This window comes from Candoia aspera, chromosome 2, assembly GCF_035149785.1.
Source record: "Candoia aspera isolate rCanAsp1 chromosome 2, rCanAsp1.hap2, whole genome shotgun sequence".
NCBI lineage: Eukaryota > Metazoa > Chordata > Lepidosauria > Squamata > Boidae > Candoia > Candoia aspera.
Genome location: NC_086154.1, coordinates 160,582,853 through 161,736,285, shown reverse-complemented (window position 1 = coordinate 161,736,285; position 1,153,433 = coordinate 160,582,853). Strand labels below are relative to the sequence as shown.

Here is a 1,153,433-nt window from a genome sequence, read left to right as displayed (position 1 = left end):
ACAATGAGAGATGCTAAAATGAGTAGTTTAGGCTTCGTCTGAAGACCGACAGACATATTACAAATCAATCAAATGAAAAGTATAATACAAATCAGCAACATTTCACCTAATTTCTATCTGGCTTGTTCATATTAATGCTTTCTATATCCATTTACTTGGAACTCCATGCGCCTTACTTTTGAATAGAAATGTTGAGCTTGAACGGTTCAGTTATACTTTATCATGTCTTATTTGGGCATATCTTGAAGAAAAGGCAACTAGTTTCAAACAATACTGTTCTCTCTACCAAAATCTAAAATATAGCATTTAGAATAGGATTAACATTTACTGCTAAAAACTTTAATTACATGTATTAAAAATCCTGTTACAGTGTCACTTTTCCAAATTCCATTGTATCTACAATATTATATACATATATATTATCAAAATAATTCTCTCTCTCTCTCTCTCTCTCTCTCTCTCTATATATATATATACATTTACAGCCTGTATAATTGTTTCCCCTCTCATCTGAAACCAATTTTTTAGTTCTAATTGATTATTACACTTTGGTGAGAGAAAAACCCACAGATCAGTTATATTTTCACAATTTCTTCAACAGCTTGGCAGAATTTTAGATCCCTTACATCTGGTTTTTCACTCTGGTGACAGTTTCATATTTGATGTCTCTGAGGCATGCTTATATTAGTACAAGTGCTAAGCATTTCACAGAGGGTTACACAGTTATAGTTGGATGAAAGATAGAAAACACTAGAAGGTTATGCTTTGCTTGTTCTTTCACATATTTTGGAAATACTGTTGTTGCCAATCAAGACAAGGAAAATCACTGTGCATAAAAACATATCTGTGCATTAACCTTATCAAAGCTTAATGTCAAAAATGCAGAGCTGTAGAGTAAGTGAAATGTGTGCTGAAATTAACTAAGGACAGAATTCAGAGAAATGAAATGATTAAAAAACCTGCCTTTCTCAACAGCAAAAACAACAAAAACAATAGCAAGGATAATTATCCAGAATGTCTAATGACACTGTACAACAAAATGTAGCAATGGATCTCCAGCTCAGAAATGGCCCAATTCAGAGCTACCTTAGCATTGTTTGAGGCTGACAAAGGATGGTTTCCCCCACTTTCTGAGTGTTGTACCTATGAAGGAGGTGACCTAAGTGGAGGCAGATCTTTGTCTGCCAAGCTCACTGAGAAAGGGGTGTAGTAGAGGAAGGTGAATTTAAAAACAAAGGGGAAAAAAGCCTATGGGGCATATTCACTCAACCTTCACATTCAGGAGGGTGATCAGAGCAGCCTTCCTCATTTTTTTTTTAATTGATTATGTGCCATTAAGTTGGTGTCAACTCTTAGCAATCACATAAATTATCTCCGCTCTTGTCCTTCAGATCTTCCAATGATGTACCTATTGCCACTGTGACTGAGTCCATCCACCTTGCTGCCAGTTGTCCTCTTCTTTGCACTGTAGACTTTTCAAGAGAGCTGCTAGGTTTCCACATAATGGGTCCAAAATATGATAATTTGCCTTCCTCATACCCTTCTAATATATTGTCTTTGTTGCACATATGCAGCACAGGTAAGCTAAATAGTGGAGCTATTCTCAGGGGTAGGAATTGGAGACAGGGGAATATTTGCTGGAATGCTCTTTGTATCTCGGAAATAATTTCCCCTTCCTCTTTTTTGCCTCCCCTGCTCCCACTGTAATTTAATTTGAGGTTACTTATTGGCCTGTTTTATTGCTGCCTGTTTGATAATAATCTTATTCCTGTATCATTTCGTTATACCCACTGAACCTTATACATAAAGTTCACACAATTTTATCACAATATTAAACTATTGTAGTGCAGCAGAACTATGCCTTTCATCAACCCTGAGTGGATATTGGACACAGGGGGGACATTTTGGGCATGATATGAGAGTTGCAGTCCATTGTATCTAGAGAAGACCAGTTTGAAGAAGTTTTCCTCCATTTCCCTTATTCTTCTACTGGTCCTGAAAGTGAAGGATGAAAGGTCCCCTATGCAAGCACCGAGTCATGTCTGACCCTTTGGGGAGATGCCACTTTTGCGATGTTTTCTTGGCAGACTACAGCGGGGTGGTTTGCCATTGCCTTCCCCAGTCATAATTACCTTTCCCCCACCAAGCTGGGTCCTCATTTTACCAACCTCGGAAGGATGGAAGGCTGCCCAAGGATCCAGCTTCTGCTGGGATTGAACTTGAGTCGTGGGGAGAGTTTCGGTTGCAATACTGCGCCTACCACTAGTGCTCTACCATTTAATAGTTCCCCTGTTCTTAACAATGTTTAGCTTCAAGTCTCAAAAACTCCAAGTACAATAAAGCAATTTGTACAGTCAAATGAAGAAGAAAAAAAAAGGACAACAAGCCAACTGTCATTCATATCTTTTACTGTCATACTGAGCTCAAATATTAAGAGTGCCAAGTAAAATAATCAAGGAGAAATTAATTAGCTGTTAATTGCAGGTAAATCATCTAAGTTATTGCAGAAAATCTGGTTACATCAAAGATTACTTTGGAATCCTGGTCAGACAAAAGATAATGGGCATAAAATTCATGTGGTTGTCCAGAAAAAGTTTTAATGAGGTGCATCAATTTATTAGAAGAATCTCTATAGAAATAGTAGTATAATGGGAATGAGTCAGTATTCCTTTTGTTCCGGCTCCAGAAGTCCAGATTCTATTAGCACAAGGATCTTCCTGATTCTGCCTTCTAAAGAGCCTAATTTTTTTCAAGAGCAGCAGGATAAAGATTCTGTGATATTTAGGAACATTATCCCAGTCCAGCTGGATTAAGTCAATATCCTAACTCATCTTTAGTATGGATTCTTCTATATTCAGTCTGAATTTCAATGCTGTATCTACAACCTATGCCTGAGCTATGCCTTGGCCTATTTGTAGCCTATGACCAACCAGAAATTAAGAAAATATTCATACGTAACAGCTTGCTTGCACTCTCTGCATCCAGGAAGACTGTTAATTACCTAGTGGGCCAGCCTCTAGCCAATAATTAAAGATGGCAACCCATGCTGTCATCTCAACTTTTGTCCACCCCATTGTGTGGGGGGAGGGCTTGCAATCAGGAAACAGTATGTCACCTGGCACAGCTTCCTCAAAACCTAGATTGAACTAAATTCAACACAGCAAAATTAATGCGTGGCTTAACTAAACTAAACTATAGAGGAGATTCATCAGCATCTTGGCTCCAGTGTAGAGTTGATATGGTCTTTGAACTTTTTGGAAAATGTGTGATTCTTATACATTATGCTGTTCTGTGGCTTGAAAGACCATCTGAAAATATTTAAAACATATCTCTGCTTCAGTATGATAGCAATATATGTATGTGTGTCTCTGAGTGTGAGGGGGTGGGTGTGGGTGGGTGTGGGTGTGCCTTGTCCATGTGAGAGGGCTGTGACCCCCAAACTGGGAGAGTGGCTCCCACAAACCCCAGGAGCAACATCAGAGCTCTCTGTCCAGAAGAGTGCAGTGCTAGGAACAGCCGAGATACTGGTAGAGGACCTGAGGTTGAGGAAGACACACACCACCCATAGGGGTGAGAAAGGAATTTGTTTTTTATGCATGCTTCTGTTACAAAAGGTAATGAAGGAGCAAAGTTTCCCCTGAAGGGGACAGATAGGTCCATATAGCTCTTTTCTAAAGAAAATACAGATGATAAAACAGATAAAATAGATCCTATCTTGTAATCTCCTGAGGACAATAGTTCACAAAGATTACCTTTCTTGATACAGCTTTAGTTATGAAACTGATTATGATGCAACAAAACAGACTGATGTAAGGCTAAGAAATTGGTGATAAAGCATTGATCAATAAAGTAGAAGTTGATGCTAAAGATGAACATGTCATAAGCACTCTGAATAAGGTAGGTTGAATTTGTAGTCCAGATAGGGTTACCAGATATCTGAATAGGCAAAGGAAGACACAGACAATTGGAAAAGAGGATAAAGGGGGGGGGGTGATGACACACTAACTGTTTAACTTTCTTGGCATCCACAACAAAAATTACAGTGAAGAACAACAAAAAGAAAAAAAAAGTACTTAGGCCTACATGTATATGAAATTACATGTAGCATCAGAAAGACTAGTTTTTCAATGCAGGACCATGCTAGAGCCCTTAGGAGGCAAAAGCCTTCAGTGTGTAACTGATTAAGGTCTTGTCAATTTCAGGCAGCAGCCAAAGGTGGCTGGAGGGTATTAATCAACTAATTAAAGTCACAGAGCTGAGCTTGTTAACTTGTGGTTTGCACTTATTAGGGAAGTGCTGAGCTGCAAAGAAAATCTGCTCAGGAAGAGATAATCAAAAAGCTAAGCCTTTAAAGCTCTGCCTGTCATGAGTACTGATGGCGAGCAGAAGGGGGCCTCTATCCAGGGGGGAAAATGCATGCGTAGTACTGAGGAGTTAAGTGTCAGGGCAGTCACGCTCAGAATAAGACTCAGACTCACTTAGAAGGTCTAAGGATTTCTGGTTTTATTTGAACGGTGTACGTGCAAAGAGAAAGACGGGAATCCTTAGGTGGTGACAGGGTGCCCTGTTTATACTTCGCTGGCGGACGTCGTGCTTCTCCACCCTCGGGCCAGGACCGGATGGGTGCTTGAGACCTCGATGCGTCAGCTGATGGGCGATCCCGGCAATCTCCTTTGTCTCCCTGTCTTCATCCGGACCGGGTGTGTTCTCTGAAGGTGGTTCCCCGATCTTCTGATATGCGTTAATTACTGCCTGATGGGTGCTCCCATTATGTTGGGCATTACTCTGTGGATATGCGTGCCTGAGGGAGGTGTGAACGCATTCCCGGGGGACATGGGAAGACGTTCCCCTTGCCTTTTGATGGGTGCTAAGCTTGGTTTGAAGGGCTTGTCTATTGTGTTGGGGTTTCCCTTCTGGATTATGGGTGCTTGGGTGATTTAGGGATTATGCTTATCCCTTCCTCTTACCTAATGTGTATGTTCCCCGTTGTGATGCACATATGCCTTGCAACGGGGAACATGACATTAAGCAGCCATTCAAGGAGACACAGAACAGACCCGCCTTGACTTTTGGGGTTTATCTGTCTGGGTTTCCCCACGCTTCTTCAGTTTGTTAGGATTCTGTCTTATGTAGCAGTAATAAACATTAGAGACCTACTCCTCGTCTCAGCATGATTCCTGACTGTTAGGACACTGCCTGCCAGACAGAAGACATGAGGACAAAAAGGAGGACATGCCCTCCTTTTGCCCGATCTCTGGTAACCCTAAATTCAGACAAAGAGATAGGTAGAATTGACAGTATCTAAGAAAAGTTGGTTTTGCTGTCATCTCCAGAGGCTAATCTTTTGAAGAAGTTTTACTTTGTTTTTATTTTATTTCTATAGTTTCAGCAATAGTAATTGCAGTTGCCACATGAAAGAGAAAGATATGGTTAATGGCCATAATCATGGGAATATGGCTCCTATCTCTCTCTCTCTCTCACATACACACACACATGCTTAAAAGGTTGTGAACCCTTTAGAATGTTCAATATTTCTGCATATATGTGACCTAAAATGTGATCTGTTCTCCACACAAGTCCTAAAACTAGAGAAAGAGAACCCAATTACACAAATGAGTCAAAAACATTACAGTATACTTTATATTTATTTATTGAGGAAAATGATCCAAAGCTACATATCTGGTCCAGTCACTCTCTCTCAACCCTTGGAAAATGTGGCCAAGAAAACTGCAGGGACCTGTTCATGTGGCAGCCAGGAGTCAAGGCTGACTTAAAGGCATGCATACACAAACACACAATCATTTGAAAACTAATACTGTATTTGGAGAAGTATTATTTAATGCAGAGGCAGGTTTAATTTAGTTAATACCTTAGATTACTTCAATCTGCTATCAGCACTAACATCCAATTATTATGGCATAGGTATTTTTCAAAAACTAGAATGTCATTTAAGAATATTTTTAAGAAGAGTAATTATGCAAAAGATACTTCTTGGACTCAGTCTTCAACATTAGTAATGCTGGAATCCAGTGAGAATTCTGAAATAAAATTCTAGTGGATTTGTGTGAGAGAAGTTCTGTTAAAATACGCCAATTCCTTATCCTAAACTTTGAAATAAATCAAAGTGTTTCTTTTTCAAGGACTTTAATTAATGCAATTTCTTTTACATGTTTGCTGTAGATCTATTTGTATTTCTGTGGCTCTGTCTATTGATTGGATTTTGTATTCCCTTGTATTGATCATTCTTTTCCAAAAACTTAAGTTTGCTGGAGTTGGTGAGGGTACAAATCCAATCCTGCTATCATAACTACTGTTCTCAAAGTGAACAGAAATGCAAAAAGCTTCAGAAATCACTGTTTCTAGTGCAGATTAGAGATGGGCTCAAATCCAATAGTTCTTCCTGCTGTTCAATCAATGCCATTTGCAGCATCCCAAATGCACTGCTTCAGAGACGCTATTAAAATGTACAGCATGTGTGGGGAATGGGTGTCAAGTCAGTAACAATCATGGCTTTCTGTCATAGAAAAATGTTAGGAAATTAATTGCCTTCACTCTTGGACAATACAACATACTAGTTAATGAAGATTTTTAAAAGCCATTCAAGTAGACCGAAGGCTACACCAAATGCCCTTGAACTTGTTTTTCATCTGGAACATGCACTGTAATGATAGAGACACTCACCAACAGATGCAACAGCCCTGTTGTCAGCTTTGCTCTGCTCACCTTTTTGCAGTCTTTTGGATTAGAGGAGATTTAAAAAAGGGAAGAATGTCCTCTCAGTAGAAGCCCTCAGTGTGAAAATGTTCCTTGGGAGGGAAATGTACTAGACACATTGTATTTTGTACAGTTCAACACACATAAATCATAATGATGAATTGGATTTTCTCTATCCGCTTGAACCGGGTCATTTTCTTTTCCCCCTATGTGGTAGCTTGGACATTCAGAGTTCATACAGGTGCATTCAGAAAGCTACTCCATCCCACTTTTCTTTTTTCCCCCCAGTTTTCTCTGTTCATCTCCCTCTTCCTGTGCTCCTGTTAATTCCTCTCAATTAAGACCCATGCTTTGAAGGTATCACCCTCAGTAACTGCTTCACATATACCTTCTAATTCAGAATTCTGTTTTTCTATCACTGACTCAGAAGAACATCTCTGAATGCACGCATTCATAGATACTATTGCTGTGACTATACAGTATATACAATATACAGAATATATTCTTGGTATAATTGATATATGGCAGCTCTGTACTGCAGTCAAGAGGTTATTTTTATCAGGGTGCCAATTAGTTGTTCCTTGAGGCTCCTAGCCTCCTTGGGAGAGCCACACTTCTGGTTCTTTTTCCCACTTGGGAGTAGCATATTAGGAATATCTCAGGATTTTTAATCAGGGATATGCTTGTTCTGAGATCAATCCAATGAATCACTTCCTAACAGCCTACATAATGTAGATGTTGTTTTACTAGGTTAGTTTACCAGAGTGTTTTAAAGCTTGTGTGGATGTGTGATAGCACTTGATATCCTGTATGGGTTAAGTTACAAAATTACATGATTATTCATAGTCTATTTATATTTTTTTATTTCACAATATTTGGCTATAGCTGGTATTATTGCTGCTAAGAGGAGCTTCCTGAGTCATCAGAGGTTTTTTAACATTTATTAGTGAAAGTAGTTACATGTTTCTATATGAGATCTTCTTGAACAAATCCCTGAGGTCATTGATTCAGATAGCTTGGATTTGAGTCAATGTCTAATCAATACTAGAAACAGTATGACTACTCAGCCTTTTGCATCCCTGTTATGTTCAAAATTACAGTTATTTTCACTGTGTCCAACAAACTTCAGGCAAAGGCCTTTTAAAATGTCACCTCATGTTAAACACACACACACTGTCTTCAAGAAAACAAACAAAGCAGCCTATGAAGGAAAAAAGCTTAGCCTCTTTTAGCCAGCTTCTGACACATCTTGCCAAGATCTTTAGCCATTCTGGATTTTAAACATCCATTTTGTCCCTATAGAAATGGAAGAACTTTCACCAGGTATTGCAACCAATTTCCTGAAAAAATGGAAACTATCTATGAAGTTATAGCAGAATGGCTTCAATTAACTGATAAAGACCAAGACAGGGGAAAATTGGACCTGGCTACAATTAAGCCACTGATAAAATCTGTGTCAGATATCGCTTCAGCAGTCCTGTATATATAAGCAATCTGACCGAAAGTCTATCAATATTCTGTTCTCCTGGAACCATTTGAAGGCCTGTGGGAAGAGCAGAAACAAAGTGAGAGTAATGGCCTACCAGATGTGAGCCAGGAACTGGTTTTGACAGGCATGGTGCCTCTCTGATCAGAGATAGCATGTAGTTGTCATGATTAGTAGCCACTGATAATCATATTGTCCATGGCTGAGTCTACACAATCCTACAGAAATTTCTTTTGGGCTTTGTGGCATTCAGTGAGTGTGCATGGGATTGTGGGTCTCCTCATTCTTACTGAGCATGCGTAGGACTGTGGCTAGATCTGAGCCTGAGTTTCTTTGCACTTCTGGCAGCAGCATTCACACTGACTTGAGGTGGGGGGCAGACTAATCTTCAGAAAAGAGCTGTAAAAATGGGGGGGGGGGGTGTAAAAAAGCAGCCAAAGTTTTTCCTGTAAGGTTTTTAGTGAAGATGTAAGACACCAGCTATCTAACAAAGCAAATTATTGTAAGTAAGGCCAAACCTCAGCAAATTTTCCTTTATCACAATTGTTGACCAGAATGTTATACAATTTTATAAAATGATTTAGAGAGTGCAGTTAAAATACATTACAAAAACTTTTGAGCAAATTGAAAGAGAAAATAAAATAAAACGGAGCAAACTAAATTACACTGTAATAGATATACATGGCTCAAAAATATGTCTCTGGGTGTCTAACAATTAAAACAGAATAAAAAATAAAAAAACCAAACTAAAAACAGCAGAAATAGCATAAAATAGCCACTGAGAACACTCATAACACTCAAACTAACGACAAAATGGGATCACCCATCCTATCAGGGCCCCAGGCTTGATAGCAAAGCCAGGTTTTTAGTGTATCCTTCTTTATTATTCTCCCGATAGGGACTGAGCCAGAGAGCTGCCCTGCTGCATTACATCTTACTTGTTTTTATACATCTTATAATAAGGGTAAGCAGATACAGTACCAGTCAGTTAATGTGCCTTGAACCTTTCCTACAATGTGTTTCTAGAGATGCTATCAAATGTCTGCTTAAACTCATATGAAAGCAGCTCACAGGACACAGCACACATGTGACTTCACAGTTGTCATTTATGGCTCCCAGATCATATTGCTGAAATATGTTTACAGAATGGCCAATTTTCAGTGGCATTTTTGGTTCTATTTTTAGCAAAAACACATGGGGATTAATGTGTTGAAATGAAAGCATGCACCCCTTTCAACTGTTAAGCCTCATTCCCCCAAAATAGTAAAAGCTCAAACCCTGCCACCCAGTTATGGATATGCCCCAGTGCAACCCCCAACAGCAACAACAGCAACCATCTTTTTAAGTGTGACCTCCAGAAACTCCCAAATTGGTTGCTTCCCCTGATGTAGAGCATGTAAGGCATTTTCTTGAACTTCCTTTTCAGATTTACAAATAGCTATATTTGCAAGGGAGAAAAAAATAAAGAAAACTTGCAAAAAGTGTCCAAGTTTATTTATTAAATGTGTGTAGCCACAGGACTTTTTGAGAACTACAGTAGTGTATTCTTCCATTTATTTGCACTCGATTTGTGCTTTCTTCTTACGTAAAAAGAAAAGCCAATTGATTATATCACAAACCAAACCAAATGAGCTCAAAAGGTTTGCAGTGCGATATTGTATCTTGGATTACGCACTACCCTTAAAGGGAATAGGCAGAGCCCTGTTTCTTTTTTGCACTGGTTCTTGGGGATGAGAAATACTTGTAGCACAGGGTTGAATTATTAGGAAGTACTTTTATCACTGATCATTAGTTGTCTGGTGACTGTTCTGTGGGTTATGAGCAAATGTTAGTGAGAGCACCTCTTTTCTACATTTTTAGGATGTGAGTGGAATGAGAGGTCTATTTGCCTTCACCTCACTATTTTTAGTGATCAAATAATATGATCTTGCACTTTGCAATTTCTAATCTGAAAGCAGTTCGTGTTTAATTACTGATCTGTTCATGTAAATCCTACTCAGCTTCGTGTTTTTCTCTAATTTTATGCTGCTTTAAATTCACAGCTTGATCTATGAACACTATAACCATTTTGATTTATATATGCAGTCATTTAAAATATACAACTTCCACCCACCATAAATCTCCAAGAAAGGTCCTCCTGAAAGAGCACTCATGATATATTGTTACAAATCAATGCACATTTACTTGTGGTCTCCTCAGATCCAATGGAATTTAATTCTGAGCAAATAATTGGGCTGTATAATCCATTGATTATAAAGTAACCAAGATCCAAAGCTGTGTTTTATACTGTTGGTTAGAGAATCAATTAATTCCAGCGGTGATGTCAGAAGTGTATGTGTCTGAACTGATGGGAACAATGACCACAGTACTTTCGAAGTCAGCTTATATGTAACTGGAAATTACCATGGTGGTCACAATTTACTAAGAGATCAGTGATCTCTTGTGATCCAAGGCAGTTAAAAATCAATAATAAGCCACAAATTTAAAAAAGAAAAATGGAAAAGTTCACAGAATTAAAACCATTATTGTGTCATCTGACATTAAATACTTAGAAAGCATTTAAAACCACAAGAATAGAACTTGGTGAGAATGTGCAGAGTAAGAATAATACAGGGTACTAGAGGCTCAGCTAGAATATGAAAGGTTTGTACTTCCAGTTATGGGGTTTCGAGTCCAGGATCAGTCTACCTTCAGTCACTGAGTTTCTGTGACTCTCAGCCTAACCCAGCTCACAGGGTTGTGGACAAAATGGGAGAAGGGAATGCTAGATATACTGCCTTGTTAGATGTAAATCTAGCACATTTTAATGTGTGTGCGCATGTGCATCTACATGTGGAGAGAGAGAGGATGCCCATTAATCACTAGAGTCAGGATAGGTACAAAAACGTAAGAAATCATCCTCGCAAAAACTGAAATATTCTCCAAATAAGGGGAACAAAAAGAATGTAAAAATAAGGTGGGCTGGGATGGAATTCACAGCTCTGTCAGAGAAAAGGGGAATCTGCAAAGGTTATTCCATGCAGGAATTAGCAGGAACAATCCATCTTTCTATAAATGTAAGAAACTAGCCAGGGAAGTACAGTGAAAACTAGGCTGAAGATAGGACTAATGCTAAAGAGCTAAATTGTTTTTCTGTATCTCTTAATGAGCTGCAGAAAGTATAGGACTGGCAGCCCTTCCCAAAATGAATTTTTCAAAATGGGAATCTTCAGACCACATGGGCAGAACAACCCAAATGGGGTGAGGATTTTCTTTTCCAACCCAAAGTTTGGATCAGGTTTAAATATTCCATTTTCAGATATCTAATTATAATTTTAAAAACATTAATTTGCTTATGTAGATTTATTTCCAGCTTGAGACTTTTTATCAGAGTTAGCAATTAACAAGTATTCTATTATTTATTAATAAATAAGATTAAACATAATAAAATATTATTTATTGGCAAAGTCTTCCAGCATCATGATGAAGTAAAATTTATGGATTCACTTGCTCCCTAGAGAATATGTTTACATGTGATTCCAAGGAACATTTTTCACAATACAGTATTTCAAATAGGCTTTTTACCATATACTGATCTATTTATCTATTATCTATCTCTATCATCTATCTATCTATCTATCTATCTATCTATCTATCATCTATCTATCTACTGTATCTCTATCATGTCACATTATTTGTTTTATTCAGCTGATTGCTGTTTATTTACAGGGTTAAGGGAGAATTTATTTTGGTTTCCTTTTTGATCAGAAATTATTAGGTTTAACTTTCCCATATATCTACAAATTATTCTGCATTTGCAGTTCTCTGAATTCTGCAATGCAGTTGCTAAAATAATAAAAAAAACTTGTTAAAATGTGTATATTACAAGACATTATATACAAAACTGCATACACTGTTGGGAAAAAGTAATATGTAACAGAAAACTGCTTGCATAAGTTCATGCCAGGGAAAATGTACAAAATGCATGCATCAGAAGAAATTCACTTTGAAGACTTGTGTAATTCTATTTGTTCAAAATTATTTTAATGTGTGTTGTATTTGTTTTAACCCTAGGGGTATATTTATCCCTTTATCCTTCTTATGAAGATCACAGAGATAAGATTCTCATTTTCTCATAACTGGGCATTTGTGTTTTCATTCTGTTATTGTTTATGAAAGAGTCTCTCCCTTGATTTTATATAGAGAGTATACAGAAGTATGCTATCTGAACAACTAGATGTCCCTTCTAGTTTCTGACAGAAAGTAAACTATATTCTAATTACTGTATTATCTTCTTGCATAATTAAACAGAAAAAGTTTTTTTTCCTCTTTGGGAATGTAATTAGTTCAGTAAGTCTGTCTTGATCTAGCTATTAAGTTTTAATTAACATTCAAGCTGGCAACGATATCCAATATTACTGAATAGTCAGATCAATTTTTCATATTGATTACTGAAAATCTTTTGTGTCTTTTTTTAAAACTAAACTTCTGCTCAAATCAGCTCAAAATATGATGCCACTTTTGGTTAGTATTACATGATAATTGTAGTTAATCATGTATGACATTTAAAAATGGCTCTCAATATATCAACTGTCTGAGAGAGTTCCATTCCTTGAAATGTAGAAAGTGCGTAAATGTCAGATGAGTGAATAGTCTCAAAATCTAACCATGGGTAGACAATTACTTGTACGGAACTTCAAATGAGCCTTCATGAAAGCTTTTATTTCTTGATATTTTCTCTTGCAGTGAAGAAAACAACATCATGCTATAAGCAAAGCAAAAAAGAAACCACTCTTTTTGGTCCTCAGCAAGATAGGGGTGCTTTGAAATTTTTAACATTATTTTTAAAACTTGGCATATGTAAATCAGCATTGTATTATGATATTAAAGCACTATAATTTCTGTTTTAAAATAAAAGATAGGAATAGCACTAAAACACTAGATGTTAAATTTTGAATGATGGTATTAGTGTTCAGTAAAAATGATATATAATGCTAGTTCATAAAGCTCTCTCTACCACTGGGCCTGCCTACCCAACCGGGACAACCCAGAAGGATGCAGCAGTGATTTCAGGGAGGATTTCTGTCCCAACTTCTTCTCCTAACCAGGCTTACAGCAGCAACGGCAAAATAAAGAAATGCTAATTTCTGCTAATTGAAGGGTACCTTAAGGCCAATATCTGGTAGTCAGTCTGTAGAGACCGAGGTATTCCAAGGCACATTACCAGACTGTAACTACCTATGACACAAATCAGTGTTCAAGAACAACAACAAACAACCCAGAACAGCTTTACATATTATTTAGAGTTTATTCAGAACACTGCACATAATGTAATGGTATGTGGGAAAGACCTTGAGAAACAAGATGAAGAGATGCTGCCTAGGGAATGGTCAGATAAGAGAGGGCACATCCCACAGCTAGGTAGTGGGCGGAGCAAAAGGCTCAGAAAGGACCCTCCCTAGTTTCTCAGGCTGTAAAGGAGACAGTGGGAGAGTTGTACTTTCAGTCTTGCAAGATGCTGTCAATGTAGCTTTACAATAAAGTAGAAATAGCTCATCTGGTCATGTTTCTACCTGGGAAGGCTGACTCATAAAGAAAACCTGGATGGGTGCATTAGGAACAGGCTTAGGAACAAGGCTTCAAAGATGCAGGATAAGCAAAGGAAGACTGGGCAGGCCCAGGAAAAAGGGAATTTGGAGGGGAACTGGTGGCTGCCTTGAATACATGACCAATGAAATCAATCCCTAATGCCAGCTTTTTGGTGTCTCATTGCATCCAGAAGCCTATGTGGGGCATCTTCCTTCCTACATTCTGGAAAATGCTATTTCTTGCCGCTTGAGAGAAGGAGCTCAGTTTCTGTCTTCTTTTTCCTTCTCCTCAGCCAGCTGTTAGGAAAATTGCAAAGAAGGAAAGTCCCTGGCAAATGGCTCCCTCAGTCTTTCTCTTCAAGGGCTTGAGTTGAGGTGGGCTTGCTCAGACAGTTGGGCCAACTGGTCCTCCTCAACTTCCCTTATGGAGGGAGAGGGCATTACGGTCTGGGTCAGTTGTGAGGGTGCTCCAACCTCACAGGAAACTGGAGATCGCCAGAGGTCCCCCTTACAGCATAACACAATATAGCTCTTTTTTAGCAAACAAGTCAAGAACATTTTAAATACTAATAAAAAAAAATTATGGTGACAGAAATTAGCACTCCCTGGGAAACTTGTAATGAATATATCTGAGTTACTCTGTATTTACTTTTGCAATTCTTCAGTTTCCACCACCTGTGATGATTGTGTATTTCTTCCTCTTTTTTTTTTTAATAAAAAAATCAGTTGGAGTTTCTGTGATTGGAGAAAAAAGGAATAACACAATAATACTGATAACAGTGTCATGCCCAATAAAAAATGACCGAGCAAAGCATATTGCTTTCACAGAAAATCCTTGGGTGGTGATACTTTCACAGGAATATGCATAACTGGCTGGTGATGTTATGAAGTCCCATTAAAAAAGGACATGTCTTGATCTTGGAATAGGGAAATCAGTATACTGTAGATCTGCAATATAGCGACTGTTCTAATATGGCAATACTTACTCCATATATTACTGCCTCTGAAATAAATTACCTTCCTTTTATTCCATATTTAATACCATACCCATGGGAATGAATAATATAGTCCATAGATTATTTATGAATGCTATAGTTAATTTTAATAAATAGATGAAAGGTCCAACTAGTTTCATATTTAGCATGTCACTTTCTGAAAAGATTTTAAAGTGTTTTTGTTTGCAGAATCTGTCAACATTTTATATGATTGTTGGAAATTTATAGCTTATAGGCTTGAAAATAGTTAGCATTTTATTAGCAATGTGTAAAATGCATAACATACCGATTATGAAGGGTTAGCAAATCATTGTGGTTAATGAGACTGAACAAGTCAGAGGAGAGATTCAGCAAAATCCTATCTCCTTTGAGCTTTTTAAAAAACAAATTGGAGCTTGTTTTTCCCACTTCCCCAAAGACTGAATAGGACTGAATAAGGCTGAATTCTGTGTAGTTTGTTTCCTATGCACGATATTTATTAAAATATTTCTAATCCAACCAATATCTTAGATCTCAGAGTAGAGTACATTTAATTTAACAAAAACTCTTCAATATACATTCAATCTCTGTATTGCTGCATTGTCAAGAAGTTTGGAAAGCAGCAGAGCCTGCACAATAATTCAATAAAGAGATATTTGGGGATGATGGGCACCCTGACATCCCTAAATGATAGTTTTAGGGGACAATTTTAGCTTTGGAGAGAAGTACAGGCTGTGTTTTGTGAATGATGCTCCTACCTCCACTCAAATAACAGAAAAGAATATAATGCTCAAAAGCCACCAAATACTTGAATTAAGGTTTTGAACAGAATTTCCCCTGCACCCCATAAGTGAAACGGGAATAAGAGTTTATTGCATTTGATGAAATGATCTGAAATAAAAGTGAACCATGGGAATAAAAATCTGAATGAGAGGTGTTATCTGTTTTACCATCAACAAAAGACATTAGAGTTAGGAAAAGATTTTTCTGCTGCTTGCTTTTCTAAAACTTCCAAAAGAACTAACTCAAGTGAGATCTTCAAAAACTACAACATATATAGGGAGCCCAAGGTATATTGAGTAAGATTACAAGATCACAATCAAAGATAATAATGATCCAATCCACTACAGGAATGAATATTGATAGGTCAAAGAGTAGTTCAATGAACGCTGTAAATGTTGTTACAGAAGAAAAATGGATGAAGGGGGAGTCATAAATGCTGTGAGAATGGTGAAAATTGGTAAAGCTGTAAGTGTTGATGGCATGACTATAGAATTGCTAATATATGGATGTGGTTTGCAAGTGGAGTGGCTGTACAACTTGCTTTTGTTGGTTTTGTCATGTTCATCGTTTCAATGTGCATTGTACATCGTAACGTTTCGCATGCCAAGGCGCTGACGCGCGTATCTGGTTGGGAGGGAGCTGCTGAGGGACCTTGTGCCAAGCTCTCTATCTGTACTCGTTAAGATGGAATGTGTTTGGGTTATCTTCTCTGTTCAAGGTCTTTTTCCTGTTGATCAGCAGAACTCGCTAGGAGCACCTGGTATTGTGAATTTGAGACGATTGTAAGGGGGGGTGGGACTTCATTTGAACGGGGGTTATTTAGTTTGAATTTAGGCGCACTATTCTCATTCTCAGCTTTCTTCGTGTTTGCACTCTATTCTACAATAAAACCAGATTTTATGAAGCTTTGGCTTGTGAGTCTGAGAATTATTTTGGAATACACATTCATTACAGTTTTATGCAAGGAGAAAGGTAACAAGAATGAATGAATGAATGAATGAATGAATGAATGAATGAATGAACGAATGAGCTAGCTACAGGGGGTTAATTTAAGTGCACCTGAGAAAGTGTTTGGCAGAATTCTAACCCAAAACATAAAAATGGTGATAAATGAGAATTGTGGTGTGGCTTTATGCTGTGCAGAACAGATTTTTGCTCTTCAGCAGATCATTGAAAAATGCATGAATGTGAGAAAGTATGCTGCATATTTGTTGTTGTAGAGATATGTATATGATAAAATAAAGATTAATTGCTGAATAAGGTAAGATGAGTATATAATGGAAGTAAAGCATGCATAAGAGTAAAAGGAATGCTTAGTTATTGGTTCTGCTTTGAGCAGACAGAAGGATGTATGATTATTCCCTTGGTTATTTAATGTATTTGTGGCTAAACATATAAGAAAATTTTGTGGTGATGTTTGAGGTGACTTGGTTGGGGGTATGAATGTGTGTATACTTTTATATGCAGTTGATATCGTGTTGGTGGCTGAAAACTGAATGATTTACAGAGCATGTTAGGTAAATTATAAGACGCAAGAAGGATGATGGATCTATCAAAAGCTAAAGGAGTTGTGTTTGACAGGGAAAATGGATTGAATGATAGCAAGTTATATGTACAGAGTAAAAAGTCAGATGAAGTGGATGAATTTGGGACTGTAGAGAGGGGAAAATGAAGCATAGGTAGATACTACTGAATTTTACCTTAATTTCTTTGTTTCTCCAGAGGATCATTCCAAGATAAGAGGTGAAGTTATAATATGGCCAGTTTGACTGCTATTTTAGAGTGCTTTAAAATAAGAACAGGCATGCAATTTCTGGTTACAATTACATACTATGACAGCTAAATGAACCATGCAGAGTGTCAGAACATCTGAAAATACCACATGATTAAGCAACTAAGCACTAATGAGAAGAGAAAAATCTTTATCTAAGGATGAATTGTAGCCTGAGGATCCTGCATGCCTAATGCTAAATGAGGACCCTGGCATGAGGAGTAATCAGCTTCATAGATTCGTGTGGAAGGCAAGGCAGGCAAAGAATTCAGAACTCATTTGTTACTATCCCCACAATGCCTTTCAGATTCCTTGAGAGAAGCATTTAACATGGTCCATAATATACCGAGATTTACTTGTTAAAGAGGAGGGCCTTCTGTCTTTACACTGGAAGCTATTTCTCTTGAAATCAGCTGAAAGGAGTCGGGAGAAAGGGAGTGCAGATTTAGCAAGAAGCAATCATTACATTCTCAAGGCATTTCACAAAGAAGGAAAGAGTCTGTGGACAGCTATATATAATAAGGCCAATTCTGCAGAAGTGTGGACTCTATTTGCAAAATGTCAGCTATGTGATATGCTGTATGTCAGTGTTTCTAAACCTCAGCAACTTTAAGACAGGTGGACTTCAGATCCCAGAATTTCCCAACCAGTATGAGGCTGAGAAATACCGCTGTATGTGGTGACATCAGGACAGAATTACCTTACATGGTATTACTTGCATTTTGGCTAAACACTTCCAAGAACATCAAATTCAAAAGAAAAGTGGTTTACAAAGCTTTGTAGCTCAGAAATGCCATTTCACTTGCTTCAGAATCAGCCTCAATGTTCTAGAATTTGAGAGAAAATTGTGTTTTCTTCCATCCTGTTTCAGTATATTCCAACATCTTACAGGTGGTGTCTTTTTAAGACTACCATCTTTGGGCTGCACAATTCCATAATAAGGAACTTATTAAAGTTAAGCTTACAATAGAGGGCCCTTTTATTCAGGTTGGGCTCATTTTAATAAAGAGTGGAGAGATACCATTCTCATACATGTTGCAAAGATATTTTTCAGAATCATTTTTGAAGCATTCACAACCTTGGTATGTTGCCCTTTTAAAAGATAGACTGGAAAACTGAAAAACACCCCAGAAGATGTGGCCACAAGATTGTATGGAGATTTTCATGAAGTCACCAGGAGCCAAGCTCTTTCTTTTTATGTTAGTCATGAGTGGTTTTGAACTGAATCCATTGTTGTTATTTCTTTGCTGGGCCAAGCTGTATCTGGCTATTTGCACCGACATTGGCTGCAGAACATATGCTTAACTGTTGCTCATATTAATTCCTTAGCCACTGTCTCTGCAGTTTGGATGGTAGGAATATCATCCTCCCTGCTTTAGTGACTTAAGGATGAGCAAGGCACCAGTTTCAACTGTCTACTGTTTTCCAGTATGGAATGCTTCAAATGTTCCCAGTTTTCTTCTATGGGGACAAAAGACATTCATAAAGTTCCAGTGAAACATTCGGGATATCTTGAGCTCAGAACAAATATCCTGAGCTTCATGCAAAACTTTGGGTTATTTATTTTAGACATGTATCTGATATATTTCCCATATTTCCCATATTTGATTTTCCCATATGCAAGAGCAAAAGATTATCTCAAAAAGGTAAAGTGTTTTTCAAGTTGAGCTTGGCTCCTGGTGACTTCACCCATGTAATTTTCTTGGCAACAAAAGAGAAATGGTTTCACCAGTATTAAAATGGGAAATAGGCATGTGATAACTATGGATCCATAAGTTTGGGGGTTGTAGATACTAAGATGAAAAGCTTTTATTGAATAAATGATGAAGTTATTTATCTGTGCTGAATAAGTTATTTTTAGAAGTGGATAAAATGTTCTTTAATTCTTGCAAGAAAGTATAGAAGCTCTGAAACACATCATTGAGGTGACCTTTGTGGATGAGTCCACTGCTTTTGTTTCTCCAGATTATGGGTGCTCATGAACATGAATGTGCTTGTAAACACTTCCCTAGGCACTTATCAGTGTCCCTGCCACACCTGACAATATTTAGTTTTCAGATTCTTTTAATGCAAATATGTATATATAGGAAACTAGTGTGTTGCAAAGTACAGCACCAGCTCCTTCCATCACTGCCATTTGCAAAATGCCCCTGGGAGAATAGGCCTGCTTACAAAATCAAAATGGTAGCTGTCTGCAGTGATTAGAAGCAACTTGCTTCTAAGTCTTACCCACCTGTCCAGAAAAAAGAAAATGCAGAGATCATTCTAGGAAATTGACTTCTTGTAAATTCATGTTTTTTGACTTGCCATGTCCAGCAAGGTAATCATTCTGTGAATGATCCATGAGTCCCAAAAGGTTGTTTACCTCTACCATACCTGGTATGAACTGGCCATAGAAATAGAAACAACTGTATTTTGTTCTTTCTTCAGGAATTTCGTGCCAATATCACATCAAATCTTCAGCAAAGGATCGTTACCTTGTCGTGGTGCTGGAGCTTGAGCACCTCAATGATGCCATGAGCTAAACCGTGAAGGGCCACCCAAGACGGGAAGGTAATGACAGAGAGGTCAGACTAAATGCGATCCCTGAGGAAGATAATGGCAACCCACCCCAGTATTCTTGCCGTGAAAACTAAATGTATCAGTACAACCAGAGATATGTCGGTATACCATCGGAAGATGAGACCCCCAGGTCGGAAGATGGTCAAAATGCTACTGGGGAGGAACAGAGGATGAGTTCAACTAGCCCCAGACGTGATGACGCAGCTAGCTCAAAGCCGAAAGGACGGTTAGCGGCCGACGGTGCTGGTGGTGAACGGCAAATCCGATGTTCTAAGGATCAACACGCCATTGGAACCTGGAATGTAAGATCTATGAGCCAGGGCAAATTGGATGTGGTTATTGGTGAGATGTCAAGATTAAAGATAGACATTTTGGGCATCAGTGAACTGAAATGGACTGGAATGGGCCACTTCACATCAAATGACCACCAGATCTACTACTGAGGACAAGAGGACCACAGAAGAAATGGAGTAGCCTTCATAATTAATCGTAAAGTGGCTAAAGCAGTGCTTGGATACAATCCAAAAAACGATAGAATGATCTCAATTCGAATTCAGGGCAAGCCATCTAACATCACCGTGATCCAAATATACACCCCAACCACAGATGCTGAAGAAGCTGAAGTAGAGAAGTTCTATGAGGATCTGCAGCACCTACTGGACAACACGCCTAAAAGAGATGTTATTTTCATCACGGGAGACTGGAATGCTAAGGTGGGCAGTCAAATGACACCTGGAATTACAGGTAAGCATGGCTGGGAGAACAAAATGAAGCAGGACATAGGCTGAGAGAATTTTGCCAAGACAACTCACTCTGCATAACGAACACTCTCTTCCAACAACCTAAGAGATGGCTTTATACATGGACTTCACCAGATGGACAACACCGAAATCAGATTGACTACATCCTTTGCAGCCAAAGGTGGCGGTCATCTATACAGTCGGTAAAAACAAGACCTGGAGCTGACTGTAGTTCTGATCGCAAACTTCTTCTTGCACAATTTAGGATCAGACTAAAGAGATTAGGGAAGACCCACAGATCAGCTAGATATGAGCTCACTAATATCCCTCAGGAATATGCAGTGGAGATAAAGAATCGATTTAAGGGACTGGACTTAGTAGATAGGGTCCCGGAAGAACTGTGGACAGAAGTTTGCAACATTGTTCAGGAGGCGGCAACAAAATACATCCCAAAGAAAGAGAAAACCAAGAAGGCAAAGTGGCTGTCTGCTGAGACACTAGAAGTAGCCCAAGAAAGAAGGAAAGCAAAAGGCAACAGTGATAGGGGGAGATATGCCCAATTAAATGCAAAATTCCAGAGGTTAGCCAGAAGAGATAAGGAATTATTTTTAAACAAGCAATGCGCGGAAGTGGAAGAAGACAATAGAATAGGAAGGACAAGAGACCTCTTCCAGAAAATTAGAAACATTGGAGGTAAATTCCAGGCAAAAATGGGTATGATCAAAAACAAAGATGGCAAGGACCTAACAGAAGAAGAAGAGATCAAGAAAAGGTGGCAAGAATATACGGAAGACCTGTATAGGAAGGATAACAATATCGGGGATAGCTTTGACGGTGTGGTCAGTGAGCTAGAGCCAGACATCCTGAAGAGTGAGGTTGAATGGGCCTTAAGAAGCATTGCTAATAACAAGGCAGCAGGAGATGATGGCATCCCAGCTGAACTGTTCAAAATCTTGCAAGATGATGCTGTCGAGGTAATGCATGCTATATGCCAGCAAATTTGGAAAACACAGGAATGGCCATCAGATTGGAAAAAATCAACTTACATCCCCATACCAAAAAAGGGAAACACTAAAGAATGTTCAAACTATCGAACAGTGGCACTCATTTCACATGCCAGTAAGGTAATGCTCAAGGTCCTGCAAGGTAGACTTCAGCAATTCATGGAGCGAGAATTGCCAGATGTACAAGCTGGGTTTAGAAAAGGCAGAGGAACTAGGGACCAAATTGCCAATATCCGCTGGATAATGGAAAAAGCCAGGGAGTTTCAGAAAAACATCTATTTCTGTTTTATTGACTATTCTAAAGCCTTTGACTGTGTGGACCATAACAAATTGTGGCAAGTTCTTAGTGGTATGGGGATACCAAGTCATCTTGTCTGCCTTCTGAAGAACTGTATAACAACCAAGTAGCAACAGTAAGAACAGACCAGGGAACAACGGACTGGTTTAAGATTGGGAAAGGAGTACGACAGGGCTGTATACTCTCACCCTACCTATTCAACTTGTACGCAGAACACATCATGCGACATGCTGGGCTTGAGGAATCCAAGGCTGGAGTTAAAATCGCTGGAGGAAACATTAACAATCTCAGATATGCAGATGATACCACTTTGATGGCTGAAAGCGAAGAGGAACTGAGGAGCCTTATGATGAAGGTGAAAGAAGAAAGTGCAAAAGCTGGTTTGCAACTAAACCTCAAAAAAACCAAGATTATGGCAACCAGCTTGATCGATAACTGGCAAATAGAGGGAGAAAATGTAGAAGCAGTGAAAGACTTTGTATTTCTAAGTGCGAAGATTACTGCAGATGCTGACTGCAGTCAGGAAATCAGAAGACGCTTAATCCTGGGGAGAAGAGCAATGACAAATCTTGATAAAATAGTTAAGAGCAGAGACATCACACTGACAACAAAGGTCCGCATAGTTAAAGCAATGGTGTTCCCTGTAGTAACATATGGCTGCGAGAGCTGGACCATAAGGAAGGCTGAGCGAAGGAAGATCGATGCTTTTGAACTGTGGTGTTGGAGGAAAATTCTGAGAGTGCCTTGGACTGCCAGAAGATCAAACCAGTCCATCCTCCAGGAAATCAAGCCAGACTACTCACTTGAGGGAATGATATTCAAGGCAAAACTGAAATACTTTGGCCACAGAATGAGAAGACAGGACACCCTGGAGAAGATGCTGATGCTAGGAAGAGTGGAGGGCAAAAGGAAGAGGGGCCGACCAAGGGCAAGGTGGATGGATGATATTCTAGAGGTGACGGACTTGTCCCTGGGGGAGCTGGGGGTGTTGACGACCGACAGGAAGCTCTGGCGTGGGCTGGTCCATGAAGTCACGAAGAGTCGGAAGCGACTGAATTAATAAACAACAAATCACATCAAATGTAAAGATGGGGATTTGTGGCTTGCTGATTACATTTATAATAATTAATTGAGGGATCAAACATGTTGTCTTTGGGGCCCATTTAATTTTACCTCTTAGAAATTAATTAGTTCCAAATTTAGTGAGCTTAAAATTCTTTTCTCCTTCAATTTGTCGTTGTGAGATTTCTTTTCTGTATGTCAGGGATGTGGTTTGAGATGTCCTTTGATTAGATTCAATTTCCAAGGATTTATGTTTTAAGCTCCATTTTTTTGAGTTATTGCCAATTCAATGAATATAATTATTTGAGAGGCTCTTATATGATAGATAGTACTTTTCAAGGATTAGACAAACTTTTTCAGCCTTATTTCATACCATAGCAGCAGAAATTATTGATAGCAAATATAATCAGATCACCTACAGCCAACAATTATGTATGTGCGAATGCCTAGAAACAGAAGAGCAGACAAAATTATTTATTTGTATATCTACTGATTCTGCACAACTGTAATTTCTTGGGGATATTTTGTCATGGTTGCAATCTGACTGCTTTATTAACCATTTGTAACTTGATCCTTAATCAAAGTCATCAGATGACGCATCAGATTACCCTTTTTGCCCCAGTAACTGTAAAATTCTGTCTTAAGCTTTGAATACTATGAGAGTCAGTTGTAAAAATGGTTTTTTAATATACAGGTTTAGATAACATGTTGTCTTTAATGTGAGATGTGTTTAATTGTTCTTATGCTGCTTTATCTGCTCTGTTGTTTTGTTTAAAATGCAATTACTATGCAAATTAACTAGTTGATTAGAAGTTAAACAAGCAAACAAAAAACTTTGAAGAAGTCCTAAGAGACATGGCCATTTGTAAACCTCTCTCAGCTTCTGAATTGGTTTTTCTTTCGCCAAGCTGCAGCATCTGCAAGGAAGGAGGGAAGGGCCTCTTGCAAACTTCTCCCAGCCTCTATTATCAAATACAATAATCCCCCTGAATTCCTTTTCCTCCAAACACTACCCCAAACATCCCAAAACCAAAAAATGATTTTCAAAAGATAAAGGAGGCAGAGGATGATAATTTCTAGTAGGTTCTGCACTGGATGCAGCCGATTCCTAGATACCAAGACAGAGCAGAATAATTTGGAACAGATTTTCGATGGGACAAAGTGGAGAAATCTAAAGCCCCTCTAACTGGATTATGGGTTTCAGCAAAGCTTTGAACCATATAGGTTTCTCTGGAGTTTGAGGCACTAGAGAAATATAGTATTTAGTGTGGTTTTAAAAGGAAAATTAAAAACTGATTACTGTTTATGATAAGGCATCAGGATGGGGAGGAGAGGGAAGGTGATGATTTCATGAATATGGAGAAAGATCCTTACCTTTACCACTTGCTCCATGTTGCTCAGCAACAGGGTCACCAGTCTCACCCCTGGCAGTCATGTGACGATGGTTTCTGAGCTGCATTAGTTGGCTGAACTGGCCTAAAATATGAATTGTGTTTATTTTGTGGAGTCCTTGGTGCTCTCTGAGCTTGGTTTTTTGCGGACGTTTCATTACCCGACGAGGTAACATCATCAGTGCTAGTGAGTGTGGGGTTTGCTCCCTGTTTATATACAGAGCTTGCCCTGCCAGTGTTGGTGGGGTGTGGTTTTCTCCTTGGTAGTTTCTTGACCAGGGTATTGTTTCCCGCTTGTTTGTTTATCTGCTTGATTGTTTGTCTCCCTGGCAGTTCCTTGATTGGACTGTTGTCTGCTTGATTGTTTGTCTAGTGTTAATCCCTGCTTATCTGGGTGTAGGCTGCTGGAGTGGATGTGTTCTGGTCTTGTTTACAGCCTCCCCCCCCACCAACACTGGCTGGCCAAGCTACTGTATATAAACAGGAAACAAATCCCACACTCACTAGCACTGATTATATTGCCTAGTCGGGTAATGAAACGTCTGCAAACAACCAAGCTTAGAGAGCACCAAGGACTCCACAGTTCAACCCTGAGCTACAGATATTCCCTTTTATTTTTATTCTGTAATCCAGGGATGCACCTCTTGAGGCACTACAGCCATTTGGCCTCTGAAAGCAGAGCTATTTCTTTTAGAGCTCCTCCAAATGTGCTGCTAAACTATAATTTTTAAGTAATGACTAGACAACCTATGACCCGTTGGGCCATCATTTCAGAGATATTTCCTTACCAGATTCTTCTGTCAGCTGGTTATTTTTATTTTCAGTGTTCATGCTGCTGCTTCTCGCTGGGAAATTCTTGTAAGGTCCAGCAGCCAAAATATGTAGACTATTTAGCCGTGACAAGTCACGTTGCCTGGGGTGCGCCACGATTTAATTTAGTGTCTGATCCAGCACAATGCCCTTATGGCTTTGACCTCCCAAGGAAAAACTGGACTGCACTTAATCGGATTTGAACTAATCATGGCAGGTGCCGATATTGGAAACATAAATGGGGGGCTGGTTGATAATCGTGACCGTGACTGTGGAAACATCCCGCAAACTTTACATCACATCACGATGTTATGTCCCCTCAGAAGGTTTCCTGGCTTCCTGCAAGAACTACATCATCTTGAGGGTACTGCTGTCCAATGGCGAAATGATCTAGATATCCAGCCATAGGCTCAGTTACTTTAGTAATTGCTTATACATAACTTAATTTATTCATAATTTTATTTATCATTTGTATTGCGTGCTTTTAAAATAATCTATTGTCCCAATGTATTTTATACACTTTTATACATTGTTTTTGTGATTTTTATGCAAGAATGCTGCAATCTGCTATGCCTAAACAAACAAACAAACAAACAAACCAGATTCCTCAATGCCTTCAACAATGGCAAAGCTTCTAATGTCCTGCCTTCACTGGAAAAGTTCTTAAAAATTCAGGGAGATATTCAGAGATGCATCTGGCCTGAAAATAGCCCATGTCATTCATATTGAACTGTATAGCCCAGTCAAACATCAAGAGTTGACCGAAGGAAATGTTTTAGGACATTTTATTTTATGTCATAAAATGTTTTATGATAATTTTTATTTCATAAAATGTTTTATAAAATTTGCCAAATTTCAATGCCATGGGAGTCATGGGTCCTGGATTTTGGACAGTTAGTCCATTTGAGGTGCCTTGGTTCAAAAATTGTTACCCTACGATGCACCGTTTCACCCACTTAAAGGTTACACACAAACAGGTGAGTTTTAGTAGTATATAGACAGATTATTTTAAAAAGTCTCTTTCAAATCAAGCTTGATTGCTGATAATATCAGGCCTATAAGGTAGACCAGACTAAGAAACAGACACTCTGTAAACCTAAAGCTACTTTTATTAGAACATCTATAGAAACAGAATCTTGCAAGTCTGAATGTCCTTCCCTCCCTCCCTCTTTTATCTTCATGTGAATTGGGGATGTAGGGCTGTCTGAGGCACTTTCATAAATCATTTTCTTGGTCCGGACTCAAGCCTTGTCTATCTGATCATTGCCTTGGCAATGGATCTTCCCTCCGTCCTTCAGAGCCATCCTCTATATTCATGGACATGCTCATATCGTTTTCTTGGTAGCAATTCAGAAGTGAAAGAGAGAAATTAGAGAGAAATCTCAGCTGGATTACTGCAACATGTTTTACATAGAGCTGTCCTTGAAGTCCATCTGGAAATTATAACTGATCCAGAATGCAGCAGCACATGCAGTTTTGGGCAAACCATGGGGCTTACACTGCTGCTGCCTGAGCTGCATTGGCGTCTGGTTTCTTTCTGGGTGCAATTTAAGGTACTGGTTATCCCCTTTAAAGCCCTGAATGGCACGGGACGGGGTTATTTGCGGGACTGCCTCTCCCTGAGGGTATCTGCCTGTTCCACTAGGTCTGATAGGGCAGGCATGCTCCAGGTCCTTTCCCTTAAGCATTGCCATCCAGTGGGACCTAGGCAGCATGCCTTCTCAGTAGCAGTCCCTGCCTTCCGGAACATCCATCCCCCTTAGATCCAGCAGGTCGCTACCCTTATGGCCTTTCAAAAAGCCTTGAAGACTTGGCTCTTCCCACAAGTGGGGTAGTGTCAGCTGGAGCCCAGTAAAGTTCATTGTGGACATGTGAAAATGTGGTTGGGGTGCCAGGAATTTCTGTCTTGGTTTTTATGTTTTTTATGGTTGTTTGTGAGCTGTCCAGAGTTATGTTGCATAAGATGGGTGGCCATATAAATCTTTTAAATAAATAAATACAGTGAAGTAATCAAATTAATCATATTTAACTTAGACGTAGTTCTTATCCTGACTCTTCCCATGACTTAGTCCTGCCTTCATTTACTTCTTAAAGTACAACCTCCAGTAAGTCATTCAAATTCCAGGTTCAGGTCTCAGTTTGAGTAATATTGTGCACTCACATTTTAAATCACTGTATGGTTTTGCTTCTTAGCATTTCCACTCTCCCTTTTCATTTATTCCCTTCTCAATATATTTGTTCAAACATTTTTTAATCCTTTTCTCTCCTTATCATTTATTACTGTTATTAGACTACTAACAATACTGAATTTTATTCATTTAGTTTTCAAATAAATCCATATTGTGTGTGTATTTATTGGGTTCTATTCTTAATTGTATAGGCAGCCTTCTTACCACACCTTTGCCTCACTTCCCTCCCACATAATAAACGGAGAGGCATATTGTCATGGAGAACATTTGATGGGGTATGTACGCATGAATTCATGGTGGTTCCCAACTCCAAGATCATCAGCTGTGCCATTGAAAAGTTGGGGTTGAACAACCAGCCAATCAGAATGGTGAAGTCAGCTGGGTTCAGGCACTTCTTTCAGCCCAGAGAGTCATAGTACTAGTGCTAGCTCACACTGATTTCAGGCAGTTGGCAGTGTCCTTCCTATTCTGTACAGCCAGAGGGAAGGTTTGCTCAGCTGAGCCGCAGAGGGCAGAGTCACAGATGGCATACATCATACCTGGTACATGGAGCAGCCAAGGTTGAGGGCCCACCAACTGTTCGCAGTGCAGGTGGGGGAAAGCTCCAGAGACACAGGAGCAGGAGCCAGCAAGGTGTGGGCTTCCCACACAAGTTGTGGGTCATTCCCAGATAGCAGTGGAAATCGTTGTGGCGACGGACCAGATAGGAAACAGATTAACAGAACAAAGAAAGATGGCTGGCTAGACGATAGTTGTGATTGTGTCTCCCCCAAATCCCATCTCACTTCAAAATATAATCTGAGCCTAAGTCACAAGATTTCATGCTCTTATGCTGTTTTCCAGTTGATAGCCTCATGTTGAAAGATCACAGGTTACTCACACCAGCCTCAAGAACAATCTGCTGCCCTGGGAGAAACAGAAACTTCCCTGGTTGGCCCAAATATGGGGATAAAGTTTAATGCCTGGAGGCCACTGAAATTCTCAGCACCAGGGCTGCCCCCCACAGTTAGTGACTCCTGTGATCAAGCACCTCAGGGACATAGAAAGATGAGTTCCTCGATTCTGAGGTTCCCTCCAACAGCAGCTAACACTGGGGGCTGCATAGCAATATCCAGGAGGTAAGAGTTGGCAGAATGGAGAGTTTGGAGCCATTGTGCCAGAAAAGAGAGTATATGCTGATTGCCATGTATAGCTCCAGAGCTAAGGGCAGCCCTTGAAGGTGGTGGACCATGCCGACTGAGAAGATGAGGGTGGTCTAGGCCAGGAACCAGTTGCTGAAATGGGAGGAATGAGAGCTTTACCCTTCTTTTCCTGCTTTATTCGTATTTATAATTCTTTGTGGTTATAATTCTGCATTCAACCAACTCTAACCACAATACTCTAGCTGAGCTTTAACAACTCGGCCCTGAATCTGTGTCTTTCCCATGCTAAACTAACAGAGAACAGAGTTCAGTTTTTCTGAATTTCACCGTGGTCAGAGGCACTAAATACTGCTGGAGCAACACATACCAATTTGGAGCATTTCTGAAGCTCTGAACTGAGCCTCTAAATCAGACTGGGTGGTCTCTGCCCTCTTCAGATGAAAAGCTGAGAAAAAGCTGACACCAGGAACAAGATGCCAAATCTAGTAATGGTTGCTTTCAACCAGGAGCCAGGTGAGGCCAGAGTTTCTGCAGAGTTTCTCTGCAGCACCAGAGAAAAATCAGCTTTGCTTCAGCAGACTGATCCAAGTGCAGTCTGCTTGCTTTGTGAGGTGGGAAAGGCCCAAAGCTGCTTGTGACCCACTATACAGTGGAGCTGTTGAATTAAAGTAATCACATTCTCACTCAGCACCATGTGTGCCTTGATGAAGCTGTGTCTTGTAATAAAGCCTGTGAAAGGTGAAAGGTCCCCTGTGCAAGCACCGAGTCATGTCTGACCCTTTGGGGGGACCCCACTTCCGTGACATTTTCTTGGCAGACTATAGTGGGGTGGTTTGCCATTGCCGTCCCCAGTCATCACCTTCCCCAGCAAGCTGGGTCCTCATTTTACCGACCTTGGAGGACAGAAGGCCGAATTGACCTGAGAATCCAGCTTCCGCTGGAACTTGGGAACTCGGGTCGTGGGGAGAGTTTCGGTTGCAATACTGCCACCTACCACTCTGCGCCACACGAGGCTCTATAATAAAGTCTATGTTTGTCCAAATCTGCACTGGAAACACCTCTGCAAAAAACTTTCATGGGTGAAAAACAACAACAACAACCCCAAGCATTCAACTTCACAAATACAAATGCCTTGTGCTAAAATCATCAAAAGGCAACATTTTTTGAATCAAGGTACCTCAAATGAGCTAACTTAAAGAATGCATACAAAATCCAGGACCCATTACTCCCATGTAATTGAAATTTCAAGGATCTTCACACCAGTTATATTCACAAAGTTGTGGCTGCTGCCCCATCGCTGCAGTTAGCTGCGGCCACGTGATCATGATTTCCGACTACACTTCCCAGAAACTTGTGGGTTGCGTGGTGCAAGGGAAGATGGGAGGGGCATACCCTCACTCCCTTTCCTGCCTCCCTCTGGCCCCTGTGCCCAATCAGCTGGGGGCAAGGCCCAATGGGTGAGCGGTGGCTGGCTGCTTTGGAACCTAGGCCAAAATTTCAAGCCTCTTAACAATGGTGGGTGGCGAGGGAAGGATGAGGGAATGACTTGGATGCCTGCTGGCGAGGTAGGGCTTGCTGGGGGCTGCCGGCAGTTGATGGGTGAGCCCCCTGGACGGAGGGGGCCCTTGGAGACACACCAGGATGGGGAGCGAGCATGCAGTTTTCCTTGCAGTCCATGACTCCCTTTGTTCCCCCTCCCTCCAGCAAAGAGACAGGCAGTTCTGTGGGTCAGCCAAGGAGGAGGAGAAGGAAGAGGCATCACCAGGGCTCTGCTGAGGGTCATGAGGGGAGGGGAAACAGTGCCAGCCTATATTATGTGTGGAAAGAAGGATGACACAATGGGTCATGGGTTGTCTAGTTAGCAAATAAAAAAAAGACATCTAGAGTACTTTAGTAATGTCAGATTGCCTCCAACTACTTCTTGGATTAATAAATTCAAAATCTAGATCAGAGAGGCTGCATAGTTTCTCCCCAGTGTTGGCACCCTCCTTGTTCTCAAGAGGCAGCAAGAATTGTCCAGAAGTGAAATTACTAAGGGAGGAAGATGGGAGAATCAATGCAGGCAAAATTTCTCCCTGCAGCAGGAGAGGGCCTAAAGCTATAACATGCTGGGAAAAGAGGGAGGGCCAGGACTCCATTTCTATATGTGATCATGAGGATGATGACCCATAATTTCAGAACCTCATCCAAAGTACAAGGTGTTCTAGCCAATATTTTTTGCAGTAATAAAGCATGTCTGAAACTGCAGTGCCAACTATCTACAGTATTTGCAAATTAAGTATGTATCACAAGTAGGATTCATTTATTAGTAGCCAGGGTTCAGCAACTAATTTGTCTAGTGCTTTACTTTGACACCAGCAATTTAAGCCATTTTGTTTATAGGGAAGGGTGACACCTTGGAGGAACTGTTATAAGACAATTAATTAAGCTTTGCCAATGGCTACAAATGACATGACTCATTTAAATAATGCTGCTGAGTACAGAGCTCAGCTATTGCCATCTAATCAGTATTTTTTTCCCTTCATTTAACATGCCAAACTATTTCTGAATATAATTTATAAAAGTGGAAAGGGGGAAAAGAGTAAAAAGTCAGTCTTTTGAATCCTGGGGTAGATAGATGCCAGTGATCTTTGTGGGTGTCAAAGCCAGTGGGTGTGCATCTGTATTTTGGACATTTGGGCTGGACGTGTGGGTATATTGAGGCTGGTCATTTGAACAATGTCAGCAAGGGGTCAGGGCCTATTAGGGAAAAGCCCTGGACAGCCTTGTTATATTCCGTCTGTTTTCTTTCCACTCAGCAATGCTCTGCCGTGAAATAAGAATCATTTTAGTTTTCATGAGGTATTTTGTTATGCTACTAAGTGGAACTCTGGATAACAAGTTTAGCTGAAGATGTTGAGCTCCATGCAAGTGAGGGCCTTGTATTATCAGAATTCTGGCTCTCATGGGAACCAATACGTTCACCTGTTTGTGTGAAGGTTTTACTCTCTGCAGGCATTGTGCCTGTACGTGATAATGTCTCCAGGCGGCTCATATCATTTGGGTGACGTCAGTGGAAGTGAGACATACAGAGCACTCACATACTGAGTGCTGTTGTTGTTTATTCGTTTAGTCACTTCCGACTCTTCGTGACTTCATGGACCAGCCCATGCCAGAGCTTCCTGTCGATCAACACCCCCACCTCCCCCAGGGACAAGTCCGTCACCTCTAGAATATCATCCATCCACCTTGCCCTTGGTCGGCCCCTCTTCCTTTTGCCTTCCACTCTCCCTAGCATCAGCATCTTCTCCAGGGTGTCCTGTCTTCTCAATACTTATCAAAGTATTTCAGTTTTGCCTTGAATATCATTCCCTCAAGTGAGCAGTCTGGCTTGATTTCCTGGAGGATGGTCTGGTTTGATCTTCTGGCAGTCCAAGGCACTCTCAGAATTTTCCTCCAACACCACAGTTCAAAAGCATCTATCTTCCTTCTCTCAGCCTTCCTTATGGTCCAGCTCTCGCAGCCATATGTTACTACAGGGAACACCATTGCTTTAACTATGCGGACCTTTGTTGTCAGTGTGATGTCTCTGCTTTTAACTATTTTATCGAGATTTGTCATTGCTCTTCTCCCCAGGATTAAGTGTCTTCTGATTTCCTGACTGCAGTCAGCATCTGCAATAATCTTCGCACCTAGAAATACAAAGTCTTTCACTGCTTCTACATTTTCTCCCTCTATTTGCCAGTTATCAATCAAGCTGGTTGCCATAATCTTGGTTTTTTTGAGGTTTAGCTGCAACCCAGCTTTTGCACTTTCTTCTTTCACCTTGATCATAAGGCTCCTCAGTTCCTCTTCGCTTTCAGCCATCAAAGTGGTATCATCTGCATATCTGAGATTGTTAATGTTTCTTCCAGCGATCTTAACTCCAGCCTTGGATTCCTCAAGCCCAGCATGTCGCATGATGTGTTCTGCGTACAAGTTGAATAGGTAGGGTGAGAGTATACAGCCCTGCCATACTCCTTTCCCAATCTTAAACCAGTCCATTGTTCCATGGTCTGTTCTTACTGTTGCTACTTGGTCATTATACAGATTCCTCAGGAGGCATACAAGATGACTTGGTATCCCCATACCACTAAGAACTTGCCACAATTTGTTATGGTCCACACAGTCAAAGGCTTTAGAATAGTCAATAAAACAGAAATAGATGTTTTTCTGAAACTCCCTGGCCTTTTCCATTATCCAGCGGATATTGGCAATTTGGTCCCTAGTTCCTCTGCCTTTTCTAAACCCAGCTTGTACATCTGGCAATTCTCGCTCCATGAATTGCTGAAGTCTATCTTGCAGGATCTTGAGCATTACCTTACTGGCATGTGAAATGAGTGCCACTGTTTGATAGTTTGAACATTCTTTAGTGTTTCCCTTTTTTGGTATGGGGATATAAGTTGATTTTTTCCCATCTGATGGCCATTCTTGTGTTTTCCAAATTTTCTGGCATATAGCATGCATTACCTTGACTGAGTGCTACAGGTGATATAAGGCCTGATCAGGGCTCAAACAGATCGGCGTATTGGATGGTGGTGTGATGAACAGTAGAGTAAGCAATTCCTATAGTTTTCCTCTCCTCAGGCAATTTGCTTATAGTACATGCCCCATACCACCAAAGCAGTTAAGGCAGATATGCAGACCTTTGGAACTGTGCCACGTAAAGCCACAGACAAAATGGTACAGTGTATCTGATTAAAAGGCATGGTTTTGTTGAGGTTTGAGTCAGCTCTATGCTCCTCCAGTTCGGTGTAGAGAGCCAGTCTGGTCTAGTGGTTAAGGCACCAGGCTAGAAACCGGGAGACTGGGAGTTCTAGTCCTGCCAGCTGGGTGACCTTGGGCCAGTCACTCCCTCTCAGCCCTAGGAAGCAGGCAAGGGCAAGCCACTTCCAAAAAACCTTGCCAAGACAACTGCAGGGGCTTGTCCAGGCAGTCTCCGAGAATCAGACACAATTGAATGGATTAAAAATAAAAATGCTCCTCTAGGACACTGTTGTATGTTTTTAGGAGCTCAGGTGGTTCATCTGCCTCTATCAATTTTCCACTTTTCCCCCAAATGTAGCATTCTTCTGGAGATGCATTGCTGAATGAAATAGTCTAGAGGGAAGAATATTGCTGCCACAGGACAATAACAGCAAAACTGTTTAAATGTTTTTTAATTTAAAAAATAAAAAATAAAAATAAGCCCTCTGTGCTGCTGTCTCCATCCAACTGTGAGTCATCTCAAACAGGGAAATCGCTGAAGTCAAATACCAGCAACAATCATTTAAAAGAAATAAAGATTAAAAACAAACAGAATTTGATTCTGCTGTTCCCTCTGGCTGCTAAAACTGTAAGTTCTGATTCAAGACAGTCATTCATTCAGTCAGTCAGTCAAGACAATTATCTCACTTTCTCCAGTTGAAACTTGAAAGTACCTACTCATTTTTGCTGCTCAAGTATGAGGCTGAGAAGTGGGGTAGGTGGGTGGGTCTGGCATTTTTTCACCAGCCCTAATATAAATCCTAGTCTTAATAATAGGTGGTCCTGCTTTGCTTTGAAACCAACTACCTGATTTCATGCTATACAAAATGGGGAATATGTTTTTCCTACTGGTAGGAATTGCAGAACTGACTCTTTATTCCACTTCTTCTCCTAAATAGTCTCAGAAAATAGCTTTGACTGTTTGTATTACCCAGAGAGACATTGTGAGTTTTTCTCTGCCCTACAACTGTTCTTTCAGGCAAGGTGATCACCTCATCACTAACCATTGGATTCTCAGTCATCCCGACAGGGACCTTTCTAATGTGCTGTCTTCTGCCTTCTTGACCTCTTTCCCATGGCACTCTTTATCTGTCATCCCTAATAAACAAAGCCAAGCCAAACCTATCACACAGAACCTTGTGGCTTTCCAAACTTGCAGCAAACTGTAGCAAAGCACCCTTGCCCCCTAATTAGGAAGTTCCTGTTTAGCTTGCCTACACCAAAAGCCTTGTAGAGTTTTTCAGAGCTCTTGGGGGAAGGGGTGGAGGATGGCTTTTATATCTGTAATAAGGGCAGAGGCAGCCATTTCTAGCTACAGAAAGTGCTGGCATGGGAAATATTACAAAATTCCTCCTGCAATTTGCGGCCAAATATTAATTGTTGTATAGTGCACTGCACTATGCAGGTTTCTCAGTGGAAAGGACAATTTTGTTCAAAGCATCTCAGGATTTGAGAACTTAAAGCTAACCTCTCCAAAACCCTGAAGTGTCTTAATTCTCTTGTCCATTCATTGTCTGTTCCCATTCATTATTCTTCATGTGGTAGGGAAGAAAGGCAGAAATACACAGTTTAAACACATTGTGACTATATACAAAATTAGTTTGAAAGACCCCCAAGTTGTTGATATTTGTTTAATACTGTCAACTATCTAATGCTACCAGAAAAGAATTACAATAAAAAGTTATTAGATGCAAATATGAAAGATGAATATAAACAGGACAAAATGTCAGTAGACTCATACTGTTATTTACAATATTGCAGTTTGACTTTATAAAATGCTGATACAATTAAACTTATACTTCAACTCCTTGACATTTTTCATAAAGCATCTCTTGTCCATGCTGGATTGTAACGAATTATAGTTTCTCTCCCAGGAAATTACTCCCTTACCATGGTGAGACGGCTCAGTAGCTCCAGTTGTGGAGGGAGCTATTTCCTGTGCAGGTAGAAACTGCGTTCCTCTGTTTCTGAAAGAACACACCAAAAATGCCCATTCAGCTCAATGCATTTTCACTGGGGACTGCATTCATGGCATAAGACACTTAAGATGAGTATCGTGTATCCAGATTTGAGATACAGGTAAATAGATGGAAATACAGGTTGGCAAAGAAGAATCCCATGAGGAACAGTGCAGAGTTCCTTTTCAACTCTTTCCTGCTGGTGCTTCTGAAACTGGTCTGGAGTGGGGATACAGAGGGAATAGATGTAGTTGACATTTGAATATGAATTTCCCTTATTTGCCTTTTCAAACTAATACATGAAGTGAAAAGAATGTTTATGTTCCCTTTGAAATGTAGCTTTTCTCTAAAGCAGTGTTTCACAACCTCAGCAACTTTAAGATATGTGGACTTCAACTCCCAGCATTCCCCAGCCAGCTCTAACATTTACCAATTTTTTAAAAAAAAGAGCATGTAAAAGTAAAGTCTATACAAAAATGTATCTATTCATGAAAACAAAGCATGTTATGGAATCTGAAAATGTATACATGGGCAGCAAAGTATGTAGATATTCTGGTCTTTTTTAAAAAACTTGAACTTGAAAAACTGAACTTGACAGGTTCACAAACCCATGAAAAAATGAATGTAACAGATCTGCACATATGAGACACTGAAATAAACTAAAATTGAATCCTTTATCTCAGGTAGATCCAGATCCAAATGGAAGCTCTGATATCTCTTCTTAAGGCTAATGGGCAATGTCCCATCGGAACAATTACAGTAGTCCCTACTCCTTTCCTTTTCCTCCCAATAACTGACCAAGTGGGAATCAGAGCCTCTCTCTGGTTAGCCACCTGAGTTCCACTTAGCCTCTGGGGCCTCTAGCACCTGCCTTTGAAGTTTTTCCTTAAGGCTGGAGATGGCAAATTCTTCCTTCCATAATGGTTTTCCCACTTTCTTGAACAGGCCACATATGAGTTTCTAAGTCTCCTTTATGCACTAAATAGCTCTCTTCCTTTCACTCTTCTAAATTCCCTTCTCCTTCTTACAATATGCATTTCCTTTCTGCCTTCCTTCCTTTTCTTTCTCCTTTTGTTCCATTTCTTCCCTCCTCCTTTTGCATTCTTCTGAAAGGTATTATTTAGCCAGTTCAGTCTGGTTGTATAATCCGGTTGCTGTTTTTTCTGCATAACTCACCAGCTCTGGATGGAGGCCAGCACCCCTCACATCATCCCACCATATGCCCAAGCCTACTTACCTGAAAAGAAGCAGCATAGAACGGTATGGTGGCACCAGTTTCCACCACTGCAATCCCAGGTTCTGTGCTCCAGCTCGTGAGCTCCCATTGAACGGAAGAATCAGGCAAAGTTGAGGGAAAGAAAACATTCCTCCAACAATAAGCAGAACTGTGGCTTGGACTTAGTTACTGGTCAAATTAGATGACTCTTTGGACCAGGGATAGGGGACGAAAGCACAAAGAAGGTTGGAAAATTTCTTTTTGATTCTGTTTTCTCTCCCCTGCCCCTGCCGTGAAGGCAGATGTAAAATGATGTGGGAATCAAATCATTGGCTGCATTTCCACAATACATTAAACTTGATTAGTTTTAATTAGGGTTTACTGAATTGATCAAATTTCTCAGTTAGCACAACATACGTAAACACAAGCTAACTACACTGAATGGATTCTTACAATATACTGAGCTACAAAAATCCTAATTGAGGCTAATATTACTCAAAAACATTAGTCTAATTACGAATGGACAGGAGAATGCATGGAGTAGAGTTGATGGCCAGCGAAAGGCCAAACAGTTCTTAATAATAGTAGACTTGTGACAATGAGAATTCTAAGACTGACAATGCAGTAACAAACAAACAGACATCCTCCACCACAATCCTATCAACTCCCTATCAAATATCTCAAGTTAATATTCCCTCCAAAATTAAACAAAAAAAAGAGGGACCCACTTGCTGTCAGAGCTCTCCCCCCACCCCAAAAACAATAAAACATATTGTTGTCTAATTTAATTTACAAAACTGTCAGATTTCTCTAAAAACAGTTGGTACTAGAAATGATCAATCAAAGGAATGAGCCTGAGTTTCATAAGAGTTATTAGGAAAAGGGTTAGAATAGAAACCTAAGAATTCCAGCAAATATTTTTACTTTCAAATGATAAATGATTTACTTTCAAATGATAAATGATAATGTCGTGAAAGCGGTGACCCCCCAAAGGGTCAGACATGACTCGGTGCTTGCACAGGGGACCTTTCACCTTTCACCAAGCCTTTCTGAGGATTTTTTTTGTAAAGTTCAGGTAAGTAGCCGCAGGGAGCTTTTGTGCATGGCATGTTTTGAGTTTTGTTTTGTTTTTCTTCTTTAAAACAACAACAACAACAACAACAGATATCTCTAATGTTTGGTTCTAGGGTAGAACTGCATAAAGTTTTCAGATATAGTAGCCTCTTCAAGAAGATGAAGTCTAACAAATCTCAGACAAGCAAGTACAGGGATTGGGTTTTGAATAAAAAACAATATTTGAGAATTCATGAAAAAAGTGTGCATAAGAATCACAGAAAATGCCAAGATACATGTGGAGTTGGATGTAAACACAAGCTCCAAAAGCATTTGCTCCCTTGGGATATTAGTTAGTGCTATCAGATATGGGCTGCTGAAATCCAGATGACTACTAGATGGCCAGAAAGAATATACCTTTGTTGCTATTTAGTGACTATATGGATGCTTACAGCCCTAATAATTTAAATATTTATAAATTCCATTTCAATGGCTGCCCACTCATACACAACTCTGTAACTGTTGGTGAGAAGGGCTTTGTGCCCACTGTATTCATTGATGCATGTCTTGTGTGTCTAATAATCCTATATTTACTCAATCCTACAAAATTCAATTAGTGTTTCTCCTAAATTAGTGGGTAGAAGGATTGCAGCTACCCTCATATATAACCACTATTACAGAGGTGGCAACTTCTGTGATGTGATCTTGGATGGTGAATAGGGGATTGCAGATAGACAAACACAGAGTCTCACCTATGTAATCTCAGCTCATCTAAATCATTGGAAAAGAAGATTGAGGCATTCCTTCTCCAGGCAAGACTGAAGATAGAAAAATAATCCTCCCCAGCATCTCCCCACTGGCTTGTCCCTGCCTGACCTGCTGGAAGCAGTTTTCTCAAAAGCCCTGTTTCTGTAAGACCCAGCAACTCTAGAATCTTCTTAGTACAGAAAACAGAGAGCCCAGCAGGAGGGCTGTAGAAGCACAAATGACCACTAGATGACAGCAAAGAGACACAGGGAACTCTAACTCCTTGCTGCCATCTAGTGGTGGTGCATAATTTTGCACCTCAGAAATGAGAAACTTAATGCTGGTTTCTGCATTCCAATAACACATCCTTGGAGGCTGTGCAAGAACAGTTTTTTTTTTCAGAAAATTGATGATGGTGATGGCTGCTGCAGGTGGCAGGCAGCTCAGAGGCTAGAGATTGCCCGTCCTTGCTTTATCGCTAATGATAAACCTAATGCAGTTCTAGATATCAGGGGTCTGTGTCCTTCTTCCTGTGGCAGTCATTTTCAATAGCTAATGTTCAGTATTAAGAGATGTGCAAATATTAACAATAACAACTTAGGTAGAAGCATTACCCATTTTTTCCTACAGAATGAAAGAGAAAACTGATTTATTGCCAACATTACTGTCATAATTTATTTTTATCTATTTAATATCATAGTTCAATATCATTACTAGCATTACCAATTCCAGTATCTTCAAATGTATACATAGCAAAATAATGTTATTCTGTATGCATATCATGTAAGACCAGTTTATCTAACATATTTTTCTTTTGTTTTTTTCCCCTCTGTTGAAATTATGCATTCTGCACAGTGCTGTCTTTTTACTACTATTTACATACTCTGTAGCAGGTGTCATGAAACTGGGTTTATTTGGTCAGAAGTGGTATAATTTCTTCTAAGCTTATTTGGGGTATTAAAATGTAGTTTAAAATCTTATTGCCAAGATGATAAAGTTAGAGTTCTTAAACTGCTGTTAATTCTGCTGGCTGCAGCTCTTTTCCTGGTAGTGTAAGATCTTAGGTATGTGTGGTGGTGGTGGGGCTGCTATTCCAAAACAACATTGTATGAAGAGATAGTATAGGATATGAATTGCTTTTAGAGATTTAAAACGTTGTGATTATTTTCAAATAGCTTACTTTGTCACAAGACCCTCACTGTCCCTTCTCTACACTATCTCTTTCCTCTTTTCTCCTCTTTACCTTGTCCAACTGTTGCTCTCTCCTCTTAGCTTTCAGCCCTGGTGTCTTTATAAGGAATTGCATCTCATCACAGCAGGGATGCTTGGACACCACCAAGATTTTGGTACAGTTTTCTGAAACCCTCTTTCAGGGTTTCAGAAAACTGCAAAAGGCAGAAGAAGAAAAGAAATAGAGAGCAATTATACTAAATCAAAATTTATTTTTGCTCCCACCTTGTCTTCTTTTTGGAAGAGTGGGGTCTCTGGCCCATCACTTAACGTACAAGTACAGCAAGTTGCACTCCAGCCCTCACTCTATCGACTTCCTTGAATACATACGTCAGATATAATGAGAGCTGAAACCCAACATGGGAACATTCTGACTTCTGATAAGAATGTTCAATTATACATCTCCATCCCGGGTGACGTAAGTGATGCTGTGATCACCCTCTCTTGGTGCCTGGAGGCTGTAGGGGTCTGGATGGGGAACAACAGGCTTCAGCTGAACCCTGGTAAGACAGAGTGGCTGTGGGTTGGGGGCTCCTTGGTATCTGGGAATTTAACATCTTTGGATCTGGATGGGGTTGCATTGCCCCAGACAGATCCAGTGCAGAACCTGGGGGTCCTCCTGGACTCATGACACCTGCTCGAGGAGCAGGTGGCAGTTGTGGCCAGGGGGTCCTTTGCACAGCTTCATGTGGTACGCCAGCTACACCCCCTCCTGGATCAGGAGTCTCTCTGAACAGTCACTCATGCCCTGGTCATCTCCCACATAGACTACTGCAATGCACTGTACATGGGGCTACCCTTGAAGAGTATCCAGAAGCTACAGCTGGTACAGAATACGGCTGTGTGAGCAGTTTTAGGAGCCCCAAGTAGGGCACATATAACACCATTGCTGTGTGAGCTGCATTGGGTGCCAGTTTGCTTCCAGGTCCAATTCAAGGTGTTGGTTATCACCTTTAAAGCCCTACATGGCATGGGCCCAGGTTACCTGAGGAACCTCCTCATCCCCATCACATCGACCAGTCCCACCCGGTCAGGCAGGGAGGGCATGTTACAGACCCTGTCAATGAGGGATTGCTGATTGGCAGGGTCTAGGAGGAGGGCCTTCTCTGCTGTGGCCCCTGCCCTTTGGAATAACTTACCCCCAGAGGTGAGGCTACCCCCACTCTCCCAGCCTTTAGAAAGGGAGTTAAGACCTGGCATTGCCACCTTGCTTGGGGCGAGAGGGAGGACAGTAGATCATGGAGGTGGCTGGTGCCATGTTGTGGCCCCCATAAATTCCATCATGATCATCTTGGATTCATATGTTATATATCTATTTTTTATATTGTATAATGAATTTTTATTCTTTTATTTATTGTAAGCCGCCCAGAGTTGTCATTGAACGAGATTGGGTGGTGGATACATCTAATAAATAAATAAATAAATAAATAAATAAATAAATAAATAAATAAGAAGCACCAACAAAATATGAATTAAGTAAACAGAGTGTGTATTTGTGCTTTTAATACAATGCATAGAGAGACAGAACAGCATCTTACAGAGAATCTCTCCCCCCTATTTTTGCCTCTTCTTTGTGGCTCCCTTGCTTTTCATTTGGCTACAGTAAAGAGGGACATTAAACATGGAACTGCAGGTACATGAGTAGGAACTGTTTGATGCAATCCAGAGAGTAAGAGGCAACAACCATGGGTTTTTGATGACCCAGGGGTCTCACATTTTCAATGCAGTAACTATTTGCTAGAAATGGACTAACGTATGAGGTCATTGTCTACTCCTCCAGCGGTTATAAGTACCTTAGGAAGTTGATTGTTTAGGCAGTGGGAAAGCACTTGGTGTCAGGTAGCGTGGTAATAATTTGTATGACTGCTTAGTGTTTAGAGCAGTGTTTCTCAACCTCGGCAACTTTAAGTGGTGTGTACTTCAACTCCCAGAATTCCCCAGCCAGCATGCTGGGGAATTCTGGGAGTTGTAGTCCATGGATCTTAGAGTTGCTGAGGTTGAGAAACACTGGTTTTGAGGGTCAGAGAAAAAATATGAATCCACCAAGCTATTTGGTAAGATGAGCAGCAAGTCTAGCTTCGAATGGAACCGACAGCACCAAGAGATGGATTGCACCCTCCTCTCAGATCAGGGAGCATTCACTTGTTAAATGAGGACTTCATGGTGTTCCACTGTCTTTCCCCTGCTCCATCCAGTAAAGTGTCTTTCTTTCCATGGGAATAGAATATTGGGTTCAAGCATGTGCATTCCTATAACTCTATCTAATTAATTTCTATGAAAAAAATAGGACTGTGCATACAGCAGAAAAATAGAAAGGAAATAAAATCAACAAGTATGGTTGTCTACAGGGTGGAGGGCAAGAGAAGGGCAATGCTGACATTTGTGGGATGATGTGCTGTGACTTATATACTTATATTGGGATACAAGTAGCTGATAGTGGCATTTGTGTGATGATGTCACTATGCGCATGTCATCAGTTGGCTGCAGGCACCTCTGGAAATGAGAACAAACCTCTGGCACCTTGAAAAATAACAAACAAATATGGTATGATTGGTTGCAGACTCCATCCAGTATATTAGATGCCTGAAGTGTTATCATACATACTCCATCCTTACTAGCTTGAATTGAAATAAAGGATTTTTTAGAGTCACAGTTAAATGGTTCACCAATCCAAACAACAGCACCCAACACCTGTTTGATAAATAGTCATGTCAATGAAGTAGTCATAATTGTACCTAATACATTTAATTTATTCCTAATATCACTGTTTCAGAGTGCCACCAACCAGGAGGAAATGCATTCTTATTTTAGGATAAATACTCGGCACATTTGATGAAGTGGATGACATTCATGAAAGCTAATGTGATAATTTCACAGGATCTTAAAGATCCATTTGTTTTTACAGCAACAAACCAACATGACTGCCTAGAAATAACAAAAGAAAACAAAATGAGTGAGACAATAACAAATGGAGAATGAAATGTAAGGGTCTGGCAGAAAAAAAAAAAACATTTTTTCCAGGTTCACATCTCTGCTGTGATTGGATTTGGTAAATTAATACATCATGTTTTTCTAACTTGTTTACAGCTTTCAGGCCAAGCAATATTCAGGGTCCTTAGAAGATTAGTAGGAGGACTTTAAGTATTGTGTGTCTCTGTATAATACACAAAGAGACAGATACACATAGATCTATAGAAACATTGTCACTGATATAAAAATAGTTTGGAATGGGACAGCTCTCTGACAGGGTCATTTCTCCTTGAAGCTCAGGTCCAAATCAAAGCAAAACAATGGGGACTAACCAAGCAATCTGCTCACGTATTAGGCAAGAACTGCCTTGTTCCACTAAAAACAGCTGCAAAATCCTGGTCAAAATTGCAGTTCTTGAAGAAATCAGAAGCCATGAAACCATCAGTGGTTGTGATATGCCAACTCCTAAGAGGGGGGAGAGAGGGAAGACAAACGTGCTAGTCACCCTTGGTGGAATGGGGGAGGGCAAGTGAATAACCCCCAACTTGATCAGGATTTACACATAACTAAAAATAGAGGCTGTACTCATCTTTCCCACCATCTAGCAATCCTTGTGTTCTTCCCCAAAGCCTTCCATTGGAGAATGAGTAAGGAGTACCAGATGATAATGTAGGGATGGTTTGGATAATCACTTTCTTTCTGCTATGTTTCAAACGGTTTGAGAGACCAAAAAGGAAAAGGAAAAAGAAAAAAATCACATAAGAATTTTCATAATCAGTAGCTACTTTCAGAGGCATTTGCTGGGTGGAAGTGGGGGTAAAAAAAGTGAAGATGGTGGCTGTGATCACATAATTGAGGCCCCGCCCCCTTTTAGGTGCATTACGAAAGAGGTGGGTTTTGACTGCTTGGTCTCAGCTGCCATCTTGACTTTTTTTATCCTCCCTGTGGACACTCCTGGCTGCTTTTATTTTTTGTAATCATTGGTTGTTTAATGTATTGTCACATTCAGAACACCTGTGAATATACAGGATGTGAATGGGTCCAGTAATGTGTGCGTGCATGCTTGCACAAACAGAGAGGGATAAACACACAGAACAAAACAGCTAGAATCTAATTTAAAGTTCTTTACTTAATGGTTGGCATTTTAATTTTTTAAATCTTATGTTATGCTGAATTAATGAACAGGAGAAAAGTATAGCTACTTACAAAATTAACAAATTATAAGTAAAATCATCATTGTCATCACCATCATCAAGACAAGGTGGGAGGGAGGCATGGAAAATGTTCTTTGAAACACATACAGAACGTGCTTAACACTGTCATGGAACAAGCATGGGAAGACTTCTCAAAAATCATTACATTTATTTTATTTTTTTATTTGCTGGATTTATATTCTGCCTTTCTTCTAGGAGCTCGGGGCAGTATACGTAGCATTTTCTCCTCCAGTTGTTTCCCATTACAACATGCTGTGGGGATAGGCTGGGCTAAGAGAGTTTTATGGCCAAAACTAACCCAGTTGGCTTCTACAGTTGAGGGCTGAACCATTAATCCAATCCTTAACTACAACACCATACTGACTCTTGTTTTATCTTATGTTTATTTGTCTCACCAGAAATACTCAGAGGAATTCAAGACCATCTATCTAGATCTTCATTCAGCTGCACCAAAACAGAAGATTTTAAATCTACCAATTGAGAAGGCTGCCCAGACATTCTTACAGCAAGATGCTCATGGGATCAAGAACCTAACCTAAGCCCCAATCCTAATATTTTACTACATTATTACTATTACCCAGTGGCATCAAGTCAGATTTACCCCAGTTTATAAAGTAATCAGACAGCCAAGATCCCAAATTTATGTATTAATGAATTGAGATTAAGAATGGGGATTTCTGGTCTATTTATGCAAGAAAATAATTGCATCTGAAACCAGAGTAAAAGAAAGGGAGAAAGAAGAAGAGGTTTTTGATATCTACCTCTACCTAAAGAGAGTATTGTAACAGGGTTGACTCAAAGGCATATACAAAAGGAAAGAAAGAAAGAAAGAAAGAAAGAAAGAAAGAAAGAAAGAAAGAAAGAAAGAAAGAAAGAAAAAGAAAGAAAAAGGTTTGGGGGAATATCTTAGCAATAGTGGCAATACCGGTGCCTGCTCTTCATTGTAGCTTTCTTAAAGTTAACTTTAATGATGGAGCCACCCTTAATTGCCATCCTTATACCTGTATACACCCCTACTATCCCCATGATATACCACTGTTCCAGGTTCAGGGATAAAGCCAAGAGATGGTAGGGTCGGCAAGAACATACCTGGAAGAAATGCCCCCCCCCCCAAATTTGCAGTCAGAAGAATCGCATTTATATATATATATATATATATATATATATATATATATATATATATATATATATCCCGCCTTTATTATTTTCATAAATCACTCAAGGTGGCAAATGTACCTCATACTCCTTCCTCCTCCTCTTTTCCCCACAACAACCCTGCAAGGTAGGTTGGGCTGAGGGAGACTGGCTGGCCCAAAGTCACCCAGCCAGCTTTCGTGCCTGAGGCAGGACTAGAACTCCCAGGCTCCCATCCTGGTCATGCTTTCGCCACCCTCTACTGCCCCCACACCATCAATTTTTCTGGAGGTGATCCTGTGTGGAGGAGAGGATCAGGGCCACAACTAGCATGGTTTCCCCAGAAGGGTTCCCAGAATGCAGCTAGTCTACATTGGAAGGGATGGACACGATTCATCAAGAGGGGTAATGATTGTTGCAGCCATTACCAACAGCAAGCCCTTCCAGTTTAAAACTCGGAATATTTGTAATTCAGTCTTCACTTCAACTACATGGTTTTTAATGGTTATTTTGTGGGGGAGGAATTGCTTTCTCCCTCCTCACCATCTTGTAGCTATTTAAGTTTATGGCTTGTTTCCTGCTATTGCCTGTTGCATTTTCTCTGTCTTTCGATGTCCTGGCATGACCTACAAGCAGCACGTTTATGTTTACTTGGCACCAGCGTGCTTGCAAGCAGGCGGTATTCCATCTTAGCAGATGGACATGCCGTTAAGTAACCCACATATGGAGTATGTGCACCAGGTGTAACTGACAAGGGCAGGAAAGTGAATGGAGAAATGTGGGCGATATTCATGCTTGAATTGATGCACCTAAAGTAAAAGCTGTGAAACCTTTAACAATGCTTATTTTGGCGATAAATGTGGAGATGTATTCAGGAATAAAATAGAAGTTTCATCCTGATATTACAGATAGGAATAAAGCACTATGGAGAAGGAAGGTGGTTAATCTTTTATAGCATTTTCTCTTGGTATTCCTTTAAAATTGGCAAATATTTATAAAAGTATTAAACCTATGGTACATTTGCATCTGGAATATTGTATACGGTTCTAGTCCCTACATTTAATATAGGACATAGTAGAGGAAGCGCCCAAATACCAACTGCAGGGAAACAGCAGCGGGAGAGGGATATGTCTCCATCTGCTTATGAGCTCCCCAAGGCTGGCTGCTGTGAGCAGCAAAATGCTAGACTGCCATGAGCAGTTGGTCTGGTCTAGCAGGGTTGTTCTTAGGTTGTACACAACGCACACACGGGTGACAGAAACACCCTGTTCTGGTATCCTTATCCATAATTTATGTTGGTCATACTCAAAACATAGCTTCATTAAAAAGGATCTTCTCTAATAACTTCCCTAAAAATTATTTTCTTGCCCCATCATTTTTCCCAATGAAGAAGAGCCATTTTACATTTGCAGTTCAAAATGGTACTTGCATTGTTATTACACTGTGACATTTGGTTCGTGTTTCTTTTCGCCTGCCCAAAAGTTTTTGCGGGCGGGTTTTGCACACCAACTGATTACGTCCACTTATTTGGGCTGTCTTCTGCTTTTTTTCTTACCAAATGGGTTAGTGTTATGGTTATCAATTGGTTGCCAGCTACCTCTGCAAATATATGTACCTATGCCATAATCACCAGGATTATATTCACGGTGGGCAAAAACTTTTGGGACATGAGATTTTAACGCTAGTGGTGGGCAAAAAAGGAACAAGAGCCCAACATTTCTCCATGTTCCTGCAGCCAATGGGGGAGCAATTGGTCTTCCAGTGAAAGAATTTCTTACCATGCTCCCTTCTCCCAATTTGTGTAGTCAGTTTAACTATTCCACTCCATGTGAAGCCATGGCAGATACCAGCTCTGTGATCAATCTTCTCCCCCTTGTCTCGGTCATCTCATTCGTGGGGGAGTCCAGTCTCTTAGCACTTCTGTGTGCATTATTTAGGATTGATCTTCCTTCTCCTACACAGATTTCCTCTGCTTTAAAAAGACGCTTCCAGGGTCAAAGCCGTATGAAAGGGCTTTAGGATGCAGACATACCACCATGGTATTACACAGGCATTTGAAAAAGATTTTGACTTTTTCAATGCAAGTACACTGTCATGCCGGTATACCATCGGAAAATGAGACCCCCAGGTCAGAAGATGGTCAAAATGCTACTGGGGAGGAACAGAGGATGAGCTCAACTAGCCCCAGACGTGATGACGCAGCTAGCTCAAAGCTGAAAGGACGGCTAGCGGCCGATGGTGCTGGTAGTGAACGGCGAATCCGATGTTCTAAGGATCAACACACCATTGGAACCTGGAATGTAAGATCTATGAGCCAGGGCAAATTGGATGTGGTTATTGCTGAGATGTCAAGATTAAAGATAGACATTCTGGGCGTCAGTGAACTGAAATGGACTGGAATGGGCCACTTCACATCAATGACTACCAGATCTACCACTGTGGACAAGAGGACTGCAGAAGAAATGGAGTAGCCTTCGTAATTAATAGTAAAGTGGCTAAAGCAGTGCTTGGATACAACCCAAAAAATGACAGAATGATCTCAATTCGAATTCAGGGCAAGCCATCTAACATCACAGTGATCCAAATATACACCCCAACCACAAATGCTGAAGAAGCTGAAGTAGAGCAGTTCTATGAGGATCTGCAGCACCTACTGGACAACACGCCTAAAAGAGATGTTATTTTCATCACAGGAGACTGGAATGCTAAGGTGGGCAGTCAAATGACACCTCGAATTACAGGTAAGTATGGCCTGGGAGAACAAAATGAAGCAGGACATAGGCTGAGAGAATTTTGCCAAGACAATTCACTCTGCATAACAAACAATCTCTTCCAACAACCTAAGAGACGGCTTTATACATGGACTTCCCCAGATGGACAACACCGAAATCAGATTGATTACATCCTTTGCAGCCAAAGGTGGTGGACATCTATACAGTCGGTAAAAACAAGGCCTGGAGCTGACTGTAGTTCTGATCACAAACTACTTCTTGCACAATTTAGGATCAGACTAAAGAGATTAGGGAAGACCCACAGATCAGCTAGATATGAGCTCACTAATATTCCTAAGGAATATGCAGTGGAGGTGAAGAATAGATTTAAGGGACTGGACTTAGGAGATAGGGTCCCGGAAGAACTCTGGACAGAAGTTGGCAGCATTGTTCAGGAGGCGGCAACAAAATACATCCCAAAGAAAGAGAAAACCAAGAAGGCAAAATGGCTGTCTGCTGAGACACTAGATGTAGCCCAAGAAAGAAGGAAAGCAAAAGGCAACAGTGATAGGGGGAGATATGCCCAATTTAATGCAAAATTCCAGAGGTTAGCCAGAAGAGATAAGGAATTATTTTGAAACAAGCAATGCACGGAAGTGGAAGGACAAGAGACCTCTTCCAGAAAATTAGAAACATCGGAGGTAAATTCCAGGCCAAAATGGGTATGATCAAAAACAAAGATGGCAAGGACCTAACAGAGGAAGAAGAGATCAAGAAAAGGTGGCAAGAATATACGGAAGACCTGTATAGGAAGGATAACAATATCGGGGATAGCTTTGACGGTGTGGTCAGTGAGCCAGAGCCAGACATCCTGAAGAGTGAGGTTGAATGGGCCTTAAGAAGCATTGCTAATAACAAGGCAGCAGGAGATGACGGCATCCCAGCTGAACTGTTCAAAATCTTGCAAGATGATGCTGTCAAGGTAATGCATGCTATATGCCAGCAAATTTGGAAAACACAAGAATGGCCATCAGATTGGAAAAAATCAACTTATATCCCCATACCAAAAAAGGGAAACACTAAAGAATGTTAAAACTATCGAACAGTGGCACTCATTTCGCATGCCAGTAAGGTAATGCTCAAGATCCTGCAAGGTAGACTTCAGCAGTTCATGGAGCGAGAATTGCCAGATGTACAAGCTGGGTTTAGAAAAGGCAGAGGAACTAGAGACCAAATTGCCAATATCCGCTGCCTATTGGAAAAAGCCAGGGAGTTTCAGAAAAACATCTATTTCTGTTTTATTGACTATTCTAAAGCCTTTGACTGTGTGGACCATAACAAATTGTGGCAAGTTCTTAGTGGTATGGGGATACCAAGTCATCTTGTATGCCTCCTGAAGAATCTGTATAACGACCAAGTAGCAACAGTAAGAACAGACCACGGAACAATGGACTGGTTTAAGATTGGGAAAGGAGTACGACAGGGCTGTATACTCTCACCCTACCTATTCAACTTGTATGCAGAACACATCATGCGACATGCTGGGCTTGAGGAATCCAAGGCTGGAGTTAAAATCTCTGGAAGAAACATTAACAATCTCAGATATGCAGATGATACCACTTTGATGGCTGAAAGCGAAGAGGAACTGAGGAGCCTTATGATGAAGGTGAAAGAAGAAAGTGCAAAAGCTGGCTTGCAGCTAAACCTCAAAAAAAACCAAGATTATGGCAACCAGCTTGATTGATAACTGGCAAATAGAGGGAGAAAATGTAGAAGCAGTGAAAGACTTTGTATTCCTAGGTGCAAAGATTACTGCAGATGCTGACTGCAGTCAGGAAATCAGAAGACGCTTAATCCTTGGGAGAAGAGCAATGACAAATCTTGATAAAATAGTTAAAAGCAGAGACATCACACTGACAACAAAGGTCCGCATAGTTAAAGCAATGGTGTTCCCCGTAGTAACATATGGCTGTGAGAGCTGGACCATAAGGAAGGCTGAGAGAAGGAAGATCGATGCTTTTGAACTGTGGTGTTGGAGGAAAATTCTGAGAGTGCCTTGGACTGCCAGAAGATCAAACCAGTCCATCCTCCAGGAAATAAAGCCAGACTGCTCACTTGAGGGAATGATATTCAAGGCAAAACTGAAATACTTTGGCCACATAATGAGAAGACAGGACACCCTGGAGAAGATGCTGATGCTAGGGAGAGTGGAAGGCAAAAGGAAGAGGGGCTGACCAAGGGCAAGATGGATCCATGATACTCTAGAGGTGATGGACTCGTCCCTGGGGGAGCTGGGGGTGTTGACGACCGACAGGAAGCTCTGGCGTGGGCTGGTCCATGAGGTCACGAAGAGTCGGAAGCGACTAAATGAATAAACAACAACAAACACTGTCATGCCACCTGCAGCACATCAGTAAGATGTTTGACATCTTTACAATCAGTCTTCCCTTGCTCTTTCCTTTGCAGCAACCTCTCCGAGAAGGTTGGGGGCAAATTACCTCATAAATATACATTTATATATGCAGACAAATAACTTAGATTGTGCAGAAAGGATGTGTTTTTTCTTAAATCATAATCCAGTGCACTGGAAGGGGAACCCATGAATACCCAGCTCTTGGCTAGCTTAGAAGCTGTTAGAGTAAACATTAATTAGTTGAAGTTTACCATAAAGCCTCAGGTGCAAATGTGCCTCCCCAAACCTTGGGTGCAGCCCCTAGAAGATCTCCAAAAATTGTTTTGTTACTTTGAGAAGTGGAGAAGTGGAAGAGAAGATTATTAAATACATGGGGAATAGACATACCAACTATATTAATTTTAATTCCATATATAATTGATTTCAATCAAATAAAATACATTTTCCACTACTCCTGTTTATTTCTTGGTTGCTACCCTGCCAATGGCTTGGAGCACCATTTTATATATCACTCAATGGTCAATCTGGCCTTTAGCCTGAAAAAAAAGTTGGGTCTCCCAGCTTAGAGTTTAATGAGAAAACGTTCTTACCATCGTTTAAAAACAAGAATGGGCCAACTGTATAGAAAGAAAGAAAGAAAGAAAGAAAGAAAGAAAGAAAGAAAGAAAGAAAGAAAGAAAGAAAGAAAGAAAGAAAGAAAGAAAGGAAGGAAGGAAGGAAGGAAGGAAGGAAGGAAGGAAGGAAGGAAGGAAGGAAGGAAGGAAGGAAGGAAGGAGAGAAAAGTTAGCCTTGTTGTATGCAAAATAAGGCACAGTTCTGTTTAGCTTACTGAGCTTCTGTTTAGCACACTCTCTATAGGTGAGAGTGATCAGTCCTGCACTGCAAGATCATTACAATGGAATATTGAGCATGAGATCTAAATTTAATACAATTCAGTTTTATTAAAGAAATCAGTAATGTTCCTTACTGCTGTTGGGCATGATTGCTTCTAAGAAGAGAAGGCCTCCTCTCAGAGTCTGGTTTATTTCTACAGAGATCAAAGTTTTAGTGTTCCACCCATGACTCTAAGGTCGTCCTTGGTTTTGGCCAATTTCCTCCCTCTGGGACATGTCCAGCTGCTGGTTATATAGTAAGTCTTTTGTAACTGTCAACAAATTCTTTAGCTGACAGACAACAAGCCATTGTCTTACAGATCTCAATGTTCATTATCTCCTTCTTGGCAGCCTACCATTCCAATTTTCAGCTTTCCAGCTGACCCTATTTCTCCACAGTCTTTTTGTTTGCAACTTTTTGACCCCACTCTGGCCCATTCTACCATCTCCTATACATTTTCCCACTCAATCCTTCATTCATGCTCTAAATGCTACATTGTGTTTAAGTTGTACAAGTGATAATCTATCATGGATAGACAGATAATAAAAATGATCAATGAATATCTAGGATTACAGAAATTAGAATATACCAGACAGTTTCACAAATATTGATAGTATTGTATAATTGATTCACATGTTCCTTCCTGACATATTGGATGTACATTGGTTGGGCCAGATGACACAATATTAATATGGAAGGTCATTTTTTGTAAAAACCCCTTGCTGCAAACAGAAATAATAACAGCATTGTATGGTCCGACTCTGACTCTGAAAACGAAACTTATGCTGAGCCAGAAGGGGAAAACAAAACTTATCTGGAAGGAATTGAGGAATTAGAAACCAGGAATGACTCAGCAGAGCAGGAAAATTCAGAGATGCTGATTGAGCAAAAACTGGAAGGAGGTTCGAATTCTCCAATCAGCGCCCGCAAGAGGAGAGCTGAGAAGCGAGCAAAACAAAAGGCAACCCAATTTGCTACAGAGGAGAAACAGCGAGAAAAGGATTGGATAAAAAGGCACCAGTGCAAGGAGCAAACTGCCAGAGATAACTGATCCACTGAGCTAACTGCTCCTTCTGGAGAGTCCATGCTGGATCCTGAAGCCTTGCCTGTAGCCGACACAGAATCAGTGCCAGTTCTTCCTATCGACGTGCACTTACCTTCTCTGCTTGCCGTTCCAGCCGAATCCAGCCTTGCCTCCAGTTCCAAGCCGTGTCTTGCATTCTCCATCAAACCTAGTCTTGCCTCCAGTTCCAAGCCATGTCTTGCCATTCCAGCCAAGTCCAGTCTTGCCTCCAGTTCCAAGCCTCGCTTGTCACTCCAGCCAAGCCCTGCCTTGCCTCCAGATCTGAGCCTTGTCCTGCCACTCCAGCAGAGTTTAGCCTCGTCTCCAGAACCAAGACTTGCCTCATCTCTCCAGCAGAGCCTCACCCTGCCTCCGTTGCTGAGCCTGGTCTCCTTTCCATGCTGAGCTCTGCATTTGAACCTCAAGCCTCCTCCTTGCCATGCGCCTTAGCCACACCTGGTCTTGCTGCCTCGTTGAGAGGGTTAGCCAAGCTCTGTCTTGCTGTACTGCCAAGAACTTCTGCTACTCTGGATCCTGCAGATCCAGATCCTGCCTTGTCTCCATCCTTTGTCTGGGTGGACTTGAGGGAATTGTATTGTCTGATCTATGGACTCTTATTTATTGTAAATAGTTGATTGTAAATAAAGGACTTCCTTTTGTATTCTACCTGGCCATTCTTTAGTCCAAACAGGACAAGCATAAAATAATGGTGAAACCTAAAGATCAAAGTATAGCTATTGGTTTTGTACAATACTGCATAGCAAATTAAGAGGAGTGCATGAGGTAGCTGTGCATCAGGAAAGTGTCTGTGCCTTTTGTAAAGCATTCCATCTAAATTCAGATTTGGCTTTATTTAATGATGTTTTTTGGAGAGGTCAGTTGCACTTTCGAACTTGAAATGGATAATAACCAAACATAATCCACTTTGTGGGTCCTGGGAGATGTGATTGATTGATTGATTGGATTAATAGGTATGCCCAGTACAAACAAAGGGATCCTGGATGGTGTACAACAGGAACAAACAATAAACAAGAAAGATGACCATTAAAAAAGAACAACCCAATATATTAAATATAAAATGGTGACTGAACAGGATATTTAGACAGCCAAATGTAGTGAAATGTTGCTTCACTTGGAAGTTTGAAATCATTCTTGTTTCTTGCAGATACATGTGCCATATCTGCTAGTTATGTCCTGTGTGCTGGTGGTGCAGGATAAGGAGTTTACAAACCCAGCCGTTCCCCAATAATGAGAGAAAGTAGCCAAACCAACTCAACAAACCTGATCTCTTAATCTCCCCCAATAATCTTTGATCATTAAGGTAATGATCAAACATACTGTGGTTGTGGAGGCTGATTTAGCTGTCCATAGCAAATGGTTCCTTCTTTCCTCCAATCCATAAGCCTTTATTACTCAGGCAGAAGGAGACGGAAGGGCTCGGGGATTAGAACTCAGAACACTGCAACCAGGCAATATAAAGCCATCATAGGTGCCACTGTGTAACATGCTAAATTTGATTAGTGTTGATCTTGCTTAGGTCTTTTTCTGATGGCATGTTGGGTAAACTCAATGCATTTAGTTTAAGACAATGATTTGCTTTCAGTTAGTTTATGCCATTACAGTTTGCTCATTTAACCCTCACAGGGTAGAAGTAATGCCAACTAATATCATTTTTCTGTTCCTTGGATCACTGCATCCTGGCTCAGAATCACGGAAAAGCCTCTAATTTTAATCCTGGTTCCTTCCAACACAATGCTGGGAGTCCTGGCCCCTCTGCTTGTCATCAGAATTATGCTGTGGTTGAAACAGTAACTCAGGAGCACCCACGCTGCCAAGAGTCAATTTGATTGTATCAGAATACAAATGCAACAAAAGCTATTTATTTTATTTTATTTTTCTAATAAAGGAAGTGGACAAGGAAAAGGAAAAAGGAAGAGCAGGAGGATTTCTCTCATACATCAAAATGAACAATTAAAAACACCCAACAGGAACCAATACTTTGACACAGAATTAAACAGATCCTCAGCTTTAGATCACCAAAGAGAAAGAGAGCATAATGAGTAGATTTAATAGAGCATCTTTAAGGACCAGCCTTTCAATTGTCTATAATCTGAATGTGAGTACTGAACTGACATTGAAGCCAGCTTCACTTCCTAGGAAAGCAATATCTGGTGTAAACCTTCTCCCTCTCTGCATGTGTGTAGAGCCCTGGAAGGCTTATCTGAGGGTTGCAATCCCAGGTCAGCCAACACATCTACATTGTGATCAGTGCGAGGCAAGTCCCCTTGAGGGTGGGGATTGCTGATTTATTTCTCCAGATGCTCTGGAGTGATGCTACATTAGCAGTAATTAGGCCAATTTCAATACAGTTAGTCCTTGCTTACTGATTGCCTCGCTTAGCAACTGTCTGAAGTTATGATGGTGTAAAAAAACAGCTTTGCAACCAATCCATGCATTTACAACCATTGCAGCATCCCATGGTCACATGATTGCCATTTGCATGCTTCCCAACTGGCTTGCAACAAACAGTGGAGAAAGCAGAAGTAAAATCTTAAGTCTCAGTCTCATGATTTTCCACTTAGCGACAGTGGCTCTTAGCAACAGAGTTGCTGGTCCCAATTGTGGTTGCTAAGTGAGGACTACCTGTAGAAGCATCCAGGAGCAGCAATGTAGAAGGCCAGCTTTTTTTGCATCTCAGATTTCACCCCACCTGCCTTAAAACCCATGCCTGAATCTCTTCTAAACTCTGGAATCTGCCTCCTTAATGATTTCCACTCTGCCTTCATGACATCAACAGGTAATTTTTCCTTTTTTCCTGATGAATTATTTTAATAATTTCTTTTATTATATGATTTTTGTTTTAAACATGTCGGTGATTTCAGTTGATTTATATTTGTTTTCTGTTACTCACGCTGAACATTTTTTTCACCAAGAGTATACTAATTTAATAAATAAGAATATGTAAATATGAGGAGCCTCAGAACAGAGGTCAATCATGGATTTTGTCACAGCACTGGGATCCTGGCAGCTTCCTAAGGATGCAAGAGGCTGATACCAGGCCTGGTCCAAGCAAGAAGCCAGGGAAGGAATCCTAATGCAAAAGAATCTGCCTAATAATATGACAGAAAGGATACCCAGTATAAGACTGTTTGAACTATTAAAAAGTGATTTTAAAAAGTTTTTGAAAAGCCAGCATACCTAAACAGAAGCTCCACAGACTTAGTAGCCATAACATTCAGATTTTTCTGAATACTCTGGCCAAAACTCAAGTCCCAAAACGTTGATGATCATCCTTTGACCACACAAAGAAATATGCTCAGTAATGAAAGATTGTTACAAGGTGTCCAAAAAGATTTCAGAACAGAAGAGGAAAAAAAGAGGGGGCAAATGTTTTAAAGGCAACACATTAGTAGCAACATTTCAGTTTCAATTATGTATGTATGTATGTATGTATGTATGTATTTATTTATTCACTTACTTACTTACTAGATTTATAAGGATAGCCAGTTTGGTGCAGTGGTTAAGGCATCAGGCGAGAAACCAGGAGACCATGAGTTCTAGTCCTGCCTGAGGCACAAATCCAGCTGGGTGGCCTTGGGCCAGTCTCTCCCTCTCAGCCCTAGGATGAAAAAAATGTGATTACTACTTCCAAAAAATGCAACTACTTCCAAAATATTGCCCACAAAACTGCAGGAACTAGTCCAGGCAGTTGCCAGGAATCAACACGGACTTGAAGGCACAAAAAGAAAGATTTATTAGGTCCCCCAACTCAAACAGTGTGACTCCAGGAGGCATATAGCACAAAAATAAACAATAAGCCAAAAAAAGAACCCATATAGCATTAAAACGTGTACAGTATATAAATACAAGATGGCTGGCCAAGCACCATTACAAGCATTTCTTCATAACAAAAGCAACTCTAAGAAATGTGGAAGTGGGAAGCTGAATTGTTGGACTCAGTGTTAGCACAATAACTGGAAAGTGTGAAAGAGACTTTTCCCCACTTCTATTACAGAACACTTAAAATGGAAATAGGAGTAGTAGCCATTCCCAGCTAAACCTTGGAAAGATTGGATTATAGATATTTAAGAATAATTAGATGGGAATCCTATCACCATTTACCTGTGAATAAGTACCATTGAATAGAATGGGACTTACATCTGAGCACTCCTATATAGGTTTGGGTGGCTAATTAGAGATCTCTGCTTCAGTTAAATGGTGATTCTGTAATTCTGCTGGGACTGAAGAATTCTCTACACAGTTATCAAGTCTCCATAGCAACTCTCGGGGGACCTAGCAGAACTCTTCTGGAAAGCTCTTCATTTTTATATGTCGGTTCTTGTCTTTCAAGTAGGTAATTCTCATTTATTCATTCCTTTGAAGTGAAGGATAATACTTAGATGTGTGAAATGTTAGGAGCGATCAGACTCAAAATGTGGTTAACCATATGAAAGGAAATGCATGCTTTATTAAGCCATCACACCAAATTACCATCTCTGAATCTTACCTTGACTGTCAGCTGTTGGGAACTGAAACAAAAACACATCTGTGTTGAAGAAACAAATATTTCAAAGTGTCAGGCAACAGCAATTACAAATGCAAAAAATTAGGGATGTTTTATTTTAGATCAACCTGAGTCATTATTTGCAGTGACATGCAAGTTATAAGAGGATTAGAAAAAAAAAAGAAATTAAATCCCAAACAAACACTTCATAGGCAGTGATGAAATATTACATCTTCAGGAGAGAGAGCATTTATAATATTTATAATCAGTACTTTTGAATGAAGAACTAGTCTTGAGATATATTTGCAACTGTTGACTCTGCTTACGTTTATCACTATGGCAACTCTGTGAGCATTCTAAGGACCAGCCAGATATGAACTATGTCATCAGGTCTGAATGAGCCAAGTTGCACACAGGAGAGCATGAATAAGAGGAAAAACACAATAAATAGAGATGCAATATATCCCTGTTCTTTATTTCAGCTTCTCTCTTCGTTAATGCACCACCTCTCACATCTGCTGCAAAAGAGAATCTCCATTTTCCTTTTGCACCATTTGCCAGACCTCCATAGATTCTCCATAGTTTGCTTTATAATCACAGCCAACTGTCCTCTGTGATAATTTTGAACCGAACTGAGCAACTAATAAAACAATCCACCCTCTCCCACCCTCCCTGTAATTCTAGATTGTAAAATGGAATTTGATATCTTCCAAGGGATAGCATTCAAATCCCACTAGTTCAGATTGTTGTGATGGTAAGGATTCAGATTCCAGATAGTTGGATTCATGGCTTCACCTGAACAGGGGCTCTGTAACAGAGGTGGACACAAATGGCCTTTAAAAATACTCCACAAGAGGCATGTGGAGGTGGGTGGTGGGAGGTGTGGATGATTTCTTCAAATTTCTCCAGGGAAGGAGAAATTATTGGACAGTTGCTCAAGGTTTGGACTCTTTCTTACTGGTGACATTAGCACTACTGAAAAACAACAACAACAAACAAACGAGAGGAATTTCTTCCAAATGACCAGGCTCAGATTATCCTACTTTGGATACATTATGCAAAGACCCAGCTCTCTGGAGAAGGCTCTAATGCTGGGAAAGGTGGAAAGAAAGAGAGGAAGAGGATGACCAGCAGCAAGAGGGGTGGACTCAGTTACAGTAGCAATGGGTGCACTGTTGGAAGACCTGAAAGGGCAGGTTAGGGACAGATGGTCATGGAGAAAATCTGCCTATGTGGTTGACAAGAGTTGACAACAACTTGATGGGACATAATCAGTCATTCACCCCACCCACCCAAATTGAATACTAGAAAGGCAGGAAGGCTACAAGACCCACTGCAGGAACGTTGATTCAATTAAAAAGAGGGCATTTACAAACTTCCTTGGCTGACTCATTGCTAAAACAAGGGCCAGAACACCACCCCCTTGCATTTGTAAAGACGTTTTTCTTTTTCATCACACTGAGTGAGAACTGGTAGGAAAAACTACAGGAGAATTTATATGCCCAGTACTATTCTATGACGCATAAAATCTTGCCTCCTGAAAATACTCATTTTAAAGAAGGTTGCATGAAATGTCATCTCCTTTTTTGTATGCATCACTAGGGTCAGGGGTGAAAAATGAGACAGTTTCTAGTTAACACAAAATTAATCAGGATAGTTGAAGCAAACCACAAAGAGATCAAAACAGAAGAAATAAAAAGAGCCTTGCCTTCATCTAATCTGGTATCGTGTTTATAACTGTGACCAGACAAAACGCTTCCAGAAAACACACAAAAGCAGATTATTAAAAAATAGCCATTACTTGTTATTTGTGCCCAATTGCTGATAGTCAGAGATACATGGCTGAACTTTCCAAACTGAGTGAATCCATTGCAAGATTCCACGTACGATATTGAGGGGTCATCTTGCATGTGTTGTCGTACAGGCGCTACGGTTGAAAACACAGAAATTGGCAGGCGATGGAAACGACTGCTGATGTCACTGCTGAAAAACATGGGTCCCTCACTACTGGGATGGGTGTGGGGGAATGCTGCTGGCCTGGGGAATTTTAACCTTGTTTGTTTCCCTGCCCATTTGCCACTTCCCTTTGCCTCATCTTCCTCCAGTTTTCTTCTCCCCTTTTTCTTTCTCTTTCCTTCCCTTCACCGTACCTCCATCCTGCTTCCCCTTTTTTGCTGTTCCTGCTGAAGGAAATGTGGATGTTGGTGAGCAGGCAGACCTTTGTGTATGTGAGAGGGAATGGCCACTAAATGCAAATGTCAGTCAAGTTGTTGTATCAATGGGAAGCGACTCCTGCAGGGGAAGTCAAAACAAGGTCTGCATCTTGGTAGATGTGTGCAATATTGATCCACATACAAAAGAGGCAGGGCTTGGCTTGTGATGCTACAATCACCATCTTGACTGCCTTGACCACTTGCAGAGATGCTCCTGTATAGAGGGCACTTTTTAAAAGGAAATTTATTATTATTTTTAATCCAAAAAAGGCCCAGCCACAAGTCCAACACATGGGCACAGGTATTGGGGAAGGAGAAACCTCCAGGGTTGGTCTTAGCTGGAGTTGGCAACCAAAACATGTCAATGTGCGCAAGCTGGTCATTCTCAGGATTTCTCAGAGTCTTTGTAATGTGTGTTACTCTGCCTACACATCCTCTGGAGGGATTGTCTGAAATCCAGGGTCATCTTCTGTTTTAGGTTGATAGGGTAAGAGTGAAAGTGTAATTTACTGAGGATAAATTGCGTGAGAGTTTAAAATGGTTCACAGCAGGACAAAGCCATCATAATGTCGCATTCACTCTGTTGGGAGCAGAATAGACTGTGATCTTTCAGAAAAAAAGATCATGACTGAATGGTCACTGAACATTTCACCTTTGTGTGCGCATTCAAAAATAAGAGGATTGAGACTAAAAGAACAAATGTGAGAAAGCCAGCATATCATTGGGCAGCTGCCAGAAGCCCACTGATACAGTATTCCTGCCACTGCCCCTTGACCACTTTTTGTTAGAAGTCCTGGCAAATCCAGCATGCCTCATTAGCATGTGAATTAGCATGTAAATTGAGTTGTCCCACAATGCAACTCTGAGGAAGCTGTTTGTTGCAACTCCCACTTCCTCTGTCTCTCTTCTCTCCTTCCACCCAGGGAGAAGCAAGCATGCTGCTCTGCTCTCCATTCATCAGGGCCATGTGCTCAGGCCTTGATGAAGAATTCTGCCCCTTTCTTCCACACAGCCCTTGGCAGCAAAGAGGGCTGAGGGTTTAGGGCAAACTAAGTATTTAGAAAGAAAAGAAGAACAAAGGAACTTCATCTTTTCCACCAAGATGGATGTAACAGAAGCAACAATAAAGTCAGTAAGAATTCTTTTTCTTATCTTAACCTAATCTGTCTAAGCGTGTGATTCTTTATGCTTGGGAGGGCTGAGTGTGTAAGCCCTCCCAAGCATAAAGAATCACATGCTTAGACAGATTAGGTTAAGATAAGAAAAAGAATTCTTACTGACTTTATTGTGTAAGATCAATAACCTGTGTTTCTCTGACATGCTCACTGAAGCTATCTAAGATAATTTTCTTTTTCTGTGCAGCTTCTCCGCTGTGTTATAAACTCTGCTCCAATTCAGTTGGGACCAACTAGTAGGCCACTAAATTGGCTTCACTTTTCTCCCCACTTAGCTGAAAATTAAGCGCTGTGTAGCCATCACTTGTTTGTTCCCCCTGTTAAAGTTGGGTTTATTCTTTTCTGGTTGCTTTTAGGTATTGCCTCTGTTTTTAATCGATATGCTACTTAGTCAGTCAGTGTTGAGTGTGGTGGCTTTATACGCGTCCGTTATGAACAAACCAACCAACCAACCACAGCAACTATTTTGTTTGGGGAAAGATTAGAAGTTTATTCTATCAATAAGTAGTGTTTGTGGAAGCCAGCAATAGTAAAAGCCAAATAAACCAAGGCAGGAGGTGGCAGTGCACTGAAGGTGCTTCTCCATCCTGCAAAAGAAAAACAAATAATCATTCCTGAAATCTTTTGAGATGGGGGGGAGGTTTAAAGGTGGGAGGTCAAGAGCCATAAAAGGGTGCTTGCCTCCCAAATGAAAACCTGTTTTACCACTGCCATATCTGACAGATTCAAGAATAGGGGAAAGCTAATGGAGATCCACATTCAGGACTATCTAGAACTGAGGCAAGGATTCCCGGTTCCTACTTACTTCCTATTTATATTCAGCCCTTTTTCTACAGCTAGAAAAGTGTCTGGATCAATAAAAATGGGTGTTCTGCTCTGAAATGTATAATCCAAAAAGACCCAACACAAAAGCAGGAAAGTTCACACCTTGTTCAGCTGTGTGAACTATTGCTATAGGAGGAAGAAGGTACTGTAGCTGCAGTTGGATATTTTCATTACTGTTGCCATTTATTACTATTATTTATTATCCTGGTTGGGAGCCGCCCAGAGTTCAATATAAGATGGAAATGTTTTAAATAAATAAATAAATTTATAACTTCCCTTTTGAGGTAACAACTCTCTTCCCCCTTCCAGTCAGGATTTAGGCCTGGGTATGGGACCAAGTTGGCATTTTTGCACTCTTGGATGATCTCTAGTGGGAGCAAGATGGGGATGATGTGTCTGTCCTTGCTCTTTTTGATCTTTCAGCTGCTTCCAATACTACCCATCATGGTATGCTTCTGGACTGGCTTTGGGGGGTGGGGACAGGTGGCACCGTGTTGTGCTGGTTCTCTTCCTTCCTCTGAGGCCAATTCCCATCAGTCTTGAGAGGTCTAGTCCATGGCCCCTACTTTGCCTGGTGCCACAGGGCTAGTACTCTGTCTTCACCTGTTTAACAGCTACAGGAAGCTGCTGGATGAGATCATCCTATGGTTTGGGGGTGAGGTATCTTGATACCCAGCTTTATATTTCCACTCCAAGTCATCTGAGTGATACTGTGGAGCAGGGCTGCAACGGGGGGGGGGGGGGCAAGCGGGGCATGTGACCCCGGCGCCATGCTGGGGGGTGCAGCAAAATGAGCACTGGGGGGGCAGCAAAGTGGGCACAGAATCCATGTTTGCCCCGGGTGACACAGACCCTAGTTGCGGCCCTGTCGTGGAGGTCCTGTCTCGGAGTCTGGAGGTTGTGGGGGTCTGGATGGGGAACAATGGGCATCAACAAAACCCGAGCAAGACTGAGTGGCTCTGGGTTTTAGGAAGCCCTGGTTCTGGGGACCTTCCATCTGTAGTTCTGGATGAGATTGCACTACCCCAGACAGAACCTGTGAGCAATTTGGATGTATGGTTGAGCCCATATCATGGTCATGTTAATTTTTGTTGGTTGTTTTTTTCTCAGCTACTCTATATGTTATTTATTATTTTGTTATATTGTTTTTAATCTTGTTTTTAAGCATTATTAGCTGCCCAGAATCATGTATTTGAGATGGATGGCTATATACAGTGAATGAACGAATGAATGAATGAATGAACAAACAAACAAACAAACAAACAAACAAAGTTTACAAGCAGTATCATATATTGTAAACAAATACAGAGTAGATATTACCTAAAGGAAAATATACCATCTAGGCAGGGATGTATGGAGTCTGCTTCTTGCTGATGGTTTGGGCTTCACACTTTCTTATAAGTCAAGGCTGGCAAAAAAAAGCGAAGAGAGTAGTGTTACACCCATGGCATACTGGGAACGTTTTTTTGAGACACTGTTGGCTTGCAGAGCAGGTGCAATAGCATTGGGGTGTCTGTCTGTCTGTCTGTCTGTCTCTCTCTCCATCTCATTCTCTCTCATCTATATCCATCATCTATCTATCTATCTATCTATCTATCTATCTATCTATCTATCTATCACAGCAATGTAGCCTGCTGTTCTCAATCATCACAGTCCTCTGAAAGCAATTGCAAGGCATGAAAAAAAAAGTCTCTGGTACTAGCATTTTTAAGATATAGGCTCTTTCCAATGAGACCAGGGCTGCAACTGGGGGGGGGGGGGCAAGTGGGGCATGTGCCCCGGGCGCCATGCTGGGGGGGCTGCCAAAATGAATGCTGGGGGGCACCAAAATGGGAGCGGAATCCATGTTTGCCCAGGGTGACACAGACCCTAGTTGCAGGCCTGAATGAGACTATGAGTAATAAAGGTGCTGTTCAGCTTGACTCTTCCTTCCCCTCTCGGCCCAAGACCATGATTACAAACTGTCTGTGCAAACTGCTCCTTTTAAGAATCTGATAGGAGAATTCCCACACCGTGTGCTGTGCCATCTGAGCTGCAGTCCCTCTTGCTGGATGTCATATCATGGGCTTTGCCCCGGGTGCAGAATTAGACTAAACACTTTACTTTGTTACGGTGCAAAGCAATGGTACTTGGTTTTGTTGGGCTCTCTTTTGAGTTAAATGGACAGGACTGGAAACTGCTACAGGAAATCTGATCTTCTCTCACACTCTCCTTCCGACTGCTATGGGGTGTATCCATCACTAGAGTTCATTTTCCTTCCTCTCCTTTGGGAACATAGATGGGATGTGCTCATTAACACAAGAGATGTTAAATAAATTCTGATGTTACTATACAATTATGCTGATGGGATTATTCCTATTATTACTGAAAAAGTAATAACAAATGAGCAGTGCTCCTTTACTGATTGGGTTAAGCCCCCAACCCCTGGGTTCAGTGAGACAGGAAATACACTGACCTCCTAGCATTTTAAAAGTGTATCTTTGGCTAGATCAATTCCATTGTCTTACTGCATACAAAATATACAAAACCATGAATCTCTGTAGCAAAGCCGAACATGAATTGTGATTCTGGAGGAGCAGCAGTACATGGTGCCATGTACAGGGAGGAACAATAAATAGATTGGTATTTTGAGTCTTCTTGGTGATCTTTATTCATTACCTTTCCAGCAGCCATTTTGACACCTAACCTGCTGTTATTCTGACACGTGTTAATGAGCCCCTCCTCTGAACTGTGAAAGGTAAGGCTTAAAAAAAAAGTGCCATTGTGATCACAGGAACTGCCGTAATGGTGTACAGATGTGAATGAATATTTGGGTTTCACACATGTCTTTCTTTTGGTGATTAGAGATGCAGACCTGAGCATGGGCCATGCAGCTCTTATCATACTCTCTGTTAAAATTAGCAGTAGTGAAAGACTGTCAAGTTCCATGTGAATGTGGTACAGTAGAGGGTTTGTTTCTGGTGTACACCTTCTCTCTCTTCACAAAATATTTTGCAGTTTTGGCAGTGTTTTAAAAACCTTTATGATAATGGATGGGACAAATTAATTCATGTTTGTGTTACTGATGACAAACAGAGCCATTAGGTTACTTTCCATTCTCTGAAAAACTGATGTCTATTAACTAAAAGCAAAACTTGCAGTTACTACAAACATGGGGTTGTTGTCAACAAGAGCATCCATCTGAGAGGCATTATGCCTGGGACTAGGGAGATGCAGATTCAGGTCCACCATCAGCCACAGAAGCTCCCTGGGTGACTTTGGGGCAAGCTCTCAGCCCAACCTCTCTCATGGGTTGTTGTTGTGCAGAGAAAAATGGAGGAGGACATGTTATGTAGTGTCACCTTTAGTTTCTGGAGAAAGGAAAGGTACAAATCTAACAGATAAAATAATAAAATACTGAATTCTCCTCCTTAGAAATGCCTGATGATCCAGAGTCCCCCTAACCACCACAGGAAGCCTACAACCACACAGTAATTCCCCTACCTACTTCTACCGTGACAAAATGCTGTTGCAGTCTATTCACTCTGGGAGGCAGATTCTGCAAGCAAAGCTCACCAAACAGACATAAGTCGCACAATTTTTCAGAGGCGGATGGTTTGCTAACTTGCTATTCAGAGGCCAATATAATCTAGTATTTAAATCTTTTTTCCTCACCATTGCCAATCAGTAGGGTTGCCAGATTTCATCTTTCTAAAAAGAACACTTCAGAAAACAAGCTGTGTCTCTGTCAATATCCATCAATTCATGTTTGTTAATACATTTTTTGTTTCAAAAACACATACACTCACGCTTTATTAATCTTTGTATCGAACATGTAAAAGTGAATATACAGTGTATCGTCTACGGTGTATCATGTACTGTGTACTACATGATGCTAGAAAGTATTTGGCACTGAGGCACAACCTTCCCTGAAGGCCAACACAAGAAATATATCTAAACTATGAGTGAGAATTAAAGGTAACACTTAATTTCTGCCGTTCAGCAGATTTCTACGCAGCTATTATGCATCTTCAATCAGCCTTATGCAGTAAACAATTTCAGGAAGAACCATTTAATGAAAACATTGCTAAGAAATAAAGCACTTGGCTAATGCTTACGTTATAAGATTGGATGGAATCCAACTTACTGTCACTTTGCCAAGAGAAGCCATCCAGGGCTGAGGTGGGGATTTGGGGGGTGACCCTTGTCCATTGTAACTTCCTTGCTTCAAAGGGTCCTCGAATCACCGGGGCAGATTTGGAGTGGGGTGGAGGGTGGAAGGGGAATTGCTGCAAATCAATCTCCTCCTCCTCTCATTTTCAAGTGCTTTTTGTGGGGGGAGGGGACTACATGCATACCACTAGGTCATTTTAATTTTTCTGAGAACATCTATTAGTGGGGAAATATACTTAGGTCATATCATGACCATAATTCCCAGCTGTGTAACATTAGCAAAGAACATCAACGTCATTGTGTTTCCTCTGGATTAGCTCTTGAATGTGGGTTTGTATATGTGTGGACATTTGGTTGTGCCCAAATGGCTTCAGTGAAGAATCCTTCCCTTTCATGCTGGTGTGCGGAAGCTGTGCTTCCATCTCTTCCTGAACATGAGCCATCGCAGAGGAGCTTCCTCACAATTCCCAGCCACAATTTGGACTTTGTTTGCTGTGAATGCCACCTGTATGTTTACTATCCCCAATGGCACAATGAGTGCATAGCTTGTCCAAAGCACAATTCAGCATTTGAAATAATCAGGGATCTATGTTTTTCATTCAAGGCAGCAAATGAATGAGATAAAATATCACATCAACTGTTTTTTCAGTGTTTCAAATTTCTCCACTTGGCTTCAATAGACAAAAAATTATGGATGGAAAAATGACATTGATAGAGAATACTGGGACCCCTCAGAGTCTTTAAAGAGGCCTTCCTTTTAGCATGCAGGTGCTGAAGACCCCATCCCTTTGGAGAATGATGAGGGGAAGGGAAGTCTGGGATCCATTCATGCTCACTTTGTTTCCAATCTGAGCAAAACCAAAATGATTATTGATAGATTGGTTGCTAAGCCAACATCCCAGCATCCTTTTCTCCATCCCCAAGGTAATGTGGAAAGCCTCAAAGATGTGTCCACAAAAAATGAAGGCACAAGGATAACCATTCCGGAGAAAAGAGCTAATGTGGAAACAATTATGCCTAGAATAGCTTTTGAAAAACAGTAGAAATGGGAAAGCTTTGCATTTTTTTCTGGGAAGCATGCAGGCTTGGATTTAGAGTGGATACATGTGAAATATCTAATGTGGCAAGAATCCATGTGAAGTTTCAGAATCCTGTTAGAGGGGATTGTGTTCAAAGATGTGTACTGGATTGTCAAAGCTTCTCCTCAATCAAATTCTCCCATATTGCTTTTTTTTTCACTCTCACAAGCAGCTTGAAGTGGTACTCTCCATCCTCAAAAACCTCAGCATTTTGCAACCTTATTTGTTCCATTCTGCTGAATATGAAGACTTCTTGTACTGGAAGTACAACACCCTAAACCTCTTGCACTAGGACGTTTCAATGCCTGTGTTAAGATTGCTCAGTTAGGAGCAGCTCAGGAGTTTACATCCACCATGACAACCATAAAGATCAGTCACTATTAGTGTGTGGCCCCAGATGTGCAGCAGGGTACACAGATATGGTATTTTGTTCAGGCAGAGCTGATGATCTGAAGGGTAGTGGTGGACTGTGTGACTCTGTGATGCACAGTTTCAGACTGGCAGCCAGTGCAAACTTCTGTAGGGCTGGAGGTCTGGTTAAAATCGTCTGACCCAGACATCTGATAGATCCAGGTGGTTTGCTTAATGAATTGGAGTTTTCTACCTTGCTTCTTAGTGATACTAAGCTGAAACTTTGTCTGATCTGTAGATGGAGATGGTTTGCTTTAAAGATTTGTTTATAGACAAGAGATGAGATATAGAAAGAAGAGACATTTTGTTGTATTTTTAGAGAAAGTGATGAGTTATTGTGTTAAAAGGAAAGGAAAGGAATATAGAGTAGGTTTATTTGATTGAGGTTAAAATATACATGTTATTATTTCTGATAACTTTTAATGGACTTTTGCAGATTAGGACTGAATGACGAGTCTTTAAGAATTTGTTTATAAATAAGAGATGAGATATGGGAAGAAGAGATCTTTTGTGGTAGTATCAGAGAAGGTGATAAGTTACTGAAATTGTTTGTACTTGTCATGATGAAGGGGAAGTCATTTCTTTATATATCACTTTTCTTTTCTCTTTAAGATATACGATAGATAGATAGATAGATAGATAGATAGATAGATGATAGATATATATATTTCTTTTTTCTTTTTTCTTTGCATTTTTTTATTCTTATTTTTTAAATATTTTCCTTAGTTTGTATTAGTTTTTTATCTTTGTATCTTTAAACTTTAATAAAAATTATACATATACATATACATATGATGGAGATGGTTTGAGCAGTTAATACTATTGCTCAAATGCCCAATTCCCTCTTAGGTGTCTTATTTAAGTGATATTTCCTTTGGCACAAAGGTTTCCTTTGGCACAAAGCCAGCCAGGTGATCTTGGGCCAGTCACTTTCTCTCAGCCCTGGGAAGCAGGCAAGGGCAAACCACTTCTGAAAAACCTGCCAAGAAAACTGCAGGGACTTATCCAGGCAGTCTCCAAGAATCAGACATGATTGAACGGATAAAAAAAAACCCTGAAGTTTAGATTTTCAGGCAAACATGAATAAAAATGAAACCCATAATTTGGGTGGTTTTATGTGAAACTATGTGGAAAAGAGCAGGCATCTTAGTTCATACCTTTACAAGCTAGGTTTCAACAGACCTTCTAGTTGCTTAGATGGAGATGTATTTGACTCTACTATCTCTTATTTTATTTGTTTTACTCAATTACTCAAATAGGGCAAATTTACAGGGATTAGCTCCATAAGAAGAGAAGAAATGGGATACTTAAAATACTCTTTTACAAATATATAGATTTAATAGGTACTGAACTAGCAGACTTTGCAGGCAGAAGTACCTCCAAGGTGCTATATGTTTGAAGCCCTGAAGCCTCAGTGTCAGGCTCTGCCTGCTACCCAGTAAAAACACAGACGCTAGTGTAGGCTTAGATTCTGGTTTTATTTGAGTAACAGTATGCGTGCCCTTTAAGAAAGCTGAGAGTGAGTGGAGCGTGCTGGAACGGGATTTAAATAGCCCGCTCCAGTCAGCGCTCCACCCCTTCTTACTCTGGGTGCGCCCCCGAGCCCTGTCGGTTCCGTCGTCGGTAGGTGAGGGGTCGTGGAGCCCCTCCTGTGCTCCGGGTGTTTCCTTAATTGCTTCCCTGGCCGGTGATGGTTCATTGCCAGGTGATCAGGTTCGTAATCTCTTTGACAGCTCGGGCGTGCCTCGTGGTCTGGTCTTGTCAATTGCTTTCTTTGCAACATTGTATCTTTCTCTTCCGTGCCTCTGGCTAGAGTCGATACTTTGTTGCCAGCACCTGTTGCTCTCTTTTGTTGCCTAGTTGCCTTTTCCCTTAATCTGCCCGGGACCCATTTCCCTGCATTGTCATGCGAACCGTTGCAATGTCACAAGCATCGCAACGGTGATCATGACATACTGCCCCCCTTTGAGAAGTTTAAGCTGCGGGTTTGGAGGGATAGGCGGTATGGAGGTGCGGATCAGGTTGGGGGCCTGGACATCGTGGGCAGCGACCCACTCAGGGTGTGGAAAGTGTTTCCACTTTACTAGGTATTGGAGGGAGCCCCACCGCTTGTGGGAGTCAAGTACCTCCTTCACGTCGAAATGTTGTTGCCCGTCTATCATCACTGGGGGGGGGGCATGCGTGGGTGCCACCGGGAGGGATCTCTTGCTGGCTTGAGTAAGCTGCAGTGAAATACCGGGTGCAGTCTCTTTAAATTATGGGGCAGGTCCAAGCGCACCGTGACTGGGTTCACGATTTGTGTCCAATAAACTTGGGGGCCAGCTTCTTTGACGGTTGCGGCAATTTTATGAATCTGGTGGATAGATAGACCATGTCCCCCACCCGAAACGGTTGCTGGCGCCGGTGTTTGTCCGCTTGCAATTTGTACACGGTTTGTGCCTCTTTAAGTGCGTCCTTGATGACCAGCCAGGAATCTGCGAGTTTCTCACCCCAATCACAGGCGGCCACTGCTGGGGATGGAGGCTGAGGTAGTTCAGGGATGGGGACGAACTCCCGACCCGACACCACCCCAAAGGGGTTTTTTCCCGTGCTTTGGTATATCGCATTGTTGTATGCAACCACTGCAAACGGGAGGAGGTCCACCCAGTCGTCCTGGTGGTAGTTTATGTAGGAGTGGAGGAATTGCTCCAGTGTGGCATTAAGGATCTCTGTGGATCCGTCCATCTGGGGATGCCAGGAGGTTGACAGGGCTTGCTGGGTACCTATCAGTTTCAAAAAAGCCTGCCAAAACCTGGAGGTAAATTGTGTGCCCCTATCGGTCACCAAGCAGGAGGGGCAGCTGTGTAGGCAGTACACGTGGACTAGGAACAGTTTTGCCAGCTGTTGGGCTGACGGGATCGAGGCACAGGGGATGAAATGGGCTTGTTTTGAAAAGTAGTCTTTTACAACCCAAATGACCATTTTCTTTTGGCTGGGCGGTAAGTCTACTATGAAGTCCATTGAGATTTCATCCCAAGGGCGGGAGGGTTCAGCTACAGGTTGCAGCAACCCCTGAGGTTTGCCAGCCGGTTGCTTGGTTATAGCGCACACTGGACAGGACGCCACATACGTCTTGACGTCCTTCCTCAGCGAGGGCCACCAAAACTGTCTCCGAGTTAGGTGTAGGGTTTTCAAAAACCCAAAGTGACCAGCCTGTTTGCTGTCATGCGATCTGTTGAGGATCGCCTGCCGTTGTGAGTCGGGTACATATAACCTTCCCTCCGCCCATGCAAGGTCCTGTACCATAGTGACCTTGTTGGGGTTGGCGAGGAGCCAGGGGTCAGATTTTAATGCCATTGTAAAATCTGCCCGTAACCCACCTGGCATTTGAGGTTGCCTGCGTCTAGGGGTGAGTTGCGCAGTAGTTGTTTGCGAGGGGGGCAGGTTGTCCCCGAGCGCGTACCTGGGTGACAGCTGCCATACCCAGTTGGGAATCGGAGATAGGCTCCGCATCCTGGGGCAGTCAGGAGAGTGCGTCTGCTAGGAAATTCTTTTTTCCTGGTATGAACTTCAGCTGGAAGTTGAACCGGCTGAAGAACTGAGCCCAGCGTATCTGTTTGGGGTTGAGGCGCTGGGGCGTACAGAGCGCCTTGAGGTTGCGGTGGTCTGTCCAGACCTCAAACGGGCAACTCGTCCCTTCCAAAAGGTGACGCCAAGCCTCCAGTGCTGCTTTAACCGCAAATGCTTCCTTTTCCCACACGTGCCAGCGTGTCATGTTCTCCGTTTCAATGTCCTGTATACATTGTAACGTTTCACATGTCACTCTTCTAATCCGTGTTTCCCTGTTGGAAATTTCCAGCCCTGCGAGGCTGTAATCTCTGGAATGCATGTTTGGGTTGGTGACTCTATTCAAGGTTACTTTCCCAGGCCGGTGTATGACGATGGTTGACATCTGGGATGGGGTGGTTGCTACAATGAGGCACGGGGCAGAGTTGGACTGAAGCAACAGTATTTGATTTGTATTTCGCGCGCTTTTGGTTTATTCTCAGCTTTGTCTGTATCTGCACACTATTCCTTTAATAAATCAGTTATCTTAAAGCTCGGGCTTGTGAGACTGAGTATATTGGAGTAGGCAACCATTACACAGCGCCTCTCTGTCTCTGAGAATTTCCTAGAGAGATAGGCGCATGGCTTCAGGATTCCAGTGGCATCCTTTTGCAGCAGGATGGTGCCTATTGAGAAGTCAGAGGTGTCCACCTGCACCACAAAAGGCCGTTTGGGGTCCGGGTGAGCTAGAATTGGCTCCGCTGTGAACAGCACTTTTAGCCTGTCAAACACAGTTTGACAGGCAGGAGTCCAATTAAGTACAGCCCCTGGGTTTTTGACCTTGCGCGTCTCCCCGACACCTTTGGTCTTGAGCAAATCGGTTAAGGGCAGGGCAATTTCCACGAACCCCCTCGTGAAGGACCTATAGAAGTTCGCGAACCCAAGGAAGCTTTGAAGCTGGCACCTGGTGCGTGGGCGTTCCCAGCTCAAAACTGCCTGAACCTTCACGGGGTCCATCTCTACGCCTTTGTCAGAGATTCTGTACCCTAAGTAGTCCAAGCGCGACTTGTGGAATTCGCACTTGGACAGCTTAGCGTAGAGTTTGGCTTTCCGGAGCTTAGTGAGAACTTGCCTCACTAACCTCTCGTGTTCCCTCTGCGTCCTCGTGTAGATGAGGACATCATCCAGGTAAACCAGTACGCCCTTGAATAGATGTTCATGCAGTACCTCATTGATGAGTTGCATGAAGACCCCCAGGGCCCCCGCAAGACCAAATGGCAGTACCTTGTATTGGAAGGAGCCCAAGGGGCAGTTGAATGCCATTTTCCACTCGTCCCCCTCCCTGATGCGGATTCTGTAATACGCCTCGTGGAGGTCGAGTTTGGAAAACACCCTTCCCTTTGACAAGTGTGCCAGCATGTCCTTTATGAGGGGTAGGGGGTATTTGTTGGATAGGGAAGCGGAATTTAATCCGTGGTAATCGGTGCATAGTCTCAGGGTGCCATCCTTCTTTTCATGAAATAGGACTGGTGCTCCAACCGGCGAGTTCACTGGTTCTATGAAGCCCCTGGAGAGGTTTTTGTCCAAGAATTCCCGCAGCGCCGCTAATTCTCTCTGGGTCATGGGGTAGGTCTTGGGCTTGGGTAATGGGACGTCTGGGAGCAGTTCAATTGTGCAGTCCATCTTGCGGTGGGGGGGTAATTGGTCCGCCTCCTCTTCTCCGAAGACATCTGCAAAGTCCACGTATTGGTCTGGCAGTCCTTCTGGGGGGGGGGGTCGTGGGTTTGGTCGACAACCTCTGCCCTCCCCACCATCAGAGCAGATGGTTTGTCCGGTGTCGGTGCCTAGTAGACCCTGTCTTTGAACTTGATGGAGCATGTCCTCCAATCTATGTGTGGGTTGTGGTGTGCTAGCCAGGGGATCCCCAGCACTACTATGGGTTTCCCCACCTGGGTTACCACAAAGTCTATGGATTCCTTGTGGGTGCCCATTGTCAGGGTGACCTTTCTGGTCCTCTGGGTGGCCGGTCCCCCCTCCCCACTGTAGAGCCATCGAGTTGTTGGAACGCCAGCAGTTTAGGGAGGGGGGAGCAGGGCAGTTTTAATGTGGCGACAATGTCTGGGTGGATCAGATTTCTGGAGCATCCAGAGTCCACCAGAGCCTCGACCACGATGGCTCTAGGGCCGTACGAGAGTTCAATTGTCCCTGCCAGGATGGAGCAATCGTCACTCACCCTGGGGTTGTTGCACCCCTTCTTCACCACCTGCCCAGCAGCGCTGCTTAGAGCGGTGGGGGGCGTTTTCCGCTGGCTGTTCTTGGGCGTCGATCGTGTCCCCTGTGAGGTAGGCGTCCACGTCCTCGTCCGGGGTTGCTAGCACTCCTGTCAGATGTCTGGGGGGGTTGGATGGCTTGTGCGGCGTCTTCCGTGTTGGTCTGGGCGGGCGATCTGTTGTCCTGTTCTTGAAACAGTCCGCCGCTCGGTGGCCCATCTTCCCACACCTGGTACATTGCCCGCGGGCAAGCCTCCGTTGTTGGTCTGCGTGCCAGGTTGGGCCTGACTGTGGGACTGGTCCTCTTGTGCTGGGAGGGACTTTGTCATCTGCGGTTGCGAGCAGGAACGTGCGCTGAGTGTGCTCCGCTTTTCCGGCTAGGCAGATCCACCCGTGAAGGGAGGCTGGGTCATCCCTGTAGAGTGCCCATTGTAGTACCTCCCGGTTGAGGCCACGCTTGAACATGTCGATCAGGGTGGCCTCAGACTATTCCGTGATTTTGCCTGTGAGGACCTTGAACTCGAGGGTGTAGTCAGCCACCGTTTTTCTTCCCTGGCAAAGTGCTTGAAGTGTGCACTTGGCCCTTTCTTTCGCCAGGGGGTCCTCAAAGTAATGCTTCAGCTTGGCTAGGAAGTCATGGAGATTGGCCAAGGCTGGGGCTCCGGACTCGGACATCTGCACGTACCATTTCCCTGCATTGTCATGCGAGCCGTTGCGATGTCACAAGCATCGCAACGGTGATCATGACACTCAGGAATAAAGCTTTAGTCATAAGGAAAAGAGTCTGTTGGAGTTGGGCAGCTTATAAATTTAAACAAAGAAATAAAAGGCCCTGATGAAAATCCTGCAGATTCAGGGTTTAGTATCAGTGCAGATTTTTTCTCACCTCATTGCTCCATTTTGCTTCTGCAAAATAATCTTTTCATATACTTTTGTGACATTTTGGTTTGTTCCAATCAAAATGTTGTCGCAACAGACCGCAGCATCTAGTGAGCTTGGCTGGTCTTGAAAAAGCCTCTGCCAACTCAGACCTGGGTTGTACTTGAATGGAAGGCCACCAGCAAATCTCATACGACTTTAGGATAGGCTGGGAAGTGGGGGGAAAATCCCATTAAAAGGCAATGGCAAATTCATCCCATTTACTACATAGTTACATGGGCCAGGTATCCAGCTCAATCTGAGGGAACCTTTATCTTTGCCACGATAAAGCTATTGCCTGACTGTGGATTCTTAATTTTTCCTGATGAAGTGTATGTCTTCTGCTTTTTGTTTATTCAAAGTAGTAAGGGATGAGGTTAGGGCTCTTCCATAGATGGCATTTGCTTCCCTCCAGGATTACCTCTGAGGCCCTGTGATTCAAAGATGTGGTTCCTGTTCAGGAGCTAGGCTGATGAACTTTTGGTTCATCCATCATTATTTGGAAATGCTGGTTTTTGTGGGCCTCCCTGTGCCCCGCCAAGACACTGCACCTCAGTGCATTTGGGTGGTGTGTTTTTCCAATTAGTGAAAACTCTTGCTTCATCCACCTCCTGGCTCTAGGACTGAAACTGGGCAGCCAGCTTTCAAGGGAGAGCTGGTTTGGTGGTTTCATGCCTTTTTAGTGCTCCCCCCACCCCAAGAACTGCTGAGAATTTTGTCAGCCAGTGTGAAACATTGGTAGGGAGGCAGGGTAGTGGTGGTGACACAAGCAATTCTTTTTATTTTCCTTTCACATGGAATGTAGTTGAGGATTTTTTTTGATGCTGCAGGACCTGAGACAGCTTGGGGCACAGAAAGGATTTTTACTCTGTTCCCAGTTGGGCTGTGCAGCTTTAAAGAGGCATTTCTCTTTGAGAAGGATTCAACTTAAAGCACCTTTTTGAAGCTGCTTGTCCCCTTCAAAGCAGGCTGCTTTGCTTTGCTTTGCTTTGTTTCATTGAACCAAAAAGATCCTGTGCTTGCAGTTAGCAGAATGCTTCATGCAGCATTTTGTCCTGCTTGGTGCAGCATCTGGGGGAATGGGGTCCTAGTCCAGAGGCTACTTGGTGCCAAAAAGCTAGTATTGGCATAGTGATAGGCAGGATATGGCTGTTTCTTGTCCATGCTGACTGAGATTCCTTTTTCAGATAGGCAGTTGCCCACCAGCTTGCGCTCAAAATAAACAGAGACAACTGGCCCAGCAGTGTCCCCATAAAATAGTCCCTTCTGTACCTGAGCTTCTCAATCATTGTATTCTTCTACAGCCCTCGTAGCAAAATGTGACCCAGTGTGTCTTTTCAATAAGCACACCTGAGCAGTTCCTTTTGTCCAAACAACACACCATTACCATCTAAAGGCCCTGCAAAGTTTCCCTGAAGAGAAAGAAGGAAGGGAAGACCAAAAACCAGCTCCCCAGGACTCTTTGCTACTTTCCTCCATTGCCACCAACTGCCTGGCTGGCCTAGAAATGTTTTTAATTGTTTCAAGCAAACTGTCCGGTGTTTTTATTTACACCTGTTTCTATAGCTTGTGATTGCTTCAGGAACAGTGTTATGATTCAGAAAGCCAGAATACAAAGTCCATTCCACTCTTGCTTGCATCTGCCCTCCAAGCTCAAAAGAGCTCCACCAGAAGACCTTCCTGCCATTCTTGTTGCTCCTTTTTTCAGCCTTGATCCACAAGAAAGCTGGAGGCAAAAATCCTCAGCAGGGAGCAATTTCTGTGCATCACAGCCCATCTTCCTTACCCTAAAACTCAACACATCACATCTCGCTTTTTTCCTTTTGTTGACCCTTTCTGAAAGAGAAGCTGCCACCATCATCTCTCCAGGAGCCACTTCTGCAGATCTTGTTGTACAACTTCACACCTTTTCATTTTCTTCCTTCCTTGTAAATGGAGGACCACCTCTTGTTTCTCCCATGTCTGGTCCATTCTATGGGGCTTTTCTTCCACGCTCAGAATTCTCTGCCTCAGAGCTGCTTTTAGCCCTTTCGTCTCTTGATTCTCCTGTGCTGCTTCAGTAACCTTCCCCCACACCCAGGTGATATTCTCTTTGCTCCTTTCCTTTCTTTCCTTTTCTTTCTTTTCTTTTTTCTTTTGTTAAAGACTATCTGTTGGAGGTCCCAGCAAATCAGCATGCCTCATTAGCATGTGGAAGAGTTTGTTCTAGGATGCAAATTCTCTATATGCTTTTGGAGGAAGCTGTTTGTTGTCCCTCCCACATTCCTCAGTCCTTCCTTCCTCCATCTTGGAAGGAAGCATGGTGCTGCTGCTCCTTCCATCTGGGGCCATGCATGGGCCTAGAATCAGGAGGTTCCCCCTTTCTGCATGCAACCTTTAGCAGCAATAAGGGCTAAGGGTTAATTCAGTTTAGGGAAAGAAAGAAGCACAAGAATAATTTTTCCTGAATGGATGTAACTGGACCAAATAAATGAGTAAGACTTTTTTTTTTTTGCTTACTTTTGAACCTACTTTGTCTAAGTGTGTAATTCTTTATGCTTGGGTGGGCTACGTGTGTAAGATCAATAACCTATATTTCTCTAACGTGCTCATTAATGCTATTTTAAATAACATCTTTTTCTGTGCACATCTTTCGCTGTGTTAAGCTCTGCTCCATTCAGTGGTCCTAGCTGTCCACTAATGGCTTCACTGTCATATGTTAACAGGAAATGTATATGCATATCTTAAGCTAGTTCTTTCTTTACCCTGTGATCATTAAGCTGCTCTAGCTTCTGCTATACTTCTTATTTTGATTTCCTTATTATTTGCAGTTCGTCAGTGCTGTGAATCCTTCCTAGTCATGTCTTGCTTGAAGGATGGACACAGATGAATCATAGCATAGTTCTTTTTTTAGGAAGCTTGGAATTGAAATGGCAGCTGTGTTTTAGTCATCCATTTTGAATGACTGACAGTATGAAGTCACATATCAAAACATAACGTAATACAGGAGAACAGTCAAACAGAAACTCATGGAATGGATCAGTATGATATAATGGATGAAATCATCCTCCAGTTAGAATTCTTGTCTAGACTGTAACGCTCACATAGGGAAAGAAAACCTAAAGTCTTAAGAACAAAATACTTTTCTCCCAGATGCCAAGCTAAAATACATAATTTGAAGGATAAGCTGGATGTTGTTCTAATTTTGATTTCATTTTAAAACTTAAATATTCTTATTTGGAAGTATATCCTGCTATATGTCCCCAAAAATAGTATGTAACTGGTTTCAGTGGGTCTTCCTTTTTTGCTTTGGATCCAAAATCATGGTTTTGGTAAATTACAGCATGTCCAGTTCAGTAATCACATTCATCTGGTCTGTTAAAATGCATGAAAAGATAGATGTCTACCTCCATTTATTGTTGTGAATATTAATCAAACCAGAGTAGAGTTCATCCTGTCTTTTGAAATGGTACTTCCTTTGATGACAGACATCAATGTCAACTTAAAGTTTCTTCCAATGAATGTTTATGATCTTGGGAAAAACCAGATTTCCCTAGTTAGATGTAATTCCCTTTATCTATTTCTTTTTGTCCGTGATCTTGCTCATCTCACTGATTATTACATCCTTCTCTAAGCTACTAGAATATAAAAGATTGCTTTCTTAGCATTTTATAGGCAGAAAACTGAGGAAATGAGAAACTCAGGATCCTCTAACTTGCCTTACATAGTTTTTTCTACATTTGAGACCAACATAGGGAGCAGCAGTGATCAACTGTTATACAAAAAGTGCCACAAGATGGATAGTTTTGCAATATTGCCAACCAATGTTGATGGACAGTTTTTGATGGACGCACCCACATTGGTAGCCCTAGCAAGTCATGCTACGAATGTTACAAGAACAGTGTTCAGTGTTCAGAGTGCAGATGAGACTCCACTTTCCACTGGCAGTAAGTTGTTCACATAATACCAATTTTTCTGTTTTAAAGCCTCCAGGTAAAATTGCATCTAATCATCCCCTGCATCACATAAACAGGATAATTTCCTTCCTGATTGAATAATTGTATAGCTCTTTCATTTAGACCATCTGATTGTTCCATTTAGCTAACTTAAAATGTTTATAACTACACAAATGTGATCTTCAGCTCCTTATAAGGATTACCTACCAGAACATTCAAAAAACATCCAGGCAGAAATCTGTTTGCAATTATTTCTGCGCTTTCCCATTTAGTTGAATATTTGCAATACCAAGATATAAAGTGTTTTCACCCTAAAGTGTTTCGAAGTTTTCAGTGATGTTGGAAATAGAAACCAGACATTGTTAAGCTGTTAGACTGGATTGGCAAATGAGATCTCTTCCAAGGGAGGTGTGACTCTCTTATCTATATCTCATCCTTCCATGCTTCTCACTTCTGCCCACCAATTCCTTGTACACCACATACACTCCTCTTTCTCTTCAGTGTTTCCATTTAGTCCGTTTTTTATGTTGCAGAAGTCAAACTGGAGTTGAAAGAGTGCAATACTGCACATCAAAGTACCATTTAGCTTGTTTTAGAATGAAAATGATGTTACTTTGTCTTAGAATATAAGAAATAAAGTCTCTTTCAAGCTGAGCTTGACTCCTGGTGATTTCATGGATCTAATGATCTAGTTTTCTTGGCAGTGAGAAACTGGGCCGGTTAATAAATCAAATAAATAAATTCACAAGCAGCAGCACAGGAAGCATATTTAACTAAAGCCATGGAGAGCTTAGAAATATTGTCCTAACAATAAAAATTAAGCATGCATATGCTTCTGTACAATCCACTCCAATCCAATTGTATGGAAAATTCTAATCCCCTGAGGCAGATTGTAGGACAAGGCTTACACAATGTGACAATGAGTCAATGCCAGTAAGGGACAACATCTATCCAGGGAGCTAAATATACACCCCATTACAATATTTCTGGTGGTATTCCTGCTAAGTAAAGTTTTGGGGGCAGGGTAGAAATACAACAGTGGCAACAAAGTATGGTCACCAGAGGGTTTTTTTTTGTTTGTTTTTTTAAGCAAAAGAAAACAGTAGCCTTAAGACCCTGTCAAAATCTGGGGATCTGTCATTAATAATACACAGTGCACTATCCCTGAAGAAGAAAATCAATGATTGCGGCACAAGAACCTTGCCCTCCTGTGCTTGCCTTCGTGGTCTGAACATGTACCAGTAGCAAAACCTGCTCTGACATTGTCTCATACAGAACATGGCACATGAGTGATTGATGTTATGAAGAATGACATATGAGCTAATCACGGATGTAACCTTCTCTTTCCCAAAGTGCATTGTCACATCCAAGCATCTTCAATGTGCTTTCAGCCTTCTGAATGTGCACTCAAGTACACTCTAGCCACAGTTAAAAATACTGTGATCTACACCATGGTTGAAAGCCTCATCAGCCAGGAATGTATTCAGTGGATACAGTCCATGAGGATCAGGGGTAGAATCTAAGCATGACATAGCATTATCATTGGACAAATACAGCCTCCATTGTCTGTCACAGTGCAGGTCACCTGAAAACAAGTGCACTGTCATGTCTTCTAGTCTAACCCAGATAAAATATCCACCAATTTGTAGGTATGTTCTGTGATCCCCTGAAGTAATACTGAGAACACCTTTGATTAAAGCATTTGTTTCTCTGACTATGAGGAGTCTGAACACCAACGTATATTCTAATGATTCTGATGACTCTTCCAAATGATGGAATGTGTCTTAGCAAACCAATAGCCAGGCCTGTGGTTTAAAGATGATGCCAGGGCTGATGTAACTTAATCTCTGAATCTGTCTACATCTCCAGGCTTTGGCAGCAAAACTTCACATTGTCTGGAATACTTTTTAGCCTGTACTAGCGCAGCCTTAGAGAATATGTCCCTGACACAAAGATACTATGTTGGCAAGAGACATCTGTTGCAGGGAATTATTATGCTGGGTGGAAGAACTCTTCACAGAGCCTAACATAGAAATAAGAACTTTGGAGGTCCTCTGACTCTGACTCTGACTCTTTCTCTCCCTCTTTAAGAAAGTAGGTCTTTATACAGGCCACATCAGATTTTTTCTTTTAATCTGTTCAACTGTGTCCAATTCTCAGAGACTGTCTGGACTAGTCCCTACAGTTTTCTTGGCAAGGTTTTTTGGAAGTGTTTTGCCCTTGCCTCCTTCCTAGGGCTGAGAGAGGGGGACTGGCCCAAGGTCCCACAGCTGGCTTCATGACTAAGGCAGGACTAGAACTCAGAGTCTCCAATTTCTAGCGTGGTGCTTTAACCACAACACCAAACTGGCTCTATATGAGAAATACTGTGAACGTGAAGGGTCCCCTGTGCAAGCACCGAGTCATGTCTGACCCTTTGGGGACACACCACTTTCGTGACATTTTCTTGGCAGACTATATGGGGGTGGTTCGCCATTGCCTTCCCCAGGCGTCACCTTCCCCAGCAAGCTGGGTGCTCATTTTACCGACCTCGGAAGGACGGAAGGCTGAGATGACCTGAGCTGGCTACCTGAGAGAGAATCCAGCTTCTGCTGGGATCGAACTCAGGTCATGGGGAGAGTTTCGGTTGCAATGCTGCCGCCTAACACTCTGTGCCACACGAGGCTCACATGAGAAATACTACTCCCCCAAATAAAACAGAATTAGAGAAGATGATCCAAGGTGGAGTGATGGAAATGATTACTGAACTAACCATTTGTGTATTTCAAATATCTCAGTCTCTAGAGAAATGCCAGTCTGGGTAGACCTAAAGCAGCTGAAGAAAGCTGGGCAATGGAAGTTATGTCCTTTCTACTATGGATGACCTTCTCCTATGACTTGCGGGGGCTAGTGCGTTTTCAGTACTTGATTCAACCAGTGGGTTTGGCTGATCCAGTTAGACCCAGGTTGTACTAAATTAAATTAACTCTGTTTATTACACTATTCAATAGAATGTTCTTAAAATACTAACTTTGGAGACTCATAGTAGCTTTGAGTTGTTTCAAAGGGAAAGTATGTGCTTTTCCAAAACCTGGAAGGTATTTTGGTATTCAAGGATGACATCTTGATTTATGACCTTACAGAGAATGAGCATGATCAGAGAGTGTCTAAAGTCCTAGCAAGCATAGAGGCCTCAGATTTACAGCTGGACAAAAGCATCAGAAAGAGCTCCTATGCCGTGGCCATTTCATAATGAACATGGAATGAGCTCAGATCCAAAGTAGGTGGAAGGAAATAGAAATTTCTAGAATTGATATGTTGCTGATCTAAGGAGATTTTTGGGGCAAGGTACAGTACCTTGGAAGATTATTTCCACAGTTGGCAAAGTCATATACCCTTTACATTAACTGCTTAAAGTAGATACCATTTGGCCATTGGGTTGTACTCAAGATGAAGCTTTCAGATCTGTCGAAAAAGTCTTAATTGAAGCTTCTGTGCTGGCATTCCCAGATGTCAGCTAGGGTATGCTGTGTGTGCTGCATCTAGCAGCTATGGAACAGGAAATTATCACTTCATGAAGCGTATTGTTCCAGAAAAAGTTCCAGAAATCTGGCATGCCCAAATAGAGAAACAGTGTCTCACAGCAAGGCAGGCATGTGAACAATTATAATGCCTTTATGAACTGAAATCCTTCTAACTATAGACCACTTCCCTGAAAGCACAAAGGTTTGGACTAGGTACCAGTGAGATGCCAGAGACTTCTCCACACTGGGAGTTATAATCTTGATATGAAATATTGTCCAGAAAAAATACTTATAGTAGCAGATACTTACTAAATAGCTCACTAAAACTATCTGATCCAGATTCATCTCAATATTTAATTGAGTTACCGCCCAACTCCCAATTTCTTGGGGGAGATGGGCGGTAATAGAAGTTTGAAGAATAAATAAATAAAATAAATAAAAAGAAGTGGAAAGTAACAAAGTGATGTTTCATGACTTAAAACCATTTTATTTCTATTTATTTATTTAATTTATAGGCTGCTCAACTCCAAATGACTCTGGGTGGCTTATACTTTAAAAGTAAGAAACAGTGAAAATTAATTTACTGTTATAAATTATGGATGGTTTCTTAACCATATTACTGCTTCTGACTTAGAACTACTTTGTACAAAATGGTTGGCCATCACTTGGATGCAGTATACCTACCTCATTCAAATAATTCTTTGCAGAAAGAAGAATATGTACAGTATCATAGCAACTAATTCTCTATGGCTACAGAATTGTGATTCCAGAAAAGATGTGACAAAAATATCTAATAACTTCATGAAAACCACTTAGACATACTAAGTGAAGAAAACATGTAAGACTGGCTATTCTGTGGCCAGAGTAACCACTGATGGTTGTACCAATGTCAGATAGATCCTGGGAAAGGACTGGAACTGACACTGGTGAACTTGAAAGTCATTGCAGTAGCCTATTTTTCCAGTATCAAAAGATTGCAAACATGGTCAGTCTTATAAAATCATTAGCCATTAGTTGCTTTTAAAAGTAGATGGCTAGACAGGGATGTCCTGAGGAACTTAGAACAGATAATTTCCCATACTTTACAGGGTAAGAGCCTGCACTGTTGGCAATTAAGTATGGTTTTGCATATGTCAGAACCAGCCCCTGCCATCCAGAAACAAAAAGGGAAGCAGAAATAGTAGTTCAAACTCCAGTGTGAACTCAGGGACCAGAAGTTCAATTCCTAACTTCATTAAAATATAGAGCAACTCCTATCCATGCCATTAAGTATAATCCAGTACAACGGACATGGTTTGACAACTATAAATCTCAGGTCCAACCTTGCCTGATTTCAAAGAAATCAGTCCATCAGATATAGCAGCAGCAGGCATCTTAAACTTTTAAATCCTACATTGTCAAGACTCACAGAGGCAAAATAAAAACATGTGCAGCTAGTTCCAGACAAGTAGCAATTCTTACATTCACAGGAACTTCAAGAAACAGAGTCAAGAGAGGGAAACTTGCTCTAACCAAATCTCTGAGACTGAGTTAGCTCCACCACACAATGACCATACTAATTATCATCAGCCTTGTGTTCCTCATTTTCAAGCAGGAACCTGTGACTCCTAGAGGGAGAGTAACCTATGTTATGCAGAGTAGTTTACGTGGGGAGAAATAGCATCCATTTCTTGGAATAGAATAATTCCCAAGGAGCTGTTTGAGTTGACTAATTGTCCATTCATCACCTGTAAGGAAATTGACCATTTTTATGTTGTTCATTCTACTACATACAGTTTACAACTCAAAGGAAGTAACATGTTGTAAAATGTGACCCTAATCAGTGACTAGGAAAAAGAGGAGCTCAAACCAGATGTGAGGGAGAATCTAGAAGTAACAGACACAGGAACTGGCTGAAGAAGGAGGGTTTATACTAGGAAATGCAAGCTAAGGACTGCAAGCTGTTTATCTGGTTATTGTAAATAAACTTACTTTTCCTCAAATGAAGGTCTTGGGCAGAAAAATCTAAAACATATCTAAATTAAAACAAGGGGTTGTCTGGTGTGGCTGTCCTGCGCTGGATATGTTATTTGTCTGATATTTGACAGACTTCATCTGCCAAAAGATGAAGATGAACATGCAATTTCATTTTTGTCGGAGAGAATAGTAAAAATGAAATAGGCATTAGCTTAGAGTCCTATTGAGGCAATGGGGATGGCTCTGGAGACAATGTTTTCTGCATTTATGAGAAGAGCTGCAAGGCCACTCTCAGCTTCCAAGCCAAGGTAACACAACCTTTGAACCAGAGGTCTGGTTTGAGCTGGGTTTTTTTTTTTTTTGGTACCTCCCTATTAATTAATATCCCTGATTAGTTTTCAGACTAAATTGAAACAAAAGGATGTACAGCATGGACTATAACTAAACGCTTCCCTTTTCAAAGGTTCTTACACTCTTGGGTACATGCTGTTATTGAAGTTTGTTTTTTTAAAAAAGATGTCTGCTGACTTTTTTGCAAAACTGCACCAGAAACTCTTATTCCAAGATGCTATTTGAACAGTGCCTTGAATCTCATTCAGCAATCTCTGTCCAGAATATGAAAAGGATTCCAAGCATAATATTTACTTTTTAAAATTGAGCTGGGCTATATAGGCATTGCACAAGAGATTCATTTTTTAAAAGAATTTAATTATGGATTATCTTAGGTGCTTTGGGAAATTTCAAATGCAGCAAAATTATAAGAAGTTTCTGTAAAAGAAGCATGCTACAAAACCCTCAGCTCTAGGTGATTTCAGGGTTTTTTTCCTACTCTTAGAGGTTCACTTGTACTCTCCATTGTGTCCCTAAATTTTCTTTTATTATTCATAATATTATTTATTATAATCATTATTATTAAAAGCAGTAACTGGACAAAGTAGAGCCGACAAAGAAGTAGAGCAGTTCTATGAGGATCTGCAGCACCTACTGGACAACATGCCTAAAGAGATGTTATTCTCATCACAGGAAACTGGAATGCTAAGGTGGGCAGTCAAATGACACCTGGAATTACAGGTAAGCATGGCCTGGGAGAACAAAACGGAGCAGGACATAGGCTGATAGAATTTTGCCAAGACAACTCACTCTGCATAACAAACACTCTCTTCCAACAACCTAAGAGACGGCTTTATACATGGACTTCCCCAGATGGACAACACCGAAACCAGATTGACTACATCCTTTGCAGCCAAAGGTGGCGGACATCTGTACAGTCGGTAAAAACAAGACCTGGAGCTGACTGTAGTTCAGATCACAAACTTCTTCTTGCACAATTTAGGATCAGACTAAAGAGATTAGGGAAGACCCACAGATCAGCTAGATATGAACTCACTAATATTCCTCAGGAATATGCAGTGGAGGTGAAGAATAGATTTAAGGGACTGGACTTAGTAGATAGGGTCCCAGAAGAACTGTGGACAGAAGTTTGCAACATTGTTCAGGAGGCGGCAACAAAATACATCCCAAAGAAAGAGAAAACCAAGAAGGCAAAGTGGCTGTCTGCTGAGACACTAGAAGTAGCCCAAGAAAGAAGGAAAGCAAAAGGCAACAGTGATAGGGGGAGATATGCCCAATTAAATGCAAAATTCCAGAGGTTAGCCAGAAGAGATAAGGAATTATTTTTAAACAAGCAATGCGCGGAAGTGGAAGAAGACAATAGAATAGGAAGGACAAGAGACCTCTTCCAGAAAATTAGAAACATTGGAGGTAAATTCCAGGCAAAAATGGGTATGATCCAAAACAAAGATGGCAAGGACCTAACAGAAGAAGAAGAGATCAAGAAAAGATGGCAAGAATATACAGAAGACCTGTATAGGAAGGATAACAATATCGGGGATAGTTTTGAGGGTGTGGTCAGTGAGCTAGAGCCAGACATCCTGACGAGTGAGGTTGCATGGGCCTTAAGAAGCATTGCTAATAACAAGGCAGCAGGAGATGACAGCATTCCAGCTGAACTGTTCAAAATCTTGCAAGATGATGCTGTCAAGGTAATGCATGCTATATGCCAGCAAATTTGGAAAACACAAGAATGGCCATCAGACTGGAAAAAATCAACTTATATCCCCATACCAAAAAAGGGAAACACTAAAGAATGTTCAAACTATCAAACAGTGGCACTCATTTCACATGCCAGTAAGGCAACGCTCAAGATCCTGCAAGGTAGACTTCAGCAATTCATGGAACGAGAATTGCCAGATGTACAAGCTGGGTTTAGAAAAGGCAGAGGAACTAGGGACCAAATTGCCAATATCCGATGGATAATGGAAAAAGCCAGGGAGTTTCAGAAAAACATCTATTTCTGTTTTATTGACTATTCTAAAGCCTTTCACTGTGTGGACCAGAACAAATTGTGGCAAGTTCTTAGCGGTATGGGAATACCAAGTCATCTTGTCTGCCTCCTGAGGAATCTGTATAATGACCAAGTAGCAACAGTAAGAACAGACCACGGAACAACAGACTGGTTTAAGATTGGGAAAGGAGTACGGCAGGGCTGTATACTCTCACCCTACCTATTCAACTTGTATGCAGAACACATCATGCAACATGCTGGGCTTGAGGAATCCAAGGCTGGAGTTAAGATCGCTGGAAGAAACATTAACAATCTCAGATATGCAGATGATACCACTTTGATGGCTGAAAGCGAAGAGGGACTGAGGAGCCTTATGATGAAGGTGAAAGAAGAAAGTGCAAAAGCTGGCTTGCAGCTAAACCTCAAAAAAACAAGATTATGGCAACCAGCTTGATCGATAACTGGCAAATAGAGGGAGAAAATGTAGAAGCAGTGAAAGACTTTGTATTTCAAGGCGCGAAGATTACTGCAGATGCTGACTGCAGTCAGGAAATCAGAAGACGCTTAATCCTTGGGAGAAGAGCAATGACAAATCTTGATAAAATAGTTAAGAGCAGAGACATCACACTGACAACAAAGGTCCGCACAGTTAAAGCAATGGTGTTCCCCGTAGTAACATATGGCTGCGAGAGCTGAACCATAAGGAAGGCTGAGCGAAGGAAGATCGATGCTTTGGAACTGTGGTGTTGGAGGAAAATTCTGAGAGTGCCTTGGACTGCCAGAAGATCAAACCAGACCATCCTCCAGGAAATAAAGCCAGACTGCTCACTTGAGGGAATGGTATTAAAGGCAAAACTGAAATACTTTGGCCACATAATGAGAAGACAGGACACCCTGGAGAAGATGCTGATGCTAGGGAGAGTGGAAGGCAAAAGGAAGAGGGGCCGACCAAGGGCAAGATGGATGGATGATATTCTAGAGGTGACGGACTCATCCCTGGGGGAGCTGGGGGTGTTGACGACCGACAGGAAGCTCTGGCGTGGGCTGGTCCATGAAGTCACGAAGAGTCGGAAGCGACTAAACGAATAAACAACAACAAACTGGACAAAATTGGAACTGCCAAAAGCCTTAGCTCCCTGTCTCCCCCCCCAAATTCCAGGATCTTCCAGGGCTTCCAGGGCTATTGAAATCCTTAGCTTAAAAACGGGTAGTCATCTGATGAGATTGTCCTGAACCTGAATCAATATCCTTCTTCTCTTAAAGCAGCGAAGGCCAGTTCACTGGAGAGGTTAATATGGCTACTATCTTATGGCATTCTAAGGAGCAACTGGAAGATCCTGTGCAGGTACACAAACATAGAGGTGATTTTGCATCCTTTCATATTCTGTTTGGTCACTGCATGCACAACATGAGTCACCGCAGAATACTTTCAAAATTTATTTATTTATTTATTAGTCAAAGTTATCACCACCCATCTCCCAAAAGGGACTCTGGGCGGTTTACAATAAAACATAAATAAGAGAAATATAAAACTATAAAATGCTATAATATATAATAAAATAAATATAATGAGAATCCGATGGCTAAAAGTTCTCTATGATTCACAAGCAGAACAGGGTCCTTCAAAGAAACTAGCCATCCCCAGGAATGACTACTCTCCCTCCCGCCCCAGGCATGATGACAGAACCAGGTCTTTAGTTGTTTCCTAAAGTCTGGGAGGGAGGGAACCAACCTCACTTCTGGGGGAAGGATATTCCAAAGGGCAGGGGCTGTTGCCGAGAAGGCCCGCCTCCTGGACCCCGCCAGATGGAGTTCTCTTAAAGACGGGATCTGTAGCATGCCCTCTCTGCATGACCGGGTGGGACGGGTTGATGTGATAGGGATGAGACGGTCCCTTAGGTAACCTGGACCCATGCCATGTAGGGCTTTAAAGGTGATAACCAACACCTTGAATTGGACCCGGAAGCAGACTGGCAACCAATGCAGCTCGCGGAGCATAGGGTATAAAGGGTATAGTTAAAGAATATTTGCATCTGTTTAGGCAGCAGTTGGCTATTAATAGGATTCATCAAAAATCTTAACTATCCTGATATAGGCAAGTATGTTAGTACAAAATTTAAAAGAGACTGAGGCTCAGTCACTTGGTTTAGAAATAAGGGATCTGGGATCCCATTTTTTCTATAATACTAAGTGAACAAGATTCCATAGAATAAAGAATTAAATGGACATAATGATAACAAGAACACACTAATAATTTCCCAGAGCAATCTTAAAAGCAGCAATATATTTATTGCAACCATATTAACCAAGGCTGATTAGAGACATGCTAGTTTGCCAACAAGTTCTTGCTTTGGAAAAATGATCCAGTGAATCTCACAAGGTGATAGGCTGTAAGGTCAAAGGATGATGTCTAGCCTCAGCCTGAAGACATCCAGTGCAAGGGAGAACAGAGCCCTTGGTTCCACATTGTGCTGCTCTTCCTCTGCTTAACAGTTCTCCAGGATTTCTCAAAGGCCAAACCACTATCAAGTCCCCTCTGGAGATTTAAACTCACTGAAAGTAAACATTATTCCTTGACCATAGTTCTGTAGTCTCAAAATTCAATCCTGTCTCTTGTCCTGCTTGCCATAATTATGTGGCAGAATATTTCTCTTTTCAGAGAAGACTGCTCTTCCTTCTTTCCTGTTAGCATTTTGCACCCTTCACTGAGCAGCTGGTAGACCAATTCTTTTCCTTTTATTCTGAATGTTTCTGAAGAACCTCTTTTGTTGTTCTTAAACTTCACTAACCACATCTCATTCTCAGCTTTGGTTTTCCTAGCATCATTCTACAATTCTAGACTACCTATATGTATCCTAGTCCCTCCTTCTACCTCTGATGTATGTTCTTTTTATTTATTTATTTATAGTTCTTATAGCCCACCTAGTCAGTAGATTCTTGGTGGGTAACAACAGAATGAAAATGTAAAACAATATAAAACATCATAGATGAACTCAGAATATCTCCCCCAAGATGGATGCCTCCAGCTGCCAACTACTGTAGGGTTAAACCTTGGTGGATCAGGCCCATTTTGGCTACTTTTCTTCAAATATCACAAGGAAGTGGACTGTGCAGAACCCTCTGGGTAGAGCCTTCCAAAGTGCAAGGGGCACCACTGAAAGGCCTGCTGTTTGGTCTGTATCCCACCAATGACCAAGGCAGGCTCTTAGTAGGCCTTCTCCAGATGTTCTTATCCTACCAGATGGGCAGATTCAGTCCTGGCAAGGAGGTGCCTGATGTATCCAATAATAATGGTAGAAAATATAATAATATCTATATCTACAGTATGTCTATATTTATCATTTATAAATTTATAAATTGCTTCAGCCAACCAATTCTAAGCAGTATACAAAAGCAACAGCCACAACCAGTGCTCATATACATACACTTATACGCACATACATGCACATGTCTGTCTGTCTCTCTCAATATACACGCACACACACACACACATGTGCACTTATATGCTTATTAATCCTACTTATCAGCTTTGTATTAAAATTCACTTTTTTTGAAGTCAAAGGAAATTGTTTAGTTTTCTTTACAATTAAGAACTGCATTGTGCAGTCACGTTTGTCCAATTTTCCATTATTTTTTGCTTCTTTCCCTATTGGCTGTATTAAATCAAGTACAGCCAATCCTCTTGTACTTTCCTTCTCCTTCTGAAGGAGCAAATGCACACTAGGAATTTCCTGAAAAGACCATGATTAGCAGGGTCTGTCTTCCAAGAGATGCTGAGATAATTAAAGTCCCCCATCACTGCACCTTCATCTTCTTTGAAAGATGCACAATTTTCTTTTGGAAAGTACTATTTACGTTTTCTTTTCAGTAGAGCAGTGATTAAGGAAATAATAATGCATGGCTTTTGTTCATTTCTCCAGTGATAGCAGCCCAAATGCTTTCTACTGTATGTCAAGTTTATTCACTTGAATGTCTAAACAGGTTAATATGGGTTCAACATTCAGTTCAACTTCTCCTCCTTTTCTATTGCTTCTCCTCCTTCTGAACAGATTTTGGCCTTCCTGTTGCTATACTTCAATCGTGGGAGTCATCCTACCAGATTTCCTTTATACCTATTTAATCATACTTGCCTCCCTGAACTCAAAGTTCAAGCTGATCTTATTTATTTCCCATACTCCATGCATTAGTGTATAGAAAATGATGGCTATGAATACAAACATTTAAATTTCCATATTATTCGTCTCAAGAATGACATTTGTACAGCCAAAGACAATCTATTAGGAAAAAACATTGTTAAAATAAGCAATACATGATGACCAGATTTGAATAAATTCATTCACTATGCATTTTTCAAAACTCTTTACTGTTGCGTTAATTTTTCAGCCAGAGAAACTTCCCCCACTTTTAAATATCAGTGGGACATTGAATAATGCATTTTAGTTTTCCAGTGTTTTGTGAGAACAGATCTAGCAGCTAACAACAGGAATTGAATCAATTTCTTATGCTGCATAATTTATAGGCTATCAGAAATAGAGACACCGAACCAATGGCAGGATTCATGATGAAAAATTGTTGGGGGAATTTTCCCAATTTCTTCAAAATGTTCAGTGAAGGGAACAAACTAATTGGGCACTGGTACCAAAAATGTACCAATGTGTTTATAATCCCATCAGTGAATCTAGAAAGGTTACAAAATTTTAAATGGTACAGTGCAACTCATGAATGATAATGTTGGGAGGCCAAGTGAAAAAAAATGAGCTCAGAAAACCTTCATTTGGTCTGAAAGAGTATCAGAATCTGGGGGAACCTATTTTATGTAAAACAGACACAAAAACATATTCTGAATGGATTATTTTAAAACTCTCATTATTGTAAGGTGGACAGTTCACCTTTGTTAAAAGAGGAAATTGATAGTGCTGAAATAGCCAGTGTTTTCCTTCTTCTGTATACACTGACATGTTCCAGAGCTGAAGAATTGCTTAATAATGGCAAAATGCAAATGCTGAAAAATAAATCCACACTCCATAATTTAATATGTTAGCCATATTAATTTCCTTCCTTCCTTCCTTCAATCTATAATGAATCTATAAAAATACATTTTTGTCAGCATTTTACATAGCTTTCCAATTAATTTATGCATTAATGATAACTTGATAAAAGTCATTTGCTAAATGTCAAAACTTGATAAATAAATCTATGTACATAAGGGAAAAGAAGGAAAAATACTAAGAGGATCAAAAAAACACAAAATGCAAAATATATGGAAGATGTATGATATTTTTATGTGAAGATCAACTATAAATAGGTAGGTTGACTACGTGACAATAAAAACCACCAATAATACCATTCTTCCTTTCTATGCTACTTAAATGCCATTATCACATTTATTGGTAATTCCTGAGATTTTAGCTTATGGCAAGCAAAACAGATCTAAAATTTTAAGAAGTAAGAGTAGTTTTGGCTTGCAGAATACTAATCATTTGACTAACTGACATATTATAAGCTGCCATCACAAATAGAAACAGTCAAGAAGAACACAATTAATTACATGAAGTCTTATCTAGTTATAAGTAGAATTCTGTAAAAAGGGGTGTAGAACTTCTTCATTGATTCACAAACAGTTTAAGCCGCAACCACTGCAGTACAAAGCCAGCAGGATCTGCAAAATGGGTAGAGTTTGTGATAGTACAGGACTGTGCATCTCTTTTTCTGTGTAATCCCACCAGCAGTCTATTGTTCTCTCATAGATGCCCCATACACAGGTACACACAGAGGAAAGGCAAAGTTATTCCCTCTGGGATGGCTTGGAGAGCAACTGTGAGTCCACTGCATCTGGAGAATCAGATTTTGCAGAAGACCTGATGGAACTAGGAGGGAGAGTGGCAAATGTTCAGCCCACTTGAGCTGAACCTGACAGGATAGCAGAGCCAACCCAAGCCCATTTCCATTTACCAAAACTCACTAGATTGGCAATGAACCAGCCTTTTCTCCTGCAGCAGGATCACTTGAATAACTCTGGGAATCAGCTCTTCACATTATATTTCCCATTTTTCATAGATTTCTATTTCAGTATCTTCCTGATTCATATTTCACATGTTTGCATCCAGCAATAGCAACAGCTTTGATATCCAGTTTAGTTTCTTCCCCGAGTACAGAACATACATCTGTTTAAATTATCATTCAATAATGGAAATCAAAAGGTTGCCATCAAAAAGGAACTGCTCCTTATCCCATGAAATAGCCAGCTTTAGATGATCATGAAAAGCAGCCATTACAACTATAAGAATTAAGACCATGAGCCCAGCAACTTATCATAGTTTATCCAGACAGCCAACCACATTTTTTTCAGGCTGGGCTACCACACCATGTTAAGTTACATTGTGGTATGTTTATCCCTAATGCAGGGGTAGCAAGTTTTTCTGAGACTAGACCATGTCTGGTTTTCAAGTGCTATATGAGGGAGGATGGCATTCTCTGAAAAGTAATGAGTAAGGTCTGGAAATAGAGTTAATTTGATTATTTTCTGCTCATGAACATAAAAAATATTTCCCACCATCACCATCACTACCATTATGTTACAAATTATATTTTTTAATAGTTTTCAGAGGGCTCTGGGACTGCACTCAAAGCTCTTAGAGGTTGGACCTCAGGCTTTGCAATTCTAGCTTAATGAGGCATATGAGTTTGCTGCTGTGATGTATAAACCATGGTTTATGGCTCAGGATTATGTTCTAAGCCATGCAACAACAGCACGCTCACTAAAAATGGTTGAAAACTCTGCCTTAGTATGGTGTGTGAACCCAGCCAATATATCATGCTAGGCCCTATGAAAAAGGCCTCAAAATTATTGTTTTCAATGACGGTGGAATTTAACCTCCTGACCTATTGTCTCTTGGAACACTAATGGTGGAATTATATAGAGTTTGCCTTATTAAAGCTAATTTGCTCAATTGTTCCTAATAATTATTTATCACATTGAGAGTTCAACTCTTTCTTTAAGAAAGAAGCTCCATTTTAGTAGTCAAGGGAACTCTATTCAGATCTTTCCTTTGATTTTACATCAAAAGAAACCTTTAGGGTTTTCTCAAATTTTAAAAAAATGATTAAAACAAAATTATATGCAAAGGATATTTGGGAACACATTTCAAATAATGGCTAAATATTAGCCACAGCCTAATTGCTTACAGCATCACATGAAGTTTGATGCAGCATTGCATGTGGATCCCAATTTCGCACAGAGCCAGCCTTCTAGCTGCCTTTTAATGTCTTGTCAGCAACTGTGTTTGGGAAGCTTCAGTGATGGCAGGTTGGATGGTCTTCTTTGGCATGACCCAATTATGCCAAAGAAGAACAGGACAGCCTATGATACAAGCTGGGCTGTGCCTTAGATCTTTAAATGGCCCCTGTTATGGGTCACAGGTTATCATCTACCTGCCCAGCCATGGTTTGTTTGTTTGTTTGTTTGTTTTATATCCCCGCTTTTATTATTTTTATAAATAACTCAAGGCGGTTGGATCCAGCCCAATGCCCCAGACACCAATAAGTGATAGAAGTAAAGGTGCCTGCATTAATAGACAGGGATGAATGGTGGGAGCTGGTGCTCAACCACAAGGTCCCTTCCTGGGGTCCCTTTTAAATGGTCTTGGAATGGACCTGAGTGAAGCCTTAAGGCCTGAGGTCCATTTATTGCCTTGTTAAAGAGCTGATTGGCTGGCTTTTTCTCTCCCAGTGCACCAGGTAAATGCTTCCATGTTGCCTGTGTGGAAGTGGGGGAGGTCCCTTTGCAGTGGGCTCACTGCATTGGCACAAGAGGGACTTCCCACCCCTGATAAGACAGAAAACATTTGTTGTCTGCGCAAATCAGTCCTGAACTGATTCAGATTGGGAGATTTGAAATTCAGAGGCAAAAGTATTTGTTTTGTAATTCAGTGACAAAAAGATTCAGTAGCAGGATTAGACTATAAGTATCAAAACATGTGCAGCTTCTTCAATTTTATTTATTGACTGATTGATCAACTGATAGACAAAATCATGTTAAAATAGGTAGAAGGCATTAATTCTGCCAGAGTTTCTGCCGGGTGTCTTCCAGGCTTTCACCACAATACCTTTTTGAAAAGATTCCCCTGTACCTCCAGAGACAGCAAGGATGAAGAAAACTCTGCAGCAGCACAACAGCTTTTAAAACTTTCCATCAAAGCACCAACAGATAAATTGTGCTGAAAGTGTCCAACTTTAAAATAATAAAGTCCAAAACTTGCTTACAAAACCATTTCTCAAGTTTCCACAGACTTTCTAGAACACCATGTATGGCATTACTGAAGAATCACCATTGATTTGTCCTGAGAAATCGGACACTATCACACATGCTGATCACTAGGGTTTTGGGGTCCCAGGTGGGTTGGCCTGGCTAACTGCTAAGCTCAGAGAAGGAACCCCTGGCCACTAGCTTCAGTGAGATGGCAGGCTTGGCATGAGACATTTCCCCACTAGCAATTGAGAGCATCTTCTACAGCAGTGTTTCTCAACCCTGGCAAATTTAAGATATGTGGACTTCAACTCCCAGAATTCCCTAGCCAGCATGCTGGCTAGGGAATTTTGGGAGTTGAAGTCCACATATCTTAAACTTGCCAAGGTTGAGAAATACTGTTCTAGAATCACGCAACCATTGTTGTGCCAGTCCTGCAACAGTAAGAACAGCCTTCTATGTCTGGAACAATGGCTGGATGATGCTAGGAAGATGCTGTAAGCCAGTGGTGGGAAAATGGCAAGAGTTTTTATATTTGCCTCCTGTTAATGTACAGAAGGAAGAACTGTTACCTTCTTGCAATTGTCAGAAGCACTTACTGGAATCATCCATTCAAATTATTCCAGTGTGATGCTACAATTTAGAAAGTCAATTCAATTTGGAAATTTGATCATATCAACATTTCTAAACTGAGTCTTTGTACAGTTATATTGCTTCTTTCTTTGGAATAATAAAAATACTTTCTATTCAATTATTTTTAGTCATATGTTAATATAAATAATGTATTGTATAGAAAGAAAGAAAGTACTCTAGCCTGCAATCTACTATATTATCTTTTAAGGTCACTCTTAAGTTCCTGCATCTTTGAATATTTTTTATTACTTAGGCTATTTTTTGGGTGATCATCATAATTGATGTTCTCAGTACAAACATTACGTCTTCTTCTCTGCCATTAGCCAGTGCTGGTCTGGTCTCTGCAGTTCCCTGTTTGCTTCTTTAACCAAGAACTAGACAGAACTGAATATAATTAGGAAGTCTTGGAGAAACTGGGACAAAGATTTCCCAGGAGGAGTTAGCAAGCAATTAAAACATTAAGGGAAAAAAATTTACAAAACTGCATCCTCCATCATAAGCTCTGTGAGGCTGAACTACATGCAGATTTTGTTCACTTTCTCCCTTTCTTTCCTTGGCTCCATCAGAGGTAAACTGTGTTTACTCAAACCATTCTACAGCGATCTAGCACTACTGTAGGTCTGGAGCAAGAATTAAATGAGAAATAACGTTCTTGGCCTTCCATGTCTCCCTGCCCTTTCTTCCTTGTAATGTGTGCTACAATTCAGTGGGAGACCTGATGTTATTGCACTGTGGATATATCTGCCCACAACTCATATCACTGGCAAACGCAGAGGGCATCAGTTATATTAACTATGAGGTTGTACGCTCGTAAAGAGGAAGCGAGGGGAGAGATACATCCAACAGTAGCATCATCATGTCTTTCATAGTTCGCCCTGAGAGGATTTTCATTCCAGGGTGTACAATTCCTATTAAGGCAACTTGGTAAAATAAGAAGCACAAGCAGATTTGCACTTCTTAATGTTCTGATTTTAGGTCACCTGATGTTGTACTTAACCTGTAACTCCCTTTTTTTGTAGCCCTTGGAGTGTTTTCTAACCATCCTCGCTGCAGATCGGTATCACAGTTTCCATCTTTTTCAGGTAGGCAGTTAAAAAACCATCAGAAAATCCTGGCCTTATCCACATCCATAATGTTGTCCATAATAATTATCCACAATTATTGTGGATAATTGTAGCACTGCCCTGACCACTTTCAACTTTGACCTGCCATTGAAATGTTTCCGGTGGCCTTTGACCACCAGAAGGTGGTTTGCAAAGATAGAAATGTATTGAGAGGTATAGCAAATGTTGTTATTTTTCCTTTCCTTCCTCTCATTGCTTGCTTCCAGTTGCTTTTGCTTACTACTTTTTATTTCTATTCTGCCTTGCCAGGAGGCTTACAAGCCATGATTTATTTGTTTTATTCAATTCATAGGGCTGCCAACCTCAACAAAGTGACTCTGGGCAGCTAACAACAGTTAAAACCAATAAAGAAACAAAAGAAATCCAAAATTAATATACAGTTGGCAAGTGAGATAAAAACAATAGACAGCCATTTCACGGGCTTCAGGTGACACTCCAGCCCTCATGCCCAGGACCATTAGATATGAAAAGGAGAAGATACAGGGAATTGCTAGGTGATAAGGCCTGGCCAGGGCAGGGGCAGGGAGTGCCATGGTGGGGTGGGAAGATGGTCAGAGCAGACTGCCAGAAGGAAGACTATTCATCAGGTTGGTAATATGGAAATGTTTTGGAACACAACTTCTCCTTTCAGGTCATTGGACACAAAATACACCCACTTCCAATTCTTTTTCAATATCATGTCTCTTGAAACGAATCAAAATAACAGTGTTTCCTATGGCACTATTAGCACTGGCAGCTCTTACAGCAGATGGGATTTTCTAATATAATGCTACTTAAAACAGCAGGATTGAAGCTGATCTGTGATCACTGTTACTTGAACCTTACTATACACAAATCCCCTTGCCCTATGTTTATTTAAATTTAAATTTATGTTGTGAACCCAGAAGAAACTGATGATCTTAAGTGCTCGTGTAGTGATTGCCTATTCAAAATCACCATCAGACTCACACAGGGCTTTCATGGATATCTGATTTAATAATGAATAGTATGCAGGATCACAAGCAAAGCTGAGAATAGTAAAAGAGCAGGATGTCTCCCAATAAATCCCCAAGCAACTCCCAATCCCTCCCCCCAAAGTCAGTACAATTCCATGCCCTGCAGGTACCCCTAACGGTTCCTGCCGGTCTGTGGGGAACGTCCTTGACAGGGCGAGATAACCCAAACATGCACTCCTCGCATCGCAGCCTGGTACAAGGAACAGGAACAGCCCCCTCCCGTACAGCAACTTGTGTCAGCCCCATGGCATGGGAATCCGTTACATGGTTTTCCAGGAACATTGGAACAGTAACCATGACAGCTCGGTATTTTAGATGGAGAAAATGAGTTTGAGTTTTCATATTGTTGGTGGGGGGCGGGTGTTGTGCCTTGGAGTCAGTATTGACTCCTGGCAACTGCCTGGACAAGTCCCTGCAGTTTTCTTGGCAAGGTTTTTCAGATGAGTTTTGCCCTTGCCTGCTTAATAGGGCTGAGAGGGAGGGACTGGCCCCAGGTCACCCAGCTGGCTTCGTGCCTAGGGCAAGACCAGAACTCACGGTTTCTAGGCTGGTGCCTTAACCACTACACTAAACTAGGTCTCCTCTGTTGGAAAATTACTGTGGGTAATTTGCAGTCTAATTTGCACCCAGCACACCCCAATCAATCCTTATATCCAGATCAGAACAAGCATACACACCGCTCAGTTCAGCTACCAAAATATAGTTTGATGTTTATTCATCAAATATCAGCAAACACCAAAAACAGGTGGCAAACAAGACAAAGGGTAGGCAAAAGCAGGCAGGAAGAAAGAGATGAGAAACAGGGAAGAAAGTCCATTATCTATATCAAAAGGCACAGAACTTCCCAGAACCACATAATAGCAGCAGAATAGAGATGGAAAGTAGGACACTGGGTGATCCTTCCTCTATTGCTCACCATTAAAGAAACAATTTGGTGGACAGGGTGATGGATCTAGCATTCGCAGACTTCTTTTAAACAGATGGATTGGGGGTTGGGGGATGTTTTATCCCATTTGTTAGGTTTTTTTTTTAAGGATACATTTCACTATGAACTCCCTCACGTGAAAGGTTGGACATCATCTATCTCCTTCCAATTTCCAAAACCTCAAGTCAAAATATGATTAGGAATACTTATGCATGCTGCTCCTTTTTAAAAAAAATCACCTCAGAAGATTATAATTGTTGTATACATATGTATGTTTCCATCAAAGCAAGTTGATTCAGATATTAGAAGGGTCCCTGTTAAGAGATTTATACAAGAAGAAAGAGATATTTCAAAGCCTACATCATTAGACTGTTTGCATGAATCGGTGGAAGCACTATCTTCTTTATAAATGTGACCTGTCTTTTGTACACTAAGGCTCTGAGGCTATTTGACAGGTGTGTCTGGTTCATTTTGTGTTTGTGCATCTGTGTGCGTCTTAGGGATATCAAGGAACACTTCTCATACTGTAAAAGGGTAAATATTTTCTGCTGATTTGAGACCTGTAGAAATCAAAGGGTTACAATAATGGCCAGCATCACCCCAACACTGCCTTCGCTTTGCTCTGGGGAGTTTTGTCACATGGCATTTGCACTAATTCAGGCCAAGTGGCAGGAGCCGCTTAAAATGCTATGAACGGTTATACTTTCATTGGTGCTTTCCAGTTGCTTCCTACTGTAATTTAGGACAAGTTGATTTAGGTAGTTAGATAAAATGTATGGCTGGTATTGTGGGTTGACAGGGAACGTGCAAGAATGGGCAATAACTAGATTGGGTCTTGGGGGAGAAACCTGTCCGTGTGAGTGAGTGAGAGAGAAGCTGAGAATGAAAGAAATAACTAGATGTGAAGCAACACTTACACACAATATGTAGAAAAGAAGGGTTCTTAATGCTACGTTGCAGGTAGACAGAGGGTCCATCTGAAAACATTGAACAGGGCCAGAATTTCTGCAGGCACCTGACCCCAGGTTCAGAGTATGTCCTGGAAACAAGAACTGCAGGTCTTGTTCCCTGTCAAAGCTGGCCTTAATTGGCAGCTATACATATTCATTAGGACAGGCAATTGCAATTCAGATGTACACTCTGTGGTGCTGTGCTGTTTCTATGGGGAACCCAGGGAAAAGCATGCAACTGTTCTTATAATGGCCGCTCCGTGTGGAGATCATTTCTTATTTATTTATAAATGAATGCTTCTAGGTCACTTACAAGGTTTAAAGCAGTGCTTCCCAAACTTTTTCCTTCATTACCCAAAACCACTTATCAGAAAGTCCTTTTTACCCAATGTAGGTAAAACACTTTAAGTCAATTTAATGGGTTCACGTGTCATTACCCAAAGAAAAACCACTTTTACCCAATTTTGGGTAATTTACCCAGGTTTGGGAAGCACTGGTTTAAAGGATAACTACCCTCTACATGGAGTAGAAAACGAAACAGAGCAAAAGAAACTTTATAGGCAGACTGTATAGGCAGACAAAAGACAAAACAAACTGTATAGGCAACAATGTATTCCTGTTGAGGTAGAGGAGGGGATAAGCAATACAGGTAGTCCTTCCTTAACAACCAAAACCAGAATTTCAGTTGCTAAGCAAAGCAGTCATTAAGCGAATCCAACCCAATTTTACAACCTTTTTTGTGGTGGTCATTAAGCAAACCACATGGTCATTAAGCGAATCACAGTTTCCCATTGATTTTGCTTGCCAGAAGCTGGCCAGGAAAGTCAAAAATGGCAATCACTTGACCACAGGATGCTATGCCAGTCGTAAATGCGAACCAGTTGCCAAGTACCCAAATCGTAATCACGTGACTGTGGGGATGCTGTGATGGTCGTAGGTGTGAGCACCAGTTGTGAGTCAGTTTTTTCAGACCATCATAAGTCTGAACCATCACTAAACAAATGTTCATTAAGTGAGGACTACCTGTAGCTGATTTCTCAGCAGAGCCGTTGGAAAGAATTGTTCTGTTCCCCTTCTTTTTCTGCTGGAGACAAAACATATGAAGGAATAGCTGCTTCCTTTTTCAGGGGAAAACCAACCAGTTATCTGAGTCTTTCTCTAGCTCAGGTCTCTTATCTTCTGGTCAGTGCTACAGGAAGATTCAGAGGGTTGATACCTTTTTAAGGAAAGAGTGATCACTGATTTTGTGTCATAGTCACAAATGAATTTAATTTCTCCACAGGGAGCTTCCTGAACCTTAATCCTAATATGACTGTCATGATGCCTCTATGAACACCTTTCTCTCTTTCATTTGGGGGTGATAGTTGGCCTGAAGAAGAGCTCTATAAAACTAAAAAAAATTAGCCTAGTACATTGTAAAACCAGAAAGTACAGTCATACACTATTTCTGATTTTGAATATTATTACCATCAGACCCTTCAGAAATTCTTCCTTCATATTTTATGCTTGCATCCCATTAGTAGCTGGTTAATTACAGGCATGTCTTCAGAAATGACAACAGATGTCTCACTGCTTTTAATTTAAATAAGAAAAAAACAAAAAAACAAAAGTCAACTTGTAAAGTTGGATTAAAGTATCTTAAAATAAGTTGCTTTTTCCTATTATTGCTGTTGAACTTTTACATTGTAAAGAATTGCTGTCTAGCACAAGAACAAGAATAACAAAAGATCAATTCAACAAGGCTCTTCGTTTCTTGTGAAGCTATTCACTGAATTTTCATCTTCTATACAATGCCAGCTACACCTTAGTAATTATTGGGAAACTGACGTGTCAGTTTCTCCCTTGGCAAAAATATATTGCCAGCTTAACTAATCAAGCAGCAATGGAATCATTAGCCTTTAAGTAATTTAAAACTGATTTTCAAAGTACTAGAGGTTTGAAGTTGGTATCCATACAAGAAGTGAACGTAGGTCAATTCTGTCTTGTTCTAGGCTTGCAGTACAGTACATATAGTGATTGGCCTGCGCCCAGTGGAGACAGAAAGCTAATGAATGTGGCAAAAAAGAAATTGAGGTTCTGTAACATGATCTATATAATTGACCAGTGTTTCACAACCAAGTTATCAGACCTTTTCAGATACCCTGAAAAGTAGTTATTGGGATGATCAGGTTGCTAAAAGCAACTGGGAGTCTTGAACTACGATAATGAAATTGCTATCGCTTGATTTAGAGCACTTAGCATTTCAGTCTGTTTCTGTGTGTAAAGGAATCAGAGGTCTAGAAAACATGAATGGCAGGTCAGGAGAGAATTTGCCTTTCTTTACAAGCTTGCTTTTGTTTATTGGGGACGTCAACCTCAGTGGCATGACAGTAATATTCAACAAACTAATAGATAAGGTTACTTGATCAAAATGTTCCAACAAGATGCCCCCAATAATCTGAGCTGCTATTGCTGCTAAATTTTAATATAAATGCTAACCATGTTGTTATTAGCCTGAATCAATCCACCACAGGATGAAGGCCTCTTCACTGAAGCTTATTGGCTGTAATCTGAAGAGAAAGGGACCAAATAATTTGGGGTGGGGACAGAAGATGCCAAAAGAAAATTTGAGTTTGAAAATGGGTTAGGTCTGGTTGGGGGCTACAGAGAGAAATCCCCACCACCACGTCCTTGTGGGAGAGACCATAGGGCAGGGGCTCAGAATGCTGCCAACTGCTCCATTCTAACCCACCCCCCGCACTTCCTTCCCAGTCATGTGAGGTAGAACTATCTAAGACAGTGTTTCTCTACCTTGGCCATTTTAAGACATGTGAACTTCAACTCCCAGAGTTGGAGCCACTGGTGTCTAAACCCAGAGAAAGGGTACAAGGGTATTATACCTATGGGGGGCAATTCAAAGATTGGCAGAATGAAAGGCGGAAGTCACAATAGCCACATGACTCAATAGTTGGAGGATGATCTCACTCTTACTGAAGAGGAAATCTGACCCATGAGCATATGTAGTGTGTAGAATGTGGCAATAAAAGGAAGATGATGGCACAAATCCTACTTATTGGATAATGACTAATCTACTTATTGGATGACCTGTTTAAGAAGAAGGGAAGCCTTTTCATAATCATTCCAGAGTTCTGCCTCTTGTAAGAGGAGAAGGACCTGCTATTTGACCAGAAAACTCAGAACTGGAAGGAAAAAGCAAGAACCTGTCATCCAGATAAAGGAAGAAAATGATAACTTGGAGGCAACAGGTGTCATGCATTTGGAAAAACTCTAGGCAGTGTTTCTCAACCTTATCAACTTTAAGATGTGTGGACTTCAACTCCCAGAATTCCAGATCCAACCATGCTGGCCAGGGAATTCTGGGAGTTGAAGTCCACATGTCTTAAAATGGCTAAAGTTGGGAAACCCTGATCTAAGAGACTGGAAAGAATTTCAGGGGCTGTGCTTTGCACGCTTTCACTACTTTGTTTTAAAGGAGAAGGCAGACATCCTTCTGTGAGCCATATTCTTTGAATCGATGACTATATCTTCATTCACCCAACTCTTGCATCACACACAGAGTATTCTGCCACTGCCATCTCCCACCTGAGCTCGTAGCTGACAGGACTTCTCCTCTCCTTCTTTTTCAATTGTCAGAATGGCATTCAAATCCCATATTTTAGGATCTACTAAAGTTATTAACAATAACTTATGCAAAATTTCTACCCTGTTTCTCTGTTTATATTCTACAACATTGGAACTCCTACCTTATTTAAGAACAATGTTGTCTTTGAGTTAATGTGATGATGCTTTTTTAATAGGTGTTGTGATGGAAGCAAATCTGACCTGATGGATAAGACATGCCACTCCCCAGAGCCTAACACCTTTTCCCTGAAGTTCTAGTAATTATTATTCCAGTTATAATGCTGCTGTCATTCATGAGCAGCCCTCTTCTGTGTTAGGAATTATTAAAATGATCTTGGGCATGTTATGATTCATTTTGTTTGCATAGTCAACCAGATTCAACATGCAAAACAATGAGGAAAGTATGACATTCCTACAGCTTATAAACCATTTTTCCTGCTCCACAGATTTTATTTTAAAGTCATTTTTAAATAATCTGTGTGAGGTGCATGCTTTGGTGGATGAGATTTATAAATCACACACATTCAGTGATTGCCTTTTGTATCAAACTAAATCTAGCCACATACAAAATAAATATTTATGAAGATGAAAATCCTTTCTCTGCATTTTAAATTGTAGTAGAAATATTCAGTTTTCTTTCTCCTCTTTGATTGCCTTCTGCTTAAGATACTGCCCATCCTTTGTCACTCATACTTGGCCTCCTCTTTCCCCAGCAGTTCTGTGTATAAAATAAGCACACTGGCATTTGAAACAGCTCTGCTCATGAGATTATCAACATTCTCATGTAGCTTCTGGATTCCTTTCAGCATTACTATTTTCAGTGTGGTTGGGTGACTGCATACATTTCACAAATCTATGGCTGAATAAGCATACTTGGTGATGGGGGTCTTTGTAACGAAAACAAACAAAAAGGATGGGGTGTAGTAAGGGACTCTGTTAAAAGGATGCCAATTGGAGACAGAGGATTTTGTAATGCCTCTAATTCATAGAAGCTCCTACCTCGTAATTTTAGGTAGAACCTATTCTAGGAATTCACTCACAATGAACAAGAGCTATCTAAGGGCAGCAGAAAGAAGTCATGAGATCAACTTGGATTTTTTTTAAGGGTTTTTTTTTTTTATCGTATGGCAAAGCAGTTTGGTGTTCATGCTGCTTTTTCTTGCTGGGAAATCCTTGTGAGGTCCAGCAGCCAGATGTGTAGACTATGTAGCCCTGACAAGTCACGTTGCCTGGGGTGCACCACGAGGAGGCTAGTCTACATTACACCAAGTTGGGCTGAGGGAAAGTGACTGGCCCAAGGTCACCCAGCCAGCTTTCATGCCTAAGGCGGGACTAGAACTCACATCCTGGTTTCTAGCCCAGAACCTTAACCACTAGACCAAGAAGGACACAGCAGAGAAGGTTGGTGACTGAACTGCAGTGAATCACCAGGTACAGCAGCTGACTTTAGTACTTGAGTCCTCAAATTGAAGATATTCCACGTGATCAGACTATTATAATAATATGATACACCTTAAATACTAGTTGCTGGGAAATAACCCCAGAAGACAACTATTGCATTTTCTTTTAGGCTTGTGGGCTTCCCAAATGCATCTCACTGGCTACCAGGAGACTCAGAATGATGGGCTAGATGGGCCTATGGCCTGATTCAGCAACACTCATCTTATGTTGCTTTCATCACAATGTCTTGTGACTGGTTGAAGAGAACTTGAGAGGATTTACTGTAATTATTTGCTCATCTCACTATTTCCCATTCTTAGATGTTTTATGGCTATTCATCTACTGTAACTATTTTAGGGACTATAATTTATAAAATGAAATAAAATATATTTATTTATTTCTGCCCTTTACCCCGGACGTCCATCCCAATGAAAAGACATACTTATTCTTCACTGGCATTACTTCTCTGTGCACAACCCACCTCAATTTATCTGCTTAAAATTTGCCATATATATTTAAGAGTATGGTACCTACATTTCTGCTGCAAATTTCATTATATTCTGTCAGAAAGCAGAATTATGGCCTCTCCATTTCAATCCAGCTTCAGGCCTGATTTTGGAACAGAAATAGCATGGGTTGCTTGATTAACAATTTATGAAGTGCAGAAAGGGAGAGTGTGTTCCTGTTGGTTCTGCTGGACCTCTCAGAAACTTATGATATCATCAGCCAAAGGTTGGGCACAGCATAATGGTGTTTCCAGAAGCTGAGCTGCAGGACTTTTCTTTGATCCAGCTCAAGATCTTATCTTGATTAGAATAATACAGTGGAAAATAGTCTATCTGTCTCCATGTTACAAGTGAAAATCGATTACGACAACCTGACAGTCATATTCAAAATTCCATTTTACAGGAAGAGTATGACTATTCTAATCATCCAATGAGTGTTCTTGCCAGCTAAGTTCCCTAAAATCTATGCAACATTGTTTTTAGGGAATCTTGTTCTCTGCCTACATATTACTCCATTCATATTCAGGGCCGCCCTCTTGTGCAATCTTTTTTTGGCTCCTGACTTGATGTTTTTTTGGCTCCTTTAATTGCCTTATTTTCTGTCTTTCCATCTAGTCTCCTCCATTCAGTCAGTGACGCTCTGACCTTCAGTGTTTCCCTGCAAAATATATAGCTGTGCCACCCCAGCTTTCTCCCCTTCATTTCTATTTTACCTTGAGGCAGAGGTAACTATGCATATCTAATGCATTTTGGAGCTGAGGTTTCTGCATAGTTTATACCTGCAGCTCTATAGTACAGTGACATATTTTATAAACAGGGAACAGACAATTTTATGAGTTCAGTTTAGTTGATATTCCAAGGAAGTCTACTCCAGCTATGAAATTTACTCTGCTAGCTAAAATCCTAAGGTATTTACTGTTGCTTCCTACAGTATGAGAAAGCAACCCTGCATTACAGTCCTGACCCAAAGGATACAGTGAATTGTCAATACCTCAATGGACTTCAAGGCACTTGTTTTTACCAATGAAAAAAATTGGGTAGACATTGTGTGAGACACCATTTTGTGACTCATCTTCTGCCCAGCCACTACTGATCCTCAGAAGGGGCCATGAGAAGTTTGTTTCCAAGTGAATCCTCAGGTGAAGCATTACCTATTTGTAAGTTTCCGGAGAAGCAGCTGAATTAGCCTTTTGCAATAAATCAATAATCCTGTATCATCTTACAGGCTAACAAAAGTATTAGTGCATCTACTTTGGTTGCATTATAGTCACTTTGCCAACAGCATGGAATATAATCCTGGGAAGGGGAAAGGGAAAGGAACGGGAAGATACAGAATTGCTTTAAAAGGGGCCACATATAACACAACATTTAGGCATGATGCAGATATTCCTGTGCTGTATAGATTATTAATATATATAGTGTCCTATTTTAGATTTCAAGGTTATCATGTTTAGAGTTACCTGACTCAGGTTATAAATCTCTGGATGACTACTAGATGGCAGATGGACATGATCGGAAGCAGATATTAGAAACTGGAGCATTTGTATCAGAGTGTGAAGCCTCTTACTGTAGCATAGCACTGGCATTGAGAGATAAATGTGACACAGATGAGCCCATTAGTGTTTCAGAAAATGATGAAGCCACAAGCCTGCTAATAGTCTTCAAGTGCTGCTGCTTCAGTCTTGCAGATGCTACATTAAGCCACTTGTTCCTGGCTCTAGCCACCTGCCTTGAGAGCTTCTTTTCTGCCTCCAAAAACTATGTTATTAAGGGGAATATCGAGCCTTTCCCTTTTAATGCTATTGTTCAATGTATTGTTATGAATTGTTGTAATGTCATGATCGCCGTTGCGATGTTTGCGACATCGTAACGGCTCGCATGACAAAGCGCGGATGCGTGTCAATGACTGGAGAGGTGCGGGCGATAAACAGGACAAAGAAGGTAATGGGTTTGGGAGATCTATTAAACAACAAGGTCTCATCGCCCGGTAATCGGCCATTGACACCATTGTCAAAGAAATGATCAGGGCGAGGTTCGGAAGGGCGCGTCCGGGCTTTCGAGGAACATTGAGATCTAATCGCCCGGTAATGGACCATTACCTCGCAGGAAGATAAACGGGGCGATGCCCGGGGTGAATGGGGCTGGACGACCTCTCACCTATCAAGTCTTGATGGCCTGTCACTCCATGGAACTCATGGGGCACACCCGGGGAGTGTGGGGGTGGAGCACTGTTTGGTGCGAGACTATTTAATTCAACTTTTGGCGTGCTTCCCTCACTCTCAGCTTTTTACTGGTGTGCATTCTATTCTAAATAAAAGTAAAGGTAAAGGTTTCCCTTGACGTAAAGTCCAGTCGAGTCCGACTCTAGGGGGCGGTGCTCATCTCCGTTTCTAAGCCTTGGAGCCGGCGTTGTCATAGACACTTCCGGGTCATGTGGCCAGCATGACGACTCGGAACGCCGTTACCTTCCCGCCGAAGCGGTACCTATTAATCTACTCACATTTGCATGTTTTCGAACTGCTAGGTGAGCAGGAGCTGGGACGAGCAACGGGAGCTCACCCCGCTGCGCGGTTTCGAACCGCCGACCTTCCGATCAACAGCTCAGCGGTTTTTAGAGTCTGAGTCTTTTATTTAGTCTTAGGCATTCCTTACATGTAAGCAGGAACATGGTATCCTGTATTCCCCCATCAGCCATCTCAAATGCTGAGTTCAGACAAAGTGGAAGAGAGCACTATGTTTACATAGTGCATTTGCCACCAATCCAAATGTTCTTGAAGATTAATTCCAGGAGAAAAGGAAACATTCTTTTCTAACCCCCTTAGCATGCCTACAAGCACCACAGCGGAATGTGACATTCAGCCTTCAGTGACGGGGAGGATAGTTATGTGGGGCAGGGGAAGGGCAAGACTGATCTGGCAGGTCAGAGAAAAGGAAAAGAGACAACTTTCCCCAGCTCTTTCTTTCCCGGAAGCAGGGATATAAGGAACAATGACCCAGGACATGGGTTGGAGGTCAGCAGATGGTGAAGTCAATTGGATCACAGAATGCATCATGTCCTGGGTTGGAGCCCAAGATCCCATATGATACGCAACAGATGCACACTAGCTTTAGCAGGAGGTGATGTAGCAAGCAGTCAGGGAGGTTTGGTTGCAGAAAGTAGGGCTGTTTCTTGTATCCAGAGGTGTCCATGATGGGAAGTCAGCAGTGCTAAAATGGTGGGTGTGGCCAGGGAATCAAAACCTAACCCATTTTTGCATGCAGTACATGTAACATGTAACATCAGGGCAAGCCATCTAACATCTTGTTTTTGTTTGTTTATTCGTTTAGTCACTTCCGACTCTTCGTGACTTCATGGACCAGCCCACGCCAGAGCTTCCTGTCGGTCGTCAACACCCCCAGCTCCCCCAGGGACAGGTCCGTCACCTCTAGAATATCATCCATCCACCTTGCCCTTGGTCGGCCCCTCTTCCTTTTGCCCTCCACTCTCCCTAGCATCAGCATCTTCTCCAGGGTGTCCTATCTTCTCATGATGTGGCCAAAGTATTTCAGTTTTGCCTTTAATATCATTCCCTCAAGTGAGCAGTCTGGCTTTATTTCCTGGAGGATGGACTAGTTTGATCTTCTTGCAGTCCAAGGCACTCTCAGAATTTTCCTCCAACACCACAGTTCCAAAGCATCGATCTTCCTTCGCTCAGCCTTCCTTATGGTCCAGCTCTCACAGCCATATGTTACTATGGGGAACACCATTGCTTTAACTGTGCGGACCTTTGTTGTCAGTGTGATGTCTCTGCTCTTAACTATTTTATCGAGATTTGTCATTGCTCTTCTCCCAAGGATTAAGCATCTTCTGATTTCCTGACTGCAGTCAGCATCTGCAGTAATCTTTGCACCTAGAAATACAAAGTCTTTCACTGCTTCTACATTTTCTCCCTCTATTTGCCAGTTATCAGTCACGCTGGTTGCCATAATCTTGGTTTTTTTGAGATTTAGCTGCAAGGTTTTTTTGAGGTTTTGCACTTTCTTCTTTCACCTTCATCATAAGGCTCCTCAGTTCCTCTTCACCTTCAGCCATCAAAGTGGTATCGTCTGTATATCTGAGATTGCTAATGTTTCTTCCAGCGATTTTAACTCCAGCCTTGGATTCCTCAAGCCCAGCATGTCGCATGATGTCTTCCACCTAACATCACAGTGATCCAAATATACGCCCCAACCACAGATGCTGAAGAAGCTGAAGTAGATCGGTTCTATGAGGATCTGCAGCACCTACTGGACAACACACCTAAAAGAGATGTTATTTTCATCACGGGAGACTGGAATGCTAAGGTGGGCAGTCAAATGACACCTGGAATTACAGGTAAGCATGGCCTGGGAGAACAAAACAAAGCAGGGCATAGGCTGATAGAATTTTGCCAAGACAATTCACTCTGCATAACAAACACTCTCTTCCAACAACCTAAGAGACGGCTTTATACATGGACTTCACCAGATGGACAACACCGAAATCAGATTGACTACATCCTTTGCAGCCAAAGGTGGCGGACATCTATACAGTCGGTAAAAACAAGACCTGGAGCTGACTGTAGTTCAGATCACCAACTTCTTCTTGCACAATTTAGGATCAGACTAAAGAGATTAGGGAAGACCCACAGATCAGCTAGATATGAGCTCACTAATATTCCTAAGGAATATGCAGTGGAGGTGAAGAATAGATTTAAGGGACTGGACTTAGGAGATAGGGTCCCGGAAGAACTATGGACAGAAGTTCGCAACATTGTTCAAGAGGCGGCAACAAAATACATCCCAAAGAAAGAGAAAACCAAGAAGGCAAAATGGCTGTCTGCTGAGACACTAGAAGTAGCCCAAGAAAGAAGGAAAGCAAAAGGCAACAGTGATAGGGGGAGATATGCCCAATTAAATGCAAAATTCCAGAGGTTAGCCAGAAGAGATAAGGAATTATTTTTAAACAAGCAGTGTGCGGAAGTGGAAGAAGACAATAGAATAGGAAGGACAAGAGACCTCTTCCAGAAAATTAGAAACATCAGAGGTAAATTCCAGGCAAAAATGGGTATGATCCAAAACAAAGATGGCAAAGACCTAACAGAAGAAGAAGAGATCAAGAAAAGGTGGCAAGAATATACAGAAGACCTGTATAGGAAGGATAACAATATCGGGGATAGCTTTGACGGTGTGGTCAGTGAGCTAGAGCCAGACATCCTGAAGAGTGAGGTTGAATGGGCCTTAAAAACATTGCTAATAACAAGGCAGCAGGAGATGACAGCATCCCAGCTGAACTGTTCAAAATCTTGCAAGATGATGCTATCAAGTTAATGCATGCTATATGCCAGCAAATTTGGAAAACACAAGAATGGCCATCAGTTGGGAAAAAATCAACTTATATCCCCATACCAAAAAAGGGAAACACTAAAGAATGTTCAAACTATCGAACAGTGGCACTCATTTCACATGCCAGTAAGGCAATGCTCAAGATCCTGCAAGGTAGACTTCAGCAATTCATGGAGCGAGAATTGCCAGATGTACAAGCTGGGTTTAGAAAAGGCAGAGGAACTAGGGACCAAATTGCCAATATCCACTGGATAATGGAAAAAGCCAGGGAGTTTCAGAAAAACATCTATTTCTGTTTTATTGACTATTCTAAAGCCTTTGACTGTGTGGACCATAACAAATTGTGGCAAGTTCTTAGTGGTATGGGGATACCAAGTCATCTTGTATGCCTCCTGAAGAATGTTTATAACAACCAAGTAGCAACAGTAAGAACAGACCACGGAACAACGGACTGGTTTAAGATTGGGAAAGGAGTACGGCAGGGCTGTATACTCTCACCCTACCTATTCAACTTGTATGCAGAACACATCATGCAACATGCTGGGCTTGAGGAATCCAAGGCTGGAGTTAAAATCGCTGGAAGAAACATTAACAATCTCAGATATGCAGATGATACCACTTTGATGGCTGAAAGCGAAGAGGAACTGAGGAGCCTTATGATCAAGGTGAAAGAAGAAAGTGGAAAAGCTGGCTTGCAGCTAAACCTCAAAAAAACCAAGATTATGGCAACCAGCTTGACTGATAACTGGCAAATAGAGGGAGAAAATGTAGAAGCAGTGAAAGACTACTGCCAAGATTACTGCAGATGCTGACTGCAGTCAGGAAATCAGAAGACGCTTAATTCTTGGGAGAAGAGCAATGACAAATCTTGATAAAATAGTTAGGAGCAGAGACATCACACTGACAACAAAGACCCGCATAGTTAAAGCAATGGTGTTCCCCGTAGTAACATATGGCTGTGAGAGCTGGACCATAAGGAAGGCTGAGAGAAGGAAGATAGATGCTTTGGAACTGTGGTGTTGGAGGAAAATTCTGAGAGTGCCTTGGACTGCCAGAAGATCAAACCAGTCCATCCTCCAGGAAATAAAGCCAGACTGCTCACTTGAGGGAATGATATTAAAGGCAAAACTGAAATACTTTGGCCACATAATGAGAAGACTGGACACCCTGGAGAAGATGCTGATGCTAGGGAGAGTGGAGGGCAAAAGGAAGAGGGGCCAACCAAGGGCAAGATGGATGGATGATATTCTAGAGGTGATGGACTCGTCCCTGGGGGAGCTGGGGGTGTTGACGACCAACAGGAAGCTCTGGCGTGGGCTGGTCCATGAAGTCATGAAGAGTCAGAAGCGACTAAACGAATAAACAACAACACATGTAACATATATTAAAAAGAGGCAGGGCTTTGGACACCTGATTGCACCTGCCATTTTGACACTGTTGACCGTTTCTGGCAAATGCCCCTGACTGCACCCTTCACTTCAGAGATTTGCACAACCCAGGTGGGGGTGGATAGAGATGTCTTTCACAGCCCATTGGAGGAGATCAAAGGAGGAGTCAGCCCCATAAAGGTTTTCAGGCTAGATTGCAAGAAGTACATCATGTCAAATTAGGATGTCAAAATAAAGGAGCTTTCCTTTATTTTGAGGTTAGGGACCACTCCCCCACAGCAGAAAAATAAAAGTGATTGTTAATTGCATGGCAGACTGATGATTAGCTAAAAAGGAGCTTACCTGTGGGTTGGACATACACTGGTGGTGGGGAGAAATGCTTAACAGAGTCTGCAGGGGCTTGCTGGAAATATAAAAGCCATGTCACTTCCAACTCTCCATCAGTGGCTCTAGTGAAGGTTGTGGTTTTGTGCTACCAACAGCAGTAGGAAACCAGCACTCTGCATCAGGACTGCTGAGAAAGGAGAAAGCAAGAAGGTTTCTCTCTGGGACTCTGATTAAGATGATCGGTTTCAGCAAAGAGCCTGAAACCAGTAATCAGCAGTATGAGGAAGCCATCCAGGTTACTGAATAAAGGGTCTGGTTCAAAAAGTAGTGTCTTTAGAAAAGGATTGTGAGACTTTGCACTTTATCTTGACACCTCCCCATTTACTTGGTGTCATCTAAGTAATTTTTCAGATTTCACCAGAATGGACTAGTCAGCGATAGAAGAAAGAATTCTAATTCTCTCCTTATTCTTTTCCTTCCCTTCTCAAGTAATGATGTCAGGAGATTTTAATATGCATCTGCAGGCTTGCTCGGGAGGGGGCCAAGGGACAAAATTCTGCAAGTATTAAGGGTCAGACTTTGCATTTTGACATCCTGATGCATGTCTGGTTATCTTAGTGTCATTGTGGTTAGGAACCCGTGCTTCTGCATGCATCAAAACCTGACTGGGCAGATGTTTCAGTCTGGCTTAGCTAATATATTGGGTCTGGGAATCTTCTTCCTCAAATTAATTGAATGGTTGCATTTTGCTTTCTGCACATGCAACAAGAAAGGAAGCTAAGCCAAACCACAGCCAAAGAAATGGCTGTTTACTTGCCTTTATTCCAATATGGATTCACTTAAAATATATATTTTATTTGAGTAGAGAAATAAAATTCTTATGCCCCTCACCCACCCATGGAATTTTGTTGTGACCTTTTTGGCTGCACGTGCATCCTTTTAGAACCTTGTTATTAGACAAAAGAGGCCAACATTTCTTTAATACCTTAATACCACTTAAATTAATGTCTTGTTCCAGTGAGGGTATCTGCCAATGGAGCCTGTCAAAGTAAGTTCATTTCCATTGGGGAGGGGCAGTCTGTGAAAGAGTCTATATTGTTATTAAGGTGCACAGATTGGCTTTAATCCAATTCAAATAACCTATTTGATTGAGCTGCTTGTCAATCCTACTTTCTTCCTTTTCCCCTTTTTATTCATTAGGTAAAAGAAACAATGAAAAAGCAAAAAACAAACAGAAGGGAAAGGAATACATATGCATGCATAAAGTAAACATTATACTAGGATAAAAGATGAAATGAAAATATGATAAAGAAAAAAATTAAAAAGGAAAAACAAAAACAAAAAAAGGAAAAAGGGAAAACATTGTAGAAAAAAGCATTCTGATTGCCTCCCCCCCTTTTTTCCCCAACCAATAATTACTGCTTAAATATTTTTATACGATGCTCTAGACATCTGTGATTATTAATAATTTCTATTTGGATTTTTAAAATTATTTTTGAACAGTTTCCTTTTTTCTTCAAAAGCCATATTCTAAGTTTCTTATTTTGCCTTGCTATGTAATACGTTGCATGTCAGGGAACCATTCCTGCTTGAATTTGGTTAGACTTCTGTTGTAGATTTTTACTCACACTTTTTCCACTGCTGCATATTCTCCAATTTTAGTCTCCCACTCCTGTATTGACAGCGAGATTTTTCTTTTCCAACGTTGTGCCAGACTGGTTTCAATTCAAATTTTATTTTCAGAATTTTCTGGAATTTTTGGTGTATTTCTTTCCAGTACTTTTGTGTCTTTTTGTACAACTGCAACATACGGTAAAATGTTCCTACTTTGTTGTGGCATTTCCAACATATATTGTTGTATGAGTTGTCTGTCTTGGCCATCACTGATGGAGGTACATGCCATCTGTATTTACCAATTTTCCCTCAAATTGTAGCTTGGTATAAATTGACTGATTTTTTTTTTCCACAGCTCTCCCCATTTTTCCACTGTTATTACCTCTTTAACGTTTTGCATCCATTTTATAATACAATTGTTAATTTGTTCTATCTCTGGTTATATTTGAATATTAATCCTACTTTCTGATGAGCAAGCAGAGGCTGCTTCAAAACCTGGAGTTAATGAATAGGAACAGCTAATTGGATTTTGGCACAACAGTTCAAGGAGGAACCTTTAACAAATTTTCATTTTAGATGGACAGTTAATTCTCAGCTAACCTTAGAACCTGAGAAGCATGTAAGAAGAAATGAAAGCCTTTCTATTGGTGCTTCCTTAAGAAACATAAGTGAACATAAATGGACAGGATGCTGTTATCGTGAACCTGGGACATATTTGTGTTCATGCCTGAAAACAATCCAGCATATATTTGTAGCAAGAGCAAGCTTGTGGTTGAGACTGAAGAACAAAATTGAGCTTGAAGAAAAAGAAGTATGGGGCCATATTTCAGCTTTTAAGAAGGATAAACAGTAGGCCTAACAAACAAGGTGCTACAAGAAAATGTGATATAGGAAGGAATTCTCTGTAAAGAAAACATAATCCAACAAATGAAAGACCAAGCCCACTGCACGTGCCTAATCAAAAACAGAAGATGTTCTGCAATACTGGAACTCAGGAAAACTTTCACTCCCTCACTAAAAAAAACATGCTGTGAAGGAAAAGAAGACACAACTAAACAATAGACAGAATAATGGATCTCTAATGAACAGAGAGGATGCAGGTATGGCTTACAAGGACAACAAAAAGAACAATGGTGATTGGCAGCTCACAGGTCATGCTGCAAAATTTATCAGCTCCACCAACAATTATCCCTTCTTATTAATCCATGTGAAGAGAAATGATATTGCAAAGAACAGCTAGAACATTTTTCTCCCCTTCCTAAAATTCAAGGCAGAAATGTCTTCTACCCAAGAGAAGTTTACTTCCAAAATTTCCATTGTTCATGAAATGCAATTTTGATTGCACTTGGCTTTATTTAAGCTTTGCAGTTTAGGGTAAGTAATCCCTGTGTTTCCTGGTCAGCATTCTTTTGCATCAGTTGATACTGGGTCTCACGTTAAAGGTTTTCAGGACACCGTTTTCACCTCTCCCACATTATTAAGAAAATCCTTTATGGTGCATTCCTTCCTTCCTCTCCAAATCAAATCAAACTTGAAAATTCCTGCAACTATCCTTTTGATGGTTGACATATTTCTTACCTAAGAGCAATTCTGCAATATATATGATTTTCACAGATACTGCCTTCATATAAATAAATAAATAATTTTAAAATGAAATAACAGATTTTTTAAAACAAATCCAAATTTGAACAGACTGTACAAAACAATTGTCTCAGCCTCTCCCACTTATTTTGGGAGTCTGGCCCCTGTTATGCAAATCATGGATGAAGTGCAGCTATTGAGCCCAAAATGTCACACATCCCTAATGAACCCCTAGAAATGGGTCTCGTATGCTGGAAATTCAATTCTATGAGAAACTAAAAAAAGTTACAGCTATTTATCATTTTCCTGCCCTGGTCAATGGGAGACATTAATATTTGTGTGAGTGTGTGGCAGGGTGGGGCGTTTAAAATATTTGTTTTGTAGTTGGGCCCTCTGATTTATTATAAGTTGAACAGCAACAATGTTTAATTAAATCCTGATCCAAATCTGCTTGATGCATATGCATATGTTTATTACACAGTATTCTGAATGTATAAAGGGATTACAATATTGGCACTTGCATTCTTTTCCTAATGATTGCTGGCACAGAATTTGCTTTTCTTGTAGCATGTTGATATACTATTTTCATCACCATTCAAGGACGTTTTTCTGTTCAGTCAGTACTATCTGAGATCTCACTAAGGTATATATTCAGTTACACAATCCTGCCTTAAGGTGCTTTGCTTCACACTTGTCTACATGGACCTGCATCTGCCATTGAACACCACTTCCTCATTTGGGAGAATCCTGTTGAAGTTTTTACTGTCTCTTATAGTAGACAGTTAGATGGGTGGCCATATAAATTGTAGGTAGGTAGGTAGGTAGGTAGGTAGGAAGGAAGGAAGGAAGGAAGGAAGGAAGGAAGGAAGGTAGGAAGGAAGGAAGGAGGCTTTCTCAGCTGAAAGCTCTTAGACACCACTCAGGTAGATTAGTCTCTTTATTACAGGCAAAACCAAAGCCATATCCAGAGAGAAAATTTGCCCGCTGCACTACACAGAAATTATGTGGGTCTGTGCTCCAAGTTTTAAATTCTATAATTTTCTCTCCTGCCTTTCTGAGTCAACAGAAAATTGGTTGTTCTCTTGATAGCTATGGAAGGCACCTGACCAAGTTGACGTAACAGTTCTCCCAAGCCTCAAAATTATTTGTTTCTGTCATTCTTTACAACAGATATGCAATTGTATGCTTTCCAAATTGTTTACTCCATACCTCTATTCTGAGATTAAAATTAATTATCTGAAAGCACTCTGAAAACTATATTAATGCTGAATCAAAATAAGGCAAGCCAAGAATTTTTCTGATCACCATGAGAACCACAACAAAATGAAATCAGAGACTTTAAACATATTTTGCTTTCTGCTGCTGCTTGCTAATCCACCCCCACTCTATTTTTCCTTGAATGAGCCCAACAAATTAAGAATCAAATACTGTATGGGAAGACATTGCAACACTGGCTGTGAATGATGATTAATTATTTCCTGAGATAGCTTTCTGTCTCAGAAATCACTTTCTTTTAAGCAGCAACAAAACTTGGAAAAATGAGGCTGGAATCTGGTGGATGGAAATTGCTTACTGTTCTTGTTAGAGCTATAATTTAAAATATGTATGCTTCTGCAGATCAGCTGACTTAACATATCCAGCTGCTTTCACATCTACTGAAGCAGCTTGTGCATGTGACAAATTTCAAGGAAGTAATTTGAACATGATTCTGTCCTTTGCAGACACTTCTTAGAATCATCTTCCATATTCACAGGCTTTAATATGTTTGATTCATTATGGAGAATTTTTATGGATCTAATGACAAAAATAATTATTGGTCAGTGGCTCCTTTTGCAATTTCCCTGTTATTAATGAATTATTTAAATCAAGGCATACCCATATAGACAAATGTATACATTATATATACTTGCAAAGAGGTTTTAGGGGACTTCATTTTTCCAGTGATTTCATTGAGTCTCATTGTCATCTTGCATTATTCATGGAGAACCTTGCAAATTGCTTCTCATTTCTATAGTACTTATAAATCATAGGACCATTTTCCTTTGGAAGATTTCAGCTGTAAACTTCACAGCTTGTTTTCAAATGAAAATTGTGTTCACTTTCAGTGATTTGTTTGCCATTCAAAATTGTAAGTCATTCCTATATTGCCATTTATAGAGACAGAAACTAAGGATAAATTGGCACTCCATGCATATTATACTGCCTCTGGCACCCATCCTGTTTGTTTCCTCTTAGTTTGTAGCTAGGGACAGACAACAGGGGAAGGCTATTTACACCACTGCTTGTGACTTCCCAGAAGCATCTGCCTGGTCACTATTGGAGGCATCACCCAAAACTGATCCTGAAAGATAAAAGTAAAACTCCTTCAAGTTAAGCTTGACTCCAGGTTATAGTTATACTGTACAGTATGGTTACATCCATTTTGGGGGTTTAAACAACAACACAGAAGTGGTTTGCCATTGCTTTCCTCCAGAATGTATTTTTATTGCCCAGTCTAGCCTACAGCCCTGAGTTCAACTTTCATCGAAGTTCTAGATAGGCCTAACCCGTAACTTACCTATTTTTGGAGCAAAGGGAAGATCTTGGTGGTGGTGGTGGGGTGAGCCTTTATGGTTTCTGGTCCCTTACTGAAGCCCTCAAGATGGGGGAAGGGGGATTGAGCAGGGCTGGGTCGATGGCTTCCAACCGCAGAAGAGATATAATAACGGCGACGGTCATTGGCGTGTAGGCCTCCATGGTGTGGAGCGGTGAGTTAGTCCAGAGCGTGGGTCATTCCCCTAACTGCCCAGGTAGTTAATAGGGTCCCTCCAGTGTGCGTGTGTTATCGTATGCATGTGGTACTCCTTTCCAAGTGTGAGAGACTTGAGGGGAGTCCAGAACTGTGTGGTTGTGTGTAAGGGTGCTCACTCCTGTGTGAGAGACAGGAGGTGGGCAGGAACAGATGAGGTGCCTCCCCGTTGACCAGTGAGAGAGGCTGGGGGGGCACAGGGAGAGTCTGGGGGCATTGGTTAGGCTCCCGCAGCGCCGAGAGCATGAGCTGGTGCGCTGTGGGGCCAGCCACTGCCCTGGGATTGATTGAGTGTTGGAGATGTGTGAGTGGAGGAGGAGACCCTTATTTCCACCCAGGGTTCCTGAAGGTCTGGGAGTGGAGGCAACTGGGCCTGGAAACCCTAGGGGCTATAGGGCGGGGTGTACTATTGAGGTGGTGATGGGTCAGGGATGTTATGACGGGAACCAGAGGGTGGGCCATCTTCTGGGAAGACGCCCCCGGTGTTTGTTACCGGTGGTGTGTTCTGGCCCTCCGGGTTCAGACCCAGGCCCTGGTCAGCGGATTCTTGAGGGCCCTGGTCTCCGGCTGCTGCTTTTGAACACCAGGTCAGTCAACTACAAAGCCCCCCTTATAAGTGACTAGTTCACAGAGGAGGGGGCAGACCTGGCGTGTATCACTGAGACCTGCCTGGGTCAGGAAGTGGAGTTAGCCCTTTCAGAAATGTGCCCAGCCGGGTTTCAGGTGTGGCACCAGCAGCAACACTGGGGCAGGGGAGGTGGTGTGGCAGTTGTCATCCAAGAATCTCTAGTGGCCTTCAGGGGCCCTGCTCCACAGGTGGCTGGTTGTGAGACCCTGTTTTTCAAGTTGGGTTCCCGAGAACAGTTGGGAGTGTTGCTGCTGTACCAGCCTCCCTGCTGCATGGCAACCTCCCCGCCTAAGCTGCTTGAGGCCGTCTCAGGGCTGGCGGTGGAGTTCCCCAGGCTTATGGTCTTGGGGGACTTCAACCTGCCTTCCCTAGGGCATGCCTCGGATGTGGCTGAGGAGTTCATGGCTACCATGGCAGCCATGGCCCTGTCCCAGATTATTCGGGACCCAACTCGAGACAGTGGCCTCACTCCGGACTTGGTTTTCTTGTCGGAGCAGTGGCAATGTGATCTGAGGGGAGAGGTAGATCTGTCCCCAATGCCATGGTCAGATCACGCCCTGGTGACCCTGAGATTCTCCTATGCTGCCCCCCTCCTCAGGGAGGCAGGACCTATTCGGCTGGTCCACCCCTGGCGACTGTTGGACCCAGTGAGGTTTCAGAGGGAGCTGGGGGTTATACCCGAGGATCTGCTGCATGGTCCAATGGAGGCCCTGGCTGCTACCTGGAATAGAGCGGTGGCCAGGGCCTTGGACAGGATCATGCCTATGCGACCTCTCTTGCCTCATCCAACCCAACATTTCCCATGATTTATGGAGGAGTTGAGGGTTTTGAAGAGGCTTAAGAGATGTCTAGAGCACTGCTGGAGGAAGACAAAGACCAAATCTGACCGAACACAGGTTAGAGCCGCTGTTAAGGCCTACCTTGTGATGGTAAGAGCAGTGAAACACCAATATTTCTCCGCTCTTATTGCATCCACAGAATGCCACCCCATGGCCCTGTTTAAGATCACACGTACCCTTTTGGGGAAGATGGGCCCAGTTGCCCACCTACAGGGCCATGCAGAAGAGTTTTCTGAGCATCTGCAGGATAAAATCGCTCGGATTTGCTCCAAGTTGGACTCCAAGCGTGAAGCAGGGTCGGTGGAGATGCCAAGGGAATGTTCTTGCCCAGTTATCTGGGAACAGTTTGATCCTGTTGGACCCAAGGAAGTGGACAGGATCCTCCAGTTTGTGAATGCCACCACTTGTCATTTAGATCCATGTCCCTCCTGGCTGGTGAAGGCAGCCTGGGAGGTGACATGTGGTTGGGTCCATGCAATGGTTAATACATCCTTGAGAGAGGGGGTGTTTCCCGCTGACTTTAAGGAGGCGCTGGTGCACCCCCTCCTCAAGAAGCCATCACTGGACCCAACTGTGCTGGACAATTTTCGTCCAGTCTCCCACCTCCCCATTTTAGGGAAGGTGGTTGAGAAGGTGGTGGTGTTGCAACTCCAGAGGTTTCTGGATGAAATGGATTATCTGGACCCTTTCAGTCAGGTTTCAGGCCAGGATATGGGACAGAAATGGCATTGGTTGCACTTATGGATGATCTCTGGCAGGAGCGGGATGGAGGTAGTGCATCCATCCTGGCTCTTTTTGATCTCTCAGCGGCTTTTGATACCATCATCATCTTTTGGGACAGCTCAGGGAGTTGTGGGTGGGTGGCGTGGTTCACCTCCTTCCTCCAGGGCCATTCCCAATCTGTGGTGATTGGGAGTGAGAGATCCGACCCTCGGCCCCTCCATTGTGGGGTGCCACAGAGTTCAGTTCTCTCTCCTCTCTTATTTAACATCTACATGAAACTGCTGGGTGAGATCATCCGTCACCATGGGATGAGATATCATCAGTATGCTGATGATAGTTATACATCTCCATCCCGGGTGAGGTAAGTGATGCGGTGACTGCCCTGTCTCAGTGCCTGGGGGCTGGGGGGGCCTGGATGGGGAACAACAGGCTTCAGCTGAACCCTGGTAAGACAGAGTGGCTGTGGGTTGATGGCTCCTTGGTTTCCAGGAAATTGTCATCTTTAGTTCTGGATGGGGTGGCACTGCCCCAGACAGACCTGGTGCATAATCTGGGGGTTCTCCTGGACTCACGACTCCTGCTCGCAGAGCAGGTGGCAGTCATGGCCAGGAGGGCCTTTGCTCACCTTCGGGTTGTGCACCAGTTACACCTGTTCCTGGAGTGAGAGGCCCTCCGAACAGTCACTCATGCCCTCATCATCTCTCATATTGACTACTGCAACATGCTCTACATGGGGCTACCCTTGAAGAGTATCCGGAAGCTCCAACTGGTCCAGAATGCAGCCACGTGGGTTATTTTTGGTGCCCCTAGATCGGCACATATAACACGTTTACTGCGCAAGCTGCACTGGGTGCCAGTCTGCTTCTGGGTCCAATTCAAGGTGTTGGTTATGACCTTTAAAGCCCTACATGGCATGCCAGGTTACCTGAGGGACCGTCTCATCCCCATAACATCGACCCGCCCCACCGGTCAGACAGAGAGGGCATGTTGCGGACCCCATCGATAAGAGAATTCCATCTGGCGGGGTCCAGGAAACGGGCCTTCTCCGCAGTTGCCCCCACCCTTTGGAACGTCTTGCCCTCAGAAGTGAGGCAGGCCCCTTCACTTCCGACCTTTAGGAGGGCCCTGAAAACCTGGTTCTGCCATCTCACACGGGGCAGGCAGGTGGGCAACCATCCATGGGGTTGGCTCGCGCCTTAGAGCCCCTCCCACCTGATCAGAATTTTTAACCTCTTGGATTTTATACTTATTTATTGCATTTTATATCTGTAATTGTTTTTATAGATGTTAATTGTTATTATTATAGTCTTGATTTTATTGATTTTATTGTAAACCGCCCAGAGTCCCCCTTTTGGGGGAGATGGGCGGTAGCAAAATTTGAATAATAAATGTGGAAAACAAAGTAATAACAATAAGGATTGCAACATAAACAATTGTGTTCGAATGTGACTTTTAATAATAATATTAACAGCCTTTTTTCCCCCTAGAAAGCATCAAATCCCCAGAGAGAGAAATCCAGTGCAATCCTGGATTTAGCCCATGGCTAGTGTAACAGTTTCAGAATGTCACTGTGTCTTTTTGTTCAATGAATTCAAACTGCAAACCTGATTTAACACAGCTAGAAGGGTGTTAATGTTTGCCAGATTCTCCTCTTCGGAGAACTTCTGCCATTTGCTTCCACTGACAAAACATCAGTGTCATTTTGTACTACCAACAAGCTATCAACTTTACAAATGATTGTCTGACAAAAGATGAAGTAATACAGGAGAGAGAGATTATGTTAAGGTTATATCAAATAATTAAAAGCACTAAAATTGCTCATTCCAGTGAGTAATGAAGAACAATCAAATCTTGATTAAACTGTTTACTGTCTTCATAAAGAATTATCCACGACAGCCGTAATCCAAATGACCCCTCCAGCATCTTTTGTGGGAGTGATAGAGTTTGCTCCCTTTAGAAAAGATGAGGAACTAGAAGAAAAAGCAGAAAAAAACTACTTTGAGGGTTGAACCAATCAAGTACAGATATAGCTGTTTTGGTTTAATTTACCCCAGAATTCCCCAAATTATGGCTAGCAGGAGAGATGAGCAGCTGTTCCTGAGGAAGAAATACCCACTTACAAAGCACTGTGGGTATTCCTTATTCCTTCCTTCCTTGGCTGATGGCAGCAGGAGGCCATCACTGGTGGTTTCAATGCCCGCCCCCAATCCAGAGATGCTGCAGGTATTATCCGGCCTTCTAGCATGATGCTCTCCCCCATGAGAGTCTACCTGCTGGGCAGTTCCCCCAGAAGATTGGGTTTCTGGGACTTTGCTTTTTTCTACATTCTGTGCTTTGAATAACTTTGCTTATCCTGAAAGGAAATAGAGGCATGTATTTATTCCAGTATATGCATGTATATATACTTCTACTATTTAATCTGTGGTTGATACTAGAATATTTTTTAACTTCATTCCTCAAAGCTCAGAATTAAAGTTGTAGTATTGACCATACTGTAGGACTCACCATATTGAGTGATTTAGTGGGGTCAGGAGAATTTTGATAAACTTTCCATGTTTAGAATCCTACAGTCAGAGAGTTGAAAGTGTCCATTTAGGCCAACCCAAACCCTTGTTCAGTAAAAAAAAATTCAAATTAAAACTCCCAGATAGAATGTTTCCAGCCTCTGCTTGAATTTATCATTTGAAGGGGAGCCCACCACCTCTCTGATTAATTGGTTCCTGTCAGATTGCTCTTATTATTAGAATTTTTTTCTAACGTTCATGAGGAATCTACCTTCCTGTCACTTAAATCCATGCATTCCTGCCTTATACTCTGGGATGATGGGCCTTGGCCATGTAATAACTTCTCGGGTGCTTAAAGTACATCATCCTATTCTCCCTTAGTCTTCTGCTCTGGAGGCAAAACATTCCCAATTTTTTCAATCTCTCTTCATAGGGCAATTTCTAGTTTCCTTATCACCCCTGTTTCCATTCACTGAACCTATTCCACTTAGCCTGAATCCTTCTTAAAATGTAGTGCCTGGAACTGGATCCAATACTCAAGGTAGAATCTGACACAGATGGAATAAAGTGGAATCTCACTTCCTTTGATTTAGAAACCATACTTCTGTTGGTGAGGCCTGGAACTAAAATATACTCTGGTACACTGAGGCATACTTTCAATGGGATAACATGGCCAGGCCACATGTGAGTCTGACAGGCCCCACAGTTTCTCTTCACCTTTTGCTATCCCTGGGTTCTGTACCTGTCATCCCCTTTCCATGAGGCTGTGTGTCATGACCTCGTTGCAAGGCACAAAGAGCCTCACAACGTGGATCATGATCATTAAGGAAAAGAGGAAGGAGATAATCAAACCAGGGATTATCACAAGCACCCAAAAGCACCCACACCCATGGACCCATAGGCAGCTGAAAAGAAGGACGTCAGAAGAACGAAGATAAGACGCACCTGGTGCCCTGGAGGACACAACCGTCGCTGGGAGACAAAAGAAGACACCGGGAAAACGCCCAGGCAGCCATGAAGGGTCCCATCAAGAGGGATCGGGTCAAGGAAGGGTGGGGAAGCCTGGGGCAATACAGGAGGGTATAAAAGGGGCACCCCCACACCACCTACCCCGTTCCCGTTTTTCGTTCTGTCAGCTATCATTCCAATAAACCAGAAATCCTTAATAACCATTAAGTGAGTCTGTGTCTTATTGCGAAGCGAGGCTGGCCCTGACAGTGACCATCTTCTGCATCAGGAACAGTCCTTCTAGGGACTGGCTGCTCCATTTCTACAGATAGGATGAAGTTTGGGGGCTCACAGGGATGTTTGTGGAGGCAGCAGGGGACGCACGGCATTAAATGGGCACCGAGGAAGCACAGAGCATTTTGCCACAATGATCTTTCAATGGCTTTAGGCTCTGGCCAGAAATTTATTTATTTATTTATCTATCTATCTATCTATTTATTTATTTATTATTCAAATTTAGCCACCGCCCATCTCCCCCAAAAGAGGGACTCTGGGTGGTTAATTATATCAATAATTAAATTTTAATTAAATAATTAAATAATTAAATAAAATAATATTCTTGAGAGAGGGCTTTTTCTTGCATCTAGTACAGAACAGAAGTCTTCACACCACCAGGTCGAATTCTTCCTTTCCTCTCCCATGTAGCTTGCTCTAGTCTCTATGCTGATCCTAGTTTGGGAGTTCCCTCCATATCTGATTAGTAGCTTCTCCTGAGAGAAAACAAGGAACTGGTTGCTGCCTTACTTATACCAGGGTAGATAGAAAAAGAGGCAGTATAGTGTATCTCACTTTTCTGCTGCTATTTGTCTTTAAAATAAACACATATTGTTATTTTGGTATAAAAATATGTCATAGAAAAGAGTGGATGCTTAATACACACAAAAGAAAACTAGAAATAAATGTGAGCATGAGAATATTTTTAACACCGTAAAGGTTATTTTTCTAGTTTTCTTTTTCCATTCAGAGTACTTTAATGTGGCAATGAAACCCCCAAAATGTAATGAGGATTATATCAAGTATGGATTCATTTTTATTGCAGAGGTGGCATCCAACTTTTTCAATATAATGTATGTCTAAAATGATGCCAAGTGGTGCTACTGTCTCAAATAACATTTGAGGGGAAAAAATCATTAAAACTTTATTTAAAAATCAGTATTTTGCTGCAAAGCCTAATTGTAAATTCATTGGTATGGACAATACTTGAACATGGAATCTGGAAAAACTGTGAAAGCTTTGTATAAAATGGGTCTTCTCACAGAAGAGAATATCTGCAGCTCAGGGTTGAACTGTGGAATACCTGATGCTCTCTGAGCTTGGTTATTTGCAACTAGGTAACTGATGATGAAGCTCAGAGAGCACCAAGAACTCCACAATGGGTCGTCTAACTGCAAAGTGAAGAAAACCATATAATATTGAAAAAAGAGTATGAAGCTCTGTGTTCCAATATTGGCAAAATTTTGTTTGAAGAGTAAACTGAGAAGACATTCCAGAAAATGTCCATATCCAGTCTGAGCCAAGCTCCAAATTGATAATTTAGCTGAGAACATCATGTTTTGGAAAATATCATCATCATCATCATCATCATCATCATCATCATCATCTTCATCTCTTTTTTTTTTGCTGTATATGATAAAATGTCTGAGGAAGGAAATTATGCTCAGTTATTTATCAATATGCAATATGTTGCTAAAGATAAAATGGAATAACTAATACTGCTTCCTTAAGTCTAGAAGATCACCACTAAAGCTGATTACATCTTTGAAATTGTGTCTAAACTTTTCAAAACAAATGAGCTGAATTGTAAGGAACTAATTGGACTTTTGGAAGAATTGGCTGGACTAAAGGTATTAATTATGTGAATAACAGCATGTTAAATTCCACGTGGTTTGCCTTATTTTGTGAAGATTTGCCCTGCTCTGTGATCACAAAGTTCTTCTATTTCACTTGGATATTCAACAGTTCTCAGAGAAACAAAAGACTTGGAGCTGGGAAGTATTTGCCCTATTCTGTAAATAGCATAGAAAAGATCAAGTGCTTGAAAGTTTAAATTCATTGGTATCTGCTGTAGGCATATGTGACAGATATAGCTGAAGATACCTAGAAGGTATTGAACCTCATATTTGTAGGGATGAACGTTATAATATTGATCATTAAGATATGCAATTCCAGCATTTATTCCCAAACTCCAGCTATGGGTATAGCAGGTTGGAGTTGGGAATGTTTGTTTGCTCATTTATTCCATTTTTATAGCTGTCCACCCACACACATCTCTAGGAGGCTTAACAAGAGTTAAAAACAAACAATATAATTAAAATATTATAATAAATATGGTCCTGCCATGGGGGCGGGGGAATGGGGCTCACAAAATTAAACAAAACAATCTCAGTGGAGAGTTCACACAAGCTCCCAGCCAAAACATTCTTTCCTTGACTTGATTAAGCTGGAAGATAATCTGAAGGAAAAAGATGTCATCTATCTACAGGATGGATTCAGGTGATATTTCCCAAATGTCACAGCTGAAAATCCCATGTGGAACTTGGTGAATTATACTTTTCCACTGATGTTCTGTCTCTGCCCCATGAAGAGTTTGGGGAACTTAAATCTGAGTTAACTATCCCAGCAAATCATTCGGGAGAATGTTTAATTTAAGTATCTCCCCATATAGCCCAAAACAAATGAGTGGGTTCTGTGTGACCTTATCCTATTTTCACAGTTACCTTTGCAAAGTTATATTTTGTTTGTTTGTTTGTTTCACAAAGCAGTGGATGGAGGGAGTGCTCTCCTTCTTATCTGGTTAGATTACTTAGCAGCATTCAATATCATCAGACATGGTTTCCTTCTAAACTATCAAGAGAGGTTTGGGAGCTGGGAGCACTATTCAACTCCTTTCTAAATGGGCAGTCCCAGCTGACTGTAATGGAAGAGAAGAGATCTACCCATCAGCCATGCTAATGTGGGGTGCTGTTAGATTCTCTCTCCCCCTCTGCTGTTCAATATTTGCATGTAGCTCTTGGGTCAGGACAGTGATACGGTGGAAATCCTGACCCACTGACTGGAGGCTGTAAAGATCTATATGGGAAAAAACAGGTTGAAGTTAAATCCCAGCAAGACTGTTTGTCCAGGAAACATCTGGTACTCAAATTGCTCCAGTGATTCTCCTCTGGATATGGTAGCATTCTCCTTGAAGAAGCTATTCTCCAGCTTGGCGGTTTGCCTAGACTTACAGCTACTGCTTGATAGACAAGTAGAGGCCATGGCTAAATGAACTTTTGCCCAGCTTCACTTCATGAACCAATTGCAGCCCTTTCTGGAGAAGGAGGCCCTGGCCACACCCTTGTCTCCTCTACTACACAGGCAGCCTCTGAAGACTCCTCAGAAACCTCTAGTGGTATAAAATGCACCAGCCTACATGGTTAATGGGTAAGAGCCAGTACTCACATAGGATGTTGCAGATGCTTTTAGGTACAATTCAAGGTGTGAATCTTGACCTAAAGAGTCCTAAGTGTTTTTGCACCAGATACCTCTACTTCAAATGGATTCTACAAGTTTGGTACACCCATCCAGGCAGGAATGTTATGGGTTCCTTACCCACAAGATATTTGTGCGAGAATGAGAAATGCGTGTTTGATTTTATTTATTATGTTGATTTACTGAGTTGTAGTGTGTTTGGATTTTAATTGTGCACTACCATGAGTCCTTGGAAAATATGGCAGTATAAAAATATAGTAAACAAACAAACAAACAAATAAATAAATAAATATCTACTGTGAAAAATGCAGAGTGAATTGTTTTTCTTTCTAAATTTACTGCTTTGGTTTGTTTTTAGTTGCAATATTTCATTCCTTTTGAACTTTCAAATAACTTTTTGGAGAAGGCAAGTTTGAGGGAGAAATGAGATGTTTGTGTTCGTCAAAAGAAGGCATGGGTTAAAAATGAAAAGTTGGCAAGCTTTAGTTCAAAGCATGGTGCAACAAAAACACCAACTGCATCCATGGAAACAGAATTCCTGCTGTTTTGATGAAGAGCCCTGTCCTTCCCTCTTGGTTCTTCCCCCTTTCTTTAAAGACAATAGTAAGCAGTTTACTATACCAGCATTGCCATGCAACAGCTAAAAGCGGCTATAAGATTTGTATAGTGCTATAGGGAGGTTTTGCAGAGCTGGAAAGAGATTTCAAGCAGCTAATTGATGCAATCAATTTTTAGTGAGAAATAACAAGGCATACACCATAAATATTTAATGCAGAGGAAGACACATTTTTAGGGATTTTCTAAAATAGCAAATAAAGGAATTTACTGTTGAAATTATCCACATAAAGGATCAACATGAAATTTCTTTTAATTTATGGAATACTATGTTGGGAGGGAGGGAGGGTTATATTGCTTTTCCTCCTTTGTCCTGCTAAGTTCTGTTGCTTCTTGCTAACCACTCGGAGTTGGTTAGATTGGAGTGGTTTCTAAATAATGTAAAATAAAATAATTTGAAGCAGCTTTCTGAAGTGGTTCTCCTGTACCTACTCCTAAATAACTGAGGGTTTTGGTGGAAGAAATGGGTTTCTGCTCATGGGCATGGCATATGGATTTCAACAATTCAGAGTGTGTTCTCCCCACTCCCCCAATGCTTTGATGGGGCAAACCATCACGCTGTTTCCATAGTGTGAAACACCTCATTGAAGCAATCTACAGGTAGGTCGTGATGAGTGTGAATTGGAATAGTGTGAAATTTGATTTAGTATGATTTATAAATTGATACCAGGTCACATTTAATACAAGCCAAAATTGAATTAGTGTGAGGCAGCAACTAGTGCATGCACAGTTGCTGTTGGGGTTTTAGACACTAATTGTCTTTTGTACAAAATGGAGAAAAGGAAGGTTCCGTTCAAGAAAAGCTCAAAGAAGAAGAGGCTCATTTTGAAGAACTACAGCAGAATAGAGGAGATAGCAGGTACACTTTGGATATGGGTTTATCCTCTTTTACTGTTATACAGTATTTCATTTCATTTCATTTCATTTCATTTCATTTCATTTCATTAATAAGCATATAAAAATTACGTTTAAAAAGTTTAATTGCTTATTTCCATCAACCTGGAACTAATTTCCCATAGAAATATCACTTTGAACAGTGTGAATTTGCATAATATGACCATTTCGTGGGATTCACTAACTGCACTAATTGAGATGTACCCGTATAGGTAGTTCTCGGCTTATGACTACAATTGGGACCGGAATTTGCATTGTAAGTTGTTGCAGTCATAAGTCGAGTCACCATCTGACCAGACCCAATTTTACCACCATTTTTACGGCGGTCGTTAAGCGAATCACCATGGTCATTAAAGCAAATCCATCTTTCCCAATGGGCATTTTTTGCCATAAAACATTTAAAAAGTCGCAAAATGCGATCACATGACCATGGGATGCTGCAACCAGTCATAAATGCAAGCTGGCTGCCAAGTGTCTGAAATTTATTTATTTATTTTCTATCCTGCCTTTATTATTTTTATAAATAAGGCGGCAAGCATACCTCATACTCCTTCCTCCTCCTATTTTTCCTGCAACAACCCTGTCAGGTGAGTTGGGCTGAGAAAGATTGGCCCAAGGTCACCCAGCCAGCTTTCATGGCTAAGGAGGGACTAGAACTCTCCATCTTCTGGCTTCTAGGCCATTGCCTTAACCACTAGACCAAACTCGCTCTAATGAGATCATGTGACTGCAGGGGTGAGGTAGAACATTTTGCAACACTCAGAAGTGCTTTATAAGCAGTAAAGCACCCATTCTGAGGCCGTCATAACTTTGGACCATCGTTAAACGGACAGTCGTAAGTTGAGGACTACCTGTAGTTCAGGCAGACCTAGTAAAAATTTGCAAGAAATGGAGGCACATAGGAGGGCGAGATCCCCTAAAAATATAGAAAAAAAGCCACATTAGCCCACCAGTCCAATTGCAAGTCCAGTTTTATTGTGCTTCCAGCTCCCAGCCCTGTCCAGAATCTCCAGTCCAGTTTTGTCATGCTTCTAAGTTCCAGTCTTGCTCAGGATCTCTAGTCCAGTCTAGCCATGCTTCGGTGATCCAGCATTGTTCAGGGAATTCAGACTTATCTTGTTATGCTCTGAGTTCTCAGCCTTATCTAGAACCTGCAGTCCAGTCCAGTCATGTTTCGAGCTCACTGCCTAGTCAAGAACCTCCAGTCCAGCCTAGTCATGTGCCAAGCTTCCAGCCTAGTCTGGAGTCTCTAGCCAGGTCCAGCCTTGTTTTGAGTTATCAGCCTTGTCCTGAGTCTTCAGCCCAGTGTACCCAGTCCAGTTTGGATCACCCAGTTCAGTCCAGTCCTGCTTCCAGAGCCAAGCCTTGCCCAGTGGTTCCAGTTTGGTATCGCCTAGCTTCCAGGTGCCAGCTAGTTCGGGTGGTGTTCCAGATTGCGGAAAATCATCTCCAGTTCCAGTTGTGCCACATGCCCTAGCTTCTTCCAGTTCCACAGTTCTGGTCAGCGAACCCTGCTTAGCTGTTTTGCCACAGTCTCCTTCTGCAACCTTGCCAGTCCTCCCGTTGTTGCCCAGGTGGTCTTGATCAGAACCAGCCTACCTCTTGACCACAAGGATTTATTTATTGTAAATAGTTGTTTTAATAAAGAGTGGTTTTGATAATAAACCTGTCTGGCTACCTCATAGTCTGAACAGGACACTTGGGTCTTGAGCTTTCTAGAATGGGTGATCCTAATTTAATGACCACCCGTTCAGCAACTATTTCAACTTACAACGGGTCTTTGTAGTTGTGGCTGTTGCAGAATCCCCGTGGTTACGTGGTAGTGATCTGGGCACTTAGTGACTGGCTTGCAGTTATGACATTACAGCATCCCATGGTCATGTGATCACCATTTGTGACCTTCACTGTTAGCTTCCAACAAGCAAAATCAGTGGGGAAGCCACCAGGTTGCAAATGGCGATCATGTGAAATCGTGCTTGATGGTGGCACAGGATTTGCTTAACAGCAACCAGAAGTGCTGGAACTGCCATTGCTAAGCAGCACAGTCACGTGATGTTGCACTTTATGACCACATCGCTTAGCGATGGAAATTCCAGTCCCAATCGCCATAGTTAACCGAGGACTACCTGCATAAGGCCCAGACAAATTAACTGCCTATAGCTCTCTAGTCTGAGAGTGCAAACAAATAAGAAAATTGAACTTACAAACAATCTGCAGCCATTGTTTTCCAGGGCACATCTATTTTGGCTTCCTCATAGTATGATCTCATTTAATTCAGTTAAAAACACATGAAACAAACATGCAAACCTGGAGTAAAAAAATCCCATACCCATAAAAATGTGATAGAAAACACGACAGGGGCTACGCAAACCCAGTGCCTCCAGGCCTGGGAACAGGAACAGGTCCTAAGGGCCTTCCGGAACCCCCAGCGAATAGGCCCTGTATATATTTCTGGGCAGATGCTGCTCCAGAGGGCAGGAACAGCATGTTTCCTTGCTCCCGCAAGGTGACAGTGTCTAACTGAGGGGACATCGAGTGCCCCCCACTGCCTGAACATACCGGTCTGGTCAAGCAGAAATGACCAGGGAGAGGCAGTCCCACAGATAACCAGGCCCTATGCCAGGAAGGGCTTGATAGGTGACAACCAGCACCTTGAATCCACCCAGAAGCCACCTGGCTGCCAATGCAGTTTGCAAGGCAGTGATGACACATGGGCATAATGAAAAGTGCTTGTTGCTGCTCGTGCTGCTGTATTTTGAACCAGCTATTGCTTCTGGATGGCCTTCAAGGGCAGCTCCACGTAGAGAGCATTGCAATAGTCCAGTCGTGAGGGGATCAGGGTGTGAGTGACATCTGAAGGGCCTCTCAGTTGAGGAAAAGGTGCAGCTGGTTCACAAGATTAACCTATGCAAAGGCTCTCCTGGCCACAATTCTCACCTATTCCTCAAGCAGTAACTGCAAATCCAGGAGGACCTCCAAGTTGCAGACCAGTCTCAAGTGGGGAAGCACAACCCCATCCAGGACCAATGATGAAAACATCCCCGACTCAGAGGGGTCGAGCAGCCACAGCCACTTATTCTTGTCAGGATTGAGCTGAAGTCTGTTCTCCCTCTAGACCTGAACAGCCTCCAGACACTGGGTTAGGACATTGATAGCTGCACCTGCACAGCCCGGGGTGGAGATGTAACTTGGGTTTCATCATCATACTGATGATAGGTAAAGGTAAAGGTTTCCCTTGACATTAAGTCCAGTCGTGTCTGACTCTAGGGGGCGGTGCTCATCTCCGTTTCAAAGCCGAAGAGCCAGCGTTTGTCCGTAGACACTTCTGTGGTCATGTGGCCAGCATGACTACATGGAACGCCGTTACCTGCCCGCCGAAGCGGTACCTATTAATCTACTCACATTTGCATGTTTTCGAACTGCTAGGTTGGCAGGAGCTGAGACTAGCAACGGGAGCTCACCCCGTCATGCAGATTCGAACCGCCGACCTTCCGATCGGCAAGCTCAGCAGCTCAGCGGTTTAACCCGCAGTGCCACCGCGTCCCTTATACTGATGATACCAATCCCTAAACTGACAGATGACCTCACCCAAGAGTTTCATGTAGATCTTAACCAGGAGAGATGAGAGCGTTGACCCCTGAGGCATCTGTGAGGGACCATGGGCGAAATCTATCCCCTCCCAACACACCAACTGGAAATTACCACTGAGGAAGGAGGCAAACCATTGCAACACAGTGCCTCTCATTCCGAACACCTGCAGCCAGCCCAGAAAGATACCACAATCAATGGTACTGAAAGCAGCTGAGAGGTCAAGGAGCACAAAGTCACATGCGCCACCTCCATCCTGGCTCCACCAAAGATCTTTTTCAAGCACAACCTACATTGTCTCTATACTATACACTGGTCTGCAATGTGACTGAAATGGGTCCAGATATTGTAAATAAATATATGTTATACTTATTTAGTTAGTTGACATATTAAATCAATCTATATCGCCACCCGTCTCACCAGTTGCAACTATTGGTGTCTAACCTATGATTAAAATTCAACAGTTGTTCATGCACAGTCATATTATTCTGAACTAAGTCTGTACAGGAAGGCCTTATAGTCAATGGACTAAACCTTGGCCATCTCTCCTTTTTGATGATGGCCATTATTTCCTTATTTTTCTTAGATGTCAGGCTCCCAGTTACTGTCAAAGGGAAATCAGTGTGGGCATTTCCAGCCCCAACTTCCACATTTCCCATAAAAGTGTGCCAGGGATGTAGAAACATTAGTGACATCACAATTTGGAAAGCTGTAATGTTTATTAACTTTAGCTGAAATGTAAATAGAACTTACTCCTGATTATCTGAGAAGGGAATGTAAAGTTCAGCAACACTTATTAGAAGACTGACATAAAAAGAAACTAGGTACTGATAAATTGTAGGCCAATAGCCATCTCTTATTTAAACACTATGACTCAAATTATAATAATTAACCACAGTTTCATTGAACTAAAGGGTTAAAGTAAATATCTACTTATAGTGTACCAGTAGTAGCTAACAGCTCTGAATGCCAAGGATGATGATTATTGTCTGCAGAGAAGCAGAATCACCACATACCCTTACACTTCATTGAAATTACGAATAGAACAGATTGAAGGCTAGACAATATAACCCTTGGAGATAGTTTGAAACCATTATTTATTCTGAATGTCAGTAGCTAAAAATATAATAAAAATGTACCAATCGATTAAATAATTATTTTAAATGATACAAATATGAATGGTTGGGGAACAAAAAAGCACATTTTCCCACTATCTCCAAAACCCTGCCCATTAATAATAGTGGACAGAGCAGGAGCTAAACTCTGGAGTTTCACTCTGCATTGGAATCAGTGGGGAACAGGGATGAAGTTGTTGCTCTGAGGCCAAATTGCCTAACCCTAATGAAATTGATTCAGGGCTCTTTTAGCAAACAGTGAGACCCGTAATGTCCTTATTTTGGATGTGCTGCTTCCAGAATCATCACAGGTATCAATCTGTACTTGGAGGACTTTCCCTGAACCTCCAAGATAGACCTACCTCTCACTTCAACAGGTCTTCCCTCGGCTGATGGAAGACACGCCCATCCTGTACTAACGGTTCTAGTCCATGCTTCTCAGGTTTCTTTGAAGGCCAACCAAAGGGGTTTCATCAATTAGTCTTCTTTACAAGTCACTTCCTTTATAACAAAGTTTTTAGTTTAGCCCCTGCATTCAAAGATACTGTATCTCTGAATGACAGATACTGTGCTCATGCCTCTGTGACAAAAAAAATCTCAAAAACAATGCTGCCTTTATTAGTGCAATTGAGAATTCCATTTATATTCCGTAGAGTTACTTAAGGGCTGTAGAAAATTTTGTTTTGCATGCATTCAACATAGGAGGTAACAAACATGCTGCTGTTGAAGATCCAGTGCAGGAATTGGAATACTTGTAGTTGTTAGTAGCAGTAGTAGCAGCCATAGTAACAGTAGTAATAATATGTGGATATTTAAATTGTTAGTTGATTATATGGTTTGTCAATATTTGTATAACATTGAAAGATAGATTTACTTTGTGTAAGTTTTGCATTATTTGCACATTATGCTATGACTATTTTGTTTTGTTTAATATGCAAAATATTTTAAAGATGTAGGATATAGAGGTCTGTGTGCACTGAGTTGCATGTGTGTGGATGTGTTTGGGGGAGCACATCACATAAAGTTTCATGAGCATAAATGGGAGTAAGAAGCAAAGATTTCAGATGTGTGAATGGATTTATGGTGATGGTAACATATTCAAGTAAACGAATATGGAAGAACTTTTGAATAACTCTAAAGCAATACTATATATTGCTAATGAATTAGCAATTAAAAAGGGTTCTTTTACAAAGTTCTAAAACAGTGCTTATGGGTGAAGTTCAAATGCATAACAGATTGCATTTATTTTATAGCACCTTTGCCTAGCTACAGAAAGAATGTCGCTTTCTGATTTGCTGTGTATGTTGCAATGGAAACAAATGTTTCATTTGTGACTGAAACAGGCTCAGCCATGATATTTTAATGAGGTAAACAGTGCCATTGATTATATTCCAAAAAGAAAACAAGTGAGATTCACCTCAAGCCATACATTTTGACGTGTTTCCCAGAGGCATTCTATCAAAGCTCATTTTCAGGACAATGTACAGCTCAAATTGGCTGCCGACTAAGAGCTGTCTGACAGCGTCATCTGCCAGGGTGGTGTAGAAGTCCTCCAAAGGGTGAAGGGTCATAATGTGGGAGCCTAGGGTTCGGTCACGAAACTGCAGCTGTGTTATCTTTGCATGACAACTAGGCCAGCAGAAACGTTTAGAGTAAGAGTCCCACTAAGCCCATGTAACTAACAAAATGAGGTAGCATTTCTTGAAGAGATAGAAGGAACGGGGATCAACTCCCATGTTAAAAGGTATTCCAAATTAATTTGGTTTGTGCCTACTCTATCAAAAATGGAGGGTTATTGTTGTTGTTGTTTATTCGTTCAGTTGCTTCTGGCCCTTTGTGACTTCATGGACCAGCCCACGCCAGAGCTTCCTGTCGGTCATCAACACCCCCAGCTCCCCCAGGGATGAGTCCATCACCTCTAGGATATCATCCATCCATCTTGCCCTTGGTTGGCCCCTCTTCCTTTTGCCTTCCACTTTCCCTAGCATCATCATCTTCTCCAGGGTGTCCTGTCTTCTCATTATGTGGCCAAAGTACTTCAGTTTTGCCTTTAATATCATTCCCTCAAGTGAGCAATCTGGCTTTATTTCCTGGACTATGGACTGGTTTGATCTTCTTGCAGTCCAAGGCACTCTCAGAATTTTCCTCCAACACCACAGTTCCAAAGTATTTATCTTCCTTCTCTCAGCCTTCCTTATGGTCCAGCTCTCGCAGCCATATGTTACTACGGGGAACACCATTGTAATGAATGCCTATTCTAAAACACTCTCAGACTCATGAGCAGGAATGCAAAGATATCTGATTTATTAAAGAATAGTATGCAGGATCACAAAGAAAGCTGAGAATGATAAAAGCGCACCGAATGCAAACTAAAAACCCTCGGTACAAATGAGATCCCTCCCCCCATAGAATCTTCCCAAGCTCACAATCCCAGGTGCTCCTAACAGCTTCTGATGGTCTGCGGGAAAAGTCCTTGAACAGAGCACATAACCCAAACACATTCCATTGAAATGAACATAGATACAGAGGTACAAGGTTTCACAGCAGCTCCCTCCCAAACAGAAACGCGCGTCAGCGCCATGGCATGTGAAACGTTACGATGTACAGTGCACATTGAAACAGTGAACATGACAACCATTGCTTTAACTATGCGGGCCTTTGTTGTCAGTGTGATGTCTCTGCTCTTAACTATTTTATCAAGATTTGTCATTGCTCTCCTCCCAAGGATTAAACGTCTTCTGATTTCCTAGCTGCAGTCAGCGTCTGCAGTAATCTTTTCACCTAGAAATACAAAGTCTTTCACTGCCTCTACGTTTTCTCCCTCTATTTGCCACTTATCAATCAAACTGGTTGCCATAATCTTGGTTTTTTTGAGGTTTAGCTGCAAGCCAGCTTTTGCACTTTCTTCTTTCACCTTCATCATAAGGCTCCTCAGTTCCTCTTCGCTTTCAGCCATCAGAGTGGTGTCATCTGCATATCTGAGATTGTTAATGTTTCTTCCAGTGATTTTAACTCCAGCCTTGGATTCCTCAAGCCCAGCACATCGCATGATGTGTTCTGCATACAAATTGAATAGGTAGGGTGAGAGCATACAACCCTGCTGTAATCCTTTCCCAATCTTAAACCAGTCCGTTGTTCCGTGGTCTGTTCTTACCGTTGCTATTTGGTCGTTATACAGATTACTCAGGAGGCAGACAAGATGACTCTAAGAACGTGCCACAATTTGTTATGGTCCACACAGTCAAAGGCTTTAGAATAGTCAATAAAACAGAAATAGATGTTTTTCTGAAACTCCCTGGCTTTTTCCATTATCCATCGGATATTGGCAATTTGGTCCCTAGTTCCTCTGCCTTTTCTAAACCCAGCTTGTACAGCTGGCAATTCTCACTCCATGAATTGTTGAAGTCTACCTTGCAGGATCTTGAGCATTACCTTACTGGCATGTGAAATGAGTGCCACTGTTCAATAGTTTGAACACTCTTTAGTGTTTCTCTTTTTTTGGTATGGGGATATACGTTGATTTTTTCCAATCTTTTTTTTTTAAGATGGCACTGAGTCAGCATGTGTATGTAGAGCGGGTACGATTTGTGGGAGGATTTTAGTATGTTGCGGAGAGTTAGAGAACTGGATTTTTGGTTAGTCTGGTGGAGGAATCTCTTGGGTTCGTCCTTCAATTGGAATGAATTGGACTGGTTTTCCATCTGGCCCATGCAGCTTTTAATTCTTGCTGGGCTGTTTGGCGACTTGAAACTGGATTGCGTGTGGCCTCCAGGGCTCATTCCCTTACCTGGATTTGCAGCAGGAGAGCGGCTTGGAGAGCTAGCCTGGGGGGCTTGGAGCTGGCGGAGGTGGCTGGATTGTAGAGCTGCCAGGAATGTGGATTGGCAGCCTCGCACAGGAAGTGCTTCAAGCCTTTTATATCAATTGGCAGAGTGGCGGAGGGAAGGAAGCCAGCACCGAAGACGGAACAAGCCCCTGTTGCCCTGCAGGAGGGACTGTGCCAAGGGGTGAGGAGATGAGGAGGGTAAAGCTGCCTGTGTGAAGTTGAGGGATTTGCTGTGGCAGAAGCAGAGTTGGGCCAGGCTGGTTGCAACAGCTCTGCAGCTACAGCTCGCCCACCCCCGCGGGCGGGCAGCCATTTCACCTCCTCCCTGGCTGAGGGGGCCTTCCTGGTTGGTCAAGGCTGCCCAGGAGGAGGCACGTGATTGAGTCTGGGCGGTGGTTAATTCCTCTTTGAGAGAGGGGGTGCTCCTGCTGGCTCTTAAGGAGGCGATGGTGCATCCTCTCCTCAAGGGGCCATCGCTTAACCCAACCAGCCTGGACAGTTTTCATCCAGTCTCCAATCTCCCCTTTTTGGGGAAGGTTGTAGAGAGAGTGGTCGCATGGCAGCTGCAGAGGACCCTGGATGAAGCGGATTATCTGGACCCTTTTCAGTCAGGGTTCAGGCCGGGTTATGGGACAGAGACAGCATTGATTGCACTCTTAGATGACCTCTGGTGGAAGCGGGATGGGGACAGTGCAACCATCCTTGCTCTTCTTGACCTCTCAGTGGCCTTCGATACCATCAGTCATGGTATCCTTCTGGACTGGCTTCAGGAGTTGGGGGTGGGTGGCACAGTGTTGTGCTGGTTCTCCTCCTTCCTTTGGGGTCAGTTCCAGTCAGTGTTGATGGGGGGGGGGAAGGTCCAGCCCATGTCCCCTACTCTGTGGGGTGCCTCAGGGCTCGGTTCTCTCCCCTCTCCTAAACTGTTGGGGGAGGTGATCCGACAGTTTGGGGTAAGATACCATCAATATGCTGATGATACTCAGCTTTATATCTCTACCCCAGACTGCCTGAGTGATGCCGTGGATGTCCTGACCCAGTGCCTGGAGGCTGTAAGGGCCTGGATAGGGTGCAATGGGCTTCGACTCAACCCAAGCAAGACTGAGTGGCTTTGGGTTTGTGGGCCTCCCGGTGCTAAGGTTTTTCCACCTTTGGTCTTGGATGGGGTTGCACTGCCCCAGACGGACCTGGTGCGCAATCTGGGGGTTCTCATAGACTCACGGCTCCTGCTCAAAGAGCAGGTGGCAGCCGTGGCTAGGAGGGCCTTTGCACACCTTTGGGTTGTGCATCAGCTGCACCCATTCCTAGACTGAGAGGCTTTGCTCACAGTCACTCATGCCCTTGTGACCTCCCATCTGGACTACTGTAATGCACTCTACATGGGGCTGCCCTTGAAGAGCATTCGGAAGCTTCAGCTGGTGCAGAATGCAGCTGCACGGATAGTAAATGGTGTCGGGTGTTCGACACATGTAACACCACTACTATGTGAGCTGCATTGGTTGCCGGTGTGCTTCAGGGTGCAATTCAAGGTGCTGGTTGTCACCTTTAAAGCCCTTCATGGCTTGGGGCTGGATTACCTAAGGGACCACCTTCTCCCAGTTGTTTCTGCCTGTCCAATTCGATCTAGTAGGTTGGGTATGCTGCAGGTCCCGTCAGCCAGGGAGTGTTGGTTGGCGGGAACTAGAAGACATGCCTTCTCTTCTGTAGTGCCTGCCCTCTGGAACATCCTCCCTCCAGAAATTAGGATGTCCCCCACCCTGTTGGCCTTTCGTAAGGCCGTGAAGACCTGGCTCTGTGACCAGGCCAGGGGCCTCGAGCATGTGGATGGTCCCATCTCTTGGCTGTATTAACATTCATGCATTGCTCGCTTGGCAGCCATGTATATTTATTTTGTATTTATTTTATATTTTAACTTTTAATTGTAATTGTTTTATAGTTTTATTGCTGCAAGCCACCCAGAGTCACTTGCTGAGATGGCTGGCTATAGAAATCAAATAAATAAATAAATAAATGTGAAATAAGTGCCACCGTTCGATAGTTTGAACATTCTTTAGTGTTTCCCTTTTTTGGTATGGGGATATAAGTTTTTTCCAATCTGATGGCCATTCTTGTGTTTTCCAAATTTGCTGGCATATAACATGCATTACCTCGACAGCATCATCTCACAAGATTTTGAACAATTCAGCTGGGATACTGTCGTCTCCTGCTGCCTTGTTGTTAGCAATGCTTCTTGAGGCCCATTCAACCTCACTCTTCAGGATGTCTGGCTCCAGCTCACTGACCACACCGTCAAAGCTATCCCCGATATTGTTATCCTTCCTATACAGGTCTTCTGTATATTCTTGCCACCTTTTCTTGATCTCTTCTTCTTCTGTTAGGTCCTTGCCACCTTTGTTTTGGATCATACCCATTTTGGCCTCCGATGTTTCTAATTTTCTGGAAGAGGTCTCTTGTCCTTCCTATTCTATTGTCTTCTTCCACTTCCGCGCATTGCTTGTTTAAAAATAATTCCTTATCTCTTCTGGCTAACCTCTGGAATTTTGCATTTAATTGGGCATATCTCCCCCTATCACTGTTGCCTTTTGCTTTCCTTCTTTCTTGGGCTACTTCTAGTGTCTCAGCAGACAGCCATTTTGCCTTCTTGGTTTTCTCTTTCTTTGGGATGTGTTTTGTTGCCGCCTCCTGAACAATGCTGCCAACTTCTGTCCAGAGTTCTTCCGGGACCCTATCTACTAAGTCCAGTCCCTTACATCTATTCTTCACCTCCACTGCATATTTCTTAGGAATATTAGTGAGCTCATATCTAGCTGATCTGTGGGTCTTCCCTAATCTCTTTAGTCTGATCCTAAATTGTGCAAGAAGAAGTTTGTGATCTGAACTACAGTCTGCTCCAGGTCTTGTTTATACCAACTGTATAGATGTCCGCCACCTTTGGCTACAAAGGATGTGGTCAGTCTGATTTCGGTGTTGTCCATCTGGTGAAGTCCATGTATAAAGCCGTCTCTTAGGTTGTTGGAAGAGAGTGTTTGTTATGCAGAGTGAGTTGTCTTGGCAAAATTCTATCAGCCTATGTCCTGCTTCATTTTGTTCTCCCAGGCCATGCTTACCTGTAATTCTAGGTGTCATCTGACTGCCCACCTTAGCATTCCAGTCTCCTGTGATGAAAATGTCTCTTTTAGGCATGTTGTCCAGTAGGTGCTGCAGATCCTCATAGAACTGATCTACTTCAGCTTCTTCAGCATCTGTGGTTGGGGCATATATTTGGATCACTGTGATGTTAGATGGCTCGCCCTGAATTCGAACTGAGATCATTCTATCATTTTTTGGATTGTATCCAAGCACTGCTTTAGCCACTTTACTATTAATTATGAAGGCTACTCCATTTCTTCTGTGGTCCTCTTGTCCACAGTAGTATATCTGGTGGTCATTTGATGTGAAGTGGCCCATTCCAGTCCATTTCAGTTCACTGACGCCCAAAATGTCTATCTTTAATCTTTACATCTCACCAATAACCACTTCCAATTTGCCCTGGCTCATAGATCTTACATTCCAGGTTCCAATGGTGTGTTGATCCTTAGAACATCGGATTCGCCGTTCACCACCAGCACCGTCGGCCGCTAGCTGTCCTTTCAGCTTTGAGATAGCTGCGTCATCACATCTGGGGCTAGTTGAACTCATCCTCTGTTCCTCCCCAGTAGCATTTTGACCATCTTCTGACCTGGGAGTCTCATCTTCCAATGGTATACTGACATATCTCTGGTTGTACTGATCCATTTAGTTTTCACGGCAAGAATACTGGGGTGGGTTGCCATTACCTTCCCCAGGGATCACATTTAGTCTGACCTATCATGACCTTCCCATCTTGGGTGGCCCTTCATGGTTTAGCTCATGGCTCAAGCTCCAGCACCACGACAAGGTAACAATCCTTTGCTGAAGGGAGGCTTATTAGCAAAACATTTTAAAAAACACAAAATAGTAGTAAATGAACGAAACAAGTAAAATTGTCTTAACTCCCAAGGCTTGTCTTAATTGTTGCTGATCGGATGTAGGAAGCTATTGTGAACGCAGGAACACAGGTGTCTGCAGAGGGGCAAGAGGGAGGGGGCAAATGATGTAATGTGTGTTACATCACTGTGATGCAAAACATGCAACCTACAGACTTATATCAGAGTTTGGATCATGACATCAGCACGGACATGTCATTGGTTAAATGTGGTAGCCTTTAGTTAATAGACTGTTATTCTGTTTTCTTGGATTATCATGGATCTCCTGTTCTAAACACAGGAGCTTTTGATAAACTGAAAGAAGAATTTAACTGGGGAAATTAATAGCTCCCAAGAGCAGTGACAATCACATTACCTTAGACCAGGATTCCTCAACCAGGGTTCTGTGGAAGCCTAGAGTTCCACAAGAGGTCACTCGGGGTTCCCTGGGAGATCAGGATTTATTAAAAAAAATATTTCAGATTCAGGCAACTTCACCTTAAAGAGGTAAGTGAAGAACCTGGGGGCTAAGATGGTATTCTTATCCATCCTACCAGTTGATAGAAAAGGATAGAAAAAGAAAGAAAAATACTTCAGGTATTGGAACTGGCTATTGGAACAGGTAGTGGCTATGGAAAAAATGTATTGATGTGGGAGGTTTTGTTTCTGAAAATAGGGGCCTGCATTATCTTAATTATGACTGCTGGCCCAAGATGGACTACGCCTAGAAAGGCCAGGAAGTATATGTGTGGCTGAGGCATGTCAAAGTTCACTGGGCAAGAATGCACACTGGAAAGCAATCATTCTGCAACTGGAGGGTGAGTTGAAATTATAGACTCTGCCTTTAAAAGACAGATGCTAAAGTGAGATCAGTGAGGCTACGAAAATCAAATTAAGCATAATACTAAAGGGTACGCTTAGTCATAGCCTTATTGACCTCAAAGTGACGATACACCTGAGTTGAAATGCACCCTAGGAAGTTCCCATTATCAGTGATTAATTTACAAATCATTTTACTGTTTGCCTTTACTATGAATTTGTAGACATGCTACTAGGATAAGCAATAAAGTTGGTTTTATTATGTTATAAAACAAACTAACAACATGCAAATATTTGCTTTTCTAAAAAAGTAAGAGAAGGATGGTTCTTTACCACATTTTCTACTAAAATCAAATTCATTAGTTATCCTACATAATTTTTAGTTATTAAAATTTAATAATGTTTGTTGAAGAAATGATATAACTTTAAAATAACTTTGCACATGCTTTTTTACATTTTAAAGAGTTGTTCTTATTCTTTGCATTTGTCCTGGAATTTAGGCAGGTTGTTTTAATGGACTTAAACACTGTTGGAGTTTGATTTTATTTTTGTTTTTAAGGGCAATTTTATATATGTATCATGAAGGGAAACTACCCCTTTCCCCAAAAAATCTAATCCTTTCCATACCCATTTAGTTAAAGAGTATGGAAAGGATTAGATTTTCAAGGGAAAGGGGTAGTTTCCTTTCATGATATATTTTATCATCAGTAGAGGTAAGTAAGACATTAGGATATGCTGGTGTTTCTCCACCTCAGCAATTTTAAGAGGTGTGGACTGAAACTCCCAGAATGCTTAACCTCTTAAAGTTGCTGAGGTGGAGAAACAATGGAATATGTTAACCACTTTCCAATCAGAGGTATCTCTTTCCTGTGTCCAATTAGTGTATCATGTGAAACTATTCTAGACAATGAAAACAAACAAAATGATTACATTGGATATTCTATTACATCCAATTAAATGGAGGTAATTTTCTTCTTGATAAATAGTTCCCACTGCTAGGAATAAAACAATGGGGAGACCACTCTTGAAAAAAAGAAAAGAAAGGACAGCCTAATGTAATTGTGCAATTGTCTTGATTCCCAAACGTTTTCAGGCCAATGGCTGTTCTTCATCTTTGAACCACCCAGAGTCCCTCTGGTGGGAGGAGATGGGTGGTGACAAGTTTGGTAAATAAAATAATAAATAAATAAACTAAGTTTCTCGGGGACAGGCTACATGCAGGCAGCATAAGAAGTGGATGGATGGGCCAAGACAAAAACTAAATGTCCTTCATCTATCTATATACTACTAAAACACCAGTTCGTCTGTGTGTAACCTTTAACTGGGTGAAACGGTGCATCGTAGGGCAACAGTTTTTGAACCAAGGCACCTCAAATGGACTAACTTACAGAATGCGCCCAAATTCTGGGACCCATGACTCCCATGGTATTGAAATTTGGCAAATTTTATAAAACATTTTATGAAATAAAAATTAACATAAAACGTTTTATAACATAAAACAAAATGTCCTAAAACATTTCCTGTGGTCAATTCCTGGTGTTTGACTGGGCTATACAGTTCAATATGAATGATGTGGGCTATTTTCAAGCCAGAGGCATCTCTGAATATCTCCCTGAATTTTCAAGAACTTTTCCAGTGAAGGCAGTACATTAGAAGCTCTGCCACTATTGAAGGCATTGAGGAATCTGGTAAGGAAATATCTCTGAAACGATGACCCAACAGGTCACAGGTTGTCTAGTTTAAAATAAAATTTTAAAGTTACATTTAATTTTAGTTTAATTAAATAAAGTCAATATAGTTGTTCCCCATACTGAGTATTTTTTCTCCTTCTCTCACATTGAAATATCAAATTATTCAGAACGGTGGGGAGATGCTAGGGAGATGCGACACCCATGCTACATGCAGCCTTTGGGCCTTCAGTTGTGATCTTCACCCATTTTGAATACCATCAGCTTGTTTGCTTGGGTTCCGCTTAGGAGGTTTGATTTTTATCATGCCTTTTGGATAAACTATCACTAAACATGTGCTTTTAATCAAATTGTGCCAAATATCTTTCCAGGAATACTTAACAAACTATTCCTTCCATATTTTTTCCATTCACCCTTGTTCACATTCTCTTTGTATAGCTGAATAATAATTACATTTTTCCAATTGTCAAACTCAGGTGCAACCTTCGTACAAGTTAAAGAAGCTGCACTGAGACTCCATAAGCAAATGATATACATGCATACATACATATCCAGTTGCGGCATCTGCTTCTATAGCCTTACCATTTTTCAACACATTCATGGAATGATTTCTTTTCCATCAATTTTGCCTTGGACTCTAACACTTACCAGTTTCATTTCAATTCTACTTGTCATCACATCACTATGATTCCTATATAAAATACTCCTTCCAGAAATCCGTTTTGCCACATTTTGGCTTGTATGGCACAACCAAAGCCCAGTTTTACCCCAAGCGTGTTCCCATCAGGCCCTCTAAACAGGGACAACCTGTCGCCAACATAGTGGCCTGCATCACCCCATTAAGGAGGAATGTCTAATTCTCTACGCACTTAAGTCCTTCAGGCACTCTTGGGTCAAGCTATTATAAACACTTGAATTAAGCCTTATTTTTTGACAAGTTTTTTAACAAAGAGACCATAGGTGCCAGGCCAACATTTACCAAAGCTGTTTTACAATACTTTTTCTGAAATCAGAAGGCAACCAGGTGATAAATGCCATTTGTCTTGCGCCAGCATCTTTCCTGTGACATAATTACAGTTGTATGAAAAATAAAATGACTACTGCTGCTGCTTCCTGCTTGCATCTGTAGAGCGCTTTCCCACTCTTCTAGCCTCCTTTTGTTGCCTTAAGAAACTAGCCAGCCATCAGGGAGTATCGCCAACAACTCTGAGACAGCCGAGTTCTGCCAATGATCGGGGGGCCTTCCCAGGAGAGGCCAGTGTTGGGACTAGCTATGCCAACTGCAGAACTGAATATGTGAAACCGTTTCTTTCTCACAGACGGCCTTCTGCTGACCATTATTGTGCAATAACAGTGTGGTTGTAAAACAACATTTGTAGTGAGAAGGCATCCTAGCACCAAACCCAAGGCAAAGGTGTTAAGAGAACTAAAAGGCAAACAAACAAACAAGTCAATTCATTCACATGTAATTGAAAGAAGGAAATTGGCACACAATTTCAGTATCTAAAAGGTAATCATCCAAATGCAAAATTGCTCGGGCTGATTCATTGACTTCAGTGCCATCTGTGTGCTTCTGAAAATAAATGATGAGTACACACCTTTCATATAAAACTAAGAAATGAAGCTGCTATCTAATGATAGGAAGTAGTCTTGAGTGTCTGCTTTTTCATACCAAATCTAAAGGGCATTGGAGGTGCTGCAGAGAACAACTTTTAGTGGTTGAGTGGTATTAACCAACTACAATGTTGACATTTTCTGTACAGTTTAGGGTGCTCCAAGCCAGTCTTACTAGTGGGAATCTTCTTTTGCATGGGGCAAAGGAGGCCATCTTTTACTATCAGCAAGTAGCCACGACTAGAGAAATTGCCTGGCAGACCAGAAAGGAAACCAGAGCACCAATCCATTCTTTGGAAGGGAAGGACTGAGCGAGAATGTGACTTGAGACCTTCGGGCTTCACTCTGGCCTATCCTTAGTTCACTTGAATAGCTCTGAGGCCCCTTAGAGTTGGGTATCTGGCTTTGAAGAACACCACAGAAGGAAATTTGGGGGACCAACAGGAACTAATCCTAATCTTTTTGAAGGTGCCACGATTGTTGGTGAAGGCACCAAAATGTGCTCGCCATGGATGAGAGCGTAATGGTTCCCTTCATCTCCCAGTGCTCAAACCCATGAGAAACCACTGTCCTGCAGTCTCCTCGCAAGGAGCAGCCATCCAGAGCAGAAGTGGGTGATCTCCCATCCTCTCCTTATCCGGAGAGGTTCTGTGGGACTGGACAACTCGCTGGTCCTTCATGTCCTGTCCCGGCCTGTGAAAATCACTGACACACAGGTAAGTTTTATAGATTTACTAAAAAGGTTTTTAAACAGAACTCTAGTGGCAAAAAGGTTTGACCAAACAATCGTAGTCCCTCACACCCAAAATATCCAGCCCACAAAAGCTCAACCAGCTTAATTTAGAGGCAAGAGAGAGTTCAAGTCATAACAACATAGGGTCAAACAGACGTGGTACGATGGTCCAGGGTCATTACCTGAGTAGGCAGGCTAAGCAGTTGAAGAACATAGTGGTAAATGGAGAGTTCCCGTCAATGGATCTGTGAGGCATGCGGCTCCTCTTATATAGGGTCAGTGTGACCCAGATTTGTTCCTTTGGCGGGGTGGGGTTCTTTTTGGCCAGTCGTCTTCATGATGGGCCCTTGTATTGGGAGGAGGTGTTAGCTCCGCCTCTTTGTCTTCTGAGGCCAGCAATAACTGCTTCTCCTGGTTGTTAGGAAATGCTGCTTTTCCTGCCTGAAGCTCTTTCAGCTGAATCCCCTCAGGCTGATGACTCTTCTGTAACTCCTCATCTTCCAAGGAGTCTGAGCTGGCCATGACACTATCCCCCACCTCAGGGCCCTCCTCTCCTGCAGATTGAGGCCTGGGCTTCTCTGGGTACTGTTAATGGAACAGGTGTGTGAGGCAGGGAGCATAAACATCATCTTCTTCCCAGGAACACTCCTATGGTCCATAGCCCTTCCAATCCACCAGATACTGGAGGTGGTCCCGAAGGACCTGTGAGTTCAGAATGTGGGCTACCTCGTATTCAAGTTCCCTTTCCACCACAATGGGTGGTGGGGCCAGTGTGGAGGAACAATGAGAGTTGGGAGGTGCAGCAGGAACCAACAAAGAACAATGGAATACAGGATGAACACAGAAACTGGAGGGTAACTTAAGCCAGAAAGCAACTGGGTTGATGACAGCTTCCACTTGGAATGGTCCCAGGAAGCGGTGATCCAATTTCTTTGACAGGTGACGAGTAGCAAGGTTCTTAAATGAAACCCACACTAAGTCCCCCATGGCTATCAGTAGACCTGCCTGGCAGTGATGATCAGCAAACCATTTATAATCATCCTTGGCCTTTTGTAACTGATCTTGGAGAACTTGATGAGTTGCTTGTAGTTCCTGCAAGAGCTGATCCAAGGCTGGAACAGAAGAAGCTGGTGAACTCAGTGGAAAGAATAGGAGGTGCAAGCTATAGTTAGCCATGAATGGCATCATTTAGCTGGAGGTATGTCGAGCACTAAGCAAACTCTGGCTGTGCTAGGAGGTCTACCCAGTTGTCTTGCTGGTAGGTAAAAAAACATCTGAGATATTGCTCCAGAATCTTATTCACCTGTTCCATCTGTCTCTCCAAATCCAGATGATGCACAGAAGATAAGTTGATCTCAACCTCTAGACCTTAGAAAAGTTCTTGCCAAAACTTAGCAATGAATTGTGGGCCACAATCTGAAACCATGGTCAGGTAAACCATGTAAACGGTAGATACAGGTAATCCTCGCTTAATGATTGGTCACTTAACAACCATTCAACATTATGATAGCCTTGGAAAGGGTGCTTTACATGCCCGTTAAGCACTTCTGGCCATCATAAAACATCTCACACACCCCCGTGGTCATGTGATTGTATTTCGGGTCCTTGGCAACTGGCTCTCATTTACAACCAGTTGCCAAGTGCCCCTTGATCACGTCATCACCGTTTTCAATCTTCTCTGCTGGCTGCCCCAGAAAGTCAGTGGGGAAGCCAACAAGGAAGGTTGGAAGTGGAGGGAACGAAGGGGACGGAGAGGATGGGAAACCCTTTGGCAGGCTGCAGGAACGAAGCCCAAATCCTGAAGATTTGAGCTTCGCTCCTGCAGTGCCACGAAGGATTTCTCTTCCCCTCCATCCCCTCTGCTTCCAACCGATGCTGTCACCTTCCCCACTGACTTTCTGGGGAAGCCGGCACAGAATCTTGCAAATGGTGATCACATGATCGTGGGGCACTTGGCAACTGGTCATAAATGCAAGCTGGTTGTTAAGCACCCGAAATACAATCACATGAACGGCGGCGGGATGGTTCATGGTGGCTGGAAGTGCTTAACAGGCATGTAAAGCACCCTTTCCAAGGCTATTGCAACTTTGAATGGTCCTTAAGTGAGAGATCATTAAGCGAGGACTACCTGTATATACCATTTACATGGTTTACCTGACCACTAGTTCTGTTAGGATGTTGTAAGTTTCCATTAGGACTACGCACATGGGAACAAGGTGGTTGAATGCTGGCCAGCTTGTAGTAGCACCACCACTATGGCCACATCAGAAGCATCAGTTTCTACAATGAAGGGTTGTGCAGGGACTGGACGCCACAGGATGGGTTCTGATCCAAAAGCTGTCTTTAAGGCTTCAAAAGCCTGTTGTGCATCTTTATCCCAAACACAAGGTGTTTTCTTGCACAATAGGTAAATCAAAGGTGCAGTGAGATCTGCAAAGGTCAGTATAAAATTTCTATAATAATTGACCAAGCCGAGCAAACCCTGAACATCTTTAGTTCTGCGTGGTGGTTGCCAAGTCAGAAGTGCTTTTACTTGATCAGGATCCATGGTGACGCCATCTGAAGAAATGCGCTGACCCAAGAAATCAATAGTCTTCTTCTCAAATTCACAGTTTTCAAGTTTGGCAAAAATGATTTTCCCTGAGGCACTGTAATACCATACTGACATACTTCTCATGGTCAGAGAGAGAAGAGAAGAGGAGAATGTGTATTCAAAGTGGCCACAGCGGGTGCGAAAGGAGGTCTTCTATTCCTCACCACTCTGGATACGCACTAGGTTGTAAGCTCCACAGAGGTCGAGTTTGGTAAAAACTTTGGTGCCATGTAACCTCTCTAAGAGCTCGGAAAGGAGAGGCGGGGGTTAGCGATTCCTGATGGTGATCTGGTTTAGCAGCTGGTAGTCATTACACATCCTGAGCTCCCCTGATTTTTTTCTTGACAACCAAAGCAGGAGCAGCTGCAGGTGAGGAAGAAGCTCTTATAAACCTCCTCTTCAGATTTTTCTCAATGAAGTCCTGCAACGTTGATCACTCTGGCTCTGAAAGTGGGTAAATCCAGGCGACTGAAAACTTGGCACCAGGCACTAGGTCAATGGGGCACTCAAGATTTCTGTTGCCACTTGGCTGGTAATTATTTCGTCTCCTGGGGTGACTGGGGGTTCACCTTCCAAGGAATCACAGCTGGCCTTGACACTTCAGTCTTAGGCGCAGTCGTCGTCTCTGCTGTTTTGGAGACGTCTTCGCTCGCCATTCTTCACCCAGAAGCTCGCACATATCAGCTGTTCTGATCACTAGACAGATGGCAAGAGACAAATGAGGGGAAGGGCCTTCACAGGCGGTCCCTGTGTCTGTTTCCCACTGGGCCAATTGTTAATTAAATGACTCTCTCTCTCTCGTGCTTCCCTCTCTTCAAGATTCAGTTTATGTAGAAACTTGTTTTCTTAAAAAATAAAATCTAACTTTTACTTCAAATACAAAGAGTACCAGTTAGCATTCATTAATAGCTGGATGAAGCAAGCTATCTACATTGTATACAGCTATACTGTGAGCATTTCTTTTATTTTTTAAAGGGTTGTTCTGCTACTTAATTACTCAGTATTCTTTTAGCACTCTCTTTATGTTCAGGAGGATATCCTCTTACAAGTGTTCCTGCTCAGTTCAATTCTACAACACTAGGGCTCCTGAGTGGGAAGCAGATGAGATTTCTCATTTGCCCATAATGATTCCCATTGACTATTTGAGATGCCAAATACCTCTTTTATACAAACAGGAAAATCAGAAGGGTGCATCTTCTTCTGGGCGGGTGACAAAAGCTGCCATCCTCTCTTCTCCATGGCTCAAAGCCTGCTGCATCTGGCCTCAAGTCCTTTGTCTGCTCTGGCCTGGGTCCTTCTCCTTTCAAAACCATCCCAACAACCGATACGAATGAAAGGTGCTCTAAAGTGAGAGAGGGAGAAAGGGCTCCATGTGAGCAGGGCAAGAGGAAACGGTCCCTGGGTCTTCTGATATGAACCTGCGTGATCCCCCCTGTCCACTGGGAAGGGGGGAAGAAGACTCACTGTCCCAATGCAGGTGGATTTGCTCCTCGGCTCCAGGCCTGCCTCCCAATGGACTGACATACAGAGCAGCACTGATTTCTCTACCTTCTCCACTCTTGGCAGTATTTCAACACCAATGCTCTTGATGATTTTTATAACATTTTTACTCTTTGATCACTGATGAAGAAACAGAATGGAGCAAACACAGGAGATAACTTAAGTGACATGGTCAAAAGTAGCATTTCTCTATTTCCTGAACAACTGTAATACATCAACAGCCAACTTAGGATGACTGTTACTGTGGGGAAGGCAAGAACCCCACTGGCCAATTCCAGCGGCATTTTATGGGCAAAATTCCTTCCCAGCCCCATCACTGGGCAACTGACTTTTGTGCATAGCAAGGGGATGGTATGGCACCCTAGCTGTCTTTCTCTGCGGTGCTGCAAGATGTTCCCTGGTGCGGGAGGAAGTGCTCAAATTCCTGAAAAGACACAGAAGTATCAGGCAGTCGGTTTCTCTGCTTGCAAGCCTTGCCTCAAGCTTAACTGGGAGGAAGCCCATCAGGGGACATTCCTCCCTTCATGGGAAGGTCCTCTGCTTTTGGCCCCCACCCTAAGAGAGCCGACTCAGGCCACGGCAAGTCCCGTCCCATCAGAGGAAAACCCTGCCCCTCTTCCCCTGCTTTCCCTCCATTAGCCTCCATCTGACACCTGGGGCAGCTGTTGCCCAGCTTCCCTCACCGGTCCATCAGATGGAAAGGCCGTCATATTCGGGGGGGTATCATTGCCGCCTACAGCCTGCTACCAAGCGCCGGACGGCAGCCACCAGCCCATCTGCAGAGTGGAGGGAGAAGGCCTTTTCCACCAAACCTTTCGTTCTTTGGGCGACTCGCCTGACTGCAGGGTCCTGGTCACCCAGAAGCTTTTCCAGATCTGCAAAGAAAAAATTTAGACCAGAGCATCAAAATGCATCCTGCACAATCCTTCTCTCCCTCCTTCCCTTCCCCACACTGCAAACCCAAAGCTGTTCCTCTTATCACTTTGCACAGGCATTACTTACAAACAAGGTAGGTGGGAACTGTCCCTTCAGTGAGGAGGCTGCCATTCAGATGAAGCAGGTGACCTATAGAGGAAAAGAGGGAGAAAAACACACCACTGTCTCTTTCAAAGCCCAATTCTCAACTGATTGCACCCGTAACTCCAGAACTCCCCACGCCTTTGATTCCAGGGGAAATGAGAAGCTCAGCAAGGGGACTACAGGCTCATGCCTTGCCTGGGCTAAAGGAAGGTCCATGGCCAGTGACTCTATGAAAGACTGCAGGGGGCCATGCTTTTTTGGCTGAAATGTGGCTATCCCTGGGCAGGAGAAACCCTGAACCTGGGGGATGAGACCTCCCGCCTGATTGCCCACAAAGAGGCTTCTCTTTCCATTACCAATGAACATCGCAGCCGTTCTCCTCACTGAAGCCTGCTTGCTCTTAAAGTACGAAAGGCAGGTGAACACCTCCATCTCCAACTGCCCCTCCGAGATTGGGAACCGAATCTAGGAGAAGAGGCAGAAAAGACAGAGGTGGGAGATCGCCAAGTGCTGCATGCCCCACCCATGCCTCTCACTCTAGAGGTGTCATGACCCCGTTGCAAGGCACACAAGAGCCTCACAATGTGGATCATGATCATCAGGAAAGAGAGGAAGGATCACAATCAAATCAATGCTCAGATAATCACCCAAGCGTCCACACCCATGAACTGATCTACAGCTTAATAGAAGGATATCACTAGGTAATCCAGATAAGCATCAATGACACAGGAGAACTCAAGCCTTGTGCCCCGGAGGACGCACCTGCAACCAGAGGACAAAGACGGCAGCCGAGAAAACGCCCAGACACCTATCACAAATCACATCAACACCGAAATCGCCTGTCCGGTCAGAGGAGTGGGGACAATGGAGGGTGGAGGAGCACAGGGTCCGGCAAGAGGGTATAAACAGGGTACCGTGCCACCACGCCTCCATTCCCGTTTTTCTCTCTGTCAGCACCGTTTCAATAAACCGGAAATCCTTAATCCCCATTAAGTGAGTCCGTGTCTTATTCGGAGCGAGGCTGGCCCTGACAAGAGGGCAATGGGAGCCAGAGAAGGGCTCTTACCAGGCACTTGGCGATTTGATGAAGAAGCTCCTGCAGGCTGTAAGTCCCCCCTGCCAGGAGGGTGCCCCCAAGGTGCCAATGGAGAGCCTCTGCCAGGTGCTACAGGGTATCTTTTGCTGCCTTCAAGAACAGAGGAGAGAAAAAAGCTGGGGCTATTCCTCTACTGCTTTCCTCGAGTGAGTCAGCTAGCCAAGCTGCAACCCTCTTTTCCCAGGCAAGCCGGGCCCTCACCTTCGCCACCTTCTCCTCAACATCCTCCACGTGCATCAGCACCGCAATGAGGGTGTGGATGGCTGCTGTCCCCTCAAGATCTTTCCGATGCTGCAGAAGAGGCCAGATGTACTTCAAGGCTGCTCATCAAATGGTTGCTGCTTCCTGTGAAGGACCAAGGAAAGGACTTTTTTTTTCTTGTCCTGCAAGGAATGGGTCCCGTGTAGACTCCCAGTTAAGGTTTCCGTTAACTTTTTCCTCCTCTTCCAAGCAAGGAGGAGCTGAGGACTCACATGGGGGAAGAGCGAGCAGTACTGGGCAGCCAAGGAGGCATTCAGTGGCGTCCAAACATCCTCCTGTGTCTGGAGGCCGAGCTGCTCCGCCAAGCCCAAGAACTGCAAGGTGATGGCAGGGCTGGAACTGCAGAGCCCACCGAGGACAGCATGGCACAGCTCCTCGGGGCTCATGATCTGCAGAGAAAATGGGAGATTGGAAAAACTCTCCTCCAAGGAAACAGAGAAGAGAAGCCTAACCTTTTCTGATCACAGTATCTTAGCTAGCAACCTACTCTCAGCTCTGAGAGAGATCGAAGTGAAGATGGAATGTGAGGGCAGCAAGCCATCCTCATCCCAGGACTGAGTAAAAGGAAGATCTGCCACCTCCCCACACGCTCCACCTTGCCTAGACTAGGGGGTTAGATCTCATCCTGGGGTAAGAAGGCCCACTGGCTAAATGTGTCCAGGCCGGCAACATTATTGCTGCAATTCTAAAGTGAAGGTGCTTCCTGGAAGGAAGCATCCTCTACAGTTGTGTCTGAAGAGGAGAAGCTCCACATTTGTCTATCCCCTGTGGGTGAGGGCCACTTACCACCTTGTAGTTCTCGCAGAGATGGAGAAGACCCTTCCTGCTCAGTTGGCGAACGGTCAGGCTGGGGTGTTCCAGCCAAGCCATGAGGAGCTTCCAGGTCTTCTCCATGGGGGCTTGGTTAGTCAGCAGCTGAAAGAGAGCAGAGCAGTCGAAGGCCTGTCAGTGGCCAGAGGAGGAAAGGGAAGCAGTGAGTAGCTTCACTGGGGAGAAGGTGCCCAAAGGGCCCCCAGGGAAGATGCTTCACCCTTGCTCTTTGGGGAAGCAGGAACATGCCTCTAGGCTCTCCTTTAGTGGCAGGGAAAGCAAGAGAGATGGGTTTTGGAGCTTGATCCCTCCCTAAAGGTGGCCTGGGGCAACCCCCGTTTTCTCCTCTGCATCACCCTGGTCAGCCAACTCCCATTGCCTCCCTGGATCAATCCTAGAGACTGGGGTGGGGGGGATTTTCCCACCTCAATAAAGAAGGCCAGCGCTGCAGCTGAATGCTCCTTTGCCTCTTCCTTCTCCAGGACAGAACTGAGATGTCTCTGGAGGCTGCACATGGCAGGACAAGAGGTCTCCACGAGGGCCCTGCAACACACCAAAGCTCTTTTGAGAAAAAGCCATCAGACGGACAGGCCAGGCTGGGCTGGAAGGGGAGAAGAAAGGTTCTCTTTGGGGAGAAAAGCTGCCTTTGCCCTCTGACTTATGTCACCAACATGGCCACGCTCTGGAGGCAGCAGCTGGGGCGGCACAACAGCTCCCTGCAGGTCTCCTTCAGGGTCAGGTGTGCCTCCCTGGCCAGCAGCACCTGAATGGTGCCAACCGTCTCCCTGCAGAGGAAAGAAGGCCAGAGTCACCAAGGCATGATTCCGTAGTCTGAGGGGCAAAAGAAACCCTTTGCGTGATGCCCACAGGGAAGCTTCCCTCCGCAGGTTCTCTCCCTCCTTTCCCTGGAACGCCACGAGAAGAGCAAAGAGGGAGGGAGCTCCAGAGGGGCTTTCCTTCTCTCTTGCAGCCGTTCACCACCAAATGGGATTTGCTGCATCTGTGTGAGTTTGTCCCTCCACCCAACCTTAAGGGTGTTCCAGAAACATTACGGAGGCCACACATTCCATTTTCTTTCTTTCCCTTAAAGCTTTAGGACAGACCTCATGAGAAAAGCAAGGCACCCAAGCTGGGAGCACTACGTGCTGGAGAGCGTTTTTTCCTGGGGCCTATGCAACACCCGGCCTATCTGAGGAGAGGACTTGCAGGGCCAGGGGGGTATTGCTAAACCAGAAGTGCCGCCTGGACGTGTGAAGGGAAAAAGAGGAGGAACTTGGAAGCCCAAGAAGGAGAAGGAGGTTTCTCCTTCCCAGTGCCGCTGCTTACTCCAGAGGCAGATGGTCCTCTCCTTCAGCTGATATATTTGGCTGCTTGGCGCCTTTGATGATGATATCCACCAGGCAGAGCAGAACTTCAGGGAACCAAGCCTCCAGCACCACGGGGCTGGACAATCCTCCCTATCAGCCTCGTTGCTCTGGCCTGAGGAGAGAAGGAGAGTCTGCCTCACCCACAGAGCTCCTAAGGAAAGTTGGCTAGCAGAGCCCATGCTGCCTCTTGGTAGAAACGCTCTCTCTGCCAACCCTCACCACCCAAAGGGCCTTCCTTCCTTCCCAAGCAGGATTCAAGAAGTGTCTTCTCGTTTGCCTGTTGGGAGCCCACAGACACAGGGACACGATGGCATCTCCAAGAGGGAGAGGTTGAAGTCTGGGCATACAAAAGGACCACCTCCTTTCGAGCTCTAGCCCTTACCAGAGTTGCAGGAAGAGGATGGGTGGACTGTTCCTCTCCCTGAGGCAGCCAAGGGACCTCCTTCACCTTCGCCAGGAGAAGGGACAGGACCTTATCCCCGCTGCCGTATGATGAGGCGATGACGGCCCAGAGCAGCTCACCGCAGGTGCTGGGAAGAAAATCAGGCGGCAACCATGTCAGACCCTTCTGCCCATCCCAGGTCCACAGGGAGGAACACAGAAGAGTCAGCCTGATGTTGGACTTCCCTGCAACTCAAGGGAGGAAGAACCTGCACCCCTGCCTACCTCCACGGCAGCTCTAAGGGGCGCTGCGTGACCAGTTGCATGTTCTTCCGGGCCACGACATGTAGGGAGGGCACGACCTGGCTCAGTCCAACGGAGCAAGTGGAGGCCAGGCGGCAGATCTTATCCGGCGCTTTCTGCATAGGCAAGAGAGAAAGGAAGAGGAAACGGAAGTGATGGTGAAAGGCCGATTCCTCCAGGGGAGGGCTGAACTGGAGGTTGCAGGAAGAGGTCTTTCTCTGGGGAAGCCCTCAGTTTAACCCTGAGTGACAAGCCTTACTTGACATGCCCGCGAGGTGGTTGACCGGGTCCGGGTCCGAGTCTGGGTCCGAGCTGTACATTTCTTCCCCTGACCCGCTGTTGAGAGGAGGGATATGGGATGATTAGACCTAGATTAGGGGTCAGTTTGTCATCTGGAAGGGAGTCATCTGAAACTAAGCTTCTGGAGGAGGACAGAGAAGTACAGCTGAGACGGAACGGTGCAGGATCCGACCAAGGGCCCCTCTGTTCCCTGGACAGGTCCCTCCGCCATCAAGTGGCCGGGTGACATTTTGTCTCACGCCCTCAGACCACCAGCTTCCCAGTAGGTCCTTCACTCCATTGGGAGAAAAGAAAAGCATTTCTATCTGCAGTAGCCACCATCTTGCAAGGCTTCCACCAAACACTGTTTAAAATAAATGAGCGGGAAAGGCCTCATGCCTTTCCGCCAAGTATTGTGGGGAAGGGGTGGCAGTTCCTCAATGGTTGTACCGCTGAAAAATAGGGCACCTGTCTGAACTGAGACTGGGGTCCCAGGCCTCCTCCTGCAGGCTGCTGACATCGTCCAAGGTCTCTTGGCCTTCGTCAGGGGAATCCTGTGAATGACAATGATTCCTCTGTGGCCACAAAGGGGGAAGTGCCTCAGAATTGCGATTTTCATGGGTCTTGGGGATTCTAGAATAAAGGGAAGGCCTATCAAATGCAGGATGCCTGACCAGAACGGTGCTTCTGCTGCATGATACGTCTCCCAAGTTGGAGGAATCCACTGCCCCGCCCCACCCATCCCCCGGAAAAGTACGCTTTTCCTGTTAAAGCCCTGCCTGGAAGCAGCAGGGCGCTGGAGAGGATGAAGCAGAGAAAGGAAAGGCGTGGGCAGGGGGTCGCATCCTTTTAGGCCACCAGTCAGGGCAAGTTGCCCCAAGGGCCCAGCACCCCCCAGCACCCCTGCATGGTACACTCGGGGTGGGAGACCTGAACAGAGGGAGCCCCTCCCCGTGGCCCTGCCCAACAGAAAACAGCTCGCCCTTCTTTACCCAGGGGCTGGAAGAGATGTGGGCCTCCAGTGCCTCCTCTGCAGTCTGTCCCTTTTCGCTCCTAGGAGAAAGGACACAAAAGAGGGCAGAACGGGAGGAGGGATCTGGTATCCCAGCCTCTTGGAAACAAATCATCAGCCTGTGCAGGCCTCAAAGCCTTTGAACCCTCCCCCTTAGGGAGGCTGCCACAACATCTTCACCCTCCGAGGTGCTGCCTACCTCGATGGATTGGGACGCCTTTCCCACTTCACATCCCCCAGGCTGCTGGTCTTCTCTGAGGGCAGGGGTTCTTCTGATGAATCCTAAAATTACAACCCAAACATTCTTCAACTGAGTACAGGGCTAAGGGGGGTTACTCCCCACTTGGGAAAATAAGAGAGGATTTGGGGTTCTCAGTTTCAGTTTGTCGAACGAGGGCTGGCCATGTTGACTAAGGGAGGCAACTCAAGGTCAGGGGCATCTGGCAACCATATTGGAAAAAATATTGTACCAATTGGAAGAAGCAACATGTCCTCGGTTTACCCGTGTGAAGTTTTTGGTAGAAAAAGGAGCACCAAGGACACTTTGCCCTTTCTTTGCTGACCCCTTTTCCAAACCCCTCCGTGAGCTAAATTGCAGCCTTGCAGAGTTCCCCCTCTGTCTTGACTGGTTGGAACCGCCAGGTATCTGGCAGCACTGGGCGATGCAAAGCAGCAGAGGGAGGTTGAAGGAGAAAAAGAGGGAGCAGGAGCACGCTTCTGATGGGTAGCCTGTCCTTGCAGAGCGTGTCCATAAATAGCACCTCGGCCTCCAGCGCCGTTCCATCTGCTGACCTATCTTCAAACCCGCAGAGACAGGGCTTCTGCCGTTGCAAGGGTGGGGAGCTGGTCACAACTTACTGATGGGGTGGAGACCTCCTCCATCGTGTAGAGCCCCTGCCTCTTCTGCTCCGGTTCGTCATCACTGGGGAGAGATTGAAGGGCCCAGAGATCAAAACTAGCTGTGGGCCCTCTTTCAAGAGGGGCCACATGGATGCTCTAAGGAGCTTGTCAGCTTGCCTGCCAAGGGGGTTGACCTGAGTCCTTCTTCCTTTTATCAGAAGCAGATGCTGAGAAGGAAAGGAGGTGAACCTCCCTTATGTGGCAGCTCAAACAGGCTTTGGTCCTTCCCCAGTCGGCCAAGCAGCAGCCCTTGCAACTGGCTGGGCCAGAGGGTGGGATGGGAGGGTTCTTGTTTTCCTTTTCCCACCCCTCCCTTTTCCTTTTGTGCTCTGTCATTTAAAGTTAGGCTTTGGACAATCAGAAGCTTGCTTACTTTACTATGCTTTAAGCATGCGTTCCCTGCCCAGGCACCTTCATCGTCTGGTCCCCCCTTGGCCCCAAATGGTCCCTCATCCCATTGATTAGGACAGAAGAGAAAGGCTTCCTGTCCAGGGGGTTGAGTGTGCATCCCATAGAAATCTATCCCTCCCCTCAGCAGACATTTCTCATAGCCTTTTTTCTGTGGGACAGAACTGCGGGGGGTTTCAGAATCAGCTGAGAGCAGGTACCTTGCTGAATCGGATACGGAGTCCACATCTTCCAGGCTGTGGGTCCTGGAGGCCCCCTGGACTTCCATTGAATCCTGCAAATGACATTAGTTTGTATTAAGGCATAATCAAAGACCCTTCCACCATTTGGAAGTAACATACCTCTCTCCTTTCGCCTTGGAGGGGGTCAGGAAAAGGGGGATGCTTAGACACTCAGCGCCTTCCTCGATCACCATTTACAAACCACCCATCTGGAATCTTGCACTGGGCGCAGGGGAGAAGCCAGGCACGGAGGCCAGAGTAGAGGCAGATGGGTCCACTGCCGGTCCCTGCCCTCAGATGCCCTTTGCAGATGGCAGGGACAATAGAGGAGGAAAAAGTGGGACCATTGAGGAAGAGGCTCCTCAACCCAGGAGGGGGGGGAGCGTCAGGAGCAGGTTCAGAGCAGCTGCGCCTCAATTGTGCCAGGGAGAATTTTGTGAGTGGGGCGGGAGGATTGCTGGGAAAGGCTCTCCAAAGGTTGTTCCCTTGCCCTCCAAGCTGTAAAGGTCTTTCCAGGAATCCAAGGGTCTGTTGTCCTTGAGTTTGCCAGCCTGGCTGGGCTGCCCAGGCAGGAATTCCACCCCCCAAGACTTGAGGCATGAACTCCCACCGGCCACGTTGCCAAACCCTCCTTACCCCTGAGGTGGAAGCGGTGACCCTATCATGAGAGCTTTCCCGCTCGATTCGTCTCTGTGCCACTTGGGTCCTGACCGGAGGAAGAAGGTGAGACGTGAAAGAACATCCAGCTAGCTCAGCCTCCCCTTTCCAAGACTGGCCAGTCAGTCAGTTGGCCCTTTTTTCCCCTGCAAGCCCCTTGTGGGCAGGAAGTGGTCTTGGGCTCCTGCAGACTCTTGTGGCCCGTCAATGGTGCCCCACCAAGTCTGGGTTTTGGGAGAAGGACTTGGTACCTGGCAGGTGGCACAGGAAGGTCTTCCACCATGTTCCTTGCAAAACAGGAAAACAGACACCTTTTCAAGATGTTCTGTGAGGAGAGGGGAGCAGAGAAAGAGACTTGAGCCAAGGGGAGAGGTTCGGGCCCCATGACTTTCTCCCCCTTTCCAGTTTCTTGGGGGCCCAGCGGGCCTCGCTTACTCTGAATAGCCTTTGTAGCGCCATAGCAGAGGCTGGATGGCTCTGCAGGGAAAGAGATTCGTGGTGCAAGGATTGGCAACCAGCAAGAGAGGTCCAGAGTAGTGTCTGCCAGCTGGCAGGCAAAGCCACAATGGGAGTGAGCAGCCTGGGGCTTGGCCTGTGGCTTTAAAGGTTTGCTGAGTCTTGTTCCCTTGGCAACCGGGAAAACATCCCCATTGGCCACCTTTTGTACCTACCCAAGAATGGCTGCTGTCTCGTGGCCAGGAGTGGCCGGGCAACCCAGTGGCTGACTCTCTTGGTGGCCTTTGGCCTCTGCCTTTCGTGTGGCAAGCTGTCTGTTCATGAGCAGCGCAAAAGCACAATCACACGTGGCACAAAGCACAGAGAGGGGCCAGAGATGCCGCCTTGCTTCTCTGCTGGGCCTCTTGGGCAATCTGACCTTCCTTTCCCCTTCGGGCCAGCACAGCCTGCTATCTCTTGCCCACCACTTAGCGGGGTCCGAGTCCTGTCTGCTCAGGGGAGAATTCTCTTCTTTTTCCCTGCGTGGGGGCCTGGGGTTGAAAAGTTTGGGGCAGCACACAAGAGGGGCAGGGTGGCTTCTCCAATGTCATTCAAAGCCACCTCCCCTCTCCACGACCCAGCCTGGATGTTGGTGGTGATGTAAGAAGCCCAAGAAGGCCACCAGTCGCTCATCAGAGATCCAGAGTAATGGCAGGAGTGGGGGCTGCCATGACAAAAGCTGCCATCCTCTCTCTTCCATGACTCAAAGCCTGCTGCATCCGCCTGCTCTGGCCTGTCTGCCTCTCCTTTCAAAAGAAGCCTAACAAGAAATAAAAATAAACGACCAGGAGGTTTCCCCATTTGAGGTGAGAGATTTACAGTATGCATTTGAAACTAATAAATCCTTGGCCAGCAGGGTTGCACCTGTTCTGGTCCTACCAGAGGTCATCCACTAGTTCAATCAATGCTGCCTCAGCACTAGAGCTGGGCCTGAAAGCTAGCCAAAAAGGGCCCAGATAATCCAATGCTCCCGGGGCCTTCTGGAATGCAGGCCCACCACCTTCTCCACAATCTTATCAAAATGGAAAGGTTGGAGATAGATTGGATGTTATCCAACAGTGTTAATCTAGCTGTGGCTTCTTGAGGACAGGACGCAAGACGGTGGGACCACCCAGTCAGTCAAGGATGAATTTGCCACAGCTTAGACAACTCCAGGTCACGTCCTGGGTGGACTTACTCAGCCAGGAGGGACGTGGATCTAACATGTGAACAACTGCACTGACAGCCCTGAGACTCTCTTCTGCTTCCTAAAGAATCACAGACTCAAACTCTTTCCTGGTAACCGAGCAAGACCCTGCCTCACCCAGAGTCTAACTTAGGGTGGATCCAAGTGATTTTATCAATCAGATGCAAAGAATCGTTCTTACAGCAGCCCTTGAGATGACCATTGCATCTATATACTACTAAAACTCTCCTTTTCTGTGTAACCTTTAACTGGGCGAAACGGTGCATCGTAGGGCAGCGATTTTTGAACCAAGGCACCTCAAATGGGTTAACGCTTCCAAAATCCGGGACCCATGACTGCTGTGGAATTGCAATTTGGCAAATTTTATAAAACATTTCATGACGTAAAATTTAACATAAAACATTTTAGGGCATGCTACATAATGTCATAAAACATTTCCTGTGGTCAACTCCTGATGTTTGACTGGGCTATACACTTCAATATGAATGACATGGGCTATTTTCAAGCCAGAGGCATCTCTGAATATCTCCCTGAATTTTTAAGAACTTTTCCAGTGAAGGCAGGACATTAGAAGCTCTGCCACTGTTGAAGCCATTGAGGAATCTGCTGAAGAACTTCTTTTGGTGTACATCACGCCAATATGGCAAACGAGGGCCACGGATAATCGTTGCCAGTCCCATGGGGGTGGTGAGAGCTGGAATCTGATCATTTTACTTCCATCAGAGTACCTCATGCAAGAAAGTCTTGATAAAAGGTGGTAGGATATCTTTTCCCCTCTTTTTTTTTTTTTGGCTATGCCAAACAAAGTATACTGCTTCTATGAAATGGTGCTTCCAAATATCTAAGTTCGGACTGTAAAATTTGATTAGCTTTCTGTAAAGTTGTTATAGCAGTTTCTCTAACTGTTGCCTGTCCTTTAACTGGGAAATACTGCTTTCTATTTTATCAGTTCTAGTTGTGATTGTATCCACAGATGCTTGGAGTACACCCAATCAATTGTTCATTATTCCTAAGCTCACCAGTCATGTTTCCATTTGTTTGTGATAAGACATTACGCACTGTCATCTTCTTTGTTGCTAGACAAGGGAGGGAGAAAATGATGCTGCGACCCTGGCTTGGAGGCTTTGGGGTTTTCTTCCTCTTTGAAGGCATATATAAAGCTTATTAGCTAATTCCCAGTTAGGGAAAATGGTTGGCTCTGTCAGCCCTGAGAAAAGAGAGACACAGCTCTTTAGATAAAAATGAAGCAAAAACAACAAGGGCAAAAGGAGCTGTAGTTGCCCAGGCAGTCCAACTCACTTGAACCCTCAGACTAATCCCAGGTATGATAGAGCACTGTTTCATTGTTACTGGATAGATGGAAAATACAGTAGTTTTTGCGTAAGCGTTGGTTTGTTTGTTTAATCAAATGTATAGAGCCACCCACTGAACATTCTAGGCAGCTTACAATAGAACAATCAGTAAAGAAAACCCAGTAAGATGTCCAAACCAGAATAAAAATAACCTGCACTGAAAGGACCAGACTCAACACCTCATCCCAGGGCTTGGGGGAAGAGACAGGTCTTTAAGGCTCACTTGAAGAATGACAGGTTGGGGCAACACAAACTTGGGGGGCGGGGGGAGGGATACCATTCCAGAGGGCAGGTGCCACAGTAGAGAAGGCGTGCTTCCTGGGACCTGTTAGATGGCATTGTTTCAAGGATGGAGCCCAGAGCATTTCAACTCTGCCAGACCTTACAGGGTGGGCATAAAGAATGGGAGAAAGACCGCCCCTCAAGTAACCAGGCCCTAACGCATAAAGGGCTTAGTAGCTCAGCACCAGCACCTTCAGTTACACCCAGCAGCTCAACAGCTGGGAGTGCACTTCGCACAGCAGAGGTGTCATGCGGGCGTACCAAGGTATGGCCATAATTTATTTATTTATTATTTAAATTTATATCACCGCCCATCTCCCCCAATGGGGGACTCTTTGCCTGTGTGGCTGCATTCTGATCCAGCTGCAGCTCCTGGGTAGTCTTCCAGGGCAGCCCACATAGCGCACATTGCAATAGTCCAAATGTGAGGTGATGAAGGAACTGTGAGAAGGGAGTTCCAGGCCAGGAAAGGGCACAACTGGAGCACTAGATGAATCTGCCACAGCTGCCCCTGCTTTTCAAGCAGGAGCTGAGAATCCAGGAGCACCCCCCAGTTATGCACCAGGTCCATGTGGGGAAATCCAATGTCACCCAGAACCAAGGAAGGCAATACCCTGATACCAGTGAAAACCCACTGCCACTCCATTTCCTCTGGGTTGGGTTTAAGCCTGTTTGTTACCATCTAGATCTTCACAGCCTCTAGGCATTGGAACATTTAGCATGCATGAAGTGTTGACGTTCCATGTTTATACTGATCGTTACAAGATGGATTTATTACTTAAGACATTATTCAAAGTTCTCAATTCATACTTACAAAAGAACCTCAAGGTAGCTTTGGAAGAAAGGAAAGACGTTAGCAATCCTCAAAGCTCCTTTAAAGTGCTTGTTGTTGTTTATTCGTTTAGTCGCTTCCGACTCTTCGTGACTTCATGGACCAGCCCACGCCAGAGCTTCCTGTCGGTCGTCAACACCCCCAGCTCCCCCAGGGACGAGTCCGTCACCTCTAGAATATCATCCATCCACCTTGCCCTTGGTCGGCCCCCTCTTCCTTTTGCCTTCCACTCTCTCTAGCATCAGCATCTTCTCCAGGGTGTCCTGTCTTCTCATTATGTGGCCAAAGTATTTCAGTTTTGCCTTTAATACCATTCCCTCAAGTGAGCAGTCTGGCTTTATTTCCTGGAGGATGGTCTGGTTTGATCTTCTTGCAGTCCAAGGCACTCTCAGAATTTTCCTCCAACACCACAGTTCCAAAGCATCGATCTTCCTTCTCTCAGCCTTCCTTATGGTCCAGCTCTCGCAGCCATATGTTACTACGGGGAACACCATTGCTTTAACGATGCGGACCTTTGTTGTCAGTGTGATGTCTCTGCTCTTAACTATTTTATCGAGATTTGTCATTGCTCTTCTCCCAAGGATTAAGCGTCTTCTGATTTCCTGACTGCAGTCAGCGTCTGCAGTAATCTTCGCACCTAGGAATACAAAGTCTTTCACTGCTTCTACATTTTCTCCCTCTATTTGCCAGTTATCAATCAAGCTGGTTGCCATAATCTTGGTTTTTTTGAGGTTTAGCTGCAAACCAGCTTTTGCACTTTCTTCTTTCACCTTCATCATAAGGCTCCTCAGTTCCTCTTCGCTTTCAGCCATCAGAGTGGTATCATCTGCATATCTGAGATTGTTAATGTTTCTTCCAGCGATTTTAACTCCAGCCTTGGATTCCTCAAGGCCAGCTTGTCGCATGATGTGTTCTGCATACAAGTTGAATAGGTAGGGTGAGAGTATACAGCCCTGCTGTACTCCTTTCCCAATCTTAAACCAGTCCGTTGTTCCGTGGTCTGTTCTTACTGTTGCTACTTGGTCGTTATACACATTCTTCAGGAGGCATACAAGATGACTTGGTATCCCCATACCACTAAGAACTTGCCACAATTTGTTATGGTCCACACAGTCAAAGGCTTTAGAATAGTCAATAAAACAGAAATAGATGTTTTTCTGAAACTCCCTGGCTTTTCCCATTATCCAGTGGATATTGGCAATTTGGTCCCTAGTTCCTCTGCCTTTTCTAAACCCAGCTTGTACATCTGGCAATTCTCGCTCCATGAACTGCTGAAGTCTACCTTGCAGGATCTTGAGCATTACCTTACTGGCATGTGAAATGAGTGCCACTATTCGATAGTTTGAACAGTCTTTAGTGTTTCCCTTTTTTGGTATGGGGTATAAGTTGATTTTTTCCCAACTAATGGCCATTCTTGTGTTTTCCAAATTTGCTGGCATATAGCATGCATTACCTTGACAGCATCATCTTGCAAGATTTTGAACGGTTCAGCTGGGATGCCGTCGTCTCCTGCTGCCTTGTTATTAGCAATGCTTCTTAAGGCCCATTCAACCTCACTCTTCAGGATGTCTGGCTCTAGCTCACTGACCACACCGTCAAAGCTATCCCCGATATTGTTATCCTTCCTATACAGGTCTTCCGTATATTCTTGCCACCTTTTCTTGATCTCTTCTTCTTCTGTTAGGCCCTTGCCATCTTTGTTTTTGATCATACCCATTTTTGCCTGGAATTTACCTCCGATGTTTCTAATTTTCTGGAAGAGGTCTCTTGTCCTTCCTATTCTATTGTCTTCTTCCACTTCTGCGCATTGCTTGTTTAAAAATAATTCCTTATCTCTTCTGGCTAACCTCTGGAATTTTGCATTTAATTGGGCATATCTCCCCCTATCACTGTTGCCTTTTGCTTTCCTTCTTTCTTGGGCTACTTCTAGTGTCTCAGCAGACAGCCATTTTGCCTTCTTGGTTTTCTCTTTCTTTGGGATGTATTTTGTTGCCGCCTCCTGAACAATGCTGCCAACTTCTGTCCAGAGTTCTTCCGGGACCCTATCTACTAAGTCCAGTCCCTTAAATCTATTCTTCACCTCCACTGCATATTCCTTAGGAATATTAGTGAGCTCATATCTAGCTGATCTGTGGGTCTTCCCTAATCTCTTTAGTCTGATCCTAAATTGTGCAAGAAGAAGTTTGTGATCTGAACTACAGTCAGCTCCAGGTCTTGTTTTTACCGACTGTACAGATGTCCGCCACCTTTGGCTGCAAAGGATGTAGTCAATCTGATTTCGGTGTTGTCCATCTGGGGAAGTCCATGTATAAAGCCGTCTCTTAGGTTGTTGGAAGAGAGTGTTTGTTATGCAGAGTGAATTGTCTTGGCAAAATTCTATCAGCCTATGTCCTGCTTCATTTTGTTCTCCCAGGCCATACTTACCTGTAATTCGAGGTGTCATTTGACTGCCCACCTTAGCATTCCAGTCTCCTGTGATGAAAATAACATCTCTTTTAGGCGTGTTGTCCAGTAGGTGCTGCAGATCCTCATAGAACTGCTCTACTTCAGCTTCTTCAGCATTTGTGGTTGGGGCGTATATTTGGATCGCTGTGATGTTAGATGGCTTCCCCTGAATTCGAATTGAGATCATTCTGTCATTTTTGGGGTTGTATCCAAGCACTGCTTTAGCCACTTTACTATTAATTATGAAGGCTACTCCATTTCTTCTGTGGTCCTCTTGTCCACAGTAGTAGATCTGGTGGTCATTTGATGTGATGTGGCCCATTCCAGTCCATTTCAGTTCACTGACGCCCAAAATGTCTATCTTTAATCTTGACATCTCACCAATAACCACATCCAATTTGCCCTGGCTCATAGATCTTACATTCCAGGTTCCAATGGTGTGTTGATCCTTAGAACATCAGATTCGCCGTTCACCACCAGCACCGTCGGCCGCTAGCCGTCCTTTCGGCTTTCAGCTAGCTGCGTCATCACGTCTGGGGCTAGTTGAGCTCATCCTCTGTTCCTCCCCAGTAGCATTTTGACCATCTTCCGACCTGGGGGTCTCATCTTCCGATGGTATACCGACATATCTCTGGTTGTACTGATCCATTTAGTTTTCACGGCAAGAATACTGGGGTGGGTTGCCATTACCTTCCCCAGGGATCGCATTTAGTCTGACCTCTCTGTCATGACCTTCCCGTCTTGGGTGGCCCTTCACGGTTTAGCTCATGGCATCATTGAGGTGCTCAAGCTCCAGCACCACGACAAGGTAACGATCCTTTGCTGAAGTTTAAAGTGCTACTTTGCCATATTTCAGCTGGCAAAAATCTATACTGGAGTAAAATTTGTTCTCCCCACCTTGCTGATCCCTATCCTACAGGCATGATTCCACCCTGTAGTGGTATCTTTATTTATTGTGAATAGGGCCTGTTCTGGAAAAGGACTGATGGACCCCCCCCCCCCAATTTATTTTTTTTCCCTTAACCATTGTGGGAGAAAAACATTAATCAGTCGCTTTCCTTAACTTCAGATGGGGCAGGGGAGCAGTGGCATCTGCAAAGGGGGAGGGTGAAGGGGGGTAGGATGACAAAAACAGTGCTGTGCTCTTGAAATTTAAGTCCCATATCCTTTGTACTTGCATTGTGACCCAGCCCCACACCACAAAGGGACAGAGCTTGTGGCATTATGCTGCTTTCGTTTTGGTTATAGCAGCCAGAGTCTGTGGACACCAATGAGCATCCACAAGGGGGAAGGAGAGGGGACAAATAAGGCACCATGGCATACTGGGGTCAGATGTCTGGATGCAAGTATGTCGTAATAGCAATACTTGCTGTCAAATGCATTGTGCAAGTATTCCGTTCCTTCTTTGTGGATTTTGGGGTAAAGACAAGTGGGAAAACTAGAGAATTACAATGGGGTAAAGACAAGTGGGAAAACTAGAGAATTACAATGGGAAGATAGCAACAGAAGAACACCGTGTAAATTTATGTATTTATACAAGGTGATTGCAGAATAAAGATTAATGAGTATTTCATTTAAAAAACAGCCAGATTTTTTTCCTTCAAATTCAGCACTTAGCAAAATTTGACATTTTAGTGGGAACATTGGGCAGAAATATTGAGCAGCTTTATATTACAACAATTAATTGTTTTTCACAAATATATCTATGTGGGATCTATTTTTTCACAAACATTTCTGGCTTACCAAAAGTATCTCCTTTTTTCAGCAATTTGAATTATTACTGACCATAAAAACCTTGAATGGCTTCTCTCATTTACTTTGAACGTGCATAAACACACCTAGTATGGCTGGTTCTTTCTAAGATGGCTCTGAGCCTTGGAATATAATCATATTAAATAAGAGGTAACTACAAGTACTCTTTCTCCTTGGAAGGATGACTTCTCTTAAGAAATCAAATGCTCAAAGCCACAGTAGATACTCTAAATTAAAGAAATAGAGCCTATAACCACAGCTCCTTTGCTGAATTTGAGAACTTCAGGCCATGTCAAGGAGCAGTCCATCACACCCTGGGAACGTACACACAACAATTTGTTTCCGTACTTAGCCTTAAGACTTAAAAGCAACAGGTTCTGAAACTGCTCTGGAGTCTCTGTGCTCTCATGGCAACTATAGTTAGAGGATCGACTTGGGGAGGATGAGCTCCACCCTCAGCTTAATTGCAAGCCCACCATCTATGATGAAGCACGTCTGTGTTGCAAACCTATCTGCCAGTTGCTACTGTGGAGAAGACCAGCAGAAGGATCTTATCTGCATTTCTCAAAAGCAGATATAAATGTGAAGAAGCCGGTCAGTACAGTCTGGAGCATTGATCCGATCCTATCTTACAGACAACTCTCCTTGTTGAGTACTGATCTTTTGATTGAGAACTGAAATATCGAAGCACCAATTGGAAGGCTGCTTCTCTGCCCAGAGGCTGCCGGGAGTATAGAAGAATTAGGTTATTTTTATGGCATGCGCTCCTGGCTGTTACCTGCTTTCCTAAGCAACCTAGAGCAATCCTCTGGAGTAATTTTTCTAGAGGACTGAGACTGATCGAAGGGATCCAGTCCTCCTCTTTTAGGAGCGCCACGTTTTTTGAGGCTCTGATCCTGAGACTTTAAAAGAGGAAGCTAGAGATAAGAAATGATGCCACCTATAATAAAATCTGTTGGGATGTCGGTGGAACTTACTTGTGAGACATCCTGCCACCATTTTCTGAACAGGCCACAAAGGATTAAAGCATTTGGAAGATCTAATCTATTTCTGACTCTTACAAAGCCCCCTTCCATTGTCCCCAATAAGCACTGTATCAAGTTTTGCTGGCCAGATTTGTAAGATAGTACTACATGTCCCAGGAGACATTGCACTAAACAGGAAGAGGAAGGAGGGGAGTAGGGAAAGGGACGAAGCGGAGGACACCACATGATCAGTCAGAGTACAGTACAGTACTCTTTTTTTAAAGTGGGAGGAGCAGACAGACTGACAGGCTGTGCACTCACAGTCAGGATGTAAGCATCCTACCTTTGAAAGTGTTGGGGGAGGAGACTCCAAAGAACAAGAAGGAGAATTCAAGAAGCTCACCTCTCCCAAGTTCTAAACGTTAGGTTACTTGTAAGCAGAGATTTTTGTTGGTCTAATTACTGTTCTGCTGTACTGCTGTTATTACTACCACTATAATTACTATTACCAAAAATAACAAAGAAATGATAGGACAAAACCCTTTTTCAGTGCCAATTAGCAAAGCAGATTCCCACGTTTTTCCTATTCTATTTTATAAATGTTTGGGTTTTGATTGCTTTCAAAGGTTGTGCAGCACAAATTGTAGCTGTTGTTAATACATATAACCTAATTGCGAAGCTGAAGCTGCCACAGTTTCTTTAAGTTTCACATGAAAGTAATTTCGGGACTCACAGATACATCACATACTGTTAACACATGATTCCAGAATTATTTAATTTAGATATATGTCTAGAAAATATGAAGGAATCTGCTTCACATGCTTGATATCTCTAATAATAATTTTGATCACAATTTATATGGTGTTAATAATCATTTAAGTGTAAGGATATTTTTTAAAAAAACTTTAAAACAACGTATTAGTTGTATTAAAGTTTTTTAAATCCTTACGCTTAAATGATTGTAAAAGATTCACAACTAATCTTGTTTAGATTTTTGTACATTCAATACTTATCCTTCTAAAAAAGTTAAGTTTGTTTTATTTGATTACAATCCATTAATGAAGTACAAACTTTACTGGTAATATTTTTAACAATAGGAATTGAAATCCATGTTTGAAATTTGGTCTTTTTTCACAGTTGTCCATACTTAGCTAAACATTCAGTTATAACCTTGCAAACATGAAGATGTTGAAAGCAGAAAACTTGCCATCCAGGCATTGGTACATTTGGGCTGGATCTTGGAGCTCACAATGTTTAAACATTTAAAATTAGGTGACACATGATCAAGCAAAGAGTGAGGTAAATTATCATAGCAACTAAGTGCCAAGATACATGAGGGGGATCATGGTGGTAGAATAGAAACAAATAGAAGTCTATAGTCTTTAGAAATGACAGAACACAGACTGCAGATAATCTCAAATTATGTATCAGATCACATTAGTGTACTGAGACAGTTACTAATATACTGTGAGGTATAAGCTAAACTCTCATGCATCCAGAAAGTAAATAAAGTAGAGGATCTCTGTTCTGCTTTTCCATAATAAACTGCTTTAGTACTCCCTTCCTTACTTTCTCTCTTCCTTTCCTCCCTTCCTTATCCATCTCTGTATTTAATAAGATTGCGATGAATCCGTTACCAACACAAATATATGGATTAATTTGCTTACAAATAGGTCCAAATGAATAGCATTTTCACAGTCACAGAACATTGGAATGCTGTGAATATAATATACCATGACTTCAGCCAAACATTTAATTTTGTATCTGGTGATATGATTAGCAAGCTGATTAATTATGGACTAAATGATATTCTTACAAGGTGAATCCACAGTGTGTGAAGAATCATATTTAAAGAGTGCTTGTCAATGGTTTTCCATCAAACTGAAGGAGAGTCATATTAAAGGGGATGCTGTGGGACCTGATCCTGGGCCTGTGCTCTTCAACATTTTTATTAAAGACTTGAAGGTGATAGGGGAATGCTTATTAAATTGCAGATGACACAAAATTAAATGGAATAATAATGTCTTAGAAGATGAAAATAATATTCAGATTAATCTTGATAGGCTACAAAATAGGGCAGAGAATAACAACATGCATTTTAATACAGATAAATCTAAAGTTCTTTACCTGGGGGGGAAATGTACAAGTATGACATGACAAATGCAATTTTAAGTCGCACTGGCCAAAGTCCGATTTCCAAATCATGGCAAGTAATCATTTGTTCTGTTTTGCAGTGATGATGTTCCATTTGTTTGCTGTGTCCAACTGTGGGCAGCACATTTTAGGAAGAAGATAGGGAAGAGATTTCTGAGACAGGCAGCAAAGCTAATCAGGAAAATGGAAACAAAGCACAAGGAGAGGTAGAGGGTTGCCATATATAAAAAAATGTCATCTATTCTGTATCAACAATCATTTTGAGTGCTTGGCAGAAGAAAAAGAGTATAAATCAAATAATAAATATGTATTGGATACTAAGTTTGTACTCAAGCGGAGGTTGGCAGGTCATAGCCATGGGGCCACAAATGGCCCCAAACATTTTCTTGTGGCTCTTGGAACTTTTGGAGATGATTCATATTCTATCATGTTTAAGAGGAAGTAAACCACAGCTATAGTATAAGCTCTAAAACTGACTTAAAAATAAAACCATCACAACTTCCCACCCAAAACCAAGAAAAAAATCCCCTCTCACATATATGGCACGGGTTACTCATTTACCTTCCAAAATGTTATGTATAGCCCTCTGGCCATCAAAATGTTGCCTTTCATGAGCTAAAAAAAGGGAATTTTCATCAGGAAAAAACTGATTAGGAAGGGTGGTTTGACAACTGAACCAATTTGCTAAGGAGGAGAGAAATCTCTGACATTGGATACATTCTAATGGAGGCTGGACAGCGACTTTAGGTACACTTTAAACTGAATTCCCTCCAGCTCTATGATTCTATGGTACTACACACGAACAGCATTACATTTCACAGGACAGTGAACTGCTGCAATTACAATTTTGCTTTTGCTATTTATCCCTTCATTCTCTCCATCAGCAGCCATAATGACTTAGTGCAGGGAGACAGTGACATCACTTTCATTACTTCAGCTGGAGCCATTTGGAGTCTCCCTCCTGGAACTGCCTCCTATAGTGGCCATTCCACTGCACTGCACTTATCCAGTTGGCCAGAATAAACTGTGAGACTGATGCAGCTGAACCAGGAATTCAGGCAGAAGAACCCCCAGACAAGCAGTACTCTCAGCAGCCACATGCTAGGTCTCAGGCCAAGATCTTTTCTAGTGCAGTTCAGTAGTCAGAGACAGACCAAACCCAGCCAGCCCCATGCAATTTAGTAGCCAGGTCTAAGAAAATAGTGCACGGGGGCAAAGTGGGGGAGCAATTATACAGTATATAAATATATTAAGTTCTAATAAATGTACTTACTTTTAGCTAGTTGTACTTTTGGTCAAACATGCACAAGATCACATAGATTTAGGGTAAGAATCCACTATGGTAGTCTTAATAGGTAGCATACCAATTGTACTACACTATGTACATATTTTAGAGACCACATAAAAGCCAAAAAGTTTAATTTCCATTTTTTTAACTAATTATAGAGCAGCTAGTCATGATAAGTGTAGCATTCTTGTTTCTTTGTCTGTTCAGAAGTCTCATCACATGAGAATTGGATTAGTCTTCCAGGACACACACACACACACACGTACACCCCCGCAACTCCCATGTTTTAGGACTAAAAACTAATTTCTTGTGATCTGGAAATTAATGTCAGAGCTCATAGGTTAATCTTGAGCATGAACTTTTTTCCCCCCGTACAATAAAATATAACTCTGTATGTCTGTGTCTATACATGAACACGCACACACATCCCTTTTGGGGAATCTTAACTTTATCCTTTCTTTTTTTATAGGCTTGCTGATCTCCTTCCCAAGCAGTATGCTGCATACCAATCGAGTTTCTGCACACATTTCAAGGGTCGCTGGCAGCTTGCCTTGGATTCTGTCAGTGGCTAAAATATTCTCATCAAGGGAAGAAAAACCTGCCAGAAGCAGACAGGTATTTAACGTGGTGTCAGCATTGCGGAAAAGTCAACATTTGCACAGTAGTTTACTGCCAGCTGTAAGAACTGCAGTGAAAATAGGATTGAATAAGGTGTTGAAAAAGCATAAATTAAAATGATTGGGGTGGCAAATTGGATGCCTGAAGTAAATCAACTTTCCTCCTAAATTGTTGGAAGAAAGGCACAGATTTCAGTGATAAAAGACTGACAGTAGAAAAGTGGTTATTTTGAAAAACCCTAAGCAGAGTTTAAGTTTCCACATTCGAACAGGGACATTAAATCTTGCTGTGAGAGCAGCTAGGAAGGGTAATTTGTTCTAATGGAACATTTCGTGCCTGGGGGTCTCAGGGTGCCTTACAATCAATCAATTGATCAATTAATTTTTTTTCTTTTCTTCATTTTTTAAACTGCATAGTAACTGGAGTTTTCTGGACAATGTTCAGGTAAATGAAAAACATAAATACATATTGCAATAAACAATTACAATAATATAGCACAAAATAAAATCAGCAGCAAAAGGTGAAAATAGTGTACCACGTAAACCAATGTAAAACCAGCATCAGAAATAAAAAGCCCTTGCAATGTCCTGAGGAAGCATACAATTCAGCAGTGTTATAGTCAAAGAACAAAGATGAAAACTGAGGCACAAAACGTTTTGCAAACTTCTTTTAAACAAAGAGTTGCTGAGGTTTCTACAACAGGTAATGAGCAATCATGTTTCTATGCTCACCCTCTGTTTGGAGTTTTATGTTGTGCTGAATGCTTGAAACATGTGGTAGAAACAGGTATATGTATAAGCAAATGAGCGCAATTTACTTTTCATCATGTCAGAAACCTGTCTGTGAAGAGGAGCCTATTCTTGATTGCAATATCCTATGTAGGACTTCAGAGATTATGAATCCATACCCACTGACTCAGCCTTCTGAATCCTCTCTTGAAGCCAAGAAGAAAGACAACCACTGTCTGGGTTTTGACATGAAAGGATTGCTGTGGACCATGGGGTTTTCTTCTGTCCTAGCTCTGAGTCATAAGTTAATGTTCATCCTCATTTCTGTTTAGGATACCCAGGACTACATAGGTCATTTTGTAGGTTCTGACCTGCTCCTGGAGGAAAAACAAAACAGCCCAAATGAAGGCACATGCAAGAACAAAGGCATTATCTTTTTTGACAGCTGTGTTTATCCATTCCTGATGCTGTTTGTAATCTTTTTGCATTTACTGATGTATTCATTCCTTATAAAATGCACATCCAACCTTGTCATTGTTTTCTAACAATCCCAAAGAGTGAGCACTGATATTAATCTGAAAGAAAACAAATGGTATGATGTTATCACTTCATTGGTCAGGAAGGGATCTTCCAGAGGATCTCTGGGAGAAGTCCAGAGTTTGGAGGAAATGTGACTTGACCCTCAGCTCCAAAGTTCCTTGACAACCAGAAGCTCCTTGGTAGTGGGCATTGCTGCCAGGCTTGCCAGGAGACTTTGGGAGATGCAAGGGCAGCCTGTGAAAGCCAAGGATGGTGGAGGTTGTCAGTGCCAGACATTGTGCAAAGGCAAGAGAGATTCCCCTAGCCAAGCCAAGGGTTGGAAATAGAGAGCTAGTGATGCTGGATGCTTACAACTCTCACCAGCCTTTTACTGTCAGGTTTTCTTGAATATGGCCATTGACAGCTGGGGATCTTTGGGCTTTGCAGGCCTCCATGATTCCAGGCTGCAAGTTGTAGGTTTGTGTAGCAGCTTAGAGCATTTAAGCATTTAGAACAGAGTCCCTCTTTTGGGGCAGATGGGCAGTGACGGAATCTGATAAATAAATAAATAAATAAATTTTAAAGTCTGGATTGGGGGTTGGGGGAATAATTGTTCACAGATCCTAAATATCAGGGGAGGGGGTGAATTTGCCTTGACCTGGCCATGATACAAACTGTTTCCCAATTCTGAGGGAAATAGCTTTCTCTGTTTCCAAACCAATCCACGCCACTGATGGATCACTCATCCATCTTTTATCTTCACAGGAACGCACAGTTCTTTACCTTGTGAAGTGAAAAGTTTAAATTTGTGATTTTGAATTTACAATGAATCTTCAGTGTGCTGCTAGGATTGATTTGGCAGCACCCAGAGGAAGGTCTCTGCCACTGTGTTTGAAAAGGAGCGGGCAAATACCTGCTGTGACAAAACTGGTAGAGTACAAATGTTTGAGAAGAATACTTGTTAGGCAAAGAATGGGGAAATGGGTTTGGTCTGGGGGCTGAGCTACCCACTTCATCTCACCTAGAAGGGTGGATGACATCAGCGGCTCTGCCCTCTTACTTCATCTATGTAACAGAGCCAGTGAAGATGCACACTGGATGAACTGTGGGAGCTTTGTGTTGATTCTGTCACATTTGTGTGCTCTGCTTATCCCCCTTTGGGGGGAAGGATGAGGAGTGGGTAGAGCACACTTAGTAGAGCCACAGTGGCAAGGAAGAGAGGGCAGGACTGCAGTGGATGGGCCTTGCTAGTAGCCCCACCAATGGAGAAACTGTGTTGACTGGCCAGATTAGACGTAGAGGAGGGAGATTTTTCTTCCCAGCAACAGATAATAATTTATGGAGCAATGAGAATTCCTCATTCAGTGTGGTGAAAAATTTAAATATTCACACATGTATTTTCTTGGTAGTAATGTTTTTTATGATGTAATGTGTTTATACATCTTTGGAATCCACAGTTTAATCAAATGAAATAAAAGAATCAGCATTAAGATAGCATCTTTCACAAAGTTTTTTTACCTCAAACTCACTTCTGTTTGTTGTTAAGGCTTCAGTGCCTGCCTACCTACTTTATTTATTTATTATTTGTATCCTGCCAGAGTCAGGAAACAACTCAACAATTTACCCCATTAAAGATAAAACATAGTAAAAAACTAAAATTAAAATAAATCACAAATCTACCGTAATGTGATAGATGCAATGATTACTGTTCAATTCCAGGAGAAAAGGAAACATTCTTTTCTAACCCCCTTAGCATGCCTACAAGCACCACAGTGGAATGTGACATTCAGCCTTCAGTGACGGGGAGGATAGTTATGTGGGGCAGGGGAAGGGCAAGACTGATCTGGCAGGTCAGAGAAAAGGAAAAGAGACAACTTTCCCCAGCTCTTTCTTTCCCGGAAGCAGGGATATAAGGAACAATGACCCAGGACATGGGTTGGAGGTCAGCAGATGGTGAAGTCAATTGGATCACAGAATGCATCACATTCTGTGATCCAATTGACTTCACCATCTGCTGACCTCCAACCCATGTCCTGGGTTGGAGCCCAAGATCCCATATGATACGCAACAGATGCACACTAGCTTTAGCAGGAGGTGATGTAGCAAGCAGTCAGGGAGGTTTGGTAGCAGAAAGTAGGGCTGTTTCTTGTATCCAGAGGTGTCCATGATGGGAAGTCAGCAGTGCTAAAATGGTGGGTGTGGCCAGGGAATCAAAACCTAACCCATTTTTGCATGCAGTACATGTAACATGTAACATCAGGGCAAGACATCTAACATCTTGTTTTTGTTTGTTTGTTTATTCATTTAGTCGCTTCCGACTCTTCGTGACTTCATGGACCAGCCCATGCCAGAGCTTCCTGTCGGTCGTCAACACCCCCAGCTCCCCGAGGGATGAGTCCATCACCTCTAGAATATCATCCATCCACCTTGCCCTTGGTCGGCCCCTCTTCCTTTTGCCCTCCACTCTCCATCAGCATCTTCTCCAGGGTGTCCTGTCTTCTCATTATGTGGCCAAAGTATTTCAGTTTTGCCTTTAATATCATTCCCTCAAGTGAGCAGTCTGGCTTTATTTCCTGGAGGATGGACTGGTTTGATCTTCTGGCAGTCCAAGGCACTCTCAGAATTTTCCTCCAACACCACAGTTCCAAAGCATTGATCTTCCTTCTCTCAGCCTTCCTTATGGTCCAGCTCTCACAGCCATATGTGAGGGAACACCATTGCTTTAACTATGTGGACTTTTGTTGTCAGTGTGATGTCTCTGCTCTTAACTATTTTATCAAGATTTGTCATTGCTCTTCTCCCAAGGATTAAGCGTCTTCTGATTTCCTGACTGCAGTCAGCATCCGCAGTAATCTTTGCACCTAAAAATACAAAGTCTTTCACTGCTTCTACATTTTCTCCCTCTATTTGCCAGTTATCAATCAAGCTGGTTGCCATAATCTTGGTTTTTTTGAGGTTTAGCTGCAAGCCAGCTTTTGCACTTCCTTCTTTCACCTTCGTCATAAGGCTCCTCAGTTCCTCTTCGCTTTCAGCCATCAAAGTGGTATCATCTGCATATCTGAGATTGTTAATGTTTCCTCCAGCGATTTTAACTCCAGCCTTGGATTCCTCAAGCCCAGCATGTTGCATGATGTGTTCTGCATACAAGTTGAATAGGTAGGGTGAGAGTATACAGCCCTGCCATACTCCTTTCCCAATCTTAAACCATTCCGTTGTTCCGTGGTCTGTTCTTACTGTTGCTACTTGGTCGTTATACACATTCTTCAGGAGGCATACAAGATGACTTGGTATCCCCATACCACTAAGAACTTGCCACAATTTGTTATGGTCCACACAGTCAAAGGCCTTAGAATAGTCAATAAAACAGAAATAGATGTTTTTCTGAAACTCCCTGGCTTTTTCCATTATCCATCAGATATTGGCAATTTGGTCCCTAGTTCCTCTGCCTTTTCTAAACCCAGCTTGAACATCTGGCAATTCTCGCTCCATGAATTGCTGAAGTCTACCTTGCAGGATCTTGAGCATTACCTTACTGGCATGTGAAATGAGTGCCACTATTCGATAGTTTGAACATTCTTTAGTGTTTCCCTTTCTTGGTATGGGGATATAAGTTGATTTTTTCCAATCTGATGGCCATTCTTGTGTTTTCCAAATTTGCTGGCATATAGCATGCATTACCTTGACAGCATCATCTTGCAAGATTTTGAACAGTTCAGCTGGGATGCCGTCGTCTCCTGCTGCCTTGTTATTAGCAATGCTTCTTAAGGCCCATGCAACCTCACTCTTCAGGATGTCTGGCTCTAGCTCACTGACCACACTGTCAAAGCTATCCCCGATATTGTTATCCTTCCTATACAGGTCTTCTGTATATTCTTGCCACCTTTTCTTGATCTCTTCTTCTTCTGTTAGGTCCTTGCCATCTTTGTTTTGGATCATGCCCATTTTTGCCTGGAATTTACCTCCGATGTTTCTAATTTTCTGGAAGAGGTCTCTTGTCCTTCCTATTCTATTGTCTTCTTCCACTTCCGCGCATTGCTTGTTTAAAAATAATTCCTTATCTCTTCTGGCTAACCTCTGGAATTTTGCATTTAATTGGGCATATCTCCCCCTATCACTGTTGCCTTTTGCTTTCCTTCTTTCTTGGGCTACTTCTAGTGTCTCAGCAGACAGCCATTTTGCCTTCTTGGTTTTCTCTTTCTTTGGGATGTATTTTGTTGCCACCTCCTGAACAATGTTGCAAACTTCTGTCCACAGTTCTTCTGGGACCCTATCTACTAAGTCCAGTCCCTTAAATCTATTCTTCACCTCCACTGCATATTCCTTAGGAATATTAGTGAGCTCATATCTAGCTGATCTGTGGGTCTTCCCTAATCTCTTTAGTCTGATCCTAAATTGTGCAAGAAGAAGTTTGTGATCTGAACTACAGTCAGCTCCAGGTCTTGTTTTTACCGACTGTATAGATGTCCGCCACCTTTGGCTGCAAAGGATGTAGTTAATCTGATTTCAGTGTTGTCCATCTGGTGAAGTCCATGTATAAAGCCATCTCTTCGGTTGCTGGAAGACAGTGTTTGTTATGCAGAGTGAATTGTCTTGGCAAAATTCTATCAGCCTATGTCCTGCTTCGTTTTGTTCTCCCAGGTGTAATTCCAGGTGTCATTTGACTGCCCACCTTAGCATTCCAGTCTCCTGTGATTAAAATAACATCTCTTTTAGGTGTGTTGTCCAGTAGGTGCTGCAGATCCTCATAGAACCGCTCAGCTTCTTTAGCATCTGTGGTTGGGGCATATATTTGGATCACTGTGATGCTAGATGGCTTGCCCTGAATTTGAATTGAGATCATTCTATCATTTTTTGGATTGTATCCAAGCACTGCTTTAGCCACTTGACTATTAATTATGAAGGCTACTCCATTTCTTCTGTGGTCCTCTTGTCCACAGTAGTAGATCTGGTGGTCATTTGATGTGATGTGGCCCATTCCAGTCCATTTCAGTTCACTGACGCCCAAAATGTCTATCTTTAATCTTGACATCTCACAACGACCACATCCAATTTGCCCTGGCTCATAGATCTTACATTCCAGGTTCCAATGGTGTGTTGATCCTTAGAACATCGAATTCACCGTTCACCCCCAGCACCGTCAGCCGCTAGCCGTCCTTTCGGCTTTGGGCTAGCTGCGTCATCACGTCTGGGGCTAGTTGAACTCATCCTCTGTTCTTCCCCAGTAGCATTTTGACCATCTTCCGACCTGGGGGTCTCATCTTCCGATGGTATACCGACATATCTCTGGTTGTACTGATCCATTTAGTTTTCACGGCAAGAATACTGGGGTGGGTTGCCATTACCTTCCCCAGGGATCGCATTTAGTCTGACCTCTCTGTCATGACCTTCCCGTCTTGGGTGGCCCTTCATGGTTTAGCTCATGGCATCATTGAGGTGCTCAAGCTCCAGCACCACGACAAGGTAACGATCCTTTGCTGAAGGGCAGGATATAGTATGTTAATAAGGCAACACTTCTAAACTCTTGTTTCTAAATCTGATTACTCAGAATGTATATATTAAACCATCCCTTTTGAAGCAGCAGCATGAACTCTGGCAATGATGAAGAAAAAAATGTGGGCCAAAGGGAGTGTTCAAATTAATCCTTACAAAAAAGTGTGGGGAATACAATCTCAGAAACATAATGAGGTGAAGAACTATATAAGTTATGACCTGAATATTTCCATATTAAAGAAGATCCAATAGAGGCTCCTACAGCTTTACTATACTTCCCACTCGAGGAACTGAATTCTGAGTTGGGATAAATGGAGCAGTCCTCCATTTATTGGCCTGCTTTAGGGACCAAGGAGGGCTGGATTAACTTTTAGATGTAAAAACGGTCACGGAACTTTCATCCTTCTTTTCTTTAATAATAAAAATGCCCCTGTGCACTTTTTAGTCGTGTTAACACCGTGCAAGATAGTAAAATAAAAAAAGAATTATGAATAGGTCCAGAATGATCTCTCCAGACTAGAGGAATGGGCTTCAAAATGTCATATGCAGTTCAATGTAAACATGAGTAATGTCATGTGTTTGGTACAAGGAATCCAAACTTCACTTTTACATTTATGTGATCTAAGCTAGCAGTGACTGACCAGGAAAAGGGTCAGAGTCACAGTGGGTGTCTTTATGAAAACGTCAACCCAGTATGGAGCTTCTGTCAAAAGAGAGAGAGGGAGAGAGAGAGTGTGTGCATGCTCAGACTCTGTGCTTTAAATATTTAGGAATGGAACTGTAAATAGAACTGCCAATATGATAATGCCCTTACATAAATCTACTGCATTGTGAGACTGTACAAGTGTAGATTTCTAGATACCACACCTTAAAAAGAGCTACAAAAGGTGCAATAATGGTGATCAAAATAATTAGGGGCCTGGACCAGCTCCCCTAAATAAGAAATTAATACAGCAGTTGGTTCTTTTTAGCTTGGAATGAAGAAGGTAATGCTAGAAGATGTAAGTCCAATAGAAGAAAATACTTTTTTACACTGTGCATAGTTAACTGTTCAATTTGCTGCCAACAGTTATAATGGCGGCCAATTTGGATGGTTTTAAAGAGGACTGACCATTTTATGAACGATTGGACTAACATTGTCTACTTAAATACTGATTGCTGGGAAATGACAGTGGAAAGGGACTGTCATCTTCCAGTCCAGGCTTAAAGGCTCCTTAATCTCCTCCAGCTGACCACAGTAGAACACAGAACGCTGGACTAGTTGCACATATGATCAGATCCTGCAGAGCTGTTGGTTTCCTGTGTGACATTACTACAGATTAATGAATATTGTGACATTTCTACAGATAACTCTTCCACTTATAATTGGAATGATAATTATAAGATCATTCTGTTTTCTAGCACATCCTTCTTGTTTTCTACCAGTAGAACATAGTGTCATAGAATCATAGAGTGGAAGAGACCATTTAGCCACTAAATTCAATTTCTTGCTCAGTGCAGGAATCCAAATTAAGGATTAAGTGTCTAGGGCTAGTTAATCAGTTTCCTGCAGAACAAATATTTATTTCATTATTATAAAGAGATGATGGTGTAGCTGTAGAGCAAACATTTAGGTAATTAAAGAAGCATGTGGTATTTGGTTTTATCTGCGCTGGGTCTATTAAAGATACGATCTTGAGTATTATCATCACATATTTTAAATATTCAGAATATATTTTTCTGAATTTCTATAGTTAGCATATACTGATTTTAAGAAATGGTTCAGAAGAATTAAAAAAAAAATCAGGCCAAATGCACTCCCCCACATTCCGACATCACACATCTACATCAAGGAAGCCCACAAGCAGGCCACAGTCTTGATAGCTCTCTTCCTATGTATCTTCCCAGCACATAGTAATTACGGTGGGTTCTCTGTGATTCAGGCAGTAGAAGAAAACTATCCATATTAAAAGCCATCAGAGTGCTCTTGTTTCATTTTGTGATGTTCAGTAAGGTTTCATCAGTTTTCATTTTGGAACTTAATTGTTCCTATTCTTTGATTAACTGTTCTCCATTTTTGTGATACCCTATTTTCAGGTAGAAAAAAGTGGCCTGTTTGAACAAAGTACTGCAGTGCTGTATATGTTGATACTATCAATTACATGATAGCTGACTGTATACAGTCAGGCAGACAGGCAATTATCATCATGCCTTGAATAATTAATGACAACAGTGGCACATTCTTCCTTTCATTTCTCCTTTATAACAGCCCTTGACATGGAAGCAAAAGTCTCATTGTGACACGAGAGAAATGATCAAACGAGCAGAGGTACAGCTGTAAAATCCCAGATCATGATATCTTTCACAAGTAGAAGTTGTAAAGAAATAATGACTCACTTTCAAATTATAGATTAATATTTAATATTGCAATTCATTTCAGTAATGTGGTTTAAAGTTTATTTGATATCTGACATAGGAGAGGATCAGTAGGAGGTGGAATATTTAAAGGAGAACCTAAAGACCAATGTATTTATCCAGATCATATCCCCTCGTGAACATCTTGCCTCTTGTGAACTCAAGTTCACAAGAGGAAGAGGAATCTTTATTGTGGTCAATGACTAGTCCATAAAACACCTTGCATACATAAAACTGATATTGATTAACCAATCAGATAAACAGATCAATTGAACTGCTGCACATCTTACTTATTACATGACAAAATTTGGCCACACTTAAGGAAATGGAATTACTGAATCTGAAAGTTAAAAAAAATTAATAAAACTGATCAGAGTGATCAGGATATTTAATTAGGTGTGGGGTTAGCAGCTCACAGCAAGTGTCAACATAAAATGGACAGTATAACAAAACAGGTTTGGTGGTTTCAATGACTTCTTCACCACATGGGCAAAGTCTGGATCTAAATGGGATGCCTTTTAACTCACTAGCTGATTTAAGCAAACAGTTGTCTTGTGGTTCAACTTCTGCTCATTCCATGCAATACAGTATGACTAAGAATCTTGGTCCCATTAAGTTGCCTGCAGAGATCTATGTTTTATCTGGGAAACTGAATCAAGCAGAGGTATGAGGAATCAGAGCAACCCTGTATTTGTTCTATAGAGTCGGGTGGATTTGGTGTGTGTTCTTTTTCTTTGCTTACTTTAGGGCTTCCTCAAAAGTCTTTGTGTGTTTCCCACTTCAAACTGTTTTGGTTTCCGCAATCAGTGTTGGGGATGGTGTGAGGGCCTGTGGTGGGGGGAAGGAGTGGGGGGAGTCTTAGAGGATGCACACAGCTCTGAGGATGCAGGTTATCAACTCCTACCATATACATAGCTCCTATCACAAGTCATTCAGGTGCATCCTTTGATTTGACCAATCTAGAATCCTGGTGAGGGAAAATGGTGTGCCAAAATTACTTCCACTCTTGGTAAACACATAAATCCTCAGTAGCATTCCCTAAAGCTTAGAGGCCTCCTTCCAGAGTTTGTAAGTCACATGCTTTTGCACCAAACACTTATGGCAATTGTAATGATTGCCTATCCTAACAGACTCAGACTCACAAGCAAAAGCTTAAGAATATCTGGTTTAATAAAGAATAGTACGCAAATACAGAGAAAGCTGAGAATGAACAAAAGCATGCCAAATACAAACTAAAGACCCTCGGTACAAACGTAATCCCTCCCTTCGCCCAACCATTTCAAATTCCCCACCCCAGGTGTTGGTAACGAGTTCTGCTGATCTCCTGGGAAGAAAACCTTGAACACAGTAGATAACCCAAACACATTCCATTCCCCTGAAGACAGATAACAAACCCAGCAGAAGGAGTTCGCAGACCCCTCCCAAACAGAACACGCATCCGCAACCTAACTTGACATGCGAAACGTTACGATGTACAATGCACATTGAAACGGTGAACATGACAGCAATTTCATTAGCACCAAATCACTACTTGTCCTTTAAATCCTAGGGTAAGGCCTTCCTGGCTGCAACTAACCCCTTAAAAATAAATCAGTCAGTACTTAAAAAAAAAAAGTCCATGTTCTGGACTGTGTTTTAAATTTGCCAAGGGGAAACTTATCTGTGTTAGTGTAGAAGCTTTTACACCTAGCACTGGTTGACTAGCCATCAGTGAGGTCCCTAAGTCCCCCAAAGTGTTTTTTCAATATATTAAAAAAAACATGTAGAAGGAGAGAAGATTATGATAATTTAATTAAATAGGCTACTTAAAGCACTCAAAATAATTAAAAAGGCAGAGAAACCACTGGAAGCATAAGTTTAACACATACTAATAATAATTAGACATGCTAAGGTTAATAAAAGAGTGTTTAGTTTGCTGGCCAGTTTAGCTGTCAGCTGGGTTGTGAACACAATAAGAAGTCAGGTTCAAACTACTGGAGACAGAAGTGTTTGACCCTGACTTCTGTGATAGTGATAGCATTTGAGGGTCATACTGACAGATTTTATGTTTATTTCTTTTTAAGGGATGCTACACTCACATACCAGGTGGCCAAATATTTTTATCAAGTTATACTCCTCCTCCAGTGGGAGGAGATGGGCAGTGACAAATTTGATAAATAAATTAATTAATTAATTAAATTGCACAAAACGTTTAATTAGATATATTGCTTCACTGTTTTATTGTTTTCCTTTTTCCTGACAACAAATTGTTGGCTTAAACTATTTCCTTTTATTGTAAAGGCTGGTCAAAGACCAGATATTCATTCATTCATTCATTCATTCATTCATTCATTCATTCTTGCTGGTCCTAGACTGAGGCCCCTTCCCCCCATTTCCCACCAGGTTACTGCCACTTCAAGGTTCTGGCCATCCTTGAAGCAGCTGTTCCTTGGACTTAGCCCCCCCCCCCTCTTTCCTTTTGGCAGTAAAGAGGAAGCAAATGCAAATCATCAGGGAACATCAGTCCAGATTCTCCCAATGTTAAGCAGCAATTGTTCCCCTTCAGCCTAATTACATGTGCAAGGAGGGTAAGTGTGGTGTGTATGACAGTGTTGTTCCAGGCTTGCTTATCAAGGCCACATAGCTATTATGGGGTGTCTCTGCCAATTTTGACCTGGGACCAGCAGTACTGGCATATAAGTCACAGCATCTATGTCCAAATCCAAGTTAATTCAGGGTAAAATAGGCTTCCCAACCGCTGCCCCAGGATTTCAGTCCAGATATGCATTAAGAGTAGGGTTAGGATTTGATTTTGTGGTTTTATCATTTAATAAAACAGACCACGGAACAACAGACTGGTTTAAGATTGGGAAAGGAGTATGGCAGGGCTGTATCCTCTCACCCTACCTATTCAACTTGTATGCAGAACACATCATGCGACAAGCTGGCCTTGAGGAATCCAAGGCTGGAGTTAAAATCTCTGGAAGAAACATTAACAATCTCAGATATGCAGATGATACCACTTTGATGGCTGAAAGCGAAGAGGAACTGAGGAGCCTTATGATGAAGGTGAAAGAAGAAAGTGCAAAAGCTGGTTTGCAGCTAAACCTCAAAAAAACCAAGATTATGGCAACCAGCTTGATTGATAACTGGCAAATAGAGGGAGAAAATGTAGAAGCAGTGAAAGACTTTGTATTCCTAGGTGCGAAGATTACTGCAGATGCTGACTGCAGTCAGGAAATCAGAAGACGCTTAATCCTTGGAAGAAGAGCAATGACAAATCTCGATAAAATAGTTAAGAGCAGAGACATCACACTGACAACAAAGGTCCGCATAGTTAAAGCAATGGTGTTCCCCGTAGTAACATATGGCTGCGAGAGCTGGACCATAAGGAAGGCTGAGCGAAGGAAGATCGATGCTTTGGAACTGTGGTGTTGGAGGAAAATTCTGAGAGTGCCTTGGACTGCAAGAAGATCAAACCAGTCCATCCTCCAGGAAATAAAGCCAGAGTTTTCACTTGAGGGAATGATATTAAAGGCCAAACTGAAATACTTTGGCCACATAATGAGAAGACAGGACACCCTGGAGAAGATGCTGATGCTAGGGAGAGTGGAAGGCAAAAGGAAGAGGGGCCGACCAAGGGCAAGATGGATGGATGATATTCTAGAGGTGACGGACTCGTCCCTGAGGAAGCTGGGGGTGTTGACAACCGACAGGAAGCTCTGGCGTGGGCTGGTCCATGAAGTCACGAAGAGTCGGAAGCGACTAAACGAATAAACAACAACATCATTTAATCTTCATTTCTTTTCTCATTTTCATTTTGGCTCTTTTACCTTCTATTAAAGTTGTCAGGAATGTGTTTGAAGCTAGAAATGCTTTTAATATAGCAGCACAAAGAATACTCTAGCAGAAATAAGACGTTCAAAATTCTGTGCATGCTTAAATTGGGTTAAAACGCCATTTGAGATTAAGCATTATCTGCAGAGTTCATCATTCCTCCACAGGTGGTCTCTGCAAAGCTGTGCTTCATGGTAATGCATACAAACAAGCTCAAAGATAGTCTGAAAGGAATGAGAATGTCATTGTGAATCTGCCTTCCTTCTCAGAGCAGTAGAATTTGTTGGATTTTACCTTAATGTAAATGCAAAGACATCTAATAGCTGAATTGACTCTTCCCTTTAAATACATACAGCAACTTTATATTGCAGGGTAAGATGGATCTATCTTACTAGCCAACAGACACATTATCATTAAAGTAATCATGCAGAAAAGTACCCGGGCAATAATAAATTATAGTTGCCTCCCCTTCTCTTTGCAAGAAGGAGGCACATAGCAATTGCATGAATCAGCACTCCTATGCCTGGGTGTCCTAGCAGGGCAGAGGGCAAGTCCTTCCACAGCTCAATAGCACTATACGTTTAGCTGATTGTCCTGCTTGACGATTGTCTTCATCATTTTATAGTTTTGAATTGTCTGCTCCTGGGCTAAGATTTTATTTGCTAATTGGATAAATTTCATTGGTCATAGCTTAACAGGTAATACAAACACCTGAGAGGTAAATCATCTTGATATGCCTAACAACTGAACGTTAATGTCAGCACTAGACCATTCGAGCGTTCACACAATGACAGGAGCCCAGGATCCTTTAACTGTTTAATGAAGCGAAGACTAGGACAGAGGCAAAGCTGCAAATGGAGAATTCCCGCTAAAACATACATTTAAAACTAGATTTCCCTTGATTGCCTTCCTTTCCCACGAAAGTATGTCACCCCCCTTTCCCATCCAGGTGGTGTTGCTGGTGTATCTCTACTGACTGGCCTTGATGTGAACCATCATAAATCTGTAGCCATAATAATGCAGTTCACACTCCAACTCAACACCCCCTCCCATCCGGAGACAGAGAGTCTACCCCATTGATAAGGAAGTTATGGAAGATGCTCCGATAAGGGGTTCTGTGAACCTTTTGATCGGAGGAATCTGACAGTTAACTTGTCCACCTTATTTTCCACTGCTGATGGGACAAGAGGAGGACAAACAGTTCTAGTTATTTATTATGCTCAGTAGCCACAGGACTTTCCACATTACAGTTCCTACTATAATTAATAAAATTTCTGCTATTTTATGCAACATCAGCACCTCATATCTTCATTCTTGTGCAAATCTTTTGGATTTCTTAATGCTAAGTTTATTTAGATATCAACAAGAAGCAATTTTTCTGTTGGTGTCAAGGGACAGGGAAAAAAGAGGAACAATATAACGTCCTGATTCAAATGAAATGTAGAGATACAGTATATTTGGCAGAAAGGAGATATCTGGACAAAGGACTCCTTATGAAAAATAAATAAGGGAGGTTCTTTAGACAAGGCTTAAAATTCTCCTATTCGGTTAATCAATGTCAGAGTTGTCAGCAATTCTCTTTTCCTTGACAGCCTGTGGGGGTTGCAGCCATGGTCTCGAATGGTGCTAACCTTAACATTTAAGGGAAAGATTCCAAGATGGAACCTATGGGGATACTTTATCAGTGGGATAGAAGAAAAGGAGATACCACACAGAAAGGGCTAGGAGGAGGAAATGGCTGCCAGGTATACTGGTACAGAACAAAACAGGAAGTCATGCTGTTTTGTATGTAAGAGGAAGGCCAAAACATGATGAACCTGATATTGCAGAGGATCAAAATGTTCTTTTTGTGAAAAGTCATCAGAAGACTTCTATGTAGCCAGATCAAATCCTTTTAAGCTGTAAAGTATAGAAAATCAGGATCTTCCTGATCCACCTGTCTTTATTGGATAAAGTAGTCAGAATGGTTTGGGAGATAAAGATGATCCTGGTGAGAGAAACACAAGAGAGGAGTGAATGTTGTTGATGCCAACACTGGTGATGAATCCCTAAAGATCTCTGGCTTGAAGAGGAATTGGTGGAAAAAGGTTTAATAAAGGTCAGTTTCAAGAAAATGGGAAAGCATTACCTGAAAACTGGGGATTTATCCTGTCCCTGCTGCAGAAGCTTGACAGCTGTCTTCATATGTAAAAAAGATTGATCCTGGCATGCCCCAAAGCAGTATGGTAAGAGCCAGAGCTCAGGGTACATTTGAGTTGGTCAACAAGGACACTGTAATTTCCAGACATATGGATTGCCAGGATAAATATGGAACATAGAGCACATTAGTGCCATATCTGCAATGTGAGGTGTATACATTGGGCAGAACTGGTTCCAACTTGTTTGTTTATGTACCAGACAACCATAATGTTGTCAAAGACTTTGGAGATAATCCTAAAAGACTCAGAGGGTTGCTACAAATGTCAATTCATTGATATGCCATATGCCTAGTATGGATCAAGTGCTTTGGATGCAAAGAAATATAGGTAAGATCTCCATCTGGACATAGATGTGTTAGTGGTGAGGACCTGAATTAGGGAGGGATGCATGAAGAGTACATCTTCAGTGGGATTACCTGTAATTTGTGACTAGAACAGCAGCTCTTTTATGTAAGGTGGGCCCAAAAAATGGAGCCATTGTGTCTAAACCCAGAGAAAGGGTACAAGGGTATTATACCTATGGGGGGCAATTCAAAGATTGGCAGAATGAAAGGCGGAAGTCACAATAGCCACATGACTCAATAGTTGGAGGATGATCTCACTCTTACTGAAGAGGAAATCTGACCCATGAGCATATGTAGTGTGTAGAATGTGGCAATAAAAGGAAGATGATGGCACAAATCCTACTTATTGGATAATGACTAATCTACTTATTGGATGACCTGTTTAAGAAGAAGGGAAGCCTTTTCATAATCATTCCAGAGTTCTTCCTCTTGTAAGAGGAGAAGGACCTGCTATTTGACCAGAAAACTCAGAACTGGAAGGAAAAAGCAAGAGCCTATCATCCAGATAAAGGAAGAAAATGATAACTTGGAGCCAAGTGGTATTATGCATTTAGAAAAACTCTAGGGCAATGTTTCTCAATCTTATCAACTAAGATGTGTGGACTTCAACTCCCAGAATTCCCTGGCCAACCATGCTGGCTGGGGAATTCTGGGAGTTGAGGTCAACACATCTTAAAGTTGCAGAGGTTGAGAAACACTGCTCTAGGAACTTGGTGAGGCCAAATGGTAAAACTTAAAAGTGGTAAATGGAACCCTCTGGTATAAAGAGGAAGAAAGGTTAATGACAGGGCACTATGAAAGTAGACATCCTGCAAATTAATAGATGCAAACCACAGCCCTTCTGCAGGAGTGGAAAAATGGTAAAGACTAAAATCTTCCTGAAGTAGAAGAACTTCATGAAACAATGAAAATCACAAAGATCCATTATAGGTCTGAGTTGCCACTTTTTTTTTTTGAATGGTGAAATGCCTTGAAAAGAAGACAAAGGTGCAGTACTCCAGAAGTAGAAGTTCTATTGCCTTTTTTTGTTAAAGGTGGGAGACTTCCTGCTACAATTCTGGAAGTGCTTTAGAAACCAGAGGGAGATTTGGCATGGGGTTGATTAAGACTTCAGTATGGTATCCCTGAGAAACAATTGAGAAAACCCACATAGTTAGAGAGGACACAGAATTTGAAAGTGACCCAATAGTCTCCAAAGGGAGGATATACTGCTGTCAGAGGTACCACCTGGAGCCTGGAGCCTAGTGCTTACAGCTTTGCTGCAGATGGGTGGTATAGGGGTACGGTACTGTCATTCAGGACCTCTGGGTGCAGTATGGAATGGACGCTCCACTTGAAAAGCTGATGGTTTATGATCTATGATCAAGGTGAAAGTGGAACTGTGGGTGGGTTCAAGAGAAGACATATTAAGGTTGTTGTAATTTCCATTTGCATGCAGATTTTGAACCTTGTTCAGGGTATCAACTCAGCACTGAACAAAATATCTTTGTTCAGGAGATGTTTACTGGGCCTATACTACCAAAAGCTGAGCAAAGTGGAGCCCAACATGTCAATGTAAAGACCCTTGGCTGCTGAGCCAGTGCATTAAAAGCCATGCAAAATTGTTGTTTGACCAGTAGTATGCTTAGGTACTTAGTCTCCAATCTGAGCATCAGGTAATGATAAAGAAGCTGAATAGCTCAAGAAGTCATCAGATCATTGCTCTTTGAGAGATTGGCCTGAATCTTGCACAGTGGTAAATGGAGCGGATTTCTTGGTTCAATAGTTGTAACAAAACTCAAGGGCAATTCTCTCTTGTAACTGAGAAGACTGTATAGAGCGTGGTAAAATCTGTCTCAAAAAGACATCCTGAAGGGACAGACTGATCCTAGGGATGCAATGCTATTGGAAATTATTGGTTATGAAGTTGCTTTGGAAAACACCTATCATCTTTAGATGGAGGAAGGGAAGAATATGGGTGTAAGATCAGTACAGGTAGTACATGTAGATGCAACACCATATGTTTAGCTCAAAATGTATGCCTGCTGATCAGGACTATGATAAGATTCATGCTGTGAGGGCCATGGCCAATTCTGGAAGAGAATGAAAGCTTTTGAGAAAATAATAGAAAAAAACAGATATTGGAGATGGTTTACCCTATAACAGTTGTGCAATTAAGAGGTAACAAACTAGAATTTTGGCAAACTCAAAACACAGGTGGGGGAAGATCTTGGTCCCAGCTGTCCTGATGCATAAAAGGATGGCCTAGAGAACCAGAGCTCAAAGGAAATCTGTCACAAATAATTCTTTCTGAATTCAAATCCCAGTTTGAGGATGTCCCAAAGACATCCATAGAAGTAGACACGGAGAAGGCCAACACAGTGAACATCTTGAAGTTACCAGACTTGGTCTCTGGGAGACTACAGGATCTTTATCCTCATTTTTCCAGTTGTGATGCTAACTTCAATGGTGCAGCAGAAAGCACTAGAGAAGAGTGAGGCCTTTGGTTTAATTCTTCTGTTTAGCATGCTATTTGCTCACTCTCTTATTTGTATGCAATAGCTCTATTGAACTAGGGAGGAGTGTAAATCAATTCAGCCCTTCAGTTATTCCTATTGAATATCTGAAAACTGTTGAAAAGGGGAGGGATCTGAGTACTCCCAAAGAATACTTAAAGAGCCCAATCTACAGTATGATCCGAGGGATAATACAATCTCTTGGTACCTTTGGAAAGGGAGCAGGATAACATGCAGTGGACAGTACAAATAGAGATGGAGATGTTCAAAGAAATGGCACTTTTTTTTGTCCCTACAGATCAAGGGGCTGAACTACAACCCATGCCTCTTAGTGGGAAGCAATGCTTGGAGACATTTGTAGTTTAAAGATTACATGGATTTGGTGGATTCCAGATTTAATCGAACTGCTGGGGTTATTAGTTGTGGGGGCAGGGATTAAAATGGGGACACAGAAAGAAGTATTAATTAATTTACTTATTAATTGATTAACCCACTCCAATCCCAAAGAACTCTGGGTAGCATATAAACATACACATTGAATCATAAAAGAAACAATACAAATTTTAAAGTAAATACCTTGTCAACTGGGGCCAAAGGCACACTGAAATTAAGCATCCCCTTTATGGAAAGCTAGAAGAGATGCGGTTGCACACACCTCTGGGGGAAAAGTGCTCCAAAGAATGTTGTTGTTTCAAGATACGGTAAAGCCTCCTTCAAGTCAAGCTCAACTTCTGAGGACTTTGTAGAAAAGTCCTTGTAACTTTCCTGGTGACAATAAAGAGGTGGTTCACCTGGGACATTTTCACTGGAATCCCAAACCCTCCGCTTTTGTATATGCATCAATGCCACATGCATGTTCAAAGGCGTGGGGTCTTGATTGTCTGATCATGAATCCATCTTGACTTTTTTTGACCCCCACCCCCTCCCCCACTTGTGGATACCATTCCTTCTCCTGGGCTTTTCTGACTTCCCACTCTTGCTTACAGCCCTAGGATTTCCTGAGGTCTAATAGGCCAGCATCTGTGGAGGAAGAAGGGAAAAACCACTACTCAGTCTCAGATCATGATAGCTAAGGCTCTCTTTGAAATACCAGGTGGCCACTGCCAAAGGCAGAATATTATCTTTAATCAAGAGGAGGACAGTAACACATTTGCTAAAAAACAAAGAAGGGGAGATGGGAAGTGCAAAAGTGTGGATGTTCTAGAAGGGGACAGCTCGCTTGGGAGTATATCCCAAGCTGCTTAGCTACTATGATGTCCTTTACCAATTTTCATTGTAACTGTATAGTCAGGCTTTTTTTTTAATCTGTACAATCATGTCCAATTCTCGGAGACTGCCTGGACAAGTCCCTGCAGTTTTCTTGGCATGGTTTTTCAGAAGTGTTTGCCACTGCCTCCTTCCTAGGGCTGAGAGAAAGTGACTGGCCCAAGGTCACCCAGCTGGCTTCATGCTAAGGCAGGACTAGAACTAGACTAAGAACTAGAGCTATGACTAGGTCAAGGTCTCCCGATTTCTAGCCTGATGCCTTAACCACTGCACAAAACTGGCTCTCAATTCAGGCTTCACTGTGTGTTTTATTAAGGAACTCCCATTCTTGGCTTCTTTTTATCCCTGGTATAATTTCTCTCAAAGGTACCTTCTGAAGAATCAGTTAACACTTGTGGTCAGTTGAATAATAGTAATTCATATTTCACAAGACTTTTACTAATTAACTTGCCTTTCCTTTTTTCTTTCCTTCCTTCCCTTTGTAAAACTGGTGTGTCATTATCCAATAAATCTATCTAGTGCTTAACCTGTTTTATTACTTCTCAGAATATTGCTTGTAGAGCATTTGAATTCTCTAAATGAGAAACTAAGCAAGCAGCTGCTGGGAAATTGGAGCCAGCCCAGTCTAGCGAGAGAGGAACTAGTGAGCAAAAGGAATTAGAGAAGGGTTGCTGTAGTTTAATTTAAACATTATTTTCTCAGCCTTGTTAACTTAACTCATATTGAACCAAGGGCCTTCTCTATGCAAGATATGTCACATACCACTAAGCTCTCACTCTGACCCATACTAAGCATTAGGTGAGATGTGTAATCGGTGTGTTGAAAGGCCTGCACCAGTTATGAATTCTGTTTTTTCAGAGCAGTGTATCTAACAATTGTGGTGGGAAAAATGCCCACTTAAATAAGGAACCAAAGCAATTGGAGATAGATGCAACAAAGGTTATCTTTTATTGGCCTCCAAAGTTACAGAGATCACTGGGGTCCCAGCCAAATGAGCCCAAAGACCCCCAAACTAAGCATGGTTACAGGTTATATACCATCCAAAATGTTACATAGGAACAATAAAGAAAATAGTGACCATCATACTGTGACCTTTACAACCAGAATGTAGCATCTGTTAATACTATGGGATGACCTTACTATGGCTATCCAAGTGCCTCTACATTCCTCTCTACTAACAGGGTTCTATACCCCCCTAATTACAGATACTATCTCCATGTACCATAAACAGTGGCATTTATTGTGCCTGTACACTGCCTCCCTTCACACCAAACAACTGTCTGGTTTCTATTATCTGTCTCCTCTCCCTCCAGGGTCGTCAAGTGATTTCAGTTTGCCTGATGCTTTTTATTTCTGTAATTTTCCTCATGCTTATACTATGCACAAATCATCAAACATCATATTAACCCTCTACACAACTAGGCTATATGAATCTTTGAGGAGGTTATTTGTTTTGATTAAGGCTTGAGTAAAGCACATACACACACACCCTTGAAACTGCATTGCAAAGCAAAGTTGCCCCTTATATCATGTTTACTTCCTCAAAAATAAAATAGTGTGATTGGCAGTTAAAATGAAATCAGTTTTTTTTAAATAGCTTAGAAACCCTTATACAATTGCTGTGAAATTTAGTATACTAAATTTCTACTCCTAATGATCTAAACTTTCTGCAAATTCCTTCTCATTTGAATAGAAAGATAAAATACTTCTAGCCATTCATACTGTTTCATGTTACACTATGGGAGTGCAGGGATCCATTTTTCACAGTCCTGGTTTGGATCCAGGAAATTAACTTGATGAGATTAACCTCTGAATGACTCAGAGACTGCACCATTTCTAGAGGTTTGATCCAGACCATCTAAGTCAATTGTCATTGGGTCTGGACAACTATTTGAAGGGAGGGATAAGAGGTGCCCTGAAAATGGAGATTATGGAATGGTGAGCTAGGATCTATGGAATCTTATATGAATCTTTTAATATCCAGATCCTTGTTGCACTGCTACAGTCCTCTGTAGCTCATATTCAATGCTCGACTAGTCCATCATAGGATCAATGTTGTCTGTCATTTAATCAGAGAAAGCCAATGGCATGGAAATTGCTGTAGGTGAGCTGGAAGCATTTGATCTGAAAAAGCAGTGTCTACTTGACTATTCCATCTAGTACCAGCAAAGACCAGAGAGTCAAAGCTGCCATGATCCATAGAGTTTCTATTTTTCTTTTCCAAATACTTACCCTGGGGCAGGCTATGATGAGACATTCCTGTTCAGCAGTTGGCAAAAGTGGTCTTGGGAGTACTGTGGAAGAATCCTGGAACAATTATCCCAAGCAACCTTCAATGTGAGACCACATTGGGTAGCTGGCTTGAGACTTCAGGGCCTTCATGGCAATCACAGGAACATTTTAATTAGTCACCAGCCTGATGGATGAAGCAAGATGTACCTTCAATTTATTGCCATCTTGAGGTATGGAATAAGTAGTACCTCATAATCATGGCCAAACCATTTCTTGGTGAAGTTCAATTTCAGGGGAGCTATATTCCTCTATAGGGGTGGGGATCTAAGTTTTGTCTTGAAGATTGATGGATTGAAGATTGATGGATTTCTGAATACTATGGGAGATTTGTGCAAGCTAGAATAAGTGATGCTATCAATCCTCTGCTCTCTCTGTGGAATAGCAAGATGCAATGGAGTAGTGACACAATTGTTCCCAGCTGGCATTTGCAGTGCTATGGAGACACAGATACTCCCTAATTGACTAGAGAGCTCCAAACAATTAAACAGTCTGGAAAACAGATTTGCTATATATAGTGGAGATGCCAGAAGCATAAGACTTGATATGAGAAAGAGTGGATGTAAGTCAGAGTCCATAATTTTGTGCATTGACTGGCTGTGAAGCCAACAAAGAGGATTTACTGCCTCTTTGATAACTATCCTTTACAGCTTTCTTGGGTTGTTCACAGCTTATTGATATCTATCTAGAAAATGTCATTTTACAGTTCTCAAATGTTGGTAGGACATTTTAAGGATAAAGTAATTCACCCCCTTAACGCTGTAAATACAAAATGCACAGCTTTTTACCAGCAAGGGCCATACTTGGTCTTGGTGATATTCTGGGGCTCACACGCCCAAAATAAGTGTGTGGAACCAAAACAAAAACTAAGTTTGATTTTGTTTAATTGTCAGGTAAGTTTAATTAGATCTGACCATAAATATTATACTTGCCAATCATGTATTTAATTATTTCACTCTTCTGTCACATTGAAAGTGATACGGCTCTAGGCAGCTTGAGAGCTCAGTTGTACACTTCAGATCTAAATCTAGGCTGTGCAATGTCAAGGGGAACATTTGCCTCTCAGTGGTGCACTGAGGACAGCACTGCAAAAAAGAAGGGCTAGGACAAAGAAAAGCAATCAATACATACAGATTAATTCAATACCCATACATTTGCATCAAATTAATATTGTTTGTTTGTGGTTTTTAGGGGCTTCACTGTGACAGACTGAAGCAGAATTATGTCAGACAAAGACTTACCATTACTGAGAAGGAATTTAAGGATTTCTTTCCCCCCTTCCATCAGTAAAACACTTTGCTAATGCTTCAAGTACAGTGGAGCAGCTTTGTTGCTTCTTAAGTTTGAACAGAAGAGTGTCATTCCCATCCCCCCAATGAAGTCTCTTCAAATGCCTTTGGTTCTGCTGCTGGTCACTCCCCCAGCTTTTACTGGCTTTTATGTTGGCTTCTGGGACCTCTGTGTTCAGAGATGGTGGATCCCTGAGGGCAAAGGGCTAGGTGAGAAGCTACATGTGGTGGCATAGTGTAATTCCCAGGGATATTCCTGTGGGGAAAAGAGGTGGCTGGTTGAGGCAGCCATGATTTTTATTTTCTTTCAAAAATGCCACAGGCAATAGGAACACCGTGGGAATGCCCTGAAGTGCCAAGCCACTTTTCAGAGACAGCAGCAAAGACATCTCTCTTCTTCTAACTACCAACATTCAACATAATTGAATGAGGGAGATGGGCGGTGGCTAAATTTGAGTAATAAATAAATAAATAAACATAACATAACATAACATAACCACGTTGCATGTAATTGGCAATCAATAGTCTTTCTTGTTGAATTATCAAATTAGCCTATCCATTATAATTCATTCCACTAATTAAGGCACTAAGCTAGAAACTTGGGAGACTGTGAGTTCTAATACTGCCTTAGGCACAAAGCTAGCTGGGTGACTTTCGGCCAGTCTCTCTCTCTAGGAAGAAGGCCTTGGCAAACCACTCCCCAAAACTCTTGCCAAAAAAATTCAGGGGCTAGTGCAGGACAGGCATCAAGGCACCAACCCACCCGCCTTCTCTAAGTTAACTACTCCATAAGCATAAAGCAATCAGTGTAGCCATATGATAATATCTACTGAAATCTGGACTAGCTGTTTGACTGATAGTTATGTTTCTGCTGCATCATGCATTGGGTTGTCTGTTATTATTCAAAATAAAGTTTGATCAGGATTTGAAATTGATCCCTGAGGATAGTGATTAGTCAACTCCTTTAGTTTTAGAAATCTGACTGTGTGAATCTGAAAAAAAGATTGGCACATTTTCTTGAATCTTCCTTCATCCTACCTCTGGCTGTCTTCTTGTGGGGGTTTTATAGTTTAAAGTGTAAATACTTCTTCTCCCTTCTAATTTGAAATTATTGATTTGCTTTCAGACAGAGGAACAGGAGAGAAAATTGTTGTATCTGCATTTCTATTCAAACTTACCCAATTTATATTAATTAAATCTATATACAAAGTGTCCCAAAGCAATTTCCTAAATTTTATGATTCAGTTCATGATTGAAGAGTTACGTACAAGGAGGCACATTGTCATGAGTGCCGTTGAGCTGAAGACATCAGCACAACGGCACACATGACAATACCTAGGAAGCAGGGGAAGGGACTTAAGATAAGCAAAGCTCGCACAACAACAGACACAGACCCCGGCCGGATGATTCAGCCATCAAGACACAAAAGAGGAAGAAGGAAAGACAAAGACAGGGTGGATCACGAGGCACACCTGAAGCTGTCAGCAAAGCGCAACGGAGATCGCCCAGCTGACAGCAATCACCGGCCGAAGGAAGAAACCGATTATGGGCAATCCCGGGGCACCAGAAGGGGCCCCGCAACCCTTCACCTACCAGCACAGAAGCATGCAGGACAAAGGGGGGGTGATGCAACCCAAAGTGAGGGGGCGCTGACCGGCGCGGGGTATTTAAACCCCGCACCGGCGCGGTCCCTTCACTCTCAGCTTTTTTCTGATCCAGCACTATGCTGAAATAAACCTGAACCTGATTTCCCTGAAACAGTGTCTGTGTTTTACTCAGCGGTAGGCAGCGCATGACACACATGCTAGGAACTACAGGGATGTTCATGCAAGGTGTTTTTTTAAAAACATACACAAGATACATAAAAATAACTGGAATGAACTCAAAGGTAGAAAATGAGAAATTATGCCAAATTAATTTTGGCAGATTTTCTGATCCTTATTTTCAGCAGACATAAACAAAAAGCAGTGTATTTCACTGAATCTATTTGACCTTCTCCCACTTTCTTAGTGTATCTAAGATTGTAAAGAATACACTGAGACAAATGCATTCACTTATCTAGTCTTAATTTGTAGACATGCAGGAGTTTATCTATCCATTAATGTTGTATCTTATTAACCTTAATGCAATTTTTCTATAGTTAGCAATCCTAGCTTTGAATCAGATCAGTGTATGAAGTAGAATGCATTACTTTAAAAAGGTTTCTCAGTGTTTTATGTTAATTTCACAATAATGGACTTCAGGCAGACAATTGTAACAGTAGTAATTTTCACTGCCTTTATAGAAATTGGAAGAGAGTTGGCAAAAGACCAAATGTTACTCCAAATATAAACAGCTATCAATAGCTATAATTTTTATTAACAATAAATGTTCAGTTACCATCTATAAAATGTAACTTAACAAGGCTACACAAAACTCATTAGAAATTATTAGAAAATCAGTTTCTATCCCCCACCACAGTGATAATATCCCCTTAGCTTTAATTCAAAATCATTAAGACTCTTTGTAAGATGTTGTTTCAAATGATCTATTTTATTTTATTTTTATATATATATTATTATGTGTAAGGGAAAAAAATATAAGAAAAATCACAGCTCTGGTCCAAAAGAAGATCTTTGGAGAAGTGGTAGCTATGGGGTCATCGTCACAATGTCCCCTAACTGCACAATGAAGATGACCTACTGACTACTTTTAAAGAGCACGTCTTCATGTTGCTGCCTTCATCTCATCCTATAGAGGCATCTTAAATTCATCTTTAGCTGTTTCAGTTTAAAGTAGTGTTTCCCCTCTTCTGCAAACTCAAGTCTTACCATGGACAGAATCTATAACACAACATGGAAAATGGTGCTACTGATGCCATTGGGCATAGGGATCAGCTCTCATTGGCCACTTTAGGCTGTGGGCATGCCTAGTCCCTTCTTGGCTCTAGGCTCTTTCCCCATTGCATTTTGTCTTGGGCTACAGGAGACATCAGGCAACTGTTTCCACTGAGGCATCTTCCCACATGATGCCAGACCAGTGCTTTCAGAAGCATTTTTCTTTTTCTCTTTTTCTCTTTTAAACTTTTTTTTGCTTAGAAAACAAATCAAACCACAGATACAGGGTGAGGGATATATGACTTGGCAAGATAGTAAAATATACAGCAAAAACAATAACAGAGAATAAAAGACTGTGTTAAAATTTTATAATATCAGAGCAGAATTAACAAACTTAATAAAAAAATCTAAGAACAAATCAAGACTCCAACAACAATTTTTGTATATACTGCGGTAAACAAAAAGAAGATTTTTGCCTATTAAGTTTTGCAAAAAGGATAATTCTTTCCCAAATTGAATCAAAGGTGATTTTTCTAGTATGTCCTAACATCTCCCACCTTTTATACATCAATTTTTCCATAACAATCTTCCATAATTTTTCATAGAGATCTAATGATGGAGGCTCTGAATTTTTCTAGTATTGTGCTATAGCCAACTTTGCAGCAACCATCATGAATTGAACAGTTACATTTTCAGTTCTATGAGTTGTCTCACTAAATAATGACAGTAAATATATCTTGGGCCCCTAGCTAAATTTTCCGATATCCATGCTGTTAATCTCTCTAATCACTTCTATCCAAAACCTTTGTACAAGCTCACTGGACCATACAGGTGCCTTTTGCTTTACCACATTTACAACATTTATTTGGGCCTCTCCCAGTAATTTTAGTAACTTGTATGGGGTAATAATACCATTTATGAAACACTTTTAAATCATTTTCTCTGATCTTTGTTGATATAAATCATAATGTGGAGTTCTTCCAAAGTGGAGCCCATTGTGTGTCTGAGATATTGATTCTTAAATCTGATTTCCATGTTTCCCATTAAGAATCGAATCTAATTCCCATGTTTCTTTGAGAGATGTTGATCCCACTCCAACAATTTCTAACAAGATTTTATATATTTTGGATATTAGACCTTTAGAAGACTTTGAAGGTTCTAACTTAAGATATTCAAAAATTGTTAACAGTTGCAATGCTATCTTCTTACAGATTATGTTTTTAACAAAGAAACTCATTTCATTAATTGGCAGCCAATTAAGATTCATATATGCCAACTTCTGCTTTAAAATACCTTCTGGAATTACTTGATTATTTATGAAATAATCCCTTAACCTAAATGAGCGTTGCTATCTCCACACACTACTGGATATCCCTGCTAGGTTTTTTGGGGAAGAGGCGTGACCCATAACTGGCATTAATGGGGAAGGAGGTGGAACTAATTTTTCCCCCCAAAAGTTCCAAATCCTCAGAGAACAGTCAAGAAACCTGTTAATACATGTTGGATGTACCCATTTTATATCTCTTGCTTTCAGAAAGGGTATCAATTCTGTTCTTTATCAACCACTTAGTCTCCATTTGTGGAGTATTTGTGCCCAATACTTTGAATTGTCCACCCAAAATAAAAATTGTCTAAGTTGGAATGATGTATAATATAAATGTATATTTGGGGGCCCCAACTCCCTTTGTAATTTCAAAAATGGTAGGTTTTTTTGTTATTCTTGGTCTTTTTCTATTAAACATAAATTTTATAAGCATTTATTGCCAGGAATTCAAGACCTTAGAATTCAAATATATTGGTATAGTTTGAAAATAATCAAACAATTTTGGAAAATTCCCCGTACTGCTGCATTCTGGATCAACTGAAGCCTCCAGATGATTTTCAAGGGCAGCCCCTCGTATAGCAGGTTGCAATAAGCTAATTCACTCGAACATATATGCAAATTAAAACCATAATAGTAGGTTTTGTGAGGTGGGAAGAATGAGCATGTTCATGTCAGCTAACCGAAGAGGTTTTCAAATCTTAGTTGTCCACTGGAATTTCCATCTTGGCTCCATACTGGCTTGCCTGAGAGAAGTGGCCACGTATATAGTAATAGGTTCCCAGCAGGGTTTCAGCAAGTTCAGAGGCTTGTGGTATAGTAGTGGCTGTCAAAATAGCACAGAAAATACTTACTTGGCCCAGGAAGAGTATGGAAACTAGATTATGACAGCTGTCTGGAACCCCCAAGGTAGGTGTTTCTGATGCAATATGCCACATAAAGAAGAATTTGGAGCAGGGGAAAATTAGCTGGCTGGCCCAAGAAATGGTTGTGCAGAATAATTTCAAGCACTGGCTGGGTATCCCAGCACCAGTATTACACTGTAGGATTAAAATTTCACCAGGGGATGAATAAGAAAGGATAAACCCAAACCTAAAGGGGGTATCTGGGTATCTGGGCCATGCTAGTAAGCAGCCAGGCCTGGAAGGGTTTAGAGGATGCTTCAGAACTTCTTTCAAATATCTTTTAGTGGTACTTCTTTGTTACAAAGTAGGAAACAATGCTGTTTTGGGGTATACATCTTGCATCATTCCATTCTCTCCTTGGCTGCCCTGCTTCCTGCTCCTGAAAAGGCTTACAGGAGTTTCTTCAGGGTGGGATTTCAATAAACTTTACTCATGATAGGGTTGAAATGAAGTGTGGGAAGCCAGGGGGCTACACATCTCTTTAGATAGTTCAATAAAATACAGAACACATAACACACATCCCAGCCAGCTTGCAAGTTCAAGAATCCTACACACTATGTATGAGAATTTCAATGTTTTCTTCTCTTTCCAAAGATGTTTTACAAGTAATTCATTTTCTATCAAAGTATACAAGAATAGTTTGATATGATTAAAAAAAATCAAGACATTTTCACCATAGCAGAGCTGTATTCTTGGATGCTGCTGGACATATGTATGTGCAAAATGAGAATACACACAGGTGAACACAGAGCTGATTTGGAACATATGTCAGAGGATCCAAATTTACAATAGTTTCATCTGCAGTACAAAAAGAGATGGCAATGGTTATCATATTCCACCCACTAATTGCAGAATTGAGTGAAATAGTTTCAGGGCACAGTTTGGGAGAATGGAGGAGACATTTCTATTGATTATTCAGAATATTTGAGAAACTATAATTTCAAGGGATCTTAGCATTAGAACATTTCTAGTTTTAAGTTTAGGAGGCAGTGGGCAGGGGAATATACATATATTCCTCTGTCCACTGCCTCCTAAACTTAAAACTAGGAATGCCCTAATGTCCTATATATGTATCACACTATTGAATTTTGATTGTAAAACACTTTGAGGTTTATAATAATGAGATATTAAATAAATAATTGGGAGGAGGAAACTACACTTGTGACCAATGACAGTTTTTCAAATATATGATAAACACCTGGAAATGAGTATTTGCCTCCTGGAATTTTATTTTTAATGATAGGATGGAATATGATGCATAAATGTGTTGCTATTCATTGCTGAAAGATCAGGAGAAAACTAACAGCCAGCCAATAGAATCTCTCAATTTACTCCACAGAAGTCAAGATCTGAATTCATATGCCCAGAGTCTTAATCAATTCCCTATATATATAAGCTACTTTTCACTTAAACTGTCATAATGTAACTCTAAGCACACTTACCAGAGAGAAAGACCTAGCAATTCAGTAGGTCTTCTTTCCAAATAGATGTATGTATGTGTTCATGCTTCACAGGTAACAAGTACACATTTGTTTGCAAACATAAATCCAGAGTTCTCTCTATACACCACAGCTCATCTTTTATTTGCATATTCCATCTGTTTAGCAATGCAAGAATGATTAATACCGAAAAAATCATTTGTAAAACAGAAACTCTCATCTGTTACCTTCATTTTGTTCTGCACTGTGATCTAGCACAAAGCTAACAATCCCGAAAACCTGCCCGTAATATTTTGCTGCCTCAGCACCTTTTGTAATAATGTCTTGCACATCATTAGACATCAGTAAATGCACCATAAATACATACACCAGACAAGGATTTACTATGTAAAAACAAGCATAGTTTTATCTCCCCCTTCCTACATGAATAGGAAGAGAGGAGGGGAGAGAGAGAGAGATCCATCTGCAGTCATGACCTATTATTTTGACTGAAGAGTAAACAGAATGCCACTGAGATCAGGAAAACCTAAAGTGATATACACAAGCAGAGGAGGCAGAGGGGAGGGAAAGCTTGGGGACAGAACGGGGAAATAACCAAGAATCACTAAGAAGCATGAGAGGTCATGGAATGGTGTAAGGAATTAAAGAGAAATGTTAGGATGGGGGAAAGGAGCTGAGCCCATGGCAGGGGGATGTGGAAGTATGGGGGGTGGGGGTGGGAAGGCACCATGGAAAATAGACGGGTAGAGCAGGACGTGGTTTGTGTTGAACTATTTATGGTTAAGGTTATCCTTGAGTAAAGCTGTATGCTTAGCTCAGTTAGCACTGACTCACATCAGTGAAGTATTTTGGTTTCATCCAGCTTTCTTTTGAATTCTTGGAACCTTTCTGTGCTTGTTACAACATAACCTGGAACAGGATGGATTCTAAAGAGGTCAGGAAGGAGACTGAGAAATGTAGATCAACTCAACTCTCCAGATAAGTTAAGCTTTGAAGGAAATGTAGCTGAAAACAGAAGAAGGGGGAAACACATTGTACTGAACTACATTGTCCAGCTAACAGAGCTGATAGAAAGAAGAATAAAAAACTACAGGCAGCCTTGCTTATACATGTTGCAGAAGGAGAAGCGAGAGGGGTTTCAATGCCTTGCACCTGGAGGAGAAGCAGGTAAGCCAGAGATATGTATGTTAAATGATACATTTGAAAGTTGTAACATATGAAAGAAGTCAACATGTGGAAGACATAAATTTTCACAAGAAAATGAAGAGCAGAGAGTAAAGAAACATAGGTAATTGACTTAGAGCAGTCTTGTGAACTGACTGTAAACAATTGTCCAGTTTGGGCAATTATGTCTGAATAATTTGGACAATTATTGGAATGTTGAATCCAGTTGAACTAGAAGAAGACTGGATGGTTGATTTGCTAGTTTATGATAATAAAACTGAACATTTGAATATAGATACAGCAGCATGAACAAATGCATTGTCCTTGAGTGTTTATTAATTTTTGTAAAATTTAATTATCAGATTAGTTACTTATTCTGGACAAATACTGCAGCTGTTGGGGAAATGTGAACAGACTTTAAATCAAAGGATTTTATTTATTTATCTAATAAATACAGCCATCCATCTACGAAAAGGAATTCTGGGTGGCAAACAAAATAAAAACACAATACATTAAAAGCAACAATTTAAAACAATAAACTGAATTGAGGCCCCAGTCAAAACTTACATCCCAGGTTAGTTCTATCAACATCCTGGCCGCAGTGCTTGGGGGAAAAGCCAGGTCTTCATCTCTTTCCCAAAGGCCAGCAGGGTCAGGGTCATCCGTATCTCCAGGGAAGCCTGTTCCATGAGGCAGGTGCCATGACAGAGAAGCATGCTTCCAAGGCCCCACCAAGCAACACTGCTTCACTGAAGCATCATGAAGTTCAAGTGGTTGATTCTGTAGTTAATTAAATCTAATACAGTTCTGGCAATCAAGGATGACCTGGTAGGTGCTGCACACCTCCACTTGCAAGATCAGAATTCAACTGTTATGACTAGAGTGGCTATGTTTTTATCAGCTCCTATCTCAGGCAGAAAGAAAATACTGTTTTAACTCTGATGCTGCTGACGTTTTGTTGCCAGTCCTCTTTTATTTTTAGTTTGATCCTTTGGGGCTTTTTCCCCCAGCCTCTCCTAATTTATTTCTAGCTCTATTTGTATTATATTTGTATTTTTTATTGATATGTATCTATGTATGTGTGTTTTTCTGCTAGTTGGTCACAGACCATATTTACAATTAACTAACTGTCAGGGTCAGTCTCGCTTCGCAATAAGACACAGACTCACTTAATGGGTATTAAGGATTTCTGGTTTATTGGAATGGTGGCTGACAGAACGAAAAACGGGAACGGGGGGTGTGGTGTGGAGGTGCCCATTTTATACCCTCTTGTAGGGCCCCGGGCTCCTCCACCCTCTATTGTCCCAATCCCTCTTGATGGGACCCTTGATTGCTGCATGGGCGTTTTCCCGGTGTCTTCTCTTGTCCTCTCGATTCTGGTGTGTCCTCCAGGGCACCAGGTGCGGCTTATCTCTGCTCATCCGATGTCCTTCTTTTCAGCTGTATATGGGTCCATGGGTGTGGGTGCTTTGGGTGCTTGTTTTAATCCCTGGTTTACTTATCTTCTTCCTCTATTTCTTGATGATCATGATCTACGTTGTGAGGCTCTTTGTGCCTTGCAACGAGGTCATGACACTAACTAACTATGAGAGCCAGTTTGGTGTAGTGGTTAAGGCATCAGGCTAGAAACTGGGAGACTGAGAGATCTAGTCCTGCCTTAGGCACAAGCCCAAGGCACAAAGCCCTTAGGCACAAAGCCGAAAGTCACCCAGCCACTCTCTCTCAGCCCAGGAAGAAGGTCATGGCAAGTCAGTTCCAAAATATTGCCAAAAAAACTTCAAGGACTAGTCCAGGCAGTCACTAGGAGCCAACAATGACTCAACTAACTTACTAAAAGATGACTGTGCATCTTTCTTTAGAGATATATTTTTTAAAAATAGGATATCCATTAGGTCACAGTTCAATTAGATTAGATCTACATGAATCTCTAGTGGCTTCTACCTCAGGAAAAATTATTACTGTGGGAACAAGAACAAAAGTTGAAAAAGTACTTAAATGAATAGAACAGTTGGGAATTGTAAAATATTAATCAACCCACAGAGGAATAATTTAGAATTTGTCTGGTTTTCAGAAATCTGAAGAAAGTAAAATCTTGATTTTATTGAACCTCATTCAGTAGACTTTCAATGCAATAGACAAAATTTTAGTGTGGACTAAACTGATTGGCTTCAGCAAAGGATCGTTACCTTGTCGTGGTGCTGGAGCTTGAGCACCTCAATGATGCCATGAGCTAAACCGTGAAGGGCCACCCAAGACGGGAAGGTCATGACAGAGAGGTCAGACTAAATGCGATCCCTGGGGAAGGTAATAGCAACCCACCCCAGTATTCTTGCCGTGAAAACTAAATGGATCAGTAAAACCAGAGATATGTCGGTATACCATCGGAAGATGAGACCCCCAGGTTGGAAGATGGTCAAAATGCTACTGGGGAGGAACAGAGGATGAGCTCAACTAGCCCCGGGCGTGATGACGCAGCTAGCTCAAAGCCGAAAGGACGGCTAGCGGCCGACGGTGCTGGTGGTGAACGGCGAATCCGATGTTCTAAGGATCAACACACCATTGGAACCTGGAATGTAAGATCTATGAGCCAGGGCAAATTGGATGTGGTTATTGGTGAGATGTCAAGATTAAAGATAGACATTCTGGGCGTCAGTGAACTGAAATGGACTGGAATGGGCCACTTCACATCAAATGACCACCAGATCTACTACTGTGGACAAGAGGACCACAGAAGAAATGGAGTAGCCTTCATAATTAATAGTCAAGTGGCTAAAGCAGTGCTTGGATACAACCCAAAAAACGACAGAATGATCTCAATTCGAATTCAGGACAAGCCATCTAACATCACAGTAATCCAAATATACGCCCCAACCACAAATGCTGAAGAAGCTGAAGTAGAGAAGTTCGATGAGGATCTGCAGCACCTACTGGACAACACGCCTAAAAGAGATGTTATTTTCATCACGGGAGACTGGAATGCTAAGGTGGGCAGTCAAATGACACCTGGAATTACAGGTAAGCATGGCCTGGGAGAACAAAATGAAGCAGGACATAGGCTGAAAGAATTTTGCCAAGACAACTCACTCTGCATAACAAACACTCTCTTCCAACAACCTAAGAGACGGCTTTATACATGGACTTCACCAGATGGACAACACCGAAATCAGATTGACTACATCCTTTGCAGCCAAAGGTGGCGGACATCTATACAGTCGGTAAAAACAAGACCTGGAGCTGACTGTAGTTCAGATCACAAACTTCTTCTTGCACAATTAGGATCAGACTAAAGAGATTAGGGAAGACCCACAGATCAGCTAGGTATGAGCTCACTAATATTCCTAAGGAATATGCAGTGGAGGTGAAGAATAGATTTAAGGGACTGGACTTAGTAGATAGGGTCCCAGAAGAACTGTAGACCGAAGTTTGCAACATTGTTCAGGAGGCGGCAACAAAATACATCCCAAAGAAAGAGAAAACCAAGAAGGCAAAATGGCTGTCTGCTGAGACACTAGAAGTAGCCCAAGAAAGAAGGAAAGCAAAAGGCAACAGTGATAGGGGGAGATATGCCCAATTAAATGCAAAATTCCAGAGGTTAGCCAGAAGAGATAAGGAATTATTTTTAAACAAGCAATGCGCGGAAGTGGAAGAAGACAATAGAATAGGAAGGACGAGAGACCTCTTCCAGAAAATTAGAAACATTGGAGGTAAATTTCAGGCAAAAATGGATATGATCAAAAACAAAGATGGCAAGGGCCTAACAGAAGAAGAAGAGATCAAGAAAAGGTGGCAAGAATATACAGAAGACCTGTATAGGAAGGATAACAATATCGGGGATAGCTTTGACGGTGTGGTCAGTGAGCTAGAGCCAGACATCCTGAAGAGTGAGGTTGTGTGGTCCTTAAGAAGCATTGCTAATAACAAGGCAGCAGGAGACGACAGCATCCCAGCTGAACTGTTCAAAACCTTGCAAGATGATGCTGTCAAGGTAATGCATGCTATATGCCAGCAAATTTGGAAAACACAAGAATGGCCATCAGATTGGAAAAAATCAACTTATATCCCCATACCAAGAAAGGGAAACACTAAAGAATGTTCAACTATCGAACAGTGGCACTCATTTCGCATGCCAGTAAGGTAATGCTCAAGATCCTGCAAGGTAGACTTCAGCAGTTCATGGAGCGAGAATTGCCAGATGTACAGGCTGGGTTTAGAAAAGGCAGAGGAACTAGAGACCAAATTGCCAATATCCGCTGGATAATGGAAAAAGCCAGGGAGTTTCAGAAAAACATCTATTTCTGTTTTATTGACTATTCTAAAGCCTTTGACTGTGTGGACCATAACAAATTGTGGCAAGTTCTTAGTGGTATGGGGATACCAAGTCATCTTGTATGCCTCCTGAAGAATGTGTATAACGACCAAGTAGCAACAGTAAGAACAGACCACGGAACAACGGACTGGTTTAAGATTGGGAAAGGAGTACGGCAGGGCTGTATACTCTCACCCTACCTATTCAACTTGTATGCAGAACACATCATGCCACAAGCTGGGCTTGAGGAATCCAAGGCTGGAGTTAAAATCTCTGGAAGAAACATTAACAATCTCAGATATGCAGATGATACCACTTTGATGGCTGAAAGTGAAGAGGAACTGAGGAGCCTTATGATGAAGGTGAAAGAAGAAAGTGCAAAAGCTGGTTTGCAGCTAAACCTCAAAAAAACCAAGATTATGGCAACCAGCTTGATTGATAACTGGCAAATAGAGGGAGAAAATGTAGAAGCAGTGAAAGACTTTGTATTCCTAGGTGCAAAGATTACTGCAGATGCTGACTGCAGTCAGGAAATCAGAAGATGCTTAATCCTTGGGAGAAGCGCAATGACAAATCTTGATAAAATAGTTAAGAGCAGAGACATCACACTGACAACAAAAGTCCACATAGTTAAAGCAATGGTGTTCCCCGTAGTAACATATGGCTGCGAGAGCTGGACCATAAGGAAGGCTGAGAGAAGGAAGATCGATGCTTTTGAACTGTGGTGTTGGAGGAAAATTCTGAGAGTGCCTTGGACTGCAAGAAGATCAAACCAGTCCATCCTCCAGGAAATAAAGCCAGACTGCTCACTTGAGGGAATGATATTCAAGGCAAAACTGAAATACTTTGGCCACATAATGAGAAGACAGGACACCCTGGAGAAGATGCTGATGCTAGGGAGAGTGGAAGGCAAAAGGAAGAGGGGCCGACCAAGGGCAAGATGGATGGATGATATTCTAGAGGTGATGGACTTGTCCCTGGGGTTGCTGGGGGTGTTGACGACCGACAGGAAGCTCTGGCGTGGGCTGGTCCATGAAGTCACGAAGAGTCGGAAGCGACTAAACGAATAAACAACAAAACTGATTGGAGAGATCCATTATTTCCAAACAGTAGACAGTGGTTGCTTCTGTGCAGGCATTAGCACTTTTTTTCCTGCTCAGGTACTATATCTCACTATTGGTGAACTTGGCATGCTAGTGTTGGTTGTTGGCATGTTGGCAGGGAGGGGGGGGAAGGAATAAATTTGGTGAACCTGGAGAAAGAGAATGGGTATGTTGGCTTAAAAAGTGAGGGGGAAGAGCACAGAATCATACAGTACTCTACCATAACTTCAAAGGCTTCAAAGATAGGCATAAAATGAAGAAGAATAAATCTGAATGTAAAGCAAAAGCTAAGGCTTAGTGAAAAATCAGACTTGGGGCATCCTTGCTTCTGTTTGTAAAACAAGCTGTAAATTAAAAAATGTGTCAGTTATTTAGAAAGTATAATGCAGGAATTGGGGGAAGAAAACATGAAAATGGTGCAGGAAACATCACTCCATGAAGCAGTGCTGAAATGGTATATTCAGCAACTTTCAGGTAGTGTTTATGTTTCCTAATAGCAAACCACATGAACACAACATTCAAAGCCAGGGGTGGGTAGCTGTAGTGATTTTATGAATGCCATGGCATTGTTAACAAGTGAGCATTCAATGAAACACTGAGTGCTCCTGTGGAGGGGACAGAGCCATTCGCTGATGATGCATGACTCATATTGTCCCAAATTTACAATGCTGTTGAGATTGGCATGTTCTGGTGTTCAGTTTCCCCCAAAAGTCAGGCACCTGAGCATAACAGATCAATAGTAGGATGAAAAATCAGCAAGGAGTGGATCTTGTGTTTTTTTCTGCAAATGCCAAAGGACTGCACAGATTAAAGCCAGACACTGTTGGCAAGTTGCTTTGTCCAAGGGTGTTGAAAGACATCATGCATCAATTGCCAGTCTCATACTATAATTCACCAAGCGCATGGTTTACATCATCACCTTTCAAGATTGGGTCTTCAGTCATTTTGGGCCAGAAATCAGAACGTATCAAAATGAGAGGCTGAAAATGTCATCTGAAAACATGAAGGTTCACCTAAGTCTTGATAATGCTGCTGCTTAATCAATCAACAAAAGCCTTCTGTGCAAGAAAATGTGTCTATGTTTTTACCTCAAAATATAACATCAGTGATCCAGCCCATGCACCAGGGAATTTTATTTTATTTTATTTTATTTTATTTATTTTCTATCCCGCCTTTATTATTTTTACAAACAACTCATACCTCATACTCCTTCCTCCTCCTATTTTCCCCACAACAGCAACCCTGTGAGGTGGGTTGGGCCAAGAGGGAGTGAATGACCCAAGGTCACCCAGCTGGCTTTCATGCCTAAGGGAGGGCTAGGACTCACAGACTCCTGGTTTCTAGGCTGTTGCCTTAACCACCAGACCGGGAATTATTTTGGTAACTAAAATACTTTATAGGAAGACATGTGATAGTTATGTTGGAGAATGAATCTGATAAAGAAAGAAACACAAGAGGGCAACGTACCTTACAAAGCTTCAGAAACTATAGTTTTGCTTCATTGAAAAGCCATCTGAATTATAACAGTGGCACGTGACTAGAAAAAACTTTATAACATGGAAGCAGACCTGCACTCTGAACAGACACATTTTGAAGTTATTGACTACCCTAGAAGCATACAGAGAGCATGCAAAGAGCAGGCCACTAAAGACAGTGGATGAAGGTAATCCTAGTTACCAGACAATGACTGAGAGTAACATAGCCACAGAGGCTAGCAAGGGGAAGAATGGAAGAGAGCAATGAGGACAAGGAAGAATTGCCAATCCCCTAAATAAAATGGTTATTGCTGAGATCCCATCACAAGTAAATGCAGTGAATAGGTAAAGTTATTGACAAGGGAGAGGAACTGGATTCATATCATTCTGCGGTTGCAACGCGTTTAATTATTTGTGTTTATCTCTCTCGGATACACCACTTCAGAACAGTTCTGCTTTTAGCATCTTTCTGAATGTAATCAAAGAGGGGGCCAGACTGATTTCCACAGGGAGGCTGTTCCACAGAACTGGCGTTCCTACCAAGTAGCAGAACCTCCTGGCTTCAGCTTTCTTTGCCTCCCAAAAATAGGGCATTAGGAGCCATTTTGGGCAAACTCTGGTTGCAGCAACTGCATGCAGCCAGGTGTCATGCGATAAAGGGCTTTATAGGTCAAACCCAGCACTTTAAATTGCACCCAGAAGCCAGCACAGGGCCTGGTAACACACTGGCTGCTACATTGTGGACTAACCACAGGTAGGCTGACCATACGACCCATTTTGAATGGGACAGTCCCATTTTTTTAACATTACCAGACCGTCCTGTCATTTTAATATAAATGACAGAAAAAAGTATCTCCATCTTGTTTGGCTTCAGCTTTCCCTGTTCTGTCCCATCAGACCTGGACAGCCTCCAAGTACTGAAAATGGACATCAGCAGCACCTCCTACTGTTTAAGGTTTCAGAGATAGTACCTTGAGGGATAAAGCTTACTATTAAAATGTATTTTTGTCAGGGAAAGAAAGAAAGTTGTATGAAAAATAAAAACGTACTGGAATTATTAAGAAGATTTAGCGATTCATAAAAACCCAATGTTTAAGAATCATGCAATAACTGTAGCAAAGGATTAACATTTCAGTTCATAAAAAAAAAACAAAATCATGAAGTTCATTTGGGAACTGAACTTTGTAAAAGAAGAGCTAAAGATGCTGTTTAATAATTTGGTATGGACAGATGTATTGCTGCAAATTTATGCCCAGACTTTTAGAAATAATAATAATAAAGAACTTGTGGGAAAACATGCATTGCCAATAAAAGCAAAAATTGGAGCTATTTGAGTTTCAGAAGAGACACTATTTCTTGATGGTGAAATTTAAAATTAAATAAATTCAAAATGTATGTATGGAGTCTACACTCTTATAATACCTAACTAGTAAAACTGTTACAATATCTTGTCATTTTATTTTTGTGGGTAATAGAACCCTGAATAATAATGAGGTACGTCTTGGTTCAGAGGAATTTAGAAAATTTGCTAAAGACTTCAAACTACTTCATATTATGTTTAGCCATATGGGATGACAGATAGAACAGTGCAAACTCTGAAGAAAAAGTATTAAGTTGGATGATATGGATATTTTGGTCTTTTGACTTATGCAAATACCCCTATATTTGATAGTAAGTCACCAACTCAATTTTTAATGGTGCAGCATTTAAGAACAAGGTTACCATTAACCACAGTCTGATCGAGAGAAAGTATTAGAAGAACTGAAACTGAGACCAAAAAGATTAATGATGGGGTGGTATATAGAAGAAATTGAAGGGAACTACAAAGAGGTAAAAAAGCATTTTTTTTTTCTGATGAGGTGCAAAATTCAGAGGTAGAGAAAGAACAAGAAAACATAGCTTGTGATGCCAGGGTTGATCAGACTAGAATTAATACAGGTCAGGATCTCAATATTAAACCCATATAGACTTTGAAAGGAAGAGCTATCAGGAGCCTCGAAGTTGAAAGTAGGTTACAAGTCTGTTGAACTGTTTTTGTGTAAATGGCAAACACACAATTATTTGTGTGTGTAGTTCAGCTGCCATTGACCAATAGAACGTTTTGGTTACATCCTGACAGTATTTTGAAATTGTTGAATGCTTCATGTTTAAAGAGGGCAGTGGAATCAGGTGGGAAAGTTGAGGACAATGCTGTGGGCAGGGGAAAGTTACAGAAAGCAGGGAAGGGAGGGGAGAGAAGGGCCGGCTGCAGGCACCCAAGTGAAGAAAGCCGAGGCTTGGGTCAGAAGCGCAGAGGTGAGCTAGGTGAAGGAAGCTGGGCCAGTTAAAGCAACTGGGGAAGAACAGGCTTTCTTTGGGCATGACTTGAGACCTCGGGGAGACTGCAACTTTCTGCAGGGGTCTCAAGAATCTGGGTTCATTTTTGGTTTTGTTTTGCAAATTACTAGAAATACCAATAGGGCTTAATTCATTTGCAAAGTAATGGCAACTTAGCTATTTCTGGGATCTATCTTTCTTCTCTCTCTTTTCAAAAGTGAATGGTTAGGAACACACTTGATTTTGATGCAGACTTAAGTATCACAACATGAAAACGAAAATAAATAAATGAACAATACTGCCTTTGAGAATCTAATTACCACAGTATATAATATTTTAATTTTTGTTGATACATATGTATTGTATGTTTTACTTTTATTTTCTATGCATTTATGCCATTGTTAATAAAATGTATTTTGTGGCCATTTTTTGTATATTTATGGGATGTCATTTGTATGTTTGGACACTATTTAATCGATGGGCAGGTTTCTTACTTGCAGCAAGCTACAAGAAAGGCAGAAAATTAGGTTAGTTTGCTGTTTTCTTTACAACAAATTTGCTAATTCAAAATTTGAGCCTCCCCCACCCCATACAACAAATATTTTTTTTCTAAATGTCCCTTGAAATCTTTATGGTGTATTGTCTCAAGGATAGACTGGGTTGGCCTTGAATCTCGTATTTGGTAAAATTCAGTGGGAATTCTAGATTTAAAGAACAGACAAGAAATGGTATTTATCTAGGGTATCTTAGAAAGACATAGGCACTCTCTCTCCAGGGTATACAGGTATGTGAAATCATTGTGCGGTCAAACCGCTAGTCTTTGGACCAAGCTACACGCAATATATAAAACCCATGATCAATTCCCTCCTGCCACCACTACCACCACCATTAATAAAACTGTTTTGATCTAACCAACACAGCAAGGGAATGCTTAATATTTTCATGCATTAACTGTTTCCCCACTTATAATCAGTTCCAGCTGCTTTTTCTACATAATGAAAATATGTTTTTCTCCATCTTTTTGTCTGCAGGGGAACAAGCAGCTTGAGAAAGGCAATTTTGATTAGAAGATGGCTTGTGAATAAAACTATTTAACATCTTTTTCTGTTGATACTGCCTTGAGAAAATTTGCAGCAGCCCTAACACCTTCGCTTTTGCAGTTTAGGGTTTCAATTTTTTAAAACTTTGTACTCATCTGTTGTTTCTTATCATATCCAGCATGGTTTATAGAAAACTTGAGCAATCATTTATACCATTTACAGCTAGATGGAAGTAAAGAGTGACAGTTTTATGTACAGTATCTCCTTGCTGCCCTCTTGTAGCCATCTAATTTTTTGCATCCAATCAATGGCAGTCTCTCCCTCCCTCCCCACTGACCCAACCCACTTTTAACATTAAGTGGACATCAGCAGTGCCCATAAAGCTTCTTTGCAGGGTGGTGATGGTGGTAAGAAGCTGCTTTAAAGAAAAATGGTTGTGTTGTATTATAACTTTGCTGAAAGATTTGAGAACAGAGGCAACCAACCTCAATACCAATATTTATTTATTTATTTTCTATCCCACCAATGGTATTCCCCATAGTAACATATGGCTGCAAGAGCTGGACCATAAGGAAGGCTGAGAGAAGGAAGATCGATGCTTTGGAACTGTGGTGTTGGAGGAAAATTCTGAGAGTGCCTTGGACTGCAAGAAGATCAAACCAGTCCATACTCCAGGAAATAAAGCCAGACTGCTCACTTGAGGGAATGATATTAAAGGCAAAACTGAAGTACTTTGGCCACATAATGAGAAGACAGGACACCCTGGAGAAGATGCTGATGCTAGGGAGAGTGGAAGGCAAAAGGAAGAGGGGCCAACCAAGGGCAAGATGGATGGATGATATTCTAGAGGTGACGGACTCGTCCCTGGGGGAGCTGGGGGTGGTGACAACCAACAAGGAGCTCTGGCGTGGGCTGGTCCATGAAGTCACGAAGAGTCGGAAGCAACTGAATGAATAAACAATCCCACCTTTATTATTTAAATAAGGCAGTGAATATACTCCTCCCTCCTCCTATTTTCCCCACAACAACCAACCTGTGAGGTGAGTTGGGCTGAGAGAGAGGGACTGGCCCAAGATCACCCAGCCGGCTTTCATGCCTAAGGCGGGACTAGAACTCTCAGTCTCCTGGTTTCTAGCCTGTTGCCTTAACTGGCTCTATATCGGCAATTTCTGAATTGCTCAGCAGCAAAAGAATTATGGAAGTAGACATTACAGACCAATATAAATGTAACCAAATGCTAAATGAGTGTGCATTTATGCATTCTCCAGTACTACCATCTTCTCCGTGCATTGGGGTCCTTCTGTTCTGCCCGTTGCATAGGTGGCACTTTGGAGAAAGCTTCATAGATGGTCTTAGCTTTCTACAACCTACTAAGCAACCTAAATTAATTTTTGGACAGCTGAGCTACGTTACCTAAGATTACTTATCCCCCCAAATACTGCAAATACTGAGTTCACATCCATGAACTATAGTGTATAGTTAGATATGTATATGGTATTTTGACTTCCAGAGGAGGCACAGCAAACTGAAGACACCTCCATGAAAGTGGAGCTGATGACTGCAGCAAAGACCAAAGAACTGGTGAGTAGACCGATTCTTCAGAACCTCTCCAGATAAGGAGAGGATGAGAGATTGTCCACATGTGCTCCAGGCATCTGAATGCCAGGAGATGAAGGGATTAGCCATCTTGCATGCAACTGCGGCAGAGCCTCTAAAGGTCACTAAGTTTGCAAACTTCACTTTCTAATCACTTTCAGAAATTGCCTATTAACCATCTTAAAGGTATTAGAGACCTTTGTAATGACAAGTTTGAAAAGTCACTGGGTGAATTTAACTTCAACTCTGAACAAAAGAAAAATTAATTACAAGTTTAAGAACTTAATGAAATTAAAGTAAACAGCAAAAAGCTAAATAAGATTTTGATCTAGGAAAGTTAACAATGGATTAAGGGTCCAATTAAATTTGGAATATTCACTTTACTATACGATTTTGGAATTAATTATAAAAAATAAATAGTTTCTCATGGGAACCAGAGTTATTTTGGCTATCTTGGTTCATAACAAAGATAAGCAATGTTATGATTTTAGAAACTGGACACTAGAGGGGACTAAAGATTCTAAGTAGAAGGAAAAAAATACAAGCCAACTTCTGGTGTTGGTTGACCGGGACTTACAAAATGACACAAAATGTCATAATGTTGGAAATAGTAAAGGAGATCTTTGAAGAATGGAGCCAGAAATTAGTAGCTACAATATCAACAGTGTTAGTAATGATGACTGATTCTATGGATAGATTATATTGAAAGGATGTGAATGAGGGAATGACAGATGTGGAGCAAATTTTGTCTGACAAGACACAGTACTGAAAGTGAAACTAAAAATGACAGGCCAAGAGAAAAGGATGCTTTATTGAATATACAAATGAAACTGGCTGAAGTTTTAAAATTACAGTAAAGGGGAAATACAAATGACAAACCAAGAGAATGACCTGCAAAATGTTTTCTTATTGGATCTACAAAAGAGGCTTGTTAAAGCCTTGAAGAAATCTGTGCCATGGGATAAAGAAGAATTGAAGAGAAATCAAATCCTATGACAATATTTGAATGAACTAAAGATTAAGACTGATAGAAGTAAAAGGAAGGAATATAAAGTTGGTTTATTTGATAAAAGATAAAATAAGACATTTATTTGCAAAGTTCTGGCAACCCCTTATGGATTTTTTGCTGACACCAGGAAGGAAAAGTTGATGTTTCATGGATTTGCTTATAGATAGGGATGGGATATGGGATGAAGAGATATCTGTTTGTAACCTTATAGGAGGTGAAGACCTATTTGTCTATACTTGTTGGAATGAAAGTTGGAAGTCACTTCTTTATATGTTTCTTTTTCTTTATCATATTCTTTCTTTACTCTTTTTTCTTTCTTTTTATTTTTTCTTGTACTTTTTATTCTTTCTTACTATTCTTTATTCTTTCTTTAAGTTTAGTTTGTATTAGTTTTTATTATTGTAATCAAAATTCTTAATAAAATGATATACAAAAAATATGTATATAGTATTTTGTGGATATCACTCCCTTCTCAATGGGCTGCCTGTAACTATGTCATTAAGCTATTTATTTGATAGGAAAAACTGGGGGAGAAGGCATGTTCAACTAAAATCTTCATTGCTTGATGTACAGTTGTAGGAGGGAGGGCCAGCTATCCCAGCCTCCCTCATTCTTCTGCCAAATGCTCATGGATGTTCAATTCATGCATCTGCTCATCTCTTAGTTCCTTTGATATGTTCTTACATGTTTACATGTGTAACACAATAATATGCATTTTTCCTAATATTTTCAAGTAATACTACATTTTAATAATACACAATATTTGTTAGTATGATTCCCTAAGATGCCCAGATGGGTTAGTTATAATATTTCATATAAAACAAATTTCTACTCCATCCCTTCAGCATGTCCTGCTTGCTTCACTACAAAGAAGGAGTAAATGATTCTGGCCTCCCTTTCCACTCATTCTGATAAAAGATGAGAGGTGAGACTCTTGCATCTCTTTTTAATCAAATCCCTGAGTCACAGAGGTTATACATAAGCAGATTACCTTTGGCTCTCAAGCTTGATCAAATCACCTTTGTTCTTCACATACTCTACTGTTGGCAAGGATAACTATCCTGAACTTCCGTTCTCTCAGAAAACAGCAAGGGTCCCTTATATACTCTGGAATGTCTCTTCTGCAACTAGTTGGAACTGAAAGTTCCCCATTGACCTAATTATTGGTTTATTTTGAACCACAGGTTTTTTCAGCACTGCAGGCCCTTGGCCAAAGCTGGATAATCCTTCATGAAAAGAACACTGAATCCCCTAGACATGCCATAGACAGGCAAGGGAGCTCTCTAAATCTTGTATAAGATCTCCTACAGCTTCAGTAGGCCAAATGCTGTTAATACTCTGCTTTTTCTAAATCTGCTTCTTAGGAATAATCAGTATTCTTTTCATACTGTTCATGTTCCTGATGATACCAGTATCAAATTCCTGCAGATTTTCTACTGGAGCACAGAGGAGCAACCCCAAAATCAGAATTATGCCTTTCTGAGATGCATTCCTTCCTAAGGCCTGGCCCAAACACTGAATGGTGCACAAGTGATGAGCCGAGAACGATACATTAAAGCCAGTACAAACCATAGGAAATGCCCTGAGCAGACTGGAGACAGAGATGCCTAAAAGCTTGGAAGCTCTTAGTTAATACTGGCTGAAGATCCCATTTTACTAACAGGCTTTTTGCTTCTAGTTTTGTTGATGATTTCTCTTCAAACTAAAAAGATGCAATAGAACAAAAACTAGCATCATATGGGATATCAGGAGCATTTTTAATGTCTCTGGGTTATGAATAGGCCAAACAATCATTCACTGAAATACTACATGGTGTGGAGGATCAAGGTGAGGTCAACAGGCTGTCACAGAGCAACTCAACTTGGATTGCAAAGGTTATTTTGAAATTGACAAAATATTTAAATACTCTTACCCACTGTATAAGGGCAACCATCTTAAATACATAACCTTGGATGGCTAACAAAAATCCTATATACACACAAACACACACACACACACACACACACACAAATATAAAGTTAAAAATAATCTTAATCAATAATGAACTCATAATATTGGGCTCCACTAACAACCCAGTCCAATGCCTGCATGTCACAGCCTTCCAGAAGGCCAGAAGGATTGGGGCCTCCAGATCTCAGTGGGGAGGCTGTTCCATAGGGCAGGTGCCATCATAGAGAAGGCACGTCTCCTAGGTCTCACCATATGACACTTTTTAATAGAGAGGCCTGGAGTGATCCACCATGTTGGATCTGGTGGGATGGGCAGAAATCTTTGGGGAGAGGTGATGCCATAAGTAACCTGGCCCTGTGCCATTCATGGCTTTAAATATGATAACCAGCAGTATACTGGAAGCCAGTGCAGCTTGCACAACGGCAGTGTAGCACAGGTGAACCTTAGTGTACCCACAGCTGCATGTGCTGCTGCATTCTGGACCAGCTGAAAGTTCTGTTTGTTTTGCAAGTGCAGCCCCATATACAGCACACTGCAGTGGTCCAATCCAGAAGTGACTAAGGCTTGAGTGATCATGAACGGAGCCTCCTGGTCCAGGAATGGGTGCAATTCTCACAAAGATGGTTTTGTGCAAGTGCTCCCATAGCTAGAGCTGCCACCTGTTTTTTGTGCAGGATCCATGAATGTAGAAGGAGTCCCAAGTTGTGCAGTAACTCTCTTTGGTGGAATTGCTACCCCATCAAGAGGTAAAGATGAAAACTCTCTGGATCCAATGGGCCCTTCTGCCCATAGCTGCCAAGTCCAAGAGGACCCCCAAATTTCATGTTGGGTTTTCAGTGAGAGTGCAAAGAGCTCCCCCCCTGCCCCAAGCCATAGATGGAAAATTTCCAATTCCAGAATAAGGGAACCCAAAAACCCAAAGCCACTCCATCTGGCTAGGATTGAGTTGCAGCTTGTTCTCCACATACAGCCTCTCACAGCCTCCAGGAACTAGGTAAGCAGCTTGGTGGTACCACTTGTTCAGGGTGGAGACACACAACTGAATCATCAGAATACTGATACTATTCCACCCCATGCTGACCTCACCCAGTGGTTTCATGTAGTTGTTAAACAGGAGTGGAGAGAGAGGCAAGCCCAAGGCACCCCATATAAAAAGGCCCTAGGGCTAGACGCCTTTCCCCTTACCAACACGGATTAGAGCTAGGTCCAGAGGAAGGAGAACCCCTGCAAAACAGCACAAGCCACTGCTAACCCCATAAATTGGTCCAGAAGGATACCATGATTGATAGTGTTGAAAGCCACTGGGAGATCCAGAATGGCAAGTATGGAGAAACCACTCCCATCCTGACCCCACCCCCTGGTCATCCCCAAGCACAACCAATGCTGTTTTGGTACTATAGCCCAGCCTGAGTCCCAACTGAAAAGGGTCCAGATAATCTGCTTCCTCCAAGGCCCTTTAAAACTGAGCACTTATGACCTTCTCAATAACTTTCCCTAAAAAGGAAAGGTTGGAGACTTAATGAAAGTTATCCAACATCCTTGTTGGATCCAAGGATGGAGGCCAAGTGATAATGAAAAATCTAACTCTGCTGCCATCTAGTGGTAGCCTTAGCTTTACTCTATAGGTTCCAGTTCTCCCAGGGTTTGTGGGGCAGAGGGCTTGAGATCCTTACCCAAGCAAAATATCTGCTATTACAGTTTTTGCTATTCTGAGAACCCACAGCCAACAACCAATGGGGTTCTAACAACCCCAATTTCACCCTCCTGACTCTTATTGGAAGAAGATAGTGGCTTTGTAGAGCTGTAGAATACTTTGAGACACCAGCTAGCCTTTTGGCTCCTTATCCACTATATGTAACCACAAACCTATGATTACATCTGTGAGGGTAATGTCCAGTTTAAGCAATGAAAATTATTTCTAAATCAGAAGGCATTGGACTACTCAGACTGAAGTCTTTAAAAGATCCATGCTGGTGTTTTTCCTGACTGCAAAAGTGAAGTGGTCCATTCTGCAAAAAAGCAACTTGAAAAAGGCAATTTAGATTAATGGAGGGTTTGCAGGAAAAGGATTAAGCATCTCCCCTTTCCATTCTGACATGACCATTGATACATATTCCAGCCAGCAGTGTCCACAACAAACTGCAATGGCACCCAAATGACAACAGGATTGTGATGACATCATCATGCAAATGCCACCACAGGATCTGACACAAATACATAAATTGCAGCCTTTGCCTCTCTTGCTCCCTGCCAACCCTTCAATAGATGTCCATGATTGTGGCAACCTTCTCTTTTCTGCTATTACATTTTAGAGGGTTTTGATCTTTTTTTTTTTTTTAAATGACCTTTTCACAGATTTCTCACATCTTACCTAATTTAGATAAGCTGTGGGTTAAAGACACATACTTGGTACAGTACATAGCATGCAGCTGATCTTTTGGGCTATAGTACAAGCAGGCCCGCAACTAGGGTCTATGTCACCCGGGGCAAACATGGATTCTGCGCCCATTTTGGCGCCCCCCAGAACTCATTTTGGTGCCCCCCCTGTGCTCATTTTGGTGCCTCCCCAGCGCGGCGCCCAGGGCACATGCCCCACTTGCCCCCCCAGTTGCGGCCCTGAGTACAAGGGTGACTTCAACTTAAGATCACTTTCCACTTATTCACTGAAGCACTGGTAGGAGACCCTTATGCCTTCATCAAGCAGTTTACAATAGCTCACCACCAGGAAAGCAAGTTTGTCACACAGATTCTGAGTAGGCATGATTATTTCAAGGGAAAAAGGGGTCATCTTAGAAACAGAATATGTTTCCATGCTCAGAGAATTCCATCACATTCTCATGTGCCTCCAGACTCCTTCTGTGGGCTGCAGAACATCACCAAAAATAAGCAGCATTCAATTCTCAAGCCTGATTTTAGGGGACTGGGTTGGATGTCTGAGCTAAAATGAGTGCCTTGAACCTTGCAGAGGCTCACCGAACCTATCTCAATTGCATAAAGCCCTTTTCTGTGCTGTTTGTTGGTAAGAGTTAAAAAACAATTTTGTTTGAGCCATGTAGTGAAGGAGAGAAAACATTCTAAGAGATTCAGATATGAAAGAATTAATCAATTGACTCTAAACCTGCTGAGAGAGATAGAGACCAGCAAAGCCCAGGAAACATAGTCTTTGAGCAACTAACCATGAGCAGCAATTTTCCCTCCTTCTTAAGTGAGTTTTTAAAAGAAGAGGGGGGCACTTCCTTTTGCCTCTATCACAGGGAGATGGGCAACTTTTCTCAGCCTGGCTTCCATCAATTAAGAAATGCACCCTGACCTAGAGAAATGTCCTAACAGTCAGAAATCATGCTGAGATGAGGAGTAGGTTTCTAGTGTTTATTACTGCTACATTAAACAGAATCCTAACAAACTGAAGAAGCGTGGGAAAAACCCAGACATATAAACCCCAAAAGCTAAGGCGGTCTGATCTGTGTCTCTTTGAATGGCTGCTTAATTCCTCAGTACTACGCATGCGTTTTCCACCCTGGATCGAGGTCCTCTCCTGCTCACCATCAGTACTCATGACAAGAAGGGTTGGAGAACCCATCCAGGGAAACATGGAGCTAGATGCACATTAGGATAATTTTTTGATTTGCATTATGGATTGATCTGAACCATTCCTTTGTATCGTTAGTCCAATTTTATTCTACCAAGGAGGAGAGAGGTGGTGTTACCGCCTGGAAGATTAGCTGTGAGTTAAAACCTGCAGAGCCCATGAGGTTTTCCTTTTCCTATCTCCCATTTTCTTTAACTTTCAATAAGCTCCTTAACTTTAATCTACATAAATAAGCCACTTCTATCTTTTGAAATCTGTAATCTTATTCTGGTAGGGGATTTAGCCTTCCAGGTATCTTGGCCACTTTGCTAGCTACAGAAAGGAAAGCCAAGAGCTGGGAGTAGGTTCTACTTAGTCATCTAGCAATGGGACTATTGCAATGTGCTCTTGAAGTTGCAGTCGGTCCAGAATGCAGTGGCAATGGGTAGTCATGGGTGCATCTCAGTATACCTGTGTAATACTTCCACTTTGCAAACTGCATTGGCTCTCACTAGACTTCCACGTCCAATTCAGAGTGCTTGTTATCACCTTTAAAACCCTTCATGGTGCAGGAGTGGGTTATTGCCTCTCTCTGGGTGTTTCTGCCCATCCCACACGCTCCAACAGAATGGGCATGATCCAGTGTTACTTGATGGGACCTCGGAGGCATGCCTTTTCTATTGTAGCGCCGGCCCTGTGGAATGATCTCCCCCATGAGAGTTGACTGGCCCTGACCCGGAAGGCCTTGAAGTCTTGGCTGTTCCCTCAAGTGTTGGCCCAGGATGTTGCATGAGCATGTCCTGGAAGGTGCAGTATATGTTGGTGTATCACAGCTGTGTGTTTCGCTGTTGTTGATTCCTGGTTGTTTTTGCTACTGGGGACACTGTAATTCTGATTTTATTTCCACATGTCACCCTGAACAGACACTTTTGTGAGTTCAGTGGCAATATAGATCCTCTAATTAATTAAATAAATAATAGATTTAATGGTGGGAAAATGCACATACATTTCCAGAATGGTGGGATTAACATGTGTGAAGACTGCACATTGGAGATCCTCCCAGAGGACACTGAGATGGCCCAAACAGTGTTCTTCCTTTCCCCCAATACACTGTTTGGAAGCTGAAGATCAGTACTTTGTGGTTTGAGCCCCACAGTAACAAAACCCAACAGGACTTTACAAAAGTGCTTGGTTAAGACCTGGCTTTTCCTCCAGCCTTTGAGCAGAGTCCCCAGCGGGTGAGTTGTAGTAGTTTTCAGTACTGTTTGCCATGTTATTGCTTAGTATGTTTAATGGTGCTATGGGTGTATGTGTGTGGACTTTTGTATACCACCCAGAACCGCATTGTTAGAATTGGGCAGCCATATAAATCCATAAATAAATACATGGGACCCCCAGCTCGGAAATACACTTTTTTCTCATCCTTTCTTGACAAGGACTATAGAGACCTTGCTACTTTCTCTCAATTAATCTGACATTCCCAGTTTGCTCTTTCAGGTGACATGTGCTCAAGGCTTCTATGGGAACAAAAGAAGGACATTTCCTCTCCAGGCCTGTGAATCCCGGGTCTCTCCTAGGCAACTGGGTCTGCCATGGAAAAATTCTTGCTCTCTTCAGACACCTTCTAGTCTTCTCTTTGAGAAGATCAAGAGAGAGTACGACAGTGCTTTGGTGCTCTTGAGCCTTCAGTTCTGAGTAGCTAAAACTATAGAGTGTACCACTTCAAGAAGTTCTTACATAACAATATTATAAAAATATATTGTGTAAACACAAGTAACTAACAGAATGTGTAGTTCAATGATAAAATCCTCTTCTCTGGGGACACTAATTATATGTCTCCAAAAGAAATCAAAGGCTTCAACGCCATTAATTGTCTTTGGTCCCCACAAACAAAAAACTGTCCTGTTCTTGAGATGATGTTAATGACAGGAGTAATGAAAAGAAAAATAATTACTCAAAATCACGCCTGGATTGGCATACAACCACAGGATATTGATAAATCAAATCTCTCTTTAAGATATATTTGCTAATTCCCTAGTACTTACTCAAACACAGAGATTTAATTAAGGTTTATTTCATCCTGTGGCAAAAAGGATATAAAAAGGGGATTCAAATAACAGAGTAAGACATTTCAGACAACTGTAACAATGATTCCACAGTCTGAGGGCCCAGCCAGTGACCTTTGTTATCTGCGGCTTCCATTTTCCAGAGTTAAAATGGAGAAAAGGTAATTTTTTTAAATCCAAGCTTTACACATTTGTCAAGTACAATCAGAAACTACATCAAAATATAGAAAATTTCACACTTCTGCCTTCTCTCTTTCTGTGTGTGTGTATGTATATATCTATATCTCAGAGGCCAATGAAAAGGATTCTGGCAAGAAGAAGCCTGCAATTCAGTAAAAAGCAACATGCATTTTTTTTGCTGACCCAGATATCTACCAGTGATGCTATATCAATGGAACTCAGAGTGGCAACAGAGCCATGAATTCCTTGCTTGATTCTTAGATAGGCAGACCCAGACACTGCAAGATATTCCACATTTTGGGAGTATGGTTTTATCCACATCAATCTGTCTCAGGAAAATGCATATTGATAAAGATGTTTTACACAAGAATATTTTATGATTTGGGAGAGAAGATGGTATTATCACAAGTTATCCGCTCAGAAATATCTGTCAAATGTGAGATACAAATGATTAAATGAATATTAGATTATAAGTGTACGGAAAGGGAAATGAATGCTGAAGTCAGTTGAGTTATCCAACATATATAATTCAGACAGACCTGTTAAGCAAATACTTCGCTGGCCTTGATGTAGAAATGTCTTAGCGATTTGATTGTTTGAATGTTGTGCCATGCTGAACTTACTTGATAATCTTTTGATGCTCTTTTTGGGGCCTGTTTTAACTTGTAACAGAATTGTGTTTCAGTAAAAGGAAATACTTTTTTTTTTTGCCTCATAGAACAATTTAAAAATAAATACTGTGCATTTAAGGCCCTAAACAGACATATGTTCTCGGGGAAATTTTAAGGTTTTCTTCAAAAGCTCTAAATCCATCTGGTAACTGGTAAAACTGGTGTAACTAAAATAGAGACCTACGAGGAAATGTTTGAAAATAGAGAAATTTCTCACTCAAGTACTCCTGGATATATATAGTCTGCCATTTTAACAAGCCTGCCATTGCAGAAAGTGAGACACATGACAAAAATATGTCTCTTCTATCCCATTGTTTTGTAAGAAAGAAAACTCATATCACTGTTCAGTGTGTTTAACAATGAATTCCAATCATGACTGGGAGCTTTTCTGATTATAAAGAAAAAGGAAGGATGGCCATTTTTTTTTGCAGAGAGAGGCTTCCTTATTGACTCTAAACTGAATGTTTTTTCTGTGCCCCTGAACCAACAATGACTGTGTCTTACAGAAAAAATTCTGAAATCTAGAATTTTAGTGCTGGTGACCAAGCAATAGCTTACCCAGCCAAAACATCAGGTAGCAACAACAACAGGAGTTTATCCCCCCGCCTTTTTTTTTTTTTTTGCTCAAGTCTTATCTCAGGAAAAAGAAAAAGAAACTTAATGGGGTAGGTAAAGAAACAAAAGAGCATCTATTGAAGGTATAAACAACTAAAAATCACCCTGTCAAAGTGAAGAACATCCATCATCTGTACTGGATACGAAGGATGGCTGTTAGCACTGTGGCCAAGCATAAGTTACCTCAACTTTGCAAAGAGGCTTTAGCTATTTCCATATTGCTGGAAAGGCAAGAGGAAAAGTAGTGAAGTCCACTGATGTAGGGCTGAACAGGAATTTGGACTGGAAGAGGAAAATGGGATTTGAAGCACATTTGGGGCACGTATAGCACCTCTTCCCACTTCTTTAAATCAATTGTAGTTTTTACCCCCTTGGATTGTCACATGCGCCCAGCTTCTTTAAGAAGTGGCTGTCAGGAAACCCACATGCTCCCCAAATCATCTTTCCCTCTTCAAATCTAGGTGTCCAATTTATTGGTGTATCTGTTTTGTTTTTGTTTTTAAGTAAAATGCAGTTGGGGACAATTCTGTGACTCTTAAGAGCTACACAGTAGCACAGAGAAAGCAGAGAGTGGAGAAAAGTATTCAAGTTGCAATTTCAGATAGATAATGGAGATTTTTTTTCTAACTAATATATGTAGATATGTATTGCATTGTCCATAGACAGAAAGCCTATACTTATTTGTGAGCAAGCCCCACTACTGAATATCCTTACTTCAAAGCTGATATATACAGGTTTATATTGTTCCTGATGGAGGTCTACTTCAGTGGCTTTTTTCATATGTGGGTTTCATTACGAATTAAGTTGACATCTGTCTTCAGGATTTTGCTCCTGTTCCAAGATGTCTGTAAGATTAATTTCAAAGTAGGCACTAGATGTATCTTGTAAATATGTGTGTAGACAATGCAGAAATTGGCATTTTACATGCTAAGGATTATATTTAGCTGTAACATTTTTTCAAGAATATCATTTGATTATTCCATTTTATTCCATTTTATTCTTCCTGTCCTCTAGTATTATTCCATTTTATTCTGCCTGTCCTCTAGTAGCTGAAGGTTTCTTTATATCATCTTTACCCAGTTGCCTGAGTAAGGCTAGGCTGAGCGTAGAGACTGGCCCAAGACCAGCTTTAAAGAATAGGGTTATCAATATGAAACTGCAAATGCCTTGGACCAGCTCAATATCTCCTGCCCTATTTAACTGATTTGTGTGGAAATGAGTCATTTTATAGCTATGTTCACATAAGATTTTAACAAGATCTGTTAAAGATCTAGGGTGTCATGTAAATTCAGTAATTTTTTATTTCCAAGTTGGCTCATGATCTAGAATATCTGAAAATACTCAAGGTTAATTGTATATTAATTCCTTTAACCAGTTCAGGTCATGTCATCTAAACCCAAAAGAGGGGATTAACTGCTCTATTCCATCTCAAGACCACACAAATGAGAGTTTAGATTAGACTCACAAAAACAGAACCATTCTAGATACTCCATTTGTACTTTTTAGTTTTCACACATCTCTGCCCCATCCTTCACTGCTGTTGGCTGGTGAGTTTCATGACCCAAAGGGCCAGAGAGTTTGAGAGAGTTTGAAAGGGAATGATGAAAGATTACACTAAGAGACCATCTAAAGCAGGAGAGTAATATTGCGGAGTAACATTACAATGAAACCAGAATTATTTCTATTGGGTTTATGGATGTTGAACTAGAAAGGAAATATGGGAAATTAATATTGTATATGGTAACTGCGGCACGATTATTGTACACACAAAGATGGAAGAATAATGAAATACCCACAGTAGAAGATTGGATTATAAAATTGATGGAGCTTGTGGAAATGGCAAAGCTGACCAGTTTGGTCAGGGAAAAAACAATAAAGAATTTTTGAAAGACTGGAAGACTTATATGAACTTTTGGGTCAAAGAAGAAAAAACTGAATTGATGATTTGGGGACTACAAAGGGTTAAAAAGGGAAGGGAAAGAGTAAGATGGCAACTACTTGATAGAAAGATGGGCAGAAATAATAATTCTATATTTTCTTTTTTTTTCCTTTCCCCTTTTTTCTCTTTTTATTTTTTTTCAATTTTTAATACTTTTACAGTACTTAAAATTCTAATAAAAATAAATTTAAAATAAAACAAAGCAGGAGAGTAGACCTGCTTCTAAGTTTGCTTGGTTGCAAGGGTTGTTGGGCCCTGATTGGTATGAACAAATGCTTTTTTTCATGGGGGGATAGAACAAGATGGTGATGCATTAGCAGCTTCTCTCAGAGGCTCCCTCTTCCTGAACTAATTTCCTTGTTTGAATCTGTATCATTAGCAGAAATTACCACCAAAGGAAAGAAAAGATTAAGAAAAAGCCCTGGCAGTGACCAGCTATGCAAAAAAAGAAAAAATCCAAGGAAACAGCTAAAATTTTTCTGAATGGAATTCCAGTCTAGAAGCAAGGGTTCTGTGATTCTTCCAATTTAAAAGCAAAAAGATACTTCAGAACACATGGAGTGTGAGTGAAGCACCTGTTGGCAAGTATTTCCCCAAAATAATACAGCTGCATTAAGGAGTTACAGACAGATGCTACATTCACACATCTGCATGCTCCAAAGCACTTTTTTTTTTTGCCCTTTAATATAAAGACTGCAAAGCTGAGATAGGGAACACCCTTTCTTGCAGGGATGGCCACCTATGAGATGTTGTTTTATCATCAACTCTCAGCAGCCCGAACCAGTATGGCCAATAGCAAGAGATGTTGAGGGTTGGACTTCAGCCATTTCTGCAAGGCTACAGATGCCCATCCCTTTTAAGGTCTATTTTGTCTACCTGTCTGAGGATCAGAAAACTAGCGGTGGAAGAGGCAAAACACTCAGAAATGGCTGCTGGTTTGTGAGGTTTCTTTGTGTATTTTTCAGACTATTTCTGCTAGAATCCTGCTGTTTCACATGTTTGTAGAATTACAACATGCCGTCTAATTTTCTCTTGAATCCTTTATATTGGGGTTAAGAGCTTAAACTGAATTAATGAGTTGCAGTTCTGTTCTTATTATCTCTGCTGCTCTTCTGAAACCATCATCAGCTCATTCAAATGTCATTGTACATCACACAGTGTCCTCTCCCTTTGTGAAAAAGTTGCAACCTGCTTGGTGTGCAGTCATGAAAACACATGAAGGAAATTGCTTTTGTGAAATGTTATGGCTTTAATTAGTAGGAATTGTCTTTTTTCCATTAACATTCATTCTCATGGATGGGAATAGGCAAACTGTAAAATTGCTTTCATCGAGTTTTTCTTTTTTTATAAAACGTATTTTCTAGGTCTATCAACTGATTAAAGAGCTTTTAGTTGATTAACTCTCTGGCTTTTAACCAATTAATCAATTGATTGATTAAACTTGCATACATTTACATATTGCTTTGCTTCCACAAAGGTATTTCTTTTCTTTTCTTTTTTTAAAAGAATTCTGTCTAAAGGTTCTATTACCTATTATTCAGAAAAATAAAGGATGTTGCTCCATATTTTTTTCATCAAACTTATGAAAATGACAGCATTTGGTACCTGCTATTTAGAGTCTAAATGTCATGTAGCATGTAAACAGGGCAAAAAATAACTTGGAGTAGGAAGTTAGTAAAACAGCACTGGAAAAAATCTTTACTTTCTTCTCCATTGCCATAATCTCCTTCCTACTCATTTCTCCCCAAGCACACACTTATTTTAAGAGATGGGACATCCATCACACATGTCCACTGTCTCATTCCCTTAGACTCTGAGACTGCTAAAATTGAGTGTATTCTTATTTTCGACTGATTTTTCCACCATAATTTTAAATTCATTGCTACATTGATCCCATTAAGGTTATGAGATAATGAGCATAATTTGCTGTTGCTATCAACGAGGCTCAGCACTCTTTCATTTTTAGCTGCTTTCTTGATTGTGCTGCAAATTCCTTTCCTCCAACACATGTACTCCTGGAAGCAGAACGTCCTATTCCATATAACAGGTTCACTTGACTGGTCTAACTGAAATATCTTTTTCAATTTCGGTGACCAGAGCTTTAGTCATTCAAGGTTACACAGGCATGGACTTCCTGTGGGGACATGGCAGACTGAACAGCTGCACCTGCAGGCTTAGCAGGCAGAACTGACAAAGTGGCATTTTTTTCGGGCTCAGGCAGGTTTTTCCTAAAGCCCAGGAGTTTTTTTCTGGAAAAGGAAAACACTCAGAATCATCCCATCTGTCCTCCGAATGGCTGCTTGCAGCCAGAAGATTTGCAAACAGCATTCACGCTTGACTGGTAAGGGTAGCCAGGAGGCTGGGACATCACCATTTTCCTGTGCTGTAACCTTAAAGGGATATTAAGACCAGCCACCCAATTTCTAAATCACCCAATCTGTATTTTTTTTTAAAGTATATGTACCCTTAGAGAGGCTTTCTACAGCAAGGAGAAGTGGGTTCTCTTGGTGCTTATCGTTATTTTGGGGATTAATTTTTTTTTAAAAAAATCTTTTTAAGTTTTGGCTTGTTTTCCATCCAAATATTAAGAAGGATTGAGAGTAAATAATTGTCCCCCTGTTATTATCTTTGTACTAAATTTGAAGATATTAGCATTTTCCTACAGGTTGGATCAGCTGTTTTGAACTTTCAGTTTTCTGCTTCTACTTTCCCTGGGGAACTGTCTGCTTATCACTTTCGCTTGTGTAAACATATTCTGTAACTCCTTCATATCGACTTTTGCTGGTTAAGCTCCTAGGGGGCACCATAATCTACTGCTTGAGGCATGGAGGATCTTAAACAAACTTTCTCTGATTTCCAACAAGATCTCAAACAGATTCTTTCTGAGTCTTACCAAGTTTTTATTCAAGGCATTCAGGACATTGTGGAAAATATGTGTTTTAAAATGTGCCACTTGGATGGGGATGTCATGGATGAATTTAACAGTGACAGAAATGTCTCTTCAGCTTCTGTTGAAATGCTGGATGAAGATCAGATAGTCAAGTTGAAGAAATTAAAGGGAGAGATTGAGTTGTAAGCTGTACGTGAAATTGATCTTCTGATGGTACGCCATGGAAAAGAAGGGGTTATTATGTACGGGAGGTTTCCTGAAGAGAAGTCAGAGTTTTTGAGGGGGGCAGTTGGGCTGTTTGATTTTTTTAAGAAAAAAGCTCTGTGCGCATTGTGGGGATATGTAAATGCTTTGGTCTATTTTGAAGTGGGATAAGGGTTTAAGAATATCTATCTGGATTGTTTTTAGGGTTTGGCTGATTTCATTTATCTTTAATGACTTGGATTAAGATTACTAAGGTATGAAAATATTATTTGGTTTTAGGTTTAACATGATTAAGATTATGAAAATTATTTTATTAAGTATAATGGCAGACAACTTATATGCTTTTTAGTTTGATCTTTATTATAGTAGACAGGAATGTATAGAATAGTAGTAGGAAGGAAATAATTGAATAAATGTTATTGTTGAGGGGGTAGATGATTAGGAGGGGTGTGTGTGTGTATGTGTGTTTGTGTGTATTCTCTTTCTTTTAATATAAGGAGATGGAGCACCTGTATTTAGTGATTTTTATAATGTGCCAATGGAACGATTTATAGAAATAATGTGATTTTGGTGTAATATAGAGTAAGGGATTGATTATGGTAAATTGTTGTATATCTTTGCTGTTAAAAGTCAGAAGTCACCTCTTTCTGTAACTCTTAATTTTTTTTTTCTCTTGTGTTTTCATACTTTTTTAGTTTTTTTTTCTTTTTCTTTGTAGTTTTTTGTTTTTCTGGAGCTTTTATCTTTGTCTGAAACTTAATACAATTCTTATTTTAAAAAAAGTTACACAGGCATGGGCAGATCCAGGTGACAGGTTTGTCCCTGTCTCTCTGCTGACAACACTGTTAAAGAACATAATGACATTACCTCATCAGGAGAACCATATGCTTGCTCATCCTTGATGGTGTGAAGGTTGTCATGCGTCAACAATGTCCCACTACAAATGACATTGCACAAACTGTCCAATCTCTACAAAAAACAATAAATGAACATAAATGTGATAACAGAAACCAGTGGAGAACATCTCAGCCCCCTGTGGCATCTCTTCTCTGACTTCAGGATTGCAGTCGTAGAGAAAAGCAATTGCAGAGAACAGTTTTATCATAAAACAGCTGAACTGAAATTCATTAGAAGATTTAACACCATTTCTTACAGATTAAACCAAGAGCAGGATTTCTTACCATACAGCATATGTTAACTAGCTTTTCAGTGTAAGAATGGCTGTATCACACCTACTTCTTGTTGGGTCACTTCTAAAGCTGTTCTGTCTCTCACCTTTCCTTTTACTTTTCTCTGCTTTCCCTTCTCTTCACAAGAGCTCTGTGTGTGTGTGTGTGTGTGTATAAAATATCCCTCTGCTAAGTAGAATTTGATCACATTGTATTCCTGCTTTGCCATCTGCACTGGGTGCAGGTCTGTTTCCTCCAAGAAGCTGTAATTAACCTGTGCCAAATTGTAGCCAAGTTAGCTGAAGGAGCATCTCCTCCCATTCCTGTCTACCAGGATCCTAAGAACTTCACCCAGAGCTCTTTCTCAACAGCCCTGAATGGGGAGGCAAGGTGAATGGTAACAATGACTTTTTCAGTCATACAGATGTAACTACATTGGCTTACAGCCATTGCTCTAATATTACACACTACTGGCCATTTGACTTTGCTTCCAACATAATGGGTGACAAAATATAACAAATGTTACATATCTTGTGGTTGTCCTTGGATGATAACACCACTTTATCCTTGATATAACTAAGAATGACTTAAGCCTATCTCATTTATGGACCAGGGTCTAGATGAAGGCAACATCATGGGGATATGGCAGGAACAATGTTGCCAGGGTATGCTTGTTCCATGATTAGGTGCAAATGGGAAAAGATCTCCAGTAAATTATGGAAATGCTATGTGTACTATCCTTCAACAAGCTGCAGCTGTTTTGGATAATTATTGGCCAATCTCCTCTTTTGGGGGAAGATTGCTGAGAAGGTGGTAGGCCTGCAGCTGTGCAGGGCCCTGGATGAAGAGAATTATCAGGGCCTTTTTCAGTCAGGTTTCAAGCCTGTGTTTAGAACTGAGGCCACAGTGATCACTCTTCTATATGAGTTGTGACACGGCTGAGATGGGACCTCTTGCTCAGAGGCCTTTGATACCATCAATCATAGTATTCTGGGTCACTTGCAAGAGCTGGGGGTGGAGGGCACTGTTTTTTAGTGGTTGTTCTCCTTTCTGAACAGGCAGTTCCAGCCAGTCCCAGTGGCAGAGGCTGTGGGGTATCATAAGGCTCAATTCTCTTACAACTCCTCCGTAACATTTACATGAAGCCACTGCAGAAGATCATTTACCAGTATAGATCAGGAATCATCACTATGCTGATAATACTCAGCAGTATATCTTGACCTGGGCAAAATGGGGGATGTGGTTGAAATTTTGTTCCAGTGTCTAGAAGCTGTTAGAGTCTGGATGAAAAGAACAAGTTTGAGTTGAATCCCAGCAAGATGGAGGGACTATGATTTCAAAAGCCAACCAATTTCAGAAATTTCTAGAATTGGTGGGCTTTTGAAATCACACTCCCTCCATTTTGGCCCTGGATGGGCTCAAAGTCTCCCATATTGAAATGGTTCATAACTGGGTGTCCTCTTGGGTTTGCAGTTCTTCCTTAAAAAGCAAGTGGTAGCTGTGGACAGTAGGGCTTTTGCACTACTCCATGTGATGCACTAATAACAACAATTTCTGGTTCAGGAGGCTCTGCTCACAGTGACCTATGCCTTGGCCACCTCTTGATTGGACTATTGCAACATGCTGTACATGTGGTTACCCTTGAAGACCACTTGGAAGCTATAGCTTGTCTAGGATGCAGTGGCTTGAATAGTTATGTGCACAACATTTTGCCCATGTGACACTGCTACTCTGAGGCTTGCAATGATTACCAGTAGGCTTTCAAGTACAATTTAAGGTGCTGGTTTATTACAAATAAAGTATTTCATGGCAAAGGGCTGGGTTATTTTCAGGAGTGACAGTCTCCTATTAGTTCTGCTTGTCCCACCAGATCCAACAGAGTTGGCATGCTTTGGGTCTCTTCCATCAACCAATGCCCTCTAATGGGACCCAAGAAGCACAACTTCTCTGTTGTGGCACCCATGTAATAGAACAGCTTGCCCCCTCCAAGAATTGGATGGCCCCAATTCTATTGGCTCTTTATAGGGTTCTTAAGACCTGGCTGTTCCCTTGGGCATTAAGCCAGAGTGTTAAGTGAGTCCATCTCTAGGGTGTGTAGTAATATACCAAATGGTGTCCTTGGTTGCCAATTTGTTTTGTTTAATATGCATATTTTTATGATTGTTTGTACTTTTTTGTGTGCCACCCAGAGTCACTGTGAGCAGACTGCTGTACAAGTTGAATGAATGAATGAATGAATAAAAATGGTGCTAGTTGTTACCTTTAAAGCCATCAAAGGTCCAGGACCCGGATGTCTCAGAGACTGCCTACTCCCAGTGGTATTGGCCTCCAATAAGATGAGGAAGAGATGGCTTGCTTTTGGTCCTGACACCTCAGGAATTTTGTCAACAGGGTGGGCTTTCTCTTTCACTGCTTCTTTGGAATAGCTTACTTCTTACTTACTACTACACATTATTTGTGCCATGATTTTGGAAGGCCATTAAGAACTGGCTCTTCCAGAGGGCCTTTTAGGGATAACATGAATTTGCTCCTTCCTAGAGAAGAGTTCATGTACTGATTATTTTGATTTCAGTGATATATTTTGTTACATATTGTTATATGTTGCTGTTGTATCTTTTTAATCTTTATGCTGAATAATAATAATAACAACAACAACAATACAACTTTACTTGGAACAGCTTACATTCTGCGACAATACCTTTAATACTACCTATTTGTTTTGTTTTGTATAACATGCATGTTTTTATGACTGTACTTTTTAAATAATAATAATAATTATTATTATTATTATTCAGTATAAAGATTAAAAAGATACAACAGCAACATATAACAAAATGTAACAAAATATATCACTGAAATCAAGCCAAAAACAGTCAGTTTTATTGTAAACTGCCCAGAGTTGCTCTTTGAGTGAGATGGGCAGTAGCTAAATTTGAAATATAAATAAATAAATAAACATAATTAAATAACAACATCTGCCTATCCTAGGTCCTTGGGAAAGACTCAATAGGTGGATAAAAATGCCAAATCCAGTCTAAACATCTGGCTGTGTGGAAAAAAATAAATAAATTTATATGCTGCCCAACTCCCAGCAACTAATAAATAACATCTTGATCTCAGCAAAGCATCTGACAGAGTTCCCCAAGACATTCTGATTGTCATTTATTTATTTCATGTCCAGATCAAACTTTGCTCTGCCAAAATGTAGCCACTACCCCAGCTTTGTCACTAGCTTGCTGTAGGTCATTGACAGTACAAGGCTCCAGCAATAATCGGCACACCATCAGATGCGCCGGATCTTGGATTTCTTCACATTCACATAATATATTGCTGTCAGCCAGCAACCCCCACTTAAATAGATTTGTCTTACACTTTGGGACCCCCACCCTCATCCTATTCATTGTCCTCCAAACTGTATATGGGAGAGTGCTTCCTGCGGCCATTTCTTCCTTTGGTAGAATTCTTAAATCGGTGAGCTCATTCCTCCATTTACTTATTCAATTCTGTTCTTTGGGCCCCTCTAGGGTTTTAGTTCTTGCCGTAAAGCTCTTTCTAGATTTAAGTCAATGAAGTGGAGGACCATATCTGTTTAAAGGGTGACGAGAGTCAGTCTCTTGCTTGGTTCTTTTGGCATCTGCTTCTACTTCCTTTCTAATTTTAGGTGGAGCAATGCCTACAAGGGGATATATTTATTAATGGGTGTAGGTTTGAGGCATCCCATCATTATGCACATTGCCTCATTCGCAGTGATATCTACTTGCTTCGCATGTGCTGATGTGTTCCATACTGGTGCCGCATATTTGGCAGTAGAGACACTCAAGGCCAGAGCTGATACTTATAGCATAGCTGGCTGGGCTCCCCATGCATAGTTTGTCAATTGTTGGATGATGTTATTCCTAGCACATACTTTAGCCTTGGTATTTAAGCAGTATTGCTTAAAAGAAAGCGTTCTGTCTAATGTAACATCCAAATATTTAGGTGCTGGGCAGTGCTGTAATCTGTTCCCTCTCCACATTATATCCAATTCAACCCCTGCATCTTAATTACAAAGCTGGAAGGCACATACTTGAGTTTTGCTTGGATTAGGTTTTAAGTAATTATTATCATAATACCTTTCTAGTTCTTCTAGAGCCCGTGATAATTTTTCAGCACACTCATTGAAACTCGGTTCTTGTACCACCACTGCTGTATCATATGCATATATAAACTTTCGCGCATCAGTCAGGGCAGGTTGGTCATTAGTGTATATATTATATAAAATTGGAGATAATATGCAGTCTTGTGGTAATCCATTTTTTTGCTTCCTCTATCTGCTATTCTTACCATTCAAAGTTACATAAAACCTTCTATTTTGAAGGAAACTCCCTATAACCCTGGTGAGCTTATGGTCTCCAGTAAAGTTGTCTATCTTATGCAATTTTCTGTGATCGACCATATCATATGCCGCAGTAAGGTCAATGAACGCCACTCCAGTAATACATTTTCTTTCATATCCGTCCTCTATGTGTTGTGTAAGATTAAGTATTTGTCCACAACATGATCTTCCTGGTCTAAAACCAGCTTGTTCCTTCATGATCTTTGCATCAAGGGTCTCTGCCATTCAATTAAGAATTATAAAGTTGACTTAAGAGTGACACTGGTTGATAGTTCTTTGGATCAGTTGGTTCCTTTCTGGGCTTCAACAAGGCTACCACTCTAGCCTGTCTCTGAAGCCTCGGAATCCTAAGTTCAGCAATACAGGTGTTCATCATTTGCCAGAGTCACTCCAAAGTATTAGGTCCAAACTGTTTTATCTGTTCCGCCCTTAAATCATCAATGCCCTTGGCTCTGTTTTGCTTCAGACTTTTTACAGCTCCCTCTAATTCGAGTATTGTAAAAAGGGCACTGAGGAACCTGCCCTCCTGCTCTTCCATCCTAATAGCCTCATTCTTTTTTCCCTTGGATTTTCCCATTTTTCAGGAGTTGACTAGCTATTTGATCTGCTTTTACATTACTTTGATTTTGTTGAGGTTTTGTTAGATCCCCACCTAGATTTCTAAGCAATTTCCACGCACATCTGCTATTCTGTTTAATATCAAGGTTCTCTAAGATCAAGGTTCTCTACTTACGTACACCATCATTGTCTCCTATCTTCAGCAATTGCTTCCATCACTTGTTCCCCAGCCTCAATTATATCCTCCCTAAAAGGATCTTGATCAAATAAGGACTGGTATCTATCTAACAGAGGTTTAGTCTCTTTAGTCAACTCTGAGATATAGTGGGTACGGCATCCCTTTGGAATATTTTTCCTTGAGATTTGTTTCACAAGTTCAATAAATTCTCCGGGTGTGGAAATATTCTCCCTACATCTTTATCCAGTTGTTCTCGAAATTTTATCCAATTAGCTTTCTTAAAGGTAAAGCGCCTACGAAAGGGGACATCTTGTGGTCTCAACTATGGTGTTAACCACACACCCAATAGGTCTGTGTTGAGTTCGAGGGATCGGGACGTCAACAAATTTCAAACACTGTGCTGCCATTTTCCTGCTCACAAAGATGTTATCTGGGTTATATCCCCTCTTCCATCTACCACTATTGAAGAATGCAGGCAGCTTCAGATCATTAATAAGTTGAAAATCATTGGCATCTGCCAAGGCTTCAAGTTGTGCACCATCTTCATTAGTCTGGGGGTATCCCCATGTTTCACTATGACAATTAAAATCACCCATAATAAAATTTATCTGATCATATTTAAAATTATCTGGTTCATTAAAAACAAAGGAATTGAATTCGGGAGTTCGAATAGTGAGGACTTCTATATTATTCTTTTCTGTCAATGCCGTTGATATTATATGAAGCCCAGGCCATGTGAAAATTATGCTCCCATACTGGTCATGTGGTCTCTCAATAGCCATCTCTATTCCAGCAATTCTGGGTCTATGGCTAGTCATTCCCTGATGTGTTTCCTGGAACAAGAGTATATCACATTTGTGCTTCCTGGGCATGTCTGCTAATAAAATACTCTTATGAGTAGAAAATCCCTCAATATCTGTTGAAATCATTGTCCAGGTTGGTTGTAAAAACGACCATTTTGGTGGATTCATCTTCTGCTTAGCTGTGGTTTGATGTGGTGTTAGAAGGATTAGCCAGTGTATGCTAATGTTTCCAGGGTACGCCGAATTGTGTTATTTCAACAATCTTCGAGGAGGCTCCTTCTGTGTACCCCAATTGTCATGCAAGTGATTAACACTTAATTAGCAAGCTAATTAAGCAGAGCTGGCTGAAAAAGACTGCTTACCAATGGTTCCTCATCAAACTGATGCATGTATCAAATAGGGTGCCACAATATTCAGCTTTAAGCTTTCTATCTGTTAATATTCTAATGAAAAACTTAGAGGTGGAGGGAATGTATATTAGATTAAAGAAAATCTCTGAGATAGTTAATGCTGTGGAAGACAAGAATAAAATTTAGAAAGATCTTGATAGGTTAGAAAAATGAGCTAAAAATAACAGAATGAAATTTAACAAAGAAAAATATAAAGTTCTGCAACTAGGAAACAAAAATCAAATGCACAAACATAAAACGGGTGAAATCTGGCTTCATGATAATACTTGCAAAAAGGATTCTGGAATAATAGAAATAATGGGAATACCGGTAATAAGTGTAACGTGACTGTAAAAAAAGGAGATGTAATTCAGGCTGGATTAATTGAAGTATAGTTTCTAAATCATGGGACAAAATTATCCCATTTATTTCTGTGTTGGTCAAATCTCACCTCAAGTATTGTGCCTAGTTCTGTATATTCAAGACTTCAAAAAAAATTGGAACAAATTTAGAGAAAGGCAATGTTCATGATCAGGGGACTAGAAACCAAAGTTCCATAAACTGAGATTGAAGAAATTTAGAATGTTTGGTATTGAAAAGACTGAAGTGGGATATGGAAGCACTCTTTTAAGGATGTCACTCAGAGAAAAGCCAAGACCTGTTCACTGCCACTCTGGAGTACAGGACAGCCAGGGATAAAAATATGGGAGTTAGCTAACTAAATAGATCAATCAACTATTTAAATTACAGGAAGGCAGATTCTGACTGAATGTTAGAAGAAATTCATATGGATTGAGGCGTTTGACAGTAGAACCAATTACCCAAAAAGGTACTGAGCTGAACTTCTCTGGAGTCATTTTTAATCTGGATTCCTGCACCAAACAAAGGGCTGTACTTGATGGCCTAAATGGTCCTTTCCTATTCTGTGATTCTATGATATGAAATGAAATATATACACAGCTTAAATTCCTTGCTTGCATGCATCTGATTAACTGAACTGTGATCCATAAAGGTCTATGCAATCTGAAATTAGTTGTGGCAACAAGATTTTTGCTTTTGTTTTGTTTTGTTTTATTACATAGATTAACCAATCCAGGGTATTAATTTATGTCCCCTCCCTCTCTTTTTAACAATTTATCATCCAGCTTTTAGGACAGATCATTCCAAGGTAGTATATAGTAAAATGCAATGGTATTAAAATGCAATAAAAGAAATGCTGAAAATAATAACAAAATAATTCTCTAATCAAATATAGTCTCATGTGCGCTCCAACTGAGAGCCTCAAGTGGTACCGTTTCAGTGAGAATCAGACCTTTATCAAAGGCTTTTCTATAGTGAAAGACTGCATTTGGGGAGGGGAGAGGGCATGTTTCATTATCAGTGGTGCTGCAAAGTGAAAAAGTGTGCCGCTTGTAAGATAAAAAGGGCAGCTGGCATCCTTGTTTATTTAGAACATCTGCTCAGATTGCGGCCTTCCACTCATTCTTCAGAATGCGTATTTCAAATGATCAGGGTTCTCAGCAGGGCACCTCATGATCCACGTTTTATCTTCGTCTACCTCAGTGCAAAGCAGTGTGTCCATTTCTCTCCACCATCTACCTGTCAACATAAGGACTCACTGATGGTTCTATCTGTCGGAGTTCTCGTGTGCATTAATTCTGCTTTTATCTCCAGAGGAATACAACCAGCATTTCAGATGTGTTTGTGTAAATTAGATGCAAGAAGATCCAGATACCTTATTAAAGCGAGCTTTTCTCCATGGCAGTGTTTAATTAAGAGCTCACTAAAATATTTCTCTGGAAATGACACTGCTCAGAAGGTTTGGAAGAACAATAAAACTTGTTGGTTTGCTTTGGAAACAGATGCGGGAGCTTTAGCTGCTCCTAATTTGATCATGCTGAGCGCACGAAGAAAATCAAGCACCCCATTGGCATCCTGTTTTTGGGGTCAGCTGCAGTGCAATAATGAAGGCATAATCCGATTGTTCCCCTTCCTTGCTGCTTTCCCAATCAGGAAACAGGTAACAATAATTAATTTTATAGATCAAATAGCAAATTGGAAACCAAGATAGATAGCAGTTTAACAGGTCTGAAGGAATTAGGTAAAAATAATCAAGGAAACTTGACATCCATTTTGGAATTAATCTTTGCCCAGGACACAGCAATTCCTGGTAGGATGCAGCTGTTTCCTTTCCTAAACACTGTCCATCCCACAGTGTCACCTTTCTGGACAGAATTCTTTTTCTGCCTCTCTCTTCCACAAGGATGGGAAATTGCTCCCATTACCTAACCATGTTTGAACTGAAACCAATATTCTTTGTCTCTTCAGTGCAGTTCAGATTGTCCCATTGTGTTCATTAGAGCTTATTTGTTAATGGGTGCATTCTATGTGTGCTTCAGTTGGTACAAAATGCAATAGTCAGATATAATGCTGGGATCTATTATGGTGCAAGATGGGTACAGAATCATGGAGTCAGATGGGATTCTTAGGCCATCAAGTTTAAGCCCCTGCACGGTGCAGAAAGTGAACCTAAAGCATTCCCCAGTACAGCAGGATTAAGAACAGCATGCTGTTGAGCATCTGGATGCATACAGCCAGTTTGGTCTAGTGATTAAGGCAATGGGCTAGAAACCAGGAGACTGAGAGTTCTAGTCCTGCCTTAGGTATGAAAGCTGGCTGGGTAACCTTGGGCCAGTCCCTCTCTCTCAGCCCAACCCACCTCACAGGGTGGTTGTTGTGGGGAAAATAGGAGGAGGAAGGAGCATTAGGTATGTTTGCCACCTTGAGTTATTTATAAAAAAAAATAAGGCTGGGATAGAATGAATGAATGAATGAATGAATGAATGAATGAATGAATAAATAAATAAATAAATAAATAAATAAATAAAATCTCTCCTCTCTCCCACTGTCTAAACTGCTTTTCCTGGAATTGTTTCCAGAACTTATTGGCTTCAGAACATGAGAACTGGAACTCTCGTCTCACCTACTAGGTCTTATAGTTTTGATGTGCCTCTGATGAGAACTGTTATCCCTTGGGCAATTGGAAGCAGAGTAACATGCACATGAGCTTGATGGAAACTGATCAGCTATGCTACTTTGAAGCTTCTGTGAGGAAAAGGCTCAAGGAAACAGGACTCTCTAGCCTGGAACAAAAAACCATAAGGAGAAATATGGTAGAGATATATAACAGGAGAATGAGCCTCATGTGGGAATGAGCCTCGTGTGGCACAGAGTGGCAGGCGGCAGTATTGCAACCGAAACTCTCCCCACAACCCGAGTTCAATCCCAGCAGAAGCTGGACTCTCTCTCGGGTAGCCGGCTCAGATCGACTCAGCCTTCCATCCTTCCGAGGTCAGGAAATGAGGACCCAGCTTGCTGGGGAAGGTGACGACTGGGGAAGACAATGGCAAACCACCTCGCTGTAGTCTGCCAAGAAAATGTGAAAGCAGCATCCCCCCAAAGGGTCAGACATGACTCAGTGTTTGCACAGGGGACCTTTCACTTTTCACATATAACAGGATGCCCAGCATAGATATTGTAGAAAGAGAATTGTTTTCTCACAATGTTAGAACCTGAGGTATTCCAAATAAATTAAATGCAGGGCATCAACAGAAGGAAATACTTGTTTACATGTCACATAGTTAAGCTATACATTTGCTGCCAGATGTAAGGGGATGGGGCAGGTTCGTGGAGGATCAGACTATCAACAGCTACTAATGGATGATTGTTTCATATGTCCTAAGTCACAAGTTGCAAGCTTGCAGATAAATGACAACAGAGGGACTATCACCCTCCAGTCTGAGCTTATGGGCCTCCCCAAAACATTCATTTGGCCCTTGTGAAATACAGAATGCTGAATTAGATGGCCAAATCCAGCAGGGATTTTTTTATGTTATCTTTGCTTCCATTGACCTTAAAAGGTTGAGTCTGGCATGGAACACTATGAGCCAATCAAAGTTCCTTGCAACCAACTACTAGAAGAGTATCAAAATCCTCATTCAAGCCCTGAGCTATGACTGTTCCTGGAACAAAAAACCCACTCATCCCTGCTCCATAAAGGAAGGAGGAAAAATACATTTCTCCCCATTCCCCCAGTATTTTCAGTACGTGCTGCATGCATTTGTCTAGTCACTTTGCAAAAAAATCTGAGCTGTTGGTACAATGCTTAGCTGTCAGGACATCATTCTTCCTACACATATAGTCCCATTTAACTTTGTGATGATGACATGACACTGAGTTTCCAGCGAGGCACCTTCTCCATCAGCTGCCGCTATAACTGCAGGCTGAAGCACCATCTATGTATGCACAGAGAGAAAATAATGGCTTGCTTGAGCCCAGAATCTGGAAGATAGCCTCTTCTGCAAGAGTTAATGAATGCTGCATATATAATTAGGAAAAATCAAGCCAGGCAGATTTGTCTAAAGTGGTATTACAAAACTGACTAGAAGGATTAAGATCAGGTTCACTGGTAAAATGGACTGTGAAATCTGCTAGCAAGCAAGCTTCGAGTTTGGGAGGTGAGAGGTAGGGTAAAGCAAGAATTCCGGCACAGGGGAACATGCTTTTTCTCCAAGCCCTGCGGAGGTTTAGCATCACCAATTGCAAAGCAGACAACTTGATGTTTGACCTGGCTGCAACCAAACTAGTAGGAAATTAATTCAGCTGCCTAAGGGGAACTGTGTGGAGACACAGTGACATGGCACCAGTGCCAGGTTGATGAAAATGCCATGTATTGTGGAGTAATTAGATTCCCACCCTGCAGCTGAGATTGAATGAGATGTAATATGATATTAATAATATATTAGGTAGGTTGTAGTCTTTGTTGAATCCAATAATTCGACTCACAATTCTTCATTCCTGGGCTGCACACAATTTACAAATAAATGTTCCCATAGGTAAAATCCAAGACCCACACGTTTTGTGTACAAACTGCAGAATGTTAGGAGAACACTAGCATGAGAATAGTCAATGTGGCCAGCTCTTAAAATCTTATGTAAAATGTTTGAAGAGGGGGAAAAAATGGAAATATTGAAAAACCATGTTTGCAGTGGCTTTTAGTTTAGATTCTTTCTATTACAGGAATCCAACAGTACTGAGAAAGCGTTGAGGTAGGGAACTGTGTAATTAGCCTTGTCCTATTTCGTCAGTATAGGACACATCAAGATCTGGCTCTGGTCATGCCAGGATCATTCGTGCTTTCCATGGAAGTCCCTCTGGGAATGGTTTCTTCTTCCAATTGTCTGGAGGAAGGGGTGGCTCAGAGAAAAAAGATGCAGCTTCTGCCCACTCTCAGATGTAGCCTTCAAGCTGACCATTTTTATGGCACAGGGGCTCTTCATCAAAATAGGGCCATCCTCTGGAATAGATAATGACAGATTACAAGATTAGTTTTGAACAGAGAGCAAGAGGAGGCATTGGATTTTGCCAAATCCTGAAACGAATCAGGCCATTCTAAGAATGTTGTGACTCTCTCCGGAGTAATTGTAACAGAAACTGCACTTTCTCAGCCTAGTGAGTGACTTGGTATTTCTGGGGGCTCCAGAATGACTGCAAGACCTGTTTTCACTTTGACATATATATAAAAAAATAGCAAGACTGATCTAGACCTCTCTTTTATCATAAGAGACCATTTACCAATTGTCTCCAATTAAGGTATTTTAGTGAAGGGATGTTGTATGCTGTGACCTTTTACTCAACTTATTATTCCTGTTGGCTAATATACATGAGTCATCTCTTTTATGCAACAAAATGAGGTTGCTGAGTGGGACGTGGAATTTCCCAAGGATCTCTTCAGCTAGCTGAAGCAATCATTCATGCCAAGTCAGAAGACTGAGATCAAGGTTTCTCAGTATGGTTTTCTGATCCTTATCTTAAAGGTCAATTATCTATTTCTTATTCCTTATATTTATATTGGTATAATCAATTGAAGACATACTTCAGAGCAACAGCTGCCCCAGAAAAAAGCAGGCTGCCTTTTAATTGAACTATGTTTTTAAAGTATCATCTCTCTCTCTCTCTCTGTGTGTGTGTGTGTGTGTGTGTGTTTGGGGGTTTGGATTAGTACTGGTTGCTTTTATAAATTTATTTTAATGAAAGAAAAAAATATTGGCAAACTGCTCATGTGAAAGAGGAGTGTTGAAAAGATGCTACCTTTCCTTAACACTAATTAAAGTGAATTTGGAAAGTTAAGAAAGCATGTTGACAGCTCCAAACAGTAATTTTGCTAACTGTTCTTCAAAGATCATGATTATGTTATGAGCTCGCAAAATCCTGTGAGATTCCACTTTGCTCACAGATGATTTTTGGATATCTCAGGAAAGAATGTAAAAGATTTCAGCAGTCTCATACAACACTGTAGGAGATTTCAGGGCTGACAAGAGTGGTGAAATTATATGAGATTTTGATTATATTTAAACTTTTTGTACTTATGACCAAACAACCTGAGATCCCTGGAGTAAGTCATAGGAATGAGCAGATTGCTCAGATCTTGGGGGGGGCGGGGGTTTTTTTTTTTTTTTTTTTTTAAAACATAATAAGATACTATTGCCTTGATGCTACTCCAGAAATCAGCTCGTATAATTTGGAACCTCAGAATCTATGGTCAAAAAGATTATTATGGACTCTGGTTAATTTTATGAAATCTGCTCCCCCTCACTTAGTCTCATACTCATTTTAGCTTAGCACTAATTATAACTGTGCAAAAAACATTACATGCTTTACAACACAGAAATTTCATTAGCAGTCTGCTGGAGTGTGACACCACATATGCTAGCAAAATTGTTGGCATTCTTACCTACTACAAAACCAAGGAGAAAATTACTTTGCTTTCAACATTATTATTCTATGCAGTTACGACTGCATTTCCCAATAGAATCATTAAAGGCAGCCTCAGACATTTCCTGCAGCTCTTTACATTCTTAAGAGAGCAGTTATCCACATATTTTAAATTGTGTAAAGCAACATTTTAAAAATTTAATAATGATGATGATGATGATACAAAAACACCCTAACTTGAGAAAAAAGCAACATAGTTAATCTCTTCCAATGAACTGAAGTGAATTTCCTTATTATAGTCAATGACCAGAAAATCTCTTTTCTGATATGGCCTGAAATTCAAACAGAAACAATGCAGGGAGGGCAGTTCTTGGACTGGGACTGCTGCTCCTGAGGTTGATCCACAACTTCAGCTTTTGCTGCAGTTCGGTTTAGTATCCTCAAACAGTTAGCAAGGCTGTGTGGGCAAACAAAAGGAAACCAGGAAGAATCAGGGACATGTCATCCCATCTCGCTTCCCTTTACACATCTGACTGTTTTGCTTGCAATTTTGAGGGAATAATGGCAGTCTGTTCATATCTGCTAACGTTAACAGTGACAGGAGTGGGAACGGAGCCTATTTCAATTTTCTTCAAGTAGCTAGCATGTGTCCAAATATGCGCAGGCGAACCAGATTAAGTGCCATTAGGTGAAGGGCACTTTATCACAATATGTTGATTGCACTAGCCAACCTCCAGAGCTATGCCTTGGAGGGAGGCCCCTCCCAGGCTCCACTGTTGTTTTGTTTATTCAAGCTATTCCAGCCTACTTTTTTAAAATAACAAACTCAAGATGGCAAACAGATCTACAGGAAAACAATGAACCATATGTTTACCATAAACAATTAACAACTACTATAAAAAAATAAAATCTGTGATTTTTTAATTTAGCAATTTGCTTTATATCTCATTTAATCCAGAGCCACAACTGTATATTTCATCAAGAGCTTTACTGTAATTTCCGTCTCTCTTTCTTCCTTTCTCTCCATTGATAAACCACAAACACTTGGGGGCTGATGAACCCCCAAAATGCACTGATTCCATCCATAGGACAGCCATGGGACACGTTCTGCAGCAAACCCATATTTTGTATCCTGCCTCACCCTTCATTTTGGAATAGCTATTTGAAGCATGGCAATATACTCTCAGTATGAATGACTGATCAAATGAATGAATAGGGATTGGTTACCATTTAAGAGTAAACATTACTCATGTTGCATACAGTATTTTGTTCCATCTGACTCAACATGTGTTTCTCTGTATTTGTAACCTAACCTGTAACAATAAAACAGTGTATCTGGCTCACTTCAATAGCTCTCTCAAATGATCCCACATAGCACATTTGACCACCCTGCTTTGTTTTAGAAATCGAGTCCATTCACTAAACTGTTTTTCAGGTTCCTGACCATGTCCATATCCTGTTCAGTGGGCCAGGACTCTCATTCTGAACATACTGCATTAGTGTTGCAGGACCCAACGCAGCCTCTCACTTTATAACTTCAATTAGGGATTACCAGATTCCCCTAAGCCTCTAATTTAGAACATATGAGATACATCAAGCAGCTTCCCCAACACCATGCTCTTTTATCCTTTTCCCTTTGCTTATGAGTGAGCTTGTGAGGCAGACTTTCCAAAGGCTTCACCCTGAGGGGGCTCCCATCAAGGACATAAAAGGAAGCTCAAAACCAAATGACTTTCAGCTTATTCTTGCTCCTTTGCAGTTGCTCTGTTCAGCATTCTCTGTTTCAGGGAAGGAGGGAGGGTTCTTTAGTTGCTAAACCCTAATATCACAATACCAAAATCAAAGGGACCAATGGCATTCATTCCCACTACTCACTAGTACTTTGCCAGGTTCTGCCAACCACAATACCAGCATTTATAGTTCATCAGGGACACACAAATACTAATATTTGGTAACAACCAGCAACTAAACCAATACAGAGTTTTCAGTTTCTTAAATGCACACTTGAGCTCATTATCAGCAAACATAAGAGGGTACATATTCACTAAAAGCTTGGCAAACTTTTAATTTGATAAATAAATGAAACCAACAAGAACTCTTGTTTGCATTTAAATGTATTCTTAATACTCTATATCAACAGGCAGAAGAGCATGAATAGAGTGTATACACATCAAAAAAATCATCAAACCAACCCAAGATCAGAGTAGATGGAAATCAATCTGTTGCTGATCTAGCATCCTCCTTCCCTTCCTGCACTCTGGGAATAATTAACCATCTTGCAGTTCATGAGAGTGCTGGTTCAGTTTATGGAACTGACAAATTATGCCAGACAGTTGCCATGCTTGCTCCAAGTGCATCAGGTCAAGTACCTTGGTGTAAATTAGCATCTGCTTAAGCCAATGTCTCGCCTTTAGTCAAGAACCTGGATTACCTGCTGCCACCAGTAACTGGAAGATGCTTGGATGATGCATAAACATCCCTCCAATCAATTGTGAGCTTCTCAAGGCTGCCCTGGCCCATGCAATGGTCCAGGCAGCATAACATGGCTCTTCAAGTTAGCCTCTCCCAAGATGATACCAGTTGAGGGTAGCACTCCTCCCATAGAAGAAATGGTCATCAAGTATCCTTCAATGTCCCACTCTCATCCTTCCTTGACCAGCAAACATAGGTCTGGCTTTCCCTCTGACTCCTCTCCATCTCCTCAGCCTGATGTATTTTGAGAACCTGCTTTCTCTGGTAGGAAGGGGGGATGTTGTAGCCTAGCTAATCCTAAACTGGTGGTGGAATGGGGAAAATCTTAAAGGCAAATCTCTGTTTAAAAGTGGGAGGAAAACTCTCTTCTATGTGAGTAGAACACAATCTTTTGAGGACCATGAAGCGTTGGATCTTCCAAACTGGGTGGGTAAATGAGATCCATCCACTGCTCTCTGGTCATATCAATGATCACATCATGATTGATATTCGGATTCATGCATGGTTGGAAATCATTTTTAAGGTGCACCAGGAGGGAAACAAAATGGCGGAAACATATCTGCAGGTAGCAGTTACTGCATTTTTCCATGAGGACCTCCTTTGCCAGCTGATCCAGGTGGAATCCTGAATTTACCAGCATACATCCCATTGTGCCAAATTTTGCTCAAGAAATATAGCCTCCCACTCTTTCTATATAGTCCAAATGTTGTTAAGCTCATACACTGTCAACCTATCTGCAATTTAAAGTTGGGCCAGAAAAATTGAGCCAGTGGAATTCAATTCTGGTCTAGGTAGGGCTTCTTTTTTTGAAGTTAAAAAGTTAAATTAAAAGAAAACAAACCCTTGGTCATTTGACAAAGTAAGATTACCTTTCTTCTACCCTTTTTAGAAGCAGAGTGATCACGGTGAGAGAATCATAAGTGAGGACTGGGCTGAGAATAATCAATCTTCTCTTCCAGGCGATATTTCTCTGTGTTTTCAAACTGAATTGTGTACCTCCACTATTCAGTCAGTCAAAATTGTTCAAAGAAAAGTAGAATTAGCCCCCTTCATTTTGGACATGAAAGCTTTCCTGGGGTGCCTTCAATATGGTGATGAAGGAGGGAGGGAGGGGAATCACAGGCAGTTCTTGCTACCTTTCCCTAAGAAAAACTAGCTAATTGCTCTTGGAAAGCAATTAAAGGGAACAATAAAGGGTTTGGCCTTGGTGCTGCCTCTTGCTAGTCTAGATTTTAACCCAAGACCATGGCCAATGGGAGTAGTTAAGACAGAACTTACTTTTTTAAAAGAAGCCAGTGGCAAGACAGAAGACGAAGTCCAGTGGTGCAGCTGATGAAGCATGGAAGACTCAAAGCAGTATAACTCAAAATGGTTGCGTTTGAGTCTGAGTGTAGAACAAGACAGCATGTTTAATTCTAAAACTTAAAAAAAAAACCTTTTGGAAAAAGCATTTTTGTTTCGAGCAAAGAATGCTCAGAAGGATGGGGTTATTTGGGGGTGCAAAACAGTGCATGCCTTTTGCACATCTCTACATTGCACTATGATCTTAAAGAGGGCAGGAGTAGGGTAAAGGACGGTTTCACAACCGCACCTATCAATCTGACTGGCCCTATCTTTCAAGCACCTGCTGAACCAATTAAAATCTGTTTCCTATCAGCCAAAATGGGCAAATGCAGACTCCATATGCCCACACAAACCCTTTTCAGTGCATATAGCACTAGAATTATTGAAAGATACTTGGCCCTTCCTCTGTCACAGCGGTGGGTCTTTAAGAAGCCCTTGCTGAAGATTGAAAAAAAGATACATTATGCTCTGGATTTTCACACTGACATCTGGTTGGACACAGTTCGACACAGTTTTAGAGAGCCAGATTGATCTAGTGGTTAAGGCTCCAGGCTAGAAACCAAGAAACCGTGAGTTCTAGTCCCACCTTAGGCACAAAAGTGGCTGAGTGACTTTGGGGCAGTCACTCTCTCTCAGGCCACAAAGTCAGGTTTAGTGACAAGCTGGTCAGTTACTTCTTGTCACAACCAATGGATCAACGTTCAGTTGATGTGGGAAAAAATACTAGAAAGGAAAAAAAATCTGGTTGGACATAATGAGAGATCTGGAGAATACTGGAGAAGAGAAGCCATTAAGAGCCCGGAAGAGTCTTTCCCCTCCCCCTTTTTATAGTAAAGCACATGTTTTGTAGAAATAATAAGAGTATTGGGCAGCCATGATTTTTTTCATATTTTGCAAAATTAGATGAGAATTTAAAATGGGGAAAAGACAGGTAGGATTATTCACTGATTAAAAGAGAAAAATCTACATTAAAAGAAAGGAAATGCAAACCAACAAACCCTACTGTAAAATTCTATAATTAAGCCCCTTTCATCAAAAATAGATTTCTTCCCACTTCCTTCTATTCTGGTGCTGCTTTAAACATAGAATATATTAAAGCAGTTAGAGGGAGGATTAGTACAAACAACAAAATATATGGTATTGAAGAAATATAAAAGAAGTATAGGCAAGTATTCTTTTTATTTAAAACAAAATTTTGAGAATAGTTATAATTTCCTCTGAAAATAATAAAAAAGAAGTTCCTGATGATGTTCATATAATAAAATAAATCTTTAACCCTGATTAACACTCTGATGCAATCAGATGAAAGGAAAGCACAATTCTTTTTTTTTGGAATGTTCTAATGCTTCACAGAAAGGACGATTGTTAACAAAATTGAGAGAGGTCTGCCTCTATTGTCATAAGGAACCACTGAATTCAAGAGAATGGGATCGAGCTCTTATTAAAATTCATTATTTTAATACTGTTTTATCCCCTGGGCTTCTGTAAAAGGAAGCGTGTGATTCAGAACAAAACCTTTTGAAAGATAGGGTTGACATCTACTATCCTTAAGTGGGAATATGGGCAGTAAATTGGCTGGGCCTTTAATATCTCCTCTTAATCACTGACTTGGATCCAACATCACATGCACAAATGGAGTAGCAATAGGCAATTGGCTCCACTCCAAATGATGAATTCACAATAGGTGAAGGTAACCGTCTGCCCCTTGATCTTTCAGTCTTCTCAAAATTCCTGCTCCACCAGTCCCTTTGACCTTGTCTTCTGAGATTCTGGACTCTGCTTCCTTTCGCTCACAATTACAGTTGCTCTTAGTCAATGTGTCAGGGTCAGTCTCGCTTCGCAATAAGACACAGACTCACTTAATGGGTATTAAGGATTTCTGGTTTATAGGAATGGTGGCTGACAGAACGAAAAACGGGAACGGGGGGTGTGGTGTGGAGGTGCCCATTTTATACCCTCTTGTAGGGCCCCGGGCTCCTCCACCCTCTATTGTCCCAATCCCTCTTGATGGGATCCTTGATGGCTGCATGGGTGTTTTCCCGGTGTCTTCTCTTGTCCTCTCGATTCTGGTGTGTCCTCCAGGGCACCAGGTGCAGCTTATCTCTGCTCATCCAATGTCCTTCTTTTCAGCTGTATATGGGTCCATGGGTGTGGGTGCTTTGGGTGCTTGTTTTAATCCCTGGTTTAATTATCTTCTTCCTCTATTCCTTGATGATCATGATCTACGTTGTGAGGCTCTTTGTGCCTTGCAACGAGGTCATGACATGCTGCCCCCCAAAGATGTCTTTATGGTGCTGGTTTCTCTGGGTATGCCTCGTTGAACTGTCTAGCTAGTTGTCTTGCCATGACATGTTGTGCCTGGACCCACTCTGGGTGTGGGAAATGTTTCCATTTAACGAGGTATTGCAGCTTACCTCTTTGTTTTCTTGAGTCCAGTATCTCTTGTACTTCAAAATGTTGTTGGTTGTCTATCATTACGGGTGGGGGCGGGGGTTCTTCCGTATGCCATTTGGATGTGTTTGTTGGTTTCAGTAGTGCACAGTGAAATACTGGGTGGACCCGTCTCAAGTTGTGGGGCAGTTCCAGTTTGAAAGTAACTGGGTTGATTACCTGTGTGATTTTGAAGGGTCCAATGAATTTTGGTGCCAGTTTCTTCGAGGGTTGTGAGGTTTTTATGAACTTAGTGGAGAGGTAGACCCTATCTCCCACTTTGTAGTTCAGTGCCTCTGCCCTGTGGTTGTCCGCATATTTTTTGTACATGGTTTGTGCGTCTGCTAGGGCCGTTTGGATGATTGGCCAGGTTGTTGCCAGCTGTGCCGCCCAGTCGTCTGGTGAGCAGGGCGGGGTCTCTGGTTGCGGCAGTTCTGGTATCGGTACAAAGTCCCTTCTGTAGACCACCTTAAATGGGGTGTGGCCAGTGCTCTGATGTACCGCATTATTATAGGCTACCTCTGCAAAAGGTAGTAGGTCTACCCAGTTGTCCTGTTGGTAATTTATGAATGCCCTCAGGAACTGTTCAAGTGTTGAGTTTAGGATCTCTGTAGATCCATCCGTGTGTGGATGCCACGCAGTGGACAGTGCTTGCTTAGTCCCGATTAGTTTTAAAAATTCCCGCCAAAACTTTGATGTGAACTGTGTGCCTCTGTCGGTCACCAACCTGTAGGGGGCGCCGTGAATTCTGTATATGTGTGTTAGGAACAAGCGTGCCAGTTGTTGTGCGGAGGGGATGGTTGCGCATGGGATGAAGTGTGCCTGCTTTGAGAAATAGTCTTTTACCACCCATATCACTGTTTTCCTTTGGCTGGGTGGGAGGTCCACAATAAAATCCATGGAAATTTCTTCCCATGGGCGGGAGGGGCTGGCTACTGGCTGTAGTAGCCCTTGGGGTTTCCCCCCTTTCCGTTTGGTGGTGGCACATGTGGGGCAGTTGGCCACGTAGTCTTTCACATCTTTTCTCAGGTTTGGCCACCAAAATTGCCTCCTCGATAGGTGAAGGGTTTTTACGAACCCAAAATGTCCCGCAGTCTTGTCATCGTGCAATCTGTGTAAGATTTCCCCCCGCAGTGATTCTGGCACGTACAAGGCTTTCTCTTTCCAGGCGATGCTGTCCTTGATAGATACATGGTGTCGGTTGTTTTGCAACCATGTATCTGTTTGTAGTGCTTGTGTGAATCTTTGTTGCCAGTTCGGTGAAATTGAACGCTGGCTCCGATCGTTCCCTGTCATTCGTGCTGGCGTGCGCTGATTCCTTGTTTGGCTGTGCATGACAGCTGGGCAGCCCAGCTGTTTCTCGGTCCATACTGTCCCCATGATGTCGGAGGCTTGCGTGTCGTCCTGTGGCCGTCAGGAGAGGGCATCCACCAGGAAGTTCTTCTTGCCCGGTATGAACTTCAGCGTGAAATTGAACTGGCTGAAGAACTGAGCCCAACGCACCTGCTTCGGGCTGAGCCGTTTTGGCGTGCTAAGTGCCTCCAGGTTCTTGTGGTCCGTCCAAACCTCGAAGGGGCAGGTGGCCCCTTCCAGCAGGTGCCTCCACGTTTCCAGAGCTGTCTTTACTGCGAACGCCTCCTTTTCCCATACATGCCATCTCCGCTCTGTTTCGGAGAATTTGCGGGAAAGGTAGGCGCAGGGTTTTAGGTGGTTGTCGGAGTCCCTTTGGAGCAGGATGGCTCCGATGGAAAAGTCAGATGCATCTGCCTGCACCACAAAAGGCTTGGTGGGGTCGGGGTGTTGTAGCACTGGCTCAGCTGTAAAGAGGTTTTTTAGTCTCTCGAATGCCGTTTGACAATCAGCTGTCCAGTTTAGTAGCTCCCCCGGGTTTCTTTATTTGCACGTGTCCCCCAAGCCCTTAGTCTTAAGTAGGTTAGTTAGGGGTAAAATAATCTCTGCCAGCCTTGGGGTGAACCCCCTGTAGAAATTGGTGAATCCGAGGAGGCTTTGGAGTTGTCTCCTCGTGCGTGAGCGCTCCCACGCCAGTATGGCTTGGACCTTGCTGGGGTCCATTTCTATTCCTTTAGCTGAAATCCTATACCCTAGATAGTCAATTTGTTTCTTGTGAAACTCGCACTTGGAGAGCTTGGCAAACAGCTCTGCCTTGCGGAGTTTCCTGAGCACTTCTTTTACCAAGCGTTCGTGCTCACGTTCCATTTCCGTGTAGATTAATACATCGTCGAGGTAAACCAAAACCCCCTTAAAAAGGTGGTCATGCAGGACCTCATTAATTAACTGCATGAATACCCCCGGTGCTCCTGCCAGTCCGAATGGGAGCACCTTATATTGAAACGCCCCCAATGGGCAGTTGAAAGCAGTTTTCCACTCATCCCCCTCCCGTATCCGTATACGGTAATAGGCTTCCCTTATGTCCAGTTTAGAGAATACCTTACCCTTTGCCAGGTGGGACAAGATGTCCTTTATTAAGGGTAGGGGGTATTTATTTGAAATGCTTGCTGCGTTTAATCCGCAGTAATCTGTACAGAGCCACAGTGACCCATCCTTTTTCTCATGAAAGAGGACTGGCGCTCCCACTGGAGAGTTTGCAGGCTCGATAAAACCTCTTGCCAAGTTTTTGTCCACAAAGTCCCTTAATGCTGCCAGCTCCCGCTGGGTCATGGCATATATTTTGGGTTTGGGTAGGGGTACCCCTGGGACCAGTTCAATGGTACAGTCCGTTTTCCTGTGTGTGGGGAGTTTGTCCGCCTCTTTCTCGCCGAAGATGTCGGCGAAGTCCGCGTATTTGATTGGCAGTCCCTCTGGCAGTGCCGTCTCTCTGTGCTCCGCAGTCGTCATCGCCCCCCCCATGGCCGCTCGGGGGACCCTGTTCCCTGAAGGTGCTTGATAACGCCCATCAGCAAACTTAATCTCTCTGGTTTTCCAGTTGATGACTGGGTTTTGCTGCACGAGCCATGGGATCCCTAGTATGAGTAGGGGTTGCCCCACCGGTGCCACAATGAAAGCCAATTTTTCCTCGTGGCTGCCGAGCCTTAGCGCGGTTTCTCCGGTGTATTGGGTGACCGGGCCCCCTCCCACTGCAGATCCATCGAGCTGCGTGAACACCAAATGGTGCTGAAGTGGATAGCAGCTGAGGTTAAGTGTGGCTGCCAGGTCTGGGTGCATTAGGCTTTTGGAGCAGCCAGAGTCAATTAGTGCCAGACCTTTTCAGTCTTATCCCCATGGGTGAGGGTGACACGGACATAGAGGGTGGGGCATTCCTCACTCACCCCTTTGTCGTTGCGCCTGTCACTGTTCTCCACCTGTCCTTCAGCGCCCCTTAGGCCAGGTGGTTGTTGTTTCCCGTCGGCTCGTCGGGATTGCTTCCCTCCTCCTCTGAGCTGTAGGGGAAGTGTCTGGCTCGGTACTCCCCCTTCGCTGCTGGTCGCTTTCTTGGCGCTGGGGTTGGTGTGGTTGGTGCCCTCCTCGTGCTCTCTCTGGGTGTCGATTTGGGGCATGCTGCTGCCTTATGGTCTTGCCGCACGTGAAGCACTGCCCTTTGGCGAAGCGCCGGTCCCGTTCCTCCTTCCATGGTTGGGGTCTCGCCTTCCCCTGCCTTGCAGCTGTACGTGGGGGTCTCGCTGCCTCCGTCTGCTGCGCTTCCTTCTTGGCATGGAGGAACGTGTCGTGGGCGTCCTCTGCTTCCCCCGTCAGCCGGATCCATTCAGTCAGGGAGTTGGGATTGTTGCGGCAGAGTGCCCACTGGAGAACGTTTAAGTTAAGTCCTTGTTTGAATTTCTCAATCAGAGTCGATTGAGACCAGTGTCCACTTTTCCGGCTAGGGCTTGAAACTCCATGGCATACTCTGCCACGGAGCGCTGGCTTTGTCTGAGTGTTTTCAGTGCCCTTTTAGCTCTTTCTTGCTCCAGGGGGTCCCTGAAGTGTAGCTCCAGCGCCTGCAGGAATTCTGTGCTGTCCTGCAGCGCCCGGGCGCCTGATTGGCACAGCTGGACATACCAATCGGCAGCCCGACCTTTTAGCTTTATGGCCAGGGCATTCACTTTGCCCCTTTCAGTTCTGAAGCAGGGGCCCCATTCCTCGAGGTAGTACCTCGCGTTCGTTAGGAAAAAGGAGAGTTTAGAGGGGTCCCTGTCAAACTTTATGCCAAAGTCTTTGGCAGCTGTTCTGGTTTGGCTCCCAGTCCCCTCTGGGCCATGCAGCGTGCTCCATGGGGGCTGATGCGGGTCGGATTGTCTCCGGTCCTCTTGCGGTATCCGTGTCTCTCTCTGGGTCTCCTCGCAAGTTAGTCGACCCGTCGCCCGGGTGGGGGGGCGGGATGTTCTCCATCGGGTGGGCTCCTGGAGCCGGGCTCCGCTGTCGCCACCGCCGTACGCCGGGTCATCCCTTCGCCTCTCATCCGGGTGCGCCTCCAGTCGTCGGGTGGGCTCCTGGGATCGGGCTCCGCCGCTGCCACCGCCGCTGAGGTCGTCCCACCGTCTCTCGTCCGGGTGTGCCTCTGATCGGCGGGTGGGCTCCTGAGATCAGGCTCCGCCGTAGTCGCCACCATCCGCTGGGTATCCGCTCCGTCTCTCGTCCAGGTGCACCTCCAGTCATCGGGTGGGCTCCTTGGGCCGGGCTCCGCTGTCGCCGCCACCGCGCTCGCCCCGCCGTCTCTCGTTCGGGTGTGCCTCCGCGCTGCTGTCGCCACGGGGTCCCTGCACTGCTGTCAGCTGTTGTAGCATCAGCCGTATCGCCTGCACCCCCTCCTCCAGCGCATCGAGCCTCGCCACCGTCTGCGGACTCCCGCTGGTGCACTCGCCATTCTGCTTGCCCTTGCCGTTGGCCGTCATGGAGGACGGACCTTCCCTTGGTCCCTCCGGGGTGCCAGGCGCTCCCTCGGCTCCGTGCGCCCTGGGTGGCGGTTCATCTCACGCTTCCTCCGGGGTTGCCTGCGAGCCTGGAGAGGGTCCCCTCATCTCGCCCCCGGTGGCCCGCGGGCTCCGGGGCGCCGGGGTGGTTCCCTCCCCCTCCGCTTCCCCCGAGCTGGATCCCATACTTACCGGGGCGTTACACCGCCCGGACCTCAGCCACATCCCGCCCGAGGGGAGCGGGGCTTCGTCGCCAGGTGCCGAGGGGTTGCGCTGCCTCGCTCCATGAGTTTCCATACCTAGCTGGGTCCCTCACAAGCTTGTTGGATAGGTGCTAGGTAAAAAAATTTTTGCGGTTCCCGTTTTTATGTCAGGGTCAGTCTCGCTTCGCAATAAGACACAGACTCACTTAATGGGTATTAAGGATTTCTGGTTTATTGGAATGGTGGCTGACAGAACAAAAAACGGGAACGGGGTGTGTGGTGTGGAAGTGCCCATTTTATACCCTCTTGTAGGGCCCCGGGCTCCTCCACCCTCTATTGTCCCAATCCCTCTTGATGGGATCCTTGATGGCTGCATGGGTGTTTTCCCGGTGTCTTCTCTTGTCCTCTCAATTCTGGTGTGTCCTCCAGGGCACCAGGTGCAGCTTATCTCTGCTCATCCGATGTCCTTCTTTTCAGCTGTATATGGGTCCATGGGTGTGGGTGCTTTGGGTGCTTGTTTTAATCCCTGGTTTAATTATCTTCTTCCTCTATTCCTTGATGATCATGATCTACGTTGTGAGGCTCTTTGTGCCTTGCAACGAGGTCACGACACAATGGCTGTAATTTTATTTTCCTTTACCATCTTTCATTTCCCTTGTTCTCTCCTTATGCCAATTACTCTGCCACTCCTGAAGATTTGTTCTCAGCACAGACAATGCAACATGGGTTAAAATGATCACAATAATGAGAAGAATAAATAAACAAACAGAAGAATTCCACTTAATGGGAAATTATTTGAGAGAAGAGTTAAAAAGACTAAGCAGATTGAATGTACCATAATCCAATGAAGCGTCCAAAACACTCTCATTCTGGAGATGGAATATTAGAACATTAGAACTTTTCACTTTTCTTCAGGAATGGGTCTATCTGGTCATTCTGGGACTGGTTCCATACTTTTCCAGAAGTAAACCTTCCAGAACAAGAAATAATTCATGATGCATACAGTATAAAGAGATCTTTATAGGATTGGAAACTTGTGAGACAAATGCAATATTTTTTTCTTAAGCTCATGAGATTTTACTCATGAGCTTAAGATCATTAACACTTTATCAAAGGTACATATATATTTAATTCACAATCACAGTAGATTTAATATTATCCAAAGCTCTTATAGTCTATATAAGGAATATAAGGCAGACTGTTTCTAGGCAGCAAGCAATCAGGAGTTTGGAAGTGAAATTCAAAAGGAGGAAGAGATCAGGGAGAATAATCAGATAAGCTTTGTGTGCTGAGGAACTTTGTGCTTAGCTGTATAGAACGAAAAGCTTATCTCCTGTACAGCTGCTGATTGCAAGTGGTATTCTTAAGAGATGCTGATTGTCCATATGGATGAGTGACTGCTTCCCGATGTGTAAGCAGAGGTGGCTGTGGAGGCTGTGGAAAGAATATAAGGCTTCCAGATTTTTTTAGAATCAGCAAACAGGAGAACTAACAGGAAGGATGAAGGGCGGCCAAAATGGCAGAAATGGGGGGTGTAGTCATTTGGGGGGAGTTGAAGGGAAGGCAGTCTCTTATCTTGGAAGAACTGAGGCTCAAGGCTGGGAGGGACTAAGCCAGGAATGGCTTGGATTGGGGTGGGCCCTCGGCTAATGACTGGTGAGATTCAGTTAACAATGGCAACAGGGAGTGCTGTGATTGCTGTTGCTAAGCAATGTGGTCATGTGATACTGAGCTTTATGACCTCATCACTTAGCGGCAGAAATTCCAGTCCCAACTGCTGTTGTAACTCAAGGACTACCTGCAATTATCCTGACATCTTTTCAGAAACAGATTTTGAAAAGGATGGTCCTTCCTGGAAATTACTGACTTATCTTGATGATAACTTTCTTCTTCAGAGGATGAAGAAAGGCAAAAGAAGATCAGCTATCCTTCAGTGACTTCAGTAAAAAAATGGAAAGAAACAGGAATTTTTTTAATAAGAATTTTATTAAGCTTAAAGCAAAGATAAAAACTACAAAAAAGAAAAAAACTACAAAAAGAAAAAGAAAAAAACTAAGAAGTGTGAAACACAAGAAGAAAAGAATTTTAAAGATTACATAAAGAGTTAACTACTGACTTTTAACAGCATGAATATACAGCAATTTCAAACCCTTACTCTATATCAAACCAAATCACATTATTTCTATAAATCATTCCATTAGCACATTATGAAAATCACTAAATACAATTGTTCCCCCCTTATATTAAAAGAAAAAGAAATATATAAACCTCCTAATCAACTTCCTCCGCCAAAGACATTTACTTAATTATTTCCTTCCTACCACTATTCTATACATTTCTGTCTATTATAATAGAAATCAAACTAAAAAATTTATAAATTGTCTATTTTTATAATTAATAATACTATAACAATGGGCAGTAATTAAATCTGAATAATAAATAAATAATAAATAAACAATCTTAACCCTATTAACTCTAAAACCAAACAATTATTATTATGACTTATAAATCTTAACATATCATTAAGAAGAAATAAAAGCAAACCTTAAAAGCAATCCAATTGATCTTAATCCAAATCATTAAAAAAAGAATAGAATCATACAAGTCTTAAAAGCAGTCCTAATAAAAACATTCTTAAATCTTTACCCACTTCAAAATATACCAGAGCATTCACATATCTCCATAATAGACACAAGGCATTTTTCATAATAAAGCCAAATAGCCCAACTGCCCCACTTAGAAACTCAGACTTCTCAGCAGAAAACCTCCCACAAAGCAAAGTCTCTTCTTTCCCATAACTTTCCACCAGAAAAACAATTCCATTTGTGATTTGTGATTCAGTCTGTGCCTTTAACTCCTTCAGCACCAGAATCTGGTTATCTGGCACAACAAACGCTTCAATTTCGCTGTCAGTAGAAACATCTCCATCTTCACTAGAATCAACTTTTTCCACAACCTCCTCAGCCAGGTGAAACATTTTAAAGCTGATATTTTCTACAATGTCCCAAATATCTTGCATAATAGCTTGACAGGAATCAGAGAAAATCTGTTTGATCTCACAATGAAGCTCTGAGAATGTCTGCTTAAAATCCTCTATGCTACAGGTAGTAGATTATGGTGCCCCCTAGATACTTAACTGGCAAAAGTAAGAGTTAATAGAAGATTTCCGGCAATATTGACAAAAGTAATAAGGGGCAACTTCCCAGAGAAAGTAGCAACAGAAAGCTGATGATTCAAAACAGCAGATAATGTGTAGGGAAAAATCAAATTCTTCAAATTCAGTACAAAAATAATAGCAGGGATGCACTTATTTATTCTCAGTCCTCCCTAATATTTAAATGGGAAACAAGCCAAAACTTTGAAAGATTTTAAAAAATTAATCCCCAAAAATAATGATAAGCACCGAGAGAGATTGGTTCTCCTTGCTGTAGAAAGCCTCTCTTGGGGTACATAAACTTAAAAAATATAAATTGGGTGATTTAGAAATGGGGTGGCTCAACTTAGTGTCCCTTTAAGGCTACAGCACCGTTTGGAAATGGTGACATCCCAGCCTCCTGGCGTCTCTTACCAGATTATTGCTAACGCTGTTCGTGATCCTCTGACTGCAAGGTGCCATTCTGAAGTGCAAATGGGATGATTGCGAGCATTTTCTGTCCATGAAAATGCTCAAGGGCTTCAGGAAAAGCCTGCCTGAGCCCATAAAAAAGCCACGTTGTCAGATCTGCCAGCAGAGGTCATGGGCACAGCTGTTCAGTTGGCCATGTCCCCACTGGAAGTTGGAAAGAAACAGGGATGTTGAGGGAAAATGATCATGTAATGCAGGAGCTCTTGCTTTTAACTAAAGCTGAACATATTCAAATGAATACCTTGGACTTTAAGAAAGTGGATTTTTGTGAATACTACAGTGAAAATAGGTAGGATTCCATGGAAGGAGAAACTAATGGGAAAAAAAGTTCAAGATAGGTGGGAGGGTTTTTTTTTAAAGTAATTACTAAAAACTCAGTTACAAACAACTCCAGTGAAGGAGGAAAAGAAGCAGCAACTAAGATATCTTTTAATAAGGAATGCTTGAATCTGTATATTTGATTTCTCTCATGTTCATACCTCAAACAGGAGTACCATGCAGGATCTGCCTGATGACTTTACTGTCAGAAACCTTTATCCCAGAGGGAACCAAGCATCCCTCATACCCTAGTGAAATGTTATATTTATCACAGCCAACACTTTGGCACAAAGTGGCATGTCTTCACGGTGTTTCAATCAAGTTATGTGGCTTTGAAAAGGTGCTCCTATATGCTTAAAAGATTTAACCTGCTCAATGGTATTCCCATCATATCCTCAGTATGTTTACTCACCTTCCCTAAATAGCCAGAGCAGCAGTTTTTGCTTCTGTCAAAGACAGAATGAAATTATAGATGTGTGTACATGTACAATTGTATATGTATCTGTGTATATGGTGAGGGTATAGGTTTGTATGTCTGTGTGTATGTGTGTGAATATTTGTGTGTTTATGTACATTTGTATGTGTATATACACACACACACACATATGCACAAGATGGGCAGGGAAGCAATCGTACCTTACACCTGCTGACATCCAGATATTATTGATCAAATGCCCATCTGAGGATGTATGTGCTCTATGAAGGGTCTTATTAAGTATAAGCTGTCTCTCATCAATGCCCAAAGTAAGATGTTTATTCAAAAAAAAATCCCTATGAATATTATCAAGGGCTGCTCTCAAATCAATAAAAGCAGCATAGAGCTGAGATTTACAGTGTTCAGGGTATTATAGGTAAAATGATTGAGAATGAAGATTTGGCCTAGTGACTGAGGATCTATGTTACCCGAAATCTGCTTGCTCAGAGATACAGGGTCTACCCAGTCAATTTTTTTAAAGTAGAATTTTGAGTCAATTGCAAAGGAAGCTTTTGGGATAGTAGTTGCCAGGATGAGATGCTCTTCTTTTCTTATAGATGAGGACAATAAAAGTGACACCCCAACTATTAGAGGAACAGTCAGTACTGTATTAATAATCTCAGACATGTCAAAACTGGTTTCCACCAAATGAGATCCCTTGGCCAAATTCCACAATGAAAATTTAGCTGACAATTAAACATGTGTAGAGGTGTTTTCCCCACCTCCATTTTGTCATTTTCATTGGAACCCCAGGGAACCTTGGACTCCAATTTTAGATTCCAAAAAGGAATATCTTATTTTTCCAAAGTATTTAGCTGAGGGATAACTAGGTCTTCCTTAGCTAGTCTAATTTCCTTGGATCTTATTCATCCTTTATACAGTTCATAACTTGTTTAAACCTCCATATGAACCTTGACTTTTTTCACCCTGATTATAGAAAATTGCTCAGTGGTATATAATGTATATGTGAGGTAACATGGTGCTCTTGCAAACAATCAAATTGGGAACAACAATTCAATATGATCTTCATCTCTAACCAACAAAACCTAACCAGCTGCATTCCAACATATACAGAGTAAAAGACACTCAGTGATATGTGGAGATCTTGGAAGAGGCACTTTGTCACACATATGAGCAAGTACTCCTTCAGAGTTTCTCTAACAAGTGAAGTGAGGCTCCACTTGTTATCAGTTGCACTCACATGTCTGTAAGGCAGATCTACCAGTGAAAGCATATCAGTTCCACCCTGATTCTTTATTGAAGCAGAATAATGCATCTAAGATAAATACCTTATTGAGGCAAATCACCCAAGACTTGTCCTAACACATCTGACTAAGTGAAGGTCACTGAAATGGCCTTCAAATTAGGAACATTTGTGTCTTCTTTTTTCATTCAGACAATAGACCTTATTGGGATGACTTGATTTCTAGAATAGTTTGTTGAAGTCATTGGTTGTACCAGCTCCATTTCCCTTTCCAATTTCATTGTCCATTTTGTCAGTTGGATGCAAAATATTTGATTGTTGACTACTTGGGGATTTGGTGATTGGTTCCCAGCTAAGGTTAGTCTAGACATGTAAAAGATTTAAGTTTGCCCCTCCAAATTCAGATTCATTTAATTCAAGTTTTTAAAATGAATCCTTCCCAGTAGATGGATTGCTCCATCTGAGCCCTTTTGAGGGGAGTAGACTCAGTTAAACTAGAAAATACAGTTATTTTGTTAATCACACATGACATTCCGATTGGGTTAAAGTGATTAATTAATCTAGGTGATAACCTCTTCTTAGAACCTTAGGGTAGAAATCTTTACCCCATCTAATAATCCCTCTAAACCAGCATTCTCTTGTTGGAATGCACTGGGGATCTGGGTAAGATCTTTCAGATCCCCCTCATTCCCAAATGCACTGTAGGTGTTAGTTAGCTATTGGAGAGCTATGCATGGATGGATAAGTGCATCCAAATAGGATTTCATAACATAATGATACAAGAGCATTAGAATTTTTAATTTGTCAAATAGTCTCTTTGGAGACCACCTTTGCAACAATCTTTTAAAAACATAAATAAATGATAGTGGTAGAGTTCACTGTCATGGAAACTAAAGACAAAGCAATAGTGGCTAGAATGAGGATTGGACGACGTTCTCCACAGAATTGCTAAATGGGTTTAGCATTTCTCAAGACTGCATAATTGCTATTAGTTGTCTCCTTGCAGAATGAAAAGACCAATTGTCTCATTTTTCTGTCAATTGAATTTATATAATACTACTAGCAGAAACCTGTGTCATTGCTGTATACAATTATCTTTTCCATTGTTTTACAATGAACACTAAATCCCAGCATGTGATGACATGCTTTGTTACTGGAAATCATTCACAGGCAGGAAGATAAAGATATCAGTGCAGTATGGAAAAAGAGGAGTGATTCATTCACAGTTCTTTTCATGAATACCTCAGCATCAGTGCCCATAATGCAGTTTGCAGTTTTGTGTGATGAATCTAAGCTTTCATCCATAAAATACAGCTTTAAACATTGACTAGATTCATGCCTTATTTTTCACATAAATCCCAGCGCAAAGGTTTTGGTGTCACAGTTACAGCTACCTTCAATCAGAAAGATAAATGTTGATCTATTCTGCTTTTTCAAAATGAATATTATAAGTTATAAAAAATACAGATAACATGAAGAAAAGACAATAACATACAGTATAGATTGTTTTTTTTTAAATAAACTATCTCCAAAGCCTTTAAAAGTAAGGCTGAAATTAGACTTCTGTGGAATCAGTGCCTTTTGAAATTTCTCTGTTCATGCGAACATTCCCATCTATAGATCAGATTTAGCCCAACTAACCTCCATTCTAGCCTCCTGAAGTATTACCTCTTCACCAAAATTCCTCCTACTGTGCAAAGTTACTCACTCCTCACATTTCCTATTAGAAGAACACAGGTTCCAGGAAAACCAAACCAGTAGGCAGTAGGATGTGCACAAAATGGAGAAAATGTTTTGTTTCCAGCCTGAAGCAAAATCATCATATAATGCTGATCAGTGACCCAAATAAATTCCCAAACTTCCTAGTGCCTTTCCTTCCCTTCTTCCCCTGCCTCCCCCAACCACCAAAATCCTTAGCTTTTTCTCTGCTCTGCCACCCCTTCTGATGGAAACAAAACACACCCATATTTATTGTAAACCGCCCAGAGTGGGGGAGATGGGTGGTGATATAAATCTGATAGATAGATAGATAGATAGATAGATAGATAGATAGATAGATAGATAGATAGATAGATAGAATTTCACTGTGCATGGATCAAAACATCCCAAACATACATTTCAGTTCAATCTTACACCACCCAAAAGCGGCTCTTCTGTTTACTGAATGTATGGAATATTTTGCATATCCCTACTGGGCAGCTACTACTGAAAGTTGATGGAAGCTCCTTGAGAAGACTATTTTTCAGAACTCTGTGTCTCCCTGTTAAAGAACAAATAACAGTGACAACATATTTCAGTCTCTGTGGGGTTGATGCCTCAAAGTGAAGTGCCAGGAAGCAGCAATTTCATGAAGCTAATCATCAATTATAAAGAGGAGTTTGTAATTACGAGGCGTTTAAAACTATTCTCTCTGCAATGTCTCCAAAGAGTGGTGGGTGCAGGGAGAAGAGGGGCGGGGAAGAGGCTAGACAGAGATTGGAGGTGGACCAGGTCCCCAGTCTCCTCCTTTGAATGTATGTGGCTTTGAGGTAAAGACATTTTTGTACCATAGAACTGGTATACTGAAGGAGAATGTTATGTTAGAATTAAAATTGTTGATTGACTATGCTATCTTTTTAATTGTGGAATTTTGCCATTATGACAGAATCATACTATTTCTCTGTAGTATGGAATCCTTTCTTATACATTCACTAGGTATACAGGTACAAAAATAAATTTAAATACCAATTACATTTTTTTCTTGAATGCCGATGATTCTAACAGATGCAGTGTCAGAAATGGATGTCAGAAGATTACAACTTTGCTTCTGAATACAGAAAACATTACGTTTGTAGTTTGTGTTGGAAGAAAGGAAAAAAAAGAAAGGAAGACAAACTCTGCCCAGTTTTTGCCTTTATTAGGTTGACATGGTTGGTTTCATCATTCTGACCTGCCTCCATGTTTTGCCAGCAAGTGCTAACAGAATTTAAAAAACAGTAGACAATAAAAAGAGAAACCAGTTAACATACCTGAGCCAAGAAGCTTAACCTGGTGCTTAAAAAATAATAAAGTTGGTGCTGTTAATCACACATTTGTGGTGGGAGTTCCAGAAACGGGACAGTCATTCAGCACACTTGTTGGCAATTCAGAAGCAGCTTTCTGCACTCCTTGAACAGCAGCCCTATATGCAAGTTATTTTGCTGTGGTAATTCTTGCTCTAACTAGCCATTGAGGGGGAAGGGGGTTCTATTATATCCAAATGTCCATTAAATCCAATTTTATATCACTGATGTACATTCATGCAATTGATAAAAGATAAAAGAAAATCCATTAGTTAATCTGCCCAGAGTTGCTCTTTGAGGGAGATGGGTGGTGATGAAATTAGAAATATAAATAAATAAATAAATAAATAGTCGTCCAAATGATGTAAATGGATGCAAATGATGTATGTTATATCAATTGTCCAGACTACTTCAGAAACAGTGGAATTTCTCTGTTACATGGGGATGTATTCTGAAATAAAATCCATACTGAAATCTGCTGAATAGAGATCTGAAGAATTCAGATTTTAGCACACTCCAGTTGGAAGCATGAATCAGCATGCACAGATTCTGCATACCAAAGAACAGTTCTAGATGATGAATCACACTACAAAGTGGTGAAAGGCACTTCAGGACTTTTGAGGCCTAGGAGATACACCCAGGGAGCAGATATGGAGATCACTTGCCTACAAAACCTTCATGCTTTATAGATTCAACTTCAGTTTATATGCCCTCATTCTGCCCTTTATTAAGTCTCCCTTTGCAGGAAGCTGGTACTGATGGGACTCCCAAGACATCCTTGCTGAGTTCCTTGATATTTTCCACCTTCCCCATTGTTCTCTGGTCTATGCATCTCCAATCTCTTATGACATAATGCAACAATGTCATTTATTTGAAAATAATATTTTTGCAAATACTTTCATTGTGTTTATTTTAGTATCACTACAAATCAATCAGGGAGATGATACAGTATACCAAAATATCAATGCAATTCAGTTCAGTACTTTCTTCCAAAAATATATAACTTCATTTAAGTTCACTGAATGGCATTTAGAGAAGCACATCTTCAACAGGGGGCAAAATTGCTACTATGGATTTTTAAGTCAACTGCAAGTCCATTTCTAACAAGAATATATCTTACAAGGTTTTTTCATAATATTTAAAAAGGGAGACAATGCATGATTCTCTGTACAGTATTGAGAATCACACCTTCTTGGGAATAGAGACTTGCAATATTTTTTTCTCCATAGAGGCATAAAATTATAGTCTGCTCATTGATCCATGCTCCCTAAAAGCTTATTTTAAAAAAAATACACTAGATTTTCAAAGAATGCAGGCAAAGAATCCTTGCCTATATAACAAGAAGGAGGGCAGAGATGAGGGGAAAAATAGTGGTGGACTGCCAAAAGAGAGGATTTGTATGTTCTTTATTTGTTGTTTCCTGGCAACTGAGCTGTAATCATTATTTAGAGCTAGAGAGCCTTTAATCCATGTGTCCATCCATAATCTAGACCCCTTTCAGTCAGGTTTCAGGCCTGGATATGGGACAGAACTGGCATTGGTTGCACTTATGGATGATCTCTGGTGGGAGTGGGATGGGGGCAGTGCATCCATCCTGGCTTTTCTTGACCTCTCAGCGGCTTTCGATACCATCAACCATGGTATCCTTTTGGGGCAGCTCAGGGAGTTAGGGGTGGGTGGTGTAGTTCTGTGCTGGTTCACCTCCTTCCTCCAGGGCCAGTTCCAATTGGTGTTGATAGGGAGCGAGAGTTCCAGCCCATGGCCCCTTCTTTGTGGGGTACCGCAGGGCTCGGTACTCTCTCTGCTCCTTTTTAACATCTACATGAAACCGCTGGGCGAGATCATCCATCACCACGGGATGAGGTGTCATCAATATGCTGATGATACTCAATTATACCTCCATCCTGGGTGAAGTAAGTGATGCTGTGGCCATCCTCTCCAGGTGCCAGGGGGCCTGGATGGGGAACAACAGGCTTCAGCTGAACCCTGATAAGACGGAGTGGCTGTGGATTAATGGCTCCTTGGTATCTGGGAAATTGTCATCTTTGGTTCTGGATGGGGTTGCACTGCCCCAGACAGACATGGTACGGAATCTAGGGGTCCTCCTGGACTCACGACTCCTGCTCAAAGAGCAGGTGGCAGTTGTGGCCAGGAGAGCCTTTGCTCAACTTCATGTTGTGCACCAATTATGCCCCTTCCTGGATCAAGAGGTCCTTTGAATGGTCACTCATGCCCTGGTCATCTCCCATATAGACTACTGTAATGCGCTGTACATGGGACTACCCTTGAAGAGTATCCGGAAGCTACAGCTGGTCCAGAATGTGGCTGCACAGGCAATTTAAGATTCCCCAAGGATGGCCCATGTAACACCTTTGCTACGCGAGCTGCACTGGGTTCCAGTTTGCTTCCAGGTCCAATTCAAGGTGTTGGTTATCGCCTTTAAAGCCCTATATGGCATGGGGCCAGGTTACCTGAGGGACCGTCCCATCCCCATCACATCGACGCGCCCCACCTGGTCATGCAAAGAGGGCATGTTACGGACCCCATCTGTAAAAGAATTCCATCTGGCTGGGTCCAGGAGGCGAGCCTTCTCTGCAGCAGCTCCCGCCCTTTGGAACATCCTTCCCCTGAAGGTGAGACAAGCCCCCTAGTTCCTGGACTTTCGAAAAAAACTGAAACCTGGTTCTGCCAGCATGCCTGGAGCGGGAAGGGGAATAGTTATTCCTGGCAATGGCTAGACCCCTAGAATGGCCCAGTCCAACTGGATTTTATCATATTTTATATTTTTATTGTTCATTTATATTTATATTTATTCTTTTTGTAATTGTATCAAATTTTAACTTCGTTTTGTTGTAAACCATCCAGGGTCCCTCCTTTGGGGGGAGATGGGCGGTGATAAAAATTTAATAAAAATAAATAAAATCTGTACTCCTTTGTTTTGAGCATGGGGGAAGAAGACACCTTATTTCCTTATTTATGAGGGAAAACACTATATGCTCAGTGACTAATTAGATGTTATTTCTATTTTTAAAATTTTCTGCTTATGGATCATGTGACTGAATTTGTTATAAACACAAAATTGTTCATATATGCAGCTTACAATATTTTAACCTATCGGCTTGCATGCTCTTTTAAATTCCGCTTCTTGATTATGGCATAATTAAGCGTAGATTTATTTATGTTCTGCCACTGATTACCAAGCTGTGTTGCCAGATAGTCATGCTCTTTCTCTGATTCTTCTCACTCATATAAAATCTACTCCATCTTTTCTCTTCTTCCTTTCTACAGCTCTTTACTACAACCGTTTCCCTATCTTTTCCACCAGGTATTACTGGCAAACTCTTCTTGCTTATTCTTCATACGCCAGTAATCTTTTTTATTTCTAAATTTATACCCCAGCGGTCAGTACTAATTAGCCTTTCCAGGCAACTTTCAACTAATAATAAAAATATAATAGCATAAATAACAAGATAATACAAGATCTAATGGCAGAGATAAATTTCCAGTATGAAAATTAGAATATAATTTAGAATATAGAATATAGAATATAATATAGAATAGAAATGGTTGCCAATTACATATTGCTGACTGTAGATTAAATGAAGCCACAGTATATAAAATCTGACATGAAACTGTAATATTAATATAGGAAGTTGCTTCCTTTCTACCCAGATCAGGCACTTACTTGAGGCAATATAATTGTTGTAATCCAGTCCACTCATGGTAAGGAGGCCTAGAATCCAGGAGACCGTGAGTTCTAGTCCCGCCTTAGGCACGAAATCCGGCTGGGTGACCTTGGGCCAGTCCCTCTCTCTCAGCCCAACCCACCACACAGGGTTGCTGTTGTGGGGAAAACAGGAGGAGGAAGGAGTATTAGGTATGTTCCCTGCCTTGAGTTATTTATAAAATAATAAAGGCGGAATTTAAAAATCTAAAAAAAATTGTTACATTCCTGTGTCTTGGAGCTACTTCCTCCGCCTCCTCCGCCTCCTCCTCCTCCTAGACAAAAAGTTGACCAGCAGATCTAAGTTCAACTTTGAAACTGGCCCAGGCCCAGAAAGTTGTAATTGCCCAGTGTTTCAACAAATTCATGGAAGACCTTTTGACTCAGCAGCAATTCTTCATGAGGTTTCTACAATGTGTCCATCTCAATGTTCAACAAAAATGCAAAGCTGAGAAGACTACAGCAGTTCAGCTGTTTCAGTTTTTTTGTTTTATATGTAATTTTCCTGCAAACTGAAATAAAAACGATAAAGGTAAATGCAGAATAAAAACAAAGGCCATCATCACAGCTGAGTTCTCAAAATGTGAAGTGTATGCAACAGCCTTTACTATGACATAAATGCCATCTTCTGACTCCTCACACTTAAAATTTAATTGCAGGCTGCCTGTAAGCCCATGCTTGCCAAGAATCCTGAAAAGATTTACCCCTTCCCTGCCCTGCAGTTGAAGACATTCTCCCTTTCCGTCTCCTGGTTTCTCCTGCCCCCCTCAGAATAACTAGACTGTTGCACATTCAGTAGGCACCCCATTCCTGAGCACTGAGAAGTTTCAGTACTTCTAGCACTCATACAGAATTTAGTTTCCATGGAAGATACTTGCTGGAGGCTTGTAGCATTACTGTGAGATATATAACCTACAATGATATATTGCCACTGCAATAAATTCCTCCTTTCCATCTGATTTCTGGGGGAATTTATAGTCACTACAGGTTCTCTGTAGCAAGCGCTTGGCTCTCTGCTCCCTTTCCTGACCCAGTTCTAACACAGAGTGACTCCTTACTGTGTACAAAGGTCTTACTCCTCAGAGATGAGTTGCCTCAATGCATCACCCATGTCTTTTTGGGCCACCAATGTCTCACTGAAATGCATCATCAGAATATTTTCAGCTTGGATGAGCAGCTGAACAAAAAACTTAACATTCGTCAGCTCTGCCCGTCTCTAAATCATTCAACCCTGCAAACTTTGCTTATAGTTTCCACCAGCTTTTCCTGAGTTTGTTGGACAAAGCAGAGAAAATCAGCCAACATTAAGATTATATAACTTGCACTTAATAAGAGGTTTGTTTTGATCAAAAGTCAGGGAGAGTAAAAAAACTGTATATAATCAAGCCATGTTCTCAAGGAGAACATACAGTTATGTGATCAGCAGTTATAACATGTGGCATAACCATAATGTAAAAAAATAGAAAACAAAGATTGATGTACACCTTCAGTAGCTTCCCTTTTCTAGAGGAGGCTTCAACTTTAGCTGTCATATACTTGCATAGTTTCTGTTACTAGGTTTTTTCCCTCCTGTTTTAATTTGTTTGTTGTTTGTTGTTTTTATTTTTATTGTTTCATATGTTCTAATTTGCATACCACCACAGGTGCAGAGTCTTTTTGCACTGATAGGCTATAATTTAAAAAGCTGCAGAGAGTAGCATGCCCTAGCCCCACTGCCATGAGACGCACACGCAGCCCATCTACTTCCTTGAAATAGAAACAGTTGGGAGCATTGGCCCTGCAGTGCCAAAGCTGCTGCCCAGGCAGAATCCAGCTACCCGGACACCGTGGGGAGGATGTCAACTGATTAGCAGTAGATTCTAGAGACGTTTCGGTGTATTTCCAAAGGCTCATTTCACATTTTAATGTCCTGGAAGCAATCAATTAACAGGAATCATGCCTGAACTCAAAATTATTCATCAGTGATAATACTTAAAATATATGAGCTGACAATTCTGCATGTAAAAATGAAGGATTATTTCGTCACTAGCTTATCTATTTAATACACTTCATGTTGCAGTGAGAACAGTCTCTAAATTTATTCCTAAGAATGATGGGTTAGAGCTGATGATGCAGCAAAGGGATCCAATGTACCTTTCAACCATATAGAATAGCAGGAACCATTCCTGCAGCTAGAAAAGACTTGTATTAAATTCTAATAACAACAGGGAACACAGCACTCCAAAACCTGTATCAAAGCATGATTAGGCTTTAACACACATGTTATACATTATTCACAATTAGAAAAAAAGTCTTTGATTTAAGATGAGAGTGAGCACACTTATATATTCACGTATCTTTTTAAAACCTTGGAGAATTATTTATTGATTACAATTATATTCCACCTGTCCTCCAAGAACTGAAGACAGTGTATTTCCCACCCATCAGAACAGTCTAGTAAAATGGAGATAGAGATTGGCTAAAAATCAGCCTTGTGCTGATTGGGTATTTACTGCTTGACTTAAACAATTTCTGCATTACTTAAATAAAGGTAAATCACACTTTCACCTATCATCAACTCATACATATAAAGCTCATGCACTTATAAAGTGCTGTATGATTTTAAATAATTTATAAATTGCTTTGGATGAAACTGGTGTGAAATGTCACCCAATTTTAAATGTCAAAATGAATCTGAATAATTATTGCAACAACTTAAAGATTTCCTATGTCTTTGGCTGAGCAATAACCCGCTAAACATTTAAATTTAGAAACTGGCATCAATTTTAAATAACATAAAAAACTCTCTTTTTTCAGCTCAGAATTTTACTATATTTTCATAGAGGGACATATTTAAGAGTTTAAATAACAAAACCACAAATAATGATGAACAGCCTTTACCAGAATACAAATGCATTCAAAGTTTGCAGGCAAGACTGTGCCATGAAATATACATATATTAGATACCCTTCACCTTGGTTCCTCCTCTATCCCGCTGTCTTGGTCAAATGATTCTGGAAGAAAAAAATTAATTGTCAGAACGTTCCCCTTTTCCAAAAGCCTTTACAGGCAATTTTACTCCATCAGACTGCTGCTTTTCTTTTGCCTCCAAACTTTGCCTAAGGTTACAATGAATAGATCACTTCAACGGGATACTGAGTCAGCCTAGTTGAAATAACTTAGGTGGAAAGAGGTGGGGAAGGAGTTCTTTGAGTTACGCTTTGGAGACTGTTTCTTTTGAACTCAGGAATCCAGAACATGCCTTCTTCTTTTCCCTCTTAGACCATGATGGCAGAAAATCAGCCCCTTCAGTACAGAACAAGGGCTACAGTTTCCTCTGCTCCCAAGTCAGTTGAAGCGGGGACGTTGCAGAGCTGGCAACGAGTAGCAGAATCCAACGATGATGTCAGCAGTAGGCCCTGCACACTTGCCAGCTTGCCTGAGAGGCTGTTGAAGATCTAGCAGCAGATCATTTCACCATGAATCAAATCTGCTAAAATGGTCCTAGGAACCAGAAATAAGAGGAAGTGAGAGGAAGAAAGGAGGACAAAAGCAAAGCAGAAAGTGGAAGGATGGAGTGAAGAGGCAAGGGGCAAAGAGAAGAATGCTGTAGAGGCAAAAGATGGGGGAAGGAAGGAGAAAATGGGCAGAAAATAAAAGAGAAGAGATAAAAATAGAGAGAAATAAAAATAGAAGAGAAATAAAAAAGAACCAGAAGAGGCAAGAGGTTCTAGTGAGTGGAAGGAAAAGAAAGTGGCACCAGCAAGTACAGGGAAGTTCAACCAGGAGAAAGAATTCAACCAGCTCTGGGGGAAAGTAAAGAAGTACCTCATCTTCTCTTTATCAGGGAAGTAATAATATGTGTCCTGAAGAGACCAATTTTATTTCTTCTAAACTTCTCATTTTACTGCAAGCTCTGTAGGCCCTACAGTAAATGATGAGGAGAAAACATTTGCTACACACACATGCACACACACTTTAGCATGCATTTTCATGTGTGTGTGTGTGACGTAGACAAAGAAATATACACTTTACAAATAAAAACAATATATTTTGAGCATACTGTTTTCTAACTTCTATATCTTCAGCTGCAGACAGTAGCATCATAAAAATCTGAAAAAAATAGGGATTTTGCCATGAACATGTTGCAGTTCTTTTTTTTAATTTAGCAGGTTTGACCACCTAAAAATTCTGATAGCTTGCTTTTCATCCATCCCTATCAAGCTGCGATTTCTCCTGGACAGTTATAGATGACAATCAGTGAGATCTGCTGGGCTTCTTTAACCAATGAGGCCTATTGGCCATGAGAAACAGATGATTCATGAAACAGAGGTATCCTCTTGGAGATGGAAAAGCATGAGAACAAGGAATCTGAAAAAAAAAAAAACAACCCTAAACTAAAGTATACTTTGACTTTTTAAAAAATGTTTCCTTCCCTGAGAATCTTGTAATGTACTACTAAGTCTACTAAGGAAGGAATTGATCTGAGCCATAAAACTCTACCTATATCTAAAGAAGTGTTTCTCAACCTTGGCAACTTCAAGCTGTGTGGACTTCAACTCCCAAAATTCCCTAGCCAGCATTTTGTGTGCTTGAAAATATTTGTAAACATAAAAAGAAAAAAAAAATCTCAGGCATAACAATTGCACCTTTGCAACAATGAAAAATGAAGAAAAAGCTTAATGCATTTGGAATATAAGAAATGGAAAGAAATCCAAATTGGTAGTCACCCATTCCTAACAGGATGTGACATCAAGAAATGCAAGGGGCTCAGCATCCCTGCCTAGCTTGGGGGTTGTTACTTAGACATACAGTAGGCTCATAGCATATGAAGGGGTCATTTGGATCTTCAAGACCAGTCAGTTTAGCAGGAATCTAGATTAATCAAGCCATTTTGCACAGAAGGGGAGCTCACCAGTTCCTGGCTGGCTGGGGTATTCTGGGAGTTGAAGTCCACACAGCCTGAAGTGGCCAGGGTTGAGAAACACTGATCTAAAGGATTCTAAATAAAATCATAGAATCAAATGTTTACTTTGGATTTCTATTTGAAATTAATGAGGGATGTTTTGATGCCAACAGCCCCATTAAGTATTAGAAGACTTATTTCCAAGTAAACATCCATAGAATTAAATTTGTAGGAGCAATTGCCTTATGTCTGTATGTCCCTCTTAGAACAACGTAGAATATATTTGGAACCAATGTAAGTTTGCAGTGATACTCAAAGAAAGGCCATATGTGAGCAGCCACACTCCTGTTAATTAGACAGGATGCGCATTCATCAGATCAATGAGAGGAGGTTTCTGTTAGGAATCAACAGAGGAAGCAACTCTCTATAAGAAAGACAATCAAAGGAGCAAGCTCAGTTGATGAGAATGACAACTAGAAGCAAAGATACTCTGCACTGCTGGAACTCCGTTTTCAGGCCCTTACAAAAGAAACAGGGTCTAAGTTTTCAGGGGAGATAAAAAACATATTTCTGAGCAGAAAGTTTGTTCCCTGAAAGGTAGAAGGAATGCAACAGTGCCCTATAGAATTGTGGTTAGCTAATGACTATGAGGAACAGAAACTAATATGTGCAGTCAGTGTGAAGGGTCCAGCAGAAACACAGATTGGTAGTAGTTGATAATTTATACTATGAGGAACTGAAATGAAAGTGTGCCAACAGGACAGCTCAAGAAGAGTATCTACTAAGTGCATGGGAGGTTACAGAACAACTTACAAGACTTACCACTGATAATTCTTCTTTCCTACTAATCCACGGGGGACAAACTACACTGCAGAGAACAGCTTCAAATGCAACAACCTGGCCACTGAAGATCTGGGAAAGAAACCCAAGAACCTGGGAACTCAGGTGATTATCTGGAAGGTGAAAGGCTGGCACAGCATGGGTTGCACCTCATAAGGATTAGTAAATATGTGTTTGGCCAAAGCATGGTGAACTTGCTCAGGAGGACTTTAAACTGAATCTTGTAGGAGTCTGAAGATAAAAACCCTGAAGTGTGGATTTCAGATTATTATTTTTACACTGTACATGGAGATGGGAGAGTGATACTGTAGTGGGGCCTATTAAACCACTGAAAGTAAAATCAGGAAAATAATTAACTCATAAATTTCATGGCCTTTGTTGTCTATATATAAATTCTCAGACTATGGAAACAATCAAGACAAAATTTTAGTAAAAGCAAGTAGGCTTTTACTGAGCTCAGTTTCTGGTAAGTATATGGAGGTAACCATGCAGTTTTCTTGGTTATAGTTTCAAATCAGGGGAAGTAACTGCTTCCCTTTATTCTGATCAGACTCTGCCTCAAGGATTGTTTTGTTCTGGGTACAATAGTGAAAGAAGCATTCAGAGCACATGGAACGGAGAAGGGTGACAAGGGGGTGGGGGAGGACTAGAAACTAAGTCCTATAAAGAGATATTGAAGGAAGTTGGAATACATAGGCTAGAGAAGATGAATGAATATAATAGTATTCTTGAAATACTAGAAACGCTGTCAATCAGAGAAAGGGCCTAGCTCAGTTTCCTATCGTACCTGAGGGCAGGGCACTGAATAATGGATTTAACTCACAAAAAGATAGGAAAAATATTGCAGTTACAAGGGCAGTTCCACCAAGAAATTCCAGCACAATTCCCTAGGGGAGTGGTGAGCTCCCCTTCTGTGCAGAATGGCTTGATTAATCTAGATTCCTGCTAAACTGACTGGCTTTGAAGATCCAAATGACCCCTTCATATGCTATAAGTCTATGTCTAAGTAACAGCCCCCAAGCTAGGCAGGGAGGCTGAGCCCCTTGTATTTCTCAGGGTCGTATCCCATTAGGAATCGGTGACTACCATTTTAGATTTCTTTCCATTTCTTATATTCCAAATGTATTCAGGCCCGCAACTAGGATCTGTGTCACCCAGGACAAACATGGATTCTGCGCCCACTTTGGCGCCCCCCTGCGTTCATTTTGGTACCCCCCCAACACAGCGCCTGGGGCACATGCCCCACTTGACCCCCCCTAGTTGCGGCCCTGAATGCATTAAGCTTTGTTTTTCTTCATTTTTCATTGTTGCAAAGAGGCAATTGTTACACCTGAGTTTTCTTATGTTTACAAATGCTGTATTTCCAAACACACAAAATTTTGTTTTTAATTTTGCCTAATTTGTTTGTTTGTTTGTTTATATTTCGAATTTCATCCCTGCCCATCTCACTCAAAGAGCGACTCTGGGAGGTTAATACATTTTTTTTCCTATTTGAGCATATTTTACACTAGATATACATGCAATTCTGTACAGATGTTTTTCTAACTTAATTTTAACTGTGAGCCAACTGGCAAAATACTCAGAAGAAAGAGAGTCTGGAAGTATAAGATAGTTTTGGTTTATGTATCGATCTAAACATGTATCATTACACAGTTTCAAATTCAATGTAAGCTAAATGAACTTCTCTTCAGTGCTTAATCTCCACATAGTAACATAAATGCATTTGTAATAGTGATAGTACATTCTTTTTAGCAGAATGAATCTAACCTTACTAAAAAAAAAAGGTTCAAAGATGTAAATAAACCTGAAGAAAAATGAACATGGCAAGAAAAAATGATTCTGCTCTTTTCTAAAATAAAAAATCTACCTGGTATTAATGAAAGCAAACAACATGTCCTTCCATTCTGTGAGAACTTGGTGCTGTTTACAATCCTGCTTCCATCGTCTAATGAGTTTTTCAGAATCAAATGGTGATTACATCTTTGGGGCCCAAGGACAAATCAATGTCTAACCAGTGTTTCATCCTCAGGGCAACTACAGCCTTAACAATCTCTTTTATTGCCAGTCACACAGATGATCCTTTTCAAAGATTTCTGTGTTATATATGCCTTTTATTTATACAAATCCACACATAATAGTGACGTCAAAGAGCATCTTCATAAAGAACTGGATCTTCTATTATGTAACTGCACGTTTGCATTTTATGTACAATCTGATATTTTTTTAAAAATTTACCTGTAAAGTCTCTAGTAATATTAATCAGGAACTAGTATGAGCAGTACATAAAAATGGCTATGAAATGAAGTTCGGAGTGTTACTAGTAGTTGTTTTTGTGGAATAAAAGAAATATCTTTGCAAGAATTTCTTATAACAAGTATGTCTTTTCATATCAACAGAAACCTAATTAGGTTTGTCACAAAATAAATGTTCATCAGGAAGTTGGATTCATATTTATTTATTATTTATAGTATAAATTTTATTCCTCTCAACTGCGTGATTTCTAAAGCAGCTACAAATAATATTTTAAATGATATAATAATTCATGTCTTCAAAAACAGAAAAATATTTAAATGAAAGTACAAAACACACACACACACACGAAAGCATAAAATAAATTGTTGGCAATGAACTGTTGCTGCTTTGATTATTTATTCTTGAATCCTAAATGATCTCTAACAAAGTAGACAGCTGGAGGATAGGAACTTCCAAATCATGATGTAGGCATTTGAAAAATGCCAAACCACCCGTTTCTACAGCCTTAAGAAAAAAAAACCCACCCTCCAAGGCCCCAAACTGTACTAGCAAAAGCTCAAAAATCTGATGTTGCTGCTGACTTTCGGTGGCAGCATTTTTGTACTAGAGTCACAGGGAAAAAATTAATTAATTTAATTTATTCAAATTAGGTACTGCCTGACTCCAGGACTCTAGGTGACTCATAACATAACAAACAGAATAAAATACAATATGAATAACAATTTTTTTAAAAAACCAAGATAAATAGATAACAAGCAGCCTCATATGGCTCAGAGTGGTAGGCGGCAGAATTGCAACCAAAACCACAACCCAGGTTCAATCTCAGCGGAAGCTGGACTCTCTCTCGGGTAGCTAGCTCAGGTCGACTCAGCCTTCCATCCTTCCAGGGTAAGTAAAGTGAGGACCCAGCTTGCTGAGGAAGGTGACGACTGGGGAAGGCAATGGCAAATCACCCCCATATAGCCTGCCAAGAAAACGTCGCGAAAGCGGTGTCCCCACAAAGGGTCAGACATGATGCTTGCACAGGGGACCTTTCACCTTTCAACAAATAGAGAACAAGGAAAAAATAGAGAACAAAATGACATATCCGGCCAAGAACACAAAAAACACTTACTGAAACACATTTGGTTGGTGCGTTTCCTCTTGTTGCTGCATCAAGAGGGTTTGTCACCTGGTCCACACACAAGTACTTAGCAAGGAGGAGAGGCCCTCAACAGGCCCACTGTGGTGCTCGGATGCAGCCACTGAAACAATAGCCCGCATCCTATTGCACTGCCCCATATGTCAGGACTGGCAATCGGATGGCTATTGTTTACATAACTAAAATGGAAGTTTTCTAATTTGATTCCATGTATTTTTAGTTTATACTATAGTACTTGTTCTATATGCATTTTGATATTTCACTTTTAAAATTTGGCCTCTGACTGTAAACGGAATAAAATAAATATACTCCCACAGCAATATATACAAGGATTATTGCAAGATGTTTTGTTTCAAATGGAGGTGTTAGTTTTTCATGAGCACCTACATCGCTATTTCTGTTCTTATCTTTGATCTCTGTAACTGCTGTCAAGTTTCTATATCTTCAGTTTTTATAGGCTAGAGATAATCAAATAAGGATTTCTGCAAGACATGTGTTTCATTTAATTGCCTTTCACTGCTGTTACTTAGGTTTATATGCAAATGTAATAGCATACCAAATTCATTTTTTCCCTTTAATCTAACTAAGATCTACATTGAAATCATTGGGGCTTATTTCTGGGCAGATATGCATAGGCTTGGAATGCCCCAACACTATTACAGGTGGAATTCCAGCTGATTGTCCCTCCAGAAATAAATGTCACACCATATTGTCCCTGCCCAACCTAATTCTATTTTTTAAATTCTTTCAGTTTGTTCAAATTAAATGGTATGCCACAATGCTGCAAAGCAGATATCACTCCTATAACTTGTACTCTGGTGATATGGAAGAAATTGAAACAATTGCACATATGCTTTTACACTGTAGATTATCTCTTTGGTGAGCATGAGTGAAGCCACCTTTAGACTGTGTGGATTTCTTTTCATTCCCATTCAGTTTTTTGTCATCCTTGACATTTTTACTCTTCATATTTGCTTATCGTTGTATTTTTTTTCCTGTTTTTAACATTTTTATTTATAAGCGCCCAGAATTGTTGGGAGTCAGGCAGCATATAAAATTAATAAATTATAACTATTTAATTTCTCCATTTTTAGTAATAATGCCAGGGCAGTCAGATGATTATCATGCAGTCTCCTTCCTATTAGTTGACAATTAGTTTCAGGTCACTTACAACATCTCCATGTTTTGTAACCTGGCTTCAGGTATGGAGCAGAGATAAAGACTAAGACTTTGATTTGATTTGATTTGATTTGATTTGATTTGAATGTATTTGAATTCGTATTTCCAGCAGTGCTTCAGGGACCTGAAGTATTATTAGAAACTAGAAGCAGTGGACAATCTCAGCCCAGGAAGTAGCTTACTTGCTCAAAGTTAAAACAAACAACACTGCCCCCTCAACAAAGCTGAAAAGGAAAAAAAAAGAACTGAGTATGGTAGGTAGCCTCCTGAGAGACCAGAGGAAATTGTGAAGAGCAACTTCACCAGTTTGCTTTCAGGTAAATTTTGATTTGGTGATTAATTATGTGCACAGTGCAACCATTTTGTGATTATGTCCATAACAGGTTCTCAACATTCCAAAGACATCCACATTTCCCAAAAAAGGTTGGAGACCCAACATTGTGGAATGTGTTTGTGCAAGCTCTAATACCAAAGCTGCAGTCCTGATAATTCTGGATAATGCCATATGCATCGTGCCATCCTTGAAACCGGATTTGCAGTCACATATTGAAAAGATAGGCCCTGGATTTCATCAGTATAAATTGTGTAACTTGAATACAGTCCACCTCTGCTACTGAATCAATTTTAACCCACACTTCAATCTCTTCATTCACCAGACCTCCTTCAAGCCTAAGATTATGCACAATTTCTTACATAGTTTTAGAAAACTTTATGATCCTAGAAATATTTTTTCCAGTTAATTCAGTTTACTCTCCCTTTCTGAATGTGTGCTTGCTGATATATCTGAGCTATCAACACAATTAAATGCTAAACTGTAGCCTCAGTTTTAGATGAAAGCTTCATCTCATAAAATCTTTACAAGCCTGCAGAGTTGGCATGAGGCAAACAGGAAAGGCATCCATCTTCATAAATGATCTAAAGAATCTCATAGCACCACTAAGCATGGATGGATGAATTATCTGGATCCTTTTCAGTCAGGATTCTGGCCGGGCTATAGTACTGAGACCTCATTGATCACACTTGTGGATGACCTTTGAAGGACTCAGGATGGGGGTGATGTATCCATCCTGGCTCTTCTGGATCTCTCAGCAGCTTTTGATACCACCAACCATGGTATCTTGCTGGACCAGCTCTAGGGATTGGGAGTGGAGGGCACTGTCTTGCGGTGGTTCTCCTTTCTCTGTGGCTGGTACCAGTCACTGCTATTGGGGGAGGAGAGGCCCAGCCCTTACTATGTGGGGTGCCTCAGGACTCCCCTCCTATTTAACATCCATATGAAGCTGCTGGGAGAGGTCATCCACCAGCATGGGGTTCAGTATAATCTGTATGCTGATGATACCCTATTATACATCTCTACCCCATGTGGGGCAACTGATGCTCTTCAGGTGCTGGCTCAGGGCCTGAAGGCTGTAAGGATGGCAAGAAACTGGCTGCAACTCAACCCTAGTGTCATGCGCTGCCTACTACTGAGTAAAACACAGACACTGATTCAAAGAAGAGCAGGTTCAGGTTTATTTCAGTATAGTGCCTAGCTGGAAAAAAGCTGAGAGTGAAGGGAGCGCGCCGGTGCGGGGTTTAAATAGCCCGCGCCGGTCAGCGCCCCCCCCCCCACTTTGGGTTGTGTCATCCCCCCAAGTCCTGCATGCTTCCTTGCCGGTAGGTGAGGGGTCGCGGGGCCCCTGCTGGTGCCCCGGGCTTCGCTCATGATCGCTTTCTTTCTCCGGCCGGTGATTGCTGTCAGCTGGGTGATATCCGTTGCGTTCTGCTGACAGCTTCAGGTGTGCCTCGTGATCCGCCCTGTCTTTGTCTTTCTTCCTTCCTCCTTTGTGTTCTGATGGCTGGTCCATCTGGCCGGCGTCGTTCCCTTCTCCTCGGGGTCTGTATCTGTTGTTGTGCGTGCTTTGCTTATCTTTAAATCCTTTCCTCTGCTTCCTAGGTATTGTCATGTGTGCCGTTGTGCTGATGCCTTCAGCTCAACGGTACTCATGACACCTAGCAACACAGAGTAGTTGCGGGTTTTTGGCTCCCCAGGGTCAGGAGAGTTGACATCTTTGACTCCGGATGGGGTAACACTCCCCCACACAGATTTGGTGCACAATTTGGGGGTCCTCTTGGACTCATGGCTCTGCTGGAAGAGCAGGTGGCAGCCGTAGCCAGGGGGTCCTTTGCACAAATCCATCTTGTGTGCCAATTGCATGGAGGCCTTGCTCACAGTCACCCATGCCTTAGTCACCTCCCATTTGGATTACTGCAATGTGCTCTACAGGGGGCTGCCCTTGAAGACCATCCAGAAGCTGCAACTGGTCCAGAATACAGTGGCACATGCAGTTTGGGGTGCCCCGTCATTCACCTGAGTAACAACACTGCTGTGTGAGCTGCACTGGCTTCTAGTTGCTTTCTGGGTGCAATTCAAGGTGCTGGTTATCACCTTTAAAGCCCTACATGGCACAGCACCAGGTTACTTGCAGGCAGAGGGTATCTGCCCATCCTACTAGGTTACATAGGGTGGGCGCACTCCAGGTCCCCTCCTTTAAATGTTGTCATCTGATGGGACCTTGGAGCTATACCTTCTCAGTGGCCACCCCAGCCCTTTGGAACAGCCTCCCACCTGACAGCAGAGGGATCCCTACCCCTTTAGTCTTCTGGAGAGCTGTGAAGACCTGCTCTTTCCCCAAGCATTGGACTAGGATGGGGGTTGAGCTGCGAGGATGATTTGTCTGCCCCCTGGAGGGAAGGGTACTTTTGTTTTTAACTATGTTTTTTAGGTATTGTTGTGAGCTGCCTCATATGTCATCATAGGCAGCCATATAAGTCCTGCAAATAAATAAATAAGCAAGCAAGCAAGCACATCACCACCAACTATATAATGCTGTGCTATAAAATAGTTTTTATGTCATCTGCCAAGGATACAATCCAAACAGTATTCATCCTCACTCTAACTCATGGTGATTTTCAGTTAAATGCACCTGAAGAAATTCCAGAAACTGATACGCCTAATCTCATATCTGACCTGCTTGGAAGACCCTAGACTGAAACATTATGATACATTTCCAGAAATGAAAACATTCTTGTTTCTTAGCAGGATACCTTATTAGTCTCCAAAACTTGCTTACTAGAAAGAGAAATATCACATTTGATAAATCAGCAATGAGAACTGAAATCTTAACAGTAATGGAAGATACTACAGCAATGTTACATCAGCTGGCAACTTGATTCTTTTTCTTGGTAATTGATTTAATTAACTGAACTTGAGAATGAAGTTAAGGCAGAGAATATTGATAAAGATAGAAAAAAGAAAGTGATCTTCCTAAGGATACAATTGCCTGATTAGCACACATTTTTATTTAAAGGAATAGATGGCTTGCAAAAGAAAAAAAAAAGGGGGGGTATCACTGGAGGTTTCTATTTAAACTTACAATAAGTCACAAAGTATCTTAAAAGTCTTTAAAGTCTTCAAGCAATTAAGATTAGTACCACTCACTGATTTTTACAAAGCTCCTGATTTATACTGTAATAGCTGCTGAGGAATTTGCTTAAAAGGAAGCTAGTCAAGCAAGCTTCATCTTTAAATTTCACTTTCATATAGAGAAGACTAAATAAGATTTTAACTTCTGCCCAACATGCTGATGGAGCTGTATGTCATATTCATCTTCCTGTCTTATCTATAATATAATCAATTATTAGATATCAAGATACCATTGTTATGTTTATTAATACTGAATAATAATATCATTATTATATAATACATAGTTAGCAAGAACCTATCTTTTTACTTATATCTTTTGTTAATATTTATTGTACATGGCAGAGGGCCAGGTAAGGGACTTTCTATCCCACATGGTTTCTGCCCGGCCAGTATGTGCCAGTAGACTTGGCATGCTCTGGGTTCCTTTGATTATACAGTGCCATCTATTGGGATCCTGGAAACAAGCCTTCTCGGTTGTGGCATCTGTCCTTTGGAATGAGATCCCCCCACCTGATATCCATGTGGCTCCTACCCCATTGGTGTTCTGTAAGACCGCAAAGACCTGGTTGTTCTCCTAGGCTTTAGGATAAGATGGATGGAGTCCCTTGTTGGAATTGTTTTTGTATCAAGTGACCAGATCCCATCATGTTTTGTATTGTGTCGTTCATTATATTGTGAGCCACCCAGAGGTGATTTGGAGCCAGGCAATGCTTAAATTGAATTAAATAAATAAATAAAATACCGTATCTCAATATATAGCCCTTAAAGTCAGGAGATGCTATTATCTAGAACTTCAGATTGCTTAATAAATTCAGTTGCTCCCACCTTTTGTAACTCATGGAGCTGGGAAACTGGTATTTCTGATCTCACAGAGATTTCTCAGCTAAGAAAATTCCCTCCAAAGGTAATCTATTCTTGTTTGGGGTGAGGGTGAGGGGGTGGTTGTTGTTGCTGCTTGTTAAAACTTACTATTTTTGGTACATTTTTTACTAAATGCATTTTGGGAAATTACATTATATAAGGAGAATAAAAATACCATTTATCATGAATGTCATTAAGCTAAGTGTTAACAGTAGCTTATCTATATATCTCTATCTCTACCTCTATATTATTAATTGGGCAATCCAGTTAAATAATCAAGTTATCACTTATTGCAGAGACACACATAACAAATATAGTGTGCCTCCAGAAATGCATGGTGATTCACTTCCATGGAGGCTCCAGAAATGCCATGCAGTGCCTCATCAAAGCAAACTGGACATGGTGAACTGTCATGATCACCGTTGCGATGCTTGTGACATCACAACGGCTCACATAACAATACAGGGAAATGGGTACCGGGCGGATTAAGGGAAAAGGCAACTAGCTAACAAAAGAGAGCAACAGGTGCTGGCAACAAAGTATTGACTCTAGCCGGAGGCGTGGAAGAGAGAGATACAATGTTGCAAAGAAGGTAATTGACAAGACCAGACCACGAGGTGCACCCGAGCTGTCAAAAGATTACGAACCTGATCACCCGGCAATGAACCATCACCGGCCGGGAAAACAGTCAAGGAAACGCCTGAGGCATAGGAGGGGCTCCACGACCCCTCACCTACCGGCAATGGAACCAACGGGGCTCGGGGCACAACCGGAGTAAGAAGGGGTGGAACGCTGACCGGCGTGGGCTATTTAAATCCTGTTCCTGCGCGCTCCACTCACTCTCAGCTTTTCTAAGGGCATGCATCCTCAAACCAGAACCTAAGCCTACACTAGCGTCTGTGTTTTTACTGGGTAGCAGGCAGAGCCTGACATAAAGCTGAGAGTCACCAAACCAAAATCACCAAGCTCCACCGGACGAAAATTTTTCCGCGGGAGAGACCAACTGGCAAAAACGGGAACCGGGGACAGCGATGGAGCCAGCACTTCGCACCAGAGGCGTGAAGGCAAGAGGCAGAGGCGACCTGACAGCGGCTGGAGGCAGCGTACCCAAAAGGGGACACGGACACCCTCCCTGCCATACCGCACCCCAGTTCCAGACCTGGAGCTCCAACCCAGACAGGAGAACCCTGACAGAAGACGAAGCCGGGGACCAGCAACTCCTCGCTTGGGCCGGTGGAGCAGGACCCTGGACGGGAACACCCTACTCCACCTGGAGGCTCCGCTACCCCCAAACGCCCAAGCAGGAAGGCGCAAGACTACGTACCGGACAGCATCTGGCAGCACCAACGTCGGACGACCAGGGCACACCAGACAGGGTCACGGCCCTGGAAGCCAGGGTACGATACCTTGAGCACCTGCTCCTGTCCCCGACATCGGCAGACGAGGACACGACCCTGAAAGCCAAGGTACGAGACCTGGAACATATGCTCCAGTCCCTAGCAACAATCGTCAGCGAGCGCTCCAAGACTGAGGCAGCACAGGGGGTAAGAGGGGATCGGGGCAACATACCCACCCCGCCAACAACCCTGAGCGGAAGGGGCCAAGCACGAGACTCTGTCGCAGGGATTCACGGCCCCAGGCCAGTGGGAGCCATCCCTCACCACCCACAGGTAGGGGACCCGCAAATTGGGAGGTTCGCCAAAGACTTCCCCATACAATTTGACGGGAACCCTACGAAACTGTCCTTCTTTCTAACAAATGCGAGGGACTACATGGCCCAATACGGCCATTGCTTCAACACAGAAGCCACTAAAATCTCGGCGGTGGCCACCAAGCTCCAAGACAGGGCTGCGGACTGGTACGTGCAGATGTCCGAGTCCGGAGCCCCAGCCTTGGCCGATTTCCATGACTTCCTCACCGAGTTGAAGCATTACTTTGAGGACCCCCTGGCGAAAGAAAGGGCCAAGTGCACACTTCAAGTGCTACGCCAGGGAAGAAAAACGGTGGCTGACTACGCCCTCGAGTTCAAGGTCCTTGCAGGCAAAATCACGGAATGGTCTGAGGCCACCCTGATTGACATGTTCAAGCATGGCCTCAGCCGGGAGGTGCTTCAATGGGCACTCTACAAGGATGACCCAGCCTCCCTACACAGGTGGATTTGCCTAGCCGGAAAAGCGGAGCACGCTCAGCGCATGTTCCTGCTCGCAACCGCAGATGACAAAATCCCATCCAGCACAAGACAACCAGTCCCACAGTCAGGCCCAATCTGGCACGCAGACCAACAATGGAGGCTTGCCCGCAGGCAGTGTACCAGGTGCGGGAAAACGGGCCACCGAGTGGCGGACTGTTTCACAAACAGAACAACGGATCGCTCGCCCAGACCCACACCGAAGATGCCGCACAAGTCATCCAACCCCCCCAGATGGCTGACAGGAGCGTTAGCAACCCCGGATGAGGACGCGGACGCCTACCTCACAGAGGACGCGATCGATGCCCAAGAACAGCCGGCGGAAAACGCTCCCCACCTGTTCTAAGCAGCACCGCTGGGCAGGTGGTGAAGAAGGGGCACAACAACCCCAGGGTGAGTGACAATTGCTCCATCCTGGCAGGGACAATTGAGCTCTCTTATGGCTCTAGAGCCATTGCGGCCAAAGCTATGGTGGATTCTGGGTGCTCTAGAAATCTGATCCACCCGGACATTGTTGCCGCACTAAAACTGCCTTGTTTCCCCCTCCCTAAACTGCTGGCGTTCCATCAACTAGACGGTTCTACAGCGGGGGGAAGACCGGCCACCCAGAGGACCGGAATGGGCACCCTGACAATGGGCACCCACAAGGAATCAATAAACTTTGTGGTGACCCAGATAGGGAAACCCATAATAGTGCTGGGGATCCCCTGGCTAGCATGCAACAACCCACACATAGACTGGAGGACATGCTCCATCAAGTTCAAAGACGGGGTCTACCAGGCACCGACACTGGACAAACCATCTGCTCCGATGGTGGGGAGGGCAGAAGTCATTGACCACACCCACGAGCACCCCCAAAAGGACTGCCGGAGCAATATGCAGACTTTGCAGATGTCTTCGGAGAAGAGGAGGCGGACCAATTACCCCCACACCGCAAGACGGACTGCACAATTGAACTGCTCCCAGACGTCCCATTACCCAAGCCCAAGATCTACCCCATGACCCAGAGAGAATTAGCGGCACTGCAGGAATTCTTGGATAAAAACCTCTCCAGGGGCTTCATAGAACCAGCAAACTCGCCGGTTGGAGCACCCGTCCTATTTCGGGAAAAGAAGGATGGCACCCTGAGACTATGCACTGATTACCGTGGATTAAATTCCGCTTCCCTATCCAACAAATACCCCCTACCCCTCGTAAAGGACATGCTAGCACACCTGTCAAAGGGAAGGGTGTTTTCCAAACTCAACCTCCGCGAGGCGTATTACAGAATCCGCATCAGGGAGGGGGACGAGTGGAAAACGGCATTCAACTGCCCCTTGGGCTCCTTCCAAGGTACTGCCATTCGGTCTTGTGGGGGCCCCGGGGGTCTTCATGCAACTCATCAACGAGGTACTGCATGAACGCCTATTCAAGGGCGTACTGGTTTACCTGGATGATGTCCTCATCTACACGAGGACACAGAGGGAACATGAGAGGTTGGTGAGGCAAGTCCTCACTAAGCTATGGAAAGCCAAACTCTACGCTAAGCTGTCCAAGTGTGAATTCCACAAATCGCGCTTGGACTACCTAGGGTACAGAATCTCTGACAAAGGCGTAGAAATGGACCCCGTGAAGGTCCAGGCAGTTTTGAGCTGGGAACGCCCATGCACCAGCTTCAAAGCTTCCTCGGGTTCGCGAATTTCTATAGGTCCTTCGCGAGGGGGTTCGCGGAAATCGCCCTACCCTTAACCGATTTGCTCAAGACCAAGGACGTCAGGGAGACGCACAAGGTTAAAAACTCGGGGGCCGTACTTAATTGGACTCCTGCCTGTCAAACCGCATTTGACAGGCTAAAAGCGCTGTTCACAGCGGAGCCAATCCTAGCTCACCCGGACCCCGAACGACCTTTTGTGGTGCAGGTGGACGCCTCTGACTTCTCAATAGGCGCCATCCTGCTGCAAAAGGATGCCGTGGGAATCCTGAAGCCATGCGCCTACCTCTCGAGGAAATTCTCGGAGACAGAGAGGCGCTGGCACGTATGGGAAAAGGAAGCGTTTGCGGTTAAAGCAGCGCTGGAGGCGTGGCGTCAGCTTTTGGAAGGGACGACTTGCCCGTTTGAGGTCTGGACAGACCACCGCAACCTCGAGGCGCTCCGTACGCCCCGGCGCCTCAGTCCCAAGCAAATACGATGGGCTCAGTTCTTCAGCCGGTTCAACTTCCAGCTGAAGTTCATACCAGGCAAAAAGAACTTCCTGGCAGACGCACTCTCCCGACTGCCCCAGGATGCGGAACCTATCTCCGACATTGTAGGGATGGTGCTTTCCGATTCCCAGCTGGGTATGGCAGCGGTCACCCGGGGTCGCACTCAGGGACAGCCTGACCCCCCTCACAAACAACTACAATGCAACCCACCCCTAGATGCAGGCAACCTCTAATACCAGGGGGGCTACAGGCAGATTTCATAATGGCATTGAAATCTGACCCCTGGCTCCTCGCCAACCCCAACAAGGTCACCATGGACCAGGACCTCGCATGGGCGGAGGGAAGGCTATATGTACCCGACTCACAACGGCAGGCGATCCTCAACAGATCGCATGACAGCAAACAGGCTGGTCACTTCGGGTTCCTGAAAACCCTACACCTGACTCGGAGACAGTTTTGGTGGCCCTCGCTGAGGAAGGATGTCAAGACATATGTGGCATCCTGCCCAGTGTGCGCTATGGCCAAGCGGCCGGCTGGCAAACCCCAGGGGCTGCTGCAACCCATAGCTGAACCCTCCCGCCCTTGGGATGAAATCTCAATGGACTTCATAGTCGACTTACCGCCCAGCCAAAAGAAAATGGTCATTTGGGTGGTAAAAGACTACTTTTCAAAACAAGCGCATTTCATCCCCTGCGCCTCGATCCTGTCAGCCCAACAGCTGGCAAAACTGTTCCTAGTCCACATGTACCACCTACACAGATGCCCCTCCCACTTGGTGACCGATAGGGGCACACAATTTACCTTCAGGTTTTGGCGGGCTTTTTTGAAACTGATAGGTACCCAGCAAGCCCTGTCAACCTCCTGGCATCCCAAGACAGATGGATCCACAGAGATCCTTAATGTCACACTGGAGCAATTCCTCCGCTCCTACGTAAGCTATCATCAAGACGACCGGGTAGACCTCCTCCCATTTGCAGAGGTCGCATACAACAACGCGATACACCAAAGCACTGGAAAAAAACCCTTTGGGGTGGTGTCGGGTCGGGAGTTCATCCCCATCCCTGAACTACCTCAGCCTCCATCCCCAACAGTGGCCCCCTGTGATTGGGGTGAGAAAATCACAGATTCCTGGCCGATCATTAAGGACGCGCTTAAAGAGGCACAAACAGCTTACAAATCACAAGCGGACAAACACCGGCGCCAGCAACCAACATTTCAGGTGGGGGACATGGTCTATCTATCCACCAGATTCATAAAATTGCTGCAACTGTCGAAGAAGCTGGCCCCCAAGTTTATTGGACCATTCCAGGTGACACAAATAGTGAACCCAGTCACGGTGCGCTTGGACCTGCCCCATAATCTAAAGAGGCTGCACCCGGTATTTCACTGCAGCTTACTCAAGCCGGCAAGTGATCCCACCCGGTGGCACTCATGCACACCCCCCCCCACCAGTGATGATAGATGGGCAGCAACACTTCGAAGTAAAGGAGGTGCTTGACTCCCGCAAGCGGCGGGGCTCCCTCCAATACCTCGTAAAGTGGAAACACTTTCCACACCCTGAGTGGGTCGCTGCCTGTGATGTCCAGGCTCCCGACCTGATCCGCACCTTCCACACCACCTACCCCTCCAAACCCGCGGCTTAACCTTCCCAAAGGGGGGCAGTATGTCATGATCACCGTTGCGATGCTTGTGACATCGCAACGGCTCACATAACAATACAGGGAAATGGGTACCAGGCGGATTAAGGGAAAGGCAACTAGCTAACAAAAGAGAGCAACAGGTGCTGGCAACAAAGTATCGACTCTAGCCGGAGGCGCCGAAGAGAGAGATACAATGTTGCAAAGAAGGTAATTGACAAGACCAGACCACGAGGCGTGCCCGAGCTGTCAAAAGATTACGAGCCTGATCGCCCGGCAATGAACCATCACTGGCCGGGAAAACAGTCAAGGAAACGCCCGAGGCACAGGAGGGGCTCCACGACCCCTCACCTACCGGCAACGGAACCAACGGGGCTCGGGGCGCAACCGGAGTAAGAAGGGATGGAGCGCTGACTGGCGCGGGCTATTTAAATCCCGTTCCAGCGCGCTCCACTCACTCTCAGCTTTTCTAAGGGCATGCATCCTGTACTCAAATAAAACCAGAACCTAAGCCTACACTAGCATCTGTGTTTTTACTGGGTAGCAGGCAGAGCCTGACATGAACTTGCTTAACAATCCAAACTTGCTGAAAGTTTAACAATCCATCAGTTTAAACATATTTATATATTTTTTGACTGATTGATTCCTAGTGTTTTCCTCTCTGCAGGTTAAATGGTGGAAGTGGAAACTACCAAAGCACTATCAAACACTACCAAACAAGGGCCAAGTAAATATTTGTAAGTCTTTTGGGAGATTAAGTTTGAGACCTCCAGATTTCCCTCCTATAGGCTCAGCCATTCCGCTACAAATACATTGTACCAGATATACCAAAACTCTACTAGCTTTGCAATTGTTAGATTTTTCTTTCAACCATCTGACCAGGTAGAAGCAATATTTCTTGAAAAAAATAGTTACTGTAAATAGATCATAAGTTCATTTCTATAATTAATCAGCTATGCTCACCAGCACAAACAGTAATTAGAATCAATGGATTGGATACATCTATCTTTTTAAATAAACAGGAGCACCAAGCAAATATACCCATTCTCATCTATTTTGTTCAACATAATTACAGAAACATTAGCACTGAGTATATGAATAATATCAGTATTAAGGGTCAGTATAAAAATTGAACACAATGTAATTAATCTCTTTGCATATATGTTCTTTTTTTCTTAAAAATTCAGATATTACTGAAGTCCTAAGTTAAAATAAATTTCATGCAATTGTTGGTTTATAAGTTAACTTTAATAAATCTCTTGCTTTGTTAATTAAATTCAGTAAAGAATCATAAAACAGCTTCAAGAAGTTCCTGGTCTGCATATTCAAATGGACCAAAGTATAGCAGAGTAATTATCACAAAGGATTGGCATCAATTAAAAATATGTAATTAAGACCTCTTCTGCTGAAGATTAAAAAAAAAAACTGAAGTCCTGCCAACATTTCTTATTATCATTGTTTGATAGAAAAGCTGCTGTTAAAATAACTGTTTCTCCTTTTTTATATATGTAAAATCTCAATTCTGTTGCCACTTCATTTCACAAATGACAATGTTTTTTTTCTTCATTTACATATTAACTATTAAAAATCAAGATATGCAAACTATACAGTATAACAGAGGGTTAGGAATATCACATTTGAAATTTTATTTTAATGCATTTCAGATAAATCAATTAATTTCTGTCACTAGAAAATGCTATTTGTTTGTTTGTTTGTTTGTCAAATTTATATGGCCGCCCATCTCACGTGAAGTAACTCTGGGTGGCATAGAATAAAACCTACTGTTAAGACATACTACAAAACCATTAAAAACATTTAAAACAATAAACATAAATAGAGACAAATCCATACCGGGAAAAATATTACACATAATACAGCCAACACACAGGCTCCCCATCACCCGGGGATCCCCAGGCTTGCTGAAAAAACCAAGTTTTAATGGCTCTCTGGAAGGCCATGAGGGAGGGAGCTACTCTCACCTCAGGAGGGAGGATCTTCCAGAGGGCCGGTGCCACGGCAGAAAACTCTTGCCTTCTGGGTCCTGTCAGATGAAACTCTTTCACAGATGGGACCGCAGCTTGCCTCTTCTGAGAAACAGCATAGACATACTTTTAATAAAATAAATACAATTATTCAAATTAGTATTGTAAACTTGATAGAGAAAAAGTATCCTTCCAAGTTTCTTCTCTTTTTCCCTCTCTCTCTCTCTCTCTTTCAAAATGCAGTCACAAAAGCATATAATATACATCTCTTTTCTCCATTGGTCTCCCGTTAATTAACACTGTACTGACACATAGTTCATAAACATTGTTTAGGAAGGTAGTTAATTATAGGCTGGATTGTATGTCTGCTTGGTGAGACATCAACAGTTCCTCATCAAACTGGCATGAGGCATTGAGTAGAGTGACCCAGAGTTTACGATATCAGCTTGCTCAATACAGTTCAATATTTCTGTTAGTGACTTGAAGAGAAGGAGAAAGCAGAAAACAGAAACAAAATGAAACAGATAATGGTTCAGATGTAAATGGAGACAAATGAACATGGAGAAAATAAATCAAAAGCACAAGTACAGATTGAGAAGTAATGTAACTCTGTAATACTATATGTGAAAAGGTATTATAGTGGATTAGAAGCAGAATAGGAGTCAAGGATGCAATGTTGCTGCAAAAGGCAAACTTGTACACATGATGGGTGGCAGAGAAATTTAATAAATGAATAAATAAAATAATTTGAGATTGCATCGGTAGAAATAGCTTCCAAATCAGGGGAAACAATAGTTGTACAGGTTGTCCTCACTTAGTGATCACTCGATCAGCAAACGTTTGAAGTTACAATGGCACTGAATGAGAACCAGTTCTCAAAATTGCAGCCATTGCAGTGTTCCCATGGTCATGTGATTGCAATTTGTGCACTTGGCAATCAGTGCACATTTATGATGGTTGCAGTGTTCCCATGGTCATGTGATTGCAATTTGTGCACTTGGCAATCAGTGCACATTTATGATGGTTGCAGCATCCCGCAGTCATGTGATCACCATTTGCAACCTTCAACTGCCTGCTTCCAACAAGCAAAGTCAATGGGGAAGCCGGCAGGAAGTTGCAAGTTGCGGTCATGTGACATCACACTTAATGAATGCATGGGATTCACTTAATGACTGCAACTGGAACTGCCATCGTAAGTCAGCGCAGTCACATGATTTTTTACTTTAGAACCACATTGCTTAGAGATGGAGTTCCTGGTCCCAGTTATGGTGGTTAACTGAGGACTACCTGTACTTTATTCTGCAATTGTATCCAATTTGAGGACTACATTTTAAGAATAAACTGGAAGAGTTGCAAAAGAGCAGAAGCTCTTACAAGCAAAGATTAAGTAACTGGTTATGTTTAGCCTGGAGAAAAGATAATTTGGGGACAGAGGGGTGGATGGCATAACATCACAACAACAAAGCCATGACTATTGTTTCAGACTGCAGGATTTGGAATAATGGTCTTGATTTATAGACAGATTCCACAGAATGTTAGAAACAATTTTCTAATTGCAAGAGCAAGTCAACAGCGAATCAAAATAGCCAGAATGGACATTCTGTAAAAACAAAGTCTGGTTAGCCATTGGGCTGAGTTTCTTGCATTTTGATTACTGCACCCAGCAAGCAGCTGGAATCAATGACCTAGAATGGCCTATTCCTACTTCATGTTTCTACGATCCAGGCACCAGAGGCAGAAAATGAGCATGGGCATACAGAGAAGCTATCATAGGCATAGGAAGCAGGCAATAAAACTGATGAGAAAGTAAAGTAATGATACATGGGCTGCAAAAACCCAGAAGACCAGTAGATGGCAACAAAGAGAATGTTAGTTTTCTCTGTCTTTGCTGCCATCCAGTGCATACCCAGATTTTTACAGCCCAGATGCAATTTCTTGTCAGTGTTACTGCCTCCCTAGGATAGCTACTCTTTTCCCACATTCATTTTCTGCATGTACGTATACTTTACCCAAGTCATAGGTGCCGAAAGACATTCCCCATCTCAGTTTCTGCACATTTTTCCTTCTTTATCTGATAATATGCAAAGAACCATCTTTGCTGCACCTTGCAACTTGCTACTTGAAATCTCAGCAAATGTGCCACAATAAGTTGAGAAAAAGTGTGAGGTGCAAAGTGATTGCATCAGAGACAAATCAGACAAGGTGAAATATAACTACAGGAGGAAACAAGGCAGTCTGATTTCCAAGTTAGACACTAATGAAGATTTGAAAAGTGATAAGTTTAACCCCAAATAATTATTTGATAAGGTCAGAGCTTGGTGAATTGACAGCTCTAAAACTAGGAGTTAGTGTGCTAGCTGGGTTTGCAATAAAAATGGTTTGCTTCAGTGGCTGAAGATAAGAAATCAGTATGGATGGGGGTCTTTAAGAAAGACAATATAGCATTCTGCATGGAATGTATGGAATGTAGAAGCCATGTACATTATAGATGTGAGTCTCAATAAGGACTTGAGAAAATAGATGTTGTTGTTATTATTTCCCACATTTTTATTTTACTTACGGCAGTGAACATACTTAATCCTCCTGCCTTCTATTTTCCCCACCCGTCACCCTGTGAGGTGAGTTGGGCTGAGAGAGAGTGAATGGCCCAAAGTCCCCCAGGTGGCTTTTGTGCCTCAGTCAGGCCTGGAACTCACCATCTCCTGGTTTCTGGACCAGCACCTTCACCACTGCACCAAACTCTGAGGAGGGACTGAAGCTGGATATGAATCAAACATCGAGTGAGAGCAAGGGCAATTCTGCACTGCAGCCTAAGCCGCTTGTCTCCCGTGCTGCTCCCAGGGGTTGCTTAAGCCAACTTCAGAGATTCTAGTCCAGACAGTAGTGTGTTGGCAACTGGTGCCCCACTTTGGAATATGACTAACCACTGCAGGACCTGATTGGTTATTTCCTGCCACTTGGCCTTCCCATCTGTGCAGGGAGGGCAACCCTCTCTGACTGGTTCCTGTGCCTGCCTTTTCTTAGAGGGATTGTTCCCTCCTCACCAGTCCCCAAGCCTTTGCTTTGCTTTCTTAGATATTTGCAGATATAGATGCCTTCAACTCCCATCCCACTCTCTCTGAATGGCTTAAGATGGCTCAGGCCAGAAATCAGCAGGCTTAACCAAAGATGGGAAACGGGGCACAGGGTGCATTTGTAATGGGGTAGGTGCGGGAGAAAGATGATGTCACTCAGGAAGCAGCAGGTGGCCCTTATGGATGATGAACCAAGCAGAAGGTACAGACCTGCCCCAGTTCTAAGGTGCAAGGGACCCAAGATGGGCCTTGGGAGCATTATCTTCCCCTGCCCCTGCAACCTAGACACAGTCTCCAAGTCTGTGAGAGCACTGTTGCTTTTGAGTTCAGCATCAAAGAAGGCAAACAGTACAACACCACTGGGAAAAATTCCTTGAATAAGCTGCTCTAGGGCCATTGCTCTTGATTATGTCTTGCTCCCAAGTAGGTCAGCAACTTCAATTCAGTCTGAGCAGCACCAGCACAAGCTTGTGTGGTGCCAGAAGCTTTTGAGAAAAAAGTGTTTGCCTGGGCTGATTCCTGACCTAGCCCGCTATAATCAAACCATGCTCTGATTTCCCACAGAATGCAAACTTTGCCAGAAATCTGACCACCCTGCTTGCCTAATCTACCCCCAAAACCCTTTGCCTTGAACCCTGGGCTGAGTGTGGCCACACACTTTTTAGCAACTTTGCTGTAACCATTTCTTGAAGAGTGGTTTGGCTCAGGATTGTCTGATGATGGCCACGCATTGTTGCCTGAGAAGTTGGGCAGGAGAGGATCCCAGTTCTGTGGGCTGTGCAAAACATTCAACAGGGGTGCTTTCCAAGGCATGCTGTACAACTGAAGCACCACTCCTAAAGCGCTGCACAGCAGTGTTTCCCCAGCTGTCTGTGAATGCACACATCACACTCCCCTTGGCATGCCAGCCAAGCAGAGCAGAAAAGGAATTCCGGATGGCTGGCTGAAATGCTTTTAAAATGAATTTGGTGATACAACAAGTTCCCCTGGGATTTATAATACTGAAATCCCAGATCAATCTCCCCAATTCTTTTTACAACCTTCAAGATAAATTGTCATGCGTAATGTAAGAAATTTATATAACATTGATGGGATTTCTTTGCTTTTAAATGAAGTAGATATACACCTTACTTTAAATGTTTAATAGTCTTAACTGACAAAATCTTGGTATTTTACAAAGGAGTGATTGAACTTAACTCATCTGGGACTTGTAATCGCTCTGCTTGCAAAATGTATTCATTAATAGTGGGGTGTCTCTCTTTAATTCTATAAAACATTCTGCCTTTTTGTCTTTGCACTGGACACATTTATCAACATATTTCAAAATGAGAGTAAGGAATAGGAGGAGAAAGATATATAAGTTTTAAGCACAGATCTGAGATAGGATCAGTGAAACATAATTTGATTTCCTTATGTTAGGAATTGTCTTAGTCGAAAAACATGCAAATAAAAGTTCAGATTTGATGCTGCTTAGCCTCTCTCATGTTTATTAATACTATATATAATGCTTAATAATTTTTATGATTATGAAAAAATTACATGAACCCAAGTAAAGAGCAGTAGAATTGGGGGTTTGGAAAAAAAAACCCAATATTTTCAGAAGTACAGTGATTTTAATTGCAGTTATGTCACCAAGCAGTAATAATGGAAAATATTGCTGCCACTTAAGTTCCATTTTAGTCTGGCATAAAAAAGGGTCATGATTATGTTTTAAAATTTGAATTTAAATTTAATTAAGTTAAATCATTTGTAATAATTATTTTTAATATCTTCCTCCTGGACTAATATGAAGTCCAGTCACTCTTGAAACACTTTCTGTGATTCTTTGTCAGTGTTAATTATTAACACAGCAGAAAATTTGACAAGTTCACTTCTCAACCTACTGTGAGGAGTTCATTTAATTCAGATTTCAACTGAGCCCCATCTCTGCTTGTACTTTTAAGAAAATTAGCGTATCATCTTGTAACAGATGCATTATGGTTTAACTTCGTATAAATAAATAAATTATGGTTAGATTCTACAGTATTTTTATATTTTGACATAAATATTCTTATTCTAACATTCTTTGCTTCTATAAAGTTACTGAAAGGTTATTAAAGTTGTGGATCCTTCTAGGGAAAAAAATGATAGTAGTCCTCATTATCGCATAATACACAGGGATTCAGAGCCAGACTCTTTAAGCTGTAACTCTCTGACCTGCACCAGACCATTTTATTTTCTCTGTAAAATCCGTAACTTCTCCATGCAAGACTGATGCACAATCTGGGGGTCCTCTTGGATTCATAACTCAAAGAGCAGGTGGCAGCTGTGGCCTGAAGGGCCTTCGCACAGGTTCACCTTGTGCACCAGTTACACTTGGTCCTGGACTGGGAGGGTCACATGACATGGTCATCTCTCAGTTGGATTACTGTAAGGTGCTCTACATGGGGTTTCCCTTGAAGACCACTCAAGCTGCAGCTGGTCCAGAATGCAGTGGCATGGGCAGCAATGGGAGTGTCTCAGCACGCACTCATGTCCCTGCTGCTTTGTGAGCTGCACTGGCTGCCACTTGGCTTCTGGGTGGCTGGCTCTCTGCTCCTTTATGGTAGCAGCTGTTCTGCCAGCACTGCTGCTACCTTGCCCTCAGAGCTCCAGCGGAGAGGCATGTGGGACACCCCTAGAGGGAAGGAGCTGCAAACAGAGGCAGCAGTGATTTAGCATCTTCTGGTCTTCTTTGCATTCCTCTCCTTTTGTTCTTTGTCCCGTAGTACCGGTCTTTACTGGTCTGTGGCCTTCTGAATTAGTTTGCATTCCTTTCTGTATTGAATGTTGTGTGTGTCTGTGTCTATGTCTTTGTATCCAGTCCCCATCTGTTTGAAATAACTACTACTACTATTACTATAGTTAGTAATATTATTACCATTTCAAACCAGGGTTGGGCTGGATCGTGGTAGTGATGCTATGGGGACAAAGTTCATCTTCAGAATGGAGAGACTTTTTAGTATCTAGACAACAACCCTCTGAGGTCACCTAGGTGGGGAGGAGATGAAAGCTGGATCCTGTTGATCTAAAATAGTGAATTTGCTTCTCTGTTGATCTAAAATAGTGAATTTAAGCTTCAGAAAATCTCAGCGGCATTTTAGGGAGGGAAATCCAAACTGTAAGAGCATTTTAGAATCAATTATGCAGGGAGGTGGTACAGCTCACTGGATATGCCCAAGTGGGGGCTAAATATTCAGCCTGGATTTTCTAATTTGGATTCCTGCACTGAGCAAACAATTAGATTTGATGGCCTAAATGGCCCTTCTACCTCTAGCATCCTGTTCTTTGCTTTGTTATTCCAGTACCATACTAGGGGATGGGAGAAGGACACGGTCTTCCCCTCAGGCAAGCAAAATACATTGCGGCACTGAAGGAAGCGACCTATTTACTTCTACATGTGTGATGATGGTGGAAGGGATGGCCTATTCAGAGAGCTGCTTGATGACTTGTCAGTATGCTGGTGCAGAAGCTGAAAGGTGGCCCTACTCTGCAAGCATACTGATTAGGATTTCAAGGTTGAGCCCGAAGCCCTGAGTACGTTCTGTTATTCAGACCAGCATACCTGAATCGCCAGATGCTTCAACAGGAATACTGTACAGCCTCTTTGCTTCACCTCTCTTGTTCAGGAGTCTTTCTTATGAACTCAACATCAATAAATTGCTTTCAGGTTATGTTTGTGTTTGGCTCATTTCCTAAGTACTGAATTTGCCTTTGTCCCCACTGCTCAGACTGGCATGAAACAGAACAGAAGTCCTCTCCATGCAACTTTTTACCCTAGTTAACACCCATGATTAAATTAATGCTGTTAATAATATATGACAACGAAGGTTCTGGCAGGCACCACAGCTCTTAGCCAGTGCTTTCTGTTCAGCAGAAAATTGCTTTTCACTCAAAACAATTGTTGCTCTCCTTCTGTTTGTACAGGCTGAAACTTGTTGATGCTACCGTGCCAAGGAAAAAAATGCCAGTATTCAAGATATCATACAATTTGATCAATAGATCTTTGTGCTTCTTGGGAGATGGTTGGGAGGCTACAATTTATTATCTAGGATTTCATGAGGTGCAATAAATACACAGCTTGCTCCTCATCTCCCACTTGTCTTTTTAAGCTTGATTCTTGGTGACATCATGGATATGTTCATGTCATTTCCTTGGCAACAATATGGAAGTGGTTTGCCACTGCTGCTGCCTAGAACAGTATTCCTCATTTTTGGTTTTCTGTGTGCCCAGCACAGCCTGCAGTCCTGGTGTTCTGTGGAAGTCTCCTATCCAAGTACTAACAAGACCAAACTCTACATAGTCCCTGCTCCAGTAAGATCATCCAGATGCTGCCATCTTTTACATATATGTAACATTTTGCAGTGAGAGGACAACCCCCAGCTGAGGTCTACCAATCCACTCAGCTAACCCTGGCAGGCATAAATGGAACCCCAAACTGACTCATTTTGTGTACCTAGTCCAAAAAACTGGAAGGAAAGATGAGCCTTCTCAGACTTGCACTCCACATTCTTTGCCAACATCTTCCATGATTGCTTTCAGTCAAATAATGGTGCTCTTGACAGACACAAGTGTGCAAGAGGCAATAGTGAGACAGATGCATCTTAAAAGGTATTCTCAAGGGCATGAGGGGAGAGCCATACTTGATCCATCAGCCATACATTCTGCTGAACCTCCATCCTCCAGGGATGTTCCTTTACCTAGATGGGGCCTGTGAGCACCAGTGAGAAAAGCACAGAAACAACATACAGATCTGTGACATATGTGTTCCTGAGTCCTCTGTTCTGTCATATGTTGTCTATGAAGTCATTGAAATTGAGCATTTCTCTGTTCTTCTAAATTTGTCCCTCTCAACTATAGCAGACTTTATATTGCTAAAAGTTAAACATGTTGCTTAATTGCCTCCAAGGAGTTGACTACACAGTTGTCATACAAAATCAGCTGTCAAATTAAATTTGACCCCTCTAAGAAATTTCAGCTGGCTAATCACTCCAGAGGCATATAACAATGTATGCTCCATCCCAGCTTAGCTTATTCCTAATAACAGACATAATGTAAATTGATCATGTAAAAGAAGCAGGACAACATGACATATTGTGTTTTGTTTTGTTGTTTTTGTGTTTTTTTTAACTGTTACTTGTTGTTAAATATTTTTAATCATTTCTAAACTGCCCAGTCGAGCGGTATATAAATTTAATTTATTATCATTATCATTATCATTATTCAGCTTTCACAGATTCAGACTCTCTCCTACTTACAAGGGTACAGGTGCTGCTGGTATGGGCTTCTCTTTGCCTGCTGAAATGGCCAGTGGCATACTGTTACATTTGGCCAGAGCAAGCTAACTGGGTGACCTTGGGCCAGTCACTCTGTCTCAGCCCTAGAAAGGAGGCAATGGCGAATCACTTCTGAAAAACCTACCAAGAAAACTGCAGGGACTTGTCCAGGCAGTCACCAGGAGTCAACAATGACTTGAAGGTGGGTACACGCACAGACACAAAAATAAAAATAAAAAATATATATGATATAGGTCAAGTAAGCAGCTGGTTTGAATCCACTGTTAAGTTTCAATAAAGAAGAGCACATGGGCTGACACTCAAGTCACTCTGTAGATGAAGTTCCCCTGTTCAGTGTTTTAATTACTTCCTTAGCCTTCTTTGGATCTAAAGAGGTAATATATTCTAAAGAAAAACTGCTAAGAGGGAGTTTTTCAAACTATTGGATTACAGTTGACCTTGAAATACTTGAAATAGTATAACACACTTTGGCCTCAGTTGTCACTAGTGCAGTTTTAAATGCAATCTGGCAATAGCCACAGATCTGGGAATGGGCAAAACTAATCACAAAAGTGTAGACCGCAAATTCTGTAATGGACCATGATTTCTGAAGGCTTTGTTTATTATTTATTAATTTATTAGATCTTCATCCTGACTTTACTTTTGGTCAGCTCAAGATGTCACACATATATAATGCTCCTGCTTCTTATTTTCCTCACAACCACCACCACTGTGTGAGGTGGGTTAAGCTGAGAGGGAGTAACTGGCCCAAAGTCACCCAGCCAGCTTTCATTCTTAAAGGAAGACTAGAACTCACAGTCTCCCAGGCCTAGCCTAACACCTTAGTCACTGCACCGAACTGACTATCTTGGCTTCAGAACATTAAGTCGTATGCGGATTAATTACCCCCATCTGCTCCAAGAAGATTGTGAATAGCAGCACCACTTCTCCACTCATTTTCATGTACTGTGTGTACTGAACGTGCACTTTCCATATGCCATTAGACTGGGAAGCAAGTCAGAAAGATTTTTTTAAAATTAATTTTATTAAATATTTTAAAACATATTCAAGAAAAAAGCAGAGAAAAGTAGGAGAAGAAAAGGTAAATGGGGTGATCTACAAGCATAATAAATTAAATACACATTTCAAAATATATAACATTGGCTTTGTTCTAGAACTTAAACTTTATCAATTTAAAACCAGACCATTTTTAAAATCAAGATAATATACTCTAATAAGCAATAATAACCAGTAGCGTATAAATTGTAAATCAAGGTGAAAGATAATAATCTCTGTTGAGTCTAAAAAATTTTTAACCTGTATTTAGCATGTCATGGAGAAATTTAAAAGTGAAAACCTTACTTTAGAAGAAACCCAAACTCTGGATGTGGTATGTGTGGTACAAGCCCACATGTAGAATTATAATCCAGGAATGGTTTCCACATTGAACTAATTTCTGTATCAGATTTATCTTCCAAATACAAGGTTATTTTTTACATCAAACTATACTCCCAACTTAATTTGCCATTCTCCTATAAAAGGATTATATATAATTTCCAATGAGAAGCATAGAGAATCTGTAGAGAGTAAGAAAGATGACCTTGATGGAGATATGGAGGTTCCCCCGCCTAAGCAAAAGGAGCTAAATCGTTATTTAAGTCCACAGCAAGGTAAGATTCAGAAGCCACTCAGACAGATGCCTCACTGAACTCTAAGGAGAAGGAAGAGATACAGCATGTCTCTGTTAATATAGCCAATCTCAATAAAAGTAGTTTTAGCCTTCCTGTGGCACTGCTTTCCTGGATTGTTCTACCCAGTGGGGCTGACAGTATCCTAGCAGCTATAGTCACATACAAAGCCAGTTAAGTATACTTTGTGGGAATATGAAGTTTGATAATATTCAGTAGAAAAGTAGCGGGATGGAAAGAGAATTCAACCTTTAGCATTTGTTGCATTCTCTTATACATCATTTTCTAGAAGTTGGGCTTTCAGCATAGCTACCTAGGATGAAAAAAATTAATCACCTTGATTATTATATTTCCCACCATTTTAGAGAATGATTATCTATTTCAGGAATCAGAACTGCAGTAACATACCATCAGTAAAACATCTTGTAATGGTTTTCTCTAACTGTGATATTCACTGTAAATTTAATATTTTTCTTCTACTGGTATTCCCACTGTGGCCTGTCACTTGTTTTGTTTAAATTCTGCATTCATTTAATCATACTGTCTTTGTCTTGTTCAGTTTCTGAATTGTATTTTCAACAGCTCCAGCAAATGTTCTAAGTTTTCTGTTGCACATTTGTCAAATTTTGTCAAGTCTCTAAATATTCACTTCGTTTTTGTAATTGTACTTTAGAAATGTACTATTCATCTGGAGGAATTGGAACCACTGAGGTGATCCTGACCATTTTGAAGAAAGAATCCCCAAAGATTTCACTTTTTTTCTTATTAATAGTTAGGCCTTGCAGCCCATGCAAGTTATTATCTCTCCACTGGTCACATTTCTTAGTACATTCACCTTCACAGACACAGATATTTAATATCAAAGCAAGAGGCAATAAGCCCGAACTAATTAGTTTTCTATGTTGGTCCCATACTTTTAATATTCTGCTTATTACTTTACTCTTATTATTTTCTTACAGGTTATATTTTTCCATTTGTATCCAACCAAAGGTATTTCTGCAAACCATCTGGAAGTCCGGCTCCCGCAATAGAAACCATTCAGCCATAAAATGATATAATCCAGCCTGTAATCCAAGTTAAACAGCTAGCTGGGTAACACAGGTTTTAATTTGATGCTGCCCATCTGCCTCATTCTTCTGAGTCTTGAGAAAACTTAAGCTTGATCCTCAGTCTTTTATCGGATCATATAAAGTTAGCTATTTGTCTCTGTCACATTTTTAGTGCCTTGTCTTCAATTCTTATTGGAATAATTTCAAATAGAAAATTTGACAAAACGTTCATTTTTACTGCTGCCATTCTTCCTAACCAAGACAATGGTTTAATTTTCTCCATCTTAGGATATTTGTCATTATACTTTCCCAAGTCTGCAAATAATTATTCTTAAATAAATCATTCTTGTTTTCTTTTTGTTTTTGTTTGTTAAAAACAGTTCTCAGGTACCTAATATTTTTCTGATCCCACCTTTTCAATCAAATTGCTGTCTATTGACATGTATATATTTTGGTGCACTTTGCAATGATAACATCATCATTGTCATCATCATCATCTATTTTGGTCATCGACCAACAAAATTTATATTCAATATTCAATTTTAAAGTGATCCCAGTGTGCCAAGAGTCTAACATACATCTACTATATGAATAATTAAAATTTAAGGTACTAGCACAAATATAAAAACATACTACTAAGCCAATCTGAAAACCTGCTTCTTCATCATTGAGGCACTTCTGTTGTTTCAGCTAATCTGCCTATTCCCAGCATAGATGACAAGCCTATAATGTTGATCACATTCAGTGGACTAATTAGTTTATAATTTCTCCCCTTTTTATATATATAAAAACTACAATTGCCTGCCTCCAAATTTAATCTGCTCAACAACTGCGTTAAATAGAGACCCACTATGTTACTTCTCTTGTCCTTAGATTGTCTTATACTGAAATTAGTTAAATCGCAGTCAGGTGCTATGCTATCATCTGCATCCATTTTGTCCCTGATGTCTCCAGCTAATATCTAAACTTTATTAATTTAAATATCTGTTCCTCAAGCTAGTTCCATATCTCTTTTATATACTTACCTTTGAAGGGAGATATACATTAATTGCAGAAGGAAATGTGCTGTAACCATGATGCAAATAGGTAGTATAATATTAATTCAAGGACTTCATAAATGAGGCCTTAAGCTTCAAGGATACAAAAATGGCTCATCTAAATTTTGGGAGGTCCAACACACTATCAGTCGGGGAAAATTGCTTTTTGTCTTTTTTTGCAGTCACACATCCGACTGACTTAGCCTCCTTTCAACATGAAATCCCTCCTCAAATTGAACTTGATAGTTAAGCCAAAGCAGATGGTGAAATTCCTCCCTTTTGGAATTGTCACTGTTCATTCATAGCTACACCAGACCATGACTTCCCACCAGGCAAACCTTTTTTAAAAAAAGGTATTTCTTCTCCAGACTGTGTGTATAGCTATCACAACACTCATAGCATTAGGAATGTTCATTCATTGGCTAAAAATAGGAACAGGCCTTTTTTTAAAAAAAAAATGGCTACAGGCTTTACATATGTTGACTTCTAGAAGGGGTAGAGACCAGTTCTTTCTCGTTCAATGGAAGTTGGGAATATAGGAATTATGGTTCATCCTGAGATGAGATCAGCTTCCCCCTTTGCAGACACCCTTGTCAGTAGATCCTCATGATCTGTCACTGAAAACAGCTCTCCTCTTCCAGCCTCAGTGTAGAAAGGACATTAGTAGTCAATCACTGTTTCACTTCGTTTTGGTGACCTTCTTTCAGTGTTCCAGCACTCACCCAGATTTAAGATTCCTTAGGTGGAAGTCACAGGAGGCTTGAATATCTTAAGGGGGAATCGCAGCTTTGCACTGTCTGCCCTTCAGTGCCATAAAACACTGGAAAGATCAGAAATGTCAAGAATGGTGCTGAAATATTTCCCATCCTAACCAAATTTTAAAAATCACAAAATGTTTTATAATGCAAATACAACATGAAGTTGTACTTTTCTATTTTCCTAAGTTGTACTTCAACAGGACAAATATTCGTTTGGTTGACTTAAACGTCAAAATATTCCATCAGAAATTAATGGAGGTGAACTGGAAACTTTTAGAACCACAGTTAAAGTGCAAGCTTCTTTGTAAATTTCAAGAAATACAGGCAGCTCTCTGCATGGAGCCATTTGGTCAATCAGCCTAAACTTTATTTATACTGAATTATCGCTCCAATTCCCTCAGCACGGAGAAAGAGAAAGCAAATTGAACTAAACACATAGTAAAGAGTTAAGGCTCTCTGAAACTGGGGGGGGGGGGAGGAGGAAACAGTGACTCTCACCTCACTGGTATCCTAGATGAGCATTCATTTATCTGAACTGACCCATAAGGGCCGTTTTTAGTACTCTGTTAAATCTATCCTCCAATTTCTCAAGTGTTTTATTCCTGTGCAAAAAGATAATTGTTTTTCTTCCTCAGTGTCTTTTGGTGATACAGGCAGCCCTTGTTATTCACAGGGATTGTTCCAGCCAGGAAAACTACAGATAAAGTGACCACAGATAATATGATTGTGGGAAAATATACTTTATATGTGCACAAAAGCCCGTCTATCATTTTTCAGATATATAAACTCTACAAAACAACTACAACACTCAAATCACAGCTACATGAAATCCTTCACTGTGGATAATGAGGTCTGGTCTGTATTTTTTAGCCGTGGATACTTGAAATTGCAGAAAGCAAGACCACAGATAATGAAGGGCCCCCTGGCTTTTTGTTTTTGTTTTGCTTGTTCTACTGTTGTGTGATGCTGGAGGCAATTATTCTCATCTGTTTTCAGTTGCTACAATATGATACCCATTTTTCCCTTTGAAAGTGCTTCATCATTTCTTTTTTTCCTTTTTTCTCCCATTCCTCCTTCAAGTAAACCCAGCCAGAGATCATGAACTATGTGTACTGTTGAAATACTATATAATCAAGCAGACTTGGATAAATGATTGTATCACTGGGGACAGATTAAGTCCCTTGAGAGAGAGGTTAAGTCATAGAATCCAATCAGGTATCACAAATGAACAGGAAGTCCAAAAAAGTTGCAGAAAGAACAAGACAGTTTCAGTGCTGCTGCTGATTCTTGTAAAACAATCCTTCCCCTTCCAATTCAATCTTTGCAATACCCTTTGTCCCCACATGGATTATTAGTTGACCAGATAACCCTGGAAGTTCCTCTTCATACCTCTGATCCCCGGATAGAAACTTCAGAAGCCAGTGGGCTGGGATGGCACCCATTTGCTCAAATTCCTCGTATCGCCTCTCCTCTTTGTCATCTTTCAGGACACAGTGGTGTCCCCTCTTGACTTAACAGACATCTATCAACTGTATGCCATCTCCTGTTCTGCAGTGCCCCTTTTTGTTCCCCTGAAGGGTTGAGTCTGCTGCTTTGGCAAGCTCTTTCTCATTTCCAGCAGTGCAAAATCTCTTTTATGGTTCTTGTTTCTAGTTGCTAGTCCTCCTCTCATTGCTTGGAATGTACCATTGCAGCTTTAGTCCTCTGACTCTTTCTTTCTCAAGGATGGCTACAAGCTAGTACTTGCTGCAAATACCAGAAGCATTGTGTGTCATGACTATAGTGTCTTGGCCATTCATCTTCATTCTAATTTTTGAGATACAACTGGTAGAAGTCTTTTCCTCTGTGGGTCTCAGATTATCCAAGTCCACACACTGTTGATTTAGAGAGATTTGTTAAAGAAGATTCCCTGCTTAATTGCCAAACTTCCCTGGGAAACTCCTGCCTTGATCTTAAAGAGAACTTTTATAAAATGATGTACCATTGCTTTATGACACCAGAGAAATTGTCTAGAATGTACTTCAAGTCTATGTTGGAAATGTGAACAAGGAAGGTCATTTCATCATACTTGGTAAGCATGTAAAAAAGCTAGAGAATTTTGGATTCAAATGCATACAATGATTCAGAGGATTTTAAAGATTAATATACAATTGAGACCAGAATTCTTCTTCTTGGGACTGATGGACAAACAGTTGGAAAAAAGTCAAGGAACTTTGTTTTTCTATATGATAACCGCAGCAAGATTATTGTACACAGAAAGATGGAAAGATTTGGCAATACCTGCAGCAGAAGAATGGTTGGTGAAGATGATAGAATTTGCTAAGATAGCCAAATTGACTTCTTTGATCAGAGAAGAGATCATTTATTTATTTAATCAAATTTTTATCACCACCCATCTCCCCCCTCAAGGAGGGGCTCTGGGCAGTTTATTATATTATTATTATATCTATGTTTATTGCTGAATGGAAATCTCTTATGGACTTTTTGCATAAAACAGAAAAAAATGAACTTATGATTTATGGTTTTGAAGATTAGACAGGATAGATTATAGAAAGACGAGAGACATGTTGTAACTTTAGAGAAAGAGGTAAATTTATACTCATAACTGCTGTGAAGTTCAGAAGCCACCTCTTTGTATCTTTTTTCTTTCTTTTCTATTTTTTTCTTTTTTCTTTCTTGTAGTTTCAGCTTTCTCTTTCTTTTTCTTTTTTCTTCCTTACTCTCTATTAGTTTCTATTAGTTTTTACCTTTGTTTTTAAAACTTTCTATATATGTACACACATATACATATACATATTTATATGAAAAAATCATTGGATTGGCAGAAACTCCTGTCCTTGGTTGCTGTTTAGTATTTCCACAGACTCTTCTTACTAACCAGGAAGCAGTGACTAGCAGTTTGCTGGACATGCCCCTTCGGGACATGATCTTTTCAGAACTCACAACTGAGCACATCCCTTGGAACACAGAATTTTTCTGTTCTTCCTCCTCTCTTCCTTGTATTTTGCTCTTGTTGAGCTCTATTGGCAAACTCCAATCTGTTCACTGAGTGATCATTAGAAGCAATTTACAAGACTTTTACATTTTGTCTAAAAGTTGGGCTGGGAGTTGAGCAAGAGGAGGAATGATAATACACAGCAATTTCCGTACTGCCTGTAGATAGCAAACATTGTTAACCAATGGATGATGGAGGTCAATGGGCCATATAGTCATTAGATTATTTAACAATGTATTGTGTGTTATAAGAAGGCTGGGTACACTAATGACATTCTCTGTTTCTGCTGCAGGAAATGGCCCCTGTGAGCAAAGATAAGCATTCATAGCTTAGAATGTATGTAACAGCCAATCATCCAAATGAGAAAAATTCACTTGAGTGGTGTTTAATCCACTTACTTATCCAGACCTTTCATGAAAATAGAACTCTTAGTAATTTGCCAGCCAGGAAACTTGCTGTTCAAAGAACAGGATATTAATGCTAGGCAAACCTCATCTCAATTTAAAATGGGCTAGACTGAAGTACTCACAATCAGGTCTTATAGGCATTAGTCTGAGATGAGCCAGGAGCCAAAGCCTAGGAGCCATAGAAAAAATTGATCAAATTCAGGAATAAATGCAAACCCAACAACCAACAAGGACGTACATGTGGTGTGCTAATGTATTTTCAAGATGCAAATGAAGAACCAAAGCTAACATATGAAACACGTAAGGCTGTCATGAAAGCAAGGATGGTTTACAAGGATGGAAAGACAGTGTCAAGGGTGTTATTGAGTTAGATTGGTCCACTTTGTGACTGTTCAGTTTCTTTTTAAGAACGCTCATCTTGCTGAAGAAGGAGCAAGCCCAGGTCTGCTGCACCATCAGCAGTCAGCTGCCCAGGCACTTCTGGGTGATCATCACCCATGGTACGGGAAGTGACAGGTCTTGGTACAGCCTAGGGTGCCCACATAGCGCCCCCTGCCCTTGTGGCTGCTGCTAGGATAGCCAAGCTACTTTCTTCCTCCTTCTCCACTTCTACCTCCTATGCATCTTCTCCAATAGCTGCAACTGGAGATCCAATGTGTCCAAACAATTGGACTCATGTTCCTCCCATATTTTCTCCCTGGTGTCAGTCACCCAGACACCACTTTCCAATTAAAGATTAGGTCTACTAGAATGATATAATAGAAGGCAAGGCAATAGAATATCAGGTAGCCAGATATCTTTATATGGGGAGAGACCAAACTCAGCATAGAAAAGTTGTCTGGCCCTGGCCCTGCCTTAAAAGTGAAGCTTTAGGAACAAGCTTCACTTCTCAGTTCTAAAACAGAATGAGATAGACCACATTCTTCTACAATTCTGGTACTCTCAGGGCTTTACAGTTTTATACGAGAACTCCTCTGTGTGTGTGTGTGTGTGTGTGAGCACGACACAGAGATGGCTAGTGCTCTTAAAATGGGTAATCAACAGTTGATGGAGTCAATGAGTTGCAGAAAACACAGCTAAGAGGTCAGTGAATGGAGTCACAAACTGCAAGTTAACTGCTTCTGCATCTTCTTGTTCTTCAGAGCAGGCAAATTGAAACCACTAAATCTAACAAGATCCGATATGCCAAATCATGGGTGCCTGGAGAGGGGAAATTCTACAAAATATAGACAATGAGAGGATAAAATGAAAGTGTGTGGAAAAAGAACAACCATAATGGGAGAGAAATTTGAGTTCCTAGAACTGCTAGAAAACACTGAGTATCACTCCCTGGAAAGCACAGAGAAAAATCGGAAAACAAAGAGAGCCATGGAAAGAAATAGAATAAAGAGTAGCAAGGAGTTGCAAGTTCTGGGGCATTCTCCACGTGTGCCTAAAATTACCTGCAGTACCCAGGATACCAGATGTATTTTAGTTTTTACATTTTGTTTAAAAATGTAAAACTACACAATTGCTGAAGCTCTTTAGGTGGATTACAGTACAGATGTAAAAAATAGAAAAATAAAGAAAACATTTAATATATTTAACACTTGAAAACATAAAACAAAAATGAGGAGTTCCTAAGATGCTGCCCCAGACATATATCTACTCATACAATTGCTATTGTATACAGAATACAGAATATCCAGAATTCTGTTTCAAGAAATAGAATCAAAACTGGAAAATAAAGACAATTTTTTTAACAAATTAAAAATGGGAGAAACTTATAGGAAGATTATTGAGAATTAGAAGCTCTTGGGACAATACTCTATATTTCCCAGGATTGCTCCAAGGAGCCATAGATGTTTTTTTTTAGTTTTTTTTTTAAATCTTAAAATATATGTTTAAATAAATATTAAATATTTATTTGTTAATTTTGCTTCCATTTTTTAAAAAAGAAGCCAAATAAATATCTTGAAAATGACAGGGGGTTCTTCAGAGCAGGCAAATTGAAACCACTAAATATAACAAGATCCAGTATACCAGGGGATGGGGTGGGATTGAAGATCTGAATGTTACTTGCAACTTATGAATGATATACCTATAGGATGTAGACTTACGATTAAAATGATACACATTCACCCTACTGTATATTGAAATTTCCTCTCTTTCCATGAGATGCCCTTCTTTTTTTCTTTTTTTCTTTTCTTTTTGTGTAATTAAAGAAATAAAGGCAAAACATATGAAAAAATAATGCAGGGCAGGAGATGAAAACCATTAGTGAAAACCATTTCTATCAGTGACTGCTGACCATATACAAAGCAATTGTTTCTTGAAGTAAAATAATATATCAACTTGACCCTGTGATGTTGTCCTCTCAATTAATGTTGTTACAATCCAACTTAGCTCCTCCTAGAAATGGAAGAAGATAGACAGGCATTTAATTTAGTTATTAATTAAATTCATATCGATATAAATTTATATTCATATGTAATATAACATACAATGAGCTATGAGGACTCAACTGCACACTACAAGCTGGATCCTGTAAAGGGTTATCACCATGCTAGACAATAAGGATGAATGACAGTCCAACTGTGAAAAGGGCATCGCATCAGTTCTGTAACTGATACAGTTTTGTACTCAGTATCTCCAAAGGACAACTGAGAAAAGACAACCTAAATGAAAAAAAGGGACATCACACAATGTGATGACAATATAGAAAATTCTCTTCCCCGTCTTGTAATCCTACAGTTTAAAGTTAACCCATGAAACTATTAGCAGATGATCATTTGTATCACTTTCTTGAAGATAAAAAGAATTATTCAAAATGAATGTATGGATTCAATGTCACAGAAGTTGGTGATCAATATTAGCTGTGATTCTTTTAAAGTGGGATTAGCAAATTCCTTGCTCAATTTCACAGTGGCTGCAAGTTATCATAGTTATATGCAACCTCTGAGTTTGGAGATGATGTGACTCTGAATACCAATGGCTAGGGAACAGCAACTTTTTTCTTTAATTGACTTCCAAAACTCCCTTGTGACAACTCCAGTGTTCCTCATTCTTCCTGAACAATTTCTCCAAACAAAGAATATTGCCAGACAGAGATGCAGCCAAATCTACATGAATTCACATCCTAGGCTGATTTCCCCTAGGACTCAACCTTGTGTCAAATGGGTTCTGCAGATATCATCTGAAAGACACTTGATGAAGTATTGATTGATCTGCTTGAACTTCTTTCTTTGGAAGCTCCTCCATCCCCATCACACTCCTAGGATCTCTGTTCGGTGAAAATTATTTTATCTTCAAGTAGCCAGCAAACAATGAAGCCAAATTATGCTCTGTAAATATCCCAAAAGATCATAGTTTCTGATAAGTTTAGGCTATTAAAACTAGGGCTTTTTTTAATTTAAAAGAACAACTGACCATTTCTGGCTCCTGCTTGCTTGATCCTGTATTAAATATGCCAAACCAGAATCTTGAGCTGAAGATGTTACTGGTATAAACTCTTCAGTTTCCCTTTACTTGTTATAGTTCTTCTCCCACTTCCAGAAGCTCAAATTATTCGAGCTTCTGGAAGAAACGAATTAATTTTAAATGAGCAATGAATGAATATGACATTTAAAACTCATCTATTACTGTAGGGTTTTTTTTACTTCCTACAAACAAAACAAATAAGACCCATTCATTTTAATTTTTCATTAATTGCCACATTAATGAATGCCTCTAATGCAGCTACAACAGTAAAAATCACATAACTGTATTTCATAGGAAAAGACAGCTTTAACCCTTAAATACAGTCCTTCACTCCTTCAAGGTCAAGTAACCATTTTATTTATTTATTTATTCATTCATTCATTTATTCATTCGTTCATTCAAAAGTATTATAGCCGCCCAACTCCAATGCACTCTTGTTCAAAAAAACAAGAAAAGAGGTCATTTTTTTCAGGCACGTTTTGCATTAGAAAGTTGGTCTATCTACTTTCATTATTTGATTCATCAATCAGATGTGCTCTTTGCAAATTAAATTCTCCCATTTTTTTCATTTTTAATAAACTTAACTAAAAACTCTTCCTCCTGCCATAACCCCATTACTAACCATTTTACTTTTTAGTGTGAGTTTGTCTAACCACCACTACCAACACCTCAGGTGTAGTAGGATATAACCTCCATCATCCCCAACTAACATAATCTTATTTTCACAATGGTGGAAAATCTTAATTACTTTCCATGAAAGTAGGATTTCTACTTTCCTTTATCTTTTTAAATAGGCTTTATGACTGCTTGTTACAGTGTTGAAGCTGCTGCAGGAGAAGTTAGGGATGCTACGAAGTGACACATTGGGAGACATGCTATGTCATTATGCAGTGCTGTTCCTCAAAGAATTCTAGGGAATGCTTTTTGAAGAAGAGGCAGAGTCTCAATGGGAATTACACACATGATGAAGTAACACTGTTTCTAAAGACAGTGTAGGGAAAACCCAGTGATGACAACAATCTGTTCTAGAATGGAGCTACATTATGACATTCATGTGTTTGTTTTCTTGTCTATCCATGGTATTCTCAAGAGCCTTCTCCAACCCCAGAGTTCAAAAGCATTAATACTGTATAACAGAGCTTAATTAAAGCAAAGTTTCCTTACAGAAATTGAGACTAAGCAACATTTTGCCACCTTTTTTTTAGATTTCTGAAGATTTATTGTCTAGTTAAACAAATGGTACAGGGGGAGCAAGTTACAAGGAGGGTTAATATTCATTTAGAGCAGTGTGTATGGTGTAATGGTCAGCTCAGCAGAGCAAGTGATGTTGATTCAACCACACCCTCCATGCAAGGACAGCTTTGATTCTGGAAGGGAAGGTTGCTAACTTGAACCACCCAGAGTCCCTCCGGTGGGAGGAGATGGGCAGGGACAAATGTAACAAACAAACAAACCTGAACTTCTTTTTTGACTGAAAAAATTAGTAATGGGGTGCTCACTGCAGTCCCTCTGTTACTGAAATACCAATAAAATGTTGACTGAGTAAAGGGTGAGCAAGAATGAGAAACGGTTAAAATCTTTTGCATCGTCTTAATGGTAAGACCTATGAATCCACTCAAAATATGAAGAATTCAGAACACTCTCCCTGAGCATTTCGTGTCACCTTTAATTTTGATGAGCATTCCCATCACCTGAGTCATTAATAAAATATGGGATAGTACAGACCCCAGAACTGAACCTTGTGGCACTGCATTTTATGCCTCTCTCAAGTTGGATGATCTGCTCTAGAATCTCCTCAGAAATCAGTGGCAGACTGACTGGTTTATAGTTCCCTAGATCCTTATTTTGCCCTTATTTTGAACATAACGGGAAATTCATGCCCTCTTCTAGACTTCAGGCAACTCAGCATCTCCCAAGGATAATAAATGTTACTCAGATTATCAGCAGATACTGTACCTTCAGTATCGATCACTTTCTCCCAATATAATGCTAGCATGTGTAACCTTTGTTAGAGCCCCAAGTGGGATTATAGTAGCAGAAGCAGAAGCATACAATAATATGGAAAGTGGGTCGTGAGCTAGAAATGGAGGGTGGAATTCAGCTCCAGTGAGGTGCTGTACAATATTATCGACCTCTTCTGTGTCACTGAAACCACCAATGTTGAGTGGGCAGTAGCAGCTTCCTTCTGTCACCTGATATTTTCCCAATTTCAAAAGCTGATTACAAAGGCTGAGTGACGGGAAGTATCCAACATTATGTACCCAAAGCTAGGATTTACAAATACCCTAAATACCCATTTATTTACTGAAGGATGGATTTTTTTCTCTCTCTTCTTAATGTGTTGTGCTGACCAGGGTTTCAGCTAGTGTTTGGTTTTTAGCACTTTGGAGAACCAACTTAAACTTCAAAGTGTTTTAATATTAATGTTGATTTTATTCTGTTGTTTATGCAAACTGCCTTGGAAAGGTTTTTCTCTCCAAAGCAGCCTAGAAATATTATAAATAAACAAATAAACAAACAAACAAAGATAGTGTCAGATCCCTCCGATCAAATGGTTCACAGAACCCCTTATCAGAGCATCTGCCAGTACTTTCTTATCGGTGGTAACAGACTCCGTGTCGCCAGATGGGAGGGGGTGCCAGATTGGAGTGTGAATTGTCCTAACAGCCAGGAACCACGCTGAGACAAGGAATAGGTCTCTAGTGTTTTATTACTGCTAGGTAAAGGTAAAGGTTTCCCTTGACGTAAAGTCCAGTCGTGTCCGACTCTAGGGGGCGGTGCTCATCTCCATTTCTAAGCCGTTAGAGCCGGCGTTGTCCGCAGACACTTCCAGGTCATGTGGCCAGCATGACGACACGGAACGCCGTTACCTTCCCGCCGAAGCGGTACCTATTGATCTACTCACATCTGCATGTTTTTGAACTGCCAAAGGCTAAGGCGGGCCCGATCTGTGTCTCTTTGAATGGCTACCTAATTCCTCAGTACTACGCATGCGCTTTACAGCCTGGATGGGAGCCCCCTGCTCGCCATCCTTACTCATGACATGAACTGCATTATTATGGCTAGGAATTTATGGCGTTAACACATCAAGGCCAGGAAAAGGAGATACATCAGAGACACCACCTGGATTGGGAAGGGGGGTGACATACTCTAGTGGGAAGAGTAATTAAGGTTTTAAGAGTAATTAAGGTAATTAAGTGAATGTAGTTTTAAATGTAGGTTTGAGCGGGAATTCTCCATTCACAGCTTTTTCCTTGTGCTGGTCATTTCACTTCATTAAAACAGTAACTTGGCCTCTCGACTGTCATTGTGTGAATGCTTGAATGTGCCAGTACTTACAGACAGACAGACAGACAGACAGATAGATATATAGAGAGATAGAGAGATAGATACAGAAGAAGCAGAAGTAACCAGAATATTACACTTCCTAGGAACTGTTGGGATTATGGTCTAGCTTCCTTGAATAAAAAGTATAAAATGTATATGTCCATCTCATCATTTCAGTTCAGAACCAGCCTTCTGAAAGAGGGTCAGCATTATCCTAATATACATTTTCTTTGTTCTTCCTACAGACTTTGTCTTCAGAGATATCAGGTTTCAATCATACCAGCTAAGTTCTCTTTTAAAATCAATGCTCCAATTCCTCCATTTTAATGCAGCAACTTCTAGCATTAACATAAAATGCGTACCTACAATATACTTCTTCAAATGTCTCTGGCATATGCATTTTCCCCTCTGGGCTGACTGTTTTATTCTATGCTGGTGGCCTGTTTTAAATTCAGAAATATTTCCACCTTCATCCCCTGCTGGAAACCCGTGTTTTGCAGTGTCCCAGCAAGTTGCCCAGATTCCATTCAAACGCTAACTACAGTGCACATTTTGTAGAGATGTGCATGAAATAAAAATGGCAAGTATGAAACAACAGATTTTGAGAGGATTGCATTGCAACTCACTCAAATATTTTGAGTGTTTCACCAAAGGGGATAATGGGAATTCTAAACTACCCCCTTTTCTCCTTGTTTTTCAGCACAGAACTTCAAAACTATAGAGGGTGGTCATTCAGCCTGAGTGCTATGTCCTGTCCAAACTATTGATTTTTTTAAAAATTATCATACTAACCACAGGAAGCAACAATTATACATAATTTCTACAGCCTGCCTGAAGAAACAGCTGAATAACTGAGTCCAGCTAAGAAATCACAGCGGTAGGGTCATTTCAATAACACAATCTACAAATAGTGTAAGAACAGCAAATACGCTTTTCTGACTGTGGATTTGAAGCTTCTTGCTCATGCAGATGCATAGTACGTGCTTTTTTAACTTGGCAGCCTGCTCGCAAAGAACAACAAAAATAACATTATAGATTTTCTTTATTTCTTTATATTTATCAAATCTCTCTGCCGCCCATCTCGTACATGACTCATCTTTTATATTTAGTGACCCAAAAACTCAGTAACATAGCAACATTATCTATTACACACATGTACAATGTGTATAAATATGGCACTTCTATACCTGATAATCTGTCTGAGAAGAACAGCACATCACATAACAGAATACTATGATATTAAATAGGAGCCATGACTTCTTCGTAGAATAATTTAAAAGCAACTTTAAACTTAACTACTAGGCAGGCATGAGTGAACTTTTAACTGCCTTTCTAAAGCCACAGCTGTCCTTGGAATCATAGAGTTGGAAGATATAGAGATAATCTAATCCAACTCCCAGTTTGGTGCAGGCTCTGCTAATATAGTTTGGACTGATGGCTATTCATTCCCTGTTTGAATACTTCCAATGAAGGAAAACTTTATGAGGCCACCTATTCCAATGACCGAGAGCTCTTACCATCAGAAAATACCTCCTAATATCTAACCTGAATCTACTTCCCTGTAGTTTCAATGTTTTGGTTTTGGTTGATCTCTCCAGAATAGCAAAGTCTACTCTCTTCTCTCAGTGACAGCCCTTTAGGTACTGAAGACTTCTATTATACTTCCCCTCAATCTTCTCTTCCACAGGCTAAACATACCCAGTTCCTTTAGCCATTGCTTATAAAACCTGATTTACAGTTCCCTCACCATCTTGGTACCCCCCTCTGAACTCACTCCAGTTTGTCAATGTCTTTTAAACTGTGGTGCTCAGAACTGGATAAAGCAGTCCAAGTGGGGCCTGGCCAAGGCAGAGTGACTGATTGATTGATTGATTGATTGATTATGTGCCATTAAGTCATTGTCAACTCTTAGCAACCACATAGATAGATATTCTCCATAATAATCTATCCCTAATTTGATTCTTCAGCTCTTCCCCCATCACCACTATAGCTGAGTCCATCTACCTTGCTGCTGATCGTTCTCTTCTTCTCTTTCCTTCTACCTTTCCTGGCATTAGAGCCTGTTCCAGAGAGCTGGGTCTTCACATAATGTGTCCAAAGTAGGATAATATGAACCTGGTAATTTGTACCTCAAGTGAGAACTCAGAGTTGATTTGTTCAATGATCCATTTATTTGTTTTCTTGACTGAAGGCAGAGTAGACTGGGACAATTATTTCCTGTGATCTGGACTCTGTTATCCTGTGAATACATCCAAAAATAGCACTTGATTGCTTAGCAGCTGCATCACACTCTTGGATCATATTTAGTTTGTGATCTACTAGAACACCCAGGTCCCTTTCACATTTTTTAGTGCTAAGTCAGGTCTCTCCCATCTAATACTTGTGCCTTCCCCAGATGCAGTACTTCCTATTCATTTCTGCCATTGTTCAAGCCCGTCTTGATGTGTTTTTTTTTAAGCTTCTCTTTTTCTTCTAAAGTGTTTACATCATATTGTGTGTGATCTGCAAAACTGATAATCAAGCCCTCAATCCCTTTATTCAGGTCATTAATAAAAGTGTTGAGCAGCAGAGGGCCATGCAGTGCTACTCTCCAAGCTGATGTAGAGCCATTTATGAGTATTCTCTGGAGACAATCATTTGGCCAATTATGAATCCATCTAACAGTGGTATCATCTAGCCCGTATTTCACCATTTTATTAATGAGAATATCACAAACGACCTTGTTGAATGGCCAGCTAGGCTTTTGTTTATGTACTCATAGGAGACAGATAGATAGAAAATATGAGTTAAGACAGTCTACCTTCTTACCATCACCCCCTATCAATTTACCCCTTTCTCCATGCAACAGACCTACAGCCCCTTTGCCTGTCCTTTTGTTTCTCAGTTACCCAAAAAGGTTTTTTCCCCCTGCTCATTTTTATAAGCCTCAACTGATTCTCATTCAATTCCAGCAGTTCCTGGTAGTTACTTTGTATCCTTCTTTGGTGATATGCCCCTCCTTCCATTTCCTATAGATGTCCCTTTTTCTTTTCTGCATTTTAGCAAGCTCTGTGTGTATCCACATTGGTAGTTTTAGATGCGTCCCATTTTAATTCTTGTAGGAATTATTTGTGATTGTACCTTCACTCTCATTTTGCAGTGTTTCCCATCTTTTCTGGATGCTTTTGTTCTTCAGCATTTCAAGCCTTTGGGTCTGATCTACCTTCTCTCTGAGTTTATCAAAATCTGCTTTTCAGAAATCCAGCCTTACTCTTCTGTATTCTTCCTCCTCTTGGTACCATGAACTCAAGGATAATGTGGTCACTTTCTTCCAAGCTTCCAGTCTCCTTTAGTTCTTCAACTGATCCCCTCCTTTTAGAAAGAATTATATTCAGAGAAGCAGACCCCTTTATTCCTTCTTCTACTTTATGTCAAATGAAGTTGCTGTCATGTTCACTGTTTCAATGTAGTTTATACATCATAACGTTTCACATGCCATGGCGCTGACGCATGTTTCTGTTTGGGAGGGAGCTGCTGTGAAACCTTGTACCAAGCTCTGTATCTGAATTCCTTACAATGGAATGTGTTTGGGTTATGTTATCTGTTCGAGGCCTTTTCCCGCAGACCATCAGAAACCGTTAGGAGCACCTGGGATTGTGAACTTGAGAAGATACTACGGGGGGAGGGATTTCATTTGCACCGAGGGTTTTTAGTTTGAATTTGGCACGCTTTCATCATTCTCAGCTTTCTTTGTGATCCTGCTTACTGTTCTTTAACAAATCAGATATCCTTGAATCATGCCTGTGAGTCTGATACTGTTTTAGAATAGGCAATCATTACATAAAGCTGAGAATCCCAAAATTGTACCGTTAGCTCCTACCAAGATCAGTGTCTTGTGAGGGAAAATAGTTAACGATGGCTGAGTCGCAATCCACGACTGGGGGACTCGAGGAGATGGCTAGCGTGATGCCCGAGTCCATGGTCAGGAGTGGGGAACTGAATCTCACCCCAGAGCCTTCAGAATCCCAAGACCTGTCAAGGGATGAATCGAGTTCCAATTCTGATGCGGAGGGATCTGCTGATGGGGAAGAGCCAGAGAAACCGGCACCCAGCGAAGCGGTCGCAGAGTTAATCACCTTGGATGAGGTGGGGGAACCCCAACCAGGGATGTCAGGGATGTCCTGGAAGTATCAGTTCCTGCTAACCCCAGACAGGGTGTCAACTGAGAGGAAACCAGGCGCATGAAAGAGAGGGGACTCTCGAACCCCTGAGAGACTAAGAGTGATGGAAGCCAAATTAGAATTGATGGAGTACATGTTGAAAAACCTGTCTTTGTCACTGGAGGGGCAGGGGAGATGCAGAGGAGATCCCAGCTTCCCGCAACCATCCCCCATCCTCCCTTCCAGACCGCCAGTGGAGCGGGGCCAGAGACGGCTCCGGGATGAATCTCCACCCCGCAGATGCTGGTCATCAGTATCCCCACCCCGTAAGGGGAAAGCTACTGTAACCTGGGGCCAAACCACAAAAGTGCCTGATGGTCACACTCCAACCAGAGGCAGAGACTTTTCTGTCAAATTTGATGGGGATCTGACAAAGTTATCTTTTTTCTTAACTAATGCTAAGAGTTATATGAGGCAGTTTGGCGCATGCTTCCCTTCCAAAGAGGCTAAGATAACTGCCATCGCCACCAAGTTGAAGGGTCGAGTGGCTGACTGGTATGTTCAGTTAAGTGATGCTGACTCCCCTGCACTGGATTATTTCGATGATTTCATGTGGGCGTTAAAGTTACATTTTGAAGATCCCCTGGCCAGGGCAAGAGCTAAGAAGGCGCTGAAGGATCTTACCCAGGGCCAAATGTCAGTAGCTGATTATGCCCTAGAGTTTAAAGCTCTGGCTGGGAAAACATTGACTGGTCTGAGTCCACTCTAACAGAACATTTTAAAGAGGGACTCAACCGGGACGTCCTACGTTGGGCGTTGTGTAGAGACGACCCCGAGTCATTGTATGACTGGATCTGTTTGGCAGGAAAGGCTGAGCACTCTTAGCATACCTTCATGCAAACTAGAAGACCTGAAAAACCACCAGCCACCATGAGGGGAACCCGAAGTGCTGCGACTGCTGCCCAGCCAGGCTATAGAGCCTGGGATGAGGAGAGAGATCGGTGCTACGCAAGGGGTCAGTGCTTCAGATGCGGAAAGGAGGGCCATCGAGCAGCTGATTGCCCAAAAGCCAAGGCTGGAGATCGAGCGGGGAAGCCGCTGGCCAAATCGCACCCCCCTTTGCGGCAAATGACAGCAGCCAAAGGGACAGCCAATGCAGAGGAAGTAATATACTTCTTGGGAGAGGGTGAAGATGACTCTAAGGAGCCGGCGGGAAATGCCAGCCACCTGTCATGAAGGGCACCAGCAGGCAGGTGGAAGAGGATGGGTGCGAAGATGCTATGGTGAGTGCTGACTGTCCCACTTTAGCAGTAAAAGTGAAATTGGGTTCCCGCACAAAAACTACAGAGGTCTGGGCTTTAGTTGACTCTGGGTGTTCCAGGTGTTTAATTCACCCTGACCTGGTTGCTGCTTTGGACCTGCCTAGTTTCCCCCTCCAGCATCCTTTGATCTTCACACAGTTGGATGGCTCGACAGCGGGGGGGGGGGGGGGCGGCGGTGACCCATTTCACTGGAGCTGTGGCAATGCAAATAGGCAGTCACCGTGAGACTTTGAATTCATTGTGGCACCTGTTGGCAATCCCTTGGTAATCCTGGGGATCCCATGGTTGACCTATTGAAGCCCCTATATAAACTGGGAGCACAGAACCGTGACTTTCGCTGATGGATTTTACCAAGCTCCCACAGCAGAGATAATTGCCCGAGCGGGGGTTGGAAGGGCAGCGATCGCCATGCTGCGCCCTACCTTGCCACATTTCGAAGGCTTGCCTGCTCAATACCAAGAATTTGCAGATGTATTTGGGGAAGTGGAAGCAGATCAGTTACCCCCTCACTGGAAAACTGACTGTGCAATAGAGTTGGTTCCCAATGCTCAATTGCCCAAGCCGAAAATTTATCCGATGACTCAGAAGGAGCTTGAGGCACTACAGGACTTCATTGACAAAAATCTGTCCAGGGGGTTTATTGAACCTGCTACTTCCCCAGTTGGGGCCCCTGTGTTATTCTGGGAAAAGAAAGATGGCACACTTCAACTCTGTACGGACTATCAAGGGTTAAATTCTGTCTCTATTGTCAACAAGTACCCTCTCCCCCTTATGAAGGACATGTTAGCTCATTTGTCAAAGGGCAAGATTTTCCCCAAGCTCGATCTTCGCGAAGCCTATTTCCACATTCTCATAAAAGCTGGGGATGAGTGGAAAACTGCTTTTAACTGCCCGCTAGGATCGTTTCAGTACAAAGTCCTCCCTTTTGGGTTAGCAGGGGCCCCCAGAATCTTCATGCAGTTGATTAATTAAGTTTTACATGATCATTTGTTTAAAGGGGTTCTGGTCTATCTAGATGATGTTCTCATATACACTGAAACTGAGGAGGAACACGAACGCCTCCTCAAAGAGGTGTTATGCAAGCTTAGAGATGCCAAACTCTATGCCAAACTTTCCAAATGTGAGTTTCACAAAACCCAACTTGACTATCTGGGCTATCGAGTGTCTGACCAGGGTATAGAAATGGACCCTGCTAAAATTCAGGCAATTCTCAATTGGGAACGCCCCCGCACCCAGAGGCAATTACAAAGTTTCCTAGGGTTCAGTAATTTCTATCGGAAATTCATCCAGGGGTTCGCTGAGATTGCTCTGCCCCTTACTGATTTGCTCTGTACCAAGGGCTTGGGGGAAACCCGCAAAGTAAAAAACCCTGGGGCAGTGCTGAATTGGACACCTGAATGTCAAGCAGCCTTTGAGAAACTAAAAGCCCTTTTCACTGCTGAACCCATTCTACAGCACCCTGATCCTGAGCGCCCTTTTGCGTCCAAGTTGATGCTTCTGACTCCTCCACTGGGGCTATTTCATTACAAAGGGATTCAGAAAATCGCTTAAAACCCTGTGCTTATCTATCCAGAAAATTTTCTGAAACAGAGAGCCATTGGCATGTTTGGGAAAAGGAGACATTTGCTGTAAAAGCAGCTTTGGAAACCTGGCATCACCTCCTTGAAAGCGCTAAATGCCCTTTCGAGGTTTGGACCGATCACAGGAATTTGCAAGCCCTCTGCCCCCCCTGGCATCTCAGCCCTAAACAAATTCGCTGGGCTCAGTTTTTCAGTCGCTTTAACTTTCAGTTAAAATTTATCCTGGGAAAGAAAAACTTTCTGGCCGATGCTTTGTCACGTTTACCTCAGGACCTTGACCAGGTGGCAGATGTGGTTGGAACTGTTCTCACTGAACCACAACTGGGCTTGGTTGCTGTCACTCGGAGCCAGACCCATGTGCAGGCAACTCCGCCCCCAGCCCAGCCTGGGAAGCGGAAAATGCAAGTTGCTTGTCAGTTACAGAAGGACTTTCTCCAGGCACTGAAATCTGACACTTGGTTGCTAGCTAATAGAGACAATGTTTCTTTTGAAAACGGTCTGGCGTGGGTGGAACACCGCCTTTATGTGCCTGAAACTTTAAGAGCTGATGTTTTGCAGCATTCCCATGATGATAAACTTGCTGGACACTTTGGTTTTGTCAAAACCTTGCAATTGGTTCGCCGTCAATTTTGGTAGCCAACCTTAAGACGTGATGTAAAAGACTATGTTGCTTCCTGTCCTGTTTGTGCCATGTCAAAATGTAAAGGGGGGAAACCACAGGGGCTTTTACAGCCAGTGGCCAGTCCATCCCACCCCTGGGATGAGATTTCTATGGATTTCATTGTAGACTTACCTCCCAGTCAGAAGAAAACTGTCATTTGGGTGGTAAAAGATTTTTTCTCTAAACAAGCTCATTTCATTCCATGTGCATCCATTCCGTCAGCCCCACAATTGGCGCGCCTGTTTCTCCACCATATCTACCGCCTCCACGGTAGCCCCTCCCATTTGGTCAGTGACTGCGGCACACAGTTTACTTCCCAATTTTGGAAATCATTTTTAAAATTGATTGGCACCGAACAAGCCCTGTCCACATCGTCCAATCCAGAGACTGATGGTTCTACTGAGATTTTAAACGCCACTCTTGAACAGTTTCTTAGAGCATACATTAACTACCATCAGGATGATTGGGTGGACTTATTGCCTTTCGCTGAGGTTGCTTATAACAATGCTGTGCATCAGAGTACCGGGCAAACCCCTTTTCGTGTGGTCTCTGGTCATGACTTTGTTCCCATCTCTGAACTGCCACAGCCCCCTTCCCAAACATGTTCTGCCTCTGACTGGGCTGTTAAACTGTCTGATTCCTGGCCAGTAATTCAACAAGCTTTGGCTGATGCCCAGGCTGCTTACAAGTCTCAAGCTGATAAGCATCGCTCTTTACAACATGACTTCAAAGGTGTGGATCAGGTGTATCTATCTACTAAATTTATCAAATCACCTCAACCCTCTAAAAAACTTGCTCCCAAATTCATTGGTCCTTTTCTTATTGTGGGTCTTGTCAATCCAGTCACTGTTAAATTGGAACTGCCTCACAACTTAAAACGCTTGCACCCTGTTTTCCATTGCAGCTTGCTTAAGCCTGTGCACCACTCACCGCGTTGGCACCCTCAACCTCCTCCTCCCGCTCCAATTATGATTGATGGTCAACAACACTTTGAAATCAAGGACATCATTGATTCTCGCAAGCTTCGAGGCACCCTTCAGTATCTGGTCCGATGGAAACACTTTCCTCATCCTAAATGGGTCTCTGCCCACCATGTTAACACTCCTGATTTAGTTAACCGTTTCCACCTTGCTTACCCTTTGAACCCTTCTGCTTAATGTATTCTTTATTTTGGGGGGGGGGGCAATATGTCATGTTCACTGTTTCAATGTAGTTTATACATCATGCCATGGCGCTGACACGCATTTCTGTTTGGGAGGGAGCTGCTGTGAAACCTCTGTATCTGAATTCCTTACAATGGAATGTGTTTGGGTTGTTATCTGTTCAAGGCCTTTTCCCGCAGACCATCAGAAACTGTTAGGAGCATCTGGGATTGTGAACTTGAGAAGATTCTATGGGGGGACGGATTTCATTTGCACCAAGGGTTTTTAGTTTGAATTTGCCACGCTTTCATCATTCTCAGCTTTCTTTGTGGCCCTGCATGCTATTCTTTAATAAATCAGATATCCTTGAATCTTGCCTGTGAGTCTGATACTGTTTTAGAATAGGCAATCATTACAGTTGCCAGCAACTTCATTTGACATAAAGTAGAAGAATTTGTCGGGCCTCTGACATTTGGCAGATTTAGATTTCCAACAGATGTCAGTGCAGTTGAAATCACCCATTGTCACTCTTGTGTGCCTCAGGCAGGCAGTTGGTCATCTGCCTGTCCAGGCTGTCTGTAATAAACTCCCATGACAGTATCACTTTTGTTGCTCTCTCTTTTTATTCTTATCCAAACACTCCCAACAAGATTTCCATGCTCCAGTTCATTAACTTCTCTGGAGGTATATAGTGTGCTTTCTTCGTGTGCAACACAGTCACAGACCCTTTCTTTTTAGTCAGTTATTTTTCAGTAAGTTGTAGCCTTCCAATCATGTTTCAGCCTATGATATCATACTGTATTTGTCCTCTTGAGTTGGATTTTTATGTTCCTCCCAATTACAAGACATTTGGACACCTAAGACATCATGATTTACACACCACATTTTGTCCCACATTTGAGGCAAATTGCTATGGTAGAGAATATGCGTAGCTCAGGGCTGGAGAGTTAAGTTCTTTGGGTTTTTCATTTGCAGACATTTCATTACCCACCTTGGTAATGTAAGTGAAAAACCAAGCTCAACACAACCCATGTAATATGGCTGCTTTGTGAGCTGCACTGGCTCCCAGTGGGCTTCTGGATGCAATTCAGGTTGCTGGTTGTCATCTTTAAAGCCCACACAGCATTATTACGTTCTTTGATCTGAACTTAGAAAATACAAAAATGGTCATTCTGAGCTCAGAGCATTTTGCACACCTTTCTAATGCCTCAGCAGTCAGCAGTACTGGACTTACTTTAAGCTTGGAAGCTAAACAAGATCAGGCCTAGGTAATACTTGGACCAGGGCCCACCAGTGAATAGGAGGGCCACAGGCTAGACTGGAAAGATGCAAAAGATCCCAGAAAAAGACAGTGACAACCACCTCCATATTGTGGTTCAGACACACAACTGCCCAGACACACCCATGAATCAAGCACAACTCAAAGGACTCTTTCTCTTTTATCTTTAACATTTGGATGTTAAGTATTAGAAGTCTAGTTCCATTACAGTCCAAGTGGAACTTGGATTTTTTTGTACTTGCCTTTTATACTTGTCACATGTTCTCCAGTGGCTAAAAGGAATCTAACCCCTTCACCTGTGAACCATAATTCACCCACTGAGATTGTTCAGCTTCATTAGTCCAGTTCTTTCTGTGCCTGGAACAGGTATCATTTTAGAGAAAGCTCTCTTGAGCTGTTTGGATTTCAGCTTCCTAGATAGGAACTTACTGCTACATTCCAAAACCTCCTCATGTCTTCTCCCCGTGTCATGTATACCAACTTACACCATAACCCCATGAGCAGGGATGTGCACATTCATCAATTTCATGTCCTCTTAACTGCCCATGTTAGCTGGCCACAATTCCAATCTTTTGTTATTTTTTATGCTTTAAAAAAACATAGACAGTTTTGTAATGGTTTGTTAGCAATGTCTCATATCATAAAGTGGCTTTTACTATCGTCTCCTAATTTATATAACTGTTAACATAAATTGCCCAATAATTTCTTTTTTGCTACTTTCACATTTTAAAATGTGCATTTCCCTAAAGCAGGGTCTTAAAAGCAAATTTCCACAATTTAAGCTCTCTTTTTAAATGTTAACTAGTCTAGGAGGCATAATAAACTGACATTCACAGATGTATTTGTCTTTAATACACTAACACCTATAGAGAGATGGCACATACAGTATGACTTTATTATACTAATACATTCCTATGGGGGTTATATTTAACCTTACATAGTAAAAGAGATAAATATTGGCTAGGGCTACCAGATCAGGTCAACAAACTTTCCGGTAGTATTAATCAATTTCACCATTAGAGCAACAAACAATATTCACGGAACTAACCTATTCATGCTTCAGCAAAGGATCGTTACCTTGTCGTGGTGCTGGAGCTTGAGCACCTCAGTGATGCCATGAGCTAAACCGTGAAGGGCCACCCAAGACGGGAAGGTCATGACAGAGAGGTCAGACTAAATGCGATCCCTGGGGAAGGTAATGGCAACCCACCCCAGTATTCTTGCCGTGAAAACTAAACAGATCAGTACAACCAGAGATATGTTGGTATACCATCGGAAGATGAGACCCCCAGGTCAGAAGATGGTCAAAATGCTACTGGGGAGGAACAGAGGATGAGTTCAACTAGCCCCAGACGTGATGATGCAGCTAGCTCAAAGCCGAAAGGACGGCTAGCAGCCGATGGTGCTGGTGGTGAACGGCGAATCTGATGTTCTAAGGTTCAACAAACCATTGGAACCTGGAATGTACGATCTATGAGCCAGGGCAAATTGGATGTGGTTATTGGTGAGATGTCAAGATTAAAAATAGACATTTTGGGCGTCAGTGAACTGAAATGGACTGGAATGGGCCACTTCACATCAAATGACCACCAGATCTACTACTGTGGACAAGAGGACCACAGAAGAAATGGAGTAGCCTTCATAATTAATAGTAAAGTGGCGAAAGCAGTGCTTGGATACAATCCAAAAAATGACAGAATGATCTCAATTCGAATTCAGGGCAAGCCATCTAACATCACAGTGATCCAAATATACACCCCAACCACAAATGCTGAAGAAACTGAAGTAGAGCAGTTCTATGAGGATCTGCAGCACCTACTGGACAACACACCTAAAAGAGATGTTATTTTCATCACAGGAGACTGGAATGCTAAGGTGGGCAGTCAAATGACACCTGGAATTACAGGTAAGCATGGCCTGGGAGAACAAAACGAAGCAGGACATAGGCTGATAGAATTTAGCCAAGACAATTCGCTCTGCATAACAAACACTCTCTTCCAACAACCTAAGAGACGGCTTTATACATGGACTTCACCAGATGGCCAACACCAAAATCAGATTGACTACATCCTTTGCAGCCAAAGGTGGCGGACATCTGTACAGTCGGTAAAAACAAGAACTGGAGCTGACTGTAGTTCAGATCACGAACTTCTTATTGCACAATTTAGGATCAGACTAAAGAGATTAGGGAAGACCCACAGATCAGCTAGATATCAGCTCACTAATATTCCTAAGGAATATGCAGTGGAGGTGAAGAATCGATTTAAGGGACTGGACTTAGTAGATAGGGTCCCGGAAGAACTCTGGACAGAAGTTGGCAGCATTGTTCAGGAGGCGGCAACAAAATACATCCCAAAGAAAGAGAAAACCAAGAAGGCAAAATGGCTGTCTGCTGAGACACTAGAAGTAGCCCAAGAAAGAAGGAAAGCAAAAGGCAACAGTGATAGGGTGAGATATGCCCAATTAAATGCAAAATTCCAGAGGTTAGCCAGAAGAGATAAGGAATTATTTTTAAACAAGCAATGCACGGAAGTGGAAGAAGACAATAGAATAGGAAGGACAAGAGACCTCTTCCAGAAAATTAGAAACATTGGAGGTAAATTCCAGGCAAAAATGGGTATGATCCAAAACAAAGATGGCAAGGACCTAACAGAAGAAGAAGAGATCAAGAAAAGGTGGCAAGAATATACAGAAGACCTGTATAGGAAGGATAACAATATCAGGGATAGCTTTGATGGTGTGGTCAGTGAGCTAGAGCCAGACATCCTGAAGAGTGAGGTTGAGTGGGCCTTAAGAAGCATTGCTAATAACAAGGCAGCAGGAGACGATGGCATCCCAGCTGAACTGTTCAAAATCTTGCAAGATGATGCTGTCAAGGTAATGCATGCTATATGCCAGCAAATTTGGAAAACACAAGAATGGCCATCAGATTGGAAAAAATCAACTTATATCCCCATACGAAAAAAGGGGAACACGAAAGAATGTTCAAACTATCGAACAGTGGCACTCATTTCACATGCCAGTAAGGTAATGCTCAAGATCCTGCAAGGTAGACTTCAGCAGTTCATGGAGCGAGAATTGCCAGATGTACAAGCTGGGTTTAGAAAAGGCAGAGGAACTAGAGACCAAATTGCCAATATCTGCTGGATAATGGAAAAAGCCAGGGAGTTTCAGAAAAACATCTATTTCTGTTTTATTGACTATTCTAAAGCCTTTGACTGTGTGGACCATAACAAATTGTGGCAAGTTCTTAGTGGTATGGGGATACCAAGTCATCTTGTATGCCCACGGAACAACAGACTGGTTTAAGATTGGGAAAGGAGTACAGCAGGGCTGTATACTCTCACCCTACCTATTCAACTTGTACACAGAACACATCATGCGACAAGCTGGGCTTGAGGAATCCAAGGCTGGAGTTAAAATCTCTGGAAGAAACATTAACAATCTCAGATATGCAGATGATACCACTTTGATGGCTGAAAGTGAAGAGGAACTCAGGAGCCTTATGATGAAGGTGAAAGAAGAAAGTGCAAAAGTTGGCTTGCAGCTAAACCTCAGAAAAACCAAGATTATGGCAACCAGCTTGATTGATAACTGGCAAATAGAGGGAGAAAATGTAGAAGCAGTGAAAGACTTTGTATTCCTAGGTGCAAAGATTACTGCAGATGCTGACTGCAGTCAGGAAATCAGAAGACGCTTAATCCTTGGGAGAAGAGCAATGACAAATCTCAATAAAATAGTTAAGAGCAGAGACATCACGCTGACAGCAAAGGTCCGCATAGTTAAAGCAATGGTGTTCCCCGTAGTAACATATGGCTGTGAGAGCTGGACCATAAGGAAGGCTGAGAGAAGGAAGATCGATGCTTTGGAACTGTGGTGCTGGAGGAAAATTCTGAGAGTGCCTTGGACTGCAGGAAGATCAAACCAGTCCATCCTCCAGGAAATTAAGCCAGACTGCTCACTTGAGGGTATGATATTAAAGGCAAAACTGAAGTACTTTGGCCACATAATGAGAAGACAGGACAGCCTGGAGAAGATGTTGATGCTAGGGAGAGTGGAAGGCAAAAGGAAGAGGGGCCAACCAAGGGCAAGATGGATGGATGATATTTTAGAGGTGACGGACTTGTCCCTGGGGGAGCTGGGGGTGTTGACGACCGACAGGAAGCTCTGGTGTGGGCTGGCCCATGAAGTCACGAAGAGTCGGAAGCGACTAAACGAATAAACAACAAAAACCTATTCATGACAATTTATCTCCTTTTTAAAAATTTTCTAGTTTGGTTTCTCTCTTTGCACATTTTATTTATTTATTTATTTGTTACTCAAATTTAGCCACCGCCCATCTCCCCCAGAAGAGGGACTCTGGGCAGTTTACAATTTATTTGAGATTTATTGTGAAAACACATCCCATGAAAATTGCAATCATTTTTACTTTTCATATATGCTTCTCTAATGTACATAATTTTGTGTACTATAATATATACACCTATAATTTTGTATAATATAATTTTGTGTAATACAATATATACACCTGACTACAAATTTGCCCTCTAACATATGCATTTTGCCCATAATTTTATTTCAGAACTGCATTATAAAATTTGGAGAGATGCACTCTCTGTGGAAAAGTTTGGTTCACAATTTTTTTAAAAGGTGAATTCATGTTAAAATGTACATTAAACTGAAGAACAAATTAATTTTCCTCTAGCTTCAGCAGTGAACATGAAATTTCAACAGTGGAACCCTTAAGCAACCCACAGCTTTCCTTCATTTTGATCAATTATGCCTCACAGGGATATTTTCAATTGCAACTTTTTATTTCACTACTATAGAATCTCCCAGTTTACTTACAAATCAACTGGGTGAGACAGGATTAGGATCCTGTTTGGGCATAAGAATAATGATTTATGGCACACCCAATTTAGATCAGACTCTTTTCTAATTCATGGCAGAAAGGACCCCAGTCTTTTGGAGCTGGAAAACTTTCCACTGAATTTTTAGCTGCAGACTATAGTTATTGACAAGAATGGGAGAACACTTCATCTACTTCCTTAAAATAAAAGAAACATCTTCCAATTGGTTACAGTAGCAAAAACTATATTTAGATGATCTTTCAAATTAATCTAAACCTCTTTCTGGGTTAGAACAATAAACTTTGGCCTACGAATATCATGTTTCCAAAGGATTCCCTACTTACCCTCTGCTTGAGTTACCATATCTTGCTTGCAAATATCTGGATGACTGTTAGATGGCTACCTTGACAACCTCAACTTTCCCTGGCTTGCATCAGCTCCCCTAAAATAAGGGCTTTACAAGGGATAGGGACATCACTCAATCACAACCCTAGATTCCACAGAGGGATTCAGTGAGGCTATCCTTAGTGGGTGAAACTGAGTTCTTTTGTTCCATCAAATTCCTCCTTTGTGTTTGGAGGTCACTTTTAGTAAGTATACATATTTTTCAAATACTATTCTTGGATTTTTGATGGTTTATCCTGATGCTAAGTCTAAGGTCAAGTCCAGAAGAATTTGTGACAGAATTCTTTTACAGCTTGACAGCTGAGTTCAGCCCTGGCTCTCTGTCCCAAGCTATCTACAGAAGACATGATATATAGCCTTTCTACCAGATGGTAAGTTAAATGAGGTCTACATGTTGATCACAGACTGAGATATCTCTGTCTCCAAGTGTCAAATTACTCACAATTGCAAGTCCTCTGCCTCCAAAAGTGAAACCCTGAGCATCTGAGGAATCTATTTATCCTCCAAGGAAAGAGTCACTTAAAAAGGACTATTTTCCTCTTCCTTGGAAAATGGTGTGACATTTTCCTTTCCTGAGACCTTTCTCTATAAAAGAGAGAAGGTGACACCCAGGAGCGAGATGTCCCTCTTACTTCCATTATCCACCAGCTTCTCTGTCTCTCTCAATTTCTTCACAGCAAAAACTTATTCCTTGAAAAGCAAGAGCTATTTCACAGTGTGCAATTGCAAACATGGGTCGGTAGGCAGATAATCATACACCTGAGGTGGCCAGGGACAATCCACCCACTTCAATGAAGTTCCAGAAACAGACTGCTGCATGCTGGGCCATTCATTGGTCAGTCTGTCCCACTTATTCCTGGTTCTCCAGGAGGTTTTGCAGAAATTAACCCTACTTTTTCTGAAACATTAAAAAAAATCCTACCCCTTCTGGTCTTTAATTGATAAAGCTGTTGAATTCCAGCCACTGCAGTGCAATTAGACCTTTAAAAAGCAAAAACAAAAACCACTTCTTTTCTCTCTTCAGATTGTCTGAAGAAAACTCCTTTAGAAAAACTTTTATAGACAGGCCTACTCCCTCCGACTTCTGCCATGCATGGAAAGACAGTTTAGTGTAAAGAGGCTGAACTTCAGCCGGGAGACCCAGGTCATGGGGAACAGCAAGGGAGATTTTTTTAAAAATCACACAAATGTAAAAAAAAGGACAGGGCTTCAACTGCACAGTTGTATCTGCCATTTTTACTTTTTTCCCTTCCCCTGCAGAAGTCCCTGACCCAGTTTGAAATCCCTATTTGATCATGGAGTAACTGGGTGAGCGACCATTACTTGGTTTCTCACCTCACTTTACTTCACAGAGTTGTTGTGAGGAAGAAATTAGAGATGTAAGCCATCTTGAGCCGAGAAAAAATAGACAAATACCCACAGCAAACAACTTTCAAGTGGTGAAAAGCATGGTATGGTGGATTGGATGGGGGTGGGGGTGGGGGTGGAAACCTGAATATGTTGAGCTCTCGGGAATAAAGTTTGCTTGTTTTTTAAATCAATACTGTGGATTAAGGACTTGATTCACTGAGAGCCTGGCTCCATATGAATTTCCAGAGGGGTAATATATTTTAAGAGGTGGTTAGACGGAGTCTTATCTCATGACCTTTTAGCATTAAGACCCTGAGACTGAATGAATTAACTGAGGTTTATATGCCTGCTACTCCAGTCAAAAGTGGTGGCTCAGAACTTCAAGCAGTGTGCAGATTAAAAATGTACACCACCAAATTATAACAGAAACATAACAATATAGAAATATAGAAAGCTCACTTACTACTCGTACCAATGTGGCCATATTCAGTATTTATCAATGTATGTTATTTGTCTCTGTGTTTGTTTGTTAGTTTTGTACCCCATATATATTTTGTACAACTCATGACACTGTACATAATGCTCCCACCTCCTATTTTATATGTGGGCATGTGTACGCATATAATGAAATATGACAAAATTAAGATTTGCACAAAGCAAAATTCCATCTGTATAATGGTATGTGGGAATGACCTTGGGAGACAGGAGGAAGAGTCGCAGACCAGACAAAGGTCAGACAAATGGCAGCTGAGTCTGCAGAAGGAACATGGGCATGGCAAACACCTCAGAAGGGACCCTCCCTAGTTTCTTAGACTGTAAAGTTGAGCAGGGAGAGATGTACTTTCATACTTGCAAGATTCTGTTTATGTAACCTTACAGTAAAATTAGAGCTAGTACTTCTGGGTGTGCTTCTTGACTGGACTACCATGCAAGGCTGACAATCTGTGATGATAATTCTGCAAACAGAAATTGAACCTGTTCAATTTCCCTTCCTGGAACTATATAGGGCCTTTGTACAACTTTGTATTGTGCATCAGTTGCGCCCGTTCCTGGATCAGGGAGACCTACTCACAGTCACTGATGCCCTGGTCACCTCCTGGTTGGACTAGTGCAATGTGCTCTACATGGGGCTGCCCTTGAAACTGCAGCTGATGCAAACTGCAGCAGCGCAAGCAGTTACGTGCGCTTCTGGTAGAACACATGTTACACCATTGCTTCGCAAGCTGCATTGGTTACCAGTCTGTTTCCAGGTCCAATTCAAGATGCTGGTGTTGACCTTTAAAGCCCTTCATGGCATGGGGCTGGGTTAGTTGACGGACCGCCTCTCCCCGATTTCATCTGCCTATCCTACCAGATTCAGCAGAGAGGGCATGTTATGGGTTCTGACACCTAGAGAGCTACATTTGGCGGGCCCTAGGCAGTGAGCCTTTTCTGCTGTGGTGCCCATGCTGTGGAATCTTCTCCCCCCTGAGGTGAGGTTGGCCTCATCACTATTGAGCTTCTGGAGGTCCCTCAAGACCTGGTTGTATCAGCAGGCCTGGGGACCCCAGAGAATGGGTGATCTAGTAAGGTGGCTCCATTATTTTTAACATCCCTTTGTCTTTTATTCTCTGTTTAGTTGGGTTATATATATTTCTTATACTCTTTAATGTATTTATCAATTGTTTTTTAACCCTGTTGCACACTGCCTAAAGTTGCTTGGAAAAGTGAGATGGGCAGCTAATAAATTGAGTAAATAAATAAATATCTAATGGATTTCTACCTGCTTTCAATAATGGTAGAATTTTATACATGGAGGGGAAGAACTCTCACAAGTTATTGTAAATAGGCATGTTGTCTTTCATGATTTCCTGAAAAATATTGCCTTCTCTAATTTCCTGTTTACCTCTCCAATCTTAATTTTTTATTAAGAGTATTGTATTGGAGGTTATGTTTCCCACTAAGTGAAAATGAAGTGGTATGTTTCTTCAGTACAGATTTCTTACTGTTTTATAACAAAAGGTTTTTTCTTCTCTATTTGATAACAATACACTTGACTTATTATCTGCCATCAAGTCGTTTTCAACTCCTAGCAACCTCATACATAGATTTTCTCCACAATGATCTATCCCTAATCTTTTCTTAACAATACACTATAAGGTACTTTTTGTAAACCAATGATTTCTACATGTTTGAGACATATGTTTAGATGCTTGGTATTGGGTTTTTAAAATTTTTCTTTGGATTCTTTTATTTTGCGGGGGGGGTGGTATTTTGTTTTATTCTGTTTATATTTTTAGTTCATTAACTGTCTTTAGTATTTCACTGTTCGTGTAACATACAGTATGATACCACACTGTAGCATGGCAACCAGATGCTTTTCCCAACAACTGCAACCAGATTTCTTGACTTAATGGAATGATTCTGTAGGTGTGAGTGGGGTGAGTAATGACTTATTTGTGTCCAGATTCTGGGGGTGGGGTGAGGTAAACATTTGCTACAGATGTATATATGAGCAGAGAAAATCAAGCAAGGTAGATTTTTAAATGGTTGTGGTACAGTGATGATGAGAAACTGACTTGAAGTCTTAGGACCTGACGGGCACATCAATAAGGTTGAAACCTGCTACCAAGCTCAGAGCTCAGGCAGTAGGAACTGGAGTTATGCAAAAGTTCCTGGAAATGCAAATGCAATCCACCACCAAGTCCTGCAGAGCTCCCGGATCCCAACTTCAAAAGTGGCATTGTTTTACTTCACACTGAGCAGCCATTTTGCCAGTTTTAAGAATCAAATTTTCAGGGGTAGGGGTGGTGGTCAATAAATTAAATTAATAAATTACTTTACTTAATTTAATTTAATCTAATAAATTTAGAAAGTAAACTCCTCAAAATGATAAAACTCTTTTACAATGATGCCTGGCTGAAAATTACATTTAAATTTAAGAGAAGTTTAAATGACCCAAACTGTTAATAAGCATATTTCTACTTCCTAAATGGGGTCACCAACCAGAATTTAATCTCAAGATCCCAGAACGTATACTTTTTAAAACTACCATATTTGGGGCATTCTTCACCAAACTAACTACTAGGTTTCTACAGGTGACCCAGGGCTTCTTGGCTCCCATTTCTGATATTCCTAAAGTGTCTACGTTGTATTTTATGAACAATACAGTGTAATGGAACATTCAGAGAGGAAAAAAACGAATGGCACAGTTGATGTTTAATAAAGAGGATATGCCGTCCTATTAGATTTGTATTTAACATTTACTGAATCCATTCTTCCTGCTGTTATAAAATGATAGTGAGATACAAAATAATATGTGGTGTCAAATATGGTAAATGCATTGAAGATATACATGCATACACACACTCACACACTCCATGCATAAGTTGACATTTCAGTTTCTGTAATATCTATCATAACAGAATAACTCAATCTTATTTAAATAGAAGTCAATGGCTATTAAGGATAAATGCCACAAGGGTTTAAAATCTCTTGGAATTAATTTTAGGGTTAATTATCATATTTGCTTGTATATTTCACCAAAGAAAATGAATTAATTTGAAGCTTATGAATTTGCATACAGTAAAAAAAAAGTCCAGAGTGTGACTCATCACACTTGCATCTTGAAATAAAGACATGAAACACATGGATGACAAACACTTAGTTAACCACTCATCTGTAACCTCTGTCCCTAATTAACTTCCTTAGTTTTTCCTAAGAAGCTGTTGCCTGCCATCACCTTGACATATTTGATGTAACCTTGACTCAGAGCCTTTCTCTTTCTCATTAATCGTGCATGGCCAAGGGGCCGCCAACTCAAAATCAACTGAAAAACTAGCTGTCCTCATAAAACAATGAGACTACCTGAACCCAGGGCCCCAGCAGTTTGTAAGCCACGAGAGATTTATCCCTAAAGCAGAAATGTTCTCAAATTCATTACCACAGGGTTTTGACATAGGGCTATCTTAATACTCATCGAGTGCAGTGGTGACGTTGGACAACTGACTGAAACTTTAATCTCCCATTTGCAATGCCTCAGCAGTCAATAAAAAAAGTCTGTTCCAGATTTGGCATTATATAGTGATGTTTCCTTTGAGGGAATACTCCAAGAGATTGTGTTGAGTAACAGAGGCTTCTGCAGGAGAAACTATAACTGCTTTTGCTAGAATGCTGTTTCTCTAAATTCAAGGGGTCATAACGGGAAGAACCGATTCCATGGTTTCTATTTCTCACTGCTGTTGCTACTGCTCTGAGCAAGAGGATTAGACTGGATAAGTGTTTATTGAACATCCAAGCACATTTCTACTCTCTCCCCCTTTAGAAGCTCTATGTACTCACTCCTTCTGTTTGGATTCAACCAGCGAATGAATGAGGGAAACCATGGCTGCTTCTCTCCACCACCATCTCACTTTATTCTCTTTTCTTATTCTGGAGTAGGGAACCTATGGCCTTCCAGATGTTGCTGGACTGCAACTCCTAGTAATTGTAATTAGCAGGATCACTAGGGGGAGATGCTGAGTTCAGCCACACCTGGAGGGGCCATGATTCCCCTACTCTAAATAATGCAGTTGCAGTTACTTTTTTGATGGAGAAGTTGGTTAAAATATAAAAATTCAGGTTCTCCAGAGCTGCTCATCATATATAAAAAAATGGCTGCTCTTAATGCAGCAGTTGCCTGATTTGGTTACTGTTTTTCTCACAGAGGTCAGCCTGGCTTTTGACTTAAAGGTTTCTATGTTTAGATGTTCAGGATAGAATTGCCCACCAGAGAAAAGCACTTTTCTACTACTTGAAGGAAGATGGTTTATTTTGAATGCTCTATTTCTGCCAACCATTTAGGTAATTATGTCCAATTTGGCTTTCAGTTTTACATGGAGCACCCTTTAAAACTGTATGGCTTTGCTGCTACAAGCACTACCCTATTCCTGTTTCTGTCTGCATCTGGAGTTGCAATTGGTTTTCACGGACTCAATCATAATTTTGTCCCACTTTGAAAATTATTTGGAAGGAAGGGTTCAGACACAGTGCAAGCACAGCCCAGCTTGACTACTCATTAAAGGAACCCAATCTTTTTACAGGCCTCAATATGAGTCTTTAAAAAAAAAAAGGTACCACTGCTTTAAAAGTTGAATTACTTTTAATGAGTGGATTCACTGCATGTAGTTTTTCATCTTTTTCTTTTTTTTCCCCTTCTAAAAGCTTGCTATCTTTTGCAGTGATAGAACTGATCCCTTGATGAGGATAGCTATGTCTATCAAATTCCAGCGTGGGTCACATTTCTGTATGTACATTATTTACATTCATCTTATCCTGGTCTTGAAATTTTGAAAAAAAAAAACCTAAATAAAATAACAAGTCTGAACAAAAGTCTGAAAATTACTTGCAAAACTACCAAACCATATATGAAAAAGTGCAATGCTCATATAAAATATTTAATAATAATAATTATTATTATTATTTAGCAAGAGAATAAGCTAGATTAAGGGGGGGGAATTTAAACATTGAGAAATTGACTTGAAACTGTGTGCATTGCATGTGGCTCTGAAGAAGAAACCTGCTTACTGTGACTGTAATTGCTAATCAGTTGCATCACCTTGGTCTTTTGCTTCTTTCCTCACTAAATTTCTCAGTGAACTTTTGAAGGCTTAACATTTAAAAAGATACACTAATTACTTTTTTTAAAAAGCCAACTACATTACATAAGTTATGTTGTTATGCTGTTTTGGATTTTAGTATGTGGGATGTAGAATTAGGAGACTGGGCCTTATATGTTGTCTTTGTTATTTCATCTTTTTAAAAATGTTATAGAATAGCTACTGGGTAGGTTATAAACTTAATCAATATTAATCAATGCTCCTAAAAGGACCTTGGGTATTGGAATAATGTAGGAAGAGGCACAGAATGGGGGAGGGTGTGAAGAGGAGAGGACGGATCAGTTGGAACAGTTGGCAAGAAAGGGGCAGAGAAGATGAGAAAGAAGGAAAGTAAGTGGCCCCAGCAATGATAGAGGTTGCTACTTTAATTAACTTTGTGAGTTAACTGACATGTCACACTACGGAAAGAGCTAGGATTTGAAGGGTTTGTCATTTTTTGTTATCTGTTTTTGTTGTATCTTCAGTAACTCAACTAATTTTGTTTACTACAAAACAGATATAAATAATTGGACTCTGGGATGGTTATAATCTGTCTCATCAAGGCTTACGCATCAGATGTGGCAGCAGCCCAACATTGGGGTATGATTTAAAATAGGATGATTTAATCAGGATGATTTAAAATAGATTGTAATTTACTGTGGTGGAACAGATGATTCTCTTTTTTTAATAAGAATTTTATTAAGTTTCAAGCAAAGATAAAAGCTACAGAAAAACAAAAAATTACAAAGAAAAAAAAACTAATAGTGTAGAAACACAAGAGAAAATTTTTCAAAATTACAAAAAGAGGTGACTTCCGACTTTTAACAGCAACGATATACAACAATTTTCCATAATCAATCCTTTACTCTATATTAAACCAAAATCACATTATTTCTACAAATCATTCCATTGGCACATTATAAAAATCACTAAATACAGTTGCTCCCTCCCCTTATATTAAAAGAAAAAATACATATATATATAAACCTCCTAATCAACTTCCCCCCAAAGATAACATTTATTTATTTCCTTCCTACTACTATTCTATACATTCCTGTCTACTATAAAAAAAATCAAACTAAAAAACATATGCTGTATTTCTAAGTTTAAATGACAGCAAAGCAAAAGTAGCAACTTGATTACTAACAGTGGGAAACACATCTGCAAGAAGTGTCTCTCTGTAGCAGTGTCTGCCCTCTGGAGTAAGGTTTCCCCTGAGATCTGGATGGCAACCAGGCCTTTGGTGAGGGAGAGGGAGACCCCTCGCTTCATTCTATCTGGTCTGTTGCACTTGCCATCTTTTATGTTTATCTTTTATTAATTTTATGGTAATTTGTTTGATAGTTGTGAGCCACCCAGTCACTGAGAATTGGGCAGTTCAATAAATTATTGAGATAATTCAACTATCCAAGGTCTGTGCCCTTGAATTCATCTGCCATCCATAGTTTGGCCCCAATCTTATTGTAAATGGGGCAGTGGAGGACATAGTGAATAACGCCTTCCAATTGAGCAGCACCACAAAGACAGATGCTATTCAACAGGGAGCTCATTTAATGACCACAATAGGGACCAGAAAACTGGTTGTTAAGCAGTGTGGCTGTTAAGTGACTCACCATGTGACTGGACCCAATTTTACAACCATTTTTATGATGGTCATTATGTGAACCATGGGTTAAGTGAATCCAGCTTCCCCAATGGATGTTTTTTGCCAGAAACCAGCAACCGGCAAAAAGAGTCGCAAATCACTATCATGTGACCACAGAACACTGCAACTGGTCATCAATGCGAGCCAGCTGTCAAGCGCCTAAACTGCAATCATGTGACTGTGGAGGTGGTGCAATGTTTTGTGATGGTCATAAGTGTGAGTACAAGTTCTGAGGCTGTTGTAACTTCAGACCATCATTACACAAACGTTCGTTAAGCAAGGATTATCTGTATCCCAAAGGCATGGTTTGCAGGCAAAGAGATGTAAAAGACTTTCTCAATGGGACACTGGTAATATTAACCAGATAACTAGGAGAGGCTTCTATGTTTTTTATAATGATGAAACCAAGATGAAAATTTGGATGACTGTACTGCAGTAGCACCTTTACTTGCATTCCTTTCAAAAAGCCATTCCTTTTCTCTGTTCCAACAGTTGAGTTCCCCCAAAGGGGCTATAGAACACATTTGTAGGACAGGTGACAAAAGTTTGGTCCATTGATTCCCAACTGTGTATTAAAAAAAAAAAATGTTTGGCAAGGTGGGATTCTTGAAAGCTTTCTAGTTTTTTATAAACATTGCAAAGTGTACTATAATGGGGATGGAAGGTAACCCATCCTTAGACAAGCAGCAGGGATTCCCTGGGAGCCCCCAAATCTTCTTTATGAAGTTGTTTTAGACTACTTCCCATTGGGCAATAACCTTCTCATTCCATTCCCAGACCTCAGTTGCACACAACACCTTGCCCTGGAATATTTTAAGTGCAGGGGCTACCATCTGCCCTCCTTTGGAACAGAAAAACTTTAGAATAGCACCCACTGTGTGTTGGGTGATAGCTAAAATGGTGGCAAAATCAGATATTTCCAATATCCTCTCATGCTTCAGAAAACCAGGATATTGAAATATAAGATATACAATTCATCAACCATGTCACATAAAGGTTTGTTCAGCTTGCTATGCTATTATGGCTTCACAAGTCAAGATCCCTTTACCTATTAGTATTTTTAGTCAACTTTTTTTTAGAAGAGATGCATCCAGGCAGACATTTAGCCAATGCATCTTGCCCATTTAGAGATGCCTGAGCAATTACTCGAGGAAAATTTTAGGGAAGCACTACCCCTTAAAGAGAAGCTATGCTGAAACTGCAAAATAAACATAAGGATTGTGCAAAGGGGTGCTTTGATTCAGCAAAGCTTTATCACATCACTTAATCAAAGCAGATTCACAAAAGCAGTAGCTTCAGGGGTTGTTACATGCAATTTTGCAACATGACTTCCATATATGGAGGGAGCTGTGTATGATAGGATTCTTCAGATACCTGAAAGGATATCATTGAGAAAATTAAGATCTGTTCTCTTGTCACTGCAGAATGCTGGAGACAGAATAATGGATTCAAGCTACATCTGGAAGACAGATGCTCATTGAATGTTAGAAAAAAGCTTCTGGAGTTTCAACAGTGGAACCAATTACCCAGAGAGGTTATTGGCTCCCCTTCACTGGACGTGTTCAGATGAAGACTAGACAGCCATCTATCAGGAATATTACCATTTGCTTTCTACCATGGAGCAGGGGATTTAGCTCAACAGCAGAAATGGCTCCTTCCAACTCTATAATTCTATGTAAAGGTAGCAAATTCCCATCCAAGGAAAATGAGTTATTTGCAGAAGAGGCCAAAGTTTGCCTGTGTGCCCAGCCCAGCCATGCACTCCTTAAACCTAGTGTTGAGGGGGCCCTTTGCAGGGCATGGGCAGCATGCAAACAGTTCTGACAATGGAGTCCTCGCTGCTCTCTGAGCCTTGTTGTTTTCTTGCAGACGCTTCATTGCCAAACTAGGCAACAGTTCTGACAATCTTCCTGGCACCCCACAAAACTCCATGATCAGCAAAGCTTTGTCACACCACAAGGTCATTGGTTATTATTCAAGATCATGGCTAATACTTCCTTTTTTAACACTCTTGAAGGTTTTTAGTAATAGATCAGAACAGGACACTTTCCTCCCTTTTTCAGAACAATTCAGGCTGTGCTGAACCGTTTGATGGTTGTCCTGTGCTGCCCTTTTCTCATCTGTGGGTGGGACATCTTAGATTCCCCATTGTCATGAATTGCCCTCTAGTTGAGGCTGGATTCATGGATATACCTCACCTCCATAGGGACAGTGGGCATACTAGAAAAAGGTTATTGCACCCAGTTGAATATCTAGAGGTCTTTGGGGCTGATTTCACCAGTGATTCTGTTGATGCCCTGGAATAGGGAGTTTCCTAGAGCAATCAGCACAATTGCTCCTAAACACCTTCTCTAACCTGCTTGAAAGATAAGTCTGTGGTACACTGAGCTGACATGGCAAAAGAGATGGCTGATACACAGGTGAAAGAAGACCCAACTCAATTCTGAGAAGGCACAACATGAAGCCCTTTTGAGGGTTAGGCTGTGGCAATATGTGTAGTACAGAAAGTTTTTTTCTGCAGTGTTGCATCTGCAAACTCCTACCTTGCTGAATTGTTTATGGTTGTGAGGGAGTTTTCTTATACATATGCTTCCTTCTCCCAGAGTTATATTGATGAGGGTAGGATTTGTGTGTGTGTATGTGTGCACGCACCTGTACACATGGATAAAGTTTCTCAGATTTAAACCAACCTGGATGATACCTTTGATGCAGAGTCAACTGTAAGAATGTCTAGTAACCCCACCTGTATACCTAAACTGGAACCATTTCAGTTCTTCTATGATAGTAGAAGACATGGACTGGCTACCTGAAGGAATATCTTCTACCATTTGTCCTATCTTGGCTTGTAACTTCTGGCTGGGAAGTTATAAAGAAATAACTTCATTAATATTGAAAATGCCTCTCTCAGGGAGAATGCTTCCTTGTTTAAAAGAGTTCAATTATTTGAACTCTGCTTAAGAAGCTTATCTTGGAAGTCTCAGAAATAGCCAATCATAGGCCTGTCTCTAACCTTCCATGGTTGGGTAAAGAGATAAGAGTGGGGGCTTCTTAGCTGCAAGTTGTCCTAGAGGAAGGCAATTATCTTCCAAAATGACTTCAGAGCAGGCCTCAAGGTTAAGATAGACTTGGTGGCCTAACAGATTCTCTTTATCTAGGGATCAACAAAGGGAGTATAACTCTTTTGGTTCTTTGTGATCTCTCAACAGCTTTTGATACATTCAAACATGGTATCCTGCTGGATAACCTGAGGGATCCTATTTCTCAGGAGGATTTCAGATAGTATCATTTGGGTATAGTTGATTCTTGAAACAGATGTTATTATATGGTGTCCCACAGAGCACCATTCTGTCTCCAGTGCTTTTTAATATCTACATGAAACCATTGGAGGAAATCATCAAGAGATCTGAATACTATCAGTATGGTGATGACACTCCGATCTATTGACATCTTCAGGCTTCATGGCTGACCCAAATGCTTGCTTCATATTGGAAATAGACTGAATGAGGGATAATAAACACAAACTCAATTTAGACAAAAAGGAAGTACACAATGTGAAAAGCCACAAGTCCAGAAAAGTGGTAGGTAAAGGTAAAGGTTTCCCTTGACATAAAGTCCAGTCATGTCAGACTCTAGGGGGCGGTGCTCATCTCCGTTTCTAAGCCTTAGAGCCAGCATTGTCCGTAGACACTTCCAGGTCATGTGGCCAGCATGACGACACGGAACGCCGTTACCTTCCCGCCAAAGCGGTACCTATTGATCTACTCACATTTGCATGTTTTCGAACTGCTAGGTGAGCAGGAGCTGGGACTAGCAACGGGAGCTCACCCCGCCGCGCGGTTTCGAACCGCCGACCTTCCGATCGGCAGCTCAGCGGTTTAACCCGCAGCGCCACCGCTGTGGTAGATTTACTTTATATAAATATCACAGTCTTCCAGAAGGAGCAGATACATAATCTGGGGGTGGTTCTGGACCCAAATCTTTCTCTGGTTTCCCAGATTGAGGGAATAGTCAGGAATGCCTTTTCTTAGCTTAGGTTGATGCACCAACTGTGTCCATTTCTGGAACAAAAAGATTTTAAAACTGTGGTGCATATGCTGGTAACCTCCTACATTGATTTTTATAATGCACTCTACATGGTGCTACTTTGTGGTTAGTCCAAAAACTTCAGTGGATATGAAAGTTAGCCACAAGTTGGTTCCAGGGAAAATGCAAAGAAACCATATTCCAACTGTCATTGGATGCCAATTTGTTTCTGGACCAGGTACCCTAATCTTAAAGCCCTCCATGGCTTAGCTCCAGGCTATTTGAGGAAACTCCTTTACATGGACCTTCACACTTACTGAGATCATCTTGCCTACAGTCACTGTGAGTCACCTCTGATGCTGCCCCAGTACTCTGGAATGTATACCTTGCAAAGTATAATGTTTTAATTAATTTTTAAAAATTCTTAGAACACATCATTTTCAGTAGGATTCTAACTATTTTTAATGTTTTGATGATGACTTTTAACTGTTAATTTGCTGTTTTTATTTTTCTTACCAGCTACTTAACCATTTTTTATAGCTTGACTATGTGTTTTCACTGTAAATTGCCAAGAAACCTCTGTAGTCAGTGGTATATCAAGTGAAATAAATAGATCTCTGCCTCAAAAGAAGTACAGGGAAAATATTCCAACATTTTATTGCAGTGAAACCCTTAAAGGTAATTAGCTGAGTCTTGGCAGGGTTAATGTCCTTTAAAGAATCAACCATTCCTGTTTTCATCTTATTCTGCCAAAAATGAAGTGGTTGCAGATATTTTGATAGTTTCTTGTAATAGCCAATGGGTTAATCTTTTTTTCAAATTGAATTTCAAAACAAGTTGAACCTCAAATCATACATTCAGATCAAATCATGCCCTCTTTAAACCTCAGATCTCCGGTGCATGTTGAATTAGGGCAGAGAGTTAAGACTGCAGAAATTGATTGTTCGGGTATGGATTTTTCAGTCTGTATCTTCCTCCCTCTATCCCTTCCTCTCTTCTACTAGTTATCTTCTCCTTCTCCTTCCCTTGGCATTCCATAATATTGGCTGTGATTCTTCTGAATAGATCAGAAGAGCACTGGCAGTGGTTTTATGGTTATCCACACTGTTGCTGGGGTATCAGGAATATAGACCAACCAAGAAGAACCACATTTGAGCATACAACTGCTAGACAAAGTTGGACCACATGATATAAGAAGAGGTCACAACAGGTTACAAGGTGATGTGAATGTAAATGATTCAAACCTGCATATACTTTTAAAAGCAACCTATCAAAAAAAAAACCAGCCAGATCAGAAGACTGATGCAAACAATGAAGGGGACAAGTTGTTTAGCAATTTGCATACCTCTAGATATGAGTGACTTTAACTTCCAAGTGCCTCCTAAACCTATCAGAGTATGCCACTGAGGGTATCACCAATTTTCTCTCTGGACCAGATGGCGGCATTCCTCTCACCATCTGGAAAAGCTCAGCTGGATAATGCTGTGAAGATGTGCTAGAGGTGATAAAGAAATATTTTACCACTTATTTCCAAAGAAGGGCTCAGCAATACATTCTGAAGGGAGGGGGTTCTATTGCTATGGCGACCGAACACGGCCATCCTGTTTCCTTTGCTTCCTGCTGCATTTGATCTCTCCTTCTGTGCTTCTGTTTTGATGCCTCAGACCTCACAATAAGTTGCATGTCACAACAGACTCCTGTAAGTGGGTGGCAAACCAGGACAAATAAGTTTAGAAGAATTAACACCTTGAACCGTTTGATGTGATTCTATGTTTCCCTGGGTTTATTCCCTATTTTAACTTGGTCTCCAGATATGAGGTAATGGTTAATTTATAATGCAAAGAGTTATAATGCAAATCAGTCCCATAATTGAGTATTAATCTCAATGCTTAGTGGCATAATTAATCTAATTTTATTTCAAGGTTAACAATATGAATATTAGATTTGAGAAGGGAATTAATGGTGGAAAATAGGAGTAGCATTACTGAGTTTTATCAAGAGGATCCAAGCTGATGGAAATGACTGACAGGGTAAAGCAGCAAACTCTAACCTCTACCACCATTTCTGGGACACTGACATCAGAGCATCTATCTGAAAATAAAATATACAAGAATTAATGTTGTTGTGATGAAATCCAATTCTGTTCAATTTCTCAAGATTATACTTATTTTTTATGCCACCCTTTAAAACCAAGTTTACCCAGGCTGGATTAGAATAATTAAAATCAGATAATTTTTAATAATAATGAAAACACATCATAAATACATTGATTAAAATGCCCAATAAAAGAAACAATAAAAGCAGCAGCCAGCTTGGTGAAAATTTCCTATGTAGCACGTACATAAAGTATACAATTAGCATACAAATATCTTTAAAATCTTGAGAGAATAAAACATTTTTTGCTTGGCACTGGAAAGGCCATTCTGCAGTCCTCACTGGGGAGAGTATTTAAAAATCAAGAGATTACCAATATAAAGCTCTATCTTAAATAGTCACTTCAGGGAACTAGAGCAAGTTCATCAAAAGATGATCTTTTGGCACAAACTTTCTTACTGGAAGAGACATTCATTCAGCTCCTGTGGTCCATAGCCATGGAAGCTTCAGATGGTAACACAGCATCCTGCATTTGGACCAGTAATGAACTGTTCATTATTGACTTTAACTGTCAGTAAAGATCACAGAAACTGGCATATCTCATAATCCCTAAATCCACATAGTATTTTGCACTCGCTGGAATTTCCAGTGAAAATGATCATCCTCAAAGGAATTCCCATTATAAGATACTGCATTAATTAAAATTATAGGCTACTAAATCATGGATTACTGTAGCAAGCCTATCTCTATCCAAACAGAATTGTTGTTAGTGCACCAGTTTATACTAATAAAAAGTACTTCATCTACAGAGCACTCTTCTGCATGCATCTAATAACAAAGGTAGATATAAAAGCACCCTCAAGTTATGAACTTGATCCCACACAATGCAGTTCTACCCAATTCAGAAAGTATCTCCAGAATGATATCAGGAGAATCCACTGTGTCTTTAACAAAGGTCATCCTACAAGGCAATCACGAATCTAGAAAATCTACATCATCCAGGAGTTTCTGGATCTGATCCGTTGTCTTTGAGCACCTTGTCCAAGAAGGGACATTGACCATGAGGTTAAAATTACTCAGATCTTCTGAATCCTATTTTGTTTTTTTCAGGACCAATCTTATAATGGGCTCCTTTACTGAGGCCATGTCCCCACTTTCCTTTAACCGTGACACAATGATTCCTTGGCAGAAGTATGACATTGTTTTCATCTCATCCCCAGTCCATGATTAAGATAGGCTTAATTCATTCTTAGCTGTACCAGTATTAAATTAATGCTTTCCCACTTATAGCAAAACTGTCAAAGGGCAGTCTCAAAGTGCGTAAAATTAGTGCGGAGGTGAATTTAAGTAGATATAAACAGAGAAGTGCTTATTGGCTGTTTCAGACTGAGTACGTTCCCTCTTCTTTAGTCCCAGCCAGCCTCTGCTGTTGTCTCCCTAAAAGACTGTACCAACCTAGGCCATTGTTTTTTACAGGGTCCATTAGATATAACCAAGAACCACAGGCCACTCTAGCAGTGCTAACTTCACTGGCTTTGAGCAAGGCTGAAACAGTTTTAACTAGGACCAACCCCACTCCCCTGCTGTCTTTTACCACCAGAACACAACACAGAAGAACCCAGAAGTTTACAAAGGCGACTGTATAGAAGACGGAAAGGAAGAGGGGAGAAATCCTAACTAAAAGTACTCTCCCCAAAGAACCACTGTCAGAACTCTCCACCATTCACATTTTTCCACACTTTACTCAACTTGGTTTTTGACAAATAGGAGGATTTATCTGTGATACGGGGGTGGGGGTGTAGAAAAAGCAGTTTGGAGATACCTGACAGAGACTTGGTGGTAGACCCATCCTGCTACAGCACTGTGATTGGCAGATGTTTTTCACACTGTCCAGTGCCATACTAAAGGGTGTACTGAACAAGTCACTTTGTTATTGCACACTGCACAATACTTGGCAGTGACTTGGAATAAAGAGAGGATGGCACTGGGGATGGCAGATTTGATGCAGATATTGTTATCTGCCAGCTCAAGGATACGTTGATAACTCTTTAACTGTATAATGAGAAAAGGCTTTGAGGCTGAGAATACACCTTTTTATAAGGCGTAATATATACCTTGCTGGTCTCAGATGAGCATCCTATTCCTACAAGAGGTTATCAGTCTGATGGGCAAGGTTCAGACAAGCAGGTCAAACTCTTCCAAACACTGTGTCTACATCCACATGTCTTAAGAAATCAGATTTAATGGCCAAAGTGGCAGTCTAGGTCATAATTAAAATGATGACATTTGTTTTGAAGAGTCTAGCCAACATACCATACTGGGATACCAAGGGTTCTATGTGATTTCTTGCTGGATCAGATCTCCAAATGTCCCCAAATAGTTAGAAAAGCTGCATGGGTGAACTGAAATTATAATGGTAAAGGAGAATAGTTGCTTTTTTGCCTTTATCATAACAACAAGGCACCCTTTATAATGAACTCTTTTTAAAAAAAATACTTTATTAGAAAGCAAAATAACATAAACAACATAATACATACAAATACATATAACAATGAACAAAAAGTGTTGTAACATTTTTATAAATATTTCTATGTATTATGTTTATGTTATTTTGCCTTTATAATGAACTCTTAATCAAGTCTGAGATGAGTTTTCCTCTTCCCATATTCTTGTCATCTACCGGTTTGCTCTTCAGCAAAGGATCGTTACCTTGTCGTGGTGCTCGAGCTTGAGCACCTCAATGATGCCATGAGCTAAACCGTGAAGGGCCACCCAAGATGGGAAGGTCATGACAGAGAGGTCAGACTAAATGCGATCCCTGGGGAAGGTAATGGCAACCCACCCCAGTATTCTTGCCGTGAAAACTAAATGGATCAGTACAACCAGAGATATGTCGGTATACCATCGGAAGATGAGACCCCCAGGTCGGAAGATGGTCAAAATGCTACAGGGGAGGAACAGAGGATGAGTTCAACTAGCCCCAGACGTGATGACGCAGCTAGCTCAAAGCCGAAAGGACGGCTAGCGACTGACGGTGCTGGTGGTGAACAGCGAATCCGATGTAAGGATCAACACACCATTGGAACCTGGAATGTAAGATCTATGAGCCAGGGCAAATTGGATGTGGTTATTGCTGAGATGTCAAGATTAAAGATAGACATTTTGGGCATCAGTGAACTGAAATGGACTGGAATGGGCCACTTCACATCAAATGACCACCAGATCTACTACTGTGGACAAGAGGACCACAGAAGAAATGGAGTAGCCTTCATAATTAATAGTAAAGTGGCGAAAGCAGTGCTTGGATACAATCCAAAAAATGACAGAATGATCTCAATTCGAATTCAGGGCAAGCCATCTAACATCACAGTGATCCAAATATACACCCCAACCACAAATGCTGAAGAAGCTGAAGTAGAGCAGTTCTATGAGGTTCTGCAGCACCTACTGGACGACACGCCTAAAAGAGATGTTATTTTCATCACAGGAGACTGGAATGCTAAGGTGGGCAGTCAAATGACACCTGGAATTACAGGTAAGTATGGCCTGGGAGAACAAAACGAAGCAGGGCATAGGCTGATAGAATTTTGCCAAGACAATTCACTCTGCATAACAAACACTCTCTTCCAACAACCTAAGAGACGGCTTTATACATGGACTTCACCAGATAGACAACACCGAAATCAGATTGACTACATCCTTTGCAGCCAAAGGTGGCGGACATCTGTACAGTCGGTAAAAACAAGAACTGGAGCTGACTGTAGTTCCGATCACGAACTTCTTCTTGCACAATTTAGGATCAGACTAAAGAGATTAGGGAAGACCCACAGATCAGCTAGATATGAGCTCACTAATATTCCTAAGGAATATGCAGTGGAGGTGAAGAATCGATTTAAGGGACTGGACATAGCAGATAGGGTCCCGGAAGAACTCTGGACAGAAGTTGGCAGCATTGTTCAGGAGGCGGCAACAAAATACATCCCAAAGAAAGAGAAAACCAAGAAGGCAAAATGGCTGTCTGCTGAGACACTAGAAGTAGCCCAAGAAAGAAGGAAAGCAAAAGGCAACAGTGATAGGGGGAGATATGCCCAATTAAATGCAAAATTCCAGAGGTTAGCCAGAAGAGATAAGGAATTATTTTTAAACAAGCAATGCGCGGAAGTGGAAGAAGACAATAGAATAGGAAGGACAAGAGACCTCTTCCAGAAAATTAGAAACATCGGAGGTAAATTCCAGGCAAAAATGGGTATGATCCAAAACAAAGATGGCAAGGACCTAACAGAAGAAGAAGAGATCAAGAAAAGGTGGCAAGAATATACAGAAGACCTGTATAGGAAGAATAACAATATCAGGGATAGCTTTGATGGTGTGGTCAGTGAGCTAGAGCCAGACATCCTGAAGAGTGAGGTTGAGTGGGCCTTAAGAAGCATTGCTAATAACAAGGCAGCAGGAGACGACGGCATCCCAGCTGAACTGTTCAAAATCTTGCAAGATGATGCTGTCAAGGTAATGCATGCTATATGCCAGCAAATTTGGAAAACACAAGAATGGCCATCAGATGGGAAAAAATCAACTTATATCCCCATACGAAAAAAGGGAAACACTACAGAATGTTCAAACTATCGAACAGTGGCACTCATTTCACATGCCAGTAAGGTAATGCTCAAGATCCTGCAAGGTAGACTTCAGCAATTCATGGAGCGAGAATTGCCAGATGTACAAGCTGGGTTTAGAAAAGGCAGAGGAACTAGAGACGAAATTGCCAATATCTGCTGGATAATGGAAAAAGCCAGGGAGTTTCAGAAAAACATCTATTTCTGTTTTATTGACTATTCTAAAGCCTTTGACTGTGTGGACCATAACAAATTGTGGCAAGTTCTTAGTGGTATGGGGATACCAAGTCATCTTGTATGCCTCCTGAAGAATCTGTATAAGGACCAGGTAGCGACAGTAAGAACAGACCACGGAACAACGGACTGGTTTAAGATTGGGAAAGGAGTACAGCAGGGCTGTATACTCTCACCCTACCTATTCAACTTGAATGCAGAACACATCATGCGACATGCTGGGCTTGAGGAATCCAAGGCTGGAGTTAAAATCTTTGGAAGAAACATTAACAATCTCAGATATGCAGATGATACCACTTTGATGGCTGAAAGTGAAGAGGAACTGAGGAGCCTTATGATGAAGGTGAAAGAAGAAAGTGCAAAAGCTGGCTTGCAGCTAAACCTCAAAAAAACCAAGATTATGGCAACCAGCTTGATTGATAACTGGCAAATAGAGGGAGAAAATGTAGAAGCAGTGAAAAACTTTGTATTCCTAGGTGCAAAGATCACTGCAGATGCTGACTGCAGTCAGGAAATCAGAAGACGCTTAATCCTTGGGAGAAGAGCAATGACAAATCTCGATAAAATAGTTAAGAGCAGAGACATCACACTGACAACAAAGGCCCGCATAGTTAAAGCAATGGTGTTCCCCGTAGTAACATATGGCTGTGAGAGCTGGACCATAAGGAAGGCTGAGAGAAGGAAGATCGATGCTTTGGAACTGTGGTGTTGGAGGAAAATTCTGAGAGTGCCTTGGACTGCAGGAAGATCAAACCAGTCCATCCTCCAGGAAATAAAGCCAGACTGCTCACTTGAGGGAACGATATTAAAGGCAAAACTGAAATACTTTGGCCACATAATGAGAAGACAGGACACCCTGGAGAAGATGCTGATGCTAGGGAGAGTGGAAGGCAAAAGGAAGAGGGGCCGACCAAGGGCAAGGTGGATGGATGATATTCTAGAGGTGACAGACTCATCCCTGGGGGAGCTGGGGGTGTTGACGACTGACAGGAAGCTCTGGCGTGGGCTGGTCCATGAAGTCACGAAGAGTCGGAAGCGACTAAACGAATAAACAACAACAAACCAGTTTGTTTCATTGCCTGCAGTGGTGGTTATATCAGAGGCTGAATGAGCTCTGCACATCAGGAGAGAAAGTTCAGGAGGTATCATGCCAACTATTCAGGTTATCTCTGTATTCCAGAGGGCAATCAAAGGGACATCTCCTGTACTAGCCAGAAAATCCCTTAGAGGTCTCTAGAATCCACTGGAATCCATTTGCCCTTGGAGGTGGACTATGCTATATCCCAGCCACATATTAAAATGAGCTATTAACAACGTTGTCTGGTTTTAATTGAAGAAACATGAGAAAGATATGGATAAAGGAATGGAGGACCTCTTAGATCTTGGAAGGAGAGAAGAAGATAAATGTCAAAACACCTACTATGTGATAACTGTAAAGAAATGAATGTGAATTAATACGATATGGACTTCTAACCAACTACAACATCAACATAATCTTTTCTTTTTATCTCACTTTTATTTTTTACCCTTTCTGAGCCTCATCTGCAGTTATCTGAAGGTCCACTGGCTCTTGAGTTGCAAGGTCAGAACCTGCCAAGCCATGCTCCCCTAAATCAAAGTTTGAATGCACTGACAAGCCCATAACAGAGATCATGAATCAAGTTCCTCTTCAAATCTTACTGAAGGTGTGAAGCCAGGAATACATGGGACATTGGGGCAGTGTGGGTATGTGTCTATGTCACCACTCACCTATGCCCTTTCAACTCTCATAAATTCAGGCAAACATTTGAATGTAAAATGTTAATTTAAAGACCCAGAATATAACTCATGTGAGATGGGAGGGAGAGGATAATATGGGAAATGGAAGCTTATTAGTAAACAACCATGTACAGTAACTGGCATGAATAAAGGGAATTCTTTTCTCATAAAAATCTTTCCAGTAAACAATTACCCAAAATGGGAAGAAATGACAGTTCTAATATCAAAAAGATATTGACAGACATAGAGAAATTTCATTTGATGCATCGGCAAAGCTGAAAATATTAGACTACCACACAGTTTTATCCAATGAAAGCCTTTCAGTCAAAGCCATCTGTTTAGACAACAGATAGAGTTTTAATCCATATGAATCCTGAAATGAAAATTGACCTTCATAATGACAGGTGGATGCTTGAAGAAGGTGAGGAAGAAACATTGACAGTAATCCACAATCATATTTGTTCTAATAAAAAGGCTTCTCTTTTGGAAGTCTTGAAGCAAGACTAAATTTGCTTTCTTAAGATTCCCCAAATGCATGAACACCCTTTTTTCTGGCCCACTAGATACCGTGTTTTGCTCCATAAGTCTGCTTTCTCATGTAGGCCTCTCACAGGCAACTGAATTGGGCTGTTTGGGCTTGCACAACTGTAGAGTGAAATATGGACCTTATTTATTTAGATGCAAGGCATAATAAACATGGCTGTAGATAACAAATCTGCAAAATTTCAGGATGGCAGAAATGGCTCTTATGAAAAAGGAGCCTTTAAATTGGGAGAAAGTCTTTCCTTGGGGGAATGCATGAAAATAGCATTTATAATGAATGAATGTTTAAGCAAAATTCCTGAAAATTTTCAGGCATACTAGAAAATTAGCTCATGACTTCTGTCCAGTAGACAGACTCATTCATTTGACATTTGGTCATTTGACATTCATTCATTTGAAATACTGGCTTTCTGATCTGCATAACTGTAATTATGTTTGTTGGGCCATTTATTTCACTGGAAAATTATTGGGAACTTTGGAATTGTGCAGCGCTGTTTTTTAATATATCTGATCAACAGTCTGGCTTCCTTACCCTGCTCTCCAACTCTATGTGTACTTAAGTTGAGAAGCTGATTTTTATCCTGGCCCCTTGTCAATAGGGCCAAGATTGGTATGTCAGCTGGCATTTTCATAGTATTTGAGAAATGTCAATTACTAATACTAGTAACAGCAATGCGGCTATTGCAAGTAAAGCTCAGCACACGTACTAAATTATGCAGCAGGCCTGTTTTTAAAGTAGTTGTATACAGATATGCTGTTCCTTGATATTCCTCAGACAACCCCTTCCCCCAAATATCAGTTTTCCTTGTACTGTGGGCAGCAATCAGTTGGAAACATATAATCATATCCGAAAGTCAGTATGATCAGAATGATAGAGATATGACACTTCTTAAAAACCCAGTCTGTTCTTCAGCTGAAAAATATGTGGGTAAAACTGTAAGGATTATTATATGATAATTCATCCCATAGTTGCATCCTCTAGGTGAAAAGATTCTTAAGCATCGGGGTGTGCTGTTCAAATTGAGGTCTTAAGTGTTTTGCAGCTATTACTATATACATGAATATTATCTGTACTTAGAACCCAAGATATCTTACAAACTGCATGTTTCTTAATTTATGGAAAGCATAATTAATCTCTAGTGCAGAATTTCAGCTGTGTAAAGCTGTACGTTCCATTTTTTAATGTCCTATTTTTTCCCTCTAAGGGGCCTTCAAGTAACTCACAATTAAATAATATAGTTAAAATTTTAACATTAAAATAACAGGCAAGTATAATCAATTAAAATAAACTATTATAGAATAGCTACCACAAATGAAGAACAAGAAAATAGCTGAATCAAAATCATTAATGATAAAACTGTTTTGATGATCCTTTTGGAACCTGCTGAAATAGTATTTGTTGTTGCAAACCTTATAAAATGATGCCATTAAACATTGAATTCTGAAGTTTCTCTAAGCTTCTGTTTTTTGTCGTGTTTTCTATATATGTTTCTCTCCATGAAACCACATAGTAGATTTGTTTGTATACTTATTACTGAATGTTCTTCTTGCTTTAATTTCACAATTCAAATCTCTCCCCACTTCACCCCACCCCCAAATAAAGAATTGGACACGAGAACCCAATACCTAGGTTCAAAAATTCACAAAGTTGGTGACTGTGGCCATGAAATACAGAGATTGGAAGAAATACTATGAGAGTTCTCAACATAATACTAAAATGCAGAGAAATCACACTGTTAAAGGAACATATTGTCGAGACCGAGATTTTCCCAGTTATAACACAGCGGGGAAAGCTGTACTATCAGAAAGGCTGAATGAAGAAAAAGTGATGCCTCTAAAATATGGTGTTGGGAAAAATGGCTGAGAATACCTTAGATTGCAAGGACAAATCATTTGATTCCAGATGAAGTGAAACCATTAGAAGAAGCACTAATAATGAAGCTAAAGGTTAGATATTTCGTACATATCATGAGAAGACAAGAGTGACTGGAGAAGAGCCTGGTGCTTGTAAAAAATCAATGTGTGTATGTGTGCTTGGAGTCGGTATTGACTCCGGGCAACTGCCTGAACTAGTCCCTGCAGTTTTCTTGGGAAGATTTTCAGAAGTGGTTTGCCCTTGCCTTCTTCCAGGTCTGAGAGAGAGGGGCTGGCCAAAAGTCACCCAGCTGGCTTTGTGCCTCAGACAGGACTAGAACTCAGGCTCCTGTTTTCTAGCCTGGTGCCTTAACCACTACACCAAACTGGCTCTATAAAAATCAGTTAATCAAAAATAGCCTGACAAAAGATAATGTGATTGTAAGTAGTCTTCAACTTATGACCATTCATTTAGTGACTGTTCAAAGTTACGATAGCACTGAAAAACGTGACTTACGACTGGTCCTCACACAACCATTGAAGTGTTCCCCACAGTCACTTGATCGTGATTCAGGCACTTGGCAACCATTGTGCATTTACGACGGTTGCAGACTCCTGCAGTCACATGATTGCCATATGTGAGTTTCCCAGCTGGTTTCCAGAAGCAAAGTCAATGGGGAAGCCAGCAGGGAAGGTCACAAGTCAGGTTACATGATGTCTCCTTCACAACCATAGCAAAAAGTTTGTAAAATCAGATGTGGTCAAGTGATGTCTCACTTAACGACCATACTACTTAACAATGAATTTTCTGGTCCCTATTGTGGTCATAAGTCAAGGACTACCTGTAGATACTATCACTGATGACCCAAGCATAAGCTTACAAGAACTCAAAGAAATAGGTATTAATGGAAAATCCTGACAAAATAGTGGCAACTGAGCTACAGAGCAACTTGCAATCCAATAATCAAGGTCTATTTAAGAGTCAAAAAAATTGCCTAGCCATATCCTAGTAACAATATTATTAATAAAGGAATGGCTTTGCAGAAGGTAAACGTTGCGTTGAATGCTTCCTCTGATGGTTCTTCTTTGAGGCCTTTTTGCAGTTTAACAGCTGTTGTAACTGCTCCTCATTGTCTCTTGGCAGCATTTTTCTACTGAGAGAGTAGAAAATGGTGTTCCTGTTCAGTAAGAGAGAAAGCACAGGGTATTTTCTGCCTTTTGTGTTTGCATTAGATGCTTCTTCAGACATCTGAGAAGTAAGCAAAGCAACTTAGTATTACTTCTCTCCCATTCTGCCTTGTGAGAAAATGTGACAAGGTGAACACATAACTGAGTCAAAAATTACATATTTTTAACATCCTTCAAAACTGTGAAAGGCCAGGGAATGTCACACAACCCTCTCGAAATGCACATGCAGTATTTCTGCTGATGTAATGTAATGTACTACCTGTACTATGCATTCTCCTTGGAATTATATTGAAAATATCAACTGAAAAAATATAATATGCTAACTGAAATTGTTAAAGTAAAATTAGCTTGTGGTTTATTATATATTATTTACTGCCATATCATGGAAGAGGGAGACCAGCCCAGACCTATCCTCAGTCCCAGTCCAACACCTTAATCATTATACTACACTGGCTTTGAAACTCTAGTTTAAGAATTAGCACAGTGCATGAATCTAGTGATTTCTGGCTGATTCAAGAAGTCGTAACTAAGAGAACTGTGGCTTAGCATGGAAAGTAAACCCTCTTGAAATATTTGCACTCAGCACATAAAAATCACAAGACAAATTTGTTTGTTGGGGTCTCCCTGCCCCATTTTTGCTCTCCAAAACAAGCTTAATTAAACAGCCTATGACTGAACATTTCATTATTTAAAAATTGCTCTTTTATTATTCCTTCCTCTAAATTCAAGACTTTTACCACAGGATAGCTTTCAAAGGTATTAATTGCAGTAGCAATTTGAACTCTTTATATTCCTTCTTGTCAGCTGATTCCTAAGAGGAAGTATATGTAATTATTCACATATTAAATTATTAGGAGGAATATAAAAAGAAAATCAACTGTTGGGAGCAAACAGTTTAGAGAATAGAAATTACATGAGCTTCTGGAAATTATCAAGACTGAAAATGGACATTACAAAAGTGCTAAAATGAATTGTTGCCACTGCCACAGTAAAGCCATTTACGGAAATTTCCTGAAAGCTCTTGAAAAAGTCCTCTCACTTGTTCAGATTTAATAGAGTATGACTGCCACGTACCCCTGGAAACTTATTTAGTCCTTGATAAAGGTGATGACCATAATAAAAGCAATATAGTTGCTAATGTCTTCTACTGGCCACCCAACCAAGGAGAAGATGAGGGTGATGCTTCTCGAAAACAAACTGGAGATTGTCTAAAGTGGTATGAAATAATAGTGATAGGGATTTTAGTTATTTAATTACATTATCTATTGGGGAATAAATCTTTGCATGATTGATCTCCCTAGGAAATTCCTGGCTTTTCTTCATGGTGTAACAGTTGCCTACTCTAATAGACTCAGACTCACAAGCAGGAACTTAATGATATCTGATTTATTGAAGAATAGTATGCAAATACAGAGAAAGCTGAGAATGAGCAAAAGCGCGCCAAATACAAACTAAAAACCCTCGGCACAAACGTAATCCCTCCCCTCGCCCGACAGTTTCAAACTCCCCACCCCAGGTGCCGGTAACAGTTTCTGCTGATGTCCTGGGAAAGAAACCTTGAACACACGAAATAATCCAAACACATTCCAATCCAGCTGCATACAGATAACAAACACAGGAGACAGAATCCTCCTCCCTTCCCAAACGAAACACGCATCAGCAAAATGACATGCGAAACGTTACGATGCACCATTAACATTGGAATGATGAACATGACACATGGGCAATCCACAGAAAGGAACAACTGTCCATTTCAGATAACCCATAATCTCAGATTCCCAGGGTTCTTTATTAAAATAGAGCTACTGAATTATGAGGCTAAAGGTGTTGTCATGATTCTGCTCATTTTGTAAATAATGCCTATTCTTGTTTCCCAGTGTTTTCAGACAACAAACAAACATTACTTGCAATGACTGGCAGATGCATGTCCCTCGTGGGAAGCAATTGCTGTCTTATTTTTTTTTAAAAAAACCTTCAGAAGGCTTTTGCAATAGCTATGATTGCTAGCAGCTTGTTTACCCCAAAACAAATGGTAGGAATAGACACAAATTTGTAGTATTTTTATCTCTGTTCTTTTTAGAATTCAAGAGGTTTTCTTTTCTTTCTTTTTTTCGGTGTCTAAGTGTTTTTGACAGTTAATCTGCCAATGCATTCATTTCATCATAGCTATAGAAATGGTACAAAAGGAGGGACTTGGCTGGTAGACTGCAGATTATGCCAGATCTGTAACCAAGTACAAAATATATTCATTATAAAATCTACCACTACTCTCTCTATAAATCTGACTAATGTTTCACAAGATGAAGAAATGGATGTTTAGCCCAGTTGCAGAGTCTGCAGAAGGTTCCAATTTTTTAGTAAAAACCGCAGTCTTAAAACTTGGGAGTTCTGCAGACAGTCACTGTAGATAATGAAGATGGACTGTGGTGTGAATCAATCTAAGAAAGTTTCCTGTGCTGCTGGTCTGGAACACAGGACCCTCTTCCCAAGAAAACATTCGGAGCTGTCAGATTAATAAAAGAGACATCTGTGTCTCGATCTTGGAATGTGGCAGTGAATAAAGCATGCATAGAAATCCTTCTTTGAAGTTCTACAAAGTACCCCATAACATTCTGATTAGCAAGCCAGTTAAATGTGGATTGAAAGGCATATTTATTATATGCAACCACAGCTGGCTTGAAAAGTGTATTCAAAGAGAGCTCATCAATTTGGATGAATTATCAGATGTGTGCTGCAAGGGTCAGCTTGGTATTTTTCAGTATTTTTATTAATGACTTGAATGCAGTGATGGAGGAAATGCTTCTAAGATTGGTGTATATCATTACATTGGATAAAGTAGCTAATACCTGGCAAGACAGAAATAAAATTCAACATGAGTTTGGTAGTTTAGAGAACTGAACTGAACAGAACAGAACAAAATTTAACAGACCCAAATTGCAGATTTTTTTTACTTAAGAAACAGAAATAAATAGCAGGTGTAGGATGCGGATATCTTGCTTGACTGTAGTACTTGTGAAAAGGAACATGGTATACTGAATGTGGGTCAGTAGTGTGACCTGGACGAAAAAATGTCAAAAGTTAAATTTAAGACTGAATTAATAAAAGTATAGTTTCAAAATCACAGAAAGTAGTAATTTCCATTCTGTTTCACATTGTTTAAATCCTTCATTGAGTATTGTGTAAAATAGAAACTGCCTCCTTCAGATGATGTATTAGTTCAAAATTTAAAAGTAAGAATATTGATGTGAGGAATGCAATGTGATTTATTTGAATAAAGTTTTCATTAATATAAATTATGGCAGCCTTCCCTTAATTTATAAATGGTGCCTTTAAATAAATTAAACTTCAGCTCTTGCCATCCCTAGCCAGCAAGGGAAAGACTGAAATCTGGGGACTTTCTGGTGTACTACCCAGGAGGTAGGGGTAGTTATCATGCTATCATTTCTTAGAATGATATAATAATTTAGTTCAGGAACTCTAAAAACACCTACTTGGTGATAATACTGAGGACAAGCAGCCCAAACATTCATCAAAAACATGGTTTGATGCAAAATTCATAGAAGCTTTAAAAAAGGGCTAATGGTGAGAAATAACCTGTACAAAGCTAGCAATTGAATGACAGCAGCACAAGACCTACTTAGCCAGAAGCAATGCCGTAAGCAGCTAACTAGGGAAAAGAAAAAAGGATATAAAATCAGTATGATCTCACCTAACCCTGACATTAAAACAAACCCAACCCTCTTTAGGTGCGTAACTATAGGGCACCCTGGTAATGGTCCACTTCATCTGAAAAACTACAGCTTGAGAGAAGACTGGGAAAACCATTTCAATGATCTGTATAGAGGTGGCTCAGCAGGCTCCATCACCCCTGAGATAATTAAAAATAATGCAGCATGGTGGGCATCCCTTTTTACAGCCATCAACAAATATGGATGCATTGCAAAGGACTGGCAACTAGCTTATCACTGTGCCTATATATAAGAAAGAAAGTAATACTGACTCTGCTGACCCCATAAGCCTCTTCAGTATTATCAGTAAACTCTATGGGAGACACTATCAATGGAAATTTGGAAATAGGCTGAAATAGGAAGATCTACTTGCAGAGCAAGCTGGCCACAATTGATCAGTACCTCATACTTCAACATATCATTGAGAAATACACTTTTAAGAACACCATCTGTCTATTCAGCCTTTACTGACCTTAAGGCAGCATTTGACTCCATCTCCCAGACTAAGCTAAGGGACAAGATGAAGAACACTACCATCAATTGCAAACTGTTATTCCTCATCCATGTAATACATGATTAAAACATCCCTTAGAGTAAGGTGCAGCTTCCACGGCCAGCTAAGAGCAGCCATTCCACCATATTTAATTCAATATCTATATAAATAACATGTTAAAGCAGCTTAACAGACTGAATTTCCACCCTCCCAAATGGTTAGGACAACATCTTGCTATACTGCTATATGCAGATGATGCAGTAATTCTTTCAAAAACCTCTATAGGACTTAAAAGAATCTTCAGCAATTTTGCTCAGCACTTACAGAATGCCAACTGGAAATTAATTACTCTAAGGTATACCAGTTAAGGCACTAGGCTAGAAACTGGGAGACCATGAGTTCTAGTCCTGCCTTAGGCACAAAGCCAGCTGGGTGATCTTGGGCCAGTGTCACTTTCTCCCAGCCCTAGGAAGGAGGCAATGGAAAACCACTTCTGAAAAACCTTGCCAAGAAAACTGCAGGGACTAATCAGGCAGTCACCAGGAGTCAACACTGACCTGAAGGCACCCCCCGAAAAAAAAGGTTAAAATCAAGGCGTTTGTTAATTGGCCCAAAACACTTTCCTACAGTAGTATCAACTGAAGAGGTATTATGCTATGCTTTAAATACCCTGAGGTGACCTTCTAAGCCAGTGTCAATAAAACAATCCTTGGTGACTATTTCACTCAGAATGCACACAAGTGTGCAGACACTGTTTTAAGATTCTTCCACTTTAAGGATGAGGAAGGGGGCATTGGTCACACTTATGGATGACCTCTGGCGGGAGTGGGATGGGGGCAGTGCATCCATCCTTGCTCTTCTTGACAGGGCCACAACTAGGGTCTGTGTCACCCAGGGCAAACATGGATTCCGCGCCCATTTTAGTGCCCCCCAGCACTCATTTTGGCACCCCCCCCAGCGCGGCACCTGGGGCACATGCCCCGGTTGCCCCCCTTAGTTGCAGCCCTGCTTCTTCACCTCTCAGCGGCTTTTGATACCATGGACCATGGTATCCTTCTGGACCGACTTAGGGAGTTGTGGGTGGGCAGTGTGGTTCTGCGCTGGTTCACCCCCTTCCTCCAGGGTCAGTCCCAGTCGGTGTTGATAGGGAGCAAGAGTTCCAGCCTGTGGCCCCTACTTTGTGGGGTGCTGCAGGGTTCGGTACTCTCTCCACTCCTTTTTAACATCTACATGAAACCACTGAGTGAGATCATCCGTCACTACGGGGTGAGGTATCATCAATATGCAGATGATACCCAATTATACATCTCCATCCTGGGTGAAGTAAGTGATGCTATGGCCACCCTTTCCGAGTGCCTGGGGGCTGTGGGGGCCTGGATGGGGGACAACAGGTTGCGGCTGAACCTGGGGAAGACGGAGTGGTTGTGGATTAATGGTCCTCGATTTCTGGGAAATCATCATCTTTAGTTCTGGATGGGGTTGCGCTGCCCCACACAGACCCAGTGCGTAACTTGGGGGTCCTTCTGGACTCACGGCGCCTGCTCAAAGAGCAGGTGGCAGCCATGGCTAGGAGGGCCTTTGTGCAACTTTGTGTTGTGCACCAGTTATGCCCCTTCCTGGAGCGAGAGGCCCTTCAAACGGTCACTCATGCCCTGGTTATCTCCCATATAGACTACTGCAATGCGCTCTACATGGGGCTACCCTTGAAGAGTATCCGGAAGCTAAAGCTGGTGCAAAATGCAGCCGCGCAGGCGATCTTGGGTTTCCCAAGATCAGCATATGTCACCCCTTTGCTCCGCGAGCTGCATTGGTTGCCAGTATGCTTCCGGGTCCAATTCAAGGTGTTGGTTATCACCTTTAAAGCCCTACATGGCATGGGTCCAGGTTACCTAAGGGACCGTCTCCTCCCCATCCTATCAACCCGTCCCTCCCGGTCATGCAGAGAGGGCATGCTATGGACCCCGTCTTTAAGAGAACTCCATCTGGCGGGGTCCAGGAGACAGGCCTTCTCTGCAACAACCCCTGCCCTTTGGAATATCCTTCCCCCGGAAGTGAGATTGGCTACCTCCCTCCTGGACTTTAGGAAACAACTGAAGCCCTGGTTCTGTAATTATGCCTGGGGCGGGAGAGAGAGTAGTCATTCCTGGGGATGGTTAGTTTCTTAGAAGGACCCTGCTCTGCTTGCAAATCACAGAGAACTTCCAGCCATCGGGGTTTTTATCATATTTATTTTATTGTGTATTATAGTATTTTACAGTTTTATATTTTTCTTATTTATGTTTTATTGTAAACAGCCCAGAGTCCCCCATGAGGGGGAGATGGGCGGTGAATAAATTTATAAATTTATAAATAAATTAAATTAAATTAAATTAAATTAAATATACTCCAATGAAATGCTGCTGGAAGCTAGATACAAGAAGATACCATGGCTGTTACGAGTATGCTCCTCAGAGTCAGCATTTCCACCTCTATGGTCACTTTTAAGGGAAAGCCTGTAGTGCCCTAATTATTCAGCTTCTTAATAATAATAATACAGGATTTACCACTCAGCAATATGCCCAGTTCCTGCTACTTGACATTAACCAATAGATAATGTATAATTTAGCCACATTCTGAGTTGCTGCCTGTAAAATAAGGCACGTGATAACTAACAATATGTTTAGGAGTGACTTACATTTTTAATAGCCAAAACTGTTTGTGTTTTAATAAGTCTTTTTTGTTTCATGCTTACCTATTTTAACCCTTTTAGTTTAATTTTTGGGTCTACTGTTAAATGAACATTTTTATTTTAAAATTTCTTTTAATTAAAATGATCATTTTACCCTCTGTCACTTAATCTTTTCAGATTTTATTTTAATCTTTTTAGTTTCACCTTTAGGCCTACTGTTACATTTGCTTTGAGTTGGTTATTGACCACAATAAAGATTGATTTGATTCTGAAAGTTCTAAGATACTTTTACCCCTTGTAGGAAGCAGGGTACTAGAAGCCTGCTACTGTGGCCTATAATTTTTGACATAGAGGTAATTATTACGTGTAGTTGGAGTGTGTGTGTGTGTGTGTGTGTGTGTATTAGCTCAAATCACTCCACTGTAAATGAAGGCCTCTTCATTGAAGATTATGGACCATAATCTACCATGCCAGTGCCGTTTGGGGTGGCAGGTAGAGGTTTTTCAACTTCCCAGTCTAGGCTGAGAGAGGAGGACTGGCCCTAAGTCACCCAGCCAGCTTCTGTATCTAATGGAGGGCAAGATCTCCCACCAATGCTAATCCAGCATCTTACCCACTATACCATATTGGCTATCATATTCATGGTTTCTAAGATCACCTATCTCAACAATGATCCTAGGTGCCATTTTGTCTCTTGTGGCTTTAACATATGTACACCTAGATATGCCATTTATTGATTTGCAGAATTACGTTGTTAAATAGTTTCAACTACATTGTATATTTGGTGAAAGAGGTCATAAACCAGAATGCAGGGGTTCTCTGGGGTAGCCCTGACAGTCTGGAAAACTGTCCCCACAGATGTTGGTCCCCTCATTCTACTGCCATTTGCATAGCTGTGAATTTAGATGGGCATTTGAAGCTTGATAATGACTGGGCTGCCCATGTTTCTTCTTTTATGCGGTTTTTAATTCTTTTTGGCATGGGAGAGTGTTACTTAAATCTGTGTTGGGGATGAATTTTATGATGTTTTATGCTCCGGCTTGTTTTTTGTATGCAACCCCGAATCTGGTGATATGGATGGCATAAAAATAGTGTTAATAATTAAATATTCATTTTAATACTGACTACATGATTCTTTCACTAATGCTATAGTTACATATCTCTTACAAAATAGGCAGTTATCAGTTACCATTTAACCAAAACCTAGGTCATTATAAAGAAAAATCATAGCCACTGGTAAAATGTAAAATAGCAGCAAACCCACTTTAAACTTTCTTGAGGAAACTCATTTTATCACCCCCCCAAAAATCTTAAAGCTCATACAGTGAGATGAAATCCAAACATATTTTATATATATTTAATGGGAAAAAAATCTCTTTTTATATAGTTCATTTAAAACCTTGGTATACAATCTTACTGTAAAATAAACTTTACCAAATATACATCATAAATCTCTTCTGCAGAGCTCATTTCTCTGGAGATGTTAGTACTGAATGTAATTTACTTTCTTATTGCTCTACCTGGTACTTATCATGGGTAACGCAATTGCGCCTGTAACGCTAGACAAATTTAAAGGTGTAAATCTCTAGCATGCTCTATTAAAAACATTTACATCTTGCTAAACAATCTTGCTGTATGGGCTTTTTACAAATATATATTTAAGCAGTTATACAGAGATGTTAATTAGTACATGTCTATATCTCTTATAAAAAAAGATTACAAAATAATTTTCATTAAATCATTCAGAAGCTCTGCAATTTAAATGAAAATATTCAAAAGCTCTCTATGTAACAATGCAGCACTTAGATCAGGTCCATCTGGGTTAGTAATTACTACTCTGCAGTTATGTTTCATATTGCTACATTTGCAGGAACTATTAATATACAGTAATATATTAAAGGAGCATTCTCAACTTGATTTAAAATTTGTTTTCTCATAACTGTTTGAAGTTTTTGCAATAAAAAGAGCAAACATTAACACATATACCTCAGTTTCAGTACTGCAGATTGTATAATATCTCAGTGACATTATACATGCTATGAACTATTTAGTCTATAATATTTGAGTAGACTTACTGCAATGCTCATAGTTATTTCAGGATGAGATTTATGCTGTTGTATACATGTATAAGAGAGCGAGTTTGGTGTAGTGGTTATAGCACTGGGCTAGAAACCAGGAGATGTTGAGTTCTAGTCCTGCCTTAGGCACAAAGCCAGCTGGGTGACCTTGGACCAGTCACTCTCTCTCAGCCCTAGGAAGAAGGCAAGGGCAAACCACTTCCAAAAATCTTGCCAAGGAAACTGCAGGGACTTGTCCAGGCAGTCTCCAAGAATCGGACATGATTAATTGGATAAAAAAAATACATGTATGAAATAAATAAGCTCCTAATTTAGGTACCCTCCTGTAGCTTGAAACAGCAGGTGACAGTCAGGTAGATGGGATCCTAAACACTAGTTTTTCTGTACCAGTCTTTTAATAAGAAAGAACACAGAAGTATATTCTCAGTTAATCCTGGTTCTCTGTTGATCTTCTTTGAAAAAGATCTGAAAATACTTATAGTTTACTGCTTAGTTTACTGCTGTAACTAAACATCTATGCTATTTTCAAAGTTTCAGTTCTTCATAGCTGACCATATGGTAAATTCTCCATGGAATAAGCTGGATGAAAACTTATATAACATACAAAAAAATCTATCACCTTTTGGAAATTATAGAAAGAGGTCTTTCCTTCTGTGTTCTGATCTTACACATTTAAATATTATACATGATTTATGATAATTTTCATTAAAATTATGTTCTCAATTCTACCTTGTTAATCCATTAGAAGTTAACTTCTCAATTCCTTGGTATATTATTTACAGTTATAAAGAATGGATTCATGTGTTAGAAGATAGCTGTCCTCTAAATGATCCATAAAGAGATGGAACAGATTTAGAACCCATGGAGAATCCTTTTTCTTGCAAATAAAAATAATATTTAAGCCTGTTACTAGGAAATCAAAAATTACATATACTGTAGTTAATTAATTCCTCATTTTTTTTTGCCATGTGTCACATTGATATGCATACTACCATTATTAAAAGAACATGGTATTCAAATTCATAAAAACCTTTGTAACTCTTAGATTTTAAGGATGGCACAAAATGTCTCACATGAAAATCCTGAAACTCAGATACAGATTTCAGCAGTTTAACAGGAACTATGAGTCTATCTGGTGGAAGAAAACCTTGTTTATGAATTTCCTTCCTACAGATTTTAACTCTCCATTCACCACAATGCACTTTATCTCCCTGGAATATGGTCAGAGGGTGGGGAGAATAGGACAACGTATGCCAATCTTCTGGGACTGTAATGTAACTGTCAGGACTAATGGTAATTAATGTGGTTAGTAAATCGAAACAAGTACAAAACCACAGTTAGCACTAACCATTATTTAAATACTCATTTTAGACTATTGATTTTTGAGTCTGGCTAGAGGGCTGGACATAAGGCTGGACAACCTTCTAGACTGGCTGCAGGGATTGGGGGTGTTTTGTAGTGGTTCATTTTTCTCTGTGGGCAGTTCCAGTTGGGGTTGGTGGAGGGGGAAGGTCTAGCCCTAGGGCCCTACAGTGTGGGTACCTCAGGGCTTGGGTCTCTCTCCAACATCTGTATGAAACCACTGGGTAAGGTCAGCTGTATGCTGATATCCAGCTCTACATCTCCATCCCTGTCTGGGCAGATGATGCCATTTCAGTGCTTACCCAGTACCTAGAGGCTGTAAAGGTTTGGATGGGGATGAACTGGCTCTGGCTCAACCCTAGCAAGATGGAGTGGCTTTGGGTTTCAGCCCCCCTGTTCTAGTGAAGTGTTATCTTTGACTCTCAGTGAGGTAGCACTTCCCCAGACAGAGCTGGTATACAATTGAGGGGTCCTCCTAGACTTGCAGCTCCTGCTTGAGGAGCAGGTGGCAGCCATGTCTAGGGGGGCCTTTGCACAGATATGTGTTACATGCCAGTTGCACCCATTCCTGGACCAGAAGGCCTTGCCCCCAGTCACTCACACCTTGGTCATTCCCTGGTGGGACTATTGCAATGCATTTTACATGGGCTGCCCTTGAAGACCACCTGGAAGTTACAACTGGTCCAGAATACGGGAGCTCACACAATGCTAAGCACTCCTTGGTTTGCCCATATTACACCACTGCTGTGTGAGCTGCATGGTTCCCAGTTTCTTTCTGTGTGCAATTCAAGGTGGTGGTTATTACCTTTAAAGCCCTAAATGGCACAGGGCCAGGTTATTTGCAGGACTGCCTCTCCCTGAAAGGACAGAGGATAAAGGGATAAAGCACATTGGGTAGAGTGGGCATGGCCCAGGTCTCTTCCCTTAAATGTTACCATCTAGTGGGACCTAGGAAGTGTGTCTTTTCCAGAGCAGCCCGCCCTGTGGAACACACTTCTCCCTGGGGTCCAGCAGGCCCCCACCCTTTTACTCTTCCAGAAAGCTGTAAAGGGCAGCTTTTCCCCAGGTGCTGGGATAAGATAAGGTTGGAGCCTGGGGATTATATAGATAAATGGATGGAGATGATGGATCAGGTGCCACATTTTCCTTCTTGTAAGCTGACAGATTTGAGTTTTACAAGATGGGTGGCCATATAAATCTTTTAAATAAAATAAATAAATATCTATGTTTGCCAATGCAGACATGTTATCAAACCATAATTGAGCTTCCTTAACCATAATTTAATGGAATGTCCCATCAGAGTCTAGCTATAGTAGTTCTATGAGTATTCTGTTCAATGGGCATCAGTCAATATTTTCTGTATCATCTTGCCAAAACCAAAGAAGCCTATAGTCTCTCTCTGTATAGCATCAACCATGAGTTGCAGTTGCATCCCCACTGAACTCAGTTCTGTTTATTTGCAAGGAGACGCTAGGGATTGCGCTGCAGATGAATAATTGAAACGGGAGGCTACTGCATGCTGAACTTTTCATTCTATTGTAAGCTAGTGGTGTGAATGAACAAAGAAGTACAGAAAAGTCATTTCTGTTTCTCCCGTTGTTTCATTCCTGCACACAGGATAACAGCAGTTACCAAGAGATAAGAAAAGGGGCTTTAAAACGCTTACTGTTTATCCTTCTAATTTATTGCTATATTGCTATCCAATATTACTCATAGCAATATCTAAACATAATATATATTCTGCTTAAACAGTTGCTGACAGGGATTTATTGACATATTACAACATACCATTTAATAAGCAAAATTTATACTGTAAGACAATAAAAAGGAATAATGTAGTATAGAACAGATTTTTGAAGACATGTCAACAAAGAATTATGATACTTTGTTATATGTATAATTATCTGGCTAATTTTATTGTGGTATGGCTAAAGGTTTCTTTGGTTGAGAGTGATCACTTGAGTTCTGCAATGCTCTTCTTATTGAAAAAAGGGCAAATTAAAATTTCATTAGGTAAAGCTGTGGGGAAAATTTTTTGGGAATCTCCTTTCATGCACTTGTTGGAAAATACATGCCAAACAGATATATATATATATATTACTTTTTTTACAGGAGAAAAAGGAACATGGCTATTCTGCAGTGATTTAGAACTCTGCCTCTCTTGATGGTCAAAGGCTCAATTCATAGACTCCCAAGTATCTGTCTGAAATCCAGAAAATTGAAGAATAATACAAATTTATCTCTTTAGAAAAAAGAAGCTTTAACTGTTTTCTTAAAATGTTGGGTAAATAAAGCCTCTTAAAATAATTAATTTTGATAAATATAAGCATGGAAAGCTACATGTTAAGCAATTAGAATCAGGTGAACAATTTGCTAAATACAGAAATCAAGTTTTGATTGTTAGATATTGGATCACGTACACTGAGAATAAGTTTCACTGAACTCAGCTGGCTTACCTCTGACTAGACAAGTACTATAGTGCTCTGCAAGCATTCTATGAGACTTGGAAATTAAAGACATTGGAGAGATACTGTTTTATTTTGGGATAGGGTTACACTGGTAAAAATCATCTTCCCAAAAGCTGAAATATCTGTGCAGTGTCTTCAGTAGCAGCTTTTCTGTCACTTGATGGAGGTCTGCCTATCTAAGAATCTAACAAGAAATGTATGATTTTTGACGCCTTTTGTTTTATGGCCTTTTCTGGCTGAGTTCCACTCATCACCAGATACCAGAATCAGAGTAAGAAATAGGTTGCTTTCTCTCATTTTAGATGTTAGCTGCTTCTTCCCCAAATCCTTTCTGTTTCATTGTCCAGGGAGCAAATGTTGTTTCTGAGGTTTTCTATACTTAGATTCACTAATATCACCTATTGCTGCAGATGATGCTTCAACTGTCACAAGAGGTAGAGTAGCAAGCATTAATTCCTGTCTCCTCAATCACAAAATATGACCCCAAATGGGATTTAATTTATGCTTGGTCCTATTCACCTTGAAATTTCCTCCACTTGCAAAGCCCTCAATTCACTATCTTCATGGTTTTCAGTTTTTCATTAAACTCAAGAGGTGATGCAGAAGAGTGTACTGCTCATTTCTATACTCCACAGAGTAGCTTAAGCTTCAATAATATCACCAATAGAGTAGGGAAGACAGTCTACAACAGATCTGGGGACCACTGGAAACATCCGGCCTCTGGGCTGGACCACCTTTGCTGAGCTTTGTGAATCCAAAAGTGAAGCTCTTATCTATTGCTCCTCCACCCATGATAATCCTAAATCAAGCGCGTGCAGACTACAAGCCTCAGACTCAGTGCTTTTTGGAGCAGCCATATCACTGACATGTTGGACATGAAATCCTGAGCCACTTGTGATTGAGCAACCTCAGCAAGGATTGAAATATCCCAGGACCAAGAATTTAGGATAATCCAGTGCCATCCCCAAATTGCAACACTTGCTTGTTTCTCATCTCAAGAGCTTGAGTTCAATATGTATGGTTCAACATATGGATAAAATGTGACTTTTCCATGAACCCTGTCAATGTCAAGACATACTCAATTCTAGCTTTTATATATCTTAAAAAAAGATTTTTTTGCTTGACACTAGAGAGAAATGTCAAATACAAGTTAACTACTGTGAACAGACATGAATGCCCAGCTTCTAGTGAAAAAGAAATACTGACTAAAAAAAGATACAGCTCAGCATAGCTGAAATGCGTATTTCAGATCCATTTTTTTCAATCTAATTGATTCTTTTGGCAAAGAATTATTGAAAGGTAGAAGTAAAATAATGAATTGCAGACATGCCTGGCAGGTATTTTAAATTATATCAGAGACTAAAGAGATATAATAATCAACATGTGAGCACGTACAAAGACAGGAGAGTTTGAATGTTTATTCACACAGAAATTGCATGAGCAGAAAATATACTGTAAATTAACTGACATTTCATTTTGATTTGAATTATCAAAATATTTATGTTTCTGGAATAATGTCAGGGCTCATTATGCATTGTAGGATTAGGAACTCATTAAGTTCGACATATGAACCAGCCGATTTCGCGTTTCGACAGCCATCGTTATTCCTACCCACAACTCCATCTCTGCATTTGTCTTTTTCATGCGAGTGTTTGAAGAGCTAAAGCATACCTCAGTTGTCTGATTAATTAACCCCAAGGGCCACCTGTTAAGTTTGGCAGGACTAATTATTTATCTGTCCTCTGTCCTTATCAGAAAAATCCCTTCTGCTGAAGGTCAAATCCAATCTCCCATCCAAGCAAGCAGATTTAATGAGGCAGTAAGGTGTGGGTAGGGGAAAAACAATCTTGGTATACTCAGAAATAAAAGGACATTTGGCTAGGCTATTCATATTCTTCAGGACTGTTTCCTACATGACTCAAGGAGGAGACGTCACCTGTACTCAACAGTGCACATTTCAACCAGAATTGTGCAGAAAAAATACTTTCATTTCCTTTCTCATTTATTGCCTCTGAGGCAGTATTGCTACCTGAAATTCTCAAAGTATTAATAGAACTGAATAAAACCTAGAATATTTCTCACAGAATAAGGAAAGGAAATCTAAGAAGAATTTAAAAATGGCAGGGAAAATCTCGAGAAAAAGGAAGAATGGCTGACTTACTGGTCCCCGAGGAAATTAAGGGAAGATGAGGTGAAACCCACTCTGGGAATTCAGCTTGCCAGGAACCTTTTCATCATGGGACACAGTCATCATAATTCCCCACCAGAGCCACATTATTTTAAGTGAGTTGCTTCAAGAACTTTGGGAAGTGTTCCAAGGCAGACACTCTCATTTGCAATTAATCAAATGAGATTTGAGTTAAATGGTTCAAATCTGAAGTGTTGCATTTCCATTGAAAGTTCTGTAAAATAGTTTGCATTGGAAAAAAAATTGAACCAATTTACTCTTAAAAATGTGAAGGCTTGACAGTTCTATCACAGCTTTTGTATTTGGCATACATCTTTGAGCCATGTGACACATCTCTAGTGGTCAGCTGAAAGCCACTTCCAACCCTACAGTCCTTGAGGGATCTATTTATTGATTTCACTGGCATATGCTTGCCATAATTCCAAGAGATCCTTTTTAATGTAAATCTACATTCAACATTTTCCAGGCTCATTGTTTAAATTAGTAAAAGGAATTTTGGTGAAATACAGATATATCTTGAAAATATACCCCAGCAAATATTCATTTGTTCATATTCCTGCTCCTGCTTTAGCATCATTCAATGGATGGTTTCTTCATCTACCATTTGGCCAAATCAATGCGATGGTAATTGAGTAAATATGATGGAATAAATTATTAATCTGCTTTTTTTCAGACCGACCCTTTTTATTATTAAAATAGTCTTTGTTTTCTTCCCAAATGCTATTGCCGTTCCAAGATAGGGAATAATCTTCAAGGGACTGTGTAGGGCAATATGCTATAAGAATATCTGTAACTCCATCTCCCCTTTCAGAATGGAGTTTTTCCAAATTCACCCTGCAGCATTTAGGCATATTAAATGTATTTCAAGAAAAAAAAACATAGCTTGTTATTTACATGTATTAAAATACTTTGTACTTCATTTGTGCGCCCTCCCAAAGAGATGAGCAGAAGAACTGAGAAATGTGGTACAAATTAAAAGTGATCACAACATTGTTCTGCTGACATATGGAATCAATCAACGTCAGCCCCAAAGAAGCAAAATGTAAATCAATTGTTTCAACATTTGGGGCCACTGCTTTTCAGTGCAGGATGACTGAGAATAACCACAGGACTTTCTAATGTTAAAGACCAGTTGGTACTAATCAGTCAGATTACACTGCATGATCTTCTCACTGATCACACAGGAAATAATGAAAGACAAACTTTCATCAAGACAACATATTTCAAGCATCACTTGTTGGAATTTTTCACTTGTTAAAATATTAAGGGAAGATTAGCTGGGGCTTAGATACAGCAAAAGTCTTCCATGCAGCACTGACACTGTCTAAACTAATTCATATGAAGTGTTTTAATCCAGAATACAGACATATTCAATCAGTTACCAGTGATTTATACATAGTATAGACTGCAGTTTTTGCTTTAAAATACATACGAATAAGGGCTGAGTTCTGTCTGCTGTAAGTTGCCAGTGCAGATTATTACAAATACAGATTTCCAGAACAATATCTTTATTCCATATACCTTTCTTTTTCAATACCCTTGGGGATCTATTCCAGGATCACTGTATTTCTCTTCCCCTTACCCAAGCACAGCATTTATTGAGTTGCTGAAAAAATGTGATTCATTATAGGTAGGAATGTTAAGGCTACAATGTTCTTGTTTTAAGTAGTTTTGGTTTGTTTTTGCATTTTCAGATGATCTTTGCATTGGTCTGTTTCATAAACATTAGGGTATTATTCTTGAGTTTATGGTTAAGGACCAATACACAGAAACCAAATGACATATGCATATTAAAGCAGTTGAAAAGTGGTAAGTAAAATAGATGTAAAATGCAAATCAGCTTACTGGAAAACTAATTATCAACAATGCTAGACAATTAAATTTCTAATAGCAATTGCAACTAATTTAGCAGCCCATCTAGTGATCTGGAGATATCTAGTGATCTATCAGCTAAAAGCAGGCAAATAATTGTCTCCTCTGATCTTGCATGTCTTTGGGTTAAGAGAGAGGTTATTAGCTCATTTTGTCACATCATGTAAAAAGGGCATTACAAGAGAATGTGTGAGATTGTTTCCATTTCTTTTAACAAAACGGACAAAATTGTTCTTGTAGAGGAATTTTATAAAAGGCTCTCTTCTGGGTCAGACAAAGGTGTTGGCTATGTATTTAGTGTAAGAAAGCCCACTGCTAACAAACAAGAAGTTTTGGTTAAATTCTACCCAATCTCAGTACTGAGGGTCTGGTCTTTTTGTTTCCAGCCAGGCTCTCTCTAGGCCAAGTGGAATTTATGTGGAAATTACTGTGGGAAATGTCCAATTTAGTTTGCACCCAGCACATTCCCAGTCAATCCCCACATTCAGATCAAAGCAAGCAATTTGAGTGAATTGAATCACTCAGCTAAGCCAGCAAAACTATTTAGCCCAGTATTTCAACCCGCAAAGCTGCATGTAGGGCTCTGAAGAAATTACTCTGGATTCTAATCGTGAATGGGGGTTAGATATACTAAAACTAAACTAAACTAAAATATCTAAATCTAAAAACAAAGCCCTCAGAAATTTGGATGAAATTGCCTCAATGGGTCATGATACTAAGAAATTCGTGCACCATACAGCAAATCACTAATAACCTTGGCTCTGAACATTTTGATGTCAGCTCGGACACGGTTATTAATGGTTGTCAAAGTACAGAATGGCTTTTGAAAGCTTGTGAACCTAGGCAATGATAGCTCTTCATTGTTCATTCCAGGTCATTGAGGCATAGAAGGAAATACCCAAATATCTGAGTGCCCTAAATTGGTCAGCATTGAAGCCATTAATTTTTCAAGAATGTTGGTGGTAATGCTATCATGGAGAAGATGACTGCTTTGATTTTATTGTAATCAATGATAAGTTGCTCTTCTCTGCAGTATTGGGCAAGAACCCAAAGGTTCCATCTCAGGCCCAGCTGCATTAAATAAATATTTCCAGCTTTGGGCAAGAGCATGCATACTTGTCCAAGATGCACAGGCTGCTTGTTCCCTTCCTAAAACTTGACACAGATGACGTTGCCTAGTGTTGAAGTGACAGGACTGTTATATCCTGCAGTGTTAATACAGTGAGAGATAAAAGTGTGTCGCAGCAAAGAAACAAAAGAAAAAGGAGGAAATAAGGGGGCAGTTTAATTTAGTACCACGATGATATATTTTATCAACAGCTTTACTGTACAGATTATTCTGGGAGTTGAAGTCCACACAGCTTGAAGTTGCCAAGGTTCAGAAACACTGGTATAGATGTTTTCCTTTTTTTACTTCTCGGTTTTTCTGTTCCTCTACAAACCCAGCTGACCTTGTCTGGGTTCATAAACTAAACAGTGTCAGGCTTGGTTGTACTTGGATGGGAGACCACTAGGAAATGTATGCTAGGCTGGGAAATTAAACAAGCAACCCGAAAGAGGGCAGTGACAAAAATTATATAGCCAGGTCCATGAAGCCACTTGTTGTCAAGCTTGACTAGAAAGAACATTTACATTTTAAGTCACAAAGGAGACAACCTTTGAAGTAAATTAATCATTAATCAGTCAGATAGATAGATAGATAGATAGATAGATAGATAGATAGATAGATAGATATAGATATAGATATAGATATAGATATAGATATAGATATATAGATATAGATCTCTACCTCTACAAGCTAAAATGGCCTTTAGAAGGAAGGAGAGAAGCTTCATAATTATGAGTATTTGGAATTTAGGGTGAGGGGATGTGACAAAATTATGTGGAAACATTTTTAATATGTATTAATTAATTGTGATGGATGTTTAATTCATAAAAATGTTAATATGTACTGTTATGATGAATATTAAAAATAGTAGCATGATTACTTCTCCCTGGAATTTGTTTGTGAGATGTGTACTCAGCAGCTGTATGCATGCTTTTTTTGTTTGTTTCTGCTATTCTGTTCAGGAATATACAATACTAGTGCTCAGTCCTTTCTTTCTTAAGATATAGCTAATATTGCTTATTTGTTAGATTTATAACTTGCCTTTCCTCCATGAGATCAAGCTACAATACTCCCTCATCCATTCACGCACACACCCATAGGTTAGTCTGGGACAGAGAGACTGGCCAAAAATCACTCCATGAGCCTCCATAGCAGAAGCAGGACTTGAAGCTGAATTCTTCCAGCCCTAACCCTACCCCTACCTTAACCACAACATCACACGTTCTCTCCATATTTTTGTGTTTCTTTGTCCACATACTGTCCCCAGTTGTCAATTCAAGTATCAACAAGTCTTTAGTGGAAGATATACAAGTCAATTTGTAACTACTGACACAAATGCCTTGAGTTTGCTTAATGATTTCCTTACTAGTTAACTCATTTGCTTCATAAGATACTGTACCTGCTGTAGTATCTGAAATAATCTATGAAAGTTAGGAACTACTTGACTGCTGTGTAGGCGGCTGGTATATGTGAATGATCATAGTAGATTAATTCTAACAGATTTGGGTTGGTCTTGGGTAATGGAATGTGAGTCACCTTGACTTTGTCTTGGAGCAACTGGGGTGCTCACCTGTGTTATTCATCATCCCAGATTGAGTAGTCTTTTGATGGCCAGATTTCTTGCAGCAAACAGTGCATCCTACTTTCAGTCTTCTGCCTGATGTTTTCACTCGACTGGAAACTTGTTTCTGAGTTCTTGGTCTTCTTACTACTCTTTTTCTTTTCTTTTCTCCAACTATACGCATCCTACTGATTAACTCTAGTGTGTTCTAATATCAAGTCACGTTCTGGTCTGGGCTAGGAGACATAAATCACAGCACCCTATAATTCAGGGAGACTACACTGCAGTAGTTTTTTACAGCTGCAGACATGGAATTCACATTTTTCTGCATTTCTTGTATCCACTCATCAGCCTCATCCCAGACACTGTGCAGAACAAGCACACTTTGCTATTTATATTTGTGCCACATACCTCCACTCATGATTTATCTTCTTAAAGAATAAGTTGGTTTAAAAACAACAACAACTGATAATGTATCTTGCTAGCCTCTGATGCCTAAAAATGTCGGAAAGCGAATTGCAATCAAAGATTTCGTTAGAAGAAACCAATTTGCATTTTGGAGCTGCCATTAAAAATGTAGGGCTGTACACAAATCCTTCAAAAAAGATGTGTGAGCCTGGAAAATGATTGGGCAGCTTTTAGCAGTTGGAAAAGAGACGCTCCGTACTAGGGCTATGCTCTGGATTTGAAGGGCTCGTGTGTGCACACAGGTACTACTTGCCAGCAGCTCCTTAAACCAAGCTTGTCTTTTCTTAAGCACACAGTGCAGCTGTGGAGGACAGCTACATGATGCTAGGAAAAAAGGCAGCCACTTTAAGGAGCTGTTGACAGGTGCTAGGTGAACATCCCCCACTTGCTCTGAGGTACCTTTTTCCTTTTGAATCCAAGCATTGCCCAGCCTTACTTTATGCACGCTCCCACACGTTCCAAAAAACTTCTGTCACGTACTTTGTTCAGTATAAAAGACGGTGTGGCTGCTGCAAAGATAGTTGGTATGGAAGAGGTCGGTGCATCCATAAGGCAGGAGACAGATTACAGTAGAACTGAGCAAACTTTTTTTCTCCTCATCCCTCTTCTCACCTCCATGTTTCCAAGTTACCATGTCAGCAGTCCCTCTGTTTTAAAGCCACTGCAACCAATGCTGATTCAGAAGACAACTGTCAATCAGGATTTAATCCTGGAGAAGTGCATTGATCCCAGACAAAATCCTGGTGTGGTAGACAAAGTGGTATTCTGTCAAAGATCTGTCTGCTCAGTTTTCAGAGGACATCGCTTGCAAGGTGGAGCCCGAGCTCCTTATCGATTTATTGTGGAGTTGAGTCGATAAAGTGACAGGACAATAGAGCTATGAATTTTATGGAACATAAGCTAAAGTTAACTTTACAGGCTCTGCTATGATGCCAGTGACATCAAAGTTGGAACATTTTTCTGTCACCACTGTGCTTGCACAAGAGACATTTACCCAGAAGAGCCGAGTTTACAAGTTAATAATGGACATTATCATTTAGCATATGGCCTCTATCCTATGAAATTAGCACTCTTCCAGACCCCAGTGCAGACACTCTTAGTAATTTTAGATTGGTCTTTCCCAGCATTAACCTTAAAATTAGTTTTTAATGGTTTGTTTTTAATTCTAGTTTTTATTCTGAGTTTATTGGATTTATAAAATAATTAAGGATTCTTTTCAGTGAGAAGCATTATAAAATACTTCATTCAAACCAACCAAATATACGATAATCAAATTGCAGTGCAAAAAATAATCTTGAGGGAAAATGGAGTTACGTGACTACATTAAGATTCCTGTTTATTCTATGGTTAAATCAATGGAACTGGTGCAAATTAGTAACTTGAAAGAAACACATGGAAATTATGCAGACTTCAATTTAGGTGGCGCCCAACTCCAAATTGACTCTGGGTGGCTCACAACAAAAAACACAAAATAACAAATACACAATTGGAATAGATACAGTAAACATGGAACAAGATGACAAATTAGCTCAACAACGAAACATACACCCAACAAGGGGCTCCAATCACCCTAGCTCAGAGCCTGGGAGAAGAACCAGGTCTTTAAGACCCTCTGGACCACCATCAGGGTGAGAGCTACCTGGATTTCAAGGGGAAAGGAATTCCAGAGGGCAGGTGTTACATCAGAGGAGGCCTGCTTTTGGGGTCCCAATAGATAGTACTGCTTAACCCAGCGTTTCTCAACCTTGGCAGCTTGAAGATGTGTGGACCTCAACTCCCAGACATCTTCAAGCTGCCAAGGTTGAGAAATGCTGGGTTAACCAAAGGAACTAGGAGTACACCAACCCAGTCAGATCAAACCAGCTGGGCAGATACCACAGGAGATAGTCAGTCCCTGAAGTAACTAGGCCCTATGCCATGAACAGCTTTACAGGTCATAACCAAGACATTGAATCATACCTAGAAGCAAACTGGCCACCAGGGCAGTTCATGGAACAAAGATGTCACATGGGAATACTGAGGCATACCCCATCATTGCCTGCGCCAATGCATTCTGCACCAGTTGTAGCTTCTGAGTAGTCTTCAAGGACAGTCCTATGTAGAGCATGTTGCAGTAATCAAGCCATAAGGTCACTAGCATGAGTGGCTGTCTGAAGGGTCTCCCAATCTAGGAAAGGGTGTAACTGGTGTACCAGATGAAGCTGTGCAAAAGCCTTCCTGGCCACAGCTGCCACCTGTTCATCAAGCAGGAGCAATGAGTCCAGGAAGACCCTCAGATTGCACACCACTCTTAAATGGGGAAGTGCTACCACATCCAAAGTTAGATGGAATATCCCTAGATCCCTAACATCCACAGTCACTCAGTCTTGGTAAGATTGAGTTAGAGACAGTTCCTTCCCATCTAGAGCTGCACACCTTCAGGCTCTGGGACAGGATCTCAGCAGCCTCACTTAGCTGGCTTGGGGTTCAAATATATAATTGAATATAATCAAAGTAGTAATGATACTAGACCCCAAACTGGCAAATGAGCTCACCTAGTAGTTTCATTTAGATGTTGATAGCTGGGGAAAGAATGTTGATCCCTGTGGCACCCCACAAAGCGGGGAGCTAGGAAGCAACCTCTTCCCACAACCAACACCAACTGAAAATGGTATCAGGGGAAGGAAGAGAATCACCATAAAACAGTGCCCCCTTCCCAACCCTTGGAGCTGGTCCAGAAGGATACTGTGGTCAACTGTAGCTGCCAAGAGATCAAGGAATACAAGGTCAGATGTACCACCCCCAGCCCAACTCCATGACAGGTCCTGTCCAAGTACAACTAACACTATCTCTGTACTGAAACTATATATTTAAAGCAGTCTGAATAAACTCCAGAAAGCTAGTGTCATGTTCATTGTTCCAATGGTTTGAATACATCGTAACGTTTCACATGTCAATTTCCTGTTCCGTGTCTGTCATTTGCGGGGAGGGGAATTTCAGCCGTGCCGGGCTGTAATCTCCTTGCTGTTCTGCAGGAATGTATGTTTGGGTTATGACATGTATTCAAGGTTACTTTCCCAGGCCGATGTGTGATGGTTGCCAACACCTGGGAGGGGGTGGTTGCTATGGTGGGGCGAGGGGCGGAATTGGGTTTGAAGCGAGGGTATTTAGTTTGTATTTCACACGCTTTTGCCTATTCTCAGCTTTCTCTGTATTTGCACACTATTCTTACAATAAATCAGTTATCTTTAAGCTCTGGCTTGTGAGACTGAGTATTTTGGAGTAGGCAACCATTACAGCTAGGTATGTTTGTTCCTTTGTATAAAGAAGAATGGCTAGTCAAAGCTCAGATATTAGGACCCTAAACAAGAGGAGAATTGAGTGAGCATCCTTACCAAGAATTGAAACTGGGCCTTTTAATGCTATCTACAATGCTGGTCTGGGACGTGGTGGATCAGTGGTTAAGATGCCAGGCTTGTCGACTGGAAGGTTGCAAGTTTGGTGGTTCGAGACCTGAGCACCGCATGACAGAGTGAGCTCCCGCACTCACCTCAGCTCTTGCCAACCTAGCAATTCGAAAGCATGCAAATGCAAGTAGATAAATAGGTACTGCTTCAGCCAGAAGGTAACAGTGTTCCGTGACTGTCATGCTGGCCATGTGACCGCGGAAGCGTCTTCAGAAAACACTGGCTCTTCAGCCATGAAACAGAGATGAGCACCACCCCCTAGTGTCGGACACAACTAAACAGGAACCTTTACCTTTACTTTACAATGCTGGTCTACCAATGGCAATATGGAGTACATTCTTCTTCTGCCTCTTGTTCCTTAAATTCATCTAAGGATGTTATTCAGGAGTAGATGTTCACATCTAGCTTCATGATTTTCCTCTGGATGAAGCTGTAAGTTGCTATCTCAGTTATAGTTCCTATCTGAAAAGAACGTATGTCAAACTTCCAAGTAATAAGTCCTTTTGAATACAACACTCTGTATGTCACCAACCATAGTTAATACAGATCATTAGCAGGTTTTCTATATATGAGAATACTGCACAATTGGCTGACATTCTGCAATGCCCAGACTGGTCAAAACCCTTGGTTGGACTCTTAGTGAAGATGAGTATTGACTTTCATCCTCAGCTTCCTCAGCAAATAAGACTATCTAGCATTTGCTAACAATGCGCTAATCCTAAAGGGAAAACACCTACAAGATTTTTTTCTCTTACCTTGACTGGCAGAGTGTTTAAAACCATCATACTGTCTATGAGAGATGACAAAGATATTTATCCGCTATCTTGCCTTAGTTAGCTCTCCTTGATCCATGTGAAAACCCTGGAATAAACTTTCCTTTTCCTATTAAGACATAGTTCTTTGAGAACAGACTGCCTCAGACCTTTACGTGAGTGTTCCCCATAGATCCCAGGAGCTCACATAATGGCCACACTACTGAATGATATTTTTCGCTGAATTATTATTATTGGTCAATTTCTGATTTGCTTTGGATAGTTGCAATTTGTATATAGAAGTAAACAGTGCTTTCACATTTGTTGGAGCATCTCCATTAACTCTAATTTCATATTCAGTTGCACTCAGAATTATTAGTAAATCTATTTTCAGTGTTGAAAGAGCTTAATTTCCACTTTTCCTTAATCATCTACACATTCTGTGGTAAGTGTCTTGGAACCAGATTTCTCAAATTCCTTTAGTTTTCTATATCCTCCTTCCACCTTTCTCTTGTCACAAATATTTCCTAACATAACTGTTTCTCCTCTGTTCTTCATACACTACAGTACAAAGATATCCTCTTTTTTACTTCAAAAGTCTCCACCAACTGGTTCTGCACTTCTGTGTGTTTACTGTGCTTGGCTTCTAAATGTTCAAATAGATTCATAGTTCATTTCAGATTTCATACATTGCTCAGTTTGCCCTTGCCAGAGTTGCAAACAAAAGAAAAGACTTTCCCTTGCTTCAATATGTTATCTACAATGTCTTTCTCCCTACCCACCCACCCCAAATATGTCACAGAAATTAGCAAACTTTAGGAAGATTTTCTGCCTTGAAAGACAGGATATACCATACATTTATGAAATAAATTGCCATTAACAATGCAATTCTAAATACATTCCACTGAGTTTAATAAAGCTTGCTTTCAGCCTTAGTATGCTTTTTTTTTTGTCATATAAACATATATACAGTCACATTAGTAATTAGAATTATAGTGGAAATATTCAAGGATCTAAATGGTTTTGGACCACACCACTTGAATGAACGTCTGCACCCATACAAATTTACCTGAGCTTTAGGATTAGCATTTTAAGCCCTGTCTCTCATTCACAAAGAAAAGTTGTGATGGCCTCACAATTTCGGAATGGTCTCTCCTCAGAGTACACAAGGATTCCTCTTTGCTGATCCCTAGAAAAATTTTGAAGATATTATTCTAGCCTGCATTGATCAAGTGTACTTTGCTTTTAACTAAAGTTTTATCTGCTGTAATTGTTTTATTTGATATTTTAATTATTTGGGTATTAAATATTATTTTCGGAGTTTGATTATGAATTTATATTTTAATTACATTGTAAACTTCTTTGACTTTTTTAAACCTGAAACCTGAAAGCAAAATGAGTATCAACAATCGTTTTTCTTTATTTGTCCATTGTTTCTGTCTCCCCAGTTGGGCCGCAAGGCAGCTTATGCTTACTTAGGCAAAAATAATGATACAGCAATGCGAAACAGAGTTCAAAACAGCCCATAAATGCCCTCATGATCGGATGGTGGTGGGGACAATAAAAGATCAACATAGTCCAAATGCCTGAAGAAACAAACATATGTTCATGTTTCATTGGAAAACCAACTGAGACAGAAGCCTGTCAGACTTCCTGTGGGAGAAATTCCACATTCTGGGGAGAGCTCTTTAATGAGCCACATGCTCCATTCCTGTCAATTGAATTTCCAAGAGAAACAGAACAAAGCCATGAACAAATTGGCAGACAGGGCAGATTAAACAACATTAAAGTCATGCCTTGAAGAGCAAAACCCCAGGTACTGCATTTTGCATCAGATAATGTTTCTGGACATTTTTCCATACCATGTTTAGGAATCAAATCTAAATCTGACTATGGAATACACATGTAACAATGGATATAGAATCACTGCCACAAAACCAAAGGTTTATCTGCATACAAACCACTTCAGAAAGTTGTCGCATCAGTTTTACCATCTGCTACAGTACTACTACTGTACTATTATGATTTCGGAATGGAAAAGAGGCAGAAGCATACTTTATTCCTGTCCAGAACAATAATTTGGATGAAGGCTCTCCCTAAATTTGTGAAAGAAACATTCTAACAGATGCCTGAACTTTTAGTATTGACTAGCTGATGGTCCAACAAATACCTCCAGTAAGGAAAGAGAATTAAATGAAACAGCAGACCAGCTGAAATACTGTAGTACCAACCAGCATCTGTAACTTATAAGCACATGACAGAGCCCAGAGTGTGGGAAGGCTGTAGATCTTCAACCTCCTTTCACAGACCCTTTCCATGTCTTCATACCTGGCTCTACCTTCCTGCCTTTGCCTTAGTAGTGCCTTTGTAGTTCCTGTTGCTACCACCTATCTTGCAGTGGCCACCTTACCTGGCATCCTTCCTCTAAACCCAGTGTGTGAGAAAAATAGAAAAGTTTCCATAACCTGTGCTGCCTTAGTGGTCATTAAAAAGGATGATGATGATGATGATGATGATGATGATGATAATTATGATGATGATGATAATAGAAATCTATAATGCAACCTCCTATGCTATGTAGCATACAGGCATGTGATTAGTGGTTTCAGCCCTTCCTTCCAACCTTTGGAGATAGACAACTCTCACAAGAGATAAACAAAATCAAACTTTATTTTTTAAAAAAGGAAAGAAAATTAATAACATTTTTGAACTCTAGATATTAAAAAGCAAACATGCCCTGTGGAAGGGGAGAAATATACAGCTGCCTTGATGAAGCTGGTGCTTCCGAATCAGTCAAAAAGGAAAACATCTAAAATAAGAAACAGCACTCCAGCCAGAACACAAGATGCTACTAGTTGGCTACAAAGTTTCCATAAAGAGACTGGAGGATCATCATCATCATCAACTTTCTAAAGGAAAAGCATTATATTCATGCCCAGCCTGAAATATAGATGAATGAAAGCTGATATTAAACATCCAACATCCTATAATTGTCAAGAAAAATAGAGATAATTAGCAAGACCAGTTTGATCTAGTGGTTAAATCACCAGGCTAGAAACCAGGAGTCTGTGAGTCCTAGTCCCACCTTAGGCATGAAAGTCGGTTGGGTGACTTTGGGTCAGTCACTTGCTCTCAGCCCAACTCATCTCAGAGGGTTGTTGTGGGGAAAATAGGTGGAGGAGGAATTACTAGGTATGTTCCCCACCTTGGGTTATTTATAAAAACAATAAAGGAGGGATAAAAAAATTTTTAAAAGACACAGGAAAAAAATCCAAGAATCCTAGAGTAGCTTCTAGCTGAATATTTGGCTAGTTCTACAAAAAATAGAGGACCCTTTGAACAATCCTTATTCTTTAGTTTACCTGGAAATTCTGTTTCTCTGGAAACTGCACTTTAATAAGAAGATGGAGGAGACCAATCTTGGCTTACTGTTTCTCTGCCCTGCTCCACACCCTACTCCATTCCCCTTGGTGTTCCCCCTTTGTTTTAAAAGAAGTCTACGTTTCTATCTCCAGCCAAACAAAAGGGCTAAAGGTATCTCTCTGCCCATGTGACAGAGAGGGCATCTCTCCCTTATTAAGATGTTGATTCTAACTAATCTGTGAGGAGTGTGTGTGTTGTAGCCTGCACATTCACTACAACACTGTTGGTTAAACTGAACATATATGGATATTTAAGATGGAAGAGACTATAATTCAGAAATATGCAATACGTATTCTTCTGTTTTATCCTCCCCAAGCCTTTGCTACTCTGGAAACCTTTACAGAATACTAAACCTATAATTTGATCTTTGGAGGAAGCACAAAGGATTTTGAACAAGTTAATGTGTTTTTGTATTTGACTACTTATCAAAGCAGGGAAAAGTTACAGAGGTGGTACTACTAGATTAGTTTTCACTGAATGACAGAGGCTATTAAAGACTTTTGGTTTTCTAATATTGTATACACAGAATGGAGTGGAAACCAAAATTTTGACTCTTGGTTGGAAAACTCTTGAGAGAAGCTTTTAAAGGCCTCAGCACCAAAGCTCTGATTGAATTTAACTACCAAACATTAAAAACGCTTATGGTGCTCTCCCCTGTCATTTTAAATTGCAAACCTGTGCTGTTGCTTACTTTCACATATAACCTACAAAAATGGTGTGAAACTGCACCCTTGCAGGCAGATGGGCAGTTTAGATGCCTATCTTACTTGTCTTTATTAAATTTTGTCCTGCTATTATCAGATAATTTAACCTACCCAGAATGTTATTTCTGTCTTCTAGGGTGTTACTATCCCACCCAGTTTTGTATCTTTTCCAAATTGGACAAAAGAGCTCCTTATCCAAGTAAGTAATTAATACAAATGTTGAAGCTTTGTGATACCCCCTCAATACCTCACCTCAATTTGTTTAGGACCACTCTGATAACCACTTTTTCAGTCTGGTTTTCAAGCCAACTGTGGATCTACCTAGTAGCCATGCCATCCAACAGGCATTGCTGGTGCTTTCAGAAATAAAGGAGAAGGTAAGCAGACATGACTCTGCAGTCATGATTGGCAATGTTTTGTGGCAGGTTCTTTTTTCTGCCTAAAATCAGTGTGGCAGGGAGTGCAAGCTTATAGCAATGCTTGAAAAAAAAAAGATGAGTACTGTAAAATCAAGCAACTATGCTTCAGCTGATAAGAGAGGAAAATACAGTATATGTATTAGACCAAGAAGTCACTATAACAGCAGAAAAAATAACTCTATGTAAGACAATCAAACCAAGGAGCAATACCAACAGATGAGAAAGACAAACAAAAACAAGGGAAGTAGGATATATTTTGTACTGGTAGAATTCAGAAACAGATTTGATGCCCTTGCCTGTGAGGTAAGACAAGATGAGGGAACTGTGGAAGTAAAGATTAAAAAAGAAAAGTATAAGTTAAGGACATTTGCTGATGACTTGGTATTGGTTTTGGAGATCCATTAAAGGGAATAGAAACATTAATGGAAAAATTAAAAGAATTTGGTACACTAGCAAGTTTTAAGATTAATAATCAGAAGATGAAGATGTTAACAAAAAACATGAAAACAGGTTCAAATACAGCCATCAAATACAGCCCTTTTCTTCAACGAACAGATTTTAAGATTGAGATATCTAAGTATCACCATGACAAATATGAATTGTATGTTATTTCAAAATAATTATGTTAAGACATGGAATGAAGTTTAAAAAGATATGATAAGATGGGAAACATTACAACTGTCATTATTGGGGAGAATTTCTGTGATAAAAATGAACGTTTTGCCTAGAATGTTTTTGCTTCAGACAATATCTCTTTTAACTGATGTACCATTAGAACAGTGGCAAAAGCATTGTTGTTGTTCAGTCTTTAAGTCATTTCCGACTCTTTGTGACCCCATGGACCACAGCATGCCAGGCCTTCCTGTCCTCCACTGTCTCCTGGAGTTTACTCAAATTCATGTTCATTGCATCGGTGATGCTATCTAACCATCTCATCCTCTGTCGTCCCCTCCTCCTTCTGCCTTCAGTCTTTCCCAGCGTCAGGGTCTTTTCCAGTGAGTCCTCTCTTCGCATTAGGTGGCCTACTTTTATTTGAGCTTCAGCTTCAGTATCTGTCCTTCCAATGAGCAGTCAGGGTTGATTTCCTGTAGGATTGACTGATTTGACCTCCATGCAGTCCAAGGGACTCTTAAAATTCTTCTCCAGCACCACAGTTCAAAAGCATCAATTCTTCGGCACTCAGCCTTCCTTATGGTCCAACTCTCATAGCCATACATTATTACTGGGAAAACCATCACTTTGATTAAACGGACCTTTGTCGGCAAAGTGATGTCTCTGCTTTTTAATATGCCGTCTAGGTTTGCCATAGCTTTCTTCTCAAGGAGCAAGTGTCTTTTAATTTCATGGCTGCAGTCACCGTCTGCGGTGATCTTGGAGCCCAAGAAAGTAAAATCTGTCACTGCTTCCTTCCCCTTCTATTTGCCAGGAAGTGATGGGGCCAGATGCCATGATCTTAGTTTTACTGTTGAGTTTCAAGCCAGCTTTTGCACTCTCCTCTTTCACCTTCATCAAGAGGCTCTTTAGTTCCTCTTCACTTTCTGCCATTAGGGTGGTAGATTTGTTGATATTTCTCCTGGCAATCTTAATTCCCGCTTGTGATTCATCCAGCCCGGCATTTCTCATGATGTACTCTGCATATAAGTTAAATAAGCAGCCTTGTCGTACTCCTTTCCCAAATCCTGCCTTGTTGTACTCCTTTCCCAATTTTGAACCAATCGGTTGTTCCATGTCCAGTTCTAACTGTTGCTTCCTGACCCGCATACAGGTTTCTCAGGAGACAGGTAAGGTGGTCTGGTACTCCCATCTCTTTAAGAATTTGCCGCAGTTTGTTGCGATCCACACAATCAAAGGCTTTAGCGTAGTCAATGAAGCAGAAGTAGATGTTTTTCTGGAACTCTCTTGCTTTCTCCATGATCCAACAAATGTTGGCAATTTGATCTCTAGTTCCTCTGCCACTTCAAAACCCAGCTTGTACTTCTGGTAGTTCTCAGTTCATATACTGCTAGCTTGTAGGATTTTGAGCATAACCTTGCTAGCATGTGAAATGAGCGCAATTGTGCAGTAGTTTGAACATTCTTTGGCATTGCCCTTCTTTGGAACGTAAACTGGCCGTTTCCAATCCTGTGGCCACTGTTGAGTTTTCCAAATTTGTTGGCATATTGAGTGCAGCACTTTAACAGCATCATCTTTTAGGATTTTATATAGCTCAGCTGGAATACTGTCATCTCCACTGGCTTTGTTGTTAGTAATGCTTCCTAAGGCCCACTTGACTTCATTCTCTAGGATGTCCGGCCCAAGGTCAGTGACCACACCATCGTGGTTATCAGGGACATCAAGATCTTTCTCGTATAGTTCTTCTGTATATTCTTGCACCTCTTCTTAATCTCTTCTGCTTCTGTTAGGTCCCTGCCTTTTTTGTCCTTTATCATGCTCATCTTTGCACAAAACGTTTCCTTGATATCTCCAATTTTCTTGAAGAGATCTCTAGTCTTCCCCATTCTATTGTTTTCCTCAATTTCTTTGCATTGTTCATCTAAGAAGGCCTTCTTATCTCTCCTTGCTGTTCTCTGGAATCTGCATTCAGTTGGTTATATCTTTCCCTTGCTCCTTTGCTTTTCGCTTTCCTTCTTTCCTCAGCTATTTGTAAAGCCTCATCAGACAGCCACTTTGCTTTCTTGCATTTCTTTTTCTTTGGGATGGTTTTAGTTGCTGCCTCCTGTACAATGTTATGAACCTCCGTCCATAGTTCTTCAGGCACTCCGTCTACCAGATCTATTCCCTTAAATCTATTCATCACCTCCATGAGGGGTATGATTTAGGTCATACCTGAATGGTCTAGTGGTTTTCCCTACGTTCTTCAATGTAAGCCTAAATTTTGAAATAAGAAGCTCATGACCTGAGCCACAGTCAGCTCCAGGTCTTGTTTTTACTGACTGTATAGAGCTTCTCCATCTTTGGCTGCAAAGTACATAATCAATCTGTTTTCGGTATTGATCATCTGGTGATGTCCATGTGTAGAGTCATCTCTTGTGTTGTTGGAAAAGAGCGTTTGCTATGACCAGCGTGTTCTCTTGACAAAACTCTATTAGCCTTTGCCCTGCTTCATTTTGTACTCCAAGACCAAACTTGCCTGTTATTCTGGTTATTTCTTGACTTCCAACTTTACCAGTCCAATCCCCTATGATGAAAAGGACATCTTTTTTTGGTGTTAGTTCTAGGTGTTGTAGGTCTTCATAGAACCGGTCAACTTCAGCCTCTTCGGCATCAGTGGTTGGGGCACAGACTTGGATTACACAGATGTTGAATGGTTTGCCTTGGATTTGAACTGAGATCATTCTGTTGTTTCTGAGGTGGTACCCCAGTACTGCTTTTCCCACTCTTTTATTGACTATGAAGGCTACTCCATTTCTTCTAAGGGATTCTTGCCCACAGTAGGAAATATAATGGTCACCTGAATTAAATTTGCCCAGTCCCATCCATTGTAGTTTGCTGATTCCCAAGATGTCAATGTTCAACCTTGCCATCTCATGTTTGACCACATCCAGCTTACCTTGATCTTACATTCCAGGTTCCTACACAATATTGTTCTTTACAGCATCAGACTTTCCTTTCACTTCCACTTCTAGACACAACTACAACTGAGTGTCCTTTCGGCTTTGGCCCAGCCGCTTCACTCTTTCTGGAGCTACTCGTAATTGCCCTCCGCTCTTCCCCAGTAGCATATTGGACACCTTCCAACCTGAGGGGCTCATCTTCCGGCGTCATATCTTTTAGCCTTTTGATACTGTCCATGGGGTTTTCTTGGCAAGCATACTGGAGTGGGATTCCATTTCCTTCTCCAGTGGATGTTTTGTCAGAACTCTCCTCCCTGACCTGTCCGTCTTGGGTGGCCCTGCACAGCATAGCTCATGGCTTCATTGAGTGTCATGAGTACTAATGGTGAGCAGGAAGGGGCCCCTATCCAGGGGGGACAACGCATGCATAGTAGCAAGAATTTGAGCAGTCATTCAAAGAGACGCAGTTCAGACCTGCCTTGACTTTTGGGGTTTATCTGTATGGGTTTTCTCACACTTCTTCAGTTTGTTAGGATTTTCTGTCTAATGTAGCAGTAATAAAACACTAGAGACTTATTCCTCATCTCAGCGTGGTTCCTGTTTGTTAGGACATTGAGTTACACAAGCCCCTTCGCCATGACAAGGCAGTGATTGTAAAGTTTCAGCCAGCCTCTGACTCAGAAAACAAAACTCTGAGTCAGAAGGGGAAACAGAAACTTACCAGGCAGAAACCAGGTAAGCAAAACCCAGAAATGACTCAGCAGCGTGGGAGAAGTTACAGATGCTGATTGGTCAGTCTTCGGAGGAGGATTTGAATCCTCCAATCAGCATGCATGAAAGATGTGCAGAAAAGCGCCCGAAGGAGAAGGCAGCCCGATTGGCTGCAGAAGGGAATAGGTGCACAAGGGATCAGTATAAAAGGCAGATGCATGAAGAACAAGCTGCCAGAAATAACCAATATGAGCTTGCAGCCCCAGAGGAAGAGTCCTTACCTGTGTCAGAAACCTTGTCTGTAGCTAGAGGGGAACCAACGCCTGCGTTTCCTGCCAGAGAGGACCTGTATCCTGTACCTGCTGCCACAGAGGATCTTCTCCCTGCCCAATCCAGCAACCTCAGCCTCGCGTCCAGCTTCGGACCTCACCGCCATCATTCTGCGCATTCTAGGCATGCTTCTAGTCGTGCTTCCAGCCCTCAGCCTTGTCCAAAATCTCCAGTCCAGTTTTGTCATGCTTCTAGTTCCCAGTCTTGCCCAGGATCTCTAGCCATGTCTAGCTGTGCTTCAGTGGCCCAGCATTGTTCAGGAACTTCAGATTTATCTTATTATGCTCTGAGTTCTCAGCCATGTCTGGAACCTCCAGTCCAGTCCAGTCATGTTTCAAGCTTGTCACCTAGTCAAGAACCTCCAGTCCAGCCTAGTTGTGTGCCAAGCTTCCAGCCTAGCCCAGAGCCTCTAGCCAAGCCCAGCCTTGTTTCAAGTTATCAGCCTTGTCCTGAGTCTTCAGCCCAGTGTAACCAGTCCAGCTTGGATCACCCAGTTCAGTCCAGTCCTGCCTCCAGAGCCAAGCCTTGCCCAGTAGTTCCAGTTTGGTCTCTCCTAGCTTCTGGGTGCCAGCTAGTTCAGGTGTTCCAGATCGTGGAAAATCATCTCCAGTTCCAGTTTCTCCACGTATCCTAGCTTCTTCCAGTTCCATAGCTTCGGTCAGTGAATTCTGCCTAGCTGTTTTGTCACCGTCTCCTCCTGCCACCTTGCCGGTTCTTCCATTGTTGCCCGGGTGGTCTTGATCAGAACCAGCCTGCCTCTCGATCACAAAGACTTATTACTGTAAATAGTTACATTAATGAAGAGTGTTTTGATAATAACCCTGTCTGGCTGCCTCATTGTCTGAACAGGACAGTGATCCAGGAAGGGGGGCAGAAGCAGATACAGTATCTAAGTTTGTATGGCAGGGGAAAAAAAACAAGTTAAATATAAGGTGTTACAAGATGCAAAGGAAAGAGGAAGATCAGGTTTACCTGATTTGAAACTGTATTTTGCAGCTTGTTGTTTGGTTTGGATGAAAGAGTGGGTGTTGCTGAGAAATAGAAGGTTTTTAGAGTAGAAGAACATGATCTGAGATTTGGGTGGCATGGGTATTTGTGACATGATCAAGTCAAGGTTAATGTAGATTTTAAAAATCACTATGTCACACACGTGATGTTGAGGATATGGAATAGATACAAATCCAGGTTGTGCCTGAAAACACCTTTGTGGCTTTCAGCACAAGAAGCTTTTTATGACAAGAAATAACAGGCAAACACAAATGTTTAACATAGCATGAGATACTAGAATTCTGTCAAAGGGAATACAAAATAAAATCAAGAGAACAACTGATGGCAGATGGACATAGTTGTCAATGGTTTTCCTATTTACAGTTATCAGAAAGATTCAAAGTAGACAAAATAATTTATGGTACTGAATATTCTAAGACTGACTTTGAATTGGAATTGTATACAAATGATGAACATGTGATTGCTAAAATGTATAAACTTTTCTTGAAACTTGAAACAGAAGAAGAACAAGTGAAAGAATATATGATAAATTTTGGTTATGATATTCAGATGGAACAATGGGAAAGTTTCATGTAAATGTTAAATAGGAGAGGAGAGAGTACCGAACCCTGCGGCACCCCACAATGGAGGGGTCGAGGGCCGGATCTCTCCTCTCCTATCACCACTGATTGGGAACGGCCCTGGAGGAAGGAGGTGAACCAGCCCAAAACTACACCGCCCACCCCCAACCCCCTGAGCCGCCCCAGAAGGATACCATGGTCAATGGTATCGAAAGCCGCTGAGAGGTCAAGGAGAGCCAGGATGGATGCACTCCCCCCATCCCGCTCCAGCCAGAGGTCATCCATAAGTGCAACCAATGCAGTCTCCGTCCCATATCCTGGCCTGAAACCTGACTGAAAGGGGTCCAGATAATCCGTTTCCTCCAGAATTCTCTGGAGCTGCAACACAAACCACTTTCTCAACCACCTTTCCCAAAAAGGGGAGGTGGGAGACAGAGCGAAAATTGCCCAGTATAGTAGGGTCCAGGGAGGGCTTCTTAAGGAGGGGTATACCAGGGCCTCCTTAAGGGCAGCCGGAAATACCCCCCCACCTCAGAGATGCATTAACCATCACCTGGACACAACCACAAGTCACTTCCCGGGCTGATTTTATCAGCCAGGAAGGGCATGGGTCAAGCTGACATGTGGTTGCATTGTGTATCTAAATTGCAAAGGATGCTTTGGGGCTCTTATAAAAAGCAACTTTTCTTGATTGTTCCAGTGAACAGAAGATTGAATGTGAATACCTAAATACTTAAAAGTCATGACCTGTTCAATGGATCTTGGAGATTGAAGAGTTTTCTAGGAAATATTAAAATATTTGTAATTAAGAGTAATTACAAAGACAGCCAGTTTGGTCTAGTGGTTAAGGCAATGGGCTAGAAACCAGGAGCCTGAGAGTTCTAGTCCCACCTGAGGCATGAAAGCTGGCTGGGTGACCTTGGGCCAGTCACACTCTCTCAGCCCAACCCACCTCACAGGGTTGTTGTTGTGGAGAAAATAGGAGGAAGGGGATCTGACAATTAGGTATGTCCGCCGCCTTGAGTTGTTTATAAAAATAATAAAGGCGGGATAGAAAATTAAAAAAAAAATTAATCTTAAGATGTTCCCTAAAGCAGTAAGAAGGTTGTAATTCAAAGCATCTATGTGGGCCCACCTGGGTTTTAGAAAGCATAGCTACACTGTCAGTATAGAGAAAGAGCCTCGTGTGGCACAGAGCGGTAGGCGGCAGTATTGCAACCAAAACTCTCCCCACGACCCGAGTTCGATCCCAGCAGAAGCTGGAGTCTCTCTCAGGTAGCCGGCTCAGGTCGACTCAGCCTTCCATCCATCTGAGGTTGGTAAAATGAATACCCAGCTTGCTGGGGAAGGTGACGACTGGGGAAGGCAATGGCAAACCACCCCACTCTATAGTCTGCCAAGAAAACATCACGAAAGCAGCATCCCCCCAAAGGGCCAGACATGACTCAGTGCTTGCACAGGGGACCTTTCACCTTTCACAGAATAGAGAAGAATAGGAAGGGGGCAATGGGTGAGAGATGGTGAATGAAATTCTGGTTAAGCAAAAACATCAACAATATCATTAAATGTAGATTAAACAATAAGGGGACATGAACACAGCCTCGTTTTACACCTCTTAAGGTAGGCATAATTAAGTCTCCTTTACAATTTATCTTAACTTGCATGGTGGTGTTAGTATACTGTAGATGACAATTAAACAATATTGCGGCTAGTTTTCTCCAGACTTTATCATATGGTATGGAACCAAAGGCCACCTTGAGGTCTATGAAAGTGTCAGAAAAGGCACCTTTGGGAAGACTATAATATTTCTCAGCTAGGTGGTGTAGTATTCTACATTGGTCTATAGTTGAATAATCACATCTAAACCCTGCCTGCTCTGGGGCCAAGGGGGAAAGCATCCAATCCAAGAATTTATACTTAGTATCAAAATAGGCCATATACTTTACTAATTACAGACAAAAGACTGGTAATTTGCAGGATCTGATTTGTCCCCTTTTTTGTATACAGGGAGAATAATGGAATTGAGTCATTCTTTGGGAATCTGTAAGGACTAATTTATGGCAATAAAAAGCTAGCACAGATGCCCACCAAACAGGGTTAAATTTTAGAAGTTCTGATAAAATAATGTCTTTGCCAGGAGCTTTGCTATTTTTCAGTTGGGAAATTAATTTTTGAACTTAATGTGTTAGACTGGAGGCCATTTTGGAAGGGGGTCATCTGGCAGCAGAATCACCACCTGGAGATGTATTAAATAGGCCATGGAAGAATCCCTTTCAAGACTCAAAAGAGATCAAGTTGTTATTAGCCAGGTTAGATTTTACTGAGGATCAGGAAATGAGAGGCAGTCATTACTGAGGCAGTCATCTTTATTTGTTACAGCCTGTTGGATCTTTGTCCAGCTGTTTAGTCCATAGCTTTGTTTCTTCTCCTTTAGAAGCCTTTTGTAACTCTTTTTGTAGAGTATGAAAGGTTCCCTGGAAGAAAGATCATTGTTAGTTTGGGCATTCTTCAAGTTTTACTAATGCTTTCACTGCAACACATTCTCTACCAAACCAAGGTTTAGACTGCTGATTGAATTGAAGACAGGAGGGGAACTGACCATGTTTTAGATATTCTTGAGTTAAACCACAAATTTGTTGAAAATATAGTGATTTTTGTCATAGGCATTGCTAGCCACCTTTACAGCCTATTTCAAATGATCAACTGCTAGGGCCAGAAAGAATTTAGCGACAGCCACAGAGAGCTTATTGGGTCATACTGAATGAAGATAATGTCAATGGTAAGGGAATCAGGAGAAAGTAAAGTGGTTCTGCTCAATTAAATTGATAGTGAAGGACCCTGCCAGGGGTAGGTAGTCTACTGACTACAGGAAAAAAAACCAGAAATGTTTTCAGTGAGGGACAAACTCATTAAAAATTAACGTATAATCTAAAGTAGGAGCCTCTCTAGAACCCTAAAAGATTAGTTTGCCCTCTGCATCACTGGGCATAGCCCCATTGAGGGAACCTCATATAAAACAGTTAATTTTGTGTTATGCAGAAACTGAGGCCTGGGAACCCTCTTCCATTTATTTATATTTATTTAAATGATTATTTTCTTGTTTCCATGGGAACATTCCAGTGTACCCTCAATCAAATGAAGCACCAACCCAAAGGTAACATTTAAAAAAGTAACCCAAAAGCAGTCATAGGAGTAAAAATAATTCCACACATAATTTTAAATTTTGTTGTTGTTTATTCGTTTAGTCGCTTCCGACTCTTCGTGACTTCATGGACCAGCCCACGCCAGAGCTTCCTGTCGGTCGTCAACACCCCCAGCTCCCCCAGGGACGAGTCCATCACCTCTAGAATATCATCCATCCACCTTGCCCTTGGTCGGCCCCTCTTCCTTTTGCCCTCCACTCTCCACATCAGCATCTTCTCCAGGGTGTCCTGTCTTCTCATTCTGTGGCCAAAGTATTTCAGTTTTGCCTTTAATATCATTCCCTCAAGTAAGCAGTCTGGCTTTATTTCCTGGAGGATGGACTGGTTTGATCTTCCTGCAGTCCAAGGCACTCTCAGAATTTTCCTCCAACACCACAGTTCAAAAACATCGATCTTCCTTCGCTCAGCCTTCCTTATGGTCCAGCTCTCGCAGCCATATGTTACTACGGGGAACACCATTGCTTTAACTATGCAGGCCTTTGTTGTCAGTGTGATGTCTCTGCTCTTAACTATTTTATTTAGATTTGTCATTGCTCTTCTCCCAAGGATTAAGTGTCTTCTGATTTCCTGACTGCAGTCAGCATCTGCAGTAATCTTGGCAGTAGTCTTTCACTGCTTCTACATTTTCTCCCTCTATTTGCCAGTTATCAGTCAAGCTGGTTGCCATAATCTTGGTTTTTTTGAGGTTTAGCTGCAAGCCAGCTTTTGCACTTTCTTCTTTCACCTTCATCATAAGGCTCCTCAGTTCCTCTTTGCTTTCAGCCATCAAAGTGGTATCATCTGCATATCTGAGATTGTTAATGTTTCTTCCAGCGATTTTAGCTCCAGCCTTGGATTCCTCAAGGCCAGCTTGTCGCATGATGTGTTCTGCATACAAGTTTAAATGAGACTGGCTAAATAGGAAACGTCACAAAAGCAGCGTCCCTCCAAAGGGTCAGACATGGCTCGGTGCTTGCACAGGGGACCTTTCACCTTTCAAATAGGAAATGCTAAAGTAGAACAAGAGGGCAAAACTTCTCTTCCTCACTTATTTATCTCTCATGCCTTCTTCTTTTAATCATTCTGAGGAACAGTCCAATGTCTAGTAAGGACAGTATCCTTTATACTCCAGAGAAATAACTTGAATTGGGAGAGGAGGTGAATATTTCATCACTGAAACTTTTTGGATATGTACTTCATCCTTTAGTACCTCTTCTTACCCTTTTCCAGTCCAAATTTTCCATGGATTTCTTTCTGCAGTCTATTTGCCATTAATCATCTTTCTCTTCCCAAATCTGCCATCTCAGGGTACAACTTTATACCCAGTCATGAACCCGTATTGAACTTGGTGGAACATAGTTCTGGATAAACATGTCCAGGTTTGCCCGGTCTGGGTCTAAATAATCTCTGGCAACAACTCAGGCACTTTCAGCTTCTTGGAAATAAGTCATTAGTCCAGCCTTTTCATCTTCGAACACAATTAGCTTGATTGAGAAGTCCCAAGAATATTTCATAACTGTTCCCAGAGCAGCTTCATGATTGACTTTAACTTTATTCACTTTGTTCATGTCTTAATAGTATTGGGCTGAATGCTAGCGTTGTCCCATGTGTGACAGCACGCCTAGTCTCTGCTTAGAAAATGCAAAGCATTCAAGCATTCATTCAATGATTTATCTACTTTGCCTGCATTCCATCTGAGCAATCTGTCTCCAACTTCTGACCTCTGTATTTTTAGTAATCCAATTTATTTTCTAACTACATTATCATTTTATATTTTTTTTTTCAAATCTGCATCCTTCTTATAAACTTGTGATAATGTTTATTCCACCTAAAATTATTTTGTCAGCAAGGATATCAGAGCATTAAACATTTTTTGTTTTACATTCTACCTTACAACTATTATAACTATTGCCTTGAATAGTTATCAACCACTGCAGCTGAACTTTAATTCAACTTTTTGGAAACAGTTATTAAGGGGAGATATGCTATAGGTTAGCTGCAAATGCTTGGGTTAAGGAGGAAGATTAACCTGTTCAAGCTTGAATGAGAAGCATTCTTTTACTGATTATTTGCTTTAATTTTCCAAGCCTCTAGATAACATAATTTTAATTGGCCCCCTACTTTTCTAAGGAGAATCAGCCACAGTCAGCTCAAATTTCACCAATGGATTTGTTGACGGTTATTTTATGATGCTTGTCTGCTGTGTGTGTTTATTTTATATTAAGTATTCTATTTGTTTTATCTATTTTATTGTAATCCGCACAGTCACACATGGTGGGGGTGGGGCTATATAAATCAAATAGGTAGGTAGGTAGGTAGGTAGCCTATCTGTGACAATGGTATGACCCTCTTTTGATCAACCACAGGTTCACTTCCAGTTTGTTGTATCCCTCCCAAAATAACCTTACTAAGGTCTCCCAGGGAATTTACAGTGATTTCCCATCAAGATTCTTACATTAGATGGTTCCTCCACATGCCACCCAGTAGTTCTTAGCTATAGGTTGTTACAGTATTGCAGGACAGCCCTGTCACTGTGGCTGCACCATACGGGCAACACCAACAGATGGCACACTCATCTACACCCTGGGGCCACCTGCCATTCATAGGTCCAGCTGCAGCTAATTCTCCTTTGGCCTTGGCCAACTCCATTCTTCATTGCCTGAGCCTCAAGCCTACACAGGTTGTATGGAGATGGCAGCTCCACATATGCCAGGGACACAGATGTATTTTTATTATATTCTTCTTTCTTATGCTGGCCTGGCTATCACTTCTCCTTCTGTCCCTAAAAATGTGGCTCAACAAATTACATCCAAGAAGCTAAATGGAAATAGAACTGTTTCTGGATGTTTTATAGCTTGTATTATGTAAAAAGTACACTGTCCCTTACAGTTTAAACATATCTATATATTTTGATTTATCTATTTAGGTGATGCTGCAACTTTTTTAAAAAGCTTGAAAATCTTGCTTTTATTATAAATATGAATGATTTCCAACTTTGTCTATTTCCCACAATTAGAGTAGTATTCATTTAAGTATAGGGATCTCATTAAATCCTTAAATGTCTGTCACTTAAATGTCTGTATTAATAGGGCAGAAGACCATTCCAACCGTTTTCTAACCATCTGTTTTTAAACCTCTTTGCAGAGATTCACAATCATTCACATTAAACCCCTTATTAATCTCAGACTATGTGAAAGCTGCAAAAGTTGGAAAAGTAAAAATTGTGTTTACATTAAAACACATTGTCATTTTAAGTAGTGGCATATTAAATGCCACATAAAATAGGTAAGGTCTTCCTTTTCACTCTTCTATAACTGACTTTGAGCTATAGGCACAAATATAAAGTTTTTGGCAACAGTGTGACTGTGGTTTATCCTTGTCCTGTGCTGGGTTATTTTCTGATGTCCCAGCCATCAGTATCTTCCAAGTCCAGAAATGAGTGGCGTGGCCATGTGCTGCCACACTGTTACAGTAAGTCTGTATGACCAATCACATGATTTAAGCAGAGTATGCAAACATAGCAATCTGGCTTTAAAAACTGGCAGTTGAGAATTCAAAACAGAAGGTTGATGCCACGTAAACCAGCACACTTTACATTGAACTGAGTTGTGCCAAAGGACACTGAACTAGAAATCTGGTACCATTTCTTTTCAGTGCAAAATTCTGTGGCATCCTGGCTTTAGAATGGCACTACAACACATTTACTAGATTCCATTATTCATTAAATGTATTTGACAAGGAGCAGTTCTGCCTGGGGGGGGGGGGAATCAACAACTCCATCAATATCTCAATAATGAAAGGAATTCCTCTATAGATCCTGCCCAGAAAACGGAGTATGTTTTGTTTCAGGTTGAAACAAAAAAGGGGCACAGATTCATCTGTGATGGCACTATGTTCTCTTCTTTTTCAGTTCTTGATTTGTTCAGCTCTGCATGATGACCCTATTTTTTAATGTTTCAGTCAACTGATCTAGCAAATAATTTTAGATTGAATTTCAATGTAGCAATTGCAGTCTGTGTTTACTGTCTTCTCAACCATTTGGTCAACAGGAATGTATCCAAAATTATTGCTGGCATCTTGAACTGAAAAGTATCCACTTTTGAAGCTGTAATATTCCTCCAGGTGTTCCACAGACAGTATTGCTAATAGACCTGTGCAAAGCTGTTACAGATTCACTTTGCAAAGCAATTCATGCCATGAAGACAACATGATTAGCTTCAGCAAAGCAAAAAGGTCACCCAACAAAGCAATTTGGATGCCTTCAAAGAACTTTAGGGCAGGGCTGGAGAAGAGTGATCAGGTTCATAGCTGCTTAATCCAGTGCTACTTCTGGAAAAATCAGAACTTGCCAAGGCCAGAATCATGCCTTACTTGGCCTTCAGTACACACTGCATGACATATTCTACAAGGCTATATTCTGAAAATGTATCCAGAAGCATCAGTGAGTACAAAGGAACATGATATGATTATTAGCCAAGATATGATTATTAGCCAAGCCAAGCATACTGATCTATCTATCTATCTATCTATCTATCTATCTATCTATCTATATCTAATTTGTCCCTGCCCTCCTCCTCCCTTCCACTTGTTTTCAGTTAAAATGCTGAACAATTTGGAACACCAAGTATTGAAATTACACCTAGAGGAGGACCATGGAGAGGATAAATTTGTCCATACATCGAAGTGAGAATAACCAGGGGGCACTGATGTATGTGGAACTTTATAATTTTGTGGTTTTTTAAAAAAAATATTTTTAACATTGTAAAATTTTAAATATTTCATTGATTACTGAGACCCTTTGGAATGCAGCCTGATAGAAGCTAGATGAATTTCTCAATAATTGACAATGAATTGATAACAAAAGACTAACTGCATAGAAAGCTAGCAATAGGAGGGTTGTTTCTCAGATCATGAGTCCCATTTTGCCTAAGTGGATAGAGAAAGAGAATGGGTATATCAAGTTTCCTTGAATCAATGCTCCCACAAATGACCTGGGAAAATAGTATGACTTGCCACAATGCTGCTTCCTAATGAATACTTCTGTTCTGTTGCTCTGGCCAAGCCTAAATTTGGAGCAGTGCTCTGTCCTGTCAATTGCATGTTTCAGTGATCAGTAATTTAGAACAGAAATGGCTGAATGGGCAGGTGTAACTGAAACCAGCCAGGTGACCCAGATGCTTGCCAACTGGGCTCAAGAAGTGACTTTCCAAGGCAGACTCTTTCCCAAAGAATGACCAGGACACAGCTAATTTTTAGTAATGTTTTCATTATTTTAATAGCTCCATAAATATTGGATCAACGGCTATATTGTCCAGCTTGAATGTTCATTCCATTGTTCTATCTCAGATTAGCAGAAACTATCCATACCCTTTTCAGGTTCTATTTATAAGCCTGATCTTGAAGAATGAACCTAATAGATTGACTCTCTAATGAACTGAAAAATTTGTAGAAAAGAAGTTACAGTAAAATAAGGATAATTCTGTTGTGGTTAGCAAACTTCCCTAAATGAAAATCATGAATGTTCAGTGCACAACAGAATATTGTTCACATAGTTCCAGTTATTGTGATACAAAGCTAGCTTATGTCAGCAAATTATTCTTATGGAGTTAGCAATATAAGAGAATCCCAGGACACTCAAACAGGGCCAAATGTGAGCAGTACCTTTTTTAAAATATATATTTGCAAAAGAGAGGGAAATCAGGTAATCTTTTCCTACTTCAATGTAGATATTAAAAACAAAAATGTGTTGTGCCCATTTAAAACATATGTGATAGTAACAGTTGTGATCTTAATCTACAATGGCCTTAAACTATATTTCAGGCACTTTTATGCTGCTTTAATTCTAAACAGCTTACAGCCTCATCCATGGATATCCTGTTCCACTCTCCAGCATTGCCTCCCACTACTCCAAAACTGTAAATATCTTACACCCCTCTTTTGGATATGAATTTGAGGGATTTGTTGGATTGACACAAATGTTGCAGAAATTGCTTTGGGGACCCATCCATCTAGCACTAATTCTATTTAGAAGCTAACAGTGGAAAAGTAAAGTTGCTTACTTTAAGCAAGCAGAAGTCCAGAAGCCTACTGAGAGCTCTGCACAGCTTTTTATATTTAACATAAATTAGACGAATGCTGTCATGGACAATTGGTTAAAATTTTCAACATAGATGCATCGGAATAACAGGGAACAGCATTTTCTTTTTTATCTCACTTTTATTATTTTTATAAATAACTCAAGGTGCCAAACACACCTAATACTCCTCCTTCCTCCTATTTTCCCCACAACAGCAACCCTGTGAGGTGAGTTGGGTTGAGAGTGACTGGCCCAGAGTCACCCAGCCAGCTAAGTGTTTTTTATATTCATTGAGAAAACGGTAATAGCTGAGGTCACAGTTGAAGGCAGTGAATGGATGGGAAATGCAAATAAGTGGCTTAAATCTGGCAGAAGATGAGGAGTAGCCACTGCTGTTATTCCAGGAGAGGTGAGCAGGCTCATTCTTCTGTCCTCCTTTTGTTGCTGAGAATACATTAATACAGGAAGATGCTGTTGAAAACAAGCAAATGGGGAAGGAGGTACAAATACTGGAATTAATGGCTGGAATCAAAGCAAGAGATGGGGAGAAGCCACTGATACAGTGTCCCTTATGTCACCTTTCATTTGCAGAGGGTGAAGGTTGCTAAGCCTCTTCTGCTATGGAAGCTCTCAAGGGGAATGAAGACTCAGGAAAATCAGGATCCTCAACCAGTAGAGAGCCTCCATGTATATAGAAGTTCTCCATTAAAGAACTTCATCTATATATGCTGAGAGAAACAAGAAGAAAATGGAGCCAGCACAGTGACTGAAAGAGATTAATGGTCCTCAGCCTACTTACCTATAAACTACAGAATTCAGTGGGGCATATTTACAGAATAACCACACACAGATTTGCTTGAGCTTGGAGCCCACAATAAAGGCCAACAGAAGGAAAAAACAATTCAATGCCCCAGGGATATCTTCCCCTGTTTCCACCCCAGCTTGTTTAGCATAAGCAGAACTAAACAGATTAACTTCACAGAAGTAGCTCATGCATACTTATTTTGAGAATAAGTGGGTCTTTGCTAGAGAATAAACATTCATAGGTTTATATGTATTTCAAGCAACTTTCTGTGTGTGAATGTGTACTTGTATGTTTACTCTTCTATGCTGAGCTTCTTAGATAAGTGATGTGCAAGAAACAATATAGAAAAGAAATGCAGTTGGGATGTGTAGAAAAATATTTTGTTTAAGTTGTCTAGGTTTATGTGATTTTTACTTAGGAGTCAGAGTCGAGTAGTGTTCTTTAATGGATCTTTATTGGAAAGGAATTTAATGCTCACTAACCACATTTATACTGTCACATATCACATACCAGTGCATATCTACATTTGAAGGATAATAGAGACTTCTCTATTCTTGCACATGGTATTTCTACCCAAGAGGTTACTTGCAAATTTTTCATAAATCACTGCCCTCTGCTTTCATAGAAGCATAGATGTGAGATGGAGATTTTATTGCCAATTTGAGACTTATAGAATATTCTATGGCTTGTGATGGGCTCTCAGGGTCATGACTGTAAATGCTGTCATTCAATGGAAATCGTGTTGTAGTATCAATCTGAAAACAAATATCCATTTTAAAATGGATTTCAAAAGTGAATAATATTAAGAAGACAAGTGTATGTATGCATGTGTGCCTTCAAGTCAGTGTTAACTCCTGGCAACTGCCTAGATGTGTCCCTGAAGTTTTCTTGGCAAGATTTCAGATGTGGTTTGCCGTTGCCTCCTTCCTAGGGCTGAGAAAGAGGGACTGGCCCAAGGTCACCCAGCTGGCTTCGTGCCTAAGACAGGACTAGAACTTACCGTCTCCCACTTTCTAGCCTGGTGCCTTAACCACTAGACCAAACTGGCTCTTTAAGAAGACAAAGGTAATGCGAATTTGTTTTCTTGGTGAACTTGATGGCAAAGAATTAAGATAGTAGATATTTTTGTTTTCTTTAACTCTTCAAGAACAAATAAATATGGGCAGTGAGTCAGAGAAGGAAGATGTTTAATCCAAAGGATGAAGGCAATAGCAAATTTAGGCAGGAATATGAAGGGTAAGTATATTTCAATGCCAACAACCTTCAGAATAGTTGAAGCAATGGACTTTCCTATACTAATGTGTGGCTGTGAAAGCTGTATCCTAAGAAAGAGGCGCAAAATGTGAGCTGCAGCAGTCAGTCCCAGGCAAAATAAAGGCTGGCTGCTCTCTTGAAGGTGAAAGAGATAATCAGCAAGGACAAACTCACATACTTTGGGAAGTGACTCATGCAGACTGGTTATGATTGGCTCGTCTGAGGAAAACAGAAGGTGAAGACAATAGATAAAGCAGATGGATGTGATCTAGAGGTTATTGGGATGTTTTGGAAGAGCTTTGTATTATTAGGACAGGTCAAGAAACTTAGGGGTTTGTTTGTTTAGAATCACCAGGAGCTGAACCTAACTCAGTAGCCCAAATTTACAAATTGCAATCCTGTCCTTTGTAAGGAATGAGACATTCGCAGGTCTGATCTCCAATCCTACAACACACTTGGGAAATGCTCTGTTGTTAGGCTCCTGCGCCTACCCATTCACTCAGCACAAAGGCTTCAATCTGCAAGAGGCCAGTGTGACAAGTCTGGACTACCTTCCTGAGATCAGTAATTTGTGTTTACAAGCAGTCAGCTTTGCATTGCAGAAGATGCACTTTGCAGGCTTGCCAAAATCAAGATTTTAAAAATGTAAGTACAACTTTCTACACCCAAGCCACTTGCTTCCTTGACTTCCAGTTTAACAATGATTCCTTAAAGCATGCCATCTTTTTTCCAGAAATCCCTGAAGGATAGCCATTGACAAGTTTCAGTGTGATGTGAACTCCCATGGCGGTGACTTGCTGGTGATATTCTAAATTAGGGATTGAAAGGGTTGCCCCTTTGAGATGATGTTTTTCCCACTGTAGAGGAAAAGTAAAAGTCTCCCTTGAGTTACTCCTGGTGACTATTTCTAGGCAACAGTAAGGAAATGGTTTGTCATTGCCTTCTCCCTGAGTACCCCGGGAAATTGTAAGAGTGGTATGAGACTCTGAACTGCACTGGTAAGTCTCATGGCCATATTAAAAGAGGGAAGGTTCAGAGAATGTCTTTCTCCAGCCTGCTGTTAGCTGATGATAAACCTTTCCCCCAGCCCAATGCAGCTTTCCTTGCTTCTGAAATCAAAAGGTAGTTGACAAGGCCTATTTTTACAGCCGTTTCAAAGAAAACAAGCACTGGCATAGCAATACCAATTTGCCCATTCACCCCTGGCTCCTTATTCTTCTTAATCCCCTTTCCCACAAACCTGCTTCCTAATCTTTGAGCAGCACCTATGTGGGAAAAGCCATCTTTCCAGGTTTTGAGCGCCATTTATTCAGTGTGCAATTGAAACCTGCCCAAGCAAAAACCTTTTAAAGAAAGGTTTCTGCAGCAGTAAACTAGTGAAGAAGGCTGAATGGTAATAGGGCTGTGCAATTCTTCAATAGGGTGCTGGGCTTCCGTGAAGCAACCCCTCAAACTGTTTTGTGAAGCAACGTGGCCCCCTTGTATGTAAAGCAGCCATGGGTTTTGCTCCACCTACCTTGACTAGCACTTGGAATCACTGGAAAGAGTGTGCTGCATATGCACAGAAGCCTCGTCCACCAGAGCTCCTGGGTACCTACTAAAAGCTTCTTATGTCTACTGTGTTGAGGTTTTCCTACTAATAGATTAAGACTGCTATTGTGCCTAATCATTTTGGCCGGGTTAAAAGGTGGTATTAGATTGTCTCCTCTCACGTGCTTCATGCAAATCACCTGGGGGAGGAAACCTGCCCGGACTTGTTCTTACTTCCTTTTTTCTCTCTGCCAGCAATGTAGCCGAGCAAGGCTTGCTAAAAAGGGAGCTAAGTCCTTTAAATGTTTTGCTTTTGTTTTTGCTTTCTGTAAATAAATTATTTTTATAGAAATGCTTGGTGTGTGACTTTTTTGACCTCTCCTGGGCTAAAAGCTTTCCCAGCATCTGCCAACAGGTTATGGGCCCAGTAAAACCCAGAGAGAAAAGAGAGATCAGCTCCACACCTCATGCACAATTTAAAGGCAGGTAGCAAAGACCTGTGAAGATTTTCTTTGGAGCCACCTGGAGATTTTCCAGCAACTGCCAGTCTACAGGACAAAGAAGCCAGCTGAGGTGACTTGCAAAAGAAGGAAGAAGCCATGGCTACCTCCCAGCCCTCAGCGATGCCTCTGGAGCGCCTATCAGAGACCAACTATTTGAATTGGGCCCTGAAGATGGAGATGTATCTTCGCAGAGAGAATCTTTGGCTGCCAATTGGTGAGCAAAACCCCCAAAATCCCAGTGCTGAATGGCTGAGACAGGATAAGTGGGCTAGAGCCACCATTATCTTGGGAGTTGAGGACAATCAGCTAGTCCATGTGCGAGGCATGCAGTCTGCAAAGCAACTTTGGGACGCTTTGAGAGACTTATATGTAAAAGCAACAGCACGGAGTAAAGTTACTCTGACGAAAAAGCTGTACAGAGCCTACCTTGCAGAAGGAGAAAGCCTTCCTGAGCACCTGCATTATATTCAGCAGCTGTTTGTTGAGTTGCAGGAGAGAGGAATGGAATTTACACCTCACAAAATCCTATATCCTCCTGTCCTCACTAAATGAAACGTGGGACACGCTGATTTGTACCCTGGAGGCTATGCCTGAAGCAGACCTCACCGCATCGTATGTTACACAGCGCTTACTCGCTGAATGGGAGAAGAGAGAGGAAAGATCCCCCCCCATCTCTTCTGGAAAGCTGCAAGACCAGAAAATGAGGGAAAAGAAGGGAAAGGAACCTGAGGCCACAGCGCTAGCAAGCCAGCGATGCTTCACTTGTGGTTCAGCTGGACATTTGCAAAGAGACTGTGCCATGAGACCCAAGAGTAGAAAGACAGAAGAAGAACACAAGGGCAACACAGAAGAAGGCTCTTCAGACAACCCAGATTGCACAGGTTGCTGAGAAGGGTAATTCTGATGTATGGGTGTTAGATTCTGGGGCCAGTTGTCATTTATGTAATTGTAAAAGCTCTTTTGTGTCACTGTCTAAAACTGAAAGACAAAGTGTATCTTTGGCTGATGGGTCTGTCACCAAAATTATGGGACAAGGTGACTTGTATTTATCCTGCTTAGGAGAAACTGTAAAAGGTGTGTTGTATGTGCCAAATTTACAATCAAACCTTTTATCTGTGGCACAATTGGCTGCAACAGGGTATATCATAACATTTAAGAAAAATGGTTGTGAGATACGTAAAAATGGGAAATTGTGTGCTACTGGTATGTTAAAAGACTCCTTGTACATTGTGCAAAATGCAAGGAAGCCAAGCTGCAAGGCTGCAGTTGGCAACACGTCATATCATGACCAATGTGTACACCTGATGCACAGGAGATTTGGTCATGCTAATTTCAAGTATATAGCACAAATGCCACAGCTGTGTGCTGACCTAAAGATAAAACCCTGTGATAAATACTTAGACTGTGTAGTTTGCAAAGAATGCAAAACACTCAAAGCTCCTGTGAGTAAGCACAGTGACAGAGTTACAACTAGACCTTTGGAAATTGTACACTCTGACATTATTGGTCCTTTTGCTCCAAGTCTTGGACAAGCAAGGTATGCAATGACCATCATTGATGATTTCTCAAGATACACATTTATCTACGTCTTAAAACATAAAGATGAGGCATTTGAGAAATTTAAAAGTTTTGTGACATGGGCAAATGGAAAATTCCCTAGGCCCGTATCTGCACTCCAATGTGATAGAGGAGGAGAATACCTTTCTCACAAATTCAGAAGGTTCCTAGTGGAAAAAGGGATAGAACAAATTCTTTCTAACCCTTACACCCCTCAGCAAAATGGTGTTGCAGAAAGAAAGGGCAGAACCTTGCAAAATGCAATGGAATGCATGTTAAAAGATTCACGATTATGTTTTAAGTACTGGGGAGAGGCAATATCTACTGCCACTTATGTACAGAACAGGTTGTATAACTCTGTGATTCAGGACACTCCATTCCATTTGTTTTATGGTGTGAAACCAAAGGTAAGCCATCTTAGAGTGTTTGGTAGCACTGCATGGGTTCACATTCCGAAACAGCAGAGAAGGAAAGGAGGTCCCACAACAAAGAAAGCCATCTTTGTTGGCTATGAACAAAGCCAGAGGAGCTACAGGTTCATAATGGAAGAGAAATTAATAATTAGCAAAAGCGCTTCTTTTGCTGAACAAAACTGGGGGAGATTAAATTCTAGCTCTCCAGTTGATCTGACCACCACAAGAGAACAGCAAGGACTTGCTGATGGTGATCTTTTGCCTGATGAGGACATTAAACCAGAAAAGCAAACTGAAGATCTGTCTGATGAGACAGATGCTTCTCAGGAAAGTGATAGGAGTCAAAATTTAAGCCCTGTATTACCTCGCAGATCTCAGAGGAGTAATAAAGGCGTTCCTCCATCACGTTTTCAGGCTGAAACAGTAAAGGCTTTTCACATATTCACAGAACCTGAGTCTTTAGACTTTTGCACCAGTTACTAAAGGTGAATCAATTAGATTACTGTTAAAAGTTGCTGCACTGAAAGGAATGTCAGTTAACCACTATGACATTCAAACTGCATTTCTCTATGGAGATTTAGATCACAAATTATACATGCAGCAACCCCCTGGCTATGAAAAAGGGGAGAATCTAGTCTGTGAACTGCAGAAGTCAATCTATGGGTTAAAACAAGCTGCTAGATCCTGGAACCAAAAAGTAGATGAAAAACTGCAGAATTTTGGTTTTGAAAAAGGAAAAGCAGATCCCTGTGTATATATGAAGAAGGACAAACAAGGCTGTATGTATCTGTGCATTTATGTTGATGATTTGCTGCTGTTCACATCAACAGAAAAACAAAGGCTTGATTTTGAAGCCTGCATGAAAAGCCATTTCACATTAAAAAGCCTTGGAATTATAACAACCTAGGTTTGGAAAAACACAGGAAGAATGGTAGTTTTCTGTTAAACCAAAGGGGAGATAATGGTAAAGTAATGTGAATGGAAAGACACATAAAGTTGTCAGAGAAGATTGGTTATGCATCTTAATCTGTAGTGTAAAAAGGAGTGTTGAGGTTTTCCTACTAATAGATTAAGACTGCTATTGTGCCTAATCATTTTGGCCGGGTTAAAAGGTGGTATTAGATTGTCTCCTCTCACGTGCTTCATGCAAATCACCTGGGGGAGGAAACCTGCCCGGACTTGTTCTTACTTCCTTTTTTCTCTCTGCCAGCAATGTAGCCGAGCAAGGCTTGCTAAAAAGGGAGCTAAGTCCTTTAAATGTTTTGCTTTTGTTTTTGCTTTCTGTAAATAAATTATTTTTATAGAAATGCTTGGTGTGTGACTTTTTTGACCTCTCCTGGGCTAAAGGCTTTCCCAGCATCTGCCAACATACTGTAAATGCCAATGGAAGCTATGAGATGAAACAAGATGCCTCATCTGGGCAAAACATATGGTGTCTTCACCTTGATGAAGAGAATCATGTCACAACTAAAGCCATTAATGGACAGCTAGGACCACTGAATGGAGCAGAGCTTAACACAGCGAAAGATGTGCGCAGAAAAAGAATATCAAAAATAGCATTAATTAGCACATTAGAGAAATACAGGTTATTGATCTTACACACTTAGCCCACCCAAGCATAAAGAATTACACACTTAGACAAAGTAGGTTCAAAAGTAAGTAAAAGAATATCTTACTCATTTATTTGGTCCACTTACATCTGTTGAGGAAAAATGATTCTTGTTCTTTCTTTCCCTAAACTGAATTGACCTTTAGCCCTCATTGCTGCTAAACGCTGCATGGAGAAAGGGGGAACCTCCTCACTCTAGGCCCAAACACGGCCCCCAGAGATGGAAGGAGCTGCGGATGCATGCTTCCTTCCAGGATAGTGAAGAAGGAAGAGAGTTAGGAATGTGGGAGAGACAACAGCTTCCTCCAGAAGCGCACAGAGAATTTGCATCCTAGAATGAACTTATCTACATGCTAATGCGGCATGATGATTTGCTGGGATCTCCAACAACAACTGCAGGCCAGGGTTTATTCTAACATGCAGCTGGACATACTGTGTGGTAGCAGAAAAAAACACATATAGTGGGAACTAGGCTTTTGTGAAGTTGGGAAAATGGGGTTTCACAAGAAATAGATGAGGAAATATATAAGAAGCAATGAAAGGAAGAGAAAATTAAGATTGCCTCCTTTCAACTACTACAGTATTCATAAACATTAACATTTTGAATTGCCTAGAAGCACTATATTATTTCTTTTTTTGTTGTTTGTTAGATTTATACACTGCCTTTCCGTCAGGATAAAGAAATCTCCACTATAGTGCTGAGTGCCATTCCTTCTCACTATACTGAACACATCAAAATTCCCTTTTTTCAAGATGGTTAGATTGTCACCTTCTGAAACGGGGGGTGGAGAAAAGCAAGCCTCTGATAAAATCCTTCAAGTAACATCTGCTCTCTTGCATTTGTTACGTCTTTGGTTCTGTGGTCTCTTCAATCATCCATATAAGAACACAGATGCCCTGGGATGCCATTCAGTGAGTGATGGCATATTGTGATAAATATACGGGTATTCATTTTCTGACTCAACTCAGATTCTGTTTCTGGTTATAGATTTCAACATGGCACTTGTGCTAATGAGATGTTCAACATCAGTGCCATGAAACTTAGCTGCTAGGAGATGTGCCATGAGTGTTGTCACATTTCTGTCTTCATTGAATAATGAAAGAAAATGGACTAAATGGCATGTCATTGTAAGAAGAACATTGATATTGTCAAGTTGAAGTATCTCCTCATATTCACATGACAGCTTTGCCAGATCAATGTTTGTTCCTTGCCCTGTACGGATGTTTCCAACTTTACTGAAGATTGGAATATAGCAAAAGCTTCATAATCAGGTCAGGATCAGCTTCAAAACCCTGATTCAAAAACTCAACAAGAGAATGAACCATTTCATTTCAAATACAAACATTTCTCCTGTCAGATACATAGTGCTGGCATTCCTTGTTCATGTGGTTTGTTGCCAGATGAATTCCTTTCAGCCCTGCTGTTCCATCTGGCTATATAATCTTTTCATCTGTGAAAGGTGAGAGCCAGAGCTTTGCAGTCAGGACAGACTTCACCATACTCAGTCCCTTATTCAATAACAGCAGAAACTTCAACATTCGACCTAGCCAGGTACGGTTATTGCACTCAGGACAAAAATATACGTATGTAAGTACAAGTGCTTTTATGCCACTTTAATCAAAGCAAATCTAAGTGTCATAAAAGTATATCAGCCAGAAAGCACACAAGACAGAATTTATTTTCATCGAGTGCAAGAAATCCATGAACTGCTTTTTCTTCAGATTTCTTCATAAAGAGATCTAGAAAATTCCAGGACACTAGGATAAAAGCACAAGTAAGAAGAAAAATTCTGTCCAGCTGTTGTTGAAAGTCTTGGGGAGTAAAAGGAGATAACAATAACTTCTGCAGTGCATGAAGTTCCTTGGATCAGAGCCATGAAGTGTGCAAGTACAGTATGTGCTCAGCTCTATGAATTTTTGGAATATGTATCAAATTTTGATTACTAAATTATTTGCAGATCTACATAAAAGATTTGTTCATTGAGCACCACACCAGATTTTCAATAAATGGTAGAAGATTCTTCATCATTACCCCTCCTTTTAGACTGGAAGACAGTCCATAAACCAGATTTCTTACTGATGCTCATCCGTGTTCAAGGAAGATGCATGCATTATTAAAATTTGGTTTCTGATTATTCATACTGTATGTTGTTGTTGTTACACTATGAGTCACCCAGAGCTGTCTAGAGTCAGGCAACACCTAAATTGAATAAATTAAATTCAGTGATTAGATGCTGTGGTCTAACTGCCTTGTTGCAGGCATCTTCAACTGCAGCCAACATTCTTTTTGCTCCACAGCTGCAGGATTCACTAGATAATACTGTTTTTCATCACCAGATTTTGTTATGACTTTCACCACTATACACAATTCTGATGGAATTCACTCTTCCATCACTCTTCAGGGAGAGTGCCAGTGTTTCCTCAGTCAATTTCTTGACGAGACAGCCTTTGCCACTTTCTCCAGTGCATTGCAAAAATTCTTCACAGTCGTTTGGAGTCAAATATTGAAAGTCCAGCTTAGTCCTATGTATCAGTTCTGCATTATTGTAAGAAAAAAAAACACAGCCAACTTCCTCACAACTACTTTGGCAGGAAATAAGTTTGCACTTATAGTCAGTTTTCCTGTATTCCATATATCTGCAAAAGAAAGGAAGCAATTTCTCTTTTTTATTGGCCTTGGATATAAAAGAAACCTGTGCTGACACTACATGTGTCAGGGTTGACAACTAGAGCCTTTAATGCTTTCACTGTGCTAAGATTGTTCCAAAAGTTTCTGAATGTTCTAATTCCTTGTAAATAGTTCTTCCTTTTGTAATAAGTGGTATTTGAATATTCTTTGCAAACAATGTTATTATATCATAAAACTCGAGACATGCCTTATACCTAATATGGCAAAAAAATTCAAACATGTTTCAAGTTGTGATTGGAAGTTGGTTTTATGGCACTCTTATGACCATATTCCACCAAGTATCTCAAGCCATCATGTGAGCTTCCCCAAACTGCCTCCTGATTGTTGGCAAAGTCATATGAGGGCTGCACAAGATACTTCATTAATATCAGCAGGCACAGGTAGCGTTTAGCAGCAGCTGCTGCTGCTGTGGATGATGAATCAATAGGCAGTGGAGTGTTGAGGGATTAAAAGACCACATTAATCAAGAGACTGTTGCTTAAATTTTAAGTGCCAGTTTAAAAACTGAAAGCTTTGTTTGACGCCCCAGTTAAATGTTGTGGCCAAATTAGCAGAGGTGAGAATTACAGGCGTGATTTTTGCTTGCTCCAAACCAGCCTGTGTCACAGCAGGTGGCAGCACCAAGCCAGCCATGGCTGATTGCAGAAAAGGCTGACACGGTTAGTACTTTGACAGATATCACTGGGAAATCCCAGGGCAGTAGGCTACACAGAGAAGTTCCAAAAATCTCCTGGAAGACAGTGACGTGTCTATGGAATCACTAAGATTCAAACTCAATTTGAGGGAGTATCTTTGTCTTTTTAACCAAAGCACAGTATGCCAAGGTAGATTTGCAAGACTGACTTATTAGGTTTATATTCTGCCTTTCTTTCAGGAGCTCATGTTAGCAAATGTAACCCTCCCTTCTCCTATTTTTCCCCACAGTAACAACCCTGTGAGGTAGGCTGGGCTGAGAATGAGTGACTGGCCCAAAATCATCCAGTGAGTTTCCATGGCTGGATGTCTCTGCTCCTAGTTCAGACATTAACCACTGTACTGACTCTTTTTTTTTTTTCTTTTTTGGGGGGGACAGATGTTTTGCACAGAGTTAAAATTAAATAATGAACAAAAAAAAGCAGCATCAAGCTCAGGAGCAGAAGGTTCACTTTAAGGAACATCAACTGCTCAGATTCTAGGTAGGTACCAATGGGGTACCATAACATGATCTGTCCTCCAACTTTATTTGTTGAAATACTCTTTGATGGGCAAGATATGTGTTCCTGGGCACTTGTGGTCAGATCGTGCTAAATCTAGTTTCTGGCCGCCTTATACTTCTGGAGGTCTGTGATCAGTTCCATTTCTTCAAGCAAGTAGACTCCAATGGATGCTCTGCATAGTCTGTCATCATTGTTTGGGTCTGTAATGGTATGTGGGAATGACCTTGGGAGACAGGGCAATGAGATGCAGCCAAGGGAAGGGTCAGATAAAAGGCAGCTTAACCTGCAGCAGGAATGTGGGTGGGGCAAGAGGCTCAGAAGAGACCCTCCTTAGTTTCTTGGGCTGTAGAGGGAACAGGGGAAGATATACACTTTCAGACTTGCAAGATTCTGTTAATGTAACCTTACAATAAAATAGAATTATCTGGCCGTGTTTTCTGTTCTGGTCTACCTCACAAGGCTGACAGAATCCTTGAACAATAACCAAGGATACTACCTCCTTTGGCACAATCTTAATTGGGACAGAGGAATTCCTCTGCTGCTACTAAGAGCCCGTCTTCCCTTGGCTGCTGCTGCAAGAGCTGGCTGGGAATTTAATGGTGAAACTGCCAGTTAGCAAAATGGACCCTGCCTTTCCATCATCACTTGCCACCAGTCTTGAATCTCCCAGACAGTTCTGACCAGCTCATCTTTCCACGGTGACAAGGGGAAATGCTTCCACACACAATGCTTGTCAATACATCTCCCCTCTCCATGAACAGCCTGATTCCATCCTTTAGCCACCTCACATAGTTTATATTGACAAGGACAGTGACTTCCCCAGTCCTGGAGCACTGGGTGAGATTGAACTCTCCATCTACTGTTGGACCAAGAGACTTCACAAGGGGAAGCATCTAGGTGGGGAGGGTAGTCCTTTTATAGATGTTGGTGGTCTCAAAAATGTGTTGAACCAACATACCACCTGGATGATGATATTCTGCTCCTCTCTGCTGAGTGATTGACTGATACCACTCTCACCTGCCCAGGTCATCTCATGGCTTGCCCACTTCTGTTCTACTTGTTCCCACATCCTGAATGAGTCACTGCTGGAAGAGGCCCATTGCTGTCTGCCTCTCATGTAGCAGGTCACCACCTTTCATACTGTGGTGAGAGGAGGCTGCAATTTTGTAGCATGACTTGGTGGGGTGGTCTAAACTGTTAAAACTGCCTGATTCATCAACAGTGAAATGGCATCATGCACCACAATGACTACGCTAGCATCATCAGATTGTAGAGTAGCTTCAGTGATCTCCAAAATCCAACTGTACTTTGGCCTCCCTGGCCTAAATATACATTGTGATATTTTATTTTGTTTTGTTTTGTTTTGTTTTGTTATTTTGCTGTTTAAAATGTGCAAACTAATATGTGCTTCTGTGATGATGTGTGTATATTACTCTATACACATTAGTCTAATCTCAAGGACACTATCTCAGACCCAGTAGTGCAAGACTCATCCACTTAGAATAGAGAGACAAGTAGCAAATAACAGATTTGCAGGAGGAGAAGTAAACATTTGGGAGGAAGTGGAAGAGGAAATGAGAATGAATGCACAGAGATTAACAGGGGACTAGCTCAGCTAAATAGAAGGATTACCAATAGATGGATTTGGGGGACTGAAAGGAGAATCCATTACAAGAACAAACACCTGAACAAGATGGAACAAAAATGAGCTACTGAACAATCCCTACTTCTCTCAAGTTCTCTATAAACAAAGAGGTTTCCCACAGTGAGCAAGCAGCAGTAAAAAGGGCAAGTCTCCTTCCAATAAAATTAGGCATCGCTGTTCCTCAGGCTAGTGAAAGGAATATGTACCCATCTGCTGTTTGTGTACCACATACCCATGAAAAAATTATTCCAGTCTCTGGTGATACAGGTAGGCCTCGATTAACAACCACTTGTTCAGCAACCGTTCAAAGTTATGACGGTGCTGAACGAGTGGTACTTACGACCAGTCTCTGAAGTTCAGGCCGTCCCAGCACCCCCATGGTTATGTGAACTGGGCACTTGGCAACCAGCTTGCACTTACAACGGTTGCAATGTCCCACGGTCCTGTGATCACTATTTGCTAGCTTCCCTGCCAGCTTCCCACAAGCAAAGTCAATGGGAAAGCCAGCAGGGAAGGTCACAAGCCGCTCAGGTAAGTCTCCTACACTTGGCAGCAGCAACCCCAAGCCTTGCTGTGCTCGTACTGCACTGCACCAGACCTTTGCACACCCCTGCATGTCCTCTCCCACTCCACAGCAGCCACCCCAAGCCTCACTATGCTTGTGCCATGCCACCCTGGCTACCCACACACCCTCACACACCCTGCCCCACTAGGTAGCTGCCACATGCCTGCCTGCCGGCCTGCCTCCAAGCCATCTGGGACTTGCAGCTTCCTGCTGGCTTCTGCACTGACTTTGGTTGTTGGAAACCAGCAGCAAGTTGCAAGGAGGTCCTCGCTTAACAACCTGTGGGCCTCAGTTAATGATGGCAACTGAGACTGCAGGGATTGCCATCACTAAACGATGCAGTCACGCAATGTCACACTTTATGACCGCATCACTTAGCGATGGAAATTCCAGTCCCATACTGACAAGTTCAGCTTTAAGCTAAGGGCGAATAGGCACCGACCTAAGGCCCCAAAGCTTAGGTGGCATCAATGCTGGCCCTCCTTCCAAATGATTCTAAACATGCAAATCTTTGCATTGGCAGGAGGTGGTGCCATCAGTCAGTGTAGCATAGGGGCACCATATGCCCTTGAGCCAGCACTGCATTCTGATTACATTTTAGCTCAGCCCTCCACTTTCAAATAAAGCAGTGCCTTCCATGGGGCCTCAGGATTACTGAGAAGTGTAGAGCGATCACCACAATCTTACCCCATCATTCCATGATACAGGTCATCCAGCTGGGCAGTCAAGACAAATCCAGCTTCTAAACTCTATTTGCAAAGCAGGATGACATAGATCCAGCTCCCCATTTTAACTAAGTTCCTCATCTGAGGTTCATACATCACAGCTGCTAGGGAGGTATGGGCTGCAGTGTTAACAAGATTTATACAAGTGAAGGCAAAAGGATGTCTAGTCGTTTTTTACTTTCTATGATTCCCTGGAAATATTCAGACTTTTCTATAGTGTAAAATCAGTTACATAATAATTGATGCCATAATCCATGTCCTAGTAAGCTTAGAAGACCAGGTTTGTTTGTTTGTTTATTATTAGATTTTTTTATCCCGCCTTATTTTTATAAATAACTCAAAGCAGGGAACATACCTCGTACTCCTTCCTCCTCCTATTTTCCCAACAACAACCCTGTGAGGTGAGTTGGGCTGAGGAAGAGGGACTGGCCCAAGGTCACCCAGCCGGCTTTCATGCCTAAGGCGGGACTAGAACTCACAGACTCCTGATTTCTAGCTGGAGACTAGACCAAACTGGCTCTATATCTGCAATTTCAGTCCTCTAAACATACATTATAATGCTGTCTATTTCTACATCTCACAGTAGCCCGGGTGCAGTGGCCCAATTGTAATGTTACACTGGGGTAGATCATTTATACTCACATCCTTTGACTTTTCTAGCACAGATGACTTCTTTGCTATCCAATTATCACTATGGAGAGATCAGCAATTTGCTTCCCAAACCTCATTCCCAACATGTTTAAAATTTAGTCATTTAAACAAACATTTTCAAAGCATCATTGAAAGAAACTGCAGTTAGAAACTTTTTCTGTTAATCTACGAAATGAGAACTATTTCAATTGCCCTTTGAAACTTATTATTACATGTTCGGTTATTTTCCTTCTGTAAAACACATCCTGCATTTAAAGTTAAATAAATCATATCCTGGGGGGTCTGAAAGCATTGTCTGGACTCTGTGGAACTGTACAGCTATATAGACAGAATATCAAGCCTCATACTAGCTCATTTATTTATTTATTAAACCAAATTATATAGCCTCCCATCTACCAGATGGAACTCTGGGCAATGAACAAAATAAAAAGACAATACAATAAAAAGACAATTTAAAACAACAAAAAGAGCTAGTCTGGAGTAGCGGTTAAGGCACCAGGCTAGAAACTGGGAGACCGGGAGTTCTAGTCCTGCCTGAGGCACACAGCCAGCTGGGTAACCTTGGGCCAGTCCCTCTCCCTCAGGCTGAGGAAGCAGGCAAGGGCAAACCAGTTCCAAAAAACCTTGCCAAGAAAACTGCAAGCACTTGTCCAGGCAGTCTCTGAGAATCAGACACGATTGAACAGATAAAAACAACAAACTATAAACAACACTGAGGCCCCGATAAAACATGCCTTCATCCACCAACCACTCCATGCTGGCTCTGTCAACTTCCAGGCCCTAGTACCTGGGGGGAAAAAACAGCTTTTCACCACTTTTCTGAAGGCCAAAAAGATGGAGGCCATCCATATCTCCAGGGAAGACTGTTTCATAAGGCAGTTTCCATGACAGAAAAGGCACATATCTGAGGCCCCACCAGGTAATATTGCTTCACTGAGGGGACCCAGAGCTTGGGCCATGGGGATACAGGGCACATTCAAAGGAGAAGAAATATCCTTCTTTGCCCTACTGATATTAATTCAACAAATCTGACTGGCTATTATTTCAGCTTTGTTTAAGAACTCAACTTCCTGCTTCTCATATCACTTGGAGATCTGAGCAGTAATTCATGCTCATTAAAACAAACAAACAAACAAACAAACCTGATGAACTTTCAGAACAATCAAACCCTCAGATGATTCAGAGTGGAACCCTAGAAAGGCAGAGATAAAAGAGACCAGTTAGCTATCAAGTCCAACCTTTAGCTCAGTTCATGAATCCAGATAAAATATATCTGAGAGATAGCCAAAGAGCCCACCACTTGTCTGAGTATTATAGATAGTATGTCTACTATCAAATGATTATGAGGAAGCTTTTTCCTAAAATTTAGTGAGGAACTGCCTTCTTGAACAAATCATCATTTGTTCTACATTCTAAAGCAAGAGAGTGCAAGTCTTTATTTTTTTCTCTGTGACATCATTTTGAATATTTGAACAATACTTAATGAGCCCAGGACTAAACCTTGTGGTATCCTACTTAGTACACTTCACTCATTTGATGAGAACCCACTGAAGAACAGTCTTGCAGTGCAACTTTCAAGCCAGCCGTGGTTCTTCCCAACAGTCATGCCGTTCAGCTCATACTTACTATAAGCTCCGTGTAATGAAATTTTTATCGACATAGCAGAATCAAGAAATTAGGGACAGAGCCAATCTTTTTTTACCAGACTTTCACTCAAATAAAGGATTAGTCTTTTCTTTCCTCTCTCCTGTGCCCTATCCAGATCTGACATGAACATCTAAATCCTTCCACAGTAAAACTAGGGTGGGGGAATATCCATTGTGGTGTGAAATCTTCCATCAGTGGATGGAGATACTTGAATACAAATCTGTAACATTAGATTATTTAAAAAATTATTCCTTCTCTGCCTGTGACATCTCAAACAATCCCGAAGCAATTTATTACTATAAATCTAGAATAAAATAATCTATTAAATAAGTATGTCGGAAAGAATTGATGGCTGTAGGAAACTGTTATTAAAAATGGCTTTTAAAATGATGCCTGAAATGTGGCCTGTCATACCAAACTAGGGAGAACAGACAGGTGCTGCTAAGAAATTTTTCTCCTTTTTCTTCATCATGTAAAATGATTTTACCAACTTTTTGTATTGTCTGAACCCTGTTGCACCAATTTTCTTTGTTAAAATTTTAAGTGGAAAAAACTGAAATAGAAGTACTTTATAATAGCCTTCACTGAAGTAATAATTCCTGAAAAGGCTAAATATTTTCCCATTGTTTAATTGGTAACTTTGATTCCTTCATAGTAAATTTTATATAAATCCATTATTCCCACATTTTTATTGATTAGACATTCCCATTTATACTTCAAAATTAATATTCTATCATTTTATAAAAACTTAAGCTACAAGTTACATTGACGTGGTATATAATTAATTAATTAACTAACTAACTAACTAATATCCAGGCAAATGAATGGTGGCACTTCTATCTGTATATACGTAAGGCTACTACAGTGAGAAGCAGAGAGCCATGTTGCATGATAAAGATTTCTTCTAAGTTTCATGCTAGTAGTACAATAAAAGGAATGGAAAGGTCACATCAGGGAAAATGCATTGCCCATCTTGCAGAAGATAGCAACTATCTTCTGTGAATTTGTCCTGATGGCCATTGCAGCATGGCAAATATAAGCACTTACAGTATGGCTTCTAAGGGGGCCTAAAAACTTATGTGCGTGTGTGCCTTCGAGTCAGCCTTGACTCCTAGTGACTGCCTGGACAAGTCCCTGCAGTTTTGTTGGCAAGGTTTTTCAGAAGTAGTTTACCCTTGTCTGCTTCCCAGGGCTGAGAGGGAGGGACTGGCTCAAGGTGACCCAGCTGGCTTCGTGCCTAGGGCAAGACCAGAACTCACCATCTCCTAGTTTCTGGCCTGGTGCCTTAACCACTACACCAAACTGTCTCCCTAATGCTAATAACTTCAGCAAAGGATCGTTACCTTGTCGTGGTGCTGGAGCTTGAGCACCTCAGTGATGCCATGAGCTAAACCGTGAAGGGCCACCCAAGACGGGAAGGTCATGACAGAGAGGTCAGACTAAATGCGATCCCTGGGGAAGGTAATGGCAACCCACCCCAGTATTCTTGCCGTGAAAACTAAATGGATCAGTACAACCAGAGATATGTCAGTATACCATCGGAAGATGAGACCCCCAGGTCGGAAGATGGTCAAAATGCTACTGGGGAGGAACAGAGGATGAGTTCAACTAGCCCCAGACGTGATGACGCAGCTAGCTCAAAGCCGAAAGGACGGTTAGTGGCCGACGGTGCTGGTGGTGAACGGCAAATCCGATGTTCTAAGGATCAACACGCCATTGGAACCTGGAATGTACGATCTATGAGCCAGGGCAAATTGGATGTGGTTATTGCTGAGATGTCAAGATTAAAGATAGATATTTTGGGCGTCAGTGAACTGAAATGGACTGGAATGGGCCACTTCACATCAAATGACCACCAGAGCTACTACTGTGGACAAGAGGACCACAGAAGAAATGGAGTAGCCTTCATAATTAACAGTAAAGTGGCTAAAGCAGTGCTCGGATACAATCCAAAAAATGACAGAATGATCTCAATTCGAATTCAGGGCAAGCCATCTAACATCACAGTGATCCAAATATATGCCCCAACCACAAATGCTGAAGAAGCTGAAGTAGAGCAGTTCTATGAGTATCTGCAGCACCTACTGGACAACACGCCTAAAAGAGATGTTATTTTCATCACAGGAGACTGGAATGCTAAGGTGGGCAGTCAAATGACACCTGGAATTACAGGTAAGCATGGCTTGGGAGAACAAAACGAAGCAGGACATAGGCTGATAGAATTTTGCCAAGACAACTCACTCTGCATAACAAACACTCTCTTCCAACAACCTAAGAGACGGCTTTATACATGGACTTCACCAGATGGACAACACCAAAATCAGATTGACTACATCCTTTGCAGCCAAAGGTGGCGGACATCTATACAGTCGGTAAAAACAAGACCTGGAGCTGACGGTAGTTCCAATCACGAACTTCTTCTTGCACAATTTAGGATCAGACTAAAGAGATTAGGGAAGACCCACAGATCAGCTAGATATGAGCTCACTAATATTCCTAAGGAATATGCAGTGGAGGTGAAGAATCGATTTAAGGGACTGGACTTAGCAGATAGGGTCCCGGAAGAACTATGGACAGAAGTTCACAACATTGTTCAGGAAGCGGCAATAAAATACATCCCAAAGAAAGAGAATACCAAGAAGGCAAAATGGCTGTCTGCTGAGACACTAGAAGTAGCCCAAGAAAGAAGGAAAGCAAAAGGCAACAGTGATAGGGGGAGATATGCCCAATTAAATGCAAAATTCCAGAGGTTAGCCAGAAGAGATAAGGAATTATTTTTAAACAAGCAGTGCGCGGAAGTGGAAGAAGACAATAGAATAGGAAGGACAAGAGACCTCTTCCAGAAAATTAGAAACATTGGAGGTAAATTCCAGGCAAAAATGGGTATGATCAAAAACAAAGATGGCAAGGACCTAACAGAAGAAGAAGAGATCAAGAAAAGGTGGCAAGAATATACAGAAGACCTGTATAGGAAGGATAACAATATCGGGGATAGCTTTGACGGTGTGGTCAGTGAGCTAGAGCCAGACATCCTGAAGAGTGAGGTTGAATGGGCCTTAAGAAGCATTGCTAATAACAAGGCAGCAGGAGACAATGGCATCCCAGCTGAACTGTTCAAAATCTTGCAAGATGATGCTGTCAAGGTAATGCATGCTATATGCCAGCAAATTTGGAAAACACAAGAATGGCCATCAGATTGGAAAAAATCAACTTATATCCCCATACCAAAAAAGGGAAACACTAAAGAATGTTCAAACTATTGAACAGTGGCACTCATTTCACATGCCAGCAAGGTAATGCTCAAGATCCTGCAAGGTAGACTTCAGCAATTCATGGAGCGAGAATTGCCAGATGTACAAGCTGGGTTTAGAAAAGGCAGAGGAACTAGGGACCAAATTGCCAATATCCACTGGATAATGGAAAAAGCCAGGGAGTTTCAGAAAAACATCTATTTCTGTTTTATTGACTATTCTAAGGCCTTTGACTGTGTGGACCATAACAAATTGTGGCACGTTCTTAGTGGTATGGGGATACCAAGTCATCTTGTATGCCTCCTGAAGAATCTGTATAACGACCAAGTAGCAACAGTAAGAACAGACCACGGAACAACGGAATGGTTTAAGATTGGGAAAGGAGTATGGCAGGGCTGTATACTCTCACCCTACCTATTCAACTTGTATGCAGAACACATCATGCGACATGCTGGGCTTGAGGAATCCAAGGCTGGGGTTAAAATCGCTGGAAGAAGCATTAACAATCTCAGATATGCAGATGATACCACTTCGATGGCTGAAAGCGAAGAGGAACTGAGGAGCCTTATGATGAAGGTGAAAGAAGAAAGTGCAAAAGCTGGGTTGCAGCTAAACCTCAAAAAAACCAAGATTATGGCAACCAGCTTGATTGATAACTGGCAAATAGAGGGAGAAAATGTAGAAGCAGTGAAAGACTTTGTATTCCTAGGTGCAAAGATTACTGCAGATGCTGACTGCAGTCAGGAAATCAGAAGACGCTTAATCCTTGGGAGAAGAGCAATGACAAATCTCGATAAAATAGTTAAGAGCAGAGACATCACGCTGACAACAAAGGTCCGCATAGTTAAAGCAATGGTGTTCCCCGTAGTAACATATGGCTGCGAGAGCTGGACCATAAGGAAGGCTGAGAGAAGGAAGATAGATGCTTTTGAACTGTGGTGTTGGAGGAAAATTCTGAGAGTGCCTTGGACTGCAAGAAGATCCAACCAGTCCATCCTCCAGGAAATAAAGCCAGACTGCTCACTTGAGGGAATGATATTAAAGGCAAAACTGAAATACTTTGGCCACATAATGAGAAGACAGGACACCTTGGAGAAGATGCTGATGCTAGGGAGAGTGGAGGGCAAAAGGAAGAGGGGCCGACCAAGGGCAAGGTGGATGGATGATATTCTAGAGGTGACGGACTCATCCCTGGGGGAGCTGGGGGTGTTGACGACCAACAGGAAGCTCTGGCGTGGGCTGGTCCATGAAGTCACGAAGAGTCGGAAGCGACTAAACGAATAAACAACAACAATGCTAATAAACCCCCACAGATTGGTAAAGGCACAAAAAGAACCAAATAGCTTTTTTTTTTTAACTTATTGTAGTTGTTGATGTTTGTGTTTCTTTTTTTTTCTTTTTTTTAACATGCACAAGCAGTGGAGACCTTAGCATTAAGTATTAAGCTTTATTACATAATAATAATTCAATGTATTTTGCAGTTGTTTATTAATGCCACATCTAGCTTTAGATGCAAAATGTAATCAACTTTAAGCTTATCAAATTTTAATGTTTTAGAAATCATAGTTAATATTAATATAAACTTCATCTTTTTCTTTAACTTTAAAGGTTTAAGTTATCTAAATATTACAGTGTTAATAGTCTCTGATCAATACTGTACAGTATAAATACCACTGTACCCAAATAATAAGATGTACTACCTGTGTTTATAATGGGGCGTGGTGGCTCAGCGGTTAAGACGCCAGGCTTGTCAACCAGGAGGTTGCAAGTTCAGCGGTTCAAGACCTGAGCGCCGCATGACGGAGTGAGCTCCCGCACTCACCCCAGCTCTTGCCAACCTAGCAATTTGAAAGCATGCAAATGGGAGTAGATAAATAGGTACTGCTTTGGCGGGAAGGTAACAGTGTTCCGTGACTGTCATGCTGGCCACGTGACTGCAGAAGTGTCTTCGGACAACGCCGGCTCTTCGGCCATGAAACGGAGATGAGCACCGCCCCCTAGTGTCGGACATGGCTAAACGGGAACCTTTACCTTTACCTACCTGTGTTTATAATAATACAATAAAACAATTTTTAAAAACCCATATGCTATTTGAAGAATATAGTCTCTCAGATCTCCCAAAATTAAGTTTTAGTGAGTGACCTTGGGTTGTAGTGTTTTAAGAAAGGGGGAAAATCCATACAGGCTTAATATACTTTTTCATACTTTCACTTTTTCCTCCTAATCTCAGTTTGGTCTAGTGGTGAAGGCAACAGGCTAGAAACTGGGAGACTGAGAGTTCTAGTCCTGCCTTAGGCCTGAAAGCCAGCTGGGTGACCTTGGGCCAGTTGCTCTCTCTCAGCCCAACTCACCTCACAGGGTTGCAGTTATGGGGAAAATGGGAGGAGGAAGATTAGGTATGTTCCCTGTCTTGAGTTATTAATAAAAATAATAAAGACAGGATTAAAAAAATCTAAAAAAAAGTATCTCTTTTTTAAAAGATAACCTAAAAAGCCTTAAACATTATAACTTTTCCTCACAGGGGAGTTGTTCCAACCATTTGACCATTCTGGTTCCCTCTGTCTACAATTTTTTCAGCTCTGCAATATCATTCCGCATCCTTAACTCCATCTCCTTTATGAACAAATTTAAAAGCACATCCCAATACAGACTCCCTGGCATGTTCCACTTACTTCACTGCATCATGAGAACTGGCCATTGATTTCTACAGTCTGCTTTTTTCCTTTAACAGAAAGTTCCTTTAAAAGGTTTTGTAAGATAGTGAAGTCTGCTTAGAAGTTCTGGTAACAGATTACCAAAAGCTTTGAGAAGGCCTTTTATCTACAAGTCATCCCATCCACACCTTTAGTAACATTATTTTATACAACTTTATAATTTCGACTCCACCAATTAACCAGGTGGAGATATTAAGTTAATTAGTCTGTTAGATATAACATAAGTATCCTGTTAATACAAGGAACAACAGAAATCCCAGCATAAACCTATATTTCAGCCACTGTAAGTCAGTACCTTGAGAATGGAACCAGGACCATATGGACATCCTTTGCAGGCTAATACCCTCACTTGTTTCATGAAGTGGAGTATTTCTGAAGATACGATTACTCCATTATTAAGTAAATTGAATGTTTTCTGTTCATAGTGACATCAGGGTTCCTTAAAAGAAATGTATCTTCTGGGGCTCTAAAAATAGTTATCGTATTTATACAGTAGTCAGCATATAATGCAGATTCTACTGCTACTTCTTTAAAGTTTTGAATCAAAACTGGAGTAGCTGTATTACATTTATCCTTGAACATCTGGATTTGAACCAAATAGATTCTTTCTTGTTTCAGCATCAAATGTATTTCCAACTTTTAAAAATAATACTGCTTCCAGATATAATTAAATATGAAGGGAGGGAATAAACATGTCTCATTGCTTATGTCTTTTGCATATAACCATAAATAATGCCAACTGTTTTTATATAGCTATTTTCCCCACTGTTGGGGGAAGGGAGTGAGATGAGGATGAATACTGTCCCTATATCCATTTAATTTACATAGCAAATATATTAGTGGTAAGATTGTAACAGAAAGCAACTACAAAAATATTACCAATCTCAGATACACTAACAATACCACTTTGCTAAAAATAAAGAAGAGGTAGAAGAACTCATTATAAATTAAAAATGCAAACCTAAACTAATCCTAACTATCATGAAGGGCAATGTGAACCTCCATGCTTAGTGAGTTTACAGTTGCCAGTAAAGAAGTGAAGGTGGTAGATAGTTTTGTTTTCTTTGATGCAGCAGTAGATAAAGACAGACAGTGTATTAGAGAATTTGAAAGAATATGAATCCTAGGGAGGAAAGCAATGACTATATAAGGTTAGAAAGAATAAAAGATATTTCAATGACAACACTCAGAATAGTTAAAGCAATAAAGATTTCTAGCACTAATGTACAGCTGAGAGAGCTGTATGCTAAGAAGGAGTGAGAGAAGGAAGATAGATGCCTTTGAATTATGGATTTGGAGATAATTACTAGGAGTACCATGGACTACAAGAAGAACCGATCAATCCATCATGGACCAAATAAAGGCTGATGGATCTCTTGAGCAAACAAAAACACGTTGGATATGTGGTTTGAGCAGATTATAAAGCAGAAAAAGTGACTATTCTTCACAAGATGGAGAGAAGTAAAGAGGAGGAAAACAATAGCTATGGTAGATGGTGGATCTGAGATATTAATGGAATGTCTGTTAAAGAGCTGTTATTTTTGCTGAGGACCAGGAAAGCCTGATTAAGTGACACCTATATCACTATATGTAACTATTTCTATACTTCACTTTCTTCTAATATTAAAGTATAGTTTATTTTCTTATGTGTCTTAATGTGTATTTAATAATACATATTACCTTTTTATCTTCTACCATCCATTCTTCATTTCAAATTCATTACCATCCCTAATGACTCTGCAGCTCAGCATGCCGAGTAATCTATTCTTAATTGGTTACCCATTAAGTTTAATTTCCTTTTCCCATATATATTCTCTGTTTTTTTGGTATAGAAACACTTGTTTTCTTTTGTATCATATTCTTTATTCCATGAGTACTCATTAATATCTATTCCAGCCGAAGAAGGAACCTTCTAGTCTGCTCTGATCACTTTACTTTTCCTCAATCATTTAAATATTGTCTTCCCTTCTCCATGTTTTTTACTCTGCATAATTCCCAATCTGTATAAACATTCAAACTGAGCATGAAACCCTATCAGTAATGTTTCAAAAAGTGTCATTCCGATCTCCACATCACAAAATTTTGGATTTAAATCAGTCAGTACTTCACTGAGCAAGTGAACAAAGCAAGCTAATATCAGAGTTTTGCAGAAAAGTCTTCAGAGAAAGAGGTTCATCTGCCTGGCTCCTGCTTGCTACTGAGAGCTCCTGCCACCAGTACCTGCAAGCTGTGAGTGACTGAATGCATCATGCTGAGCAAACAGAAGCTCTTTCAGATACACTAAATCAGGGGTGCATAATTGCTATTGGCTCAGCCTCTGGGCTGGGCTGTGTGTAATATGTAGAGGACCACTCTTCTAAAGGGGGTGGAGCCTCCATTGTTTCTTTACTTCCTATTTTCTTTTAGAATGCCTTGGGTCATATGGTAGAATGGGAATAAGAAAAGAGATATTTTAAAACACACAAAAGCTGGAATAGAAAGGCAGTAGGTAATACATAGGCTGGAATGAGGAATAAATGTTTGCTGAAATAAGCAAAAAAACATGCTTCTGTCCACTTTATTATATGGAAATGAGATTTGGGTATATTAGGAGAAACAAAAGTGAACTGAATTCAATGAGAATGGGACACTTGAGAAATATGTGTGGTAAAATAAGAAGAGATGGTGTGATGAATTAATGTGGACTGGGTATGATAGTAAGTGAAAAGCTATGTTGAGGTTGCAAAACGAATGTCTGAAGGAGGAGTGAATGGCTGAGAAGAAGGGAAAAACAGAGAAAATCATGGTTGAATAGAGGTGATGAGATCCTCAAAAAGAAAAATGTTTTAAAGAACAAAAAGCCATGTGTTAAGCAAAGTGTGGACGTGATAAAAACAGGATGGTTGGCAAAGATAGAAAGGTACGGAGAGGTATAATGAATGGTGTTGGTGTAAATAACTTTTATCTCTTGCCTCCAAATTCTTTTGCTTACTTTTTCTACACTTTGTGTGTTTTTTTCCCCTGAAAGGGAATAACATGATGGGTATGCACGTGCATACACATGCACTTTCTTTTTATTCATTTTTAAATCTTCCTGTATTAATTTATAAAACTATAATTTTTAATAAAGAAGAGTTATAAAAGCAAACCTCCAAAAAGCTGCAGAATTTTTCTTCATTGATAGATAATGCTATGACCCTCTGCCTTTTTTGGTGGGATGGGGGCTAACATGGAAGAAGCGAGTTTTTTTCCTTCCATGTGATCCAGAAAACTAGGGGCACTTCAACAGACATCTTCATTTCAGTTGCTTCACTTCAGGTGATCAGAGGATGAAGATTCTTTTAAACTGACAAAGGAAGTCGTATAGCATTACAAGAAACATTACCCAAAAGAAAAACAAGCTCAGTGAATAAAAGTGACTATCAGAAGACTAACGAGAAACCCTAGAGAACTGGTTAAGAGCCCTGAAGATCAGAGGGGGCACAACTGCTAGTTGCAAGATAAAGAAAACAATACGATGGTTCCAACTCAGCACCTCATGGAACAGAAGCAAACATGTCACCAGAACCGTTGGCTCAGGAAGAACGTTGACCACCAGGATTGGAGATGTGATAGGACAGCTTCCTCAGATTCATCACGTTCAGCAACAATGACCACTTCTTGCTCATGCATATAAAAACAACTGATCCATCAAAAATAACTACAATTATTTTACCATAGACTTTAAAGCTCTAGGAAGAAAGCTCAAGAACTAGGGGACTTGGGAGATATTTCCGTCTGTTTTTCTAGTCCTATTGGGAGGCAAATTAAACCATTCAATTAAAAAAAATCAGAAAACAAATCATAATCTTAAAAAAAAATTGAAAGTTCATAAATCAATTGCCATTATTATCTGGGCACTAATGTTCAAAGCATGGGAAATAAACAAAATTAGATCTAGGAATTCACATGTGCTATGGAAGGACTAACTAGGCCTGGTGAGATGAGTCCCATAGCTGGAGTATAACAACTGAAGAATCCAATTTATTCAAAAAGGAATAGAAGCAATAGAAAGAGGAGAGTTGCATTATATGTTGAAAATATCCACATCTCCTCAGAAATACAAGAGAATGAACTTGGTGATACTCTTCTGTACTGTATTTTTTCTATACTGTCTTTGGTGCCTATTGGCTAGCCATCCCAAGGAGAAGATATGGGTGATGCTGTCCAAAAACAACTTGTAGATATTCAGAAAAGACAAGAAATGATAGTGAGGGGAAATTGATTATTCTGCAACCTGTTGGACACACTGGCAAGCACTGTCTCTCTTGTAAATTCTTGATTTGCTAACAACTTTCTCTTTCAAAAGTTGAAGTATGAAGGATCAATTGTTTTTGACTTAATAGTAACCAGTATAGAAAACCTAATCAGTGAAGTGAAAGTAGCAGCAATATTGGGGGAAATGGCACTATAATTGGAGTATTTTTAAGGAAAAATAAAGTTTGGTAGGTAGTTGAATCCATGTCTTGTTATTTTAATAAGCTCAGAGCAATAATAAATATATTTCCATGTAAGAAACTAATGGAAAAAGATAATATGAGTAGGAATTCCTAAAAAGGGAAAATGCTAGAGGCACAATCTTGAGGAACTGGTAAAAGCCAACATGGCTGCACAAAAAAAACTTAGTGATGATCTGAAAATAAACAAGGACACAAATGAGAAATTGGAAGAGGAACAAATCACCAAGTAAGAGCATCTCCAGGGCACCTGGAATTGTAGTTATGGTGTCAAAAAGGCAAAAGGATAGAATGAATATGGCCAAGGATGCTAAGAACAAAGAGGTTTCTTTAGATATGTTCTGAAAAAAAAAAAGAAATACTGTATATCAGTTCTTTAGTATACTTGCAGGAAAGAGGACAACATGCTAACTGGTAACAAGGAAAGGGCACAGAACTTCCATTCCTATTTTGACTCAAGAAGTAGATATATATTCCATTGGGCAATTGTGCACAGCAGATTGAAGGAATGAAATCATAGGTGTCTGCAGACAGATGGGGGAGTGCAAAAATTAGTGCCATAATGTCATGACACAAACCCAATGTGTCACAAGTATGATGAGGTTTGCACTGGGTCATAACAATGCATGTTTTATTGTTTTTATGTTATTGTGGTCATTAGCAGTTGCCTATCAGTTGGACAGCAGTGTAAGGATGAAAGAAGGACAGGAATACCACTTTATTTGGAATAAATTCAAATGTCCAGGGCTAGAATAACTCCATTCTAGGATATTTAGCAAAGGAACTTCAACAAAGGATCGTTACCTTGCCATGGTGCTGGAGCTTGAGCACCTCAGTGATGCCATGAGCTAAACCGTGAAGGGCCACCCAAGACGGGAAGGTCATGACAGAGAGGTCAGACTAAATGCAATCCCTGGGGAAGGTAATGGCAACCCACCCCAGTATTCTTGCCGTGAAAACTAAATGGATCAGTACAACCAGAGATATGTCAGTATACCATCGGAAGATGAAACCCCCAGGTCGGAAGATGGTCAAAATGCTACGGGGGAGGAACAGAGGATGAGCTCAACTAGCCCCAGACGTGATGACGCAGCTAGCTCAAAGCCAAAAGGACGGCTAGTGGCCGACGGTGCTGGTGGTGAACGGCGAATCCGATGTTCTAAGGATCAACACACCATTGGAACCTGGAATGTACAATCTATGAGCCAGGGCAAATTGGATGTGGTTATTGCTGAGATGTCAAGATTAAAGATAGACATTCTGGGCGTCAGTGAACTGAAATGGACTGGAATGGGCCACTTCACATCAAATGACCACCAGATCTACTACTGTGGACAAGAGGACCACAGAAGAAATGGAGTAGCCTTCATAATTAATAGTAAAGTGGCTAAAGCAGTGCTCGGATACAATCCAAAAAACGACAGAATGATCTCAGTTCGAATTCAGGGCAAGCCATCTAACATCACAGTGATCCAAATATATGCCCCAACCACAAATGCTGAAGAAGCTGAAGTAGAGCAGTTCTATGAGGATCTGCAGCACCCACTGGACAACACGCCTAAAAGAGATGTTATTTTCATCCCGGGAGACTGGAATGCTAAGGTGGGCAGTCAAATGACACCTGGAATTACAGGTAAGCATGGCCTGGGAGAACAAAACGAAGCAGGACATAGGCTGATAGAATTTTGCCAAGACAACTCACTCTGCATAACAAACACTCTCTTCCAACAACCTAAGAGATGGCTTTATACATGGACTTCACCAGATGGACAACACCAAAATCAGATTGACTACATCCTTTGCAGCCAAAGGTGGCGGACATCTATACAGTCAGTAAAAACAAGACCTGGAGCTGACGGTAGTTCAGATCACGAACTTCTTATTGCACAATTTAGGATCAGACTAAAGAGATTAGGGAAGACCCACAGATCAGCTAGATATGAGCTCACTAATATCCCTCAGGAATATGCAGTGGAGGTGAAGAATCGATTTAAGGGACTGGACTTAGTAGATAGGGTCCCGGAAGAACTATGGACAGAAGTTCGCAACATTGTTCAGGAGGCGGCAACAAAATACATCCCAAAGAAAGAGAATACCAAGAAGGCAAAATGGCTGTCTGCTGAGACACTAGAAGTAGCCCAAGAAAGAAGGAAAGCAAAAGGCAACAGTGATAGGGGGAGATATGCCCAATTAAATGCAAAATTCCAGAGGTTAGCCAGAAGAGATAAGGAATTATTTTTAAACAAGCAATGCGCAGAAGTGGAAGAAGACAATAGAATAGGAAGGACAAGAGACCTCTTCCAGAAAATTAGAAACATTGGAGGTAAATTCCAGGCAAAAATGGGTATGATCAAAAACAAAGATGGCAAGGACCTAACAGAAGAAGAAGAGATCAAGAAAAGGTGGCAAGAATATATGGAAGACCTGTATAGGAAGGATAACAATATCGGGGATAGCTTTGACGGTGTGGTCAGTGAGCTGGAGCGAGACATCCTGAAGAGTGAGGTTGAATGGGCCTTAAGAAGCATTGCTAATAACAAGGCAGCAGGAGATGACGGCATCCCAGCTGAACTGTTCAAAATCTTGCAAGATGATGCTGTCAAGGTAATGCATGCTATATGCCAGCAAATTTGGAAAACAGAAGAATGGCCATCAGACTGGAAAAAATCAACTTATATCCCCATACGAAAAAAGGGAAACACTAAAGAATGTTCAAACTATCGAACAGTGGCACTCATTTCACATGCCAGCAAGGTAATGCTCAAGATCCTGCAAGGTAGACTTCAGCAATTCATGGAGTGAGAATTGCCAGATGCACAAGCTGGGTTTAGAAAAGGCAGAGTGTCATGACCCCGTTGTAAGGCACAAAGAGCCTCACAACGTGGATCATGATCATTAAGGAAAAGGGAAAGGAGATAATTAAAACAGTGCTTAAACCAAGCACCCAAAGCACCCACACCCATGGACTCATATACAGCTGAAAAGAAGGGCTTCAGATAAGCAACGATAAGCCGCACCTGGTGCCCTGGAGGAGACACCGGAACCAAGAGGACAAGGAAAGACATCGGGAAAACGCCCACACAGCCATCAAGGAGCCCATCAAGAGGGATTGGGGACAATGAAGGGTGGAGGAGCACGGGACCCCGCAAGAGGGTATAAACAGGGCGCCTCACCACCGCACCCCTGTTCCCGTTTTTTGTTCTGTCAGCCACCATTCCAATAAACCGGAAATCCTTAATACCTATTAAGTGAGTCCGTGCCTTATTGCGAAGCGAGACTGACCCTGACATAAAAACGGGAACCCACAAACATTTTTTACCTAGCACCTATCCAACTAGCTTGTGAGGGACCCTGCTAGGTATGAACAACCACTCGGCACCCGGTGGCGAAGCTCCCCTCCCCTCGGGCAGGATGTGGCTGAGGTCCGGGCGGCACAACGCCCAGGTAAGTATGGGATCCAGCTCGGGGGAAGAGGAGTGGGAGGGAACCACCCCGGCGCCCCGGGGCCCGCGGGCCACCAGGGGCGAGACGAGGGGATCCTCTCCAGGTTCGCCCGGCACCCCGGAGGAGACGCGAGCCGAACCAACACCCAGGGCGGACAGAGTCGAGGGATCGCCCGGCACCACGGAGGGACTGAGGGAAAGTCCTTCCTCCTCGACAACCAGAGGCGAGGGCGAGCGGAGTGGCGAGCGCACCAGCGGGAGTCTGCAGACGGCGGCAAGGCTGGACGCGCTGGAGGAGGGGATGCAGGTGATACAGCTGCTCCTCCAACAGCTGACGGTGGCGCAGGAACCCCGCGGCGGCAGCATCGTGGAGGCGCACCCGGAAGAGAGACGACGGGACGACCTCGCGGGAGGTGGCGGCTACGGCGGAGACCAGTCGAAGGAGCCCACCCGATGACTGGAGGTGCACCCGGACGAGAGGCGGAGCGGCGACCCAGCGGGCGGCGGCGGCTATGATGGAGCCCGGTCCAAGGAGCCCACCCGACGACTGGAGGCATACACGGACGAGAGACGGAGCGGCGACCCAGCGGACGGCGGAGGCTACGGGGGAGCCCGGTTCCGAGAGGCCACCAGAGGGACGACATCCCACCCCCCCCACCCTGCCGATGAGATGACCTACTGGCGAGGGGGCCCAGCGAGAGACGACAACGACACCGCCAGATGCCTGGAGCCGATCCAACCTGCACCAGCCCCCACGCAGCACGCTGCAAGGCCCAGATGTGACCTGGAGCCAGGCCAGAATGGCAGCCAAGGACTTTGGCATAAAGTTTGACGGGGACCCCTCGAAACTCTCCTTTTTCCTAACAAATGCGAGGTACTACCTCGAAGAATGGGGTCCCTGTTTCAGGACTGAACGGGGCAAAGTCAATGCCCTCGCCATAAAATTAAAAGAACAGGCCGCGGATTGGTACGTCCAATTGTCCCAATCAGGCGCCCGGGCGCTGCAGGACAGCACAGAATTCCTTCGAGCGCTGGAACTGCACTTCAGGGACCCGCTGGAGCAAGAAAGAGCTAAAAGAATGCTGAAAACACTCAGGCAAGGGCAGCGCTCCGTGGCAGAGTATGCCATGGAGTTCCAAGCCCTAGCCGGCAAGGTGGAAGCCTGGTCTCAATTGACCCTGATTGAGAAATTCAAAGAAGGCCTTAACTTGAACGTGCTCCGGTGGGCACTCTGTCGCAACAACCCCAACTCCCTGACCGAGTGGATCCGGCTGGCAGGGGAAGCAGAGGACGCCTACGACACGTTCTGCCAAGCCCAGAGGGAAGCACAGCAGGCGGAGACAGCGAGACCATCACGGACAGCCGCAAGGCCGAGGAATGCGAGATCCCAACCGTGGAAGGAGGAACGGGACAGGCGCTTTGCAAAAGGGTAGTGCTTCACGTGCAGCAAGGATGACCATAAGGCGGCAGCATGCCCCAAACCGACACCCAGAGAGAGCACAAGGAGGGCACCAGCCGCACCAACCCCAGCGCCAAGAAAGCGACCAACAGCGAGGGGGGAGTATCGGGCCAGACATTTCCCCTACAGCTCAGAGGAGGAGGGAAGCAATCCTGATGAGCCGATGGGAAACGACAGCTACCTGGCCTAAGGGGCGCCAAAGGACAGGTGGAGAAGAGCAACAGGCGCAATGACAAAGGGGTGAGTGAGGAATGCCCCACCCTCTATGTCCGTGTCACCCTCACCCATGGGGAAAAGACTGAAAAGGTCTGGGCACTGATTGACTCTGGCTGCTCAAAAAACCTAACGCACCCAGACCTGGTAGCCGCGGTTAACCTCCGCTGCTATCCACTTCAGCACCATTTGGTGTTCACTCAGCTGGACGGATCAGCAGTGGGAGGAGGCCCGGTCACCCAATACACCGGAGAAACCGCGCTAAGGCTCAGCAGCCACGAGGAAAAATTGGCTTTCATCGTGGCACCAGTAGGGCAACCCCTACTCATACTAGGCATCCCATGGCTCGTGCAGCAAAACCCAGAGAGATTAAGTTTGCTGACAGGCGTTATCAAGCACCCACAGGGAACAGGGTCCCCCGAGCGGCCATGGGGAGGGCAACGACGACTTCAGAGCACAGAGAGGCGGTGCTGCCAGAGGGACTGCCAATCAAATATGCGGACTTCGCAGACGTCTTCGGTGAGAAAGAGGTGGACAAACTCCCCCCCCACAGGAAAACGGACTGTACCATTGAACTGGTCCCGGGGGTACCCCTACCCAAACCCAAAATATATGCCATGACCCAGAGGGAGCTGGCAGCATTGAGGAACTTTGTGGACAAAAACTTGGCAAGAGGTTTTATCGAGCCTGCAAACTCTCCAGTAGGAGCGCCAGTCCTCTTTTGTGAGAAAAAGGACAGGTCACTGCAGCTCTGTACAGATTGCCGTGGATTAAACGCCGCATGCGTATCCAATAAATACCCTCTACCCTTAATAAAGGACATCTTGTCCCACCTGGCAAAGGGTAAGGTATTCTCTAAACTGGACATAAGGGAAGACTATTACCGGATACGGATACGGGAGGGGGATTAGTGGAAAACTGCCTTCAACTGCCCATTGGGGTCGTTTCAGTACAAGGTGCTACCATTCGGACTGGCAGGTGCACCGGGGGTATTCATGCAATTAATCAATGAGGTCCTGCATGACCACCTTTTTAAGGGGGTTTTGGTTTACCTCGATGATGTATTAATCTACACTGAAACAGAACGTGAGCATGAACGCTTGTTAAAAGAAGTGCTCAGGAAACTTCGCAAGGCAGAGCTGTTTGCCAAACTCTCCAAGTGCGAGTTTCACAGGAAACAAATTGACTACCTAGGGTATAGGATTTCAGCTAAAGGAATAGAAATGGACCCAAGCAAGGTCCAAGCTATACTGGCGTGGGAGCACCCACGCACGAGGAGACAACTTCAAAGTTTCCTCGGATTCACGAATTTTTACAGGGGGTTCATCCCGGGACTGGCGGAGATTGTATTACCTCTAACGGACCTGCTTAAGACTAAGGGCTTGGGGGACACGCACAAATAAAGAAACCCGGGGGCGCTACTAAACTGGACAGCTGATTGTCAAACGGCATTCAAGAGACTAAAAAACCTCTTTACAGCTGAGCCAGTGCTACAACACCCCGACCCCACCAAGCCTTTCGTAGTGCAAGTAGATGCCTCCGACTTTTCCATCGGAGCTCTCCTGCTCCAAAGGGACTCTGACAACCAGCTAAAGCCCTGCGCCTACCTTTCCCGCAAATTCTCCGAAACAGAGCGGAGATGGCATGTATGGGAAAAGGAGGCGTTCGCAGTAAAAGCAGCTCTGGAAACGTGGAGGCACCTGCTGGAAGGGGCCACCTGCCCCTTCGAGGTCTGGACAGACCACAAGAACCTGGAGGCTCTCAGCACGCCTAAACGCCTCAGCCCGAAGCAGGTGCACTGGGCACAGTTCTTCAGCTGGTTCAATTTCACGCTGAAATTTATACCGGGCAGGAAGAACTTCCTGGCGGATGCCCTCTCCCGACAGCCACAGGACGACACGCAAACCTCAGACATGGGGACGGTATGGACCGACAAACAGCTGGGTTGCCCAGCTGTCACGCGCAGCCAGACAAGGAATCAGCGCACGCCAGCACGAACGCCAGGGAACGAATGGAGCCGCCGTTCAATTTCCCCTAACTGGCAACAAAGACTTGCACAAGCACTACAAACAGATACATGGGTGCAAAACAACCGACACTATGTATCTATCAAGGACAGCCTCGCCTGGAAAGAGAAAGTCTTGTACATGCCAGAATCACTGCGGGGGGGAATTTTAAACAGATCACACAATGACAAAACGGCGGGACATTTTGGGTTCGTAAAAACCCTTCATCTAACGAGGAGGCAATTTTGGTGGCCAAACCTGAGAAAAGACGTGAAAGACTACGTTGCCACCTGCCCCACATGTGCCACCTCCAAACGGAAAGGGGGGAAACCCCAAGGGCTGCTGCAGCAAGTAGCCAGCCCCTCCCGGCCATGGGAAGAAATCTCCATGGATTTTATTGTGGACCTCCCACCCAGTCAAAGGAAAACAGTAATCTGGGTGGTAAAAGACAGGCACACTTCATTCGGTGCGCGACCATCCCCTCCGCCCAACAACTAGCACGCCTGTTCCTGACACACATATACAGGATCCATGGCGCCCCCTGCAGGTTGGTGACCGATAGGGACACACAGTTTACGTCAAAGTTTTGGAGGGAATTTTTAAAACTAATCGGGACTAAACAAGCACTGTCCACTGCGTGGCATCCACACACGGACGGATCTACAGAGATCCTAAACTCAACACTTGAACAGTTCCTGAGGGCATTCATAAATTACCAACAGGACTAACTGGGTGGACCTACTACCTTTTGCAGAGGTAGCCTATAATAATGCAGTACACCAAAGCACTGGCCACACCCCATTTAAGGTGGTCTATGGAAGAGACTTTGTACCAATACCAGAACTACCTCAACCAGAGGCCCCACCCTGCTCACCAGACGACTGGGCAGCACAGCTGGCGACAACCTGGCCAATCATCCAAACGGCCCTAGCAGACGCACAAACCACGTACAAAAAATATGCGGACAACCACAGGGCGGAGGCACCGAACTACAAAGTGGGAGATAGGGTCTACCTCTCCACTAAGTTCATAAAAGCCTCACAACCCTCGAAGAAGCTGGTACCTAAATTCATCGGACCCTTTAAAATCACAGAGGTAATCAATCCAGTCACATTCAAACTGGAACTGCCTCACAACTTGCGACGGGTCCACCCGGTATTTCACTGCGCTCTACTGAAACCGACAAACACATCCAAATGGCATACGGAGGAACCACCGCCCCCACCCACCATGATAGACAACCAACAACATTTTGAAGTACAAGAAATACTGGACTGAAGAAAGCAAAGAGGCAAGCTGCAATACCTCGTCAAGTGGAAACATTTCCCCCACCCAGAGTGGGTCCAGGCACAACATGTCAGAGCAAGACAACTAACCAGACGTTTCCACGAGGCATACCCAGAGAAACCAGCACCCTAAAAGACATCTTCGGGGGGCAGCATGTCATGACCCCATTGCAAGGCACAAAGAGCCTCACAACGTGGATCATGATCATTAAGGAAAAGGGGAAGGAGATAATTAAAACAGTGCTTAAGCCAAGCACCCAAAGCACCCACACCCATGGACTCATATACAGCTGAAAAGAAGGGCTTCAGATAAGCAGCGATATGCCGCACCTGGTGCCCTGGAGGACACACCGGAACCAAGAGGACAAGGAAAGACACCGGGAAAACGCCCACACAGCCATCAAGGAGCCCATCAAGAGGGATTGGGGACAATGAAGGGTCCGGGATTGGGGACAATGAAGGGACCCCGCAAGAGGGTATAAACAGGGCACCTCACCACCGCACCCCCGTTCCCATTTTTCGTTCTGTCAGCGACCATTCCAATAAACCGGAAATCCTTAATACCTATTAAGTGAGTCCGTGCCTTATTGCGAAGCGAGACTGACCCTGACACAGAGGAACTAGGGACCAAATTGCCAATATCCGATGGATAATGGAAAAAGCCAGGAGGTTTCAGAAAAACAACTATTTCTGTTTGGACTGTGTGGACCATAACAAATTGTGGCACATTCTTAGTGGTATGGGGATACCAAGTCATCTTGTATGCCTCCTGAAGAATGTGTATAACGACCAAGTAGCAACAGTAAGAACAGACCACGGAACAACGGACTGGTTTAAGATTGGGAAAGGAGTACGGCAGGGCTGTATACTCTCACCCTACCTATTCAACTTGTATGCAGAACACATCATGCGACAAGCTGGGCTTGAGGAATCCAAGGCTGGAGTTAAAATCGCTGGAAGAAACATTAACAATCTCAGATATGCAGATGATACCACTGTCAGCGGGGATAATCCCAAAAGTCACCACTCGTCCCTCTGAGTGTCCTACCTCCAAGGTAGAGAACTCCAGCCCACGCTGGATTTCCTCTTCAGCAATTTTAAGCCTTAGACTGTCGGAGATAGAACCAGCCGGTCCCCCAGCAAACGCTGGCTATTTTTAAGGCCTGGCAGCAATCAAGGAGGACGATGGGACAAGACCCAAAAAGGCCACACTCACATGGTTCGATGATTCAGAGAAAAGGTTTATTTCACGCATTTGCAAAGGCGGGTCCCTCCGTGCAAGAAGGAACGCCGAATAAAGATAAAACAAGCCTTTTTATACCCTAATGCCCTATTGCTGCCGCCCCCCCCCCCTGAGGGGGCTTGGCTTATAATATAAACTAAGCTATCTGCAAACAAGCTCTTCTGCTCCCCCCACTTGTTGGGTGAGCGGCCTGTCCTTGTTTCTAACCACATCCTTAACACGCATACGAGAGCAAGAAGCATCCACCCCAGTTGCAAAGCTTTCCCAGCTGCAAATCCATTTGTCAGAGCATATGCGGTTTCTTGTGAGCAAGCATAACAGGGCATCAGGAGGACAGTTACCCACATCCGTGCCTTCATGAATTTGAGACACGCTTTTTGCTTTTCACACCTGTCTGCGGTCAGCTGGTGATTTTCCACCACCTCTCACACCACTTTGATGGCTGAAAGCAAAGAGGAACTGAGGAGCCTTATGATGAAGGTGAAAGAAGGAAGTGCAAAAGCTGGCTTGCAGCTAAACCTCAAAAAAACCAAGATTATGGCAACCAGCTTGATTGAGAACTGGCAAACAGAGGGAGAAAATGTAGAAGCAGTGAAAGACTTTGTATTTCTAGCTGCAAAGATTACTGCAGATGCTGACTGCAGTCAGGAAATCAGAAGACGCTTAATCCTTGGGAGAAGAGCAATGACAAATCTAGATAAAATAGTTAAGAGCAGAGACATCACACTGACAACAAAGGTCCGCATAGTTAAAGCAATGGTGTTCCCCGTAGTAACATATGGCTGCGAGAGCTGGACCATAAGGAAGGCTGAGAGAAGGACGATAGATCCTTTTGAACTGTGGTGTTGGAGGAAAATTCTGAGTGCCTTGGACTGCAAGAAGATCCAACCAGTCCATCCTCCAGGAAATAAAGCCAGACTGCTCACTTGAGGGAATGATATTAAAGGCAAAACTGAAATACTTTGGCCACATAATGAGAAGACAGGACACCCTGGAGAAGATGCTGATGCTAGGGAGAGTGGAAGGCAAAAGGAAGAGGGGCCGACCAAGGGCAAGATGGATGGATGATATTCTAGGGTGATGGACTCATCGCTGGGGGAGCTGGGGGTGTTGACGACCAACAGGAAGCTCTGGCGTGGGCTGGTCCATGAAGTCACGAAGAGTCGGAAGCGACTAAACGAATAAACAACAAACAGGATATTTAAGGAACATGGCTGAACCTAGATGTATTATCTTTGAAATTTCTGGAGAATAACTTAAGTGCCAGACAACTGGAGGAAGACAAATATCCCTATTTTCAAAAAGAGAAAAAGAAGTATTTAGGGAACCAGATCAGTCAGTCTGCTATCAGTAGTGAAGGAGATTCTGGATTTAATGATAAAATGCTTGAACTTCAAAAATAATGCAGTGATTATTAAAAGTCAGCAGGCATCTGTCAATAAAGATCTGAGCTCTTGATTTTCCAGGTTTCTACATTTTTCTAGCTCATTTTCTAAAGGGATAATTCTAAGGCATAAACATCACAATCACTCGTATAACCCAAGAAAGGCATTCTATCATTAGTATCTTGCAAAATTTAACTGATCGGAAATCAGAGGCTAGAGTCACAAAAATGATTTGGGGGAGTCACATGCAGTCCACCTACCATATATTGCCCAACTGTGCTCTAGAAAGCAAGGTGAGCATGTGTTGTGAACATTATGCATATGATTTGCCACATAGCCTGTTGTTTCCCTGTTTTTATCATCTGACACTATCTGCTAGCATATATAATTTCAGTTTTTTCTTTCTGCTAGAAATTTGGCTCTGGGTTGTTTTGATCCTGCCCTGGTCTCCCAGGCCATACTGCAGTTCTGCCAAGCTACTACCACAACTTGGACACACTTTATCAATTTGTACCCAAGAACATTAGAGGATATGCATGATAAAATTGGGGAATGAATGCAGGAGCTGCAGACATATGCTCAGAAATAAAAATCATACAGATTATCATATTGATGAAATATTTACTTCCTCGAGTTTCTTCTGGGTTTGTGTGTGTGTGTGTATGAATGAATGAATGGGCTAGCTTTACTGACTTGTTTTCAGAAGCAGCTTCCTAAGTACTGTACTTAGGACTGTTATATGGAAAATAAATATTTCTTCTGTAGCACTTGCTGAATTCAAACCCAACCAGCATGACTTCTGACTAGAAAATAACATAGTCCAGGCCTTTCCTGTAAAATCAGAACAAGATTTGTTTCCCAGTAACGTAAATTAAGAATGACCACACAAATAGCAGCAGCAGCACATATGTGCAAAGCAGAATTAATACTCTATCTCCCAGTTTCCCACATTTTTTATTAGTTCTCCATCAAACTTCTTCACATGTTCTGGAGAACACGTGATGGCTCAAAACAACCTTTCAGCTGAGTTCCCATTCTGACCAGACTGAAGCTATTAAAATACAGTGGCACAAAGACACATCATTATTCCTGATGACAAAATTTGGCTCTGTTAGTAGGTTGTTATGGTGAATCGTATATGAAAGTTCTTACTGTCCATCCTTCGAGATAGGCCAGGTCAGAAAATAGATTCCACAAGAAATACTGGAACTCTCTTGTATTGACATAGGCTAAAATCATAGAATCTTGAAAGCCTGACATTTTCTCTTCCCTCCCTCTCATATAAAAGAGAGTCAAGACAAAATCTCTTTAAGCTTCTTTCTAACTTTGTCTTCCTTTCTGGGGCTGAATTCATGTTTTGCTAACTGCTGCATTCCTTCTCCAAGGTCATCTCTGTGACTGTCTACATGAAGAAGAGAATGGAATGGGGATGAGAATGAGAATGACAAGTTACCAGGGAGCCAGGAGGCCATGCAAGGGAGGATTTTAAACCAATGATTCCTGTCTTGGAAACCCTATACACATAATAAAGATGGCCTCTTCCAGACCCTGGCAGTTGTGTGCGAGCCCAGGAGTATTGCCCTGTGTACATCATTAAGGACTGGGGATGGGAGAACCCTGCAAAGTGCTACAATCATGGATAAATGTTATCTTTTGTAAGGGGCAGGGAATAAAATATTTAATGTAAGCAATGAAGTATTTTATTTAATCTGCACAACTCAGACGGCTATTCCAGGATCATTGCCCAGCTGACTGGGTACTCATTGCCATAGCAAATGTTGTGTAATTGCTTAAGCAACATTGGCACGTGCTTCTTCTCATATGCACTGTTATGTTAAAAAATGACAGTGGGGAAAAAAGTATGGGTGGATTTCTACAAGTGGCCAAGTTGGATGTGCTTGGTGTGTTTGAACAATGCAGTATAGCAAGCATGCAATTTCAGCATGTTACCTTCTCCCCAGAACCTTGTACATCAAAAAACATAACCATTTTGGTTCTGCACAACTCTGCAAAACTACAAACCTTATTAGAACATCCTTATGTTTGTACACTGCGAAGTCAGAAATGTGGCTTCATGCCATATCATCTGATGTTTTTCCTCAGTATATATTGCAATTCATTTATCATGATTTTCTGCAGAGCTAGTCTGATTCCAGCATTCTACCATTCCCAAAGATGGTGGTAGATTATTCTCAATTTATCTCAATGGGGTTGTTTTAATTTGCACTACCTTTTTTGTAGTCATCAGATTATCTCATGGTAGGGGATGGGAAATCTTAAAAAGTTCAGTATCTTGATAGCTTAGGAGCTTGACTCCTGTTTCTCAATGGACCTTAAACCATTTCCAACTTCAACACTGGCAAAGTTATATTAGTAATGCAGTTCCATGTATATAATGAAATGCTATACAGTACTGGCATAACGCTGGTGGTACGCTGGCACAGAATCTACAACAATTATGTAACTGCAAGCAGTTGGACTCAAAACTACTAGATTTAATTAATGCCTAGTAGACTTACTAGTGTTGGAGGAAAATTCTGAGAGTGCCTTGGACTGCAAGAAGATCAAACCAGTCCATACTCCAGGAAATAAAGCCAGACTGCTCACTTGAGGGAATGATATTCAAGGCAAAACTGAAATACTTTGGCCACATAATGAGAAGACAGGACACCCTGGAGAAGATGCTGATGCTAGGGAGAGTGGAGGGCAAAAGGAAGAGGGGCCGACCAAGGGCAAGGTGGATGGATGATATTCTAGAGGTGATGGACTCGCCCCTGGGGGAGCTGGGGGTGTTGACGACCGACAGGAAGCTCTGGCGTGGGCTGGTCCATGAAGTCACGAAGAGTTGGAAGCGACTAAACGAATAAACAACAAGACTTACTAGAGCCTTTGGATTGTACTGTCAATATGGTGGAGGTATCACATATTTTTTGCCCTTGGAGCAAATGCTGTGGAATGATGTGCATGTGTCCTCATTAAATAATTTTCATCACACTTTAGAATGTCTTTTTTCTTTTGTTAATATCATACTCTTCTGTCCATAGCAGACTAATGGCAACTAATAATAAATAATAAACTCCAAACTGTTACAAAACAGTTAAAACCATTATAACTAACTGAAACGGAAAAAAACAATTTGATTCTTACGAAAACAGATTTAGGGTAAAAATAAATGGTTAAAGATCATTATTCTGTACTGCATTGGGGAAAGTTTTATTCATGAGTCTGTAATTCTGAATGGATAAGAGATGTAACAATTGCAACAAAGGGCACTTCATGAAGGCCAAATGCAACTAATAAGTGGCCTTTCACAAGCTTATGCAGCAAACTGCAGCAGAGCATCCAGAAGCTTATATTAAATATTGCTGCTGGAATGGTTTTCCTTGTATTTTATTATTCTTGGAAAGGCAACTAAAAGCCATTAACCCTCCTTGTCTAAATGTAGTGACTTGGAGCAAACCCAATTCCTAAAGGAGAGGTCTAAGGTATGTGAAACATCCACGCGGTTAGCAGTAAATGACACTGTACCTGACATTTCCATTAGAAAGCTGAAAGATTGGATGATAGGAACTGGTTTATAACAGAGATATGTGCTACTTCCAGATGCTGTGGTAGTGTATGAAAGTGAGAATCTGAAATCTTCAGAGGCCCCAAATACATTGACAGCTCAGTCCTGAAAGTATGATAGATAATTTTAGGTGGAGATCTTTAGCCTTTTACATCAGAGTCAGAACAGCAACTTGGCAGTAGTTCTGAGATACTTGAATTGGCACAGCTAGACTAAGCTCTTAGGCTTAAACTCAGCTGGCAACAACACAGCACAAATAGATAAGACTCCTTATTGTATGCTAGGAAGAAGGCATTAAAAGAGTTGATTGCCCTTTGTCAACATGAAGGTGCAGGCTCTTCTTATACCTACTCATACCTACCTAATACCACGCCCCCCATCACACACACCCATCCCAGTTTAATAGACTTTTTGCCTGGGCTTTTCCAACCCAGAAGATGGACTAGTATTTGTTGTTGACATCTCTGAGAAATTCTGGTTCATAGCTTTTGGGGAAGATGTGGTCCTAGACTAATTTCTATGGATGCAGCTGAAAAAGATGGTAAAGAAGAGGTAGCATTTTGAATAATAGAAGAGACTCTACCATTTTGGTCTGAAATGAAACTGGAGAGCAGAGCAAACAGGCTCAGCTACAATACTGTGTGCTAACACAATCATTCCAGGAAGCACCAGCAAAAGGGAAGGGAAAGATTCCTTCAAGTCAAGCTTGATTCCTGGTAGCTTCATAGACATGTCCATGGCAAATGTTATAAAGATGGTTTGCCACTGCCTTTGTTCTTGATTCTTTTTTAAAATTCCATAGTCTAGCCTACAATACTATATTTCCTGGTGGTATTTCATCCAACAGGGACGCGGTGGCACTGCGGGTTAAACCTCTGAGCTGCTGAGCTTGCCGATCAGAAGGTCAGCGGTTCAAATCTGCATGACGGGGTGAGCTCCCGTTGCTAGTCCCAGCTCCTGCCAACCTAGCAGTTCGAAAACATGCAAATGTGAGTAGATCAATAGGTACCGCTTCGGCGGGCAGGTAACGGCGTTCCGTTTAGTCATGCTGGCCACATGACCCGGAAGTGTCTATGACAATGCCGGCTCCAAGACTTAGAAACGGAGATGAGCACCGCCCCCTAGAGTCGGACTCGACTGGACTTAATGTCAAGGGAAACCTTTACCTTTACCTATTTCATCCAAGTACTAACTCTGACCCTACTCAATTTTTTTTAGTGGATGGAAAATAAAACATCAGTAAATAGAAATTTTATAGTTGTCATGACATTTAAAATTCATTATTTCATCATTTCATTGATTAAATAATTAATTGAATATATAAAACTTGACTCATTATATCATCTTAAGAAATTATTGAAAATCACTACAAAACTCTAAACTTTAATTGTTGTTTATTCGTTTAGTCGCTTCCGACTCTTCGTGACTTCATGGACCAGCCCACGCCAGAGCTTCCTGTCGGTCGTCAACACCCCCAGCTCCCCCAGGGACGAGTCCGTCACCTCTAGAATATCATCCATCCATCTTGCCCTTGGTCGACCCCTCTTCCTTTTGCCTTCCACTCTCCCTAGCATCAGCATCTTCTCCAGGGTGTCCTGTCTTCTCATTATGTGGCCAAAGTATTTCAGTTTTGCCTTGAATATCATTCCCTCAAGTGAGCAGTCTGGCTTTATTTCCTGGAGGATGGACTGGTTGGATCTTCTTGCAGTCCAAGGCACTCTCAGAATTTTCCTCCAACACCACAGTTCCAAAGCATCGATCTTCCTTCTCTCAGCCTTCCTTATGGTCCAGCTCTCGCAGCCATATGTTACTACAGGGAACACCATTGCTTTAACTATGCGGGCCTTTGTTGTCAGTGTGATGTCTCTGCTCTTAACTATTTTATCGAGATTTGTCATTGCTCTTCTCCCAAGGATTAAGCGTCTTCTGATTTCCTGACTTCAGTCAGCATCTGCAGTAATCTTTGCACCTAGGAATACAAAGTCTTTCACTGCTTCTACATTTTCTCCCTCTATTTGCCAGTTATCAATCAAGCTGGTTGCCATAATCTTGGTTTTTTTGAGGTTTAGCTGCAAACCAGCTTTTGCACTTTCTTCTTTCACCTTCATCATAAGGCTCCTCAGTTCCTCTTCACTTTCAGCCATCAAAGTGGTATCATCTGCATATCTGAGATTGTTAATGTTTCTTCCAGAGATTTTAACTCCAGCCTTGGATTCCTCAAGGCCAGCTTGTCGCATGATGTGTTCTGCATACAAGTTGAATAGGTAGGGTGAGAGTATACAGCCCTGCCGTACTCCTTTCCCAATCTTAAACCAGTCTGTTGTTCCGTGGTCTGTTCTTACTGTTGCTACTTGGTCGTTATACAGATTCTTCAGGAGGCATACAAGATGACTTGGTATCCCCATAACACTAAGAACTTTCCACAATTTGTTATGGTCCACACAGTCAAAGGCTTTAGAATAGTCAATAAAACAGAAATAGATGTTTTTCTGAAACTCCCTGGCTTTTTCCATTATCCAGCGGATATTGGCAATTTGGTCTCTAGTTCCTCTGCCTTTTCTAAACCCAGCTTGTACATCTGGCAATTCTCGCTCCATGAACTGCTGAAGTCTACCTTGCAGGATCTTGAGCATTACCTTACTGGCATGTGAAATGAGTGCCACTGTTCGATAGTTTGAACATTCTTTAGTGTTCCCCTTTTTTGGTATGGGGATATAAGTTGATTTTTTCCAGTCTGATGGCCATTCTTGTGTTTTCCAAATTTGCTGGCATATAGCATGCATTACCTTGACAGCATCATCTTGCAAGATTTTGAACAGTTCAGCTGGGATGCCGTCGTCTCCTGTTGCCTTGTTATTAGCAATGCTTCTTAAGGCCCACTCAACCTCACTCTTCAGGATGTCTGGCTCTAGCTCACCGACCACACCGTCAAAGCTATCCCCGATATTGTTATCCTTCCTATACAGGTTTTCTGTATATTCTTGCCACATTTTCTTGATCTCTTCTTCTTCTGTTAGGTCCTTGCCATCTTTGTTTTTGATCATACCCATTTTTGCCTGGAATTTACCTCCAATGTTTCTAATTTTCCGGAAGAGGTCTCTTGTCCTTCCTATTCTATTGTCTTCTTCCACTTCCGCGCATTGCTTGTTTAAAAATAATTCCTTATCTCTTCTGGCTAACCTCTGGAATTTTGCATTTAATTGGGCATATCTCCCCCTATCACTGTTGCCTTTTGCTTTCCTTCTTTCTTGGGCTACTTCTAGTGTCTCAGCAGACAGCCATTTTGCCTTCTTGGTTTTCTCTTTCTTTGGGATGTATTTTGTTGCCGCCTCCTGAACAATGCTGCCAACTTCTGTCCATAGTTCTTCCGGGACCCTATCTACTAAGTCCAGTCCCTTAAATCGATTCTTCACCTCCACTGCATATTCCTTAGGAATATTAGTGAGCTCATATCTAGCTGATCTGTGGGTCTTCCCTAATCTCTTTAGTCTGATCCTAAATTGTGCAAGAAGAAGTTCGTGATCTGAACTACAGTCAGCTCCAGGCCTTGTTTTTACCGACTGTACAGATGTCCGCCACCTTTGGCTGCAAAGGATGTAATCAATCTGATTTCGGTGTTGTCCATCTGGTGAAGTCCATGTATAAAGCCGTCTCTTAGGTTGTTGGAAGAGAGTGTTTGTTATGCAGAGTGAATTGTCTTGGCAAAATTCTATCAGCCTGTGTCCTGCTTCGTTTTGTTCTCCCAGGCCATACTTACCTGTAATTCGAGGTGTCATTTGACTGCCCACCTTAGCATTCCAGTCTCCTGTGATGAAAATAACATCTCTTTTAGGCGTGTTGTCCAGTAGGTGCTGCAGATCCTCATAGAACTGCTCTACTTCAGCTTCTTCAGCATTTGTGGTTGGGGCGTATATTTGGATCACTGTGATGTTAGATGGCTTGCCCTGAATTCGAATTGAGATCATTCTGTCGTTTTTTGGGTTGTATCCAAGCACTCCTTTAGCCACTTTACTATTAATTATGAAGGCTACTCCATTTCTTCTGTGGTCCTCTTGTCCGCAGTAGTAGATCTGGTGGTCATTTGATGTGAAGTGGCCCATTCCAGTCCATTTCAGTTCACTGACGCCCAGAATGTCTATCTTTAATCTTGACATCTCGCCAATAACCACATCCAATTTGCCCTGGCTCATAGATCTTACATTCCAGGTTCCGATGGTGTGTTGATGCTTAGAACATCGGATTCGCCGTTCACCACCAGCACCGTCGGCCGCTAGCCATCCTTTCGGCTTTGAGCTAGCTGCGTCATCACGTCTGGGGCTAGTTGAGCTCATCCTCTGTTCCTCCCCAGTAGCATTTTGACCATCTTCCGACCTGGGGGTCTCATCTTCCGATGGTATACCGACATATCTCTGGTTGTACTGATCCATTTAGTTTTCACGGCAAGAATACTGAGGTGGGTTGCCATTACCTTCCCCAGGGATCGCATTTAGTCTGACCTCTCTGTCATGACCTTCCCGTCTTGGGTGGCCCTTCACGGTTTAGCTCATGGCATCATTGAGGTGCTCAAGCTCCAGCACCACGACAAGGTAACGATCCTTTGCTGAAGAAACTTTAATATTAATATATTAATATTTGTCAGAATTCCTAAAATAAATCAACATGATCTTGAAAAGAAAAAAAGAAAAATATATACTAAAAATAATCAGTAAAAACAATATTAAATTCTAAATTCCCTCCCATTGTACCCAACTGGTGATTACTTCAAATATTTATAAAACATTACTTCTGCTTACTATCTTCACATCAAATATTTTCTCCTTAAAAACCATACTGAGTTTGCTTTGTTGTGTGACATGTAACGTATAGGGGAGCCATTCTTACATAAATTTTGTCAAATTTCTATTCTGAATGTTTACTGCTAATTTTGCCATTGCTGCATATTCCCCAAGTTTGGTTTCCCAGTCTGATATTGTCAGCAAATGTTTTCCAACGTTAAGCCAAATGTTTTCCAATGTTGAGCCAAATTTGTCCTCACGACTATCAGCTTATATCTTAATACATGGTGATATTTTTTATTTATTTGTTCAGGAATGATTCCTAGTAGAAAAAACTGAGGTTTCAATTCAAGCTTTGTTTTTATGTTTTATTATTATTATGGCTGATCGCCATAATGTTAGCCAGATGTTTAGATTTGGCATTTTTGTCCTTCCCAAGGACCTGGGATAGGCAGATGTTGTTTATTATTATTAAAGGTATTGTTGCAGGATATAAGTTGTTCCAGGTAAAGCTGCCTTTTGCAATTGACTGATGGTGATTTGTCAATGCCAATGGTATTCAGGTGGTGCTCCAGATGTTTTGGAATTGTACCCAAGGCACCTATCACTGTTGGTACTATCTTTGCTTTCTTTTGCCATGGACATTCTACTTCTATTTGCCGATCTTTATATTTTGTGATATTATTGTTATTAAAAAACAAACCCTACTCAGCTGCATAAACAAAGCTGGAAGATATCCTTTGGTTTTAAATATGTGCAAATTGCAAACCTGCCAGAGTTTTTTATGTTTTATTTTTAAAAATTAAGAAGAAGACTGCTAGTAGCCAAAGCTCTCAAGGGTTGGGACTTAAACCTCAAATCCAATCCCAGGAAATCTATGAGAAAATTATTTTACATTCATAGTTGTGAGGAAGTTGTAATATATTGCAAACTCCAGTCTCAGATTCATGATGCTGCAGTTGCTGTCATCTTTGCAGTTGCTGCAAAGGATCCAGAAGCAAGCAAAAGTTCTAAAAACATTTAACGATGTAAAGAAAGCCCTACTTACCACCCAGTCAGCTTCTTTTAATTCTTGGATTAATATACAAGTTTTCAGCCTTGGCTGAAGTTAATTGCCTCTCTACTTCTTTAATATACGCAGCTACAGGGCTACTGCTGGTAGATGCTTTAAAAATATAAAAAACAGAACAATAAAACCCAAAACCTGAAGAATGACTTCTACTGGTGATTCTGGGACTATACTCTGGTCCTCCTGGATTCTGATTTGACTTTGCATGCTAGAACCTAATCACTAACTTGCCTTTTCTGGAGTTTGCTCTGACTCTGCTTGTAGGACCTAGACCAAATAAATACCTTTTTTTCTGGAATCTGGGCCTTATGATGGCCCATTAGGTCCAGATGCTTTCCTCTGAAGTGGACTATTTAAATATTTGCAGTGTTGCATCCATCAAACTAAAGCTTCACTGACTGATAGTCTCAGTTAATTGCTGGTCTCACATAGCAACAGGTGCAATGAGGTGACCTAATTGCTCTCTTTTGAAGAAGTGATGCATCCAGAGAAGGGCAAGCCAGAATAGAGAAGGAAGAGGAAAATACAGAGAAAGCCCTAGAAAGAACAACCATTGAGAACAAAATTTGGAAAAAGAGGTAACAGGAAAATTATGAACCTATCCTCTCCCTTCATATGCAATCTCCCCCAGAAATAGATTCTTCAGAAAGAAAAGCATTGGGTGATACGCATGTGTAACAAGTAGTTGGACTTTGAGAGGAGTTATCTGGCTTTATTTTTTTAATAGCTGCTTTTAAATAAACCTTATTTGATAGAGCATTAATATACTTTATAAGCCACTCTGAGTTATAAATGGAAACACATACATTTACTCAATAAATATATTTCTTTCCCTAAACTATGTCTCCTTTTGTTTTGCTGACTGCAAGTCAATTATAGTCTTGGAGAAAAATTTGACCTTTGTCTCTGGTGGAATATTCAGGGGCAGTGCCATATATATTGCTGTTTTGGAAATTTGTTTTGTATTAAAATTAATGTGGCTGTCGGTATGTAGATATACTATAATTTAAAGTCCTCCTAATAATAGAGACTGTGCTAAATCATTTCTTTGTTTACTACTATAGTGACAAGGAAATTGTGTCATCACCCATGAGAATGGAATGGTGCTTCACTAGATATTGTGGCAATTTTTCCTCATGGAGAGTCCAAATTGATTCCAGACAGAAAACACTTTTTTCAGGATTGTGAGTGCCCATGCTAAACACCTGTTTCTCCACCACAGGTGTCCAGTAAATATGTGTATCAGATCAGTCTACTATACTTCAGACAAGATCTTTGGTTGTAAAAGGCAAAATAAGATGAACACCACCCGAACCGCCCTGCATTGTAAGTGATTGAGTGTCATGCGCTGCCTCCCTCTGAATAACATTCAGACACTGGTTTGCGAATCAGGCTCTGGTTTATTACAGGGCAGGTACAGCGTTGGTAGAAAAAAGCTGAGAGTGACAGGAGCGCGCCGGTGCGGGGTTTAAATACCCCGCGCCGGTCAGCGCCCCCTCGCTCACGGTCACGTCACCCCCCTTTTGTCCCATGCGTTGCCCTGCCGGTGGGTGAGGGTTTCCGGGATCGCCCATCATCAGGTTTCCATTCCTCTGCTGATTGCTTTCAGCTGGGCGATCCCCGTTGTATTGCCGCTGATGGTTTGGGTGGCTCCGTGATTCATTTGGCTATTGTTTGTTGGCCGTTAGTCGTTGTAGGTTGATGGCTACTTAACTTGTACCCCTTCACCTATTTCCTTGTCATTGTCATGTGTGCCATTGCGCTGATGACTTTAGCTCAACGGCACTCATGACATACTGCCCCCTTTTCGAATAGTGTTCTCCCCCGGTTTTCTGGGTTTTCCCCGTGGAGCTGTCAAAACGCCACATTTTTTTTTTTTTTTTTTTCAAAGTTCCCGCCGGAGTAGTTGTCGCCCCTCCCTTTGCTCCTCCCTCTACCACGTGCCTTCCCAGGGTGTGTCCATGGTGCGCATGCTCGGGTTCTGACCTGGCGTGCGCATGCTCCAACCACACCCTGTTTGTTTGGCTCAGTTCGGCGAGGCGAGAGGCGTGGCTGGTCGGGTGCTTCTCAGCTCCAGGTAGGGCCCTTCTTTTCTTATTTAGAGTGCGTCGCCTTTGTTGTGTCTCCTGGGCGTTGCCCCCAGGTTGCCCTGTTGACTTGCTTGCCACTCCCCCGCGGCCGGGGGGCGGGGGGAGGGTGCTGGCGATCGTTTGTCACCACCCCGTGGGCCCGGGGCGGGGGGAGTGAGTCCCGGGGGGGGGAAGGTCCACCCAAGTCGCGGGCTTGGGGGGGGCCCTTTCCCTTGGGGCACGGGAGGCGGGGGGGGGGGCCTGCGGGGGGGGGTTTGGTTTTGCTGACCTTGGTTGCGGTTTGTCGGGGTATGCCCGGTGAAATGCTCTGGTCAGGTCAGGCGCGTTAACGTTGTGCGCCGCCACCCATTCCGGGTGGGGGAAGTGTTTCCACCTGACCAGATAGTGTAGAGTTCCTCGTTGCTTGCGGGAGTCGAGGATGTCCCTTATCTCGAAGTGGTGTTGCCCGTCGATCATTAGCGGTGCGGGCTGTGGCGTGCTTGGGTGCCATCGGGAGGTGGTTGCCAGTTTTAGGAGGCTGGTGTGGAACACCGGGTGGAGTCTCCGGAGGTTGTGTGGCAGGTCCAGGCGTATTGCTACCGGGTTCACTATTTGCGTGACTCGGAACGGCCCGATGTACTTAGGCCCCAGTTTTTTCGAGGGTTGGGTTGACTTTAGGAACTTGGTGGATAGATAGGCCATATCCCCCGCCTGGAACGTCGGTTGTTGGCGCCGGTGCTTGTCGGCCTGCTCTTTGTAAGCAGCCTGTGCCTCCTTCAGCGCCGCCGTGATTACTGGCCATGCTTCCGCGATCTTCCGTCCCCAGTCGCTGGCGTCCACCTGGGGTTCCGGGGGTTGAGGTAGCTCCGGTATGGGGACGAAGTCGCGCCCCGAGACTACTTCGAACGGAGTTTTCCCCGTGCTCGTGTGGACGGCGTTGTTGTATGCGACTTCGGCGAACGGGAGCAGTTCAGCCCAGTCGTCTTGGTGGTAGTTCGTATATGATCGTATAAATTGCTCTAAGGTGGCATTAAGAACCTCAGTGGCTCCGTCCGTCTGAGGATGCCAAGCCGTAGATAGGGCCTGTTGGGTCCCCGTCAGCTTCAGGAAGGCCCGCCAGAATTTGGAGGGGAACTGTGTGCCCCTGTCGGTCACCACACGTGCGGGACATCCGTGTAGCCTGTACACGTGGATGAGGAAGAGTTTGGCTAGCTGTTGTGAGGATGGGACCGACGTGCAGGGAATGAAGTGGGCCTGCTTTGAGAAGTAGTCCTTCACCACCCAAATGGCCGTTTTCTTCTGGCTGGGTGGGAGGTCCACTATAAAATCCATAGAGATTTCCTCCCATGGGCGGGAGGGTTCTGCCACCCGTTGCAATAGCCCCGCGGGTTTGCCTGGTGCCCGTTTGGCCCTAGCGCACGTTGGGCAGGACGCCACGTAGGTTTTTACGTCTCGCCTGAGCGCGGGCCACCAGAATTGGCGCTGTGTTAGGTGTAGGGTCTTGAGGAACCCAAAGTGTCCCGCTTGCTTGGCGTCGTGTGACCTATGCAAGATCGCCTGGCGTTGCGAGTCCGGGACGTAGATTCTGCCTTCCCCCCATGCCAGGTCTTGCGCCATCGTTACCTTGTCGGGGTTCGCCAGGAACCAGGGGTCGGTTTTGAGGGCGGCGGCGAGGTCCGTGCGCATTCCCCCTGGTAGTTGCGGTTGGCTTCTTTCCGTCGCCGGTTGTCCCGCCGTCGGCTGCGCCGTAGCGTCGAGCTGCCTCCGTGCGCCGCTTCGGGTGGTCACGGCCATCCCCAGTTGCGAGGCGGATAGGACCGTCCCAATGGTGTCTGGGGCGGGCTCTTCGTCTTGGGGCAGTCGGGAGAGGGCGTCGGCCAGGAAGTTCTTCTTGCCCGGCATGAACTTCAGCTGGAAATCAAAGCGGCTGAAGAATTGGGCCCATCGGACCTGTTTTGGGCTAAGGCGTCTAGGCGTTCGTAGGGCCTCGAGGTTCCGGTGGTCCGTCCAGACCTCGAATGGTTGGGTGGCTCCCTCGAGTAGGTGTCGCCATGTCTCTAGTGCCGATTTCACCGCGAAGGCTTCTTTCTCCCAGACGTGCCATCGCCTCTCTGTCTCGGAGAACTTCCTTGACAGGTAGGCGCATGGTTTCAGGAGCCCCGTGGAGTCTTTCTGTAGCAGGATGGCTCCCAGGGAGAAGTCTGAGGCGTCGGCTTGGACCACGAACGGCCGTTCTGGGTCCGGGTGCGCGAGGATTGGCTCCGTAGTGAACAGCGCTTTCAGCTTGTCGAATGCGGTCTGGCACGCGGGAGTCCAATTCAGCACTGTGCCTGGGTTCTTGGCGCGTCGGGTGTCCCCCACCCCTTTGGTTTTGAGGAGGTCCGTTAAGGGGAGGGCTATCTCAGCGAACCCCCGGGCGAATGACCTGTAGAAATTCGCGAATCCCAGGAAGCTCTGTAGTTGCCGTCTGTTGCGGGGCCGCTCCCAGTTTAGCACCGCTTCGACTTTTGCGGGGTCCATTTCGATGCTGTCCCCGGAGATTCGATACCCCAAATAGTCTAGGCGCTCTTTGTGAAACTCGCACTTTGTAGGCTTCGCATAGAGCTGCGCCCTTCTGAGCTTGTCGAGGACTTGCCTGACTAAGGTTACGTGTTCCTCGTGTGTTTTTGTGTAAATAAGGACGTCGTCGATGTAGACCAGGACCCCTTTAAACAGATGTTCATGCAGTACCTCATTAATGAGCTGCATGAACACCCCAGGGGCCCCCGCGAGTCCGAAGGGCAGTACCTTGTACTGGAAAGCGCCTAGGGGGCAGTTAAACGCCGTCTTCCATTCGTCCCCCTCCCTGATTCGGATGCGATAGTACGCCTCGCGAAGGTCCAATTTGGAAAAGACTTTGCCCGTGGACAGGTGGGCGAGCATGTCCTTCACCAGGGGTAAGGGGTATTTGTTGGACAGGGAAGCCGCGTTTAGGCCCCGGTAGTCGGTGCAGAGCCGTAGGGTCCCGTCTTTCTTCTCCCGGAATAAGACGGGGGCTCCGACCGGTGAGCATGCTGGCTCTATGAATCCCCTGTCTAGGTTTTTATCGATGAACTCCCGGAGGGTTGCCATCTCCTTCGGGGTCATCGAATAGATTTTTGGTCGAGGTAAGGGGACGTCGGGCAGTAGGTCGATCCGGCAATCCGTCTTGCGGTGGGGGGGTAGTTGGTCAGCCTCTGCCTCTCCGAAGACCTCGGAGAAGTCGGCGTATTGTTCTGGTAGGTCTGCTGTGGTAGCGGCGTTGTCTTGTGTGGTCGCCTCCGCTCGTCCTACCGTGGGGTTGCTTTTGCCGGCTGGAACTGGTGCTCGATACTCGCCGTCGCCGAATGTGAAGGTGCGGGTCGCCCAGTTGATCCGCGGGTTGTTTGTCGCGAGCCATGGCATCCCCAGGACTGCAATGGGCCGTCCGATGTGCGTGACTACGAACGATGTGCGCTCGGTGTGAGTGCCCATTTGCAGGGTGACCGGCTCGGTTTGTAGCGTGGCTGGTTTCCCTCCCGCTGTAGAGCCGTCCAGCTGGTGGAATGCCAGCGGCGTGGGGAGGGGGAAGCAGCGGAGGTCGAGTTTGGCGACTAGGTCGGGGTGGATGAGGTTTTTTGAGCACCCCGAGTCCACTAGTGCCGCGGCCGTGGTGGCTCCGTTGCCGGTAGAGAGTTGGATTGCTGCCAATATTACGGAGCTTTTGTCGTTTCGTTGAGGTGGTCCGCGTTGCTGTCCCACCGCCTGCCTCGCCACGCGTCTCAGAGCAGGCGGGGAGCATTTCCCGCCGGCTGGTCGGGGTCGGTATTGTCCTCTTCCCCCCAGTAAGCGTCCCAGCCCTCTTTCGGTGTCGCTGTGGCCACGGTCATTCGGCGGTGAGGCGGCGGCCCCGGGTTGGGTGGTTTGGGGCTAATTTTCGGGGTGGGCTTGGGCGCGCTGGTCGGCGGTCGGTTGGCGAAGCAATCCGCCGTCTTGTGCTCTAATTTGCCACACCTCCCGCAGGGCTCCCGGTTGAACTTCTTTTTAGGGTATATGGGGCCGGCCATCCCCCCGTGTGGTGCGGGTACCTTTTTCCCGGCATCGTTTGTGTCTTCCGTGGTTGTCATGAGGAAGGTGCGGTGCGCGTGTTCGGCTTTCCCCGCGAGGTGGATCCACCCGTGTAACGTTTCTGGGTCGTCGCGGTAGAGGGCCCATTGGAGAACGTCGCGGTTGAGCCCCCTTTTGAAGATTTCCAGCAGGGTGGTCTCGGACCAGTCGCTGACCTTCCCCGCGAGGGCTTTGAACTCCAGGGCGTAGTCAGGGACCGTGCGGGTGCCCTGTTTAAGTCTTTGGAGTGCGCTTTTCGCCCGTACTTTGGCTAGGGGGTCTTCGAAGTAGTTTTTCATCTCTTTGATGAAAGCAGGGAAGGTGGCGAGGGCGGGGGAGCTGGACTCGTACAGTTGGACGTACCAGTCCGCCGCCCTGTCTTGGAGTTTGATCGCCACGGCGGCGATCTTGTCGGCCTCGGAGTCATAGGAGTGTCCGTGCCTCCCCATGAACTCCCTAGCGTTGGTCACAAAAAACGAGAGTTTTGTGGGGGTCCCATCGAAGAAGATGGGGAAGTCCTTTGGGGCCCGGGCGTTTTGTGCGGCCCCGCCTCTCGCTTCTCGGGGTGTGGTGTCGGCCGCCTGTGCCGTCTGCTGGCCCTCCGCTGGCCCGTGTGGGTTCGATGCTTCGCTCGGGGTGTGGGCTTGTGCGGGGACGTCGTTGGGTGGCGCGGGGGGCATAAGCGCCTGGAGCATGGTCCGGAGTTCCGTCAGCTGAGCCCGCATGGCCGCGAGTTCAGCTCGTGCCTCCTCGTCCACAGCCCGCGCCGCCGCTGGGGCCGGTTCCGTTGGCGCGTCCTCGGGGGTGGGTTGCCGGCGGGGTTCATCGTCCCTCAGCCGCGGGTCCGCTTCCTCCGCCGTCTGATGGGTGTCTCCGTCGTCCTCCTCCGTGTTGAGCGCCGTGGGGCTGTCGCTCCACGCCCGTTGCTGGGGTGCGATGTGGGGCGCGGGGTCCTCCGCTGGTTTCGGAAGTCGTGCTGCTCCCTCCCGCGGTCGGGTTGCCTCCGTCGCCATCTCCCCTTGGGGTTGGAGCTGAGGTTCGGGTCGGGTGGGGTGGGCGTCCATGGCTCCGGGAGTCCGCGGTGCCTCTGGCCTTGGTCGGTTCTCCTCTGTCTCTTGCCCGCGCCGTTCCGGCCTCATCTTGCTGGTCTTCTCGCCGTCTACTCCTCCCGCGGCTCGTTGTCGTCCGGTGGGGCTCGGCGAGGCTGAGTTTATGACTCTCAGCTTTATGTCATGCGCTGCCTCCCTCTGAATAACATTCAGACACTGGTTTGCGAATCAGGCTCTGGTTTATTACAGGGCAGGTACAGCGTTGGTAGAAAAAAGCTGAGAGTGACAGGAGCGCGCCGGTGCGGGGTTTAAATACCCCGCGCCGGTCAGCGCCCCCTCGCTCATGGTCACGTCACCCCCCTTTTGTCCCATGCGTTGCCCTGCCGGTGGGTGAGGGTTTCCGGGATCGCCCATCATCAGGTTTCCATTCCTCTGCTGATTGCTTTCAGCTGGGCGATCCCCGTTGTATTGCCGCTGATGGTTTGGGTGGCTCCGTGATTCATTTGGCTATTGTTTGTTGGCCGTTAGTCGTTGTAGGTTGATGGCTACTTAACTTGTACCCCTTCACCTATTTCCTTGTCATTGTCATGCGTGCCATTGCGCTGATGACTTTAGCTCAACGGCACTCATGACATTGAGTGCTTTACATGTGCAAATGTTTTCAGTTCTCTGTATAATTCTACAACAGGGAAACAGGGAGGAAGAAGAGTGAAATTAAATGATTGAATTCTGTACCTTCTAATTTTGGTACAATTTAATACTGTCCAACATCGTAGAACCTACAGGTGGCTCCCTTGGTGCCTACCAGGTTCCCTGCTACTCAAACTTTTTAAATTACCAAATACAGTATTATTTTAATTGTAAAGGTATGGGAGGTATTGTGGGGCCATAGTAAGGTAAGTAGCACCCTCACTTATGTGTCTTCTGGTATACCTCAGGCATCATGGTTTAGATAGTATTGTTTTAATTTGTACACTGCCCAAAGGAGGCCATATACATCAGATGGATGGGATGGGATGGGATGGGATGGGATATATGACTGACTATACCCACCATGATGGCTGTCCTATCTTGGATCAAAGAACCACGGTGAGACAGTTGGTTAAGTCTCTAGTCTTCTAAACTACACATGTGCTTTTCCCCCTGGAGAGGGGCCCCCTCCTGTTCACCATCCGTACTCATGACATCGGCTTGGCAAAACACTTCTCCAAAGTGTGCTTCTCAGCCCTGCACAACAGCCCCAGATGTTCAGACCTCATTCTAGTGACAGAATTTAGGGATATCATTTAGGTCATCAAATTCCCTTGCTCCTTGCAGGAATACAAATTAAACCATCACTAGTAAATGAGCCAGATAGTTTACATCACAACAGAGGTAGCACAGGTGATCAGATAGATGCTGTTGGTAATATTTGAGAGTCCTCAGAAGACTGAGGTCCCAGATGATGATGTCATCCTCATCTTCAAAAAAGGGAATGAGAACCCAGGAAACTACAGACCTGTCATATTGATATCTATACTATTGTAGGTGAAGTCCTCACACAGATTAACAAGTAGCATGAGCACTTGGATATGCATGCCACAATTAATCAGAGCTACCAAGGGTTTGTCACAAACAAATCATGCCTGCCTAACCTTATCTCCTTTGATAGAGTCAGTATCTTAGTAGATCAGAGGAATGTCATAGATATAGTGTACCCGGATTTCAGTAAAGCGTACAACAGATTACCTACCCTTCATAAAATGGTTAAACCGCTGAGCTGTCGATCGGAAGGTCGGCGGTTCGAAACCGCGCGGCGGGGTGAGTTCCCGTTGCTCGTCCCAGCTCCTGCACACCAAGCAGTTTGAAAACATGCAAATGTGAGTAGATTAATTGGTACCGCTTCGGCGGGAAGGTAACGGCGTTCCGTGAGTCATGCTGGCCACATGACCCGGAAGTGTCCTATGGACAACGCCGGCTCCAAGGCTTTGAAACGGAGATGAGCACCGCCCCCTAGAGTTGGACACGACTGGACTTTACGTCAAGGGAAACCTATGGGCTAGATGATACTTCTGTTGGATGAACTCATAGTTGGTTGCATGGCCACAACCAAAGGGTGCTCATTAATGACTGGAGCTTGAACAGAAGTACCAAATGGAGTGCCACAGGGCTCTCTTCTGCTCTGGACCCAGTCCTCTTCACCATTTTCATCAATGAGCTGAGGGAAGTGACAGTCTGCAGATGACACAAAACTGCAAAGTCTGCAGATGACACGAAATTAGATGACAGCTAATAAATTAAAAGAGAAAGAGAAGATTAAAATATATGGATAGATAGGCTTGATCAATGGATTGAAATGAATATAATGGAATTTAGATTCTCCATCTGGGAAGAAAAAAATGCAAGGCAGAAGAATAGGATGGGGGAGACCTGGTTTGGCAGTAGTACATGTAAAAGGGATCTCGGTGTCCTTCTCAACCCCAAGTTAAATGTGAGCCAGCAGTGTGATACAGCTGCTAAAAAGGCAAATGCTATCTTGAGGTTAACAGGACCCCAGGAGTCCAGTTCATGGGAAATAGTTGCTTCACTCTATTCTGCTTTGGTCAGATCTAATTTGGAATTCTGGGTTCCAACAGTGATAAATGAGTGCAAGTTCAGAGATGGGCTAAGAAGGTGGTGAACAGACTAAAAATGAAGCCCTATGAGGAATAGTGAAAGGATTTGGATTTCTTTATCCAACAGAAATAATGACTGATATGATAGCAGTCTTCAAATATCTGTTTTGCTGTTACACAGGAGGAGTAGGCTTATTCTCTGTTGCCCAAGGGGGCAAGACTAGAATCAGTGGGTTAAAACTGCAACAAAGAAGGTACATGCTAAACATGAGGAGGAACTTCCTGACCATACAGTACAAGTTGTTGGCCAGTTGAACAGGTTGTGACTAGAGGGCTTCAAACAAAGGCTAGATGAGAGGGATGTTACAGCAGATCCTGCATTGAGCATTGAGTTGGCTTAGTTGACCTCTAAGGTCCCTTACATCTCTATGATTCTATGAAAAAGCAGTCCAGCCTCTGTTTGAACGCATCCAATAAAGAGGATCTTACTATCATGCTGAGTAACTGTTTCTATTACTGAATAGTCTTGCTGATAAGAATTTTTAAAACATTTGATTGGAATCTGCTGCCTGTAACTTTATTATTTGGTGTCCTGCACTTCGTAATGAAAGAAAATAAGTTTTCTGTGTCCCACTCCTTCAAAGCACTTGTACTCTCATGACCCCACTCTGTCTTCTCAAAACAAATATCCTCAGTTCCTTCAGTCTCTCTTCAATCTTTCTTTCTAGTCCCCTGCCATTTTCTGAATCAGTTCTACTATCTCTGAAGTCATCTTAGACTATGGTGCCCAAAACTCGACACAGTATTCAAGTCCAGAACCAAACCCTAGAAAGGGCGAAAAGGTTAACACAAGGCTGCTGCATCAGTTCATTCTGAATCACCTCCAAGCCAAAATACTTGTTCAACATTCCTTGCTTTGCTCTGAGGAATTGCTCCGAGGCCCAACTATTTGCTTATACAATGGTCTTCCCTGCAAATATCGTTTTATTCTATTTAAGAACCTCTCCATGTCATGTTATAATTTGGCAGATTTTTTGCCAAAGGGAAGCTATGCAATTGCTGTAGTTTTCACAGATGTTGCCCATAAGAAATTAGGGGAGCTTATTGATTTTTTTTTATTGCCCCAATGTTTTAAATATTGATTTTGGACAAAAAGGCTGTTTGTTTAAAATTTGATAAGCTTTTTATTCACCAGAGGAAACTGTTTGCAAACTGTTATGTTCTGCTGACTGGGAATATTATAGGCCTTTTTTCTTTAGAAAGAAAATAGAGTTAAGATGATCCATCGCTCTAAAATTTCTGAAATTGGACCTATTTCTTGCCAGATAGGCACCTCTACAAAATTAACCTTCTCCCTTTTTTCCAAATGTGTTAGGTTTATATCCCCTTCACATGTTTTACTATGCCTATAGAATTCATGACATTTGTTGAAAAGTTACTGTTATTAGTGGGTTCCCCTTGCTAGCCAGTGGAATTCATAAATTAAGTCAATCCCTGCTAAACTAGTGTATTTTCTGAAGGATCAGTTACTACTGCAGGGATGGGCCACTCACAGACCACATATAACTCCTAAACCTTTTTTGCTAAGCCCCCAGAGAATGCATTGTTAGTTGTGTTAACAGTGGCAAATCACCAAGTTGTAGAGACAGAGGCATAAATTGCCTGACTGGCTTAATGCATCGCCTCCCCAAAACACAGTCACAAAGATCCCACTCAAAGTAATTCCATCTCTTCTCATCCATGTGACACCTTTATACCATGGCCTGCTCAGTGCAGCCTTCAGCCACTGAATGTGATAAACAAAAAGACAGCAACTATCATTTTCCCATCTCTGCAAAAATGTGCAGATTATGCAGATTATACAGAATGCATGAGGAGAGTCAGACACACATTTTGGTTTAGGTTCTTGACCACAATGGATGCTAACGAATATAATGGGCAGCTAAGAAACCATATTTTCTTTATTAATCAGCTTACCAGGATTTCCTGCATGATTCAGGTAAAGTGTACCCAGAAGTCTCAAACAAAGGACACTGGAGCCAGGAATAGGGTATTTTTTGTCTTCCTTTGTTTTGTTTTTGGCTGCTTCCCTTACTGAAACATCTAGAAGACCAAAACTCCAGGGAGTCTGCATGATTTGCAACATATACAGGCAGGCCAAAATATAAGATCAGAGACATGGTTTTATTTACAGATGCTCTGGTGGTTTTGATATACAAATTGGGTAATGTCCATCATCACAATCCGGAATGCTTGGGGTATCTGACAGTATTGACAATCATGGAAGAACCACCATTGTGTGCTTAGTTAGTGGGCAAGTTGCTACTGGTGATAACTCAGGAATTAGAGTTGAGTCTCCAACTGTATTAGTCACAATTTCTTCTTTCTGTACCTCTGTTCTCTTTAGCTGGTCAGTGAATCCTGTTTCAACGTGAGAAGTGCTCAGTTTGTTTCAACTGTTTACTCTGAACATTTCTCAAAGTAGATTGAGAAAATGCAACCTTGAACTGTGTCGCAATATGCAAATTGGAAAATTACAAGCTGTTGATTCAGTGTGTTGTGTTCTCCAGACATTGCTTGCAAAGCAGTGTTGAAACTCTGAACAAACCTTTCAATCAATCTGTTTGTAGGTGGTGATACAGTGCTGGTGTTATACATCTGATTCCATTCTTTTTCTGGAATTTCTGACACTGTTGTTAGTGACTAATTGTTCTGGAATATCTGTTTTCACAAAGAGTTCTGTCAATACATCTATGATATGCATGGCTGTTATTGAAGTTGCTCGAAACCCATCTGGACACTTTGAAGATCCATCCAACACAGCTAAACAAGTTGTGCCCATAAATGTTCCTGAGAAGTCTATTTCAATTCTTTGCCATGGTATGGCAGGGTATTTCCATGACTGAACTGCATGTCTTTTGAACATGTTTGAAATCTGAGCAACTCATTGCAGTCTGTTCCATTTGTTGCTCTATTCTCAGCCAACAAACAAAATTACTGACTAGTGCCTTCAACTATTCCATGATGTTCAACATGCAGCCTCTTTGATCCTCAAGCTCTCAGCATGGATCATATGACGACTTTCTCAGTCCTCGCGTAATATGACCACTGTCAAGCGTGAGTTCATCACGGCACAGATAAAACTCTATAAACCAATGTTTTTGCTGTGTATTCCAGCTTATTCAGGGTTCCTGTGCAGACTTGAGACTCTTGATCTCTGTGAGAGAAAACACATCAAAGGATATGTTTTACTACATTTAAAATCCTACATGGATGTTAGGTCTGCTTATAAGTAAATTCCCAAGAAGGCCAGACAATTTTTATGCGAACCATCTTCTAGAAGATTCAAAACCCTTTATCACTTCTGTAGTAGCTAAATTCTGTGTTGCCACGATGAAAATAAGGCATAACTGGTGACAGGAATAACCACTTCTATTTTATTCAGGTTTATTATGTGTTAGCTATCTTGTTTTAGATTATATTATTTTTACCTTATAGATTGTAATATTTTACATTTATACTTGCACAGATAATTAACATACCATTATAGTAGCGTGTGTTACATTTTTAATATAGAGACTCCTTGCTATGCTAGCATTTTATCTCACCCATTTTATTTCACTTCAGTGTTGTATTTTTTCAATTTTTGCTGGTCACTGACCAAATAAATCCTATTTTATTTCATTACATATCAAAGGAATCTCCATCTGATGTGGATTTTTCAGATTGCCTTATTTACCTCTACAGGGTTTGCATAATTGTCTGGCCTATTGAATTCTACTTTGTATGTGTTTCCTCCAAGGAGCAAAGCCTGATGCTTCATTGAAGCACTTGCTATAAGTGAAAACCCTTTTTCTGGACTGAACACTGACACTACTAACCCATAAGCGGTAATGAGGATGATCCCCCTTCCATACAAGCACTGGTGGAAGCATTTAGCTCCTCAGGCTAAACTCTGCACTTCCTAGTCTCTTTGTGCCTAATTCTTCTCTGCAGCTGCAAGTGTGATATAAAAGCTGTTGGGTGCTTCACTGCCATCTTTCATGACGTATGACATAACTGCACTGATCCCATTTTGTGAAGCATCATAAACCAATTTCACTGGTAAGTGCAGGTTATAATGTGTGAACACTGCATCTGATGTCACCATTTGCTTTGGTTTTGTGAAAACATTTTCAAATTGTTTTGTCCACTGCCATAACCTCTTGCAATTCAAGAAGTGGGGCACCATGGCTAAAGTTAGCAAAAATCTGTTATAATAAGTTAATCCTAAAAACAATCATAGTGACGCATCTTGTGGCCTTGGGGCATTATGACTGCTTGGATTGTGTCAATGGTGTAACCACAATATGTAATATTAGGTTTAAAGAACTAATGTTGTCTGTGTCATGCTTGAAGGCCATAGCCCACCACTCTGTACAGTGCTGTCTTGAAGTTTTGCAGATGCACCTCATCATTTTCTCAGGCAACAGTGATATCATTGCATTAGCATAGGGTGCCATGACATTCATGCAATATGTAGTCCATGGGTCTCTGACAAAGTGATGTTAATGCTACTCCAAAAATGAGTCTGTTGCAATCATCTGGATTTTATACTGTATTTATCTTCAATATCATATCTGTATGTATATTTATTTATGGTATTTTAATGTTTTTATCCTTGTTGTAAACCGCCCAGAGTACCCCCCTTTGGGGGGAGATGGGCGGTGGCAAAATTTAATAGACAAATAAATAAATAAATAAATAAATCTCTTTGTGTCTTTTTATGTTGAGAAACACTTTGGAATTTTCCTCCACTTCCATCTGTATGTAATCCAGAAAGTTGCCACAGAGTTCGGAAATTGATAGATCTGATGTAAACTGGTAGGGGCTTGCTAAAAGAAGCAAGGAAATTAACCTGGGTGCTAGGAATCTGGCTGCAAGTTGAATCCAGTCTTTTTTGCTTCCTCTTGGCCACGATCTTCCCCCAGCTGACACAGTGGTGCAACTTCCCAGCCTCTTGCCCCTGTTGAGTATGTGGATCAACAGATCCTTTGCATCCTCCCAAGTGGCCAGTTCCCCTCGACAGGCCAGAATGGAAGAGATGGAGGATAGACAAATCACATGACACTTTTTGCAAAGGCAGCTGTTACTGTGAGCATCTTTACCAAGGGGTGGGGGCGGAGTTGGATTGTTCAAACATATACTGTGTTTTTAAAATGTATTCCACTCTTACGGAGGTTTTTACCACTCACCAAGTCTCTCAGAACGTATTTATTTATTTATCAAATTTTATCACCGCCCATCTCCCCCCAAAACGTATGGTTTCATTTCCACTGAGCTCATTATCTCTGGTTGTTTAAAGTTATTCTTGTACATGTGTATTACTGTCTGTATATCAGCATGGTTATTGGTTCTTAATAGAAGTTGTAAAGTGGAGCCTTTTCATAACTGGAGTTTTATATTCTTACTGGATCCATGGAGGGGTGAATTGCCTCTTAATGCTCCCCCTGCTGATTGGAGAGTTGGCAACTGGTTTGTTTATAATGAAATGGATCAGAGTTGAAGGGATCCTGTTGGGAGATCCTCATGGGAGTCAGCTTCTTGAACTCAGGTCTACCCCTGCATTAAAACAGGAGCTACACATGACCTACAGGTAAATAAGCCTGTGAGGTCTAATGCTGAAGGCTATTAGGTAAAGTACTTAGCCAAGTACCACCAGAAGTAGAGATCCAAAAACAGCTGGATTATATATATGGTTCAGCCATAATAAACAATGATGTCCAGATTCAAACCACTATTGCAACTAAACCCATTTCTAAAGTAGCTCTCCCATTGCAAATCCAGTATTTTATAATTTATATTGTATTACTTCCCATGGTCCTATTCCTTTAGGGATGCATATTTGCATCCCATAAAATAGCTGAGGTATAATTTTTGCTTCATAAACCTTTAATGCTACTGGAATAAAAAAGCCACTTGTTTGCTACAGAATTTAAGAACTGCTGTTGCTTCCAATCAAATACTTCATGTGTGCCTTCCAAGATAATGTTTCCTAGAAGACCACACCAATGTTCTAATAAAGTTACATTCCTGTCAATTGGCTCTTCCTTTTCTTCTTTTGCAAAAACTAGTTTTCTTTTTCCTTTTTGAAATTAATGGCCAGCTGCTCTGCTATGTACATAATCAGGAGCTAGTGTCCTTAACTCTCTTCTTATTCTGATGAGAGATACTGATAAACTAACATCCTCATCTGAATATAGTAGGTCTAATAAAAGACTGTTGGCAAATCTAGGGGATAGAGAGAGTGTAAGGGTTGCCTATTCCAAAACACTCTCAGACTCACAAGCAAGTGCTAAATAAAATCTGGTTTATTTGAGAATAGTATGCAAGTACAAAGAAAGCTGAGAATTGGAAAAGCGCGCCAAATGCAAACTAAAAAACCCTCGGTACAAACGAGATCCCTCCCCCTGTAGAACCTTCCCAGGCTCACAATCCCAGGTGGTCCCAACGGCTTCTGATGGTGCGGTGGAAAAGTCCTTGAGCAGAGCACATAACCCAAACACATTCCATTGAAATAAACATAGATACAAAGCTTGGCATAAGTAGCTCCCCCCCAACAGCAACGTGCATCAGCACCATGGCATGTGAAACGTTACGATGTACAGTGCACATTGAAACAGTGAACATGACAGGGAGATTTAATCAATTAATTTATATAGGAATGAAACAAGAAGAGGTTCAAATTATGTTCTTGTCTCATATCTTTCTGAGTCCCTGATGACTGTACCTCACTCTGACATATTCTCGTATAATGAGTTAATAAGCAGCAACAGAATGAGAATGGCAGTTTCTTCCTGACCCTTTTTCTAGAAATGGAGTCAAATGTAGATCTGAAATCTGCAAAGTGCATATAAAGGCTCTCACATAGAATTGATATGTTTATTGGCCAAACAGTTGAAATCAAACCTTGATTTATTGTCCTTTGTCCTGCCTTAAATCCCATCTGCAGGGACCATCTCACTACCCAACCACTCTAGAAATCTGCAATAGAAATATCTAGTGCACAATTTATTTATGACATGTAACAAGCTAACTGGTCCATAAGTAGCAGTGCCAGTTGTATCCCATTTTATAAAATGGATAAAGATCACAAGCCCCCAGGCTTTAAGCATATTTGCTATACAATCTATATGGTAAGAAGAGCCGCAATTATGGGAATCCACCACTCAACAGTTCTGGGACCACAAAAGCTCTCCAGGAGCTTTCCCAGACTTCAGCTGTGAAATAAATTTACACAACTCGGAAGATGTAACAAGAGGCCATTCCAGTAATAGATCAGCTTAGGTTCAATTAGATTCATTTCTGGAATCTATTGTGAAGATGGAACTAAAATATTCATGCCAGACGTCAGCCGAGATCCTACCGTCAGTTCTGGATCCATTATCCAATGCATCCCCACTAATCAATGCCAAAAATGGCAGAAGTTTTCAGCTTAGCAGCTGAATCATTCGTTGCCAGTTGCCTCCAGGGCATTCATCTTTTTCTCTCTAATTAAAGCTTTGTATTGTGATTTCTGCAAATGCAGTGTTTGTGGATGACTAGGCCAATTTTTTTTCCTGCAAACTTTCTTGGCAGGAAATCAAACTGAGTTGGAATTCATCTCTGAAAATGCTCAAAAACGACTACTTATTTCAGCTGGTATATAGCGGGACACTTCAGGTTACCATTCTGGTATCATGGTAAACTATCCCTCAACATACTGAGAGGTGCTATGCAGATACTCAGTGGGACAAAGTACAAAGTTTGTATCTATTCTTTTTTTTACTGTATTTTACTGACTTTTTTCTGCCTTCAACAGCCCACCAATCAATTTCTAATCAACATCCTAATGCAAGTTGCTCCGAATGAGAATCTCCAGCCAATGGTATTGTTGTTGTTATTGTTTATGGTTTTGCAAAATTTCTGTTATGTCCTGATTTTCTTGAATTTGATACATTTGGCAGCTACTGATAACGTTTATAAAAGAAAGATGGGATGTAAGTAACAGAGCCAGGACTTCTTGTGGATGTCACTACAGGAGGTGTAAGAGGGCTCCTGGCCTTCCCCATTGCATCTGGTTCTAGAAGGTGAGAGATACTGTTTGGTCTTTGGAATACTTGCAATACTGTGTATAACCCACTGTCTTCTTAGTCAACTAGCTTTTCTGCAGTAACTCTCCATACTTGCTTTAATATTAGCTATTGAATTAGTTGGATCCTATCCTTCCCCAACCTGGAGTAGTCTCCAAGTAACAGGAGACCTCCAGAATTCCCAGCCACCATGCCCATTACTGAGAATTCTGGAAATTCAGGTCCACTTCTGGGAATTCAGGTCCATTTAGCTGGACTTAGAGAGGACTGAATTTGCCAGAAATATAGTAGTACACTGTTATCTACAATGTCATAATCCAAGTAGTATACAACAGCTGTAATGCAAGGGGGATAATAAATAATTGGTTTTTAAATTAGTGTTCCTTATTAGCATAATATTCAGGACAACCTTTAAGTCACAGAAACCTCTTTCAGGGAGTGTCCAACCCCATCAAGCATAGCTACCAGGCCTGATGTTATTGGATTGCCAAGAGTTTATTGATGAACGTGTAGGATTTAACCTGACTTTGTTTCACCCCATCCAGTCTCCAAGTTCCAGTTCAGGATTTTCTCCACTTTATTTGGGGTAGTGATGTGTAACTGAGTGTCATCAACATACTGATGGCACCTGACCCCAAACCAACAGATTTCTCCCAATGACTTCATGTAAATGTTAAATAGCATTGAGTCCTTGGCAACCCACACTGGAGCATCTTAAGGTTCAAACACTCCTCACCATAATCACTCTTTAACTGCACACTCAGGTAGGAGCAGAACCATTGTAGCATGGTGCCTTGTACTCCCAACCCTTTAAGATGGTCCAGAAGGATACCATGATTGACAGTATCAAATGCTAAAAAGTCCAATAGGACCAAGAGGTTGCATTCCTCATATCAAGATCCCAACAAAGGTAATCTGCTAGAATGACCACTGATCCTAAATCCTGATTGAAAGGGATATAAATAATCTGTTTCCTCCATGATTCTCTACAGCAGAATCCCCACCTTTTTAACAACTTTCCACAAGACCAGGCAAAAGTTATCAAATATAGCCTGAACATGAGAAGGCTTCTTCAAGACAGAACACATCATCCATTCCTTCAAGGCAGGTGGCATCACACCCTCTCTCAAAGAGGTATTAACTACCTCCTGGATCTAGCTGCGCACATTTTTTCTAGCTGCCTAAAAGCATCAGAAAGGACATGGTCTAGCCTGCAGGTGTCAGAGTTCCTACTACAGATTACCCTATTCATTACATATTCATGCCTTAGGTCCCATTAGCTCAAAAGAACCTCAGATTGAGACGGAAGATGCTATTCCTCCCCCCATCACGGACTCTGTCCAATCTCTATTTATGCCTTCCTTTCAAGACATTCTCAGTGACATATTTTGTTTTTATTCCCATTCTAAATACATAGAAAGCTTGTGAAATGGACAACTCAGGGAGCTTCATTGGTGAGCAGTGATCTAGATAACATGTTTTTCACCTCCAAAATACAGACTTGATGGGCATTCCTCCACAGCATAGCACAGTTACTTGAATTTGCACACATAATGTTTTGGTACCTCAAAATCCCTCCACAAAAGGAGCGATGGAGCTTCAAAATAGAATTCAATGTTGAAATATTATCTGAGTGAGCTGATGTACAGGTTTGGGTTTGCTAGCTCAGCAACACATTGTCCCATAGGAGCTGTCCTTGCTACAGGAACTGATGTAGTAAATGCTCACCAGATATATTTCCTGTATGGCAAAAGATTGCTGCTGAACTCCTCCAGAGAAAACATTTCTTCCACAGCCATGTGTAAGTCATGGGCAACATCAGTAAATAAAGAAGCAAAAAAACTCAGAACATCATTAAAAATTAAATAGTCCTGTTTCCAAAAATGCACCAGAAGCGTTGTTCGTACAAGGCAGTTTTTATCTTCAGTTGTACAAGGGCATTACATTTCTTCTTGCTGTTCCTGTTTAAGAAATAAATTGTGAAAGAAACCCAAGAAGAACGCAAACCCATGGTTCTATGTCAGAAAGTATGTCAGGATTAGTACCATCTACCCTGTCATTAATTAAGTTACATACAGTGTATTTAAAAGCTTAAAATGCTGTGACAAAAGGAGAATCCATGGCACATACTAAAATATTTTTATCTAGAACAATTGTGATATTGAAAAAGATATTCAGGCTTGTTCAGGCTCTTGCATAATATTAGAAAATTAAGAAGTCTTCTGTCCCAAAAACAATTCTGCACACCAACTGGCACAGCAAAGAATATGCATTGCACTTTTTCTGCAGAATGCTTCAAAAGTATTGTTAGCATTGATGTTATATGTGCTGATGTTGACATTAATTCATACCATATTTGTCCCCCACCCCAAAAAAGATGTTTCCCCCCCAATAATTATCTGTGAATGGAGGGGATATCAGCTCAGATCATCTGAGAATAAGGTAACAGAGAATGAACTACTGAACACGAATAGACGAATGGGTGGGCTGTACAAATAGAAATGAAAGCAAGTGGCTGAAATGGAAACAGAAGAGAGGGAGAAGCTGCTGCCTTGATTTCAAGGACTTGGGATAGGATGGTGGCCCTGCTATCCTTCTTGCTGCCATTCCGGGAATAGAAGCAGCTGTGGAAAGGAAATAGTTGAAACTATGGCAGGAAAGAGGGAGATGCTGCTGTTGTCCTTTAAGGAGAGCTTCTCTTGTGCCTCTCTATGTGTACATGGCAACTGGCTACCTGTATAAGCCTCCTTCTGTATCCAGAGGGGCTCTCCATCCAGATGAGGACTCTGGAAAACTAGAATCTCAGTCAATGGAGACTCCATTGATGGAGAAGGTCTCCAAGGCTGACATTCACCCTCTACAAATGCAGGGGAATGACAGGAGAACAAGGCTAACTGAACAGAGCTAGAGGTCCTAACCATATGTACTAAGAACCACTGGCACGGGTATCCATTCCTAACCACAGTGATGCCAAAAGGATGCAGCATGCAACAACACAGTGTAAGCTCCATCTTTTCATACTGTTGTGCTGCAACATCAGATGTATGTGAGGAATGGAGTTTGCTTCAGGGCATTGTGACACACTTTTAGCCACTTGCCTCCCCTATGGATTCTTACAGCAACTGAATCCAGTGAGAGTTATCACAGAAAAAGTATTCATGGGCCATCTTGTGCTTGTAGCCCATCAGCTTGTTTCCTGGTTGTAATCAGGGAGAACAGGAAGACTCAGTATCCCAAAGATCCTCCTCAGTTTTCATCCTAGTTTACATGGAGTAAACCAGGCTAAACAGACCTATCCCTGGCATACAAATAATGGGGGAATAGGAGTCTGCGGGTTAAACCGCTGAGCTGCCGATCGGAAGGTCGGCGGATCGAAACCGCGTGGCGGGGTGAGCTCCTGTTGCTCGTCCCAGCTCCTGCTCACCTAGCAGTTCGAAAACATGCAAATGTGAGTAGATCAATAGGTACCGCTTCGGCGGGAAGGTAACGGCGTTCCGAGTCGTCATGCTGGCCACATGACCCGGAAGTGTCTATGACAACGCCGGCTCCATGGCTTAGAAACGGAGATGAGCACCGCCCCCTAGAGTCGGATTCGACTGGACTTTACGTCAAGGGAAACCTTTACCTTTACCTTAGGAATCTTTTCATTCATGGAATTTACTACAGAGTAAGCATGCATAGTTAATGCTTGCTGAACCCAAATTTGCAGAGAGAGAGAGAGAGAGAGAGAAGTCTGTAAGAAAATGGTTTATGTGTGTACATACAGATGGGGGATCATTTAATTTTACAAAGGGTGTACATTATTCCACAGGCAATTAACTTTAATCAATAGCCATTTATTTACTGGGTTGTGACCTTGATCTGGTTATGTAGCCTCTGGTCCATATATACATAAAACCACACACACACACAGAGAAGTGTACACAAATGGTGGGTCACCTGCATAGACACAGTTGGTTTCAGTGGTAACTGGGAGCCCTAATAGAAGCAGGTCAGCACCTAATTTTTCTTTTGTTTGTAGAACCTTTTCTCTTTCTAATCTTCAAGGGAAAGGGCATTACTTAAATTCAGAATTGTCCCTGTGGGGACAAATTAGGTAGATGCCAGCAAGTTGAACTTGGCTCCTGGTGAGTGCATGGACAAATGCCAACTAGGCCTATCTGCAGCAATGGTGTGGTTATGTTTAAATAGATTTATACCTTTTCTCTCTCTCTCTCTCTCTCTCACACACACACACACACATATGTGTGTCTGTGCATGTCATTTAGGTTTGTATTGTATATCAGGTTTTGCTGACTGTGTTAAATACGCTATTATGTGTTTAAAGATCTTTCCGTTGTTTCAAAGTATTTCATAACCTTCACTTTGTAAGATATTCATTAGAGCATATAAAATAATTGGTCTATAAAATCTCTTATTATCCATGCAGAAGTATATGACATGCCAAATATGCAAACAGTAGCTACATGAATGGCTTTTAATAAATAGTTTGCATGCTGGGAGCAGCTGTATATTGTAACTGGGGATACAGAATATAGGCTTTTGCCTGGAAGGAACAATGCAGTATGTTATCTTTGAACATTTCTGTCCTATTGCCCATTACTTAGGAGTGACTGGTAAGTTTAGTTGGTTCAGCTAGAAAGCGGCCAGTTTTCCTTAAATGGGCTTTTGCCCAGAATGTGGAGCAAAATGTGGCTTATTGTTTATTGTTTATTGTTCATTCATTCTTTCATTCATTCTTCTTCCTATATATGGCCACATATCAAAGTGGTTTACAGTGTAAAAAACAACCCTATAATAATGAAATGCAACATAACAAAATAAAATATGCCTTCAACAGGTGTCTAAAATATGTAACAACAGAATTAAATTTCAGCCATTAAAACATTCCATTAAAACATTCCAAAGGGCATGCACCACCAGAGGAAGAAAAACCTGCCTGTCTCTTGCAGCACATGTATCCTGATTTCATCTGATAACCTAGCTGTCAACTAGGCCAGCAATGGCCAAGACAGTCTGTCAGGTGCCCTAGTCCTAAGTTCTTTAGGGCTGTAAACGTCAAAAGCAGAACCTTGAACCTGGGTTGGCAGCTATCTGGTAGCCACTCTATCGTTGGATTCACACAACATGCCAAGCCCAAACTAGATAAATCACATATGACTGAGTATGTTGTGTGAATCAGGCCATATACTCTTCCTCAGGTCTCTGCTAGCTCTCAGCACTCTAGTATCTCTGAAGCCATCACAGGAGAAAGAAAAGTTATTGGAGCATGTGGAATCTTTGCAGGAACCTTCTGAGCCTTGGCAACAGATAACTTCAGAACAATAGTACAGTTCACACATTGTACTAAATATTGTTTTCTTCTAAACATTGTTTCTATGGGAGATATCCAGTTTCTCAAATCTAATCCTATCTAACTGTTGGGTTGGGTTGGTTTGCCTGACTGGCAAGTGATGTTTTATTTTTTTTCAAAATACAGATTTTTTTCCCAAAATGGAAAACAGAAAGTGGTTTCCACAAGTTTGCACCTTGTTACTACAATGCCCTCCAGCTATTCCTCTTCCACAACCCCCCACCTGTATTTAAATGGATGGAGAATACCTGAAGAAACTCAGTAAATTCCTTCGAGATTAAGTCTAGCAAGGCAATCCTTCATATAAAAGCAGATGCTCTATGAAATAGTTCCATCCATTTCGCACCCAACCTGAATTAGCTACCAAAATGTTTCACGGCAGAGAACACGGAAGCAGGATTTGACTTCCGCCAAGTCCCCAAAGCAACACTACCTGTGGAGCACGAGCAATAATACAACGAATCGGATTCCGCCCTACTCCTCTCCGCTCCCAATCCCAATGTACGAAAAGGGAGTTTGAGGCACGCGGGCGCTCTCAAAGTAGCACTTGGACCTGTTTCACCTGCAGAAAGACCGTGGAACCCTCCCTGCCCCCCCCCCCCACCCCGTCGCACAGCCAAGTATCATTCACCCACTCAGGGGGGTGGAAGTAACCCCCTCCATTCTTCCACTGACGCGGTTTTCCGCGTCAGGAAACGTGGACTATCTCTCCCGGTGTCGTGACTCACCCGGACACGCGTTTAGCTGCTTAGCCCAAGAAAGAGGCGCATCAGCTAGGAAGCCATCAGAGGCACCAAGCAGCACGGAGAGGCGCTGAGGTTCCTCGCTAACCCAGCTGACCGGGAGCTACGCCGCTACCCTGTCCCCGACCCAATTCTGCTTGCTGGGCGAGTGCCGATCAGACCAGTCCCTTTTCTTCCCCCTCCGAAGGAAACGAAAAAACGCGCCTGGACTCTAGCGGCGTCTTCTCAGTCGCGCTCCGCCACTTCGGCACGGCTCGATTCGAAGAGAGGGAAAAAGAAGAGCGGCTGGCTGGACCCGCACAAACTTCTTCCCATCTCTGGAGCGAGTGAGGCGGTAACGGATCTCCTTTTCACCTCCTCGCCTGCGACCCGCTAGTTGTCCCGAGTGGTGCAAATGAAGGAGCCAAGCAGACCCTGAGAACGGCCCCGGCCACGCTGCCGTACCGCCGCTGGCTCATCTGCTTTGCGTGGCCGCTGCCGCTTCTCCTACCTTCCTTCAGAACGGGCGCGCTGGTATACGAGCAAGCAAGCCGCAGCGGAGGTGGATGGCCCACGCCGCCATTTAGGTTTCTGAGTAGACTCCACCCTTGCCTGCCAAGCACCTCTCCTACAGAGATCCCAAGCAGTCGCGGGCACAGCGAACCCTCTTCTCATTAAGTCGTATCAGTGACTTCCAGTAACTGGACACCCCAGAGGTTAAGTGTCTGCTGTGCAGACAGCTGCAAAAGGTAATATGCCAAAAGACTCAGGGAACTGATCAAGGTGCAAAGTGCAACAGGCTTCTGGTTGGACAAAAACGGTGAATTAGAAGGTGTAGGCTTGAGAGAGGTGCTTCAAATGCCTGGAGAACAAGAATCTTTTTCCATTCTCAGAGGAAGAGACCTTGAAGTAACTTGGTGATTCTCAATTTGCAGTAAACACAGCCTGATATGGTGATAATTTTGCTCTTCACAGCTGCATCGCAATTAACTCATTTATACTAAGAAGTTCCATTAAGTTGCTTTAGCCTATTATGGAGCACCTGGATTGTGAATTCTAATTTTTATGAATTCCTGGAACTTCATTATTGAGGAAAAGATTCAGTCATACTGAAAAGTTATTATACTGCAGGGCAATCAAGCATAAGTTACTAGGATTCAATTGCAGCAGAAATAAAGTAATACAAAGAATGATAACACTGTTCCACTTAGTATAGTGCATTAGTGGGCTGGCACTGCAACTCAGACGGTGCTGGTATCAGGCATGATTCTTTTACACCATTAATCGAAAGCTGCACTATTATGGCACTGGGCATTTTACAGTGTGGTGCTGCAAACAGAGGTGACATTCTCAAAGCTGATCTGCCCTGAGGCCAAACTGAGCAAAGAAAAAAATAACTATAAGGAACAAGGAGTTGGTCAAATTGATACTATCTCACTTTTCGAGGATTATGTTTACTTCTTGCATTGTGTTTCATAGTTATCATACTGATTGATTTTCACAGTGTTGATTTTATGGAACCAAGATTAATTTTGTAATGTTGGATTCTTTGGGAAAACCTTGATTCTTCCATACTCTCTTCTACACATTGGATCTTTACAGCCTGTAAAGTTCCAGCGTTATTTGCTATTATTCTTTTGTTAGCCTTGCAAAAATGGAAGGACCAAACAAAATCTATTAAAAACTGGATAGAATAAGCACAGAAGTAATTAGTGAGCAAATGAAGCACCCTACATAATTTCTCAGTTCATTAGAAATAGTGCACTAATTCTACATCAACTCAATTAAAAATGTGCTTATATAAAAAAATATAAATATAAACCATGAATTACTGAATAGAGTGTATATGAACAGCCACAAAAACAGTATGAGCGGTGGATAATTATAGGGGAAGCAACTAGGGGACATGCATTACTTCCAAGATTAGATTTTGTTCCTTTACACATTTTGTTTTCAAACTGCAAGGATAAATTTTTCCTATAAAGCTAGAATTTGCAATGACAGTCAGTCAAAGTCAAGGACTCAACATTATATATTATTGAGCTATTGTTCTGTTTTCTTATTTATTGTTATATATTTTTAATCCAATTTGTATGCCACTTCAAGTTCCTCATAATTAGGCAACTTACAAATTGAGTAAACAAACCAATAAAATTACTTCTGGAAAAACTAAAGTTCACATACAGATAATTATGTAGGAACATTCAGGATTAGGTCATTTTGAAATCTAAAAATACAGTTTTGCCAAAATACATAGAAGGAACTGAATGAAAAAGAATGTGTGTATTTCAAATGTAGTCTTCAAAGAAGACTCAGCAAGAGAATAGTTAGAGTGGAGGACAGGGACAGAAGAAACTGGGAGTGAGACTTGGGTCCCCACACACTTTCTCCCTGCTTCTTGAAGGAAAGGTCTGAACCTCCTTTTAGGACACTCAATTCCCCAATGGGCTCAAGAAAATAATAACCGAATCCACCTTTCTCTTCTCCTTGTCACAAAGCTGGTGTAGCCAATGGGTGTCAGGACTAAGAAATGGGAAAACATACTCATTAAGAAGCTGTGCCTGACTTTGCTTCTTTTCCACCCATCCATTTGTCTTTTGTGTCAGATCTTTCAGAGTATAAGTCTACCAGCAGAGAATTTTTCAGTTGTAATTGTTCATTTGTTTGTACATATATGTCATATGTTAAAACTGAACCATATAGTTTAAGAAGCCAATGCAATGTATTTTAAAATATTTATACTCATCCCTTCCTACTTCCCTTCCTTGTTGATTTTTTCCAATTTATTCGGTTAGAAGTTACTGGATTTAAAAATATGTCAAGAAGGACTCATTGTTTAATTCCACCTGTTAACTTTGAAAAAGGATGCTCTTCTGACCCTTAACTGTTAGCAGGGTTAGATCTTCAGAGGGGCACTTTGCGTCAACTGAAGTTTTACTAAGTATTCCTGAAACAATGCCATGAAATGACGCAAGGCCTTGTTGCTAAAGGTTAGTGCTAAAGGTTGGTGCCCCACTTTGTTCTGAGCTGATAGGAGCGGCCTCCTTACATGACCAAGTCAGCCCTGGCAGAGCCTCTGGCCTTGCTGAAGCAAAGCTCTTCATCAAGGCAGGGCACCTTCCCTTTGCATGGTACAGGGTCATTTGTGACATATGCAAACTTAGTGGAAGAAGTGGCTTTTTTCTAAATGCAGGAAAGCTCTTTTTATAGTTCTATGTCATTTCAACCCCTCTGCACCAGCTGATCACTATATATGATGAGAAGGATTTTTAATGTTTGGCAATTATTTTCAGAGAATTCTATTGCTCCTACTAGAAACCAAAGTATCCATTCCAGTATTCATTTACTACAAACAAGTCAAGCAGTAAACAATTCAAATGTGGAAAAAGTAGATTAAAAAGTACCGAGATGTATTAGGTTGGCCATTTTTGTAAGCAGAGGAAAAGTTCTTTGGATGGTTTGGGGTTTTCTTTTGTTTTGGGTAAACTGATTTTACAATTCTGGGCAGTCTCCAAGATTATATGCTTGCAAATTTATTTTTTTTAAAGCACATATAACTATAAAGCTGATAAAGAACAGAAATGTACTGGCCAGCTGTCACAAACACTCTGGAAGTGACATGCTTTTCAAAGTCCTGCCTTGCAGTAAATCCTTGTCCTGGTAAATTCCAGACTCCCTTTTGCTGAAGAAGGATAACTGGCTGCAAACTTTTCCTTCAGTGCAGACTTCTGCACTGCTTTTCTACTGTTCTGTTCTCCTTCAATGGATTTTTTTGCTCCCTAGGGGGCTTCTGGTAGGGCAATGTGAGGAGGAAAGACAGGGAGAGAGGACACATAAGAAGCCAGGGAGACAAATCAGACCTGCCCTGAGACTTAGCATGCAGAGCAGAAATTAAAGGCTCTGTGGGATGGAATCACTAATGGATAGCAGGGAATTCTTGCCACTGCTATAGGAATAACTTTTTCTTTCCATTCCCACTTCCTTTCTTAGAATCTCAGCATATAAGGGTTAAAAAGATACTTTGGAGATCATCTAGTCCAAGACCCTAGTGCAGAAGTTCACTACTACAGCATCCATGACAGATGGCTATCCAATTTTTGTTTAAATATATGAAGTTAAGGAGATTCTATCCCCTCCTAGGACAGTCTCTTCCATTTTTGAACAGCTCTTATCATCAGGACATTTTTCGTGATGTTCAACCAAAATCTACAACCTTGTAATTTGAACTCATTATTTCTTATTCTGTCTTCTACATGACAGCCCTTCATATACTTGAACACAGACATCATGTCTCTCTGCAGTCTTGTCTTCTCCAGATTGAATATACCTCGTGTCTCTAATTGTTCCTTAAAATATTTTCTTCCAGGTCCCTCATCGTTCTGGTTGTTCTGTTGCAGACACACTCCAATCTCCTTCCTAAAATGTTGTGCCTAGAACTGGATGTGATATTCTAGGTGTAGCCTGACCAATTTGGAATAGAGAGAAATGATGACTTCTCTTGATTTTGACACTATATCACTACTACTATTGATGAAGTAGACAATTGTGGTGGGGGGTTTTTGGCGTTGATCACAATGTTGGTTCATGTTCAGCATCTGATTCACCAAGATACCCAGATCGTTTTCATATGTACTGCTGCCAGTATAGTCCCCTGCCATGATATACTACTGCCTTTGATTTTTCCTACCAAAATGCATTTTTCTCTGTTGAAATTTATTTTCTGGATTTTGTCCAATGTTTCAGTTTGTGAAAATCCTCTGAATTTTAATACTGTCTTCAAAAGTGTTTGCAATCTCCCCTATCATTGTATCATTTGCAAATGTGATCATCCATATTTTCTCATGCCTTATCCAAGTCATTTTTCAATACATAAAGGAGCAGAGGGCTTTCAACAGAGCCCTGTGGTAGAGCTCTCGTCTACCAACCAATCTGAAAATGACTTCTTCTCTGCTAAAAAACAGTCCTAATGAACTTTACAGCTGCTCTTTACAGAATGTTACCCCATTTCCAAAGTGAAAGGGCTGAACTAATGGTTACCCCTCTCCTTGACATGAAGATCCCAAGTGTAAATCTGAACCTCCAAGTAAGGCTAGGAAAGGTACAAGATAGAAAAAAACTTGGAGAAGTGCTAGTGTTAAGCATAGACAATGTTAAACCAAGACAGCTTTTCCTGTTCCTATTTTTTTCTGTTTTAGAACATGGGACTCTTTCTCTGATTAACCTTATCATATCAAATTTATATTTGATGTTATACTAAGAAAATCCAATATATTATTAAGAATGCTGTACTACATTTCTATCATGGAATATAATACTAAGCAACAAAGCATTCAAGAAAACTCAGCAGATGTTCATAACACAGATTATGATCATTACTGTAGTTGTTCCCTGCCCTCCCCCAGCAACCTCAAAAACTCATTGCAACTTCCCATGCTTTTGTTATATACATTTAAAGTATGGCATTAATTGAAGTTTCACATATGGCTATGAAAGTTGGGTCATCAGAAAAACTGAATGCAGAAAAAGAGGATACCTTTGAATTTTGGCACTGGAGAAAATTGTTAGGAATACCTTGCCCACAAGAAGGACGAATAATTCAAAAATTAAGGAAGTAGGGGACTTCCGGTGGGATATGGCAGACCGAGCAGCTGTGCCTGCGAGCTCCATGGGCAGCTGTGCCTGCAAGCTCCATCGTGGCAATTTTTTGGGAGCACAGGCTGGTTTCTCCTGTAGCCCAGAGCGTTTTTCCAGGCAAGGAAAATGCTGGGAATTGACCCATTCATCCTCCAGATGGTGAGTTGCAGCCAGGAGATCATAGACAGCATGCATGATCGACTGGCAAGACTTCACTGGGAGGCTGGGATTTCATCTTTTCTGAGCTGCGCTGCAGCCCTTAAAGGGGCAGTAAGTCCTGCCTTCCCATTTCTAAAACACCCAATTTATTTATTTTTTAAGTTATGTACCCCAAGAGGAGCTACAGTAAGAAGATGATTATATTTTAATTTTTTTTAAGTTTTGGCTTGTTTTCCCATTTAAAGTGTAACAAGGATTGAGAATACATAATTGCCTTCCTGTTACTATTTTTGGTACTGGATTTGAAGGATGGAATATTTTCCTACACATTGGGTTTGCTGTTTTAAATCTTCAGTTTTTTGTTCTTTAGGGGGGGGGATTTGTTTGCTAGTATACTTTTTCTTGCCAATTTTAGATGGAAGTTTTTCATTAACTCATTAACTCCTTTCTGCGCAAGTCAAGTAACTAGGGGGCGCCATAATCTACTGTCTGAAGCATGGAAGATTTCAAAGACTTCGCAGGTATGTTGTGAGTGTAAGTAGACTTTTAAAGAACTTCTTTCAGAGTGCTGTCAAGCTATTCTGCAGGGCGTTCGGGACAACGGAGAGTGTTGCTAAAGTGTGTCATCTGGCTGAAAATGTTACGATGGATGATGAAGATTTTGGAAAAGATGGGGATTTTTCTGTTAGTGAGATTGAAGCAATGCCAGGGGAAGATTATAGTTTGGTGCTGAGGGGGTTAAAGCGACAGTCTGAGTTTAAGTTTGTACAGGGAGTTGCTTTGCTGGGGAGATGTTATGACTATCTGAATCAGTGTTATGGGAAAGAAGAGAATAGGTTTGGTGGGAATGTTTTCCTTGCTGAGAAGCCTGAGTCCTTGAGGGTGGCAGTGGGGCTGTTTGATTTCTGTAAACAAAAAATGCCTTATGTGTAATAGGGAGACGTGTAAATGCCCTGGTGTATTTCGGGGAGGGGTAAAAAATCAAGAATGTGTAACTGGATTGATAATGAGGTTATTATGATTTCATTTTCTTAATGATTTGGACTAAGATTTACAGGACTTTTGATTTGTATGATTTTAAAAGTATTGATAAGATATAACAATATTCTGTTTTGGCTTTTAAACTTAATAGGGTTAAGACTGTTGTAGCATTATTAATGATAAAAGCAGATAACTTACATGTTTTTATAATTTGATTTTTATTATAGTGGACAGAAATATATAGAATAGTGGTAGGAAGGAAATTATATGGATGTTGTTTTAAGGGGGAGGGAAGTTGATTTAGTGTATATATATGTGTATGAGGGAATGTGTATGTGTGTATATATATGAGTGTATGTGTGTGTACACACACACACACACACACACTTCCTTTTTTATATAAGGGGAAGGAGCAATTGCATTAGTGATTTGCATGTGTCAATGGAAAGATGTATAGAAATAATGTGATCTTGGTTTGATAAAGAGTAAGGGTTTGACTGTGGAAATTGCTGTACAATCTTGCTGTTGAAAGTTGGAAGTCACTTTTGTATGTAATCTTTAGAATTCTTTTTCTCTGTGTTTCACACTTTTTTAGTTTCTTTTTCTTTTTGTAGTTTTTTTTTGTTTTTCTGTAGCTTTTATCTTTGTTTTAAGCTTAATAAAATTCTTATAAAAAACCCAAAAATTAAGGAAGTAAAACTAGAGTGCTCCCTGGAATCGCTAATAATGAAGCTAAGGTTTAGATATTTTGGACACATCATGTGAAGGTAAGAGTCACTGGAAAAAATCTTGATGCTTGGAAAAATTTAAGAGAGTCAAAAAAGAGGCTGAGAGAAGGTACGGTGAATAGATTCTATCACTGATGGCACAAGCCTGTGCTTGCCAGAAGTCAAAGAAGCAGTTACTGCAAACTGACAAGCTGATGTCCATTGTGTCACAAAGAATCAGAAGTGAGTGAACAAGAATGCTGGGCTGGAGTATGGATTAGCCAAGTTTATAAGGACCAGCTCCAGAGGTCCAGAGCATTACAGCGTTAACAAGACAATTAGAAGAGCTTGTAGATAAGGAACTTAGTTGGGGAGAGAACATTAGTTGATAATTCTACTAAAATCACATTGAAATAAGGTCTAAAATGATTTTAAAAGTAAGGATTATATAATCTATGAAGAAGGAGGTAGAAGCAGGAAAAGAGCAGTAAATGCCGCTCCCTCCTATTTTGCAATGCTGGTCTGCAACTGGCAAGATTTTAGGGATTAACAGAATTGTGATTTTGCTACTCATTATTTTTTTTCCACGAATGGACAACTAATTGCAAAACGTAGTATGGCCATTAAAATGTTTGATAAGATTGATAGCAACAATTGAAAGTTATTAAAAATAATTGATCTGCTTTTGATCTGCTTGGGAATAATGACAAGTTTAATTTGTATATAAACAAATTAATTAAAATGTTAATAAACATTTGTATATGTGCTCATAATTATTAATAAAACAAGATGAATGTATTACCAAAATAATGTCATTTTCTAATGTATCTCTTATTTGATTAACGATCAGCCATTACAATATCATTCTTCAAGCTTGTGCCTTCCAGATGTTTGTAATGACTGCAACACTCTATTGCCATTAAGTCCAATTCATATGTAAATATAGTAGAAATCTCTTTAATGGAAGAAGCGTACAGGATGGCAAAAAAGTTGCAAATGAAAGTTCCCACGCTTCCCCTAACTTAAACAACGCTATGAGTGCATGATTCCCCCAATCTTGCTCTGGTATGCAACCCTCCTTTTGTCAGTTCATGCCAGTCTCTTGCCTCCCTGCAGGTGTCTTCAGTGGCTCAGCCAGTTGACCTTTGGTATGAGAGATAGTCCAAACATGAAGCATTCTCACTCCTGAATGTTCCCCCTCCCACTCCGCTGACTTGCAAGTCTTGACAAGTGTTGACTTCATTCATGTATGCAAGTCCAATCAGATGTTCTGGGAACGTTTGATCGGGGAGCATGACATTACCAAAATAATGTCATTTTCTAACGTATCTCTTATTTGATTAATGATCAGCCATTACAACATAATTCTTCAAGCTTGTGGCTTCCAGATGTTTTGGAATTAAATATGGATGAGAATTCTGGGAGCTTAAGTCAAATACATTTGGCGAGTACTGGATTGGAAACAGCTGCACTACAAGAAGAGCAAAGAATTATTAATATTTTATTTGGACTGGAGAGAAAGCAAGGTTAAATAATAAAGTAGCATGTAATGCCTGGGAAAACAGCTGAGGAAGGGAGCAACTGTCTTAAGTGACTGAGCTGGACACTACTTAACATTTGGAGCATATTCATTTTGGGGTTTGAATCAATTGTCAAATCTTGAAGCAGCTTCAATAAAATTAGTTTGTCCTCCAATCTTGAGCTGCAGATTTGAATCTTGAATCCCTATCAAAATTGAATCAGGACTGACTCCCACAGGCGTAATATGATCCCTGTGCCTTGCATCACTTAGCAGCTTAGCTGCTGCATTTTGTGCCAAATTAAATTTCTGGGCACCTGTTCTTTCTGGGGGAGTGCAACCCCATCCTGACCAGGCTGAACCGTATCCCCCAAGATCCATTTCTTATTGAGAAATGGCACTTCTATCTTGCCTGGAGTTACTCCATTAAAAGGACAGAGAAATTGAAGCTACTAAAGGTAACTTCATAAGTTAAAGGACTAACCTCTCTTGCAAACAGTGTAGAAGAGTGAACACTGGTATCAGATAGTCAATATTTAGTCATGATGGATAACCTGCATGCACTTAAAAGGGGCTTTGACAGGTTAATTGAGGATAAATCTATCATAACTCTGTTTTTTTTTTTTTTTTTGCTATAGATCTACAGCAGCAGAGGTTATATGCTGGAGAGTATGAAGGGAGGTGATGTTTTATAATAGTCCAGCTTGTGGGCTTCCCAGTATGTTTATTAAATTATGCTGGAATACAGAATGTTAAGGTTTGTTTTGATCCAGCCTGATTTTTCTTATATTCTTAAGCAAACCATTTGAGAGCTAGGCTCTAGGACCAAGTTATCTGGATGACAGATTGCTTGTATGAGATGGATGGTACCTAGCAGGGAGTGACAAAAATGTATTTGGTTTAAGAATAGTAAACTTCACCAGAAGGGCTTTGGAGTGAATGCTGTGAGGATTGGAGATAAAAACTCAGAAGTAAGGATCTCAGACAAAGACTTGTGCTTCATAGAAGGAGATGGAAGTGTTGTGTTAATAGACCTACTAAATAATCAATTTTTAAAAAAATCAGGAAGAACACTTTCATAAAACACATGGCCTTTGTTATCTATACAGTACGTTAAAGCTCAACTTATGAGAAATAATCAAGATAAGCTAGAGCTGTTAATACAGAAAAGCAAATATGATTAAGTAAGCATAATGAATACCTTGTAGGATAATTCCCTTGCTTGGACTATAGCACTGCAGATTGTTCAAAAGGAACAGAAGCAATACAAGGAACAGAGCATATTAAATGTATCCATACTTTCTCAGAAACAGACTGGAATAAACCAGGTGATACTGTTGAGAATATCTGGATTTAAACATTAAGTGAAGGAACTTATAAAAGCAGCACTGTAGTTGTTGTCTGCTATTTCCTGCCCAAGCAAAGAGAAAGTCAACTGCAGATCTTCCAGAGAGATCTGTCAGGGGTTTGGTAGCAACACGGTAAGACCTGGAAAATATTAGCTGAACAGCCAAGTAATTCCCACAGACTTAAAAGATAAAACCAGTGTGAGATTATGATCCCATTTTCCTCTCTACAAAATATTAGATCTACTTACCAAATGTATTTTTGGATAACCAGGATGACCAAGTTGCTATTGGAATAGAGACAGCTTCAGAAGTAGTAAGAAGGGTAAGAAGTAGTAAGAAGCAAGGATAATAAAAAGAAAGGCCTTCTCCCCTGCTGCACTTAAATGTAAAAAATTTACAGGAAGCTACATCAATCTTGCAAAATTTCTTCTAATCCTGATCTACCCAGAAGGTTGTTGGTTAATCAAAGGAGAAGAACTACAGGACAAAATTCCTTGGATCAACTTACATTAACACTATCTCCAGCATGCTGAAGGTGGGAAAGAAACCAAATTCAATTTGGAATCTAACTGATACCATTCACCACTTCTATCACTGGAAGTTCCAACAAATACTCAAGAACATTTGTAATTGGTTGCTAATGAGAAAAAAAAAGCATCTCAAGATGCAATGTCATATGCTAGAAGAGTAAGGAACAAAGTTATTTCCTTTGGAAAATAGGTTAGTAGATATTTATATCTGTTACTAATTACTTAACAGAACACAAACATCTTGCTAAGAGAGCTGAATGTTTAAAAAGTAGTGAATATTCTATTAATAAACCTGGAGATAGTAAAAAGAATGCCAACAGAAACTAATTTGATAATGCTACCATTGTAGAGAGGACAGTATGGAGTCTTCTACACAAATTTACATTATTAGGTAGTAGAAGATCCTCCAATCCTGTTACATTAGAAATAAAACACTTGAAAATGTGACCCCAAAATAATACATGAAGTTAAAGCATTTAACTCTTTAACGGATAATCGTAAGTTTTATAAACACATGCATACATTCATAAAGTGAAATCTGTAATCTGAATTAGCCAGTCCTGGGCCAAATAAAGGCTGACTGTTCCCTTGAGGCAATGATCAGCAAGCAGAAATGCACATATTATTGGATGTGATACGGACTAGAAAAAAATGTGTATCTTGGCTAGGCTGAAGGAAATAGAGAAGGAAAAGAGAGAACAAAGTCCCAGAGATGTAGGAAATTCCTTGGAGTGGCCAGTCCTGGTTTTGCTCTCACTTTTCCTTGGGAAAAGCAAGAGGTAAGTGAAACTGATTGACATGGAACCACTTTTTCAAAGTGTTCTAAGCACTTTGAAGAAGTTGTTTTATCTTAAATCAGCTATTGCTTGTGTGTGCATGGATGGAGGACCTGATAACAAGAATTTGCACAACTGGAACTGACTCTGGAGGGTGGATAATAACCAGTGCAAGACTGTGTGCCCTATTCCTAACCCCTGGAGCCGATCCAGAAGGATACCATGATTAATGGTATCAAAAGCTGTTGAGAGAGCCAGGAGAGCCAGGAGGGATCACTACTCCTGTCCCATTCCTGCCAGAGGTCATCCACAAGCATGATCAATGCTGTTTCAGTCAGGAGGAATAGGATCAAACTCAGATAATGCCAGATGGGGTTTCAGCCAACTTCATGGGAACTGCATGAAGGCCAGAGTTCAACTGGGAGAGAATCCAAGGGACTTTAGCCAACAGATGCCTAGCACATCCCATAGCAGACCTGTAAACCAGTCTCCAGCTCCCCTTCCCAAGAAGGGATCAACTCACTTGAAACAGGGCTGCTGGACAGCTGTCTGCAGAGACAATAAGGGTGGAAAAGTACTGGCATTTGGGCCCCCTTACTACCACGAAGTAGGCCCTTATAATGGCTTTAGTTCACAGAAATCACACAAGAATAAAGATACAAAAGCAAAGTAGAAAATAAGCCAGTACTGATAAAACATAAAAACATTATGAAAAAGACTTTTGATAACACATTCGCTCCTTCCCTTTGTTTCCCCAACTGTTAACCCTATTTAAATATATGTACTGTACTTTGAACGCTAAACTTTGTAAGTTATTGCTAGTATTTATTCAAGTCCCTTCACTGATTGTTTTTTATTAGTCTCTTAACTCTTTTCCTAAAAACAGTATTCCAAATGTCTGAATTTGCCTTGCTGTGCAATGTGTCATATACAGTATAAGGGAGCCATTCCTGCTTGAATTTACTTATGCTTCTATTATGAATACATACTTTTTTGCCATTGCTGCATGTTCTCCAATTTTGGTCTCTTAGTCTTGTATCATTGGCAAAGTTTTACTTTTCCAGTAATATGCCAAATTTGTTCTTGCAGCTGTTATCATATAACCTAGTAAATTCTGATACTTTTGTTTTCTGGCATTATTCCTAATAAAAAAATATTTCTGGTTTCAGTTCAAATTTCATTTTTTAAATTTTCTAAAGGTTTTGATGTATTTCTTTCCAGTACTTCTGAGTTTTTTACATGAGCATCATTTGTGATAAAATTTTCCTTTTTCGTTGTAGCATTTCCAACATTTGTTTTTACATGATTTGTCTACATTGATGGCATTATATACCATCTGTAAAACATTTCATGTCAATTTTCCCTCAAAATATAGCTTGGAGTAAATTTTACTGAGTTTTTTCCATAGCTCTTCCCATTGTTTTACTGTGATTACTTCTTACAAGTTTTGCATCCACTTCATCAAGCAAGTTTTGATTTGTTCCATCTTCATGTCATATTTCAGTAACAGTTTATATATACATCCTAGTAGATGATCTTGGTTTTTTAAAAGTATTTCAAATTCTGTGATCTTTCTCACGGTCCCTCCTTTTTTCTTGGGATTACTTATTATTCTTCCAGCAATTTGTAAATACATCTACTATGATAAGTTTCTACCTTCATTAGGCAGTTCTTGCTGTGCAATTTTCAATCAGTCAATTTTCTGAGTCTGGATGTAAAACATGGACATACGTGATAAAATCTTTCTTACTGTAGTTGTCCTTGAAGTAAAAGGCATTTGACAGTGATGCTAGTGGTGAGATTGCCAGACTTATTCTTGCTTTTAGAACACTATATATATTTTTAACAAATTTTGTCTTATAATGTGTCTTTTCAAATTATTTTCTTCTGCTGTTTCTTCATACCTATGAAGTCCATTGGCTAAACAAGCTCTTTCTATGATTGATATTCCATGGTTCTGGGATTTTATCCATTTTGTTACCCATAATAGACAGCTTGCTCGATAATATAATTTACAGGTAGGAAATGCAAGTTAACCACTTTCTTTTGAATCTTGCAAAATTTTCAATCTTACTCAGTTTTTTCCCACTCCATATAAATTTATTGATTATTCTTTGCCAGTTCTGCAAGCTTTTGTCTGAGATTGAAATTGGTGCCACTTGGAATGGGAAGTTCTTTTTGGGTAGAATATTTATTTTTACTGTTGTAATATGTCCTAGCCAAGAACCTTTTAGTTTTTTCCAATTTATCAGGATCTTGTTTTATTTTTTTCCATAACTTATTATAATTGTTTTGAAACAAAAAGTAATCTGAGAGAATTATGATAACCTTCCCCAATTATAGATCGCACCCCCACTGCCCCAACAAGGAAACCAGTTCCAAAGTGTGACCGCAGATATGCACTGGGCAGCACCTTTGAATGCCACCAGGATGTCTTGGATGACCACAGCTACTCCCTCACCCCCTGCCCTGGGGTCTCAGCTGATGCATACTCAAAATCCAGGTGGGCACATTTTCAAAAGGGACCCCCTGTGCCATTCAGTTTTTGGTAATATACACCAGGTGTCCTCCCACTCTGTCAGGGCCAGCCCAAGAACAATGAAGAGTCAGTCCATTCAAACTTCAGTTCTTTATTTGCTCACACTGTATAGACCGAATCTTGCCAGACTAAAGCTACTCTACCTAACCTAAGGGGAAATAACCTGGGAGAGCTCTAAGGTGGGGCTATTCTGAACCTCTTTGCTTTCCCACCATTGCCTCCCAGACTGGCTCCTCTTATGGTTCCTTGGAATGTTCTCCCTCCTTCCTGAGAACCAGCGGAACTGCCGATAACCACCACATCACCCCCCCCCCTTCAGAGACACATTCCATAACACACTCAATATCACTCAATGACATTAGATAAGAATCTTTTAGATAGATTATCTGAGCTGGATATGGAGGCACTGTATTGTAATGGCTCCATGTCTACTTGGATGCCAAATTCTAGTAAGCGGTGTTGTACTCTATCATATCTTTTTCATGTATACTTTCTAACATCTATATTAAATCACTAGAGATTATCTGCAGATGTGAGCCAAGACTGTCCCCATTAAACATATTTTGAACCAGTGCTTACGTAGGGATGAGCATTTATTGAGGGCCAATAAACTCACATTCAGTTCAGGCAAGGCAGAAATTCTATAAAGAATTAGGGACATAAAATGGACTTACTCTTGGCTTTATCATTGTCACCAGTCACCATGGCTCAGACATCTGTTATCAGATTGGGCTGAAATACCAAATATAAACCCATTTGGACTGAGATAGCCTTACAACTGCTATGCTTCCTTAGCTCCCCCCCCCCCCGGTTTAGGATACTGAAATTATATACAAGGCTATATACTCTCTCTAGATAGCACTCAGTTTTAGCACACTGATTATCCCTGTTGCCTGTCTCTGAACCTGTTCTAAATTATCTGAATTATTCTTAAAGTGCAGTGCCTAGAACTGAATACAGTATTTGAGGCGCAGTCTAAACAATCCAGTTTAAAATAGAATTATTACTTCCCTTGATCTGCATAAAACAGCATTTGCCTTTTTTGCATCTACACTACTGACTCATGTTCAGTTGGTAATCAACTACTATTGTAAGATCTTTTTTGTAAGTGCTGTTACCAGGCCAGATAACCCTACCCTGTGCCTAAGCATTTCATTTCTATTTTCTGTTTCATTCTCTTATTTCCAATCGATTTCTTGAAATTATCAATATAATTTTGAATTGTATTTCTGTTTGCTAGAGAATTAGCTATCCCATCCATTTATTTTCTGTGGAAAAAATAGAGTGTGTGTGTTGAAATGTAGTATTTTGTGTATATAGGCAAATTCAAAAATATACACCATGGAATTAAGGCATGTTACTGATATTGCTATATTTTGCTTTCAGGTAACAAAGCAAGAACAGTTGTATTGTTCAGGCAGGTTACCAAATGCAAAGCTGCACCATGCAATACATGTGCATTGTAAATTCCCCATTTTAAGCTCTTGACCTCCTATTTTAAAGAGATGAAAATGTCATCCCATGCATGTGTATCATTTCCTGAAAACAAGAGGTTATTTTCTTAGGGATTTTTTTCCCTCAAAAGTCTCCTACTTCATTTTTTTGACATAAGTTTATAAAATCAATAGTAGATCGTGCAAACTGATATATTGTTGTTGATTGATCACGCAGATACAAGAATATATGCACATTCCAGTCTCTGTCTGTCTGTCTATCTCACTTTAGTCAAAAGCCTAGCTATTCAGTCTTCTTTGCAATCCAAATCCTTTTATTGTCACTGATGCTTAATTCAGTAATCCTTCACAATGCCCACACGATGACCCACATTATTTTGTAGTTTCCCCTTACTTCCAATGTTCATTATGAGAAGAATGGAAAACATAATGTTCAAAGTGCTCAAGAAGGAGAGGACCCAGTATGCTCAACGCCAATGAATCCTTACAGGCATCTACACTCCATTAATGTAAAGCTTCTTCTGATAGTTGCAGCCAGCAACAATTCCCAGAGAAAAGGCTGTTTTATGTGTAGAAATACTGTAAAACCATACACTATCAGAAGTTTGGATTGGACAAAGACTAGCTACAGAAGAGCATCTTTATTTACTGCAGGACTGCACCAGTTGTGTCAAGAGGTACAGGAATAGGGGGAAGCAAACAGAGTTGTACTTGTGGAAGGTTGAAATGACAGCACCCCCTTCTTCTTTTTTTACAAATGACTTTATAACCAAGCTATTAGCCTGCCCTCACTTCTCAGCCTAATCTGAGTCATAGTACTGGTACTGCTGCAATTTTTTTGTTAAGTTGTTTATTCTGGAAAGGTGTGTGGGGGAGTAAGAGGTAACAGTATAGGGGTAAAACACTGATAAGGATAAACATGTCTGTGATTCAAGCAATTCCCTGATGCAGGAAGGAAATTGTCTTATGGAAAGCAGGAAAAATCTGGGGGTGGGGGCACGGGGTGGGGGAGAGAAGGTATCTAAGAGAAGCATTCTCTTTAACTGGAAATGAAACAGCAGCTCTCTCATGGAATGCCTATGCAGAAAGCTCATGTGGACAACAGAGGGAATATTCCAAGACCTGAAGGCATCAAAAAGAAAATGACCACAGGGAAATGGAGTTAGTTACAGAGATGGTGAAAGATATATGTTGGGCACTGGAGGTGGAAAAGAAAAAAATGCAGCTTAGAAAGGGGGTTGCAATTTCCTCGTAATGTACTCGACCTTATGAAAAGCTCAGGAGGAGATTTCTGTCCAACAGAGCCGGGGATCTATCACCACCATTGCCTGTGAAACCAAAGTCGGACGGAGCACGCTGCGCTTATTACCTCCTCACCCCTTCCCCGGCTCTCTCGAGGGCGCCAAGCTGTAGGTGGAGCTCGCACCCCCAGTTAATCCAGATCCAGGTTTTCCTAGCGCCTCTCTCTCTTTCTCTCCTCCTCCCCCTCGTGTACGGCTCTGTGGGGCTTCGGTCCGGGGGCTGAGAGCGACGTTCATTGGGGAGATGTCCCTTCGTCCATCCCTCCAGGCTTCGTAGGCTGTCGGCCTACAGTACTTCCAGGGTGTCAACTGTCCTCCGCTACTGTCCCTGCGCCCAGGACGTGAGCGAGAGCGTCCGCTGGTCCACCGCTTAGGGCTCCGTAGACCCTCGCTCGTCGGCCCGGCGGTCTCTCGTCCAGAAGGGGAGGGGCGGCGCCAGCCAGAGCTCCAGTTGGCCAAGAACGAGGAGGAGAGGGGCCGCTGGAGCGGAGCCCGCCGGCAGTCGGCTGCGGTGATGGCGGTGACCGGGGGCTCGCCGTGCCTGGACAGGTGGCGGCGACGGCGCTGCAGCGGCTCTTCTGAGCACTGAGTGGAGCGCAGCCGCAGCGGTGGGGGGCGCGCGCGCGCGCGCTAGGACGCAAGGCTGGCCGTCGCGGCGAGCGAGGCGGAGGGAGCGAAGGAGTACAGCACGGCCCGCCGTGCGGGCGGCCTCTCCCTGGATTCTGGCTTGGGCGGGCGCGGCGTTGCGGGACTCGCTCCTCTGGACCCTGCGGAAAGGTAACCAAGCTTGCCCCTCCTTTTCTTTGAGCTTTTCTGACGGTGCCGCCGCCGCCGCCGCCGCCGCCGGCGGTCCCTCCCTCCCTCCTTCCCTCCTGCGTCTCTCCCGCGGGGACTGGCGGTGTTGTGTTCTGTCTTCTTGGGCGTGAAAGACTCGAGAGTCTCCTTCTCGACGAGAAGCTGTGCCGGGCATGTGCCAGGAGGCGCCCCGGAAAATGGCCCATAGATGGGCGTTTGGATGCCATCCACGGCAGCGCTGAGAGAGGAGGGGGAGCGAGACGAGGGACAGTGCTTTGTACTGGGCTGAGCGATGATGCCCCTCTTCCGCTGCAGCAATCTGATCCTCGCTGGCGGCAGGTAATGGCAGTCCGCTTTCTCCGAGCAGGGGTTGCGTGCATTAGCGGGAGGAGGTCAGATACACAGCTCTGCGGCGGAGCTAATGTGCTAGGAAGCCAGGCGGTGATGCCATGAAAGGATGGCACCGCGCTTTCTTCCCTCCCCTCCCCTGTCCTCTCCTCCCCTTCCCTCTCCTCTCCTCTCCTCACTGTTTGGGTCGCAGGTACGCTGAGGAGCTCCATCTTTTAAAGGCGGGAGAGGCTGGAAGAGGGACCGATGTCTTTTGGTCCGGGGAACCTTTAAAAGGGGGCAAAGAAAGGTCGCCCAATAGACTTGAAGGGAAGATGTGCTTCTCAGTTACTCAGTCGATGGGTGGTTCTGGTGCCTGCTTTCGGCAATTTAATCCTTCCCTTGCTGGGTCGTTTGGGGCACGAAGACGGTCAATTTGCTTTGGAGAGGAATTCTTCCCTCCCCTTCCTCCAGTGACTGTTAATGGAGCCTGCTTTGCAGCGCCCCAAGTCTTGGCCCTACCTGGCGTTGTTCTCATTAACGGGCGGGAATTCAATGTCGCCAATAGCAACGGTTCAGCTTCTTCTTTTCAACCCGCCATAAAGATGCAGCGGCCCAGATGTTTAGATTTTCTTCTCCAGTTGCAAAGACGGGGGTTTCTATATTTTCTGTATTAGAGTGTGTGAGTTATTTTGTCTTACATGCAGTTCTTCTGTGGAGTAGTTACTGTTTATAAACCTTGGAAAAAAGGGATTGATGGAAGACAGATAAAAGCCTCTGGCTGTAATTGTCCGGGCATCCATATCCTACACTTTAATGAATGGAAGAATTAATTTGTTAGACTTATATCCTGCCCTTCCTCCAGGAGCTTAAGGCAGAGTACATGTTTCCCCCTCCTCCACTTTTTCCTCATAATACCAGTGCTGTGAGGGGTTGGGGTGGGGGGAGGGAAGAGAGAGAGAGAGAGAGACTAGACAAAGTCACCTAACTCAGGGTGGACTTAAACCTAGGGAAGAGTAGCTGCTGTTTCTTCTCTCCATGCTTCTGTTCTTTCTACCATTAACTATCTAGGAAGGATACCTATTTGCCAGTCCCTTCAGATAGATGTCTGGGTATGGAAGAAGTGGATATTCTACTTTTATTAGGACAGAAAGTGATCTGTCAGGTGTGCCTATAAATTGCATTAGCTGCTTTTCCTACAAATCCATTCTTCACACTGGAATCAAAGAAGGAAGAACATTTTTCAGGGCCAACTTGATGTTTATAGAGAGAGGCAAACAGTGCCTTTCAATCTCTCTTGTGTTTTTTAAAGGTAAATCAGCTGTCCTTACAATCTTGCATCTACTGTGTTACTATCACTGAGGTGATGCAACCTCTCTCTTGTGGCTTCAGGCTGCTGCTGTTTTGTTGTTTGTCATGAGTGTTATTCCTTTATTTAGCTTAGCATACTCAAAGGAACTCTATTTTGTTGCATCCTGTTAAAGTCCAAAGTAAAACAGAAGATTGCTATTCACAACGGATCTACAGCTGGGCAGATTGCCACTTTTATGTATAGGCCTATCTAGTTCAAATTAATTCAGATTGAATTTTAAAAATCTGAAATCAAAATATTTCAGTTGTGAGAATCTACAGGATTTCAGTAGACAATATATTGTGATTTCACAATATATTTATCAGAACAATATATTGTGAAACTGAGTAATTTTTGCATTGCTCTAAAATACAGTTGCCTGCAAACCCCTCTCAGATATGTTGATGTGAAGAAATTGTTATTTTTACAGTTTCATTACATGCTGATGTTTGTACCTTTGAGGGGTTACAAAGCAGCATTTCTTTTCCAGGATAAATTTTCTACTATTTGGTCGTACATCCGGGCCTTCTGGGAAGATGAGATTTGATCCATGTCCTTTGTTTTCTGACAGCCAGTATTTTAGATTGCTTGTATATTCTATAGACCATGATGTCATCTGGAAAATGAACATCAACTTGTATTGTATTGCAATAAAGAACTAAGATGGAGTAATTTTAGTGCCCCCTTTGTGTGTACCGCTTTTGTCCTTGGGTTTGATTGTATAACAAATTATTTGGATGTAGCCTGGAATTTAATTATATCATAGGTGCCTCTAAACTGGACTTGATGCATTAGCTGTAACAAATGCATTTGGAATTAAAGTTTGGATCGGCTTAGGTGTAAAAAACCTGGTAGTGACATCTCCATTTTTCTTTAGCCAGAAATGTATGCATGAAAACAACAGTAGAATTGATTCCCCCTATTGGGAGTTTGCAGTTATGATTGTTCAAGGGAGTCTCTTGGAGTGCAGAAAGGGAAGAATACATATGCTGACATACTATTGAGACTGTTCAGAATGTCCTCCATTCATATTTGTTATTTACTGGCTTATGATGGGAGAATCTCTGCTGGAAAATGGGAGTTTCTGACAAAGGATTTTGTGTTTCTTAAATCTACCTCTACCTAGCAGTGATAATTTCCTTAGAAATGAAATAGCTCTGTTGGTCAGTGGAGACCAACATTTTACCACATTATTGATCCCTTTCTGAAGGTAGAGATTATCTTACTGTTCCCCAAATTCTTCCTATTTTTTGAATTCGAATGTCTGCCTTAATTGGATTGAAACAAAGATGTATGTTGCCTAATCTCAGGAACTTTTTAGAATTCTTCTGAATTCTTAATGGCCTGTTTACTGTATATCCATTGCAAGATAATGTTAGAAATACTTCTTTTAGTTGTGCTATGCATATTGGGTGCAGTTTCTGCATACAGTTAATTTTGGTTGACAACTACAGGGAAACAATAATTGTTTTATTTTTGCCAAGTTTGTATTGCAGAGGTGACCAATTTTTAGCCCAGAATGGTCCACAAAGGCAACTTACGATGTAAAGCTTTACAATAATGTAAGAATCAAAAACGTATGTGCACAGGCATGCAAATTAAAAACACAAGAAATACAGTTCTTTAAAGAAACAAAGCTATTATATTTTATATAGCTTAAAGGCCATGTAGAGCAAAATAAATGTTAGCAGTTCACCTAAACTAAAGGAAGGTACCATTCTAATCCCATCTAAGAGAATGTTTTGTCTTGTATTCCCACTCATTTAGTCTCTTTTGGTGGTGGGATAGCAGGAGGCTTTTCAGATATTCTGGCCCAAATCATTTATAGGTAATAGTCAGCAGGTTGCTAGTGCCCAGAGGCCAGTTGGCAATAGGCCTATTTGGATTGTGGCCAACCTGCCTTTATAAGATTCTTCACCTCATGAAGTCACATCATTTTGCCTCCAAGAAGCATCAAGGCAGAGCCAATCTTCCTGTAAGATTTGCATTGCTTTGAGATAAGTGGCTTTGGTCATCAAAAGTAGAAGCTACTTTTGATGACCAAAGCAATGCACCATGACCACTTAATTCTGCTGGTTAGAAGCAAAATGCTGCGGTGTTCCACAAGGACTTTAAAGGCGGGGGGGCTTCACTTGAAGTACCATTTCAAAGTTCTGCACAGTTCTAGCAACAGCTGGTATCACTGATTCAAGACGGAAGTGATTTGCTCAATAATGTATATGCCAACCTGGCAGCAATGTTATGCACTAGTCCTAAATCCTGAACACTCCACAAAAGTTCCTCTCATATTAAGTGTCTTACAGTCTTGCCAAATGGAAGGTGATTAAGGCATAAGCCCTTCTTTAGGATGGGCATACTAATCAGTACTGACCATCATAGCCATCTGACATGTCAGGAGTAACATTTTGTCTGAAGTAACCCCAAAGTTGTGATCCTTAGGAGGAAACACAGCTTATTCAGAACAGGATGTGTCCTCTATCCATGTCAGTTTATCTACTGAGTAATAGTATCTTTATCTTATTTGGATTGACACTTTTAACTTCTCCTATATCCTATTTAATGTTGCATCAAGAGAATGATTTGGACATTCATATGCACTTGGCAGCAGCTGGCGAAGAGAGAAAGATTAGGGTAACATCAGCATAATGAGATTCAACCCCAAAGATCCAAGTATATTTTCTCAGTGAAACTCCATAGGCCAATGGTTATTAATCCAAGCAATAGCTCTTCCATTCTGTGTTCTGGGAGTGCTCGGTGTTATAAAAGAGAGCCTCTTGAGTTCTTGAGAAAAGAGAGGTATTCTTTGCTCAGTGAAATCCTATATTCTCAAATATTTAGAAAAATGGACAGAAACCTGCTCTTGTCTTTTCTTATGAAGGCTATCCACCAAGCTGACAGTAGTTTCTGGGGAATACAAATCAGTGACAGCTTTGAAAGGATCAAACTAGTAGTCATTACCTTAAAAACTTGAGTTAAAAAGAAAGAAGTCAGTATGATAGAGGACACAAAGCACAAAACTAATCAAAAGCAGCAAATATTTGTTCAGGAAAGGCTATTCCCTGGCCAGTTAATAATAAATTTGAAATTTGGTCCATCTGAAATTTGCATTAAAAATGTAATATTCCATGCCAAGTTTAAAACAATTGGGAAAGATCTCCAGGATTTTATCAACATTTAAATAAGTAAGGCTTAGTTGTGGAATGAAGTGTCCTGGGTGTCATAAATTTATTTTTCACTACACCTAACTGTGTCTTCAGATTCCTGCCCAGCAGTCTGTTTGGGATTACTTAGATCCCTCTAGGGAAAGATGGGCAGAACAAAGGCTTGTGCAGGCACATGGATGACTTTGTGGGTTTCTTTGCAGATAGTCGCTTGCTTCCTCTCTGGATTGTACATGGGTTGGACAGGGTCGGGTCCACAGTAATAATGGGATTTATTTGAGCTTGTGGAATCTGAAGAAGTGGTTAGGGTTGTCTGTAGTTTGAACACCACCAGATTAGAGGCATGCACTTCCTGGCTCCTTTGGATGGCCAGCCAAGTCTCATTGGCTGGAGCGATAATCAGTACCTTCTTTAGGGAGGGCGTAGTGCCTCTTACTTTGAAGCAGACATACTTATAGTTATGGGATGGAAACGGCATTGGTCGCACTTATGGATGATCTTTGGCAGGAGTGGGATGGGGGCAGTGCATCCATCCTTGCTCTTTTTGACCTCTCAGCAGCTTTTGATACCATCGACCATGGTATCCTTTTGGGGCAAGTCAGGGAGTTGGGGCTGGGCGTTGTGGTTCTGCACTGGTTCACCTCCTTCCTCCAGGGCCAGGCCCAATTGGTGTTGATAGGGAGCGAGAGATCCAGCCCATGGCCCCTTCTTTGTGGGGTACCGCAGGGCTCGGTACTCTCTCCGCTCCTTTTTAACATACACATGAAACTGCTGAGCAAGATTATCCGTCACCACAGGATGCGGTATCATCAATATGCTGATGATACTCAATTATACATCTCCATCCCGGGTGAAGTAAGTGATGCTGTGGCCATCCTCTCCAGGTGCCAGGGGGCCTGCATGGAGAATAACAGGCTTCAGCTGAACCCTGGTAAGACGGAGTGGCTGTGGATTAATGGCTCCTCGGTATCTGGGAAATTGTCATCTTTGGTTCTGGATGGGGTTGCACTGCCCCAGACAGACCTGGTGTGGAATCTGGGGGTCCTCCTGGACTCACGACTCCTGCTGGAAGAGCAGGTGGCAGTCATGGCCAGGAGGGCCTTTGCTCAACTTCGTGCTGTGCCTCTGTAGCACATTATCTCATTCTGAGGGTCTCAACTTCAAATGTAAGCTGAATCCATCAGTTTCATCCTCCCAAAATGTACAGGTATTATATATTATTTATAAAAATAATAAAGGTGGGATAGAAAATAAATAAATACATATACATATACATATACATATACATATACATATACATATACATATACATATACGTAATGGCAGTGGTGGCCAGAAGGGCCTTTGTGCAACTTCGTGTTGTGCACCAGTTACGCCCTTTCCTGGATTGAGAGATGCCCTCTGAATAGTCACTCATGCCCTGGTCATCTCCTTCATAGACTATTGCAATGTGCTTTACATGGGGCTACCCTTGAAGTGTGTCATGAGCACTGATGGTGAGCAGGAGGGGGGCCCTATCCAGGGGGGAAAATGCATGCGTAGTACTGAGGAGATAAGCAGCCATTCAAAGAGACACAGAACAGACCCGCCTTGACTTTTGGGGTTTATCTGTCCGGGTTTCCCCACGCTTCTTCAGTTTGTTAGGATTTTCTGTCTTATGTAGCAGTAATAAACACTAGAGATCTATTCCTCGTCTCAGCGTGGTTTCCTGACTGTTAGGACAAAGAGTATCTGGAAGCTTCAGCTGGTCCAGAATGCGGCCGTGCGGGCAGTTATTGGTGCCCCAAGATCGGTACATGAGACACCACTGCTGCGTGAGTGCACTGGGTGCCAGTTTGCTTCTGGGTCCAATTCAAGGAACATTCTGCCCCTGGAGGCTCCTGACCTTCCAGAAGAACTTGAAAACCTGGTTCTGCCACCTCGCCTGGGGTGGGAGGGGCAACAGTTCTTCTTGGGGGTGACTAGCACCGTGGACCTCTCCCCAGTGAATAAGATCTTCGCCCCTTGGATTCTGTATCTATTTTATTTTTATTATTTATTTATTTATTTATTTATCATATTTTTATCACTGCCCATCTCCCCCACATGGGGGACCCTGGGCGGTTCACAATAAAACATTTAGAATTCGATAAAAATGTAAATAATATCAATAATCAATAAATATAGATCTAAAATATAATAAAATTACTGGTTTGTTATATTGTAATTTATATTTTTATGGTTTTAATTCTTGATTTATTGTAAACCGCCCAGAGTCCCCCTTTTTGGGGGAGATGGGCAGTAATAGAAATTTGAAAAATAAATAAATAAATCACACACACACACACACACACACACAGAGTAGTTAAAATTATGATTAATTCAACAAAAATATTATTCTATAATTGATACAATATACAGGTAGTAAAGTGTAACTTCATTGATATACTGAATATTGACATATTGAATATTCTGATTCCTTATTCCATACATTCCTACATTTATGACTATCTAATATGGAATATTCTGATATTCCAAGATCCTAAATCTAATGCAGGAGGAGATTTTGAAGCATTTGGGCTACCAGCCCATATTGAAAATATTATCACTGTTCAGTTAAAGACTAAATTAGTTAAGTTACTCCTACTGTGCTTTTTCTCTCTTCCTAGTTCAGTGGGGAGCGGCACTGAGAGTCTTCATTTTACTACATGTGGCTAGAGTTACAGAGACCAGAATGGTTAGAGCTTTTAAAATAGCTGCTCTGCCACAAATGATCAGTGTGCCTGTCTGACTTTTATTATAATTATGAAAATAATTTAGCAAGGGACATGGACAATATAACATGAAAAACAAGGGATGATTTCAGATTTGGATTTTTACTGTCTGCCTTGTTTGCTCCGTTTTGGATCGTGCTGCATTAAAACCTAGATTTTCCACAGACTGGCATTTCTGCAAGAGAGGGGAGAACAAGCTACTTTGGCATGGGGTGGAGAAGAGCTGGTCAGCAAAATCACTATTGTTGCCCAAACACATGTGCAGGGGTGAGAAACAAACTGTAGTGTACATGGGTGTGCCCACAAATAGACCCCCCTGACTTTTCACAGCTTATTTTTCTACCTTACCTGCTGTTCTGATCCTCTTCATTTGCCAGTTGCCTCTCCCACTTCCAAATCAGAGTAGTGTTCATTGCTCTGTTCTGGCATGCCACCCACCCCATCCCCTTCCAGGCCAATTAGAGTAGGTGGGTGGCAGGGTGGAAAAACAATAGCACATGCTCATTATCTCCTGGAATAGGAGTTGAGGTTTGCTGCCATGTGCTCACTTGCTTTTTTGCCTACTAGCAACCCATGTCCTGGCTTACTGTGCCACCCATCCTGGTGATTCAGCTGCTTTCCTACGTACAAGACATCATCCTCACGAGGAGAGATGAGGTAGTCTGTCATTAGACATGTTTGTGACTTAATGCTGTGTTCTGTTCAGGCCAGACAATGCCTGAGATACAGTACTAGGATTTTTTTACAATGAAGCTTCCAGATTGTTTTCACAGAAAAAGTTTCAGAGTGTGGGAAAACTGAAATCTGTCACACCACATAAACACAAATAAAGTACAAAAATTAACATTCAGTCTTGTCAGTCCTGGAAAGGGGAAAAAGGCAGGGGTGAAAATGCTATAAAATTTCACAGGGGTGAAAATGCTATAAAATTAAAATAAAATTTTGAAGTATTTAAAATTGTCAAGCAAGGGTCAGTGCTGCCTTAAAGACTAATTGAGACAGCTATGTTTTCTGCAGTGAATTTCAAATGTTCAAATTATTTAATGTGCCTTAGTAATGCTTATAACAGCCCTGAATGCTAACCTTTTATACCCTTGTGGAATTATGTCTGTATCTGTGCCCTACATAATGCTGTCTGCACTCCCTAGATCAAAGAGCATGAAGCTGATTGCTTAAAATTTAAATGTGCAATACATACCTTTAGGTTACTATATGCGAATTTATGTCCTGGACTCCTGGGCCTCTGATCTTTTTAGAGTCTATTAATGCTTCTATTAGTAAGATAAAACATCACCACTGCTGCCACCACCACCACCACCAATGAATAAAATGGAAGGATTGGAAGGTATCTTGGAAGTCATTTAGTCCAACCCTTCATTTAGTACAGGAATCCACTATGACAACATCTCCAAGAGACGGCTATCCAACCTCACTTCCAATGACAGAAAGTCCACCACCTTATGAGGCAGTTCCATTGTTGAATAGCTTTTGTTATTAAGAAGCTTTTTTTATAATGTTCAGCCAAAATTTACTCCCTTGCAATTAAAACCCATTGTTTCTTGTCCTGTCTTCTGGAACAACTCTGAAATATTCTGCTCCACTTTCTGAATGACAGCCCTTAGATACTTAAAGACAATTATTATGTCTGCCTGCATTGTACTCTTCCTGACTAATTATGCCCACTGCTTCATCATAGGCATTTCCTTCTAAGTTCTTTATCATCTGATTGGTCTCCTCTGGAGAGGCTCCAGTTTGTAAGTGTCCTTCCTGAAATGCAGTGTCCAGAACTGGACACTCTTCTGTGTCTATTCTATGTCTCAGTGACGCAAAATAAAGGGGATAATAACTTCTCTTGAGGATGGCATTAAACATCTGCTGGTGTAGCCTATGATTGCATTTGCTTGTTTTTCAGCTGCATCACACTGTTGGCTGATGTTCAGCTTGTGATCCACCAAGACATTCAGATCCTTTTTTCATGTGCTGCTGCCTGGTACGAACACCCCCTTTCTATACTGATGCTTGTGGGTTTTCTACCCAGATGAAGGAAGTTATATTTGTCCTTACTAGAATGCATCTTTTGGGGTTCTGCCCATTGTTCCATTGTCAGGATCCTCTTGAATCAAAATATTGTCCTATAAGGTTTTTGCTATTCCTTATTTTTGCATCATCTGCAAATTTAATAATTCATCCAACTCACTTATAAATAAGTTGCACAGTACAGGGCCCCAAATGATGCTCCTATTTCTCTTTCAGTAGTATCTTAAACGGACATAGTTACTTTCCCCATTGCTTTTGTCTCTTCAACCAGCTCTTCCCCATTGGTTAGGATTAGATCAAGAAGAGGGAATCCACTTGTCTCTTTTTTAACATCCTGAAAAATGAACTGGTTAGCAATACCACTGAGGAATATTGGCTATCTTGGAGTCTTGGCTATGTTGGTTTTCTAACAGATGTTCATATAGTAAAAATCTCCCATTATGACTATATCTGTCCTCCCTGAAAATTCTGTCTAGTCCAGGAGGAGATTGTCCAAATCTTCTACCTGGCCTGATAGTCTACAGCACTCCCCCACAATAAAGCGTTGCTTCTCCTTCTTTTTATTCTTACCCCAAAGTATGCAACTGGACTGTATACACATTCAGAGGAAGTATACACATTCAAATTCTTGGATATCAAGACATGTGTATATTTCACTTAAATGCTGCCTCAACTGGACTGTCACATTCAGATTTCTGGGTATCAAGACATGCGTGTGCTTCCTTTACATACAATGCTGCCTCTCATCTCCCCCTCCCACAACTTCTGTATGGCCTATTCCTTTTCAGTGCTCTATAAATGACTCAAGCAGTTATTTGTGCATCTAAACTTTGCATGATTAACAGAATTAATTTTTGAATATCGATACACTTAATTCTATATGGTATTAGTGTATTTGTGATTGCAACAAATTCAATTATGAAACCTGGCAAATATGAAATATGTTTGAAAATATTGACATATCAAATGAATTCATTTCTCGAAAACTAGTAATATCAACAGGATGAAATGTTTAAAACTGATGTTTTAAATGATTGGTGAGTCAAGATTTTAAGAAAAAAAATAGATAAGTGAATAAAAAATGAATAGATGAATTGACATTATAAAGACCCCCTTTACATATTTCCATCAGAACTGCAACTACCAGTGTTTTTAAGAAAAAAGAATTTCATTAAGATGACACTCTCCCCTCCCTTAGAATGGGAATTCTTAAAATACCTAGTACTTTAAAAACTCTACAGATGTCAAGCACCATCTTTAAGAGGGTGTCTGTCTCCTCTGAATATAAAAAAACATGAGCTTTTTTCAGAATTACTATTTTTACATCTGAAAATTTAATCTAGGCATTCATTAATTTATCAATTTCTTTAACAGAGTAACAGCCTTACTTTCCATGAGTGACAATAGTGTAGCAGTTAATTTTCAATTTTGGTTTGAAGGATCATAAGCAAACATGTTTTAAATTACCTTCAAATTATTTGGAAGATTCCCATTTGAAACCTGCCTGCTCCTCATCAGCTGAGGAAATAAGAGTATTTACTATTATTATTATTATTATTATTATTTAATATTACAATATTGTTTACAGTTTAATTGATGCAATAAAGTACACATAATTCTGGATTAATGTATATAGGAAGGATGAACACTGGCAATTAAACATTGACTGCTATCTTTTCTCCACAATTACTGTATTTGCAATTTTATAATTTCTTCTCAGGTTTTGAGTTGCTACTAGAAATCAGGACTTTTATATGACATGGATCTAAGAATGGTCAGATGGAACTGGGTTACCTCATACATGACCTCCCTATCAGTTTCTATTCCAAGAAGCTGTGCCTGCTTCAGAGCCCTGGGCAGTCTGTGTCTCAGTCAATTGCAGGAATGCATTTCTGTTAGCTGGTTCATTATTTAAGATTGTCATGAAGCTTTTTTCCAATGGGTTTGGTTATAGTAGCAAGAGGAAGGGCTGTCTCTGTTGGGCCACCAACATCATAATCGTTTGGTGCCACTAAAAACTTTTCAGTTGGGTGGTAGGATAATACTGGTCTGTTGCATGTGCTATCTTCTATATTTGATTATAGTTATGGTGTTTTTGCATGTTTTTTAATCCTATTTTTGTATACTGTCCTCATAACTGCAAAGAAGATAGTTAAAATGGTTAAAATGTTTGAATGATATAGATGGAAAGAAGACTTTTACCCCATACCAAGTGCCTTATTTCAAAGATGAAAATAAGTGTGCGTGGTTGTAAGAGTTATAGAGGCTCTTGGTCATCATTCAGTGCTGAACAAATTGCCCAGAAGTCCTGGTGACCAGTGCTTTTGGTCAATTTCATGTATTTAAAGTTTGTTAGTCTTCACATTCCAAAGGTGAATGGAAATCATAGAAAAACTGATTAAATGTTTCTGTGTTCCCGGTTGTGTGTATGAGTTTATGGACACCATCAAGAGATTGGTTAATTGTCAAGTATATGATACTGGTTTGGTTTGCTTTTGCTTCATCCCCAATATATTTATTTCTCAAGTGGTTTTCCTTAAGAATCTTTCCATTTCTCTGTACGGTTCATTTCACTCGAAAGCTTTTGAAATATGTTCTCTGTTTTTAGTGTTATTTATTTTGTCTTACGGTATGACAGCCTCAGTAGGTGGAAACACTTGGCCAGCCCTTCCTACCTACCTACCTATCTACGTACCTACCTACCCACCCTTTCATTCCAATTATATCCTGCTGCAATTCAGAATAATTCTTGGACTCTAATCTGTACTTTAGCTATGCTGGGCTAAACCCAGTTAATACATGGAGGAAAGAACACCAGGGAATACCAGGATTGTAAACTAGACTAGAAGCCAAGAAATATTCTGGAAAAAGAAAAGGGCAAAATTTCCATGCTGTTGCCAAGAAAACTGCATAGATGTGTCCATCTAGTCACTATGGTTTGAAAAAAGTCTACAAATATAGATATTAAAAATATGAGGATAAGCACATGGAAAACTGATAGTAACCAATTCAGTGATAGTTAAGTAAATTTAACTAATTGATACGTATTACTTTATGGCTAACCAACTATCCAAAATTAGAAACAATATTTTGAAATTTATTTGTAACTTGCATGATATCTAAATGGATAAATGATAATTGCCAGTGATTCATTCCTATAAGGTGTTTCAGTGGGGAAGAAAACAGGCAACAGAAATGATGTTTTGGAAGCCAAAAACATGGTTTTGGTTCTAATTTATGGAGAGCAGAAAAAATGAATTGGGACAATGCTTGCTTTAACTGGAATTTCAGGTGTTCTCTTATTGTGAAGTTCTGATTGTTATAAAACAAGCTATGTTCTTGAAAGACAAAGGTGTTTTAGAATATTTTGCTATAGACTACATTGGTCTTTTAGCACTGTGTATCAGGAAATTATTATGAAATACCTTTGTATTATAAAATGTAACTTTCTTCGTTGCCTCTTATTATATGAATGTCTTGTGAAAGGCACATTTCAGTTCAAGGAGCTGATATCTCTGATATATTGCATTAAAGGACTCTGTTACAGTATTTGTTTCACAGAAAATAGAAATGTTGCATTGATTCCCCTTCATTACTTTAGATAGGTTTGCACTATTGTCTCAGAGAATTGCAGTGGCAGTGTGTTTCAGACTCAGAACATTGGCCTGAGGTTTAAGAACGAAGTGGGAATCATCGCCCAGTTTCACTGTTCTGCATGGGTGGGTATCCTGAATGCTAAAACACATTCCATTGATAACTCACCCTCTGAGGAGCCTTTTCAATGGCTCCCTGTTTTCCCCCTTTCCAGCTCTCAAAAGCTATTTTAAAAGGTCCCCCTCCCCTCGTCTTTCTGAATAGATTCCATTGCTATGTAGAACTGGAAGGGTTTTCAAAGACCATGTTATCTTCTTCTTTTTCTTCTTCCTTTAAAATCAGTATCTTGTCAGCAATTGTATTATTTATGCTTTGTCAATCCAAAGTGATTCATGTTTTTCTCAGATCCATCAGAGGATATTTTCCACCAAACAGGGTATTATTTGTAAAGATTTCTTGTTCCGCTTCACTCACAAAATTAACTGAACTCCTGTGTGTGTGTTTTTAACGGATTAATCCAGTCATGGTCATGCTCTGATCCTGTGTAGTATTCTGTCAAAGTGACAAGAGCTGATAATCGCTATTAAAGGCCAGAATCCTAATTGGGGCCTCACACCAGTCCTGGCTGCTTTTTGCTCCCCAAAGTGATTCCTGCAAGCAATATTCTCAGCAGCAAATAGCAGACAGGGAGAAAATAATTTATGCAGGGCCCTAATTTGGAATGGGAGTATGTTTTATATTGGGCCCCCTGGTCACTGTTGCACTGAAATAGACGCAGCCACAATTTAGCATGCTGACTCAACATGTTTCTGCATAACAAGTTAATTCTAGCAATTTTATTCCACAATACTAATTTCAGAATGAGATAATTCCAAAGACATGTGAATAGGACTGCAGCTTCAATTTGGTAAGTGAATTTAAGCTTACCCATACAAAGTTTTACCTTAAGTACAGTAGTAACATTTCTATAATCATGAAAGCACTGTTGCAGTGAGAGACACTGAAGGAATAAATCAAAGGCTCGTGGTACGCCATTCAGGCATGATTTCTTCATATACTTATGGCATTGCCCCCATTACTGTTGCCCTCCCATGCCAGACCAAAATCATTTTATTAGCAGCCTCTAATAAGGTTCCTTATCTTCATTTATTTTTTTTAGGCATGATAGGGTTTATGGTTCTCAGCTGTTGGATTGGAATATTGGTCCATAGGATTGAATTTTATTGTGTGCTCTTGCTTCCAGCCTGGATTTTTCTGTACAATGGACAGCTGCTGGGGATTCAAAAGACTGCCTTGTTTGTTGGATCTTTTCAACATGTGGGACTTTGCTTCCATAGACCACTAGATCTTTATTTTGGTCCATATACCAATTAATAGAGTTTTATCACAATTAAAAACTTTATTTGCCCCTAGTACAATAAATAATAGTACCAGCAGCAACAATATTGGCTAATAAGCTCTTAATGCCAGTTAACTGGAACTCCATCAGGGCCAGGATCTTTCTGTTTTCATCAATTTAATTATAACTCCTGTTTCATGAAGAGGTACAGTACATTGGTGATCTGATCCTATCATAACTGGGGAAGTTTCACATTGTGTATGAGAAATCTGTCTCGGTATCTGATAATGACACTGTTTTCAGAAACTAATATGATAAACTAGGTTTGTCATCTTATTCTCATTGTCTGGTGCAATGTAGTCAGAAAGCTGTTTCTGAAGTTGTAATAATATAGTAAGTAGATAGTTAAGATCAGGTATCTGTCTAGCTCAAGAGAAGTAGGGGGATGCATGTAAGATTAATAACAATTTGGCTTTCTCCTTCAAGGATTTTAGTTTAGCTAAGTTTCTTTTTATAGTAGCTTTATGCAATAATGTATGGCTTTGGTATGAGAAGCTGCTGAAGTATTAATTCAAAGATAATAATGTAATTGTATCTCTGTTAAAATTTAAAAAAAACCTTTTCTATCTACCTGATAATTTATTGATAATGCAATATATTGAAAGACCACTTAAAAGAAGCTTTAAATTAGTTTCAAACAACACAATAACATTTATTGGAGCCTGCTCTGAAATATAAATTATATATTTCAACACTTTGGCTATTGAAGGATGACATGCATCTTATTTCTACATGCTGAAAAAAGAAAAGCATATTCATGTTGGGAAATATTAAGAAAACACTTTTTATTTAGTAAGCTAAACTCATAACTTTGGAGACTATTTTGGATCTGGAATGTAACTGGGATGTCTGTGAGAGGAAAAACAGTAATGTAGAAAGGAATTGATTTATGTCCTCCTCCAGTTATATGGTTAACCACCAAACAGAAGTTGAAAGCAAGTGTGTGATTATTCTGGAAAGTCCATAGTTGATCCATTAAAAATGAATAGTGTTAAATATTGGTCGCCCACTTAAGCACTTCCTATCTTTTTGTAGTTTTGCCATGTGGAAGTGGAGTTTATCATGTGGAGTCTCCTGTTAAAAACCATTTCAGTTCTCAACTTTTTCAGATTGGGCAGAACTTTAAAAAGTTGAGAACTAAAATGGTTTTAGCACTAATATTAGCACTAATAAATATTATTAAATATTACAATATTTATAAATATTATATATATTTATATTATAAATATTTGCAAGGGGGCCTTTAAGATTTTGTTTAGAAAGAGAAGATTTAAAAAATTCTTAAGATATTAGAAGTACGAAACAAACATAAGCCAGTTCCATTTAAAATCACAAATACAAAGGGCATATAAGGACGTAACTTATAAAGAAAAATATCATAAATTATTAAGAACTGACATATAATATCAGGGGAAAAAAAGGAAGAAGGTATTTCCAGACTGACAATAGTTAAACATGAAGGTGGACTTGAATTCTGTCTGTTCCAATGCCCATAGTCACTAGGGTTACTATTTGCTTGGGTAAAAATGTGGGATATCAGTCCAATAAATAAACCCATTAACGGATGATGAGCAAGTGGGATGGGAAAATATTAAAACATTTGTGGAGAACTTGGAGCCAGGGGTCTCTTTAATGACTGACAGGCTCAGACATACTGAAAATGGAAAAATCAACTGGTGTAAAGGTGAGAGAAGCTTTATGACTTTTCTGACCCAGAAAAGGGAGTTCATCAGGTTACTGGCCTGTGCTATCAGAGATTGTACAAAATATCACACTAACTTGAGAAGCATATGCATCAATGAACTCTGATATTTTGCAGGGATTTTCTGATGTCAGGTTGGCAAACATCTGTTGGCAGTAACTATTCCCTTTTATGCTGCCTATTATTGGATACTATTTACTAAAAGCATCCCATAATATAAAATTTACAAGGTTTGTGCGTTGATGATTCTAACACTTGAGAAGCTATGCAACCAAATATGAAAATGTCTCTCTGAAGTAGAATTTTTTTTCTCAACCACTGTTCAATTAATGCTAAAGCCAATTTCATTTTCTTATAATGAAGTTTTGTGTTGTCACGGAAATGCATCTGTGAAACATTTAGCCCAATCTATTAAAAACAAACTGATTGTTACTAGGCTTGTAAAGACTTCAGAGCAGTAAGGTAATCCTAGATTTCCAATTTCTAACAGAACACAATGTTAAGAGTTGTGGCTCAGCTATTAGTACCGTGAAAAGATTTTGGACCACAATGGCAGAGGAGTGATGGACAGTCAACTGCCCAGAGTCCCTGTTTTAGGGGAGATGGGCGGTAACAAAATTTGAATAATAAAGAAATAAATAAAAACTAAACACAGAATGTTCACTGTACAAGTAAAAACAGTGTGGCTTTCCATGATGGAAATAGATTACAATATTTGCTTTTGGGGTACCTTAAAAATGTCTTGTGATACAGAGATAGCAAAAGGAAATGCTATGTGTTTGTGTAAACAAAGGCTTACTCTTCAATGAGCATTTGAAATGGGGAAATTCAAACCCTAAAAATTTGGGAACATGGTTCATATCTGGATGAGTTACAACTTTTAGAACACCATCAGAATAACAGATGAATAGAAATGTAAGATGCCTGGAAATTTTGAAACAATGAAAAAAGGTTTCATATTTTTCCTCTGGAAGACAACCACCCAAATTATTTAGGAGAAAATATGTGCAGTATTTATATTTTAGCATCCTCTACAATATAGTTTCATTGTATTTTAAACATGTATTGTGTATAAACTGAGTTTTTATTTGCTTACTTTTATGTCTGGCATATAAAAATGAAAAAGTAAAATTATTAATTTATTGCTTGAATTCACCATACAATAAGCAAGCAAGCAAGCAAGCAAGCAAATAAATACATATTTAATACAAATAAAGCCATAAGCCTCTGAACTCTAAGGGACATAGCAACTCTTTATTTTTACCAGTTGTGTGAAGACAAAACATTGACATTGGAAATAGAAGTAATCATCAACAAAGAACGTTAAGAAATCCAGACATATACAAATAGAACTAATTTTTGGTGGGAAAAAGGGGAGGGCTAAGGCTTAGAATATACATGGCACATGAAACACTTTCTAATTGGTTTCATTTTTTAATGTGAAGTACTATAATTACCTTCATTTTCTACTTTTTATGAGCTTTTCTATTTATCTTTTTATCATTTCAAAAATAAAGATTTGCCTGTATTTGGACAAATGTATTTCTTAATATGTTTTTTTCTGGTATGAATATGTACAAAACAAAGATTTTTTTCACATCTTAACTAATTTTAAAATACAATACTGCATTAGGAGCTTTAGTTTTTCAAAGCAAAAAAAAAAGAAAAAGAAAAGAAATACTCCCCTCCCCCTTTTTTTGGGCACAACCCCTATTTTTCCAGTGTTCATTACTGGACCCAAGTCATTGCAGATTTCCAGAAACTGAACTTTCAAAGGCTGTAGGTACACTTGAATTCTCTTGTATCAATCTTTTGGCCCCAGACAACAGTTCCCCAGACTTGTCAATACATCTATGGCATCTTTCTCCATGCAGTCATCAACATGAAGAGTTCATGGACATACAGGCATGCCTGGAAGTTACCATGGTACTGGTCTACTTTGGACTCCTTTAATTTCAGAAAAGTCAGTGCTGCTGCCTTATTTAGTTCCCTACTCCCACTTCTGGTAAATGGAATCCCAATATATCAGTTGATCCAGGATTCCCAGACATTTGCAACACAGACCTAGTTTATGACTGCTGCTTTACCACATCTGATCCTGGTGATAATTCAATTGCTAATACAGCAAAGATGGCAATGCCAAGAGATTTGGGTGACTGAAAATTTGATGGAAATTTTTTATATCTTGCTGAATTAGAAGATTAACTTCTTTGCAGCTATTGGCTTGCTCATCCTCCACATATGAATACAAGGAGTATGTTCTTCTAAAGGAAACCCACACCTCCCTTGATAGATTCTGAGAACTATACTCTGAGAGAGGACAGGCAAACCATCATTAGAAACATTCAGAAGTTTCAAATTCAAAACAGGCTGAGTTCAAAGTGCTCTAAAGGTTGAAATAGCTCTTTCAGGTTTGAAACAGATTGCTCTGATCTCCCTCTTGTTTGAGAAAAACATTTTGCACATCCCTAACCATCAGTGCCTCTGATTCTATTCATGTTGGGTAGTGATGGTGAACTGGTAAGTGATCTATCAGTTTCATACTAGACTACTATCTGCTCTTTCTGCATAGATGGTAGGGTTTTCTCCTGGTGCATTGCTGTGTTCTCCCGTTTGTTTTATACTCCAATTCCAAACACTAAAGTTTCACTGCATTTCTTCACCTCTGTGAAAGACTTTTTCATTATCATTTATTTCTTCTTAAATTAGGAAAATTTTTAGCACTTTTCTGTGCCACATCGATTCTAGCAGTTCTAGTAATTCAATTCTAGGAATTAGAAATAATTGTTTTGTTACCGTGAGTCAGAAGTGAACCTTACATGTATTGTTCATAGGGTCAGGCATGGAGCTTCAAGGCAGGCTTTTTGTACTTCAAAGAAATCATGTGACCTAGATCTTCAGTCCTAAAACCCACTAAAATTATATATATAAAAAAAACAAAGAATAAGGGTGGAATAAGAGCAAATGGGGTATGTGTGTGTATGTGTGTGTGTATTATGGCTGCAAGTTTGTACAGAGGATTTGGAATCTAATCTATTCAAATTGTTCATGCAACCTCTAAACATTAGGCAGAGGAAAGAAGGAAAAAAGACTACCACTAAGGGGGACCCAGGTAGTGCTGTAAGATATCTTATGAGGAAATTTTATGGACTGTGTTTCCTGCCAATTTTCTAAACTGGGCATTTGAAAGGTGATGCTTTGTCCTGGGTTGTCTGATTAGAATGATAACTTGACAGTTTGGAAGGTATTTGCATAGATCTGGAGCTCCCAAGCAATATGATAACTCCCACTGATTTCCATAGATGACACATTGGCTAATAACAATAGTAATAGCTTTTTCAAAAATTTCACTCCTGTAGCTAAGTGTATTACAGGATAAACCATGCAAACTACAATATCTCATATGGAAATTAAAATACAAGATACAGTTAAAATTGAATTACTGCTCAGTACAAGAAGATAATGGCAAACCTAGTTTCATTAGCGAGAATCTAATTGCTGCAATAACCTCAACTAGATATCATATATTGTTAATAAGCAAATAAAAATCAACCACCAATGTAATTTACATAAGCCATTCCAAAGTTCTGCTCTCCACTACCTTCCACAAAATAATAAAACACAGTCCAGTGATACTGTTACAGCACTGCAAAGTAATGGCAGTCCTTCCACTAGCATGAGTGTGAAATAACACTGTTTTAACCCCTTTTTATATTTTATTAACTCAGGGTCTAATAAAAGGCCCAAAGGCAATCAATTCCACAAGCCCAGTATGAAAGTCAAGATGTTGCAGTCCTAATGAATGGAATCATCACTGGCTCCAGGCTGGGTTACTCATCCAGGCATAAGGAATAAATAAAACATGGAGCTATGTAGGAGTCTAAATAGATAACATGACTGGATTGGAAGCTCTTGTAGTACGCACTATTTTGTACTCAGACAAGAAGCAAAAAGTGGAGGCCAGAAATGCAACATAAATGAAATAATATATCAACTGTTTTGCAGTTTTAGGGAGTATACCTGGTACATGTCCTCAATTTGGAAATTCCATTTTTAATTTTTTTAAAAATTAAACATTTAAGTTACTTCACTCATTGTGAAGCCATTGTATACCAGAACTCTCCATGTCCCTGGCAACTGTACATGACAAGAGCTGATAACCCTAGAAACAAAAGCAGGACTAGCAAAGAAGAGGGAATATAATCAAGATAAAAACAATAGTCACTGCTTTTCCTTTATACATTTCTTTCTGCCCATATTGAGTTTAAGGCAGTGGATAACATTCAAGCCAAGATCTCTATAAAGTCTTTCACACTGTTGTAATCTAAAAATGAGAATAAAAGTATATACTGGGAAGAAGGAATGACCAAGAGGAACAGGAAGAAGAGCTGCAACTAAGACAATGGTTAGATAAGAGAAATCTGAGCTGAACTGTAACCTGAGAAAGTGTCTTAGGCAAGACCCTCCCGAGTTCTCATGAAGATAAAGGGAGGGAAGGGGAAGTGCATTCAGACTTGCAAGATTCTCTTACTATAACCTTATAATAAAAGTAGCATTAGCATGCATGACTTTGATTTCCTAGTCTGGTCTACCTTGAAAGGCTGACAGGGTATCATTGGGATAAATGATACTCATTTGGGATAAATGATATATTTTTCCTTTATTAATTGCTGTTCCTCAGGATTTGGGGCCCCTTTCATTTACTCTTAATTCTCTCTCCCTGGATCTTTAATTTTATCTTTTCAGTTATACAAAATTAAAGATCCAGGGAGAGAGAATAAAGAGTAAATGAAAGGGGCCTGTCATGAGTACGGATGGTGATCAGGAGGGGGCCCCTATCCAGGGGGGAAAACGCATGCGTAGTTTAGAGGCTTTGAATTGTCCTTCAAAGAAACTCAGAAGAGAACCACCTTGAATTTTGGGGTTTATCTGTCTAGGTTTCCCACGCTCCTTCAGTTTGGTAGGATTTTCCTGTCTACTAGAACAGCTAATGAACACTAGAGACTAATCCCTTGTCTCAGTGTGGTTTCTTGCTTAGTCAGGACAGGGCCCCAAATCCTGAGGAATAGCAACTAATAAAGGAAAAACAAAAGAGATAAGACTTCTAAGGTATAAAATATGAGTGACCTGAAAGATAAGATTAAAACTTGGTGATACCAAGCAGGATCCTGAAATTTTAGATGCCAAAGTGTCAGGACCAGGCCTGCCTCTGACTCGGATTCATTTTCTCTTTCCGAGTCAGAGGAGGAATTGGAAAGTTACCGTGCTGGAGTTGGAGAAATGAAACTCCAGCATGACCCAGCAGAGCAGGAAGAATCTATGACACTGATTGGGTGAGATCCAGAGGGGGATTTGAAAATGCCAATCAGCACGTGCCAGAGACAAGCTGAAAAGCGTGCGGAGGAAAAGTCAGCCTGATTGGCTGCAAGAGACTCCAAGCGCACCAAGGAACGGGATAAAAGGCAGCAGCGCAGACAGCGTGCTGCCGGAGACATCCACTCCTCAGGACCTGCAGCGTCAGAAGAAGACTCCTTACTGGCTTCAGAAGCGGCGTCTGAACTCGAAGAGGAAGCAGCACCCAGTTTGACTTCTGAGAGAGGAATCTTTGCACGCACTGCACTGGAGGAATTGGCGTCGCCCGAGCCTGGCAGCCAGCGCCTAGCATCCAGCTTGGAGAGCTACCGTTTCAGCTGTGCAACCAAGCCGAGGGTCTTCCATGCCACCGTCTGTCAGCAACTTGTAACCGCTCATCACAAACCCCTGCAAAATTCGGGAACTGTCATTCACCTTGCTCAGGATCTGAGTTTGTGGCACACACAGTGCTTCCAGCTGAACCCAGTCCAATTCCTAGTTCCAAGTCTTGCTTCAAGTCTCCTGCCCAGCGAATCCAGCAGAGTCCAGGGCTTCTAGCCGAGTCCAGTCGAGTCCTTAGTTCCATGCCTTGTTTCAAGTCTCCTGCCCAACGAATCCAGCCAGTGCCAGGTTCCAAGCCTTGCTCCAGTTAACTTCCTGCAGAGATCCAGTCTAGCCCAGTGATTCCAATTGAGTCCAGCCTTGTCCTGAGTTCAAGTTCCCTGCCCGAGATTCAGTGTATTCCTGTTTGTTGATCGTGGCCTTGTCTCCAGATCTCTCAGGCCAGCCTTCCGTTGTCATGTTGTTCCAGATCGATTCCAGTTCGAGATCTGCTAACTCCCAAGTGGTTCCAGTCTTCCTTCCAGCTAAAACCTAGAGTGGCTTGCTATATTTTTTAACCTTGATTATTCCAGTCTCATTATTCTAAGGACTTACTGTTTGTAAATAGTTCTTAATAAAGAGTTTTATTGAGAACTGGTTTGGTGCATGGTCTGAACAGGACACAAAGCATCTAAAAGAACATGCATAGATTATGAATGATTGGCATTGGCTGCCAAAAGATGATATAAAATATGAGTCATTGAAGACTCATTTGAGTGTCCCACATTGAGACCTACTTGAAAGGAGCCTGGAGGATTATTGTCAGAAAGACGAATAAGAAATTTAGAAACAGCAATTCTCAAGAGTTTTACAAGAAAAGGAAAACAGAACATTGGATGTAAATTTGGAACACACAGAAGGATCACAAGAGGTTGTGTTTTTTTTAAGAGAAGCCTGTTTTAGAAAATCTGGAATGTTTCCTTTCAGTAATGAACAAATCAACTGAGAAAAGAACTATAAATGAAGTATAGCTTGTATAAAAATCAAGCACTTGCACAAGTATGTGCTTGTTCTCTGCTGCCTATGAAACTCTTGCCTGTTAAACCATTTTCAGAACCACAATTCGTATTAGACAAGAGGCTGATTCTAATAAAAATTAAAAACTGCAAGTGTATAAAGCCATAATGACTAAGCCTCTCAGATTACTTTCCTATTTGTGCCATGCTGATTTTACTCCAGGTATGCTATATCCAGTGGGAGGACATGGGCGGTGACAAATTTGATAAACAAACAAATAAACAAACTGCCAGTGTTAATTAAACATTTTTGTCTCAGGACCCCTTCCCACTTTTAAAAATTATTTGTTGTTGCTGTTCAGTCATTAAGTCGTGTCCGACTCTTCGTGACCCCATGGACCATAGCACGCCAGGCCTTCCTGTCCTCCACTGTCTCCTGGAGTTTACTCAAATTCATGTTCATTGCATTGGTGATGCTATCTAACCATCTCATCCTCTGCTGTCCCCTTCTCCTTTTGCTTTCAGTCTTTCCTAGCATCAGGGTCTTTTCCAGTGAATCCTCTCTTCACATTAGGTGGCCAAAGTATTTAAGCTTCAGCTTCAGTACCTGTCCTTCCAATGAACAGTCAGTCATAATTTAAAAATTATGGAGGACCCCAAAAAGCTTTTGTTTGTGTGGGTTATATTTATCAGTGTTTACCATATTAAAAATAAAAAAATGATGCATTTGTAGAATAGGTATTTATTTATTTATTTATTTATTTATTTAATCATGTAAAATAACAATATTAAACCCATTAGGTATTAACATACAGTGGTACTTAACAGTTTGTGAACTCTTTTGGATTTTCAATATTTCTGCATAAATATGACCTAAAATGTGATCTACTCTCCGGACAAGTCCTAAAACTAGATAGTTAACCAAATTAAACAAATGAGTCCTCTGTTCCTCCGCCACTGCTGCTTCTCACAATTGTTCGATGGGATTTTAATATGTATTATTTTTTAAACATAGGCTGGCTTTTGCAGACCCTTGAGGGGGCCTTGAGGGACCCCCAGGGTCCGTGGACCACACTTTGAAAAACACTATTATATACTATTACATGTCAAACTGTGTCATAGTTCAGTCATAGTTGCCTAGATCCTTTAGGAACAGATAACTGACTAACTAACTAACTAAATTAAATAAATTACTTTTTAGTTTGCAAACATCACCATATTTATTTTGTCCTATGCAATATATAGTCTGTGCAAAACTCAAAAAATATGTGGCCTTGTTTGCCAAAAGAAAAAATCTAGAATATTAATGTGTGATCAAAATTGAGTTATTGTTATTGAATATTATTAAAACTTTTTTCTTTTTAAAGAAAAAACATATGCAAATATACTGGATAAAATAGCCTATTGAAATGTTCACAAATGAAATTAGGATCTCTCAATAAACATTCTTTCTATATATTCTATCTGTTTCTGCACCTTTATAGTTTCTTTTTTTTTAGTTCTGTATTCTGTCTCTTCTGTATTCTATATTTTGTATTTTAACTATACTTTGAAAATTAATAAAGTTATTAAAAATAGGATCTCTCAATAAATAGAACCTCTGTTCACCCAAATCTCTTAGCAAATACACGTGTGTGTGCCATATAGAACTTCACTTTATTGGGGTCCTAGATCGTACAAAAAGCTATACTGATGCTCAAGCAAATACCCCATGGTGGTTGAGAGAGGTCCACAGCTCCTATCTTTCCTCTTATTGTACTTACCACATATTCAGGTGAATGCTTGAAAGGGACTCCTTCCTTCTTCAGAAGCTGAGAAAGAACATGAGTTAAAATATGCCCTTCCCAACTTGTGGGAAGTTTTTGTGCTTTGCATACAACTGCTTGTGTCTACCTAATTTTAAGGGGACGGCCATTTTTCAGGGCTAGAGGGGAAAAGAACAAGGGCTATGTTCACTTTCTTTTGCTTATACATCAAATGCTACACAGAGGTCATACCTTGGTAGAGTTTATTAGGCACATAAGCTCTTCTGTTCAATATACCGTATTATGAAGACATGGATGCAGGATTTGGGTACAGTGTGTGTATGTGAGAGAGAGAAAGAGAAAGAGAGGAACCTTATCTATGCACCACTGAGGTTTTAAGTTTCCAACCTCCTCTGGTTCCCTCCATACTGGTTCTGTGAACCAGAAGGTTTTGTCCTACTTCTTGGAAAGGTGAGGGGAAAGGTTCGATATTAAACAAGCCATTTCAAACCAGAGGCAAAAATGACAATTCTTGTATTGCGGCTTGAAAACACAGAACAATCATTCTGTGTTATGCACTATGGCTGACCACCTGTATTCAGGAAGGTCACAAACTTAGACAAGAAGGTAATAACCTCCTCCATTCCTGTGCCTTAGCAGCTTACATTCAAGGCACAGTCATCACGCCATCGAAAGCCCTGTCCTCTGTGAATTGTCCAGCCTCCTCTGAAACCATCTAAGCTGGTGACTACCGCCACAATGAAGCCAGCAGATTCCACAGTTTTAGTATGCTTTGTAAAACATAAGAGCTTTTTTTTTACTAGTCAACTTTTCTTCATAAGGAATTTGCTCTAACATCCACATAGTTTTGGTTGCCCTTTTTTGTTGCCTCTTCAATTTCCTGACAGTTTGAATGTATTTAAAAACATTCTTACATTCTGTATTAAAAGTTAATGGAATTTTAACCCTGAAACCTGCCCATAAATTATTTAATTTTTGCCTGTAGTTTTGAACTACATAACTTTATTTATTTATTCATTTATTTATTCATTCATTCGTTCATTCATTCATTCATTTTAATCTGTTTAATCGTGTCCGATTCTCGGAGACTGCCTGGACAAATCCCTGCAGTTTTCTTTGCAAGGTTTTTTGGAAGTGGTTTGCCCTTGCCTTCTTCCTAGGGCTGCAAGAAAGTGACTGGCCCAAGGTCCCCCTGCTGGCTTCATTCCTAAGGTGGGACTAGGACTTTTCTAGCCTGGTGCCTTAACCACTACACCAAACTGGCTCTTACAATGTTACTTATAATCTACTGTATTTCTTAAATTAGATCTTACTTTTCCTTTAAGGAAGTCAAGACTGCTTTTCTAAGAAGCCCAAAGTGTAATGTTCATTGGATCATATCCACTACAGCAAAATAGTGCTCAGATTTTGTATAGTATTAGCAACACCAAACAATGTTTAAGCTCAGTGAGCCTATAGATTTTATAAGGCAGCTTATAGCTTTATCCATAGGAAAACATGATCATGTTGTGGTCTACAGTGATAAAAAATGTAAGTTGCCTCTCAGTTTGTAACAAGAATGACTCCTGAATAAAGTGCTCACATTAATTTTGATTTTAGAAAGATGCATATATAATTTAATTTACATACATTAAAAGCCTCTTTTCATTAATTATTTAAGATTCTCTACATTTTTAAGCCATCTGCATTTTTTCCTGATTGAGCTGCTCTGTCTCTAGAGTTGGCAATATTACTTTGCGGTATTAAATGAATATTGGCAATATTTTTGGAGCTTTTTTCAACACCAGATACTTAAGTGATTCTAAGTATCCATTCTGCAGGTAAGTTTTAAAGAACATTTGAACTGTCAATTGTGCAAATGAAGTTAAATGGGGCATTAAACACATACTTGATACACAAAAAAGAGGGAAAACAGACTGATATCATGGGGAGAAAAGTTTTATTGTTTCGGAACCTTCAGTCTGAAAAGGCGATTACCAAGCAGGCTTTGTTCTGACTTAACTTTTTTTTCTGGTGCCTTCGGGTCAGTGTTGACTCCTGACCATGGTCTGGACAAGTCCCTGTAGTTTTCTTGGCAAGATTTCCAAAGCGGTTTGCTCTTGCCTGCTCTGTAGGGCTGAGAGACAGGGACTGGCCCAAGGACACCCAGCCGGCTTTGTGCCTAAGGCAGGACAAGAACTCACAGTCTCCTGGTTTCTCTCCTGATGCCTTAACTACAACATCGAACTGGCTCTCTCTGACTCCAGCAGACAATAAAAAATAAGTTTCTCTCATCTTCCTCCAGGATGGGCAAGCAACAGATTAGTACTGCCAGAATCAACTGAGATTGTGGGCCATAGTTCTGTGGTAGAACAGACAAGTATAACTGCAGTCCTAAGGCTTAAATAAAAAGCAAGGGCTAGTAATGAGGACTTAGCCTGGGGGCAAAGGCATTTTTAATGGGAAGACAGATAACACTCTGAGTCCAGAAAACCCAAAACTGCTGCATGGTATATGGAGCTGCACTCCCACCAGCAGATCTTCTGGGCCAGAACATTTTTCTGATCCTGGAGTACCAAGACCTGTCTTGGCACCAATGTAACAGTGTTTTCTGCCTACCAAACTATATTTTTGGCAATATGTTGGCCCCCAAATCAGTATCTTTCTCAAAGATCATTATAATTTCTTTATTTTATTTGTAGTATCTAAGAATAATAGTGCCCTGTGCCACATCTTAGACCTATAGAAACTTAACTTCAGTCTATCCTATTGTTTTAATAGTGACATTGGTTTGCATCCATAGAGTAGTATGACAATTACTGTATTTCTATATTGATCTTTTGCTTTATACTAATTGCTTTCTACATTCTAGTGTTAGAATTTTCAATTCAGCTTTTTACCTTTTGGTCTTGCCAGGGCCCTACAAATCTTTACTACATGCACGGCAGGAATTGTAGCACATCTCTGCTTTCAGGGAATTAGAGTCTTTTCCTATTGGATGATGAGCTCATTACTGCTCCTTCAGAGATCTTTCACATTCTCAACTCTACAGTTGTTAAGTCTCCTAGTCTACTTGAAGAACCCTCAGCTGTTTCTCTCGTAGGCTTATTACTTTACTGGTGCAGTTCTGGATACAAAATGAGAGGTTAAAGACTGCTTCTCTATTTGGTTGATCCTCCATAATTCAGATAGTCTTTGTATTATTATGGTAATTATAATAATATAAAGACTATTTGAATTATGGAGAAGCAGAACCCATCCAAATGGAGAAGCACAGCTTTATTGTGATAATTCATAATACTTCTTTAGTACTGGAGAACTACATTTCACTCGTTCCCAAAGTTGCTAGGATATACGTCCTCCACCACGGCTGTTATCTTTTTGCCGGTTTACTGATGCATTTGTTCCAAGCATGGTTCTTACAGTTCTTCCCAGCCTAGATACCCTCAGTACTAAAGTAAGCATTCCACAGTCAGTTCCCAATTTTACAGATGACTTTTCTGGGCATATTCTTTGCAACTTGGACTTCTACCATCATCCTTTCTAGGGACCAGAATTCATCAACCTGGCCTCAAAGCACCCACTCTTATGGTGTGGAGAATGTGGCCCTGTCTCAGTACCGGAATAAGATTGCTGAAGTACTTGTATTTTGCAAATCGTCTATTAGGAAAGCATGTAACTACAGATAAAAGAATTTCTCCTCATTAGTAGAAAAGGATTCTGTCACATGTGACATAGATCTTATCCTGGCTTTTCTCATCTCTTTAAAAGAACAGGATCTCTCCTTGTTGACTATCAATGGCATGTTGGCAGCAGTCTCAGTCTCAGACAGCCAGTGAAAGGACCCTCAGTTTCTTCTCACTCTAAAGTTAAACATTTTCTTTAACTGTTTATTATGCAAGTACATTCCATTAAATACCCAGAACCATTTGGAGCCTATCCTTGATTCTTTCCATATTGACTAAGAAACTGTTTGAATGGCTGACTCCTTGGCCTATTTCAGCCTATTTGCTGACCAGAAAGTCTGAATTGCCAGTTGTTATTATCTCAGGAGAAGAGCAGGTGAACTTACAGCTTCTGAATCAGATATGCTATATTGAGTCTTTTGCAAGAATAAGGTTAATCTTCATTTCAGTCTGTCATTTCCTATAAAAGTTTCAGACTTTTATTTAAAGCAGGATAATATCTTCTTTGCCATCCTATCTACTCCCTTCCAAAGCAGAAAGCCTTCTGCAACAGAATGCTTTTTTCTAAAATTCTTACTTCTTTGTCTGATATAAAGGACTCAGAAAAGCACTGTCAGTTTCTTCTCAGCTGCTCTCCAGCTGTTTTCTAGCATTTTCTTTATTGCTTTATCACCTTCCTCCAGAGCCTGCCATGAGAGCTTCAGAGGGCTGTACCCATTTTGGTTCTGGCATTGACACTTGCCACTATGGGAACTTTGTGCAGCAGTAATCTGCTTTCATCATGTCTCAGACTCGATGTATGCTCAAACAGATGCAGCTTTGGATTAAGCAATTCTGACTGCTTTGGCTATATAACCTGCCAAGGTAATCATTTCGTTTTCCATCTCTATGTCTGAGTTGTGGAGACTATAATGAAAACTTAATGGTAACTCTGCCTTTCGGTATGAACATTGTGAATTCATACAAAACTCCTTTTCAAGTGGTTTACCTTGCTCCAGGGATCACCACAATATTCAGTAGAGCTGAGGAAAGAGGTGACGGGGGTGTGCTGAATTCACTGAGCAGAATGTTCTGTGGAAGGTCCAATTTCATTCTAGACCATGCTGTCTAGAGTGTTTTGGTGGTTTCTGAAAGTAAGTCCTCTGAGCTGGAAGCAATTCAAGGTGTTCTGGATTTGGACATGTTCTGGATATTTGCATTCAGAAGCCACCAAATCACCCATGGAGCAGGATGAGTTCCTGAGTTCTTGAAAATGTTCTGTTCCTGGATCAATGAATTTTGCACATTCCTTGGGTATACTGCACAGATGTTCTTACTAATACTCTCTCATGAGCTCTGGAAATTAACAAAGATGTTTGAATTCAGAAATGGCCACTTACTAGAGTTAAGTAACCAGAGTTATCTGAGAACGCTGTGCCAGTTCTTGGCATCTAATTTTCTGTGTCATTTCTTTTATAGAAAGGCACTCAGTCCTACAAACTCCTGTCCACAGTCTGAAGTAGCACAGCTAAGATGCAGAGGTTATTACCTTCACGAGAACTGAAGCCTAATTAACATATGATATTGTGTGTAGTTTCTTCCCCCCATTTTACAAAATGCAAGTACCTAGCTGCAATCTCTGTTCCTTTCTTTCTGCTTTCTGTTTTCTAGCTACAAATTTTCCTTCTCTAATTTTGTTATAAAATTTTAGGGAATAATGAAGAAGTAAATTGAATAAGTAATCTAGCATTCTGTTCTTACCTGAATTTTCTTTAGACCTGAGTGAAAAATTATTTTCAAATATTTGCAAGTATGGGTTCTGGAGGGGCAGTGCCAGTGTGAACTGGTGGAAGCACTTGCATTGGTAGATGGCAGGATAAGAGATGATGAAGGGAATGGGCAGGGCAGGGTGACAGAACCTGAAGAAGAAGGGCAAAGGGACGGAAGACCTGGTAGAAATTGAAGGAGAGGATAAGAGGATAATCAGTAATGGGGAAGGCAAAGAAGAAACAGAGAGAGTTGGGAGGAGTAATGGAAGGTAGAGAAAATGAGGGGGAGGATAAGGAAAAAGACAGTGTAAGGATACGGGTGGAGGTGAAGGCAGTGACAATGGAAAAGCCTGTGAGATGGCAGTGGAAGTAACGAATGGCAGAAAAGGAGAGTGTAAGCCTAAGGCAGCAAAGGCAACTGCAGTGGATGGTAAGGAGAGCAGTGAGAAACTGTGATTTTACAGGTTAATGACTGCAAGAATGTGGCAACTTGTGTTATCGCTAAAATTTGGTGGCAGAATCTTGGGGACATGGGAAGGGCGACTGATGCCCTGCAGGCCTATGGCCAGAGAGATGGTACATCTCTCTGCTAAGACATACTGAAGTTAGGCATAGTGTGTCATTTAAATTCGTTATTGCTCTTCAATAACAATAATCCCAGTCTGAGGAAGGACTTCTTTTGGGTATGGTAGAAGGTGTTACTATCAATGCTCCTTCTGGACAGATATTCCAAAAACCCCTTATCTGAGTGAGTTTGCCCTTGTAGTTTAGAAGAGATCAAAACAAGCAAGCCATAATTACACAAAGTTTCTATTGTCTCACTCTAGTACTAACGTTATCAGTAATATGACTAAGTTGTGTGTTGCTGTGGTTAAAAGCATGCCACCAAACATTGTATCCCTGTTGTTTTTATATGTTTTTGATTGATCCCTATGTTTTATATGGATCATTGATAAAATGTAAGCCTACTGTTTAAAAGAGGCTCAGTTGCACAGGATTTGGAAGTTTTTGTGAGAGGTTGCTAATGCCTAAAAGAAATTTTCAAATTTCTTTCCAAACCATAACACGGTTTGTCTTAGTGTGATATATAGACACAGGTATTGTAAGTATTAAATGCTTTATGGCTTAAGGTGATACATGAACCACTATGACTTGCTCCACAAACCAGGATTAAAACAAAATGTGGCTCAGCACAGTAAGCCATGCTTATATGGTTATTTGAAAAACATTTTGAAATGACATTCTTATTTTTTTATAATGATGATGGGACTTTACTACATGGACGTATGTATTCTTATCTGAATGTTTGTTGATAAAGAAGTTAATTTATGCTCATCTCTTTTTGATACTTGCAAATTTGGGGTGGTTGTGGCTGGCATTTCCAATGGAGCGTGACAGTATTAGATGTCTTACTGTGCTTCAGAGATTGTTGTGCATCTGTAGTATGCCCAGTTCTCCAGAACTTGGAGCTGAGGGATGGGTCATGAGATTTATACCTCCAGGCAGAATTATCCCTCTCTCTGGGCACCTCCCCAGGAGGATTTTGTACCAGTTTGAAAGCAACTCTGGATCTCTGTGTTCCCAGTTGGCAATACTGAGGTATGTGAGAGCAGATCTAATTTGCATTTGAATAATCAGTGAAGGGAGTATTATCTTTTTCAACACTTTGAAATGCTGAGGTTGTAGACAGTTCCATTCCCCATTGGCAGGAGCTCCTGTCTTACCCCACCTCCTGGCTTCTGAACTCACACCAACCATATCTCTTTCTCACTCATCTCTCAACAGAGCTTCAATTTAGAAATATCTCTGGGGACCTTCTGTTTCCAAGCAGTCATTTGGACAAAAAACAACCAACATCAGCCCGATGATATACAGTTGAATGCCCCTTGCAGAAGAGAAGAGAGAAACAGAAAGCATCCCAGTCCATTTTGGCCCAGTTTACTTTACCTGGGCCACAATGTGCACAGGAAAAGTTGCAAGACTCTGAACAGTCAAAGCAGCCCAGATCATTTCTGTCTGTGTTTCCCTACTCTTCTACCACCGCTTAACAACCAACCATAGTTAGAACTATTGTGAAGAGTGCCTAGCTGTAAAAATGCTGACCTGCCATTCAGTTGGCATCACAATTTGCAGTGGCTTTTAAATAGAAACAGAAGGAACAGCATCTTTGCAGCTGCTTAAGTCCCCCTTGTAGCAACTACTCAAGAACTTTCTTGAGTGCATACAATATGCTGTAAAAATTTTCCCCCTTTTTTGTGTAGAGTGGGAACAAGGAAAACTTAGTTACTCCAGTGATGGCTTTGATTGAACATTATACAGGTATCTTACATTCTTCTGTAAGATCATTTGGATGGAACACTGTCTGGCTCATGTTACTCTCTACTTGTTCACAGCCTTTCAAGACCAGCAGAAAAGAAGACAGTTGAGGGTTATCTTTAAACTGTTTTTGAGGGTGAAGTGAAAGTGTCTTCTGAGTTCTGCAGTGCTGGGGCTTGTCATTCTATCAGAACAGAAAATTACTCAGCATGACAAACATATTTCTGAACCCATAATAGTTTTGTCCCAACTGACATGAGTGGTATTTGTTGTTCCATTAATGTAAAACTTTGGAGCAGAAATCCGGGATGCTGCTCTTAGGGAGAAATCGAGTGAAATATCATAATGGCAAAAGGGTCTAGCGGACCATTTCTGGCAGTTTCACTGTCACCTTGTTGATGTGCCTGATGATGTCCTTTTTTCCTTCTTCAGCCTCCCACTCAGCCAGGCCATGGCAATAGCAGGTTTTCGTTAACATTACAGGCATCAACAAGGATTTTTTTTCCAGGTATTTGACAAAATTGCCCTGTAGGGTGTGACTGTAATTTGTGCATATACGCTTCTACAGAATTCTTGGGATGCATGCTTTATTGCTTATAATCAAAACAGTAGTCTTTTAAAAAATGGGTATTTCTGGCAATGTTTTGATAACATTGACAACTTCACATAATTTGTCAGAAAAATGCTCCCAGTGTTCTGGAATAATTTCCTTCATCTTAGAGACATTTGCAAATACTCTGTAAGCGAAAACGACAGAGCCTTGTTGCATCTCAGTTTAACAAATGTATTACTGCATAAGCTTTTTCACAGACCACAGGTGCAAGGGGAGATGTATTATATATGCATCTGTTGTTCTGGGAGTGAAATAGAAGAGATAGTAAAAGGGAACTCAGGGGGAAAGAAATGTAAGACTTGGAAGCAGGAAAAACTATACCAATTAGACCTTATAATATAATGAATAAATAGTGAATTTATTAATTAAAAAGTAAAGAGTTAACATTATTTGATAAAGTGTCAAACAACATTTGTGGTGTATCTGAAAAATTTGAAATGCCTTCTGCTGATCTTGAATTCATCTACTGTATATTTCTCTCTCAATTACTATGAGGCTACTGGAAGTAATTAAGTAAGGCAACATGGGGAGCAGGAAGAAACTATGAAAACGTACCACACGGATTTTCAACAATTCATTCTGAAAACTGAGTGTTGTGGTTTCTTAAAAAATGTAGCCTCTGAGATAGTGAAATACAATTTATTTGTCTAGCAAAAGTTACAATAAGAGCGGCTAGCAGTCCCATTGGAAATAATGGGAATACCTGTTGACCTGATTGGGCTCTACTGAAATAAATACAAAAGGGAACTACAAAAGGCATAGATCTTAACAGAGAATGGAATGTATCACTAAAAGAGACTAACAGGGGCAAGGAGAATAGGAGACATGGAGACATGCAAGGAAGAACAAATAACAGTTTCTGAGAGACCAGAAGACAAGGCTGGGATGGAAACAGCAGGCCTTAGATCTGGAATGCTGGGTTTGGAGATGAAATGATGGCTTTAGGACTGAGAAGTAAGGTCTGGGGAATGTCCTTCTACCTTCAAGCTTGTCAGCCTTTCCCAGTATCCATATTTCTAACCCGAGGCCTGATATTCCATTCCCCAGGGCTCTTACTCCCATATTCTAAAACAAGCAGCTGTTTCTAGGCCACAGAGAATTCTACTGAGCACACTCTTCAGCAGAACTTATCACCAAACACTCACTAAAATAGGAAGAAGAAGGTAGGGAAAGCATGCAGAGCATAACTTCGAGAATTCTGTCCAGTCCCTTTATCAGCAGCCATAGGAGGTGTTTGGGTTTTCTTCTGTGTAACAGAGCAGTGTGTTGTATGAAGATATGTGTTTCTGCTCTTCTGTCATACTGTATTTTTGTGTGTTCGTGTGTATGCATACACTGGAAAACACAAGGTGGGCTGTCTAGGTCACAGGACTAGGAGGGAGGGGAGCTTGGAATTGGACAACTGGCAGCTTTCTGAGGTTCTCCTCAAGTGCTTGTCCCATGGGGATGCACAGGGCAGTTTTTTCCTGAATATTTTTTTCTGCAGCCCCAACCTGGATCCAGCCCATTATCCAACTCAATCTTTTCCTAGCTTCTCTGTCTTACCAAATTTCTGCTCAGTTTTTGGAGAGTTAGAGTTCTGAACTCCTTTACATGATTTGTTTCCAATGTTCTTTTGGGCTGGAAAGAATAAAAATTGCATAATACCACTAGGACAAAGCATGCAGTAGGCATTCCACTTGATTTATCACGAAAAGACAAGTTTTATAAAATAAACAATTAAAAATGTAGAAATTGGCTAATAATTTCAATTCTAAGAGAATTATGGAAGAAACTTACAAAAGAATACTGTAATCAAATTGCTGGGCTTATTCATCAAATTTCAAATTATCAACACACCATTTCTCATAGTTTTTTTCTCAAAATACTCTTCCATACTGCTACATTGCAAACCAATCTGTTCAGCCAGTTTGCAAATACAACTTGCACAGCACCTGTTCCATTTCTGTTTCCAATGCTAGATTGCAGTTCATTCAACCCCTCCTTAGCTAAAATCCACCAGCTCTGTAATAAGATAGGTCATACTGCTGGTGCTGGCTCATTTGCTTCCTCTTTCCCTCAGCTGGTTTGTGAGCTGAGCAGAAAAGGAAGTTAAAATACCACCATAATGCACCACTGGGTGGGTTGCTACCAATCCTGAGCCAGAAGACAGCTCTGTCACTGTCTAGCATTTGTGAGGATGGGAAAATGAGGAAGATGGGAATTTAATGTATGTGTGATCTGGTCTGTTGTGGGGAGTTTCAGCTTTCTTCACAGTAGTACAATTATGATACCATTCAAAATCATTTTCTATAACTTGTTTATCATAGCTTTCCAATGTGGATGGGAGGATGGGAAATGAGGAAGAGAAAGAACACTCTATAGTGACGTTAATGCAGCTATGAAGGCAGGCTGGCTGGGAGGAGCCCTGAGTCTGCCTGGCAGCCCTGTTGCTACCCTTCCAGAACCGTGTTAACTTGCATCCCACCCTCTGTTTGCCTCTTCCCTGCCATTTCCCCTTGCCAGCAGCTCCACCTAATTGTTCATTGTCAGTGAGAATGTGGGGAGACTGAAAAATAATATCCCTGTTATATTTGGAAAAAGGCTTTAATTTGGGGGGAAAATACCAACATTTTATTGGATTACCGCGCATAAAAGATTTGGCACAGAATGAGCCATGGATCCATCTATTCACAGGGAGTCTGCTAACTGTTCCTGACCTGGCAAAAGTTTTATCCCTCCATATAAGCTGATAACCTGATTGTATGCCTGCACGTAGGCATATGGTTAGGACATCAACATGAGGCATTGCTCCCTGAGCCCATCTGGATCCCCCCAGTTCCAATTCTTTTAAACTGAAAAACAGAAATGGACAAGTGGTTTAATGCCACATTGGAAAGCTATGATAAACAAGTTATAGAAAATGATTTTGAATGGTATCATAATTGTACTACTGTGAAGAAAGCTGAAACTCCCCACAACAGACCAGATCACACATACATTAAATGTCTTTTTAACCCTGTTAACCAGTGGCTGATGTAAATCCAAGCTGGCTTGCCCAGGAACCCAGACTCTGATTCATTCATTCTCAGGGGCCCTAGTGTCATGTGAGCTTGGGAGAATAGCTGCCACCTTTATCTTTCACTCTACACCTTCCCTCCTAATTAGCAGAGATCATGCCATATCAAGAATTTTCCATGTGTGTGCTCATGTGCTTGTGTCAGTGTAGTATGTTTTTACTTTAGTTCCTTAAAATTCAAAAACTTTACATCCTGCAGAACCACACACAGAAGGTGATTCTTCAACAGTGCAGTTGTAGGCAAATCTATGCACATGTCCACTGAGTTCAGTGGCTCCTACTTTAAAGTAAATGTTCATAACTATTTCATTTCTTCTTTCAGGATGCTGTTAAAGGAGAACAGTATGATGTTTTTTTAATGTCAATCCTAGTAGAATTTGGCCTTTTAAAAAATAAGCTTGCATACACCTACCTTTTTTACTGTTAAACAATTTTTAAAATTTTATAAACTCAGAATGTGTAAGAACTATTTGCTGGTATAAAAGCAACATATAAATGACCACACTGGAATTGTTTTGGACTGTTCTTTAATCTCATTGCTTCAGTTTAAGAATTCAATCCATATAGAGATTATATGGATCCAAATTAAAAGCATATCTGACAGATGACTGTTCAAACTTTGCTTGACACATCCAGCGATAAGGAACCACCACTTTTCTGGATAATTGATTCAACTGTCAAGCTACTTTTTCTATTATGAAGATTCAATTTTTTAAAAAAACATTCAGTGGGAATCTGCCTTTCTATAATATAAAATTATTATTCTGTGCCCTTCATTTTGGGTTGTTGCCTTCGGTAAGGTACCACATTTCAGTAAGGAATGCGATCATATCTGCCCTTAGACTTCCCAAGGCTCAGCATTAGGCCATGCACTACTGTACTTCAAATTCAATTCCCCAAAAGTGCTTTGAAGCACATAGGAGCGCACACATACTACCTGTCTGCAATACTGTAAAGCAGCTGCATTCATGGAATTGTATCTACTGTACCGCCCATACCTACTAAGCACCCCTTTTTCCCAAATCTCTCCTTTGAAGACATTATTTCCATGTCTCTTGATCATTCCCACTGGCCTTCTGCGAACTTGTTCCAATTTGTCTAATTATTTTAGCCAATAAAATGGAGGTGAAGCCTGGTCAGTCTAGAACAGAGTGGAAGTATTACTACGTGTTTTGGAAATTAGACTTCTCTAGATGCAACGTTTCTCACTTGCACTCATGTCACTTGGTGACTTGGATTCCATTTATGATTAAGCACAATTGCAAGATCCTTTTTGCAAGTTATGACATGCCTGAGTTTCTCCTGGGTATCCCCCAACATAAACCTGTTTATTTGATTTCATTTTAAGTGAAAGACTTTACATTTGTCTCTGTTAAATGTCATTATATTTAAAGCCCATTTTTCTAACATTAGAGGTCCCTAGTGTGTTGTCCTGCTCATCAACATTTCTCTTTGCAGCTATCATTCTCCATAGTCTGATTTTATTTATAGATTTTAGTTTTTTTCAAATTAATATAAATACCTAACTTGATGCTATACAGAAATGACTATTGATACTATTGATGCTATACAGAAGTGACTATTGATGCTATGACTCCTGAGTGCCATTTCTATCTAGGTATAGCCAAAAATATTCTTTTTTTTTTTCTGAGGAGCTTCAAACAGTGAACTGGCAGACAGAGGGCAGGTGGCATTACCGCTGCAGCAGTATAATTTAGCACATCGTCGCAAACACCACGGGCAAAAATGACAGCAAAGGGGTCTTACATCACATCCTCAGTGAACTGTCCAGCAGAGCTTTCTTGGGTGGTGGGTGAGCTGCCTGAGGATAATCCAAAGACTCAGCTCACAGTTCAATCTCCTATTTAATAAATGTGTGAAGACAACTGTCCTTGTGTCTATTTCAAATTAAACCCTACATTTAATTAATAACCTACTGAGTTTATTAGGGCATCTTCTGGTCAGAGTTTGTAGGATCAGTTCCAGTTACTGCAACGAAGGAGATGGATGGGGCACCAATGGTGAAAGGGACTACTTATTCTCTGTTCCTTGGTTCATCATGGCTGGTAACATCTAGCCTGGAGAGTTTAACTGGATGGGTCCAGAGACCAATTAATTACCCTCTCTGTGCACTCTCTGAAAGAGGCCATGATGCAACCCCTCTTAAAAAGGCCTTCTTGGATGCTAAGTTTTTAAATAACTGCCACTAAGTTGCAAATACAGGCAGTCCTCGCTTAACGACCATTCGTTCAGCAACTGGTCGAAGTTACAAACACAGTGAAAAAAGTGACTTACAACTGGTGCCTGAAATCACAGCCGTTGCAGCACCCCCCCAGTCATATGATCAAAATTTGGGCATTTGGCAGCCTGCCCTCACTTACAACCTCAGGGGTGCTACAACTCTCCCCACCTGCCTATCTCCCCCCATGCCCTTTGGCCCCCTGCCGCCCTGTGCTCCACCTCCCCAGCTGACCTTGCCATATTCTTGCTCCTGCTGCTGTCAAGGCATGCCCAGCCTGGCTGCTGGGCCAGGCTGGGCTGCCTTCGGGTGAGGAAAAAGAAAAAAAATGGTAAAGGCACCTTTGCAAAAAGCTGCTGGGTGGGGCTGAGCTAGCTTTGCTCCAAAAAGAGAGGGGGAAAAAAAGCCAAGCGGTCCTTTCCTGTTTGGAATGTGAAGCTAACTCAGACCCACTCAGCAGCTCTTTGCAAAGGGGCTGCTTGGGCTTTTTTTTCTTTCTTTTTCTGCACCCGAAACCAGCCAAGGCTGGCCCAGCAACCAGGCTGGGCATGCCTCGTCAGCAACAGGAGCAAGAGGATGGCAAGGTCAGCTGGGGCGGCGAAGTGCAGAGCAGCAGGGATCTCGGAGTGCAGGGTGGTGAGGGGGACTGGGACTGGGACTGGGCTGGGGTGGCTGTGGCTTCCTGGGGGCATGGCAGACAGCCTCAGAGCCACATGATTCTGGGACTGCTTGCTGCCCCACAAGGCAGGGTGCAGGGCGGCCAAAAGGGCAGAAATGGGGGGAGGTGGGGGGAAGTTGGAGGTAGCCCCTTACCTCACTGAGGCTTGGGGCTGGGAGGAACCAAGCACGGAATGGTTTGGATTGCGGTGGGTGCTCGGCTAACGACTGGTAAAATCCGCTTAACGATGGCAAGGGGAATTGCTGAGATTGCCGTTGCTAAGCGATGCAGTCATGTGACATCTTGTTTTACGCCTGCATTGCTTAGTGTTGGAAATTCTGTCCCAATTATCATTATTAAGCAAGGACTTCCTGTAGCCTTTCATGGGCCAGGTGATGGACAGTATGGTGCCTGGCCAGTTAAAACTGATCTTGGAAGATAGTGATTATCTGGATACATTTCAGTTTGGCTTCAGGCTTGGATATAGCACCAAAATTGCTTTGATTACTCTGACTGATGACTTTTACTGGGTAAGAGAGAGGAGCACTTCTTATGCTCTTCCAGTAGGCATATTTTGGAATTTTGAAAATATGTTACAGGCATTCTCACAAAATGGCTACTATTATGAGCTTGCTTATTTACAGAAGGTCTGCTTTGATGGACATCTCAAATCTCAAAATATCTACTAAACAGAAAGCAAACTGATGAGTTTGTTTCTTTACTCCTGTCCATATTCATGTGTGCTACCTAGTACCCAGGACAAAGTAATTGATATTCTGGGTTGCTGGGAATAGAATATTGCTGTAGCACTTCTTGTTCTTCCATACCCTGCTGTCTGAACAAAAATATCAACTTTCATCACATATGATAAACATACTCTTCCTTTATATAACAGTATCCAAATAGGAAACTCCAGTGAGTCAAAAAATTTAAAGTGCTGTCACATCACATTAGCCTTACTTGTGCTATCAAAAAGTCACATAGGTGAGACTCAGTTTTGAGTTTTAAACACAGTGGAAGATAAGCCAAACACACAAACACACACACAGACAGACATACATATACACACAAACACAAAATATTCTGCTTAAAGTATTCATTCTCTAGAAAACCTTGTGGGATAATTACACCTAGATCCTATTAACACCCAGTTAAATATTAGTTTTTAAAGCTTCTATTGCATTTTTAATACTCTTACTTTATTTTGTCATCTTCCTCCCCATTTTTCAAATATAGTGAAGGCAAAGATTAAGACCCGTGATGTAAGAACCAGCAAGGGGGGTACCGGTTCTTCTTGGGGGTGGCTAGTACCATAGATCTCTCCCCAACATGTAAGAACTTCACCTCTTGGATTTTATATTTCTTTTATCTTTATTTATTGGTTTATTATAATGTAATTTACATGTTTTAATTCTCATTTTATTGTAAACCGCCCAGAGTCCCCTTTTGGGGGAGATGGGCGGCGATAGAAATTTGAAAAATAAATAATAAATAAAATAAATTTCCAAGTTACTGATGGCATCACAGCTGCCCAAAGCCAAGTGACATACAGTACCAAATATCAGTTAGGAAGGGCAGAAGGAAGAGGTCTACCATTAAAACCCACACATATAGAAATCTGTGGCATATTTGCACTGTGGTAGACAATCAACTGATTGCGGTAGACATTCTTTTTTTATTAATTTTTATTGAAGAGATGTTTTACATAGTAAAAACAATACAAATTTAAAGAAAGAAAGAAAAAAGAAAAGTAAAAAAGTTTTAAGTGAGTAAGAAAGAAATTAAAAGGACAGAAAAGAAAGAAATGAAAAAAGAGATGGCTTCCAATCTTCTTTACAGCAGTTATAAATGCATTTATATCTTATCCTCTCTCTCTACAGTTATATCGTGGTTCTCTTCTTTCCATATTCTATCCTTTCTGGTTGTCAAACCCATAAGTCACAAGTTCATTTTTTTTCTGTTTTCAGCAAAAAGTCCATAAAGGGTTTCCAGTCATTGACAAATGTATTTGTTGTTATTACCCTAATCAAGCAAGTCAGTTTTGCCATCTCTGCAAATTCTGTCATCTTCACCAACCATTCTTCCATTGTGGGTATTTTAGAGTCTTTCCATCTTTGTGCATATAATAATCTTGCTGCAGTTACTATGTACAAAAACCATCTTCCATGGCCCTTTTCTAATTGACTGTCTATTAAACCCAGCAAAAAAAGCTCTGGTTTTAGTTGAATGTTGATATTTAAAATTTGTTGTATCACTATATGTATTTGAACCCAGAACTTTCTGGCTTTTTCACAAGTCCACCAGGCATGATAAAATGACCCTTCTTGTTGTCACATTTTCAACATAAATTTGAAGTACCTTTATACATTGAAAAGCTGAAACATGGACAGCTAAATCCCAGTCAACTGATCTCTTGATTTCATCTTATATTTACCATATTCTTGTACTAACAATTTTTGGTATGTTAACCATTTCTCTTTGCCTGCTGTTTCTTTTCTATAAAATTTATCCCTGCCCAGAGGCCTCCGACAGGAGGAAATGGGCGGGGATAAATTAGATAGATAGATAGATAGATAGATAGATAGATAGATAGATAGATAGATAGATAGATAGATAAAATGCTTCTTCTGCTGAGTTCCAAAAAGGCATTTTCGGGCACAACCTGGGTTTAAAATTTTGGAGGATATGGACTTTGGAGGGAATTTTATTAAATGGGTGAAATTGATTTATACTTCACAAAAGGCACAGATACTTCACAAAAGGCACATGTAAATGGAGAATTAACAAAACCCTGTGAGATACAGAAATGGACAAGGCAAGGATGCCTCTTGTCACCACTGTTATTTATTTTAGCTTTTGAAATATTGAATAGAGACATTAGACAGGACACAATGCAATACAATACAATACTTTATTGGCCAAGTATGATCAAACATACAAGGAATTTGACTTCGGTGGAAGAGCTCTCAACTCTCATCTCAAGATGAGAGAATTGATGGAGTGAAGATTAAAAGAGAAACATATAAATTAAGGGCATATGCTGATGATTTGGTGATAATTTTGGAAAATCCTTTGAAAAGAATAGATATATTAATGATTGCAGTAGACATTCTTGTCTGCACTGAAGATTCTAATCTAGCTGAGCTGTGTCCGTGAGTCTTCTGCCCAGTGCAACTAAGAGTTGAGCTAAGGATTGAGTATCAGGGATGAATGATTTACTGTCAAGTCATTGTGTAAAGTATGAATTCTCCATACTAATTCTAGACCTCTCCAATGCTTCCTTCATTTTCTTGGAGCAATGGCCTGTTATATGTTTGCACTACAGCAGCTATGCCAAATGGAAAAAAAGAGTAAAATGCCATGGTGGGAAGAATATTGGAATTGGGGTCTCAAAGTAAATTAACTTCAGGCCATAATCATACTACCCTTCATCACAAAGAGTGTGGCCTGGGTATGGAGGGTTGGAAATAGATCCTTAGTTTTCCTGTTTGCCCCATGAAAAGGTTCTGCTTCCTTCCTGCTCTTTTTTTAAACTAGCAGACTTAGTTTAAAAACCTACTTAATTGATGGAAAGCACAACCAGTGAGTTATGCTTTTTTTTTTAGCAAAGGCTACAATTAATTCTAATTAATTAATTCTAAATTAGTTGGAAATGCTTTACCGAATTTCCCTCAACCTACAGTAACTCCTTAAAGTTTTGCATTGATATTCCCAAGAAAAGGGATATTAGTGTTGCTACTGTAATTTTGTCACATTCTGTTCCAGTCCCTTCCCCTATAAACAACCCCCCCCCCACACACACACACAATGTTAGCAAGAGGTAACTTAAACCCTGTTTTTCTGATTTCTATGGAATTTGGCATTTTTCATCTCTATAAATTCTTAGCTTGGCTGCAGAGTTCATCCCATTCTGCAGAAAAATAAAGTAACTCAAAGCATTTGTTTTTCATTTGCACTGTTTGCAAGAAGGGATTTCTATTTTTCAAATTCACACTCTGACTCTGTTATATTATACTACCTCTGAAATGAATAAAATGGCCTAGCACATCTGCCAACAAGAAACTATTTTACTTTCTCTTTTGAATATATGAAAATGACACATCAAGGGAGAAGTTGAGTGACTGACAGATTTAATTTTGGAACACAAGGAATATTTATCTAGAAGGTCTTTACAATGCTTTCAAGATACTGAGTCTTAGACAGTGGTGTGTTGCATTCTGTTCATTGCTTTTACCTACTGAATAATAGGGATTTTACTTGCATAATCTCCCAGCACCATTCTGTGTGAAATTTGGTAGGATTTATTCCTACAGATACAGTAAGTATAACTTCAAGTTTTAATGCATTTTGTTAAAAATGGAAGAAAAGATTGTACTTATTTCCAATGATGCTGACATATTCAATCAAATGACATTGAAATCAGTCTGAGATTACTCAGGCTGCTCTTTTTAACAATTAGAGTTGTTAAACAAAATCTTGGTGGTGGTGCCTACCCCTAATTTTTCTCTCTCTTCTGTGACACTCACCTTTAACCAGATGTTTCCCACTGAACTTTGATTACTGAAGTTGTGGTTCGTTATGGGTAAAACTTTTATTAACTCTTCCCTGCAACATAGTTGCTCATAAATCAAGGCAAGTGCTGTTGATACCCTGACCTCTCAGAAGGCTTTCCTGGTGGCGTTCTTCAGATCTTTTTTTCTGCTTCTTAATCAGCCTTCTGCCAATGTAATCTGAAAGATGGTGGAAACGATTTGGGTTGAACAGTGGGGTGGGCAGGCAGCAAGTTGGAATTGCACTTTGTAAGGAGCAGTTCTTGCTGGGAAGAAAGAGGTATGGAGAAGAATACTGAAAATACAGAAACAGAAACAAATTCCATTCACTCTGGTATAGCCTAAGGAATACAGGCATGGCGGCAGGATTAAAAATAAGATGCATCAGCAAATGCTGATAATTAAAAACAAAAGGAAAAGTGGACGACCCTGTCCTTCCTCTTGTCTAATTGCCAGAATTACATCCTTGGTCACCATGGCAACCAGAGCAACAGGTTTTGTACTCTGCTGACTGAGCAAAGCCCATTGTCTCTGATTAACTTGAAACAAGTGCAGATACAGCTTTGGTATGATTTATCATAGTGATTACAGTATTTTACAGGTACTTTACTTGAAAATAGTCATTGTGTACAGAAACTGATTGATTGCCACTATATGTTGCTATAAAGCTTTCCAAATTCTACCCTGCAAGCTTTATTCAATTGCTTGCAGAATGGTTCAGAATATCTTTATGTAGTCATATACTTGATACATTTTCTCTAGCAGATACAGAACTGAGCATCCACAGATTTATTTTTCTGTATCTCCTGTGCAGCATTTGTACCATAAAGCTGCACAAGATTTTTCCCTGGGTAAAAGGGAAAAATGGAGGCAACGGGGAAGGAGAGCTCAATATTGTGGCTTGTTCTTAAAGGGACAGCACAGTTAATAGTATAATCACTTCCTTTCCCTGAAGTCTTACCCCTTGCATTTCAAATTCCATTTCTAAGCACTCCACGGCAATTTATATGTTTTATTTAACAGATAGCAGCAAATGTACTCACTTTTTCTGAGACATTGGACAATAATTCCTTCTTTTTCTTTGTTAGCTCTACTAGCTAACAATGTAGCAAACTTTCTCATTATGTTCATTAGAGATTTTCTGCTGACCGTATAACAGTTTCATTCTACTTTGGCAGATATAAAGTACTTCAGTAATATAGCCTTTCTTACAATGAAAACCCTGATAATCTATATAAATGAAGTCCAGTTAATTTTCTTGATACCACATTATTTACTGAATGAGTATTATGAATTTCACTAACCTTTGCTCCTCAGTATTGAAAACTAATGTTAAAATAAATAAAAAGGACCACTTTTCACATCCCAATCCTGAAGTCACTTACTGGCAAGTTTCTTGAAGAGGTGATTCCTTAACACAAGGGAGAGTCAACAACTGGGTCTCCCATCCCTACCCTGGGACAAGTTACCCAGCAGAGATGCTGTCCACCCTGTTGCACAGCAAGTTACCCTAGGTAGACACCATCCTTCATGTTGCACGGTGCAAATCCTGTTTGTGCAATGCAGTGTTTGTTTGGAGGCCTCTAGCGTACCTCCCATTCATTTACATTTACTGCACAATCAATAGCTGACCATATGAAAGCTACTATTATGACAGCAACTCCTTAATCAGACAAAATGTGGGACATTCATAGGAGTAGTCAAGATATGGCATCTCTGCAAACCACCCAAGCACCCACCCATTTAACAGCTCTTTTGTGCACCGAAGAGCAGGATATGAAGAAATTGCTCTCTGCTCCCTTAAATACTAAAAAATTTCTAGGGTAGATCACACAATGGAAAGAGAAAGAGAAGGATGTGTGTCTTTAAATAACCTTTCCCTTATTGTTGTTTTCTTGAGTTTGCAAAAAATGTATGCTCAAAAGATTGCTTTTTGTTGTGTCTCATTATCTCACTACCAATTTTGAAGTTCTTTGTTCACTTTTCTCGGTAATGGTGGATGAGTAGGTGCAAAAGGAAATGTGGATCTAAAGGGTTTGTTGTTACTATGAGTCTCTCCCCTGCTCCTTTGCACTTAGGATCTTAGAGTTGCTTGTCAGTTTACTTCTCTTTGTCCAACTTCTGGTGGGACAGCCTCCCTGTGGAGATCAGGCCAGCTGTCTCTTTGCTGGTCTTTCGAAAGCTCTTGAAGACCGAGCTGTTTTGGAGACCCTTTCCTTGATTTGTTTCAATTTTATGTTGACTTCTCATTTATTCTATTGTCTTTGTATTGTTGTACTGCTGTCGTGTTTTAGTTTTTACTGGCTATCATTTTTTTTTCTTTTCTATGTACAGTAAGCTGCCAAGAGTTGTTTTGATTGCAGCACCATAGTAATATGTTTAATAAATAAATATAAAATGCACAAATGTAATAAATAATGTTCCCAAATAGCTAAGAGCATGCATCTGAAAGGTAGTTAATTTATAAGTTACTACGATACCTTTTCTAGGTTGGGCTGGCCTTCCGACCCAATAGCCCCCTTGCTGCTAACTCAGATGAGGAAATAGTGTTACTCCTTTGGCAGACAAGCATGCAGAAGAAGCCTCAAGACAGCTAGTTAAATCCTGCACTGTTGCTCTTGCCATTCAGAGACTTAACAGTTTATTTTCCAGGCCTCCTAAGTACACACGTGTTCCTCTCAAGACACTGAAAGGTGTTTTTGTTTCGCATTTATTTCTGTATCTTTATATATTTTGGCCTATATATAAATACATTGTTTATATATGTATATTTTATACTGTTTACCTTTATACTCATTTTGGATGTGGTTATCCATTTTATATTGGTGGTCTGTGACCATAATAAACATCAAGTATCTAACATGAGCTAGGAAGACCTTGGTTTAAATCTTATCTTAGTCATAAATTTAGTTCAGGTTTTTGGTAAGAAACATCCACCTGTATTCTTAACACCCTTCTCTTTTTCAGACAAACATTGTAATTCAATCATATTACCGAATTAATTTAAATTACTGTTATTAAGTCTTGAAAGTGATATGCTTTGAATCTACATCAGCATTAATGTATTGCTAGATTATTATTTTTTTAACAACATCATCAATAAACATTGCACGATAGGAATAACAATTTTTTGCTCAACCCCCAGATGCTGTAATCAGACCTTTACTGTGTTTTGGAGGGATGTCAGCTGGACAATCTCCATTTATTGAGCCACAGAGAATATGTATTAATTACTAAACTTAACAGCTTTTACTAACCCCTACCCCATATCCTTCATTCAAGGCTTATATTTTCTTATTGATTTGCTCCCTTGAACATTCTGACTTCCTCCTCTTATCTCCCCTTTTTCTATTGTCCTGAAGGTTTAGATAGGTGAGGCTCAAAAACGCTGAGGGCTCTGTCATTTATAGCCTGCCCGCCCCATGCTCAGTCCAGCCTCAATTACAGCACCTCGAACTGTTTTAGCAGTGGAGAGAAATGGCAGTTTGCAGAGGCATCACTCAATATTGCATAGCAAGTAAATAAAGCTTTGGTGCTTAAATCAGTGATGACAATTTTTAATCCACTAGATTGCTCTTGTTTAATCCAGAGGGCACTTGTAAGGTGACACGTTACTGTAAAAAGGAATGGAAAATGCAGACATTGTTTATTGCATTTTTTCGAACAAAGAATGGTGGCTTTTGTTTACTAAATTACAGGTAGCATTTCCTTTAATACATCAAAATGGTACTTAGAATTTCGGCAATGTGTAAATTTATTAAGATTAAATCTCTTTAAAGATAATTGCATAATCAACTTGTTTCCTTTCCTCCAGAAGGCAAAAATCTTTCCTTGCCTTGGTCGCCAATTCACATTATCACTTATAAACTTATTAAAACAATATAAAATGTAAAAATTAGTGTAATCAGATCCAGCGTATAATTTAAAACAAAAACCTTTCAAATGTACTGCCATTAGGGGCTGCAGTCATAATGAGACCAATGAGTGCTGTGAATTAGCCAAAGGCTATATATTCAGATATCATAGCAGATTCGACCATTAAAAAATACTAGTGAAATGAAATTAACCCACATAAATCAAACAAACATGGAGTTGGGTTCTTTGATTAGACTCTTCATTTTTTTCCTACTATTTAGCACAAAAGCAATGGTCATCAGAAGAATAAGAAATAAGCCAAAACAGTTTATAGATATGTGTGATCGTCTCCTTCTGGTGCCACCTTGACTCAACTCCCCCTTAAGTGATTTTATCTGTGTCTATCCTGATGAATTTACATTGGCCCTCCTCTTGAGGCGATCATTAGGTTGGACAAAACCATCCAGATGACTAACCCAGAAATGTCAGTGGCATTGTTGGGAATGGTTATGCTTTACTGCAGAAATAGAGATCTGGGAGCTAACTCACAAGAGGTTAAAAAGAAAAGGTAGGGGGAAATTTTCTAAAGTTGTCATTGTACAATAGTTATATCACTTTCTGGTTGACATTTATGTGTCTGCTAAAGATTTAACTTGATTCTATCCAGATGACATCAGGTCCCAGAACTGAGATTCTGTTTTCCACAGTGCTACCAGCTCTGTTGTTTGAGAATCATCACTTTTTAATCTGCTTTAAAAGGGTTTGGTAGCTGAACATAAAGAAGAAAGTGGTTAATAAAATGTTCATTTCTTTATGATATAGCTGTTGTGCATAGATTTTCAGTCTTCCCAAATTGCCTATGCTGATCATAAAACCGACTGCTAAAAGAGGGCATGGACCTCCCAAAATCTAATGCAGGGGGCCTCTAACTGGGGATCAAAAGGATTGCAGTGCTTTTTAAAGCTGATTGGACTTGTCAGGCGAAGCAGGGGTGCTGTCAGAATTCATTCGCAGTTTGCCTGAGCAAGCCTGGAGAGGTCTTTCATAGGCAAAGTGGGGAGTAAAGTCCATTTTGAAAGGTGTTCTGTGTATCTGCCAAGCATAGCAGATTCATTTATTATTGGTTATTACTCTTTATTATTAAGTTTTATTCATAAGGGTGGTCACAGTAATTCATTTACAATTTTAGGGGGTCGCAGTATCATAGAATTTGAGAAGCCTGTCCTAAGGCTGGAACATTATATTGATAAGATGTAACGATGCCTATCTTCGTAGCTAGTATTTTCTGGTAAAATGACTATATTAATATCAAGAATCTTAGGTGTAGGAGAATGTAAATGAACAGAACAGCTAATTTTCTTTTTCCATACTAAAGAAACCAGGCGACTGAGAGTTCTAGTCCTGCCTCAGGCATGAAAACCGGCTGGGTGACCTTGAGCCAGTCACTCTCCCTCAGCCCAACACACCTCACAGGGTTGTTGTTTGTGAGGAAACTAGGAGGAGGAAGGAGTATTAGGCATGTTCGCCACTTTGAGTTATTTATACAAATAATAAAGATGGGATAAAAAAAAATCTAAAAAGTTCCACTCAGAGAATTTGATTTTCAGGACCAGAGGGCACTGGTAACGCTACATCCTAAACCCTATTTTAAAACAGAAATAAAGAAAACAAAAAGACTCCAATGAAATATATTGTGCTAGCAAACTTACTATTTTTTTAACAAAACAGAAGCAGTTAAGGACTGGTCTTATTTACAGTAGTTCCATGAAGGAAAAGGTAATGCAAGCACAAGAATTTAAGGAGTTTCAGACTGAATTTTTGGATATCTCCCCAAAATTAAAAAGAAAAAAGAAATTGTAACATGTCTAAATCTTAGGTTGTAACAAGTCCTGATCCAATTATGCCAGGAGAATCTCCACATACTCAGCTTTCTTTTTGATTGCATAAGTCTTCGTATTAATAACTGAATCTTTTGTATTATTGTCTTTTGTTTTTTATTTAATTGCTGGATATGAGGCCCTGAGAGATTTCATTTAGACCATTTCTTACCTGCTTTCCATTATGATTGTTAGGGCTATGCAGTATTTTGGATTCCAAGGCAAAAAGAGCTTTGAAGCATGCAGGGGAACAGACGTAGCACTTGTCTGCAACTCCTTAAAGCAGCTGCATCTTTTGCTGGAATCACACAGCAGCCACAGAGGGTAGCCATGCTATCCTGGAAGAGGCATGGCTGTTTTAAGGAGTTGCAGACAGGTGTGACACTATGTGTTTTGAAGCACCTTTTGCACACCCCTAATGCCTGTAATCCTGAAGGAGGCTATTGATTTATATAGTTCTATGAAAACCTAATAATCACTTTTCACGTTTTCTGAATTTGTTGATATTTTTGCCATTAATGTTATCAGTGCTTCATGTGGGACCTACTGTACTGAAATACAAAGTTAATTTGAGTGAACAAGTACAGTAATAACAAAGGTTGGAGCTTGTTTCATTTATTTCATTAAAAAGACAGTGTGTTGGTGTAAAAAAGCAATTGTCTCCTTAGTTGCACAACTTTCAGCATTTTCTGATATGGACATTTCAGATCCTGTCCCATCATTTCTATGGGGCTTAGGCTTTGACTTAGCCATTCCTAAAACACTGAATTTGTTCTTCATCCATTATCTCTTGGTCTTGCCTGCATGTTTGGGATCATTCTCTTGTTGTATAAACCCTGACTTTAGTCAAGACAAAAGAGGGCTGCAAATCCCTGGATATTGTTCTGGGTTTCTTTGTGACTTCCTGGATGGTGGTGTGATGTGCTATTGTTACAATATTGACAATATGGCTGCTCTTTGGAAGATACGGTATTGTCCCAAATCATGTCCAGTTTAAGTCTTACTGTGGATCAGTGGAGCCCCAGAGCTTCAGAGATTTTTTTCATACTGAGATACATCAATGACTTTTTCATGGAGGTCTTTGGAAAATTCATTTGAGCAGAGCATGGCATGCCTGTAGAATCTGTGTGATAAGAGCTTCACTGAGATGAGGGGAGTTAAAGTTTGTAAGATTTGTTTAATGAAATACACATCTAGACCTAGTTATCCCTGGGTAACTAGGGGAATACTTGATTTTTTACAATGGCACATTGCATGTTGGATACCTTGTTTATGAAATAAAAGTAATAAGCCATAAACTGCTGTTATATATTCAGTCAGTCACTTTACAGTATATACAGTGGGACCTGCATGAAGCCCTAATAACAGTCATGCAAAGATGCAGAACTTCAGAAATCCAATTGTAAGGCAAGTATTGTATTCAATTCTATGAATCAAACTTCAGAAGGATTCAGAAAAAATGGGAAAAGTACAAAGAGCAGTGAAGATGATCAGGGCCTGGAAAGTAAATCCTATGAATAGCGACAAAAGGAACTGACAATGTTGAGTTAAGAAGAGGAAACTGAGAAGGAATATGATAAGAGGCTTCCAATATCTGAACAGATGTCATACACAAGGACATGAGCTGTTCTCTCTCATACCAGAATGCAGGACATGGATTAATGGTCATCCGCTACAGAAAGTCAGATTCTGGACAAATGTGAGAAAAACTTTTAATAGTAAACCAGCTCAATAGTGGAATCAAGGAAATAGTGAATTCTTCACATGATGTATTCAAGCAATGCTATGATTTAAAAAAAAAATTAAAAACTGCCTGAATAGTGTGCAGCCATAGCTTAAATATTTTCTAGGGCTGGGTAAAGCCTTTGAAAGACCTGTTTCTCAATGCCCGTTAGTGTGAGCAAAGCACCTCTTTTCAAATCAGTTAGGCAGTCATACCTTTTGCAAGACTCACATGGCTGTCTCTGGATATCTCTGCATGAGTGTGCACAGCAACTTCACGTAGGTTTTGGATCTAATGGAAGTGTACTTTACACATGCATGTGGGGTCAAACTGGTACATAACCATGCAAGCTTTGCAAAAGATGTGACTGCTTCAACAATTGGAAGAGAGATGTTTCATTTGCACTCTGACATGTAACCAAACAAGTGTTCTGAATGCTTAAAATATTTTTATCAGAATATGTTAGGAATGGGGGCATTATTCTTTCCCCATTCAGGCAAACCCTCCAAAGGTATTAAATGGGGGCAGGACACACAACTTTCAGAGAGAGGAGGCTTGAATGTCAGCAGAAGGTTCTTCTCTTGGCCCACTTCAAAATCCTAAAAACTGTTGTCTGTGCCAGTTGCTTTAACAGAGGGTATTTTAGCAACAGAGCTCTAACCACTGACATCTTTCTTGAAAGAGACAGTTGAGGAGAAAAGGATCGTCAGACTCTTGGCAACCAGCTTTACTAAAAGCAAGATTCTCATTGAGTCTCCTTTTAACAAGGTTAGGTTATAGAAATTTCAAGAACTGGATTACTTCAATTTTAGTACTCAATTTTTCCTTCAGCTTGTTAGGGCAGAGACTTCCTTGGCTTCTTTCTAGTGATTCTTCCCTGAACTGGTGAGTTGGCTGTGCATTTCCAAGACAGTTGAGGAAGATACAGCTATAGAGTCAAGCATAACAGCCAGTGATTGCCCCTCTTGCTGTTCCATTCCCCCAAAGCACAATACATCTTTGACATTCCTTGGGACCTGCCAGAACACCTTAGAATTTACTTTCATGTCCTTTCATGTCTTCTGAAGATGAAAGGCACATTTCTCCAGCATAGTATACCTTGTGTTTGTGAAGTCACATTTGGGTTGTCCCATTTATTTTTTCCAGGGGGGGGGGGGAATCAAATGTTATCTAACCAGATCATTGTGTAAGAAGAGTCCAGGATGTCTGAACATATTTCATTCTTGAATCTTGTAGATATTGAAAGGTAATTTGAAAAGGCAAAGGCCATCATTGCATTCAAACTTTCTCTGAAGTGTATCAAAGATAGTTAAACATTCATGGTCCTCTTTCATATCAGTCAAATTGTAAGTCCCTCCCAAGTCCATTTTAGTAAAAATGTTTGCCATTAGAATCATTCCAGAAGATCAGAGATGTAGAAGTAATCTCTAACAATTACAGAATTAAAGAATCTGAATTCACTTTTGGAGAGCCATCACTTTTCTTGAAAAAAAAAAGTAAGTACAAAGGCAGAAAAGGAGTAAGGTCTAATAAACTGTTTTGCAGGTTGTGTCAATACATTTCTTCCAACAAACTAATTCAGTACTTATAGAATATTTGTGTTTAGCAGGGATGTGAGCTCCAGATACCAAGGTGATAGAACAGTCACTATATGGGGAGTGGGAGGGGGGGACAATATGTCTGCCTCTTCCTTTCCAAAGTCTTCAGTGAAGTCAGAACATTTTTCTGATAAAACAGAAGGAATGACTTGTGGCAAGTTATTTGAATGCCTGCAAATAACAGGCTTAACAATTATGGGGCTGTTTTTAATCCATTTCCAAAACAATAGGAAGAGGTCAAATAAAAATGTAAGGTTTCCAGGTGGTCATAACTTAAGCAATAAGCTGGACAGTATGTTAGGAGATCAAGCCAGACTATAAAAGTTTTCCAACTACGGTTTCAATATGTATTGGCTGTTATGTTGTCTGAGGGGTAAGACAAATCGTTGTAAAATTGCTTTGTCAATAAAATTAGCTGTTGGTCATGAGACCACCTTTGAAAAATATACTGTATATATCAGAGCCAACTTGAGAGCAAGTTTATAATATGTTGCTTTTTTGCATTTTATGTCTGAGCTCCCTTTAATTGCCTTCTTTTGACTTCTTGAAAGGGCAGCCTCCCTTGTTTCTTGCATTCTCATGGTTGGAGTGTTTGGGGCACTTACAAGCAACATGACATTTGATTCCACAGATACTGTAGAGAAGTACAGAGATGGTCTTGAAGAAGGAATTCAAAAATCATTATGTAAGCCTCAGCTTAGCCTGGATAGACTTGCCCTTCCTGGATTCTCCTTAGTATAAGAGGGGAAAAACAGAGCCTCTCTCAGTCTTTCAAGATTAGAGTAAGTAGAGTTCCAGTAAGTCATGTGGGTGTCTGTTTCCTGACCTGGTCTACTTCAAAGAACTAACAGGTAATTCAAAGAGCTTCCAGAGCAAGTTACTGTAGTGTGAAATGTCCTGAATTCCCACAGCGAAGGCTGTAACCTGTGGTACATCTGCCCTGTTTTTCTACAGTTGACATAGGTTCTATTCACTCTTAGGTTCAACTCCACAGAGGTCCACAGAACTGGAGAGAAAGGGGGAGTGGATGTAGAAAGATATAAAACTTCCTCTCTTTTTCATCCCCAGCGTGTCTCAGCTCTTCTAGCTTTCCATCTATAGACATGCAGTGTTGGAACAACTCCTCTAAGCTCTTTAGTGTGCCCTGAGGAACTAGTTCATCTCACAATTCATTAGATGAGCCTTCTTTAAATTGATCAATTAATGATAACTCATTCCAGCCCACATCTCTCAAATACAGTTGAAATTCCAATATATATGCCGGCACACTACACTTAATCTTGGTGCAATCTGCAAATTTCTTGATTAGTTGTGGCTCTTCTTGTAGAATTGTCAAAGGCAACTTTCACCTTCTGCATGCAATTGAGATAGTTTCAGATCATTATTGCCTTCTATCATTACCCATTTGGCAGCGCCATCTGTCAAGAGTTCAAAGATAAAATTCTGCTTGAACTCATTCTGTGGAAAACTCAGCTGATCTCAAGGAAATGTATAACTTACATTGAATATGAAAGCCTTGTATTTGTCTGGGGATCCATCATACTATCCTGAAAAGAAAAGCAACATTGTTAGAGGTTCAGAAACGACAAGAGGCACAATGTAGTGGCTACAGTTGGCTGTTGTGCTTGACTGAATTGCTGCATCATTTGACTAGTGGCATCTGGGTGGCTAATTCTGCCCTGTGTGATGATATTTTTATCCCACTTTTTTGTATATAACTCAAGGTGGTGAACTTCCTTAATACTCCTGCCTCCTATATTCTCACAACAACAACCCTGTGAGGTTGGTTGGGCTGAAAGAAAGTGACTGGCCCAAAGTCACCCAGTGAGCTCCTGTGACTAAGGGTGGACTCTTCCTTCGAATCCAATACCTTAACCACAAGAACATACTGCCTGTCAGTGTGGTACAATGAGCTTTCTATATGCTGGGCTTTTGGGAAAAAGACATGGCATCCTACTAGTGTTTCTTGTGAAATATATGAAACTGAGATCGACGTATGCAGAAGATGATGCCCATTGGGAATTGAACTTTCTGTTATTAATTTAAGATAACATTATTTCTAAAGTAGCTATTGTCATGAGACAGTAAGATTAAATAATGACTACCAGAATTCAGTCACTTTCACAGTAATTAAAGTGCTGTTAAATGTTCTTGTATTTGGAAAGATAAGAGTAGGGCAGTAATTGTTCTAATTACTGACCTATATTATAGGTTATATTTCTCCTAAATTCCACACTGGAAGTGCTAAAATCTATTTTAATTTGTACACAATTAGCCAGCCAAGTATCCCAATCCCATCTTTCAGGAATTTATAATCCACAAAAAAACAGTGGTGGATAATTTCAGCAACTTTTGCAGGCTATGCTGTGAAAGTTGCTGCATGCCACTGAGAGTATTTACTGTTAAATGAAGTGACTGATGACTAGGTCCGTCACAGAGAGCATCCTCTACCTAGTTCTTGCCAAATGAACTACTTTTGGCAAAGAAATTTGGAGAGTTTTGTGATAATTTTCCTATGGGATAGCGATCAGAAAGAGATAGAGGGATGCAGCACTTTTTCACCATCCACTAATATATTCAAGAAAACTATGACAATTATACTGATACATAGAAATGTGTCAAAAGACTTTTTTCTATTCTTTAATTTGAGAGATATGGATACACATCAGAATATTAAGCAAGTAGAAAAGTCTATATCTTGAATAATCTAATCTCCTTTTCTATTTGATGCCCCTGTGATCTCCTCTGGTACCTGGATCAGAAATTAATCTGCAGGATCTTTTCTAGGATTCTTTGGCTTTTGGACCATTATGTAGTGTGCCCAAGTTTGAAATGGAAGCAACTTCCACTGACACTTCGGGAAGAAAAGGTTGTAATTGAGGGCACTGGTATTCTGTTCCCCCCCATACTTAAAAAAAAAACCCTGCTTGTTAAAGGATGTTTAAAAGCATAAGTAATAATGATGGAGAATTTTTATGATCATGATATCCATTAGGAAATCATCTCTTGTAAGCATGGTTCCTATAAAAATTCCAGACAACATACTCTTTCACTGAGTAGTGGAAGGCACAAAAGGATCATCTATGTTGTTTACTGCTGTCAGGGAAGTGTTGTTGATTGGCAAAGTGGCACATACAATAACTTGAGAAGAAAATCAGCATGTAATGCTGGGATTCTTAAGGAAAATGAAACTGAACATAGTCAAATGTGTATCTTGGACTTCAAGATATGGATGTAACTCAAAGCAATGTTAAGTAAGATTTTGTAGCAGGAGAAACTAATAGGAAAACAAGGTCAAGTTAAGTAAGAGTACTTGAAAACGGAGATACTGAAAGCAAAATCTCAAAGTAATGCAAAAAGAACAAAACAAAATAAGAAATAAGAGCCAGGGTTAAAAATTACAGGGGTTACGGCATTAGACTAGGAGCAAGGAAATCCTGGTTCTGGTCCACCTTCAACCAAAAATCTCACTGAGTGACTTTGGACCATTCACTCTCACTCAGCAGGATTGTAATGGAGAAATAGGAGGAAATGCTGCATATGCCAACTTGAACTCCTGATGAAAGACATAATAATAAATGCACATGACTGCACAAAAAGATAAGTGGCCGTCAGAAAATAAAGGACATATATAAGAGGTGGAAATAGAGATAGGTCACAAAGGAAGAGTACATACAAATAGCTTGGAATTATAAATATGTTATCAGAAATGCTGAACCTCAGAATAAGCTGAGGTTGAATACCTCTTCCAATCTGTAAATAACAAACAAGGGAATAAAAAGCAACAGTGTGGTACCCATTTAATGAAGAAGTAAAATGCTAACAAGTAATAAAGGAAAGACAGAACTGTTTAACTCAGCCTTTCTCAACCTTTTAACCCTGAAGGAACCCTTGAAAACCGTGCACATTCAAGCTCAAATATAGGTCAAAAGTTGCAAAATGATTATATTTGTTTCATGGTTAGGCCTGTAGATATGCACTAACAGTGTTCTTAAACTAAAAACAAAGAATGAAACTTACGTCTTAATGTGAAGTTGCCCAAATTTGAAATAATTTTTAAAATAAATTGTTATCTCCCAGAGAACCCCTAGTGACCTCTTGCAGAACTCTGGGGTTCCACAAAACCCTGGATAAGAAACCCTGGTCTAACTCCTGTTTTGGCTTAGTCCTCCAACAAGAGGAAATTATGAAGAGCAGATCGTAAGATACAGATTGCAGTTTAAGGTTGATAAAGACATGGGTGTGGAACACTTCTTTACTTTGTGTTCAAATGAGATCAACTGCATCCTAGGGTACTGAAAAAAATCCCAAAGTCTGAGTTAATCTCTATCCATTATCTTTCAGAAATCCTGGAGAATTTGTGAAGTGCCAAACCACTAGAGGTTAGCAAATCTATAGTTTGATAGGACTACCTGGGAAGATTCTGGAACAGATGATAAAACAATTTATAAGTAACTTGGAAATGATGCACAGCTTACTAGGAATGAGAATGGATTTGTATAAGATAAGTTCCATACAACTTTGTATTTTTGTTTTCTGTTCAAATCTGGTAAATTTCTTAGTACATTGTGGGACTGTGGTATATATAATGTATCTTGATTTCAGCGAAGTATTTGACAAAGAACTCCATGACAGTCTGATTAGTGAGCTAATTCAGTGTAGGTTGGATGATAGGGCAATTATGTAGATATGCAGCTGGCTCAAAAAGAGTAGTAATCAGTGGGTCTTCGTTAAACCATATGGAGCAACTGAATGCTGATACCTCAGAGCTCTTCAGTACTTTTAATGAACAACTTGGAAGACAAGGTAGAGTTAATATTTACCATATATATTAAAGATGAAAAAAAGAGTGGTTAACTAATCTGTAGAAGACAGAAAGAACATGATCTTGTATGTTAAAAGATAGGACTCCAACCTCTTTGTGCCAGTAGGCACGTTTGAATTTGGAGAACATATCATGAGAAGTTTCAGAAACTGGCTGCTTTGGAGGATGTGACCAATGACAAAGTCTTTGTCTTTTTTTCTGGACAGTTAGGTACAATTCTGATCAAACAGTGGGCTGCTGTATTGATTTTCTAAGCATGCCTCTGATATTTTTATGGAAGCCAGAAGTGTATGTGGTTCTTAGGATCTTTGCAGAGCCAGAGGCATTTTTGGAAATAAAGATAAGGGTTAAGCTGTACTTTCTATTGCAGAATTTATTTATTTATTTATATTTATTTATTCAATTTCTATAGCCACCCATCTCAGCAAGTGACTCTGGGCGGCTTGGTTGGCATTTATTTTTTAAAAAATTGAAATAATCTGAATAAAGTAAACTCTGAAAATAACAGAATGAAATTTAATAGAGAAAAATGCAAAGTTAGGAAAAAGAAATCAAATATTTAGATGTGGCATAGAGAATGCCTGACTAGGTTATAGTGCATCTGAAAAAAGATCTTGAAATAGGAGCTGATGAAAAGCTGAATTTGAGTCAATAGCATAATATGACTCTTAAAAAAAAGGCAAATGCCATTTTAGTGTGCATCAAGAGATAGAAAGCTGAGATTTTTCTCCAGTTAATTTGTGAGGGGGGCACACTTGTGAATGTGGGGAACATTTTCTATTCATAGAGAATAGAAGTTTCCATTGGAAACAATTGAATGGGCAGGAGATTTCAAAACTTACCGCTGAAAAATCTGGATACCTTTGTGAATTAGGCATTGAATATTTGATTTCAGAAGGAATGACTCTCTGATGCATTTTAACCCTTTTTTCTAACATCTGATGATCTTTCTCAGATTGGAGAGATTACAACAAGTAGGCAGAGACAGAACCCATTTGTCAGATTCAGAAAGCAAGTAATAGAGTTGGAATAGTGGTAGGTTGGCAGAGTGAGGAAAAATGCCAATTAGAGTTGTGAAACTGCGCCAAACGTACAGGCAGGCAAACAGTGAAACTGTCAAACTGGCACCCTAAGAGCAAGTACTGTTCAAATTTAGAGACACCACCAGGCAGGAGGGCTGGCAGGAAAGCAGGTGGACATGTGGTGGAGTTGGTACCATGAGAGAAAATTCCATTCAGAGTGGAGAGACTGAACCAAGTCGTGGAACTCACAGGCTGGCAAGATTGTGGACCTGGGCAGATACAAAAGGCATAAGAAGTGACATAGACACTCATTTACTACACCAGTTGGAACATTCTGGGGGTGGAGGGCAGAGATGGAATGATGGAGAGAGAAGTGATAAAGGCCGGTTAACAACCAGAAGGAAGACTGCCTGCAATAGCGGCAAAGAAAATATAGTATTGGCACAAGTCTGCAAAAGGTAAGTTGTGTGGCCAAATCAGTAAAGTTAAAAGTTGAGAAACTGTTTAAAGCCAGTCTTGCCCATCCCTCCTCCCATTCAAACTTCTTTGCTGCCTGCTCCCTAACCTCAAAACAAACCAATGTTCATTTGGAGGTAAGAGTCATTTATAGCCTCACTTACTATTTTTAACAAAAGTATTTTGAGGTTGAGGTTCATTTTAGGCTTATGCCCATTCACTTAATGCTGAGATTTAAACTGTCCCAGGGAAACAAAAGAAATAGAAATCATTTAAAGCAGAAATGAATGGAGGCCAGCCTTTTATGAGGTGGCAGAAGAATCTTTTCTATCTTATAAAAAGCTGCATCATGCTTCTTTTAAGATAGATATATGAGAGTCAGTTTGGTGTAGCAGTTAAAGGCCCCAGGCTAGAAACCGGGAGGCCGTGAGTTCAAGTCCTGCCTTAGGAGCAAAGCCAGCTGGGTGACCTCAGGCCAGTTACTCTCTCTCAGCCCTAGGACGAAAAAAAAATCACAAACCACTTCAAAAATTTTGCCAAGAAAATTGCAGGGACTTGTCCCAGGCAGTCACCAGGAATCAACACTGAATCAAAGGCAGAAAAAAAAAGATATATAATTATAGATATATCACTATAGATTGAGAGGAGAGAAAAATCTATAAATTGCTCAAGAAAGTGTAGGTGGAGGCAACAGGTCCTGGGTTGACACTGATCTCACTGGTTCCAATGAGCTAGGGAGTTTTCTTGACATTGTTTGTTCAGAATGGGGATTCCTTCTGGGAATTACAAGTCTTGGATTTGTACATTCCAGGTCAATAGCATTGATAGTCCACACGTTTCTTGGTTTTATTTGTTGAGAAGATAGAATTCCCAGGGTTAAATTGATAAGAGCTGGAGCGTTTGCGGAAATAGTCACTGGCTTTAAGATGGCAGACACAACCAAGTAACTGAAGCCCTCATTCTTCTTACATGTGTGCAATGCATATGACACATGTTAAAAAGAGGTGGGGCTTTGTTCACCCAATTGTGCCCATCATTTTAAAGCCAGTGATATCTGCTGTGGATGTGCCTGTAGAAGAATTTGCTATCTTGCTTTGGATTCCTGTGTTGAGCAGTGACCTAGACACAGCCCAAAAACCTCTGAATGAACTTATTCTACCTATGAATCACTTCTACCAGGCAGAAACAAGTATACTCAGACAGTAAGGTGAGCCCTGAGGAAAAAGTCAGGGCGACAGAGGCAGATTGGTACCAGTGGAGACAAAGGTATGGTGCCAGGTAGGCACAGGAGAAGCAAAAGTGATAGAGCATTGCATTCAACAGCTCAGGAGGTGATCATGGCACAGTGTGCACATGTGTATGTATACACATAGACGGAGGTTATTATAATGGGAAAAAGGGTTGAGAAACTGAGCAAAGGAAAACAGGTTTTGGTGCTGCCAAACGCAGTGTAGGCTGCCTCTGTCAACAGAAGTTGGCAGAAACAGCCTACACTGGAGACAAATATAGGTTGATAGGCAGGCAAGCAGGCAGAGGAGGAGCAAGAAGTAATACACACACACACACACACACACTTTTGATAGTTACAGCCCAGCTGGGCCATACCAGCAGGTAGGCACACACAGAGAGACAGGCTTCTAAATACAAGCTTTGGTAGTAGGTCTGCAGACAGAGGCAGCAGGCCACAGAGGAAGTAGCTGGTACAGAAAATTGCCTTTTTAGCCTTGCTTCCTTACTCTGAACAGCACTAGAAGCTTTGGTTAAGGGTTGTGATGATAGTCTTTCACTATTCCTTCACTGCTGAGAAAGTGAAAGCTGTCTTGGGCAATCTGAATTAAAAATGTACAGTGGTCAGTCTTGAGACAGTCTTTGGAATGATGAGAGCTGAGTTGAACCATTGTAGGGACAGCAGTAGCACAAAAAGTATAATAATAGCACAAAATTAAAAAGTTTTGGAGAAATTAGTGAAGCTGAGTTTTAGTGCTGTTAGAAGCTTGACATAAACAAGGTTAGTTGCCCTCCCTCCACACACACATTTGCAGTCTTGCTTCTTAAAAGCAATGCACATTTTGTATAATCTTAAAATAGAACAATACTCATTTGGAGATAAAACTTGTTCACAACCTTGGTTTCTAATCTTAAAGCAACAGCATTTGGAAAATTGCCCATTGGCAGATCTGCTCTCTCTCTTCCCAGAAAGAGTAAACTTTTATAAGGAACTGAGTGAGAGGCTGCAAGCGGGCCTTGTTCCAAACATTCATTCATTAAAATAATTATGTTTCAGTTATGGGAATGAGGACCCTTCATAATCTCTCGCTTAGTTTTGAGAGACTGAAACCTGTGTTCCTGCATAATCATGGTGAGATCCTGCCATATTTGGTTTTGGGATGCCCCCACTTCAGGAAGTGCTGGATTACCCCTGCACATCTTTTGAAAAGTGAACATGAATAGGCAGCTCTGCATTGTGCATCATCTTTAGTTGGGTACCTTGAACTTAAGGAGCCACTTCCATTGCTCATATTGAGGACTTGTGTTCATGAGCTCATTGGCTGTTACTAAAGAGTCCTACCTTCCCTCCCCTTTGTTGGTGCTGCTGCTGACTGGAATGCTGGCTGAGCATATGCTGACAGCACTCCCATCCAGCAAAGTGGAGTCTCCTCTTCCACTTTTGCTGGTCCTGAACATGAGCCTCCTGGCCATACCTGGCCAGTTTGTCTTCTACTGCTGCAGAAAGTTAGTGCTTCTATAGATTCAGTGCTCCAGGCAGGGATCCTACATGACAGCCAACACACATATCTGCTAATGCACGTAACTACTTATTGAACAATGGCTCGAGCCATTTCCCAATATCCTTGCTTAGTCCCATCACCATATTCTACCCTAGTGAGATCTGGGTGGGACTCTTGCAAGCACATCCTTGAATATTAGCCCTAAGGAAGCTCTTCAACCACTGGAGGGACATCATGAAAGGGAACACCTGGCTGAGGAGGTTTGTGCCAGCACTTATTAGGTGGGTGACCTTAAGAAACAGCTTAAGAGATAGAGGTCTTTTGTTTCTTGTTTTGGTCACCTAAAACAGATCCCTGTATAGCTAAGACCAGATCAGCTGGTAACATTTTAAAAATAAATGCAAGTTTAAAATTACAACACTGTCTGATTGAAAAGGTACCTCCAATTTCTTTTTAAATCCCAACTTTATATCTAAGGTGTCTGCCTGCTATGGCCCAGCTGCGCTGTAACTATCAAAAGAATTTTCATATTGACTTCTGTTCAATTTACCTACTATATCCAAATATCCAAAGAGTCTTGATCCTCAAGAAAGAAATTTATGTGATCATTGGAGCAACCAAGAAAAACTACAACAAAACTAGTTAGAATAGAACTGTGTAAGTTATAAAAGGCACAGTTCAAAAAATATGAGCCAGTGATTTTAATGTTCTGAGCCACAGGGATTATCATATCTGCAGAAGGAGTTTTGTTAAATTGGCCCTTTAAGAGTGCAGTGGGGATGTTATGCTATGTTATAGTAAATGTTGTGTGGAATTTTGGAGCAGAGAACCAATTGAGATGCCTTGGAGCTGAATGATCCCTCGTATAATTCAGTTCCAATTGACTGAATTTTATTTAGCTTATCCTGGTGTCCCACTTTGCTCATTCATTTCTACCTGTTCAGAGTGATCCCATGCAGTACTCCCTGCATGCTTATGGAATGAAGGCATAGATCCTGCCTTCTATCCCATACCCTCCTTGCAACTGCAAGGCAAGGGCTCAGTGGAAAAATTGACATTGCTGCCTACCGATGGAGAAGAGCAGGGCTAAGTGGATTGCATGATGGAACCTCCCTCCTTCACCAAGCATACTGTACCCTCTCCATTTCTAGACTGTATTTCTCCCCTATAGAAAACATACCCATCTCCATTCGGGCAGCAGAGTTAGCTACGACTGCTGCCACAGTACAAGGGGAAGTGTCAGGCTGCTTCCTTTGGATCTTTTGGACCAAGTGGCACAAGGGCTACACTAGCACCTATTTCAGGAAGAAGAAATAGAAAGAGCAGGTCAACTTTGGCTCTGTAAAGTTCACCTCTCCTTGCACTTCCAAGCTCAGACTCCATTAGTGATGGTCAACATGCTCAATGTTAGTATTAAGATTTATGTTTATTAATGTACAAATGAGAGCCAGTTTGGTGTAGCGGTTAAAGCATCAGGCTAGAAACTAGAAGACGGTGAGTTCTAGTCCCGCCTTAGGCACAAAGCCAACTGCGTGACCTTGGGCTAGTCACTCTCTCTCAGCCCTAGGAAGAAGGCAATGGCAAACCACTTCTGAAAAACCTTGCCAAGAAGACTGTGGGGCCTTGTCCAGGTAGTCTCTGAGAATCAGACACAATTGAACAGATTAAAAAAATGTACAAATGCATGTTAGGCAATAATTTAGGAAACTCTATGATTAGAAAGGAGTTTGAGAGTGGGGAGAATAGCATCTTTTCCCATACTTAGTAATATGATTTGTGCCAGATAGGAATCCATTTGATTTTGAAAAATCCAAATTGTGATTTGAGTTTTAAGAAAAGTGACTGGGTTTTCCTATGTCTCAATGAGTTTAGGTGACCTAGCAATAGATTTTTGGTTTTGATGAGTACCCAGATACGATTTGGAACTGTTTGTCTCTTTAGCAGTCTGTCTTCTCAATAGCAGAAATTATTTTTTGTCTACAGGGTGCAATGTTATTGTCCATTCATCCCAAACTATCATTAAGCTCCCTTAATCATGATTTGGTTTGATATGTGAAGTCATCCATTTCATGTTACTTAGACCTATACAACCAACTTTGCTCAGAACAGTACATCTCTCCTATTATTGCTGCCCTCAGGTACAGTAAATATGCAAAATACATTAGGTGCCTGTACCTTTGCTTACAATTGCACTGCCTGAAAAAAAAAAAGGTTCCTGATCTTGTATGTGGATCTGAAAAGAACTGCAAATAGTCCTAGGAAAGTGATAGGAAAAGACTGGGATAAGGGAATAAACAGTCACTAAACAAGAAACAGAAGGAGGAGTTATAGAAACAGCAAAACAGCATTCAGGAGGCTACAAGCCAAGGACCAGCTTGAGTTTTAGTAAAATATGGTTAACCACATGGGTGGAGGGGGAAAGAATAGATTTAAAGGGGAAAATGACAAGAAATAGAACTAATGATTATTTTCTTTCACAATAAGGAGAATAAACAGACCTTTCCTCATACAGATATTTGGAGAAGTTAGAATTTCATCATAGATTCTGCTGGGAATGGATTTGGACATTCTGCTCCCAGCTGAACATTACAAGCAGCACAGACACTAGTTCCTGGCTTTCACCAATCAAAAAGAGTAAAATAAGTGATCTGAAAAGGATTGCTACTAGCCATTGCTTTCAAACAGTGGTGATTATCTTTTAAAAAGAGGTCATATTAAAAAATTGCAGTAAAGAAGCTGGCATTGGGGAAATGGGTGTACTTGTGAATATAATTTGTAAGAATTATTATTCTTGGGCAATTAGATCAATCTGAAAGGCTTTTTCAAGTTGAACCTCTCCTGGTGGCTTCTTGGTCTTATGTAGGCATTTTTCTTGGCAATGTTTCAGAAGAATTTTGCCACTGCCCTCTTCTCTATAGTCTAGCCTATGGTCCTAGAACCTCCTGGTAGTCTCCCATCCAAGTATTAACAAAGCCTGATTTTATTTAATTTCCAAATCGAGAAATTGTCCAAACACAAGTTGTTACCCCCTGATAAGACAGGACAAAAGTAGGGGGTGTAATATTTTTGGAAGCTGGAATCATAAAGAAGTATTTTACTCTTGACAGCCAAGATTGCTATTGCCTCAGCAAGTATGTCAGCATACTGATCATGCTATAATGCCTTGCCTGCTTTCTCCACTTGTGAGTTTTGCAGTAAGAGCAGATCTGCCACCAATAAGAAATTATACTACACAGTTCTACTGTTCGTATGCCCAGCCTCCATATTAGCAAACTAGTAACGCTGCATGGATTCAGAATGGTCTTGATCTAATGATGCACATATGAAGCGGGCATTAGTAGTGTTGGGGTCTCTACTGCCTCTTTCATGTTCAGAATGTAAACACTACCTCCCACTTCCCCATGGGAATCGGTACAGCTTTTAGAAAGCTCCCCGTTCATAACCAATTCAGCATCATCAATAAGAAACACTTCTAGCTGAGATGATGAGCCGTGAGGCTGGTTTCCCTTTCCCTTTGCAGCCTGGAATGTTCATGCCATCACTTTGATACTGCAGCATCCCTACTACTGCCTATCTCTACTATGCTATACAGGTAGTTCTCACTTAACAACCATTTGTCTAGTGACGGTTCAGACTTATGAGGCTTATGACGGTGCTGAAAAAACCAACTTGCAAACGATCCTCACACTTATGACCGTTGCAGTGTCCCCACGGTCATGTGATCACGATTTGGGCGCTTGGCAACTGGTTCACACTTATGACCATCACAGCATCCTGTGGTCATGTGATTGCCATTTTTGACCTTCTTGGCTGGCTTCTGGCAAGCAAAATCAATGGGGAACTGTGTGATTTGCTTAACAACCACATGGTTTGCTTAACACCTGTAGTGATTTGCTTAACGACCGCCGCAAAAAAGGTTGTAAAATTGGGTCAGATTCACTTAATGGCTGCTTTGCTTAGCAACTGAAATTCCCATCCCAATTGTGGTTGTTAAGCGAGGACTACCTGTACATCTCTACTGCTTCTGCCTATCTTTTAATTCTTCTTGCAGACTTCCCCAGAATAAAAGTAGAAGCTTTACTATGACCACTAACTAGTGACTGTTTTCTTTCATGGGGAGAAAAATTATCCTGTGCAAACTAGAACTCTCCCTCCCTTTCTACCTCCTTTCATCCTAGATTCTAAAAGATGCATTGGTTTCGCCCTCAGGACATAAGTTATTTGTGTGTGCGTATGTTCGACCACAACTGTATAGTACAAAAAGTAATGGCTTTGTGTGCCACTCACATCACCGTGACACTAAAATAATACTATACTACTATGAGACAACACAGAAGAAATCTGAAAAATGTAAACCTAGCAATACAGACAAAATGAAATTGTGTATGTGAGTGTGTGCGTTCACGCATGTGCATGCACACACTTGCTTACAGAAATTACAAGAGGACCTATGATTGAAATACAAACAATCCCATTAATAAATAATAGAGCCAATTTTCTTTGGCCATTTTGTGAAAACTTTTTCTGGGAGGACCAGAAATAAGAAGTTTAATATAAAAAGACCTATCATTTTAAGAGCAGCAATTCAACTCAGGATGTTGAAACAGCTTTTGTTCCAACACTTTGTATCTTTATTTTTTTTTCTGTGCCAGAACATTACTATTAAATACTTTTTAGGATTTTGGTGGTGTGTATACTGAAATATTTAAAAGATTTATGCACCAATGGTATTTCTAAAATACTATATACAGTATGCTTTTTATATTTTGCGAGTGGTACAAATGCACAGCGGTTGGATTTTTTAAAAATTTAACTATTAAGTCTGATACTTCTACAGAATCTTACAACTCCTTCTTAATATGATGAGATGAATGTGCTGCATTTGAAAAAGTTAATATAATCTGCAAATAAATACGTAATTTCCCCCTATTTTTACCCATGATTTTATTATTGATGCATAATGATGTTAAAAATTCTATTATTAAATTGAATAATAAGGGAGATAATAAACAATCTTGTTTTGTAACTCTCAATATTAGAATTTCCTCTGTATCCTAATTATTCATTCTTATCCATACCTTTGTGGATTTATAAATCTGATGTTTACAAAATTTTTGCCAGATTTATGTTTTTGTAATGTTCTTTTCATAAATAATCCATCCACAATTTAAGGCTTCAAATATATCTAATAAACACATTGATAAGAGAAATAAATTGCTTTTACAGAAGTAAAAGCATACTGTATAATGTATAATTTTTTAATTGTGCTAGATATAGGTAAAGGTAAAGGTAAAGGTTTCCCTTGACGTAAAGTCCAGTCGTGTCCGACTCTAGGGGGCGGTGTTCATCTCCGTTTCTAAGCCTTGGAGCCGGCGTTGTCCCTAAGGGCCCGTCCGTGGTCATGTGGCCGGCATGACTCACGGAACGCCGTTACCTTCCCGCCGAAGCGGTACCAATTAATCTACTCACATATATATATATATGTATATATGTATATATATGTATATATATAGGTACCTAGGGAATAAAACCTGACTGGTCTGTGTGTATAGTCCTATTTATAACTAATCTGAGATGATTAGCTATTAAGTTAGCATATAGTTCAGATAGAGTATTAAGTAGTAAAATATGTATCTACTAACAAAGTTACAGACTGTGTGTTCTTACTTCATTTGAGAATAAGGGGAATTGGAATTGTGCCAGGTTGTTGGAAGATCTCTTTGATATACTGAATTGCATTATTAATAAGAGCTCTGGTATTAAAATATCCTTGCATTGTTTATAAAATCCATCAGTTAAGCCATCTGGGCTCAGTGATTTCCCAGTGTTCAAGGTTTCTAGAGGTTTAACATTTTCAGATTCAATAGATTTAGAATCTTAAGTATTGAAACTTTTTGTTTCAAGTAAAAACATCCAAGGATCAATTGCACTATTCTCTATACATATAGAAAAAGGAGGATTTGGGGAGGCGGATCCCTATCTACAACTGCTAGGACATACCATTCCATTCATTTTGGAAGATCAGTCAAAGCAATGTATAGAACCTGAAAATATACAAGAATCAAATAAATACTTAAGCCATTTTTTCTTCAAGAAGATCAAAATAAAATAAGTAAAGTAATCATGAATTTATACAAGTTATGGTCTGGATATAGAGGAAGAGATATGCAATATTTACACAAGAGATAGTCTTTTTAACAGCCAATATCTGATAATGACATATCTAGGCTTTTATGATTACTGTAGAACTGGCCAAATGAAAATGTGAAAAGACAAGAGATAACACAGAATAAAAGGTTTTTATAAAGAAAAAAATCCTTACCTTGTAATCAAGAAGAGATGTAACAGCAATTAGGATATAAATAACATGATTCTTATGGATTCAAATAAACTCATCCTTACACACTAAAGAGGGTATTTAAAACAATCACCTGTTGCATTTTCCCAGCCAGAACCTGTCTGCAACCAGGGGTCCTCCTGGATTTGTGGCTTTTGCTCGAAGAGCAAGTGGTAGCCATGGCTAGGAGGGTCTTTGCACAGATTCATCTTGGGCACCAATTATGATATTACTGGGACTGGGAGGCTCTTCTCATGGCCACTTGTATCTTAGTCGCCTTCCATTTTGACTAACATGGGGCTGCCCTGAAAGAGCACTCAGAAGCACTCAGCTAGTCCAGAATGCAGAGGTGCAAGTAGTTACGGGTGTTTCTTAGTTCATGCCTGTAATACCACAAAATTACAAACCCTATTATTTGCAGTTGGCTTCCAGACGCAATTCAAGACACTGGTTATCACCTGTATAAAGCTCTGCAGGGCTCAGGACCTAGATGTGTATGGGGTCGCTTTCCTCTGATTGTTTCTGCTCATCTGGTAAGATCTGGCAGGGTTGGTTCAGCCATGGTCCCATTGATAAAGCAGTGCCATCTGGCAGGACTATGTAGCCAGGCCTTTTCTGTGGCCACTGCTGGCCTATGGAAGACCATTCCCTCCAACAATCCATGGAGCCCCAACTCTGCTACGGTGCTTTTATAAAACCATGAAAATCTGGCTTTTCCAGCTGCTCCAGGGACAGGTTGACTTGGGCTCCTTCCCCAGAGGTATGTCTGAATGGTTTTTTAATATGTTTCACTGTTTCCCAATGTGGTTGGGTGTTTTTCTGGATTTTGTTTTGTTTTGCAAATTAAATTGTTTGCTGCTGGATTTTGATTTCTTGCTAAGAGTTGCAAATTGCAGTTGAGACAATCTGTAAGATAGATAGATAGATAGATAGATAGATAGATAGATAGATAGATAGATAGATAGACAGACAGACAGACAGACAGACAGACAGACAGACAGGCAATTCAGCTAGCTAATATAACTGGAAAACTTTGTCACACAGCTTCTTTGGACAAGTTATTGTCAACCATAAGGCAGAATTATGCAGTGAAGCAAGAGATAAAATCAGAAGCTTTGCTGTTCATATGCTTCAAGACTTCTCTACTCTCCAAGATTCAACAGTGTAATCCTAAACCAATAAACTATTATGGCTTAAACTGCAACATGTAAATCAAATCATAATCACCCTTTCCTCTATTCTTTTTTTTTTTCCTGAGTTATATCAAATTGATTTTTCAGAAAGATTTCACAGTCTTTTGAAAACAAATTCCATGGATCCACTCTGTAGTGTGACACCAGCCATTGTTAAGCACTAAAGGGTGAATGTATTGAACCTGCAGCTGTTCAGCTATGGAGATGAAAAGAAGAGATGGATGGATTCTTTCAGATGTCCCAAAGAGGTAGAGGCTTGTCTATGACAGGCCTTTGCCCAGATGAACAAAGGAGGAGGGGGAGCAGGACTGCTGAAAAGAGCATACAATAACCAGTATATAGTACAAGAGACAAGTTTGGGCCAAAGTATTACTTTAGGTTACAATAGATTTTTGGCAAGGTATGTTGCATCCTTTGTTTAATATAATTTAAATTATAAATTTTAATGCATTTAATCTATCTTGGATAAAGTATCAATTGTACTAAATAATCACAGTATGAATATTATACTGGCTTTGGAAGCCACTCTGAGAGTATGTTCTGCCGTAATTCTGATCCTCTCCTTTACCACTTCCCTTAGGGAAACCTATGAGAGCTAAAACCCCAAATTACCAAGTCAGACTACAGGACTTTTCTATTCATTTGAGTTTTTTCGTGGAGAGGGAAAAAAGAAGCTACAGAAGATAATTATTTTGGCTCGGGCCTGCTGTGATGTGTTTTGACTCATTTTTGAGCCAAGGGCAGGGAAAATTATGTTAAGATTGTAAAAAAGTATGCTTATCACTTTCACCTAAATTACATTTAAAATCCTTATTTACAATAACTAGGTGTTTGAACACTGTAGTGCAGACTTCTGGGTAATCCAAAATTGGCTGAAGTAGTCTAATCCCATGCAGATTGTGACACTGAGAATGTGAATGCTGTAGCCAGGATCATGAAAATAAGTAAATAATGCACATGCAAGAGAAAATTGAATGCAGATTTAAATACCTGCATATTATATACCTGCATATTTATATACACTTTTTCATGTAGGCGTTTTACTGCTAGCTGTGTTCTCATTGCTTATATTTTGCCCAATGTTCCATCCGCTGATACTTTTTGCTTTCACTGTGTTCATTATATGATCTTTTTAAAGGCACCAGTCTTCAGTTTTGTTTAAGTACCTGAAATAGTGATTCTGAAAGACCACATAATTCAGAACTCAGTACTCGATAAGAAGATTGGCAGAAGACAGTTTCGGTAGTATCCTTTCTGAGAATATTTACTGCATTTTCTTGAAAAAAAATACATGATCCACTTGAAATCTAAAGGCACATGAGAACAAAAGGTCTCCCCCAGAGCCAGTCTGAAGCCTTGGAGCAACACTTCTTTATCGAGAAAATGGCCTGAATTTGCTCTGGCCTGGATTCTGCATAGGTGTGGTCAGAGGAGATGATTAGGGTTGTATTTTGCAAGGTCATCTTGGACTCACTTCAGCTCGTGGACTCCAAGGGAGTGATAATGAGTCTGGCCACTTGTGGGCTGGGCCTGTTTTCCTCTGGAAAGTCAGAAGGAGTGTGGAGAGCTGGATCAGGAGGTTGTCAAAATCTATTTTAGGAGGCAGTTATGCTGATGGCCTTGAAGAAGATGGTGGTGTGCCCCTTCCTGAAGAGGCCTTGAATTCTTGATAACTTCTGCATAGTCTCTATTGCCCTTTTTAGAAAAAGTTGTTGAGAAAGGGATAGGACTCTAACTACAAATTATGCTCTAGAGAAATGGGATTATGTAGACCTATTTCAATCAGGGTTCAGATTTAGGCATAGGACAGAAATTACACTGATCCTCCTAGTGCATCGGAAAACGGATGGTGTGAGCACAAACTTCTTTGTCGTTTTAGAGCTCTTAGCAGATTTTGAAAACCACAATATCCTTCTGGACTGGGAGGATTGGGAGTTGGGGACACTGTTCTGCATATTTACATTTTCTTGAAAGAAAATACGTGATCCACTTGAACTCCAAAGGAATGTGGGAACAAAAGCTCCTTTACTATTCTTACCTGGATAATAAATCCCTGTGAGGGGTTTCCTGGGAAATGATAGGTCATCAAAAGGACAACTTCCATTGGAAAAATTGAAAAGTTGGTTTTTCCAGTTTTTACCAGACCCTGTTAATATACTGTTATAAATTCATTATAACAAGTTGGAAGTCAGGTATTCTTTTTCAAGAAACTTGGGTTTGATTAGAAATGGTAGTTATTTATTTTAAAATTATATTTACAGTAAAGTATAAAACAATAATAGTTTTCTTTTTACATTTAATTGCTTAGAATACTTCTCAATCTTCACCGATTCCCAGGTGAATTACAAAAGACAGTATTGTAGTAAACAAGTGGTGTAAAGAGCCGTCTCCAAATTAAAGTCCTAATTGCATAGTTCATATATCATACTGTGTTTCTTTCTTTGTGGCTTTCAGTTGTGAGAATTCAGCCAGCTGTAGTTCATTCAAGAAGTTGAAATTAAACAGACCTGAAAAAATGTTTGGCAGAATTCTGACTGTGCTGATATGGAACATCTCATGAATACATATTTGAATCAACAGTTGGAATAGCTATAGGAACATGTTGTTTACAGTCTTTTGAACTTGTGTGCAGAAGGTGTCCTTTTTGTGTACAACATGATCTCTAAAGCTTTCAGCCATGTTTTCATTTGGTACCTTTCTTCTGGGGATAGATTCAAGGATGGGAAAATTTAAGTGGAATCCCTACAATACATGTTCTTTCCATATGTAATCAGGGTGATCCCCTCTAATGTTAACTCACTTTCATATGCTTTAGCTAGTTACACTAAAAATGGATGGCTTTCAGGCTTTCAATAGTTTTAAAAAAGTTATTTAATAAAATATTTATGTATCCTTTGCCTTATTTCTGTTTAAGTTCAATTAAAGGTAAATTGTTGGAAATGAAAGTTAGTTTTTGCCCCGGCTCACTCACTACTTTTAGGAGAGTGGCCACCGGCACATCACTCAAAGGACAAGGATCTTTCTTGCCCAGAACAGGTTGTACGTCCCTGATTATATGGTGAAGGGCTCAGTTGGTCAATCTTTATTTCTGTCATAGACCAATACAAAATACATAGAATTACAGTCAATTACAGTCTTACAGTCAAAGAGTAAGAATTTAAGGTATACTATAACACAATTAGAGAAATTTTGACTGTGTACATGCCATCAAGTCAGTGTTAACCAACTTAGATTTTCTTCAGCACAATTTGTTGACAACTTGATTCTTCAAATCTTCCAGTGGTCCACTCATCACTACTGCAGTTGAGTCCATCTACTTTCCTGCTATTGTCCTCTTTTTCTCTTTCCTTCTACCTTTTCCAGCATTATACAGGAAGTCGTCGCTTAACAACCGGTTGCTTAATGACCATTCAACATTACTATAGTCTCAAAAGGGTGCTTTACAGCCTGTAAAGCATTTCTGACCATCACACCACCTCCCGCAGTCACATGATTGCAATCTGGGTGCTTGGAAAGCTGCTTGCACTTATGTGATCACCGTTTACAATCTTCTCTGCTGGCTTCCACAGAAAGTCAATGTGGAAGCCAGCAGGGAAGGTTGCAAGCTGCTGCTTCCTGCCGAGAGGACTCCCTCTTGTCTCTGGGGGCTGTTTAAAGAGCTCCCTGCTGAAGGATTCCAGCCCCCTACAAGCAGGCACAAAGGATTTACTAAGTCCTTCATGCCTGCTTGCACGGAGCAGGGATCTCAAAGGATTTCACCCATCCCCACCCTGTGCAGGATTCTCAGCCCCTGAGTGGAGAGGCAGTGCAGTAAGTTAAGGGGTATGGGCTGCCTCCAGGGGGTGAGTCCTTCATGCCTGCTTGTAGGGAGCAGGAATCCTTCAGCAGGGAGCTTTTTAAACAGCCCCCAGAGACAAGAGGGAGCTGAGATCCAAGCAAGATTTCCAGCCTCTGAGTGGAGAGACATGTGCGGCCTGTGCCGGGCCTCCCAGGTTCTCCCCACCTCCCTGAGGTACTCTGTGCTCCTTACCTGGGACTCCATCTGCTTAATGACTAATGAGATCGCTTAACGACCACAACCAGGAGTGCTGATATTGCGGTCATTGAGTGAAGTAGTCACATGCCATCTCGCTTAATGATAGCTTCACTCAGTGACCGAGATTCTGGTTCTGACTGTGGCTGTTAATTGAGGACTACCTGTAGACTTCTTTAGAGAGCTAGGTCTTCACATAATATGTCCAAAATATTATTTGAGTCTGATCACTTGTGCCTTGAGTGAGAATACTGGATTTATTTGTTCTGTGATCCATTTGTTTGTTTTCTTGGTTATCAATGATATTCTTTAAAATGATTTCTGATGTTCTCCTTGAAAATGATGGAGATATATTCAAGATCATATCATGGAAACTGGCTGGATTTCTTCTGCTGCTTTAGTTTAACTTGGGACTTGCACATGAGCAGTTCAGGATCTGTTCCACAAGCCCCTGGTCAAATCTTTCTGAGTTCTTTCCCCTCCTTGTACCAATAATATAGTTGAATTTGCTTTGTGTATACTCCTATCTGGTGATGTCCATATATATAGGTGCCATTTTGGTTGTTGGAATACTCTTAGCAATGAAATATTCATTGTATTGGCAGAAATTAATAAATTGTTCTCCTACTTCATTTTGGATTCCTAGGTACTATAGTCCAAAAACATTTTCCGCCTTAATATTTTCGACCTGGGCATTCCAGTCTAAAGCACCACATTTTGCTTGCATATTCTGTCAATTTCATATTGATATTGACCATAAAACTACTCAACCTCCTCTCTTCCTGCATCAGGAGTTGGAGCATAAACTTGGATAATCATTGCATTACTTGTCCTTGTCACTAAAGTGATCATCCACCTCCAACCATCTTTATAGATGCTTGCTTTAGCTGGGCAGCTGGGATGACCTTCACACCTTAGGTGATCCTGCTGGGATTATTAATTAATTTTAATTATTGATTTATGTGCCACATTTCTACCCTGCTGCAATCCAGAGACAGCTTGTTGTTGTTGTTTATTCGTTTAGTCGCTTCCGACTCTTCGTGACTTCATGGACCAGCCCACGCCAGAGCTTCCTGTCAGTCGTCAACACCCCCAGCTCCCCCAGGGACGTCCGTCACCTCTAGAATATCATCCATCCACCTTGCCCTCTTCCTTTTGCCCTCCACTCTCCCTAGCATCAGCATCTTCTCCAGGCTGTCCTGTCTTCTCATTATGTGGCCAAAGTATTTCAGTTTTGCCTTTAATATCGTTCCCTCAAGTGAGCAGTCTGGCTTTATTTCCTGGAGGATGGACTGGTTGGATCTTCTTGCAGTCCAAGGCACTCTCAGAATTTTCCTCCAACACCACAGTTCAAAAGCATCTATCTTCCTTCTCTCAGCCTTCCTTATGGTCTAGCTCTCGCAGCCATATGTTACTATGGGGAACACCATTGCTTTAACTATGCGGACCTTTGTTGTCAGTGTGATGTCTCTGCTCTTAACTATTTTATCGAGATTTGTCATTGCTCTTCTCCCAAGGATTAAGTGTCTTCTGATTTCCTGACTGCAGTCAGCATCTGCAGTAATCTTCGCACCTAGAAATACAAAGTCTTTCACTGCTTCTACATTTTCTCCCTCTATTTGCCAGTTATCAATCAAGCTGGTTGCCATAATCTTGGTTTTTTTGAGATTTAGCTGCAAGCCAGCTTTTGCACTTTCTTCTTTCACCTTCATCATAAGGCTCCTCAGTTCCTCTTCGCTTTCAGCCATCAAAGTGGTATCATCTGCATATCTGAGATTGTTAATGCTTCTTCCAGCAATTTTAACCCCAGCCTTGGATTCCTCAAGCCCAGCATGTCACATGATGTGTTCTGCGTACAATAGGTAGGGTGAGAGTATACAGCCCTGCCGTACTCCTTTCCCAATCTTAAACCAGTCCGTTGTTCCGTGGTCTGTTCTTACTGTTGCTACTTGGTCGTTATACAGATTCTTCAGGAGGCAGACAAGATGACTTGGTATCCCCATACCACTAAGAACTTGCCACAATTTGTTATGGTCCACACAGTCAAAGGCCTTAGAATAGTCAATAAAACAGAAATAGATGTTTTTCTGAAACCCCCTGGCCTTTTCCATTATCCATCAGATATTGGCAATTTGGTCCCTAGTTCCTCTGCCTTTTCTAAACCCAGCTTGAACATCTGGCAATTCTCGTTCCATGAATTGCTGAAGTCTACCTTGCAGGATCTTGAGCATTACCTTACTGGCATGCGAAATGAGTGCCAGTGTTCGATAGTTTGAACATTCTTTAGTGTTTCCCTTTTTTGGTATGGGGATATAAGTTGATTTTTTCCCAACTGATGGCCATTCTTGTGTTTTCCAAATTTGCTGGCATATAGCATGCATTACCTTGACAGCATCATCTTGCAAGATTTTGAACAGTTCAGCTGGGATGCCGTCGTCTCCTGTTGCCTTGTTATTAGCAATGCTTCTTAAGGCCCATTCAACCTCACTCTTCAGGATGTTTGGCTCCAGCTCACTGACCACACCGTCAAAGCTATCCCCGATATTGTTATCCTTCCTATACAGGTCTTCTGTATATTCTTGCCACCTTTTCTTGATCTCTTCTGCTTCTGTTAGGTCCTTGCCATCTTTGTTTTGGATCATACCCATTTTGGCCTGGAATTTACCTCCGATGTTTCTAATTTTCTGGAAGAGGTCTCTTGTCATTCCTATTCTATTGTCTTCTTCCACTTCCGCACACTGCTTGTTTAAAAATAATTCCTTATCTCTTCTGGCTAACCTCTGGAATTTTGCATTTAATTGAGCATATCTCCCCCTATCACTGTTGCCTTTTGCTTTCCTTCTTTCTTGGGCTACTTCTAGTGTCTCAGCAGACAGCCATTTTGCCTTCTTGGTTTTCTCTTTCTTTGGGATGTATTTTGTTGCCGCCTCCTGAACAATGTTGCGAACTTCTGTCCAAAGTTCTTCCGGGACCCTATCTACTAAGTCCAGTCCCTTAAATCTATTCTTCACCTCCACTGCATATTCCTTAGGAATATTAGTGAGCTCATATCTAGCTGATCTGTGGGTCTTCCCTAATCTCTTTAGTCTGATCCTAAATTGTGCAATAAGAAGTTCGTGATCTGAACTACCGTCAGCTCCAGGTCTTGTTTTTACCGACTGTATAGATGTCTACCACCTTTGGCTGCAAAGGATGTAGTCAATCTGATTTCCGTGTTGTCCATCTGGTGAAGTCCATGTATAAAGCCATCTCTTAGGTTGTTGGAAGAGAGTGTTTGTTATGCAGAGTGAGTTGTCTTGGCAAAATTCTATCAGCCTATGTCCTGCTTCGTTTTGTTCTCCCAGGCCATACTTACCTGTAATTCCAGGTGTCATTTGACTGCCCACCTTAGCATTCCAGTCTCCCGTGATGAAAATAACATCTCTTTTAGGCGTGTTGTCCAGTAGGTGCTGCAGATCCTCATAGAACTGCTCTACTTCAGCTTCTTCAGCATCTGTGGTTGGGGCGTATATTTGGATCACTGTGATGTTAGATGGCTTGCCCTGAATTCGAATTGAGATCATTCTGTCGTTTTTTGGATTGTATCCGAGCACTGATTTAGCCCCTTTACTATTAATTATGAAGGCTACTCCATTTCTTCTGTGGTCCTCTTGTCCACAGTAGTAGATCTGGTAGTCATTTGATGTGAAGTGGCCCATTCCAGTCCATTTCAGTTCACTGACGCCCAAAATGTCTATCTTTAATCTTGACATCTCAGCAATAAACACATCCAATTTGCCCTGGCTCATAGATCTTACATTCCAGGTTCCAATGGCGTGTTGATCCTTAGAACATCAGATTCGCCGTTCACCACCAGCACCGTCAGCCGCTAGCCATCCTTTCGGCTTTGAGCTAGCTGCGTCATCACGTCTGGGGCTAGTTGAGCTCATCCTCTGTTCCTCCCCAGTAGCATTTTGACCATCTTCCGACGTGGGGGTCTCATCTTCCAATGGTATACTGACATATCTCTGGTTGTACTGATCCATTTAGTTTTCACGGCAAGAATACTGGGGTGGGTTGCCATTACCTTCCCCGGGGATCGCATTTAGTCTGACCTCTCTTTCATGACCTTCCCTTCTTGGGTGGCCCTTCACGGTTTAGCTCATGGCATCATTGAGGTGCTCAAGCTCCAGCACCACAACAAGGTAACAATCCCTTGCTGAAGTCTCAACAGCTTACATACAGTATAAAACCAAATATATACCCGTTGCATACACTCTTGGCATTCTTCTCTTACCCCTCCCAAGGACCCCCCACCCCATGATGAGGAGCACAGCAGAAGTGGAAGGGGAATTTTAGGAATTATTGACATAGAATTGTAAAACTTTATAACACTAAGAGCCAGTTACAAGGGTAGTACTTAGTAAAGTTATAAAGACAATGGCAATGTATAAATAATAAAAGAGTAGCATAAAATAAATGAATAAAACTCAACAGACTAAAATAGTCAGCAGTTCAAAAATTAAGCCTATATTATGATCTACTTGAAGATTTAATGACATAAGGCATTCATTAGTACTATCAGCGGGCTACATGAAATTACAGGAATTAGAATTTAAGATATATAAGATATATAACAGATCAATATCTATGTTATAGGACTTACTAGCACAAAACTGTTTGAACCTTAAGATCTAATAAGAAAAATGGTGCTTAATACTAATACTGTATTAAGATTATAAAGGCTGCGATATGGCTATACAATGTAGACAATGAAGCAGTAGCAAAATTGAATAAAACAAAACCAAAAAGATAAAAAGTAGTTAGCAGATCAAATAGTCTAGACTAAGATACAATACACAAAGAATTTACTAATGTTAAACTGCGTGATCAGCAGTTCAATTCAATCAAGTGTTAAAGATGTGGAAAAAACAAAAAGAATGCATAACAGACACTAACAGCAAAGAAAGAAAATACAAGGTTGAAATATAGGTGACAGTGGCAAGGTTAAATCTAAGCATACAGGTACACCTTTATAGCACCTGTGATGCTGATGTGGTTTACAGTATTAATAATTAAAAAAAACACCAAGAATATTACTGCAACTTAATGGTTAGTTTTATTTAATAATTCATTAGTTAGTTCATTGATGCCCATCTTTTTCCTCCAAGGAGCCAATGTGATATATATGCTTACCCCTACTTTTAAATTAACAATACCAGTGAATTTCTTAGGCTGAAAGAGATTGATTCGCCCACAGTTTTCTACTAGCTTTCATATCTACTGAAGAATTTGGGACTCATCAGACCTAGTCTGGATTGTCAATCAATATTCAGGTTTCTAATGACTAAGAAGTAGCCTACTAAACTACACAAAGATGAAGCAAAACTTTCAGAGTGTCTTCAGATTTTTAGTAACAATGGATGATAACAACGTTTGCAAGATTTTAATATAATAGTGAAAATTATTTGTGAGATGATACTTAACAAGTGCTGTCAGAAGGCATTAATTACAGGGAACCTATGAAAGACTTATTGTTGAGGGAATTTGTGTTACAACCCCTACTCCTGAATTGGATGGAAACTTTCCTGAATATAGTACATAGTATAACAAGATTTTGAGACTTCTTAAGTAGTATAAATTATTTGGTGAACAGTTAAATCTTAGATTTGGTTTCATGAAAATCTAGAATGAATCCTAAGTGATCTGATGTAGAAAACATTATAAACAAAATGGACCAATCAGTGTAATTCCTAGCTTTAAAGATAAAGATGCCCTTGAGATCAACTCCTGGTGACTGCATTCATGCAGTTTTCATTTGTCATCCTCCAAGTTAGACAAAACTTGGAAACCAAAGATATGCACGCTAATACTACTTTTATTATACAATTACAATAACAGAACTTTGGAAGTCTGAACGCACTTCCCCTTCCCTCATGTCTTCATGAGAACTACAGAGGGTCATGTCTGAGATGCTTTCTCAAATGACATTTTTGCCCCCGACTCAGATTTCTTTTATCAGACTATTGTCTTGGTTGTAGTTCTTCCTCCTGTTCCTCAGGGTTTTTCCTTGTGCCCATTACATCTTGGCAGTGCCTTGGATATGGTTTGCCTTCTTCCCAATCTATAAAATAGTCCTGGAATTACCACTCAAATGCTGATCAGGTCTGACCCTACTTAGCACTCATGATCAAACTGATGCTATTTTGTAAACATTTTTCTTATTCAGGGCCAAACTGCAAGTTACAATTTTCTATGGAGAATGCACAGAAATAACAATAGCATTTTTTGTTGATGTTGTTGCTCAAAATAGTACCCAAGCTTATTTATGTGGATAAAGATACACATCCTGTGCATGAAACAGTCAAATAATATGCAGAGAACAAGTTAAGGGACTCCCTTAGTACTTTTGTTCTCTATTGCAAATGTAGCTTCTTAAAAAAAAAAAAAGCTCAGTAGAACATTCATAGAATTGCTCATTATCTTTTGTTTTGTCTTCAGTTCTGACATGTGTAATTAATTTGTCTCCTTATCGTATTACATAAAGTTTTCTCATAATACTTTCTGACATATTCCATGCAAACAATATCTGCATAATCAGTAGGAGATGGGAGAAAAGTCCTTTCTTGCCTTTCCTTCCCATATCTGGCAGTTCTGCAATTTTGTATTCTCCTCCAACCTGCCATATTTCTAGAGCAGAGCGAGGCTTTGGAAAATATATGTGAAAGCAGAAATACTCCGAGACAGGTGAGTTGAGTTTCTGTTCCACCTCCTGCAAGCTTTCTTTAGTTTTGAAAATTAAACCCTCTCCTAATTATAGTACAAAAGTGTATATTAATTTAGTAAGATGCAGATAAGATATAAAATAATAATCTCAATAAAGGTGCTCTCTGTAGCTAAAAAACATACATTCCTCACATCTGTTTATATTTATTTTGTTGTTTTTGGTTATCATTTATATTATCTTTTGGTTCACTGCCTAGAGTCACTGTATTGTGATAGGAGCAGCTACAGAAATTATTTAAACAAATAAATGAGATATTTGTTTATTTAAATACATTCATTTTAATTATTTTCTTGCGTTTGCATATCAGGTGAGAAAAGTAAAAGTTTCATAGTAATTAGGTACTGAGACTACTTGATCCAGAGCTCCAGAAGTAGTCTAATTTGCCCTGGTTACTCCAGAAGTAGTCTAGTTTGATTCAGAGACTCGTAGAAGCTATGATCACACAAAGCCCAGAACCATGGTTCACTTACCATTGTTCCTTAAATGAACCAGAATTGGCTGGGTTCTTCCAATACACTAAACCATTAATGTGGTTTATAAATCACAGTGGTTGTGTTTACATAAGACACTGAGTTACAAACAAACAGTTTACTCTATGGCTTAGTGTGAATCTAGTCAAAGAAAAGTTGAGCTCTGTTTCAAGCAGGAGAAAAGACAGATGGCTGGAGTTTGTTTCTCAGCAGATTGGGACTAGCTTTACATGGTGACAGAATATGCCAAATGTTGTAAAATTTGGCACAGGGGATTGGGGAACACTCATGCCAAATATCAGTCAGATAAGTTAGGGAAATGTTGTGAAAAAGGAAGAATAGTAAAGAAACTTGATTCTTTTTCCTGAATGCAATGAAGCTGATTGTTCGACAAGAGAAATTTAAGATAAGGCTTTACTCTTTGTTATAGTGAATCTATCAGTAAACCTAGTTTAGCTAGCTAGCTGAAAGACCATACTTCAGGACATGAAATTAGATGATAAGGCAATAAAAACAAAAGGCTTTTCTCCACAAGAAGTCCTTAAAATGCTTTGACTAAGGTCATTAAGGGGACGTGGTGGCGCCGCGGGTTAAACCGCTGAGCTGCTGAGCTTGCCAATCAGAAGGTTGGCGGTTCAAATCCGCGTGACGGGGTGAGCTCCCGTTGCTAGGCCCAGCTCCTGCCAACCTAGCAGTTCGAAAACATGCAAATGTGAGTAGATTAATAGGTACCACATCGGCAGGCAGGTAATGGCGTTCCGATTAGTCACGCTGGCCACATGACCACGGAAGTGTCTACGGACAAACGCCAGCTCTTCGGCTTTGAAACGGAGATGAGCACCGCCCTCTAGAGTCAGACACGACTGGACTTAATGTCAAGGGAAACCTTTACCTTTACTTTTAAGGCCATTAAACAGATTGATGCCTGTCCTTCTGCACAAAAGGTATTAAAGTCATTCTTAGAGTTTTTTCTAAGACATGGTAAAACTTTGAAATATTTGTGGACTTCAGTATAGATTCATTTCTGGGGCAGAAGATGGTAAAGTTTGTAATGGTAGAAGCTTACCACTAGTAGTAGGCAGTAGAGTGTCCCTCCCTGCAATAAAAAATTGTGTAGGATGCAAGTTAGAGAGAGCCAAATAGGACAATAAGGAATATCAGCAGTTCAGTGTAGAGATGCTGAACAAAAGGAAGATTTGGTATGTGGTGGCTGAAGATGAGCAATATAGAATACAACAAAGACCCTTTGGGAGGCTACAATGCCTATGTCCTATGAGTGTCCTATGACCATCCAGTATCTCTTTGACATGATGAGATAGATTAATGCTGTTTATTCAAGGCAACAGAATCAACTACTTAAAATATAATTCCAAGGTTGTTTCAGTATGTTGAGTTTCCTCACATTCTCTCCAGTAAATCCAGTGGGTAAAAAAGGTTATGTTGACATAGGACACAGAGAGAAGAAAGCAGGAGATTGAGCTTAAATGAACATTCTGTCCCTCCAAACTGAAATAAACAGATTTTAGTAAAATTAGAGCACTGAAAAGTTGGATTCTATGGCAAAAGAAGCTAATGGAAAGTTTAGCTCAAAATGGGCAGGATATATAAGAAAGGAGATACAAAAAAGGACAATCTCAAACATATCCAGTAAGGAAAGCAATGGAAGAAGTCAGTATGGCTGTACAAAAAGAAAAAATAAATAAATAAAAAGAAATGTTTCCAGCAGTCTGTGAAGATGGCAAATACTAAGAAATAACGAAAAAAATATTCCTACTTTGGCCTAGTCCTCCAATAGAAGGCAATAATGAAGAAATGGCTGAAGGAGGAGCATTACAGTTTAAAATTGATAAAACAATGCACAGAAAATATTTATTTACTTGGAGTTTCTAGGATTAAATTAACTGCATTTTAAGGAACTTTAAAAAATTCCCGATGTTAGAGATTAGGTATATCCATTTCCCCCCCAGAAATCCTGGAGAACAGAAGGGCCAGACAACTGAAGGAAAGCACATATTATATGAGATCTATAATCTGACACTAGTACTGGAAAGATTCTATAACAGATGATAAAGCCATCTGTAAACATCTTTTAAAAAATGCCACAATTGTTCTGTGCTGCCAATTATATACAAACAGAGCCAACTTTCTGATACAAACTCAGGGTATTTTTTGCAGTTGTATATTCCTAATAGCAATAACATAAACACATTGCAAAACACAAATGTTCTGCTTAGTGAATGAAAACACAAAAGCTTACTGTTCAAATAATCCAGAGAGACAAAACACCAGTTCAGGAACAAGCCAAATGTGGTCAGTTTCCAGTTCTAATTTCATTTAGGTAATCCAAGGAATCCAAAGCAGCACGGAGATAAGGTTGCAGGTGGGTGGGTGAAACATTCATTGCCACAAAGGGACAGTCGAGCTGCAGTTTCCTTTATAGAGCCGCCCTTACCAGCTTGATTAATTTGCTAAGTCATGCTTCTTTCTTTCAAGTAGGTGGTTCGATTTAATTTTTGATGCGCTGCTGGGCTAGAAACCTTGCCTAGCTCATGTTCTGGATCAGCTGACTCAGCTGTCGCACCTGTATGCTCTGCAGTTATTACCTGTGGTGCAGGGTAAGGTCAAGCCATTCAGCTTCTGAATCTGAAGACTCCAATGGATTCCTAACAGACATTGACATGTATTTCTAAAGAAAAAATTCTTCCCAGCTGAACTGAAAAAATAAAATAAACCTGATGATTTTCGTAGTAGGTGTGTTGGCACCTGAATAGTTTCCATTGGATTAAAAAACAGTAGACTCAAAATAGGGTGAAATGCCAAAAAGGATTTTTTAAAACAAATATTAAGGGAGTTAACAGAGGAAGAAAGATACAGTAATCTGCATCCCTTCAGGGTGCCATGTTAGGGAGCTGTTGTGGTCCTTTTTATCTTAATATGATAAGAGGCAAGCAAGATTGATATGATGATAGAATCCACACAGCTTGCTAAGTAACTTTTTCTTAGAGCACGGGTGGAGAAATGTATTACACATAAGTTGCCTCAACTAGCTCAGTCACCCTCTCTGCACAGGTATTTCTTTTAGGGGGAAACGGAAAAAGGGTCCTCATCATTAATTCCTTTCCAGTCTTCTATGGTACCAATACAGAAGATTATGGAAATACTGTGGATATACCTTGATTTCAGCAAAGCATTTAACAAAAAACAGCATATTATATTCTGATTAGCAAGCTAATGCCCTACAGGTTGGAAGATACAATTAGGTAAATATGTACAGTAGCAAAAACTGAAATCAGAGAATGATCATCACTGGTTCCTCATCAAACTGTAGGAAGTATTGAACGGAATGGTGTACCGTCAAACTCATTATTCTTCAGCATTTTTTAATGACCTTGATAATAAGATGGAGGCGATATGTACCGAATCTGTAAAAATATCAACATTGGGAATGATAGTTAATTTCTAGGAGATGTAAATAACTTTCAAAATAAACTTGATAGGTTAGAATATGGATCAACAATCAGTTTGGGCCAGTGGGCACATTTGAAATTTGGAGAACAAATCATGGACACTCCCAAAGGACTGTCCTGAAAGATGTGGCCAGTCACGAAATACCTGTCTTCTCAACTATTCTTTCTCTTTTCCTTGGCAATTGAGCACCCTTCCAAATAAACACTGGCCTGAAACTATCTGCAGTACTGTTTTTCTAAGCATGGCTCTTAAGGTCTTTGCAGAGCGAAAGGCATTTTTAGAAATAAAGTTAATGGTTAAGCTATGCTTTGCAGAATGCTACATTACCATTTGATTTTTTTTAAGTAAAAGAATCTAAACAAAATAAGCTCAGAAATTAACTGAAAACAATAGAATGACATTTAATTGAAATAAATGCAAGTTTATTGTTAGCAGAAAGAAATCAAATACTGTACATAGATACAGTATGGAGAATGCCTTGCTTGGATCCAGTACATGTGGAGAAAGTCCTGAATTGGGATTTGATCAGAAACTGAATTTGAGTTAGTAGTGTGATATGACCCTAAAAAAGGCAAATGTAGTGATAGGCTGCATTGGTGGAAGTATATGTTCCAAGCCCCACCTTGACTACTCTTTCTAGTTCTGGCACACTTTAATGAGAATCTGTATGAACACTTTCAGGGAAAGGCAACAACGATCAATCTCTTTACAAAGAAAGACTGAAGGAACTTGGAAAATGTAGCTTTGAAAAGTGAAGACTAAGGGTCATATTATAGCATTGTTCAAATACTTGAAAGAATATCATACAGAAAAAGGTCATGACTTGCCAGGTCAAGAAAGAATAATGGATTTAAATAATAAGGAGGCAGCTTCCAATTGAATGTAAGGAAAAGACTTCTGTGACAGTAGAACCAATTACCTTCACTGAGGGTACTCAAGCAGAGACTAGACATCTATTGAGGATCTTCAATTTAGACTCTTGCACTAACTAGGAATTTGGATCTGATGGCCTAAATGAATCCTTTGTGAAGATCTATACTACCTGTATTTAAGGTTTCTCCAATATGGCTGATTCACAGCTTTTTTTTTTTAATCGTATGGCATAGCAGTTCGGTGTTCATGCTGCTTTTTCTTGCTGGGAAATCCTTGTGAGATCCAGCAGCCAGATGTGTAGACTATTTAGCCGTGACAAGTCATGTTGCCCAGGGTGCACCACGAGGAGGCTAGTCTACATTGCACCAAGTGGGGCTGAGAGAAAGTGACTGGCCCAAGGTCACCCAGCTGGCTTTCATGCCTAAGGCAGGACTACTAATCTGAAGTATTTTTCCATAAAACAAGTCACATCTCTCTTATTCCAACTGCCAGATAAAGTATTTTTGTAATCTTTTAGCCCAAAGGCTTGAGAAACCTGAAAAAATGAGAACAAGTTACATGAATAGTTTGTATATTCATACATTCACTATCTTTTAAGGGCTTTCAGTGAGATGAATGCTTAATCTGTTTTTCATTCAGTCTGATTTTATGGTCTTTGATTACAAATAAAAAGGGTGAAAACACACGTTTAGCAGTCAAAACAATTCCTTGCTAAGTGTACTTGTTAAGGAAGGAGAAATTTCCAAAAAGTTTGATAACCAAATCATCCTGTTCTCCTTGGTGATACCAGCTTTTGTCAGATTCAATGTACAACCCTACTTTCTAGCCTCTAATTTGTTTCAGAACCTATTTCTTCAAGATTAAAAATGGTGGGGGTGAGACAGTCGTAAGAGGAAAACATGAGCAAAACTCCATTTTGCAAAAAGGCAAACTGATGCAACATGACAAATAATTTTCCAGAACTGTATTACTATGAGCCATCCATGCAGTTACCTTATTCCCCAGGTCCTAGGGAGACCATCCTCTTGAAATTGAAATTGGTGTGCATTTTCTGAGTATTTTAGGATAGGTGTTCACCATTGGAGGTACTTGCAATTGTAAATATCTGTGCTTGGGTGAAAAAGAGCAAAATCAAGACTTGCACAGCCTATTGTAAATAGCATCTATCTTGATAGTGATTAACTGCTACAGTATCCTCTGCCACTTTTTACCCTGTACCACAAGAGTAGCATCACTCTACTGGCATCTACTAGCATCTAGTACTAGCATCTACTCTACTCTACTACTTTAAAAAGTAGACAGTAGAAGATCATTTCTGTTTGCTCCCTGATTCTAAGATGACGTTTTTCCATTTGGGTGATGGGATAATAGTTGGTAGAGGAATCTTGGAATGGTCAGGGGCCAGATTCATCTTGGTGGCATACAACATTTTTCCCATCAATTTCAAGCTGGTTACCATCACAGTCTATATGGGTCTCAGACCATGGCAAGGACCTCCAACTCCACAGACTCTGATCAGGCTTTTGGGTTGCCAAGCACCCCACTTTAGAAGAGTTGGAACCAGAAGGGGGAGCTATGGGGCTGATGTATGAGTCTGTTGCTGGTGTTTTCTTCCTCCCCATGAATATACTGGCTAGTAAAGTTCCAATTTTCTCATGGACTGTTTGCAAAATACAGGATTGCAGATAAAATACTTGTGAATCAATAAATGTCAGTCTTGTAATGTTTTCAAATTCTCCTTACCTAAGAATATGGAATATGAAGTGAGGCAGGATAGTGGTTGCTCTGCCTTTCTCACAGGCACCTGAGATAAGCATTTTGGATGTTGTGTGAGTCTACTCGGAGGATATTCTTGGAAGAATTTGGATATCAGTTAATTTTGCAAAGCATATTATTTTATTTATTATTATTATTAAATTTATATCACCCCTCTCCCCCAATGGGGGACTCTGAGCGGTTTACAATAAAATAGCACTAAAAACATAACCACGTAAAAATTACCATTAAAATATACATAAAAACAAATGTACAATCCAAGTGGAGATGGAACACAATCACTAAGAGGTGCTATGGCGCCAGCCATCCCCAAGTGGAGGTATCACTCTCCCCTTCCCAAGCAAGGCGGCAGAACCAGGTCTTCAGTTTCTTCCAGACGTCCGAGAGCGAAGAAACCTGTTTCAACTCCAGGGACAAGATGTTCCAAAGGGTGGGTGCCACTGCAGAAAAGGCTCGCCTCTTGGACCCCGCTAGATGAAATTCCTTTACTGATGGGGTCCGTAGCATGCCCTCCCTGCCTGACTGGGTGGGACTGGTCCATGTTATGGGGACGAGACGGTCCCTCAGATACCCTGGTCCCATGCCATGTAGGGCTTTAAAGGTGATAACCAACACCTTGAATTGGACCCGGAAGCAAACTGGTACCCAATGCAGCTCGCGTAACAGTGGTGTCACATGGGCTGATTTTACAGCACTGGTAACTGTCCACACAGCCGCATTCTGGACCAGCTGAAGCTTCCGAATACTCTTCAAGGGTAGCCCCATGTAGAGTGCATTGCAATAGTCTATATGGGAGATGACAAGGGCATGAGTGACTGTTCGGAGACCATCTTGGTCCAGGAATGGCCGTAGTTGGCGCACCACCCGAAGATGTGCAAAGGCCCTCCTGGCTGTGACTGCCACCTGCTCTTCGAGCAGGAGTCGCGAGTCCAGGAGGACCCCCAGGTTTCGCACTGGTCCTAAATGGGGCAGTGCCACCCCATCTGGAACCAAAGATGACAACTTCCTGGAACCCGAGGGGTCATCAATTCACAGCCACTCTGTCTTACCAGGGTTCAGTTGAAGCCTATTCCCCATCCAGACCCCCACAGCCCCCAGGCACTTGGAAAGGGTGGGGACCACATCACTTACTTCACCCGGGATGGAGATATATAACTGAGTGTCATCGACATATTGATGATACCTCATCCCATGGTGATGGATGATATCACTCAGCAGTTTCATGTAAATGTTAAATAGGAGAGGAGAGATTACCGAACCCTGTGGCACCCCACAATGGAGGGGTCGAGGGCCGGATCTCTCCTCTCCTATCACCACTGATTGGGAACGGCCCTGGAGGAAGGAGGTGAACCAGCACAAAACTACACCGCCCACCCCCAACCCCCTGAGCCGCCCCAGAAGGATACCATGGTTGATGTTATCAAAAGCTGCTGAGAGGTCTAGGAGAGCCAGGATGGATGCACTCCCTCCATCCCGCTCCTGCCAGAGATCATCCATAAGTGCAACCAATGCAGTCTCCATCTGATATCCTGGCCTGAAACATGACTGAAAGGGGTCCAGATAATCCGTTTCCTCCAGAATTCTCTGGAGCTGCAATGCAACCACTTTCTCAATCACCTTTCCCAAGAAGGGAAGGTGGGAGACAGGGCGAAAATTGCCCAGTATAGTAGGGTCCAAGGATGGCTTCTTGAGGAGTGGGTACACCAGTGCCTCCTTAAAGGTAGCCGGAAACACCCCCTCCCTCAAGGATGCATTAACCATCGCCTGGACCCAACCACAAGTCACTTCCCAGGCTGATTTTATCAGCCAGGAAGGGCATGGGTCAAGCTGACATGTGGTTGCATTCACATCCTGTCCACTTCCTCAGGCCCAACAGGATCAAACTGTTCCCAGATAACAGGGTAAGTACATTCCCCTGGCATCTCCCCAGACTCCGCTTCACGCTTAGAGTCCAATTTAGAATGGATCTGAGTGATTTTATCCTGCAGATGCTGTGAAAACTCTTCCGAACGGCCCTGTAGGTGGGTCCCTGGATCTACCTGACCCAGAAGAGATCGAGCGATCTTGAACAGGGCCGTCGGCATTCTGCAGATGCAACAAGAGCGGAGAAATATTCACGTTTCGCTGCTCTTACCGCCACAAGGTAGGACTTAATAGCGGCTCTAGCTTGTGTTCGGTCAGATTCAGTCTTTGCCTTCCTCCAGTGACGCTCCAGATGTCTCTTAACCCTCTTCAAAACCCTCAACTCCTCCGTAAACCATGGGGAGTGACGGGCCGAGCAAGGCAAGAGAGGTTGCACAGGCGTGATCCTGTCCAAGACCCTGGCCGTGGCCCTAATCCAGGCCATGGCTAGGACCTCTGCTGGACCGTGCAGCAGGGCCTCGAGAATAACCCCCAGCTCCCTCTGAAACCCTACTGGGTCCATCAGTCGCCGGGGGTGGACCAATCGAATGGATCCAGCCTCCCTGCGGAGCGGGGTGGCACAATAGAATCTCAGGGTCACCGGGGCATGGTTTGACCATGACAATGGGGACAGATCTAACTCTCCCCTCAGATCACATTGCCACTGCTCCGACAAGAAAACTAAATCTGGGGTGTGACCACTGTCTCAAGTCGGGTCCCAGATAATCTGGGACAGGCCCATGGCTGCCATGGTAGCCATGAACTCCCGTGCTGTCTCTGAGGCATGTCCCAGGGATGGCAGATTGAAGTCCCCCAGAACCATAAGCCTGGGGAACTCCACTGCCAACCCCGAGATGGCCTCCAGTAGCTCGGGCAGGGAGGTTGCTACGCAGCAGGGAGGCTGGTACAGCAGCAACACCCCCAACTGTTCTTGGGATCCCAGCTTGAAAAACAGGGTTTCACAACCGGCCACTTGCGGAGCAGTGCCCCTGAAGGCCACTAGGAATTCTCTGATGACAACTGCCACCCCTCCTCCCCTGCCCTGGTGTCTCGGCTGGTGCCACACTTGAAACCCAGCTGGGCACATCTCAGAGAGGGCTATACCCCCTTCCGAGCCAAGCCAGATCTCGGTGATACATGCCAGGTCTGCCCTCTCCTCTGTGATTAAATCACATATGAGGGGGGCCTTGTCGTTCACTGACCTGGCGTTAAGGAGCAGCAGCCGAAGACCAGGGCTCACGAGGGTCTGCCGTCCAGCGCCTGGGTATGACCCCGGAAGGCCGGAACACTCCACCAGTAATAAACACTGGGGGCACCATCCCCGAAGATGGCCTGCCCTCCGGGTCCCGTCATAACGTCCCCGGCCCATTAACCACCTCAATGGAATAGCCCACCCCACAGCCCCCAGAGTTTCCTAATCCAGTAGCCTCCACTCCTGGACCTCTGGAACTCCTGGACTTAACCAGGATTTTAAAAGCCAGGGACTTCTCCCAAAGCCACTTCACCCCCCAATCCTTCCCATTTCCCCCCCAAGTCCGTCGCCCCAACAAGTTCAGTCTATTGCAAGGCGGCCGTCACGGGGCATCGTCTGGCCCATCCAGATGTATCCAGGGGCCACTGGGGGAGCACAGGGGGCTACCGGGATTCCACTGGGGTCCTCCAGGGTCCACGGGAGGTCTGCTCACACCCAACCAGGTATGCCGCCGCCGCCGCCAGAAACCTCTGCTGCCCGCTGCCTGCCGCTTCATTCTGGGGTGGGCTCCGCTCGTCTCCAGGCCACCGGGGGAGCACAGGGGGCCACCAGGATTCCGCCGGGGCCCTTCAGGGTCCACGGGAGGACTGCTCACACCCTCCCAGATATGCTGCTGCTGCCGCCGCCAGAAACCTCTGCTGCCCGCCGCACACCGCTTCATTCGGGGGGGGGCTCCGCTCGTCTCCAGGCCACCGGGGGAGCACGGGGGGCCACCGGGATTCCACTGGGGCCCTCCAGGGTCCACGGGAGGACTGCTCACACCCTCCCAGGTATGCCGCCGCCGCCAGAAACCTCCGCTGCCTGCCGTCCGCCACCTCATTCGGGGTGGGGGAGGACTCCAATTGTCTCCAGGTCCACCCCGGTTAAGTTGGGGGACCTACCAATCCACCCCACAGCCCCCTCAGCTGACCTGAGAGCCAAAGCCAGAGGCAGGGCTCGCGGAGACCAATTCACCCCTAGAAAATCGGGGTCAGCGTCTTTCTTGCTGCGGCCGCCATCTTGGAAGATTTCCATATGGAGTTAGGGGTGGGGGGAGATAATGGTTTTGCACTAACAAATGGAAATGGCACCTCTGCCTAGAACCACAAAAGTAGCTATTCAAACTCTTGAGTTGCTTCTCTCTCTTGACACCTCAAATAAAGAATTGAAATAATTGAAACAGTTTCTTCCAAATGAATTCAAATAAGGTCAGTGTTCCAAAAAGGGACCATTAGCAAAGGAGGGAGGGACAGAAAAAAGATGCCCCAAACTCTCCTTTCTGTTAATGGCTGCTTTTAATAGAACTGAAATAACTTGGAAGGAAGTAGGGTAAGAATTGTCCACTGTCAAGCTGCTCTGTGTGGAATTCTTTCCTTTGGCCACAGATTCAGACCTTGGGTCTGAAAAAGCAATAGTGTCTCTTTCTGCATTGTGTTTCTCTGCTTTGACTTTCTGATCTAGCTTTTGACTCACCCGAGAGCTGCCTATGGTTCAGCCCTGACAGGAGTAGTAATAAAGACACACTGTGTTGTTTATTACTTCAATGGGTAGTTTAGAGGGAAAAGGCAGGTGTTTGGGGAGTGCCTTCTCCAACCATTTGTTTTAGTCTGCCGTAATTAGGCATCCCATTATATTTGTGACGCATCTTAACTTTGCTATGCATGATGTGTTCTATATTGCACTGCAAGAAGAAAATTGATCACCAGTCAATACTGTGTAATGATTCAACTTGCATCACAGTAAGAGCTGGTTGGTGGAAGGCAGAAGAGTGGGATGCTTCAGGGCTAATCTCCTTGAAGAGGGGTCACAGTTCTCTGAAAATAAGATAACTCAGATGTATTCAGTTAGGAATTATCATTCACCCAAACTGAATTAAATTTAGCAGATTTAAAATATTTCTTTGTATTGATTTAGGGTTCCTTTCCTGTTATAACAAAACTGGTTGGGATTTTTTAAATTCTAAAATTTATTTATTTATTTACTGTATCTCTAGACTGCTGACTCCAAGAGACAATAGTTTATTACTTGGCTGGTGGGTTCTCCCTGAAGCAGACCATCCTGCACACAACTAGAAGGCAACCCATGAAGAGGTTTTGGGTGAAAACTAGCCCTCTGAAAGATTCTTCGAAATCTGACATCATTGGTGTTATATGATACTGGTATCTCTGCCCTACTTGTACACAGGCTTCTGCATTGTGTGCCAATTTAATTTTTTGTGTAATTCAAAGGCAACCCTATATAAAGCATATTGCAGTAATCAGCCTGCAAGGTGATAAGGGTGTGGCATGGTAAAGGTATCAAGTGCTATGAAGGATCACAGCAGCCAAAGTTGGACAAAGGGCCCCATGGTCATGGCCTCTGTTGTCTATAGACAACAGAGGCCATGACCATGGGGCCCTTTGTCCAACTTTGGCTGCTGTGATCCTTCATACCCCCAGATAATGGGTGTGGTCCTTCAGAGGAAGTGCCTTTCCTCCAGAGGTATCTCTACAGCAAGCAAAATGCCAAATGATATCTAAGCAAATATCTCTGTCTTACAGGAATTCGACCCCAGCTTGTTTTTTCCCATCTAGACTCTAACTTTCTCTAGATACCAGATCAGAATTTCTACCACAAGGGCAATAATGTGCAGTTAGGTATCATCAAGATACTGATGATAGTAGGCCAACCTGATAGATAATCTTCCTTAGTGGCTTCAGTTAGAAGTGAAATAATAATGGGGGGAAATGTGAACTTTGTGGCACCCCAAAGTGAGTAGCTGCTTGGATGACCTCTCCTCTTCCACTACCACTGACCGATACTGACCACAGAGAAGGAAAGGCACCACTGCAGAACAGTGTCCTCAACTCCCAATCCTCCCAGTCCAGAAGGATATTGTGGTTTTCAAAATCTGCTAAGAGCTCTAAAACGACAAAGAAGTTTGCGCTCACACCATCCGTTTTCCGATGCAGGTCATCCACTAGGAGGATCAGTGTAATTTCTGTCCTATGCCTAAATCTGAATCCTGAATGAAATAGGTCTACATAATCCCATTTCTCTAGAGCATAATTTGTAGTTAGAGTCCTATCCCTTTCTCAACAACTTTTTCTAAAAAGGGCAATAGAGACTATGCAGAAGTTATCAAGAATTCAAGGCCTCTTCAGGAAGGGGCACACCACCATCTTCTTCAAGGCCATCAGCATAACTGCCTCCTAAAATAGATTTTGACAACCTCCTGATCCAGCTCTCCACACTCCTTCTGACTTTCCAGAGGAAAACGGGCCCAGCCTACAAGTGGCCAGACTCATTATCACTCCCTTGGAGTCCACGAGCTGAAGTGAGTCCAAGATGACCTTGCAAAATACAACCCTAATCATCTCCTCTGACCACACCTATGCAGAATCCAGGCCAGAGCAAATTCAGGCCATTTTCTCGATAAAGAAGTGTTGCTTCAAGGCTTCAGACTGGCTCTGGGGGAGATCTTCCTGTCCTCTGCCACCCACACCCCACAAGCATGTTATTCTAAAGAGGGTGGCTGGGGCACAGTCTGTAGATGTAATAAGGGGAGAGAAGTGAGCATGTTTCACAGTGTAGGCTTGAATATGAACTTTTACCTGTGTCTGGTCCAATTTGTTCTTGGTCTTCCTCCTCTGGCACCTCCTCAGCCTCTCAGTGTACCAAGGAGACTCCCTCATGATTGGTACACAGAGAGAAACTACTTGGGGACAGTCTTATTAAGTATTCTGGTCATCTCCATATTTTGTATTTATAATATACATTTTAATTTCTTTTGAATTAATAAGTATTTAATATAAAACATAGGCTGTATGTTATATTATCCATCCAAGAAGCCCGAATAGGATATATTTAGGCCTTTACAAGATTCCAGACATTATCATTTCTGAGATAGATAGATAGATAGATAGATAGATAGATTGATTGATTGATTGATTGATTGATTTAGTATTTTAGAAAGCTGTAACCTCCAGGACATTTTCACATTTATTTATCAGTATTATATTCTTTTACCTTTTTTCATGTACTTGTTTATATATTTTCTTCAAAATGTTCATTAAATAAAAAATCGGGGTGGGGGGGGAGCATCTGTGCCATCCCACTATGTCCAGTCATAGAAAATGGTCTCCTTCTTGGTCCTGCATGATTGAACTTATAAACATAAGAAACCATCACCTTATGCATTATAAGCTAAAATGGATGGGTTTACCCATCATGCTAAGTACCCCTCCCCAAAAAACAGAAAAACAACCCACAACCCACATTATGACTTAGTGTTTTGTGCTAATAGGTCATGATTTCTAATCACATAAAATGCAAAGAAATGCTTTGGACTAAACATCATTTTGAATCTTAATGTTACTTTGAACTTCCAAAAACAGAAGTGTTGCTTTCTTGGTCTTCATTTTCTACTCCTTTAACATTCAGTTCATAAAATTATTTGTATCTTCCTATTGACCTCTAGAAATAATTGTAATTGCAATTGACTGTAATTACACATTGACAATTCAAAAACCATGCCATATTTAAGCTTTTTCTTTAAAGGATCCCACCTCATAGCTGAACTAAGCCACTAGGCAAAATATCACTAGACTCCTTGAATGTTTATAAGTGGGACCTAATGTGAGTTTAGTCTTCATACATATTTTTATCTTTATTGATTAAAGGTATTTTCTCACGGTGATATACAATTTAAAACCGCACTACAAATCATAGAGAACAGCGGAACTCAATCAATATGTATTTGCCCAGCTGTGTAATCAAGAGAAAAAAAATACATGAGGGAAAGCTAATTAATATATTTTTCTCTAATCGATATGTAATCTGGTAGTCATCCATCTTAGTGGATTCCCAGGTGTGGTAGAACAGTTTGGGTCTCTTCCTCTAAGAGCAGGAAAAGAAAATCTAGCTGTAAGGTGAGAGAGCTGAATTTGGGGGGAAAAAACAGTCCTAGTTTTCATAGACATTTCTGCAGCTGTACCTCTACAGTGTCAGGAATTCTGAAATTGGACGGGAAAACAAAGGAGTAAGTCGATGAGTGATCCTGCATGTGCCCAAAGAGGTTTTGGGTCAAGGCTTGGCAGCTAGTGGCCCCCAGCCTAATTTCAAAACTCTTCTGCATGGAGTCAGTTCATACTTCCAACAAGAATGCTCTCTCCTAACCTAGAGAAAATAATTTTAGAAAATGGAAATAAGAATAGTTTCTGACATGTTGATTTACTTTTTATTTATTTAGGAATTTAGATCCCTTCTTTCCCTGATAAAGTCAAATTCAATGTGTTGTATAAATAAAAATAATAACCAAAGTAGAAGATAATTCATCAGTGAAAAATGACTAATACTGTAGTGAAAACAGCAGAAACAAACTTCACCAATAATATACTAAAAACAGGACAGAACCCAACTTAAAATGCCAAGTTTTAAGAAAAAGGCCCAGTGATACCTTTTTGCAGAGGCTATTCCATCACTCCTTGACAGAAAATATATATATTCTTTTCTTATCATTTTCTGCATTTCTGTTAGAAAAATCCATTGTTGGGCTTTGGATGAGTCATTATATTTCAGTCAGGCCTATCTCACAAGGTTGTAGTTGTGGGAAAAAATGGAGGAGGGAGTACTGTGTGCATTGCAGTAAGTTTCTGAAGGAAGGATGGTTATAAATCTAAGGGAAAGAAGCCGTCCCAGAACCTTGTTATATATTTTAGCACTTATATGTGGGGGTCATAATTCCTAAGATAGCTTGATTTAAAAGGCTAACATTTCCTCCCGGAAATCGGCCCATAAATAAATTGAAAACCAATGACTTTTGCACAGAATTAAGTTTTTATTGTACACCTTACCCAGTCCATCATGCAGAGAATCTGGGCTTTGGAACTCAGAATCCGTATCAGCGCTGTCTTCAAGAGCAGCCTCATGTAGGTACAATAACAAGGTGCTGAAAGTCTGTGGAGTGAGCACCAAGACTACATTTCATTTCTCCAGGAGGGGGCATAACTGGCAAAAGATACCTTTGTCATTCATAAATAGAGTTGCATTGGTAGAACTCCCAGGATGGAAAACTTTTTTTTCCCCCTGATAACTACCCCACAATAGCACTATTTAATTAGAAGTTAACTTTTTTGGCCATACTCTACCCAAAACAGGGACGCGGTGGCGCTGCGGGTTAAACCACTGAACTGTTGATTGGAAGGTCGGCGGTTCAAAACCGTGCGGCGGGGTGAGCTCCCGTTGCTCGTCCCAGCTCCTGCTCACCTAGCAGTTCGAAAACATGCAAATGTGAGTAGATCAATAGGTACCGCTTCGGCGGGAAGGTAACGGCGTTCCGAGTCGTCATGCTGGCCCCATGACCCGGAAGTGTCTATGACAACACCGGCTCCATGGCTTAGAAACGGAGATGAGCACCGCCCCCTAGAGTCGGACACAACTGGACTTTACGTCAAGGGAAACCTTTACCTTTACCTACCCAAAACACATTCCTGGATATTAGTTTTACAGTACCAGAGTCTGTCTTTGTGTCCGATTATTGCTATAGAATTAAAAAATGGATTTCTCTGAATAAACAATTCCAGTCAGACTGCATGTTTCCATATATCACCTTGGCCTTCCATTTTCCAGAAAACTGCATTTGTAGTTTGCCTGTTAACTCATACCAATGTTATTTGGCTATTGCTTCATTAATTATATCTTTTTTTCCATTAAAAAAGAAATCAAGATATTTATCTACTGTACAACACTCCCACAATTTACTAAGGATATTGCATGATATATCTTGATATTAGTAACTCATTCAATAAAGTACCTTATGGAATCTTAATTAAGATGCTAGTCAAGTGTGGGCTGGGTGGCATGACTTGGTGGGTTAATCGAAAGTATTTTTTGTGAGTCTAGAATAGGAGTTTTCTAACTATTCTAAAAAAATCCTAAGACCCCTGATTCAAAGCATTAGTAAATGCTGAGTCAAAGCACTAGTAATAGGAAATTGGCAATAAATTGTAACATGTTTATTGTAATGTATTCATATGAATTTAATTACAGCTCTGGAATCCCCCGCCCCTTTTTTTCCTGTTTTCATCTGTTTATGTACGTTTGCAATTCTACCAGTTTGTAGCCAATCATCCATATCTGGAAAAATGTTCACATTGCATAAATGTGTATTAGATCTAGTAAAAAAAAACAATATAAAAATAATATGCATATACTGAGGGGTATAGGATGGGTATGACAGTTTAATATTGTGAAGCTGAAAAATTATGCAGGAATATCACCATTTGGGATGTCACTTAGAATAAATCCCTTACTTAGGAATGCTGATGGTCTGATGTACAAAAATACCGTATGCAGCATAATAATATAGATAGAAGTAATGGATTAATACAGTGAAATTAATTTTTTTCCCCATCATGAATTCTTGGCTGAAGCCATTCAAGCACCCATCTTCTGCCTGCCTGCCTGCCTACCTGCCTACCTGCCTGTCTTTGCAAACATGATTCTCACATGTGTTTTCTCCAGAAGAAGTCTCACTCCAAAGGGATTTGAGGCACATGTACACTGTAGCTGAGCAATGCAACCCTAAATTTCTTTATCAGTTCCCATACAGCTCAGTGGGACTTACTTACTTACTTACTTACTTACCTACCTACCTACCTACCTACCTACCTACCTATCTATCTATCTATCTATCTATCAAATTTGTCACTGCCCATCTCCTCCGACCAGAGGGACTCTGGGCAGTTTACCATACAGAATAAATATACAATAAAATTTGAATAAATATACAATAAAATTCGAATAAAATCCCATTAAAACTAAAACTAAAACAATTTCTTAACTACCCCAGCTCATAAAATCCAGATGGCTGTGATCTCCTTCAATCATTATGTAGGAGGGGCACTTCAAGGCACTAGCCAACCCCAAGTATGTTGATTCTCCTCCCTGCCCCAAGCCTGGTGGCAGAGCCAGGTCTTCAACTTCCTCCGGAAGGCTAGGAGTGATGGGGCTAATCTCACCTCCGGGTTATCTCCGAAATAAGTGTGCACAGGATGCCACCTTAATTATTAAATAGACCTCTCAGGACACAGACATGCATACACGCAAATACTGCTTGTGCCATGGAAAGAAAGTGGGAGGGATTCACTGCAACCATTTTTGTTAACCAAGTTAGAAATGTTTGTTGGAGTTTGAAGGCAGGCAGGGAGTCAGGTTTTGTGCATGGGCATATGGCAAGGGAAACAGCCAGATACCCCCTGCATGGAGCACTTGCAAATGCTGGTGAGGTAGCAAGTGAGAAGGGAAGAGCAGCATCAAAGCAGGAGTGGAGGGCTAAGTGCATTTGAGCTTTTTCCCACCCCTTAGTCCCATGGAACTCATTCACATCCTCACAGAACCCTAGGGTGTCACAGAACCCAGTTTGAAAAAACTCAGGTTAGAAGGTGGTACTCAGCAGCATGATTCAGGGTTTGATCTGGGCGAGTACTCTTTCATGTTGTCATTAATGCTCATCTTATTTTGCAAATGCTAATATCCTCAAATAGAGCCAATCTGGTCTAGTGGTTAAGGCACCAGGCTAGAAGACCGTTCTAGTACCATCTTAGGCATGAGGCTGGTTGGGTGACCTCAGCCCCATCACATACTCTCGGCCCTGGAATAAGGAGGTAAGGGCAAACTGCTTTTGGAAGTCTTGCCAAGATAACTGCAGGCATTAGTCCAGGCAGTTGCCAGGAGTTAACGCTGACTCAAGGGCACCCAAAAATATTTTATATATACTTACATATAACTCAAAGATATAAAAATATTCAGAACTATCTCAATAGGTTAGAGAAATGACCTGAAAGGAGTAGAATGGAACTTTAGAAAACATGTTTCCATATATCACCTTTGGTCTCTATTTTCCAGAAAACTGCATATCTGGTTTGCCAGTTAATTCAGACCACTTTTATTTGGCTACTGCTTCATTAATTATATCTTTTTCCCATTAAAAAGAAATAAAGATGTATCTATTAAGAAAAATACATGATATCCCTTGGCATTAATAACTTATTTAATGGCGCAGATAGAGGAGAGGGTTACATGTCTGGACAATAGTATATTAGGCCAAGGGTAAGAATTTTGGAAGGATCTTGGAATTGTAGTTCATGAGTCAATAAATTCAACTTTAGACTTCATCAATAGAAGTACAGTTTCAAAGTCACAAGAAGCAATATTTCTGATTTTTTTTGCACATGGTCGCACTCCACCTTGAGTGATGTGTCCCATTCTAGCTACTAAAGTTGAAAAAGGAATCAGACAAATTCGAACAAATTCAGAGAATGAATACAAAGATAATAATAGGACTAAAGATTGTGAGAAGATATTGTGAAAACAGGTATTGTTAACCTTGAAAAGAGAAGGCTGAGGGAGTATATGATAGGCTATTTCAAGTATCTAAGTAGCACAATTTATTATTTATTCTCCCAGAAAGCAGGACATAGAATAAAGTTTTTAAGTTACAAAATGGTAGATACCAAATAAATGTCTTGAGAAACCTCTTAACAGGGAAAGCAATTTGACAGTATAACCAAATTCCTTGGAAAGTAGTAAGATCCCCAGTACTGGATGTGCTTTAGCAGAGTCTGGACATCCAACTGTCATGGATGTGTTAATTCCAGTGCTATAACTCTATAATCCTGATCAAGGGTATCCACAGGAGAAGACATCAATAACATCAAATGCCAGGCATTTTGAGTGTGTGATGCATGCAATGCATCAATTCCATTTATTCTAACATTTTAGATCTGTATCAATACATATAAATTAATAATTTCAATATTGTTGATGTACCTAAGTATTAAGTTGTTCTTTCCATTGCCTGATTTTGAGCTGCTTTTCTTGGAACAAATGTGGCCATATAAAACTATTTTATTCCTTTGTGTATATCAGAATGTATTTTTCCTAAAATGCATATATAAGTTGCTTATTTAAATGAAACGTGTTTTATAAGGTTTTTATGATATTTATGTTTATACCCCATTATCTGATGTATCATTAAGAAGCCCTGCCTCCATTTAAAAAAATCACCAATTATCATGACTTCAGAAACTTTTTATTTTCCGTAAAATGTATAAAAAATAGGCCATTGAGGCTTTCTTCTGTCCATAATTTTTCCTAGCATCCCATTCATAGCCAACTTTTCCATCTCTAAACATATTTATCTGCCTCTGCTATGTGTATTATATGCCCTCATGGGATAACACCTGTACTATTTTGCAGCATTAGCAATTATGGTGAGCCAGTGGGCATCCAAATAGATGCTACAGATTGCTATACACATTGTTAATTTATCTTTGGACGGATCCAAAAGGATTATACTGTCATATATTACAATAAATAAAATAGCTATTTCTTATACTTACTCAAGATATGATCAGTAAATATTTCTAAATTGGTATAATACGAGGAACTATCACTCAGGAGTATAATAGCTAGTAGAAAAGTTCTCTAAATACCTACTACAATTTTTTAAGTGAGTCTTAGAAAGCCTTAGAAATTCTACATCACAGGGGGAAATTAGTGTTTATTAATGTTGAATAAAGTTCTTTTTAAATCTGAAAATGTGGAAGGTCCTATTAGTCCTTCTTGTCCATCCATAAAAGATCCAGCAGGAGCCATCTGGGCATCCATAGACTGAGTGGCTTTTGTGCAGATACTTCTAATCCTTAATCATCTGATTCAATATTTTTGTGGCTTGATCAGCTAAAAAAGAAGTGATGCCATATTCGTCTGTTAAGCCTTGCATTATAGTAGCTAAGAGCCATACTGTATTTAGTCATGTATATAGTTCATTGATTACATGCATTCAATCCAAGATTTAATCTGTTTCTTAATTTTGAATTTTTTTTCAGTCAACTAGTCCACCAGCTTATTGAGGTGTAAAAGGTGCATGTAATGGCAGAAATTCCTAGTGAAGTAACAATTTACTAGCAAATCAGATCTATTTCACTTAGTATCTAGCCATTAATAGATTGAACAAGGGCCAATATACTGAAATTTGACTGCCTGTAAGGCTCCTGTCCATGCATTAAGATCTTCACTGCAGCACTGTTTAAAAGAAAGTGGGCCTTCTTTGGTGTGGCATTCCATTTATAGAACATTGTTAGATTGTTGTATTTATTTTATTGTCTTTTTGATTCCAAAGGATGTGTTTCTGGTCAGGCTTTTTAAATGCATATTTAATTCATTGTCTGTTGCTTCTTTTATAATTTTGTGACTTTCAATTTGTGTTTTTGATTTATTTTAGTATTTTAGGTTTAATTGTTTTCTCTTTTTATATACCTTCTCTCAGGATGTTTTTCAGCTTCCCAATCTAGCTTTCACCCCTGGTATTCTATTGCCAAGAAAACTGCATGGTTGTATCTGTGGCATTATCAGGAGTCAGGCTTGACTTGAGGACTTATTAATATTTGTATTTGATATTCCATCCTAAGAATATGACAGAAGGTAATTAAGCTGAAGCAAATATCTGACTCAATTAAAAATCAGGAAGGGTAACACTCCATTACTTACAATTGGTGGTACAATTTAAGCATATAAAACAATATTAAAGAGCATATCACTTACTGAGTGTTAATTCAGTCAAAGGAAGCTGTGTCTATTTAATTGGACTCTACATACTTCTGTCCACATTATAATGGAAATAGAATCCTGGCCATGTTGCGTGGCCCAACACAAAGATTCTAGCTACCAAAAGAGCTGGAACAATCTATATAACAAAAGCCTTTCTCAACCTTTTGACCATGGAGGAACCCTTGAAATATTTTTCAGGCCTCAGGGAATCCCTGCACATTCAGGCTCAAATATAGGTTAGACGTTACAACTTTATTATATTCATTTCACGTGTAGGCCTGCAGATATGCATTAACAGTGTTCTTAAACTAAAAATAAAGAATGAAACTTGTGAAGTTGCCCAAATTTGAAATAATTTTTTAAATAAATCGTGATCTCCCAGGGAACCCCTAGTGACCTCTCACAGAACCCTGATTGAGAAACTCTGGATTAGAGTGTTTTCTAACCTCTGGAGCATATATAGCTATGATCTATAGGATGACATAGGGATTAATGTCTGAAGGGTGGTTACGTTGCTCTCTAAACATCGCACGATAAGTAACCCTTCTTTTCTGGCAATCACCCTGTTACTGTCTATCATGGAGTCTAATATAGAATCTATTCATTACAAAGTTTTGGGAAAGAGAGAAAAAAATCAAACCACTTCTTCAAAACATTAGTATAAGGCAGGGTTGAGTGAAGAGATAATACTAAAGGACATAATTTTAGATTCTTTGTGGATTTCAGAGGAAAACATTCCACAGAACAGGTGCCACCACAGAGAAGGTCCATCTGTAAATGACTGTGGTACGACACAGAGAGCAGATACATTGTGCAGTACACGGCCTTGCTATATGATTCTCCTAAGAAGGAAACAAATACATCTCTGCTGAAAGAAGCAGCTGCACCAAAAACAGGAAGCAGAGCTGCTCTTAAATTCAGCCTCAGCTGGAAACAGAGAGAGTCAAGAAAGAGGGAGGAATAAGACAGGCAAAGCAACAATAACTGCACAGTCAGCAGGATCAATAGTGTTCATTTTTTTCAGTCAGAGCCCCAGCAGAATAAGCCATCCAGGAAATGCTACAGCTAAAAAAGTGGCAGCAGCCTCAACTGTAGCTCCCTAGCAGATATCAAGTTGAATGTAGCACACTTGGAAGGGAGAATCCTCATATTTTCCCCAAACTATGAACACAGAAGGATTGTACAGCGTGTATGTCTTCTATGACAATGTAATATTAGAACGGTTTGTGTACAAGTATATTGCTAGGCAACATTTGTGAACCTCACTTCCTAATATTACTGAGCTTCAGAATTGACAATCAGTTTTTAGCCAGATTGTGGTGAGCATTGATCACATTTAGTTCTTATGAAAAAAAAATTGTGGAATAACAGCTGACTGGAAACTGAATAGGAGACAGAATGTGATGTAAGTGAAAAGAAGACAAATGCAGTGTTTAGGCTGCATCATCAGAAATATGTCAAAATCCAGTTGTGTTCAGTGGTAGACACCACACTTTAAGAACGATTAGTAAAAATTGGAACGGGTTCGGAGAAGGGGGACCAGGATGACCAGGGGACTAGAAACTTATCCCTATGAGGAGAGTTTGAAAGGGATAACTGGCTTTGAGCAAAAGCAACTGAGAATAGTGTTCTTCAAGTACCCCAAAGGATGTTACATAGAAGAAAGTCAAGACCTGTTCTTTCTTGTTCCAAAGTGTAGGACACAGAATGGTTGATTTAAGTTCCAGGAGGAGCAGTTCAGCAGCAGAATCAATTACTCAGACAGATGATGGACTTTCCTTCATTAGTTGTGTTCAAGGGAAGACTAGAGCGTCATCTGTGAGAAAATTCCTGCCCTGAGCAGGGGATTGGCCTAAATTGTCCCCTACAGCTTGGTGATCCATCATTCCTTCCTGCCTCCTACTCTCCCTCCCACCCACTCCCAGTAGGTTTTCAGAAAAAGAGCCTAGGAATAGTTGACAGTTCCTGGAAGGTGCTCTGCAGGAGAAGGAATAATGTGACATTATTAGTACAGGCATACCTTATTTTATTGCGGTTTGCTTTACCGCTCTTCACAGATGCTGCATTTTTTTACAAACTGAAGGTTTGTGGCAACCCTGGGTCAAGCAAGTCTAGGTGCCATTTTTCCAACAGCAAAAGGCTCAGATGATGATTAGCATTTTTTAGTAATAAAAGCATTTTTAATTAAAGTATGTACATTTTTTTAGACATAATGCTATTGCACACTTAATAGACTACAGTATAGTATAAATATAACTTTTATATGTACTGGGAAACCAAAAACTTTGTGTGACTTGCTTTATTGCGATATTTGCTTTATTGCAGTGGTCTGGAACCGAATGTGCAATATCTCCGAGGTGTGCCTGTATTCCTATCACCAGATGTTAGAAACAGAGAGCTCAATTCAGGTAGTAAAATTCAGAGATCAAGGAGAGATGCCTGACAGTCCTTGCAGGATGTGAAAAGTGCAAACAGGAACTGATATTTATATATCTAAATTCTAAGCCGAGCTTTTTTTATTTCATTGCTAGAGATGTTCAGTAGATTTAGGAGACATGGGTGATTTATTTATTGGTGAAGTTGGGATTCTGGTTTCTTTTTTAAGGAGTTTGAATCTCTCAGGGAGAATCAAATCTTCTTTCTCTGGAATTCAGACTGACTTGAGGTTTACCAGATACTTTAGGCAGATACTCTTACTAATATTCCCTGACATTACACATTTTATTTTACATCGAAAAAGGTTTGCTTTGGATTTTCTTTTTACTTTGCAATTGCAATATTTCATTTTGAAAAATTGAATTTTAAAAGACTACAGCCAAAACAGAGTAACTGGATGACTGAGAACTACCCCTAAATTGGAATAAACTTAGATGCCTTCTGGATGTGTATTTTCGTTCATTAATAGAATGTCCTACTTACTCCCGCTTTTTTTTTTTTTTTTTGCTCTTCAGGACTGTCAGTTGTCAGTATTGTCTGTGTTATATAATTAGGAATTTTTATCAATGAGAACCTTACTTTAAGGCCTTTCATCAATGAATCTACAAGAGGTTATAATTTTTATGTTCTAAATATCCAGATAATTTCTTCACATATTACTTTAGAAATGGCCAAACACTTAGTCCAAGCACTGGTGGGATCATGCCTAGATTACTATAGTAGTAGGCTTTTACTTTGCTTCCCACCCACTGGCTCACATCCAGAATAGTGCAGTTCCTGTGGTCCTGGATCTCTCCAAATATACCCACATCTCTTCTTTTAGCCAATTTCTATATTGGTTGGGTCTTCAAAAGCATTATTGGTTTAACTTGTTGGCACTGACCTTCAGCCAGTGTATACAGGAACACCCAGTTTTCTGAAAAACTTGATTATAATTTATGCTTCTATATGCACTTGGCTTGATTGTGCAATCAAGGTCGATTGGTGTTTTCCCTGTATTAAATTTGCTACCTCATGTTTTGGGGTGCTTTACATTTAGTTCCTAGTCTCTGGAATCAGAACCCCTTTGAATTATATCTCAAGTCTAATCTCTTGAAGTTTAAAAAAGGCCCTTAAAATGTTTATTTTCACAGGTTGTTTATGAAGCTGGCAAAGCTCCTCTCATTATTCACTACAGACTTATATTAAAGTTTTCATGATATTAGGAATTGTTTATTCTGAATTTTATATTTTATTAGGAAATATCTTACATTAATTATTCTATTATTTTATTGTGGTATTGAGTTATATTGTCTATAATTTTGATAGTAAGTCGACCTCAAAACTTACATAATAGTCTCTTTTCTTATAGCCTCATGTAGAGAACAGTGCAGTAGTCAAAATGGGATATAACCTATATGGATACTATTATCATATCTGACCTGCTCAGATATCTAACCAGCTCAAAGAAGGTTGCAGTAGACACACTAGGATTAATTATACAAAGACATTCTTCACAAGCTGCCCCCTGCAAATAGCTGAAAATCAGGGAGTACTTTCAGACAACAAACCTGTTTGTTCAGGAAGAGAGGCAATCCCATCCACAACAGGGTGAACCTCCATTGCCAAGTCCAGTTTCCTCTTTACCTACATTATTTTGTCTTCTCTGAATTACTTCTACTTTCTTCTCTCTCATCTAGTCAACTATTGAATTTAGGCAGTGTTCAGGGCACTGATTATGCATCAGTGGATTTAGATGATTAGGGCAACAGAGCTGCGTGCCGTAACCCTGTCTTGCTGACTAATAAGCTTGCTGTCATCCTTACTCTAAAAAGCCGGGTGGCACCCCAGCAGTTTCATCTAGATGCTAAACAGCATGGGGACAACTTCAAACTTAGTGGGACACATGGGACAATTATCAATGTTGAAGAGCAGTCCTCCAGCACCATTTTCTGGACATGATCCAAAAGGATGGACCAGAACTACCCTTAAACAATGCCCACAAGGCACAATCCTCCCAGGAGGTTAAGAAGGATGCCATGATGAATGACATGGAAATCTGCCAAGAGCCACAGGGGAACTAGCAATGTCAAAAAACAGTTTTGGTAGCATATCCCTGGTGAGAGCCCAATTGGAATAGATCCAGAAAATCAGCATCATTTAGAAGCAACTAGAACAGTGTGTGGCCACTCTTTTCTCAACCAACTATATTGCAAAGAGAGTATTTGATTCTGGCCTATAATTGTAAAGATCTCCTGAGTCAAGGGATGATTTTGTCAGTAAAGGGCTTATTTCTGCCTCTTTTAGGTATGGAGGAGCATGTCTTCTTGCAAGCAAGCATTGATCACATTGCCTAACAGTCTGATACTCATCCAAGCACAGCAGCATGCCCTGGAAATTGGCAATGGTGCATCTGGTCAGCAAAATAAAATTCCTATAGACCAGCTGTAGCACACAGTAGGCTGGTCAACAGAGATGGGAGGCATGAACTCCTCCTTCTTCTGACTGTCAAATCTCCATCCAGTCAGCACTTTCATCAGAATTAAATCCAGAATTATTAAATTAAATTAAGTAAGAGATTATTTATGCTGCAAATAGATGTTTTAGCTTGCAAAGGAAAAAAAAAAGCAGGGGGAGGAGACATAACGATAGCCCACAAATATCTAAAAAGTTGCCAGAGGGGGAAGACCTGTTTTCTGTTGAAACTGAGAACAGGACAGGAACCAATAGGTTGAAGGCAAAAGATAGGAAATTCAGGCCAAGTATTAGAAGGGATTTCCTGATAAAAAGAGCTGTTCAATAGTGGAACAGTCTGTCTAGAAGAGTAATGGATTTCCTACTTTGCCTAGAAGAGCAGTTGACTCCCCCTTACTGGATGTTTTCAAACAGAATGGAACTGTCAAGATGATTTATTGGATACCTACACTAAGCAGGGGATTGGACTGTAGGTGGGTTCCAGTTCATACATTCTATGATGTGGCAATGAAGAGTGGGATTTTTTAGGTTGGAGATGTTCCCACCATTGTGATCGTGACTCCTCTGGTTAGACTGCTGTCTGAAAGGAAGGGAGGCCAGCCAGGGACTGTCCTCCTTTTCCTGAAATGGGTAGGTGCAAGCTCCCACTGTATTTCCCCTTGGCAGCTACCTCTTCAGTGTTTGCTTCAAAGCTATTTTCTATTTCCTACCTTCCCCAGTTTTCTTAATACATCTTTTGACAACAGACCACAGTCCAACTACATTCCTACCTTTCTACTTCTAGTTATATACTGTACATAAACAGAAAAATAAATATGGAATTAGAAGAGACAGAACCAGGCACTTCCGTGGGAAACCAATAGTTACAAAAAAAGCTGTACAGTAATTAGAAACCCCTTTAGCATAATTTTGATTTAATACTGTCTTTCAGCCAAAATTATGTACTTTTCCTAATTACCCTGATATTGTTAATTTAGTTTTGGATATTTTGGATATTTGAATATTAATTTCCTTGTGCTGGTTAATGACTGCAGTAAAGACTACTACTAGTAATTAGAAACATTTACTAGACAGCAAAAAAAAAAATCCAGAGTTTCTTGCTACGTAACTGTTGAAAGTATAAGAACTCATTAATTTTATTCTCTCCTATCCTGTGTGTAAAAAGTGTTTGCAAGTATGCTTATGTAGATAAAGTGAAAACAGACAGAATTTTAGAATAGTGAGTTAATATTATAGTGAGGCTATACTATTATGGAATTGAGAAATAAGATGGAAGAGAAATACATGAAAGGAAGGCTTACATTCCCCATCTTGACAACCATTCTGAATCCTGAAATCTGTTCTGGAGATATCCTAATCTCTCCATTTCCCCCCCTCCCCGCATAAAAGTATGCACTGACACTCGTATGTACGTGGGTACCTGCTAGAAGTCATACTCCCTCCTTCCTCAAAAGGCAGACCCAGGACAACCTCCGCCATTAGTAATTGCTAATTAAAAATAATTCCCTGAAAAAAAATCCTCACTTACAAAATTAATTTATCCCTACCTGCATATAGCCTTCTTTCTTTCTTTTACACTCAAACCATTTTCCAATAAGCACACAAACACAAAGACAAATACACATGCGTTCCCCATTCCCCTTCCAGCAGAAACAGCAAAAAAAAGGAAAAACAGGATTGAAATAGGTTGAATAGAAGGAGTGACTGCACTGAGAAGGAAGGAAAATGAAAGGGGGAGAATGGATGATGTTGAAAGGAGGGGAAGATGTAACTGGGTGGTGAAGAAAAGAAATGAAAAGAGAGAAGCTCTGTTTGAGTATGCCAAAAAGGGTTAACTAGCCAGGCAACAGCATGCAAGATAGGCTAATTTTCATCCATCACTAGCATCTTTACCTCCTGCTCCCTTTACTTTCAACAGCTCCTAATTCTATTAGACAATATTAGACATCCCCTTTCCCAATTCTCAGCTGCTGCTTTGCACAGGGAAGCTATAGGGGGAGGAGGGAGGTAGAGTGCTGTGCAAATTAATAAGTCTTAATAAATTAAGAGGCAAACAAAAAGGTACAGGTCCATTACATGAAGCAAAGATTCCTGAGAGGACCAAGGAGACAAAGAGGTGGCAGAGGGCTTACTGGTTATATGTAAGGATGGCTTTCTTTGAGCTTTGACCAGTACAGCACCATGTAAACCCCTAGCAGCCACCTCCAGTGACCATTCATTACCTCTCTTTTCCTTCTGGCTCTGTGAGAAGCTGGATTTTTCTGGACCTGAGAGTGCCACTGAGATGCAGCACCCAAGAATGTAGGGACCTGAATATGACCAAAGGAGAGTAGCAGGCCCAGGGCATACTGTAAGTGGAAGGGTACTTGGAAAGATCAGTGTCCTTCTTGACTTCTGCAGGGCTGCTGTGGAGCTAAAATATATGAGGCAGTCAAGTTTTTTGTTTGTCAACCATTGCCTTCGCGAAATTGTGCATCATTTGCTGATGCGTTGACTCTCTCCTCCTTTTTAACTGAGTGGCCCCCTAGCCACCAGCTACTCTTTTTTCTTCTGACGGCATCTCCAGTCTTCTGAAAAAGGCCAAAGTAGCATTCCCGGTCCTAGGGTCTGGCTAAATTTCAAGGCATTAACATTTTATAGCTCTCCGCTGTAATTGAGTTTTACAGCTTGCGAATGCCGTAGGATGAAACATCTTAGGAGAAGCACTTCCTTCGCTGTAGAGCCATCAGGAGGGTAGGCATCTGGAGCCCCCTGCTCTCAAAAGATTTAATTTTGAACTATAAATATAGGCAAAGCTTACCCAGCAAAAGTGGCTGGGTAGAGACAAATGGAATACAGCACTGCTTGGCATGTTTGCAAGGCGGTTGAGGTCTAATTGTGAGTTTGTATCCGTTATCCCAGTGGGAAACAACATAGAATATTGCCTTATTTCACTATTCTGTGTTAAGTGTAATTGTGGCTAAGCAAATAATACATTAATTTCAGGACTGCAGTCCAAGCGATCTTTATGACTAGTTTGCTTGTCTTTAAGTTATTTATTATCATTCAGGATTCCTACTTTCACAGAGCAGTATGTTGCACAGCAGCGAGTTAAACATTTTCTCCCTCTTTCTGCAGTTGAACAGAAATGGGAATCCTGACTTACGCTTAAAATAAGAACAAATGAGAAATCTGCCGTGTTATGCAGTTTGTAGATAGGTTTTTACTCAATGTTTTTGTGATATGTCACAATAAGCAGCTACAGAATTTTGAAACGAGTAATTTTATTGCAAAATAATAGTTGTTTTAATGAGATGCCATTGAACATTTAATGCCGCTTTAAGTACTTTGCTTTTCTGTGTATTTTAACATTAACAAAATGGAGTCTCTGGGGCTGAAAAAGGATTGTATTTTCAGGCTAGCATTGTAAGAGTTTCCTGAAAAAAAAAGTATAACAATTGCCCTCCAATTTACTGTGCAAATTTTGCAGAACCTCAAATCATATACAAACAGATCCCTTCTGCAATCTGCTGATGAATATATAAGCCAACAGTTCCGGAATGAAACATATCCAATTTGCCACTTCATTCTCTTCCTGGCTCTTATGAAATGGAAGTGTAAAACTGAAGGTGGAAGCGATGGGGAAGAGATTTCCACTGGTGGCAAAAGGGATTAAGGAGACAAGGCAGCACAAACAAACCAAATACAAAACACTTGCTATAACACAGAGGGAGATTATTGTACAATGTTCATACGTTCATACTGTTTCAAATCCAAACCAAACTTGAGTTTGCCGTCAATGGCAGGACAGGCAGGAAAAAGTCTAGCTGGAAGAGCAAAATTTATTTTTATTTATTTATTACTAAATTTTTATGCTGCCCAACTCCCAACTTTAGAAAAACATACACCCAAAAACAAAAATAGGGAATAAAAGATAGCAAGGTGACAGAATCAGACTGGATCAGAAAAAGACTCCAAGGGGGCTTCAGTCACCCTCACTAAATAAGTCTTCAAGCCCCCACACCTTCAAGCCCCTTCAAATCACCAGTAGGGTGGGGGCCATCCAGATCCAGAGGAACCGCATTCTGGAGGGCAGGCTTCCAGGGTCCTGATAGATGGCAATATCTAATCAAAGGAACCCAGAGCGTGCCAACCCTGCCAGATCAGAGTGGTCGGGTGGATACTGTAGGAGATAACATCAAGTAAACAGTTTCTGTGCCACGTAGGGCTCTATAGGTAACAGCCAGCACCTCGAATTGACCCCGAAGCAAACTGGCAACCAGTACAGCTTGCAAAGCAGAGGAGTTACACAGGCATATCAAGGCGCGCCTGTCTGCTGCTGCATTCTGGACCAGTTGAATCAAACATGTGAGTGAAGCACGCAAAACCTTTCTCCTGTCTGCTGTTTGCTTCCCTGCCGTCTAAGAGCTTCCCTACCCTGCTGATTTTCAGGACCAGAAATTGGAAGACAAAGGTTTTGAGAGGCGGGTTGTAGGGGATAAGGAGCTGGTGTGTGTGTGTGTGTATTGATAACCCATGTGCCTCTATTGCTGTTTGAATAAAAGTGGTGTAGAACACATTCCAGTTCTATTATCTGTAGTCTGGGACAGGAAAAGGATCTTTTTAACAGGTGCTGGCACTTAGTTGATCTTGGATGATCTTGAAAAAGTTAAGCAGGGTAAGATTTGGTTAGTATTTAGATGGGAGACCACCAGGAAATCACAGGGTTATAAACTAGATTGCATGAAGTCAAAAATATGTTCTGGAGGAAAGCAATAATGAACTACTTTTCTGTTGTGGCCAAGAAACAACATGGAACTGAGCTTGACTTGAATAAGACTTAACTTTTTCCTTTTTAAAACCACTGAAGTTGAAAATGAATTCTCACTATTCCATGTCTGAGCTAAGTTAGAATTTCTATGATTATAAGAGCTTTATTAAAAAAAAACAACTCAAGGAGGGCCCAGTGGAGTCCAGAAATACCATCTATTAGGATTCATTTGATCACCCAAATTAAGAAGTTGAACTAAATACATCGCAGTTAAAACTCTTTAAATTAAAATGCAATTGCTGTCGATTTGAGAAGAAATTTATTCTAACTTTTTCCCACAACAAAGTTCTCTTAAATTACAGAAAATATACTTTATCTTACCGTTTGATAAAAGTAAATTTGTTTTGAGGTGAACCCAAAGGGATAACTGTCAGAACAAGCTTTTAAATTCTTTGTGTATCCACAAAAGCACCCCCTAAAAGCAGTTAAGCCTTTGAAGACAAAAGAGATGGAATTAGAGCAAGAATTGCTAAGGGCAATGCAGCAATGGAAGAGGTCCAAGTAATTCTAAGTTTAGGGAAATGGGTTGTTATTTTAAATTATTTATTTATCTTTGTCACTAACGTGGTTATAATGTTCAGTTGACAGAAGTCTGTATCTTGAAATAGAAGCAATTATGTGTAACTCTTACTGTAACTGTTTTTAGAACTTTTTTCCTTGAAAATATTCAGAGACTAAAATCTTTATTTCCTATACAAGGTTCTGCTACTTATTTGTTCTATTCAAAGTGTACTATGGATTAACTGTGCAGAAGAATATCTCATAAGGTTCTGAAAGAAAACTGTGGCAAGTGATGAACACCTTTCCCACTAACAGAAAATCCTATGGCTCTGTACTTTGGCAATTCTTAGTCAAGCACCTTTTGCTGAAAACTGCAGTATTCTACCTTGGGGATTCATCAGTCCAGAACTGAGATCTCTACTCTGAGTTCTCTCTTGCCTTTTCTGTTTCTACCATGGTTCCCATCACAGCCAAAAATGTATTTTCCCAAACAATCAGGTAATCAAGGTCACACCAGGCATTTGCAGATGTAATGATGGGCGTGTGACAAGGATTTTTATTTCATTCCCTTCTGAAATGGAGTCATAGCAGTTCAGCTCAATAAGGTCCCAGTTATCCATAGTCTTGGGAACCTTGACAGGATTCCCAATATCATAGGGATTATAACTGCCAGCCCTTCAAGGTAGATCAGGTGAGGAAACAGATACCACATGAACTACTGGAACCCTATGTTATCATTGTAGGATATAATAACCCAATCTTAAAAGCCTGACAGAGATTCTCTTTCTCCCCTCTTATATTGAAGAAAATCAAAGCAGAGCATTCTTGATTTTTTTCCCTACCCCCTCCTGTCTATTCAGGTTAATCTGATGTTTACCTAATTTAGAGTTGCTCCTTGAGTGAGATGGGCGTGACTAAATTTGAAGTATAATAAATAAGTAAACAAACTTCTTCAAGGTCATGCCTGTATTCCTCTGTAATAACCGTGTTTAGCTAAATATGGTCATTATTCCTATTCAAGACCTTTTTGATTAACCAGTAGAGATTAGAGATAAACAGTTCATGGACAACATCTCAGTGTCCTCCATGGTTACTAGGGCTAGGCAGATACCTCCTAATCTGTACTGAGAGCTGAAATCAATGCTCCATAAATGGCCCATTTGGCTGTGTTCCCTTTTAAGGAAGTCTGTGCAGTTCAGAGAGAGCCAGTTAGGTGTAGTGGTTAAGGTACCAGGCTAGAAACCAGGAGACTGTAAATTCTAGTCCTGCTTTAGACAAGAAGCCAGCTGGGTGACTTTCAGCCAGTCACTTTCTCTCAGCCCTGGGAAGCTGGCAAGGGCAAACCACTTCTCAAAAATCTTGCCAAGAAAACTGCAAGGACTTGTCCAGGCAGTCACTAGGAGCCAACAGTGACTTGAAGGCACAATAAATAAAAATAAATGCATTTCTTGGATCCAGAGTGAGACTGAGAAAAACAAAGCTCCATTTATCCATAATTTTACATGAGGAAGACCCCAACCACTGTAACTTTTTTCTTTTTCAGGAGAATGGAACAAAGATTTATAAGAACTGCCATTCATAAATGGCAATGCAGTGCTGCAGAAATTACTGAAGGAAGCCTCAAGAAACAAAGCAAAACAGTATGGCTGCTTTGTTTCTCTTTTAGAAATAGAGAAAGAGGGCACCCTGCTTTGTTTATATCTGTTTTTATGGGATTTGAATAAATCAGCTTCTAATTAAATCACTCCATCAGAACTTTTTCCAGCCTTGCTTTGCGTTCAGGATTAAAGGCATGAGCCTCTGAATGCCAGCAACTGGGGAACAAATTGGGTGTATTCTGAAAAGCCTAACTAGGGGATGGGGATGTTATAGCTATCCAGCCTCATGTAGCCTGTTAATGGTGACACGCAATGTCAAAGGAATAGAATATATTTGAGCTGAGATTGTCTCTTTCTCATCAAATACTTCCTGACTAGGTCAAAATGGCGCCAATATTTATATTTTTAATTTAGAGTCCAGGAACTTATTCTGGAATATTTCCCAGACCTCGTTTATACTGTGGGTTAAAAGATTAACACTTCTCTTCTGAATTTGTTGTTTTTGTTTTTGGAATAGTGGGCACATTTAAACAGACATCATACAAAATATTTAATTTAGTCCACATGACAGAATTTGACATGGCCAGAAACCTATTGAGATCCATAATTAAGTTATGAAACAGCCATTTTTAAAAACTAAGAACTTTTGGGGACAGCAAAGAAGATTAAACAAAGGGAAGTTACATTCTACAGTATTTGCCCTCTCTCTCAGCCCAACCTTCCTCACAGGGTTGCTGTTGTGGGGAAAATAGGAGGAGGAAAGAGTAATAGGTATGTTTTCTGCCTTGAGTTATTTATTGATGAGCCTGGTTTATTTGATTCATTCTGAGTTTTATGTGGAAAGTCATATATTTCATAATTGTTTCTATCATGGTGTATACAAGGCTCTAAGAAGAACAGTTCTGAAATACAATTGCTATATAAAGCTTTAACAATGACTCTTGATATTGTAGATAAGCAGTGTGAGAGTACACTGGGAATAGTTGTCTTAAGTGTTCTGTACATAAGGATGAAGGCTTGTCTATAACTGAGAATTTATTGGAGTCCATTGTACCTAAGCATAATTTCTTCTTCTCTCTTTTCCCCTCAGAAATGCTGAATATGATACTCTACAGAAAAGATACATGGATTTTGAGCAGCTAAAGAACAAATACAGGTAATTACATTATCTATTATAGCAGGACTTAGCTACATACAGTACTGCAAAATATTTTGGAATAGCATAAATTTAATCAAATCATATTATACACTGAGAATGTATAGGTTTTATTCTGAGGATCTGTTCTACCCATAACTCTTCTAATGCACATTTCTTAGGTAGAGGGAGGGGAGGTTCATAAACTATAGCATATGGATAAGATACTAAGCCAGATATCTCCAACTTGTACCTATATCTTTTTTTCCATAATGAAAAACTCTACATTTGCCCCTTTTTAAAGGTCACTTCTATAATCTTTCACATTTTTAAATTTTTTTTCCATTTCCTAGAAATTTTCCTACCTACTTTTATATCACTTAAAAAATTCATAAATGATTTTTCCACCTCTTTATCCAAGTGATTAATTAAAACTTTGAAGAATACTGAACCTTGGATACCTCAACTAAGGAGAAACTGTATGAATACTTGTTCAGGTGAACTCTAGATCCACCTAATAAACATGCCATCTAGCCCATATCTAACTAGTATGCTAATAAAATGTCATGTAATACTTGGTTAAGTGCTTTGTTGAAGTCAAGATTTACAATGTCCAGAGCATTCCTCTAAAGTTCCAATGAAATTATCTCGTAAAAAAAGAAGCAGTCACTTTCAGTTTTGGCGAGGGAGAGCTGGAGAAGATAGAGCAGTTTGCTTATCAGCATGGCTCACCAAAGCTTGGGGCAAGCCACACCATAGGAGGTGGGCAGCCCTTCCACCTGAAATGCAGAGGAGGTGAGCTGTGCATCTTCTGCACCTCTTGATAGATCTCTGGTGAGCAGTTCAAAGGACACGTGGTTTGGGAGGTGCTACTGGAGAAGCTATGAAACAAAGCAAAGTGAAGCAACATGGTCATTTCACTTTGTTCTTGGAAGCGAGGAGGCTGTTTTGCTTCCCAAAGCAGTTTTGAGGATGTGCTTCACTCAAACTTTCATTTCACCTACCTGTGAAAATTTTCTATTTTATACCTATAGATTTGACAGCAATATTTCATGATCTATTACACAATGTGCACCTGTGTCCTGGCTGATTGGATTGCACTTCTCCATCATCTGTTTTCTATTTGATTCCAGTGTTGTCTATCCAGTGGTATCTAGGTGTAGAATCTGTGTTCATGTTCTTTGAAGCTGTCCTGTTTCAGGTTTCAAATTCACACACACACTCAGTTGCTAGGTGAAAAGAGCAGTTAACTCAAGGCTGAGTAGATAATGGTAGACAAGGAAAAGAATGTAAATCAAAACAATCTCTGGGAAAGAAAGCTTGCCTGGGTAGTTTTACTTTCAGTAGGGACGCACAGAAGAGAAGTAAAATCCACCCCGAAGTTCAGAGAACCAAGTCAGGTTTGTCAGCCAGTCCAAAGGTCAGGGTTTCAGGAATCACAAGCAGAATCACAGGAATGACATGTTAGAGCAGGAGATCAGACAGTTGTTTCCAGCAGAGGAACATGGGTCAGAGCTGCCTCTTAAATCAGGCTGCAGCCAGCTAACTTTAATTAGGTTAGTTACTCTCTTGCTTGGCAAGGAGCTTCACTGAGCATCTTTGCTCTGCACTCCACTCTACTCGCTTCGTTCGAGGGCTTGGACATCTGACTGCTCTAGCTCCTCTGATAGTGCTTGTGTTTTATCAGCCTCAGGTGATTCCTGGCTTGGTGTCTCCTGAGGCTGACATTCCACAGGTTCAGCTGGAGAAGCTTCTTCAAAGTCAGAGTCTGAGTCCTGGGCCATGACAGAAGCAGAGATTGGCAATAAACAAAGAATTTGCAACACAAAACTCTTATTAACTAATCTCTTAAATTAATGCATTTATCTATTCCAGATCTTCCTGTAGTTCCAAGTTTGTCTGTTTTTCCAGGTTTTACATTCCAGTTATCCTTTATCCCTTTCTTGATGCTGCATTTAGACCTGTTGTAATTTCCTATATAAGTCCTCCTGTGCATCTGAGTAGAAGTTCGTATTCTTGTTTAATTTTGATATCCATTACAGGTAGTCCTTGATTAATGACCACAGTTGGGACTGGAATTTTCATCGCTAAGCGATGCAGTCATAAAGTCATACAGTCATGTGACTTAGCGATGGCAATCCTGGCAATTCCCCTTGCCATTGTTAAGCAAATTTCAGTGGTTGTTAGCCAAGGACCCACCCCAATCCAAGCCATTCCAGGCTTGGTCCCTCCCAGCCCCGAGCCTCAGTAAGGTAAGGGACTGCCTCCAACTCCCCCCACCCACCTGTCTCTCCCCCCACATCTCTGCCCTTTTGGCTGCCTTGCACCCTGCCTTGCAGGATACCAAGCAGCCCCAGAACTGTGTAGCTCTGGGGCTGCTTGCCACACCCTAGGAAGCTGCATCTGCCCCAGCCCAATACCAGCTGCAGTCGTCCTCACCACCTGCACTCTGAGGCCCCTGCCCCCTGCGCTCCGCTACCCCAGCTCACCTTGCCATCTTCTTGCTCCCACTGCTGACAAGGCACACCTGGCCTGGACCTTCATGCCAAGAAGCCCTTTTACACGAAGCAAGTCCCTTTGTAAGTGGTTTCTCCAGTGACCAATTCCTGCAAGTTGCTCCCTGAGCCAGCCCTTTCCCATTGGGCAAAACTGCTTCCTGCCTTCCCCATTGGCTGGGGAAGGGCTGGAGTTTGGCTGGGGAGGGCCATTGGCTAGGGAAGGCAGGAAGCAGTTTTGCCCAATGGGAAAGGGCCAGGGGTTGGCTCAGCGAGCCATGTGTAGGAATTAGTCACTGGAAAAAACCATTTGCAAAGGGGCTGGGGCAACTGCAACTTCCGGGGCATGGCAAGCAGCCCCAGAGCCGCGTGGTTCTGGGGATGCTTGCCACTCTGCATGGCAAGGTGCAGGCGGCCAAAAGGGCAGAGGTGGGGGGGAGATAGGCGGGTGCGGGAAGTTGAAGTGCCCCTGTGGTTGTAAGTGTGGGTGGGCTGCCAAGTGTTTGATGTTTGATCAAGTGACAGGGTGTGTGTGTGCTGCAATGGCCATAACTTTGAGAACTGGTCGTAAGTCACTTTTTCCAGCGCCATCGTAATTTCAAACAGTCGCTGAATGAATAGCCTTTAAGCGAGGACTACATGTAATTCGGTTATTTATTACTGAGCAGTGTTTTGTTTGGGTATCATTGCCTCATAATTCTTTCATTTGACCTCATGCCCTGAACAGTATATCGTGTAATCATCAGAGTTGATGTGACCCAGTCTGTCTACCTAAGTTCTCTTATTCCTAAAACATCCAGTTTATCACAATTCAAAAGTCACAATTCTCCTTTTTCCCTTGTTCGTGCTTCTCACTTTTCACATTCCAATTGTGTGTTTTCTTGTGAAGTGAACTCTTCTTTTTGGTATGTGTTCCATCAGTGACCAGGCTTCCTTGCAAATTTGGTGAGGCCATTTCCAGATCAACTTGTGAGGATTCTACAGTCTTCCTCATAGTAAGGCGTACCATCTGACTTGGGCTGGTCTCATTGTCTGGCAGTCAAATTTAGTTTTTAAGTATTTTGCAGTAAGAGCCATAATAGGTAAAACAAAAGCTGAATCAGTTTCTTGTGCTGGGTCACTTTAACTATGTTAGGAAATATAGACAGCAAACTAACCTGAGGATTCATTATCAAATAATGTCAGATGATTTTTCCCAGCTTCTTCAAAAGCTTTCAGTCAAAAGCCCTGACTACCTGGGCATTGCCATCAACTATGTACTAATTTATTTACATTTCCACCCATGCAGTCCACAAGAGTTGCAATTTATATAGTGTAATCTCAGCAGAGCTCTGTCCTTTCTCTAGTTTCTATTCCCTTTAACCACCTCAGAGAAATTGTCAGTTGCTAATTACCATCAGAACTATTTGCCAGTAATTAATGTAGCTAGCTTTTGAACTGCTATCTCCTGTAGCGAGATCCAAACAATCTGCACCAGATTCAGTCTATTGGTGTTAGATTCATATGAACCAATTTTCATGGAAATATAATCAAGAGCATTACTGTTATGAGCAGTAGAATATTCAAAAAATGAATAGTGGGATACCATGGACTAGTGCTTGGTTTTACAACATCTTACCGAAAATATCTGTCAGTCCTCATAGGAGCCCTGTACGTGGCATTGATTGACTTCAAAACAGCTTTTGACTCTTTCTGGAGAACAACTGAAGAACAAATTGGAGATTGCTGCTGGTGCTTATTAAAATGTTGCAGGATAATGTCTATGTTCAGATCAGATTGACAACCAAGGTCAGCTCTCTGCTGTGGTGCCTACTTCCAAGGGTATTAAACAAGGCTGTATTTTAGCCCTTTGCTATTTAGATAGATAGATAGATCCTTCTAGATTTTTATAACTGTAGATTTTTACTTTTTATATCCTTTATATATGCTTTTGAATGACTGTCATTTTGCAGATTTCTGAATTTCTGAATTTTTCCACCATATCATTGATATAACAATTGTTTATACCAATGATATGGGGGGGAAATTCAGAAATCTGCAAAATCACCTGCCATTTAGCCATTATCTCAACTTCACCTCTTGAACTGAGGAGAGCATTAAGATCAATTGCCTCCTACTGCATGGATAATGATCTGTTTATTAACTATCAAAAAACAAAAAAATGGTCTTTTTCAAGAGACCTTCTAGATTTAAATATAAATAGCAAATTAATGGGAATGTTATTGAACAGGTTAAGACCTTTAAATATCTTAGAATTGTTTTCCATGTTGCAGGCACATGGGGGGGGGGGGCAAAATCCAGTCATAAAAAGAGGAGGTAAAAAAAGATGGTGGTCAACATCTTAAACTTTTCTCATGCCAAAGGAGGTAGATTCAAAATGATTGAGGCCAAAGTAATAGCCCAGATATCTTATGGCTTTCAGCTATCTGCTTAGAACGACATAGAGTTGTTAGATGCTGTTTAATTAAACATATTTCTGGTTCTGCAGTATTTCTTAAATCCAGTCGTTCAGACTGAGGCTTGAATGGCATCAATGAAAACTCAAGTGTATATAACATATGTCAGCCCTTGGCTTAAGAATCCAAGCCATTTGGCTGCTCTGATTCTCCAAGATAAATTCCAGTCTTCTTGGTAGAAATCACTTTCTCGCACCCCAAGGAATTGTGGGCTTTCACCTAATATACCAAACTCAGTGTGTTTTGAATAGGCCAAATCATTCTTTAAGCAATTCTCCAAAGTGATTTCAGTTAGGCTCTACCTTCCTTTAGCGAGACCAAAAAAAAGGGTTATACTTACCCATTATTTGTTTAATATTGCATTCAAAAATACCAGAACAGCTTTTACATTGGCCTGTTGTAGTACCCTTCCATCTGCTCTTTTAGAGGGCAGGCTTTGCAACATTCAGAAAGAATAGCATGTGGTGAATGGAAAATCAGAAATATGCTGCAGTGCATCTTTTATAGATCAAATCAAATTTTATTATGGTCATAGATCAGCATAACAGTCATTCAAAAGCATATATAAAGGATATAAAAGATAAAAATCTAAAGTTATAAAAATCTCTCTCTCTCTCTCTCTCTCTCTCTCATTACAATGCAATATTTGGCAGGATTGAAGGTGACTACTTCAGTCTATTAGCTAATCAGGAGGTAGAGATTTCAGATAGTATAGCCAGGTTCTCTATATTGGCTGTAGTGGAACATAATCAGTTGCTTCAAGTGGGATAAGTCCGGTTATTGTCCTATATTAATATAATTTTATATAAGGTTTGGTATTTTATCTGTATTATGTTTCAATTTTGATGCATCTACAGTATTTTATTATTTTACTTTTAAGTTGCTGTAGCCTATGACTGTAATAAACTAAACTAAAAAAATATTTAAAATGGTGGGATGTAAACAATCCAGTAAATATTGCATATGAGGGCGCACCTTTTTCCTCATAATAATATTCATCATTCATACCATACCATGTACATCTCTCCTCCTATTTTTAAGAGTTATAATGGACTTGAAAGTTGTCATTTGGCATTTGTGATGTTCTAGTTGGAACTAAGAAATATATTAAGCTATTTTTGCACTTGGACATTTCTGATGAGGCTAAGCTTTTCATTTCCCAACTGGATACATTATATGAAAAGTGAAGATGCTGAAGGTTTAAACTGATAGAACCCTACAAATTTATATTTCAATTGCCATTGAAATAGAACAGGAATATGCACATGGTTCATGTGTAATCCAAACCTAAGGCTGAAGGATCTTAGATCTATATGCAAAGTTCTGAAGTTTATTGAACGCTGTGTTTAGAAGAAATACAAACATTTCTTGTGCCGTGAGCAAGAAAGGAGTTCAATAAATCTTCAATTTGCTTGACATTGGGTTTGAAAATACTGCCTCCCATGCTTCCAGTCTAAGAGCTGCTTGAGACCTGTTTCATGATACTCATTCGATATAATTCTCAGTTGTTTGTTTAGTTTTACATTTACTAATTTTAAGTATCCTCTTTGTATTAGTGGCCCACGTTTTATTCAATTCCTCTCTGCTTAAAGTCTGTCATATTGAAATTGTGTGCCTTCTTTGTAGTTCTTTTCTTCTGAAATAATTTACATGATAGATTTCATTTCCAATTGGGATAATTCGTATTTTATTCATCTTCAATACTATGTCTGTCATTTGGCCTGAAATGAAAATAATATGTTCTCAAAGCTATCAAATAACTTTATGTTATTATAATCCAATTCCATTTTCTTGTTCTTATATTTAATAATTAGTAGTATATGTTTATATTTCAAGAGTTTTATAACCTACGTTAAGCTTGACACAATAGTTAATATTTCTGAAAATGCGTAACTTTTTTTATATACTCTTAGCTGCTTATGATGACATTTTGTATCGTACACATTTTTATGGAGACATTGAAAACACTGGAATGCTCATAAATGGTATAGAATTTCTGTGGTTTCTTGGAAAAAATTAATGAAAGTTTAGCTGCAGAATTTTCAAAATTACAATGCTAAGGATCGATCATGCCATTTACCCTTTATGATACTACTTTAACTTTAATAGTATTGATATTTGTCATGTTTGTCTGTTAAATCTGTGCAAGTGTGTTCATTGACATGATGGCTAGGAGGTGTATCTAGTGCAGGGCTCTCAAACCTGCAGCCCATTGCCTGCAGTGTGACCCTCCAAGACCTCAAGTGATTTCCTTCAGCCCAGAACAGTACTTGGTAGGAGCTGTGGATGCTTCTCAGCAAGGCCACGGCCCTGAGCATCATGAAGATATGAAGGCTGGGCCACTGGGAGCTTTCCAGAAGAAGAACTGGCCTCAAGCTTTGGCCTGTCCCAGCCAATCTCCCAACAACAGCAGGACCTGGATAGATGGGCTAAGCAGTCAGTGCCCCAGGGCTTTTCCCACTGAGCATGTCACCCTCCAGGACCCCCTGCCGCTCTCACAGTCTGTGGCAGGCTCTGTTTCTGAGGCAGAGCTGGCCTTTCCAGGCAGAGACTGCAGGGAAGGGAAGCTTGGCCAGGGAAAATGGGCTGAGGCTTCCTAAGAGAGGGAAGGAGGAAGCTGCCAAGGAGGAGAGGTTCAGAAGTAGCCACTGTACTGTGCAGTTCTCTCTGACAAGCAAGGAATGGGAAAGTCCGTGAGTGAGCAACTAAGCAAGGTCCCTCTGTTAGGCAAAGGTAAAAAAAGAAGGAGTCTGCCAACCAAGGAAAGGGGATGGAAAGAAAAGTAGATGAGAAAAACACTGAAGGAATTTCGATCTTTCTGCTTAGAAAACAGGAAAAAAAACAGGGTTTGGGCATCTCTTAGTGGGATGGGTTTCCTATATTATATCATCCTAGATATGATCTGAAAAAATACTGCATATTGATTCAGTAACAAAATATTGAGGTTCTGCTTCCTGAAAAATGGTGCCAACTAAGTGGCCAAAATGAATGGCTATTTTGCAGCTTTGTTTTGTAAATAGCTGTTTCACAGTAAAGTTTTTTAAAAAAAATGTATTTAGTTTATTTAATAAATTTATGTTTAATGGCAACTGTGAAACTCTTCCATTTCTTCCTTCTTGACCAACTTCTGCACCCATGTATAAAAAGGCTTCAGTGTTACTGCCTTCTGGCTAATGACCTCAGTTTCATGCAGCACTTGTGACTTTGAGACCCCTGGTTTTAATAGAAGCACATGTGACTATCCTGTGCTTTTAGGGATCCAACTTTGGCTATTGACACTATATAAATATATTGAATCATTGTAGATATGGCAACAATAGTTTCTTATAGATTTAAAAAGAGTAAATCTGTGGTTGCCAGCATGAATCCTGTAGGGCTGTGCAAAGCTTCAAAGGAGTGCTTTGCTTCAATGATACTTCAAACAAAGAACTCCTTAGATGCTGCTTCTAAGAAGTCTCCTTGCTTCTGAAGAGCAAAGTGACTGGCTGAGTTGCTTCACTTCATGTTGCCTGCCTAGTAGCCAGAAGAGGCTTTTGCTCATAGATAGAGCACTGGAAGAAGCATCTGCACATGCACAGTGCAAACCCAGAAACCTTCCTTCTGGCTATTACAGTCATGCCGGAGAAGGATGTTGGAGCAACGCAGAGTGCCTTGTTGAGTGCATTGCCTTTGGATGATTGAATGGCATTGTCTTAGCTTACTACTTTGTGTGCCCGTTGGGGTCAAACACTGAATTCAGGACAGTCCAGGAATTTCTCCATATTGTGTCAGAGAACTGTACACTACTTGGACTTGGACTTTTCCAAGCTGTACCTGAAGAGTCAGAAATTCAACCTGGGATATTCTACAGGCACAGCAGAAGTTCTACCAATGAGCTAAAACACTTTCCTGTATCTTGGGGAAATGCTGGGCATTTTGTAGAGAAGCAATGGAATGGGGAGTTTCTTTTGTAGTAAGGATGGGGAGAAATTTGTATATATGGTTAGACTTTTGGGGCTTCCTTAATTTTTGCATTGTTGCTTAACCCCATTTTTAATCAGCTAATGTAAAAACACAATTGCTTGCTTGCTTGCTTGCTTACTTATATTATTTGGAAAATAACCTAATCATTTAAGACGTTGATGGTGAACAACAGAACAAGAGATGATGACGATGTTGATGGTGATGATGATGATGTAACAAAATTATAATAGCATCCATTGCATACCCAAGATGAACACCCACAATTAATTTGGGACAAGGCATCATTTAAAAGTACTGTTTTAACCACCTTGTGAAATGCAAGGAGGAAGGAGGCAGATATTCATGCGGGGGAAGTATGTCTCGAAGCATGGAGGCTAATACTAAGAAGACCTGCCACCAGCCCACACTCCATGTACTTTTCCCAAGAAGGGATTCAGCAGTTCCTCTTGAGATGTTTCGCCTGGATGGGCAGATTTAATTTTGGCAAGATAGTCCCTGATGGATCCCATTTCTATAGACTTTTTATAAGTGATAACCATCAAGCCCCACATAGCTGGGCAAGATCAAGGAAGCAAGAACAGCAAGATCCAAGTAAGTTATATGTACTGCTAGTTTGGGTTGGAAACTGTAATAGAAAATTCTAGTGTTCTCTCACTGTATGTGGTGGGGCGGGGCAGGGAAGTCCTTGTCAGCCCTTTCTGGAAGCCTACTCTAATGTTCCACTTAGTCCAGTTAGGTCTTCTCTGCTCTATGTGATCTTCCATGTTAGAAATGGCTGGCTTCAAATGCCTTCTGACACAGCTGGCATTGAGCATCAGTGGCTGGTATTTTCCCACTTGGTACACTCCCTCTCTTGCTCTGTTGTTGCTGGCTATTAAATTCTTCCTCCCATGCACAGTGTCTCCTACTGTCTACTTCTAGTACCACTTCCTCATTCTTATCTATCTCTTACAAACTACTAACCTCCAAAGGAAAAGCTTGCAGTAACATTCCTATTAGCCTGACCTAACTAACAATTGATCTGGGTGCCATCTTTAAATATACAGGTAGTCCTCGTTTGGCACGTGCCTTGTTTAGTGACCATTTGCAGTTACAATGGTGATGAAAAAGTAACTTTGCGACGAATCCTCACATTTATGACCTTTGCAGTTCTGTAAAGTAAATGAAAGCTGAAGTAAGATCATAAGCACAGTCAGGATTTCACTTAGCAACCACTTTGCTTAATGATGAAGTTGCTGGTCCCAACTAGGGGACTACCTATAAGGTTCTTGGAACTGCATGGTTGCTCGTGCAATTGCAAATTTTATTTTTGCTTGGACATTCATTTTTTTAAAAGTGCTTGAAAGCATTCAAAACAGATCTATCATTTTCAGGACTTCTGATGACTGAATATCCTGGGCAGGATTCAGAGGTTGAAATCCAAAGAAGCTGTTCAGTTCCTAAGTATTTATTACCAATAACATGCTAGAAAACAACTAAATGGATGAATCCAAATTAATTTGAAAAAGCTGCTTTTAGTCGGTCAAAAGGCAGGTCAAGGAATAGCTAGCTGCTTTAAAAAGAGAGAGAGAAGAGAAAACATAGGCAATTTTAGATCAGATAAAAATGAAAGAAGAATAATTAAAGAAATTCCCAAAAAAGAAAATTATTTTACAACAAATTAAACTTTTACAATGTCATTTGTCTTTCTTAACAGTAAGAGAAATGGAAGTAAAAATGAATTATGCACGAAACAAAACAAAAATTGAATTTTAAAATAAGCCAGGGAAATGATTGGCATATAAATTGAGGAAACAAAAAGAGAAGAGCAATGATATTAAATTACAAGATGGAAATACTATAATAACAGATAATCTAAAGGATGAATATTTAAAGAAACGAAATTTACCAAACATCACAGAAAAACTGAAACAATAAATGAACGGACCCATTGCAATAAGGGAAGTTTGTGAAGTTTTTTTTATAAAAGATCAAAATAAGGAAAGTACCTGGACCAGATGGTTTACCAGCCTCTCATTATAAACATTTTGAAGGTGAATTATTATAACTGTTGCAAAACATGATGAATTCTAATTTACAGGCTATGGAAAGATACCGAATAGTTGAATGGAGGCTAATATATTATTAATACCTAAAGAAGGTCAAGATTTGACTTGACAAAAAATTATCACTCAGTATCATTACTGAATAATGATTATAAGTTATTGACAGTGATTTTGGCTGAGAGAATGAAAATGGTTCATATATACAGTATATATAATAATACAAAGAATTTTAAAGATCAACATTCAACTGAAACCAGAACTTTTCTTGCTGGGATTAATGAACATCAACTAGAAAAGAGCCATGGACGATTATTTTTATATATGATTACTGCTGCGAGACTATTACTGCATATGCGCAGAAACGGAAAGACTCTGAAATACCTACAACGGAGGAATGGTTGGTGAAGATGACAGAACTGGCAGAGATGGCAAGATTGACTTGTTTGATTAGAGAAAGATCAGCAACTACATTTATCAGTGACTGGAAACCCTTTATGGACTTTTTGCTGAAAAAAGAGAAAAATGAAGTTGTGATTTATGGATTTGAAGATTAAAAAGGGTAAAATATTGAAAGAAGGAAATTATGATGTAAACTTAGAGAGAGTGGGTAAAATATAAATGCATTTATAACCGCTGCCAAAAAGATCGGAAGCTGCTTCTTCATAATCTTTTCATTTTTTTCTTTCCCTTTCCCTTTCCCTTTCCCTTTCCCTTTCCCTTTCTCTTTCTCTGTCTCTTTCCTTTTCCCTTTCCCTTTCCCTTTCCCTTCCTTTTTCTTTTTTTTCTATTTTCTTTCTTCACTATTCTTCCTTATTTTCTTTGTTTCTTTTCTAATATTTATATTGTTTTTATCTTGTTAAATTTTATTCAATAAAAATTATATTTAAAGAATAAGAAATTGCTAGCTGCGTTGAGTATTTTTTGGAGGACAACTTTTACCTTTGCAATGCCACATCTAAACCCTAGTTATCTAAGACATGAGAGACTCAAGTATCATCACAATTAAATTTTCTACAGTACAGGAGAAAAGATTAATTTATGAGCAGCTGAATATCATGCAGTCTCAGTAAACCTCCCCGCCCCAAAAAAACCCAAAACTGCTGGGAGAGAGATGCCCCACTGAGGAGGAAAGGGAAGGAAAATTTGAGAAAGGCTGTGCAGCTAGAATACAAAACTCTCTAGTTCTTAATAAATTGCATTGCTGCTGCTTCTCTACACCACCTTCATTTCTTTGAAAGTAAATAATAAATCACCAGAAAGCTGGACAAGAATGACAGGACTGGCATCATTCCCAGTTTTGCTGGTGCCCCAAATTTTGCAGTGTGGGTATAACAGTAATCTGATGCAGATACAGAAAAAAACCCATATTTAAAAGTAACATTTCAGTTTAAAAATGTCATAAATTCTTATCATTTCTTTTACTTTTTGTTTTGGGATAGACGGCCTAATGCCTAATCACAGCTGCACCAAAATTTTGATTTCTGAATTATGTTTCATGAAACAGTAATCATTTCTAGCAGGGAAAATTTTTTAAAAAATGAATTGTGAACTTCTTTCTCCAGATGGTATGCATATCCATTATTGCTTGTATTATTTAGTCATTGGATAAAAACATTGAAAAAACAGAAACAAGCCTTTTTTAGAAAACAAAACTGATGGAAAAGTCACATGTTTTCTCCCAGAACTCAGCTACTAAAAAGGCTTTTTTTTTTAAATGGAAATTAGGAATCAGGGGATTATGGCTCATCGAAGAGGCAACTGTCTCTCCTGTTCCCCCAAGGATGGGTCCATGCATAGATTGCTGGCAATATTAGAGGCTTCTGGCATATTCCGATATACGAAGCACGTTAACATGGCTGGCTGAATTGCAGAAGCCATCTGTTTCTCTAGGAGTTTGGCAGAATCGGCATCTATGTCATTTTCTAGTTAAGAGGAGATTCTCCCTTAGTTAAACATTTTGTTGTTTGGGGGGTTGGCTCAGTATGCATGAATTCTGAGAGATTGCTACCCATGCTTGAAACAAGAAATTTTAAATGCTAAAATCTAAAGCCTCTGGGCAAGTAAAGAAATAGAGAATCATGCTTTGAGGATCACCATATAATTTGGGGTGTTCTGAGCCTGGAAACTATTGAGCTAGGAAAAGTCATATTCAATGTTCTCAGTTTGGAACAAAACATCCGTATTCCAAGAATTTTCTATCATGGTTAGAACAACATGCACCTGTTCTGTTGCCCAACCACAATCATAAAAAAAATCTTGTTCTGAGTGCATATTTTGATTTTTCTGAATGAAGCAATTCATTTATTGCTTTCTAACTCATGATTGGCTTGAGTCTTTATTTTTTTTTAAAAAAAAAGAATCCTCCAGCATTGACCAATGAAAGAGCTGTCAATAGTTCCATCCACGCTGCTTTGGCTAGGTTTCATGTGGTGAGCATTAGGACTGGTGAGAATAAGATACTGTATTGGCAGTTAGAATTCCAGGTTGAGAAGAATAATTTTGCATTCTGCTGATACGGAGGATGACCTGTTTTTGCGCTGTGGGGAAGTTAGAGAATAAATTTTGCACTTGCTTTGTGTGTTGTTCTTCGGCACGTTGACAGTTTGAAATTCAAAGGGTGTCCTTCTGTAGGGCAGTTAATGGCTTGCCAAGATGCTTCGGCTGATTTTTGAGAGCTGTGGCAGGCAAGCCAGATTGTTGATGCTGATGATAACGATTCATTAAACCTATATGCCGCCTGACTCAGCAATTCTGGGCGGCTCACAAGAATCAAACAAATTACAATAAAATCAATAAAAAATAAAGATAAAAGATGGCAAGCGCGATGAAACAAGGGTCTCCCTCTCCCTCGCCAAAGGCCTGGATGAAGAGCCAGGTCTTCTCAGCTCTTCCAAACAACAGCAGGGTGGGGGCCATCCGGGTCTTGGGGGGAATCTCGTTTCAGAGGGCAGGTGCTGCTACAGAGAAGAAAGAGTACATGCATGTGTATTAGGACTACATCTTTCTCAGGCTTGTAGCCAGAAATAAGTATTTTGCTTGCTCACTTGTTTGCTGTTGAAGCTTATCTTGGACCATGTTGGATTGAATGGAATTGGTTATTGCTATTACTTTTTGCCAAACTAGGCCAAGTTAAAAATGCAAAAACTGCGCAGGGTACACATATCCATTAGAAGAAGATTCTCTCAAGTCACTGGCCAGAGAAGGTGGGGTTTTTGCTGTTGCTTGTGGACTGTCTTGAAATGAAACCAGCTGGAATCAATGTGGCTATTGGCCTCCAGAAGGCATGCTTTTACTCTGTTTCCATTATCTCTATTTCTTACAGGAATTTTAAAACTGCTTTTAATTTTTAAAAGCTCCCTCTGGGCATGGGCGTCTCAAATTCTGTGGTATTGTGCCACCTAAAATAAATAAATGTATGTGGCACCTCCCCTCCCCACTCAGTAAAGTTATCAGTCTCTCTTTTGACAGGGAAGGAAAAGGCTTGGCAGATTTCCATGGAGAACATACTGTAGGAGTTTAATTAGAGACCCATGGCAGGGCCATAGGCATCTGCAGCAGAGTTAGCTGGCGAAGCCAGCAGAAGAGCACATCCTTGTATTTGATGCCATGGCAGGAATGGTTCTGCCAACTTTTGCATCAGGATACACCGCTGTGTTTTCTGGATTTGCCGAGAGATGCCACCACCATTGCTTCCAACACCTGCCACCCTTTTCTGAAATGGCCATTCCTTCATACTCAACTAATGTCTGCAAAGGAAGAAAGCCCCAAACTGTGTGTTGGGCACAGGTGCAGTCTCCACAGTCAAAGCCACTCCATTAATGAACTAAATGAATAGTTTAATATTTCTCTAGTTACACAGTCTACACCTGCAGCCTTACATAGCATTTATGACTATCTTTTCATCATTTTTCTTGGATGCTAACATTTATAGTCTTTGACTCTATTCTACTCTGATATATCATTATCATTTCCCTATAGATGTCTAAAATACTACTTCTCTCACTTCAATTTCATCTCCAATCATTTCATCATTTTTAATAAAAAACAACTTCATCTATTACATCCTCCCCCTTTCTCTCACCTTCCCTAACATACCAGATAATTATTTTGTTCATTCATTTCATTAGTTAATCCATGCTTTCTACTACTTACTCCTCCTACTTCCCAAGTCATAACCTTCTATATCCTGTGGTCAATGACAGATGGGCACATTGATAATGACCTCCACTGTCCCTCATAGGTTTGGTCAATCAAAATTTTCTCATAATGTTCTAGTAAAATAGAAAAAGTATAGATTAGGTTACTGGTCTTAGTTGTACCCGTACTATTCGCAGCATTACCTGCTAATGATATGGACAGTACCAATGAGTCTTGTCACATATTGGCTAGTATGTCAAGCGTGACCAAAACCTGGTTTTACCCCAAGCATGCTCATGTTACTCTATGCAAACTGGTATTTCTAATCTAAAAACCACCTTGCAAGCTGTTGCTCACATCCCACAAACTAGGAGGCAAGGCTGTATGCAGTATACTGACATGTTCTCAGGATGTCTGCCTGTATTACACACACACACACACACACACACACACACACCTACCTACCTACACAGTTTTTAAAGAAAGTGTTTCTTAGAACTTCCTTTAAAAGTGAATAAAAAACACCAGTAGAGATATAAATAGAGACTAGAAAATGTACTGTATGTGATTGGGAGAGAGAGTTGCTTATTTCTTTTATTTCCTACCATTGCTACTCTATATTTCTTCCATATATGCTTTCTTGCTCATGGGGATAAAAGTAGCTTCAGCAGAGAAATTCTGATAAATGGATAATCCTAGAACCTCTATTATTTTTTTGTGAAACTCATAGCCTTCTATAGCTGCTTTGCAGTAAAACAAAGACACTTCTACCATAATACCGGGCTAGGTTGGTGTAAACACTGCAGGTTTAATAGTACATAATAAAGAGTATTTCAAATCATTATTTAACATCTTGGCTTCCACATTATTTATTTGTTTTTTGTTACTGTATTTATATAACATGGCCATAACTCAGTTCTTTAGATGGCTTACAAACAAATTCAACAATACAGTGCAGTATAAAGCAATACAAAACCAGGCAGAGAAAGCATTCAGAGCATGGCTTCTGGATTTTTTTCCAGCACCCTTTATCATCAGGGGCCATTAGCAAGCATGTGCTTTTTCCTTCTGAGTGATGAAGTGACATGTAGTGTGTGTGTGTGTGTGTGTGTGTGTGTGTGTGTGTGTGTACATGCACTTTCTCTCCATGGACTAGAGTATATTGCTATGTGTTGCCTGTGTGTCTGTGAAGGTATAATCAGGGAAAGTGCATATGTGTTACCTCTGTTTGTGTATATGTGTTTGTGCAGGGTTCTAATTAGGGTGTGTGCATATGTGTTTGCCTGGGTCTGTGGGTGAGAGAAAGAATGTCCAAGCAGGGTTGATGCCCATGTGTTCTGTGTGAATGAGTGTTTCCTCTCTCCCTTAGCCTTGTGTCTGTGTGTTTTGTACGTGTGCACTAGGAAGCAAAAGCGTGGGCAGCATGCACTGTGTTCGAGATTACATGCCCAGGAGGGAGGAGGAAGTGGAGCTTAGAATGGAGTGGTTGGCAGCATGTTGAATCGCTGTCCAGTTGCCTCTCCTGTAGGGATGCTTGGGGAAAATTTTTTCTCTAATTTTTTTTCTTAATCAGTCTCTGGCCAAAATCCAGTCCATTTTTGGACTTGATCTTTCTTTTGCTGGCCACACCAAATTTGGGCCCATTCTCTTCTATTTTGGGGGGGGGGGTTATTCTGCTGATGAACAGACAGACAGAGGCTTGAGCTCTTTAATTCAATTACTTTCCAACATTATGCTGAATTAGAAAAAATAAAAATTAGCAGATCTAGAATACAGTTGGAATCAAATGTTAAACAAAAACTAAAGCAGCTGTTCATTTAATCACAAGCCATCACACATTGAGGCACACCAGAAACCAACTGTGAGGCAGATCCAGAAGCCAACTCTGTCTTTTCAGCTGCTTTGACAGTACTGTTACAGAATAGAAGAATGCTACCCACATATCATTGGTTCATTTTCCCATGATATTGTGGGTATTCTGTTGTCAGAATATTGTTTATGGTCAGAATATTCTGTTATTTGTCAGAAATGACCCACTCCTTAGTAAATTAGTCTGTCTAGTAAACTAGTCTGTCTTTACCCAAAAGAATAGAGTTACTGGGAGGCGGGTGGCATATAAATTTAATAAACTATAATAATAATTATTTTATTAGATGGACAAAAGTGTTACATCAGAAAGGGAATATCCAACATCAATTAGGGTATATTTCAACTCCCCAAGATATTCCATGATGTACAGGTTGCCTTCCTGCAAACATTTTGTAAAGGCAATTGGGTTGCAAAATTGTTGAGCTAGAATTCATTAAAGATTTAATGCTGTTAATCCATGGATTAAATAGAGACAATAGAGACAAAGGTTTGCTTACCAGTGTAGCAAGATCTACCGTATATTATATTCAATACTGTTTGTCCATGAGCAGTTATTAATATAGGTAGTCCTCGTTTAATGACCACAATTGGGACTGGCAACTCAATCGTTAAGCGAAGAGGTTGCTAAGTTGAAACATCATCATTTACCAGTCTTCAGCTTTTCTTTGCTTTGCAGACCTGCAAAAGCCATAAATGTGAGGACTGGTTGCGAAGTTACTTTTTCATCACCATCGTAACTCTTAACAGTTGCTAAATGAGGCAGTCACTTAACGAGGACTACCTGTTCAGTTCACTGTTCACTATTTCCCATCTTCCTGTATGACTGTATATACTCCTCACATAAGATTATGCACCCTATATCTGATGTAATGGATTATAGCTGTGAAAGCTTATACTAGATTTATTTATTTTATTTATATGATTTCTATTTATTTATTTTATTTATATGATTTCTATGATTTCTATTTCCATATCACACAAGTAACTCTGAGCAGCATATAAGGATTAAAAACATACACACAAAACCCTTCATGACATATAACTCCTGGCATCCATGGATAAACAATAACCCCACAATAATCATTCTCATTTTTTATATTTAAAAAGATGAGAAATATATATCTAGTAATTAAGACTAGATAAAATCAATGCAGCATATACAGAATAATAGCAACAAAAAAAGAATGCCTGCAGTATTTTTTTTTCTTCTTTCCATCTTGCAATCCAATTCACGTTTACTATGATCTACAATAAATAAAATATTTTGGAGAATATTTAGGTGCCAAATAGAGATCAAAAGAGTTGTTTTAGAAAAGTAAATGAAATTACACATTCTGATTTAGACAGGGATAGTTGAATTATTTATTTGACTTATATCCTGCCTTTATTGTTTATAACTCAAGGTGGTATACATAGTGTCCCCATCTCCTATTTTCCCCACAACAACAGCCCTGTGAAGTGGGCTGGGTGAAGAGAAAGTGACTGGTCCTAAGTTACTTGGCTGTTTTTCATGCCTAAGGGAGGATTAGAATTCACAGTCTCCCAGTTTCCAGTCCAGCATCTTAACCACTACACCAAACTGGCTCTGAATCATTGGGCATTTTAGTGGATTTAAATCTAGGATGGGCACATTAAAGACTAACAGTGCAGCACATTATCTTATTTCTATTAAGACAGATTTTTCAGTGATATATAAACAATGCATACAAAGTTATTATGTGGGGGGTTTATTACAGTTTGCTGACTAACGAAGTTTAATAAAAGGCATAAGCTTTCATGAGCTGCAGTTCATGGAAACTTATGCCTTTTTATCAGACTGGTTAGTCAGAAAAGGTGCTACCAGGACTGTCGGTCCTGCTTTTAGCAGTTGGAAGGAAAGGAAGAATTTCAAACTAGTTGGTCTTACTCTCTTGAATTTGGTGACATAAATTTCTAGGCTTTAAAGAAGCTCCTTACAAATTATGTTTGAAGTTTTTATCTTGTAGATATAAACCGTAACAAACTCAATATCTGTATTTTTATTTTGTTGTTTTTGAGGGGTGAATTATATGGGAAGAAAATGAAAGAAGAACATGATGAAATTTAGAGAAGCATTAGCCTCTAAGGTGGGAATCATCCCTGCCAAATTTTGGACTGATAGGTTGAGTGGCTTTTGTGCAAAGGATGGGACTAGTTAAGTTAATTCCTGAACATAAAGTCGCTGCTTCTGATATTGAGGCAGAAGTACAAGGCATTAGCTTATTGTACTTTAACATAAATAATCTTGCTGATAGGGCAAGTCAGCTAGCCAACACAGATAATAAAACATGGTCACTTAATCACTCAAGGCAAGGGGCTAGACAAAATGAGGTGGAGTTTTATTTTGAGTGGGACAATCAAAGTAATATGAATTAACTATAGTTAAGGTAATGCACAAGTAAGACAATACCTAAGCATTTTTCTTTTTTGTTCCAATGGACCAAAAGAATCACTTTTACCTTTTTTATGTCTTTGGTTATCCTAAAATGGAAGGGAGAGAAGAATTTCAACAACATCCCAACCAGATGAGCATAGAAAGCCTCACAGAAGAAACTATTTGTCATAGAAAATGAATAGGATCCAGTAGCACCTGCATTTTCTCTAATGTAAACTTGTTGCGCTGGTTTTGTCATGTTCAAGGGAACATCTATAAGGAAGATGATGAATGTGTCTGAAGTCCCTTGGAGATTTCTTAGGGATTTCTTAGAAACAAATCCTAGCATAGCAATTCAGGACAGAAAGTGAGGCAAACAGATATCTCTGCCATGCATGTCCTGGAGGAAATGAGGTTACTTGAGTTTCTGGTCATCCAATTTCTGTTTCTATAAATAGCGTACCTCTGCCAACATCAGTGGAGGAAATTAGCAATTACCTCCATAGATCACTGAGTAGCTGATCATGATGCTGCTGCATGAGAACACCTATATGCAAATCAAATGTGCAGCCATTGGAGGTCTTTATGCCCTAATCCCCATACTGAAACAAAACAAAATAGTTATACACTTACCCTCCTATTACTTAATTTTTCTATTGACTCCATAGAACAGGCATTTTCAAAACATGAATTCCACCCTCTAACCTGAGGGAATAATCCTATATCCATCCTACTTTATTTTGATGACACCATCATTCTCACTTATAGACTCAAATCAATATTCAACAGAGCCTCCAGGTTCTAGCAACGTTGACATGATAAAAAATTAGAAATTAAATGAAAGTGGTTTCATTTGTTAAGCAATGTGCCAACTGCCACCAAAACTGGAAAATTTCAAACAGAACAGACTAAGTATTTAAATATTTAGGAATTTATTCTCTATCCACTTCTGCTTTGAAGCAACAAACTTGAAAAAATGATAGCCTATGCCCAGAAGGCTTCAATGCTTTTGTTAGATTTTCTGGTTGTAATAACTTTGTTCTTGCAGCAGTCAAATTATTTTGAGTTAAAGTACTGAGTCTCCTTTTAACAAAGCACAACTTTAGACTTAAAACAAAATAGAAGCAACTTAGTCAACTTTTATTAAAACTACAGTTAAAACTGTGCTATGTTTCTGTGGATATTTATATGAACATTTGAAATATTAACTAAAGGTAGTTTTCTGAGAAGGGCCTTTGATTCAATCTGTCCTTGCCCATAAGTTTATCTCCTCCTGGAGATTCTCAGCACAATTCCTGCTAATATTCGGACCAAGGAAAGTCATGATGGAGACATTGATTTGGGTCTTCCCAGTGACACATTCAGACTCTTGACCCTTTACTATGAAGGCCTAATTATTTTTCAGCTAATCTCTCCATTTCTCACTGGAAGGTTGGCAAGGCTTAATGTTTTATTCTCCAGTGGGTTGGAAGGGAGGTCTAACAATATCCCATAGTTGAAATACCTCTGGCCATATTTGTGTGAGACCACTTAGACAATTCTGAAGATCTTATTGAATTACCACACATACTATACCTGGCAATTCAAGTTAATATTTCCCATCCTTACCAAATGCAGATTGGCCTGAACTTGAAATCTACTGAGATTTTTATGGAAGTTACCAAATTCTGATCAATTTAATTGCTTTTGAAAATGCTGGATTTGAATTATCCTCAGACTGGATGGTCTGACTAGTTAAACCAGCATTTAATGTTTGTCATTAACTTCTGTCCTCCTCATATGTTCTTATTTTGTTTTATTAGCTTATATAATTGCTTTCTTTTTGATCTTCATCTGTAAATCAAATAAATATATCAGGATAGGAGTGCAGAAAGGAGAAAGGAATATGCAGGCAATTTCTGTGAATGCCAGGCTCTTCACTTCTAATTATGTTTTATCATTTTGGGAGAAAAGTTGGTAGTATTAGAAGGGGGAGGCATTTTCCTTTTTTGCTGATATGCTGGATGTGTAGGTCCTATGGACCCCACTACCAAGGACCAAGGGGTCTCAGGCAGTTGTCACAAATTTGCAATGGGCAACATGTTGTTTACTCTGATACTCCTTGTAGAATTTACAGAATGCAGCCTTCTTGGGAACAGCCCTAATTGATCTGGTATTATCTGGTTTGTTCTTAATAAATGTTCTGCATTTACTAGCCATAATTTATCATTTCTAAGGTCACACTTGACCTTAACAATGTGAGAAGCTCTGTAATAATAGGCCTTCTTATATTCAGTGGCTATATTGCAATCTGTTAATGCTTAGGCCCTGAGGAATATACCCAGATGGTTGGAAAAGTACCAGCTTTATTGGAATAAGCTCACTGGACATCCCACAGGAATACTGTGCTTCTAGCCAGCTAATAGAAAAAGGATCTCTCTGTTGTTGTTTTTTCCCAGCTTTTGAAATGATTGTTTTTTCCTAGAGTTCCCTTAATTGTTAGTCTTGGATTTTAACAGGAAAACACATACAAAAAAAATCACATAATATATGTCCAAGACATATTCCGTACATTTTAAAGCAAGGTGGATCATCATTATCCTTAAAAGTGGAGGGCCCATGCTCAACTCATGAGCTGCTTTGCTCAGGTAGCAGACATTTATGTACTGTTTATGTCAGGTTTTTCTCTGGAGACTTCAAGCCCAAGAATGCACCAGCAGGGGAGGCAGTGCCAAAAGATTCCTCTGCAGTGTCCAGGGTCTACGTACCTATGTTTGACCAAGAGTCTGAGATGTACTGTATGTATGCATGCATTTAATTTATACAGCCACCTATCTCACACATGTAACTCTGAATGTCTCCAAACCCCTCATGAATTAAGATAGCTGAGAGTGCTGCGCCAGAAGACAGAGTTATACAAGAGTGCTCAGAGCACTCCTTCAGAATAATGGATCTTTTGGGGAGCAAGTGTCATCTAATGGGACTGTTCTGGTTAGACTGTGAGGCGACCAGAGGCAAATCAAATGGAATCCTTTATTTACAATACAACTATATACAATTTGTAAATGTCCTCAGACATTCAGTCCAATGCAAGCCCAACCAGGCAATGGCAGAGTGCTTGGCAAGACAGCAAAGCCAGGTTCAGCTTGACGATGCAGCTGAACTGGACTCTACTGGGAATCGTGGCAAGGCGGCAAAGCAGGACTTGACTGAGGACCGTGGCAAGGAGGCAAAACCGGACTTGGCAGGAACTGGTGGCAAGACAACTGGACTGGACTCGGCTGGAGAACGCAGTAAAACTGCAAGGCAAAACTTGGCTATGGATCACAGCAAGGCGGCAAGGCTGGGCTCAACTGGACTCTGGGACAAAGCGGCAAGACTGGACTCGGCTGGACTTCTTGGTGAGGCGGCAAGGCAAGACTCGACTGAGGCTTGCCGCAAGGTAGCAAGGTAAGGTTCGGAAGGCTGGAAAGACTCTGGTTCCGTAGCAGCTACAGGGCAGGACTCCAAGAACAGAAGCTGTTAGCTCAGCGGAACGTTTGTCTCCAGCAACCTGGTCCTTGCGCTGGCTCCTTTTCATTTTGTTCCCTTTGCTCCATTTTTCCTCCAGAGCCAATCAAGCTTCTTTTTGCTTGGTGCACTTTTCGGTTCACCTCTCCCTTGCTCTGATTGGCGGCTTTGAATCCGGCTCTTGGTTTTGTCCAATTGGCTGCTCAAGACTTTCTCGCTCTGCTGAGTCACTCCGAGTTTTGGTTTCCCCGAATTGCCTAGCATAGGTTTCGATTTCCGCTTCCTCAGCCTCAGAATCAGACTCGACCCTTACAGGGACCCAGGAGGGGAGCCTTTTCTTCCACGGCACCCACTCTCTGGAATATCATTCCCCCTGAGGTCAGAATGGCCCTAACCATATTGGCCATCTGGAGGGGCCTGAAGTCATGCCTTTGCCATCTGGCCTGGGGATCTGGTAGTGATGATGTGGAGCCTGCAAAATGGCTGTACTGTTAGTGAGATTGATTGCACCCTCCTGCAGATTATTTTTTTAAATTGGTTTTAATAGTTTTTATTGTTTTAGTTGTCTTCTGTTGTTATGATTTTGGTTATTTTTGTATTGTTTTTTTGTGTTTTTAACTCTCTCAGCTGCCCAGAGTCACATATGTGAGATGGGTGGCTATATAAATTAAATAAATAAACAAACAAATAAATAAACAAATGTACAAATAAATGAATAAAACCTATGAGTAGGAGCTCATATCTAACTGATCTCTGGGTCTTCCCTAATTTCTTTAGTCTGATCCTAAATTGTGCAATAAGAACTTCGTGATCGGAACTACAGTCAGCTCCAGGTCTTGTTTTTGCCAACTGTATAGATGCCCACCACCTTTGGCTACAAAGGATGTAGTCAGTCTGATTTTGGTGAAGTCCATGTATAAATTCATCTCTTAGGTTGTTGGAAGAGAGTATTTGTTATGCATAGTGAGTTCTCTTGGCAAAATTCTATCAGCCTATGTCCTGCTTCATTTTCTTCTCCCAGGCCATGCTTACCTGTAATTCCAGGTGTCATTTGACTACCCAGCTTAGCATTCCAGTCTCCTGTAATGAAAATAACATGTCTTTTTGGCGTATTGTTCAGTAGGTGCCGCAGATCCTCATAGAACTGCTCTACTTCAGCTTCTTCAGCATCTGTGGTTGCGGCGTATATTTGGATCACTGTGATACTAAATGGCTTACCCTGAATTTGAATTGAGAACATTCTATCATTGTTTGGATTGTATCCAAGCACTGCTTTAGCCACTTTACTATTAATTATGAAGGCTACTCCATTTCTTCTGTGGTCCTCTTGTCCACAGTAGTAGATCTGGTGGTCATCTGATGTGAAGTGGCCCATTCCAGTCCATTTCAGTTCACTGACGCCCAAAATGTCTATCTTTAATCTTGACATCTCAGCAATAACCACATCCAATTTGCCCTGGCTCATAGATCGTACATTCCAGGGTCCAATGGTGTGTTGATCCTTAGAACATCTGATTTGCCGTTCACCACCGACACTGTTGGCTGCTAGCCATCCTTTCGGCTTTGAGCTAGCTGCATCATCACATCTGGGGCTAGTTGAACGTATCCTCTGGATAAAACCAAGATTATGGCAACCAGCTTGATTGATAACTGGCAAATAGAGGGAGAAAACGTAGAGGCAGTGACAGACTTTGTATTTCTAGGCACAAAGATTACTGCAGATGCTGACTGCAGCCAGGAAATCAGAAGACCTTTAATTCTTGGGAGGAGAGCAATGACAAATCTCATTAAAATAGCTAAGAGCAGAGACATCACACTGACAACAAAGGTCCACATAGTTAATGCAATGGTGTTCCCCATAGTAGCACAGGGCCGTGAGAGCTGGACCATAAGGAAGGCTGAGAGAAGGAAGATCGATGCTTTTGAACTGTGGTGTTGGAGGAAAATTCTGAGAGTGCCTTGGACTGCAAGAAGATCAAACCAGTCCATGCTCCAGGAAATAAAGCCAGACTGCTCACTTGAGGGAATGATATTAAAGGCAAAACTGAAATACTTTGGCCACATAATGAGAAGACAGGACACCCTGGAGAAGATGCTGATGCTAGGGAGAGTGGAAGGCAAAAGAAAGAGGGGCCAACCAAGGGCAAGATGGATGGATGATATCCTAGAGGTGATGGACTTGATCTTGAGGGAGCTGGGGGTGGCGGCGACTGACAGGAAGCTCTGGCGTGGGCTGGTCCATGAAATCACGAAGAGTCAGAAACAACTGAACGAATAAACAACAAAAATGAGTAAGAGCAGAACATTGCTGGAAAAAGAAAATAACAGGACAGCATACTGTCACTCTTGCAGGCTATGATATTGGGCACTGCCATTCCTTTTTTTATGGGATGATACAATCCTACTCTAATAAAGAAGTTTCTCCTGAGTTACTTGCTGGTTGAGTGTTTTGTTTTGTTTTTGCTATTCATTGGAAGCTACATTATTTTAGAAGGTTTCCTTTTGTCCTGTTTCTGAATTGGTCCTTCTAGCATATTTCTCACTACTGAAGTCCACATTAAAGAAGGATGCTTGTGCCTGTCTTTAGATCTGTGGTCAACAAGTACAAAAAATATTTAAGTAATCCCAGACATGTGCCCCTGCATTGTCAGGCAGTCACAGTACTGTGGCCATGGATTTATCTATCAGTTCCACTGCTCCAGGATCTCTTTGTAGTTTGTAGTACCCCAAATGACAAACAGCTCCTTATTTATACTTAAGTGGAAAAACGTTTTAAGATACAAATTAGACTAAAACTATCAGAGTAACCCACCCCAGTGATATTCCTACTGCTTTCAAATAGATACTGTGAGAAATGTATATGTCAGACAACCCACAAACTTACAATGTTAAAAAATACATGGAGAATCTACTTTACAGTACTTAAACTTACAGAGATAAAATATTTTAGAGTATATACAGTATCGTACCCCTTGTTTGAGAGATAAACAAAAGAATATTGAAATTTGGATTAGTTTGAACTCTTGGTTCTAAAGTGAATGTGATATCAATAATATTTTTAATACTCCTTTTTAAATGAATTTGTTTTTGGATAAAGTCATAAAAATAAAAGAATGGTTCCTTTTTATGGATAGGAAGAAAGCTAGAATAGCTGCCAAACTCATGTACCAACCTATTAATTCAATGACTATAGCACAGCGTATTGTTATTACATAGCAGCTATGATGAGTTCATTAAAATAATGGGTAAAATGACAGAGTAGCTTAACTTTAACTCTACATATTATAAATATTATTTGGTTCTGCAGCAAAAAGGATGCAGAGACTATTACAGCATATCTCTGAACTTGGAGCCTATTTGGCAGACATAAAAACCAGCTTTGCCCTGAGGTCTCCTACCATACTTTAATTATAAAAGTTGAAAACAAGTATGATCTGAGAAATATAAAAACCAGAAAAGGAAACTCTTTAATAGAAAATAGGAAATACTTTAGACAAGGTTTTGTCAACCATTATGGTGAATAATTAGGGCAAGTTAGATTCCTTCTATTTGGCACCTGAAGATCTAGCATATATTTTTAAACTTGATAACCAAATGTAGTTTGTTAATGGACAGGACTATGTTAGCAGTTGCACATGACCTGTGGAAAGCAATTTTAAATTTGACAACGTTTTAGCTAATGTGAATGTGAGAAAAAATTCTTATCAGAATACCCAGAAAAATGTCTTAAGGGGAAATTTCACTTAGGAGACTTGGGGATGGATTTGAAATGCAATCTCAGAAATGCATTAAGAATATTAATGGGAGATATTTGAGAAACTACTTTTTAAACAACAGACTTGGCAATAATCACAAGTTCACAGATAAGAACTGGAGGTGTTGCTTTGTGCAAACATTCTTTAGATTTTTCAAGTGCCCCCTGATAATGTTAGGACAATGCTAAAAGATTCTGTAAATTGATTTATTATTGATTTAATAATTATTCAACTGACTTACTGATCTATTCAGTAGATTTGTTATTATAACTATTACCATTGTTTAACGTATTTTGAGTATCCCTTCACCTCAGAAACAATCTCAATATTATTTACAAGGATTATTTACAAAATTCTTTGAATAGAAGTGAGAATAAAAACAATCCATAAAAACAATATATACTGGAGAGAGTTACAATTGGGAAAGCTACCATAAAAGCATGAGTTTTTAAAAGGTGCCTAAAACATTGGTGTTGGGTCTAGTGTCCCACAAAGAAAAGGCTGTTCCACAGGACCATTGCCAGCACAGCAACCTGCAAGACACTTCATGAACTGTGATTAGAACGTTGCCCAAAGTTCTAATAGGATACTGATGGAACAGCAGAGATTTCAAAGTAACCTGGTACCGATTTGTTTAGAATGTTTGTATTTTAGCATCAGGACTTGACTGTGGCTAGATGACTGATCTTTTTAGCATAGGTATAATATGGGCATGAAAAGGCCCTGCGGTCAGTAACCTAGCTACTACCTAAAACAGTAACTGTAACTTCCAGCCCACCTCCAAGCAGCTGCACATTCAGTGCATTTTACTAATCCAGTCTTGAGAATGCCAAGTGGTCTCTTAGATTTGAGCTGCAGCATTGATACAGGTAGTCCTCATTTGGCAATCACAATTGGGAGTGGCAATCCAGTCATTAAGCAAAGCAGTCACTAAGTGAAAAATCACGTGACCAGGACTGTGCTTATGATTTTGCTTCAGTTTGCTGTGCAGCATCAAAAGGATACGACCCCAAACAGCCAGGTGAGCCCAAAGGGCGGGGAAGGTTTCTGGAACTCAACTCGCAAGGAAGCCGGGTAAAATGGCAAACCTTATAGCCCTTTTCCCACACTCCCCCACCCTTGGGAATGCTCACCTCAGTGCTGGGATGATTAGCAAGAAGAGAATTGATGTTTGTATTTAAAGATCATTGGAGAGGAAGGGGTTACAAGAGAGTAAGCAGGCACACAGTGCAGAATACACATTGAAAGGAATGCGTTAGCACTGGCTAGCACACTCATGGCTGCCAGCCTGGAGCTGCTTAGGAGGTGCTGTAATGTGAAACTGATTAGAGTCTTGTCAGTGTCAGGCAGCAGTGGGAGCAGCCAGCTGGAGGGTTCTAATCAACTAATTAAGGTCACAGAGCTGAGCTTGTTATCTTGCGGCTAGCACTTTTTAGGGATGGGATGTGCTGCACTGCAGAGAAAAGCAGCTCAGGAAGAGTACCTTGCTAGGCAATCTTTCCACTCTTCAAGGAGGGGGAAAAACAGGTGAAGTACAGGATAACGCATACTAACTGACTAATAGTGAACACGTGACTGAGAGAGAGACGCTATGAAGGTTGTAAATGCAGGCATTATTTTCAAAATTACTTTTTCATCACCGTTGTAACTGCGAAGGCACTGTTAAATGAGGACCACCTGTAATCAAATTGACTGGCATAATAAAAATACTCCTTTGCAATATTATAAAAATAGATTACTGAACATTATAACCATGTATATAAACACATTATTTAATGACTAGGGAATATTGCGACCATTCTCTTTGCCACTAGGGTTACAATTACAAAGTTGATGTTTACTCCTGAGGGGAGAAATATTGGTGGGGTGTGGGGAACAAAAGAAAGTTTTCTTAATAACCCAGTGGCTCAAACTCTTCTTAAGCAGTCAGCAAAAATGACACACATCAGAAAGAAGGCTACAAAATTGGCCATATCATGGCACATGGAGGAGTCCAGCTCTGTAGCACTGGAAGGGAGGGAGGGAGGGACAGTTGTTCAGTGAATGGCCTAAAACCAGGATACCTCAAAACCAAACTGATTGAAGGAGCTCTTTAAGAAAGTCCTGCTGTGTGCAGAGTTTTGTTTAATGCTACTTCTCTGGTTGCTATTATTAAATATTACATATTTGTAAGTCAGTCTGAATATTAATGTTTTAGGAAAACGAAGAAACTGATTGATTAAATAACATCTGGAGTTTGTGGCTGTGTAATATATAATAGTTGTCAATTATGGCTGAGAATCAAGCAGCTGGCACTTGACTGAGCAAGGCATCATTTGATTGGCTTTGCAGACACTAATGTCTTTAGATAAAAAATCCAAGGTAATTTTGAAAAGAGGAAGAAGGTAGGGGGAAACTGTTCAGGTAATTATTTTATAGCTAGAACTGAAAGTATATTAGAATTCTGACAGAGCATGTAATTATTTTTAAGGTGTTTATATGAAGAATTAATAACTGGGCATATTTAAGACTCATAAATATCTGAAATAGACTATTCAAATTAATGAATGCTTTATGATAGAGACTTGGCAGTTAATTTTCAAAAGATTTACAATACAATACTATACATGTTTAGTTAAATTCAGTGCACCATACTCTAGGCCAGCTGGGAAAGGGTTGTAGTATGAAATTTGCACGTGGCTAGCAACTATTTTTGGGTGTCATTTGTGTATACACTCACAAAGAAGATGTTCCGGTGAAGCCCAGGATCATTGGTTATAAAATGGAAAGACCACTTTCATTATGAATTGGGGGTTGCTGAACCCTCAAAGGAAAAAAAAAGAGAGTTCTTCTAATTCATGGCTGCAGGGTGAACATAACATGGTGTGATATAACCTGAGAATACATGTAAGTGGTATTACATAACATTCTCAATACATGTTCTTCTCCTACCTTTTAAAATCCCCTTCTGTCTACTGTTTTTTATGGGTTTTGGGGTTTGCTTTTGTTTTCTTTGCTGCCATTTAACAGTTTTAAGCAATTGCAGACTGTGCCCAGCTCAGTTTGTATAAGAGAAATGTTGCTGTCAAAACAGAGCATGGAAGGTGTCTAGAAAAGTGGCAGGTTCTGCCTGAACCACAATTGGATATGTTTCACTTATAGAAGTATCTTTGATCATTGCAAAGCTATGTTAGCATAGGGGAGTTTTAGATTTGTTTTCTCCTCAGTTTATCTTGTTCCAGGGCCCTCTGTTGGCTATGTGATACCAGCAAAGAATACATGTTAACATATACATGTCCCATCAACAGGTAGTTGATGCATCAGTTGGGATAACAACTACAACCACTAACAAAGACTGAAATTCATAAATATGTACAGAACATATTTCTATATACTCATTTAGTGTCACTAGGCTAAAAGGTTGCTGAAATCAGCTCTATTTTTATTTGATGCTAAAAAAATAAAAATAAAAATCATTGTATACTTTTGTAATCAAGAAAAAAATCATACCATGCCACTAGAGTTCAACATGCTGAATACTAATATGCCTCTGACAACGAAGATCAGAATATTTAATGAGGTGGCCTTTCCAATGGTAATGAATGGCTGTGAAAGTTGGACATTTGAGAAAGAGTAAGGCAAGATAGATGCCTTGGAATTATTGATCAGAAGTTGGTTACTGAGAATATCATGGACTGCAAGAAGAACCAATCAATCTGTCCTTGACTAGAGAAAGAATGACTGCTCCCCTGAGGCAGTGATCAGCAAATAGAAATTCTCATGTTTTGAGCAAGTGATGCAAATGGATGGTGGACTATTAAAAAAAAGTACACTTGGGAAAGTTGGGAGGAGTAGAAAAAGGAGAAGATAACAGATAGGGTGAAAGAGATTGTTGTAATGTCCTTGGAAATGCTAGTAGTTATTACTAACGACAAGTTGAGATGGCAAATATTGGTCCGTATAGTCACGAGAAGCTGAATCTAACTTGATGATACCTAACAAGCAGTTAAAACAGTAGCGTCTTTTCTCTTTCTTTATATAATTTATCATCTGTTTGTAATAAGGCGGATGCATATTCTAGGATTTCAACTGGTATTATTTGCCTAGTCAAGCAGCATGTCTTCAAAATCAAAGTTAGTATAAACTTGCTTTTTAAAAAATTAAAACAAAAAGAAAGCTGAGATTTTCAGGAAGATGAATCCTTAAAGCAGTGCAATTTCTGAGTGTGTATTCTGAAGTTTTGCAGAATCCTAAATTAATTTCTGTAGCTTATCATTTCTACAGGCCTCAGGTTTATTAATGTATGGTTTATTTACTCATTTATACATTTACTTCATATCACACCTTCCTTTCCAATAAACATTCAAGGCAGCTAACAAAAATTCAACTACAGAATAAAAAAGTGAGAAAGTTTTTTATTAACTGACAATTAGCAATTAAAAGCCGTGCAAAAGAGATGCCTCTTGGCTGCTCTTCTAAAGGAGAAGGGAAGCTAAGGGTGGGCATGCTACAGTTTGGGATCAATGCAGGAAAGAAAAAAACCTCTTGTGCTGGCCAGATGAAATGTTTACATAATGTTCTGATTTTACTTTTAAAAGTATATCAAGAAAATTATGCATGGGTGATGATGACCTTAAGCAAAGTGGTGTAGTTTTTGATGGTTTTCATCTTATAATTACAAGTGAAACCTGCAGCAAAAATTTCCTCATTGGTTTTTCTTTTTTTGTCCTAGGAGATACCATTACTAATGGTCACTATTAAGCTTATTGTGCTGTCCTAAGTAGTTTCCCATATACTCGGTTTTTTAAAGTCTTTTAGTTCCCCTGAATTTGATACTGTAATACCATCTTTAGTTTCTTAGTGGGCCCATTTTGGTTTGGTATCTGTCTCCACAGGGGCATTCAGTTTGCAGTTACAAAGAGCCATAAGACTATGGTCAATAAAGATAGTCTAATCACCTGCCTCTAGTAATAACAGAATGTGAAATGCTACAGGGCAATAAAATTATTGGCATTTGCCCATCATCCTCTTTTAATGCCCCTATCATCTTAAGGCTTGCTAGTTTTACACCAATATTATTTATATTTCTGATTATTAAAAGATAACTTAACAGGAGCAATTCTTGTTGAGATATTAAGTCTCTACCTCCCTACCTTTGGTGAACCTTGCTTCATTCCAGCTGGCCTGTTGTTCTTGCCATCTTTTATCTTCTGTTGGTTTTATTATAATTTCTTTGTTTGATTGTTGTGAGCTTCCCAGAGTCACTGGGAATCAGGGGCATGAAAGTTTAATTTACTATTCTTATTATTCTTATTATTCTACAATTAAATTCACACTCTAAGGCTGGTAGAAGCCTAATAATTCAAGTCTTAACCAAGGACCTAAGAATTATTAAGGTAACGTCTGAGAATATACAGTTCCTAGCAGAGTGGTTGTTGTTGTTTTTTTGTTGTTTTTTGTAAAATTAGGGTGTTCAGGTCCAATAAATTCAAAATTTCCAAATATCAAGGGAATCCTTTAGGTATTGTTCCACGGGCTCCAGTCATGATTGGTATAACAGTATAACACTGGATTTCTTTTTCCATAAGCATTCAACTTAGGTCTTCAAGTCCTGGTATTCTGTAATTGTTTCCAATTGTTTTTCCTCAATTCTAACATCACCCGGTATAGCAATGTCAATGAACCAGACTTTCTTCTTTTCAGTAACTGTTATATCAGGCATGTTATGAACAAGATGCCTATCTGTTTGGATCTTAAAGTCCTATAAGATCTTAACCTGCTCATTTTCCAAAACCTTCTCAACTTGATGGCCCCGGTGGCTCTTGCTGTATTCAAATCCAAACCTCTGACAAAATTTCCAATGAATAATTTTGGCAACTCAGTCATGATGCTGCTTGTAATCAGTTTGTGTAATTTTAGTGCAGCCACTGATAGATGGCCAATTGTTTCATCCTTTTCCCTACAAAGGCGACATTTGCTGTTAATCGTTACATGCTGAATTTTCACTTTCGTGCAATTAGTCCGCAAAGCTTGTTCTTGAGCCGCTAAAATAAAGCCTTCAATTTCTTTCTTTAACACTCCTGACCTTAACCAATGCCATGTGGGGTTTTATCGGCTTTTCCTTCTATATCCTTCAAGTATTGACCATGCATTGGTTTATTCTTCCAATTAACGAAATCAGTTTTTGATTGTTTCTTTTCTATACTCAGCTTTCACCTTTGTTGTTTTCAAGAGCTTTCCTTGTTTGACTTCCTTCAATAAGGGGTCTTTACTTTTCTTGATGTATTCATTCAAACCATGCTTTTCTTCTTCTACAGTTTGTTTCACCTGTAGGAGTCCTCTGCCCCTTTGGCTCTTGGCAAATACAGCCAATCAATATCACTTTTTGGGTGTAGAGTGTGGTACATTGTCATTAGTTTTCTTGTTTTCCTATCCAAGTTATCAAGTTCCATCTGGGTCCAGTCAACTATTCCTGCTGTATATCTAATAACAGAGACTGCCAGATATTGATTGCTTTAATGATGCTTACACCATTTAACTTTGATTTCAAAGTTTTCCAAACTCATTTGATGTATTTGGTAGAAGTACTTTCTTTAACTGTAATAAATCGGAATATTTGTAGCCTTCTTCTGGTGCTACTGCCTTTATCAAATCTTCATTGTCAAGCTGTATGCCATTATCTTCAACAATTTTGCCTGCCTTTATGGCTATTGTTGCACTCTTGTCAATGCCAGATTGCATCTTTGCTGAATTCTTTTGTGCTTTTTAGCAGGGAATCCAGTTCAGTGTTCATTTTTCCCAATAATTTTAAATCTTCCATATAGAATAAATGCAAAATTTTTAATCCTTTTAAAGCCAATTCATATCCACAGTTTGTCTTGTTCAAAATTGTTGTCAATGTGACCATTGATGGTATAAAAAGTAAACGTGATAATTAGTCAACTTGGAAAATTCTCCATTTGATTTCGACGTCAGTTGGATAGGGGAGCCACTGTGCACCTGGGGACCGTGCATCAGCTGCAGTCTGAGCTTGTCTCTCACAGCCAGAAATTTGAGGAGGACAAAGGACCAGTTATTGATTGACAAATTGGTTTTGAAGAATTTGAAAAAAAGAACAAATTTGTTTATGGCTTGGCAAGACTATAAAAAGGCATTTGATTCTGTTTCACATAGCTGGATTGAGAAATGTCTCGAAATTTTTGGAATCAGCAGAAACATTCACCAATTCATTAATATTTCAGTGAAGTTTTGGCAAACAAAGTTGATGGCTAATGGGGAGATAGGGTGGAAAACCAGTTACAGGGCTGCTGTGGTAAATTTGCTAGGCTTCAAGAGGATATACTAGCTCATATTGGTTCAGAACTGGATGTTGACTGGAATGGTCCAATAGAGATGACAGAAGCAGTTTCTTTGTCAGGGGAACTAGCGAAACCACACTGAGTCGGAAATGCAATTCTAGCTCACTTTATTGTTTTTACCATACACAGAATCTTGCCAGACTAAAGTTCCTAACTGAGCTAAAGGGAAAAATACTCTTGGGAAACCTTGGGCTGTGCCAGCCTAATTTTCTTCCTTGGTCCCTCCCCACTCTCTAAACTATGCAAGCTATGGGAACGTTTATCAGCTTGGAATGCATTCTCCACTCCCTCCTCCCCGAGCTCCATCACACCACCCCCCTCTTCAGGGACAGCTTCCATCACAGTCTTGCAGGGTTATCTTAGGGCTGTTTGACTTGGGATCCTGAGGAAATAAACAGTATTCTCTGTGATACCAGCTTTGCCACCTGTGGTTTGGATCCCTGCCCTACCTGATCAGTGAAAGCTGCCAGCGAGGTGAGAGGAAGCTGGGTAAGAGTGGTGGTTAATGCAGCCTTGAGAGAGAGAGTCATGCAACCTGCCTTAAAAGAGAGGTATCCAAGAATCCATTGCAAAACCTCTCAGCTGCATTTGATACCATGAATCATGGTATTCTTCATGACCATCTTCAAGGTTTTGGAGTTGGCAGTATCATTTTGCAATCATTCTTCTTGAATAGTTGGTTCCAGTTAGAGGAAGGAGAAATGAACCCCTTGGGCATTCCACTGTAGGGGTCCCCATAGTTCAACCCTCTCCCATCTCCTGCCCCAAGGGACTTATGGATCCATTCACTTTCCAGAGGTTGCTTGGGGAGTTCCCTGAGGCATTGGTGAGAAGTTCAGTCACAGGTTTAGTCAGATCAGTATATGAAGCCACTAGGAGAGGTTATCCATTATGTTGTGGGGTTTCATCAGCATCCTGATGATACCTGGTTATGAACCTCCACTCCATCCTGGAGATGTAATAAAGGTTCTATCTCAGTGCCTAGAGGTTGTTTGAATTAGGAGAAACAGGCTTAAACTCAGTTCACTCAGCAAGACAGAGTGGCTGGGGATTTAGAAGCCAAGATTCCAGTAGAATTCCTTCTTTTTAGCCCGTATGGGCTTTTGCTCCCTTGTGCAGAGATGGTCCATAATATGGGTATCCTCTTTGACTCATTGCTTCTATGAGCAGCTTGCAGGCTGTGGCCAGGAGGACCTTAGAACAGCTACATCATTTGCAATAGTTGTAGCCATTCCTGGAGTAGGAGGCTTTGTTGATGTTTACTCCTGCCTTCGTCACTTTTCAGTTGGACTCTTGCACCTCACTTTACATGCCATTGCCCATGAAGACTGTCTGGGAGATTCATCTGATCCAAAATGCACTGACCTGAGTAGAAATGGGCTCCATTAAGTTTGCCCATGTGACATCACTACTTAGGGAGCTGTATGGTTGACAGTAGTCTTCTGGTTGCAATTCAAGGTGTTGGTTATCACCTTTAAAGCTGTTTAAAGTCCTTTCTGTCAGAACCTGGGTATCCATGTGACAATCTTCTCCAGGTAGAATCTGCCCATCAAGTAAGATCCAAGGCTTGTTACATGTACAAGTTGACACTCAGAAACCTGAGGATGGGCATTCTTTGAAGCTACCCCCTTCCTCTGGAACAGCAGATCCCCTGAGATAACGGTAGGCCTTTTCCTTGCTGTTATTCCAAAGGGATATTAAAACCTTTCCCTTCCAGATGGCTTTTGGGGATGCCAGGGATTGTGATGCCTGAAGATGCAGCAGCAGGGATTGTTGAGGGATTAGGAGGGTTTTATAAAGACAGTTTTATTTGGAGATGTTCTGTTTTCAATTTAGTTGTTTTGTATTGACTGTTTAGCCGTAATTGTTAACCCAGTTCTGAATTGTGGAGTGCGTGTTGTTCAGAGTCCTTCCTTATTGGAAGGACGTGTAAGCCCATGGAAAGAAAAGGGCACATATTCAGTCACTAACCTTTCCCCTGAGCGATCGCATCTCCTTGAGTATAAAACCCTCTTTTGCTTCTGCTCCATAAAGAAAGGAGGGAAATGCTGTCCCTACTCTATATTTCTGTACATGTTGTATGCATTTGTCTGGCCATTTCCCAAAATGTCTGAGCTGTTGGTGCAAAGGAAAAAATTCCCCGGACATCAAGAGGACATTCTTCCTACTTATAAATTCTCACTGAAAGCTGTAATTTTGGCACAGCATTGAGAATTTGCAGCCAGGCACCTTTCCCAACAGCTGCAACCATGGTTGCAGGTTTTAGAGCAGAGTCTGTGTGAGTATCAAGTGGGGAAAATGACTCACTTGGTGAGGCAAGAATTCAGTGCAGTGGCATATATAAACAGGCAAACTGAAGCCAGGTAGTTTTTAAGGGTTTGTGAAACTGTCTAGAAATTTACTAGAATGATTAAGAGATTCATTGTTAAGATTGCCCGGGGAATTTCCTAGACAGCTTCAAATTCAAGAATCAGGGGGCAGCGTGAGTCGGGCCTTCCCATGAACTACACAGTGATCTGTATCCAAGCTCCATGGAGTTCCTGTGTTGCAAATAACAAAACAGGAGTTTTGCCATTTGGGCAGTGTTGCAGAAAATCCAAAAGAAAATTGTCTTGAGTGTCCAAGAAGATTGATGGCGTGGGTTCCCCAGGGCACCCTGCCAGTGGAGAAGCAATGCCAAAATCCTAGGTGAAAGGGCCCATAATAAGAGAAGGAACTGATATAATACTGCATTTGAGGCTTTTTGGTTGCCTGTTTGTATCTCTAATCTAAGTTGCAGAAGGAACCTTGTCCTGGTGGAGCAATTTAGGACCTCTGGTTCAGCTTTTCACTGGGAATGATTAGTAGTGACCCTCCTCCCTTTACAAGATTATCTGAGAGAATTCAGCCCAGTATATTACATTGTTAATACTGGTGTCTCTCTCCGTGTGTGTGTGTGTGTTAGCTTGAAGAACTACTTCGGTCATGGTTATTGGGATTTCAAGTTTTCTTGACTGCAGTATTTTTTTTTTACCCTTTCCTATTACTGTGAATTATGGATGAAAAGGAAATGTTTCTGCAGTGAGGGCTTTTTATGTAACAGTTGCTGCCACAGTACTCTGTAACTGTAATTTAGGAGTACATCGTTGATGGTTGATACTGACTAGAGATTATGGTCGTGCCCTTCTCCCACATCTGAAATGGGCCCATTTCCTTCCCCTTGCAATCTGAACTTTGCCTCCATTAGAAGGGTTCCATAAAGTTAATAAATTGGAAAGACTCTGGGGTTTTATATTATACAATTATACAGCTCTCTGTGGTTGCTGCTTCCTGACTTGTCATACATGAAAATGCAGCTCCTGTTCTTATAATACCAGGAGCATCTGGATATTAACCAAATATGTGTGACATCAAGAAGCAATTGCAAATACAGCTGGTCAAGGAAAGTGTTGGATGGCTGAAGGCCTTTTTGAAGGAGGGGGAGAATGGGGTAGAGGCAAATGACAGGAGACAGAGAGAAACACCAGAGATTGGATGGTGGGTGGGTGGGGGAGACAGCAAGCAATGGAAGGAAGGAGACTATGGGACATGGACATGGAACTTCAAATTAAGAAGGAGGGCAGAGAATTGGGCCCTGGGAACAGAAGCATAGCTCGGAAGAGGAGGTCCCACCATATTTAAGATTAGGTTGTATATCCAGCTCCTTATATGGCATTTTTTCCCTTTCTTGCACAGACTGAACCTCAGCTATACAGGCCCTGTTTACTGCAGTGAGTAGATACTATCACTTTTCAGGCTTACCTGGATTTTCACTAGTCTTTTAAAAACATGTGGATAAGCAGGGATTCAATATTCTGCTCCCCTTGGAGAGAATGATATATCTACAAGCTGCACAAGACCAGCCTTTACAATTGGATAATTTCTGGTTTGGTGTGAATTTGGGAATTCAGCCATTGTCTTATCATATTACATGAATAAAGCCATCATGTGTGAAAGGTGAAAGGTCCCCTGTGCAAGCACCAAGTCATGTCTGACTCTTTGGGGGAACACCGCTTTCACGACATTTTCTTGGCACACTATATGGGGATGGTTTGCCATTGCCTTCCCCAGTCATCACCATCATATTAAGCCGTAAAATAATTATATGTGCACAGCATAATATAATTATGGCATGTTTGAACATAGCATTTTAATGGAAAACAGTGTTTCCCTTTCTTCCCCTTTTTCTTCCTTAATCTTTTCACTCTGGCAACTACTGAGAAGGGACTGCTAAGTTTATTATCATTTCTGTGTCATTGGTCTCTCTTCTGACATCCATTTCTCATACCATGAAAAGCATTACAGTAGCCTTATTCTGAAGTAGTAATGCCCAAAGCATGCTTGTAGTAGGAATTTCTGCTGAGTTCCAGGATATGTACATAGATGTCTATCTCTTCTCAACACAGTACTTGGTATGCTGTCTCTGGGACAAAAAAATCTTGGTATTCTAAGAAGGGGACAGCTGCAGGGCTGAGGCAAAGGATCTCCATGTGCCTCCAGAAGTTGCAACTGAATAATTCTTGTTTCCCCAATTGTGGTTGGTATGAAAGAAAAAGTTCCCAATGTCATGGTTGAGCATCTAGTATATGGGCCATTGAGTATCCAGGAGTCACCAATATTATTAGATTAGAGTTAATGTTTATCTTTTTGACCTCTGTAAAGAAGAGTGGAAACTAAGATTTGGGGTGAGGGTGATGTTTGCAGTATCCACAGTCAGTCGCTTATGTGATATAAGCAATATAATTTAAATCAAGCTATCTGGTGAACATATAGTACTTGGAGATATCATTAGGGAAGAATTAGTGGGTAAGGTACACCTTGCATTGATGAACTGGGTTTACAAAACACAGTGTTTTGATAGATCAACCTGGAGAACTAGCTGTTGTTACTTCTAGCCACAGAGTTGCTACCAGAACTACACAGTATACTATTCTCTTCTCCATGCTGTTTAATGTGGGGCTGTCATCCACAGATTTGGATAGAGTTTTATCAGCACATTGGTAACACTTAACATCATCTGTTTGAATCAAGGAGAAGCTGTGTAATTGCTGATCTAGCATCTTCTGTCTACAGTGATGCATTGGATAATGGCCAGTATATTAAAGCTGAATAGTAAAAAGACAGATTGACTGAAATAAGATAGTCCTTGGTCTGGGAATTAGATAAATTGCATGTTCTTGATGTGTTTGCCCTTTCTGCGAACGAATGGGCCTTTCCTTGGTGATCTTCCTTGATGAAAGTCTTTCACTAGGCACACAGGTGGCTTCAGTGACCCTCAGGAGCATCAACATTTGTCAAGTATAATCCATTCTGGACTGGGACTGTCCGGCAACAGTTTCTCACACTAATAACTTTATAATGATATTACTGATGGCAGCATTTACAACAAATCACAATGTCATGCATATGGTGACATCATCACGTAAATGCTGCAATTATATACTTGCATCTCAATGTCTGATACAACTGTGTAGTTCTTGGCATTTGAATGATGATGTTACCATTCACACTTTACCATCTGCCCCCTTGCCCCCCACCACAGATGCCCATTACTGTCTTGCACTTTATATGAATATGCATATGACTGTGAGCCTATTAAAATAAATAAATATATATGGAACTATCTTTTTTAAAAAAAATCTAGAAGCGGCAGCTGATATGAAAGACTGCCAGAGATTTAAGTCAGATCATGTTTCACCAAGGCTTAAATCATTATCCTATGAGCTATCAGGTCTAGTTGCTTACTAGTTCAGGAAGCTGTTCCTGTATATAAAGTATCTTCACTGTCATCCAGTCTATTACTATTCCCACCCATTAAATCAGCACTTCTTCTGCCTTACTTGACACAGCTGAAAGACAGATAGAACCTAGTTGTCATTGGTGCATTGATATATGTATCAATGTACCTTACTACAGAAAGGACTTTAGCATGCTAAGAAACATTGAAAAAAATTTGGATTGTCATCTTGTTTCCTTGAATTAATATACTTATTAACCAAAATGAAGCAAAGTAAATCCCGTTTTAGCTGCGATCTTGAGTAATATCAGTCCTTGAATGTCCATGTTTTCAAGGATACAGAGGAAATAGAAAATCATGGGTTGAATTGATATACTTTATTTAAGATCTCTCTTCCAGGAGGATATTATTTGATTCTTCATTATCTGATTCATTTTGCTTCATATCCCTGATTCCTATTTGTTATTTGTTGACTGAGAATGTCACAGCTGAAGAAAAGGGGTAGCCAATAGTTCTTATTCCCTAGAACAGTGTTTCTCAACTTTGAAATTTTAAAATGTGTGGACATGCTGGCTGGAGAATTCTGGAAGTTGAAGTCCACACATCTTAAGTTGCCAGGGTTGAGAAACACTGCCCAAGAATCATATAATGATGAGACAAAAGAATTTTGAGAACTTCACTGTGAACTTTCACCAGAAAGTAACCTGAGAGAATGAGGCTGTTTTTTGTTTTGGAGAACTTGTTTGGGCATATCTAGATCCTCATATGGTTGTTTTCGTTTAATAAGCAGACACATGAATATAATAGTTTTCCATTAAGTTTCCTCTTTACTGAGGGAAATGAAAGAGGAAAAGAGGGAAATCAGGAGAAGTCAGTTTATGGCTACAGTACAGGCCATAAATATTGTTGACAATATTTCATTATATTATATAATATTAATTATATCATATCATATATTTAGTGGCAAATGATTTTTGTGCTGTAGCACCTCATCACTTGAAGGAATGAGTAAGGAAGTAGGAACTTATTTACAAGATTGTCTCTTTCCAGTTGTTTCTACCTGTCCTACTTGTTCTGGCAGGAGAGGCATGATGCATGTATTGTTGGCCAAGGAGTGTTGCCTGGTGGGGACTTGAACAAGATCCTTTTCTGCTGTGGCACCCACCCTCTGGAACTTCCTCCCTCCTAAGATGAGGTTGGCCCTCATCCTGCTGGCCTTTTGTAAGGCCCTGAATACCTGGTTTTGTGCTTGAGCCTGGGGCCCTGGGTGTGTGATGGAGGCTGTGTCTTGGCTGTGCTGAGGACTTTTTATGATTCTCTTGCAGCTGTGTGTTTTATTTTTGGTTTGTTTTTAACAATTATACGTATTTTTGTTTATTTTTTTTAATTGTGTGCTACCCGGAGTTGAGTTTGTGAGGTGGGTGGCCATATAAATCAAATAAATAAATAAAAATAAAATAATCTCCTCTTGGCAGATTATGCACATAGTGGCAAAGAAAGGTAGCACTGAAGCATCAGTGTCGTTATCAACTGCAATTATTGCGACTACTTCATTTCCCTCTTTATCTTTCATTTTCTCTGACACAGAATTGCAAACAGCTGCTTCTTTTAAAATTAGATCCATATTATTGGCTGAAAATGGTGAATTGAGTGCAACCACTCTGATGTTTATTTGAACATTCTTTGTGAAGAAATTGGGAAGGGAGATAACAGTGAAGAATGTCTTTTGTATCAGCTGAGAGTTTAAGAGTTGCCCACTGCTAAAGGTTCTACTTCCTGCAGAATTACGTAATGATGGGGTTCTGTGATTCTTAGAAAGTATGTGTGTGTGTGTACACATATTTATATACTTTGATATCTTACATTAAAGATAATATAGTCTAGGAATAGGGAGCAAAAATGCAAAAAGAACTTAGCCCCTAAATCTGGAAAAAGTTTTTTTTTTGCACTTCTTTCTAAGAAAACAAAATGGAAAGGACCATAGCCATAACCCATTTAGCCTTAGTCTCAAATGACTTATATCATTATAAAACTTCCAGTACCCCTTTGGATTCATAATTTGACTGATACCTACCCTTGCCATGGCTATGCTTCTTTTCTTCAATTACTGTGTGATTGATACTGATTCTATTTAGCTAAAGATTCACTTTAAAATTTTGTTCCGTTATCATGTAGGCTGAAATATATTTTTTGCTAAATTTATTTTGAGTTAAGAGATTTATTCACTAGAGAAAAAAGTTGCAAATGAATGCAAATGGGGTGTTATTGTTTGAAAGCTGTGATGTATTACTACAGGATATTAAAGCATGGAGGGTTTGATTTATAACATTGAATAGTCAAGGTGAACAAATAATAAATTATATCATTAGCCCTGCTGTAGATTTTCCTTTGCCAGATGTCGCACAACTTGAACCTGAAACAAAAGGTCCCCTTTCTTCTCCCTCTTCATGGCCTGGTTGATAGCATTAAAATCAGAGTAGTGTTGAAAATGCATGTCCTTCTGTGAAGTAACTCCCAGAGACTTCAGTGGTGTAATGATTGCCCCAGCCCAAATACTCAGACTCACAAGAGGCTGCTATATGAAATCTGATTTATTAAGGAACTAAAGGCAAATACAGAGAAAGCTGAGAATGAGCAAAAGCGCGCCAAATACAAACTAAATACCCTCGCTTCAAACCCAATCCCGCCCCTCGCCCCACCACAGCAACCACCCCCTCCCAGATGTTGGCAACCGTCACACATCGGCCTGGGAAAGTAACCTTGAAGACATGTCATAACCCAAACATACATTCCTGCAGAACAGCAAGGAGATTACAGCCTGGCACGGCTGAAATTCCCCTCCCCGCAAATGACAGACACGGAACAGGAGAGTGACATGTGAAACGTTACGATGTATTCAAACCATTGGAACGATGAACATGACATATCGCCCCCCTTAAAGAAACTAAACTAAGCAGCAAGTTCATGCGGCTAGGCAGAATAAAGACGGGCGAAGTGATTTTACAGTGTGGGACACGCATCAGCACCTATACATAGGAAGACACGCATCAAAGAATCCACATGTGAAACGCTCCCATTCATCTCTACACAAGATCTAAGCATTGGCATGAAAATATTAGCGATGCAGATATTAGCATTGAACATTGCGATCATGACAAAACGCAAGGAACAGGTTACAGTGGTTAAACAGCATATAAATGCAAAAGGCTAAACAGCATGATAATGCTAAAGCAAACCACAGAGCCCCGCCCCTCCACTCAGTCCGGAGGGACATGCTTCCAGCAAACAAAGCCCTGAAACCCACCCCTATCTCGCCCGAAATCCAGGATTTCTCGCTGATCGCCAGCCTCACTCGGTGGGTCCACCTCCTCCGCCCTCAGTGCGATGAATGCGTCGCCTTCTTCCTCGGGCCCCAAGGCGGGCTGTCTCACCTCGGCCTCTCCGCTGCATCCCGCCCGGCCGCCGCCGCTCTCCACGCAGCCCAGGCCCCTCGAGGCCACACCCTTCTTGGCGCTGATGCAGGCAGGAACAATGGCTCTCTCCCGCCGCGCTTGCATCCCGTGGAGCAGTGCCATCTCCAGCCACAGGAAGTTCCTCATCCAGTCCCGCTGCGCCTCCGAGTGCTCGCACCGCAGCTCGGCTTCGGTCAGCAGGAACACCCACCACTCCAACGAAAATGCCGACGTGCCGCCCTCCTTCGCCGGAACCATGCAGCCACGCCGCGTCCCAGCCCGGGCCATCAAGGATGCCAGCCACTCCGGGGACCACACCGGGGCGCCGCTCTCCACCTCCAAACCCATCCCCGACTCCGGAACATCGCTACCAGCCACCGCGCTGAGGTCGCTCCCCCGCGACTCTGCCCGTTGTGGCCTGACCCGCCGATCAGCGAATTCCACCTCCGGAAACGTGGGGTATTGGGGTCTCCAGGTGGCATGAGCTAGCCCCGACCGAGCTTCCGCCACGCCGTCCCCGCTGGAGCGCTGTTGGGCCCCGATTCCTCCATCCATTGTTAAAGTCATCGCTAGCTCTCCCCTTCACCAAAGGCTTGGATGGGGGCTAGCGGAAAATTTCATTATGATTCTCGGCTTTATGTAATGATTGCCCCAGCCCAAATACTCAGACTCACAAGAGGCTGCTATATGAAATCTGATTTATTAAGGAACTAAAGGCAAATACAGAGAAAGCTGAGAATGAGCAAAAGCGCGCCAAATACAAACTAAATACCCTCGCTTCAAACCCAATCCCGCCCCTCGCCCCACCATAGCAACCACCCCCTCCCAGGTGTTGGCAACCGTCACACATCGGCCTGGGAAAGTAACCTTGAAGACATGTCATAACCCAAACATACATTCCTGCAGAACAGCAAGGAGATTACAGCCTGGCACGGCTGAAATTCCCCTCCCCGCAAATGACAGACACGGAACAGGAGAGTGACATGTGAAACGTTACGATGTATTCAAACCATTGGAACGATGAACATGACAAGTGGGAACAGGGAAAAAAATCCTTAGCAAGACTGGGGCAGACTCGTGGGGTCTGTTGCAGAGCACAGCAGTCATTTTGTACCAGATGACTGAAAGATGAGGAAGGAGCACGTTTGTAAGATCCTCAGATAAGGAATGGATAAAAATTAAATAAATGAAAGAAGAGATCTATTCAGGAAGACAGAAATCCCAACATTTTAGCCCATGTGGGAAGCTCTATTGTTGTTAAATCCTTCATATTTCCTCTTTTATTTACCAGGAATGTACATATTCTGCTATGACTGAGTTCACATTCTACACTAAACCCTAAACTCAGGTTAATAAGATACAATTGCTGGGTATATACAACATGTTATACCAAACTAAGTGAACTGTATTATAGCTTGATACGATAGCCCATTTCACACAGAGTAGACAGACAGTGGCTAACTTCCTATAATATGCTGAACCACAAGTAAGCCAAGCCCTGTTGAGCCTAACCGAGCATACTGTACAAACCCAGTCTATGAATATATATCTAAATTATCAGTCTTATAGGTAAAGGTAAAAATTCCCATTTAGTCATGTCTGACACTAGGGGGCAGTGCTCATCTCCGTTTCATGGCCAAAGAGCCAGCGATGTCCAAAGACATTTCCGCGGTCACATAGCCTGCATGACAGGCACGGAACGCTGTTACCTTCCCACCGAAGTGGTCCCTATTTATCTACTCGCATTTGCATGCTTTCGAATTGCTAGGTTGGCAAGAGCTGGGGCGAGTGCGGGAGTTCACTCTGTCACGCAGCGCTCGGGTCTCGAACTGCTGAACTTGCAACCTTCCGGTCGACAAGCCTGGCGTCTTAACCACTGAGCCACCACAGATGTCAGTAATCTCACATAGGTTGTTTCTCAGGGACCATAAGATTTTCTGGATTTCTCACTGTGATATTGGAGAGAGAGTTTCAACCAGGGTGGGGTAGAAAATCAAGAATCAGCAGTCCCTCCCTCTCATCCTCCATTAGCCTCTAAGTTTGCTTCTTCCTAAAGTCGGTAAATTCATCACAAGAAAGTGAAGAAATGTAGAAGAAAGTACAGTGGGGTTTGGCAGGGGAAATGTTATGAAAAGCCAGGGTTCCCTTGGACCCCCAGCCCTGTGCCTCAGCCAGATTACCATATAAGTTATGGCATTATTTGAAGGGAAGGGTATTTATGGGGAGCAAGGGGAGGAAAAGGACAGCAGGGATTCAGCCTTGTACAGTAGAGGAATGAAAAATTTCCAGAAAATTTGAAGCAATTGGGAAGGGGAAATATTTTTTCTGTTTCGGGGGAGAATGGAAATTATTTGGGGGGAAAAAATAAAATATATGTGGTATTCATTTTCCTAACATTTTCTACTGATTTGTGTTCAATTTGCCACTTGAAGAACATGAAATTATTATGTATACCTTGGTTTCTCATAAAAGTATCATATTTGGTAGAAGTATATATTAATCAAACAATAATTACATTTACTAACTGAATTTCCTTCAATTTTTTAAAATGTTGGTTACAAATTGAACTATAAGCTATATAAGAAGTCTAGAACACCATGATTTTGTTAACTTAAAAGGCAAAAAAAACCCCCCAATCCACATGATAATAAAACAGTTATATATTTTCTCCTTGGACAACTGCATATGTTCCCTTTTTAGAAAAGAAAACCTGGGGAAAAGAGGGGAGAAGCATACATTTGCCTTTAGACATTGCCTATTCAGTTCCATTTTATGAGCCAATCTTGACAGTTTCTGCTTATTTTTTAAAATTAATTTTAAATATATATGTATATACACACATGCATACACACACACATACATAATAAACATGCGAGAAAATAAGTTCATTCAAAGAGGAAATTCTGTGGGAGGTCCTCTGTGTGTGAGTGTGTGTGTATACATATATATTTAAAATTAATTTTAAAAAGTGTGTGTTTGTGTATGTGTGTCCCACCCCAAGATGTACCCAACATTTTCTTATGGTTGATAATGAAACTGATCCTCAGACAAATAGTAAAGATTCTACTGCCTCACTCTTACAGGACTGTTCTGTCAAATGTTGGCAGCAACATAACAGAGTTCCAGTGACATCCAGAGTTTCATTTTCTTTCTTCAAAATTAAGGGTGAGGATCAGAGAAGCCAGCCTTACCCCCTCTCCCCAACCTGAGCTTCTTGGAATAATGACGAGCTATAAAGGAATGAATGAATAAGGGGACTCATCTCTCAAATCCTTTCTTATATCTTGTTTTCTTTATGAATGATTCCTTGAGGTTTTCTTTGGTTTCTAAGGCAGATTACATCTGAAATCCAACCTCAGTGAATCAGTGTAATCCATAGACACTTGGCTGATCGATGAATTGGCTGAACTTTATACCCTGCAGCAAGCAAACTAGTCTCAGCAGCTTCCAAGATATGCAATACAACTGCAATTACAGCATCCATTGTATAAACATCTACATACATGGCAGCAGAAATGAAAATAAATAAAAATAATTAATAAAAATGTTGCAATGCTGGAAATCGAGAATATGCCTCCTGAAAAAATTCAATTTTCAGTAATTACCTGAGAGCCAGCAGGGAGGGAACAAGTCTGAACTCTAAGGGAGGCCATTCCAAAGCAATGGTGCTGCCATAGAAAAACAGGCCCCTTGCCTCAACTCCCCCCACTTCCCACTGGCAGTTGTTCCTCACAAGATCTAATCAGGCTGATTTTAGCTGGAGCAGACAGACCTGCTCCAAGCCATAAAGGGTTTTATAAGTTAATACCAACACCTAATAATACCACAAATTAATATAATACCACAATTAATACCACAAATTAATACCACAAATGCTGAAGAAGCTGAAGTAGAGCAGTTCTATGAGGATCTGCAGCACCTACTGGACAACACGCCTAAAAGAGATGTTATTTTCATCACGGGAGACTGGAATGCTAAGGTGGGCAGTCAAATGACACCTCGAATTACAGGTAAGTATGGCCTGGGAAAACAAAACGAAGCAGGACATAGGCTGATAGAATTTTGCCAAGACAATTCACTCTGCATAACAAACACTCTCTTCCAACAACCTAAGAGATGGCTTTATACATGGACTTCACCAGATGGACAACACCAAAATCAGATTGACTACATCCTTTGCAGCCAAAGGTGGCGGACATCTGTACAGTCGGTAAAAACAAGACCTGGAGCAGACTGTAGTTCCGATCACGAACTTCTTCTTGCACAATTTAGGATCAGACTAAAGAGATTAGGGAAGACCCACAGATCAGCTAGATATCAGCTCACTAATATTCCTAAGGAATATGCAGTGGAGGTGAAGAATCGATTTAAGGGACTGGACTTAGTAGATAGGGTCCCGGAAGAACTCTGGACAGAAGTTGGCAGCATTGTTCAGGAGGCGGCAACAAAATACATCCCAAAGAAAGAGAAAACCAAGAAGGCAAAATGGCTGTCTGCTGAGACACTAGAAGTAGCCCAAGAAAGAAGGAAAGCAAAAGGCAACAGTGATAGGGGGAGATATGCCCAATTAAATGCAAAATTCCAGAGGTTAGCCAGAAGAGATAAGGAATTATTTTTAAACAAGCAATGCGCGGAAGTGGAAGAAGACAATAGAATAGGAAGGACAAGAGACCTCTTCCAGAAAATTAGAAACATTGGAGGTAAATTCCAGGCAAAAATGGGTATGATCAAAAACAAAGATGGCAAGGACCTAACAGAAGCAGAAGAGATCAAGAAAAGGTGGCAAGAATATACAGAAGACCTGTATAGGAAGGATAACAATATCGGGGATAGCTTTGACGGTGTGGTCAGTGAGCTAGAGCCAGACATCCTGAAGAGTGAGGTTGAGTGGGCCTTAAGAAGCATTGCTAATAACAAGGCAGCAGGAGACGACGGCATCCCAGCTGAACTGTTCAAAATCTTGCAAGATGATGCTGTCAAGGTAATGCATGCTATATGCCAGCAAATTTGGAAAACACAAGAATGGCCATCAGATGGGAAAAAATCAACTTATATCCCCATACCAAAAAAGGGAAACACTAAAGAATGTTCAAACTATCGAACAGTGGCACTCATTTCACATGCCAGTAAGGTAATGCTCAAGATCCTGCAAGGTAGACTTCAGCAGTTCATGGAGCGAGAATTGCCAGATGTACAATCTGGGTTTAGAAAAGGCAGAGGAACTAGAGACCAAATTGCCAATATCTGCTGGATAATGGAAAAAGCCAGGGAGTTTCAGAAAAACATCTATTTCTGTTTTATTGACTATTCTAAAGCCTTTGACTGTGTGGACCATAACAAATTGTGGCAAGTTCTTAGTGGTATGGGGATACCAAGTCATCTTGTCTGCCTCCTGAAGAATCTGTATAAGGACCAGGTAGCGACAGTAAGAACAGACCACGGAACAACGGACTGGTTTAAGATTGGGAAAGGCGTACGGCAGGGCTGTATACTCTCACCCTACCTATTCAACTTGTATGCAGAACACATCATGCGACATGCTGGGCTTGAGGAATCCAAGGCTGGAGTTAAAATCTCTGGAAGAAACATTAACAATCTCAGATATGCAGATGATACCACTTTGATGGCTGAAAGTGAAGAGGAACTGAGGAGCCTTATGATGAAGGTGAAAGAAGAAAGTGCAAAAGCTGGCTTGCAGCTAAACCTCAAAAAAACCAAGATTATGGCAACCAGCTTGATTGATAACTGGCAAATAGAGGGAGAAAATGTAGAAGCAGTGAAAAACTTTGTATTCCTAGGTGCAAAGATTACTGCAGATGCTGACTGCAGTCAGGAAATCAGAAGACGCTTAATCCTTGGGAGAAGAGCAATGACAAATCTCGATAAAATAGTTAAGAGCAGAGACATCACACTGACAACAAAGGCCCACATAGTTAAAGCAATGATGTTCCCCGTAGTAACATATGGCTGCGAGAGCTGGACCATAAGGAAGGCTGAGAGAAGGAAGATAGATACTTTGGCCACATAATGAGAAGACAGGACACCCTGGAGAAGGTGCTGATGCTAGGGAGAGTGGAGGGCAAAAGGAAGAGGGGCCGACCAAGGGCAAGACGGATGGATGATATTCTAGAGGTGACGGACGTGTCCCTGGGTGAGCTGGGGGTGTTGACGACCGACAGGAAGCTCTGGCGTGGGCTGGTCCATGAAGTCGCGAAGAGTCGGAAGCGACTAAACGAATAAACAACAACAACAACAACACCTTGTATCCAGTAACCTATCAGTAATCAATGCAGGGCCTTCAAAATTGGTGTTACATGCTCCCATTGCCTGGAGTCAACAAATATGTGTGGTGCCATATTCTGGAGCAGTTGTAGTTTCTGGACAGTCTTTAAGGGCAGCCCTATGTAAGCACATTCAGTAGTCCAGCTGGGTGGTGATAGCATGAGTTACTATAGCAGGTTCTTCTGTACCAGGCAGGGTTGCAATTGGTGCACCAGCTGCACCAAGGCAAAACCCCCTTAGCCATGGCCTCCATCTGCTATCCTAGCAGGAGCTGTGAGTCTAGAAGAACCCTCAAATTGCAGACCTGCCCACTCACTAACACAGGTGTCGACAGAGAACCTCAGTGTATAAATAGTTATGCCATCTTATTTGGGTTGAGCTTCTGTCTGTTTCCTCCCATTCAGCTTCTTTCAGCCTTTAAGCACCATGATAGGACATCCATAGTATCTACCCTATGGCAATGTAAAGTTTATTAGCAAATTGATGATATCACACCCCAAACTGATGGATGACCTCCCCCAGTGGCTTTGTATAGATGTTAAAAAATGAGAAAGGACTGACCCCTGTGGCATATATATCAGATATATCAGAGCCATAATGCCCATCTCTCTGTCCCACACACACTGACTGAAACCACCCATTAAGGAGGTAGCAGAATAACTGAAAAACAGGGGCTCCAATCCCCAACCTTTGTAGGCAGTTCAATAAAATACCATAGTCAATGGTATCGAAAGCAACTAAGAGGTCCAAAAGGATGAGTTGCACTACTCCAACCAAGTCCTGAAACAGGTCAAAGACAAAATCCATGGTAAGGCTGCCAATATGATTTGGGGGGTGAGATTACTTGAGACAAGCACATGGTTGCCATGGAAGATATGAACTCTGAGTCTTACTGGAGCCAGCTTATTGACTGAAAATCATCAAGCACCATAAGTAAGTATTTTCCACCACTAGCCCGAAAACCAACTCCCAACAATCTGGGGATCCTGCCTGGCGGTGGGCAGTCATTATGCCAGCAGGATCCCAAGTTTGTCTGTATAGCCCAGCCTAACTTAGAGGCACTCACACCGTTTTAGCCAGTGGTAAACTATCTCTAGTGATCATACTACCACCACCTTTCCCTGGCCATGATTTCAAGGCTGCATACTTTATTTAGGGATCATGATGTTAAGATAAAAAAAAAAAAATCCTATTGAGTTCAGCCTTGGAAGGTTCATTGATCATTACGAAAAAAGAAAAAGGGTTTATTAATTAAATATAATATAATAAATATAATAAAAACAAAAATAAAGGAAAATATGTAATACTATAAAGAAAGAAAAAAAATGAAAAAAAGAACAAAAATACCCAGGATGGTAGGGAGGGAGAAAGACAGATACACACAGAAACATATACATGTGTAAAAAAGGCTGCATAAACAATTCAATAAATGATAGCTATATTTCATTGCATTCATCCATATCCTACATCTGTAAGTAGTTTTTTCATATGTTGCTGATAACTCTATAGACCACTGAGAAGTTGGGGGCCATGTGTTCATCCTTCCAGAATGTAAAGGAACATAGAGCTGACCTTGGGGAAGGAACCTGCAGGAAAGTTACTCAGTCCTGAGAAAGAGGGAAGCATGAGAAAGAAGCTCAAAATAGCCTCACTTTGATTAGTTTAGTATAAGATGGGGGAGAGAGAAAAGTGGGCCGACTCTCAAGATTTTGTTATTCTGCCTCACTACAGTACAGAGCATTCCTAGAATCCCTGCTGTGTCTTCTTTCTTGATCTGGCCTACCTCAAAACACTGGCACAGAATAAAAATTTACCTATAAGGAGAATCCACCTTCCTTGGATGTTGACTTCCATCTAATAGGAATACTATATAATTCAAAAGAATATTAACATCTGAGAATATTAACTCTGGTCTTACAATTGAGTTAATACGTGTAATTTCTTCCAAAAAGTAACCATTATAGGACAGTGTACAAACGCATCTTTAAAAGAAGCATTAATCTTATTTCAGCATGATAATTTACTCAAGCCTTTTCTGTAATGGAGTCCAGTAGACCTGAGCTACAGAAACTTGTTTGTCATGCACTGCCTACTACTGAGTAAAACACAGACACTAATTCAGGGAAGAACAGGTTCTGGTTTATTTCAGCATAGTGCATAGCTAGAAAAAGCTGAGAGTGAAGGGAGCGCACCGGTACGGGGTTTAAATAGCCCGCGCCGGTCAGCGCCCCCCCCCACCTTGGGTTGTGTCATCCCCCCAAGTCCTGTATGCTTCGTTGCCGGTAGGTGAGGGGTCGCGGGGCCCCTGCTGGTGCCCCGGGCGTCTCTCATAATCGTTTTCTTCCTCCGGCCGGTGATTGCTGTCAGCTGGGCGATATCCTTTGCGTTCCTGCTGACAGCTTAAGGCGTGCCTCGTGATCCGCCCTGTCTTTGTCGCTCTTTCTTCCCCCTTTGTGTTCTCTTGACTGGTTTTTCCGGCCAGGGTCGTTCCCTTCTCCTCGGGGTCCGTGTCTGTTGTTGTGCGTCGCTTTGCTTATCTTTTAATCCCTTGCTCTTGTTTCCGTGGTATTGTTATGAGTGCCGTTGTGCTGATGCATTCAGCTCAACGGTGCTCATGACATACTGCCCCCCTTTCGAATGGTAGCCCCCCCCCCGGGCATTCCGGTTTTTCCGGGAGAGCTGTCAATTTTTTTTTTGTATTTCCCACCGGAGTGCTTTCACCCCTCCCCTTGCTCCGCCCTCTACCTCGTTTCCATCTTTTGGGTGTGTTCCGAGTGCGCATGCCTCGACCACACCCTGCTCGTTCTTGTTCAGTTCGTCGTGAGAGGAGGCGTGGCTGGTCGGGTGCTGTTTCAACTCCAGGTAGGATCCTTTTTGTTTTGTTGATTGTTTTGTTTTGATGTTCGTCGTGTTGTCATGTGTGCATCCTGGCCATTTGCCCTCTGGCGATGCACCTCAGGGGGGAGGAGGTCTACTCAAGTCGCAGGCTTGGGGGGTCCCTTCCCCTGGGGGTGACGCGGGTGGGTGAGGGAGGCCCGAGGGGGGAAGTGTGTCCTAGGGGCCGGTTTGGCTGGGCGCCCCTTTGGTTTGTCGGGGTACGTCGTGTGGAATGCTCGGGTCAGGTCCGGTGCCTTAACGTGTTGAGCCGCCACCCATTCTGGGTGGGGGAAGTGTTTCCATTTTACTAAATAGTATAGTGTGCCCCGTTGACGGCGGGAATCGAGTATTTCTTTTACCTCGAAATATTGTTGGCCGTTGATCATCACTGGGGAGGGCAGAGGCGTGCTTGGGTGCCATCGGGAGGTGGTTGTTGGTTTCAGGAGGCTGCTGTGGAATACCGGGTGGAGTCTCCTTAGATTGTGCGGCAGGTCCAGGCATACTGCCACTGGGTTCACTATCTGTGTTACTCAAAGCGGCCCGATATACTTAGGCCCCAGTTTCTTCGAGGGTTGAGGTGATTTCATGAATTTGGTGGACAGGTAGACCATATCCCCTACCTGGAATGTCGGTTGCTGGTGCCAGTGCTTGTCGGCCTGTTCTTTGTAGGCGGACTGTGCTTCCTTCAGCGCTGCCGTGATTATTGGCCACGATTCCGCTATCTTCCGTCCCCAGTCACTAGCACCCACTTGGGGTCCTGGGGGTTGCAGTAGCTCCGGTATGGGTACGAACTCGCGCCCGGAGACTACTTCGAACGGGGTTTTCCCTGTACTCGTGTGAATGGCGTTATTGTAGGCGACTTCTGCAAACGGAAGCAGGTCGACCCAGTCGTCTTGGTGGTAATTGGTATATGAGCGTAGGAATTGTTCTAGTGTGGCATTGAGGATCTCTGTGGCTCCGTCCGTCTGAGGATGCCAGGCTGTGGATAGGGCTTGTTGGATCCCAATCAGTTTTAGAAAAGCCCGCCAGAATTTCGAGGTGAATTGTGTGCCCCTGTCGGTCACCACGTGTACGGGACATCCGTGTAACCTGTACACGTGTACGAGGAAAAGTTTAGCCAGCTGCTGGGCAGACGGGACTGATGAGCAGGGGATGAATTGTGCCTGTTTAGAAAAGTAGTCTTTCACCACCCAAATGGTTGTTTTCTTCTGGCTGGGTGGTAGATCTACTATAAAATCCATGGAGATTTCCTCCCATGGTCGGGAGGGTTCCGCCACCATTTGTAGTAGTCCTGGGGGCTTACCCGGTGCCCGTTTGGCCATAGCGCATATCGGGCAGGATGCTACATAGGCCTTAACGTCCCGTCTCAATGCGGGCCACCAGAATTGTCGTGGTGTTAGGTGCAGGGTCTTTAGAAACCCGAAGTGTCCCGCTTGTTTGCTGTCATGTGATCTGCGCAGGATTGCCTGGCGCTGCGAGTCCGGGACATATATTCTGCCTTCCCCCCATGCTAAGTCCTGTTCCATTGTCACCTTGTCAGGGTTTGCTAGTAGCCAGGGGTCGGTTTTGAGGGCGGCGGTGAGGTCCGCGCGTATCCCTCCTGGCAGTCGCGGGTGGCGCCGTCTGGTCGCTGGTTGGCTTGCCGTCGGTTGAGACGTGGGGTTGAGCTGTTTCTGAGCGCTGCTTCGGGTGGTCACTGCCATTCCCAGCTGGGAGGCGGATAGGACCGTCCCAATCATATCTGGGACGGGCTCTTCGTCTTGGGGCAGTCGGGAGAGGGCGTCAGCCAGGAAGTTCTTTTTGCCCGGTATGAACTTCAGTTGAAAGTTAAAGCGGCTGAAGAATTGGGCCCATCTGACCTGTTTCGGGCTGAGGCGTCTGGGCGTCCGGAGGGCCTCGAGGTTCCGGTGGTCTGTCCAGACCTCAAATGGTTGGGTGGCTCCTTCCAGTAGATGCCTCCATGTTTCTAGCGCCGATTTTACCGCAAACGCCTCCTTCTCCCATACGTGCCAGCGCCTTTCCGTCTCCGAGAATTTCCTTGACAGGTAGGCGCATGGTTTCAGGATTCCTGCAGGGTCCTTTTGGAGCAGTATGGCCCCCAGGGAGAAGTCTGAGGCGTCGGCTTGGACCACGAACGGCTGTTCTGGGTCCGGATGTGCGAGGATTGGCTCCGTTGTGAACAGCGCTTTCAGTCTGTTGAACGCTGTCTGACACGCGGGAGTTCAATTTAGTACTGTCCCTGGGTTCTTGGCTCGCCATGTGTCCCCAACTCCTTTAGTTTTGAGGAGGTCTGTCAGGGGGAGGGCTATCTCCGCGAACCCCCGTGCGAATGACCTGTAGAAGTTCGCGAAGCCGAGGAAGCTTTGAAGTTGGCGCCTGTTACGTGGGCATTCCCAATTCACCACCGCCTCGACTTTTGCGGGGTCCATTTCTATGCCTTCGACGGAGATTCGGTACCCCAGGTAGTCTAGGCGTGCTTTATGGAATTCGCATTTCGATGGTTTGGCATAGAGCTTCGCCCTTCTTAGCTTTTCGAGGACTTGCCTGACTAGGGTTACGTGTTCTTCGTGCGTCTGGGTGTAGATGAGGACGTTATCTATGTAAACTAGTACCCCTTTGAACAGGTGTTCATGCAGTACCTCATTGATGAGCTGCATGAACACTCCCGGGGCCCCCGCTAATCCGAATGGCAGTACCTTGTACTGAAAGGCGCCTAGGGGGCAGTTGAACGCTGTTTTCCATTCATCCCCCTCCCTGATTCGGATCCTGTAATAAGCCTCGCGGAGGTCCAGTTTGGAGAATACTCTTCCCGTGGACAGGTGGGCGAGCATGTCTTTCACGAGGGGTAGGGGGTATTTATTGGATAGGGACGCCGCATTGAGGCCCCGGTAGTCGGTGCAGAGCCGTAAGGTGCCGTCTTTTTTCTCTCGGAATAGGACGGGCGCTCCGACCGGTGAGCATGCTGGCTCTATGAAACCCCTAGCCAGGTTTTTATCGATGAACTCCCGGAGGGTTGTCATCTCCTTCGGGGTCATCGAGTAAATCTTCGGCCTAGGTAAGGGGACATCGGGAAGCAGCTCAATTCTACAGTCCGTCTTGCGGTGGGGGGGTAGTTGGTCCGCCTCCTCTTCCCCGAAGACCTCTGAGAAATCAGCATATTGTTCAGGTAGGTCTTCTGGGGTTGCTGTGTTGTCCTGGGCTGCTGCCTCTGCCCGTCCCACTGTGGGGTTGATCCTGCCCGCCGGAACTGGCGCCCGGTACGCGCCGTCGTCGAATTGGAAGGTGCGGGTCTTCCAGTTAATGCGCGGGTTGTTGGTCGCGAACCACGGTATTCCTAGTACTATGATGGGTCGCCCTATGTGGGTTACCACAAAAGATGTTCGCTCAGTGTTGGTGCCCATTTGCAGGGTGACAGGCTCGGTCTGCGTCGTGGCTGGTTTCCCTCCCGCTGTTGAGCCGTCCAGTTGGTGGAAAGCCAGCGGTGTGGGGAGGGGGAGGCAAGGCAGGTCGAGCTTGGCGACGATGTCGGGGTGGATCAGGTTCTTGGAGCACCCCGAGTCCACTAGCGCCGCAGCCGTGGTGGCTCTGTTGCCGAAGGAAAGCCTGATTGTCCCCATTATTATGGAGCTTTCGCCGCTCTGTTTGTGTTTCGCGCCCCTGTCCCACCGCCTGCCTCGCGGCACGTTTTAAGGCAGGCGGGGAGCGTTTCCCGCCAGCCGGTCTGGGACTTCGGCATCCTCCCCCGCCAAGTAAGCGTCCAAGTCTTCGTCCGGTGTCACTGTGGCTCCGATCATCCGGCGGTGGGGGGGCGGCGGTGGGTTAGTTGGTTTGAACGTCGTTTTCGGTGCGGGTTTGGGAGCGCTAGTTAGTGTTCTGTTGGAGAAGCAGTCTGCCGCTTTGTGCCCCATTTTCCCGCACTTCGCGCAGGGTCCGCGAGCAAACTTCTTCTTTTGGTACGTGGGACCGGCCGGCCCCAAGTGTGGCGCGGGTACCTTTGGGCTGGTGCTTGTTTTGTCCTCTGTCGTCGTCATTAAGAAAGTGCGATGAGCGTGTTCCGCTCCCCCCACTAGGTAGATCCAGCCTTGCAGTGTCTCCGGGTCATCCCGGTAGAGTGCCCATTGGAGTACCTCGCGGCTGAGGCCCCTTTTGAACATCTCTATCAGGGTAGTCTCGGACCAGTCGTTAATCTTCCCTGTGAGGGCTTTAAATTTGAGGGCGTAGTCCGCGACAGTTCGTGTGCCCTGTTTGAGGGCTTGAAGCGCACTTTTAACCCTCTCCTTGGCTAGCGGGTCCTCAAAATAGTGCTTCATCTCAGTGATGAAGGCGTGGAAGTCAGAGAGGGCTGGGGAATTGGACTCGTACGTTTGGACGTACCAGTCCGCCGCCCTGTCTTGCAACTTAATCGCCACGGCTGCGATTTTGTCTGCTTCAGAGTCAAAGGAGTGTCCGTGCCGCCCCATGAACTCCCTGGCGTTCGTGACGAAAAACGACAGCTTCGCGGGGTTCCCGTCGAAGAAAATGGGGAAGTCCTTTGGGGTCCTGGTGTTCGGTGGGTCCCCTCTCCTCGCGTCCTGTCCCATGGCTTCTTCCGCCGGGGAAGCTTGCTTGTTAGCATTTGGCCTATGGGGGTGCCAAGACCCGCTCGGGGTTTGAATAGGGGTGTGTACCTGCACAGGTATGTTTATGTGAGGCATGGAGGACATCAGCGACTGCAGCATGGTCCCGAGGTCCCTTAGTTGGGCTTCCATGTCCGTGGCTCCTGGGGTCCGCGCTGCCTCTGGACTCTGTCGGTTCTCCTCCGCCTTGCGTTTCTCGGTCCAAGGTCCATGCCGCAGCTGTGATCGGACCAGTCGGCGTCTCCGCATAGTTGGGCCACCGGTGGGGGTCAGGCGTTTCCGTCCGCTGGTCAGCTCCCTCGACTTGGGAGCAAATCGGCTGGTTCGTCCCTCCGTCCTCCACCGCGTTTGTTGCAGTTGGGCTGAAGCTCCACGCCTGTGGCTGGGGTGCGATGTGGGGCGGGGAGGTCTCCGCGGGTCTCGGGAGGTATGTTGCTCCCTCCCGTGGTCGGGTCGCCTCCACCTCCGGGGGTGGGGCTGAGGCTCGGGATGGGCTGGGAGGGTGTCTGTGGCTCCTGGGGTCCGTGCTGCCTCTGGCCTCTGTCGGTTCTCCGCCTCTCGCCGTGCGGCTCGCCCGTCCTGGCTGCGACGCGTCGGCTCCATCGCTCTCCGCTCGTGTTCTTCTCGCCGTCTGTTCCTCCCGCGGCTCGTTGTTGTCTGGTGGGGCTTGGCAAGGCTGAGTTTATGACTCTCAGCTTTATGTCATGCGCTGCCTACTACTGAGTAAAACACAGACACTAATTCAGGGAAGAACAGGTTCTGGTTTATTTCAGCATAGTGCATAGCTAGAAAAAGCTGAGAGTGAAGGGAGCGCACCGGTACGGGGTTTAAATAGCCCGCGCCGGTCAGCGCCCCCCCCTCACCTTGGGTTGTGTCATCCCCCCAAGTCCTGTATGCTTCGTTGCCGGTAGGTGAGGGGTCGCGGGGCCCCTGCTGGTGCCCCGGGCTTCTCTCATAATCGTTTTCTTCCTCTGGCCAGTGATTGCTGTCAGCTGGGCGATATCCTTTGCGTTCCTGCTGACAGCTTAAGGCGTGCCTCGTGATCCGCCCTGTCTTTGTCGCTCTTTCTTCCCCCTTTGTGTTCTCTTGACTGGTTTTTCCGGCCGGGGTCGTTCCCTTCTCCTCGGGGTCCGTGTCTGTTGTTGTGCGTCGCTTTGCTTATCTTTTAATCCCTTGCTCTTGTTTCCGTGGTATTGTTATGAGTGCCGTTGTGCTGATGCATTCAGCTCAACGGTGCTCATGACATTGTTTCTCATTCATTCAGAAATAGACTTAAATCCACCACAGCCAGTATAATGCTTTAAAATTAAATATTCTCCTCACTGTTACTTTTGAGACAGAGTGCCTTACTAATGTGAATAATTGAACTTCTCTGTTTTATGTGTCCCTTTCTAATTGGAGCACATTTACTTCTATAACATTTTGCTTCTATAAGAGATGCATGTATGAAGCATGCATCTCCTTATCAATTTGGAACATTATGGTGATGCTTAAAATAGTTTTAAAAATCGTAATTCAAAGTGCAAAGTAAAAGCTACATTATTGTTTGAGCTGGTGACTGCCTTGACCTTTGTATTTTGTATCTAATCAGATGGAGTAATTTACAGACCAGTAAAATGGAGCAGCTTATAGACTAACTTGCACATCGTAATTACACTGAAGTTCATAGTCGTCTTAACATTTCCAGTGTACAGTTTAGAGATTTTATGAATGTCCATGTCTTTGTGAAAATAATTAGAGCCTCTAGACATTAACCTTGTACTATATTTCACTCTGCAACATATAATTTAATTAAATGAGCAGAAGGCTTGTTGAATCATTGATGTTTTGCAGGCTTCCAGTATGAATACTGTCTGTAAATTTAAAGAAAAAATATTTTTATTCCTAAGCATTTTAAACAATAAAATAAATGTTTCATCAGTATCTGCTGACAGAGCATTAAAGCCAAATTATTTTATTCCCTATAAAAATGAAATGCTTGTGAGCAGCTAATTATCAACTCATCTATTTTATTTTTTTTTAAATCTTTAGCTGTAGAAAGGACATATTAAATTCAGCATCTTCAGGGATTAATAGAACTTAAGCTAGCAAACAATAATGAGAAAAAGAAACTTATCTATTTTCTGATGTATCCAACATGACAATACTCCTTTGTGTTTCTGTTTAAATACAATGGTATTCACTTGGATTTCTTATAAACATTTCCTTCTATATTAGAACACTGCACTGCTTAGAAATGTGTGAATCTGTCTTTCTTTTTCTGCTTTCAGTAATTTCTGATTAAAAAACAAACTATTTCTAATTAATAATATATTAGGAATAGAAGAATATACTTATCATTCTTCTGTTCATAAACCTACTGAAAAATAAACAGGTGTTGGGTGTCCAACTCATTATTTACTACACTTACAGATGTGGAAGTTGCAGCCCTTACCTATGCAATAATTGTAAGAATTCATAGAGGAACTTCTAAATCAAACTGGTGAACAATGAATGGCTATTACTACTGCAAGAAGATATTAAATCAAAGTGTCAACATGAATTAAACAGCCTCTTCCAAACCATCGGATGTTTCTTTATTTTACAGTATGGGATTTTACTAACGCAGTTATGAGAAGGCTTTATTTTTTTGGGATCAAATAAAAAGAAAGCCATACAAAAACAAAAGGGCATGTTGATGAATGAATTTAAGCAACTGGAATCAAGATATAAGGAAAACTTGATCTTGGACTTAGAACAAAAGATCAAAGCAATCTGTACTCAATTGGACCTAATGGAAGCAAATGAAACTTATGAGAAGATGGATTTTGCCAAACAGAAATATTTTGAAAAAGATAATAAACCAGACAAAATGCTGATCTATTGACTACAAAAAGAATAAGAGAAAAGAATTATTGCTTCTATTTCAGGCAGACATAAGCTTGTTTCAACTACAGAAGAGATGATGAATCGATTTGTTAAATATTATTCTTGATCGGAGATACATTTTGGTGTAGTGGTTAAGGCACCAGGATAGAAACCAGGAGACCGTGAGTTCTAGTCCCCCCTTAGGCACGAAGCCAGCTGGGTGACCTTGGGCCAGTCACTTTCTATCAGCCATAGTGTAATGATTGCCTACCCTAACAAAACCAGACTCACAAGTAGAAACTTAATGATATCTGATTTATTAAAGAATAGTGTGCAAATACAGAGAAAGCTGAGAATGAGCAAAAGCACACCAAATACAAACTAAAAACCCTCGGTGCAAACGTAAACCCTCCCCTCGCCCAAACTGTTTCAAATTCCCCATCACAGGTGCTCGTGACAATTTTTGCTGATGTCCTGGGAAGAAAACCTTGAACACACGAAATAGCCCAAACACATTCCAATCCAGCTGAATACAGATAACATCCCCGGAGACAGAATCCTCCTCCCCTCCCAACCTAAACACGCATCAGCAAAATGACATGTGAAACATTACGATGTACGTTTAACATTGAAACGGTGAACATGACATACCGCCCCCCCAAAAATAAGCAAAACATCAGGGAGCAGGTTTCAGAGGATAAGTGACATGAAAGCGTCTAACTAAAACAGGAGAATTAACATCACGGGCAGACACCCACTCAGGGTGGGGGAAGTGCTTCCACCGAATCAGGTATTGCAGGGTGCCACGAATCCTGCGTGAATCAAGGACCTCCTTCACCTCAAAATGCTGCTGCCCGTCAATCATGATCGGAGCAGGAGGCGGAGGCTGTCGATGCCAATGGGATGAGTGGCTGATAGGCTTAAGCAAGCAATGAAAAACAGGATGCAAAGGTTTCAGATCGTGAGGCAAGTCCAATTTAAATGTGACAGGGTTCACAACCCCAACAATGGGAAAAGGACCCACAAACGTGGGAGCCAATTTTCGGGAAGGCTGTGGGGACTTCATGAACTTGGTGGAAAGGTAGACCTGATCACCAATCTTAAAATCAGGTTGAAGGGCCCTCCGCTTATCTGCGTGCAATTTATAAGCAGACTGGGCATCAGCCAATGCCTGCTGAATCACCGGCCACGAGTCAGCCAGCTGAGCAGCCCAATCAGAAGCAGAACAGGGCTGCGTAGAAGGTTGTGGCAACTCAGGAATGGGTACAAAATCTCGCCCAGAAACCACCCGAAAAGGGGTGTGCCCCGTGCTTTGATGGACAGTATTGTTGTAAGCCACCTCAGCAAAAGGTAGCAGATCAACCAATTATCTTGCTGATAGTTAACAAATGACCTTAAAAATTGTTAAAGGGCCGAATTTAAAACCTCTGTAGATCCGTCAGTCTCCGGATGCGAAGCAGTGGATAATGCCTGTTTGGTGCCAACCAGTTTCAAAAATGATTTCCAAAAGTGGGAAGTGAACTGTGTCCCGCGGTCCGTGACCAAGCGGGAGGAGCTACTGTGAATCCGGTAGATGTGTATTAGGAAAAGGCATGCCAATTGTGGGGCAGAAGGAATAGAAGCACATGGAATGAAATGGGCTTGTTTAGAAAAATAATCCTTGACAACCCAAATCACAGTCTTTTTCTGACTAGGAGGTAGGTCCACAATAAAATCCATAGAAACCTCCTCCCATGGACGGGATGGGCTCGCAACTGGCTGTAAAAGCCCCTGCGGCTTACCCCCCTTCCGTTTTGACATGGCACAGACAGGGCAAGAAGCAACATAGGTTTTCACATCACATCTCAGGGTAGGCCACCAAAACTGGCGCCGTACCAGGTGCAATGTTTTGACAAACTCAAAATGACCAGCTACTTTATCATCGTTCTCAGCTTTATGTAATGATTGCCTACCCTAACAAAACCAGACTCACAAGTAGAAACTTAATGATATCTGATTTATTAAAGAATAGTGTGCAAATACAGAGAAAGCTGAGAATGAGCAAAAGCGCGCCAAATACAAACTAAAAACCCTCGGTGTGAATGTAATCCCTCCCCTCGCCCAAACCGTTTCAAATTCCCCACCACAGGTGCTCGTGACAATTTCTGCTGATGTCCTGGGAAGAAAACCTTGAACACACGAAATAACCCAAACACATTCCAATCCAGCTGAATACAGATAACATCCCCAGAGACAGAATCCTCCTCCCCTCCCAACCTAAACACGCATCAGCAAAATGACATGCGAAACGTTACGATGTACATTTAACATTGAAACGGTGAACATGACACATAGGAAGAAGGCAGTGACAAACCACTTCGGAAAAACCTTGCCAGCAAAAACTGCAGGGACTTGTCCAGGCAGTCTCTGAGAATCGGACACAATTGAACAGAGTAAAGAACAAAACTTGATTACAAAGTAAGTAAGACTTCAAATCCAGTAAAGATAGAATACCTAAACAGAGAAAAGGAAGTTTACAGATCAGTAAAAGGAAGCCCTACATATATCACTTACAGAAGATGAAACCAAAAAAGCAATACAGAAACTGAATCTAAAGAATGAATGAATGAATGAATAAATACTTTCCAAGAAATGTTGATCAAACTTTTAACTCACATAATGAACTTTTAACTCAAGCAATGAATGAACTCAACTCAACAACAATGCCAGGTACTTCCTTCTTCATGACAAGAAGTCTATTTCTTTGATTTACAACAAGGGAAATGATCCAACTCATCCACCATCATATAAACCTCTCTATCAAATGTGGATGATAGGTTTTATACAGTAATACTTCAAGAAGGTTAAATACATTTTTTAACTAATCTAGAATATCCTGAAACTTGATTTGTTCCAAAAAATGCATGAGGGACAATGTCAGATATATTTTGAATGCTATTGATAATATACAGTATATCAGAAAACAAGAAAGTGGCTATGATTTTTCTTGACCCAGAGAAAGCATTTGATAATTTGGAATAGCCTTTATAACTGTACAGAAGATGAACTATGGTTCAGATTTTCTTATATGGATCTAGAGTGTTTATAAAGAACATGAAGCTAAGATAATGTTAAATGGACTTTTATCACACAAATATATTATAATGAAGGGGTGCCTTCAACTCAGTCTTGACTCCTGGTGACTGCCTGGAGAAGTCCCAGCAGTTTTCTTGGCAAGATTTCAAAAGTGGTTTGCCATTACCTGCTTCCTAGGGCGGAGATGTGGTGGCACTGCAGGTTAAACCGCTGAGCTGCTGAGCTTGCCGATCAGAAGGTCGGCGGTTCGAATCCGCGTGACGGGGTGAGCTCCCGTTGCTAGTCCCAGCTCCTGCCAACCTAGCAGTTCGAAAACATGCAAATGTGAGTAGATTAATAGGTACCGCATTGGCAGGCAGGTAACGGCGTTCTGTTTAGTCATGCCGGCCACATGACCATGGAGGAAGTGTCTACGGACAAACGCCGGCTCTTTGGCTTTGAAACGGAGATGAGCACCGCCCCCTAGAGTCGGACACAACTGGACTTAATGTCAAAGGAAACCTTTACCTTTACCTAGGGTGGAGACAGAGTGACTGGCCCAAGATCATCTAGCTTACTGAGAGCCAGTTTGGTCTAGTGGTTAAGGTTCTGGGCTAGAAACCAGGACTCTATGAGTTCTAGTCCTGCGTTAGGCATGAAAGCCGGCTGGCTGACCTTGGGCCAGTCACTTTCCCTCAGCCCAACTTGGTGCAATGTAGACTAGCCTTCTCGTGGTACACCCTGGGCATCGTGACTTGTCACGGCTAAATAGTCTACACATCTGGCTGCTGGACCTCACAAGGATTTCCCAGCAAGAAAAGCAGCATGAACACCAAACTGCTATGCCATATGATTAAAAACAAACAAACACTAGCTTGCTTTGTACCTAAGGTGAGATTAGAACTCATGGTCTCCTGGTTTCTAGCCTGATGTCTTAACCAGTACATCAACCTGGCTCTCTTCAGTATTAGGATATCAGATAAGAATAAGTCTCAAATCATTAAATAGAGTTTATCTGAAGGAGAAAAACAATATCTGCAGCAAACAATAGGGTTCAGTGCTGCTGCACTTAAACCAATTAAGTGCCTGGGAATTTACTGAATTTTAAAAAATGATTTAAGAATAGTTATTCATGGATTTGGAAAAATAGAATGGCAAATATTTTAAGATGATATTATTATTATTATTAATCTGTTCAGTCCTGTCCAATTCTCAGAGGCTGCCTGTACAGATCCCTGCAGTTTTCTTGGCAAGGTTTTTCAGAAGTGGTTTGCCCTTGCCTCCTAGGGCTGAGAGGGAGTGACTGGCCCAAGGTCACCCCAGCTGGCTTTGTGCCTAATAAGGTAGGACTAGAACTCTCAGTCTCCCAGTTTCTAGCTTGATGCCTTAACCACTACACCAGACTGGCTCTCAAGATGGAGAACATTAAAATTATCCTGGTTGGGAAGAGTAGCAGTGGTAAAAATGAATCTCTTACCAATGCTCAATTTTCTGTTTCAAATTATCCCAGTAAGAATTGAAGACCAGTATTAAATGAGTGGCAGATGCAGATAACTAACTTTGTATGGACAAATAGAAAACAGGATTAGGCTCAATATTTTACAAGACGTGAAAGAATGAGGTGGACTGGCAGTACCAAAGTTATTATTAAGCCAGCTGTCTAACTTGGATCACAGAATGGATTATATTATATTACACCTAGATTACTTCTATTGAGGAAGCAGGACTCCTAGATGGTTTGCATAAATATCTTTCACTTGATACAAATCGAAATGCACAGCATGTAAGAAATCATTCAATCATAAGCAGTGAATTGAAGATTTGGATAAACAAGGTGTTATCACCCCTTGCCTCAATATTAAATATTTATTTTCATGAAGGAGAATGTAAAAAAAATATGATCAATGGAAAGAGCCAAATACAAACTGCAAGAGCTAATTTGGAATAAAACAAAGATGAAATAGTTTGAGATTCTTTATTCAAAATGGTCAGAATCACATACAGGTTTCAGTATCTTCAAATAAGTAATATAATTCAAAAGGAATTACACAAAACAGGGTGGTATACTTAGAGACCATGTGGTATCAGTTGAACTGATAACACAAAACTCAGAACATTTGTTGAGGCTCATTTATAAGTTATTAAAATATTGTTCAGAAACTGAACTAAGTTGGAGAGTGCATGATTAAATAGATGCAGAATTTAAACAATCCAGTAGATATGCAACAATGAGAATATCACTTAGGGAAAACTAGTACAAGATGTTTTACTGCTGGTATATTACCCCAGTGCTGAATACCAAAATAGATAACTCATTTTCTAAAACCTGTTGGACATACAATAATAGGTCAGATTGTTCTTTCATATTTGGTGGCAGTACGATACAGCTCACCGGTTCTGGAAGTCATGTTATGATAGAATGAAACAAATGTTAAAGGATGAATTCATATTTCTGCCACCTATTTTTCTGTTACACTTTATTTATTTATTTATTTTCTATTGCACCTTTATTATTTTTATTAATAACTTAAGCATTATATCCCAACAAAGCACACTAGGTTACCTCTGCATATGATTGTGACTGCCAGAATGCTTTATGCTTTTTTTTGGAAAGCACACATAATTTGCTTTTAGAATGGCAAACAAGCTTATCTGAAAAATGGTAATTCAACTTGGAAACCATTTAGAGATTATAATTCTACATATGGATCCAAAGTTTGGATTTCTCTTAACATATGGTTTTACTCCAGTACATACTCCAGGAAATAAAGCCAGACTGCTCACTTGAGGGAATGATATTAAAGGCAAAACTGAAATACTTTGGCCACATAATGAGAAGACAGGACATCCTGGAGAAGACGCTGATGCTAGGTAGAGTGGAGGGCAAAAGGAAGAGGGGCCGACCAAGGGCAAGGTGGATGGATGATATTCTAGAGGTGACGGACTCGTCCCTGGGGGAGCTGGGGGTGTTCACGACCGACAGGAAGCTCTGGTGTGGGCTGGTCCATGAAGTCACAAAGAGTCGGAAGTGACTAAAGGAATAAACAACAACATGGTTTTACTGTAGTAGCTTCTACCTGAATAATTAAATAAGGCTTTTTAGACTTGGTAAAAACTTTTGTTAATAGTTCATTCTGACTTAAGAATCATAGTATACTGGCCACTTTAGTTAATTATTGAATTTTGATTGATCTTAAAGATGCTTTTCAAATCTCAAATTAATACAAGACACTTTAACATGGAGCACCATCAGCCCTTCAAGATAGCCAGATCATGAAACAGACCCCACAAGTCTGGCCAGAACTCCACTATATTGATCTAGGCTATTACTTTATTGATATATGCTATAATAATAGAATCCTGAAAGCTTAGCTGAGTTTCTCCTCCCTCTTATACTCTAGTGAATTAGGGAGGAATCAGTCTTAGCTTCTTTCTCACATTTTCTCTGTTTTCTGGGCTTAAAGCATGTTTTAAATGCTTTGTCTCCCTGAACATTTATTCTGTTATTTTTCAGCCTTTTTCTCTAACCTACCAAACTATTTTTGAATTCTAGCTGTGCTTCCTAATTTCATGTTATCTGTAAATTCCCTCCATCCCTTCATCTAAATCACCAATAAAATTGTTGTAGAGTACAGGGCACAGGACTGAACCTTGTAGCACCCATTTTATACCTCACTCTAGTTTGATGAGCAACCATTGATGAATATTCTTTGAAAAAGATTTTCAAACCAACTATATAATACATCCACTTAATTGTCATGAAGTCCAGGCCACATTTAACTAAAGTGATAATCAGACTCTCATGTGGTACTTTGTGAAATGCTTTCCTTAAATCAAGATTCATTCTATCTTGATTCTGCTGAGGAAGTTAGCTGCTCAAAAAATGAGATAAAGTTAGTTTGGCAAAATTTGTTCTTGGCAAATCCAAGTAGTCTTCTGGTAATTTCTGTACTGTTTTCAACTTCTTCGTAACTTTTTAATGATCTCCTAATGATCAGGTATTGAGATCAGACTGACTTGTCTCTCCAGATCCTTCTTTTTCACCTGGAGATAAGGTCAGTGTTTGTCTTCTTCCAATCATCTGACACATCTCCATTTCTAGGATTTCTCAAAGGGAATAGAAAAAGGTTCAGCCAGACCATCAGCAATTCATCTGGCCCTGAAGAGTTAAACTCCTTCAAAGTAAATAAGTATGTATGTATATATGTATGTATGTATTTATCAAATTTTATCACCGCCTATCTCCCCCCAAAGGAGGGGCTCTGAAGTAAGTATTTCTTCACCAACTTTCAGTCAGTCTCAGGCTTCAATCCTACTCATTATCTTACTCAGCACAATTACAGGTAGTCCTTAGTTAACAATAGTAATTGGGACCGGAATTTCCATTGCTAAGTGGTGTGATGGTAAAGCACAACATCACGGGACCATATCGCTTAGCAGTGGCACTTCCAGCAGTCCCCATTGCCATCATTAAGCAAATCCCATCCGGTCATTAGGCAAGGACCTGTCCTGATCCAAGCCATTCCTGGTTTGGTCCCTCCCAGCCTTGAACCTCAGTAAGACTGTATCCTCTTGAACTCCTCCCACCTGCCTATCTTGCCCCATCTCTGCCCTTTTGGCCACTCTTCACAGCGGCACTCCTTGGTGGCGGTGCTGGTGGCGGTGCTGAAGTAGAGGCCTGGGGCCCTCAGCAGTCTCAGCCGGCCACCTCCACCCCAGGCCTCTACTTCAGCCCCAGCACTGTCAGTGCCATCAAGGAGTGCTGCCTCAAGCCCCAGGCTGCAGCCAACCACCTCAGCGCCACAGTGCAAAGCCCCAGCTGCAGCCAGCCCAGCCCTGAAGCCTCAGCCACCCCAGCACCAAGCCCCAGCCCCAGCCCCAGCCACCATCCTGTACCTGCAGTGCCCTTTGCCCTGCCTTCCAAAACAACTTGGAGAAGGGCACACATGGCCTCAGGAAGAAGGGAGTGTGTGGCCAGCAGCTGGCTCGCGAAGTTCCAGGCTGGGCATGCCTCATCAGCAGTGGGAGGAAGAAGACTGCAAAGGTCAGCTGGGGGCAGCATGGCCGGTGGAGCGCAGGGCAGTGCAGCCAGCAGAGGTGGCAGATTGCAGGGCAGCCAAAAGGGCAGAGGTTGAAGTGCCACTGTAGTCATAAGTGCAGGCGGACTGCCAACCACCCAAATTTTGATCACGTGACTGCGGGGGTGCTGCAGGGGCTGCAACTTCAGGGACTGGTGTACAATTCATTCAGCACTATTGTAACTTTGAATGGTTGTTAACTGAGGACTACCTGTACTTTGCAGAATAACAACATCCTCTTTTCAGAGAAAACTGAGCCCAAGCTGGAGTTGTTTAGTTCTACTTTTTCTTTCTTAACTGTTACCTTTCTGCCATCTTCACTGAGCAGGTGGAAGACTGATTTTTTTTCTCTCTTTTTTATTTTGAACATACCTTTTTGTTGTTTGGATCATCCTTCTTCTGTCTCAGCTCCTCAGAGCTTTAGCCTTTCTGATACCATCTGGGCTTCCTGTACATATTCTTCCTTGTGTCCTTCTTTTTATCTTTCATTTTTCAGATCTTTACTAAGCTTTTTGTGCAGCTGCAGTGGTTTCTTCTGCTGTGTTTGATCTCTCCCCACTTTTTTTAGAAACCTTCACCCATGTTGATCTTCTTTTCCCCATAGCTTCTTTGCCATGGAATCCTACTTATTGCTCTTCTGGGTTAATTAAAATCTATTATGGTAGTGTACATATCCCTTTTTGACATGTAAATTCATCTCTGGTTTCCCTTAGTATCAAGAATTTCAGCATTACAAGATTACAGTATTCCTGCTACTTCTGCTTTCATTAACTAAATAGTACTAAACAGGTATGGAGAGAGAGCAACACCTGTGAGAACCTGAACTGCACTGGTTAGAATCAGGAGAGAAAAAGAACTGAACCAAGAAAAGAAGGAAGTGATAGAGGCCTCGAGAATACAGGCAGTCCTCGTTTAGTGACCATTCACAGTTACGAAAAAGTAACTTTATAACCAATCCTTGCATTTACAACCTTTGCAGGTCTGTAAAGCAAAGGAAAGCTGAAGTAAGACCATAAGCACAATTGCAGTTTCACTTAGTGATCACTTCACTTTAAGTCCAAGTTGCTGGTCCCAACTGTGGTTGCTAAACGAGGACTATCTGTCCAACCAAAGGAGGCATGTTACATAAAGATACACAAAATAATTTTTTGTACTTACAAGTCCCTTTGCTTTCTATTTCTACTACTTCTGTGGCCCCTAAATGCAATAGATTTATAGGTGTAGAAAGCCAGGGCATGTGAAGCTAAATTCCAACAAAAACAACCCAGAAGTTGGTCTCCCAGCACACATCTTCCATCACTACCACTTCATGCCTCTTTGAAAGAACTGTAACCAAGCCAACAAAGAACCTTCTCTCTCTTTCTCCCCGCCCCCCTAATCATGCCAGATCTCTAACAGGACAGTCACTCACATCTTCATCACCTCACAATTGGATTACTATAATGTGCTGTACATGGGGCTGCCCCTAAAGAAATCCGGAAGCTGCTGCTGGTCCAGAATGCAGAGGCCCGGGTAGTTGTGATATGCTCATGTGTCCCCACTGCTACATGAGCTGCACTGTTACCACTTGGCCTCCGGCTGCAATTCAAGGTGTGGGTTATCACCCATAAAGCCCTTCATGGCATAAAGCCTGATTATTTCAGGGACCACTTGTCTTGGAATGTTTTTGCCCATCTGGTAAATTCAGACAGAGTGGGCCCACTTCAGGTCCCATTGATCAAACAGTACGGGATCCAGGAAGTATGCCTTCTCAGTGGCAACGCCTGCTGCCCAGAATGACATCCTCCAGGAATGCATACTGCTCCAACCTTAATGACTTTCCGTAAACAGTTAAAAACTTGATTGTTCTCCCAGGCCTTGAGATAGGAAGGTTGTCTAGTCATTGTGGTTTGGGGGTTTTGTGATATGGAGTTGGCCCTCCAGTCAGTCGTCTGTGTGTCTGTGTGTCTGTGTCTGTCTGTGTATTCCCTTTAATTGTAAGCTGCCCAGATTCATTGAAGAGTTAAGCAGCCTCAAAATTGATAAATAAATAAGGAATAAATTTCTCTGAGCCCTGATCAGCAAGATTTACTAGGTGAAAAGGATGAGGGTACACCACAAGAATTCTGATCAATACTTTAGCTTTCAAATGTGAATCTTAAATACAGACAATTCAGAGTTTCTTGTTTCCTTTCTCATGCCCTAATGGTGTGTTGGGAAATAAAGCTGCCTCTCAGAGGGGCCAATTTACAGCTGAATATAGTTTACACAACAGCTACTAGCCTCTTTATTAATGTGGGAATCCACTCTTAAAAATCACTCACTACTACACCGAAAACTTAAATACTTAAATTGAAACAAAAGCAGCACACATTAACTAAATTGGAATAGGGGAGATGGATATGTCTTTTGCTGGACAGCAAAGGGAAGTTAATTAGTTAATATGCTGAGGTTAAACATAATGTGTTTTTTTAAATAATATTAGGGCTGGTGTTTTTATTGTTTTAGTCTTATATATTTTAATTATTGCGTTTGCATTATTTTTAATGTAAGAATTTTATTTGACTTTAAACTCCTTTGGGCAAAGCTGCTTATAGAAGAGCAACATACAAATTTTTGTTGTTTATTTGTTCAGTTGCTTCCGACTCTTCGTGACTTCATGGACCAGCCCACGCCAGAGCTTCCTGTTGGTCGTCAACACCCCCAGCTCCCCCAGGGATGAGTCCGTCACCTCTAGAATATCATCCATCCACCTTGCCCTTGGTCGGCCCCTCTTCCTTTTGCCCTCCACTCTCCCTAGCATCAGCATCTTCTCCAGGGTGTCCTGTCTTCTCATTATGTGGCCAAAGTATTTCAGTTTTGCCTTTAATATCATTCCCTCAAGTGAGCAGTCTGGCTTTATTTCCTGGAGGATGGACTGGTTTGATCTTCTTGCAGTCCAAGGCACTCTCAGAATTTTCCTCCAACACCACAGTTCAAAAGCATCGATCTTCCTTCTCTCAGCCTTCCTTATGGTCCAGCTCTCGCAGCCATATGTTACTACGGGGAACACCATTGCTTTAACAATGTGGACCTTTGTTGTCAGTGTGATGTCTCTGCTCTTAACTATTTTACTAAGATTTGTCATTGCTCTTCTCCCAAGGATTAAGTGTCTTCTGATCTCCTGACTGCAGTCAGCATCTGCAGTAATCTTTGCACCTAGAAATACAAAGTCTTTCACTGCTTCTACATTTTCTCCCTCTATTTGCCAGTTATCAATCAAGCTGGTTGCCATAATCTTGGTTTTTTTGAGGTTTAGCTGCAAGCCAGCTTTTGCACTTTCTTCTTTCACCTTCATCATAAGGCTCCTCAGTTCCTCTTCACTTTCAGCCATCAAAGTGGTATCATCTGCATATCTGAGATTGTTAATGTTTCTTCCAGAGATTTTAACTCCAGCCTTGGATTCCTCAAGCCCAGCTTGTGGCATGATGTGTTCTGCATACAAGTTGAATAGGTAGGGTGAGAGTATACAGCCCTGCCGTACTCCTTTCCCAATCTTAAACTAGTCTGTTGTTCCGTGGTCTGTTCTTACTGTTGCTACTTGGTCGTTATGCAGTTTCTTCAGGAGGCAGACAAGATGGCTTGGTATCCCCATACCACTAAGAACTTGCCACAATTTGTTATGGTCCACACAGTCAAAGGCTTTAGAATAGTCAATAAAACAGAAATAGATGTTTTTCTGAAACTCCCTGGCTTTTTCCATTATCCAGCGGATATTGGCAATTTGGTCCCTAGTTCCTCTGCCTTTTCTAAACTCAGCTTGTGCATCTGGCAATTCTCGCTCCATGAACTGCTGAAGTCTACCTTGCAGGATCTTGAGCATTACCTTACTGGCATGTGAAATGAGTAACATACAAACTTAAAATAAAATAAAATAAAATAAAAACCTGTGTGCCATACACACTGAAAGATATTCTTATTCAAGTCTTGGAATTTCTACTCTGTTGTAGATACCACATCTGCCCTTCTGTTGGTTTAGTATCCAGGACTTCTGAACAAGGAAGAGTCATTTTATGATACAGATAGATGTAGGGGGAAAGACTATAATGAACAATAAAATCTATCTATCTGAAATAGTGCCTCTGAACGGACACCTTTCCCAAGCATGCTATACTAGTCATGAAACTCCTATGCGGAATAAATGTTTGTCTTTTCTTCAGAACAGATCTGTATCCACATCTGTTTCTGTGAGTGTACCAGCGTTGAGAATGAGTGAAAGGCAGGAACAAGTCTAGTGTGCTAGCCTGAGAGAGAGACAAGAAACCAAGTTCTGTCTGACCACACCTGTCACCTGAGCAATCTTGCTTTACAACATGTATTTTAACTGTTGTATAATTTAGTGATTCAGCTGTTGAACTCCTAGAATAAACATAACTTTTGTGAATGCAAAGTTATACTAAGAATATTCCTGTTTTTTTAATTAAAGGTTATGTGCTAATTGGGAAACAATTTGTGTATTTGCATGCCCATATCATGTGCTATTCTCTTTTTAGTTTTATGAACCAAGTGTTTAATCAGCCAATCCTATTTAATTTGCTTTATTTGCATTATGAAGTTTAATTCTCTAACACTGTTATCAGTGTTGTGCAAGTATGCATTATTCATCAGCAGTTGGCTCAGGAGAACAAGAACATTTTTGTCAATTCTTCATGATCTTTTTAGACAATCTTACAGTTGCAAATGAAAGATAAATGTTTTAACAATTCATTGCAAATTTTGATTACATTTTTCTAAGTATTATAATACCTGTCAGGGCCAGCCCAAGAACGACAAAGAGTCAGTCCATTCAAACTTCAGTTCTTTATTTGCTCACACCCTATAGACAGAATCTTGCCAGACTAAAGCTACTCTACCTAACCTAGGGGGAAATAACCTGGGAGAGCTCTAGGGCGGGGCTATACTGAACCTCTTCGCTTTCCCACCATTGCTTCCCGGACTGTGCCTCCGCTTATGGCTACCACCTCCTTGGAATGTACTCCCTCCTTCCTGAGAACCAGCGGCACCACCGAAATCCACCACATCACCCCCTCCTTCAGAGACACATTCCATAACATCACCAGTGTTTAGCCAAAACTGTATTCTTTCTTTAAAAGAACCCCTTCTGATACAGATTTTAATTTAAATTTGTCAATGTAAGAATTAAATTACATTAACAAAAATATATTGTAAGAAAAAGAATACTGTTCATAGGAAACTAAGATTCAATCTAATCAGAAGAGTGTTGGTCTGAGGCTATGTCATCATGGAAGCCACTGGTTTACTTTGAGCTGGGCCCTTTCTCTTAGCCAGTCTACCTTACAGGGGCATTGTGAGGAAAAATGAATAAGGCAATGAATGCTATCATATATTCTTATAAACAAATATCTACCTGCAAGAATATTTTCCTTATGGGAGAATATACAGAGAAGTACTCTGTGAGCATACATGGGTCTTTCAGTTGATTAAACTCTGCTTTGGATGATTTGCCTGCTAAATTTGTGCATTGGTCCATATAACTGATCTAGTATAGAGGCAATATAAATGGTTTTTTTTCTTGACTTTTAAATCTAATGATTTTTTTTATTAGTACTGCTATGCGATTATTTGTTGACCAGACTATATAAAGCAGCCAAACATACAGAATCTATTTTGTATGTCAAAGCAGTGGCAGTATTGAGCAGTACCAAGTATGCCTCCAGGTTATTAGAACTAAAATGATCTTAAATGGTTTCTGAGGTGTGAAAAGGTTAATTCAAGGGGAGTCAGCAAGAAAACCATCCTGGCAGAAAATAAAAATGTATTATTTATATTTAAACAGTGTCGTTCTGCAGCCCAAAACAGCAACAATCATCAAATGAAATCTGCTCCTAAGAATTAATTGAAATTTATTACATAGCACAGATCTAAAAGACAATTTCCTTCGGAAACCATTCCCACTGAAATTGTTGCCTATCTGAGTATTTATTCAATGACTAGCCTATTATCATGGATACTTACTATATTTCACCTGTCCTTTCAGATGTTTGTAAGTTGCTTTTTCCCTTAATCCCCTTGACTGCAAGTATCATTATAGAAATGGAAAAATTAATATTTCCTTTAAAAACAAGTTTATTTTATCTCATGTTAAAGAGAAAAGAAAGCAATATAATTTGGTTAATAAAGGGCAAAACTGCACCACTTTGTTTATCCTTTTAAGTGATGCATTAAGGGATCTACAATTTACCTGCCTACCTCCTTCCTTGCTTCCACTGGCTCATGTTTTGACTTCTCCCCTATCTATATACAATATGTTTCTCCAGGTTCCATTATAATTTCTTGAAGAATACATGGTAAACCCCCGTAGTGTAGTCATTCCATCTCCCCAATAGAAATGCAAGAAGGAATATCTACCATCATTTTGAGCTGAAAAGCATACAACTATATTTCCTCAAGCTCTTTAGTGTTAGTTAATCTCAAGCTACCTCTTGTCTGGTAAGGATGACAGAAATTCTCAAGGTTTCTTTTTACACTGTCCATTCTGACCAAAGAGTGCATTAGACAAGCTAAGCAGTGCAGAATACATGTTTTGTTATGAATATGACCAATTTTACCTGACAGTAAGTCATTCTGTCATGGAGAAAATCTATTGATGTGGTTGCTAAAAGGTGACACCAACTTGACAGCACATAATCACAATAATTGTCAAGTCTCTCTATGAGTTATTACATAAGTTTTTTGGTGGGATTGATAGCACAGGCCCACTGGAGGAGATTGTAGGATAGAGTGGTGGCAGAAATATTTTGTTGTTATTGTCTGTCATCATCAGTATAGAATAGGCTTGAAGAAAAATTCTTTACTTACTGTACATCCATGGTACTCATTTTGAGTATTCTGCTGCTTGTGCTATAGTGTTCTGCTATCCCTCTTATTTCATTGCCTCTAGGTTCCTAGTAAATGAAGGATCCATACAAGCTCTGTTCATTTAGCGAGACCACTTAGAAAATTCATGTCCACTGAACTAGCTCAATCTGACACATAGCTAAGGCTGCAACAAAAACTCTGCATTTTTAAAAAATTGTAGAGGAACCATTTGGATTAGGAACCATTTGGATTCATCAGCCTTTGTAGTCAAACTGTTTTGACCACCCAGTGCTGCAGTGAGAACATAAAATCAAAAATGTTACCTGTATATGTCTTGTAATGATCAGGAAATCCTGATGAGGTGGCCTTAGCATGATTTTTTCCCCCATTCTTGGAGACTGCCTGGACAAGTCCCTGCAGTCTTCTTGGCAAGGTTTTTCAGAAGTGGCTTGCCATTGCCTCCTTCCTAAGGCTGAGAGAAAGTGACTGGCCCAAGGTCACCCAGCTGGCTTTGTGCCTAAGGCGGGACTAGAACTCACAGTCTCTTGGTTTCTAGCCTGGTGCCTTAACCACTACACCAAACTGGCTCTCTTTAGCATGAATTAAAGTCCCCTAAAGGGAACATCCAGGGAACATCCATTGATATAAAACCAAATATATCAATGCCCTCAGACAGGAGGAATGTAAGGCAGCAGACTAGGCAGTATATCAATAAAACTCCTAATCTGGCAGGTTGCTTTCTCCACACTATATGAAATTGCACACACACATGTACACAGACACAAAAAAATATTTACTTAGTGCCTGATATAAAATGATATGATAGAATGTGCATATACCCTTTCGTTTAACAGTGGAATACTACAATCAACTTTTATGGAAACTTCTTAGCTTCTTAAAGCTTTCTTTCATATTCTTAAATATGTGCTAAAGTTTGGTGAAGTGGCTTATATTATGGTAGTTATTCTTTTGCTGTCTCTGTTATTACAAATTCCATCTCTATGGGGTAAAATTCAGCACTGAAATCTGACGGTACATGAGCAAAAAATGAACTTGCTCAATAAATCTTTCTCTTCTTTGATCCTCAATACATCCTTGGTAGGGTAGGGTAATCCCTGAAAACTTTCCCTGGTAGGTTAAGAGATCTACCAGAGATTGTGGACTACATCTTTTAAGTCTGAGTGGGAGAGAGGAAAATACAAATGTTGCAATTGAGATGCAATATTTCTTACTTTCATTAAGAGCATGAAAGAATAGTCAGTCTCTCCAATCTTAGTTGCTTAATTGAGGTGGGCATTGTTGGAGGTTTTTTCAGAACCAATATAGATCTAATGGCATTCATATTATTTGGTCCTGTACATTTGGGATTTTTTAAAAGTTAGTAAGGGAAGTCTAGTTGAATCAAGACCATGCTACACAATTTGAATCAGATTTCTCTCCTCATACCTGCTACTAAAGGGATTGAAGGAGAAAGAAAATGATATCAGTATGAGTTTTCCTTCCATTATGAACTGCTGGAGAGGGTGGGGGAGTTTAATCAGGGCAAAGTATAGTCCCTTATCTGTCTCTCTCCTTCCTTTGCAGAATACATACAAAGCCAAACTATGTGAACGTTGCACCTAGTTTTCATTTCAGAGTGTTCTTTGGTGGTGGGAATGGAGAGATGGGGATTCTGTATGAGAAAAGTTGTTTGGATATGTAAGCCCCTTTAATTAGAACTAAAATGCATTTTTATTAAACCAATAATAAAAACAACAGTTGTTAAGATGAGCTTCCATATGGTTTCTATGTAACATTTACCTTGGCCTTCAAACACCCTGAATTACATGAAGCTGCTGGAGTGTGTGGGAGATATTTGGCCAAGATGTTTGCATAATTAGCTGCAACCTCTCTGGCCCTGTTGATTTTTGCTTTATTTTCATCTAAAGAGTTGTGCATTTAAATTGATAAGCAGGTGACTAATCTTTGTTTTTATTGTTCTTATTGGGAAATAGCTTATAGGTTGTCTAGATGCCTTCAAAAAGAGGAAAATCCAAAACTGAGAAGCAGCCTCCATCACGGCACAGCAGTGGTGGCAGCAGTACCATCTTCTCGTTCCTCCACCGACAAAGAAGATGAAAGGGTAATGTCTTATTTTAAGCAAATGAATAAAAATATTACTGTAAATATAAAAGAATGACAGTTTGGAGAGATATACTTTAAGTGTATGCTGATTAATTCCAAATGGAATTAATAAATTAGAAAGCAGAAGCTCCCATTTAAAGGACAAGCAATCACCTACTAAAATGCTATAACAAATTTACAGAAAGCTAATCAAATGTTACAAATCAAGCTTACATACTTGGAAACACAATCATACAAGAGCAATATAAAAAATAGCACTAAAGAAGATTTGGAAAACTGTCACCATACTGTCTGTATTGAGTTCTTCTTGCATGGGATATCTGGTTTACTGATGGACCTTCAGTTTGAAATATAAATGGCTGACCAGGTCCACTTCCCCCTTTAGAACAAGAATAGATACCCTTGGCTGTTTTTTTCTTGTTCTTTACAACTAAAGAAGACATACTTCTACATCACAGTCTCGGTGATTCATTCATGCATCAGCTCTAGGCCTGAGAAAGTCCCACTCCAAACGTCTAGAAGTTAAAGAATGGTTTGGAAAAGCATATGACAATACCTAATCTGTAGCATCAGGTTCACAGCATCTGCAAACCCCTTCAGTTTGTTTTTGACTGCCACAGCATTAGCACATTTGACCTTGAGCAGATTATCCTCTTGTTTTATCAACATAGTTTAATTTTCATTGGCTTTTTTTCTTCCTTAATCTTCTATTAACCCTTATTTAAATTTCCTTAGAAATGTCTGTCAGGACACTAGATCCTCTCATTGCAGGCATTTGTCCTTATGGCTCTAAAGGCCTCTTTTTCCAAGTGCCAGTGTTACCAGAGCAAACTGCTACCCTCGATGGGCATAACCCATATATTTCTTGCCTTTGTGAAAATCAAGCAGAAGATACTTTTTAGCACTGCCAGGCATTTACTGAACAGGCTCGTTGTAATTATTGTTCTTATTTGTGAGTCACTCTCTGGGAGCAAATTTCAAGAGGAGAAACTTCTGAAACTATTGTGGCCCTCTCATGTTCCTCCAAGCCACTTATTGCATCCAAACAATTGGCTCCCTTGTCTCTTTAAGAGATCAGTCAGATTCTCCATTGCCCACAGAGGATGCTTAGATCTCAGCTATGCCACTATAGGCATCAAGGAAATTGTCCATTAAGTTTTCAAAATCTTTTAAGAGGACTGCCCCAACTGCTTTTAACCAGAGCAACCAGAAAAATAGTGTTTAAGATCATGTTGCCTCCCCTATTTCAGTTCCAGCAGCCTCTTTGTCCTTGATGGTCCCTATTATGCCTCTTTGGGAACCATCTGGCTTACATTCAAGGTATGTGGGCTTACATAATTAACAATTTTGGGTTCTGTTGATCACTTTGCAGGTTTACCATACTGAATTCTGAACTAAACCCTCAAAAATACACCCTGTCACCTCCAAGGCATTTCCAGAATTATGGCAAGAGGTTTGCCTCCTCATACAAAAGTGGAAAGGGAGAGGGTTCCTTGGTGGGGCTGCACTCCCATCTTCTTTACTAAGTGCTTTACCGTATCTAAAGAGGATCACACTTGTGTTGGCTTGTCTCCATCTCAACTATTTTTCTGAGGCATTTTCAGGATTATATTGATGGCTTCCATTCTTTCTCTTTTACAGAAGTGGATGTGGGTTATGTGTAAATTTGTGGCATGCACACTTTCCCATACCTGGAATACCTTCCCATCATAGTGGATCCATTTACCAATTTAGTGTTTTACCATTTGTTCTCTCCAAGCCCTAAGAATGTTTTTTTTTCTAAATATATAGCACAGGTTATTACATTTCTCTGCTTCCAAGGTATTATTTTGTTCTGTAGTCTAAACACAGGTGGCTTCTACTTGCATTTTCCTTTGCTGAGCTAACTCAGCATATAGCTGAAGGCCTTCTGCCTCTACAGCCTCTTGCCCTCTAGGTCATTTATGAGAAGTCTTCCCTTCTTCCCCCACAGGTTATCCAATTCATACAAACAGATAGATACTACCAAAGGAGCCATTTTCTGTGATTGGCACAATTCTATATGCTTCAGGCACTTAGACAAAAGATCTCTCTAATGAGAGTCAGAGCCCACGGTGTTCTGCTGTTAGAAAATATGGCAGGTGCAACTTCAGCAGCTTGCTTCACCTGACTTTGAATACAACAGGCATGATACCTCTGTTCCTCTTCTCTGAGAAAATGGACACAAGACAGCTCTACCTCTCAGTTCTGCCCTGCTGGTGGAATCTCTCTACCGATAACTGATTTCAAACAACCTCACAGGATTAACCTCACACCTTAGGCATGGAAGCCGGCTGGGTGATCTTGGGCCAGTCACTCTCTCTCAGCCCAGCTCACCTCACAGGGTGGTTGTTGTGGGGAAAAGAGAAGGAGGGAGCATTAGGTATGAATAAATTTATAAAATAAAAATAAATAAATTAGGTATGTTCACTACCTTGAGTTATTTATAAAAATAATAAAGGCGGGATAGAAAATAAAATAAAAAATAAAATAAATAAAGTGTTGCTTTTTGCACCATCCCCTCTTGTTTTTACTTGTTCTTGCAAAAGACAATCATGGAGAGGTAGGGAGATCATCTCTGAATCCTCTGCATGCTCTCAGCTAGGTCTAAGCGTGAAACATTGTGAAACCTCAACAAACTTGTGCTTTTTGCAGTGTGAAAGGCATCCAAACCTTCCAAGGCTGTTTCTGTGGCTGGATTATCCAGGCATGATGTCTGCAGGGGATGGCATTAAAATGATTGGTGCAACTGGGCACTCAAAGTTCCACCTTTTTTTCCATGTTAAAAATGGACAGGTCTTTGATCACCCAGTCACACCCGTCATGTTGCCAAGGTTGGCTCTTCCCCCTCCCCCCCCACAGATGCCCCTATATTCAAATCAGAAGATCCCACAAAGTAACACAAAGTGAATGCCTCTTTTGCCCCTTACATTACAAATTAGACATTGTTGTGTCCTTCACTCCATTTTCATATGCCTGGAATCAACAACATGCTCTCCAACAAGCCCACTTGTACCAGAATGGCCACTCACAAATAGAAACTGCATCCACTGGTGATGATCCTCATCAAATCTCATAGGGGCAACTTTAAAGTTCATCCATTAGTGTTATGGAACAACAGCAAACTTTGGCAGCAGGAGCAGGCTATATATCCAGTTTCTTCATGACACCTTCCTTTATTTTCTGAATGGACCCTGTTTTAACATTTTTGCCCATTCCTTTAGTGACTCTGCATTCTCAATGTATTTGTGTGATTCTCAAAGTTGTAATTCAACCTGTTGCTCTGTGTTACCCTTCAGGATTACTTCCACCTTCCAAGGTCAACCCAATGTCCTGTCCATCCATGAGGGACAAATCTTTCCTCCAACCTGAATTCCCTCTATCATACAGCCTGGAGGATTCCACAATCCCTCTGGGACAATGTAGAAAATAGTTAACGTTGGATGTTTTTTCCTTGTATTCTTCATTGCAAAGTATTTGTAAGGCTTTATTTATTTAGCCTAACTTGGATTCTTCAGAATGGGAGGGCAAGACTGTAGAAAATCATCCATGATCAACCATTACTATGAAGACTAGAGATAAGAGGAAATTCAAATCTCTTCTGAGTGGGTTGCATGGCAAGAGAGTATAAATGCTTTGAGAGTTGACTAGATATAAATTCTGAAATACTGCTCCTTCTCACTCAGAAATTTTCAAATGTATTTTATGACTACCATTTCCTGGGATATGATACAGATATATTTTCTAGCCATGTGTGTCTTTGTTGGAGACCAACACTATTCTTTTTTCTAACCCACTGGTGAAAAGCCTGGGACATCTTGAATCACCTGGTGTCTCCATGACTTCCAGCATCTCCCTTGTTCTCTCTGTTAATGTCAGAATCTTTTGAGCCATTGGCTACTGGACCATTTCATCTCATCTCCTTTCATGATATTGGCTCTTGGCCTTAGGAAGAGATTCTCCCTTCCTTGTTTTTCATAGGGACAAAATACTCCTTTCCTCAGATGTTTCCTTCCTTTCTAAGTTAGTCTTGATCTTCACATAAGTATTGCTTACATTTTTTTCCCAACCCCTCTGCAGTCTTGGAAACATTGCTTCATTCTTTGAATGTCTGTCATACTGTCACATTTAATTAGACCACATGGCCCATATAGGTTTTGCCTAGTGGTTAAGGAGTCTGTGAGTTCTAGTCCTGCCTTAGGCATGAAAGCTGGCTGAGTGACTTGGGGCCAGTCACTCTCTCTCAGCCCAACTCACCTCACAGGGTTGCTGTTGTGGGGAAAATAGGAGGAGGAAGGAGTATTAGGTATGTTTGCCTAAAGTATTAGGTATGTTATTTATAAAAAATAATAAAGGCAGGATAGAAAATAAGCAAGTAAGTAAATAAATAAATAAATAAATAAAGTGTATGAGCTTCTTCTCCTAGGGTTTCTCCAAATGGATGGTGGCAAATATCAAGCTTTGCTATGAGCTGCTCAAATATTGAGCTGCTATTCTGCTTAGCACCCATTTTATAAGAATAACATCAGCATCAGGTAGGGGAATACACTCCTTGAGTGTATTCCCCTACCTGAATTACACTGCACAACCACATACGCTCAACCTTCCATCTTCATCCAGTATTATAGACAGAACCTTTGCTCCTGGTGAGATGGCACCTTAATCTCACCAGATCTTCCTCTAGGTAAGAAGCTTGCTACTCCAAAAGTTGTGTGAATCACAGGGATTGTGATGAAGAACTGGTGATCAGCCTATAACTGCAGCTTACTGAACAGTCATCTGTGAATCCATACAACCCTACTCTCCTACCCTACTTGATCTCAGATGATCTCACTGTTTCTCAAATCTATTATGTTGGTCTTAGAAACCGAAAACATTCAGTGGGTGCTACATCTAGTCACATGGTATGTGTGTGCATGGTATGTGTGTGAGATAAGACAAACAATTCTGTAAGTTTTAGACAATTCTAAATGGGCTCTGCAGAAATGTATTACCTGTGTATCTGGATTCACAGGTGATCATTCAAAGAATTGTAATTATTGATAAATAAATAGTTTTCAGAAAGCTCACAAGCTGTGAGAACTGACATGGGGTCTAGTAAGAGTCAAATACTTTTTCTGACCATAGGAAGATGTTACTGCATGCCTCCTTCCATCCCAAAAAGCTGCCCAAAGAAAGAAATGTTCAGTATCTTATTAAATGTCCAGGTACATTTTCCATTTGCTACCAGAATACTTGGGAAAATATTCAGAGGCCTGAAGCCATAGAGCAATTTCTGTCTGGCTTGGATCCAGCTCCATCTCTTTATGAAACTTAGAAGGGTGTTGAAAAAATGTTCAGCAGAAGTAGTGTTCAATGTCTTTTTAATTTAATAACTTAGCTGGAAGGAGTCTCTGGGGAGAAGGAACATGTTCATAGTTATCTGGACCAGAAAAAGTTGTTAAGTGTTTTTTAGGGGAGGGGTGGGTTCCTCCCATTCCCCCCCACCCATTCCTCCCATTCCCCCCCACCCCCTTTGGAGCTCTAACAATAATTTCTCTTCTCTGAAGACTTTTTTCTGTGACTTTTTTCCCTTCTCTATCATTTTTCTTGTTTTTTTTTAAATTTAAATACTCTTCAGTTTTTAAATCCAGATTTATGGGCTGTTCAAATTTGTAAATGTTGGTGTTTTAAGAGGTGGTTTTTGCAATCATGGTTTTTTAAAATTTGTATGCTTTGTACACTTATCTTTTGATACCTTGCTTGTGTGTATGTATGAATGTACTATATATGTGTATGTATGTATGTATGTTTATATACTGTAACTATATTTCTTGGAATTAGTGTGCTTTTGAAAGTGTAACCTGGTATATCAGGGAATCTAGATATAAGAATCAAGGGCTTTTTTGTTTTTTACTAAACAAGCTTAAGGGTAATAATACATTTTTTTCCAAGAAACACTTCTGTTGGAAGAGAATAAAGAGGGAGAGTGCCAGTATTAATACATAGAGGTTTGACCCAAGCACACAAACTGCACTGGCGAGCCTTGAGCCCTTATACAGAATGCCAGGAGTTGAGCTGAACTCCAACTTCTGTTGTCAGAACCAGAATAAAAGTGTCACATTCTGCTAACAGAACAGGAAACAAAGTTAAGGCTCCCAGCTGGCCGTGTTCAAGAAACTGAGAGATGAGAAAATGAATGAAGCCAAAAGTAATGTTAGCCTTCCCACCTCAAAAGAGCTCTGATAGGCAGAAAGTTTAGTGAGGTGATAAAGGTCATTCTGAGAGCCCATCACTCTGCATTACTCACCTTATCAATCGCCATATATGGAACTAAAGCTGTCTGCAATAATGTCCAATCCCAGGATTATCCCAGAGACAACAGAAAAACCATTTACTTGCGAAGTGTTTTGCAGGGCTACAAGTACTTTGTAAGGCTACAAAATGCTTTGCAGGTTCTTCATTCAACTTTATGCTTCAAAGCAGGTCCTTGTTTTGATTCCAAGACCTGTTTCAGTGAAGTGACTCATTTAAATCTTTGTCAAATTGAAACATTCCTTCAAAGTTTTGCATAGCCCTAGTGTTTATTGCATCAAACTGAGAGATTACTTTTACTTAATTAGTGTGAAGTACAGGAAGAAATGTTAAGAGAAATAGGATCATTCAATTACAGTGATTCCTACCTTTATTTCCTCTATCTAATACAGAAATCTGGGGAGCCAGGTAAAATTCCCATAGATCCTGGCACTGTTTTTGTAGAATGCCAGGTCAATCTCTAGGAAAAAAATATATTCATAAACTTATTGGGGTGTATTATGGCAGAATGTAAGATGTGTTTGGGCTCACTTTCTGCCAGCTATCTACAAATGGTACATACCATTAGTCAGATGCTTTAGTAGTTCAGAGAGGTAATACTTCCCATTCTAGGCCATGTTTCAAAGTCATACATCTCATTCTGAATAATGAAGTAAAGATAATGATTCCGCTGGGTACTGGCTGCCCAGCTGCCTGGCAAAGCCCCCAGTAGCCTACGTGACTAGTCCCAGAGGTGTGGAAGAGATTCTAAGGCTTTTGGTTTTGGGGAACTCCAATTGTATACTAAGGACACTTGAACAGGTGTGAATCAAAATTTTGTGGCTTCCATGGGCTTCAGACTAATAATTTCAGAAGCTATGGGCAGGTCATATTCTGAATCTGCTATTTGTTCTGAAAAAGGAAGTCCATATATGAAGACCCTAGAAGTGAAAATCTTGCCATGAATGGACTAATATCTGATGAGGATTTTACTGTTGCAACATATTCCTTTCTATTGGGGTAAGGGCAAGATTAGATTAAACAGTCCCCAGAACATGATAGATTTCAAGCAGTTCTGGGTGAAGTTTTCTTGAACCTGGCTGACCATCTTGTCAACAGCTTGATCTTAGGAGTTACCATATTAAGTTCCTGTCAGCCCTCCCTGGTAAACCAGACAGGAAACACAACTAGATGAGCTGATTCTTCTTTATTGCAAGGCTACTGTATATTAACAGAATCTTGCAAGTCTGAAAGTACAAACCTCCTGCCTCCCTATTTACCACCTAAGTAGTTGGGTGGGTCCTTCCTAAGTTTTCTTTCTCTGGCTGTTACTCTGTTGTGGGCTCCTTTCTCTTTTATCTAATCATTTCCTAAGCGGCATCTCCCCCCCCCCCTCAACTTCCAAGATCACCCTCACATTCCATCACAGTGCCAGAAGACTTTGGTATCCACAGCTGGAGAAGGGTCCAATTCATAAGTAGTAAAAGGTCTTCTTGGTACTTGACATGGTCATTCTTCCATTATCCTCTGCAATGTGCTATATGGGACAATTGTGTCTGATGAAGTGTAAGGGCAGTTAGTTTGAGCATTCATGGTGCAGGTCCAAGATTGAATCTGATTAAGTATGATTCAGGCAGTATCATAAGATCTCTTCCCTGATTAGAGTGGCATAGAAGAGGGGTTGGGGCTGTTCCCTGATTCCAGCCATGAAGAATCACCAAGAGAACCCTTTTAGGTCATCAGAACAATGACCTGATCTTTAATAGTTCTGATAGCACCCAAATTTCATAAGCTATGAAAAGTTTGAATGGGTCTTCATAAATAAGATCTCTCTGATTTGTACTGTACTTGCATTATTTGGATAATACTGTAACTTTGGCAATTAATAAGACCTGTCTGAGCCAGTTAAATAGTTTATCTCCAAGGAATTAGGTAAGCTCTTGGATCCATCTGCCCTATTACTTATGAATTGAAGCCCTCCCCAATGCTGAATATAAGGACCCCTAAGACTCTGTCCTGCCAGTGATCATTCAGCTCATTAATAGTTATTTCTTGCAGACAAGAGTTTCATACTGCCTTAAAAAGAGGCAGTAGGGAGGCCATTGCTGAAGAGACGAACTTTAGATCTACCCAACTATTGCCAGAGTGAAATATTCAATATATTCAACGTGATAAGGAAGGCAGTAGCCTGCCACTCCAACTTTTTGGTCAAGGATGTACACCTTCTGTTTGGCATGTACAAATTCTGTGTGATATGCTGAAGGTAATTTTATTTTACTGTTTTAGTTTAAATTGTATGTTATTAGTTTTGTGCGTTTTCTGTAATAGTAAAATTATACCACCAAAAGAAGCTTGGGCTGTTATTTTCATTAGTAGTGTTGTTGAATCCTCTCTTTCTTTCCCTCCCTCTCTCTCTTTTAGCATTATAACTCCCTCTACTGATAAAGAGAAAATAGTGCAGTGTTTGGGGTTTTTTTAACAGATGGAAGAGCATCTTAAAGAGAGACATTAGCAGAGTAGGGCCACATTTTTCTGCTGGGTATAAAGCACCCATGTTGCCACTCAATTTCATTGAAACATCAAAATATGAAGTACAAAAAAAAAACCCAAAACCAGAAACTAAAAATTGTGCCCTATGCATTCTGAAGGGCTCAAGCTCTTTGGGTTACATGCTACATTGCACTCTTGGATTAATGGGTTATCTGAATCTTTTCAGTCTGGGTTTATATCTGGATTTACCATGGAGGAAACCTTAGTTGTTCTAATGGATGATCTATGCTGGGAGAGGAAAAGTGGTAATGTGATCCTGTTGATACTGCTGGATCTCACTGGTTGCCATTGACTATATTTCTTTGGAAGTCTTGCCACAGTAGAGGTTGGAATTGCCACTTTTCAGTGATTCCTTTCCCATCTCTGATGGTGCTACCAGAAAATTGTACTGGGAGTTTTCAGTGCACTTCCCCGGAAAATATCCTAGAAAGTTCTTTTTCTTTCCCATGTGTATGAAACGTTAGGGAAGGATTAAAGCTAGTTGTCATCAATGTACTGATGATACTCAATCCTCTTCCTGTGACTTCAGAGTTGAATAGCCTCTGAATGTCTCCAGATCTGTAAAAAGCTGCATGTGGGAGAATGAGCTAATGCTAAATGTGGACAAATGTGGCTTCAGGTTCTGGGTGCTGAAGTTCAGGATATGGAAGACATACCTGTTCTAGATGGACAGCACTTGCTCTTAAGGATCAGGTTTGCAACCATAAAGTTCTGCTAGATCCAGCATTAATGCTGGACAGCCACATAATACTAGAAGCAAACAGAACCTTTTAGCAGCTTCAGCTGATAGACCAGGTGCATCCTTACCTGGAGGAAAGAAACTTGTCTTCAGTAACTCATGTCCTGGTGACTCCAGCATTGGACCTGGACTGTGTTAATGGGCTCTTCATGAAGTAGGGCTTGAAGTCAGTCCTAGAAGATTCAACTATTGTTTGTGGGTACTTGTGTCATTTTGAATTATGTATTTGCCATTTGGTAATTAACAAATGACTGCAAATAAATAAAGTTGGAAAGATACCCATTTTCTGTGAAATGCACAGGAATCTTTATATGTTTGAATATAAATATAAAATAAAATGAATTTTTCCACTAGGAATCCCAACTGAAGGACTATTTATTATAGTAGTCTATAAGTTTATATGCAAATGGTCATTTATATGTTTTGGAGAGCCAAGGCTGGGGTAGTGATCAAAGCGCTGGAGTATGACCAGGGAGACCCAGGTTCTAGCCCTTCCTTTGGCATGGAGACTTTCTGGATAACTTTGGGCCAGTCACTGTGAGGTTTCAGCTGGCTTCTGACTCAGAAAACAAAACTCTTCCTGAGTCAGAAGGGGAAACAGAAACTTACTAGGCAGAAACCAGGAAAGCAAAACCCAGAAATGACTCAGCAGTGTAGGAGAAGTTACAGATGCTGACTGGCCAGCCTTCAGAGGAGGATTTGAATCCCCCAGTCAGCGCATGGAAAAGTCGTGCAGAAAAGCATGTGAAGGAAAAGGCAGCCTGATTGGCTGCAGAAGGGAATAGGCGCAAAGGGATTGGCATAAAAGGCAGACATGAAGAGCAAGCTGCCGGAGACAACCATTCCTTCGAGCTTGCAACCCCTTTTTACCTGCGTCAAAAACCTCATCTGTAGCCGGAGGGGAATCAGCACCTGCGTTTCCTACTGTGGAGGACCTGTATCCTGCACCCACTGCCACAGAGGATCTTCTCCCTGCCAATTCTAACAACCTCAGCTTCACATCCAGTTCCAGACCTTGCCATCACCATTCAGCACGTTCCAAGCACATTGTTCCCAGCCTTGTTCCTATCTCTCAGCCTAGTCCAAGATCTCTGGTCCAGCCTCGTTGTGCTCCAAGCTTCCGGCCCTGCCCAGGATCTCCAGTCCAGTTTTGTCATGCTCCAAGCTCCCAACCTTGCCTAGGATCTCCAGTCCAGTCCAGTCCAGTCCAGTCGTGCTTCAAGTTCTCAGCCTTGCCCAGAATCTGCAGTCCAGTCCAGTCGTGCTTCCAGCTCTCAGCCTTGCCTAGAATATCCAGTCAAGCCCGGCCTAGCCTCCACGTGCCAGCCCAGTTAGGCCAATGTTCCAGATTGCGGACTCTCGTCTTCAGTTCCAGCCTTGCCACGCTCCCTACAATCATCCAGTCCCACAGCTCCAGTCAGCGAATCCTGTCCTGTGGTTTTGCCACAGTGTGATTCTGCAATCTCGCCTGTTCTTCCGTTGTTGCCTGGGTGGTCTTGATCAGAAACCAGTATTACCTCATTTATCGGATGGACTATTTGTTGTAAATGATTGTTTTAATAAAGAGTTGTTTTGATAATAATCCTGTCTGGCTGCCTCAGTCTGAACAGGACAGTCACTTCCTCTCAGCCCAAGTCAGCATCAGGCTCTGCAACAAGTTGGCTGATAACAAAAACCCTTTGTCACATCATGCATTGATAGCTTTGCTGTAAGAACTAGCTGATGTTTTTCTGTGTTTGTTTTCCCATATACAGTATCCATCTATCTATCTATCTATCTATCTATCTATCTATCTATCTATCTATCTAATAGGAGTCCATTGTACATTTGTTTCATATTCAAGGACCTTTCTGGGGATGGAAAACTGAAGAACTCTAGTTCACTGCCAGAATAATGATTAATGTATATTGAAATACTTTCATTTATCCTTATTTTGTCCCCATCGAGGATGTCCAGCTATATAATTGACAGGGCTTCTCTCTCTCTCTCTCTCTCCACTGCCAATGGCTCCTGTGCCAAGATTCTGTAAAGGATATTTTTTGTTATCTCCAAATCCATTTTCATCCTTGCTAATATTTAAAACAAGCCCCCCAACAATTACTGCCATTTCCTTTGCTCCCTAGATTACAAATCCTCTAGAATGAAGCAATTGCAGCGCACCCAGAGATTCACATAGCCGTATCGTATCTAATAGGAAAGCTAATCGCGCCACCTGGGCTATGAGAGCAGTCAGGTAAATCTGAAAGGAAGGATGTTGGAAAACTGCTTAGTGATTCTGGTTCCCTGATTGAAATTGCGAATGATTATTTTTTATATTACGCCCTATTCTAGAGAACCATTGTGCTCTATATTAGTAAATCACACCGACGGGATATAGGCACATTAAAAGCATTCAGCAGTAGGCATTGTTTGTTTTGTTTTTATGCTTGTAACACTATTTATAAAGAGGGATTTACTCTTTACTGTGGACTTCATCTACTTAGGTGAGGCTCCTTTAATTTTTGTAATATGAAGTAATGCAGCTTTACTGGCCAATGTCTTATTTGGAGTCCCTACAAATGTCACATTTGGCTCAGACAGAATATTGCTGTGAAATCCTTCAACATAAACCCCAAGGACCAAGTGATCCTTCAAAATATTCATTTATTTATTGGTTTTTATCCCCCTTTTATTTTTGTACAACTCCAAGGGGTGTAAATAATGCTCCTGCCTCCTATTTTCACCACAACAACAACCCTGTAAGGTAGGTTGGCCCAAGACAGATTGACTGGCCCAAAGTCATCAGCTGGCTTTCTTGCCTAAGGGAGAACGAGGACTAGAACTAAAACTCACGGTCTCCTAGTTTCTAGTTCTGCACCTTGAGCACCACACTAAGCTGGCTCTGAATACGACCTATGAAACCCCCAAATGCTCAGCATTAAGAGAGGTGGCGCAGCTCTGCAGTATAAGCCACAGCACTCTCCCCTGACTGTTGACCTTGCTTGTGGACATGAAATGCCTAACGGTGTCGGTGAGAGAGGAGACTTCACTAATTCTGCCAGTTTCCTGATGTCCTGGCCTTGCGTGGCCCAGGAGAGAGAGTGATCTAATTATGGCAAAGAGTTAACTTCTGCTCACAGCAGTCTTTCTTGCAGTACTTGCTTCAGGATAAAACAGAAACTTCTCTGCATATGAATTCCAGAAAGCAGGCTAAGTAACACCCAACCCAGTATTCCCAAGAGCAGACAGATGAACCTGGAATTGCTTCAGGATTTCCCCACTGAGTTTTATTCAGACTGTTTATCAACAGCACCTGACGTGGATTCACTCTTCCTATCAGGGCTCGGCAGGATCTCACCCTTGTGATCACATAAGTGCTGTGTACTAGCCAAATATTGCCAGAATTTGATCTGGGATTTATACCATGTTTTTTCTGGCTTTCATCGTATCAATGAAAAACCTACTCTCCTTACCTTAAGTAAGTTCAAAATGCAATTGCTTTAACCTTCACCTGCCCCAGATATAACAAACAAGCTCTCCTTACAGAATGATTATTCTTAGTTACATCAAATGCACCCATCGTGGATCATGACCAGTCACTGAGAAGAACAAGCTGACTATAGCAGACTTATGCCCAAGGAACACACTCAGCTGGAGAATGGCAAGGGTTGTCCCTATTTTTACAAAGGGGAAAAAGAAGATCTGGGGGTAACAGAACAGTCACCCTGACTCTGATATCTGGGAAGATGCTAAAGCAGATCACAAAGAGCTTGCTCTATAAACACCCTGAAAACAATATGGTGATTGTCAGAAATCAGCAGGAATTTGCCAGACTATGACAAACATCTACTTTTGGTATGGCACCACAGTCTCTAAAGCTTCTGATAAACTGACTTGAAAGCCTTGCATAGGCAGTGCCCCCCACCCCTGCAAATCAGAGAAGGAACCTTGATTGAACAAAAAAACAGTTATTCTCCCTCAAAAGGCTGGTTTCCAATTTCTGGATAATATCTGGGCATTCCATAAAACTGATAATAGTACTCAGAAAAAGAAAGGGAAAAGAGAGAGAGAGAGAGAGAAACAAGGAGGTCTGCCTACAAATATCCTATCAGGAGGCCCAGATGATCTGTTGCTATCATCTTTGCAGCGAACCTTGAACGTGTGCTGAATCCCAAGATCTTTTTCAAAGACATAATAAATAAGTTGTTTAGCAAGGCTAACTGTACTGCTTTCCTTTGGAAATCTGTGTTCCTTATTTTTTTCCCTATATTTCTGTTTCCCCCAATAAATTCCCTTTTTATATCTAGAAATTTGGCTCATAGGTTTAATAAGATAATTACTCATTAACCGCCCCCCCCCCAATCCCCATTGCAATATGTTTCAGGATTGGTGCAATAAAGTTTTGAATTTCTCATCTTTGGGCAGGAAACCGCCCAAAGTCCCTCTTTTGGGGCAGATGGGTGGTGACCAAATTTGATAGATAGATAAATAGATATTCAAAGCACATTTATTCTATTTTTCCTGGGGGTGGGCTGAAGAGAGAAGTCCTTGGAAGGATTAAGCCTTATCTCAGTTTTAATTCTTTAATAATCCCACTTACTTATTTAATATATTATGCTGTAAACATAATATATTTTGGTTTCAGCAATGCATCTGATAGAGTACCTCAACACATTTTGATGAGCAAACTAGGTAAACACGGGCTGGATGGCATGATAAGGGGATATATCGCTGGCTCAGAAATGGTACTCAAAGAATGCTTATCAAATCAAACTGGAGTGCCACCATTTCAGTCTTAGGCCTTGTACTCTTCAATTTTTTTCTTAATGACTTGGATAACTAAGGAGGGAATACTGATCAAATTTGCAGATGACCCCAAATTAGGTGTGATAGCTAATATCCTGAAAGATGAAAAAGAAAAGAAACTAACAGAATGAAAACTAACAAAAAAGTGCAAAGCTTTCAAATCACAAGCAGAAAATCAAATTCACATTTATAGAATGGGAAGGAAATATGGCTTGTTAGTGGTACATGTGAAAAAAAATTGCAGTACAGTATTAATTGGTTGTATATTAAATACAAGTCAGCAGTGTGATGGGGTTGCAAAAAAGCAGGTGTAGTATTAGGCTGTACCAAAAATTGCTGTGTTCTTAGCATTTGTCCCATTTACCTGCTTGTTTTGCCTAGTTCTTATAGCAGCTTATCACTGCATGATGTGACAAGGGATTTTGTTTTTCAGCCAGCTTGTCACAGAGCCTTAAATCAACTTGGGCTAAGAGGGAGAGATTGGCCCAAGGTCACCCACTGGTTCCATGCCTAAAGAAGGACTAGAAACTGGGTCTCCCTGCTCCTAGTCAAACATTTAACCGCTATACCCCAGTGGTTCCCATAGGTTATACCAACAGTATAGTTTCTAAATAATGGGAAGTAAGTGTCATATTTTATTTGCTTTGGTTAGATCACTTTATTTTGCTTTGCTGAGCTCTGTGACTAGTTTTGGGCCCCACACTTTGGAGAATTCAGAGAAACTAGAACAGGTTTAGAGAATGACAGCAAGGATAATCCAAGGACTAGAAACTTAGTCATACGAAGAGAGATTGGAACGGACGTATTTAGCCTTGAGAAGACAAGACTGCAGGAGAATATATCACTGTTCAAATACTTGAAAGAATGTCACACAGAAGAAAGTCCAAACCTGTTCTGTCGTTATGAAGAGCGCAGGGTGAGGAATAATGGATTCAAGTTATAGAAAGACAGATTCCAATTGAATTTCAGGGGGGGAAATGGTAACGGTAAGAGCAGTTTGACAGTGATGGCTTCCCCTTCTCTATTCAAGCAGAGGCGAGACAGCTGTTTGTCCTAAATACTTATATTTGCATTCTTGCACTGAGCAGAGGGTTGGATTTGATGGCTGAAATGGTCCCTTTCCAGTGCTATGGTTCTGTAAGTCACAAGCATAGAGAAACCTTGCCACCACCCATTTCCCCCACAACCAAGTCACTCAAAGCTTATGAAGCTGCAGGAGAAGTTCCTCTCTCTCCTTCCAGTTCCCTTTTTCAGGCATACATGTCTATTTTACTGAACCACCATTGTTCTTTTGATGGTGCTGCTAATTTTGCCAGACTGAGAAGAGAGACAGAGCTGAAAACATGCAGTCTAAGGCTCCATTTCCTATCATTATCCTGAAGTCAGATGCCAGAATGTATTTTCACCTCTCTCCTTGCCAAGAAAACTGCAGGTACTTGTCCAGACAGTTGCCAGGAGTCAACACTGACTTGAAGGCACACACACAACACCAACAATCTCTACCCAAAAAGAGGGGAAACCACTTACCTTCCTTTAATTTAATATCTCTCCTGATGAAGAGATATTAAAAAAATACCTGTACTATGTTTGTGAACTTTTGTGTAATATACTTGATCGTTTCTTCACCTCTCAACCTTGTCTGGTGTCGGAGGTGGGGGAGAAGGGAGTGTTACTTGTATTAACTGAAAGTCACTTCTTTGCCTTTTATCTAAGATCAAGGGTAACAGAAATAAAAACACATACTGTACATCTGGGACTTAACTCCACTGAATACACTGAGACTTATTTCTGAGTAAACCAAACAGTGGATTGAAAATTCCGCAGATCTGTGCAGTCATGAAGCATCTTGTTCAAATCCAGAATTATACTGAAAAAGTGTGGCCATGGCAATTATTCTAATATTTCAATCTTTATACTGGAGTAAACATTGAAAATCATGGTATTTACTTCTGAGAAAACATGTAGGCTTGCATTATAACCTCAGCGTACTTGCAAATCTTGAAAAATATATTGGATTAAAGGTAAAGATTTATCATAGACATCACTCACACATCTAACAGCTCATACGTCCCAACCGTTCAATAAAGAAAAGATCCTTGCTGATTCCTTTGCCAACATTAATGAGCAATACAGTGGATAATCAAACTTCCCTAGTGATGCAAAAGAATTTCTGAATGGAAACGAAAGGAACTGAATTAAGTATTTTTGAAAACTTGTGGATTGTATAGATCCAATATTTAATATGCATACCACATGGGACAAATTTAAGTCAGTGAATGCAAGTCTTGGAAAAGTACCTATTGCCTGAAGCAAACAACTTGCCAATCTGTCACTCAGTTTTCATAAGTGGCTATTGTAAACTACTTCATTAGCAAGTGTGCTGGTGTTAATTAGGCAAATAGGTGGGAATGAGTTTCATTTATAAATGGGTTATTGATTTCTGCCTTGTTTTTTATCAGGTGCTCTCAGGCTTTCTCTGTAACTTAGTCTGGGATGGAATGGGTTGGGGGATGGAGTGAAAGAAAGAAAACAGTACTCCTGAACAGTGGCAAAGGGTATTTTTATATTTCCTTAACCAACCTTGTAATTTGTATTTGGTTTGCCATTTCATTATGCCTTTTTTCACATTTAGGGCGTAATGCTGAATCCTTGGTAGTTTTGAAATCTGGACTATATGCGTCTGGTTTCTGCTCATTTCCTCAAAGGGTTTCATTAAATGTTGAGTTTTTCCTATTTAAAAATATTTCTACAGTAAACATATGCTAATAATGACCTCCACAGAATATGTCTACAACTCTTTGTATAATTATTTAGGAGTAAAGTAATTGAATTCCATTGAAATTACTCCTGAATAAACTATAGCAGTGAACAACTGATACAGAAATAATTATTTTTGAATTATTACTTCCAGCGTGATAATGGTTATTCACTGTTACAATAAACATCGTGAACCTTATAATCATTATAAAAATCATACTTATTTCCATACTGTTGTGGATTCTTTTCCTTCAAATGTCACTTAAGTTCAAAATATATCACATATAATTAAAGAACCAATTCACATAATATGCCATGTTCTAGCATTGTTATTTTGTTCTGACTTTGTGTTACATGAATATATCGATTTATTCCATTCTTTATAATTTAATGTTATGTGTGAAGTCATTAACACTCTGTGCTATGGCTTGTTGAATAAACTATGGCTTATTGCAACATGTGAATTTAGACATCCCTTTGCTCTATATCAATATTCACTTTGCTTTTCTGGCACCAATTTAATATGCAGAAGGTAGTTTAGGCTATCAGCCACACTGAGATAATACTTCTAGAGTGTGCTATATACCTGTCAATCTCTGGATATTGGAAGTGCAGCTGGTTGTTCTTCCTGATTCTGGGGCTGATGGGAGCCAGTCCAAAACAACTGGAGGGCATCAGGAAGGGGGAAATACAGTGCTGAGAGAAAAATGCCCATGTTACCACCTTCCCCATTTCAAGGTCAGCCCTCCTGTCTACATGGGATGTGGTCACCAGTGCCATCAAACAAGTAGTGACATAATGTGTGTTGGTGTGATGGTGAGCAGAAGAGATCTTGATTGATGACAGTGGAGCAAAGCCTTAAGAGAAGAAGATTCACAGAGTGGCATGGAGCTTGGTAAGAGGCCTGGAATGCAGTGGATTGGCACTTCTCAATAACAGGACTTAAGAGCTTGGTGGCAAGCAGAAGGAACAGCAGCCCAGACAGCAGGCAAATATCAGTGGGGTGAGGGGAAAGAACAACTGGAGACAGCCTCATTGCCAATGGCCAGCAGTTCCCGCTTCCCTTAGCCACTGCAACCATCAAGGCCACGCCAGCCTGGCACAGATATGGTCCATCCCTTGAGCCAGCAGTAGTAGCAATTCCAACCCCTTCATCCATCCAGTCAGCCCAGCAGACGACCAAGGATACACTTCCAGAGACCCAGGGGAGCCTGGAGTAAAAGAGGCAACTCACTGGTTGCAGCCAGGTGTCAAGTGCTTTGGGCAGTAGGACCAAGAGGCAACTCACTGGTTGCAGCCAGGTGTCAAGCCTTTTAGGCAATAGAACCTGGCACTTGAGTGGGCTGTAACTATAATTATAAAGTCAGGAGGCTGTGGAAGGAAAGGGGGAAGGGGTCAAAGATGTTTAATGTGGACCCTTGGAGAGAAAGAAGAGAGTGTTGACTGGAGTAAAGACGTAATTGTAAATAAAGATAGAATTATAAGAAATAGATTTATAGCACAAAAAAGAAGGGGGAAGTCAGAAATTAAACCTATACTATATCTTATCTCTACAATTTTTAGTTTTTTTTTCTTTTTCATATTTATAAGTAATAATATCCTGGAGATTTGGGCACTAAGCTCAAAGATTTATACTTTTTCATATTACAAAAATGTACTTTTGGTACAGTTTATCTTTTTCTAATGTTATACTGAACATTAATTGTATAACTTTAGTGATATTCTTTGTCCTCAATGATACAATGTTTTCTGAAATTTTATCTTTATTTTAAATAAATAAATAAATAAATGATAAAATTAAGAAAGGAATAGATTTACAAATTAAGGAAATAGGCATAGATACAAGCAAGCTGAAGGTAATGTAGGTTTTAGGAAATAAAAAATAAAAACAGTAGGAACTAGGTTTAAGAGTATAAGGATAAAACCCATAGGAATTAAGAAAAACGTGTAGGATAAGAATAAGAAATCAGCTATAGGATGTACAGAATATAGAACTGTTAGGTTAAGCACAAGCTTTCTGGTGCTTTCTAAGAAAATTTTTATTTTAGACTCAAGAAGTAAAGAGATAAAACTCTAAACCAATTTCTTCACCAGGCTTTTCCTGTATGAATGTTGTGGATCATTTTTTTTCTTTGTTTTGTTGCTGCCTTTCCTCTGTCTTCTCCCCCTGGAGGAGGGAGAAGGATTTTTAAAATATTTATTCATATTAATTAATTAATGAATTGAATTGAATTGAATTAAATTTATTTTCTATCCCGCCTTTATTATTTTTATAAATAACTCAAGGTGGCAAACGTACCTAATACTCCTTCCTCCTCCTGTTTCCCCCCCAACAACAACCCTGTGAGGTGAGTTGGGCTGAGAGAGAGTGAATTACATTACATTACATGTTATATGTGAGCTATTATGTAACTACATAGAAAGGGATATAAAAATAAATTAAACAAATATAGCCCAACCAACTCTCTCTCCCTCGCATACTAAGCTTTGTATTCTGAAGGGAAATCAGACATCTTGGTTTGGACTAAGTAACAGCCAATATTTATTCTCTTCTTTTGGTTTAACCCATCTTCTCCTCTTTCCTCCCTCCTCCTTTCATATTAACCCACTTCCCTCCCTTCAACAGCCATTGCAGCCCAGTGAATCGTGAAAGTCTGACTTTAAAAAAAGAACAGCCCTTTTCTTAAGTAGAACCTCAGGGCTGCAGGATTGAACCACTCACCTTTTCTTCTGCGGCACTCTGACATCCAAAATGCCCTGCTGTTTGCCTTGATTTCATAGCCATTAAAGCAAGCCTCCCTATATTTATTAATTTAACACTTAACTGGGATTTTATTTTATTTTATTGATTTATCAGAGCCCAAACCCAAGGGCTATTCAGGAGTTTGAAAGCCTATCTTGAACCTCCTGGAAAGTTCTGGTCAGATCATCCTTCTAGTGCTGTAGGGAACTTTGCTCCGTATAGGTTTCCATTCTGATGGGCTTGGTCTAAAAGAAAATTAACTATCACCCAGAACAAGCACATCAAACAACTGAATGACTTTTGATCTCTGGTTCAGTGCTCTTTTGAAACCCTAAATTCACAAAGGGGATAAATCTGGGGAATAGCCGAGTGGTGGGTTTGTCCACACAACCCTAAAGCAGTGCTGCTTTAAAAGAAGCCTGCAGACCAGCTCTTTGGTGGGCTTGTGGCATGTCTTCTACTTAACCATGTTTGTTTCAAGGACTTTACACCCCACAACAGAATGGCCCTGAAAGGGAGTGCCTAGGCATCACATAGAAGAGGGTGTGCCTGTACCAGCCTGAAGTGGCCAGTGCCAGGGCATCACAAAGGGAAGAGGTTTCTCATGCTGAGACAGTGTAAAGGGTGCCTGGTTCTAATCATATGACACCCTTTGCCCAACCTTGCATATCTCTGCGCACAAATATTACTTTCAGTCATCTTATTGCCAGATAAGTAGAGGCTTTCAGTTTAACAACCGTTCAAGACTTTTCAAGGGTTTGATTAACTTATGAATAAATGGACAAACCAATGGGCTTCATTATTTTTGACGTCTCCTTTTTAGTTTTTGCACTTCTACAATTTTTCAGTGCCAATGTGATTTGTCTATACCACAAGATAGATTATCCCTAGAATGAAAGCATAGGTTTATTATTACTTCAGAGGATGATTTGCTATCATTTTGCTATGTATTGTAACAGGAGAGTTTTAAAAGTAAAGTAAAAAAGATAAAAATAGTAAATGGTAAACTTCAGAGATTATTAAAACTCTATTAGCTAAAAAACTTGGAAGAGAACTAAAATGACTTTTTCAGAAGTTTTCACAAGATAAACTATGCAGGACTAAAATAAAACCTGCATTGAAAATGGCTGGTTGGAAGGAAAAACATACATCTACTAGGTATTTGAGACTAGCTGACATTACTTCTAGAGATCAGGTATTACACCAAGGTTTGGCTTGGAAAATAGTCTGCTGCAAACTAGAACAAGTCAGAAGCTGCTCACTTTGACACAGGTTCATTCCAAAGTGAACTCGATACAGCTTACTAAATCATCCTGGAAAACTGCAAATGGATAGAACTTGTTTGTTTTATCTTAAAGTACAAAGGAAGGAATGGTCAAATGCAATAAATTCATATAAGGCAATGAAGTTTATTATTACTTCAAAGGATGATTTGCTATCATTTTAGATACAAATATTAAATTTTAGATATTAAATTTTAGAACAATAAATGTAATGTTTTTACAAATGTGGGTGGGTTGTTGTTGTTTATTCGTTCAGTCGCTTCCGACTCTTCATGACTTCATGGACCAGCCCACGCCAGAGCTTCCTGTTGGTCGTCAACACCCCCAGCTCCCCCAGGGACGAGTCCATCACCTCTAGAATATCACCCATCCATCTTGCCCTTGGTCGGCCCCTCTTCCTTTTGCCCTCCACTCTCCCTAGCATCAGCATCTTCTCCAGGGTGTGCTGTCTTCTCATTATGTGGCCAAAGTATTTCAGTTTTGCCTTTAATATCATTCCCTCAAGTGAGCAGTCTGGCTTTATTTCCTGGAGGATGGACTGGTTTAATCTTCTTGCAGTCCAAGGCACTCTCAGAATTTTCCTCCAACACCACAGTTCCAAAGCATCGATCTTCCTTCTCTCAGCCTTCCTTATGGTCCAGCTCTCGCAGCCATATGTTACTATGGGGAACACCATTGCTTTAACTATGCGGACCTTTGTTGTCAGCGTATCGAGATTTGTCATTGCTCTTCTCCCAAGGATTAAGCGTCTTCTGATTTCCTGACTGCATTCAGCATCTGCAGTAACCTTTGCACCTAGAAATACAAAGTCTTTCACTGCTTCTACATTTTCTCCCTCTATGGGTGGGTAAAGAGGATGAATTAATCTTTCCTTATTGTTTGTTTGTTATCTTTAGTAGATATTGTTGAGGTGTCCCTTGTAAGAAACATACCAACATTAGAAAATAATTGGTGGATTGGTTTTGTAGTTTTAGGATAGAAATCAGTTACATTTCCTGGGAAATCCACAGTTGAAGCCAATACTGACATTTTGGGATGATTCCTAAAAACATAGAACAGATAAAGTATATCTATGGCAAATATTTTAATATTTAAATGGTCCCCCAAATTTTCCAATGGCTCCAAACATTTTTAATTTGCTTATATTTATTGTAAGCAGATTACTTTTCCCATGTATTGTGATTAAAAAGCTGATAATTACACAGAAACACTGTTAACTATAAACATTATTGTATTGCCATGATTAATATAACACATTTTTGTGCACTGCCCAGTCAGTCTGACTGGTATGGTACATAAATACCATAAAATAAATTAATCTATCTACCTGCCTATCTTTGAGGAAGAAAAGTAGAGTTTGCTGGATAAGGAATACTGAGGCCTCTAAGGAAATGGTGAAGTGGGACTTGGGAGGCTGTACCTGCACTTGGTTTCAGAGACACGGGGTAGGCCAGACATGGGGTTGGGGCCTTCTAATACTTTGAGATGCTGGGGACAAAATGTTCATTGTAGTCCCCTCCCCTCCACTTCTTTCTTCTTGCATCCTGCTTTAATGGGATTTTTTTTCTCAGTTGTAAAAAAAGTATTAAACTTCTCAAACAGCATCCATTCTGATATCAGGATTAATAGGAGACTGTATTAAAATTATACATTACAAAACTGGAAGACAGAGCTAACTTATTGGTTCTACTTCCAATGTATAGAACTTTTGGAGATGGTTATCCTTGTCTTGTTTCATAAGCTAATATAAACCAAGTAGAGAAATAATGACATAATTCTTGACTATTCACTCATTCTTCCTATCCTATCAGAGACAGAGTAAAATTATTTTATGCTAAGTCTAAACTATATGATCTTCTAGTAAAGGTAAAGGTTTCCCTTGACGTAAAGTCCAGTCGTGTCCGACTCTAGGGGGCGGTGCTCATCTCCGTTTCAAAGCCTTGGAGCCGGCGTTGTCCATAGGACACTTCCGGGTCATGTGGCCAGCATGACTCACGGAACGCCGTCACCTTCCCGCCGAAGCGGTACCAATTAATCTACTCACATTTGCATGTTTTCGAACTGCTTGGTGTGCAGAAGCTGGGACGAGCAACGGGAGCTCACCCCGCCGCGCGGTTTCGAACTGCCGACCTTCCGATCGACAGCTCAGCGGTTTAACCCACAGCGCCACCGCGTCCCTTACATATGATCTTCTACGTCTCCTTTTAATGTACTGCCTGAGGAGGAGTTTTGTAAGATTCTAGAACTAGGAAGCACACATACTGTCCTCTTTAACAGGCCCCCAAAAATGTGTTGCCCCATTTTTTTCTTTATTCAGGTTATTTAAAAAGTTATAGCTTCCTTTTCTGGTTTTCCTTTTTGGCAAATTCAGATGTAAAGTCATCAAATGACATTCCTCTCAGAAGATCTCATTATGTAGAGAGAACAGATAATAGATGAGGATCTTGGCTGCAGCATTGGAGACTATAATTTATTTTTAATCAGGGGTAGTTTGGAGACAGCTCTTTCTCTTTCATAGTTTGAAATGGACAAAATTAGAAAAAGGTGAAAAGCTATTCCAACATTTGGAAAAACTTTAATCAGTTCCTTATTGTAAATTGTCTTCAAACTATTATGTGTGGTTTTAGAACTATCCCATTAATCTGCATTATTTAAGAAAAGAATGAAATGTTTTTGTTCTCATGAAAGAGAAATTTGAGGGTCTTTTGGATTAGTTGTCACAACAGCATAAATACTTCTTTCCAGAGAATCCTGACTGAGAAACGTGGTCCAGCCTTGCCAGGAAAACATATAGTTTCACAACTTGGAAGTTTTTCTAATCTAATGTTACACATTTCCACCCTTAACTTGTCTCTTCTACTTAGCCTGCAGTGACGTTTTCTATCTGGGAAAATTGATTTCTGTCCCTCTGCTGTTGATCTTTTATCTGAATGTGAGGCTCCCACATGGGGAATAATTTTCTTTGCTTTTTTCTCATTTTTTTCAAAGCCGTTACAGATATTATGAACAAAAGTGATGAAAGAAGAAAGCAATTCTTTTCTTGACATAACATCAAGGTCTAGTTTTTGTAGGATTTTGCTGTCACAGCCAAATTTGTGAAGGACTTTATGCCAGAATATTGTCATAATAGGCATTTCAAATGTTTCCAATGTCTTTTTTTTTAATTAAACTGTTTGCTTCTAACTTCACAAGTTACCCTCCCTTTGGAATCTTTTACAACCTTCATCAAGGATTCCAAAGTCATAAAAGAAGGCAAATGCTTGTGTGGCATCTTGATTTTGACATGTTTTTGAAAGTGATCTGTGGTGTATTTTTTGAAAAAACAACAGCCAAGGGTTGAATATAGTTTTGAATTACAGGCCACTGTGGGTAGATGCTGAATAGAAAGTACATAAAGACTTAGGTGGAGAGCCAGTTTGGTGTAGTGGTTAAGGCATCAGGCCAGAAACTGAGAGACCAGGAGTTCTAGTCCTGCCTTAGGCCCGAAGCTAGCTGGGTGACCTTGGGCCAGTCCCTCTCTCTCAGCTCTAGGAAGGAGGCAAGGGCAAACTGCTTCCAAAACTGTTGCCAACAAAACTGCAGGGACTTGTCCACGCCGTTTCCAGGAATCAAGACTGACTAGAAGGCACCAAAAAAAAAAAAAAGCTTAGGTGAGGGAAAATAACTTTACTACATAAACATTGTCACTTATTCTGTTTTGCCCAATCAGGTTAAGGAAATGTCCAGCGTAAGGCACAAATACAGCTTGGTTATTCATGCTGTGTTTTATTATTTGTTGTTGTTGTTTTATTGCCCACTCATTTATCATATGTCTGCTGTTACTGAAATCAAGTACATACTTTTGAAGAATGCTAATGATGATTTCATACAGGTTTATTCTGGTGTGGTTGCCAATTATCACAAAGCACAAAAATCACTCCTTCTTCATTGAGGTAGTGTTGAAAAATGATACATCAGTGTTCTACTGTATATAAAAATGACTGTACCCATCAATATACTAACAATAGGAGAAAAACACTGCACTTTTTAAACCTGAATCATGGGCATTCCCACTAGGGAGGCAAATGATAAAACTTGCATCATGATACAAACTCTGCCCCATACAGACTTGAGTGTGATGTCATTACCCAAGTACAAAATGGCACAGTCGTCACGTCACAGCATACATTCTAACAATTTGACACCCCTGAAGATGCCTATGCCCTGAAAGGTTTACATGCAAACTTAATTCCTCATTAGCTCAATCAGTTTATCACATATCTGTTAGTAAAAATATGAAGCATGGCTCTTTCCTTAAATTCCATATTCTCTGTGGTGCTGCTCAAGAGTCAAACTGGGTAATAAATCCCAGGAATCCCAAATAAGTTTTGTTGTAGGATTCTCATAACAGAATGGAAGTCTTCTTTCTGAAAGAAATTTTGTTACAGAAATAATATACTTCAAAAGGTTTCCACTATCTGATTTCGTTGTACATATTTCTCTTAAATTTTCATTTAATGTACCTGCGTGGTTTTTCTATACAGTAAAACCCAAGTAATAGGGGACGCGGTGGCGCTGCGGGTTAAACCGCTGAGCTGTCGATCGGAAGGTCGGCGGTTCGAAACCGCGCGGCGGGGTGAGCTCCCGTTGTTAATCTCAGCTCCTGCTCACCTAGCAGTTCGAAAACATGCAAATGTGAGTAGATCAATAGGTACCGCTTCGGCGGGAAGGTAACAGCGTTCCGAGTCGTCATGCTGGCCACATGACCCGGAAGTGTCTATGACAACGCCGGCTCCAAGGCTTAGAAACGGAGATGAGCACCGCCCCCTAGAGTCGGATTCGACTGGACTTTACATCAAGGGAAACCTTTACCTTTACCTTTAAAACCCAAGTAATAACATTTTTGGTGTGACACTGTTTTTTTTCCCTCCATAATTTTCAAGATCTTTTTTTCTCAATAATTCTTCCAATTACTATAAAATTATTTCTAAAATAATTATGTAAAAACCCTCCATCAACAAAAGCACATTTCATCATTATGAATGAATGAAAGTATTTATAGGCAAAACAGTCAACATTTCATGTTGATGCAGAATAGAAGGCCACTTCTGACTATGTGGTCTCACCATTTCCTAGTAGATGATGCCAGTTATAACACTGATAGGGCAAATGATGAAACAATTGTTGTGATTTCATGATGCAAACTCCACCCCTTTGATACATGCATTATGACATTGCACACATACAAATAAGGGGTGGAAACTGATCACAACATTGGAATGCTCATTTTGTCTTTCTGATGAAACCATCCTTCTACAAATACCTGTATCTGGATTCATAATGGGATATACCATAACAGTTGAATAAAAAAAGAAAATAAGTTTCTAATTACTTGACTGATTAAGACAGTTGTCTAAAAGACAGTAAAATAAAGAGATGCAGAATAAAGGAGATAGTAACAAAAGTATTGCTTTAATCTGGTGACTTTTAAAACTGGAATACATTTAGCATTGGTCCATGCTGATAAAGTTTTGAATTGACTGTTTAAAAATCCTCCTAAGGCTTATCTCATAAGGATAATATATTGATAGTTTGATAAGAATCTGAATTTATCTCAAGGTACTTTAATATAATCACTTCAGGGCACATATACCTAAATTAATTACTCTCTCACCCCATCTCCAACTATTTAATCTGTCTCATTCCTGGCTGTTCTCAAATCTCTTGCAGCCAAAGTGTCATGGCAATGCTAACAAATCACATGTATTTAAATCCAAAATGTCAAGGTTCTCTGGAACATACAATCATATATATTATGAAACCAGCACAATACTGTTTGATCTTGGCATGTTTCTTGTTCTAACTATCAAACCAAATCACAAATGTCTGAATGTGCTCTTGACTTCTTGATACAATTTTAAACCAGATGTTACAGTGATCATGTTGAATTGAGTAACAACAGCTACTTTTTAAATTAATTGTAACTTTTATTTTTATTTCTAGGTTTTGAGTTTTGGACATTTGTTGAAGGTGTTGGTTTTAGAGCTAGTCTGTTCTGTTCTACCCCTGCTTCACTGAATTGCAGTTAAAGTGAATATCCCTGGGAGGATTACCAGCAGAGAGAACTCTTGATATTTTTCTTCTGAGAACTTCCATTGTTGAAGTAATCTTAAATTTTGGGCCACAGTCATGTGGTCATCACAGTTGCTGCTGTTCTTCACAATTCTCTTGGTATCTACAGTCCATGGTAAGTACATTAAATAATACTGGTTTTCATCCATATGTGGTGTTTTCTGGGACTGAAAATTTCCAACTCCTTCCAATTTGCAACTTTGAAATTAACAGCACAGATTTTGCTACCAATTTCTTGAAACAATGGGGGAAAGGGTTTTTCAGATAGATTATTTTCTTTTATTTTGTTAACCATATCTTGCTAACAATCTAGATGTATTAGATTACTTGACAACAGCAAGTGTTCTTTTCTGAAGAAATCAGAAATGCATGTCCAGAAGTAAAATATTATGGGGGATTTTTTTATTTCTACTAGAAAAGAGTACAGCGGGAGGAACAACTGATGTTTATATAATGTTAATTGTGATCAGAGCAGATTTGATAACTTAAATTGAGGATTACCCATGGCTGTGAATCCAACCTTTTGAGAAGATTGGAATCCCTTTTAAAACAGGCAGTATACTTATCTTTGAATAAAATTTTCTACTGATCAACAATGCTTCTGTTGTGCTTGAGTTAAGTCTTGCCTTATTTCCCAGGGAAGCTGATGACCATTGGGAATATATCAGTTGCACTCGCTAGTAAGGTAAAGGCAGGGGAACTAATAATAGATGAATTTAGAACTTACTTATTTATGAATTTAGAATGTATTTAGAACTACAGCAAATGAGGATTTCATTAGATCTTATTTTCTCTTTATCTTCCCTGATAAGAGTTATAAATGTTGAAACTGGTGAGCCAGAAAGTAGCAGGCTAGGTGGAACTATTGTATAAATTTTGAGCAAGTATCTCCCAGTTTCAAGGCCAGGACGAGAATGGCAAAGTTGTCATTGCCTTGAAAAGACAAGAGGCAAACATGTACATAGAACTTGATTTCTGTTTTTTGATATTTTGTGTGTTATATGGCTTCTATCTTATCTGCAATGAAGCGACATATCTGATTGTGTCTCATCTGAGTTTCTGCTATAAGTAAATTCCAGAATTCTGGATTAGTGTCTGGAAAGTCAAGATTTATTGCCATGCTTGGCATGACTTCTGAAAGCAGAATCTGACTACCAAGATTCTCAGTGTTACAGAAGAGCCTCTGCCTTGACTCCAAAGTTAAAAAAATGGTTACAGAGTCTCTTGCGACCCTGTTAACTGTCAGTCAGGTCACCAATGTCTTGCTCCAATATAAGAATCAAGTTGTGACCCAGATGGATCAAGTACTCCAAAATGAACCAGGTAACCACTGGGCAGGACAAAATTGATCACAGTCAGTAGGTCCCATACCAATCCTGGCCCAAGTTCTGGCAGTCATGGATAGAGCAGCTTCAGCAGCCACAAACCTTCATGACTGAGTAACTGCCTTCCCACCTGAGGATTAATATGAAACAAGTGGTCACCTACTGTGAAGCCCTTCACTTCCAGGGAGGTAAGCGCTCAGTGCAGTTTTACTGACTTTCAGCTGTTAGTTTAGGATGTTGCCTGGCATGAAAAAGAGGCTTCCTTTACCAGTTTAAAGCGGGACTATCAGATGTAATAATGTGCAAACCTGTTAGCAAATATCCTCAACTTCTGACATCTCTTATGTGAGGATGTAGGAAGAGGGAACAAAAGTGAATAGTGGTTTCTTCCTTTCCTTCCTTTACTCTGCTGCAATTCCTTGAGTCTTCCATGGATACTCAGACAGACTTGATTTAATGCAGACAGCATCGCTGTTTGGATATCAGTGGAAGACTTAAGGAATTTGTGGAGTTTTTTGCAGCAAGGTACCCTAAAGATTCCATATCTGGGTTGTCAAAAAAGGAGTCACTCAAACAATGAGTCCTAACTTCAAGGGGCACCCAGAAATCAAATGGAATCAACCCTAGACATGTGGAACTATAAACTAAGATTTAGTCATTTCTGTTACTCTGCAAACTCAGACAGTTTGCAAACCCAAGTAGACTCTGGCATCACATGCAACTTCACTGGCATATAACCCAGAATACTCTGCAAACTCAGACAGTTGCAAACCCAAGTACTCTGGCATCACATACAACTTCACTGGCATATAACCCAGAATATTTGTAACCTATGCCCTGCTTTCCACCTCCATTCTGCTTCTGGGAAACACTGGGCACTTTCCCCTGAGATGTGGTCCATCACCCTGTGAGACTACTGGGGTCAGAAGGGAGACTCTTTCCCTGTCTGATCAGATCTGTACTCAACAACAGTAGGACTGCTATGTGCAGGCCTGGGCTGATAACATATCCAGGTTTGGGGAGCACTTAATTTGATCAAACTGGAACAGATGTAAAGAAAGGCAACAAGGATAATTGCATTGGGAGCTATATGTTGGAATGAATGTTGGAGTAATGAGTGTCAGAAAAACATACTGTTAAGTTGAATAATGGAGGGAATTACCTAGAGACAGTTCCCCTTCACCGAACTGCCATCTTTCGGGGAATTTTTCATCTGGTTTCTCCCAGTGAACCAAGGGTAAGACTCAGTGGCTTATGTGGGCCTTTCCAACAATATGGTTCTGTGGAGAGCAGAAGGGAGGAATATTGGGGTACAAGGGTCATAACTTGATTTAATATGTCTTTGTATTGTCTTTCATACCTTGGCCATTGCTGACTGCTGGTTCTCTGGAAACAGGTCTGTTCATATGACACACACAACTAGGTCAAGGGAGTTTTCCACTCAGCTGCATCAAGGATATTACCTATAACCCTGTCGACTAATCCCAGGTTGCTATTTGGAGCTAAATTAACTCTCCTTGGTTAATGTGTCATACAAATTGGTCTGAGAGGTTTAATAAAGTGTTACATCTGTCTCCCTACTTCTCAAAGAAGTAAAGTTCTGGAGAAGACAGAATGTTTTAGGTGCTCTGTCGCTTTTTTACTTTATATCCTCTAAATGCAGGTGGAAAAGAGGCAGAAAGGGGGTGGGTACACTACCATCCAGCTTCATCCACAGTGCTGCTAATCCCAATCAGGTTTCCACTAGTTGTTGGGCATTTTTTTTTTTTTTACTTTTCCTCATTTGCCCCCACCCCCCCAAAAGCCAAGATTTGACAGCTGCTCAGCTTCTGTTGTGATGGCTGGGAGGACTTTAAAAATGCTTACTGCGTAACTGACTTGCTCCTCTGTAATTAAACGGATAGGGCTCAGTTCACTGCTGTGGGGAATTATTGACTCAGTCAGGCCATGTTATTCCAGTCAAGTCACAGACTTGCAGCAGGGTTTCTTTAGAGCAAAGGAGCATCTAAGCTGCATGGCCTAAAGCAACAATGTTAGTTAATTCACTGTGTCAGTACCAGTACTTTACAACCATAAATAGACAAGTGGCCTTCATTTGAACATGAGTAGAGTGCACTATGGCCTTGGTAGTGTGTATTAGCCATTATTTCATTGACTTTAATTCCTGTATTTTACTTGTCTACTCTGAAAACTGTGTTAGTCCTAAAAGTGAGGAACTGATAGATTAATTTTCCCACTTCCAGAAAAATTCCTCTGTAATTAAAGGGGAAAAAGTATGATCTGTTTTAATAGGACTTTTTTCAAGCTTTTTGCTAAGCTGTCTCATTAAAATAGCTGCATCTTTAAAGCGAGTCCTTAAAGCAAAACCATGAAAACAAACCAGGATGCTTTAGAAAGATGTTGGACTCATGCTCCTTTATGTTTTGAAGCTCTCTTTTAAATTATCTTCAAAACATGCCAGCCCTAATAATATTAGCCATCACACACCCATACACTCCCACACACGCACAATTTTGGATTAAAAAGAGGCAAAAAGAGGACTTCATTTGCATGAGCATTTGTCTTATCATTTCTGTGTACACTGAAGTACTGTATGTAATCATGCTGAAGAAAAATATTCCTAGAATACTAGGAGTATAATTTTCCTTTTGTACATTTCTGTATTCTGTCTTCCTCATATAAAACTTACCCGTTTCTATCAATCAAGAATGCTTTAAAATTTGAACTGTTCTATCTGTTCTTTTAGGATCCATTCTGAAGTTATTTTTTACGATTGTATAATGGTTATGTGCTTTCACAAAAATGCACAAGGAAGTGGTGGCACTCATGAAGATACTGTAGATCCTTCACCCACAATCATCTTATTGAATCCTCTCTCACTCCTGTTTGTTCAGCTGCCACCATTCATTCTATTCCAGAACCAATCCCTCTCTGGACTGGTTTACTTGTCAAGCAGCTGAGTAGCAAATGTCCCCTGGCTCTTCCAAGGTGCTTAGCTTAATGGGAATGAAGAATGCTCCCAATAAGGATGAAACCAGTCACACAGTGCCTCCTGGTGGTCAATGTAACAGAATGAGTGGGATGATTCAGTAAAGAAATTCAAGGCTTTTATTATGGATAACAAGGTTAGGCAATTAATGAGAGTGAAAGTCAAAGGGAGAAAACAAAAAGGAAAATTGCACAACTAACTTGAAGAGATTTGTCTCAACTGACTGGCTTTCCAGACAAGATTGTACATAGAGAACAAGAACAGAAGGAAATAGGATACAGGATAACAAAGGCAAATAAAGAAGTCAGTACAACTCAGATGATTTTCAATATACATAGCCAAAATTCTAATTTCTCATATAGTCTTAGAGAGCTTGATTTACTTACCTACTTATTACTATATCTCCCTTCCAGCAATTTTGAATTCAGGTTTCTTTCTTACCTGACATTTATCCAGCTGTAGGAGAAAGGTTCCTCCCTTAAGAAAAAAAAATTCAAAACAAAGACAAAACACAACTGCCTTGTTCTTTTTAAAAAAAAAAAATCATCTGAGGCGTTTTCCTGCTTCTGATTGGTTCTGAGAGAGAATGACTTATTTCTGACCTTATGTCAGCCCTTCGCGGTAGCTGACACAAGAAACCAAAACCATGAGTACTAACGCTACCTTTATTATAAGGCTGCAATGACAGAATTTTGTCAGTCTGAAATCCCTTGTTTTTACTTTCCAGAGAATTAGGGAGGGTCCCTTCCGAGATGCTTTCTCCACCGTCATTCTTTGGTGAGCTTAGATATCTCTTACCTGACCATTGCCCTGACTGTGGCTCTTCTTCCTGTCTCATAGCCCACTACATCTTACTTCCCCGTTCATAATAATACCTATTAATTTTTAAAGGCACATTCTCTAGCTGGTTTTGGAAGATAGCTCTGGAGGAAGGTGCAGGATTTCAGAAGGAAAAAAGGGGTACGGGGTTTGGGCGGGGTACTGAATCTTTAAAACTATAATTTGCAGGATATCTTCTGTAACAATTCCTCATTTAAGACAAAGCAGCAGTAGCATTTGAATAAGAGATCTCAGAGATATGAAATGGAAGGGGGTTCTACTCCACTCCATGCATGACTCCTAAAAATGTACGCCTCCTCCTGTCCCGGATGAGATGGGGGGAAAGGTGCAGATGTGAATAATGACTGTACCTGAGTTTGGCCCCTTATACCATTCTTGTAGTTTGGTTTCCAACTTTTTCTGCCCTCTACCTTTTTTTTTAATAATCAATGTTCATTTTACCACAGATATTTTTATTGGCAGAAGGCTCAGAGGCATATTAAAAATTATCACCATAGAAACACTGCACACTTGTTTCTAGCAAAACAGACCTGAATTCAAGATTACAGTCAGGATAAATATTGAACACAGAGTGAGTGAAACAATTTTCTTAACATTCATATTCCTTTCAAGAGTTTCTGCTTTTATATGATAAATAATATCTAAAGGAATAAATAATATCTAAAGGAATTTAGATATTATTTGATAAATAATATCTAAAGGAATTAATACTAATTCATGTTCTGTGCAGAGCACACAGAAACACTGCAGTTATATACTTGTGTCACAGTGTCTGACATATGTATATAAGTTGTAGTATTTGCATAATGATGTCATTGTTTACATGGTGACATTTAACCCCTTGTGCCCTTCTCTATAACTCCTGTCTATTCCTTTTGTTTCTTTGAATAAATTGCTATATTCCAATTATGGGAATAATCCCACCAGGGGTCTGTATACCTATTAAATGAAATTTGCATTTCTGTACTGTGAATTCAAACACATTTTGTTTATTTCTTTGAGCTTTAGCATGGAAGTAACAAATAGCTTCTGCTTCTGTAGCAATAGACATAAACCTTGAATCAATTACAGTGGCTCCTTAAGGAAACAGAACTCTTTTTTTTTTTTGAACCGTAGGTAATAAGAATAAGAATATCTTCTACAGGAATTAGAAAATGTGCCACTTTTTATTAGACTACATGAGAGTTTCTGACAACATTTTTGAAATGAAATGTTTCCTATTTAATAGGATTTTTTTAAAAAAAAACAAATTTCTGCTTATCTACAAGGACGAACTCTGTAGCATAAAAACAGTACATTTTATTTCCAGGGAAAATAATTCCTGTTCTGCCAGCTTTCTTTGCCAGACAGGATTGCTGAAGCTCTACATACGACTGAATATGTAAATATTTTTACAATATGATATCTCAAATACTTTTATAATATGTTGATCAATATATGAAATACACATATCTTCCAAATACAACATGAACAGGTTAAATAATATAGAAAAATAAAGTAACATTAATAAAGGATTTTTTTTTCAGGGAAACATCATAGCAAGGGTTATCTTTATTGCCCAATGTTCATAAAAATAATAAGAGTTGATAAGGCAATTCATATGTAAACATCTTCATGGGAACCCTCTGGGGATTTACAAACAGTCTCGTTTTCTACCAAGACTCATTTGACATCAAAGGTTCCTTTTTTATTTTCGGTGTGTCTGCTTTCTTGGTTTTCTGTTACGTATGTACAGAGGGGACAAGCTTTGCTGCTGCTTTTCTTCCGTCCTGTGATGGAGAAATATGCTATGTTGTGTTTACACATGTGGCAGTGAACTGAAGGAAATTTGGGAATAGTCATTGAAATGATTACTGTCAGGAGGAAGTATGTTGAAGACACTGATCTGACCACTGCAGGCTGCTAAGTGTCCTACTAAGGAAGTCACAGTGACAAAGAAGATAACCCTCTAGCTAAAGCTGTTGCTTTTTAATAGTAGATCAGTTGGGGGTCCTATCATCCGGGATTTGATTCTGGATTAAAATGTCTGCCTGGTGTGTTTACACAAAGACCTGAGTGAGGGGAAAGCTCCATGCATCTAGAATGGTTACTCTGAGGACACAGAGTGCACCTGGAAGGTAAGGAGGTAGAATAGCAGCAGTAAGTAAGCAATATTTTCTTGGTCTGCTTATTTCAACTGGTTGCTGCTGCATTTGGTTTACTGGGGTCATGCTGAAGTACTATCCAGTCTTAACATTCCTCCAGACTGAATTCCCTGAAGTAATATTTGAGATGCTGTTGGATTGTCCTAGACTTGTTGTTCATGTTGAGGTTGCTCAATTTTTAATCAGCCAGTTAAATCTGCCCCAGTGTATGCAGCAAGACACAGACATGATTTCATATTCTTCCTGGAGAAAATCATAGGTCTGAGGGTAGAGGAGCACTGGGTGATTTTGTCTTAGACTGGCTACTGGTATGAATCTCTGCAAGGACAGTGGAGCAGTTAAAATATACTTTCAGTAATATATTAACTGGTTTGTTTTAATTTATTACTTTATGATAGTGTGCATTAGCTACATTGATCATCCTGTTTGTCTAGAAAGTCAGTTTAAATATAAAATAAATAATGCTATGGAATGATTTGGGATTTTTTTTCCTTGACTTTATTTTTATTCAACATCTGTATGAAGACACTTGTAGCAGTCATTAGAAGTTTAGAGGCAAAGTTTCTTCAGTAAGCTGATGACATCTAGCTCTGTTTCTCTGGTAACACCTGAATCAAGAGAAGACTATGAAAATTCTGATGCAGTGACTAGGCATGGTGTCATGTTTGATGAATGAACAAACTGTGGCTAAATTGTGATACTCTGTGGGTAGATGGAATTGAGGAGTTTGTTGCATGATTGGTTACCTTTCTAGAGAGAAAATAGGTACCAGAGTCACTGTTTTCCTTAGAGACCTAGCTGGCCTCTGTGGCAAGAAGCATTATTACCTTCTGGTGGTATATTAAATATAAATGTTCATGGCATGGATAACATGCATTGGGAAACTCATTTAAACCATTACAATGTGTTTTATATGGGGCTAACCAATGACTGTAGTGTTGAATAATTGTACTGACCTTTTTAATAGCTGCCAAGCCAGAGTCAAAGTCTTGCTATTCATCCAAATTCCTAAGTAACATGGCAAATTGCTGTACATTTATGTGGTCTTTACACAGATCACTGAAAAAGGCCTTGTTGCTTATGCCACAACCTATAGACACAGATAAAGAAATACGTACTGGATTTCATGGACCCCAGGTCCAATGTTTTAGTTCTTGACTTTTTTATATTCCTATGATTTGTATTTTAACACTGTTTTCTTCTAATGTCCCAGTGTTATATCTCATGACTAAAGATAATCTGTAACTCTCCAAACCGGTATTAATGAACGTACAGTTACATAACTTTGCATTGTTTATATTATGTGTATATTAGGTGCATGGCCATTGAGAGAAAAGTCCAATAATGGATTTTGTTCCATTTAGTTGATAATGGTGCCATTACTATTTAACATTGCTGTAGAAGTAGTCACTGTACCCTGCAGACATTAAGCCAATGTTAGCAGATTGAAAGAATAGTAGGGATACAGGACAAGTTTGCTTTTTGTATATTTCCTTTACAACATCTCAGTTCATTTGGAATATAATGCATTCAGAAGTATACATAAATCCAAAATATTATTCTATACTTGATGTATAGTACTTTAGATCTTTACATTGTTGTAAGATTTGATTCTTTCCCTTACAACATGGAAACAAGTGAAATGAAAGATGGCAACTATTAAAAAGAATAGGTAGAAAGCACCAGAGAAGTGGGCTTGAGAAATTTCTGGCAGTGTAATTTAAATCATTATTTGTATATGAAATACAGTGGCAGTGAGGTCTACTCCTCCCACTTGGTGCTGCTGGAAACTCCTCCTGCAAGGGTGGTGCTGAGCTGAAAACAGACCAACCGACTTCAGGCTTGAGTGACAATTTCTGTTGCAACTAATGGATCAACAGCCATATGCAATGTTGAACAATGCTAGGGCATCCCCCAGAGGTGACGCACATCAGCCTCACTTGACCGCCACAACAAGTGAGCAAAGGCTACTGGTTCAAGGGTGGAACCAGCTAAAGAAGCTAGCTCAAACTTCACAATTACACACTGCCCACTGAACATCAGCAGCTTGACTGGATGCAGCCATGAACTTGCAGAAATGCTAAAGTGATGCAAGGTGGATATCTCATGCCCACAAGAGATGCGTTGGAAAGGCCAAAAGTCTCATGACATTGGTGAAGGATACAAACTAATCTACCATGGTGTGTCCAACAACAAAAGCATGACTATCATAGTAGGTACTGACCTGCTTAGCCATGTTGCTGAGGTCCATCGTCACTCCAACCACCTCATGTTAACTGTCATCAGTGCTGCTGCCCATCAATTACATGTTTTCTCGGCCTATGCCCCCAAAACTGGATGTGACAAAGAAGAGAAAGAACAGTCTTGGATGAAACTACAAGATTGTGTCTCTACATGCCCACAAGAAGACTTGCGGCTTCTCTGTGGTGACCTAAATGGACATGTTGGACGTGCGCACAAAGGCTACAATTTTCATGACAGCAATGAATATGTTATGGGAAATGATGATGGACAGTGAGTCCTGGACTTTTCCGAGGCAAATGACCTCATCATCACCAATACATTCTTCAAAAAGCTCATCAGCCACTTGGTCTGATAACAGCCAGATTGATTTTGTCCTCGTGCAATGATGTGACTTCCCCACTATCATGGACATAAAGGTCATTCCTTCTGATTGCCTTGCCCTGCAACACAAGATGCTCATTGCCAATATGAAGATCAGCAAGCATGCAAAGAGTGGTGGAAGCATGATGGGTCCAGAGAAAATCAAGTGGTGGAAGCTATCAGACCACAAGACAACCATTATTAACCACATCACATTTGCACAGGTTCGATTGACACCACATGGACTGCTGCAAGAATAACCCTAGGTACTACAAGACCAGGTTGTCATTGAATCGACAAGCAGGTGTGGCTCTGGATGGAGCAAGTGCAGAAAGTACAGGAAAAGAAAATGACTTCCAAGAACTGGTATGTGCAGGAAACCAACAAAAATTGGCAAAAGTACATCACTGCAAGAAGAACGGCAAAGAAAGCTGTCACAGAGGCCAAAGCCAATAACTACTGGGACTTATATGAACAACTGGACACAAAGGAAGGCAAGAAAAACATCTATTGACTAGCAAAAATGCATACCAAGGCAGCAAAAGACATTGAACACTACATGTGTGTTAAGGATCAAAATGGATGGCAACTGAAGGATAAGCTCAAAATCCTGAAATGCTGGCAGCAGCACTTGATCAAATCTCTAATGTTGAATTTCCACACCCGCCAATTCCTGATGGCTCAGCTAACACTGGCCCAGTCCTGTGCATTACATCTGAAGAGGTTACCAAAGCGGCATGAAGAATTCAAAAGCACCTGGCCTGGACAATCTACCAGCAGACGTCTGGAAGCTGAAAGAACTTCGCAGACTGACAAACTTCTTCAATGCCATTATGAATTCTGGCCATGCAGCTGCTGAATGGGCCACGAGTATCATAGTTTCCCTCTTCAAGAACAAAGGACTGCTCCAACTACCAACTAATCCACCTCCTGTCGCACACCATGAAAATTTTTGACTGGATCCTTAACCAGCACCTTTGTGACATTGTTGAAATCAGTATCAACCAGTGTGGTTTTGTCAAAGGTTTGAGTACCACCAACGCCATTTTTGCAGCTCGCATGCTCATGGAGATGCATAGAGAAAAGAAGAAGTCATTACACTTTCTTCAACTAGAAAAAGCTTTTGACTGTGTTCCGCATCAGCTGATATGGCACGTGCTGACATGTCCATGGTGTGCCCGAGCTTCTCATAAAATGGGTCCAGATGCTTTACGTTAATACCAGCAGCCAAGTGAGATGTGCTGACGGCCTTTCCAACTGCTTTCCTGTGAAAGTTGGTGTGCACCAAGGCCCGGCATTATTGCCATTGCTGTTCATTCTCTTCATGGATACCATCACGCAAGACCTGCATCACAGTGCCCCCTGGGCCTTGCTCTGTGCAGCTACCACCCGGGAAAAACTGCAGCTCTGTGTTCAGACATAGAACAACCAACTTAGCCAATTCATTTTGCACCTCAGTATCAAGAAGACTGAGTATCTAGAGACTAGCATGAGCACCTCCACCATTCAGGTCAGTGGCAAAGATTTAGTGAAGACAAACTCCTTCCATTATTTAGGATCCTATTTGCAAAGTGACGGCAGCATGAATGAGGAAGTACGCATGAGGGTGAACGCAACATGGTTGCATTGGAAGGAGATCACTGGAGTGCTGTGTGATAGGCGCATGCCAACTCACCTAAAATCAAAACTGTATAGAACGATGGTCCACCCAGTAGCACTGTATGGCACTGAGTGCTGGCCAACCATCTAAAGTGCTGAGCACTCTTTACATGCCATGGAGGAAACGCAGGAAAAATGCCTCCAATAGCATGGCCACATTCTACAAGCAGCACCCCATGCTGCCACCTGACCGCCTACCACTTTAACACCGATGGTAAACAGAAGACCAAAGCAAAGGTGGCAGGACACAACATGGACATGAAAATCATCCAGCTGGTCCTGGTCGCTGCATTCAATTGCATGAAATGGCATTCGTTGATCTGAAAAGTGGACCCTGCACCTGAGGGAAAACACCAGGGTGAAGAAGAAGATTTATATATGAAGTAGAGGATACATTCCTGAGTGCTTTGGGTAAAGTTAATTTCAGGTTGAACTCAATGATGGTTGGCTTTTGTAGAAGAGACCTGAGCAAAATGAACTGCTGGCTGCACTACATTATGTCAGCCTACTGAGCATTAGAGAAGGCATGCATGAAACAGTAATCTAGGTCAGAGCTATCCGGTATACCAAAAATAGAGAGCCAATTTGGCCATTGTGAGACATTATTTATTGTGACAAGAATACACAAAAGTGTGTCTTGAGCTGCTTCAGCATTGCAGTTCACCATTTTTTTAATTGGTTAGACTGCTTTCTAAACTGAGAGTTTAACTGAAGACATGAGGACTCTCAGTAGCAATAGCGGTTAAGAAACCTCACCTTACATTGGTTGGTAGAACACGGTATCTCATTTGATTAAGACGTTTTTCTCAGCACTGGCTTTTCACAAGATTTATTTTTAAATTTTTAAAACCTCAATGTGCTAATCAGTTCTGACTATTTCTAGTAAATGCAGTTATGCAAATGAATTTAAGTAAAGGAATTTATGCAATTCACAAGAACTGTCTACCTGTGTAAGGATTTGTGCTGTTTGTTAACTTGGTTCTCATCTGAAGAATTTTCTTTTCTGAAAAGTTTTGAAAATGTTAGATAGTCCAGCAAATTAATAAGATATGTTAATCAACATGCTCCTAAGCTATATTCTGTTATAGCTTAGTTGTTAATGAACTTAGTTTTAAGCCTATATAATTTCAGATGGGTTTTGTGTGTACAGTATGTTGTAACATTTATTATTATTATTATTATTATTATTATTATTATTATTATTATTATTATCCTGAATCAATCCACTCCAGGATCCACTTCATTAAAGGTTATAGACAATAATTTCCCACACTGATTCAACATGGGTTGGCAGATGGAGGTTTATAGCTGTTTATTGACTTTGCAGCCTAGGGCTGAGAGAGGGTGACTGGCTCAAAGTGGCTAAGGAAGGACCATTCCCTGTTCCTAGTCCAGCATCTTAACCACTACACCACACTGGCTCTCACAAAACTCTCTCTGTGTGTGTGTGTGTGTATACACACATACATACTGTACATACACATACACACACACACACATATACATATACACAACTGTTAGCCCTAATATCCAATCTCAGCAGCCACATCAGAGGTTTAGTACCCGTCAGCTATGTTATATGATCCAAATTACTTTTCCACTTACCGTTTTAAATGACTGTATTATTAATGTAACAAAATAAGCTGATAGACGGGGGCCTGGGGAGCTTTTTTGTTAGGGTAGAGAAACTTCAGCACAAGAAAGAACACTCTTTTGAAATTGCTGGTTAGAAACTATCGATTTGCCTGAGAGAGAAGTCAATTTTGGATCTCAGTAGGTCTATGATGGATGAATCTAGTGGAAATGAAGTCCTACTTAAAGCCTCTCCTCTCCTCTCCTCTCCTCTCCTCTCCTCTCCTCTCCTCTCCATCAGAAAATAAATGAAGTGGTTCAGGCTCTTGGCTTTTTTCCCCCTAACTAATTGCTTGTGAATTTTGTGGTCACATAGTATTCCAGCAGTGTTACAAAGCTGAAGACTGGGCACCTATGAGCTTGCCACTGTGTCCCAAAGGTTGGAGGGGGGGGGGGAGGGAAGGGAAAGGAAGGGCTCAAACATCCTGGCTACGTGTACATTTTCTAAAGTACAATCCCACTCTGTCCCCTTTTTAAAAAATGTAATAATTTTTATTTAAAAAAATACAGATACAAGACTGCAGAAAGAAACACTGTTCTGCCCTGCACAACAGACAGCAAAACAGATGAAATCTACATCTCTCTACAGCAACATTGTTCCACTCGTATCAGTATCTGGAATCATACTATTTTTATTTATTTATTTATTTGTTTGTTTGTTTGTTTGTTTGTTTATTTTTTAAATTTTGCCACCACCCATCTCCCCCCAGAAGAGGGACTCTATAAAGTATAATTATGAAGGACAGGTAGTCTTCGTTTAACCACCATGACATGGTTGTTAAGTGAGACATCACATGACTGTGCCAGACTTAACAACATCACTTTTCCCTGCAGTCATTAAGTGAATCACAATCACCGTGGTCATTAAATGAGACATGTGACTGTGACTTGCAATTTCAGTGCCGGCTTCTCCATTGACTCTGCTTGTTGGAAGCCAGCTGTGAAGCGCGCAGATGGTGATCACATGACTGCGAGGGTGCTGCAACAAAAAACACAAGAAAGAGCAAATGAGCAGTGAAGGGTTTTTCTGTTTGATTTTCTTTATAAATTTACATTAACAGTTTCTTAATTTGTGCTCCCTTGTGCCTGCCTTGTTAGATACTTGTGCCATTGATTTTGAATCTGTTTTAGTGTATAAAGGCAGTGTTGATTTTATACTTCTGAAATTACTAACAGCTGATGTTTAAGCCAAAGATGTAAAACTGGAACAAACATTGATAAAACTTACCATTTCAAATACCCTCCCCTGAATAGTTGTCACAAAACACAGATGGCCGTTGGATGCCCTGAAGCATAATCCAGATTGCCGGAACAGCTGGCTAACAAACAGAGCTCTGGAATCAATCCAAGGTACGGATTTTGCTGCAGTGCTTCACTTTGCCACTTTTTCCGACCACCAGGAAGGGTCTCCTTAACATAGAGGGGAGAATGAAGATGGGCGTGAGGTATGTGACATTGCTTGGAAGGGGGAGAGGAGGAGAGCTACTTGAAAACCAGTCAGTTCACAGCTCCGTGAGGAAATGGTTGTCCCAGGATTCTCTTACGTTTCTCCCCAATCGCGTGGCATAGCTTCAGAAGCTAGCCTCCATGCTTGTCACAGAACACCGCAGGCTTTGCCAAAGAGAGTCAGCTCTGGATTAATTTCCCTGTGTTTCCAACTTGTAAATGTATTGTTATTCTCTTGATGCTAAGTCAATAGAGTTGCTTAAAGAGGCAGAACATTTCCAACGTTTCTGTTCTAATTTAGCTGGGGGAAAAATAACTTATACACCACATGCATATTGGCAGATTGATAAATCTGCCTTAAATTTCTGTTCTTTTATTTTTCCATTTCATTTTCAAAGTACAGAAGGGAAATTAATTTTCCTCTCCTCTCCTCTCCGCTCCTCTTTTGCTTTCTTTATTCTTCAAGCTGGAACACTAGGTTATTGCTGGCACTCTTGGTTTATTTTACTGGTCTTCAGCATTGTGAAGCTTTCTGGCTACCTACACTCCCAGTTTGAAAAAATGCAGTAGTCTGACCCAACTCTATTTGATGGTTTTGAGTTTTACAAAGCATTGTAGCCCAGGTGCCAACATATCTCTGGAATTATCTTTTATGCATATTTCCTTATGGAACACCATCCCCCCACCGAGACATGGAGGGCCCCTCCCTTCCTTGCCTTCCAGAAGGCTGTTAAGACCTGACTCTAGGTGAGCCTAACATCTGTGCTTCTGAGAGGATGGGGTTATGACATTTAGTGGTGTGTAAGAGTTTTTTAATCTTGGCTATTTTGTTGTTTGTTTGTATATCTGTTTGTCTGGATGCTGGACTAAGAACAGGGAATGGTCCTTCCTTAGCCAATATCTGTTTGTTAGCTACCTAGGGTTATTTTTTTTCTAATAAATGAATAAATAAACAAACAGCTGATGTCTTCCTCTGGGTTATCATTAAAGCATGGAAAGCAACAGAGGCTGTAGACCACTGGAGAGATGATTATGCCCAGTGAAAGTCAAGACATTCATACCCAACCCTTGGCTACTTTGTAATTAAGCAATTTCAAGGACATCACATTCCAGCCGTCAGAATTTCACTAAACGTCTCTTCTTCTTTCAAAGAAATGTTGAAAGTAAATTTTCTTTCATCACATTGAATGAGAAATGGTAGAGAAAAATGCAGATTTTTCTCTACATGGCATTTAGTTCTAGTAGTAGTTCATCTGCCTCTACAATTGTACAGATAAGTTTAAGATTGTCTTTAAAAAGTTTTAATGACTGTACATTTTTCTAGCTGGATTGTTCCAATCTTTAGTGGTTAGAAGGATAATAAATAAATAAATACATCGATAAACAAATAGTCCTGCAGACTCCCAGTGATTCTGGGCAGTTTACAAATTGTTAAAAATATTTAAAAACAAGGAATACAAAAACACAAAAACAACACAAAACAAGCTGTTACAAGCTGCACATACCTAACATATGAAATGTATGTGTGTGAGACTTTCTAGCCTATTTGTTTGTCTCATCTTTCAGTCTTTTTCAGAAAAAATACCTTTTCATTAGGTGAGATGGGGTTGTCTAGTATATTTTCCCACCAGAATGTCCAGAGATACAGGGAGTAGTTGTACAGATTTGTAGCTCTGATTTGCAACTTTGAAATTTTGATCCATGACCATGGTATAGGCATTATTACAAATTAGCTGTCTTAGTGGGCTTGGCTAATTCCTAAATGCTCTTTTACCCAAAAATATACTAGTAAGCCTCCTCCCCACTTGCCCTCAAACCTTCCATATTGATCTCTATTGTCTTGATTTTGTTTTGTGTTATTTTCTTTCTGGGCAGTTGCCACACTTCTGAGCAAGGCTGCAGCCACTCATCATTTTATTTCTATGAATGCCTCTGCTGTTTACAGGAAACTAATCAGTGTTGTTGGAAATATAGACTGCTTCTGAAACTGTTTTTCTGCAGCATACTCACTTTTCATGCTTGATGAATTGAAGGACACCCTGACACCCAAGGGTACAATTTTGGGACAAAGGACAAAAATTGATTGATTTGGTCTTAGTTTATTATAATGTACAGACTCATCCCAAGAAAAATATCTGTTGCCATTATTAGGCAATTCTTTTTCTCCAAGAGTAGAGAATTAGTTCTTGCCACCCTTAAACTTTTTAAAACCAAAACACTAGCTCTGATTTTATTCAGAACATAGATGGGAATCTATGCAATGAATACCACTAAAGTAGCACAAGCCAAATTTTTGAGAGCCATTCTTGCTGCCCCAAGATGTATAGAGCTTGCCTCTCAGATCTTTGAGAATGCATATAATAGAGCTTCAGGCCTGGAGTCTGATGATTAATTATTAGCTAAAACTTTTCTCCACTGGCCTATTAGTTTTTATATTAGTGGAGGACTATTCTCTTACTTTAGGAATGCTATAACGTCTGAGTAAGCACTTTATGGGCTTCTTACCCTGGATTATGAAAAGACCAGGCATGTACTCTCGCAAAGGATAGTTGATAATGGAGGTGATTAACCCAGAACAGCAGATTCTGGACTTCAAGAGGAGCTTGGGCGCTGTCCAAATATTTAACACCTCTCACACACCCTGGGCTGAGGAAGGATTTCTTTGGACATGCATCACCATCAACACTCCTACTGGATAAACCCTTGTGGTTGAGAAGAGACCAAAGCAGTTCCCCATGTACTGCTGTACTGCAATTTCTAAGGGAACAGTGCTGATTCAAGAATATATGGTGCCCCTAGATCAGGGTTTCTCAACCAGGGTTCTGTGGAACCCTAAGGTTCTGTGAGAGGTCACTAGGGGTTCCCTGGGAGATCACAATTTATTTAAAAAATTATTTCAAATTCGGGCAACTTCACATTAAAGAGGCAAGTTTCATTATTTTTAGTTTAAGAACACTGTTAGTGCATATATACAGGCCTACACATGAAACAAATATAATAATTTTGTAACTTCTGGCCTCTATTTGAGCCTGAATGTGCAGAGGTTCCCCTTGGCCTGAAAAATATTTCAAGGGTTCCTCCAGGGTCAAAGGTTGAGAAAGGCTGCCCTAGACCATACTGATTGATGGCACCATTCCACTGATGTGAAGATTTTCATTTTTAGAAAGATTTGGAAGGAGGGCTGGCGTTAGTGCTCTCTAGGTTTTGGCACCCTAGGTCAGTGCCTACTCAGTCTTGGCCTAAAGCCAGCCCTGACAGGGACATATGGAATTCCTTCTAAAGCAGTATCGAGGGAAAACAAACTTTGATTAAATAAAGCTCCCATTTTCAGACTCCAGTGCTAACATTATCTGTATTGTAGCTAAATTCTGTGTTGCTGTGTTTAAAACATGCTATCAAATATTGTATCCCCAATAACTATGTTTTTATATCTTTGTATGTGGATCATTCATCACCATCATCTTCATGAAGTAAGGGCCACTGAGGTAGGAATGTCAAAATTGATGAAGAGGTCTATTTCCATGATGCTTAAAAGTCCAACATCAATTCTCTGCATCATATTGACTGTTTCAGGCACCACTGATCCTAAAAATGAACACTTTCCTTACAACTCTCCCACTTCAACAAGTATTTTCATGTTTCTTAGAACCTGCTCTAGAGGGAACATTCTCAGATTGTTCCTGATTTTATTTAGAGGTTTATCTTATTTCATTCTTGCTCCTCTCCTAGCCCATTCATATTAGTAAGAAAAGGTTTGAAACTCAGCATGGATACGGAAGAAATTATGTGCTCAACATCAGTGTTATGATAACCTTGTACTATGGATAGACCTTTCAATGTGAGCTGTTCAGAAATGCAGGTGGGAGAGTTTGGTTGCCCTCATGACCTTAGAATTTTTTGTAAGCATCTGACCAACTATTTGGGGAGCAGAATGCTGGACTAGTGACCATTTAGCCTGATCCATCAGGCTTCTATATTAACTGAGCTTCTACTATGATTATATTGTCTTTATTTTGGATGCACAATAAGCCACTTTTCCAAAAATTGTAACTGTCACATAAGTTGAAGTGCTGTGATGCAAGACAAGAAGGAAGACAAAAAGTATTTTTTGAAACTTTTCCTTCCCTATGAACTACTTTTTGAAAATCAAAGATGTTTACACTTGGTTGGCTTCTTACAAGCATACTTCTGGAAGCTGCTACAGTCAAAATTTGAGAACAGAAGTGGTTTCTTAAATCTTATGTTATCAATACCCTACAGGAATGTGCTGAACACGAAGATTAATATGCAAAATAGGTTCCTTCCACTGCGATGATAAGCAGAAGCTATAAAAAGGGGAGGAATGATGGGGACTGAGGAGAGTATTTTTATCAGTATTGTGAAAAGATAGGGTTGTGGGCTCAGGTCTTATAAAGAAAATCCATCTTAAGAGGGCTGTGCAATGCTTTGGATTCAGTTCTGAAAAGGTGCTTTGGAGTGCATGAGATTATGAATGCAGCACCTACAGGAATAGTGTGATTTTCCAGGTGCTCTATTTGCACTTCTGTGTACTCTGAAGCACTGTACAGACCTAACATGAAGCAACCTGCTTCTCAATTCTTGCCTGCTGCATAAGTTAGCTTCTCCAGTTATTCACTGATGAGTGGAAGATACTCTTCATATGCTCAAAGGTATGTTTGGAAGGCTACATAGAATGACTCTGACATTTCTGTAGGTTGTGGGGAATATTTTTGTTAGAGGCTGTGGTTTCTACTAAGCATCTCTCTTCTTTCCACAGCTTTTAGTCGTGCTCCCGTTCCTATGGCAGTGGTCCGGAGGGAACTCTCTTGTGAAAGCTACCCGATAGAACTACGCTGCCCAGGAACAGATGTTATCATGATTGAAAGTGCCAACTATGGCAGGACAGATGATAAAATCTGTGATTCAGATCCTGCTCAGATGGAGAATATCCGCTGTTATCTGCCAGATGCTTATAAGATTATGACTCAAAGGTAGGGGTTGGACATTCTTGCCTAATGGGTTTTGCTTTAATCTTGCTTGCTATTTATGAAAGTCTGTCATTGTTTGACGCTGTTTAGGTATTTGCAATCTGTTTTCATGCTACACAGCTATGTGGTGTAAAAGTGAACAAAACGGTGAGTTACAAATCACAGAACTTTATTCAGAACTTTGAAAATGATTTAAACCAAAACACTACTCAATATTTATTGTACAGGAACCCCTGTAAGTTGTTATTACCTTAATTTAGCCATCTTTCATCTGTGGTCTCTTTCTATTTTCTCATTTCCTTTTATCTGGTTCCGTTTCTTTTTTCTGTTGAGTTGCAATCCTGCCCCCTTCCCTAAAGCATATATTTTCTCTTGTCCTAAATTTCCCAGTGATTAGAAACTGGTCATGGAATTACATGTTACAGTTCATTAACTTCAGATGTGACTAAAAAGCATTTGGAAGTGGATTTTCTTTGACTGGGATCATTGCAGCTCTATTCTTTTTTTTTTTTTTGCTTGTTTGAACTTAGTCCCACTTGCAGCCCAGACCTTTTTCAGCCTTCTAGATGTCACAGATGCTTCACATACGTTCTCTCCACAGTTCTTGACCCATCCATGTAAGCTAAGTTGGTATTATCCCCACAATTGCAGACGAGGTGCCTGAAGTTGAATGGCAGAGCTCTAACCTCCTGAGTTCATGGCAGAAGCTAGAATGAAATTAAGACTCCTTGTTTCATAGCCCAGTTATTTAGACATCATGCCACACATCATCATAAGATTGACTTCAAAATTTAATCATTCCTTTCTGAGTTTCTCACCCTCACTATTCTCCCTTCTTGTCTTGTTTCTCCTTTAAAACCAACAAACAAGCCAATCACCACAGGAGTGTGATACCCACTTTCACTATCAGCTGAAGATCAGTGTATAATCCTATTCTTGCTAGCTACCACTAACCTTGCTTCCCTTTATATGTATAGTTGTGCAATGTTATAATCTGTGCTTGAAGAAATATACTTATGTAAACTTTGAGTTGGCCCTTTCTTTATATAAATATGTCGTGCTTCTGATTGAATATGACTGTCTTATAAAGAAGCAACATCATTCCACAAAATGTTCCTGAATTTGTGGAGATTATCCACAATTTATTTCTGAAATACTTAATGTCTATTTTTGTTGAAAAGCTCTCTAAATATCCAACCACATTTTTTATCATTTCATTTTTAATCCTCATTAACATTAGTGGCAGTAAGCATTTATATCCACAAAATATAAAACTAAATGCATTTTCAGCTTGAAAGCTAGCCTGACATGCTTTCATACCAAAATAATCATTGTATTCTTGAACCTCTAATGGAAATGATGACATATAGTAGCCACTATCTGACCTTGCAGTCTCTCTCTCTCATCTTTATTATATCAAAAGTTCTTTTCTAGTGATGCTTTAACTGTGGGATTATTTGTTTGCTGCTTATATACCATTTTAGAGGTATGCAAGATTTTCAACTTTACAGACATTATACATGGTTTTCACTTCAGTGAAAATATGCAGTTCATAGGAAAATAAATTCCAGTAAAGCAAACCTGGGCTCTTTATATGCAAGAAATACAGTTAACATGTGGAAATACTATATGCCTAGTATCCTTCTTGTTGTGTGAAAGACTGTCATTCCTGTATTTAAAAGTGTCTTCTGCTTGAAAAGGTGTTAGTTGTAATCCTGTTTTGAGATAAAGGGTCCTGATGAAGCTGAGCAGGGACTTTGAAATTGCCCATTAAGAGTTGCTAGCAGGCTACACAGGCAGGCATATAGGTCACTTCTTCATAGCTTTCCCTTCAATATTCAGATGTTATATACAGGTGTGCAAATTGAATTGCAGGGAGGCAGGACCTATTAGATCAGTCCTCCCAGTGACTGATAGACCTGGAAGGGTTCCATAGGGAGCTGGAAGTTGTTCCCAGTGATCTATTGCAGGGTCCAATTGAGGCCTTAGTCACCACTTGGAATAAGAGGGCAGCTGTGGCCTTGGATTGGATTGTACCCATTGACCTCTATCTTCCCGTGGATCCCACCACTCTCCATGGTTTATGGAAGAACTAAGGAAGATGAAATGGGAGAAGAGACGTCTAGAGCATGCTGGAGGTCAGTGAAGGATGAACTCAACCGAACATGGGTGAGAGCTGATATTAAGGCCTACCTTGTGGCAGTAAGAGTGGTGAAGCAACAATACTTCTCTGCCCTTATTGCGTCCGTGAATTGCTGCCTGGCAGCCTTGTTCCAGATGACCCAAGCCCTTCTGGGCTGGAGGGACACAGATTCACCTATAAGGCCGTGTGGAGGAAATTTCAGAGCATCTATCAGATAAAATAGCTCAAATTCATTCCCAGATAGAATGCTGGCCTTGCAGTGGTGAATTGATCCTTGAGAGGATTGTTCCTTCATCTCTTAAGGAAGCATTGGTTTGCCTCTTCCTCAAGAAGCCATCGCTGGATCTCATCATACTGGACAACTTCTGTCCATTGTCCAACTCTCTTTTTTAGGGAAGGTTGCAGAGAACGTTGTTGTGCACCAGCTTCAACAGACCCTGCATGAAGTAGATTATCTGGACCCCTTTCAGTCAGGATTCAGGCCTGGACATGGGACAGAAATGGCATTGGTTGCATTTTTGGATGATCCCTGGCAGGAACGATGGCAGTAGTGCATCCATCCTCGCTCTTCTTAACCTCTCAGTGGCTTTCAGTACCATTGACCATGGTATCCTTCTGGATCAGCTCTGTGGGTTAGGAGTGGGTAGCACAGTATTGTGCTGGTTCTCTTTCTTCCTCAGGGGCCAGTACCTATTAGTGTTGATTAGGAGTGAAAGGTCCCACCCATGGACCCTACTGTATGGAGTCTTGCAGGGTTCGGTACTCTCTCTATTCCTATTTAACATCTACATGGAACCACTGTGAGATCATTTGTCGCCATGGGATGAGGTATCATCAGTATGCTGATGATACCCTATTATACAACTCTGCCTCTGGGGAACTAAGCAATGCTGTTGATGTCTTGTCTCAGTGCCTGGAGGCTATGGGGGTCTGAATGGGGAACAATAGGCTTCAACTGAACCTTGGCAAGACTGAGTGGCTTTGGGTCTTTGTGCCTTCCAGATCTGGGACTTTATCATCTTTGGTGCTGGATGGGGTGGACTACTGTAACATGGGCTGCCCTTGAGGAGTATTCAGTAATGTGGGGCTGCCCTTGAAGAGTATTCAGATGCTTCAGCTGGTGCAAAATGCAGTGGCACAGGCAGTTATATGTGCCCCTAGGAGGGCACACTTCAAACCTCTGCTCCGTGAGCTGCATTGGTTACCAGTTTGCTTCCAGGTGCAGTTCAAGGCATGGAGCCAAGTTATTTGAGGGACCACCTCTCCTTGTTTACATCTGCCTGCCTTATCAGATCTGGCAGGAGAGGCAGGTTGTGGGTCCTGTCTGCTAAGGAGTTCCATCTGACAGGACCTAGGAGACAAGCCTTTTCTGCCATGACACCCACCCTTTGGAACCTCACCCCCCCCCCCGAGGTGAGGTTGGCTCCAACCCTTATGGAGTTCCAGAAAACTCTCAAAACATGTTTTTTTCATCAGGCCTGGGGATCCCCTGGCAGCAGGGAGATAGCATGTTGGCTGCACCATGTATAAGATTCTGATTTTAACCCCCTCGCTATCTTGTTCTTATTTATGTTTAATTATTTAAGTGTTTTAAGTGGTTTTATAGTATGTTTTAATTGTTTGTTTTATTGTACACTGTCCAGAGTCACCCTGTGTGAGATGGGCAGCCATATACGTTTGATAAATAAATTATAATTACTATTTCTATTTTTGAATATATGCATATAAATTGCAGCAAGGCATACTATAGGCATTCCCATTTTTTTTTCCCCAAGGGGAGGGAAGATGCATTTCTTCTTTTGTTAGCAATGGGAATGCCTATAGTATGCCTTGCTGCAATTTATATGCATATATTCAAAAATAGAAATGGGCCTGTGGCCACTTTCCATAACACTAACCCAGCTTGTTGGGCAACTTTATATCTGGTAGCATTGCTATGAAGAATTAATGAATTCCTGCATACTTTCAGTCCCCATTTTCTTTTTTTTGTCCAAATCCCAGTCTTAACACAGTATAAATACATACCTTCTGTACACTGTAAAGCATATAAGAAGTGTAAACAGTCCAATTTAAACAGATGCATTTGATGAAACAGACTCTAACATATGATAATTCTGAAAGTTGTATCCAACTGTTTCTCTCTTCTCATAGACAGCCTTCTAACTCAAAAGCAGGAGGATGGACATATTTGCAAATTCTTGTTTTTTCAGAGGTTTCCAGAACTTTAAGAGTAGGAGTGTGTAAAAGATAGTGAAGTACACACAAAGATGTACTATATTAGGAAGATATCCTTGTGAAAAGTGCACAAAGTAGGGAAATGGTTACAAAATGTGTCTCTCAGAACAATATGTACTTTTTTTTGCTAAATCACAAGTTTATGATAAATTAGATAAAAAAAACTTAGAGTTAGAAAAAAGGAGAAACTGGGTGAAACTGAAAAGAGTCCCCATCCCCCATTTCAAGAGTTCCTAAGAACCTATAGCAAGAGCTGTCATTTGGGGGCTAGTGGGAAAATCTGCGTTATTATTGCTGCTATTGTGGTTGCAACAATCCTCCCCAAACAGCTTACAAGCAGTGTCAGCTTGTACAAACAATTATAGATCAGAATACAATAAATACTACTTAAAAGCAAATGAATGTTATGGCATCTTCCCACACAGCAGTTGGTATCAGTGGTCCTGTGAGAGGAAGAATCCAGCTGAGCTGCCTTCTGTGGTGCTTGTTGCCTGCCTTTCTCCCTCACTCTGATTCTCTAAGGTGACAGCACAGTGTTAAAAAATCAAGGGAAATGCTATTTAATTCATAGTAGGCATTAGGAGTTGGTGGCAATCCTCTTACAACTCTCCTAGTGGGAGATCCTTTTCAAGAGCAAAATCAGCAACCCATCAGTTTCATCCTCACAAATTGGATGTAGGCCAAATTCATAGATGTGATGTACAAAAGAGGAAAAAAGGCAGAACTATTGAATTCTTACTTTTGCTCAGTTATAAAAAAGATATGTGTTTCCCCTGACTGAGGGAGCAGTATTCCAGGTCAAGCCTATTGGAAACATGGTCAGAGATTACTACTGACTTTGAAAAGAGTTCACATCTCCTGGGAAGATCAATTTTATCCTAGGGAGCCAAAGAAGATTGCTGATAGTCTGGCTAAATCTTTATGTTTTATTTTTGAGAAAGCCCAGAACAAGTACCAGATGATTGAGGAGAGCAAATATCCCCACCTTCAAAGAGGGAGAAAAGGGTGCAGGGAACTATAGACCAGATGGTCTGATGCTGCTATCTGGGAAGATTCTAAAGTAGATCATAAATTTAGATTTCTGTACTGAGAAGGGAGTTGCATTCATTAACCAAATGGTTCCTTCTAACTCTGTAATTTTATTTTGTGATTCTATGTTGGTGAATACCTTAGTGTAAGGAATGCCTAAGATCAAATAAAAGACTCAGACTCTAAATTAAGTTTAAGCTCTGGCTTTTATTTAGAATAGAATGCACACCAGTAGAAAGCTGAGAGTGAGGGAAGCGCGCCAAAAGTTGAATTAAATAGTCTCGCGCCAAACAGCGCTCCACCCCCACACTCCCAGGGTGTGCCCCACGAGTTCCACGGAGTGACAGGCCATCAAGACTTGATAGGTGAAAGGTCATCCAGCCCCATTCGCCCCGGGCATCACCCTGTTTATCTTCCTGCGAGGTAATGGTCCATTACCGGGCGATTAGACCTCGATATTCCTCGAAAGCCCGGACGCGCCTTTCCGAACCTCGCCCTGATCCTTTCTTTATCAGGGGCGTCAATGGCCAATTACCGGGCGATGGGACCTTGTTTGTTCAGTAGATCTCCCAACCCCATTACCTTCTTTGTCGGGTTTATCGCCCACACCTCTCCAGCCATTGGCATGCATTTGCGGTTTGTCATGCGAGCCGTTACGATGTCGCAAACATCACAACGGTGATCATGACACTTAGCTTACTTCCATATGTGCCTGAAAGCTTATGTCTTGTTTATGTGATTTATTGCCATCTATTTATTTATTACATTTTTATCCCTTCCTTTCCCTAAATTGGTTAGGGCAGCATTTAGATTCCCCCACCTTCACAAGAATTGGTGCGAATACTGAGAAATAATATCCAAATATTTTGACATTTTAGAATCAGTTAAAAACCATAATCAAACCACCCTTTGAGTCAATCAAAACATTACTATGTCTAAATGTCAAGTAAAAGAAAAGAAAACATTACAAGGATGTATGCTGAAAAATCCCAAGCCTGCAGATTGGAATTGTTTTTCCAACTTCTGGAGAGAAAGCCTTTAGCATGCTACTCAAAAGTCAAATGTTCTTTTCCCAAAAATGTAGTGCATCCCTCATACACACCTATCCTACTCATCAGTTATAGTTGTCATCAGAAATCCTGTTCAGCAGTTAATTACAAAGGAGCTCTTTTTCAATGACAGTATTAAAGCTTGGGGCTATTTCTGATTATTTTTTGGATGAGCAGCTAAAGTAGGTTTAATTGTTGTCAATCCTTATTCATGTATTACTACTACTACTACTACTGTTATTATTGTTGTTGTTGTTGTTGTTGTTGTCCCTTTGAGGCAGTGTTGACTCCTGATCACTATCTGGACTAGTCTCTGCAGTTTTCTTAGCAACTTTTTTGGAATTGGTTTGCCCTTACCTTCTTCCTGTGGCTGAGAGAGAATGACTGGCCCAAGGTCACCCAACTGGCTTCATGCCTAAAGCGGGACTAAGATATTTATTGCTTTTCATTCAGATTACACACATACACACATACACACACGGAGAGAGAGAGAGAGAGAGAGAGAGCCTGCTCTGTAAGAGCATTTGAGGACCAAAATTTAGGATTGTTTGTTTGTTGATTTGTTTTTGTTCCCTGTGTTACAAGGAATCAGTGGTATTCCATTTGTGTCAACTACATATTTAAATGATTTCTAGTGTTTATATTTGCACCAATTAAACAACAAAAAAGACAAATGGCATACATAAAATGAGTTAATGCAAAAAAGGAAGAAAGAAATAAAAGGAAAAGAAATTTAAGTATAATGTAACTCCAGATAAATTAATCACATTTCTTCAAAATCCTTTTGCTTCTCCTTTATTGAAGAAAACCAAATTTGTGTTGACAAGTAACACATATCAGCACATTAGTTCTTCCAGTATTCTATAATGTTTCTTTGGGTTATCCTCCAGGCATGGAAGATTTTTATTTATTTGTTTGTTTGTTTCATAACCAACATTTCTATGCCACTCCATTTCAACCAGCTCTGAGCGGTGTACAACAGCAAAATTAAAAACAGCAAAAAATAAACCACAATTATTGCAATAATGGTGCATCCACCAGGGGCAAATCCACCCAACTTGATGTTTATATATTTCAAATCCTGGGGATATATCCAAGTAGAATATATGCATCCATAACCAGTAGTGCTTAAGCCAAAATCAAGTTAAGAATCCCGTGGATGTAAACCCAGAATCTAGCAAATACTATGGCAAGGACAAGATATATGAGTTAATGTTCCAGCTTTTAAATCTTATCTCCCACAGCAAGGCAACTGGACCCAGCTTTTAATAAAACTGTCCAAGGTGTCCAGGATACAAGTGTTGTCCCAGCTGAAGCCAGTCCTGCATCTGAGCGCTATTCCCTGCAGAGGTCTGTGGAGCAGGATCTCTTCCAGCTCCTAATGAATTTATTGTCATCACACCTGCTATCAAATCTTCCATCACAAGGGGGCTATGTGGGTCATTTTCCCCCTCCCCCATCCAATACGTTCCAAGATGCTTCTAGTTATAAACACACAACGCAGCTTTTCTTTATTGCTTGAATTCAGAACCAAAGTTAACAGCAGCTGTAGTTTACTACTTACATTAAAACAATACCCATACAGTTCTACCGCTAGATCTACGCAGATACATAAACATTAGAATTACTTTACACAATGGCTGGTAATGCAGCCACACAGAAAGGCATTTAGTACAGCAAATTATTTGGCTTGTGCGACAAAGTTTCAATATTTTATTAGCATCAGGGTATTTTTATTCTGTTACTTAGATGGAGTTCAGAGATATTTGCACAGTGCTGCCAGGCCAAAAGAACTCTTAAGCTCCTCCTGAAATCTCATTGGAAGATTGCAAACTTTCCACGTTCTGTGTTTCTGCTTACATGAACTTCAGGCTACTTTTCTTTACCTTCTAATTAGACTTTTCTTTGTTCTATATAATTGACCTTGATAACAGGAAAACAATATTGAGCAATAGTATCCTTTCCAACTGTGAGTAACATTTTCTCCTCCTCCCCACCTTCATGGTTTTTCATCTCAAGTGGGCTTGGTGAAGATTCACTTGGCAGAAATAGTTTTTCTTTTTTAACTTTTTTCTCGTGTTGTCTTATACAGTACTATTATGACTAATAATTATATATTATGTGCATGTAGGGATTGTTCAAATATCTGCAGCAATAACTTTTGACTAAGACAGGTTGGGAATTTATATGGCCAAACCACAGGCACTCGTGAATTAGTTCATAACTGTTTTTCAACCTTTGCAGAGGATGTAACACAACTTTAGATCCCATTTTAGATTATAATACTTCTCCATCCAAATAATATTTTTGGATTCCTTATATTTTGCAGGATAATATATGTAAATGTAACCTAGTGGATATTGGCATTCTGTTGATGTTTCCCAACATGAATACTCTTTTCTTTCTTTCAAAGGTGCTCACAGGACCTTTGTGAGGCATGGTCCTGCCATTACGTTGCAAGTTCCACCCATTTTTTATATGTGTGTAATGTCATGTGGCACATACCAAAGTGGGGGGGGGGGAGCTCACACTGGGACAGCACAATACTGCTTTAGTCATTTGCCTCCTGATGCCCCCGCAAATCCTCCATGCTTTTTTCTGCATATAAACATATTTTGTTTAATTGTTTCCTTATATCTCATTAGTTATTCTCTTATAAAGATGCTGCAACTGTTTGAGACCATGATCCCATAAAATTGAGGGTTTAATTTGACGATAATTAACATGCATGTCTTCATTGATTTGAACAATAGCTTTATAGAATAATAGTAATTTCATTAAGCAAAACATTGAATTTTTTCTCATATCAATTGGGACTTGGTTTGATCACTGTCTTTGACATGTGATATAGTAAAAGCATTTATCAGAGACTACTATATGTTTGCCTCTCATGAAAGCAACCACAGGTTGAGTTTAATCCTTAGAGGACAAAATGGAAGGATGCATAAATTCTTCTCAGAAATACAGATCCTTGACCTTTGCTAAATATCACCTTAACAAGCTTTATCCTGCTGAAACTTGTATTATATACTGAAAATTGTATTGTATTATTCCAGGCAAAGATGGAAAAGTACAGATAAATCCTGATACCTACCACCTTTTAGACTTAAAATAAGCAACATAACTGTATCTTCCATTCATGATAAACATGGAAGAATATATACTTAACTGTAGATAAGCTTAGAATTGACTTAAAATACCATATTTCCAAATTCTCACCAATAGATGAGACTAATTTGTTTCTTTTTTTAAACTAAAAAGTGAGATTATCACAATTATCAAAGGATTGAGTTACTAATCTCACTTTATTATTTTGTCATCATGAAATTGCTAGATTTTTATGGGGTTTTCAGCATTCTGATAATATATTTTTAACTGATATGATTGTTTTAACTCAAAATAGGCAAAATTCAGCCCTTCTGCTGCTTCTTTTAGTAGCTGCTGATTTATTATGGATTTTCCCCAAAGTTGTATAGTCTGAAAGAATATGTTTTATTTAACTGCTGAACCATATGTGATTATGAGTGCTGCACTCCTCTTTTTGATAAAGTTGTATCATTTATTTATTTGACTTAAATGGCTGCCAAATCAGAAAGACACGGCAATTTACATTAGAAACTCAATTAAAAAATAACCAGAATGTTCATAAAAATGAAATGAGGCCCTGTTATTTATATCATGGTACCTGCCAAGGATGTCCTCTTTTACCTTTTTTTAAATTTGGCTTTAGAACCTCTTCCTTGCAGTAATAGGAATTCTGGAAATATTAGGGGACCACAGGATGCAGAGAAGATATTCTGCTATGTTTTAGAGATCAGCCAAAAACATCTATTCTTACTGTCACTTCACTAATATGTCAGTTAGTACCCTACCTGGTTAACCTATAAATTGTAGTAAGTCAGACTTTATACCACTGAGTTTCAGTAATAATTTGACATAAAGTGCGGTTCAAGGTGTGTATTTGACTTTTTTGCTTATGTCAGTATGTTAGGTCAGAAGCTTTCTGAACTAGTAAATTTGGTCTGGTAAAACTCTGATTTGGACACAAATGAAGAAAGGCATAGACAGATGCTGTGGTATTCCTTTGAATATATGTAGCAATTTAAACATGACCAAGATGAATGTTTATATTATATTAGCTTTAAAGCTAATACATATTTTAATATATTTCTATTCTTTATACTATTCCAGGCAAATTTATAGGGTATTAAACAGTGTTTTCTGGTGGGACACTTCTCAAGACTTTAATTGTATAAATGAAACTACCTGTTGGAAAACATGAATTTAAATTTCCTCATTTTCAGATTTATCACTTCACTTCACTTTAGCTCTTGTTATTTGTTAGAACAAGGAACTTCAAATTCAGCTGCTCCCTGGGTTCAGTTTGTAAGTTATTATTGTGACTTGCATACACTGAGTTCTTTGTTTCTTTTGGTATGAGTTTTCAATACTTAATGCTACAAGAGAGATAGAAAACTTAGGGTTGCAGATATAACTTTGATCCTTTTGCACACCAAAAGCTTTCATTATGAACAATCCCAGTTTTAAAATAATTGCTAATTCTGTTATTTAGGTAAATTACATTTCTGGTATTATTATTTTTGGCCAATTTAGTTCTGGTATAACTTTTTTTTAAAAAAAACCTTTGTAAAACATACCATTTGGTTTACCTAAGAGTAGTTCTTGGCAGTTTATTTAAGTTATGCACCTATTTCTTGGGCTGTTTCATTCTGATGCCATTCTGAAATTCCTCAGTTGTCGAGGCTTGAGAAGAATCAGTTGAGACTCCTAAGCAGGCAATACAATATGACAAGAAGTTAAACTTTTATCAGATTGATATGAACTATTAATATCACTTTTGGAATAATAAACTTGAATATTCTGTTTTTGTGAACCAGTAGTGAATGTGGTAGTTATATTTTCAGAGGGAGTGGAATCATCTGTCTTTATTTCACAGTGAGTCCTGACTTAGACTGGGATCAGAAAGGATTGGGATCAGAAAAAACATAATTATACAGCAAGAATGGATAACTTCCATTAGGAAGGATTAGGGACTATAACACAGCCTCCTCATCTGCTGGAAGGCTGAAGGAGGCTTTCTACTGATGTGATGTGATGTGATGTGATGAAAGAGCAGGAGCCATTTTTCAGGGCCTGTGGGGAGTTAATGTAATAATATAATTAGCACATCGAGTCATGCACTCATTCTAAATGAAACTAATTGCTCTTAGTGATAAATAGATATGTTGAATTGCCTGTGATTTTACCATTTGTAGTAAATGTTTCATGATTGAAAGGATTCAGCTGAGCAGTATAATATGACGATAGACTCTAATTGTTCCAAAATACAGAACTAAGATGTTGTCGGAGGTTTTTAAACCTCCCTTCAAAAATTATTATTTTTATCAGGAAAAATGAATTAGGGGAACATCAGTTTTAACCCTAATATTACCATCTTTAAGAAAAATAAGTATACATACAGTAGATACTCATACATCATATTTCAAGGCTGTCTTCTCCCGCTCCATGTGTTGGTGTGTGTTTTCCTGAACAATGCCAAAGAATTCCACCAGATTGTAATATGGCAGTTTGGAAATAATTCAGAAAACAGTTCCTGGACAATTCAGTTGCTCTGGGAAAGAACAGTAAGATTCTTACTGGGGCTGAGTAAAAGAAAAACACTGCAAACAAAGTGGTCATAATAAAAGATTTTCAGGACTCTATTGTGAATTTCATTCATTGAGTTTCAGGAGAACTCTTTTTGCTTTGTTAACTGAATGGAGGGCAGTACAGAAGAAATGTGCCTGATCAATGAAGTTTGGAAGAATAAATCATAATGCAGCTGTTTTCTTTTCTAGGTTGAATAGTGTACACATATTGATTGCTAAATGATTGTATTGTTCTTCAAGCATTGCACAGCAAGATTAAGCATTTTCTGTATTGTTATTATTTTAGGAAAACTGTGTTGCACAGAAGAGAAAATGCAAAAATGGACTGCTAAAACATAAGTCAAAAAACCCTGACATTATAAATGATTAGTGAGGATAATCATTCGATTCATGTACTGTAGATGACACTTTACAGAGAATCAGAGGATAAGTGACTGTCCCAAGCTGCTTATGTTCTAGAGATCAATATAAACTAAGAAATAGGGAAATGAAAGCTAATTATCAAAGGATATGCTGCTATTTCAGTTTAGCATATCAGTAGAGAGTTGTGCCAGAAGCATCATGGAAATTTTTCAACAAAAAACACCAAATGATTGATCAGAAAAATGTAGTCAACCCAAATATTGTCAAGAATAAAATGTAGCAAATCCTGTGGTTAAACCACAAGTTAGATTGCATTGATTGCATTCCCTTTTCAACTGCATTTAGTTTCGCTTGAAAGTTCCTATATTAAAAATAGTGAAGTGCAGGAAATGAATTAGAAATGTTACATAATAGTTAATAATTTATGCCATATACCTATGTGAGGGACTGTCTGAATGGATTATTTATTTCGTCCAAAACCACACCACTTCTGTTTCGAAGATGGATACAATTATTTTCCCCACAACATATTAGTAGACCCATTAAAAGAGCTCATTTGTTGCTTTTTGATATCTACAGAATATATATCCTGGCTGCAGATGATTATCGAGTTTGAAGTAATCTTTTGGCGAGCCTTAACTTTTTATTTGATAAAAATTAAGGAATATAAATATACCTGAATATCCAGGGAAAGACAATAAAAGGTAAAATCAAGCTTTTAGCTCTATAAAAATCTAGAGCAGGATTTCTCAACTAGGTTCTGTGGAACCCTAGGGTTCCATGAGAGGTCACTAGGAGAGTGCCCTGGGAGATCAGGATTTATTTAAAAAATTATTTCAAATTTATGCAACTTCACATTAAAGGGGTAAGTTTCATTGCATACACACTGTGAATGCCTGTACTACAGGCCTACCCATGAAACGCATATAATCATTTTGTAACATCTGGCCTCTATTTGAGCCTGAATGTTCAGGAGTTCCCCTTGGCCTGAAAAATATTTCAAGGGTTCCTCCAGGGTCAAAAGGTTGAGAAAGGCTGGTCTACAGCATTCTCTCATTGTGTGTGGTGGGGGCGGGGGCAGAGGAAGTCCTTGTCAGCCCTTTCTGGAAGGATACTTTAATAAGTTCCACTCAATCCAGTTAGGTCTTCTCTCTTCCATGTTAGAAATGGCTGGCTTTAAATGGCTTCTGACACAGCTGTTACTGAGCATCAGTGACTGGTATTTTTCCACATGGTACACTCTCTCTTTTGCTCTGTTGTTGCTTGCTGCCAAATTCTTCCTTCAGGGTCAAAAGGTTGGGAAAGGCTGGTCTAGGGAAAGGTAAGCAGTTGTTCCAAGTGGGTCCAGGACCACAAAGGCAAATGCATTTGCATTATTAACTCTTATCATTTAAGAAAGCAAATGGTAGAGCATTTAAATATGCCCTGGAAAATGAGCACAGGTAAGACAGGAAGGCAATAGGCTGGTATTCAGCTGGTATTCAGTCTCTCTCAGGATTTAAAATTTTGGGGTACTTTTCCTAAATCATGATGCTGTTCTACAGCCAAGATACACTGCTTAATAGTTTCTCAAACTTTGATGAAAGACCCCTCTTGAGTTTTGATGAAAGACTCCTATAACAACAGTTTTCCTTAAAATGGTGCAAATGAAAATTATCAATAAATACTAAAGGTGCCAGGCCAACTGGAAAGAATGTTAACTTCAACAACTAGTTAAGCATGGGCAAACAAACTCGGCCTTCATCTATCAGCAGTCCAGCTTACAAGCAAAAGACTGCCTTGGACAACAATGGGGTTTGGAAGAAGCCTTTAAGAAATTTTAATACTCTTTTCTCAAGCTTGATAACTAGCATTTGTTTCTCATTGGGCCACAAGTAATTTTAGAGCTGCTGGTACAAAAGCACCTCATTTTGTGTGAAAAATGCTGCACTCTTTTGGGCCAAAGGATTCACATAATCAGCCTGAACCCTTCACAAAGATGAAGAAGACACTGTCTCAACCATCACCAAGCACTACTACTACTATTCCTCCCCCACCCCCGCGCCTTTAGGTGTTATTTTTCTCATGTTACCTTGGCCGAATTAAATTGCCTATTTAACTTTTCTATTAAAAAAACAGCTTACCATGCATAGTTAGTAATTCAGACTTTAGCTTTTACAGATTGTGGGCCTTTTGTTATCTGTCATCTATATATTGTTTTGCTTATTGGTTACTGAATGAAAAAAAACTAATCAGGATAAGCAAGTATAATTCACAATTTAAAAGCTTGTTTGGTGGTGATAATAATATTCTCTTAGCATATCCTGACAAAATTATCCAAATATCCACCATTAATTGGACTGGAGCTGTCTCACTTCCCAGTGACTTCACAAATAAATAAAATAACCAAATAATTATCTTTTTTTAATGTAGAATTATTACAGCCAAAGGTCACCAACTTTAAAAAGCTTATAACAAATTCATAATAAATAATTGTTTTAGAATGTACAGGAAATTCACGTTGTCTTACAATTTAAAACATTTTTTAAAATCATATGTGGCATATGGTATTCTCTGGTATATGACACAAGAGAAATTGTCTAAGATGTATAAAGATACTTCTAATCACTGTTGGAAATGTAAAAAACATAAACATTTTATCATGCATGGTGGACTTGTGAAAAAGCGAAAAGACACTGGATACAAATACATATGGTGATGCAGAGAGTTCTAAAAATTAACTTTCAGATGAAACCAAAACTTTATTAGGACTTAGGGACAGTCAACTAGAAAAGGCTCATGGATGATTGGTTTTATATATGGTAACTGCAGCAAGGCTATTATATGCACAAAGATGGAAGACTATAGAGACAGTAATAATGGAGGAATGAATTGTGAAGATGGCTGAGTTTGCAGAAATGGCTAAATTGATTTGTTTGAATAAGTAGGGAACTACAGCTACTTTTATAAAAAACTGGAAACCCTTTATGGACTTTTGCTGAAAATTGATAAAAATGAGCTGCTGATTTTGGGATTTATTGATTAAAAAGGTTTGTCTATGGGAAGAAGGGAGCCATGAAGCAGAAAAGGGGAACCAATATGGGAGGGTGGAGATGGTAACTGCTATGGTTGTAACTGCTGCAAAGAAGATTGGAAGTTTCTTTTTTAGATATCTTTTTCTTTTTTGTTATCCACTTTTTCTTTTACCCTTTTCATAATTTCTTTCTTTTTCTACTTCTTTTATGTTTCTGTAGTTTATTAAATCTTTGTAAAATCTTACTTTAATAAAAATAGTTTTTTTAAAAAAAGAATGTACAAGCATATCTTTTTCTACTACATCTGTCTCTGAGAACTAATATATTTTTAGAGACAAAAGTAATGTACTATTTTATTTATTAAGAGAAGAATTAATAGAATCATTATGATTTAAATCATTAAAATTGAGTCTTTCTGATTGATTTAAATAACAATTTAAGGACATTAATAACATTGCATTAAAACATTTGTAAGGTCTTGTTCTGAAAAACAAACTTATTCAACCCCAGGAAATTGGGGATTCTGTGTGTGTGTGTGTGTGTGAAAGACACAAAGAGGAAAAGCTTCATAAATCTTGCTTTAGAATTTAGTACAATGTTCTGTTAATTATGATTGTTTAAAATCAATAACATATAGTAAACAGGGAGACTTTCATTGATCTTCATATAGATGTAGATCTGATTGGTAATATTGAAGGTTATACCATAAGAAAAATCTTCCATTTCTTTTCCTTCCCCCATGGCATGGCCCCATGGATTCTTTCCTACCTCTTTTCTCCTTTTCTCAGGATTTGGGGGAGATTGGCAGCCAAGCCACAGAAAGATAAATCTGTGCATTCCCCCATCCATTTCAAATGGTTCACTCTCTATTGAAGACAAGCATACATGTACATACATGTACTTAATCGTTTTTTAAGAGCCTTTCTGGAATGGTCAGACAGAGCTCTAGTGTTTCCTTCTCCCCACTGTACAGTTCATTTCTCACCTCTGCTATTGTCCAAGTAAAAATAAAGAAATTTGCATTGGTAGAAGTGTAAGTTATGATATGCAATTTTGCCTACTGCCTTTTCAAAAGTAAGCAAGTAACAGGTTGTTGGAGAAGTGCATTTGTTCCTTATCTTATCAAAGATACCAGCTCAGAATTCCTCTTCTTTTCCTTCCTTGAAATGTTGAAGGGAATTTCTACAGATTCATTATGTCCTCCTGTGTGTGTACACCACCCAATCCAAGCTTGAATTTTAAAAGAAATGTGAATAATTATTGGGTTTGGACATTCATTAACACTCATTTTTGTCTATTCTAATTTGAAATTTATATATTTCAAATTATAATTGAGACATAGTTTTATGTGATTAATTATATTACTAAATCATGGATCTCCAAATGTTGGTGATCAGCTTCAATTCTTATCCCGATAGAACTTTACAGATACTTTAGATTATAGACCTTGGTTTTTTCATCATATTCACCTTACTACTTTTAGAAATCCTTTACTTCATACCCCTTCTCTGACAGAAACAGAGGTGTCTCTTTTACTGTAAAAAAGCACCATGGAACAATTCCTACTTTCCCGTTGAGGCATCATATAAGATATTTTAATGTCTACAAGAAGAACTATAAATTTAATTCCATCCTGGTTTTTTAACCGTAAAATAATTCTCCCTAAAACTTGCTTGATTTTTATTAATGAAGATCTTCTTGATCTAGATTATTGATTTGCAACTACAGTATGAACTTAAGAAATACATACTGTCACATTTTGATCTACCCAGCTGTATTTTAAAGGGGATCTCTGAGGCTTTAATAGTGAGGAATAGAACCAGCTTTCATCCCCAAGGCTTCCTATTCCCATCCCACTTTCAGGCTCCCCAAAACATTCTAAAAGAATTATATTAAGACATGTGTTCACTCTGAGTGTCTTTAAAGAATGGAAATTAAATTTTCAGAAAGGCTTGGAAATCCTCCCTTTTGACAATCTTCCTACAAGTTAGTAGTCAGTAACAATTACCTTGCGCTGCTTTGCCACCTGCTTTTCTGGCCCTGAGGTAAAAAAACAAGGGACCAAGGGTCTTATTCTGAGTGCCACTTAGTTCCTATAGCTAGAATACTTTAAATGTTTCAAATTTTGTTCTGCTGAAGCATGAAACATTGAGCCGTTTTTACCTAAACAAACTGTGTCACAGAACATTGTAGGAGAGACTTGGGCTCCCATCGACTGAAGAAAACCAAGAGCTACCCTAAGAAAAAGGAGGCATGTTGGGGGGGGCAGTATTCCATATTAAGGGAACCAAGGCAGCTGTGAGCAGGCCTGATATGATGTCTCAGGAGATTGTTTTCTAGGTGTCTTTATACAGGTTGTGACAGAAAGGTTACCAAGACTATTGAAACCATTGCTGACTGTCCTCTCCTCTTGATCCGTGTGAAGTTGAATGAAGATGGTCATTAGAAACTTTGAAAGAACTCAGAAGACAGCAAGGCCTTGGGCAGGAAGGTGAAAGAACTGGGGGCACAGGTTGTTTTTCATCAAACCTTCCGGTTGAGGATCATGGTGCAAAAAAAAAAAAAAGAGCATCCTGGATGTGCTAAGCAATCAGCAATCAGGTGTTGCTGAGGAAGGCTTAAATTCTACAGCAATGGCCTATGTTATCTTCTTCACAAAAGTCTCCTGGGAAGATACAGAATACATCTACCATAACTGGGAAAGAAGTGTTTGACACACACCACACCAGTCTCATCAGGAGGATGTTACATTAGAACAAATGATGAGGGTAGCAAAGCTCAGAACTGAATATTCAGTCAAGGGTTGGGACAAAGGGAGAAGCAGGAGGTCAAGATGGGGACTCAGAGTTTCACAGTCTGCTTCCAGAGATTTCAGTGATGTCCCCAACTTCATTGCTGCATAGAGATTTGCCAAACAGCAGTGAGACCACAGGATTTGGCACTTGTGCATTATTGCAGGCTGAATACCTATATTGTGAAAGACTCAACTTGTGATTTCAACAAGTGAGCTGAGTATTTTGAAGAACAAACTTGTAGAAATACAATTCTTTTAAAAATAACCACATGAATATAGAGAATAAAAATGAATACAAAATTAGTATAATGAGTACAAAAACATAGAACAAGCATTAGATTATTTAGCTCTGCGCAGTTATATTTCATCATTCATTTATGTGGCCTTCAAATAAGATCTTAAGCCCTGAAATTTATATCATCTTACGAAGCATCTGAAATATGAGTGTGCTTCATGTTGGTTAAATAACATCTGCTTTCCAATTCTGGAAAGATGGGTACCAAGTATGTGTCTTTTATTGTATAATAGAATGTATAAACATTAAACTATACTTACCTAACAAAGAAAACTCAGTAAACAAGCAATAAAGGCACTTCTTGAATGAAGAACTAAAGAATAAAGATAACTTTTTTTTCTTCTTTAATAAGAAGACTGAAGCAGTAACCAAGCAACAGCAAAAGACCACCTGGCACTTTGGTTGGATTTTTATTTTGGAAAATTTTGTAGCTGAGGTCTAGGAGTAAGGGAAGAAGTAACACCAGGAGATTCAAAGGTAGCACATAGACAAAGCCCCCATTCATGCCAGATTGGGCACAGGCATTCCTGGTGAAAAAGGAGTTTGGTTGACCCATCTCCATGCAATTTAATGGGAGGTAGCTGGGTTTTTTAATTCTAATGTAAGAGTTAGTAAGCATTCTAGCAAGTTTGGGGATATTTCACCAGCCCAATAATATTTAGTATGGTGACTGATGCATATTTGGACTAGCAAGGGGACATGAAGCGCTTGGCACCCCAAGACAGCCTGGACCAAAATTGCACTGCAAGATGCTCTGTTTCAATCTTACTGTGTAAAAAATCTTCTGACAAGCAATACAAAGGCTCTGTTTGCTCTTGAAAATCTTGTGTAAAACATTTGACTGTCTTGTTTTGATCATTCCTATAAAGGGGTGTATTCACTTTGATGACTGCTGAAACTGTTGCCAGCAATTTGTCATATTTGATTCAATTTCCTGCTTTCAGGCTTTACAGCCACCTCAACTAAAGAGATTGTCAACTCCCTGGATTTCCCTCTTTTTTGAAAACAAGCCGAATGGCACAATTTATGTGGTCTGTGGTAATTGTGTGTACAATTATAATATATCTATTGGAAACTGAATATAAATAACTTCCTCCTAGCCATTGCAAGCTTTTTGAGGAGGTACCTGCCTTCTGGCTGGTCCTGCATTTGCTAGAGTGTTGTTGTTACCATTATTTTCCAGTTAGGAAGGAATATGATGTCCATTGACAAGAAGAGTTAAAAATATATGTAATCCAAAGAAAATTAGACACTTCAGAGGAGGTGCTCCTGGATGAATTTGGCAGTGGTCTTCAGTAGCATTGCCCTGACATAGTTTCAGTAAACTCAGAACTGACATTTAAATGCTTTCCCTAGAATGGATAGCTTCAGGGTCATCCCCAAGGGTGGGGCAAGGAGGGCAGAATGAAGCAGCAGCAGTGTGCTGCTGTGAGACATGCTCCATCCCTTTGATATGTGTGTCATGACATCACATACATGTACAAAAATGGTGGAACTGGACAGCTTGATACTGTTTTTGCCATTTTGATGAAAGCTGCAAGATCCGGCAGATGCCCCCATGTAGGTTAGAGAGAGAGAATTGCTTTGTTTCGCGAATGGACTACTTATTGCCTCCTTTTCTTCTTTGTCCTGAGATAATTTTAGGCAACGGGTCTGGATGTGCTAAACATGATTTGAAAGAAGTGTAAGCACACATGTCTAGGCTATTGATTAAAACAGACATATCTTTTTCCAGGCTTCCATGGGAGCTGGGAAAAGATGCCCCTGCATTAATGAATCCAATCATTGCATCAACGTGTCTTTAATGCAACTCTTAAAGCAGCAGCAGCATAGTTTCAGGCTCACGTGGAAGCCTGGAAAACAATGAGAAGGCTCTGAGAAATAGCAGAGTGGTGCTATTCTTGCGAAGAGGCTAAAGCATTTCTTCATCATTTTCGGTATGCTGCTGTCCTGGCAATGCTTACCTCAGAGCTTTTTCTCTTACTCTGTGTACTTGTCTGCATTTTTGTGGACTACCTTAGCTCAGTAATATTGTTCCTTTTCATGCTATACCCCATTCAGAAGAAAAAAACTGCTTGTTCTGCTGTACTGGTGTGGGTGTGCTTTGGGTGTGTAAACCTGGAACAATTTTTTTCTGCCAGAACAATGCTTGTTTTCCTGTTTTGAAGCTGTTCATTTTATTGTGGCTTCTGAGGACCTCAGCATGAGCCCAAATAATTCATAATTCAAAGGAATAAGGACTCCTTTTGAAGCAGGGCAGTGAATAGCTCTGTGCCAAGTGAGTCCAGGTAGTAAAGCTACAATGTAAGCCTTAACATTAGTACAAAATCATGCCAGCAAAATGCACATCATTATCATCAGGATCATAGCAGCAGTGTGTAGATGGAGGATATATAACTGTCATGGTAGTATCTCCTGTCCCCAAATAAGGTATTTTTCTTGGTTTTGACTTGTAGACATGGTTGGCATCTGGACTGCAAGGTAATTTTTTATTTCGTTTTAAATAACGTAAGACAAATAATAATGTAAAAAACTCACCTGTTTGTTGTTCCATTTTAACCTTCATTCATGTTACTTAAAAATACTTTAAATGTTTTCCAAACTGAACCAAACTCTCTAGCTGAAGGAGGATAAGTAGAAGCATGGAACGTAAGAGAGAAACTGTGTTTTCTTCTTAATTAAATTAGAGGGGAGATAAGGTAAGAACACATGAAAGAGAGCTTTCAGCATAGTGTAAACTGTATGTTTGGACTTCCATTCCTCTCCAGATTTTTGACTAGTACACTTACAACAGGTCAGAACACAGTGCCTCCTACTCGCAAATCTTTTCATGGGTTTTTCACCATCTCTTTCCTATCCCAGTTCTGGATTAACACTTCAAATAAAGGAGCTGTAGCCTACCATATTGGGATGCTCATTGGATAGCTGAAATCTCCAGCTTTGAAATAAAGAAAGAGCAAATATCTAGCCACCATAAAACCTGGGATACATGACAAAATGTTCAAAGTCTAATTTTACCTTTGTATGATGGGAAAGGTACCTATTCCAACAAGTTACCTTATTCTCCTCCAGAGTTGTGCTTCCAGATATGTTGGACTTCCATAATCCCTAACTGGTACTACCAATTCCATGGTTACGGGAGAGAAAATCCAAAAGATGTGGAAGACCTCATGGTCACTAGGCTGATTTTACCTGTGAAATCAGCCAGGACTGACAGTTTATTAGAGTGCCAATTGTCCAGAAATTTCCAAATTTATTTTAAGACCAATCTTTGATCTATTCTTCTCAAGCAGTGGTTATAATTCTGAACCAGCTCACTCAGAAGGGAAAAAAAGTATATTCTGAATCATTGGCAAGAATAGGGATGGAGTCATGAAATCTGTGCAAGTTCCGAAACCCTCTCACAACTCCCTGTCTCTCAAACGGGTTTATCTCATCCTGCTTGCAAGGAGCTCAGGTTAGAATTCAGAATTCTTGTATCATCCTCCTTCAAAATTCTTACCAACCACTGTACTATACCACCATTCTTCATAAAGGAATTAAGGATTTGGTATGAAGCAATTTGATTTTCATTCCTGACAGTTCATATAAGAACCATGCCCACCAGGAAGCAAATGCTTCATCAGTGGAATGAACTAACAATTGAATACATGTGATACTAATGCAAACTGGGTATAGATCAGTACTGATCTGATGCTGTAGAACTCTGTGTAGATGTATCATTTATTGGGGGAGAGAGGGAGAAAGGATACAGTAGTGGTAAGAAATTTGTAAGCACATATGATTACTATGGTTCATAGATCTGGTATAACCCAATATCAGATTTATCTCTTGCAAAAGTAGACAATCATCTTATATCATCAGACATCTATCTCATAAGTCTTATATTTTCTTTCCAATGTCAGAGTGAAGAACTGTTTTTTGGAATTAAGAGCTGTGATATTGAGGCATTCACATATACTTTTTAAGATGACTGTGACTCTGACCTTTGCATGCTTATTTATGCATTAATGCTGAAGCTATCACTTCCAGCTACCTTTAAGCAAATGTCTCAGATGATTTTTGTAGTACAAATTCTCTGCTATTTCTGGTCTATAACATTGATATGCAAGACCAGGTTCCTGACATAGATAAATGTGGAGTGCTTCTTTGAGTCAGGGACTGTGCTCATTAGGAAGTGCTTTAGCTGTCATGTGGTTCAATATAAGATGGATCAGCTAGCAGAATTTTATATTGTATAGTTCTCCAGCAAGTGAAGATTGGCTTGCCCAGCTGGAGGCAAGACATTTGTTATCTTAATACAAGGAAACCCATTCACATGACACTGTGCCGCTTATAATGGATCACCTACAAAAATACCAGATTGGGGGCATTTGGCCATGAATGCAACAAGTGAAGATAGAATTATTCTAAGACTGTAGTTCAAGAATCTTCTTTAACATAGTTCTGTAGGCATCCTGCTTGGCACCCACCTGGCTTTCTCTCTCAACTGACTTTAATAATTTTGTAGTTTTCACTTTAAAAAAAAAAAGGAAAGCTGGCATGCAGCAGAGGATCAACTCCAGTATCATCCTTCTTTCCAAGAGTGCCTCCTAGCTCCACATATGCATTCAAAACAAAGTGGGTGAGTATAATTCAGTGTTTTGTGAGGAAATGTGCCCACCTTTCCAGAAAAACAAAAAAAATATATAGATGCTAGCAGAGAATATGATGATCGTAAAGGTATGATTATGAAAAGCTTTGTGAGTGTGCTTGCCTTTTTGGTAAACGAATATCTTATTAGCAGCCATGCAACAGAAATGTTATGAGTGGACAAGTGGCCTTAGGAGCCACTTAGTGAGAACATCCACAGGATTGTTCTCACATTCCAAATGTTCTATGAGCCCCTAAAAGTTGCCCTTCCTATACTGTGCTGTGTTAGTAAAAATTTTCATAGGGAGAAAATGTTCCGCATCATTCACAATTGAATTACAGTGTTTCTAAGCAGATAAAACATTTCTTTGTGAACAGGTTCCAAATATTTTATTGGGGGGGGGTGCTGTCAGATAAAATTGCCATAAAGCTACTGTTCTGAAAGCCAGACTGTGGATTTGAAAGCTGGCTGATTCCTGAGAGTCCCTCTCTAGCTCTGTGTGAGGTTGCATTTCCCCATATGAAGCTGGCTTGCAACCTGAAGGTTCTCTTGGGCTCATGTCTTCTGCTCGAACAACAGAAAGAAGTCATGGCCAAGAGGGCTTTGTGCAAATATATGTTGTGGACCAGTTGTAGCCATTTCTGAAACAGGAGGCTTCTCCTTGTTTGGCATATGGAGTCATATTCTCAAGAAAAGGGTTAGTCTAGTTCAGATACAGTATCATGCATATACAGTATATGGAATAATTCCCCACTCCTGATCTCTGAAAGGCTTCATGGAAGTGATTGGAAGAATTTGCTGCTTCTTTCTATTAATTGCTACTTAACCATAATTTAGGTTATGGAAATAACATAAATGGTAACTATGGTTGATTGAAACAAACTACTTCATAAGCAACTATTTGGATTGTTTTGGTGAATCCACCGTTAATATTAACCAGGTTCAGATATGGTGCTATATTGTGCTTAGGCAAAAATGGAAACAAAAGCTTTCGCTGATGTGCCAAGGCAAGAGGAAGAAGCAAGAGAGATGAAGTTTTCTTTAGGTTTGGAACTGTAAATTATACTTGATTATATCCAAGCATATCCATTAGATTTATTAGAAAAGGCTTTGTTCTTTTGTACCACTTGGGTGTTTACACTGAAAAAGCATGCTTTGAACATGTAAACTGAGCCAACATGAAAGGTACAGATATTTATCTTATAATCCCAAAAGGCAGATTTTAAAAAGGATCACCCTATCAATATTGGTATCAAGCTGTTAGAATAATAAGGGCATATATTCATATTCTCCTTGTCATGCTTTACTTTCTGCCTCGCCTTTCATTTCAGTCAGGTTAAGAGCAGCTGGTACACAAAGCCGATAAAGTGACAACGGATGCCACTATAAGGGTTTCAGAAGAAGCAGGAATAGGTACTGCTGCTGACCCAATTGGACCCCAGGCCAAACAAGCCATCTCACCAACTGCAGCTGATGAGTAATTAAACCCTACGTAAATCCTGGGATTATCTGTTGAAAGCCTTGATTTCTTGGCATTAATTGCAAAGAAAACTCCTTTTGGGTGACTGATTTACTGTAAAGCAGCTGCAGATTAGGAAACAACAACGAAGATTATTTTGCAAAACCTTTCACCATTTAGAACAGACACTACAGATCAATTTGCAAAAAGCCTTTCCTCTCAGAAGCTTCAAACATTTCTATATGCAAAATATAAAAAGTATGTGAGAGTTTATATGCTGTCAATGCTTATATTTTTAGCCTGCTAAAGGAATGAAATTGATATAGAAAGATATGTTTCTACTAAAACTAAAATTCAGATGAGTTGTCTATTGAAAACAAATTAAGTGAAAATACAGAGAACCTTGGAATGCATTAGTGTCATAAGACTATTATGACTCATCCGATCTCTCAAGTACCACAAATAAGTAGCGGAAATAATCTAGCATGGCCAACTTCTGGTGGGGACATGGCGGACTGAGCAGCTGTGCCCACAGGTTTAGCGGGTGGAACTGACAACACGGCAATTTTTTTCAGGCTCAGGCAGGTTTGCCTGAAGCCCAGGAGTGTTCTCCAGATAAAGGAAAACACCTGGAATCACCCCAGCTGTCCTCTGGACAGCTGCTTGCAGCCAGAAGATAGCAAACAGCATTTCACGTTCGACTGGTAAGAGCTAGCTGGGAGGCTGGGACGTCACCATTTTCCAAGCCACGCTGTAGCCTTAAAGGGACACTAAGACCAGCCACCCCATATCTAAATCACCAAATTCATTTTTTTTTTCAAGTATGCGTACCCCAAGATAGACTTTCTACAGCAAGGAGAAGCTGACTCTCTTGGTGCTTACCATTATTTTTGGGATTACATTTCAAAAAATTATTTAAGTTTTAGAATTCATTTTCCTTCGAAACATAAAGGAGGATTGAGAGTAGACAATTGTCTTCCTGTTACTATTTTGGTATTAAATTTGAAGATATTAGCATTTTCCTACACATTGAATCAGCTGATTTAAACCTTCAGCTTCCTGTTTCTACATTCCATTGGGAAGTGTCTGCTTATCTCACTTTTACTTTGTGTAAACATACTTTGGAACTTTTCCATATCTTTGACTTTCGCTGCTTAAGCTCCTAGGGGGTACCATAATCTACTGCATGAGACATGGAGGATTTTAAACAGATCCTTTCTGACTTCATTAGCATTTTAAACAGATCTTTTCTGACTCCTATCAAGTTTTTATACAAGACATTTAAGACATTGTGGAAAATATGAGGTATAAAATGTGTCATCTGGTTGGGGGATGTAGTGGATGAAATTGAGGAATTCACTACTGATAGAAATGTTTCTTTTAAGAATAAGATTGGGATTTTTGTTGAGATGCTGGATGAAGATTGTATAGTGGAGTTGGAGAAATTTAATGGATAGAGAGATCTGCAAGCAATAAGTAAAACTGATTTTTTGGTGAAATGCCATGAAAAAGAAGGGGTCATTATGTGTGGGAGGTTTTCCGAAGAGAAGTTTGAATTTTTGAGTGGGACAGTTGGGTTGTTTGATTTTTTTCAAGAGAAGAGCTCTGTGCACATTGTGGGGATATGTAAATGCTTTGGTTTATTTTGAAGTGGGATAAGGGTTGAAGAATGTTCATCTGGTTTGCTTTTAGGGTTTGACTGATGTTATTTGTTTTTACAGATACGGATAAAGATTATTAGGGTATAAAAATGTTTATTTGGATGGTTTTAAGAATTTGATTTAGGTCATTGTTTCGAATTGGTAGAAGCAAGCTGGCAGGCCTAAGAGGAACAAGAAGCAACACACACCATTGTTTGTTGTAGTAGCCTGTTGCGATCAACAGCCCTGCTGCCGATGCAGCATGGCTGGCTGAATGGTTTCACAGCAGGAGCTCTGAGCTGAGCCGCTGCCCTAAGTGGAAAGAAAGAAGAGGCAACCAAGCTGGGATGCTGCAAAAGTTCTCAGAGGTTCCTTAGCAAACCCGCTGCCCCTACAGTATCATTGTTACATACACAATATATGATGATAGAAAGAAATGTCATGTGTAAACACGTGTTTGTGTATGTATGTGTGTCTAATAGTCTTAACAGGCCCACTTCACTAATAGTGAAGAAGACAGAGCTAGACTAGTAGGAGGGATACTTTCTTTCCTTTTAGTTTAGGGGAGTCTCTCTCTTGTCCTGGATCGATGCTACATGGCATATCAGGCAGTAAGGGTTCTCCAACTCTTTCGGTCTTGGGCGAGTGCTTCGGTATCCTTCCATGTGATATTCAGTGCCTTCAGGTCTTGTGTCAGTGTTCTGCGCCATGTTATTCGAGGGCATCCTCGCTGTCATTTAGTTTCGGGGGGGTCCAACTAATTTGGGGGAGTGGAGAAAATAAAAAGGCTAAGAGTTTGTTTCATTTTTTTCCCCTGAGAAAAGTATAGAAGATGAAATCTGCTTGGATAGGTTATCCAATACAGTTACAGTCATGGAGTCCTTGGTGCTCTCTGAGCCTTGTTGTTTTCTTGCAGGCGTTTCATTGCCGGACTAGGCAACATCTTCAGTGTGAAGAGGGAGTGGGCCTTGCTCTCAGTTTATATAGTGTGGCTTGCCCTGCTTGTGTTGGTGGGGGTGTTGTTCTCTCCTTGGGAGTTCCTTGATTGGGCGGTTGTTTGCCCAAGACTGTGCATGTGGCATTCTGAGCTCCATCAGATGTACTACCCATTTTGCACTACAGAAGATCAGAATATATAATATTATTTTTATTCCAGCTGTTTGGTTACTAGTACATCTTAAGTATAATTAAAGGTACTGGTGTAATTATTAAGGCCCTACCTATCTTGGTTCCATCTACAGCTCTGTTTTCAGGCATAAAGAAATGACTTGTATTTGGCTAGTTTTTTAGTGATTAGCTTTCATTCTTCCAAACTGATATTTTAATATATATAAACCTTAAAATAAATATTGTATTTTTAATTTTGTTTTAAATTAATTTAATTTTTTTGCCAACCAGTTTAGTAGAAAAACCAAATAACTGTTTTAAATAAATTCAATAGTGGAGATTTTCTGTTCTGGATGTACTTTTTTAATATTATATTGGTTCCTATTGTTTTTAATTGTACTTCATTAAGGTATCGGGCAGTTCTCTAAATTAGATAGATAGATAGATAGATAGATAGATAGATAGATAGATAGATAGATAGATAGATAGATAGATAGATAGATAGATAGATAGAACGAACAAGCACACTTAGGCAATTAAATTTGAGAAGGATTTTTTAACTTCTAGTCTTAACAGATGGCAGTATTACTGACCAGAAAACTACATGGGTGTGTGTCTGATGTCACCAGGAACCAAGCTTGACTTGACGAAGGCTTTACTTTTCTGAAGTGCTGTATTTATAATCTTTTTGAATATGTCACCACTGAATAATAAAATACTAGGCTGAATGTTGCCTAGGCTTTGGAACCATCATCTAAACATTTTCCCTCCATGTTACTCCCTCCATGTTAACCTGATTTTTCTTTTCATCTTACAGGTGTAGCAACCGGACACAATGTGCAGTGGTTGCTGGCCCAGATGTGTTTCCTGACCCTTGTCCAGGAACATACAAGTACTTGGAAGTGCAATATGAATGTGTCCCTTACAGTATGTATTATTATTACTATTGTTGTTGGTATTATTGTTGGTGGTGTATTATTGATCTGAATACACAGTTGCTGTAATTGTTGGCATTCAATTTTTTCCAGTTATTTCAAGCTTGCATTAGTGGCTTTTTACAACTTGAGCAATGGTGTAACAGCAGAGAAGTTGACTGTAACCTAGAATTGTGGTTCTCAACAGAGAGCCATCAAGTTATAATTCCCCGCCTCCAACATTTTTATTTATTTCACAGTAATTATAGCCCACCCCATTCCTAGCAGACTCTGTGCTTGCAATCATTTCCTTAAATCAGGATTGGGAAATATGAATTTACATTGTTTTAAAAGCCATGATGAATTCATCAATCTCTAGCTCTTACCTAAGGGTAACTATGCAAGGAGCTGTCTGCTCATACAGCACAGGTTCCCGTTTCTCCCATCTGCATGCTTCCCACACATGCTTCAGTTCTGCACCGGAGGATTCCCTAGTTGGATGCCATTTCATCAGTGGATGGGCATGTTGGGATATAGCTCTATGAAAACTAAATGGGATCTTCAGGTTCTGAAGCAATATATTCCAACGTTCTAGTTTCTGAAAGAGGGCAAACAAGAAAGATCATTTTCATCTTTTCTTTTGCAGTCCACAGATCTCATTGGTCAATACAGGTAGTCCTCATTTAGCGATCACAATTGGGACCAGCATCTTGGTCATTAAGTAAAGCAGTCACTAAGTGAAACTGTGACTGTCCTTACTTACTTACTTCAGCTTTCCTTTGCTTTACAGACCTGTGAAGGTCATAAATGCATGGACTGGCTGCAAAGTTACTTTTTCATCACCATTGTAACTGCAAACGGTTGCTAAACGAGGCAGTTGCTAGACGAGGACTACCTGTACAAAAATTATTTGAGAGATAAAGATATAATTTTGGTCTATTTCAGCGTTATTTTTCTTATTTTCTTATATAAAGAGATGTGAGCTTCTGTAGTATTTACGTAGCATAAATTTGTAGTGTAACTATCACTCAGGTGTATCTGCCTTGTTTGTTGATGCATGTATGAATATATGTCATTTCTGTATTGCTCTTCTGTAATTACTCTCAGCAAAATCCTTCCATTCCTTCTTTCAGTGTAGGAGAATTTCAAGCATGTAGTATATGGACAACTTTGTATTTACTCCACCACACTTGTAGGATTTCCACAAAAGTAAGCGTGATAACTGGCTCTCAGATTATAATGTATCCTTCATCTATCCAAGCGAGTATAATAATGCTTGGGAATATTTCTTAAAAGAAAATGTTTCTGAAATTGGTAATATCTTAGACATTTCTTTGGCCGAAATCTTATACACATCCATCTGCAAATAAGCCCCACTGATTTTATGGATTTAATTTCTTAGCAGTTGTGCATTTTAAAATGTTAAAAGAGCAATGCCGTTGCTAGAAAGAGAAATTATTCTGTAGAAGGAGAGAAATTGTTTGAAGACTCTCAGGTAGGCTGTTATTTTGGGAAAGAGTAAATTGTTTGAAGGATGATTAATGAATGAAGGGAGCAGATCTGAGTGGGAAACTGAATGAACGGGTGTGTAAATGGATTTAGTCATGCCCATTTTTGGCAATTGCACTACTAAAAGAAATCTCATCACTCCCACAATAAATTGAACCCAAAATATGTGTGTTCTTTCTATCTATCTATCTATCTATCTATCTATCTATCTATCTATCTATCTATCTCAATTTATTTTATGCCATTCTACCAACAGGACTGTCAAGGCAACTAATAATAAAGCCTTTTAAAGTGGTTTAAGCCTTGTTTTTTAAAAAAAGTTCAAATCATTCTTAATTCAGCTCAAAAACTGGATTTATATAACGCACTAAATTGCATTCACCTAAAATGCCCTGTCCAAATTAATTAATAATTATTATGTCTTAATATGATTGCCGGCTTTGCACAACATTCAAAAGCAAATATGGGTTCCCACAATATGATCAGCCCAACTATCCAACCACATTTTAATCTGATCTGGTATTTTGTACAAATCCAAGGTCTAAGCATCTTTCCTGAAGGCAGAAGGATGGGGAGTTAGATTTTTATTCTATAGTTTAGGAACAGTGCAAGAAGATGTTCTGTTCTATGTGCCAACAAACACATGTTTTGTTTTGTTTTACTTCCAAAAGTAGGGGTATATTTGAGAGGATTTCTTTTGCTGATGTTAGTGTGAGAGATTTATATTAAGAATCTGGTCCCTCAGTTGGTTACCCTGAACCATCTAGTGCTCTGAAGATTAGAACTTAAATCTTCAACTATATCTAGAAAGCACTGGAGATCAGTACAGGTTTTTCAACTCAGACGTTGTGCTAGCCAAAGGGCAACAAACAGCTTGGTATCCTAGATCAATCTATGGCTCTGATTTCCTTGTTTGTTGCCATAGTAACTAAGAATATTTCAGTTCCTTTCTTCTTTACACTTCATGCTGCCAATACTGGAATAACAACTACACTAAAATTAAAAAGGCAACCACTACCACCACCCCTCTCAAATAAAGCAACCCCCATCTATTACTTCAGGATGTTTAAATGTTGTGATCTTTTCACCTTCAGAGTGAATGATCATAAATAACTAAAACAATTAATCTGCCCTCTCCTTGAACAACAGGACACTAGGAAAGATTTGGCTGGCTGTCAAGTCTGTTTCTTTAAAAAAAAAACTTTTTTTAATGACAGTTTGTTCTTGGGGAGGCAATTGTATTTTCTCCAAAAGTTTCTAGAGAAGTAACTTGCTAGATGTTCACGTTAAAATAAAAGTAAGAGTCCTGTGTGACAGATCAAGATGCCGATTATTTCCCCATGTCTATTCTGGCAGTACCGTAGCAGGATATAACTTCTCCCCAAACATCACAAGAATGTAGAATGATTCTTTTCACACTTGACGTACTGTAGGTCATCAGCAGTCTTAGTGCCCCACAAAACCAGCCAGTTTTTGCAACACTCAAACATGTCACAAAGCTGTCATGAGAAATGCTAAATATCAAAACCAGTAGGGGAGGGGGGATAATTTGAAATCCCCCTGGCAGACCTCTCCTTCCAAGGGGTCCTCAATACATATTTATTACGATGGATTGTCACCAGTCAGGGTGAATCCCTTGACACACCCTAGACTGTCTGAATGGGGAGGTCCTGGCCCTTGCACCATGGACTTTTCCCTTTGGCCCAGGAATAGGCAAATAGAAAAGAAGAGCTTTGAATCTTCCTGCTCAAAGACCAGAAATATAGAATGTAACAAATATTGTGCCAGTCCTGAAGCACAAACCAAAGCTGTGCAACCATGCAATGCACTTGGGAAAGATTTTAATGAAAAATTACTGAATTAAACCAATGAAACTAAATCTCTAGACAGTAAAAGGAATAGGAAAGGGAAATACAAAAAAGTAACAGGAAACAGAAATTTCTAAATAAAAACAATACTGTCAGCCTAGCTAGATTAATTGCTATATTACCTCCTTGATCTTGGGTTTTAGCATGTGTTCAAGGTTCTCTCCACAGAGTATAGCTCAAGAGAGATTATCTGGGCCCTCTACTTGGATGTTTAAAGGCAGATTCTTCCTGTTTTTCCTTCTCCTCCTTTTCTCAGCACTTATCCTAACTGAAAACCAAACTCTTTGTGGAGACTGTTGCTCTTTCATGCAGTTAGATGCAGTCTACTTTTTACTCATTATGCCTTTGTATAAATGGAATCATATGGCAACGTCTTTTGGGACAGAAAAAATTAATGTCATTTTTACATGGAGGTCATCAGGTGCTTTTGGAGCACTGTTGTGCTATACTAAAGCTAGGGTGTTGTCACAGGAAGCATTTCAACTCCCTAGGACATGCTGGTCCTCTTCAAGTGATTTCCATGAGGGATGTCTAGAAACCAGGAATGTCCACAGGGTAGGTAAAGTGTCAGGATGGCAAACACATGGTCAACTTATTGGCAGTGTGACTCCAGCTGAACCATTCCTACACTTCCTCACTCAACCCTTCATCCAACTACTCAATAGCATCTCAAAACAGAAAAGCTGCAGAATCCTCACAACAGCCAAGCACCCTTCTACTAACAACCCAAGTCAGGAGCCTCACACACCGTCCTCTCACCAAGGTGGATGACACCACTCCACATCCTCATTTTACACTCAGGGCAGTTACCATAGCCAGTATAATAGCCAAGGCCCTCTGAGTTGCCCATTTTCATCAGAAGGTGCTAACGCTAACCCAAACATGAAATCCCAAATGTTGCCAGGGCCTTCCAGTCTGACTATGTGCCGAGTACGGCCTGTAACCAGGCCATCTAGCCTCTCCCCACCTCTTCAGTAGGCCTCTCCATGGCACACATTCTCTACTACAGCCAGATCTCTGACCAGCCACTATCTGAAACTTCCACCTTAGAAGGAGGATGCTGGCAGCCTTCAGATTCAGCTCTCTCTTCACCCTCCAGAGCAGCCAAGTCAAGCATCTGCATTGTCACAATTGATCTCTCCTTCCCAGCAGAACAGTATCTTCATCACCAGCCAGATTGTTCTTTTCTTTTTACCAAGAGATTATTATGCTGCAGGGGGAAGTAGCTGAAGTGATCAATAATACAGTTTATTATCGTTGTAGACTAGCATCAAATCAGTGAAAGTCCTCAACTGAGGCTTTAGAGCTCCATAGGCTTTGACTGACATGCTTTTCCTGACTCTGCCACCTAACTCAGGTGCTCTTCTGATCAACTGGTGGCTAATGGCAGCCACCATGATGGCAGTGTCAGCTCAAGAGGCCACAGAGACTGTGCCTTAAGTAAGAGCTAATTTCAGCCACTACATATTGGAGAATATCACAATTTAAGGAGGAAGAAACAGTATCCTTTAGCCATTGTATGTGCTGTTTTTGTGGTAAAAATATTTCATTTCTACATCTGTTCATTCAAATGGGATGAAGTGCTGACTACTGTATAGGGAAGACCTGGTAAAAAACATGACACTGAGGTAATAAATTATTAAGATATGAAATATTAACAATTCATTGCACACATTGTGTCTCTCATGAGCATTATAGTTACCAAGGCAGGTCATGAGCATATTTTTCAAGAGATAGTGGGATGTCATGCACTCTGCTATGGAGTCATACAGCTGCCTTGGGGAAATTAATCTTGGGCCTGGAAAGACCCATTTAGGTCAGTGAGTCCAATCCATTGCTCGATGTAGGAATCTAAATTACATCATCCCAGACAGAAAACTATGTACCCTCTCAGGTTCTATCCTTCCCCTTCCCCCACATAAACATACGTAAGGGGACAATAATGCCAAGTCAGTATCATTATAATATTGTCACTCATGCCTTGGTCACCTCTCAATTGGACTCTTGCAACTTGCTCTACATGGGACTACCCTGAAAGTTCAGCCTACATGGAATCATTCTGAAAGTTCTGGAAGAGGTTCAGGATACAGCAATCCAGTAATTAAGGGTACCTCCTGCTGGACATGTCCTCTGATGAGGAAGGCAAGGAAGTGGCATCAGGGCTATCTAGGGTCAATAGTCTTGGCATGGACTAGTGGTGGAGCCAATGGCACCACACTTGTTGAGACGGTTCCAGCAGGCCCCCAGGACTCCCTGCCCGCACCTACTGACAACCTCTCAGACTCTGAAGTTCATCCACCCAGTCCTAAGCAGAGGTGTGTGGTCAAGATTCAACAACAACTCAGCTGAATTCTGTAAATCTCAGAGACTTGCTGAGAAACAATCCTGCAGAAGAGCCAATGCTGACAAGCAAACTGCCTCAGTTGTGAACTGGATGCAGGCTCAGCATGGCTGAGTTATTGGCCTCACTTCATGGGAGCAGACGCTGAGAACAACTTTTCAAACCTCTGTGCTGCCACATTTAACTTACTGTGCTGGGCTTAGAACTCCAGATTCCCCCTCACTGTGTCTTTTGTCTTGTCCCTTGGATTTGTTGCTTGTTTATTGGATTCCTGGCCTGTAATTATGTTTATAGTTGCTGTCTTAAGATATTGGTAAAAAAGGACTCTTTTCTTTTAAAAGTTCTGCCTGGACTTGCATGTCACTGGACTGTGGCAGGCATCGAGCTTGCTATCTTGTCGGCTGGCAGCCAGCAGTGCTGGCACAGAAATTGAGAGCTGCTCTGGTTGCCAGTTGACTTCTGGGCGCAATTCAAAATGCTGATTATCTCCTTTAAAGCCTTACGTGGCTCAGATATGATTATCTGCACTCCTGTCTTTTCCAAGTGTTTTTTGTCTACCCAATAAGATCTTGTAGGAAATCCATCCTTGATGAATTCGCCTTCAAGGTGGTTGTTCCATCATGACCGTATATCAGGAACCATAACGGCATGCCTTTTCTGGAGCTGCCCCCCTCCTTTGGAATAAGAGTTTAGATCAGTACCAACTATGTTGGCATCCAGGAAAGCCAGCAAAATAAGGCTGTCTTGGAGAGTCTTTGGAGACTGAAGGTATGGCAGATACTTTCCCGTTGGTTGGCGGTTGTTGCTTTTGGATTTTGGGGTGGTTGTTTTTAATTCTCTTTATTTTACTTTGTATTATTGTAACCCCTTGGAACCTTTTTTGGAACTGAGCAACATATAAGTTGAAGAAATAAATATTTGTGTAAAGCACTTTCATAACCCAAAGTACTATATAGTATGAATATTAAGTTTTGTTACTGTGTGTTTCTTTTCAAGAAGTATACATACAGAAAGGTGTATATGTATATTCCAATACTATTTCCCATACCACACCATTTTCCTTTAGGTTAAGCGACATTTTGGAAAGCACCAAAAAAGAGTAAGATATAGTATGCCAAAAAAGTTAAGGCATGAAATAGTAAAAGCAAATACAGCTAAATCTAGTTTGCACCACCATTATTCACTGTACTCCACCTACCTATCTATCTTTGCAAACCATCCTTAATTTTATTTATTTATTTTATTATTTATTAAACAGATTTATAAGGCCGCCCAACTCACAGTGACTCTGGGTGGCGTACAGAATTAAAACCATAAAAACACAATAGACACCCCCCAGCGGCAGCAAACACATTCATACCAGCCACTTGATTGGCTCCGAAGCAGCTTGGGGTCCTCAGGCCCATTGATATTTATTTATTAAACAGACTTATAAGGCCACCCAACTCACACATGGTGACTCTGGGTGGCTTACAGAATTCCATCGTGACAGTATATCAATTCATATATTGCATTTTGTTCTTTAAACGTCTCAACTCCATCTAACCATGACTTCCTCAATCTTCCCCTTCCCCCTAAGACTCATTCATTACTTCTCCTACAGTATATTTATTTTGCAGTTGGATCTTCTTTCTTTCGCTCAACAACCTCAACATACTTCTTTCATACTAGTCACTCACTTTTGTATTCAGTCCACATTCAATCAGCATTGATTACTCTCTGACCCTCTCTCTTGTGTTATCACCAGCACTTAAGTAACCCATTCCTGTATGTGTCTCCTGTCATACTCAGTTCTTACGTCCATACAAGTAGGCAGAAGCACATTCTTATGAACAGCCATTTTCATTTATTTCAGCAGACAATCAATCTCCAGAACAGATTACCTAACCTATCAGCATTTGCACATCTTATAATTTCTCCATCCATTTTCCCATCTTTAGTAAACTTTCTACCAAGGTACACAGATGCATCTTATTTGCTCTAGTTTTTCATCATTTATGTATATCTTGCAGTCATTCACTCAATTTTCCACCCATCTCCTAGAGCGTTTCCTATGAACTTGTGGCTGTGACCTTTCTTGTCTGAGTACACTTGTCTCAATGGATGACTGCCCAATCGGATTATGTGGGATTTATCCAGATGTTTATGAAACACTGGGTAACCTTGCAGTGAGACTAGTACTAATTAAAGCTGATTAAATGTCAACACTATTTTGATCACTGTATGGAAGGCAGAAGGGACAGGAATTGTGCTTAGAGAACTTATTGCTTAAGCCAAACAGCTTAGCCAGAAGCTGAAGTGTTCAAGCCTTCTTGGAATGATAGAAGAGCATGCTGACCAGGATGGAGCCTTGGATCTTCTGTGCGGATGTGTCTACTTCTGAACCACAGCAACTTTCCTAGCTAGCTTCCCATGAAAAGCAGTAAATGTTCCTATCTTAGATCACAGGGACCCCTTTCCTGATAAGTCATGTAAACTTAAATATTTCAATAAAGGTGATGCGATTAGAAAATACCTAATAACACATTATTGACAGCATGCTCTATACCATATTTGGACATTTGCTGTTAATTTTGTTCCTTGTAGGAGGTTTTAAAAATATAATCCAGTCCAAGTAAAGTCTTATTATGTGGAGTTTGAGTATAACCTTTGTATGGCTTATTTGTGTTCCCCTCCCCACTTTCTGGACCACCTGGCGGTTTTCACTATCTCTTCTACACTTTTAGATGCATGTAAAACAGTTTCCCAGTAGGCAGAAACATAAAACTAGTTATAATCTGTAAAAGGACTGCTAGTTACTGTCATAATAAAAGTTACTATTGCAATAAAAAATTGTAAACTTGATACAATTTCTTCGTTGCTGACAGAAAACTGAATTGGCTTACCGATTAGTAAAAATGAAATATGTCCATATTAATGCAGGATCAGAATTTAATGAAGATTTCCAACTCTGTAATAAATTTAAATGAAACATCTCTTTTCACCAGGCCTGAAACAAAGTAAATAAATTTTATGAGAATCCAGGCACTACAAAACATTGGCATTTTCACTGCTTTTTGACATTACTAATGGGGAAAAATTAGACAAAACTGCAACCTGAAAAAAGTGAGAGCATTTTCCTCCAGAACTATAGTTCTTAATTATTTTGGTGCCAAACAATATTTAGAGGAAATAGGAGGGTTTTTTTTTTCATAGATTTAGAGGCCATTTAAACTAGTGAGTCAAACTGCCTGCTCAGTGCAGAAATCCAAAATAAAGCATCACTAACAGATGGCTGTCTAGTGGCTAGCATATTTGAATGCCTCTAGTGAAGGAAAGTCTACCACTTCTCTGGATAAGTGGTCCACTATTGAACTATTCTTCCAGTATGTACTCCCTCCTACCTGGAGATTCATTTTTCCAGTTAGGTTGACCTGTGATTGAATCCTACAAAATAATTGATCTGAGTTCATTCAAACTCACTTCTTTGAAGTCCAAAATATATATTGTATGTTGCAGTCAGCTTTAGTTTCTATTAAAATAAAAGCTCCAGCCTTAAATGTTCATTTTGTCCTAATGTTCCAGCTACTTTCATTTCTTTGACTATCTTTTCCCTATTGCTTTGTATCAAGTCAAGGATAGCTGATCCTCTTTTGGCTTACTTTGTCCTCTAAAAGAGAAAATTGCCACAATCATTTAGGAAATCACTGAAAGGACCATCTTAGCAGAATGTGTCTTCCAGCAGATGTCAAAGAAATTACCATCACTACTAATTATGCCCATTCAAAATATCTGCATTGCTGTAGGAGGGCATTATCCACATCTTCTCTTTGATTGGGCAAGCAATTTTTTTTTTGTTTATTTTAAAATTGCTTACCTTCCTCCACAAAATTACGAATTTAGTTAAAAATTGCTTATTTTTTCCTATACATATTTGCCTCTTCTTACAAAAATAAAGAACTTGGTTGGTTGGTTGGTTGGTTATGTGCCATTATGTCAGTGTTGACTCTCAGTGACACATAGATTAGATAGATCTTCTCCACAATCATCTGTCCCGAAGCTGGCCCTTCACATCTCCAAATGGTGTACCCATTGCCACTATAATTGAGTCCATCCACCTTGCTGCTGGTCATCTTCTCTTTCCTTCCAACTTTTCCCAGAATTTCTCTTTTCTTCCAAACTTTCCCAACATTATGGGAGCTTGGTCTTCATATAACATGCCCATAACATGATAATTTGAGACTGACCATTTCTGCCCCGAGTGAGGCATCAGTATTGACTTGTTCTATTATCTATTTATTTGTTTTCTTGGCTATCAGGAGTCCTCTCCAGCACCAAAGTTCAGAAACACCAATGTTTTTTCTTTCCTGCTTATTCAAAGTCCAACTTTCACTTCCATAGAATGTCACAGAGAAAACCAGCGCCTAGTGAAAGACTGTATGATAAAATGGGCTAAGAACTTTGGACACAATATACTGATGGAACAGTGGGAAAATATGTGGTTAAAAAGATTGAAACTTACATTATGTTATAACCTAAAAGAGAATTTTTATAAAATGACGTACCATTGCTATATGACTTCAGAAAAATTGTCTAGAATGTATAAAGGTACTTCAAATTTATGTTGGAAATGTGGACAAGATGATGGGTCATTTTATCATGCCTGGTGGACCTGTAAAAAAGCCAGAAATTTCTGGGTACAAATACATAAAATGATACAAAGAATTTTAAAGATCAACATTCAACTGAAACCAGAACTTTTCTTGCTGGGATTAATTGACAGTCAATTAGAAAAGATCCTGGAAGATTATTTTTATATATGATTACTGTTGTGAGACTATTATATGCACAAAAATGGAAATATTCTGAAATACCTACAACGAAGAAATGGTTGGTGAAGGTGACAGAACTAGCAGAGGTGGCAAAATTAACTTGTTTGATTAGAGAAAGATCAACAGCTACATTTATGAGTGACCAGAAATTCCTTATGGACTTTTTGCTGAAAAAAGAAAAAAATGAACTTGTGATTTATGGGTTTGAAGATTAGAAAGGGTAGAATATGGAAAGAAGGAAATTATGATGTAACCTTAGAGAGAGAGAATAAAATATAAATGCAATTATAACCACTGTCAAAAATATTAGAAGCTGCTTCTTTATAAACTTTTCTTTTTTTTTCTTTCTGTTTTTCTTTTAATTTCTATTTCTTTTTCTATTTTCTTTCTTTCTTTCTTACTATTCTTTCTTATTTTCTTTGTTTCTTTTCTAATATTTGTATTGTTTTTATCCTGTTAAACATTTTTTTCAATAAAAATATATTTTTTTAAAAAAAGAAAACCATTGCCTACATGATTCTGATATTTAGAGGTATAAGTATATTCTTTCACTCATCCTTCCCAGGAACATCCCCCACCTCACTTGACTGGATACAGGTGAGGAGAGGGACTGAAAGGTGAAGAAAGAATAAAATAGGTGAATGGAAATAAGAACAGTGGTGGACAAGCAATGAAAGTCAAGATCAAGATGAAAGATGAAGGAGCAGTGAAAGCAACTCAATTTATTTAGCTCCTTTCTGGGCACTCAGACCAGCTGTTCAGAGGTTCTCTAGAAGAACTTCGGCATGAAGGGTTACAAGCTGCTTTCACTACACAGCCATGCAGGCTTACAAGCGTTATATTTCTAGAATGGGGCGAAACAGGCTAGTTATTTGTTAAAGGCAGGCAACCAGGGTTGCTTCTTCCATGACCAATCTGGATAGTCCTCCAGCTGCCTCCTGAGGCAACGGAGACCACAGAGTCTCTCAACTCAGTTTAGAAACCTACTCTGAATCTGGCATGACCTCTTACAGAAAGGTTTCAATTGGTCCTTAATGGTTTTGTTTATTGTTTGCATTTTGTTTATTGTTTTTGTTGTTATTTTAACTTTGTGAGCTGCCCAGAGCCACAAATGTGACAGGGGTGGCTATATAATTTGAATAAATAAATAAATACAGTAAACCTTACACTTTTAAAAAATAATTCTTATTAAAAGAAGATTTTACAAAGACTACAGAAACATAGAAAAAGAAAAAGATTATAAAAGGGTAAAAGTGAAGAACAACAAAAAAGAAAAAGAAAGATATCTAAAGAAGCGACCTCCAATCTTCTTTGCAGCAGTTACAGACATAGTAATTACTAGGGTGAGGATTTTTATGACCTAAAAATGTTAGAAATATGCAAGCATTTATGACCTTAGAACCATTTAAATATGACCAATTAAACCAAGAATATGACTTTTAAAGCAAAAATAAGACTGCAATTTTTCTGAAATTAGCAATTTTTAAACATCTGTGCTTACATACATACACACACACACAAACACATTAAAAGGTTTATTCTTCACTTCCAGTGCAGAAGTATTAGTACTGAAGGAATCAAATGAACATTTTGAGAGTAAAATGGTCATCCCTGGATTAGTTTTCATTAACAGCAGAATTGCATTGGATGACCACATGTATCTTGAGGTTATCAAACTCGAAACTCCTTCTGTTGCCCACCAGTATGTTCTTGTATCTGGAGAAACTCTGTTTGACATCACAAGAGGTTCTAGGAACAAATTTGAAAAAAGCAAACTCATCTGGAGAAAATTCTGGCTCGAAGTCTTCAAATTTTGCTTGGAGTCCATTTAGAACATTACTTATTTTGCAAAGTGTTGAATAACCCAGATTAGATTGCAGCACTCTTCGTAGTTTACCACTAATTCTTTCAGCCACTTTCCCCTTTGCTTGCTTTAAATCACTCTCAGTTTGTTTTACAATGTTCAGTGCATCACTAAGTTCCATTCCTACAGTTTCAAGGCAGGTGATTGCTCTTGATAATCCACTGAAGTTAGATCCAATATATGCTAAGTTTCCAGCCAAGGTTTCAGAAAAGGAATCTTGCACAATCTTGATGGAGGAAGATTCACAACAGTCAATTTTTTTAACTATCCACTTCAAGGAAGCATGATTTATTAAATAATACATAGCCGCATCCAGCCAAGTCCCCCAATGTGTCACGACAGGTTGGGGAGGGAAAGCCAAAGTAGGAGCAAGTTCTTTGAACTTTTGTACTCAAAGTGGAGCTTTAATGAATATTTTTTTCCCATTCAAAATTATCTTATTGACATCAGGATAGTTGCTTCGAATCTTTTCAGCCACTCTGTGTAAACCATGTGCAAGGCATGTGATATGGATCATTTTTGGGTAATGAAGTTTAAGTCCTTTGGCTGCTTTAGTCCTGTATGGAGTGGCATCTGTTACAAAGAGAAGGATATTTCCCCTTTTTACACCATCCAGCCAGAGTAGTTTCATAGAATTGTCAAAGAGCATAGCAATAGCGAAATTGTTTACTTTTTGTAGAGTTTCACATGTTAAAAGAAATACTTCACCAGGCTTGTCACATTTCAGAGTGCCAATAATAACATGGGCTACATATCTTCCATTTACATCACTTGTTTCATCTATTGAAACTCATATCTTATTGTTGTCAACAGCAGATCTTATCTTTTCTAACACATCTTCATAGCAGGCAGAGATGTAATTTTTCCTTACAGTTGATTCTTTTGGAATTGGGTGACTGGTGTACTTCTCCAAAAAATGCCTGAGGCTACCACTACCTAATTTCTTTAAGGGAATATTTGAAGTAACCATCATTGTACAGAGATCCTTACAAAATTCTGACTGGGTATTCGATGAACCTGCAGTTGGAGAAGAAGCTCTCTCAAAAAGGAGACGTTGCCTGTTCTCAGTGAAGATGAATCTTGCTAAACAACTCTTGTGTTTCGTTGGCACAATGTTGTTGAATATTAAAATTCTTTTGGGCCAATACTTTAACTTCACACAATTTACAAAACAAAATATCACCATCGCTACTGAAAATCTGCTCTCCAAATTCTTGAACAAGATGCCATAATTTCACACTCGCTGAACATCTACTTTTAAGCATGTTGAAATCAAATTGCAGGTCTCACGTGACTCCACCACCTCAAACACACATACGCCTGAGTTGGGGAGCAAATGAGAAAAAGGGGGGGGGGAGGCAAATTCTCACTTTCTTTGCTGGCTCGAACTTGCTGGTTTATCAGGAGGGTTGCCAATGACCAAAATATGACCAAAATATAACGTTTGTTACAAAATTAAGCAGCAATATGACATAACACCTTTAAAAAGTCAAAATATGACTTTTCAGGCAAAATAAGCATCTAATTCTCACCAGATTACTCTAAAACATGTTTTAACTTACTTACAAATTCAAATAAAAGTTCCAGAAAAAAATGACATGTCATAGAAATCCTCACTCTAGTAATTACCATCTCTACCCTCCCACATTGCATATCATAGTTCCCTTCTTCCCATAAACAAACCTTTATAATCAATAAATGCCAGAATTAACAGTTCATTTTATCCATGATATCCAAGTCTATAAAGGGTTTCAAGTCTTTTATAAAAGAAATTGTAGTTCCCTCCTTGATCAAAAAAGTCAATTTATCCATTTCTGCAAACTCAGCCATCTTCACAATCATTCTTCCATTATTGGTGTTTCTGTAATCTTCCATCTTTACACCCTGCATTTTTTATTTTTTGGTTTTGATTTTGTAGTTTGATCATTTCATTTATTTGTTTGTTTATTTATTTATATAGCTGCCCATCTCACAATTGCAACTAATTCTACAGTCTTCTCAAAAGATTTCTCAAAGATTCATTTATTTTCATCAAGATTCAACCAGACTATTGGCTAGTTTCTTCAGTATCTAGGATGAAGTTTGTCTGACCTTGGAAACAGGTTTCCCTTGGACATGTTTAAAGCTTCAGTCATGCCTCTTCATCCTACTTTTCACAATTTCCTGGTGGAACACATAACACATAACTTCTTGTTAGAAAAGACTGAACTAAAATAGTTGAATAGCTCTTTTTTTCTTTGTTACCTTTTAGCATTTTGCCACTTCCTTGAGCAGCTGGTATATTGATTCTTTTCTCTTTCTTTTTTTCTTTTGTATGAATGTATCTAAAGAAACTCTTTTTATTGTTCTTAATATCTTTCAACAAACAACTACAGTTTATTCTGAGATTTATCTTTCTTGCCACTGTTGCTCCAGTTCCAGAATATATCTCTGTACTAGTCCTTGTTGACCCAGCCATCGTTCTACCTCCTGTAAGTGTCTTTTTATTTCCAGATCTTTTTCAGATCTTCACTTCTCTTCTGGCATAGCTACATTGTTTTCCTCCAGTTTTTTTCCAAATTAAAATTGTAAGCAAGTATGTTTTTAATATCATTTTTAAAGGCTCCCGTCCATCTTGAACTCTCTTTTCCATTAGCTTCTCCTCATCACTCTGAATCTCCTTTCTTGAAAATACATTTTTTGGTTACACTTAGCTTTAGTTTCTCTTAAAATTAAAAATTCCAGAATTAAATTGTCACTTCCTGCTATTCCTATTTCCTTGATTAATTATACATTATTGAGTAGGATCAAGTCAGGGATCCTTTGTGCCTTACTTCACTCTGAAGCAGAAAGATGTCAGGCATTTCCTAGTGCTTGGCAGAATTTTTCTCCCCGCAAATATTGGGGTAATTGAATTCACTCAACCATTTTTCCATGTAATGTTTGAGATCTGCAATTTGCTTTTAGAAGCCATTATTCATATCTTGGTTGGGCAGATCATGGTGGATTCTAACAAAGGCATTGCTTTTATTCATTCTTCCACTTACTTACTTTAACTCAGGGTCTTTCTACAGTATAACCAAGTTAATTCACTGGATTTCTGAGCAGCAGTGTAACTGTTCCCTATCTTTTGTTTCTATTCCTTTTGAAGACCTGCTCTTTATTATCCCATGATAAAGGAGTCAGAACAATCCATTTAAATCACAAGAAAGCATTTTAATTGAGCATTCAGAAAAACATTCTAACAATAACTTGACCGTGCAACCAATTATCCAGTTAATGGTGATCTTCTGTTTACTTAATGTGCTCAAGAAAAGGGGCAACTATCTCTGGCTGATGCTTTAATTTAAATCCGCACACAGGGCAGGGGTTGTATTTGATAGCCCAAATGCCCCCTTCCAATTCTATGATACTAAGGAGATGACTAAGAAAGTTTATAGATAACAAAGAACTGGAAAACAAAAGCTTACAATGAGCTGAGGTTAATGAAGGATACTAAGAACAACAAAAACAAGAAATAATATACCAGCTGCTTCATGAGGATAGCAAAATGTTAATATTTAAGTACAAAAAGTAGAATTACTCAATTTCTGTGACTCAGTCCTCTCTTATAGGGGAAGTTGTGTTCCCCCAGGAATCTGAGGAACAGCCTGAAGGAGCAAGATTCTAATTTGAGGTTAAAAGAGATATGTTTAGTCAATAACTATTAACCCTGAATGGGTCAAAACCTTTGGGCCAGATGAATTGCATCCTAGGATAAAGAAAGAACCTGATGAAGGTTTTGCTGAACCTGTATTATCATTTTATATATAAATTCTGTAAGGCAGGCAATATGTGATAAGAGATGTGGTTCCAATCTTATAAAAGCAGAGAATGGAGAAGACTATATACTGGATGCTCTAGTATAAATGTCTGGAAAGACTTTATGCATATTATTGATATTGATTGATCATTGATCTATAAGCACCATGAAAACAGTGCAGTGATTATTAGTGTTGTGAAAAACATTCTGAGCTTGGAACATTTCTGAACTCAATGGCCATTTTAAGCATTCAAAACCTGGAAGAAAATACCCAGATTCAAAGAGCTTTGTGCTGACCTAACAAAAGATGCTGGTTTTGTAGTGAGGTTGGGACAAAACTATTCCCAGTGCCACAACTGTGTTGTTGTAATTGTTGCTACTGCTATTTTCTACATTAGATTTGTCTTTCTAAAAAACAGCCCAGCACAAGTCAAGCAAAACAGCAAGAATCAGTTATTTCCTTGCTACTATTGGTTGAAATTAATGGGGTAAGTGGAGGGTAGTGAGTGTAAGAAACCAGAACTTATCAATGTCAGAATTCTGTAAGCAACAAATTGAACTGGAAGAGAAGAACTAAGGAAACAAATCACTCTGAGCTTTGATTAGTTTATTAAAACAAAGATTAAGGTGATAGCACAGGACTTTTAATTTGAAATGTGAACCCTACCTATTGGCCATTCAGAGCATTTAGTATTTAACTTTCTTTCCCCTGCACTTTCAGTGGAAGTGGTTTTAAAAATTAAAACCCATCTACTTGGGCAACTTTTCTACAGGTTAAGTGGTAGAAACCACTCAGAATGAACCACCATCTGACTTACACTGGAGTCTATGGGAAAAGAAAATCAAGAGAACAGGCTTATATTGTTTTCTGTGGTAGAACAGTTGAAAGTGCTTGTTCCAGTGTAACTTGTTCTTCAGAAGGCATGATGTTCCAAAGATTGAAATTCAAAACAAAACACATTTTACATTTTAATCTATTAATTTGTAGAAATTAATAGGGATTTAGCAAGTCTGGGTTCACTAACTGTGTCTCATTTTTTAATTGGATAATTTCCTCAGTAGATTCTGGTAACATATTTTATCTTGGTTTCAGCAAAGAATTTGAAAGACACACCATAATATTCTAATTTGTGGGCTACGAAATACAGACGACATGGCATGACAACCAAGTGATAAGAGCTGGTTCAGAAATTGTACTCAAAAAATATTCATCAATGGTTCATTATCAAACTGGAATGAACTATTGAGTGGGATGACCCAAGGTTGAGTTCTATACCCTCTACTCTTCAACAGTTTGAATAATGACTTCAATGAAGAGATGGAGTGAATTTGCAGAAGACATAACATTAAATGGCACAGCTAGGGGACCTAACGTTCAGAATTATCGATCAGTCAGATGAAATTTAACAGACATTCAGCTAGGAAATTAAATGAATAGGAACAGAATAGTGGACATCAGGCTTGGTACTGTTTGGGAGAAAAGATACGGGGATAGTGCTTGATCCCGTCCTGACTATAGCAATGGTGATCTAAATGCCTGTGTAATTCTGGAGTGGAGATGCAGGGACTCAAACTACTTAAGTTTTGACTTCTTCAATAGTAGGGGACCACCAATCCACTCACTGAACCAAAGGCCATATGAAGGATGCAGACTGATGAAGTCAGTGCTGTGATGGCATCTTTGAGGAGGGACTGAAGACATTATCTGTGCTAGCCCTGAGACTGAGGGGCAAAGGTGTCCATTCCTAATCAGAATGATGAATTATGAAACTTGATTGTGACATCATGCCATAAGTTCTGTGCTTTCACACTTGTAATGTTGCAGGCCAATACATATGGGGTAGAGTTTGCATCACATTGTCACAATGTACTTTTCATCCCTTGCCCCCTTTTCCCCTTCCTGCGAGTGCTGTTTAAGGGAGTTATGATAGAATTGTTCATATACCTGAAATGATGTCACACATTTTGTGGAATTGTGTTCTTTTGAACTCAAATGTGGCTATATTGTAGTGTTCTGAATAGCATCTTTTTACATGGATGTTGACTGTAGTAGCATTGTAGCCACTACTTCCAGGACCAGATCATGGGTAAATCCAAAGTCTTTTGTCTTCTGGTTGCTTCCTTGACCAGCTACTGTTAGGCACACATTTAGGATATCTAGAAATACTCTCTTTATCATGACTGGAGCATGTACAGTATTTCTGAAGATTCCTTTTACTAATGTTTCTTTTGCAGATGTCTAATTTCACTTCCTGTTTTTTCCATTGATCATCTGGATCAGAGAGGAAATTGTATGTAGACTATTGTGATTCTTTGAGTAACATTGTCTTCTTTGAAAGTTTCAGCTCAGCTCACCACAACCCTTCCTCATATAGGGTAACGTTACTCCCAATATTCACTTCTTAGTCCTTCCTTTAGATCAGGATTAGTCAACTTTTTTGGACTGAAGGCTGCACTTGGACTTGAGCTGATATGCAGGGAGACATGCTACAAGACATAGAAAAGGGCTGCGCAAAAAATTAAAAAGTTGGGCAGGGCAGGACAGAGAGATCTACCATACATGACAAAAACACACCTTTAAAATTGGGGGCTCCCTAAGGATTTTCACAGAAATGGCAGCAAACAGAAGTGAAATATTTCAGGACATCCCAAGGAATCTACTTCTTTGCTATAGTGTTGCATTCACAGATAATATATCCTGTTGCTCCTGTGTTTCACCAGGTTTCTAATGTGATGTGCAGTATTTATGTTCACTTCTGTCCTCAGGCATCTGATGAGATCTACATCCCCATTTTGACTCAAAGACATTTTCTCGGCCCTGCGTTGTCCTATTCTTGTTCCTCATGGCCTTCTTCATCAGCTATTATCTCCTACCATAACTCACTTTCTAGAGATTTTCCTCATTCCAGTGACTGTCATCATCTACAATCAGTAGAAGCACTGTAGAAAGTCAGCCAGAAATTTGGAATGAGGCACAATTGCCATGCTGATGGAGGCCACAGTTCTCCTATTTATTTTTTTGTTTATTTGTTTGTTTATTGGAATGATTTTATGCCACTTCAGTTGTTCTAATTCTAAGTGGCTCATAGCAAAAATACAATAATATAAACATAAAATAATCATAAAGGAGGTACAATACCAGTACAATCATTTTTAAATTATTGCTTTAATTATTCTTCAGAGTCACGCTCCATCTCTCTGTCTCAGGAACTTTTGTCTCAGTGTTTCAACTATACCTCAGAAGAGGAAACAGCCTTCTCTAGGCTAAATGCAAACAAACAAAACATTATTTATAATACACTCCCACTGGGTCACTGTCCAGCCATAATAAAAAAGATTAACTAAAAATAAAACCAATATATGCCTAAATATATTAATAATCATAATGAAAATAATGTTGTACATCTACAAAAAGCTCCATCTACCTACCATCTAACTATACTGATAAGATTTACAGTAAATAGTCTTACTGCCATTCTCAACATCTGCTCACAAGCACTTCCACCAATCATTCTTCTTTTTTAAAGAAATAGTTTTAAATCTATCTTAAATGCACCCAAGAATGTGTGGAGCTGGAATGGAAAAGAGAATTCCATCATCAAGGACCCAGATCCTGAAATGCACACAAATGAGGTGGTACAAAATGCAAAGTGGAATCATAAGATGCCCCTCACCTGTTGATTATGTTGTATAAACAGGACCATGCCAAGGCAAGAGTTGGGACAATGACTAACCACAGGACCTTAAACAGTGGCACTAAGAGCTTGAATTGAGCTCTGGTCCTAAGACAGAACTGGTGTAAATCCCTGCAGAGGGAGAAGATACTGGAAAAACCAGGGAGGTCCAAACAGTGTATACTGCAAAGTTCTGGATCAGTGTCAGTGCTTGAAGAGAGGACAAAGGAAGACCTGCCCATAGGTTACTGCAGTGGTCCAGGCAAGAGATCACCAGGGCTTGAACTGATAAATGCACAGTGTCGATGTATAGGAACTGCTGAATTTGGCAGATCTTCAGTAAAAGTAAAGGTCACACTGACTCATGGTTGCCACCATTTTTTTATCCATTCAGTCGTGTCCAATTCTTGGAGACTGCCTGGACAAGCTCTTGTAGTTTTCGTGGCAAGGTTTTTCAGAAGTGGTTTGCCCTTGCCTCCTTCCTAGGGCTGAGAGGGAGTGACTGGCCCAAGGTCGCCCAGCAGGCTTTGTGCCTAAGGAGGGACTAGAACTCTTGGTCTTCCCAGTTTCTAGCCTGATGCCTTAACCACTACACCAAACTAGCACTTGGTTGCCACCATAGTTTAGAGCAAAAACCACACTGAAATGTGCAGGAGGCAACTCAGAATACTCTTAGTGTTATGATGCAGTCATTCCTTTTTGTAAATACTTTCTAGACTGAAGGATACTTTCTTTTAAATAAATCATTACTTGTATTTAAATCAGGCTGTAATCTTATTGACACTTGCTTAAGAATAAGCCACATTTTTGAGGTTTTCTTCTGAGTTAGCATGTATAGGATTTATGCTATATTAGATGGATTGAGGAGACTGCTTTGCAGTGCTACAAATAGGTTTGGGATAATGACTACCATAAATATATTTTGAATGGTATTTGCCTTCATTTGGCTTTTGCTGCTGACTGTAGTGGAAGCAATCTGTATCATCTGAATGATCAAATATTTGTTTGTTTCTTCTTGTGGAGATTAAATGTGAACTGTATTAATCATAGGAAAGAAAATAGATTCTAGAGACACCCTTACAAGATAACATAGCCATGCCTTTGATTTGCTTTCTCTGGATGAAAGCATCACAGGTGATCAATTAGCAGCTTAGACAACAATGTGGTATATAAAAGAAGAAAGAGTGGGGATTGGAAGGCAATATGGGGAGAAGGGTGGGTGTGATAGAGGGGTCAGATATGTGAAGGAAGATGTGAGGGAATCAGGGTGTGCAGAGGATGGAGGAAGGATTATAACACACCTTTGAAGTGTTTGGCAGGCATGTGCATCCTTGTTCTAGGATTATCTTCAGTAGTTTCAATCACAACTGCTAGTCATTCATGGAAAATATAGGGAGATAGATCCACTTATGAATGGTATTTAGAGAATGTATCAGAGCAGGCTATGACCACCCCCCTTGTTTTGGAAATTAATTCAGGAGTTGAAATGTTAACTTTTATTTGAGTGTGCTTTGTGCATTCCTAGTTATTGTACAAGATTGAATTGTTGACATGGTTTTGTCTGTATGTCTTTTTTTTTAAACAGGAGTGGGGGTGAAAGGACTTCGATCACATTTGATCATGTTTTCTTAAGTGCCTATAATATGAATTTTCAGGCAGACAATTAAAAAATATTTTATATTGTATATGAGGTTGGAAGTATGCTTTTGGAATAATTGAATAACTGAATTCAAGATCTGTATTTTAGGTTTTGTTATTGGAATGTTGTTATGATTTCATTTGCTTCCCTGCGTTAATAAAGCCCAAATGTACAAAGGGGGAATACAATAAAAGAGCATGTGGAGAAAGGGGGTTGCATGTGGAAGTGGACAGTGTGAGGGAAGAGACAAATACTCAGAGGAGGGGGAGTGTGTGAGAAGAGGAAGAATGTGTGACTTTATTTCTTTATCTGTGTTAGTGGAGGTTGGAGTATGGGAAAGGTGGGATGGATGGCATTCCCTGTGTGGAAAGAAGAGGAGTATTAAGCTTGGGTTGTATTTATATATGGCAGGGATATGGCTCGGAAGGTGAGTGTAGAGGGAGAAGAAGCTGAATGAATCTCAGAGGGAATGACCTTTGTTGGAAATGAAATATGCAGGAAATGGAATGTACATAGAGAAGTACGTGAGAAAGGAAGCAATGGAGTTCAACTTGGTGTCCTGTATATAGGAGTAACTCATGCGTGAATGGGCAGAAAGGAGTGAGGGATGGAAAGTCCATGTGGGATGAGAATTATAAGTGATACAGGAAGGGTGACACAGGTGGTAACAGCTATGTTTGGAGTATCTTAGCAGCTGTTGAGGATGTGTTCATCTCTGGGGGGAGAAGAGTATGTGTTTGTGGATGTAGAGCAGTGGGATGGATGTGTATGGAATGGGGGGAGGGATTTTGTGTATGTCTTGCCATATTGAAGAGGGACACGGTGGCGCTGCGGGTTAAACCGCTGAGCTGCCGATCGGAAGGTCGGCGGTTCGAAACCGCGCGGCGGGGTGAGCTCCCGTTGCTCGTCCCAGCTCCTGCTCACCTAGCAGTTCGAAAACATGCAAATGTGAGTAGATCAATAGGTACCGCTTCGGCGGGAAGGTAACAGCGTTCCATGTCGTCATGCTGGCCACATGACCCGGAAGTGTCTATGACAACGCCGGCTCTAAGGCTTAGAAACGGAGATGAGCACCGCCCCCTAGAGTCGGACACGACTGGACTTTACGTCGAGGGAAACCTTTACCTTTACCTTTACTGCCATATTGGAGTGGGAAATCTGTGGAGATGGGATTGTCTATGGAGATGAAATGGGACAGAGTGCCATGTGGAATGAATGCTTACTGAGTGCAAGGGTGCATTGAGAGGGAAATCAGATAATATGCAAACAAAGTGGGATCTGTAGGCACAGCCATTAGTATATCCCCTGAGCTATTAGTTTGCAAGTTGCATGGCCCTCAGGAATGACTGTCTTGTATATGAATTAGGTCATATGGGATTTGACACCATATTAGTTTCACTGTGTGCTATGGTCAGCTTGTGCGGAATGACTAAAATTTACTTCAAGAGTGCTTTGGGCCATGGAGGTGACCTGGTTCACTTAGAAGACGCTAAGAGATTATGCATTTTGCTTCAATGAAGTGATTCAAATGGTCTCAAACTGCTTTGGACCAAAGCTTCTAAGCAGCATTTCAAGGCTCACCTCCCTCCACCTCCAGTGTATCCAGTTCACCAGATATGCTGGCCAGCAGCTATGGGCAGCCTATGCCAGAGCACAGGCTGTTGAGAATTTTGGCAGTCTGAATCAGAAGCTTTAAGGCATGCCCAGCTGTTTCCCTCAGCTTGCTAGGATCTTTCACAGCCCCAAAGGAGGTGCTGCAGTTGTTGCATAAGATGGCCAGCCTGAAGACACCCCCCCACCCCAAAGGTGAGGGGACTCTGAACCCTTGGCATCCCATTGTGTGGAGGAGTAGTGATGCACCTTCCCTTGAGGGAAGTTGTGACATGGTTGACTAAGTAGCTGCAATGTAGGCAGCAAGCTTAAAGCCTCCAGTGGTTTGCTGATGTAGAGAAAAGAAGGAATGGCCTTGAGGACAGAAGGAAGAGACGTTACCAAGGCAGAGGTCAGATAAAAGAGGACTGAGTCTGAGGCAGGAATGTAATGTGAGTAAATGTCTCAGACAAGCCCCTCACTAGTTCTCAGGAAAATAAAGGAGGGGAGGGAGAAGCTCATTCAGACTTGCAAGATCCTGTTAATATGGCTTTACAATTAAAAGTAGTACTGACCTACATGACATTGAATTCCTAGTCTGATCTACCTTGAAGGGCTGACAGCTCTGGGATTCTATATAGTTTATCCAGGAGCTTGACAAACCCCTTGCACATGCCCAGGGGGTTCAGCCTTGCAGCATCCTGCATGGATCATTCCCCAAAGTCCATGGTGCTGCTGCCCAGCTTCACAGTTGTTATGCATATGAGGAGGTTTGGAGCTACCCATAGGAAACCCCTCAGCCAGCACTTTGGGAAAAGTCTCCTCTGAGCCTTCTCCAATAAGCTCCTCTCAACTTACTATCATACTGCAAAACAGTGCTTCATTCAGAGCTCTATTGTATCAAAGCATTCCTTTAAAGTTTTGCATAGTCATAGAAATATCCTTTTCCTTCATGATCTTGTCTAAGTTTTTAATTGCCTTTCTACCTAGGATTAAAATTGTTGTTTACTTCTTCAGCACATTCTACATTTTGATATATTTTTGAGCTCCAGAAAATAAAACTATCTTCCTCCTTCACTTCTTATCATCAACTGCAAGTTGACTATGCATGCAAGTTGACATGGTCATTAAAATCAAACTGGATTTTTTATTTTCATAATATGCTCTTTTAACTTCTTTGTATTTTTGATTAATGAAGTTGTGTCCTCTGAATGTGTCTGTTACTGTTCTGGCCTCCAGTTTTGATTCTAGTTGTGATCTCTTCCATTCCTGCTATTCTTATACTATATTCACTGTGTAAGTTATTCAGAAATGGACACAATATATATCATTGCCTCATTACGTTTTCTTTTCTATTTCTCCAAATTCAGTTTTTATAGCAGCCTCTTGTCTTTATAAAGGTTGCTAAGAAGCATAATTAGAGTTCATGGCATTCATATTAACCTTTCTGTGTTTCACGTTCTAACAAGACCTACAAAGTGAGCATAGTAAAGGTAAACCTCCTCCTTACATTCTTTCTCTATTATCCATCTTTCTCATCTTTATCCATGTTTTTCTGCCTTTTTAAAAATCTTATGTTTCTTTGGCATTTTTGTCTCTGAATGTGGCTCTATTCTTCTTAGTAACACTTTAAACAAAAACTGTCTAAAAAAATAATCTAATACAATTTGCATACTTTTTCATCTCCATTTTTCAGTTTAACTATATAAACAAATATTTTCCAATTTCTAGACCACAATATCTTTCTTACACTTGATATAGAGTTGTTAGCACTTTAACTGCCTCTTCTCCTGCAATTCTAAATAGTTCTGTGGGTATTTCAACCATGTCTGATGCTTTCCTATTTGACAGCTGGTCTCTTAGCTGTACTGACTCACTTTTTAATGGAGTCAGTTCCTGAATATATATTCTTTCTACAAATGCTTCTGTCATAATATAAGTCCATTTGAAAAGGATTCAGTATAATCTTCCCTTAACGTCATTTGCCTCTTTCAGATCTCTTCTGGGAGTACTCTTTAGAATTCCTATATTAACTGTACATCCTCCTGTGATTTCTCTGATCTTCTCTCATTTCCCTTTTCTTTTTTATATTCCTCTGTTTGTTGACATCCTTGATTAAATTACGTTTCCTAGCACTGTCTTGCTTTACACTTGAAAGTCTGTGTTCAGTCATTGTATGGCATTCTTGTTGCCCAAGGCTATCCTGATAGCTTGTTCTGTCGCACAAATCTTTTCCTCTTGGGAGTAAGTCTCTTATTCCCATAACTTCCCAGGTTGTCTTTCACATAAGTAAGTGTACTAAATTTGTTCCTTACACTGACTTTATATTCTGACTATATATTCTTCAGGTTATGTCTTTCTGGAACACCTACTCTCATTAATGTAGCATGATTTATTTATTTAGCATACTATCAGCTTCAACTGAAATATGGTTTTTAGTCATAAAATCAGCTTTAGAAACAATAATAGAGTAAAATAATTATAAATATGCATATTATAAATAGAAAGCTATAGCTTTACACAACTAGAGAAGCCCTTAGGCTCCAAATACCCTGCGAAAGAGTTTTGGTTTTTTTATAGTACATTTTATTATGTTTGAAGAAAAGAATAAAAACTACAAAAAAACCAAAAAACTACAAAGAAAGAAAAAAACTTAAAAAGTGCGAAAACACAAATGATTTTTTTTTCAAATTTACTAAAAGATGTGGCTTCCAACTTTTAACAGCAAGGATATAAAAACATTTCCACAGTCAGTCTCTTACTCTATATTAAACCAAAATACCACATTATTTCTATAAGTCATTCCACTTTAACACATAATAAAAATCACTAAGTAGTTACTCCTCCCCCTTATATTAAAATAAAGAAAAAAGATTTATATAAACCTCCTAAACGTCTTTCTCCCCTCCAAAAGATAAAACATATTTAATTATTCCCTTCCTACCACTATTCTATGCATTTCTGTCTACTATAATAAGAATCAAATTAAAAAGCACATAAGTTGTCTGCTATTATACCTAATAATACAACAATTTTAATAATCCCAATCTTAATAAACCCCAAAAACAATGCAAAACAGTAAATCCAAATCTTTTAAGGCAAGTAGCATCAGTCAAATCCTTAAAACGAACCAGGTGAACATTCTTCAACCCTTATCCCACTTCAAAATAAACCAAAGCAGTTACATAGCCCCACAATATGCACAGAGCTTTCCTCTTGAAAGAATCAAACAGCCCAACTGCCCCCTCAGAGATTCCAGGTTCTTTTCATGGCATTCCGCCAGGAGATCGATTTTACTTATGGCTGGCAGATCACTCTCTCCCTTAGATTTCTCCAACTCCATTATCCAATTTCATCCAGCATCTCGATAAAAATCCCAATCTCAGTTTTAAAAAAGTGTTTCTATCGCTCTTAAATTCCTCAGTTTCATCCACCACATCCACTTGATGGCACATTTTAGATATCTTATTTTCCACAATATCCTGGATATCTTGCATAAAAGCTTGATAGAAGTCAGAAGAAATCTGTTTGAAATCCTGGTGAAAATCAGAAAGAATCTGTTTAAAATCCTCCATGTCTCACCCAGTAGATTATGGTGCCCCCAGGAGCTTAACCAGTGAAAGTCGAAGATATGGAAGAGTTCCGGAATGTGTTTACATAAAGTGAGAGTGACCACCTTTTTCAAGGCATCAGCATGAACCGCTGGTCCAATTAGGTGTAAATCACTTTCCTGACTCAACTGATTGCCCTCCTCCCTCATTCCTTGGAGGAGCTAGGAGGAGCAGGGATTATCCAATTCATCAGCCCATGGGCTGAAATGAATCCTAGATCACTAGAATCCTAGATCACAGTGCAATACATTGCCTCAGTCATCACTTCGGAAGCTATACATGAAGTCAGGTCTCAGATGAATCTGAGCAACTTTATTGGCAAAACATTGTACAAATGTGTCACGGGAGCTGGTGGCAGTTCTTCCCAACCATGCTTCCCTAAAAAAGAGTCAGTCACCTTAAACAGAGCTACTGGATGACAATCCAGCACTCCAATCCAGCGCTGATGCTTCACTGCCCTTATCACCACAACATGGCCCAAACATGGACTCCAACCTGTGCTTAGTCAGATTCACTGTTTGTCCTCCTCCACTGAGTCTGGGCATTTCTTCTGCTGCTTCATCTCCCATAGTTCTTCCATTTGGTGGCTAAAGATTAGCCCAAATTTAGCTTCCTGTTTGGCTGCCCTTCATATCTACTCATGCTCTGAATAATATATCTGTCAGACTCCCTGATCAAAGGTTCACAGAACTCTCTTATCAGAATCGCTTCCATCTTTCCAGGTGTGAACAGACTTCCAGTTGCCAGAAGGGAGGGGGTGCCAGATCGCAGTGGGAACGGGGTTGTTATGGCTAAAGAATTATTGCCAAGGCCATCCAGCCGGGCGAATGCCAGGAGGGCCATCTGGCATGGGAAGGGGGGTCGCATGCTTTAGTAGGTAAGGGGTAAAGGGGTAATTTAGAGGCGTAGTTTTAAACGACAGTTTGCATGGGAATTTCTCCATTTGCAACTTTTTACTTGTACTAGTCACCTCACTTCATTAAACAGTAGAAAGAGCCTGGTCTCTAGACTGTCACTGAATGAGAGCTTGAGTGTGCTGGTCATAACAATATCATATATAGTAGTATATAGTATATCTGGGTTAAAGTGGCTTGTTCCAGTCCACTAAAGTTTAGTTATTCGTAAGACATCCAATTTGGTATGCTTTATTTCTGCTTTGACCATTTCAGATTTTCTCACATTCCATGTTCCAACTATGTTTTTTTAAAACTCTCTTAATACTGGTCCCATCAGAGACCAGGCTTTCTTGTGATTTCTGCCCCTAGATCTACTTGTCAATGTTGTATGCTCTGCTCCAGTAACTAGAGCGTTGTCTTCTGACCTGGGAGTCTCATCATCTGGCACACAAACCTATTTAAATGTTACTGCCATGTCCGTAAGTTTTCTTGGCAACAATACAGAAGTTTGCCATTGCCTGCTTCCAGAGCTGATTCTGAAATTGCTTCTCCTTGGTGGATTGACTTCTTTTGCTCCTGCAGAGCCACATCTGCCCTTTACCTGCTGTGAATTACTCTTAGCTTTCCCCTCCCTTTTTAGCCTTACCGACAAGGATAAACTGAAGGGGATGTTCAGGCTCCCAGCTTATATCGGTCTCAAGATCAATGAAGTTAGTGAGCCCTCCCAGTCACTAGAGTCACCAGGTTTATTGCATAGTTATTCCTACCTTTTTGTTAAGAAGTGCTTCAGTGCAGTTAGCTCAAATTCACTGTCAGAGGTAGGGGCTAGCTTTTTTTGCAATGAGTGGAATTTGAATGCCAGCCTAAACTAAAAATAGTTGTTGGTGTTGTTATTAGTAGCGGCAGCACTTTCTGAAGATTTCTGAAAAGGAACAAATAAAATGAACAAGTTGGATTGTTTTCTTCCTATACACACTTCTGACCCACCACACTAGGGTTCAGTCATTTGTTTTGCAACCCCCTTTTGGAGTAAATTATTGTATATCACTTTCATGACTAGCAGATACTTGGCAAGCAAAATTTCTTCCATCATGCCACTGTCACTAAAATTTTTCATGGTGAGCAGGACAATATGGCTCCTCCACTACTCCGTATATGTGTGGTTGTGTGTATACACATATGCAGCCATCTGTGTAGGTGTAGTGGGGCAGCGGTGGAGAATGCGCTTTTAGAAAGTGGTGGAGCCTTTTGTTTTGTCTTTTCTGGACTAAAAGATACCTGATATATTGCAAGAGGTGCTGAAGCTCAAAGGGTTGCAGGACAATCTGCATGGATATGATGGGAGGACATTTTTTTTTACCTCAGGAATTAACGAAGGAGAAGAAAATAATTTGATTTGTGTTTTAATACAATCCAATCTAACTTGCACTTTATAAACTAATATGCAAACCAAAATTAAATTATCGTCCATTTTTGCACTCCACTTTTATCAGTGCAGTTCTCCAGTCAAAAAATGCACACTAATTGTAGTAAAAAGACCTGATTAACATATAAAACTAAAATATTTAGTAGGGATGAGGAAAGAACCAGGAAATACATTAAAATAAAACTTTTTTCCAGTTTCTTTTTCCCAATCAAAATGATATAAGGGGCCTGACTCATTTTTAATATTTGTTCTTCTTACTAGCTGTTCAGTTGTGCTGCTTGTATATTAGGGGTTCACTTTAATTACTATAGTTGTGTATATGGGAAGAAGTTAGAAGAAGAAATAATGCACTGAGAGATTAAACATATATATGCAAGGCCTGAGAAGAAAAAATGACTATATACGTCTAATCTATTTCCTTCATGTCCTGTCTCCTAGTGTCCTGCTAAGGAAAAGAGTTTTGTTTCATACACTAGTGAAGGAAAAGGAGACCCCTAAATCAAAAAATGCAGAACACAGTCCAGACCCAGGTCTGCTTCCATAACAGGGTCCATCCATGCTTGTTAGCCATAACAGTGAGTACTAGCTCCCAGTCTCCCAGTTGCCTCTAATCTGGAAAATCCCAAGCACTCATCATGATCTATTCTATCAAAGCTTTTTTGTTCTCAGTTCTTGCTGCCTTCCATGGTTAAATAGCCCAGCGCTTTAGAATTCTGGTGTTAGAATTCCTCTCTGCATTCTGTATTGTGTTCACAGTGCTTTAGCAGCCTTCAGGGTTTCTAATGGCTGCTCATTGGGAATGGCGGGAGAGAGGATGCTGGAGACGAATGTGCTTTGGGGCATTCCTTTGGTCACCAATTTCCCATTTGGTTCTTAGAATAGACACCCCCATCCCACGCACTTCCACCCCAGTAAACCTCTTCTCCCCTTCTGCTTAGTATTCCAAGCTACCAATTGGGCAAATACTTATCTAACATCCTTGGCCAGTGCTTATCATCCAGTAACTCCAGGCCAGCTGCTGAGTCTAGTGTCACAACTCATACCTTTTTAACACTCTTCTGGTCTTTCACAACTGACAAGGGGAGACCAGAATCTTCCTGGATTGCTGTTTGGGCCAATTATTACTTGCGGCTTCATCTGCCTGTACATTCACTGTGGTTACCAACAGAGAAAATGGGCATCCTTTAAATATGAGCTCAAAAGTTTCTTTTTGTTGACTTAATATAGGAATGTATAGAGACACTCCTCCATCCTTATGTTCTGATTTCTCAAGAGATAAAAGGCCAAAGCCATATCTGTATAAGAAAACTGAGGAAAAGGAACAAGAAAAGTATTTTCTTCAACTGTCAACACTTGTAGAAAAAGAATCCCTCTTCCTGTTTTTCAGTTTGTTTTGGATGCAGATACAAATAGGGGCCAATTGCTTAGACCTTACGTAGAAAGATTTTTAATGTCTGTGACAATCCAAAAACTGTTAAAATCCTTCAAGTGATATTGTATTTATGCTTTTTGCCTTTTCTAAATAAATTTCTGTTTTTAGTTATTGAAAACAGTATACCACTGAGAAAGCAATTACTTAATGTAGTTACAAAGTATTACTTTTTATATTGCTTAATTGTAGGGCAGTTGGTGTAAAAATTATACAATGGATGAATAAAAGACTGAAGTTTTTATCATATAATATTGTATTTGATCTACTGTTTTTTCTGACGAGAATATAGGAAGAAATGTGGGATATGTATATACTGTTGTTTACCAGTGTAATGCTATTGAAGGTTGCAGACTACAACATCTTTTCGGGAATGTATTCTTATTTGGAGACAATTCCTGGAATTTACGTAATTAGCCATTTTCAGTCATTAGGATCCTAAAACTTCTCACTTTAAAATTAATGCAAATTTTATAATTATGTTAACGGTTTCTTAGAAATGATGCTGCATGCCTTTTAACACTGTAATGCACTTTAATTTTTTTTTATTTAAAGACCTAAGCTCTTAGATACCTCATGTTCACAAATTGTAACTGTAAATGAACCAGAGGCTAATATTTCAATACAAGAGCAAAGATGTCTGCCCAGTACAGTACCATTAATCTATTTTCTTTTTCTCTTTCTTGCTTTTCTTCTTTCTCTTCAATAGAAGTGGAACAAAAAGGTAATTAAATAGCTTTCACCTGTTTTATACATATACTAATTCTAAGCAATTAGGGGTTAAAATGTTAAACAGTTGAATGTTAGTTGAAGCATCATTAACTTACACTTTAATCTCTTTTATTAAAGATTTGGTTGGGGAGGGAGTGAGTGCTATTTAATACTAACATGTCATCTTTTTGCAAGAAATGTTTAATAGTACCATTCTTCTTTCCTACAGATTGTTTTAACAATTATAATGTATTCCTTCTGCTTCCTCAAAATTTATGGGAAGCATCTAAAATAATTTGCAAGGATGCTCACATCCTTGTAGCACTGAAAATTGGTTTTTTTATAATATTTTATATTAAACATTAAAAGGTACAATCTCATGCATGCCTACTCATCAGTAATCCCTTTGGGTTCAGTGGTATATCTTTTTGAGTGTGTATAGGATACAGCTTCGAAGTACAAATTGAATGGTGAAGGGTTTAAATAGTCCTTGTCCACAGATTCCAAACCTAAATTTTCTGTACATGGCCTGATGGCTGGTACAGTTGAACAGACAGTGAAGGATCAAGACCCACACTGCATAGTTTATTTTCTCTAGCTTACTCTCTATATTCATTTGACACAGGGCTCTCACTTTTGGGATGGTTTGAATTCATAAGTACATAGGGAGCACGTACTTCTGCATTTGAGTGTACACTGTGCAAACATGATATAGAATTCTGAAGATTTAGGGTAAACCTGGTTGGTATACCTACTACATATTCTGTTGTCAAAGATTCGCATTATAAAAACCATGAAAAATATAACAGTACACTACACTATCACTTATTTAATAGTGAATTTACTTACTTACTTACTTACTTACTTACATACATACATACATACATACATACATACATACATACATACTTGTTTACTCATTTATTTATTATTGTTTGAAACTGACCTCTGCAGTTCTCTGGGCAGTGAATAATCAGTTGAATCGTATTATGTAAAACAAAACAATATAAAAACAAGCATAGGAAACAGCACAATAATCAGTGCAAAATCACTAGGAACAATAAAAGGAAGTAACATAAATGTGTCTATAAACTTGCATTAACAAAGCTAGTCATAACAAAAGTTCTAAAACCACTAAAATGATTTTTAAAATGCTGGAGATGTACTGGCACTAAAGAAATGCAGTGTGATGCCAGGCAAAGGTATTTTAAAAACAGGGTATCACCCCTTTGGTAACCTCCTTTCTTTGATGAGAGCAGATGGAGATATGTCCAAATTGGATGAGTGCCCAAATGATTCTTCAGTATACCTCCTTTGATGCTGTTTTGTCTAGACTGAATCTTAGTTTATTAGTTTATTATCCAATTCCTTATTTTGCTTCAGAGTATCAGTTACCTTATTTGTATTAAGAAAGGAGGACTGAGTGTCACCAGCAGCATATTGATAATAATGTAGATGTTTAAAAGCTCAGGAAATAAAGCACCAAGGAACCCATATCATAATTTCCATGAAACAAACAATAATCCCCTCAATCCCCAACCTTGGGAATTAGCTATCCAAATAGGAGGGAGACCCTTGTGATAACTTCCTCTACATCCTAGTTTGTTCAGAAAGGTACCATGGTGAATGGGATTAAAACTTATTGAGAGAAAATGGTTTTCATTGAAAAAATGCCCAGTGGGGGCAAACATGCTATAGTTGTTTTAATTTTCAGACTGTAACAACAACAAAAATAACAGCAATTTATTAAACTTGTATATCACCTGACTCCCAATGACTCTTGATTTATTAAAGAGCAGCATGATCATGGCTTCTTTTAAAGAGGCTGGGGCAGTTCCAGCATCATCCAATCAGCTGGGAAATCACAAGTGGACTGGGAACGGTATACTAGCTTTTTCATCATGTAGAGGCAGCTCTGGACAAGGCTCCTCTGGGTAGCGTTAAACACAGACACACACACCTGGATTTGCTGCCTCTCCAGTTTCTCACTTTCCAGTCCTAGTGCATTTTTTCAGCCCCTAAGAGCTAAGCAAGCAGACACCCAACAACTAGCTGAAAGAGTATTCCTTAATTTTCATCTGAGTGTAAATTTGTTTCATCAAGACACAAAAAACCCTCTTATTAGGTCTACTGTTGTAGTAGCATTCCATCAATTCCAGGCTCTCTTGTCTCATCCATGTATGGTTTGTTCCAGTAGCTCACTTGCCATTACATTGTCCTGGTTCCCCAACATCTGGCGTGGACCTTGTTAATCCGGGTGATACCCGAGCCAGCGTGACTCTCTTAGTTTGTGTCACTCTCATATCTGAGGTAGGCAGGTAAAGCGTTAGGGGGTTGAGAGTAAGAGTGACACAAACTAAGAAAGCAATGCCAGCTCGGACATCACCTGGATTAACAAGGTCCATGCCAGATGTACTGTATGTATGTATGTACACACACACACACCCCAAAGGCTCCCCAGCTGAAGGTGAAATTATAGCGTATAGCATATTGGCAACTCTGGATCTAGATGCTTTTCCCAATAGCTATGAAGACAGTTCATGTTGCTATGGCAACTTGATTGTGAGAGGGTTGTTGAATTCTACACCATTCATACAGGAAGAAATAAGCTTCAGTATTGGAAGGGGTGGGGAGGAGTAATGGCAATGGCCAGGAAGGGGATGGGCAGGAGGCCAGGCCACAGCAGTTCGGAGAAAAACTCCAAATTTGATGCAAATTCGAATAAATGGGAGGAGAGTCAGAGATGAAAGTTCTGAGAGTCAGAACTCAGCTCCAAAAAGGAAGTGATACCCAAAGCTAATCATGAAGCTGTAGAGAATGTGGGGCGGAAGTACCCTTATAATCCCAATGCAAAGGAATACTGGTATAGAAAGAAAAGGGATAAATCTTTCTTTGAAAGTATATTTTTTTTAAAAGATTGAAAGAAAGAGAAGTTAGCTTAACTTTCCAAATGGTAGCATGAAAGCTAAAAGTTCTGTTCCTCCTTTGAGCTGCTACTGTGTTTCAGCTGTTCCTCTTTCGAGGGACAAAGTATATTTGCGGAGAACACTCAGGTCCTGGGGTCCTTAGCAATTCAGCCTGGCCCCAAGGGTTTGATATAAGGCCCTTTATGTAATTAAAAGACATCTTCTTGGTCCTTGAGCCAACATCAAAGTAGCAGAACTTTAAAAAAAAAACCAGCATTTGGAGGGATAGTTTCCAAATGGAAGGGGAAAAAAATCACCATAGTAGCAGCAAAAGAAAGAACCAGAGCCATCACTACCGCTCAGTTTTTTGCTACTCACAAGATGCCTTAGAGTATATGAAACATTTCCCACCCCCACCCCCAGTGGTCTCTGGCAAGGCAAGTATACCCCCTTCTCCTTGTGGAACTGTAATTCCAGAGAGGTGCAACTCTGATTGGCTTGAGGGCCATACTCAGGAAGCAGGGACAGGACCTGCTATCAGGAGCTTTAGAGGGTGACATGAGTGCCTTGTATGTCAATGGGGAGTTGGTCATTGGGAAGGCTGTAAAAGCACCAAGGAGGTAAGCATCTGTTGCCAGATTGAAAATGGAGCGGACTTAGAATTGGAATATGGTTATAGACATACAGAGTGGAGTTTCTTTCCTGCTACTTTCTCTGCCTTATTTTTCAGCCATGGCTGTTGCTGAGGTCAGTTCTCTCACAAAAGTCTCTACTCAGAGTCCCAGCTTCAATTTTAAAATTACTTGCTTTTGAAATGCCAGTCTTGATGCCAAGTTCAGCTTTAGTGAGAGGTTGGCCTCAATAGGCAAGGCTCCGCATAGCAGCTGGCTCTGCTGCACAGCTTATGTGGAAACACTTATTCTGTCTGCTCATGCTTCGCCTGGGTTCTTCCAATTCCAGGATGATGCGGTACTCATTCTTTGACTGTCTTGTAGAAATAACAATTGAGAGCCCTCCAGATACAGCTGCCAGTGGGAATGTTTGAAGCTGGATTACTGCTGTGAGAAAAATTCACCTACTACTTCAGAGGCAAACACCATCCAGGATAAGGATTGTCCTCAGGACCAAAACAGGAGGGGAAAGGATTTGCAGGCCATACCTGCTATTGTCCCATAAATTGTTACACACATCCCAGCTGATGCTGTTTGCATTTTCATAAACCAACTTATTAAATGCAAACAAATTTCATGGCATACCTTGTTTGGCTTAGCTTTAGAGAGGATTGGGGAATTCTATGCATCACGTCTGTTTTGACTACTTCCATTTTTGCTGGGATAATGGGTACAGAAGCCTGCAACTTAATGTAACAACTGCATACAAAAGAAATAGACACCATCTAAATCAAAAATACAATAAAATTATAATGTAATGGATTACATTCTGAAAAACTTAGGAGAATATTTTATCATATATCAAAGTAAGCATTTAAAAATGTTTCTTAAGGAAAAAGGAAGTGATATCTAAAACCATATTTTGGTATTGGAGGGAAATAACATTAATTACAAATTCTGTGGAATAGAACATCTCAGCAGGTCAGTCTTGGCAGTTATGATTTGCTTAAGTAATGCTTCTATTTTCATATATTTCAGAGGACTTTTTAACTTAGCCTTCCTGTATTGCACTTTGTTTTTTCTTCTTACTGTTATTGGTTTCTTCCTTCCTCAGGACCCATTCTTTAATTGTTCATTATTTTCTATGGATGCATTCTGTATGTATTTATGTAGCAATTTTCCAGCCCTTTTTAATATTTAAACTGCAAACTATAAGAGAATAGTTTCTCTGAAATAGAGGTTAAATGTCTTTTTAGTTCCTTTTTTTTTTGGTTCTATAATAGTATCTGTTGTATATGTAATGTCAAGTTAAAATTTATAATCCCTATAAATTTCCCCTTATAACCTTTTTAATGTAAAACAACATTCATTTATTCTCAGAGATTAGAGAAGATTGATATTTTCAGATCTTCTCTTCGAACTTGAGTTGTAAATGTCTAAATACCAAAAAGGTCCTTCGTCATATTTAATAATCAACTTTACTTTTAACCTCTTCCTTCCCTTCAGTTTTTCTTTGCCCTGGACTACTAAAAGGAGTATATCAGAGTGAACATTTGTTTGAATCTGATCACCAGTCAGGAGCCTGGTGTAAGGATCCACTGCAGGCTTCTGACAAGATTTACTACATGCCATGGACACCGTACAGAACTGACACTCTCACAGAATATTCTTCCAAAGATGATTTCATTGCTGGAAGACCAACCACAACTTACAAGCTCCCCCACAGAGTGGATGGCACGGGGTTTGTGGTGTATGATGGGGCTTTATTCTTCAACAAAGAAAGAACAAGGAACATTGTCAAATTTGATCTACGGACAAGAATAAAAAGTGGGGAAGCTATCATTGCTAATGCCAACTATCACGATACATCCCCTTATAGATGGGGAGGCAAATCAGATATAGACCTGGCTGTTGATGAAAATGGTCTTTGGGTGATCTATGCAACAGAACAAAACAATGGTAAAATAGTAATTAGTCAGCTAAACCCTTATACCTTGAGGATTGAAGGGACATGGGATACATCCTATGACAAAAGGTCAGCTTCTAATGCATTCATGATCTGTGGCATTTTATATGTGGTGAAATCTGTGTATGAAGACGATGATAATGAAGCAACAGGAAATAAAATTGACTATATTTACAACACTGAACAAAGCAAGGAAAGTGTAGTGGATGTTCCATTTCCAAATTCATATCAGTATATTGCTGCAGTGGATTATAATCCAAGGGATAACCTTCTTTATGTATGGAACAACTACCACGTGGTTAAATATTCATTGGATTTTGGACCAATGGACAGCAGAACAGGTAAGGTTCTTTGATAAGTTTTATTTTCTGTGATCTTTTGCTTTGCAACCAACTTGGTCCATAGCTAGGGCCAAACTGTCTTCCATTAAAAGCAGCAGCATGGGAGTCTATCTAGAAAATAGATCAAAAACTTTTATCTCTGAATGTTTTTTTCACCGTAAGCTGTCTTCCCCTCCTTGACATACAGCTCCAGTGGAGATGGGAAAGACAGTGATGGGATTTATGTAGCTCAATATGTAACCCATGATGTGGTTTGTCATGTATTCAGTTAGTATGTTGTGGGTTCAAGTCACTGATTTGCAACTCATGATTTATGATTTGATGTTATGTGTAAATTCACAAATTGTGCATTATTCAACAAAACATGTTTAAACAAAATATAGCTTAGCTCCATGTTTGAATGCAGTCATTGTTTTTATAGTTAGAAAATATGTTAAACCTCAGGCGGCAAGCCAAAGAGAGTTCAGTTTTAGGGTTAACTTTGCATGGTTGCAGTCTATTGGAAAAAGCTGAATAGAATGTGAGGAAGCATGTACAAAGCACCTTCTTTTGAATCATTAAAACAGCCATGTCTTTTTTAAGGTTTGTACTGCTTCAGAAGGTCTTCTTGTTTGTCTCTACAAAGCAAAGTGCAGATGCATTCAGAGGCAACCAGAATGAGCTTCCAAAGCACTCATGAAATCCTGGAAAATATGCACTTCCTTTACCAAATTGAACCAAGGTACCTTGCAAACCCTGCTGTGCATCCCCAAACACCTATTTCTTAGCACCCCTTGCAAAGATTGAGAATGTGGAGTGCTACTAATTCTCTTTGCAACGATCATAGTATTTAGACTGGTTAATGTCTTACATGTCCAGAGGTGATGGAATTCTTGTGGTGCCTCCTCTATCAGGATGCTAGGACTGGGAAGCCAGATTCCTCTTGGAAGTCTGGAAGGGTGAGATCTACTACCTGATTGCTCTATCCATGTCTGTCATGGCTGATTAAATTATCTCTTCCAGCAGTTTTGTGTAGCTATTGTACTGCTTAGAAAAAAGATGGAATCCTGTTGGGACAGCAGAGATCATTGGCTAAGGTGCTGAACAATAATTCCCTAACATCAGCTTCTGGACATGATCCCACAGGAAACATCAGAATTACTGCAAATACTGCCACCAATGCCCAGCCCCACCAGGTGGTTGAGAAGGATACCATGTTCAGTGGTAGTGAAAGCTGTGAAAGACCTAAAGTGATTTTCACACACAGAAAGTATCCCAATTAACAAATTCAGAAAATGCTATAAGTGAATTGGAAAGAGGCTGCCATTTGGGGACAATGTATTCAAAACAAGACATAAAATATAGGATCCAGGGATCCTATATTCACTGAAGACACAGTGACTTCAGTGCCACCATCCTCAAGAAGTTGACCAACGTGGACTTCAGTGGTTATGTCACAATGTTATTTCAAGCATGTAGAACTTGAATGAACTTGGGAGACAGAAGAAGCGAAATTTGAAAAGAAAGCAACAGGATGGAGTAGAAAATAACAATACATTGAGAAAATGTCTTGGCATAAAGATAGAGGAAATGTTTGAAGCTTTATTAGTTGTTTATTAGCTATTTCAGAAGAGATTTTCCTTACCCCAAATAGAGAAGACATTTCTGACTCATGGTTAAGCTATCTGGGTAATATATTAGGGAACATAGTAGAAGATCATCATACATGCAATTTGTAGCTTTTCAGTTAAAAGCAGTGCTTCAGAATATGCTTCCCAGTTAATGAAGGAAATTTTCTATTTACTTACTTACTTACTTACTTACTTACTTACTTACTTACTTACTTACTAGATTTATATCCTGACTTTATTTTGTGCAATTTAAGGTAACATGGATAATTCTCCCTTCTCCCTCTTTTCCATACAACAACTCTGTGAGGTGGGTTGGGATGGGAGAGCATGATTGGCCCAAGTCACTCAGCCAGCTTCCATGCCTACCAGAAGACTTAAATTCATGGTCTCCCAGATATTCCAAACTTTTCTAATTGATCAAAATGATTATTTGATTACCTTAATTAAGAAATGCTTCATCAATTTAATATTTAATATTTTCCAAAGCACTGTTCAATGCACTGTTTCAGTGTTCAATGCATTGAACATTTATATAGCGTTGTTTTCTAGAGACTGTAAAGTAGGCAGAAATGAGATGGTAATTCCCATTTAGTAGTCAAAGGAATGAAACAAAGAAATGAAGGAATTCAGCAAAGGGTTAGCAGACCATCAGTTTTCAGCAGCGGAACAGACAAAATGGGAATTAAGTAGAAACAAAGAAGAAGGAAATGGACTCATGGTTTGGCAAAGAAAGAAAGGTGCTACAAGCAGTAGAGGGAACAGAAAGACAGCTATCAAGAGATGTTTTCCATTTGTTTTGTTCCTATAGCATTGATTTTTTGAAGAGTAACAATTTGGCTAATCTCCGGAGTGACATAGAAGAAATCTAAAAATACACAGCTGTGACTCATTTACTGGTAGAATACTGTATTTGTTCTATGCAAACTACCTTCTACTACAAACAAAACTGAACCTGCTTATACTGTAGCTTCAAATCATAAATTGGCCCTTTTTGCTACCCCATTGAAAACATTGTTGAAATAGATGCAGAATCCAGTACTACAGGGAGTAATTCTTTATGGGGACAATTGTGTAAAGGTCATGAAAGTCACCTTGTAGGTGTAGCCTATCTTTTGAGTGGCCATGGCTGAGTCTGTAAAATCTTAACATATGTGGCAGGCTGTGGGGGTTTTTTTCCAGAAGAATAAAGTTCCCTGCAAAAACTGCTGGTAGTTGCACCAGTGCCAGATAGAGCCTAGAAGAGAATTGGAAGTGCATTTGTGGACTGCCACTGGTTGGTTAAAAACTAGAATGGCTAAATGTGGTTTCTTGAAGAACTTGTAACAGCTAGTACCCCTGAATTCACAGGGAAAATGTTTCTGGTTACAGAGAAATATAAGTTTTTCTAATTACAGTTGGCCTCCATGGTCCACATGTCAATGGAGAGTTCAAGTAACAAAGGGAATTTCAGCCCAGGAATATCCATTCTCAGCATTATTAATAGAGCCACTCCTATCCATACCACTAGATATAAACCTGCATAGGTAATCAGAATCAACAGTAACAAAACCCAGTCCAAACCTCAGAAAGTATAACTGTATGCTTGGAGTTTGGGGGGAGAAAAGGTTGTTCAAAACATGGCAAATGAGAAACAGATGGACATCTTAGCCTTATCTCTTATGGTCTCAGTCCATCAGTTAGGGAAAGTACGTGAAAGAAATTCAAACTCACAGACAGACAATTTAATGTACTCATTACAATATTAGAACTGCAGTTTTCTTACTTAATTTCTAAGACTGTGTATCCTGATACCTTTTTCCTGGCATTAACTTGAACAGTGAATCCTGGTTCCTTGATCATGTGCCACTGTTAGCTGCTTGAGAGAAACAAACTTGCACCCTCTGACAGATTTCAAAGTAGTCTGTGTAATGCAAAAATAAAAGCAGACCATACTTTCCACTTTTATGAACCACACACAGGCTATGTTTTGCCAGAATTGCATTCAGGATCCCAAATGACAATTAAATTAAATGATCAGAAGGGACGGGAAGAACTAATATCTATACAGAAGCAGCAACAGACATCCTGATCTTTTATTTATTTCTGCAAGTTATTTCTGCTCAATTCCAAAAAGACTCTTAAAATGATACCAGAATAAAATAGAAGAATTAAAAGGGAAAAAAACAGACTCCAAACCACAGTAGCTATAGTCATTGACAAGCCAATGAAACATTGCTTAGCAGCAACGATCACCTACTACAGCAAGATAACCATCAATCTTCAAGGCTTTCTGGAACAGCCAGGTCCTGGAGGCTTTCCTGAATGCCAGCGGGATTGGTGCTGACCTGACCTTGTGTAGAGCACTGCTCCAAAGGAAAGGAGCAGCTGCAGAAAAAACACATCCGTGTGGCCCTGATTATGGGAATGTCTCAAGGACAGGACTTAAAGACTCCCTTACCAACTAGATCTAACTTGGTTGGCAGAAGCTGTTGAGAGAAAATGGTACTACAGATGTCCAGGGCCTGAGTCATAGTTGTCAAGACCGAGAGAGGCACAATTAGAAGTTACAGAAGATACTCATAGCTCATTCCAGAGAAGCAGCTCTCATCCTCATGGGAATTTCTGGGAACAAGATTAAGAGAAGTTTATCAACAGACCCAGAATCCTAGACTGTGTGAGTACCACCAAAGGAAGACAATGTACAGTCCCCATGTCCTACTCATTTTCCTTACCTTCAAGCATGGAGCCTCTGACTTCTCAAGGCAGAATGATCCAGAAACCTGCATGTTATAGAAACTGATTTGTCTAGGTAGAAATTATTGGAGCAGAATAATCCCTAGATGCTATTAAGGTAACAAGTCTACTTATCACCTCAGAGATAGGAAATTGAAATTTTTAATCTTGTTTATTATATATCTCTGGTTTACATATCAATTACAATTCAAAGGAAGGGAAATACAGTAAAATATGATCCTAACAGGAGTCAATACCTTATATGGTAAGAAAAAAGGAAAAGCAGGCATTAACTGAGGAATATTGTTTCTGCAAGGAAGAGCAAATAAAGGAGCTTCTATACCTTCATTCTTTTGAATACATTAAGATGCTGCTTAACTAAAAGCTTCAAGCTAGTTATATGCACCCCACTACAAACCACTGCTACCTTTTCTACTATAATAAAATACATAGTGTCAATAAAAATTGAATACTTTTTGGATTTCTTAAAAATTAAAATATTTAGTGTTTTAAAGAAATGGAATGGACTAGTTTTGTTATTTAATAGAATCTGTACATCAAACCTTGAGCCCAACTACATGTTATTTTAAACAAAAATCAATAAACTGATATCATAAAATTAATAGAATAAAGAGTTAAAGAAAATTAGGGGGATGAGAAATATATTTTATTGGACAAGGTTTACATTGTGAATCTTAAATGTTGGTCAAGGAATTTTGCTCCAAATACATACAACAATTTAAAAAAAGAAAAAACTACAGCAACACAGAGTAGGAAAACAGACTGTTTATTTACTTATACATACAAACAATGAGATGTACATTGCCTCCTCCTGAGACTCTAAGCAGCTCACAATAAGGCAAAAACATATGTCTCGCTAAAAATGCTAAATATTAAATTGCATGTACATAATTACAACTTCAAGAAACTGGTTATTCCCTGATTAGGGAGGAAGACAGAAGGGCAGGAGCAGGAAAAATAGAGTATATCTGCCAATAGGTATGTCCAAAGCCTATTACTAATTTGAACCAGAGTTCCCAGAATATTTTATTCTCAGAGCAGTAGATTTTGCACATATACTATATATACCTACCAACATTTCATCTTTTGTTCTTGTTTCTTTCTTTCTTTCCAGGCATGCATTCCATCTTCTAGTCCTGAAAAGATAACCTTGGTATATATTCCACCAAACAAGATACCAAATTTACTCATTTATCAAACATGTAAAGAACATAAGAACAAGATAGATAAAACCCAAATAAAATATTCAGCATTAAATCCCAAAAGCCTTCCAGAAAAGTTCTGCCTTCAGCTTTTTCCAGAAGGCAGACAGTCTCCAATGGGAGGTCATTCCAGAGGGCCAACTCCATCACCAAAAAACAGCACTTCTGGGCTTCAGCCCCTTAACCTCCTGGAAATGGGGGAACACTAGCTGCTTCTCCCAGCATAAACAGATTGGTTAGGCTGATTCTAGTAGGGAGATGCAGTCCTGCAGATAACTGGGTGCCAAACCATACTGAGCTGTATGAGTTAATGCTAGCATTTAAATTGCACTTTGAAGCTACTGGAAAGCCAATGCAGGGTCTGCAAAACTAGTGCAATATGTGCCTAGCAGTTCACATCTATGAGCACCTCGGCCACTGCATTTTGTACCAACTGAAGCTTCCAGGTGTTCTTTAAAGGCAACCCCATATAGAACAGTAATCTAAATAGGTGGTTATGGGGGTGTGGGCCATTGTAGTCAGGTCCTCTCACCCAAAGTAAGACAGAAACTGGTGTACTAGCTGAAGCTGGGCAAAGGGCCCCTGGCCATAGTTTCTACATGCTGATCTAGCAGGAACCGTAAGTCCAGGAGGACCCCCTAACCATGGACCTGTTCCTTCAGGGCAATGTAACCCTGTCCAGAGACAAAATGAGGTGTGGAGCACCCCTGATGTACAAACAGTAGCTCTGTCTTCCTAGAGTTTAGTTTTTCTTTTCCTCCAACCACACCCACACAGCCCTTAGGCACCAAGACAGGGCTTTGACAGCATCTCTGGCCTGAACTAGGATTGCAATATGTAGTTGGATTTCATGACCATATTGATGATACTGGACCCCAAACCATCAGATACCTCTCCCGGCAGCTTCATGTAGATGTTAAATAGCAAGAGGGAGAGCACTGACCCCTGGAGTAATCCACAAAGAAGCAACTATGGTACCGATCTCTCTCCTCCAACTACCACTGATAGGAGCAGACTGCTAAGGAAGGAGCAGAACCACTGCCAGGCAGTGCCTCCAGCTACTAATCTCTGCAGCCAGTCCAGGAGGATACCATGGGCTGATGGTATTAAAGCTGCTGAAAAGTCCGAAAGCACCAGGACAGGCATGCTACCCCTGTCCAGGTTTCAACGTCATCAGTAGGTCATCAGTCACAGTTACCAATGTCATGGAAAGTGTGCTTTCCTCCCAGATACACATGCATTAAATGAAAGCTTCCATATAGAAAATTAAGCAATAAACTCACCACATAAATAATATGATAGTTGGTTCTCCACTGCCACCATCCCTTTTTCTGTCCAGGACAGATTCATCTATGGAAGCACTATTTCATAGCTAAATAAACATAAAAATGCAGAGCTACAACTATATTGCTTTTTATAAATTGTCTTTTCAATATAAGCATAATAGTATGCACATTAAAATAAGTATGAATATATGGACATCTTAATTACTCAAAAAAGCAATAGAACTACATTTAAAAATATAAAGTAATTAGGAGTACTTATCTCCTTTTCAGTGAGCTACAATTCCAAAAAAAAAGTTGTCCACTATTTTCTGTCTCCTACAATATACTTTGGTAGCTGCTCAGTGTTACATGAATTCTCATCCATCAAAAGTTTTGTTATGCTATCAGTAACTGGGGAACTATTCTACTGCCAAATAAGATTTGTCAAAAAAAATCCTTCTTGGGTTGGTGTATAATTAGGAGGAGAATAAATAATGTGATTTTTTTTTTCAGTTTCTTCCTTACAATAGATGGATTCATAATGAACCAAGGGGATGTGGACAAATATCCCATAGAGGACTGTTAGAGGCCTGAGATACATTTTAATGCAAGAAAAGGAAGAATACATTTGGAAAATAGGGTGATTTATCATGCTTGCTTTTAAATTTATGATACCATTTGAAAAAATGGAGCTGTTGATGATTTCCAAGTCAGCCCCAAATCATAGTCATAAATCTGGCTCCTTAGGTTGACTCTATTATAAATAAATAAATTCAGGGCAGAAGTAATGTAATTCAGATTTGCTCTTGATGGACCAATTTGAACTCAGCCTCATGATCTCAACTGTTTTTGACAGTATAAAATAGATAAGTGATGTCTTGGCATTTGAAATAGTGTCTCTCAATGTTGTAATACTGATTAATCCTTGCTATTATACATGGTAAGATGGTTTCTATTTGTAGGAATGCTGCTGGAAGCCCAGGAAGAAAAGCTCAAATTCTTCAATAAACCTACTTCGTGAGAATCTCTAAAGCCTTATTATTATCTGTTCTTTATATAGATTTTCCATCCTTGTGGGAAGGAGAAAAAGCATCTGTTGTGTAAAGGATGAGCTCACTGAGTACAGCTAATGCAAGCCCCATATAATAGCCTTGAATGGGTGTGGATGTGTACATATCCTTGTCCTGCTAGATCTCTCAGTGGCATATGATACAATCAACCATAGAATATTGTCTAAAAAGACAGTCTACAAGTTCTTCAAGGCACTATATTGTAGCATTTCTGCTCCTTCTGGAGTGAGCGGTTCCAGTGGCAGAAAAGAAGATGTTGAGACCTTGAGCGCTTCTGTGTGGGATGCTCCAGGCAGCGTCAGATTTAGGCATAAGCTAAATAAGCTGCAGCTGAGGGCCTCAGAATCCGCAGGGCCTCACAAAACTTCAGATTTGGGGGCGGCAGCTTTTAGAATTTTATGTGGCTTTCTATGTGTACTGTAATCTATGAGGGAGATTATCATCTGTGAGAGAGATCAAGCCAGCCAAATGATAAATATGTAATCAGTAAATTCATTCATTTGAAAATAATTTGTATTTTTCACTTTAAATACCTTGCTACTAAATAATTAAAAAGCATATATATTTTTTCAACTTTTTGGTGGCGATCCAAGGTCCTGTTTTGGTATACACCTCTGTGAGACCTTCTGGTGTAACTTTTCAACAAGGGGCCTCCAAGCTTTATGTAACTTAGGGCCTCACCAAGTCTAAATCTGGCACTGGTTCGAGGGCTCAGCCCTCAAGGTCCATTCTCTTCAATAACTCCAGTAACCCACTGGGGAGATACTTTCTCAGTTTAGGAAGCGATATCTTTAGTATGCTGATGATAGCCTTTGCACATTTCCATTTCGAGCTGTGCAGAGAGTATAGTGGCTTGATCTTGTGCTGGAAAAGTGAGGGATTGAATGGCATGGCACAGGTTCAGAATGAGTCCCAGCAAGAAGTGGCCTGGAGCTACTGTTTGTACCTTTAGCTGTGGATGGGAACATAGTCCCTTTGTAAGAGCAGGTAACAATCTGAGGGTCTTCCTGGACTCACAGCTCCTGCTAAAGCAGTAAGTAGAGACTGTGACCATGAAATCCCTTTGCCAATTAATAAATAAAATGTATGTTGATTGTTTATGCACCATTTAAAAAAATCTTTCACTAAAATAATTATTTTGGTCTTAAAGCGGTTGATTACTAATTCTTCTTTTTTGCAGAATTCACCCATCTTTGTGAACCTACTATTTAGACCTACTGGGTTCAGGGAAAATGTAACAATGACATTATTATCAGTATGTATCAGAATAAGTACTTTCTAGGTGAGAATAAATGAAGGGGAAAAAATTGAAGAGATGGAAGTGCTAGATTTTGTATTCAAAAATAAAAAGGGGACAAAATGCAGCCCTTTTTTATAGCTCTTAATATCTTCCCTGCTAAAACTTGAAGGACTTTATTTTATTCATGTAGCACTGGTGTAACTGTGGAACCAGCTATTATAGTCTATTAATTGCAGATGCTTTGGCCGGCAACTATTGACTATCTATTAAGTCAAAGGCAAACAAAGGCAAACAAAGTCTAGAAAACATGCAGAGATGTTTCCAAGAATCATTTAATTATTTGGTAACTAATGGTTCTTGTTACCTATTGTAATGAGGAATCACTTTTCAAAAGATGAAAGCCATGGTCTTTGCTAAACGCTGAGCTATATGTAGATGGCAAATTAATGGAAGCCACTATCGAGCAAGTTATGTTCTACTACATAACCATCATAGATATTTAATGCAAAAGATTCATTGAAGATGCAAATTAAATATTCTGTAGAGAATTTCCAGAGGAGTATCAACAATATTCTTAGATTCCTCTGTAGTAATGGTAGTCAGCATATCCCCTTTAAAATGAACATGGTGGTCAAATTCTATGATTCCCAGTTATATTTACAGGGATTTTGGTCCATGGAAAGTAGTTTAGTCCAAAATTTTAAGAGCTTTATTTTTAATTCATCAGAATGTATCAAACACATCACTACTGGAGTCTGAGTTGCTTGCAATTGAGGTTAGACTTTGCATGTATTTAATTTGATCTTGGCTAAAATTGATTTTTGTCCCATCTGGCCTGACTTGTTTAATCCTTTTGGATAGTTTTCCAAATACTGTATATTAAAGAGGTCTTGGAAAGAAAAACAAAACATCCATTTTATGCATTTCCCCCAAGTGCTTAGTTTCAATGGGATTTCACAGAAAAGAAATTACTCTTGATGAACATGTTTGGGGCACTAAGCAATTATATGTCTAATTGAAGAGTCCCAAAATAGTGAAGGGCCTTTGGTTTGGCCATCAGTCTTATTTGAAGAAAGCTGTAATACCCCATTTGCTAAGTACATCTCTTCATGTGAAGTAATGGGTGAGGCTGAGATAATGGAATTTAACTATTGTCACTACCTGCATTATAGAGATCCTCAATTCATTGTGTCCCCCATTTTTTTTTAATATGTCCTATTACCTCACTGTCAAGTGACTTCATACCCTTTGAATTATATTTGCTGCTGGGTCCTAAATAAGGATGGAAATGGAATTTGCTTTCAGGTTATTTTACAGTATAGCCCAGCAATACAGTAGTCTATTCTCAGCTCAAAAATTTTGAACAAAACAGCTTATATTAGGAAAGGACATTTAGGCAGATTGTGTAAAACCATTTATTAAAGGAAGTTATATAAAAATAAGCATTTATTGATAATTTTGTTATCAACAGTTTACATTATAAAAAGTTGCATTTTTAGGATAAGTTATCTCAAGGTTTTTCCACTTGGAGATGTTCAGGAAAGAAAGATTTTTTAATGCAATCAAAAATAATGCATTGAAAATATACTTGAATAAAATATTAAGTGAGTATATTCAAATTGATCTACACAGTCATAGATCAACAGTATCTGAAAAATTTGAAGAGGAAGACAAACTAAGAATTTTGGCTCCTTTTTCCATGCTCAGTATCATAATTGCAAGAAGGAAAGGTTTATTCCACACCCTGATTTTTGCTTAAAGATATGTTGAACTTGTCTGACTGGACTACTTTTGCTTCCCTTTCAAGATTCAAAGCCCAATAATAGAGCATCATTTCAACAGGTGAAGAGCCTAATGACTCAATGCTTTAATTTGGGCTCCTGCATGGAAGAGGATTCTATTTATAAATCAGTGTTTTTCTATGAGTCCATTTGTCATCTATTGTAATTTATTTTATAATAGACGATGATAATGGGGAACTGTCCCTGGAAAGAGATTTAGAGTTATTATATTAGTGGTTATGTAATGAGGGATTCTGCAGTGTGGATGTTTTGTAATGAAAATATATGTGGCTACAATTCAATATACTTTCCTGGGAATAGATTACACTTAAGTCAGTGAAGTCTACTTCTTAATGGGTATCCACTGGTTGTGCTGGTTGGTTACAGATTATTATAACTGGTATGTTATGTTACGTTATGTTATGTTATGTTATGTTATGTTTGTTATGTTTGTTATGTTAAATTGAGAATCTGTGATTTGCTTCCTGAAGGAATTTCAGTGCATCATATTTCCTTTTTTAGATCATATAATTTATAATTATTTCTTAGATATATGTCTAAGTTACAGTGGTTTACTGTATTTATGTGGTAGCACTTCTTTAAGTCTCCTGCCAACCTAGCAGTTTGAAAACATGCAAATGTGAGTAGATTAATAGGTACCGCTTCGGCAGGCAGGTAACAGCATTCCATTTAGTCATGCCGGCCACATGACCATGGAGGAAGTGTCTACGGACAAACACCGGCTCTTCGGCTTTGAAATGGAGATAAGCACCGCCCCCTAGAGTCGGACACGACTGGACGTAATGTCAAGCGAAACCTTTACCTTTACCTTTTTACTTCTTTAAGTACCCCTAAAATGTTTTCATTAAAACCCGGGTACATTTTACTATTTTATTATCTTTTAAAAAATCATTTTGAGTCATTGCTGCTGCTTTTTATTTTCCAAAATATCATAGCCAATCAGAACAGGCAACATACAGTTGAATTACCTGAATTTATATTAAGAATGTTCTTTTGTTTATTCAATTGTTTATTTATCAAATGTATATGACCATCCATCTCACAAGAAGTGACTCTGAACAGCATACAGCAAAAAATATAAAGCAATAAACATGTCAAAAACAGTCATATTTATAGTTAAAAAGCATAAAACAAGCAAGAGATTAGATCAGCAAGGGAGCCACCTCAAGATCTCACCAGTCCCTTGAGACTCACAAACTTGAAGACATAGCTAGGTCTTGAGGGACTTCCTCAATGTTGAATATTGAATTGAATGTTGAAATGGAGACTAAAACTCTCATCTCTGAGAAGTGCAAGCAGGCATAATCTATACAGATTACATAACCTGTATTTGGCCTTATCTAGTTTGCCAATCTCTACTGCCAAAGTGCATTGCAATGCAGTGTAAAGGTCTGATACATACAGTAGTCACCAAGGAATACCACCATAGGATGAAAAATGCAGAACAGTCACTTTGATATGAATCTAATTATCACTAAATGAAATTGCTAATGGGAATATGTCACCCATAAAAATATATGCTTTCCCCAACTATGCTGTCTGCAACAGAGTTGGAAGAATGGAAACAAAACCACAGTAATCAGTGCTATTTAACTTCTCCACTAATGACTTCAAAGAGGGGACAATGTAAGTAGTATACTAATGAACATCCTAGCAAATGTTATATTGAGAAAAGTTGGAAGATAACAAGGAAATAAAAACAAAGAAAAAGATCTCAGGGTAGTTTGAGTGATATGTTTTTGCTGAAATACATTTCTACAAAAAATAAAACAAACGCATTATGTTTGACAAAATTGAAATATTAATAAAACCAACAAGCTATAAAAATTATAACCTCTTCTGAAGTGCCAACACCTATTTTGACTGCATTCATTCAGCACAGGGTAATAAATGGTTCTTTTAAGGCTTTCACCTGCCCCACCAATGTCTAGATAGGTAGGCATCTATATGATACAGGCTTAGATACAGTACATGGTGATTAAAGTATCATTATCTACAAGTTGTAAGTATGTATCTGTTCCAAGTATGTATCTATGCTGAATATGTAGATAGGTATACATGTGTTTAAAGTATTTTTATCAGTTTTTGGAGCTGAAAAGGCCCAGTAGCAGTTTGATCAAAGAACAAGCCAGTCCTTGCCGTCATGTTTACAGTATGAAAACAAGGACAAAAGATGGGAAGCTTGGATGTAATGGAAAACTACAGATCAATTCTTAATGTTACCCAGCTGTGAGGGAAAGGACTCAGTTCAAAAGTAAGCTTCAGACGATTCTTAAGGAATAGTCTAATAATTCTTGTTCTCCTTGCCTAGCTGTAATGCAGGCTGAAGTGTCTTGGAGGGGAAGGGCAAGGTCCAGCTGTAGCTTTACAGTTCTAGCTTTTACTCTGGACGTAGTAGGAGCAAGATGGGTACCACCATTCCCAGAGCAGATGAACCTGTTGTTCCTCCTCACTGGGCAGTTGCTCCCAATATCCTTTCTGAAGGAGGAGTTGGCAAAAGCATCAATAAGTGAAGATGGCAGTTCTTTGATGTCTGCTGTATCTGTTCTATCTCATAGGGCAGTTAGAATTTGGAGTATAAAAGAAGCTGTGTTATATGTTTCTTTCAAAGTAAAATGGAATCTGTCATAGCACACATTTTAGAAAGTTGGATGGAGAAGTAATAAACATTTGGGAAAGCTATAACAATTTGCAGGGAGTTTGCATAAAATAACTTGTATATAGGAAAGATGCTTATAAATATATCTATGAAGGGTAAAGCTGCAGAAAAATATACCTATATTAGGAGATATATGACAACAAATGCTGGATTTTTAGTTTTTTAACTGCATGCTACTATGAACAGACAGAATTTGGGCTGTTTTGCACATTTCTAATTAGAACATTGGACATATTAATCTTATTGTTTATAACTTAGTCTGGAAAGGAATAGGAGCCTAAACAAACAAGGCTGAAGCCAAACAAAACAAAACAAAAAGACAGATGCATAGATATAGGGTGGGAGAAGCCTGACCTTATATGAATTGTTTCTTGCCATAATCAAATTGTCATTTATAACAAGCTCAACGTGAATCACAACTGAGAAGCAGCTGCAGCGAAAGCTAACTCAATTTTAGGCTAGATTAATAGAAATACTGTTTCTAACTCATAAAAACTTAGAGGTTCACTTTAATTTGTTCTAATCAAAGCACATCTAGAGTATTTCATCAAATTCTGGCTTTAATGTTTTAAATAGGGTATGGACACAATAAATCAGAGGAGACCACAGAAGCTAGCCCTTACATATAAAATCATGAGGAAATGTTGAGGGAATTGGATATAGCGAACAAAAGACTGAAAGGGGAGAGAGCATGATAGCCTTGTTCAAATACTTGGAAAGCTGTCACATCAAAGAAGACAAAAATAAATTCTGGAAGTAGAACCGTAATGGAATTAAGTTACAGTCAAATAGATTTCAGTTGACTATAGGGAGAAATATCTTAAGGGTAAGGGCAGTTCAATTGGAGAATCAATTACCAAGAGCAAGGGTAGGCAACATGATGCATTCAGCATAAATATGTTTCCTAGTTGTTCCCCTTAGTACCAGCCAGACTCCTTGTCCCACCTGACTAAGAGCGATGGTGAAGAAGCTTCCAAGGTGCCATTTGGTGGACCCCCTTCCTGTGTTGGACTGCCTGGACCTCCTAGGATTTTGGTGAAGCTTGCCTTGGTCATGCAGCTAGCAATTCCTAGCAGTAGTGCTGATTTTTTGTGTGTAATAGAGGCCAAGCTAGGAACATGTCTATAAGAGTAAGTTCCAGTTGATTTGCATCTCGGTGAAATGCAAAGAATAGCAAAAGATTCAAAACAAATCTCTCAAAAAACAACTTAATAAGGTCTGATGAGAATATTATGCTATCTAACTATGAGAGAAGAAAGCCAATGCTGAGACAGGAGGAATATAATGCATGATCTTGGAAAAACATGGAGGAAGAGAGTAATCTGTTCCATAGAAAGGCACACTGGGAAACAGGCAGGTTATTTTTCAGAGTTCATAAGCACAAGAAAGAACTAGAGCAAATCCTCACAAGACCCATAAGCAGTCCTTGGAGCCCACCTTGCACCTCTGAGAAATGCCTATTACTTGGAAAGACAATCAGAAGCAAGTTAAATTTGAGATCAGTATTGCAAAGCAGCAAGTGGAGAAGTGGGGGGATATTATTCATATGCTAACTCACATGTAAAAAAAAGAATGGCTTGGAAATATACAAATTTTTCTATTACAGGAAAAGCTTAATTCCAAAAAATGAAGAACTAAATGAAAGATAAGGTTATGAGCATAGTTCAGTTCCAAATTGGATGCCAAGCATGTGGCATGGCCTGTGGAGATGCCTGGGGAGCATACTTACCTGGTTATCTGGGAACAGTTTGATCCTGTTGCGCCTGAGGAAGTGGATAGGGTCTTCCAGACTGTAAATGCCACCACTTGTCAATTAGATCCATGCCCCTCCTGGCTGGTAAAGGCAGCTTGGGAGGTGACGTGTGGGTGGGTCCAGGCAATGGTGAATTCATCCTTGAGAGAGGGGGTATTTCCGGCTGCCTTTAAGAGAGGCGCTGGTGCACCCCCTCCTCAAGAAACAGTCACTGGATCCCACCACGTTGGACAATTTTCGTCCGGTCTCCCACCTCCCCTTTTTAGGGAAGGTGGTTGAGAAAGTGGTGATGTTGCAGCTCCGGAGGATCCTGGATGAAATGGGTTGTCTAGACCACTTCCAGTCAGGTTTCAGGCTCAGATATGGGATGGAAACAGGATTGGTTGCACTTTTGGATGATTTCTGGCGGGAGCAGGATAGGGCAGTGCATCCATCCTTGCTCTTCTTGACCTCTCAGTGGTTTTCAATACTATCAACCATGGCCTCCCTTTGGGTTGGCTCAGGGGGTTGGGGGTGGGCGGTACAGTTTTGCGCTGGTTCACCTCCTTCCTCCGGGGCCAGTCCCAGTTGGTGTTGATAGGGAGTGAGAGATCCAGCCCTCAGCCCCTCCTTTGCAGGGTGCCGCTGGGTTTGGTACTCTCCCCGCTCCTTTTTAACACCTACATGAAACCACTGGGTGAGATCATCCATCACCATGGGATGCGGTATCATCAATATGCTGATGATACTCAATTATACATCTCCATCCCAGGTGATTTAAGTGATGCTGTGACCACCCTCTCTCAGTGCCTGGAGGCTGTAGGGGCCTGGATGGGGAACAACAGGCTTCAGCTGAACCCTAGTAAGATGGAGTGGCTGTGGGTTGGGGGCTCCTCTGTATCCGGGAATTTACCGTCTTTGGTTCTGGATGGGGTTGCACTGCCACAGACAGACCCAGTGCAGAATCTGGGGGTCCTCCTGGACTCACGACTCTCAAAGAGCAGGTGGCAGTCATGGCCAGGAGGGCCTTTGCTCAACTTCGTGTTGTTATGCCCTTTCCTGGATTAGGAAGCCCTCTGGTCACTCATGCCCTAGTCGTCTCCCGTATAGACTATTGCAAGGCACTCTACATGGGGCTTCCCTTGAAGACTATCCAGAAGCTACAGCTGGTTCAGAATGCAGCTGTACAAGCAGTCTTGGGTGCCCCAAGGATGGCACATGTAACACCTTTCCTGTGGGACCTGCATTGGGTGCCAGTTTGCTTCTGGGTTCAATTCAAGGTGTTGGTTATCACCTTTAAAGCCCTATATAGCATGGGTCCAGGTTACCCGAGGGACCATCTTACCCCCATTACATTGACACGTCCCACCCGGTCAGGCAGAGAAGGCCTCTTATGGACCCCATCCATGAGAGGTTGTCGATTGGCAGGGCTCAGGAGGAGAGCCTTCTCTGCCGTGGTGCCAGCCCTATGGAACACTCTTCCCACAGAGGTGAGGCTGGCCCCCACTCTACTGGCCTTCCAGAAAGGGGTAAAAAGCTGGCTCTGCCATCTCGCTTGGGGCAGGAAGGGGGGGGAGCCAATCCTGGGGGTGGTTAGCGCCCTAAAGAGGCTCCATGATTTTATGAATTTACAAATTTAAATTAAGAACTGTTAATACCACCATCTTGGGATTTATATTTTATACTTATATCTATATTTGTACTTAAGAAGTGTCCTAACAGTCAGGAATCACGCTGAGACGAGGAGTAGGTCTCTAGTGTTTATTACTGCTACATAAGACAGAATCCTAACAAACTGAAGAAGCGTGGGAAAAACCCAGACAGATAAACCCCAAAAGTTAAGGCGGGTCTGATCTGTGTCTCTTTGAATGGCTGCTTAATTCCTCAGTACTACACATGCGTTTTCCCCCCTGGATAGAGGCCCCCTCCTGCTCGCCATCAGTACTCATGACAAGAAGTATGGTTTTTTAGTGTATTTTAATTTGTATTTATTTTTAGTTTTATTGTAAACTGCCCAGAGTCGCTTTGTTGAGATGGGCGGTGATGAAATTTGAAAAACAAACGAACAAACAAATGTTGAATGCTCTGGCCCCCCAAACAAAACATTAGAGTGTTCCATTAAATGTGTATTTCTCTGCTCCAAAGCAGAATTCATTGCAGTAAATAGGAAATGAAAATATGGGGGCTGGGATAAAAATTTAATAGCCCTGAAACAGAGAGATTAAGATTGCAATTTTATGCATAAATTCCTGGAACTAAGCACTATTGTACTTACTGGGGATGAATGCTGAATAGATGTGCAAGGGATTACACTGTTAAAAATAAAGCCGCCTAAAACAACAAAAAGAGATTTGGACGAAACAAATCCCCAAAAGAGATTAGGTATGTAGTAGAGAATTTAAACACTCTGAGACTTACTCCAGGATAAAGCTGCATAGCACAGCATTGTAAAAGAAAGTTAAAGTAGCCAAATATCAAGCTAAATCATCAAGGATTCTGTCATACATATTAAATGCTCAGCTGATAGGCTGCAGTTAATTAGATGCAAATTTTGAAGCTGCTCAGCCCATCCCATTGGTGCACCTGAGAGGAGTGCTTGGTGATTTTCCTTTTGAACTTTGTAATGTCCTTTTGTAGGTGCAGTAAGCAGAACTGTACACAGTATTACAAACATGGTCACACTATTGTTGAAATCATAATGTCTCTATATAAACGCCATTCTTAACACTTTCTTCCAATATGGAGTTTAGCTTGTTTATAGTATCTGCATGGTGGGTTCACTTTCCAGGCCATTCATGGTCTGCTCTGACTCCAGTAGTGTGCATATTAAGCAGAATCTAGAATAGGTTTAAAGAAGATTAATGAAGATGAGCAAGGGACTAGAAACTAAGGGCTTTGAGGAGAGATTGAGATTTTCAGTTTTGAGAATAATATGATAGTTCACTTCAAGTTTCTGAAAAAATGTCAAACAGAAGAAACCTATGCTCTGCACTTTAACACTGTAGAAGTAAGCTATGGCATGACATGAAATAATAACATTCTTGCTGAATTTTATGAACCAGTTACTTAGGAAGGCTATGGGCCTTTTTCACTAAATGGGTTCAAGAAGGGGCTGAAGAGACATTTGTCCGGGATGTTTCAATTTGGATTCTTGTATGGAGCAAAGATTTGGAATTGGTAGGAGAGGAGAAGAGAAAATTCCGTCTATAGACTTTTTAATAAATCTGCCCCAGATGAGATGTAATGTTTTCAATCCCTTGAGGAAGAGGACAGTGTTGAGCTCAAAAGGACACAAAGTGGCTTCCAGTTTTTTATCAAACACTACCACAGCACAGACTAGACAGTGTAGTGCAAGACAGATAATGGGATAGCCTCATATGCTGTGGAATTTGTTGTTTATTCGTTCAGTCACTTCCGACTCTTTGTGACTTCATGGACCAGCCCACGCCAGAGCTTCCTGTCGGTCGTCACCACCCCCGGCTCCCCCAGGGACGAGTCCGTCACCTCTAGAATATCATCCATCCACCTTGCCCTTGGTCGGCCCCTCTTCCTTTTGCCTTCCACTCTCCCTAGCATCAGCATCTTCTCCAGGGTGTCCTGTCTTCTCATTATGTGGCCAAAGTATTTCAGTTTTGCCTTTAATATCATTCCCTCAAGTGAGCAGTCTGGCTTTATTTCCTGGAGGATGGACTGGTTGGATCTTCTTGCAGTCCAAGGCACTCTCAGAATTTTCCTCCAACACCACAGTTCAAAAGCATCAATCTTCCTTCTCTCAGCCTTCCTTATGGTCCAGCTCTCGCAGCCATATGTTACTACGGGGAACACCATTGCTTTAACTGTGCGGACCTTTGTTGCCGTGTGATGTCTCTGCTCTTAACTATTTTATCAAGATTTGTCATTGCTCTCCTCCCGAGAATTCAAGGTCTTCTGATTTCCTGGCTGCAGTCAGCAACTGCAGTAATCTTTGTGCCTAGAAATGCAAAGTCTGTCACTGCCTCTACATTTTCTCCCTCTATTTGCCATTTATCAATCAAACTGGTTGCCATAATCTTGGTTTTTTGAGGTTTAGCTGCAAGCCAGCTTTTGCACTTTCTTCTTTCACCTTCATCATAAGGCTCCTCAGTTCCTCTTTGCTTTCAGCCATCAAAGTGGTATCATCTGCATATCTGAGATTGTTAAGGTTTCTTCCAGCAATTTTAACTCCAGCCTTGGATTCCTCAAGCCCAGCTTGTCACATGATGTGTTCTGCGTACATGTTGAATAGGTAGGGTGAGAGTATACAGCCCTGCCATTCTCCTTTCCCAATCTTAAACCAGTCCGTTGTTCCGTGGTCTGTTCTTACTGTTGCTACTTGGTCGTTATACAGATTCTTCAGGAGGCAGACAAGATGACTTGGTATCCCCATACCACCAAGAACTTGCCACAGTTGCTGTGGAATCGCAGGCAGTATTATACAGGAGAAAGAATGAGTGAAGAGGGAAAAACTTGTTAGGAGAATTAAGTTCTTGAGGCTGGCGCTCACATGCATGCAAATAAAGATGAGGTTTATTTAGGAAATAATGTGTTGATTTTTTTTTAATCCATTCCATCGTGTCTGATTCTCGGATACTGCTTGGCAAGCCCCTGCAATTTTCTTGGCAAGGCTTTTCAGAAGAGGTTTGCCCTTGCCTCCTTCCTAGGGCTGAGAGAGAGTAACTGGCCCAAGGTCACCCAGCTGGCTTTGTGCCTAAGACAGGACTAGAACTCACATCTCCCAGTTTCTACCCTGATGCCTTAACCACTGCACCAGACGGGGTCTCTAATATGTTGATAGGAAAGCCTAACTTTGGAGTCCTTGGTGCTCTCTGAGCTTTGTTGTTTTCTTGCAGACATTTCATTGCCAGACTAAGCAAAATCTTCAGTGCAGAGAGGGAGTGTGTAAAGGTTGCCTATTCTAAAACACCATCAGACTCATCAGTAGGAATTCAAAGATATCTGATTTATTAAAGAACAATATGCAGGATCACAGAGAAAGCTGAGAATGATGAAAGCGCACCAAATGCAAACTAAAAACCCTCGGTGCAAATGAAATCCCTCCCCCCGTAGAATCTTCTCAAGTCCACAATCCCAGGTGCTCCTAACGGTTTCTGATGGTCTGCGGGAAAAGGCCGTGAACAGAGAACATAACCCAAACACATTCCATTGTACTGATTTCACATACAGAGCTTGGTACAAGGTCTCACAGCAGCTCCCTCCCAAACAGAAACATGCGTCAGCGCCATGGCATGTGAAACTTTACGATGTATAAACTACATGGAATCAGTGAACATGGGTGGGCCTTGCTCTCTGTTTATATACCAGTATATAAACATAAAAAGAGCCTTTATAAACATAAGAAGAGCCTTCTAGGATCCCTTTGTAAAGATTGAAGTTATGTTAGACATCTTGTCTTCCTCTAGAACTATGTAACATTCTGTAAGACCATATCTGTTACGTAGTTTTGCTGAAGCTCAGCAATTTCACTTTCAGGTTATTTAAGAACTCTCAGATGAATACTTCCTAGACCAATTATTTACTAGTTTTCAATCTGACAGGAAGGTTTAGAGCTCTGCTTATCGACATCACAACCCTTCAGTTTGCTTTGCTGATAATACCAGTTCTGCCCTGCATCTTCTTGCCACAAAGAGAAATACCAATAATTCATTTTTCCTCTCAAGATGACCCTGAGCATTTTGGCCTGATAAATAGTAGCTTGTCGCTAATACTGAATTATTGTGGGGAGGCATGTTGCAATTGTCCCCGAGAGTTTTTCTGTAGAGTTTGGTCCTTTGAATTTCTAGTTTACTTGATGTACAGAGGATATACATCATGCAGCTGTCCTTTCTAATCCTTCCTCTGCAGCTTATATTCAGAGATGACTGTATTGCACTAGGCCTTTTCATTCCATCAAGCTTCTAGTATGCTTTCTTTCAAATCAAGGATTCCAGCTACCTGATCATGGTTTGGAGATACCTAGCATTTGCTTAAAAGCACTCATTATTTCTCTCCAGATGCCTTTGGTTTATGCATTGTTCCTTGTGGCCTTCTTGATTAGCTGTCATATTCTACTCTGTCCTTGTGTTTTATCTACTTAGAGTGGAGTTAAGGCCCTGCTGGCTATAATTGAACTGACTGTCCTCTCCCAATAAAAGGTGATGAGACCTGGGACAGAGGAAATTAGATGTTTCTTTATCCCCATATAGTCTGGTGGGCTAGAAGATTATGGAAGCAGCCATGAATCACAGAAGAATGTTTTCCTGACTTGGCTTGGAATTCTGGCCCATTGCCCCCAAAACTTACAAGAATGGAAACCAATAAGACAACATTTGCAGGGAAATTCAGAACAGATATATTGAGGGAACTTTTCTTTCTTTTCAGTGCTGTTTTGCTCGGTTTGAAAGTTTTGCATCTGTTCCTATTCTATGTCCTTTGGGTTTGGTTCATTCAGTCTATTTACAGGTTAATGATATTGAGCTTTGGTATGCAGATCATGTTATTTGTGGCACCTAATCTACTTTCTCAAGTCTTTATTGTGTTGCCTTTATTAAAATTAAAGCCCTTTATTCTTCATTACTTCAGTGTTAGATGGGCATCAGGGATGTGCTAAAGGGGGCTCATGTGAGCCTCTTGTTAAATTTGGCAACTTATCTGAGTTCAGATGATTAAATAAAATGATACTGTGACCACGGAAAGACAATGTGGAGAGAAACATTAAGGAAGAACCTGCTGCCAGCAGCCTAATCATATGTGCAGGGTTAAATGAACTAAGACAGTGTCCTCAAGGGCTGCAATTTGAGAAGATCCCAACGAGTGGGCTCCTGCATTGTTACTTGGCACCTGTAACTGGAAAGTAACATTATTACTTGGCATCTGTAACTGGAAAGTCAACAACTTCTATGTTTTGATGCTAAAGGTCAGCAACCTGGTTCGGCTTTGGTTCACATGAGCCCTTTTGTAGAGGTCTTACTTTTCCCAAACTGTTCCCAAAGCGCCTAATCAATTTAAACATTCTGTTTACTTTTTTCTCTATATCAGAAACTTACACACTCCTTGAAAACTTCAGAACCAGCCTATTTTTCTAGTCCATTATGAGGAACATCTTGGAAGTTCTGGTCTCCCATCAGAAAAAAATATATTTAGGTTCCATTTCATGAATTAATGTCATGAAACAATTGCTGACTCCACTTGGCATCATATATCTATCTAGACAATCTGTGATATGCACAACTGCTGCAAATTGGCAAATCATTGTGCAGTATAAAGACACTGATTCTCTACATACAAACTCATATCTGTACTTTTAATGATCAGTTTGCCTATCACTGTGTGTCTTGTGATTGTAGAGGAATATCCTCCTTTTGAGAGGATGCAGGCTCATCTGCAAGGATTGTATCTCATTCCCAGTCCCTTCAGGTGACACTTCCCCCCCCTAAACTCTCATTCTTTGTAACCAAAAACCAACTACCCTAGCAGAGGGATAACACTATCTCATCCCTGAAGGCTTCACCCACTGACATTTCTGATTGCATCAGCTCTTCTGAATTAACTAATTTGCACCCCATGAATGTGTATGCTTGTTATAATAAGTGTACACTCACAATCTCTGCCCATAACAATCATGTTATAAATGTCATATATAGTACAATATATACACTATTTATTTATTTATTTGTTTATCTATCTATCTATTTATTTATTTAATATTTCAAATTTCTATCACTGCCCATCTCTCCCGAAAAGGGGACTCTGGGCGGACACTCTACTGGTAGTTCCCACACCCTTACCATTTTACTAGCTTGCTACTTCCAGATCTGGTTTTATTTAACGTGCCTGATCCTCAGGATGGGAAGTTATTTACTTACCAAAATATCAAGCCTCTTACAGAAGCAAGGTAGCAAAGTTCTCACACAGATTCTGAAAAGGCAGATTTATTGCAGAGAAAAAAGAGGTTAGGTTACAGAATCATGGAAACTGAATATATGTACCTTGGCCCTCATTACTGGTGAGTACATTAAAGTGAGGATTCAACTCCCGTTTGCCTATGATCCCCTTTCTAACAGAATCTTGGTTGAATGGGGAGGATGTTAATTACTTATTTATACCACAGAAATGTGTTCTTGTTCTGCTGTATTTTGGAAATGTCAGTTTTCATTCCCAGGCTCAAAGAATTCCATCACCCTAAAGTGGTAAGCCTACACACCTGGTTTCTAAAGTTGCCTATTTGCTTAATTTCCTTTTTATTCTAACCTTTTGTAGCTTAGGTGCCTCTTCTTCCTATTCATGTCTGTCCAGTCTCCAGGTCTTTCCCTGTTTGCTACTTCTGTTTTCTTGCTCTGATCACTACCTCCTCATTCCTGCCTAGCCACCTCCACATACTTCTCCCCCTCCCAACATCTTTAGCGCTCATCCCAAGCAATACCTCAACCAGGTGCTTCAGGAGATAGAAGCAGCTGATAAGAGGAGGAAGTTGCCATTAGCAGCAAGTTCCCATTCTGTACAAAAGGAAAATAAAGCAGCAGCATGCTTCCATTCTGTACAAAATCCTGATTTTCAGCCTTCAACATACTATATTAATTGGATACAAGACTGGATATTAAGAACCAAAATCTGTTTTCTTGAAAAAGCCCTGATGAATACATCTTCACAAGCTCTGTTATAGAAGAGTAATCTTTTTACAGTAGATGACATTAAAAATACTTTAATTTTCAATCTATTATGGATTTCAGAGAGAAAATTTTGTTACATCCCATCACATACATTAGATGAAGAATTAGAAATATCAGATGGCTTGAGTTTCAACATCTGGAAAGATTTTAAAAGATCAATAAAGCTTTTATAAATCATACAAATTTTATACATTTTTATAATTTTATTATATATATATATATATATATATATATATATATTATAATTTATAATTAAATTTTATAAATATATTTAAAAATTTTATAAATCATGCAAATTGAGGGCCTGCACCCTGAGGATGCGGACAATCAGGCAAAGTGGCATTTCAGGATCTAAAAAGCAGACCCCGCGATAGCGGGACAATGCTAGTAGGAAGAAGAAGAAGAAAGCTTTTATAACTCCAAATTCAATATTCTCTTACTTAGATATAAAGAAGAAAGGTCATTATTAGTCTCCATTACAGTTTGAATATTTTCAAAGAAATTCACTTCTTGAATATTTAAGATCAAATACATAGCTTGGACTATAAGCATTAATAATAAGATAAATAGCATTTATTAAACTGCTTTTGTATAAACTGGTTTTAAGTTGTTACATTCAATGGGAACAAAATAAAGATGATATTAGGAAAAAAATTCAAGTAGAGATATAGGAATGTATAGTTTTTTAACTGACTGTATTAATCAGGGAAAAACTTCCCGTATGGTGTGATAAGTGGTATGGTATGATAGATAATAGGTGAGTCCATCACTTCCAAACAAAATAAATAAAAATGATCAAAATTTCTACTAGACATACCAAAAAGAAAGAAGTTAGTTCTGTCATATATTATAGAACTGCCCAATGTGAAAAAAAAATTTCAATATCAATCATAAAATGAAAGAAATACATCAAGTAATGTATTCTGCTTAACTTCTTCTAAATTATATAAAGTAGCTAATCTCCTACTTGATAGATGCATCAAGAGTTGAAAAAAAATGAAAATTTTCAGATCATTACTGTTGTACAAAATGCCAGGAAACCACTGTGGTGAACATTGGCAGCAAATCTTACTTTTGAATTTTGATGGTAATTTTGAGAGCTGTACAAGACCATTTATAATATGAATTTCTATTATAAACAATGGGGGTGATTTAACTTTACTAGAGTATTACTGCTGTAACTAAGTCTGCAAACAATGGACAGAATGAAATATTATAAAATAACATATCTATTAATGCATTTGTGTGTATTAATTATGTGTAACTGATTATGTGGTAAAATATTTTAATAACCATGGACTAATCTGTTTAGTTAGTATTCGGAGAAATGATGGGGGAAATGAAAATCAAGTAAGTTTGCTTCAAAGTACTGAATAAATGAAATGTTTAAGGGTCCCTAATTTTTTTGACCTGGTGGATCCCTGTAGAAGTTAGAGAATATAGTATGCACTCTTGCAAAATATAGTAGTAGGCACTCTTGCAAAATGACTATTAGGGGAGGAACTTGATGGTGACGTAACAAAGCACCTGCTTACACAGAGTGCTTTTGGCCAGTCATCTAACCTGGGCTAAATAAAACAGATGCCCATTTCAGCTGGCACTTAATTTGCAGCAGTCCAACATAGTGATGATGATGACACCAGATCAGGCAGGGAACCTGGCAGACAGCAGAGAAGATGTTCAGTGATCTCAAACATAAACCATCCCCACACCAACTTCTTTTACATTTACGCCAACTCGTACTTTTGCATCCTATTATCCTTGATTTGTAGGACCCAAATGTGGAACTTAAGTGATTTATATAAAATATAAGGTTACATTGTGAAGTAAATATTTATTTGTATAGCTACTTTAAGAAATGAGAAATATATTCATCAATGTTAGCAGATTCAGGATGTACGTTTAGCCCTAACTCATAGTACAGAATTAACTTGCTTTCCTTTCCTGTTTTTTCTCTCTTTTTTCCCACATATTGCTTCCTGACCTGTTCTTGCTTTCTAATTCATGGGTTACATTACCTGTATTAGCCCTTTTAATAATAAACTGCAATATTACCTAATTTGAATGTAATTAGATTATTTTATTGAGGTGAATTATGACTCCCAATACGAATAGAAGGTTTAGAAATTCATGTATTCTGTTTGTCAACAGGGCAGGTACATCATGGTCAAGTTTCCTATCTTGTTCCTCCAGTTCATCTAGACTCAGATCTTGAGAGACAATCATTTAAGGGTGAGTTGGTAATTAAATAATTCTGCACTGAACAGATTCATTTGTTAATCAGAGGTTAATTACATTATTGATCCCACAAAGCATTCAGTCCTAGAAAGGATTTGCTGTGGTTGAACAGATTTGAAAATGTTTGTTTCTGGAATGAGATTTGATCCATTTATTGTTCCCAAGGGATTTTATTAAAATATTTTCATATATTTAATTCATGGTTGTTTTTCTAATGCTCATACGATCCAAGTCTCATTGTTACTCAAAATGAATTAAACAAATCCCTAAAATTAAAATCAGATATAATTTGTACAATATAACTGGACACATACTTTGTTAATCTGCTGGGAGTTACGTTTTTTTTTTATTTTTGTTTCCATGTATGTTTGATGTTTTATGCACTGTGATGTGGTTTTAATTGTTACTATGCTTGTAAGCCTCCCAGAGTCACTTTTTTGTGAGATGGGCAGCTATATAAATTTGCTAAATAAATAAGTTAGAAAAAATGTAAAAGTACTAGGCTGACCATATGTCCCGTTTTGAACAGGACAGTCCCGTTTTTTAAACATTTCCAGACCGTCCCATCATTTTAATATAAATGTCCATTTTGTCCCATTTTCTTAAAAACCTTACTTAAAAATGTGAAAGTTCCCGTGAACCTGTCAGAATGCAGTCTGACTTTGAGTGGAAGGACGGGGAAGCTCAGCAGAAACGGGAAAAAAGCTGCAGAGCTCAACCCGACAGGAAACCTAAAAAGAAAGAAACAGGATCAGCTGATAGGCAGTGATCAAAGGGCGAGCCGATTGGCTCCTGCCTTGAAACGGCGGGAAGAAAAGAATGTAAAAGCACAGCCAGAGGAGGAACAGCTTGTCAGGGACAACCGTTCACTAGACTCTCCAGACCAGCCTTGCCTCTCGCAAACAAAGGAATCCAAAGATTCCCAGCCCGAGAAAACTGGAGAGGTTCCTGCCTGCCGATCCAGCCTGTCGCCCAGCCTTGCCCCATTTTGCCATCCCAATGTCCTGTTTTTAACCCCGCCCTGTTTTGCCATCCCAATGTCCCGTTTTTAACCCCGTCCTGTTTTGCCATCCCAATGTCCCGTTTTTGTCTCAAAGAAGTAAGGTCAGCCTGAAAAGTACACCGTTAATCTCAAAATAATTTAGAGTTAACAAAAATGGTACCAGTGTACTTAGGACACTTGTTATCAAATTTGGACTGTAATCTGGTGAGTGAACGGAAGTGTGCATATTTTCAATTTCTTTCCAATATAAGAATTCAATTTTCTATCTTTCATTTCACTGTCAGTGCTACTATACAGTGCAGTACAGTGCTACTATACAATTATATCAGACATTTTAACAGTGGAAATTAACTGTACCCTCTTCAGCTTTGAAACATGCTCTGGCAGATAGTTTGGCTGAAAGTTTATCTTCTGTAATTCTCTATTGGTCTGGATAAACCTTTATATATTACGTATTTGTGGCATCAAGCTAGAAACCAGGAGACCATGAGTTCTAAGTCCCGCCTTAGGCACAAAGCCAGCTGGGTGACCTTGGGCCAGTCCCTCTCTCTCAGCCCTAAGAAGGAGGCAATGGCAAACCACTTCTGAAAAACCTTGCCAAGGCAGTGACTTGTCCAGGCAGCCTCCGAGAATTGGACATGACTGAACAGATTAAAAAAAAAATTATCCTAGAGAAATCCCATAGAATGGATTAATGCCATATCTTCCCAAAAAGAGAACAGGAGACTCCAGATAATTAAAGACCAGTCATACTGTCTGTATTACCCAGGAATATTCTAGATCACAAACAGCACCTTTAAAATAATGTGATAATTACTAGAAGTAAATATGCATTTCTAGAGAACAAGTATTGCCAAATTAACCTTATTTTGATTAGATATCTTCCCAGGAGTTTCTGAGAATGCACATAGATGTAAGATATATCTTCTTTGTAACAAAGTGGTTGATAAAGTACATCATGCCGTTCTAATTAAATGTGGGCTGAATGATATAACAATTAAGTCAATACATAGGAGGCTTGAAAGTCAGCTCAGAGTGCTTGTCAATTTGGGGGGAAGTATTGTATAGAGGATCAAAAGACTCAGCCTTGGTCCTGTGCTTTTCAACAATTTTTATTAATGAGTTGGATGGAAAGATGGAGTGAATATTACCAGATTTGCAGAGGATCCAAAATTGGGTGAGATAGCTACTCACCCAAATTTAAAAAAAAACCCAAAGTTATCTTGATGTGTTAGAGAAATGGGCTGAAAAATAACAGAATGAAATTTAACAAGAGATAAATACATTTTTTTTCAGTTAAGAAACAAAAATCAAATGCATAGGTATTAAATGAGTACATTTAACTTGGCTCTTTTTCTTGTGAAAATTTTTTTGAAATAGTAGTTGATTACAAATCAAATATGAGTCAGCAGTGTGATGTGGCTGCAAAAAGGTCAAATATAATATAATTTGGAATTAACAGAAATATGGTTTCCAAATCATGAAAAATATGGTGCATCTTTCTTCTGTGGTGGTCAAAGTCCTCAGTGAGAAGGATTCAGAGAAACGGGAACAGGTTCACAAAAGGGCAATGAGAATCATCAGGGACTGGAAATTAAATCTTCTATAGAGAGATTTAAGCTACTGGGAATGTTTAACCCTGAAAAGACAATTGAAGAGGGATATGATTGCAAATACTTGAAAGAAATATGTAACCCAGAAGGCAGCCAAAATTTATGCTAGATTTTAAGGAATGAAAGAGTTGAAATAAATTAAATTTCAGAAATAAAGATTTTTGAAAATTGGGCAGGGGGGAAGGGCCTGCCTAACCATAAGAACAGTTTGTGAAACAAGTTTCCAGAGCAGCTGTGGATTTCCTTTCATTAGAGGCTGGACAACCATTTGTAGTGGAGCTTCAGAGAAAGAAACTAAGACCAAAGATTCATGGATGTCTAGAATGAGAATGGAAATAATTGGGATTTGCCCACCAGAACACTGCAAATAAATGAAAATCTGTTTCCAATTATCATGCTTTATTTTGTAATCTTTTCCTTAAGTCTGATGTATGTTCCTAGCTGCATTCCCAGCTTTATGTTCCCTCAGACAAAACAAATGTCTTTAAGCATCATGTTGAATTTGGGCAATGAAACACCATATTCTCATAGTAGAAGCTAAATTAGAGAAAAAGACAAACATGAGCTTGGCTCAGAGGCAGGCAGACAACCACCTTTACTGTAATGTAAGCCACATATTAAGTCATACAAATGAACTATATACTTCAGAATATATGTGTATTATCACTACATCAATCAGTAATTTCTTCTTGGACCAGATCAAAACTCCCCTGTCTTCTTTTTTCTGCACTGTTAGATAACAGTTCCCCAAAGCTATGTTTCTTCTCTGTTATGTAGAAGACTTTTAAAAAACTCTTTCCACCCACTGGCATTACCTCCTCCTCCTCCTCCGTGTCCAAGTCTTGGAGACTGCCTGGACAAGTCCCTGTTTTCTTGGCAAGGTTTTTCAGAAGTGGCTTGCCCTTGCCTCAGAAGTGGCTTGCCCTTGCCTCCTTCCTAGGGCTGAGAGAGAGTGACTGGCCCAAGGTCACCCAGCTGGCAGGACTAGAACTCCCAGTCTCCCGGTTTCTAGCCTGGTGCCTTAACCACTATACCAAACTGGCTTTCACATTCTTATTATTCTTATGGACTCTATTAGGACTTAACTCTCTCAGTGCCTTCAAGAAAAAAAAACAGTACTGCATATCCTTACAGTCAGTGGTATTTCACTGGGGCCAGTGGACCTTGTGTGTTCCTTTTAAGTGTTGGTTCTTTTCTGCATTGCTTTTAAGGGTGCAGCACCAGCTGTGGAAGGAACAATGAAAGCTCTGCCCCACCATTGTGATACAAGCTCTGCCCCTTTTGTATATGCATTTACTCTTTTTCAATCTCACCTTTCCATTATTCTTACAGAGTTATAGCCTAAAGAGCTTTCTAAGAGTAGTTTCTTTTTCAGTGTCTTACATGTATGAAGGGTCTTAGTAATTCTAGATCAAAGCTTTATGATCAAAGTGTCTGTCCACTTCAGATTTTTTTTTAAAGGGCAGTAGTAATGTATTTTCTCTTGCCTTTCTAATTTATCAATTTTATTTGACTTGTTAAAATGATAGGTAAACCGTTTTAGATATTTTGACCTAACCTTATTTTGCTTTCTGAAAATATTTAAAACACTCCCCATTGGAATTAATAGGAGCAACAAGGGCAATTTATTTTAAATTTAGTATTTATATATTATTTTCTCAATTAAGAATTGCTCTATCACTTAAGGTGGATTAGATCAAAATTAGGCTAATTATAGCTGGTTTAGAACCGTATGATAATAAAAAGTAGACTAAACCTTTTTCTGGTTCATTGTGTTTAAGCATGACTGTGGCCAAGCTATACTACAGTTTAATGTAAGTTCCGTGTTGGCAAACATTCTCAGGCTATGCCCTTTGGTAGTTTAGGGACGAAGAATAATCCAGACCTACAAATCAATTTTCTTGATCCTGTCATGCTGTTTAATATTGTGTGTTATTTTAATTGTTATTTTGTTGCCAAAATCATACTGAAAAAAATTGTACCCTCCAAATATTTTGTACTTTAACTTCTATTACTCCAGTAAATATGGCCAATGACATGACATTCTGAGAGATACAGACCATTTGGAAGACATCAGATTGCCGACTCTGAGTATAAATTAATTTTATAGAGTGACATATTAAAACTGTATCCTTCTTTTCTTACTGCCAGTGGCAATAAAGTCTTATGTCAGTCAATCAGCTGATAAAAAATACAGGTGAGAAAAAGGAAAACGGGGGGGGGGGATTGTTCTCCAGATAAAAATGACCTTTGTGGGTAGGTAGGTAGGTAGGTAGGTAGGAAGGAACGAAGGGTTTTGTGCTGATTACTGTATAACTAGTGCAAAATCTGCAATGTAACAGGAATGTTCCAGTTCACAGCTCAGTCTGCCATACCCCCTTCACAAACAGTTCCACTTGTGCCTCACTTCTTTTCCTTCCCTGTTGTCCCAGGAACTCTGGGCTCTTTAAACCTGGCATGCTTCACCAATTAACACGCAAGGCAGAAATCTCTTTTATAGCTTTATTCTGTACAGGATAATGGCACTTGGAAATTGGCTTTCAAAGCAAGCCAGAAAAAGAATTCTAAGGCATCAGTTTTAAACAACTACTATCAGAAAATCATTACATCGTAAGCAAATACAATTTCATTGGTATACAATAATTATTCACACCCTTGGGTGGGCAAAACACTCCTAAAAGGTGGGCACTAATGCCCAAGGGTGGGCACTTGCTGTTGCTAAGGGAAATATGAGCTAAGCTGGTACCTTATCTATTAGGTTACAATCGCTTCCCACTGCATTCCATTCTCTGCTTTCTACTCTAGCTGATACCGCAACAATACACAAAGGGAAAGCAATTCGAACCCAATTTGCAACTTTATTATCTGCTGTGTTCCCGACAGTTAGTGAAGGTCAGTTCTGAGGCCATAGTGTTTCTGCTGTCTTATTCAAATTAACCCTAAAGCCACCATTCCATTATCTCCCCTATTCCATTTTTATGCTTCTTATTTCTAGTTTTGGTCACTACTTTCTTCTTGCTTTCTGTCTCTGGGAATGTCTCAGAGAAAGACTATCCATATGAAGATATGCCTTTCTTTATACCCACTTTTTAAAAAGCCTCGTGTGGCACAGAGCGGTAGGCGGCAGTATTGCAACCAAAACTCTCCCCACGACCTGAGTTCAATCCCAGCAGAAGCTGGACTCTCTCTCGGGTAGCCGGCTCAGGTCGACTCAGCCTTCCATCCTTCCGAGGTCAGGAAATGAGGACCCAGCTTGCTGGAGAAGGTGACGACTGGGGAAGGCAATGGCAAACCACCCCACTATAGTCTTCCAAGAAAATGTGAAAGCAGCGTCCCCCCAAAGGGTCAGTCATGACTCAGTGCTTGCACAGGGAACCTTTCACCATACCCACTTTTATCCCTTTCTTTATATAGAAGAAAACCCCATGTCTCCTCTTTGCAGAGGAGTTCTGCAAAGGGCCATGCAGAGGAGTTTTCTGAGCTTCTGCAGGATAAAATTGCTTGGATTCGTGCCAAGTTAGACTCCAAGCGTGAAGCATGGTCTGTGGAGACACCAAGGGAGCACTCTTACCTAGTTATCTGGGAACAGTTTGATCCTGCTGGACCCAAGGAAGTGGACAGGATCCTCCGGACTGTAAATGCCACCACTTGCCATCTAGACCCATGTCCCTCCTGGCTGGTGAAGGCAGCCCGGGAGGTGAAATGTGGCTGGGTCCAGGCAATGGTTAATACATCCTTGCAGGAGGGGGTCTTTCCAACTACCTTTAAGGAGGCGCTGGTACACCCCCTCCTCAAGAAACCATCGCTGGACCCTACTGTACTGGATAATTTTTGTCCAGTGTCCCACTTCCCCTTTTTGGGGAAAGTGGTTGAGAAAGTGGTGGCATTGCAGTTCAAGAGGGTTCTGGATGAAACAGATTATCTACACCCCTTTCAGTCAGCTTTCAGGCCCAGTTATGGGACAGAAATGGCATTGGTCACACTTATGGATGATCTCTGGTGGGAGCGGGATGGGGCGGTGCATCCATCCTTGCTCTTCTTGACCTCTCAGCGGCTTTTGATACCATCAACCATGGTATCCTTCTGGTATGGCTCAGGGAGTTGGGGGTGGGTGGTGTGATTTTGCACTGGTTCACCTCCTTCCTCCAGGGCCAGTCCCAATCGGTTGTGATAGGGAGCGAGAGGTCTGATCCTTGGCCCCTCCTTTATGGGGTGCTGCAGGGTTCAGTGCTCTCTCCACTCCTTTTTAACATCTACATGAAACCACTGGGTAAGATCATCCATTGCCACGGGATGAGGTATCATCAATATGCTGATGGTACTCAATTGTATATCTCCATTCCAGGTGAGGTAAGTGATGCTTTGACCACCCTCTCTCGGTGCCTGGGGGCTGTAGGGGCCTGGATGGGGAACAACGGGCTTCAGCTGAACCCTGGTCAAATGGAGTGGCTGTGGGTTGGGAGCTCCTCTGTATCCGGGAATTTACCATCTTTGGTTCTGGATGGGGTTGCACTGCCACAGACCCAGTGTGGAATCTGGGGGTCCTCCTGGATTCATGGCTCCTGCTCAAAGAACAGGTGGCAGCCATGGCCAGGACGGCCTTTGTGCAACTTTCTGTTGTGCGTCAGTTACGCCCTTTCCTGGATCAGGAGGCCCTTTGAAGGTCACTCATGCCCTTGTTATCTCCCATACAGACTATTGCAATGTGCTCTATGTGGGGCTACCCTTGAAGAATATCTGGAACCTGCAGCTGGTCCAGAATGCAGCCGCATGGGCAGTCTTGGGAGCCCCAAAGAGAGCACATGTAACACCTTTGCTCCATGAGGTGCATTGGGTGCCAGTCTGCTTCCAGGTCCAATTCAAGGTGTTGGTTATCACCTTTAAAGCCCTACATGGCATGGGGCCAGGCTACCTGAGGGACCGCCTCTTCCCCGTTATGTCAACCCGTCCCATCCAATCATGCAGAGAGGGCATGTTGCGGACCCCATCAGTAAGAGAATTCCATCTGGTGGGGTCCAGGAGGTGGGCCTTCTCTGCAGTAGCTCCCACCCTCTGGAACTTCTTGCCCCTGGAGGTGAGGTTAGCCCCATCACTCCAGGCCTTCCGGAGAAATTTGAAGACCTGGCTCTGCCACCTGGCTTGGGGTGGGGAGGGGAGTCATCATGTTTGGGGATGGCTAGTGCCCTAGAGCACTCGTCGCATACAAGGACTGAGTTATTATCTGCCATTTGGACTCTATTTTTATCTATAATTATTGTTTATTGGTAATTGTTTTAAATACTGTATTTTTATATATTGTAAATTTATTGTATATTTATTGTTTTATTGATTATTATTGTAAACCGCCTGGAGTCCCTTTGACGGGAGGAGAGGGGTGGTGACAAATTTGATAGATAGATAGATAGATAGATAGATAGATAGATAGATAGATAGATAGATAGATAAAATTTCAGGATGACCAAAACAAGAGCAGAGTGCTTCATGGGAACAGCAATTTCTGCTAAAAGACACAGCATATGTGTGTGTGTGTGTGTGTGTGTGTGTGAGGCAGCACTATGAGAACATGCAATTCAGTTAACTCCGTGTCACAGCTAATTATCTTCCCAGAGTGTTGTTCATTTGTCCACCTATGCGCAGGCTACAGGCATACATATAGGCTCTTTTTAACCTGCAACTCATGATGAGAAGAGAGAGCCAGTTTGGTGTAATGGTTAAGGCATCAGAATAAAAACGAGAAGACTGTGAGTCCTAGTCCTGCCTTAGGCATAAACCCAGCCAGCTGGGCGACCTTGGGCCAGTCCCTCTCTCTCAGCCCTAGGAAACAGGCGAGGGCAAACCACTTCCAAAAAACCTTGCCAAGAAAACTGCAAGGATTTGTCCAGGCAGTCTCCAGGAGTCAAAAACTGACTCGAAGAAACACAAAATATCAATAATATTTGTGGTATGCCCACATTTTTCTGAGTTGCATTATACTTCGTTGAAAAAAAAAAAAAAGAAATTGAGTGTCCAATATTGGAAGATAACATGAAGAAATTGCTTTTTTCTTTAGTAGCATCAGCCCTTCAAGGCAGTCCAGACAAGAAACCAATACCATGAGTACTAACACTAGCTTTACTGTAAAGTTACCCCACCCCCACTCTCTTGCCTTTACTTTTTGGAGAATTAGGGAGGGTCCCTTCTGAGATGTTTACCAGGTCCCCATTCCCTGTGTGGGCTGAGATGTCTCTTGTCTGACCATTGCCCTGGCTGCAGCTCTTCCTCCTGTCTCTCAAGGATATTCCCATCTAGCCTTTTGCTCACTTCTGGCATGGAAAACAAGATGTTTAAATTACAACAAATTGTAACTTGCAAACTATTTCACATTTTATTTACATTGCAACCTCCTTTTTGCATTTTTACTTTAAAGTGCTGGGTTTTTTGGCTTGGTGTACCTTAGGAAAACAGCTTTGCAAACATTGTAAGACAAAAGCTTTTGTTATAACTAAGTATTTACAAGAAAAAGTCAAATGGTAAGCAGATTGTCCAACATAAGCAGACTCTTTGGGAATAGAAAATCCACATTATAGAACATTGATGGAACTCCAAATTGTATATATTTGATTCTGCAACAAATTCCTCAGTATGCATTTGTAATAGTTGCCTATTCTAAAACACTGTCAGACTCATGAACAGGAATTCAAAGATATCTGATGTATTAAAGAATAGTATGCAGGATCACAGAGAAAGCTGAGAATGATGAAAGCGCGCCAAATTCAAACTAAAAACCCTCAGTGCAAATGAAATCCCTCCCCCCAGAGAATCTTCTCAAGTTCACAATTCCAGGTGCTCCTAACGGTTTCTGATGGTCTGCAGGAAAAGGCCTTGAACAGATAACATAACCCAAACACATTCCATTGTAATGAATTCAGATACAGAGCTTGGTACAAGGTTTCACAGCAGCTCCCTCCCAAACAGAAACGCGCGTAAGCGCCATGACATGTGAAATGTTACGATGTATACTACACATTGAAACAGTGAACGTGACATACTGCCCCCCCAAAATAAAGAATACATTAAGCAGCAGGCTTCAAAGAGTAAGCAAGGTGGAAACGGCGAACTAAATCAGGAGCATTAACATGGTGGGCAGAGACTCATTTAGGATGAGGAAAGTGTTTCCATCGGACCAGATACTGAAGGGTGCCTCGAAGCTTGCGAGAATCAATGATGTCCTTGACTTCAAAGTCAATCATAATTGGAGCGGGAGGAGGAGGTTGAGGGTGCCAATGTGGTGAGTGGTGCACAGGCTTAAGCAAGCTGCAATGGAAAACAGGGTGCAAGTTTTTCAAATTGTGAGACAGTTCCAATTTAACAGTAACTGGATTGACAAGACCAACAATAGGAAAAGGACCAATGAATTTGGGAGCGAGTTTTTTAGAGGGTTGAGGTGATTTGATAAATTTAGTAGATAGATACACCTGATCCCCAACTTTGAAGTCGTGTTGTAAAGAGCGATGCTTATCAGCTTGAGACTTGTAAGCAGCCTGGGCATCAGCCAAAGCTTGTTGAATGACTGGCCAGGAATTAGGCAGCTTAACAGCCCAGTCAGATGCAGAACACGTTTGGGAAGGGGGCTGTGGCAGTTCAGGGATGGGAACAAAGTCGTGACCAGAAACCACGCAAAAAGGGGTTTGTCCGGTACTTTGATGCACAGCATTGTTATAAGCAACTTCAGCAAAAGGCAATAAGTCCACCCAATCGTCCTGATGGTAGTTAATGTATGCTCTTAGAAACTGTTCAAGAGTGGTGTTTAAAATCTCAGTAGAATCATCAGTCTGAGGATGGGACAATGTGGATAGTGCTTGTTTGGTGCCAATCAATTTTTAAAATAATTTCCAAAACTGGGAAGTAAACTGTGTCCTGCGGTCACTGACCAAACGGGAGGGGCTACCGTGGAGGTGGTAGATATGGAGGAGAAATAGGTGTGCCAATTGTGGGGCTGACGGGATGGATGCACATGGAATGAAATGCACTTGCTTGGAGAAAAAATCTTTTACAACTCAAATTACAGTTTTCTTCTGACTGGGAGGGAGATCCACAATAAAATCCATAGAAATCTCGTCCCAGGGATGGGACGGGCTGGCCACTGGCTGTAGAAGCCCCTGTGGTTTCCCCCCTTTACGTTTTGACATGGCACAAACAGGACAGGAAGCAACATAGTCTTTTACATCACGTCAAAGGTTGGCCACCAAAATTGACGACAAACCAAATGCAAGGTTTTGACAAAACCGAAGTGTCCAGCAAGTTTATCATCATGGGAACGCTGCAAAACATCGGCTCTTAAAGTTTCAGGCACATAAAGGCGGTGTTCCACCCACGCCAGACTGTTTTCAAAAGAAACATTGTCTCTATTAGCTAGCAGCCAAGTGTCAGATTTCAGTGCCTGGAGAAAGTCCTTCTGTAACTGACAAGGAACTTGCACTTTCCGCTTCCCAGACTGGGCTGGGGGTGGGGGTGCCTGCGCACGGGTCTGGCTCTGAGTGACAGCAACCAAGCCCAGTTGTGGTTCAGTGAGAACAGTTCCAACCACATCTGCCACCTGGTCAAGGTCCTGAGGTAAACGTGACAAAGCATCGGCCAGAAAGTTTTTCTTTCCCAGGATAAATTTTAACTGAAAGTTAAAGCGACTGAAAAACTGAGCCCAGCGAATTTGTTTAGGGCTGAGATGCCAGGGGGGGCAGAGGGCTTGCAAATTCCTGTGATCGGTCCAAACCTCGAAAGGGCATTTAGCACTTTCAAGGAGGTGATGCCAGGTTTCCAAAGCGGCTTTTACAGCAAACGCCTCCTTTTCCCAAACATGCCAACGGCGTTCGGTTTCAGAAAATTTCCTGGACAGGTAAGTGCAGGGTTTTAAGTGATTTTCAGAATCCCTCTGTAACAAAATAGCCCCAACTGAGGAGTCAGAAGCATCAACTTGGACCACAAAGGGGGGTTCAGGATCAGGGTGCTATAGAATAGGCTCAGCAGTGAAAAGGGTTTTCAACTTTTCAAATGCTGCCTGGCATTCAGGTGTCCAATTCAGCACGGCCCCAGGGTGTTTTACTTAGCGTGTCTCCCCCAAGCCCTTGGTACGGAGTAAATCAGTGAGGGGCAAGGCAATCTCAGCGAACCCCTGGATAAACTGGCAATAATAATTACTGAACCCTAGGAAACTGCAATTGCCTCCGGGTGCGGGGATGTTACCAACTTAGAATCGCCTGAATTTTTGCAGGGTCCATCTCAATACCCTTGTCAGACACCCGATAGCCCAGATAGTCAAGTTGGGTTTTGTGAAATTCACATTTGGAAAGTTTGGCACAGAGTTTGTCATCTCTAAGTTTGTGTAACACCTGTTTGAGGAGGCGTTCGTGTTCCTCCTCGGTTTCAGTGTAAATGAGAACATCATCTAAGTAAACCAGGACCCCTTTAAACAAATGATCATGTAAAACTTCATTAATCAACTGCATGAAGACTCTGGGTGCCCCTGCTAACCCAAAAGGGAGGACTTTGTACTGAAACTATCCTAGTGGGCAATTAAAAGCAGTTTTCCACTCATCTCCAGCTTGTATGCAGATGCAGAAATAGGCTTCGCGAAGATCGAGCTTGGAGAAAATCTTGTCCTTTGACAAATGAGCTAACATGTCCTTCATAAGGGGGAGAGGGTACCTGTTGACAATAGAGATGGAATTTAACCCTCGATAGTCCGTACAGAGTCGAAGCGTGCCATCTTTCTTTTCCCAGAATAACACAGGGGCCCCAACTGGGGAAGTAGCAGGTTCAATAAATCCCCTGGACAGATTTTTGTCAACGAAGTCCCGTAGTGCCTCAAGCTCCTTCTGAGTCATCGGATAAATTTTAGGCTTGGGCAATTGAGCATTGGGGACCAACTCTATTGCACAGTCAGTTTTCCTGTGGGGGGGTAGCTGATCTGCTTCCACTTCCCCAAATACATCTGCAAAGTCTTGGTATTGATCAGGCAAGCCTTCTAAATGTGGCAAGTTAGGGCGTGGCGTGGCGATCGCTGCCCTTCCAACCCCCGCACGTGCAACTCTCTCCGCTGTAGGAGCTTGGTAAAAACCATCTTTAAAAGTCACAGTTCTGTGCTCCCAGTTTATATAGGGGCTTCAATAGGTCAACCAGGGGATCCCCAGAATTACCAAGGGATTGCCAACAGGTGCTACAACAAATTTCAAAGTCTCACGGTGGCTGCCCGTTTGCATTGCGACAGTTCCAGTGAAATGGGTTGCCGCCCCCACCCCCCACTGTTGAACCATCCAACTGTGTGAAGATCAAAGGCTGCTGGAGGGGGAAGCTAGGCAGGTCCAAAGCAGCAACCAGATCAGGGTGAATTAAACACCTGGAACACCCAGAGTCAACTAAAGCCCATACCTCTGTAGTTTTTGTGCGGGAACCCAATTCCACTTTTACTGCTAAAGTGGGACAGTCAGCACTCACCATAGCATCTTCGCGCCCATCCTCCTCCACCTGCCCGCAGGCGCTCTTCATGGCAGGTGGCTGGCGTTTCCTGCCGGCTCCTTAAAGTCATCTTCAGCCTCTCCCGAGAAGTAGATTACTTCCTCAGCATCGGCTGTCCCCTTGGCTGCTGTCATCCGCCGCGAGGGGGGGGGCAATTTGGCCAGCGGCTTCCCCGCTTGATCTCCAGCTTTGGCTTTTGGGCAATCAGCTGTTTGGTGGCCCTCCTTTCCACATCGGATACACTGACCCCTTGCATAGCACCAATCTCTCTCCTCATCCCAAGCTCTATAGCTTGGCTGGGCAGCAGTCGTAGCACTTCGGGGTCTCCTCATGGTGGCGGGTGGTTTTTCAGATTTTCTAGTTTGCATGAAGGTATGCTGAGCGTGCTCAACCTTGCCTGCCAGACAGATCCAGTCGTACAATGGCTCTGGGTCGTCTCTACACAATGCCCACCATAGGTCGTCCCGGTTGAGTCCCTCTTTAAACCGTTCTATTAGGGTTGACTGAGACCAGTCAGCGATTTTCCCAGCTAGAGCCTTAAACTCTAGGGCATAATCAGCTACGGACATTTGGTCCTGGGTAAGATCCTTCAGTGCCTTCTTAGCTCTTGCCTTGGCCAAAGGATCCTCAAAATGCAGCTTTAATGCCCACATGAAATCATCGGAATAATCAAGTGCAGGGGAGTCAGCATCACTTAACTGAACTTACCAGTCAGCCGCTCAACCCTTCAACTTGGTAGCAATGGCAGTTATTTTAGCCTCTTTGGAAGGGAAGTATGCTCCAAACTGCCTCATATAACTTTTAGCATTAGTTAAAAAGAAAGATAACTTTGTTGGATCCCCATCAAACTTGACAGAAAAGTCTCTCACCCCCACTCCGGTTGGAGTGGAATCGGCAATCACTTGAGTGGTTGGGCCCCAGGTTACAGTAGCTTTCCCTCTTTGGGGTGGGGACACTGGTGATCAAGCCCTGCGGGGTGGAGATTCATCCCGGAGCCGTCTCCGGCCCCGCTCCGCCGGAGGTCCAGATGGGAGGATGGGGGATGGTTGTGGGAAGCTGGGATCTCCTCCGGGCCTCCCCTGCCCCTCCAGTGACAGAGACAGGTTTCTTAGCATGTACTCTATCAATTCTATTTTGGCCTCCATCACTCTTAGTCTTTCAGGGGGTTGAGAGTCCTCCCTCCCTCGCGTGTTCGGCTTTTTCTCTGTTGACACCGTAGTAGATTCTTTGTCTGGGGTTAGTGGGAACCGATACTTCCAGGACACCCCCGACGTCCCTGGCTGGGGTTCCCCTACTTCATCCAAGGTGATCAACTCTGCGAGCAATTCTCTGCGGGCTGGTTGCTCTGGCTCTTCCCCATCGTTAGATTCCTCCACCTCAGAATTGGAACTCGATCCATCCCGGGAGTCTGAAGGTTCTGGGGTGAGGTTCAGTTCTCTGCTCTTGACCATCAACTCGGGCATCAAGCTAGTCATCTCCTCAAGTCCCCCGGTCATGAGCTTGGACTCAGCCATCTTGGTAGGAGCTAACGGTACAACTTTGGGGATTCTCAGCTTTATGTAATGAATGCCTATTCTAAAACACTCTCAGACTCATGAGCATGTGAAACGTTACGATGTAACATTGAATCAGTGAACATGACAGCATTCTTTTTATTTAAAATTTCCCTGCTTGATTTCATGAAACCTTTGGGCACCTGTCTTTGAAAAGCCACAACATGAATGATGCTTTACATACTTATTCTTCCAGTTAATCACAGCAACTTCTTCTTGGGAAATCTTTTCTGAGTCAAACTTTAAAAAAAAAATCCATAGAATCAACAAATTGGAAGAAGCTATCAAATCCAGTTTCCTGGTTTTTTTCAACTGTCTGTTAAAGTTAATATTGATATAAACTTCTTTTTACCTGTAAAGGTTTCAGTTTTCTAAACATCAGAGTGTTAATATTCTCTAGTCAACACTACATAAATACCACTGAACCCAAATAATGTAATGTATTATTTGTGTTTTATAATAATACAATAAAACAATATAAAGGAAAACAATCCAGTTTCCCATTCCATGCAGAAATACAACTTAAAGCATCCATAACAGCCTCTACTTGAAAGCATTCCAGTGAAGTAAAGGCCATTAGCTGTTTGAATAATTGGCTCTGCTACTTAATGACTCTTACTATTTTTCCCCTAACAGAATCTGCCTTCCTATAACTTAAATTTCATTGTACAAAGGAATAGTTTTCTTCCAGTAAAACACAGTGTGCAAATTTCCCTGAGAATCATATGTTTGAAGAGCTCATCCAATCCTCCGTTTCCATGCCATAATCCAAATTAGAACATATACAAGGTATAGCTGTCCAGCCTCTGACTGAATGCATTCCACTGTAGGAAACCCATAGCCTCTTTGAATGGTTGATTCCACTATCAAACAATTATAATTGTTTTTAAACAAACCCCCTAAATTTTAACCATTATGCTAGGTCCTGTCCCATCTTAGTTTTCTCCTGTGTGATACCCTTTAAGATATTTTGAAGAGTTCTGACATTATCTCAGTTTTCTCTTCTCAAAACTTAGTATTCCTTAAGTCTCTCTTCATTCAACTTAGGACCTCATTTCAGGTCTCCTGATTATACTCATTGCCTGTCTCTGAAAATGCTCAGTTTGTCCAACTCTTTCTTAAAGAGTAATAGTCAGTTCCTCATCCAGTTTAATGAGCAACTGTTGAACACGCTTTAGGTAAAATTTCTGAACCAGCTATAGATCCACTTGATTGTTATGCTATCTTGATTACATTTAATTTGTTTGCTAATCAGGGGCAGTGTTAATCCAGTGAGACTTGTTCTTAATAAATCCATACTGGCTTCTGGTTATCAGTTACTGTCTTAATGTGCTTTACTGATCAATCATATCATGATCAGCTATTGATGTCCGACTATATTTCCCTGGGTTCCCAATACTCCAGTTTTGAGGACAGGCACAACATTTGCACTCCTCCCATCTGACATGTCAGCTTTTATTTAGGATTCATCAAAGATACAGTAATAAAATTTCAGCCAGACCATCAGCAAGTTCCCACAATACCATAGCAGCAATTCATCTGGCTATAAATTTTAAAACTCATTCAGGGTTAGTTCAATTTGCTGACTCGGCTTCTATCATTCTCAAGCTTCAATCGTGCCTCTATACTCTGCTTTTCACAATTGTCTTGTGAAACACACATGTTCTTATTGAAGAACATCAAATTAAATTGTGGTTTGAGTAGTTTTTCATTAAGCAGCCAGCATACTTTTTTCTTCTTTTCTTCTTTTCCCTTCCTATCTTTTTTCTTCTTTTCTAAACAAACCCTTTTCGTTGTTCTTTGCATCCTTCAATCACAACTCATTTTAACTTTTTCTGACTCTCTCTCTACAATTCTGAGGTATATTTTTGTACTGTTTCTTGGTGATCTGTCCCTCTTTCCTCTATGTATATACATATATATGTATATATGTATATATTCATTAAGCTATTTATACAGACAAACATTATTTTTTGCAATTGCACTCTAAAGTATGTTTTTTTTAGAAATCCCTACTCATCATGAACTCCTTTTCCATTAGCTTCTCTTGCCATGGAATCCTATTTAGCAATGCTCTTCATCAATTAAAATCCATTTGAAGTCCAAGATACATATACGATTACACTTGACTTTAAAACTTCCAGCATTCTATGGTCACTTTCCCCAACTTTTGTAGTACTAATTCAATTAAGTCTTTCCTATTGGATATAATAAATCAAAGATAGCCCTCCTCCCACCTTGAAAACTAAAAGTCACAAATTGATTGGCAGAGTTAGTTTCCCAACAGATCTTGGGTAATTAAAGTCCCTCGCCACCCCTATTTCATGCTGCTTTGAAAAATAAGCACTTTGTTCTGGAAACCATCATCCACATCTCCTTGCTTGGTTGGCAACAGTAGACACCAACAATAATGTTTTTATTCATATTTTCACTTACTTTAATCCTACATTATTTATTTAGATTTTTGAGCAGATTTGGAAAATGTTAGCATACAGTACAAATCTTCCTCCCTTTGTATTGCTTCTCTTCCTTTTCAACAATTGCTATATTCCAATTATCCCACCAGTCTCAATTATATGTGTTGTCATATTTGATTTCCTGTACTAAGAGATCAAGTTCATCTTTACCATTCCCAAAAGCAATGTATTTTCTTTCCTGTTTTTTCACTGAGAGTTTTAATTAGCCCCATAACAACAAAATGCTTTCTACAGTATATGTATTTATCTGAGATCTTTACTTTAGACAGTTTTGTCTCCAACCATCATAACAGTCAGTTTAAAGCTGTTGTGATAAGTGTTGGTGAAATAAATTTTTTACCAGTGCAGCCATCTCAAGCCCACAATCCATCATCTAGAGAAGTTAGAACATACAGTAATCCCAGAGACCAAGAGCCTCTTTTTTTCAAAAATATATCTGAAGGAAGTCATTCAATGGAAGTATCTTTTAGCCTTTTTCCAGTCCTTCTATCTCTATATAGGAGACATCTGCTTTGCTCACAATGGAGGCTCTTCCCCTTTCATTCTTGTGTATGATATTGTGATTCACATATAACGGGCAGAACTGGCAAACATTTCTAGAAGGATAGATAAGAACAAGAAAGGATAATTGTCAATAACTCGGTACATTTTGATAGTTCCATCATAATTTTACTTTGTATTCTTGATATACAGCACACTTCAAGAGCCAGTTGATCTAGTTTGCACACCTTTGTTTCTGTCATGAGTGCCATTGAGCTGAAGACATCAGCACAACGGCACAAATGACAATAACGAGGAAACAGAGGAAGGGGCTCAAGATAAGCTTAGCACGCACAACAAAAACCACAGACCCTAGCTGGAGCATGCAGCCATCAAAACACAAAAGAGAGAGAAGGAAGGACAAAGGATAGGCAGATCGCGAGGCGCACCCAAGCTGTTAGCACAAGCGCAACGGAGATCGCCCAGCTGACAGCAATCACCGGCTGAATGAGGAAACCGATGATGGGCGATCCCGGGGCACCCGCTGGGGCCTCGCAACCCTTCACCTACCAGCAAGACAGCATGCAGGACAAAGGGGGGATGACGTAGCCCAGGGTGAGGGGGCGCTGACCGGCGCGGGGTATTTAAACCCCGCACCGGCGCGCGCTCCTCACTCTCAGCTTTTTTCCGCAACTGTTACTACACAAAGAAATAAACCTGAACCTGCTCTCGCATGAATCAGCGTCAGTGTTTTACTCTGCGGTAGGCAGTGCATGACAGTTTCTGTTCCTCATAATAGTGAGTTACCATAACTTTTCATCTTGAAGGGCACAGCTACATTCCTCCTGCTGTTTGGCAACCCACACTCCTGTTCAACAGTTCTCTTTCCCTGTTTCTGTCATCATCTGTTTCTAGTTGTCATTCCTGTTCTCTAAACATGCTTCTTTGTTTGATTCTCTTATTTATTGGCTTCTTTTGGTTCTGATGTAGTAATTCCTTTCTTTGATCCAGTACAGTTTTGTCTTCCCTTATGAATTGAAATGTGGCCATGCCTCTAATTCTGAGCTTTTGCCCAACCACCACTAAAGCATCATTTATATTTACATTTATTTCATGAAAGAACACAACAGTATCTCAGGTGTTGCAGATCATGACTGCAAAGTACTGTCCATTTTCCTTCACTTTTGTTTATTAAGTCACTACCAACATAAGGCTTTACTTTTTTCTTGTTTCCTTCTCAGTCTTTCAGGTTAACCAAGCAGACAATGTTCAATTTGAGGAAATGTTCATTAGGCACCTCCCCCTACTGAACTCTCCCACCAGAACTCCTCTCAATCTTCTTTATCACTCCCTGGACACTGGTTCCCTTATATTTCTTCTGGAGTCCCTTGCAGCAGCCTCAACTCATTTAGCAGAAAGCAGTCATTCAAATCACCCAACAATGGAAATTAAGACTTTAAATAGAAGAAAATATCTGTAGCTCAGAGTTGAACTGTGGAGTCCTTGGTGGTCTCTGAGCTTGGTTGTTTGCTTGCAGATGTTTCATTGCCCAACTAGGTAACATCATCAGTGCTAGTGAGTGTGGGGTTTGCTCCCTGTTTATATACAGCAGCTTGCCCTGCCAGTGTTGGTGGGTGTGTGGTTTTCTCCTTGGTAGTTCCTTGATTAGACTGTTGTTTTCTGCTTGATTGTTTGCCTGGTATCAACCCCTGCTTATCTGGGTGTTGGCTGCTGGAGAGGAAGTGTTCAGGTCTTTTTGCTTCCTTCTTAGCTTTTTTAGTGTCTCTTTTGAATGATGTGTAAATGTGGTTTATCTGTGTGCGTCTATTGATGGCTGATTTGTCTGAATGCCAAGCTTCCAGTAATTCCAGTAGCATTTTTGGATTTAATCTTTTTCTTAAAAAAAACGCTTTTTTTTTAAATATTGAAAACTTTGTTTCCTGATAAACTCATTCCTTGGGGTTAAAAAAATGGAGTAGACTAAAAATAATTTAGCTTCATTACAAGTTTCAAATATGAATTATAGAACCATAGAATCATGGGGTAGGAAGGGACTGTGGAGGTCATCTAGTCCAAACCCCTCTCCAGTGCAGGAATCCTCAGACTATCCTAAGCAAATTGCAGTCCAATCTTTTCTTGAAAATTTCCAGAGATGGAGTATCACATCAGATGGAGGCAGGCTGTTCGATTTTATCTACATTTGCTGATTAAAATATGTACCATGCAATGATAAAATAATCCCATGTATTATCCAGAATTATCCAGGTTGTTTTACCACAAATTTACAATTAGCATTTGAGTGTATCTGTATTCCTACAGAATGTCAAGTAGGGGTGCTCATCTTAACATTTAGCCATTGTTGTAGCTTTATTATTTTTTCTCTATTCAATTAAGTTGGATTTAATTTTTTTCTGGTATTTTAATATCCTAAGATTTCCTAAAGAGTAGCAACATACATATACTCCCAACCCTAGCAGAATATTTCACACTTAGGAAGAGGAACAAAAAACGGATTTGCCACTAACTTTTTTTTGCTTTGAATTGGTAGCATCAACATCCGGAGGAACAGGTCTGGGGGGGACTACCACAGGCACAACAAGCCGAGTTATTACAAGCAGCACTGCACACACAACCACTGCATCCGCTTTGGGTAGAAGGAACAGGAGCACAACTACACTTTCTCCAGCTTTGGATATTCCGAATGAAATGACAACCCATCTGCCCCCTGCATCTTCCCAGCTGCCTGCAGTAGGAGCAGAGAGTTGTGAAACCGTGGAAGCTCGTGAGATCATGTGGTTTAAGACCCGACAAGGACAGGTGGCTAAGCAGCCATGCCCAAAAGGCACTGTAGGTAAGCCCTAAGCTAATGCTATTTCTTTGTTCTATTAAGTCATTTAAACAGGAGTTACTTAATACTAAACAAATAACAGGGTATCAAAGTCCTGCTGGTCCTTTGCCTTACTTCTGTCTCTTTGCAAACCACTGTGATCTGTGTTGAGTTTAAAAAAAGCATTAACTTCAAAAAGTATTTATTATGTTTATTAATCACCTCTTTAACAATTCAGAGCCCATTCAGAGCCCCTGGATTCTGGAATGATTTAAGAGAATTTCCTCTGCCTTGATCTGTTTTCTTGCAGAAATCCTAATTTCACAATGAGATGGTGAGGTGGAAAGAAAAAGGAAACTTCCAGGTGCCCCCTCATTCCTAACAAGCTCCCTAACTTTCTCATTGAAATGGGCAGGATAATGCATGGAATGCCAGCCCAAGTGTCATAAATCAAATTAAATCAATTTTTATTGCAGCCATTAAGCAGCACAAAGCAAATATAACAGTATGCCCAAAGATGTAAGAAAATATAAAGATAAAAAGCTTCACTTAGCAGTAGACCTAAGAATAAAACTAAAGGATTAAAATAAATAACAGAGAGTGAGTGTAAGACAATTTTAACTAAAAGAACACATAAACAGCTTCACTAAAATTATGAGTGGCTTTGGATTGGAAAAAAAAAAAAAAAGAAATCCGTCCTAAACTTAGTGTTAGGTCATGTCTAGCTGGCCATAAACAAGCAGGCCCAGGTGTTTTTAGTTATTATTTACCTTATTTTACATGCAGTCGATAGAACTTGGCTACAGCAACTATCACAGCGACTTTCAAGTGGCTCAAATGAGAGTGCAGTGTTTTCTGGCAGTGTGGATGGTGAAACATCCCATCTCAAGATGCTCTCTTTGGACCTGTGAAATAATAATCTCTGTCCTCCAGTTGCTAATATACCCTTGTTGCCTAAGTTGTTTGAAAGACTGTTTCAGTTCAGGGTAGTGATGGATCAGGCTGATGAAAATGGATTTTCATGGCACAAAAGCTTCAATTAGTACAGAAAGTTGTTGCCTAAATTTTAATAGGGACATCCCAAATTAATAGAGGAATGTCATTTACATAGTCACTTCTGAGTGGCATTAAAGGTGAAGTCCTTGGTGCTCTCTGAGTCTTGTTGTTTTCTTGTCGACATTTCATTGCCAGACTAGGGAATATCTTGAAATTGCGAAAAGGAAAATGAAAAGGAAGAAAAGGAAGATCTTTCACACTGAAGATGTTGCCTAGTCTGGCAATGAAACATCTGCAAGAAAACAACAAGACTCAGAGAACACCAAGGACTCCACAGTTCAGCCCTGAGCTACAAATAATCTCACGGATTGGTATGGCATGTTTAAATGTTGGTGCTTACATTTAAAGTCCGTAATACTTGAAAAAGCACCTCAGAGTTGACCAATCTGCCCAGGCATTTCAATCTTCAAAAGAACCCTTTTCCCAAATTACTTTGTCAAATATATTTAGCTATGTAGAATTAGGGGAAGACGTCTTTTCACTGGTTATTCCCTTCCTTTGATTAGCCTTTGAATAGCATTTGATTAGTGTTGACAATGAGTTTATTTGCCCTGGTATTATGCCAGTTAGGCAGACTATTAATACGAGGCTGTTTTATAATTTTGTTTTACAGTATGACCTTGTAGCATAATAAGGTTTTTATGCATTTTATATACTACCCTGATATTTTAGGATACAGTGTGACTTAAATATATGGTTAATGTGTCAGTTCATTAACCAAGCTATACTGTAGTATTAATGTTAAATATCTCTCCTCCATGGGTTGGTATTAAAAGATCAGAGATGCTACCTGCATTTAAGATATGAATTAGTAAACTGGAATTAAAACACAGCTGCTCCTGTTCTAACATAACAGGGAATTAGTATGTCAAAGACTAGAGGAGGGGAAGGCGAGTCATTCCGCCCAGCATTTCTTCCTATGTTCAGAATGTGTATATGAAGTAGCGTGATTCAACATTAAGACATTTTGCTTTGCTTTAATTGAGTCAGTGATTATATTTTTAAAAATACTGTAATTAGTGCAGTTATTAAATAGTTATTAGAGGGTTTAATTTTTTCCCATGAAAAAAGATCTTTGTATCTTCAACATTTTAATGTAAATGTAAATAATGTTGGATTGGCATACAGAATTATTTTGCATTTTGTTTTTCCCATGAATTTCAATCATGGGAAATCATCCTTGTTTGTCTTCTGGCTTACTGTTACCCGTGAGTGTCCCCTGTATGCATGATTTTTCTTAAGAGTGTATCAGTTATGAAAGTCTAAGGCCTTACTTTATTCATCTAAACGGGGGGGGGGATTTTTAAACATTATTCTTGCCATAAAATAGAGTGGACTGAGGACTCTTTTGCCTTTCAGTGGCATGCAGGGGGCTAAATGCAAAAAAAAAAGCTTCAATTTCATCTAAATTTAAGTTAAACAAAAATTCATTTCACTGAATGCATTTCATAAGATCACCCGACTTATATTTAGTAAATTCTCCTTTCTGTCAAATTAAACCCTACAATTCATTGACTGCTTTTTCTGAGCTCTGGGAGCTGCCCCCAAAGGCTGTACAGAATTCTGGACTTCAAAGTATCCATGCCAGGAAGTTTATTTTGCATTCTCTCAGTGATAGCATGAGTTTTCAGCCCAGATAGTTATATCAGGAATCCAAATATACAGGAACAAAAATAAAATTTGCTGTCTCAATCATGATGCAATTTTTCTAATCCTTATACTGGGGGAAAAAGGAGTTCTCTTCTTCAGAAAGTCATCTTATTGATTGGTACTTCAGGCATATTTTTCATTGTCATTATAATTTCAGGTGTTTCAACATTCCTTTGCCTTGCTCCTGGTGGAAACTGGGATCCGCAAGGGCCAGACCTCAGCAATTGTTCCTCACTTTGGGTCAACCACATCACTCAGAAGGTAACTGTTCACTTAGACTTGTGCTAATTGTGCTAATATTAATGCATTCTGCATTTAAGAACAAGATTTTGATTTTGAATAAAAACACGATAAATCAAAAAAATTGTTCTTTTACTCAAGTGCAGCAGGGGTCTGAGAAACCATTGTAAACAGTGAAAGGAAGAGCAGTGGAGAACTGTGTCAGACAAATGTATAAAAGAGGCTGAAGATCAGTTTCAGCCTGATTTATCTTTAAGTCACTGTTTGAGAAACAGTAGTCAAGCACTTCATAAGAATAATCGGAGACACGAATTCTTTATAAATCAACATTTTCAGATCTCCTAAAATCTTTTAGAAGGGATGTTTTATTATGTTAAAAAAAATCAGAATCTAGCCCATGGATGAAAACTCAGAAAAAATACTTTCAGATTTTAGTAGCATGGATGTTGACTGGAGAATGTACTTATTGTAACCACTAGTCCCAATGGACATATACCAGATTTCAGGAGCACATGTTCCTAATATCAAAAATAAGTACTTCGTGCAGTTCCTATATTTCATTTCTCTTTGACATCATATTTTATTGTTCTTATTTTACTTCTCTTCCCAGTAAAAAAAAAAAAAGTTATGTCTGATATCTTATTCTCTCAGGATAATACTTCATGCATCTCATGAAGTGAAAGTCATGTGATAATAAGTCATTATAAATATCTAGCCTTTTACGATTTCAAAAGATTCATTATTTGAGGAAAAAATTATGTGTAATTTTTTAAGAGAATTATGATTTTATTTATTTATTTTATTTATTTCTCAAATTTGTGCTACCGCCCATCTCCCCCCAAAGAGGGACTCTGAGCAGTTTACAATAAATTAATCAATCAATCAAACATTAAAAACAGTAATTATAATAAAGCATAAAATATAACACAATACAATATAAAATTTAAAAATTAAAGTCCAGATGGCTACAAAAGATCACAAAGATGAGGGGAACACTCTAAGGTGCCACCCACCCCCAGGAATGACCACCCCCCTCCCCGCCCCAGGCATGGCGGCAGAGCCAGGTCTTCAGGGACTTCAGAAGGTCAGGAGCGATGGAGCTTGTCTGACCTCCAGTGGCAGGGTGTTCCAGAGGGCGGGGGCCACTGCAGAGAAGGCCCGTTTCCTGGACCCCGCCAAACAGAATTCTTTTACCGAAGGTTTTCATATAATGTGTCACTCGCTGAGATGGGCAGCTATAGAAATCAAATAAATAAATAAATAAATTTCAAGTTGTTTCATAGTAAGAGACTTATTGGTTTATTAAAACTATGTTTAGAACTTACACCTAATGGACAGAGATTCTTCATTTAATGAATGTTTTAAAATATTCTGCTTTTTAAGTAGAGTGCTTTGCATGTTTCAAGACAGAACTGCTTTGCAAGAGTCATTGTTACAACTGCCAAGTATGTGTGAGAACTCTTCAAATAGGAATAAATAAATATGACTAAATAAGGACATGGTTTCGCTTTCAGTTCCAGCTTTGTTTGGATCTTTTCCCATAATTTGTTCTCTAGAAATGGAAGAATAGAATTATCCACATTAAACTTGTTTCAGTTTCAAAGAATTGTATTAAATTAAGTAATCTAATCTCCTTTTCAGGAAATGGATTGAAATGTTACTTAATTACTGAATTTTAAAATGTCATTATGATTGGTAGTTTCACATTATTAAATGGATAAAGACTTTTTCAAGTTTTCTAAAACTCCCAAAAACTATTTTCTTTGTCAAATAAACCTAGCATAAGTTCTCCTAATATTTATTCTTTCCTTCAAGGACTTAAAATCTTTTATGTATGATTTAAAAAAAGCTAATTCTCAATGTCTTTTTAACGATGAAGTGTTTCTTATATACCAGCCTCTGGCAGCTCATTTTAAAATAGTCTATATTTTATTTATTCCATAGTTGATGTGTTATTTTGTTTGAAAGGTGGAGGAGTTGCTTTATTAATTTGGTTGCTCAATGCCAACTTTGCAAGCAGATTTAATCAATAAGAATAGCGTTACAAAGGTACATACAAAACTTGACCATATTGCTCCCAATACAAATCTCTGAGATCAAGTTTTGTTCAGCAAGTAATGATAATTCCCTGGGGATTATGTCTCCAAACATAGGTCATGCTAGATTTTTTTAGACTAGTCCCTTTATATTTTGTGTGATTTCATTGTTTTTTTGGCTATTCTTTCAATGACTATTAAAATCGTCTTTATTCTATGGATAAAGAACATTTGTCCTTAGCTGCCTCCCAGGATAAGATTTTCAATTCATCCAGTTTTTGGAAGGCCATCTGAAGTTTTCTTGTGCTCTGTTAGGCTCATGCAGTGCTCACCAAATATGTCACACTTACAGAATGTTGACAGGGGACAACAAAATGGTGTGTCCAATTGGATGATTTAATCCCTGCCCCTTTTTATGTCAGTGTGATATGTGCAACATGCATTAAAAAGGGGAGGAGCTTTTTAATTGCCTGGTCACACCTGCTGTTTTGACATCATTGATCATCCTTGAGGATGCCTCAGTACACACATGTTGCTCCTTTTTCAGTTAAGCAATTGTCATTGTGACCCTGATATTTGTGATTTGGCTTCTTTAATTTCTTAAAGCAATTAGTTGCAAAAAGTAATGAAATAAAGCCACGTCCACAGTTCAGTGCTTTTCATAAAAATTATACCTTAAAGCAGGGACGGGCAATCTGTGACCTTCAGATGTTGCTTCCAGAAGCCCCAGCCAGCATGATCAACAGTGAAGGAAATTGGGAGCTATAGTTCAACATCATCTGAAGACTGCAGATTCATCATTCTTGGCTGAGATTGCAGTCCTATTTAGATCTACTTAGAAATAAGTCTCTTTGAAATCAGTAGTGCATACTATCATATAAATAACTATAGTATTGCATTCGTATTGATATTTTGCAACTTCATTTTATTATAAAACAATAAGTTTGGTAAATGTTTTACCTATACTTTTTTCAATCTGCTTTCTTCCCCAAAAGCAGGATATTAAAAAAAACAATATCCAGTATTTCTTATAGTTTCCTGTTCAAAATACAGATCAGCTATTTCTTGTTCAGTTCTTATTTTAAACAAAGCATAGCTGCATCAGGACATTGCTCATTGGTTATCACAGAGTTGATAACCTAGATCTGTTTCACTATGGCCCAGCTGTTTTCCAGTCAGAATATGAATTTTATAGCTATTCTACCATCCACCATAAGTCACTCTTCTTAACAGCTTGTATTAGGATGGTATATACAGTACAATCCACTTTTCCTTAAGCTTTCAGAGAGAGATATAGTATATACAGATGTTATATTATGGCATGCCCTGTGTACGAGGTTTTACATGACTTCCATCCCATCCCCTGAGGGGGCTACAAAGATCTGGCTCAGTACCTCTGATGATTCCCAATAAGTATGAAACTGTCACATACTGCCACCAGGTGGACAAAAACCTAAAAACACCACACAGGTTATCCATTGTGTAAAAATAGAGGAATCCCTCCCCATTACCCAAGAATGTTTCTAAGGCTCAAAGGCATACCTTGAAATTAACATGGTGCCAGTGACTTGTGTTTTGCTTGCAGCATGTCTGCTTCTGATTTAAAAAAATTAAAATAATCAGAAATAGCAGGGAGCCTGATAACAAAAGTGTCCACAGCACATTGGAGCCCATAGGGAAGTAAATATTTTATTTATATTCTGATTTGCCACAGAAACATTGTTAAACTGCCCAAACTCCTTTCTGTTACCCTCCCCCCCCAAGGGATTCAGTTGCTTTTACTGACAATGTCTTAGGCCCATTTCCCACCTCCTTTATAACTACATACTCTATCCTGTTTTCGGAGATGCCATGATCATGCATGAAAACAGGAGGAGGATAGAGATATTTTGGGTACTATTGTTAAATAAGTCTATTAATTGTGAGATATAAGTAGGGGTCAGCAACTGTAATGGTATCTGGTAATTACCTTTGGAGACCTGGGGAAGAGCTGCAGCCAAGACAGCAGTCAGAGAAGCGGCAGCTGAGCCCGCAGAAGGAATGGGGGTGTGGCAAACGTCTCAGAAGGGACCCTCCCTAGTTTCTTGGAGTGTAGAGGCGACAGGGAAGAAATGTACTTTCCGACTTGATAGATTGATGTCAGCCTTGCAAGGTAGTCCAGACAAGAAGCACACCCAGAAGTACTAGCTCTACTTTATTGTAAGGTTACAGTAACAGAATCTTGCATTTCATTATTCTCCATGCTATCAGTAATAATTTTGGATATGTGCAAAATGTTCCATCTCTGAAGAAGAAACAGTCATGAACTATAGCAGGAGTATCTAAATTAAGACTAGAAATTAACAAAACGTATTTTAATGACTTAATCATTACAATAACGTAACAGCTTTCTACATCTGTTCTTACTTGCAGTACAGAAAGAAATATGTCCTTATAAATATGGCCACACCCCTCTTGTTTTTTGCAAAACAAATAATATTTACATAATGTATCTCCTAGTCACAGTTTCAACCATTTCTTCTTAGACTCCTTCAATATGTGTGCCTCATATAAGAATACAGTGTCAAGCTTTGAACTTCTTAATTTTAGAAATAGATTGTTTACTTTTGTTAAACATACCTATTCACATTCTATGTCACGTCCTTCAAAGACATAGTAATTCAAAGTATATATGCTCATGAATGATTTAAAAGGACAGAATCAAAAAGTAATTTCAGGACCATATAAATAACCATTTCAGATACAATTTGCATATTTCACTTCCATTTAAACATCCCATAATTACACAATTCAAATTTACATTCCAACAAAGAAACAAAACCAAATGAAGAGTGAGAAAAATGGCATGGCTGGGTCTACAAAGAAAGAGGAAAAAAAACATACCAAAAAATGAAAACATTTTGAAGAACAAAAAACTTAGGGTGTTATCTAAATCAAGCAACAACTGTAATTTTTCATATTAACCCTTCAAAATGACAAATATCAAATCAGGATGTACCAATGCAGCTTTAAAATGCTGTATTATTTCAACAGAGATTAAGAAAACCCAGTGAGTCACAACAAGATCAATAAGATGTGTTCTCAAAACTTATGGCACTATGAATAACTGGTTTCAAATAGGATTAACCTTTCTTATCATCTTAGTATCACAACTTTAGGAACCTGCTCTAAACAAAACAATTAACTAAATGTAAATTGAAATCCTTGAGAAATATACATATAAACATTTGGGAGAATTTTCATCCATAAACCACAATTATGGACATAAGAGTTTCCAGAGACTGCTGAAGGCAGAAGTCATGCAGACAAGCCAGTAGATGGGAAACAGAGCAGACAAACCTGCCCCCTTGGTCCCTGTGGTCCAGGTTTAACTAATTGTTTAAAAACTGAATTACAACAATTTGTATAAATACGATAAATTAGTAATTTGATACAATGGAAAAGTAATGGAATTTTTCATGATTTTACGGGGAGGGGAGGGTTGGTTCTTGTTGGTTTTCCTGTTACTTCCTTTTTTCTCTTTTAGTTGTATTGATTAGTCCAACTTTTTTAGGTGTATGACTCATTAGTTTACACGAAATGAAATATAATTGCTCTTTTCTTAATTGTTAATTATTAATATTTCTGTTATTTATTGTGTTGCCTCAAACATTCAACACAAATGAGAAGGCTCTTCCCCGTGATCAAGGCGAGCTGCACCAACGTAGCGAAAGGGATCAAGATGTCCTCCTTGTGGGAAAGGAGGTGTGCATGTGAGGGCAAAAGGTCCTGTTGAAATGGGTGAATGCCACAGATGTATGGGGGGAAATCTGTCCTTCAGAAGTGACAGATTTTGATGTGATTAACAATGACCATTTCTTTGAGGGAGAAATGATATGCTCTGATGCTTCTGTTAAATCATGGGAAGGTATCTTGTAAATCAATTCCATGTTTAAGAATGACAAAGCATCTGATGTCTGCTGTGATTTCAGAATCTGTCTACAGAAACTTCAGAACCTGCCTCATTTCAACAGATTATTGTATCCCTTGCAGGCTTTGGCAAGAAAATTTACTGTCCCTGCCAGTTTAGGCAACTCATCTAGATTTTATTAATATTTAAAGCATTTATGTTTGACATGAATTCTATTCAAAGAACATTTCACCCAGAATTCTACTGACTTAGTTTAGACATTTGTTTTAAGAATTATAATGGCATAGGAAATGCTTCAAGCCCTTTCAAACTCTTGAAAATGCTGTGTTGTTATTGCTGTTATTCAACTGGGCTGCCTTTAATGCTCCCTCATCATACAACATACATTTCTCTTAGGCTAGTCCATAAAATATCTGACATGTTTTCACATTTTTTTCAACCATAGTTGAAATCAGGAGAGACAGCTGCCAACGTTGCTAGAGAACTTGCTGAACAAACAAAAAGCCACTTGAATGCAGGGGATATCACTTACTCAGTTCGTGCCATGGATCAGTTGGTGGGGTTATTGGATGTGCAGCTTAGAAACTTGACACCTGGTGGAAAAGACAGTGCCGCACGAAGTTTAAACAAGGTAAGAACCAACATCCTCTAAACTCATGGCTCTAGCTTGTGCATCTCGCCACAAGAAGTCCTCTGTATTCATCACAGGGGTTGGGACATTATGACCCTTTTGAATAGCACTCTTCACCTTTTTGTGAAATCAGTGGTTCTCTGTTTATTTATCTGTCTAGGGTTTCAGAAATTATCAAGATGTGGGAATTGTGTAAAATAATTTTCTAAATTTTAGTTCCTATGGATGGTAGAAATGAATAGAAGGATACACATAATGAATAAATTGAATTAGTCCAGAATATTTTTTTCCAGTTTTAATTCCCCTTTACCCAGTTTAACAAGAAGGCACAGGATAAACTATCAGTAAGATAGTAATTCTACAATTTCTACCCATTTAGTTTTCCCTGTCTGGTAAGGTGTGGTATGAGATATGGTGTGTCTCTTCTACAGTAGGTCATGTAATGTTCTGCTAAGCTCTAAAATATGTATTAGTTTCCCCTATCATAGCTATATCCCTAACATTACACTATAAAAATAATCCTATGGATTTCTTAGGTAGTTTTTCCTTTTGTGAATGACAGAAAGAGAGAGGTAATATAAGGGTATCTTATGCTATAAAATAGTTTTGATATCTAGATCAAATCGAGAAAACTCTAGTTTCTATACCGTTTGGCAATGTTCCTGAAGAACTTCTTTTTCTTACTTTTTTATTTAGTCAATCTTGCATCTGCAAATTCCTCCCCACTCCTTACCCACCCCCCAACACTTTCCCATAATCACCATGCGAGAAGAGGAAGAGGCTTGCAAACACAAAAGTTTCTCTCTGAATTCCTGGCTCTGAATAATGAGGTTCTGAATATACTGTAGTTGACATTTTTCTGGCTGGAGCCGATAGAATTTGAGACCCAAAGCATTTGGGAGGTTGGAGAACACTAAATTACACTGACAGTGTGAAGACTATGGAAGAGTTATGGAAACTTATTAATCCTTACCTTTTGCCTTTCCTCCCAGCGATCATTCTTCTCCTGCCTCTTGCATATATGGGAAAGTGTTGGCAAGAGGGACAGATGAGCACCAGCACCAGGCCCCAAACTGTAGAGTGATGATGTGCTTTCTTTCTTTCTGGATTTCTAATAAACTGCCTCCCCTTTTCCAAACTTGTTTTCATCATTAATTTCCCTTTCTCCCTCCTCATACTGCTGGGTTTTTTAGCTGACTATGCTATTGTGAAAGTGATTATGTAAAAGGTGTAGTAAGCCTCAGGCATCCATTTGATAACACAGGTAATATTTTTGTATTAGAGTCATGTGAAAGAGGAAAACTGAAATAACTGGATGCTGCTCCATATGCAAAACTTGCATAGACATGGCAGACTAGAGCATTAAGGAAAAGACTAGGTTAGAACACCATTATTGAGGAAATTGTTGTTTGTTCATTTGAATGGAGGAACATTCAATCTCTACTATCAACCACAATCAAGTGTAGTTTGAAGTGGTACCGCCCAGAGATTTTTCACTCCAAAATAATCAGAAAGGTATAACATATTGTAATTAATTGTACAAACCATCATGGGTTGCATTCTACAGTTTTTTCAGCTGAGGGAGAGAAAATGGCATGCAGTATAAGAGCAGTTCAACAGTGCAACCAATCACCCAAAAGATGATGGGTTCCTCTGCATTGCTTGAGTTCAAGCAGAGTTTAAGCAGCCATCCAGCTGGGATGCTTTAATTTAGATTCCCCACACTGAGCGATGGGATTAGTCCCAATAGCCTATCTAGATCCTTCCAACTCTAGGATTCTATGTCTCCTTAGGTACTCAGATCCAGGGGATCATCAGTGACTCTCTGTAGGCCAACACCAGCTTCTTGTACTGGTTCCAGAAGAAAAAGAGGTGCTATAGAATCAGGAAGATTTCTTTCCACTTCTGCCCAATATTTATCAAATGTTGACAATATTTGACAATATGGCAGGGTTTGCATTGGAAGGTAATTTAGTCATTTTGCATGATCATGGTTAGGAACCATCATGTGAGTCAGCTGCTTTCAATGAGATCTACAATACCTCACAACTGGCAAATAACTAAAATAAAATAGATAGAAAATATTCCTGACCATGATCCCTATTTAAGTATCCCGAATACAATCAGAACAAAATAATTAATTCAAAAATAATAGATAAACCCTTTCAGGTCACTTAGAACTTTTGCTGTAATCCTCTTCTTCTTCTTGTTTCTCCTCATGAAGTCTGAAATCCTAATTTACAGCATTTAAGAAGCAAGATTAGAGTATCCTTAGATTTAGGAGAGGAGTACTAGAAACAAGGTCTCATCAACTGTTATCTGTTTAATTGATTGGGGCCACATCGAACAATGTAAGATACATAGGTAGTTGAATAATGACATGATATGGTAGAATAATGACATAAGGTAGAATAGAATCTACCGATGGTGGAATCCCATTTATGAATGGCACTAATACATACGAAGTTACCTAATATGTGTGAGAAACAAAGGTTCCAGGCAAGCCCTTTTCCTCCTGACAATCTTGCTGGCTATTTTTAATGTAGAGGAGCAGCAATATAATTCCCCAGTTAGTGTGGCTCATTCTGTTATTTAATTCTGTTATTTAATTAGGTGCTCCTTGAAATCAGTGGTTCAAGTGCCAGCATGCCCACTAGATCTTGTAACTATTCTAATTATATGAAATAACTCATTGCATTCAGTTACTAAGAGATAATATTCCTCTTGTTGAAATCCCTAAGCAAAAGCCAAACTTAAAGGAAATCAAAATATTTTTTATTCAGTTATGCCTGAAGTTGCTAAGCAACCAAATAGTCAATTATATTCCTTGGGAGTGGGAACTCACATACTGGTCTCTCATATTCGCTCTTTGAGTGAGTTGGGTAGTGGCAAAATTTGAAATATAAATGAAATGAAATAAATAAATAAATAAATATTTGCTAGTTTTGTGGCGTTCAGGGATCCCATTGGACGTTAGTCTGAAAAGGTGCTACCAGAGTCCTTTTGATTTAGTCGGAGATTTCTCCCCATACCTTTTCATAGCCAAAGGTGGCAAAAAATTCAGGGCAGTTTGGTTGGAAATATTTTGCTAATGTTTTGCCACATAAGGAAGAAATGAAAGAAAAACCCAACCCAAGAAAAGGTGGCAGTTATGCTTCCAGTCCAGTTCTGATTACAGCCATAGAATCCACCTGAGAACAATTTTATCTAGACCAAGGCTTTGCACATCCTTTCTCACTTGAGCCAGGCACACTATATCTTCATGAATTATCATCATCAATATCATCATCATCTCAGTGAGACCCTTGATGATCTTGTTGCTCAGTACAAAATGCTATTGCTCAATATGGAAAAACAACACATTGAAAGATACTGTGATTCCATCTCCCCATCTGCTAGCTGATAAGTAAAAGGCCCCCATCCCAAAAGACAGCATTTCCATATTATTCACTGCACTGAAACAAACTCTTCCTGTTGATATTATTTGGACTGATCATGTGGCAAAGAAAGGGCAGTGGTTCCTGGAAGCTACATGATCCTTTGGGAGGTGCAGAATAAAGAGCCTTGAAGGTCACATGTGGTGGCCCTGGGGCCTCAGATTGCCCATTCCTACTTTAAGACTGTGCAAGAAAAAATATATCAGCTTAAGAATAACATTTTTAACACAACTTGTTAATTTTATTAAGTTTAGTAGGCATTCCATTTCACTACATCAGCCTCAGCTCTCCCTTCTCCAGACATAAGAAATGACTGAAATAATCCTATGGCACAGATGTAGAGCCCTTCCAGAAACGATTAAAGGGAAATTACAACCCACTGGGATACTATTTTGCAATTCTGTAGTGGCAGACAGTGGCAAAGCAATTAGTTTTGAAAGTAAACATGCAAATAAAGAAACTTCTGTGTTACTACCATCACCTGCTAAGATAAGTTCCCTCCAGGGCATAGGATTGTTTACATTTTCTCCTCTTTGTTTCCCCCCAAAATCACTCTTATGCTTTTCCTCCTCCTTCCCCTCTCCTCCTGACTGTTTCCAAGAAAAACACAGCACTGAAAATGTCAGCAGAGTTCTGACTCAGGCAATATATCAGTTCTGACTAGTTCACATTTGACTTCTGAATTTTGTATAATTTTGACAAATTTGCCCATTAGTTTTAGACATCAATGTATCAAATTCTCCTCTCTCTCAATCCCATTTGTTTCAGAATCTCACTCTGCAAATATATCTTCACAGAACATTTAGGGTTCTCAACAAACATTTTGTTTTTAATCATACCATAATAATATTTAGGATACCAAGTACTGTATGTATTCTGTATTTTTTCCCCTGAGTCAAACAAGATAAATAGTGCTTAGCTTCCTCATAGAAATAAATTATAGCTGCTGTTGGAGCTTTACTTAGGGTTTAAATAATCTGATATTAGTCCATATTACTATTCCAGTTACACTGATGAATTTTTTTTATTCTGCTGGATAAACTATTAGGTAAAGACAGAAGTTAGAACAAAATCTATGTATTTTCTTTAAATGGCATATTATAATACTGATAATATAATAATAAATATTTGTTTCAAATATATTAATATGGATATATATATTATCAATATATCAATATATATCAATATATATCAAATATATTAATATGGGTATATATATATATATATGCATCTTACCTGCTTTTGTATCTGCCTCAAAGGAAAATACATACTGGGTTGCTAGGCAGACGTTCCAGTCTGTTATATACTATGTACTTGGCGAATTGGTTGGCACCTTGATGCGGCCCTGGGAAATTAAGATCAGTCTTGGATTTTATATTTCATATATTTTAGTTTTATGTGTATTTATATTTTTATATGGATCTGTTTTATGATATTTTAATTTTGTATTGTTTTAATTCACTTGTAAACCACCCAGAGTCATTTCTCAAGATGGGTGGTATAGAAATATAATAAATAAATAAAATAAAATTATATGTGTGTGTGTGTGTGTGTCTGTATATATATATATATATAAAATTGTAACAAAACATATTTGGGAATTGAGGCTTGTTATTCTTTTTTTATTTATAAGAACTTTATTAAAGTTTCAAAATACAGTTAAAATATAAAGTATAGAAAAGCTTGAGGAAAGAACTAAAAGAAAAAAGAAAAACTGAAAAGTGCAAGAATAGCTAAGAAAAGATACTTGTTATTCTTGATTCATTATAGTTCTTTTTCCTGGATTTTCTTCTACACCGCGCCCCCCCCCCCCCCCCGATAAAACAGCTAACATTTTTGCCAAGGATTCTCGCTGAGATAGATGGAAAGTTGCATAAATTTGTTTAGTATACCCAAGAAAGGAAATATCAATTTGTAACAGTTTTGCAACTGCTTTATCTTTCCTAAATAAACAAGCAAATTATAATTTACTCAATTCAAATATATTTTGGGAAAGTTTTCTCAACATGGAATTGTTTTGTACATTTAAAGGACGAATGCTTGTGAAGCAAATATTGTATATATCCAAATATGTAGATGGCCTATGCAAGGCAGCCTTAACTGGCCTGGATGGAAGCGCTAGTTCCCAGTGTGAACACAACATTATTTGCATTCCCACTCCTGGACATTCTGATGCAATGCAAAGCACTTTCACTTCTGAGAATGTAAATAACATATGTTTTCATGCTAGTTTTTGTTTTAATTAAAAAAGTATAAATTGTGGAAAAGACACCAATTCTTGGAGCCATATTATTGTCAGATGGTTTAGCATTTCCACTGGATCAAGGAATAGTCTGCTTGAAATGTTAGGACTTTCCAAATGTTATTGTGGAAACATATTACACAACATTTTCAGATTTTTACAAAATTTCATTTAATTTAACACTTATTATTTTGCCCTAGTTGTTAACCATTAGGATTATTGTAGTGGTTTGTTCTTCTCTTGAATAATGACCAAATAATTTATCTGCTTTATGATACTTCTCAATAAATATTTTATAGGTACTTTCAAAAGCTCTGTTTGTTCTTTTTGTTGTTTTATTTCTGATATCTCAACTATCTTCACAACTACCACTTAGGTAGATTTTCTAAATTTCCATAACACTTATTGTGCTGTTTCTAAGTTTTTAGTTTTTTTATACACACATACTATAAAATAACAATCCTTCAAATGTAAGCTTCTTATTGTTCCATAAACTTGATTTGCATAGAAATATTCTTTTAAAGTTCTTCTTAAATTCCTCTAAAATAAGTCAGTTTAGTTTTAAAACAGATGTACAGTAATAAGATAATATAATTAGCATAACTTGCAGATTCTCTAAAATCCTCATCACTTTGTTATTTAAAGCAAAAGAGCTAAACATGAAGATACATGAATTGTGGGGAACTGAGTTAAATGTATATCCATGATTACAATTTTTAGTCCTTAGTGTCGTAAAATAACTCTAATATGGTTTATTTGATCTTAAATAATCTTCTTCAGAGGCTATCTTTAATTATCTGGTTTATTTATTTTATTTATACCTTTCCTTCCTACTCTGATCAGCAAAATTGTATAGCCAAGAGATTGGCTGCTGAGTTTTAAGAGAGGACATTCCCTGTCAGAATCCTAACTAGAGCCCGTCTTCCCTAATCCTAGCTTTGCCTGGTTTAAGTACACCATAAACATTGCTTTGTTGCTTAGCTTTTGTGTGACTTAAACAGTCTTAAGTAGATATAGAGAAAATGTGTTAGGATGGAAGGATTTGAATGGAAAACCCATCTATCATGTTTACACTTTATCTGAATAATTTTTAATAACTTAGATATTTGTATCTGGTGTTCAGTAGTAAGTTGTTTAGCTTAAGGTCTATAGCCTTGTTAAGAAAAAAAAAGAACTCTTGTATACTTGTTTTATATATTTTGTTTTCTCCTGACACAAATTTGTTAAAATTTTGTTTTCATAATTGCCATCTTTGTGGACCCAGCTTCAGAAACGAGAACGTTCCTGTAGAGCCTACGTCCAGGTACTTTCCATTTTCTCATTCAATATATAATCGTTTTGTTTGTTGTTTTTTACCAATACTATTATGGTCTCACCCCAGTGTCAAGGTTTTATTACATTGCTTCAAATAGCAGTAAAAAGAGAGATAAAAGTTTGGAAAAATCACATAAAATCCATGTAAAATACAATAATATGCAATAATACATGAGAAGACAACTAATTTTTATCTTTGTACACTTCTTGTCCTCTGTGTGACAGTGCTGTATGTAACAGAAAGTTGGTACTTGGCTTGTAATTTGGAGTCTTCCTCTGCAAGTACATAGTTTATAACAATATTTGAATTGTGAGGAGATGCTATGTAGGTCCCTATGGAAGAGAAATAATATTTCTATCGTACCTTCCCCACTTGGGCAGAGTTATTCACTGAGAGGAGTGTTCTGCTGTCTACTCTAAAGTATTTCTGAAGGAAGAATGTTAAAATGCACAAGTGTGAACATTTGGTGATACATCAGGAGAGTAAACTGTCTGAGGTGTCGTGCCACCCAGAAATTACATAAGCCAAAGACATTTCAGTTCTGATAAATATCTCGTCTGTAACATATCTAGCGGTCCCACATAAAATGAGGACCTAACTTATGATTTACTTGACTTGTTCTTAAATATGGCACTGAGAATAGGAGACCTTGGTGTCACTATTAAAGGAGAATATCCTACTCATGGAGGTTTTATAGAACTATCTATCCATGTAGAAGTGAAGCATTTATGTTGACTTTTTAGAAATCGAACATGAATGTGTAGCTTTCTGTAGTAGGAAGCTGAGGGTAGGGATGAGCAGATCTGTCTAAATCTGGTCTCTGTGTGGCTTTTGAAGATTAAGTAAAGGTAAAGGTTTCCCTTGACATTAAGTCCAGTCATGTCCGACTCTAGGGGGCAGTGCTCATCTCCGTTTCAAAGCCGAAGAGCCGGCGTTTGTCTGTAGACAGTTCTGTGGTCATGTGGCTGGCATGATTACACGGAACGCCGTTACCTGCCCACCGAAGCAGTACCTATTAATCTATTCACATTTGCATGTTTTCGAACTGCTAGGTTGGCAGGAGCTGGGACTAGCAATGGGAGCTCACCCCATCATGCGGATTCGAACCGCCGACCTTCCGATCGGCAAGCTCAGCAGCTCAGCAGTTTAACGTGCAGCGCCACCACGTCCCTTGTTTTCGAAGATTAGTATGGTCAAATTATTAGGAAAATAATTTTTAAATAGAAAACAATTCAATTGTTATGTGTCACTTCCCATAACATGTTCTATGTATCTTCCTCCAATGAATTCATGTTTCTAAGCACCTTGACTATGTGCTTAGGTGTCAGTACCTACCTAAACAAACTGATTTTGAAAAAAGCTAAATAGAATCAGGCCTCCATAGCAATTAAGTGAGAGATCAGCAGGAAATCCCAAGGCTGTAGGCTGGACTGGAAAGTCAAAGGACCATCCTGGGAATGGCAAATCACTTTTGCATTATTGGCAAGATAACTAACAAGGACATGTTCCATGTAGTCATCTGATGTCAAGCATAACCCAAAGGATTCTTCACCTTTGAAGCAACTTCTCTAATATAGGCTTTCCAAAGTTTTGTGCTTTTTTTGCCTGCAGCTTTCTTAGATATACATACAGTATTTTTGTATGCAAATGTTGAACTGACACATTCATTCAGATCCCTATGTGTAAGTGCTTCTTTGCAAACCTCCCTGTATAATACATAGAAGTGAAGGAGATGGAGCCAGCAGAGCATTTGGTAGTAGGTTGGAGACTTGCACATTGGTCTCGTTCTTGCTCCCTCAAGCGATAAACATCCATGCCAGTTATGTCTTGATTAGAGAAGGACACAAGGTGAAGCACACAGACATGGGGCACATATATTGGAGGGGTTACACACTGTCCTGCAAAAGAAAGTCAAAGGAGCATTCAATCTTTAGGAGTAAACTTGTATAGTATTGGTTGGCTCTGATTTCAATGAATGGCTCAAAATTCATAATATTACAAACACAGCAGAGTAAGATGGCTGTGCTGATATTCTGGTATGTTTTTCTTGTTATTATTATTGTACACAACAATGTGAAAACACAGCTGCCAGTTATTTAGCTGGTGTTGGCCTCCATTTGCATCCAGTTCTTCCCAAGAACCTAGGATGTTGTAATGTATTGGTGTAGTATATGTGCGGATACAAGCAGTGTGGCCTTTTGTAATTGACAGATGGAAATTTAGTCAATGCGCAGATTTTCTAAGTGCTATCTATTATTATTATTATTATTATTATTATTATTATTATTATTATTATTTGTTTTAGCTGAACTAACACAAGGTTGGACTCTGTAATTTAAAATTATTTTGATTCCAGAATTAAGAGTTAAACTACAAAACCACACAGCTAATTAAAAACTGATCCCAGCTTAAATATTGCTTTTGATTTATAAAGGATGAGGATTACACTTGAAAGTAAAAATGGAAGTGTAGGTCCATGGAGGCTAATTTATAAGCAAGCTCATACGTGAGTCTCTCTGTTTATACTATAGTGTACAGATTTTAAGATGGGTAATTTAATATACATTAATTCCCTGTCTCTTTGGTTCACAGTCATAAATAAGATAACTTCTATTTATTTATTAAGTATCTTCTGTCTAAATTGGAGGGTATTATTTTCGCTCCTGTGTAACTGCTCATTTTAAAATCTTCACTAACATTTGAGAACAGCAGCCTGTTTCACTGGAAAATGTTGTTGTCCTGATGCTTTTTATGTTCCTTTTAATGAATGGAAGGGGTTTGCCAAAAATCAATCTTTCTTCTCTTCTCCTTCTTCTTCCCCTCCTTCACAGGCCATGGTTGAAACAGTTAATAACCTCCTGCAGCCACAAGCTCTAAATGCATGGAGGGACCTTCCTACACGTGATCAGCTGCGGGCAGCCACCATGTTACTGGACACTGTGGAAGAAAGTGCCTTTGTGCTTGCAGACAACCTCCTCAAGACTGATATTGTGAGGGAGAGCACGGACAACATTCGTAAGTAGCAAAAGTAACTTGGAGAAAATACGTTTCTTCATTTGTAACCTAGTTAATGTTTTTGGAGAACAAGTAAGTAGTCAGTTATCTGCATGTAGGTGGTTGAAAAGATTGAAATTTAGACTGTTTTCTAGCCTTAAACAGGATTTTCATAAAATGATGTATTGTTGGTATTTGACACCAGAGTAATTGTCTAGGTGCTTCAAATCTTTGCTGAAAATGGGAACAACATAAAGGGACATTTTATCATGTTTGGTGGGTGTGTAAAAAGAAAAAAAAATGGATACAAATAAATACACTAGTTCAGAAGATTTTATAAACTAATGTACAATTGAAACCAGAGACTTCTTTTGGGATTAATGGACAGACAGCTAGAAAAAAAAATGGAACTTTGTTTTTATATATGACAACTGCAGCGAGATCACTATATGCTCAAAAGTGGAAAAGTTTGATACTACCCACAGTGGTTGGTGAAGATGATGGAACTTGCAGAGATGGCCAAATTGACTTCTTTGACTAGAGAAAAAACAGTATCCATATGTATGGCTGACTAGAAACCCCTTACCTTCAGCAAAGGATCCTTACCTTGTCGTGGTGCTGGAGCTTGAGCACCTCAATTATGCCATGAGCTAAACCGTGAAGGGCCACCCAAGACGGAAAGGTCATGACAGAGAGGTCAGACTAAATGCGATCCCCGGGGAAGGTAATGGCAACCCACCCCAGTATTCTTGCCGTGAAAACTAAATGGATCAGTACAACCAGAGATATGTCGGTATACCATCGGAAGATGAGACCCCCAGGTCGGAAGATGGTCAAAATGCTACTGGGGAGGAACAGAGGATGAGTTCAACTAGCCCCAGACGTGATGACGCAGCTAGCTCAAAGCCGAAAGGACGGCTAGCGGCCGACGGTGCTGGTGGTGAACGGCGAATCCGATGTTCTAAGGATCAACATACCATTGGAGCCTGGAATGTAAGATCTATGAGCCAGGGCAAATTGGATGTGGTTATTGGTGAGATGTCAAGATTCAAGATAGACATTTTGGGCGTCAGTGAACTGAAATGGACTGGAATGGGCCACTTCACATCAAATGACCACCAGATCTACTACTGTGGACAAGAGGACCACAGAAGAAATGGAGTAGCCTTCATAATTAATAGTAAAGTGGCTAAAGGAGTGCTTGGATACAATCCAAAAAATGATAGAATGATCTCAATTCGAATTCAGGGCAAGCCGTCTAACATCACAGTGATCCAAATATACGCCCCAACCACAGATGCTGAAGAAGCTGAGGTAGAGCAGTTCTATGAGGATCTGCAGCACCTACTGGACAACACGCCTAAAAGAGATGTTATTTTCATCACGGGAGACTGGAATGCTAAGGTGGGCAGTCAAATGACACCTGGAATTACAGGTAAGCATGGCCTGGGAGAACAAAACGAAGCAGGACATAGGCTGATAGAATTTTGCCAAGACAACTCAATGTGCATAACAAACACTCTCTTCCAACAACCTAAGAGACTGCTTTATACATGGACTTCACCAGATGGACAACACTGAAATCAGATTGACTACATCCTTTGCAACCAAAGGTGGCGGACATCTATACAGTCGGTAAAAACAAGACCTGGAGCTGACTGTAGTTCCAATCACGAACTTCTTCTTGCACAATTTAGGATCAGACTAAAGAGATTAGGGAAGACCCACAGATCAGCTAGATATGAGCTCACTAATATTTCTAAGGAATATGCAGTGGAGGTGAAGAATCGATTTAAGGGACTGGACTTAGTAGATAAGGTCCCAGAAGAACTATGGACAGAAGTTCGCAACATTGTTCAAGAGGCGGCAACAAAATACATCCCAAAGAAAGAGAAAACCAAGAAGGCAAAATGGCTGTCTGCTGAGACACTAGAAGTAGCCCAAGAAAGAAGGAAAGCAAAAGGCAACAATGATAGGGGGAGATATGCCCAATTAAATGCAAAGTTCCAGAGGTTAGCCAGAAGAGATAAGGAATTATTTTTAAACAAGCAATGCGTGGAAGTGGAAGAAGACAATAGAATAGGAAGGACAAGAGACCTCTTCCAGAAAATTAGAAACATCGGAGGTAAATTCCAGGCAAAAATGGGTATGATCCAAAACAAAGATGGCAAAGATCTAACAGAAGAAGAAGAGATCAAGAAAAGGTGGCAAGAATATACAGAAGACCTGTATAGGAAGGATAACAATATCGGGGATAGCTTTGACGGTGTGGTCAGTGAGCTAGAGCCAGACATCCTGAAGAGTGAGGTTGAATAGGCCTTAAGAAGCACTGCTAATAACAAGGCAGCAGGAGACGACGGCATCCCAGCTGAACTGTTCAAAATCTTGCAAGATGATGCTGTCAAGGTAATGCATGCTATATGCCAGCAAATTTGGAAAACACAAGAATGGCCATCAGACTGGAAAAAATCAACTTATATCTCCATACCAAAAAAGGGAAACACTAAAGAATGTTCAAACTATCAAACAGTGGCACTCATTTCACATGCCAGTAAGGTAATGCTCAAGATCCTGCAAGGTAGACTTCAGCAATTCATGGAGTGAGAATTGCCAGATGTACAAGCTGGGTTTAGAAAAGGCAGAGGAACAAGAGACCAAATTGCCAATATCCAATGGATAATGGAAAAGGCCAGGGAGTTTCAGAAAAACATCTATTTCTGTTTTATTGACTATTCTAAAGCCTTTGACTGTGTGGACCATAACAAATTGTGGCAAGTTCTTAGTGGTATGGGGATACCAAGTCATCTTGTCTGCCTCCTGAAGAATCTGCATAACGACCAAGTAGCAACAGTAAGAACAGACCACGGAACAACGGACTGGTTTCAGATTGGGAAAGGAGTACGGCAGGGCTGTATACTCTCACCCTACCTATTCAACTTGTACGCAGAACACATCATGAGACATGCTGGGCTTGAGGAATCCAAGGCTGGAGTTAAAATAGCTGGAAGAAACATTAACAATCTCAGATATGCAGATGATACCACTTTGATGGCTGAAAGCGAAGAGGAACTGAGGAGCCTTATGATCAAGGTGAAAGAAGAAGGTGCAAAAGTTGGTTTGCAGCTAAACCTCAAAAAAACCAAGATTATGGCAACCAGTTTGGTTGATAACTGGCAAATAGAGGGAGAAAATGTAGAAGCAGTGAAAGACTTTGTATTTCTAGGTGCGGAGATTACTGCAGATGCTGACTGCAGTCAGGAAATCAGAAGACGCTTAATCCTTGGGAGAAGAGCAATGACAAATCTCGATAAAATAGTTAAGAGCAGAGACATCACACTGATAACAAAAGTCCACATTGTTAAAGCAATGGTTTTCCCAGTAGTAACATATGGCTGCGAGAGCTGGACCATAAGGAAGGCTGAGAGAAGGAAGATAGATGCTTTGGAACTGTGGTGTTGGAGGAAAATTCTGAGAGTGCCTTGGACTGCAAGAAGATCAAACCAGTCCATCCTCCAGGAAATAAAGCCAGACTGCTCACTTGAGGGAATGATATTAAAAGCAAAACTGAAGTACTTTGGCCACATAATGAGAAGACAGGACACCCTGGAGAAGATGCTGATGGTAGGGAGAGTGAAGGGCAAAAGGAAGAGGGGCTGACCAAGGGCAAGGTGGATGGATGATATTCTAGAGGTGACGGACTCGTCCCTGGGGGAGCTGGGGGTGTTGACAACCGACAGGAAGCTCTGGCGTGGGCTGGTCCATGAAGTCCCGAAGAGTCGGAAGCGACTAAACGAATAAACAACATAAACCCCTTATAGACATTTTGCATGAAACAGAAAAAAATGCACTTATGATCTGTGGTTTTGATGATTGGGGGGGAAAATGGATAATAGAAAAAAGTGAGCTTTTTTTGTAATGATACAGTAAGACATAATTTTGTAATCATACTATTTGCTGCAAAGGAAATCAGAAGCTTCTTTCTATTTCTTTTTTCTTTCTGCACTTCTTTCTTTGTTCACTTTATTCTGTATTAGTTGTGTTAGTTTTTATGTTCTCTTTAAAACTTTTAATAAAATTTATATTAAAATTTTTTTAAAGTTAACTGCATGTGGGAGATATATGGGAGAATTCCATTCTGCAAATCTTTAATGAAAGCTGACAAATACAGTGGTTAAGAAGATAGTATTACATGTTGTATTTTAGCTGGAGTGAATGAAATATGATAGTCCCTGCTTGGCTAAAATGTCAAACACATTTTCATGGGTTAGAGAAACAGTTAATAAGATCAGTGGCATTTCTCAATGGCATTCTGAACATTTCTAAAAGGAAGTCTCACCATACTTCTTGTTTTGCTTCATTTAACTAGCATAGGTAATACAATATAAAATACATTAAGTAAATTCATTCAGCAGATTTACTGTTATCAAAAATGAAAGCACATCCAGTAAGCATCCAAGCAACACAGTAGATGCTTTGGATATTATATTTATTGGAAAGGTAGAACAGAAATTTCAGTAAATAAACAAATGAATATATGACATGAGAGTTGTCTCTCATAATTAGGTTTCTCTTGCCTCACAGTTGCTTGATGATCAGAAACAGCTCAATTGGCCTCTCATTCTTTTTAACAATTCTGGGGAATATTGCAGGTTTGGCACTGTTTTAGAGAGGACAATACAATGACACATGGATTGTTGTTTCTATCTTATCTGCTACACATGGACTGATGCATTCAGAAATTGGAGTATTGCACTATTTTTCCTTCAGTAACATTGATGTCAAGGTCCAAAGTGAGCTGAAGTAAAGGTTGTCTTACAGTTTGTTGGAATAATATTAGAAAAATGTTGAGTACAAGCAGTACCTCTCTTAGCATCTCTGGGCACAGAGTGAGTAGTAACTGCACTCTGATTTTTAGTAATTCAATGTCAAGCGCATTTTGTTTGAGGGGCAATATTGCCCTATCACCCACACACACACACACACACACACCCCACGCTGTCCCACTGTGGTGAGGTCTCCCCCCTTATCCAGCCAGGATGTTTCTGGGAGGGGATGAGCAAAGAAAGTTGGAAGTGTATGCCAAGAGCATATACTCAACCAAGGCATGAAGCTAAAGCAAGCAGGCAGCAGCAATACAGGAGGATGCTGGAACTGGTGGTAACAGCTAAGATGTGATTTCATACTGCACAGGAGAAGACAATGGTAAACGACTGCTGTACCAAGAAAACCAAATTAACAAACAAGATAAAGTGATGATAATGTAGTGTTGGATTATGGACCTCTGAAATTGGATGGCATTCAACATGCTATGGGGAAGAGCTGAGGATCTTTCAGAGTACTTATGGTGTTTATGGCACACTAGATTAAAGCCACCTAGTTACTGATGCTAAAGGTAAAGGTTTCCCCTGACATTAAGTCCAGTCGTGTCCGACTCTAGGGGGCGGTGCTCATCTCCATTTCAAAGCCGAAGAGCCGGCGTTTGTCCGTAGACACTTCCGTGGTCATGTGGCTGGCATGACTACACGGAACGCCGTTGCCTGCCTGCCGAAGCGGTACCTATTAATCTACTCACATTTGCATGTTTTCGAACTGCTAGGTTGGCAGGAGAGTTACTGATGCTACCATGCAGGAAAAGAAAATTCAATCTGCAAAGACAGAATTACAGTGAGAACATGGAAAGTAAGAAACATGAACGTGGGAAAGCTCAACATAGCTTGAGATGAAATGAATTGAATACACATTAACATCTTAGGCATCAGTGAATTGAAATGGACTGGAATTGGACACTTTACTCAGAAGATCATACTATTTATTGCTCAGGACACAAACAGCATAGAGTTGCTTGCTTCCATAGCCAGGAAGGATAAAGCAAAGACAGTACATACAATCAGTGGCCAAATAATATCACTTAGACCTTGAAGACAACCCTATGATAATTGTCTAAGTTTATGCTCCAATCATTGATGTGAAAGAGGAGGCTGCCAAGTTTTATAGTCAAATTCAATCTGAAATCAGCAGAACATGCAAGCAAGATGCAGTGCTGATGAGTAGAGGCTGGAATGCCAATATTGGAAACAGTAAAGAGGAAAACATAGTTGGACTGTATGGCCTGGGAAACAGAAATGAAGCAGAATGACTTACTAGTTTTGCCAATCCAATTATTTCTTCATTGATAATACATTCTGCAAACACCAATATACATGGACATCATCAGACAGAGCTCAGAGAAATCAAATTGCCTATGTTACTGTAAGTGGAAGAGTTCAGTTATAACAACAAAGATGTGACCAGGGCCAACTGTGGAACAGATAACAAACTGCTCATGTGAAAGTTACAAGACAAGCTGAACTGGAAGAAGAAAGGGAATCAGTTTCTAGGATACAACATTGAAAATGGTTCATATATGCTCAAAATCGAATTATGGAAACTCACTGGCTTCATCTGGAATTACTTTGAAGTCCTGAATCTCATTGATTGGTAATCAGAGGAACTGTGCACTGAAATAAAAGAAGTTGTTAAGGATGAATGTGAAAAGAGACTGTCCAAGACCAAGGAAAGAAGAAACCAACTGCATGTCAGAACAGATGATGGAAATTGCCAAGAGAAGAGAAGCCAAAGTCAAGAAAGACAAAGATCTTGGAACTTAACAAAAAAAAAAAAAAAATTAGAGAACCATTAGAAAAGGCAAGAAGTAATTTTACAATAACATTGTAGAATGTTATTGTAGACATAGAAAAACAGGGACATTTTTCCAAAAGATTTGCAAACACAGAAGGAGGTCTTAACTTCAGATTGCTATGCTACAGGATGCTAATCTAAAGGATGACAGACAGTGCCTGATTTAAAGAAGATCAAAGATCTTTAGAATGCCATGGATAGCCAAGAAAACAGACAAATCAGTCCAAATCAATCCAAAGTTCTCACTCAAGGCAGAAATGACCAAGCTCAGACTCTCCTATTTTGGAAGACCCAGTTCCCTTGAGAAGTCCATAATGCTGGGAAAAGTTGAAGGAAAGAGAAGAGGATGCCAAGCAGCAATGTGGATGTACTCAGTTACAGTGGTGATGGTTCTACTACTGGGAGATGTGAAGGGCTAGGTTAGAGACAAATCATCCTGGAAAAGGTCTATAGTTGTGGTCACTAAGAATCAACACCGCCTTGTTGGTAGCCATATAAATGTGAGCAATAAATAAATAAATAACCCCCCTAGAGTAATAAAGTATTAGAATAAGGCATTGTCTATAGTTGAGACCACATCTGGAATTAATCTTCTAACCTACTAAAACAAATTAATGCTCCAACCAGCAATAACTTTCCAGTGCAGATGTCTCACATAGCTTGCTTACAGTATTCTGTACCTCCTGCTGTTTTTTTCTTGGAGTTTGTAAATTTTCATTTACTTACACAATAAGCTCAAGAGGACAGGACAGTTCTTCCCAGGTAGCTTCTAGTTTACAATACGTTTGTTTTTGACCTCAGTGCATTCCCAATTGAATCAGGTTTAGGTTTGCTGATTATTTTTTAACCTTGCCCAGGTTCTTAAACATTAATTTGTCATGGATTTATTTTTTTTCTTGGTCTACGACTATATATTTTAGTAAATCTAAATTTGTCTTACAAGAACAAACTATCTTCTGATATAATTTCCAAACTGTTTCAGCCCCCTTTTCATTGATTAACAGTTTGCACACATGGTAAGCATTGTCCTGGTGGGAGGATATTGTTACAATGATCGTGAATGACAGGTTTGCGCTGCAGACTTTGATGGTTTGTGCCATCAAGTTGATGTCAACTCTTCATGATCACATGGTCAGGTTTTCTAAAATAAGGGCTTCAGACAAAGACTAAGTAAGAAGTGTTGCTTCTGATAACAGCAAGAGTAGTTCTTTTGTAGAAAAATCTCTTTCCAAGATAGGTGTATTGATAGTGATTAGTACTGACTCCTTTTCCCCTCAATAGAGTAAGTAATATTTATATGTTAGGCTTAAAAGTACTTTTCACTCAGTTTTTATTTGGCAACAGTATACTATCATCTCTGTGTCTCTGCCAGTGTGTTGGCAGAGCTCTGGGAGAGGATGATTTTGTTAAGGGAAGGAGAATACATGGGTATATGAAGTAGAAAACGATCAAGCCAGTGACAGTTGAATGTGCCCTTGATGCCCTCCAGGTGTTGTGCGCTACTGATTTACCACATTGCCATAGTAATCAGAGAAGGTAGGAATCGTATTCTAAAACATCTGGTGGGCATCAGGTTGAAAAAGATTGATGCAAGGTAGTATAACAGTATGTTACAGAGTGTCGCTACTTAACACCTTTGCTAACTGCAATTGAGTCGCAAGCCTATTATCTTCAGAATGGAAGCCTTGCAACAGAAGCATGCAGTTAGTTCTGATATTCACTGAGTTAGTAACTCATATATTTGTTGCAGCCCAACGGAACCAGCTTCCATGCCCCGATTTCCTGTACCTCCATTTTATAAGTACAATAACTATTTCAAAAAAATAAAAACAATTCCATGCCCCCTTTCTCTACTTAGGTAATTTTTACCATGTTTATTGACAAGAAGAGACTGAAATAACAACATCTTTCAAATAACCCTTGATATAAGATGTTTCAGACAAGGATACCATGTGGTAGAGGATTTTGTAAATGAGTTGATTTTAATGCCAGACCTGGAATGGGACCATACTTAATAGATCAGTTCCAGGAGATTCCAGCAGGTATTATTTTAAAAATGAAATTGGCTAATTGTTCCATAAGCATTTTATGGGCCTTTGAATCTGGAGCCAATTGAGCTGGCATGTGTTAACTGTGGTACATTTCAGGCCAACTGTCAATTCTATGGTTACATTTGCTGAGACATGGCATTCCAATAGCCACATTCTGTGATTATAGACTGAATCAGTGAGGTGACTAGTTTCTGGGACAGTAGTAGTAGCCAGTAATGCTTCAGTCATGGGCCTGTCAAAGTACAATGAAGTGGCAGAGTTCAGTGTGCTCTTCATTACCCTACTGTGTCAGAAATATTTCCCTCAGGCTGCATGGCCTGATAATTTGGTCTCAGGTGGCTCATGTCCCAAGAACATTATTGAATATGGATGCCAGAACTGCTAGCTGCCAAGTTAAAGGAGATGGAACTGGAAAAAAATATGCCAATGGCCTCCTCACTGACCTTATTCCAGTGCTTGCAGAAAAAGGACTAGTTTGCCAGATCTGCCTGTTGCAATACCTGGAATTGGCTACTTTCCAGCACTTAATTAAGAATTAAAAGTGGATTCAGCTGAGTGGATTTGATGTAAAGCAAAGTGTTTTAAATCATTATTTATTCACTAATCAAGAAGTGTCATGAGTAAGGATGGCGAGCAGGGGGCTCCCATCCAGACTGTCAAGCGCATGCGTAGCACTGATGAATTGTTTTGATGTCCTAACAACCAGGAAACACACTGAGACAAGGAACTGGTCTCTAATATTTATTGCTAGTACTTAACAGGAATCCTAACAAACTGAAGAAGCGTGGGAAAAACCCAGACATATAACCCCCAAGGGTTAAGGCGGTCCCGATCTGTGTCTCTTTGAATGGCTGAACAGTTCCTCAGTGCTACGCATGCGCTTGACAGTCTGGATGGGAGCCCCCTGCTCGCCATCCTTACTCATGACAAGAAGATTCTGTAATCATTTCTAATAAAAGTGCATTCATACACATATTCATCTGTACTGAGGTGTAGACTTCATTTTTATGAGGTACTGTCATGAGTACTGATGGCGAGCAGGAGGGGGCCTCTATCCAGGGGGGAAAACGCATGCATAGTACTGAGGAATTAAGCAGCCATTCAAAGAGACACAGATCAGACCCGCCTTAACTTTCGGGGTTTATCTGTCTGGGTTTTTCCCATGCTTCTTCAGTTTGTTAGGATTCTGTTTAATGTAGCAGTAATAAACACTAGAGACCTACTCCACGTCTCAGCGTGATTTCTGACTGTTAGGACAGGTACATACCATATAAAGCAATCGCTTGGACAGAATTCTTCAGAATAATGGGAGTTTAGAATGATGGGAGGGCCATCATTCTAAATTCCCTGCTCCATGCAAGAATCCAAATTAAAGCACCCCAAAAGATAGCTCTCTAGAATACACTTGGACGTATCTAGTAAGGGGGAATCCAACATTTTTCCAGTTATTAGTTCTACTGCTCTTAAAGGACTTTTCCCCCCTAACATTTAATCAGAACCTGCCTTTCTCTAACTCATATCCATTATTCTGACTCCAGCCCTTGACTTTCTTCAGTGACATCTTTTCAGATATTCGAAGAAAGCTAGTGTATCCCCCCAAACAACAGTATTCCAGGTGGGATCTGATAAAAATAAAATCATTCTCATGGTTCAGACACTGTGCTTCATTTGATTTTAAAATTTCATTTCCCTTTCTTCCAATCACATCACACTGCTGTTTCATTTTCAATGTGTATTTAATTACTGGGATCCAAGTAACGTGGACTGGTTGGCCCCAGTCATGGCAACCCTTTTCACACAGGAATTCTCCTTTCCTGATCACTGAAGACTGGAGTAGATCACTCATAATATGCAAAGAAAGAGACCTCTTAACCAAGTTAACTTCTACCCCATCAGCTTGCTAGACACCTCCACTGAAAACGAATGATTGGATGTTGCAGGCTACTATTGTGGTAGAAGAATAAGCCAGTTTCACAAGGGGAGGAGGATTAACAAAGGTTTAGTGCTCTGTTTTTCTCTACCTAATAGAAAAATATATCAGTTGCCCCCACAGGACCCTCTATGTTGTCTTGATTAATTTAAATACAGACTTGATTCAACCTCTTAGAGCCAGGCTCTGGGAGAAGCTGGCTGTTCTTCTACTGACAGATGCCCTTTGCTGCCAATTATGAAATTACATATAAAGATGAAATGCAGGTTGATTGCAGTGCTTTAGGGTACCTGTAATATGCATTCATCAAGGGATGATGCAGGGTTGCATTTTGGTGCCCCTACTTCTTAATTTTTATATTAGTTCATTGCTCTAGGTTTTGATAAAGCCTACGTTTCACCACTACTATCTATGCTGAGCAATAGACCTGTTTCTGGCCTGTTTATTTAATAAATTTATATGGCTGCCCATCTCATATGCATGACTCAGGGCAGCTAACAATAAAAACAGGATAAAACCAGGATTTGAAAAACAAATAGCTGTCGAGAACATTCATAATTTCCCACATTCAAATTTATATATGCTGACAATGCCACAATCCTCTTTGTACACATGCGGGCTTGAGATGGAGCCTCTGTGCTTTGTCATGAGGAGCTAATCATCAGCTACAACAAAACTAAATTTGATACCTTCTCCAAAAGGCATGTTATATCTGCTATTCCTGGAAAATTAAAAGCTTCAGCATTTATCAAATTAAGATCTTTAAATATTTGGACATATCCTTCCAAGCCATGGTAACCTGGAATCATCAGCAAAGAGATGTCACCAGTAGGACATATAATATCTCAAATGCAATTCTGCATATTGCTAATGTGGTAATAACCATATTCCAGCTGCAATGGAAATCATCAGAGCCAGGATCATTAGCCACCTGTTATATATGCATAATATGTAAATATGTTTTTCTATTCCAATGCAAGCTCTAGAGATATAGTTCAGTCTTTGAGAGCTTGTGGCAAGGGCCCCATTGTGTATCAGATTCCTTGCTGACACTGGAATCTAGCCTACCTGTCATGTGGAGCTTTGCTGCTTGAAATACTGGAATAAAATTTTCTCTCTTTTTTTCTTATTTTGGCAACTCTGAGGCCATCTTGATCTTGCAGGACAATTTTATGTCTTCATGGAAGACAGGCATCACAGATCTAAAATATTATGAGCTATCAGCCTACCACCTGACTTTATTTGACCTTAAGAGTATCTGGTCCAAATTGATACAAAGGGCCTTAAACACCAATATTTAGAGTGACCTAAGCAAAACCCCTTTCCTCTATGGACAGGACTTATTTGGGAGGTCTCTCCCATAGAAGAGCTTTCACTTTTGCCTGTTACACTGTTTTCCCAGTTAGAAGGAAGATTCACCAATATCTCTGTGCAAGATATATTTTGCACCTGTTCAATAAAATGTGTTTTTCTTTTCTTATGGCCTCATAAGCTTAGCTAATATCTTCTTATTCCATTCTCATGCCAGTTCAGAGGAGAAAACCCTTCTCATGTTAGCTGAAAATTCACCAATTATCTCTAGAAGAATTGCTAAGTTTTGTGGCCATTGTCATGTCTTTCAGGGGCTTACTTGTTTTGCAGTTTGGGTAACCGTATGAGATCCAGTTTTCATATGGTCACAAGCAAACAGCCTGGTACCAGATTAGTTCATACTAGAACAAGAGACAGATGGAAACAGCCCCTTCTGTCTCAAAGAGAGTGTTGTACACTGTTATACAGTGGGAAAAAGAAGTGCAAAATGTTTAACTTTGATTTCACTACAAATAGAGCTTTCACTTGATACATGAGAACCATTGGGATCATTTTGGAATGGCTTCATTAGCTTTTCTATAATGAATTAACTTACCAGATTGCTATCTTGTTCAATATATATAATCTGTAGCATTGAGAGAAACTAGTTGACTTCTCTAGCTATTTGTGCTATACAAGTGTCCTATGTAGATTATGTGGTTCTGTTAGCCAGGCCTAGGTTGAATCTGCATTCTTATTCAGAGTGACGGACTGTTGCTAAAGGGATGCATTAGTTTTATTGCATATAATTGGGATAAAACTGTGAGCCTCCATTTTGCCAGATCAAAGAAGGCTCCCCCAGATGTAATAGGGATGTTACTGAATATTTGAAGTATGTGGAAATACATTTTCTATAGAAAACTGATAGAACCATTGTAACAAAGTGTTGTGTCATGCAAAAACCTCATCCATGGAAATTATGACAATTTGATAGGAATTGGTTTGGTTACCTTGCCTGCAAGTGTTTACGGCTAAAATGATAAAATATATCTTGTAAGGTGCTCATAAAAATATGCTCCTTTTGAAGCATATTTTACCCTTTGGAGAAGTACAGCTAATGCGGCAGAAACAGGGATATCTTTATGTCATGCCAAAAAGACAACCCTCCTATATTGGTTAAGATTTAAAAATGCAGAAGATGTTGCCACCTTGAGCCTTGTATGCAAGGAAATTTCTCTCTTTCCCGGAACCTTAATATAAGCATGTTTTGATGAGTTCTCCCTGCCTTGAAAAACTTTATTTTAATTGCCAGCTAAGCACCTAAGTGAGAAGGAACTTTGCTACCTTTCTTCTCTTTTGGCTGTCAATTCATCCTTGCCTATGTTTCGGGGTATGGGATCCTTACTAGGGATTGACTTCCTCCTTCCAGCTAATTTTCCCATGTTCAATTTGCAGTGGAAAAAAATTGTTTGGAAGGTCATATTTGGCAAGCTCTTTACTCTCCCTAATGTTTTGGCAAATGAAGAACAAAATGGAATTATTTTTCGTGAAAGAGGTAATGGCCTCTTGGAATGATGAGCATAGGTTTGGCATCAGCCCATTTCATTTTCCAAATCATCCCCTGTGGGTTGCTCCGCTCTGCAGGGTGTCCTGGTGCCTGTTTATTCTACTGTGGGTGGCTAACAACAGCCAAAGCAGCCACTGGGAAGAAAGAGAATTATATAAAAAGTGGACACTGTAGCCTATTCAAAGTCAACAGAAAATAAGAAATATCTTTTAAGGCATGCTGATTTGAACAAGCTGTTCTGCCTCCTCTTGTCTTATAATCAATTATCCTTTGCATTTACACACATTTCATTTTTCATACTACTAGAACTGGAAGTTGCAAGGCTAAGCACAGATGGAAACCTGGAAGATCTTAAATTTCCACAGAATACTGGCTTTGGCAGCACCATCCAGCTATCAGCAAACACACTGAAACAGAATGGTCGGAATGGTAAGCTCAGCTCTTCACTGTGGGTTTTAAGGGTGCAGGAATGTTTTCTTTTCAGTGTATTACGTCTAAATCATAGCATTTTAATGTGGGTTTCACTTTCTTTTTTGCTGTAACCCATTAATATTGCAAGTCAAGCTGCTTTATGGAGTCAAGCAGGCAATGTACAATGGCTGAATCTTCAGAACAGGGTCACTGGATCCTCAGTTGCTCTGATCTCTAGCTGCTGCTGCTAAATGCCAGGTCAGCCTGTAATAAGTTCCTCCCCATCTAAGATCTTATTCTGAATGAGAGGGCTGAGCTGTCATGTATAACTGAGATCAACCTGAGCATGGAAGGCAGTCCCCTCTTGGAAACTTGACTACCCAGCTGAAACCCCAAGGGCAGGGGCAGTGAGTGGCTGTAGTCATTTGAGAAACTCTGGTGGCTTTCAGAGACACTGCTCTACAGATAACCAGATATGAAACCCTGTTTGTGCAGTAGGCTGTAGGGATCAGATGGAATTACTGTTGCTGTACCAGGTCTCCTGGTGCATAGCAGCCTCCCAACCTGGACTCCATGACTCTGCTGCTACACTTACAGTTGAGTTTTCCAGCTTATAGTACTCAGTGACTTCAGTCTGCCTCCTTTGCATCCAGAATCAGAAATGGCCTAGGAGTTCAAGACCACCAGGGCAACCCTGGACCTGATCCACATCAGTGAGGGTCTGACAAATCGCAGAAGTCACACATTAGATCTGGTTTTTGTTTCAGTGTACTGGTAATGTGATCTCAATCTGGGGAATGTTAAATCAGTCCCTCTTTGTTTGCCATGGAGTTCTCCACAGCAGCAGTCTGCTGCAAGAAGGCAAGACGTGTTTCATTAGTCTCTCCCAGGCAACTGATGAATCCTGTAGGATTTCAGAGGGAACTTGGAGTTGTTTCTGAGGCTCTGATGCAGAGTTCAACTGAGGCTTTAGTTAACACTTGGAATGAGAGAGTGACAATGGCCTTGGATCATATTGTGCCTGTACAGCCTCTCCCTGTTCATGGATCCCAGGGCTCCCTCTAGTTTTCAGAGGAATACCAGGAGATGTAACTGCAGAATATATGTTCAGTGTGCAGCTGGAGGAGAACAAAGAGCAAACCCAACCTAACATGGGTAAGACTCTTCGTTAAGGATTACCTTGTGGCAACAAAAGCAGCTATTTTTCTATTCTAATTACACGTTCTGAGAGCCACTTTGGTGTAGTGGTTAAAGCAGTAGGCTAGAAACCGGGAGACCATGAGTTCTAGTCCCGCCTTAGGCACAAAAGCCAGCTGGGTGATCTTGAGCCAGTCGCTCTCTCTTAGCCCTAGGAAAGAGTCAGTGGCAAACTATTTGAGGCAGCTGTCAAATAAAGTTGCTTGGATTTGCTCTGAGCTGGATTCCAGCTATACCAGACCTATGGAGTTGACTGAGACTAGTCTGACTTGGTTATCTGGGAAGAGTTTGAGCCTGCTGGTCCCAAGGAAACAGACAGAATCCTTGCAGCAGTGAGTATGGTTACCTGTGTATTAGATCCATGTCTCTCCTGGTTGGACAAGGCCTTCAAGGAGATGATGTGTGGTTGGGTTCAGGTCATGCTGAATTCATCCTTGAAGGAGGTGGTCCCATCTGTCCTTAAAGAAGCATTGATCTACCCCCTCCTCAAGAAGCCATCATTGCACTGAATGGTAGAGACAATTCCCTTTTTTGAGGAATCTTGTTGAGAAAGTGATCAGACTACAACTTCAGGAACAGATTGTCTGGACCTTTTTCAGTTTCACACCTAGATGTAGTACTGAGATGCCATTGATCACAATTATGGATGATCTTTTGTGGGACTAGGATGAGGTGGTGCATATCTGGGGGCCCTAAAACCGTGCTCCCAATCCCCTGAGCTGATCCAAAAGAATATCATAAGAAAATAAGAACATAGATGGTGCCCTGCTGGATCAGACCCCCGGCCCATCTAGTCCAGAAGTCTACTCTCACAGTGGCCAACAACTGCACAAGGAAGCCCACTAGTTTCCCAGCAGATGGCCTTCAGCGGTAGTCACACTGCCAACAAGGCTAATAGCCATTGAGCCCCATGACTTCCATGAATTGATTTAGCCCTTTTTTGAAGCCAGCCAAGCTGGTAGCCAGCACTACATCTTGTGGTAACAAATTCCCAAGTTTAATTAAGTGTTTTGTAAAAAAATAAAAATAAAAATCCTTTTGTCTGTCCTGATTCTTCCAGGATTCAATGTCATTGGGTGACCTCTGGTTCTAGTATTTTAGAAGGGGAAAATAGTTCTCCTTGTCCACTTGATCCACACTGTGCATAATTTTGTATACCTCAATCATATCCCTTCTCATTTGCCTCCTTTCTGGACTCCTCCTGTTTTCCCCACAACAACCACCCTGTGAAGTGAGTTGGGCTGAGAGAGACTGACTGGCCAAGGTCACCCAGCCGGCTTTCATGCCTGAGGTGGGACTAGAACTCACAGACTCCTGGTTTCTAGCCCATTGCCTTAACCACTAGACCAAATTGGCTCTCCCAGTTCCCAAATTAAGAATAATTGATTAAAAAATGCATGTATTATTAGGGAAAATGTGTACAAAAATATACATAGATGAAAATAAAAGTACAAAAATTTATTATCAAAAGAAGTTTGTTTGCCAAAATACGTATATTAGATGAAGTTGCATTGAAAATACATGTATTAGAAGAAATATGCACAGAAATGCATACAGCTTTAAAGAAGTTCCTGAGTACAATATGGGTTATGGTGCAGATGCCTTCGATTTAGGCTTATAACACTGTGTGTAACCAAACCCTGCCTACCCACTGAGGTAGTCATTTCTGTAATTTGATTAAAGCCTGCCCAGAATATCTGGAACTCTTCCCTAAATCATGTATGATCCCCACTGTCTAACTGTAGCCCAGAAGGCCATACCATCTTCACTGTTAGAAAGCTTCTCATATACATCATTATGACCAGCTTAGCCTTCAGTGTTATGTGTGTCTTTGGCACAGAAACAGCAATGCATTTGCAGTTCTGTGTGCTAGAAACCTGGCCACAAGAAGTTTACATTCACTTCCCATGTGGCCATATATCTGTTATGACTGAGCTTAATAACCCGAGACCTGAGCCTTGTTATTATTGCTTTGAAATTGAAAGAACATACTCAGGGATTGTGTTTTGTATTCTTTTGTATTTTCTTTATCCTTTCTTTTTCATAGTTAGTTATTTATGGTCTGTGAGGATTTGGATTCCATTTTCTGACTATTCTGGCTGTCCAGAGTTTAACTTCATGACTGCTACTTTGATGTTAAAACAGGAACATACAGACTTTTTAAAAGTTTGTTGTTTAGGATAGGTATGAAGGGGCTCTTTTGGGAGGAGAACTTGATGATTTTATTCCATTCCCAGCCCCCAATATTTCTCTCCCCCCTACCCCCGCATTACCTGAATGCTGTTGGTATGTTATTGTTAACTTTATTACAGTCACTGACCAGGGTTAATTAACTGATAAACACCAACTAGAACTGAAATCTCCATGTAGAATTTTTGGCAAAAAAATAAAGAGAAGAGAAAAAGGAAAAGTATTAAGACCAAGTTATTGAACTGGCATTATTTTCCCCAGTCTTACAAATTACAACTTTGTTTTGAAATCACAGCACTTTTCTTCTGTTTGCAAGTCCCATTAGGGGCATAAACATTAGAGAGTGGATTCAACCTATTCCCTCCTAAGTCACCTCCTATCCTGAAACCCTTCCAGACTGCCCTTTCCTCTGGCCTATACCCTGTTTCTTTATTTTCATAGTCTTGTGGTTTTGAGCTAAGACTGGACTACAGGAGGGGAGTGGTAGTTGGTGGCACCTAGACCTACACTAGCTGAAAGGTCCAACACCTCTAGACTGGTGCAGGAGACTGTGGTGGTTTGCTAATGCTCAAACCATAGCTGGGCTTGTGACTGCTACTGCTGCTGAAGTTCATAAAGGATGTGCATGTTTTGCTACAAGTACCTCCTTTGGGGGAATAGGGAAGGATTATAATTTGAGTAAGAGCGCATGTTCATAACATTGGCAGAGGGCTGCAAAGTGTCATGCATGTGCCTCTCAAAAACCTTGTCCAAGTCACAGATTAACTCATGGCTGAGGCTGAGATTCAGTAAAATCTGTTATATGTCTAATTGCTTTCAGTGCTGGAAAAGTAACCAAATTCCTATTTTAATTAGTACCAAGAACCACATAATAACTCTCACACTGAGCCCGCAATGTTACAAAGTAGTATACAGTATCTTTATCTATAGCTGTATTAGGACTATCTTTATTGTGATTATATATATAGCAACACTGATTAATTAAATTAATCACTTTGCCCACATTAGTAGGTTACTTCACCACCAATACCATCACCAGTTCTGCAACTTTTTGACTCCATTAAGAGAACGTTTTCTGCTATAGAGCAAAAGATTATGGATTGGAGATTCTGAGAACTGATTTAATCAATTACCACATGTTCTGTTCCAGGTGAAATCAGAGTGGCCTTTGTCCTATACAACAACCTGGGCCCCTATCTGTCCACAGAGAATGCCAGCATGAAACTAGGGATGGAAGCCATGTCTACTAATCATTCGGTCATAGTGAACTCTCCCATCATCACAGCAGCAATTAACAAAGAGTTCAGCAATAAGGTTTACCTGGCTGATCCTGTTGTGTTCACTGTCAGACACATCAAGGTGAGGACTTACTACCCCTGCAGAAAACCTCACATTTCTGGGTGGATTATTTTTCCCTGTTCTTGAAAACATCATACAAAGTGTTCACTCCCCCCCCCCCAAAATATACAACACCTTTCAGGCAAAGCCACCACCCCCAAAGGAACTTGTCTTCACATTAAAATATATATAATTTTCATAAAACACTTGGGTTTTTATCATCATTTTGTAGTGGAGATGAAGTAATTCTGCAGAGCTTACTTTAGCTCTAAACAAATCAACTAAATGGGGGGGGGGATAGTTTATAAAAGCGAGAAAAGCAATGTTTCTGTGGCATCTTTCACCCTCTGCTGCTGATGACTAGAAGAACAGAAATGGTTCAGTTTAGCACTTCTTCATCTATTTATTTCTTCCCTGTAGCAATCAGAAGAAAATTTCAACCCTAACTGTTCGTTCTGGAGTTATTCTAAACGCACGATGACAGGATACTGGTCAACTCAAGGTTGTCGGCTCCTCACAACAAACAAGACGCACACAACATGTTCCTGTAATCACTTAACCAACTTTGCTGTTCTGATGGCCCATGTGGAAGTGAAGGTAAGACAGCACATAATGATGGATAAATAAATATGTTAATAATTGGAACTGCTTACATCATGGGGGATGGTGTTGTCAGTATGTGGATGATACTCAGTTATACATCTCCACCCCGTGCTGGGCACGTGATGCCATTCAGTTGTTTACCCCATGCCTGAAGGTTGTAAGGGCCCTGTATGGGGAGGAACCGGCTTCAACTCAACCCTGGCAAGACAGAATGGCTTTGGGCTTTTGCCCACCCCTGAGGTCTGGTGACTTGTTATATTTGATGGGTAGCACTCCCACAGACAGAGCTGATAGGCAATTTGGGTCCTCTTGGGTTCATGGCTCCTGCTGAAGGAGCAGGTGGCAGTCGTGACTAGGGGGGATGTTGCACAAGTTCATCTTGTGTGTCAATTGCACCCTTTCCTGGAGCAGGAGGCCTTGCTCACTCCTATCTTAATCACCTCTCAGCTTGATTACTGTAACATGCTCTGTATGGGGCTGCCCTTGAAGGCCTCCTAGAAGTTACAACTGGTGCAGCATGCAGCAGCATGCACAGTTCTGTGTGTTGTATGTTTCGTGTTTCACCCATGTTACACTGCTGCTACATAAGCTTCACTGGCTTTCAGTTGCTTTCCAGGTACAATCAAGATGCTGGTTATCACCTTTAAAGCCCTACATAGCATAGAATCAAGTTATTTGTGGGACTGCCTTCTCCTGAGTGTCTCTGCCCATCCAACCAGGTTAGATAGGGTGGCCATGCTTCAGGTTCCTTCCATTAAATGTTGCTATCTGGTGGGAACTTGGAGGCATGCCTTCTCCATGGCTGCCCTGACCCTTTGGAACAGCCTCCTCCCTAAGATTCAGAGGCCCCAACCCTGTTAGTCTTCCAGAGGTTTGTGAAGGCATTGGGCTAGGATGGAAGTGAGCCTAGCACATGTGAAGTTGTGATGTTATATGGTTGTGGTGGGATATATGTTGTTTGTGTGGTTTTGTGGGTTGTTTTTGTTTTATGTATTGTTGCTGTGAGCCACCTAGGATTATCATGCATAAAATAGGTGGTCATATATGTTTTCTGAATGAATGAATGAATGAATGAATGTATATTGCAGTCTCCAAAGGTATCAAGTAAAGGTTAATTCTAACAGGAAGATAATTCTTAATCTTCTTGGTAACATAGTTGTTTGAATCATCTTAAATAATTTTGTCTGCCTATCTAGATAAAAATAAATGGAAAAAAATTAGAATGGATGTGAATGACACTTTTACAATAAGAAAAAAAGTAATAATGGGAGACCAAATACACTGTTGTCTACTGGAGACAAAGTTACAAATGATAAATTCTTCATGATATGAATGGGTCCCCAAATCACTGGAGGAGAGTATTTGTGTCACCCTGTTGGAATGGGATGATATAAAATGCTGACTGTTTCTTGAGTGTTATACCCAGAGATCCAGAGAGTTGGCAGATGTGTTGATTTTCTAGGCTGAAGTAAAAGGCCAGGTGACGACAATCCCACTATTTGGTTTGTTCTCTGAAATTTGAAAAGTACTTTTTGGTGACAGCATTCCAACCCTTCCTGCCTATAATGAAGGGGTTGCTCTCTGTTATCCATCAGTACTAAAGCAAATGTTAGCTGCTAGTTGACAGGGCTGAGAATTCATATTATATTTAGGGTGAGATAGTTAACAGGGCTGAGAATCAAAATCTGAGGGTGGCCTAGAAAATAGATATGGTAGGTAGGTAGGTAGATAGGTAGGTAGACAGAAGAGCCAGTGTGGCTCTTATAAATGGAGAGACCATGTGTTCTAGTCCTGCCTTAAGCACAAAGCCAGCTGGGTGACCTTGGGCCAGCCACTCTCTCTCAGCCCTAGGAAGCAGGCCAGGGCAAACCACATCCAAAATCTTGCCAAGAAAACCACAGGGACTTGTCCAGGCAGTCTCCAGGAGTCAAGACTGACTCAAAGGAACAAAAAAGAAAGTAGTGACTGAAAGTCTGCTCTCCTACTTATTGAAATATGGTTTAAGCAATATTGAGATGAGGTGTAGTGTACCACCCCAGTTCAGGGATTGGTGTATCATCCTCACACCCAAGTGGCTCCTACTCAGTGAGGGCCATATAAGTTCATCATTCTTAATGCCAGACCCAGAATGTGGGCTGCCTGGTTATTGTGTCCATGCAGTGTACTTTACTAAGTGAATGTTAGACAATAAAAGGTATGGCCATTCTTGACCCAATCGTCAGTTAACAATCAATCTGTGTGTCCTTTTCCCCCATCCCATTACCCCAGTTACTAGCCACTGTAAGGATAAGCCTTACGGATAACTTACTCTTTTCAAAACTGAAGAAAGGGAAGAAATTCTTAACTTGACTCTAACCAGCAGGGAAGAGTTGATCAGTAGAATCTTGTGGAAAACTAAAGGTGAAAACAGGCATAAGAATTGGGGTGTGAAAGGGTTGAGGTTGGCAGGGCAGGAAGCAGTGTTTCCCAGGCTATTAAATGCCATGAAGATAAACATGTCAATCACTCAAGGCTACCACATGACTTTCCAAGTATCTGTTAAGTCAGGAGAGCAAGAGAGAAAAGCCTCACAGGTTATATGAATTTGTCCCCCACTCCCCACCCCCATTCAAGTTTCTTGTTTTTCAATCTAATGTTCCTTCTATCCCACATGACTTTTGAAAAGTTCTGTAAAAAAAAACATTCAACAAATTCTCTACTGGTCCAATTCATCATGTAGATACAGCTATTCCTAACGTGGAGAGGATAACATTATACCTGCTTGTCATATAACTGCTAAAGATAATTGGTTAATCTGTCTTTTAAGTTGTTTTATTATTGTATTCTGTTCTGTTTCATTATGATTGAACATTTGAGGGCCCCATTCTATACACTGCTTTCTAGTCATTTGATGAAGAGTGCTTTAGAACTATTTTAATGAATACATAAATAAGTGGTTGCATTAATGAATTCATAACTTCAGGGCCAGATGAATTTCATTCTAGTCTAATAAACACATATTAATGGAACTTGCTGATGCACTGTTAATCTCTTGTCCCTGTATTCATAAGAGGTGAACACAGAGGTAAAGCAGGGAGAAAACAAGTTTGTCAGTCAGACATACTAGGGTAGGTACTATAATTCATCGTAATCAATTTATTCTATAAATACCATGATAACTCCAAAGTGATATATAGAAACTATCTGTAATGGTTGCCTTTCCCAAGTACTCAGACTCACAAGGGGTTACTTAAATGAAATCTGATTTATTAGAGAAATTATGGCAGATACAGAGAAAGCTGAGAATGACTAAAAGCGCGCCAAATACAAACTAAAAACCCTCGGCTCCAAACGTGATCCCTCCCCCCTACCAGCCATAGCAACCACCCCCCTCCCAGGTGCTGGTAACCGTTTTCCACACATCCTGGGAAAGCAACCTTGAACACATGAGATAACCCAAACACATTCCAATCCAGCGGCCAACAGATAACACCTCCCTGATGAGGAATCTTCCCCACTCCCTAGAGCAAACACGTATCAGGTGAATGACATGCAAAGCGTTACGATGTACCAAGCACATTGAAACGGTGAACATGACATACTGCCCCCCCCAAAAAAAATTATGGACCCGGTTTGGAAGGGTAAGTGTTATGAAAACAACGAACAAGAATAGGGGAAGCGACATCGTGAGCGGCCACCCATTCCGGGTGGGGGAAATGTTTCCAGCGAGCTAGGTACTGCAGTGTGTTGCAAAGCCGGCGAGAGTCAAGAATTTCTTTTATTTCAAAGTGTTGTTGCCCGTCAATCATGATGGGAGGAGGCGGCGGAGGTTGATCATGCCAGCGGTCAGAGCGAGTAAGGGGTTTGAGCAAACTGCAATGAAAGACAGGGTGTAAGCGTTTCAAATTATGCGGCAAATCAAGTTTAAAAGTCACTGGGTTAATTTGTGCCACAATAGGAAACGGACCCACAAATTTAGGAGCTAATTTTTTCGATGGTTGAGAGGACTTGATGAATTTGGTAGACAGGTACACCATGTCCCCCACTTGGAACGAAGGGTGAGGGGCACGCTTTTTATCAGCGTGCTGTTTGTAAGCAGACTGTGTGTCAGCTAGTGCCTGCTGGATGATCGGCCAAGAGTCCGCCAGCTGGGTTGCCCATTCAGACGGTGAAGCAGGAGGGATAGATGGCTGCGGCAAGTCAGGGATTGGGACAAAATCCCTGCCGTGAACGGTGCGAAAAGGGTTTGACCGGTGCTTTGATGAACAGCGTTGTTGTAGGCAACCTCCGCAAAGGGAAGGAGGTCAACCCAGTCATCTTGTTGATAATTCACGAAAGCACGCAAATATTGTTCCAGTGTGGAATTTAGCGCCTCTGTGGCCCCGTCAGTCTCTGGATGCCACGCCGTGGACAATGCCTGTTTAATGCCCAAAAGTTTCAAAAATGCCCACCAAAATTGAGAGGTGAATTGTGTGCCCCTGTCAGAAATTAAGCGGGAGGGACATCCATGTAACCTGTACACGTGTACAAGGAATAGGCGGGCCAATTGTCGTGCCGAAGGAATGGAAACGCATGGGATAAAATGAGCTTGCTTGGAGAAATAGTCTTTTACTACCCAAATCACAGTTTTTCGTTGGCTGGGAGGCAACTCCACTATGAAATCCATGGAAACCTCCTCCCAGGGGCAAGTGGGACTGGCCACTGGCTGCAACAAGCCTTGAGGCTTACCCACCTTACGTTTAGACATAGCACAAACAGAACAAGATGCCACATACTCCTTCACATCTTTGCGCAATGTGGGCCACCAAAACTGTCTGCGAACCAGGTGCAAAGTTTTTACAAAGCCAAAATGTCCAGCAACCTTATCGTGCGAACGGAGTAAAATCTCCTTTCGCAAACTGTCAGGGACATAGAGACGATTGGATTTCCAAGCGAATCCCCGGTCAAAAGTAACACTGTCTCTATTCGCTAGCAACCAAGTGTCAGTTTTTTGCTCCTTTAGAAACTTTTGTTGCAATTGAGATGAAATGGACACGGTGCCTTGCGGAGCAGAATCACTGCTGGCAGGCTGCTGCGCACGGGCTTGGCTGCGGGTCACAGCCGGCATTCCCAGTTGTGGCTGTGTCCACAGCGTGCTGACCACCTCTGGCGCTGAGCTAGAGTCCTGGGGTTGCCTGGACAGTGCGTCTGCTAAAAAGTTCTTTTTCCCTGGGATAAACTTCAGTTTGAAGTTGAACCGGTTAAAGAACTGAGCCCAGCAGACTTGTTTCGGGCTCAGCTTGTGAGGGGTACTAAGGGCTTCCAAGTTCTTATGGTCAGTCCACACCTCAAATGGATGATTAGCCCCTTCCAGCAAATGCCGCCAAGAGTCCAAAGCCGCTTTAACTGCAAAAGCCTCCTTTTCCCACACATGCCAACGTCTCTCCGTCTCAGAGAATTTGCGGGACAGGTAGGCACATGGCTTTAAACAACCCGCTCCATCGGCTTGCAACAACAGGGCTCCAATGGAATAATCAGAGGCATCCACCTGAACAACAAAGTGCTTAGAGGGGTCAGGGTGTTGTAAAATAGGCTCCTGTGTAAAAGACTCCTTCAGCTTATCGAACGCCGCCTGGCAAGCCGGCGTCCATCTAAGCAGCGCGCCTGGGTTTTTTACCCGGTGGGTTTCTCCCACCCCCTTCGTCCGAAGCAAATCTGTCAGGGGCAAAGTTATTTCTGCGAATCCCTTTATGAACAACCTGTAGTAATTGCTGAACCCCAGGAAACTTTGAAGTTGCCTGCGAGTGCGGGGTCTCTCCCATTCTAAGATGGCCTGGATTTTTGCAGGATCCATCTCTATGCCTTTATCTGAGATCCTGTACCCCAGATGATCAATTTGTGTTTGATGGAATGCACATTTGGACAGTTTGGCATACAACTCAGCTTTCCTTAGCTTGCGAAGCACCTGCTTAACCAACTGTACATGTTCTTCCAGAGTTTCAGTATAAATCAATACATCATCCAAGTAGACCAATACCCCTTTAAACAGATGTTCATGTAAAACTTCATTGATCAATTGCATAAACACCCCAGGAGCCCCAGCCAAACCAAATGGTAAAACCTTATATTGAAATGCTCCCAACGGGCAATTGAATGCCATTTTCCATTCATCCCCCTCCCGGATTCTCACACGGTAATAGGCTTCCCTTAAATTCAGTTTTGAGAAGATTTTCCCCTTAGCCAGATGTGATAACATATCTTTTATCAAAGGCAAGGGATATTTATTGGATATTGAGACTGCATTGAGCCCACGGAAATCGGTACAGAGTCTTAATGTCCCATCTTTCTTCGGGCGGAAGAGAACCGGTACCCCCACTGGCGAGCTAGCTGGTTCAATGAACCCTCTTGCCAAGTTTTTGTCCACAAACTCCCGTAACAAAGCTAGTTCCTTCTGAGTCATTGAGTAAATCTTTGGCTTAGGCAATTGGGTGTTAGGCACCAGCTCAATGGCACAGTCAGTTTTCCGATGGGGGGAAGTTGATCTGCTTCTTTCTCCCCAAACACATCAGCAAATGCCTGGTATTCCTCCGGTAGACCCTCAAGAGGAGGGGTTGGGTACTGCGGAGTCGCAGCTGCCGCTACCCCCACCACCTCCTCTGGGGCTTCGTTTCCCTCTGGTGCTTGATAAAATCTGTCCCTAAAGGTTACAGTTCGATAGACCCAATTTATCTGCGGATTTTGTTGGACCAACCATGGGACACCCAAAACCACCAAAGGACCCCCCACCAGAGCCACTACAAATGACAACCCCTCCCGGTGGCTACCCATTTGCAAGGCTACCAAACCGGTGAAATGCATGACCGGTTTGCCCCCTGCCATTGATCTGTCCAATTGGGTGAAAGCTATGGGTCGTTGCAACAGAAAGGTGGGCAACTCCAAGGCAGCTACCACGTCGGGATGCATTAAGCACCGTGAGCACCCAGAATCGATCATCGCCCACACTTCTATCATCTTTGAGCGGGATCCCAACTTTACTTTCACAGTGAGAATGCGATAGTTGCCACTCACCGACACAGGTTTGCGCCCCTCCTCTACCACCTGCCCTGCGGGCGCCCTTTAGAGCAGGTGGCTGCCGTTTCCCGCCGGCTGCAGCAAGTCTGGTTCACCCTCGACCCCGTAGAATGGCACGCTTTCCAGCTCGCTGTCAGCCACTGCTGCTTTCATTTTCCTCGGCAGAGAGGGGGACTTCGCAGTCGACTTTCCCTGCCGGTCCTCGCCCTTCACTCGCGGGCACGCCGCCGCGCGGTGCCCCTCCTTTCCGCAGCGCAGGCATTGCCCCTTGGCGTAACGGCGCTCCTTCTCCTCTTCCCACGAACGTTGTCCAGATCTTCCAACGGAGCCCGAGGGGCGGGTGGGTTTCCCATCTCGCCCCGACTTCACCGCCCGTCTCTGCGCAAACACCTCGTGGGCATGCTCAGCCTTTCCAGCGAGCTGGATCCACCCATACAAGTTGTCAGGATCATCTCGCCCCAGCGACCAGCGCAGCACTTTAAACCATCCTTGAACAACTCTATGACAGTTGCCTGCGACCAATCTTCCACCTTCCCCGCTAGCGCTTTAAACTCCAGCGTGTAGTCAGCCACGGTTCTCGATCCCTGCTTGAGCTCTTTCAAGGCACGCTTCGCCCGCTCCTTAGCTAGTGGATCTTCAAAGTGGTGCTGTAGGGCCCAGAGGAATTCGTCAAACTTCTCCAGTTCAGGGGCTTCCGACTGGCACATCTGTACATACCAGTCCGCTGCCCTCCCCTTAAGCTTGGTGGCAATGGTGATGATTTTCACTTTTTCCGATCGAAAAAGCGACCCCCACTCTTCCATGTACGCCTTGGCATTCGTCAGGAAGAACGAGAGTTTTGTCGGGTCTCCGTCGAACTTGACAGAGAAGTCCCTCCATCCTCCTCCCAGCGGGCTGCGCCCCCCCACTGGCGGTTCAGCTGCTCTGACAGCTCCCGCCCACCTCCGCTCAGGGACGGGCGGCGACGCTAGTTCCACCCTGGGAGCCCGGTCCCCCTCTCTCGGGCAAGCTCCCCTTCTCCGTTCCGGGGACTGTGCCTGGGAGGAAGGGGTCGAATGCCGCTGGCTTGACCCCTCCCGCACCTCTTTCAGCGAACTCAGGTCCATGCTCATTTTCTGCAAAATGAGCTCCAGAGAGTCCATCTTCGACTCTAGCACCCGAATTCGGTCTGGAGTGGGGGAGTCCCCCCTCGGCAGCACCTGTACCACCGTTGGGGACAGCGGGTATCTCTGCCTCCAGGATGAGCCCCTCGCCTCTGAGAAGTCCCCCCGACTGTCGTCCCAAGTGACCAGTTTGCCCGGGGTCGTGACCATTGTCTCTGGCGCGGTCTTCATGCCCGTAGCTTCGCCTTCCGACCCCGAACTCGCCTCCTCCCGAATCGCTGAGAGTTCTCCCAGGGGGGCTCTGTCGGGGCGCATCACTGTCGAGTCGGGCTCTCCTTCACTCGACCCCTCACTCTCCACGAGCAGCACATCTGGATTGGTCATCGCCAGCACTCTCCCTCACAGGATCAGAAGAACCGGTCCTGGATAGGGGCCAGCGGGATTTGAAGTTTGTGAATTCTCAGCTTTATGTAATGGTTGCCTTTCCCAAGTACTCAGACTCACAAGGGGTTACTTAAATGAAATCTGATTTATTAGAGAAATTATGGCAGATACAGAGAAAGCTGAGAATGACTAAAAGCGCGCCAAATACAAACTGAAAACCCTCGGCTCCAAACGTGATCTCTCCCCACTACCAGCCATAGCAATCACCCCCCTCCCAGGTGCTGGTAACCGTTTTCCACACATCCTGGGAAAGCAACCTTGAACACATGAGATAACCCAAACACATTCCAATCCAGTGGCCAACAGATAACACCTCCCTGATGAGGAATCTTCCCCACTCCCTAGAGCAAACACATATCAGGCGAATGACATGCGAAGCGTTACTATGTACCAAGCACATTGAAACGGTGAACATGACACTATCTTGAAAGCAGACCCATGTAGAAAATGTAACTGAGATTGTACAACCTTAACTGCAGAGGAACTACAATTACTGAATTCTACCTTGGAGAGCAAGATTATAGACTTGTCTCTATTTTGGACTTGAAAATTATGTCATCCTTGGTTCTCTTAGGTGCTAGAGGTCTTGTCATTCCCATTGCTGATGCATACCAAGATCATGCATTTTGGATATGGTTTTCACTGACCTTATACTTAGTCCATCTTTAGAATGGTATATACAGTCCACCTTCCTTTTCTTAAGCTCTTACTTAGATAACTTAAGTATGTCTCTCTTCCTCTCATGGATTCAAGGTAGCTATTCTCATGCAGTAGATGGTATGACCTCTTTTGCTATGATCATACCATCCTCTTGCCCACAATAAAGCTTTCAAAACTTATTCCAGATGGGAACCAGGCAGATAATTACTTTAGCTTCCCCTGCATAGTAAAGAACCTTTCTCAGAACCAGGCTTGATGTTTTACTCTCCTCAGTTCTTAATGGGAGATTTACCAAAGTCCCCATGTGTTTGAGAACCTGTCCATGTAGCTGTCAAGACCATCACACATGCTTTTAGACTGTGTTTTTTACCAAAGTAGTGAAGAATCATTCCTTCTTCCTTTATTGACCCTTGTTGTAGGTCATAATAAGTTTTCTTCTTGATTTTTTTCCTATGAACCATTTATTACATACAATGTCCTTAGATTTTGCCTGGCAGCAGTTAAAGTTCACATATAATTAAGGGTACTGAGCATGGGTAAACTTACTGAGAATTCCTCTTTTACTTTTTCCTCTTACTTTTACTTTTTTACTTTTACTTTTTTCTTCTTACTTTTACTTTTATTTTTTCCTCTTACTGAGAATTCCTCTTTTATTTTTAATATATTCTTTTAATCTTTATCTGTTCTTACATTCTTTTTGTGGCCTTCAGAGGCCCTCCCTTTAATCCATAGTGTTGTATGAATATTAAGAATTTTTATAGGAAGTACTTAGTGTTTTAATATTGTAGTATTTTGTTAGTAATACTAGTTATCCTTTATCTCTTACAAGTTTCAGTGTTACTGATGAAATGGGTGTAATTTTTCCTGAATGTGTTTTATGCTGGTCTGTGACCAAAATGAAGATTTGATTGATAAAGTGAGGAATGCTTTCCTAAATGTCTCCAAGATTTTCATCTTCCTCTGTGCTACATTTGATAGTCCAAATTTATATCTATTATTGTACAACCATCTTACACTCAAGTACCTACCACTCAGCGAGAAACATTCACGGTAATAATGCCACCTCTAGCAGCTGCTCCAATACCAGTAGTGGCTTTCTCCTTGCAACCCTGCCATCCATACCATTGTTATTCAGTGTTCTCCTGATGGTAGTCTCGTGAACACTGACATTTACCAATGCAGGAGAGGCCTTTATTTCCTTAGACATTACCCTTGGATTCTTTGAGACCTCCTGGAGTATTACACACCTTGTTCTTGGTGTGATCTTGGTTGGTTGCCCACTCCTGGGGAGAGTAACAATGGTGTTGAATTGTCTCCATTTGTACATGATCTACCTGACAGTGGACTGGTGGAGTCCAAATTCTTTGGAAATAGTTTTGTAACTTTTTCCAGCCTGGTGAGCATTAACTGTTTTTCGGAGGTCCTCAGAAATCTCCTTTGTTCGAGCTATGACACACTCCCACATACCTGTGTTGTGAAGATCAGACTTTGATAGTGAATACCCAGAATTCTATTCTTTTAATAAGGCAGGACCTCCCACACTCACACTTGATTATCATCCCATTGATTGAAACAATGACTCTAATTTCCCTTTCAAATGAACTGATCATCCTAGAGGTTTACATACTTTTGCCACACACAAATATGTAGCTTTGGATAATTTTCCTCACTAAATAAATGAACAAGGGTAATGTTTTTGATTCATTTTTCTCTTTATCTAGTTTTAGGACTTGTGTAGAGAACTCATTTTAGGTCATATGTATGCAGAGATATTGAAAATTCAAAAGGGTTCAGAAACTTTTAAGCACATGGGTGTGTGTTTGTGTGTATACACATACACATATACACATACCTTATATATATTAAGACCCAAGTTATAAATATGAACAATCAAATAATTAGTCAAATAACTTCATTTTTTAAAAAAATAACATTCTTGTATCTGTTTTGTTTAATAATGAAAAACAAGAACATGGTCATAATAAGGACAAACATACTAAATAACTACAAGGAGCATAACATTCTTAAAACGTGTTATATCTATTTACCTTCACTGTAAATGAAAATAGAAGTGAAAAAACTCTCACAAAGACAAAGTAAGTCAAACAAAATTGTTTTAGCTTTTGGAGTGCCCATAAAGTAGTCAACTGGTGTGCTATGCAAAACTGAGAGCAAGTATGGTGATTTATATTGGGAAAAGGTATTCCACATTGCAAGGACCACATTCTTAAAGAGAGACATGTTTTAAATCAAAGGTAAATATTGAATGTCTTCATTTAACTCTTTAGTGATTCCACTATTTAAAAGTAGAATGCATTTGGTTTATGTTTTAATACAACAGTCTCATAACTGCATGAGACTTTGGAAGGTATTTCATTCTTCCACTTGAGCTAGTTCATCTAAAATCTCATTAGTCATGCTTTCCTGAAATTGATCCATGAGCATCTCAGTTTTCAGGAGGCCTTTATAAATTCAGCACATCTCATGAAGCTGGGGAATTAAGTCAGCAGTGGGCATTGTTCAGTGTTCTAAGTAGCACCCTTCTGCCTCTCTGTGTTTTTTTTTTCTATCCTCAGCCAGTATTTAAGTGTTCTGTCAGAGTGCTGGGTCTGGAGTATACAGTAGATGATGGAGTTGTTGTTGACTCGGTATGGGAACTAGGGCCTGAAACTACTGCTACTGGCTCTTGAAATGTCTGCTTATCTGAAGGGGACTCTTGTGTCAGGACCATGACATCAAGGTCAGATTAAAATAATCTTAGGCAACTGAACAAACCTTTTCTTGAAGCAGTGTTATAAATTTGTACTTGCTCTAAACATATGCCAAATTATTTTCAGAATATAAACTTGCCATAAACATTGCAGGTTACATCTGCAGAGCCCTATTCATTCATCTTCATTCTGCCTCTTTAGTTACCCCCAGTAAGAAGTTTTCTTATTTCATAGAATTATAAAGTTGAATGGGAATATTTGGGTAATCAACTCCAACCATCTGCTCTGTGATCATTTATTCTTATTCCTTTCTCAAGATCTCATATTAGTAAAGTACACAGTATTGATTTAAGGGGAGAATTTGCTAGGGCCTTCCCACTTAACCTCTCTTAGTCACTTCCTAGTCACAGTCCATATAGAATGAATTGATGTGGGCCAACTGTGGTAGAGACCAAAGTCAGGGCTATAATTGTTAACATGAGAAGAATGCCAGGAAATGAGATTAAACTTTTAAGAGAATTAACAGGACCTCAGGACTTTGGGCGAGTGATATAATATCCTGGTGTGTGATAGGAATAATAAGAAAGAAAAAGGATATAAGTTACATTTCTAAAAAAATTCCTTTCAGCCTTTCCTTATTACGTGGACTGCAACCCCACCAAAATTTGTCAGTGTAGTCAAAGGAGATCTTGGAGGCAACCAAACCAGATTTTGGATGTGCAGGCTGCCATTCCTGTGGTAGCCAGTAACATCGCAGCCCATTTTAACAAAACTTCTACCTTGTTGATTTCTTTCCTCTCCTATTTGATCCATCTCTATGCTGTTGATAACCCTCCTTTTCATTTTCTTTCATGATTAATAGACTTTGTAGGAGAAGAACTATGTTAATGTATAGTAGTCAAAAATCATAAGGAGTCTGATAGCAGATTTTCAGACTAATGCATTTTATTAAAAGGTATAAGCTCGTGAGCTCAGAGCTGTAGCTCCCAAAAGCTTGTGCCTTTTAATAAAATGTGTTAGTCTGAAAAGGTGCTATCAGATTTGTTTGTGTTTCTTGATTAACAGGTAACACTTGCATTCCATAGGGAAGGCCACATTTTAGTCTAATGCTGGGTGTATTTGTACAGATTGTTTGCCTGGAAGGGGAAATATGTTTAACATGAGTTAGTTTAATTTTTAATATTCAATATTTAATTAAATTAATATTTACTTTAAAATGTTCAAGGGGAGAATGCAAGGTATACTCAAAATTCACCGGAAGGACTTCACTTTAAGATTTGGTGGAAGCCCTCCTGTGCCAATGGAACACAGTGTCACAGTCATGACATATATCCTGGAGCAACACCTCAATTACAAAGCCGAGCGCTACACTGGAAGAGCTGTTTTACTAGCAAAAGTAATTACAGTAATAGGATAATTGCTGCCTAAGCTGGTGAAGTGAATGAATGGTAGTCCTAGCATATCAGCTAGCATGTTGTGCATGTGGTGATGCAACTGTGTGCTGGAGGAGCATTTCTGATGTTTTGAGTCCATTGATCCCCTTCATGCACACACAGCATCTGGACATCATTACCACCATAATATTTGGTCAGCGTGATATTTCCATCCATGTTTCTATTTTCTAGTTATGTGTTTTTTCAGTTTTCAATACTGGGCACATATAGAATACAGCAGTAAAACTATATATATTACTACTACTGCTACTACTCCTCTTGTGTCTGTTTGTCTGTTTGTAACCTTCAATTGGGTGAAATAGTGCATCATAGGGCAACAGTTTTTGAAGCAAGGTACCTCAAATGGGCTAACTTAAAGAATGCGTCCAAATTCCTGGACCCATTACTCCCGTGGGACTGAAATTTAGCAAAGTTGTGACTGCTTCAGTGCCACTGCACCTTCCAACTACACCTCCCAGAGACCCATAGGTTGCATGGCACAAGGGAAAACGGGAGAGGTATATTCCTGCCTTCTTTCCTACCTCCCTCTGGCCTCTGCACCCAATTGGCTAGTGGCAAGGCATGATGGGTGAGCAGCGATTGGATGTCTTGGAACCAAGGCCAAAATCTGAAATCTCTTAATGATGGTGGGCAGCAAGGGAAGGACAAGGGAGCAATCTGGGTGCCTGTTGGTGAGGTAGGGCTGGCTGGGGTGGTGGTGGGGGGGTGCTGTGCCCTTGGGGACACACTAGGATGGGGAGCAGGGGTGCAGTTTTCCTCATGGTCCACAACTCCTTTTGTTCCCCCTTCCCCCAGCAAAGAGGCAGGCAGTTCCATGGGTCAGCCAAGGAGCAGGAGGAGGAGTGATTTCCAATGTTCCCTGCAAGCTTCCCACAAGCAAAGTCAATGGGGAAGCCGGCAGGAAGTTGGAAGTCCGTCCTGCTCCCACTGCTTTTCTGCCCACCCATGGCCATTCCATTTGTCTGTTTAGGTAAGGAAATATCTCTGAAAGGATGACCCAACAGGTCATGGGTTGTCTAGTTATACATCCATCTTGAACATAACTATATGGTTATTCTGCGTTATTTAAATCCAGCATTCAGTCAAAAGTAGTAATGTGAAATAGTGCACAAGTATTACAAAGTTGCTGTCTGCCAGAAATGAGGTGCAGGTTTTGTGTTTATAAGATTTGTAAGATTCTACTTGATGTAAACCTTCCTTGTACAGTTTAGATACTAAATTACATCACATAATATTCTTTCTTTTATCCGGCTTTCTTTTTTTTTTCTAAAATTAGTTTTACATTGTTCAAGATCCGTATTTCTCAGTGTACAAGGGGGAAGAATATAGATGCTATTTCATTCAACACTGATGAAATGGCATAGTTCAAGAATTGTATTTTCTAAGAAGGATGTAAGTACGTCCTATCTGAAGTATTAGGAAAGGATATAATTTCTCTGGTGGTGATTGTCTTCCCATAGGTCTGCCATTCAGCACGTAAGAATAATTATCTACTTGGGGCAAAAGATCTCTTATGGATTTGTCCTAGAATCAGTGATGCTATCAGGATTTCCTAAGGCTAAGGAAATGTTTGACCTATACATATAAGGATGTTGACCTCAGATAGGGGCATGATGTCTAACAAAGATAAGGCCGATGGCTATAGGGAGAGCTTTTGCAGTAAGATTATTTATCAGTCTCACAAGTCAGAGAAGTGCATGCACATATGCATGTTGTCATGTATTTCCACTGCTTTCCACTCCTCTGCTTGGGTGGAAAGTTTTGATGTATACTATACTCAGATTGTATCTGCTGATTTGTGCCAGTGAGATGGCACTGATAGGTTATGGGCTATTGCACTGATTATATTACAGATACCTATGATTAAAAAATGCTATTGCTATATTTCCCAACTTCTTCAAGGGCAACTTTAATAATCAAAATTTCATTACAGTGAAGAAACAGATGACAGAGAGACAGAGGAAGAAAAATGAATTAAATTTCTATAAAGCTCTGCTACCGAAAGAATAAACAGAAATTATCTCTAAATTGTATGAGCTAAAGTGTTCACTATCTTTGGTCTCTACCACTGCTGAATTCATCAACATGTTGACGCAGCCCGTTAATTCATAGAGACCAACAGATTTTGGGGAAGTCAGAGTCAAATTGCGGGTTAGAATATAAAACAAGGCTTCTCTGTTAAATCCAGAAGGTATCTGAAGTAAAGACAAAAAACTATTCACCCTGGCATGTCACTGAGCTGACAATTAAATCAATTGTTCTGTCTAAGATGAATAATAAGATAATTGTGCCAGCATCACTGGGAAGGACCCTTCTAAAGAAATTCCTCATACAGTACCATTACATACTATGGAATTTCAGCAAGTTGTGCATATTAAAGGGAAAAACACGTTTTATTAAGCTGAATTCAAGTTCTAATGATGCATCAAAGCAATGAACACCAAATTATGGCTGGAATGAAAATGCATCTACGCCTGCAGATGAGGCAAGTGGCTGCTGTGAATACTAGAGAGGGAAAACGCTGTAGCTAATTTAATTGAACCCATTCAACATCTGCTTCAGTTCAGACTTGTGGAGGGATTTCATGCTGAGGGGAAGCTAGCTGAATTGGACATATGGCTGCTATATCCTCTTTCCAAATATATAAAGTTAGACTTTCAAGATACAGATTTCTTAAAATCTATTTCAACATGTGATGGAGATCTTCTGTTGGAAACCTGAAGTATAGGTTCTTTTCAGATTAATAGTTTTGAGCCGTATCTGCTGAAGAATTTATCAGCAATTGGTAAAGCAAAGAGAAAGGTGAATAAGTTTTCCTTCTATCCTTGGAAACTTCATTAGATGTATAACCTTGATTTGTAGTACATACAACTGTAGAGAAAAATAATGTGACCAGTCAGGTGGAAATCAGATGCAAAATATCTGTGACAATTATGTTAAAGCTTAAATTTAAAAAGTTGCTAGACTTTGTCATCTTAATTTTCCAATACTGTAATAGTTAAAAAGTGGAAATTCATTTTGATCTTTATTATTGATGGCTTTTATGTTCTTGAAATGAATCAACAGTACTTTTAAAACATTGCCAGTTTGAAGGGATGAGAAATGCAATCATTACTCTCTAAATATGTGATTTCATTTATTCATTCTTTTACCATATTTATAACCTACTACTCCAATTCAGGCAGTCTCTGGGTGGGATCCATCAGTATCACAGGCAAAAAATAAAATATATAATTTATTAAAGTAAATCAGTGAATAATCAAAAACCTCATACGGACCCATGAAACAAAACTAATTAAGGGCCAATATCATATTGATCTATAATAGGCCTGTGCAAAATGATTTAGATTCATTTAATTTAAGCACTTCTTGCCTTGGAGGTGATGCAATTTTCTTTACTGAAATGAAGATGTCATGTAGTTTACCCCTTTGAAGGTAATCTTAAGAACTTCAGGCCAGTTCTGTGGGAGAAGGACCCTCTCAGCATTCTCCTGCAGTACTGGCTGAAAGTATTCCAGGCCAGATAGCTTCAGGACTGCATGGGCCAAAGCTGTCCACCTAGAAGACCTTCAGGACATACCAAGGGAGTTGCACCCTCAGAAATCTTCAGCAAAGTTTCCTCTCAGACTTCTCCAACACTGCTTTCCGAAAAAGGCTTCACTTAGTTTTCTCCCATCGTGCAAGCTCTGTAGGAGGAGTCTAAGGGGAGTCCAAAGCAGTCGGAGGTGAAGCAACATGTTGCTTTGTTTTCTGAAGTAGCTTTGTGGGGTTGTTTTATTCAAAAATTTGCAAAAGCAAAGCAGCCCTGCTTTAAGCCTCATGCAGCTCGAATCTGTGCTAGAATACTGATGCCATTAATCTATAATACATGTAATTTATGTTCATTGTCTTTGAGTAGCTGAGATCAGAACATGGGTGATTTCTGTTGGCCCCTCATCGTGCTATTTTTTAAACAAGACAGATGAAAAAAATGCAAGCAAACAGTCTGCAATTATGTTAATATGTACACTAAACACTTCTGAGAGAAAAGCATGTAGATGAAGACTGTCAAAGAATCTCAAATAAGCTCAGCTTTCCTAGATTTTGAGAGTTGATATGCAATTGATGAATAATTGTTTCTTTTTATTATTATTTGCAGCATGGAGATGCAGTCCATGACCTGATCCTGGATGTCATTACTTGGGTCGGCATTCTTCTGTCCCTTGTCTGTCTCCTGATCTGCATTTTTACTTTCTGCTTCTTTCGTGGACTCCAAAGTGACAGAAACACTATCCATAAGAACTTGTGCATCAGCCTGTTTGTGGCAGAACTTCTCTTCCTTATTGGAATCAATAGGGCAGACCAACCAGTAAGTAACCAGTGAGACAAACTGAAACTTATTCCTTATCTCTGTGTAGTAATATTATATCACTGGCCTTTTCTCCGTGAAATAAAAATTATAAGTAGCTAGTTACAATAATCAGCTGGAATTGGGGGGGGAGCCATTTTCATATACATTTTCAAATAAAATGTCACAAAACCATGAGAAAGCTTTCAAACTCACAAAAATTCATTTTCATGCTGGATTTTAAACATAGTGAGGGGTAGAATTGGAGATCAGAGTTACTGTACCCCTCAGCATTTAAAAAGGTTTTCTTCAGTTGTATGATACCTTTTCTAGATGATCTGTTTTCTGGCTGACTGGCGTTTTCAAAAACACACAGGCTGAGTTTTTCATAAGCTTATGCTTATTTCATGAATGATAATATCTAACATCTTTGTTTTCTGTCAACCTCTTCTATGATTGCCATTGAATTTTCCAAGCATCAATGTCTTCTCCAATGACCGCTGCCCTTGGATTATGTGGCTGAAATATTTAACTTTTTTAAAGTTTGCAGTCAGGTTTACTTCATCTACTATGGAATAATTTGTTCTTCTTGCAGTCCAAGATCTTCTCAACAATATTCTCCAATACCACAATTCAACTGCCTTTTTTTTTTTTTGCTGTTTGCCCTTTCTGACTGATCCTGTCTTGACAATATATAACTTTGTTGTCAGTGTGATGTTTAATATTTTTCATAGATCAATCATAGTCCTCCTCCCAAGAATGAGATGTATCTTTATTTCATTGCTACAGTCAACAGCTCTATGCATTTTGAGTCTAGGAAGATAAAATCTGTTAGTTGGTTAAGGTGTGGACTAGAAATGGGGGAGACCCAGGTTCTAGTGCATTTTCAGCCATGGAAGCCCCCTGGGTGACTTTGGGCTAGTCACTTTCTCTCAAAGCAGACTATCTCACAGAGTTGTTGTTCTGGACAGCCATGTAGGCTGATGTGAGCATCTAAGTTAAAGATCTAAATCTGATGAACAACAAGCAAACTTTTCCTCCAGCCATTTGCATGGTGTCAGCATTGCCTCTTGAGATCATTTTTGTTTTAATACTGAGCAGCAGAGTGGCTTTCCAAGTCACTCCTTTTACTTTCAACAAGAGATTCCTTAAGTCTTCCATGTTTCCAGCCACCAAAATAGTATCATTAGCATCTCTGAACTTTCTGAGGTTTCTCCAAGCAATTTTAATTCCAATTTCTATTTCTTCTGGTCTAACATTTATTATTATGTATTCTGCATTTAAGTTAAATAAATAAGGTGACAATGTACACCATAGGCAAACTTTTTTTCCAATCTGCACTATTTAGTTGTTTCATCATCTCTTCTAATTATTGCTCCTGTTCATCATATACATCTTCCAATAAACAGATGATGTGATCCAGTATACCCACATTTTTAAGGACTATCCACTATTTGTGGTGATCTACATAGTCAGAAGTATAGTCAGTAAAACAAACAAACAAACAAACAAAAAAGCCTTTCTTGAACTCTGTTGCCTGTTTCATTATCCAGCAAATGGAAATAATATGCATTCAAGTACCTCTGCCTCTTCTGAACCCAACTTGTATATCTGGTAGTTGTCATTCTTTGTATTGTTCAAGTCTGGATTGCAAAATATTGAAGACTATCTTCGTAGCATAAAAGATAAGTGCATTTACTTAATAGTTTGAGCATTCTTTAGCACTGCCCTTTTTTTGGTATTGGAATATATACTGATTTTTTCCAGTTTTCCAAACTGCAAGCAGCACTCCAACTGCATTATTGTGCAAGGTTTTAAAGAGTTCTGTTGATATTTCATTAATCCTGCAGCTTTGTTGTTAACAATGTTTTCTTGTGCTTATTTCATGTATGGCTCTAGAATGACTGTGTTTAGTTTAGTGATCAGACCATTATATTTCATCAATTTCGGGATCTTTTTTTATTATACTGCCATGTATGTCACAATTTCTTCTTTATATTTTCATTCTTCAAAACAACTTTGCCTTGTTTGTTCTTATTGTGCTCAGCATAAAGGTTCTCCTTGATTTCTGTAATTTTCTCAGATAAAAGTGTTATCTTTTCCATTCAATTGTTATCCTCAGTTTCTTTGCATTGCTTATTTAGATACAGCTTCATCTCTTATCATCAGCTTTTACCTGGGTAGATTTTCCTCTGAATCTGTTGTCTTTTGCTTTCTTTCTTCAGCTGTTTCAATTTGTCAGGGACCTGTTTCGCCTTCTTTTGCATTTGGGAACATTTTTATTTGCTTCATCTTTAACAGTGTCACAAATTTCTGAAAAGCGTTCTGCAGGCATCCTTAATCAGATCTAATTAACTCTACTTTCCCTGCATAATTGTATAGAATATTGCTTGGTTAGTCCTGTTCATCTGAAAAATGTATCTCAAAACTGGAGGAATAAGTTCTTCTATTCACCTGATGATAAGACTTATAGGCCTCCATAGCACTAGGTGATGGGATGTGTTTTGGTTCTGGTTAGGGAACTTTTTATTTTTAAATTTTGTAATATCTTTTGGGCCATACTTCAAGAACTGGGTGTCCTAACAGCCAGGAACCACGCTGAGACGAGGAGTAGGTCTCTAGTGTTTATTGCTGCTACATAAGACAGAATCCTAACAAACTGAAGAAGCGTGGGAAAAACCCAGACAGATAAACCCCAAAAGCTAAGGCGGGCCTGATCTGTGTCTCTTTGAATGGCTGCTTAATTCCTCAGTACTACGCATGCGTTTTCCCCCCTGGATAGGGGCCCCCTCTTGCTCGCCATCAGTACTCATGACAGTGGGCAAGGGTTGTAAACAACAACAACGCATTGTTCCAGAACCTGATTCCATCCCATCAATTCATCAATATTAAACAATAAATAAAATAATATTTAAATACTTAAAATTCCCACAATTTATCAATTCACAAGAACTTAAATTTATCATAATTAAATCAATTCACAAGAATTTAAATTTATCATAATTAAATCAATTCACAAGAATTTAAATTTATCATAATTAAATCAATTCACAAGAATTTAAATGAAACAGACCAGTGACTTTCCTGTTCTTCACTGATGAACGCAGTACTGCTGCTCCATGTCATGTTTCTTTCTGCCTGAGGACATAAAACTATCAACCTGTACTAAAGAAGCTGCTAATTTGGGTCTTAATTCCTCAAAGCAAGAAGCCTGTAGAGAGCAAGAACAAGCAGGAGCTGCTGCTTTCCTCTCAACCTCCCCTCTGCTGAAGGCAGAGGAGGACAGGACTTAAAATCTTTCAGTTTTAGGTTACAGAAAACTAAGATTCAGTCAAACATTTGGACAAACTTTTAATAGGAAAAATAGTTCAGCAATGGAGCCAATGATGTGGCAAAATGAGGTTTGCTTTACTGGAGATCTTTAAGCCAATGGAGCCATTTGGTGGCAGTGCTGTAATGCTGGATTTCCTGTTTCAAGTAGGAGATCATATGAGATGGCCTAGAAGTTTCCTTCCAACTCTACCGTGCTGTGGCTCCAGCATAAAAATCACCATGTGTACCTCTGTTTCAAAAAGGAAGCTGTGTTTTTTAAATCAGGGTTGAAGCCTGAAGTTGTAGCAATGTAGTCTAATACTTCCTTCACCGATTTTATCACTATTACAAACTGTGCTTTAGAGTTCCAAACTTAACACCCATCTTATCCCTATTATCTGTGGTTTAACATCCAGCTTGGATGTTCCAGTGGAACAAAGCAAGTGCATTAGGATTTTTAAAAACTTTTATTAATTGTATTTGGTTTATTTGCTAGGTTTATTTTGGCCTATATTATCTCACGTATATACATATAGTATACTGGACTTGGGTGCTATGCAGAGTCCCAAATCGAAAAGGGAAATATAAAGGGATTTCCTTTTTCACCTAAAGAAGACATCTCATAACTAAAACAGGTGATGTCAACCTACTCAAAATGATACTGCTTCAAGCAAGGCACCTGTTATAGAAAAGAATCACTTCTAAATAGAGTTTATTTGGTTTAAGTACGCCTCCTAAAACTTTAAAGATCTGACTTCCAAGGTCTTGATATCATTTTATTCAGGATGACAAACATACCTCTAGGAACCGAGATCCTGCTCCAAAGATATTACGAGACTGAATGTATAATTGTCAGCCCCTTTCCCTTCATTTCAATTATTTTATATTAAGAATAAATGTAATAATAAATACAGCAAATAAGTCAGGCCACTGCAAAAGACTACATGTACTGAAGAATAATCTTCATAAAAAAACCCTTACTCATGTAATCCTGCTTACATACCTTTAAAGAAACCCTTCTCTTCATAATAGTATGTTTTCTATAACGGCAGGAAAGCAAAATCGAAACTGTCCCTGTTTTTTTGTTTTGTTTTGTTTTGTTTTTGTTTTACCCTCACTCCCATCCCCAGGTTCTTATCTAAAACAGTCAATCTGACTTTTTTTGTTTTCCATGAACAGAGGTATCAGAGCTTAGATTCCAGTTAGGACATCTACTGTATATGAATTAGCTGGCTCCTTTCAGCCTAATACACCTGTTGAGAGAACAGAATGACATTTATCTAAATCTGGGCACATTTCCAGGTACATCATGGACTTCATTGCAGTTTCATTTATGTCAGTTCCCACCAAAGGCAACAAAATTATCAACCTTCAGTATCTGGGTACAATAGGGTACACAACACCAGGTACTTTTGGTTGGCATCTGATAGGTAGCCAATAGCAGTAGTGCCAGTATTAGACAGAACATACAGGGTACATCTGAAGATACAGGCTCAAGAACCTGCCCAGGCCGCTAAAAGCTACCAAGCCTTTGTAACAAGTCTCTCGCAGCGTCCACAAGTCTTAAGAAAATCAGGATGCTAAATATTATGTTAGGCAAGTAACTATAATGCATCTCAGACACATAATATAATAGGTGCCCTATTTCATTAAGCATTTGCATATATATGACATTTAGAAAAACAGCTGTCTTATAGCACGGTTGAGGAATGTTGAAATATAGTTCAGTGATTAAAAACTCTTATCTACAGTTGCTTACTCATCTTTAAATATCCTACTTTACACTTGACAAATACTGCAGTTCAGAAAGGACCAACCCAGACATTTGTTAGGTGCAAACAGCTCTTCATACACATTCCTTCCCATTTTAAAGAGGAAAATTACTGATATGAGACAAGTCAGTAAGATACTTTGAACTGAATTCTAGACTTTCAATTCTAGTTTTACTAAAGATTAGGTAAAAATCTCTTTTCAAAAGTGTCCAGCCAAATTTGCAGACTGAGAAACTGAGTTGCAATTTCTCCAAATTTCCCAGGGAACGGAGAAATTCTCCAAAAATTTATCAAAGGCAGGATTCCTCCTTAATTATGACAGTAGCACTATTACTGGGAGAACTCCCTCAAGATGCCTTTATTTGGGATTGAATAATAGTATGAGAAGCCAGGGAAGTTCCTGACCACTGGACAAATGGAGAGGTGGTACTGGAAAGCCATAGGCTAAAAGGGAACCCATTTGAATCACTGAAAGGAAACAATCCTGCTTCCCTGTTCCATGTATAGAAGCTGACTGGATTAGAAGTTGAAACTTGCTTCAGTGCTGATAGGGGGATAAGACCTTCAACTGCAGTTGAATGCAGCAAGCTGTTTTAAGGGATTCAAAGCAGGCTTCATAGCATGCACACCTTTGTCTTTCAGCACATCACTGCCATTTCCTTCTTAGCATTAAAACCACTGCTATATTGTTGTTATGAAAATTACATAGACCCAAACATGACTCAAATATGATTAGATTTACCTACCAGTGAACATGATCATTTATCGTATTTGTAACTACTGATATATTATGAATCATGAAATCATGTGATTGGGAGGAGCCAATTAGGCCATCAGTTTGGTGCAGGAATCAAAATTAAAACAACCCTGAACAATGTCTGGTCAGCTATACTTCAGCACTTCCAGTGAACAAGCGCTTGCAACCTCTTTATATAATAGATTCGCCTGTCAATCTTCTCTTGTAGTGGTTAAGGCAGCAGGCTAGAAACCGGGAGATCGTGAGTTCTAGTCCCACCTTAGGCACAAAGCCAGCTGGGTGACCTTGGGCCAGTCCCTCTCTCTCAGCAGGCAAAGGCAAACCACTTCTGAAATCTTACCAGGGAAACTGCAGAGACTTGTCCAGGCAGTTGCCAGAAGTCAACACTGACTTGAAGGCACCAAAAAAAAAAATTCTCCTGGGGGTGGAGAATTCCCAGTAAAACATATTTTATATGAGGCCTGTTTGAGGCCAGTGGTAGTAGTAGTAAAGGAGATAATTTATAACTCCCCAAACTCTCTCAAATATGTCTCTTGAGATATTTAATTCAAAGTTGAGAATGTAAGGGAAGGTCTGAACCTATGGTATTCATCCTACTGTCCAGAAGTTACGCCTTTAATTCTCATTAGCTAATGCTCTGTTCCATCTTTTTATCTTCTTTAAAACTGTCTACCTTCTTTTTATGGCTCGCAAATACTCAACTTTTAATGTATAGCAATGCCTGCTTTGCTGTTTTTATAGGATTTCTTTCCACTCTTTATTTGCAAACTTCTTCATTCTCTATCTTCCTTTATCTCTATATTAAGACTGTTAGAAATGGCAATGCCTATCCATGTGCTTGGGGACAGAAATATTAACCAAGTTGCTTTTTTTCTGGAAAAACGTGGAAACGTTCTATAGTTGATATTCAGCAATGTTTTCTACTTCAGAAATTACTGAAAGCACAGTGCATGGTTTTGCAGCATGTATGCTGATCTTTAAAAAGATCACTCATTCGAAAATACAATTGAACACATGTAAATATGTGAGTTGGCATATGCATCTAAACAAAAAAATTGGTATAGCCTGTGACTGTAATCATACACACGTGTGTAAAGCATCATAATGGTATGGTAGAATTTTTCTTCATAATAATAATTAAATGCTTGAATCCTGAAATAATAAATAAATCACAAATCCATCCATACTTTTATACCTCCAGTTTTAATCTGTAAATAGTAGAAGGCTCACCTATCTGCACAATTTGCTCCCATCCTTAATCAACATACACAGACACAGAGGCTACAAGTAACTACCGTTCTACTTTGTCTTTTTTGTTCTCCCAGATAGCCTGTGCTGTGTTTGCTGCTCTCCTGCATTTCTTCTTCCTCTCTGCTTTCACTTGGATGTTTTTGGAAGGAGTACAGCTCTACATAATGTTGGTGGAAGTCTTCGAGAGCGAACATTCACGTAGAAAATACTTCTATTTGGTTGGCTATGGCATGCCTGCTGTAATTGTAGCTGTTTCGGCAGTAGTAGACTACAAAAGTTATGGCACTGGAAAAGTGTGAGTTTCATTTTGTGTCCAATTTGTGGTTTGGGAGGGGAATCTGAAAAACTAGTAGCGGTGAATATGGACTGAACAGATACAGCTGTATGTAAATAAATAGATACAAAGGGCATACTAGTAAAGGTAAGTTTATCAACTGTGTGATAAACTAAAATTTTCCATTTTAGAGCAATCAAAATGTGCCCAAGTTTAAGAGATGTTGAAACACACAAACATCAAAACATTATGAAACTAAGTACAAATTGTGCCAAGAGAATAGTGTGGTTCAATCTCTACACTAGTTTTACTTTTTTAATCAACAGAGCTTTGTACCGATTTCCAAAAATGGTGAATAATTGGTAGCAAGTTTTATCCCTCATCATTAGTCATTTATTAGATCATTTTGACATCTGTGAATTACATTCCACAAAGCTACCAATGTGTTAAATGGGGTAGAGATTGTATCCTGTGTTTTGAAAGCAATAAAATATCATTTGAGTGCTGTAGAAGTGTGATATCCATATACCAAAGACTGCTGCCTCCAGAACCAACATTGGACTGCTCATCACAGTGGTCAAACATCATTTTCCCCACTCTTTAGAATGGGCACAACAGTACTGAATCTTAGCCACCATCCTGCCTTTGGCAGCGTGAGTTTATTAATGATGGATTTTATCTGCATGCATTGGCAGGATATCTTTAAAGTACATTTCTAGGTATATTACAAATCCCTGTCCTTTTGTTTTGGGGTAGATACATTAATGTCCATCACAAGGACACCAAAAGCCTGGATTTCTTAAGTATTTTTGACGAGGAGCAATCCATTACAGAATATCCTTTTTAAAAAAAACTCTTCTTTCTCCAGGCATTTTGTATGTTATTCGTTGCTAGACTGTTCATTATTTGACTAAGAACACAGAAAATCCAGAAACGGCCTTTCTTTCCAAATGAGCAGAAGAGTGATTATACTTTTGGCTCATAGGTCAGGTTATAGACTCTTCTGGGTCTCTTTCTTAAATTAAAGTTGAGAATCTCAGTCTTTATGGCTCATCCAGATGTACAGCTGACCCCCTCTGGTGTCCCTGTCAGGTACTTATTTTGTCCATGGGCCAATTCCGTGAAATGGAGTTGTGGGTTTAGTTGGGAAGGAGTCACATGAACCCTGTTTGTACTCTGCACATATAGCAAAAACCAGGCCGATAGCGGAACTTTGTCTGTGAACTAGAAAACTGTGGGGTGGCTCTGATTTTAACATGTGTGAGTTCTATACAGTATAAAAGGAATTTGAGGATTTAGTTAAATCACTATTTATGTAACTTTTTCAAATCAAAAATAGAGAAGGAAAAAAGTTTGAGGAATAAACACATTTAGGTATTATTATATTAGCAGTTGACTGAGGTGGACTATGTTGAAATGTTCTTGGACTGGAGAAGAGGAGATTTGCACAGTCTAGACAAGGTGGATATTGTGGATGGATTTTTTTCCCATTCTGCTGAAAGGTGGGTGCTTTATAAGCTCCTGGTTTCTTACCATCTACAGTCTTCTGAAAGGTACATCCCACTTTCAGGCATGTATTGCCCTTGTTTCATGCAAGCCCTGTTACTTTTCACTGCTTCTCTTCCTTATCTTAGGAACCAGCTCAGTTCTAGAAAGTAGTGGGTGTATAGAAACCAGTGATCTTGCACAGCATCTGTAACGTTTTGATTCTCATTGCCCTTAGAAACTGCCTTCTCAGACTTTACTTTCTTCAGCCTCTTTATCACATTCTCTCAGCACATAGCAGTCACAAGCTCTGCAATTCTCGTAAACTGTGAAGTAGTCACTCTGCCCCAAACAGAACATGGATGAAAGATTACAGCATGAAACTTTGGATTGATAACCAGATTAAACAGGCCTTCACAAACTCTATGTATATGCATATTTATGACTTGTGACATAGTGCTCAGTGATAAACAATGTATCCATCCAATTTCTTGCTATCACTCTTATTTTAAATATAACACAGCTCTGAAATCATTATTAATATATGTTACTACTTTAAAAGGTGAGAGATTGTTTTTGAAATTAGGCAGAAACCAATCTGTTCTTTGTGGGTATTTTGTGAGGAACAAGTCTATAAACTTGAATATGATTTAGAGCTGCTGCCACATTCTTGGCCTGTCTGATACTAGTGAATAGGTTTTGCCATGAAAATAAATTGAAAAAAAACAGGGTAGACAATTTCATCAATTTTGTTTTTCCTACATTCTTTTTTTAAAAGTCTTAAGGTTTTCTTATCCTATTTGTGAAGAAAATTGTATTTTTCAGAAGAAATCAAAATTACAATCTACATTTTGGGATTGTTTTTACTATACAGGTAGTCCTCACTTAATGACAGAAATACCAGCACTTCCTGTTGCCATCATTAAGCAAATCACCACAGGTCATTAAGCAAAGATGTAATGTGGTCACCATTTGCTTGTCAGAAGCAAATGGTGACCACATGACCACAGGATGCTGTGGTCATTGTAAGTACAAGGATCAATCATACCACTCATTCAGTGCCATCTTAAGTTTGGACGCTGAACAAGTGGTTGTTAAGCGAGGACCACCAGTAGCAAATTAAAAATAACATTGGAAAAGTGGAACCTTGCCAACAATATCAGATTGGGAGACCAAATTTGCAGCAATGGCAATTCATAATTGTTTAACTAAATTTATGCAGGAATGGCTCCCTTAAATACAACACATTACACAACAAGGCAAATTTAAATATTTGGAATATGGTTTCTCGAAAAAAGTTATGAGATCAATTAAAAAGAACAGATGAAAATACTTAAACAGAAAGCCTTAATGTTCAGTGTAATGTTCAGTGTCAAGTGTAACTATCTAAATTATGGTTAGTCATTTGGGGATACAAATGAAAGGGAAGAATACGTTACTAGCAAGTTTTCCCACAATGATTTTTATTCATGCTTAATAGTACTTTCTTTTTGTTTGATCCTATTTTTCTTTTTTCTTTTTTATTTCATTATCTTAATAATAAAAATATCTAAAACCAAAAAAACAACTAAGCAACTTAGTTTGAGTGCTATAATCTCAACTTGCTTTCACCATATTTATGAAAAAAATACAAATTTTGGTAAAATTATTCAAGCAATAAATTGAGCAAAATTATTACTTGCTATTAATGCAACACAGTAGGTTTCATAGACAGGGTTCCCTAACAACAAGATTGGCAAAATGTTGCAACTCAAAGGTTTTCCATCCAGAAATGGTTAAAAGTAGAAACAAATTTGCTTCGTTTTTATCACTGCTAAAGATTTTGATTTGTATATTTTTATTTTTTATCACAAGTTGGTTGAAGTATAAATTCTCTATGTCAAGAATGTCACCAACAAATTTTCTTTTAAAGCCATTTTGTTATTTTGGCTGTGATTTAAAGGAATCCTCACCTTTCTATAAACATGAACTTTGTTAACTAATATACCCTACGTTGACTTGTTATTTAGTATATCTCACTTATTCTTCCCATGTGACAGAAATATCACGGAGCACTTCATAGTCTATAAATATTTTATAACATTGATTGCTAATTATTATAGAAATTTGCAGAGGCTTTATAGCAAATTTAGCTTTGGCTTGATGAAAGGCAGGTGTACAGTATGTTTCAGTTGCTTTTAATTGTTTTAAGATAACATTTCCCATCTATAAAGAGAGCAGGTTTTTTAGAAAGCCCTTTGGATGATTCATTCCTTGTTATTTTACCTACCTACCCTTCTTGAATTTCTCTGTTCTGTACAGAGTAAATTTCCTTCTTCCCAGTTGTAGAATATTTGTAATCTCAATTGCGTTGATCAATAAACGGTACTGACTTCTAGCAGGAACAACCAATAGCTAGTTGATGGAGATGAAGAAAACAACCCTGGGGAAGAAGAGAGAGCAAAGTTCTGCTGGACAAGACTTAACATGTCCAAAAGCAGCAATTTATTCCTGTTGATGATGAGTGTACAGTGGGATCAGAAAAATCTTTTGGAAGTTACCGGTTGTAAACAGTCCAACCCCATTTTAGCCTAGTCTTGTGTTTGGTGCAAACCCAGCCAGTACGTTGCTTTGTACTAATTTAAACACTGGTCCAATGGTCCAATACTGTTGTCTTATATTATGATCTGAGAGAGTTTTTTTCTAGCACTAAGTAGAGATGCTGGAGTTCTGGTCTGGGAACATCTGCATACAGCCAGTCCTGTACAATTAAGCTACGGCCCCATTTTGTTTGTACCTGTGAAAGTCAGCCTAAATTACTATCTGTGCATATAAGTTGACATCTGTACAGTAATTTTTATGCAAAGTTGTATGCAGGAGGTCAGTGCACAAGGATTTCTTTAAAAACAGCAATTCTCCTGAAGGACAAATTGGTCCACTTCATACAAAATCATTGGAGAGACAGTATACTGTAGCAGAGTGTTTATTCCAAGGGGACAGTTAAGATCCTGTACTGAAATGGGGGGTTGAGTGCAGTAACATATGGAAGTAGGTAATTATCAAGCCCTATTATACCATCTCAGCACAAATCAGGAATTAAAAATGAGATACAGCAAACATGTACTTTTGCCAGACTCAGTTCCATCAGATTTGGAAGCAACAAAATTTTAAAGGTCAAGGTTGCAATACTGGCCAAGGACAGACTTATTTCAAATGAACATTAAAATGTAATAAACAAGTGGAAAGAAATCAAGGAGCTAAATTCAACAGCAAAATGAAGATTCACTCAGCAGTGATGGTCAGGGGGAGAATCCCAGAAGATTCATTTTGAGGTATACAAACTGACCCATCAGCTTAGGTGCCAAGCATGTGTCAATTATTGAAATTGCATGCCCTTCCTTTGTCTTCCCCTCTCTGAAATGTGACCAATAAGCCTGAACCCTCTGACTTTGGAGACAGGACATGTTTGGAGTGATTGAAGGCAAAAATAAAAACCAGAAGCACAACAGGACAAGTTTTCACCAGAGTGGCAAATCAGCTCACACTTGGTTGGTGATTGGAAGTGTAAAGGGTTTTCTGTCTTCTAATAAGTGTGATGTGCTCACTTCCTTATCTGACAAGAATATGGAAGGACAAAAAGAGGATATATTAATCAGTCTAGAACCAATACAAGAATGCCAGATACCATCCGAAGATTAAACCACCCCCACGCTCTACCAATATATTTCACGACAAATCACTGTCTCTGTTGATGTCACAGAGATCTCCATTTCTGAACAACTTATTGAAGTATGATGAATTAAACAAGTTTTCATTTGTTTGCACAAAAGCTTTCAAACAAACAGTCTGGAAGGTATGCAGAAGTATTTATATTATAAATAATATAAGGGCAGAAGAAAAATCATTGGCAAAAAAGTGAATAGAGGAAAAAAGAGAGAGGTAATCAATCTGAAATTTGTGGATTCTTTCCAACTCAGTGGATAGCAAATAACATCAGCAAAACACCTTTTTTCCCATTTCAAGAAAAAGAAAAGAATCATGCTTGACTTTAAACACCCCACCTTCCCCCTGATGTTTCTAAGAATGAAATAATGTCTGTGGAGATTTCAAATAGCATCATCCTTTGTTCTTCAGGATAATCCTACCATCCTAGCCGTTATTCCCCAATTTTGTTGCAAAGATAGCCTTCAAGGCCAAATGTTGAAGTGTAGCAGACATAAATAAAACAAACATAAATGCATTGAGAGCCCTGCGCAAGTAAAGCAAAATGAAAAAGTTCTCTCAACTAGGCATGAACCTAGATATAGGAAACATTCCTCCATAAGGGATGCACTTCTGCAGAAGTGCAGAAGATGAAAGTTTCGTTAACTCATTTGTGACCACATAAACAAGTCAATACTGTGCATAAATTGGAGAAGGTAAGAAATGCTGTATTGGCAGTCTGTTCCACAAGCAAATTGCCCTCAGTGGTAAATACACTAACTGACAGGAGACCAGAAAGAATTTACCGGGAAACTTCTGTTCCAGAGTAATCTGCTGAGTTCTGGAAGGTTTTTTGACTCAGATCTGTAAACTTTCCAGAACTGGCACATTTACTAACAAATTTAATAATGCAGAGAGAAAGCATTGATTCAAGAAACAAGTCCCTCATCAATGCCATGGAGTATAGGGCAATGGCCTCCACATTTGACCTCAGACTGCCCCCACCAGTGGAAATTAATCTAGATGAAAGCATAAGATGATAGTAACACAGCAGAAGTCTCCATTCAACATTAATTCTGATCCTGAGCACGAATCTGTAAATGAAATCGAAGACCAGTTTGAGAAGATCAGATCTATCTAGTGCCAAGGGCTTATGACAAAATTTCATTCCAGGAAAAGAAATCAATATTGCTGTGAGAAAACAATGTAGGAACCTCTAAGGCAGGAGAGAGGTTAACCTTCTGAAACCAAGGAATGGAATTCCTGATACACTGAGCCACAGGCCATAGCAGTCTATTTTCCTGCGGCAGCAGATCAAACAATTGTACAGTACAGTAATTGCTCTCCTTGACTGAGCATTTGTGTTCAAATTCTGCAAGCCAGTTCCCTACTCTTGAATGGAGGTTTTCAGAGGAAAGCTTCTGCTAGTCTCCTGAAACACAGTGGGTCTGATGACCAAATGCAGCAACCCGGACGTGATTCTTTATGTCCTCAAATTTGAGTTCTTCTTTGTCCAGGAGGCTGGTTGCCAGGCAAAATGCAGATGGATGGATGTTCTTCCAGCCAACTGAAAGTGTGAGATGTGCCAGACAAAGATTTGCTACTTTTATTTCCATCAAGCCTAAATGTCACATGCTAAAGAGCTCCATCTAGGCTGTGAAATAACTGCATGATTTACATTTAGATTCTGCTGCCTTTTACTAATAATTGTGTATATTCCTCCTGCTACCTGTACCCATCTACTATTCAAGGATACATGCTGCAGGCCCATAAATTAGATAATAAATTTAAGAGTCAACTCCCCTGAAATGCTAAAAGCTATAGGAGGTGACTTTAATGCTAGGGTAGGTTCTTGCTATAGCCCTTTATCTTATATTTGAACTTACTGAACAAACTGAACAAATGTTATTACGGTCAGTGACCAGTACAAAAAGAGAGAGGGAAACTACAACAAATATCTGTGCACATATAGGTAAATGAATAAATAGGTAAATTTAAAATAGCATTAAAAGGTATAGATATAAAACCTATTGAGCTGATCTAGTTGACTAATCCTTTAAAACCTGTAATCTATAAAATGTATCTGCTTTATTTGCTATATTACAATCCTTGGTTGGGTACACATGTGAATAAGTAAGAAAAAATGAAATGGAAGAAGCAAATAACTTTGTGGCATACAATATTAAAGGGGGACAAAACATAGAATTTTGCCTTGCTAAGCCCGCTGATATTGAACCTACATTAATAACATAATTTCTTGGCCTCCCCCTACACAGACTTTTTTCCTGTTTTAAAAATTGCTATGCTTATCAATTTTGAAGTTGTATTGATTCTTTAATGCTGCTGTATGTTCCTGTTGCTTTATTTTGATTAGTTTAGCATAATAAAATACAGTTTTTAAACAATTCCAACACACACTGCCCCAACAAAACTAAGGTACCCTGACTGTAACCTCCCAGTCAAATAACACATGCAGCTTTCTTTCAGGCTCCATCTTTCCATAATTTACATCTAAAAAATCTAAATGTGATGATCAATGGGGATTGATCAGGAACTACTATGAGCACCATCAATAGTCCAATAATCAGTTGCATCTTGCTACAGCATTTGGACAACTTCAAAATGAATAAATATTCATCCTTTGACTTGGGAGTTATTTGTGGAGAATCTGTTCCACCCAAATTTAAATGCAGAAATGTGATCTTCTTATATCAAGTGGTTGATAAAAGTAGATTTTTCCCTTACAGAGTCTTGTAATTTAGCTTTTGCATATCCATTTCCACAAACTAAAAGCTCCACGACACTCACAGTGCTTACAAGAACTATACACACACTTGTGACAATTTGCAAAGACTGACACACCCTGGTTCTATAATGAATACCCTGGTTTGACAAAGAGTGTATAAAAACAAAGATCTGGTTGCCACTAGTATGCTCATAGAATCAGCTGAAGCCCTGCTTCCTATTAGTGGTTCATACAAAGTAGGAGAAACATGAACATTCTACTTATTGTACTTTTTCATAAAGATTGTTATAAAAGTATAGCATTGCTTCTGATTAGGAACATTTCTGGATATCCTCATGAATTCTTTATTAAATAAATTCTGGTAGACCAAGTCCCAGACATCACACTTCAAATATTTAAGGTTTACTACTCTGCCCACAAGTCTAGGTGCCAATTTACATCTGAGTAGAATATGGTTGTGCTTATACTGGATCTTTCAGTTTCCTTTAAAATTGAAAATTACATGTGCCATTCAGTTTCTCTCTTGTATTTTGATCTGTGATCATAAAGTTTTTATCAATCAATCAATCAATCAATCCATACTGTATAAAATCAAATATCACTTCAATGAAAGGTTGAGTAAAATCAAAACATATATAAAATCAGAATATGGAACTGTGCTGACTTAAACATCTGGCAACAAGTTACCAAGCTAAAGCTTAGGCACACACACAGTCTGGGATTGAATTGTCCAAGTTTATTCACAGTAGAATTAGCAGGAAAAAATGTGGTTGAGCAACAATCCAGAGGTTAAGATACACAGCCGATATATAAGTAACGACTTCCAAGAGTTAAGCAGCAAGGTGTTATATAGATATTAGCAGAAGTCAGTTATTCAAAAAGCCAGTTAATTTATTTAGGTATGTGATAGAAAAGCATTTGTTTGTTTGTTTGTTTGTTTGTTTATTACCTATTTATTCATTTGATTTTTATCCCACCTTTATTTTTGATCAACTCAAGGCGATTCTTAATGCTTCCACCTCCTATTTTCCCCACAATAAATATATAAGACATAGTTGATATTGATGTTGAGAGTCCACTGGAGATGAGCAGCCAATAACTTTAAATCAGTAAGCAAATAGATGATGATGATTATGATGATGATGATGAAGTAGTAGTAGTAGTTTCAGTAGCAAATTGATCTCAGGGAGAAACTTTTATAAAGGAAGCTTCTAAGCCCTCATCGAAGCCCAACCAGAACTAATTCTCCTGAAGCAGGATGTGGTCTACTTGGGAGGAGCTCTTGACTCCCCAGATAAACCATTACTCCTTGAATTCTGATTCTCCTCTATGCCTCTGTCCTCTCAACTTGGTGCAGCCACCACTCTCCAAGACTTGGAGAATTGTGTAATTTCATATGGGTGGAAGTTCTCTGAAGGAGGCTTCGTTCTTTAGGACAAGACTCAGCAAATTCCACATCCTGTTCTCCTCCTCAGATAAGTAGATATGAGTATGAATACATTTGGGAATAAAACAATTAAAATGATCAAAAATAAAATAGCTAAATTGCTTACTACCATGTAGAATATTAAAAACACTTCCAAGTCAGGCTTCACTCCATGTAATTTTCTTAGCAATGGTAGAGAAGTGATTCCTGATTGCCTTCTTCCAGGATGAATCTTTCTTCTTCCCAGTCTAACCTAGAGCAAGTAATGTAAAATTAGTTATCCAATATTTCCATCACAGCACCTTGGGTAAAGTGGTTTATACAGAGATGTAAGGCATACAATAATTTTTTTTTCCCTGGGAACTAAGTACAGAGGGCAAAACAATCAGCAATGCAGAAGATCTTGGGTTTCACTTCAGTCAAAGTTTCAGCTATGATATGCCATTGGAATTTCTAAATACCATGCCTCAAGCAAAGAGCTCTGACAGAAATCTAAAGACTGTAAATGCCCTCTAACTCTGAAGAAAGGTCAACATCTCAAGAGAGAATACTCTTCAGTTAGTGGTTTTGAGACGAGAATGGCAAGTTGAGAAATAGGAACCACTAACAACCATCCTAACCTAATGATTATAAAAATAAATGATTTTTAGATCATTTGGTTTAGTAGACTGTAACCCTTCTACACAAAACTTCAACTTCAACACTGCTGCATCCAGTCTCCCTTTCTTAGTTGTTCAAGGCAATATCATTTAATAAGACTATGGCTTAATCTGCGCCCATAAAGAAGATAGAGTAAGTAAGTGTTACTAGGAAGAAGGAAACACCTGAAAGAAGTGCCAAGCCCCTGAGATCTAATAGATGTCATCCCCAAATTTCTGTATAGGATTTGCCCTTAATGTTAACAATATCTATCGATCTATCTATCATCTATCTATCTATCTATCTATCTATCTATCTATCTATCTATCTATCTATCTATCTATCTAAAAAGCTACAGAAGGGTGTGGAGATTAAGGATAAGACTCAGCTACTGAAAAAATACAAGGGCCTGACTCCATCTGAAGCCCTAGAGACTGCTAAACAAAGGCTCACAGCGCTGGCCACCAGGCTAAGGGGATACCCTAGAGAAGCAGAGGCCAAGAAAATAAATTAAATAACCATCCAAGGTGTACTCCCAACTGCAGTACAACAACACAGTAACAGCAGAGCTACCAACAGCAGAAACTGAACAGTAATGGAAGAACATATGGGGGAAAGAGAAGACACATAACACCAGTGCAAAGTGGCTGCAGGACCTGAGAGCAGACCACAGCAATCTCCCAGAACATGAATCAGTGACCATCATAATTTCTTATTTTATTTATTTATTTATTTATTAATCAAATTTATCACCGCCCATCTTCCAGAAGGGACTCTATATAATAGCAGACATCCAACAGCAGGTCAAGAACATGAAGAGCTGGACAGCACCTGACCCAGACATGATCCACACCTACTGGCTAAAGAAACTAACAGCAATGCATGAATGCCTAGCAGCACAGATGAACCAGCTACTAGCAGCAGACTCCCACCCAGACTGACTAACACAAGGAAGGGCAGTGCTGCTCATGAAAGACCCCCACAAAGGAACAGCACTGGCCAAGTACCAGCCAATAACCTGCCTCCCCACAACATGGACAGTCCTATTATAACCACCAAGCTACAGGACTATATGGGCCAGTACATGAGCACAGCTCAAAAGGGCATTGGGAACAACACCAGAGGCTCCAAACACCAGTTGCTCATAGACAGAGCAGTCGCCCAAGACTCAAGGTCTAGACAGACCAATCTGAGCACAGCCTGGATTGACTACAGGAAAGCCTATGACTCAATGCCACACACATGGATCTGTGAATGTCTGACATTATACAGAGTCAACAGGACACTAAGGACCTTCCTCAAAAACTCAATGGCACTGTGGAAGACAACACTGGAAGTCAACTCAAGACAACTTGCACAAGTGGCCATCAAGTGCAGCATATACCAAGGTGATGCACTGTCCCCACTGCTGTTCTGCATAGCTTGACTCCCTCAGCCAGATAATCACAAGGACTGGATACGGATACAAGTTCAAGAGTGGAACTACCATCAGCTACCTCCTCTAAACAGATGACATCAAGTTGTATGCCAAGAGTGAATGAGACATTGTCTCACTGATCCATCTGACACGGATCTATAGTGAGGACACTGGGATGTCATTTGGACTAGAGAAGTGTGGCCAGATGGTAGTAAAGAGAGGGAAGGTAGTCAAGACTGATGAGGTGACACTACCAGCAAGCCACATAGTAGACGTACAGACCAGCTACAAGTACCTTGGTATCCCACAGTCACATGGGAACCATGAGGAGGAGGCAAGAAAGCCAGCAACATCCAAGTACCACCAAAGGATAAGACAAGTCCTGAAGAACCAGCTCAATGGGAAGAACAAGATCCATGCCATTAACATATATGCCCTGCCAGTCATCAAATACCCTGCCATTATAGTGAGCTGGCCAAAGGAGTACATGGAGGCTGCCAATGTGAAGGCCCGGAAGCTCCTCACAATGTATGGAGGTTTCCACCCCAAGTCCAACACTCAGAGAGACTGTACACCAGCCAGAAAAAGGGAGGGTGTGGTCTGGTGAGTGTCCAAGCCACTGTCCTGGATGAGACCCACAGCATCCAGGAGTACATCAGTAAGATGACACCGAAAGATGAGCTGCTGAGAGAATGCTGAGGCAGCAGTGAACATGGAAGGAAGATCAAGCAGAGGAAGCGCCATGGCAAGACAAGACCCTGCATGGGATGTACCATCAACAGATAGCTGAGGTGGCTGACCTTGGGAAATCCTACTAGTGGCTGGAAAGGGATGGACTAAAAGACAGCATTGAGGCACTGATCATAGCAGCACAAGAACAGGCACTAAGCACCAGATCCGTAGAAGCAGGGGTCTACCACACTAGACAGGACCCAAGGTGCAGACTGTGCAGAGTGGCCTCAGAGATAGTCCAACACATAGTGGCAGGATGTAAGATGCAGGCAGGAACAGCATACACTGAATGACACAACCAAGCAGCTGGTGTTGTATACAGGAACATCTGCACAGCATCTGGGCTAGACCCTCCCAAGTCCAGATGGGAGATTCCACAGGGCTAAGATCCTGTGGGACTTCCAGATCCAGATGGATAGGCAGGTACTGGCCAATCAACCAGACATTGTGGAAGTAGACAAGGAACAGAAGACAGCAGTAGTGATAGATGTAGCAGTACCAAGTGACAGCAACATCAGGAAGAAGGAGTATGAGAAGTTGGAGAAGTACCAGGGCCTCAAGGAAGAACTAGAGAGGATGTAGAAAGTAAAGGCCAAAGTGCTCCTAGTGGTAGTAGAAGCCCTCAGAGCTGTGACTCCTAACCTGGGAGAGTGGCTGCAACAGATCCCAGGAGCAACATCAGAGCTCTCTGTCCAGAAGAGTGAAGTGCTAGGAACAGCTAAGATCCTGCACAGAACCCTCAGACTCCCAGGCCTCTGGTAAAGGACCCAAGGTTGAGGAAGACACATACCACCCACAGGGATGAGAAGGGAATTTACATCTACCTGTCTATCTGTCTGTCTGTCTGTCTATCTAATCTTAAAAGCAGCTGGCCATCTCTAGTGTGTATGTGTATATACCCAAACATACAGTCTTCTCTATAACTACCTAATAATCATAAAGATCAATCATTAAGTGATAGCTAATAATGGCCCCATGTAAGTCTCTTGTCAAAATATAATCCCCAATATTTAAAAGACTGGATCTATTGTACATCCCACCAAGTAAAAACTTCTATGCAGAATTTATATCTGAAGATAAAAATTGGGCCTTTGAATGATTGTACCGCCATACAAACATGTTCAATTCAAGACAGGATACTCTGATTTTATTTAGGAAATAAAAATCAGTTCATCGGTAGCAGTGAAACCCAGGAATATTATCAAGCTGGTTTGATCTGATTTGTGTGAACAGGCTGCAATTATTTTCCCATTCTTCCTGGGTTCTTTCAGAGGGGCGATATGTTGAGTCCTGGCACTGTGCCTGTGAACCTGCTCTGAGCAGCCTGAGCTCTGAGCCTCCCAGGCCTCTTCTACTTCTTGCAGAGAGGAAGCTGGGACCCTCTGCAGCTTGGAGTAATTATGTGTATCTTACAGTTAAGTGGGGGATGTAGGGGAGGGAATGTGCACTAGACCGCCTGTCTGTGCATGGGAGGTGGGGGTGGGGAATAGAGGCTGTTGCCAAATTTAGATAGTCCCCAGCTGATACAGTTTTAGTTAAGAGATAAATGTAGTAGTGTCCAGCGTTTTGAATTCAAAGCAATTTGAGTTGAAGCAGCCATTCTGTCCTTACCAGAGTTGCCAGAGTACTGAGGGCATTCTAATTTTAAGCTCGAGATGTTTCAGACTGAAAATATTTTTCATGCCCCTAAAAAAAAGGAAGAGGAGAAAAGCTATTCTGGCTGCAAGAGCAAATACACAACTCATGGCACTTCTGCACAAGGCTTCGGTGCCAATCTGGAAACTGTTCTAGACTGTTATGCTTCCATACATTTGGCAGTGTTAAGGAACAGAGCTGGCTGAGCTTAACTCTGGCATGCATGAACTGTTTTGTTTTGTTTTGTTTTGTGCTGCTGTTCTGCTTCTTCATTAGCGGGAACGCTTGCTTTGCACCACTCCTTAGCTTCATGTCCTATAAGGAAAATGCAAGCTTGACCACTTTGCAGCTCCCCATCCAGCCAGGTCAGCTCAGCCAAGGAAGAAGGGGTGAAATTGACAAGGGTTTCGCCTGTTCCGCCTTTATTTCAGTTTTGTATGTGCCAGCACACAAAAGACAGACTACCAGGGTGTTCCCCCTGTTTCTTTCTTTCTCTGTGTGGAATTGGGATGAAGGGGGCAGCAGAGAATGTGGCAATGGTTTTTCACTCCTTGGTCTTGCCATGTCAAGTCAAGTGACACGAAGTGAAGGAAATCACAAATTGCTTTCAAACTGCTTTTGAGGAATGACAGCTGGCAGTATGGGGTCACCTTAACAGCAACAGGGACAGAATGTATCCTTATTTTACCCTTCAGCTAATATAGATGGCTGTTAAGGTCTTTTGTATACCAATTATGTATAGTATTAGGTTAGTGCAATATCTGGATAAATCCAAGTCATATTTCATCTCTATTAGTTATGACCGGTGTCTGATACTAACAAATTCTATTTTGTAAATGAAAAGCTGATGAAAAAACAGTTAAAAGCTGATGTAGGATGCTAAGTTGACTCCTTAATAAAACATAGACCTGATCATTTTACTTTTATTCTTTCTAAATCCAGCCTATCATAAATAATATATATTTCATTCCTACATGGATGAAATAGATACCAGGTAAACATTCAGAGGCTGCAACGGGGTATAGATAATTACTAGGATTAGATGGTTCACATTTTTGTAAATATTGGTGTAGCCATGCTTTGCAGTCATTCTAAAAGGAAATTACCATATAGACGGATGTATATAAAAAAGCTTAGCTAAAACTGGAGACCATCAGTCAATATCTACAGTGCAGGAATCTACTACTACAGGATCCCTGACAGATGGCCATCCAGGGTTTATTTGAAGACCTCCAGTGAAGAAGAGTCCAGCGAAGTAGCTTGGTCCATTACTGAACAGCTCTTACTGTTAGGAAATTTTCCCTGTGCCCAATTGAAATCTATTTCTCTCTAGTTTAAACCCATTGTTTCTTGTCTTCTGGAACAATTCTGAACAATTCTGCCCCATCTGCTTCACAATAATTCTTTAAATACTAGAAGACATGTTTCTCTGCAGTCTTCTCTTTTCCAGGCTTGTTCCACCTAGTCAAGATTCTCCTGAATATTGATACTGTCTTCCTATGTGTTTTGTATACCCCCATCTTTAGCCATCTTTAAATTTGATAATCATACTTCCTAAGGCCTCACCTCATTCAAGTCATATGCTGAATAACTCAAGACATAGAATAGGCACACCACTTCTTTGAGTAATTTCAGTGGATATGCTTATTCAACCAGGTCTATATCCACCTAATAGAAGCATAACCCAGCCCATATTTTGACATATTCTCTACTAGAAAATCATGGGAAACTATTAAATGCTTTGCTGAAATCAAGGTACACTAAGTCCACCATATTCAACTGTGTTCAACTAAACTGGCCGTTCAAAGATGAAGTGACCAGATAAAGTTTGGCATGATTTATTCTTAATAAATCCTTGTTAGCTCATGCCAAGTAGTGCATTCTTTGCAAAATGCTCATCAGCAAACTGCTTAGTAATCTGTTTCAGAGTTTTGCCTGGTATTGATATCTCGCTGACCAATCTGTAATTGCCTGTGTCTTCATTTTTCCCAGTTTTGAACATTTTCCCATGTCCAATAATTTGACACTATGCCCATTCTCCACTGTTTCTTGAAAATCACAGGAAGGAGATCTGAGATTATAACTGCAAGCTGCCTGTAGTCTCTGGGATGGAATGAGGACCCTCAATATATTCGTCAACCTTTAATATAAATGCCATTTGGTCTCAGTGAGGAAGAATAAACAGACTTGCTGAGCAGAGCAATATCAGCAGCATATAAATGAAAGCTAAATCAATCAATAGCAAAGTGCCTTTTCCAGTGATAGAATCTTACTGTAGACTTCTTTGCATCTGAAATCAAAGTTTTGGGGGCCACATTTGCCAATAGAACAGGACAAGAAAGTGGGGGATTACTCCTCTCATGCCAAGATCCACTGCTATATGCATTTTCCTCCATCCCACTAATTACAAGAGTGCTGAATAGATTTTGCTAAGTCTTCTCACTCTAACATTGGTAAAGCTGTGGAGGCTCCAGATAACCTTGATTTTAAACACTATTTCGGATATACAAGAACTTCTACCTGTACCTGCCTAACTGGCAATGCAATAGCAAGTTGTCACACAGTCAAAAGCAAACAGCCAAATCAGTCCATTAGCAAAAGCAAGAATCAGGTTAAAAAAAAGGCCCCCTCATCCAAAAGACTGGCTTCTAGTCTGTTACTTTGCTTGAGAAGGACAAAGAGGTGCAGTGATGTGAACCTTCTTTTTATTATAAATAAGGCTTGTATTTGATGTTCAACAGTCACTGGAATTATTTTCCAATGGCTTCATTAACTTTGTTTATTTATTTAATTTATTTTCTATCCTGCCTTTAGTATTTCTATAAATAACTCAAGGTGGCGAACATACCTAATACTCCTTCCTCCTCCTATTTTCCCCATAGCAACAACCCTGTGAGGTGAGTTGGGCTGAGAGAGAATGTGCTACAATAAATCTACTCATCAAAGCATTGGTATCCTTGGAAGTCAGTTCTTGCAGTTTCTCACCTAGCTGGCTGAGAAAAGTCTGACAGGTCTGATATCCCCTCTCAGGATCAAGGAAGGATGCACACCCTGACCTGAAGTTAACTGTACTTCATGCCACTGTTCCATAGCAGGTGTTTCCTCTGAGTTGATCTACGTGTACTGTGTGCAAAAAGGCCATCAACTCAGTGCAATTATGAGCTAAAATGCTTGAGTTTCTTGACCTGATGAGCCAATGCATATTTCATTTCACTTCTCTCTCCATGCCAAGGGATTATAGCACTCACTGATGCATGTTTATTGAATGGCTTAGCAGACTTCAGAAACTGAAGGGACACCAAAAGCCTCCTTCCCACCAAAAATCTCTACCATAGCAATTAAGGATGTGGGCTCTGCATAGCACATCTCCCATATGTATCTGATGACCCACAGTTAAATTTAAGCAATTAATTCTTTAGCAAGCCTTGTCTAATAACATAATTTTAAAATGTTTTTTGTCTAAGCATAGGAGAATTACCAGATCCATTTAGTTAGTCTTAGCATATTTTATTACTCAAATCAACTTTTTCCCCCCTACATTGCCAATCATATTATTTTGGAGAATCTGAAACACTATCATCTGATGGCATGGTCGTTAAGTACAGTATAAATGGGTCAATTATGTTCAGGAATTTAGCAGATATTTGCATTTGTTTTTCTTCCATAATTTCCTTATATTAACTGACTGACTTGCAGTGACCCCTCTATCTAATATCTAATACTACCCTTAATTAAATATTTCAAAACCTAAGAACTAATTTAAGGGGAGATGACACATTCATATATATCATCAATTGTTTAAGACTGAACAAGTTTGAAAGGATGAATTTATATTAGCTGGGGATTAGAAATGGGTTCTTAATGAGTATTTAGATATCAGTGACTTTAAAGGAAAATATGCTCAGTCCAATGGAACTATTTAATCATGGAATTACTCAAAGCTTATCAACTTCTTGATGCTTGAAGGACTAGTAGCCTATTACTTAGAGGTTATATATCAATTAATCCCCTAAATTATTCCTGAATATATGGTATCCAAATCTCATTTAAGTTAGGTTCATATAGTTAGCAAAGACACAATTGCAACAGTTGCGATCTACCATTCTGTTCCATTTGATTTGTATGCTATTTTGGCTCTACCATACTTCAGTTTTAAATAGAGATCATATCTTTTTTCTATTATATAATATTTTGATTAAATACTATATTCAGAGGATATACAAAATCATTTTCAAGTAAATGATCTGAATTTAAATCCTGTGTTTTATGGAATGCCATGAAAACTGCCTCTAATGGATATTTAGTATGAATGGTTTATTGCATTTAAAAAGAATTAAAGTTTGAAATAAAAAAAATAATAGGATACAACAGAAGTGGGAGCTAAAGAAAAAGAAACTGGAAATCCTGCAATTTATGCTGTTTTCAATATAAAGACTTATTAGTACTGGACACTGAAGATATTAATATAGCTTTAATTTACATGAAATATAGAAATTATGAGTTTGAAAATAATTCATTAGTATTAGCCCCAAGGCTATAAACTCTGTATTGAATATATGGAAAGAAGAAGGAAATGCAAATGGAAAGGGGTGACCTATATGTGAAAGACAGGTAAAGTCCATACTTCTGAAGATTGTCTTAGTGTGGAAGGCAGATCTAGGCACTGTATGGTAAGAAAGAATAGCGATAAAGAACGTTACAAATTTGCAGTTGTAGTGGTGCCTACAAGACATATTTTAAGTGAAATACTGTGTTCGTATATAAACAAATACTAGATGGATTGAGGGCAAACTGGGAGAATTGCACCAATTAATGCAAGAAGAGAAAAGCATGATGGGCTTTTTCTTTCAAGCTTATCCTGATTGACTTGGCTGCTCCACCCGAGAACAATTTTTGACAATTGTTGTACCGGATTTATTCAGCCCATTCTTTTCTTCTTCTGAATTATTAAAAATCTGCCAAGTTTTTAACTCAGTGGATTCAGTTTGCTTATTCAGATAATTCTCCTAAAAATGTATGAACTCAGAGACACTGCTGCCGTAGCTAGTGACCAACTCTAATAAGAAAAAGGAAGAAGTCATATAATAAAAAAGACTTCTGGGGAAGACTTAAAGCAGGGGATAGTAAAACTGAACAATGGAAATTACCAGCTGTGGAAATTCAACATGAAGGTGCTCCTCTCATTCTTCAAGGACAGATCATCTACATCAGAAAGAAAGCTGCAGTGAGAGGTATGTGCGTGTATTGCACAAACCTATGGGATGAAGCTGCCAAGAGGATAGTAAATGCACAAGTATATGTATTTCTTGCTGGAACTAGTAGAACAGAGGACTAAGGGGAAAATGAAAGGCAATCCTTCTAAGGTTAGAGAAGTTACCATGCAGACAAAACAAACAGTGTATTGAATGCTCCTAACAAAGGACTGCTTGATCTGGAGAACTAATCCAGGCAGGTACCCAGAATGCCCAAAGATGGGCCAAAAATCAGGAAAAGAATGAGTGAGATACTGCAGAGTTATTTGGTGCACTGCCTTGACAGCAACAAGCACAAGACCAGATATCGACTACACACAAGGGAGAAAGTCTTCCTTATCAAGGGAAAGAGCATCAGTATAGAAGGAGGGGCATCGATTTCTAAGCTGGCCATGCCATCCAAAGACAAATGCAGGAACTTTTTGTGGTATGTGCCTTATCTATATGAGATGGCTAATCAGTAACAGCTATCAGTACATCTCCACAGAAATGACTGCACCATTCAGAATGGAAACATTTCTAGTTAATGGATCTGCAGATGAATACGTGTATAAGATATTGCATCCACCTCAGGCAGAAATGCCTTTGAGTTGCATCATACAAAGGCCAAGTTGATTCACACTTCATCATACATAAGCAGCCAAAGAGAGCCAAGAGATAAATTCCACAGAGACTTCTGCAGAACACTGAAGACACTAACACCATCTGGAAACAAGGATTTCATCATCTTAATTGATGATTATTCCATTAGCATATATCTTACAAAGTATAACGATGAGATGCAGGTGGATGGCTCAAAGGCTACATTTGCCTCTCCAGCTCATTTTTTTTAGCTCCTGCCACCCACCCACCCCCTTCATTTTGCCAAAATTAGTCAGGAATACATATAGCACACTTTTTTACATATTAATGTTCAAAAACACCAAGTAAAGCATACTATATATATTAAGCCTCACTAGACTTAATGCCCTTACTTTACTTCAGAAAAAACTAAGCCCCCCCCCCAAAAAAGCAAAGCCAAAATAAAGTAGCACATAGCATTATAGAACCCTCCTGCATGGAGTTACCAATAAGGCAGCTTCTGGACATGCCAAAGTATTCCTATATGGTGATCCCAAGGCATCCCTACCCAAAAAGTATGTGCTGGACAAGTAGGATCCACCTGAACTATGTGGTCCTACAAGCACCCAAGCCAAACTATATAAGGCTTTTTAAATCAAAACCAACCACTTGGAATTTTAGCCAGAAGGTTATGGGTAACCGAAGAGAGATGGCAACACTTATAGAAGAGTACAGAGATGACCTTGGAGAACATATGTGATGACTGTTCGTAAAGCATGAGTTTAGCCTGGGAAAACAGGAAGGTGTGAGAAAGAAACTCAAGATTGCCTCTTTTTGGTATAAGGGGGGGATGCTATTAGGGTTTTTATGTATTTATCATTTATTTTATTTTATTTATTTTTTATCATTTATTTATTTGAATTTATTAGCCACTGAACTCCAATGGACTCCAAAGATAGTGTTGTTATAGCCTATATCAATTAGCTAGAGTTCTAGCATTCCTTATGATGTCTGTTTCCTGACCTGGCCTACCTTGAAGGACTGACAGCATTCAGGTTATGTGCAAATAACAACTCTCATCTGCTAATAAACAGGCTGCTGTATTTTGTGTCAGTTGCAACTTCCAGGTAAACTTCAAAGGCAACCCCATGTAGAGAGCACTGCAGTAATTTAGCCAGGACAAGGGTGTGAGTCCCAGTTGCCAGGGCCACTTCCTTCAAAAAGTGCTACAACTGGCATACCAGTTGAAGCTGAACAAAATCCCCCAGCCATTGCCTCCATCCCCTACCTGGTTCTTATCCTAGGAAGAGCCCCTCAGACCATGTATCTGCTCCTTCAAAGAAAGGGCTACCCCGTTCAGATAGCCAGATGTTTTCTAGTCAAACAGTGACCAGTCTTTCTGGGATTTGGCTTCAGTCTATTTCTCCAAACCCAGACCCTCACAATATCCAGGCACGAAGTCAACACTTCCATTGCATTACGGGCCTGGAGCTGAGATGTCAGTCCAGCTTGGTGAATTCTGCTTCACAATGATAGGAAGATCCAGGGAGAGCCTCTTCAAGACAGGCTGTACCACTGCCTCATGGCATGTGGCACCAACTCCTTTCCAAACAAGGCAGTGACCACCTACCTTACCATGAGGCCATTGTTCCATAAATGATGACTGCAAGCCACTTTTCTCCTGGAATGGTCCAAGTGCAAGGGTCACATAGTTCCAACATCTCAGAAGAGATACTGCTGATGTGATGACCATATTATTGTCTGGCAAACAACGTGATCTCTCCTGAAACAGGTGTGTCTTGTGGAATGATCACATATCATTGGAAAGGGGTAAAGAAAACTATAAGCAGGGTTTCACATCAAGGTGGGGCAAACTAAAGCTTTTTTTAATAATAATTTTTATTGAGTTTCAAAGAAAGAATAAAAACTACAATAAAAAAGGAAGAAAAATATCTTTAAAAAGTGCAGAAATGCAAGAGAAGAATTTTTTTTAAAAAAAATTTACAGGAGGATGTGGCTTCTGACTTTCAACAGCAAGGATATACAAAGTTTCCATAATCAATCTCTTACTCTATACTAAACCAAAACACCACATTATTTCTATAAATCATTCTCCTTCAACACGTAATAAAAATCACCAAGTACAGTTACTCCTCCACCTTATATTAAAATAAAGAAAAAAAATTATAAACCTCCTGAACATCTTTCTCCCCTCCAAAAGATAAAACATGTTTAATTATTCCCTTCCTTTTCATGGCATTCCATCAGGAGATTCACTCTATTTATGGCTTGCAGATCACTCTCTCCCTTAAATTTCTCCAACTCCACTATCCAGTCTTCATCCAGCATCTTGACAGAAATCCCAGTCTCAGTCTTAAAAGAAATCTTGCTATCGCTCTTGGATTCCTCAATTTCATCCACCACATCACCAATCTGATGGCACATTTTAGCTCTCATATTTACCACAATGTCCTGGATATCTTGCATAAAGGTTTGATAAAAGTCAAAAGATATTTGTTTGAAGTCCTGGTGAAGGTCAGAAAAGATTTGTTTGAAATCCTCCATGTCTCATGCAGTAGATTATGGCGCCCCCTAGGAACTTAATCAGTGAAAGTTGAAGATATGGAAGAGTTCCGGAATGTGTTTACATAAAGTGAGAGTGAGATAGCAGACTGTTCTCAAGGGACAGTGAAGACAGAAAGCTGAAGATTCAAATCAGCTGATTCAACGTATAGGAAAATGCTAATATTTTCAAATTTAATACAGAAATAATAACAGGAAGACAATTATTTACTCAATCTTTGAAATTTCCTTCGGAAGGAAAACAAAATCCAAAACTTAAAAAAAAAATCTAAAAGTAATCCCAGAAATAACATTAAGCACCAAGAGGACTGGCTTCTCCTTGCTATAAAAAGCCTCTCTTGGGGTACATATACTTAAAAACACACACACACAAATTGCTGATTTAGAAATGGGGTGGCCGGACTTAGTGGACCTTTAAGGCTACAGTGCGGCTTGGAAATGGTGACATCTCCGCCTCCTGGGTACTCTTACCAGTCAAAAGCAAAATGCAATCTTCTGGCTGCAAGCTGCCATTTCAGAGGACAAATGGGATAATTCCAAGTATTCTCCTTAATCCAGAGAACATTTCTGGGCTTCAGGAAAACCTGCCTGAGCCCGAAAAAAGTTGCTGCATTGTCCGCTCTGCCCACCGAGCCAGTGGGCACAGCCGTTCACCATTCCCACCGGAAGCCATGGGGCAAATTAAAGCTTAATTTGCTTAAAAGGCTTATATTAGCTTTAAAAAGAGAGGAGGACTCTCTGGCTTGTAAGATTAATCTAGCTAGCCATGTGTCTGACACATCCTCCTAAAAAGCCCTGCCCATCAGTTGGAATACCTGCAAGGTCAATTGTGTTTTGGCTAACTGGTATTTTCTCAAATGGGGAAAAGTGTGATATGGTTGAAGTTGCTCCCTAAAGGGTAGAGTGCAGTGGCTTCCAACTTGTATGGATTATGAATGTCCATGCAAGAAAATATCCTTCCTCCTTTGGTCCTGGGTGAACAAAAGTATTTTTTGCAGGGTAAATCAAAGACCATTGCCTCCCTTCTTCATCCTGCATGGACTGCCTGAAGGAGGAGACAAAGAGCATTCAGTTCCTGCCTCTTCCTACACAAACTCATGACATAACTGGAAATATCTATATATTATGGAATGGTGGGCTTCTTCTCACTAAAGCCCAAGCCCAAGATAGAATTTTGCCCTCTTGAGCAGGTGGGAAATGAAATTCTGCCCCTATGCTAGTAATAGTACTCCAACAGTTCCTATATATACAGTATATATAGGCTCATGCATAGTACAGACCTAATTAGTGATTACTCAGCAATCAGGTGGAGTTAATTAAGCATATCTATCCTGTTGATCTAGCAGAGGATACCTTTAGAAGTATAGGAATTTGCTCAGGCTGTTTTATTTTTGAACCAAACAAAACTTGACAGATTTTGCCTTGATTCAGTCTGCTTTATTCAAACCCTTCTGCTGACAGGCAACTCTGAGGAGCAGGATGAATAAGCACAATTGAAGTTTGATGTAAACATGCTTACAGAATAACTATTTCTATGGAATGAGTTTCAGTCTCTAGAATTTGATGAATTACATCATAGAGTACTGAAGAGATTTGCTGACGTTCATCTCTTTTAGCACGATCTTTGAGAAAACTTGGAGAACTGGTAAAATACAGCCAGAACTTGCTTAGGGACTACCTCAGTTAGCGATAGTTTGCAAATACAACAGTAGTAAACAGAAGTAAAAAAAATCATTTTCCGACCAACGCATGCACTTACACCCAAATTTCTGCACTTGGCAACAACATTCGCTTGTTGCACAAGAGAACTTTATCTAACGAGCAGCAAGAGCAATCTTTGCAGCATCTCTCTCCCTCTCTCTCTCTCTCGTGGTTCGCTTAGTGGCCATTTCATCAGAACAAATTGTAGTCGCTAAAGGAGGACAGACTGTGTCATACAACTGGAGGAGGGCAAATATTGTCCATACTTTGAGAAAGGGAGGGGAAAGGACAGTACCAAAACAAAATCCAAAGTACCGTAGATCGGTCAGTCTGCTGTTATTTGGGGTGATTCTAGAGCAGATCATAAAATGATTCAGCACCTTGAAACAATTCAATAATTACCAGAAGTCAGCATGGATTTGTTAAAAGAAACTCTACACTCGCCTTATCTTACTTTTTCATTAGGTAACTTCCTTAGCAGATGTTGGGAATGCTGTAGACACTGATGATTTCAACAAAGCATTTACAAAGTACTTCCAGATAACCTGATCAACAACTAGTTAAGTGTGTGCTAGATGGCATAAATTAAGGGGCTACATGACTGATTCAAAAATCTTAATTAAAGAGTGCTCATCAACAGTTTATCAAAGAGACTACATCAACAGAAGGATGTTTTGAAAATGACAGAAAGTAATAATCTCCCTTTATTTTGCACTGGTCAGACTCCAGATGAATTACTGTTTCCAGTTCTAGATATTACTCATTAAGAAGGATTCAGACCAACTGGAACAGATGCAGAAAAGGGCAACAGAGATAATTTGGAGGCAAGAAGTAAGTCCTATGAAAACAGATTTAAGGACACCTGGAATGGTTAACCTTGAAGTAAAAAGACGATAGGATGATAGGATACTTGAAAAGTTATCGAACCAAAAGAGGCGAGGACCTGTTCTTTATCATTCCAGAATGCAGGATGTTGAATAATGGATTCAGATTATAGGAACGTAGATTCTAATAGAAGTGTGACAGTAGATCCAGCCAGAGAAATAGTGGGCTCCCTATCCCCGTGGATATGCTCAAGTGGAGGCTAGGTACTAGACAGGCATCTCTTTGGGATGCTTAATTTGGATTTCTGCATTGACCAGAGGCTGGACACAATGGCCTAATGGTCCCTTCCAGTTCTAAAATTTTATTTATTTATTTATTTGTCTAATTTATATAGCTGTCCATCTCACAAAACCATCTGTCTTGTAGCTAGTGATACTCATTTTGTCACTACACAAACTAGAAATGGAAATGTAATTTCCAAGATCATTAAGCACTGGGGATATTAAACATAGACAAAATTAAGTGATGAATAATTTAGGTTATGAATCTCCTGGCTTAATCCTAAGGTTCATTTCTAGAAATATTCATGAGCGAGGGAGGAACCTTCTGAATCTGGTTAAGTTTCAGACCTGCTGATACATTTTTCTCTTCACTTAATTTTTAAAGATTTTCTTAAGCAAAAAAGCCACCTACTGTGAAGCTGATAGGCTGCAAAGAATGGCTGTAAGCTAGATTTTATGGCTGTTTTCATAATTATTTTTAATTGTGAACATCTTTAGCAAGTAAAACCTGTACTATTTCCCTTGTTTCCTCCAGAGTTTAATATCTGACTGTGTCAATAGCATTACCAAACCTAAAGAATATGATCCAGTTTCATTGAAGAAGCAGCGTATCATTTCATGCCTCTTAATTAGACAACTCCCATTTCTCTCTGTCATTCACTTACTCCTGATATATGCATCATGTGTTATCCCTGAATGCCATCTTTTTCCTGCATTATCATTACAGATGTTGGCTTCGACTTGACACCTATTTCATTTGGAGCTTTATAGGACCTGCAACTTTGATCATTATGGTAAGAATTCTTAATTAGCTATGTTTTCTAGAAATGCAACTCTATTTCAATGCATCTCTATGATCTTGCATGCCTTGCATCAAATGTAACTTGATTGGGAAAGGATGATGCCAGAAGCCTGTGAGTGGTATTTTCTACCATGGAAGAACACCTATAAAAATGTTTTGCTTTAAATCCCTGAAGATACTGTGACTGAATAGGAAGAAGCAGACTTGGCCTCACAGTCATAGCTCAAAGAGGGCAGACAGTGGGTCTTTGCAGAGGTACATTTAATGTACCAGTTATGCCCTTTGCTGGATTGGGAGGTCCTTCAGACAGTCATTCATGCCATGGTCACTTCATAACTGGATGATTGTAATGCATTCTACATGAGGTTGCCATTGAAGACCACCCAGAAGCTACAGCTAGTACAGGATATGGAGGCATAGACAGTGATGCGGATATTGTGTTATGCTCACATGACCCCACTGCTTTGGGAGCTGCACTGGTTACCAATTGGCTTCTGGGTGCAATTCAAGGTGCTGATTATGACCTTTAAAGCCCTTCATGGCATTGGGCCTGGGGACTACTTACCTCCAATTGTTTCTGTCCATCTGGTACAATCAAGGACGGTGGATGTGCTTCAGGTCAAATCAATTAAACAGTGTCATCTTACAGGAGCCAGGAAGTCTGGCTTCTCAGTTGCAGCACCTGCCCTCTTTAGTGGTCCCCTTTAGTTAAGTTTGGTTTTATAGCTGCTTGTATTTTTCTTCCAGTCAGCTGTGATCTCTTTTTATATTTAGTGTTTTTTCCTTTTTATTTATAAGCTTCCCAGAGTTGTTAAGGAGTTGGATGGCCTCAAAACTGAATAATAAATAAATACTCATACAGTATTTCCTAAAAAGACAAACTTTTCTGTAAAACTTCTCCAGGAATATTCATTCTTTTATTAAATTTTTCAGTTAAAAATAAATTGAAGGAACTTTTTGACAACTCACACTTACTTGCTTGAAAATAAGTTTCTGATACATTTCAATATTAATTATTTTACCTGTATTCTTTCACAAGTGTCTTCCTATGTAAGAAAATTATTCAGTGCAAATCTATTCTATCAACATTTTTCGACAAGCATTTTTTCCCATGCCATTCACTTCATCTGTTTCCTGTCAAGATCATCCAAAGACTGACATCCAGACATACAGATCAGCTGGCTGGCTGGCTGGCTGGCTTTTGGGGCTAGTTTATTTGCTGTCTGACATCAATCACAGTCTGCACTGCAACATCACAACCAGCATGTCACAACAACATTGTTTGTGAGTTTTGAAAATAGGAAAAAAAACTGAAATAGAAGAGAATTTAAGATTTAAAAGGGCAAGTCACATTCCAGTTAACGTAATTTATGTACTGATATACTGGAAAATCAGCAAGATCTACTGTATGTTTTTCCAGCTTTAACTTTTTCACTAGTTATCTGTATAATGAAAACCAAGATTTATAAAATCAAGAGACTCAGTAGAGATATTTTTTCCCCTAAAGGTTCATATCTCCTGAATGCCTTTCTCTTTAAGTGAAGGAAGATAATCATTCAATTCACTGGGATTTCTGGTGTCTAGTGGAGCCAGATTCTTCAGAGAAGATTTGCTGCTCATAAAATTGCTGCAGCAAGTTTGGAGAAAGGATAGAAAGCCACTCTGAGTGCCATCAGATTAAAATCATTTTTACCTAATTCAGTGTTAGATTATGATATAACAGTGGTGCCCCAAAGGAAGAAACAACGTAGGATTTCTCTGGTATAGGAATTAATGGCTCCCTTGAAAAGGATCACAGCTTTTGGAGAATTTTTGTTCAGACTTCCTCTTTTTAAAAAGTTACTTTGAGCAGAGGTTGAATCTGGTTTGTTCCTTATTCTAGTTTAAAGGTGACATTTTAAAAAAAATCCAGGATTGTAATGACTTACACCAATTAGTGGTTGAGTATAGTGAAATTGCCTAGTTTTCATAATTTATAAATTTATAAATTTTTGAGCCAATTTATAAAAACAAAGCTTTTGCAGTTGGGAGGGTATCTCTACACTGTCTAATGAAATCTACTTTGTCTATCCTCACAGTACTGATTTTTAATTTGCAGTGTCCTACATACTGTATTACTTCATTCTGTCTTCATTCAGTCTTAGAGAGTCTTACATATCAATCTTAGTAATGTGCTTGAAGAATAAAGATAAACACACTCCAGGGGCCCAGATAACCAATGTGTCATATTTCTCTTTTACTGTTAAAAAAAAAAACCATTAAGACTATCTATTTGACATTATGGTGGGGGGTAGTTTTGTGAATTTTATTAACTTCTTTTCTATGAGCAGCTTTCTGTTGGCCATGCAAACTAATAAAGTCCAGTATTCACTGGACTTTATCTGCTGTGGATAATGCAAAAGCTTACTCGAGCATATTTCTCATGGAGATCATGCCAGGTTATTCCACTTCAGACTGGAGGAAGAAGGTCACAGGACAGGAAATTCATCCATATAAAATTAATAATTATTTAAATATACTGCCAGAAAGAAAACTTCCTAGATCTTCTGGCGGACATCTACTGTTTAGAATATCAAGACGCTTTACTGTGTGATGTGAACAACTATTCAGTCTTGAGCCTCTCTGCTTGCTTTATGCTATTATAGTCCATGAATAGTTGTATCATGTCGAAGAAAAATAGATTAATCCTTTTCCTCTTCTTATAACTTGCCTTTTCATTTTATTTATTTGATTTTATTTCAGCTCAATGTAATCTTCCTTGGAATTGCTCTTTATAAAATGTTTCATCATACTGCCATTCTGAAACCTGAATCAGGGTGTCTCGACAATATCAAGTAAGTAAAACCCTCCCCCTTTCTTTGTTGTTTCCAGGTGGATTACACAATGGAGTCCCAAACCAAGATTGCTGTATTTGTGTCCTCACTGAAATCAAGGGTGCTGGGGAGAACTAAATGGATGCTCAACTGCAGCTAATTTACTGTGTACTTAAACCATCCCAATAGTGTCCCTATTTTGTTACTCAGTTTTTCACATTAATGTCTTGCTTTGGGGGGGAGGGGTCAGGTAAGTCATATTCAGGCACATTGGAACTCTACTTCATGAACAGATCCCATGGAGCCATGGGGAGGGCCAGTAATCTTTTCAAATGGTGGCCATAGGTATCAAAATAATTTTTAAAGGAAGAAAAAATCTCACGTACCTAGTGAGTTTGGTGACATTTTAGCAATCTCTTTCTCAAGGTTTTGTGTAAGAATTCAGAAATCTTGTGAGACTTTGGCCATGTAATCATATATAATTTGGGAGTTATGTGGGTGCCATTTAGGGGTATTATGGGCATTTTTATCCTTCTACAACAAAACAATATAATTTGTACTGAACATTGAAGCAATGAATGCAAAAACAGGATATAATTTTATGCTGTTGAATTATTTCATATTGTTTACTATAATTTGAATGCATGGGTGGGTTTTTGCTTGATTCGGTGTTAGCAAGAGTAATGTCTGGCCCACTTTTCTATGCTGTAATATACTGAATGTCTGTTTCTACTTCTCTGTTGGACTGATTATATGGGCCTTGGTTGTTCATGTTTAAGTAAACAAAAACAGAAAGAAAACATGAGCACAGCTTTAAAAATGAATACTTTAAATAACAGCATCTTGGATTAAGTACAAATTGGAAAACAGAGAAGTCTTTTCAATATGAGAGCAAAGTCGGCCCCGTTATTTAAAAATAATATTATTAAAACTAGTATTGAGAAAGATATTACAGAACCAGTATCATTTGCTGGAAAGAATGTCACAGATAATCACAGAATGTCATAGATAATCACCAAGAGGAACTTGTGAGGTACCTGCTTGCCTCCCATGAGGAGATTTACCACCTTTGCAGCATCCTTCCTCTGCCTTCCAAAATGGCCTTTAGAAGGAAAAGCATGGAGCAAGTTCTTCAGATCTTTAGCTACTCTTAATGCTGTAAAGCGGTTGTTCCATCCTTTCCCTCATGCAGACCACTGTCTTATCATCAAATGCTCTTGCAGATTACTACATGCGCGCACACACACATATATATATCCATCTTTTTTCCCTTTTACAGTGATTATTTGAATACATAAATGTCAGGTGATTACTGTTGGAAGAAAGAAGATGGGAAACTGTTGGAAGCACACACTGAGGCTGTTTTGAAAAAAAATAATGTTTTAAATGGCATATTTAAAGGCAATTGATGGTCTGTGTTTGCTTTTTGAAGAGAAATTGCCCAGTCTATTGAAGGATTTCTCTTTTAAAAACAACAGAAAAAGAATCAATTCTACATTCTTGTTAGTGAGCATAGACAAACCTAGTCTGTCCTGTGTCTTCATTGGCGGCAGGCGGGGGGTGTTTGAAGAGAACTTCAAGAGGATAACTGATCTGTAATACCCTTCAGAACCTCCATGCGTTTGTGGACCATAAGTTGGGATCTCCTGCCTTAAGGCTTAATTGAGTTGAATAATAACCTCTTAGCTTGATTCAGTAAGTTTATGTGCTACCATCCTTGATGCTCAGCTGGGAAAATTTGTGTCATCTGTCTAGCCTATTTCCTTTTCCAGCATTCCTAAGATTTCCAGAATAAAAAAAATAGGCTTAGTGATAACTCTTAATTGACAAGAATAGGCTCAATAAGAATAGTTTAGTAAGTAGGGGTGTAGCTATATAGATGCATATGAACAAATCATAGACAGATTGATATCTTATCGCCATATCATATACAATCCCTGAGAGAGAGAATGATGCTTGTAAGATTTGGGGGGCAAGGTGATGACCTTTCCTCTTCTCCTGGAATGTGGTCTTCTGGTTTCTCCTATTCTGGGGAAGAGAGATAAAAATGGGAGCATGCCACTGGCAGGCTGCTACACTGGTTGTCCTCTCATCTCACTTGAGGGTCAAGAGGCATCTTGTTGATCCATAATCATGAGTCATTGTGGTTAAGAATTAATGTAAACACCTCTCCAATTTCCAGGGACTGTAAAACAGCAATGCTCCTGCTAGGAACTGATGTCATGAGTACTGATGGTGAGCAGGAGGGGCCCCTATCAGGGGCGGGGGGGGAAATGAATGCATAGTTTAAAGGCTTTTAACTTTCCTTCAAAGAAACTCAGAGCAGACCCGCCTTGAGTTTCAGGTATATCTATGTGGGTTTCCCACGGTCCTTCAGTTTGGCAGGATTTTCTGTCTACTAGAGTAAGGCAATAAACACTAGAGACCAAGTCACCATCTTAGCGTGGTTCTTTGCTCTAAGATAGGACAACTGCAAATAGAATACCCTGTTTATAATCCCTTCTTGGAAAACAGCCAGGATAGTTCTGATCACTACTTATAAGAACCATTGTACAGATTAAAAGTATAACAAAATGCCAGCCATAATTATCAGGGGCGGAAAAAATATTTTTTTCCGAAGAAGGCTGTAAGATTTGGCATTTCTTTTTATTCAAACGGACGAAAGGGAAAGGGAGATTTATAAAATTATGTGCAGTGTAAGAGAAATTACATCTGTTTCTGTCTGTTATCCATTGAAGCTGATTTGTACCAAGAAAAATTTCATAGGGCGATACAGCGCTTTGGAGTCAAAAAGAATCAAAAGGAGCTTCAGAACATGCTGGTTGCAAATGCAGCAATTGTCTGCATCACCTTAAAGCAGCAGTGTCTCTTCCCAGCATCATTGCTGCCCTCCACAGCTGCTGTATGATCCTGGGAAGCAACATGTTTGGTTGAAGGAGTTGCAGAGAAGTGCTATTACATTCACAGCCCTCCACAGTCCAAAGCACCTTTTTGCCTTCAAATTCAAAGTACTGCACAGCCCGAATAATTTACATAACTTATTTTTACTGGAAAGCATTGCTAGATTAAGTCTGAAAAGGTAATTGGTTAAAACTTGGAAAATAAGAGTACTAACCACCACTGTTGTTGTTATTTGTTACATTATTATACGTTACATTCAGGATCTGAGGCAATTAACTGAAAATTGTGAGAAGGCTGGACATTAGATCACATTGGTTTAATCTAAAGCAAAGCCCTTCTTTCACGTGCCTTGAATCTTAGTTTAGCTGACCAAATGCTGAGGCAGCAGCTAGGCCTGCAGAGATTTAAAAAAAAGAAATCACATGCATGTGTTTCTGAAGATTACTTTGTATGGTGGAAAGGAGTGCCATCTCTCCTTAGAGGATTCAGCGATCTCTTGTAAAGAACAAAGCTTCTGTATTACTTTTTCCTCAGCTAGAATAATCAGATAGAGAAGCTGTGTGCAACCATTGTTCACAGGGATGCATTTCCAGTCGACAGACAGTTCTCGAGAGCCTGAGAATGGAATAAAAAGAAATAAAAGCTTTTCTACTGATACTGTCTTAAGCAGTTAAGATAAATACACACAACTCTGCAGTCAGGAAAAGAACTTGCTGAATATTTGCAGCAAGTACAAAGTTGTAGCCGTGCTTTGCGGAACAAGTTAAGAGAACTTGGAGCAGTAAGTGGCCATATTTCAGCTCTTAAGAAAAGGCAAAGTGTGATTACATCAAACCATTTCTGTGCAACTGGAACTCAGAAATAACTTTTAGGCCCTCACAGAGGAAAAAGTTCTGGTTCTCCAGAGAAAGAATAGGAAACTACGCTGAACAGGAGGCAAGAACTGAACAGAGTGGACTCAACTGTACCTTCAAGAGGACAAAAAGAATTTGTGACTTGCTACTGTGAGGAACAGAAACTAGAAAAAGTATACACTGGCCAGATCTGCTGGCTTTGGCAGTGTGCTGTTTCCCAGAAGGCACATGAAAAAGCAACTGCCTAGATGCATCAAGCAGACCTTTCAAAGCATTGTGATGTGGTAGATGTAGTAATTATGCCAACTTCTCTTGGGAGACAAGAGCTGCAAAACACGGTCCTTTTAGGGCATTCCTGACATTGTTTTCCGTCAAAGGGACAGAGGAAAGCATTGGGGATTAACTATTCTTGACCGGATTGTGACTAATTTACCCAAATGTGACCATTTAACTTTGTAATTATTGGTATTAAAGTCAACTAAAGTTCAGCGTAATCATATGCGTAGGTTAGATGTATAAAAAGCCAATTTTAATAAATGCATAGCCATGATAAATAGGATATATTGTAGAAACTGCAAATAAGGAACTGAAAATGGGTAGAACTTCCTAAATAGGACATTTTAAAAGCACAATTGCAAACCATTCCCCTGTATCCAATGCCCTGCTCAGTACAGGAATCCAAATTAAAGCACCCCTGAAACGAATGTGCAGCTTCATTGGGTAATTGGCTCTACTGTCAAACTCCTGTTGGTGTTAGGACATTTTTCTAAACTCTAATCTTCTATATGACCTCTTTCCAGATATTTGCATAGTATTGACACAGCCTCTCCACCTGTCATCTTTTTTCTCAAGGCTAGCCATTCCCAGCTCCTGCAACTTCTCTTTGTAAGATTTGATTTCTGCCCCAGCTTCTTTGAATTTTCTGATGCCCAGAACTGGACCCAGGGCTTGAGGTACGGCCTGACCAATGCAGAATAAAATGAAACCATGACTTCCTGTGATTTGAAAAACTATTCTTCTCTCGATGCAATCTAAAAATGAGTTTAACATTTTTGCAGCCACATCACACCACTGACACGTATTCAGTTAGTAATCGACTACTATTCCGAGATCTTTTTCACAAGTACTTTTACCTAATGAGATATCACTCAGACTATACTGGCACATTGGATTTCTGTTTCTTAAATGCATAACTTTGCATTTGTTAAATTTCATCCTTTTATTTTCAGCACCTTCAGCACCTTCTTCTGAATTCCTCTTTTCTAAGATATTAGTTATTCCCCTCAATTTTGTAACAATTGCAAATTTGATAACTTTCACTTCTCCATATCATTATGTTATAATGATATAACAATTTAGATTAACTATAATATTTTACTTTCAGCATAATAAAAATGTTGAAAAGTGCAGGGCCGGGACTGAAGTTTATAGGACTCCACTCAGTACCCCACTACAGTTTGACAGGAAACTACTGGTTAGCTGATTGATTTTGGTGCAATGTCAGAGCCATCAACATATCAACTTAATTGTTATGACCATATCCAGCCAGTGCTTACCTAACTACAGAATCAGAATGTCAGGGAGGATTCTGTCCAATGCTTTCCTCAAGTCAGAATGTATGTCACCATCATTCCCATGGTCCACCAAGGAAGAGATAAGGCTAGACTTGACAAAATCGTGTGGAATCCTGGAAATTACTGCATGGTTTTCAAGTTCGTTACAGACTGATCACTTTATGATTTGCTTAAGAATTGCCCAGGTCTGATCTTTTTTTCCTGGGTCTTCTTTTTCCAATTTTTGGAGAAAAGCATTTTGCCATTATCAGACACATAACTATGAGCAAACACTTTCTCAAATAAGTGTTAATAATATGAATTTCTGTATTTAATAATGTTTATTAAAATATGAGATGTTAGTAAGGGACCAAATAGACAGCCTTGATATTATTTTTCCTATGGAGTGGGGGAGAATTGCTCATTGTTTTTGAAGACCAATCACTCCCTAATTTATAAAAAAACAAAAAATACTAGTAGTTCTAATGTATAAATAGATGAATGCAAATTACAGAGTGAGCACTCGTTGTCTTTGGCATCATTGTTCCTTGATGTCAAGGAAGAATTCTCCTAACATTTTTCTCCATCCTTGGAAAAGCCTGTTATCATTAATGCAGTAAAATACACTCACACGTTCATCTCTGGGCAAGAAGTATATTAATTGGAACTTCCATTTCTGGCTCACTTGTGGCTGTGTTTGTTCAGATATGCATAAAACAATAACTGAATAATGTTCTTTATTATGAGCCAGTATGAAATACTTAACCAAACATGAGTAAATATGCAATTTATACTGATTAATACAATCAAGGAATTGAGTTACTGTATGTTTAACATATAATGAAAAATAGCCATTTGCTTAGTTACATTTCCCCTTTATCTGATGAACATCAGGCTTTTATTTTAGTATTTTGGTAATACAATAAAAATTATAAATTATATATCTTAAGTCAGAATAGTAATCACAGTGCAAGAAAATTATACACAAAAATATATTAAGGTTACAAGGACTCAATCTGTCTTGAAATAGAATTCTTAAATTCTGTTCTTGGGTACTGCAGAATGGCAAAATTGACTGTGGAATTGCATGGAAACATGGCATATGGGTCCTTTATAAGGTACAGAGAGTTTGAAATCATTGAAAAAAATAAAAACAGCCAAAATTTGCAAAGTGGGCCTAATCTCTAGTTTCCAAACACCCCACACCAATTTCTACTGTAAATAGATGGCCATGTATTACAATTACAAATCTCCAAGATACAGTATGAAAAAGAGCTCAGTTTAAGAACAAGGCTAGTGCATTTATTAGCATGTCGGTTCATAGTGGTATGTACACTTTTATTATGAGACCTCTGGACTCCTGAACCCCTAGATGTGGCAAGTATGTTCTATATTGAGTTGATGCACAGGTTAATGGTCACTTACACTATTTGTTATCTTCAAGAGCAGTTCAAATGCACTAACACTGAATTTTTACAGGTATTTTTACAGATGTGTTAAAGATGAACATTCATCTGCACTATAATCAAGTAGCATTAATTTGTGGTTCACAAGGTACTGTGATGGCTAACAGGTTTCATGCCTTTAAAAAGAGATTAGTCAAACAGATGAATATGACTGTTCTATCAATTGCTACTATGCCAGCTAAATAGAACTTCCACTTTTAGAATATACCGATATGCCAGATGATAGGAAGCAATCATTCGGAGCTTCTACGTCCCCCAACCCCCCCCCCCAATAATTTCTTTAAAGATGTCAACATCTTCATAGACATCCTCTGTTTATAAAAGGTTCTCAGAATTCTGGATTCCTGACCCATAATGTTTTCCTAATATTTACTTGGTCATGTTTAAACTTGAAGCTGGTAGCTAGGTAACTCCCGCAATACTTACATGATATTGAATAATTTCAGTCTGGCTTCAGGAAAAATATATAACTGAAATGGCCTTGGTCACTCTGATGGATGATCTTGTGTGAGAAACAAGAGGAAAGTGTCCTTGCCGATTCTCCTAGATCTCTTGATGGCTTTTATACCATTAACCTAGTTATCATACAGAATTTACTTTGTAGGTTGGGGACGCAGTGATACCTAAAGGATTGCATCTAACTGAAGGTTTATTTCCAGAAATTAACATGATGAGATTTCTGTTCACTCTGCAGGTTTTCATTTTGCTCCCTATGTTTCTTCACATCTCTGTGAAACCACTGAAAAAGATTACCAAGGAATTTGGGCACATCTTAAAGCAGTTGTTTCCTGAGCCCTCACAGCTTCCTTCACAGCTGATATGCAATCCTGGGAAAAGACCTCTGTTGTTTAAAATAATCTTGTCAGGTGCTGTGTGCATACCTGCATGCTCCCTGAAGCACATATTGCCCTTTGAATCTGGATTTCTGCACAGACATAGCAGCAGTGGTGTCCGCACAGCATGTTAAAAAGTCAGGATGGTGGCTGTGACTAGTGCAATAGAAGCTCCACCCATTTTTATGTGTGATGCAATTCTGAGAGTTGAAGTCCACACATCTTAAAGTTGCCAAGTTTGAAAAACACTGGACTACATTATATGCCCATTGTATTCATCCCCGGATGACACTGGCTTCCCACCAAACTAACTGAGGCAGAGAGTAGGGCATCTAAGAGTAGGTAGAGCCTAGGGAGATATTGTTCACCATTTTAGGACACAGGACTGCTCTATTGAGCTTGTGGTCTTTTGCCACTACTGCAGACTGAGGCCAAACATAAGTAACCTGCTCACAGAGAAACTGGAAAGCAGAATTAAGTCTGCCCATGCTTTTCAACTCACACCTAAATTCCTTTTATTAGAAATTCACCCACACATACTTTGAATTCAGTAGGATTCTTTCTTGTTCTCTCTCTTTCTTTTATTGGACTCACACAACTCTCTACAAAATAAAACTATGGCTGGCTCTCTGTGGAGTCACGGCATCACTGCTATTGCCTCTCAGATGCTCTTCTGTCTTCAGTACCACCCCACCTCACCATCCCACCACCGCATTCTTCTTTTATTTTGGAGGAAAAGTAGAGCGGCAAAATAACTAAAGCAATAATGTACAGTTGACCCAGAGCTTTATTCTGAGTCCCTCCATTCATAAATTAGAGTTGTGTCCTGATTTGTTCCTGCAAGCCAATCACAGCAACACTGCGGGGAACTAGATAGAGCAGTCTTCTTGGATGCCCTGCCCTGTAATCAGACAACTTTTGGGATAGAAATGAACATGCACAGAGTAGCAAGGCAAATGTATGAGGTAGGAGAGGTCTCAAGTACTGCAGTTGCAAGGTACCACCACTTCAAAACAAAGGACTGACTTACATGATGGCTTTCTCTCATTTCCTCCTAGATAAGAGGGTCATCAAGCCTCTTCTGTCACTGCGACATAGTGTGTCCCCTTTCCAACCTTATGCTTTTCTTCAACTGGAGAGAGAAAATAGTTTTTACACTTAATTCTTGCACTGAAGGATTATATATAACTGTAGATATAAAAATATACTTTCATATGGGGTCTTTTTAGATGTATATGTCTTCTTTCTAGACGTATATATAACTCAAATAAAGCACTATAAATTAATTACAAACTAACAATCATAATGTTGTGTGCATTGGCTTCCTAGACCTAAAAAATATAGGATTTGACAGCATATTCACTTTTATATTCAAATTTCATTTCATATAGAATCTTGGAAATTTCACCGTATGATCTTCTGCAACTCCAACTGGAGTACAATTCTATAACTTTCGGAGAATGTAGGACCTCATCAGTTGGAATTTCCACATGAAAAAATTATATTTGACTAGCTAACTTTAAATATTTATGGAAGGGTCTTCCCTTTATTTATATTATTGTACATCTATCCTAACTTTACAAAAGGCTAGATGGAAAAAGTCTATTATTGTCCTATGTGGATAACCTTGTTTTTCATGCTACTTCAATATTCATTAAATAGCATCCTCTTACAGTTTATATGATTTTTCTCTCATTTGTTATTTATGTTGAATTATATTGATAAAACACTCTTTCCCCCCTGTGAGCAGATGTATTTCATTGGAAAAAATAGTACCAGATGGTTATTAATTTGCTATGTGTCCTGAAATATAGTAAATAGCCTGGAACCTCCTATGAAACCACTATCACACTGACTGCTGTAAAGGATCACTAATTTACTATTTAGTATGCTCTTATGTTGTCCTGGTTGGTTTGCAAAATATAAAATATCCCAAACTCATTGGCGGATCTGTGCCATACCATTACTCATCTATAAGTCAATGGGCCAACTTCCCTTTCTTTAGCTTACTATCAGGGATCGATCATGTATCGATTGATCCCCTCCAAATGGCATTAGCTGCCCCATTTAAGACTTGGACGGTTCTGTGTTGGTAAATGTGGACAAAGGAGGAGACGTTATCTCAATAGTGGCTAGCTCACTTGTTTATACCAGATGGTAAGAAATAGATCTTTTGACCAAAATAAAAAAATAAATAAAATATTGCCAAAAATAGGTACTTTTTTAAAAAAAATTACAAATTACAGAGCCTCTTCGAAAGTGGATGAAATTGCAGTAATAAATGGAATGAATGAATGATTGAGTGAGTGAGTGAGTGAGTGAGTGAGTAAAATTACTGGCATCACATTGAAGGCTTCCAGGTGCCTCACATACGGTGTTAACTGTGATTAGATATAGATAAATGTGTTATCTATATATGTGATATATGATAAATATTTATTTATGTTATTTATATTGTCTCTAAAGACAACATAAAGATAGAGAAAATATAAATGATAACTGATAAATCACCTACACACGTCTCTTTTGTCGCACTATTTTTAAAGACACTAACGCGGCATTGTATGATCAAAAACGTATCTCCCCCAGTCAAATCCAACAGTGCTGATGGGAGCATAGAATGTTACTACTACATTTATTTAATTATTATGCCATCTAAAGTATTTTTGACACTGTATTAAAACACCAAAATGTTATAGTGATCATTGCAACTATTATCAAAATATCATAAAGAGTACAAATATATCTTGCACAGATCATAATTTACTTGGAATAGTTGATTGTCTAGTGGTGTCCAGTCTACAATATCATAAAATAAATGTTCTGTGCTGTTGACTACGTCAGCCCTTCCAGATAGGCCAGTTCAGGAAACAGATACCATAAAAATACTAATACTTTATTTTATTCATGCAGCCTATAATAACAGAAATTTGAAAGCCTGACAGAGTTTCTCTTTCCCTCCCTCTGATACCAAACAGAGTCAAGGTGAGCCAATCTTAGGGTTCTTCCTTACTCCTTTCTGTCTTTCTCAGCTCTGCGGATGTTTTTGTAAAGGCTGCTGCATACTTTCTTCAAGGCTATCTCTCCTCTGCAGACTATTTATAAGATAGATGATAGCAGAAAGGTGTTGCATGATGGAAACTAATTCCTAACTATCAAACATAACTCATTCCTCTTCTTTTGTATCATACTTCTAGAAATGGTGATCCTAAAGACTAGCATTTATTTCTGGAAATTGTCCATTTTTTCTTATTCTTCACAGATGATTGTATTTTAATACCAGTCAATATTTTAGGGGAGGCTTAAGCTTACCCAACTCATGCATTCCTGAGTCACATTAAGACCCTGTTTGCTCCAGACCAGATGCACACTACATACAGTATATAATGCCCAACCTTAGAGACAGAATCTACTTCTGCTTCTGAATTAAGGCAGGGCTTTCTGAGAAATCCGCTGCCCTGAGGTAAATTGCATGAGTTGCAAGGGTAATGGAAGATTAATTCTGATTTAATCAACTAATTAATTCATTCTTAGTCAACTCTAACATGCCCTAGGAAATTGGATTAAGTCCCTTCTTGTAGCAAGGAGCACCTACTAGACCCAACCCTTGAATGATTGCCTCTGTAGTCATGGTAGCCACTTTTCCTACCCACCTCAGGATTCTTTTTTTATAAGAATTTTATTAAGTTTCAAAAGAGATAAAAGCTACAGAAAAACAAAAAACTACAAAGAAAAAAAACTAAAATGTGGAAACACAAGAGAAATTTAAAAAATAAGTTACAAAAAGAGGTGACTTCCAACTTTTAACAGCAAAGATATACAACAAATCCATAATCAATCCCTTACTCAATATTAGACCAAGATCACATTATTTCTATAAATCATACCATTGGCACATTATAAAAATTACTATGTATAGTTGCTCCCTCCCCTTATATTAAAAAAAAGAATATACAGTGTGTGTGTGTGTGTGTGTGTAGTACCTCCTAATCAACTCCCCCCCCCAAAGATAACATTTATTTAATTATTTCCTTCCTACTACTATTCTATGCATTCCTGTCTATTTTATTTATTTATTTAATTTATTTATTCAATTTGTCCTCGCCCATCTCCTCCCATCGGGGGACTCTGGGTAGTTTACAATAATTGATTAAAACAACAACCGTATAATAAAATAAAATATACAAATATAAAATTATTCTAATAAATAAATATAAATAGGAGTAAAAAGTAAAGAAGTCCAAGTGACAGGAGAATCTAAAACAGTCCATATGTGGGAGGAGTGGTCTATAGCAGCCATCCCCATGTAGATCTATTCCCCTCTCTGCCCCAAGCGAGGCGACAGAGCCAGGTCTTCAGACTCCTCCGGAAGGCCAGGAGCGATGGGGCCAACCTCACCTCCAGGGGCAGCATGTTCCACAGGGCGGGAACTACTGCAGAGAAGGCCCGCCTCCTGGACCCTGCCAAATGAAGTTCTCTTACAGATGGGGTCCGCAGCATGCCCTCTCTGCACAATCGAGTGGGACGGGCTGATGTAATAGGGAAGAGGCTGTCCCTCAGGTAACCTGGCCCCATGCCATGTAGGGCTTTAAAGATGATAACCAACACCTTGAATTGGACCCGGAAGCAAACTGGTAACCAATGCAGCTCACGCAGCAGCGGTGTTACATGGGGCACCAAAAACAGCCCGTGCGGCTGCATTCTGGACCAGCTGAAGCTTCCGGATACTTTTCAAGGGTAGCCCCATGTAGAGCGCATTGCAATAGTCTATATGAGAGATAACAAGGGCATGAGTGACTGTTCAGAGGGCCTCCCGATCCAGGAAGGGTGGTAACTGGTGCACAGCACATAGCTGCGCAAAGGCTCTCCTGGCCATGGCTGCTACCTGTTCTTCAAGCGGGAGCCGTGAGTCCAGGAGGACCCCCAGATTACCCACTGGGTCTGTCTGGGGCAGTGCAACCCCATCCAGAACCAAAGATGACAATGTCCCAGATACGAAAGAGCCATTAACCCACAGCCACTTCATCTTACCAGGGTTCAGTTGAAGCCTGTTATTCCTCATCCAGACCCCTACAGCCCCCAGACACTGCGAGAGGGCAGTCACAACATCACTTACCCAGGATGGAGATGTACAATTGAGTATCATCCGTATATTGATGATACCTCACCGTGTGGTGATGGATAATCTCACCCAGCGGATTCATGTAGATGTTGAAAAGGAGCAGAGTGAGTATTGAACCCTGCAGCACCCCACAAAGGAGGGGCCAAGGGTCGGATCTTTCACTCCCAATCACCACTGATTGGGACCGGCCCTGGAGGAAGGAGGCAAACCAGCATAAAACCACGCCGCCCACCCCCAACTCCCTGAGCCCCCCGAAAAGGATACCCCCTCCAAAGGATGGTATTGAAAGCAGCTGAGAGATCAAGAAGAGCAAGGATGGATGCACTGCCTCCATCCCACTCCTGCCAGAGATAATCCATAAGTGTGATAATCCATTTCTGTCCCATAACTGGGCCTGAAACCTGACTGAAAGGGGTCTAGATAATCTGTTTCCTCCAGGACCCTCTGGAGCTGCAAAGCCACCACTTTCTCAACCACTTTCCCCAAATAGGAGAGGTGGGAGACTGGACAAAAATTGCCCACAACCGTAGGGTCCAGTGATGGCTTCTTGAGGAGGGGGTGCACCAACGCCTCTTTAAAGGCAGCCAGGAACACCCCTTCTCCCAAAGATGTATTAACCATCACCTGGACCCAACCACATGTCACCTCCCAGGCTGCTTTTACCAGCCAGGAGGGGCATGGATCTAGATGGCATGTGGTGGCATTTACAGTCCATAGGATCCTGTCCACTTCCTCAGGTCAAACTGTTCCCAGATAACTGGGTAAGCACATTCCCCTGGTATCTCTCCAGACCATGCCTCACACCTGGAGTCTAACCTGGAGCAGATCTGAGCGATTTTGTCCTGCAGTTGCTCAGCAAATTCCTCTGCACGGCCCTGTGGATGGGTCACTGAGCCCATCTTCCCCAGAAGGGATCGAGTGATCTTAAACAGGGCCGTTGGGCGGCATTCTGCGGACGCAATAAGAGCGGAGAAGTATTGACACTTCACCACCTTTATCGCCACAAGGTAGGCCTTAATAGTGGCTCTAACTTGTGTTCGGTCTAATTCAGTCTTTGTCTTTTTCCAGCGGCACTCTAGGCATCTCTTAACCCTCCTCAGAACCCTCAACTCCTCCGTAAACCATGGGGAGTGCCGGATTTGATGAGACAAGAGGGGCCACATAGGCGTAATCCTGTCCAAGGCCCCAGCCACCTCCCTATTCCAGGCTGCAGCTAGGGCCTCCGCTGGACCATGCAGCAGATCCCTGAGTATAATCCCCAGTTCCCTCTGAAACCCTACTGGGTCCATCAGTCACTGGGGGTGGACCAATCAAATGGGTCCTGCCTCCCTGCAGAGAGGGGTGGTGTAAGAGAATCTCAGGGCCACCAGGGCGTGATCTGACCATGACAATGGGGACAGCTGTAACTCTCCCCTCAGATCACATTGCCACTGCTCCAACAAGAAAACCAAGTCCGGGGTGAGGCCACTGTCTCAAGTCGGGTCCTGAATTATCTGGGACAGGCCCATGGCTGCCATGGTAGCCATGAACTCCTGAGCCACCTCCTATGCCCACCCCAGGGATGGTAGGTTGAAGTCCCCCAGAACCATAAACCTGGGGAACTCCACCGACAGCCCCGAGACAGCCTCAAGCAGGTCAGGCAGGGAAGTTGCTGTGCAGCAGGGAGGCTGGTACAGTAGCAACACTACCAACTGTTCTCAGGAACCCAACTTGAAGAACAGGGTCTCACAACTGGCCACTTGTGGAGCAGTGCCCCTGAAGGCCACCAGAGACTCTTGGATGACAACTGCCACCCCTCCTCCCCTGCCCTGGGATTTCAGCTGGCACCATACCATAAACTCAGCTGGGCACATTTCCAAAAGGGGCACCCCCCCCTTCAGGGCCAGCCAGGTCTTGGTAATACATGCCAGGTCTGCCCCCTCCTCTGTGATCAAATCACATATGAAGGGGGCTTTGTTGTTAACTGACCTGGCGTTAAGAAGCAACAGCCGGAGACCAGGGCCCCTATGGAACTGCTGACCAGGGCCTGGGTCAGAGCACAGAGGGCTGGAACACGCCACCAGTAACAAACACCAGGGATGTCTTCCCCTTATATAGTACCTCCTAATCAACTTCCCCCCAAAGATAACATTTATTTAATTATTTCCTTCCTACTACTATTCTATGCATTCCTGTCTACTATAATAGAGATCAAACTACCATTTTACTTGATAGTACAGCAATTTTAATAATCTTAGTCATGTCAGAGCAAAACCAGACATTATTCTTTTATACCTTCGTAATCTTAATCCAAATCATTAAAGATAAATGAAATCAGCTAAACCCTAAAAGCAATCCAGATAAATATTCTTAAACCTTATCCCACTTCAAAATAAACCAAAGCATTTACATATCCCCACAATACACACAAAGCCTTTTTCTTAAGGAAATCAAACAGCCTAACTGCCCCCCTCAAAAACTCCCACTTCTCTTCAGGAAGCCTCCCATACATAGTAACCCCTTCTTTTCCAAGGCATTCCATCAGAAGATCAGTTTTACTTATAGCTTGAAACTCAGTCTCTCACTTTAATTTCTTCAGCTCAACTATCCAATCTTCGTCCAGCCTCTCAGCTGCAGTTGAAGAGACATTCCTGATGCTGTTAAGTTCCTCAATTTTGTCCAGGACATCCCCAACCAGATGAGACATCTTAAAGCTCATATTTTCCACAATATCCTGAATGCCTTGCATAAAAACCTGGTACAGATCAGAAAAAATCTGCTTGATGTCTCAGTGGAAGACAGAGGAGGTCTGTTTGAGGTTCTCCATGTCTCATGCAGTAGATTATGGCACCCCCTAAGAGCCTAACCAGCGAAAGTCGAAGATATGAAGGAATATGTTTACTTAAGCAAGAGTGAGATTGCAGACAATTCCCCAGGGAAAGTAGAAGCAGAAAAGTGAAAGTTTAAAACAAACAATTCAACATGTAAGAAAATGCTAATTGCTTCAAATTTAGTACAAAAATAATAAAGGGAGACAATTATTTACTCTCAGTCTTCCTTAATATTTGGATGGAAAACAAGCCAAAACTTAAAAAGAATTTTTTTAAAAATTAATCCCAAAAATAATGATAAGCACCAAGAGAACCCACCTCTCCTTGTTGTAGAAATCCTCTCTTAGAGTATATATACCTAAAGAAATATAAATTGGGTGATTTAGAAATGGGGTGGCTGGTCTTAATGTCCCTTTAAGGCTACAGCGTGGCTTGGAAAATGGTGACGTCCCAGCCTCAGCAGCTCTTACCAGTCGAGAGTGAACCCTGTTTACAATCTTCTGGCTGCAAGCCACCGTCCTGGAGGGCAAATTCCAGCCATTTTCCTCTCCCAGTAAAACGCTCCTGGGCTTCAGGAAAAACCTGCCTGAGCCCAAAAGAACCTGCCACGTTGTCAGTTCTGCCTGCGGAGCCTGCGAGCACAGCTGTTCAGTCCACCATGTCCCCACTGGAAGTCCCGCCTCAGGACTCTTAATTATATCTTGAGGGATTGGATAAAAGTGAGATGAGTTGATGAAAGGACTTGTTTGACATCTCCAGTGGGGAAACAGTATTTACAACAATCTTTTTGCTGAACCTAAGGTGTGAAGCAAAGAGCTTCCACGACTGCTCTCATTGTTGTCTCTTTTCTCTTACTCTGGGTGAACTGAATAGGTAGCTATTGAGACCAAACTTACTGCTTCATGAGCTCTTGAGTATTCTGAGGATCCTTACTTTGAGTTTGAGAAATGCTGGTACTTGTAGGTATACACTTGGATGAAGCCCAAAGAATCCAGACAGAGGTGCAGACAGTCCAGGGGAGGTGTGAAGAACCTTTTAGTTTCATTGTTAAAAATAAATTCACCTTTCTCAAAGTTTCATTGTATTATTTTCATTGTTCATTTGTGTTCATTGGTGTTTGGACTTTGAGGGGAGGTGTGTCCATTAAGATTACACTAAAGGGAAGTGTGATGGCAAAAACTTTTAGGAAGCCCTGTTTTAAGGCAAACAGAAAGTCTACCCTTCCATCCTTAAGAACAGTAGTTTTGAAACTATTTAAAGAAATTATTTTAACTGCCTTTCAGTTTTTGTGTATATGCGTATGTGTGAGAGATGCATTCAAAACAATAAAACTAAGAGATTCCAAGTCCATAAAAACACTGGACAAAAAGCATCTTTTGACTAAAAATATAGTATCATTGTCAGTCAAACTTCAAAGAGGGGCTGCCTTATATTGGAATATCATACAGAAAAGACACTGTAGCTCACCAATCAGCAGTCTTGGACAGGATTGGATGCATTGTGATGGCCCTTATGACTTTCAGGCCTTCAGTGGTAAGTACCAACATGTACTCTCAGAGGTGATTAGTCAGTAAGTGTAATTCTTTTTTAAAACTTTGGGTAATAAAGCTTCAAATGGCAACACGATTGAGAATTCTAGATGCCAAATAGTGAATTAATCGAGACTTCCACGTCATTTTCAAGGGCCACACCTCATAAGTAAGTAAAGTTTATTGTTGTAACCACAGGTCATAACATAGGAATGCAATAAAATACAATAAAGTATAATAACAATAAAATAGTGAAATTATAAAATATAACTCATTATAATTAAGCAGGGAGATTGGTAAAGGAGGAACTGCTAAAACTAACCTATATCTGTCAGAAATAGCTGCTGTTGGCAAACAGCTGAAGCTTGTGAAACACACTGCAGGAGCTATTAAGATCCAATATAGAAAGGGTGCTTCAGATCTAGCGTGGTCATACTCACTGTGAAAGAAAGGTCCCCTGTGCAAGCACCGAGTCATGTCTGACCCTTTGGGGGAATGCTGCTTTCGCAACGTTTTCTTGGCAGACTATAGCGGGGTGGTTTGCCATTGCCTTCCCCAGTCATCACCTTCCCCAGCAAGCTGGGAACTCATTTTACTGACCTCAGAAGGATGGAAGGCTGAGTCGACCTGAGCCAGCTACCCGAGAGAGAGTCCAGCTTCTGCTGGGATCGAACTCAGGTCGTGGGGAGAGTTTCGGTTGCAATACCGCCGCCTACCACTCTGCGCCACATGAGGCTGTTCCATACTCACTGTAGCAGTTCCTTAAAGCATCACTTCTCTCTGGTCTCACAAGGTAGCCTTGCAGCCCCAGAAAAACAGATGTTTGGGTTAAGAAAGGATGGCGGAGGTCTTTCATCTTTCTTTGGTTTGGTAGCATTTAAAAGTGTGGGAAGTTGCTTCAGTGGAAATTAATACAATGTTAACAAAGGCCTTTGAAGAATTCTACAGTTAAGAATAGATTTAATCATATATGGTCATGATTTCTTACAGTTTTTTTTAACAGATTATGATGTTTCTCTGCACAAATGTTACATTTTTAAGAGTTACTGAATATGGGTGTTTAAAACATTTGTATTTTTCCTTGAGATCACATATGTATTCATACACATATACAGACATGGAACTTTTTTTGTTCCTTTCTGTTTTTATCTTCCTTTTTAATTCTTTGGGTTTTCTGTTTTGATGTTTCTCTGTGCAACTTTTTTAAAAATTAGAGAGTTATGATAAGTTGAGAATTCATTTCCTTTGAGACTAATAATTTATCATATTGACAGTATGAATTTATGTACCATATCAAGCCAGTGTACCAGTAGCAATTTATGTACCATATCGGTGTAGTGGTTAAGATGTTGGACTAGGAGTAGGGAGTCCCAGGTTTTAGTCCACCCTCAGCCATGGAAGCTGGCTGGGTGATGTTGTGCCAGTCACTCTCTTTCAGCCAAACCTACTTCACAGAGTTGTTGTTATGGGGAAATAATAGGAGGGAACACAATGTACAACACCTTGAACTCCTGTACAAAAGGCGAGATACAAATCTAATAAATAAAGAATGAATTTAACAAACAACTGAAAGGGAAGAAAACGCTTCTGGCTTTTTAGCTCTGCAATCGTACCTAATCTTTCCTACATCCCAATTTAGCTAAATGATAATAATGAAAGGAATCTCAGTAAAACAATTCAAAAATGCCAATGGGTGTCATTAATCAGAATTCTCAACAGTCAGTGCCTGATTACATTCAGCGTAATCAGTTCTAATGTGTAGTCTCGCTCAAAGACAGCTGATGGAGAAACAGATTCAGCAAAAAAAATGCTTGAAATAATACGTTGATCATGACATAAATGTTTATAGACATTGTTGCTCCATTTATTCAGATGCAAAGTATTAACTTACGATAGGAATGTATACACACATATATAGTTTGTTGGGGATTGGGAAAAAATAATGTTCCATGTAGCTGATGAAGTGGACTATAGTCCTCATCATTCTTTGTCAGTTTTCCTGTAACAGACCCAACTACCCTGCTGAAAAGACACCTACACTTCCAGAAACACATTCCGCAGTAATAGATATGAGAAGGAAAATGGGATTTTGAAATACAGTTTTATCCTATGAAAAGGGAACTTTCAAAAATTCATGCAGATCATACTTTTCATGTTATCTTTTAAAAGAGAAATTGTCATGCATGGTTATTTTCACATTACAGTATGTTTCTGAAATAACTAATTAATTTCAAAAGCACAGCATGAAAATCAATGCTTAGTCAGAAAGAATACAGCTGCAAGAAAAAATTATTGCTTATTATTAAAGGCTGTAGAAATGTATTGTTAATTAAACGACATTGGTGATTTGTCCTTGGTGGTTCCACCTTTTTGATACCAAATACATCTTTTAATGGCATTAAAGAGGTTAGTTTTTAGCCTGATTTACTACTTCAGTGAGAGCTAAGTCCAATTGTTACTCCAGCTTTCTGTGACTTGACTTGGAGATGAACTTGTGTGATTGCTGACCTACATGGTACCTTTTTGTCATTATATTCTAATGCTGACATTCTTGTCTTTATGTCTATGCATTCTTCAGCTTTGAGGATAACAGACCCTTCATCAAGTAAGAATGACCTGAATGACTGATAAATTCTATTTATCAGCATGTTCCCATGAACTGGCTGCCAGATCAGTATTTAAAAATCATTACAGCTTCTGTCATTCACCTTTGAGAGGCAGAAGAGCAAACTGTGAGGGAAAAACTGTAAGGCCTAAAGTTTTATGCTGTATCTATCTTGATTGGCAATTACTTGGACATCTTATACTGTACTATTTATTTGAGGTACCTTCTCCATTATATCCTGAGCATAATAATGTGTTTAGTTTGTAGTGGCTGATGAAGTTGATTGGTAGGATTTTTTTTTAATGCAGGAGTCCTAATGCTCTTTATTTAATATAACAAAAGGATCCTGAACTGACAATTTGAGGATATATGAAACAATAAAAGTATTTAGATTCCTTATTTACATTTTTGAAAAATGAAGATTTCCAATAATACCCTTGTGCTTAAAACAGCTGAATGTTAAGAGAAACGGCAAAATATTAATTATGGGCCTTAGATAATGCACCATTCCCCCCACCCCCCAAATCCTGTGCTATTATTATTGCAAGTGCTGCTACTTTACAGTGGACTTTCAGTTTGTTCTTCTGGTGAAGAGTCGTTTATGTTCATTTATTTTGTCTCATTCTCATCTTTGTCATTCTTTTACAAGATTATGAAATGCAATCTATTTAATGGGTTGTGATTACTACATAGAGTCCAAATCATAATTATGTATTATTGTTAGCCAGTGTTAAAATGTACCACTTTATAATAAAATACTATCAGCTGCACCTTTTGCATGCATCAGTTTTACACAAAGACACACAATACGGAGAAAATCTTTTATAACATACTTCCTGCTTGCTGTACATCTGTTACTGATTTGCTTATATGCTTCCTAAATTAATCATCCTTCCTTCCTGGATTAAGAGGAAGATTTTCTATTATATATATTTAGGAACAATAACAGCCTCAAAGAAAAAAACTTCATAAGAGTTGTTGAACATTTATAGTGCTTTTTGATAGTGGAGGAATTGATAAACTATTAGAAGTTCTGGTGGATCTTAATTCCAACAGCAGATTTTCCTCTCTGGAGGTGGTTGCCTCAATATGCCAGCACAAGCCTCAACCACTACCATTATTCCAGTGGTAGTTGACTAAATGGAGTATGTTTAGGTTAGAACCATGGATACTATGTCAGTGGAAATGAAAAAAAAAATGAATGGGGAAAGGGCAGCAAAAGGAAAGTGCTACTTCCTCATCTTCTACCTTGGCTAATCTAGGTAGTCCTCGGAAGTGCTCATTTCTCTGCCAAGGATTGTCTTCCAATAGGATTGTTGCGACAAGATCCTTAAGATATAGACTGAGTTAACAATTCTTATAATAGCTCTATTGCATTATTGCCCTTATATTGTAGAGGAAAATCTAAGGCTGAAAGAAAGTACTTGTCTAATCCTGGAAGCTTCATTGTGGTTCCCTGGACACATTTCTTGGTCCTGCCAAACACTCTGCCCCATTTGACTGTTTATATGTAGTTTTAGTGTCTGGCCAGGAAACTGGCTTACAAAGCCTATGGAAAGATCTCCAACATTATCTTTATTTCAAAAGAATGTCTCTGGGACCCATATGGCTTTATTAGAAAATAAAAATGAGGACTGAGGGTAGCACTGTCACCAGTTTAGCTTCTAGATGTGTAAATGCTTTGAAAATGGCTGTGCCCACTCTAGCAGTCATTCTGTGAATGGATAAGCCCAACTTGTAGTCTTCCTGTGAAAGGGTCCATTACATGCTCTCGAAGTACCACATGTTCCCACCAACACAAAAATGTATGGAGTCTTGACCCAAGTCAACTTCTGAATTCATAATAAGATTGTGATATGCACTAGAAACTTCCTGATTCACAATTCATTTTCTTAGCAAATGTACTATATGACCTATCTGACCTCGGTTGAGTTCAAAAAGCTATGCAAGGTTGGATTTGGCTAGTACTTAGAGGACAGACAACCAGGTCTCTCAGAATTAATAATAATAATAAGAATAATAATAATAATAATAATAAGAAGAAGAAGAAGAAGAAGCAATGTCAAGCAATTCTGTACTGTAGCCAAGAAAACTACATGAAGATGTTCATGAAGTCACCCAAAGTGACTTCACTCAAAAAAGATTTTATATTTTTATAGATAATTCTTATCTCTCCTAAAATAAAGTTTGACAGTTTAAAAAAAAACTGTAATGTTTAGAAAAATAATCAAAATGAGATTACAGGAGTTGTCTTATTGTATCATTATTTTCCATGTATCCTTTTTAAAGGAAACTCTGAATAATATTAATCTTCACTATTATAGCACCATGTCGATGCACTACATAGCCTCTCCTAATTCATTCTAGTTCACTATAAATTATTATACTTGTTCATTCTTTTTAAATTTCCTGTGCATTTATCCTTTTTACTAATATATCAAAATCACTTTAAATGATCAGCCATCTTAACCCTTAGAATATATACATTATTTTGTTGTTTTGTATTACCTAAAACTCAGCTAGATCAGATTAGTACTTTATTTCAGTCATTGACCAGCCTTAAATAACATAAAGCATAGAAACAAAATCAAATAAAATTAAAAGATAAATATGATAAATAAATGGAATAGCAAAAGATAAATTGAACATAGCCACAATAGGTGAAACTTTCTTAGTTCAAATAAGCCACTTAGAACATTGAGGTTATTAGTAGTAAATCTTCAGTGAAGATATGTCAACCATTTGAGGTCAGCCAGGTAAGAAACAGACACCACATGGATTCCCAGAATGTTACATTATTTTTGTGGGGTATATCAACAGAATCTTGAAAGTCTCTCCAGGCTTCTCTCTGTCCCTTCTTATACTAAGCAAACTAAGGTAGAGTTCTTTTGAGTTTCTTTCTCATACTTCCTTCTATCTCTAGACTGTATAATCTCTTCTCCAAGTCCCTCCCATAATGGCTTCCTTTTCCTTCCCCCCTTAGTGGCTCTTTCATATCTTCCACAAGGTCAGCTCTGTGTTCTTTTACAAGAGACCATCATAAATTATAGCTAGAAACAGATATAGGGTTAACAGTTATTGTTATTATTAAACTTTAAGCAATTTTAATCAAATCAAAATATTCCTAGTGAGATCCTGCCAAATCTTGCTGGCCACTAAACAGAAGTTGACAACATCATAAGAAAATGCATCACTCTGGTCAGCTAAAAGATAATTAATATAAAAAGAATCAGTACAGCCTGGGTACTAAGTTAATAAAGGTGTAAGAAATTTGCACCACAGATGCATGAGGTGTTTCAATGGCTTCTGGCTTACAGTAACAAAGGCATTCATTGTATGAGTTTTTCTGAAATTGCCCTTCCAGAGACTGTAGTTTGCAGGGTATTACATTGTGCAAAACTCAATTATTTCGTAGTTAATAAGTAGTAGTGATGACCAAAAAGTATCACACTGATTGCCTCCTCCTTTTCCCCACTAGAGCCAGTTTGGTCTAGTGGTTAAGGTGCTGGGCTAGAAACCAGGAGACTGAGAGTTCTAGTCCTGCCTTAGGCATGAAAGCCGGCTGAGTGACCTTGGGCCAGTCACTCTCCCTCAGCCCAACTCACCTCACAGGGTTGCTGTTGTGGGGAAAATAGGAGGAAGAAGGAGTATTACGTATGTTCCCCTCCTTGAGTTATTTGTAAAAAATAATAAAGGCAGGATAAAAAAAATATGCATACTGACAGTGGAGCAAAACATTACCATTTATGCAATCCAATGTGTCACCAAGGAGATAAAATATAAGATAATAGAAGTGATTTCTAACTTCTAACGGGAAACCAGTTTGAAGGTTCATTCAAATATCCCCTCTAACTGCAGCTGGAAAATGCCTTACTAACCATTCTTTAAGGACATGTCCATGTGACACAGCTTTCATCTCATCCCCAGTCCATAGCTGAACTAAGAGATAATCTGCAGATCAACTGTGCAGTAAATGGGGCTTCCCAACAAAGCTGGAGAAAGCAGGAAGCCTCCATCCATCCCATGGATGCGGTTCTGACAAATGGCCAAACCTCTGGGTCTAGCCATTTGTCAAAACTCACATCCTCTGCTGACCCCAGTTCACATTAGGGAAAGCAGTTGGTGATGTCGCTCCCCAGCAGGTAATCCACTGATCACTTTCCTTAATTTATTCCTGTTAAAGCTAAAGAGGCAGAAAGATGTAGACTGTTGGGACAGGGCAAATGATGCTGGTATATTTTTGTACCATCTCATGGACTGAAGAAAAGCATGTTAAACTGGCTGTCTCCATATGCCTTGAGAGTGAAACCAATTACCCAGAGAGTGGGTAGGTTCCCCATCAGTAGATGGGTTTGAGTCAGGGTTTCTCAACCAGGAGAGGTCACTAGGGGTTCCCTGGGTGATCACAATTTATTTATTTCAAATTCGGGCAACTTCACATTAAAGAGGTAAATTTCATTCTTTATTTTTAGTTTAAGAACACTGTTAATGCATACAGCATATACAGGCCTATACATGAAACAAATATAATCATTTTGTAACTTGTGGCCTATATTTGAGCCTGAATTTTCAGGGGTTCCCCTTGGCCTGAAAAATATTTCAAGGGTTCCTCCAGGGTCAAAAAGTTGAGAAAGGCTGGTTTAAGTGAAGCCTAGCCAGAAGGGGATTAAGTCTGGATTCCTGCACTGGACTGGATTATCTAAATGGACCCTTCCAATTCTGATTTTGTGAAGAAGAAAAAAGCCAAACTTGTTACAACAGGAACACAAATAGCCAACAAACAAAATCATCTATTCAGATTTAAACCCTTATGCACAGATGATTATTCTGGGTAAAATACATATGCTGTCGGACGACTGGTGCTGCTGCTTCATTGCACTATTTCTCAGGTTTGCAACAAAGGACTACAGTCAGTCAGTACACCTTTTTCCTCCAGGATATAGGTTTCACATTTTCTGTAGGTCTTCTTGCAGATACTGTTTCTTCTTTATAAAATAGTCTGAGCTTTCATTTACAATAAGCATTAATTTACAGTCGTTACATAATGTACAGTCCTTTGTCTGTTCTTTCCTACTAGAAACCTCACACATCAGATAACTACTATTTCTGTTCTTTCTTCTCCATATAAGACATGAGCTTCTCTTTTTCCTATTCACCAGTTATAATCAGATTTTAGTACATTTCTCTTCCTTTGAGTCAAAAAATATATGAAATTCATGAAAGGTTTAAAAAAGGTAAATAAAACCAAAATCAAAAATTTCCATAACCTAATTATGAGATGGCAAAGTAGAGAACTCTAATAGCATCTTGGGTTTATCCTGTCCAAATAAATGGTTACAACTTCTGTCAACACAAAATAGTCTCTGAAAAATGCAGCTCTGGATCACTTTGCCTAAGCTCCATTACTGAAGAGAAGGAATGGTTGGATATTTTCATTATTTGGTAGCACTAACCTGATCTAGGAAGTCTGATTGGTTAGCACGCTTATCTTTCTTGATCCTGTTTCTGAAAATTCTGTGAATGTGGGAGCTTCTACTTCTCTAGAACAAACTGCAACTGTCTTATATTCCATGCAATTGTGCCACTTCGGGCTTTGATAAGATCAAGATATCTGACTTCATTTCTCTGTGATTCTGTTTCTGACCATCTTTTTTTTTTTGGAGGGGAGTGCTTCATACCACATTGCAGCACAACAGCATGACAAATTCTGTCAACATAAAGAATTAATATCTGTAATATTGTACATCTCTCTCTGCAAAGAATGGGTTAAATATAGTGGGCATGCTGTGCGAATGTAGTAACCAGCTGTCTTGTATGAAGTCTACTATTGCCTTTGGCTCTGAGTCAGCAGAAGTAATATGTTGAAAAAAAGTGATCAGAAATAGTCTTTGAGGCAGGCACTTCTGCTTCATTTATTCTAAAAGTCAAATTAAGTCTGAATCAGAGAATGTTACTGATTATCAAGAGAAAATATCTGCTACTACAGCTGTTTTCCATGGATAATATGCAATAGAAGGTTTATATCTTACAGTCTGGAGAAGCCCCTAGCATCTTGTTGGTAACTAGTCCAAATCTTTGCAATTATATCAGGGGAATGAATGACCTGAGATCTGCATATAGCTGGAATTATTCCAGTCCATAAAAATATTGAGAATCATTTACTTCTCTGTACTGGTCTAAGACCGCAATAAAATATTGATTGATTGCATTTACTTTTCACTATGTGCAAGGCACTATTTCTAAATTTGAGCACATTGTGTCCATGACTATTAGTCCAGCTCCTACATGACCTTGAAAAAATACACCCTTGCCTTTTCCATTATCCATTAGATACTAGCAATGTGATCTCAAGTGTCTCTGCCTTTTCCGAATCCAGCTTGTGCATCTATCATTTCTCAGTCCACATATTGATAACATTTGGATTGAAAAATATTGAGCATTATCTTGCTAGCATGTGAGCTAAGTGCAATAAGTGCTTGATAGTTTGAGCATTCTTTAGTACCGCCCTTTTTTTTGGTATTGGAATATAAATTGATCTTTCCAAGTCCCTCTGTCTTTTCCATACCTGCCTACAAACCACAAGTAAAATTTCAACTTCATCATACTGTAAGATTTTTCAAAGTTCTGCTAATATTTCATCAGTTCTTGCAGTCTTGTTAGCAATGTTTTCTCAGGCTCAATTCACTTTCTAGACTGTCTTCCTCTAGAGTGTCTGGGTCTAGTTCAGTGATCATGCTTTCATATGTATTCTTGACTTGGAAATTTGTTCTGTATAGTTCTTCTGTATTTTTATAGCATTTCCTCTTTAAATCTTTTTTTTCCAGTAGATCTTTGCCTTTGTTTTTTAATGTGTCTATCTTTGGATAAAAGTTACCCTCCATTTCTGTACTTCACACAAATCAATCTCTTGTCTTTCCCATTCAATTGTTATCCTTAGTTTCCTTGCCCTACTGATTTATATATAATTTATTGCCTTATCTTGCTGTTCTCAGAAACTCTGCATTTAGTCAGGTAAATTTTCCTGTTGTTTGTTGCCTTTTGCTTTCTCCTGTTCTTCAGCTATTTTCAGAAGATCAGCTGACAGCTGTTTCACCTTCTTTTTTCCTTTCTATTTTGGAATATTTTGTTTGCTTTATCTTTAACGATGTCATGAATTTTAGAGCAGAGTTTTTTAGGCACCCTATTCATCAAATTAAATAAATCTATTCATATCTACTATATAATCATATGAAATACTCCTGAGGTCATATTAGGTTTGTCTGATTACTTGGTTTTTGTTTAATGTCAATTCTGCAAGAAGTTCATGATCCAAGCTGCAGTCAGTTTGCTAACTTAGTACAGTTTCTCGATCTTGATTTGCAGTGCATATAATGAATTCATTTTGGTGTTGTCCATATGGTGATGTCCATGTTTAGCGTCATCTTTTAGGTTGTTGGAAGAAGGCATTTGTTATAATAATGCTGTATTTTCTAGGCAGAATTCCATTAATATACCTCCTTCATTTTGTACACCATGGCCAAATATTTTACTTATTATTTGATTTCCAACTTTAGCATTCTAGTCTCCTGTAATTTTTTATGTTCTGTTGAAATCTTCACCTTCCACTTCCTCTGTATCTGTGGGTACAGCATAGATTTAGATCACTGTAATACTGATTGGCTTGAACTGAATTGAACTGAGATCATTCTATCATTTTGCAGAGTTGTATCCAAGCACTGACTTGACACCCTTTTTTAAAATAATGACGGCTGTTTTATTTCTTCTATGATTTTCTTGTCTGAGGTAGATTTGATGTACTTCGTATGGAAAGTGACTCGTTCCAGTACATTTCAGTTCACTGATTCCCAAAATATCAAACTTCAGTTTTGGCATTTCTTCTTTAATAGCTTGAAGTTTGTCTCAATTCATGGTTTTGACATTCCATGTACCAATGGTATAAATAACTTTGCAGCACTGGAATTTTCTTTTTCTTTGGTCACATCAGCAGCTAGGTATCTTTTCAGGTTTAATCCAGCCACATCATAAGGAACAATGCCACTCTCATACTTGCCCTCTCCTCTTTCCCAGTAGCTCTCTGGAAACTTTCTGTCCTTGGGGATTCCTCTTCCAGTATCTTGTTGACATTGACCTGATTGTCAAATATATGTTTGTTTTCTTGGCAGATTACTAGAGTGGATTACTATTCCCTCTTCCAGTGGATCATATTTACTCTGATCCCTTGCCTGATTTGCCCGTTATGAGTAAGCCTTCTGGGAGTATACAGTCCCAGTAGTATAGCTCATGGCCTCATTGGATGTGCAAGCCCTTTTACCGCTGCAAAGCAACAATCTGTTAAGAGGGCCACCTTGTATAGGCCTCAAAATTCTTTGCAGGCTTCTTTGTTCTTTGATGAAAGCAAGAACTCCCACAGATCAAGTTTTTCTTGGGCACAAAATACTCATCCCATTGTCTGAAGACAAAGATATAATTACCCTTATTTGCAGTAGCAACATGGATGGAAGGTTTTTAAAAATTGCAATGTCTGTGGCCCCATGGTATAACTGAAAGCACGTGTCTGGATTTTCCTTTCCTTTCCTATAGTAATTTTATAGCAGGAAAACCTCTGTTTCTAGCTGAGCTTTCCAACAAGTTTCCTAAAATCAAAAGCTTCTGGGGGGGGAAATTCTACAATCAGGCCTCAGATCTGCAGGATTTAGAAACAGAAATTTCCAAAGCTATTGGATGATTCAGACTTTCTGACACCCATTAGTTTTTAATAAAATGACTTGAGACATTCCATTAAGAAGCACTAACTTAGCTTATTTAAGGTATGTACATGGCTTTATAGTCCTTTGCCAATTTTTCTAGTAGAAATTTCATTCCTGCTGTTGCTTTTTAATGGGTTCCTTCTTTCCTTATAATTTCCTTATCTCTGTTTGGCATATTCACTGCTTAGAATCTCATTTCACTACAGACATGAAGTTGGGGAAGAGCCAGGAGTTATAATCTCAACACAACCACACACACACACACACACACAGAGAGAGAAGGGTATATGCAGAATAGGACATTAGATTTCCTATGAGAAAATTTAGAGATCGATTCCATCTTCATATTAATATTCTCAGGCTTACAGTTTGTAGTACTAGAAAAACTTCTCCTGGCCCATGAAAACTATTGAGACAGCAGGCTAATGCTTTGTGTGTGTGTGTGTGTGTGTGTGTGTGTCAGAAGCACCTACCAAGGCACTTCTGTATTGAAAGGATTTGCTGGTGACATCACTGTTGCCTGGGGGATGCCCAAGGGAGCTCCTTTCATGTCCCTGTTATTTTTCCCACTGAAGTGGTACCTAATTATCTACTTGCATCTGCATGCTTTTGAACTGCTAGGTTAGCAGGAGCTGGGACAAGTTGATGGGAGCTCACTCCGTCACACGGCTCGCACTCTCGGGTTTCGAACTGCCAAGGTGCCGACCTTAATGGTCCTCCGACTCAGCGTATTAACCACTGAGCCACCGCAGCCCCTAGGATAATGCTAAAAATACAGATTTTTTTTCTTTACTTCCCATGGTATTTCAGGATAACTATTCCTTGAATAATCAAATATTCCTTGATAATCTCCTTATATTTGTCCTCAACCTCCAAACAGAAAATGAAATTATCTTCCATTTTATTTTGCTGCAGGGCTTAATTCATTTAATGCATTTTAGAAATATATAAGGCTCTCATATATGGGCTGCAAAAATCTGAACGATCACTCGTTGGCAGCACATAAGCACAGATGGCATCTAATGATCATCCAAACTTTTGCAGTCCTCAATATATTATTAGTTCTATTATTGTTCCACGTAATTTTCAAACTGCACGTGTCTATGACAGATCCTGTAGCTGCTGATTCTTGTATCTGAATTCCCTCACTGTTACTTTGTTATCTATGAACAGTATAAATTTTAAATCGCCCTTCCTGCTTCTGCAGTCCTATTGCTCCTGTAGTTTTCCTTTCTAATTCAATGAAAATGTTGAATAAAACTTTGGTCATAAAGAAACATATTTCAGGTGTTTAAGTTGAACAGCAATTGTTACTTTATAGTCAGGTCTCTGCTATTCTGAGGTTTCTTAGGAAAATACCAAAGTTTGGTCCATAGAGTGTTAAATACACTAATTCACCTGGGAACACAGTGAAGTAGAGACTGGAGCACTCTATTTCTGGTGGTTTAACTACTTTTAGGCTCCATACCCCTACTGCTAATACGGGAATGCTTTGTATGCTCACTCAGTTGACCTACTGTAGGCTTGAAGCATTCTCCTACACACAGAATGGAACAGTCCTTGATCAGACTAATTCACCATTTGCATACTGCACCCCCCTGTGGTAAAACACTCTTGCAAATTATCAGATTAATCTGGCCAAAATAGGTACTATGTGCCAAGTCATATAACATGTTGTAACCAAGATTCCACCACCACGGAGAACGATAGTTCATCTCCCACTACTACTTTTCTGTCACCATTACTTTTCTGACCCTTTTCACTCCCTTTAGAGACAAATTTTCTAGAGAACTGGAGTGGGTGCACTCTTAGGGGCCCAATCTATCTAAATTCTTCCTAAACATATTGGGAGGCCTTTTAAGTAGCTCCCTAGAAATACTTCCTTTGATTTTTGTAAGGATAAACACTGATTGCTTGTTTATTTATGTGTTTATTTTAAAAACCCGAAGTGTTAACAATAAATAGACAAGTATGCAGTTCAACAGGACATAGGCAGAATAGAAATAGAATAAAGACAATCCAGCCCCTCTCCAAATATTAGTAGAGGTAATGGCTATGGAAGGCAATCATACAAAGCCAACTGTTTCAAAGATGCCTAAACACAGGGCCTAGCATCATGGAGGGAAAGTCATTTCAGAGAGCAGGTGCCATGCAGAAAAGCTTGTCTCCTTATCTCCACCAACTGTCAAGCTGCAGGTTGCAGAGCGGAGGACAGGACTTCACTGGAGGATTGTATTGTTGGTACCTGGGAGGTAAATTTAATTGAAGACAACTGTTCTAGTTTAGTAATACCAGCTCTCTGAATGAGAGCCAGACTGGCAACCAGTGCAGATATTTAATACATGCATGATAAAGTATCTTAGTCAGGACCCTAGTGAGGCATTCTGTAGCTTTTATTGTAGCTTGCAGAATTCTATGAAGGGAAGCCCTAGAAAGTAGATTGTACTAATCAGTTTTGAAGTTATTGATGCCTGAATCAATGTAGCCAAGCTATCCTTATTCAGCAATGGACTCCACAGAAGTCACCTGCTCCAGCAGCAATGATAGATCTAGGAGGCCCTGTAGAAAAAAACCTGTTCTTTCAGGGGACTACTACTCCATCCAGAATAGGGAATGCCTTTAATTTCTATACCCAGGAACCACAGGCCCACAATGCTTTTGTCCTATTGAATTCAGCTTCAGCTCCTTGGCCCTCATCTGTTTTCCACTACTGTATTCGAGCAGCAATTTAAGACATGCATGGCCTGTCCTGATTCTGAATTCACCAAGATATAGAGCTGCGATGACACTTCACCCCAAATCTTCTCATGACTGTATTAAGCAACTTCATAGATATTATAGATGGCACTGTAGACAACTTGGTAACTTGAGGCATTCTGCAGTAAGACTGTCAGGGGGCCAAACTACAGTATTGCATCTCAGTGCTTTGCTCCAGAAGAGGTGCAGGGCTGGGAGTACGTAACAGCACTCCCAGTCCCTAATCCACAGAGCCAGTACATGATACTGAAGTCAGTGATATTGAAAGTAGCAGAGAGATCCCATGAGAGAACAGATTGAAAGCATTCTCAGAATGGAAAAGGGTGGTGATAAGGGATGAATCCTGCATCGCAACATCACAATGCAAACTTTGCCCATTACATACTGGTGTGTATGGTTACACTGGTATGTAACATCATGACACAAGAACAAAAGGGCAGATGTTATATTGTAACATCATGACACATGTTTTGTCATTTTGGGACCATGGATACCTATGTCCATACCGATTGTGTTCTTCTCATGGAAAAGTCATCCATCACGGCAGCCAAGGCAGATTCTCTTATAATTAGGCCAGAACCCAGACTGAAGTGGATCTACATAATCAATACTTGGTTTTTAATAGTTACACTATTTTGGAATTTCTTCTTTTAAAAAACAAGCCATGCATACAACAAAACAATTGGACAGAATTTCTTTTGAAAGCTGGCTAGATTGCATTTAAATTTTGGTTCAGGTGATTTAATATACAATTGATTTGAAAATATAATTTACAAAGATTTTGGAGCCAGGTAATTGCAGAAAATATGCAAAATATATAAAGCCATCTGCTGGTATTCCACCATAAACAACTCTTTTAAAATAATAGGACTATTGTTCTCTTAACTGTCCTTGTTTTTTTGTTTTATTTCCAGAATGGTTTACATAGGATCAGTATTATGAAGCTTTAAAAATTAGGCATGGAAGGGATGGAGGCAAATTTAAAATATTTTATATTTTCCTTTACAGTGTCATATATCCCTATATTTTATTTCATCTGCACTGCTCTACTCAAAAACATTTGCTACAAGCTTGTTTTTCTAGAGAGGCATTTTCATGTTCATGACATTTTCATCTATATATTTTCTTCAGATTATGAATTTGATAATAAACTGCATTGAATTCCTGAAATTCATTTCTCACAAATATTCGCGTTCTGCCTTTCTTTTCATCAAAGAATAATCTAAAATACTGTTGTGTTCATTGAATTGTTTTCTTTATCAGTCAAATACACTTCTTTTCTGTCCTTTCTTTTTTTTTCTTTCTTTCTTCCTTTCTTCCTTCTTTCCTTGACAGGTCATGGGTTATAGGTGCAATAGCTCTGCTCTGCCTATTGGGACTCACCTGGGCCTTTGGACTTATGTATATTAATGAAAGCACGGTGATCATGGCGTACCTCTTCACCATTTTCAATTCTCTGCAGGGAATGTTTATATTCATTTTCCATTGTGTTCTCCAAAAAAAGGTAAGGATGATGAGATGTTGATATTGATGGTGGTGGTGGTGGTGGTGGTGGTGGTGATGGATATTGTAAAGAGAGGCAAATCAGGTGCTTAATAGCCTAATAATTACACCAACTTTTTATATACAGTGTCTTATATTTTGCATTTGTTGTGGCTTGGTTTTGAACTGGATTACCTGATAATTAACAGAATGTATCTGGACCTATGATAAAAATGAGTAGCTATCAGTGAGCATTGAGTAGTGCATGAACTGTATATGATTTAGGAATATGGCATTTTTTAAAAAAAATCATCCCTCTGAATTTCTTTCTGAATATTACTATTCTGGTTGATTTTACCTTGGCAGCAGAGTGGCACTAACTCAAATCCATGACTTTTCAGGAGGCAGGGTGTTGATCTGGCTTTTGTAGTAAAGATTCTTGAGGAATTTGCTTTTGGCAGATATTAATACAAGCTGGGTTCATCTGCTCCACCTAGATAAATGTACAGGTGGGGATTTTGTTATCCATCAAAGAGCATAATTTTCAGTTTCAGTTTATTTCTATCAAAGATAAGCCAAAAGATAATACATTTCATTGAACATAATATTGGTGTATGTTCAAATATAGAACTTGGGGTGAAAAATGTGTTTTGAACTATGTGTTTTGAAATTATATGTGTGTGGGTGTGTATGTGTATATACACACACACACACACATACACACATTAATCAGCATAAAAACACATGCAAAAAGAATAAAGGTTGGTTTGTACTAAGTAGTCTGTAGCAGTTTTCTGTAAAATTGTAGGTCCATCTCTTATCCAGGTATAGGTATATATCCAACATAAAATTATAGGCCAGACAGTTTTAACATGCCCTGGATAAATTGGCATAATGCAATGAAGTAATTTTTATTAATAACAAAAGTAAGAATATAGAAGGTCAAATCTTGCTAAAGAACAAAGAGAGTTTTTCTAATGTTAATCTTGCCTCATAGCATTTAAAACTGCTTTGAATGTCAACAGACATATAAATGGGTGTGATCTACATAGATTAACTTATCAGTTTGAATTTGAATCAGTTGTTTCCAAGTTGTTTCAGTGATTTGGTGGCCTTTTGTTTTTCCCAAATCAGATCAACTTTGTGATTAGCTTGACTTGGGGAACTGATTTGAAATCTGAATTAAATCTTTTTAGGGATCCATCCTAACAGTTTGAAATGGTTCTGACCCAACCTGCACACATTTAATACCTACCTGGAGAAAATCAAATCAAATCAAATGCTTAGGTTTCAAAAAAGTCTTTGATGAAGTTTTTCACTATGACTCTAGAGTAAATTTAACATAATTGGGATAAAAGGAGAGGTTTAATTTGATTCTTCCAAGGAACTGGACTCAGTGACTTACGGGTTCCTTCTAACTCTTTGATTCATTAAAGTCCTCTAATGGATTGGTAACTTATTAAAGAACAGGGAGCAGAAAGTAAGAATTAATGCATAATTGTCATAAGGTAGAAGTATCCAAAGTGAGGTCTCCTAAGGATTTGTAGTGAAATTGCTTTTTAATATATTCATAAACCACCTGGAATTACAGATGAGCAAGATGGCATACATCTCCAAAATTAATCTTTCCAGACTGGGAAAGGGGACTTTAAAATGGCAAATGCAAATCAGTGTAAGCAAGCAGCAAGTGATGAAATGCCTTCCAGTGCCTTAAAATTCCTGGCATGCATACAGTACAGCAGCGTGGAACCTTTAGAGGATTAGAAGCATTTCTTCAGTGCTTCCTGGAATAGCAATATGACTGCAGAATAATGCATGTTCAGATGGTCATTCCAGGTAGTGAAAAAAAGAAAAAACAAACACATAGAGTGGACATGAGTGAGCAAATTGCGAGTGCAAACAGGAGTTTGGCAAGGAGATTAACAAGGGAGGTCAAGGCAGAGGCCCTTTTGACGTGTTTGCCCTTTCCTTTTTCTTTTGAACTGTCTTCTTCTTTCAGTCCAATCTAGTCTTCATCCAGAGTTTCTGGGAGCTCAATACCACAGCAAGCCAATAGTGAAGATTTCTGTGGGAGTTTGGCTAGGGGGGTTGAGGAGAAGGATCCAAGCAACATGGACAATGACCTGCAAAATATGTGGAATGTATATCTTCTTGCCTGGACTACCTTTGCAGGATTGGAGGTAGAGGAAGAAGAGGAACTGGCTTGGAGGAGAAAGTGAAAGGGCTTGAGGAAAATGTTTCTAGACTGATATGCATAAGAGAAAATAAGAGATTTCTGAACAGGACAGCTGAAGTTCTCTAGAAAGGACAGAGAGGTGAAAATATTACCGGGGGGAAAAAAAACAATGGAAGAGACAAGCATGTGGAAGAAGCAAGAAGATCAGGATGCAATTTGTGCCAGTGGAACTCAGAAACCAGTACCAGGTTCTCCTAAAGGATTATCAACAGCCACCTGAAGAAAGTATGACATAATGCATTTCAGAAGTCCCTGGGCCTTCATGGATAAAAGAAATCCAAGAGGCTCATTGAGAAAGAAAAGGCATCTCATGGTGTTAACCTTTGAAGGTAGACCTGACTAGGAAACCAATACCATGTAGGTCAGTAGTACTTCTATTGTAAAATTTTAGTAGCAGAATCTTGCAAGTCTGAATGCGCTTCCCCTCTCCTTCCCTCTGTCTTCATGTGAACTAAGGAGGGGCTTGTCTGAAACATTTACTCATGTTATATTCTTGGTCCAGGCTCAGGCCTCTTTTATCTGACCTTGGTTGTGGCTCTTCCTCCTGTCCTTCAAGGCCATTTCCTCTGCCCTCTACACATGGTGGCAAGTGATTCCTTATTAAGGGGAACCAATGCTGTGTGCAGACTTAATATGATATTGCAGATGTGCATTGTCTTCCAAGTACTTCTATACAGGATGTAATGGGGAAGTTACCAAGAATATTCAAATGACAACTATCCTTTCTTTCTGATCCACATGAGGACAAATGACATGCCCAGAGGAGACACTGAAAGAATCTCTGGAGGCTATGAGGCCTTGGGCAAGAAGGTTAAGGAACTGGGAGTGCAGATAGCTTTTTTATCAGTCTTTCCAGTTGAGGGTCATTGTGCATGAAAAGAATACTAGATCCTACAAGTCAACAACTGTTTATGCAAATAGGATTGCTGAGAAGGGTTGGATTCTGGGACAGTGGCCTATCCTACCTTCATGAAGGACTTTGAATTGAAACTGAATAAGCAGCCAAAAATTGGAACCAGGAAAACAGAATACAAAGAGAATAAAATAGACATGCCAGGAGATGGCACTCAAAACCTCAAATGTTTCTACCCCAGTGCACAGTGTATGGGGAATATACAGTGAGAACTAAAGATCCTAATTCAGGAAGACAAATACGATATGATAGGCATCATTGAAATTTGGAGGGGTACTCATGATAGGCACACAGCACTGGAATGTTACAATTTATTTAAAAGAAGGAGACTCAATAAAAAGTGTGGGAGTGTTGCACTGCATGTAAAGAAAAAATATATCTGCAGAGAAATTCAGAAACCAGAGCATGGTAATCTTCTTGAAAGTATTTGAGCAAGAATAAAAGTAGAAAGAAACAAAAGTGATACCATGATACCTTTGTGGGGGTTTATTAAAAAATTACCTGGGCAGGCAAAAGATACAGATGAGGTAGTTCAGCAATGGATGACCAATCTTCCGAAGAGGCATAGAATAGTGATAATGGAGGATTACAATTATCTTCTCAACTTCTGGGAATTTATCTCTACCCAGAGATAAATTCTTGTCATCTCTTGCTACCAACCTCATTTGTGAGATGGTGGAAGAAAGAACAAGGGGCTCCACTATCCTGGACTCCATCTTCTCCAACAGGGAGGAATTGGTTGAAGTAGTGAAGGTGACTGGCAGCTTGGGAAAAGTGATAGTGTTACCCTTGGAGTTGTGATATCCAGAGGAGGAGGAGGAACTGGAAAAATCAGATTCTGATGAGATCAGAGGAAATGTGGGTGAGATCCAAGGCCTTGAAATCCTAAAAAAGAAAAGTGTACAAGAAGGATGGGAGATGGAAAATTCTACAAAATGAGATACTGAAGGAGCAATCAGAAACACCCCCATTAGAAGAAAAAAATGGGACAAAAGCTAAAGAGCCCAGTGTGGACACATGCAGAACTCTCTAAAATGTTGGAAAGCAAAAAGGACATGTTTAGCCAATGGAAAGTGGGAAGATTACAAGGTAGTCTATCAGAAAAACTCTAGCCCAGAATAAGCTGAGGCTTGTGAGAGATGCCAGAAATAATAAAAACGGTATGTCAGAAATAAAAGGAAAACCAAAGACAGAGTATGTCCATTGCGAGGAGAAACTGGTGTATTCGGTGGAGCTTGCTCTTGTCATGTCAACCTCTTAACAGGTTGAGTAGTTAAACACAGGATGGTTGAAGAGGGGCTTTCCAGCAAGCCAGAAACATTTAGTCATATTTATTCACTCGTTCTCTGACATCCAGAGTTATTCCTTTAGTATCCACCTGTGTATTCTTTTGCAACAGACTAGCATAGAAACTTGTTTTTCATCAACAGACTATGTAAATAGAAACTGACCCCCGAGTGGCACAAATGAGAAATAAAGGATGACCATCTCCCTGGAGAGGCCAGTCAGCAAGCAGAAAGCATGGCCAGGCCTGGCTCCTGCTGCTTTTCATCTGGTTCATTTCCACTTGACTCAATGGGCAGGGACCAGCTTGACCCTAACAGACACCTTGATTAATCTATTAAGATTTGTATCACTGTTAAATGGTTCATCTCTTCAGGGAGGAGCACATAAGCACTCACTGTTTGATGCCGTGGCTGGGAAAGGGTGGGTGGATGTAGCAAGTTTAGTCTTAACAACATACTTTATGGATGCATTCTGACACCCTGAAAAGGCCCAGTGGCTTCTCAGTCACTTGTTAGTCCCAAGGACTACTACCATAATTATACCTACTCTTATTGCCGCTGCTGCTGCTGCTGCTAATACTAAATGACAGCAACAACAGGTACCTTTTTTGGTTTGTTTTGAATAAGGAATCAACAGTGAAATGTTCAAACTCAAATCAGTTGGCAGCTAAAACAAAAAAATGTGATTAAAAAAACTTGCCTAATTTGAAGAATGGCTAAATGGCAAATGTAGTTTAATATAAACTACAAGTTGTAAAATGAAGTGAACTTTCTATATTTAATAATAATAATTTATTGATTAGCCATTAGGCCATATCAAAATACAAAATATAGAATATATAATAATAAAACCATGTGTTACAAAATAGAGTAAAGGGCATAACTAAATGAAAATGCAAATTGTATTTCTGTGTCACCCCTACAATTTACCCCAACCAGATCCACATATGTTGTTGTCAATTGTACTGTTTTGTTTAGATAAAGGGCCATATTATATGTGATTTTGCGGTTCTGACCACACATGAAATATGTTGTTTTAATGTAAGGATTCCAAGAGGCCGTTCATTTAATGTGCGGTCCAAGATATTGCTCTTTCTTTCTTTCTTTTTCTTTCTTATATAGTTGACATTCAAATAATATTTGTGCTGTGTCCTCTATCTCTGGAGGTCCACAAATGCAAGTACATTCATCATAAGGAACTTGGTTAAACCTTCCATGTTTAACCATTGTGTCCAGCTGCTCCAAGCTTGCTGAGTAATGCTTCTCCTAAGATGCTTGGGCATTTCTGTGTTTAAATATTTTGCAATTTGGAAGATGCATTTATAGCAGCTCATCCATTTCAATGTGCCAGCCTTACCGAGGGTAGCTATATCTTTCTGAACCTCTACACCCAAAATTCTTTGTGCAGCAAACTTTTAACTTGTTTTCCAGAGAGAGCTGGACAAGAAACAGGGAGGCCACAGCTCCTGATATAATTTGTCAGTTGTGCAACCCAAGAGGTTTCTAATTGGGATTTGGTCTGTTCTCTCAGACACAATTTTGGGAGTCTGTCAGTTTCCATAGCATTGATTTTGCACCGATAATTGTATGCCCTGATTGTAGACAAAGAACAACATGTATAAATTCCCAGTTGGCTCTAACTGCAGCAGCTGAGGTCCTCTTATCCACACCCATAATACTTCTCAGACGCTGTGATTGTGTTTGCTCTAGTAATGGCACGTGTTTTAAGCCCCAAACTTCAGCTCCATATAAGAGCATAGGGATAACATTGACTTTGTATACTTTAATATTTGGGGCTAAAGAACCTGGATAACAGTGATTTATTAATTTTAACAATGAATTTGTATATGCCACCTCTGGCTGAGCTTCTTTGAAGATGAGGGAGCCAAGATCCAGTCTCAGAGAAGACTACGTCTAAATAAGGAAAGGGGTTGACCTGCTCTATTGACTCACCATCTAATAGCCATCTATGGCTGTGATGTCATTTTCTGAAAGCCATGGTCTTTGACTTTGATTTATTAATAATCAGAGAATTATTATGGCAATAGTAGCCAAGTCTTCTTAACCTATACAACCCAACTTGTGAATATAATAGCAAAAGCATATTGTCAACATATAGCAAGGTGTTGCAATGTGTGTCAAGTACCGTAGGCAGGTGTACTTCAGGATCCTTCATCAGTCCTGGCAAGTCATTAACATATAATTCATATTCATAGACTGAATAGCAGTGGTGCAAGCAGCACCCTTGTCTTACACCTTACACTTTTGTCTTACTCCTCCTGCTTGCCATGGCTCCATTGACCCTACGCCACACTCTCAAGCAAGTATTTGTGTAAAGGGCTTTGATCGGTGCAAGCAGGCTGGGTTCCATATTGAGGACAGTCAATTTCAATTTCCCCCATAATATTTCCCTGTTTACTGTGTCAAACACTGCACTACAGACTATAAAGGCAGCAAACAGTTGTCTCCCCTGTTGACATATTTGGTAATTAGATGGTTCAGGACAAAGCAATTGTCGATAGTGGATCGACTTCACCTGAAGCCAGCTTGTTCTTTTGCAAGAATGCACTTTTCAGCTACCCAGCTCTCAACTCTCCTCAAGAAGAACCTGGCATATATTTTAACCACAGTATCTATTAGACAGATGGGCCTGTAATTGCTAGGATCCTTTTTATTCCCTTTTTTGAATATAGGAACTACAATTGCCACCTTCCACCCAGCTGGGATATGGCAGGTATTATTTACATGCATGAATAAACCCACAAAGAGAGGGGCCCATGTCTGGGGTATTTTTTGAATAGCTTTGGTGGTAGAAAGTCCTCACCAGGGGCTTTATTTATTGCTCTTCAGGCCTTTTATAATAGATTTAATCTTGTTTTCTAATACTGGTGGCCAGAGGGGTGTAGCTTCTATAGGTGGTAAATCGCTATTTAGTAACCATTTCTCAACAGGTTCTGAGACAGCAAACAAACGATAATAATTTTCCCAATCCTCAGCTGAGATTGCTATATCAAATGTGAATCTCCATTCTTTCAGGATTCCAGCTACAGACTGCCAAAATATAGCTGAATTACACTATAATTCTGCTGACAGCTCAAGTCCTGACCAATTTGAAGCAGCATGACCTTTTTTTCTTTGATTTAATGAGTTTCTTATATTCTCTTAGAAACAGCATCCTAGCTTGTATATATACAGAGGAATGCCTCTGAGCAGATGTCCCAGCTGCCTTCAGTTTCTTTTTCATCAAACGACATTCACTGTCAAACCAGGGCGATCCATCTATAGGGAAACTTTTGGAGGACGACTTGGTTGTTAGGTGTTTTTCCTCAACAGGTGGCACAAATGTGTGAATGCCTTGGAGACTGACTGCCAGTCAGCCATGGGTGACTGGATTGTTAAGGCCCAACTGATAGCATTCTCTGGTTTGTTGTTGTTGTTTATTCGTTTAGTCGCTTCCGACTCTTCGTGACTTCATGGACCAGCCCACGCCAGAGCTTCCTGTCGGTCGTCAACATCCCCAGCTCCCTCAGGGACGAGTCCGTCACCTCTAGAATATCATCCATCCATCTTGCCCTTGGTCGGCCCCTCTTCCTTTTGCCTTCCACTCTCCCTAGCATCAGCATCTTCTCCAGGGTGTCCTGTCTTCTCATTATGTGGCCAAAGTATTTCAGTTTTGCCTTTAATATCATTCCCTCAAGTGAGCAGTCTGGCTTTATTTCCTGGAGGATGGACTGGTTTGATCTTCTTGCAGTCCAAGGCACTCTCAGAATTTTCCTCCAACACCACAGTTCAAAAGCATCGATTTTCCTTCGCTCAGCCTTCCTTATGGTCCAGCTCTCGCAGCCATATGTTACTACAGGGAACACCATTGCTTTAACTATGCGGGCCTTTGTTGTCAGTGTGATGTCTCTGCTCTTAACTATTTTATCGAGATTTGTCATTGCTCTTCTCCCAAGGATTAAGCGTCTTCTGATTTCCTGACTGCAGTCAGCATCTGCAGTAATCTTTGCACCTAGGAATACAAAGTCTTTCACTGCTTCTACATTTTCTCCCTCTATTTGCCAGTTATCAATCAAGCTGGTTGCCATAATCTTGGTTTTTTTGAGGTTTAGCTGCAAGCCAGCTTTTGCACTTTCTTCTTTCACCTTCATCATAAGGCTCCTCAGTTCCTCTTCACTTTCAGCCATCAAAGTGGTATCATCTGCATATCTGAGATTGTTAATGTTTCTTCCAGAGATTTTAACTCCAGCCTTGGATTCCTCAAGACCAGCTTGTCGCATGATGTGTTCTGCATACAAGTTGAATAGGTAGGGTGAGAGTATACAGCCCTGCCGTACTCCTTTCCCAATCTTAAACCAGTCCGTTGTTCCGTGGTCTGTTCTTACTGTTGCTACTTGGTCGTTATACAGATTCTTCAGGAGGCATACAAGATGACTTGGTATCCCCATACCACTAAGAACTTGCCACAATTTGTTATGGTCCACACAGTCAAAGGCTTTAGAATAGTCAATAAAACAGAAATAGATGTTTTTCTGAAACTCCCTGGCTTTTTCCATTATCCAGCGGATATTGGCAATTTGGTCTCTAGTTCCTCTGCCTTTTCTAAACCCAGCCTGTACATCTGGCAATTCTCGCTCCATGAACTGCTGAAGTCTACCTTGCAGGATCTTGAGCATTACCTTACTGGCATGTGAAATGAGTGCCACTGTTCGATAGTTTGAACATTCTTTAGTGTTTCCCTTTTTTGGTATGGGGATATAAGTTGATTTTTTCCAATCTGATGGCCATTCTTGTGTTTTCCAAATTTGCTGGCATATAGCATGCATTACCTTGACAGCATCATCTTGCAAGATTTTGAACAGTTCAGCTGGGATGCCGTCTTCTCCTGCTGCCTTGTTATTAGCAATGCTTCTTAAGGCCCACTCAACCTCACTCTTCAGGATGTCTGGCTCTAGCTCACTGACCACACCGTCAAAGCTATCCCCGATATTGTTATCCTTCCTATACAGGTCTTCTGTATATTCTTGCCACCTTTTCTTGATCTCTTCTTCTTCTGTTAGGTCCTTGCCATCTTTGTTTTTGATCATACCCATTTTTGCCTGGAATTTACCTCCAATGTTTCTAATTTTCTGGAAGAGGTCTCTTGTCCTTCCTATTCTATTGTCTTCTTCCACTTCCGCGCATTGCTTGTTTAAAAATAATTCCTTATCTCTTCTGGCTAACCTCTGGAATTTTGCATTTAATTGGGCATATCTCCCCCTATCGCTGTTGCCTTTTGCTTTCCTTCTTTCTTGGGCTACTTCTAGTGTCTCAGCAGACAGCCATTTTGCCTTCTTGGTTTTCTCTTTCTTTGGGATGTATTTTGTTGCCGCCTCCTGAACAATGCTGCCAACTTCTGTCCAGAGTTCTTCCGGGACCCTATCTACTAAGTCCAGTCCCTTAAATCTATTCTTCACCTCCACTGCATATTCCTGAGGAATATTCGTGAGCTCATATCTAGCTGATCTGTGGGTCTTCCCTAATCTCTTTAGTCTGATCCTAAATTGTGCAAGAAGAAGTTCATGGTCTGAACTACAGTCAGCTCCAGGCCTAGTTTTTACCGACTGTACAGATGTCCGCCACCTTTGGCTGCAAAGGATGTAATCAATCTGATTTCGGTGTTGTCCATCTGGTGAAGTCCATGTGTAAAGCCGTCTCTTAGGTTGTTGGAAGAGAGTGTTTGTTATGCAGAGTGAATTGTCTTGGCAAAATTCTATCAGCCTATGTCCTGCTTCGTTTTGTTCTCCCAGGCCATACTTACCTGTAATTCCAGGTGTCATTTGACTGCCCACCTTAGCATTCCAGTCTCCTGTGATGAAAATAACATCTCTTTTAGGCGTGTTGTCCAGTAGGTGCTGCAGATCCTCATAGAACTGCTCTACTTCAGCTTCTTCAGCATTTGTGGTTGGGGCGTATATTTGGATCACTGTGATGTTAGATGGCTTGCCCTGAATTCGAATTGAGATCATTCTGTCGTTTTTGGGGTTGTATCCAAGCACTGCTTTAGCCACTTTACTATTAATTATGAAGGCTACTCCATTTCTTCTGTGGTCCTCTTGTCCACAGTAGTAGATCTGGTGGTCATTTGATGTGAAGTGGCCCATTCCAGTCCATTTCAGTTCAGCGACGCCCAGAATGTCTATCTTTAATCTTGACATCTCACCAATAACTACATCCAATTTGCCCTGGCTCATAGATCTTACATTCCAGGTTCCAATGGTGTGTTGATCCTTAGAACATCGGATTCGCCGTTCACCACCAGCACCGTCGGCCGCTAACCGTCCTTTCGGCTTTGAGCTAGCTGCGTCATCACGACTGGGGCTAGTTGAGCTCATCCTCTGTTCCTCCCCAGTAGCATTTTGACCATCTTCCGACCTGGGGGTCTCATCTTCCGATGGTATACCGACATATCTCTGGTTGTACTGATCCATTTAGTTTTCACGGCAAGAATACTGGGGTGGGTTGCCATTACCTTCCCCAGGGATCGCATTTAGTCTGACCTCTCTGTCATGACCTTCCCGTCTTGGGTGGCCCTTCACGGTTTAGCTCATGGCATCATTGAGGTGCTCAAGCTCCAGCACCACGACAAGGTAACGATCCTTTGCGGAGTCTCTGGTTTGAGGCTATTCAATATTGTCTTGGTATCTACTTTGGCCCATGTTAACCTTTTATTTTATTCTGGCTCACCTCCAAGTTAGTTATAATCCATGTTATATGCTTAAGTTTGAACGGCCTAGGAATTTCACACTTGCTGGCTGATGATCGCTTTCTCCTCTTGGATAGACAATGATCTCTGAGAAGGTCAGCTTTACTTTTTGATACGCAAATGAAATCTAACAAACTGCTCGAGTGGAAGGTGTATGGGTATACATAATTATTATCCTTGCCTCCCAAAATTTAAAAATCAGCTATACCAAGTTTAAACCAGCAGTATTACTTCTGTTACCTCTTGAATACCAATGTGGATGATTATCAAAAAATTCATTTGGGAGTCCACTACGTTGAGCAAAATCATGAAGAGATTGGCTTAGTTTAGCATTAGAATCACAAGTAAAATAATTACGGTTTCGGATGCAAAGTAATTATTTCTTCCAGCATTGTTTCTAGACATCCAATAGTTAAAATTATAATAAAGGATGTATTTGGTGGAGTATAAACATTTACCAGTACAAGCTCAAAATCTTTATATCTGAATTTCATGGCCAGTATATGAGGCAGATTTTCCCCATTATATTTCTCATGCTGTCGTTGCAGTTCTGCCTTAGTAAGAATGTATAAGCCCCCTGAGACAGGGATGTACCAGCATTGAAAACCAGGGAGTTGTACTGGGCCATCCTCTCCTGCTAAGTAGGTGTCTTGTAAAGCTATTATCTCAAATTCAGAAAGGAACCTCACCAAACCACAGCCAACAGACTCTTTCTTCTTACTCCAAATATAAGCTGATGTGTCAAGGATATTTTACTTACTTACTTACTTACTTACTTATTTATATGTCAAATTTCGTCACTGCCCATCTCACTCGAGCATGACTCTGGGCGGTTTACAGTAAGACTAAAACAAATACAAGTTAAAATACAATAAAAACAGTAATCTTAAATAACAATATAAATATAAATATAAATATAAATATAAATATAAATATAAATATAAATATAAATATAAATATAAATATAAATATAAATATAAAATCCAAGATGGGGATGTTAAAAAGTACTTAATTATATTCATGTAATCCATGAGGGTGTCTTCAAGGCACATGATGTGCTAAAAAAAAGTCAAGATGGTGGTCGCAGTGTTGCGATCAAAGCTCCACCTGCTTGCACACGTGTCACGTGTGCAATGCACTTTAAAAAAATGAGCAGAGCTTCCGTTACACCATCATAGCTGCCATCTTGACAATTTTTACCATATCCTGCAGACATCTCTGATCCATTAGCTTACTGTATATATGGAGTAAAGTGAGTTCACCTCATTTTACAAAGAAGTGTAAATAAGTTCTGAACTTTTTATCACCTTGGACCCTTTTTTGCTTAGAAAAAGGGATGGGAGAGTATAAAATTACGTGCAGTGTTCAGAAACCTTTCCTCTGTCGTAGAACTTACAAATGATTAGTGAACGTGGAACATGGGAGGTTCAGAATGAAGGAAAAAAGTCATTTTTATATAGTGTATAGTTAACCCATGGAATTCACTGTCAGAAGATGGAGTGACAGCCACCAACTTAGAGAGTTTTAAAAGGGAATTAAACAAATCCATGGAGAATAAGGCTATCAATGGCAAGTGCCCCTTAAATATCCTAGACAGTCTCTTCCCCATTTCTTCTGATTTCCTTAAGTGTGCTGCCACCCATATGTGTTAGATAAATCTGTCCAATCATCTTTGTTCTGAAATAATTTGTCCATTTGGATTGAATATGAACAAAGTGTTGTACCATCTTGTAAACCTCAAGTGCATTTGATAGACAACCTGAAGCTGTGAAATGGCATTCATGATCATATCCAGCATCTCTGGGCTCTAGGAACAGTTTTGGATCTAATCTAGATTGTAGACCTGATTCATTAAGTGGACTTCAGGAAATGTAATCTTACCATAGGATCTATAACCCTACTCTTCTGACTTGTCTGGATTAAATTTCAGCAAGTTCTCCCTGATCCAATTATGTTCTTACCAGTAACTAATAGAAGTGAATATAGTCCTCATGCTGTATCTCAGAGTTCTGAATGAATTCCCTAGCAGCTTCCTATAGCTATTGAAGACTATGAGATATCATCTGCTTGAGCAGGTCCAGAAATACTGTATTGGGGAAAGGATAATAACAGGAATTCTAAACCAAGGTTTAATCATTGCCAGCTTCCAAATTAAATCCACACATTCATGCTAGAAATTAGAAACTATGCATGAGAATAAAATAGTTTAACCAGCCAATTATTCTGTGCAGAATTTGTGTTGATGGCAAAATACAGGATCTGAAGGCTAGTTCAAGGACAGTTGTTTTGACCTTAGTGAAGATGTTCCTATGCTATTCTAGAAACTCAAATTCAAAACTGTTCTATTTTGGGCTCAAAAATTAGGCATTTCACTTTGGGCACCTTTCTGAAATGATTGGGACACAATTGGAACACTTCCAGGTAGAACATTTGTTTGGAATTTGCTGTTACACTTGGCACAAATCTAACCTTTTTAGAAGGGGCCAATTAAATCCTTCAGGCATCCTTAAAAAATCTACCAATAAAATACATCAAATGACACAGAGGGCACATTCTAGATGGGATTCAGATGCCAACATACAATATAGGCCAGCTAAATATTTCCCTCTTCAATAATCTTTAAAGTCCAATTAAGAAAATTAATGCAAAATAGGTAAATAGTACCTCCAGAATCTGAAGCATTATACTTTGGAAAGTGAGTAAATAGGTATACAGGCTTTCTGGGAGAAGGTGTCTTGCCACCACTGAAGAGAGAGCATTATACAGTATGGATCCTTGATCTGAGTGGGAAGAAGGAGCCTTCCAATCTTAGACAAGCAAGCACATTCTCTAGGAATACGGTGAATTAAAAATGATTAGTATATTTAGCTTAATAGCAATATATAGCTGCTTCTGACTCTTTGTTATCTCATGGACATTATTTTGCCAGGAATGGCTGTCAGTAGTTGCTTCTTTGAGTTCTTGTAAGCATCTGATTATGCCATCAGTATCTAGCTACCCATCTTCTCTTGGTCTGCAATTCTAAGAAGCTGAGGATATTTCTTAATAATCAGTGCAACTCCTCCTCCCTTTCTATTGTTCATGTTCTTTTTGAAGAAATTCTGCCTTTTCATTGCTGTATTTCAGTTATGGATTTCTTATTAGGTCTCAGTTGATAGGTATAATCATAACCTGATCATTGGAATATAGAGAATGAAAGTAATGAAATTCCTGGGTGATAGACTTCCTGGTTTTTTTAACTGAGCTACTCTGTCACACCCTCATACTGGGCACAAGTTGTTTATCATAAATTGCCTTGCATATTACAGCAAAAGAAAGGCAGGGTACTAATAAACCAATAAATAAAGTCCTTACATTGTCCTTCTGAGTTACTATCTCCAACCAGCACAAAATTCAGCTGAAACTCTTTTAATCAAGCCCATTATCATTCTTAGGCCAACTAAGCCCTAAATCTTAACCTTAACCCTAATGCTTCTGCACTTGTAGATGTGGGATCCTTAATCTGTCTTTGACTGATCACAACTGCATTTAAAGCAATTTTGTGTTATTTCTTATCTATTATCTGTCTGTCTGTCTATCTATCATCTATCTCAATCCAAAAATAAATTTCTCGTCACACTTTCGTCACCAGTGAAATGGCCCCATGGCATGGAACTTGAGTTAAAAGTGGATGAGAATCATTTTGTACAGTTTGCTTTAATGTGGTAGCCAGAAAGTTTTTTTTCTTTTTGGTCTGGGACTACAATTGATTTATTTATTAAGGATTGATTGGTTGAATTTATATCCCACTTTTCTATTGATATTGAAAATTCAAAGAGCAACTAAAAGACAATGTTCAAAAATTAAAACAAATACTAAAATTATAATAGAAAAATGTATTTAAGGGTTTTTTTTTTCTTTATTGTGCAATTTATACTCTGGTTTTCTTCCTGTATTTATATATTTATATTTTAGTGGACTCTGGCTAAAAGCAAATAAATACTGACTTAACAATTAATAGAATATAGAGGTTTTTCATGTAAATTGATTAAAAATGTAAAATCAGCAATTGCAGATTTTAGTGTCTATATTAAAAAAAATTGCTGAGAAATTGAATGAAATAGAGTTTCCAGGAAATACAGGTGACACTGATACTGATTACATTTTTTTCTGATCTATATAGCCCTGGATAGGGTATACTATTCTATTCTACTCCATTTTGAAGAGGTTTTAAATAGATTTGCTCTGCTTTTTGTTTTCTCATGCTCTTATCTTAGCTGATTTACATTTTAAAGTTTTAAAAAATTCAGTCATCTTGGACCTATTTGTGTTAAAAGGTGATATTATTTTAAATGAATGTACCAAAAATGCAAAGGTGGAGAGCATACAGGCAGAGGAAAATGGAAATTTCTGAATTAGGTGGATAGACTTCCCTTTTGTATCCCCAGTAACAAAACAAAAAACAAAAAAACTCCCACCCTAATCTTATTTCTCATTACTCCTTGATAAGTCTGAATTTTTTATTGAATATCTTCATAGCAATTACTATATCTTTTAAAATATAACATTAGCAGGTCTAATAGATATTTAGAAACAGTTATAGTTTAACCAATTTCCCAATATATGCACACACAAAATCAGTTTTCAAAATTGAAGAATGGGTTTCCTGCTAATAAATATCACAATTTAATTTGTTAGGTACGTAAAGAATATGGGAAATGCCTGCGTACACATTGTTGTAGTGGAAAAAGTACAGAAAACTCCATCGGCTCAGGAAAAACTTCTGGGTCACGAACTCCTGGACGATACTCCACAGGGTCACAGGTAAAAAATATTTTTAAGTTGAACAATTTGTTACCTTGCCCAAATAATTAACTATTCAGTCATAATTATCATAGTTCTTTTCAGTTCAGTTTCTATAGCAGTTTGGTTATATCTGCGCAATAATTGACAAAGGAAGATGGGCTGGATGGTATTTATGAAATATGAGATTTTCACTTGATGACATCTCTGCATGTCAGATTCTGCCCCAAATTTCTATATTGGGAAAAATTACTTGCCCATTGTTATTAATTGGAGTTGCATTCCATTGTTAGCTCTGAAAAAAAGTGTTCAACATGGCTAACAGAAAAAAATATACAGAAAATATTATAAAAATACAGCCTTAAAAGCATAGTTTGTCATCATGGCCTGTTCAGAACTTTCAAAAGCTCATCGATTTTGGCCAGGAGTCCCATTATTTGTGCCTATCATGCATGCCTAGACACGGATCCCATTAATCCCCTCCATTTCTCTTTGATGGCCACATCTTAGCACTTTTGATGATATACAACTATCTTTTTCTCCTACATAACTAGAAATATTAACAAATACTTGGAAGGAGAAGAGAACAAGAATAAGCAAGATGCAGTTAACAATGAGTCCCTGTAGCTGGGTCTCCCTTAGTCTTGCTCTTATGACCCTGAAGGTCCTGATCTGCAGTACTAACCTTTTCCTTCATGTGATTGCAGTGTTGTCTTAGGTGTCTTGGGGAAGGACACATGATGGGTATCTGCAAACACTATTAGATAGATAGATACTTTATTGATTTAGTCTTTTGAACATATCAAATATGAAATAAAATAAAATAAAAGCCATTATAAACATACATGTAAAAACGAGTAGATGCAAATAGAAGTGTAATACAAATTCATATCGATCCATCACCCCTACAGTCAACTCCAATCTGATCTGAGTAATCTGTCCTCTTTAAGACTGCCTTTGATATGAAGAGTGCAGTCTTGCTGGTAAGGAGCTGGTTCTTACCCTGAAAAAAATAAGGAAGTTTCTGCTGGCTGCACCAGTATTTTTTGTTTTTTAAATATAAATCTAAGTGGTCAGTCCTTTCTAAAGAGTATAATTTGCAGTCAAATAAGATATGGGTGGTATCTTCAACAGCTGGGGCACCACAAATACATAATCTTTCTTTGTATGGAACTCCTTGGAACCTCCCAAATCATACCATTGAGTCTAATTGGTCGAAACAAGCTCTAGTAAAAGCTCTTCTGAGATATTGGGGCAAAAAAATTGTTAAATACTTTTCTAATTGTAGGACTGATTTGTGTTGGGCCAGCCACTTCAAGGACTTGACAAGTTTTAGGGATGCTATATCCTCTTGGGCAGCCACATCCAAAACCCTTTGTCTGAAGCTTTTCTTGGCCTTCAAATCTGATTGGACTGGAAAATGAATTGAAAATCCATATTGTGAAATGGTATTGATAAGTCAGGCAACCCAAGCATGAGAAGGCATATTATGCATCTGCTCTTCAAGACAAAGCTTGGGTAATCTGTCTGAGTCCATGGATAGGATCTTCAAACACTATTAGGCTTTTACCAAAAAGGCTTACTGCAATTGCTCATCACGGTTGAAAGCAAATCACTGAATATAAGCCATGAAAGCCACAGATTGCAAAGGTACAGGAGGCCCTCCACTATTGCTCTGGCACTCAAAAATTCCACCATGTCTCAGAAAGTCTCTAGGGCTTATCATACTTTGGCTCATGCTTGTTCAAGATCACCCGCCTACAGTCACTGGGAATCAGGCCATGTAAAAAATAATAATTAATTAATAAAATAAGATCAGTGTGATTTTGGGCTCTTCTACACAGTTAACCACAGGCAGTCTCACTGAGAGGGCTTGAACAGATCACATCAGCTTTATCTCATCCTGTCCCAGCATGGAGGCAGCTTGCAATTGAGTTTCCTTACCTCATCTGCTTCAAATGTAATGTTTTCCAACTTACATCTGCACTTAATTTTACTGAGGCAGTTTGTCTTCCTCTTGGTCATTTGTGGAGTTCCTGGCACACACATGCCTTTCTGCTCGCTGGTCACAGCCTCCACAACCATTTTTGGGGTGTCTGTGTACAAGGAGAGGGACAAACTCACATAAAGCCTGACCCCCACAGTACTTCGTAAGGCAGAACTCAAAAATTACATGGGTTCCATGGAGATCTTCAATACGTGACTGGTTCACCTATTCTGCATGTACAGCAGGTATACCAGTGGTTAAGCCAAGTGATAGATGGTCAGAGAGGACTGAACTTTACCCACACACACACACACACACACACACACACACACAGACCCTGAAATCAGTGGATTGGTAAAACACTAGAGCTGGGTTTTTTTTAAGAGGTCCACCGGTAAACCAGTAAAATGGTTGAACTTTAAAATAATGGTGAACCAAAAAGGGTTCTGCTAGTTTCTCTTTCTAGCCGAAGTGAAAAGGAGGCAGGTTAAAAAAAGGTGTATCAAATATGCCAAATACAGTTTGTCATTGCTTAATGACTGCCCTGTTTAGCAATCATCAAAACTTATAACGGTGCTGAAAAATTAACTTTACAACCAATCTTGCACTTACAACCATCACAGCATCCCTGCAGTCACATGATCAAGATTCGGGCACTTTGCATCCTGAGGGTGCTTACAACTGTTGCAGTGTCACATGGTCACCATTTGTGCGCTTCACAGCCAGCCTCTGACAAGCAGAGTCAATGGAGAAGCCAGCAGTAAAATTGCAAGTCAGAGTCACATGATGTCTTGCTTAACAACCATGGGTGATTTGCTTAATGACTGTGGTGGAAGTGAGGTCATAAGTCAGTCAATTTGTCACATGATGTCTCACTTAGCGATGGAGTTGCCAGTCCCAATTGTGGTCGTTAAGCAAGGACTACCTGTAAAACAAAGTATTTTGTCAGTTGTAGTTAACAGCAACATTGGCAGTAAAATACATGTTTAATACAAAAAAAAACCAGAACAAGTTATAAACATACACACACCCCAATTTCCTCACTACCCTAATACAGCAATATATAGAAAAAAATAGGACCAAATTATCAAGAGACAAAAAGTATACTTCACCATCTCCAGTCTACGTCTTACAGCCATGAACTTGTCTGTCCCTTACAAGTAAACCTCTTGCTATTTTCTCATCCCAATAAATCCCAATCTGCCATCCAGAAATTAAATTAAGAAAGCAAGATGTTAATTAATTTGAGCATTACTTTTAATGTATGTTTTTTCAACTTTTCAGTGTTTTTTTTAACTGATAAATATATATGTGTGTGTCAGTGTGTGTATCTACATACTGCTAAAACTGTCCTGTTTGTCTGTGTGTAACCTTAATTGGGTGAAATGGTGCATTGTAGGGCAACAGTTTTTGAACCAAGGTACCTCAAATAGGGTAACTTACAGAATGCGTCCAAAATCTGGGATCCATGACTCCCATGGAATTGAAATTTGGCAATTTTTTTAAAAAAATTATGACATAAAATTATCATAAACATTCTATGACAATAAAAAATGTCATAAAACATTTCCTGTGGTCAACTCCTGATGTTTGACTGGGCTATACACTTCAATATGAATGACATGGGCTATTTTGAAGCCAGATGCATCTCTGAATATCTCCCTGAATTTTTAAGAACTGTTCCAGTAAAGGTAGTACTATACATTAAAAGCTCTGCCATTGTTGAAGGCATTGAGGAATCTGGTAAGGAAATATCTCTGAAACAATGACCCAACAGGTCACAGGTTGTCTAGTATATTGTATATAACAAATTAGAAAAACAAAGTTTGCAGTATGCATGGGGAAAAAACTAGCTACTATTAGTTCTGAACACAGCCAACCTATTCCAAAGATGAAGAAGCCCATTATATGGACATGGAAAAATACAAGTTGGGTTTAAACATGATTTCAAATTAGTATGATTTCATTTTTTTATTATGAGAAAATCCTCAAACTCATACAAAAGATAGAACTATGAAAGTACAGAACACAATTGTCCATGAACCAAACTAAAAATCATAGATATTGTACTTTCAAGTAACAGCACAAAAATAATGATCTGCATGATTTTTTTAATGTGATGTCTTCAAAATCATGATGAAATTGTAAATTATAGCATAGTTCAATCACTGTTAATGTTGAATAATTAATGCTATTGAGGATCCCTAATTATCTGATCCTCAGTTCTATCATTTGCATATGTTTTTCTACATAGTATGAAAACTCTTTTTAATGTATTCAGATACACAGAGGCAGACAAATTGAGGAGGCCCACAGTCAAAGGTTGTGTAGTGTCTGTGCGCGCGCACATGTGTGTGTGTGTGTGTGTGTGTGTGTAATAATAGAACACACAGTACTGGGACCACCACAGTTCCTTAGGCAGGGCAGTAGGGCTGGGTAAAAAAATACAGGATTGCTGTGTTAGGAGATATGCCACCATTATAGAAAGATGAGATACTCAATTTACTTTCTTTTTCAGGGAAGGGATTTGTTTATCAGCATAAAACGGAGAAGATGAGGTACTCCATTCCTGGCCAGTAGGGGAGCACTGAATAGCTGAGACGTGTCTGCTTACCTTATTGGGCAGGAATGGGACTTTATGATCAGCTATCAGATCTGATCAGTTTAGCCATAATAGAAATGCTTCTAGTGACCTGGTGAGTGAGATGGTGAGAACAGCTCTGGCTCATTCTAATTCTGAAATTTTTTTAAAAAAGGATAATGGAACAGTCTGTCATCTGAAAGTGTCCATAATGGCCTAGATGAATGGTCAAGTGTTAGAGAAAGGGGAAAATTGGTTGTAAATAGGAAAGTGACTCTTTCGTCTTTTCGTTCTCTCTCTGCTAGAAATCTTCCCTTTTTGGTGTTTCTGCTTGGAGAGTTGAATAGGATGCCTTCCCACAGCAGTTGCTTTTCTGTTATTCTATAGTCCAACTTCCAGTGCTGCAGTCCCTTTTTCATAGCATACCCCTGAACTTATTCACAGTTCGCTGTGCCTTTCAAGGTGCTGATCTCAGATTCTTGCCCACTGTTCTCCCAACTTGCCTCACGATGGATATCATGAAACTATTCAAACTTCTTTATGTTCCTTTCAAAGGAGGCATGTTCCTCATTTCTTTCTCTGTTCCTGTTATTAATCATCAAGAGCTACCTCAGATTTAACTTGTCCATCTCTTATATAATGTCCTTCCAGAAGAGGCTAATATAGTCACAACATATTTTTAAAAAGAAAAAAAAAGACAGAACACTGGTGCATTTTGCAATTCTGAGCTTGCCCTTTAAAAAAGGCTCAACTGCACCAGAATATGTTGTGCTATTGGGAAGGAAGTGAGCTGAAGAGAGAAAGAAGGAAACGTGGAGAGCTGAAGCCCTGAAGAACCAGAGGAGAGCAGAAGCGGCAATGAAGGAGAGAGAGCGACACCAGAATGGCAGCAGTGGCCCAAGAACATCGGAGGACCGTGAGCTTTCAACGGAAGTTCAGTCACTGGCAGTTTCTCCGGAGTATTAAGCTTAGAGCACTGGCAGTGCTCCAGAAAACAGCTCACTGCACTGAAGTTGAACAGCAACCCAAAGACTAGCCACTCCTTTGAGATTTCAAGAAGGTATCTAAGGACACAGCCTCAGGCCTAGAGCAGATGTAAGCAGCAAAAGAGAGTCTGTGAAAATCCCCCAAATCCTACCTGACCCCAGGACCAAGCACTGCATAGCACATTCTAGCTTGTCCACACTGTGTGGCCTTGAAGCAGGTTTTGGCTGTGAAAAAAAGATAGGCTGCAATAAGTATAGGACAGAAAGCACAGTGTAAGATGTAAGTTATTGGTTAGGAAGTAAAATAGGACATTGGATTATAAGCAATAAGACTAGTGGTATAGAAGTAGAGTAGAATACATGGGTAAGTTAAGCAACTTTAGGAAAAATGTTTAAGAACAAACAAGATTGAACATTCAGTTGTGCAAAACTTTTTGTAATAAAAAAGCCTGCTTACAGGAATTGCCTTCCCTCCCCCATCCCCAAACTGAACCTACAGTGCTTACCTTCTGCTGTTTTGCTAACATTTGCTCTGCCACTGCCTCTCTGGCTTGCTCGTCTCTCCTCTTCTCCTGCAAACAGGGGCTATTTCTTTATACAGTCTTCCAATTGCAGAAGGGGGAAGGGGTATATTAAAGCTTTTGTCAGCCTTCGCCCGCAAGAACCTTGGTGCAGAGTGCTGAGAGAAGCTTCATGCTAGCTACTTTCCTGATCTCATATTCTCACAAAGAAGGACTTGTGCTCATGGCAGGGCCGCAACTAGGATGTGTCACCCGGGGCAAACATGGATTCCATGCCCATTTTGGCACCCCCCAACACTCATTTTGGCGCCCCTCCCAGTGCTCATTTTGGCGCCCCACTAGCACGGCACCCGGAGCACATGCCCTACTTGCCCCCCCTAGTTGTGGCCCTGGCTCATGGGCACCACCCTGGAGACCCATCTCTCCACTGTCCTGGCACTTATCATTCAATATTCAGGTTTTTAGTTGGTAAAGTACAGAAACAGATTCAAGAAAGTGGTTTGCCAATTTACTTTTGAATTAAAATGCATAGGGAATTTTCTTTCTTCATCTTTACTTAGGAAACAATGCAAAGGCATCTTCAGGGGGGAGCAAGTGATAAAACATGCTTTGCAGCAAAGCAACACAAATTACATACTGTACATGCATGTGACATCATGACACAGGTATTAAAGGGCAGAGTTGTGTTGTTATGTCACGATGCACATTTTGTTGTTTTGGCCTTTAATGGACTTCTGTGAAATAGTATCACATAATACTGGTTCCACTGATTAATAGCAGATTTCTGAGCAAGATTTAAAGTGTTGGTTGTGATGCATGAAATCCTAACAGCTCAGGATGCTTTAAAGAGCATCTTCTTCCAGATGGGTCCCACTACTTAAAGATTTGGTCTGCTGGCTGTCCACCCAATGCCCTGGATACCAGGGACTGCTAGGGAAGACCCTGGAGAACATACTTTCAGTGGCAATTAAAAAAAGCCAAAGCTGCCTTCAAGTCAAATTCAACTCTGATACTGATAGGTTTGTAAAGCACCAATATCGGTACTCCTCAGACATTGTTCTTTTTCTTTTAAATTTTCCAAGGCCTTTATCTAAGTAATTTGTACCCCTGCATATGTGATTGGCTTTTACCTGTTTTGTAAAGTTTCTTATTCAGATTACTTATTAATCTGAATTAATTGTTTATTAATTAAATGGATGTCCCTTACCTTATTGTTAAAAATGCAGAGTGGACAATAGTGACAAATACATAAAAAACACTCCTTTTAAAAATACTAAGAACAGATAAAGCAGTTGAAAAGAGCGAATGTTATTCATAACCATAAAATAATTTAAAGGTCATTTATATCTTGTGAAAGGACTTTTGGCCAAGGATTTCACAAGTGGAAGAATGGGAGGGGTGTTTGTGCTGACACGTACGTAGCAAAATTAGAAGAGCTTAATCAGAATTTGGAGGCTAAAAATACTACATTGGAACCTCATCTTTGTCATTTCAGATTGCAAATTTGGAAGGTTAGACAAAGCCATCTAGACTCTTGTATATAAAAAATGCTGTGTGACATACTATCTTATCAAAGGTGTTCTCTGTGTTCCACCCCTTTCCTTGTAAAGTTTATCAAATTTACAGTGAAAAAGAGTTTCTTGAAGTCCACCTGTGATAGAAAGGTGCTCATGTGGGGTGTGAATGAATCTCATCATGATTTTTCTAGATTACACTAAGGAGGTAGCAGAGAAGTGTTGAGAATTTTCAAGGCCCAGGCATCTGTCAAGAAGGAACCTGTAATATTTTATTTACTGCATGTTATTTTTTATCTTGACACCAGAACTGTTTGGCAACTTTACAAGTTTCTGTAGCAATGAAAAATTATATTCTTAATTTGGTTTGAAATTTCTGCAGAGGAAAAAATGAGCTTTGTGTTGGAGTACTACAGCAACATTTTATCTCTAGGCTATAATTGACATTTGTTTCCTGCACAGATTAATGAAATGGTTTGCAACAGTTAGTTATGGCATGCAGGGTTATTATAGACCCATTTGTGTAATTTACATCATTTTCTCCAGGAGTTTTAGGCAGTAAACATGACATCTCTTCCTGCAACCACCATGTTGGGTAGGTTGAGCTGAGATACAGCAGTTGATCCGAACCCAGTGAACTTCCATGGCTAAGGGTGCACATGAACCTGGGTCCTAGGCCAGTACTTTAAACACCACACCACACTGGTTCTTCATATATCATATAACATATATAGGTTGACCATATGGCAGGTAACTTGAATCAAAGTTTTTTTTTACCCTGGAATAGTCCTCCATCTTCACATTCCTGGATGACTGAAATTACATTATTGTCTATTCCTAATGTAAAAAGCTAACTGCATATATGTAGAGATTATAATTATAAATAATCATTATTTCTATAATTTATTCCTGCAAAACTATTATCTTCATGAAGAAATAATATCTTCATAAAGAAATAACTTCTGACACTGATATTTTACTAAATTATATATAATAGTTTTTTAGCAGTAATGCTGATCTAATTTTACCTTTCTATGCATGAATGATATTTATTAAACTGGTTTTGCTGCTGTCAAAGTCTCAAAATTAAAACCAGTTAATTAAAATCAACAATTGAAAACAATCAGTTAAAAGCCCATTTTAAAAAGTGTGTTTTATGGCCTTTTTTAAAACCAGTGAGCCATCCCCTTGGCTGACAGAGAGCTATCGGTATCTGCAGGGAAGGGGCAAGGGGAGTAAATAATGAAACATGCATGACAACCAAACTCTCCCCTTACGTACTTACATATGACGTTCCGAAGTCTGAAAGTGCTGAACTTACATCATGAAACCCCATTGCAGCTTTCATCATTTTGGTGTCATCAGAATTAGGAATGAATGCCTCTCCATAGAGAAATTTCAGTATTAAATCTACTAATTTGGAAAAGGCTCACAGTCTGGTGGATTTCCAGTTGACTGGTTTAAAAAAATCTGTTAATTTATTTTATTGGAGACTGATAATAAAGCATCTTTAAGCAAATGTCACTTAATTTTTTTAATGGTTCTCCTCCAAGTTTTGTTGTTGTTTATTCGTTTAGTCGCTTCCGACTCTTCGTGACTTCATGGACCAGCCCACGCCAGAGCTTCCTGTCGGTCGTCAACACCCCCAGCTCCCCCAGGGACGAGTCCGTCACCTCTAGAATATCATCCATCCACCTTGCCCTTGGTCGGCCCCTCTTCCTTTTGCCCTCCACTCTCCCTAGCATCAGCATCTTCTCCAGGGTGTCCTGTCTTCCCATTATGTGGCCAAAGTATTTCAGTTTTGCCTTTAATACCATTCCCTCAAGTGAGCAGTCTGGCTTTATTTCCTGGAGGATGGACTGGTTTGATCTTCTTGCAGTCCAGGGCACTCTCAGAATTTTCCTCCAACACCACAGTTCAAAAGCATCTATCTTCCTTCGCTCAGCCTTCCTTATGGTCCAGCTCTCGCAGCCATATGTTACTACAGGGAACACCATTGCTTTAACTATGCGGGCCTTTGTTGTCAGTGTGATGTCTCTGCTCTTAACTATTTTATCTAGATTTGTCATTGCTCTTCTCCCAAGGATTAAGTGTCTTCTGATTTCCTGACTGCAGTCAGCATCTGCAGTAATCTTTGCACCTAGGAATACAAAGTCTTTCACTGCTTCTACATTTTCTCCCTCTATTTGCCAGTTATCAATCAAGCTGGTTGCCATAATCTTGGTTTTTTTGAGGTTTAGCTGCAAGCCAGCTTTTGCACTTCCTTCTTTCACCTTCATCATAAGGCTCCTCAGTTCCTCTTCGCTTTTAGCCATCAAAGTGGTATCATCTGCATATCTGAGATTGTTAATGTTTCTTCCAGAGATTTTAACTCCAGCCTTGGATTCCTCAAGGCCAGCTTGTCGCATGATGTGTACTGCATACAAGTTGAATAGGTAGGGTGAGAGTATACAGCCCTGCCGTACTCCTTTCCCAGTCTTAAACCAGTCCGTTGTTCCGTGGTCTGTTCTTACTGTTGCTACTTGGTCGTTATACAGATTCTTCAGGAGGCATACAAGATGACTTGGTATCCCCATACCACTAAGAACTTGCCACAATTTGTTATGGTCCACACAGTCAAAGGCTTTAGAATAGTCAATAAAACAGAAATAGATGTTTTTCTGAAACTCCCTGGCTTTTTCCATTATCCAGCGGATATTGGCAATTTGGTCCCTAGTTCCTCTGCCTTTTCTAAACCAAGCTTGTACATCTGGCAATTCTCGCTCCATGAACTGCTGAAGTCTACCTTGCAGGATCTTGAGCATTACCTTACTGGCATGTGAAATGAGTGCCACTGTTCGATAGTTTGAACATTCTTTAGTGTTTCCCTTTTTTGGTATGGGGATATAAGTTGATTTTTTCCAATCTGATGGCCATTCTTGTGTTTTCCAAATTTGCTGGCATATAGCATGCATTACCTTGACAGCATCATCTTGCAAGATTTTGAACAGTTCAGCTGGGATGCCGTCGTCTCCTGCTGCCTTGTTATTAGCAATGTTTCTTAAGGCCCACTCAAGCTTCAGGATGTCTGGCTCTAGCTCACTGACCACACCGTCAAAGCTATCCCCGATATTGTTATCCTTCCTATACAGGTCTTCTGTATATTCTTGCCACCGTTTCTTGATCTCTTCTTCTTCTGTTAGGTCCTTGCCATCTTTGTTTTTGATCATACCCATTTTTGCCTGGAATTTACCTCCAATGTTTCTAATTTTCTGGAAGAGGTCTCTTGTCCTTCCTATTCTATTCCTCCAAGTTTAACCAGTTCTAATCCTAGCTCCAATATCTTAAAAAGGTAAAGGTAAAGGTTTCCCCTGACATTAAGTCCAGTCGTGTCCGACTCTAGGGGGCGGTGCTCATCTCCGTTTCAAAGCCGAAGAGCCGGCGTTGTCTGAAGACACTTCCGTGGTCATGTGGCCAGCATGACTACACGGAACGCCGTTACCTGCCCGCCGAAGCGGTACTTATTAATCTACTCACATTGGCATGTTTCAACAGCATTAGTTGTGCTTGTTGATGACCTATGGCAGAGCCGGGGCCAGGGTAGTGAATCCTTTCTTTGTGGATAGCTTGAGGTTGGATAACATCACTATACTGATGATAAACAATTATACATCTGGGTCCTTGGCCAACCAAGGGATGCTGTCAAGGTCTTGTCCCAAAGTCTGGAGGCCATCCAGGTCTGGATGGGGAGGAACAGACTCAAGCTCAGTCTTAACAAGAATGAGTGGCTGCAGATATTTGGGCTCCCTGGGTCTGGAGATCTTCCATCTTTGGTCTTGAATGGGTTGCACTTCCTCATCCAAGAATGGTGGGCAATCTGGGGGTTGTCTTGGACTCACAGCTCATGCTTGGAGCAGATGGTAGCTGTGGCCCAGAGGGTGTTTGTGCAGGTATATCTAGTGTAGCAGTCACGCCCTTTCCTGGCCTGGAAGGCCCATCATGCCTTAGCCACTCATGAATGGATTACTGTAATGCACTCTACAATGGGCTACCCTTGAAGATTACCTGGAAGCTACAGCTAGCCAGAATGCAGTGGCACAGGCAGTGATGGGCAGGCTTCATTATGCTGCCCAGGCATATATCTTACCTTTGTTTGAAGGGTGGAATAAAAAGTACCAAAATGTTCCACAAGATTAACTGGTTATCAATTTTCTTCCTGGTACAATTGAAAATGTTGATTATCACCTATAAAGCCCTTCCTTGAAGGACTGCCTGCCTTCAGTTGTTTCTGTCTGTCCAATGAGATCTGGCAAAGCAGACATGTTTTGGGTCCTGTTGATTAAACAATGTCATCTAGCAGGACCGCGGAAACATGCTTTCTCTGTGGTGGCACCTGTCCTCTGGAATGAGACACACACGTACCAAGATCCAGATGACGCACCCTGATAACTTTCAGGAAACTATTAAAGACATGGCTCTCCTAGGCTTTGGGGCAGGGTGGTGGTTGAGCCACTATCAGATGGGGGTGCTTGTCTTCAGGCCACTTGTGATTGCTTTGTGGGTTTTTCCCCTCTTATTTTTTAAGGAATAGATCACATAAAGTATAATTACCTTGGAGGAAAGCTGGGATTTAAATTTACAAGTATTCAAGTTTCTCACCAGGCATACATCTTACCTTTGTTTGAAGGGTGGAATAAAAAGTACCAAAATTAAGTTGTCCTTTGGGTTCATCTTGAGAATTTTTGATTTCACTGAAAGTGTTTACATGTATGCACGTATTATATTTCATTAACAGAACTTAGTGCCAAAAGAGGTATACAAAAAAAGTTGAGACTTATTACAGGAAGTGAAATAGTAATGTAGCTAGCGAAAAATATAATCCAAATTGCAGCATTAAATTTCTGCCAGAATATCTTAGACATAGAGCATCACGTATGGCATGTTTCTCCTCATTACATTTCTAGAATTGGAGATTGAATATAATGGGCTATACATTTATCATACATTTATATACAGTTCCCTCAGATACTTGTATACAACAAATATCACTTAACTTCCCTAGTGACAGAGCCTGAACATTGGAGAGGCTGAGTATTATGTGTTCATGACATTAACTGAGTGGGGAATGCATCTGATTTTATTTATTTACTGATTTTTACTCAGGAGCTCAAGGCACCATAAATAGCACTTCCTCCCCCTGTTATCTTTCCCCACAACGATGTCCCAGTGAGGTAGGTTGGGTTGAGAGAGATGCACCAACACAGGGATTTTCTGTGGCTGAGGATAGAGTAGAACCCAGAATCTTCTCCTAATCCAACACCTTAATGCTCCCCTGCATTGGCACTGGTACTGCTTGCAGGTTTCCAATTTGGAAAGAGGATGCTGGATTAGTTGGATTTATTTACACTTTAGCACAGCATTGGGCAACCTTCTGGCTTGGAGTCTACTTTATGACTTTTTACCTTGCTTAAGGGCCAAAGAAGCAGGGTTCATAAAGTTGTGTTGTTAGAGTGAGTGGGGCTGAAACAATAAACTCTTCTTTGGGGGGCATTTTTGGTGGATTTTAAGGAGTGGAGATTGTGTCTTAAACCTTAAGATACCTGTTTGACCCCATAACACTCTTGGATAGGAACAAGTGACCCTCTTGAATAGAAGGTGTTAAGTGGTACTATGAGTGCATCTCATAGGTTTAACCCACTTGGTTCCCCCAAGTCAGAAAAAAAGTCCAAGACTTTCAACCTTGTCCACTCTGGGCGGCTCTGGAGGGCACACATGTGAGCTGCAGATTATCCGCCCTTGCTCTAGGAAATGCAAGGAGCTCTTTGCTCAGTGTGAACGATTTCAGAGAGAAAATCAAAACACCTTGCTTACTTCCTGCACTGCCAGAAGCCATCGCCACAGAAAGGAAGAAGCAGGTCATTGTTTCCTATGGATCCTCTGCTTGATGTTCATCTTCTGCCCCTTCTTCTTGTGCTTCTGCAGAGCCGAATTCGCAGGATGTGGAATGACACTGTTCGAAAGCAATCAGAATCCTCCTTCATCACTGGTGATATAAACAGTTCAGCATCACTTAACAGAGGTAATTATGGACTTTTCAAATACATATGACCTTTGTAATTATGAAGAATCTAAACAGCAATGCTTTGTTAACCTTGCAATATGTAGCATCTTGTTCCCTTGAATTAAAATTTACCACAGAATAAAAGATCCATTGTGCACTGTATTTCATTAATAGAAAATACTTCCTTTAAATTTCTCTCAGTTCTTTAACATGGATATCAAATGTTGTGAAAGTCAGTTGCAGAAGGAGTTGGGGCAGTGAGGCAGAACAGTTTTAAAGCCAGGTTGCTGGTCTTAAACACAAATAAAAATATCTGTCTTCTTAATGTTAGTGTTACTGCCAAGACAAGTATTGGAAACTGTCGAGTTTAACTGCAATCCATGAAAGGTCATGATATAACCTGCTAAATACTGAAGTCCAGGGGAAGGTTCCACGATGGGGAAAACTTGCTGCATAATGTGGAGTCATGCCATATTCCCAGCATAGCCTTCCTCAGGTCTTCAGAGGTCAATGGGGAAATCCATGTTAATATCATGTATATGTAGTAATGTAATGAAGATAATGTTTTCAGCCAGTCTAAAAATTGGATCTTAAGTTTTCTAAAATCAAAGAAGCCAATGTTCTGAACTCCATTAAAAGGCATGCCAGAGTCCTGAGGACAGGAAAAAACATCCTTGTCAGGAAATGTTCCTTTCTCCCACCCACCACTTGTTTTGCCTTTTTCACCACCACCACCACCACCACCATCAGTGGTCACTAGCTCTGGAAAACAACTTTCTCAAAGGTTCTGGGAATGTTCATTGGAGCAGCAATGATGGTAAGTGTATGTGTGGGAGGATGGGGGTAAAAGTAGTGCTGAGGTGAAGTATTAAAAAACAGAGCTGAAATCCCCCATCATGGTTTGGCCACAGAGAGACAGCATATTGGGGGGAAAATGGTAAAACAAGGGCCATTGGATGTCACTTGGCAATTGCCATTTTTTTCCTCTGAAAATCCCAACATGATACAGCAAGGTGATGGGTGTTAGTTTTCTTGGGGGAAATGAAAGAAATGGCAGTTTTCTGAATGGTCTCCTGGGACCATGAAAAGACTGGTATTTTCACTCAGTGCTACACTAGCTACAATAGCTGTAGCAGAGGACAGGTGGGTCTCTAACTTAAAACTACAGCCAGAAAAAAAACCCCTTAGGTTACCATAAAGTTTCATGTTTGAGATACTACCATATCCTTCCTTACCATCAGTAAATTCCTTCCTTGTCTTTTCAAGGCTGAACTTACACAGTTCTCTTCCAAGTATTTTCCAGTCAGTCCAATGATCTTCCTCACTGCCCTTCTGTGACTTTGTTCTGTTTTTTTCTGAACTCTTCTTAAGCATAGTGCCCAGAACGCTACTCAAATCTTAAGTGAGGAGCTTAGTAGAATACAGGAAATAATAGTCCTGTGATTCAGAAACTTTATTTCCCTTTATTAAAGCCTGTATTTGCCTTTTATACAGCGATGTCACACTGTTTATTCAACTGGTTATAACTGAAATTTCATGATCTTTTCTCCCAGGCCAAGTATCCCCATTCCATGCTGACTTCTGATAATTACTGCATTGTTTCCAAAGGGTTTATAGATTCATTGCATTATAGTCTGCCCTAGAATTTTTCCACGTAAAGATGCTGTACTCTCATCCGTAATTCCCCACATTCGCCTTTTTTGAAGCGAGAATAATATTTGCCCTCCTTTAGACATTTGGCTCTTCACCTGTTGTCCAAGACTTTTGAAAGGTAATGGATAACAATTTGGCCAGACCATCAGTAAGTTCCTTCTGTATCTTAGGATATAATTCATTTGTCCTCTGGACTGAAGCTCATTCAAAGTTGGCAAATGTTCCCTAGTTATGTTTGTATTAACTTCAAGCTACAGCCCTTCATCTTGCTCTTTTTAATTGCCTAGTGGGACCACAAGCTGCCTTATTGGAAAAGACGGAACCCAAATAGGAATTAAGTTCCTTTGATAGCTTATTCTGCCATGAAATTCTAATCACCACTGCTGTAAATTTATTAAAATAATTCTTGAAGTTCAAGATACTCCAAAGAGTAAGAAAGAGGACCTTGATGGAGATGGATGAGATCTGTTACCAAAGCAACAAGGGGAAAAACATATCTTAAGTCCAAAACAAGCAGAAAATATGCAGAGGAGGCTCAGACAGACTCCTCCCTAATTCAGATGAGCATAAGAAGGAAAGGAGGTATAGCACAATGAGACTGGAAAGAGTGTTCTCAGCACCACCAGGTAGACCAGATCAGGAATCAACTCCATAAGAAGGCTGTAGCCACTCTCAATAAAACTAGTCTTAGCTTCATGGGAGTTAGGGAGGTGTCTGCATTTGGAGTTCACTTTGCATTCACCGTCTCTGCTCTGCCACTTTTTCATCAGCTAACAGAATATAACTTTTCTATTACTTAAGTTATGAGCCACATAAATGCTCCTGGAACTGTATGTTTGTTACTGGAACCCATTTCTGATCATCCAGAGTAGCTTATCTAGCTGGGCTCTCAACACAGAGAAATCTAAGTGAGAATCTTTTTAAGTAAATTAACCAACTGAAATTAATATTTTCTTTCCTTAGCTTTTCTCAACTACGTCAGCCTTCCCCAGCCTGGGTATCCTCCACATATCTAGAGTTTTAACCCCAAGAATTCTCAGCAGCAGCCAATCTGATGTTGATCTATATCTATCATTATCTTTCTATCATCTATCTATATCTATCTACATCTATCTATCTATCATGTCTATCTATCTATACAATCTATCAGTTTATATCTTTCATTCAGGAGCTTAAATTGACCCGCATAGCACTTCCTCCATTTTTCCTTACAGTGTAAGAGAGAAAACTAGCCAAAAGTCACCCAGTGGTGTTTTCTGTGGCCAACAGCACACTAGAACGTGGGTCTCCCCACTCCTAGTCCAACACCACCCTGGCTTTCAGCTCTAGGAATTAAAGTCCACATTTCAGGAGGGTGCCCAACTGAGGAAGGCTGAATTATATAATTGCACTTGGTCTAGCCCATACCTAGGCTGCTCACTAATAATAGACATATGACTTGGGTACCATCGCAGTAGTTCTTTCCAAGGTAAGAAAAACACTAATTTCTGAGCAGCTGCACGCCGTCTTGTCTAAGTGCCAAAGTCTGATCAATAAGAGAATGAGAAGACTTATCTAGGGAGAAAACAGGGAAAAAAATGTAAAGCTTGTTTCACAATATACAAATATTCCCTAAAATTATCAACTCACATTGTCCTCCCCCACACCGGGCATACACACACACACAAAATAAAAAGACATCCTCAAGCCAACCTCAGCTCCTCCTCCATAAAATACATGGAGAGCAGCATATATTTTCCTGAAGATAATGTGAAAATGACTTGCTTTAGCACTCTGGGTTGTTTCTTTGACTCCCCAGTCTAGCCTACAGTCCAGGGATTCCTGGATAGTCTCCCATCCAAGTATTAACCAGCTCAGTCAAGCCCAGTTTCCAAGCCCAGACACAATAGGTGAGATGCATTTTTATAAAAAAACACCCACAACATCAAGAGATTGGAGAACAACCCTGAATTATACTGCAGGTTATAATTTAAAGTATCACTTCCCCTTCCCCCGTGGGCATAACAGTAGCAGGACGAGCATAACTAACAGTCTCTCAATCACCATCTAACTTTTTGCAACATTTTTTGCAATCCTAACCATAAGAAGGCAGCCATAAGAGAGCAGGGATTCACCTGTGTGAATTTGTAGGACAACTTTGAAAAACTAGTTAACTATTCAGAAACTCAGAAGAATCACCAATGTTTAAAAGTAATGTCTGACTTTAAAATATTGCAAAGTCCCTCCGCCCCACACCCCTTTTTTTGGCTAATCATGTTACTGCCCAATTGCAGCTATATCCACAACTTTGAGAAGAGGTTTCAATTTTCTCCCTCTCATCTTGCAAGACACACCCAGCAGCATCAAAAACAAACCTGTTTCCCACTTAGCCTGACAATCTTACTTGCGGTTAAGCTGTAATCTGCTGCCCCCTTCAGGTGAGAAATCCCTTTTTTTAGGAATTCTTTTTTAAAGAAAAATGCAAAAATAAAATCCCTCAAAAATGCAACTACCATGTTTAAGTTTCCTCAGCCCAGAGATTTTCTATACATATTTCCTCAAATACACATTTATATGCCCCTTTCAGTAATATATGCAAGTCTGTGTGGAACAAATTCTCATACATGTTTTTTGTATGCAACTCTGCCAAATACATGCCTTTTCATGCAATATTTCTAAAGTTATGCTTTAACTTTTGAATAAAGATGCACTGCTGGGTACAGGTTTTTTTAGCCAAAAAATATTTTGAGACAAATTCTAACATTTCTGTTCATTTTGCATTTTGATGTACCATTTCACTTGGGGGAAAAAATCCATAAAGGATATCTTTAATACCTCTAAAGAGTATGAAGACTTTTGTTCAATCTCTGAAGAGACAGATAATTTATTTTTCAAAATATGTTAGAAGTAAATTTATTTTTTAAAAAAATTCAGCAATAAATAAATATTGATGGCAATATTACTGCCTTTAAAAAGCCTTCTTCCCAACTGGGTGGAGACCAAGCACTCATAAGCCACTGGGTCATCAAGATTCTCATCTTGACTTGTCTTGCTGGGGGCCCCATATGCCTTTCTCCCAACTCACGGTTTTAAGTAATTATTATCCACAAGGAAAAGATACCACATTTAAGAGACAGACAAACAGCAGAAGAGAACCTGCCTGCATAGCAGCAGTTTCTGATCCTGAAAATATGGAACAAGGAAAACAAATATTTCTTAGGTTGCCACCTTAAAACATTGTAAAATCTGTGATGTCAGTAGCTATCCAGCTGCTCTCTTCTGTAAAAACAGATAAAATGCAGGGCCTTCTGGATTTCTAATTCACTTGTTTTCTAGCTTTAAACTACATTTTTTAAAATGTTAACACATCTCAAATATTGCCCTCCTTCTTGAGTCATTTCAAGTTCTTTCCAATTATTAAATTTGTTACAGCCAGCCATTCCATTAGACATTGGGTGGCTTACAAACTCCCGAAGAGAATTAAAACAGTTAAAACATATTTAAACAGACAGCCCAGATTAAAACAAACAGAACAATAAACAGGAGAAATTCAAGTGAAGAATCTTTAAAAGAGCTGCAAGGCTGGGTGATTTTACCTGCTTCCAAGATCAATCGTCTTCCCATGACCCAAACCTCCATATAATCAACATAGATTTGAACTGGTGAAGCCCATGCAATGTCCAGCTCTGTTGCAGATCCATCAGGGATAGTAATTGGTAATATGTGGAAGAAGCAGTGGGTGGGGAGGGCAGGAGGAAAGTTACATCAGGAGCAGTTGCAGTCTTGGCTTTCTGCTTGGGGTTTTAGTGGCTTCTGAGAAACCTCAGTATCCCAAAGAAAGCCTAGAATCAGGTAAGTTTATCATTCTGGTGAGTTGGGTACACGCTCACCCTCATTTATTGCAAGGAGGGGGATTATTCCTCAGGGCAGAAAAGTTACTGGTAGGGAGCAGGGAGCAAATTTCAGGCACATTCACCCAGACACCTCTTGTTTTTTCCATTCTCTGCCAAGCCTGAGGCATGGCAAATTGTATGCAGTGCATGACTATCCCTCTCTATTTCCTTCCTTGCCTACTTTTCTTCACCCACATTGTCTCCTTTTCTCTACCCAGCTGACTCCCTTTCCCTTTAATGCCTGAATTCTGTCTGATCTCTTATTTAGTTTTTCATTCACTGCTCCCCTCCCTATCATCTAGCCAGCTGCTGACAATCTGATTTTTGTAATCGATCTTTATTGTAAAATGAAATTCTTTCTTGGTTTGTGCATTCAGTATGCTTAAATCATTATGTGTGGGGTTTTATATTTGTATAAAATGCCCAGAGATAGTTGTATAAGAATGTGAGTGAGAGCGAAAGAATACAGATGGATGAATGAAAGTTGTGTGTGAATAAAGGCGAAAATAAGAAGTGTATTGGTGTGGAATTACAACAAAAAGGATGGAAGGTTGTGATGGTAATGGAGGGAAGAAGAAAGCAAATTCTGGTTCTTTTCCTCAAGAAGTAAAAAATAATTTACCTATTATAGTTTGCCTACTATTGTAGCATTTGGGTTGGCCATAAGAAAAGTATTTCCGAACTGCAGAAACTCCCCTGCCCTAGTAGACTAACAAGGCTAACATTTGGGGTTCCGGTTATTTTGGAAGAAGCAAGAGGTAATCTGTTTGGATCAAAAACTGTTGATCCAAACAGCTTACCACTTGCTGCTTCTTCCAAAATTATGGTAATCTCTTGTGACACAGCTGCTCCATGAGAAAGTTATATGAATGATTCAAACTAACTTAACGGTTTTAATTTAAAAATTAAGTTTAAAAAACATGGGGGTGGGTGAAAATCGAGTTCACTACTATGAATTAACTTTATCTAGAGCTTAGCTTGTTTTATGACTCAGAGTGATCTGCTCTGTATAGATTGTTAGCCCATGTGTACATTTTAATCCTAAAAACAGTTCCTTGAAATATGGAACAGCCTGTATTCATCTCTTGTGTAGCCTCTTCATAGGATCTAGTGTTTTTGTATTTAACCCAAAGAGTTAAGGAGTTTAAATGTACTTTAAAAATCAACTTTGTGCATGTTAAAGGAGCTGGGTAACAAGGCATTTTCTTCTGCCTGAGGCAGGCAGTTATATTTCATTAGCTATCCCTGCCTACGGACAGAGATCTCTGGATCAGGAACTGTATACAACCAAGGATCCAAGTCCAAGGAAAGTCTATGCATTCAAACTGACCACATGGACATCAAGAATAAGGTCAAGCAATGCTGTTAATGTTCAGGAGCAGGGATTATGGCACCCACTCACAACCCAATTAAATGTGCATGTGGCTTTCTTTGTGTAATCCAAACTTCCCATTAATTGAATTCCCCCAAAGAGCCCACGAAGTAAGTCTGCATTTCCTCATTTGCAAATGGAGGATTGGGTAGGCTGACCATATTTCCTTGAGACAAAAACGGGACATTGGGATGGCAAAACGGGACGGGGTTAAACTTAGGTGGATGTGCCTGAGTCGCTGGCTGGCACATTTCCTCCCTGTTTGATATGTTCTTCCTGCTGCTTCCTTTTGGCATGAGCGATGGGCAGGGATGGTCTTAGCGAGTCCTTTACTCCAGCCCAATGGGAAGAAGCATACACTCCAATCGAGAGGCAGTGTGCACAAAAAGGAATTGCAGGCAAAACCCTAACAGAGCTTTGGAGCTACAGCACCGGCTGACCTGTTGGAAACAGTGGCAGGAGTAGAGAGCAGTATCAGTTCACACGACTGGGGCTATAGAAATATGTACTGTATGTATTAGAAATGGCAGAAACACGAGGAGTGGCAGCTGCCTCCAGGCAGGGAATGAGACGCACTACAGATGCTCCGTCTGATCATTCTATCTTTGTTTGGTGGCTGCTGAGAAGAGAAGCAAGACCAGATGGATGGATGGATAGATTTTTCTTGTGAGCCCACCAGGGGAAAGGGGTGGATCACGGAGACCAACTACATTAAGCGAAGGACCGCTGCCACCAGTGTAGCACAACTGCTTCTTGCAATGGAGATGAAGGGAATGACAGCTGCTTGGGTGGAAAGGAGGGACCAAGAGTGTGGAATGACAGCTGCTGGGACTACAATAGCAAGCCCAGGAGTGGAAGGATTACCCTTTTGTGTATTCCGAACAGTGCACAATAAACACAGTAAGAGAACTTCTGAAAACCTCTTTCTCCACAGGCTCTGCAGGATGGAGATAAACCAAAGCATTTGGCTTTGCTTGTGAGCTCCCTGGCTCTGCCTACCACCTGTCACACTGCCCCACTGGGCACCAGCCACAACTGCACCTACCGTCTCACCGTAAACCCAAACCTAACATTACCTTACTTTTGGCTATTATGTTAGACTAAAAACCTAACAGCAGTTTGGCATTCCGCCTTCTGCTTTGCTGGTACAGAGAAAGGTCAAAATTGGGTAATGTTCCTGTTCACTATTCTAAGAAAGACTATTCTAAGAAATATTCTAAGAGATGTAGGCACTTGTAATTTTGAATATATATACATATGTAAATAAATATTCTTTCCATCTCTTACTATCTGAAGACTTTATTCTATGTGATGTGGAAAAATATACTGTAAAATGTAAATGGCAAAAAAGAATGTAACAATAGCTAGAAATAACCAGTTTAACTTGCTTGTATATTTCTTCATGAATTGAGTAAAATTAATCTCATATTCAAACAGGGAGACCTTCAATCTGAAAGGCACTTAAAATGCAAAACTTTAATAACCTGATTCCTATCTCATGAAACCTAAGTATTTTCAGAATTGAATTGCTCATCACCTTTTCTGTTAATGTAGCTAAGCTCTGGTTTCTGTAAGTGGTGTATAGCACAGCTCAGCCAGCAAAAATCCCACCCACCCCCCAGAATGCACAGACACTTCATAAGAAATGTTAGGCAGCTGAGGAAAAGTTTGGCAGGAGCCACATCCCACACTCCCTTCAGATTTTGTGGTGGTGGTGGCTTTACTGCCACAGCAATAATGTTCTTAGGTCTTTCTCTACCTTTCCTTTGTGAAAAAGTGAAGAAAATATGATTATTTCTTATCCAGTTCATTCTCCTGTTGCTTGTTTTCCTTTTCTCATATGAAGTACCTCTGACTTTCCCTGCTATGCCTTTTGGCTTATGGCAATGAAGCATCCAAATGCTCAGAAATGTGAGAGCAGGTTATCACCCATGGCAGTCTTTGTTTGCTATGCCTTGGATGACAGCAGATACTTTCCCACACTGCCAGAATGTAAAAAAAAAAAAAAGCCATAAGCTCACCTTTGGGTGCTCCTTTGGGGAAAATTGCTTTTAGCTACAGATCCAAGCCTGGGCAACTTGTCTACACTCTTCATTCTCACCCATGGAATAGCCATCAGTACTATCCATGGTACCTGGACTCCCTTCTGTAGTTTCAGTCCTAAGACCAGGTGCCTAAACACTAATGTTTCCAACTGATCCACTGTTCTCTGGTTGATCCCTCAACCTACTGAGATAAAAACAAAATGGGAAGAAGGAGCTATCCATTGAATCAGAGAAGAATAAAAAGAGGCACACATGCCTTTTGTCAGGGGCACAGAGATCTCTGATTTTACCTCCAAACCTTTCTATTGCATCATTTCCAAACCTCCTTTTGCTACCTTTTTTACCATCTGTTATATTAGTCCTGACAGTAGGTGTCAGTTTAGTCTGTGCTGTAACTGATGTGCCCCTCTTTGATCCTATTTCAGATAAAAAGACTCAGAAGCCCTGTAAGAGGTTCTGTGGTTTAGCATCATGCCTGTCACTCTTGGTCCTGATCCTCATAAGATAATACAACATGGTGGGCTAGTGTTAATATTTTGGGGAGAAGTGAAAGTAATCGGTCTCTGTGGGTACTCCTCCTCCTTTCTGTGATTTTACATATTTGAGTTGCTACTGTATCCCCCTCGGTCTTCTCTTCCTAAGGCTAAATTTATACACTTTTCTTTATGGTACTTTCCAGCATCATACTCCTGATTTCATACTGAAGATGAGCGTTACAGGCTGGTTGAATCTGCATTTCCATGTCTAAAATAAGATTCTAACATTAAATATACAGCAAAGAGGATTACAAAGTAAATAAGATTCAGTATTCAAATGCCTGGATATAAATTATCTACCTTTTTTAAAGTAGTAATGGCTTTTTTTCCAGAAATGTAGGAAAAACATATTATTAAAGTTCTAGTACTCTTAGTGATTACTTTTGCAGAATTAAATAGGTTAAAATATATCTTTAAAAGAATGCAGATTCTAATCTCACATTCCAATAGCTAAACTAAAGCATCTTTGTTAACTGTTAAAATATGATTCTCTTGGGTTAATTAACGTGCAAGTTCTTTGTGCAGTTGACATATGCATACAGAATTAACTGTTTTACTGTGACTACATCTTTCACAGGATTATAGAATTGAGTTGGAGGAATAGGCCATCAGTCTGTTTTATAAGTACAAGACAAGTATCTCCTTCCTACACCTATATATTTGATTTCTTTTTCCTAAGTGTAGAACTTTGCATGTTCTATTACATTTCATTCTGATACTTCAACCTAGATTGTCTAACCTATCAATGTTGAATTTTATTTCTGTCTTCTAGGGTATTATCTATCCCACCCAGTTTTGTGTCAGCTGCAAATTTGATAAGCATTCCTCCACCTCTTCATTCAAGTCATTAATGAAACTGTTGACGAGTAGAGAACCCAGGATTGATCCTTGTGGCATCCCACATGATACCTCTCTCCAATTTGATGAGGAACCACTGATGAGCATTCTTTGAGTATGATTTTCAACCAGCTGTGGATCCACGTAATAGACATGCTATCCAACCCATACTTAACTAGCTTCCTAATCAGATTTCCTGAAATTAACATATTTAATGATTACTGCATCCCCACGAACTACTAAGGAAATTGCGAAAGGTGAAAGGTCCCCTGTGCAAGCACCGAGTCATGTCTGACTCTTTGGGGGGACACCGCTTTTGCGACGTTCTCTTGGCAGACTATAGTGGGGTGGTTTGCTAGTGCCTCCCCCAGTCATCACTAAGGAAATTACCCATTCAAAAAAATAAGGATTTCTTCTTGACAAATCCATGCTGACCTCTGGTAATTTCTGTGTTATTCTCAAGCTGCTTACCAATCAGTCTCTTTATGGTTTTCTCTAAATTTCTCCCAGCTATCAATGTCAGACTGACTGGTCTCTAAGTTCCTGGATCGTGCTTTTACTCCTTTTTGAAGAGAGGGACTGCAGTTGCTCTTCTCCAGTCATCTGGCATTTCATCCACTCTCTGGGATTTTGAAAGATCAGACATTAAGGATCGGCCAGACCATCAGCAAAGTCCTTCTGTACCCTAGAAAGCAATTCATCTATCCCTCATTCAAAGAATTCCCTGACAATGTTCTGTCAATTTCAAGTTCCATTTCTGCCCCTTCATGTTCCTCTGCACAGTTGCCTGGTGGAATATATAGCCTCTCTTTGGAGAATACAGGGCCAAAATACAAGCTGGGTAGCTCTGTCTTTTTCTTGTTACAATTTAGCATTTTGTCATCTTCATTAAACAGCTGGAATACTACATTTTTGTCTTCTTTTTTATTTCCATATAATTAAATAAGCAATTTCTGTTCTGTTTGGCATCCTGCACCGCCTTCACTTCATTTGAGCTTTACTTTTTCTGACACCATCTCTACAACTTATGCATATGTACTCTTCCTTGGTGATCTGTCCCTCTTTCCATCTCCTGTCTGTGTCCTTTTTTACCTTCAGATCTTCAGTAAGTTTTTGTGCAGCCACACTGACTTCTTATCCTGTCCTCCATATTTCTCCTAATTGGAATTGTTTGCAATTTTGTTTTTAGTATATCCTTTAAAAAAAAAAACTCCATCTTCTGCTATGTAATCCTACTTATCTTGCTCTGACTTTATTAAAATACACTTTGAGATTTTCCAAAATACACTTTTGACTGCACTCAGCCTTCTGTACATTCCCTTTCTGTTTCTGATCCTTTTGAATAAATGATATTCTTCACTTGCTATATTTGAATCATGGGAGTCATCCTACCAGGTCTCTGTTATGCCTGTTAAATCTTTGCCTTCTTATATTAAGAATTTTAGCATTAGTGTGAACATAGCAAAAGCCGTGAACTTTATGAGCCAGTATTGTTTCTGATTTTCACTGAGTGTTTAATAAGACCCATTGTAACAACACACCCACTTCCTTCTACAGTGCATAAATCCTTGAGCCCCTTCCTTTAGGGTTTTCACCTGTAGGCTATACACAATTCAGTAAGTCCTGCTAATCAGCTGCCCTTTATCCAGGTAACACAAACCATGATCACAGAAACCAAATCTCTCCCCTGACACTATGTGCATACTCAATTATTCACTTACATTCTTCTTTTTTCCCTTTATAGTCTTGTATAACTTTATAGTGGTCATGTGACAGAAAAACATAAAATAGCGTAAAAAGCATATAAATTTTAGGATTATAAAATCCTAAAATTAGGACAATTATTTTCCTGCTGAAAGCAATGACAAACTAAGCAAATAAAATAATCCTCAGAACAGGTGAAATTTCATTAGCAAGCAGTGTTATGAGTAGAGTTCAAGCTGCTGTAGAAAGGACATTGAAGGAACGTGTGGGCTGAAGTCTGAGGTTCCTCCAGCACACAAGAGCAAGTTTGCTCTGCAAAGGAATACTGTGATACCTTCCCTGCAATTCTGCCAAAAACAAAGTGTGCTCCAAAACAGAGCTCTATGTGTGTTGGACAGGTAATACTGAATAGATAATTTGCTGGTATGAAGGGTTTCCTGTTTCTACCATCTGAGCTTCCAGATTCTTGAGCTTCCTCCCAGATCTTCAAAGATCATGGTAATATGGTTGCAACTGTTGTTTGCAGAATTATTTGTCTGCACGTGGTGCAGCAAAAAGGACTAATTATCAATGGATAGAGCATTACTTGGGAAATGGATGAAGAGCCAGATGACTGGAGGAGAGCAAACTTTTCCATCTTCCAAAAGGGAGAATAGTAAGACTTGGGGAACTACAAATTACTCATCTGACATTTTCAGACAGATCTGCTTATCAGATTTGCAGACAACAGAAACCTGGGTGGGGTAGATAATACCTGGAAGGCAATATTTCAAAATGATCTTGAGGAACTGGCTGAAAATAACAATAACATTTAGCAAAGACAAATGTGACATTAAACATTTGACTTAAGTGACGAGGGAAACTATGTGTTCAGACAGTTTGCTGTCCTCTAGTCAGGCACTTCATCCATTTTCCAGGAACTGTTTCTATCAGACTCCAGCTAAAATCCTGCTTCTGGGACCTACACTTCAGAGTTGCCTGAAGGAAGATACAAGCTCTTATCCGATTAGATTCAACAAAAATAGGAAGAGAGTAGTTCTTTTTAATTATTTGCTATTTGACATCTTCACTGAGCTACTGGTCCACTGTTTCTTTTGACATTTTATTTGGAACATATTGGAATAAGCCATTTTTGTTGCTGTTAGCATCCCTCAATAACCTTAGCTGATTCTGTGCATTTCATTTCCTGATACAAGCTCTATAATTGCAGTAACCCTTCTTAGGTCTCATGTTCCCGTTTTCATGTCCAGTGTGGGTCTGAGTTGACTTTCAGATTTTCAACTTAGTCAGCTGACTTCCTTTTTTCCCTTCTTGACACTATATGCTGTGATTACTATAGTCCATATCCATGTAGTTTTCTTGGCAACAGGATAGTCACAATCCTCTACAGAGATGCTTTTTTTCCTCATTGTGCATTGTAGACTACGGCCCTGGGATTTCTAGATGCACTTCCACCCAAATACTAACCAAGCTTAATCTTGCTTTTTTTTTTACTAGTTGTCTAGGAGCTGCTATTTGCTGTGACATTTATTTGTTGAAAAAATGTGTTCTTAAAATTCAAAGTAGGCGTTTTATTACCTCACCTTTAATCTTCTGTAAAATCAAGCACTCCACCAAGAAGTCTTCTCTCTCAGAATCAAGTCATGGATATCTAATCCTTTTTGTCTTCCTTTGTCAGCAAGAGAGCTCCACAATTTCCTAGAATGATCGTATTTGGCCTATTTTGTCTTCAACAAATCTCAGGTTAAATAAAGTCCACCACCATTACTATTTCAGTCTTCCTTCAAATGAGTGCAGTTTGCCTTTGAAAAGCATTATCTGCCTCTTTCTTGGATAGTCATTAGTAAACACCAATGTCAATATTGCTTTTGCATTTGCATTTGCTTCTTCCACTTATTTTAGTGCAATGCTCTCGAAAGAGCAAGCAAGTTAATTCTCTTGAATTTCTGTGCAGATGTGGATATTTTTAACTTCCAGTGCAATTTCTCCTCCCTATGCTTCTTTTCAACAGTTGTATCCTTCAATTTGCTATATTACTTATTGCATAGGAATTTAGCTCCAAGGAGAAGAGTCTTCTGACTTTCAGCCATTCAGTATCTCTCAGCCCAACCAACACACAGTTCTATGTACGTCTCCTTCAGCTCCTGGAGCAAAGATGAGACATAGATAAATAACTATTCCTGATCACCTGGTACCTATCCCTAGTCTTACTTTGCATTGTATATTTAGAATTTTTGCTATAGTATGCTCATGCACATTGGATTCTGGTTTCATCATTCAGTTGAACTTTCCTGTTGTAGCCGTATTATTTAAACCCAAAGTTGGTATCTCATCTCTTTAGTCCAAGGACAGGATGTTGAAGTCCTGAAGGTTATTGGAATGGTGATGAAGATACAGTACTGACAGTGCTTGACTGTACTGCCATAGACAGAAAGATTGTCAGTGTTACTGGTTAACTGTCCTGCTCCTTGTTTTGTTTTGTTTTTACCAGAGAGTTTTTATTAGTCCATTTTCAAACAAGCAAACATAAAATAATGTAAACTAAACTAAAAATGAACAATTTACCATATACAGAAAAAAAGAAAAACATTACACAATAAAATTCATAAAAAGAACAAACAAAACTGTAATTATAACTATATCCTGAGTTCAACAGATCTTGTCTTTTTTTAAAAAAAACTAAGCTTTCTATGTTGACCAAACCAGTCCAAGATGTTTTTCCAAAGCGAAATATAACGTGACCATTTCTGATTAACCACATATATAATTTTCTCAGAAATTGCTAAGTCACTCATCTCTGAAATCAAATCCTTTATATCTGGAAATATAGGATTTCTCCTTCTCCTAAGGATTATTCTTTTCACTATTATCAGAATATGAAAAACCCATCTTTGTTCTGAACATGTTAAATTTCGAGTAGTCAGTATATAATTCAGTATGATATACATGCCTTTAAATATCAGAGTTTCCTCAATAATGCTGTCAATGTGTTGTATATCATTACTCCAAAAGGGGTATAAAGAAGAGCATGACCGTTAACATATGAGTTTAAGTGCCTTCACATTTCTTGCCACGCCAGCATAAATTAATCAAATTGTCCTGCTCCTTCCTAAGTGTAGAGGAGACAGAATTGCCTAGAAAACAGCTAATTTCAGGAATCCATTAATAGTCAGAAAAGTCCGTTTATTTGGTATTGTTTGCCTTTATTTTAATGTGACATGTTAAATATTATTTAAGATGATCAGAGCATTAAGGATGAAATGTAAATCAAATAAATAAATAATAGCATTAACCCAAATATTCCACTTCAACAGTAAGTAGATGTCTGCTTCTATTTCCTTCCTAATTCTGCATATTCTGTTTCATGTATCTTTTAGCCTTTTGTGTTCACAAATGCCTAAAGGCTTATGTGCACACTGCAGCAATACAAAGCGTTCCTGGCAGATGACTGACTGGTTTCTTCTGAGCAGGGAGCACTATTCACTTCCCATTATCCCATATCCTGCACTCTGAGAAAATGGGGAACGAATTGTTAGGCACTTGAAGAATGTAGTCATTTTCTCCTTCAGGCATCTTTTCCAAAGGCTGTTACACCCCCTAACTGGCATCATTGTCTTTTTATTCTTACTCCTGTTTATATCCTTTTTAAGGTGCGCAGGATTAGAAACAGTGATTGAATAAGGTGTCCCAGCAAGACCACAGACGTAATCATTGGGACAAGGGAGAGCGAGAGTCTAAAAACATGTGTTTGTGTTTGCCTTTTTTACAGCTACATCTCTATTCCAGGATAGTTTCCCCACGAATACTGTTGCCAAGCTAGGCTTCCCACTCCATTTTATTTATTTTTAAGTGAAGACCTTCCCTAACAGTAGATGTCGATTAAATCTCATTCTATTATTTCTGCCTTGTCAAGATCACTTTTTTATTTCTAACTTACTAGCTATCCCATTCAAATTTTTGTGTCATCTGCAATTTGGTATATATCTCTTCCACTTTATAATGTTGATTTAATGTTTCTCATTGTTTTTATGTGATTTTTTTTTAGTTTTATATGCCACCCAGAGTCTGCTGGAGTTGGGCAGCCAATAAATTTAAATAAATAAATAAATAAATAATGCATGTTGTTAATAAATTGTTGAAAACTACTGAGCCTAGGACCACACCTTCAACTGTAGTACCAAACCTGATATCACCATCTGGTTAGATGCAATTTGATGAGTATGGTTCTCAAGAGAAATGGTCTATAATTCCTTAGGTCCTTTAAAAAAAAACTCATTTGAAGATACAGAACCATTTCCTTTCTTCCATACACCTGACATTTCACCCTTCCTCCAAAATTTCCCAAAGTTATGAGATCTGGACACAGTTTCAGCAAATTCCTTCAATACTCAAGAATGCAGTTCATCAATTCCTGGAGATTTGAGTTCATTCATGGTAAACAGGTAGTCCTTGATCAGCTGTCTGTTAACTTCCAACTGCAGTTCTTCCTTTTCTATTTGCTCATCTCAATCATATATTGCAGCAGAACTCACAGGTTTTTTGCTTAGCGCTTTTTAAGAATTATATATAAATTCATAAATTAGGTGCATTTTTTCCCTGTATATATCTTTCGTTCAAATCCTTACCCCTTCTCTGTGCAGTTTTCTCTTGTTTATAAGATTTTGAAAAAGAATCTTGTTTCATTTTTCAGCTGACTAATTTCAGTATAGCAGCACAGCATTTGAAAAGTGGCCATTGACCTTTTTATGAGCAAACTAGTTATGTGTGTGCCTGATTTGTCCATTAGCTGGCTCCATAGTTGGTTTGAAACTGTACTTCAAAAGCTATCATCAGTGGTTCTGCTTCAAGCAGGGGTTGGGGGTCTAAGAAATACACCTCAGGTTTAACAGTGGCACCATTCATTTTTACTAATGCCTTGGATGAAGATGTGGAGGAAATCCTTATCAAATTTGCTGTTAACACAAAACTGGATTAGATAGCTAATACCCAAGGAAACCAGAACAAAAAATATTTTGATAGGTTAGAGAAGTTGACTAGAAATAACAGAATGAATTATTACAAAGGCAAAAGCAAAGGTTTTCACTTACAAAAAAGAAAGCAAATATAGGATGGGGATGACGGTAACTGTGCATGTGAAATGTATTTGGGCCTTGTATTTGATCTGAAAGTAATTAATGAGTCAGCAGACATGGCTGCTAAAAAGGGATAAACAAGTGCAGGACTGCATCAGTGAAAGTATAGTTTCCAAATCAAAGGGAAATATTTCCACTCCCTTCAGAAGTGATTAAAGGCCCCTCTTGGATACAGCTTCCAGTTCTGGGCGCCACATTTTAAGAAACAGTCAGAGAGCAAAGTGCAAAGAAAAACAAAGAGGATGATCAGGGACTGTAAACTAAGCCGTACGAAGAGAGAGTAAGAGAACAAGGCATATTTACTCTTGAGGATAATCAACAGAGAGGAGAGGTGATAGAAATTTTCAAGTCTGGTGTCATACAGAAAAAAGATCAAGGCTCTTTCCAGAGTACAGAATGCAGAATAATGCTCTTATGTTACAAAAAGGTAGACTGCGCTTTTTCCAATTTTAGGAAAAGTGTCCTAACCAGTTACCAAGGACAGTAGTGATTTCTCCTTCACAAGATGTGCTCAAGCAAAGACTGGAAAGGAAGTTTTAATTTGGATTCCTCCACTGAGCAGGGAGTTGGGCTTGATGGACTAAGTGGCCCCCTTCAGCTCTCCTTCTGCACCATTTTTTGATTAGGGAAAAATGTGGAAATTGAAGGGTAATGATGTAATAGTTTAATTAATTAACTTAATTATTTAATTAATTAACTAGGTAGGTTAATATTATAATGTGAACCAAACTGTCTGTGCACCATCCCAAGCTTAGAAGGAAGTCTTTCATGGTAACAAATCATACTGCCAATTACAGATAGTCCTCATTTAATGACCACAATTGGGACTGGCAACTTGGTCATTAAGTGAAGCAGTCTCTAAGTGAAACCCCGACTGTGCTTAAGTGATAAACAGCAAGATCTCAGGCTCAAACCCTTGACCTGATGAATTAAGACTATAAGTTGTACTAATTCATATCCTAGAGTTCCAAAAAAGTGACAGTTATGGCAGAAATGCCATTTTCCTTTCATCCTTTTCAACAAAAGGCCTGAGGAAGCAGGCATGAAGAAAGCTTCTCTTAACAGAAAATTGTCTCTGGCAATCTAAAAAATGGCATGAATCATTGTTTTTTGGTGGTAGAAGGTAGTTCCATGTGATACCACAAATGGTCCAGGAACAGCCCTTGAACAATTATTTTGTTCATTAAAGTTGATAGCACAGCTGCTAAAATATGGAGAACATACTACAGGTTGAGTTTTTTTCTTCCTATTGCTCAGACTTCTTTCTCATGCCCCATGCATTTTAGTTTCATGTTTTCTTTTAATCACTATAAACATATCTAGGAAGTCTTACAATAATAAGTAAAACAGATCAGCTTCTCAAATGTCATGTAGTTGCTTTTACCCAGAATTTGCTACACTTGTTTTCAGTACACAAAATGTGTATTGAAATCATTTTTAATACTCTTTGACACTCTCTTCATTCTGAAGCAGAAATGGTTTGAAGATTTGGAACTCAATTATGAGTTTTTATTCTCAGAGCAATGAGTATGCATTCAAACGAGTTCCATCACACTTCATGCATATTGTCACTGTAAGTCACCTTTCCCCAACCTGCTGAACTTGGATAGCTATGCTGGCTAAGGGTGATGGGAGTTGTAATCCATTGGAAGGAGAACAGGTTGGGGAGTCTGCCCTAAGTCATTGTTCACTATAAACTAAAGAAGGGTGGGAAGTGAGTATGTGTAGATTTATAAAATGTAACTTGGTAACCATATGATTTGCATCACCCTGGGATATGGCATACAGATCTTGGCAACAAAGCTCAAATTTTAATTCTGAAATAAGGATATTAATTTCAAAATACAACACCAGAGTGCAGTTATTTTTATTTTAAAATGTACAGTTGTAGAGTTTCAAACTTGCAGTTTTTAAACTGTACAATTTTTGTCAATATTTTAAAAAACATCCATTCCACTTTCCATGTGGTATAGTGGTGAAGACCAGAGAGCCTTGGGTTCAAATCAGTCTTCAGCCATGGAAACTCATTGGGTGATTTCAGGGTAGCCACTGTCTCACAAGCTTGTTGCTAGGAATATCAAATTGCATCAGGGAGCCTTCTGTATGCCACTTTCAGCAATTGGGGGAAAGGTTACTTCAGTCAGCAGGAGAGGCTTTTGAAGATGCCCCCATCGTCAGAGGTCTGATGTTCAGGTCTGCAGGAAAGGGAACCCTTCTCCTTTGTGGCTCCCAGGCTCTGGAACACACTCCCTAAGCAGGTCGTTTGCTCCCCTCTTCAATGATTTAGGAAGATGGTAAAAGCATATCACTGATTGATTTTAATTTTGGTATTAATTTTAATTGCATTAATTTTGTTGTACTCTGTATGTGTAGATTTATACTGTAGATTATTGTAAGATGCCTTTGATGTTGGAAAAAAACAGAAACATGGGCTTTCAAAGATTTAATTCAACATCATAATCTGCAAATGGGTTAACTTAGCAGGGATATGCAAGTGAATCATCTACAATTATTTTGGACTGAAAGGCACTGGGTTTCCTGTAGATGATATTTCCAATAAGAAAATTCCATACCTGAAGTGATTTCCATTTGCTTGGCTTTAATTTGGTAGGGGGAAGTCTAGTTTTCCAAAAATTAATAATGACATGCCCCTTTTCACTGATGCCAAGCTTTTCTAGGCCCCCAATCGGAGCACCAAGGACGCCTTCACTCCCTGTTTTCCAAGATACTGAGCATTTCTCCAGGTTAATTTCATCAGGTTAAAGGATGCTTGTGTATCATTATTGTCACCATTCTTTTCTCTCCCATAGTTCCTATAGCATTTGATAGTCAACTGGACAGTGTGCCATCAGAACACCCACCCACCAATCACTTCTCTGGCCCCAAAGCACTGCAGGATTATTTCTTGCACAAGGCCAGCATTCTGGACTTACATCAGAATCTCACCTTGTGCCAATCATTGGCAGAAGGTGATCATTTTTTTTAAAACAGCAATTCTTGAAATGTTTGGCACTTACCATGCCAAATCTGTTAAAATGAAGGAAAGTGTCACAGCAAGACAGTAATTTTTAATTAGACTGTTTCTTTAGGCAGGCTCTGGAACTTGCCACTTTACTGTCATGCTGGGCAAAAACAGTTGTTGTTTTTTTTAATTACACTACATTTTCTGAAATGGTGTTCATGGCATTTCTTCCTGCCCTGGCATATATGGCGTTTGTTTTTTTTAATATCCACGACATATTTCAGGATTTATTTTCTATCTGTAGTCCCAATTAGCCTGATACTCTTCTCTTGGGTTTTTCCAATGTGATAGGGCCTACAGTTACCTTTTAATGACATTCTTGGGCTGGTTGATTTTTTAATTGCCCATATGAAATTTCTCTGGAATCTAATGTCTATAGATAAGGGTTTTCATATCTGGGATCACTGAATTATAAAAAAGGGAAATAATTTCTGTGATGGGTGGATTAATTTAACTCAAGGGACAAGGTAACCCTTGATTCAAATTGGGCCTTGTGGAGTGCACCATTGGAAGAGTTGAAGGACCAGGTTAGGGACAGATCATCATGAAGAAAATCTATCTACAGGGTCGCTAAGAGTAGACAACAACTTGATGGCGCATAACCAATTGTTCAATCTGGAAAATTTGCCATTTTTGGCTACTTACCAGTCTGAGAGTTAGCTCCCTGTAAAAAAAAAAACAGAACTATAAATATGGAATGGGAAACCATAATATCTGAATGTGGTATAACAGGCTTCTGTATCACACTTCTCAGTCATCACAAAGTATTCCCCAGAGGTACATCCTGATCTAGGGGAGGTCCTGTTAGAAAAGTACACTGGAGTTCTATGATATAAATGTTATAGCATTATTACTCTAAGCAGTCTTTGTTACCTTTTCTGGTATTAATTAAATGTCCTAAATCGTTTTGCCCAGAATCTAGAGAAATCTGAAGAAAAACTGTGACTAACCTGATGGTGTTAATTATGCCATTTTGTTTTGGCTGTCTTCTTTATATTTGTTTGGCTTTTCCTACCGAGTTTCTCACCAGGGGTTGAATGTGGCAAGCATGCAAAGTACCTCTTCAACTTACATTCCCAAAAGTTGGTTTTGCATCACCGCAATCCATTTCTGTCTTCATTGTCAGCAGTGTCTGCTTTGGTGGCATTTAGTTTGCCGCTTGAACTAACTGGCTGCTTTTAATCAGGACTGTTTAAATTGTTGTCAGTCTGAATATTTTCTTTTCTTTTTTTTTAATTCAAATTTGCCTGATTGACTTTTTTTTGCTTTTTTGTTGTTTTGTTTTGTCTTTCTCTTGGCTGCTCCAGGAGCCATGGCTAACCATCTTATAACCAATGCTCTCCTTCGTCCTCATGGCACTAACAACCCTTATAACACTTTGCTCGGGGAATCGGCCGTCTATAACAACCCTTCTGTCAGCATGTACAACACACCAGGTGTGGTGGAGTTTCCCTCATTGTTTTAATGAGAGTCCCATGATGTGCTTTATGGACAGTTTTTCTTTCTTTTCTGTTTTTTTTTCTTTATTTGTTATTGAACACAAATATTTCCCCATGCATTTCACAAACTCCTTCCATTTTTTCCAGGCTTTTTGACAAAATATCCAAATTAATTTTGGAAGATACTTTTTCATCCTACTTATTCACATTATGTATTTTTTAATTTTAATATTTTCAGTTTTATTTAGTCTTCCATTTGATCAGTTCTATCCATTTAATCTCTTGCATACTTATTTGTCAATTGTTCATTTGAGAAACAGGAGCACTGCCAAGGTAAGTGATGTTGAAACCGCCTTTTACTGTTGGTTTTCAAAATTCAAAGCATAATTAAAGGAGGACAATATAATTCAGACGTGTTGCCCTCAAAAAATTTCACAGTAATAAATTGAATTTGACTGTCTTTACATTCCACTGAAATCAGTAGAGCCGGATATTCCAGTTCAAAAGCTGTAGCTGATTAGTGCAGTATATCATTCCATGTGACCCAGATTGATCTCATTATCCTGCAGAAGAATGCAGAGATGTTATTAATTACAGTCAAGGTTGTTTCATACCTTGTAAGGTTGCCTGAAATTTAGGCCACAGCAGTCACCTCAAAGATCCTGAAATAGGTAAACAATGCTTTCTCTTTCATCCAGAGAGATAAAATATATGTTATGTTTTGAAGTTAATTTAATTGCATTCAAAAGCTACTATTAAGTAACTATAATATTAAGCATGTGACTATTTTATTTTCAAAAATTAACTCATATCCAAGAACAATGTGATCATTATATTTTATATTTACCATAAAGCTGTGCAAAAGAAATGATTAAGCATTTTTCCTTGCAAATATTATGTGATCATTATAAGATGCTACAACTACATAATTATTAAGCCAGATAAATCAGTTCTGGACTACATTTCTCCCTCGTAGAATCTTACATACGTCTACTAAGAAGTCCCAATGAATTTTAAGAGATTTACTCCCAAATAAGCATATACAGGACTGCAACATTACAATTCAAATGTGTTCATCTGTGCCACATGTCTATATTCTGATTTTTACCTTATTCTGTTAAAGTTATAGTCTATATTTTCAGCTGGAGATTTAATTGTGAAAAAAAGAAACATATGGTCCCTGGGAGCAAACTGAATGGCAGAATGGTTCATTTAATTATGTATTAAGTTTGCATACTCTTTACCCAAAGTTATTTTTGTTTAACATTGTTTCACATGAATTTATATGCAATTTAAGAAAATATTGTTTGGCCAAATGTGATCACAGGATTTATCTTGCTCATACTTTAAATCTGAGTTTCTTGGTAAATGCTCTCCTGATATGCAGGTGTTTCATTAGATAGAGAGATTTCAACAGATCACCAATATGTTGAAGTCCCCATGTTCAGACCATAGTAGATTGTGGAATCTTGGAGTTTTTCTCTGGATTCATTCTACTCTTCAAATTCGTTTTCAGGATCAATTCGTATCTGTGAACTCCTATAAAGTCCTCTACAACTGATTCTGAAGTTACAAAAACTCTGATCCCAACATATAGTATTTCTATGGAGCAAAAGTGGCAGAGTTATGTGCCCACAGACACACATACACAAGACAAATATTTTTGTCATTTATGTAAAATTCCATGATGTGAAAGGGAGGGAGAATATTGAATTCAGCAACTGACTGATTTGCCCTCAAATCAGAGTCATAATCATGACCGTTGATTAGCCCTGACATAGTTCCCTAGAAAGCAGAGATATTGTGGGGGTAGAAAGAAATCCCTAGCACAATAATTAAAATTATTTATCCTGATTAATTGTGTGAGTTTTTATGTTAGCTGCATTAGCAAGCTGGCCTTGCCTAATGACCAACATCATGGGAAAGACCAGCAAGTTCATCTCTTATACTTCCACCTCAGCTCCAACAACCAACTGCACCTCATTTAGGAAGGGACATCATCATTCCTTGCAAAACTACCTTCTTTTTAAACAAAAAGTCCTCAGGGTATCTGTCTGAAATTTGGCATGGATATTCTTCCCTAGAGAGACAATTTTCAGGGCAAATTTCTATGCATTCAGCCCAAAAGAAACTCAGTTATAGGCCCTTTTTAAATATTGTTTTTTAAACATGCATAGCTTGAAAACCATGCACAATTTTTATAAAACTTGGCATGTTTCTTCCTTTCATAATGATCCAAATTGCCTGTAGATTTCATCACATTCTGACCAAAAAAATTACAACCATTTGAGTATTGCCCCATACTAGACTTTGGAGAAATGGAACTCCATTTATCTGAAGCTTGGTCTGAATGAAAGCACTGGGTCAAATTGGGCTACCTCCAAAATAACCCAAATTAAATTAGCCATAGAAACTCATTGAGTGATTTTAAGTGTGAAAATTCCAGCAGAATTTTTAAATAGTCTGTTCTTTGATAGACACTAAGCCTCTGTTCCCTATTTTTAGAAGTAAATGATAATCCCATCCCTCAGTAAGAGAAATATCAAGTATGGGCAATTGTCTCTCTGTCTGTCTGCCTATCTAAAAGGTGTATATGGGCACTCATCACAATATAATCCTGAGCAGCTAACATCAATCAAACTCATATAATTTAGTAAGAAGAACCCTAACCCTCCTCCAAGTTAGTAAGTCTGTGAGTTCTAGTCCCGCCTTAGGCGTGAAAGCCGGCTGGGTGACCTTGGGCCAGTCACTCTCTCTCAGCCCAACTCACCTCACAGGGTTGCTGTTGTGGGGAAAATAGGAGGAGGAAGGAGTATTAGGTATGTTCGCCACCTTGAGTTATTTATAAAAATAATAAAGGCGGGATTAAAATTAAATAAATAAATAAATAACATCACACTCTAAGCAGGCACCATAATAACCTTACCCCAACTGTACATGTGTTGGGCTCAACTCACATCCTGGCCCAGTGCCTGGGGGACATGCAATGTCTTCAGGCCTCTTAGAAGTCCAGGAGGGTTGGGTCCCTCTGGATGCTAGTGGGGAGAGTATTCCATAGGACAGGCACCACTACAAAGAAGGCACACCTCCTAGGTCCTAGATGTATCAATGACATCAATTGATAGGCAGGAGCCTCTGGTGGGACAGGTAGATGCCCTCAGATCAAGTCCGGGGGGGGGGGGGGTTGATTGTTGCAAATGTGCTTTCCAAACAACCACTAATACGAATATGGAACTTAGAGTAGAAAATCTACCGTGGTCGGTTTTCTTGCCTCTAATTAAAAGCTGCAGGATACCTGGCTCACACAGCAAAAAGATACCATGTCGCATACAAACGCATAGCCAGAGAATTAAAGCTTGATGTAGAACATCTCAAAATTTGGCATGTTTAGTGAACCACCTTACCATCCCAGTTAATAAAATTTAAAACAACAATAAAACAGTACAGGTAATCCTACTTTAATGATCACAACTGGGACTGGCAACTCAGTCATTAAGCAAAGCAGTGAAGTGAAGTGGCAACTGTGGTTATGATCTTTACTTCAGCTTTCCTTTGCTTTACAGACCAACAAGGGTTGTTAATGCGAGGATTGGTTACAAAGTTACTTTTTCATCACCGTCATAACTGCAAACAGTTGCTAAATAAGGCAATCGCTAAACGAGGACTACCTGTATGATTTATGTCTGGGCGCTGAACCCTTGTCATGAACCCCAGATGCCTCAGAAATCTTTTCTGCCAATCCGACAATAACCTGTCAGTCTAGATAGTGGGCTGACACAAACTCTGGGAAAATCAAATGCTGAAGAGCCAATCAGAAAACCTTTTCAGAAAAGGAAGGGGCAGCTCCTTTTTTTTTTCTCCCCTGTTCTGCCTTTTCTCCCACAGGAGGAGCTAAAACATCTCCACCCGTGCTGGCTCCTGCTAAATCAAAGCCCCCAGTCCTTAGAATCTGAGACTGGACAGCCTGGAAAAAAAAAATTCAATATAGGGAATAGTGATGTTGGGCTCTTATTAGAGTTTTGGATTTTATTTAATGAAAATCATTTGAGCTATGTACTGGTTATACTTTGTTCTACTTACTCTGCCTTCATTCTGTCTGTGTATTCCTGACCGGTAAGTAAATTCTGTGGAAGACATTGTTTTTTCTTACTGTTTTCTTTTCTCCTTTTGTCTTCAGCTCTGGTCCAGTTCTTTAACCTTTATTTACCTGATAAAACTTGAATTCTAAATGAACCACTAAGTCTCATTCTGGCAAGCAATTTAGCCCACAGCACATGCCTGCTGCCTGGCTAAGCTAGTGAGAAAAAAGCAGGTTTGCTACTTGCCTTCCCTTGAGTAGACCATTGCAATAAGAGGCCTTCTCTGGAATAAAGTGGGTGGCAAGAGATTTCCCATGGAGGGTCTTCCCTGTGGCGGGGTTCAAGAGGGCTGTGAGTGGAGGGTCAAGACCCCTTTTTCTGGAACAGCTTTCCTCCTGATGTCATACCAGCCCAAGTTGGCCAGTCTTTTGTCAATCCCTTAAGACATAAATGTGTGAGCAGGCATTCAGGGGCTGAGGGGGTGGCCTTAGTCTCTCCTGGAGGGTGCATGTGTTATGGTTGTTCCTTAGCACTTGGGATGTTATTGTGTAGATTTTGTTATTTTGTTGTGTTTCTGTTGTCATGCTTAGCGTTTAATCTACTTTTCTGGAGTATAAATCATTCAGAGTCAAACATGATTGAAACAGCTCATAGGCCTAGTAAAATAAATAAATCTAGAAAAGCCTTTGAGGGAGTTAGGGCTCCCATTCTATTTGTGTGTGGTACAAGCATATCCTATTGCATAGATATTTTCCTTTGCTTAGGACAATGGTATCTTTTGGCCAGTACTTCCCAAAAACCGCTCAGCTGGAAAGCCTGGAGGCCTATCTATATAACATTTCACACTTCAAGTCCATGTTTTCTAACACAGACCCAAAGTGCAATGGGTTGCAGTTTCTTCCTCAAAAGCCCTCAAACTTCCATAAGTTTCCAAAGTATTATTGGTTTTTCCCCTTAGCGTATCTAACCTCCAGTAGCCTTAGATCTGTGGAAATTGCTGGTGAAATAATCAAGACTTAATTAAAGAAAAAATCAGATCCAGTGAAAGAAAACTGAGCCTGAGCCTTGGCTGTTTCTATCCAGGCCTGACGAAGAGCAAACATCAAAGGAAAATAAAGAATTCTAGGAAAATGGAGAGAATTACATCAGGGGTCATCTAGAATGAGTGAGACAGGGAGATATGAGTCATTTAACCTTACCTCAGGAAAACGTATAAGTGGCATCATGGCCAAAAATTCCGGCAGTCACCCGCAACAAATGTGCCATGTTTCTTCTTCTCCCCAAAATAAAGTGGACTTCATCTGGAGGCAATTGATGGAAGTTCTGAAAGCAAAAATTGGTGGATTAGAGGCCAGAGCATCATCCCTACACCTTATTTGTCAAGATGAATAGCAGTGTGGATGACACTGCTCACTACAAGCAGGAGAGCATACAACTTCACCAAAGCATCTGGCCATGTGTCATCTTCAAAAGCAAAATAATCACAAAGCAGACCATTCCTGTAGAACTTACCAACCAATTCCAATCTCCACCATCCATAGAAGCTTCTGCAAATATGAGTGAATTCCAAGTCCTCCAAAGTTAAAACTTTGTCACCTTTTCACAGTGAAAATGATCCATCACCAACCACCAAAAAGAAGGTTCTATTTGTAGATGATTCCCTCATGAGAGCAACAGAAGTTCCCAATTCTCATCCAGACTTTTCATTTCAACATATATTCTGTCTCCCAGCAGCCCAAATCCAAGTTATGGTGGAAAGACTGACAAAACTCATTGGACCTGCTGATCACAGACCCTTTCTACTCATCCATATGACTACAAATGATATTGCAATGCAGGACTCCAGTATAGCAAGAACGACTTCACAGCTTTGAGAAGGAGAGTGAAGGATCTTGGGGCTCTGGCGATGTTCTCAATTGGTACTTCCCTTTGAAGGCAAAAACCTATCAAGAAAAAGGGAAAAGATTCAAGTGAACTGGTTGCAAAGTTGGTGCAAGCAAAAGTGGTTTTCATTTCTCAACAATGGTAAAAACCTCAAGGGTATGTGGCTGCTCTAGAGGGATGGAATTCATCTTCTTAAGGAGGGAAAGTCCATACATCTTTGGGTGGCAGCTAGGTAATTTGGTCAGGAGGGCTTTAAACTAGAATTGAAGGTGGCAGGAGTTACAAGAACCATAGATGAGTAACAAATTGACACGTAATAAGTTACATACAGCAGTAAAGCAAAGTCTTTTGGAAAATATTACTTAAACGAAGAAGCTAAGAAAACCCAGGCGTAAAGAAAAGGAGAGACTGAATACAGGAAATCCAACCCATTTAACATAACAACTCTACATGTCAGCCCTGTGAGGTAACCATGGTCAAGAAACAGATGCAGAAGGAATTCCAGGAATGTTCTGTATTATTATACTTCCCACTTTCCCAGAACTAAGTCATCTTTTTCCCTCCCTTAATTGTCCATTGCTATCTTCCTTTTCCAAGGCTGGATTTCTTTATGCTACACTAATACACAAAGTATGAATAACAAGCAAGGTGAGCTAGATATGATAAGGCATGAAGTCAAGTATAATATAAGGGGTTGTCCACCTCTGGAGATTTTTAAGAAGAGATGGATAACCACCTTTCAAGGTTGTTTAACTGGTTTGCTTGCACACTGGAGAGGGTTGAATTAGATGGACCTTGTGGTCCCTTCTAACTCTAAAACTCTATGGTTCTCTCTCTCATTGGTGTTAATTCCAATGGAGTTATTCATGTATCCACCAAAACACATTTGCTAATGTGCATCAGCCAATTAATTCTGAAGCAAGTTAACATAACAAAGCTGATTAAAAGGAAGAACTATAGCAGAGGAAAGCAGGAACTTTCCATCATGCTGTCCACTATTGCAAGGACCATGAACTGGGTGAGGGGTTATGGTAAACGGGCAGGGATTCTGTCTGTGCAAAAATATATACCCTTCCAGTTCTGACTGAGGTTTATACCATAATGGCAAATCAATAGAAATAGTTTTCATTTGTTACACCTGGAAGAAAAACTTAACAAGTTACCACTGAGTGGTAACTCACTTATACCAAACAGCAGGCTGAGGAAGAATCCTAGTCACTTAATTAGTTTTGAACCTTGAGTGACCAGGAAGTTTATAATTCTTAAAGGCTGGATTTTTAGCCTTGTTAGACTTCTATGAAAATAAATGAGTCCCTCAGTGAGAGAAATGTCTGGAGCTATATAGATTAATTTTTTTAGTGTTGGGAAATAAGGGGTATAGAAGAGATCTGACAGATTGAAAGCCTGGTGCTAACTCACTGTTAATAAGGCAATCCAGACAAAGTTCTTTAAGCAGTCTGTTTTTATAGGAATCAAATTGTTCATTGCAGTTTCACATCCTTTTCAGCTGAAGCTAGTAAAATGATCAATTGTATTAGATTTATGGATACGTTAAACTGCACCCAAGACTAGCACCAAAGCTCTATTTTCTTTTTTCTTTTTCTTTTTTTCTTTCTTTAATAACTGAGAACAGAAAAAATAAGAGAAATAAACACAAAACACAGAAAGAAGAAACAATACAATTACAACAAGATAAACTGCATGATTATCTTGCATAGATAGATGAATGTATATGATTTTTTAATATAACAGTTCCAATAAAAGATAACCACATTTCATTGCAGTTGCCCCTGCAATGTTTATAGGCAGTTCATTCATAAGATGCAAGTAAAATCCACTCTTCAATTCCCTGGGTAATTGGGGCCATAAATGCGTCTTTTCAGTGTTGAAGAACTGATCTCTTGGCAACAGTAAGGGCACAGAGAATCCGTTTCCATTGTCCAGCTGTCAGTTTCCATGCAGTAGGTATGAGATTCCAAAGAATGTGTGCATCAGAAAGTATTAAACTTTGTTTCAAATTAATATATGTAATTACTTTTTCCCAGAAAATTATTATTTAGGACATTGCAAAACATAGGTTGTAATGATTTCATGTAAATTTGGTCCATCTCCAACAGCACAGTGATTTACTCAGTCTTTTTCTGTACAAACAGAATGAGCTCCACGAAGTCCATAGTATTATTTTTTGTTGTATAAGCCATAATCTAAGATCAAATGAAGTTTTCAGCATTGAAGTTAAAGCATTTTCCCACTGTCTAGGCAAAATGGGGGTCTCTAGTTCCTTATGACATTAGTCTTTCAAGTTTGCATCTTGAATTGATTTATAAATATTTATAAATATTTATAAAGACAAATTGTGGACTTTGGGGTCTCATTGAATTTGATAATCTTTTCTAATTACTTTAGTGCCTTTGAGGCTGAAAATGCCACTGGTCCAAGTCAAGATATCAATAAATGGTTTAACTGTACATACTGCCAGGAGGTGGCAACTGACAAATGTTTATTTTTTTAACATAGAAAATGATAAAGATGTATTGTTATCATCTAGTAGTTGATGTAAAGTAGAGACCCTAGTGCCCATCCAGATTTTCCATAAGGGCATTTTTAAATCAATTTAAAATTTAAAAATCTGGATTACCCCATAGTATCAATTTAGCATGAGAAAAAGGATCAAAGTGCATTTGAATCAATAGTAACAGGAGATATAGCAAATCTATTTTATTTTGAATCCCAGACAATCCCATTAACTAAAGGTGTTATGTACAAATATTCCAAAAGGGCCCAGAGAACTTCTGCTAAATTAAAATCCAAAATCTGGTATTAGTCAATAGCGGTAGAAAACGGAAAACTGAACTTTAACAAAACTGAAACCTGCATCTTTGACTGACAGTTGCAACTTTTTCAAAGATGTCTTTAGAATTAAAGAACTCCGTAGAAATGAATGAATAAGTACACTGAGTATTTGAAAATGTTTTCTGGATATGTATATAGGAATTCCACACATCTCTAACTATTTTCTAATTTATTGTCTGCAAGTTTTCCTGATTATTATTTTAATTTTTTATTTATTTTTATTTATTTAATTTTTATCCCACCTTTATTATTTTTATAAATAACTCAAGGCGGCAAACATACCTAATGCTCCTTCCTCCTCCTGTTTTCCCCACAACAGCAACCCTGTGAGGTGAGTTGGGCTGAGAGAGAGTGCCTGGCCCAAGGTCACCCAGCCGGCTTTCATGCCTAAGGCAGGACTAGAACTCACAGACTCCTGGTTTCTAGCCCAGCACCTTAACCACTAGACCAAACTGCCTTTTTTAAAAAAAAAATGTTTACATAAATTACATGGATTAATGCAAAAATGATCATATAAGCCCATCCCATGATACAATCCTAATTTGCAATAGGGATAGGTCTCTCTGTTTATCCCAAATTGACACTTGAGAATCTCTTAATTGTGAGCAGCTGAACAGCCATTTTGAAATATCCCAAAATATCACATCAAAAAATCAAAAGCATGTTAACTCATATTCAAAGATTATCTTCTAATTATAACTAGTATTTTCTTTCCTTCTTATTGTTCCATCCATACCTTTCACCCTGGTAACATACAGAATCACATTATACGTATCTGCCTGCACAGCAATTAAGGAGCAAAAATAGACTTAGAGAAGCTATACACATATTCATGACACTTTTTGTTTCCCCAACTTGTTTAATTTACCTTAGAGAACAGAGCATTTCTATGTATTATGTTGCTGTTTTCATCTTTTAAAACACCTCTTAAATTTGTTTATAAACATAAGTTTCCTTAATTTGTTTATACATTTTAAAGATTTCATATATAACATTTCTTCAGGCAACTACAAATGCCATGAAAAAATGTAAACAGTTCAAAGCAAATGTAGCATTAATGTTAGCCCAGTGGCTTTATCTATCTACAAATTCTACCTACCTGTCAGTGAACAGCTTGTTGCTTAATTCAAAATGTAGCATAATACCAAGCCAATAAAAGATAAATATATCTTCAGATAGGATTTGTTAATTTTCACATGCTGCCAACATCCAAAAGCTTATTTAGAACCACAGAAGCATAGAGTTGAAATGAGCCATTTAGGTTATGAGTCTAATCCCCTCTTCAGTGGAAGATTTCAGGGTAGTTCTTATTGGTTGTCTAGCCTCTGCCTGAACCCACCCAGTGAAGGGGAGCCTATTACCTCTTTGAGCAATTAGTTCCACTATAGAACTACTCAACCTGTTAAAGAGTTTTTCCTAATATTCAGCTGGAATTTGCTTTCCTGTAACTTAAATTCATTTGTTTGATATCTTGCACCCTGCAGCTACGAAGAGTAGAGTCTATGTAAGATACTTTCAGGTTTTTGAAGAATGTGCTCCTATTCACTGCCCCCTCAACTTTCTCTTATTTATTTCTTTATGTTTAGTAAGAATTTTTTCCATAGAATAAAAGAGAAATCGAAAAAAGAAACTAAAAAAGAAAAAAAGAAAAAGAAACTAAAGTTAAGAAATGTATAGGTGATTTCTGACCTCTTTTTAAACAGACAGTTACAGTCTTACTGTCCTTCCTCCCTCTTAGGTGTTATACAAGTCCCTTCAACCCCTCATTTAATCCACATCTTTCTTAATCTTCAAATCCATAAATCATCATGTCATTTCTTTCTTCTTTCAGCAAAAAGTCCATGTAAGATTTCCAGTCTTTCAAGAGTTTTTGTTTTTTCTCTGACCAAACAGGTCAGTTTTCCCATTTCTGCAAATTCTGACATTTTCACAATCCATTCCTCCACTGTGGGGATTTCATTATTCTGCCATCGTTGTGCATACGATAATCTTGCTGCAGTTACCATATACAAAATCAATCTACTTCTAATTCCTCTTCAACATTCTCAAGGCCAAATATTCCTAATTCCTTCAGTCTGTCAACAGTCTGCATCATCTTTTTCTGATAATTTGTATTACAAAGTAATCCAATTAAACAAGTCCTTAGGAATCTATCTAAAGCAGAAGTAGCCAAGGTGGTGCCCAGGGACCTATGGCCATGTCTCTTAGAAGCACCAGGCATCCCACGCCCCTTGGGTTTTGTTTTTTTAAAATTATACCTATGAAGCTACCACCATGTAATATTCTAACCCCTAATACCCTTATTTACAAGAAAGCATCTTGCCCACATTCTTTTCCAATGGAAATGATAAATAACTGCAGACCAATGCTTTCTTGGAAGTATGCCATCTGTGGAGAAAAACAGTTATTTAACTTGGGATGGATGCAAATTGAGCAACGGAAAGGGTTGCACTGAGTAATCTTACCAGTTTTCTGTCAAATAAATCAGTATTTTCTGTCTGGCTCTATATCCCTATCAACCTACCCTTGCTCTAAAACAATAAATCTTGCAACATCGTCTTTTTAATTAGATATATTTTGTAATCTATTAATTATTGATAAATAGTTGGAGATGGGTGAACTCTGCTATTTTTTTTCTTAGGTTTTTACAGCCATTGTGTTAGCTTACTTAAAATATTTGTTAATCATACTTCATGAAAAAATATCCCAAACTATTGTACAACAATATGAATTAAAAAATGCAGCAACTAATTTATCCCAAATGTTTTGAAAACATTTTTTAAAATCCTGTAAAATAGAGATTGTCAGCACTACATATAGAGTCAAAGATCACTAGTCATTTTATGTTCCATCTTTTAATCCATCACACTTAAAAGAACTCTCTTCTATTTGGTTGCAATCCATTAATGAAACATACCATTGAATGATTGCATTTTTAATCATAGGAACTGAAATTTACATACAGATTTCAATTAAATAAGTCATTTGTCAGAACAATCCTTACTCTAATCAGTAATCCTTATTTATAATACTACAACTTTGAAAAACCTGAATCCAGAAAGGGCACCATCCATGCCTATAGACAATTAGTTCATCTTATTTCATGCTTTTTACAGATGTTATAATTAAAACTTTAGTGATGAATTACTTTGTTGCCAACATGAAAATGTTCCCTAATAATTGATTTATATGAGTAGTAAATGCACTATATAGAAACAATTTAATTGGGGAAGGATCACTGCTCAGAGTCACTACATGAGATGGGCAGCTATATAAATGGGATAGATAAATAAATATTAGAAGTTGATCTCTAGAACTTGATTATAAATAACTATAATTTATTCCCAACTTTAAGCATGAGCGTGCAGAGATAACAACAAAGCTTCCTTTTAGAAATTTGTTTGCGAGAAGAACTAAACAAAGTTCTTCCAGCTTTGTTTAATCTTTGAAAAGTCTGAAGTAATTCTCAGCATTACAGTTGGAGAGGTCAAACACCTGATGGAGACGTAAAAGCCTGATGTCCTTGTAACAGCACCAGGTTCTTTGTATTTCTTAGAAAGATCCTGTGATCATGCAAAGAAAGGAAAGGTAACAAAACACAAGGCCATGCAAAAAAGAAAGAAAAACTAATTATCAGAAACCAAGCTTATGAGGCTGTTTCTAGTCACATTGGTTACTTCTATACCATCCCAAGTAACCTTTGTCTTTGGGGGACATACTTCCAAACAAAGCATGGCATTGCACAATGCTTGTTTTTTTAAGAATGCTTATTCTTAGAAAAGAAGGCATTGTTGGGAAAAAGAATATGCTAGAGCCTTGCATGCTGCTTTTTAATATGCTAATTTACATAGTACACCTTTTAATTTAAAGTGGTGTAGGAATTCTGGTAGAAGAGACAAGAACACATAACATTTTTAGGACAATGGGGTAGACTTAAGATAAAGTAATGAATAAATCAGGAATCTGCTTGCTGTCTTCAAAAATGGAAAATAGAAGCATCTAGTACTTACGGCAACATAAACATTAGAAAAGGAAAGGACACATCTCCATTTCTTCATTGTTAAACTCAGACAAAACCAAAGCCTTTATATTTCTCCCAGAGTATTAGTGGAAATAAAGTATTAAATCAGACCAGAGAAAAAGCTAGGCAAAGTCTAGCTAGATCGGAAAGGTAACTGGAAAAAACATTCATAGGCTTAAGATGTTGGACCAGGGTGGGGAGATCTGGGTTCGTGTCTACCATCAGCCATGGAAGCTTGCTATGTGACTTTGGACCAGTCATTCACTTTCAATCCAACCTATCTCACAATGTTGTTGGAAGGAGAAAATGAAGAAGGATCCCCATGTAGCTGATTTGAACTTCTGGAGGAAATATGAAATATAAAACTAATAAATAAAACTAGTAAATTATAGAGGAATAAGGTAAACAAGTTTATCAATTTATCATGATGTAAAACCTAATTAGAGAAAAAATGGTTACGAATACTGCATCCAGTGTAGCTAACTCTTTGAGCAAAAGAGTTCATGCAAGAAAAGTATAGTAGCACTGCACACATTGTGAATATATAGAGTTCATAAGCCATAATTTTATCACTGCCAGCTAAGCTGTCGCATCCCAGGAATCTATCCAGTTTATTAAAATACTTTTGATATAAAGAATGGCTTAATGGAAACAGACCTCGGCAAAATTTATTCCAAGGTTCCTCTTTTAATCCAGATAGCAGCTCTATTAAGAAGTTGCAGGGATATCTTAGCATTGAACATTTTGATAATTGAAATGTGCAAAGAGAAAGTGTAATAAAATATATTGAGTATCTTCAGCTTTCAGGTAGGCATAATATAGATGGAGTGATGGAACACAACACCTTAATTCTGAAAACTTTTAGCCTGCTCTATGGTTCTGTGTGGGGTGAATTTTGTCTCAATTAACATAATTTATTTATCTATTTTCCATAATTAACTGCACTTATAGTGGTTGTGGGGATAGCCCTCAGTTTGACAGCACAATAATTGATGATCGGCTGCTGGCCTCTGTTTTCCCCCTTTCAGAATAAAGCAGTGGAATCTGGGGTGGAGTAAGAAAACAAGGTTAAAGGTTTTTTCTTTCTTTCTGATACTGAAGGGCTGTTCTAGATTTCAGAATAGAGTAAAATCTAGATAGATAATTGAGTTAGCCAATACTAGTTATTTTTATCTGATTGCATCATGTTCTTTACATATTGCCTTGTTTTCAATCTTGTCCATAGAATTAAGTCCATAGAAATAGTAATGAAACTGCTTTAATAGTTACTCAGATTCTTCCTATGTTCCAAGCAGGAGAGAAGGACTGTGCCTTCAAGAAGCATGGCCTAAAGGATTATTCTTTGGTTGTTTCATAATCTTAATTTGTTGTACCCAGCTAGGACAGGATGTCTGGGGAGTCTAAATTATTCTTCATTACTTAATTATTTAAGCTTTTACTGTCGTCCAGCAAATATGTCTTCTGATGGTATGATTCTTTGTTCCCTAAATATAATAGGCTGGTAGCAATTTTTGCAAAAAAGAGAAATTAATAATCACTTTAAATATCTGGATATATACTTCAGTGAACAATTAGTAGGAAGTACTCACAAGGTGATAATTAGAACAAATACTTGGATTATTTTTTCTCTTCACAGTTAGCCAGTTGGTAGACTTTATACTCAAAACCTATCTGGAGAAAGTTATAATCCAACTGTTTTATGGCTCAGACATGCAGGAGAAAGCATTAACAAGGTTCCTGTGATTTCACAACAAATACTGTATATCTAGATCCATAGTCCTTCCTCAAGGGCTTCCAGTAGAATCTTTATGAATAAAAAACTTGCCATGCTACAATAACAAAAGATAACTCTCAAGAAAAGCTATATTGGGATCTGACCAGTGTGAAACAAAGTAGAGTTATTTCCTGAGATTTGGGAACTAGACTTTTGTTCATGCTGTCTAAAACTGGCTAATAATATTAGAAAGAACATTTTCAGACAGTATAATAGGACAGTAAAGTTATTGGACCAGGTATCAGCTTAATTACAAGAACATTGTTTGGATGGGTTTATCATTCTGATTCTATCCTCCAAAAACATTTGATTATAATGTTCATTTAGAGACATATTCTGCTTTCTCAGGTCAGTGTTTATGCTGAAGATTGAGTTCCTCTTCATTCAAGTGAGTAGGCTTGCACAGTGCATATTTTTGTATTTGGCAATCCACTCTTAACTGCAACTGAATCAGACCATATTGTACAAATAGAAAAATTAATATTTTTATTTCCCAAAAGGGGTCAGTGCTCTTTTAAGTTCTCTTAGTATTAGAAATATGACTTTTAATATGTGTTATTTAGTAATCATATTCTGGCATTAAGATCCCCTGCAACAAACACATTCCCCAGAGGAAGTCTCACAATCAGTGAATATATAATGTTATCTTTTAGCTGATGCTTCCTTCATATGAATTTTTAAGGGAAGAATAAAAATGTTAATATCTCCAAATTCAATGTTCTTTCTTGTCATTGAGAATACTTCCATTGTCAGAAATGGTCCTTTCCTTGAGAACTTGAGAGCAAGACTGTAAGCAGAACTAGAGAACCAAATTCCTGTCTCTTTCCTAAGTAATTTTTTTCTTAAAAAGTCAATTTCCCTAATAGAAATTACCAGTTCAGCAACCCAGAACTCCATATTCTCTGCTTCAAGTCCATATTATATATATTTTTCTAAATGTTCTGTTTTCCTTCTTCGTTTTAAGTTGTAATGTTCTCCTCTTCTAATTTTTAGTTTCCCAGATGTCATGCCCACATACATTAAATCACAAGGACATGTTATTACATAAACAGCATTTGAACTTGTGCATGTTGTAAAGCACCACAGTAAGTACTGTCATCAATGTTTGATGTTGACAGATGCTAAATCTTGGCCATCTATGTATGTTCAGTAAGCGCAGTGACCCCAGGGAAGGTATAGAGCTGCTCCCCAGAAAGTGTTCACAGCTGTGTCCTTGGCATTCCATATCTTCTTATATGTAAAGGTCACTTTGAGACAGATGTACCTTCTAGCAGAATGCAATACATTTCATTTTGAAAGGATCTGAGTCTATTGGAAGTATGTTCTGAGCTTGAAGGACACAGAACACTACCAGAATCTTTAAAATGGGATGTTTCTCAGTTTCACACTTTTTGGACTTTTCACAAAATTTTATACACTCAAAACTTTTTGAAGCAGCTTGCATACCCTTACTTCCTTTTAATATATGCCAGTTTTTTTGATAAGCTCTTTTTGATGCTCATCCTAGCTTTGTTGTACATTAGACTATCAACCTTCTAGTTGCTAACCTTGTTTTGTGCTGCAGTGCTCTTAGGTCTCAATTTTTTATGGCAAGGAATTAATGATAATTTAATTATTTCTGTTGCATAGTCTCTCTCTAAAAATTCTTCCTTCAATTTTTAGTTTTTGTTTTTGTTTTTTGGTCTTCTTTTCTGACACAATTCCTGGATATTCTCAAAAACTGACTCACTGGGCTATTTTGTTTCAAGTGTCTGGTATGTAAGCTTCGAAAGTATAAATTATTATACTCTGTCATTCTTTTGCATGCTGTCTTACATAACCTCCCTCCTGCCTTGATTACCATATTTAGAAAATTAATGTTAGTGTTGCTAGAATTCCTTACCAAATGTGATTCTAAGATTTTTAGAGTTAATCCATCTATATACTAATAAAACTCTCCTGTTTGTCTGTCTGTAACCTTCAATTGGGCAAAACAGTGCATCATAGGGCAAATTTTTTTGAATCAACGTATCTCAAATGGGCTAACTTAAAGAATGCATCCAAAATCTGGGACTCATTACTCCTGCAGGATTGAAATTTGGAAAAGTTGTGGCCACTTCAGCACCACTGTGCCATCACACCACCGCATTGCCACAGAGCCACGGTTATGTAATCATCATTTCCAGTGTTCCCTGCCAGCTTCCCACAAGTCAGTGGGGAAGCTGGCAAAAAGTGTGAACTCTTCTGAGGTGATGATGATACCATACAGCATTGTGGTAAACTATAAAATAAAATAAAATATTGTCAGCCTAATTATGCCATGTGGAAAGAGAGAGTCAACAGATGACATGGTCAACAGATGACACCAAATATTGGGAAGCAGCAAGGAGGAGGAAAGAACAAGAATTGGATGAAGCCAGGGCCACATGACTCTAGGATCAAACTGTCAGGACAAATAACATGATAGAAGGAGAGACAGAGGAGAAGAGGCATGCAAGCCTCCAGAATGACAACCAGAGGCACAGAAAGAAAAGAGAGGAAGACACAAAGGAGCAGAGAAATACATGTCTCTAGGATCAGAGACAAAGAACAAATAGCAAAAGATATGAACAAATGAATGAAAGGGCTGCACGTCTCCAGAATGACAACAAAAGCTATAGAAGAAGAAAGGGAAGAGGAAAGGGAAGATCAACTCAAGAATATGTGGCAAACAGTAATTACTGCAAGAGTTCCTCAACACAACAATACCTGCCTTCGATGACAAGACCTCAACAGAGAAAGAGCAAAGGAAAATGCACACCTTACATGGTTTAATATTTCTGCTGATGTTGATGCAATGGCCAAAGTCTGCCCTCACTGTCGTGCCTTCCTATTCCCTGGAGAAACTGCCTATATGAAGGTCAGGATAGGCAATTTGCAACCTCTAGCTAATGAACTCCTCAATTTATACAGCAATGATGAACCTATTGCAAACAAGTTCAAGAAGAACAACAGACAATACAACTGCCTCTTCCAAAAGACATCCTTTGATGACAAAGAAGTCCTTCCAATGAAGAATGGATGGAATCTTTCTATGATTATTCAAGGGCAAATGCATCATTACACTGGACATTTAATGCCAGACCCCAACCAGCCAGCCAAATTTCTTCAAATTTATTTCATGGATCCTCAAGACAGTGTAGAATTGAGAATGGGTGTACTTCACAATGACGGAATTCAATGTGAGATTGTTGAATTATTGGAGAACCTACTATGACAACAAAACCCATACACTGTGTCCCTTCGACTTGCAAAAGAACAAATTCGAGACATGCCAGAAGTGTCCATTGTCATTGGTCCTAATTGGAGACTGGCATTGGAGACAGCCCACACCAGAGCTTCCTGTCGGTCATCAATACCCCCAGATCCCCCAGGGATGAGTCTGTCATCTCTAGAATGACCATGAGAGAAGATTTAATGCACAAATTGCCAACAAAGTTGCTGTAATTATACCAAACAACACCAAACCTGAAGCAAGATCATAGCATATTATGTTGAAAGAACAAAGAGGTGGTTTGCAAATAATTTCAGTCTCATCGCTCCTATGATATCTTTCATTACATACTTTTCTTTCCACTTGGAGATGATGGCTGGCATCATCAGCACTAAATGACGAACAACAAGAAACTAACGGCAAAGTGTTACAATGTGTATCAAATAATGAACCATGAGAAATACATAAAGCACGAGGACAAACCATGAAGAATTTATCTGGAGAAACCGGTATTCCAGCATGGTCAGCTGTATGGCGCTTTTGTTGTTGTTGTTTATTCGTTTAGTCGCTTCTGAAACTTCGTGACTTCATGGACCAGCCCACACCAGAGCTTCCTGTCGGTCATCAATACCCCCAGATCCCCCAGGGATGAGTCTGTCATCTCTAGAATATCATCTATCCATCTTGCCCTTGGTCGGCCCGTCTTCCTTTTGCCTTCCACTCTCCCTAGCATCAGCACCTTCTCCAGGGTGTCCTGTCTTCTCATTATGTGGCCAAAGTATTTCAGTTTTGCCTTTACTATCATTCCCTCAGGTGAGCAGTCTGGCTTTATTTCCTGGAGGATGGACTGGTTTGATCTTCTTGCAGTCCAAGGCACTCTCAGAATTTTCCTCCAACACCACAGTTCAAAAGCATCTATCTTCCTTCTCTCAGCCTTCCTTATGATCCAGCTCTCGCAGCCATATGTTACTACAGGGAACACCATTGCTTTAACTATGCGGACCTTTGTTGTCAGTGTGATGTCTCTGCTCTTAGCTATTTTATCGAGATTTGTCATTGCTCTTCTCCCAAGGATTAAGCATCTTCTGATTTCCTGACTGCAGTCAGCATCTGCAGTAATCTTCACACCTAGAAATACAAAGTCTTTCACTGCTTCTACATTTTCTCCCTCTATTTGCCAGTTATCAATCAAGCTGGTTGCCATAATCTTGGTTTTTTTGAGGTTTAGCTGCAAGCCAGCTTTTGCACTTTCTTCTTTCACCTTCATCATAAGGCTCCTCAGTTCCTCTTCACTTTCAGCCATCTAAGTGGTATCATCTGCATATCTGAGACTGTTAATGTTTCTTCCAGCTATTTTAACTCCAGCCTTGGATTCCTCAAGCCCAGCATGTCGCATGATGTGTTCTGCATACAAGTTGAATAGGTAGGGTATACAGCCCTGCCATTCTCCTTTCCCAATCTTAAACCAGTCCGTTGTTCCGTGGTCTGTTCTTACTGTTGCTACTTGGTCGTTATGCAGATTCTTCAGGAGGCAGACAAGATGACTTGGTATCCCCATACCACTAAGAACTTGCCACAATTTGTTATGGTCCACACAGCCAAAGGCTTTAGAATAGTCAATAAAACAGAAATAGATGTTTTTCTGAAACTCCCTGGCTTTTTCCATTATCCAGTGGATATTGGCAATTTGGTCCCTAGTTCCTCTGCCTTTTCTAAACCCAGCTTGTACATCTGATAATTCTCGCTCCATAAATTGCTGAAGTCCACCTTGCAGGATCTTGAGCATTACCTTACTGGCATGTGAAATGAGTGCCACTGTTCGATAGTTTGAACATTCTTTAGTGTTCCCCTTTTTTGGTATGGGGATATAAGTTGATTTTTTCCCATCTGATGGCCATTCTTGTGTTTTCCAAATTTGCTGGCATATAGCATGCATTACTTTGACAGCATCATCTTGCAAGATTTTGAACAGTTCAGCTGGGATGCCGTCGTCTCCTGCTGCCTTGTTATTAGCAATGCTTCTTAAGGCCCATTCAACCTCACTCTTCAGGATGTCTGGCTCTAGCTCACTGACCACACCGTCAAAGCTATCCCCGATATTGTTATCCTTCCTATACAGGTCTTCTGTATATTCTTGCCACCTTTTCTTGATCTCTTCTTCTTCTGTTAGGTCCTTGCCATCTTTGTTTTGGATCATAAACATTTTGGCCTGGAATTTACCTCTGATGTTTCTAATTTTCTGGAAGAGGTCTCTTGTCCATCCTATTCTATTGTCTTCTTCCACTTCCACGCATTGCTTGTTTAAAAATAATTCCTTATCTCTTCTGGCTAACCTCTGGAATTTTGCATTTAATTGGGCATATCTCCCCCTATCACTGTTGCCTTTTGCTTTCCTTCTTTCTTGGGCTACTTCTAGTGTCTCAGCAGACAGCCATTTTGCCTTCCTGGTTTTCTCTTTCTTTGGGATGTATTTTGTTGCCGCCTCCTGAACAATGTTGCGAACTCCTGTCCATAGTTCTTCCGGGACCCTATCTACTAAGTCCAGTCCCTTAAATCTATTCTTCACCTCCACTGCATATTCCTTAGGAATATTAGTGAGATCATATCTAGCTGATCTGTGGGTCTTCCCTAATCTCTTTAGTCTGATCCTAAATTGTGCAATAAGAAGTTTGTGATCTGAACTACAGTCAGCTCCAGGTCTTGTTTTTATCGACTGTATAGATGTCCGCCACCTTTGGCTGCAAAGGATGTAGTCAATCTGATTTCAGTGTTGTCCATCTGGTGAAGTCCATGTATAAAGCCATCTCTTCAGTTGTTGGAAGAGAGTGTTTGTTATGCAGAGTGAGTTGTCTTGGCAAAATTCTTTCAGCCTATGTCCTGCTTCATTTTGTTCTCCCAGGCCATGCTTACCTGTAATTCCAGGTGTCATTTGACTGCCCACCTTAGCATTCCAGTCTCCCGTGATGAAAATAACATCTCTTTTAGGCGTGTGGTCCAGTAGGTGCTGCAGATCCTCATAGAACTGCTTTACTTCAGCTTCTTCAGCATTTGTGGTTGGGGCGTATATTTGGATCACTGTGATGTTAGATGGCTTGCCCTGAATTCGAATTGAGATCATTCTATCGTTTTTTTGGATTGTATCCAAGCACTGCTTTAGCCACTTTACTATTAATTATGAAGGCTACTCCATTTCTTCTGTGGTCCTCTTGTCCACAGTAGTAGATCTGGTGGTCATTTGATGTGAAGTGGCCCATTCCAGTCCATTTCAGTTCACTGACGCCCAGAATGTCTATCTTTAATCTTGACATCTCAGCAATAACCACATCCAATTTGCCCTGGCTCATAGATCTTACATTCCAGGTTCCAATGGTGTGTTGATCCTTAGAACATCGGATTCGCTGTTCACCACCAGCACCATTGGCTGCTAGCCGTCCTTTCGGCTTTAAGCTAGCTGCGTCATCACGTCTGGGGCTAGTTGAACTCATCCTCTGTTCTGGCGCTTTAAGCCAGGGAAAAAGAAGTAAAAATGTTAGAGTATTCTTAAAGGATGGCAGATCAACCAGAAATGTTGTCATCAAAAGCATCCTTTGTTAAACAAAAATATTTCTCTTGGTATACATCTTTCTTCTTTAATAAACTGATGTTTTCTTCCTTAATTTTCAAGCCAAACCAAGAGCAATCCACCCATGGTCATTTTGTTTCTCTGTTTAGGTAAGGAAATATTTCTGAAACAATGACCCAATGAATCATGAGTTGTCTAACTACTAGTTGTCTAGTAGTATTATCTAATAATACTGTAGTCTATTACTACCACCATCCAAGATCACAGAAAAGATTACCTGCAAAGCATCAAGAGTTTTTAACATTGCCTAGGTATGGGTTCTGTAAACAGACTTCTATTTTAGAATTCCATGTATAAATACCTTTTTAATATATATATATATATATATATATATATATATATATATATATATATACGCAATAAGATACAGTACCTCATTTTGTGGATATTTCTGTAAAGGATACACACCTAAGATAACATTGTAGAAGGGGAGCAGTATTAATCTACAATAGCCAAAAATCACGGGTGTGAACTATTGCCCATGTGTGGTTGGTGGGTCATGCAGAGGAACTCCAAGTGATGTAGACACCCTCAGTATGGAAGAACGGGTGGCCAATTCCTTGCAGGGTGTGCAAGATGAAATGGTCAGTGGCAGGATGTGTCAGTGTAGAATGGCAGGTTATGTAGATCTATCCTCAGGCAATGATTACCCCTTTGGGTAATGCTGTAGATATATTTATTTTTATTTCAGCAAATCCATTTTGATAACTAGTTAAGAGTGGGATGGCAAAATGTGCTTGAGAATCACTGTCAAAGAATCCACCATTCCACTCATCATATTGGGGGGAGGGAGTTCACTCCTAGAGCCTGTACCCTTTAGCAATGTTATGAATGATTTCGAGAGGAAAATGGAAAGACAGCTTTACAGGTTTGCAGATGGCATACAATTGGAAAGGAATGTTAATAACCTAGAAGGCAGAAATAAAGTGAAAAACGAGTTTGATAGATTAGGGAAATGGGCTGAAAATAACAGAGTAAATGTAAGAGAGATAAATGGAAAGTGTATGCGCTCTAGAAAACAAATCATATTCAGAGGCTTAGAATGGAGGATATCTGGCTCGGCAACAGTGCTGGTGAAAAAGCTCTTGGGACAGAAGTTAATTACAAACTAAACATGAGTCATCAGTGTTATGTGCCTACAAAAGAAAAGCAAATGCAATTTTAGACTGCATCAACAGATGTCTAGCTTTTAAAGCACAGGAAATAATACTTCTGTTTTCTTCTGCATTGGTCAAATTCAATCCACTAGTCTTGTGTGCCACTGTGTAAGAAGAATCCAGACAAACTGGAACAGTTTTGGAGAAGGGCAGTGACTAGAAACAAAGTCCGACAGAGAAAAACTGACACATCTGAGGATATGTTAGTATTCTCAATCTCTGTAAGAGCTGCAACTTCTCTGTTGTCTCTAAACACAGAACACAGCATAATGGCTTTAAAGCACAGGAAGTCAGATTCTAGAAAAGAGGGGGGGAAACCTAGTCATAAAAGCAGCTTGATGTTTAATTACAATTTCCTAGCGAAATGGTGAACTTCCATTCACTGACTATTTTCAAATAGTGGTTGGACAGCCATCTGTTGGACATGATTTTCATTTAGATTTTTCCTTTGAGCAAGGAATTTGACTCTATTGTTAAATAGCCTCTTCCAATTCTATGATTCCATGAATATTAATGGCTTTGTTTTCCTCCATAAACTATAGTGAGAAATGCTGTGCTATAGCTGTGGTAATAAAAATCTTATGAGGAAAGAATAGAGAAGCCTGGCTCAGTATACATTAATGAGGGAATAAAACATTTCATTTGCAAGGAGTGAGAAAAAAAGAGACGGTAAAATAATATACATATTTAATGTGGAATTAGAAAAAAGAGAATTTCTTATTTTGAAATTGTATTCTAATATAATCATTAGAATTGATGGTGGTGTTGCTATTCATAATATATTTCATGTTAGATGTTTGACATAATTAAGAAGTACATTAACATTCAGCATGCCCTTTAAATGCTCACACTGAGTTCTTGTTTATTAAACATGGAAAAGTCAAATTTGCATCCATGCCCTCATTCAGAGGCATAAGGTCTGCCTTTCATTTCAACGGAGTTAAATAATGTGGCTTCAGCAGAACAGAGGGAAAACACACCATAACTTTTAACAATCAAGTGAGTTCTCATTTGTTTCAAGGAGGTGGCAGTAAAGAAATTTTCCTTGGGGAAGTGATTGGCCTCAAATGCACCATTTCTAGCTATGACGAAAAACAGCATCTGGGGGGTGCTGTTTTCTCGACCCACTTTATTTGTGCTTTTAGCCAGGATATGTGAGCATGATTACTTTAGCTGCCTTGGAGTACCAAGGAGCTGGGGAAGGTGGTGATTTTCTATTAGTTCCCCTTGACCTCTTACTAATGTTGTCCCATAATTTCTTTCAGGACCACCTTGCAGGGTTGGTCCTTGTGAATACTTATAGCAGTAGATTTCAACCTTTCTGTCAGGCCGTGTTTAGTGTGGATTACTATTTGATATCTAGGTTGTGGTATCCCACCAAGTTCCATTACATAAAACTCCCAGCAGGGGTCATGCATACCTTTGAAGTATATTGCCACCATATTGCCACTCTGCTCCTTAATTTATAATAGAGTTTATTTTGAGCCAGTTTGGTCTAGTGATTAAGGCAACGAGCAAGGAACCAGGAGGCTGTGAGTTCTAGTGCCGCCTTAGGCATGAAAGCTGGCTGGGTGATCTTGGGCCAGTCATTCTTTCTCAGCCCAACTCACCTCACAGGGTGGTTGTTGTGGGGAAAATAGGAGGAAGGAGTAATAGGTGTGTTCCCCACCTTGAGTTATTTATAAAAATAATAAAGGTGGGATAGAAAATAAATAAAATAAAAATATGCTGATGATATCCAGTACCCCTTACTATCTATCTCAAAAGAAGCCATTGATTCTTTTAATCATGGCTAAAGTCAATGGCTGGTTATGTATTTTCTAGTGTACTCTTTTATGTCTAAAGAGTCTTTCCACAGATAAGGACAGGACCAGTTTAAGGCATTTGAGTGCCCAATGCACGGCCAGATCTAGAAGCTCTCTCGCACCCTGTCTTTGATTAACACTGTAAATGGATTTCCACCAAATGGGATGGAGGAGGAACAGGCAGGGACCATTTGCTTTAAAAGGTAATGAAACTGCACTGACAAAATGATCCGGGAACAGCACTACTCACTATGCAGTAAAGTCCTGCTTAGAAGAATCCCATTGGCCCAGTCTGCCCCTTAGCTAACAAGAAGCATTGCAACACCCTTAAACTGCCTATAAGAAAAGGAGTGGAGTTACTACTCTGAAATATGCAAGCAGCTCAGTTGCACGCAACACCCCCTGCATCACAGCTTCATTTTCCTTTCCTTTGCATGAAGCAAGGAAACAGTTTCATGATCCCTTCTCTGTCATACCACTTGCATGCCTCTCCCTGCGTGAATGTTCAGAGTCAGGACGGGTGGTTGTATACATGATTCCATACTGCAGCAGCTAGTTGCCCCTTTCACTGCATTACTACTTCAATGTAAGGAGGGCAGCTGCATAAACAATTTCCTAGCATAGCATAGCATAGCATAGCAGTTGCATTCCTCTTAACAAATGCAGGGAAGCCTAACATGCCTTTGTCCCACACTGGTGGCATATCAGCAAGCCCTGTAACTCTAGAGCTTAGTGTCGTATAGTGTGGTTGCAAGGAAGGATCTGTTCATGAAGTTATTAGCCAATGATAAGCCTATAAAAGGTCGCCATGGTTAAGTGTCAGCACCCCAGGCTGAACTGACTTCAAACGCAAACTGGGAGGTGGAGGTAGTGGGTGGCAGGTATCTGGTTAGTGGGAAGGAAAATGCCCGCGAGGATGCCTTGCTGTTATACAAGTATGGTAAAGTGCATAGATTTACAAATGACATGAGGAAAGGAAAGAAAAGGTGTGTGTCTATGAAACTAAGAGAAAGGAAAAGGATGTAATAATCTGAATGAAGGTGACCTGCTCTTGTGGAGTGGAGACTCTGTAGACATGCATGAAAGTGAAGGTATAGGTTTAAGTATGAATGAAAGGGTTGAATCTTATGTCAGGAAGGATGAATTGGTATCATCTATATTATTCTACATTGCAAATGAAAGTAGGAATCCATGATTGCTAATACAGTAGTTGTATTTTATGTTTCAGTAAATTGTGACAGTGGAAGATCCATAGAGGAGTTTTGGAGAAAACTATGAAACATTCTGAATAAATGAGAAACAGGGGAAATATTCTGAGAGAAAAAAAGAGTACAGAACAAGTTATTGGACCATTTGGGAAAACCAAGAATGAATGAGAATGCCATGTGGAATATAGAAAGATGTTTATTTGTTCTGAATAAATGGTTTCTTCATGCACCGAGATGAAAAAGAATGATTAAAATGAGATTGATTTGATAGTTTATAATGAAAGATTTAGAGAGGTAGTAGTGAAGGATACAAGAATGATGAGAGTTTCTGAATGTGGGAGCTATTTCATGGTATCAAGAGTAGATCTTAGGAAAATGGACAGGGAAAAAATGGAAAGCTGTGAAAGAACCTAGAGTGAAATTAGAAATGTAGTAAGAGGATTTAAGAGGCCTGTATGTAGATTAAATCAGTATAGATTAGAATATAATTAATCTCTCAACAAGATGAGTGAAAACTGAATGCAGCTGATTAATGTCCCAATAGAATGGATGGAAGGTGAATGCAAGAAAAGAAGAGGTTGGAACATGGTGAAAAGAATTACGTTACAGAGCAGCTTCAAAGCATGTGCAGTTCCCCTAATCGGGAAAGCATAAGGAAAAAAAGACTTCACGGAACGATGAACGGAAAGAGGCTGTGGATAAGAAAAAATTGCATGCTTCAAAAATAAGAATGAGAGAAAGATGTATAAAGAGAACGAAGGTGGTTGCAGAAATTGGAGTCAAAGAGAACAAGTAACTACACTTGATCTTAGCCAAAAGGCCGAGAAGTAACAATTATGATTAAAAGGGACAGAAAAATACAGAGCAATGTTTAGTTCTAATAGTTTTGGAAGCGATGAAGAAGAGCAAACAATTAGCCTTCAGCAGAATGAATGGAATTAAAAACAATTTGGGATGAAATTGAAGAAGCAGAACACTGAAAGGAGTATTTTGGAGATTTTTATGAGAATGATGATATGTCAAGGAGTCAAACTGAAACACGTGCTATAAATTTCATTGCCCAAGGAAAAGATAGATGAAAAGATTTCAAGGCTGTGAGAATGCTGAAAAACACTAAGGCTACAGGAGGAACAGTACAGTGGGAGATGTGTTAAACTGTGGAGGTGGTTTGTTTAGGAAGTGGTTGTGCATCTTGTTTAATGCTTGTGTGAGGACGGCATGTGTGCCCGATTGTTCTCCTGCTCCAAAGGGCAACATAGCAAGAGTGAATGCAAAACTACAGGGGGATCAGTATGCTAAATGTGCTTGGTGGAATGGGACGAGATGACAATGATCAAAATTTGGGAAGTGTAGTATGACTTTATGTCAGGTAGAGTGAGCTGGTCAGATTTTTGCTTCGCAGTAGAGAAAGGTGTGGATGTGAGAATTATGCTTGTTGATATAGAGAAAGCATAGGAAAAAATGATAGCGATGACTTACAAGATATTTTGCGCAAATATGGAGCTGAAAGTTCTCAGAAGAATGTAAAAAGAGCAATATATGATGGAAGTAAAGCATGAGTGAGAATAAATTGAATGCTTAGCAAACGATTTAATACTGAGCAGCGAAAAAGACAAAGACATGTAGATGAATTAAAGTACCTTAGCAGAATGCTAGTGAATCGTATGTGGGTATACTGCAATGAACGTTTGTCAAAAGAAACGAAAATGGTTTTGCATAAGAAAGTGCTTCTGCCCACTTGGTTGTCTGGAAGTGAGAGCTGGAGAAGCCTAAAAGTTGAATGCAGTGGGAAAGCAAGAATATAGGGTAAAACAATACATAGGCTAAAACAAGAAAAGAGGGCCAAGAGTGAATAGGTGCTGAATCAATGGGGATCTAATGCAAGAGTGAGCGACTAACACGAAAGAAGTACACAGAGGTGCTCTGGTGATAGAGGGAGGGTCTGTGAAGCCTGAATCCTCAAACGGATGTATTAAAGCAGCGTGAATGGAAGACGAAGACTAAGGAAAGTCACGGTTGAATGAGTTCATGTGTTTAAAAAGCAAAAGGCAGTTTACAAAGCAGTTGTATGAATGTGGTGGAAGCAAGGATGGTTTGCAAGGATCAAAACACATGTAGAGGTATGGTGAATGGTGCTAGTGTAAATTAATTCTATTTCCATTCCTTTTTCTTACCTTGTGCCTTATTTCTTTGGCTTATTTCTTAGCTCTTTTCTGCACTTTGCAGAACATTGTTTTCTCCAAAAGGGAATAATAGCACGATAGATTTTTACCTATGTAAGAAATTATTTGAGGCTTCATTCGTTGTGATAAACTTTGAGAATTCAGTTGCAATTCATTAGCTCATTGTTACTTCGTCATTTATTTTGCCTTTTTTTTTTTCCTTTTTGGAACAGGAAGCTAGCTCAGCCCTGCCCAGCAGCTCTTTGCAAAGGGACTGCTTGGGCTCTTTCTTTCTTTTTTTCTTTCTTTTCTTTTCTTTTTTCTTTTTTGCAACACAAAGCCAGCCCCAGCCAGGCCCAGCAGCCAGTCCAGGCACACTTAGTCAGCACTGGGAGCAAGAAGACAGCAAGGTCAGCTAGGGTGGCAGAGAGCAGGGCAGTAGGGGGCCAAAAGGGCATAGATGGGGGAGAGATAGGTAGGTAGGTAGGTGGGTGGGGAAAGTTGAACCACCCCTGCAGTTCTGAGTGTGGGCGGGCTGCTAAGCGCCTGAATTTTGATCACATGACTGCAGGGGCACTGCAATGGCTGTAACTTCGAACACTAGTTGTAAGTCACTTTTTTCAGTGTGTTCCTTTGAACAGTCACTGAACAAATGGTTGTAAGTCAAGGACTACCTGTAGTATTCTCTGCAGTGCTGAGACTTATTTTCTGTATACAAATTGATTACGTGGAAAAGTCTCTGGTCTGCATTCCTTTGTTAGAAAAGAGAACTTTTCTTTATTGCCAAACTGCCCTATAAGGACAGTTTAGTCACTTAGGTAACAATGTCTGTGTTGTGGAAGAATAGACATCCACTAGAACCAAAGCAATGAAGGTCTTAAACAAAATGTCTTTTTTAAACTACCCTCTAATAGTGACCACTGGGCTCCCCGCCAAATTGACCCAGAGCCCTGGCAAGAGGTGGGCAAAGGAGAGAAATGGTGCATCATCAGTCATGAAGCATCAATTACATTACAGAGACAGGAAAAGCCCCCAACTCCATAGAGTCAGCCATTGGGCAGTCAACCAGAGCTAACCTGGAGGCTGGTACCTTAATCTTGCCGTCACCCCGATTTACTGTACATTACTTAAACCAAAAGATAGGCATTCCTCCTAATACTATGATAAGATGACCCTTATTCTCACTTCTTGAAATGCAAGTATGGGCCTTGTTATCTGTCACCTTCTTCTTCATTCCTCAGGGTCACGTTTAACTGAATTATGATATCAAAGGACATTCTGAATCCCAACAACTTTCTTATTTTTCTGCAATTGTGCTAACACAGGGAAGATGATTTAAACATAAAAAATCAAATTCTCAACTAAAAAAATCCGTTTCAAAGAACTTTAACCTTCAAACTTCACATCTGTCAATGATTGCATGAAAGAGCATGACCAATATCAGAAATACTCAGGATTTTAATTAAATAACCCAACTGGTATAAAATATCTGAAATTATTACTATCAACAAAGTTATCTTTGTTAATTAAAAATGGCCTAGTTATGGTTATAAAGTGAAAAGCGTAACAAGTTGTAACTGATAAGGAAATTGAATGGAAAACATCAAAAAGAAAACAATAGAAGCAGAAGCAACAGAAGCAGTAACAATTATAACAATAACCTCAGATATATTTGGGTTACCCCGTATAGGATCAGATATTTTTTAATGTTACTTTTACATATAACAATGCAAATAGACATAAATGCAGGTCAAAGGTAAGTAGGAGAATGTAATCAATACCTGCTAGCCAGATATTGGGATGTTTTTATTTTAATATATTCAGTACAATTCTTCCAAGTATTCCAGTAATATTTAATCTTTTACCTATTATTTCATTATTTATTTATTATTTAAGAGATTTATATGGCCACCCATCTTGCAAAACACAACTTTGGGCAGCTCACAACAACAATAAAATCACAAACAAGGAAAACCAAGCAACTAATGCATCATATCCATCCATTCATCTATGCCAGTGTTTCTCCACTTCAGCAACTTTAAGATGTGTGGACTTCAACTCCCAGAATTCCCCAACCAGCATGGGTTACAGATGCTGAGGTTGAGAAACGCTGCTCTATGCAGTCCTCATGTTCCAACCTTACTATCCCAGAGCCTGGAGGAACACCCAGCCCTTTACGGCCTTCAAGAAGGTTATGAGGGTGGGAGCCTGCTGGATCTCCAGGGGAAGGGTGTTCCACAGGGCAGGGACTGCTATGGAAAAGGCACTTATACAAATGATCTCCTCCTCCTCACAATTTTATCAGAACCTTAGCATCAGCCAAAATGTCAAGGACTCAGTAAGATTTTGGAACTATTCTATCTGTTGAAATCAGTGTAGCCCCAGCTGGAGCCCCTCCTGGGTTCAAGAGTTGTTCTCCCACAGAGATTTTCCAGGGAGAAGCTCCTACAAAATTTATTCTCACCAAGTCCGCTATTAAAGCTTTCAATCAGTAGGGGGCTCTAAGGGGCATTTCCCTTCACCCCATCCAGTCAGTCACATGATGCTTCAAGTTACCAACAGACAACACTTTACTTTGTTATTTTTATTCAAAACCACAGTTGAAACAGCTCTATTTTACTACTTGCACTAAGCAAAAACCATACAAATCTACCACCCAATGTACCTAACAGTAACTACTGTACTCAGTGTCCAGGGGCTTACTCCCCCACCCCAACAGTTTTCTTAAAAGGACAGTGCATTTTTAACCACACAATACAATACATACACAAACATTTAGTACCAAACCAGTACTGTCCAACCCTTTCCTTGGCAAAGATGTTCAGTCATAGCTGTCTTGCAAACAAGCCTCCCTTCTGGTGGCTGGAACGCTCTTGGACCTTCTTCTTGCTGGCCCCCAACTGAAGTCCAGCAGCTCCTAGTCCCTTTCCTAGTCCCTGTCGGTCCCAATCTGTTCCCTCGGCCTTCACACACGGATGCTCCTTGTTCTCCTGCCTTCTCTCCTTGGTTAATCCCACTGACCCCCTTCACTGGTGGCTGATCCACCCCCCATAAGCCCAAGCTGCAGGCAGGCAAACCAGCAGGGGACACGCAGAGCAGGGAGAAAAAAATTGGGCTCCTCCCTTTCCCTCTCATTCTGAATAATCTTGCTGTCTACTGTGTCTCACTGCTGACTCATGAGTAATCTTTCCCTCACATTAAGACTTCTTTTCTGGGTCCTCTCTGTTTACTTAGGCTGCCTTCCTAGGTCAGCTGCTTCTCTTTCATTTCTTCCAAGCTTGGTCTCTCTGCCTCAAGCTGAGTTCCTAAGTCTGCCCGTGCCCTAGGTTTGCTTGCTTTTCTAGGCTTTCCTTCTTCCCACCTCTTTAGGGCAGTATTTCTCACCCTTGGCCATTTTAAAATGTGTGGACTTCATCTCTCAGAATTCCCCAGCCGGCATGGGGGATAACCTTCCCCTCCCTTCAGAAAGCCCCCAATTTGGCTGTCTTTGCAGACTCCGTTTGGTCTGCTCAGAAACCCCTTATCTCATTCCCTGATCTTCTCTCCTATTTCCTTCTGTTTTCCTTTCCATTCTCTTTCCAATCTCCAGCACCCAGATTTCTAGCACCCAAGTGATATCCTGTCTTCTCAGGAGACCTCTACCTATTTGCCTTGACCTCACTAATTTCTCCAACTTTATTGGAGCCCCTTGAGTGACATACATATTAATGCAAAACCACATTAGTAGCACAACTATTATAGAATATAATACAGGTAGTCCTCGCTTAACGACCATTCGTTCAGTGACCATTTGAAATTACAATGGCACTGAAAAAATGGATTTACAACCGGTGCCTGTCATAGCACCCCTGCAGTCACCTGATCAAAATTCGGGCACTTGGCAGCCTGCCCACACGACCACAGGGGCGCTGCAACTCCACCCGTCTATCTCCCCCTCCATCTATGCTCTTTCGGTCCCCTGCCACCCCGCCTCCCCAGCTGACCTTGCCATCTTCTTGCTCTGGCTGCTGACAAGGTGTGTCCAGCCTGCTGGGCCGGGGCTGCAGAAAAAGGGGGAAAAAAGCTGAAGGCAGCTGGTTTGCAAAGAGCTGCTGGGCGGGTCTGAGCTAGGTTTGCTAAAAAAAAAAAAAACCTAGCTCAGCCCCACTCAAGAGCTCTTTGCAAAGCAGCTGCCTTTACCATTTTTTTTCCTTTTGGGGATGCGAAGCTAGCTCAGCCCTGCCCAGCAGCTCTTTGCCAAGGGGCTGCTTTGGGCTTTTTTCCCCCCCACAGCTGAAGCCCAGCAGCCAGGCCAGGCATACCTCATCAGCAGTGGGAGCAAGAAGCCAACAAAGGTCAGCTAGGGCCATTTACATTGTTAAGGGAGGACTACCTGTACAGCTTGAAGAAAAACACATGACTCTTTTGACTATCTGTAAAAAGTTCCCATCCTTGTTTCCTGAGAGCCTGTATCTTTCCATTATTACTCCATATCTTAATTCCTACAGCTTGAAGCAGTTTTATTTTACAGTTTCCAAAGAGGTTAACATTTACTAAAGAGGTTTTCCATCATAGGGTCTTTTTTGCAATATGGATATAATTTTACTCAGTATCATCCATAAATCAGAAATTCAGAAAGTAGATCTAAAATTAATATATATCAGAGATGGATGGATGGATGGATGGATGGATGGATAGATGATAGGCTCTCTAAGTTTAACTGATTTCCCTTCTTTCTGGTTATTTACAGTATTTATTCAATTCCTTTATTTATTGAATTTCTATGGCCACCTATCTCAAACAAGTGACTGTAGGTGGCGAACAATCATAAAATCAATTAAAACCAAATACAAACACAATTCAAAAAATAAATATATATGGCAGCCAAGAAAAATCATAATCATAGATGTTAATATAACCAGGAAATGAGGCCCTTAACACACTTAGGATCCCAGGCTTGGGCACACAGCCAGGGCGTAAAGGCCAACAGGATCAGGGCCATCCTAATCTCTGAAGGGAGAATGACACAGAGGGCAGGGGCTATGGCAGAGAAGGCACACTGCGTAGTCCCTGCCAGCCAACATTCCTGCCGGACTGAATTGGACAGGTAGAAACAACTGGGAGAAGACAGTCCCTCAGATAACCCAGTCCCAAGCCATGCAGGGCTTTACAGGTGACAACCAACACCTTGAATTGCACCTGGAAACACACTGGCAACCAATGCAGCTCACAAAGTAATGGTGTTACGTGTGTCGAACATCCAACACCATTTGCTACCCATGCAGCTGCATTCCGCACCAGTTGAAGTGATGTTTCACATGCCCTCTTTTCTCCTCTTGCATTTTTTTTCCAGCCAAACTAGTTAGTACTAGCAGCTAGTAATATATAAGCATCCAGATATTCCCATTGACATTCTTGTCATCAGTTCAAAAGGGATATGGTGATCTTTCATTTTCCTCCAGCGTGCCTGCTCTGAAGCTTGCAGGAGCCAAACTCACAGTGTCTTCTCTGCCACCATTCATCAGTGAAGGTGGGTGAAAGCTCACCTATTTGTCACTTTGGTTTCAATGTCTGTCTGTCTGCTTTCAGCCCTCTATTAACCATTGTACTCAGGTTAGTATAATAATTAAAGACAACCTATGGAAAAGAAAATCTGTACTCAGCTCTTCAGGTTTTGTATCCTTAGCTACTACACCTTGATATTTCAGTATGTACTCTAAATACAATTTGTGTGGTCATGTAAAGCAATGAAAAACATTGCTTGAACAACTGAATAGCCCTTAGCCACACAGATACTTGGCATTTAATGAATCTGGTACTTAAGATGCTCTCCATCATTTGTGATTTTCAAGTGAATTTCAATTTACTATTGATGGCCTACTTATAAAGTAATAGTTTGCATTAGCTTGCATAAGTAGTTATCAGAATTATAAGTTGGACTATCTTAACTATGTTAGTCTCTTCAGCAAAAACAAAATGATGTAACAAAACAGGCCACATTCCATAGAAATTAGTACAGGGTGGTATTATACCTTTGAAAAATCCCTCTAAGATCATCATTTGGGGACAACATCTAAAGCTGTTTAAAGCAAAAATACCCCTCATGCTGAATAACTTCCATGGCAAGTTCAGACGGATTGGTTGAGGGCGTTTTGTACAAAGGAAAGAAATATTTATAAGAAGCAACAACCCCCCTTTCTGATTATGCTTGCTGGGGTTTGAGGCAGTAGTATGAGAGATGAAGTCACCTTTTTTCCCCTCAAAGGAAATTAGTTTTTTGATCATCTAACTCACATAGCTACTCTGGATGGGAGCCTCATCATGAAGCAAATAGTAAAATTAAGGATCTCTCTTCCTCTACCACTATAGTCTTTACAACCCAAAAGCTGTGAGTGAGTGAGCTTGCAAGGATCACTAGCATTTTTGGACAGACCAGTTCCCCTCCAAATCATGACATTTTACACAAATGATGAAAGGGTCATTTTGTTTGTTCACTGCTGCTTGACTGAAACACTTTCCAGCACTCTGCAGTTCAGGAGAAAGAGAGTGAGATTAGAACAGAGTGGATTCTGACTGATTCCTCCCTGGAGAAGCAGAAGTCTCTCAGCCTCTTCATCCAGGCTCAACCAAAGTCAGTGCCCACTGTAACGTACTTATAGCTGGGCATGAGAATCCTAAACAGTCACATCAAAAAGAAATGAAATGCCCAAACTACAAAGATTATAATATTTTTTATTAATGGTGTCATTCCCAGATTCTTGAATAATAACTCAGCAATCTTTTCACTGCTTTGGTGATTAACATATTATTTGATTGGAAAAACTCTTCTTATAATCCCAGGTGATAAATTTGAACTCCTTGATGAACTATAGCTCACCACTTATTATCAAGCAATAGAGAAATTAATGAAATGCTGAAAAATTGTTCCCATTCATGAATGGGTTTTGATTCCAGTTATGAGTGGAATACGAAGGGTGAGGGAAGGGGAAGTCATGTATTTTTGTAATATATTTTTTCCTCTTTTTTTTCTTCACAAAGAGCTTGCATATTTTCTTTTTAGTAAGGAATGATCACCTGGCCGTGCAGGTTCAAGTGATCACTATTTATTGAAAAGGAGCAGTAAGCAAGCTTGTTTTACTGCTTGTATGTACAGCCAACAAAAGACTGTGGTAAGATGACTTTCCTGTGCTCTGGCATGAAGGAAGGTGAAAAGAGGGAAGACAACTTACTGTTCTCCATTTTTTTTTTTAGATTTTTTTATCCCGCCTTTATTATTTTTATAAATAACTCAAGGCGGAGAACATACCTAATACTCCTTCCTCCTCTTATTTTCCCCACAACAACCACCCTGTGAGGTGGGTTGGGCTGAGAGAGAGTGACTGGCCCAAGGTCACCCAGCTGGCTTTCGTGCCTGAGGCAGGACTAGAACTCACAGCCTTCTAGTTTCTAGCCGGTTGCCTTAACCGTTAGACCAAACTGGCTCTCATGCATTCTCCCAACTGATGGAAGACCTCTGTACTTCTCCTCATTTGCTAAGACTGGCAGGCAATGCTCCATTTATAAAAATCAGTTTGAACTCCACATATTAGTCTGTACAAGTGCTGTTCTTTTTCCCTTAGTCACCTTCTGTTCACCTATAATATCTGAAATTAAAAGTAGGATGTTAAAATATTACACACAGTCCTAGTTCTATGGTAAATTTCTAAATCTTGTAGGTATCACTGAGAGCCAGTTTGGTGTAATAGTTAAAGGCACTCAGCTAGAAACAAGGAGACCATGAGTTCAAGTCCTGTCTTAGGCACGAAACCAGCAGGGTGACCTTGGGCCAGTCCCTCTCTTTCAGCCCTAGGAAGCAGGCCAGGGCAAACCGCTTCCAAAATCTTGCCAAGAAAACCACAGGGACTTGTCCAGGCAGTCGCCAGAAGTCAGTACTGACTCAAAGGTACAAGGAAAGGAGTGTCACTATGTATATAGTGATTATTTGGTAGTAAGTAAGATGCCCGTGTGTATGTAACTACAATTTGAGTAGAAGGAAGGCCAGACAAGGGAGTTTTCACATCTACAGGTGTCCTTGTTTAACGACCACTCATTCAGCGACCATTCAAACCTACTACAGCGCTGAATGAGTGGTTGCAACCAGTCCTCGTACTTATGGCCGTCAAAGCGTCCCTGTAGTCATGTGATCACGATTTGTAACCTTCCGTACCAGCTTCCAAGAAGCAAAGTCAGTTTAGTGTTGTTAAGCGAGGACAATCTGTATTCCACTTCTTATCAGCTTCTTCCTGGTGCCAATGTTGGTAGGACAGTGCAATGGACAGGAAGTGTGCAAGAAAAGGGGCAGAATAGCACAAGAGCAGATAAAGGAACCTTCCAGAAGGGTTGTTGAGGTGATATAGGAGCTGAAGGGGGCAGTTGCCCCTGTGTGAGTTTTCTTTCATTTAATCTGCTTTCAGATCATTATCTTTCCTTTAAAGCATCTGCAAAGTGTTTTTTCCCAAAAAAACTTAGACAGGAATGTAACTACTGTAGTGGAGGTGTACTTGCTCTTCCAGGCAGGAAAACAGTTATGAGAAAGTATCAGGTTTCTGCTAATTTAGCTTGTCTCATTTAGCTGCTCTTCTCTCAGATCCTGATAGCATTACTTTGGTATGAAAACAAAAAAACGCCAATGCTATTCCATATGAGAAACGTTTTTGAATAATCCAACAAGACTCACATCACCTGGCATAGTAGACATGCAGGGTAAAGTGTAAATCATACACTTTAATATGGCTACAATTAATATTCCCATCTTTCATCAAAACTAGACAAAATGTCTCCCAAGGGAGCTGCAATTTTTTTTTTTTTTTACATAGCGGAGCATTCAGTTTTTATAAAGTTTTGTGTACAATTCTGTGAGATCTCTACCATGTTTCTTGTTAGCTTCTGCATTAGTTATAGGAAGGTCCTATACATAAGTTGGGTAAGTGGAGTGAGACCTAACAGTGTGGAAATCCAAGGAAAATAACCTACAGTAAAATGAGATTGGATTTTCAACATGTTGAAGGTTATTCCAACCATTTACACTGATTAAGAACAGTTTTCGTTGAAGCTTTCCTATTAGACTCAAGAGTGTTCTTGGATTCAAAGAGTATTTTACCAATTGCATTGCGCTCTGCACTAGAATCTACTGTAGGAATGCTTAACATTGTTCCTGTAATGTTTCTCAAAACAACAGTGTTTGTTTAAGAGTACACTGAATGTTATGGTTGAAAAAAGCTCACATGGCATCCACGAAGAGAAACAACCATGTTAATACTGAATTGGATTTCAATATTTATGTACCAGATGATGTAACTAACAATAAATAAAAGTATTCACCAGTATAATAAACATTCTGAAAAACTGTGGATACTGACAGATATATACCATGATACTTTCAATTTCAATTTCTGATTTTGAATTTTTCTTTGAAAGAGCTGATGATGGGATGAAAACAACTTCATTTATTACTATAAATGTGTGACTAATACTCAAAGCAGAAACAAGCCATGGAAATAATTTCATTTGCTTCAGGGAGTTGAAACAGTTTCTGTTAATACTTTTTTCTGCATATCATCAATTTGCGTTTGACTCATATTTCTTCTATTGTCACTGTAAGCTTACTTGTTGTTTTTTCTTTCCTTTCCTTCATGCTGTCGTTTAGAGCCCTACAGAGAGACAAGTATGGGAGTAAAGCTAAACATTGCATATCAAATGTAATTTTTTTAGTTCACTTCTTAATGCATCATATATCAGTGATGTACATATTTAAAACAATTCATCTCTCACAATACAGAATCAAGAATAATAAGCTATATTTGATAAATATATATATAGATAATAGATATGTTGTGTCTGTTTCATTTTGTCTTTCATTATGTTTTAGTTTTGTGTAATTGTATATGAGAATGACATTTCTTTTTAATTAAGAATATTTTTGTCTGCAAAGTCATACTGTTTTCTTGCTGTGGCACATTTCATGAAAGCTGTTCTTCATTTTCAATGCAAGGCAATCTTTTATTTTCCTCAAATATATAAAAATTGATAACTTCCAGCTAATAATTGTATGCTTTTGCAGAAAGAGGAAGGAGCAATGCCTTAATGGGTAGGCATAACCAGTCTGATCCACTAACCTTTGCAACCTCCTACTATGTGGATTGTTAGTACAAATTTAAACTACAGTAATGAATGATTTTGTTCTGCATCTGTAATGGCTATTTTTCACCCATACTTTTTTCTGCCTATAACAAACAGAGATTATCTTTATGACAAGCAAATTTCAGTATTATTAAAATAAGCCTGGAAACTTGGGGATATTTAAGTCCAGAAAAACAGCAAGGTCTGCTTGCAGTGACACTTCCCAGCCCATAGCACTTCACGGATGCAGACTGAATTCATTGTTTTCAAAAGGTTTTTCTTCTTCTTCCAATGAATGGCCAACAAATGGTCAACAATTTACTTCTTCAACAAAACAGTGCTGGTTTAGCCTTGTCTGCTCTTTCTGGCAATAGCATCTGAATTAACAGAAAAATGTGAAGCCTTCGCATGTCTCTCATCTTTTGCATGTATTTTAAAGATTATAATATTAGAGATACCCAGGTGGATCATGAGCACCTGAAGACTGTTAGTTATTTTCTGTAAGGCCTTTCACCCAGAAGCTGCAGTGAGATACTTTTTTGGTACTTCCAACTCCAACCATTCAAGATGTGTGTTGATTCTCATGACTGACAGAACCAAACAGGAACAATATCACAATAGCTTTAATAGGATCAGCTAAAGAAAGGAGCTAGTTTTTGAGTTTCATAGAGCTTGCCCAAATGTTAAAAAGAAGAAAAGCATGTTGTTTGTGTTGTATGACACCAGCCTGTCTGCAGTATGTTCCTATCGAAAGATGTCCACATCTAGGAACTCATTTACTTTGCATCCACTAGAACAGTGTGAAGATGCAGCTGGGCTGCAATGCCCATGCTCCCTTTTAGAAGACCAAGGCTAGCAATTGTTCAAATCTCAGTCATTAGTAAACATTTGTGGGTAAAGCAAAGAACAAAAAATTTCTACCTTAATAAATCTGGATGTCTTATAGTTGTCTGACATCTGTCAGAAGCCAGGCAGCATAAAGGTCCAGCATGGAGTATGTAGTCTAGATCAGTGTTTCTCAACCTTGGCAACACTAAGATATGTGTACTTCAACTCCCAGAATTCCCCAGCCAGCATGCAACAGTGTAGTCTTCTACAGTGAACATTAAAGCTGGAAAAATAGTTTTCCCAAGAATTTTTTTAACTGAAAATATACATCAATCTAAACCAGGTTTCCCCAACGTGGTCAATATCGACCTCCAAGGGTTGATGGGACTATCCAAGGGCTTGATGTTGTTATTTGTAGTACTATTATAGTGGTATTGTTTTCATATAATAAATGTTTAGGGGTCAATAAACAATCTGAAACTTCATGAAGGGGTCGATGAGCTGAAGAGTTTGGGGGACCCTGATCTAAACACTCATTGATGCTATAACTGCTTCTCCTTCACATTCTTGTCCACCATTAACAATTAATAACTTTGAGAAAGAGGCTCAGAGGCAGGCTTACTAGCTGCCTATACTAAAATAATTTTTATTAATAAATTTTTGATAAACATTTTTTAAAAATGCATAATTGTGCCAACACGATATATAATCAAAAATTATATAACTAATCATACCAAACAACATATTCTTATTTCTAAGCACTAGGCATGTCTTATTTATTGCATGGAAATGGAAATGCGGTGTTTGGACATGCTTATATCTTCCAAAATAAGATAAAAGGCATCACCATTTTATTGCATTCTTCTAAAATGCGGCAGCAAAAGTTCTTTTTTTCCAAAAAGGGTATAATTGTAGATATGATGATTATCAGAACTCTATAGACAGCAATCACAACCAAGTTAAAGTAATGGGTAGAACAGTTCAAGAGCCCTGCTGGGCATGTGTCAGCCACAGTAGAAGGTGAGTGGTTTGGGGTTTTATTCTTCCTTTACTTACTTTTGTGGGTCTTAGAGTTGTTTTATTTTTTGCTCCCATTGGCTTCAATAAGGAGAAAATAACAAAGGCAGTGTAGAGTATGTTTGGGAAGGAGTAGTCTGTGGATCTTAAGCCACCATTAATCTTACCTCAGAATTCCCCAGCATGCTCCCCTTTTGCCCTAACCACTGGTCACCCTATCACTCTTGGGACAGCTATAGTGGCAGAAAGACTGAATCCATGAAAGACTTTCACAGGTCCCGCTCTAGGTATGGAGATGAATATTTATTTGCATGACTGTAGAACACCCTCAGAGGGATTCTAAAACTGGAATACCAGGACTATGGACTAGATTCAGAAGTTGAAAAGCCTTGTGGAAGAAAGCAGTGACAAGCTACTTCCGTGTCATTCCAAGAAAACTACATGTCCCTGAAGTCATCAACAGCTGAGTGTGACTTGAAGGAGACTTTATACTTTGTTATGCATAGTTTGATTATGCAAGCTCATTGCCAAAAGGCAATTTTGGGAATTAATGTTACAAATGGAAACTGATTTTTTAAAATGATATAACTTCCCTTTTTAAAAAATCATTAATCTGATTCAGAAAAGCTAAATCTGAGAACGGAATTTATTTAATTTGCACGTATCAACTATAAAAGCAACATCAAAACTTCCCTAACAGCAGGAATTAGCTAGTTAACCACTGCTAGTGCTAGCTTTGTTGCACTCCAGGTGACCATATTTTTTAAATCTTTTGGTTGGAGAAGTTGGCCATTTCTTTGCAACATAATCATAAATATGTTTGTGAATAAAATCCTCAGAGTTCACTGAATGTAAAAATCATGTTGACTATTTCTAGTTCAGTGAACCACAGAGGATAATATTCCAATTGAGCCTAGCTAAGTCTGTATCAAACAGTAGCTAACCAGATGCATTCTAGAAGCCCACCAGGAGAACACCAGAGGGATGGCCCTCTTTCTCTCTTGCATACTAGTCACCTACAGTACATTTAAGGCATATAGGTCTTCTATGTTGGAGATATTACCCAGTCATCAATGCTAGAAGTCATTAATGGCCCTGCCCTCATTATCTGATGTGGTGTAGCTCCTTTTATCAGATTTGCATCCTTTGGCACTTAATTTCAGGAGACGACTTCACTTTCTAATAAAAGAGCCACTAAAGCATAACATTTTTGCCATTTAATCATGGAGAGCCCGTCCCACTCTCTCAGTCCGATCTACCTCTCAGAATTTTTATGGGAATAAAACTGGGGAGACTCTTGAGCTCTCAGAAAAAAAAGTAGAATAGAAACAATATTGCTAATTAAAACATAATTAGTTTTATTTCTGATCCCTTTCCTAATGCTTTCTAGCATGGAGTTCATCCTTTTTACAGCTGTCGTATGTGAGATTGACACTTCCATGGAGTTATCTATCACAGCTCCCTTTCCTAATCCATCATGTCAATTCAGGCCCTGTTAATATATATGTGATATTTTTCTTCAGTGTGTATCATTTCGTTGTTGCTTTCATGGAATTGCATTTGCCATTTTAAAAGCAATACCTTTTTGATGATATCCCTCTGAATATCATTCCAAATTGTTTATAAATGTTAAAAAGCATCAGTCCCAGTATAAATTCAAGGGAGACTCCACATTGTATTCCTCTCCCATCTATTCTGAAAATTGTCACTCCATTCTGTTCTGCCAAGTGTCCAAGCAGTGATCAGGTGCCCAGACGATTGGATCTTTTAGATCCAGAGACAATCAAGTGAATAAAGAGATTTTAAGCTTTATTATTAACTTAAGCAAACAGATTTAAACAGAAACAGTTTAGGCAGATAAAGCATAAACAGCATAGCTTAAAGAAAGAAAAATCGTAACATAGCAAGCAAGATGATACCCAATCTCCCTGTCAAGAGCCCCTTAACAAGGACAGCAGAGGTACCCCAGGGCGGCTCCATTTCCACAGCACCCAGCTCTCAGCTCTGTGCAGGAGCTCCCAAACCCACAAGGCAATCCTACGGTTTTTAGCAAAGTCTGGCCTTAAAACCTCGTGACCCTGTTTCCATGGTACTGAGGCTGCAGGATCCGACCTTGACTAGAGAGCTCCCAGGGTCTGGAGCACCCGTTTATCATCCAAGAGCCTGGGAAGCTATACAGATAAGCTAGTGCTTAACAAAAACATTCTTGGGGTTTTCTCCCCCCTACCCCATTTCAAACAGAAATAAAAAACAGCCAGCTAAACATTAGTATAACTCAAAATAAACTCTTCTTTATGTGAAGGAGAAAAATCAAAATATGTCAAAGTCCTCGAAATACAATGGTTTCTGTGTTGCCACTAGACATTCCTGCTCTTCACTTCCTGTTTTTTACCCAGAGATCTTTCCTTTTATCCAATGGCTTCTGAGTTTGCTATTCAGGAGATTTTGGTGCAGGACTTTTTGAAAGTCCAGCTTTCCTGCTTGATCTAAGATAAATGTACTCAGGAATGTATTCCACTATTGGGATCCTATGCAGACTTAGAAATAACATCCGCTACTAGATTTGATATTGAGTCAGTATTAAAGTATCGCAGTATTGCAAAGTATTAAGCAAACGTCACTTAGTTTGCAATATGCTGCATTGTACCAGTAAATGCTGCTTGCTTCTTTAAAAACAAAATGAAAAGAGATCTATCAGGAGTTTCTTCAAATGTGTACTGTTAAGGTAAAACCTCTGACTAGGAATAGAGTCGTAATTAACCTCTCCCCTCCCCCCCACCTTTTCTCCCTAAATGATTCTGCTTCCCCAGTTTGCTGTCTGCTCCATGGGGAAAGACATACTATACCATACCTTACTGATCAAATAGTTAGCCAGGGACCTGGAGCAGTTATTTCAGAACTTGTGTTTTGGGTGTCACAGACTTTGAACCTCAAGGGACAATTCAAGAGCGGGAAGTAGGCTGAAATCCCATCTGGTTTACTGTCCAAAAGTAGTATTTCAATTGAATAGTTTTTTTTTAATTAAAAAAAAACCTTGAAGACAAATTGAAATATTTATGTTTGCAATTGTGCCTAATGTAGACAACCTTTATGTACATCTTTCCTAAAGGTATGTAAGGAAAGTAATGTAAATTATCTGAAAGCCCTTTTTAAAGTGCAGATTATTCTGCTTTGTCACATACATTTTCTCAGGGCTAATTTTTTACTTCAATTTTTTCCCAATACAAGCTCTTTTTAAAGGCATGATTACACCTGTGCCTACCCAATTTTCAGTAGCAAACATCTTTGTATATTTTCAGACTAACAAAGCTAATAGAACTTCATGGGATGCCCAATCCCATTGGGTCTCAGTTGAATTGCTGGCCATTTTTATAGCCCTTGCCAATACAAACCAAATTGGATGGTGGACTTTTCATTTTGTCTTAAAGATAGTTCAGCCAGCATGCTGTCAGAATGCCCTCTGAACATTCCTGTTTCCAGAATCATTTTACTGGGGAAGGGCACAGGATTTTCCCCATGATTCCATGTAATTCTTTTTCTCTACATCTGGCTTCCCAGTGTGGTGGATTGCAGCTCAGTATTGCAAGTATTGCAGGGAAGAACCAAGGACACTAGAGGAGATGGCAAGGACCAACCTTAGCAGTTTACCTCCTGGAACTCTCTGTCTGGACTGAGGGTTTCCAGATGCGTTTGGGTGGGCAGCCTATGGCACCTGACCACATGCAGCTTAAGGCCCTCTTTGTGATCTTAGAATCATAGGGCTGGAAGGGAGCTTGGAGTTCTAGTCCAACCCCTTGCCCAGTGCAGGAATCCTCAGACCATTCTGGACAAATGACTGTCCAAGCTTTTCTTGAAAATTGCCTGTGATGGAGTAACCACATCTTCAGGAGGCAAGGTGTTCCACTGCCTTTGAGGACCCCAGAATCATACCACTGGAACAGGATTCCCATTATTCCCCCAGTGTCCTGAAACTAACAATTCTGCTCACTTGCATAATGTTATGAGACTAGCATTCCACTTCCTATCCCACCCCCAGCCCAGCAGCAGCAGCTGCTGCTGCTGCTAAGAAATTATTAAAAAAATAGGTCTCTGGCCACAGAAGGAGTATGGCTGCACAAGAATTTCTGGCAGCAGCACTGAAATGCTGGGCCTTAACTCACCTCACACTTCTCAGCCACAGAGAGCAAGACACAGAATGGCCCCAGGCTGCACCTGAAAGCCCAAGTTGTGGTCTTCAGAGAAGGGAGCCGCAGAGTAGGAGACTGAACCAATCAAAAGTGCTGCAAGAATAGTTTTGGGGAAATTTTATGTATGCATATTCTGTTGAGTCCATTGAGACTTACCTCCAAGTGATGGCATCTTGCACATATCCCTGGAATCCCTCCTGGAAATATCCTGCAATTGTGTTGACTGGTTTCTCAGTGCCACCAGCTGAGCACAAAAACAGAAAAATGAAAACTTCCTCAAGTCAAGTTCAAGTCCTTCAGAGACACTTCCATGCAGTTTTTTTGGCAGTGTTGTAGAAGTAGTTGCCCACTGCCTTCTTCCAGAATGTTTTTTATGATCAAACACAAGGACTACAGGTAGTCCTCAGGTTACAACCTCTCATTCAGCGACCATTTACAATAACGCTGAACAAGGGGGACTTATGACCTGTCCACTAAGTTGCAGTGTTGCAGCATCCCTGTGGTCACATGATGGTGATTTGGGCACTTGGCAACTGGCTTGCAATTATGATGGTTACAGTGTCCTGCAGTCACGTAATCCCCATTTGCAACTTTCCCTGCCAGTTTTCCACAAAGTCAGTGGGGAGGCTAGCAGGAGGTCACAAGTTGCTCCGGCTGCTTTCTTGCCTACCTGCCCAGAGCACCCACACACCTGCCTGCACTCCATAGCACCGTCCAACAGTTGGCACCTGCACGCTCGCCCACGTTCCATAGCACCTGCCTGCAGCACCCACCCGCAGCTCTCGCCTGCTTGCCTAAGACTTCCACCTCTTCCCACGTCATCACATGAGGTCCTTGGTTAACATATGCGGTCCTGGGGTTACAAAGGTAACTGGGACTGCCGGGATTGCCGTCACTAAGCGATGTGTTCATGTGATGTCGCGCTTTATGACTGTATCGCTTAGCAACAGCAAGCCCAGTCCCAATTGCCATTGTAACCTGAGGACGACCTACCAAAGTACACTCACTTTGAGCTTGACTCTAAATTGCTACATGGAATTATCCATGTAGCTGTCTTAGCAATGATACCGAAATGGCTTGCCGTTGCCGCCTTCTGGGTGTTTTTGGATTTCCCTATCTAGCCCTGGTGTTCCCTCCTCATAGCTTCCCCTCCAACTACTAACTGGGCTAGCCTTGCATAGCTTCTAAGCCCAGACCAGATCAGCCACAGGCTGCCACTGGCTGGATTTAGGACCATCTAATCCACTGCGTGTTTACTAAGAAGGGCCTGGAAGCCTTTCTTTCCGAAACAGCCTGGATATGGAACTGCATGCACCCAAGAGCCTTTTTTCACACCCAGGGTATTTTGGAAGGCAGGCCCAGCCCTATAGCTTGGTGAAATAAAGCAGCCACTTCGGAGAGCTGACTAGAATAGCTGGCCAAAGGTCAGGGGTAAAAGGCTTGCCTCCCTGCCTTGACGTCCTCATTATAATCATTGTCCTGGGAAGCATATCCCCGTGGCATCTCACGCTGGTCTGATCTGGGGACCCTTCCAAACAATAGCTAGAGGACTAACCACTGGGAAATTTGCCTAGGAGGGAGAATAAGGACCACCAGTAGCAGGAAAAGTAGAGGATTTTCCTCACATCTCAAACGGCTCTAAAGATGGTAAGCTGTTTCAGACCACTGCTGTTGGGAAGGAATCTGCTGGGCACTGGATGTCTTCTCCAGTGCCTTTACATTAAACGAAGATTGCCTTGACTACTTTATCAGATAGAATTGGCCATCCAGCCAAATTTTGGTGCATTCTACTGATTGGTAAATACAAATGAAATAATGGATCGAAAGGCTGTTATTTAGGAGCATGATTGAAATGGGCAATTAATTGAAGATGAATCATTCTGAGCTGATTTGGAGTGCAGGTGTAAATTAAAGGAACAGCTTAGCTGGGGATGATTTGAATTATCATCGTGACTATACCAGCCAAGTATTTCAGCCTGTTGATATGGTCACAGATGCTCATTTTATTATTATTTTAATTTTTCATCTGCGTGATAAAGCTGTATAGGTAGGTTTTGTTGTATTCGGTAAAATGTCAAGATTGTAGCAAGAGCAAAGTATGGAATATGGTGAGAGGGACAGTGGGAAAACATTCTCTGTGTTCCTCAAAATTAAAGTAGTACACATAAGTCTTTAAAGGGAAGACATAAGAAGCTATTAATTCCAGGATATAAATTAGTTAGGGGCAGTATGATTTCATTCAGAAAAATAACATGAGAGGAAGAATTAAAATCACTCCTCCCAGTGCTACCTCCCAAGTATCATTCTCTCTCTCACTCATTGGCACATCCCTGCTCTGTTCTAAAACAAAAAGAGTGGAGCATCCAGCAACAGGTTTTTTGGCATTTTTCCTGTTTGGCATTTAAGGGAATGCAATAAACACCTGATAGTTCATAATACTTAGGAATTTTGTATGCCTTAATTTGTGAATGGGCAGAAAGTAAATCTGGATCTTCTGATAGATCTCTGGTTGATTTGCTGGGGTGTCAAACATTTAATAATTCAACAGTAGCAGTAACAAAATTATTCCTCCCTCCCCATCCCTGCTCAAATAATATAGCTGGTATGAAAACATTTGTGCTAACTAGGATAGGATTTTAGTATGGAAGATTTGTGAGCCCTGTTCACTTCTGGTACTCAGAGCAAATTTCTGTACTCATTATTTGTTATATCATTTACAACAAGCTCAGATTCAGTATCTCAAAATTCTAGGGGGGGAAATGAGCTGAAGTTTGCCCATCACTGCCTTACTCCTTCTTTGATTATATTTGATGTGCATAGCAGTAATAATTAGATACATCTACACTGTCAATGCTTAGCTCATTTAGAACAAGGTGGAAAAACTTATGACCCTCCAGATGTTGGATTGCAATTCCCATAATATCTAAGGTTTTATTTTCAGTTTAGAATAACATATATAAGATGAATAAGTTGCAATTAAATCTGTACAACATGCAGTTGCTGCTAATCAGTAAGAAATTAAGTTCTGAGATTGGAGTCCAGCCTGAAAGAATAGCTCCACAGCCTGGGAATGCTTCTTGAGTCTCAGTTGTTTCTGGATCTCCAGATGGTAATGGTGGCAAGTAATGCATTTCTATAATTTGTCTCCTGCACCATTCCTGAACCAGTTAGATGAGTCCATATTTACTCAAGCCTTGGTTCTGTCATAGTTAGACTACTTCAGTGTAATCTATATGGAACTAATTTTGAAGAGTATAACACACTTCAGCTGTTGTAACTGCAACAGTTAAGATAACTGGTATACAATAACACCATGTATGCTTTAAAATATGGAACAGAGGCTTTGGAACACGCAGGAACACAAGCTCACCTCTTTAAAGCAGCTTTATCTTTTTTTCAGACTTCAGCACAACTGGAAATTGATATAGCTGCTTTAATGAGTTGCATTCTGCAGATCTGCACAGAAGCCTTAAAGCAGTGCTAGACTTATGGTCCTGTTTATTTCAAAGCATGCAGAGCCCTAGAATTAGGCCTATCTTGAAAGACCTGTAGTTGCCAGTTGTTTTCTAAGCACAGTTAAAATGGTTGGTTTTATCTCTAAAGAGCTTAGGGCAAGACTATCTGAAGGACTGTCTTTCTCAGCATGAAACTGTCCAGACATTGGTGTCAGCAAGGAAGACCACTGTTTTCAAAGCCCCATTTGTTCAGCATACAGCAAAATATCTTTCCTTGTGTCAATCCCAGACTCCTTTAGGAATTGCTTTTAGCTTCCACTCCTTTAGCCTACAAGAAAGGAGTCAAGCTCTTTCTCTTCGGCCAGGCCTTTTGAGTTCAGGTAGTAATAATTTAGGTTTCCAATCCAACAATTGGATTTCAACTGTTTGTACTTTACATGTTGACTTATTAGCCATCTTGAGTGTACCATGGGTAGAAAGACAATTTATAAATTGAAATAATAATGAATGGATAAGATTTGAATCTACATTTTTCCATGTCTTGAAACCCCATATCATTTCTTTCAATTTCCTTTCTCTATATTCCCTCTTTTACACAGTTACTGTATATTGCAATGAACAGTATATTATTGTTTCTTAGGACAGTAGCCATGCAGATCCAGATTACATATAAATACTTTTTGGTACAAATCAAATTTTCTTGTGTGATATTTTTCAGAGGGGCTTCTGAACAATGCCAGGGATACAAGTGTCATGGATACTCTACCACTGAATGGTAACCACGGCAATAGCTACAGCATTGCTAGCAGTGAGTACTTGAGCAACTGTGTGCAAATAATTGACCATAGCTATAACCACAGCGAGACTGCCTTAGAGAAAAAGATTCTGAAAGAACTCACTTCCAACTATATACCTTCCTACCTGAACAAACACGAGTGTTCTAATGAACAAAGTAGGAATCTGATGAACAAATTTGTCAATAATCTTGGCAGTGGGAGTGACGATGATGCCATTGTTCTCGATGACGTCACCTTGTTTAACCAGGAAGAGAACCTGGGCTTAGAACTCATTCATGAGGAATCAGATGCCCCACTGTTACCCCCAAGGGCATATTCTGCAGAGAACCACCAGCCTCACCATTATAGCAAAAGACGGATTCCACAAGACAACAGTGAAAGTTTTTTTCCCTTGCTAACCAATGAGCACACAGAAGATCTCCAGTCACCGAATAGGGATTCTCTTTACACTAGTATGCCTGCTCTGGCCAGCATGCCAGGCTCAGAAAGTGTCACCACCAGCACTCAGACCGATCCCCCATCAACTAAAGGTGGCGATGGCGATGATGTGTACTACAAGAGTATGCCAAACCTGGGCTCCAGGAACCACATCCAACAGCTACACACTTATTATCAGTTGGGGCGGGGCAGTAGTGATGGATTTATAGTTCCACCAAACAAGGATGGGACCCTGACAGAAGAAACCTTGAAAGGACCAGCTCACTTGGTCACTAGTCTATAGAACACTAAGTAAACATTTTAATAAAACAAATGCTCCCTGTACAACATCTGGATTATTGTCTGGATTTAAATCAAAGCAGTGGTAATATTGTGTGTTCTCCTACTCCATATTGTTCTAAACAACCAACAGTTTTCATAACTTTTTAATGGAATTTATAGGCCCACCCAGGAAAAAGGCTAACTGCCTGTTGTTCCCCCTCACCCAACACATACACTGGCTTCACATCAGAGAGACCATATGCTAATGAAAGGGATACAACAGGAAATGGTCCACTGTGTGGCCTTCTCACATTATACTATATTTGTTTAAGCATCTTTGGGTGCTGTCTTCTTAGTACCAAGGACCTGATTTATAAAAGGCCAAACATGCATTTGAAACTACTAGCAATGATGCATCTAGATTGGAGTGCTGCACAAAACAGAAGCAAAAATAGCAAAACTGTTTATTCTGAATCTGTATCACATAATAGTTTGGGATTTTTCTTTTTCTTTTTTTTTTGTTTTTGGTTTGGGTTTATTTTTGTGTGTGTGTCTCTCACCACTTAATTTAGCCAAAGCTCACTGAACTGTGGAGCAAACAAAATCTAATGAAATAGAAAGTTGGTAATTGTATGCTACATGGTATATTTTTATGTTTTCTGTATTAACTGATGATAATTCTAATGGCAGAAAAAATGGAACAATTCCTATGTAATGTACAGATACTAGCATTGCACATATAGTCTACTCTTTGTTCCGCCAGAACTTGCGTCCCTGTTAATGTGGTGGAAAAAAAAACTTTTTCTGTTGTGCTGGTCTTGCAAGTTTGTCTACCAGTAGAAAACATTTTTTTTTCACATATCCTTTATTTGGCCTTTTTTTCTCTCTCATTTAAAAAGTCACTGAGTAAACAAAGTAATGATTCTTTAATTATTGGTTATGTGATATCACGCTTTGTGTATATGTGTGTATGTGTGTGTGTGTGCAACATATATAAATGCACATACACACACACACAAAATATACTCTTTCTTCTATCTACAAATTTGCCAACAGTTTCTTTTTCAGATTAGAAGCTTGACCTGTATGTTTCCAGGGCACAACTGATGAGATGCAGCAGCCTTTGTGGCCATCAGCCCCTTCCCCAAGGCATTATGTCCTCCTCCAGTAGTCGGGATTTCATAATGGGACTTCTGCAGATGAACATAATGCCTTTACAGGAGACAAAATCTAACCTCAGGCTAGGAACTTTCACTGCGATGGTTTGAAAAACTGACTGCTTCATAGCAAAGATTTTTTTAAAAGCCTATTTTGAAGTGGTAAAAAATATACAAACCCTTCCATTATTTTTCCTAACAGGAAATGTATTTATTTGACAAGATTTAAAGTAATGTAGACCTTCCCATGAGGTAAATTAGCAGCACAGATTTTACTCTTTTTTTTAATTTATGATGCATTTTGTATGGTCACCCAGTTGAATGACCTCATTACTAATATTTGTTGTAACAGTGAAATTTGTTTGCCAACCAATAAACAACTGATTAAGATTTAGAAGGCACTGTATATATGTCCTGTACAATCAGTCTCTTCTGATTTATCTCCCTTTCTATCTTTAGCAAAAGAATACTAGTTCTTTTAGTGCTGAAGGTAGCTATACAAATGAAAGGATTATTCAGCACAGACTGATGTAGAGAAGGAAATAAACTAGGTATCTAGAGTTTTGAGGCAGGCATAAAAAGGAAAGACCCGGTGTTTAGCTGGGGACATGCTGACTTAGCTATTTAGCTAAAAAGAGGAGCTAATTTTTCATTACATACATTTTTATACCATATTTATACAGTATGTAGCATTGGCTGTTTGATAGGTCTCTGTAGGTCATGCCAGCCCATAACACAGTGGCACAAATGCAGTCCCTGGGCACCTTTTATGTCTATGTAGACATTTTGAAGAGTTAATCCCAACAGATAACAGAAGGCGCTTAGTTCCACGATGGATATTGTGTGAGTGCTGTAGACACTCCTAGAGCAATTTGTGAAAGCAGAATTAATGTTGGTCGTTGTGGACAACTGCAAGAGCCCTTATGATACTCGCAGGTGACAAAGTTGGAATCTTTCTGTTAAAACCATTCAGAATACCAGAACTGGGCTGGATGTTGTATACAGAGCAAGGGGCTGCTTGAACAGCTTTGGGATTTGCTTAATTCTCTTCTCCCTATCATAATCCCAAGAAAAATCCCAACTCTTACATTACTTCCATTTTCAGGAGTACAGAAGTAACAGCTGCTTCAAGGATGCTCCAGCTCTTACTTGGTTGATGCTACTATGAAGGGCACATTATTTGCATTAATGGCATTCACATAACGGCTAATTTGGCCCTGTTTTGTGAAACAGAAATACAAACACATTTGAAGTCTCTCCTAGATCTTTTGTTCTTGTTTTACTGCTTGGTCCTTGTTAATTCTCTGGAAAGGCAATATTACTCTCAGTTATTTAACAGGCTTTAATCATTGATAAAGCCCTCTAAATTTCAGGAGGAGATCAAATAGCTGTGCTGAATTGTATCCTTTGGAGAGATGTGGATAAAAATCCCTTTGCTATTCCATACACCTCCAACCTAAGTGCTCTTTTGTTGATACTTGCTTGCAGGATTTTGCAAAATAAAATTAAACCAGTTCTATCTGAAGTTGATTTATTGAGACACATACGTTAATTACTTTTAAGGTGGCTTGATTAGGAAAAGGTTAGAATAAACAAAGAAAATAAAAGATGACATCTCAGGAAATGAGATGTGACCAATAGAATCCATTACTTTTGTGAGTGTTGTGTACATTTCTTCCAACTTTTAGGAGCATCTCAGGTAACCTTTCCCTGAACCTGCATGGAAGCCAACCAATATTTTCCATATCCTTGTCTTTTAGCCCTGCGCAGGTGACAATCAAGACTGAATCAACGTGTGGAGGGAAATGACGTTTCATCCACCACTCCCATCTCCCAAACAGTGCAAATGCAGAAATGCTCATCACTGATAATTGTCTTGTGCAAAAGACAGTTCTTTTATTACTGCGTTTTTCTTACCTCGGTGCACTAACAGCAGCAGCAGGGATTTCCAGAGAACCGCCGCCTGTTGTCGTCTTTCTCTTTTGCCTGTGTTCTATTCCCACACAAGTGTGCAGAGGTCTGCAACTGCTCAGCTCTACGCAGTCCCAATCCATTGTCATTCATTCAGCTGGCTCCCCTTCAGACGCAAACGTGACCAACAGAAGGTGTTCCCCTCTCCTGTCGTGCGCGCAGGGGAAAGGTTTCAATAAGGCAGCAGGTGAGGCAGCCACTGCAGCTTCTGTGACAAGGAAGGTCCCTCTGTGAGAGTTAAGTCCAGTCAGGAGGCTACCTGAAAGAACTACAAGTATCAAGGAGTATGCGACTCAGCTCTGGGGGGCAGATAGAAACACATGACACTTCAGAAACTCACAGGGCTCAACCGGGCTACTAAACTCTCGGTCAGAGTTTCTCAACCTTGGCATCTTTAAGACGCGTGGGCTTCCAGGGCTAGAATTCCCCAGCCAGCCATGCTGGGAGTTGAAGTCCGCGTGTCCTAAAGCTGCCAAGGTCGAGAAACACTGGCCTGGGTGGAGGGAGAGCCGTTTCATTGACTCCGCAGGGCTTAAACGCTGAACGCAAAGCTCACAACTGAAGACTGAATTGTAAGGCTCCTCCCTGATTTGTTGGATTATTTAACCAGACCTCCTGAAATGTCTGCCTGCACAGACACAACCTTTCAAACATACAAAGCCTTGTTACTGTATATTAGATATCCAGGTATCAGAAGCGTAAATTAGGGGCAGAGTCTTCTCAAAACACCTTAGTAGCATAATTATTCAACTCATAAGTGGTCTTTGTAAACAAAAGTGTTGCAATGTATGCCAACTGTTTAGGATTGCTATTGTTCAGGATTCCACTCAGGGCAGGAAACTAAGAACTCAGGGGGTGGGGGGGCACAATTACACTTCTTTCCTTTCTGTCTTCAAGCCTAGATCTTGCTGAAGAACTCCAGCAAACCTCGCTAACCTTGTCAATCATTAGGGATGCCGCAAAGGTAGTTCTGCAAGGGATGGAGAGGGACACTTTGTCCATCCCTACCACAGGCCTTTCCCTGCTGCTCTACAGTACGTCTTGCTGTAAGCAGGTTTAAGGCTGGCTGGCAGTCCTAAACCTAAATATAGTCCTAAACCTATATATTGCTATATAGTGATGTAGGAGCAGCTCAGAAAAATGGGCAAATGGATAGCTTCTTTTTGCTTTCTTTTGAAAAGATCCCCACGTAGCAGAGGGAAAGGGGATTTTTTTTAAGTTCATGGCAAACATCTTCCAGCCCTAATTCCTACCAGTGCTACCAGGGCTCCAGCAGACCAGTTCCTTTGCAGTTTCTTCTGTTTTCCTGCTCTCCACTTCCTTCCTTAAAAAAATAATTGCTACTTTTCGTTCCATCCTTAAAATTCTATCGTCATGTCCCTGTCCTCCCCTTTCTTCTATGAGGCTCTGACATTCTGTGTCCCAGCATTTTGCAACCATAGATTAAACTCATACTTTCATAAATCCAGTTCAGGTCTTCAGATTATCTGTGTATACTGAACACGTGGAAAAGGCCAGCAGGAATGTGTATGACAAGCCCCGAGAGGGGGCGAAGACATGACATGCATCACAACCCAAACTCTCTCCTACACTGGGATGTCACGTCACACATCACAGCGTTGTAGACCAGCCCTTGTTGACAAGCCATAAGGATACCCATTCTCATTGTACAGCAGTCCGAAGAACTTAACTGTCCTCAATCTCTGAACAAGCATTTTACTGCCAGAAGTCAAAAATGGAAAACTATTTTTAAAAATTTGGACTGTCTCTGTTTATGTTTTACTTCTCTCTTTATTTTCTATTAAGTAAGAGTAAGCCATGTAATGACTTCAGCATGACATGAGATTATAGGAATTGACAGAGAATGGGTATCCTTCCAATGTTGCACTTTTAAAATGATTTAACTGCAATCATAAAACTATGCAATATCCAACTGTATTGTCCCTCTGTTAATTTCCAGTATAATCCAATATAATTCAAGAGAACATGAGCATCTACAAAAATCATGAATGCTCAGAAAGAAAAGCAATATAGGAAATAACTTTTCTTTAAAAGGGCAGAAGGCCAAATCATATTAACAGAAGACAAAATAGCAGAAGACAAAATCGTATTAACGTTGCATTTTGAGCACCACATCCCCAACAATTATCTGAATCTACCAATGTTTTCCTGAAAAGATGTATCAGCACCAGTGAGATACCAAATACTACTTTTTGTTGAATTGATTGCCTGTGTTGCTTCAGTCTGCCAAGTTCCTGATTCCTCTAGGCCCTTTACTGCCTTTCCTCAGGACAAAGGTTGATGTGAAAAATGCAAGAATTTACAGCACATCTTCACCTAAGAAAAACCTTCATATGAATAACTTTGATGGTCAAACATTCCCTCTCCCTACTATGATTAGGAATCATAAACTCAGGTTGTTTTCTGGTAGTTGCACGAACACTTGCCATCTTGACTGAGCTCTCCCAAGGATATTCGTTTCTCTTGAATCACATCTGTTCATCATATTTGTTGTTTTCCTTGCTTTACCTCCCTCAGACTTGCCAAATACAAGCATTCCTTTTAGTCCATCACTCATATCTTCACAATGAGATAAACTGTATCTGTATGCCATTCTGGGATGCGTGTATGTGTGTGTGTGCAAATTTAAAAATCTCCACATTTCTTGGAAATTTCCCTAGTACTGAGGAACCAACCCTTGGTTTTTATTTTTGTTACCCAATTTTCTTTAGAGTGGAGGAGTCAACAACCTGAGTTTGGAACTGGACAGAACAAATGCAAATGGTAAACTGCTACGCTGCAGAGGACTTCTGATCGGGATTCCAAATACTCCGTCCTCCATCTCGTTTCTGGTTGTCCCCTAACAGTCAGGCAGCGTTCTGGGTCCACTAAGCGAGCTCTATTGGGGGCATTTCTTCCCACTTTTTCCCCTTTCCTGAACGGAATTTTTTTCATATCTTGAGATGTTCCCAAATTGTGCCAAATTGTTACCATTTTGCTTACAAACACAGGCACTTTCTGTAAAGAGCATCAATGCAATATAAAAGGAGGGCAGTGGAAAAGTGGCACCTGAAATGAATTCTTCCAACAGGGAGCACAGAATTCTGTTCAGAATTCCAGCCCAAGTGCTAGTCTCATCTCCTTCTTAAGGATGCACTGCCTGCCTCTTGGATTTTTTTCCCCTGCAAAAAAGTCAGTGTTTTGTGCCCAGTGAGACTGTTTTTGCAGGGCTACTGGGAGGATGCTTCCCCTTGAGTCCTTTATCATTTTCTGCATTTGGCCACTGTTGTCTGGCATCATGAGACTCTCTTCATGTGAACGGGTGGCTCTGTTTTGGCCCTGGGAGAATTGGTTAATTCACAGTATGAACATGTAGGTCCCTTGGGGCCTAAGCCAGTGTCTAAGGGAGTTGGAAAAAAGAAAGCATCAAAAACAAGAGTACATACTCTAAAGTGGACCTTATTTCAGATGCAATTATTTTTTTAAATGTTCTAAGCATTTACAGGTGCAGCCAATCTGCATGCAAGTCCTTGGAGCATGAGGCTTTTGCATGGAATGGCCTGCTAGGGCTGGTCTGAGAAATCATCCAAGGAGGGTCTTCAGCAGCCCAAGCTTTGGCCTTAAATGAACAGGAAGCAACTCTCTCTCAACACAGCCTTCCAGCCTGCAAAGAAATATTATTGAGAATGCTCCACAGGATTTGCATGCCCTATTCTCTCGGCCCATCCTGAAAATTGACAAAAATTGCTGATCAATAATAGAAAGGTTCAACCAGAATTAAGCCAACTTACCGAAAGCTATGAAGTAAATAAATAAACAAATATCCGAATTATTACATCCATTATCATCCGGGAACAAACCCCCACATTCTGATAAACTGTGCTCTTCACCCTCTAGTGCTTGGGAAATTGGTAACATGTGAGGAAGTGTGAATGATCCAGACCTCATGTTTCCTTCTCTAATATGCATTCAAAACTCTCCTGTACAACATCAAGTTAGAAGTCATTTTATCATTCAGGTATATGTCCAGCCTCTAGGTAATGGTGACTGGACCTCTAAGATACAGAAATGGAAGGTATCTTCCATAAAAAATCCCCTTCCAGTTTTCGCTAAAAGACTGGCATTTGCTGATCTCAGAGGGGCATAAACAGTGGGATTCTCGGCCTTCCCAATGACATCTAACCTGGAGGCTGGCTGGCTTTTGTTTTCAGACCAGCATCTCTGTAATGCTTAGAAAGCTAAGATCCAACTCGCCCTGGTAACATGTAACTAGCTGATTTTACTGATTTCATATGGAATCTTGTGTGTTTGTTGTCCTCCTTAATCTTCCTGTCTCCCCTCCATTTCCAAATAAACTCATTTTTATATCTGGACATTTGGCTGTATTGTTTTTAAAAATAATTTCTCATGAAAGGTTTCTAACATACAGTTATTGGGATTTTGTTCAATTGTTTGTTGAGCTTTTGTTATATTCTGGGCTATGGGCAAGGAATTACAAAGCACCTTTCTTCTTCCTAGAACTGGGCTGTGAGTGTCCTCCATCAAAATGCCCAGGAACTCTTCCCTTAGCCAGATGCCCATCTTTCTTTTTTTTAATTTTTTAAAAAAGAACTTTATTAATTTTCAGAGTATGGTTAAAAGATTAAGAGTACAGAATTAAAGAAAAAAAGAAAACCTATAAAAGTACAAAGATAGGGAGAAAACAGAAACAGAAAGTGACTTCTGACCTTCTCCAATACAGACATAAATGCATTTACAAATATAATTTGTTACCATTAGTTAAACCTTAGTAACATTACTTCTATCAAATCAAACCATTTAATCATCAGCACCCAAAATCAAAACTTTCTGACACAAGCAAGTAGCGTAAAAGTGGTTGCCAAACAGAGGCAAATCCAGACACGGTATTTTCTCTTATCAACGCTGTTCACTTGGCCATTTGGGCCAGTTCCACCAATTTAATCCTCTATTCCTCCACTATAGGAATTTGTGGATCTTTCCATCTTTGTGCACATAAAAGTCTTGCTGCCGTAATCATGTATAAAACAAAGACCCATGTGCCAGATGCCCATCTGTCATGGGAGAAGAATCTTTGGAAAGAAGCAGATGGTCACAAGCAAAGCCCCTCCCTCCCAAATCCCCATCTGCCCCAGACCTTTGCAGGCTGTTTTCCAACATATTCCTATCACAGAGCAGCTGATTTATAAATAGTATTCAGTTGTGAATTGTTGCAAAATCCCTATGGACTATTGGTAAATTCAATATCTTAATCTGTTGACAAATATTCTCATGTAAGTAAAAGCACCTAATTATATTTCTATGAAATCTTGTTTGCAAAAAAACCCATGTCTTTTTGTCAAGTTCAATTTCTGAAGTCTTCTTCTGGGATTTTTTTCAACTTTTCAGTCCAGCCAACAGCCCTGGACTTTCCAGACGTCCCCCCGCACCAACCATGGCCAACCTTCTTTAACTTTCTAGATCAGCCCTGGTTACCCTGGCCTGGGCTGAGAGTTGAGGATCTCTCCCTTTGTCTCAGCAGGGGGGAATTCCTGACCAATTTTGTGGGTACATGGAAAATGCATGCAAATGAAATACATAAAAAGCCCCAAACCACTTCCAAACAACTCCACCAACACAAGACCCACAAAACACAAGACCCACAAATCCACAAATGCAACTCCCATGGAAAATACGCACCCTCCCAAAAACTTTTTCCATACCACATATCCCATTAAAAGTACAAACACGAAAAAATCTGTAGCACAAAAACAAAACAACAGCAAAACACATCCTGTATATTCACAGACAAACAGCCTTTTTCTGCTTCTCAGGCATGTAGTAGTTGCCGAAAGAAGAGCAAACCAGGAACTGGCCAAAGAAAGAAAATACTGTTTGCAAGATTGACTAAGACTTGGTCAACAAACTGTTATTGACACAAGGGATATGTATCACAGTCATCCACATTTCACATTAAATGGTTCAATTTCATAGCAGAACTGCAACTGCATGTGGTAAAGCAGGATCTCTACAAAGAAACTCAAACTGAACCTGGTGACTTCAACCTGGTGAGTGATTCTGATGTTCAAAGTGCTACAAAAAGCAGGGGCTGATATCTGTAAAACCTTTTACGTTGTTTTGGCTTCTCGATACTGTAGAATGCCAGGTCCACCTTTTATTGTGGAGGATAGTTCATCAAGAGCTTTCTAATATAGTTAGGTATCAGAAATTCGAAAGGACCCAAGCCCTTCATCTGCATCAAATGAAGTTGTATTATGACCCAGAATGCCCATTGCAAAGCATTGGCTCATTCTAAATGGCTGTATGGAATCATACCATACATGAAATCATAACCAAATGGCAATAAGGAAGTTCATGGACCATCCCTAAATTTTATTTTTAATATATTTAGGAACTATAGTATACTCAACTCACTATATGTATTTCAATGTCTTATTAGCAAATGTCACCAGAAGTAACTAAAAACAATGAAGTCCCTCCCTTTACTGGGATGAAATGTGGCAGGTTTCTTGTCAGAGGGTGTATTTAAAATTTTCATTGAGTAGTCACTAAGCAGCAAAGAGGAGGTGGTTCATCATTATTACTCCCAAGTTGTAAAAACTCCCTTTAAACAAAAAATTCCATTTGTTTCAAACTGGGCAAGTATTTTTCTCAAAAATAGGAGCTACTATCTATGCAAATCATCTCTCATTCTGTAAATACTGTATCCAAGCAGCAGAAATCCAGATGATCACAGAACCTAAGAATGAACTCCTTGTGCCATCTAGCAGTTGCGTGGATTTTTGCAACCCAGATATGAGAGCGTTAGTTTCAGACACTTAAACAAAAGCATTCGAGAGCTTGGCTATACCTCCTGCACCCATTTCTCTCCCACCGAATGGTCCATCTCCTCAGAAGTCTCTGCTGTGCTTGCAAACTTCATCCCCTTTAGTAGATTTTTTTTTCCATGCCACTGAAAGGGAGGTAATAATCTTTACAACTAGGCCACAAACAAAGCAGACACCCTCTGATTTTGCTTGAGATAAAGTGGGCTATTGAACTGGACAAATTCAAGAGTCCCCCTTTTGGGAGATATGGGTGTAACACAAATTTGAAAAATAAATAAATAAATAAATAAATAATTGATGTCAGTATCTACATCTAGTACAACCTTTCTCAACCTTTTGATGCTGGAGGAACCCTTGAAATAATTTTCAGGCCTCAGGGAACCCCTGCACATTCAGGCTCAAATATAGGCCAGACGTTACAAAGTTGTTATATTCGTATCATGTATAGTCCTGTATATATGCACTAACTATGTTCTTCAACTAAAAATAAAGAATGAAACTTGCCTTTTTAATGTGAAGTTGCCCGAATATGAAATAATTTTTTAAATAAATCCTGATCTCCCAGGGAACTCCTAGGGACCTCTTGTGGAACCCTAGGGTTCCACAGAACCTGGTTGAGAAACCTTGACCAAGCACATGACCTGGAGTTGTCTAAGCTGTGGCAAATTCATCCTTGACTAACTGGGTGGTCCCACTGTCTTGCGTCCTGTCCTCAAGAAGCCACAGCTAGATTAACACTGTTGGATAACATCCAATCTATCTCCAACCTTTCCATTTTGATAAGATGGTGGAGAAGGTGGTGGGCCTGCATTCCAAAAGGCCCCGGGAGCATTGGATTATCTGGGCCCTTTTTGGCTAGCATTCAGGCCCAGCTATAGTGCTGAGGCAGCATTGATTGAACTAGTGGATGACCTCTGGTAGGACCAGAACAGGGGCAACCCTGCTGGCCAAGGACTTATTAGTTTCAAATGTATACTGTAAATCTCTCACCTCAAATGGGGAAACCTCCTGGTTGTTTATTTTTATTTCTTGTTAGGCTTCTTTTGAAAGGAGAGGCAGACAGGCCAGAGCAGGCGGATGCAGCAGGCTTTGAGTCATGGAAGAGAAAGGATGGCAGCTTTTGTCATTACTCTGCATCTCTGATGAGCGACTGGTGGCCTTCTTGGGCTTCTTACATCACCACCAACATCCAGGCTGGCTGGCGGAGAGGGGAGGTGGCTTTGAATGACATGAGAGAGGCCGCCCTGTTCCTCTTGTATGCCCCCCCAAACTGTTCAACCCCAGGCCCCCGCGCAGGGAAAAAGAAGAGAATTCTCCCCTGAGCAGACAGGACTCGGACCCCACTAAGTGGTGGGCAAGAGATAGCAGGCTGTGCTGGCCAGAAGGGGAAAGGAAGGTCAGATTGCCCAAGAGGCCCAGCAGAGAAGCAAGGCGGCATCTCTGGCCCCTCTCTGTGCTTTGTGCCACGCGTGATTGTGCTTTTGCGCTGCACACGAACAGACAGCTTGCCACACGAAAGGCAGAGGCCAAAGGCCACCAAGAGAGTCAGCCACTGGGCTGCCCGGCCACTCCTGGCCACGAGACAGCAGCCATTCTTGGGTAGGTACAAAAGGTGGCCAATGGGGATGTTTTCCCGGTTGCCAAGGGAACAAGACTCAGCAAACCTTTAAAGCCACAGGCCAACCCCCAGGCTGCTCATTCCCATTGTGGCTTTGCCTGCCAGCTGGCAGACACTACTCTGGACCTCGCTTGCTGGTTGCCAATCGTTGCACCACGAATCTCTTTCCCTGCAGAGCCATCCAGCCTCTGCTATGGCGCTACGGAGGCTATTCAGAGTAAGCGAGGCCTGCAGGGCCCCCAAGAAACTGGAAAGGGGGAGAAAGTCACGGGCCTCGAACCTCTCCCCCTGGCTCAAGTCTCTTTCTCTGCTCCCCTCTCCATACAGAACATCTTGAAAAGCTGTCCGTTTTCATGTTGTGCGAGGAACACGGTGGAAGACCTCCCTGTGCCACCTGCCAGGTACCGAGTCCTTCTCCCAAAACCCAGACTCAGCGGGGCACCATTGACGGGCCACAAGAGTCTGCAGGAGCCCAAGACCGCTGCCTGCCCACAAGGGGCTTGCAGGGGAAAAAAAGGCCGACTGACTGACTGGCTGGTCTTGGAAAGGGGAGGCTGAGCTAGCTGGATGTTCCTTCACGCCTGACTTTCTTCCTCCGGTCAGGTCCCAAATGGCACGGAGACGAATCCAGCGGGAAAGCTCTCATGATAGGGTCACCGCTTCCACCTCAGGGGTAAGGAGGGTTTGGCAACGTGGCCGGTGGGAGTTCATGCCTCAAGTCTTGGGGGGCAGGAGGAATTCCTGCCTGGGCAGCCCAGCCAGGCTGGCAAACTCGAGGACAACAGACCCTTGGATTCCTGGAAAAACCTTTACGGCTTGGAGGGCAAGGGAGCAACCTTTGGAGAGCCTTTCCAAGCAATCCTCCCGCCCCACTCGCGAAATTCTCCCTGGTGCAATGAAGGCACAGCTGCTCTGAACCTCCTCCTGATACTTACCCCCCTTCCTGGGTTGAGGAGCCTCTTCCTCAATGGTCCTGCTTCTTCCTCCTCTATTGTCCCCGCCACCTGGAAAAGGCATCCGAGGGCAGGGACCGGCAGTGGACCCATCTGCCTCTACTCTGCCCTCCGTGCCTGGCTTCTCCCTGCCCCCGGTGCAAGATTCCAGATGGGTGGTTTGTAAAGTAGCTGCCAGATGTCAGGTCACAGCTGGTGGAGGGACATCCAGTGACAAAATGGTGAACGAGGAAGGGGCTGAGTGCCTAAGCATCGCCCTTTTCCTTACCCCCTCTGAGGCAAAAGGAGAGAGGGATGCATCTTCCAAACAGTGTCAAAGACTTTGTGAACAGTTGCCAAATGCCCAGCCATGCGTATAGCCTGTTTGGAGAACAGCTGGTCCTTATTCTGGAAGCAACATCCTCTTAACCTAAGGCCTCTGAAGACCTCTTCCTAGGGGGCTGAAATTGCACCCTAGGCTTTAGCCATCCAATTGGGATACAGAGAGCTTTGGATTTATGCCTCAATAAGAACAAATGTCATTTACAGGATTCGATGGAAGTCCAGGGGGCCTCCAGGAACCAGAGCCTGGAGGATGTGGAGTCCATTCTCAACTTGGCAAGGTACCTGCTCTCAGCTGATTCTGAAGCCCCAAGAAGACCAAGTCCTTCTCCCAAAACCCAGACTCGGCGGGGCACCATTGACAGGCCACAAGAGTCTGCAGGAGCCCAAGACCGCTGCCTGCCCACAAGGGGCTTGCAGGGGGAAAAAAGGCCAACTGACTGACTGGCTGGTCTTGGAACGGGGAGGGAGAGCTAGCTGGATGTTCTTTCATGTCTCACTTCTTCCTCCGGTCAGGTCCCAAGAGACACAGAGAATGGTCAAGGAGCAGGAAAGCTCTCACGATGGGGTCACTGCTTCTACCTCAGGGGTAAGGAGAGTTTGGCAAGATGGCTGGTGGGAGTTCGTCTTGGGGGCCGGGGAGGAATTCCTGCCTGGGCAGCCTGGCCAGGCTGGCAAACTCAAGGACAACAGACCCTTGGATTCCTGGAAAGACCTTTACGGCTTGGAGGGCAAAGGAACAACCTTTGGAGGGCCTTTCCAAACAATCCTCCTGCCCTACTCACGTAATTCTCCCTGGTGCAATGAAGGCACAGCTGCTCTGAACCTCCTCCTGATACATACCCCCCTGCCTGAGTTGAGGAGCCTCTTCCTCAATGGTCCTGCTTCTTCCTCCATTTTCCTCGCCATCTGGAAAAGGCATCTGAGGGCAGGGTCCGGCAGTGGGCCCATCTGCTTCTACTTCGACCTCTGTGCTTGGCTTCTTCCCGCCCTCAGTGCAAGTTTCCAGATGGGTGGTTTGTAAAGTAGCTTCAAGATGTCAGGTCACAGCTGGTTGAAGGACTTCCATTGAGAAAATGGTGATCAAGGAAGGGGCTGAGTGCATAAGCATCCCCCTTTTCTTGATGCCCTCCAAGGCGAAGGAGAGAGGGATGCGACTTCCAAATGGTGGAACAGTCTTTGATTATGCCTTAATACAAATAAATGTCATTTGCAGGATTCAATGGAAGTCCAGTGGGCCTCAAGGACCCAGAGCCTGGAAGATTTGGACTCCGTCTCCGATTTGGCAAGGTACCTGCTCTCAGCTGATTCTGAGGCCCCCAAGAAGAGGCTGCAGTACCGTCCCACAGAAAAAAGGCTATGAGAAATGTCTGCTGAGGGGAGGGATAGATTTCTATGGGATGCACGCTCAACCCCCTGGACAGGAAGCCTTTCTCTTCTCTCCTTAATGGGATGGGGGGCCATTTGGGGCAAAAGGGGGACCAGACGATGAAGGCACCTGGGCAGGGAGTGCATGCTTAAAGCACAGTAAAGTAAGCAAGCTTCTGATTGTCCAAAGCCTAACGTTACAGGCGACAGCACAAAAAGAAAAGGGAGGGGTGGGGAAAGGAAAACAAGGACCCTCCCATCCCACCCTCTGGCCCAGCCGGTCGCAAGGGCTGCTGCTTGGCTGACTGGGGAGGGCCCAAAGCCTGTTTGAGCTGCCACATAAGGGAGGTTCACCTCCTTTCCTTCTCAGCATCTGCTTCTGATAAAGGAAAGAAGGACTCAGGTCAACCCCCTTGGCAAGCCAGCCGACAGGCTCCTTAGAGCATCCATGTGGCCGCTCTTGAAAGAGGGCCCACAGCTAGTTCTGATCTCTGGGCCCTTCAATCTCTCCCCAGTGATGATGAACCGGAGCAGAAGAGGCAGGGGCTCTACACAATAGAGGAGGTCTCCACCCCATCAGTAAGTTGTGACCAGCTCCTCACCCTTGCAACGGCAGAAGCCCTGTCTCTGCGGGTTTGAAGATAGGTCAGCAGATGGAACGGTGCTGGAGGCCGAGGTGCTATTTATGGACACGCTCTGGCAAGGACAGGCTACCCATCAGAAGCGTGCTCCTGCTCCCTCTTTTTCTCCTTCAACCTCCCTCTGCTGCTTTGCATCGCCCAGTGCTGCCAGATACCTGGCGGTTCCAACCAGTCAAGACAGAGGGGGAACTCTGCAAGGCTGAGATTTAGCTCACGGAGGGGTTTGGAAAAGGGGTCAGCAAAGAAAGGGCAAAGTGTCCTTGGTGCTCCTTTTTCTACCGAAAACTTCACACGGGTAAACCGAGGACATGTTGCTTCTTCCAATTGGTACAATATTTTTTCCAATATGGTTGCCAGATGCCCCTGACCTTGAGTTGCCTCCCTTAGTCAACATGGCCAGCCCTCGCTCGACAAACTGAAACTGAGAACCCCAAATCCTCTCTTATTTTCCCAAGCGGGGACTAACCCCCTTTAGCCCTGTATTCAGTTGAAGAAGATTTGGGTTGTCATTTTAGGATTCATCAGAAGAACCGCTGCCCTCAAGGAAGACCAGCAGCCTGGGGGACGTGAAGTGGGAAAGGCGTCCTAATCCATCAAGGTAGGCAGCACCTCGGAGGGTGAAGATGTTGTGGCAGCTTCCCCAAGAGGAAGGGTTCAAAGGGTTTGGGGCCTGCACAGGCTGATGAATCTGGAATGAAGGGTGACTCACTGAGTGGTGTTTTTTTTTCTCCTGCTTGTCTGAAGATCTCTCTTTAAAATTATTATACCCAAATGTGTTTTGAAAGTGAGGTTTTCGTCTAACCCAGTGCCCTTAAAGGCTCTACTGTGGCTGTGAGGTAGATTTCTCTTCCTTGTCTCCCAGCTGCTTCACTCCTGAGTCGACCACAAGGATCACCAATTCCTGTGGTCTCCTCATGTGGAGCAGCCATACAGAATGCAGGTGGGCAATCGTTCAGTCACTCCATATACAGAGAGGCTCTGCTGACCTGGACTTGTCGCTGGGCCACCGGTCTGTGCTGGAACGCCGTCTCTGCTTGCTCAGAGATGTCTTACTTTGCTGTAGTCCCCACGTGGAAGCCAGAGGGGAGGTGGCTTTGAATGAGAGGCTGCCCCAGCCCTCTTGTATGCCTCCCCCAATCTCTGTCACTACTTTCGGACCCTGGACCCCCACATTGGGATAAACAAGGGAAATTCTCCCCAGCCCCTGCTAAGAGGTGGGCAAGAGATACCAGGCTGTGCTGGCCTGAAGGGGAAAGGAAGGTCAGATTGCCCAAGAGGCCCAGCAGAGAAGCAAGGCGGCATCTCTGGCCCCTCTCTGTGTTTTGTGCCATGCATGATTGTGCTTTTATGCTGCTCACGAACAGACAGCTTGCCACACGAAAGGCAGAGGCCAAAGGCCACCAAGAGAGTCAGCCACTGGGCTGCCCGGCCACTCCTGGCTCCGAGAGAGCCGCCATCCTTGTGTAGGTTCAAAAAGTGGGCCTTGGCGATGTTTCCCTGGGGGCGGAGAGAACGAGGCTCCAAGCCTGCCTATAAAGTGCCTAGGTCAGTGGGCACCAGGGTGGAAGACCTTCCTGTGCTGTTGCCAGGTACCATGTCTTCTCCCAAAACCCAGACTTCGTGGGGCACCATTGACAGGCCACAAGAGTCTGCAGGAGCCCAAGTCCGCTTCCTGTCCACAAGGGGCTTGCAGGGGAAAAAAGGGCCAACTGACTGACTGGCCGGTCTTGGAAAGGGGAGGCTGAGCTAGCTGGATGTTCCTTCACGTCTGACTTTCTTCCTCCGGTCAGGACCCAAATGGCACGGAGACGAATCGAGCGGGAAAGCTCTCATGATAGGGTCACCGCTTCCACCTCAGGGGTAAGGAGGGTTTGGCAATGTGGCCGGTGGGAGTTCATGCCTCGAGTATGTGGGGAGGGAGGAATTCCTGCCTGGGCAGCCCAGCCAGGCTGGCAAACTCGAGGACAACAGACCCTTGGATTCCTGGAAAAACCTTTACGGCTTGGAGGGCAAGGGAACAACCTTTGGGGAGCCTTTCCAGGCAATCCTCCCGCCCCACTCGCGAAATTCTCCCCAGCGCAATTGAGGCGCAGCTGCTCTGAACCTCCTCCTGACGCTCTCCCCCTCCTGGGTTGAGGAGCCTCTTCCTCAACAGTCCCGCTTCTTCCTCCTCCATTGTCCCCGCCATGTGCAAAGGGCATCCGAGGGCAGGGACTGGCAGCAGACCCATCTGCCTCTACTCCACCCACCGTGCCTGGCTTCTCCCCACCCCTGGTGCAAGATTCCAGATGGGTGGTTTGTAAAGTAGCTGCCAGATGTCAGGTCATGGCTGTTGGAGACATCCAGTGACAAAATGGTGATCGAGGAAGGCGCTGAGTGTCTAAGCATCCCCCTTTTCCTGACCCCCTCCGAGGCGAAAGGAGAGAGGGATGTGACTTCCAAATGGTGGAAGGGTCTTTGATTATGCCTTAATACAAACAAACGTCATTTCCAGGATTCGATGGAAGTCCAGGGGGCCTCCAGGACCCACAGCCTGGAAGATATGGACTCTGTATCCGATTCAGCAAGGTACCTGCTCTCAGCTGATTCTGAAGCCCCTTGCAGTTCTGTCCCAAAGAAAAAAGGCTATGAGAAATGTCTGCTGAGGGGAGGGATAAATTTCTATGGGATGCACGCTCAACCCCCTGGACAGGAAGCCTTTCTCTTCTCTCCTAATCAATGGGATGAGGGACCATTTGGGGCCAAGGGGGGACCAGACGATGAAGGTGCCTGGGCAGGGAACGCATGCTTAAAGCATAGTAAAGTAAGCAAGCTTCTGATTGTCCAAAGCCTAACTTTAAATGACACAGCACAAAAGGAAAAGGGAGGGGTGGGAAAAGGAAAAGGAAAACAAGGACCCTCCCATCCCACCCTCTGGCACAGCCGGTTGCAAGGGCTTCTGCTTGGCTGAATGGGGAGGGGCCAAAGCCTGTTTGAGCTGCCACATAAGGGAGGTTCACCTCCTTTCCTTCTCAGCATCTGCTTCTGATAAAAGGAAGGAGGACTCAGGTCAACCCCCTTGGCAGGCCAGCCGACAGGCTCCTTAGAGCATCCATGTGGCCGCTCTTGAAAGAGGGCCCACAGCTAGTTCTGATCTCTGGGCCCTTCAATCTCTCCCCAGTGATGACGAACCGGAGCAGAAGAGGCAGGGGCTCTACATGATGGAGGAGGTCTCCACCCCATCAGTAAGTTCTGACCAGCTCCTCACCCTTGCAACGGCAGAAGCCCTGTCTCTGCGGGTTTGAAGATAGGTCAGCAGATGGAACGGCGCTGGAGGCCGAGGTGCTATTTATGGACACGCTCTGCAAGGACAGGCTACCCATCAGAAGCGTGCTCCTGCTCCCTCCGTTTCTCCTTCAACCTCCCTCTGCTGCTTTGCATCGCCCAGTGCTGCCAGATACCTGGCCGTTCCAACCAGTCAAGATAGATGGGGAACTCTGCAGGGCTGGGATTGAGCTCACGGAGGGGTTTGGAAAAGCTGTTGGCAAAGAAAGTGTCCTCGCTGCTCCTTTTTCTACTGAAAACTTCATGTGGGTAAAGCGAGGACAGTTGGATCTGCCAATTGGTGCAATCTTCTTTCCAAACCGGTTGCCAGATGCCCCTGACCTTGAGTTGCCTCCCTTAGTCAAGATGGCCAGCCCTCATTCGACGAACTGAAACTGAGAACCCCAAATCCTCTCTTATTTTCCCAAGCGGGGACTAACCCCCTTTAGCCCTGTATTCAGTTGAAGAACATTTGGGTTGTCATTTTAGGAGTCCTCAGAAGAACCCCTGCCCTCAGGCAAGACCGGCAGCCTGGGGGACGTGCAGTGGGAAACACGTCCCAATCCATCGAGGTAGGCAGCACCTCGGAGGGTGAAGATGTTGTGGCAGCCTCCCTAAGGGGGAGGGTTGAAAGGCTTTGAGGCCTGCACAGGCTGATGATTTGTTTCTGAGAGGCTGGGATAGCAGATCCCTCCTCCCATTCTGCCCTCTTTTGTGTCCTTTCTCCTAGGAGCGAAAAGGGACAGACTGCAGAGGAGGCACTGGAGGCCCACATCTCTTCCAGCCCCTGGGTAAAGAAGGGCGAGCTGTTTTCTGTTGGGCAGGGCCATGGGGAGGGGCTCCCTCTGTTCAGGTCTCCCACCCCGAGTGTACCATGCAGGGGTCCTGGGGGGTGCTGGGCCCTTGGGGCAACTTGCCCTGACTGGTGGCCTAAAAGGATGCGACCCCCTGCCCACGCCTTTCCTTTCTCTGCTTCACCCTCTCCAGCGCCCTGCTGCTTCCAGGCAGGGCTTTAACAGGAAAGCCCTGTTTAAAGTACTTAAACAAGTACTTTAACAGTACTTTTCCGGGGGATGGGTGGGGCGGGGCAGTGGATTCCTCCAACTTGGGAGACGTATCACGCAGCAGAAGCACCGTTCTGGTCAGGCATCCTGCATTTGATAGGCCTTCCCTTTATTCTAGAATCCCCAAGACCCATGAAAATCGCAATTCTGAGGCACTTCCCCCTTTGTGGCCACAGAGGAATCATTGTCATTCACAGGATTCCCCTGACGAAGGCCAAGAGACCTTGGACGATGTCAGCAGCCTGCAGGAGGAGGCCTGGGACCCCAGTCTCAGTTCAGACAGGTGCCCTATTTTCCAGCGGTTCAACCATTGAGGAACTGCCACCCCTTCCCCACAATACATGGCGGAAAGGCATTAGGCCTTTTCCGCTCATTTATTTTAAACAGTGTTTGGTGGAAGCCTTGCAAGATGGTGGCTACTGCAGATAGAAATGCTTCTCTTTTCTCCCAATGGAGTGAAGGACCTACTGGGAAGCTGGTGGTCTGAGGGCGTGAGACAAAATGTCACCCGGCCACTTGATGGCGGAGGGACCTGTCCAGGGAACAGAGGGGCCCTTGGTCGGATCCTGCACCGTTCCGTCTCAGCTGTACTTCTCTGTCCTCCTCCAGAAGCTTAGTTTCAGATGACTCCCTTCCAGATGACAAACTGAGCCCTAATCTAGGTCTAATCATCCCATATCCCTCCTCTCAACAGCGGGTCAGGGGAAGAAATGTACAGCTCGGACCCAGACTCGGACCCGGACCCGGTCAACCACCTCGCGGGCATGTCAAGTAAGGCTTGTCACTCAGGGTTAAACTGAGGGCTTCCCCAGAGAAAGACCTCTTCCTGCAACCTCCAGTTCAGCCCTCCCCTGGAGGAATCGGCCTTTCACCATCACTTCCGTTTCCTCTTCCTTTCTCTCTTGCCTATGCAGAAAGCGCTGGATAAGATCTGCCGCCTGGCCTCCACTTGCTCCCTTGGACTGAGCCAGGTCGTGCCCTCCCTACATGTCGTGGCCCGGAAGAACATGCAACTGGTCACACACTGCCTCTTAGAGCTGCCGTGGAGGTAGGCAGGGGTGCAGGTTCTTCCTCCCTTGAGTTGCAGGGAAGTCCAACATCAGGCTGACTCTTCTGTGTTCCTCCCTGTGGACCTGGGATGGGCAGAAGGGTCTGACATGGTTGCCCCCTGATTTTCTTCCAGCACCTGCGACGAGCTGCTCTGGGCCGTCATCGCCTCATCATACAGCAGCGGGGATAAGGTCCTGTCCCTTCTCCTGGCGAAGGTGAAGGAGGTCCCTTGGCTGCCTCAGGGAGAGGAACAGTCCACCCATCCTCTTCCTGCAACTACGGTAAGGGGTAGAGCTCGGAAGGAGGTGGTCCTTTTGTATGCCCAGACTTCAACCTCTCCCTCTTGGAGATGCCATCGTGTCCCTGTGTCTGTGGGCTCCCAACAGGCAAACGAGAAGACACTTCTTGAATCCTGCTTGGGAAGGAAGGAGGGAAGGCCCTTTGGGTGGTGAGGGTTGGCAGAGAGAGCGATTCTACGAAGAGGCAGTGTGGGCTCCATTAGCCAACTTTCCTTAGGAGCTCTGTGGCTAAAGCAGACTCTCCTTCTCTCCTCAGGCCAGAGCAACGAGGCTGATAGGGAGGATTGTCCGGGCTGAGGAGTGCCCCGTGGTGCTGGCGGCTTGGTTCCCTGAAGTTCTGCTCTGCCTGGTGGATATCATCATCAAAGGCGCCAGGCAGCAGAATATATCAGCTGAAGGAGAGGACCATCTGCCTCTGGAGTAAGCAGCGGCACTGGGAAGGAGAAACCTCCTTCTCCTTCTTGGGCTTCCAAGTTCCTCCTCTTTTTCCCTTCCCACATCCAAGCGGCACTTCTGGTTTAGCAATACCCCCCTGGCCTGCAAGTCCTCTCCTCAGATAGGCCGGGTGTTGCATAGGCCCCAGGAAAAAAAGCTCTCCAGCACGTAGTGCTCCCAGCTTGGCTGCCTTGCTTTTCTCATGAGGTCTGTCCTGAAGCTTTGAGGAAAAGAAAGAAAATGCAATCTGTGGCCTCCATGATGTTTCTGGAGCACCCTTGCGCTTGGGTGGAGGGACCAACTCACGCAGATGCAGCAAATCCCATTTGGTGGTGAACGGCTGCAAGGGAGAAGGAAAGCCCCTCTGGAGCTCCCTCCCTCTTTGCTCTTCTCGTGGCGTTTCAGGGAAAGGAGGGAGAGAAGCTGTGGAGGGAAGCTTCCCTGTGGGCATCACGCAAAGGGTTTCTTTTGCCCCTCAGACTACGGGATCATGCCTTGGTGACTCTGGCCTTCTTTCCTCTGCAGGGAGACGGTTGGCACCATCCAGGTGCTGCTGGCCAGGGAGGCACACCTGAGGGAGACCTGCGGGGAGCTGTTGTGCCGCCCCAGCTGCTGCCTCCAGGGCGTGGCCATGTTGGTGATGTAAGACAGAGGGAAAAGGGCAGCTTTTCTCCCCAAAGAGAACCTTTCTTCTCCCCTTCCAGCCCAGCCTGGCCTGTCCGTCTGATGGCTTTTTCTCAAAAGAGCTTTGGTGTGTTGCAGGGCCCTCGTGGAGACCTCTTGTCCTGCCATGTGCAGCCTCCAGAGACATCTAAGTTCTGTCCTGGAGAAGGAAGAGGCAAAGGAGCATTCAGCTGCAGCAGTGGCCTTCTTTATTGAGGTGGGAAAATCCCCCCGGCCCCAGTCTCTAGGATTGATCCAGGGAGGCAATGGGAGTTGGCTGACCAGGGTGATGCAGAGGAGAAAACGGGGGTTGCCCCAGGCCACCTTTAGGGAGGGATCAAGCTCCAAAACCCATCTCTCTTGCTTTCCCTGCCGCTCAAGGAGAGCCTAGAGGCATGTTCCTGCTTCCCCAAAGAGCAAGGGTGAAGCATCTTCCCTGGGGGCCCTTTGGGCACCTTCTCCCCAGTGAAGCTGCTCACTCCTTCCTTTTCCTCCTCTGGCCACTGACGGGCCTTCGACCGCTCTGCTCTCTTTCAGCTGCTGACTAACTACAAGGGCCAAGCCCCCATGGAGAAGACCTGGAAGCTGCTCATGGCTTGGCTGGAACACCCCAGCCGGACCGTTCGCCAACTGAGCAGGAAGGGTCTTCTCCATCTCTGCGAGAACTACAAGGTGGTAAGTGGCCCTCACCCACAGGGGACAGACAAATGCGGAGCTTCTCCTCTTCGGACACAACTGTAGAGGATGCTTCCTTCCAGGAAGCACCTTCACTTTAGAATTGCAGCAATAATGTTGCCGGCCTGGACAGATTTAGCCAGTGGGCCTTCTTACCCCAGGATGAGATCTAACCCCCTAGTCTAGGCAAGATGGAGCATGTGGGGAGGTGGCAGATCTTCCTTTTACTCAGTCCTGGGGATGAGGATGGCTTGCTGCTCTCACGTTCCATCTTCACTTCGATCTCTCTCAGAGCTGAGAGTAGGTTGCTAGCTAAGATACCCAACTGTGATCAGAAAAGGTTAGGTTTCTCTTCTCTCTTTCCTTGGAGGAGAGTTTTTCCAATCTCCCATTTTCTCTGCAGATCATGAGGCCCGAGGAGCTGTGCCATGCTGTCCTCGGTGGGCTCTGTAGTTCCAGCCCTGCCATCACCTTGCAGTTCTTGGGCTTGGCAGAGCAGCTCGGCCTCCAGACACAGGAGGATGTTTGGACGCCTCCTTGGCTGCCCAGTACTGCTCACTCTTCCACCACGTGAGTCCTCAGCTCCTCCTTGCTTGGAAGAGGAGGAAAAAGTTAACGGAAACCTTAACTGGGAGTCTACACGGGACCCATTCCTTGCAGGACAAGAAAAAAAAAGTCTTTTCCTTGGTCCTTCACAGGAAGCAGCAACCATTCGATGGGCAGCCTTGAAGTATATCTGGCCTCTTCTGCAGCACCGGAAAGATCTTGAGGGGACAGCAGCCATCCACACCCTCATTGCGGTGCTGATGCACGTGGAGGATGTTGAGGAGAAGGTGGCGAAGGTGAGGGCCCAGCTTGCCTGGGAAAAGAGGGTTGCAGCTTGGCTAGCTGACTCACTCGAGGAAAGCAGTAGAAGAATGGCCCCAGCTTTTTTCTCTCCTCTGTTCTTGAAAGCAGCAAAAGATATCCTGCAGCACCTGGCAGAGGCTCTCCATTGGCACCTTGGGGGCACCCTCCTGGCGGGGGGGACTTACAGCCTGCAGGAGCTTCTGCATCAAATCGCCAAGCACCTGGTAAGAGCCCTTCTCTGGCTCCCGTTCCCCTCTAGAGTGAGAGGCATGGGTGGGGCACGCAGCACTTGGCGATCTCCCACCTCTGTCTTTTCTGCCTCTTCTCCTAGATTCGGTTCCCCATCTCGGAGGGGCAGTTGGAGATGGAGGTGTTCACCTGCCTTTCGTACTTTAAGAGCAAGCAGGCTTCAGTGAGGAGAACGGCTGCTATGTTCATTGGTAATGGAAAGAGAAGCCTCTTTGTGGGCAATCAGGCGGGAGGTCTCATCCCCCAGGTTCAGGGTTTCTCCTGCCCAGGAATAGCCACGTTTCAGCCAAAAAAGCACGGCCCCCTGCAGTCCTTCATAGAGTCACTGGCCTGTTTGGGCCATGGACCTTCCTTTAGCCCAGGCAAGGCATGAGCCTGTAGTCCTCTTGCTGAGCTTCTCATTTCCCCTGGGATCAAAGGCCTGGGGAGTTCTGGAGTTACGGCTGCAATCAGTTGAGAACTGGGCTTTGAAAGAGACAGTGGTGTGCTTTTCTCCCTCTTTTCCTCTATAGGTCACCTGCTTCATCTGAATGGCAGCCTCCTCACTGAAGGGACAGTTCCCACCTACCTTGCTTGTAAGTAATGGCTGTGCAAAGTGATAAGAGGAACAGCTTTGGGTTTGCAGTGTGGGGAAGGGAAGGAGGGAGCGAAGGATTGTGCAGGATGCATTTTGATGCTCTGGTCTAAATTTTTTCTTTGCAGATCTGGAAAAGCTTCTGGGTGACCAGGACCCTGCAGTCAGGCGAGTCGCCCAGAGAACAAAAGGTTTGGTGGAAAAGGCCTTCTCCCTCCACTCTGCAGATGGGCTGGTGGCTGCCATCCGGCGCTTGGTAGCAGGCTGTAGGCGGCAACGATACCCCCCCGAATATGACGGCCTTTCCATCTGATGGACCGGTGAGGGAAGCTGGGCAACAGCTGCCCCAGGTGTCAGATGGAGGCTAATGGAGGGAAAGCAGGGGAAGAGGGGCAGGGTTTTCCTCTGATGGGACGGGACTTGCCATGGCCTGAGTCGGCTCTCTTAGGGTGGGGGCCAAAAGCAGAGGACCTTCCCATGGAGGGAGGAATGTCCCCTGATGGGCTTCCTCCCAGATAAGCTTGAGGCAAGGCTTGCGAGCAGAGAAACCGACTGCCTGATACTTCTGTGTCTTTTCAGGAATTTGAGCACTTCCTCCCGCACCAGGGAACATCTTGCGGCACTGCAGAGAAAGACAGCTAGGGTGCCTTACCATCCCTTTGCTATGCACAAAAGTCAGTTGCCGGGTGATGGGGCTGGGAAGGAATTTTACCCATAAAATGCCACTGGAATTGGCCAGTGGGGTTCTTGCCTTCCCCATAGTAACAGTCATCCTAAGTTGGCTGTTGATGTATTACAATTGTTCAGGAAATAGAGAAATGCTACTTTTGACCATGTCGCTTAAGTTATCTCCTGTGTTTGCTCCATTCTGTTTCTTCATCAGTGATCAAAGAGTAAAAATGTTATAAAAATCATCAAGAGCATTGGTGCTGAAATACTGCCAAGAGTGGAGAAGGAAGAGAAATCAGTGCTGCTCTGTATGTCACTCCATTGGGAGGCAGGCCTGGAGCCGAGGAGCAAATCCACCCACGTTGGGACAGTGAGTCTTCTTCCCCCCTTCCCAGTGGATCACGCAGGTTCATATCAGAAGACCCAGGGACCGTTTCCTCTCGCCCTGCTCACACGGAGCCCTTTCTCCCTCTCTCACTTTAGAGCACCTTTCATTCGTATCGGTCGTTGGGATGGTTTTGAAAGGAGAAGGAGCCAGGCCAGAGCAGGCAAAGGACTTGAGACCAGATGCAGCAGGCTTTGAGCCATGGAGAAGAGAGGATGGCAGCTTTTGTCACCCACCCAGAAGAAGATGCACCCTCCTGATTTTTCTGTTTGTATAAAAGAGGTATTTGGCACCTCAAATAGTCAATGGGAATCATTATGGGCAAATGAGAAAGCTCATCTGCTTCCCACTCAGGAGCCCTAGTGTTGTAGAATTGAACTGAGCAGGAACACTTGTAAGAGGATATCCTCCTGAACGTAAAGAGAGTGCTAAAAGAATACTGAGTAATTAAGTAGCAGAACAACCCTTTAAAGAAATAAAAGAAATGCTCACAATATAGCTGTATAGAATGTAGATAGCTTGCTTCGTCCAGCTATTAATGAATGCTAACTGGTACTCTTTGTATTTGAAGTAAAAGTTAGATTTTATTTTTTAAGAAAACAAGTTTCTACATAAACTGAATCTTGAAGAGAGGGAAGCACGAGAGAGAGAGAGTAACTAACAATTGGCCCAGTGGGAAACAGACACAGGGACCGCCTGTGAAGGCCCTTCCCCTCATTTGTCTCTTGCCATCTGTCTAGTGATCAGAACAGCTGATATGTGCGAGCTTCTGGGTGAAGAATGGCGAGCGAAGATGTCTCCAAAACAGCAGAGACGACGACTGAGACTAAGACTGAGGTGTCAAGGCCAGCTCTGATTCCTTGGAAGGTGAACCCCCAGTCACCCCAGGAGAGGAAATAACTACCAGCCAAGTGGCAACAGAAATCTTGAGTGCCCCATTGACCTGGTGGCTGGTGCCAAGATTCCAGTAGCCTGGATTTACCCACTTTCAGAGCCAGAGTTATCAACATTGCAGGACTTCATTGAGAAAAATCTGAAGAGGAAGTTTATAAGGGCTTCTTCCTCACCTGCAGCTGCTCCTGCCTTGGTTGTCAAGAAAAAAATCAGGGGAGCTCAGGATGTGTAATGACTACCAGCTGCTAAACCAGATCACCATCAGGAATCGCTACCCCCCGCCTCTCCTTTCCGAGCTCTTAGAGAGGTTACATGGCCCCAAAGTTTTTACCAAGCTCGACCTCTGTAGAGCTTACAACCTAGTGCATATCCAGAGTGGTGAGGAATAGAAGACCTCCTTTCGCACCCACTATGGCCACTTTGAATACACATTCTCCTCTTCTCTTCTCTCTCTGACCATGAGAAGTATGTCAGTATGGTATTACAGTGCCTCAGGGAAAATCATTTTTGCCAAACTTGACACATGTGAATTTGAGAAGAAGACTATTGATTTCTTGGGTCAGCGCATTTCTTCGGATGGCGTCACCATGGATCCTGATAAAGTGAAAGCACTTCTGACTTGGCAACCACCACGCAGAACGAAGGATGTTCCGGGTTTGCTGGGCTTCGTCAATTATTATAGAAATTTTATACTGGCCTTTGACTCACCTATTGTGAAAGAAAACACCTTTCGTTTTGGATGAAGATACACAACAGGCTTTTGAAGCCTTAAAGACAGCTTGTGCATCAGAACCCATCCTGTGGCGTCCAGTCCCTGCACAACCCTTCATTGTAGAAACTGATGCTTCTGATGTGGCCATAGTGGTGGTGCTACTACAAGCTGGCCAGCATTCAACCACCTTGTTCCCATGTGCGTAGTCCTAATGGAAACTTACAACATCCTAACAGAACTAGTGGTCAGGTAAACCATGTAAACGGTATATACAGGTAGTCCTCGCTTAATGATCTCTCACTTAAGGACCATTCAAAGTTGCAATAGCCTTGGAAAGGGTGCTTTACATGCCTGTTAAGCACTTCCAGCCACCATAAAACATCCCGCCGCCGGTCATGTGATTGTATTTCGGGTGCTTAGCAACCGGCTTGCATTTATGACCAGTTGCCAAGTGCCCCACGATCATGTGATCGCCATTTGTAATCTTCTCTGCCGGCTTCCCCAGAAAGTCAGTGGGGAAGGTGACAGCATAGGTTGGAAGCAGAGGGGATGGAGGGGAAGATAAATCCATCGTGGCACTGCAGGAGCGAAGCTCAAATCTTCAGGATTTGGGCTCTGCTCCTGCAGCCTACCAAAGGGTATCCCCTCCCCTCTCCGCATGGAGGGGCACTCCTTTGTGGGGCTGCAGGAGCGAAGCTCAAATCTCCAGGATTTGGCCTCTGTTCCTGCAGCCTGACAAAGGGTGTCCCCTCCCCTCTCCGCATGGAGGGAAACTCCTTCGTGGGGCTGCAGGAGCAAAGCTCAAATCTCCAGGATTTGGCCTCTGTTCCTGCAGCCCGACAAAGGGTGTCCCCTCCCCTCCCCACATGGAGGGGAACTCCTTCATGGGGCTGCAGGAGCAAAGCTCAAATCTCCAGGATTTGGCCTCTGTTCCTGCAGCCTGACAAAGGGTGTCCTCTCCCCTCCCCACATGGAGGGGAACTCCTTCGTGGGGCTGCAGGAGCAAAGCTCAAATCTCCAGGATTTGGGCTCTGTTCCTGCAGCCTGCCAAAGTGTGTCCTCTCCCCTCCCTGCGTGGAGGGGAACTCCATGGGGCTGCAGGAGCGAAGCTCAAATCTTCAGGATTTGGGCTCCGTTCCTGTGACCTGCTGAACCATGTCCCCTTCTCCTCCCCCCATGAACTCCTTTGTGGGGCTGCAGGAGCGAAGCTCAAATCTTCAGGATTTGGGCTTCGTTCCTGCAGCTTGCCAAAGGATTTCCCATCCTCTCCGTCCCCTTCGTTCCCTCCACTTCCAACCTTCCTTGTCAGCTTCCCCATTGACTTTCTGGGGCAGCCAGCAGAGAAGATTGAAAACAGTGATGACGTGATCAAGGGGCACTTGGCAACTGGTTGTAAATGAGAGCCAGTTGCCCAGGACCCGAAATACAATCACATGATCACGGGGGGGGGGGGGGGGTGAGATGTTTTATGATGGCCAGAAGTGCTTAATGGGCATGTAAAGCACCCTTTCCAAGGCTATCATAATGTTGAATGGTTGTTAAGTGACCAATCATTAAGCGAGGATTACCTGTATCTACCGTTTACATGGTTTACCTGACCACGGTTTCAGATCGTGGCCCACAATTCATTGCTAAGTTTTGGCAAGACCTTTCCTACGGTCTAGAGGTTGAGATCAACTTATCTTCTGTGTATCATCTGGATTTGGAGAGACAGATGGAACAGGTGAATCAGATTCTGGAGCAATATCTCAGATGTTTTTTTACCTACCAGCAAGACAACTGGGTAGACCTCCTAGCACAGCCAGAGTTTGCTTATAACAGTGCTCGACATACCTCCAGCTAAATGATGCCATTCATGGCTAACTGTAGCTTGCACCTCCTATTCTTTCCACTGAGTTCACCAGCTTCTTCTGTTCCAGCCTTGGATCAGCTCTTGCAGGAACTGCAAGCAACTCATCAAGTTCTCCAAGATCAACAAAAGGCCAAGGATGATTATAACTGGTTTGCTGATCATCACTGCCAGGCAGGTCTACTGATAGCCATGGGGGACTTAGTGTGGGTTTCATTTAAGAAGCTTGCTACTCATCAGCCGCCAAAGAAATTGGATCACCGCTTCCTGAGACCATTCCAAGTGGAAGCTGTCATCAACCCAGTTGCTTTCTGGCTTAAGCTACCCTCCAGTTTCTGTGTTCATCCTGTATTCCATTGTTCTTTGTTGGTTCCTGCTGCACCTCCCAACCCTCATTGTTCCTCCACACTGGCCCCACCACCCATTGTGGTGGAAAGGGAACCTGAATATGAGGTAGCCCACATTCTGAACTCACGGGTCCTTCGGGACCACCTCCAGTATCTGGTGGATTGGAAGGGCTATGGACCATAGGAGCGTTCCTGGGAAGATGATGATGTTTATGCTCCCTGCCTCACACACCTGTTCCATTAACAGTACCCGGAGAAATCCAGGCCTCAATCTGCAGGAGAGGAGGGCCCTGAGTTGGGGGATAGTGTCATGGCCAGCTCAGACTCCTTGGAAGATGACGAGGAGTTACAGAAGAGTCATCAGCCTGAGGGGATTCAGCTGAAAGAGCCTCTAAGTTAAGCTGGTTGAGCTTTGGTGGGCTGGATATTTTGGGTGTGAGGGACTACGATTGTTTGGTCAAAGCTTTTTGCCACTAGAGTTCTGTTTAAAAGCCTTTTTAGTAAATCTATAAAACTTACCTGCGTGTCAGTGATTTCCACGGGCCGGGACCAGACATGAAGGACCAGCGAGTAGTCCAGTCCCACAGAACCTCTCCGGATAAGGAGAGGATGGGAGATCACCCACTTCTGCTCTGGATGGCTGCTCCATGCGAGGAGACCACAGGACAGCGGTTTCTCATGGGTTTGAGCACTGGGAGGTGAAGGGAGCCATTATGCTCTCATCCATGGCGGAGCATGTTTTGGTGCCTTCAGCAACAATCTTGGCACCTTCAAAAAGATTAGGAGGAGTCTCTCACAGTGTTCCTGTTGGTCCCCCAAATTTCCTTCTGTGGTGTTCTTCAAAGCCAGGCACCCAACTCGAAGGGGCCTCAGAGCTATTCAAGTGAACTAAGGCCAGAGTGAAGCCCGAAGGTCTCAGGTCACATTCTCGCTCAGTCCTTCCCTTCCAAATAATGCATTGGTGCTCTGGTTTCCTTTCTGGTCTGCCAGGCAATTTCTCTAGTCGTGGCTACTTGCTGATAGTAAAAGATGGCCTCCTTTGCCCCATGCACAAGAAGATTCCCACTGGCTTGGAGCACCCTAAACTGTACAGAAAATGTCAACATTGTAGTTGGTTAATACCACTCAACCACTAAAGGTTGTTCTCTACAGCACCTCCAATGCCCTTTAGATTTGGTATGAAAAAGCAGACACTCAAGACTACTTCCTATCACTAGATAGCAGCTTCATTTCTTAGTTTTATATGAAAGGTGTGTACTCATCATTTATTTTCAGAAGCACACAGATGGCACTGAAGTCAATGAATCAGCCCGAGCAATTTTGCATTTGGATGATTACCTTTTAGATACTGAAATTGTGTGCCAATTTCCTTCTTTCAATTACATGTGAACAGATTGACTTGTTTGTTTGTTTGTTTGCCTTTTAGTTCTCTTAACACCTTTGCCTTGGGTTTGGTGCTAGGATGCCTTCTCACTACAAATGTTGTTTTACAACCACACTGTTATTGCACAATAATGGTCAGCAGAAGGCCGTCTGTGAGAAAGAAACGGTTTCACATATTCAGTTCTGCAGTTGGCATAGCTAGTCCCAACACTGGCCTCTCCTGGGAAGGCCCCCCGATCATTGGCAGAACTCGGCTGTCTCAGAGTTGTTGGCGATACTCCCTGATGGCTGGCTAGTTTCTTAAGGCAACAAAAGGAGGCTAGAAGAGTGGGAAAGCGCTCTACAGATGCAAGCAGGAAGCAGCAGCAGTAGTCATTTTATTGTTCATACAACTGTAATTATGTCACAGGAAAGATGCTGGCACAAGACAAATGGCATTTATCACCTTGTTGCCTTCTGATTTCAGAAAAAGTATTGTAAAACAGCTTTGGTAAATGTTGGCCTGGCACCTATGGTCTCTTTGTTAAAAAACTTGTCAAAAAATAAGGCTTAATTCAAGTGTTTATAATAGTTTGACCCAAGAGTGCCTGAAGGACTTAAGTGCGTAGAGAATTAGACGTTCCTCCTTAATGGGGTGATACAGGCCTGATGGGAACACGCTTGGGGTAAAACTGGGCTTTGGTTGTGCCATACAAGCCAAAATGTGGCAAAACTGATTTCTGGAAGGAGTATTTTATATAGGAATCATAGCGATGTGATGACAAGTAGAATTGAAATGAAACTGGTAAGTGTTAAGAGTCCAAGGCAAAATTGAATGAAAAGAAACCATTCCATGAATGTGTTGAAAAATGGTAAGGCTATAGAAGCAGATGCTGCAACTGGATATGTATGTATGCATGTATATAATTTGCTTATGGAGTCTCAGTGCAGCTTCTTTAACTTGTACGAAGGTTGCACCTGAGTTTGACAATTGGAAAAATGCAATTATTGTTCATCTATACAAAGAGAATGTGAACAAGGGTGAATGGAAAAAATATGGAAGGAATAGTTTGTTAAGTATTCCTGGAAAGATATTTGGCACAATTTGATTAAAAGCACATGTTTAGTGATAGTTTATCCAAAAGGCATGATAAAAATCAAACCTCCTAAGCGGAACCCAAGCAAACAAGCTGATGGTATTCAAAATGGGTGAAGATCACAACTGAAGGCCCAAAGGCTGCATGTAGCATGGGTGTAGTCCCTAGCATCTCCCCACCGTTCTCAATAATTTGATATTTTAATGTGAGAGAAGGAGAAAAAATACTCAGTATGGGGAACAACTATATTGACTTTATTTAATTAAACTAAAATTAAATTTAACTTTAACTTTTTATTTTTATTTTAAACTAGACAACCTGTGACCTGTTGGGTCATCGTTTCAGAGATACTTCCTTACCAGATTCCTCAATGCCTTCAACAGTGGCAGAGCTTCTAATCTACTGCCTTCACTGGAAAAGTTCTTGAAAATTCAGAGATGCCTCTGGCTTGAAAATGGCCATCTATATTGAACTGTATAGCTCAGTTCAACATCAGGAGTTGACCACAGGAAATGTTTTATGACGTTATGTAGCATGCCATAAAATGTTTTATGATCAATTTTATGTCATGAAATGTTTTATAAAATTTGCCAAATTGCAATTCCACAGGAGTCATGGGTCCCGGATTTTGGAAGCGTTAACCCATTTGAGGTGCCTTGGTTCAAAAATTGTTGCCCTACGATGCACCATTTCGCCCAGTTAAAGGTTACACACAAACAGGAGAGTTTTAGTAGCATATAGATGCAATGGTCATCTCAAGGGCTGCTGTAAGAATTATTCTTTGCATCTGATTGATAAAATCACTTGGATCCACCCTAAGTTAGACTCTGGGTGAGGCAGGATCTTGCTTGGTTACCAGGAAAGAGTTTGAGTCTGTGATTCTTTAAGAAGAAGAAAAGAGTCTCAGGGCTGTCAATGCAGTTGTTCACATGTTAGATCCACGTCCCTCCTGGCTGAGTAAGTCCACCCAGGACATGACCTGGAGTTGTCTAAACTGTGGCAAATTCATCCTTGATTGACTGGGTGGTCCCACTGTCTTGCGTCCTGTCCTCAAGAAGCCACAGCTAGATTAACACTGTTGGATAACATCCAATCTATCTCCAACCTTTCCATTTTGATAAGATGGTGGAGAAGGTGGTGGGCCTGCATTCCAGAAGGCCCCAGGAGCATTGGATTATCTGGGCCCTTTTTGGCTAGCATTCAAGCCCAGCTATAGTGCTGAGGCAGCATTGATTGAACTAGTGGATGACCTCTGGTAGGACCAGAACAGGTGCAACCCTGCTGGCCAAGGATTTATTAGTTTCAAATGCATACTGTAAATCTCTCATCTCAAATGGGGAAACCTCCTGGTCGTTTATTTTTATTTCTTGTTAGGCTTCTTTTGAAAGGAGAGGCAGACAGGCCAGAGCAGGCAGATGCAGCAGGCTTTGAGTCATGGAAGAGAGAGGATGGCAGCTTTTGTCATGGCAGCCCCCACTCCTGCCATTACTCTGCATCTCTGATGAGCGACTGGTGGCCTTCTTGGGCTTCTTACATCACCACCAACATCCAGGCTGGCTGGCAGAGGGGGGAGGTGGCTTTGAATGACATTGGAGAAGCCACCCTGTCCCTCTTGTATGCTGCCCCAAACTTTTCAACCCCAGGCCCCTACATAGGGAAAAAGAGAATTCTCCCCTGAGCGGACAGGACTCGGACCCCGCTAAGTGGTGGGCAAGAGATACCAGGCTGTGCTAGCCCGAAGGGGAAAGGAAGGTCAGATTGCCCAAGAGGCCCAGCAGAGAAGCAAGTCAGCATCTCTGGCCCCTCTCTGTGCTTTGTGCCACACGTGATTGTGCTTTTGTGCTGCTCACGAACAGACAGCCTGCCACACGAAAGGCAGAGGCCAAAGGCCACCAAGAGAGTCAGCCACTGGGCTGCCCGGCCACTCCTGGCTCTGAGAGAGCCCCCATCCTTGTATAGGTTCAGAAAGTGGGCCTTGGCGATGTTTCCCTGGGGGCTGAGAGAACGAGGCTCCAAGCCTGCCCATAAAGTGCTACGTCAGTGGGCACCAGGGTGGAAGACCTTCCTGTGACGCGTGCCAGGTAGCAAGTCCTTCTCCTCAAACCTGGACTCAGCAGGGCACCATCGATGGGCCTGAACAGCGTGCAAGAGCACCCCCCCCAACTACTTCCTGTGCACAAGGGACTTGCCGGGGAAGAAAAGACCCACAAGCTGGCTGGCCAATCTTGGAAAGGGGAGGCTGAGCTAGCTGGATAAGCTTCCACATCTCACCTTCTTCCTCCAGTCAGGTCCCAAGAAGCACAGAAACAAGTCATGGAGCAGGAAAGTTCTCACAATGGGGTCACCACTACCTCAGGGGTAAGGAGGGTTTGGCAATGTGGCTGGTGGGAGTTCATGCCTCAAGTCTTGTGGGGAGGGAGGAATTCCTGCCTGGGCAGCCCAGCCAGGCTGGCAAACTCGAGGACAACAGACCCTTGGATTCCTGGAAAGACCTTTACGGCTTGGAGGGCAAGGGAACAACCTTTGGAGAGCCTTTCCAAGCAATCCTCCCGCCCCATTCGCGAAATTCTCCCCGGCGCAATTGAGGCGCAGCTGCTCTGAACCTCCTCCTGACGCTCTCCCCCTCCTGGGTTGAGGAGCCTCTTCCTCAACGGTCCTGCTTCTTCCTCCTCCATTGTCCCCGCCATGTGCAAAGGGCATCCGAGGGCAGGGACTGGCAGCGGACCCATCTGCCTCTACTCTGCCCTCCGTGCCTGGCTTCTCCCCTGCGCCCAGTGCAAGATTCCAGATGGGTGGTTTGTAAACTGGGTGCCAGATGTCAGGTCACAGCTGGTGGAGGGACGTCCAGTGACAAAATGGTGATCGAGGAAGGGGCTGAGTGCCTAAGCATCCTTCTTTTCCTGACCCCCTCCAAGGCAAAAGGGAGAGGGATGTGACTTCCAAATGGTGGAAGAGTCTTTGTTTATGCCTTAATATGAACAAATGTCATTTGCAGGATTCGATGGAAGTCCAGGGGGCCTCCAGGACCTACAGCCTGGAAGATGTGGAGTCCATTCTCGATTTGGCAAGGTACCTGCTCCTGATTGTCCGAAGCCTAACTTAAAATTACACAGCACAGAAGGAAAAGGGAGGGGTGGGAAAAGGAAAACAAGAACCCTCCCATCCCACCCTCTGGCCCAGCCAGTCGCAAGGGCTGTTGCCTGGCCGACTGGGGAGGGACCAAAGCCTGTGTGAGCTGCCACATAAGGGAGGTTCACCTCCTTTCCTTCTCAGCATCTGCTTCTGATAAAAGGAAGAATGACTCAGGTCAACCCCCTTGGCAGGCTAGCCGACAGGCTCCTTAGAGCATCCATGTGGCCGCTCTTGAAAGAGGGCCCACAGCTAGTTTTGATCTCTGGGCCCTTCAATCTCTCCCCAGTGATGACGAACCAAAGCAGAAGAGGCAGGGGCTCTACATTGACAATTGATATTGATGAGATTTCAGTCCACACCTTCAAACACCTTCTGATAATTTCATGCAGATGATATTCAAGACAATGGAAAACAAGATCAACCTTTGTAACAGTCTACAGGCCAGTGGCTAAAGGCTGGAACCAAAGTCCCTGCGGCACATGCTTAGTGATAGTTTATCCAAAAAGCATGATAAAAATCAAACCTCCTAAGCGGAACCCAAGCAAACAAGCTGATGGTATTCAAAGGTGGTGAAGATCACAACTGAAGGCCCAAAGGCTGCATGTAGCATGGGTGTAGTCCCTAGCATCTCCCCACTGTTCTCAATAATTTGATATTTTAATGTGAGAGAAGGAGAAAAATATTCAGTATGGGGAACAACTATATTAACTTTATTTAATTAAACTAAAATTAAATGTAACTTTTAAATTTTGTTTTAATCTAGACAACCTGTGACCTGTTGGGTCATCGTTTCAGAGATATTTCCTTACCAGATTCCTCAATGGCTTCAACAGTGGCAGAGCTTCTAATGTACTGCCTTCACTGGAAAAGTTCTTGAAAATTCAGGGAGATATTCAGAGATGCCTCTGGCTTGAAAATAGCCCATGTCATTCATACTGAACTGCATGGAGGGGAAATCGTTTCTGGGGCTGCATGAACAAAACAGAAATTTCAGGATTTGAGGTCTGTTCCTGCAGCCTACCAAGGGGTTTCCTCTCCCCTCCTGCACAGAGGGGAAATCCTTTGTGATGCTGCAGGAACGAAGCTCAAATCTCCAGGATTCTTTAAAAAAAAAAAGAATGTTATTGATTTTGTATAGTTAAAATACAAAATATACCTTATAGATAGAATATAGAACTAAAGAAAAAAGGAAAACTATAAAGGTGCAAAGTTCGGTTGGACACAGGAAAGAGAGATCTCTGATTGGAAAGTGGGTAGCATATTCCAGTATTTCTCAACCTCAGCAACTTTAAAAGGTTAAGAATTCTGGGAGTTTAAGTCCATACCTTGCTGAGGTTGAGAAACACTGGCATATCCAAATGTCTTATTTACCTCCACTGATAATAAAATATATAAATAATTTTTTATTTTTTTATTTGATTTCTATAGCCGCCCATCTCAACAAGTAACTCTGGGCGGCTTACAACAATAAAAATCAATATAATATAAACTATAATAAAATATAATAAAATATATTATGAAGGGAAACTACCCTTTTCCCCAAAAAATCTAATCCTTTCCATAACCATTTAGTTAAAATTTGCTCTTAAAAACAAAAATAAAATCAAACTCCAACAGTAAGTCCATTAAAAAAATCTCCCCAAATTCTAAAACAAATGCAAAAAACACCCCCCCAAAAGTCTTAAAAATGTAGAAAGCAAGTGCAGTTATTTTAGACTTATATCATTTCTTTAACAGGCATTATTAAATCTGAATAAGTAAAAATTATGTAGGATAACTAATGAATTTGATTTTAGTAGAAAAATGTGGTAAAGAACCATCTTTCTTTTTTTAGAAAAGCAAATATTTGCATGTTGTTAGTTTGAATAAAACCAACTTTATTGCTTATCCTAGTAGCATGTCTACAAATTCATAGTAAAGGCGAACAGTAAAATGATTTGTAAATTGATCACCGATGGGAACTTCCCTTTTTTTAAAAAACAACTTTATTATATTTTCAGAATACAGATAAAAAGCTAAAAAAAATTGAAAAAAGAAACAAAAAAAGAAAAACTAAAAAGAATGAACTGCAACATACACAGCAAATCAGAAAGCGATGTTCTTTCTGTAGGTAGGCAAAGGTGCTATAAAATAAACTTCACCCATAAGCACTGTTTTAGAACTTTGTAAAAGAACCCTTTTTAATTGCTAATTCATTAGCAATAGATAGTATTGCTTTAGAGTTATTCAAAAGTTCTTCCATATTCGTTTACTTGAATATGTTACCAGCACCATAAATCCATTCACACATCTGAAATCTTTGCTTCTTACTCCCATTTATGCTCATGAAACTTTATGTGATGTGCTCCCCCAAACACATCCACACACATGCAACTCTGTGCACACAGACCTCTATATCCTACATCTTTAAAATATTTTGCACTTTATTAAACAAAACAAAATAGTCATAGCATAACGTGCAAATAATGCAAAACTTACACAAAGTAAATCTATCTTTCAATGTTATACAAATATTGACAAACCATATAATCAACTAACAATTTAAATATCCATATATTATTACTACTGTTACTATGGCTGCTACTACTGCTACTAACAACTAGAAGTATTCCAATTCCTGCACTGGATCTTCAACAGCAGCATGTTTGTTACCTCTTATGTTGAATGCATGCAAAACAAAATTTTCTACAGCCCTTAAGTAACTCTACGGAATATAAATGGAATTCTCAATTGCACTAATAAAGGCAGCATTGTTTTTGAGTTTTTTTTTGTCACAGAGGCATGAGCACAGTATCTGTCATTCAGAGATACAGTATCTTTGAATGCAGGGGCTAAACTAAAAACTTTGTTATAAAGGAAGTGACTTGTAAAGAAGACTAATTGATGAAACCCCTTTGGTTGGCCTTCAAAGAAACCTGAGAAGCATGGATTTACTGACTAGAACCGTTAGTACAGGATGGGCGTGTCTTCCATCAGCCGAGGGAAGACCTGTTGAAGTGAGAGGTAGGTCTATCTTGGAGGTTCAGGGAAAGTCCTCCAAGTACAGATTGATACCTGTGATGATTCTGGAAGCAGCACATCCAAAATAGGGACGTTACGGGTCTCACTGTTTGCTAAAAGAGCCCTGAATCAATTCCATTAGGGTTAGGCAATTTGGCCTCAGAGCAACAACTTCATCCCTGTTCCCCACTGATTCCAATGCAGAGTGAAACTCCAGAGTTTAGCTCCTGCTCTGTCCACTATTATTAATGGGCAGGGTTTTGGAGATAGTGGGAAAATGTGCTTTTTTGTTCCCCAACCATTCATATTTGTATCATTTAAAATAATTATTTAATCGATTGGTACATTTTTATTATATTTTTAGCTACTGACATTCAGAATAAATAATGGTTTCAAACTATCTCCAAGGGTTATATTGTCTAGCCTTCAATCTGTTCTATTCGTAATTTCAATGAAGTGTAAGGGTACGTGGTGATTCTGCTTCTCTGCAGACAATAATCATCATCCTTGGCATTCAGAGCTGTTAGCTACTACTGGTACACTATAAGTAGATATTTACTTTAACCCTTTAGTTCAATGAAACTGTGGTTAATTATTATAATTTGAGTCATAGTGTTTAAATAAGAGATGGCTATATTGGGGTCAACGCTCTCGTCCCTGCTGTTTAACATCTACATGAAACTCTGGGAGGCCCTTCAGATGTTATGACGGGAACCGGAGGGCGGGCCATATTCGGGGAAGACGCCCCCGGTGTCTGTTACCAGTGGCATGTTCCAGCCCTCCGAGTTCAGACCCAGGCCCTGGACAGCAGATCCTTGAGGGCCCTGGTTTCCGGCTGCTGCTGCTTAATGCCAGGTCAGTTAACAACAAAGCCCCCCACATATGCAATTTGATGGCAGAGGAGGGGGCAGACCTGGCGTGTATCACCGAGACCTGGCTGGGCTCAGAAGGGGGGGTAGCCCTCTCGGAAACGTGCCCAGCTGGGTTTCGGGTGTGGCACCAGCCGAGATACCAGGGTAGGGGAGGAGGGGTGACTGTTGTCATCTGAGAGTCTCTGGTGGCCTTCAGGGGCCCTACCCCACAAGTGGCCGGGTATGAGACCCTGTTCTTTAGGTTGGGTTCCCAAGAACAGCTGGGAGTGTTGCTATTGTACCAGCCCCCTTGCTGCGTAGCAACCTCCCTGCCTGAGCTGCTGGAGTCCATCTTGGGTTTGGCAGTGGAGTTCCCCAGACTTATGGTTCTGGAGGACTTCAATCTGCCTTCCCTGGGGAGTGCCTCGGAGGCAGCTCGGGAGTTCATGGCTACCATGGCAGCCATGGGCCTGTCCCAGATCATCCGGGACCCGACTCAAGACAGTGGTCTCACTCCGGACTTGGTCTTGTCGGAGCAGTGGCAACGTAATCTGAGGGGAGAGCCGCATCTATCCCCATTGTCATGGTCAGATCATGCCCTGGTGGCCCTGAGATTCTCCTATGCCGCCCCCCTCCGCAGGGAGTCAGGACCCATTCGGTTGGTCCGCCCCCGGCGACTGATGGACCCAGTGAGGTTTCAGAAGGAGCTGGGGGTGGTGCCCAGGGATCTGCTGCATGGTCCAGCGGAGGCCCTGGCTGCTGCCTGGAATAGGGAAGTGGCCGGAGCCTTGGACAGGATCGCGCCTCTCTTGCCTCATCCAACCTGACACTCCCCATGGTTTACGGAGGAGCTGAGGGTTTTGAAGAGGCTTAAGGGATGCCTAGAGCGCCGCTGGAGGAAGAAAAAGACCGAATCTGACTGAACACAAGCTAGAGCCGCTATTAAGGCCTACCTTGTGGTGGTAAGAGCGGCGAAACTGCAGTATTTCTCCGCTCTTATTGCATCCGCAGATTGCTGTCCGACAGCCCTGTTTAAGATCACATGTACCCTTTTGGGGAAGGTGGGCCCAGTGACCCACCTACAGGGCCGTGCAGAAGTTTTCTGAGCATCTGCAGGATAAAATCACTCGGATCCGGTCTAAGTTGGACTCCATGCATGAAGCAGGGTCTGTGGAGATACCGAGGGAACGTTTTAGCCTTGTTATCTGGGAGCAGTTTGATCCTGTTGGACCCGAAGAGTGGACAGGATCCTCCAGATTGTGAATGCCACCACCTGTCATTTAGATCCATGCCCTTCCTGGATGAAGGCAGCTCGGGAAGTGACGTGTGGTTGGGTCCAAGCGATGGTAAATACATCCTTGAGTGAGGGAGTATTCCTGGTTGCCTTTAAGGAGGCACTGGTGTGCCCCCTCCTCAAGAAGCCATCGCTGGACCCAACTGTGCTGGACAATTTTCGTCCAGTCTCCCACCTCCCCTTTTTAGAAAAGGTGGTTGAGAAGGTGGTGGCGTTGCAACTCCAGAGGTTTCTGGATGAAACGGATTATCTGGACCCCTTTCAGTCAGGTTTCAGGCCAGGATATGGGACAGAAACTGCATTGGTCGTGCTTATGGATGATCTCTGGCGGGAGCGGGATGGAGGCAGTGCATCCATCCTTGCTCTCCTTGACCTCTCAGCGGCTTTCGATACCATCAACTATGGTATCATTTTGGGATCGCTCAGGGCATTGGGGGTGGGCGGTGTAGTTCTGCGCTGGTTCACCTCCTTCCTCCAGGGCCGGTCCCAGTCAGTGATGAGAGGAGAGATCCGACCCTCGACCCCTCCATTGTGGGGTGCCACAGGGTTCGGTTCTCTCTCCTCTCTTGTTTAACATCTACATGAAACCACTGGGTGAGATCTTCCGTCATCACGGGTTGAGGTATCATCTGTATGCTGATGATACCCAATTATACATCTCTATCCCGGGTGAAGTAAGTGATGCAGTGACTGCCCTTTCTCAGTGCCTGGGTGCTGTGGGGGTCTGGATGGGGAACAACAGGCTTCAACTGAACCCTGATAAGACGGAGTGGCTGTGGATTGATGGTGCTTCATCTTCCAGGAAATTGTCATCCTTAGTTCTGGATGGGGTTGCACTGCCCCAGACAGACTCAGTGCATAATCTGGGGGTTCTCCTGGCCTCACAACTCCTGCTCAAAGAGCAGGTGGCAGTTGTGGCCAGGAGGGCCTTTGCGCAACTTCGGGTTGTGCGCCAGTAATGCCCATTCCTGGATCGAGAAGCCCTCTGAACAGTCACTCACGCCCTGGTTATCTCCCATATAGACTACTGCAATGTGCTCTACATGGGGCTACCCTTGAAGAGTATCCGGAAGCTTCAGCTGGTCTAGAATACAGCCATGCGGGCTATTTTTGGTGCCCTTAGGTCAGCACATATAACACCGTTGCTACGCGAGCTGCACTGGGTGCCAGTTTGCTTCTGGGTCCAATTCAAGGTGTTGGTTATTACCTTTAAAGCCCTACATGGCATGGGGCCAGGTTACCTGAGGGACCGTCTCATCCCCATTACATCGGCCCACCCCACCCAATCATCCAGAGAGGGCATGTTGCAGACCCTGTCCATAAGAGAATTTTATCTGGCGGGGTCCAGGAAATGGGCCTTCTCTGTAGTGGCCCCCGCCCTCTTGCCCCTGGAGGTGAGGCAGGCCCCCCCACTCCTGACCTTCCGGAAGGCCCTGAAGACCTGGTTCTGCCATCTCACCTGGGGCAGGAAAGTGAATAACCATTTTTGGGGGTGGCTCGCACCCTAGAGTCCCTCCCACCAGCCTGGATTTTACACCTTTCTTGGATTCTATTTATTTACTGTATTTTATAATAACTGTTTTTTGAGATTTTAATGTTTATATTTCACGCTTGATTTTATTGTAAACCGCCCAGAGTCCCTCTTTTGGGGGAGATGGGCGGTGGCTAAATTTGATAGAAAGAAAGAAAGAAAGAAAGAAAGAAAGAAAGAAAGAAAGAAAGAAAGAAAGAAAGAAAGAAAGAAAGAAAGAAAGAAAGAAAGAAAGAAAGAAAGAAAGAAATGTCACTCACACCCTGGTCCCCTCACGACTGGACTATTGCAATGCTCTCTACGTGGAGCTGCCCTTGAAGGCCATCCAGAAGCAATAGCTGGTTCAAAATACAGCAGCACGAGCAGCAACAAGCACTTTTCATTATGCCCATGTGTCATCACTGCCTTGCAAACTGCATTGGCAGCCAGGTGGCTTCTGGGTGGATTCAAGGTGCTGGTTGTCACCTATCAAGCCCTTCCTGGCACAGGGCCTGGTTATCTGTGGGACTGCCTCTCCCTGGTCATTTCTGCCTGACCAGACCGGTGTGTTCAGGCAGTGGGGGGCACTCGATGTCCCCTCAGTTAGACACTGTCACCCTGCGGGAGCAAGGAAACATGCTGTTCCTGCCCTCTGGAGCAGCATCTGCCCAGAAATATATACAGGGCCTATTCGCTGGGGGTTCCGGAAGGCCCTTAGGACCTGTTCCTGTTCCCAGGCCTGGAGGCACTGGGTTTGCGTAGCCCCTGTCGTGTTTTCTATCACATTTTTATGGGTATGGGATTTTTTTACTCCAGGTTTGCATGTTTGTTTCATGTGTTTTTAACTGAATTAAATGAGATCATGCTATGAGGAAGCCAAAATAGATGTGCCCTGGAAAACAATGGCTGCAGATTGTTTGTAAGTTCAATTTTCTTATTTGTTTGCACTCTCAGACTAGAGAGCTATAGGCAGTTAATTTGTCTGGGCCTTATGCAGGTAGTCAACTATGGCAATTGGGACTGGAATTTCCGTCGTGAAGCAATGCAGTCATAAAGTGCAATGTTACAGTATTTCTATAAATCATTCTACTTTTACACATAATAAAAATCACTAAGTACAGTTACTCTTCCCCCTTATATTAAAATAAAGGGGGGAAAAATGTATATAAACCTCCTAAACATCTTTCTCCCCTTCAAAAGATAACACCTATTTAATTACTCCCTTCCTACCACTGTTCTATGCATTTCTGTCTACTATAATAAGAATCACATTAAAAAGCACATAAGTTGTCTGCTATTACACTTAATAATACAACAATGTTAAAAATCCCAATCTTAATAAACCCAAAAAACAAAGACAATTCAAAACAGTAAATCCAAATCTTTAAAAGCAAATAGCATCAATCAAATCCTTAAAGCAAACCAGATGAACATTCTTCAACCCTTATCCCACTTCAAAATAAACCAAAGCGGTTACATAACCCCACAATGTGCACAGAGGTTTTCTCTTGAAAGAATCAAACAGCCCAACTGCCCCCTCAAAGATTCCAGATTCTTTTCATGGCATTCCGCCAGGAGATCGATTTTACTTATGGCTCGCAGATCACACTCTCCCTTAGATTTCTCCAACTCCACTATCCAATCTTCATCCAGCATCTCAATAAAAATCCCAATCTCAGTCTTAAAAACAATCTTTCTATCACTCTTAAATTCCTCAATTTCATCCACCACATCCCCAGCCTGATGGCACATTTTAGATCTCATATTTTCCACAATGTCCCGGATATCTTGCATAAAAGCTTGATAGAAGTCAGAAGAACTCTGTTTAAAATCTTGGTGGAAGTCAGAAAGAATCTGTTTGAAATCCTCCATGTCTCACGCAGTAGCTTATGGTGCCCCCAGGAGCTTAACCAGCAAAAGTCGGAGATATGGAAGAGTTCCAAAGTGTGTTTATATAAAGTAAGAGTGAGATAGCAGACAGTTCTCAAGGAAAGTGAAAACAGAAAACTGAAGGTTCAAATCATCTGATTCAACGTGTAGGAAAATGCTAATTATCTTCAAATTTAATTCAGAAATAATAACAGGAAGACAATTGTTTACTCTCAAGCCTCCTTTATATTTGGAAGAAAAACAAAATCCAAAATTAAAAAAAAAAAAATTTAAGTAATGCCAAAAATAACATTAATCACCAAGAGAACCAGCTTCTCCTCGCTGTAGAAAGCCTCTCTTGGGGTACATATACTTAAAAAAAAATACAAATTGGTGATTTAGAAAAGGGGTGGCTAGTCTTAGTGTCCCTTTAAGGCTATAGTACTACTTGGAAAATGATGATGTCCCCACCTCCCAGCTGACTCTTACCAGCCGAACGTTAACGCTGTTTGCAATCTTCTGGCTGCAAGCAGCCGAGGACAGATGGGATTATTCCAGGTATTCTCCTTGATCTGGGCAACATTTCCAGGTTTCAGGAAAACCTGCCTGAGCCAGAAAAAATTACCACATTGTCAGCTCTGCCTGCTGAACCCGTGGGCACAGCCATTCAGTCTGCCATTCCCACCAGAAGCCTCGTTCAGTCTGCCATTCCCACTGGAAGCTGTCACTGAAATGCAAGTACCTAAAGTACCTAACAGTAAGATTGACGTCATGATGTCATTGTACACTTGCCATCATTTTTTATTACTGTTGCTTGCTGCAGAGGCCACTGAGCACATCTTGACATTGGCTATTACACAGGATGGCAGGTTTTTATCTACATGAATAGCAGATATCAACACTGTTTGTACAAGAACTTGTGGTTTGTCTACATGACCCTAAATGCAAATTAGTGAAACCAGATCACTGAAATCTAGCCTAAGTAACTAAAGTAAAAGGAAGTGCACTTGCTCTGGCTGGCATCTTCAGTGAAGTACATATTTTCACGCTGCTCAGCAAAACTTTCCTGCAAGTAGAAATCTGACATAACATGCCAGACTACATCATTACTTCACGTTGAAGGGTTTTTTACTTCAACAAACTGTATATAATTCATGATTTCAAGGCACATAAGCCCCAAAGAATGGGGTGAGATCCACTACATGCCCTCCAAAAGTCAAGACAGAACTGCAATTTTTCCCACTTGACCAGGGGGAGAGTACAGCCTTATGTACTTTTTGGAATGGAGTCCCTTGAATGCTCTCGGCTTGAATAAATACTGTGGCCTAGAAGGATAGCAGCCTAAAATGCATCACAAGAAAAAGGTGATGAACTCTTTGAAAAGAAGAGGAGAGCTGGCTGCAGAAGCAGAGTACTCAGTGCTCAGGAAAGCATAGACAAAGAGGTGGCATTGGACCACACCTGGTAGCCTTCATCTCACATTGTACTGATTCAGCTGCTTCCCTCAGTAGATGCTCTTCAGGGCCATTCTGTGGCTGGCAAGTCCAGGGCCCTAACATATGTCAGTGGTAAAGGTTTACACAGTTTTAAAAAAACCCACTGATTTATGAATGATTTAGAGGGAAATTAGATAATTAAGGGAAGACGACTAAGTAAAACTAGTAGAATTGAAAAACAAATAAATAAAAGTTTGGAATACAATAAAAGTGTTGGGAAAAAGTGAAGAATAGAAGAGAGGGAAAGAGAGGAATAGAAATTTAGACTGAAAGAAAAGATCAAAGCTGTGTATTATTAATAAAACTGGACACAGTCACACAGAACCACTTACATTAGACTCTAAGGTACGATTGTAAGCAGAAGTGAATATACATCTCTCTCTCTCTCTCTCTGCATGCATGTGTGTGTGTTTCCCCCTTCTTCCACCCACCCTATCCCGCATCATGAATTCACTACTCCACAGGCAGTGATTGGGACAACCAATAGTGGTCTGTTGGTTTGAGGGCAGAGCTATCAGGCAATGAATACTATAGTCCCTCTTTCTTCCCTTCCCACCAAGGTGCTTTATACAAGCAGGTTCAGAATGCTTTATAAACTTTCCTCCTTTTGCTGTGGTTGTCCTAGCACTCTCCTTGGCAGTCTCACAGAGCTCCCGAACTACAAATCAATAGATTCACAGAGGGTTTGGAAGCAGAATAGGCCAGCTCAAACGCTTCAGGACTGCTCCATTCCTCAATAGAGTTGAGCATTGCCTGGAATTGACACACAGTCCCAGCAAATACCAAGCTTACTCCCTTTTCTCTTGCTCTCCTTCCTTGTCCCCTTATTAGAGATTTCTCCCCTGGCACCAGGGTTTTTTTTTTTAGATGTGTTCATATTTTTAACAGTACATATTTATTGCATTTATGAATTGGACTGTATCAAACACCAAATACAGAGTTAATACACTCCCCTCTGGCACTAAGTGAAATTAATCAAGATCTAGAGACAACTGACATTTCTTACTTCAATATGTGGTTTGTAACTACAAAGGTATTTCTCTAATCGGTAGAGGAATATATTTGCAATTCATGGAATAAGTTGTATAAAGACAGGAGTTATGAAAGATGGATGCAGTCAGTTTTATTTTTAAGTGGAATAGAGCAGAATATTGGACGTGGCTGACTGTATTGTTAACTTGAACAAAATCCCCATTGCCAGACTAGTCGGTTTTCTGAATTTTGGAATTACACACCAAGACAAGGGCCTCATTCAAAAAACTTTCATGCCTCAGAGAACCCAAATCCTGAATGTTGTTCACTCTTTTTCATTCCACAATATGCAACTTTGGAAAACCCTCTTCATTACCAGATTGCCCCAGCATAATGATGAAAATTAGTTTTGGTTTCAAGAAGCATGTGTTAGAACAGTCTTTCTCAAACTAGGCAACTTTAAGGTGTGTGGACTTCAGCTCCTAGAATTCTCCACCTAGCCATGCTGCCAGGCATATTTTGGGAGTTGAGGTCCACACATCTTTAATGTTGCCACGTTAGAGGAAACACTGTGTTAGAAGGCCATTAAACTGAGCTCCGTCCTCTCCATCAGAAGCAATAATACAGACTTGGTACAGCAAATGCACTCCTCTGCTAAAGCAACTGAGGAGCCTTATGATGAAGGTGAAAGAAGAAAGTGCAAAAGCTGGCTTGCAGCTAAACCTCAAAAAAACCAAGATTATGGCAACCAGCTTGATTGATAACTGGCAAATAGAGGGAGAAAATGTAGAAGCAGTGAAAGACTTTGTATTTCTGGGTGCGAAGATTACTGCAGATGCTGACTGCAGTCAGGAAATCAGAAGACGCTTAATCCTTGGAAGAAGAGCAATGACAAATCTCAAAAAAATAGTTAAGAGCAGAGACATCACACTGACAACAAAGGCCCGCATAGTTAAAGCAATGGTGTTCCCCATAGTAACATATGGCTGCGAGAGCTGGACCATAAGGAAGGCTGAGCGAAGGAAGATCGATGCTTTTGAACTGTGGTGTTGGAGGAAAATTCTGAGAGTGCCTTGGACTGCAAGAAGATCAAACCAGTCCATCCTCCAGGAAATAAAGCCAGACTGCTCACTTGAGGGAATGATAATAAAGGCAAAACTGAAATACTTTGGCCACATAATGAGAAGACAGGACACCCTGGAGAAGATGCTGATGCTAGGGAGAGTGGAAGGCAAAAGGAAGAGGGGTCGACCAAGGGCAAGATGGATGGATGATATTCTAGAGGTGACGGACTCGTCCCTGGGGGAGCTGGGGGTGTTGACGACCGACAGGAAGCTCTGGTGTGGGCTGGTCCATGAAGTCACGAAGAGTCGGAAGCGACTAAACGAATAAACAACAACAAATATCTTGGCACTGATTTTACAAACTGTTCAACAGGCATCACTTTTTACCAAGGGAGAAGCCAACTTTACTAAAAATAAAATACTATTGCACATGGAATTTAACTGCAGTTTTAAAACCCTGAATTATGCTCAGGGTAGCATTATTTCTGTCCGGTCTTAAATGGCAGCTCTTCAACAGTTGCAGAAACTGCTCATGAGAAGAAGACTTTTCGCATGTCGTGGGTTACAGGGTTAACAGCACAGCTTGAAAATTGCAGCTTGAAACGGGCAGTGAAGCTTTTAAAATAATTCCTAGCAGAAAGATGACCGGAGCTGGGCAGCAGAAGAGCATAGATAGCCCAGGAAATCCATAGGAGACAGAAGCAGTGTTGGGAGTGGGTGAATGGTGACCATGTCAGTCATGGAATGAGGCAAGAAGGCTGAGGAAGAAGCTCAGGCCAGCAGTATTTGAAAAAGAATCCCCTCTTTCTCTCTCTCTCTCTCTCTCTCTCTCTCATTAAGCAATTTAAGGAAAATATTCAATCATTAAAAAAAAGAATGGCTAAAAAAGTAAAATACAAGTGCACTTTAAAATGCATTATCTCTCCACTGAGGAATTTCTTAGTGCTTTCCTCTTCATAAGAATAAACATTCTATAGCGAGGCAAGAGGGGAAAAATCTGGGATTATTTTTTTTTCTATATTTATCCCAGACATTCAGTGCACAATTTATTATAATTAAGATAGTAAAGAGAGAGAGAGCTAGTTTGCTGTAGTGGTGAAGGTGCTGGCATAAAAATCTAGAGACCGAGTTCTAGGCCTGCCTTAGGCATGAAAGCCAGATACTGCATTTCTTTCTCTGTTAAATTCCATGTAAACATTTGGTTTTTTTCTTCATTAATCCAATCCAAAATAGAAATGGGGAAAAGAGGTAACACTGAGTTCCCTTCAGATGGTGCATTGTTGTGTTAAAGAGGAATTTACTGTTGCCATGGCTTTTTGTTCTTTATAAATATTCTGTATCCAAATGAAAAAAAATTAGACAATTCGTCTTTTGCAGGGCTGCAAACATGAAGGCCATTCCAAATTGTCAAAGGCTTTTTCTGCATCAAGAAAAAGCATAGCCACTTCCTTATTTTTTTATTTATTCTGCCAATAACATTCAAAATATGTCTAATATATCTGAAGTTGTCTTTCATACCTCTTAGCTCTGAATGACTCTGGGCAAGTCAAATCTCTTCCTTCTTTATGAATCAAAGAAATAAAAACTTCCTTGCATGATGAAGGGAATTCCTGAATCCCATTCACCACTTGAGTTAATGATTTAACCAGAATTTCTTGAAATGCCTTGTTGCAGAAATACCATCGAGTCCTGGAGCCTTATTCAGTTTCAATTTTTTTTTACTAAGTAAGAGATACCACTTCCATATCTATGAGCTTGGTTAACAAGGAATTAGAAATCCAACACATGCCTATCTTTGAATAAGTGTTATAAAGTGAAGAATAATAAGCGTTCTCCCTGTGGGATACTTATATCTCCACAACAATGACTAGTCCTAATTAGCCTCCAACTTATTCATTTCTGTCTGCTGCAATTTTGGCCTGCCTGCAGTTAATTCCTCTATCCTGACCATCTGCTTGAGTCAATAATTTATCATATCTATCATTTATATCAACCTGGAGTGAGTCAAATTTTGCTTCCATATTTTGTGATAGTTGAATTAGTTTAGAAAGAGTATCTTACTTTTGGTGCAATCTGCCTGTAAGAATTCTTTCAGGTTCAGGAAATGAAGCAGAGTGTCAGCCGTTCAGGGTAGGCCAAATCAGGAAGCAGATTCCACAATAAATATTGGGAGCCTACTTTATGGATATAGGCTAGAGTAACAGAATCCTGAAAGCCTGACAGCATTTTCCTCTAATACCAAAGAGAGTTAGGACAGACCCGGTTTAAGGTTCTTTCTAATATTCTTTTCTTCTCCCAGGCTTAAATCATACTTTGCTAACCATCCCATTCTTTTCCCAAGGTCACCTCTACACAGAGGAAGCAGGCTGGGCTTCTGCCAGTTTGGATTCTTTCTATGTGATTTCTCCTACTCATCTGGGGGGAAAGAAATAATCTTATACCTAGAATTTCTACTGATTAAACTGAACGAAAGCAAACTATAAGGTTAAGAGTAGGGGATCAGAAAAAAGGAAGTTCAGTAATATTTAATAACATGATATATAAAATGACCAAATATAGTATGAGGAAAAACAGGACAAAACAATGTCCCTAGGCATGATAAGCTAAAGCAGGCATTGAACAATCAATTTATATATATTAAGAACTGAGTTTCATTATTCTTATCATTCCAACTAAACATTGAATTTCAGGTAAGTATTCCTTATGTTGGAGCTCCCTCTTGTGATTAAAAGAAAAAAAATAAGGGAGTTTTAAAAATCAAATGAAGGAATTCAGTTCAAACTAGTCCCAACAAGTTGAATAGCATATATTCTGGTTGTTTCAGCAAAGTGTTGGATTACAATAAGGAAAGGACGCATTCTCTAAGTGGCTAAAATTTGGCCAAAAAACCTATAAAAGGATGGAGAAAATTAATCCCTGGTGTGGCTGCCCACTCAAAGAAATTTGACAACTTTGGGTGAATAAACATATTTTGACTCTCCACTTATCCTCTGGCTATTTCTATTGAATTCCCAGCTTGGGAACGAGCAGAGAAAAGAAAGGAGTTTCATCCTTCTGACGAAGTAATAATATCCAGAAGATCCAAATTAATAAAATTCTTAGCGGTACAGTTGCATTAAAAAATCAATTTTATGTCAAAGCGGTGTAGAAATGGAAAGCATTTTCTAATAAGAAGAACAAAAAAGAGCATGAGCTTTGTTAGGTAAAAGGTAAGGTGATAATGCATTTTGAAGCGTGTATGGCAAAAAGCACCTCACCAACCCAAACCCTAAAGGAGAAAAATAAGAACATATCTATATCTATCTATCTATCTATCTATCTATCTATCTATCTATCTATCTATCTATCTATCTATCTATCTATATGAATGATCAGGTCATTATATAATGAAAAGGTCTCCCAAGATCCTCTCAGGGGTCCACAAAATCAAAATTATTTGCCAGATATTGAAGATACTTGCAAAAATGTCAAATAATGTCAATCTTGTAATTATTATTTTTATTTGTTAAAAAATAGGTTTTTTTCATGCAAAATGGGTTTCATACTGTTATTTTTACATGATTCAATAAATAAATATTCTGCAAATGCATCAGTTTTAATTTTTAACAGGGTAAATATCGATAAATATAACCAGTACAAACAAAAGCTCTTTTGGGGTTCACCATAATTTTTCAAAGTGGGAATTGGTCCTGAGAGTAGAAAGTTTAAGAAACACTGACATAAAGGAACTATGAGTTTTCCTGGGCTTGTGTGATAGCTCAAGAAATACATGTTTGAGTGAAGGAAGCAATAACACGACAGCAACCTGTAGGGTTGGTACCTTCTCAACTCAAAGGAATATTTTTTTTAAAAAAATGTTCAGTCAGGATGCATTGTTACTTTTTAAGTCAGGAACAGAATAAGGGTTTTATTCTTGATTGATTGATTGATTGATTGATTGATTGATTTACTGGGATTTCTATGCCACTCCATTCTCATTGGCACTTGCTGCTGGGATGGGATTGATTCCACAAGCACATCTGAGCGCTGGGTATATCCATCAGGGAGCCAACTCTGTAGTAGCTCCTATGTTAATGGTGGCCCGGATTATAGAATTATAATCTATAATTAAACTATATGGATTACATATAGTACTCTATGGTCCAGATTATAGAAGGGTTTTTTTTAAAATATGTGGCTCAGTGCACTACTGAGTGAATCCCAGACTGCAGATTGTGTTCCCACAAGAGAAAATGATCATCATCTTCATCATACATTATGCAAAGCACAGAACAGGAGAAAGAAATAGTAAGACAATAGTAAGACAAAAGAAAAGACATGAAAATAGGAAGAAGGAAGGAAATGCAGTCAAATCTAGGTTACACCCACAACATTTGCTGTACCTCTCCTTATCTTGATATTCTTGCAAACCATCCTTGCTTCCATCATTTCCAGGTGCCACTTCATACATTACCTTTTATTCTTTAGGCTTCTCACTTGTCTCTAAAGAACTCATAAATTCCATCCAACCTTTACTTTTCTGGTTTCCCCTTCCTTTCAGTCCATTCCCTCTTCATATATTTGTTTTGCAATTCTCTCATTCATTCCCTCTGTATAATTAAATTATTTCAATGTACTTACTGATCACTCACTTTTGTATGCAGCCTCTATTCATTCGGCCCTCTTTCATTCAGCACAATAGCTCTTCTTGTTATACCACACACACTTCTATAGTTCCCATTCTCACTGCATTCGGATGGCTTATATGTTTCTCCTGACATGCCCAAACTGTTAGTGTGCGTGTATGATCCTGAGGATCAGCAGCGGAATTTCAGAGGAGCTTTGCCATTGAGAGAGATCAAAAAAATCACACCAGCAACTTCAATAAATATAAACTGTATTTACAAAATAGAGAGTAAAAACATGTTTACAGTTCTGCTTCTCTCCACGCAGGGAGATAAACTGTTCAAGCAGGACACAGAAGCTGGAGCAGGAAGCCAGAGAGAGCAAGCACAAAAGATTCACCTTCATCTAGGCTACTGACAATTAGTTACCATAGTAACTATTAGCATATCAATTTGAAAGACGAAGGGTCTGACTTCTTGACCTGGCTGACACTCAGACTTCTTGGCTCCAGCAAAAAAAAACTACACCCACCAGAACTTTTTGCTTCATGATTCCTGAGCTATAAGAAAATGAAACAACAACACAAACTTCACTTCCATATAATAAAGCAGGCAGAAAGTCCCATGCACAGCCATTTTTGCTTATTTCAATATTCATTTCTTGATACACACATGCTACCCACTTCAACCAACGTTTTTCAAACATTTTTCCACCTTTAGTTGGTACTGTACCAAGATACACAAATCCATCAACTTGCTCTTGTTTTTTGCCATTTACATATAATTTCCCATTGTTCACTCTGTTTTGCTTGTCAGACACAACCATCTTCATCTCTGATGCATTAATTTCAGATTTACACTCCTTGTTGCAGCATGTAATCTATTTTAACATTAGCTGCAAATAATTCACCTTTCTTTCTCATAATCTAAATTATGTTGAATAAATTGTATAGGCACTTCATAAGCAAACTGCACCCATATTTTAATATTCATTTCCAGTTACCCATTTTCTCTTGCAGTACCATTTTTCAATGTTCTCTGTTCATATATAACTTCATTTTTATCCATTTTTTTGTCCTGACAATAACATTTATTCCACCTTTTAATATATCACTATAGTTCCCATACAAATCTATAAAAAAATGCCTTCCAGCATGCCCTCACTTATTTTATCTGAAAGTATTTCTTCACTTTTATTCTTAATTCTACATACTCCTCTGGAAGCTCCTTGTGTAGCATTTTTCAGCTGCTTCCAGAGCAATTTTTTTTATTTCCATTGAAATTGCTCTGCATTTTGTCTCATTCTTTTAGCATGCCTTGCTCTCTTTGACTCCATTTTTGCTGGAGTTATCTTTTTCTTGATATTCAAACTGTACAATGTATTTCTCTCATCATATTTGCACCCATCATTTCTCTAAGTATTTGTCTCATCCATAGCTTCTTTTAGTTCAATATTCTACCCAGCATCCTTTTTCCCACTTCTCATTTGCATAACTCCACACATTTCTGTGACTCTTGTAATAATTCCTTTCACTCTGATCTACGCAGCTTCCACTTTCCATTCAATTTCAATCCAACTTGTCCACAGAACCAGACTGTGCATCTTCAAGGCACAGATACCAATTTTAGAAGTCTAGGTAAAGCTATTAAACAATATGAAATATGCAATATAAAAATATGAAAAATGAAACAATGTAAAAATGAATGCACACAATTCAACTAAAATACAGTCAGCAATTGAAACAGAAGACAATTGATTCAAACAACTGAAATAACTATTGACTAAAACCAGCTTATAATAACTTATACTATTGTTGTTGATGATTATGATGATCTGTTTAAGAAGAACGTTCTTTAATTAGAGCACCACTATTGAAACATTTGTCTCCACAGTGACTAGTCATCACCTGCCTGACTTTCACTTAGTAGTACAGTTAGAAAAGGGCAGATTTTAATAATTAGGTGGATCAAAATGGGCCTTCTTTAAGCATCCTGGTCCCAAGTCATTTAGAACTTCATAGCCCAACAATTCAAGACCAGCTTCTTGACATTACACCTTAATGTGCTCCATTAAAACTGATGAAATTGGTTCAATTTATTTAATTTCAATTTATTTATTTTATTTCAATTTATTTATTTATTGGTTCAATTTATTCAATTTATTGTAAATGATATTTACAATATCATAATGAATGTCAAGCGGCTCTTATCTTCATAGATTCAGAAAAAGCCTTTGATAATTTGAACTGGATTTTATGTTTAAAGTTTTGGAAATTATGGACTTTGGAGAACATCTTATTCAAGGAATTAAGGCAATTTTTATAAGATGATGTACCATTGATATTTAACTCCTGATAAGTTGTCAAAAATGTATAATGGTGTAACTAACGTCTGTTGGAAATGTTTACAGGGTGAAGGAAACTTTTATCATCTTTGGTGGACTTGTGAGAAGGCTAAAAAGTTCTGGGACCAAATATGTATTACTATTCAAAAGATTCTTAAAGTAAATATACAAAAAAAAAATCAGAACTGTTTCTTCTGGGATTGATGGAAAAGGAGTTTGAGAAACAACATGGAGTTTTGCTGTTATACATGATGACAGCTGCAAGACTTTTGTATGCTCAATGATGGAAAGATCCACAAATACCTGCGGTTGAAGACTGGATTGTTAAATTAATGGCCTTGGCTCAAATGGCTAAATTAATAATTTTAATAAGAGAACACTCAGTTTCTGGATTTATATCTACTTGGCAACCACTTTTAGAGTACTTGCTTGTAACAGAAAAAAATCATGTTTTGATTTGGGTTTTAGTGATTACATGGTTTGTTGTAATAGAAATAATGTTATGATGGGTTAATTAATGATAAGAGATTAGATTTGTAAATTTCTATCTGTATTGGAGAAAGTTGGAAGTCACTTTCCATTTCTTCTTTCTATTGACACTTTTATAGTTTTTTTCTTTTTTCTTTAGCCCTGCTTTCTATCTATTCTATACTTTCTTTTTTGTATCTTAATTATACTCTGAAAAATAATAAAGTTCTGTATTAAAAAAAACTGATGAAATTGGTTCAGACCAGTGCACCCCATAGTCTCGTTACCATATTCTCAATGATTCAGTGTTTACAAAGAGTCTTCAAAGGCTACCTTGGCTTCAGTGCATTTGAGTAATATAACCTGGAGTTTGCAGAAAAAGCCAGAACTGCTGTGTTAGATTTTAAATAAGCAAGAGCTTTGCTTATAGAGCGTCATACAAATTCTAAAGGGAGAATGCAGAATACAACAGTTCACACAAATCATGCAGCTATCATAATATTTCATCATGAGACTATTAAAAAGAGATCTCAAGCATAATCGCAAGATGGCAAATTGCCAGGCTGATCTTTCAATGCAACTGACTAGTCACAACTTTGATAAATTAGCCTTCCCATGATGTGTGACCAATAAAAGAAGGGTTTTTTTAAACATCAGAGCACAAGAAGAGCCTTGCTGGATCAAGGATGCTCAAAAGTCTGGAAAGAGGGGCAATAGGCCTCTTCCACTGTGGCTCCCCAGCGGCTGGAGTTTCAGGAATACTGCCTGTGATCAGAAACTAATGAAGATCCATCATGATTAGTAGCCACTAATGTAAAAAAACTTAAGCCCCAAACTGTGCCTGATATTTTTGACCAGTGGACAGGTTTAATGTTTGGAAAGCATGTAATGGGGGTACTTACTAAATAGTCCAATGGGAAAATTAGTTTATTCACAAAACACCCACTGATTTACCAGAAAGCAGACCCTTCCCACCATCCCCTCAAGCCCTCCATTAGTCTTTCTACTACTCCAGGGTATTTTTTTTTCTCCTCTCCTCCTGCTTTCCAGCCAAAGTTGCAATTAGTATTTTCTAAGAATGCTACATATACACATAGTTATATATAAAGGTGATCTAAGAGGCTGGTGCTTTGCTTTCCAGCCTGCCAGAACTCTTTTTCTGAAGAGAAGAGAAGAGAAGAGAAGAGATGAGAAGAGAAGAGAAGAGAAGAGAAGAGAAGAGAAAAGAAGAGCCAGGAAGCCCGGTTGATGGCAAGGGAGAGGCCCACTGGCACCATGTTACCTACTTTGCTCTTAGCATGCAGTTGCTTGAAGACTCAACAGCAAAGTGGCTGAAATAACTTTTCTTCTAAGCCCCCAAACTTAATATAATTTGGTAGATCCAGAATACCCTACCTAGCTGATGAATTAAAGACAATAAGAACAACAAAATCCAACAACAGACTGCAGTTCCAAGTGGCAAAACACACATGATGATTAAATACAGGCGAATCCACTCAGCTGTAACTCTTTGACAAAGTTGGACTGTAGATAATAGAAATTCACCATGTAGAAGACGGCAGCAGTGGCAATGCTCAAATACCAATTGGACTGAGTATTTGAGAGCTGCTGATATCTCTTAATGTGCACTAAGTTATAAGATTCTACAAGATTTTATCTGTGACTCTGACAATACAGTCAAGGGGCATTTAGATTTCAGATTTGAGGTAGAATTTCATACTCATGTTTGAATTCAAGATTGCATTTCAGATTTATTAATATTCAATTTTACTTGATTCACAGACATGTTTAATAGAATTATTAGAATTTGATAAAACTGCTCCATATGACTTCCTATATCATTCTGCTTAAAAGTGGGAGGAGAGGAAAGAACATCAATATTGGAACATTATATAACACATACAGTACAGCAACAGGACCATGTGGGTTGCTCCTTTTCTACTCTAAAGAAAACATTACTTCCATCTGAAGGAATTGTCACAGATCAGTCTCATGGACATTGTTCAAAGGAAGATGTCTCAGTGGGCATCGCCATGCTTTCTGAAAACGGCCAGTGAGGAGAAGGAAAGTATTGCTCAACGGCTTCATAGATTTGATTCTCAGCTGATAACAAAGGGCGGTGGGTTGATTCTCTCCCCTGACTTGACAACATCCAGACGAGCCTTGTTTCTTCATCTGACAGGTCAAGCACTATCTTCCTTATAAACCACTGCACAAGTACTGGAGTTGTTGGAGCCATCATCTTCCAGAAGAAACCAAGCTGTTTTCACAGAGATGATAAGTTGTGTCTAGACTGATCCCACTTCAAATTCCAGCTGGGGTTCATATAATCAAATGAACCCTCTCAAACTGAACAATTGGCCCTCACATAGGATAGGGCACAAAACTCATACCACACATTTTGTCCCCACTCCTAATTTTGCAGATTCTGTAATGCCCAAGTTGCTAAAACTTGGCAGCAAACGAATCTACTTATAGTGTCATGATCGTTGGCTCTATTTATTAAAAGAAGGTATAAGCTACATACATTCCATTTTTGCAAGGATTAACATAAATCTCTCGTATCATGACATTCCCCCCCAACCTCCAAGAATACATGAAAGGCATGAAAACCAGCTTCAGTCCCGGTAACGTTACTGCATCATTCATTCACTGCAACCAGCAAAGGAAAACTTAATCAATCTGAAGCCATTAGTGGACACCTAGGACCACTGAATGGAGCAGAGCTTAACACAGTGAAAGATGTGCACAGAAAAAGAATATTATCTAAAATAGCATTAAATGAGCATGTTAGAGAAATATAGGTTATTGATCTTACACACTTAGCCCACCCAAGCATGAAGAATTACACACTTAGACAAAGTAGGTTCAAAAGTAAGTAAAAAGAATCTTACTGATTTATTTGGTCCAGTTGCATCCATTTTTGGTAGAAAAATGATTCTTGTTTTCCTTCCTTTTCCCTAAACTGAATTAAACTCTTAGCCCTCATTGCTGCTAAGAGCTGCATGGAGAAAGGGGGAAAATCCTTTCCTAGGCCCACAGCATGGCCCAAGAGATGGGAAGAGCTGCAGCCGCATACTCCATTCCAGGATGGTAAAGAAGGAGGAAGTGAGGAATGTGGGAGGGGCAACAAACGGCTTCTGTCCTAACAGTCAGGAACCACGCTGAGATGAGGAATAGGTCTCTAGTGTTTATTACTGCTACATAAGACAGAAAATCCTAACAAACTGAAGAAGCGTGGGAAAACCCAGACAGATAAACCCCAAAAGTCAAGGCAGGTCTGTTCTGTGTCTCTTTGAATGGCTGCTTAGTTCCTCAGTACTACGCATGTGTTTTCCCCCCTGGATAGGGGCCCCCTCCTGCTCACCATCAGTGCTCATGACATCACCCTCCCCTCTAGATTTACATTCCATTTCAGCCCCTCCTCTCTAGAGTTCCTTCCTCCCTCCAAAGTCTCATGAGAGTCCATCTCCCCCTCCAAGCTCCCATGGGAACTGGGCAACGATGGAAATTCTTCAAAGGAAAACTCCTCCAAGGACGAATCAGTGCTGCTCTCCAGGTCTGATAACACTTCTGGCTCAGCTGGCTGCTGCTGGAAAATAGCTAGATAATTAGACGATTCTTCCCCTCTCCCCCTTGGGAAATGCAAGCCGGAGGTGGAGGGCTGCAGCTCCCCCTCCTCCTCTCGCTCTGGCCTCAGAGCCTCTGGCGGGGGTGGAGGTTGCCAACTTACAAACTCCTCTGCTTGGGATTCCTCTGCTTGCTCAGTCAAGTGAGGAATCTCTGGTAGAGTACGAGGCTTGGGTTTGTGAGGGAAAAGCTGATGGAATTATTGAACCAGCGCTGGTGCATGCACATCTCTGGCATTTTCCCACGTGCGCTCTTCCTTAGGGTACCCTTTCCAGTGTATTAAATATTGGATGCCCCTTCCCCTCCTCCTAGAGTCCAGAATTTCCTCGACTTCGTATTCCTCCTCCTCCTCCACAATTACTGGAGGTGGGGGGGGCATTTGCGATCGTAAGGTACTTGGGGGAGGGTCTTTGGCTAGCAAGGCTCTGTGAAACACTGGATGGACTTTCATGGATGCTGGCAGCTTTAAGCGATAGGCCACTGGATTTATCTGCTGTACCACAGTGAAAGGGCCCACAAACTTAGAGTCCAACTTCTTGGAGGGTCTGGTAGAGGTCAAAAACTTGGTAGAGAGCCACACTTTGTCTCCTACCGCAATCGCTGGCCCCTCTTGTCTGTGAGCATCTGCAGCTCTCTTGTAAGCACTCTTTGCCCTGTTCAGTTGCTCCTTTAACAACTCCTGTGCGGCTTGTTGCTCTTTAAGAAAATCAGCCGCGGCTGAAACAGTTCCCTGCTGGGAGGAGGTGGACAACACCCGAGGGTTAACCCCGTAGAGTGCTTGGAAAGGAGACATCTTGGTAGAGGATTGCACAGAGTTGTTATAAGTAAATTCTGCCATGGGGAGCAGGGCTGGCCAATTGTTGGATGGCTTGCCGAATTTCCTGGTTTTCCAAAGACATTTTCCCAAATGTCTCTCCCTCTTTCAATGGGAGTAGTTAGGATTGATGTCCTAACAGTCAGGAACCACACTGAGACGAGGAATAGGTCTCTAGTGTTTATTACTGCTACATAAGACAGAAAATCCTAACAAACTGAAGAAGCGTGGGAAAACCCAGACAGATAAACCCCAAAAGTCAAGGCCGGTCTGTTCTGTGTCTCCTTGAATGGCTGCTTAACTCCTCACATGCATTTTCCCCCCTGGATAGGGGCCCCCTCCTGCTCACCATCAGTGCTCATGACAGCTTCCTCCAGAAGCACATAGAGAATTTGCATCCTAGAATAAAGAATAAACTCATCCACATGCTAATGAGGCATGCTGATTTGCTGGGACCTCCAACACAATCAAGATAGATTGTGTCTGCTGCCTAAAAAAGGCACCTCACCTCTCATCTAGAAAATAGCCGAGAACTGTGTGATTAATTATGCTGGGTTCTACAAAGCCGATTCAGGGTGAGAGCAGGGAGCATTGCTGGAGATAGAGCTAGCAGGTGGCGTTATCACCCGTGAGACCTAAAAATAATTTCAAAGTTGGCCCTGTGGGTGAACAGAAACAATCTGCTATTATTTTGGATCTTTTGTTGTTTATTCGTTCAGTAGCTTCTGACTCTTTGTGACTTCATGGACCAGCCCACGCCAGAGCTTCCTGTTGGTCGTCAACACCCCCAGCTCCCCCAGGGATGAGTCCATCACCTCTAGAATATCATCTATCCACCTTGCCCTTGGTCGGCCCCTCTTCCTTTTGCCTTCCACTCTCCCTAGCATCAGCACCTTCTCCAGGGTGTCCTGTCTTCTCATTCTGTGGCCAAAGTATTTCAGTTTTGCCTTTAATATCATTCCCTCAGGTGAGCAGTCTGGCTTTATTTCCTGGAGGATGGACTGGTTTGATCTTCTTGCAGTCCAAGGCACTCTCAGAATTTTCCTCCACCACCACAGTTCAAAAGCATCTATCTTCCTTCTCTCAGCCTTCCTTATGGTCCAGCTCTCGCAGCCATATGTTACTACGGGGAACACTATTGCTTTAACTATGCGGACCTTTGTCTGAGTGAGAGTATACAGCCCTGCCGTTCTCCTTTCCCAATCTTAAACCAGTCCATTGTTCCGTGGTCTGTTCTTACTGTTGCTACTTGGTCATTATACAGATTCTTCAGGAGGCAGACAAGATGACTTGGTATCCCCATACCACTAAGAACTTGCCACAATTTGTTATGGTCCACACAGTCAAAGGCTTTAGAATAGTCAATAAAACAGAAATAGATGTTTTTCTGAAACTCCCTGGCTTTTTCCATTATCCATCGGATATTGGCAATTTGGTCCCTAGTTCCTCTGCCTTTGGATTTTGGATCTAACTTTTAATTATTTAATTTTGGGTCTAACTTTTAATTATTTACTACTGCTTGTTGAATTCTTTCCAGAACCCGCAAATGCATATTGGCCAAGATGTCATGCAGTCTAAATAAGAACTGCTGTACACGATATATTTTTCTGTGCATACTTAAGTTTTTATAAAAAATACCTTTGAGTGTAAGTGCTTCATGTGGTAAGTGGTAAGCCCAAGTGTACTGCAGTGCTTCAGTGTTCTGTGAGCTGCCTTACTTGTTTTAGGATGATTATGGTAAACGTGGCCTGAGTGTTAAATGAAAATTTGGTTGCCTTGAAACTCACAGACAAAACCTTACATTACAAAACTTGAATGCAAACTGCATTTCTGCACACTTTCAGACAAAATGTTCCTAGCAGTCAGGTTGAAAGAGATTATGCAGCTATTCCATCTTTCCCTCCCTAAATAATTTTTGGTAATAGTATTAAAAAATGGGAGGGTTCCAAATGAAAGACAACATCTTCTGGGTCCTCTGTAAACTTCACAAATGAGCGAATTCAGTGGCACTACATCTGGAAGGTTCCTTTCAGAGTGATACTTTGTCCACACATTTTTACAGGGGGTCCAGATCATGGCACTTCCACACAAACTTCCATCTTCACAATTACTAACTATGCTATGAATCTCTCACTCACTCCAAAATAAAAATGAAGTGAAGTAAAAATAAATGATTGAAATCTTGCACAATATCCAAATTTGGAATAGGGTGGTCATTACAGGCATTCTGGCCTGATACCTTTCAGATGCACTGGATTTCAAGACCCATTTTTTGCTAACAGAACTTTACTATGAAAAACTTCCCTGGCATTGCACCAGAGATCCTTTTTTTAAAACGGAGATGCCCAGATTCGTACACAGGAATTTTCCACATGCAAGACATGTACTCGGTGAGGCGGTCAGTTCCAAAACATAGCCAACAGCAGATTATTAGTGCATTGATTCTTTAACTGAAATTCTGCCCTGTCTATTCACTTGAGAATTTTAATATGTTTTTCTAAACCATTATGTCACACTTAAAAACATTTATAATAATTAAGAATGTAGAGGTGAGTCAACCTGCTGAGCATGTCCAAAACCCCTATACAAGAAGAGAGTTTGGAAACTTGAACCACTCCACAATGGTACTGCCAGATAGTTGAGTGACTATCAACTATCTATCAACTATGACTATCAGCTATGACAGGGAATATAACCCAGAACAGTGCAGGAGAGTTTGGAAATAAATAGATCTAATACAGAGTTGTAGGGGTTGGCAGGAAAAGAAGTTAATTTGTGGAGCCCGCAAGGAAATAAGAACTGAAGACCTCCAGAAAGATGGAGGGAATGGGACTCAAAGTTGGGAAAACTGTGGATGTATCGATTCAGAGGCAACCCTCTCACACAAACCCAAACCAGGAGAAAAAGGAAAAAATATATATGTCTTTTTTGATGCCCCAAAGGGAGGAAAATTGCTACTTAGGACATCTCTGTTCCTGGAAGTTTGGAAGTAGGCTTGATCAGAATAAATTCTGTAAGACATGAAAATGAGCCTTCTGAGATTCTTTGGAGTGAGACACTCTAAAACCAAGGACTGGTTTCTGAGTTACAACAGAGGTAAGGTTTTAAAAAGGCATTAAATCTTAACCCTCTATGCTCAAAAGTCTGTTGCTCCAACTTTTCTTCATGAGCAGCTTTCTGGCATTTTGGGGGATTAATCCCAGAGGGCTGCTGTTCTTTTGGTGGAAGATGTTAATTAGGTAAAAACCATCTTTCCTTCTCTGGATGCTGGGGAATGCAGCGCTGCTGCTGTATAAGAGAGGAAAATTGAATCAACTCCAAGTTCCTTCTGAAACCCAACTGGGCCCATCTGGGAATAGGAAGAGTGGCTGCAGAAAGCTCTAGGGTTAATGGCAGGAGATTGACGATATCTCCTAATTCAAGATCATGTCACCACTGCTCTGATATAAAAACCAGGTGTAATATGTGATCACTACATTATGTTGGCTGCATAACCACTAGAGTCAGGGCAGTTGTGAGCTAGAACTCCTGATTTGCTTCCCAACTCTTGCCCTGAGAGGGCAGATTAAAGTCCCCAGCACTATTTGTTGGGAAATTCTACTGCCAATCCAGATATGGCAGATGACATCTGGGCAGATGACAAAAGCTGCCACCCTCTCTCCTCCATGGCTCAAAGCCTGCTGCATCTCGTCTCAAGGCCTTTGCCTGCACTGGCCTGTCTCTCTCTCCTTTCAAAACCATCCCAACGACCGATACAAATGAAAGGCGCTCAAAAGCAAGAGAGGGAGAAAGGGCTCCGTGTGAGCAGGGCTAGAGGAAACGGTCCCTGGGTCTTCTCACTTGAAACTGCTTGATCCCCCCTGTCCACTGGGAAGGGGAGAATAGGACTCACTGTCCCAACACGGGTGGATTTGCTCCTCAGCTCCAGGCCTGCCTCCCAATGGACTGACATAAGGAAAAGCAGCACTGATTTCTCTTCCTTCTCCACTCTTAGCAGTATGTCCACACCAATGTTCTTGCTGATTTTAACAACATTTTTACTCTTCGATCAGAGGCAGACCGATAAACAGAATGGAGCGAACGCTTGTAGGCGTTGCACAATCTGGCTTAGTCCAAGGGAGGAAGTGGAGGCCAGGCGGCAGATCTTATTCAGCAATTTCTGTATACGCAAGAGAGAAAGAAAGAGGAAATGGAAGGGGAGGGTGAAAGGCCGATTCCTCCAGGGGAGGGCTGAATTGGAGGTTGCAGGAATAGGTCCTTCTCTGGGGAAGCCTTCAGTTTAACACTGAGTGTCAAGCCTTACTCAACATTCCTGCAAAGAAGTTGACTGCTTCCAGGTCCAGGTCTGGGTCCCTGTTGAATTAGAGGCCTCTTCTTCTGGGGATGTGCTGTTGAGAGGAGAAATACAGGATGATTAGATCTAGATTAGGGGTCGGTTTGTGGAATGGGAGTCATAATTATGGTTCTGGAGGCGGACAGAGAAGTAGAGCTAAGATAGAACCATGCAGGATCCGACCAAGGGCCCCTCTGTTCCCTGGACAGGTCCCTCCGCCATCAACTGGTTGGGTGACATTTTCTCTCACACCCACAGCACACCAGCTTCCCCATAGGTCCTACACTCCACTGTGAGAAGAGAGGAGAGAAACATTTCTATCCGCAATAGCCACCATCTTGCAAGGCTTCCACCAAACGCTGGTTTAAATAAACAAGCGGAAAAGGCCTAATGCCTTTCCGCCATGTATTGTGGGGAAGGAGTGGCAGTTCCTCAATGGTTGTACAGGTGAAAATAGGGCATCTCTTTGAAATGAGACTGGGATCCCAGGCCTTGTCCTGCAGGCTGCTGACATCATCCAGGGTGTCTTGGTCTTCTTTGGGGGATTCCTGTGAATGACAATGACTCCTCTGTGGCCACAAAGCAAAAAGTGCCTCAGAATTGCTATTTCCATGGGACTTGGGGATTCTAGAATAAAGGGAAGGCCTATCGAATGCAGGATGCCTGACCAGAACGGTGCTTCTGCTGCATGATGCATTTCCCAAGTTGGGGGAATCCCCTGCCCTGCCCCACCCATCCTCCAGAAAAGTAGGCTTTCTACACTTTTCCTGTTAAAGCCCTGCCTGGAAGCAGCAGGGCGCTGGAGAGGATGAAGCAGAGAAAGGAAAGGCGTGGGCAGGGGGTCGCATCCATTTAGGCCACCAGTCAGCTGAAAAGGGCCCTTCCCTGCTGCTTTGCAGCAAATGAGCCAATCGCACGAGAGCTTGGGTACCCATTTCCAGGCTGTGTAAGTTGCCCCAAGGGTCAGGCTTTCTCTCACCCCAGCACCCCAGAGCAGGCCTGCATGGTACACTCAGGGTAGGAGAACTGAATTGAGGGGCCCGCTCCCCATGGCCCTCCCCCACAGGAAACAGCTTGCCCTTCTTTACCCATGCGCTGGAAGAGATGTTAGTGGAGATTTCCTCAATTGTGTAGAACCCCTGCCTCTTCTGCTCTGGTTCCTCATCCCTGGGGAGAGCTTGAAGGGCCCAGAGAACAAAACTAGCCCTGGGCCCTCTTTCAAGAGTGGCCACATGGGTGCTCTAAGAAGCCTGTCAGCTGGCCTGCCAAGGGGGTTGACCTGAGTCATTGTTCCTTTTATCAGAACCAGGTGTTGAGAAGGAAAGGAGGTGAATCTCCCTGAGAAGGTGGCTCAAACAGGCTTTGTTCCATCCCCAGTTGGACAAGCAGCAGCCCTTGCTATCTGGCTGGGCCAGAGAGTAGGATGGGAAGGTTCTTGTTTTCCTTTTCCCACCCTTCCCTTTCCCTTTGGTGCTCTGTCATTTGAATCTTTGGACAATCAGAAGCTTGCTTACTTTGCTGTGCTTTAAACATGCGCTTCGTGCCCAAGTGTCTTCATTGTCCAGTCCCTCCTTGACCTCAAATAGCCCCTCATCCCATTGATCAAAGAGAGAAGAGAAAGGCTTCCTGCCCAGGGCGTTAAGCATGCATCCCATAGAAATCTATCCCTCCCTCAACAGACGTTTCTCATAGTTTTTTTTCTTGGGGACCTGGATCCCTCAGCTGAGAGCAGGTACCTTGTCGAATCAGGAGCAGACTCCCCGTCTTCAAAGCTGCAAATGACATTTGTTTGTATTAAGACATAAATCCAAAGCCCTCTGAATCCCAATAGGATGGCTAAAGCCTAGACTGCAAGGTTCAGTCCCAGTGCCAACAGGAAGCCTTAAGGTTAAGAGGATATATAATCATCTACAGACTGGTTTTTAAGGGGCCATAAACCCTTGTATATATGGCAAACCAGCAGATGCATAAAAGGGGGCAGGTCACAAACCTGTTTTTCTTCTCCTTTTTTCAAGTTTTTACTCTCCTTTTTTACTTTTTTATTTTAGTTTTTTTAGTACATCAAATTTGCTAAACTTGTTTTGTTTGGTTCACTTATTTTCCTTTATCAACATGTATAAACACACACACACACATATATATATACTCAAACATAGATACATACATAGATACACATACACCAGTTAATAACAACATGGAGACTTTAACAACATGTAATTCAGCTTAAGTTCGAACCCTTATCATAAAACAAATATCTTGATGTACGCTCTTCCTTTATTTTCTCATTCATTCCTAATGTTATATTTAATCTCCTCCCTCTTTGGGGGAGATGGGCGGTAATTAAATTTGAATAATAAATAAATAATTTTGAAGAAAGGATTAAATAACCATAATGCTTGTAATATTAATATCCAAAATTATAATTAATATTGATAGAGCATTCACTTATCTATATACATTATTCTAAGGCATCCAAATAACAGAACATTAAGAATTTCAGTTTATTATATAAATATTATTGTACTGAAATAATATACTGTATGAAAATTGAGAAGATGGAGTAATAGATGGTTATATGGCTAGATTTAATAATATGTTAAAGGGGATTGAGCTAGTTTTATATTAATATTTTATGGGTATATCACTAGTTTCTTCAAATGTCACTCGATTACTACTTTGCATATTCTGTTTTATTATATTAGCAGTTTTATCATTTTGTTTGGACTTCATCAGATTTTCTAGTTGTTATATTTTACCAATAAAATATTATTTAAAAAAAAGTTTAAGAAGATGTTGCTTCCAGAATAAGGACCGGCTGTTCTCAAAATAGGCTACACTCAAGGTTGGGGTGCTTGGCAACCTTTTCACAAAGACTCTTCCACAGTTTGGAAGACACATCCCTCTCTCCTTTCACCTTTAGGCACTCAGCCCCTTCCTCGATCACCTTTTCGTCACTGGACGTCCCTCCACCAGCCGTGACCTGACATCTGGCACCCAGTTTACAAACCACCCATCTGGAATCTTGCACCAGGGGCAGGGAGAAGCCAGGCACGGAGGGTGGAGTAGAGGCAGATGGGTCCGCTGCGGGTCCCTGCCCTCGGATGCCCTTTGCACATGGTGGGGACAATGGAGGAGGAAGAAGCGGGACCGTTGAGGAAGAGGCTCCTCAACCCAGGAGGGGGGGAGCGTCAGGAGGAGGTTCAGAGCAGCTGTGCCTCAATTGCGCCGGGGAGAATTTCGCAAGTGGGGCGGGAGGATTGCTGGGAAAGGCTCTCCAAAGGTTGTTCCCTTGCCCTCCAAGCCGTAAAGGTCTTTCCAGGAATCCAAGGGTCTGTTGCCCTGGAGTTTGCCAGCCTGGCTGGGCTGCCCAGGCAGGAACTCCTTCCTCCCCACAAGACTTGAGGCATGAACTCCCACTGGCCACATTGCCAAACCCTCCTTACCCCTGAGGTGGAAGCGGTGACCCTATCATGAGAGCTTTCCGACTCGATTCATATCCGTGCCACTTGGGTCCTGACCGGAGGAAGAAGGTGAGACGTGAAAGAACATCCAGCTAGCTCAGCCTCCCCTTTCCAAGACCGGCCAGTCAGTCAGTTGGCCTTTTTTTCCCTTGCAAGCCCCTTGTGGACAGGAAGCGGTCTTGGGCTCCTGCAGACTCTCATGGCCTGTCAATGATGCCCCGCCGAGACCAGGGTTTGGAAGAAGGCCTTGGTACCTGGCAAAGGGCACAGGAAGGTCTTCTACTCTGTCATCCACATAGCCGCAAAATGGACACCTTTTCAAGACATTCTGTGAGGAGAGGGGAGCAGAAAAAGAGGCCTGAGCCAGGGAGAGAGTCAGGGCCCTTGACTTTCTCCCCCTTCCCAGTTTCTTGGTGGCCAAGAGGGCCTCCCTTACTCTGAACAGCCTTCGTAGCGCCATAGCAGAGGCTGGATGGCGCGACGAGAGGTCACCAGCAGGAAAGGCTCAGAGGAGTGTCTGCCAGCCAGCGGGCGAGTCCAGAAAGGGAGTGAGCAGCCTTGGTGCCGGCTGGTGGCTTTATAGGCGGGCTCAGAACCTTGTCCCCTAGGCAACTGGGAAAACAGCCTCAATGGTCACTTTTGAACCTACACAACGATGGCAGCTCTATAGGTAGGCTTGGAAGCTTGTCCCCTTGGCAACCGGGGAAACAGCCCCAACGGCCACTATTTGAACCTACACAAGGATGGCAGCTCTCTTGGGGCCAGGAGTGGCCAGGCTGCCCAGTGGCTGACTCTCTTGGTGGCCTTTGGCCTCTGCCTTTCCTGTGGGAAGCTGTTCGTGAGCAGCGCAAAAGCACAATCACGCGTGGCACAAAGCACAGAGAGGGGCCAGAGATGCCGCCTTGCTTCTCTGCTGGGCCTCTTGGGCAATCTGACCTTCCTCTTCCCTTTGGGCCAGCACAGCCTGGCATCTCTTGCCCACCACTTAGCGGGGTCCGAGTCCTGCTGCTCAGGGGAGAATTCTCTTCTTTTTCCCTGTGTGGGGGCCTGGGGTCCAAAAGTGGCAACAGAGTTTGGGGGGACATACAAGAGGGGCGGGGTGGGGCAGCCTGTCCAATGTCATTCAAAGCCACCTCCCCTCTGTGCCGGCCAGCCTGGAGGTGCAGGTGGTTGTGTAGGAAGCCCAAGAAGGCCACCAGTCGCTCATCAGCGATGCTGGGCAACGGCTGGTGGTGCCTGCACAGGAGGTGGTGTTGCCTAGAACTCAGGCACCCCAAGTTTGGCGTGGAGCTGATAGAAGCTTGGTCTCTGAATTTGGGAGAGAGACTAACTTTGCAAAGTGGCTTTTTGCCTCCCTGAAAACATGAATCACACAACAATTCAGGCAAAAGCAAAAGCATTTACTAAGGTGGGGGGGGGGGGGGTTCAAGTCCTTTTATAGGGTACAGAGACAAACCGTACGTACATTTGGTATATGTGATACATCAGAGAGCAACTAATCAAACAATAAAAGACAATGATTACGTGTGAGAATTGAACAATAGAAAACATTGATTACAGATAACATTCCACTGTTACCTGGAATTGTTAGGCTTCATTGTTAGCTTTTAAGGAAAGGTGATATAGGCATTTCTAACATCGCAGTCTAGGCCTCTTTTCTAACTTTAGGAAAACATTTTTTCTTCTGGGACAAGGCCATTTCTTCTGGTATGTGAGAACTTGCCTTTCCAGCAACTAAACAATAGGGAGCATATTCTGAAGGTCCTTGAATACACTTGCAAGTTTTAAAAGATACAAACCCCGCTGGGAAAGGGACTGATGTAACTTGTAAATTTGCCATTTGTGGAATGTTATCTAGAGTCAATGTTTTCTATTGTTCAATTCTCACATGTAATCAGTGTCTTTGTTTGATTACTTGCTTTATGATGTATCACATGTACTGAATGTATCATTTGTTTCTGCACCCTATAAAAGGTCTTCACCCCCCCTTAATAAATGCTTTTTGCTTTTGCCTGAATTGCTGTGTGATTCCTGTTTTCAGGTAGGCAGAAAACCACCTTTGCAAAGGTTAAGTCGTTTCTCTCCCAAATTCAGGGAATAGGTCTTCAGCTCCATGCCAAACTTGGGGTGCCTGAGTTTACAAGTGGCAAAATTATGGGTTATGTCGCTCCCTTTCCCAGCTGGGTTTGTATCATCTTAAAACTTGCAAGCGTATTCAAGGACTTTCAGAATACACTCTCTATGGTTCAGTTGCCAAAAAGGCTAGTTTTTGCATGTAAAAGAAAGAAATGGTTTTGGATAAAAGGAAAACATGGTTTTCTGAATGTCGTGCTAAAATGCTAATATCACCTTTATTAAAAAGCTAATAATGAAGCCTAAAAATTCCAGGCAACAGTGGTAGATCACGGGAAGTGAGAACCACAAGATGGGGAAATGCCTTCAGCCCTACCAATCTTCAGATGACTGTACCAGAGCTGAAGCTCCTCCGACCCTTTTATCTATCTGCAAACATGAAAGATGCACGTGGGTTTCTTGAGGCAGAAAAATGCAGCCCATTTCTATATGGAAGCCGTGACCTGGAGGGATCTGAAGGAGCATCGAGCCTCTTTCCAAACTCTGAACAGCACCACAAATGAAGGAGCCACCTCCAACAGACAACTTCCCACCACTGCTTCTACAGGCCTGGGTCAGGTGCTTCTAGTTCCCTGATCATCTGGGCGGGCTGCCTTTCTGTTGCAGCCTTTGCAGCTTAGCTAATTCGACAGACATTCGTTGCAAGCTCAGATCCACGCAGGATCAAGTGGGACCGTGCCTTGATTAAACTGCATCCGGGAGGCCCACCAAGTCTGTCTGACAGGAATCCTGCAAAGGAAAGCAGAAAACGAAAACGTTGCTGCTATCTTTTAAAGAAATATTTTATTTTTGCAATAATAGTGAGCCAAAGGAGAGTAAAGAGGAAGGAAGGGAGGGAGGGAAGGTCAGCCCAGTGTTTGCAAGGAGGCAGGCAGAAGACAGGCAGCTTAAAATTGCTCAGCTAAAAAGCTAGTTTGCAAGATGCAGGAAAAGGGATCTTTGGAGGCCATAGGTTGCCGTAGATGGCAGGAGGAATAAAAAGCTCTTTCTATCCCTCCTGCCCTCTGGGTTCTAGTGGAAGTAGTCCTTTTTTTTTGGTATAATTTTATTAAAGATTTTTAAAAAGAAGATAAAAACTAATACAAACTAATATAAAGTGAGAAAAGAAAAGAAGAAAGAAATCAAAGAGAAGGCTAAAAGTGCAGGAAAGGAAAAAAAGTAGAAGAAAAATAGAAAAGAAAGAAAAAAGATACAAAGTAGTTCCAGATCTTTACAGCAGTTATAAGTACAAGTATAAATTTACCTCTTACTTTATGGCTACAACATAGGTCTCTTCTTTCTATAATCTATTCTGACTGATCATCAAAACCATAATTTTTTTCTGTTTCAGGCAAAAAGTCTATAAGGGTTTCCAGTCAGCAATAAACGTAGATATTGTCTTTTCTCTGGTCAAAGAAGTCAATTTAGCCATCTCAGCAAGTTCCATCATCTTCACCGACCATTCTTCCATTGTGGGTAGTGCCAAATCTTTCCATTTTTGTGCATACAATAATCTTGCTGCAGTTATCATGCATAAAAACAAAGTTCCATGACTTTTTTCCAGCTGTTGTCCATCAATCTCAAAAGAAAAACCTCTGGTTTCAATTGTACTGTATATTAATCTTTAAAATCCTCTGAATCGGTGTATGTATTTGAATCCAGAATTTTCTAGCTATTTTACATGTCCACCAAACATGGTAAAATGTCCCTTCTTGTTCACATTTCCAACATAAATTTGAAGTGCCTTTATACATTCTAGACAATTTCTCTGGTGACATATACCAACGGTACATAATTTTATAAAAAATCTCTTTAAAATTATAACATAATGTAGATTTCAATCCTTTCAGCCACATATTGTCCCACTGTTCCATCTCTATATTATAACCAAAATTTATAGCCCACTTTATCATACATTCTTTCACTTGTTCTTCTTGTTTCAAATTTCAGTAAAAATTTATACATTTTAGCAATTATATGTTCATCATTTGTACAGAATTCCATTTCAAATTCACAATGTTCAAAACCATAACTTCTTTTGTCTACTTTAAATCTTTCTAATAACTGTAAGTAAGAGAAGCTCTGACAACTATACCCCTCTGCCACCAGTTCTTCTTGTTTTTACATTCCCCTTGACTAAATTCTAGTATCTCACAATAAGTTAGTCATTTGTGTTTGCCTATTATTTCTCACCCATAAAATGCTTCTTGTGCTGAGAGCCACATTTCTTTCAGGTACAACCTGGATCCAAGAGAGATAGCAATGACATACAGGCTTAGATGTTTTGGGGAGGTTTGCCAGTATTCCTTTTGGATAAATAGTTTTATCCATATATGGGGAGAAAGCCCCATTCCTATCTCCAAGAATCATTTATTTATATGGCCATCCAACTCAAACAGTATGACTCTGGGCAGCATTTAAAATCATTAAACAAAAATACAAAAGGAAAACAGTAATTTATTTATTTATCAGATTTGTCACCACCCATCTCCTCCGAATGGAGGAACTCTGGGCGATTTACAATATAAAACAATAAATACACAATAAAATTTCAATATAAAATACATTATAAAACAATTTTGCAGAGCTACTAAATATAATAAAATTCAAATGGCTATGGTCTCATTCAGTCATTGTATAGGAGGGGCACTTCAAGGCACTAGCCAGCCCCAAGTATGACTATTCTCCTCCCTGCCCCAAGCCCAGTGGCAGAGCCAGGTCTTCAACTTCCTCCGGAAAGCTAGGAGTGATGGGTCTAATCTCACCTCTGGGGGCAAGATGTTCCAGAGGGCGGGTGCTACTGCAGAGAAGGCCCGCCCCTGGACCCCGCCAGATGGAATTCACTTATCGACAGGGTCTGTAGCATGCCTTCTCTGCATGATCAAGTGGGACGGGCTGATGAAACAGGGAAGAGGCGGTCCCTTAGGTAACCCGGTCCCATGCCATGTAGGGCTTTATAGGTGATAACCAACACCTTGAATTGGACTTGGAAGCAGACTGGTATCCAATGCAGCTCGCGTAGCAGAGGCGTTATGTGCGCCCTTCTAGGGGCACCAAAAATAGCCCTCGCAACCACATTCTAAACCAGCTGAAGCTTCCGGATACTCTTCAAGGGTAGCCCCATGTACAGCACATTGCAGTAGTCTATATGGGAGATAACAAGGGCATGAGTGACTGTTCGAAGGGCCTCCTGATCCAGGAAAGGGCGTAACTGGTGCACAACACAAAGCTGTGCAAAGGCCCTTCTGGCCACAGCTGCCACCTGCTCTTCAAGCAGGAGCCATGAGTCCATGAGGACCACCAAGTTACGCACCTGGTCTGTCTGGGGCAGTGCAACCCCATCCAGAACCAAAGATGACAAAGTCCCAGATACGGAAGAGCTCTTAACCCACAGCCACTCCGCTTTACCAGGGTTCAGCTGAAGCCTGTTGTTCCCCATCAAGGCCCCTACAGCCCCCATGCACTTGGAAAGGGCAGCTATGGCATCACTTACCTCACCTGGGATGGAAATAGACAATTGAGTACATTAGTAAATGCCAATAAAACAAAATAAAACAATTAAATGGTAATCAGAACTAAAATTTATTGCATCCTACTGATCGGGAATTCTACTCATCCTAACCTAAGTACCTGGAGGATGAGTCAGATAGCCCAGATATATGGTTAACACCGAAACATGGAAACAAAGGAACTCAATGACTTTAATTAAACAACTATTAATATGGGTTAAAGAAGTTCACTTATTCTACAAAGTGCCTATATACCATCAATACCAGCCTACCCCAGCACTAAAAATATTCTAAACCCTGATTCCCAGACCAATGGAGGTATTCCCAGGCTCCCTCAGGCCTATCCTTCCACCCACGCCTTCCAATTCTTCTCCTCCAGTTCCCTTCTCCTGCCAGAAGTGGGTATACCTGTGTTGTCTTCCTTTGATTGGCAATTCCATCTCCCAGTCATCACACATATGTCTTACCTGCATTGAGAAATTACTAAAGGGGATTATCACATGGACTAGATGGTTTATTCTCATAAACCATCTAGTCCATGTGATAATCCCCGTCCAATGGCCTTGTTTAAGATCGCTCAATCTCTTCTGGGTCAGGTAGATCCAGGGACCCACCTACAACGTTGTTCAGAAGAGTTTTCACAGCATCTGAGGATAAAATCACTCAGATCCATTCTAGGTTGGACTCTAAGCGTGAAGCGGAGTCTGGGGAGATGCCAGGGGAATGCACTTACCCTGTTATCTGGGAATGGTTTGATCCTGTTGGGCCTGAGGAAATGGACAGGGTTCTCTGGACTGTGAATGCAACCACATGTCAGCTTGACCCATGCCCTTCCTGGCTGACAAAATCAGCCCGGGAAGTGACTTGTGGTTGGGTCCAGGCGATGGTTAATGCATCCTTGAGGGAGGGGGTGTTTCCGGCTCTGATATACCCCCTCAGGAAGCCATCCTTGAACCCTACTATACTGGGCAATTTTCGCCCTGTCTCCCACCTTCCCTTTTTGGGAAAGGTGGTTGAGAAAGTGGTCGCGTTGCAGCTCCAGAGAATTTTGGAGGAAACGGATTATCTGGACCCCTTTCAGTCAGGTTTCAGGCCAGGATAAGGGATGGAGACTGCATTGGTCGCACTTATGGATGATCTCTGGCGGGAGCGGGATGGAGGGAGTGCATCCATCCTGGCTCTCTTGGACCTCTCAGCGGCTTTCAATACCATCGACCATGGTATCCTTCTGGGGTGGCTTAGGGGGTTAGGGGTGGGCGGTGTAGTTTTGGGCTGGTTCACCTCCTTCCTCCAGGGCCGTTCCCAATCGGTGGTGATAAGAGAGGAGAGATCCGGCCCTCAACCCCTCCATTGTGGGGTGCCATAGGGATCGGTACTCTATCCTCTCCTCTTTATCATCTACATGAAACCGCTGGGTGAGATCATCCATCACCATGGGTTGAGGTATCATCAATATGCTGATGATACCCAGTTATATATCTCCATCCCGGGTGAATGTGGGATGATGCAGTCTCCACCCTTTCCAGGTGCCTGGGGGCTGTGGGGGCCTGGATGGGGAACAACAGGCTTCAACTGAACCCTGGTAAGACAGAGTGGCTGTGGATTGATGGCTCCTCGGGTTCCAGGAAGTTGTCATCTTTGGTTCTGCATGGGGTGGCACTGCCCCATTCGGAACCAGTGTGGAACCTGGGGGTCCTCCTGGACTCGTGACTCCTGCTCGAAGAGCAGGTGGCAGTCGCAGCAGGAGGGCCTTTGCACATCTTCAGGTGGTGCACCAGCTACACCCCTTCCTGGACCGAGATGCCCTCCGAACAGTCACTCATGCCCTTGTCATCTCCCATATAGACTACTGCAATGCGCTCTACATGGGGCTACCCTTGAAAAGTATTTGGAAGCTTCAGCTGGTCCAGAATGCGGCTGCGCGGACAGTTAATGGGGCTGTAAAATCAGCCCATGTGACACCACTGTTACGCAAGCTGCAATGGGTACCAGTTTGTTTCCGGGTCCAATTCAAGGTGTTGGTTATCACCTTTAAAGCCCTACATGGCATGGGACCAGGGTATCTGAGGGACTGTCTCGTCCCCATAACATCGACCCATCCCACCAGGTCAGGCAGGGAGGGCATGCTACGGACCCCATCAGCAAAGGAATTTCATCTAGCGGGGTCCAGGAGGCGAGCCTTCTCTGCAGTGGCGCCCGCCCTTTGGAACATCTTGCCCCCGGAGTTGAGACAGGTTTCCTCACTCTCGGACTTCTGGAAGAAACTTAAGACCTGGTTCTGCCACCTTGCTTGGGAGGGGGAGAGTGATAGCTCCACCTGGGGATGGCTGGCGCCATAGCACCGCTTAGTGATTGTGTTCCATCTCCACTCGGATTTTACGTTTGTTTTTATGTATATTTTAATGTAATTTTTATGTGGCTATGTTTTTAATGCTATTTATTGTAAACCGCACAGAGTCCCCCATTGGGGGAGATGGGCAGTGATATAAATTTAATAGATAGATAAATAAATAAATAAATTTAACTGGACGATAGGTTGTTTTTTTCTCTCAAGAGCCTTCTTTTCCTGGGAATAGCATGATGGGAAAAGTGTGCCAACAGTTAAGTAGGTCAAAGCCAAAAACGGGTTAGGCTGCCCATTCTCTTGCTTTCTGAAACCTCTTGTTTACTTGACATTTTTTTCTTGCTTCTTTCATGTTACTGACCATCCTTTACTCTCCCTCCCAGTGCATCAATCCAATAAGGAAGGAACAGCCCAGACCTGCCAGAGATGTGAACACCTTGCTTGCAGAGGGCGTTTGATACTAGGATGAAAGCTGTCAGAAACCACTATGTGGAGGTTTTAGGCATAGGCTTCAAAAGGTCAAGACAGGCAAGACACGTAGCAAGTAGAAACTGAGGCTATAACAGTGTTCCACTGGAATATCTTTGATGTACTTTTGTGACTATCTTTGATGTATTTGGGACTGATTTTCTGGTAAGTAAATTGATGAACAATGATCAACTTAGAAAATGAGGGAGTTAATATGTATGTAGGATAGCATACCTTGCTTATCTTTGGCTGATACAGTGTGTGGTGTGTGTGTGCGCATGTGTGTATCTCCTGTAAAAACATATAAATAAAGAGGCTCTGTATTGTTCAACCGCCACATTCCCATTAAGGCAGTGGCGCGCAGTATCAATACTGTAATAAACTATATGCTCTCCTCAGCTGTTGGTGCCTGATTCGTGTTAAACTTACACTCCACCAGAGCTGGAGGGCTACAGGTTGCTGTTAGAGAACAAACATGAGTTCTTCTCATGTGCATTTCACTCTCTACATCCCTCTGGACTGCAGATGAAAGATAGTATGTTTAAAGGAAAATATGTAAGTATTGCACACTAAATGCTCATAGTCAACACTGTTCTGCATTTTAAAATAAGCAAGTTAGAAATAGACTGTAATTAGCTTATCATGGACTGCCTTCATAATTAACATTGGCAGCTGCAGCTTAAATATCAGGCCATTGCAGAAAATCTCATTACAGACTGTCAACAGTCTAGTCTATGTAACAGTCTATTAGTATTTTTAGTTATTTTACTATCTAAAACATATCAACCTATGAGAAGGCATCTCTCCAGACTATGTTATATTTAATGTGAATTATAAGCCATATCAATAAATGTATTTTATTCACACAATAAATACTTTGTAAACACTTTTTTTGAAAAAACATAATTTGCAGCAAGTCCCACAATTTCCTAACCTTTGTAGAATTGTAAACAGTAGAATCTGAAATTATCCAAGAAGACTCTCTGCCAAGTCTATAAAGCCATTACCATAAATAAAAATACAAGAGAGGCTAGGAGCAAAAGCATTTTAGAAATACATAGCAAAAGAGATGTTGTTTGATTTGCATCTCATTATATCATTTTGCATAATTTATATATTTAACAACATTTACATTGGAGACTGAGAAGCAGCTTTTCAGACAATTGGACAGATGAATTGCTGGGCTTGCCTTATAACAACTGTCTCAGTTTTGACTGGTAAACAGATATGCCAGCTTTCTGCTTCTAAATGTCACTTTACTTGGGAGGGAAGCAGTGAATATAAAATGATGCTACACAGACCCCAGAGATGATGCAAACCATTTTCACTGGGCTTACAACCTGCTGCAACATCATCTGCAAGTCACCTTTTAAAGTGAGCTTTGCATTCCCCAAAAAAAGGCAGTGGCCAGGGCAAAACCTCCATTTTGTTCTTTCATTTATGGTTAGATATATTTTAAATTAAATCTCACTAATCTTAATGAGTCACCTATTATTTATTAACAAATTCTAACTTGAAAACATCATTTGGAGGTCTAGTGGCTAGGGCCACTGGTCATGCACTTCTGATTTATTCTATTATCAGATCATGCAAGACCAGAAACAAAGTTCAATACAAAAGAGCAATGAAGAAAATAATGGAATGGAGACATCAGAGCTTAGAGCTGCTCCACATTCAAGATAAGCCAGAGAAGATGACATAGGAGGAACGAAAGAGGTATGAAAAAGGAAAACAAGAGGAAGAAAGAAAGAAATTGAACGAAGATAAAAATAACAGGAACCATTTGGAGAAAAGCCTATTTGAATTGGCTCTCCTTCTTTTGCAGGCTGTGGCCTCTCCCCAATGCTGAGCTGAAATCCGCTGACCATCCTTCAGCCAACGAGAATTCTACTGCATGAAAACTGCTCTCCCCACTGCTGATGCTTGCCTTTACTGCCTCTGTTTCAAGTCAGTGCAGTCCCACCAGGGTAGTGGGTATCAGCCCTTCAAGATAGACCAGATTAGGAAACCAAAGTCATGCAGGCTAATACTACTTTTATTATAAGGTAACAGAATCTTGCGAGTCTGAATGTGCCTCCCCCCCTCCTTTCTTTACCTTTATCTTTGTGAGAACTGGGGAGGGTCTTTTCTGAGATGCTTACTCAGGTTACAGTTCTGACCTGGACTCAAATTTCTTTTACCTGACCATTGCCTTGGTTGTGGCTCTTCCTCCTGTTCCTCAAGGTTATTCCTTCTGCACAATACAATGGGTGACAAGCTTAACATAGTTTACACACCTTGAAGCTGCCCTTGGACAGTGTCAGAAGGTGGGAGAAACACTAACACCACTCCTACTAAGGACAGATTAAGCCTGTCTTGCTCAAAGACTGGGAATGAGACAAAGTGACAGGAAGGAAAAAAAGAAGCTCTCAGGGCATGTTTGTGGCATGGGTTTGACGCAAGCCGGGAAAAGGCCAAGTCAAGTCTTCCCTCTGTCTCCCTCCTCTTTTTAAATTCAAAAACGACTGAGATTAATATGTCTAAAAGGCAAAGAGTTAACCATTCAACTATTGTGGAGGAAAAAAACCTGGAAGGGATAGGAAATTGACTAGTTTATAAGAACAGATTCTTATCTGAAATCTGAAAGCTCTGGAGAAAGAGGAGATGAAGGATCTACTATGATTCATATAAAGCGCTTTCTTGAGTAAAAAATGATTTGGCAAAAAGCAAGTGAGGTTTCGCAGTTGTAAACAGTTACCTTGGAAATTAACATTTCCCTAATAGATACAATGATTGAAGTTAACGCTGACACACTCCACTTGTTTGTGAAGTGCTCTTATTTATCTGCTTAAAAGCCTAGAAAAGTAAATTGTTCAAATCAAGCTCAATTCCTGGTGACTTTGAAACATCTGTGTAATTTCCCCAAGAACAATACAGAAAAATTTGTCACTGCCTTCTTCTGAGAGTTTTTTCAACTTCCCAGGCTAATATGCAGCCCAAAGATTTCCTGGTGAACTCCCATCCAATTACTGATCTGGTCTGGCCTGTCTTAACTTTTCATCAGCCAGTTGGCCAGGTGCTACCTGATAAAATCAGTCCTCTGATTCACACTTTAGGCATCTCACCCGAATAAACTTGTCTAATTCATAGAATGCTGTTCTGGTTTTTGAATGAGAAGCAAGGGCTGTGGACCAGCCCTCCAAATGTTTTCTTGTCCATAACCTTTGAAATAACCCAGGGACATTATTGTGAGATTTCATTCTTAGAAGACTGGGATGTCACGATATAATCATGAAATATCTACAGTGGAGTAAATGGCTAGTCACAGAATGCTGGGTGTCAGTTGCTGACACAGCATGGCACATTATACTGGACTGAATGCCTGGCTCGCAATGTGTGTCCCCTTCTCTGCCGCAGCACCTGCCCTCTGCATCCTCCTGGAGACATGTTCCACTCCCACCCTTCACATGTTCTGGAAGCCTTTTAAGTTGTGGCTCTGTTCCCAGCCCTGGGGTTAGAGTTAGGGTGTTTGTGGAGCCCTTGGCAATTTTTTTAGGGATGTTATTTACATGGTTTTTGTCTAGGTAGTTTTCTTTTTTAAAATTATGGATTCTTTTAAATACTGTAAGCCACCTAGAGTCTTTTGAGTTGGGCGGCTTCAAAATAGGGAGGGAGGGAGGGAGGGACAATCTGGTTCACCCAGGTTTCTTTTATGGCACTTGAGTAACATTCATGCTGGATGAGACTATATAAGTCTATATAGTTGCTGCACTACCTGAGATACAGTGGGATTCATCCATCATTCTTCCCATGGCCACCTTTTTTAAAAAATTCTGCCATTGGGAAATTAGACTTCATCTGAGTCAGATGTGTGTGTGGCCTGCAGTGGAAAATCAGTAACTAAAGGTAAAATGCTAGTAATATATTTGAGGAGTGTGGACGCTTATGTGCGTACACTCCTGTATGTCAGTGCAGTATCATTTTATGCTATACTAATATATATGAAGGATAGCCCAAATAGTTTCTTGTGTGTGTACATATATGCTCTAGTGCTCTATTGAGGATTGGGGTGCACATCTTAAAAATTTAATCATCTTTAAAAGTATAATGAAAATTCCATAATACACAGCATAAAAGACCTCGAACAGTCAATTCTCCCTCTCCTTCCCCCCACCAAAAAATTCTCCTTCACTACTTTGGCTGGCCAGTCAAGTTTGGCTCTTTGGGAACTATAATATTGCCTTCAAGTGATTAAAAAAACAGCCTTTGTAAAAGCTCCATATATTGTTTGGTGGCTTGCTGAGCCCTTGCTGTTGACTGCCCTTGGTGTACTCAATTATGCCATGTTGCTTATAGAGAACGCAGAGGGCAGTTTAAATGAAAAGATTTCATTCTGGTTGGTTTGGGGATTTTTTAATGTACTGTATGAGACAGCCTCCTTCTGCTCCTGTGCACTGCTGCTGCAGTCTAAATTTTGCAATTTGTTGCAAAAACATGCTTGAAATTGCTGGTTTAAGCTTATCCATCTGGAACTCTGCTCCTCTGGCACTTCAAATATAAAATATTGCTGTTCTGCTGAGCAAGGGTACGTGCAAAGCTCACAATGGCTCTTGTTTGGTGCTGCTGAGTGTTTTAGGAGTAAATGCTAGCAGCTGTCTCCGCAGGGATCTCTCTCCTGGGCAGCAGTACTTGAGTGGTTGGTTTGTTCAGCTCTATAATGTTCTCGTTCCACCAAGCAGAAACAGAACCTTTTGTTTTGTTGTTTTGCACAGCTGGTAGTGCCAGGATGCACAAAACAGAACAACCTAATTTTAGTGGCTAAACCTGCAAAGTAAGCTCTAGATTGCTGACAGTCTACAAAATTTAGACAACTTAAGAGGTTTTAAATATTTTTGAAGAAATCTTGTTTATATCAGTGGGGTGACTGAAAGTAATTTTTACTACTGAAAGGAATGTGGGAGATTAGCTGTTCGAGAGGGAGAGGGAGAGGGAGAGGGAGGGAGGGAGGGAGGGAGAGAGAGAGAGAGAGAGACTGGGACTGGGACTGGGACTGGGACTGGGACTGGGACTGGGACTGGGACTGAGACTAATCTGTTTTCACATGTAAGGGCAAAGGACGAATACCTGATGCCAGGATAGGAAGCAATTTGCTTCTTTCCATATAGTTTCTGTAACAGACTCTTGCAAAAAAAACGTTTTAAAATAATTTCTTTGGCCAGTTTTTCTACAAACAGGTTTGGAAGAGTCAGGTGGACTGCCACCCTATCTATTCTTGCAGCAAGAGGGGGAGGGAATCAGGAAACAAGGGGCTTGCTTGGAATTCCTATTGCTTCCTATGTCCACCGTATTCAAAAACATGTATGTTTTGTTAAAGAGATAATGTAAGCTACAAATGGGAATTTTGAATATTTTAGAATTCTGATTTTTTTCAGGTGCAGGTGCATTCACAGAGCTAATGCAAGGAAACAAAGAAGCAACGAGTGCCACTATATCTCCTGCTTTAAAAAATACCTATGGGTGATCAGCACTCAGCGACATCCTGATCAAACTATTGTTGACTGCGTGACATAGTAATTAAGAAAAAAGCGAATGAGAGATTACTATTAGAAATAAGTTGATGGTAGCCCTATTCTGACAACACACTGTGTGGTATACTTGTCATATAGTTGAACACCACATTCCTATGTAAAGGAACCCTCTATAAAGTCCTGCTGGATCATCAGAATTATCAACACTCCATGAATACAGTGCAACTGTCTGCTGTATGAAGCTTCCTTGTCTTATACCCATGGGGACCGCTGTCAACTCTGCTTGGGGAGTGCCACATACATGCAGATGTATCACTTGGGTGGGACTTGTGTACATAATAAAACTGGAATAATAAATGGTGGCCAATGCATATTACAGAAAAGTGTAAGACAAACTCCCATTCACCAGGTTTTACATATAGCAAACAAAATTTCAATTTTGTCTCCAGATACTGGACAGCATCTGTTGTTTGACAAAGCAGTTTTGACAACGGTCACTTCTCAATCAGCTTCAGTGGAGATTTCAAGTTGCCGGAGCTCCAGCCTCCTTCTCTGCATTGCATCTGGAGACCCGCAACAGCACAAGTGCAGCCACTACCACCAAAGTGCACCCAGCACTCTTAGTCACTTTCCTAGTAGGTGAGATGTTTGAGCCCTGCACCACTGCCCTATCTTTTGAACAAGAATGGAAAGAGATCTTGATCCAAGCAGCCCCTGTATGTCTTGGCACATGTCTGCTTCCATACTAGTTTCCAAAGGCAACTTTTCACTCTCACGAGGGTTCACTCCCCAGACTTGGATGCTTTCTGCTCTTTTGCCTGCCGTCCTTCCCTTCCCCCTCCACCCTCCTGAACATGGAAAAGGGGATAAGATAGCTAAGCAGGTCCTTGGCATCTCCTTGTTACATGCATGCTCTTCTATCTCCTTGTCACTTTCCAAAGGTGACTTCTCTCAATCAGTGCCAAGAACCTCAAGCATAACTTCTGCCACTCTGCTAATTTCATTAGTATGGGTAGCCATTCTGTGTGTTCTTTAGTTCATCTGAGAGGGAACCAATCCCTCTTGGCTTTCCTCAAACCAGAAAAAAAAAGAGTAACTATCTTTCTCTGTCTCCTACCCTCTCACCTGGTCCTGAGTTGCTCTTTTTCCATCTGTGGCTTTAACATACATTCAGCTTTAGCCATCCCTTCTCTTCCCCGAATGGTCTATTAAACTGAGATTTTACTGCATATTTGGATACAACCTGTGTTATTGGCATGCTGAGATTTGTTTTTCTAAAGCTGATCCAGTGTGTGAGTGCCATCTTGTGGTCAAGTTATTCCCATCTTACTTGTGATTTAGGGCCGTAATTCTATAAATACACTTGGGAATAAACGGGATTGTACTTACAAATTTTTCTTTCATGTAAATATATATAGTGAGATCAAGACATCAGTAACTTTAGATGAAGTTATTCCCATTCCTAAGGTGATTAATTTTCCAGGTTAATAGAAAAACTGAATATGACAAGACTATGTTCTGTGACTGACAGCATCAATGATGAAAATACAGTAAAATCATACTGTAGTTGTGCATAAATGAATATATGAAAGCATTTCCATACAAAAATCAAAATAGACACAGCTCAGGCACATATTTTTAAAATATATTTTGTAAATAAACACTGACCACACTATTCAAGACTATCCCTGGTTTGAATTTCCACCAGAGATTTCAAAACCATTTATTGCTTAGGTTCAGCACCTTTAGTCTCCTTCAACATTTCTTGCCAATTTTTCTCCATTTCTTCCTTACAAGTGAGAAAGGCATCTTCCAGCCGTCTCATTGAATTGGCCAAGTCTGGATTAGCTCGCATTACCACCATATCATAAGCCATCCAAGTAGCCTGCACTGAGACAACCCACCAGAGAAATTCAGTAATTCAGTGGATGAATTTGAATGGGATGAATGAGGCTATTAAAACAGTAATGTGAGTTGGAATGATTCAGGAATCGCTCCATAAAAAGGGGGTTAAAATCTCTTCCCTGAAATGTACTCCTGATATGACCTTCGAGATTTTTTTTTTTTTTTGCACAATCTGATTTACATTATCATAGTTGCTGCACGGTTAGAATGTCTAACTAGAGAGACCAAATTTCTATTTGTGAAATGACGTCTTACTGAGAGCAAAAACAATCAGTCAATCCAATTACAGGTAGTCCTTGCTTAATGACTGCCCTGTTTAGCAACTGTTCAAAGTTATGATGGCACTGGAAAAGTAACTTCACGTCCAGTCCTCACACTTATGACCATTGTAGCATTCCCAAAGTCACATCATTGAGATTTGGGCACTTTGCAACCAGCAGGCATTTACAACTGTTACAGCATCCTGCAGTCACACGATTGCCATTTGCGTGCTTCACAGCCGGCTTCCAAAAAGCAGAGTCAATGGAGAAGCCAGGAGTAAAATTGCAAGTCGCAGTCACGTGATGTCTCACTTAACAACTGCAGTGGAAGTGAGGTCACAAGTCTGTTGCGGTCACGTGATGTTTCACTTAGCGACCATGTCTCTAGTCCCAATTGTGGTCATTAAGCAAGGACTACCTGTATGTGCATGTTAATAATTGCAAGAACTCCTTTCACTTGTCATGACTGAAGCAACATTAACACAAAAATGTATGACACACTTATTTTCAGAATGATCTGCATCTCGGAGTCTTATTTCCTTCTGACCTCATTATTTACCACTTTTCTCCCTCCCCCTCCATCAATATATGGTACCATTTTATATAAGAATTCTCTTTCCCTGCTACTCTATTCCATTTCTATTTACCTCCTCAAATAAACTCAACCCATTGTTTTAGAGTCACTATTATCATATAATTTAAACTAGTATGATTTTTCTAGTTAAGTAGATAAAAAATACAGAACCATCCAATATTATTTGTGAGTTAAACTAACGTTTAAAAAGTACCATTTTAGTGTATATGAGAATTAACAGAAATATTCGATGACATAACTTATCTGTTAATAAGTTTTAATATTATTGGAGTTTTGTTGAGTTGATATCAATCTATAAAGAATCCAGGGTTTTTTAGAAAATACTTTGTTTACAATAGTCCAGTATCCCTTCACAAACTGGAAAACCTGGTCTGAAAAGGAGCATTTCAAAACAGAGAAATAATGGGTTGAAGATATTTCATCTTTTCCCCCCACGTATTCTCTGCCCCCGACAACTATTCTCCCATATGGTTTTAAAGGTCCTTAATCTGTATGCAACACTTTACGTGTCAGAATGAAATATTTAAGATAGTTAAAACAAGAAATTGTATTCTTTACCAGTGTATTTATAATTGGGTCTGCCAGTTTGCAGAATGGTAGCATTTCTTAAAAGATATTTTAATTTAGTTCTTTTTTAAAACCAATATACCATTCTCCTGAAAAATGGAGAGAAAAGTGAGCAATTTCTTTGGGAAAAAGCAAAGTAACAACTTCCATAAAAACAAACCATATTTAGTTTAATTTCATAAAACAGAAACAGATCACCTTTCCTAGCATAAAAATCCATAGCTCTTAACTATATGCCACATATCACCAGTGCTACCAAATGGGATGCACATCCAACATACTATCAGATTCAACAGGTTACTAATTCACATCAACTACAGTAATTTCTTCTTACCAGACTGAACTGACAATATGTTAGCAATATATAGATAGACTTCAGGAATATAGCCACACCTGATAATTTTTCCATGTCTTCCAGAAGTTTTTCCAAATCCCTATTTAGATCCTCAAGCATTTTTACCATGTTATCATAATTTCTTTCGCAGGGTTCACATTTAGCCATCTAATAGAAAAAATGAAAATGAGATTAATGGTAGTGCACCTGTGTGAACCTATATTTAATGCATACAATCAACTGTGATTATTTTAATATCTTTTTAATAATCAAATTTATTGTAAACATTTTATCATACCAGAAGACTCCCAGAATAACTTAGAAACAATAAATAAAAATAGTTCTTAAGCACAAACCCAATCAGGTTTCAGAGGAAGCTTGAGATAGTTCCTGAGATTTTGATACATGGATTGGTTAAGGCCTTGGTCACTGCTTGAATAAGGCAGTGGTGGTGGCCTTCCAACAGATCACACCTATGCAGGCTCTTCCTATGCACGGACTCCAGCACGCTTCCTGGTTCTCTGGAGGATCTCTGGAGGGTAAGGCAGCAGAAGAGATGCCTACAGCTCAGCTGGAAGAAAATTGGAAGTGAATCTGACTAGACATAGGCTAGAACTTTTGCTGAGCCTGCCTCATGACAATAAGAGCAGCAAAACATGCTTATTTTTCCACTCTTACTGTGTACTTCGAGTGTCACCTGGTGGCCCTGTTCAGAACACCTGGTCTCTACTTGGTGAGGAGGAGCTGGGAGAGTACCGGCAGGTCTGCTGTAAGAACTATTCTCGGCACCTTGTGGATCAAATTGCTTGGATTTGCTCCAAGTTGGACTCCAGCTGAGCAAGTCCTATGGAGTTGACTGGGGCTTGGTCTTGTGATATTATCTACGATGATTTTGATCCTAGTTGTCTTGAGCAAGTGAAGAGGATCCTTGGTACTGTGGGTGCAGTATCTGTGTTTTAGATCCAAGCCTCTCCTGGTTGGTCAAGGCTTCCAGGGAGGTGGCATGCAGGTGGATCCATGTGGTAGCAAACACTTCCTTGAAAGAAGGGGTGGTCCTGATGCCTGAAAGAGGCCATGGTCCACTCCCTCAAGAAGAAACTATCACTGGATCCTACAGATCCGGACAATTTTCATCCAGTCTCCAACCTTTTTTTTTCCTGGGAAAGTTTGCTGAACGAGCCCAAGTTCCAAAAGGTCCTAGAAGAAATGGATTATGTGGATCCTTTCCAGTCAGATTCCAGGTCAGGATACAGTACAGAGAGAGTTTTGGTCACACCTATGGATGACCTTTGGTGGGCTCAGAATGGCAGTTGTACATCCACGCTAGCTAGGTTCTCAGCAGCCTCCAATACCATTGACCATGGTATTCTTTTGGACTGACTTAGCTGGGTTGGGTACTGTCCTGAAGTGGTTCTTCTCCTTCCTTCAGGTCCAGTTCTAGTCAATGTTGTTGGAGGAAGAGCAGTCTACCCATAGGCCCCTGCTTTGCGGGGTGCCACAGAGGTCTACCCTGTCCTTGTCACATATAGATGAAGCCACTGAGAGAGGTCATCCATTGCTATAGGGTACAGTATCACCACTATGCTGATACCCAATTTTACATCTCCAACCCAGTCACTATCAAATGAAGCTGTCAAGTTTCTGTCCCAGTGTCTGGAGGCTATACTTGGGGCTGCCCTTGAAGATCATTCAGAAGCTTCACTGATCCAGAATGCAGCAGTGCAGATAGTTCCTCATCATGCTGTGACACCTTGACTCCATGATCTGCACTGGCTCCCAATCCGATAGGCCTCTGGGTGTAATTCTAAGTTCTCATAATCATCTATAAAGCACTACATGGCATAGGATCAGGTTATTTGTTGGATTGCCCGCCCATCTCACACCCTCCAACTGGGAGAGTACACTCCAGGTCCCCTCACTGAGACAATGCCACCTTATGGGACCTCAAAGGCATGCCTTCTCAGTGGCAGCCCCTATTTTTGGAAAAATCTGCCCCCAATATACAACAGGCCTCGACCCTGCAGGCCTTTAGAAAGGCAGTTAAGAAGTGGCTCTTTCCTGCGGCCTTTGGGTCTGGATGAGTATACTGTAGTCCCAATGTCAGCTGCAATTCATTTTAATCCAGTCTCCATTTTATGGTTTTAGTTGGTCTTTAAAGTATTGTTTCTCTTTTTTGGGGTTTGTACTTGTAGTTGACTTTTGTACACTGTCCAGTCACTTTGTTGAGTTGGGTGGCCATACAAAGCTTGTGTGTGTGTGTGTGTGTGTGTGTGTGTGTGGATAGATAGATAGATAGATAGTCCAACCCCTTGTCCAATGCAAAAATCAATTACTACAGTATTACTGATAAATGACCATGTGGCCTCCGTTTAAATACTTCCAAAGGAGAGTTCAGCATCATTGCTGAACAACTCTTACTATTTGGAAATATTTCCTAATGACCAACCAAAACCTGCTGCCTTATAATATATACCCACTGTTTTTGTCCTGTCTCCTGGAACAGCTCTAAATCTTCATGTTCTGTATGTACCCCTCCCTTAGATCATTGAGATCAATCTCAATGATCTAAGGTAGGGGTCCCCAAACTCTTCAGTTCATCAACCCCCATTTAATTATATGAAAATAATGTTCATTAAGTGTCATGTACATCTTTTACATGACACTTCTCCTTCAGAGAAGAATTAATCAATTTAGGAGCTCTGTTTTCTCCCCATCATTTATTGCTATCCTACTGTCTTCTCTAAGAAACCACCTCACATCTTACTTTTCCTTTCTTTTACTAAAAACAGCCCCCAAAGCCATTTTTGTTGCTTCTAGCTGCTACTGTGAGCGTTAGTTCCTTTCCGCAAATACTAGATACTTGCTAATAAGGTTTCTTGGTGATTACATGCCTCTTCCTTTTTCTGTACCTGTTCCTTTTAACTCTTCACTCAGTTTGCCTCCTCTCTGTTCTGCCTCTTCCTTCTCCTCAGCTGAATTCCTCTGCCAAATACTTCTTTGATATGTAGGATAACCTTAATCTTTCCTAGTGTGAATATTTTCTTTATTCAGCACAAACAAATTGTTTCATCCACCTTCTTATCCAAAAATTTAAATAGTTAATATTACTATTACTTATATTGAAGTCTAGTGAATCTCTTAACTTTATTTTAAAATAAGTACTTCTTTTAATTGGTTTAAATATATCTTTGTTGAATAACCATTCATTTATTAGACAAATGCAACAGGAGATTTCAGAATTTTAACCTAATTTCAAGGTGGAAAACAAATATGGCGCAACCCCTGCAGGTCACAAGAGAAGATGTCTCCATCTCCATAATTCTTTATATGTAGCATGTGAGGCTGCTAGAGAACTTATTTAGAGTTGCATTATTACAAACAGTTCCTGATTCTGAAGTAAAAGTTGTTCTGTGAAATGGTGGTGGTTGGTGGAATAAGCAAGCCAAAGTCCTAGATAGAAGGGACATTTATAAGCAGAAGAAAAGGAGCAAGGATAGTCAAAGATTAGTCCATAAGTCCAACAGTAAAGGCAGAACCATGCAATTAAAAGAGCAGACATAAACATAATGGGGGAAAGGTTCTGCAGCAAGTTTTGATTGGCGACACCAGTAATTAGTTTCAGATCTTGATTCCTAGATCACGAACAATCACTTATGAAGCATCACCTCCTTTAATTTTGTGTCACAGTACAGCTCCCACCCTGGCCCTTAAAACTCTGACTCTTCTCTTGGATTAGAGTGATGGACCTCTGTGCAGTGTTTTAGTTTATTATTGTTTATTCTTTAACCGCCCAGAGTCCCTCTTTTGGGGGAGATGGGCAGTGACAAAATTTGATAAATAAATAAATAAATGATATGGTTGTAGGTTTCTCCATATTTTTCTTTCTAAGTTATGTACATGTTTTTATTGTAAATAAAACATTTTGCAAGCCACCTAAAGCTGTGACTGATTGGGGCACCCTATAAATGTTACAAATAAATAAATGTCAAGGATGTCTACATCTCCTTTTTGTTTTATTTTATTTATTTTATTCTTATCCAGTCTTTATTATTTTTATAAATAACTCAAGACAGCAAACATACCTAATACTCCTTCCTCCTCCTATTTTCCCCACAACAACCCTGTGAGGTAGGTTGGGCTAAGCAAGAGTGACTGGCCCAAGGTCACCCAGCCGGCTTCGTGCCTAAGGCGGGACTAGAACTCACTATTAGAAATTAAACTAGGAGTAGACCATACTGTATGTTATTGCTATATAAGGATCACATTTTGTTTTATATATATACCAGAAATTTCTATTCTTGATTTTAAAATGGCATGAGTAGCATCCACGCTACATGCAGCCCCAGCATTTCTACAATTTTGATCCATTTGAGGGGCTGATGGTTGTTTGGAGGATAGTGGCAGTTTGCTTCTAAGAAGCTTCCTAAAAAGGCTACCCAAACCATCTTGGGCCAAAGAAAGCTGCCAAAAGAGGAGGGCTTTGCTACGCAAAGGCTAAACCTGCAAGTTACTATTTCACACATTGCAATGATCTAAGGTAGGGGTCCCCAAACTCTTCAGTTCATCGATCCCCATTTAATTATATGAAAATAATTTAATAAATACTACTTTAACTAATGGTACTAAGAATAATAACAACAACAACATCGACCCTTGGATAGTCCCACCAACCCTTGGGGGTCAATACTGACCACTTTAGGGAACCCTGATCTAAGAGTTCTTCCCATACCAAGTTATAGTGCTATCCATGTTTTTAAATCAGCAGAAAGCTATATTAGGATTAAATCTACCACCCCATTACTCTCCCTCTATCAGATTTGCCCCAAGTCATTGCAGCAATACCAGATTTATTCATTTTAAAGCTGTTCTTGAATAATATTAGAATAAAGGAGGAAATGGTACTACAATTCTGGTAAAGCTAATGATGATTTATGCCTGTCTGTCAGATTAGGGGATGAGATAAAGGTAAAGTCATGGAAATGAGGTAGAAAAAATATGTTGGTAGTACATATTTGTACCTTGTTGAGATGTAAGTCTGGATATGGCCTAAGCTCTGGCAGTTCGGTTACTCTTTGGTAGGAATTCATCACACAGGGATAATATTAAAGACTAAAGACATCTCTCCTTTGCTGAGCGGCAAAATATTTTCTGCACTGGCATCCTAGATCTTGTTCTTATTCTCTCACAATTGTCTGAATACTGTTAATACATATTCCAAACATGGAATTATTTGTAAATAATTTGTAAATTGTGGAGTCCTTGGTGCTCTCTGAGTTTGGTTGTTTCCTTGCAGATGGTTCATTACCCAACTAGGTAACATCATCAGTACTGTGCTTAAGAACTGATGATGTTACCTAGTCGGGTAATGAAACGTCTGCAAGCAAATGACCAAGCTCAGAGAGCACCAAGGACTCCACAGTTCCACCCTGAGCTACAGATATTATCTTCTATTGGAATTTGTAAATTGTTCATCTAAAGCAATTTGGAAAAATAATGCACAGTTGAATGCCTTTCACAATTGAAGGAGTACAGATTTTTTGGTTTCCAGGCTGAGGCTTGAGAAACCATATTATTATAAATCTGAGTTTTTACATTATAAAAGGCATCAGAGCTTAGAAAAGTTCTTGACACATGCAGCTTATCACACATGTATCAATTAATTTGAAATACTTAGGGTCTAACCTCATTGAAAACAGTAATAAAAATGTCATTCAAACCTATTTATTGGACTTGATTAGATTGCAGATTGGAACTGTGTTAAATGAAATACCCTTTCCTGGGTTTACTGTGCAAAATGTAATTTTAATGTATACTTCATAAAAGCATAATTATTTTAATGATGGATTAACTACTTTAAATGAAACAATCTAATTTTTAAGACAAATCTGAGTGCAGGGTATTCTCTCTTCCAATTAGTTGGAATTTGGCTGTGGCTTTATTTCATAAAAATTGATCATAATGCCCTAACATAATAGTTTTGGATTGTGTTTAGCTTTGATACAAATAGACAACAGGAAATTCACTCCACCGAACCCAGTTCCATATAAACCTATGTCGGATTGGGGTGTAAATTAAACCAAGTCATTACTATTTCCCACCCATATGAATACAATAATTTTTGTAGAGAAGGGCTTTTAAAGAAGCCTACGGGATAAACTGCTCCCTGCCCCCTTAACTGGGGAATTCTTGCTTAATCTGGTTTATTCCACTTATCTTTTTTTTTTACAATACATTACACTTTTTATATAGATAGATAATGTTATATATAGCTATAGATATAGCTATAGCTATATAGATATAGCTATAGCTATATATAACATCTATCTATCTATATAAAAAGTGTAGATATATACTTATAGATATAGATATCTATATATAGATATACATATATAGATATAAATATGAATGATACATATTTATCTATATATGAAACAGTATAAATATTTTAAATAAAAAAAGATATACTGGATCACCAGGTTTGTCACTGAGTGGAGCGAAGACACGGGAATGTCATCTGAGCCTTCCACTCCTCTCCTCACCTACCGCCAAACGAATAACATCAGGCTAGAAAGACTAGAAAGCGGGCACTCGCGGGACTTGGAAAATACCTGCAAAAAAAGCTTTTTTGCCCTCTTGGATATCTCGGAATGAGGACGGCCGTGGTCCCCAGCAGCCCTTTCTCCTGCTCCAAAGACTAACGACCTTTATAGAGGGAAACGGTCGGGGCTGCATTAAACCTAACAGGGCAGAGAGAGGGAGACAAGGCGGACTCCCCTCAGCCGCCCTCCGTTCAGCGGACTTCCCCTTCCCTCTAACGACTTCTCCTAACTGCCTGCCTGCTCCGCTCCGCAACCAGTTTGAGCGACCTGCTTCCCTTGGGCCACCTAAACCAGCCGCCCTGGGCCGACCTACCTTTTCACCCGCCATACCCCCTTCCCCGGGGCCGCTGTCGCTGCGGCTGAACCAGCGACAGCGACGGACCCTCCGTTTCGTCGCTTCGCCCGAGAAGGAAGAACGCCGCGCGGCTGGAGCGGGAGACGCCCCCACACGCCCTTTTCCTCGGCTGCGGCGGAGGGAAGATCCCGGGGGCCTTGTACTCGCTTCTTGTCCCGACACCTTTCACCGGAAGCGTTGTGTCAAGGGCAACCACAAAATTCACCGACTTTCCACTACAGTAGGAAGAAGCAAAAGCAATGTAATCCGGAATCCGTTGATCCCTTTCTGCAAGGATAAAATTTGTTAGTCGGAAAAAGTGCTGCCAGACTCCTAATTTTCGGCCACCATAAGCTAACACGGTTGTCCTCCTCCAATGTATAAATCAGATTGTATGCTTTTCGGTTTGTGCACGCATCCTACTTTTATGCTTACAACCAGAAATGTTGCTAGACGTTTGAAATATTTAGAATGCAATAGCGCATAAATCTGCATGAAATTATATCTGTATGGGAATTTGGAGATCATTAATACGATTTGAAGTTCACAGCAGGGAACGCTGTGAACCAATTAATTTCTCGTGGAAATCTCACCAAATTAATTATTTAATTTGGAGCCCCGGTCCTCATAATCCCAAATAAGTAATTCCTCTTCCATTTCAATTCGTTTGATAATACTGTGATTAAAAAAACTGTCAAAAGTATTTTTAAGAGTCCTCCCATAATGGCAACTTTTGGGTCAAATGGAATTTATGCATTAAATTGAAAAGCAAATCAAAGGCAAATCAGGGTGTTTCTCCCAATTTCTTAGGTCCTACCCAGGCTCTGTTGCAAATTTTAATATTTTTTCTCTCAACCATTCCCTTTAATCAATTCTTACCTCAATATATTACATTTTAAGATAAAGTGATGCATGATTCCGTGGAGAGCTAAATTTTTTGGGTGGGTGATGAAAGCTACTAGAGATAGTAGAAAGAAGTTTAAGGAAAAAAAAACAGTAAGCTTTGGGAGAAGGGTGAGGACTCAGAAGCATAAAGCAAGGGAGTGCCTGGAAATACAAAGGGGAACATGGAATGGCTTCCTGGTTAGAGTGCCTGTGATTTGCTGTGATGTCTCCAATCTGTGTTGAAATTATGGTAGCTCTTAGATGTCATAGGAAACTTCTGCACCATGGAGTAGAGAGCCATGGAGATGGGCTTCAGGGAAATGTTCAGAAGCTGTTTAAAAAAACAAAAAAGGCAGATGCCTTCCTTGAAAAGAAAAAGGAAAGGAGGTACCATAGTGTAGGAAGAGACTCAGGCTGGCTCCTCCCTGACGCCCTGCAGTCCAAGTGGGAGGGAAAGAGATAACACAATTAGACCTGCAAGATTTTGTTAACAAAGCTGGTCTTCCTGTTCAGTCTGTTTCCTGATCTGGACAACTTCCAAGGGCTGGCCGTAGTGGGATTGCTCAGAGTGGATAGGTAGCCATTTATTTCCTTTTGTGTGGTGTGACAGTGGAGAGGGTTTTGCTTCTGCAAGACCAGTGGTAGGTAGTACAGGGGGAATGGATGCTTTGCAGTCTTCTCTGCCTCAGCTGGAGAGAAAAGAGGATGAGGGTATCATGTTTTATTTTTTATTTTTTTATTCACTGCCCAGCTCAGACAATGTGACTCTGGACAGTGTACAAAAAGGAAAAAGAAAGAAAACCCATAAATAACCAATACAAAACAGTATATCTTGTTAAGACTTAGTAAAACAATAAAATGGTGATCAGAACTGAAACCTCCTGTAACTTGTCAAATGGGGAGCTCTACCCATACTGATCTCAAAGCCCAGGGAAAGAGCCTGCTTTTAACTGCCTCTCTAAGGGTCTGCGGGCTGCAGCCAATTTTATTTGGGGGGCAAGGTGTTGTTTCCTGCATTTCAAGATTGGCAGAAGGCAGGGTTAGTTTCAAACTGCTTTGTTTTCAGGGGGAGTGAAAATGCTGAAGATACAGAAGTGCCTACTGCAAGACCTGTCTGGCCTAGTCCTAGGCTGACCGTACGTCCCGTTTTGAATGGGACAGTCCCATTTTTTTAACATTTCCTGACCGTCCCGTCGTTTTAATATAAATGTCAATTTTGTCCCAGTTTTTAAAAATGGAGCCGTTATTGGGAAAAGTGGAAAAGAAATTGAAATTGAAGTTGAAAAGGAGGCTGACTTGGCA

At 40.7% G+C, this 1,153,433-nt stretch overlaps 2 protein-coding genes and 2 long non-coding RNA genes across 5 annotated transcripts; 1 reads left to right on the top strand and 3 right to left on the bottom strand.

Annotated features, from left to right (window-relative positions):
- Window positions 1-485,138: 485,138 nt before the first annotated feature.
- Window positions 485,139-1,060,586, top strand: ADGRL3 (adhesion G protein-coupled receptor L3). The gene is made up of 25 exons (XM_063294636.1): window positions 485,139-485,255; window positions 599,515-599,580; window positions 676,290-676,417; window positions 703,550-703,793; window positions 723,095-723,308; window positions 751,553-751,662; window positions 782,798-782,812; window positions 787,823-788,623; window positions 814,772-814,852; window positions 835,024-835,326; window positions 838,166-838,269; window positions 844,640-844,825; window positions 851,769-851,807; window positions 854,651-854,834; window positions 868,636-868,758; window positions 873,278-873,486; window positions 873,886-874,062; window positions 891,608-891,817; window positions 898,963-899,183; window positions 924,854-924,920; window positions 927,671-927,762; window positions 960,254-960,422; window positions 976,258-976,383; window positions 989,913-990,009; window positions 1,059,743-1,060,586. The coding sequence occupies exons 4-25, from the start codon at window positions 703,736-703,738 to the stop codon at window positions 1,060,540-1,060,542; spliced, it is 4,386 nt and encodes a 1,461-aa protein (XP_063150706.1). The 5' UTR covers window positions 485,139-485,255; window positions 599,515-599,580; window positions 676,290-676,417; window positions 703,550-703,735; the 3' UTR covers window positions 1,060,543-1,060,586.
- LOC134491104 (uncharacterized) lies at window positions 1,008,978-1,012,002 on the bottom strand. Its single transcript, XR_010067286.1, has 3 exons — window positions 1,011,894-1,012,002; window positions 1,010,810-1,010,824; window positions 1,008,978-1,009,543 (listed from the first exon to the last, which is right to left on the bottom strand). It is a non-coding gene; the product is annotated as an uncharacterized LOC134491104 (long non-coding RNA).
- LOC134491105 (uncharacterized) lies at window positions 1,048,678-1,050,209 on the bottom strand. Its single transcript, XR_010067287.1, has 2 exons — window positions 1,050,052-1,050,209; window positions 1,048,678-1,049,068 (listed from the first exon to the last, which is right to left on the bottom strand). It is a non-coding gene; the product is annotated as an uncharacterized LOC134491105 (long non-coding RNA).
- Window positions 1,060,587-1,142,284: 81,698 nt separating the features above from the next.
- On the bottom strand, window positions 1,142,285-1,151,384 carry SYCE3 (synaptonemal complex central element protein 3). Of its 2 annotated transcripts, none has more exons than XM_063296666.1 (3): window positions 1,151,226-1,151,384; window positions 1,144,373-1,144,481; window positions 1,142,285-1,142,542 (listed from the first exon to the last, which is right to left on the bottom strand). In XM_063296666.1, exons 1-3 carry the CDS (start codon window positions 1,151,238-1,151,240, stop codon window positions 1,142,376-1,142,378), a joined length of 291 nt encoding a protein of 96 aa, XP_063152736.1. In that variant the 5' UTR covers window positions 1,151,241-1,151,384; the 3' UTR covers window positions 1,142,285-1,142,375. The 2 variants fall into 2 exon arrangements, with proteins under 2 accessions (XP_063152736.1, XP_063152735.1); XM_063296665.1 differs by lacking the exon at window positions 1,151,226-1,151,384 and adding an exon at window positions 1,144,670-1,144,748.
- Between the last annotated feature and the right edge of the window lie 2,049 nt (window positions 1,151,385-1,153,433).

Coding starts and splice junctions, on each gene's coding strand:
- SYCE3 (XM_063296665.1), bottom strand. CDS start 1,144,720: ATGTATCAAAATCTCAGGAACTATCTCAAGCTTCCTCTGAAACCTGAT. Junction 1,144,482..1,144,669: donor TTCCTCTGAAACCTGATTGG/GTTTGTGCTTAA, acceptor TTTTTCTATTAG/ATGGCTAAATGTGAACCCTG. Junction 1,142,543..1,144,372: donor AGACATGGAAAAATTATCAG/GTGTGGCTATAT, acceptor GGGTTGTCTCAG/TGCAGGCTACTTGGATGGCT.
- ADGRL3 (XM_063294636.1), top strand. CDS start 703,736: ATGTGGTCATCACAGTTGCTGCTGTTCTTCACAATTCTCTTGGTATCT. Junction 723,309..751,552: donor TATAAGATTATGACTCAAAG/GTAGGGGTTGGA, acceptor TTCATCTTACAG/GTGTAGCAACCGGACACAAT. Junction 788,624..814,771: donor ACCAATGGACAGCAGAACAG/GTAAGGTTCTTT, acceptor GTTTGTCAACAG/GGCAGGTACATCATGGTCAA.